Here is a 967,559-nt window from a genome sequence, read left to right as displayed (position 1 = left end):
AGAGTGAAGGGGGGAAAAGCCCCTCACAAAACCATCAGATCTTGTGAGAACTCCCAATCACGAGAACAGCACGGGGAACTGCCCTCATGATTCAGTCACCTCCCACAAGGTCCCTCCCCCAACATGTGGGGATTACAATTCAGATTACAATTCAAGATGAGATTCGGGTGGGGACACAGAGCCAGACTATATCGGAGGTCATTGTAATTCTTTGCACTTACACAATCTTTGCTTAATGCTGCTGTAGAATTCGATGTAAACTCCTTACTAGTACTCTTTGGGAAAGGCAGATTATTTTACCAACTTCATGGGATTTTTCATTATTGTCTTTCCTCGTTTTCATTAAACTGGTTTGCACTCTCTGATTGTCCTGGTTTCTCACCTACTCATCAGTAGGTGGCAGTATTGGTCAGGGATTCCTTTGAATCGAAACTACGGGAAGTTTTTTAAATGAACCTGAGTTCATAGGGAAGTTGCTAAGACTCAGTGCCAGGCAGTTAGGTAAGAACACTGTGGAGCTCTTGCTTTGATTACTGATTCTGAAATTGTAAATAATTTCAGAGTTTCTATATTCAATCTGTTTGTCTGCTTTTATCCTTAATCCATTGAATGGGAAGGGTGGGAGAAGAGGACATTTTTCTAAGCTGAAATTAGGCTTTTGACAACGTCTATTTCAAGCAGAAGGATTATGACAGGAAGGAAGGCAGTGAACCGGGAAAGTAAGTGAAGGGATGTCTAAGATAAGACGGCATAATTAACTTTTTTTTTTTTTTTTAAATATAGTTTAAGTTCTGGGATACATGTGCAGAACGTGCAGGTTTATTACATAGGTATACATGTGCGTTGGTGTTTTGCTGCACCCATCGACCTGTCATATACATTAGGTATTTCTCCTAATGCTCTCCCTCCCCAGCTCCCCAGTCCCTGATAGGTGCCAGTGTGTGATGTTCCGCCTCTGTCTCCATGTGTTCTCGTTATTCAGCTCCCACTTATGAGTGAGAATATATGGTGCTTGGTTTTCTGTTCCTGTGTTAGCTTGCTGAGAATGATGGTTTCCAGCTTTATCCATGTCCCTGCAAAGGACATGAACTCATCCTTTTTTATGGCTGCATAGTATTCTATGGTGTGTATGTGTCACATTTTCTTTTATCCAATCTATCATAGATGGGCATTTGGGTTGGTTCCAAGTCTTTGCTATTGTGAATAATGCTGCAATAAACCATGTGTGCATGTGTCTTTATAGTAGAATGATTTATAATCCTTTGGGTATATAGCCAGTAATGGGATTGCTGGGTCAAATGGTATTTCTGGTTCTAGATCCTTGAGGAATTGCCACACTGTCTTCCACAATGGTTGAATGAATTTACACTCCCACCAACAGTGTAAAGTGTTCTTATTTCTCCACATCCTCTCCAGTATCTGTTGTTTCCTGACTTCTTAATGATCACCGTTCTAACTGGCATGAGATGGTATCTCATTGTGGTTTTTATTTGCATTTCTCTAATGACCAGTGATGATGAGCTTTTTTCCATGTTTGTTGGCTGCATAAATGTCTTCTTTTGAGAAGTGTCTGTTCATATCGTTCACCCACTTTTTGATAGGGTTGATTTTATTGTAAATTTGTTTAAGTTCCTTGAAGAATCTGGATATTAGCCCTTTGTCAGATGGATGGACTGCAAAAATTTTCTCCATTCTGTAGGTTGCCTGTTTACTCTGATGATAGTTTCTTTTGCTGTGCAGAAGCTCTTTAGTTTAATTAGATCCCATTTGTCAATTTTGGCTTTTGTTGCCATTGCTTTTGGTGTTTTAGTCATGAAGTCTTTGCCCATGCCTATGTCCTGAATGGTATTGCCTAAGTTTTCCTCTAGGGTTTTTATGGTTTTAGAGCTTATGTTTAAGTCTTTAATCCGTTGAGTTAATTTTTGTATAAAGTGTAAGGAAGGCGTCCAATTTCAGTTTTCTGCATATGGCTAGCCAGTTTTCCCAACACTATTAAATAAGGAATCCCTTCCCCATTGCTTGTTTTTGTCAGGTTTGTCAAAGATCAGGTGGTTGTAGATGTGTGGTGTTATTTCTGATGCCTCTGTTCTGTTTCATTGGTCTATATATCTGTTTTGGTACCAGTACCATGCTGTTTTGGTTACTGTAGACTTGTAGTACAGTTTGAAGTCAGGTAGCATGATGCCTCCAGCTTTGTTCTTTTTGCTTAGGATTGTCTTGGCCATATGGGCTCTTTGTTGGTTTCATATGAAATTTAAAGTAGTTTTTTCTAGTTCTGTGAAGAAAGTCAATGGTAGCTTGATGGAGATAGCATTGAATCTATAAATTACTTTGGGCAGTATGGCCATTTTCATGATATTGATTCTTCCTATTCATAAGCATGGAATGTTTTTCCATTTATGTCCTCTCTTATTTCCTTGAGCAGTGGTTTGTAGTTGTCCTTGAAGAGGTCCTTCATGTCCCTTTTAAGTTGGATTCCTAGGTATTTTATTCTCTTTATAGCAATTGTGAATGGGAGTTCACTCGTGATTTGGCTCTCTGCTTGTCTATTATTGGTGTATTGGAATGCTTGTGATTTTTGCACACTGATTTTGTATCCTGAGACTTTGCTGAAGTTGCTTATCAGCTTAAGGATATTTTGCACTGAGACGATGGGGTTTTCTAAATATACAATCATGTTGTCTGCAAACAGAGACAATTTGACTTCCTCTCTTCCTATTTAAATACCCTGTCTTTCTTTCTCTTCCCTGATTGCCCTGGCCAGAACTTCCAATATTATGTTGAATAGGAGTGGTGAGAGAGGACATCCTTGTCTTGTGCTGGTTTTAAAAGGGAATGCTTCCAGCTTTTGCCAATTCAGTATGATATTGGCTGTGGGTTTGTCATAAATGACTCATTATTTTGAGATATGTTCCATCAATACCTAGTTTATTGAGAGTTTTTAGCAGGAGGGTGTGTGGAATTTTATCAAAGGCCTTTTCTGCATCTGTTGAGATAATCATGTGGATTTTGTCATTGGTTCTGTTTATGTGATGGATTACGTTTATTGATTTAAGTATATTGAAGCAGCCTTGCATCCCAGGGATGAACCCAACTTGATCGTGGTGGATAAGCTTTTTGATGTGCTGCTGGATTCCCTTTGCCAGTATTTTATTGAGGACTTTCGCATCGATGTTCGTCAGGGATATTGGCCTGAAATTTTCTTTTTTTTGTTGTGTCTCTGCCAGGTTTTGGTATTAGGGTGATGCTAGCCTCATAAAATGAGTTAGGGAGGAGTCCCTCTTTTTCTGTTGTTTGGAGTAGTTTCAGAAGGAATGGTACCAGCTCCTCTTTGCACCTCTGGTAGACTTCGGCTGTGAATCCATCTGGTACTGAGCTTTTTTTGGTTGGTAGGCTATTAATTACTGTTTCAATTTCAGAACTTGTTATTGGTCTATTCAGGGATTCAACTTCTTCCTGGTTTAGTCTTGGGAGGGTGTATGTGTCCAGGAATTTACCCATTTCTTCTAGTTTTTCTAGTTTATTTGCATAGAGTTATTTATAGTATTCTCTGATGGTAGTTTGTATTTCTGTGGGATCAGTTATGATATCCCCTTCATCATTTTTTATCGTGTCTATTTGATTCTTCTCTCTTTTCTTCTTTAGTAGTCTGGCTAGTGGTCTATCAATTTTGTTAATCTTTTCAGAACACCAGCTCCTGGATTCATTGATTTTTGAAGGGTTTTTCATTATCTCCTTCAGTTTTGCTCTGATCTTAGTTATTTCTTGTCTTCTGCTAGCTTTTGAATTTGTTTGCTCTTGCTTCTGTAGTTCTTTTAATTGTGATGTTAGGGTGTCAATGCATTTAGTGCTATAAATTTCCCTCTAAACACTGCTTTAGCTGTGTCCCAGAGATTCTGGTATGTTATGTCTTTGTTCTCATTGGTTTCAAATAACTTATTTATTTCTGCCTTAATTTTTTTATTTGCCCAGTAGTCATTCAGGAGCAGATTGTTCAGTTTCCATGTAGTTGTGTGGTTTTGAGTGAGTTTCTTAATCCTGAGTTCTAATTTGATTGCACTGTAGTCTGAGAGACTATTGGTTATGATTTCAGTTATTTTGCATTTCCTGAGAAGGGTCTTACTTCCAATTATGTGGTCAATTTTAGAATAAATGCTATGTGGTACTGAGAAGAATGTATATTCTGTTTATTTGGGGTGGAGAGTTCAGTAGATGTCTGGTAGGTCCACTTGCTCCAGAGCTGAGTTAAAGTCCTGAATATCCTTATTAATTTTCTGTCTCGTTGATCTGTCTGATATTGACAACAGGATATTAAAATCTCCCACTATTATTGTGTAGGAGTCTAAGTCTATTTGTAGGTATCTAAGAACTTTATTAATCTGGGTGCTTCTGTGTTGGGTGCATATATATTTAGGATAGTTAACTTTTCTTGTTGCATTGATCCCTTTACCATTATGTAGTGCCCTTCTTTGCCTTTTTTTAATCTTTGTTGGTTTAAAGTCTGTTTTATCAGAGACTAGGATTGCAACCCCGGCTTTTTTTTTCTTTCCATTTGCTTGGCAAATATTCCTCTATCCCTTTGTTTTGAGCCTTTGTGTGTCTCTGCATGTGAGATGAGTCTCCTGAATACAGCACACTGATGGGTCTTGACTCTATCCAATTTGCCAGTCTGTGTCTTTTAATTGGGAAATTTAGCCCATTTACATTTAAGGTTAATATTATTATGTGTGAATTTGATCCTGTCATTATGATGCTAGCTGATTATTCTGCCCATTCATTGATGCAGTTTCTTCATAGTGTCAGTGGTCATTAAAATTTGGTATGTTTTTGCAGTGGCTGGTACCGGTTTTTCCTTTTCATATTTAGTGCTTCCTTCAGGAGCTCTTGTAAAGCAGGCCTGGTGGTGACAAAATCTCTCAGCATTTGCTTGTCTGTAAAGGATTTTTTTTTTCTCCTTCACTTATGAAGCTTAGTTTGGCTGTATATGAAATTCTAGGTTGAAAATTCTTTTCTTTAATAATGTTGAATATTGGCCCCACTCTCTTCTGACTTGTAGGGTTTCTGCAGAGATATCTGCTGTTAGTGTGATGGGCTTCCCTTTGTGGGTAACCTGACCTTTCTCTCTGGCTGCCTTTAACATTTTTTCCTTCATTTCAACTCTGGTGACTCTGACAGTTATGTGTTTTGGGTTGCTCTTCTTGAGGAGTATCTTTGTGGTGGTCTCTGTATTTCCTAAATTTGAATGTTGGCCTGTCTTGGTAGGCTGGGGAAATTCTGCTGGATAATATCCTGAAGAGTGTTTTCCAACTTGGTTCCATTCTCCCCATCCCTCTCAGGTGCACCAGTCAAACTTAGGTTTGGTCTTTTTGGTCTTTTCACGTAGTCCCATATGAGGCTTTGTTTGTTCCTTTTCATTCATTCTTCTCTAATCTTGTCTTCACTCTTTATTTAATTAAGTTGATCTTCAGTCTCTGATGTCCTTTCTTCCACTTGATTGATTCTGCTATTGATACTTGTGTATACTTCATGAAGTTCCTGTGCTGTGTTTTTCAGTTCCATCAGGTCACTTATGTTCTTCTCTAAATTGGTTATTCTGGTTAGCAATTCCTCTAACCTTTTTTCAAGGTTCTTTCTTCCTTGCATGGGGTTAAAACATGCTCCTTTAGCTTGGAGGAGTTTGTGATTACCCACCTTCTGAAACCTACTTCTGTCAATTCATCGAACTCATTCTCCATCCAGTTTTGTTCCCTTGTTGGTGAGGAGTTGTGATCCTTCAGAGGAGAAGAGGTGTTCTGGTTTTTGGAATTTTCAGCATTTTTGTGCTGTTTTTTTTTTCCCTCATCTTCGTGGATTTATCTACCTTTGGTCTTTGATGTTGGTGGCCTTCGGATGGGGTTTTTGTGTGAACGCTTTTTTTGTTGATGTTGATGTTGATGCTATTCCTTTCTGTTTGTTAGTTTGCCTTCTAACAGGCCCCTCTGCTGCAGATCTGCTGCTGTTTTCTGGAGGTCCACTCCAGACCCTGTTTGCCTGGGTATCACCAGCAGAGGCTACAGAACACCAGAGATTGCTGCCTGCTCCTTCCTCTGGAAGCTTCATCCCAGAGGGGCACCCGCCAGATGCCAGCTGGAGCTGTCTTGTATGAGGTGTCTCCCAGTCAGGAGGCACAGGGGTCAGGGACCCACGTGAGGAGGCAATCTGTCCCTTAGCAGAGCTCGAGTGCTGTGCTGGGAGATCCATTGCTCTCTTCAGAGGTGGCAGGCAGGAATGTTTAAGTCTGCTGAAGCTGTGTCCACAGCTGCCCCTTCCCCTGGTGCTTTGTCCCATGGGGATGGGAGTTTTATCTATAAACTCCTGACTGGGGCTACTGCCTTTCTGTCAGAGATACCCTGCCCAGAGAGGAGGAATCTAGAGAGGCAGTCTGGCTACAGTGGCTTTGCCGAGCTGTAGTGGGCTTCACCCAATTAGAACTTCCCAGCAGCTTTGTATATACTGAAGGGGCAAACAGCCTACTCAAGCCTCAGTAATGGTAGACGCCCCTCCTCCCACCAAGCTTGAGCATCCCAGGTTGACTTCAGACTGCTATTCTGGCAGCAAGAAGTTCAAGCCAGTGGATCTTAGCTTGCTGGGCTCTGTGGAGGTGGAATCTGCTGAGCTAGACCACTTGGCTCCCTAGCTTCAGCCCGCTTTCCAGGTGAGTGAATGGTTCTGGCTCACTGGCGTTCCAGGCATCAGTGGGTTAGGAAACAAAACCACTGCAGCTAGCTCAGTATCTGCCCAAATGGCCGCCCAGTTTTGTACTTGAAACCCAGGGCCCTGGTGGTGTAGGCACCTGAGGGAATCTCCTGCTCTGTGGGTTGTGAAGACCCTGGGAAAAGCGTAGTTTCTGGGCCGAAATGCACTGTTCCTCACGGCATAGTCCCTCATGGTTTCCCTTGGCTAGGGGAGGGAGTTCCCTGACCTCTTGCGCTTCCTGGGTGATGCAACGCCTCACCCTGCTTCGGCTCGCCCTCCATGGGCTGTACCCACTATCTAAGCAGTCCCAATGAGATGAGTAGGGTGCCTCAGTTGGAAATGCAGAAATCACCTGCCTTCTGCGTTGATCTTGCTGGGAGCTGCAGACCAGAGCTGTTCCTATTTGGCCATCTTGCCAGTCACTGTGATAGTGTATATGTGTTCATTCAACAAATATTTACTGGTCACCTACATATATGCCAGACATGTTCTACCCTTGAGATGCACCAGTGAACAAAGTAACAAAAAGCCCTTATTTCATAGAGCTTACATTCTAGTGGAGGGAGACTGATAATGAAATATTAATGAGCAAATAAAATTCTATAGTGTATTGAAAGGTGGTAAGTACAATAGAGACAAAAAAGATGAGCAGAACAAATAGGACAAGTTGTGGAGAGATAGGGTCATTGCAGCATTCAACAAGAAGTCTCATTGAATAATTAAAAACTAAGAAAATACTGGCAACAAGTCTTCAAGGAACTTGCCATGTAGATATCTGGAAGAACATTCTATGCAAAGAAAACTACTAGAACAAAGGTCCAAAGCAGAAATGTGCCTGTTACCAAAGGTGTGGCTGGGGTGGACTCAGGGCTGGTGATAGTAACAGGGCAGGGAAGAGAAGTAACACTATGATGGGGAATAAGATCATGGAGGGCTTTGTGTTAGGGCGATTATTGTTCAAATCAGGACATTTCTGAGAGTGAAGCAGGGCACTGTTGGTGAGGGCAGTAATTGTGGAGTGATAAGTAATCAGATTCTAGATATATTTTTGAAGGTAGAGTCTACAGTATTTTTTCTGATACAAGAGGATTTTAAATCAAGGATAACCACAAGATTTTTGACTTGAGCCATTGCAAGGATGGATTTTCCAACAAGAGAAATAGGGAAGTGGAGGTAAATCAGGTACCGTTAGCAGGGATTCAGGAGTTCAGTCATGGATGTATGGAATTTGAAGTGCCTGTTAGATAGCCAAGTGGCAATATTTTGAAAGCAGTTACATGAGCAGGCATTAAGGAGAGAAGTCTAGGCTGGATTCATCTGCATGCATATGGACTTTTAAACCATGACCTTGCATGAGATCACCAAGGGAGTGAGTCTGGGTATAATAAAATTACCAAGAACTTGGCCCTGAAGCTACCCAACATTAGCGGTTAGAAAAAAAGGAACTAGCAAAGAGGTTGAAAATAAGTAACCTTATAGATAACCGAGAGACAGTGGTGCCCCAGAAGCCAACTGCAGTGGGAGTGATTGTAGTATCAGATGCTACTTATAGTTCAAATGAGCTAAAGGGCAGAAGTTAACCACTGGCTTTATCTATATGGAGGTCTTAGTAGACCTTGCTGAGTAGTTTTGGTAAAGTGATAAGGATGCTTGTAGCGGGGTTAAGAGAATGAGAATTGGGGACTGTGAGTACGGACAGCATGTATAAGGAGCTCTCCTGCTACACAAGAGAGCAAATAAGGCACTAGCAGAAGAAAGAGTTGGAAGTGCTTCACATAGGGCCTTTGATGCTAGGAAAAAGTTTTTTAAATTTTAAGGTTTTTTTTTTTTTCAAATTTAAGTAATATTTTGAGGAGATATGGATACTGGAGCTAGACAACCTGGGTTAACAAATGTGATCTTGGACAAGTTACTTGCCTGTGCCTCATTTCATACTTTGTATAAAGATAATAATAGGAATATTTACTTCTTAGCAGCTTACTAGAATTAAATAATCCATACAAAGGACTCAGCAGGATACTAGCCTGATAGTATTTAATAAATGTATTTTTATTATTTGTTATTTTGCTCAATATTATCAGAGCTGTACCTTAATAATTTTAAAATATTCTGGGCCTGGCACGGTGGCTCACGCCTGTAATCCCAGCACTTTGGGAGGCCGAGGTGGGCAGATCACAAGGTCAGGAGATCAAGACCATCCTAGCCAACATGATGAAACCCCGTTTCTACTAAAAATACAAAAAGTATCTGGGTGTGGTGGCGTGTGCCTGTAATCCCAGCTACTCAGGAGGCTGAGGCAGGAGAATTGCTTGAACCAGAGAGTTGGAGGTTGCAGTGAGCTGAGATGGCACCACTGTACTCTAGCCTAGTGACAGAGTGAGACTCAGTCTCAAAAAAATGTGTGTGTGTAAATATATATATATATATTTATATTTATATGTAATTCTGCCATATTCTATTTTTCCCATCAATACAGAGAAAAGATGTAACAGACCTAGTCAGTAATAGATCCCAATAAATAGATGAGAGAATGGCGGAATGGTGGGCAGCACCTATATTTAGAATAACCAGCCTTCCCCCGAAGGGTAATTCTGATAGCATCCCCCATGAACATTCCTTTCCCCAAGTTAGGAGTCATTTGTTGGATATTTATGGAATGTCCCTCTTTATCTCATTTGGAGTCATTGATTCCAATGCCACACTATCTCACCTGGAAATCAGTGCTAGTAACTCTTCCTTAGATTATCGGTGGCACCGTAGGGCATAGAAATAATTTTGTGAAAACACCTTTTTTCTACTTCCGTGAGCTCAGCTCAACTTTAAATATTGTTTGTTTCATTTAAGTTAAACAGATTGGCATAAAGACAGAGTTCTCTCCCCACATTTCAGACCAGAAGGTCTAGGAAGAAAAACTCTTATGCAGTTCATTTTCTGTCTTGATACATTGTTCACTTCTGGGACAATCCTGGGCTCTTTCAGTTGGCGTTAGCTGCTCATGCTGGCAGAAGTTCCAATTCCTTGCCCTGGTGTTTCTGGGTCTGTGATCTCTCAAATGTTATATTTAATACATATTAAATGGCAATAATAATATCCCTCCCATTTCCATTGGCTTCACATCTTGGAATCCGGACTTGGCATCCAGCTTCTCTTTTTCACTTGTGCCCTAAAGTCATGTATGCAGTCGGTTGGCTCTGGTAGAAAGGATTCCAAATGAAACACTAGAACCCCCTCCTTCCATATAAGCATTTCTTCAAGTCCTTAAGGTTTCTTTGAAGAGTTTCATGAGTTATTTTCACATGTAGCTGCATACTGTATATGAGAAATAGATTGGTTGCAAGAAAAACTGCTTCTATGGTACTTCCAACTTGGTCAAGAAACACTGGCTTTGTCACAAGCCAGCTTTTTATCTTGAGATTGCAAGTCTTGATTTCTGAACTGAAGGAGCTCAGATAAGCTTCAGAGAATGCAGCTCTACTTCGTGCTGTCTTTACTCCTCTTTTGATGTTCTTCTCTCACTGCACCTGGGTAGCTCAGCGCTGCCTCTTGTTGCATCTCCTGTAACCTTTACAAAATAACAGCTTTCATGTAATCTCTGCTTCAAGTCACCTTCCCCTCCAGCAAGGGCCAAAGTGAACAAGGAATTTCCCCTGGAGGGAAGTTCATAAGGAGAGTCACAGACAGTGGCCAAATTCTGAGCAGTCAATCAGTTAAATTTTTCTTTCACCTGACTGTAGCTTTGTTACAATCACAAAAAGGGAGTGATTTAATCATTACTTGTGCCTTCATGACTCTCATTTCAATGGGGAAAATCTTGGGGCATCTTAGCTTTGGTTGCTTGTATCATGCAGTTTGTATTGTTGACTACAGAAATACTAGATGTTTAAAGAATTAAAATTTATTTAGAGTCTTATTGAGGATTATATTTTGGAAAAATTGTCTAGAGAGATGTTTGTTAGACTGTTTTAATGCAGCATATAGTTTTTATATAGGGAGTGAAGATCCAGTATGTGTAAAATTATATTAAAATTTGGGCCTAAGTATATTTGGTTACAATTTGTGAGGGCATAATTGTTGATTTTGGCAGGCATGATTTTATGTGTAAGAACAGACAAGGACCAAGTTCATTTATTTTTTAAGGAATGTAATATCTTAGGCAAGAGACGGTGGGGAGCTGTGTGCCCTATCTTGTTTATATCTTTAAGGCATTATTTTGGACATCCATACTTAGAATCAGGGAGACTAAAATTTTGTTGGCAAGTAAACATTACTTCTTATATTTGTTACTTTTTTGTCAAGTATTTGGCAAAAACAAGGAGTTTTACTGAGAACATGAAGAATTAAGTAAGAGATTGTGCATCTCCATTTGTCGAAGAATCCTGAAACATGTTCTAGGACATGCTTCATTCATCCTCATGCTAATTATGATGTTAAGAGGAGGGAAGGAGCCAGTCGTGGTGGCTCACACCTGTAATTTCAGCACTTTGGAAGGCTGAGGTGGATGGATCAGCTGAGGTCAGGAGTTCAAGACCAACCTGGCCAACATGGCAAAACCCCTCTCTACTAAAAATACAAAAATTAGCCGGGTGTAGTGGTACACACCTGTAATCCCAGCTACTTGGGTGGCTGAGGCAGGAGAATTGCTTGAACCTGGGAGACGGAAGTTGCAGTGAGCCAAGATTGCGCCATTGCACTCCAGTCTGGGTGACAAGAGTGAAACTTTGAAAAAAAAAAAGAAAAGAGAAGGGAGAAGGAATGAAGATTCTTTATTCTTAAGAAACTGTTAGGCATAACTAGATAATACATCAAAGTATACCGAGTTCGTTAGACAATATTATTTTGATAAGGAATACTCTAACATTTCTGAAAGAAAAATGGCTATCCATTTGTTTTTCTTAGCATTTTGGTGCTTGCTATGTGCTATACCATAAATTAGGTTGTGATGATGTAAAAATCAATTGTGTGTGCATTTCCACAAGGAGATTGGATTTAGATTTGTGACTAGGATTGACGGGGAATGTATCCCTAGCAAATGGGCTTTGATTTGAGGGAAGCAGATATGGGTACAACTAATTGTATGGGTAAAATGTAATGGGAGGATAAAGAAAGGACACTGTTAGTTGGGTAATTGTTAACGGAGTATAGTGGTACTTAAGCTGGAGGCCCAGTTAGAATATTGAAGACTAGATCAGGTCAGAAATGATGAGGCTCAGAATTAGGATTGTGGCAGTGAAAAGTGAGAACGGGGCAGACAGATGTTGCAGAGTGAGGTCAAAAGGACTTGATGATTCCATTGGATGAAGAGAAGTGAGGGAGCGGGGTTTAAAGACCTTTAGGAGAAGATGATGGTGCTTTTCACTGACTCCCAGAACAGGGAGAAGTACTGGTTTGAAATGAAGTGATTGGGGCAAGGGAGGGGGAAGTATTATGGGTGTGAAAGGAGAGAAGGTGAGGATATGTTGAGCTTACAGTGTTGAAAAGACTGAACAGTTACAACTGAGACATCTTTTAGGTAAGATTTCTTTGAAAATATGTATTTAGAAAATACTGCAGGGAGGTGATATTTAAAGCCATAGAAGCAAAACAAATGGTCCCTTGAGAGCGAAGGGCCAAGAGAGGGCTAAGAACAACTTTGAAGAATGCCTTTCTCCGCTTACGGGATGCATAAAGGGAGAAATACCTTAGAAGGAACAGTTCAAACCATAGTAGTAATGTCAGAAGAGTAAAAATCACAGATGTCAGGGTTGATAACAGGTTTAACAGAAAGGAAATGCTCAACTATGTCAAATAATTGAGAGAAGTGAACCAGATGAAAGTTAAGTAGAAACGACTGGAGCTGAAGTCTACAAGTTCAAGGCTGACCTAGAGAGCAGGTCTAGAGTATTTTGGAGTGATGGGAACAGATGCCTATTGCCAAACACCAACATGTAAATAGGAATTGGGAACTATGAATTTAGTTGGGATTGTTGGGGGAAAAGGCAGAGGAATAAGGTTTATCAAGGCTTTCTTTCCCCACTTGGATATTTTGCAGAGGGAAACTTGATCATAAAATCGTTTTCACATCTAATTTCTAATATCTGAATTATCTGTATTTCTATTTTTAGTTAATACAAGAACTTCTTGGTTCCTCTTATCTAAAATATTACTCACAATGGTTAACTTTTGAAGAAAATTGACTGTGCTAAAGTATCTAAAAGATCACTCAGAGTAACTTTTGAAGAAAATTGGGCTAAAGGTGAAAAAGCCTCCTTCTCCAAGAATTTTGCCTGTCTTTAAGGGATACCATTAATTTAAGTTTTCTTTTTTATGATTTTTACCTTTAAGAAACTTTTTCACTTTTAAATCAAATGATTTTAAATTAAACATGTTTGGGAGCTGGTGTTAAAGAAGGGCTGATAACTCTGAGACACTAAAGCTTGTTCCATATTAGCAGCGTTCTTGAAGGTATCCTTGGTTGGGAGCTGCTGTCCTGATTCTCATTCCTTTTCTGCATTGCCACATATAATAAGAGTTTTGTTCTGCCTACTATAATTTATATAGCAAAACCCAAGGAACATATACTAGATGCATTGAAAAATATGATGCCCTGTAAAACAAGACTTAGGACAAGTGTTACAGAAGGCTTTGATTCCAAAGCCTAATTATTGGATGGTAAACAATACACTGAATACACTATAATGATGTTCTTCAAAATTTTCCACTTACATACTCCCTAAAATGATTACTACAAGGATGTATTACCATGAATATTTTTTTCATTAAAATCTAACATTTTTCATCCTAAGTTTAAATAATTGCAAATGACATTCTAATACTTTAAATTATTTCAAGAATAATATCAGAACCATAGTGATTTGATACCCTGTTGTCTGTTTTAAAAAATGCATGGAAGCTCATCATTAATAGCAAGAATTTCTACATTTTTTCCCTTGAACTCCTGTTTTTATTGGACTTTCTTCCTTAGATGTTTATCCTAAAGTAATACATTCAATGATACAAAGCAATTGTGTTTCTCTACAGCAAAATAAGTATATATGTTGAAGTTATTGTTGATGAAACAAAAATATATCACATACTTTGATAAAATTAATAAAACATTTAAGTTTTACTGAAACTTAGTTTCTGAGAAAGGATTTCAGCTTTTAAAAAATTTAGTTATCAATGGATAGATATTTTTCCTAATAAATTCAGCATTGATTTAGTCCTCTTTTTCAATTATATATGTGTAGACACAGAACAACTTTTCACAATCAAATGTTAATTGCAATTATTTTAGTGATACTCAGAGATACGCAGTTTTTTGAATTTTTAAAAAGTTCATTATATGCCAAAAAAAATAGATCTCTGTCTCAAAGTTATTAGGTCCGTCTTTGTATTTTTTGAAACAATCTGACTTATATAAGGACCTGTTACCCAGCTGTTATAATCATTCATTTTTTAATTTCTGAGAAGTATGCCAGAAAATGATTACTGGCTTGATGAAGAGAAAAATCTGTAAAGCTCTTGTTGCATATATTGTCAAATTGCTTTTTAGGAAAGTCATACTAATTTATACTTCCATCAATAGCAGTTGAGTGATAATCTCAATGTCTTCGCACCATCATTTTCTTTAATATTCATTAATTTCATGGGTGAAGAAATGACATTTTGCTGTTTTAATTTGCATTTCATGGATAACTAATGAGGCTAATAATGTTTCATATGTTTGTTAGTGAATTCATAAAACCAGGAGAGATATCTTTTTATATTATTTGTTTCTCTGTTACAGTACTGGTTATATATACTCTATAACAAATGCATAAACTGTATATTTAGGATCCTTAGATTTATCATATTTGCACATTGAATGAGTATATATAATAGAGAATATAAATGCTATAGAAGAGCACCTGGCCCACAGTAAATAATGTATACAGCAACCAAACTCAGCAGCATTATTATTACAATGATGAATATTTCTTCCAATTTGACCTTAAATGTTTTTATTTTAACATAATGCTGCCTTTTTTTTTCTTTTTTTTTGCCTTGGTGTTCCAAAGTTGTTCTGAGCTGAGAGATTATTATTCAATAAAGAAGGTGTTATGAACTGTTTTTATTTCCCCAATATTCATTTGTTAATTTGGAGATGAGGGCTTTGGGAGATAATTAGGGTTAGGTGAGGTTATAAGGGTGGGTCTCTTACGACTAGTGGCTTTTCTTTTAAATATGGCAAGATTTCATCATGAATTAGTGGCTTTAACAGGAAGAAAGAGAGATCTCCCTTCTTTTTTAATGTATATGCATCAAGGTGGAAATGTAAAGTAAGGCAGCTGTCTGCAAGCCAGGGAAAGAGTCCTCACCAGGAATTGAATTGTCCAGCACCTTTATCTTGGGCTTCCTAGTCTCCACAACTGCGAGGATCAATTTCTGCTGTTTAAATCATCCATTTGGCATTCTGTTATCGTAGCCTGAGATGATTACTACAGAAGGCTTCCTTAGAAATTATGAACTATTTGTCCTTGCAAAGTTGGTATAGTTACAAATAATGTTGCTCCTCATCCTCTCCTTGAATATGTTGATTTATACATAGGAATTACTAAGCGAATAGAATAGAATTTTCTTTTAGCCATTTTTAACTTGAGATTTTGTATCAGGTTTTTTTTTTTGTTTGTTTGTTTGTTTTTGTTTTTTTTTTTTTTTTTTTGCTAAGAAGTTAAATGATATTTAAAACTGGTCTATTTATGTCAAAATATATACACATAAACTTATGGACACATGAGCGATAGTCAAATGTCAATCACTAATGTGGCATGAGCACTGACCCACAAGAACGGCCATGGTAATTCACCACAGAGCAGTATTGCATCATCCTGAGTGAGAGTGAAGAAACATTTAGGTAGAGAGAAACTGATACATGTGTTTGAGATTTTAAAATTATTTCTCAAACTTTTACACCAAAATATGTCCTAGTACACATGCAACTTCTGTGGCTCTGTCAGAGTCATGTAGTTAGGAAACTACCTACAGAAGAAAATAAGGAAAATGAATTATCTAGGTAGAGAAATATAATGACTAAGATTTTAAATGCTGTGACTGAGATACATATTTAGTGGATAAAAATTAATAAAAATAAATTAAGAAACTTTCCTTCCCAGGGCAGCATAAGATCATTTCAGAATGAAGATGCTTTGATGCTTTGGGATCTGACTTCGGACTATAAGAATGATCAAAGCTCTGAATGGGCGCAAAGGTAGCGGATGACCTTCAAAGGATGGTAAGTACAAAGCCATGGATTTGAGAGAAACACAAAATTTCAAACACAAAATGTGTTACCCTGAGTCTGAACCTAGAAGAGAAGCTTGGTGAATAACATATAAATTGTTACATAAAGACAAAGACTCAGGGACCTGCTGTGGACAAAAAGAAAACTGAGCATCTAGGCTTATTTAAAAAGATTCTAAAACCCAGCAGAGACTGTGCTGTATGGAGCTGTGGTAAAGCAACCCATACGTATCCCATCTGGATGCAATAAATGAGACAATCTACACAAATACTTTGTAAATTGTGCCCATCATTTGTGAATGTTAGTTACAATGACAGCAGTGACCTGGATGCTGTTGCAATAGAACCAGAGCAAGAGTAGGGCTGACAGCAGTGTCCTGAGGGATGCTGTCAACCGGAAAAGATGCTGCTGCTTCAGCTGGAAAATCTGAAATCATTGCAAACCATGAAATTGTGAAAACTTTTGGATTGGTGAACACGAGGTGAACATTAAGAGTTAAAGTAGATAATGCATTCAGGAATGAGATGGTTGGCACCTTGAGAACAGGGTCTTTTTTTTTTTTTTTCTCATAAGATATCTCCAATGTTAAAAGCCAGTAATTAGCACATAATAGGTGCTCAATGGATATTTGTGGCTAATACACTCCTAGAACTTACCCACATGTGATAGATAGGATTCTAAAGGGATTCGAAGAAGACAGGCGAGTCTAGCATCCACAGATAGGTAGGATTCTAAAGAGATTCGAAGAACTCAGGCAAGTGTAGCAACCAAAGAGGAATTCAAAGAAGACAGGCAAGTCTAGCAACCTGCCAATGCTGTGTCTTCATGTTAGGCATTTGGCAAGTCTCTGTGTCAGGTGGCTGGAGGCATTGTCCTGGAGTGGCCATTTTTCTATTTAATTTATTGTTTTTGTACTTAGGTATAGGCATTGCATGCAAATAGCAGTATGATACTGACTCTTCTCTCAAAAAATGATAATGATGTTATTCGCCTTTATTGGGCAGTTCCTTTGTACCAGGCAACATGTTATGTGCTTTATATACATTGCCTTTTAATTTTCACAACACACCTAAGAGGGTGATATTTTTATCTCCTTTTTCCCAGTTGGCAACTCTCTCTCCCAGGTCACATGGTCAAGTGGCTGAGCCAGGATTCAAACTGACACTTAAGCAGTGCCATAATGTTTACAACCTAATCCAGGAGACAAAACCACCGTATTCTAGTGATGGGAAAGAGGGATATATTGCACTGCTTGGAAGGACAAGGAAGAGGCTTCTTTCTGAGGGGACACTGAGTGGGGCCTGTGTGACAGGCCAGGGCCAAGCCTGTCATGTTCAGTACCTCCTGGGCCCTGTGGCTCTGCAGATGAATGATCACTCATCTATGAGAACTAGGTGCCATTCTGTAGCTACAGGCATGAGACTTAGGGGAAAATCAACTGAGATGAATTCAACCCTATGGCACTGATGATCTTTTTAAGATAATAACACTATCATTTCAAAGTGACATAGCTGGATTTAAAAGAGACTCGAAATATCCCAGTGCCAGGCTTCCATGACATGTACACTGGCATCTACACACGTTCCCTGGTAAGGAACCAGCACGTACCAGAGAAACTGTACTCTGCACATCCCCACCTTGATGTGATTTTGTTACTTTTACTGAGACCCATGCCCTTTAAGCTTAGAAAGGTACAATATAATTTAAGATTTATGAGCCTGAGCGCATATACTGACTATTTTCCAAATCTTGGCCTTGAAGTCCTGTGTAATTTCTTTTTCCAACAGGTCTAATGTGATTGAGTGTAGCAATCAGGAGATAAAGAGAGGGAAAAGTAATCTGGACACACTTTAGGATCTCTAACAAATCTACAGTTTCCTTCCCCCGTTGCACATGTTCTGGGAGCCATGTTTGTGGTGTGGGGCTCACTATGTGTAATTGGACCAGGAGTGGATGCTTGCCTTGAGATGGACAGTCCTTTCATCTTGGGAATTTAGAATTTGGACGGGGCATCCTCTGATTAGTCTTCACACACAGGTGATATGGCATACTTGGGACACTCAGGGTTTCCTGATCTCACCATGGGGACTGAACAGAGAAAGGGAAGGTTTTTCCTCCCCAGGGGGAGGATCTTGTAATCATTAGGCAATGGGGAGCCGTTGAAATCTTTTTCTGTATGGGCATAACCTGTAACCAGTCATATCTAGTTTGCTGAAGACATCTTACACTTTATAATTCTGAAAATTTCTAAATTCATCTTATGACAGCTATTCCAAGTGCCTGTTCTACGTACTTTGCTGAGACAAAAATCCCAGTTCTTCCTTCCCATAGCATTAAATGTGTTCTCAGCCTGAGTTCATGGGACATCAAAAGGGAAGAATGTGGATTAGGCAACTCTCCCATTCTCCTCCTGAGGAGACTTAGTTATATAAGCCTTCTTTTCTTATCTTTGACTCACACTCCCTTGGCTTTTGGAAAATTAGATTATCTATTTTATTTTCCTAGCCATATGCAACTTATAAACCTTGGCAGTCCAAATCTATTGGAAAGCTCAGAAGTACTAGTCTCTGTTAGTCTTGATAGTATCTAATGAGATTTGTCTTCCTGATTTTATTTGTTGACAACAGCAGTCTTGTTTTAAGTGGTTCTTTTTCACACTCCAATAGGAGACACTCAATGCCCTCTGGAATAGACTGCAAACAAAGAGCTTCTTTCCCCTTTTCATCTAAGGAGAGTTAACATGCCTGTGTTTTCAGAGAAGGCAGCTGCAGTTCAAGGGTACGCCCAGTGTTCTCGTTTGTCCTCCTCCTCCTGTGGGCTGTCGGATTCCTGGCAACAGTGAGTCGGACACTCAAGGAGATGACCTCTTCTTGTGATACTGTCATTCCGTCTTCCCCTTGGCTCCAGCCTACATCTTCCCTTGCTTGCTCTTAGTCTGCTCTTTGCTGACACGCTTCGACTGCAACACAATTTCCCATCCTTGCTTGAGTCATAGGCGAGTGTTGTCCCTGGTTAAGATGACTTGATATTGACCCTAGCATTCTCTCTGCTGCTTCCTTTCTGGTCTCTTTTCTGCCTCCCTTAACTTTCAGGATGCTATTTCACAATTCCTTGAAGATACTGGACTGATCAACATATAAGAAAAGAAAAAGGCTACAGCATAAATAATGTAATAATAACTATTTGAGTACTTTGTGTCATGCACTGTGTTAGCACTTTGCAAGCATTTTCTCATCAAATTCTGATGAAAAGTCATATGTGATATATTTCTGGTGTTATCTTGATTTCAGAAGTGGTAACTGAAGCTCAGCGAGTTTACATTACTTTCCCAATGGTAAGACTAGTGAATGATAGAGCCACAACTTGAGCCTACTTGCCATGCCCAAGTCTATTCCTATACCCAGTACTATTCGACCTCATTGCTTGGAGACACAAGGAAAAGCACTTCTGAGACCCTCAACATTTTTCATTTTCATAATATTGCATCTTTAGCAACAAAATGTCACTGTGATGATTTTGTTTCTCCCTGTTTCCCAGTTATTAACATCCAGGGCCCAAAGTTCCCTCTGAGCTCACTGTCATCTCTTACTTCTATTAGCAAGAGGTGTGGAAAGACCTATCTTCTCAACCTAATCAGACAGTGCAGAGGGCAGCTCCTTATCCTGTTGTGCTTAGGTCAATGGTTTATTGGTTTTTAAATACCTTGTTTTAGATATAATCAATACCTTATTTCCTTTTAAGCAGTAGCTCTGTAATTTTGTATTAGGAATAGATAACATAGAGTTACAATGCCAGTAGCCAGCACAGTTTATGTGCCCAACATGGTGATTTATGTGTATTCTTATTGAATCATTGCAAAAGCCAGGTGAGGTTGATAATATGATCTTTGTTTGACAGAGAGGAAACTAAGACTCAATACAGTAGCAAGCCACTGTCACCTTGACTACTTCATCATTCTCCCAAGTGGTCTTTTCACATATCCTCTTACTCTTCACTCTTTTCCCACATTATTGCAAGAGTACTATGTTTCAAAATGTACGTCTTATTAGGCCATTTTCCCATGTAAGCCCTGTCAGTAGTTTCCAATTTCCCTTAGAACCAAGTCCAAAATCCTTTATGTGGCTTAGGAGAAATGCTGTGTTTCACCCTGGACCAAGTTCTTACTCTTGTCTCTTAGCTCTTTGATCAAAACTTCTCTAACCCAAATCTACTAGTTTTCTTTCTATCTTCAGTAGGTGCCTAAATATAAATTATATTATCTGTCTCCCAAGTTATTCAAATAAAGCTTGAACCCCAATTTGGCTATTCCTTGTTGTGCCTGCTCCACTGGCAAATATAGTTTTGTAGTAGTTTCATTCGCATCTGTTCAGCTGTTGTAGTTCTAGCTGTTTCTCATATTCAACCTGGTAGGTTGAATATTGTCCTTCCACCCCAAAGATGTTCAAGTCCTAAGTCCCGGGACTTGTGAATGTTATTTTATATGGCAAAAGGAATTTTGCAGGTGTGAATAAATTAAGGATCTTGAGGTGGGAAAGTTATCCTGGATGATCTGTGTGGGCCTGCTGTAATCACAAGTCTAATGGCTCTACTAATGGCCCTAATTACCTCAACCTTTCATTGCTTCTTTAAGATACTTTAAGAGGGAGGCAGGAGATCAGAGTAAGAGTAGTAGGAAATGTGACAACAGAAACAAGAAGGTGGGGTGATAAGAAGGGACTATGATCCAAGAGTACAGGGAATCTCTAGGACTGAAAAAGGCAAAGAAACAGAGACCTGAAGTCCCCAGAAGGAAGACATCCTGCTGAAAACCTTATTTTAGACTTCCAATCTTCAGAATTGTAGGAGGATAAATTTTTCTTGTTTTATGACACAAAATTTATTGTCACTTGTTAGAATAGCAATAGGAAACAAATACATCCCATGACCCAACTTTCAAGATTCTAGAAAACTGACAGACTGAAGTCATTTATTTAACAAATATCTTTTGAGTGCCAGGTACTCTACCTGAGACATTGCCCTTGTGGTTTTATTTTCTAATACAGAAAGACAGAAAAAAAAACCCAATAAAGATCATATTGGAGTTATTAGTGCTATGCATTTAGAGAAGATAAAAAAATAAGAAGAAGATAAAATGGATCTGTAGTGCTAGGGAGGGGAATTGAAATTTTAAATAGGATGGTCAGTGCAGGCCTCCTTGAGATAGTGGGCAATGTGAAGGAGTTAGCTATATGGATCTCTTAGGGCATTCACCAGGCAGATAAAAAAAACTAGTACAGAGGTCATAAGAAGAGAATGTGCCTGGATATTCACAGAACAGTAAAAAGGCCAGTGTGGCTGAGGCAGGGTGAGCTGGGGTAGAAAAATAGGATAATGAGGTCATAGAGGTAACAGTAGAGTCAACTCTTGTCAGGCTTTCCCTGGAGTACCATGGGTTACCACTGGAGGGTTTTGAGCAGAGCCATGGCATATACTGATGTAAGTTTCAAAAGGCTATTGTGTATCCTAGGCAAGAGATGTTGGTGGCTATGACGAAAATGGTAGCTGTAGCATCTGTGAGAAGTGGTTAGATTGGTATTTGTTTTGAAGAGTAGGACAAAAAAGATTTCCTGATAGAATGAATGTGGAAATGTGACTCTGAAGTGTTTGGTCTAACCAACTAGAAAATGGAGTACCCATTAACTAAGATGGAGAAAACCAGGGTACAGAGAGAGAGCGCAGATCAAGAGTTCAATTTGAGACGTGTTTGACATTTAAGTAGAGGCATTGAGTGGCAGTCAGATATCAAAATCTGTCCATCAAGAGAGGGGTCGGCGCTGGAGATATGTATTTGGGGGTTGACAGCAAATAGATGGCAAACTGATAAGGCAAATTGATAAGGCAAACAAACAGACAGGGATGGGCAAAGGCTTTCCCGTAGGATTAGAGTGGAGGAGGTGAGGGGCGATTGGGAAATATGTTAGAAATGATTGCAAAATAAGTTGGAAAAATATAATTTACCTTAGAAAATTATGTATACATATAAGAAGACATTAATCTCCTTGAGAGATTAAATCACATTTACATCAAATCTTTTGTTCTTATTTCTCTAGTCAACACTAACAAAATGCCACATAATGAGCTTATTTTAAGATCAATTTTTGTGTTTCTCTTCTTATACTCCCAGGGGCAACAATTCCATTTTCCAGAGCCCTGGAAATCTCTACACATTGTCTTTGAAAATATACATTCTATAAGATGTGAGAGACCAGTATGGTGACTCGAAGCAGGGATGATAATTTTGTGGTTTGGGGAATGAAATTCGTGCGCTGATCCAAATTGCACATTTTGTAGCTTCCCCCTCATCTGATGGGTGGTTCTACTCTGTTATTTTGCTGGAATTGGATGATAGCACTTACCATATGTTTGGCACTTTATATTTTCTGAAATCCTTTCAAATATACTCTCATTTATCCCTCACAATGGTCTTAGGAAGAAGATAATGTCATTCTCATTTTTAGATGAGGAAACAGACTCAAAGAGGCAAAGCAATTTACCCAAGGTCATTAAGCAAATTTTGAATTTGACTCAAACACAGGGCTCCCAGTTCTTTCCCTGCTCCTTTAAGGTACTCAAGAGTCTTTCAATTCATTACTTCTTTTTAAAAAATGTCAGCTCAAGGTAAGGAAGGAGGTAGAGAACATTTTCTGGGCCTGTTAGACATTCTAGCCATTACAAAGCTCTGTAAGGTTGTATAAAATGTAACATAAAGAAAACTGTAAATAGTATATTCTTTGTCAATTTCTTTCTTATTTCTTGTGTGCTTGCCTCCCACAGATTAGTTGGAACCTAGGGCATAACTGTTTCTTGATTGTTCCAAAGCTGCCTTGAGATTGGTTGAACCTGGAAAGTCATGCCATGGCCATTGAAGAAGACAATTTGGGTGCCCTGGCTGGCTGACATGGGATGGAGCTTGCTTATGGCCCTGATTATCCCGACCTTTCTTGTTTACATTCCTGGCACTTTTCTTTCTTATGTTTGCTAAAATTACTCATTGAGAAAAAAAGAAATATCTTAAGAAGTCTTGGGTAGATTTTATGAGCATTGCTGAGATGAAGAGAGAATATTACAAAGGTGGGAGATACCATTATTGCTATAATCAGGTTGGTGTCGGAGTAGGTTTCTATCTTGGTTATTTGTTGCCATGGATGAGACTTTGGCTTTAGAATCTAAGCATCAAGTGCGGGACCACCTGAGAGCATTGAAAAAATAGGGGGGGGCAGGATTTTGGGGAGCAAAAGGTTCAGGAGAGAATAAGCTGGTCCTGATTGCTGAGTCCCCACTATGTGGAAGGCATCAGAGGATGACTGCAGACGGTAGTTGGAAAATGAAAACAATGTTTTTTAAAATAAGGCACACATATAGGTGAAGATGAAACAATATCCCCTAAATGGCAGCATGAGTAGCAGATTTAACTAGATACTTTCCATGTTAAAAAAAATGGCGATGTTGGGAAGTTTAGTAAAGTGTGACAGGAATAACCCATTAAAGACAGTAGTCTCGGAGAAGTGGGCTGGTGGAGATCAGAACATTCGGAAAGCCCACCTTCCACCCCCAAATATGGAGAGTTATGTGCAAGGTCTACGTGTTTTAAAAGAATACTGTTTATTTAATATAATCACATATACCCAATCTAAATTAAATAGGATATTCTCAAAAGCATTAATATGAGCACTTCATTACCCTTAGTAACTGGGGAGCATATACCTATTTGACTAATTTTTCCCAGGTTTCCATATGGCTGAAGAAAATTGGAAACTAGTATTCACTTAGGGTAAGTTGGAAGATATTGAAAGGAGATAATGGTGACCATATGTTTTATAAAAGTTTTGTTCTGTTAGATAGAATAGGAAACTAAATCTTAAAGAGGAAAATTAATTGTATAAGAAACTTTAGATTAACATTTAGAAGAGGATGAAGAGAAAGGGATTTTACCTTTATTAAATTCTTACATATTAGTTGCTTTACGTTTTAGTTTAATCCTGGCAATCAAATTGTAAGATATTATGCTCTCATTAACACACAGGGAAATTCATAATTAAAGACATTCAGGTCATGTAGCTGTCTAGTTGTAGGTTGAAACCAGTTCTGACAAATGCCAAAGTTCATCTTTCTTTTCATTCTGAGAGAAGATGTAAAACTCTGTTTAAAAATTCTACATTACCCTCGTTGTTTATTTATTAAACTACTTAAGGAACATATTTCAGAAAGGTCAAAAAAAGGTGCTGTGATTCTCTGTCAAGGGAAGCTGTTACCTGTAGGAGTCATCTCTTGCCACTGTTTCACTAACCGCAGGCTGTTTCCACCTGTTTGTATTTGCAATAACTATAAATCTGTAAGCATGTGTATGAGGGACTAAAATAGGTTCACTAGGAAGAACATATGCCAAATAAATCTCATTTTCTTCTCTTTATAAAGTAGGATTAGTGGATTAAGAGACTGTCCTAGAAATAGCATTAAATTAGGTAAATATTTGACTACATTTTTCTTGTTTCCACTATAAAATTGTAAAATGTGAATTCAATTATAGTATGTTTAAGCAACCTTACCCAAACAGTTTTGATTGGTTATTGTTTTAAAAGCTAGAGAGAAGCCTCACGCAGGCTGACATAGCTCATGTCAACATTTTTTTTTTCTTTCTTCTTGCACTGGAAAAGACCGAACATTTTTTTTTGTTGATGTTGTTCACAGGTTGAGTGAAGAAAAGAATAAACTTATCAAATCAACAAAGTATAGACAATGATTTATGAGAGACAAGGTCAAGTGAAATATTATTATAGGACTTTTAACAGGCTTGGTTTTGGACTGAGGCTTGCTGAAATCATAGATGTACACACGCAGATTAGGAGAAATGGAGACTAGAACTTGGGATGAAGCCAGGACTTAGGGGACTTGATCCAGCTGTAAGGCCACTCTTAGAAAAGGGAGACCTGAAGTCCAGATACCTGTCCAAAAGGATACTGTGAACCTCAGTTTGATTGAGGAGCTATCAATATCTATGGTAGTCCAATCTGGTGGGTAGAACAGAGCCACTGAAATTTTCATATAGAAGGTGATAGAATGAAGTTGATGAGATGCCAAGTGTTCTACCCAGTTAGAACATGATCCTGGCCAATAGCTAAACATAAAGGAAATCAGGCCAACCCCTTATACAGAAGTGGCTAGCAATCAGAAAACTAAGGTCAAACCCAGTAATGCAAATGCTGATTTCAGGAGGGCTTGTGGGGAAAGTGCTTCTGCTTTGTGTCCAGTGGGTCCTACTTAGGGGACTACGGCAAACCCTGTGGGACATGAGGTTTCAAGGATGGGCTGAGTAATGCGTAGTTTACCGAGAGCTGCTAAGGGTAGAATAGTCCAAGCCCAGAACTTTACCTGTGGTCGAGGAAGAAAGCAGAAAGAAAAGATACTGTGTTAGACACAAGGAGAGCAGTGGCACCGTGGGAGGGCAGAAAATCATGGTTTTGGAAGCTGACAGAGCGGGACAGATAGTGCAAGATGGATGAGAGTGGTGGTTCAGGACCAAGGCCCTAAACATCATGAAGGCGTGAAGATCTGCAGGCAGAAACTTAAGTCTCATTTCAACCTGCAGAGGGGAAGTGAACTCTCATATTACTGTCGAATTACTGCTTAGGTAAAATTGGCCTGCAAACTTGGTGTGTTTAGCCTTCAATGTCAAAAGCTATACAGAAACAAGGAAGATGCACTTTAAGAAAATTATGAAGTTGTTTATTAGAATCTTTAAAAAATTGTGAGTGCACAGGGTTGGTGCAGCTCTCTGGGCAAAAGTTTCTGTGAATTGAAAAAATTGTTCTTTAGTTGAACACACTTTTAGTATACTCTACATGAAGCAATACATTTGGGGGAAAAAAAGGCAATTATTTTAAATTCTGTCAACTAAAGTTAGGGAGAGTCAAGCAAGAGAAGACCTACTCTCTAAATTCTGCATTTTCAAATTATCCTGAGAGATTATATTAAGTTCTGCTAAGTACATTTTAAGAGGACTCGTGATAATCTAATTTTTATTCAGAGCATGAGGACCAGGATGATGAGAAATATGGACATGATGTCACATGAAACATGGTTGAAAATAACCCAGAAGGAAGGAATGGGGCTACTTAGAGTAGGTATGACAGTAGTCTTCAGAGATTTAAAAAGGTAGGTGGAGTGGGGTAGGGAGGCAGATAAAGATTAAACATATGGAGTAGAAAACTCCAAATGACTGACGTAGTTAGAGCAGCCACCACTCTTGGGGGCCTGCTGCTCCCTCAACCACCAAGCACGGAAATACAGGGCAATCTTGAATTCCTTCAAGGAAAGTTTCAGCACCTGCCTAGCCTTGAGAAGGAAATAGGCAACCTGATAAGAAAGCAAGTAATAATAACTTAAGAAAATAGCCAAGGAAGTTAGAGTCACAAGATGTTTGTTTTTCTATAGAAACTAAAGATAACATCTTAACATATGTCCTTGAGTTGTTTTTCAGAAACCTAGACCCCGCCAAATAGAAAATGCCATTTGCTGGCACATAGACCTCAGATGAGGGGGAATTGAGGACTGAAATCCGATGGCGATTCTATGTTCTGAATTTCTCCCTGAGAGGCCTGGAGAAAGTCATACCCATAGGCCAGACCCTAACATTCATTTCTGCTGACCCCAAGTTTCTCTTCTTTAACCAATGGCGATTCAGAGAATCTTTGAATCTCCCTATGACCTGTCAACCTCCACTTCAAGATATCCCGCCTTTTTAGGCCAAATCAATGTATAACCTCCGTGTATTGATTCATGATTTTGCCTTTAACTTCTGCCTTCCTGAAATGTACTCCTACCTTTAAAAACCCTTGCTTGTAAATTACCAGGGAGGTTGAGTCTTAAGCATGAGCTTCCTGATTCTCCTTTCTTGGTGTCCTGCAAGTAAACACCCTCCTTTCTCTTGCTGTAAAATCTTTCTGTGAATGTTTGGCTTTAGTGCACTGTATTGCACTGAGTGAGTAGACCTAGCTTTGGTTCAGTGACAGTAGAAATTCCGTAGATATTTGTTATATTAAATAAGAAATGTCTTTTTTTTTTTTTTTTTTTTTTGAGACGGAGTCTCGCTCTGTCGCCCAGGCTGGAGTGCAGTGGCCGGATCTCAGCTCACTGCAAGTTCCATCTCCCTGGTTCAAGCCATTCTCCTGCCCAGTCTTCCGAGTAGCTGGGACTACAGGAGCCCGCCACCTTGCCCTTCTAGTTTTTTTGTATTTTTTAGTAGAGATGGGGTTTCACCATGTTAGCCAGGATGGTCTCTATCTCCTGACCTCGTGATCTGCCCGCCTCAGCCTCCCAAAGTGCTGGGATTACAGGCTTGAGCCACCGCGCCCGGCCAATAAGGAATATCTTTCTAACAATAAAGAATTCCAATATTGAGTGGGCTGTCCTGGAGCAGTATTCAAATAGAGGTGAGATGACCATCTTTCTGGAGGCCCCATAGCATTCTCTCATTGTGCGGACTCTTTGTTGCAAAAGCAAATAACTAAGATCTCTGGAAAATATTGCCCCAACATTTAGCTTTGCTTTTGTGGTGCAGATCTGCACTAAAACTTGAACTTTAACAATCAAACTGTGTTAGATTATTACTCTAATGTGTTAAATCCCACTTTACAGAGATGCCATAACTCATTCTGAAGTAATTATAGCTTGTGATTATTGTGGAGAACACTCACTTGGGAATTAGAAGATGGCTGACTCCCAGTTATTAACTTGGTGATATTGAGCAAGTCATTTGTCTCTCTGAGTCTTATTTTATCAGCTGTAAAACAAGGATAATAAGCCTATGTCAGTGAGTCAACCCCTTCAACAAACATTTTTTGGACAATCACTGAGCGCCAGGCCCTTTGCTAGTGTTTGGGGATGCAAAGCACTCTCTGCCCCCAAGGACTTCAGTGTCTGGTAGGATTGTTGTAAAGAGTAAATGTGTTGAATGAGATGCATAGAACAACACTGGGCACATAGAAAGCCACTATAAAAATGTAATATGGTATTATTTGTGTCAGTGAGCAGTCATTAGGCACTGAATGTGATAGACCCTGTACAGAACATATTAAACCATTGTACAAGAGCTATAGTCTTACTTTACTTTTCATCTTTCTTCAGCTGCATGTATGTGTTTCTAAGCATAACTTCCTGGAAAAAAAAGGAAATTCTTAGAAGCAATTAGAGTATCACACCCATGCTCTACCCTTTTATTCATTAGCTTGCTCTATTTTTCTGTTATTCTGAAATTACCCAAGCTGAAGAAGAAAAACTGCCAGGAAAATGTCACAGCCACCCCTTAGTGAACAGCAGAAACACCAGCAAAACACCAACTGCAACATGGTGTATTTTGAAGGTAGACCAAATAGCATTTTCTGATAATTTGGATATAAACTGTGAAAGAAATATATAAGACTAAAGGATGGTTCCAAATATTTTGGCTTGAGAAACTGAAATATACATTTACCATCATTTATGATAGGGAAGCCTTTAGGGAGAAAAAGCTGGGAATGAAATAATAAAGATCGTAAATTTCAGTTTTGGGATATATTTGAGATGTCTATTTAACTTCCAAGTGGGGATGCTAGTTAGGCAACTAAAGTGTGTGAGTCTGAAGTTCAGGAGAGAAGTTTGGGTTGGAGATGTAAATTTGAGGGCAGTCAGCATCTTTAAAGGCAGGAAGCTGGGTGTGATCACCAAAAGAATGAGTATGGATCAAATAATGCCTAACAAAAGGTTAGGTAATAAAAGCAAAAATAGGCAAATGGGATCAGATCAAATTAAAAGTTCTTCTGCACAGCAAAGGAAACAATCAACAGAATGAAAAGGCAACCTATGGAATGGGAGAAAATATTTGCAAACCATATATCTGAAACGGGATTAATATACTAAATATATAAAGAACCCAGAAAACACAATAGCAAGAAAATAAATGACGCAACTTAAAAATGGGCAAAAACCCTGAATAGTAAAGGAAAAGAAATATATTTTCCTTACTCATCATGAGATACATGATTTTGGCTCCTATCACAAAAGACAGATTAATTTAAAAATGACAACTTTATTTAAAATAAGTTTTATGTAACTTGGGAGCCTTTGGAAATAAACTCCCAAAGAAACAGAGAATATGTATTTTTATGCTAAATTTGATGAAAAAGCAGATAGTTACAGAGAAGTATAATTGGATAAAAGGGGTATGATCTAATGGTAAAACACTGGGGGAAACTTACCAAGGCCTATTTGTTCAGATTCTTCTCTGTTTCAGTACATCTTCAGAGATAAGAACATTCCTTTTCTTATCTCTGTAATAGGACAGGACAGGTGTATAGGACAGGTGCCTCTGGAGTGAAGGCCTTATTCAGTGCAGGAGGGTGGGAGACAGACAGAGAGACCTTCCTGCTTCTGCTGTTTTCTCAAAATGTAACTGTAATAGGTTCATTGCTTAATGCACAGTGAGTAAATATAACGCGACACCAGGAGTTGCAACAGAAAAAAAGTTTGATAATTGTAGGGCAGCTGAACAAGAAGAAACCTCAAATCTGCCTTCCCAAGAGGTATGAGGGTAGGGGTTTTCAGGAGTCTGGATGGGGAATGGGCTGAAGTGTGGGGATAGACAGTTGGTCAAGAAGTGAGATGTGAAGTCATTGGACAGGGTGATGTAGAAACTGCATTCTTGTGCTGAGTCGGTTCCTTTGGAAGGGGAGTCTTCAGACTGGTTAGCATCAGCCATTCTGCTGGAATTAAAGATTTAAAAATACCTTAAGCAATTCTTGGCTGAGTGCAGTGGCTCACACCTATAATCCCTGGGAGGTCGAGGCAGGATCACTTGAGGTCAGGAGTTCAAGAACAACCTGGCTAACATGGCGAAACCCCGTCTGTACTAAAAAATACAAAAATTAGCCGGTCGTGGGTGGTGCGCATCTGTAATCCCAGCTACTCAGAAGCCTGATACAAGAGAATGGCTTGAACCCAGGAGGCAGAGGTTGCAGTGAGCCGAGATCATGCTACTGCACTCCAGTTTGGACAGCAGAGCGAGACTCTGTCTCAATAAAAAATAAAATAAAACGAAAAATACCTTAAGTAGTTCTCGAGTACAAAAGGTTTTATAATTTTAATATCACAAATCTTATCTACAGGAGCAATGTAGGAGACGGATCAGCATGCTCTATGTCAATTCTTAGTTAACAACTGTAAGAAAGTGGGTCTAGGTGCACTAATGTACCCTGGTTAATGCCTAACTATAATTCTGCTGAAATCCTGGCTTATAATTCTCAGCCTTGTGAGGGTGGTTTCAAAATGCCAACGTGCCATATTTTGAGGTAGCGTGTCCTGAACCCCATCAATAGGCATCTTTCAAAAGAAGACGTACAAATGGCCAGCAGATATAGAAGAAATCTTCAACATGACTAATCATCAGAGAGATACAAATTAAAACCACAATGAGTTATCACCTTATAGCTGTTAGAATAACTGTTATGAAAAAGACAAAAGATAACAAGTGTGGATGAGGATGTGGAGGAGAGGGAACCCTTGCACACTGTTGGTGGGAATCACACAGTCATTATGGAAAAAGGTGTTGAGGTTTCTCAAAAAATTAAAAACAGAACTACCATGTGATCCAGCAATCCCATTACTGGGCATATATCCAAAGGAAATGAAATCAGTATGTTGAAGAGACACCTGCACGCACATGTTCATTGCAGCACTATTCACAATAGCTAAGATAAAGATATGGAATCACCCTAAGTGTCCATCAGTGGATGAGTGGATAAAGAAAATGTTGGATATATACACAATGGAATACTATACAGCCTTACAAACAGAAAATCCTGCCATTTGTGACAACATGGATGAAACTAAAGAACATTATTTTAAGTGAAATAAGTCAAGAATGAAATGACAAATACAACATGATCTCACATATATGTAGAAATTCAAAAAGTTAAAATATTTAACTAATAGTAGCAGAAGATCAAATGGTGGTTACCAGGGGTTGGCAGGGAAGGGATTGGGGAGATGTTCATCAAAGTTTACAAAATTTAGGTTCAACAGGAGGAACAAGTTCAAGAAATCTATTGTACAAAAATAGCAATGTATTTTATGCTTGAAAATTGGTAAGAAAGATTTTATCTTCACAAATATGTGAGATAATACATATGTTAATTAACTTGATTTAGCCATTCCACTACATATATATGTATGTTTTCAAACATGTACACCATAAATATCTACAGTTTTTTTTCAATTTTTTAAAATTAAAAACTTTTTCTTAAACAAGTATGAATCTAAAAGAGATAAGGGCCAAAAACGGATACAGAGCACTTCAAATTTTCAGAAGTAAAGAAAGAGAAGAAAAGGAAATAAGGAGACAGGAGAAAGGCCCAGCAATGTATTAGATAACAAGGTCTGACCAAGTATATCAACCTATCAGATGTAACTCATCTAACTTATCAAATGTTATTAACAAGTAAGAGGAGGGCTGCTAATCGATCATTGAATTTAGCAACATAAAGATCATTGGTGATTGTGACAAGAGCATATGTAATACCGTGGTAGGGAATGAAAAGCTAGGTTCAAGAGGGTTTAAGAGAGACTGAGAGGGGAAGAATTGGAGAAAATATGTGAAAACACTTTCAGAGAGTTTTGCTTGTAAAGAAGATTAGAGACATGGTCTAACAGACAGGGGAAGTGGGGCTGAAGGAAGGTTGTTTTTCTTTCTTTTTTTTAAAAAAACACAGGAGTAATAACCAAATATTTTATTGGTTTTGGAAATGATCAAGTAAAGGAGGAAATTGATGTTTAAAATGAGTGGATGATTGCTAGAGAGAGTTTCTTCAGTAGATGAGAAGGAATGGGATGTAGTTCACAAAACAAGGAAGTGGCTTCAGAGAGGAACACCGAGAGTTCCTCTCTAGGTAAATGGATAGTTGACAGATAGGTACTAGGAAGGAAGTCAAAGATTGTGGGTGTAGACCATGGCAAGTGGGTAGATGGTGGTAGGAATCTGGCAAGTTAATTTCTGGATGCTTATGTTTAATTACTGGAGTAGGAATTAAGATAATCTGTTGAGAGTGAGGAGACGAGGATGTGTTGGAGGCTTAAGGAGTGAGCAGAAGGTGTGAAGTAGTCATTCGGGGAGTAGGAGAATAAAAGGCCTAGGAAAGTACAATGTGATTCCAAGGTACGATCAAAGGCCTGTTTCAGGTTTCTGGTAGGGTGACACACTGTCCCAGTTTGCTTGGAATTCATGGGTTTTCTCGGATTTAGACTTTCAGTGCTAAAAATGAAATAGTCCTGGGCAAACCAGGATGGTTGGTCATACTAGTTTTTAGTTGTGAATTGAGAGAATTTAATGTTTTTGTTTCTTCTGCTGCCAGGAACAGCTGCAGGAATGCAGGGTTAAATTAGGCACAGAGAGAGAGAGAGAGTGAGAGACGGGGCGGGGTGGGGGGGAGAGAGAGAGAGAGAATTTGACCAGGGTTATAGTTTTGCTAAAGAATACACCAAACAATTTGATCCAACCATTTCACTTCTGGGTATATATCCAAAAGAATTAAAAGAAGAGTCTCAAACTATTTGTACACTTGTGTTTAGAGAAGTATTATTCAAATAGCCAAAGATGGAGGCATTACAAGTGTCCAGTGACAGATGAATGGATAAACAAAATGTGGTGTATACATACAATGGAATATTATTTAGCCTTAAAAAGGAAGGAAATTCTGATACATGGATGAACCTTGAGGACAATATGTTAAGTGAAATGAGCCAGTCACAAAAGGATGCCTTCTGTATGGTTCCACTTATATGAGATACCTAGAGTAGTTAAATTCATAGAGACAGAAACTAGATGATGGTTGCCAGGGACTGAGGGTATTTCTTGTTTAAGGGGTACAGAATTTCAGGTTTGCAAGATGAAAAGAGTTCTGGAGATGGATAATGGTTATGGTTGCACAACAATGTGAATGTACTTAATACTACTGAATTATACACTGAAAAATGTTAATCATAAATTTTATGTTACCTGTATTTTGTCAAAAAATTTTAAAAAGCATATAAACATAAGACAACAAACAAAGCGAGAGTGGGTAAAGGAGTTGAAGGGAATTATGCAGTGAAATGATCTGAGCAATTTGGTTATGTATAACTTCTATGCAGGAGTTTGTTTTAGTTTTAGTTTTGGTGATAATAGGGAGATAATAGGATTTGGGTTCTGGACATATAAAATTTGAGGTTCCTATTAGACATACAAGTTGATATTTTGAAAAGGCATTTGGACATGTGGGTTAGGAGACTGAGAGGGAGGTCTGGGTTTTAGATAAGCATTTGGAATGTAACAAGCACTGTAACTCATAGTTATAGGACCTTAGGCTTTCAGAGATATTGGCAGGGTTTGAGAGGCTTCATTGGATCTTCATCTGTGGCTCAAAATTAGTTTTTAGAATTATTTATGAAAATGATGCCTTTCAGAAAATTTTACTTTTTGAAAAATTAATGGCTTTAAAAAAATAGCAGTCCTGTGCACCACTCATCCCACTCTCCACATTTATCTTCTTTAAGTTCTTTTTCTAGCATTTTCTGTATTTTGACTTCTCTACTCCTCAGCACCCAGTCTTGTTTTTGCCATCTGACTAGGGTTGACCAGGATTAATATCATGGTGTCATTCATCTCTATATACGCTGATTACCTCCAGAGGCCCAACACCATCCTCATCTTTATCACTCTAATCCACACGACACTCTGCACATCGCCTGTACGGGCCCCATCCAGCTCTCACCCTTTTCCACCCCCTAAAACCCTTCTGCTACTATACCCTCTGAGATTCATAGCACTTCAAGAGAAAAATCCTCTATGTCTTTCACCTCTGAGGCTAATTGAAGAGGTGAACAGACCATAATGTATATCAAAATGAAACTTGCAAGGCCAAGCACTACCTAAGCTGAGCCTCAGTACAATATTCGTGCAGGTTTCAGGAACTGGGTTTTATGTCGTATCCTTAAATGAATGGATTTCAAATATAAAATGAATAGCTCTGTACCCTTTGCAGCATGCTTGTGAAATGGAATCTGGTCATGTATTTCTGTTATTGGACAAAAGTCCATTGTTTGTTTCATGTTTTATGCTCAGATGCTAATTTTTCAAATGGATCATTCTTTTTTTAAGGTGAGATTAAAGTTACCTACACCTAGAGAAATAATTGGAGCACATGCCTATTTGGGCCAGAGGATAAAGGCCAGTAGAGGAATCAGATCAATGAAATAAGTGTAGTGTATATTTCAGCATCTCTAGCTTTCACTTACAGTGCATTTCTTTTATTTATAATCATCATGGGAAGTAAATTTGTCACTACTCTGGTCGTGTACTAGAAAATTATGTCATGAACACCAATTTTCTGTGTGCCATGGTTGAGACAGATTATAGTGTCAAACCAGGCCATAGTGGCTCTGATCCTGTCCAGTGCAATTCAGAAATTCTCAACTGACCTTCATATTATGAACAAATTTCTGCTGTTTCTCAGCATGATTTTCAGGTACTTTCACAAACTTGGCAGTTTGCAATATTGATCAAGTCAGAGTCTCTTATTCAAGAATCTGTTACAGAATATAAAAGTTGGGAATTTTCTTAAAGGTCAAGGTGCAGGTTTTACTTCGGTACATTTCATGGAGAAATTAAAGTGATTTTTCTTACTCATCCCCCCAAGATTTTGTCTAAGACAGGCACAGATTTGGGGAAACTGGGAGTGAGGGAAGTAGGAGACCTTTATGGGAAGAATATTCAATGGGGGTAAGCCATTGATGACCAAGCATAGAGAGCAGGGAGGGTGTTGTTAGGAAGATGGGTACATGGCACAGAAATGCTCAGGGGAAAAGCAGTATTTCTTTCTGTGAAGCACTGAGAACCCTTCTCTCTTCTTCATCACTGAGGGGTTCTATCAGTCAGTTCAACAGGAGACAGAAACCACATAAAAATAGTGAAAGTTTAACATAAATAACTCAGAGGGGATTTCAGTAATGAGGAATTGGCTAATAGAAGCATGGAGAATGCAAATAAGTAAAGAACAGTAGACATAGGGAGAGCCATGCCCTGGGGCTGGGATAGAGCACCCAAGAAAAAGGCCGCTCCTCCAGGGGCTGAGATACCGACTGTGGAGGGGCACGGAGCAGTTCACTGTGGCACCGCTCTGGTAGGAATTGCTGGAAATCTTCCCCCTGGAGTTCGAGGGAAGCTGTCCTCGTGAAGGTACTGTGCCTCAGAACTCTACAGACTGTGGGGAGCTGGGGAAACTGCTCTAGGGGAGAAACCATGCTCACTAACACTCTATTACGAGGCTTCCTCAGGGAAGAGTGCAGAGAACTGGAGTGGACCTTCCCCTAGGAAGCTGCCCAAAAGGAGAGTGTTGGAAAACTGGTCACAGTGAGGCGCTTCATAACCCAAGGGTATGCTGGGGAAGCTGCCACAGGTGAGAGCACTTGCTGCTGGCCCCTAGGCACTGTTGAAACAACTGGACCCTCTGCAGGAGCCCAACAAGGTGAGCACAACAGAGCAAGAGAAAACACTCTTTCCTCCAGTGCTCCTCCACTGACAGGGCTGAACATTGGGCCAGCTGGTGATGGGAAGGTATTTACAGAATTCAGCTCCATGGAAGGAAAGGAGGATTTGGAGCTGAGAGGCAATAAATCAATAACTCACACTGTGCTCTAGATGCCTCCCCACCACCTCTCATTTCCCAAATGCCCGTGACCATGTGCTCCTTGCTTTCTGGTGAAATTCTACTGAAACTAAAACATTTGCTGTATGGTACCCTCTTTTGTGCTTAAAGCCTACTATAAGACTCAAAGTCTCTTAATGAAGCAAAAGACCTAGTGCACAGCATAACATGCCCTGCACATAAAACAATTACAGCTCTGTGCCAGGTGTCATTACGTTGGACAAGTTCTCACAACAGTTCCTAGAGATTGATCTGAGGCTCTGGTAGAGAACAGCAAGAAAGCAATTTAGAAAAGCAATAATAAAATGGATTGTGGCAACCCAAGTCTATTCACTGAGAATTACCTTAAATATATTTGCCATTTTAGTTTTCTGGAGAGTTTCCTTTGTAATCACATGAAACCCTAAGGAACTTTATTTTCTTTATCCAGGCTTTCAAATTACATCTGCAGAAGACAAGGCAAATAGTTATTTAGGTCAGCATAGTTTTCGTCTGTGTTTATTTTCTGTGTATATTACTTAACAAACAACATAAATGAAAAGGCACTTAGTCTTAACACAGAAGAACTGAAATCTGTCTTTTTAAATCTAATTCTAGTCAATTAAAATCAAACCAGAATGTATACTTCTTCGCTATCTTGAGGCAGAGACTGAGACTTTGGTAGAGTTGCTGATTTGTTGTTTGCTGAGCTAAAGATCTTTCCTCCAACACCCCACGCCAACATACTCACATATTCACAAAACACAACAGCGACCCTGTACAAGAAATCACCACCCCGGACAATCATTACCCTGACAAGAAATCGGCACATGCAGACATTTGCTACCAGGGGAGGGCCGCACAGCGCAGGCACTGCTCAGCTAAGCACCCTAGGAAAGACATTGCAGAGGCTTTGTCAGGGCTGCAGCTGACAGCTACCTGGGAACTGGGATTCACTGACTTGCCCAGCCTCCTTGCTTTCTCTATTCCTGAAGAGGATGAAGAAGACAATCCAGAATCAAGGCAGAAGAAGCAATTTCCTCTTTGCTCAAGAGGGATTTTGGCTAGCATCTTTCAAACATGAAATAGGACCCATGAAGGAGCTTTTCAGAACCATCAGCATATAGTGAATCACAAATGCTAATCTTTAGCATTTTAAAGTATGTTACATTTTCTGCTACATGTATTTTACAAAACAAACAAACAAACAAACAAAAACAAACCAAAAAAAACAAAAACAAAAACAAAAACAAAAAACAAAATGTAGGTAGCAACAACAACAAAAGGAATATGGTGATTGCCAAGCAGTTAATTGTTTTGTTATTTTCTGGATTTTATGATATTTGTGATGTTGTCAGCATTTTTAAAATCTATCATAATGTCTCGTTGTAAATATTCACTTTACTGAAAGAAAATATGGGTTAAGCACCACCAGAAAACCAAGAAACAGATTTTCCTTCCTTGAATAAGTCAATATAAAATGAAGATACAATGAAAGGAAAGTTTGGAATGTGAAAGGGAGCTTTTGGAGGCATGGCAGAGACATTAACACGAGTGAAGACCCCCCAAAAGAGAACTCTGATAGGTTTATAGACTTTTTCTTTAGGGGAGTTATATAAGGGGAAAAATTCTAGAATTTAAATATACACACAGAGGACTTCATAATTTTGAGGAAAAAATCATTTAATAGAAGAATCAAGCCTTTCATGTCTGTTAGACTCATCTACAGGGAGATCATTCATTTAACCAATACTATAGTCAGAAATATTCAATGGGATAATATGACATCCCTCAAGAACTTTTGAGAGATTAGCAATATGATGCCATATCCCTTATCAAATAATATTTTGCTAGGAATTAGAGTGTACTGAGTTTTTAAAAGACCATTGTATGAAAGAATTTGAAATTATTATTATGATTATTACTATTATTATTTAGCATAGAATGACAGAATAGCTTCAGGCACTAATAATCAGCCAAATAACTCTTACAATTGCTTGTTACAAACGTTTCCAGGCTGATCGTGGCCAAAACCCATTCCGATTGGGCAGCTGTACAATAGACTACCGTATTTATGTTTCCCTAGACTCAAGCCTGAAATAGGAATAATTTTCTGCCTTAGGAGCCACCTCTCCCCATCCTTAAGTCTTCTCTTCCATAACTGTCTGCTTTCCCTAGCTACCTCTTAATTTTTGTTGTTTACTGAAGTCCCGCTGTGCCATCATTACATGTGCCATGAAACTTGATCACTTAGCAGAGTTGGTGATAGCATACCCAATACCAGGAGGGGGTACAGAATCAGAAATGTGTTGAATCAGCTTCTCCTGCTGCATAAACTGCTCCTCCAAAGGGAGCTAGGCTCATTGGGAGCCTTTAATAATCCAGGCCACTGGGGTACCACTTCATAAATTACTATTTCTTCATGATAAGCTTTTCTCTTCAGTTGCAATTTCCTTGGCTGCTAGTGGTGACTGCTTGCAATATCCAAAAAAAAGTGAGAAAGTGGGGCAATGATAGGGAAATAATAGAAGCAGGATCCAGAGCTTGAAATAGTTTTAGAACAGCACTGCTGACTGTAAAACAGTCAGCTCTACTGAGTGGAGTAATGTTAGATGTTTTATCCATCCATCCATCTGTTCACCCAGATGGTAGAATAAATATTCTAAAAAAAACCTTGGATATTATGTGGGGAAAGTTGTAAGATTAAATGTAAAAGGGATACATATAATCCCTAAATTTAGATGTAAAAAATTAATCATACAATTACAGAATGGAGGATTCCTATGTTGAGTACTTGTGTCCACGTGTGAGAAATAACAGGTGATTAAAAACAACATCAGCCAATAGCTGCAAGAAAACTCTGCAATCATGTAAACAGAATTAGAATGTCAATCTCAATGGTATAAGAGTTATTATTTTTTTAATGATGTTTGGCTCACATCGGGCCATTTGGTTCTGAACACCACGTTGAAGAGGAGCATTGTACACTGGAATTTGCAAACTGAAACTGGAAGATAGAAGTTTATTTCCCTCTCCAGTCATAAAGCTGTTGGAAAGTGCTACTGGGAGCTGCTAGTGACCATTGTTCCAGTTCTATGTGTGTTTGTGTTAGTGAGTGGTATCAACTTCTACCTCTATCCATAGAAAAAATAACAATATTTATCCTCCTAAATCTGCTATTTCCTGAATAAGCAAATTATCTTACATCTGTTTTTCAACAAGGGGATGGGATTTTAATACTAGTGCAGAGATGGTGTCGAAACTGCAGGCCCTATATATGACAAAGTATCAGACCTGGGCTGTATTCATAAAGATAAACAGAAAAGTGCTCCATGGAGATGCCTTCGTAAGCCAGGGCACATGAAAGACTGTCATCATAATTAGCATACAATCAAAAATTACAAAACACCAAGGCACTCTACCACCCTGTGATTGTTTGCCTCTATAACGATCGGAAGCATTCCAATGACTGGAATTATAGATAATAGAGCAACTTAGCGTAAATTAGAATATCAGAATCTTTAAAATGTTTAGATACTTACGAAGAAAAAAACTGAATAATAGATATTATTTTTTGAAAATTATAGGAAGGCATGAAAAAGAAAAACAGATTTCAGAGATAAAAAAAGTCATTGACGGCCGGGCGTGGTGGCTCACGCCTGTAATCCCAGCACTTTGGGAGGCCGAGATGGGCGGATCACGAGGTCAGGAGATCGAGACCATCCCGGCTAACACGGTGAAACCCCGTCTCTACTAAAAATACAAAAATTAGCTGGGCGTGGTGGCGGGTGCCTGTAGTCCCAGCCACACAGGAGGCTGAGGCAGGAGAATGGCGTGAACCCAGGAGGCAGAGCTTGCAGTGAGTGGAGATTGCACCACCGCACTCCAGCCTGGGCGACAGAGCAAGACTCCGTCTCAAAAAAAAAAAAAAAAAAGTCATTGAAATGAAAAAGTCAATAGATGGGCTAAATGGCAGACTAACTTCATTTAAAAGAGAATTAATGAAATGCAAAATAGAATTGAAGAAGCAAGAATACAGCAGAAAAAAAGAAAGAAAAGAAAGAAAGAAAGAAAGAAAGAAAGAAAGAAAGAAAGAAAGAAAGAAAGAAAGAAAGAAAGAAAGAAAGGAAATACACAGAGACTGATTTACCAAATTTATAATGAAGTAATGGTGCTTAAAAGCTCTAGGCCCCTCAATTGCATAGACCCTTCAGCTTATGCTCCTCCTTAGCAGTGTGTTTATATTGTTATATGTTGCTAAAAAAATTTGCAAAGTGAGATTTTTAACTGCAATTGATGAAGACTGCAGAATTTTTTCATTCCACTTGGCTTCTGTCATACTTTTTGTATGTTAGATAACATTGAAGAGTCCATGCACATTTTTTGACCAATGATGACTTGTGGCACTAAAACAGCTGTCAATAATAACCAAGCTAGAGGAGAGATTAAATATTTTTCATTCCCTCAATTGAAAAATGTATTACATAATTATTGTCACAGAAAAATATGCACCCAAAGATGGAGAACAATAAATAATTATGGAGGTATTCTAGTAGTTAATATACATATTACAATATTTTTCTGGAGTTTATTATGTTTGTAGAATTTGTTTGTTTTGTTTCAATGTCTAATTTATGTGATTTACTTTTCTTATTCTAAAGAAATATGTACTTCATATCTAATTTTCTACTTGTACTTTTGTGTTCTTTCCCAGATTTTTTCTGGGAGTCTAAGTTTAAAGACTCCCAGATTGTCTAAACTGCAGGTCCCAAAAAACCTGGATCTGTCTCGGGAAGTATGAAAGACAGGTTGACACATGGAAGATAAAATGAGAAGCTCCAATTTAAGTTAACTAAGATTCAAATGAGAAAAAAAAAAATTTGGAAGAGACAATATTTAAAGAGATATGTTAGAAAATTTTCTCAAATTGCAAGACTTAAATCTTAAATGGAAAAATGTACGTTAAGTTCTGAATAGTGCAAAACCAAAATCTTCACCTAAATACATCGTAATGAAATTGCAGATTATCATAAACAAAGAGAAACTCTTAAAAACTACCATAGAAAAGAAAGAAAGTACCTATAAAGACACTAATCAAATAAAAGTAGATTTTTTATTAGCATTCATTGATGTAGAAAGACAATGTAATCGTATCATCAAATGCTGAGGGAAAATGTCCACCTGGAATTTTATACCCAAAACAATCACTCAAGATTAAGAGCTGAACAAACATATTTTCTGACACTTACAAACCAAGAAGTTCGCCCTCACTAAATGAGTTATATATCTAATTCCTGAGCAAAAAACAAACAAACAAACAAATAAGCCAGATGGAGGGCGTGGAATTCAAGAAAGGATAGTAAGCAAAAAAAAGGTGTTAAACCAATATAGGTATTTTCCACAAAAACAAGCAAACAAACAAAACCCAAAAACAAAAACAAAAAACCCCCAGCAACAACCAATTATGGTGAGTTTAATAGAACTAAAACACTAAACAGAAATAACATAAGATTTGACTCTCCCTGTGTCCTGAAACACTCTCCTCTCTTAGCTTTCTTGACATCACATTTTCCTAAAATCTCATTGCTCCTTCTCATTCTCCTTCATTGACATCACCTTCAAGTTCAACCTCTGAATGTGGTAGTTCTGTTACTGGTAGAAGGTGTCCAGGTTCTTGGTGTTTTGAACAAAGAATTGGACAAAATGCACAAAGCAACATAAGAAAAGCACAGATTTATTGAAATAAAGTATATTCCACAGAATGGGAGTGGGCTTGAGCAAGCACCTCAAAAGAGCCTGTTACAGAATTTTCTGGGGTTTAAATACCCTCTAGAAGTTTCCCATTGGTTACTTGGTTTACACCCTATGTAAATGAAGTAGTGGCCTGCAACCAGTCTGATTGGTTGCAGAAGGTGACCAAATCAGAGGCTGAAGTGAAGTTACAAAGTTACACATGAAGACTTGGCCTATGACCAGTCTGATTGGTTGCAGGAAGGGACCAATCAGAGGTAGTTTCATTTTTCATCTGCAAGGCAGAAAAAAGGTGGTGGTGGGGAGTTACAAAGGGAGTAAGCTTTGATTCTTTTGTTACTTGGGTGTGCAGAGGTGGGGTTTTCCTTTTGATTCAGTTCTAGGTAGTCAGTGTGAATCAGCCTGGGTTCCCTGCCTCCAGACCCTATTCTCCTGCCACAGTTTCTCATACCTGGTCCTGGAACCCTCTATTTTTCTCTCTCTCCCTAGAAGGTTAATATGGTTTGGCTCTGTGTCCCCACCCAAATCTCACCTTGAATTGTAATAATCCCCACGTGTCATGGGCGGCACCAGGTAAAGGTAATTGGATCATGGGGGCAGTTTCCCCCATGCTGTTTTCGTGATAATGAGTGAGTCTTGTTTGAATCTGATGGTTTTATAAGTGTCTGGCATTTGCCCTGCTTGCACTCATTCTCTCTCCTGCAGCCCTGTGAAGAGGTGCCTTCTGCCATGATTATAAGTTTCCTGAGGCCTCCCCAGTCATAAGAAACTGTGAGTCAATTAAACCTCTTTCATTTATAAATTACCCAGTCTCAGTTATTTCTTCGTAGCAGCATGAGAATGGACTAATACAGAGGTCTTACTAATTGCCATGAATTTTTGACTCCTTGCCTTCAAAATTCGTATCTCTTGCTCAGGCCTATCCTTTGAGTGTCAGATCCACACATCTGACTGCCTACCTGACATATTCGACATGATACTTCACATCACAAATTCAAGATGTTTAAAAAGAATCTAGTTATTTCCCTCACCCATTGTAGACATCATTAGTCACCTATGCAGCTCTGTTTATCCTGTATTTCTGGTTGGCAGAGTCCTGATTTTATTTTAATAGACCATTTTAAAAAAGTAATTGTAGGGACTGGGCATGGTGGCTCATACTTATAATCTCAGCACTTTGGCAGACCAAGGTGGGTGGATCACTTGAGGACAGGAGTTCAAGACCAGCCTGGCCAACATGGTGGAACTCTGTCTCTACAAAAAGTACAAAAATTAGTCAGGTGTGGTGGCACACACCTGTAGTCCCAACCACTAGGAAGGCTGAGGCATGAGAATCACTTGAACCTGGGAGGCAGAGGTTGCAGTGAGCCAAGATTGCATGACTGCACTCCAGCATGGGTGACAGAGTGAGACTCTGTCTCAGAAAAAATTGTAGGTTTACAGACAAATTGAGCAGAAGCCATAAACTCCTTTCCACTGCCAACCCCTACAGAGTTTCCTCTATTACAATATTAACTTACATTAGTGCAGTACATTTATAACAACTGATGAACCAATATTGATAAATTATGATTAACCAAAGTTCATAGTTTACATTAAGTTTCACTGTTTGTGTTGTACAGAGTGGGTGTTGACCAATGCATAATATCATGTATCCACCATGACAGTATCATGCAGAATAGTTTCACTGCCCTAAAAATCCTCTGTGCTCTGCCTACTCATTTCTCCCCCTTCCTCCCCTCTGGCCTCTTGGAAACCACTGTTCCTTTTACTGTCTTTATAGCTTTGCCCTTTTCCAGAATGTCATATGGTTAAAATCATACAGTATGTTGTCTTTTCAGAATGGCTTCTTTCACTTCGAAGCCTGTATCACATTTTAAGTTAGATAGTTAAAAAAGGAGAAATGTACGTTTAGGTTTCCTCCATGTATTCTCATTACATGATAGCTTATTTCTTTTTATCACTGAATAATATTGCATTATACGGATATGCCACTGTTTGTTTATCCATTCACCTATTGAAGGACATCTTGGATGCTCTCAATTTTTGGCAATTATTAATAATACTGCTATAAACATCTGTGTGCAGGTTTTTGAGTGGGCATACATTTTCTTTTTTTTTTTTTTTTGAGACGGAGTCTTACGCTGTTGCCCAGGCTGGAGTGCAGTGGCGCGATCTCGGCTCACTGCAAGCTCCGCCTCCCGGGTTCCCGCCATTCTCCTGCCTCAGCCTCCTTAGTAGCTGGGACTACAGGCGCCCGCCACCGCGCCCGGCTAATTTTTTGTATTTTAAGTAGAGACGGGGTTTCACTGTGGTCTCGATCTCCTGACCTTGTGATCCGCCCGTCTCGGCCTCCCAAAGTGCTGGGATTACAGGCTTGAGCCACCGCGCCCGGCCGGGCATACATTTTCAATACATTAGGGTAAATACCCAAATCCTGGTTTTATCTTATTATTTGCAATTTCTTAACATATTTTGGGAAGAGAATTCTATCTTTAGTTTGGGAAAAATATCCTTATTGATACTAGAAAATATGAAGATCTCCTTTTTCCTGCATACTGTTGGTTGGGGGTAGTTATATTCTGCCGATAAGAACTGAGTATAGACTTCTGTAAAACTTTTAGGAAATCTTTCTTCACTTGTAGGAAGCATAGAGTGGTCAAGATGGCCACTTCTGTCTAAAAATGTACTGATACTGGAAACTGTTGCGGCTGTTGTGCCTGAGGATAAACCCATAAGGAACAGGGCAGAGTTAAGAGAACCACAGAGCAGCGGACTCAGAGCCCTAAAGTCCAGCACTTGGATCCTGCCCTACTGTGTACCTCTTAGTTATGTTAGATGACACATTTTCATAAGATTTAAAGCCCAGTAAGCCTGGATTTTCTGTAGACAAAGCATCCTATAGTTGTTACTCTCCTCTCACCTCCCTAGTTTTCCTTAGTCTTATAAACAACATCGTCAGTATCTGCATGATCTTTCAAGTCCCGAAATCTAAAAGTTGTCCTTGAAATCTTCCTTGCCTATTCCTCAGATACCTCTCCTGCACCCAATCCATCTTAAGTCTAGCTCTGTCTTCAAATATTCTTTAATGTATCCTTTTCTCTATGTTTCTGCAAACACACCGTAGTCCAGGCCACTATCACCTTTTTGCCACAATTACTTTGGGGGTCTTTCTGCTTTTGCTCTCGTGCCCTTCCAATCCTGTATTCAGGTAGCAGCAAAAGAAACTGAATCAGGCCCTGTGATTAAAGCTTTTCGGTGGCCTGTCACTACTCTTAAAACCAATACCCAAATTCATCCCCATAACGCATAAAACCCTGCATGATGTGGTCCTGAACCTCTGTCCAACTCAGTTCATGCCATCCTTCCACTGGCTTGTTAACCTCTGGCCACACTGATCTTCTTCCGCTTCCTAGAAGACATCTATCCTGTCCCAGCTTGGAGTCTCTGTGTTCTAGTTCTGCTCAAACTGCCTACTGAGGGGTGACACCCTGCCTTGCCCAAACGCATGAACATGCTTTTCAGATACTTGGCTTCTTCTCATTTTAGGTGTCACCCAAATGATGTCTAAAATGAGATACTATTTAGGTATCACCTAAAATGAGAAAAGGCTTTCCTGAGCATACATTCTAAAGTTGGTTTCCCCATTTCTCTCTGTTTTAGTCCCTTGTTTCCTTTATAGTACTCCCAACAAAGTTTTATTTTATTTACTGCTCGACTTACCTTCCTATCCCAGAGGAAGAGAAGAGACAAGGGATTCTGTCTTAATTATTCAACATTGTGTCTCCAGCACCTAATCAGTGCATTACATATAGGAGGCTCTCAAACTTAGGTGCCAGATGAAAGATGAGTGATAACTTTTCTTGTTCTCATTTTTCATAGCCATGTCTATTGATCTCAATCAGGCATTCACCAAGATTAGATTTTTTTTTTTTTTAAACAAGAGAGTGACATAATGGAAAGGCAAAGAAAAAGGGAGAAGACAGAGGAAAAGCAAGAGGCATTTTATAATTTATCAAGCTACTAATATTAATAACCTTGTTTTAGAATTAATTGAAAAATCATTTCTGAGAATCCTAATGTTTGATCTAGAAAGCATAAATAAAGGTCATTATTTGAGTTTTACATTTTTATTCCACTTGAGTGGGAAAGCAATCTAGTTTAGTTCGGGAGAGATGACAGTGGATCCAGCCGTCACATCCCACTTGGATGTGTTTATAAAGTGTTTGCAGATCATGAGAAGGAGGTCGCTGGGGTTGCCATTCACTCCTCAGAGAAGTTTTTGTTTAATGTTTGTCTTATTGCCATGAGGAGAAGTATCTTTATTAATCTTTCAGAACTACATTAGATTGAATCAATTATAGACTTTCCATTAAGAAAATTAGATATTTTTTTCATATTTGCACTATGTGGACTGCAATAGACACACAAACCAAATATTCTGAGTAAACACTAAGCCTTTAAATTATGGAGCAATTTATATCGATTGATCAGGCAGATGGGGTTGTTTAGAAGCAGGGGAAGAAAGAAGAAAGATTTTAAAAACTCATTATCATTTAATCAATGACTAATATTTTTTAGTTGTGGTGATAAAGCTTTCACTTCAAAACCACACTTAGTCGAGAAATTCATTTATTGTCTGTCTTTTTGGAAGAATTTGAAGAGACACCACATAATTCTTACTACCTCTTTAGGGATATCAAAAAAGCTCTACTTTCAACATGTCAGTTCATTTTTTTTTCAATGACTGTTTCTGTTGTTACATATTTTATTTAAAAAACGATTATTTCATTCATTCATCAGATCACGTTCTGTTGTTCAGGTTTCAGATTTCCCTATTTGGATTACCTTCCCTTCTTCTTCCTAAATCTCTTAATGACCAAGTTCAAGTTTCCCTGGGGACTCAAACCCTCACCTGACAGCCCCACAGAATTCCTTCTCCCCTGAACTTCTATGCATCCTGAATTTAGCTCTGACTTTGTCTTGGTTTGTTTTACTGCTAATCCTATAGTCAAACAGTTTTTGGATTTCTGTGTAGCCAATCTCCTCCTCTCTAGGATCACCTCACCTCTCAGCCACTTGAGAGTGATTATTCGTACCACCTGATCCTGCAATAGCACTTGGTTCACAAGAGGTCAACACTTGATTCATGTCCAGCCAGTCATGCTTCCTTCTTAGGGAATTTAAAATTTGAATAAAGAGCAGCTGGTTCTTCTCCATAGGCCCCTTGAAAATAACTGTTAGAATCAGAGGTTGTCTATTTCCATGAAGCCAAAGCCAGGCATCCCATCTGGAGAGAGAGAAGACTGAAGCAGAAACACAGTGGGAAGGAAGCAAAGATGGAGGCAGAATAGCTGCCACGAGCCCTGATAGTTTCAGTCCTTGATTGCATGTCCTTACGATCTCAGGCTTCTCTGTTTTTCCTTTGGGTTCCATGAAAAATCCTGATATTTTGATAATAAACATACTTGAGTTGCTTTGGCTGGTTTGAAGATTTTGCTTACAAACTAAAGAACTGTGGACAAGATATACTTCTTGTCTCAAGAGTGCCTGTATGTTTTAGGATTTAACTGAATGTATGTGGAAAGAAAGGTCAGGAACGTCGTTTACCTCTCTTCTCAATGAGAACAGCACTGGGCTCCCAATCCCTACTTAACCTGTATCCTGCAAGTTCTAGTTTTTAAAATAATTGAAATGTTAGAAAAGTAATATAGGATTTTACTTTTGGAACGTATTGAACCTAATGAGAATGTTTTGAATTTAAAATGTATGGTTTCAGGACCTTCTGGCTTGGTGACTTAGGGCAAGTCACTTAATTGTTTTAAGCCTCTGTTTTTTCATATCTAAAATGGGGATGACAACAGTGCTGTCACAAAGGACTGTTGAGGGCATTTACTAGGAAACTGTGTCTGTTAGGCAGAGTACAGGGTCTGGCACATGGCTCGCAGATCTATCCATTAGAACTGAATATTGCAGATGAGAGGAAACTCCAATATTGGCTTTAACAACAAAGTAACTATTCTAGTGCACATAGGTGAAAAGGGCAGAGTTATGACAGGCTTCAGATGAGGTCTTACCGGAGATGTAGTTTCTCCATTCTGCCTTTTGCAATGTCATCTTCATCCTCAGGATGCTTCCCTTGGTCGCTTGGCAGATCTGGGCTGTCCCTACTTAGTAGCAAATCAGATACAACAGTTGCAACTATCACATCCTTATGCACACTACGCTTTAGCTCAGGAGAGGGGTGCATCATTTCAAATAAGCCTTACTAAAAACTCACTGGCTCTGATTAGATTCCTTATCATCTCAAGCATTGTAGGCAGGAAGCGGAATGGAATTCACTTATTGAGTTGGTAGCACCCAGTTCTGGCATAGGGATGGTGAAAGGAATAGGTCCCTAAGAAAATGTAAGGAACTCTTTCCGGAAGTAAAGAGAATAGATTTCAGGCAGTTGTCTTCTGCAGTGCAATACATTCAATAAACGTACCTTTCTTTTACCTTAAAAAGGATTTTTTTAAGAACCCATACAAAATAGTATATTATTTTAACCAGTATTATAATTATGCATGAGCTACTACAATTGCTGCACACATTTTTGTTAGTTTATGTCTGAATTGATTTTTACAAATGGATCTTAAGAAATGGTTTATTCTTAACCTAAAGGCTGATATGAACAAATCTTTCTTTGTATTTTATTTGCCTTTTAAAAAATTCTTTTATGGGGGGGCTCTACTCTTCAGAGTCTGCTGAGGAAATGAGATTTTGGCAATGTTTTAATTCAAAAAGAGAAATCCTAGTTTTACTGTGCTGGATCTGGTTGTCTTTAGTTTCCATTATATTCCTGTTCCATTATTCCTTCAATAACTTTGTTCTCCCATGACTCTTCTTTATTGTTACCACCTTTTTTCTGTTCTTTTCAGTGTCAAGTTTTCGGATTCAACTGAAGCCCTTGCTATCCGGTAGAGTCAGAGCCATCACAATTGCGGAGTCTTCATTAAGCTACAGTTTTTAATGGAACACCCCAGTGAGGTTTGAGAGTACAGCTTGATGGTCTATATTACATTACTAAGCCAATTTTATTGGTTAGTATATACATTTTACAAATTTATTATTCTAATTTCCCCAAAGAAATAATTTCCTTATTGATCCCTTTCATTTTCCCCCATTTTATTTTCCCATATTTTCTGATATCCTCTACTTCAACTTTTAAAAATTATAATCCACAGAAACAAATACATTTTATATTATGACCCAGTGTGTATACTCACAGAAACATACAGAAGACAAATTTCACGAAACAATGCTTCCTCTGTACAGTGCACTTTGGTGTTGTTACTGTGCTCTATTCTATTCATTTCCTTCCATCCTACTCTGTTATAAAAGTTGCTCTTTTACAAACCTGTAATTTGATCTTATGACCCACTGACATGTCTCAACATACCATTTGAAAATTATTGCTAAACTGTACTTTCTCACTAGTGATATTGTACATCTAGGGTTTATGATTGTGCTCAAGAGAATTCTTGTCTTTATAAGGCAAAAATGGCAAATATTTCTATTTCCATTTAAAAGAGCATTATATAAAATAAAAGTATTAAAAGTTTCCACTTAATAGCTGCACTGTTTAGAGCCCGCTGGAGCACATCAAGTGAGTATGCATGCCAATTAATGAAAACCAGATAAATTTTATGATTCAGTTACTCATTTTGTTAACTACCCAACACAGTGATGCTGAACACCTTGATTGTTTTGACTGTTACGAAGTAATTTCTGCACATCTGCCTCACCAGATCCATAATTTATATTCATCTGCCTCACCAGATCCATAATTTATATTCATCTGCCTCACCAGATCCATAATTTACATTTATCTTGTTATATGAGGCAGCATGATTACCACTAATACATTAAAAACCAATTTATAAAAGAAAATGAAATGTTAAATTATATTCAATTTACATTTTATTTACTGGGACTAAACTATTCATAGCAACAATGTGTTATTCTGGAGAATCGTCTACACATGGTAGTGTAAACTTTTTAATTATCATTAAGAATCAGAAAAATGAAGAGTATCTAAATAATCCAATTGATATTTTAAGGTATAAAAATGTAAGAATTACAAACATCAGATCATAAAGTTAGTTTTGGTCCATTTTTGATTCCACAACACATTGTTAAAATGTCAATGAAAATATTAATATGCATTTGGTATAAGACCAAACGAAAGAAATTTATAAATACATTTTCTTTTATTTACATATTTAAATGAAAGGGACTATCACCTTTAAAATGGGAAAAGCCTAAATCTCTCTTTCTTTCTACCTCTCCCTCCCATCCTTCTACCCTTCTGTACTCCATCTCCATCTGTTTATGTACAAAGAAGTTAATTGGCCTATTCTACACCTCTTGAAAGATGTATGAACCTTCATTTATTTATTTAAATAAGTCCTTGGTGGTTCTAACCCTGGAACACACTCTATAGAGTTGCCTATGCAAAATATAGCACAATGACTCATCAGCACCTAAAATTTGTAGCATCTGCTTGGTGAATTTTGATTTGGAACTGGTTCTTGATATTGTGTTTCTTTTCTGTTCACCATGTGTTAATATGTATGGTGTATTTTCCTCCATAAACAGTTAACAGTTTCTAATGTGGATACTTCAGTTTCAGGGATGATTGCCCATCTCCCTGAGGTGCCCATCAGGGTGCTCCAGTGAATTCTGTAATGTTGCGTAGTTTGCATTTTAATTAAGTCAATCCAAAACACGTTCTCCAAATTCAGTGAAAGTCTGTTCAGATATTTCTTTTGTGATGTTAAAGTCAATAATTTTATTTAAGTTACATGTAAGATAATAGACTTTAAATATTATACAAATTAATTACATAAAGTGATCTTAAATAATATGCTGACATAATTTTTTAACTTAAAACTATTGTTTTGTCCTATGTAATTCAAAAGTAACAAAATGATTTAAAAATTCTATGTTTTTTCAATCCTTTATTATTATTCAAGAGTTTGACTTCTGTAAAGAAATATAAAAATCAGTGGTGTATTTGGCTTCAGATAATCTGTTCTTGGCTCCAACATTATTAAACAGATAAGACTGTGTGTGTGTGTGTGTGTGTGTGTGTGTGTGTTTGTGTCTAGAAGCTGAGGCTAACAGGAGAATGTAATTGCCCATAAAAGTGAAATAAAAAGCCAAAATTCTTCTATTAAGCCTTTTTTCCCTCCTTAGCGTAAAAGTAACTTTTAAACTTACTATTTACTTCATAAGAAATGTAGCAGTGGAAACATAAGGTCGGGGTGTTGAGAAAATTCAAGCACAAATAAACACATTGTGTGAACTGGCTTTTAGTTTTCAATTAACCTGGGCAAATTCAGCTGGTTACTCCTTTTCCCTTTTTCCCAGTTTTCAAAGTTAAAAAATTTATGGCTCTCAGGCAAAGATAGTGTGAACTCATGTCAAAGATTTTATTTAACTTAATCCATGAGGGAACCAATAAAATGTTAAAACTGGTATAAGAATTTGAGAAGCTACACACACATACGCACGCACACACACACACACTCTCTCTCTCACACACACACATTTCATAAAAGAATATTAGGATAAGATTTCTCAGATATAAAACTGTTACCTTTAGGGTTATCTCTCCACCAGACAGAACTTATTTGCATCCCTACTAGACAAAAACCTACAAGTTAACCTTTGCCTATGTGGAGTTGTAAAACAGACCAGTTGATAGAAAGACAAGCCCAGTAAGTACTGCACTGAAAGAATATCCAGAAATTTATTTTGCCTATTTCTAAGTTCTGAATAATGTTTCTGATGCCCATACTCTTAATACTCTTAATGTGGGAGTGTGTCCATAGTCCTTCCTCTATACTCACTCCCTTAGTGATCTCGCTCAGTCTTGTAGTTATAAGTAACATCAATATTCTCATGATTCCCATATTTATATCTGTAGTTCAGATCTTTTCCTTGAACTGCAGACCCTTATGTTCAACTGCCGGTGGCATGATGCACTTAGATGACTACTGGGTAGTTTAAATTAAACATGTCTAAAACTAAATTCTGTGTTATGTTTTCCACAAAATGCCTACTCCACTCACATCCCCCAGTAATACTTACTCTATCCTTCCAGATGACCACAAGTTATCAATATCTTATTTTGTCACACTCCATAGGCGATCCTTCAGGAAGCACTAGTCCACCTTTGATATGGTTTGGACGTTTGTCCCCTTTAAATCTCATGTTGAAATGTGATTTGCAGTGTTGAAGGTGGGGACTCATGGTAAGTGATTGGATCATGGGGGCAGATCCATCATGCATGGTTTAGCACCACCCCCTTGGTGATAAGTGAGCTCTTGCTCAGTCAGTTCATGGAGATCTGGTTGTTTAATAAGAGTCTGAGACCTCCCCCTTCTCTCTCTCTTGCTCCCCATTCTCGCCATGTGATGGGCTGACTTCCTGTCGCCTTACATCGTGATTGTAAGCTTCCCGAAGCCCTCAGCAGAAGCCAAGCGGATGTTGGCACCATGCTTCTTGTGAGTCAATTAAACCTCTTTCCTTTAGCGTCAGAACTGTGAGCCAATTAAACCTCTTTCCTTTATAAATTACCCAGCCTCATATATTTCTTTATAGTGATGCAAAAATAGCCTAACCCAACCTTCAAAATAAATCAGTGTCTAATTACTTCTCACTTCTTCTACTGCTACCACCTTTTCTATCTCTAGGTGTGTTCCTGCAGAAGTGTAGCGCTTCCGGGAGATAACTTTTCTAAATAAAACAGGGCCTTAATTTGTCCAAGGGTGAATGAGCAGTTCTTCAAACCTAAAGATACAAAACTAGCTCTCAAGAGAGCCCATTCTACCAAAACGTTAAAAAAGTATTAATTCTGACTTATAACTGAATGTAGCTATTTCTAATATCCCCAAGAATATATAAAACAACTTTCTTAAGTATGTTATGAATGTGCTTTTCTTATTCTCAAACTTTTTCTAATCATTACATAAGTTTTAATGGTCACTGTTCAAAATAATGGATTTCTATGATATATATGTCACTCTTCAGAGAACCTGAAATGTGCTGATACTTTAAATTTTTTAAATATTATTTTTAGTGAAGAAACATTCCATATTAGTTTTCTAGAGCCACCATTACTAAGTAACACAGATTGGGTGGCATAAACAATGGAAATTTATTTTTTCACAATTCTGGAGGATAGAAGTTTGAGATCAAGGTGTTGGAAAGGTCAGTTTCTTCTGGAGGCTTCTCTCTTTGGCTTGTGGATGGCCGTCTTCTCTCTTCATCTTCACGTGGTTTTCTCTGTATGCCTATCTGTGGCCTAATCTCTTCTCAAATTCTTATATCAGTCATGTTGAATCGGGGCCCATCCAAGTGACCTCATTTCACCTTAATTATTCCTTTAAAGGTTCTATCTCCAAATAGAGTCACTTTTTGAAGTACTCTGGTTTAGAACATTGACACATGAATTTTGTGGAGACACAGTTCAGCCAATGACACCCTCATATCAATAATGGGCACAAACATCATGCTCACTTAGGTAACTGGCATAAAGGTCGAAGAATGAGTCTGAGCCACCACCCTGCATGCCAAGATTCCGAAATCAAGTTGGAACTTAGGGTCCAGCCTGGGGCATTGCTTCCCTCCAGGTATACTTTGGGTGTGAGGTATGTATTAATCTCAGTTGAGCAAAGGAATAAAGTGCATATGTTTTTATATCTCTCTTAATTTAACTGAGATTAAAAGACATTAACATGAGATTAAAAAGTGGCATTAGCAGTTGAGTCACATCCTTTGCAAGTGGTAGTAAAAAAGAGTATACTCAGGGCTTGCAAAAATGGATTATGGTATTGTGTTTTGTTTTCATGTTAATCACAGATTATATTGTACACCAAATAACTCAGCAAATAATTCATATAACATCAAGAGAATTTCAACTTGTCAAAGTCCTTTTTTCCTCTGTCAGTAAGTAGGAAATCTAGAAGAGTTCTGTAGTTGGGGACAATAGGTTAAATCAGAGTAGGAGAAAATAGTGATGATTTTTTTAAAGCGCTAATTGAAGCCCTAAGTGTCTGTCAGTGTTCTGGTGCTTTGGGGCTGAAATCTGCTCTGTTCTTTAGTCGGTGGTGTTCACCATGGTAACTTCAATAAAAGTCCCCTCACAAATGTTTTTCTCCTAAAGTGCAAAGCACCTTTTTAAAGAAGGCTGACAACCTGGTAGGAGTGGGTGTTTGGAAAATAAATGAAAAGTCTTCTGCTTTCTTCATAATTGCTGTGGGTGGTAGGAGGAGAGGAAATCATTGAGGGGACAAGGTTGAGTGGAGAAAATATTTTATCTTGTTTTGGGATAAGTATTAATTTGATTTTTGAGGTCAGAAATCAATTAAAAATACTAGAGAAGAAACTTTTCTCTTTCATAAAATGTCCTTATTTATTATTTATTTATTTTTGAGACGGAGTCTCACTCTGATACCCAGGCTGGAGTGCAGTGGCATGATCTTGGCTCACTGCAACCTCCGCCTCTTGGGTTCAAGCAATTCTCCTGCCTCAGCCTCCCGAGTAGCTGGGACTACAGGTGCCCCACCACGCCTAGCTAATTTTTGTATTGTTAGTAGAGATGGGGTTTCACCATGTTGACCAGGCTGGTCTCGAACTCCTGACTCAGGTGATCCACCTGCTTCAGCATTTCAAAGTGCTGTGATTACAGGCACGAGCCACTGTGCCCAACCAAAATGTCCTTATTTCTGATCTTAAAATTTGGACAATTTTTGGTTATCCAAATTCATGGGTCACTCTGGAGTATGAATGTTGTATGGGATAAGTTTTGCCCAAACCTAATTCAGTGAATTCTGCTTGGATCCAGATGCAACTGTCTGGACTACACTGGGAAACTTTACTAAGGCTGGACTTTGAGCACAGCTATCAAAATATCCTTGAGTTCCTTCTAATTCCTCCCCATAAAATGTGGAGGTGACAGGAGCCCAGGGGTTTTCAGTCTTGGTTTCACATTTGAATCAAGTGGGGATTTTTAGAAAATGCCAATGCCTGGGCCCTACCCAGAGATTATAGTTTAATTGGGCTGGGGTGACACCCAGATGTCAATTTTGTTTTTCTTTTTCGAGACAGGATATTGCTTTGTTGCCCAGGCTGCAGCATACTGTCACAATCACTGGCTCACTGCAGTATCAACCTGCCCTGCTCAAGTGAACCTCCCACCTCAGCTTCCCAAGTAGCCGGGACCACAGGCAAGGACCACCACTCCCAGCTAATTTTTTTTTTTTTTTGTAGAGATAAGGTCCCACTATGTGGCTCAAGCTGGTCTCAAACTTTTGGGCTTAAGCAATCCTCCTGCCTTGGCCTCCCAGAGTGTTGGGATTACAGGCATGAGCTACAGTGCCCAGCCCAAATGTAGATTTTTTTAAGCACCCAAGGCAATTTTAATATCTAGCTAGACTTGAGAATCACTGTATTCGCTGATCTCAATTCACTTCCAGTTCTATCATTCTAAGGCCTCTACCTACAAATTGACTGAAGCAGGATTTTATTCTGATAGGAGTGCCAATTTAAGTAGCTTTGCTTTCCATTTTGTTACATATCTTTCTGTGCAAGACTCAAGAAAGAAAGGCTTTAGCTTTTAATCTAAGGAACCCAACATCTTTATTCTCGTTTATCCCACTCAGTGTCCAGATTAAGCCCCCAAAGTCATGTCAGTGTTTAGTGCAGATGTATGTTTCCACTTTTAAAACACATTGGTTTTCAAAAGTTTTATTTCTTAAAGTTTGGTTAAAAGATACTCACTAGATTCAATGTTTTATATATTAAATTCACTAGATTCAATATTTGCTATAAAAAGATATCTCTTTCATTTGAGACAGAGTCTTGCTCTGTTGCCCCGGCTGGAGTGCAGTGGTATGATCACCAGCTCACTGCAGCTTTGACTTCCCAGGCTCAAGCAATCCTCCTGCATCAGCCTCCTGGAGTAGCTAGGATTATAGGTGCATGCCGCTATGCCTGGCTAATTTTTAGATTTTTGGTAGAGGCAGGGTCTCCCTATGTTGCCCAGGCTGGTCTCAAACTTCTGGGTTCCAGTGATCCTCCTGCCTCGGCCTCCCAAAGTGCTGGGATTACAGGTGTGAGCTACTGCACCTGGCCTATATTATTTTTTTAATAGGTGTGGAAATGGCCAAGACAAAGCTAATAGTAGGGTTCTCGAATGACTATAAAACTCTTTGTTGGCATGGAGGATAATGTTTCTTTTTAGAATAGTGGTTCTTATCCTTGACAACACATTAGAATTGCCTGGGAATGTTTTTTAAAATCCTCATGCTTGACTGGGCACAGTGGTTCACACCAGTAATCCTAGCACTTCGGGAGACTGAGACAGGCAGATTGCTTGAGCTCAGGAGTTCAAGAGGGCAACATGGTGAAACCCCATCTCTACTAAAAATATAAAAATTAGTTGGGCATGGTGATGTGCACCTGTAGTCCCAGCTACTTGGGGAGTGAGGCAGGAGGATCACTTGAACCGGGGACATTGAGGCTGCAGTGAGCCAAGATGGTGCCATTGCACTCCAGCCTGGGTGACAACATGAGACTCTGTCTCAAAAAAAAAAAAAAAAAAAAAAAACCTTATGCTCTGGCTGTGTCCTAGACAAAATCAGAATCACTGGACCAGGTACCAGATTTTTAAAAACTCCCTAGGCCCTTTTCTAAAACATAGGCACTTTTCTAAAACACTGAGCCAGGGTTGAGAATTGCTTCTCTAGAATGAAGTTGTGTGTACAAATTGTATTGAGCAACTGGACGGTGGTGAAATAGTGAATATGTCAGTCATCACCTCGATTGGAAACAGCACCTTCCTTCCCCTAGTGGATAACATTGTCAGAGAGGATTATTCTTTTTTGCTAAAATTTTTGCTAAAATAGGAGAAGAAAGTTTCCTGTTCTTTACATGTTCTGAATTCTTAGACTGCAACCATTGTCTACTAAAGATGGCAAATGAAACGTTTCCTTTTTAAGCTGGTGAATGAAATCAAGGCCAGTCTTCTCACAGAGCTCTTTGAAGATGACTGAAATCATGGGTAAAAGGAGAACAAAACACAGAACTTTTTTAGAAAATGAATTTGTTAGGTCAAATTACAACTCCAAAAGACTCAATGAAGTATGCCTTTTAAGTTTCTGGTTTATTGTTTCCTGATAAGTAGAAATGCATTTCAGCATTATTCCTCTCCACCTAGGTGTAAATTGTGATATTCACTGTAGGCTTAGAGAGTCCCAAATCTTAGTACTGTAGTATCAAATGTGTGCTTAGTTGTCATTCATAAGCTTGGTTCTGGCATCTCCCCAAAGCCCAAAAATCATTATCAATAAGAAAATCAAATAATTAAGCTTTCTGGCCTGAATCTGATCTATACCCTCTACCTTCAGCATAAAAAGCTATTATCTCATATGGCTAGTTAAACTCTCTAATCATGAACTTGGGTCAGGAAAATGATTTGCTAATTCTTTCACAAACAGAGTAAGAGAACTGATTTCCTCCCAATCACACATGCCAAATTCCCTTGCTGTCAGTGACTTGCACAGAAGGCCAAAGCTGACATACATGGTAAAGGATGATAAAAGTATTAATAGGAATAAGTTAAAAAAAATTGCCTTCATAAATTACACCTGAACTCTTTCCTTGAGATGACTGGAGTGCATGTTGCAAATTCAACAATTTATGGCCAGTTTCCTTTTATCCTTAAAATCACACAAAACAGGCAATTATTTAGAATGAAATAATTAGTTTAATATTTATAGACTTGAGAAAGAACTTGAATTAAAATTCAGTCTGTAGTCTGAATTAGCACCATCTGAATACAGAAAGAATTCTATATACATGCACAAATTAGTTTAATTAACATATATAGGTAAAATATATTTGTTTTACTTCATATGCTTGTTTTGACAGACCCTTCCTGGGGTTACACTTATTTTTATTAGTTGGCTGGGCATGATACAGGTTGAACGCCCCTCAGTTCCAGGGCCTTGGCAAAATTAACTTCCAGTGGCTTGCCCGTGCCTTTGGTGAGCTTCAGGGATCTGACGCAACCTCGGAACGGAATGCTGGTGGTCAGGCCAAACTGCTTGAGGTCATCTGAAAAAGGCAACGCAAGAGGGCTCAGCTTTGAAATGCTCCTGCGCCAAATGTTAAGAGCATGTTTCAAAGTCACCTGTTAACTTGAGATTAAATTGGAATGCTGTTCTATGCAAAGTTAGTGGTTTTGTTTTTAGCCTTACTAATAGAATTGTGAAGAAAGATCAACTGAAATTTTTTTTGAGACAGGTTCTTGCTCTGTTGCCTAGGCTGGAGTGCAGTGGTGCAATCAAGGCTTACTGCAGCCTAAACCTCCTGGGCTCCGGCGATCCTCCCTTCGCTGTGTTGCCCAGGCTACTCTCCAACTCCTGGGCTCAAGAGATCTGCCCATCTCAGCCCAAAGTGTAATTCCAGTGTTGGGATTACAGGCATGAGCCACCATGCCCAGCCTCAACTTTTTAATAGTTATATATTATAAAATCTGAAAACATCTAGAATATACATCTTAAGATATGAAATAAAGTGGTTTGGGATGAACAAATTTACAGTTGTGAATTAAAATCGTAAAATGTTAGTTCATGAAACAAAGCAATTGATCAAATACTTTTAAGTACTGACTTAGAACTTTTTGAAGGTGACTTTATCACTTTCTTACATTGTAAAAATAAATCCCTAAAGGTTAAGTAGTTTGGAAATTCATGTAGAATCTTCCTCTTATTATGGAGGTGCTTGTTTCAGCAGGCCTACTAGGTGTTAATCAGGATCCCATTTCATAGACTGAATGGAGAAGTACATTACCTCCTTCGTAATGTCTTGGAATGTATCCTGATTGAAGCAAAAGATCTTTTTAAAACCCAGAAGGCACTTTGGAAAGAGGAGCTGTCGTTGGGCCCCCATTGCATTTCTGTCAACGTTGCTCTGTCAACAATTGCTGAATATACATTTTGCTTGTTTCATTAAGCAAAGGAGCTTTATGTAAACGGGGACAAAAGTTCCTCTCGACAAAATGATGAAAGACCATTCCAGGAGGCTATGTTATTACAGTACTTATTAAGAGCCACTTGGCTTACTTCTCATCAAGTTGGCCACTCTTGTTTATGGGCACTTTAGGTAAATCTCTGCAGTTCACATGCTATGTTTAATGTGCTAGAGAAGGATTTTGAATGAGGATTTATTGCTTGGGTTTCTTTGTAATATAAATATAAACTCTATAATAACATAAGGGGGAAATTAGCTACGTTTAACCCAATGATTTCCAGAACTTGAGGAAATAAGTTCCATAACATTTTATGATTCCTCTGGTATATTAATTTTAAAAAAATCAGTAAGAACACCAAGTTTGGCTCCAATTGCTGTTAAATGCCTCATATCTTTTATAAGCCAAATTCATTTCCTCTAGCTTCAATCTCTCCACAAATGAAACTTTGGGGGCTCTCATGAAAAGTTCAGTCCCATGTGGTTTATATAATATGTTCATTTTACACACTGGAAATTTAAGGTAAGGTGCTATTTATAGGAGCAGATTCTAAAGCTAGGAAGCAAGTACACATAAGCACACATTCTTAGACACATGTAAATATAAATGATTTCAAAACCACTAACATAAGAGAGCAAAGACATTCTTGCTGGGGTAGCCAACACTCACCTGGGAAGCCTCCAACAAACACAGGGTCATTTGTGTCAGCTGATGTAGATGCTGGGTTTAGGCTTTGGGCTTCCACCTGGTTCCCATCGACTGTGAGCTCGATGCGGTGTTTGATCTTGTTGGCAGTGACTTTATGCCATTGTCCATCACACAAATGCCCTGGAACCCCAGCATCGTAGACAGCAGTGAATCTGCCGGCGCCATTGTCCACATGAAACATCAGCTGGAAAGCAGGAAATAGAACAGTCACAGATGGTTTTATTAAAGAAGTATCATGATGTTTCACACATAAAAATGATCAGGTCTCTAGGAAAGACGTCGGCCAGAATCATTTGAACTGGATGTAACTGGGCATATTGAAAAAAATTTTAAAACTTGATAGAAATTAAAGTATAAATCTAATCACCAGGAGCCACAAATTATGTTCTTTGCTTTGGGGCATTGTTGGGAGTTAATAGGCAAGATACATAAAGCTGGTAATAATTCTGCTTTCAGAAAAATTTGAGGCCAGGTGACAAGAAAAGGACCTAGTGTACACAGGGAAAAATTCTACCTCAGATCTTTGTAGAATGTGAGAGTTCTTACTGAACCTTATAAAATTTTCTTAAAAGATACTGTTTAAAGTGACTATTTATTTGGTTTACAAATTCAAAGTAAAGGATTTTTTAAATTTTAAACTTTTGACGTTTTAATTATGTTTTTTCTTTCATGGATTTCATTTTATATACAAGATTAAGAGTTACATAAATTATATTTTGGAGCCCGTTTCATGTCACAGGTGCCAAAGACCTGAGCCAGAAGGCCAGTTAAATTCCTAACAATGAAGAACTTAGATTAGAAGTTCTGGTCTAAATGAGAAAAATCTGTTTTTAGTAATGTGGAAAGGCCCCTGAAATTTGAGATGACAGAATTCTTTTGAAGCTGGTGAAGAAATGAAACATATTGAAACATTAAAAACATTAGTCAGTTTGGCAACACATTTGACAAGGTAAAAGAAATGAAGTCTTAAAAAAGAAGATTAAAAAGGCAAGTAAATAGGTGAAAAGTTTGTAAACTCTAGTGATGTAATTATTACTGAAATGTTTACTATATTGGGTGGAGTTTGCATATAGATTGCATACTATATTGGGTGCATACAATATTGCATACTATATTGGGTAGCTTTTGCATGTAAAAGGAGCTTGGTGAGAAATGCACATGATAGTGACATATTGATGGTAACTGCCCTTAACAGCACTTGATGAAATGAAGCTTACTTGAAAAAGATGTAGTAAAAGTGTGTTTTGAAAATTTGGTAAAACTATTAAGTGTTGTTTATTTGTTCACCCTTTTTTACCTCTAAGCTGGTGGATCCTTTTTCCTGCATTACTTTTGTTTGAGGACAGTTTGAAAATTGAGCGGAAGGAGGAAGAAAGCAAGAAAAAAATAGTTTAGGTCACTATGTGATTTTTCTTCTTGGGAGGCAACACTAAGGGTAGAAACGTGAACTGAGTTGAAGTACAATTCCTATTTAATAGCCAAATAGAAAACTTGTGAAATTTCTTGTTCTGCCTTCTCTTTTTACCTGCTGCCTATAGTGCAAAGTTGTCTCACTGCAGGGCTTAGAGAGGTGTTTAGAATTTGATTATCAATTATTATCAATCTGACACACTACTTTTATAAATTTGCTGTTTTTTGAAATGGTATCTGGATGCTCTTTTAAAAAATTGAGAAACTGATATGTCAGTTGGCTACCTTGACTTCTAAGAGATGCCTAGCCTGTTATAAGAGGCAGACTAATTTTAGATGATCCACACCTCTGCCTTTTCTCCCACTGGAGTCAATAGTTTCATAGACAGTGTGTTGCTTAAGAGGAGAATAAGAGTGTATTCATAGCAACACAGTAAGAACTTGAGATCTCAAACTATTTGGTTCATTATTAGTCAACATAATTGGCTTGCTGTAGAATTAATGCATTTAAAGTTTATACTGGCCTACACAATAGTTATGCTGAAAACATACACAAATTGAAATGATCCAGAAGGATGAAAACATACAATTTAGCTTTCTCCCAACAAAGAATACAGCCAGGCTTCAAAATATTCGAGTTCGTCACACATGAACGATATCTACACATCAACAATATCATGAAGAAATCAGAAATGTTTCGATTGCTGACACTCACCTTTTCATCAATCATTTCAATACCCATTCCATCCATTTTTTGACTACTGATCCCCAGAAGAACTCCAGTTGTTCTAGTTGTGCGGAATTCAAATTCTACAAGAAGGTCCAATCCCACTTTGAATCCACCAACTGTAAAATGAAGATTTTAAATATTGTGGATTAGAGTATGGGGATTGTTAATTCAAACGTGTGCAATGCATGACTTTTTATTAGATTTCAATTAAAATGCTACCTAATTCTAATGAGGGCTGTAAGTTTCAGATCTTGCCTGGCCTATCTTCCACCATTGTGTCCTGTAACACACTCCATAGTTATTGCTTCTTTTCTGGGCTGCCTTCCCTTCTGGAATGTACGTTCTATGAGATCAGGGGCATTGTCTATACTTTTCACCATTTTATCCCTGTGCTTACTAAAGTGTCTGGCACATCATGACGGTTTAATATGTATTATTTGAATAAATGGATACACACTGAGATTGACTCAAAGAATCTCACTGTCAGGTATTATTATCTTAGAAGTCTCTCAGTTGGGTTAAGAAAAACATTTCAGTGATTTTTCAGTAAAATTTTAGTGGGGCACACTAAATGGTGCCATAATCATCTGAAAGGGTTCAAAAGTTGCCACACATTTTATTAATACAGAGAGAAACTGTAAATACAATGTTGACGGGAAGTTTCTGGGACATAAGTAGACTTATCTTGTTCATCCAGTTAATTCTTTTCTCTATGATTTTCCATATTTGACTCTTTGATTTCTTTAAATCTTTGAGCAAGTATTTAAGATATGCCTCTTAGGAACAAAGTGATCTGTTAAGATCTGTCTAGACCACGGAAACTGAATTGAGTATCAGGGAACTACTCAGGGGAATTTTCTCCAAGTCTTCTATTTATTAGTCAAGAAATAAATGCTGAGTGTAGCCACAGCTGTCTCCAATGAAGGATGGTAGCTGTTATGTGAAAGACTTTTGTTCTACTGAGAACCTCGATGGGTTTGGATTGGCAAAGGTGGGTTCATAGCAGATTTTAACAATAAAAGCTAGCCAGTTGTGCCTGGGAAACATAGTGACACCCATTCTGTAAATAAAAAAAAAAAAAAAATAAAGGGTAGAAGAAGCTGAATTGTTCTGCAAAATAAAACCAAAAGGGAGAAGTAAGGAGAAGAGAGGAAGGATATGAGGAAGTTCGGCTGAGGACAGAAAGAATGAAGAGGTCAATACAAAGTCCCAGTGACTGGGTCGGTGGAAAAACATTTAAGAACAAAGATGTCAAAGGTTAAGATGAATTGTATGTTTTCCAGTGAAGTGATCTCTTCTGACCACCCAAGTCTTATGTAAATTGTATTACACTGTGTGTTCAGGGGATGGCAAGGGCCATTAGAAACAGAGGAAGTGGGTAATTTTCTGGTTTGGTCTGATCCAGAATTATAAGAGCCCAGGCAGGATGGCAAGTCAATCCATTAACTGCAGAAGCTGAAGCTGAAACTCATCACAAAATTTGACATTGAAATGGGCAAAGACTTCTTGAGTAATAACACCACAAGCACAGGCAACCAAAGCAAAAATAGACAAATGGGACCACATCAAGTTAAAAAGCTTCTGCACAGCAAAGGAAACTATCAACAAAGTGAAGTGACAACCCACAGAATGGGAGAACATATTTGCAAACTACCCATCTGAGAAGTGATTAATAACCAGAATATAAAAGGAACTCAAACAATTCTACAGGGAAAAAAAAATCTAATAATCCTATTTAAAAATGGGTACAAGATTTGGATAGACATTTCTCAAAAGAAGATATTCAGATGGCAAACAGGTATATGAAAAGGTGCTCAACTGATCATCAGATCATCATGCTCAACATGATGCTCAACATGATGATCAGTGCATCACTGATCATCAGAGAAATGCAAATCAAAACTACAATGAGCTATTATCTCACCCAAGTTAAAATGGCTTTTATCCAAAAGATAGGCAATATAACAAATGCTGACGAGGATGTAGAGAAAAGGGAACCCTCGTACACTGTTGGTGGGAATGTAAACTAGTGCAACTGCTATGGAGAACAGTTTGGAGGTTCCTCAGAACACTAAAAATAGAGCTACCATATGATCCATCAATTCCACTCTTAGATATATACTCAAAAGAATATCGAAGAGATATCTGCACTCCTATGTTTATTGCAGCACTATTTACAATAGCCAAGATTTGGAAGCCACCTGTGTGTCCATCAGCAGATGAATGGATAAAGAAAATGTGGTACATATATATAATGGATATGAATAAGCCATAAAAAAGAATGAGATCCTGTCATTTGCAAGAACATGGGTGGCTCTCGAGGTCATTATATTAAGTAAAATAAGCCAGGCACACAAAGGCAAACATCACATGTTCTCACTTATCTGTGGGAGCTAAAAATGAAAGCAATTGAACTCATGGAGATAGAAATTAGAAGGATAGTTACCAGAGGTTGGGAAGGTTAGTGGCAGGGAGGAGTAGGGATGGTTAATGATACAAAATAGTTTGAATGAATAAGAGTTAGTATTTCCTAGCACAAGTGTAACTACAGTTAAAAAAAATTAATTGTACATTTTAAATTAACTAAAAGAGTATAATCAGATTGTTTGAAACATAAAGAATACATGTTTGAGGTGATGGATACCCCATTTACCCTGATATGATTATTATGCATTGCATGCCTATATCAAAATATCTCAGGTAACCCATAAATATATACAGCCACTGTGTACCCACAAAAATTAAAAATCAAAGGATTAAAAAATTATTATGTAGAGGTTATTTCCTATTTCTTTTTCCTAGCTGTACCTTCATGACCAGTGATATAAAACCATACTGGAAATGTTCATTGGAAATGGAGTGGAGAAAGCCAGAAATGATGCCAGCCATCGTCACCATCAACAAGAAACGGACACGGGTGTGCATTGTGTGTATGGGTATGTGTTGAAGGGGAGGAGATTATGAAATACAGCCTTGCAGGGAATTGAAAAGAAGAAAAAAAACATATCTCCAGAAACTGGAAGGTAGGAAAACAACATAGTATAAACATATGAGTGTTCTTGCAAAATTATTTATTTTGCTGTTCTTAATCTCCAGTGAAGGAGATGGAATAAATTCTCTAAATAGACCTTTACTTTATTTCTTCTATTAATTCTTATCAGGATCAGATACATGAATTTTTAAGAAGCATTTTTGAAATTACTTCCATAAGTTTATTTTTGGCTTAAATAAAGGATACTAGTTTAGGACTCTGGGAACTTTTATTATTTGGTACTAGCAAGAAGTTAGTATTTGTATCCAGTTAATAATCAACAGGAAGGAAATGAAAGAGCCTTACCTGCTTTGGCAAAACCTGTTCCATCAAAATATGTTCCCCTCTGAGCATTTGCAAAACATGTCCCGATATGGAAGCTGGAGGTGGGCTCTTCCAGATCAGCAGGGGCCTCTGCCATGTGGAGATTCCTGATGCAGCCGTCAATGCTATAGGTCACCTAAACGTTCAGATCAGAAGAAACAAATGTCAAGTTTTAGCAGAACTTTGCCTTTACGTAGAATACAATCATTTGCGGGGTGCTCTATGTGTGTGGTTATTGGCCAGTTGTCTTAGGGTAGGACATCCCCCAAAGCTGCCTGGGTTCTCTATTACCACCAGGCTTCCTGGCATGGATGCAGAAAATCCTGTGTTGTGCTTCTCAACTCAGATGTATCTATCCTGGAATATGACTGTTCTCATAGTCTAAATACTGCACACTATGTCTCCATTGGTTTGACAGAGCTATGGGCCCCATGTGGGTATCATAAGTTTTAATTGGTCTCTTATGTTCCAGATTTTATGTTTCTATTAATAGTTTATTAAACTTACTATATACACATTTTGTCATAGCCTATGTTCAATTTCTATTTGAAAAGGTAATTAGGTTTGGTTCAGTGCTTCTTCCTTTTGAATATCTAATGAAAGCAGCAGACCCTCCCCTAAGAAAATGCAAATATGCATAAAACTTGAAAGTTTGCATAAAACATCGGGGATTCAAGGAATTTAGAAGTAACTCAATCACACTCTGGTCCATTATATTTTATCTGTTTTTAGAATTCAAGTGAATTGCTTTTACCAGTGTCACTTCAGAGACTTTTGTTTTTGATAGACCTAAAAAGCATATCCAATAGCTATGAAAGGAAAGTAATACTGATCATCCACAAGAGAAGCCAAATGCTGAGAATTACAACTATAATGGGTGATTGTCTTTGATGAGTGAGCAAATCTACATTATCATGTGTTCTAATTTGAGTACAGAAATGTATCACATTTGTATCTAGTGTGTTCTCTAAAAGCACGAATCAATCCCCTATGCTTCTCTCAGAGTAACACTTTCCAAAGCAAACTAGGACACATGGTCTGATAAAAAAATTATTTGGTGAATATTGATTTACAAAACTGTGAGGGCTTTAAATTCTGAATCCAAAATTGGATAACTGTACTCTAACTACTGCATCTCTCAATATTTGCTAAATCTCTATGCCTGAATACCATGAATACATACCATCATTTTCATCTTTCAGTGCTTTTTATATGCCTGCTACTCTTCCAATCACTTTATTTTTATTTATTTATTTGTTTTTTGAGACAGGGTCTTGCTGTGTCGCCCAGGCTGGAATACAGTGGTGCTATTACAGCTCACTGCAACCTCTGCCCCTCGGGTTCAAGTGATTCTCGTGCCTCAGCCCCCGAACTAGCTGGGACTACAGGCACATACCACCACACCTGGCTAATTTTTTGTATTTTTAGTAGAGACAGGGTTTTTGGCCAGGGTGGTCTTGAACTCCTGGTCTCAAGGGATCTGCCTGCCTTGGCCTCCCAAAGTGCTGAGATTACAGGTGTGAACCACCACGCCCAACTCAATCATTTAATCTTTATGCAATCCTTTGTGTTTAGTATTATCATTACCCTATTTTGCAAAAGAGAATTCTTTGTTAAAAAAGATTAACTTGCTCCAAAACACACAGCTAGTCAATAGTTAAATAGGTATTCAAACCAAGAGAGTCTGGCTCCAGAATCCCCACTCAGTGTTCCGTGGCATTGTCTCTCATAAGCTAATCTAAAAAACCTTCTGTCCGCCGGGCACGGTGGCTCACGCCTGTAATCCCAGCACTTTGGGAGGCCGAGGCAGGCGGATCATGAGGTCAAGAGATGGAGACCATCCTGGCTAACACGGTGAAACCCCATCTCTATTAAAAGTACAAAAAATTATCCGGGCGTGAGCCAAGATCGCGTCACTGCACTCCAGCCTGGGTGACAAAGCGAGACTCTGTCTCAAAAAAAAAAAAACAAAAAAAAACCCTGTCCCTTTTCAGGAAAGATAACTTCCTACTCACCTATCAGCTTTCATGGGCCCATGTGACCTAATAAATCAAAATATATCAATAAATGAATCAGTCATATATTTAGGTAATAAAGAAGAAATTAGATATTTACTGGACCAATTCTTCGGGTAGTGTAGTTGATGGGTAACCCACCAACATACAGCATTCCCACAACATCCAGGATGTCAGCTTTTCTGGGACTAATGGTTCTGTTGGAGGCCCCATCTACATAAAGAATTCCTTCTTGCTTACTTCTCATTATCTTAATCTACAAAAAAGAAAGAGGTCATTAATGCCAATCCTGAACAAATTTCAAATATGCAGAGTATAAGACATAAGGACTTTAACAATGTTACCAAGAAAAATTGAAACAATGTACAGAGTGCTTAGTATGTGCTAAGCCCATTATATATGGGAAAGTTAAACCCATTTTACAGAATATCTCAAATTCTGTCTTTTCCATGACTACTATCACCAAAAGAATACCGAATTTTCCTGGGTCAGTTTTAGGTTGAAGTCTCTTCAGGAGTTTCCCAAGTGTGGATATGTGTTGAGAGGGAGGAATGTTGTAAGGAAGCCTGCAGACTAATAGCACTTTCATGAATTAAGTGCAGCAAAATTCATGTACAGTTTTAAAAGTGCCTTAGTTTGATTGAGCAAGGAGCCTGGGCTCCCAACACGATTTCAGATACGCTATGTCCCTTTGCCTAACAGGCCCTTCTTGTGTACAATTAGAGAAAGAGTGGCACAAATAGGCTGCACTTCTTTCTGCAGAAACTGATGAGTACAAAGTCAGGGAGGAAGACAGAGAACTGACTGAGGCTGAAATTAGGGTGGTGGAGCGAATTATCTTCTGAGACAGAATGAAATAAGGGGTGTAAAGACTGGCTGGAGTATAAAAATCTTGAGTCTGAATTTAGGTAAAGGAGCATGAAAGCCTGTAAAACGCTAAAGTACCATGATGGTTTAAAAATTAGTCTGGGTCAGGATTAGAGTAATTTAACTCTTCATTTTACATATATTTATTCTGGTTTGGGAAGTAATTTTAAAAAACCATCAAAAATAAAATCCATTTTTAATTTGACTAATTATAGCATTTAAGTCCCTTTCTTAATCCCAGCCTCATTGTGGTTCAACGATATGTCTTTTTCTCAAGTGTCATATTTATTATTCTATTAGCTAGAGATGGAAGAAATCTTAATGAGAGCTCCTTCATTTGGATCCATATTTGCTAGTCATAAGCTCCCAGCAAAAATGAAGATTCTTTTTCTTATTTCCATGATAACAAATTGGTTGGCTTTGCGTTTTTTAAGGTTTTTTGACTTTCTAGAATATGACAAGTCCAAATATGTTAACATTAACCAAATCTAACATCTAATAATATCGTACTCTGAAAATTAAAAATTTTATTGGTCTACCTAGGGAAGCTTTACTTCATAGGCTATCGCAGGTGCAGAGACAAATGTTGAGATTTTGTTTTAATCAGGCAGTATATTATCTATTTGCAGTCATGCCAAAGAGGACAGTAAGCTGGCAAACGAGCCTTCTGTGCCCATAATAGTACCAGTTTCTGGGTGTAAGGCCAACGTTTTTAAAATTGTTCCAAATAACTGTCAGTAGAAATGATACCTTAGAGCCCTTTAAGCACGATAAGCCAGAGATTCCTGGATTCCTGGTTTTCACAGACCAGTGTGTGGTTAGGTGGGGAGCCTTGGGACCCATTTTAGTGTTGCCAACTTTTGCTTTTGGCAAATACTATTTCATAATAGAAAGGCCTTTTAGCCACCATAAAAATGCTATAATATAATCTCAGAATAAATATTATTCCTTCAGATCGAATACATCGAGCTTTATGATGAACACACTCTGTTGTTCTACGTTTCTCACTTAGAGCAGTGGAAATGTCTTCAGCCGCCTGGTCTCAGTTTATGGGTAGAGGTTTGAGAACCACAGCCATATAGCAGTGATGGAACCATGATGAAGCATGTCAGTGGTCAAATGTAAACCTACACAGGTCTGAGCACATTTTCCAAGATTGTAGTAGTTGTATATGGCACTCATTTTATTTTTAGCTTCTGCCAGAGTCAGTGTCTGCCCTGGCAAAATATACTGGCACCAGGAGAATGCTGATGGCTGCCACTCACTAATTCCCTTAGGGTACTGCCAATATCCAGGGGACTATTACCTTGTGCCACTGGCCATCATTGATTTTGGTGGGGATCATGGTGTTGGTGTCCCCACTCCCCAAGTCATAGCTGAAGTAGGGCAATCCATTTCTCAGCTGAACTGTGGCAAAATCAGCATGATTGATGCGAGCCATGTAAAAAAGCAAGCCAGATTCAGCTTCGGTTCTTACTTCCAACTCAATTGTGAGACTGTGAAACAAAAGCATGCAAAGTCAAATAGAAAAATAAGAGCATTCTCATGCTAAAATAGAGCGGTATCAGATCATGGCTGCATTTTCATAAAGGAGAGTAAAACCTTCTCAGAGATGAGGAATGTCCTGGACTACTGATTTCCTACATTGGGCTCCTCAGGCTCAAATAACATTCTATTCTCTACTGTACTCAGTAAATTAAAAGAAAAGCTAGCTTCATTAATTAATAAGTGTAGTAGATTAAACTTAATTAAACACGAATACTCAGTTCTTCATTTATCAGTTCTTTCCCAGTGTCTCAGGATGATACATACTGGTTTTTAACTTTGGTGTCATCAAATGCAATTGCAATGTGACTGTTTCTTGAAAGCCCGAACTGCTTGCTCCCCATCAAAAGAGCTGGTTCTGATTCTGCAGCACAAGGACCCTGTAAAATACCCAGGAGAGAAAGACAAGAGATTATGGACTGTTCTTTAAAAAGGTAATGATGCTGTCTAATTGTTTCTTACATATTAGAGTAATTCTTTAAGAATAAAAACTGTACATTATTCATCTCTGTAGTCTACTGCATAGTAAGTACTTATTATCAAGTGCTCAGTGAGTGTGAATCAGTTTTCTTATATCACACCCTTGAATTGCTAAAGGAATGTGCTCAGACATATGTATTGATTAATTCATAGTTTCATTATCCTCTAAAAATTTATTTATATTTCTGAGAAAACTGGAATTTCCCTTTCATTTTTCCTTCACGTATGAAGAGTTCTATTCTTAGAAGATCGAACAGTGAAAATGACAAACTAGCCGCTTGGGTTATAACAGTAGAAAAATGTGTTTTTTTCTTGCCCTCCCCATTTCCATCTCCCACTATATTACTTTTTCTTGAAAATTATCAGTCCACTAGAAGGTTTCCATGAATTTAGACTTTCAAGATGGTGTATCTAAACCTGCACGTCAGCCCATTCAGGCCCTTGCCAGTTGCTAGGCAACCCAGCACATTTTAAAAATGTAACCCACCATACACCATTTCAACTGCCACTGTTCAAAGATCAGCTTCCCAGGGTGCTGAAGGGGGAGAGCTAGGTGCGGGGCTGTGCCGTCACATGGTTTAATGCTCTGCTGTCACCATCTTGAAATTCTTAATAATTTTTCAATGAGGGGTCCTGCATTTTCAGTTTTGCACTGGGGCTTGCAAAGCATACAGCGGTCCTGGCTAAGTAGATCACATTTGGCTACCATAACACACAGCTCCATAAATAATCAAGGCTCCTTAAATTACCAAAGCCACAATTCCTTTCCCTGTTCTCTATTTTCACAAGATAGCTCGATATACAGGCTGCTTAGGAAGGCTCTTAGAACACGCAGTACATGAGAAAATAACCTGCACACTCTCACCAACACATCTGTTTTTAAGATCTGCACTTAATAGCTCTGGCTGGGCCACTGCCCCAGTGAGTGCTGACTCAGCAGAGGTTCTCAAGCAGCCCAAGGCAGGCTTTTGATGCACAGTGTTCTTCCCAAAGAGTGTACCTCAGAGATGACTCATCAGCACACAGGACATTTTTACTTGATGAGGAAAAGCCTTGTTCTCTTTTCTCTTGATCTTAGTCAAACGAAGCACTCTGCCACAGCAGGTAAAAGGCTTTAAGTGTTTTGAAACACTATAAAATTGGTCTTCATGGAAGTATTTCCCTTCTTGCTTCCCAGGAGATGGTCAGTTATAAAGAGCAGACTGGCCGAAATTCACACAGCTATGCAAAACCCCGTGGGCAGGACAGGAAAATGCTATTCATTCGCACAGTTGAATGGCCTCTTTTAGAGTCAGCATGTGGCACCTTTCTTATTACGCTGCCTGCAAAAAGAGCCCGAATGGAGACGCTTCGGTAGCTTAAGATCTCAGTCATGAATACTCCTATTAATAGAATTGGGGTCTTTTATCAACCTCTCACGATACTTCCCGGACGGAGGACCATCTCGACAAACATGCGGAGCCTGCGGTCTTCCTCAGAAATTGCTAAGAGAATCCTATCTGCTGTGAGTCCACTGGGGACAGAATTTCACTGAAACATCTTTACACCCTCAGCTCTGAAAACTGAGGGATTAAAATCGTGAATGGATGCTGAGGAATTAGGAAACAATTACATGTAGCTCAAAAGAGAACCACCAGTGGGTTATGTCCATGTTATTGCGGTTACAGTCACTTGTCTAATTCCTATATGTAAATGTTAATATAACTTCTCTCTTAAAATTAAAACAAATTTCAAGGTGGCAGTTGTACACTGCTGGTAGCAGCTGTATGTTGTGGGGGACTTTTTGATTGCTGGTAGACTGGACAGGTGTATCCAAAACTGGTCCCGAGCTAAGCAGCAGATTTTTGTTTGTTTTTGTTTTGTTGTTGTGTCGTCGTACACTATCAGATTTTCTAGATGGACAAGGCACTGGTCAAGTCATTTTAGAAAAAAACCTTTGACCAGAAAAGGACAAGGACTTTGTCAAAGTTCTTTTAAGAGTCATTGCAGGACACACCCGATTGAAATTTAGGAAGAACAGCACCTCCTGGATTAGATCCTCCATTTCTGCAACGGGCAGCCCTGGAGAAGCAGGCAGAAGCAGTGCTTAATAAAATGGTGTTCTCAGATGAGCCAATGTTACGGAATAGTTGTACCAAACTGACACTGTAACATGTAACCTCAAAGTTTAAAGCCATTATGGTGTATAGCCCTTTGTTTTTAAGGACATCCAAGGTGATGTTTACTATCATTGATTTGCAACAGGATGGATGTTGTTTTAATAAAACTTCTATCACCTTCCTTTATTAAACTGGTAGTTGGAAAAGGACTGAGAAGTGCTGGCGTGAGAGGGTTTTTATACATGTGTACCTCAGGATTTAAATGGGACAAAAATTCCCCACCCTCTAATTTGACAGCGTTTTGTACAAATCTAGATCTCCCCCTTGCTTGGTTAAAGGATGTCTTCCTTGCATCACTTTTCCTGGGGTAAACTGAAACCAAGTCTGATGGGCATGGAGGCTCATGTTTGTAATCCCAGCATTTGGAAAGCCGAGGCAGGAAGACCACTTGAGGCTAGTAGTTTGAGACCAGCCTGGGCAACAAAGTGAGGACCCCTGCCCCGCTCTGTCTCTCCAAAAGAACAACAACAACAACAACAACAAAAATTTAAAAAAATAAAAAATTAGCCAGGCATGTTGTTGCATGCTGAAAGCCCCAGCTACTTGGGAGGCTAAGGCAGGAGAATTGCTTGAGTCCAGGAGTTCAAGGTTAGAGTGAATTACGATTGCATCACTGCACTCCAGCCTGGACAATAAAGCAAGAACCTGTCTCAAAAAGAAAAAAACACGATGGAATCAGGGCAGCACCAGTTTATTGGTTTGCCCGGTGTTGCTTCCTCTTCTCTTCCTTCTGCCTCATGTTCCACAGTGGGTGGAGCTGCTCATTCAGCAGCTCAAGCTTCCTTTTTCCTTCTAGAATGTTAAAGGGGGAACAAGTGAGATGGAACAGACACTGCCCCGTGCTTTGCTCAGAAATAAAATGATCTTGTCATTAAGGATGTTTTCAACTCTGCTTGCCATTAAAATCTAAGCTAAGACAAAAGGGTAAGAGAAAAGATCTAATGAGGTAATTTTAAGGAACTTTTAAAGAATGGTCATTGCAAGATGAATCATCCTTTTCTAAGCTAGTGTATACTTGAAGGCATCCTCATCTCTACGGACATGATGCTTTGCCTGTGTTGTTTTGGACACACTAATCTCTCAAATGTGTTAAAACAAGAATAATAATAAAAAAAAAAATTTACGGTCTCAGTAGAGGCTCATCAATCTCAACGTGTTACAATTCTGCCACCTTGTGGGGACTTTTTAAAGTACTAGAAATAGATAATGGTGAAAATGGGGTATGAAAGGAGGACAGATATGCTTGTTTTTCATTTGCCTTTGCTTGGTAGGTTACAGGTTGTAGGCAGACAGGACGTGGCTGGGGAGTCTAGCGTGGTGGTGCACCTGTTGATTATATCAGTGACGTGGTTGGGAATAATTATGGAGGAAGCCATGCTTCCCAAAGCCTTGTTTACGGAAGTAGATAGTGCACCAAATTAGTAATGGGGCCAAAACGTTTTCACCCTCACAGTGTCACTTGTTTAACTTCAGGTCAGAATAAAGCAATGGTCGTTTCTATCTGCAGATTGGTCGCTGACATTTGGAAATGAGTTCTTAGATTCAGGAGTGCGTATAATTCGTTGATAAGCATCTCTTGAATTTCCTAGGTCCTGAGCAGAGATTTATGTTGCATTTATCAAAACTGGCATCTTTGTTCTTGAAAGCACCAAACAATGAATCATCATAGAAATTGCATAATTTTCTTCTTTCATGAGTCAATAATTCCCCTAATAAATGTGGGCTAAAATCACATCTGATGCTTATTTGTCATGATTTTCTTTATGGATGAATAAATGGAAGATATTTTTTATAGCACTGACTTTAATCTTCTAAAACATAAAAGCCCTACTCAAGATGTTTATTGAGAAACTGAATTATTGTTAACACTGCACTTAAGCTCATTTGGTGGGTCTTGGGCATTTACAGTAATATTTATACATTAATGTCTAAACAGGGATTCCTTGATATGTGGAAAATGTATGTTTTCTCTGTGAATACATATCAGTAGCCAATCAGTTTATCCTTTGGCCTTGACTGTACTTAGCTCTTAAAGGTGTAGCACTAAAGCTCCTAGGGAAATCACTTTCCTTTCCTTTATTATTTCCTTCTCTGTTCACTTCTTTTCCTCAAATCCCAAAGAGACCTCATCAGTACAGGAACTCTCCATGGCTACTTGTATTGTTTTTCTTAGTTTTCACATTTTAAACTGTGAGGTTTACAGCTGAACTCTTCAATAAAATTCAAGTAAAAGAATGTAACCAGCTCATTATCTACAAATCCACACAAGCTATCCTTGTTAAAAAGACTTGGTCTAAACAGTGCACATACTTGCAGAGAACTTTCCACATGTCAACAAATTTCTGTAATACTTGAAGTTCAGCCTCTTATCTACCTCTACCTCCTGCCATCCTCCATGAAAAATATCCACAAATAGAACACGTAGAAATGTTTTCTCTAGCTTTGAATGGGCTAAAGAATAAGAGAGAAGTATAAAGAGAAGACAAGCTACCATACTATGAAATGAGATAATATGCATGAAATGCTCTTTAATCTAGCATGTTCAACATGAATTAATCATAAGATTGACATAATCCATTTCACAGGGCAGAGCTTTCTCAAGACACTCTTACATTGCCCTGTAGTATAGTGAATGTTGTCCTCATGCTGTTAGTTGCTGGCAGGATTGGGTGTGATGGGTGTAAAGAAGAAAAAGAAGGGCACTGAGAATAGGAGATCTTTTCTGTCAACTGTGCTAGCACAAATATGGAGCTCATAAATAGGCAGTTCTCACTTCAGGAGTTAACTTTTAAGTCTTAGTTCTCAAATAACTCTTAAAAATCTAAATTCTGGGCCAGGCATGGTGGTTCATGCCTGTAATCTCAACACTTTGGCAGACTGAGGCAGGTGGATCACTTCCCAAGAGTTCGAGACCAGCCTGGCCAACATGGCGAAATCCCATCTCTATTAAAAATACAAAAATTAGCCAGACACAGTGCAATGCACCTGTAGACCCAGCTACTCAGGTGGCTGAGGCTTGAGGATTGCCTGAGCCTGGGAGATTGAGGCTGCAGTGAGCCATGATTGTGCCACTGCACACCAGCCTGGGCAACAGAGCAAGAAAAAAAAAAAAAAGAATCTAAAGTCTGATACAAAAAAGGAAAATGGTGAGAATTGAAAATTATGGAGGACTTATTTAATAACCACATCATTACAATGCATATATCATTACATATCAAACCAATAAAAGGGTTTGGAATTGCTTAAAAATTGAATACTTACCACATCCCTTTTTTTTCTAGCACCTGTCACCCACCCTAAAAATGTGAAAAGTTAAACTAACTAGAATAATTAAGTTAAAGAAACACAGAAGTTAAACAAACACAAGAATAAATACAGAGATGGAATGTTACTTTGAGCCAGGCATGGTGCTGGGTGCTTTGCATAAAATGTATAACTTATTCCCTCATAATAGTAATCCTAGCAGGAAGATATTACTATCCTTATTTGTCTGTTAATTATTTTACTTTTAGAAAGGACAAGTAACCTGCCAGAAATCAGGGAATAAAAGTGGGAGGGCTATGGCAGAAAAAGCAACTCTCTCTCTTTTTCCCTGACCAGCAATGATAATATCATATTCAACTTTGCACTTAGTAGATGCTCAATAAATATTTGTTATAAATTAAACTGTAAAACTTTTAACTTTTAATAACCTTTAAAAAGAAGACACCTTTTTCCCCCTACACACAAAAAAAAGAACATAAGAAAGGAATCAAATTAAAACAGAAGATATGTGTGGCTCCATAATCTGAACTCTAGAATATGATACAATTAATAGAGATGGAAAGTTCTAAAAAATCGAATCCTGACCACACAGTCGGAAATAATTACAATGTGCAAAAGAAGGGGAAATAGGCTGGGCGCCGTGTCTCGTGCCTGTAATCCCAGCACTTTGGGAGGCCAAGGCGAGAGGATCACCTGAGGTCGGGAGTTCGAGACCAGCCTGACCAACATGGAGAAATCCCGTCTCAACTAAAAATACAAAATTAGCCAGGCGTGGTGGTGCATGCCCGTAATCCTAGCTACTTGGGAGACTGAGGCAGGAGAATTGCTTGAACCCGGGAGGCAGAGGTTGCAGTGAGCTGAGATTGTGACATTACACTCCAGCCTGGGCAACAAGAGCGAAACCCTGTCTCAAAAAAAAAAAAAAAAAAAAAAAAAAAAAGAAGGGGAAATAGCAGTTGGAATTTAGTTATCTGGGTTTTAGTTCCAACTATCGCTCATGTTGGTAACCCTGGGCCATGCTGTAAGTTTGAGGGCTTTCTTTCCTCATGTGCAAGTTAAGAGTTGGAATCTTTAGGGTGTCTTCTAGCTCTAATGTTCGGTGATTCTTTCTAAACCAACCAATTTGGCGTGCTACTCAACTTTTTGCTTCTGTCTCATCTACTAAGTGGAATGCTCTGTTTTCGGAAAAGTTAAAACATACACTGCTGAGAGGAAATGGAAATCGAAATTAGAACAGAAGGTTATAAAAAAAAAAAAAAAAAAGAACCTTAAATGAGTAAAAATCTCCATTCCCAGATGGGCAAGTATCTTTATTTTGAGAAAAAGGGAAAAAGTGTGATCTCTAAATACCACAGAAAAATGTGCTTGAGAGGCCCTATAAAATGAAGTTTGTGTAAGTACTTAGAAAAGTAAGGTGATCCATGGAGGCTGGCAGGGTTATCCCTAAAAATCCAAACCAGCACAGGTTGAGAGACCTGCCTGGAGGATGTTCTAGTGATAGATAAGAAGGTCCATGAGGTTCTGCTTGATTGAATAAGGTACTCGATTAGGAATTAGTAGCATTGTATCTATTAAAGACGTTAAAACATTCTTAGGTGCATTAGTAGAAATATGGTAACAATTAAGGGGGGGAGGGGTCCCACCATCCCCTGAGCTGGTGACTTCCTTTTGAGTAGTAGGTGCCATATTATGAAGGGAATATTTCAAATTTAAGAATACTGATCATAGAGGGGTAACAATTAGAAATGAGGTAATACAAAGAATACCTGAACTAGGGAAATGGTTAGCCTAGGGAAGGAGAAGACAGCTATTTTCAAATTCTTGAAGGGACGTTAGAGAATACATAATAAAGTGTGTTTGCCTGTAGAAACACAATCATTACATAGAAGTTTTGGGGACTCATTTTTACCCCAATATAACCAATGGCTTTCTAACAACTCGAGCCTGCCTTGTCATAACACTGGAAAATCTTGTCAATGAAGTGTTCAAGCAAAGGCTGTAAGTATCATATAAAAGGAATTCATGCATTAAGATGGTGATTGGACCAGATGATCGTTAGGGCTCTTGCCAATTTCACTTTATACTTTTAAGTTAGTTGTTTAGAAATTAGGCTCTGTTTTCTCCTAGAAACATTTTTATAAGTGGACATTAGGATCCAAGGTCAAAAAAGTTCATTCAACTCATGATGTTTTCTAATTCTTCAATTGAAAATGCATTCTTGAGTCTGAGAAACACATGATTTTCAGGTATATAAGGGTGAAGAGGAGGATCATTAACCTTACCTTTGCTAAGCAAAGATCTAGCCTGTGGCTGAATTATAAAAGAACTGACAAAACATTCTGGAATCCATGTGGCAGATCTCAGGAATGCCTTAGGATGAAATCAACACCTGGAACTAATCCCCACATGACTGATGGTTTTCCACTTGCTAGCTGTGGGATCTTAGGTATTTTCCTTTGTAAAATATAATACTTGCAGCAATATAAATAAATGTAAATAAAACAATTAATAGTGTGGAGATCAAATGAAATAACAGATACGAAACACCTGGCAGAGTACTGGACACGTAGTAGTTATTCACTAAATGCAGGGATTCCTCAGATTGTCTATGTGGGTATGCTTTTCCCAGTTTTCAAAGAACTTCCACATACATTATCCCATTTGATTTTTCATAATAACTCTATGTGGTAGGCAAGGTAGGTGAAATATCCATATTTTACAAAGGATGAAAGGATGCTTGGAGTGAATAACCAGTTTCCTTGAATGATGGTTATTTGGCCTCCCATTGAATAAATATTTCTAGTGCAAGGAGCACATTGCTTAACCAATTCCATCGTGGACACTAAGGAAGAGAATGAGATATTCAAGAGTTTTCAAGATCTGCACTCAAGACAACATATCCCACCCATTACTGGTATGGAATACAACCGCAGCACATGAGCTGTAAAGAATGTAGTGACCATGACCGTCTTTGTTGTATTGGTGGTAAGAATGTAAATTGGCATAGCCTGTGGAAGAAGCAATTCAGGTATGTGTATTGAAAACCTTAGACATATTCATCTTTTGGTCTTATAATTTCCTAACTACTTATTTATTTTAAGAATAATTGGAAATAATGAAAAAGTTTGATGCATAGAGGAGCTCATCAGAGTATAGTTTCTAATAGTGAAAAACTGGAAACACTCTCAATAGCCTACCATGGTCTATTAAAAGAGAAGAAACTGGAAAGGCAGAGTGTTCCAGAGATAAGGAGTCAGACTTTGGAGTCTGACTCGCTAGAATCAAATTCTTACTCTGCCTTTTACTAGTGATGTGAGTGGGTTGGTTACTTAAGATAGCTAATTCTTATTAACTCGACTAAAAATAGAAAGACTATGTTTTACGGAGCCGTTATGAGAATTACATATATGTTGAATGAAAATTCTTTAGCCCTGGGCTGGTGAAATACTAATTCTTATCATTACTATATAGTACTTACGCCATTTATTAAACGTTCAGTATGTGTGAGTCATTTAACAAACATTATCTTTTAAAACTCTGATAAAAATCTTTGATGTCTGTGCTGTTAATATCCTCATTTGACAGATGAGGATACAGAAATAGTCTGCGGCCAAACCCCCCTGAAAGCATCTGATCTTTTCTTATCTGGAAAGCTAAGCAAGGTTGGGCCTGGTTAGTACTTGGATGTGAAACTGAGAAATAGATTGGCTAGGTAGCTTTCTCAAATTCACACAGATGGTCGGTTACAGTGCTGGGATTTGAACACCAGCAGTCTGACTTGAGCCCATGCTCCAATCAAGGCTATGTGACCTCCAATGCTATAAATAGTTGTGTGTCTCTGTGTGTATATATACTTAATACTTAACATAAAATCATATTAGACATACACATTTATGTGATGTTTAGAAACAGTTTTTATTTATTTATTTATTTATTTTTATTTTTTGGAGAAGGAGTCTCACTCTGTTGCCCAGGCTGGAGTGCAGTGGCACGATCTCAGCTCACTGCAACTTCTGCCTCCCTGGTTCAAGCGATTCTCCTGCCTCAGCCTCCTGAGTAGCTGGGACTACAGGCACACACCGCCACACCAGGCTATTTTTTTTGTATTTTAGTAGAGAAGGGGTTTCACCATTGTTGCCCAGGCTGGTCTTTAACTCCTGAGCTCAGGTAATTTGCCCGCCTTGGCCTCCCAAAGTGCTAGGATTACAGGCGTGAGTCACCCTGCCTGGCCTAGAAACAGTTTTAGTGGTGTATTATCAGTTTCTAAAAACAGGACACCAAATTGTATAGAGGTAGGACATCTACTATGCGGATAAAAAGGCCTGAAAACCAACATGGTTGCCTGTGTCATGGCATTATAGGTGGCTTTTATTCTCGATTCTGGATATTTCTGTGTTTTCCAACATTTCAACTGAAAATGTACTGTTTTGTAAACAAAATTAAAGGAAGAAGTATAGGTAAGTCATTCAACAAAGATGTAAGAATAGGTTTTGATAGGTTATATTTCCTTCAATTCTAATAGCAGAGTGTACTAGATATCCTGAATAATCTTCCTTCTGAAATGACTCAGAAAACTAGGTAAAAATTAGAAAGCAATGGGGATAATATAAACACTTACATGTGTCAGAACTGGGGTGGGTGTAGGAAAGGCTGGGGTGGGAACTGGCTCAGGCTGGATAACTATTTCAGCTGGAGCTGCTCCATCTTCATCTTCATGGAGTTTCTGATGGACACAGCGACCAATGTCAGCGTTTTTGAAGGATACAGGCCTTGCAAAGTCCATGGGGCTAATAGAATGTAATAAAATAAGATTTTTTTTATTTTCATTTTTTTGCTTCCTTACAATTAAGCCCAATCTCTGCATGCCATTTTAAGTCCATCAGTGTGCTTTTCTCAGTCTAAATTGAAGATCCTCATTGTTTCCCTCCTCCCCTGCATAGCTGTAGACAATGTAGATGCATTGGGACCCTGATACCGAAAAATAAAAATAAGAATTAGTAGTAGTAATGAGGAGATCCACTTACACAGAGTTAATAACAAGATTCCACACACAGCCTTCAAAAGGAGGAATATTTCTGAGTGGGGAAGGTTGAAATTCAGACGGAGCACCTCCAACGAAAAGCTTTTTAACTTCAAGAGGCTGTTCAACTGTCAGGTTTTGCATATATCTTCTGTTTTCATCGACTTGAACTGTAAAGATGCTGATAAAATATTAAAATTAAGTATAAATCACATCTCATTCAATACAGTTGGAAATCAAATTCTTTCCTGCCACCCTTCACCCCTCTCAACCATAGCTTTTAAGGGAGCCAAAATTGGATGGTTGGGAATTCTACACTAAGCAAACGCAGTTCTCAGGATCTCGTCCCATGACACCCTTGTTCACTCTCCCTGAAAGTTTACTGAAACCAGGTCATGGTGCACTGCAGCATTAGCCTCTGGCGGAGTTGACAACAGCACTGTGCAGCCCAACACATGAGGTTGTGACAACTGAGGCTTCTGTACTGTGCAGTAATGTCTAATTGTATAAGGGTCGGCGGGTTTAGCATAGCGTGGGGTCTTTCTTGGGTTGTGCTGTCTATTATCTTCTTGCTGGGGAACAAACCATCCTCCTGAGAGCTTAGATTGCAGGAATCAACAGCAAACACTTAAAGCACATTTTATAAAGAATGTGGCTGATGGCTTTTGAATAGAAGAGGCAGGCAAGAACACCCTGCTAATTGTTCCTTGCAATGATTTTCCTTAGTGGCTGTTTCATTAATTTCCCTAATTTGCTTATGAGAGATAACTCACACACTGCTAATTGAGAACCTCATGCTACTTATTTACAACAATCCTTGGAACTCTGGGCCAAGAATCAGAAGGGGACAAAGAGTTCTGATGAAAATGACCAAAGGCATTTTCTCTTTTGTTCCGGAAGCAAGTTTTGAGTTTCGGTCTTAACAGTCATCACGGTGCTATTAGTCATAAGCATTAGTCACTAGCCTGAGGATCATGAATGGATTACTGAAAGCTTACTTTATATGTGGAGAGAAAACCAAAGTACTTGGGTGGAAACCTCAGTCCTAAAGTGCCCTCTTACTTGATTTTATGAAGAAAAACCACATGTAGAACTGGAAAAAACAATAAGCCAGGGTAAAGATGCTCCGAATTGGCACTTTACAAGCAAGAGAATTCAAAAGTAAGAGAAAGGGACAAAAAATGGATTTTGCTGTGGCTCAAAATGTCACCGTTAAGGGGGTGAAGAAGCTACCAGTAAAATTTAGTTTCAAAGAGAAAATAGCGTAAAATGACATACTTTTGAGGTTTCTTTCTTTACCAAACTATGGAAAAATGTGTTGGCAAAACCCAGAAGGTTCAGCTTCCTTGCTAAGAGTGTCGGTGGTTTTCTGAGACGAGAATTTCAGAAAACCACTCACTTCCGGGTATGTGTGACTCATTGGGAAACCCCTCCCCCACACCCTTTTTCCCCTTTAGCTGAAAGCAGCCTCTTAGCAACATGATATCACAGGGATCCTAAGGGTTTTAATGAGGGATATAAGCCTCTATTAAAGATTGTCCAAGGAGAGTAAATCTCTGTTCTTGATTAGAATTTTACAAAGCTAGAGGCCTTCCTCTTTATGGTGTAGCCTCTCTTTGTAGTGTGGTTCTGCCACAAGGACCATCATAGTGACCCTTTTTTTTTTTTTTTTAACCAGTTCACAGGGTGGTGACGGAGAATGAGTGTGGGCTTTCAGGAGGAACATACTGGAATTAAGTACTAGTGTGGAAGCTTACTAGCTGTGTGACCTTGGGCAAGTTATTTAATCACGCTCAGGTCCATTTCATTCATTTATAAGATGGAGATAAAAATGCCTACTTCAAACAGCGGAAAATATTAATTAAGGGATTCCCCTGAAGCTGTATTACTTAATAGGGCATTGCTAGAAAACTATAGCTAAATCCTGCTCATATTTTACCTTTTAGGAGCACCAAATCTAGATCATTTATTTCGTTTTCATTGAGAAGGACATTGTCAATAAGTCCATTATGATTCTGGTGTGTTTTCCATTTTTAAAAGTATTTATTTAACAGCTTTTTACTGAGGCCTACTATGTGCAAAAAGGTACATTAAACTTTGTATTACTTTAGGATTATAATAGGTCAGCTTTATTTATTTATTTTCTTACAGTTTCAATGGCCAATTCTTAGAGTTTCATAATTATCTTATTACTTATACCCTGTTTCTTATTTGTTTGGAATATGGGTTTAAGATTTTTTTTAAAAAGCATATCAGTTGGATTGCATACTTGGAAGAAGATATTAAGAGAAATAAGTGTCCTAGCATTTGTTATTTACATAATAAATAAAATCTAATCTTTTTTTCTGTTTGAACATACTTTGGATGTTAAGAAAGAAAATATTTAGGTTTCAGTGTTAAAATCTTTATCTCATTCTGGAAACCCCAAGTGACTCCTAAAATATCTCACCCTACTTTGTGACCTTTAGCCTATTTCTGTACCTGTGTGAAGAAAGCTTTCCCAGAAGAAAAACTCAGCTCATTTGCTTGTCCTATTTGCTTAAGTAACTACTTCAGGCTCTTAGGGTTTGATGTTTTTGTCCAGTGAGAACTACTGGCCACCAAGGCAGACACCAGGAGAAGGATCAGAGGACAAAGCAGATATAGGAGGCAGAGGTCACTGGAGTGCCAAGAAATTAGATACCAAAGTGACTGAAGGGAAATTTTTCCAGACGAAGGGGTGGAAGGGAGAGAGAATGAGGGAGGTGGAGTAAAGAGAGGCAGAGGGCAAGGAGAAAGAGCTTCTTGAGAAGCTTGGCCCCCAATTTGGTAAAAATCCAATTATTTTGTGAGGTGGTATTAAAGCTATCATTTTGTCCAGGATTTTAGGAAAAGAAATGATGATTGACATGCATAGTCTGAAAAGTGTTGGGATAAAGCAAATATCTCAAAATTAATAATCATATATCATAATCAACATTAAGTAATATAAACATTTATAGTCACACAAAAATGTAAGAATAATCTATTGGCTGTGCACAGATGGAGGTATTTGAGTCAAATATGTCTCATTTAATACCTGACCCTGTTATTTGTAGTATATGATTTTGAGCAAGTTAGTTAATATTTTCTCATCTGTGATGAAAGGATGTTATTACAGATCTCACATACATTTAGAACAATTAAAACAAATCATCTTTGTCTAGTATGTTACACAAATCATGCCATAGAATAGGCATATAAAGCATTAAAAAATGTTTCTGGGTGAAGTTCTCATGGTCACTCGTGATCTCTGGTTAATCAGTTTAATGTGGCACTTGCTTATAGAGTAGATGGCATTTTAACCTTAGAGTGCCAAATAAGCCATTATGGTAGCAAATGTGTTCTTGTTTTGGCACAGAGTTCAGTGACTACACACTAATATATCTAATATATTATCCTGTAATTAACAATGAATGGCAAAACTGTTTGTTTATATGGCCAATTAACTAAATGACCAGTTTCCAGTGATGTACCATATACTGAACTTAATCAAATAAAGGTTGGATTGATGGTCAACAGCTGTGAAGTTGGCATAATAAAATGCCCTTCTTGAAGAAGCACCTGTTAAGAGGACACTTTGGTACAACAGTGTAATGCATTTGGGAATTCCAGAATTCTTTCTCAACAAAATAACACATTTTGAGTGATTTTGGTCAACTGATTTCTCAAATCTGCAGTTATTTATTGAAATTCTTTAACATTTAAATGTGTGTGTGTGGTTTTTTTGTTTTGTTTTGTTTCTTCCGAGATGGAGTCCTAGATGGAGTCTTGCTCTGTTGCCTAGGCTGGAGTGCAGTGGTGCGATCTCAGCTCACTGCAACCTCTGTCCCCCGGGTTTAAGCAATTCTCCTGCCTCAGTCTCCAGAGTAGCTGTGATAACAGGGGCTCACTACTATGTCTGGCTAATTTTTTTTTGCATGTTTAGTAGAGACGGGATTTCACCATGTTGGCCAGGCTGGTCTCGAACTCCTGACCTCATGACCCACCTGCCTCGGCCTCCCAAAATGCTGTGATTACAGGAGTGAGCCACCGTGCCTGACTAAAGTTTAAATCTTTTAAAAAGTCCTTTCCACAATGAAAAGGATTAAAGTTTGTCAAAGTGTCTAGCATCTAATCTAGAAGACATGTAAAACCAGGATTCTAAAACATTCTAAGATTCAAATGAGAGCATTCAGTTTGCATTTCTCCTCACAGACCAAGTCTGCAATATCTGGCTATTAGATTAGTAAAAGTTCTTAGTTTGCCCAAATATTGATCCCTCATTTGTCTCAATCATGGTTTCTAAACATCTCAGTAGCCATTCTGCATGAATGCTTAGTATCAATTCAACTTAAAGCCTAATCCTCTAAATAATAATAATAATAATAATAATAATAGTAATAATAATAAAATCTGAGGAAAGCTTTGCTATTTACTTAGAAGGTAAGAAATCTTTATTACTTATCTAAATGTTTTCCACAAGAGGGTAATTAGTAAATGTAGGTCTTTCACTGCAGGATAGTATCAGCTTGGCCGAACTACTGCTACATATTCATACTCGTTACATTTAAAAGTATCCTCTGTGTTTTGACACCTCATCAAATTGGATTTCCAGTTCTTTTCTATGTCTTCAGTCTGATAAATGGATTGCTGGCTTGGAGGTCTGAAGCCCCTGAAGTCTCTGGGTTTCTGTTTCCTTTTTCTCTAATTGTTCTTCTAAACTAAGTATCTCTCTGAGTTGTCATACAGTATTTTGGTGAAAAATACAGATGACTTTCCTAATAAAGTAAGTATAAAGTATCGCAGGATTCTAAAGAAAATCATCAGTTTGTGCATGAGTGAAGCCAATTCCCAGGCCCAGGGCTGGGGGCAAGTGCTCTGGTAGATTTGTAGAAAGGTGACCAATCTCAGGGCGGCAGTCATTTTCCTCCCCTCCCTTGATTCTGTTCCCTCAGGAAGCCACTCTGCAGGTACCCTGCAAATCTTGGGAAGGGGGACAGGGACAAAATGTGCACTTAATAGGCTCAGTAGGTCCTGCAGCTGCTGCCATACTCCGTATCTGTGATAGCTAAGCAGCTGCCATAACCACTTTGGAACCTGAACGAGACAGCAGCCGCCAAAGCCTGCTGGTTCCAGTGGAGCTGTTTTGTGTGTTTCGCTGTGTGCGTACCTTATTTGAGGAGGGGCAGAGAGAGAGATTTTTCTTATTTATACCTTCAGAAAATGCATTTGGTTTTTCCAAAGGTAGAGATAACTGCACAAATAGAAATGTTAAGGGTGGAACTCCTAAGGGCCGAGGCAAATGAGGTTCCGGAAGTATGAAAAGTAAAGAAGAGGGAATTAAGCTACTGTATCCTTTTGCAAGGCATGGTAGGTACACACACACAGAGGTTCAGGCAGATACTGATGGATACTGGTGCTAGCAAAGGAAGTTCACCTGAGTTACAATAATAAATATTTTAGTGCTATTGTTACCCTCTAGTTCGCTCTACATGAACGGAATGTTCTCTTCCATCATGAAACAGATTCGGCTCTGGTCTGACTACAATTTTCCTCATTGTTCGTGCCCCTGTGGAGAGATGCACTTCCAGACGGCCCCTGTTGAGGAGTATTGCATAATAGGCCTGCAAAAGCAAGTGGTTATTGAAGATTAAACAGAAGTCTCATTTATGACTTAGCTTTAGAGATTCCCTAGCAGAACCACAGGTTCATCTGCTCTGAGAACTTACCTGAGAAATTAAGACTTTTCTCAAATGGTTTTGAAAACAGCTGGAAATATCTTTCTAATAAGTTACCATTTATGCTTGTGAGATGATCTGGAAAGTGGATATATTAATATAGCAGTTCTCTGCAAAGCAGATTTGTGATGCTGAAAGTAACAGCTGTGCTTGCGTTGGTCCTCTAACTTACAAAACCCATCAGGAGACAAAGTGTGTCAACAAAATCCCTGTCCTTTATATTCACAAGTGGATAGCTAGCTTCTGAGAATCAGGACTGACTCTCAACCTTGTGGCATTCTGAGTATTTAGACTTCAATTTGTTCTCTGAGCTGGTGGAATAGATTGCTATCACAAACATGTAACCTGCCTCCCACATTTAGAAAGAAGGAAGATAAATTTTCATCCACAAACATGCCTGCTTTCTTCTTGCTGCTGTTACTATAGCAACCAGTGTGGTTTTGATATCCCATCATGAACCCCAGGGAGCCTAAATGCAGTCCTTGTCCCTAGAGCTGATGCCACGTGCTCTCCCTTTCTTGTGGAGTATGGGAGCACCTGACGCACAGTGATGGCTCAGTTCTCCATGAGTCATCTGTGGTGGTAGAGACAGTTTCCATCAAACATCATCATGTTCCAGTAATTTACTAAATCATGTATGTCGTTACATGTCCTCCACAAAACATTTTGAGGATCTGGATAAGTGCTCACCATCTGTCAAAGGGAAATCACAAACTACTCACTCAATTAAAAATTCCTTAGCTCATGGATTGTTCGACATATCAAACCCATTTAGCAGAACGGAATCACAAATAACTCTATAGGTATCAAAACTGTTAGCTTTGAAGTATGAAACATGTCAATTTAACCAGCACTGAATGTAAATCTAATTATGTCTAACAGATTTACACTATTTAACATTGGGTCCTCCTTCAGATAGCATATATGATATTTTATAAACTAGATATGAGTTATTAAAATGTTAAAACATTAAAATGTCATTTTAACTTACTTTATACTATAGTACTTAGTGTTTTCTTATTGTAATTGTTGTAATAGGAATCTGTTTTATTTTAGGCACTATCCTGAAAGCTGGTGATTCACATTCATTCTTTCGTCTTGAGGGGGAGAAATTTGGAGCCAGTAGGTAGTGTTTAAAAATCTGGCAATGATGAAGGAATCAAGTATCCTTTAGTGGAAATCTATTTCAGAATATTTGATCTGGTCTTCTTATTATAACTAGCTTATCATTTGCAATAGTGAGAAAAAAGTTTATTTTTCAAGATAAAGAAAATAATTTAAGAGGGCATTTGTGTTTTATATTTATTTAGTGCTTATTATGTGTAGTAAGAAATGAAATAAAATAACACTTTTCTCCTACTCTTCAAAAATATTTTTATTATGACTATTTGATATATTCTTCACAATATGAGTGATATACATGTAAATGCTGAATCTGCATTAACACTGTACAATAAAATGAATACCTGTAAATCTACCACCAAATTTCAGAAACAATACCATTGCATCTCTTATGAGTTTCTTTCTAATACTATCTCCTTGCTTCTCCATCTCAGAGGTAACCACAAGTGTGGATTTTATGTTTATCATTACCTTACTTAAAAAAAATTTTTTTTTTGAAATTCACGTGTCTGTTAACAATATGTTGTTTAGTGCTACTTGTATAACAAATCTACAAAAATGGTATCATATAGCACATTTTTCATTTTTATTTATTTTCTATTTATTATGTTGTTATGTTGAGTTATAATTTATTCCTTTTTCTTATTGCTTGATATCCCGTTATGCAAAAGTGCCACAGTTTGCCTCTCTGTTCTCCAGCTGATGAATATTTGGGTTGTTTCTAGTTTCTCTGCTATTATAAAGAACACTTCTATAAACATTCTTGTACAAGTCTTATTATGCACATGTGCAAAAACTTGGGTCTGTACCCAGGAGTGGAATTGCTGGCTTGTAGAGAGTATGCAAATGTTCAACTTTAGAAGACAGTGCCAAACTGTTTTCCAAAGTTGCTTTAGAAATTTACGTTTTCTACCAGCAGTGATCAAAGGCACTCTTTGATTCACATCTTTCCAATACTGTTCTTTCTAATACTATAGCAACCAGTATGTTTTGATATCCTATTAAAAACTGCAATGAGCTTTTCCCCTTTTGGGGACAAGGACTGTATTCCTTGTAGATTATACATACTGTACATTTCCAGACCGAGGCTTGTGTTTTGTGTTGTTTGATGACCAAAGAGTTTAATTTTAATGCAGTTCCACTTATAATCTTGTTTTGTTCGATTAAGTCTTCTTTTCCTGAAGGTCAAAAGTTATCCTGGTATATTTTCTTCTAAGAATTTTAAAGATTTTTGTCCTTCCATATTTAAGACTTTAATTTATTGTGAACTTATTTTTTGGTTTGATATGAAAAAGAAATTTAGTTTCATTTTTTCCATATGAATAACTAATTACCCTGAAGTCATTCACTGAACAGTTCAATGTTTTTTTTTTAATGAAATGCAATGCCACTTATTGTCAAGTGTTGTTTCCATCTGTGCTTGTGTATTTTCAGTGTTCTCAATTCTTTCCTGTTTGCACAGTTATACATGAATTAACATGATAGTTCCACCATACAAAACTCTACCTTTCAATGTGCTGCTATCTGGTGGAACAGCCCCACCTACATTATCCTTCTCTTCTAGGAATTTCATCCTTGATACAAATTTTAGAATAAGCTGTCATGATTCACAGAAAAATAAGGTGATATTTTATTATAATTGAATCTACATATCATTTTGGGGAGAAATGACATATTTTTAATATTGAGTCTTTACTATCTTCATTAACATGTTGACTATACCAATTTATTGACTATAATCATTGAGAACTACTTTGATATCATTCAATGAAATTTTATAATTTTCTCCGTATGGGCTTTGTGCCTATTTTGTTATGATGATTCTTAAATTATATATTTGTTCTTATTGTTCTTGTGCTATATTTACTTGTTCTTTTCTTACTATGCTAAGATCAGTGCAGTTAAAATAGTCATTCGTTTCTTGGGCTTGATTTTATAGCAAATGTTTATAATGTCTTTTTTTTTAAATCAGGAATACTTGTTATAGTTTTTTTTAATAGATGGCTAAGGAAGTTCCTTCCTCTTAGTTTACTTAAGTATTTTTTTAAAATCATGAATGACTGTTAAATTTTACCACGTTTTACTATCTATTGACAAGATTATATGATATTTCGATTTTCTTTCTTTTTTTTTTTTTTTAAGTCAGAGTCTCGCATTGTCGCACAGGCTGGAGTGCAATGGCGCAATCTCGGCTCACTGCAACCTAGGCCTCCCAGGTTCAAGCAATTCTCCTGCCTCAGCCTCCCAAGTAGCTGGGATTACAGGCGACTGCCACCATGCCCAGCTAATTTTTTTTTGTATTCTTAGTAGAGACAGGGTTTCACTATGTTGGCCGGGCTGGTCTCAAAATCCTGACCTTGTGATCCACCCATCTCGGCCTCCCAAAGTGCTGGGATTACAGGTGTGAGCCACTGTGCCTGGACGATTTTCAGATTTTCTAATATTAAACCACTTCTGCATTCCTGAAATAATCCAAGTTACTCGTGGTTATACATCTTTGGGTTCTATTTGCGAATATTTTGTGTGAGCTTTGTATTTTTTAGAAAAATAAATAAGATTTGTTACATGATATGATCAATAAATGTCACATGCTAAAATTGATTTTTAAAACACATAATCACAAATAACATGATCTGGTTTACAACGGTATGTGCATACTTAAGGACATATTTATAAAGTATTCTGTTCTTTTGGTCATGGCAGATAAAATAATTCCTATGAACCCTTTCACTGAGAAAAACTAGGTTAAATGCAAAATTACATTTTAAAAAATGTGATTGAAGGTATTAAAGAATACCAAGGCAATAAGAGGTATGATGCTTAAATCTGGGCATTGGAGGGATTACTTTTAACAGAATCAAATGGACAGGGGATATAAATACTAAAGTTTATGTCCTTGCAAAATTGATACTCTTTTTAAAAAAATGTTTTGAGACAGTCTCACTCTGTCATCCAGGCTACAGTGTGGTGGCGTGAATAGCTGAATAGCAATCCTGAATAGCTGGGACCACAGTCGTACGCCACCATGCCCAGTTAATTTTTAAACATTTTTGTAGAGATAGGGTCTTATCATGTTGCCCAGCCTAGTTTCAAACTCCTGGGCTCAAGCGATCCTCCTGCTTTGGCCTCCCAAAGTGCTGGGATTACAGACATGGGTCTCTACACCTGGCCGGTTGTTATTCTTTAGGCTTTAACATCCTTGAATGCTATTGGGCTACAATTGTGCCTGTCTGTGTTGGTTGTGTTCTTCTTGCTTTCTCCCAGGTCCATTTTCTGCCCTTCTTTGTGTCCAGAGAGGATGGGATGAGTCAGGCCCAACAGACTATCACTTCAGCTAGTGCAACTGGGAAACTGATCTTAGAGGAATTTAAATTTAAGGGACCGTAGGTAAATATCTACAGATTTTGTAAGGAGTTGGACTGGAGACAGTAGAAATTAAGATAATGTGAATATGTTTTAAGTTGTCCTCTTTACATATGCATGTGTTAAATGCATAGGAAATATAGGTGCAGATATGAGTGTGACTTTGCACCTGCAATTGATCAACAGGAACATCCTAGAGAAGACAATTGTCCTGGGGAGATGATGCGAGTGAAATAGGAGGCCAGCATGGAAAAATGGAATGTTCAGTCCTTGCTAGCCAAGACAAGAGCAGAAATAAATGATGCAAAACTAGAAATATAAAAGCAAGTTAACTGTTTTATATAAACATTAGGGAAAATGCATTATCAGCTAGGTGTGAAGGTACCTGTCCAGTCTGCCTTCGTTTTCTCCTAGGTGGTGCTGGTGTCCCTCCACTTCCCAGAAGAATGATGCCAGACTCATTCTTGGTGCTGAAGGACAGGTTGATTTCTGTTCCTACATCAATTGGCACAGGGGAGAGCTCCACAAAACCAGGCTTAGGAAAGCTAACTGTGTAAACATTCTGTGAGTAAAGAAAAAGAAGAGTAGACACCATTAGAAATAAAAATTTAAATAAATTCTCCATTCACTCACCCTCCTCGATGCACTTAATGTGATTATGAAATAGATCATAGTTTTAGAAAGCAGGAAAACCCACAGTTAATGGAAAGCTTAAGAGCAGTTGAAGAAATATTATTTCTAGTTATATGATAACTTCAAATCTTCTAAGCAGTTTGTGTTAAAATCAGAATTATAGCATCTACTTTTATTCCAGAACTTTTGATTTTAAATATAGAAGATTATCACTGTTAGATAACTTTTGTTTTTGTTTGTTTAAACCAAAGATTTAAGCCAAACTGACACACAAGCGGTTACATGTCTATCAATCTCCCTAAGTTTCCCTTGAAAACACTATAATTAATATCTCTTGAATAAACTCTATCACTTAATTGTTTATGTTTTACAGATGGGTATGACCATTATCTATGTCTGCATTTTTCCCCAGTGATAAGACCAAACCTTAAAAATAAATAAACCAAACACCACATAGTCTAGTTTTTTCTTAAAATTAAAGTAGTACCATTGTCCTTGCTGAGTATAAAATTAAAACAGTTACATTTCAAGTAGAAATGTAAATAAGGTGCAAAAGGGAGAAAATCAGCTCCCCATCTCAGTCTCCTCAAAGCTGTGCAGAAGCATAGAGCTTTCTATAATTCATTCATTCATTCATTCATTCACTCTTTCATAACCTTGCCCTCTTCCTCTCTCCTCCTCCCTACACTTCAAATGAATCTTGATAGACACGTTCATTCCTAATGTCTTTTTTTTCTTACATATGTGGAGGATATCACTCTCTCAGTAAATGTAGATCATCACTTTTAATGGCAGGAGGACTTTCCACTGTATGAATCTGCTAGTATTTATTTAAGCAAGCCCATGTAGTTAGGAATTTAAAGTGCTTAAAATATTCATTTTTAAAGTCCTAGATTTTGTAGGAGTAAAAGCAAAGAATCCTTTAATGTAGGCTATTTTCCTCCCACAGTGTTTCAAGACCAGTTAAATGACACACGAGCTGGTAAAATGTATAATCTGTTTTCTATTCCAATTTTCAAATCATGGAGTTTTAGATAGTTCAGATAAAACTACTGTGCAGACTTTTCAATATTTATCCACATCAAATTTCTGCCTCATATTTTAGTTGCAAAATAATTCCTGGTTACTGCAAAATGCCTTTACGGAATCGTAATTTCCACGTGCAGAGGCTATTCATTTTCCGGACAGTTTCCATCCTCATGTATATATCTTTTGAATGTGAATGAGAGTTAGGCTTTGAAGATTAAAATTCTCAGTAAAACTTCCTTTAAGAAGCCAATATGGGTCCTTACAGTTTTAGTTCTTAATGTATTTTCCCTTTTCTTATTCCTAGGCTTCTCAGAGTGGGTGTCTATGGCCAATTCCAAATTGGGGCCTGTAGCTGTGAACAATGAAGATCTTGAAAGTTCTGTTCCAGTCTTTAAACCTCAACATTCAAGTGGTGGACTTACTTTTTTCTTTACCCACATTTTCCCTTCATTTCCCTTATTCTATTGGAGTGGTTTAAGATAATTTTAATTAGAAGAGGCAGCCAAAATGAATAATTGTATTACAGTAGGATAATTAAAAATGTATGAGAATGACATATTTAACATTTTCATTTTAAAAACAAGCTCATCATTATTGAGTTTCTATAAAATTCTTGCTAATATTTGCTGTTGACCATTGACTCTTGCTTATCGATATTTTAAGAGAGTAGAGCTACGGCCGGGGTCTTTCTCACATATGGGTCAGTGTCAACTGAACAAACAGTGCCGAATAGTTAAATGAAAATGGGGAATGCCAGGATGCTTTAGCATCAAAGAAGAGTTACTGAGGATATCAGCTAACAAAGGACTTTGCAGGCATGTCAAACACAAGTCTTTGCAGAGTTGGTTGCCACAGGTCCCAGTCTACATTATTTCAAAGACAAGGGGGCTAGACTTCAAGGTTGTAGACAACAGACTATGCACTAATGGTTATGGTGTAAATTACTGCTTGCTACTTGTGTAAACTCGAATGGTTCCAGAAAAAAATGTAAGGTTGCTAATAAAGCTATATGCAACACATAAAAGTAAAATAAATTTAAAATGAATGACAAAAATGAGGAAAAGGGAAAAGTAGTGTTGGAAAAAAAGAGAAAAACAGAAAAGAGATTAGTATTACTGATATGTGCCATGAAGAGCTACACATTTGGAAAATTGGATCAAAATTCTGGGACTTCATAATCCCATTTTTTATCATGGTAATTTATAGAATGCTTTAATCTTGCTTTATCGTTTAAGAGTAGGATCAGTAGAAATGTAAAATATATTAACAAAAGACTGATCCTTGTAGGAGCAGCCACACTAAGTAAGTGAAATCTGATATAAATGTGTTTAGAGAACCGTCAAAAACAGACCAACCTCCAGGGAACATCCTTTGGTAACACCAACATAATCGGGACTACTGAGTATATTGTACGGCGTTCTTGAAATTTCAATATCTTTGAGACAGCCGGAATATTTCTTCAAATTTACTTCTGGCCTATTAAATAGTCAAATGGAAAGCAAAAGCAATATCATTAGGGTGATGGCAGCGTAGTCTCTGACTACTGGAAGGAAGCCTTATGGAGCAGACACATGCAGGCACATGTCTATCAAACTGTGCACACGTGTACCCAGCAAACTCTGGTTTCCATTATCTACTGGTTAGTCTAACTGGATGTGAATGTTATCCTGCAGAAGGAGTCTTTTTGTAGTCCTTCTTTTCCCCTTTAACAATAATCTCACCCACAGCATTTAAACATGAGGTACAGGAATTAACTGACTTCTTATTAATGCTTTATATGTGTAATGAAATAAGTTTTATTTTTTTTCACCAAAGAGAAGATAATTGTGTAGGCAGCATAAACAAACTATATAACAAAAAGTTTTTAAAAACCTTGCTCAAAAGTTAGGAAAAAATCTGAAAATGTTTATCTTGAAAAAGAATTTTTTTTTATTTGAGGCTTTTTCTTGAGAGATAGCTGAAAAATAAGATAATATTACATATCTCTTTTAAGGCTTTTAAGTAAAACAAAGTCTAAGAAACATTCTTTGGATTACATAGTTTAAAAACAGATGTTTAAAAATTAGGTTTACTGGCCGGGTGTAGTGGCTCATGCCTGTAATCCCTGCATTTTGGGAGGCCAAAGAGGGAGGAGCGCTTGAGGTTACAAGTTCAAGACCAGCCTGAGGTAACATAGTGAGACCCTGTCTTTGCCCTCCCCTCCAAAAAAAGTAGCTGGACATGTTGATGTGTGCTTGGAGTCCCAGCTACTTGCAGATGCTGAGGAGGGAGGATCTTTTGAGCCCAGGAGGCTTAGGCTGCAGGGACTTAACGATCATGCCACTGCACTCCAGCCTGGGCTACAGAGTGAGATCCCTATCTCGAAATAAAAATATGTGTTTTTTTTTTTTTTTAACAGATGAGTTTAGTTTACAGATTGACCCCAAAGTCTGTATTCTATATGAGAACAATAACAAAATAAAGCAACCAAATGCAAAAACCCATACATTTTATTTTTTCAATAAATTTGAAAAACGACTTTTATACTCAATCTACACTTGAATGTTTACTTTTGCATACGACTTCACAAAATGGGGCAAGTGTGTCAGCAGATTAGAAAATGAAGTCCTTGCCCTTGAGTCCAGATGTTGCAAGTGATCTGAGTTCTCCAAGACTCAGTGTTCTTATATGTGAAATAGGCACGATAATAATAATCATAGTATCTACATGATCAAGTTGCAAAAGTTTAATAAATTAAGGAATAGCATTGCACACAGTAAGTGCTCAACAAACAAAGGCTATCAGAATGTCAGTGATGATGATACTTCTTTAATTATAACAGTGCTGTTCCACAGAACTTTCTGTGATGATGGATATTGTCTGTTCTGCACTGTTCAAATCAGTAGTCACTAGCCACACGTGGCTATTGGGACTTGAAATGTAGCTTGTCTCAATGAGAAACTGAATATTTATTGTTATTTAATTTGATTTAATTTACAATTAAATAGCTACTGTGACTTGTGGCTACTATTTTGAATAGTGAAACTATATAGAAGTGAAAAAGATAATTCTTTATGTGGTGTTAATCAGCGTCGGTAAAAACTGTCCAGTCGGCATCAATACATTGTAGTTGATAGGGTGATGATTAATTCTCTCCTCATTGTCCCATGATGCCAAGTTCCTTTTTTTATCTTAATGAAAAACACATGGCATGAGGAAAAACAAGTGGAAAAACAAATCAGACCTTGGCAGTGTATATCAGGTGATTTATTTCATGTCTGTTTCCACCCCCAACTCCTTTCTGGAACTACTTTATTTTCATTGATAATTTTTCCTTGTTCTCAAGGTTTTCTTTTCATTCAGTCAGTTGGTTGTTATAAAGAACATGTCCAACTGTAGGGCGAGAATTTCGCTTATATTTTTCTTGCATAATGCAAAGAGAATGGTGAATTTGATTAACAGTGTTCACTTGCTTCCATATTTTCCTTATGGAAAGACTGAATTATCACCATTTTTTTTCAGAGGTCTTGTTAATAAAGTAAATCACCCCTATAAGTTATATAGTTCATTGTTTCATGGAAACACAAAGAACCATTCTAAAATACGATTTAGCAACCTCAGTATTAGGACAATTACAGGGGATAAACAGTCACATAAGGTGACCGGACTCAATGGTAACCACGGGTCTCTGTTTCTTGAGGGTCACCACTCAAAGGCAAAATTACAAACCTACACAGTGCCATCCCAGAGTTTTATTAACATATATTTCCATGAAAACCAGCCTTCACTTTTTAGCTATCTCAGCAAACAGCACAGGTGGTCTTACAACTGAATCATGATAAAACTCATGGTTTATTTTCCCCTACTTTCATTTCTGTATATTCTATTCCTTCTATTAAAAATCTAGACTTGGTTTTAAAATTTTCTTGGATCAGTTTGGCTTTATTATCTTCTTTGCAGAAATCTGGCACAGCTGGGCTCTGAAATGCCAAAACACCAGGCTTTAGCTCTAGCCCAAGGATACCAGCCCTGCACATCTTCGAGGTTTGGTCAGCCATTTATGGAGGCCCATTGCTCACAGCTTTTATGCTAATGCTAGTAAGAATTAAAATGCTCCTGAGAAGCTAGAACTATCTCACACTTCTTTACTATTAACGCAAATACTTATTTTAAATATAGTATTTCCAGAGATTCTTTCATCTGGCACCATAGCTAGTTTTAAATAAACATGTCAATACATAAACAGCTTGGACAAGAGGTGCAGAGGCTGTGTAAATGTTTGCATATCTGCAGGCCTGCAAAAAGCAAGAAGACAGTGGTAAGCATGTGAGAGCACAGTTTGATTCTTCAGCAGACAGCATGGCACTAGGGAGGCCAGGGCCCGGGGTTCAACCCAAGAGTCCACTTTCCTGTGTTCCCCAGAACTAGACTGTGTACCAGAAATTGACCAGCTGCCTTTTGAGTGTGTGCTGCTGGTTACCAGGGGCACTCTGCCCAGATGTTTGAACAAGTGAGCAGAGCAAATCTCATCACGCCTGGTGAGACAACTCAAATTGCAGCCCAACTGATGGTGGGTAAGCAGCAGAATGTTGGCCAGCAAGGGGCAGCAGGAGAACTCTCACAGAGCGCACGGCTTGCTCGTGAAACATACTATGAACAAAGCTGTACTGGTGTTGCTCTGCTTCTGCACGGCTGCTTTATCCAAGAAGCCACATTTACCCAACCCATGCACTCGAAGAAGGCATGCATAAATTTAAATTTTACCTTGCTTTCATACTAGGTAACGGGAAAGAGGAAAAAAACAAAAATAAAAACAATTTACTTATAATTACATTTTCATTTAGTAAAACAATAAACTTAAATCATAAATCTTTAAAAAGATCATTTCACAGGGATCTACAAAGGAAAGAAATGCAAAAGCTCCAACAGAACTAAAAATAGACATATGCCCTTGACAGCAGTAAAATTAGAATCAAAATATGACCATAGCGCACACCATCAACTTGGAAAATTTTTACTTTAATATGAATTTAAAGTACTTGTTCTTATCAATCTAATAAATGGGAAATGTACAATGTCACTATTCTGTAGTGTTCATGAATGGCTTATAAATATTGCCTCTCAAAGAGCTTGAGCTTAACAATGCATGTAAAAATAATTTGTTTACCACATCTTTTGCACTTTGTCATATTGAGAACCTGTCTGCAGGCAAAATAGCAGGTAACTATGAATGTTTGGTTCCTTTATCAATCACAAACATATCTCTAACAGCTGTTTTGAAATAATGTACCACACTATGGAAATACTATACTGTAATTATGCAATGCTGTACCATGAAAGTAAAAACATTTTACTGATAAAGATTCATTTAACAGATTCAGATTTATAAGATTTTATAGAATTTGACAGGCACGCCTTTATAGATAATTCCTAAAAATTATTTTATGATCACTAAAATCATTACTAGAATAAACGAAGCTAGATTTGAATAACCTTAGTTTGGCTGTATTTAATTCACTCAATAATATAGAGTTAATGATTTTGTAAAGCAAATCTTAGATCTGAACAACCACTGGATTCCTAGTATTTAGTATGGAGCCTGTCACATAGTAGATACTCAACAAACTTTTGGTGAATGACTGTCCAGTAAATGAATTTCTATGTAATAACTGTGGTACTATTCAAATTTGATTTGTAATGTTTTTCTGACTTGACACTTTAAATTTATTTTTCTAACACAAATACATTACAATGAATGCAGAGCCAATTTATTTGCACCATGAAGCTCATCAGATAATTAGACAGTTGCTTCGTCTATGAGTTTAGATTTGGGGAGAAGAAATTTCAGCCTGCACACTAGCTGTCATAGAATGAGAGTGAACCTTCACTGCTCATTTGGGAAATATGAAAATAACTGACCATCACACTTTTCAGTTATTCCGGGATTTTTCCAATCATAATCTGTCTTTTTGGAGTAGAAAACCTAGACAGAACTTTTATACCCTTTAAAAACTACCAAACTAATTAAACAAAACAAAAAAATTAAAAACATGGTAGCCTGTAATAAACTCTTATGGTTTAACCAAGTCAATTAATCCCACTCTAATTAGAGTTTAATTAACATTTATGGAGCACCAAGTACCATCCTTATACACTATCCTATGTTTTATAATGAGCAGTAAATTAACTACATAGCACGTGAGTATTTTCTGACATTTTTTAGTTACTTTATTTTTTGAACTAACTAAATTCAGAAGCAAATGTGTCTCCCCATACTGCAAGCTAAAAAGCATATGTGAAATTAAAAAAAAATGTTGGCATGGGCATGAGAACAACTAATATAGTTCTTGTATTAGGCATATGGGAAAGCTCCAATACGCCATTATGATGCTAATGCTTAGCAATAAAATAGGTTATACTCATAGCATCCTGGAACACTGACTAATTTTCAGAACACTAAGCAATGTCAGAGTGCCATTATCTCCAGTGAATGTACAAGAAGAACAGCAATTACAAGATCCACATTCAACTCTGGCTTCTACCTTTAATTACGTTCATAATTCTTTTCAGCAGGTGCATATAAAGGAAACAGTGACTCCAATCCATCTCTTCAACAAAGATGTCAAATTAGTCCTTTGGTTTCTAAATCCTGGTGTTGTTCTAACATGCAACATGATGTTTTTGATTAGGCCTTTCTGCAACCAAGGGTTATATGACATTCCTATTGTAATTAAGCTTCAGAACTCTAGTGAGCAAAGTGGTCATTTAATTAAAACTTAATCCTTAGCTTTACCTATAAACTAAATTACCTCAAGTTTCTCAACGTTGGCAGGCCACCAAAATATATTTTGTCATCTGCTTTCAAATCAAGACCAAAGTTGTTTCCAGAAGATGAAGTTGCTATGTTCTCCTCCTGATTAGTATCTATATCTACAATTGATATATTGGCTATAAAGGAGATAGAAAATTTAACATTTTATTTGAGCAATATCATCCACATCTATATCATCATTAATACTTCAAGACAAATTTGGTTTAATTCAAGAATTAACATTGACTTTCTCAAGCACTTGCACTATATTTAGCAATTTAATAATTACAGAAACAACATCAATAAAATACATTATTAAACTATCCCCCAAAGAGCATGAAAATAATAGCTTGAACACCAATGAAGGCAAACCAATGAAGATAAAAGAGATAAAAATAAATGGACATCAAAGATCCATTTGATGTAGTTTTCCATAATCTAGATAAGTAGTTAGAAAATAAAGCAAGATTAAAAAATGCTAAATAACAAAGATATCTAATTAGGAATCAGATAATTAATTAGAAGCACGTCTAATTTATGGCTCTTTAAGTTTCACTATCCACAGAAACTACTGGGATTTAGACTCATCTGCAAAGTGTTACTGTGGTAAAATATGGTTGTACATGCAAGTGGAAGGGGATGTTGTACACAGAAGTTGTGGGATCCAGATCCACTATAAATTACATTTTAGACTGGGATGCTAAGTGTTGTGACAGAGGTATAGTCGTCATGCCTTCTTGCTTTTCTTTTGGGTCTCTCAAGGTACTTTTAATGTGATGAAGATAAGAATTCAGAAATAGATAGAAAAAAGGAAAGACGAGGAACTTCTCTGTTCAAACTACATTGTTTAGAAAGCAGACAGTAACTCCTTATCTCATTGATCCCCCTCACTACCGCTCCCTTCTTAGGGGTCAAGCTAGGTTTCTTCTGAATTACATGCTTTTCTACCACAGTTCCTTAGATCCAGCCTTTAACTACTTCATATGCATCCTTGATGCATATTGACATCAGTTCCTTAAGATGACAGGTTTGACCTCTAAACCTTTGTCTGATGTAGGATCCGAATTAGCAAGGGTTTGAAAATGGGCATTTGAACCAATGGGTTATAAGGAAATTTCTAAATGTTTATTTTTTAGGATGCTGGTTTCTTGGATGTTCCTGGCTCAAATAAATATGACAAATACTGGGTTATACAAAGTTAAACATTTATCTTCTTAATTTTATGACTGCCCAGATCTTTCGGCATGCTAATATGCAATGCAATGCTCCTAGAGAAGGACATAGAGCAAAAAGTATTTCCCAAATTTATTTGACCATGAAATATTATTTTCACTCAACCCATCATCTTTCAGAATCAGTGTTCTTTGGAAAACACAGAGAAACATCGAATTCCAAAATTCCCTTGAAGTTTATAGCTCTATCATTTCAGAAAGATCTATCTTCAGTAAAATCAAACACAATTGCCTTATTAAAAAAGGACCAAAAATCAAATACACAAACCAATGAACACTTCAAACCAGACTTAAAAGCGAACAAGAAAATACCTAAAATAATTGTCCTACTAAATATAGTTAGCATGTTAAGATTTTAAAATTGAATCACTTTCACACACCTATTTTATTATTTTTGTATACATAATTAGTTTCATACACATATATCTCCTTGACTGGACTGGGGGCTAAAAGAAAATAGATTTATAAAACTGTTTTCAAGACTTTTTCATACACATTCCTTTTTATCTAGATCTGCAAAGACATTTTCATATGGGGCTGTTGACTGGAAGATGAAAATAGTCTCTTTCTGCAGACCTGGTGGGTATTTTAATGGTGTCTGAAAATGAGATTCTGCCTCTCTATCACAGGCAAGCTGGTGACTGGAGGTAGTTTTCCTCCTTATCCATGAATGAATATATGCATTTTTAGAGATCATTCTAAGAAAAAATGATTAAAGAGCAGCAACACAATTGAATTGAAATTCACTGTCCCAAAAGGTAACTTTGGCAGAGAGACAGGATGGCATATTTTTACTGACTTAAAGGAAGTACTTTACTCTATCCTTCATGAGTGATAGCGATGAAGTGGGTTCTACCAGGAAATGCTAGTAAATGCTAATGCTTGCTTTTATTTCATGCCCTATTTCTTTTCTTTACAGAATAGAAAAGTAGGGTATTAACACAAAATTTCACAGTTGATGGATTCAGATGTGATTTATAAGTAGGTAGGGAAATCAGAATTTTATTAAGTAATAGACAGAGTAGGGACTTAACAAATATTTTATAATCAATGCAGAGTTGTTATAAGCTAAGTGTTTTTACTTTGGCTATTACTCTTTTTTTCTCTTTCTTGATCCACTGAAAATCTAATTGAGTGTTCTCAACTTTGCTTCCTTATTGATGCATTTGGGGGATAGGGCACACTTGTGTCAGGGACTGTGGTTCTGTAACTGACTCAAAGAAGATGGGGAACACTCCTGAAGGACTGTACGTGAATTTCAAGGGACACTGCTCTTGCCAACTAATTGAGAATAATTCTGTAAAACAAGTAATCTGGTCACTGAAAAGGAGCAATGATCCACATTGCTGGAGTCTTATTTCAATTCCCCTCCCATTACTCTGTGAACTCTGGTCTTGCTAAAGTCCTCAGGGACCTCCCTATATCCAAACCCAGTGGAGTCCTTTTAATCTTTATCTGAATCCATGTTTATGCAGCATTTAATGCTGTTAGCATTTCTTTCCTTATAGGAAATTTCTTCTGGCTTCCACAATGTCAAGCTCTCTGGCTTTTTTTTACCTTTCATTCTCAATCTCCTACCACGGGATCTATTTTTGAACACTTCTAAAATGTTGATGTTTTATAATATCCCTTCCTTTGCCCACATCTCAGGTTTTAGCCATCTGGGCAAACTCAAGTTTATATCTACTGACAATGTATTGATGACTTAAATGTATGTATGCTTGGACCTGATTTTTGCCTAAAAATTCACATGCAACAAGTGAGACACCATCATCTATATTTTCCTTGAGTACTTAAAGCTAAACATTCCAAATCAAAATAATTATCATCTCACTCCCAAATCTGTATTACTTAACTTACTTTTTTATTGTTGGTATTATGACCCCCCACCCAATTTACTAAACTAGAGAATCATCCTGACTTCTTCCTCACCGCATCTAATCAATCAACAGCTTCACTAATTTCTTCTCCGAAATACCTTTAATATCTGTTCTACTTTTAAAACAGTTTTACTGAGGAATAATTAACATGCTATAATTTAAACCATGTTTATAGCATGCAATTTAACAACTACATGCTTTAGGAGATATGTATACACCTGTGGAACCACCACCACACTCAATGAACATATCCATCACCCCGGAAGTTTCTTTATGCTCATTTGTAATCCCTCCTTTTTGCCTTTTCCTACATATGCCATTCACAAGTAGCATCCCTCTGCTTTCTGTGACTATAGATTAGTTTACATTTTCCATGTATTTTATACAAATGCACTCTTTTTGTCTGCCTAAATTTGTCTTTTTTTTGTCTGTCTATTTAGATATTCATACATTTTGTACCTATATTAATACTTTCTTGTTTTTTATTGCTGACTGGTATTCCATAGTATGAGTATACTACAATTTATGTATATCTATTTACCTGCTGATGGATATTTGAGTTGTTTACAGTTTTTAAGTAACACAGATAAAAGTAATGTGAGCATTCTGGTACAAGTCTATGTGTAAAAATATGCTTTCATGTGTCTTGGGTGAATAATTAGGAGTGAAATGACTGGTTTGTATAGAAGATGTGTATTTAGTCTTCTAAGAAATGGCCAACCTCTTCCGATGTTATCCTACTTTATATCCTCAGCAGCAGTGTATGAGTTCCAGTGTCTCCACCTTCTGCCAGCACTGAGTATGGCCAGTCTTTTTAATTTCAGTCATTCTAATAACTGTGTAGTGGTATCATATGGTGGATTTATTCTGCATTTCTTTGATGTCAATTGACACCTCGACTAATATACTTAAGTCGAAATTACCCTGTCACATCTCTACTTAAAATCGAGTTCATCAAGATGAACTGCAAACTCCTCCACATAGTTTAAACAGCTTCCTGTGATCTGGCCCTTGCCAACGTTCCCAGCATTATCTTCTATCACTCTTTTGAAATGTAAACTCCAGTAATTCAAACTGATTGCAACATCTGCTCAAATAATCCATGTTTTTATACATCTTTATCTTTTCATATGATGCTTTTTGGCCTGGATCGCCCTGCAACTGCTTCCACCTCTCCTACCCCCACAACCAAAAAAACGCCTTAGGGCTCAGGTAGTGCCTTATTTCTCTCCCTCCATAGTATCTCCCTTGGTATTTACTGTATCTTAACGATACGGTAATTTGCTACTTGTGCAGCAGGTAAGTCACTCAAGGGTAGGAACCTTACGCATCTTCACTGATCCAGCATAGTATCTGATGTATAGTTGGTATTTAATAAATGTGTCCTATAAGAGCTACTCTTATCAAAGCAGGTAGTAAGTAAATTCAGATTTTACTGCTTTAAGTGTGATCTTTGGATATGCTACTGCAGGTCAAGGACCATATGCTTGTAATCTATTGAGATTACATTTTTCAACTTTATATAAGAAGTCTGCATTTTTCTTTTGTTAATTATTTGTTTATAATATTTGCTTTTCCCATTGAGGCTTCAATGCTTTTCTTTTTATAAGGAAAAATTAATACATGTTAACTGACCTGCTATAGTAATAAAATACTTTAAAAGTATCAGAGAAAATATATTGGATATATGAGAATGCATGTGGAAAAACAGGACAGCTATAGTTTTATTATAATAAAAAATTTCATCTGTTTGATTTGAGAAATTTGTGGTGAGACACCAGAAATAATAGAGAATGGGTAATAACCATGGGCAGGAGAAGGTAGATGTTCCCAGTCTAATTTGAGAATCAAAATTCTGAACAACTGAACTTCATAGGACTTAATTTCTTTTTAATGGTGACACCAGAGAGATACATTAGAGCAGTAAGGAGGATGATTCATGTCATTAACACCCAAAATAAAAGTGAGAATGACTGCTTGGTGCATTTGACAGGAATATTCAGAAAGGCAAAAAGCAATGTGAGTCTAGAGTCAATTTGAAAACCAAGGAGAAGACTTAAAAATGAGAAGATATCAGCCAACTGTGTCAAAAGCATTGAACTAGAAACCAGAAATGGCACAGAAGATACTGAGTAGGCTGGGATAAAGGAAAGTTCTTTCTGATTTCTGGACCACAGAGTAGTAAAAGTAACAGTAACAGTAGCTCTAGTAAAATCTGGAAAAATTAGACCTATTGGGGGAAGAACTTTCTGAATTGATGGAATGTTGGAGTTACAGTAAACCTAAAACATATTTTTAACTACTTTCAAATTTATATAATTCTGTAACTTGACCTTTGACTAACATTGATTCAGAGCACAGATCTTTTGGTTATTTGCTTTATTGGATAGAATAAAAGTTGAGATAACAGACTGATCATGGAAATTAGCATTTCCAAGGTGACCATTTATAAAAATTGTTCTCCTAAGTTGTTGAATCATTTTATCCCTGTTTGTTACACTATACATTAACCAAGCATCTTATTATCTTTAGAGTTTATAGCATTAGCCAATTCAGAATTCAGCCTAGTGTTTTCAATGTCTTTATTTTTCTTATTTTAAAATTTTAGATTCAGGGGGTGCATATGCAGGTTTGTTACACGGATATATTGCACAAGAGTGAAATTTGGGCTTCTAGTGGATCCATCACCCCCACAGTGAACATTGTACCCAAGAGACTTTTTTTTTTTTTTTTTTTTTGAGATGGAGTCTCGCTCTGTTGCCCAGGCTGGAGTGCAGTGGTCCTATCTTGGCTCACTGCAAGCTCTGCCTCCTGGGTTCACACCCATTCTCCTGCCTCAGCCTCCCAAGTAGCTGGGACTACAGGCGCCTGCCACCACTCCCGGCTATTTTTTTTGTATTTTTAGTAGAGATGGAGTTTCACCATGTTAGCCAGGATGGTCTCGATCTCCAGACCTTGTGATCCACCCGCCTCGGCCTCCCCAAGTGTTGGGATTACAGGCGTGAGCCACCGCGCTCAGCCCAATAGGTGATTTTAAAACTTTCACCCCTTTTCCTCCCTCCACCCTTTTGGAGTCCACAGTGTCTATTGTTTCCACCTTCACGTCAATGTGTATCCATTGTTTAGCTTCTCACCTTGTAAGTGAGAACACGTGGTATTTGATTTTCTGTTTCTGAGTTATTTCACTTAGGATAATGACCTCCAGCTCCATTCATGTTGCTGCAAAAGACATGATTTCCTTCTTTTTTTATGGCTGCATATTATTCCATGGTGTATATGTACCACATTTGTTCTCAATCATCTGTTGATGGACATTTAGGTTGTCTTTTTTTCTTTTATAATGCATATCCATCTTTTCCTTCTTTCTTCAAATCTATTATTCTACTACTATAGAAGAGAAGTTGGTGGGGAGACACTAGGCTCACCAGACTCTGTAGCATCCTAAATTGCTACACATCTCCAAACTGCTGCTAAAGAAACTTTACTAAAGCACAAATCTTATGATATCACACTCTTTCTTAAAACTCCTAGTGTTCTCTGTATCCCTGTAGCTTTCAGGATAAAGTTGAAACTCACTCACTTAGCTCATATGTCCTCTTATGCACTGGTTCTGTCATCACTTGGCCCCTACTGATAAATTCCTGCCAACATTCATCCATGTGGGCTATGTATTCACTTGTAATTACTAAAGCATTCGCCAGAGTGTGTTCAGCAGAATGCTAGTATTACAGGAATGGAAGGATTTCTCTGATTAAATAAATTTGGGAAATGCTGGGTTAAACAGCGAAACATTCTTCTTATTGAACAACTAACTACACAGAGCTTCTGACATGCAAATGTGCCTTGTGCCTCTCTTACACAGGAACAATGTATGCAGCAGCACTCCAAAATAAAGAATTGTAAAGCCAGTTTTTGTCCCATATGAGGGGTTTCTCTAGAGTTTCCTGTTGGAAATGCAGCTGGAAAAGGATGTGTTATGCTCTCTGATGACTCCAGGCTTTCACACGACTTTCACTACTCCGAAATGTCCATACATGCTTTTCATCCAGCTAACTCCTCATCCAGCTTGTGCCTCAGGGGCACTCCAGTGGAAACTGACCTGTCTGACTCAAGTGTCTCTCTTCTGAGATTGCTAGCTGGCTACACACATCTCTATCAGAGCAATTAGCTCTCTAACCTCTAACCATTGATACTTGTCTATCTCCCCAATTTGATGCAAGTTCCTTGAAGGCAAGAACTTAGAACTTCATTTAGTTCTTACATGGAACTTAGAAGGTGCTTGGCAGATATGTATTAAATGCAGCAATGAAAGACGGTACAAAGTTAAATTTAAATTTTCATGAAATGTCACATTGGCATTGGCAACATTAATTAAGTCTGTTTATATTAGCAGAAGTAACGAAGTTTCATTTGCAGATATTGGTAACGCCATACTACACAGAATTAGTGCAATTATATACTTAAAAAGCAATAGTATGACACTCGGAACTAATAGACTTAGATTTCTGTCTTGGTTGTGAGATCTTTTATATATATGTCTGTGACTACATAAAAGTTTGAGTGTATATTTTACTTTCTCTAACACTGGAACAAAATACCTGCTTATGTGATCAGATAAAACAACATTTGGGGAAGTGTTTTAAAATGTCCCCGAATCATAACCATGTCATGTTACTATTGATCAATTATTTACTTGCACGCATACAAATGCTTGGTAATTTAAATGAGCAAAGAACTGATAACTATGCCCTACCACCCCTACAGATTCCATTGTGGGCCGCTTTAAAGGAAACATCTTGACAGAATAGGGAGAAAAGAAAAGCACTCAACATTTTTCAAACATATTACAGGATATAATTTTGCAACTTGTAAGACAGTTTTATGCTTTCAAATTAAGCTCTCAGTTTCAAAAGAAAATGATAGAGAAGCATTTGGCTCTTCGATCAGTCATGTTTAACCCAAATCACCTATAATCTAAGCCAAAAAAATGACTGTATCAATTTTTCACTGAACCCGTGAGTAGCTAAAATGATAGACGGAGTCTTCCTCTTGATCAGGTACATGTGCACTCTGGATTGCATGATTAAGGCCCATATTGCATTATTACTGTAAAAACTCACCTTGTTTTTGAATTCTTGACAGGGTGAATGATTTCCATTTTCCATCATTATGGTTTTGATTGCTGACAACAGAAGCCATTCCTGAACCCAGATCATAACTGACTTTTATGTGCCCATCAGTGAGCTCCACACTCATGAAATCTCTCTATTAATAGAGTAAACATACACCAGTGATTAGATACACAGAGAAATAGATGAGTGTTCGCTTTTTTGTGGGGTTTATATTAGGATCTTGTGGCTAAATTGCTGAATATGTCGCTCTGCTACAGAAATCCATTCTGAAAATAGAATTGGTGTTACTGTTTTCTGAATTTCTGTGGTTGTGAAATTATGATGCAAATGATCACAACCAAATTTCTAAGACATACCCTTTTGTTACAGTAGTAAAATGTGAGTTCATTTGAAAACATAGTAAGTGAACCAAAAGGTATGTTCCCTGAAAGAATTCATTAAGAAATACTGACCAGAAAACAATGAGGCCAAAGAATATTTAGAATCCCCTTTTCAACTTAGGTCTCTGAAAGAAGATTAAGGAAGCATTTTGCTGCTGCATGGCTCCATGCTGGGAAAAATTATTACCGGATGTATTGCTTAAAGGATTATGTGGGGAGCTGTACTGAAAATAAATAGTAATTAAATTGTATCTGTGATTAAAGTTATTAGTGAAAATACATAAGCACTATCTGTATCACCCATTCTTGGCTGCCAGACAGCCATCCCAAGCTTTTTAGAAAATAACTGATAATTTTACCAATAACTGATAAAAGAAGCAAACACATTTTCAATCATGGAAACTCTGCTATGCACATGATCTTTACCAGGTCTCGTGTTGCAAGATACATCAGGAGAGCACTCGAAGAAAATGTTCTGAACTTGAACATGACGGTAGAGATGTTGGGGTACCAGCGAATGGGGCGGCTGACCAATGCATAACCTTCTCCATCAAACTGAATAGTCCCCTCACTATCTTCCACCTGAGGACTGAGAAGGAGACATTTCACGTGAATCAGATCATATCTATTTGGTCTGTCATTATTCAACACATCATTGAATAGCAGTGAGATTATAGGCTGTTGTAGGGCAGGAAATAACTTAAATACATCTTCGTTCCATCCACATATCTCCATCTCTACTGCCACCGTGCTAGAATAAGTAAAAACCATCTCTCACCTTTCATGAGGTGTGCAATAACTAAGTCATCAGTTTTTTTAAGTGCTTTATGTTTTGTAGAAGTACTTGGTAGTAGATAGTTATATTGAAGCCTAAGGGTGTCTTAGTGGCATTTGGACAAAGTGGTGGGGTTTCTGGATGGGCTGAGAATACATTATTACATTTCTTTTATATAGGATCCTTCTCTCAATATTTGCCTTCCAACAAGTTTTTCTGGAACAAATTAGATTCAGACAATGAAGGAGGCCTGTATTTATTTGTATGTTTTTTATCTGTCTGCTTCACTAGAATGTAAATTTCATGAGACCATCTAAGAGATTATGGGCTGGGTCCCATGTCAGGCACAAACTCAAAACATCTAGTACATACAGTACAGTAATTGGATCCTAGAATCCAGTTGATGTTTGTGGGATGAAAAAGATTTTAGTATAGCAAATTGCCTCACAAAGAATATATATATGTCTAATCAATATTGGGTGCATAATTAATGAATATCTAAGATAAGTCTTGTGAATACAACATTTAAAATATTTTTTCCAAACATGAGGCTATTTTTATGTATCTCTCTATCTACCTATCTATCTGTCTGATGTTACTACGATTGTGGAGATATCTGCAAGAAAGAGTTGTGGGCTGGGAGTGGCTAAACACAGAGCTGTAGATCCCCCCACTTCATTTAATTCATTAGCAAACACTAGGAGAAGCAAGATAAGTCTGGCTTTGAATTGGTGACTATGGGATGAGAAAAAATATCAGTCCTTCAAGGTATATACTGTAATATTTTGACATAGAATAGAATTATCCTATTCATTCTGAATACATTTACTAAAAAAAAAAACCTACTCTTTCATAATTAATAAACACTAAGCTTCTTAACTTGCCTTTTGTTTCTCTTTTGAACCTTGATGTCTGGTAAAGTTAGTACAGCTTAATTATGCTATTTTGGAGCAACTATGTTCTTCCACATTTAACTCTAGTTAAGAAGAACTAGGTGACTATTGGGGCTTAGTCTATTAAAATATCATTTCAATGCTCAACTATCTACATTTTACTTGTAGCAGCTTTTTTTCCCCCTTACTTTAATCTTAATGTGAATTTTAGAAGTGTGAGAAAAATAAGATACACTTTCAAAAATATCTTTGACAGATTACTCTTTCTAAAGCACAACAACAATTTCATCTCTTCTACTGACTATTGAATAAATGCAAATTTCTAAAACTGACATTCTAAGGTCTTTATGACATTTTCTTAGTCTACCTCTTTTAGCCTCATTTTTACATCTTCTCCATAAAATCACTCCTGCTCTTTAGTAGGAATGATTGCTCTTTATGTTCAAATGTGATAAGTGTTTTCCTGAAAACAACAAATAAATGAACAAACACACACCAGGAGTTCCATAAAAATTATTTTAACAAATAACGGGGCTTATGGGAAAATAGGGTTGGGGCCGACTGCTAAAAACTTACACAACTATGTAATTAGAGAACTCACAAAACAATAACAATCCTGATCAAAGTATTAGCACAGCTCAAAACGACACACTAAAACATTAAAAAATATAGGATTATTTCAGTATACATATCACTTCACCTTAAAAGGAAAATGCGAAGATAGTTTGATGACAACGGGTATGAGAAGGGTTGACACTGCCAAGTGTTAGCAATGGGGCAAAAACGCACAATGACAGAAAAGACGTGGACCATGAACATTTCCAAGATAGAGTGCTTGGCCAAATCATGCAGAAGGCAGGCATGTGGGTGAATGGGCACTGTGGACAGGCTGTGTTGTGGCACGGTACTTTGAGGTTGGTGTCTTCAGCTATGTTGGTTTACTTTGCATTCAGCTACCGTTATGGGGTAGAAAAGAAATCATGATTATGCTGGGAAGAACTGTGTATGAACCTATGTGGCCACTGCATCTTACCCGAATCATTCTCCCATTTGCCAGTCCTGTATGATTGGATTCACACTTGTTCTTTTCTAAAAACACTCCAGCTTCCCACTCTTCCTCCCTTTGCTCTTACTGGTTTCAGGAACTAGAATGTTCTTCACATTTCATCTGCTGTCTCCTCTTTTTGGACTGTTACCTCAGGTCAAGACCCATTTCAAACATCACCTCCTCCATGAAGCAGATCATGATGCCCTTAATCTGATGTGGGCAATCATAGTATACTCTGAATATGTCTTTTTAAAGGGATTTGTATTATGTCTGATATTTGAAATATTTAATATTTGTCTTTTCCTCCCTTCTTGGTGATGTCTCTTCATGGCCAGGACTAGGCTGTATTCATTCTAGTATCAAGAAGTTGTAAGTGTGAATCTCTGCAACCTACAAAACACCCTATGTATATACAGGAATACTCTTATCAGAAATTAGCATAATGCTTTATATGTTGAAGCGCAAAATCTTTGCAGAATTGTTAATTAGTGATGTTCAGTCTCACATGACATGCACTGCTGAATGGATATTTAAATGCCTTAGGTGTTTTGTTGATAATAGGCTTTTGAAAATCCTACTTAGAAGTTTACCAAAAAAATGCTTGGGGAAAAGTTGGTGTTTGTTTATGAGTAGCAGAATATTAATATGGGCTTCATTGTCTTTCATGTATTGAAAGAATTTTACAGACAACCTTCCATGTTAGATTTTGTTGAAGATTATTGACAAAATCATCTTAAACAATGAATGGGTCAGGCTTTCAAACTATCCTCAATTTCATGTTGACAAGTCCATGATGTCAAAAAGAAAACAAAGAGTTGGAAGTTAAGACTTTTAGACGGATAATATTTTGGGGCTACTTTCTTCTATAAAACTGCAGAGATGTAGAGAAGGAAATGTGAAGTGTACTCTGTAGGATTTGGGTCCTACAAACATATGTATGTCCTTTAAATGGAAAATAACACAAACTCCTTAGCACTTAATGGTTTCTGAGTTGCTGTTATGACATGTTAAGTCTGCAGGTATTTAAAATATGTTTTATCGTTTTAATTTAATATAATAAAATTGCTTTAGGCTTGGGTGATCAGTGGGCTCTAAGCTTTTTATGCTGAGAAATCCTCTACTTCTAGCTAAATATTTTATATCCTCTATTCATTTTTATATAAAAATGTTTATTCTCTACACATGCTTAGTATGATAGGATGTTAAATATTTTCAAATTCCTATTCATTCTACCCTCTATCTTATAATTGAGGACATGTATTAGGAACTTTCCTCCTGGACTATCTCGGCCCCTTGTTCTCCTTCTCTCTTGAAGCAGAATCATTAAATCCCATAGGTTTCCACTTGAAGCACTTGTAGGATCCTATGTGTCAATTAAAAAAACCCATAAAACCTGGACTGGGGTTCTAATTTTGTTATAAACATAAATGAGTGAATTCATGCTCAGCAAGACCTGAAACTTAATCAGTTTGGGGAAAGCTCTCTTTAGGAAAAAAAAAAAAAAATTGTAACAATGAGTTACTCACAGACACTAAAACCCCCCTCGACATGAAGGAACACTGGAGTGGAAACTTAACTGATTGTAGTCAAAATTTCTTACCTTTGCAAATTTTATAAAAACATATGACTATGCAAATGTACTGCTAGTGTACCTCCCAGGGCTTGAAATATGCCTGCGCAAATGCAGGCAGAGACTTGAAGATTCATTAGTTTTGGGGTAATTCCACCTCTGAGCATAATCATTTCAAACCTGCTCTACATCATCCACATGATAATAGAATATTATGCAATAAAAATTGAAGCTTTTATTATGCACAGGACAGATCTGGGAGAGTCCTCATCTCAACTAACCTTACAGTGCATCCTTTGCAGTCACCTTCTTTTTCTCGGAAATTCCACAAACCTATAGGTTTGTTGTCAAAGTATGTTTCTCCCATGCAGCCGGTGAATGTAATCACACGTACAGCATCAGCCTTCTGCAGAAAGAAATACCGTATTTGTTAGAATTTGGAATTTCACAAATAATCTTGGTTTATCCATGAGAGTTATCAGCAGAAGCTAAAGTGATCATTATCCATTCTTTCTGATATTTTGGCATATGTACATATTCATCTTTTCATCATATTATATCTATATCCTTAGAGCTACTCCAGGATGAGTCTACAACAGGGGAAAAGCTCAACTATGTAATCAATGAATGCTGATTACATTTTGCTATACCAGTTTTCATCATCAGTAAATAAACACTTCCTAGCTTCTTACTTTAGGTGAGCTGCTGACCTTCTCCACAATTCTATTCTTTTGTCTGCAATGTGGAATTGTTGTGAGAATAAAGTTAGATAATTTATTTATGGCACCAATCTCAGTGCCTGACATACAGAGGGTGTTCAATAAATGCTAATGCTCCTACCTAATTTTCTTTGGGCAAATTTGGGCCATGCATACACAAAGATTTTTCCCCTGAGATCTGAAGAAAGGGTACGTGCTGATGACATAGAAGAGATTTTGTAAAAGCACTTGTTTAAATCACTCTATGGTAGTGCTGTTCTAAATTTTTTAATTTCTGTTCACAGCCAAGAAGATTTCGAGTTCAAGGGAATGAAGAAAAAGTAAGCAACTTTGTAAGAAAAGAGACCACGTTGGTGTTGTTTGCTTGTATACACAGCATAGGGCCTGGAGTCAAACAGAGAATCAATAAATAATCTGAACAAATTCAATCCTGGTGTCATTTTCACAGGAAAGGTCTTAGGCTTGATGCACAATCATGAAGAAAGAGAATGACCTGGTCCCTCCTAGAGAAGTTTGTTGTAAATTTAAACAACTGTTTTGGCATTGACATATTACAAATGTCTTGGTAAATGACAGATCACATATATGATGGTGCTTCCATAAAATTATAATACTGTATTTTTACTGTACCTTGTTTATGTTTAGATACACAAATACTTAACCTGAGTTACAATTGCCTACGGTATCCAGTGGAGTAACATGCTGTACAGGCTGTAGCCTTGGAACAGTAGGCTATACCATAGAGCCTAGGTGTGTGGTAGGCTGTGCCATCCAGATTTGTGTACTATACACTCTATGATGTTTGCACATTGAAGAAATTGCCTAATTCCATCTTTCTTGGAATGTATTCCTGACATTGAGTGACACATGACTGTACTATATTCTGGTGCCTATAACTTTAAAAACTCTGTGCCAAAGTGAACCCATATTTACTCAAATTATCTAGGAAAAACAGTGCATTGACTCATTTGGTTTTTAGAACACATGTAAGAAAACAGTTACTGACTAGTTAAAATTTTAAATAGTAAAATCAGTTACTGAATAGTTAAAATCATAGAGTGTACAGTACTTGCACAAATCTAGATGGTATAGCTTACTACACACCTAGGCTGTATGGTATGGCCTACTGCTATAGTTTTAGGTTAAACCCATCAACATGTACATTTCCCACTGCTGTGACCACGTGTTGCACAGCCGCATAGAAAGACTGACTTGCACATTGGAATCGTCCTTGCAATGCTCTGTCATCAGTCTGAACCTCTTAATTTTCTAGAGATTGATTATTCTACTTGTGAATTCTGCTTGCTTTCTGCTTCTTCTCGCATCCTGAAAAGCTATATTTGAGAGATTTTCCTGCTCATTTGAATTCTCATCAGCAAGTTCATTTAGTTGTTTTCAGCTTTTGGTTCATATTCTGGTGTGGCAGGAGCCTTGAAATTCTTGGCCAAAATGACTTCTTAAGGTTTTCTGTAGATTTCATTTGTTCATGTTTTCTTCCTTTTTCTGAGACTGACAGAATGCTGCTTTTGTGCCAATTACATTTGCATAATAATAATTAAGGTACATTTTAAGGTGTGATGACCACATCTCAGTTATTCGCCACATATTTTATACACACAATCTCACTATTCACTGTGGCAGTGAAGCAAGATGCTGCGAGTGAAGACTATTGTGCCTATTAACCTGTGTTCAAATCCCAGCTCTGCTAATTACTGTGTGACCTTGGTCAAGATATTTAACGTCTCTCTTCTTCAGATTCCTTAACTATAGAATGAGGAGAATATTAGTATCTACCTTGCTGTGGTGTGAATGTTTGTGTCCCTCCCAAAATTCATATATTAAAATCCTACCCACCAAAGTGATGGTATTAGGAGGCAGGGCATTTGAGAGGTGAGTTTTAGGTGGTGAGGGGCAGGGTCTTCATGAATGGAATTAGTGTCCTTATAAAATAGGTCCAAAGGAGCTTGTTCACTCTTTCTACTATGTGAGAACAGCAAGGAGGCTCCTTCTATGAAAAACTGGCCCTCACTAAACACCAAATCTACCGGTACCTTGATCTCAGACTTCTTAGCTTCAAGAACTGTGAGAAATAAATGTTTGTTTATTTATAAACTACCCAGGGTATTTTTCTTACAGCAGCCTTAACGGACTAAGACATACCTTTTGGGGTTGTTGTAAAAATTAAACAAGTTAATTCATGTAAACTACTGAGAACATTACTTAACATATAGGAAGAGTTATAAGCATATTAAAAAATGTATTATTGTATCCTACAATATGCAAGCAAGGTAGATATTTTTATCATTCTTTTCTAGTTGAGAAAACCAAAGCCCAAGGGGTTAAGTAACTTGTCTAAGGTCATATTTTAGTAAGTGGAAGAGAAGGAAATTCAACCTGGATTTGATTTCAAAATTCATGGCTTTTGTACTACTGTGTGCTGTCCCTGTATTTATCCATCTGTGAAGGAGAGAAAGTTGATAATATGACTATATGTAACTATGTACCATATACATTTATATGAAGTTCTAAGAAATGAGGATAACTTCAGCATGTGGTTTTGGAATCAGTTCTCATACTTTAGAGTCACAGCTCATACTCAAAGCAAATAAAATAACCTCATTCTATATGAAGGCTGAGTCCTCATAAATTTGGGGTCACCCTGGCTTTTCACGTTTTCTGACTAATCTCATCCCAGAATGATTCTGACAATCCCAGGATTATCCATTATATTTGGTTGTGCTCCTGCATCTCACCCATAGTGGCTTCCCAACACCTAATTCCATTTAATCAACACAACCTTCTTTAAAAGGCAGGCTTTCTGCATTTTGAAATGCCTAAGGACTGTCATGAAGCAATTATGAATATTAAGTGCATCACCGTATAAGAATAAGAGCAACTTGAAAACTTTAAAACCAGATCATGTTTTGAAAGCTTATAGCTCCTGTGATATTTCCCAAAGTATTCATAAATCTTTTAATTAGATGTGAGTATGAACTTTATAGCACTTCATATCTATAAATCACAAATCGATTCAGAAGATCAGGTATACTTAAAAAACACTTGGCTCTTGAGGCAACTAAAACAAGAATATACACAAAACTGATGCCACAGATAAAGACAAAACAACAGCTGTTTAAATAAATACACACAGGCTTAAAAATACTGTGTTTCCAGGTTGAATCTTCAAAGAAGAAAATTCTTACTCAAAATAAATTCATGTTTTCATAAATGCAAGTTAAGTAAAACGTGGTCAAGTTTTACAGAGCTTTATCATACCTTCTCCTGAAGCAATTATGTCAAGAGATGTCAACAAAGATGAAATAGAACAGGAGGAGGATGAACACATTACCTTTAATTTCCCAGTCAGGCCACCAACAAACAGCATTGCATTTGCATCCACATCTAGAATAGTGTACCCTGGAGGAGACGTCGAATGGTATGTGCTGGGTACAATGCTGGCTTTGGGTCCATCCAGGGCTCTCACAGAAATAGTTCCATTTCTCCCAGTTCTTCAAGGGTACGTGTTGAAGTGAAGGGGAGGAACATACAGAAAATGTAATATGCATCACATTTCTGGTAATTCCAGATTTAAAAGATACAAAATGCAGAGACTTGTTTTTAAGAATTTAGGAGAAAACTGGCTGTTTAGTTTCTAACATTCCAAATTCATTAGATCTCAAATCAATACTCAGAGTCTGATCTTGGCTGAACACTCACATCAGTTTCAACCAGAACCAGTGACCACCATATCCTGATTCTGTGTGTGTTCATTGACATGAAATGACACAGCAGCAGTTAATTGATGGAATTGCTATTGGTTAAGTGGAAACTCTTTTTCCTATGGCTTACATAATTTACTATTTTCCAACACATACAATTTATGCAAGTTTATATTACTTTCAGCATTTTGTTTAATTTAATTCAGCAAGTGGACCCCAAATGAACCACCCTTCCACATCATAAGCTGCAAGATTTCTCCTAAAATTCTTTATAATATCTTGGATCCCAGTTTGTTGAAGTAGTCTTCCTAGAATGGTATATCTTTTATTGTTTGGCACAGCATCTTAATGTATAGTACAATATCCACCGTTCAGAGTTCAGTGTACAAATTGCATAGAAGTTCACTTTGAAATTCAATTAACAGAATTTTGAAAGCTATTATCATTTTATTTCATTTTCTTTTTTAAGTGATTGATTTCCATGAGCTGTTAAATATGAAAATCTGGTCTCTCTTTGGAGACAAGCAGTCATAATAAAACTTCGGTGTCATATTTCTCTCCCTGCTGTCTCATTTTGGTAATCTTTTTATCTTTGAGGATGCAGTGTTAAGTGAAATACATGGTAACAAAAGAATGAATTTATCAAATAAGGTTCACTTTCTTTAACAGAATGTATCTTTTCTGAAAGAAGAACTGTACTTTATGAGTATAAATGTCCTTAAACCCGGTTAAGTACTTAATTCCCTCAACACCACTAAATATGCAAGCACTCTGTCACTCTCTCTCTCTCTCACACACATGCACACACACTTTTGCTGAAAAACTTGCTTAAAACGAACTAAAAATATTGCTTCTCATTTTTTTATACCTTTTTTTTTTTTTAAGAGATGAAGTCTTGCTATGTTGCCCAGGCTGGACTGCAGTGGTTATTCACAGGCACGATCATCATGACCACAGCCTTGAATTCCTGGGCTGAAATGATCCTCCTGCCTCAGCCTCCCAAGTAGCTGGGACTACAGCACATGCCATTGAACGTGGCTCTTTCTTTTAAACTTTTTATTATGGAAAAACTTAAGTATCTACAAACAGAATGCAACTCTATGTATCTATCACCCAGAGTCAACGATTACCAGTTCCTTATATCTTCTCTATCTCCGATCAGCTTCATGCCCAGCCCTAGGCCCATAACCATACCTCTCAACTGTTAGCTGCTTTGGGTTTAACAGGGAGTTGAGAATTGGGAAAACAAGAAGAGATAATGAGGGAAGTGCTGAAGACAGGGATAGTTCTATAAGTAATCGATATCGTACTAGACGTTGATAATTGCATTAAAGCTCCAAAGATAGGATAACTGAATCAATTCTCGATTATTTCCCATTTTAAGTAGGGTGGACCTGATATGTTACATATGAATTTCAGCGTTTTGATACTGCATGTTTCTATGGTGGCTATGTAGACTAAAAGAGGAACTGTGTACACCAAAGACAGGCAATAATGATGCTCTTATGCTTTGGCTTGTATTGCATAAGAATGAGTGACGGTACTTTTTTCAGGCGAGATAAGAAGCCTGAGACAGCGACGCCCCCAAATTCCTACAGACACAAGATAAAGGGGTCAGAAATGGACTGGTTCCTCTGGTCAATACCTGGAAGGTTTGTCAGTTCCTAACAAGTACGACAAACATACCCACTCCCAGACATGTATACGTATAACATATAAAATTCATACACATGTATCTACATACATACACAGCTACCTTATTGAAATGGAAATAGGAGTTGTCTTATAAACTGGGAAACTACTTCAAAATTCTATCATTTAATTATCTTAATCTTTATTAAGTTGGTTACCTTGATGCCATAATACGGTACCAATATGAGTCATCAATAGTCAAATCTGGGTACTCTACACGTCCAACTCCAGATCCAACATCCCAGAGGAAGCTGACTTTGCCTTTACGCATTTCTATAGCCAGAAAGTCAATCTAGTTCAGAGAAATACAAAAACAAGAGATATCAGATATAAAGCACCTTTAAAGAGGAGACAAGCAGAGTGATTTTCAGTAAGTGCCATTTGCAGACATGTGAAATAATTAGGAGCTTCATGATAATACTTGTCAAATAATATTAATTATTATTATACGTTATTAAAATAATATTTTATTTTTGTATCCTTAAAGCAAAAAAAAAAAAAAGTCCATAATGCTCAGGCATGTTTGTTAATTTTACCAATTCTAATTAAGTCTAATTTTGAGACCAAAGCCTTTATCACTCTGATACTTGTGGTAAAGATAAAAACAAATATTTAAATTTAGAATCCATTATTATTTTCACCAAAGACACTGACATTTTTGAGGGGGCAGCTATGATTTTATTTCTCAAATTGACCTAGAATTCCTTACCCAAACGGCAAATATTGACTTACACCATGACTGATTTGTTAAGAAGTCATATTCATTTTGGAAGATCCCCATGCATGCAAAATCAAATAGTTCAAATGGAAGAAATTAGAACTTTATGGGTGGGCTTTTGTCCATATAATCTGTGTTATTTCAGTTCAGGTCATAAATTCAAAACAGGTTAGCAGAGTTTTCATTGGTTAAAAAAAATAGTACACACTTTGCTATTTTCATTTCATTAACAGAAGAGTTTATTGTAATTTAGTTTGAACAGTAAATAAGATAAACAAATAAGAAGTAAGTAAAATAGCTTTGTTCTCATTAGCGTTCTTAAATCACTGGATCTATAAGTATAATTTAACAGAAATGATGATATACTGAAAAATGAAGGTAAATGTGACTAAATACTGTATTTCTTCCTTTCATTTGACTTCTAACTTAATTTGACACTTCAGAATTTTGTGAGGTAAGATGTTGAGGTTTTCAAATCTGAACGCCTATGTTAGACCATTTGGGGACCATGTTATTGGATTCTACACATTTTTGGATTAACCTCTAGCTAGACACATACACAGTCTAATGAAAAGTCGAATATTAGACTTACAAATTTGGCACTTCCAAGATAAAAGAGGAGGTTGTCAGCAACAGCTGTCTTTACATTGACAACAATATTATTGTAACTTCCTTTCTTGATTTCTGGCTTGTACGTTCGAATGCAGTCACCTCCCGAAGACACAGATACTTTGATCTTTAAGAAAAACAAGGTACAAAGAACCAAGAGTAAATCTCTCAGAAAGTTTGAAGTAGCTTCCAACCACAAAGCCATCATTGCTTCTTCTTTGAAGTTATTTTCTATCATCAAATAGTATCATTAAATGCCCATATGCAGACACCATTATACTCATTAATGAGGGCACAGAAGAGCAGTTTTCCAGTAGAATTTTGCCAATGAGCTGTTCACAGTTCCATGTCTTGTTATCATACTATTTTTTGAAGCATGCAACTAACAATTTGCTACCATCATACCTTTCTCCATTATGAATATGGGAACATTTTAGGAAGGTGATTTTACACGGAACTAACAAGAATGATCTTCATTAGGTTGTTTAGTGAAATTTTACAATTGAAATTTCAGCGGTTTTGGTATCACTTAAACTAAGAAACTATTTTTCTTTCCGTTTTCCAGAGGAAATTACCAACCCTCCCATGCTCTCATAGTTGAAAGAGGACAAATAGATTTTGTTCTAGGTGTTCTAACAGTAAGAAGAATATTAATCATTCCACTCAGAACACACATTTCAGAATAAATTATACCTTTTTATGAAGTTGCCAGGAAATGAAATGGAAATAATTTCCAATGGCTATCACTACTAATGTATTTAATGGCTTCCTTTTCTTTTGAAAAATACCTTAAAAATTACTATAAATTGATAAAAAAGGAATGCCTATATGAATAGAGTAACACTATTCATATCAATTTTTACTTACATTTAGATAGCCCTCCTTCAATCATAAACAACACTAGTTGATTATTTGATTTAATTTCTGTAGGGTCAGATGGAAAATCACCATCAAAGGGTTACTTTCAGGATAGCAAAATAGTTGCTTGGACTCAGAGAGAATCTGTAACTTTGCTCACTGATAGCACTCCAGAAAGAGGCAGAGACAGAGGAAGATGTAAAACCTCTCTCTGCCATTTGTTCAAATGCCCTGTTGGCTTTCACTTGCCGTGAATTTTCATCTTTTCATTTCTTCTAGCTTTTGTGCTACTTGTGTAATTTGCACATTTGGAAGAAAACGAACTAGCATTATCATTACCCCTATGGAAGGGCTGTGCAGACTCCCAACAAGATAGCCTAGAAACCAAAACAGCCTCCATATGATCATGACACCAGGAGGTGTCTCCAGGGGTCTCATTTGTGTTTGAGTATGGGCAGAACTGTGGCCCTTCTCCAAGGGTTATGAAAGTTTACTGCAAAGGTTGTGTGCCAAATTGGTTGGATTCAAAAGAGAAGACTAAAGAGGGATTTTTGCATTGGTAAATTCATATAGATTTGAGACTTCTAGGGATACAGAAGATCTGTTATGTCTCCCACAGACCTACATAAGTCATTTATTTGTTTATTGTTGTTGACTCACCTGATCTGCTAAACAAATTGTATCTCCACAAAGAGGAAACTGTGTTCTGGAGAGAAACAGGGGCTGTTTCCTCCACCACCTGAGGAAGGGTGACTCCTGGAGGCCTGAGTGTGGTGGCCTGGGGCTAGACATCCCAGGAAGCCTGCTGCTTAAACCACTTTCTTATTCTTGCCTTCCCCAAAAAGGTGGGGCCAGCCTGCCAACTGCTGGGTGCAGGACTTGGGGCCAACTAAGGTCCCCAGAGTGTTTACTCTGTGTCCTAAGGAGATAGTCTTCTGGATGGGGTGGTTTTCAGTTGGGAAGTTAGTTCCTGCTTCACAAATCAGGGAATTTCCCTTCTACATACAGTGTTGAGAGTAGGTGAGTGAAAATGAATTGCAAAACAATGTAGGAAACGTACAATTTTTACTTGGATGTTAACATGGCAAAGCAGATGAGCGATGGGAGTTGGCAAAGGGTGTTCTGTGATAGAATGGCAGCTATACCAAGGGTCATCCAAGGGATTAGAGATAAAAAGAATAAAGCAAAGCAAGAGAAAGACAGCACAGTAGAGGGCAGGGGGAAAAATATGGTCTTCAGATATTTTTAATGTTCAGGAAAGGGTGTCAGATATAGTGATTTTTTAGCAATTTGCTGAAAGTGAACCAAAATCACTATCAGAGAAGACCTTGGCATTGAGGAAATTTAATATCTGAGGCAGGCTATAAGTACCATTGACATCATAAGAAGATCAAAGCGAACAAGAAATCAAGATCTGACTGGAATTCATGAGTAGAACTGAATAGTGCATTATCCCTGGCAGATAAGCATATCCAATTCTGATGGGGCTGAATTAGTAGTCAAAGTGACTATATGTAGTTTACTTCATTTTTATTTCATAAATGCTTTATAGCTTGGCCCTATGGCAGTATTATGGCTAGTTTAATTCTTAATAAATCAGTTTTGTTTAAAATCACAATTGAGGCTGAGTGCGGTGGCTCATGCCTGTAATCCCAGCACTTTGGGAGGCTGAGGTGGGTGGATCCCGAGGTCAGGAGATTGAGACCATCCTGGCTAACATGGTGAAACCCCATCTTACTGAAAATACAAAATTAGCTGGCCATGGTGGCACGTGCCTGTAGTCCCAGCTACTCAGGAGGCTGAGGCAGGAGAATTGCTTGAACCCGGGAGGCGGAGGTTGCAGTGAGCCAAGATTGCGCCACTGTACTCCAGCCTGGGTGACAGAGAGAGACTTTATGTCAAAACAAAACAAAACAAAACACAATTGAATAATATCCCTCAGTTATTATTTAGAGAAGAGATGACTGAATATAAATGTAACGTGATCATTTGGTCACAGAATGAATTTCAGTCCTTGCTTAGGTAAGCCTGGTAAACAAAACAAAACAGAACAAAACAAAAACCAAAAAAAATAAACCAGGGGATGCCATGATTAGTGTGTTGAAAAGGGGGTTGTCAAAGTGTAGCAGACAGAGCCGGGTGTGGTGGCTCACGCCTGTAATCCCAGCACTTTGGGAGGCCAAGGCGGGCGGATTATGAGGTCAAGAGATGGAGACAATCTTGGCCAACATGGTGAAGCCCTGTATCTACTAAAAATACAAAAACAATTAGCTGGGCATGGTGGCACATGCCTGTAGTCCCAGCTACTCAGGAGGCTGAGGCAGGAGAATTGCTTGAACCTGGGAGGCGGAGACTGCAGTGAGCCGAGATCACGCCACTGCAATCCAGCCTGTCCACAGAGTGAGACTCCGTCTCAAAAAAAAAAAAAAAAAAAAAAAAAACTGATGCAGACAGAGCAGCAGCATTAAAATCTAACTGACCTGGTGAAGCTCTACCTGAGAACTCCAAGTCCAAGAGAGGAGCCATCTTAAAACTGAGTATCTAACGTCACTAGAGGTTACAACCAATCTATTGTATAGAATACATATCTAACAAATACAATTCTTGAAACAAAATGATGATGTTTTGCCAAATATGCCAGCAATTAATCCTACAGAGCAACTGCTATGGTTTGAATGTGTCCAACAAAATCCATGTGTTTGAAATTTAATCCTCAGTGCAACAGTATTGGGAGGGGGCCCTTTTGGGAAGTGTTTTGGTCATGAGGGCTCCCTCCTTATGAATGAATTGATGCCACTATTAAAAAGGCTTACAGGGGTGAGAGCTCTCTCTCTCTTGCTCTTCTGCCATGTGAAGACACAATGTTCCTTCTCTCCTGAGGATGCAGCATTCAAAGTGCCATCTTGGAAGCAGAAAAACAGGTCCCTAATCTGCCAGCACCTTGATCTTGGATTTCCCAGTCTCCAGAACTGTGAGAATAAATTTCTTTTCTTTATAAATTACCCAGTCTGTGGTATTTTGTCATAGCAGCGCGAAGTGGATTAGACAGTAACCTATTGTCCAGCTCTCACACATTCATGTAGAAAATCCTCTTGGACTGTCTGCTCCCTGTTTTCTGGTTTTGAATATACTCTCAGAACCTGAAACATTCACTTAGCCCAAACTGTTGACAACCAGTACATAACTAGTAGTCTTTTCCTTTTGAATACTTTGTGTTTTGATTTTCAATAATAGGTATTTCTTTTAACCAACTTTAAACAGGTAAATCTAAATATTATATCTTTAGAAGAAATCAGGTAAATCAAAATACTATATCTCTAGAAGAAATCTTTGGGATATATCCCTCTTGTAAGAGGAAAGAAATTTCTGAAATTCAAACATCCTTTCAGAATGTTTGGCTCTATCAATTATTGTTATTTCTAATGCAGATCCTTAGTAAGACCTCTAAACAAAAATCACTAAGCATTAAGTATCTTTAAGGCATTTCAATAATACAACATTATTTACCAGTTAATCATCATGAACTCAAACATTATTGAGTATCCCGTTATTATATCTATTGGATTTTCACTGTATTTTTCTTCCAGTAAGTAGGTCATTCATTTAAAGGAGTATCAGCCACTCAATTTCAGAATCAACAAACCCAGAGAAAGCTACTTTAAAATAAATGTCTTTAATGTTTTGGTCATGTCAAGTATGTGTTAAGGTCATATCCAGATATCCATATTTACAAATCAGAAAATGTAATATTCATTTAGTACAAAACTCATTTGGAAAAAAATTGGCTACTTGCATATTTCTAATGTCTTACAAAAAATAAGGCATTGTGTTGTAGTTCCATTTGCAAAAGTGATTGGGAATTTCTTTGAAATGCATGGACAATGATTACTTTTTCTAACATTACTTTTGTACCTTTCTTTTTTTCTTTTCTTTCCTTTTTTTTTTTTTTTTTTTTTTTTTGAGACGGGGATTCTATTTGTCACCCGGGCTGGAGTGCTATGGTGTGAACATGGCTCACTGCAACCTCATCTTCCAGAGCAAGTGATCCTCCCACCTCAGCCCCCCAAGTAGCTGGCACTATAGGCATCCACCACCATGCCCAGGTAATTTTTCAATTTTTTGTAGAGATGTGGCTTTGTGACACTGCCCAGGCTGGTCCCAAACTCCTGAGTTCATGAAATCTGCCCGCCTTGGCCTCCCAAAGTGTTGGGATTACAGGCATGAGCCACCATGCCCAGCCTATACCTTTCTTTTATTTTATACTTTAAGACAGGTTTTATATGCTTACATGTCCAAATTTCACCCTTTTGTGAGGAGGGGAAAGCACTCAGAAATCTTTACAATGAAGAAATAATAAAAAAGTCTAGATTTATCTACTTGATGACTAAGTCAGAAAATGTGGCTAAAGGTGAGATTCCAAAATAATATTTACTCTTATTGCTTCTTCCAAGTTAACACTGCAAAATATAAGAGTGGTACACCATGTTCTTCTTTTCTCTTGCCATAGCTATAGTTGGGTCCTTCATTCTTCTTTCTTTCATCTACCCCACAAATTGCTTCTGGATTTATATTTAAAAAGCACAGTTCTGATTACACTGTGTTCCATGCTCAAAGCTTTCAGCTTATCCTCTCCAGTGAGGCTTATCCCAAGTACAAGTGTTGTTAAATGAAACTGCTTAACTGATTATTGAAGGCCTGACAAGACCTGGCCTCTATTGGCCTTTCTGGTTATGTGTTTCCTTTATCAATTACTCTGGGCAAACTCTACTTCTTTTTCCTAAACGGACCCTAAAACTTCCTTCTCCCTCTGCCTTCCTTTAAGTCATTCCCTCTTTTCAGAATACTCTCCCCGTTCCCTGACTCTACCTCCAACTCCCCAGCACTATCCCACCTCAATGCCTGGCTCAAATCCTTCCCTTCAGGAAATCTTCAGGCCCTACTAGAAGTGATTGTTCCTTCTAGAACTTTTATGTCACTTCTCAAGGCTTCTATAATGTGGTAGAACATTCTGCATTATGTGACAAGGTATGTGTACATATCTTATTTTCCCTACTATTTTATAAACTTTGTGAGTGAAAGAACTCCTTTATACATCTTTGTGTACCTTACAGAAAGTAACACTGAACATAGTAGAGGTTTTTTCCATGTTGGCTAAATCTTAGATAAAACTTCAAACCTTGAAGTAACATCTGGTTTCTTTTAATCTTCTGCTTTACATACATAATGATCACCTGTCAACGATACTGCCTGGCTTTCATATTCTAGTTGAATATATGTTTTCTCAGATCCTTTCACTGATTTATTACTCTGGTCTTATGTAACATCATCTTCACTAATCTTTTTGTTGTTTTCTTTTTTTCTTTTTCTTTTTCTTTTTTTTTTTTGAGATGGAGTCTTGCTGTCTCCCAGGCTGGAGTGCAGTGGCACGATCTCGGCTCACTGCAAGCTCTGCCTCCCGGGTTCACGCCATTCTCCTGCCTCAGCCTCCCGAGTAGCTGGGACTAGAGGCACCCACCTCCACGCCCGGCTATTTTTTTGTATTTTTAGTAGAGACGGGGTTTCACTGTGTTAGCCAGGATGGTCTCGATCTCCTGACCTTGTGATCCACCTGCCTCGGCCTCCCAAAGTGCTGGATTACAGGCATGAGCCACCGCCCCGGCCCTTTTTGTTGTTTTCTAAGTTTTTTTCAGGCAGTCATGAATTCCTTTTCAATGTTCACCTTGAACTTATTGTCTTGGCATTGTTTAGAAGTGTTAGATGTGAATAAGGAGGAAAAAGAATATGCTGTTACTGGAGCATCATATTCTTAAATACTACAACAATATAAATTGATGGACTAAGAAAGGGCTTTTCTGATCGTCCTAGCTCCACAGTTGTTAAAAAAAACAGAATTTTTGAGATGGAAGACTAAGGTATCTAACAAGGTTTGAGTTCAAGCCTGAAAACAAGAAAACTGTCCTTTCTTTCTTTCTTTCTTTCTCCCCTCCCCTCCACTCCCTTTCCTTCCTTCCTTTGACTAAAGTTTCACGTTGGCACTTAACAACTCTGCCCTGGCTCATTAGCATGCTACCTTCTAGAAAGCTCTGTCTCTATCCTAGTAACTTCAAATTGGGTAAATAAAGAGCAAACTTTTGAGACAAATCAGCTATTTCCTATCTACTCCAAAACAAAAAATAAATGTAAAAATTATAACCAAAGCCATTTTTATTGTTGTTTATATGAGACAAAAGAATATATATGTATAATGTTTGTTTCTTTTTGCTCTTATTTCGTATATTGTTCCTTCATTCCTGCCATAACCTCACTAGTTGGCCTTTTTTTGGTTTGTTTTTAGCAAGAGGAAGGGACTCTCATCCATGGCTTTTTATTATACAATAATAATGTTTTCTTTCTTGCTATTTGTATTATTCTATGCAAACAGTAATAGAATATACCAGAATTCTTAGTTCTACAATAATAAGTGGTAATTATTGTTCCATGAAATGTCTTTTGCAATTTACAAACAAAACAAAACTAACCTCTCCCCCACTCCAACTCCTCCTACCCCAAATCGCTTCAGGTTAAAGGAAAAGAACCCAAGATCATTCATCGGGGAATCCTGGGGAAAGACATTCCCTCTAGGAATAATCCAACAATTACAATCAATTACTGATACTGACGATAAAAAGAACTTACAGAATTGGCTTGTTTCCGGGCTTGGTTTATCAATTCCTTTATCTCAGAGATGTTTTTCTTTAGATTATCCTCAAGTTCCTTGATGGGTTTGAGTTTATCTATTAGCCGGTCAGCTTCCTGTTCTAGATTTTTGACAGTGGCATCTGCGTCGGCAACTGCATAGAACAAAATTAGTGTGCACATATGTGCATGCACACACGTGCACACACAGAATTAGAATAGCAGTATGCTTAACCAAACAATTTCATCTTATTAACGTGACAAAGCATGGCCATAACAGCTAAAGCAAAATGTGTGATGGCAAATGTGAATATTTTAGTTGAGACTCAAGCAGGCCAGGGGAGCAGATGTTAGGACAGAGCGCCACCACTTTTGCTTTGTGATTAAGGTAAAAATTAGCATTGAAGGTAGAGAATATGAAGAACTTAATTCAATGCTTAATTTCTAATTTCAGCCAAAAAGTTAACCTTTACAGAATAGAACTTTAGTCACAGAAGCAAGGAAATGAAAACATCTTTAAAATGTCACCTAGTCTGTCCAAGCCAGAACTGTATTTAAATCAGGGTTTTTACACAAAATTGGTTTTCTTTCTTTTTCTCACCGTCTTTTTTTTTTTTTTTTTGCACATCTTAAAGAGAGAAGCTATCAAAATGTCTTTTGAAGAACATTTTGATGTTGAAAAACCCTTAGACTAAAGGCCTATATTTAATTAAATCTTTCATGGTGCAGTTCAATTTCATTTTGAAGAACGGTTGATTATCCTGTGTTATATATTAGGTTGACCCATATTAAACAGCTGTTTTTGTAGGTTAAAAAAAAATGGGTTACATATTGGCAATTTCAAAAGTTTCAACCCTAAAGTAGTTGGAGGTCATCACTGATCCACAGACTTTCATTATGTGCTTTTCAACGGAGGGCCTATGCCACGTGGTAAACCGCTTATTCTATTGCTGGGATGCTGGCAGTCTCATCCACACTATGTCATTTATTATCTGATTAAGTGTGTATTGTTCAGCTTTCTGTATTGTGACTCTGATGAAAAAGTGAAACTGCTTAAGGTTCAAGGCTACATGCCATGTTAGACTCTGAATGATCTGCTCTGTGGCTGACATACAACCACTGAGAACCAACCCTCAGGAAGGAATCACATGCGCTCAAAGGGAAGTAAATTATTATTTTTTTAAAATTCGGTTTTGAAGTAGGTATTTTGAACTCATACTCATAAATATGACTTATATTGTTACTGGCATTTAAAAAGAACATAGGTCTATTATTAACTTTAACGAATAGCTGGGGCTTGCTATATCAAGAACTGAGCGCAGTATTTTATTCCTGAAGTGCGTGTTATCTGGAAAGAAGTGTTTGTTATGTCATCAAATAGATAGCATAAACACAGTGATCCCTTTATTTTGTATACTTTTAATAAACCATTTGTTCATTTTGCCCTTCCTTTAATTCTCCACTGTTATTCTGACATTCTACAAATTATTCGAAAACTGAAGCAAAATGATTTAGATTTAGATTAATGAGAAAGAGCAAAAGTAGTTAAACAAAGGCTACCTAGACTGAGGCAAATTACAGACCCTTTTATTCACAAGTTCTCAGAAGTTTTTGCCAAACGTTTCAAAATGGAACTTGGAAGTTCCTCTTCTCCCCTCTTTTTCCTCTATCCTCTGGAGCAGTTGAAGTTTTGCCAAGTAATCTCTTACGCGTTAAATTTCCTCCCTTGTCTAGTGATGCCTCTTTTAGAACTTTGCCTATTTGTCCTTTATTTTTCTTGATGAAACCTGACAATCACTTAATTTTTAATCTATATTCCTAAGGAGTCACCTCTTAGATTTATCAGGTCTATTATTTTCTGTCTTCAAATTCATTAATTTTTCAATCTTTTTCATTCTTTAAGTTAACTGTGCTTTTTCTAAGTCACCAAAGTTGATTCTTTAAAATTGTTATTTCAGTGATGGTTTAGTAATGTAGTTGCTCTCATTTTCCACTGAGGTCACCCTTGGTCGTATTTTTCAAATAGTGATAAATTAAATTTTGTTATTATTATTTTTGTAGCTATTTTTTTCAGTTTAATCTTGACTTTCAATTTAAATTATGGGATGTTTAAGAGAGAATATTTTGATATCCCAGTAGTTGCTCATTTGTTAATACCTAATTTTATTATGTGTTTCTCCAAATATAATTCTACAGAAGTTGAGAATAATTACGTGGAGAGGAAAAGTGAGCTTTGGGGCATAAAAACAACAACAATGTAGACCTAATCTATTTTAATCCTCTTGCAAATAGGTCATTTGTATGTCAGCGGGTGAATCTGTATTATCAGAGGCAGCATAATCTAGTTAATTCTATAGAGAAATTCAGTTTTCCACTTTTATGTGACTATCATACAGATATTTCACTCATTTTTCCTTTTTGTAGAGATAGAGTCTTGCTATGTTTCCCAGGCTGGTCTCAAACTCCTGGCCTCAAGTGATCCTCCCACCTTGGCCTCCCAAAGTTCTGGGGTTAGAGTATGAGCCACTTCGCCTGATCAAACTTTTTATAACACTATTAAAAACATTTTATATCACCTTTATCCACATATGACCTTTTTATAAAGGAAGATTCCTTTTACATATCTACCATTAATACTGTGACAGTGGAAAGAATAGCTATGCAATGTTTAAAGCAAAACCAAAATATAGTACATGCAAAGTTGAAACTTTTTGCAACAGACAATGAAGCATGAGCGTCACTAAAAGGTATATAAATAAACATATACATACTGATTTCTGCAGGCAATTTCACATGGAAGCAAAACAAAAAAATTAGAAAATTCATGAGGAAGTATTTTCTATAAATATTATAAAGTAGTGACTATAAAAATGGTATTTTTCATAACAGATACTAATTATAAATGCACCCCATTTTAACTCAAACAAATGTTATCAAATAAAAGTACACAAAATATGCAATTTAGTGACCACTCTTTGTATTTTAAAAATTATTTCCACGTTTTAGTAAGATGAAAACAGACCCAATTTAATTAATATTTATAGATAATTAACTATTTCTCATAATAGAGGATCGGATTAAAACAGAGATATTATGAAAGGCCACAACTAGTTGAGAATCAATCTAAAATAGAATGGAATTCTTTTGGAGGATGGCACGCAGGATGAGGGAGAGGGTCAGGAAAAATAACTAATGGGTACTAGGCTTAATGCATGCGTGATGAAATAAATAATCCTTACAACAAACCCCTGTGACACAGGTTTACCTATATAACAAACCTGCACTTATACCCCTGAACTTAAAATGAAAGTTAAAAATATATCTTAAATTATGAAATAAGCAGAAGAGATAGTAATATTTGATTAAAATTTTGCTTTCATTCATTTTTAGTGGGAATATTGTGATTTGGTATAAATCATAAGAAGTTACTATGGAATCTTTGAACTACAAGGCAAGCCATTTCTGGGCTTACATTAAAAATTTTTAAAAATGTTTTTATCTCCCCTTTTTCTCCCCGGCTCTGAAGTTTATGTTGTATGTGTTTGTACTCTTCCTTGCTTATGAAGAAGTCATATTAATAATGTCTGTTATATCATAGCATCCATAGGATTTGATTTGAGGCTAGGATGTTGAAATCAGGCTCCATTCCCCACTCAAACAGCATTTGAATTGTATGGCGTATAATACCAATTACAGTGCTTTTGTTTTTATACTCCAAATACTTTGACACCCCCCAAAAATGTTGGCATATAAAGAGGGCTTGTCTCTTGAAAGTGAAACACACAGATTACCCAAGCATCTCCTTTGGTGAAACCATGTAACAAGGGTACCAAGGTAACCCTTTTTTTTTTTTTTGAGACAGCATCTCAATCTGCCACCCAGGCTGGAGTGCAGTGGCATGATCACAGCTCACTGTAGCCTCACCCTTCTGGGTTCAAGGGATCCTCCAGCCTCAGACTCCCAAGTGGCTGGGAATACAGGTGCAATGCCACTACCATGCCTGGCTATTTTTAAAATTTTTTGTAAAGATGGGGTCTTGCTATGATGCCCAGGCTGGTCTCGAATTTCTAGGCTCAAGTGATCCTCCTGCCTCAGACTCCTAAAGTGCAAACATTACAGGTGTTAGCCACTGTACCTGGCCTAATATAGCTTTGTATCATTTGACAGAAAAGGAAAAATGCATTTAAAAATCTTAATATTTTGACTATATTTAACTAATAATATAAATTATGATATTTTCTCTCAGGTTTTCTCAGTAAATCCTTAAGTCAATATAATTTGATACAATATATAAAAGATGTGAATAGTCTTTAGAAACTAGATAAATGCTTTATTTTTTTTCCTGGAAATGTGAAATAACTGGAATCTAAATAATAAAATATCAAGATTTTCAAATTTTAATGTATTTCAATTTGATATCATTTTCATACCCTGTTCTAACAAGTCTGCTAATGAACGTGCCCCTTAACCTCTATGTTCCATGATACTTCGCCAATTCTGAGGATATAATTACCCAAGTACAACTGTATTTTTAATTACACACACGGATTAAAAAGTGTTTGGCATCTCTATGCCGAATGTTAGGCACACCTTGAGAATTCCTAATCTCTTCTCGAATTGAAAAAATTCAGACGACAAAAGCACTGGGGCAGAGCTGGAAGACTTGGATTCTAGCTTTGGAACTGCATGACACTCGATTCCTGAGGCCAATCTATGAAACAAGGAAGGCAGACTACACCACTGTGAGGGTCTTTTCCAACTCGAGCATTTACGAGTCTGGGATACTTTTACAGTGAGAAGAAATAAATGACATCATCGCAGTGAAAAAGGAGATCTGCCGGGCGCGGTGGCTCACGCCTGTAATCCCAGCACTTTGGGAGGCCGAGGCGGGCGGATCACAAGGTCAGGAGTTCGAGACCACGGTGAAACCCCGTCTCTACTAAAAATACAAAAAAATTAGCCGGGCGCAGTGGCGGGCGCCTGTAGTCCCAGCTACTCGGGAGGCTGAGGCAGGAGAATGGCAGGAACCCGGGAGGCGGAGCTTGCAGTGAGCCGAGATCGCGCCACTGCACTACAGCCAGGGGAACAGAGCGAGACTCCGTCTCAAAAAAAAAAAAAAAAAAAGAAAGAAAAAGGAGATCTTACTGTTCTTGGAGGGATCTTTAACCACAGCATTCGTTTTGGCGACGCTATCTGCTAGTTTATCGTAATTCTTCTTCAGGCCATCGAGGTTCTGGTGGAGCTCTTTAATCTGTGCCAGTACATCTTTAGCTGTGTCGTTGGCTTGTCTGGCTTTGTCCTTGACAGCTTGCAGTTTAGCAGCTGTGTCTGTCAGCAGATGAGGGTATGAAAAACAAAACAAAGGGTGTGGAGTTAGTGGCTTAATCCATGCTTGTCAAAGTGAGGCTGCCGCTGGCTAATCTCAGGGACACATTTACAAAGAGAAAAGGCTGAACTTTGTCTCATTCAGGTGTAGCAAATGAAGCAAATTTTTTAGCTAAATTAAATTTTCTCAGAGACTTTTGCTGTGAATACCTGATTAGCTCTTAAAGTAGTGAAGTGACTATTCTAAATGTTCATTGTTTAAGGTCATATTGTGATTCGCTGCTGAACTTATTAATGAGATAAATTGATCCACGTGAGCTTCATGAAAATGAGGCTTAAGATTTAATCTGCATTTCCAAAGCGGGGCAGGGGTCGGGGTGGGGGTTAGAGAGAAATTAACGTATTTTCATTTTAGGATAGAGAAACATTGTCAGGTATGTTAGGCCATGCATTTGTGTAATTATATTTGTTTTCAGCGTTGGAAATTTTCTATGTACTTACTACTGAAGAAGTGACATGAAAATCTGAAAAGTTACTCAGGTTTTTAAATGTTAAAAAAGTAAAAACCACTAGATTTTAATGTTAACTGTGTTGTATAAATATGCGCATTTGTCTCCTGATCCTAATTTGTATATTGTACCTGTAGATGACTACTAGTGTGTATAGGTTAGTGGTTAAGATCATAGGCTCTGAAATCAAACTGTGGAGTTTAAGTTTCCTATGTGCCAGTTGTAGCAAAATGGCCTTTAGTATGCTGTGTCTATTTCTTACCTGTAAAGTGGGGATAATAACACTATCTTAACTGATGTTAAGTGTTAGTGCTAACTTATGTTAAGATAGTGTTATTACCATAGCACTATCTATACTTATGTTATCTATATTCAATATGCTTATGTTAAGTGTATGTAATCCTCATACCAATTGATGTGAGCAAATGAAGCAAATTTTTTTGTTCCAATTGGTATGAGGATTACATACATACTTAACGTAAGTATATTAAGTACTCAATAAGTGTTTATAATCTTTGCAGTTATTATATCATGCTTTAACAGTATAAAAATAGTAAAAGTAGTATCTTTAAAATAATGTGTGCTTTCAGGAACTAATAACATTCAAAAATTTCCAGCAGTTCTAATAGGTAGAAAGACATTACAGACATGGTTTGACCACTAATGTTTTAGAAAGTTGGAATAGCTAAAGAAATTGAACTTTATCAAGAGAGAATGCAGTGGGCTCTCACCTATTACTGCAGGTACTTTAATAAACTGTGCCTTTGTGGTGCTACATCAGTATTTTAGAGAATAGTGTCTATGTGATTTATTCTATCTCACTAATACAAGATTTCTTGGGCTGAAACACAGAAGACAATACAGTTGTCCCTCTTTGTCAGTGGGTTCTGTATCTGTAAATTCAACCAACCTTGGATAGTTGGATATTTGGATATTTAGGGGGAAAAAATGGTTGTGTCTGTACTGAACATGGACAAACTTTTTTCTTGTCATTATTTCCTAAACAATACACTGTAAGAACTTACATAGCATTTACATTATGTTAGGTATTATAAATAATCTAGGGATTATTTAAAGGATATGGGAGGCTATGCATAGGTTGTATGCAAATACTATGTCATTTTATAAAATGGACTTGAGTATTCAAGAATTTTGATATCTGTGGGGGGGTCCTGGAACCAATCCCCTGCCAATACTGAAGAATGAGTTTTATAATAATAAGATGTCTATATCTTCCTTTCTGTAACACATTCCTAAGGATACTGGCTAAAGGCAATAAAAGATAAAAAATACCATAATGCAAAGTATGGTTTAGTTTCTCATTCTCACAAAGAAGAATTCATAAGTAAGAAAACGAGTATCTAATTTCCAGATAATAGTACCAGAATAATCTTAGAAAAAATTGGTAAAAGTTAACAACAGTCTTCAAAATTTCAGGTCAACTGACACAGTTGGTAGTGTCCTGAATGTTTACCATTTGGAATAGCTGATAACTTTCCCAAAGTGTCATTCAAAGCTCTCAAGAGATCCCCATTTCTAGCATCAGCATTTTCTATCCTGGTTTTTAAGCCATTTAGATGGTCTTCATTTTCTGTGAATAGAAAACAACAACAAAAAAAGGATTAAGTTTTATCATCTCTGAGCTTATACTTGGATGTGTGATTTCAGGTTATTTTAATATAAAATTAATTAAAAGCAAGACAATGTATTTATTGGCATCTATACATAAATATATTTCCAATCACAACAAAATATGTGTTTTTAATTATCATTGAATTATTGGATGCTTCTACATGTTGAACATTGACATTTTCTTCTTGGTATCTGATCTTTATCTGACTTAATTTGATATCTTCCTATAGAGAAGAAACCTCCAAAGAATTAGTTTTTTACTCCATTTGTAATTATGCCCTCTTGTTATCACTCCCATTGATTCCACTTATTTAAAAACTTTTATTACCAAAATAAATCATTGGATTAGATTTTCAAAATCTCAGATACTACTGTTTAGCAGAATCCTCCAACTTCAGTATAATAATATTTATTAATATTTATTTGGACTAAAATACAAACTAAATAAATGGAAAAACAACTTTTAGCACATATCTGGTAATAGTCATTTTTCTCATAAAGTAAACAATATTTTTACAAATTGGGTCCAATAAACTTTATATAGAATTTTTTCTCTTGCTACTTTAGCAATGTTATCTTTAGTATTCAAAAATGCCATTTGCTAGAGATAATTTAATATTACATATATAAGTTTTCTAGCTTCTTTCCACTAGCTTTTTAATATTCTCTAAACTTTAGATTAATTTATATTGTAATAGTAACTAAGCAGTTTAAATTCGAGTACAAGAATATAAAGAGCAAAATTTGAAATCATTAAGGGGAAGGAAAATAAAGATCCAATCTGTTGATGTAAGTTTAGAAATCTTGCTCAGGTATGCATTAAACTGCAAATATATCTTAAGACTGAAATGGAGTTCACCTGTCTTCTTTTTCTTACATCATTTATTAGTGAAAATTCAAATGGAAAAAACAAAATATGAAAAATCCTATACTTCCCACCATACTATTTACCTCTCTTGACTGGATACAACAGATCATTTCTTAGGTAAATTTTTAATAGTTTATTATGCCATAAAAATTATTTTTGGGACATGTATACCAATTATTTAAATTAGCTCCACAGAAATGCAACATGTAAATACAAGACAGAGGCCCCAAGTAAGGAGGACCACTGAGAAAGGACCAAGAAAGAGAAGTTGTTCTAGTCCCTCCTGGATAGGATGGACCAGTATTTAGTAAGAGCAATGCCTGACAAGCATCGAGTGTATATGTTACACCCATTTAGTGTTCTTCAGTGTCAGTGGGTTGTTTTACTTAATCCTTACAATAACATTGATGTATGATGTATATGATGATGTATATACTGTTACTATCTCCAATTTACAAATGAGGAAATTGAGACTTAGAGAATTTGAGTAAATTTCCTAAGCTTGCATGGTTAATAAATGGCAGTGGTGGTATTCAAATCCACTTAGTCTCATTCCATAAACAATGCTAACTACTGCATTCTACCAGGGATTGATAGTCAAAACCAGGGATCAGTAGAGCATTTTGGGTAGTAATGCTCCTCCCACCATCACCCTCAACCTTTTCTTCCTGTCCTCCTCCTTTCCTTTGTCTTCCTCTAATTTTTCCTTTGTTGTCTTAAAAAAATTGGTCACAGTTACAGAAATCAGAGAAGCCTCACCTAAGCAACATATATAACCAAATTGTAATTATTCAGAGTGGATTAGCATTGTCTATGTGTAAAAGTGGCAGGCAAATATGCAAAGTGTTCCATATTTTTAAGGATAATGAGGAAAATATAAGAATAGGTACTTCACAATAAAATAAACATACATAATCAATTATGAAATTCTTAAAAAGCACTCAACATTATCATAAAGAACTGTAAAACTAAGCAACAATGAGATGTCATTTCTTATTTTTGAGATTGGGAAAAATTAAATGTATGATAATGCCAAGTGCTCACAAGAGTGCTAGTGGAAGTGCAAACTGATTCCATTGTTTGAAGAGCAAGTTAATAAGTTTATTAGAATTTTAAATAGACATGTATTTGGTTTGGCAATTTTACTGACAGAAATTTACCCTACAATATACCTGTAAAAGATTTATCTTTGGGGATACTCATTAGCTCTTCTTTTGTAACAAAAAAAAAAGGAGGGGGGAATGAAAATACCCTAATAAGATTAAAGTACTGTTTATATCAACATAGCACATTCATACAATGGTACATGTGCAATCTATAAAAAGAAGTAGATGAGTGGATGTGGACGTGAAATAAATCTTTTTTTTTTTTTTTTTTTTTTTTTTTTTTTTTTTGAGACGGAGTCTCGGTCTGTCGCCCAGGCTGGAGTGCAGTGGCCGGATCTCAGCTCACTGCAAGCTCCGCCTTCCGGGTTCACGCCATTCTCCTGCCTCAGCCTCCCGAGTAGCTGAGACTACAGGCGCCCGCCGCCTCGCCCGGCTAGTTTTTTGTATTTTTTAGTAGAGACGGGGTTTCACTGGGTTAGCCAGGATGGTCTCGATCTCCTGACCTCGTGATCCGCCGGTCTCAGCCTCCCAAAGTGCTGGGATTACAGGCTTGAGCCACCGCGCCCGGCCGTGAAATAAATCTTAAGACCTTTCCATGAAAATAAGCAAGATGCACCATATATATACTGACACATATACAAGCATTTGGGATGGTAGGGGCTGGTGGGAGCTGGGTAGAGAAGAACATGCCAAAAACCTTTACAGTACTTAATAGTGAGCAGAAACTGGGAAAGAAGGAGGCAGTTAATAGTGCCGTGAGGGACAATGTACTAAAACTTCTCATTTTATACCTGGTTGTGCTGGCTAAATTGCTTTCTGTGTGCATATATTTCTGTTTTTCAATTTTTTAAAAAAGGTAAACCACCTAACTGGGGAAGACTGTTATTTGCTATCTTCATGTTATTTGCCAACACCAAGACTGATTTTCATCACTTTCCTGGTACCCAGAGAAGGCAGGTGGGAGAGAATATGCCCCATATAATAGAGCTAGAGCAGTCTTGATTTGATTGTGTGCACACCCCTCTCAGAGGCTGTGCATGCGGCTCATTAGAGGAGCTGTGCAGGCCACGGGCAGCTGGAGAACTATCCGCATCTTTATTGACCTGCAGCTGTGAAGAATAGCAAAGGGAAAGGTGGATAGATGGTGTCTGGATGTGAAGAAGAGTACTGGGCATATTAATTAATGATCCACTCCATTTCGTATAACGAGTTTTATAGGCAGACACCTTAAACCTCTGTTATACTACAGATTATACTAATATAAGCCCATAACATTGTTTAAAGTGTCTGTTGTTAAATTCCAAGCCAAAGACCTGACATCACTGAAAAACAAAGCGTAAAATATTCCAGCAAGGCATGGCTCTAAAACATCAATATGTCTATTTCAGTCACTAATGTATTATTATTTTCAATTCTAATCACACAAAATACACTTTCCAAGTAATTGAATTTTCTCCTGTGTCAATCACAATTCATCTTTCCTACAATACTTCTGTTATTTTTACTGTTTATACTAAAATGAAATCTTTGGATAGGCTACCGAAAGCATATTCTCTGAAATAAAGCCAGTCTGATTATGACTTTGATATCTATACAAATTCTTTGAGAATAAAGGGCTGCTCTTTTGATATTAGCTTAAAAGTCTTCGACACTTTAGAAAATGTAACTGTAGAAATTTCATTTCTTAGCTTCTTGATTGGATTTAATTTTTTAAATAATGGAGCATTCAAATGTTCTGGCAAGCAAGATACTCACATATGGTGAAAAAGAGCATTAATTTGAAGGGCATCCCTGGGTTTATACCACTTTCTGCATTCTGATAGCAAAATACTGGCTGAACAATTGGGCCAATTATTCAGAAGACTGACCTGAAGAATATTTTTACTGCTGCCTCTCAAGTTCCAAAGCACTAATTTTGATTCTCTGCAATTTTTTTGTACTAGCAAGTTACAGTGTGTATATTCCAAACCTGTTCTGATTTTTAAAAAATATTTCAGCTGCTTGACTCTGATCCTTATTAATTTGCCCTTTCTTACACTGATCACTTTTTTCTAAAGTAGTTTCTGGAATTTCTTGAACTACGTCTAAACATTTTGTAGCTTTGGTGATAGAATTAGATGAGTAGAAGCTATTCAGAGAAGAATTGCAGATTTCAAAATGGAACTTACAAAATAATAGCGGGGAAAACCTAGAAAAATAAGCACTCCAAGGCTGAGTTTAGCCAAAAGACAGAGGAGGCATAATGTATCCGTAACTAAAATGTAAGAAAGAACTCTTGTGGTTCAGTTTCGATTGTAAGAAGGGTAAAGAAACAGATTTATCGATAGTTAAAAGAAAATCCAACTGAATTTTTTTACTAGTGATTTCTGGAGAATAAGAAGAAGTTCTAATTTATAATCCATAGTTACATTTTCTAGATTCCCTCTCCTTATTCCTTCAGCTCTCATACCCAATAACAGAAGCCTAGTCATTCTCTCTATTTTCTCTCTAAAGATCACATCCACCAAAACTCAAAGGCTCCACACACATACCTCTTTAATTCTGGCTCTCCCTTTCTCATCTCCTCTTCATACAGTAGATGAAAAATGTCCAAGAATTAGTTTGGCAAAGGCAGGACTCAAAATGAGGGAATGGAAGAAGCAGAGTAGCAAGGGTTGACTGGGAACATGCTGACAGAATAATTCTCCTTTGTCACATGCCCATTGAAATGGCACAAAATAGATATATCCAGAATAAAATCGCAGGGCAGATTTGCAAGTCACTTGCATTAATAATGAGCAGTTACTCGTGTTTATCATGTTTCTAACATGATGCTAAATATAAATTAGGGCTTAGTTATATTAGAACTAACTATGTACGATCTCAAAATAAAGCTGCTACACATTATTTCTCTGAAATATAGTCTGGTACAGTGAAATTATTATAGGACACAGAGTTGGAAGATGTGGGTTCAAATGTCATTTCTGTCCCTTTTACATGTGTCAAATAAAGACAACATCTTCCTTCATGTGACTGATATGAGAAATAAACTGGGAGAGGCATGAAAAAGTGCTGAATTTACCATAGGCAGTTAGTAAACTAAATATCAGGATGATTTCTATAAGTTTTAACAGGAACGTCTAATTTGACTATTCAAATTCCATCCAGTTGAGTTTCTCAAATGGAATTTTCATTTTTTATTAATATGAACAGGGCACAAATAAATGCCCTGAAAGAATGCCCCATTCACAAGGGTGAAATTCATGGAAATGTGATGACTTTGGAAAGGACCTGGGATTACAGGCGTAAGCCACTGTGTTCAGATTTTGGCTTCTTGAGATTTCTAAAGACCCTGTCCCCTAAGTCAACCTAAAGACCCAGTGCAGGATCTTGAGACCTAGGTAGGAAAGAAAAACACCCAAGTGAGGAAGAACAGAAGGTGAAATCTACAACTGTGTTTCTCTCCTAGGTCTCCAGCAAATTGATTTGATAAGGTTGCTACATGCAATCTTTGTACTTTTTAGAAAAATTCCTCCAATTCTCTGCATTATGCAGGCAATCACTGAGTTTGGTGACAATGACTTGGAATGGTATCATTTCCTGAACCTTTATACTTCTAGCCTTCTTTCAGGATTGTTACTCCTGTGTTCCCTTTCCCCAGTAGCTGTCACAAGTTTGGGATGTGCTCTATATCTGATTACTTATTCTGCACAGACAGGCATACGTACTAGAGTGACCACATATGGGAACCTCAGAGATGACTGTTTCACAGGAAGTCAGGTTATGGAGAAACCCTCTTCTGATTTGAAAGTAAAAAATTAGATCTTGTTCACAATGAACATCATGCTTGCATATGCTCTTCCTCCCACTAGGGGGTCATAGTAGGAGGCTCAGGAAAAGAGGGAAGGTGTACTTGTCTGGCAGCAGGTTCTACAAATATTTAGGATATTGTGATAAAAGGGAGTCCTCTCTGCAGCCAGTGGAATGAAAAACTAAAACCACCAGATATCAACAGCCGCATTTGACTCCTCTAGGACATGCTGACTGTGGACTTGCAGACTTGTTTTCTTTTGGCCAGCAAGAAAATTGAGTTTGAATACCTTTAAATAAGACAAATACTCTTTGGTTTAACACAGTCCCCACCATCCCTTTATGTTATCCGTAAGTCTCTTGAAGGCATTTCTGTTTATCTCTGGTCTAAATTAACTTACTTGCAAAAAACCCCACAGAACCTCAGACTCTGATTGGATTTAATCACAACAAAGCCCAGATGAGTTTTTAGCTCTAAGTCCAGTTTTTATCACACAGGCCTTTGTCTCTTGCTGAGATGATATACAGGAATGTTCTGAATGTTTGTTTCTTATCTTCTACTCACATGGTGGGTTTGGATATGACAAGCTACGACTCACTCTTAGGGATAATCTTTCCAATAGAACCTGCCCTTCTATATTTGCCACTATTTTGCCACTTTTCATTTTTTCTCCTAATCGAAGTCCACCCTCGTTTTATTTTTTTGATTTCCACCACTCACACTCTAAAGGAGGTACCAAAACTTTGTATGAGGGATCGGCAATTTCACCTGGAAAAGACTGCTTTGTTCTCCAGACCACAGTAGGCCAGGGGACCCAGGCTTGATTTCATCCTTTTAGTCTAAAATTGTTGTCAATAGAGCAGATTTTGCTTGTCTTTTACATGCCTGCTACGGAAAGGCTGATTCAGGCAAAGGGTAATATGCAAATTCAAAAGGAGTATATCTTTAGTAATAAAAGGATCCGTTAGTCACAATTGCATTCCTATATCATACTTTGGTTTAGCAGCACTGCAGTATTCCAGTTTATTCTCTTATTTTAAAAATATAAAATAATAACACAGAATCTCAACAGGTTAGCAATTGCAAGTGTATTACATCCATGATCTCAGAATCTTCATGGCTCACTTGTCTCAACAGAATGACTGAGTGTTTGGAGGACCACAGTATGGAAGGAAGGCTTCAATTGGTTTGATAAAACTTAATGATTGGAATAATGTGTGGGACAGCACCATATGTCAAGCAACGCACTGATTCATTATTCTTGGGCTTGGGAATAGATTTTTTTTTTAGTCAAGTTTATGAAGAGTCTAATGTTATACGTGGATTTTCAACTGTGCAGTGGATCCATGCTCTCCAACTCCCGCATTATTCAAGGGTTAACTGTAATTATATACCACAGGCTACAGTGCTATGAGACAAACCACCTCCTTCAAAGGGAGCTGTCACAGATCTCCAGACAATAGTTCTTTTTATTTCCTGTGTTATCTATTTTATAGATATGTTACCTATTTATTTATTTATTTTTTAAGACAGAGTCTCTCTCTGTTGCCCAGGCTGGAGTGCCTTGGTGCAATCTCGGCTCACTGCAACCCCTGTCTCCTGGGTTCAAGCAATTCTCCTACGTCAGCCTCCCGAGTAGCTGGGATTGCAGGCACCCGCCACCATGCCCAGCTAATTTTTGCATTTTTAGTAGAGACAGGGTTTCACCACGATGGCCAGGCTGGTCTCAAACTCCTTACCTCAGATGATCTGCCTACCTCGGCCTCCCAAAGTGTTGGGATTACAAGTGCAAGCCACTGCACCTGGCCAACATGTTACCTATTATTTTTCTAAGTAATTAAGTAATTTCATTTATCCTGAGCAAAGACAAAAACCGGGGATAAATGAAAAAGGAAATAAAACTGAAAAGTTAGTCAATATAAAATAAGATGTATAATTTAAAAATCTTAATAGTCTCAAACTTTTAATAAACCAAACTCTACTTCTTCCTTGCCGTATACACATTCCATGAGAACCTGAAGTTGGTATTTTACTGAAAAAATTTCTTTTTAATTTTTATTATTGATTAATTAATTATTATTTGAGACAGGCTCTCACTCTCTCACCCAGGCTGGAGTGCAATGGAGCGATCTTGGCTCACTGCAACCTCTGCCTCCTGGGCTCAAGTTATCCTCCCACTTCGGCTTCCCAAGTAGCTGAGTAGCTGGAACTGCAGATGCGCACCACCACGGCCAGCTAAGTTTTGATTCTTTTTTTATTATTTTTTTGTATACACGAGGTTTCACCATGTGGCCTAGGCTGTTCTTGAACTCCTGGGTTCGAACAATCTGCCTGCTTTGGCCTCCCAAAATGCTGGAATTACATACAGGGCATGAGTCACTGTGCCCAGCCTAAAAAAATTTCTTGTTCATCTGCAAAGTAGTATTCATTCACCTGGTGGTACTAATTCATCTTCTCACTCTTTCAGTCATCAATTTGTACCAAGCCTCATATCTATCAACAAAATACTTTTTATCTTCACAGACATTTGATCAGTGCAATGTAGACAGGCTTCAAATCTCAAACCCACACAAGGGCAAATTTACTTTTAACAGATGTATATTAAAAAATTAAAAAGCAAAACAAATTGCTCCTGGCAAGTTCAGACTCCCTCAAGGCAAGGACAGCATAAAAATGGCAGGGAGCAGTTCTAAGTCATTCATGACTGAAGTTCACGAGCTGAACTGTACTGAATTGAACCAAGCAACAAATTAGAAATATGGAGGGTATACTGGCCTCACCATTTTTATTCCTTCTAACTCCAGGCACCATAGAGAGAGAAATGACTAAATCTCTATTTTAATAGCTGCTGTCAAGAGTTTTGCTCTGTGGGGCCCATTTCAGCAGTTCCTGGTGGTAATATATGGCATTTCCCTGATTAACAGCCATTTTATAACCTCTGTAATTGGCCACAAATCAGAGAAATGTCATAATGTAGCAAGAAAACATTCCCATCTCCGTCATAGCCTTGGCTTGGTTTTCTAGAGGAATTATTACTTGAGTAGTTTGTGGGTTTTCATTACTTTAAATAATGTACTACCTGAACTACAAAAAAAGAAATTTAAACTAACGAACATTTCTGTTTCCTAACCCTTCCTACCATGCTTGTCTTTAGATTGCTTTTTCTCTTGGAAAAAAATGCCTAAAAATAAAATTCTTTCTTTATTTTTATAATACCAGTGTAAGTGGGGAAATAGAGGCAAGAGCAGGGTTGGAAGCAGAACAAGGTGATTAAGGCCAGGTGCAAAATTTAAAGGTGCATTAAAAAATTCTGCAGTCAAGATAAAAATATTTTAATGCAATATGTAAAAAATCAAAATTGGTGCAATAAACAAGCTACATGATGAACAAATGTGATCTCCATTATAAATGGCACTTTAATAGTACAGCCCTTTGGACTGTGTACTACAGGTGAAATAAAACTCCCTACATACATAATTCTGCACAGCAAAGAGCTCTTATTGCAATCTGTAGAGTCCCTATAGAAAGCTAAAACCTGTGTTCCTATTGGACAAGTGGACTCAATCTTCATTTTTATAATACCAGTGTTTGTGGGGAAATAGAGGCAAGGGCACAGCCCTGATATTACTAAAATCTTAAAGACAGGATTGGTTCCTGCACTTGCATGAATCACCTCACTCCCATCCTCTCTATTCCCAGCCCTGGGCAAGGGTATGAGATAGGAAGGAATGACCGCAAAGTCACGGGATTGAGTCCATTTGTACAATAGGAACACAGGTTTTGGCTTTTTATAGTCATTCTTCAGATTGTAATAAGAGGTACCTGCTGAGCAGAATTATGTATGTAGGGAGTTTATTTCACCTGTAATACACAGTCTGAAGAACTGTACTATTAAAATTTTACTTATGATGGAGATAGAACTTGTAATTCCATATCAACCTCTACTGAGACCAAAACATGTCAAATGTAAATGATTTTAAAACCTCTTCTCTTTCTAAGACAAGTAAGGTAAGCCAACACCATTTATTGTACAAAATAAGTATTTCCTCATTTGAGCTAGTCACTATTATGCATACTAGAAATACACAGTTAATAAAACCCCATGTCTTTCCTCAAGTAGATGGAATGCCAAAAATATATACACCTATTATGCATCAATAAAATTTTTTTTTTAAATTAAAAAAAATGATGAAACATTAATTAGTCCATGATTTGACAAGTGGTTTGACAAGTGGTTTGACAAGTCTATGAGAAAACTGTATCAGAGAGGGGGCATGTACATCAGATGAGGTGTTAGGTTTCCTGGAAATGATGGCATTTGAACTAAATCCTGAAGGTCTGAGACAAAGCAGTTAGACAAAGAAGAGAAGTGAAGGATGAGGCATTCCAAGGGGAAGAAATAATACTGAAAACATGAAGGCCTGGAATAGTACCATGTTTGGGAGGAATTATGAATACTTAGGTAAGGTTGGGGAGACACATATGAGACAGAAAATGGTAGGGAATGAAACTGGAGAGAGAAACAGGTGGCAATTCAAATGAGAAACAAGAGATACGTGCATGAAATAATAAATGTAATGGCTCATACAGAGAGCAGCCATGTTTAATGATGTATTATTAACACGAAGCCCATAATACAGCAGTAGATATTTTGTGCATTTTGATTCCTGAATCAGAAATAAAATACAAGAAAAATGTATTTAGGGCCGGGCATGGTGGCTCACGCCTATAATCCCAGCACTTTGGAAGGCTGAGGCGGGAGGTTCACTTGAGGTCAGGAGTTTGAGACCAGCCTGGCCAACATGGTGAAACCCCGTTTCTACTCAAATTGCAGATTACCAGGTATGGTGGCACGCATCTGTAATCCCAGATACTCAGGAGGCTGAGGTAGGAGAATCACTTGAACCTGGGAGACGGAGGCTGCAGTGAGCCAAGATTGCACCACTGTACTCCAGTCTGGGTGACAGAGCGAGAGTTCATCTCAAAAAAAGAAAAATGTATTTAATTTTGTTTTTCTTTTTAGAGACAGGGTCTTACTCTCTTACCCAGGCTGCTGTACAGTAGTGTGATCATAACTCACGGTAACTTCAAACCCTTGGGCTAAAGTCATCCTTCTGGCTCAGCCTTCCAAGTAGCTATGTCTATGTGCTCACACTGCTACACCTGGTTAAATTTTACAAAATGTTTTGTAGAGAAGGGATCTTGCTATGCTTCCCTGACTGGTTTCAAATTCTTGGCCCCAAGTGATCCTCCTGCCTCGACCTCCCAAAGCACTGGGATCACAGGTGTGAGCCACTATGGCTGGCTTAGTTTTGAGACTCTTAAAAACTTGTTACACAAAAAGTTACTATACATTAGATACAGGTGAAATGATGCTATAGAAATAAGACTTAAAAATTGTGAAATGTTACCCTACTTGAAGTGAGATAGGTGGACAAAATTTTGTAAAACTAGTGAGAAAGTTTATTTGCATAAAATAGATTATAGAATCATCACAAAAATCATGCTAAAGAAATTATATTCTCCAATAGTGTGATAGAATATCTTATCAGTAACAATTCAATTAACTGGAATATAACAAAAACTATGGCCACACTGACCTTTTACATCATTTGCTAACTTCTTGGCTTCGTTAAGAATCCTGAAGCTTTTCTGAAGAGAGCCTTTGGCATCTTCCTTTAATAAACCCCGAGGACCTGTTGCCTGTGGACAGGAAAACAAATGTCATACATCTAAAACCATAGAATAATGGAGTGGAGGGATCCAGAAGGCAGTTGGTACACAGAGTTTACCTTCAGGAAAGAGTTCTGGGCTGCAGATATAGAATTGTAAATTATTAGCACATTTTCGGTAGTTAAAGTTAGGAGACTGTTTATTATGGTATAAGAAGATCTAGAACAGAGTTCTTAGGAACTTCAATGTTTAGAGAGTAGGTAGAGAAAGTGGAGCTGGCAAGGTGACTGGCATTCCAGAGATGAAAAGGAGAAACTAGGAGAGCATGACACTATGGAAATTAAGAGAGGCAGAAGTGACTCAATGCATAACTGGCGGTGTTGCAAGGACATAACCGAGCAGTATTATGACGTGCTGCAGAAGTCAAGCAAATTAAGAACTAAACACCTCCCCTGACTTTATCCCTAAGTAAATTTCACTCTAGTTGTGGAGTGAGGGGAGCATTTCCTGTATCTCCCAAGTGCTGAAATGAGAAAGAACACTGCTCCTTTTTAAAAATGCATCTTAAAGCAGTATGGCAAAACACAATCTTCTAAATGACAATCTCTGAGCCACAATTATCTCCAAGCAAAGATATATTTGTTTAGGCTTAGATTAAAAAAGGTGACACAAAGTTAATAGAATGATATGGGAAAAGGAATGTTTAACTCGAATGTCTAGTTATCCATTTTAATAGTGTTTGCTTCTCAGCAATCATTACATAATTCATATATACCAAGAGATAAATCAAATAGAATCTTCTGTGCAAATTTTAAATTAGAAAAGTATTGCAAGTACAAGAAGGGTTGGAGAATGCTAAATACTTACTGTTGAAGATATAAATCTGAACTCAGATTATCACAGGCATAACACTTGTTAAAGGCATCTGGACTGCCTTAGTTACATTATTTTTATCAGTCACATTATTTGAACATTAAACTAGAAAAGATTACAGAACTTGGTATGGCTGTGGTCAAATTTATTTTAATGTATTATTCTAAGAGCTTTCAGGTAAATAATCGATTGCTCATAGAACAGATTGATTGTACAATACTAAAATATCTACAAAAAGATATATTGGAAACATCTACATGAATAAAAAGGAACACTGAACATAGTTCTTGCAAAAGACAACCTTGGCAAATTATTCTCCAGAAAACTGATGATGTTTTCCACTGAGAAAAACAGGAATTCTCATTGCTATAGTTCTCTTGGGAATTAGATACAGTGACATCACATAAGTGTCATTTATCTTGGAAAAAAAAAAAAAAGAGTGTCAAAATTAATGGCACAGATGCAATGCACTTTAACTCACAAAGCCAGCCTTAGGTTACCCACTCAGATTCTATATTTGTTCCAAATTTACACATCATTTTTACTCCCTTGGTTATAGGTTTTCTGACAGTTTAGAGACACGAAACTACAGTGAAAGAATGTGTGAAGATTCTCTAAACAAACACATGAAAACAGCAGAAGTGACAGCTGACGTTCTGTCTGACAATGAGCAAAGAGAAGAGAAAACTCTAAAAAGTGGAGAGAAGAATTTTTAAAACTCAGGAGTCTGAGTCAATTTGGAAAGGGATAAAATGTATAGAGGTAAACTAGGTCTCAGTAGATGCCAATATTATTGTAGTAAAATAACCAAGGATGATAATACAGTCCTGAATCGCCAGGATAATATGGGCCATTTATAGTACTAGATAAAACTAGACAAAAAAAAAAAGAAAAAAGAAAAAAGAAAACAGCTTTCCCCAGGGCCTTGGAGTGTGAATATCTTTTTGTAAGAATATAATCTGACAAGTATTTAAAAGTCATAATTTTAAAGCTAACCTCACGTGTGCAAAGTGAGTCACAAGACTACAGTGGGGAAAAAAGGTTGATTTGCTGAGCATAAGAAAATAAAAGGAATAGGCTCAGTGGCAGATTGGATAAATAAAATGTGGTACATATACACTATGGAATACTATGCAGTTATAAAATGAATGCAATCATGTCCTTTGCAGGAACATGGATGGAGCTGGAGGCCATTATTCTTAGCAAACTAATGCAGGAACAGAAAAACAAATACAGTATGTTCTCACTTATAAGTGGTAGCTAAATTATGAGTACATATGGACACAAAGAAAAGAGGAGAACAACATACACTGAGGCCTACTTGAAGGTAGTTAGTGGGAGGAAGGAGAGAATCAGAAAATAACCATTGGGTGGTAGGTTTAGTTCCTGCGTGATAAAATCTATACAACAAACCTCCATGACAAGAGTTTACCTATATAACAAACCTGTACATGTACCTTTGAACCTAAAATACAAGTTTCAAAAATTAAAAAAATTTGAAAAGAATTTAAAAAAGGAAATAAAGGGAATAGGTAAGAGAGAGGAGAGGAAGATGGCCCATCTTACCTATTCCCATATTCACTAAATGACAGTGAAAGAGGCTAAAATCTAAGCTGTGGAAATTGTGGTGGGACCAGAGATGACCATACTGTTTAATACTTTTATTGATGTAAAACTGGCATAAACAAACCATGCAAACCAATTTACAATTGGATAAGTTTTGAATATATACACCCATGAGACCATTAACACAACCATGGTAGAGAATATATCCATCATTTCTTTTGAATGCCTTCCTTCTATCCTTCTTTCTCTTCCCTCTGTCCCCAGAAAAACACTGGTCTGCTTTCCATCACTGTAGGTTTGCATTTCATAGAATTTTATATAAATGGAACCATTCTGGATGTACTCTCTTTTTGTTTGGCTTCTTTCACTCAACATAGTTTCAACATTCATCCATGTTGTGTGTGTATCCATATTTGACCGTTTTTATTGGTAAGTAGTATTTCATCATAGGGATATGTACACATCTGTGTACAAATTTTTGGGTGAACATATGCCATCATTTATCTTGGAGTGAATACATAGAAGCAGAATGGCTGGATCATATGGCAATTTATGTTTACGTTTTTAAGAAATTACCAACCTGTTTTCTAAAGTATCTGAATTATTTATATTCCCCCCACCAGTGTATGAGAGTTGCATTTGCCTACATCTTTATTGATACTTGGTATAACCTGTCTTTTAAAATTTTAGACATTCTAATTGGGTCATCATTTTGGTTTTGCTTTGTGTTTTCCTTATGACTAATAACATTGAGAATCTTTTCACATGCTTATTTTCTACCTTCTTTGGTGACGTATCTGTTTAAATCTTTTGTTCAAATTTTCTTGGGTTATTTGCTCTTATTTTTGAGTTTTGAATGATATGCATGAATAATCTGGATGTGAGTCCTTTATCAGATATGTAATTTGGAAATATATTCTACTAGTTTGTAGTTATTTTTTCATTTTCTTAGAAGTGCTTTTTTTTTTTTGAAGGGAAGAAGTTCTCAATTTTGATGAAGTTTAAGTTGTTAATTTTTTTTTCCCTTTAAGGATATGCTTTTGGTGTTGTATCTAAGAATCTTTGCTTTACTCAAGATCACAAAGATTTCTCTTATATATTTGTAGATGTTTTGTATTTTTATGTTTTACAGTTAGGTCTAGCACCTCTTTTGAGTTAATGTTGGAATAAGGTGCAAGATACAGACTAAAGTTCATTTTTTTGTTGTTGTTCATGGATATTCAATTCCTCTAATAGAATTTGTTAAATGTACCTTGTATTGCTTTTGTGTTTATGTCATAAATCATTTGACCACACATGTCTGAATCTGTATCTGGACTCTTTAATCTGTTCTAATAATCTATTTGTCAATATTGATACCATCACCTCACTTTCTGATTACCATAGCTTGGTAGTAAGTATTGAAGTCAGGTAGTATAATATTTCCAACATTTTTCTCCTTTCCAGTTCCATATGAATTCTAAAATATACCTGTCAATTTTTAGGAAAAAGCCTGCTAGGATTTTTATTGGGATTGCATTGAATGTGTAGGTCAATATGTATAAAACTAGGATTATAGGAATATTGAATCTTCTGGTCAATGAACATGGTATCTCTCTTGATTTATTTAGATTTTCTGTAATTTATCTCCAGAGCATTCGGTGTAGGGGGTCTTTCGCATTTTTAAGGCTATTGTAAACTGTATCCTTTTAATTTCAACTTCCAACGTATCTTTGCCAGTCTTTAAAATTATTGATTTTCATATATAGATGTTGTACCTTATAACATTGGTAAGCTCACTTTTTAGTTCTAGTAACTTTTTTTAATAGATAGCATTTTATTTTATGCTTTTTAAACTTTTTTGGGTTGTAGAGATGGGGTCTTGCTATGTTGCCCAGGTAGTCTCAAACTCTTGGCCTCAAGCGATCCACTTGCCTCAGCCTCCTAACGCGCTAGGGTTACAGGCATGAACCACCAGGATTTTATGCTTAGACTTCTAGAGTATCTGTGAATAAAAACAATTGTACTTATTTTTCAATCTGGATGCCATTTATTTCCTTTTTCTTGCCCATTGTACTGGCTAGCATCTCTAGTACAATATTAAACGGAAGTGATGGAAGCAGATATCCTTGCCTTGTTCCTAATCTTAGTCTTTTGCTAAGTATGATTTTAGCTGTTAGGTTTTTTTAAAAAATAAATTTTTATAGTGGTCAAGTAGTGAAGTTCCCCTACTCTTAGTAGGCTGTTTTTTAAAACAATAGATGTTGCATTTTGTCAAATGCCTTTACTATGTCAATTGAGGTGATTATATAGTTTGCTTTTTAGTTTGCTATATGGTAAATTACACTGACTAATTTCAAATACTAAACCAATCTTATATCCTGGGATTAATCTCATTTAGTGATAATGTATAATCCTTTGAATAAATCATTAGATTTGATTTATTATAACTTTGCCATGAACTTTTGCATCTATGTTCATGGAAGGATATTGTTATATAATATAATTTTCTTTTTTAAAAACTATCTTTGTCTGACATTGGTATCAGAGTAATACTGGCCTCGTGGAATGAGGTTGGATGTATTTTCTCCTCTTTAATTTTCTGAACGAGTTTATTATTTCTTCATTAAATGTTTGGTGGAATTCACAAGTAAAGTCATCTGGAACTGAATTTGTGTGTGTGAAGGTTTTGAACTGCAAATTAAATCTTTAATGAATATGGAACTATTCAGATGATTTGTTTGTGAGTGAGTTTTGGTAGTTTGTGATTTTCAAAGAATTTGCCCTTTTTATCCAAATTGTTGAATTATTGCCATAAAATTGTTCATAATATCCTCTTAACACCCTTTAGTGTCTGCAGAAGTTGTAGTGATTTCACCTCTTGTATTCCGGATATTGGTAGGTGGTGACTTTTCTTACTTTTTTCTGATTAGTCTGGCTGGATGATTATCAGTGTATTGATTTTCCACTGACTCTTGCACCTTCATCCAGGAACATGGCGGCCCTGACTGAAGGCTATCTACTGATACAGACCTCCGTGTTGCTAATTTTCTATCTTCTTGCATTTCTGAATATCACCTGCTCTTTGCTTCCAGGCAATTTTTTCTTTCCTGCTTTTTAGGAAGTCAGTGATTTCTTCCTGGATCCTTAGTCAACAACTCCTTTCTCAGATTAAAGAAGACAGGTGGTATATACGGGAATGTAGAAGATATAGTAGAAACAGTATAAGGAAAGGCAGGGAGGCAGGCAGGGACTTTCGATGCGTGGATGTGAGAGCGAGTATTTTAGCTCCCTAAGATTGTAGGGTTTGTCAAAGGCAATGTGGAGAAGTAAGGCTATTAGACAGGTCAGAGTCAATTTCTGGAAGGTTCGAAGGTGCGATTAAGGAAACTGAGCAATGAGCAATTTGGAGGCATTGAAAGTTTCTGAGTAGGAGAGTGTGATCAGAGCTGTAGTCCAGGAAGATGTATTGGGCAGCTGTGTGGGAAAAAAGGAACCATCAATTGGTTATTGTAATAGAATAGGCCAGAGAAAAGAGAGTAGTCACCTCATGCAAGCACTGTGGAATTGAGAGGTTACAATCAAGAGATTTGGAGGAAAAGACATGCCTCAATGTTTCAAGAAGCTCTCTAAAACATTAAAGTAAAGAGCTTGTGGCGTACAACTGTCAGTTACAAGCAGTCTGCCAGCAATCCGGGTTTAAAGGACAGACTTTTCATATGATAAGGAAATGGAAAACACTAACATGTTATGGGTGAAAAGCACCGTTTCAACTCACTGGAATTTGGAGAGAACCTTTTCCAGCATTGCTTGGTAAGTTATTGAAGCACATCAACAATATCAGGACAGGTGATGAAGCAGCATTTTCTAAGCTAATTATACTTTATACATATGCATAAGCATCACATCTGAGTTCCTGAGCTGTGTCTACAGCATATGTGAAATATAAATGAGAGTCTTTGAGTTGAAAGGTATTTTGTTTCTAGTTTTTTAGAGGTTTTTTTTTTTTTAAAACAATAAATTCTTGGTTTTCTCTGTCTGTGTCTGTATACGTATATATATTCATACATATGGATATACAAGTTATATAAAAATTTCAACTATATCATGCAAAAGAGTCTATTTTTATGTAAGTTGCTGTAGGTTTTTATTAGTTAATAATTGTTTATGAAAAATGAGGTAATTTAAAACATTATAGTAGGAAAAAATGAAATTATAAAGTCTGTTAGGATTCAACAGATGGCTTGGCATTTAATTGCATTTTAATACATGTTGTTTTCCTCTTCCTACTATTGATTAAATATTCATAATTCCTCTTGCTAAAGCATACTGCCATTGATTAATAGATAAGTGAATTGATTTATTTACCCAACAAAACTTTTTAGTTGTCTCAAGCATCAAATATTCAAAACTGGAAAGACTATGCTTTCCCTAATGGAACTGGAGTGTAGGGAAGGGGAAAGACAAACAAATATAGTCACTTATAAAGAAAGACAATCATCACCATAATGAAGCACAGAAACGCCTAGATGTTTGGCTGTCAGAGGAGGCTCTGTTGGAGGAGGGAGGTGTGATGATGAGACCTGAAGGCAAGTTAGAGTTTATCAGGCTGACTAACCTGTACACCAGTGATGTTCTAAACAACCAAGTTTAAAAGTTATTGTTTACATTGCTTTATATATTATGCTTTTTTCCTAAATGTTCCTCAAATTACTTTTTTATTAGCGATGAATTTTTTGAATTCATTGAAAGAGCTGGCTCTAAAAGAAGATGTAAAATATTTATTTTCTGTTTTTGTTTTTATTTTTTAAAGACAGTAGTAACTAAAAATTCATCAGCATGGCTTATGACTTATTCTGTTACTCTTTCTTTATGAAATAATTTATTTTAGAAGAGAAGTCTTACACATGGCCACAGGGGTTAATGTGCCAAGATAATATAAAACTTAGATGATTTTAAATTAAAAATATTTTCAATAAAGGAAACTGTTCAAAATGTGCAGCTATATATATAAGGGTTGGTGACGGGCTGCATTATGTTTATGTAAAGTGTGTAACAGAAGAAATTTAGAGTTTGGTATGTTAGACTATGAATCAAAATCAAGGATAATGTTCTTACTATAATAATGTGAATTCTCAGAATAAATAGTGGAATCTAGTTCAATATACATTTTAAAAATATGTTTTTGAGAATATTTTTTAAAATATGTATGTGATGTTACTTGCTATAGTAAGCTATGAAACAGTTACATAAACATCACCCATTTGTACAAAAACTATTTGCATGGGAAAATATATGAGTAGATATACAAGGATATTATAAAAGTAAGTATTCATATGCACATTTTACATTTTTTCCTTCTTGTTTTTCTGAATTTTCTATTTTCTATAATAGTTGCTTTTGTAATAATTTAAAAAATCATACACAATTTTAAAATAAGAAAATCACTATGCATCAATTTTTAAGGTGCTTTATATAGTACTGTATATTTTTAAGTACTATAGGTTATTAAAATTAAATAATGATTAAAAAATGAGTCAAGAAACACCCCAAAGAGATGGCCTTGGGCAACAATCTGTTAAAAGGCTGTAGGTCCCTGGCATTACATAGCATATCCTAAGAGTGGTAGATGGATCAGATGAGTCTCTGTCAAGATTGAAAGCAACTGAGCATGCAAAGGAGACTCAGAGATGAAATAGGAAATCCCCCAAAATGCTCATGATAATTTAAAATTTGTGAGTGTGAATTTTTAGCTTGATGGGAACACCAAGAAAGACAATCAAGGGAGCATTCAAAAATACAAAGCTAAGTAAGAATGGTTTTCCTCAATTACAGCGTGACACCCGCAATTGCTCAGCACCTATGGGTACCACTAGACTGCTTCAATGAGACAGACCCTGGACTAGCAGCTGGCTACTAGAGGTGGGGTGGGCAGATACCACAAAGAGTCTTAGTTTTGAGCAAAAGTAATGGAGAGGGTCTATTAAGTTAGATACCATTTTTAGAGGGCTTCGCGTTTTCCCTCCAGTTAATGTCCAGAATCAAATACAACATAGCAATCTCACCTGTTGATTATTCTACTTAGGGGTAGAAATTAGAGCAGGTAGGATGGCACCAAGAGCACTGTTGTCTTGAAGTAAATTAGATCAAACTTAGATTGCACTGTGGCATTGTTCAAAAGAGTTTCTGTGTTTCTGACTGATGACACAAACCCTGAGACATCATTTTATGCCTTGAACTTTTAAATACATCTAAGTTTGGGTCAAAAAGTTTACTTCTCTGCTTCCAATAGACTTTAAAAAAAATTATTGACCCAAATGAGAGTATCATATACAAACAAACAAACAAAAATCACAAAAGCCAGCGTGGCTTTGCTAAGAGAGTAGACTTGAAGTGTTCTCAACACAAAAAAATGATCAGTATGTGAAGTAGTGCATATTTTTAAATAGCTCGATTTAGCCATTCCACAATGTATACTTATTTCAAAGCATTATTTTGTACATGATAAATATATACAACTTTTATCTGTCAATTAAAATAAATTCTGAAAATTAAGTTCTAAACTTTGGAAACTATATTTATTATAGGAATTAAGACAATGGAGGAATCAGAACAGATGGCACAATGTTTCTTGAAAAGGTATTATTAATACATTAGGTGACACAGCTAATTACACAGACAATATGTACTGAATTTGAAGCCAGATCATCTAATTCCCAAATTCTGACCTGCTAGCATCATCCCTCAATTTGATTAGAAATTTCCATAATACAACTCGAACCTAATTCTGATTAAAAAAAATCCTCTATGACATCACATTCACTGATATTTACACATGACCTCAAACTAAACAGGGCAAGAAAGTAATTTTATTTGTTTTTACTTTGAATTTTTTTATTTTGTTCAACTTCCATATCTCTTAGGGCAATATAAATATCTTATTAATTCTGAAAATCTGGACTACCATAGCCATTCCCAATTTCTAGCATTAGAATTTGGAGGTGGGAGGGACAATCTATATTTGGCGATCACCTATTGTCCACCAGGCATATCTAGATAAAAATCATGGAATATTGAGTGTAAAACAGTGAAAGACTGAAACACTCAAGATCTTTAGGGATATCCATATTTCTGCTCCCTGGGGAGAGGGGATCTATCGTCAGCTGAAATTTTAATTCTAAAGACTTTTTTTTTCTGAGAAAAGGAAATAGGAACAAAACAGAACACCACAGTCACCAAGCAGAGAAAACAGAGGCAGCCGGCCATGAAAACTCTTCTGAGAGCAAGAGGGTCTCAGTAATGGCAGTGTCAGCCTGTCTGTCTTTGTGCTCCACAGAGGTGGTGGCAGCCAGGAACAGGTGGGAGCTATGTCCCCTTCCGAGTTGAAGGTGGGGGAGCCCTGCCCTCCTGGGTGCAGCTGCAGCCATCCAGCCAGCTGTGGACCCCGGCATCCCTGTGCTCTCGGGCCACCTCTCTTCCACTACAGGCTCAGAAGTGCCTGCTCCTTCTGCCTGGCCTCTCCCTGTTCCCAGCCCCCATGCTGATTTCAGAGCAAAGTTGAGGCTTTTACAACCCAGCCAGGTGTGCATATGCTCAGGGCGGCATTGACACTCTAGCCCCCTGCTACTTTGGCCCCTTCTGGATTTTGGATGCCAAGGAGCACAGGAAGGAGGCCAAGAGGGAGCTGAGGGTGGCTTTGCACGGGCCTGAAGGTGACCCTCGGCATAAACAGCCTGGGTGCCAGTGGGCACTGTGGATGGTAGGCTGGTGGTGGCAGGAGGTAGACAAGCTCCTGGGTGGAAAGGGGTGGGCCTTCGGTGAAGCCCCACCTTCAAGCCAGGGACTGCCTGAAGTACAGTTTCACAAACTAGAGTGAGAACTTATGGTGCTTTCTTGGGCCAGCTCGTGGCCATCCATGGACCAATCAGCATATACTTCCTCCCCTGTGAAGCCCATAAAAAACTCTGTACTCAGCCAGACATGGGCAGACAACAGGATGATCTACCTGTGGATAGGAGCTACCCACTGTGTGTCTCCCCTCTGTTGAGGGTGCTGCATGGATGCTGGGATTACCTGCCTGTGGAAAGGAGCTACCCATTTCGGGCCTCCTAAGAGTTGCACTGTCACTCAGTAAAGCACCTCTTCACCTTGCTCACCCTCCAGTTGTCTGCAAACCTCATGCTTCCTGGATGTGGGACAAGAACTCGGGACCCCCCAGATGGTGTAAATGAAAAGCGCTGTAACACAAACAGGGCTGAAATACACCCTCTTCCCCAGCTCACCATGTTGACAGCAATGAGCAGGAGAGAAGAGCTGTGGCCTTTTGGTGAGCTGAGACCTAAGGGCTCCCTGAGCCAGGGCTGTGAGACCCTCTTTCAGCCTCTGTGGTTCCCGGCATCTCCAAGTTCCTGGGTGCCACTGCATTCCCTGGTGCCAGTGGTGGAAACCACTTGTAGTATGTCTGGTTCAGCCACAGTCTCGCATGGAGCCAGGACCTGGAGCTGCCCAGCCCACTGCAGCTGGCACGCTTAGCTGTGCACAGTGGCTGGACCCCATGCTCACTCACACACCCCTCGCCACTCTGCCCCGAATCACCCTTGGCAGGCGTGGGATCCAGCCCAGTAGCGGTAGTGTGAGCCAAGTGTAGCCTGCCAGGCTGAGTGGGCATAACGAGCCCAGTGGACCTGAGCAAAACTCAGGCAAAGGTGCCACCGGTCACAGAGGTTTCTAGCTGGTGAAGCAACACCCCAAGGATCCTGTGACGTCAGAACTTCCCATATACAAGCTTCCCATATACAAGCAGTCTATGTAGTGCCCAAAGGGTCTGGCTCTGGGTGATGGAACTGGCCAGGGAATGGCTCACTATGCTGTGTGTTCTGACATATCTAGCCCAGTGGCTACATAACTCCTGCCAAGACTGCATGAGGTTCCCAAGCATATCTTTCCCATGGAGAAAGCAAAATATACAGTAGGAAAACAAACAGCTCCTCAGAAATATAGATAAATTAATTTAAAATTTGAATTCTGAGAATACTACCAAGAGATTAAGTAAAATAGAGTGACTGTGTGAGGGAGATTGGTGGGGAATAAAACTATGATGGAGTAAAGAGAAGTCGATCAAATAAAGTGTATAAATTCAGCAAAGAAACCTTCCCTTTGGGCAGGGTGGGCCCTCTTTCCTAGCCACACCACCATGGGCCTTTTATTTTCTTTTTGTGTGAGACAAGGTCTTGCTCTGTCATTCAGGCTGGAGTGCAATGGCATGATCTTGGCTCACTGCAGCCTTGACCTCCCAGGCTCAGGGGATCCTCCCACCTCAGCCTCCTGAGTAGCTCAGATTACAGGCATGTGCCACCATGCCTGTCTAATTTTTGTATTTTTAGTAGAGATAGAGTTTTGCCATGTTGTCCAGGCTGGTCTCAAACTCCTGGGCTCAAGCAATCTTCCCACCTCAGCCTCCCAAACTGCTGGGATTACCAGCATGAGTCACTGCACTCAGCCACCATGGTTTATTTAGATAGTTCCTGCTCCTCAATCTTTTTCAGTTATTGTACCCACAACTTGCACTATAGGGTAAATGCCAGCAAGGAGGTAGAAAAAGCTGGGAGAAGGCCAGGCCTTCAGAAGAACAGGTGAGGTAGAGAATGAGAGTCAGTTGTGAGAATAAAAAGGAATAATTCACTGCAAGTTATTTTATGGAACAGAATACCCCTTCTCTCCTGCACAGAGCAACTGGCAATAAAGCATCAAATGCCCCACTGACAAAAAATCAAAGGGAGTCCTTTAAGGCATCAAATGGCTTCAGAGAAGGGACTTCTGTATTCTGCTATGGAACAATTATGGACATAGATAAAATGTAAAGACTCTCACAATATCAAAGTTAAAGAGGTAGAAGCTGAGAGGAGAAGGAAAAAATGAAGCTAAAGGGAAGAATGAGGACATAAATAGCTTCATCTTAAAGAGCATAGAGTCTACCATTTATGCAGGAAATAACGCTCTCAGTATATTAGGTTAAAAAATGAAGAATCTAAACATAGTAATGTACCTATATTGGGAAATTGATGAGTGGGAAAATGTGATGTGATATTCTCTAAGTGAACTACATCTCCTTTATCATAGCAGTAATTAAACAGATAATGCCCCACTTAATTAAATACATGATGGCACAATAATATTACTAAGAGATGTAGTAAAAGAAGAACTATTTGAAAGATTTGGAATGGTTAATCCTGGAGCTGTGAGCTTAGTTGAGAGAAAAGTTAGGTCAGGGGATTGTTGCTTGCAATGATCAGCCTCTGATCATTTAAAAGAAATGAAAACAGGCATGCATCATGAATTTAGAAAAGGAAAGAAATTCAGAACCTCTTGTTGGTATAAAGGATGAGGGTTGTTGTTTCATTTCCAGACTCATTTTAGACCTATTTTCTTTATTATTTTAGAACAGATTTTATTTCAGGACTGATGTTCTATCTCCTCTTAGGTTCACTTTAATTAAAACATTTAAGTAGGAAATAATATAGATACGATTAGAAATTAATACAGACACCTCTGTTCCCATCATCCATATCTGGCAAATGTTAATGTTTTACTGTATATTTATAGATCTTTAAAATATGTACATTTGAATTGAGTTTTATAGTGTTTCATTTATAGCTTCTCTTTCTAGTTAAATAACTGGCCTATAGCTTTCTTTGTAGTACTGTCCTCTGTAGGGTTTGCCATCAAGATTGTATCAACCTCATAAAATAAGCTGAGGAAATTTTTCTTCTTTTTTTATTCTTTGGAACAAATTGCATAATGGGTCCTTGACATTTTTGAACACATTGTTATTTTGTTGTATTAACTACTGATTCAATTTATTTAATGGTTATAGTTCTCAGGTGTACTATTTCTTTTTGAGTAAATTTTGCTCTAATCTTACTGTTTACTTCACCTAAGTATTCAAATGTGTTTGAATAAAGTTGCTTATATACTCCAATATATCAATTTTTATTTTTCAATCTATACTGCATCTACAGTTATGATCCCCTTTTCATTGTTGATCCTATTCATTTGTGTTGTCTCTCTTTGTTTGCTTAATTGTTCTTGTCTTCTGTTTATTTGCTAGTTTATTCTAGGAATCAGCTTTCTGTTTTGTCAACCCTGTCGAATGCTTTTCCTTAGGTCATTAATTTCTGCTTTTATTTTTATTTCTTTCTGTGTACTTTTTAAAACACCTTGAGCAGAAACCTTAGATAATTAGTATCAGTTCTTATCCTTTCCTAGTATCCGCATTCCAAACTACATTTTCCTGTTGGTAGCACTTTATTTGCACACACAAATTTTGAGGTGAAGTTTTATTTCCATTCTGTTATTAAATACTTTGTAAATTTAAACTGTGTTTTTTCTCAAACCATGGATTACTTTGAAGTGTTTTTTATTTTAAAACTTTTTTGTCAATTGTTTTACACCAATTTCTAATTGTATTGCATTATGATAAGAGAATGTAGTCTAGATGCTATTGGATCATTAGGATTTGCTGATACTTGCTTTGTGATCTAGGTTGTGGTCCTTTGTTTTTTTCATGAGTTACTTCATATAATGGGGCATGCAGAATTAATTATCTAGTCGATATAGAGTTCTATAAGGCCATTAAGTCATCTTGTTTAAGGTACTTTTAATATCTGTGTCTCTTTGCTTGATCTATCAATTTTTAAGAGAGATATGGTAAAATCACTCCCTGTTATACATATGAAAATGTTCTTATTCTGATATATTTATCTTTATTTATCCACAGGTTTTGTTATTATGACCTTGCAGGCTCGTAATTTTTTAGTCTTCCTTCTTCCTTTTATTCTATCATGATCACTTTCTTTATCCCTAATAACTCCTTATCTCTCGTTTTCAGTCTTTCTGTTCCCCTAAGATTTGCAGTATTTGTGTAAGTCATATATAGACGAATGCCTTTGTTTCAGACATTTTAATCCAATATGAAAATCATTGTTACCTGTCAATTTTAATGTTTGCATTTATTATGAAGACAACTTGAAGCAGAGATAGTTAGTGCTCAGCAAATATCCTATGTGCCTCCTACTTTTCCAGGCCTCCCTTACAGTTAGCTTGGGGCACATGGCTACTTCTGGTCAATGACTTAGACCAGACGTGGTCCAGGCCACAGGAGCCAATATGGTAGGGGCTTGCATGTCTCTTCCTTTTTTTCTCTTCCCTGCCTTGGAGGCTACATGGTATGGTGTCACTACAAGATGTAAACAGTGGTATAACTCACATTGGGTTGTGATGTGAGACATAAACTTGAATTATGCCCATCATGTGAGATTTCAGGGGTTATTTTTTGAGGCAGCTGGTGATAATTACCCTGATTGTTGTATTTGGATTTAATTCCATTATGTTTTATATTTACAATTTGTTTCTGTTTTTCTTTTTTTTTTTTTTTTGCCTTTTACAGAACTGATTGAAAATTCTCCTTCCCTTCACACTTCTTTATTTTTCTCTCTCTCTCTCTCTGTCTGCTTGTTTGGAATGTTTAGCTGTTTGTGATTGTTAATTTATATCCACTTGGCTAGGCTATCGTACCCGGTTTTTGGTGAAACAGCAGTCTAGATGTTGCTGTGAATGTATTTTTTAGATGTGATTAACCTTTCAGTCAGTAGACTTTGAGTAAAGCAGGTCACCCTCCATGATGTTGAGGAGCTTCATCCAACAGTTGGAGGCCTTAAGAGGAATTACTGAGGTCCCCTGAAGAAGAAGAAATTCTGCCTCCAAACTGCCTTTGGATTCAAGACGGTAATATTCACTATTCCCTGCAGCCAGACCCCACAATCTCATGAGCCAATTGTTTAAAACATATATATATATCTGTGTATATATACACTTCCAATTTGTTCTGTTTTTCTGGAGAACTCAAATACTGTCAATTTTATTTTTCTATAATTTTCTTCAATGTTTAATACATATTCTTAGTAAAAACTAAAGTTAATTAGCTTTTTACTTTCCTCCCCAGAATTCAAGAATCTTAAAAACTTTTATTAAATAATGACTACCCGCCCCATTTTCCATGTCATTCGTCTCTTGTGTTTTAGTTCCACTTTGTTTTCAATTCCACATGTTTAATAATTATTATCATTATGCTTTTCACAATGCTTACTTAGATTTGTACACAGTTTCTATCTTTTCGTTCACTTTTACCCCTTTAATATCCAAGTTCTTTCATTTTGTTTACATTCCTTTTGAAGTGAATTTTATTATAGTTCAGTGAATGAAGTGTATTTATAGCAAATGAAGTGTATTTGTAGTAGTTCAGTGTTTATCAGCGTGTTTCCTCCTCACTAATCTGTCACTTAAGAGTAAAGTTTCAAAAGTCCTGTTTACTCCTTAGACAGCTAACCCCATCGCAAGAAGAAGTTCTTTTTGAGGTTTCTGTGGAGTTCTTACTCTCCTTGTATTAAGAATGAACACTGGGAAATTTTCTATAAGAGATGTTCATATATTTAAGAATATTCTCCTTCTGTATGATATTATTTTTTCCAGGCTTCTCCCCTTTTCTTCACCTTGTCTAAAGGTTACATCTTGCTTACACAGCACAGTTCTTTACTAACCTTCCCACTATCATTTTTCTATGAAAAAAATGCATTATATCTAAACTCCCCTCACTTTCTTCCATATTTTATATTATTTTTCCTAGAAATGCCTACAAAAGGCCTGGTCAACGTTTTTTAGAATGATTGTTCCCAAGAAATATGGATAATTGTAGTAAGTGAGAGAACTGGAATTTGGAGAATAAAGAGGAAGACCACATTGTGCGCTGGAGTTGAAGGCCAGTGTGATTGTAAACTGTATGTGTCAACTTGACTGGCCATGGGCACCTAGAGTAAACGTTATTTCTGGGTGTGTCTGTGAGGGTGTTTCTGGATGAGAGTAAAAGAGATTGCCCTCCTCAATATGGTGGTTGTGCATCACCCAATCTCTTGAGGGCCTGAACAGAACAAAAAGCAAAGAAAGGAGGAATTCCTACCCTTTTTTTCTGCCTTATAGATTGAGCTGGGACATCTCATCTCATTTTCTCTCTAGTTCTTGAACTGTGGTTTATACCATCAACTCTCCTGGCTCTCTGGCCTTTGGACTCGAAGTGAACTATATCCTGGGTCTGCAGCTCACGGCTGGGACTTTGCAGCCTCCATAATCACATAAGCCAATTCTTCATAATGAATCTCTTCTTTCCATCTATCATCTAATCTACCTATTTATCTATCTATCTATCTATCTATCTATCTATCTATCTATCTATGTCTATCATCTAGCAACCTATTATCTACCTATCCATCCATTCATCTATCTGTCACTTATCAATCCATGTATCTATTTATCCATCTTCTAATAGTTCTGTTTATTTGGAGAACCCTAATACAACCAGTATAAACTTTTCCCAATTTCTAATACTCATTTCTAATGAAGATATAACTAAACAAATTGAGAAAGGAAATTCAGGATTAGAAGATATTAAAGAACATTGTGAGTGTATGTGTATGTAAGAGAGACAGAGACAGAGAGAAATTTTACAAAATGACAGCGATTGCAAGGTGAATAAGAGGAACAGAAGAAAGTGGAGAACTCCACTTGCCATGGGAAGTAAAAATGTGGTTCATCTTTTTTTTTTTTTTTTTAATTCGGCATACCTAGAGAGGTTGAGGACTGCCTACATTTTCCACATCAAAGTTAAACTAGGACATTCCATTGACTTGGAGAAAGGGAGGAAAGGGAAGAAAGGAAGGAAAGAAGATAATGTTTCAAAACAGGTGGTGATTATGTGATAATTTTCCACTATCTTTAAGAATCTGAACTATGGAATTCATTCTACATTAATCTTATTTCATTCATTTGTTTGTTGTTTGGATATACCTGATTGAAGAGCACAGCATCTAAGACATTTCCAGTGGAAATGGGCACAGGAGGACCTCGTATCCTAGTACCACTGAGAGTGTGCTTATTACCTCTGGCGGTCATTCCAAGGAGCCAACATCACAGAAAATCTATTCATTCACTGTGATGATTAATATTAAGAGTCAACTTGATTGGATTGAAGGATGCAAAGCATTGTTCCTGGGTGTGTTACAGTGCCCACTTATTGAGTGACCTGAAAGGCTGCCAATTTTGAGTGGGCTCTGCAACAGGTCCAGGCTGCTGTGCAAACTGCTCTGCCGCTTGGGCCATATGACCCAGCAGATCTAATGGTGTTTGAGGTGTCAGGGGCAGACAGGGATGCTGTTTGAAGCCTTTGGCAGGTTCCCATAGGTGAATCACAGTGGAGGTCTCTAGGATTTTGGAGCAAGGCCCTGCAATCTTCTGCAGATAACTACTCTCCATTTGAGAGATAGCTCTTGGCCTGTTACTGGGCTTTGGCAGAAACTGAACGTTTGACTGTACATCATCAAGTCACCCTGCAACCTAAACTGCCTTTCATGAACTGGGTGCTTTCTGACCCATCTAGCCATAAAGTTGGGCATACACAGCAGCCCTCCATTGTCAAATGTAAGTGGTATATACATGATCAGGCTCAAGCAGGTCCTAAAGGCACAAGTAAGTTGCGTGAGAAAGTGGCTCAATTGCCCATGGCCTCCCTTCCGGCCACCCTGCCTTCTCTCCCCGAGCCTGCAATGATGGCCTCATGGGGAGTTCCCCATGATCAGTTGACAGAGGAAGAGAAGACTGGGGCCTGGTTCACAGATGATTCTGTAAGATATGCAGGTAGCACCCAAAAGTGGACAGCTGCAGCACTACAGCCCCTTTCTAGGACATCCCTGAAGGATAGTGGCAAAGGGAAGTCTTTCTAGTGGGCAGAACTTTGAGTAGTGCATCTGGTTGTGCACTTTGCTTGCAAGGAGAAATGGCAAGATGTGTAATTATATACTATTTCGTGTGCTGTAGCCAATGGTTTGGCTGGATGGTCAGGGACTTGGAAGAAGCATGATTAGAACATTGGTGGCAAAGAAATCTGGGGAAGAGTTATGTGGATGGACCTCTCTGAGTGGCCAAAAACTGTGAAGATATTTATATCCTATGTGAGTGCTCACCAATGGGCGACCTCAGCTGAGGAGGATTTTAATAATCAAGTGGACAGGATGACTCTTTCTGTGGACACCACTCAGCCTCTTTCCCCAGCCACCCTGTCATCGCTCAATGGGCTCATGAACAAAGTGGCTACGGTGGCAGGAATGGAGGTTATGCACAGGCTCAGCAACATGGACTGACCTGGCTGTAGCCAAAGCTGAGTGCCCAATTTGCCAGCAGCAGAGACCAACACTGAGCCCTCCATCTGGCATCATTCCTCAGGGTGATCAGCCAGCTACTTGGTGGCAGGTTGATTATATCAGACCTCTTCCATCATGGAAAGGCAGAGGTTTGTCCTCACTGGAACAGACACTTATTCTGGACATGGGTTTGCCCATCCTACACCCAATGTTTCTGCCAAGAGTACTATCCGTGAACTCACAGAATGCCTTATGCACTGTAATGGCATTCCACACAGCATTGCCTCTGACCAAGGCACTCGCTTTACAGCTAAAGAAGTGCAGCATTGGGCTCACGCTCATGGAGTTCACTGGTCTTACCATGTTTCCCATCTTTCTGAAGCAGCTGTATTGACAGAATGGTGGAATGGCCTTTTGAAGTCATAATTACAATGCCAAGTAGGCGACAATACTTTGCCGGACTGGGGTAAAGTTCTGCAGAAGGCTGTGTATGCCTTGAATCAGTGTCCAAAATATGGTACTGTTTCTTCCACAGCCAGGGTTCATGGGTCCCGGAATGAAGGAGTGGAAGTGGAAGTGGCACCACTCACCATCACCCCAAGTGACCCACTAACAAAATTTTTGCTTCCTGTTTCCAAAACATTATGTTCTGCTGGCCTAGACATCTTAGTTCCATAGGGAAGAATGCTGTCACCAGGAGATACAACAATGATTCCATTAAACTGGAAGTTAAGATTGCCACTTGGCCAATTGGGACCTTCCTACATCCAAGGCAACAGGCTAAGAAGGGAGTTACAGTGTTTGTTGGTAATTGACCCAGAATATCAAGGTGAAATCAGTCTACTATTCCACTATAGAGGTAAGGAAGAGCATGCGTGGAATACAAGAGATCCCATAGGGCATCTCTTAATATTACCATCCCCTGTGATTAAGATCAACGGGAAACTACAACAACCCAATCTAGACAGGACTACAAATGGCACACACCCTTCCAGAATAAAGGTTTGGGTCACCCAACCAGGTAAAAAATGATGACCCGCTGAGTGCTTGCAGAAGGCAACGGGAATACATAATGGGTAGTAGAAGAAGGTAGTCATCAATACCAGCTATGACCACGTGGCCAGTAGCAGAAATGAAGACTGTAATTGTCATGAATCTTTCCTCCTTATACTGCTAAGAATATGTTTGTGCACGTATACACTTGTACTAGGAAAATATCTTCATTTGCTTTCTTTTTCCTTTATCACGTGACATAAAATTTATTGACTTCATATCAGCATTTAAGTGTTGTTAACTTCATGTAATAGCATTTAGGTTAAGGATTAGTGTGCTTCCGATTGTACAAGGGATAGCTGTATTCTGTTAGGATAATTAGGACATTATTATTGTCTTTATTTGGAGATTATGTATGATTTCAGGAGATGTGTATGGTTTTAAGTTGACAAGGGGTGGACTTGTGATGATTAATATTGAGTATCAGCTTGATTGGATTGAAGGATGCAAAGTATTGTTCCTGGGTGTCTCTGTGAGAGTGTTGCCCAAGGAGATTAAAATTTGAGTTACTGGACTGGAAAAGGCAGACCCACCCTCAATGTGTGTGGGCACCATCTAATCAGCTGCCAGTGTGGCTAGAATAAAAGCAGGCAGGAGAAAGTGGAAAGAGCAGATCTTCTGACTCTTCCAGCCTTCATCTTTCGCCCGTGCTGGGTGCTTCCTGCCCTCAAACATCACACTCCAAGTTCTTCAGCTTTTGGACTCCTGGACTTACACCAGTGGTTTGCCAAGGGCTCTCAGGCCTTCAGCCACAGACTGAAGGCTACACTGTCAGCTTCCCTACTTTTGAGGTTTTGGGACTCGGACTGGCTTCTCTGCTCCTTAGCTTGCAGACGGCCTATTGTGGGACTTCATCTTGTGATGGTGTGAGTCAATATTCCTTAATAAACTCCCCTCTATATACACATCTATCCTATTAATTCTGTCCTTCTAGAGAACCCTAATACATTCATCAATTTTAAAAATCTGATCTGGTAGATAATGTAGGCTTTGAGTTTATCTATGACCTGGAAATGTTTTAAAAACATCTAATTCTCTGTTATTTTAGAATCTTATAGGATCAAAGCCACTAAGATTAGAAAAAATTACTGGATGTCCATATTCCATTTTGATTCCATTTTATGAGTGACATATCTCCTTTCTTCTTTTCCTTGCACCCTCTAGAGAAGTACAAAATGAGATATTTTCTTGTAGATTATATGCAGGAAAACAAATGCTTTATAGTACTTTCCTCGCCCAACACCAATAGAAAAATAGTATTTGTTATTTCATGATGTCTAAGTTCTTAAAATAATATTTCATTCTGATATTTAAATAAATTATTTATGCAAGACAAGTAGCTATTACTCTACAAAATAATACTGCACTACAAACAAATCATATTAGCTGTCTCCTGCTTATAAAGGATCCACTTCCTTCTCTGTCATATTTTCCTTTTAATGTGATTCTTGATTGTCTATGTGTGTTTATATATAGGAAGACAAGTAAATTTAAAAAAAACAAAGTTGATTTTAAAGTATTGTCTTAATTACGCTTGGATGTTATTTCTATCATTTCTTTGTTTCTTTTCTTATGGTAGTTTCAATGCTTTTTTTCTTCTCAAATTATCTGACCTCCATTTTCTTCATGGCGGTCATTGGTTGCTTTTTTACTTGACCTTTTCCTTTTCTCCTGCCAATGTATAATTTGTTTCTTTGTTTTTCTTTTTAAGTTATTGAAAACATTCTTCCTTCTTTATAGGGCTAGACTCAAATGGGTAGAGGACTCTTCTATATTGTTATGCTTTGAACTCTTTTAAACTTAATAATACACTTAATCTCATTCTTCTCTGTTGATCTATAGCTTACATATCAGATCTTATATTTATGGGATGTTAGTCTTATCTAGATAATTACTCAACTTAATGTTTTTCAAATATATTTCTTTTCCAGCAAAATAGAACTATATTATACTGATCTATTAAAACTAAAATTTTATTTATTCTGCTTATGAAAAACATTCCAACAAAATTTCTAGGACAGATCATCTTTTTATTTTCTGATAGTCATTTAATGAATCAGTGATTCTCTATAGCACTTATTTTGTAATTTTTCAGGCATTTAATTATTTTTAAGTGATTGTGGAAAGAGAGAAGGAATAATGATAACCGCGGACATGATGTAATGCATTACGACTCACCATCACTCTCTGTTTGAGGTTGGTTAGCCTACCATGCATAAGCGTGGGTGGTAAGAAGTAAGTGCACACTTCATATTGGCAAAAAATGATTTTTCCTAAAGGTATTAAATTAGGGTAAAATTAAACAACTCCTTAACATAAAATGTTACAATAAATTTATAAGGATGAAGCAATTACTATAGCAAATTTTTATTGGTATAAAAGATTATGAATAGGCATAAAAGGTGTCAATTATAATGAAAAAATTCACTCATTCATTCATAAGTGCCTACTATTTGCCGGGCACCATTTTAGGTGCTGAAAATAATCATACAATAAAAGAGGTGAAATGAAAATGGTGAACTTGGAAATTAGGGTCTTTAAAATAGAAAATTATCTATCAGAAGATGAACAAAAATTTAGTTTAGATTTGAAAAGTAGATTCATTTTGAAAGGATAACTGAACATAGAAACGCTTCTGCAATGATCATGCCACTGCTTTGAATAAGAAGTAAACAGAACATATGGCGTCAGTAGAGCTCGCTCATTCAAGAGAAACCAAAAACAGTACTAATTGCTCATAGAATGTGATGTTTCATTATGACCACAAAATGAACCTGCTAAGACTGTGGTATCTCTAATATCCCTGAAATCCTAGAAAGCATTTTTGCCCAACACCGAAGCAAAGAAAATATTGATCGGTTTCTTTAACACCATTGCTTATGTGTATTTCACTCACAGTCAGATGTCCAATCAGGTTTCCCCCCCAAAAAATTCTCATGTGTTTGGTAGGTTCTATGTGAAGCAAAATAAATAAATGATGGTTCTAAACATTTTATTCAGGAAGATTCCTATGAGATTTTTTAAAAGCTGAAATAGTACTACCAACTTACTATCACACAACTTATTTACAAAATGTTGCTTTACATGTAAAGAATAAAGATTTGTCACCATTGAAGGCGTTCAAATAATATGATAGAACTTGGAATGCCCAAACTCTAAAATACTTGTTCCAAATGTATTATGAACAATGACTGTAACCAAAGGTTAAGAGCTTTTTAATTCATAAATTCATAAAAATTCATTAATTCATAAAAATGGTATAAATTGCTTTAAAGCATACAATCCAGTATGTTTTATAAAAAGTGCATTTTATAGCCAAACTTCATATGTAACCAACTTGTGTGTGATTATATGCAATGGTTTTTTTTTTTTACTAATGACATTTGAGATAATGGTGATAAAATTCCCTATCCAGAGTGTTCTCTTTGCCTGTTTTATTTTGTGAGTTGGTAGCACAAACTTGCTTGGTGTCTGTGATAATGCTAAGACCTTAACAGTAGTAGTGGGTGACTGACAAAAGAGTTCTACTATAATTTTAGCGTACTGAGAATTTATTTTAGGTAAATTTTAAAAGAGGTCTTCAAAAATAACCCCAAACAAATATGTCAATTGACTGGGATTTTCCAAACTGACTTACATTTGAAAAATGCAAAAAGGTTGACTTCCATTCCCAGCACATGTGCTATTTGTTTCTTACCAGTTTCGTAGCTTCGTGTGCAAGATCTTTGGCTTCTTTGGCAACTTTCTCAGCTTCATCAATATAGTCCTTAATATTGCTGTAAGCTTTGAAGGCTGCAGTGGCATTGAAGGAGATGTTTTTAGCCTCATCAAGGATTCTGGTGGGATAAGTCAAAAAAAAAAAGAATGTCAGGGCACTCAATGGTACTTAAGTGAAGAACATCCCAATTATTAAGAAATCTGGCTTCCAAATGATCATGGCCAATATATCTAGGACAATTCCAAATTACAGTGAAGTATCTCCTTATTATATTGTCTTGTAGTTTTCTACAACCTAAACTTATATTTCTAAGTAATTCAGCTATGAAACACTACCAACATATCTTAAATACCCATTGCATCCTCCAAAAGTCTCTGCAACCATGTACTGTAGCAGGTGTGTGATATGAGACAGTTCTTTGTTTGTTAAGCATGCTGTGAGATTCAGAGCACTTCTTCTACTGGGATTAATTTCACAAAATCTTTTTGGGATAGCTGCACTTCCCAGAGGAGACTAAATGAATTTCAGAAGAGTAAATGGCCTGTTTCAGGCCAAATGACCAATATGTCCCCAAGAAAGGACTTAGAACTTGGATCTGATAATATCTAGCTTTGTGTTTCATCTACCACTCACCCTTCATTATAAAGTGGCAAAAGTTTGACATAAAATAAAATGATAATGCATATATTTTTTTCTTTTTCTTTTTTTTTTTTTTGAGACGGAGTCTCACGCTGTTGCCCAGGCTGGAGTGCAGTGGCGCGATCACGGCTCACTGCAAGCTCCGCCTCCCGGGTTCCCGCCATTCTCCTGCCTCAGCCTCCTGAGTAGCTGGGACTACAGGCGCCCGCCACCGCGCCCGGCTAATTTTTTGTATTTTTAGTAGAGACGGGGTTTCACTGTGGTCTCGATCTCCTGACCTTGTGATCCGCCCGCCTCGGCCTCCCAAAGTGCTGGGATTACAGGCTTGAGCCACCGCGCCCGGCCTGATAATGCATATATTTTCCAAGGTCTTCAAACATTAGTATTTTTTCTTTGTAACAGTAAGTATTAAGTATGAGAAAAAAGCCTTGCATGTGATGTAGATTTATTTGGGCAAATTATTCTTGGGGCTAATAGCACCTCTATTAATTATGACAATCTCAAAATTGTGGGAGAAGCATATCAGTTACACACAGAAGGCTGTTTGTAAGTCAAATATATACTTTCCTCTTTACTCTCCCTCCTATGACCTATGTAATAATCCCAGCTAGAATAAGCTGATATTTTACAGTAGAAAATGTAATATCTCCCTGGAGCTTAAAAGAGAAAAAAAAAAGACTTAAAGGCTATGTATGGGACCACATTTTCAAAAGTCTCCCTTTTAACAATAAATTGTTTTGATTGCATTAGAAACATAAAACTGAAATTTGAAACAGAATGTGTTTTTATATGTTATTTAAAATGCTAATAAGGCAACCACTGTGCTTTCTAATAAAGAACAGAAAATAATTTTTTCTAAGTGTAGCCTAGGGCTATGTTCATTTCCTACTAAGCCATATTTGAATCTATTTGTAACTCAGACTTTGATGCTGCTCTAGCAGAGCTTTGCCCAGAACCTCCTAATTAAGCCTGTCCACAGAAGAGCCATATAGCTAGTGTGTTCACAGTTAACAGAAATCAGGATTTGAAAATGATTCTGTACCATTTATGCCAGTCAAAACCTTTGGACAAGCATCAAAATACACAAACATTTCCAACAACAAATGACATACCCATCAAGGACAGCAGATGAGTCATTCAACTGAGCTGCATGGCTCTCAGCTTGGGACACCTTCTCGGCAAGCTTCCTGTCCTTTATTTCTTGGGAGAGGTCATCTATTTTGTTGTTAAGCTCCTCAGACATAGGTGGTAATTTAGTTTGGATGTCTTCAACATACTGATTTGTAGAGAAGAGGGCATTTTAAGCAAGTGAATTCAAGCCTCCTCTCTTTTACTAATTTCTCTATGAGACATAACTACACGTTTGTTTATTTATTTATTTATTTTTTGAGACAGAGTCTTGCTCTGTCGCCCAGGCTGGAGTGCAGTGGTGCGATCTCAGCTCACTGCAACGTCTGCCTCCCAGGTTCAAGCAATTCTCCTGCCTCAGCCTCCTGAGTAGCTGGGATTACAGGTGCCTGCCACCACACCCAGCTAATTTTTTGAATTTTTAGTAGAGACGGGGTCTCGCCATGTTGCCCAGGCTAATTTTGAACTCCCGAGCTCAGGCAATCCGCCCGCCTCGGCCTCCCGAAGTGCTGGGATTACAGGCGTGAGCCACGCGCCTGGCCCAAATGTTCAGTTTTTAAATGAAACTTCAAACTTACTAACATAGCAGAAAGAATAGAGAATTAAAGTCATTATTTAATGAAATAGACTAGGAAATTTAAGAAACCAACTTACATCAAGAAAAGCCTATCTATTTAAACAATGCCACTTCATATTTATACATATCATTAGGATCTCTTAGGCCATTTGCATTTCTATGACCACATATCACTCTATGTAATGCATTATACATTACATGTTAAAAGCCTGTTTGTAAATTTACATTTCTCTTTTAACTAATGTTATATAAATATTGAAGCAGATTGTAAGTGCTGCTCTAGGAACAAGAAATGTCCTTCATCGCTGTGGACAAAAACAGATTTGTGTGAATGTGTGAGTACCCTCACACAAACACTCATGTCCACTGGGAGAACAAAGTGATATACTCCAGTTGTCACCAATAGATAGGCATGGTCACAGCAGAATAATGCAAAAATAATTTTATCTCTACAAGAAAACAAATACTAGTATTTGCTTATATTACCGAGCTTTCTCATAGGCTCCCATTTACTCATTACCATCTCTCTTTTGAGTTCTACCAAATACTCACGTCTATGATCGAGTTGATTTCATCTGCAAGACGGTTGGCTTCATCGAGTATGTCATTGCCCTCTTTTAAAGTGTTCTCAATTTGTCGTTTCCCACTTTCAACAGCCTCCTTCTTTTTCTGTAGACCATTACGAACAAGACATCAAAACTGCGTTTTCGTAAAATCCTACCTACCCCTGTATTCCTGACTTTCCTGAGCTGTTTGAATAAAAGCTTGGCAAAAAAGGTACATCATGTTGACAATGTGGCTAGATGAGAATAATATAAACTACTTAGCCAGTCCTTCAAGAGTTCTTCTATGTAGAGGCTTGTACAGGTTATTTCTCCTTCTCATTGTGAAAAAGTCATCCAAGCGAAGAAAAGTTATGCGATACTAGTTGAGGAATTAAAACTACTTTAAAAGAAAGATGGAGTATCCATTTCTAACTAAAATGTAAGTGCTGAATAGTTACATTGGTACTACATATTGAATTCTAGAATCTATATACAAATGAGTACTTTGTGAGCATAAACATAAGCAGATGTATTCAATGGGAGTTCTGTGAAATTTGAAGTGAGATTTTTAAGGAAACTTAGGGAAAGTACTTTTTTTAAAGTATTTTTTAAGAAATAGAGAAACTATCACATGGAAGAATCAACCTAATGGACTGTTTCATGGGAGAATAGTTATAATTTTTCTTTGGAACATATAGCTTGTCTCGAAATTACACAAAACTCAATCCTGGCCTAGAAGAGTAAAATTAATGAGAGACAAATATTGCTATTTCTCCATCTGGGACATTTTTTTACTTATTTTATTCTTTATACTTTTGATTCATTCCTATTCCTGAAATCACCATTCTACCTATAGATTTAACTGCATCAATTGTAATTTTAAGCTTTGACCACTTATAGGCTTTTTCTATAGACAATAATGCTAATTCATTTAGATCTCAATATGTGCCAGACAGTTTATAAGCATTTTGTTATTCCAACTCTTTGGATCCTATGTTGATCACTTTTTACGTAAGTGGAAAATTGAACAAGTAAAGGGCAGTGGTCTGAATGTTTGTGTCCCCTGGTAATTAATATGTTGAAATCCTAATCCTCAAGGTGATAGGATTAGGAAGTGGTACCCTTGGAGGTGACCGGGTCATGAAGCAGAGACTTCATAAATAGGATTACTGTCCTTATAAACGAGACCTGAAGGAGCTTGTTCATCCTTTCACCATGTTAGGACACAGTGAAAATGGTGTCTGTGAACCAGAAAGTGGTCCCTCATCACACATCAAATCTGCCAACACTTTGATCTTGGATTTCCCAGCCTCCAGAACCATAGGAAATAAATTTTGATTGCATATAAGTCACTCAGTATTTAGTCTCTTGCTATAGCAGCTTAAATGAACTAAGACATTAAATGATTTCCTTAAGGTAAAATAGTACAGTGTGGTTAAGATTTAAACCCCTGTCTACTTAATGATAGATCCTGGGTCCTGGACTATGAAAATACTATCTCTTCTATTATAGAAATCACACTTTTAAAATTTGCACTGGGCTAGTGCTAATTTCATACCCTTCTTTCCTCACCTTCACCAACCAAATCAGTATGTTGCCAGGTACATACATCTAGTTCCTGCCTCTAAGCCTTTGCACTTGCAGATCTTCCCACTATGTGCTCTTCCTGCTCTTTGGCTTGTTTCCTCCTCCCTCCATTTTGGTAACAGCCACTCCTCTGATTACCTATCTAAAATAGCACCCATCCTTGTCTCAATCATTCTCTATATACTACGGCACAGTGATTAAAAGCTACACCCAAGTGACAGCCCTCCCGGTTTGGGATCTCAGCTCTGCTCACGCCTAAGCTATGAAACCTTAAGGAAGTAATTTAGCTTCATATAAAATGTTTAGTCCTTCCCTACTCAATGTGCAGCCCATTCACCAGCAGCATCAGCCACACCTGGAAGCTCATCAGAAATGCATAATCTCAATCCGTTCTTAGGAACTACTGACTTAGAATCTGAATTTTAACAAGAACCCCATGCGATTGATAGACATTGTAAAATTAGAGAAGAATTAGCTTAAAACACTGCCTGGCACACAGTAACACTGTAATTTTAATTATTATAATTACCTTATTTTGTTCTTAGAACTCATTTATCTGAATTGTATTCTTTAGAGTGGTCAAAAGCTATAGAAACATAGATAATATTATTTTCTTTTTTATATAGATTGATTCATCTTGATTACTTTTGCCAGGAGTTGCTAAAAACAAAGATTATGTAATAAAAATCAGAAATACCAAAGCATCACAGATACATGTACGGGGACTAGCAGAAAGGCACAGCCTGTTGAACTATACATGGTTAACGAAGGACAATACATTGAATGTATTATGCAATATCATGCAATATACCATGTATTATGTATCAATAAACAATTTATGTATATCAGCCCATGCATACAAACTTTATGTTTGTATCTTATACTTGTTTACTGGTTTAGTGACTGTCGCCTGCACTGTAACACAAATTCCATAAAGACAGTCTTATGTACCACTATCTCTAGTACCTAGATGAGTTTCCTCAATAGATGTTTTTAGTAAAGAAATGAAAATGGGTCAGGCATGGTGGCTTATGCCTGTTATCTCAGCACTGTGGAAGGCCGAGGCAGGCGGATCACCTGAGGTCAGGAGTCTGAGACCAGCCTGGCCAACATGGTGAATCCTTGTCTCCACTAAAAATACCAAATTAGCTGGCTGTGGTGGTGCATGCCTGTAGTCCCAGCTACTCGGGAGGCTGAGGCAGAATTGCTTGACCTGGGAGGCGGAGGTTAAAGTGAGCTGAGATCACACCATTGCAATCCAGCCTGGGTGACAAGAGCAAAACTCTGTCTACAAAAAAAAAAAAAAAAAAAAGAAAGAAAGAAAGAAAGAAAATGGAGTCAATTCCTGGGACTTGTGTTGGTGACACTTGGCTCATTCAGCTACTCCCATCACTAATTCAGGGGAAGTAGTGATATGTCATTCACTCTTCACAGAAAACAAATGTAGGAACAGTCCCAATGTCCCTGATTACAATGTCCCTGATTACAAGTCATATCTGATCTTCCAAGGGTCTAACATTCTTTTACACAACTGCCAATTTTAGCCCTTAGCTTTTGTATGAACTGAGTTAAAGTATAGCATGTACAGAAACACAAGAATATTTTACAGCGTGGCTTGTTCGAATTAATGGATCGAGGTAATTTAAAATGCTGTGCCACTGGAAACAGGGAGAATATTTCCACACGTGTTAATTGAAGAGCTATATATATTTTGATTTCAATAAAGTAGTGACTTAGAATCTTTTGTAAAAGCTCTAATTGAGTCACTTTAGGGAGTCAATTGTCATGCAAAGATCAACATGTGCTTCTATCATACTCAATCAGAAATGATGATCAAGAGGTTAAATAAATTTTTTTTTTTTTTTTTGAGACAGGGTCTTGCTCTGTCGCCCACGCTGGAATGCAGTGGCGTGATCTCGGCTCACTGCACGTTCCGCCTCCCTCTTCCCAGGTTCATGCCATTCTCCTGCCTCACTACAGGCACCTGCCACCACACCCGGCTTTTTTTTTTTTTTTTTTTTTTTTGTATTTTCAGTAGAGATGGGATTTCACCATGTTAGCCAGGATGGTCTCAATCTCCTGACCTTGTCATCCACCCGTCTCGGCATCCCAAAGTGTTGGGATGAGGTTAAAGAAATTTTGGAGGTGTCTTATTTTCAGATTAGATACTGATGGGTTCCAGCTTTGAACCAAGGAAAGATGGAAATTTGGAGCTCACAAATATTGATAAAAGTATAGAGTATTTGGGTTTGTTTTATGGCACTTTATTTACTGAAGAAAAATCTGTTTTGTCTTTGCTAGATACTGTTCTAGGATTTGGGGATGAAGTGAGGAAGAACATGTGTTCCTCATGGCTTGTCTGGAGGAGAGATAAAATGAATGAGTAAATTAATGTATAATATATTCTTAAAGAAAGATTAGATGAGTACAATAAAAACAAAGAGAGGGACAGATAGAAAATGATATAGCATATAAAATACCTAATATAGAAAACTTAGAGTATTTAAGAAACAGAAGGAAGGCCTACGTATAGGGAGAATTATTCTACAAAAAGTATGGCATAAGTATAATTGCTCAATGATTCTGTTTGGATATGAAGGTTGATTATATTTCTACTTTTAACTTGTAATCAATTATATCTTAATTTATTCCAGAGCTTTGCAAATTGAACACTTTCTTTTTCTTTCTTTCTTTCTTTTTTTTGTGGTGTGTTGGTGTGGTAGATTCTTCAGGAACCTGCAAAAGCTCTCTTACTGTCTATTCTTGTTTTCTTTTCTTTCTTTCTTTTTTTTTTTTTTTTTTTTGAGACAGGGTCTCACTGTCATCCAGGCTGGAGTTCAGTGGCATGATCGCAGCTCACTGCAGGCTCAAACTACTGGGCTCAAGCAATCCTCCCACCTCAACCTCCAAGTAGCTGGGACCACAGGCATGCACCACTATGCCTGACTAATTTTTGCATTTTTCTATAGAGATACGGTGTCGCCATGGTGCCCAGGCTGGCCTGTGTAATCTTTATGTAGCAACTTACTCTTTACTCGATCCACACTGCCTTCTTTGGCAAGGTTATAATGGTAGATTTGGGGATAGATTGTTCAATACATATTCTTTTGCTTCACTGAATTATTCGTCTTCTCTCCTGCCCGTGAGGTCCCCAGTTCCCTTAGCCCTCTCTCCATTGCTGGAAATGCCCTTCCAACTCCATCACTATCTAGTAGCCTTTTATGATCTGGCTCCAAATTCCAGAGCCTTCTCTGCTACAGACTTTTACGTAGCTTTTGAAAGTTTTTCTGCTATACTGAAAACATCCTAAGATCACCTTACACTTCCAAAGCTCTGGCTGGGGTTCCTGCTGCTCTGTCTTTCTTCCAATTCCTCTCCACTTCTGCTATGATGCTGTCATATTTGTGAAACTTTTGCTGAATCTCCCAGTCAATATTATCATAGTATTACGTAGAGTGAAAGGTTAACATGTCTGAATTTTTCAGAAGATTGTAAGTTCTTTGAGGCCAGGAGTCATTTCTATTCAACCTCAAATACCCTGGTTACCGACAGTACCTTGATATGGTAGGTACCTGACAGACATTTAGATAAATATTATCTCAGCCTACTTTTCTAGCCTAATATCACACTATTTTCCAATACAAAACCATTTCTTCAGTTTAAGTGAACCACTCAAATTCTGCAACATTTTATTTTAACCCATGACTGCAATATTTCAATTGCTTCCTATAGCTGTCAGGATAAAAACCAATTACTTAGATTAGTCTCACAATGCGATTCTCTTAGAACTGAAGGTCTGCACTCTGCCTATCTTCTCTGTCTTTCTATCCCTTCAGTCGTTCACTCGCTTCTTTCCAAGCCTGTCAAACCACTGAACTTTCCCCCAAAATGTCCTTTTCTTTCCTCCATGCCTTTGTATATGTTTTTCCCAGCTTCTGGAATGTTCTTCTCTTTCTTCTTCTGTGGCCCAGTGCTTACCCTTTAGGATCTAGCACAAGTGTCAGGGCCTCTACAAAGATCTTCCTAAACTCAGGGGTGACTTAGACTCCCTCCTTTGCTTACCCCTGTGACAATTATGGTACTGTATGGAGTGGTTTGCTTATGTGTACCTCTCACTGAATACAAGTTACTTGAAGTAATCAGAGATGGTGTTTTATTGTTTATACCAGTGGTTCTCAACCTTGAGGCTGCATCTGAGTCACTGGAGGGATTTTTAAAACACAGATTTCTGGGCCCCATTCTCAGAGTTTCTGAGTTGATCATTTGGGGATGGGGTCCGAGAATTCGTCTTTTTGAGAAGTTTCTAGGTCACACCGAGGCTGCCGCTCTGAGGGGCCTCATCATTGACACAATCAATTTTGGAGTCTAGCATGTTTCCTGAATGAATTAGAGGCTTGATAAAATTTTTAAAAAGAAAATTACATACCACCTTAAAATAAATAGAAAGTTTTTGAGTTGGGTCTTAATTATATCACCTTCATTGTGGGCACAGCCATAAGAGAGTTATTTATTTAAAATGCAGCTGACTATTCTACCAAAGAGATGTAATGCGTCAGTTTTCTTCAACCTGTATAGGCATCAGATTAGCCCAGGGAGAGTGTTAGAATACAGACATGGGGCCATACCCCAGACCAGCCTACACAGACTCTCTGGCTGTGAGCCCATGAAACCTGTTGGCTTAACAAACACTCCACGTGATTTTCAGCCGTTTGGGCAGCAACCATGGTAATTTAAGCAACCATAAATAATCTATGCCTTATTCATATTAATTCAATTAGTTTATCTATTTTATCCAGTAACTTTTAAAGAAGCCTTTAGTTAAGCGTGGCACATAAAATGAAAATCCAAAAAGGACCACTTAGAATTTCAATACTGACTATACATAAGCTCCAGGCACTTGTAGGGGTGCCCAAGAATGATGACTTCTGGTTTTAAACATCACTAAAAGAAACGAATAGCTAAAGGTACTACTGACTGTGCCATATAACTCTTCTTGAAATATTTCTCAAATACTTACTGTGCTTTCCACACAGGTAATTTTCATTTCTCAAACTGGTGCCATAAAATAGAGAGGTGCACCTTCGGGTAAGTCACACGGCCGGTGTGTCACCAAGCAGGGCGAATCGTGCTGGAGCCTGTGATAGGACAGTGGCCCAGCATCCTGCCTCACAGGAGAGAGATTTTTCTGGAATACTGCTAGCATGTCAGTAGACTCCAAATTAGTTAGGATTAGGTGACTCAGTTAAGAAAAAAAGTAAGCCTCTTCCATCTTCTACCAGAATGACAAGGCTGAGTCTCAGAAGAGGGACCCAGAAATAAAATATATTTAAAAAAAAAGTAATTCATCCTCTTACTACTTAATCCAAAGGAAAATAGAAATAAATAGATTTTAAAAATCCTGGTTCATTTTATTCAATCGTTACTGTCCTTCGACAAACATTCCTACATACATACTATATGCCTGGGGGTGTTGAGTTACTGTTGCAGGTGAAATTATGTGTTAGAAGACGTTTAGGTCTGCTTCTGTTTTCTGACCTGCCGGAGTCGGATACTTTGGAAACAGCAAAGGTAAATTTGTCTCTGGGGAGAAAGTTGTTGTTTAAATATTAATATCAAATACAGGTTTCTGCTGTTATATGTGCTGAATTTACTCTTAGGAAAAGTGATTATTTACTATGTTAAGATTAAGAAAGAAAATGAAAAGAAGAAGAAAATAATAATGGAGGAATCTGTTTTAGTTCTAGTTCCATCAGCACTCTTAAAAAGATAGAGGCTGCCCATAATTTCTTGAGTTGAGAAATAACTGTTATCTGTGTGGAAAAGGAGCAGAAAATAACCCAGACCTTATCTGTTCCTATTAGTCCCTTTTAAAGGATCATTTGCATAGAACACAGTGCACAGAAAAAGGGGAACCAAATGTTTTCCAAGCTCTGGTCTCAATTCATTGAGCTATTTGTCATGTGCTTAGATTGAATTTGAAAGTGTAGGGGACTTCTATGATCTTTGGCAGCAAGATCTCTGAACAAAGTTTGGGAATTAGTTTGGGAAAGCTGCAAAATAATATGATATGAATATTTGAAGATACCCCACCTACTATAGTATAATGCAGTCATAGTAGATTTGGGGAACCGATGCTTACAGATGTTCATTGACTTGCCCAATTTGTATGTCTAGTTAAGTGGCACAGTTGTCACTGAGACCAAGGTCGCCTGACTCCCTGTAAAGAACTTCTTCCACTGTATCACAGTGTTCTTAAATATCTTCAACAGTTTAATTTATCGAAATTTTATTTGATACTTTGAGTGATGGTAACTGGTCATTAAAAACAAAACAAAAAAAGTCATTTCTTGTTCTGTTTCTTAGAAGTTCCCTTTCAGAGTTGTCACTTTTGATCTTTGTAAATGGGCATCAAGTAGAATAGTCCAGCCACGTTCAACACTGCCCCCCAGTCACCAACCTTCTGAGATTAAGACAAAAGTGCTCCTAAGACTCACCTCCAACGCAGTCATGTTTTTCTGGTTTACTGCAAATAAGCGATTAGCTTCTCTGATTTTATTCGTGGCTTCTCTCAACAGGTCCCAAGCGTCATCAACTTTGTTTTTGTAGTCTGCCAGTTTTTCTCGGAGATCCTTCTCCATTTCTTCATTTTTTCCCCGGGACTCTCCAAACAGCTTCTTCACTTTTTTCAGAAGCCCTTCTGCAGCTCTGCAACCACCCCCAGCCCAATGATAGACAATGAGCTCATGTCACTGCCTTAGGGTTTATTGGTATTAAACAACGTTACAAACAGATACTAACATGAAAAGAATGAGAAAATAAGAAAACATGTAAAATAGATTCACTGTGTGCTAAATCAAGTTGAAAACTGGTACCTGAGACCATTTATAATTAATTAAAATAAAAGCAAAACATATTTTTAAAAAATCCTTTTAAATTTGTAAGTAAAAAGACATTTTGAATCAGAAGGGGTCTCATGTCATTCTGGGAATCTGATTGATGAAATGAGTTTTATGAGTTTTATGATTCAGTTCACATACCAAAATCAAACAGTCCACCTGTTTCATCATACTGAGACCTGTTCTCTATTACTTTGAATGTAATGATGAATATTGGTATGTTTGCTTAGAAACTGTGAACAGAATTCTAGGTCATTGTCATGCTAGTAGAATAGCATGATTTTAATCTATGTTTCTTTTTCTTCCAACTGACTGATCTGGAAGTTTTTCTGGGTTTAACTTACCTAGTTTTTCTAAAGTGATAATTTCCAAATCATTCAGAAACTCTAAATACTTGAAAGACAGTAATTCTCAAACTAACGTGCCTCATAATCCCCTGAAGGGCTTGTTAATACATGGTTTGCTGGTACCATCCCCAAAGTTTCTGATTCAGGAGGTCTGGGATGGGGTCTGACAACCTGTATTTTTAACAAGTTCTCTGGTGTGCTGATATTGCTGGTTTAGTATAAATTATTTAACTATTAATAATACTACCACTTTGAAGTTAGCTGACTATGAATGTAGAGATATATCTATTTTATTGAGTGTTATCACAAAAGTTCTTTAGCATGAGTAAAATCCCTATCACTTTTCCCAACCCTCATATTCCCCATTCTTATTTGAAAGTATTAGGTGTTTATTATTTGATGACTTTTCTTTTCAGCATTTCTTAAGATGATAAAATGTATAGGTTGGCCAATACATGAATGGTAAGGTCATTACTTTGTATATGGGTATTTTTATTAAAACAAAAATCAACTGATAGTCCAAAAGTCCCTAATGCAGGTGATTAACAAAGCAAGCTCATTAGCCTAATTATAGAAGGGGCAACACCAGAAAAGATCATTTACTTGATTATATGTAGGCAAGAACATGCTTTTGTTTCATTTTAGAACAATGATAGAGTACAATTAAATAAGTAAATGAATAAATAATGATTGATAGATAGATAGCTAGATAGACAGATAATAGATAACATAGCAAACATCTCCAGGTTGGAAAAACAAAGCATCTTTTATTTATACATACGATAAAAATTTAGAAAACTGTAAATTATCTGGAAATCTCAGTGTGTCAAATGAAAAAATAATAACTCATCTACTCACACCAACTCGTCTTCAGCAATTTCCTTTTGTGTCTCTAGATTTTTCCTCCTCAGTTCTTTAATCATCTGGTCAATCTCTTTCTGAAGGCCTTCCAAATTTCTCTCAAAGGCCTCGTCTCGAGTTCCTAGAGTTTCATTTAGTTTTATAGCTTTTTCATTTACAGCTGCAGGGGGTAAAACAAATTTTGTAAATTAGTAAACAAAAATGCCACATGAAAACATGGTATTCAGCATCTGCTGGGTACCACCATCTCCAAATGAAGAGTATTTTGCCGTGAGTGTTCCTGTTGGGAAACACAGAGGTAGTTAAGACAACAATCAGTAACAGGGAAATGTAATATATTTCTCAATATTTTATTTCTTTTGGGGGTTACAGCAATTAAAACATGGTGTTTTTAACCTCAAAAGAAAGAAAGAATTACAAATAAAGAAGTAGGTCAAAGCATATTCAGGTACGAGCTCTAAAAAAAACGGTGACCTGTAGCATAACACTTGGAGGCTGGAAACACAAGCTCTGCATTGCTGATAAGATAGTCATAGCAGTGCTATCAGTCAGCTTAAAAATACCAAGTATGGAAATACATTCAGTGATGAGATCTCTGAAAATGAACCTGCCCTTGTATTTCCACATAGTTCTCCTGTGTTCATTTTTTAAAGGAGTGAAGAAAGAAGCACTCTGGTCTAGGCTTATAACCCTTCTAGGAGAACGTTATAAATTAGGCTTCAACGACACCTTCCAGCCATAGCATCCTTCACAAGGGTCTGTGTTTATTATGCATTAAATGGGGTTTCAAACTGTGCTCCTTGGAATCGTAGGATTCTCCAGGTGCTTCAGGTTTTCTACAAATGATGTCTATTCTGCCAAGAATCTGCTTTATAGGTTGGTGTTCTGGGCAAGATTTCATTTGAAAAAAGAATTTTCTGTCAAATAAAAGTTTAAAATGGTGAATTAAAACATTTACACAGTTATATTAGTAGTTTTATACTAAAGTTTCCTGGAGTGTGTTCTATAGGACATTTTTTTTAGTGAGTTTAAGAGAGATGTTTTCTCAAACTCTTTTGTCAGCCGAATACTTATTTCTATAATATTACCTTTGAAAACTTCTAGAATGAGGAGGGGTCTAGGTTGGCCAAGAGGCATTTTCTACCATTCAAGGGTGTATCTGAAGATCTCCGTATGACATAGATAATCCTGAAAATTAATTTATTTTCTTGGAGAGAGTTTTGCACTGGGCAGAGCTCCTGAAACAGTTGCACACAGGCAGGACAAGCAGCGCAGGCAGAGGGCATGTGAGAAGGTGGGTCAGCACAGTGGTTCTAAAAGGTGGTCCCCAACAAGCAGCAGCAGCATCACCACCCTGGAGTCCATTAGACATGCAGATGCTCAGACCCTACCACAAACCTGCGGACTCAGAAATTCTGGGGGTGAGGACCAGCAATCTGGGCTTTAACTGACATAATTTGTACCCATTTTTTAAAATGAAGATATTAATAAATGCCACTTCTCAACCTGCTAAAGCTGTATGGTTTTTCTTTGTTAAATGTGTGTGTGTGTGTGTGTGTGTGTGTGTGTGTATAAATCAGCTTTCATAAGAGATATCTTTTGAAATTTGATCTAATTTAGGTTCTGGGCCTAGGCAGTATAGAGGAAGTGACAAATGAGAGATAGAATCTCACTGTTTCTCTTGTGCTCTAGTCTCAAAGCTAAACTTCTACAGAGAAAAATCTGGTGGAAAAAGAATGACATCAGATAGAGAAAGGGAAAAGGCAAATATGGCTGTATCTGTTGGATGGCATACATAATTTTTTAAAATTAAAACCATTTGTAAACAAGTAGAAGAAATCATTAAGGTACACAAAAATGGCTTTAGCAAAATGATCGTGCATTAATAAAGCAAGCTTTGTTACATAGATATACATGTGCCATGGTGGTTTGCTGCACCTATGAACCTGTCATCCAGGTTTTGTTTGTTTGTTTGTTTGTTTTTTGTTTTTTTTTTTTTTGAAATGGAGTCTTGCCGTGTCATCCAGGCTGGAGTGCATTGGCACAATCTCCGCTCACTGCGACCTCCACCTCCCGGGTTCAAGCCATTCTACTGTCTCAGCCTCCTGAGCAGCTGAAATTACAGCACATGCCACCGCACCCAGCTGATTTTTGCATTTTAGTAGAGATGGGGCTTTGCCGTGTTGGCCAAACTGGTCTTGAATGACTGACCTCAGGTGATCTGCCCACCTCGACCTCTCAAAGTGCTGGGATTACAGGAGTGAGCCACGGCACCCAGCCCATCATCTAGGTTTTAAGCCCCTCATACATTAGCTATTTGTCCTAATGCTCTCCCTTTCCTCTGCCCCCAACCCCCAAAAGGCTCCAGTGTGTGTTGTTCCCCTCCCTGTCCATGTGTTCTCACTGTTCAACTCCCACTTATGAGTGAGAGCATGTGGTGTTTGGTTTTCCATTCCTATGTTAGTTTGCTGAGGATGCTGAAGCTTTCAGTTTCATCCATATCCCTGCAAAGGACATAATATCATTCTTTTTTATGGCTGCATAGTATTCCATGGTGTATATGTACCACATTTTCTTTACCCAGTCTATCATTGATGGGAATTTGGGTTGGTTCCATCTCTTCGCATAAATAGTGCTGCAATAAACATACACGTGCCTGTGCCTTTATAGTAGAATGATTTATATTCCTTTGGGTATATACCCAGTTATGGGGTTGCTGGGTCAAATGGTATTTCTGGTTCTGGATCCTTGAGGAATCGCCACACTGTCTTCTACAATGGTTAAACTAATTTACATTCCCACCAACAGTGTAAAAGTGTTCCTATTTCTCCACAGCCTCGCCAGCATCTGTTGTTTCCTGACTTTTTAATAATTGCCATTCTGACTGGTGTCAGATGTTATCTCATTGTGGTTTTGACTTGCATTTCTCTAATGATTAGTGATGATGAGCTTTTTTCATATGTTTGTGGCTGCATAAATGTCTTCTTTTGATGGGTTTATAAGTGCAGCAAACCACCATGGTACAGGTATACCTACGTAACAAACCTGAACATTCTGCACATGCATCCCAGAACTTAAAGTAAAAAGGAAAATGAAAACATGAGGAAAAAAAAAGAAAAACATCAAAACATGTAACATGTACTCCATACAGCTTCTATAGGACATCACTGTGCAACTCAGTCATGAGGTTGTTTTTTTTTTTCCGGTTGGATATTATCAATTGTTGTAATTACTGTTATTGAAATAGTCCCAAAAGATTGCAACGTGATTAGGACCAAAAGAACAAACATTTTAGCAAATATATTGGCTGCTTATGGAATAAACTGCTATTGGCTGCATGGAATAAACTGCTATTCCATGGCCAGCTTTTTGTTGCAACCCATGTTATATAAAAAAAAATACAAGCTCCCCAAAATGGACATGGTCCTTCAGCATCTTTTTGGATTAAATGATAGCATCTTTCAAATGGGTATTTGGTATGTGTGCTACTTTATCTTCATTATGAAAAACAAATTTTAGATATGGGTTTTGGAGAAAAATATGGCCTCATTGGGACACAAATAAATTATATATGGCCCATTAAAACTTTTCAGTTTTATTCAGATAACATTTATTTATGATTAGTGTTTTAAAGTTTTACAGTTATTTTCCAGATTATTTCACTGTGCTTTACTTACCCTCATTTAACATTCTTTTTGTATGGTGAACTGTCTAGTTTAATTTTTATTTCCATTATTTTTCTACTGAAAGTTAAATTTAAAAATGCTGTCATTTTCCATTTCTCTCATAGGCATCTATCAAGTGCTAGGCAATATGATTTTCTTAGAAATCACTGCCCCCCCCCAGCCAAAAAAGGAAAGGAAGCATCATTTTAATAGGAGAAGTTTAATTGTTTCACATATATAAACATACATTTTTATGTTTATATACATATATATAGTTCCAGATCCTATGTATAAATAGGATTTGGAACTTCTCTGAGCATTCTTAGAGATGAATGTGTTTTCCATTTCTTATTCAAAAGTATGCGCTATCACTTCAATATATTTTCTTTCCCACAGTATTGAAAATGATTGTAAAATATATATCTTTGCAATTTACTTATTTATTTCCAACTTAATTCAAAGGAGGATTTAGGTAATTTTAAAAAATCCTAATATCAGATAAAATTAAAATAAAGGGAAATAGCGCTACAGGTAAAAAAAAAAAAAACTTTGTAAATTAGGAAAAGAATTAGTAGACAGAAAACCATGCCGTAACATTCCATGCAGTGCATCCTAAGTCCACTTCTAAGCATCTTAGTAGCCTATGTGTAGCACGGAACACAAATAGGGTTCTTAAGAGGCATACAGTATCTATAAATATGAGTAAAAATTCCTCAGGAGAAGCAAAACTGTTTTCATACTAAGTCTGAAAAAAAAAAAGATCCTCTGATGGGTAAATTTATTAAGAATAGAAATACTCTGATCTGAGAAACAGGAAGGAAAGGTGTCTATCATTGATTAAGTCCTATTGTATGTCAGGAAATAAACACTAATGGGTTTACCTATGTCCACTCATTAATTCTAATAATGCATGGAAAAAACAGAGTTTATTCATGAACTAATCAGGAGTCATAGCATGGTAGATATTATAAAATTATAGTGAGATAAGAATGCCTTAGATGAATAGAAGTTGATTATCTATGAAGAGGTCATGACTCATAATGAAAGATAGGATGAATAGTACATCTGTCCAAACATAAAGCTGAAATAGATAAATGTCAGGCTGAAGCATCTACTTTTCCCACAGCAATTTATTACAACTAACAAAAATGTAAAAGTACTGATGGTTATCCCTCATATTATAGTTTCGAGAGTGAAAAAAAAGAGGTGTGGATATGTTGTATAACCTACTTAAAGCCTTTGGTTAGTGCTTCCTTCCCTCCCTCCCTTTCTTATTTCTCCTTCCTTCCTTCCTTCCCCTTTCTTTTTTTCTTCCTCTCTCCCTCCTTTCCCTTCCTTCTTTTCTGTCTCCCTCCCTTCCTCTTTCCTTCCTTCCTTCTTTCCGTTTCCTTTCTTCCTTCCTCCTTCCTTTCCCTTCCTTCTTTCCTCTCTCCCTTCCCCCTTCCTTCTGCCCTTCCTTCCTTCTTTCCTTCCTTCTGCCCTTCCTTTCTTCCTTCCTCCCTCCCTCCTTTTCCTCCTTCCTTCCTTCCTCTTTCCTTCCTTCGTTCCTTCCTTCCTTCCTTCCTCCCTTCTTTCCTCCTTCCTTTCCTTCCTTCCTCCTTCCCTTCCTTCCCCTTCCTTCCCTCCTTTCTCCCTCCATCCCTCTCTTCCTCCTTTCATCCCTTCTTTCCTTTCTTCCCCCTCCCTCCCTTCTCCTCCCACACTCTCTCCCCCTCCCTCCTTCCCTCCCTTGCTTCCTTCCTTCCTTCCTTCCTTTTTTCCTCCCTCTCCTCCCTTCCTTCCCTCCTCTCCCTTCCTTCCCTCCCCTCCCTTCCTTCCTTCCCCTCCCTTCCTTCCCTCCCCTCTCTTCCTTTCCCGACCTTCTCTTTTTTTCTCCCTTAAACTGCCAAGCTTTGTATTACATCTCAATGAACATTTAGTGTTGCTCTGGTACAATTTAAATTTGAGCTTTCATTCAATTTTAACAGTTGGATTAATTCTGCCAAATAGTGCCTGCAGGCAAAAGTGAATAATGTTCTTATTTCCCTAAAGTATAGCTATCCCACATGGCACTTTACATAAATTAGAAACGGGTGCCCTATCTGGACAGACACAATCAGACCACCTGATCTATGCATAATTTAGGAAATGAGCGACACCTTTGGTGGGTAATCCCTTCTCTGGTGTATAGACTTGGGATTTGGGGTGGTGAGCAAGCCTGGGATAAATGTCATCTCCACTTTGCCCCCATGTTGGTTCACAAATTGTACAAACAGTACCTAGAGGCCCTAGACACCCAGAAGAAGAAAATATTCATATTGAGCATTCATGCATAACCATGCAGAGTCATTCATATTGATTCATGCATAATCATGAATATGCATCTGTGTTTGGTGGGAGACGGAGGGTTCAATGCAGAGAATAAAGTAAGCAGTTTTGATAATAGGATCTATTAAAACATATGCTAGCATTTATTCTCATACCAATGCTTGATTGAAACAAATTGAAAATGAGTCCCCAGGATGGGCTCCTGGGTGTTGGGGGTTTGAAATGTCAATGGAAAGAAAAGGAAAGTTCCTGGAGCATTGACTAGGGCGTTTGGGGATCAGCTCAGAGTGAAGATGCTCTACCTGCAGTGGGATTTGTTGTTGTTGTTGTTTTCGGTCAGAGGAGGGCACTTCAAGCAGCATTAATGGAAAGTAATACTAGGGAAAGTACAACAGCTTCATCTAGCAGAGGATAAACCACAATGAGTTAACTGAGATGTTGCTGGAAGAGGTAATTTCTGTTTCAGAACCTCACACCTTTGCCTCAAATTAGCTCTCAAATTAAAACCCTGTTGCTTCTTGCAGTGGTGAATCTTTGGGATTTGTTTCTTCTTGGCCAGTGGTGCCTAAGAATTATCAATTAGAATCTGCCTTGAAGTTGATCTCACATCCTTACTTATTTGGCTACATTAAGAAACAAAGTATCTAAAACGCATACTATTGCAGAGCAAGAAAAATGTTTTATTTCTTCAAGCAAAAAACAACAACAATTTCCCAATTTCTAAACCTGCGTGCATGTTTATTATATTTTAACAAATATTTAAGGACTAGGTTTTTTTGGGGGGGTGAGTGCGGAGAGGCATTATCTGCATTCTTTGAGTTTCTTAATTTGGGCTTTTGCCCAAAAATGGCTTCCACTTTCTCATTCATGTTAGTAGATGGCAAGAACTAACTCCTAGAGCATTGTGAGCTAAATGCATCAGAGCTTCTCATAAAGTAACACATCCAAATCCCAAGCAACAGATGTTCATTAAAAACCAGTCCCCGGTATTTGAAAGGTCATTTTGAGAAACTGAAGTGCTGCTTTAATGTATCAAGTGGAATGATGACATTAACTTTCTTAAAAATGAAAAACATTTTAAATACTTTCAAATAAAAACAAAAGTTTCCTATTCTTATGTAATCATAATAGCCATGTTTCAAGAATTTACTGCTATTCTGCCCGCATTGTCACTAATTCACTGACTACTATCGCTAATTTAACACTGCAGGTCACGGGTTCTCAGCAGACGATACCCTTGAATATCTTAACCATACTACTTTTTGAAACTCAACCTTTGATTTTACAGATGTCACTTATAGCAAGAGAAATTCCAGTCCTGTGTCATCCCTGTCGGTATTTTTCTGTTGGGAGAAATGATGATTAAAACATGATTCTTTCTAATACCTTCTGCATCCCGGGCAAGCTCCTTAATGAATTCTCCCAGGGACTTTGCTCTTGTGTTGGTCCTCTCAGCATCCTGTCCAGTCTGCTCGCCATCTGCTGTCACTTTGGTAGCCTAATGATCCAAATTCAGGAAAAGCATAATTAATAGAGATGATGAAGCTACAGCTAGAGAAGCTCCCACTGGCTGCATTTTCTTTCAAATATTACTTTGAGCCAAAGGCAATCGATGAATTATTGATCAGATGTATTGGAAATGACACCCTGTGCTCAAGTATACAATTAAACTTTATTACTTCTTCCATTAAATGGAAATCAGAGAGCTGTATTTGGTCTTTTCAAAAACCCTTGTTATATGCTATGGCACAGAAGAAGCGATAAAGCACAATTATTTTTGAAATATCTTTAAGGTACAGTTGCCAAAAGTCTTTAATGGAATCTTCAGCCTCCACATGTTGCAGTTTTGTCCATATTTTATTTACTGAAAAAGTGTGTGGAGTGCAACAGTGATCTTTTGAGAGATGAACAGGCTGTCTGCCTCAATAAGCTTGATCCTATAGATTTGTTTTAGATCAATACGTTAATTAAAGAAACAAAGAGGGGGAAATGCTTAGCTACTCAGTAGTAAATGTCTGTTTTATAACACATCAAAGATGCCAATAAAACGTTAAGGGAGAATAAATGCTAGCTTTTTCCATATGATAGCACCAGAAATATGGTTGTTAATCACAGAATCATGCAACACTGTCAGCAAAGTAAAGCAGAACCCCAAAACAGCCACACCTCCCAAAGAGTATTCTCAAGCACATTCACCTCTATTCACATTTAAAATATCATTTGACACACTGGAATGCATTCAATGTGTTCACGGTTAAAATATACCATATCTAGTCAAACAAAAAAGGTATGTGTATAACATTGTTTCTTTAAAAATTACAAGGTTTAGAGTATCCTGAAAGGTTTACACTTTATTTTCCTATGTGTATGCATATGCCAATATATAAGCCTTCTTCTCTTTTACTAAAAAGATATGGATAGTCTAACTACAGATAATGAATTAGAGAATCACAAACTGTCTCAATATAATTTTGAAAAAGGTCCAAGTTGGCAGCATATTAATAGTCTACAATCTTATACCAGAGTGCTTGCATACTAGGCATGGCCAAAGAATTAATTTTTAAAATATACATAAGTGGATTTTAAATAGAATTAAATGTCTGGCCAGCACAGAACATGGTAAAAGATGCTAGAGGAATTGTACTGCATTTTGTGATTTCCCAAGGGCAGCAAGAGGTTTAACTTACGAAAGTTTTCAAGGTTTTGCATAAGTGAAAGAATATAAAGTCCAACTATTATCATCTAACCTCTTAACCCGCAAGTGTTAACATCACAAATAAAAGGATGAAAGGGTAAGAATCCATTGGAATTTTCTGTATAATTTGCAGTACATATACACAATAATTTGGAGAGTATTAACCAATGTATTATAATGCTCTGGATTTATTCTTCTAAAATTTTCACTGTTAGATTTAAAACTTTTTTTGGAACAAACTGTGCATCCAATCCCTAGGTTACTCAAATCCTTGCTTTTGTGGTGAGTGTTGCAATTATGTTCCATTAATTTCCTTAAACTTTGTTTCTTGCAAGTGTTTGCACTCAAAGGTCTGATGGGTCAAATAACTTTTTACACACAGATACATATACATAAACACATTCCCATACACACATACTCATCCATAATTTTTTAAACGTTACTTTTGAATCACTAACTAAGGTCAACAGCTTGGCAGTGAGCCAAGATCATGCCACTGCACTCCAGCTTGGCGACAGAGTGAGCCTCTGTTTCAAAAAAAAAAAAAAAAAAAAAAAAGACGTTGGTAGTCTAAACTGCTTTGGATATTTTTCCAGTCTAGACTTGACTGGACTTTATGGTACCACTCCTACTTTCACATATTACCGAACACCATAATAAGGAACTTGATCTACATTTTGGTCATCTTCCAGTATCTTACCTTAAGAATTAATGTATCAATACCACTGGTGTCTCTTATGATACAGAAAATGTACATTATAATTTAAACTTAAAATATATTCTTTTGCTTCATCAATATATTTTCTGTTACCAAAAAATCATAATTTTGCAACAAATGGACCAATTCTTATTAACAACTCAAAGTGTCTAAATTTTAAAAAGTAAGTATATATCATGCACTGTCTCTTTTAAATTCTGGATGATCAAGATCATATTCATTGTCTTTACTTCCTCTGGGTTGTAATCTGTTTTACAGGTTATTTCATTTATGTAGGATTGTGTAAGAGTCATCATTCACGTGCATTTTATTCTTAGTATTGATGTACTAAGTACTTCAATGCTAAATTGTCAAGAATCCTACAAGCTCCATGATAAGAAAGAAGTTCAAAAAATTAGCACTAAGACCCCATGCAGTGAACCTCCCTGACATAGCAAAACTCATCCCTTCTTAGCACTCTCTTGTATCCCGTTGTCTTTACCTAGAATGAACTTCTCCTCAACACCTTTAAAGACTGGGTCCTTGTTACCCAACAGCTTTCAGTTTAAGGGCTTCTCCTTAGTGTGGCCATTCCCAGGGTGCTACCTAGGTTGCCACACTTCCTGCAGCAGGATGTTTCCTTCCTAGCACCATGGATTTGAGAATTACTTAGTAATTGGCTCACCTATTTATTGACAACCTATCCAACTGAAAGGTAAGTTCTAAGGGGGTGAGAACTGGTCTGTTTTGTTCATCATATTATATCCAGATCCTAGTATGATACCTAACTTACAGTAAATATTCTCTGATGTTGTTATATACAGGACTAAACAACAATTTTCCTAACCAATCTTGCCAACCGTATTACCATTCTTCTTGCCTACTTTCTTTTGGAACATTCTCAAAAAAGATTTTGTTCATACTTTTGCTTCTTAACTCCTCTCTATTTCTCCAAAATAAATCCAGCTTTTGAGATTCAATTCCAACTCCATCTTCTCAGTGAAGCCCTCCTTACCTATTCTAGCACATGCTCTCTTTTCTTAGATTTTCAAAAATAATTATTATTACCACTATTCACAACTCTAATGGGTAGTAACTTTGTTGGGTGCTTTGCCATATCTATCTAACCTCCATTAGATAGATAGATTAGAGCAGGCTAGGGCTCTGTCTCATTTTTTTTTATTCCTCAGAGTGCCAGGCATAGTGTCTGGCAAATTGTCATGGGTCAAAGATGTTGGGTGATTGGCTGATACCATGACAATCAAACCAACGATCCCTTGGAAGTTCTAAAGCCTAACTAATAGCACTCAAACTGACCGTATGCCTGGTGCTATGCTTGCCAGCAAATGTGGTTGGCTGGGCAGTTTTCTGGGCATTTTTTTAGAAGGTCAGAGGAAGCTGCTGCTCAAGAGCTACAGTTGAAGCTTGGGAAGAGAACCAGGCATGATAATCTCCAGCGCCAACGACACTGCTTGCTAGCCACTGGCCTCACAGTAATTCAAACTGGGCCTTTGATTACACACCAAGTAGTTCCACACTGGTGGGATGGGAGTGGGAGTAGGGGGCAGGAAGAGGGTAGGCAGACTCTTCAGGGCCAGTGCAGTGCTTCCTGAAGGAGATACCTTCCCTCTAAACTAGAAGAAGAGCTTCTTCTCTAGGCTACATTCCAGAAGAGGAGGAGATGTGAGGTTCCCGGCACCAAAAGCATCAACTTAATGCGGGTTGGCACTCTAAAGGATGAGTTACACACAGTCAGGCTCAGCTGTACTTCAGAAGTACTTGTATTTTTTATATTTTTTTAACTTTTATTTTAAGTTCAGGGTACATGTGCGGGATGTGCAGATTTGTTACACAGGTAAATGTGTGTAATGGGGTTTGTTGCACAGATTATTTCATCACCCAGGTATTAAGCCCAGTGCCCATAAGTTATTCTTCCTGATCCTCTCCATCCTCTCATCCTGCCCACCCTCTGCCTTCTGGTAGGCCCCAGTGTGCGTTGTTCCCTTCTATATGTGTATGTGTTCTCATCATTTAACTCCCCTTTATAAATGGGACATGCAGTATTTGATTTTTCTGTTCCTGTGTTAGTTTGCTAAGGGTAATGCCCTCTAGCTCCATCCATGTCCCTGCAAAGGACATGAACTCATTTTTTTTATGGCTGCATAGTATTCCATGGCATATATGTACCACATTTTCTTTATTCAGTCTATCATTGATGGGCACTTAGGTTGATTCCATGTCTTTGCTATTGTGAATAGTTATGCCAGATTTATATGCATGTTTGCAAAGGCTTACAGCACTCTCCTGTGTCTCACTTACTCTTCCTGCATTTAGAGATATATAGAAGGCATGATCCCTCTTTTTACACAGGTGAAAAGGAAGGTATGAGGAGGTTAAGTGACTTATCTGAACTTACATGTATGGGGAATTGGAGATGAAACACACACTTTTTTTGTTTTGTTTGTACCCAACGCTATTTTTTGTTCGGCTAACATTCAGAAAGAGTAGTAAAATACATGAAAACTGGAATATTCTAGGTGAGTGGAGGACACTGCTCCAGTTAATGTATACTTTACGTATGTAAGTTTTGGCTTTCAGTGAATTAACACATTTCAAAATCATATCAGAACATCATCTAGGTATATATTTTTAAAAATCATGTCTCATTACACAGTAATTAAGTTGAAGAGTTACCCTTGTCAAAAATACCCACGAGAGACTTCATAAAGAAGTCTATGACAAATGCACTATCACCTATGGGCGGTGGTGATAGATAGTGGTATCATTGTCAAAGCAAAATTCACAAAAAACAATCTCACCCAGGACAGGCTAGTGATAATGTTACGAGTGAATGCTAAATACTACATGATAGAAACTATCTGTCTGATTCAGTTTGGCTCTTTCTGTGTTTTATTAAATTACCATCTCCATCTTTTAGTCATCCTTCTTCTCATTCACTATTATCTTGTCCTTTGAGTATTTGACAAATAACTTCTCATTTATCCTAATATGTTGTACAATCTTCCTTTCATTCTCTATCTTGGATTTTCTTATTTTAACATCCTCTTACCTCTATTCTGCAATCTTTACAGTGTTCCTTTGTAAATGATGCCTTACACAGTATCTTGTATCTCTCTTGCCTTTGATTACCTTTTTTTTTATGTTGACATTCACTCAACTAGGTTTTTTTCCCCCATTTCTTTTTCTATTTTTTTCTTGTTTTGTTTTTTAGAGTATTTATGTCTAGGCAGCATGCATTACCATTAAGCACACGTTAATTTACTTCTGAACAATGTAGCTGTTACTTTCCTGCTTTAGCTCAAGCAGTTCTTACTGAGCCTCTTAAAATCTGCACACAATTTTCTTGGTTGGATATTACCAGTGTGTTTCATTTTCTGCCTTCTTTATGTTAAAACTAGAATCCAATGGAGCAAACCTAACTACTGAATAGATAACATTGCTTAGATACCGTCTACCTTTGCATTTGCGGACTCATATGGTTTCCTGCTAAAATTAAATTTCAGATCAAATCATTTATATGATACTCTCAAGGGTCATCTTCCAATATTACCAGCTCCATATGTCTAAGTGGCAGTGAAGGACTCATCAGGCAAGCCGTGAGGACCAACAACACACAAGGAAAGAGAGCAACCAGCTGATCCCGTGGAATGACAATGAGCCAGTTCCATGTAGAATTTCTTCCTAAATATTTCACGTGCCAATTTTAAAAGTTCCAAACCAAAAAGATATGACTTGTTTTATATTTTTTATATATATATATATATCTTTTAAAAATATAAAAGGAGAAATAAAAAACACTGTTAGCAGTTGAAATCTTTTAAAAACTATAAATAAAATATTATAAACTTATAATACTGGCACTTAAATAATTTAAAAACTAGTTTCATCCTTTTGGAAATGCTTCATTTTCATTAAATTTAATATTAAATAGGCAATAAAATACAATATAAGTGAAGCTAAATTTTAATATTTTATACAGCTCAGTCTACTACACAGCATTCTCCTCTTACCGAATATAAACATTTAAGAGGTGTTTATCAATGAAAACAAAATATTCAATAATATAATTATAAATATATGCCTGATTTTAATGCATTTTAAAGCATGCAAAATCAGTGTTTATTTTGGGCTTGTCTACATTTCATCTTGTTCAAATGCTTTTAAAATTATTCACAATTAATTAAACAAATATTGACTCAACACCTATTATGTGCATAATATTGGTGATACTCTGATAAGAAACAAAAAGGCTTCTTGCCCATTTGGAGTCTACAGTCTGGTGGACTAGAGAGTTATTTGTCAAATGATCATGTAGATAAATTTATAATTGCAAACTGGAGGAAATAATACTGGTAAAAGATAAGCACAGGAAGAATCTCAGAACCCCTGCGATGGCACAGGCTTTCACAAGCTGAGATTTGAAAAGTAAATTGGAGTTAACAGAAATTAACAAAGTGTGGGGAGAGGTAGATTACTTTTAAGGCAAAGTAGTGAAATGTGTGGAAATGCTTTGTGGTGGGACAAAGTGCCTTGGGGACAGTATGGCTGGAGTGCAGATGGCCAGGGGCACAAGTGGTGGGAGATATGGCCAAGGGGAGAATTTTGATCTTTATCCTAAGAGCCTAAGGGAAGTCGGGGAAGAATTTGTAAGTACTGCGATGACGACATATTCACATTTGGAATAGCAAACGTTCATTCTGGCTACATACAGAGAACAGATTTGGAGGAGAACAAGAGTAAAAGCAGAGAGACCAGCTAAAAAACAAATGTGATAATCCCAAACTAGACAATATGAGATTGGATGAGAGTGTTGTAGTAGAGATGAATGCCATACACACAAGTGGAAGCCCAGTGTGTGGTAATGAGTTGGATAAGCAGGAGCATCATGAGGAAGAAAGAGGCACCAAAGAAAATTCATAGGTTTCTGGCTTACATGCTCAATCCACGGGGGTCCAGATGACCAGACCGTGAGTGGTGGGGAGAGATGAGAGAGAAGCAAGATTAGATCATGGTGGGAGAGCACTGTATGTCATCCTGAAAAAAGGTGGAGAGCCATAGTACAATTTAAGGAAGAGAATGACATGACATGACAGGATCTGTAATTTAGAATGTTCACTCTGCCATATAAATAATAACTGGTTAGAGTTGGATAAGGCTTACAAAGAGCCACCATAGAAGGAAACCAAATTTGATGAAGGGTGAAAGAGGGAGTAGAGTGAAGGGTAACCTGCTAATTTCGGTTTGGGAGACTGGGCATATACTGGAGGATAAAACACTGACATGGTCTAAATAGGAGAAAGAATTGGCTTTAAGAGGAAATGATGAGTTTAGTTTGAGATGTCCAATCCACAGTCCATAGTAAGGCACACAGGGTCAAAGCATGAGAATGAAGTCAGCCTTGAAAATATATATTTATCAGTTAACAGCTTACACATGGCAACTGAAGATCAAAGGAAGAGTTATAGAGTGAGGGGAAACATGGACTGAGGTCTAGTCCCCAAGGAACACCAACTTTGAACTGATGATAAGAGGAAGAGCCTTAGAATGGAAGGTTGGAGAATTAGGAGAAAAACAGAGAGAGGAGAGTATGCTAAGAAGGAAGGAAAGATCAAAGCTGGCAACTGCTGCAGAGATTTCAAGTAAAATTCGTAAGTATCAAGTGGATTTAGTTACCAGATCATCATTGGTTATCTTATAAAAACAGTTTCAGTAGTGGACTGGCGAGAAAATCCAGGCAGCAGTGGAGTGAGAAATAAATACAGACTTGTCTCCAAGTCTTTCAAAAATTTTGGCTCTGAAAAAAGAAAGGAGCTGAGGACAATAGCTACAGAGGTAAGTAGAGTCATCATCAAAAAACATCCTAATATTCCACACATATTGTAGGGCAGTTTGAAAATGTTAAGCATGATTCTCATATGTGAGGAACTTGGGTTCTTCCAATGAGTAAAACAAAATGGCAACAAATCAAAATGCATTGAAAGAGATATATGATTATGTAATTTTTTTACTTTATATTTATACATTAATTGAAATACATCAAAATACATTTTAAATGTGAGTTCTTGGGAGGAATAATATCTTCTTTACCCAGGGATATTAGGGAATTCGATTTCCCCATTTAAAAACTATGAGTATAAAATATAAAAGCCCTTGAAGAAGAGAGGGCAATTCCTACAGCAGTCAGGCAGGATCAACCTCGCCATGTGCTCTTAACAAATCTAAAGACTGTATCAAGTGACTGATGAGCCAACCAAGCAGAGAAAAAGGAGCAGAACAAAGATTGGCAATACTGCCGGGCACAGTGGCTCACGCCTGTAATCCCAGCACTTTGGGAGGCCGAGGTGGGTGGATCACCTGAGGTCAGGAGTTCGAGACCAGCCTGTCCAACATGATGAAACCCCGTCTCTACTAAAAATAAATAAATAAATAAAAATAAAAATATAAAAATTAGCTGGGCATGGTGGCCGGTGCCTGTAGTCTCAACTACTTGGGAGGCTGAAGCAGGAGAATTGTTTGAACCTAGGAGGTGGAGGTTGAAGTGAGCCGAGTTCACACCATTGTACTCCAGCCTGGACAAGAGTGAAACTCTGTTTAAAAAAAAAAAAAAAAAGGCCGGGCGCGGTGGCTCAAGCCTGTAATCCCAGCACTTTGGGAGGCCGAGACGGGCGGATCACGAGGTCGGGAGATCAAGACCATCTTGGCTAACACGGTGAAACCCCGTCTCTACTAAAAAATACAAAAAACTAGCCGGGCGAGGTGGCGGGCGCCTGTAGTCCCAGCTACCCGGGAGGCTGAGGCAGGAGAATGGCGTGAACCCGGGAGGTGGACCTTGCAGTGAGCGGAGATCCGGCCACTGCACTCCAGCCTGGGGACAGAGCGAGACTCCGTCTCAAAAAAAAAAAAAAAAAAAAAAAAAAAGATTGGCAGTACCAATTAAGGCATTTTTCCAGAGGAAAGGGAGTCTTAGCTATTAAGTAACTACAGGATCACAGTAATTCTTTATCAGTATAATCTGGGGAATTCTTGAATATCCCAGTGGTCTGACTGTACCCCAGACCAATTGCATCACAACCTATGGGTGTAAGATAGGGCTCCTAGTATTTCCAATGTGCAGTCCTAGTCTAGGGCACTGTCTCCTCTAATGTAGTCATGGGTAATTGGAAGTTGTGGCCACTGCATTTCTCATACCCAGGTCGCAACTGCAGGATCATTCATGACTCTGAGATAGAGGCATTAGTGGACTTAGCCTGATTTTGGATAATAAAACCATCTAACTCTCTAATTATAATTCCATCTGTATTAATTCACCTTTTGATTGTTATGCACCTTGACCACAGGCAGAGAGAGAATTTGTCATATTTACTTGAGTGTTTGTGGTCTGCATGGAAGATATATTTCTAATTACAAATATAGTAGGAAAAAAGTAATTAATGAGTATTTACATTTCCTCCCCCCTCTCAACCCATCAAAGTGATCTTTGCTTTCAGTAGTCCTATTTCTATGCCTTTTATGTTACTGAATCTGAAGAATGGGCAGATAAAAATAGTATTAGAGTATGAAAAGGGTGTAAAAGAGTAACTTTACAGTGGAAAAATCTGGCAAACGCTACCTTAGTCAGGTGATCAGGGTCAATATCCACAGTAATAAGTCGTATTGGTCACATGGGTTCTCAATGTGATGAAAATGGTACTTTACCTCTGAAGTTTTTCCCACAAAAACTCATAATTCCATTCTAATCATGAGAAAGATGCGAGACAAACCCCAATTGAGGGACAGCTTACCAAATACAGGAACCTATCCAAACTGTCAAAGTCATCAAAAACACTGTTACAGTATTTTTGACAGCATTGCCACAGTCTAGAGGAACCTAAGAAGTCAGGATGGCTAAATGTAACATAGTATCCTGCATGGGATCCTGATACAGTAAAAAATATTCAGTAAACACTGAAAAAATATGAATATAGTCTTGGGTTAACGGTAATATATCAGTATTATTAGCTCATTAGTTATGACACGTGTACCATGCTAATGTAAGACATTAACAATGGGGGAGACTGGGAATGGAGTATGTGAAGGCTCTTGGTACTCTCTTTGCAAGTTTTCTGAAATCTAAAACTATTGTAAAGTAAAAAGTTTATTTTACAATAGTATTGGAATTAACTAAAAATGGATTATAGACCTAAGTGTAAAATGCAAAACTGTAACCCTCCTAGAAGACAGCATAGGAGAAAATCTAGATGACCGTGGGTATGGCAATGACTTTTTAGATACAACACCAAAGGCTCAACCAGGAGAAACCTAGTTGACAAGCTGGGCTTCTTTACAACAGAAAACTTCTGCTCTGTGAAAGACACTTCTCAAGAGAATAAGACAAGCCACAGAGGGGAAGAAAATAATGGCAAAAGACATACCTGATAAAGGACTATTAACCAAAATATACAAAAAACTCTGAATTCAACAAGAAAAGAACCCAATGAAAAAAACGGACAAAGACCTAAATAGACACCTTACCAAAGAAGATATACAGATGGCAAATAATAAGCATATGAAAAGATGCTTGACATCATATGTCATTAAGGAACTGCAAACTAAAACAAGAATGAGATACCATACACACTTACTAGAATGACAAAATCCAAACACTAAAACACCAAATGCTGGTGAGGATGTGGAGCAACAGAAACTCTCATTTATTGCTGGTGGAAATGCAAAATAGTAAAGACCATTTGGAAAACATTTTGGCAATTTCTTTCAAAACTAAATATACTCTTACCATACCATCCAGCAATCATGCTCCTTTACATTCACCCAAATAAGTTGAAAACTTGTGTCCACACAAAAGTCTGCACAAAGATGTTTATAGCAACGTGAATCATGCTGCCAGAATTTGGAAGCAAACAAGATGTCCTTCAGTAGGGGAACGAATACATAAACAGTGAGATGTCTAGACAATGAAATATTATTCAACACTGCAAAGAAATGAGCTATAAAGCCATGAAAAAATATGGAGAAACCTTAGGTGCATATTACCAAGGGAAAGAAGCCAACATGAAAAAGCAAAACACTGTATGCTTCCAGCTATATATTCCAAAAAACGCAAAACTATGGAGACAGTAAAAATATGAGTGGTTGTCGGGGTCAAGGAGGAGGAAGATATGAATAGGTGAAGCATGGAGGATTTTTCGGGCAGTACAACTTTTCTATATTATACTACAATGGTGGACACATGTTATAATGCATTTGTCCAAACCCATAGAATGTATAACATCAAGAGTGAACCCTAATGTAAACTATGGCCTTTGGGTGATGAGGAGGTGTCAACTTAGGTTTATCGACTATAACAAATGTACCATTCTGGTGGGGGAGGTAGACAGTGAGGAAGACTGTGGGGGCAGGGAGTAGATATGAGAACTCTCTGAACTTTACGCTCAATTTTTTTGTGAACTTTAAACTGCTCTAAAAAACAAAGTCTGTTTAAAAAACAGTGTGAGAGAATCTGCTGGAAAGAGTAAAGAGTGTAGGCTGAGACATAATAAAGATCTGACACTTTTAATGAAATACTTCTTGTGTCTCCAAGGTCAGACCATCAGACTATACTAAGCCAACGAGGGCAAGGACTGCACAGTTTTGGTCATACCTCTATCCCCAGTGTCTGTCATAATTCCTACAACATGGGAAACCCCCAATAAGTGTTAGTTAATGAATGAATGAAATGCCACTTATTACATGGATTTTTTTTCTAATTAACCCTAACCAGATGAAATTGTTCTGTTACTACATATTTCTCAAGAATTTCTTCTGACTTTATTTTATTTCATGTTTTATTTTATACTTGCATGCAATTGTCTAATATTGTCCTCCATACACCTAAACACTGATGTATACACACACACACACACACACACACACCTGAAAGTTCTTTGAAGACAGATTGAGCCTCATTCATATTTTTCATCTGCCAACACTTAACTTAGGCTTTGCATGTTATGAACATTTATGTGTGCTTGTTAAATTGATTTATTCTGCCATGACCTGTTAGAAAATTCATATTTATTAGTAGTCACATAACAAATATGAATTCTTACGTATTAAATTAATATGAGATAAATGCACTCAATTTAATCTAATGTCTACATACATTTGGCAAGAAACTCCATGTTGTATCTGTACATTTTATATTGTTGCTATGAGATTCTGAAAAAGTGTTAGTATGCTGTTGTAACATCAGGGCCATTGTTTAGCATTATGTGCTCAGAAGCCTATTTGATTTCCCTGTGGAAATTTTCCTACACCGACAGCAGGCTATGTAGAAAAAGTACTGGGCCAGTGGGAATCTTCAGACTGGGTCCTGCTTAGGTCCCTGGGTTTAGCAAATTGTATGGCCATTGTTAATTCGTTTCACTGTCATGGCCCGAGGCAGCTCTTCTTTAAAATACAAAATGGACTAGATAATCCCCAGGAACCTTCTAACTCCAATATTCTTTATCATTTAAAGCTCTTAGATAATCAAATTAAATCCCTACTTTGCAGCCCCGTTTCTCGCTTCATGCATATTTCTGGCCACAAGATGGCGAGCTTTGTGTTGTTTTCTTCATTCTAACAGCAAAAAGTTTTTAATGCCATCACAGTTTTGAAAATTTAAAATTTCCAATTCCTTAAAAAGTCTGATAAATGCAACATGGACTTTACATTCTGACTTTAAAAAGTGTCTTAAGTGCTTTGGAGTCTCACAATAGAGAAGATTTCCTCTTTTGTGTAGAAAGACTGATTTACACTGTATTTCTATACAAATGCAAAAATCCCACGATGAGATGAAAGAGACCACAAGTATTTTCATTTGTTTTTCTTTCTCTTTACACAATCAAAGATAGTGCTTTTGGAAATCAGAACAGATGAAAACTACCATGGACGCTACTGAATAAAGTTCTCAAAACACTGTCATTCTGGACTTTTTAGCCAATGTTCTTGACAATTTCCAGGTATTCCACACTTTTCTGTGTGCTACTGATTTCTATGATTTGATTGGAAGCAGAACTAGCAAGTCAGAATGCATCTATTTTATATACCAAATTGGGAATTAGGAAGAAGGTGATTTACATTTCAGAACTTCGAAGTAATTTTCCTTCATCGACATAATCTATCTGCTTTCAAGAGATTCATAATGTTGCCAACTTACCCTGGTCAGCAGCTCGTTCATTTCGGTCACGAGTGTATTCAGATTGCCCTCTGCCAGCTGAATAAGCCTCTCTGGGGCCCGCTGAGGAGAGAGCAAGTGCTGAAAAAGATTCCATCCCATAAACATTTTAGTAAATGGCCTTGCAGTGATCAGTGTTTAACAGAACACATTTTTGTATATATATAAGGAACTTAGCCTTCTCATCTTCAAAGAAAAGAGAAGGAAGCTATTTCAACTGTGCACTTACACATTGAGTGTCACGCCAAATATTCAGACAAATAATAAAAATTGCAGGCCGGGCGCGATGGCTCACTCCTATAATCCCAGCACTTTGGGAGGCCGAGGCAGGCAGATCACGAGGTCAGGAGATCGAGACCATCCTGGCTAACACAGTGAAACCCGTCTCTACCAAAAAAAAAAAAAAAAAAAAAAAATTACCCGAGCTTTGTGGCGGGCGCCTGTAGTCCCAGCTACTCGGGAGGCTGAGGCAGGAGAATGGCGTGAACCCGGGAGGTGGAGCTTGTGGTGAGAGGAAATCTCGCCACTGCACTCCAGCCTGGGCGACAGAGTGAGACTCCGTCTCAAAAAAAATAAAAATAAAAATTGCAGTGACTTATTGAGAAATTACTAAGTGCCAGGCTTTTTGTTTTGTTTTGTTTTTTCATTTAATTCTCACAACAGCTCGATGGGGGGTGTTATTCCATTTCATGAAAGAGCAAACTGTCTTGAAAAGGATTAAAAATGTGCACGAGATCACACAGTCAGTAAGCGGTAGAGTTAAGATAAACTCCTTGCCTGGCCCATTTAAGGCTCCCATTCCAATTAACAGAGACACAGATCACAGGTAAAAAAGAGAATGGCAGGCCTTGATGTAGGGACCCGGCTAGGCACTAACTAACTGGCCTGCCCTCCGTGTTGCCAGGAACTGGCCTGACAGCGGGGCCATATTTTTTTCCTATGGAACATAAATAATCTCGCAGGACACTAACATTAGACCAGGTCACTTGGAGCCAGTGATGAATGAAACACAGAAAAAGAGACTACCCTGCAATGCCTAAGGACAGACAAAATCGTAGTGGGTTTTGTGCAGACCACAAAACTACCCCAACCTTCCATTTCCTGGCTAATATGAATGACCACCGCCTCCTTATTAATCATAGCTTTATCCTCTCTCTGTTCTTCCTTCCTTCTAGATAGGATTCACAAATACTCACTTAATTACTCTCACTTCCGAATAGCACCCAGCTGAGTGCTAACCTTAAGTTATCTAGCACAACCTCAAATACTGGAATTTATTCCTACACCTTCTTATTGAGACAGCCCACAATTCCCACACAATGGTGTTCAGTGTCCCTTGTTGCAACAAGTTAATAAATCCCACTTTGTTCCATCACATGTGTGTCCTTGATGGTCTTTGGCTGAAGCTTGGGGAGCACTGACATAGTTAAAGGAATTGAGCAAAGAGGTGAAATAACTTAAGTTTTTATAATATCAAAAGGTGATCCTCAGTATACAAATGTCAAGTGAATGATGGAAGAAGAACAAAATAAAGAATCAAGAAAGACTGGATTTTCAGGATAATCCAGGTCATCTGGATCAATATTCAGCCAGAAGTGGATGGGTCACTGAAACCCTTGGCTTAGATGATGTTCACAAATTGGAGCCTCTTCTATAGGACCCTCTTTAATTCATCATCCATTGCTTAGCTATTAGTTTTAAAATGTTTTATGTTCAACTAAGATGTTTGCTTTTCTAGTTTATTTTTCTGTATTCCTTCCATATACAAGGAAAATAACTGATCAGCATTCTTTTTATCAAAACTCTTCACTTCCCTGAATACCGGGACCACAAGGTACACTCAGGTTCTTCTGCCTGACTTTCAAGGTTGTCCATCATATCACCCTGCCTCACTGAAGTCTCCAGCCTTATCTTTCACTAGCAGGTCTGACTTTTAGTATCTGCCAGACAGGCCTGATTCACACCACTGCCTCTGCTCACATGGCTGTGTTAAGCACAGCTGCCTTCTCCCTGTGTCCTCAAATGGCAGAGGGATCTCCAAATACCATTACATTGGGCGCTAGGGCTTGCTGTGGTCAGAATGTTTGTCTCCTTCCAATATTCATGTGTTGACATCCTAGTCCCCAGTGTGATGATATTAGGAGGTGGAGCCTTTGGGAAGTGATTAAGTCATGAGAATGCAGTCTTCATGATTGGGATTAGGGCCCTTATTAAAGAGACCCCAGAGAGCTAGCCATCCTTTTCCTCAGTATCCAGATATTAAATGAATTAAATGTGGGGTCGTAACAAGAAGTCACTCTCTATGAGGAACAGGCCTTCACTAGACATTGAACCTGCTGGTACCTTGATCTTAGGCTTCCCAGCCTCAGAACTGTGAGAAATATATTTCTATTGTTTATAAGCTAATCAGTTTATGGTATTTGTCATAGCAGCTCCAATGGACTGGGACAGACCTTCAACATATCAAATTGGGAAGATGTAAATATTTAGCCCATGACAACTTCTTTCCTATTTCTTGGAGTTTCTGTAAAAGCTATGTATGGTAATCCATGTAGGACTTCAGTCAATTGCCTAGCTTGTCAATAAATGTTAGTTATTCTTGTTATCATCATTATTGATTTCTTCTTCTGGAAAATAGGGATAATAATACTTACCTTGAAGGTTACCGTCAGAATTAAAGAATATATTTCCTGAAAGAATATCTACCAACACCTAATGAAGAAATCTTAGATGCCTTCCTCTAGAGCAACCAATACTTCTCTATTAAAATTGTGTCTCTGCTTCAAATTCCAACAGCAATTATACTCTCAGTAATGGTACCTTCCCTGGTTACTCTGAATCTTACTGATATCTCCAATCGCTGTACTCTAATGTACTTTGAATGTTTGTAAAACACATGGTCATTATGTATTTTTGCTAATTGCTTGTTTATTGGTTAATGATTTTTTTTTTTTTTTTTTTTTTTTTTTATGAGACGGAGTGTCGCTCTGTCGCCCAGGCTGGAGTGCAGTGGCCGGATCTCAGCTCACTGCAAGCTCCGCCTTTCGGGTTCACGCCATTCTCCTGCCTCAGCCTCCCGAGTAGCTGGGACTACAGGCGCCCGCCACCTCGCCGGCTAGTTTTTTGTATTTTTTAGTAGAGACGGGGTTTCACCGTGTTAGCCAGGATGGTCTCGATTTCCTGACCTCGTGATCCACCCATCTCGGCCTCCCAAAGTGCTGGGATTACAGGCTTGAGCCACCGCGCCCGGCCTAATGATTATTTTTAAAGCACATAGAATCTACATTGCCTAAGGGTAGTGAAGATATTAAAAAAGTCATGAAATCCCCAGGGAACCACATGCAATGCTTAGGCATTCTATAATTTCTCAATAAATATCTGATAATTGAGAGTAAGTTGACACCTTTCATCTTTTTTCATCAGACGAAACAACCCCAATTTCCTTAATATTTTCTTTGACCTCATTAACTGCCAAAAGCTTTAATCACAATTTAGAACAGTGTTTATCAAACTGGTGCTTGTTGAAGAACTTTTAAAGGTCTACTAGTTCTAGTTCTCTAGTACAAGATTCTAATTATGTGTTTTCATTTTGACGATAACCTTAAATATTAACGTAAGCATTTCTGGATCCCAGGCTAGGCACCTGAGAGATGAATATGGCCACTAGATCTCAGTGTCTACGTTTGCTTGCGTGTTTGATCCGATGGCAGACTGAACACGTAAGTCACATAAACTTGTCAAGTGATGCCCACGTGTCATTTCAGGACCCTTTGCAGGGGGCTCTCTCGTTCAAATGTGGTAAGGTAGGAGAACTGAGTTACCACATCACTTCTGGTGGAAGAACTGTGTGGAAATAGTCAATATCCTATTTTTGTTGCAAGTAGCAATTTCCATTCAGCCAAAATCATGTTACTTTATATTAATGTTTTTAATTTGAATTTTATTGGTTTCGTAAGGATTAATTTGTTTTAATTTTATAGAGCTATAAGTATAAAGAGTTCATACCTGATTTTATGTTTGCACATATTTAAGTGACATAATAAAACTGATTTAGGCCAGACACTGGGGAGTACATGAGACTCTTTTCCCTTAATAGAAATCTGTATATTATAGTTCTTGAGTTTGAAAAACACTGGTTAAGAAAGTCTCTGAATTTCCTTAACAGCTGTGTCCCTTGATTTGGAGCTGTGGGAAGAACATTTACCAATTATGGCCAATATCGCTTGTGAAGCTTCTGTCACCTTGTCCCTGGCCCTTGCTTGTGACTGTACCAACCTACCTTTAGCTCCTGAGTCATATTTTCAAGACCATACAGCATTTTATATGGCGCAGGCAGCGGACCAGTGAGGTTGATGCTCATGACCATCTGCTCCAGGCGAGCCAAGTCACCGAGAAGAAGGCCGGTGCACTCATCTCCACAGACTGTGAAACAGAAGCGACAAAGAGTAGTTACTTCTGCTAAACATCCCAGGCAGATGTTCAAAGAATTCAGCTATGAAATATTTTATGGTCCAAGAATAATTCCATGGAAGAGGAAGCTACTCATCTCAGAATATTAATGTTATCAAATGGATGATGGTTGAAAAAAGATAAGAACAACAACAAAAGAACAGATATGCATGTCACCCAGAACCTGAAATAGAGGCGATAATATAAACTGAGGGACCAAAGAGGAGGAGCAAACAGATTTGGAAAGAAAAAGTGTATTGCACAAGCATTGAAGATTTCCTTCAAGGCATCGAATATAACATTAAAAATACCCCCTAAATCCCTACCCGAGCAATCTAAAGGAACCTTTCCATAGGGAATAAAACGTGCTCCAGAGTCTAAATGTGCGGTGTTACATTAGATTGCACTGGAGAAAATCATAGTAATTTGACATCCATGTGCTTTATGTATTACATATTCAAAAAGTATATAAATTTTTGGCTTGGTATCTACTAAGTAGAATAATTAAAAAAAAAAAAAAAAAAGTCTAAAGAAGGCCGGGAGTGGTGGCTCACAACTGTAATCCCAGCACTTTGAGAGGCCGAGGCGGGTGGATCACCTGAGGTCAGGAGTTCAAGACCAGCCTGACCAACATGGTGAGACCCTGTCTCTACCAAACATACAAAAATTAGCCGGGCGTGGTGGCGGGCGCCTGTAGTCTCAGCTACCTGGAAGGCTGAGGCAGGAGAACGGCGTGAACCTGGGAGGTGGAACTTGCAGTGAGCCAAGATCGTGCCAATGTACTCCAGCCTGGGCGACAAAGCAAGACTCCATCTCAAAAAAAAAAAAAAAACCCAACTCAAAAGAAAAATAACTTTTATTTCTGTAATTAGTGTTTTTTTTTCTTATGATAATATTTATGGACTTATTTATTTGCCAACTCTTCCTCTTTATCTCTTCAGTCTATGACCACGCATGATTAGATGCAGTCCCAAATCCCTACTTTGATGATTAACCTCTTTCGGTCTTATAGAGAAATAATTGCTAAAGGCCAGAAAAAGTGTATTCTTTAAGTAGCCAAGAATGCTAATATTCTACCAGATATGGTTTGGATCTATGTCCCCATCCAAATCTCATGTTGAAGTGTAATCCCCAATACTGAATATGGGGCCTGGTGGGAGGTATTGAATCACTGGAGTGGTTTTCATGGCTTAGCACCAGTCCCCTAGTGCTGTTCTCATGACAGAGTTCTCATGAGACCTGGTTATTTAAAAGTGTGTGCCACCTCCAGTCCCCACGTCGTCCTGCTCTGGCTGTGTGAAGATGCCTGCTTCGGCTTTGCCTTCTGCCATGAGTGAAAGTTCCCTGAAGCCACCCCAGCCATGCTTCCTGTACAGCCTGATGGAACCATGAGCCAATTAAACCTCTTTTCTTTACAAATTACCCAGTCTCAGGCATTTCTTTATAACGAGAATGGACTAATGCACTCACTATAATATTTTGGCCGTCAAAGAGGTACTATTCTAATTTGGTGGTAGCGGCCGGGATTGGTGGTAGAATTGGTAGAGAGACAAATGGATTATTGACGCTTCATTATGGAATAGATCTCATAAATAGTAGTATAATTTCCAAAATTAACATATATTGATTCTTTTGGCAGATTTGAAAACATGCATATTTTTAGTTTTGCACTGCAGAGTAATAAGGTGTTTCTTCATGCCAAGGAGCACGAACTACCGCATTTATAATATACTCTCATGTGTACAGTTATAATTTCTTACATTCTGCAGATAGAGGTATCAACTCTATATACATGTTAGAATAGGGGAAAATACATAGCATGGAAAATATGAGAATTGGAGTAGCTCTGGATCATGCCCAAACTTGGCAAGAATTCAATTAGTTCTCTAAATAGCAGTCCCCTGAGCTGCTTAATGGAGAGAAAACCATTAACTGGTGCTTGTAAACAAAGAGAAGGAGGACGGAGGGTGATTTTTTGATAGGACAGCAGCTAGAGGTGAGTTACAATATCACTTCACAGGGATTAAACTGCCCTGGCAGGGCTTTTAATAAATCAGCTCCTTGCAGGTGACACCTGCAACTGCAGAGCATCACCTGCAGGGGCTTTGCAAGCTCCTGATGCTTCACAAGCTGAGTGAACACAGAGGCTTTGGAGGCAAGAGCAGAAGTCTGGAACTAGGGCTGTATCTATTACTCTTCTCCTAGCCAGAATGAAACAGAATTTGCACTGCATGGAAACCAAGTAAAAGGAAAAGATTGTTTTGGCTTCGTAGCCCCGTTCAATGCAACCTTCAACAGACCTGTCTATATTAAACAGTTACAGAAAACACAACATAGAACTCAATTAAGTGCCGAATTGACTGTGTCTAAACACCAAGATCCACAGTCTGATTCTCAAGCTTTAGTGGGCCTCAACACCTGTAGGACTTTTAGAAATCCCAGAGGGCTAGGTCACACCCCCCCCCCCTCCAGTGTTTCTGAATCAGGAGGTGATTTGATCACCTGGTTTCTCTTAGTCTCTGATTGAGAATATGATACTGATACTGCTGGTCTGTGAACCACACTCTGAGACCAGCAGTTTGGCACGATTTGGAAGCTTATCAGAAATGTATAATCGGGCTCTACCCCAGATCTAGGAAATCAGAATCTGCACTTTAGAAAGGTCCCACGTTATCTCTGCACATTAGAATGTGACAAACATTGGTGTGGATCAGTGGTTCTCACTTTGGCTGCCCATTGGAATCACATAAGGATTTATAAAATACAGATATCTGGGCTCTTTCCCTCCTCACCACCACAGAATGTGATTTGATGGGTCTGTGGTAAGGTCTAAGCTTCAGTATTTCTACTTTTATTTTTTTTTTCTGAGACAGGGTCTTGCTCTGCCACCCATGCTGGAGTACAGTGGTGTGATCATGACTTACTGCAGCCTCAAAGTCCTGGGCTCAGGTGATCCTCCTGCCTCAGCCTCCCGAGTGACTGCGACTACAGGCATATGCCACCACATCCAGCTATTTTTTTTTTTAATGTAGAGATGGGGTCTTGCTGTGTTGCCCTGGCTGGTGTCAGATTCCTGGCCTCAAGTGATCCTCCCACCTCAGCTTCCCAGCATGCTGGGATTACAGGCATGAGCACTGTATTTTTAAAATATTCCAGTATTTGAAAAACCATGTAGCCAAATGGTAAAACCACTGAACCAGGTGATAAATTACAGGGATGCTCAATCTTCAAGGGAGCAAGGATTTGGAAGAGGTCCTTTTGCTTGCTGTCTTCTCTACCTAGAATTCTTCTCCCTTGGTCTTCTCTCACCTGGTTCCTGGGTGTTCAAGTCAAGAGTTCAAGTGTCACTTTTTCAGAGGGACAGTCCCTGATGATTCTAAAATTACTGTTACCAGAAACTCCCCACCACCGCCTGCCCCATACCCTGCACCAGTCACTACTGCATTTCCTTTGCTTTCTTAACACTCATACCTGTTTGGGCTACCTTATTACTTTATTTATTTATATATTCTTTCTCCCTCATTAAAGAAGGGACCTTAAACACCTTGGTTATGGTGCCTAGGAAAGGGTGTTTTACACAGTTAACATTCAATAAATATTTGTGGGCTAATATTTTTGTGAAAGAAGGGCATCAAAACATTTTGGACAAAGAGAATGGCAGGGGTTAATGTTTGAGCATGATGTGTGCCCAAGTACATGAAATAGTGAGATCAGGGAGGTAGAATGTTAGGAGAGAAGAGAGAGGGGAAGAAGGAAAAGGGACAAGGTTGGGGTTGGCTGAACAGAAAACTTCTGAATGTGAGAACAAGCTAGAAAACCTCACAGATGTGTGAAGAACAGGAGAATACATTAAAAACCATGGTTTAGAGAGAGAAAGAGAACTATCTTGTGATTGCAGAGGCAGAGATTGTCCGATCAATAAGAATGACTATTCAGATGCCTGCCTGAAGGAATTCAGTTTTGACTCAGGAAAGGGATGTTGTAATGGAGAGATGGAGGGGAAGAAAATCAGCACAGAACTTTAGGAGGAAAGAAACAACACCATGACTGACAGATCAAGCGATGCTCATTTCTGGGGAGAATTAAAAATGGTTACTATTGGCTGGGTGTGGTGGCTCAGGCCTGTAATCCAAGCAGGATTTGGGAGGCTTGACACAGGCAGATAGATCACTTGAGTTCAGAAGTTTGAGACCAGCCGGGCCAACATGGTGAAACCCTGTCTCTACTAAAAATACAAAAATTAGCCAGGCATGGTAGCATGTGCCTATAGTCCCAGCTACGCAGGAGGCTGAGGGAGGAGTATCACTTGAATCCGGCTGCAGTGAGCCTAGATCATGCCACTGCACTCCAGCCTGGGTGACAGAGTGAGACCCCATCTCAAAAAAAAGAAAAAAAAAAAAAAAGGTTATTTTTAATACTTCTTTGCTGCACCTCCCATTAAGAGGTGAAGTCTACTTCCCTTCCCCTGGAATCTGGGTTGGCTTTGCAGCATACTCTGACAGACAGAAAGTGGCAGAGGAGCATATTGAATTTTGCAGTTTCTGCTTTCACACTCTTGGACCCCTGCCGCCTTCAGAACAATCCCAGGTTAGCCTCCTTGGGGAAGGGAGGCAACGTGAGAGAGGAAAGGGCAGCTGAGGCCCCAACTTGGGCTTGACGCCATCTGGCAACCCCTGGGCATGACAGTGGAAGATCTGTCCAACTGAGCTCAGCCCAAATTGCCAACCTTCAGAATCATGAGAGTGTACGTCCTTGTTGTTTTAAGCTACTAAACTTTTGGAATGTATAACTGATACAATCAATAACGGATACACTTATTCAAGGTTTGCACATGTGATTCAGATCAGAGACTTTCAACTGCAATTAATAGGTTAAAAACAGCATTGGTAACAATTACAATTTTATTAGGAATTATGAAAAATAGGAAGGTTCTTTTCACACTGAGCCCAAGTTAATCATTGTTTTAAAAGTTCCATTTCACCTCTAGTGAAGATGTATTTTGGGCAGATGTTCCCAGGACGTAAGCAAGCAATTTGCTCATTTTTCACCTACAAGATCTTGAAAGATACTTGATAACGATAATAAGATGTTTCACCATGCTTTTTAGGGTAGCGTGTGCCTTTAATAGCAAACACTAAATTATTCTTTAATTTATTTAATAATATATAACCTACCTATATCCAAGAAGGAATTGAATCAGTTTGTTGATAATAGCATAGTTAGATACTCTTTACTAGGTGGTTTCAGAAATTGCCAGGGAAAGTACCTATAGTTTTCTCAATTTTTACCTCATACAAGAATAAACCAGGGACTGGTCTGCAGAACTAGAGCTGACGTACTGTAATATGCTATGGAGTAAATTGGTGTACTAGAATGCCAAGAGGCATGATGAATACTGATTTTTCTCTCATTTATTCTATCCCCTGCCCATCTGTTTTGGTTCCTCATCTTCAGTTGTTGAAATGAAAATGTATTTAATTGCTCTTTCAAGGGCTCATACATTCCGTTTTATGTTTCTGTGTCCAAAGGTCTATTATTATCCCATGTCTTATGGTCTCTATATTTGCTTTTTGGGGAACAAAGTACAAGCACATTTCCATAAGTGAAAGGTAAGTTTTATAGTATGCTCCAAGTAATATACTAACATCTGTCTGAATGGGTCAGAGAGACTTATGAATATGACAGCCATGGGGATTTTTTCAAAGCTTCTGTACAAGTCTAGCTCATGAAGTTATAAGGTAAACACATGGGGAAAAGTGTCCTTTACCTAATGGTTTGCTATTTTACTTGGACACAAAATATTTCGCTTACACCAGAAGCTATTTTTATTTGCCCTCAAAAAGTCCAAAGTGTCTGGCAACAAACATTGGAAATGGAATGCAAATTAAAACCAAATTTAATTCACTATAATAGGGAAGATCTGAAGAGTATGTAGAGACATGGACTATTCACATTGTGTAAACAACTGTTCTTTGACAAAGTGCAGTAACAGCTCAGTGTAAATTAACACCTATCTTACAGTCGGGACCTCAAAGAACCTTTCCAAACCATTCTCCAAATTCAGCAATACTGATACGGTTACAAAGTGAAATCCTGCCTAAAATGCAGAGGAGCAAAAGCAAATATTTCAAGACCGTGATTATATTTTACATGACTAAATGTTTCCGAGTCTTTGCCTATAAAAGTGTCAGGATAAATTTGTGTCTAATATTAACAAACGCAGTACTAAATTCAGATTGTAATAGCTGGGCACATGTAAGGGGCAAATCATGCAGCCAGTATTACAGATCTTTCGGTTAGCAATTAGTACAAAATACTGCATTTCTACCAGGATTCCCCAAGCATAATAGCTGCTGGCTTACTGTCACAAAAGAAATCACACACTGCATCCAAACCAAAGAAGCTGAAGCTAAAATGAGGACACTGAGTATTTTTGAAACGGCCAAAACTATTAACCAATTTTAGGTAGAGATACATAAATTCTCTGCTCTAATCAAATAGGAATAAAATGAATAAAGACATGTTTTTAACAAAATATAAAATTATGTGTTAATGTGTGTATTTTAAATTAACTCTTCCAGATGAATGCCATTGATGGTTCCCTGGATCTGAATTTTACGTTTCTCACTTCCCCTTATCATCTTCAAAAAGAAACTTTTACATTAGCATATATTTATGGCTTATTAAAATGTACTTAGTTATTCTATTTTAAAATAAATATCTTCTAAAATAAATATTTAATTCCAGAGTCATTAAGAAGGCCTTTAAACCTGTCATTTCTTTGAATAGAGAGGAAAGCAGTAGACTTCAGTTGAGACTGATGAATTTGCTGACGTACCAAGTAATGATATTTATGTTTTTTATATATGTTTTATGATATATGTGTTTTATATGTACATGTTTTATATATATGGTTTTGTATATTAAATAATGATATGATATGTGTTTTATAGATATTAAATCAAATTATATATATAATACATAGGAAAACAAGTTCAGTGTGGTTCAAAGATGGTATAACTGTTCAAAACACTAATGGAAACTTTGAAAGTCCTATAAATAATAATGGGATAATAGTTTTTATCTACACAACAGTCACTACATGACAGGCAATGTATTATATTTTGCCATCATTATCTCACTTAATATTTACAGCAATTCTGTGAGGTAAATACTATTCGTATCCTCATTTTACAGATGAGAAAAATAGTGACAACCAGGGTGCTTATGAATCTATAAATAATGTATGCGAAGGGCTTAAAGACAGGAGGAATGTAAGGTGGCCATAAAAGGGGTTTTCAGTGACTTGAAGAGCCTAGAATTAGAGATAATAACTGGAAACGGAAAGTTAGCCTAAAATAAAGAAAATATTTCATCAGAAACTGATGAGTTGCACAAAACATCAGGTCTTTGGGGAAAAAAATGGTTACCTAATAACTGATGATAACAATGCCTAGAATTTATTGAGCACCTATTATGCTTAGATACTTAACATACATGTATGTAGTATTTTATATCCATTTTACAGATGATGAAAATGAGGTTTAGGAAATTAAATAATGTCACACAAATTGCAAGCTAGGATTCAAACCTTCTGTAGCCACTTCATAACGCCATGCTTCCTTGCATTAGGATACTGTCTGTTTTGTGGACGTCACAGAAAAAGAGAAGGCTAGACTAGTTTACTTATTTCTTCCAACTTTAAGATTAGGTGATTTTAGTTTGTCTTTTAAGGTCAGTAAAACCTCCTGGGCCTTGCCAGGGTGGAAATTGCAATCAAAATAGAGTTTAGTTTACTCTTAAAATAAAACTTGCTGAAAACAAAGGCAACAGTCATCAGCTGTCTCTATATGACAATTCAAATGCGCAACTCCTTAATCAGCTAACAGAGCAGCTTCCTCAATGATATACAAACCACTGAGACGGATCTCTAACAACTAGGAAAATCATCTAGAATCACAGTGATAGTTGCCATTCCACACACTGTTAGCCTGGACCAATGCTAAGGTTGACAACAAGAAACTCAAATATCTTTTACTAACACAACAAATGAGTAGAAGGTGCAGACAAGGTGAAGAGAAAATGTTTTATAGATTGCCTAACACCTGGATGTGAACAACATGTCACAGCTTAGACTTATAGAAAACTATATCATACATACTGTCCTTCCAAATAAGAGCTTAGTTGAGCAGTGAGGAGGAACAGAGAGAGGATGACATTTAGGAGGTACAACAAGCAAAGTGTTAGATCAATAATCAGCATCTGGAGATCAACTGATGTTTATCATCATCTTTTAGAATAGAAAGTCCTGTTTTCACTACAGTGATAACCACATTTTATTTTGTTTCTGCTCCCATGTATAGGGAGCCATAACTGCCATTATTAATCATTTTTTATTATAAATGTAAAATAGTGTTCTAGTGATAATATATAATGGTCTCTGCATTATTGTGATCAGATCTTTGGTGGCAACTGGCTATTAAAAACAACAGTGTTGATTACATTTTTGTAGGTCAAGGTAGGATAAAACTTCAGACTTCAGGTTTCACCAAGTGGTTGGAAGTTGCCTATTTTACAGAGTTAAGGTAAATTATCACATTTAGCTAGGTTAATCTCAGGCTGCAAGTGGAAAACATACTTTGTGATCACTTTTACACATTGGCAAGCAAAGTGTATGTTTTATTTTAAATAAATGTATGTTAGAATTTAAGTAAATTGTTACTGTAAATAATAAAACCTGATATATCCCAAATACCTCACTATGCAGTGATTAAAAATAGGCAACATCAATTTGATATTTATAAAATGTTATTTCAGGCAATTTTTATGAAGTAATATCTTGCCAACAGATACTAATTTTAATTTCTGTTCTCTAGGAGAGTAATATATTTTACTATGCCACTCATAATCTATTTTAAACATCACATGAGTTATTCTGTGTTAATTATATGAGTTTACAGAAAATAGGATATGAACAAATCCAAGTTTTGTGTTTCAAAATACTAAACTTTACTGCTAAGCAAATAATGGCTTCTTCGTTCATTTTTAAGTTCCTTGAAGGCAGGTTAGTTGTTCTCATTTTATAAAATGACATGTGAACTATGAACGAGAGTTGAAAGAGGAGGATGGATTTGTATTAACTTATTAAGAAGAAGTCTTAATTTGGGAAATTAATAAAATATCTGTTCAGAACTCACCAACATACATAACATTGTAAAGCTGTCCCAAATAATTCCTTTTAGAATAAAAAGAGGCTGTGAAGTTAATCTGGGCATCCAGCTAGTGTCTCTTCTTCTGCATAGAAGACACTCTCTACTTGACCATCTCTGATGAAAACGAATCTACCATAAATGCCATAATGTTTTAAATCTTAGAGGAGTCTCAAAGGTTAGAAGAAAATAAATGTCAGTATCGAGTTATATATACTTAAAATTTCTCATTTTGTAATTTTACCTCATTTTATATTTATTTTTAATCGAGGTAGAATGGTCTCTAAAACGGAAGCAGGCTGAATTCATTACTGTTGAATATATTGGCTAAACCACGTTTGCTTTCTCTGTTTATCAGTAGCCAGCACAGAGGTTACAAAAATAAGATTTGTAAGACTGACCCATGCTCAAATCACAGATCTACTGAAAAGTCACTGAGAAAATGACTTAACCTACCTAAATTCAAGTGTTCTTATCACACAGTGGGGATGATAAGGAACAGGAATGTTACAAGAATGAAAAGAACCACATGTGAAATGCTTAATATAGTGCCTGGAAAATGGCAAGTTCTCAGTCAAGGTGAGCCTTTAAATAAAGTTACTATTATGATGAACCCTGTGTGGTAAAAGGGACTGTAGAGAATGTCTGGAATTTGAAGGTGAATACATTGCTGAGTTAGGCCCAGGAACTGACTCTGCTTGGTGGGGCTGAATTTAGGTCACTAACTTTGAAAGACTGTGATGTCTAAATAGTTCCTAATGTGGACACCGATTATTCGTATAAATTCTTCATGATAGTAGTTAAAATCCACATATAAAAGGCCTGTGTGCTGCAAAAAAAATTCCATTTTGGATCCAGCAAAATCCAGGCCTGGTCACTGGCAGCTGTCCCTGGAAGCTGTAAGTATTTTAGGGACCAAGGTGTCCAAGAGAAGTCCTTTCACAGTTCCTGCATTGGCTTTGTTTTGCCTGATCTCTTCAGCAGAATTTTATATCCTTTGTGAAATAAGAGCCTAATCTATATTTATAGTGAGTGTATAGATTCCTTTCACTAATAAGCAAATTACCTGAGATCATGCAATGATCAGGCTTAGGTCATTTATCATGCATTTCTCTCTTTCTTTTTTTGAAATACACAAATCTATGGTGTGGATCAGTCTAAATTATATTTCCCAGAGAAGTAACTAAAAGGAGCAAAATTAACTCTTGTACAATACATGCTACTAAACTGTTTACTTATTCTAAGTAATAGGAGAAAGTTTATTTTCTGTAGTCAGTACCATATTAACAACAAGCACTGCAGACATTTCTCTTACTACATCTAAATTCTCTTGCTTGAGCCAAGCTACCTCCCTTACTCTCACCCCCAGGCCTTAGACAAGTCCACCACGACCACAGGTGCTAAAACAGGCCCTGCAGATCAAACACACAAGATGAACCCATTTTTTGATCCCTCACACTAATTTAGCTTAAGGATACAGAAATATACTAAAAGGAGAATTGAGAATAAGTCAGAATTACATCCTCACTTGTGTCTTCTTTTATCTCATTTCTACTTTCTAGAAGTAGAAACTGAATCCTGGGAAAGGCCAAGATCATAGAATCATGGCACATTTTTCCATAACTGGAGAAATTTTAGAAGAAAAGAAAACATGAAAAGTCTAAAGATACTCTGTGTAACAATTCTTCGAGTTAGCTTCATGAAAGGTGAAGAGAAAACATTCCTAGAAGTAAGTGAAAATCACTAATGCTTAAGAGCAGTATATGGAAAATCTATACAGCATAATTATAAGATAATTAATTGTGCTTTAGCAAAAGGGTCTAGATATCAAAAACAATCCTATAATTTAATATTTTTTTCTGGAAGAAAAATTGCTATTATTTAACCCTCCAAAAGAATATAAACACTTCCAGTCTAGCAACTAAATTAAATATCATGTGTAACCCCTGCAAATACATTTCCTCATGGGGCAAGAATAAAGCAAATAGGCATTATAAAACTGGTTTAGGCCGGGCACGGTGGCTCACGCCTGTAATCCCAGCACTTTGGGAGGCCGAGGCGAGCGGATCACGAGGTCAGGAGATTGAGACCATCCTGGCTAACACAGCGAAACCCCATCTCTACTAAAAAATACAAAAAAATTAGCCGGGAGTGGTGGCAGGCGCCTGTAGTCCCAGCTACTCGGGAGGCTGAGGCAGGAGAATGGCGGGAACCCGGGAGGTGGAGCTTGCAGTGAGCCAAGATCGCACCACCGCACTCCAGCCTGGGCGACAAAGCGAGACTCCGTCTCAAAAAATAAAATAAAATAAAATAAAACTGGTTTAGCTTTGTAGCTGGAGGTTTGGCCCTTTTGTTAATATCACATGGGACAAGTGGAAATTAGAAACCTGCATATGCGACAGGGAGAAGATGAGTTAAGATTTCTAATGATAAATGTATTCAAAATGTTCAAAAAGTATTGATCATCAACAATAACAATGAAAACTTAAAGCCATTGTTGTTGATGGGCAGAATGCCAGTTCTCTTTAAAAGAAATGTTCCCCAAAAATCCCATTATATTATCTTCCCCAGATTTTAATGTGCTATTGTTTAATTTTTGTGCTTAACATTAATGTGATCTTTTTATTTTAAGTTTGCTTCTGGATAATTAATAAAAGTGATGATTAATAATTCAAGGACTGTTTCATGTTTACATTAAGAATATCTATATATTATCTAGTTAATTATGTGCAAGTTAATGATTTATTTAACTTGAAAGCAATATTATAAAATACTTTGGTAGTCTACTTCTTTAATTATCATTAAAATATATCATTATACTTGGGAAGAATGAGTGTGGATATACTAACAACTAAATATGACAATATAAATGTATTTGACAGTACATTTAATCTCTCCCCTCTCACCTACCTTCACATTTATTTTCAGTGTAATACATTTTCATTAAAGATGGTTAAAATACAAAGAAAAAATGATTTTAATATCTATTTTCCCAAACAACACCCAGTCTTAACTTTTTGGTGTATTTTTTAATACAGCCTTAGCTTCTGAGGTTAACTCTTATAAAACTAGAACATAAACAAAAATTCTTCTATTTAAGATACTATTACAATTTAGACACAAACAACATGCTAAAACAAGAAATGTTGACATGCACAAACATCATTAAAATAGGTAAATGTTGAAAGAAAAGGTGTTAAAATAAATTCCTTAAGAAAAGAATACTATAGAACAGCATTCCTTCCTTAAATTTATAAATAACCTATTTTGGATTTGAATGTATGCAAGATCTAAGAATTATATTTAGCTACTGATTTCAATGTACTTTCAATATGGCACTACCAAATCCAGAATCAGTAAGAAAAAAGACAGACAGCAAGAGAGCAAACTACTTTCCACTTATTGTACATGAGTAAAAATACTTGACTTCATTGTTACTGCTTACGAGTTTTGTAGTTCAAGAGAAAATTATGAAGCAGTATCCCCAAGGATTTTCATAAAAGCTGGGAAAAGAAACGTCAGTTGTCATTCAAGGCTTAAAGTATCTGTCCAGTCGATTACAAATTCAGGAGGATTCTAAAATTTTTAATATACTCAGATCTTTAATCTGTCACAAAGGCAATGCCAACTGGAGGCGAAACTGGAAACCCTGAGATGGACAAATCAAATAAAATGCCTCCAGGAGCTTCACTGTAGGTCTTTCAATGAACTGAGTAAAGCACAGAGGATTTTCTCAGCTGTTCTTAGCTCAGCAGGATGGACACGAAGTCAGCAGGTGAACAGCAGAAGGTGGATAGATAGTGTCAGAAAGAATGAAGAGTAGAACTAGCTATTGCAAAAAAAAAAAAAAAAAAAAAAGGGAGGTAGAGGGAGTCAGTCTTTCTCATTGGAAATGAGACAGAAATGGAATCGAGGCCTCCAAAACTAACCGCGAAGTTAGTATACGTACAAACACACTCCCAGCCCTCGCGTGCATGCCAGTGCTTGCAGCCGTCACACTTCCTTCCCGTGGCTCCGGGTCGGCACGTGCAGATTCCTGTGACAGGGTCACAGGGCACAGGCAGTGAGCCATAGGGATCACACTCACATTCTTGGCAGGAGCCTCCAGGGCTGCTTGGACTGCCAGTATAGCCAGGGGCACACCTGAATTGAAACAGTGACAAAGCAAAAGAGGTTAATAGCAAGTCACATCTCCACATTGTTGTGTGGGTGGTCTTTTGTTTTGATGAAACAAAACTGATAGCAAGAGTCCATAAGTCAGTTAACTTTTCCTGTAAAGGGCCAGATAGTAAATAGTAGACTTTGCAGGACATAGGGAAAATCAAGATTATGCCGTGAAAAAGAAATAAAATTCTAAAGCATTCTGCTGTTGTTGTTGACGGAATTGAAAACGTAATAATAATAATAACAATAATAAGTCAAATTACTTTATAATATCAGGCTACTAATGAGAAGAATTGGATTCTTCCTGAGGTTTGAAATTATCCTTCATTTGGGTTATAATTTAGTGCCTGCTATCATCAAATTGATTGTAAATGCTGACCTGTAGCAACAGTTCTTAACTGAGTGCCATACAGAATCAGAAATAGGCCAAATTTGGCCTGTGGACCATAGTTTGTCTGTCACTGCTCTAGATCATAAACTTTTTTGTTAAGTCCTCTTCTACAATTAGAGATGAATACAATTCTATATTGACTTCTGGGCTTTCCTATACTCATGAACTTCAGAGCTCAAAATAACCAAATAATACAATGCTTTAATTTTACTAATGAGGCAAAAGAGGCAAGTTAAGTGGCAATAGGCTACTCAGATTTTCTGTTTAATTTTATTCATCTTTTCTTTTTACCACATCTTCCTCAAGATGGATTTTTCATGTGTATCTGTGGAATTGGGTTAATGATATGCAAACAAAATATATAACACTGATTTGGAAAATTAGAAAGAGAATCCAACTGGATGAACCCTAAATGCAGTCCATTAATTGACTCTTCCACCTACCTATGCATCCATTCACCTAAGTGTATTCCACTCGGGGTTATGACACTGGAAGTTTGGTAACTTTGCACAATGCTAGCAGGGCCATACATTGCGGTTCGGCCAGGACAATTTCATACTACCTGTTGTTTTGGCTTAATTGCTAAAAACACTTCCTGTTTTTAATATAGTGTCTCAGATTGGACAACAAGTTATATATATGGTCAGTGTAAATATAACCAACAGTTAGAATTTTTGTTGAACAGGCAAGTATGTGAGGAAGTTGAGAGACAGTAGGGGACTGGAGCCAGCAACTATAAATACTGGCAAGATAATCATAGACCATCTTTAGCTGCCTGAGACTGTGAAATCTGCATGGCTGACTGTGAAAGTTAATTCATCCTGTGCTGGTTAGAAAAGGCAAAACACGAAGAAAACAATTTGGGACATTAGGCTTTTATACATTTATGCTTTTGATTATTTTCTTTTCAATAAAAGATTACAAATACTGAATATAGCATTTAAGTAAGTCCACTTGAATGACTTCTTAACATTTACAGGTAAAATAATTGTATTCCAAGCAGATTAAGATTGATTAAATGTTCAAAGAGTTTATTACAAGAGTATTGAAAATAAAGTATGGGGAGAGGTTTCTATATTACAGGGATACTCAAGAAATTTAAGCAGTTTTAGACCTAACCTGATCAGTCTGGGCAGGTCAAAAGATGATTTAAATGATTTAAGAAGCTCTCAGCACTGGAACAAATTTATTTGGAAGGTTACAATAAAAATTTAACCAAGAACTTTGGTTTAATATAGCTGAATAAAGCAATTTTTCAGAGACATATAACCTGATCATTTATATGTTAGAGATGATGAATGCAAAGCTATAACAACATTTGAGGACAGGAAAAACAATTTAAGTCACTCACATTTGACACTGGATGGCCCTGCTCATCTATATGCTATACAAACCGACAGCTTTTATCGATTAAATACTCCTGGATATTAAAAATAAATTTTCTGGAATCATTCTGCTTTAACACTATAATTGTTATTTTAGTGTACCCTTCTAGCCTTTTCTATACACATGCTTTTGTAGAAAATGTAACTACAGTGTATAAATGTAGCTATACTATAAATTTTTTTTTTCCTGAATTACTGTATATAATCCTTTTGGTGCCCAGCAATGCTTTTAGTCACTATCCTACTGGTGACTATCCTACTGCAAGAAATAAGTATTAGTCTAACCATAAATACCAAAGCTCCCTGGTGGATATTAACAAGTATGTACTTGTATCACCTATATCTATATCTAAATGATGTACATATCTTCAGAACAAATGGAAATATTTTTAGATTTGGTGTTGCTGTGAGTTATTTAATTGCTGCTAATTTCTGTTGGCATGGAAATTGTGAATCCACTGTTTTATATATATGCAAATATTGGATATTGTGTTTAGAGTTACCACATATGGATTTATTTAGAAATATATTTTACAAATGTATAAAAATTGCATTGGGATTTATAAAAGTTAAGCCTAATTATTTAGTTACTTATTGCCATGATTAATAAAGCTGTTGCTTGCTATATAAAACAAGACTCTCAAGTGGGCGCTGATAATTAGTATTAGTTTATATTTGCAAAGAAACTTATTTAAGTGTTCTTCGGAGAATCTAGCAAAGGAATGGGTGAAGCAGGACATGGAAAAGAAAAACTCTAAGGGTGTGATTTCAGGTGATGTCCCAGTCTTAGCCTGATTCCATGGAATGCTCTGGAGCATAAAATAAGACCTCAAAACTTGTTCCACTTAGGGGCCAAAGAGCTGGACTTTTGTACTCTCATGCTGGTTAGCCATGGGCCACTGCAGGAAGGTGGGGTAAGCACTCAGGCCTTTCTTCCTCTTCTGTTGGAGAGAAGGCTTCAGTGTAGGTGCCTAGGCAGGGCACCAACAGTGTCCTTTACACACTTATTGTCACAATATTAGTGTAAAGTAGGTGGCCTATCGATGATTCCTGAGATTATAGATGAAGCAAATGGAATATAGCTAAACTGTTGGAACTGAGCAAAGTCTACGAATCTTTATAAAACTTTTATACTGCTAGCAATTATGCTAGAATTATCATGTGTGTATAATGTTAGTAGTTAACATTAGTAACTCTCTGTTATATCAGAGATAATACCTAAAATGTACTAAAAATGGTGGTGACAAATTTGAATATCCAGGATACTGATCTTATAGAAAATATGTATCTGGAAGATATTAATTACAACCTTTCTAGACAGTGAGTTTGTTTAGACAGTAAACTGTATTCCTTAATTTACCATTTGGATTACATTTAGAATTCAATTTAACACTGTATACATGCATTATGAGATTTCATAAGCAATATGGTAAGAGAAAACATTTAAATCATATTGTTTGCCTATTGAAAAGAAAAATTGAATAACAAATACTTTATTATCTGGGTACTAATTAAAAATTCTTGATATTATTTATATTTTGAGTTATGTATACACTTGCTGGTGTAGTGCCACAGTGTTCAGAACAATGATGTGAATGCAGTGACTTCCAGACAATATTTTCCAGTGCATTAAAATAAGAAAAGTGTAGCCAGTTTTTCATTAGTAGTAACTACTGCTAAGCTTTTGAAAATTGATTTGTCCTTACAAAATTATATATTTACATATAAAATTATATATATATATATACTAAAGCATAAATTAGATAATTGTGAAATAGTTTGGAATCTTTGAGATAGTCTAAACATGGTGGAAATAAACAACTTTCTTTGTATAAATTCTAAGATATACAAGTAGTTTTGAAAGCATTATAATTTAAACTACTATGCAAATATTGAAGTTCTTCAAATAATGAATGTTTTCCTATTGTGACCTTTTACCATATAATCCCTACATATCATTACTCTGTACGTTTCATGGCTGTTGGTACCTTTCACAGTACTGGCCTTCGTAGCCCCGTGGACAAGCAGTGCAGCGGTAGTCATCAAGGCCTTCTGTGACACAAGAGGGGCTGAAACTGAATCAGAAAGAAAAGGATTGCAAAAAAAGTTTAAGCCATTTATTTTATAAAATAGTATTCCTATCCATTATCAAGGGTTTTGGGACCTACTTTTAAGTGGTGATAAATGCCATCCTTATAATTAGCTGAAGTTCTTATTTAATGGTAGGACATCACAGTGAAAAACCATTAATAATAGTAAACAACTACATATTGTTTGGTTTAAATGATGAATTAAAAATGCATCACACAAGGTATGTTAATATTCTGGAATTTAACAATGATGTGACAGCCATGAATATACTAAACGTCCAGCAAAATTGTCCTATTGTTCACTAATCAAAAGAAAAATCTGACTAGAATTTATGCACATTGTCTGATAGTAGAATAGCTATTACTTATTATCTTTTAGGTTAAAAAAAGGGCATAAAATCTATATAATTTTTTTTTCTTGAAAACTCTGCCCAAATGGCCACCAATGCTTCAAGACATGAAGTGTGAATAAATGTTTCACTTGGAATAAAAGAATATCTTTTCTAATTTACATCCAGATTTCAAACTACATTTCACTTTGAACACAAAGTAATGTGATTTAGTAGTGAGGAAAAAAGGGAAAGCTTTTTCTATGAAAATGACTATTTTATGGTATTTTCTAATAATTAGGTCTTATACAACTTCCCCAATGTTTTTACTACAATGCTGGTAGACCACAGCCAGTCTGTCTTGCTTCAGGATTTCCGATGATCTTATTCCATAAAAAAAAAAAAAAAAAAGACTCCACAAGACTTGAAAACTAAACTATATTAGCATGCAGTTTTGGGTTGTTACAAACTTCTCTCAGCTGCATTCCCATTAGATAAAACTGAGTGATGCATTGGAAACTTGGAAAATAAAACATGTATCTGTGGCAGAACAATAATGCTGCACACACCATTTTCCTTTTCGCTGCTTCACTAAATCAGTTGATGCTGAACACGCGATAAGGTGTACAGGCCAGTCCCACAGCTCCTTTTGGTCAGGTGCCATTAGGACCTAATGTTAACTGTCTTCTAATGCATTACATCAATAGTACGTGAATGAGTAATAGGCTCTAACTTTTGCAAAATATGTGAACAAATTGATCTACTACTCACAAACTCATTATCCAACAAATTTATTTTTGCCTTCACAAAAAACAAACTTATAACTGACACACTCTGCCAAGTTTTTAGCACATTCATTTAAAGCCTGATACTGAGTGCATCTGTGCATGCGCACTCTCACACACGTGCGCATGCGCACACACACTCTTATACAGATTTTAGACATTTCCAGTGAAACTCTAAAGAGTCAATAAGATTAAATTCCATTTTTTTATAGTAAAATAATGAAATGTCAATAAATAAGTAATTAATAAAGTGTTTACTATGTAGGAATGTAGTAATTCTTGAATAGTTGATTTTTTTTTTCAAATTATGATATTATGGTAGATTGCACTGTTTCCTTATATCTCATAAAAGGTCTTCTGGAGGGAGTAGGGATTCCACCTCACTTGAAGCTTGAGTTTATTCTTTCTGTTCACAACTCCCTAATCTGCTCTCAATTCTCATTTCGTCTGCAGGGCTACTCAGAAATCCTTGGACTTTTCTCATGGTGAGCATCTTTTACATTTCCCTATGGCTGCTAATTCCAAACTCCCCTCAACAGAATTTTAAACATTTACAGAGTCTGCTCTCTCTGTCATCTCCTATGGACACTGCAGAGATAAATGGGCTTCTGGAAACCATTTCCTTCTGGTTTTTATCCCAGTTCATTGGTTGTTCCTTTTCAGTTTCCTTTGTTGGATCTGTGGCATGCCCTTGATCTCTTAACTTGCTTCATAATTCAGTTTTCTGATTTCTGCTCCCTTCTCCTCTCTCCTCTAAATGATCTCACTTAGTCCTAAGGGCTCTAAACATTGTGCCTACCTTCACAGATTTAAAGTAAGTTTCTCCCCCTCCAAAAATACACCAGATCTTTCCCTAATTTTCCCCATCCCAGTCAATGGCCACTCCATGCTTCCATTTGCTCTGCCAAAAACCATGGTGTCAACCGTGTCTCCTCTGTCACACTCCACTTATCTCCTATCTGCAAATGCTGCTGGTGCTTCCATCAATAACACCACTGGATTATCCTGTACCAAGACACCTCTTGCCACTGGAAGATTTTTAGCCTTCAGGACATTTAGATATTCATTAGAGCTTTGCTGACTTCATCTCCTAGCACCCTCTTCTCATTCACTCTGTTCCAACCACCCTAGCATCCTGTTGTCTGCCAAGCATGGGCCTGTCTCTGGGCCAGTGCAGTGACGTTTTTCTCTGAGGGGACTGTTCTTCCTGCAGGCATTCACATGACTCACACCATTCACATTTCTGCACAAGTCTCATCTGTTTGTGAAGATCATTGACCACCTTATCTAAAATTATACCTTAGTCACTCTAAGTTCATTGAGGCTCCTTTGTTTCTCCTGGTAGTACTTGTCATTACCTGACATTAGATTATATATCTACTTCTTTATCTTACTCTCTCATAAAAAACATAAGCTCCAGAAGGCTAGGAAACACGGGCTGTTTTGTTCACTTGTATATTCCCAGTATGAAGAGCCATGCCTAGCATTGGGTTGGGCCCTCATTAACTTTTTATTGAATAAAGAAATAAATAAAATATTATGTTTACCTTCAAGGAATTTACAATTCCGTGTGAGAGACAGATATGTACACATATAGGACAGGAAACATATCTTTTATCTATTCATAGTGTTGGGATGAAGTACATGCTTAGTAAATGTTCATCTTCTGAAAGAATGATTGAAATAATTCTGTATAGTAAAATGTGTTAGTTGTATATAAAATGTACAAAATACACGCTGTGCTATGGATAGGTTTTGTGGCAGAGGTAATGTTTGAAAAATGTCTTTAAAAATAAATTAGACTTTACAGGGATTGTCTCACGGAATAGCAAGAGCAGATCGCTAACGACGTCTAGATAAGTGCAAGAAACGCCAAACTTGGCATTATATAGAATGGTGTTGAGGGCATGGAGCCTGGAAAGGCAGTCAGATTACAAAGGGTTTCTAATGCTCAAAGAGTCTGATCTTTCCTTGGGAAGGCACTGGAAACTTCTAAGGGTGTGTGAGCACTGCCACTCTGTTATAAGAGTTAAATTTCTACCATATTTGTTTTGGTAAGAGATAATGAGGACTTGAACTAATGCCGTGGAAATGAGTCAGTAATCACTCATCATCCCTCCATATTTCTCACTGACTGCACAGATTGAAGTCATAAATTGAGATATCTCGGCCTCCTCCATCTATTCCTCAGAATCTGTTTTTATGTCTTGAGGAGAAGTGCTTGTTTTCTTTGCCCTGGCTGGTTTCTTTGCTTCACATTTTAATTATTCTCTTCTCACCATTTATAGGTCTTCACTTTGTTAATTAGCCTAATATGTCCCAAGCTTTAGATGGTGATATTAGTGACTCATGAACTCCATTTAGTAGGTTTTGGCTAAAATTTTTTTCTAAAAATGTAAAATAACAAAATTAGATAAACAGCATGGTATATAATACATCTATTTAGATATCTACACACACAAGTTTTTGTGGGTTTCTGGCTTATGATATAAAAAAGTGTTTCTTACAGTGGTTGCAATCAATAAAGTTTGAAAGTCACTGACCTTGCCATTTTAATTTGATATTTTGATTCAGTGTCTTTTGCATAAAAATTTACTCAAATTATACAAATCACATAAAACAACAATGAAACAAAAATGAAAACAGACTCTGTTATTGATCCTGCTAACCAATCAGGGTAGTATTCTACCATTTTATTCTTGAAATTTCTTAAAACTGTAAATTAAAATTCTGCTTTCATTATTGATGGTCAAAATTCATCAATGATTCTTATAGTGTAACCACAGGACCAACCAAAACTGGGCCTACCCTATTGATAACAAAATGTCAGGTTATCTTTTAGGTATAACAGAGCCAAAAACTGCAAGTCGTGTAGCCTAGGCATGTTCAATAGAAAAACTGTGACCTCTAACACCACCAGGAACCAACTATTCCTCCCCTTGAACCAACAAAACAGGGACAAAATCAAAACCTGAACATTGGCACTACTTCGGAAATGAGGGGTTCATTGGCCCAGAAGATCTAGGGCTAAAATCTGCCTCAATATACCTTACTGTAAGTGATCAAATTTGAAGCCCTCCAATCAGACTTTGCCAAGCCAGCATTTCTAAATCCTTTGCCTTGCCTTCCGATCCCTTGAAACTTTCCTCATATCCCAAATTAGGGAGACAGATTTGAACCTGACTCTTGTCTCCTTGCTGACCAATTTTGCAATAAACCTTTTCTTTTCCCCAAAGCCAATGCCAACGTTATTGGCTTCAACGTGCTTCAGGCAGCAAGCCCCTTTATTTGCTCAATTACAATAGTCAGTTGCCACCATATTCACTGGGTCTCCCTTGTGAAAGCAGCAACTAATGCTGTTCATTGCTCTTCTCTCCCTTGGTGTCTCAATGGCAGTGCCGCCCGGGTTCCCTCTCTTCTGACTGCTCCTGCCTTGGCTCGCCTTTTTCTTCTTTCCCAACATGAAGTCCTGCCTTTCCTTCTTTCTATATACTAGCTTTGGATAACATTAGCCTGGGAAATCTTATCCAACTTTAATTCACTTATTAACATATCTTTTCCTTCATCTGCTCCTACAATTTTCAGATTTCCATTTCCTGCAGCTATTTGCATATTTCCATTCAGACAGATATGTTCTATCAATCTGAACCCATTTGAAACATAAATTATCTTTCTTCTCTAACAGCTCTCTCCTGGTTTCTCTATTTCAGTTAATGGCACCACCCTTTTCAGGGGCAACCTGCCTAAAAACCTCAGTCTTCAACTCCTGCCCAGACCCTCACCCCTCACATCTAATTAGTTTTCAAATCTGTAGAGCTGTATTAAACAATTTTCTCACATTCATTCCTTTGTCTCCATTCTTGTTACTATTACCTACTTCTGGTTCTAATTATCTTTTGCCCACGCGAGTATACTAGCCTTTTAATTGGTCTCTATGCTTTTCTCATTTGCCTGTTTCAATTCATTATACTCAAATCTATTATAATAGTTTTCCTAAAATGTGGCTATAATCATATTAACCTTTTTTTCAAAATAAAAACTTGTAGTGTTTCCTTATTACATAGAAAATTAAATAACTATTTCTTAGACTGGTATTTAGGGTTTTCTACAGTATGGACTTTATTCTCCCATTCATTTTCATCTGCGACTATGAAATTGTGTCTGAACTCCATGTTCCAAATTCTGTTACTTATTAGGTTTTGCACATCCCTTGTATTTTCTAAGCATTTGCCTATTTAATTTCCTACTATTCCCACCAGTGAAAATCTTTAAATTAATTATTTGGCCGGGCGCGGTGGCTCAAGCCTGTAATCCCAGCACTTTGGGAGGCCGAGGCGGGCGGATCACAAGGTCAGGAGATCGAGACCACAGTGAAACCCCGTCTCTACTAAAAATACAAAAAATTAGCCGGGCGCGGTGGCGGGCGCCTGTAGTCCCAGCTACTCAGGAGGCTGAGGCAGGAGAATGGCGGGAACCCGGGAGGCGGAGCTTGCAGTGAGCCGAGATCGCGCCACTGCACTCCAGCCTGGGCAACAGCGTGAGACTCTGTCTCAAAAAAAAATAAAAAATAAAAAATAAATAAATTAATTATTTAAGATCCATTATACATGCTACTATTTCTTTTCATATGTTCTTGAAGCTTCCGGTATTAAGTGTGGTGTTTTGTGCCTTTGAATTCTCTTTATATTTAAGTTGATACCCCTTAACACACAGGTTTTACAGTGAGCTCCTCCAAAAAATGGCATGCTTCTCTTGTATATCTCCTGTAGCTTTTATTATAGTGTAATCACCAGGGAATTATCAATTAGTTATTACATTTTCTAATCCAAATGGCTTACTTTTTAAAACAATTAAATACATAGCAATATCTTGTTTAAATCTGGGCATCAAGGAGAAATTAGGGAAAGACAGACAAAAATAATACTATTTTTCATACCCCTACTACTTGGTCCCTGGATGAACAATAAGACCATGCATATTATCCTCTTCAATATCCAGCTTACCTAAAAATTTACATTTGACACCTGTAAAAGGCTTGTGATTCCAGCCAACAAAAAAGAGGAGCTTTCAGAGGAAAAGGAGATGATTTACAGGAAATGTTTTCAGAATGAATACAAAGCCGAAGATGAAGAAGAAAGTGAGTAGGTACAGGTGCAAAGATCACGTTGTCTGAATTGCTCTGTGGCTCTTTAACACTCAAGATAAAGTGTCCAGAATTCTAATTCTGAACAAACTGCCATACATTATTTTCAAAAGCAAATTCTTAGAGTAAAACTGCCCTGCCTTACTGAAGTCTACAAATCACTTAACAGAAAGTGCAGGTAGTCTGGGCAAAAAGGTAAATGAAAACACCTACAGTTTTCATCAATATATAAACCAGTGCAGAATCTTCAGACAGCACTGAAAGAAGATATGCCAGCTTTTGTTTCTTGTTAGGGCTGTGTTTCCATGGTACCAAGCTCAGACCATCTTAAGAAAAAAGAGGTTGTGATTCCGGGAGTTTCCTTTTTTTTTTTTGGAGCATAACAAAAAGTCACCTGCTTTAATTGTACAATTTTTCAATTGTTTTCTTGATAATTATTTCCAAATCTTGAATCAAACACATAAAATAAATGGAAACAGCCACAAAAATTATATAATATGCACCCGAACAATCCTTCATAGCTGATATTATGGGCAGAGGTATAGGTAAACATTAGACAGGTATAGTTATGAAACCATGCATATTTGTGTGTGTATGTGTGTGTATATATATATATAATTTGTTTTATAAACATATCTTACATTAATATTGGTACTTACATTTTAAGTAATAAGTATTATTTACTTGGGGCAGAGTTTCAAAGGAAAAATGAACCATAGAGTATATATACTCACTTTTGTCATGTTTTTATATTATTAAAAATATCTCTATCTTAAATTGAGATTTTTGTCTACATGGAAAAAATAGCCAAATCATAGACAGCCCATGTGCTAGACAGATGGCATTTCTGATTGGGAAATGTGGTTATATTTCTCAATCTTACTTGTTACTGGAAGAAATCAGAGGGCAGGCACATTGCTGACAGTCATTTGGCAATCCCTTGACAATTCCATAGTATCCAAGAGCACATCGTTCACAGAAGTCACCAGCAGTGTGATGTTGACAATTCTGTAAAGGAAAGAAGTTTGTTTTTCATTTAGTGAGAGTTAGGATGTAATTTATCATACAGTCCCTAGCTATGAATGTGTGTCTATGAACACATATACTTTCTTACACACACACACACACATACACACACACACTTTATCACTGACAAAGAACTCAGTCTTTGATATAAATATTTTTAAAGAAGCTCTTTTATTTGAGAAACTAATAACGAGCTATTGTAGCTACACTGACAATAAGAGTTACTATTCTCTTTTCCCTGCATCGATCGCTATGTAAATATTTCTCCTACTCTAAATTGGGGAATAGACTTCAAGAGTCTCTAAAATTTATTATTTCTTCTAGGCATTTACGTTTCTTCATATCCCAGATTTTAGCTCTCTGAGATGTTAGAAAAAGGTGCTACAAATACTGTGGCCTTGGCACATGCCCACTAGTGGGCTTTCTGAAACCACCTCAAGGTGGAAAGCACAGATGTAGGTGGTTCTTCATAAATATGGAGGAGTCAATCTAAAAGCAGCAATCTCAGATCAATATCTTCTTTTTTATGCTTGCATAATAAGAGACATTGGAGTGATATCCTTTAACACCTTTCCACAAGGAAATGAGAATAGCTTCAGAATAGTGTGTAAATAGCTTCAAATTAAAATTTTCACAAAGCAGAATTATATTTAATGCAATAATCAATTATGCAATAAGAACTTAGGAAGAGCTACATGGAATCAACTGAAACAGTCAATGAAAGAACATCCTACCTTCTAGAAATTTACGTAAGCTTTGGGAAAATAATAATTTAAAAAAAACACCTGACAAAAAATAAACATGGCAGCAAGAATGCAACATTGAATGCTGTTTCATGGGAATGTGGTCCTTGCATTTGAGAGTTGAGAAAAAGGAAGAAGGGAATTTGGAATTGGATTTTAGTTGGATTTTATAAGACAGGATTTGGACTGGTCAGAATAGTGACTTACATCTCATAAACAACATCGAAAGAAAAGTTGAGAAACAAGTAAGTCAGTAACAAACTAGATGGACATGTTAGTGAACTGGCTTCCTGATAATCTCAGCTGGAGCCACAAAGCTGCCTGCAGGCTCTATACTGAACTTGGATGATATCCCATAGACTGGGCTCTGCTTCATTTAATCAATCAAGAAGAATGTATTTATTCTTCTTGAAGAATGTTTCATGTGTCGTCTAACGGCCAGACAATTGTTGGTATGGAATGTGTGGTAATTCACAACAAACAATAGCTGACGTCATTTCCACCACAGATATTGCTATGGAATTAATTTTTGCTTAGAACTTGTGCTAACTCTTTCTGAGAGTTTATGCTATTTCTTGCAGTGAAACTATGACATTGCCACAGTGAATTTTAGATCATTTAGTTTTTATATTTTTCGTGTTATATTTGAAAGTATATTGTGACATTTACAGATTTTATAACAATGTGAAATGAATCCGGTTTTTCCAATATGACAAGGTACAAATCTTGTCATTTTGTTTGTTTGTTTGTTTTTCTTTTGAGACAGAGCTCGGTCACCCCGGCTGGAGTCCAATGGCATGATCTTGGCTCACTGCAACCTCTGCCTCCTGAGTAAAGGGATTCTCCTGCCTCACCCTCCCGAGTAGCTGGGACTACAGGCACATGCCACCATGCCCCGCTCATTTTTGTATTTTTAGTAGGGATGAGGTTTCACCATGTTGGCCAGGCTGTTCTCGAACTCCTGACCTCAAGTGATCCACCCACCTCAGCCTCCCAAAGTGCCTGGCAAATCTCAAATCCTCTACTTCTACACCTCACCCTCAGTCAATGATGGCCCCCTATTTTAAGAGATAAGAAAGCTCTAATTTAAAGTGTCATTGCAGAAAAGTGGTTAGCAGAGCAAAATGATTTGTCATATTTTGCCATTGATTTAAGTGCCATAATCCTCTTTTATTCAACCATCCAAAAGAACCACCATTTTTTAGCAATAAAAGAGCCATTCTGTATTTAACAGTAGCATTATGAGAGATAATGTCTCCAATATAAAATAATTATCTATTATCTATTATAATAATCCAATCTAATTTGGATGCTCCCTTGGTTTCCTGGCAAACAATTCAGTGTCTTGCCACATTATTTTCCATCCATTTGACATTTGTTTCCGTCCTTTGTCTGAAGCTACTCCACTCCTAAATTGGTTTCCTTGCCTCCTGCCTCCCCATTTTCTCCAGCATCTTCATTCCCTCCTTTGCAGGCTCATTCCCATTAATATTTGAAATTGGTCAAGCCTTTCCTGTCTTTAAAAAAAAAAAAAAATCTGTGAGGTCTCAAATTGCTCAACAATGTCTATCCTATTTTCAATAAGCTTTTTAAAAGACATTGTTTACATTCCTGGTCTCTACTTCTTCATCTCCCATTCACCCTTTAAACAGGCTTCTGGTTTCACCATTAAACACAATACCAGAATGACCCATAAGATCTTTGTTGCTAAAGCAAAACAGACTCATCAGGTCTCATGATACGTACGTTTTCTGTAGCCACTGATATTTCTGGATACTCTTTCTTTGAAATTTTCTCTTCCCATGGTTTCTTTTTCTTTTTCTTTTTCTTTTTTTTTTTTTTTGAGACAGAGTCTCGCTCTGTTGCCAGGCTAGAGTGCAGTGGTATGATCTCGGCTCAATGCAACCTCTGCCTCCCAGGTTCAAGTGATTCTCCTGCCTCAGCCTCCTGAGTAGCTGGGATTACAGGTGTGCGTCACCATGCCCAGCTAATGTTTGTATTTTTAGTAAAGACGGGGTTTCACCATGTTGGCCAGGATCATCTCAATCTCTTGACCTCGTGATCCATCCCCCTCAGCCTCCCAGAGTGTTGGGATTACAGGTGTGAGCCATGGCACCCAGCCCCCATGGTTTCTTTAAGAGTAAGCCAGTTGATGTTTCTCCCATTTCTACGGCTACTCTAATTCTCCTTTATGGATTCTTCCTTCCCTTTCTGTTTAATATAATTGATGCCCTTAATTCTAACTTTGATCCTCATCTCTTTTTTCTCCTCCATATTTACCTTGGTGATTTCATCCATTACTATGACTTCAGTTAACGGTGTGCCCAAAACTCTATATTTTATGTATTCAGCCTGGATATCTCTGTTGGGTTCCAGACTTCCACTTCTAATGGCTTCTTGAGTAAATATTGTATAACACAGAAGCGCCTTAAATTTGAAATGACCACAATTAAGTTCATCTCTTGCTAAACCTGCGAATACTCCTGTATTTCTCATTTCATCTGAGGTCACTGTCATCCACTCAACTGCCAAGGTCGGCAACCTACAGGCCTCTCTTATCAGAGGTATCCATCAGATCATCAGTTCCACGAGTCTATTACTCTGTTTCTTGACTTTCTTGTTGCTACTATTTTCATCTGGCCACTATCATATTTTACTTGGATTATTAGAATAGCCTCTTAGTTAAAGATCCTGTCTCCATATTTTCTTATCTGGTGATTTCTCCACACTGCAATCAGAGTGATCATCCTATGAACATATCAGACCATGCCCTTCTCTTGCTTGAAAGGCTACACTAGTTCCCAAATGCAGTCAGGATGAATAACAAGTTATTAGCATGGCAAGGAGGAGTTCATTATCTGCCACTGCGCCCACCCACGCCTTTACCACCACAGTACTTACCCCTACATATGTAGCTGTAACCACGGCTTTCTTTGCATATAATGCCATAGCCACATGGGGCCATCTGAAATTCTCAAATTATGTGGATACTCTTTATCACTGCTGGGACTTTTCATTTGCAAATCCTTAGCTCTAGAGTGTATATCGGGCTAGCACCTATTCATTTCAGCTCTCATTTTAAATGTCAGTTTCTCTGAGAAACATTCCCTAATGCCCTAAAATTGGCTTAAATGCTCCTTTTAGTGCATCAAACATGGGAGGCATTCAATGACTATTTTTGAATGGCTGAATGAATGAATGCATGTTTCGGGAAGTCTAGATGAAACTGGTCAGGCTTTTTCAGATGAAAAAGCCCAAATTTCAAGTGTCATTGCAGAAAAGTGGTTAGCAGAGCAAAATGATTTGTCATATTTTGCCACTGATTTAAGTGCCATAATCCTCTTTTACTCAACCATCCAAAGGAACCACCAGTTTTTAGCAATAAAAGAGCCATTCCATATTTAACAGTAGCATTAAGAGAGATAATGGCTCCAAGATAAAATAATTATCTATGAATTCTAACTTCAAGTCATTCAGCAAGGGGTCATGCTGACGAATAAGTGTTAACTGGGGAGTGTTTTAAGAAAATATTTTATAGTTATAGAGATGAATGTGCCAAAAATACATAGGACCTTCAACAATAATTTTCAGCATTTTACTTTTGCAGTAAAATAATTGCATAATGAATTATTTTATGTCACCTAAATATGACATTAGTAACTCAATTAAAATCCTTAAAGCCAATAATCATTACTGAAAAGACAAGAGATTCAAAAATATGATTTTGTTTCTCTTATACCTGTAAGTCGACATAATTTCTTCAATAGAGAAAGCAAATATTGTAATCTTCTCTGGATAATCTTGTCAATCTTTCACAGGGTTGCTGACATACCAAACTTGGTTAATTGAATCAAATGTCCTGGTTAGGTCCACAAACACACAACACATAAATCAGGAGCCTCTTTTTGAAACTTTTCTGACATACCCTTTTCATATGACTTTCCTGTCTGCTTTGAAATAATGTACATAATTTTTTTCTTATATAAAAATTAGCCTTTAGGGAAAATTTCTGTATTTTGGATGCCTAATGAGAAGTTTAATTATATTCTCAAGAGTGGTATGTGCTAGTATCTCTTCAATAATACATTAGAATATATTAGATTTGTTAAGTTTTTTGCACACTGGAAAACTGTTGGTATATATTCCTTCTACAAAATCAAATGAATATAACATTAATATTATAGTATCTCAGCCCTAAGGTGAGAAATTACCTAACCTAACCTTCTTGCCATACAGGAATGCCTTCTATACTTTCCTTGAGATATCATTAAATGCATGAATTCTTCTAAGACGGCTTTTTCATCTTGCATAAGCTGTGAAGTTTTTCCTTACGGTGAATAAAAATTTGTTGCATTCTAATTTTCAATCAGTGATCCAAGTTCTGCCTTCTGAAGTGATGAAAATTAAGTCTAATTCCCTTTTCCTAGGGAAGGTCCTCAAAATCTAAGAATACTATTACCTCCTAAATCTTTGTTTCAAGCTGAACATTTAGCAATCTTACTCAGGGTTTCCTTCAAATGTAAGTCTCTAGCTGTGATTTGCAAATATGTTAAATGTACTTCCTCCCTTGATTTGGATCTTATACAAGTAGCAATGCCCTGTGTTGGCACCTAGTGAATCTGCAATCAAGTAAGGACTCTTACTTCACGTGAATTGCTAATACGTGTCATTTCCTCTGTTCTTTCCCCTAAACTAGAAAATAAGCTCTAGAGGGCAAGACCCATGCAGTCTTCACATTCCTAGTACCTATCATAGGCCATAGACCTGTATATTGGAAACATAATTAACAGATGCCACAGGAATGAACAAACAAGTGAGCTTACCTGAGTTCAAATCTTTTCTATTAATCTCATCTTGTTAATTGTAATTCATAGTTTCATCTGTCAGGATCTTTTCCCACCATCCAACACATTAGATAATACTTTCAGCTTTATGTTATCTGAATATTTGATAGATCTCATCCAAAGCATTTACAGATATTTTGAACAAAACAAGGTCAAATACAAAGCTTATGCCTCATCATTGGAGATATCACTAGAGCGTACTCTGGGTCACATATTTTTAGCAACGTGTATGCCCATCAACCTATCAGCTGGCTAACATCTGGCTCATATTTTCAATCTTGTGTGCAAGGATACTATGAAATAGCTCATCAAACGCCTATTTAAACAAAACCAGCATTTGAATCGTGGATAAGACCTCTACTGCTTTATAACTTGAGCAAGTTATTTAATTTCTCCAGCATCAGTTCATCAAGTGTAAAAGACGAAATAATCTTGTCTATCTCATAGGTTTATTGTAACAATAAATGAGAAAATCTCTGTACAGTGACCTGTCTTGGTCCTGGTACATACACAGTTTTGGACACATAATAGCGGTTATTATTTTTGCTGAATTTGAGATATGACGTATCACATTGTCTGATAAACTTGATATTTTACTGTGATTTAGAAAACTAGGTTTTCAGATATTATATATACAGTAAACCTAGCACTTAGTTTGATATGTGTTATTTTGAGTGAACCTATTCTTTTTTTCAATTTTTAATTTTTTGTAGACACGGGGCCTGTGTTGACCATGCTGGTCTCGAACTCCTGGATCCTCTTCTCTTGGCTCCCAAAAGTGCTGGGATTACAGGCATGAGCCACTGCCCCCAACAAAGTGAACCTATTCTGATTCCTAATGAGCACTGTTTATTTTTTCCACAGTTGACAGATATTTGTTAAGTAAGCAATACTTAAGTTTCATTGGAGATCACAATCAATCTGTTTCCTACATTTTATTTTCCTTTATAAAACCTGGAAAGACGTTTTATTGCTTACTATCCTGTGACAAATTTTATGTTCTCACAATTTGTCAAGTGTTTTCCATACATGACCCCTAGTCACTTTTGCAGATTCTGTCACGACTCTAAGATGTAATTCACTTGAGCTTTCAAAATCAAACTCATTTAATTAGCAGAGTGTGTTTACACTCTCTTGCCATCTGGAGAAAGCAGTTTGTGGTGGATTTGAAACCTGCTTCTAATACTTTTTGGTCAAGACTTTATAGGTTTTCTTAGCATTAATTTTCAGAACTTAGTATAAGGCTAACCATCTCTATTTTGGCAATGTTGTTAGGTAGATTAAATAAGGTTTACAAAACAAAAAAGTAGTGAATTCTAGTTATAAATCTGTCTATTTACTGAAGAGAGGGTTAATTGATTAAATGTTTCAGGCAACAGCAACAATCAGTTATAGAGATTTATTTTATTATTTTTTTAAAAATAAGAATTGTGATAGAGTGAAAATAATATTTCCACAAATTATTTTATCTTTAAAAAGTCGTTTGAGCTAGCTAAGGCTTCAATATTCCCATGTGAAAAAACAATAGGAGAAATAATTCTGACCACAGGGTGTAGCAATGATTAAATGAAAATATCTGCCTTCTGTCTCTCTCTTTCTGCCTACTCATGTGTGTACTAGTTACTGTTAGTTCACTTATCTCCCTCTCTCCCCTTGGATTCAGTATCACATAGGTTTTATTCTTCAAAAAGTTTTTTTTCTTAAGGAGTAATAGTCACTGAGCTATTCATAACATGCCTATGTAAAGATTTATTAATGCCTAGGATGAAGCAACAATTATCTTGCAAGTATCATTAGGTATGATGAAGAGCATAGTTACAAAGTGATCTGGGTTTCTTTGAAATATTTAGTCTATAAAGTTTCTATACTTTTCTTTCCTATGCACTTTATATTTTCAAGGAAAGGTGTGAAGAAAAAGAAAAACAAGATAAGTGAGTGCCCATCTCCAAATATCATCATGTTGGAGGTTAAGGCTTGCTATGGCCTGAATAATTGCATTCTCCAAAAATTCGTATGTTGAAATCCCGTCTCCCAATGTGATAGTAATAGGAGAAGGGGCCTGTAGGAGGTGATTACATCATGAGGCTGGAGCCTTATGAGTGGGATTAGGGCCTTTACAAAAGAGACCCCAGAGAGCTATCCAGTGCCTTCCAACATGTGAAGACAAAGAAAGAAGGGGTCATCTATGATAAGGAAATAAAACTTCCCCAGACACTGACTTTGCTGGAGATATGATCTGGGACTTCCCAGCCTTCAGAACTGTGGGAAATAAGTTTCTGTTATTTATGAGCTACCCAGTTTATGATATTTTGTTACAGCATCCTAAATGGACTAAGACAGTAAGAAAATCTAGCATAGTGCTAGACATTTTTTTTTTACATTTTTTGATCAATTATCAACTGATTGGTTCTTCAACTATAAATGGTAGATAACGTGTATGGTAATGATCATCTTTATGATCATCATTATCATAATTGCTTTTATGAAGCATACCATACACTAAGTAATGTTCTAAGCCTTTTATTGAGTATTTCATCAAATCCTTACAAAAACTCTGTGAGTAGGCACTATTATTATTTTCATTATATAAATGAAGAAACTAAGACCTCATTAAGGTTAAATAAATTGAGTAGGCTCATACTGCCAGTAAGGGGTGAAGCCAGGATTTGAATCAAGGCACTTTGACTGCAGAGTTCATGCTTGCCACTATACCAAAGTAGAAGGCATTGCTCTGTATAATGGATATGATATGAAACTGAGATCCATATTACACCTAAAAGAGAAATCAGTATGCTTCGGTTTCCTCAGTTACAATGTGGGAGTAATAACAGCTATTTCTTATTTGCCTCATGAGGCCATTTCGAAGATGAACAGAGTTGCCTAAATTCAAAAGTTGTGAGTTCCATGAAAGAAAATATAAAAATTCAGAGCATAACGGTTTATACCAGCTGTGTTTGTTTAACGGAAGTATTTATTTTTTACTTCATCTAGGGATTACTCAGAAAATAGACATGCTTTTAGAATTCTTAGGGAACAAAAGTAGTCATAATAATCAATTGGTCAAAAGAGGACAGTATAAAGATGATAATTTTAATCCTAATAAAAATGAAATTAAATTGCATTCTTTATAAATGCTTCTAAATTAATCATATAAAGCAAACATAACTGTGTTAAAAATGCCAGTGAAGATTGCATAACAAAAATGCATTTAATTCTTGCTTAAGAATGTGTATAGATTAACCCCCCCAAATTACCTATTGAATTTTTCAGGCAAGCAGATGATGAAAAAATAGTATGCTAAAGCAAGATAGTAATTATTTCTGGAATTCATGGATGGCTAATATTAGTTATTTATTTTGTCAATAATATCATTTATGGTTCTGTTTAAGGTGGATCACCTCTTAAATGCATCTGCATTCCTACCCCACTCTCCACAATTAAGCATATGACTAATTTAAATATCTTATTCTGATTGAAATAGGATATATTTATAAGCTAGGAATAGAAATAAGTTTTCTTAACATGACAAGAAATGTTTTTCTTACACTAAACATCAGCATCATACTTAATGGTGAAAGACTTAAGGCAATCATATTAAAATCAAGAATAAAATAGAAAGCTGATTATTTTGGGAAATAATTAAAAAACATGAAATTATTATTATAACGGATATAGCTTTTGACAAGTAAAAGCACAATTATAATATTTGCAAATAATAGTATTATAGGCCAGGCGTGGTGGCTCACACCTGTAATCCCAGAACTTTGGGAGGCCAAGGCAGGCAGACCACTTGAGGTCAGGAGTTCGAGATCAGCCTGGCTAAAATGGTGAAAACCCATCTCTACTAAAACGCAAAAATTAGCCAGTTATGGTGGCAGGTGCCTGTAATCTCAGCTACTCAGGAGGCTGAGGCATGAAAATCGCTTGAACCTGGAAAGTGGAGGTTGCAGTGAGTCGTGATATCACCACTGCACTCTAGCGTGGGTGACAGAGCAAGACTCCTTCTCAAAAAAAAAAAAAAAAAAAAGTATTGTAAACATAACAATAACTGAATCAATTGATAAACCTCTAGAACTAAAACAAAAGTTATTGAATATCAAATACATGTAAAAACACCTATTCTAATAGTTAAGGTTTACCAGTAATGACCAGTTAGTACATTTACTATGTTGAAACAAAATAGCTAATGTTTACCGTTAAAATGAAAATGTAAGATACATAGAAAGAATTTTAATATGAGAAATGTGTGCTCAATATAGACAACTTTAAAACAGTTTACTGTAAGACACAAAATGTCTGAATAGAGAAGAGTGACTAGTGTAAATATATCAATTCTTTACAAATAGGCTAATTTAATTCCAATCAAAATTCCAGTAACATGTTTGGGTAAGAGATTGAAATAGTGCATAAAAATGTCAGCTGGAAGAATATGTAAGAGCATCTAGTTAATTAGAAGAGAAGAGAAATAAAAGACCTTGTTTTACCAGATAATGTTAACTTAACATAAAACGAAGGTAAGCAGAACACTGTAATAAGAACTAAAAGGTAAGTAAAACAAAATGGATTATCTGAAACATCTTAATATCAACAAAATAAATTTGTGTATGTTCAGAGATAACAATGTATCAAGGGGAAAAGGAAATATTAATCAGTAAATGTTTCTTTACAGTGGTAATACATATCTGCAGAAAAATTACCTCCTCACACCATAGTAATGATTGGATCTAAAATTAAATCATAAACTTAATAGTAAATACTGTGGGATGTCAATATCAAAACATCTCAACATAGAAAGCCATGTGCCTGGGTAAGATCAGCATCTGAATGAATGTAGCTAGAGAAACAAATTGCTGCAAGGATTGAGTCCCAGCAATACCACTACGCGGATTTCAGAGTAATGAAGAAAACTGAGAAGGAGCAGTGTTTGAATTTGAACATCTCCAGAATACCATGGCCTGGGAAGCAAATTGAGCAAAGGGTTTCAAGAAGAATGGGGTGATTCACAGTGGCAAACATGGCTGTTAGATCTAGTAAGGTGAACACTGGTGGCCGTACATTAGCCATTGGTTCCAATATAGAAGAGCAGGTGATAGCCTGTTTTTAGTAATTCAAAGGAGAATGGATGAAGAGAAATTATAGACAGGGGATAGACAGCTCTCCATTGTATGGAAGGAGAAGAATGAAGTGGTTACTCAGAAGGGAAATGAGTCAGGAGAGTTTGTTTTTGCTTTTAAGGTGGAAAGAAAAGTGACAAGATAAGAAGGAGGAGATTAGCTAGAGTGATGTTGTCAAGTGGGAGAGGGGTAGAATTGAGAACATATGGGGAAGATGTGATCTTTTCTGGAAACAAGAATAGTTCATTCACAATAATAGAAAAGAGTCATAATAATTGGGCACACATGCAGAAAAATGGGTGCATGCAGTAGTGGGAGCTTGTTACCTCTCTTCTGATAGCTTCTAAATTCTCAATGAAGTAAGAAGCAACACCATCAACTGAGGGTAAGGATTGGAGGGGGTGAGAGGAGAGGTTTAGGCTTGAGGATGGAGGGGAAGGTATGAAATAATCAACTAGCAATGTGGACAAGAAAAAGGATGAGAGAAAAGTGGCATGATTGCAGAGCAGCACAAAGGGTCCATTTGAAGAGAGTGATCATGAATTTAAGGTGAGATTAGATGGCACAATTGTCTTTTTCTACAGCCACGTTCAGTTTAGGAGGTGCAGGTGGCTGGGCGTGATGGCTTACACCTGTAATCCCAGCACTTTGGGAGGCCAAAGCAGATGGATCATGGATCATGAGGTCAGGAGACCGAGACCATCCTGGCTAACATGGTGAAACCCTGTCTCTACTTAAAATACAAAAAATGTAGCCAGCCATGGTGGCGGGCGCCTGTAGTCCCAGCTACTCGGGAGGCTGAGGCAGGAGAATGGCTTGAACCCGGGAGGCAGAGCTTGCAGTGAGCTGAGATTGCACCACTGTACTCCAGCCTGGGCAACTGAGCAAGACTCCGTCTCAAAAAAAAAAAAAAAAAAAAAAAAGAAAAGAAAAGAAAAGAAGAAGAAGGTGCAGATATGGAGGAGATATAGGATTCTCACAGTGTTGGAGTTCACCTGAGTGAAAAATAAGTAAAGGAGTAGCCAGGGAAATGAACATTGCAAAGCAGTAATACCAATGAAGGATCATGACTATTAAGGTGGTTACTACAGTGGAAACATGAAATAAGGAACAAGAAAAAAGTGTGTGCATCAATTTTGAGATTACACACATTGAAGCTGAAGTATTTAGAAGAATTGAACTAGAGAGAAATGACACAGTGGTTAAAAAAAAAAAAAAAAAAAAGGACGCTTCAAATGGAGACCAGAGAGGTACACGAAACTGAAAGTTAAGAGTGTGGAAGAGTTAAGATTATGGACATTAAAATCACTAAGAATGACGACAGGAGTAGTGCTAGGGAAAATGACAATTAGACAGGGAAAATCAGCAAGGAAGGACGTGGGGTATTTAAAGGTTAGTAGGTGACTTCGACAAGCAGATGGAGAGGGGCGCACATAGAGGGAAGCATGAGAGTCAAAGCTGGGTGCTGTAGAGCAGCGAGCATCTCCAATGTTTTCGGCACCAGGGACTGGTTTCATGGAAGGCAATTTTTCCATGGACTAGGATTGGAGGATGGTTTTGTGATGATGCAAGCACATTACATTTACTGTGTACTTAATTTCTATTATTATTACATTGTAATATATAATGAAATAATTATACAACTCACCATAACATAGAATCAGTGGGAGCCCTAAGCTTGTTTTCCTGCAACTAGACAGTTCCATCTTGGGGTGATGGAAGACAGTGACAGATCGTCGATCATCAGGCATTAGATTCTCAGAAGGAGCACACAACCTAGATCCCTCGCATGCGCAGTTCACAATAGGGTGTGTGCTCCTATGAGAATCTAATGCTGTCTCTGATCTGACAGGAGGTGGAGCTCAGGCAGTTCAGTAATGCCAGGAATGAGGAGCAGCTGTAAATGCTAATGAAGCTTGCTCCTTTGTCTGCTGCTTGCCTCCTGCTGTGTAGTCCGGTTTCTAAAAGGCCACGGACCAATATTTGTCTGTGGCCCAGGGGTTGTGGACCCTGATGTAGAGGAGGATGGATAATATAAAACTGGCAGCGAGGAGCAGAAAATCCTGCCCCACTTTCAGACTCAGGGGAATGAAGAGAGTGAAAGAAAGTGATGGCTACTGCAGCTGGGCGTGGTGGTCATGCCTGTAATCCCAGCACTTTGGGAGGCCAAGGCGGATGGATTACCTGAGGTTAGGAATTCAAGACCAGCCTAGACAACATGGTGAAACCCCGTCTCTAATAAAAATACAAAAAATTAGCCAGGTATAGTGGCGTGAGCCTGTAGTCCCAGCTACTCAGGAGACTGAGGCATGAGAATCACTTGAACCCAGGAGGTGGAGGTTGCAGTGAGCCAAGATCGCCACTGCCCTCCAGCCTGGGCGACAGAGAGAGTCAGCGTCTCAGGAAAAAAAAAAAAAAAGGGGGTGATGGCTACTCCTTAAGAGGGCTGCCAGGGCAGCAGCATGCGAAGTGCGAGCTGGGTTTCAGTTAGCATGGTGGAGAGAACATTGAGGGAAGAGGAGGATTCTGCAGGGGATTTTGCCTATTTTGACCATGAGTGCCACAAGGCTCAGTAGAATAGTTTCAGAAGATGAGCAGAGGTAGGAGATGGGCTTAACAAAGATGAGCGGTAGGCAGATTACAGTTTGGGGGACAAGTGGTGACAGGGGCAACCTGAATTTCTTACAGTGACTACAATAAAAAGGGTGGAACACATGATTGTTCTGATTGTTCTAATGTAGACGGTAGTGGTAGAGAGTGCAGGGTGCTAGCAGAAACATAAAAAAATAAGAGTGACCTTAATTATAAGGGAAATGGGTAAATTATGGGTCATCCAAACAAAGATTGTAAAGATTTTAAATAATATCTAACAACATAATACAACCTCATGATAGGTAAAAATTTAAGGGACAAGACATAAAACTGCATCAATGGTGTTATATAAATCTTATTCACAAACACATGTAAAAATTGGTGGGAAATACTTAAAATATTAAAATTTTATCTTATGTTGCATTTGGGGTGAATTTTTTCTTCTTAATTCTTTTCTGTAATTTCCAAATTTTATATAAAGTTTATCTATAAGAAAATAATCAGAAAAAAAGGCACATGTAATTTCTAAATACGTATGTCTTCTGGTGCTCTTCTAAGATGCTGCTAAAATTCTATTTTTTGACACGCACAGTGGTTCTCCCAGTTATTTTTTCCTTACTTTTTAAAATGTAGACTCTGTGAATATCTTTTTCCCCTGCATATTTTGTTTCACACACACGGTTGTGTTCCCTTGCAGTTTAGCCAGCCTCTGAGTGCAGATGCTGAGCATGTGTAAAGAGAAATGAGCACATGGGCCTAGTTCAAGAAAGGCTCAGAGGACTACCTGGCATATCGATGTTTCAGGGTCACACAGGCTGCTGTGTCCATTACATTGACATGGAACACAGGTGCCCAGGGTTGGTCCAGGGGTGCGGCCACCTGGTTGAGAACGCAGTCGATAAAATCCTGGCAAGCATGCCTGAAAGAAAAGGAAGCCAATTAGGACAGCCAAGTTAGAAATCTTGCATTAGCAATGCTTGAGCTCTTCAGTGGCTGCAAAGACAGACTGGCCTTCCCCTACCTGCGGCAGGGGCAACATCACTTACAAACACAAGTGCCAATTTTGATACCTAATGGGTATTTCTTCCTGGTTTCCAAGGTGTTCAGGCGGCATCTATGTGTAATCAGACTTTAACCAAGGAAAGCTTTTCTTTGTAGATACAACTCAGCCTGAAAGAGCTCCAAAGAGTCTTTTTCTTGAAAAAGAGGTTTGTTTTTAAATAACATTGTCATATGGAATAAAGACAATTCCAATGTCTTTAACACCTAAAATATGCTTTTACTGTGCTTTATGGATAACTAGCATATGTCCAATGAAACACAGCAAAAAATTAAATAAAAAGTGTTATGGATGCATTATTTATACTGATATAATTTAAAGACTATAAAAGTAAGAAATCCAAAATAATAAAAGCTCTGCATGTTTTGGGACTATTAGACCACCAATAAAATTTATCTTTCCCTGATATAATTTTTTTCATCTTGCAATAAAATTCTGAAAGCAAACAGAAAACTTCTAGTGAAGCTGACATATGCAAAATCAAGACTTCCATCTTCATTTGGGTTTATTATGAAAATGTATCAACAAACATCTTTGGCTTTCTGGAAGGCAGTCCACAGCTCTGGAATGAGGATGAGAACTGTCTTGTGTTTCAGGCTCAGCCCTCTCCTCACACATAGCTGCAGACATTGCTTGATTTATGAATAAAAGGTGGAAGTCAGTTTCTCAAATCCCAAGGAGAATTACAAGGGGACTATTTTACCACCTTGGTTAAGTAGGATTTTTTTTTTCACTTAAAAATCTTATGCCCATTGATGAAAGAAGAGTGATCACTGACTAAGCAAGAAAAAATATCAGACTAAGAATTTTCTAGTGTCTCCACATCCCTTTGGTTCTGGCCTAGACAGTCCAGAGACAAATATACAAAGAGGCTCCTTATAAAAAGATCTAGTTTAATAGCCAGCACCCTTCTTGTTTATTTAGATTTGGATAACGCAAAAGTACCTCAATTAAGCACTTAATCAAGAGACTCTGCTTTTATCATATCCTAAAAGAAATTCTAATGAGATTTCATAATGTCCCAACTTTCAGCAAGCTGACAGACAAAACTGAGAAACTGAGAATAGTATTCAAGATATTTTGAGTCTTATTTTTCTTACGGTGGACATAATCATATAATTTAACAAAATTTGTACATATTGTTTAAAAACCAAGGTTCATTTTTGCCATTATTATTGAATAAGTACTGGAAATGATGGTTGAGGAATTAATTTAAGCATAACTGAAGAAATAAACCAAGATCCATTTAAAAGTGGTTCATAGTGGCCAGGCGTGGTGGCTCATGCCTATAATCCCAGCACTTTGGGACGCCGAGGCAGGCAGATCACAAGGTCAGGAGATTGAGACCATCCTGGCTAACACGGTGAATCCCGTCTCTACTAAAAATACAAAAAATTAGCTGGGCATGGTGGCGGGGGCCTGTAGTTCCAGCTACTCCTTAAGTTGAGGCAGGAGAATGGTGTGAACCCAGGAGGCAGAGCTGGCAGTGAGCCGAGATCACAACACTGCACTCTAGCCTGGGCGACAGAGCGAGACTCCATCTCAAAGAAAAAAAAAAAAGTGGCTCATAGTGTGGCTTATTCCAATTCTTTAACAAGCTGACCACTGAATAAAATGGGATTTTCTGTGCATGGATTTCATCCTTGAATATATATATATATATACACACACACATAGTTGTATTATTGACATACTTGCTAGGTGCATGCATGTGTGTTATTATGAGAGACAGGCCTTTATCTCTGTAATCTCTTTACTAAGTTATTACTGTAATTACTGTCCATAAAAATTTGTATGAAAAATCACACAAATTGAGAGGAAGTTTCTAGCTTCACTTTAAACTCAAACAAAAGTTTAAAATAAATCTTGGAAGAAAAAGAAAGACAAGAAACAATACTCCTCACCGAGGAATTATACAAAGTTTAGCGTTGTAGGCCCAAACGTGAAGGTGAGCCCTAAGGTGAAGTCTACTCTAACGCACTACACATTTTTCTTATTACTGTGGCTTTCCCTAGCAGGCAGCCTGACACAATAGAAAAGCACCCGCAGTGGGAGTCTGTGGTCTGGTCCACCAATAGAGGAGGTGGACTCAATTCCTTTGGGGGAGAGTTGAGGCCCGGGTTTGTTTTAAAACTCTTAGGAGAGTCTAATAACCTATTAGGGTGCAGCATCACTGGCAAGCTCCTTATTCTGTACTGTGCATGTGTGCATTTAAAAGGGCATATGGACAAGGCCAGACATGGTGGCTCACGCCTGTAATCCCAGCACTTTTGGGAGGCTGAGGTGGGTGGATCATTTGAGGTCAGGAGTTCCAGACCAGCCTGGTCAACATGGTGAAACCATGTCTTGACTAAAAATGCAAAAATTAGTCAGGCATGGTGATGCGTGTCTGTAGTCCCAACTACTCTGGAGGCTGAAGCACGAGAATCACTTGAACCTGGGAGGTGAAGGTTGCAGTGAGCTAAGATGCGGCCACTGCACTCCAGCCTGAGTGACAAAGCGAGACTCTGTCTCAACAAAAAACAAGACAAAACAAAACAAACAAACAAACAAACAAAGTGCATACCACTCCTTGGTACTGTAAAAGAAATGAATAGGGAAGCTTTGATTTTATGTTAGTTTTGTCTGAGAGATATGGGCAAGTTACTTTGAGACACAGTTTCCTCATCCCACAAATGAGCAGGTTAACTCAGATGACTTCTAAAGTGTCTTTCAATTTCAACATTTTAGATTAGTTTTGATTTATTTTGTGTCCTGATGGATTCAATTTCTATGAGGTAGCGAGAGAGAGAGAGAGAGAGAGAGAGAGAGAGAAGATTTGACAATGCAAAAATCAGAAACTTAAAACATTAAAAAAAAAAGACACACAGAAAGTCTCTCTTTTCCTTGATAATTTTGTATCATTCTTTCAATTAAAAAAAATTTTAGGGTGTTTTTCAATATTGATTGTTTTTCCTCTTGGTTAACTGCGACAAAGTTCATGAGAATGATTATGTTTAAATTGGAAGCAAAAAAATTACTTTTTGAGTCCCATCTAAAATCCTTTCTGGAACACAATGGCGAATTAAAGAAAAGTAAATAAATACCTTCCTGAGCTCCTCTTCCTCATTTCTACTCTAATTTAAACTTTTCCAAAGTTCTCTTCCTCAGTGTTGAAATTATTCATGGCTCAATTTTCTTCTGCTCTCCTCTATCTTTAATTTATTTCCATAATGTATTGTTTCATCAAAACATCAGATCGAATTTACACAAAAATGTGGGAGGGTAGAGAGGAGAGAATGAAGCAGACAGTAGAGAGCCATCATATTCTAGGCTCAGGGCTGCACACTGCGCTCCTTTCTTTCTTCAGAGTTTAGTAATAAAAATAGATACTTGTGCTGGAGCTCATAAAAACACTCAATCTTGTATCTTTGCATGGATTTTGCAATCCAGTAGACCCAGGTTTAATTCCTGTTCCACCACTTTGTATGTAGTAAGGTTTTGAATACTGTGTGCCTCGGTTTCCTCACCTAGAATGTAGGAATATTGTACAGTCATATGCTGCTGCATAATGACATTTTGGTCAATGATAGGACCATGTATACGACAGTAGTCCCATAAGATTATAGAACTATATTTTTACTGTACCTTTGCTATGTTTAAATATGTTTAGATATGCAAATACTTACCATTATGTTACAATTGCCTACTGTATTCAGTACCAATAACATGCTGTGCAGGTTCGTAGTCTAGGAGCAACAGGCTATCCAATGCAGCCTAGGTGTGTAGCAGGCTCTACCATTTAGATTTGTGTATGTACACTCCATGATGTTTGCACAACGAAGAAATCACCTAACAACACATTTCTCAGAACGTATCCCTGTCGTTAAGCAGCACATGACTGTATAATATAATAGCTGAGTACAAGTTTACCTAGGTTTTGGGAACAGACTCACTGAGGTTTGAATTGCTGTGTGGGTGTGTGATCATGGGCTTCAATTCTCTCACCTGTAAAATGGAGATCATAAATTATAGTCGATGATGTTGGTGTAACTGTATTGGGAAAGGTACGGGAGGTAGTAAGCACTCAATCAATGGTAGGTTCTGTTTTTCACAGGGTTGATATGAGGATAACTTGAGATAAAGTATGTTTAATAGTTGACATACATAAATTAATAGGTTTCTCTATTTCAAATAGTTTTTTCAATGTAATTGCTGGAAATAAACTACAAATAAAGACACCATGATTGTTTTAGGTTATATTTGTAAACAAAATTATAATATAACTTACCCATGCCATTTCCTCAAAACTTGTCTGTACATGAAAACAGAGACTTTGGGTCTCCGGTGTGCAACAGAAGTGATAAAGGATAGATGTGTGCATGTGTAAGTAGCTAAGACTATTTTTACATTTTGCCTTTTGGGTTTATGAGTTGACGATAGGTATAAATTATTTGGAGATTTTAAAAAATCAGTTTTAGTAGCCACAAGGGACAGCTTCTGAGTGGCGACCCGATACACACAGGCCATTCAACTGTGAGCCTAAAGCCCTATTAAAATATGGGAAGAGAGGATAGAAGCTGAAACTATGAAAACATGACCTTGAGATCACTGACAAATTTCTGATTTCCATATTACTGCAGAGAGCTGCACATGCAATGCTGAATAGTTTCCATTTTTAAGAAAGTCATAAGTCAGAATGATACCTGCATATAACCTTTTAACTGCATAGAGCTCAGTTTAGGTCAGTTTGGGCAATAACCTACATTTAATGTAACTCAAAGGCAGGTTAAATAAAGCATAACAAACTCAAGGGCTCCAACACCAAGACATTTGGTGAGGAAATGGTGTCCTTTGTTTGACTCCTGAAGGTAATCTGGACCCTTCAGGAACAGTAAATTAGAATAATTAGGCATTTCTAGAACTAACATTTTTAATGACCACGGCTGCAGTGTCATCACAGTACAGGTAACAGGCAAAGGCTAAGTGTCTTTACAACTGGCTATATTTTAGCAGTAACTGATACTTAATTTTGTTTACTTGCAACCATATTGTGGATTAAAACATGAAATAAAATAGCCTGTAGATGCAGACATCTCTAGAATACTATACATTTTGTAAAAATATTGTAGAGGAATTGCTTTGTGTGTTCATGACCCAAAGCATATGTTACTGGAATGGGATGTATTATTTCAAAACTGTCCTGAGCTCTTGCTTTGATGATAAGATTTTATGCCTGGGTAATGACACTTAGGAATCAAGATGAATTATAAATAAGACGTATTATGGATTAGAGGCCATGGGTTGTGGAAAACACTTCAGGTACCTTATTATGAGAGATAGGCCTTTATTTCTAATCTCTCTACTAAGATATTACTGCAATTACTGTCTGTAAATAGATGCTTAAGTGAAAGTCATGGGACGGTGAAGCCACAAATGCAGATGACAATTTGTACATATTCTTAGTTTTTCCTGATTTTCATTTATCATTTGCTTTATTTGTGCTCATTTACATTTTCATATAATGATGGAAAATGACTCAAATTAATGGGAAAGCATGTATTTGAATGTATTATTTAAAAAGTCTATCAATCATGTGAAGAAAAGTTTTTAACATTTTAAATCCAGAATGGAAGGTTGGTTGCATGAAAATAATTTGCTATTCTACTAACATTTTTGTTCACAAGTGAATAGTATTATTTTAAATAAATCCAGAAAAATATAGCTATAATAACCTTTTCTTCAGGATATCTAAAGGTCAGCCTTGACTACTTACTGAATATTTTCTATAGCAAAATAATATTGCAGAATCAGATAATTTTAGAACTTCAACTCAATCTGTCATTTTATAGATTGGATACCTATGTAATAACGAAGGTCTATAGTAATTAAGAGTGTTGATCACAAGTGCACACAGTTAAAAGTAAAACCAAACACTACCTAGGATAAAGGAAATTCCATCTTTTCTCCAGAAAAATCTCACATTCTTTCTGTCTTCCATTTTAAAATCTTCAATGCTCACTGGAAAGGTCACTCATTTTATATGTGCCACATGGTCTCAGTTTTCACCCATATACTATGTGTACATACGTATATTGGAAAGAGCAGTGCTTACTGTATAAGCAGTGCTTACCAGTTTAAGTTTACTGGTGTGTGTATAAATAGATGTAGGAGATATGATTTAATAAGGAGATGGATTACTTGATTATTTATTAGCTCAAAATGGACACAAGTAAATAAATATTGCCCTTCAGAGCAGTCACAAGAAAGGCTAGAAAATTATTTAAAGCTTGTGTCACAAAGTAGTTGCAGTTATTCTATAAAATTTTTCCTTGAACAATGTGGAATCCATGTGATGGTAACGAAGCTGAATGGCATGTCAGTTTGTTTGTAACAAGACTTTCACACATACGTTTCCATTTAAATCAATCCTTACGATGTATAGGTAAAAAGTCAAGATTTAGCAAGAAACAGAGCAAGTACCCTGTCCTAGTAGTGCAACTAGGTAGGATTCACTGAAACTAAATTTCTTTTTCTTTTCATGATGTCATGTCCCTCTCAGGAAATGCATACTCATTATTTTTAAGTTGCACTTCAGTTTTGACCTAGTGTTATCATCTGTTTCATGTACCATACTTAATAAAACTTCTCAAATCCTATTTACAAAATAAGATGTATAAAATTGTTTATAACCGAATCAGTACATGGAGACATAACTAGTGATTACATTAATAATAATATTAACCATCAAAACTTACATCATCTACACACCAGGTGCTGTGATGGATCTTTAACGTTCACAGCTCATTTAGTCTTCATAAGACTCTGAGGCTACAGGTGAGGGAGATATTAATAATATCTAACTGGTATGCTGTGAGCACAGCCAGCCTGACTAATGAGAAAGAATCCCAGCTGCAGGGCTGGAGCAGTCCTGGAGGTCCCTCCCATGCCAGGCTTCAGACTGCAGGGTCTGCGGGAGAGGTGAAAGTGTAGTGGTGGTTACTCAGGGACTTGGTGTCTACCTGCTAAAGCCTGAAGAGGTGCAGTACCCTGTGCAGGGCCTCAGGCTTACTATATGGCGAAGTTGAGATTCAAATCCAGGGCAGTTTCTCATCCATTCATTCCACCTCCCTTAATTCATACTGTTTCTATTCATATTTCATAATTATAGAAATTAAATCAACTTTCAGAAGGTGAAGATCCTAAGAAATTTGACAATCCTGAAGGCAGACAAGAGAATATCCCAGAAAGTTTATTAAAAAGCAGTTTTAAAATTACTTTTAAAATGTGAAAAAAGGCCGGGCGCGGTGGCTCATGCCTGTAATCCCAGCATTTTGGAAGGCCGAGGTGGGCGGATCATGAGGTCAGGAGATGGAGACTATCCTGGCTAACATGGTGAAACCCCATCTCTACTAAAAATACAAAAAATTAGCCGGGCGTGGTGGCAGGTGCTTGTAGTCCCAGCCACTCGGGAGGCTGAAGCAGGAGAATGGCGTGAACCTGGGAAGTGGAGTTTGCAGTGAGCCAAGATTGCGCCACTGCACTCCAGCCTGGGCGACAGAGCAAAACTTCGTCTCAGGAAAAAAAAAAAAAAAAAAAGTAAAAAAAAAGATAGTTTTACAAATGTAATGACTTACAGCAGCACTGTTGGAACAAATGTATGCTTCCCTGAGAAGCTTATGTTAAAGAGAGCAGCCTGCTATTTAGTGTACAAGTTTTGTCATGTTCTATATAAAAATATTTTCAAAACCCAGTATAATCCTATCTCCTAATCATTGCAGTTTAAAAGTCTCTAACTCTTCAGAAGTGGTCCAAGAAAATAGATCAGTTATAATAAAGCAGCTTACTAAAACATTCTTAATTCCTGATTGGTAAATATTTTCACAAATCTTTAAATTTTTTATCAACTATTTCCCTTCAGGTGTGATTTGTACTAAGTATCGATAACATTATCCTCTTGCCACTGTGACTCACACTGTGAGTGGAAGATTAAATAAAACAGATTAAGAATAAGTATGCAGTAAACGTACTTCTGGGAGTATTTCCATTTAGCTCCTGAAGTGAGTTGAGATTAAGCAGGTTAGTAGGAGCTACCTTACCTCACAGGACAGGCCAGAATAGCCCAGGGGGCAATCACATTTTTCAATCAAGTGAGCTGGAGGAGTCACTGCTGTTCTACGTCCTTGTTCAGCTACCTCCATTGAGATTTCAGAAATCCTAGAAACAGCGAGAATGTACTTAGATTACCAGGACAGTCAGTTAAGATCACCTAGTAAACACTCAATCCTACAGCGATATCCTTCTCAGGTTTTTGTCAACCTCAAGTATGTTCTATTGTCTTTTTGTTTTTAATTGACAAATAATAATTGTACATAAGTTGACCCTTGAACAATATGGGCTTGAACTGCATGGGTTCACTTATATGGGGATTTTCTTCCATGTCTGCTACCCGGAGACAGCAGGACCAACCCCTCCTCTTCTTCCTCCTCCTCTTTGGTCTGCTCAAAATGAAGACAATGAGGTTGAAGACCTTTACAATGATCCACCGCCACTTAATATATTTTCTTATTATTTTATTTTATTATTTTATTTATTTTTTTGAGACCGACTCTCACTCCGTCACCCAGGCTGGAGTGTAGTGGCATAATCTTGGCTCACTACAACCTCCGCCTACCACGTTCAAGTGATTCTCCTGCCTCAGCCTCCTGAGTAGCTGGGATTACAGGTGTGCAACAACATGCCCAGCTAATTATTGTATTTTTAGTAGAAACGGGTTTTATCTTGTCGGCCAGGCTGGTCTCGAACTTGTTTGGGTGAGGGAGAAAGGACAAGATGGAGGAAGGTGAACAAGTAAGGCACAATCCATGTTTCTTCCGGGTTCTTCCTCACCATCTTTCCCCCGCAGGAAAATGCAGCCGGCACCCGGGAAGATGCAGATCAACCAAGCATGCGCCAGGTGACGTCAATCCGAAGAGATACAAACTTACCCGGCCACGCCTATGGAGACACCCCTATCACGCCCTTATCCCGCCCACTGCCCTCCCCCTTCCAGTACCAATGCATAAAAGTCTGCTGCCGGCAGGAGCCGGCGTGACTTCTTCGGCCCCTCCTACTTGTGGACCGGAGAACCTCACCCCAGAGCACCGGCGCGACTTCCCTGGCCCCATACCTGAGGACCGGAGAACCTCGCCTGAGAGTGTGTGCATATTTGCAATAAAAGACTGCCGCTTTCTTATGTACTTTGGCCTCATGTTTAATTATTTAGCTCTCCTAAATTAAGTATTAAATTAAGACAATTATTAAATTAAGACAGAACTGTTGGCCTCAAGTGATCTGCCTGCTTTGGCCTCCCAAAGTGGTACGATTACAGGCATGAGCCACTGAGCCCAGTCCTTATTATTTTCTTAATAACATTTTATTTTCTCTAGCTCACTTTATTATAAGAATAGAGTATATAATACCTACACAAATATATGTTAATCTACTATGTTATCAGTATGGCTTCTGTTCAACAGGAGGCTATTAGTAGTTAAGTTTTGAAGGTATCAAAAGTTATATGTGGATTTCTGACTGCATGAGATGGGGTTGATGCTCCTAACCACCATGTTGTTCAAGGGTCAATTGCATTTATTGAAACAATGTGATATTTCAATACATAGATAAATTGTGGGATGATTAGATCAAGATAATTAACATTGTTTTGAAGCTGTTTAAATTTCTGAGACTCATGTACCACATCCTAATATTGCATTTTTGCTTCCTCAAATGTTAAGAGTACATATTAGCAAAAGAGTCACATAAATCATAAGAAGTTCAGTATATTGGATGTCTTATATCCTGTTGATAACTTTTCCCCTATTTTTTAAAATGTCAGTGGTTTCAGGTAGACATGGCCAATTAATTAGACATTTATATTCTTGCAAACAGACAACCCAAGATCATTCCCCATTCGATTATTTCGCATAGGCACTGGTGAAATTGCTTTTAATTTACTACTATCCCAAATTTCTTCTTCCCAACGCTCTGAATGACCTTTCAAGAACTTTAGAAAACCACCTAGAAAATAATGATCACGCATAATCTAATAATATAGATATCTTTCTGAGGATAAATAATGATTCAAAATAATATTTTAACTTTATTAAATAATTCCTTCAAGTAACTTAACTCACCTTTTCTGATGGTGAATAGTCATTGTAATTGAAAAGAAAATCATAATTGAAGATAACATATTAATACCCTTTTCATTAAAAAATATATGTAGTCCATAAACTGGGACTGTTTTATGATGGACTAACTGGTAACACAAACATGTTTGGCAAATAAACTTTAAAATGTGGCAATGAATAGTTTTGCTTCAAATTAAAATGTGACAATGAATAGTTTTGCTTCAAATAAAAGTTACCTCCAGTAGTTTAAGGAGTTTGAATCAAAACTTTATAACAAGCATAGTAGGTTTTATTGAAACTGAATTATGAATGCATGTTCTGGCTTTGCTAGCATTGTAATCTGCACTCTGAAGACTGGTCTTGATGAAACACACATTCAATTAAAATTCAAGTTTCACTCTCTGCTCCCTATAAGTACACACAGTGGTGGTAAGCTGTAAACAAACCACTCCCCTCCTGCAAGAAAGACCTCCCTTATGTTCTCTGGGCTCTCTGCGGGAGTAAGAAGGTAACTTTGCATTGGCATCTCCATGGAATTTTATAGCCGGAGGAGCTACTGGCTTCATTCTCCTTTCTCTTGCACACGAATGCACATAACAGACCAGCAAGTGTTTACAAATCAAGTGAAGCTTGAATGGCAGCAACAACAAATATTTTTGTAATACACCGTTTTTTTTCAGGGGATTAGAGGGCAATGGCCTTGATTGGATCAGGGATTTGGCCAAACTCCAGCTTCCATTTAAATGAATACTGAAATGCAAAAGTTGCTATTTCCTTAAATTAAACTTTATAAAAGGAAACAAAGGCAAAGAAAAAAGATAATGCCAGCACTGATACAATGTACAAAGTTCAAATCTCAAATCGCATATAAACTCTTAAACTCTCTGCTTTTGAGATTTAAATTTATAATTGAATAAATAAAGATACAGGGTTATTTTAATTACTTTAGAGGGACTATTTAAGCCTTTTAAAAACCTTTGCCACAATTCCACTGCCTTACAAAATCAAATGCTGATGACACGCTTTATTTGTTCTTAGTATTGTGAGACTATGACCCTAGTTTTTACTGAGATTAGGAAAAATGTATTCTAAAGTTTCAAAAAAATGGTCAATTAAACCAAAGGATCTCATTTAGTGAGGGATGTAAAACAATGTGACAAAAGAAAAAGACATGGGGCGGCAGGGGGAAGAAAAGACAAAGTGTCACAGTGTAGGAAGGTGAAATTGGTGGGAGAGGAGTAAAGAAAGTATAATTAAAGATGAATGACAATATTGTTTCTATCAGTTCCACTAACAAGATGTTCTGTTTACTACCAAACTCTTACTGCAGTACAGAACCATTTGCAAAATAATCTATTTGCAAACTCACGAAATTACCTGCTATTTTCTAAGACATGCAAATATGCTATGGCTTCTGTCACCTAATTTACATTTGATATTCTAAAATAATTAACAGTATAGCTGACAGCATTTTTTAAGTATATGCTTTTTTTATTATTTCATATAAAAAAATCTCCTGTTATAGTGAGAAATATCAAAAGGAAGCCAAAAGAATACAGATATAAAAGTGAATTTTGGTCCTTGATTTACTCTTTTACTAGAAGTCTCTACATGAATAGAAAAGCATTATGGATCTTCTGCATGAAATAAAAGATTTTCTGCTGTCTTGTGTGCTTATTACAGTATAAACATTTGAAAAATAGTATTTTTATATTCATTAGTTGGCCATTGAGAGGCTTCATAATTTTTCTGTTTTGCTTTCCTAGGCAGGTCTAGGAATTTATTACATAAGACTATTTACAAACATATATTGATTCTGTATTCTTATAGACTGTAACAGAAACTGATGTGAAAGAGAAAATGAGATCTCATATATGAACTCAGTTCAACTTTCTGCCTCTGTGGTATGAAACTTACCTACATTGTGCGATTTCTCATTTTATCCCATTGGATAAGGTGAACCTTCCACTCAAGCAATATGACCATGAGGGCTCATGATGTGGAAGTCTCCTGGTTCCTCTATTAGTTATTCTCTCTTTATTTCACATTTTAATATTTTCCTCGTTACTAATCCTTTCCCATGGTCTGTAAACACACTCTTTCAAATTAAACAATCATTTCTTTACTTTTGACACTATGTTATTCCTTCTTTTTACAATTATATCCATGGAAAATAATACTTTACATTCATAATATTGGGTTCATGTGTCACATTCTTTCTTTAAAAGTTTGAGATGATTTCTGCCCCAGGACTCCACCGACACTGGTATCATGAATGTCCCCAGTGTGGTCCTAAGTGTCAGACCCAACAAACCTCATTTCAACTGGCCAATTTGGGTCATAAGAAAACATGGACAACTCCCTTGAAGTATTCCCATCATGTAGGTTCGACAACATTGCATTCATTCTTGCTGTTCTGTGTGATTTTTTCAAAGTGATTCAGAATCATTTCTCATCATGATGCATAGGGAAAATGACAACATTGTGTTGCACACTGGAGTGAACAGATAATGCCCACGGTTGGAGGAGACTGGATCAACTTGGCCCTGCCTAGTTCACCTGATGGGTGAAGAAAGTCGCTTTCTCAGCACTCTTATAGTCCGTTAATAGCACAACAGCTAATTTTACCTGCCCTACAGTACATGATCTCCTGAATTTATGACTGGCATCTTAAACTCACTATGTCTGCAGTGAATTCCAAATATTTTTTTTCCCTTTAACTTGCTTCTCATGCTATTTTTCTTTTCTGATGAATGACAGTAACTTCTTCCAGGTCACCGGGAAGCCACTGTGGTTTGTCTTCTATCATTATACTGCAAAACCAACCACTTTCCAATCTTTCTTATCTGATATCTGTAGGTCAGTAACCTTCCCTACAGATTCTAAAATAAGAGCTTGAATATTTTCTATTACAGTTTACCTGCTTTGTCGCATGAAATTTCCATAAGTAGCCTTGATAAGAATGTAATGAATATCATATAGTATATCCAAGAAGTCTTCTCGGGTCACAGTTCTATGAACTCGAAGATCGTCCCCATAATATTTCCATTCTTTCTGTTAAGAAGAAGAGAAATCACTCTGACAAAACCGAATGCGAAACCATTGGCATCTTTTCACCAAACAATGAATAACTTTACCTCTGTCATTTCAATTTCATGCCTTGTCAATTGGCCAATCAAAGGAGCAGCCATATGCCTGACGATAATTCTAGCATGAGTAGGTGTCCCACCTCGAATGATCACTTGAGGATTATATGTAGAGAAACCTGTTTCTTCCCGAGCCTCGAAATAGATTGCATACTTGAGTTTGCCCCCATAGGCCATCAACTGACAAAATAAAAAGAAGAATGAGGAATTGGATAAATCTCCAAATGTTGTGATTCTAAAAACAAGATTTTATCTTGTTCTCACTTGACATTAAAGTTCTTGTGCTTACCTTCTTTCCTTCAAATTGTTCTGGAAGTTTCCAATAAAAAGGTTCCCAGTGGAGATCTTCTCTCATCAGGTCCATGTGGGCAACAATCTCTGGATGTTGAAAAACAATGCCCTTGGTGGTCGTGTGCTGCAGAGCCTCATCTACCAGGGGTAGAATGGTCTGCTCAGCCTTCAGAGTCACCTGCAAGGGGTCAAAATACAGCAGAAGGCTGAATTTACGCTTTTGGACATTTATTTAAAACTAAGTTATGAACTGCATGTCTATCTGCAGTCCCTATCCCCATTCTGATGATGTTCTTACATGCAACAGAACTCACACATAGTGGGCAAGCATGGCAGGACATAAATCTTTTTGACTAATTCACATAGTGAAAACCACAGTATCTGTGAACACTGGAGCCTTTCACACTAACACAAATGGAATCTAAATGTAGAAAGAGTTAAAGGAAAATCAAAAATGAACATGCTTCCACTCCAAAAATCATGATTGCCTAAGGTTGGTTGGAATGAATGTGTGACAAGTTCTGGTTCCCATTGCTGCGTTAGCTGACATCAACGTTCATGCTCTGGTGCCCTCACTCTTCCCATCCCAAAACATAATGCTTCCTGGACAAGGTTCCTCTTTTTCACTTGGCATCTATTTCCTTATCAATAATAAGTCAACTACTTTTAAGAACAAATAAGAAAGGCTTTTACTCCAACTGTCTAATGGCACGTGACCCCTTCGCTGTTCCTAAATGTTCACAGAGGAAAAGGTTACTTAAATGTTTTGCCATTTCCTACTACCCCTTAGTGCCTGACTAAAAGACACCAGCAGGAACTAACATTATACCATTACATGGCTCAGCAGTTCCCTACTCACCCACGTCCGGATCAGTCCTTTTGCTTCAGAGCACTGAGTAGTAGTGCCGAAGCAATAGCAGCTGCTGCAGCCAAGTGGATTCTTGGCATCGAGTCCGAACTTGCCAGGCTGGCATCTGTCACAGTGGATGCCTTCCACATTCACCTGAGGAAAGACAAGAGACCGTCAGAGTTTGTAACAGCAAAGTTAGGGGATAAATCACCTTAAGAATGCATAACAGGAGCACACTCCTTTTAAAAAATTTAAAACAAAACAAAAGAACACTGAATATTAGACTCACATCTCAAATGGCACATGTAGTTAATCTCATTGTTGGGAGTTCATGGGTCTTTTGAAAATGCTTTATTTTTAAATAGATGTAAGACTAAAGGTATCGTACATTGTTTCTTAAATGTAAGTGGTACATTTTCTACAATTCTGCTCTGAACAATATGAAAGCCTCATGAAAATTTCAAAAGCAACATAAAAACATTCAGTCCTAAACAGTGGTGCTATTAAAAGCCGTAAGAAATAGGCAGCAAATTAAAATATCAATTTATGTAATTATTATAATATAATATATACATAGATAACATGTATTAAATATAATATATGATCATAATTGCAAGATATAATAATGTGGCATTGTAGTCGGTGTTGGCTGAAGTCCTTGATGGTAGAAACTGCCGTTCTCCTCAATTCTCAAGGCCCTTTTAACAACCACTCCCTAGATTTTATCCTCCTGTTTCCTCTGTCCCTCTTTGCATAGATTTTATCTTGAAAAGATACCTCTGACACAGTTTAAACTGTATTTATCCTGGAATTGATTTTTCAGAACTATCTGAGGGGAAAAATCTTTTTAATTGGCTCTTTTTCTACATCATTTAACCATATTAATGAGGGCTGAAATTTGCACATAGTCACTGTTTGTAATGACAGCGTTTATATGTGTTGAAATTTTACTAAACTTCCACAGCAGTAAATATATTTTCTAGTATACAGCGATTGCAGATTAATTTTTCGAGAAATGGTTTTTATAAGGCTTATTATTTAGCTGTGATTTTCTCTGATGATGCTTAAAAGAACTGTCTTCCCTGTCACCTTCCCAGGTTGTCCTTATTGAAGCAAAGCTAACATACGTTTAAAACAATAACTTTACCATTGAAAATATATCATCTCTACCAACTCCAAAAAAAGGTGGGTTTGGGTTGAAAATAAGTTCTAGAAAAGCAGGTTTTATTGGTATGCCAACAAATACATATCAATGAAAACTCCATGTCTGGCAACGAGATTTTGTCCATCTGTTTGTTTAGCTTAACGAAGCAGGTATAACAAACACTGAATGAAGTTAAAACTGAGCAATGGAAACAGAATTGAGGGAGGTTTTCCCTAGCTGCATGTCGGCAGCACATACCTTACAAGTGCACTGCCCAGTTTGATCACTACAGGAGCATTTTTTAGTCTCTGAATCACAGGTTGTGGCATCCGTCCCAGGGAGGAAGCAGTCACAGAGATTGCAGCGAGGGTAGTTCCAGTGACCTCGACTGCACTCTGTACATTTTGCACCAGAGAATTTTGGATGACAGTTGCATTGGCCTGTATTTACATTGCATTGGAAATCCAAGGATCCCACTGTGCTGCAGTTACAAGCCTATGGAGGAGATAAAAACAGCAACCATTAACACAACTTTATGGCAAATATCTTAAAATTTTAATTCTAATGTTTCTTTGCTTCCATTAAACACATATTAATCATGTATCTGTTATATGCTTTGTACTATTCTAGTTTAGTCACTTGGGAAACATCAGTGAACATAAACATTAAAACTGCTTCCTGCGTTTATGGAAATAGATGATCGTGCAGAAACCACAGTGCTATGTGAATTAGAAAGAAAATGTGTTTTCTCTCTTTTTGAGGTAGAGAGGGGTTGGGTATGGGCTTTTTCCAACTGCTCTTTGTCTTGAAGATTAAATTGTAAACAAAGTTATTTTACCTTATCATCTTATAATTGTAGCATTTAAACATTTCTTTGGAGACATACCTTATGGTCTAGTAGAGGAAGACAGTAAATATGTTAGCATAACATGATAGAATAAGCATTATATAAAAGGAGAAGTCCAAAATGCTATGTGAACATATAAAGGGCACCAAACTAGACTTGGGGAATCCAAGGAGTGCTTGAAGAGAAGTAACATCTAGCCTATTGTTTTTTGGCATTTATTCTTGAATATAATTCTGATTTGAGGTCTTTGTTAGTAACGTTTTTCTTTGCCCAAGATATAAACACGATTTTCTCTTTATTTACATAATTCACATTTTTGCTAGAATTTTTTAAAGCTTGGGTTTTTTTTTTTTTTCCATCAATTTACTGGAACATAGTGAGTTCTTTCAGTTTGGGAACATAATTGGGTTTTGATTCAGTACTGTTTCTTCTTCAGATTTGTTTTTGATTTTTACATCTGTTCTAATTAATCAATTTTCTTTTTCAGGATCACCTATAATTCTTGAAGTACATCACTCTGGTCTCTCCGCCAAATCTGTAATATCCTAATGTCTTCTGAAATCATTTTCCTTTGTTTTACGTTTCTTGCTGTATCTACCTCTCAAATTGGTACCCTACTTTCACAGCTCCTGTTTTACAGGAAAAGTTTTATTATATACACATATCACAAATGCTTATTTTCATTACTCTATTGCAATCTTAACTTCTTTTGAATAATTTTATTTCATTTCTCTCATCTTGAATTTCTGCTTATCCATTTGTCTTTTTGTCTCATATTCTCCTTTGAAAGGTTTCTGTTCTTGATTTACAGAGCTCATATCTTCTTGCAATTTAATAAAAATGCCAAATGAATTTCTAAAATGTCATTTAGGATCTTGGAATAAGTCATTTTCTGCGACCAGTTGTGCCAATTATACATCTACTGTTTCTGAGCTCCAAATTCACCCTGCTTTGTAATAGAGTAGGTAGACCCTGTAGACATTTCTCCGTATCAGGTGGCAGAATGATAGGCTTAGTTAATGGAGACCCCTGGAAGGACCTAATAAGTCCATAATGGTGGCCCACCACAATTCCAAGCTGAGTTCTGGTTCTTCATTAGAATTTTCATCATTATTTTGTATTATTTAGCGCGGGAGCCCAGTGGCCCAGAAAGAATACCAGCTGGGAGGGCACACTGTCTCTCCATAGGCACTCTTCTGGCTAACTTTGGTCTGCACACACACTCTGACTTTGAAGTCTGCTTCTCAGTAGCCCAGCATGCTCCCATCCTCCAAGAACGGTGGGCAGCTTCTACAGACATGCATTTGCCTATGAACTCCGACATGTTTGTTTCTGGTTTTGTTTGACCACCCATAGGCTGTACATTCCTATGACAGCAACACTCTCTTCAAAGACCTTTGAACCTCAGCTTTGCTGCAGGTGGGGAGAAGGAGCATGTCCTCTCTTAGCCCTTAACTCCTTCACTGTCTTCCTTCCCTTAGCCTAGAGGGAGTAGCTGCTCTTCTGTACCTGTACTCGGGACCCTTTATAGCTTTCTTTTATCCTTTTTTAGTAACCAACCACCTTTTACCAGTTAACAATTCCATTTCACTGTTTAAGAAACCAGTGTGGTTTCTGTCTCCCAAACAGAGCATGACTTGTCATTACAAAGGGCATCACCTCTCTCTGTGTCCGAGTTTGCCACCACATAGTGTATGCACTTTGTCTGTGACTTAACTCTTTTTGGTGTTGTTCTATTATCCTTCTCAGATCTACAGCTCAGTGGTAAAGTCATATGCATAGCACCTTGCCAAATTCCTAGATCCAAATCTGGCTGCATCTCACTGTGTATTTCACACTTTCCCTCCTCAGCTTAATTCTTATATCCACTGCTACCAGAGGTATTATGTTTTTGTTCCTGCTAACAGTAGTTTACTTATGATTTTATTGTTTCTAAGATGTGATGTATAATCACCAGTTCCTCCTCTATTGTCCTACCTGCCCAAATATTTGGTTAAAAATCTTCCCAGATTCTGATGTTAAAATAATTATCAGGATTAGCTTTATTTTTTGTCTTTACAGGTAAATATTTTTCTATCTCATTATTGCTAATCAGTAGAAAGGCTGCAATAGGGGCTGCAACTAGAAGGTATTTTAAACCCAAAGACCTAAAATGTGATTATTTGTATATTACAAACATGGACACAGCTTCCAAGGCATAGAATAACCCACTAACCTCACCCCCAAGTAACTTAAGGAACATCAGGTGTAGAATAAAATCTCAAAATTCAGGTGACTTACATATTCACTTATGTAGTTTTTCTTTGCTGACTGCTTTGAGTATGTATTGGCTCACTTAAACAAAATGGGCCATAATCAGGTATTAATAGAAAATTATGTTATCAAAACTATAATCATATAATAAATTTAAATTATCCTGTGAGACATCTTTGTCTTTAACTAAAATATACAATTATCCAAATAATTGTATAAAACCAAAGCACGAATTTTTACCAAATTGTTGACAGTACAAATAGACATTGGGACCTTTCCAAATCAGAAAGTTTATTCAGGAAGTTATAGTGGAGAATAAACCAGACCATCAACCACGTGTTTAGATAGCACTATGGCCAACATCAAACTTAAATCATAATTAGATGTAATATTTGTTTAGCAATAGAGAATTTACTCACTATTTCCCTGCTAGTGAAAGAAGGCAGGCTTCGTATTCTACTTCAATAACAGCTCAAATGATGTGTATGCTCACACCTTAGCACAGAGAAATTATCCATGACACAAAGAAAGGGAAGCTATAAATTTCAAATCACTGTTCATTTAAATTAGTCGTTCCAGTTTTAAAAACAGTAAAACACATGCTCATAAATAAATTACTTGAGAAGGCTCTGATACAGTTGGATATGTCCCCACTAATTCTCGTGTTAAAATATAATTCCCAGTGTTGGAGGTGGAGCCTGGTGGGAGGTGTTTGGATCATGGGGGTTGATCACTCAGGATTAGTGCTGTCCTCACGACAGAGAGTGCCAACTGGCAACATCTGGTTGTTTAAGTGCATGGCATCCCTGCCTTTCTCCCGAACCTGCCATGTGGAAGCCTGTCCCCGCTTGGCCTTCCACAATATTGGAAGCTCCCCGAGGCCTTCACCAGAAACAGATGCCACTATGCTTCCTGTACACCCCCCGGAACTGCGAGCCAATTAAACCTGTTTTCTTATAAATTAACCAGTCTCAGGTATTTCTTTATAGCAATGCAAGAATGGTCTGACACAGGCTCTATGAGGCTTTTTTGTTGTTGTTGTTTGTTTGTTTGTTTTTGTAATTCTTTATAATGGCAAAGTGTTTCTTGATTCAGAAGTTTAGACTTTTAACGGTGATTTTAAAGCAATCAAAAAATTCAATCAACTTTAGTCAACAGAATATTTATCTAGTGATCAGTAAAAGTGATAGTACCAAACATATAACTACATTTTAACAGAAACTTGGAATGTATTTTATCCTGATTTATATATTGAACATGAGGTATCAACTTCCATTTCAGGAGTTTAATTAGAGTTTGGCTATATCATAGCATTTTGTGAATAAAATGGAACTCTTGTAAGTTTCCCTAGGGCTTATTCCTGAGTACAAGTGATAGAGTGGATGCTTGCATTTGAAGCTGAAAACGCAAAAGGCAGTCATAGCCACTTATAGCGTCGTTCATACTCATCAGAACACTTTGAAATTCTGAGGAGTTTTTGTTTTGTTTCTAAAAATGTAGCTCTCTTGAATTTTAAACTTAATAATGCTATTGGCCATAGAAAAATGAATGTCCCGTCCAGTTTTTATTTTCTCTAATCACATGTCTAATGGAAGTCAGACACCTGAACTTCCTTGAAAAATCATCAGTACACTTGTTTTCCTCTAGGTCAGCATATTCTAAACCAGGCTCAAATGTTTTATCATGCATGTGAAGATGGTTAGAGTCTATTATTTCATCTGTGCTAACTCAGTGGTAAAAAGAGTTTACATCTCTATAGGGTACTGCTATTAGGTCAAGCAGAACCACACTTGGTCATCACGTTTCAATATTTCACAACCCAATGGAATCAGCTGGAATGACTCTCACTAACATTAAAAAAAAATGCTCTTATTATTGCTCTTCAATTTAATGAATACACTTCAGCACTAATCCTACTTGACCTTTGTGTTGCATTAGGCACTGAAGAATATTCTTCTTCTGAACAGTCTCTTCTTAGATTCTACAGTATTTATTCTTTGTTAAGCTATTAAACTACACAACCAAATAAAACAAAAATACAGACCAAGAAACAATTGTTTTTAGATATTGAATTATAGGAAGCACAGGACTGTGATTTCTGAGAGAAGGAAAAAAACATGAAGCAGTGTACAGAGGGAATTTCTAGGCTGCAACACAGACAGGGTAAACCCAAAGCCCGTATTATAGCTGAGTTGAGAGACAAAGAGTGGAATCTGAGGAAGCTGAGGCTGCTAAAACTTATGATGGCAAATAGAATACGTGTTCAAAAAGAAAGAAGTTAGATAGAAAGATTATTTCAGAGATGTGCAGAAGGGTTCCCTTGAGTCATTGGCTGAATGCTGATAGGTACATGCATGGGATGAAGGAAAATGGCATTGGAAAACCCTAGGCTGAAAAAATTCTTAGAGCCCAGAGAAAGCTTGGAATAAGCCATATTTTCAACAACCAGAGTAAAGAGACGTAGTAACCCACTAGGTAGTATTCTCAGAAGTTTCACGGCTTAGTAGAGGGGCTAACTGACCCCTGGCTTTCAGACTGTTCTGCTGCACCTTCCCTAACAAAACTTAAAAGCAAGCTTCAAAAGAATCCAAGTGACCCGTGACTATCTAAACTAGTTTCCAGTATAAAGTTCAACATTCTTTAAAGAAATACAATAAAATCCAATACACAAAAACAAAAACTATATAATGCCTGGCATCCAAACAAAAATTATCAGGCATGTAAAGAATCAAGAAAATATGACTCATAAACAGGAGAAAAATCAGTCAATAGAAATAGTCTTGCAATAAAAAAAGATGGAGTTAGCAGACAATCATTTAAAAAATGCTAATGTTTATAAACATTTTATTTTCAAGAACAAATGAAAAATTGTGAATATAGTAAAGAAATAAAAGACATACAATGTCCAAAAGGAAATTTAAAAGATAAAAAAATACAATGTTTAAAATAAAAAATAGACTCAATTGGATTAAAAACAGGTTAGGCTGCATTAAAAAAATCAGTGACTTTGGACACTTGACAATAGAAACTATCAGAAATAAAAAATACAGATACAAAAATAATAAAAAAAAAAGAACCTCAGTGAGATGGAAAATATCAATTGTCCAACATACAAAAAATGATTTCCAGAAAAAGACAGTTGGAATGAAGAACAGAAAAATATTTAAAGATATAATGGCTGACAACTTTCATTTCCAAATTTGATGAAAACTGTAATCCTACAGGGCCAACAGATCTAATTAATCCCATGAAAAAATAATTATTAAACACACACACACAAAAAAAGCATAATTAAATTGCTGAAAACCAGTATTTAGGATTACATACTCTGCAAAAACTTGTTTAGAAAAAAAAAGAAAAAAGAAATAAAATAAAAACTTACTGGAACAACCAAAAAAACAAAAAAAAGGAAAAAATCATTGTCAGCAGACTTGATATAACAGGAATAAAATGATAAAGATTAGGGAAGTAGTTAATGGAAGAGGAAAAATGATATGAAATGAAAATTTTAATGTACACAAAGGAATTAAAAGCATTAGAATTGATATGTACATGGAAAAATAGTTATAGGAGAAATTTTTCTTGTTTAAAAAAGATAATTGACTATTGAAATCAAAATCATAAGCTTATATTGTCAGATGTATAATATATAGAAGTAAAAATACATGACAACATAGTACAGAGGATAGGAAAGGGGATTGGAGGTTTACTGTTGTAAGGTTCTTATGCTAAATGTAAAGTGGTATAATATTATTTTAATGTACATTCTGGAAAGTTAAAGAAGTATATTCCTAGACAAAACCAAAGAAACAAAATGAATAGGTATCTTTAATAATCCAAAAGTCAAGAGAAGATGTTATACAAATTAATGCAAAAGAAGGCAGGACAATAAGAAGAAGAAAAAAAAAAAAAAGGCAAGAGCAGATAAGACAAGCCAAAGCAAATAGCAAAGTGTAGGCTTAATCCAATCATATCAATATTTACATTAAATGGAAGTGACTTAACTCTCAAATTAAATGGCGAAATTATTAAGATTGGTTGAAAAATAAAGATCTAAATATATGTTATTTACACACACACACACACACACTCTCTCTCTCTCTCTCTCTCTCACATAAGCTGGGCATGGTAGTATACACCTATAATCCCAGAACTTTGCAGAAGGATCACTTGAGCACAGGAATTTGAGAATAGCATAGGCAATATAGTGAGACCTCATTTCTACACAAAAATTTAAAAATTAGCCACACATAGTGGTGTGCGCCTGTAGTCCCAGCTGCTCGGGAGTCTGAGGCAGGAGAATGGTGTAAACCCGGGAGGCGGAGCTTGAAGTGAGCTGAGATCCAGCCACTGCACTCCAGACTGGGCCACAGAGCGAGACTCCATCTCAAAAAAAAAAAAAAATACTAAAAAGAGAGATGAAATAGATGATGGTGTGAAAAATATATACCATACAAACATCATTAAAAAAAGTTGGAATAGCTATATAAATATCAGAAAAGTGTACTTCTGAACAAGGAATGTTACCGGGAATAAAGAGGGACATTTCATAATGCCAAAAGGTATCAACTTTTCAAAAAGACATAGCAATCCTAAATGATCATGCACCTAATATCACTGCTCAAAAATACATGTGAATAAAACCTGAGAGAAGTGAAGGAAGAAACAGACAAAGTTACAGTCCAACACTCTCAGTAACTGAGAGAACATATAGATATAAAAACCATTAAGGATAATTGACCTGTATAGAAGTTTTCATCCAACAACTCCAGAATACACATTATTTTCAAGTGCACATGTTATAATAAACAAACTGAACCCTATTCTGGGCCATAAAACTAAATCTCAATAGTTTTCAAAAGGTCTGAAATAATGCAAATTATGTTCTCAGACCAATTTAGAATTAAACTAGATACTAGTAATAGTAAAGATACCTTGACAATTCCCCAAATATTTAGAAACTAAAAATTATCCCCAAAATAAATGAAAGATTATATTAAACCGAGTGAAAATTAAAGCACAACATACCAAAATATGTGGACTGCAAACAAAGTAGTTCCTGGAAAAAAATTGTAATATAAAATGCCTATATTAGTAGAGAAAAAGGATTACAAATCAATGATCTAAGGTTTAACCTTAAGAAACTTGGAACACAAGAGAAAAATTAAACTCAAAGTAAGCAAAAAGAAGGAATGTTCTTTTCATACAAGTTGTTACATTTATTAGGCAAAAGTTGTTCCTATTTCTACCATATTATTATTTTAATGTCTATAGGATCTATAGTGATGTCCCCCTTTATTTATGATTTTGATTGCTTGTTTCTTCTCTCTTTTTTCTTGATAAACCTTTCTAGAATATTATCAACTTTACTGATCTTTTCAAAGAACCAGCTCTTGGGTTCCTCTAAAGTATTTCTGTTTTCTACTTCATTGATTGTGCAAATTCTTATAGAAATTATGAGGAGGGAATACTTCTGAATCCATTTCATGAGGCTTGCAGTATCTCATACCGACAACAACGCCACAAGAAAAAATAAGATCATACCAATATTCCTTATAAACATAGATCCAAAATCATTAACAAAATGCTAGCAAACAGGATTCAACATAATTTTAAAAGGATAATCGCAATTGCCAAGCAGGATTAATCTAAAGATTGCAAGACTGGATTGACATTTTGAAAGTCAATCAGTATAATTTGTCATATTAACAGCTTAAAAAGAAATATCATATGGTCATCTCAATAGATGCAGAAAAGTCCATTTAACAAAATTGAACACATAGTCTTGATAAAAGCTCTCAGAAAACTAAAAACATGAGGGGGCATCCTCAAACCAATAAGGAGCACCTATAGGTAAAATATAGCCAACATCATTTTCAATTGTAAGAGACAATGCTTTCCACTTAACATAAGGAATAAGGCAAGGATATTTTCTTCCACCACTTCTAGTCAATAGTTTACTGCAATAGGACAAGAAAATGCCACAGAAGTTACACAGATTAGAAAGGAAGTAAATTTCCCTTTGCAGATGACATGATTATCTACAAGAAAATCCCACTAAATGGACCGAAAAGTAACTAGAACTAATAAGTTTAGCAATATTACAGTATAGAAGGTTAACGCATAAAAATTATTGTATTTTTCTATTCTAGTAACAAATAATTTAAAACTGAAATGGAATACAGTAGCATTTGCTTTTGATAAAAAATATGAAACACTGATAAATTTAACAATATATATGCAAGGCTTGCATATCAAAAACTAGAAAACATTTCTGAGAAAAAAATTATAATGACCTAAATAAATGCAGAGTTATGCCATGTTCATACATTGGGATATCTAATACTTGTAAGATGTCAGTTCTTCCCAAATTGACCTATTAATTCAATATAATTTCAGCCAAATCCTAGCAGGCTTTTTGGTAAAGAATTGACATGCTAAATTTAAAAGTTATGTGGAAATGTAAAGGAGCTAAAAGTACTCAAAAGGTATTGAAAATGATGAATGAGGTTGAAGAGTTTACAATACCTGATTTTATGACTTGCTGGAAAGCTACAACAATTAACATATTAACTAGTATTAACGTAAGAATAGATCAGTGAAGCAGAAAAGAGTCCAGAAATGCATAGTTGATAGATTTTGACAAAGGAGCCAAAGTAATTCAATGGGAAAAAGATAGTCTTTACAACAAATAATGTTTGAAAACTTGGATATCCATAAAAAGTGAACTTTGACCACTACCTGATATATAGAAAAATTAATATTCAAAATGAAATACAAACCTACATTTAAGAGCTAAAACTATAAAGCTTCTTGAAGAAAACCTAGGAGAGAAATCCTTGGACCTTGTCTTTCTTGGGTAGAACATAAAAAAGTACGGACTATAAAAGAAAAAGATAATAAGCTAGTGTTCATAAAAATTAGATGATGAAACCAGGTAAAAAGCAATCTACATGAAAAGCAAGCTTTAACATATGTTAAAGAACATGTATCCAGAATCAATAAAGAATTCTTGCAATGCATCACTAAGGAAACAAACAATTCAAAATAGAAATGGGCATAAGCTTTGTAAACACTTCATAAAAGAAGATGTATAAATGACAAATAAATAAAAAAAAAAGATTCCCAACATTATTAGGCATTAAATAAATGCAAACAATAGAAATACACATGCCTCAGAATTCTTAAAATTAAAATAGGGTTAACATTCCAAGAGTTGGTAAAGATGTGGAGTGTTCTTATGAAAAAAAGAGAAAACACTTGTCTCTAAATGTGCTTTTGACTTGTATGCTACTGTTCATAGAAAAATTGTAACCCCAAACTGGAAATGACCCAAACATCCATCAAATGATAAACAGATAAGCAAGTCACTGTACATTATACAAATGGAATATTATCAAGCAATTTTTAGAATAAACTGCTGATATATGCAACAATATGGATGAATCATAAAAACATAACAGCAAGTGAAGGAAGCCAAACAAAGAAACAAACAACCCTCCCCCCAAAAAACAGACTATGATTCTATTTTTAAGAAGTTGTAGAAATTGCAAAATTACAATGCTAGAAGGCAAAACAGTAGGTGCATGGGAAGTGATGGGGAGTTCACGGCAGTGGCGCACAAGGGATGATTACACCTCTGTAATCATGGGTTAAAATTCATTTCTTTAAATGGGTGAATTTTGTTTTATTAATACCTCACAAAAAGCTGATAAAAATCCAAAGTGATTATCTTTCCTTCCTGAACTTGCTCCTCCTCCTATAATTCCTATAACCATAACTGGTACTTATTATCATCTACTCCTTTGCAAAGCAAAACCTGGGAGTCATCCTTACGCCTTCTCTTTCTTATTCCCCAAATCAATGAGTTCGCCAGGCTGTATCAGTCTGAGTTCTAAAAGGTAACTCGCTTTCTATATATCTTCACTGATGCTCATTGACTGGGTCCAGGCTTCTGGCATCTCTCATTAATATTTCTTCAACAGCCTTATAAATTGTTACCCATCCCTGCTAATGTAGATGGATTTCTCTGAACATGACTTTGGCCATGTCACTTTCTATGGACTACTAATGGGAAAAAATGATTTTTTTCCAAGCTAAATGTTGTTAAAATGACTCTTCAGAATGATCTCGACTACTTCCTGAAACCTAAAACCTAGTCATAATCCGGGGCAATTTCTATAGATTTTTGGAAAATTAATTAGTTCCTCATTTCCTCATGCTTTGCAGATGTATGTCCTTGTGCCTAGGTATGAAGTTATAGCTCTTTTCTGGTATTATTATAAAATTTTTTGTTCTTTTGTACCCCTCTTGTAGATTTCAAGGGTTCAGCTGCATCAATGTGTGCTTACTTCATCATCTTTCCTACAAGTAAACTTTAAGATACTGATTAATATTTGCAATCACATTATAGTAATAGTTCTACGTTATTTTGTGATATAATATTGAATTTTGAAATGCCCAGTTATAGAGCTCTATAAAACAAAGATCTCTCCAAAAAATTATCAGAGCAAAAAAGTGGTTCACTCACCTTACAACCAGTGGTAATGCTGTGGCCCCAGGTATTGGGTGCGCATTTAGAACATTTCTCTCCAATGGTATTGGGAGGGCAAATGCATTGCCCAGTCTTTGGGTCACAATTATTACCCAGATGAGAACATTCACAAGCTTCACAGGTGTAAGAGGGAAAACAAAGAAGGGGAAAAAATAGTAAAAATTTGATACAAAGTGTTGACTTTTATATTGTGTTGGTTTATCTTCCTTTCTTTTCAGTTCTATACTTAAGGATATTTGGAAATAAAAACTTACCTCATTCACCTTTTATATTATAATACAGTGTATTTCAGAAAGGAGCTGTTCAATAAATATAAGATGTATTTCATGTAATAATTTCAAAAGTTAAAGTATTTTTAGCTTTCTTATGAAGTTTAAGAAAGGAAAGAACTGGTGTTATCAGATTCCATGTTAACTGTAATACCTTATATCCAGGTATTATAAAGTTTACTATTTTGTTTGTATATTTATTTTAAGTTCATTTCTCATTTGTTTATGCTGTACGGAGTAGTTTTTCCTTGTTGATGAGTCTGATCTACAGTAAAAACCAAAAAACTTAATAAGCTTCTTAAATTTGGTACATCATGTATATAGTTAGAAACACACACATCATGATATTCCAATTTTGCAAATACTTTAAAATAGTTGAACTACTGACACTGTTTATATATAAAGATACTTTTGATTTTTATTTACCACCTAACTTTTTTTATAGATTTTTCATTTTTGTTGCTACCATGCAATATTCAAAGGGTACAAAGTTATATACCTTTTGTACTTTTTCAAAGATTGTAAAAATAATGTTTGAGAATATCTTCAAAGTCATCCAAGACAAGGAACGCATGCCACATAGCGATAGTTGACCCAGCTACTAAGAATATTTCTAGTGCAGCGTTTCATGTCAAAGAAATGTAAGTGAGGGAAGAAACCCAAATACTTGAATTCAAATGGAAGACTAATGTTATGAGTAAACTTTTAATTGGTTATATGATGACTAAATCATTTTCACTGAATATACTTAGAATATTTGACTAAACTCACTTTTTATGAGATTACAATAACCATTGCTCACAGCATTATATACCAGCTGTGAAAGATGCTTAGAAAAATACTTTACACAGAGTAAACACTAAATAAATGTTAGTCATTGCTGTTTTGGTTATTACTGCTGTTGCTAATTTTAAGCCAAATGATTTATTTTAGATGTGTCCTTCATTAAGAAGAAAAATAGTTACCATTACATTTAAATTTATATGCTAAAAAATGTCATGGGACAGTCCAAATCATTACTTGCAAACAGAAATTATCTTTAGTTCTTCAGCGGAATCATAACACTAAATAGAAAGAAGACCTGAGTAATTAGCTAGTTTTCCTGTGCCAAAGCACAATGTATACCACAATGAATAAAACTAATAAAGATAATAATAATAATGATAAATGCTTCCTAGCACTTACATGCTAGGCATTACTCTAAATATTTTATAGCCACTAACTCAACTAATTGTAACAAAAACCATGTGTGGTAGATACTATTATTATCTTAATTTAATAGATGAATTTTGCAGGTGGAAAGTGAAATAAAATCACTCAAGGTCCCAGAACTAGTTACTGAGGGAGCCATTAGACAAATCCAGGCTGTTTTGTGCAAGTCATGTCCTCAGTCCTATTACTAACCTGCCTGTTTTGTGTTTTTTTTTCTGTGGTGTTTCTTTGGGTCAGAATGTTAGTTGGTCTGCATTTCTTAAATACTGTCATCTTTCTATAATTTAAAATAACATTCTTGGTCTCGTTTATAATTTGTTACTATGTGTATGTAAATGTATAATACTACCTCATTAATTCATATTAAGTAAAAATGTCATTGAGCTTTGGATTTAAAGAACAGAGTATATTTTAAAATACAGCTTTATAATTTTTAAGTATATACAGATATTGACTTAGAGATATACAGATTCTTACAGGATCTACAATTATAACAATTAGAATAACTTATCATGGCTTAATTTATGGTAAAATCCACATATCTAAAGTGCTAGAGAATATCTGAAAGATATGGTTCTTTAAATAGTTTTAAATATTATTCCTACTGCTTCCTACATAAATTTGCCACAACAGTGAATAATAATGTTTTGAAATCTTACTATGGTGCTGAGAGTATGTGAGCATTATCCAGGTTGAATCAATGACATTAGTAAGCAAAGGTAATATTCAAACTAGTGATTGTTGGAATAAGGGTCAATTCGAAATTAGTGGCATATAAATCAAGGCTAATGTTCAATCTTTACTTTCATCTGCAGCATGCCAAGTGATATTTTCTTAGCTCATGATTTGGGTGAAGGCTGTGGCTGGATGTATGAGAATACTGCTTGAGGGAATCATGGTTAGAAACCTCTGCCTGCATTTTTTGATGAACTAAATATCTAGAGCGAACCTATTTCTCTCTTAGAACGTCACAGTTTTCAAGGCAGCCAAAAGTAGATGAAAACATATTTTGGGGGTACCAGAAAAAAAAAAACCACCTTGACTTCTTGATCCTGATACCAATTTTGCAATAGGAAAAAGGGAAAGTTGAAATGCTTTGGCGTGGAGTTTGAGCTTAAACTAAGATAAGATTGGTACCAGAAAAATCGAACATCTACCTTTCAAGCTGTAGCAGTCTTTGAGTGACTGGCTGAAGGAATGTCACAGACAGGGAGGGACACAACCAAATGAGCTTCTGCTGATTTTTATTGAGTACTTGCACATAGTTATTAAGGCGGTATTTCAAACTGCTATGTATTTCTTTTTTTAAGTAATGTAAAAATAAGTAGACATTACTCATTATGTTAAATATGTTGTATCAATCTGCGCTTCCTTTAAAAGAACAAACCATTACAGAAGTCAGACTCTAAAACTATCAGAGTGAATATGTAGGACTTAAGTGGTATTTACAGACCTGTGCAGCCTCCTTCTTGGAAGCTGAAATAGCCGTGGGCACAGCGGTCACATTTCTTCCCTGTGACTCCGGGTTGGCACCAACATTGTCCACTCTCTTCACAGTCGAATGACTTAGACCCAAAAGAATTGCAGTTGCAGGGAACACAGCCCCTTGCTGATTGCAGACCAAAGGTCCCAGGCTGGCAATGGAAGAGGAGAGAAAAATTAAATTTAAATCAGTTAACTCAAAGTGAAGCAAGAATCACAATACCAAAGATCTGGTGGGAAAAAAGGAACTTGAGAGTTATCAGGATTCCTCACTGATGTTATGACAACTGGGTTTTCATCCAATCAAATGGACCTTTTCTAGGATATCTAAAGAGAAAAGTTCAATTATTCTGAAATTTTATCAAAATTAACTGCAGAATTAGGCACTTCCTTTACTGTCTGTTGTATTTTCACCAGCCTGTCCCAATACTTCTCAAGGTTCCAATAGCAATATGGAAAGGACCTATAGGTGATATTTCTAGTCTTAATTTAAAATTTTACTTGCTTCTTTCTTAGTAATCTGAATTGATTACTTTCAGATCTATGGATTCCTACTTGGTAAAAGTACTTTCAGCATTATCGACCAGCAGCCTAATGTTAAAATAATCCTTTTCGCCCTAGCATTTGATAGAATTCTGTCACTATCCATACATGCTTTTAATCATTGCTATAATGTTCATATTATAAATATAATTTTCAGGTTATGCTTACACTGACCAAATAATTGGTTCAACAAACATTTGATTTCTTGGGTTTCATTCTAATAATTGAAATTGCTTAGTGAGAACATGTATTAAAGAACCAGAGCAGGTAAGTAAAGGAAACTTTCATTCTCTGATGAGTTATTCATATGCATATCTCTTATCTATCTATAACAAATCTTTTACGGTCAAGTTTGCATTACCAGCTTCGGCTGACTTTCTTGAAATGCATGTTATCAGGCCTAAAATGACAATGTTAGAAAATGCTGATGGATTAAAAAATCACTTGTGTCAGAAAAATGAAAAGAATCTATCCTGCTTAAAGTATTTCAGGGTTATTTTTAAAAAATATAAAGCATGTCACATTATTATGATATTTTAATCTGGAAAATTAGTCTTGGTAATTACTTCTTTGTAAAAATAATTCTTATTGTGGAAAATTAGACTTAATCATTGTTTCTTGGTAAAAAAACAAATTTTGCCACTTAACGTGAGCCACCCAAAGAGAAGTGAATAAGCCTCATTATATATTTTAGATATTATTGTTAGTAGTTTTAAAAATGTTATAAAAATGAAATCAAACTGAAAATTAGACTTTTAAAATGACTGTAGCTAAGAATAGTTTTATTTTTAAAATGTAAAATAGGTTGACTGAGTTTGACAATCATTCTCATCTTTACATGTACTTTTGGTTTTATTTTTATTTCTAGTTCTAATTCAGATTGTGGTAAATGATTAAAGAAAAAAGCATGTAACAGTTCCAACAGATGACATGACTTTGAAATTAAATTCACCTATATAAAAAAAACTAACCATATAGTATTATTATTGGTAAAAAGAAATTCACGTAAAATTGTAGATACCCGGCTTAGAGAAACAATCAGAAATTGGAACAATTATTAAAGCAAAAGCATGCCTGTTACAATATTATTTATCATGGTGAATAACTATGCAGGCACTTAAATGTTCAATGTTAGAAAAATTGTTGAATAAATTAAATGATGACATCCACATTATAAAATAATATGCAATAATTAAAATCCTGTTTTGAAGCAGTTTTAATGATATAAATATGCTTAGGATATAGCATGAAATAGAAATTAAACAAAAATACGAAATTATATAAATGCTATGTAAATTTCAATTACATACCCATAATGACACACACACTACCCAGACACACAAACAGAAACAGAAATATATAGACAAAAAGACTAAACATGATATATTAAAACAGTATTGAAAAATATCTGAGTCATAGAATTGTATTCATCTTTATTTCAGAAATTATCTTCACTCATATATATATGCTGATATATGTACACACATATATATACACAGACATATATATATATAGACTTATATAATTACATCTATATATATGCAACACACTCATATTGATTTACTCATTAAATGGGTGTGTGTACACCCCTTTAAATCAATCAAATATCAAATGAAATTCTAAATTATATCTATCATTTTAAAAATTCCAAAGTTGATCATGTAAGGAAATATACAAGAAGAAATGGCTCTACCTCACATTTCAAATATTTAAATAATGTAGTTTTAAAGGCTAAGTTGTAGCAAACTAAATACTACCAAATTTCAGTAATAAAATGTTTACAAATTTGTTCAAAAATTTATTTCAAAGGCTAAAGAAAACCCCACTAGTAAACAAACTTAAGGACCAGACATTCATAGTTAGTAATTGAAATTAATGAGGTAAAACAAATACAGGAGAGAGTGTCTGTCCAGACCCAGTGGGAAATTGGATGGGTTCCCATAAATGTGTCTCTCTCGGGGTAATAAGAACTAGCATTCACATACTGTGCTTCCTTTTTGAAAAGCACGATTCTAAACCCTTTACAAATCTAAACTCTTTACAAATATGTACTCATTTACTCCTCAGGACAACCCTGGCAGACAGTTGTCATTCTCACCACTTTTTTATTGAGTGGTGAAACTGAGGGACAGACAGGTTAAGTAAGTTGCCTAAGGTCATGAGCTAACCAACTGTGGAGTCAAGATTCCAGATCAGCTAGGTTGGCTCCGGAATTCGAGTTCTTAGCTCTCACACATACTGCCGCAGAGGAAGAAATAGTCTCAGGATAAAACCCTGCTTCATGCAATAGTACTGTAAGACATGTAGGGCTTGAATGAATGTTGATTTTCTGCTAAATTTATATTTTGGAGACATTTTAATCAGTTATTATCTTTTTTTATTGTAAATGTATGCATTTGTTTTTGAAAAAAATTATTTTAAAGATGTTTTCATTTAACAACACTAGTAATAATAATAGTAATCAGGTCTAACATTTACTAAAAACTCTCCATGCTCCTGCCTGATACACTGTTCTCACTGCTGCCTTGAGACACCTTGGAGGCGCCTCATCCGATCTACCTTCCAGACAACCTGCAGTGCAGAATTTCACTGAATGAAAGCCTCCAGTTTCTTGGCTTTTGGATCCACCAGAGGCGCTCTGTAATGGACTGAATGTTTATGTTCCCCCAAAATTCATATGTAGAAATCTTAACCCTCAAGGTGGTGGTATAGACAGGAGGTGCGGCCTTTGGGAGGTGATTAGGTCGTGAGGATGGAGCTCTCCTGAATGGGATCACTGCACTTATAAAAGAGGCCCCAGAGATGTTCCTCCACCATGTGAGGTTCCATGGGGTAAATGACTGTCTAGAGAAAGAGGGCCCGCACTAGATAGGAAATCTGCTAGCGCCTGGATCTTGTACTTCCCAGCCTCCAGAACTGTGAGAAATGAATTTCCGTTGTTTACATGCCACTTAGTCTATGCTATGCTCTTATAGCACTCGGAATGAACTAAGATGAGCTTCCACAAGATTATCTTTCTCTCAGGCTGATTACAATAAGATACTAGAGTCTTCCTGACCAATTCAGGATTCCTTTAGTGGGTAAAATTTGCTTGGGTACATCCCACTGGCTTGGCCAAGAATTTAGGGTTTGACAAAATTCACCAAACGAGGCTTTTCCTACCCAGTGTTTCCTTCTATGTTTTCCTGGGAGTCAGAACCCCATTGCAGCAGCAGGCTATGCTCTCTCCCACTTCATGCTTCATTGGCCTTTCCCCCAGGAAATCTCTTGGCATTTGCTTCTTGGAGTATGTAAGCAGACATAAACTCTCTGAAGTGGATCTTACTACAGATGAAGAAGCTGAATTACAGAAAGATTCAACGAATTTATAGCTAGGAAGTAATGAGGCCGGGATTTGATCTAAGGCAGTCTGACATCAAAATTTGTTTTTTAAAAAATGTGTGATAATGAGCCAAGAAATAAAACCATGAGTTGTTTTTCACTTCTTCTTCTTTACCCTTTATTTCCCTCTCTCCTTCTATGCCCTATCCTCAACTCCCTGCACGTCCTCACTCTATACTGGCAAGTTTTGTCTCCTGCTCTTCTGCAGCTCAGCCTGGGACCTCTTCTTCCCTCCCTCACTCTCTTCCTTCTTCCCCAGCATTTGTTTTGTTTTGTCCTGTGATAGGAGAACCACACTTTTGTAATTAGAAAAAACTTCCCGCATTTGGGGTACTTGTCCATTTATAGTGTGTGAAAATGTGTTTCTTGTGTTTGTCGTATACATAAGCACAACTGATGCTGAAATTAACAAAATTTTTACGGATGATAAAATACCAGATAAATGGGCTGAGTTTTCTTGGGCAAATCACTTTCTCTGCCAGATTTCCCTTCATTTGTTCATTCATAAAAGTTAGCTTTATCCAAAGGATGCCTGAAGTCCCTTCCATTTCTAAGACTATAGGTTCTCGCAAGTAGATTTTTATTTGATTTCTACATATTCATGGTTAATTGAAAGTTGGGTTAATTGAAAGTTTTATGACCCTATGAACTTGAATATGCTTTTTAAAGCATATGGATGGTTATTTTTAAAAGGGCAAGGGTTCAATTAGGAATTGTCTAATTTTTGCATTTGCAATTTGCACACTTAGCAATTGTTACTTGGTAAAATGCCACCAGGGAACTTCAGCCGCAGCACACAGAACACAGCATGCGGAGGCATGAGCCATGCAGTGCCTCTGGGATTACCGGAGCTGGGGCCCGATAGGCTCCCCGAGGGCACCCGCTGGAGCTGCCGATAGCCCACCTCTGAGGAGAACCCAGCACCCGTTGCGCTCTCCGCGGCTGCTCCTCCTGTTGGTGCACCTGCCTGCCGAGGTTGCACTGCTTCCCTACGAAGTCTGATTTACAGACACATCTTCCTGTAATATCACATTGCGGTGACACAGAGCCAACGGGATCGCAGTCACATAGCACACAGAATCGCTTCTCTGGATCCCACCACATATTGGGCTTTAAAAGCCAACCATAAAATACAATAAAAACAAAACAGAGCAATGATATTATTCAAGAGATAGAAGCAGATGATACTTTCAAACTTCCTACAGTAAGGCCAGCTTGACATAGGAGAAATGCTTGCTTCTGCTTAACTATCTTTATCACAAATACAATGCATTTCTGTCAAAGAGCTAGAGCAAATCTGTCCGCTCTCATGGAGGAATCTGAAGTTGCTTGCCATACTGAAAGCAGGGCAATCGGTATGTTCAGGGACTGAGAACAACATGCTCTATTTTAATTGAATATTTTGTTTTAGCAAAATAATGCATCTTAAAAAATACCTTGATTAGCTTCTCTACTGAAAACTTCTGTTAGGTACAGTTCTCACAGGAAGTAGCTTTTAAATGATGGAACTAGAAGAAGGTGTTTGCTAAAAAGCAAAGGGAGTAACATTTTTGTTTTGTTTTGTGTTTTGAGACAGAGTCTCACTCGGTTGCGCAGGCTGGAGTGCAGTGGCACCATCTCGGCTCACTGCAACCTCTGCCACCCGGGTTCAAGCGATTCTTCTGCCTCAGACTCCCGAGTAGCTGGGATTACAGGTGCCTGCCACCACACCTGGCTAATTTCTGTAGTTTTTAGCAGAGACGGGGTTTCACCATCTTGGCCAGGCTGTTCTTGAACTCCTGACCTTGTGATCCACCTGCCTCGGCCTCCCGAAGTGCTGGGATTACAGGCGTGAGCCACCGCACCCGGCCCTGGGAGTAAAATTTTATTCTGCCAAAAATGTAAAGGCAAAAGAAAGAGTATCTCCACAGATTAAGATTAAATTTGCATGCTATTTGTTTCAGAAATGTCTGAATTAAAGCGAATATAATACACATTCACTGCCAAACAAAATGTTAGCTTAAGGTCAAATGGTAATGTACAATGAATTTTGTTCTAGTCTGAAAAAAAACTTTTCACTGATCACAGTCATTTCACTTGTAGAATTAGATAATCCCAAACCTTCCTTTTAATATACGAAGGTATACAAAACATGTCATGAAAAGTCAGTGAACATTTGCAAAGAGAAAGTAACGTATGGGTCAGCCTCTACTCTTTACCTTGCATTTGTCACACCTCTGACCCTGCACGTTGGCTCTGCACTCACATTGTCCAGTTTGACTGTGGCAAATCTCAGAGAAAGAGCCATTGGCATTACAGCGACAGGCTGCAAAGAGAAGAGAAATCTGTGGTCAGGAAAACTTTCTAATAGTCTTAATAGGTTTGTTAAATAATAATATACCCCACATGGTAACATGGACACTTAAGTTCAGCAACAGAATGTTAAGTGCCCTGTTAGGCATTTAACCCTTATGACAATTCTACAAGCTGTAGACATAATTCACGTAAAGGCTTTAGCAACTTGTCTGGCCCATCATATGCCATTAAAATATTAATGTCATCATCATTATTCCAATTTTGAGCATGAAGACACTGAAATCGAAAGAAGCCATAGCTTATACAAGTCCATATGCCTGTTCTGTCATATAGGTGAGTCCAGAACGTAATGGGAACTTGGAGTTCTTGACTCAAGGTGTAATGCTGTTTTAGTTCTTTACAGATACCTCAGAGTAACACTTAAAATACTATTATCCCATTGTAAGTAATGCATACTGACTTTAGAACTAAAATAATTTTGAGGAATTATCAAAATTAATAGCACCCCTGGCATAATTTTAATGTTACTATTAATCTAGACAAATTTAGTTACTTTTTTTGATTTAATGATTTACTATGTGCCAGTTTTTGTGTTAAGTTTAAAAAAAGGTTTGAGGTGAAATATTTATGCCTTTTTTAAGATTCGAAAGTTTATAAGACAACAACAGCATCATTTCAAGTATCTTAAGACTATAGCATTATAGCATTTAAGAATCACTTTTATTTTACAGTTTATAGGCTATCTCCAAACATAGAAAATATATGTAGTTTAAGTAATCTTTTTTTCTTTTTTGCTTTGTTATAAAGCTGTCTGAGGTTATTCTAAAATGTAGAATAAATCAGCCTAAAGCTCAAGTGGCCTTTTCACAAATAGAATAGTAATTCATTGTTTACCCTATATTTTTAATGGTACATATAATTGCATTTATACCAGAATAAAAATACAAGGAGGAGATGACATGGGAATTTAGGCTACTCATAGATGATTTTGTTAAATTTCTGAATACTTTGATTTGAACACAACTTAAAATTATGTTATAAACAGGTACTCTATCAGCCTATGCTAATATTTTATTCTCCTGGCTCTAGGTTCTCCTTTTAAAAAACAAACAAATAAACAAACAAAACAACTGCTCTTCTAAAAACTGCTTAATTTATCTTCCAGTAAAGTTTGTCTTCAGTGTCTGCCAAGTGGATACTAGAGTAACGGCCATTGAGAAACGGAAAGAGCCTATGGATAGTCTGTAGCTGAAATATAAGGAAAGGCTGAAAATTTTTCCTTTAAATATCCATTTTCATCTGATTTATCAAATTTGTACATACTTTTATTATTTTATGAAAGCTTCTTATGCGTATCATACACACATTTTAAAAACATCAAATTATTTAGACTTTAGAAGTCACGTCTTCTTAGAGTGTAAACTGCAAAATTAAATTTTACCATAAATATGATGGTAATTAATTAACGTTATCTTAAAAAAACAAAGCAATATAAAGTTTTGCTAAAGTGTCATTTCAATGGAAAAGTATGACACCAACAATATACACACATTTAAAATGCAAAATGTATTTCTTTGTAGTGGTGTACTTTTCTTGAACAAATCTATAGGTAACTAAAATAATGTATTTTCATGAACTTTCTTTCCTTGAGGTTTTACCACCCATGCATAGAAGTGATAATTGTATCCATGAAAAATTATAAAAATAAGTAACAAATGTGCTTCTTATAATTTTAATTGTGATTATATGGCAAAGAGCATTAAAAATTATAATCACATCTATACTCATGGCAAGTAGTATGAAAATTGGTAATGGTCAAAATGTTTTTATTCTCACATTCTTTTTTATGTTCTTAAGACTTCATGCCACAGATCCCTAGTTTACCATAATAAAATAAGTGGAATAATATCTCTAACTTTATGGGGGTGGGGGTTATTGGAAGACAGGATAAAATGTCAGTAAATGACTAACTTAGCCCTAGAATTCACTGGTGAACAATTGATATGCACAGCTACTATGAGCACTGCTACCAAAAACAGTTACCATGTGTGAGCATCTCCAGGACTCAGGAACTCACTGGATACCCTCTATGTGCCAAATCCTTTAGTCCCCACAGAAAATTCATGACCCTTTTTGTAGACTAGGAAACTGTGTCTCAAGGAGGTCAAATGTCTTGCTCAGGAGCACACAGCTAGAAAATGTAGACCCTAGATGATCTGTCGGAAAGGAAGAATTTCTTTCTTTTTTTTTTTTTTTTGAGATGGAGTCTCGCTCTGTTGCCCAGGCTGGAGTGGCCGGATCTCAGCTCACTGCAAGCTCCGCCTCCCGGGTTCACGCCATTCTCCTGCCTCAGCCTCCCAAGCAGCTGGGACTACAGGCGCTCGCCACCTCGCCCGGCTAGTTTTTTGTATTTTTTAGTAGAGACGGGGTTTCACCGTGTTAGCCAGGATGGTCTCGATCTCCTGACCTCGTGATCCGCCCATCTCGGCCTCCCAAAGTGCTGGGATTACAGGCTTGAGCCACCGCGCCCGGCCGGAAAGGAAGAATTTCTTAGGCTCCCTATGATTTTACACATTTATCAAGAATTCAGTGTTTAATGGCACTTTGAGCCTGTTGGAAATTTTGCTTTAAAAAAAGATCAAAGTACAGGTTACATTAATAGGTGCCAGTTGGTACAAAGAGTGATCTGGTTTTGATTCAACAAATTATCATTATTAAATAACAAAGTTAGAACTCATCTTCTAAACCTGTGATGAAAGAGACACATCTGTTAATGAAATAGGGGACCCTACTGGGTCTTTAGTGCTTACAGTAGAGTTGATGATAGGCTACATTACAGTGGTTTCTATAATTCTGCATGTCCTGGGACCCACCTGAATAATTGGAAGGGCCTCTCACATAAACTGGACAGAAATGAATGGATAGGCTGGTCTCATAATCTACTGTGCTTAAACATTATGACAGTAGATGAAGCTGATGATGGCCAAGTGCTAACATTGGATTCACATTCTATTTGACCTTCTGCAACAAGATTCCCCTTCATATTATAATCCCACTGATATTAACGATTTGGAAATTCTATGTAGTATTAATATAGCTAAAAAAGTAAAGAGGGGAGAAATGTATTATACTAGTATGGATGAAGCCCTAGAGTAGCTAATTTTGTGGAAGGAAAACACTGAAAGAGCATTCTAGAAATAGTCCGTAAATTACTATTATGAAACTAAAATGAGGTTAATCATTCAACAATGACAAATGCCAATGTGTGAAAATATTGGCAGAATTTTACACCTATTACAAAATACGACACTGTAAGGTTAACATATGAAAGCATAACTGATAAACATCTTCCAATGGCTACTACTGAAATATCATGGGCAGAAAAATTTATTTCAGGCAAGTGATTAGAATTGAGATAAACAAAAAAAGGATACATGGGGTCTACCTGATGTGCAAATTCTTCTTTCCTGCCGTGGACATAAGTTCATTAAAAAAACTTCCGCATGTAAATAGAAACATGTTTATCATGTGGAAAACAGTGACGCTTCAATAACACAGCAATTTTCAAAGGATTTACTCTATTAGTTAGTACAAGGAAATGTTCTGGAATATGCAGACTCTGTATATTCTGCACATCTATCAACCATGTATTCCACATAATTTCCTACTCTTCAATCCACAGTCAAGAACTCATCAGCTACTTTGAAGTACAATACATCAATTCTGTCAGGGGCATCAATAGTTCAGGACTTACGCTGACAGTTCCTTGCATCAACTGCGTCTCCAAAATATCCATCAGCACAGAGCTCACAGTATCGGCCTGTTGTACCTGGTTTACATATCAGACAGGAGCCAGACAAGCTGTCACAGCTGCCAGGGATGGAGAAGTCAAGGTTGTCATTGCATTGGCATGGCTGACATGATCCTCCAGGTACAGAGGGTTGTCCAAAATAGCCTTCTGCACACCTAAGGCAAGAAATTTCATCAGTGAGCCTTTAGGGGGACCTCAGTTGGGGCAATGTTTACATATTTTTCATTCTTCCGTTCTCCCAGGATGATGGCTTTTCCTTTTAAGTGTTCCTTTTCTCAAACGCAAAGTGATTAAAAAAATGTTTTTCTACGACTGCAGTGTAGATACAAGATGAAATCCTGCCAGCCCACTAGTAATTAGATTTCAGCCCGAAAAAAATATATATATAATCTTGTCACTGGCACTGAAGACGAGACCAAAGCATAATAAGAATCTGCTGCTGGCACTCTGGAGGAATCCAGATCCATGCTGGAAAGCCTTTGTAGTGCAACACATCATGTGTCTCTACTCCAGTTGGTTATTTTCTCTACAACTATGTAAGGTTCACATTTTTTGTTGTTGTTGCAGCCAGAACTTGTTATGAGGAAACAGGCTCACAAGGAAATTCAGTAATAAGAGTTCAGAATTTATTAACTAGAAACTGTGACTCAGAAGATTCTTATTAATTGGGTGGGGGATGTGGGTATATCTGAATTAATAATCTATTTGTATGTATTTGCATATGAATTCAGAGGCAGATTTTCATTGAAGGCTTTACTAAAGGGAAGTTTGAGAAAGCATGCCTGCATATTATGGGAATATGCCATAAGGTGATACTGAACTGTGCCTGCCAACTCTATCAGCAAATCCAGGTTCTTTCTTTCTTTCTCTCTTTCCTTCTTTCTTTCTTTCTCTGTTCTTCTTTCTCTCTCTCTTTCTCTCTTTCTTTCTTACCAAAAACTATCTACATATTATTGGAAAAACCAAAGTTTGTTTATAGGGCATGGCAGAGAAGATTTTTAAAAAATTATTGCAGCAAATTTTCTCTGACCTAAATGTTATGTTTTAAAATGCAAGTTACTGCTACAGGCATGCAGAAATGTCCTTATAGGCAGCGCCTATTTATATTCTGCTCTCTCTTCTCTTTCAATGACATTTGCTCACGCTTTATACTAAGCCACACTTGCCAAAGGAGAAACAAAACAGGGCATCTGAATCTCATGGTCAGGCTAGCTCTGTTATTTTTGCCATCTTATGAAGATAAAGTCTTTTGCAGCAAGTGTCAAAATTGAAGGGGATCAAAAACAATGTGGGAGAATATAATTTTCTCAGTAGTACACTACTTTTATGCTCATCTACTCACAAATATGCAGTCATTGTTTAGAGAAAGGCTCTCTCCCATTTGAAATAAAAATGGTTTAAATCCAGTACATTATGTTGAGAGTACTTTAACAAATCACAATTCTGGGGCAGAGTCATTAATTTGGTGCAGATACACTGACTATTCTTAGTTTTCTAGAAAACGTATAGATTCTTAGGTACTATAATTCATAGATTTGATCTTTTATCATAATTTTGTAAATGAAATTACTTATATTCACAAAAGATTTTATCCATTTATGAGTTGTATAAATACTGCTTAGAAGAATACTGCCAACCACAAATATAATTGTTCATTAATTCTCTATTATAAAATATGTAATAAAATTTGAGTGCATAAAATTCCCCCAAAATCCCTTCAGGAGAGACATTTGATAAAGATAAGAAGAAGATTCTTTTGAATTTTAACCTGATTCTTCTTGCCTTATTTAATATTCAGAGCTTATGATCACATCCACGTATATTCACATCTCATTTTGTTTACCAGTAAGAGAGTCACTTTGTGCCACTGGAATAAGTATATACAATGATCATTATCACAGCAAACGAAAACCTATTATTTTCAGCTCACTTTCCTCAAGATGACTTATTGCCCTTCAGAGAGATGGCTTTATATAACGAGATCTGGGAATTTTTCTTAACTTAGATAGCAATTAATAAGACTGAAATTCTCCATAATAAAAAAAACTCATTTCAGGAAGAAGATAACTACAATTGAATAGAATAACTAAAGAAGTATCTGTCTTTTCTTTTTTTTTTTTCTTGCAGGACATGTAAGGAAAATTTGTGAATATACATGATAGAAAAATCATATGCCATGTTACTGAAAGTGGGACTATTTTCTGCAACACTCCAGCACATTACTGGTGTATGGGTGTGTGTTTCTATACAGAGAACAGTATTAGAGATTTCTGAAGATGTTCCATTCGGAATTAAAAAGTAATTTGAGGGTCAGAGAATATAATGCTGCTAATCATATAACTTTTATTAATAAAAATAATGTGTTAGAGTCTGATCAAGTTGGATTCACCTAATTAAAATCAGTTTAAATCACAGTCCTTTGGTTTTTCACTCCACCAAAAATAATTGCAATGTGAAATGTCAAGCCCCCTCATTTTCATATGCAAGGCAGAATGAGTGCATTTTAAAAAATAGTTTATTGAATGCCTTGCTAGAAACGGACATCTTGACATAACAAAGGCATTGTTCCTTTCCATATCTGTTACCTTTTTCAAATCAAATTGCAATATTTTGAAAAAGGACCATTTAAATGTAAATAAGACTCCAGATAACACATGCAGTTATTTGTTACTCTTGCTGCTATTGATAATTTAGGAACAATGTTAGAGGGAGGGAAGTAGAGAAGAAGAGAGAGACGGAGAGGTAGAAAAAGAGCGGACGTGCAGAGAAGCAACAATGAGAAGAAAGCAACCGCACTGATGAGACTTTTATCTCATTCTGCACCATCATTTTTTCAGCAACTTTTGGCTAAAATCATGGTCTACATTTCTATTATCTATACACTGAAAACAATGAAACAATATAATGCTAGCTTAATCTAGCCAAGCAAATGAGAAAAGCTCTTGTTTCTCCCACCCCATTCAAAAAAAAAAAAAAATCAGCTGAGCACTTTTACATGGTACTAATATAAAGAAGGTACCGTCTTATACTACAGTCCATGGAGAATGAACACACATTTTAAAATGTAGCAGTAGAACAACTGGAGATATGCAAATGCTATTATGGCAGCACAGAAAAGGGCAACCAACTCAGATTAGGCCTAATCAAGGACATTTTCAGGATGATAGTGCTGACTTTTGGGAGCTGAACAGGGATTAGTTAGCCTTGGGCGGAGGAGTGAAAGGGCTGCAATCCTCCAGGCAGAGGGAATGGTATTGGCAAAGGCACAGAAGAGGGTGGCTGCTGTATAAAGGGGTGTGGCTGTAATGCTGTGTTCTTACTTCCTCCCATTTGACACAATCAGCAAAAGACTGAGGGTGTTTGCCTGCTCAAATGGTGCCTTTTGCAAGTTGGAAGAAAGTGTTCTCTCTAGACACATGCAGAAAAAGTAAAGAGACAGTGGACACAGCTAGACACCCAGGGACTTCATGGAAAAGAAGAGGGCAGACTGGATTCAAGCCCTCAATCTTCCCCTTCCCTGAGGGTCTTTGTGCAGTGTACAAACTGCACAACCACAAATGAGTGGCCTCTTGACACCTCAGTTGGAGTCGCAGTTTTGCTAACGGCACTAGTAAGTCCCATGCTCTGCATTCAGGATCCAAAGGCACAAGGAGACTCAGAAATGAGTAGAAGGTCTCAAGAGCATAGTGATCAAAGGGGTGATTAGACTTGATTCCAATTCAGACATTCTGAAGCAGACAAAAACTAAACCGGATTTTGGAACTGAAGTTTAAGAAACAGAAAGGAATTTCTTCGATACCTGATATGAATCTTGAGGATAAAACTGTAGTTGAATTTTCAAAATATTAAGCAATTGGATTTAAATACCTTCCATATTTTCAGTGGCAACTGTGAAATTAGTCCTGGCTTTTGACCCCTCTCCCCTCACTAGGGAGGAGTTGTTAAAAATTTGCCAGCTGGGGAGTGGGGAGGGCTTAAGAAGTCTATGTATCCCATTAGGTTTCATGTTGTCCTATAGAACCCACCAGGTAAACTTGCCACAGTCTTTTTGAAATGCCTTCTCCATAATGTATGACAGGTTGCTGAGGTTATAGACTTATCCTGAAAGTATCTTAGTGTCCCATCAGGCAGGTATCCTCAGCATTTAACTCACTTTTAGCTCAATATTCTTTTTAATTGCTCTTGATGCTCTAAGGCTTACTTAATCCCTTTTAGCCCTTCAAGATACTGTCTCTTTGTTAATTTTTTTCTCCTCTTGTCCAGGTGATAAAAGTCTAGAATCTTAGCAAAGGTGCCACGATGAATACCTTCTCCCCTCACTCTCTGACTCTTCTTTTCCCTTTGTTTAAAACATCCCCAGCAAAGCAGTGATACCTCAAAAACAGTGGTGTTTTGGCCATAAGTGAATGTTTTCCAAGCTGTAACTAGTGTTCTACTTGTGACAGAATACCAGTCCATGTTTGGTTGTATCTTGTTTGGCCACTCTCCTGTTCACTGCTTTTCTTCACCCCCTCCATTCAAGAAGCAAGGCCATCTTGCGCTACATGTCTGAGAGAAGGGATTTGACAGGGCAGAAGGCAGAGACATAGGAATCTTCCAGACTCCAAGCTCTGAAAGCCACCAGTTCCATGAATGTAGCTCATCCTCTTCCAAATAGAAAATGGGATGGAGTTGGAAAATGATGATGGTAGAGATGCTGGTGGGTCTTAGCGTGGAATGAAATAAGCTAAATGATTCCTGTGCCCCCAAGAATGGAATGAAAGTAGTTGGGAGGCTTTCTAGACCTGAAAGGAAAGGTAATGAGGAGGACAGGAAAAAAGGGATAGGTCAGCAGAAACATGCTTGGGTGAAATGCTCAGCACTGGCTGGCCCTACCATATGTCCCCTTGCTCAACACATACTCACAGACATTATACCCTCCCTTCTACCCTTGCATAACAACGCCTTTGGTACTAGGTAAGCTTAATAGAACTTTGATTCAAGCTTGGAGAGAGGAGAAGAAAACAACTTGAAAGGGGCTCAGATTATGTTTCTAAGCCCTCACAGGTCCCACATATAGAGAAAGGGGTCTCAAAATATACATTAAATTGTGATAAAGACTATAAAGTTATAACTGTTGTCCCACCTGAGCTGTAGTCTGAGACATATTCCTGCTATATAGTTAAAGCAGAGAGTTTATGGCCACATAAGTTTAGGAAATGCTGAGCTAAACAAATTGAACAGATTTCTTCATTACGCACTGTAGGACATGCCAGAACTTTTAACATGCAAATGGATGCTTCCCAAACTTATGTGATCACAGAATTCTTTATTCCAGGAACATCTACAATTTGGGAAATGTTGCTTTAGTTTTTAAATTCTGGTCTTATTTAGATGATGTGCATAAGCTGATCACACAAATCATTTACAGAATGGTTTTGATTACAAGATTTTCAATGCAACCAGTATCTCCTCCTTACCCTGACCCTTATCTTCCCTCTCTTCTACTTCAACAGGCACATCTCAAACAAAAAAATGTTTCCCTCATATTTTAGATCTATCTAAGGGGTTCTTTTGACTCACATAAATACAATGAAATTATAAATCTTAAATATTCCTGGAAAACCCTAACCTAAATTCTGGCTAGAAAAATATGGTATCAGTTGTGGAAAAACTTGAGCTGGAGATAACCTATGCCATTCATTACACTGCATATGCATGTTGCCATCTTCTGAATCAGATTAATACAGATTTTAGACAGGAAATCATGCTTTCTGTCAGGTATTTCGTTCCTTGGTGATTTTTGCTATTCAAATAGAATTCTCTGAAGAATACATGCAACCATCCTCACTTGCATTAAAGAAAGATGTGAGGTGCTGAGGGCAAGGATGGGAAAATGCATATATTTATATCCAATGTCTAGCCCTGTACCCAGCACATGGTAGTTGCTAAACAGATGTTTGTTAAGTAAAATGTGGGGTTTTAAATTATAGATGGTTCAGAAACTATTGTCTAACATGTATAGGGATATAGTACATAAAGCAGAGCAATATAAATATATCAGAGATTATGCTCACCTAGATAAGTGGATTTAATAGCCTTGTATGACAGAGCAGCTGTCATTTTCCAGTTGCTAAAAAAAGGCTGCCTGTAGTGAACTGGGGGGTTTAAGCACTTGATGTAAATCTGTCTTGGCAATGATATGTTCTCCTATTATAGTAAGTAATATGCACATGCCTTTCTTTAAACACACACAGACACACACACAATTAAAGATATCTAGTTTCTTGATTGCAAATAAATGCTGCTTGTTTCATTTTTTTTTCTTACATTCCTAATTTACAGATGCTTCCATACTCACAAATAGTACTTGTTGCTGCTAGGAACTGTCACTGGCAGTTTGTCCACAGACTGCTAGTCGCTAGCTAAATTCTCTCTGGGTGATAGGCTCCTGCTTCATTAATTTTATGCATCCTGGTTGAAACAGGGGTGATAGCTGCCAAGATGACAGGAAAAGACGGGCAAAAACAGCCCTCTTCAGGGTTAGCCTCAGTGATGATGAGTGAAAGCAGGTCACTTCCTCTGCACCCCGCCCTCCCAGGAAGGGTAGCAGCGTGGACATTTCCAGTGCTGAAACCAGAGGGAGGTTTTTGTGTTTGGCAATGATGTCAAGGGGGAAGTTTGTATCATTTTTATGCTGAGGCTGAATATATAGAAGAATTATTTCTTCAAAAACATTTCAGGAGGAAATATAATCACACAAATCACATAAAATAATACTCTTGTGTCCACTGCAAAGTAACCCAGTAAAATCAACAGGAATTAAAATACTGCTTTAGGAGTAATTAGAAGAAGATACAAATCATGATAATAAATTACATTTTGTTTCTATTTTCAAGTATATTTAAAGTAAATTATGAACCACTTGGTGAACTATGAACTATGCATTCAAGCTACATTTTAAGGACAAAAAGCTAATTATGAAAAATAAATGGTGCCGACAGAGACAGCAAGATAAATTTTAAAGTGCATGACTTTCCACTTGAGCAATACTTTCTACAAAGATTGTAGGTTAATACTTAACCTTTAAGATTAAAACATTAATCAGATATTCTCTGAGTGAATGAAGATTTATGAAGCAATTTCTGAAAAATAAATAAATTACAAAAATATAATGCATTTGTTTGACAAGTGTGTTGAGAAACTTTATTTCACCTCATTGAGTGTGGCCATTTTTCTCCAAAGGATGATGCAATGGATGATTGTATCTGTGGTTTTATAACTCCCAAGGTAGAAATCATTTTGCAAGACAGTGCAGCACACGCTTACCTCTCACAGCGTGGTCCTATGTACCCGACAGGGCATCCATCACAGATCAATCCAAGACTCCGATCTAAATGGCACGTTGGGCTAAAGCTACGTTGATATTGTTGTGGAAAACAGGGACAAGGAAGAAACACATACACAAAGTCATTAGCAGCATTTTCTCATTTCTCTCTCCACTACTGCTCTGACAAAAGAGTACAGACTGGTCATTCTCGCCCCAGAGATGGAGATTAGGGTCTGGCCAATGGAGGATGAAATGACATCGCTGTTTCTGCAGACGTGAATATAGCCCAGTGGAGAGCAGTATCCCTGTGACATGTTATTAACTGACTTCCGACTGCTCTGGGTCGTGATCATCAGTAACAAGTGGAAATGTAGAGCTGCTTTTTAGAAATTCCTCCAGGCCTGGCACATATGCAGCCTCACATATTTTCTTCTCTAGCCAAATCCCTCTGACTTTGAAGCAGCCTGAAGAAATTTGTTAGAGATTTTGGAAATCTCAGTATGTGGCAGTGATGGTGGCAGTTCTTCCTTCTTCAGCTGCTGCCATAGTGGGGCATGCCTGTGTGCAGGCTGTGGCATGTGCTTCCTTGCAGGTATGCCCTCACACCTCAGGAAAGCTTTCAGAAGAGATCAAGCGTGCATATTCTACCTAAACTTATCATAAACCTCAACAAACAAAAGCAACCTTGCCATCTCATACCTTCTGGCATGTTTCAAAGTTCACTTCTCTCTTTGCACATATTTCTAATTTGGGTCTGAAGTAATAGAGCTGAACACCAGATGAAGAACCAGCAGAGAACTCAGGTGCTAGCTTTAGCCTTCAACAACATGTTTCACTCCAGTCATGCTTCTTTGCCTTGTGAGAGGCACCTCTCATACACGAACCCCTACCCCAAGATTGACACATGGTAATGCGGTTCTTGACTGGCTCTCTGAAGGGCCATCAACCATTTTGAATTCTGTAAGGTCTGCTGTGCTACCGTTTCAAAGGGAAATGCCCTCAATTAATCTTTCTCTTATTATGTTTTCCCTAAGTAGATTTATTTTCTATTATATATGACAGGGCAATTCAATACAGGCTTGCTTGATGGCTAAATGAATTAAAGAAAGAACAACAAATTAAACATTGCAAGTCCTGATTTCATCCTGCTCCTGACACTTGAATTACTTTGAAATACTTTCTTAACTTCGGTGCAGATCAGATCATGAACACTATTTCTGAATGGTATTTCTCTGGCTTAACTCTGGGTAGTTGTGCAAAGATTTAATAGTTCTTCTCTTTTTTGGGATGCTAGCAAGATATTAGGACCAGGTAAGTCTATGTTTTAAACATTTCAGCTCAGGTGGAAAGTCTAAATGAATCTCTTGGGTCAAGGAGATAAAACCTGGTCTGGGATGCTTTGAATTTATAAATATTATCTAGATCAAAGATTCCACATTAAGGAGTTATAGTAGCTGTCATGAACAGCAGACAAGACATACCCAGCGTGTGCACTGCGAGTAAAGAAACTCCTTTTATAAAGCATCCTGTGCTTTACTACACATGATCCAAAGACAGTTTACTATGGGTGATTTTCTTGACAGGATTGTGATTGCACTGAAGATGCGCAGGTTAAAATACCCTCTCTATAGGACTACACTGATTGAAAGAAAACGGTACCAATTATTTTTTATAATCCTACATCAGTTTATCATAACTCGTGTCAATGGTTGTTGACAAAGCTTCCGAAAATTTTAAAAATATTTTATTTTATTTGAGACGGAGTCTTGCTCTGTTGCCCAGGCTGGAATGCAGTGGTGCGATCTTGACTCACTGAAACCTCTGCCTCCTGGGTTCAAGCGATTCTTCTGTCTTACCCTCCTGAGTAGCTGGTATTACATGCGGGTGCTACCACACCTGGCTAATTTTTGTATTTTTAGTAGAAATGGGGTCTCACCATATTGGCCAGGCTGGTCTTGAACTCCTGACCTCAAGTGATCCACCTGCGTTGGCCCCCCAAAGTGCTAGGATTACAGGCATGAGCCACTGCACCCTACATTTTAAACCTATTCATAAAATAGATTTCAAATTATTAAATGCATTCACATGTCAGTTAAAACCAACATAAGTAAAGTAAAAGGTGTTCACTGACAAAAATCAACACTTTTTCAAGAAAAAAATTAAGCAACAAGAATATGTTAGATTTGACTAGCTCCTTACCGTTCAGCATACATTTACAATTTTACCACATTTTCACAAAATCCTATGAATTGGTTGGGGCAGTCACAGTTTTTCTTAACCAAAGTCATATACAAAATTTCCAGGAGAATTTAGTATGGGATCTAGGACTTCAGATTCTTAAGGTGATATTCTCTTCTTCCTATAACCAACTGTCATTGAAACCTACTGGTAAGAATTAAGTAAGTTTAGGTTTCTAGTAATGTAGATACTTGACATAATGCATCCAAATCAAACTTTCTCATAAAATATATCTGTATTTGTGCTTTGATAGTCTTTCAACAACATAAACCGAAGATTCACTCTCTTATTGCTGTAATTGCAGTTACAGCTATGGCAGAAGATGGCATTCAACAACAAAAATAAAATTAGAATGAGAAATAAACATGCACAGTAAAAAACGTCTACAGAATTTGCATTGGCAAATGCAGTGACTTAGCACTGATTTTGGCCAAGATATGAAGCTAATTGTTCCGTGTCACAAAGAGGAAATTTTGAGATCATCACTGAGTTCAAGTGATTCCAAGATTATGTCATTTATCTCTATTTGGCTAGCTCCACACCAGCAGAGAATGTTCTTCATCCTGGATTATCCAAACCACGCCACAGGAAACACAAGAAAGCCAAGAGCAGCAGGCATTTTCCACAAATAGGGAAGGAAGGGAAGCTGTTATTGGGATAACCAATAAGAAGCTGGACACGAAAATAATCCCTCTTAATGGTTGAATATACACTTTTATTTTTATAAGGATCTACTTATAAGTATGTATACATGTATGCACATATGTATGTGTACATACATGTGCACACATGTGACTATGTATGTCAACATATGCATGTATGTTTATGCATGTACATGCATACATACAGAAACAATCAATCTTGTTCTAAAAATAATTTAATTCTGTCAAAATATGTGCATTAAGAATAAAGCAAGGTTAAAGATAAAAAAATACTAAAAAAAAGATAAATTCAAGGGTGTATTTAGAATTCAAACTGCATGTTATAAGGTATGTCCATTTGATAATGGTGGATCAGCATTTGGCCTTGAGGTTTTTCACAGCTAATGCAAAAGTGAACAATCAACAGGTAAACAATTCAGAGCAGCCAGAAGCCAAAAACAAAACAGTTGCTCAATAGAAGCTCAACAATTCCTGATTATCAGACATTAGGGAAACTTCTCCTGTGGGTCCTGAAATTCAGTTCTAACATAAAATGCTCCCACAGAGAGTTAATCCAATACTCTAAAATAAAATTAAACACATATTAAGTAAATGTGTGAGAATATTTTGTGTGTCTTTAACTGTCATGCATTTGAAATAAAATATAAGGAATTGCTTCTTGGGACTGTGATGTCATATAAAACAACCACTCCTTTAATCACGAGCATAAAATTAAAACTTCCATCATGAGGGTTAGAGAATCAGGGCATGTTCTGTATTTGCACATATAGGGGATCAGGACTCCTTTCAACTAATTATCATCTTGAACAGTTGGGTAGGAAAAGAAACCATTCTGAGTGGCTACGCAATGTCAGTGGAGAAGCTGCAGATGAGGGTAATGAGACTATCCACACATAACTGAGAGGGGGCAGAGGACTGAGAGGAAGAGGAGAAAAAGAAAAAAATCATTTACTTCGTGATTTTGGTGTTAGCTTCATACATTTCTGAAGTTTCTAAGTTTTTTCTTCTTCAGTTCAATGATCTCTCCTACTTATTCTCAGAAGAATCATTAAGCAAACACTTATTTCTTTAATTACCTTTAAGTACTATGAAATCTGATTTAATCTCCACAATTGGATTTTTTAATTAGACTTGATTTATTTTCTAAGTATGTCTTTGAATGATATATTTCTTTAAACCTGTTTCCTATTCTGCAAAATGGAATAATATGATTGATTTGATAAACCCTTTTATACTGAAAAAGTATGAAAGCATAGTGCCATAATAAATTATAGATACAATTTACTAATTTTTCAAAAACTTTGCCTTTTTTGTTAACAAATTTTTAAACAAATTAAGGTATGTTGATTTAACGTTTAAGGTATTTAGTTAATAGTTTAAGAATTAAATCTGCAGTTTTCGCATCCCTTATATTAGTTGTAGTCCCTTATATTAACATACCTGTTAATATAACTGTAACTATGTAGCATAGTTAACATAACTCTTGCCAAACAGTGAAGATTTACTGATTTTTACAGTGAACATTTACAGTTTGTCTGACATTAAATTCTATTGATTTTTTTTTTTTTTTTGCTTCTTTTCAATGTTTCTGTAATTGTTTCTATTACTGTAGCCCCACTGGAAGAAGCACAGAGAGGTGAGTCAAAATATATGAGTTCCAATATTGGTTCTGCCACAAGCAAGCTGTATAATCACTATCAAGGCATTTAATTTCTCTGAACTTTAGTTTTTTCCTTTGGTATATGGAACCAGGAAGACCCATCATAATCTCCCATGTGGACATAAAACAATGTGTAGGAAAGAGTACTAAAGCATCTAGAGCATTCTCAATTTTCTAGAGAATATGGTTGAATTGGATGTTTCCTTAAATTTACCTCTTGTCTTGGAATATATTTCTCTATATTAATTTTAACAATGTGCATTCAATATGATCTCTTGAGTGAGCCTAAAGGTCAACTTAAATTTGAGTTTCATTCTTTCAAAAACTTAAATTTCAGCATTCCTGACCCACACAAGGCAGTAGTATTTACAACGATATTAGTAGACAGAACTTATTGAGGGCCTACCTCTGCCCAGCCTTGTGCCAATACTGTCTTTTATTATATAACTGATGAAAATCTATAACAACTTCAATAATATTATATATTCAAACACATCCTAAGTATTCAAAGGCAGAGATTCACATGTCACTTTCATATTTTATTTAACCTATAAGCTATGTGATGCCAGAAATTAATGAATATAAACATTTGGAATACTTACATTTTTATTTGCTTCTCTCCAGATAAATGTTACTGCCTAGTTACAATCTATAGCTAGAATAGATACATCAACAAGATGAGAAGGCCAAGCACAGTGACCACCGTAAATAGTTGATGAAGTTGATATATATGTATAATTTAAATATTATATGCTTGTCTGTATTCATACATCATAATAATTACACCAATCTATCTCTATCTTCTTACACATTTGATTTATTTAGCAATATTATCTAAGAAATTTGGAGCCAAAATGCTTGTGATCTATAAGATTTATGACCAGGGATTAAATAGATAAATCACCAAGGTAAAACTATCACTAAGCTTTAGACTTCCCATGAAGGTTGCGGCAACCTTTAGCTCTTTTTTTTTTTTTTTTTCCTCTGAATAACCCATGAAAATTAAAATCCCATCTTCAGGATTATGTGCACATATTCAATTCATATCTCAGAGTTTCTAGCTCACATTATAACAGTAATGTTTTTTACAAAACCTTTTTAAAAAGGATAGTTTCCCTAGGTCAGTAAGTGTCTTGTTTACTGATTTTTTTTAAACATTTCAGGTTGTTAGACGAAAATGGATTTTTCTCATTACAGTTGTGCAGTTAAACTATGATAATTTTCTAGTTGTTTTAAATGTAAAATTGTTTTAAATTGTTTTAAATGTAAAAGACATTATAATCCTATCACAAAACTTCTAGGATTTATAAACTAAGTGAATTATCACTGCCCTCCCTTTCTGCTTGTTAAAATACCACGTTGAAAGCTGGAATTTAAAATAGATTGCTACTCTAGTCCAAATTCTATTACTAAAAATAAAATTATTATTTAGTAATTTGCTAGTTTAAATATTTTATAATATTAATATTTGATAATTTGCTAATTATAATATTTACTAATAATTGCTAATTACTCTAAGTGAAAGCACTTTGAAAATGGAAGAATCCTTAAATACTTGGTGTTACTGGTATTGCTATCACTGTGTTATCTGCATTTTTAAAAATCAGGATCAACATAATTATACCAAATTGGAATACACATCTTTTAGGAAATAACATTATTGGACACTGGAACCCCGATCCCTTTGGCACTGATAGACTGTGTTTTAATGCTTGCAGACTTTCTTTCTTTTTCAGAAACAACAATTAGAACCCATTATCCAAGTAAATGCACAGCAAATAAAGAGACAACAATGGGTCATGAATGCCTATAATTATCCAAGCAAAATTATCTCCCTAATGTTTCTTCTGCATTTGTAGTAAATGTTGGTCAGACTTGAGGGTAAATCCATAGGGTTTACATACTCAACCAATTATATAATTCTAATATGTATTCAGCTGGAATTCACATGGTGCAATGAGCAGCCAGCTCTACTGGATTGATAGTGGTGCTAATGCTCTTGAAATCTTGGCTGAGACGAAGATGCAATACAAGTGGCCAGATGAAATCCTTCTGCTTTCCTCAAATGCATGTTAGTCATGAACAATGAGTTTCATGTAAATGAGGATGGTTAAGAGAATGCCATTCAGTCATGGCAAACGAGTAGGTCTTCCATTGGGTGATCTAACTCTTCACTTACATACCAGAGTGCAGGTTTTTATGTGATGCTGTGACTATCATAGACTTGAGTAGCCATTAATTATGAAGGAATATATTTCATTTGTTCTCCTATATTCATTATTTTCCAGTAGGTTTCTCTCTTGCCTTCTTCCTCTTCTCTAACATCCTTGGTTGTTAAAGAATCTTCAGCTTTGTGCTCATTCAGGCTCATGCCTTAAGCCCTGGAAATGTTCTGATCACTAATATACACTAACTAGTGGTCCCCAACATTTTTGGCACCAGGTACTCGTTTTGGAGACAATTTTGTCCACAGACGCAGGGGAGGAGTTTTGGGATAAAACTGTTCCACGTCAGGTCATCAGGCATTAGTCAGACTCTCAAAAGGGGTAAGCAACCTAGATCCCTCACAGGTGCAGTTCGCAATAGGGTTCGAGCTTCTATGAGAATCTAATGCCTGCCTGATCTGATAGGAGGCAGAGCTCAGGTGGTAACATCCACCACTCACCTCTTGCTGGGCAGCCCGGTTCCTAACAGGCCATAGATGGTTGAGGACCCCTGCAGTAAACCAACGTCTTATTTTCTCAAAATCTTGCCAGATAAATTGACTTATCTAACGAATTAATTATTGCTTTTAGTGTTATCACTTAAAATGCACTGTGTATTGTTTTTAAAGTCTTCATTGTAGACTGTAGAGATTTGGAAAGCACATGGATTTTAAAACTAGAATTCCAACTCTGATGCTTTAATGCTCGATGACTCTGAGCAGGTTAATAACAGTCAGCTCTTAGATTGGGTTCATCATATCCAGTCACAGTTTAGGTGGTTTACACATTTCAATTATGTCTTTCCCACATCAACCCTATGAGAGTCCTATTATTATAACTAATGATGACAGAACTGAGGCACGGAGAGTTTCAGTGACTTGCCTAAAGTTGCACGGCTGGAAAGAATGGAACCCAGCATTTAAACCAAAGATTCTGGTTCTAGAATTGGCACCATAATGCCATTTTTTCTACTAATAGTTTTCATTTCTTAATCTATAAAATGAGGATAATAATATCTACCTTACTGAGTTATAGCTGAAGGTGAAATAATACCAAATATAGTGTTTGGCCTAGAATATAGCAGTCTGCTTTTATTAAATAGTAGTGCTTTCTTTTCTTTTTCAAACAATGAGTAAGGTAAAAAATTCTGAGTAAAGAAGGTCATTGGGAGGATAAGGATTTCATGCGGATTGAACAGTAGGAAGAACAGTTCCAAGTAGAACATTTAAACTTAATGTCAGAATTATCTGAAAGTCTTTAGCTTATAGTATTCATTGAATTGAACAAAAGACCGTTTTAATTAGGCGCATTCTGGGTAAGAGTTTGAAGTATGACCTACTTGATCACATCTTCACATTAAAAGACTATAGCTGACAGATTTCCCTTAAAGATCATTGACAATTTTTGCTCTGTCAGTTATCACAGTGCCTAGAGATAGCTGGAAAGTGTACAATACGATATGAACTTCATTAAGCACTAAGCTCACCTTTAAGAGAGTTCTTCAGAAAAGAATCTCCTTTTATTTAAAAGTATAGCTATCTGTAATTGCTTTTGAGTAACAATTGTTGATTTTTTTCCAACATAATATCCCAATTTAAAAACAAAACAGAACATTTTTGTTGGGGTGTGCTTAGCTGTTTACTTAGAGATGGCTGCCCTGAGGAAATGTGAATTCAAGCAGCTGGATATAGCATTCCCCTAAAAGGTAAGGAAATGAGGAAGTCAAGTGCTCTTTCTTGTTGCTGTGTGTTTTTAAAAAATCTGCTCTAAGGTGGTTGTTCTAGGTAAACAACTGGAATTTTTTAAAAAAGAAGAGAGAGGATGGGTGCTTAAAAGTCAGTTAAATCAGCCCCTTCAGTTTACATTTTGAGAGGTTTATGACTTGCCCAAGATTCACAAAAAAATAGTGTATGGGTAGAATCCAAATTAGCTGTATTTGTATCCTTTTATTAAGGCATGAAGATGGGTATGTGTCTGTGTGTAGGTGTGTACATGCATGCACATGTATGTGTTTGTATAAATGTTTATGTTCTTTGGAATTGGTGTCAAAATTCTTTTTGAGTTCTACTCTCAGATATTATATCACCAAAACTAGAGCTAAAAAATTACAAATTCTTAGAAATCCTCATAGTTTTAAATACCTTAGGTTTGGAAAATTCATATTATTTTCCTGAAAAATATTCATGTCTGTGTTTATTATTTATTTACATGGGATAAGAGAAAGGGTATATTTGCTATGAAAAATGTACTTGCAGAAATGGATGCTAAATTTATTCATGGGGTAAGTCTGTTACTTACTTATTGGATGGGATATTGAGTGGACAGGCGCACGGTTGACAGTCTTCAGAGGTTCCTTTAGTAGGATCGCCATAGAAACCAGGAAGACATTTATCACAATATGGGCCGTCTGTGTGATCTTTACAGTTCTGAGAAAGAAATGCGCATCAGAGTTTATTATTTTGGTGTCAGGGATCAACATGCTGCCAAAAATAGGTCTACGAAGTCATTAGTCTGCTCCCCACCAGCAAGAATATCTTTTCCATGTTAAATGGTCAATTTTACAGCAGGGAAATAGCATTGAAAGTTAATTTAATATCTAGCTTATAAACTACATACTAATTTCAGCATATGCATACTTACAAAAAGATGACTGAAATTCATTTTAATGTTTTTCATTATGCAAATCTTACTTCATTTTTTCTTTAGTTTTTTTCTTAAGAAAATACATGATTTGTGTGTGTGTGTGTGTGTGTGTGTGTGTGTATAGTCATAGAGCACTAACAACATATGTTTAATGGAAATTGTAGCTGATTCTAGGTAAAAATCAATTGTTCAGCTTGAAATTGCTGACTTAATGGAGACTGTGGCTAGTCATACAAATCCTCTGGGGCTATGCCCTCTTAGCTCAGACATTAATTTTGGCCTCAGTGGACTCTGATGGCTTGGACAATGCACTACTGTATTACAGCTGTGAGAAGCTTGCTTGACTCATAATCAAACATTGAGAAATCTGAAAAATTTTACACATCATATGCCAGTTTCATCAACTAAATGTGAATATGTATTTCTGTAGTAACTGGTGATATTTGAAAATAGGCTTTTCTTTAAGTTATTTAAAATTCTTTCTGAAATTTATTTTTTACAAAACGTTTCAAAAGATAGCATTAAGGTCAACCCCCACTATGAATAGTTGCCTTAATAATGCATTAAATCCCTTAAATCCCTTAATATTGGGATTTAATGGGCAAAACATGGAGAAAGATTTTTCCCCTGATTTGATTTTTGTTTTACTTCCCTTCAATTTTTAGATTTAGCTAAACTAAGCTATTACTAAAGAATTGTTTTGTTTTTTTGTAAAATTATTTGCATGTTATCTCACTGATACAACTAAAATTATGTCTTCAAAGACTTAAGGGTTTTCAAAAAATGGAATCAAAAAATTAATTATGCCTTAAACATGTTGAAAACGGTATTTCCAACTTTCAACTGAAAATCTTGCATAATTAAGAGGGTTTTTTTTTCCCAATTATTGATTTAAAAGAGAAATATTATGTAGTTCTTACATTTTCTAATGTCATGTTTCATTAAATAAAAATCATCTTAAAACTCAAGTATTTTTGTAGTGGAAACCAGAAAATAGCATCAGACAACCTATATAATGGAAATCAAAACAAAAAGATGGAAGTTTCACTCTGATGAACTGGTTATTTTTACAGGCGTCCTGTTACAAAAGCGCTTTACAAATTTTTGCTCACATTACATATCACAAGAACCATGAGAAGAAGCAAGCATGCAATCTTCCCATGTGACATTGAATATTTCCTGGCTTACTTCAAATGTACTTTGAGTTAAAATGTCTTTTTAATATAGACCTACACTGTTGCAGAAGTTTAGATTTTGTTCTGTTGTCAAAAATATATTTCAGATCATTTATAATCAAATTTTAAAGCAAGCTAAGCATTTGTTCATAAATTTATTTTTCATGGTAAAATCCATACTATTTAATGCTCATGAAAACTAAGTAAGAAGCTAAAATGCAGGGTCAACTGAACAGTAAGAATGCCCTTGATGAGCAACATTAAAATATTCTTCTCTTTGTATATTATATCAGAACTCACATACTCAAAATGGAATATCAGCACTTAGTTTTCAGTACTATTTTGGAGAAAGGGCACTTGAAAGTCAGTATATCCTACATGATCACCTATTTACTAGCTATGATGGAAAATTCAGGAAACACCAGATTCTGTCTTTATCATCAAGATGTCCACTGTTGCCTCAAGATCGCTCTGTTATTTGAAAGAGACCTCCTATCTCTCTGTTCATGAAACAAAATCAGTAAAGTAGGTTTCATTAGTAGGGTCTGTTCTCTCCCTTCTTTCTCTCAAAATTATGCTGAATGACACTGTTTCGTTCGTTAAAAAAGGCTTCTCATTTTAGAAATATCACATCACCAAATGGACCAATTTGCTTTCATCCTAATGAATTCAGCATGAACATTTGATTTGATTTTATCCTAATGAATTCAACATGAAATATGACTATAGGGAATATTATGAGTTTGGTATTATGACATACTTATTTTTGTCTTCTTAGGGTAAATAAAACAATTCCATGTCAGTTTTGGGCTGAATATTATTTCCTATTGCATGTTAGTAAAGTGTTTAAAGGTAACCCAATATTTTTCCCAAAGTACATTTTAAAAGGCTTATGGCATAATTAAAATGAAAATCACTTAGTCTTTCTATTCATAAAAATGTCATTTCAAAAATCTACTGATCCACAAATTAAGACTCTCATGCTTTATAATGCAATGCAATTAAACAAAATCTTATATAGAGAAAAGAGAAAGAGCATCAATAAACCTAAATGCCAAATTATACTGAAACGAAAGCCCTGAATTTTCATTTTGGATTTTTCCCAGAAGCTTTTAAGTAGAAGAGAAATAGGGGAAAATGAGCAAGAGAAAGATAGAATATTAAGAATTACAGATAACAGAGTCCGCCTTAAATTCTTCAGGGAAATGAGAGTGTGATATCCTCCTAAATTGGCACCATTTTAAATTGTGTTTCTGCAAGACTAATGAAATGAGAAGTGTTGTTTCAAGCTTCATGCCATGTCAGACAATATAAAACTAACATGCCCTTGAGTTAATCAAAATGGTCTATTCAGTGTAATTCTCCAATCCTAAGACTTCTTAGCAGGATGGAAAGTGCTTTGCACTTTGTAAAGCCTATTTTCTGGTTAAAGCTTAGACTTAATTGTAAAGGAGAAGCAGCTCTGGTGAATATGTATTACATATTGTTTTTATTTTTAATCTACAAATGACGCTATGCATTTAGTTAAATTCTGAACATTTTAAGTAAAAATATGCAGTATGTTTTCACTTTCAACATGAAGAAAACTTAATTATGTTTCCTGTAAAGGTTATATTTTATACTTTTCATGTTATGGGGATAAAAATTATTCTCTATTTTAAAAGTACACTGTATTTTCCATAGATTTATAGAAGGAAGTAAACCATATATATTCATGGTAGTTATATCTCCAATCATAAGTTATGCCTTAAAATAATATATGTGATTCTAATTTAATTCTTGGACTAATATGAATAAACACTTCTTCATATTCATTAGGGAGATCACATATGAAAGAGCATTCTCAGTTCCAATTCAGTTCAATACAAAGATCTTTGTCAAAGCACTTACTGACTCAAGTGTTTAAGGTCCCCAGGTAGTAACTGAATTGTAGCATCTGTTGAGATGATTTCAGACTTGTCAATCAGCATCCCCAAAGAAGAGAGCACTTACCAGGCATTCTCCAGTGACGTCATCACAGGACTCCGCATGACCAAAGCACTGACATGGCTCACAGATGCCACCAAAAATGGTGCCGTTAACTCGCCTGTGCCTAGGCCAACAAGACTGAAAGGAAAATAAGGCTTTAGTTGGTTTTGGAGATTAAAACAAAAAGTTGTTTTTGTTTGTTTTGTGATAATAGAAAATAACATGTAGGAAACTCATCAAATGTGCTTGTCAAAGCATTGCCATTATTGACACGTTGCGACAGAGGTATTCTTCCTGACACTGGGGCTTTGCACTGACCTTAGCGTTATTGGCAGGTATGAGATTAGAGGAAGCATTAGCTTGGTGTCGCTTCTGAAATGGTAAAATAAAGCAGAGATATAAAGAATTGAAATGTGACAGTCTCAAAGTAAAAAGCACAGACAGGAAAATAGAAGAAAAAGTACTGTAAAAAAGGCAGCTGATATAAAAGGACTCATCATACAATCTTAGCCTAAGAGAGTACCCAATGTCATCCCAAGCAATTTTGATTTTCTGGAATGTGTTCACTTTCCCACATACTAATTGCCCTTAACTTCATCATTTCCAGAAAATATTTGACATGATTTGGAAGAAAGGCAGCACCCACACTTATATTTGACCACGCACACAGCTCATTTCTACACATATATAATTCATGTATTTCATGCTAAATTTCCTCAATCCTATAATGCTTTGCTATGTATACAAAAAGTTTATGATTTATTTACCACATACTTTCTTGTTAGTTTACTTTATGGCATTCTTCTATAACTTTGCCTGTATTTTTCATTCCTTGTTTAAAATGTGAAACACTTTATTATATAAAAACTGAATTCTGATTAAAACAGGATATTTGAGTCTTAGATTCCCTGTGTCAATGCCTGCTCTAAGTTCCCCGTCATCCTTAATTAAGTTTTTTGTCTGTGGGGATTACTACAAAGTGGATGAGATGCAAAATAAGCACGAGGCAAATACTGCTGCCCTCTAAGAGCTTATGATCCCCCTCCAATGAAATTGCATCTTGTGGGTTATTTACTATATTTCTGGATGGTTGAGTACAACATCATATATCATGAAAAGCCCATCTTTTCCAGTTGAAAAAGGAAACAAAAGAGAAATCACTGAAGTAATAAAGGATATAGAATTGTGTTATGTGTCTGTGGAAATGTTCCTTCTGCCTCAGGATATGAGGACTCTCAAATCTGAGCATCAATAACAAACACATAAAAACATTATGTACTGATACTTCATATCTGAAAATAAATAAAATAAACTTTCTCTTTAATTTGAGCAGTAACAAAAAAGTGTCAAATTTATTTTTTTTAGTTATTATTATACTTTAAGTTCTGGGATACATGTGCAGAACGTGCAGGTTTGTTACATACGTATACACGTGCCATGGTAGTTTGCTGAACCCACCAACCCATCATCTACCTTAGGTATTTCTGCTAATGCTATCCCTCCCCTAGCCCCCCACCCCCCAACAAGCCCCAGTGTGTAATGTTCCCCTCCCTGTGTCCATGTGCTCTCGTTGTTCAACTCCCACAACCAACCCAAAATTGTCAAATTTCTATCCCTTTCCATTTCCATTTCTCCCAATTAAATCCCTTCCCATACCTCCCCATTAAATTGTTTGCATCCCTAGATTTATTATAGAAGTGATTTCCTTCTGTAATATACTTTTTTAAAAGCCGGTGAAGCTACATGTTCATAAGGGGGTAAAAATTAAGGATATTGAGAAAAGGGAGAGAACTAATCTGCTTTCAGACAGATATCCATGAAGTTTTCCTTAATAAGTTTTTTGTTTTAATACTCTGCAAATGCACTACTCATACCACGTCTTCTTTTTTCAATCTTCCCAACTCCTTACACCTCTCTTTTAGCCAGTGATTTTATCTTATTACTCACAGAAAAAATTAAAGCCATCTTTGCACTAACAAGTCCAGAGATCTAAGCATATATCTCCAAACCTTGTTGCCATATTCCCATTCCAAACAAGAGATGTGGGGGATGTGGGGTCTTTCTTCCTAAAGGAACATTGCTCCACTTGTCATCTGATTCCAGCACCTGTTTTCTTCTCAATATTCACTTTCTCTGATGCATTAGTAATGACTTTCTTTTCTACTGGGTCATTATTATCAGCACAAAAAAAATAAGATCTAGTGTCTCCATCAAAAATAAACAAAACACAAATGACAAAACTGTCCTCAACCTCATATAACTTTTCTAGTCATCTATGTTTTTCTTTTCAGTAACACTACTCTTAACAAGTATTATATTCCTCACTTCTTTTTCACACTTCATTCCATTCTAATCTGTTTTGTGTCACCACCTCTCAATTAAAACTGTTCTGGTCCTTGTCACCAAATTCCATGCAGCCAAATTTGATGGACGATTCTGCAATTGCATTTTATCTGACCTTTCATCAGCCTGGGGCCTAGCTGACTCTTTTTCCTCTCACAATTTCTTTTCTCAACTTCTATGACATCACACTTCTCAAATTTCTACCATATTTCTTTGCTGTGTCCTCTGCTTTGACCCTGCTTCTTAATGTCAGGAGCTCCTCGGGGTTTGAGTCGGGTTTTTTTTCTCTTTTTTTAATCAATTACACTTTCTCCTGGGTAATTTAATTCAGTTCCATAGTTTATGATGCCTTCCAAAAACATATCTCTAGACCAGACAGACATGCTGAATTTAAGACCTGAATATTATAAATGCACATTGACATTTACACTTCACAGCCTTTTCAAACCTAAAATGTCTAAACTGGACTATGGATTTCATACCCCCCCACCCCTACCAACTATTCCTCTCTCTGTCTTCCTCAGCTCAGTAAATGACAACACAAGCAACTGATCAATCGTTCATACTGGTCATCCATGACTCATTCTTAAACTCTTTATTTCTTTAATCTCTCACCAGACATACAGTCTTGAATCAGTGAGTCCTACTGGTTCTACTATCAAAATATATATAGAATATGATAAGTCTTTTTATATCCCCTGCCATGATCCTAACAGCAACCACTATTATTGCTGTGTTCCACTGCAACTACATATTAACCCTTCTCCTTCCTATCATTCATGCCCTCCTAAGACATGTTCTTCCTACTGTAGCCATAATGCCTTCTTCAAAAAAATGTAACTCAGGCTGGGTGCATTGGCTCATGCCTGTAACCTCAGAACTTTGGGAGGCTGAGGTGGGAGGATTGCTTGAGCTCAGGAGTTCGAGACCAGCCTGTGCAACATAGTGAGGTCTTGTCTCTATTAAAACAAACACACAAACAAACAAAAATAGCTGGGCATAGTGGTATACACCTGTAGTCCCAGCTACTCAGGAGGCTGAGGCAGGAGGATCACTTAAGCTCAGGAGTTTGAGGCTGCAGTAAGCTTTGACAGCATCACTGCACTCCAGCCTGGGTGACAGAGCAAGACCCTGTCTCAAAAAACAAGAAATACCCCAAACCCAAAAATGTAAATCAGATCACTACACTACTCCACTACTCTGCTAAAAGGTTTGCAATGATGTTCCATGCCATGAGAATAAAATCCTCAATTCTTATCATATGTGCAAAACTCCTAATGGCCTGGCTTTTCCATTCACATCTTGTCCCTTTGCTTTTCCCCTTGCTTACAAAGCTCCAGCCATGCTCCTTCTTTGCAGTCCTTACATACTCCACAATCTACACTGCTTCCTTAGCAGCTCTTTTTACATCGTTGTCCCTCTCATTCTTCAACATTCCATTTAGCTGTCACCACCTCAGGAAGCCTTTCCTGACAAACTTTTACAAAATAGACTTTCTAACCTTCATACAACCACTTGCAGTAACTTTATCATAGAACCCTATTTATTTAACCCTGTTTATTTCCTTCATAGAATTTGTCACATTTATTTATATTTGCTTTCTGGCATATTGTTAATGCCACCACTCAATGCAACATCCTTGAGGACAGGTACAATATCTGCATTGTTAATTGTACTATTTTCCATGTGTAGGGTCTTGTTTGTCTCAAAATATATGCTCATCAAATACTAGTCAGCTAAATGAAAGTATGAACAAACAAGCAATTCTATGAGGTGGTTAATATTATTTCCATTATATAGAAGAAACTGAGATTGCCCAAAACTCTTTTTTTTTTAGTATCCCACCTGTCTCATCTGTCAGGTGAAATGAATGATGACAGTACTATGAAAGTAAGAAAATTTTTAAAAGATTTAACTGTAGAACACTTTATAAGAAGTCAAGTAGAAACGAGAAAAAGATTCTGAATCAACACTTTGGCCTCAAATGAAGTAAAAGAGAATATCTACAATGGAGTAATTTGATCTGTTTTTGGCTAGAGGTTCTCAGCAAGTTGGAATTAAGACATTAATGGTCTTTGGTGTTTACTCAGCTTTTAAGGGATCCCAGGATATTAGTGATAACAAGGTTAGAATGACTGGCCTTATGAACTACACTTAATTGAAAAGCAAATGAAATAATGAAAGGATAGGACTGAATAATAGAGAATTTAGGGCTAGAAAATTTTGATAAAGAAAAAAACGAATTTTAGAGAGTAGAAGAAATGAAGAAGTCAGAGAGAAAATTCAAAGTTCCAAAATTCATTGTCTCTTGATTCAGTTAAGTTCTTTTATGGATTACAAAGTAACTTTATTTATCAAACAATTCTTGTGTGACAGATACAGGAAGCTTTTATTATCTCTCTCTTCTTTGTTTTTTTTTTTTGTTTTTTTGTTTTTTTGGGTTTTTTTTGTTCACACTCAAATGCTTCTATCTATCTGTTACCATTATTTAGCATCCAGTTTAAGATTTCTCCACTCCAGGACACTTTACATCTCTCTCCACTGCAGTAGCTCATCCCTCTGAATGATTATTGCATGTATGTTCTGTAACACATACTGGTCCCTTAATTACATAGCGCTGAGATCCCATTTTTCCTAGGTATTTATTGTCTCCCTAAACAGATTGCTAGCTCCATAAGGACAGGGATTATGTTGTATGTACTTACTGATAATTTATGCAGGTAAATTTACAGAATTTGTCAGACATATCTAGAATGTATCAAAAATATTTTTGACGGAGAGAAGGAAGAGACTAAAAGCATAGCCAATTAAGCAATTGTAATATTCAAGTAATTTTATATTCAATGGGCATTTAGAACTTGTATAAAAGATAATGCAAAGGATGAGAATAACGTATGTGGAAACAAGCATTAAAACAAGAGTAGAATTAACTTATGTATTATGCCAATTGAGAGAGGATCTTTAAAGTTCCAATAGAGCAGTCTGGTTGGAATCAAGAGCGAAAGGCTCTTGTTTCATCAAATACAGTGTATGTTTTATATGTAAAATCAAATTTGGGTTGGCATAGCTAATTGATATCCATAATTATTTTTATCTTATCTACATGAATTTTGGAAAAGCAAGTACTTCTATAAGTTATATCTAGTTTTATTTCTAGAAAGGTGAATCTGAGCTCAGTTAAAGGAAACAGCTGTCATGAATATGACTGTGTATCTCTAGATGTATGCATTATTTTTAAAGTACGAGAGAACCGACAAAGCAATGCCTAGAGTATTTCTATAAATGGCATAATGAGGTAGTGTTCTGAAGTGAAATATCTCAGTACACTCAAATGATTCCTTAAAGGCACCATTTTAAAGAAACTAAGCTCCTATTTATCTGCAAGCCATGCCCTCTGTCAAGGAAATAGTGCTCACATTTTTTGACCAGGTTTCAAATAAAACTAATTTTCAGATAATCTAAAAGAGAATATATAGAAGTAAATAAAAAATAAAAAGTGTTACCTTAAGATGACACACTGTGGTATTAAGTAAGAACCATTAATCTTATTATAAATCTAGAATACGGAGACAACAATAAATATCTCAAACATCAGGTGCTAAACAAATGAAAGACCTGTAGCCAATTTTCTCTATCAAGGTATTTTTTCCATATATTATGTTCTTGACATTCTGAAGATTGTAATGCTTCAGATGATTGTGATTTGGTTGTATTCTTAGAAATGAAGTAGAGGAAAAGTGTGATACATAGAATTAAAACATGAGAGAAAAGTAAAAAACTATATAGTGCTAAATTTTGGATAACCATTATGATGAAAATGAAGAGAAAATATTTTGAAGTCTTATTCCGCTACCATCCAATAGATCAAATAGGTGACAAAGACGGAAACATCAGATTTTCAGTCATAGGCAAAATAGCTCAGAGAGAAACAGTTACAAGATGAAATTATGTGGTTAATACTCTAACTGAAAGCCACAGCTTTTGGTAGACATTCAAGTTTCTTTTTTAAGTGATACCCATTATTTGTGTAATTATTGATAGAAAAAAAACAGCTCTTATTAGAACAGGTTATTGAAAGCAATGTTGAGGGAACTTTGAATGCACTGAGGATGCATTCTTGCAAACTTACCTCACAAGAGGAGCCGGTATACCCTGGTGGGCATTGACATACTTCTACAGCTGCTGCAACGCTTCCATCAGTAGGATAGGAGACAGCGGATTCAAGGTTAACAGAGCTCAACCTATGGCAGAGGAAAAAAGAGATGGTGAATAAGTGAAGTTTTTAGGTATTATACAGCTGTAGGAATCGTACAGCAACGATGACATAAATATAAGCCAATTATGTATGCTGAGAAAGGAAGCTGATGAATACCATAACCAAAAGCTCTGGTCGTCTGTCATATTAGGTCAAGTTGGCTCAGTCTAAAGTGCTGACAAACACCACCAACCCCAAATGCTGAAGAGATACGAGAATGTTCTTCCTTGTCTCTTGGCTCTTGGCTATGTGTTTTGATTTTCATTTTTTGAAGATAGATAGACATTTAAAAAATCATATAGTTAAAGGGATTTTTAAAATGGAAAACATTCCAATGACTGCTTGATTTCTTTTAGTGCTTAAACAAGGAAAGCAGAAATAGACAATATTAACAATCCATCTCAGCTTTTAAATTGAAATAAAAGATAAAACAATTGTGTTTTCTTTTCCTTTGAGATAAACCCACATGTTTGTCATCGGTATAAGCTAAACTTTCTCAAAATGCTCAGTTGACTGACTTAGAATGATCTCTGGGATTTGTTTTTGTCCTCAATTAAATCTGTTGTTCTCTGTATCTATGGCCTTCATTTTATTGGTACTTTTTTGCAATCTGGTGATGTTGGTGGAGTGATTTGGCATAACTCATTATTTTAGAGAAAACCTGGTTTGGCCAAATGGAAAATTGGAAAAAATGCTGTCACACACACATTTCTTTTCTTATTATGCATTCACGATTTAAATAAATGTTACCGGTATCTTACTTGCTTTTCCTATTTTTGTGTAAAAGGACATTTTAAAAGATTAATTATTAAGAATACAGTTTTGCGAGTCAAATAGACCAGGATTTACGTCCTTTCTCTGATATTTACCAGCCTCGTGGTCTAGAAGAAAATAACTTATTCTTTCTAGACCTCAATTTTTTCTTCTATACAATGGAGATAATATAATAGTTCATATACCTTGAGCTTGATTTTAAAGGAAAATGAATATAAAGTTCTTGTTTAATATGTAACACACAGTAGGTTATTATGAAATACTAGACAGTTTATTAACCTATTTTCATTGACTGTTGAAACCAAATAAAAATGACTACATGAACATTACAAGAAATACACTTTTTACTATTTGTATCTCCAAATCATTTTAGTGTATGAAAATACATTTTAAATAAACTCTAAGAGCACATAATGAAATGACTACTATTGACTCATAATAATTACAGTTTTAAAAATTACTGATAGACATTTTATAGCATATGATATGCCATCTTGTAACCATAAGAAAGAAGCAACTGATTCTTGCTATGGCCTGCATTTTCAGTTCCTTTCTCAGGAGTGATGGTAGATTTTTATTGATCAGTGATTCACACTTACCAAATAACTTGTTAGACTTGGGAATCAATGTTGGGAATTTGGGAATCAAGTCAGAGAGCAAAGCTAAAAGGCTCATTACAAGGTGTAAACGTATCTTCAAAAATGATGATCTTTATTCAAATTGTAAGCTTTTCGGCAATAGATTTCTAAAATTTTCATTGCTTCTACCCCCACTTTGCTAAGCCTAGACTCTTGACAGTACTTTTGAATATGTATGAGTTCATATATGATCAGGAAGCAGGAAAGGAAATTAACCCTGAAATCACCAAATACAGGCAGTTGGATGGAATCATCCTAGCTGCTGAGTGCTAGGTGGCACCCTCTAAAGACAAGCAAATTATCTTTACCTGTAAATAAACTCATCCAACACTATTAATTGAGCGCTATCTTCTCTAGAGGCACATTTTGAACAACCTGGTAGAAGGTCCTAGATTAGGCAAATATCACTGTTCTACAGTGTTTAGGTTACTTGTGTCATCTGAAAATCATTAAATGCTTTTTTCCCCCTTCACCAAGGAACCCTGTCAATGAAAAATGCAGTGTCACAGGCATTTCTTTTTCTTGTCATTAGTTCAGGTGTAATTCCCATCACATAAAATTAAGCATTTTAAATCATACATAGAGAGGAAGTTTGATGTTTGGGGTAGGATGGACATTTTCAAACCTATTTAAAATTTAAAAAATAAATCGTACAATTCTGCCATTTAGTACATTTACAATGTTGTGCAGCTACTACATACATCTAATTCTAAGACATTTTGTCAGCCCAAAAGAAAACCCAGAATCCATTAGGCAGTCATTCTCTATTCCCCTCTTCCTCTAACCCCTGTAAGCTAACAATCTGCTTTTGTCGCTATGAAGTTACCTATTCTAGATAACTTCACTGTAGCATGTATCAGTATTTCATTTCTTTTTATGACTAATATTCACTGCATGTACATGCTACATTTTGTTTATTCATTCATCAGTTGATGAATATTTGGATTGTTTCTACCTTTGAGCTATCATAAATAGCATTGCTATTCATATTCGTGAACACATAATACCTATTTTCAATTCTTTTGGATATATATCTAGAAACAGAATTTCTGGGCCTCATAAGTCTCCTTAACACAGCAGGGTTTGGAAGAGTTACTAAACTAAAGACAGTACTTATGTTGGTATGAGCTTATGGGCTACTCCTTGAGAACAGAAACCTGTCCTGCCATCTATATAAGCAACATGATCATCTTCACACATGTTCAGTAGTTCAGTAGACTTTTGTTGAATGGGTGAATTGATGAATGGATGGATGGATGGGTAGACAGACGGATAGATGTATACAAAAGTAACTGACTAAATACTTAAATAACAAATGAATAGATGAATGGAAAACAGTTCTATTACAATCAATGACTAACACATTCCATGACAAAGGATACAATAAAGCCTACTAACCACATTTCAGACAAATAAAATCAGATAAGTAAAAGACAAATTACTTGTTTGATTTGACATAGAAAATGAACGGAAACTGTTATCAGTAGAACTTGAGGCCAGAGACCAGAACTCACCTGAATGTATTGTGAAATCTAACTGCCTGGAATTAATGGACTGTCACTTGATAAGCCTATAATTCTGATCATTTTAATTTCAGAATTAGATGATTTCATGGTTGATATACTAGTTGATTATCATACAATAGATCACTATAATTTACTAAACAGCAGATTGATTAACTGTATCTAGACACAGCCCAAGAATTTCTGATATAAAATTGACATGCAACACTTAAAGAAAGATTTCTGGAAATTTCAAAATAGAAGAATGAGCAATTGACTACTTTAAGAAACGGTTTTAAAAAAGATACAAAAACAAAAATATTTTCAGTGAACTGACAAATTTCATTTGTCTTTTGAACAACAGATGTTCTTCTCCTTAATCTGTGTAACCATTTTGAGCTATGAGAAACTTCAACACTCAAACATCCTTCCCAGTAATATTCCACGTTAGTATTCACTGAGCAATCCCAATGTTCATTAGGTTCTGCTATTTGTTAAATGGGATTTTAATGTGTTTAACAGTTTCAAGTGTTACTCATGAAGAAGGCTGCAGTTTATTTTTTTTTTCCTTCAATATGGTCATTTTCTTGATATCAAGCTGCATTCATTTAAATACATAATGTTGGCAGTAATAAAGCACTGAATTTTGGAGATGCATGAGCTATCAAAGAATTGTCAACTAAGTCAAATGCTTTAGCTGACTTTCCCTTCTTATTTTTATGCCTTGAAAATACAGAAAAGATGATGGATGAAGAGAGAAGACATAATTCTACAAGTTACTATGGAAAATATTGGAACTGTTTCAGAGACATTGTCCTGGTGCTGCTTTAAAGATTGTTCTCAATATTTTTGTTTTACTACATTTCCCACCAGAGTAAGACATGCTACATTATACTAAAACAACCAGCTCAAAACATTATACTTTAAAACAACAAAAAACTCTTGATGTTACAATTGTCTTTTTTCTATATATATAGAGAGAGAGCAAGATATTTTATCTAAACATTTTCAATCTCACATCAAGTAAGAGCAGTAACTGACAGACTCTGATACTTTTGCAGCAATTTATTAAAAGTGTATTAAATGCTAACACAAGAATTCATCTCTTCCTTCTTAGTTCTCCCAGGATGCACTGTGCACACTTCTTCTGCACTATTTATATTATCATAAATGTACCGCATGTATATATAGATCTGTCTTCTCTGCTGTACAATGCCTTCTTTGAGTTGAATGATCATTTGTCCACCTTTGTATCCTTATAGCCTAGCCTAGAATGACTGCTTCTTAATAGTTACTACTTACTGTCTACTATCTTCTGTGCACTATGATACAGGTTGGAAAGACATTTCATTTAAGTATCAATAAACAATGTAACAACCCATGTCTAGTCACATTTACAAATGAAGAATCTGAGGCTCAGAGGAGTAAAGAGCCTTGACCAACATAATACCATTAGCAAAAAGTGCAGCATAGATTCAAACCCAAGCACGACTCCAAAACCAGGGATCTCCTTGTTACCCTGCATTGCCTCCCAACATATGCTAGATACTATTTCAGGTGCTTAACATACATTGTGTTTTCACTTAATTGCCAATCTTGAAATTTAGACATTGTTTCTGCCATTGTATAGAAGAGGAACTAAGATTTAGAGAGATAATCATGGAAGGTGCTCAGTAAATATTTGCAGACTGAACGAATCGAATACTTACGGAATAGCATTGGGAGGCAGTCAAAGATAACGGGAAGGAAACGTAGGGTAAAATTTTGGCTGCACCTCTTACCAATAGCCGGATGCCAAGGGAGCTGCAAAAATCTTTTTAAGTCCTAGTGTAATCAGCAAAATGTCTTCAAAATGTAGTTACCCAAATCATTAACTTCAGAAGGTAGAGGTACACTGTGTACCTATCAATACTATTTCTATGATTATCAAAGACTCCTTTGCTTACAAGAATTTTTCTGGATTATTATATAAATTATTCATAATCTTTTTTGATCCCAAACCCCAAAATTTACACTAAAAGTTGTGTAAAAATATCTTGCCTTGAAAATATTTTGTATAAAATACCTTGCCTTGAAAATATTTTGTATTTATTTTCAAGCAATACTCATGAGTTGTATCAATGATAAAGTCATGATGGACTCGGTTATGCTGTGGTAACAACACCAAATTCCCAATGGCTTCACAGAAAACAAAGGCTTACTCATGTAAAATCCTCTACAGGCCTGGGTGACTGTTAGGGCAGCTAACCTCTGTGTGCTAAATCTGTATTCCAGGCTGGTGTTTTTTTTGTTTTTTTTTTTTGTCAGAGTGTCCCTCTGTTGCCCAGGCTGGAGTGCAATGGCGAGATCTCGGCTCACTGCAACCTCTGCCTCCCAGGATCAAGCCATTCTACTGCCTCAGCCTTCTGAGTAGCTGGGATTACAGGCATGCGCCACTACGCCCGGCTAATTTTGGTATTTTTAGTAGAGACAGGGTTTCACCATGTTGGTCAGCCCGGTCTCGAACTCCTGACCTCGTGATCTGCCCGCCTCGGCCTCCCAAATTGCTGGGATTACAGGCACGAGCCACCGCGCCTGGCCCCAAGCTGTTTTTTAATCTGTTTGCTGAGTAAGCTGCAGAGAGTCTCACATTGGAAATTCAACGTTAAACCAGGTGGAAAAAAAATACATTTCCGCCACAGTTCATTGGCTAAACCAAGTCATATGACACATCTACCCTCCAGGGTTAGAGAAATGCAATATCCCTTATGGATGAGACTGGAAATTTGGTGAACTCTACTAATGTCTACTGTAAAGTAAGAGGAAAACACATTTTGTGCAGAGTTCTGTATCTAATGTAGGTGCTTCATAAAAGCCTTTCTTAATTTAAAGACCAAGGATGTTACTAAATCCAAGGCTTGGAGAATTTAAAGGAGAAAGATGCACAGTTCAGTTAAGTTGATTTCTCTTATACTCTTAAAAGAAGAAGGAAAAGTGTTCTACTTGTGCCTTCATCTTCCTAGTGAGGACAGAGAGAAGAAAATAAATTATTTTATCTAATGGGTATCAGGATTCTCGAAAAAAAAATGACAGTAAGAACTGTCATATGTATGGAAATACCAGTATGTGCCTTTCTCTAGAGGTCTCTAAGTCTTAATGGTATTTGGAGAAAACGTGATCCTTTGGGATGAAGTAGATAAGATAGAAATGCTTCATATTTGTATGCTGGGTTATCACTAGCCAAGTGCTTTTGCAGCTCTGTAATTCAATTCTTGCGGCGACCTTTTGAAGTTGGCAGGGCAATTGTCGTCCTCCTTATTTTACAGATGAAGTGATTGAAGTCCAAAGAGGTCAAAACCATACTTATGTTTACAACTATTAAATAGCTGACTTGAAGACAAAAGTCAAAATCCTTGACCCACAGTCCAGTTCTCCTTCCGTTATACAATTCCATCTAACCATATAACTGGAGGAACCTAAGCCCATTTGCTGAAAGAACTGCCACGGAAGTAAATCCACTGTAAATAAGTCTAAATATGAATTTTTGCTGAGCTTCAATTTACTCGTGCTTGCACACAAACAGTATACCAAGTCGGAAGCCTACTGTGGAAGACAAGTTGAAATCAATTCAAGTGATGTTTTGCAAATATGACTCAATCTACTAGTAGATCAAAGATAATATATAACAAGCTTACTGACTGACTCCAGATTCATGCTTACTTTCAGCTCACCTGAGTGGGTAGGAGTTTCAAATCTGACACTGGCTTTTACTTACTGAACCACAGAGCTTTAGGTAATATAGGTGACAGAAAGTAGCCACCTACTTGGATTAGCTCTTTTGTCATTTCACAGAGTCGCACTGTGAATGCATTCCTCCTATATGGCGAAACCTCAGAAGACTGCAAATGAAACCAGTGATTTTAAGATGGGTAGACACTGAAACTGTCTGATATAAATCAGGGAGAAATGTCTCTGTATTAACTAGCCTGAAAAGCAATGCTGACAAAAATAAATAAGCCCCCCTAGCCACTTTTTTTTTCAATTTGGTTGTCATTCATTTTGAAAGCTGGAGGACTCATCTCTTTGTACTGTTTAAACATCATGACAATCTCTATTTACTAAATGGGAAAAACATAATTAATTCCTAAGTGCTGCTTCTCATCTCCACGGCATTTTAACCCAGCTTCTAAAGAACTGCCTATGCAAAAGAGGTACATTATTTGGCAATGGTTCTGTTTATGATTCTGCAGTTCTCTCCTTTGGGAAATGGTAATGATGATTAGACTAAGTTGAAATATTACCAGTGAAAGGCAAACTAGGCAGCACAGGGAAATGATGGGGAACAGGGAGGTGAGAGGTGGTGGCATCAGCAATAAAAACTCCAATACTGGAGGCATTGCTTTCATTAAAGGTATACTGGGTTGTCAGGCTGGGGTCACATTTGAACATCTAACTTAATCTGATTTAGAAGCAAGTTCCTATGACACCTTGTGTTACTTATTATTAGAGTAGAAAAGGAGAAGGGTAAAGAGCCCATTCAGACACAGTTGAAGTTAAAATTCTGTCAGATAAAAATGTCATTGTTTTAAAAATAAAAAAACATAGCAGCCTACAGCATTTAATCAGACACAAGCAGATTTGGTTCAAGTCAGGGAGTTTGCTCTTTAGAAAACAAGGGGGTGCGGGGGAGAACAAGAAAAAACTGAAAGTGTTCTAGGTGATGAGTACTTTCCTAATGATCACATATCATGTTAACAAAGACCCTGAAAAGTAGGCATTAGTATATCCACTTCACACCGGAAAGAAACATTCCTCGAGGCCTAATCACTTGCCCAAGGTCACACATACAGTAAGCAATAAAGCTTATTGAATTTCTACTCAGTTTGGCTCCAAAGTTCATATTCTTTCCTTTATACCATGTGGCTGTTATAGTCTTAAAGTGTTTTATAGTGAGATCGGTGGTTACTTAAATGAAAAGACTTACGTTTCTTATTACAATCTATATACTATTAAGCCAGAAACTAGTTAACAACCACTGGAAGGAAATATTTTAGAAACTGCTTTCCAAATAAGGGTGCCCTGGAAAGTATATCTTTTAGTTTCCCACTCTGAACCATCATAAAGGAGACTTTATTTTCCAATATAACATTTCTCAATATAGGAATCATTATTGATCACACGTTCTGACACAATTGTGAGCGAATCATCAATAATAATAAAAACTGAGACGAATTTATTCTGGGCATTTAAAACTGCAAAGGTTTAAGAGGAAAACCTTTCAGAAAACTAGGGCTCCGTTCTTATCTGCTCTTTGAAGACAGCAAGTCCTAGGTGCCTTAAAAAATTCACTCCGGGGCGTCTCCTGCACCTTTGCCCCAAAGCAAATGTGTGAACGTTGGAGCTGCAGTTCTTGATTTTACCTGAAGATGGCATCCATCCCAAAGCTGTATGTGATTTGTAGGAGGACTCTCTTCAAATTCGCAAGCACTGTCATAAATTCCTTTCTACTGACTGGAAAATGTGTGCCATGTATGGTAAATGATTCTTCTTTAAGCAACAATACATTAACATGTTCTTCAGATGGGTGCAGGTACACCTCATCTTGGGCTGTGCTGATTCTCAAGTCATTACCCTAAAGGGAGGAAAAAAAAGAAAGCACAAAGGGTAAAACTGAAAAGAGGGTACAAAAGTGTTAAACATATCTCTATTTGGATCCTCCACTCTCAACAGACTTTTAACTTTTTAAATTTATGTTTATTTTTTATTTATTTATGTGTTTTGGTGACAGAGTCTCTCTCTATCCCCTGGAGTGCAATGGCATGATCTCCGCTCGCTGCCACCTGCCTCGAGCTTCAAGCAATTCTCATGCCTCAGCCTCCCTAGTAGCTGGGATTACAGGTGCCTGCCACCAAGCCCGCCTAATTTTTTGTGTTTTTAGAAGAGGTGAGGGTTTTGCCATGTTGGCCAGTCTGGTCTCAACTCTGACATCAGGTGATCCACCTGCCTCAGCCTCCCAAAGTGCTGGGATTACAGGTGTGAGCCACCATGCCTGCCTTTAGTAGACTTTTATTTTCGGGTTGGCTTTCCCTATCATTCAGGGAATATATTTGTGGGATACATGAAGGGAAGGCAATGCAATTTCAATATTAACCTTAGCCAAATGCATTATGAAGCATATGCTTCTCGCTTCTTGGTTTGGCATGATGTTAGTTCCCCATTAACTAAAATAATAGCTACCTGACAACTCATAAACATATATGTGATTACAAACACCTCAAATTGACAAAAGTGCACAAAAGTTACATATTTCAAATATATTATTTTATGATGGATGTGGGTTGTGTAGAACAATAGAGAAAGAAACTTAAAACTGAATTAAGCTATTATTTTAAAGGAACTTTCTACATGGGAAAAAACAAACAATAAAAAAGACTGCAGTCTAATTCTCAAAATAGGATAATGGCATCTAAGGAGTATATTGAATGACCTATGACATTTAGGTAATCCTTCTTGTCTTAGTTCATTCACATGAATGCTATGTAATTTCACTCAACACTTTGCATTTAGAGAACTCCTTTCATCTTAAAGGAATTCCAAAGTATACATCTAGTTGCCATAGAGATATATATATATATACACAGAGAGAGAGAGACACACACAGAGAGAGAGAGAGAAAGAGAGTAAGAGCAGACCACTTCATCCCATACTGGAAAATGTCCATTTTGAGAAAAGAATTTTTTATTTTGTCATAGATTCACATGCATGAAAGTTTCAAGACAGAAGAACAACAGAGCCTGGTGCTAAATTAACATCTACCCATTTGGAATCATGAACATGCATGCATGTGTGTGCCTCTGAATATGTATCAGTGTCGAGGGGAGGGGATACATTATTGGAAAGAATGGATATGATAAGAAAGGGTGGCAGAGAGCCTCTAAGGAAACTTCAGGCTTCGAGCATTTTGAAATTGCCTATGGCCCTTCAAATCTTGAAAGCAGTTTCTCCTGTACCTTTCTTACCTAAAACAGGATTTTGAAGTCGAGATTAAACTATCGCTAAATAAACAAGTTTCCTGTTTCATTTTATTTTATCTAATGTAATCAAAGAAGTAGACAATAAAATCTACATGGAAGCAAGCGAAAATGAGAAAAACACAACTATGTAAATTAGCGTGTACCTAAACACTTTCATAATATTTATATTTTGGAAACATGATTCTTACGTTTGAAATTTCATTTCAAGTCTGGTCTAGAGTTCTCCTTTATCATTCAAACCCAACAAATATACTCAATCTTCTAGATATGTCTCAGAGTGAAACATAAGAGTGGCATTAAAAACTCCTAAGGTATATATTTTTAGTAGTCACGTAAGTCAATGTCAAACGAGGCAGGTAAAAAATACAGTACTGGTAACCTCAAGTAACATAAGGAAGTAACATGGGTGAACATCAATGATGGTCTCAGTACTCTACCTCTAAGATAATCATAAACTGGAGAACATGTTCTGTATCTTCTTCCTCTTCTTCCAGGTCATATGATATGGTAAATGTCAACTGTCCTCCTACTGCTGGGAGCTACAAGACAGAAGATGCATAATCATTACAGGATAGGAGATGGGCTATTAAATCATATTTTACTTATTGTTGTATAAGAATTTTATTGTTCTAGAGGGCAGTATTTGCAAGAAGCAGAAATCACTGGAGTATGGAGTGGGAACGATAGGCATTTATTTAGGAGTAATCTTTTACAAACCTTACTCATCAACTGCAAGCGTGACATAAACATAAATTTATGTATTATTTTCCCCAGTATTGCAGGCTTGCTGAAATAGGTTAAGGTCCATGAAGCCAAACACCAGACTCTCCTGTCATCTTCTTAGTCTATAGTTTGAGCTTTACAAATCCCAAACAGAGAATGATCTTTGTCAAAATTGGGAGATTTCTACCCATCCCTGAGGGTCACTCACTTTCTGTGAGTCTGGATTCTTTCAACAAAGACATCCCTCCATTTGACAGGTACTTTACATAACCCGTACTCTAAGCTGAGAAATGTTATTGGTCAAAGAAAAACAAAAGGTTAGCAGCAAGTTTTATTTTATATTAAAATTCAATCAAAACAGCCAAAGAAGGTATACTTTCCTCTGTGTAATTTAATAGGCTTAGTTTGAATAAATATTATCCTCTTTTCATTAAGTGAACTTCTTTCTTTCTAACATACATGCCAAGCACCATGTATATACACTTGAGGTTTACATTTTTTGACATTGACAGTCACCTTGTAGAAATTAAGAAAAAAATGGGAAAGCAAGATCATTTATAGGACAGGAATCAAAATTGAAGTTGTGAGTGATAGATTCAATGCAAATACTGCAATCCTTTTTTTAAAATTCCACTCCAGTACTGTAAATAGAGACATTCATAAAACAAAGCTGATGATCTGTATTCTGCTGCTTGCTCTGTGCTGACATGCGGAGACCTGGCTTCGCAGGGTTGGCTCTCTATGGCCTTTCATGGCCGACCCTGACCAGAAAGCAATTCCGGGCTGGGAGTGCACTGGATGGAAGAGGAGGAACCCTGATTCCTCTTAGTGTTCCACAGAGAGTGGCACATAGCTCGCTATGGCTGATTAAACAGGATTTTATGTTACAGTTCTGCAACGTCGTCTCATTACGTGGGGCTCTATAAGGAACTTAAATTCAGAAAACTCTGATTCCCCTAATCCACTGAGAAATGGCCTTATTCTAATGTCTTTTCACATTTAAAATAATAAACATCTGCCTGGACTAGAGCACTTGGCATTATTGTGAATAATGAGGGGTGAACCTATGTGGAAGATTTTAGGTTCTATTAAGATAAACATTCAAAATTTCGCATAGCATGCTTCTTTAGATCAGCTACACATTTTCTCAATAAGAGGATTCTAGAAAGCCAGGAGAAAAAAAAAGTTTTACATTGTATATATTTCAAAAAAAGGAATGAATTATTTAGAATTTTCTAAATTAATAAATATATTTGAAAATAGATTTCGGAAGAATATTGGGATATAGGCCTATAATGTTCCAAAACTTTTGAGCTTCCGAATCTATTTTGATCATTTAAAATTTGAAGTACATGCTATTTTTCTTGAATATGGCTTCTCTAAAAAGGAAAGAAAAATAACAACTTAATATATGAAATCACCATATATGCTCAAATAAAATACATTTTGAATTAAGGATAATTTTCCATTTTGTCAATAAAAAGAGTCAAATTGTGTGTAATTTGAATGTCAAAACTGTTAGGACTATAGATGAAGTAGAAAAAGATCACCTATGATATCTGATTTGCTAATGTGTTTTTCATATCTATTTATAATAAAGTCACATATAATGTAAACTTGCAGCAGTCCTCAACCTTTTTGGCATCAGGGACAGGTTTCGTGGAAGACAATTTTCCCACAGACGCAGAGGAGGGGTTTTGGGATAAAACTGTTCCACGTCGGATCATCAGGCATTAGATTCTCATAAGGAGCATGAAATCTAGATCCCTTGCATGTGCAGTTCACAATGAGGCACATGCTCCTATGAGAATCTAATGCCTGATGATCGGACAGGGGTGGAGCTCAGGCAGTAATGCTCACTTGCCTGATGCTCACCTCCTGCTGTGCGGCCCAATTCTTAACAGGCCATGGACCTGTATAGCCCCGGGGGGTTGGGGATTCCTGACATAAAGTAAAATACTAAGAGAGAGAAATTAGAGGTGGAGAAAGGGGGAAAGATGAACAAATAAATATGCAGAAAAATAGCGGTGCCTTACATATGTCAGAGATAATATAAAACACGAACTAAGGAATAGAAATAATTTACCTTATTCTGCTGAGGGCTAATAAAAATAGCAACAACAGTAAAACATTGTTTTAGCTCATATTCCATAAAATGATTTTTTTTCTAAACTCTCTTGTGTGTCTCTGATACTCATGTTTGTCATTATTACAACATATTTTGAATCGCCTGGAAATTGTCATGAGTGAAGCTGTTCCAGTTAAGTTGTGTGAAATACAGACCATTTAAAAAATGTTCAGGATACTGTTACTAGATGTTCTTTCCCAAGCCACGAGTACTCATTTACAATACTAGAATCAATATCTTTTTCAGTCACCCTAAAGGTATGTGTTTATGATCACATTTATATAACCAGTTAGTCAAGTACTCACTTAAGTAATTCTTTCTTTCTTCACTTTTTGAGATAGGGTCTTACTCTGCCAACAAGGCTGGAGTAGAGTGGCACAATCTCAGCTCACTGCAACCTCCTCCTCCCAGGCTTAAGTAGTTCTCGTGCCTCAACCTCCCCCGTATCTGGGACTACAGGTGTGTGCCACCACGCCTGGCTAATTTTTTGTATTTTTTGTGGAGATGGGATTTTGCCATGTTGGCCAGGATGGTCTCAAAATCCTAACCCAAGCAATCTACTCACCTCCGTCTCCCAAAGTGCTGGGTTATAGGTGTGAGCTACCACGCTCAGGCACTTAAGTAATTCTTAAAAGGATTGCTTAAGATATCACTCTGCAATTTAGAGGTTGTACCCCTAGGAATATTAACTTATTATTTTTAAAATTCATTTCTTTCTATTTTTTCTTCAACTCCACAATCTTCCCATAAGCTGTAAAATCAAGCTTTTCCTGGTGCTGTCTCCAGCTAATGTGTCTTCCCCAAAGAGTACATACCATTGTATAAGAGACAAGACAATACTTTTTTTTTCTGAAGGATGCTTTTATTCAGAGAAAAAGCTTCAAGAATATTCTGAGTATATATCATACTTTCCTCTTGCTTTAGATGAAGAATTCTCTACCTCTTCTCCATCTGTCCACTCCTCCATGTTCCAGGTGCCACCTTTGTCTGGTGCCTCCTTGCCCTCGCTTCTGCACTCTCTTAGAAACCCTTCAGTATCCTAACGTTTACTCTCTCCTTCAAATCCCATGTGCACAGGGTTGCCAATGTCTATTGTCTCCTCCAGCTCTTACCTATGGTTATTTATTAGTTTCACTATCAAACTTAGAGATATGGGGCATCACATTCAGTTTCTGTCTTCCCATACATCCATGTTTTCTAATTTTTATCTTCTGTATCCTGTTGACTGCCTTTGGTACTCCATTAGAAGTGAATCTTGAAAGGTCATTTATAAATTCTGTGTAGCAACCACTAATGGCCCTTTGGTTGAGTTTCATTCTTAATCTTTATGATTAAGAGTCAAGATTCTTATGATTCTTGACTCCCTTGTCTTTCATTATATTGAATTTTCCTGGTACTCCTTCCCCTGCCCTGGTCATACCTCTGTCTCACTTATAGACAGTTTTTTTTTCTTATTCTCCACTCAGTGATTGATAGCTCTAAGACCTTTCTCACTCTTTTTTGATTATCATTTCTTACGGATTCCATTCTCATAGATTAACTACTATGTTTATATCCGGTCCACCAATCTATATCTTCTGGCCTGTCCTGTGTTTCTCTGTTAATTTTCTCTTGCCTGTATAAAAAAGTACCGGAGATGAAGTGACTTAAACAACAGAAACTTATTATCTCACAGTACTAGAAGCTAGAAATCCAAGATCAAGGTGTCAACAGAGTTGGTTTCTTTTGAGACCTCCCACCTTAGCTCATGGATGGCTGCCTTCTCTCTGTTTCTTCACAGGGACTTCCCTCTGAGTGTATCTGTGCTCTAATTGTGTCTTGCTATAAGAACACCAGTCATATTGGATCAGGGTCCACCCTAATGACATCATTTTAACTTAATTACCTCTTAAAAGATCCTATCTCTGAACAGAGTCATATTCGGAGGTACTGAAGATTAACACTTCAACATATGACTTTTGAGGGAATGCAGTGTAGCCCTTAACAGTATTTTACTGAATTACTTTCCAATAATGTCTTAAACACTCAACATACCCTAAGTTAATCTCATTATCTAGATCTTTCTGGGAGATAAACTTGATCATTTTCTCAACCTCCATGATTGGGTCAAGCCAAATGCTTTATTTTTCTATTTTAAATTAGAAAACTCATAAGTGCATCAGATTTTTTAACTTTATTATTTATATCAGATTAGTCCTTCAATCTATTCTCTTGAAATATTTCTAGTCTAATTTTCCATTCCCAATGCCATATCACACCAAGTAGGTCCTCATCAAGAATCTGAATTCATCTCTCTGACTTCAGTCTTTTTTATGGGGAAAGTTTAATCAGCTATTACATATGTTGTTGCACTTCCCTAATGAAGATTCTCCAGTGGCTCTGGGATCCCTAATGTCATTCAAGTTTCTGTGTAGTTTCAATGCCTCTAGGATCTATCTACTCCCATGTTCACAAACTGTGTGTAGAGGTGCCCCAGGGTGCTGCAGTGAACTCATAAAGGCACAGTGGAATATTCTAAACATTTGAAGGAAACACAGCGATACTAAATATCTGTTGGGCACTGCAACAACTAACTCAAGGTGGTTCACAAATTGAAACCTTAGAACATGCTATATTCCATTTAAGGATGTTCTCAACATTTTCAGCCATGTTTTTGCTTACTTGTACTTTAGGCCATCTTATATCTTATTAAGAAAGGTTTTCAGGGGAAACTGTAATTAAAAGCAAGAACTGCACAAAAGTCAATGTGGAAAAGGAAATAAGGATAGCATTACCCAATCTGATACTCAAGTTTGAGAAGGCATATACTGCCCCAAAGGTACCACATCCCATCAGTAAGTAATTCTGGTTATTTATGAAAAAAAATTATTATTTTCAGTCCATTTTCTTTCTAAACAATTGCCAGGTTGTTAGAACATGAATATTTATTAAGTTGTTTGCCACTAACTACTTAAGAAATAGAACGGTGGCTTATTTCTGTTGGCCAAGGAGGCACTATGAAAAAATCATGAATACACTATGAACATTCTGAACTGAGAATGTTTGGGTATGTCTGATCTAGCCTCTTTTTATATTTGTCCATTCTGTTACTTAGATTTTTAAAAACAAATTTTCCTGTCAGAATTCTCATTCTTATAGCTCTCTGATCATTCAAATGCTTTTCTTTGTTTGCTTAGCTGATGTTTCACTAGTAAGAAGACTAAGGAAAAGAAGGTTTTTAGTTATATTTTCAGTCTGATGAGGAGTCAGTGGCAACCACAGTAAATAAGGGAGCTAAAAGATTCCAAACAGGAGAACTCTGTATAAAAAAATTCATCCGTTAACATTCATTGAAAATTTCTAACAAAATATAAGTGGTCTTGGTAAGTTATATATACTAAATATAACTGTAATTTTCCACATTTTTGGACTTTGCAGACTCATTTATTAATTTCATGAGTCTTTCATAAAATTGAGCATCTTCGAGACTTTCAAATTAGTTCATTTTGGGGACAAAAATGGTTTCTCTGATTTTACAGAGCACTGTGTGTTCAGCCAATTGAACATTTCATTTTTTCCTGCTATTTAGGAACTAAGCTGTCATTGTCCTATTGACTAGAAAAATATGGTTTTCCACAGGTAGAAGTAAGTGCAATTTTAGTTCACTTTGAGGTAATTCTTATATTTGCTGGATGGATTAGACTATATTTACTAGAGATGAAAATTATATCTCTTCTCAATACAAAGAGAAAGTGAATTTAGTGAGAGCAGTTCATTCCATTTCATAAGGGTCTCCAAAGGCTTGGCCTTTTCCCTCTTTCTCCATATCTACTAAGGGAAATTCTCTTCAGGGAGATTCAGATATCAAATTGAGAAGGCACTGCAGGAAAAATGTACCACCATTCCTGGAGATGGTTCTGGGCTAAGCCATTCACTTTCCTGTTCTTCAGCTTCACCCCATTAAGAAAAGAACAACACAAGTAGCTGTTTCCCATGAATACCTGTTTTAATTCTACCTTCAGGGGGAAAAAAACCAGCTGGTTTGCAAGTAATATTATCGTTACTATGCAATATATAACCTAATGTCACAAATAACAATATAGTGTGCATGGTGCACATTGCATTAAAGATTTAATGAGGCAGGAAAGTTTTCTCACATGACTGAAAAAGGCTAAAAGATAATTTATAAAACTAAGCTTCATAAAAGAATTTAGCAGTAGGCTACTAGTGGTCTGGCCTCTTTTTTTTCCCTCTCAGTCTCAAGAAATATGAATTGAGGAATGAAGGAATGGGATAGCCTATTGAGGACAATGTATCTGGAGAGGAAATCCTTTTCATGAAATAAGCCTGGAACATTTGGTTCTCTGATGTCAGATTATCATCACTGTTATTTCACTAAATGGGGTGTAAAACCTAATATTTGCTTTTGCTTACCAGAGCAAATACTTCAGGAGGGATACACAAAAATCAAATGAGAAAAAGGCTTTGTAATAGCAAGCAGGATAAATTAAACATATCTGTCAATTTCCATTCAGGATCACAAACAGGGCAAGCGATTCATCTTCTTAGATTCCAAAGCCCCTGAGTCTTAAACTCTGAAAAGGTATCCCTCCCATAAAAGTGTTTATTCATGCATCTGTTTGTAGAGCTCTCTTTTATCACAGAAACAGTGTTTCACTTCAAGGTTTTGTTATTTCCTTCAGTGTATTTATAAATTTGAGATAAGAACAGATTTCTCTTCTTTAAAAGCCCAATAATTATTAGAATAGAACATAAACAAGAGGATTGTAGAATTAGGGAACAGGCAGAATTGACATGAGAGGTTTTAAAGTTACATCATCATCCTTAATGCATAGAAAATGGACCAGAGTTGTAGGTGTCAAACAGAGACAATACATTCTAGAAAAGTTGGTTTAGAAGGGAAGAAACTGAGTTATGCAGTCCAGGGGAGACACATAAAACACCTGAAGGAAACATCCTGCCTGCCTGCATTCATTTCTCTCTTCCTCCTTTTTTTTTCCTTCCTATTTGCTTTTCTTGCCCTCTTTTTTTTCTCCTGTTACCCATCTTCTCCTTAGCTTTTTTCTTCATCTCCTTCTCCTCTTCCTCCTTCTTCTTCTTTTCTTTTTCTTCTTGTAGTCATTAGACTGTTTTGATAGCATTTCTTTTCACAATAACTATGTCCTTTTACACGTGCAGTAATTAGAAATGGCTGGGAAAAGGCCTGAATTTGGGATTTTTTTTTCCTTTTCAATGTGACCACTACAATCAGTTTAACCTGATAATATAATCTGTGTTGGGTGACCTAAATTGCAGAAGTATAAAAGGTAGTGATGAAAACTATGAATGTGACAGGGTCAAGGATATACTTCTGGGACAGACCACCAGAGATACTGCTTCAAGTGTAACTAACACTGATTGCTTATCAGTGTCCCAGAAGCTCAGCCCTTCCACTGCCCACAGGACTACTTACTCATACTATTTCTTCCCAATTTCATATAACTCCATATTCTCATAAACTACAGCCTAGTCAATATACAATAAACAAAACCCAATTCAATGTTTCTTATTGTTAAGGCCAAGAGATATTCATTACAGTGTTTTGATTGTCAGGGGGAAAAAGAATAACTATGAAAGACATATAGAGAGGAATGAGAGGCCAACAGGAATTTCTCATACAAATTTTTGTCAAAATGTTTATTCACTTGAATAGCACTAACCTATCTTGAGCATGTATTTTGTCTGCTGCATTCAAAGACCCAATTCAAGGACTTCACGTCTAAAACATCAAAAGCAATGGCAACAAAAGCCAAAGTTGACAAATGGGATCAATTAAACTAAAGAGCTTCTGCACAGCAAAAGAAACTACCATCAGAGTGAACAGGCTACCTACAGAATGGGAGAAAATCTTTGAAATCTACTCATCTGTCAAAGGGCTAATATCCAGAATCTACAAAGAACTCAAACAAATACACAAGAAAAAAACAACCCCATCAAAAAGTGGGTGAAGGATATGAACAGACACTTCTCAAAAGAGACATTTCTGCAGCCAACAGACACATGAAAAAATGCTCATCATCACTCGCCATCAGAGAAATGCAAATCAAAACCACAATGAGATACCATCTCACACCAGTTAGAATGGCGATCATTAAAAAGTCAGGAAACAACAGGTGCTGGAGAGGATGTGGAGAAATAGGAACACTTTTACACTGTTGGTGGGACTGTAAACTAGTTCAACCATTGTGGAAGACAGTGTGGTGATTCCTCAAGGATCTGGAACTAGAAATACCATTTGACCCTGCCATCCCATTACTGGGTATATACCCAAAGGATTATAAATCATGCTTATAAAGACACATGCACACGTATGTTTATTGCAGCACTATTCACAATAGCAAGACTTGGAATCAACCCAAATGTCCATCAGTGACAGACTGGATTAAAAAAATGTGGCACATATACACCATGGAATACTATGCAGCCATAAAAAAGGATGAGTTCATGTCCTTTGTACGGACATAGATGAAGCCAGAAACCATCACTCTCAGCAAACTATCGCAAGGACAAAAAACCAAACACCGCATGTTCTCACTCATAGGTGGGAATTGAACAATGAGATCACTTGGACACAGGAAGGGGAACATCACACACTGGAGCCTGTCATGGGGTGGGGGATGGGGGAGGGATAGCATTAGGAGATATACCTAATGTAAATGACGAGTTAATGGGTGCAGCACACCAACATGGCACATGTATACATAGGTAACAAACCTGCACGTTGTGCACATGTACCCTAGAACTTAATGGAAAAAAAAAAAAGTAAGGCCCAATTATACTTTCCATGTACTCAGTTATAATTCAAAGTAAATAGAATTTGAAGAGTTTGATCAGGTAAGAATGCTTTTGGTTGCAATTGAAAACCAGACAGTTAGGAGTTCTCATATAACAAGAAGTCCAACAAAATGTGGTAGGCAGACAAAATTTTAAAACAAATGGATTAGCTTTTTTTCTTTTCTTATTTCACATATCTTTCCCCAACACTTAGATCCATTTGGACACACTTGAAAATATAAATCTCCTATGAATAGATTTGCAAAACGTCACGTCACGTAGAAGAAGATAATGTGCTTAGAAAGGCAACATTCCATATAGGAAATGAGTATTTAATGTTTCCTTTAAGTTTTCTGGCTTAGAGTACTACTTGTTACTTTGTGACATATATTGATCAAATCTTGAGTTGAAATAGTACAATCTCAACAGATGTGAGTAAATGGTAGTGGTGAAATTCTCTGAATTTGTGCTATGAGGCCCAGACCCAAAAACAGGGTCTTTGCAACAGCTGTTTGTTTTCCATTTACTAACTTAAGTTTGGATGAAACATTCCATTAGCACTCTTACTATGGGCTAGATTAATTTATGTGTAAATATTCAGTGCAAAAAATACATGTTATCCATAATTAAACATTGACCTAATCAAATAAACCTTAAGTTATGGTTTTATATTAAAACAGAGATTTCTTATTGACTAGAGTTCAAAAGTTTTTCAAAGTCTCTGCCAAGAAAATGAAAAGTCACACGTTCATAATGTACAACATCAATGCTGATTGTAATAACAGAAAAGGCCGTGTGCGGTGGCTCACGCCTGTAATCCCAGCACTTTGGGAGGCCTAGGCGGGCGGATCACGAGGTCAGGAGAGCGAGACCATCCTGGCTAACACGGTGAAACCCCGTCTCTACTAAAAATACAAACAATTAGCCAGGCGTGGTGGCGGGCGCCTGTAATCCCAACTACTCTGGAGGCTGAGGCAGCAGAATGGCGTGAACCAGGGAGGCGGAGCTTGCAGTGAGCCGAGATTGCGCCACCGCACTCCAGCCTGGGCGACAGAGCGAGACTCTGTCTCAAAAACACAAAACAAACAAACAAACAAAAAAATTTAATCCAAGTTCCTTTAAGCTAAAGACAAACAGGTTTACCATTGTCAAACAAATGACAAATGAATAAAAAGAAAATGTATAATCGTTGTGGAAAATTTATGGGAATGCTGTAAAAAAGAGATATGAGCAATGCAATTTTCTTTTTAAATGAGAATTGTAGTTAACCTTTCACTTACTGCTTAAGGATTTTGTCTTTAAGGATATTCATCACGTTGGACAGTAGATGGCTATGGTATGGCCCTTTCTACTTCTGTTGCAAAGGGAGGAACAATAGAGCATAGAAAACAGAGTTCTCATCTTGCCTTGCAGCCAATCCTCATTGTTTACTTACACTGTCCACAACCCTGAATATGGCTTAAAGTGCTAAATATGAGTTGAATAAATTTCAGGTTACATTATTCAGACGGAGGGCATTTTGAAATAGCAGACAACTTATTTCCCACAAAAGCAGAAGCCACAACACCAACCTTGGAATACTATTTTGATGTGATGCTAAGTGTTATTGATCTACCACTATTCCCTTTTCACTCTTCCCTCAAGCGTGAACTCTGCAGGTGATTCTTTACTACAGCAGTAGAAACTGTTTGTGAATTTTAGAAGATAAGAATCCCAAAGGTGCAATAGATACTAAGTCACACTCCAGAGGAGAAACAACAGGTTAATAAAATACATTTTATGCCTCTTCTTCCAAAATAAACAGGTAAAGGGTTGTGTTAGTTGTTTGACGTGTCTATTAATATTGGAGTCATATATAAATAACATAAAAAATTAAGCTCATTTCTGGAGATTTTCCAGAGCTGGTTGTGGATTCTGATTCTGCCTTTAAGCACTACAAGTCCCTTGGGAAAGTTAATTTTGCTTTCAGAGCATCAGTGAATTTTCGCTAAAATGAGACGAATCACACCTACCTCAGAAGTTTGTTCTCAGGATGAAATGAGAAAATAAACATAAAACTCCTCACTTGGTACCTAGCACATAACATGTACTCAACAAATGTTGTCAGTCATACTGTTTTAATAAGTATAGTTTTCAAAATTAAAATACTATAAAAATTTCACACTGAAAACCTAGTGGTTTATTTCATAATTCTAAATGCACTTTAAAATCCCAGGATTTGGGGAGAGATCATAGTGATGGCCCAATTCAGATTTTATTCACGTCTTAATGTTTCCCTATGGAACTCTGCATAAGCATCTTACAGATAGTAGATCTGGCATAAGTATCTGCTGAATTTTAATCACATTCAACACCATATATCACTTCAACGTGTTACACATAGAGAAGGCATAAAAAAACTGGGATAAATTTGTACTACCCCATGAGATACCTTGCCATCATTAAAATATGTCTTTATTGGTTTCTCTGTTCTTAGCTTTATCAGTCCTAAAAATAGGCTAAAGGAGATGTGTCTATTTGAGCTTTTCAGTGATTTGAGCTTACTTATAAAAAGCTTACTGTACTGTAGACTGGTGAACCATAAATGCATTTGTTTTAAAATAAGGAAGCTTTAGCATTTGGGAAGTTTGATCTGCAGTTGAAGAAGAAAAATCAATATTTAAGTCACTTAGGTATTTACACACATAAATCAACTATATGGCATTACTTTTCTCAGCTTCGGTATATTAGAATAATAGTGTAAATTCTAGCACCTAATAATATATACTTTATAAGTTGTAAATGCATTTTCAATATGTTATGATACATAGGCAAACAACATAGTCTCTGTATTAGGAAAACAAGTAGTGTACAGATTAAAGGAAGCGGCGATCCAGCAGCAGTCATAGCTAGTCAGAGCACATCCAGAGCACTGTGATCAAGTCATGACACCACCATTTAAGAGAGTAGTTGACAAATTAGAGTTCATCCATAGAGGTGTGACCAGGATGTTGATGGTCCCAATAGCTGAACAAAAGGTTTGGAAAGGTAATGGGAGTGTTTAAAAAGAGAAGACTTAGGAAAAGCATGATGATTGTTTTCTTGGAACATTTGAAGGTCTATCAAGTATACTAGAGAAAAACCTCACTGTTCATAGGGTAGGAATAGAACCTATATAAGAACGTGTTGGAGAATGTGATGATTAATATTGAATATCTACTTGATTGCATTGAAGGATGCAAAGTATTGATCCTGGGTGTGTCTGTGAACCCTCACAGACTCAAATGTTAATCTCCTTGCCAAAGGAAAGGGAAAGACAGAACCACCCTCATTCTGGGTGGGCACCATCTAATTAGCTGCCAGTTTGGCTAGGATAAAGCAGGCAGAAGAACATGGAAGGTCTAGAATTGCGCAGTCTTCCAGTTTTCATCTTTCTCCTGTGCCGGATGCTTCCTGCCCTCAAATATCAGTTCCCAAGTTTTTCAGCTTTTCGATCTTTGCACTTGCACCAGTAATTTGCCAGGGGCTCTCGGGCCTTCAGCCACAGACTGAAGGCTGCACTGCTGGCTTCCCTACTTCTGAGGTTCCGGGACTCGCACTGGCTTCCTTGCTCCTCAGCTTGTAGATGGCCTATTGTGGGACTTCACCTTGTGACCATGTGAGTCAACTCTGCTAACAAACTTCCCTTTATATATACATCAATCCTATTAGTTCTGTCCCTCCAGAGAACCCTGTGTAAGAATTAACTTCTAAAATCTGGAACTAGAGCTAGGGGCAGTGACACACAACTATAATTCCAGTAACTTGGGAGGCTGAGGCAGGAGGATTGCTTGAGCCCAGGGGTTTGAGACCAGGTTGGACAACACGGCAAAACTTCATCTAACATAAATAAATAAAATAATATCTAGAGCTGTTGAAAATGTAATGTGCTGCTTTGTATGGTATCCATTTCTCTGAAGATTCATGAGTAGAGGTCCACCTGTCTGAGGTGATAGAAAAGGAATTCCTATATCTGCTGAGACGTTGAACTAGATCTGATCTAACTGGGAAACATGCAATTCCACCATGCCAGTTTATTAACAGTGGGTTATTTAAATATTAGAGTTAGTCCATTGCAATTCTATTGTAGGGTACTAGAATAGCAATTGGCTTTATCCACCTGCTCCCTGCTCTGCAATTTTAGAGCTAAAGCTTATATAGGGTACAGCAACACATTTCATTAGGAGAAAATTCCTTGTACAGATAGTATTAGGAAGATAGTATAGCATAGTGGAAAAGAGTACAGCTCTAGAACTGGACCACCTGGGGTAAAACACTGAGCTCTGCCACCTTTTAGCTGTGTGTGACAGGAGTGAATTACTTAGTCTCTCTTTGTGTCAAGTCTCCATCAGGGAAATCAAAACAATATAACAGTAAGTACTTCATAGGGTTTTTGTGATGATTCAATTGAATATTCTAGAATAGTGTTTGACATTTTGTAAATGTAAACAAGTTAGCAGTTATCATTGTTCTTGTTATTGTTGCTATTATGTAAAACAATCTCCAAAATATTGTAACTGCCCAGAGCAAGATTCTCTGAATACTATACCATTGTAACTAATCAGTATGATCTGGATTTTTAAAATTTGAAAACAAAAACATCTGGCACGTTATTTTAGCAAGCTACAGATAATACAAAAAAAAAGGTAGATCTCAAAAAATAAGGAGACCCAACTGCTGAACCATATGTAATCAAAGCTAACATTTTCACAGAACTTTAGAATTTCAAAAGTACTCTTCATCCTCATTTAATTTCCAGAAATTGTATAATGTAGGTTTATTATTATTATTCTATTGTATAGATGGAGCAATCATGGCTCTGAAAGGTTAAATTGTTCAAGTTCACACTGTTACTTTGGTGATACTGTAATGCATCCTTGATTTATGTTTACCTTTTAAACACTTCTCAAGACAAACTCTCACTCTTGGGCTCTCTCTCTCTCTGGCTCTCTCTCTCTCTCTCTCTCACACACACACACACACACACACACACACACACACACACACACACTCAGTGGTATCATGTGACTATAATGCAAAGGTATGTGTTTAAGAATGAGACCTACCCACCCTTTAATTGTAGTCTATATATTTACTGTGTGATTTTGGGAAAATTAATTCAACTCTGAATTATAAGTTGTGTGATGTCTAAAAGGGTATGAAAATATCTACTTTGAGGGGTTTTAAAAAGAAATTCCTAAGAGGAACACAGAACCCATTCTTCATGTTCTATAGTACCAGGCAGATAGAATTTATTTAAACATTATCTCTTTTCCTCTCCTAATTATTCTTGGGATTCGGTAAGTTCAAAATAGATTTTTGAATTAGATTGTAAAGCTTGTGTGGAAAAAAGTATAATTGTCTCTCTCCCTTTTTTTTTTTTTTTGAGATGGAGTCTCGTTATGTTGCCCAGGTTGGAGTGCAATGGCACTATCTTGGCTCACTGCAACCTCTGTCTCCCAGGTTCAAGCAATTAATTGATTCTCATGCCTCAGACTCCCAAGTAGCTGGAATTACAGGTGTGCACCACCATGCCTGGCTTTTTTTTTTTTTTTTAATGTATTTTTAGTAAACACAGGGTTTTACCATGTTGGCCAGCCTGGTCTCGAACTCATGGCCTCAGGGATTTGCCTGCCTCAGCCTCCTAAGTGGTGGGATTACAGGCATGAGCCACCACCCCAAGCCCAAAATGTCATTTTGCACCCATTGGATTGCCAAAGACCCAAAAGTTTGATAATATACTCTATTAGAGAGGGGTTTAGGGAAACAAGTACTCTCATGCACTGGTGGTAGCATGCCTAAAACATATGGGTTCAATTTGGCAATATCTGTTAAAATTATAAAAGGATATATATACTTTGACATAGCAGTTTCATCTTCAGAGATTTATCCCACAGTTATAAGGGTGCATGTGAGAAATAGCTGGGCACATGGCTATTCATTGAAAAATGCTTGTAATCCCAGCACTTTGGGAGGCTGAAAAGGTTGAATCATGAGTTCAGGAGTTCAAGACCAGCCTGGCCAAGATGGCGAAACCCTGTCTCTACTAAAAATACAAAGATTAGCAGGGCTGGTGGCGGGCGCCTGTAATCCCAGCTACTCGGGAGGCTGAGGCAGAGAATCACTTGAACCCGGGAGGTGGAGGTTGCAGTGAGCCGAGATCGCACCACTGCACTCCAGCCTGGGTGACAGAGCGAGACTCCATCTCAAACAACAACAACAACAACCGAAAAACAATGTTGAACAATGTTTGTAGTAAAAAATATTGAAAATATCCTTATGTCCATCAATAGGGGTTGCAATTAAACATGTTAAAAATGACGATGGAAATGACAGCCAACACTGACATTATGCTTTGTAAGTGCTAAGCACTCTACAATGTGGCTTTGGATACATTCATTCATTAAATTCTCAAAACAACACACACAACCTTATGTGGTAAGAATCTTATAACTGTTACATTGATTTTAAAGATGAGGGAATTGAAGCATTGAGTACTTATATAACTTGTTCAAGGTTACAAAGATGACAGGTGGTAAAAGCAGGATTTGAACCTTCACAGTCTAGTACTAGAGTCAATGTTTAACCTCTATAACCTTTATGCTGATTGCTAAACACATTTGAGTGCATTCATTCAATGAAATACACAATCATAGATACATATGATATATTACATATACTTACACATATAATGAAGAAACTATCCAATATGGAATTAACTTCAAATTATATTACACAAAAATTATACTGCGCTCTTATAATGTGTATAGCACATTTCCACCTATATAAAATGACGAAAAAGAAATATATATATGTACTTATATGTGTGTGTATATGAATGTGCATGTACATACATACATATGAATGTATATTAATCTATTAAAACATGGAAGGATAGAAATAGAGAAAATAAGAGTTAAGTCCAAAATGCATGCTACTTACTATTTCAGTGTTATTTATTCTTAAATTAATTTTGTCAGATAAAATGACTCATAAAAATATCAGCATTACTACCTGGAATATCTGCCTGCGGTGAAATATTTGTGACTTTGGCACCTGCAAAATGAAACTTAGAACCAAGCAAAAAGTGTGTTTTATAAAGGGTGCTCTTAAAATGTATTCAGATGTTCAGAGGTTTTTATAGAAGGGTGACATTGAAGAAATTAAGGGAAGGGAGTTCTCAGTGTTAGCCAGCACTGCTGAAACCAGATGTTTCATTTTAAAAATACTTGTTTCTTAAGAGCAAAATGAAAACCAAAATAAAGAATATGGAAGGGAAAAAAGCTGAGATTATGTCTCAGTTGAGTATCTCGCAGAAATATAACTTTGGACAAATTATTTTCCTCAGTGAACATTAAAAGTGTCATCTGTACTGTGCAAATTTCAATAATTTTCTTGCTCATTTTATGATGTTATAGTACTTTGAGATTCATATGAAGTAAAGTTTAACACATTTTGGAGGCTATACATATGTACAGTTTTATAATCGACACTTTTAATTCTAAAATTCCCTGACTTAAATGATAATAAAAATCAGATCATACAATTTCAATGAAGTGTTCAAGATTTCTTGTTTAATAGGGAAGTCCTCTAACATACGAACTTACTGCTTTCAAGAAAGTACATTACACAGTATTTTAGATTTGTCTTCACTTTATGTCTTTTTATCTTGAGTAGATAAATCATTAGAATAAATAGTCTTGGTAGAGACTACACATTTCATCACACATATAAGTAGGTCAGACTTTGGCCTTTTTAACTCAAAAGAAGAAGGAGGAGAAGAAAGAAGAAAAAGAAAACAATGGCCAAAGTTTCCAAATAAAGGTGAGCATTTTTTACAAGAAATATGAGAAAGTTGTTGATTTTTCTACTAAGTTCCCCAATTCCCATAAACTATAGGCACCCTTTTAGAACAAAGGAGTACAAACTGTTCTTTACTATTTTCTAAGAAAACAGAGTTCCTGCCATACAAAGGCAGACAGACCCTCAGGATATTCCAAAGTTCATGCTAAGAGTTCAAAGTGGGCCATGAAAGCCATCCTATCAATCACAACATAAAACACACACTTTCTCACACTCTCACAGGGGTGCAAATATTTATGCAGCTTTGGATACTTATTTTCTTCATATGCTTTCACATCAGAGGAGCAATTGTATACTTCTTGCAGGGGACAACCTTTATGTATTTTGTGAACTTTAACATATTGCGTTGGATTTTGTAGTATTTATTTTATATAGTATTTTTTGAAGAACTTAAAATTTCTGTTGTTTCTCTCTTTTTGCTCAATCTTAACTGAACATCCCTCCCACACAGACCAGCTGTTTCTGTATTTAAAACAAGGCAAGTAATTTAACATCATAAATACCAAATTGCATCTCAAGGTCATAGTCAAAAGCTTTTATGTATCATTAATTTTCAGGCTCCTCATCAATTTTTCTCTTTGAGCTACCATTTAGATCTTGGTATGTGAAAATACACGGGACTTGTGTTATCAGTTAAAACAGAAGGCTATCTCTGGCTACTAACGACTATTATAAAACATTTCCAATTAAATGTATAATGTCCCGTGTACTTGCGTGGAAATGGCAACAGCAAAGGTTTTCCTAATCCAAAACTCCATAAGCTCTCTGGTTCATTTAACAAAAATGTCCCCTCCCACAGAGGAAGAAAGAAAACACCTCCTTCCGTTAAGCCATACCCTAACTGCTGAGACAGAAAAATACTGAGCTTTAACTGTCTCCTAAACTTAGGCCACTTGTCATTCTTTGAAGTAATCATTTTATATTTTAAAATATCAGAAATTTCTTTGAAATTCACTAAAAGTGAATTATAAAGAAAACCTATATGTATGACCATCTGATCTTTGGTAGACATGTATTCAATGATGAATAAGCAGTAGCTTGATAAACAAATGACTTTTTATCACTTCAAAATCTACAACTTAAATTCTGAAAGTAATCATGTATTAAAAAGCTGCCTGAAAATCTTATTGATTACATTTATTTCCTCAGCTGTCAAAGCATTTTATATATTTTAAAACCCCAAACCACTTACTTTATTTTATCATTAAGAAAAAATGGTCCTAGGAAAGATATACAATATGCTCGAAGTCAAATTGCAAATAATGGCAGAGGGTGTTGGTCTTGGCTTTCAGTTCTGTGTCTCCACATGTGTTCATAAACACTATTTGCTTGGGACAACATATTTTCTGTTCCATTTTATTTCGTTATCATGGTTTTAAAATATGGTCCCAAATTCCTTGATGATCTTTCCAGTGAGTGTCACTGAAGTCTTTGCCCTGTGTCTTGAATCTGAATGGGTTTGTGATTGCTTTGACCAATGGAATACTGTGGAAGTAGTCTGTAGCTTCTGAGGTAAGATTATAAAAGACCACTGAGCTTTTGCCTTGTGTTCTGATTACCTATTCTTTTGGAACCCTAAAGGAAGCTGCCTCAGGCCACCATGTTTTGAGGAAGCCCAAGCTACATATCTAGGTCATGCGTGGGATGCCTGGTTATCTATCTCAGCTGAGCTCAGCCTTTGAGTTTTTGTAGCCCAGGCACCAGATATATCAGTGAAGAAGCCTCCAGCCATTCAATTCACCCCTACCATTTAAGTTTGCCTGGCTGAGACCTCAGATATTATGGAGTAAAGACAATCCATCTCTACAATGCACTGTCCAAATTCTTTACCTGCAAAATCTGTGAACATATTAAAATAGCTATTTTACACTGCTAATTCTGATGTTGTTTGTTAATCAGGTTGGCAATAGATAACGGGTACATTTTTAGGTCTGATGTAGTGTACCTGGCTAGTTTAATAAATTCATCCACCACGGGTCAAAAGTTAGGCTGTTCTACAGCTTATTTCTTAATCTTTCTTTGGGGCCTATAATTATTCCATCTATTCATATACTATTTTTGTGATCCCAGAATAGATTGACTTCACCTTTACTTTTTTAGTCAAATTTCTTTAAAAAATTTCCCTGTATAATTATGTAATTTTTTTATTTAAAATAATTAAGAATCAAATAATTAAGACAAAAACAAGGAATTTCACTCTTTCTAAAAAAGTGATAAAATCTAGCAATATACTTTAAATTAATTAATAAAAGTTCAAAAAGAAAGAGAAAAGAACATCCAGGCAAAATATTCTTCAGGCAAGGTAAGTTGCATAATAAATTTTCAGCAAATTAATGTGATAATAGACATTTTTAGAGTTACATTATATTTAGCTAATGAGAACTGAAGAAATGTTAATGTGTATAATAATCATTAGGCAAGCACATATATCATATTATTAAATTTTCTAATATCTTACTTTACATATCTGACATTCAAGAAAATTTGATCATCTTTCCGGACAAAATAAAATTCCATTATAATTTTAGTGATTATTAGGTAATTCAATAGGCATATTTTTACATATGGCTTGGTGTTAAGCTTGGTCCTATCCAAAGCATGTATAAATCTAAGAATACAGCAAAGAGAATGAATACATTTCTATTTTGGTACAATTCATGAAAACATAAATCTCTATTTTATATCATGGTAGAAAGATAGAAAAGCCCGGTAGCTCTATCAACAAATGGAAAATGTTGGGGTGAAGCAAAGTCTGGTCTTTTGAAGAGGTGCTGACCATGCAGAATAAGTGAAGGGAAACACAGGAGCACCAGGGTCTTTGAATCTTCTTGTTAGAATTCATTCACTTCTCACTAAGACTTGGTAAAAGCAAAACTGGATATTTTGGTAGCATAGTAATTGGTAAGAGCCTATTCTTTTTGTCCACAAACTCTACGTACTGAAATACCTAAGGTTTATGGTTTATTTTGTTCCAGTTCAGTCGGTTCTAAGTCCCTTGGCCCCTGGAAGTTTCCTGCTTGTCTTTCACATGAGCATTCAATAAGGAATGTACAATTTGCTCAGATAGGCAGACTAAGTTCTTGTACAGGTTTGAATTATGAAATTATCTTCTTAACATTTCAGAAATATGTGTAAGATTTTACTCCCAGTTTTAAAAATCATACATTTATATCTAAAATAAACTAGAATAAGACCTGATGAACTTAATTTACTAGACTTCATTCACTCGAAAACATAGACCTCAATTTACAGTACAATACTAAGATGAAACTGGCTGAGTAATTGACGGACTTTTCTTTCCTTTACTTGGTTTCATAAAGACACAGAGTCAATGATATGTTTTATGCCCCCTATTATATTCCTAGGTGGTTTATCTATTGAATACTTAAAACATTGTACATGTAATTAAATTTTCTAAATAACATAAAAGTACATACACAATTAATAATGAGCATATTGACTTACTTGCATCAATATGGCTTATATTTAAAAAGTACAGTTTTGATTTTGCAACTATTTATAAAATGTACCCCAAAGAAATATTTTGTTTTTAATGAAATTTACTTATTCAATTTAAACTGTATTTATCCTAATAGATTTCTTATTACAAAAAAATTCCAAGATAACATGTATATGGTAGAAGAAATATCACTATTAATTCTTTTTTCAACTTACCTCTCATCTTTGTTATACTTTGAACATCCTGATTCTGTGGTGTAAGTAAAATACTCAAGAAAGTCAGCAAAACAGGGTGCCCTCTGAGGGGCTTCTACATAATAACAACTAGATTGGAAGAATTATTATAATGAATGTTTGACTTTTTGGATTTTCATCTATATGTGGTATTATGTGGACATCATTTAAATTGGTTGCATAGTTGGACATTAATTATTGGAGGCTTTTCTAATTATAAACACAGTATTTTTATATAATGCATATATCTCCAGGCTTTGCAAACCAATGGATAGAAATAAAGTCTCACATTGGAGTTCAGTAAGAATAGTTCTTAGGCCCTTATACATCTCCAAAGCAAATTTGTTCTGGCCTCCCATCAAGATAACTCTTCATTACGTGGCTGCTACTTCACATAGTGAGAACTTTGCTTCAAGCAAAGCCGGCCTTAACCCTCAGGATATCAAGCCTGCTCTTGGTCAGATGTGGAAAAAAAAAAAAAAAGAGTTCTTCAACCCTGTGTCAAAATTTGTCTCATAACATTTTTCACAAAAATATCTTCTTAACTTTCAGTCCTTCTTTTTGCTCTACTGGAGTGGAGTTTCAAACTGGTTTTTCAAGCCCCTTAGTGAAGGGGAGAGGGAAAAAAAGGACAAATACCATGAAATCGCCATGATTTTTTTTATCCCATTGTTTTCTTCAAATCTTGTGCACAAAATACCTCCTTTCTGTTTAAAGAAGAAGGCCTTCACATACAGTTGACACCTGAACAACACAGGTGTGAACCGTGCAGGTCCGGTCCACTTATGCGTGGATTTTCTTCTGTCTCTGCCGCCCCTGAGATGGCAAGATCAACTCCTCCTCTTCTTCCTCCTCCTTAGCCTACTGAACATGAAGATGATGCAGATGAAGACCTTTAAGATGATCCACTTTCACTTGATGAACAACAATATATTTTATCTTCCTTACGATTTTCTTAATAACATTTTCTTTTCTCTAACACTTTAGTGTAAGAATACAGTATATATACATATGAAATACAAAATATGTTAACAAATTTTTTATGTTATCAGTAAGACTTCTGTTCAACAGTAGACTATTAGTAGTTATGCTTTTAGAGAGTTAAAAATCATAAACAAATTATCAACTGTGTAGAGATAAGCATCCCTAACCCCTGCATTGTTCAAGGGTCAACTGTACATTGCATTAGTTTCCTATTGTTACCATAACAAACTTAGCAGCTGAAAGCAACACAAATATATTATCTCATGGTTCTGTAGTTGAATATTCCAACATGTGCCTCCTTGTTGGAATATTGTTGTTCTGTAGGTGAATATTCCAACATGGGTCTCCTTTAGCTAAAAGGACTAAAATGATGGTGTTGGCGTGGATACATTCCTTTCTGGTGGCTCTAGAGGAGAATCTATTTCCTTGTTCACTCAGGTTGTTGGCAGAATTCAGTTCTTGTGGTTGTGGAACTGAGGTTCCCATTTCCTTGCTGTTTGTCAGCCAATGCTCTTTCCCAGGTTCTAGAGGTCATTCACATTCCTTGGTCTAAGGGACTCTCCATCTTTAAAGCCAGCAATGATGAATGAATTATTTTTCATGCTTCAAATTTCTCCTTCCTCTTCTTCCATTGTTTCATCACTCTGACCCCCTCTTCTACTTTTAAGGTCTCACGTGACTGGATTTGGTCCACTTGGATAATGCAGGATTATCTTCCCACCTTAAGGTTTTTAAATTTAGTCACATTTGCAAAGTCTCTTTTGCCATGTAACAGGGAACATATTTACAGGTTCTGGAAATTCAGCTATGGGTATCTTGGAGGAGGGCATTATTTAGCCTACAACATATAAATCAATCAATATAAAGAAATTCCTGAGGGATTCACTAGCCAGAATTTTAATTTGAAATCCATTGCTATTATTATTATTTTGAAATAATAAAATGTAAACATTTGGGGGAAGGTAAATATGGAGAAAAAATCAGGAACATACATATCTAGATTTTGTGCTAAGACACAGGATGGCCGCACAGTCTTCAGAAACTAATAGGAGTTAGCAGATTAAATTGTAACACCTAGGAAAGGAAGGCTTACATTTAAAATTCTGACAGCCTTCTAACAACAGGACTGCAGCCCTGGCAGACACTGCTATAATAAGAATATATACCTTTCTATCTATGTAATGTCATTTAAGTAGAAAGAAGCTGAGATCTCCTTAGAATATAAATCATGTCAAAAGTAAGAGTTAAACTCCAAAATAAATTTGGTAAAACTTAAAGCGAGTTTTCTAAGCCTAGCACATATTGACACAAATTAGGACCATATTGTACATATGCTGTATGATGATAATATTCTGCCAAACAAGAAAATGTCTTCTTTAAATAGACAGCTATATTTTTCAGGTTATTGTGCTGAAAGGAAACAACTTCATATAATGCAGTTTCAATCAAAGGGACATAAGAGATCACTACTGTATCTATATTACTTTTTGAAATGTATTTGGAACTCCATATATATTGCATGGCTATATTGATACTAACTACATAGAGGTTGAAGGCATTTATTTGTTTATAAATAAATGTCACTAACATCTAATGGCATGCCATTTCAGAAGCTGGAAATTTTCTTCAAGCAGTTAAATCATTTTATGTTTAAAATGCACTAAATGATATTTTGTAGGGCGTATGTTCCACTCGGTTGGGTTTTATTAAAAAACATTTAGGCTCACTATTTTAATCATCAATGTAAAAAGAAAGAGGAGAAAAGTGCATGGGTAATTTAAGGAACTAAAGGACAAAGGAATCATGTGTATGCCTAGAAAAAAAGTGGCTTCTGACGGTGCTGCCTTAGCAGCCTAGAACAATTCAATGTCAACATGAATGGAAGGAAAGGGAATAACCAGAATATAATATTGTAAAACATTTTTCCATTCTCCAAGTCATAGGTATATTTTTATACTGTTTACTATATAATAGAGATATTATATAGTATAATTCACACTTCAGAGCACTGTGGGAAAATCAAATCAGATAATGCAGGCAAAACAATTAACACTGTGCTAGGTATACACATGAACACTTAATACATTCCAAATATACACATGAATGCTCCATACATTTCAGTTACTATTTGTCTAAGAAATAAGGCAACTATTTAAATGATTGGTAGTAATTCCTATGTGTTCAGTAAAGCATAATTTTCAAACATTAACCTATGCCTTCTTTGTTGCTATGTTTTGTGCTGGATATAATAAATAGATGAACAGATTAATTTTTGCATTTCCATAAGTAATTTAATGTTATATAAATTAGCCTTGCTTTGGGGAACATATAGAAAAAAACTCCGTTCTAAAAAAGAAGGAAATGCAATGGAGTTAAAGCACTGTCAAGGACTATATACTCTTTCTTTAATTTGTGGCAGAGTGCTACTGATATTTAGTGTACAGCATAATAAATGTGTACTGTAGCACTTTACCTTTATCCTTTAGGCCAAGGATACTAAATATCCTCTAAGGCGTTATGTAGTCCTATAAAACAAAGACTTGTCTTGAATACAGTACCAATAGCATTTAGGGAGACAATGGGAAATTGCTGTAGCTTGAGGGTTTCTCATCACTGTCTTAGATTCCATGGTCAATTATTTTAATCTCTAGTTTTACTGTATTCACTTGGCCAAACCACAGCTTCAGTTAAATCTAATCTCTATCTTCTCTGTACCCACAACTGTTGAGCTGGATACATCTGAAGAAACTCAGTTTTTGACCTTGCCTCAAATTCATAATTACTAAGCTCATGTAGATCCCTAATGCTGTCTGCTCCATGTTCTTTGCTATGTTCCTGGATACTGTTTCACACTTTCTCCTTTCTCCTTGAATCTTCAGCATTCTCCTCCCATATTCTCATACTCAATTATTTTCTATTTTCTAAGAATATAAAGACCAATAGAAGACACTTCCACATGTCCCAGCACCATTCCACCCCCTACAAAAGTATCTATGCCCTTATTTTCTTTCTAGAAAAACACAAGTCTACACTTGCCGTCTCCATATTCTTTCTTCTCATTCTCTCTTAAATCCACTCCAGTTCCCATGTTGTCCTTCACTCCACTGAATTACTCTTCTCAAGGTCATTAGTCGAATGCATTGCTATATCCAATGGTCAATTCTCATTTCTTACCTTACTTGGCCCATCAACAGTATCAGACAAAGGTGATCACTTGATTCATTCAAATGACTTTCAACACAAAACTTCTGTGGTTTTTCTTCTACTTTTTTGGCCACTGATCCTTAGGCTCCTTTCTACTTCCTCCTCAGTATCCTAACTTCTAAATGTTGGGGTGCTGTAGGGTCCAATCCTTAGATCTCTTATTTTGTCTCTTATTATTCATTTTCTTGGTTATCACTGTAATGCCCAGACCGTTTGTTCCCCAAAGAAGACCACCAGAGTCCAGAGTCAAAGCCAAGCAGCAAGGATCTTTTACTGCAAGTTCGAACTTGGTCCCTCCATTCCACAGCATACAAGAGTGCCCCGAACAATGCGAGTGCTTGCCTTTTATAGCCCGAGGTAAATAGGATAGTAAAGTTACAGAGGAACAAGGGAATTCTTTTGGTTACAGCATTACAATTGGTTTACATTTTAAATTATACATTTAGTAGTTTTTCTATTGGTTCCCGTGCTTTCAGTAAAACCACAAACGGCTGTGTCCTTATCGGGGATTTTCCAGGTGGTGTTTATACTGGGCTCAGGAAATTGAGAGATATATGGTGGGATGTGTTTGTACTGGGCTCAGGAAGTTGAGAGATATATGGTGTTTGTACTGGGCTCAGGAAATTGAGAGATATATGGTGGGATGTGTTTGTACTGGGCTCAGGAAGTTGAGAGATATATGGTGTTTGTACTGGGCTCAGGAAATTGAGAGATATATGGTGGGATGTGTTTGTAGTGGGCCTGTTTGTGTTGAGCCCGGGGCTGAGGAATGTGCCTGATTTCTTTCATCACATCTAGTCTCCTGGTTTAAACGACATCTGTATTGATGATTCAAACATTTTTCATCTTCAGTTCAGATGCCCCTGACCCAATGAACTTCAGACTTCTATACTAGCTATCAATTTAACATTTCCACCTCGATATATAATAGGCATCTCTAACTTTATATAAATAGCTAAGCTTATGATCTTCCTTAAAAAAATGTGTTTTTACCACAGTCTTCCCTAGCTAAGTCAATGACAAGTCTCTTAGTTGCTCAGGTCATAATTGGGAAATAATTCTCAACTCTTCTCTTTCTTTCATGTTCCACAGCCAAACTATTAGCATATCTTTTTAGCATTACCTTCAAAATGTATCTGGACTCAAACCACACTTGACCATTTTCACCATCATCACTGTGGTCCAAGCCTTCATAGCTAATGACTGGATGAATGCCAAGTCTCTTATCTGGTCTATCTGTTTGTCCTCGCTCAATCAGTTCTCAAGGTAACAATCATACTAACCCTTTTAAAACATAACTCAGATCACTACATGTCTGCGCTTCGCATTGCATTGCAAGAAAAATGTGAAGACATTAACTACAAAGTGCCAGAGGCCTACTGTATTATCCCCTTCCCCACATCTTTCAACTCTCCTCCACTCTTACCCCATCCTTGAGGTTCTTTGAACATGCCAGGCACATTCATATCTTAGGGTCTTTGCACTTACTTTCTCTTTCTCTCAAGACCCTCTTGCTCCAGATACCCACATAAATTTTTCCTAGTCACTTTCAGTTCTCTGACCTAATATTCCATCTAAAATTAAAGCCTATTCAATCACTATCATCCTTCCTAGGCCCTCCATGCTCTACTTTTTTTCTTGTCATTTATCACTATCTAACACATTATATATTTTATATGCTTATCTAATTAATACTCTCTCTTCTAACAAGAATGTAAGTTTCATGATGTCTAAGTTGTATTTGCTGTTTGGAAACTAGAAAGTTTCTGGCAAGTTAATATATCTGGAATCAAACCACCAATCAAATTATCAAATATATGCAGGATCAATGAATACATAAATTAGTCAATCAAATGCTCCTCTTAAAATTACTTTTTTAATAGTTATTCCTTACTTTTGTAATAGTTATTCCTTTCAGTGTCTATCCTGAATGTCTAAAACCATATAATGGATTAGTTGAGAGCAGTAAAGAATCCATCAGGAGACTTAGAGCCACAGCTGGAGAAAGGTGCTATTGTGCATGAAAGATTAACGTCATCTATTTTATACATTTTTCTTATGTCTGCATTTACTGGACTAATCAATTACCTAGAACAGGGGTCTCTAGAGTTTGGTTTTACAATATTATAATTAAAAATGCTTTCAGAGTGTATGCTCTCTCTTTCCACCTGTACTACATACATGTGTTATGATAGTAATATATTATTAAAATGTAAATAAGTAATTTAAAATATGAGAAATGAAATAAACACTATTTTAAAATAATTTAATTGTTGACATAAAACTCCCTTTTACTCTCAACAATATATTACAATCTTTTTTAGAAACCAGTATAATCAACTATGCTTTTCTTATTTTTGAAAATCTTGGTTTAATAATTAAAAATATTACTAAGTGTTGACATTTGAAGGTCCGTTTCTAGGTTCAGTTTTGTTTTTTTTTTTTTTTTTTTTTTTGAGATGGAGTCTTGCTCTGTTGCCCAGGCTGGAGTGCAGTGATACAATCTCAGCTCACTGCAACCTCTGTCTCCCAGGTTCAAATGATTCTCCCGCCTCAGCCCACAAGTAGGTGGGATTACAGGCATGTGCCACCATGCCTGGCTAATTTTTGTATTTTTAGCAGAGACAGGGTTTCACCGTGTTGGCCAGGCTGGTCTTGAACTCCTGACCCCAAGTGATCCACCCGCCTTGGCCTCCCAAAGTGCTGGGAATACGGGCATGAGCCACCGTGCCTTGCCCTCGGTTTGTTTTAATACTTAATAATAATGGTTTTCACAGCGGAAAAGAGATACTGCACAGACAAAAAAATACACAGGTCCCATTATAAGAATTACATCAATAGCTGAGCATACTATATTATGATACTCATTTTTCAATTCTCTCACAAATTAGGTTCCTGATGAAATTTGGCTAATACATTTTCTGATGCTAATTGGTATAATTGGAAACTATTTGGAAAGTATAACATTTTAACATATTTAACAAAAAGCTTCAAAGCTCACTGAAACTTCATGTTTAGAAGACTTTAAAAATAGGTTAATTATATTTTCTAGTTTTATTATGCAGAACATAGTATTTGTGATTGATAGACCAACAAAAATTTGAGCTACAAATCATATACTGATAGAATCTTTCTGAATAACTGCTTTCAAAATGGTTTCTGTATAATAAAAGCTGCTTTTGCAAGACAGTTGATTCCTTATTTGTTGACCAACTTTTCATCCAATTTTATGTTGTCATTACTTTTATCTCATTTTGGGCCTGAAGGAAAGCTCTTACCAGGAGCAGTGGTAAGCACTAGTGTTTTCTTGTTCATTGCTTATTGTTGTATAGTTAATATTATTTCACTATAAGTTTTTTGACGGCATATACTAACTCATGTATTTATTCAGCAAAGCTTCATTTAGTTCAAAATATGGTCATATAATTTGAAAGCCAACTTAGTTGTGCAAAAAATATAATATTTTATATGTCTAAATCAATGAACAAGTGAAATCACCACTACAAATCCTCCCACTTGGTAAATGCAAATTTTTTCCTCAAAACATCTTGAGCTGGTACTCTACCAGGGAACAGGCCAGTGTCAATTCATGCGATGAACTTTTAATGGTCTTATTTTTAAAGAAAATAAAATATATACACTCCTATGGATCACATACTTCCTGCGTTCCTGGAGACTGCTATCTTAGAGTGTCTTTTTGACCCCATATATTTTGACATATATACTGCAGGACATTATCGCAGTGTCTTAATTCAAACTTATGCAAACCAGCAAATTGTCAGATATTCTTTAAGGAATAAAAAGAATTGGCAAATCTTGCTGATACACAGGTAACTTTTATCACAATACCATCATTAAGGTAGATGAAAGTTTCAGGTTTTACATATAAATATTGAATAATAAATAATAGCAGCTGTTTGATCAAAATGATTACAGTATTAAACATGTATCTAAATTTAAGCATCTGCAAATGAAAACATTACATTTCCATATTACTTTTTTCAATATAACATATAGAAAATGAACAACACTGAAATGTTTTAGAAGCACAATTTCATCTGTTCTTCAATTTAAATGCTTTCTATATTTAGATCACCATAATTCTCTCATTTATTCTACCTATGACTGGATGACAATTTTATAATGGCCAGGATTTCTTCATTATAGTCAATTTTCAGAAGTACAGAATTGTATCAGGCATTTAATGAATGTTACTGGAAAATGAGAGAAACCATTATTTTAACTTACAGCCTACTGCTACTTTATATTGTAGAGGTAGTTCACATCTAATTTACATTTTCCCCTCAGAATTTTAACAACTAAATATGTGTTAGCTCATTTTCAGGAACAGCTTTATAATTTGCCCAAGTATGTTTTGTTGTATATCAAACTTTTTAAACCAAGATTTATATAATTTCACTGAATACTGTAAACCTTGTTGAATAGTTACTATGTCTCAGGCAACATGTACGGGAGGGTCACCACAAGATGAGTAAAATACTGTTCCTTCCTTCAAGAAATTGAAAGTCTAGAAGAGGAAAAACACTTTACAAATGAATCATTTTCACAATACACTAAGATGTTAATGTTGGAATGTCATGATTAAATGACTGATAATATATGAATACACTCATATATTTGATATATTAAAAGTTGGCTGGGCGCGGTGGCTCACGCCTGTAATCCCAGCACTTTGGGAGGCCGAGGCGGGCGGATCACAAGGTCAGGAGATCGAGACCACAGTGAAACCCCGTCTCTACTAAAAATACAAAAAATTAGCCGGGCGCGGTTGTGGGCGCCTGTAGTCCCAGCTACTCGGGAGGCTGAGGCAGGAGAATGGTGTGAACCCGGGAGGCGGAGCTTGCAGTGAGCCGAGATCGCGCCACTGCACTCCAGCCTGGGCAACAGAGCGAGACTCCGTCTCAAAAAAAAAAAAAAAAAAAAAAGTTAATTGTGATGTCATCTGTGATAATAGCAAAGCTGGTCTTAATGTTATCTGATTTAAGTTTTGATTCATTACAGATAGTTTCTGCACTTACATTAAAATATGTCATGACCCCTATGGCAAATAAAATCTGATGTTTCTGGATTTGATTTTTTTTTTAAAGCCTGGAATACAAACTATTGGCTACAGGCCCAAATTTATTTTTCTCAAAGAACTTTGAGAAACATTTTTTGAAACTTCACAAGACCCACTTGTATTTGATCTTCAAAACGCTCTTCAAGTTGGAGAAGCTGAACTGTCCCAAGCCTATAAATAGGAGGTGTCTTTGCCTATGAATGACAATCTACAGTAGATTACATCCTGGGGTTCCCAGCAGCTCTGACATTTGTTTAATTTTTTTCATTTTTCTCTATGTATTCAAAAAGGTCTTATGGTTTAAGATAGGATATCTTAACCAGATAAATCTAAATATCCTGTTTCAAAGAAGGAAACAGCTCTTGTTTTAATAGGAACAGAGTATTACAAAAGAGGAAATATTTGAATTTACTGACAACATGGTAACAGATTTTCTCTATTGAAAGCACTATGGGAACATTTATAGGAGAAATATCCTTGTACAGACTAACGCATAGCTCTCTGGTAGTCTTATAGAAGGTAGCCTATTGACACTGATTACTCTGAGTTGAAGGGAAAGCTCAATTTAACGCGGAGGAGAGTATATAATTGCTAAAAGAAACTCGAAGATTAACCAAATAATTTGGTATTCATGTCCACTTACATAATTAATATAATTACACATCTAATAGACATAGACTGATTATAGAAAACAGATGTTGGGACTTATATATGGAAGAAAGTAACTCATGGGTTTGAGATTCTAAAAATAGATATTTTGCATTCAAAATACACTCCTTGTATTTACCTGTATTATTATTATTATTTTGTTTTTTGAGATGGAGTCTCGCTCTGTCACCAGGCTGGAGTGCAGTGGCACGATCTCAGCTCACGGCAACCTCCGCCTCCTGGGTTCAAGCAATTCTCCTGCCTCAGCCTCCAGAGTAGCTGGGATTACAGGCACATGCCACCATACACAGCTAATTTTTGTATTTTTAGTAGAGACAGGGTTTCATCATGTTGGCCAGGATAGTCTTGATCTCCTGACCTCATGATCTGCCCGCCTCGGCCTCCCATAGTTCTGGGATTACAGGCATGAGCCCCTGCACCTGACCCTGTATTCTAAGAACATAATTATACAGCTTACTTTCTTGCTTCAAGATCTAATTTTTAAAACAAGGTCCTAATACATGTTTAGGTATAATATGTGTTTCTGATAATTACAACCCCTTCCAACTATTCTCAAGAACTTAAGTATTTTCTAATTGTGCAACAAAAATCATGTATCATAAATAGAATATTACAAATTACACTTTATATTAGTTTTCTTTATTATTTACTGAGTTGATATTCACAGTATTAATAAAAAGATATAATAATTTTCTTTAAGAATGAAAATGGATCTCATATAGCCCTCTGTGATTCAACATTGACTAGCATTTATCATGATAAATTCCTTTCGCTGTGATGTAGATTCTCACATAATTCAAGGGAGATTTTTTTGTATTTCAACCATTAATTAATACTTGTAACATAGCATGATTCATTCATTACATATTCTAGAATAGTAAAATCTACTTACTGCAAAACTAGCTTAAGGCGATTCAGATAACTATGTGTCTCCATCCTCATTTCAAAGAACATCAGTTTAATTATAGGAATTATTTAATATTTATATAATGTGCCAGACTATGCTCTAGGCAGCTCTAATGTATGAAAGGCATGTTTTGCCCTCCAGGATATTCTTCTACTCTCAAACTGACATAAAAACAAAAGAGAACAGTTTTCATAAAATATAAACAATAAAGTTTCCATCTCTACAATGGTGTTTAATCTGCAGAATATAGCTATAGACTGTAGTTGTGTAATCAGAGATTATATGTCCTAGTTGTTTTGTAGTTATCCATCATTTGTAAAGCAAAATTTTCTTTCTGATTCACGATTTTGATAATATCTTGAGTTCATTTTTACCTCGCACAGTAAGGCACAGTCAACAATCATTGTCTCGTTAATATTGGATCAGTACACAGAAATTTGTTTATAGTTACTGATTCTATTTCTAATGGTACTTTTTAAAAACCAAAGAAGAGAAGAAAAGTGACAAATACTTCTTCCCTTAGATTCACTTAGTCTAGTGGAACCTATCATATAATCTTAGATATTCAATCAAGTTTTATTTTCTGGAAATGTCAAGGGAAAGCAAGTGGGTTAATAACTATTCAGTTCCTATTACATATCCAGTGTCGCATGTGTTATTAGATTAAATAATCATGATAACTCTAAGAAGTAGTATTTACACTCTCCATTTTATAGATAAAGTGACAAAGGATACAAGGTGAAGAAATTTCTGTAAGGTCTCACAGTTACTAAATGTTAATTTCTAAAAAATTAAATCAGATTTATTTGACTGATAAATAAATAAATAAATAAATATTTATCTATTTGACTCCATCATTCTTTCTATGATATCACACTCCTTGAGAAATAGATAGGAGCTGGGCTTAAGAGATACATATCGCTCTGTAGCATCCTTCAGAAATGCATTTTTGTGGCATGAAATGGCAAAGCAGTATCTATAGTTATTTTTTAACTGTTGAGGGAAACCTCCCTAGATATGGGGGAGTGGAAGTCAGAAGCTTTGATATTGGATTAGAGTTGCAGCTAATGTAACATAGCCCTTTATGAATCCACTGGGAATCAACAACTCTGATTTTGAATAATCTCTTGAGGCTTTATTTAGTCTTTTAGATCATAAACATTACAAGGACTTTGTAGGCAGCATTTTATCTATAACTTTGAGATATGTAGGTTATGGTTTTCAGAAGGAAGATGAGAATTTTCAAGATAGACAGAGCAACAAAGCCAATTTCTAAGTCACTTGATTCCATCTGTCTGAAGAAAAAGGTGGTATAAAAGTCAATTGCTTCCTTATATATTAGCAAAGCAAATTGGAATGTGAAGTTAAAAACACAAAACCATTTACACTAGCATGCCCCGAAAAACACTTCAATATAAATCTAACAAATTATGTACAAAATCTATAAGAGGAAAACTATAAAACTCCAATGAAAGTCATCAAAGGAAAACTAAATAAAGGGAGAGATATTCTATGTCCATAAATAGGAAGACTCAAGGTGGGATGCCAGTTCTTCCCAATTTGTGTATAGATTCAAAGCAATCCCAGTCAAAATCCCAGCAAGTTATTTTTTGGATATCAACACACTGATTCTAAAATTTATATGGAGAGGAAAGGCCAAGAATAGCCAATACAACTTCGAATAATATTGAACAAACTTGTAAAGCTAACACTACACAACTTCAAGACTTAGTATAAAACTATAGTAATCAAGACAATGTAGTACTGGTGAGAAAAAAGACACTTAGGTCAATGGAACAGAATAGCAAGCCCAGAAATACACTTATATGAATATGGTCATCTGATCTTTCACAAAGGAGCAAAGGAAATTCAATGAAGAAAGAAAAATGTTTTCAACAAATGGCACTAGAAAAACTGGACATCATTTGTGTTACGGTTTGAATACGGTTTGTCCCCATCAAAACTCATAGTGAGGCTTGGTTCCCAATGGGGTGATGAGAGGTGGTGCCTTGGAGAGGTGGTTAGGTTTTTAAAAAGGAATTAATACCTTTCTTAGCATGAGTTCTTGCTCTTGCAGGACTGTATTAGTTACCTCAAGGGTGGGTTGTTAAAAAGGAAGTTGCCCTCTTGTGTTTGGTCATTTTGGACATACCTACTTTTTCTTTCAGTTCTCCACCATGTTAAGATGCAGCACAAGACTCTCACCAGAACTGGACCAAATGCAGCTGTCCTAACTTATATGTCCTAGTCAAGCTCCCAGGGTCACAAGCTAAATAGAACTCTCTCCCTTATAAATTACCCAGTCTCAGGTATTCTGTTACAGCAACAGAAAATTGACTGAGACAACTTGTGAAAAAATACATAAATCCAGATACAGACCCTCACAAAAATTAACACAAAATGGATCATAGACCTCAAAATGGATCATATAAAGTGCAAAACTGTGACTCTTGGAAGATAACATAGAAGAAAATCTAAATAACCCTGAGTTTGTAGTAACTCTTTATATATAACTCTTTATATATAAAGTCAAGATCCATGAAAGAAAAATTTATTTTAGATATTATTAAAATTAAAAATAATCTTCTCTATGAAAGACACTGTGAAGAGAATGAGAAGAGAAACCACCATTTGCAAGAAAATATTTGCAAAAGATGTACCTGATATGGTCCAAAACATACAAAGAACTCTTAAATGTCAACAATAAGAAAATAAATGACCCAATTTAAAAATTGGAAAAAATCTAAACAGATACCTCAGCAAAGCTTATATACAGATGGAAAATAAGCATATGAAAAGATGCTCATCATCTTACATCATTAGAGAATTTCAAATTAAAACAACAATGATGTACCACTACATACCTATTAGAATAGCTGATGTCTAAAGCACTGACAATATCAAACACTGGTGAGAATGTGGAGAAACAGGAACTCTCATTCATTGCTGGTGAGAATGCAAAAATTATACAACCATATTGGAAGATAGTTTGGCAGTTTCTTACAAAACTAGCATACTCTGACCATATGATCGAGCAATTGTATTCTTTGGTGTTTACCCAAATAAGTTGAATACTTATATCCACACAAGACTTATCACACGAGTGTTTATAGCAGCTTTATTCATATTGCCAGAACAAGCAAGCAAGATGTTTTTCAGGAGATAAATGGATAATTCAACTGTGGTTATATCCAGACAACAAAACAATATTCAGAGCTAAAAAGAAATGAACTCTCAAGGCAAGAAAAGACATGGAGGAACCTGACAGGTGTATTGCCAAGTGAAAGAAACCAACATAAAAGACAACACACTATGAGTCTAACTACATGACATCTGGAAAAAAGCAAAATCCTAGAGACAGTGAAGAAGAAAATGGCCCACCCCACTTTTGTAACTTGTGAAAAATTTTAGATTATGGAAGTAATATGTCTATCAGAAAATATGTGCTTCCAAAGCAATGTCAAGTCTGCTCAGGGTATGCGCAGCAACAGAAAGACAGCCACCTCTAGGACATCATAATAAACACTTGAAATGCTTTAGAATGTGTATGCTTCTCTTGCAGAGAATATTTTGGAATCCAGCAAACTAAACAACATTAAATTAAACATTTAAATTAAAAGCCACAGCTGACCAAATATTATTGTATCTGTTTATTTTATTATCTTGAAAGGCAGCTGCTTCCTAAGTGAACGCAAATTAAACTCAGTTAAGCGAATTTTTTAATTTGATGGCATGAACCCTAAATCGATGTTTGAAAACCAGTGGCTTGATTTTAACCTACCTTGACTAGAAAGTAAATAGCTGACTCTTTTTTTACGTCTTGCATAGAAAAATGGTGAGAGATCTGCAGTGGAAGTCAGGAAATCATAAATCTGATGTCTGCCTGGCCTCTGGAGAAGCTGTATATCTTTTTTCAAGTGACTGAATCTTTCAGGGTTCCACTCCACGGACTCTCAACATACAAAATTGATTTTAAAAAAACATCCTGGTTTAAGAGGGAAAGAGACTTCCTATCTGCTTCATCCTACCTCCTGCCCCTAGCATGGAGGAACCACAAGAACATAGGGTGAAAACCATCTCACACAAAACACATTTAATAGAGTCCTGCTCAAGTTCTTTCCAGTCTTCAAATTCTTTGTTTCTATGTAAATATCCAAAACATCTAACTTCCTCCTGATCCACAGAGCACAAGACTTTTACCCACACAATGCAACTCAGGCTCATAAAATTTGAGGGCTGGAAAAGAATTTGGCAGAATATTTTGGTCCTCCCCTTGGTTTTGAATAGATGTGGCCTTAAATGATCCCAGAAAAAATCTTAAAAATGTTTCAGAAATCCAGACAAAGGAACTTAAATCCAACACTTTTTCTAAGTTCCAAATTTTTTAAAATTTAGGATAATTTTACCTGTATTTCTCTTGTTCATCTTCTGTGGAAACAGAAATAACTACTGTCCACACAAAGCATCCCTTTATTCACTCAACAAAGAATTAAGTTCCTAAGCTCTCCAAAGCAATCTGCTAGGTTCTAGAGGTCGGAAGAAGAACAGAATCCAGTTCTTACTCCCTAGGAACTCACAGTTTAGTGAGAAAGTCAAAGAGGGATATTTCTGCCTGCTGGGTGGTAGGTGGTCTCATGGGAATTGTGTAGAGAAGGCCTAACTTAGCCAGAGCTGGGAGATACGGTGATCAGAAACATTTCATATAGAAGTCAATGCTTAAATGCATTTTGAATGATGAGTAGGAAAATGGGAGAAAGAAATCCTGTACTGAAGGGACATTGTGAGAAGAAAAGCATGAGAGAGCACTGAACACTTACGGGCATTTTAATTACTGGACCACAGGTCCCTTACTAGCTGCAAGGGAATTACAAGTCCAGAATGGTCTCTGAGCTTTCATTGAAAGACACCGAAATTTTAAACAGAGGACTAAGGTAATCAAATTTGAGTTTTTTAAAGATTCTTCTCAACCAGGTATGAGAATAACATTTCAGAGGAGGGAGGTTGGAGGTAGAAAAAAAGTCAGATGTTTTTTTCCTGCAATATAGGTAAGAAATTACATAGCTTGAACACTGTTAGTGCCTTGAATCATTTTAGTTGCTTTGCTTTGACACATTCCACATTTTCTGTGGCTGGGTTTATGTATCTTCAGTGCATCTAGATATGGACAACAGCTCAGCTGAGTGCAATTATTTTCTTTTCAATTGTCATAGATTCATTTTACCATATTTTGTAGGGTTATTTTTTCCTTATACTAATAAGTCAACTGAGTGTAAGATTATACCTGGCATTATATTCATAAAATTTTAAATCTGCAGGAGACCTTTTAATTCATCTGATCTGTTTGTATTCATAACTTGTTTTCCCAAAAGGTAGTTTTCTTATGGGGAAACCACAGATGAGGCCATGGGGACATAATGTAGGTAGAACTCCTAACTCTATCGCATGTTATAACCAGAAACCAGCCCTACCTTCTGCTTGAAAAAATGAACTCTGTCAACCACTGTAGCCAGCATCTGTTCTGTTGCCCACTGTAACCGGCATCTGTCTCATATTGTAACCAGGACTGGCCATGTCACCCATTTGAATCCTTTATTTTGTTTGTTTTTGGGTGTTCTAATCAGGATTTTGTTTGAAAAACAGGTTCTGTGCTAAAAAAGTATAACCTCTTCCCAACAGGCCCTGTGAAGTTAAGGGTCTTGCCTGTGTTTACACCTGGCTAGTGGGTAGCAGAGCTCAAACAGCAACACTGTTAACACATATTCAGGAAGAACTAGAAACTGCTAGAATCTGAAGCTATCTCCAACCTTCACGCAATATTCTGGTTCTGCCAAGTTTCCTTTCTCGGTCATCCCAAATGTTAATGGCGGTACATGTTAGACTTCCTGTTTAAAAAAAAATAGCTGCTTTCTAAGATTCATTTTATTCCAATGTAAATGTGTGGTTGGTGTGGTGTGTGTGTGTGTGTGTGCGCACGCACACATGCGTGGTTCGGTTTCTAATGAGATTGATAAATAAATTTGTATTTGCATAGACTTTGGTGGTGGCTAAGAAGGCGTTATTTTAGGGTTCCCTTGTACAGGATAGACTATTGAATAAGAAAATCAATCCCTGAATTCAGACTAAAAGCATATGCAGGGTTTTTTGTTTATTTGTTTGCTTTTTTAAAGTCTTGGAAAGTCATAGTCTAGGGAAATATCTGCAGATAATTAATCAGTAATTTAAAAAAGTAGTCATAAAAGAGTGGCCCCCAAATTCTTATGGGTGAAGAATCACTTGGGGAGCTGATTAAAAACGTAGGTTTTCCCAGATCTCCTGAGTAAGTGAATCCAGAGTAACGGTCAATAATAAACTTTTTAAAAAATTTATTTATTTAGTTAGTTAGTTAGTTAGTTAGTTAGTTAGTTAGTTAGTTTTGAGACGGAGTCTCGCTCTGTCACCCAGGCTGGAGCGCAGTGGCGCGATCTCTGCTCACTGCAAGTTCCTCCTCCCGGGTTCATGCCATTCTGCTGCCTCAGCCTCCCGAGTAGCTGCGATTACAGGTGCCCGCCACCATGCCCGGCTATTTTTTTTTTCTTTTTTTTTTTTTTTTTTGTATTTTTAGTAGAGACGGAGTTTCACCGCGTTAGCCAGGATGGTCTCTATCTCCTGACCTCGTGATCTGCCCACCTCGGCCTCCCAAAGTGCTGGGATTACAGGCGTGAGCCACCACGCCCAGCTAATAATAAACAGTTTAAATAAAGACTCCAGATGACAGACGCAAAAAGCCTGAGCACCGCACTTGAGAGACTTTCATAGCAGTAACTAGTTTTTTAAAGGAGTTAATTTAACAGTTTTGCTGAATCCTTCAACCTGGCTTATCTCCTTTAAATAAAAATACCGCACTATATAAGTCAGGGATGCAGAGTCAAACCTCATCCTTGCTGAGTCTTATGGGATCAAGCTGTCACGAGTTTCATTCCCTGCATAGTTAACATTTTCTTTAGCCTAAATATCTTTCACCATGCATAAAGCTCACGAGCTTGGTACAACAGAAATTATTTCTCGTGTTAAGCCCTTATTCTATCCATCACCATCCAAATCTCTGCTAGATTCTGAGACACATTAAATTGCTCTATCATTTTCTAGGTAAAGTTTCAAAAGAGTTTCGGATCAAGAGCAGACTTAAGATTAGATATTAACATATTTACATTTCATCTCTGTACTTGTCTTGAAGAAAAAGCAAAATCAAGCATTTTCACTTTTATATAAAACCATCACATCTTAATTTAAAATTATGTGATATAAGAACACCACCTCCATACTCATTCTTTTTTTCCTGCAGTACAAGTAAAAACAAGCTTAAGGCAGTAAATGGCCTAGGGGAACTTCAATGGCTTGCTAAGCTTTTGGTCTGTGGGTTATTTCCAATTCCATTCCATTATAAATGACTTACTTCCAGAACACTGAGGCTGATGATCACTTCAAACCCAGCCCGAGATGAAAACTGGAAAGAAAAGCCATTTACTGTCATACCAGATCATCTCTAAGAGAGGTCTTGATAGTCAGTTACTTCGTAAATCAAAATACCCTAAAAATTAAACATATTTGAGCAAATTCCTCCTATTATTTTTCCTTTCCTGCAGTATTTACTTCTTTATTCTTTCCATTTTTTTCCTTTCCTTTCCCTCCCTGCTTCCTCTCCCTTCCTTCCTTCCTTCCTTCCTTCATTTTCCTTCCTTCCTTCCTCCCTTTTCCTTCCTTCCTCCTCTTTCCTTCCTTCCTTCCTTCTTTCCTTCCTTCCTTCTTTCCTTCCTTCCTTCTTTCCTCCCTTCCTTCCTCCTTCCTTCCTTCCCCTCCTCCTCCTCCTTCTTCTTCTTTTCTTTCTCTCTCCCTCTTTTCTTTCCTTCCTTCTCTTTCTCTCTCTCTTTCTTTCTTTTTCTTTCTCTCTCTCCCTTTCTTCTTTCCTTCTTTTCTTTCTTTCTTTCTTTCCCTCCCTCCCTCCCTCCCTCCCTTCCTTCCTTTTCTTTCTCTCTCTCTTTTTCTCTCTTTCTGCCTCTCTCTATCTCCCTCTCTTTCTCTCTCTTTTCTTCTTTCTTCCTCTCTCTCTTTCTGTCTGTTTATGTGTGAGGGAAGTCTTTCTAAAGTTTCAACAAGTCCCAGCTACTCGGGAGGCTGAGGCAGGAGAATCGTGTGAACCCGGGAGGCGGAGCTTGTAGTGAGCCGAGATGGCGCCACTGCACTCCAGCCTGGGTGAGAGAGCAAGACTCCGTCTCAAAAATAAATAAAATAAAATAAAGTTTCAACAAAATAATGCCTGACCTCAAATTAAGCCCAGTTGGAGTTAATAATAATAGCTAATACTAAATGCTTATCATTTTCCGACACCATCTTGAGTACTGCATATGTGTTAATTCATTTAACCCTCAAAATAACACTATAAAGTAGGTATTCATATTATTTTCATTTTATATATTAGGAAACAGTGGCACAGAAGATTCAGTAAACATATGTCTGTAAGAACTAAAGCAGACACAATCTCTTGTAAGGTTAACACAATTTCCTGTTCCTGTACTAAATAATGCTGGGAGCAAGCAAAATTTCCACCCCCTATTTTAAGAATGCTGTGAACAATCTCCAAGAAAATCTTGTCTGCTCTGTGATCCATCTAAACTAACTTCCTTATAGACTCATAACATGTTCTTCAATGTTTGATTCAAGACCCTTGCTTCACTCTGGTGACAAATCCAAAACTATTATATAATAAACCCTGCAGAATCCCAACCAGTTCCCTCTCATGCAAGATTTGCCTTGAAATCACCCAGGCTTTCCCCTAAAACCTATAAATATCTTCCCCTGACCCTCACCTTCTGAGACATTACTATGAATATCAAGGTGATGTTCTTCTTTACTGTAATAACTTCATAAACTTTCTTGACCAACAGGTTTTTTTTTCAGGGGTATTTTTTGGGAAGTTGGCAGCTAACAGGTGTCTAATACTTTTTAGGAACTAGAAGATTGTATTTCATTATAAAAATAGCCCTTTTGCTCCTAATTCTCCTAAAACAAAATATATCAATATAACAGCACATGGAACTTACCAAATTTCAGTAGCTACTTAAATAATTTTCAATTTTTTTTAAAAATTAAAACGAAACAGAACTATTTACACTTGTATGATTCTTACACTATTGATCTCTACAAAACTTCTCTACAAAGAAAAAAGAAGCTCTAAGGGGTTCCTCCAACCCACATCAAATATAAAATGTGAAATGTAATAGGATGAAATTAATTTTTTTAAAAAACACTTGTTTTGATATTACAAGCATGTTTACTATAAAACAATATTTTTATTCTGAAATTTTACTCAACAAGGAGTTATTACTCACAAGAATGAGAAATTAAAACATTGTAAACAATAAACAAAAAGTGAAGGAAAAAAAGACCTTCAAAATCCAGTTATCTCAGAATGCTACAGCAGGGAGGGATTGTCTTCCTAATGAAGGAAACGTCATATGGTAACTATTTCAGATATGAATACACAATGCAAAAGAAGGGCCCGTTTCTTTAATAGCTGTAAATATATTCATCTGAGTAAAACAATCATCTGTGTCTAGTCATGCATGCTCTCCGCTCCTGTGGCTGTCACTGCTGTCGATCTGAAGTTGAGAGGTAATGGCCTCATGATTCAAGGAAACTGCTAAAGTGTGTACTCAGGCTTCAGTTTGAGAGATGGGTTCATTTATCATCATAATAAGCTATTACCAATGATAGGTCACAACTCATTGAAGAGACAGTCAGTCTAATTGGCTCAATTCCGTTAGCTTTCGATGTGCCTCAAGGAGATAAGCACTCTTTCGCAGGTAATTTTCAATCACCCAACAAACTACCTGTTTAATAATTCATCACATTTCAGTTTGGGGCCCTATCACATAGCCCCTTTTTCAGTGTGCCAAATGTTGGATTTTAACTGCCTGCAATCTCAGACGTAGCTAATAGACAGGGAGAGCTTTAGAAAAAGTGAGGAAAGAGAGCACTGGCTTTGACTCAGTGGCTACTGTTGGAAGTGATGAGAAGACATCAGGAATAAAAATGTAAGCTTTATGTTTCCTCAACACACCCTGCTGAAAATAAGAATTTCTTGAAGATACTTGGAAAGATAAGAGTGCTATTCGAATCCTTGTGATCAATTAAACATGCCAAACAATTTTTAGCAGATAGAATTGGGGCGTTTAATACTTATTAAGTGATCATATTAAAGCAATAATTTTTATAACAGCTTAGAATAGAAAAGTAATAGTTTGTAATAGATTAAATCAGCAATAAAAATAAAGTCTATTCTAGTTAAAATATCTATTTTACAAATTTGACAATACCTGTTCTTGAGTGGGGCAGTAGAACAGAGCTTTTGAGACAAACTCACCTTGATGCAAATGCTACATGTCACTCTAAGTAGCTAAGTCACCTTATAATTACAAAGACATATTCGTTTCTCACTTTAAAAGACAAATAGTAGTCATATATATAGATTAGATAAACTACATTGTTCCTATGTTTAATTTCTTTTCCTTCCTTCCTTCCTTCCTTCCTTCCTTCCTTCCTTCCTTCCTTCCTTCTTCCCTTCCCTTCCCTTTTCTCTTTTCTTTTCTTTTTTTCTTTTCTTTTCTTTTTTTTTTTGAAATGGAGTCTCGCTCTGTCACCCAGACTGGAGTGCAGTGGCACAATCTCGGCTATTTCCGCCTCCTGGGTTCAGGTGATTCTCATGTCTCAGCCTCCCTGATAGCAGGGACTACAGGTACGTGCCACCATGCCCACTAAGTTTTGTATTTTTAGTAGAGAAGGGGTTTCACCATGTTGGCCAGGCTGGTCTTGAACTCCTGGCCTCCAGTGATCCGCCTGCCTCAACCACCAAAAGTGTTGGGATTACAGGCATGAGCTAGTGCACCTGGCCTCCTAGGTTTAATTTATTTAAAATACACCTTGGATCATTCCATACTATTATACAAAAATCTTCCTTCCTTTTTTTTTTTTTTTTTTTTTACAGTTTTATAGTGTTTGATTGCACGAGTGTACCAAAACTCATTTAATCAGTCTCTCAGTGATTGACAGCTTTGCGGTGACTATCACAAACATTTCTGGAATGAATCACTTTGCATATATGTCATTTTACATATATATATATATACACACACACACACACACACACATATATACACTTACAGTATAAATTCCCAGAAGAGAAGTATGTAGGACTAAGTGCATTTATAACTTTGGATTTTTTTTTCTTTTTTTTTGAGACAGACTTTCTTGCTCTGTCACCCAGGCTGGAGTGCAGTAGCATGATCTCAGCTCACTGCAACCTCTGCCTCCTGGATTAAAGCGACACTCCTGCCTCAGCCTCTCGAGTAGCTGGGATTACAGGTGCATGCCACCAGGCCCAGCTAACTTTTTGTATTTTTTTCAGTAGAGACGCGGTTTCACCGTGTTAGCCAAGATGGTGCCCATCTCCTGACCTCATGATCCATCCACCTCAGCCTCCCAAAGTGCTGGGATTACAGGCATGAGCCACCCTGACTGGTTATAACTTTGAATTTTTTTTTTTTTTTTTTGGATTGCATCTATGTACGTTCCCACTACCAATTTATCCAATTTATGAGGACCTTTGTTCCTGAAGAAACCACAGTAATAGCATGTGTTATTCATTTGGTTGACTTTCCTATATGTTAGAAGGCAATGATTTCTCAGTGTTGTTCGCATATTATGAGTCAGGTTGAGTACTGTTTCATACATTTAAGAGTCATTTAAATTTTCTTCTCTATAAACTGCTCATTCATTTCTGTTGGACTGTTGGCCTTTCTGTTATCAATTTCTTTAACTTCTTTATACATTAAAGAGATTCACCTTTTGTTTTATATATATAACAAGAATGAAAATTGTGAGATTTTAAAAATAATTGATGTTTTATGATTTGTATTGGTTGGCTAGGGCAGCCATAATAAAATACCACAGACTAGGTGGCTTATGCAACAGGAATGTATTGTTTCACAGTTCTAGAGGCTATAAGTCTGAAATCAAGGTATTGGCAGGGTTAGTTCCCTCTGAGGGCTAAGAGAAATCTGTTCCAGGCCTCTTTCTGTGGCTTGTGAATGGCCATCGGGATGCTCACATGATGTTCATCCTGTTTGTGTGTTTATCTCCAAATTGTCCTTTCTTGTCATAAGGATACAAGTCATATTGGGTTAGCGCCCACCTTAAGGATCTTATTTTAACTTGTCACATTGTAGCCACAGAATACTGACTAGTTATAAAATTTGCTTCTCTAATTAGTTATTGATGGGCACAAACCTCAAATCCCTTTCACTGCTAGGTCGTCAGTGAAGCAGAGATAGTTAGATATTTATCATGTAATTTTCTTGGGAAGACATGAAGCGATGCATGTTAGCTCTAATTTGGCACCTTCAAAATAAAGTCTAAAACAGTCTGTGGGTATTTCACAAAGCTGGTTGACTGATTTATGTTTTGCACTTTGCTACAAAGCTGCCATTTAAGGCACATAATCTACTTACTTGCTAAAATTAACTCTCTCTGATTGTCCATTTTTATTTTTAATGATGTCTTATCCTTACTACCACCAGATACTGTGTCAGACAGGTGACAAAGTATTTTTAACAAATGTCTTTTACTGATATAAGGATGATCTCCAAAATAAATTATGGCAGCATACAACTACAGAAATGCATAAAGCAATTGGCATTTATCGGACAACTTCGGTGGGCTAAGGATATTTTTGAGAGCTTTGTACAATTCTGAGGGGTGCTAGAACCCTCATTTTGCAGATAATGAGAGTCTGGCTCAACTAGATTAAGGGATATGTCCGAAATCACAAAGCTAATAAAGCAGAGATCCAGCATTTGAATCAGGTCTGTGAAACACGTAAAGACCAAAACACTAATGAAAAGTAACCACAATAAGAGAATCAGGTCATCTGCTTATATGAATAATAGCTTTCACCCAATTCTCATGGAAATGAAGGAGGAAAAAAAGTCATGTGTTATTTTGCTAGTCTGAGATCAAGCTGTCAGCAGGATTGGTTCTTTATGAACGCTACAAGGAATTAAGCTGTTGCAGCCCTCTCTCCTTAGCTTATAGATAGCTGTCATCTCCTTGTGTCTTCACACTGTCTGTGACCCATTTTCTTCTCCCACTACCAACAACACTCAGCAACAATAAACAGAAAGCCAGGTTTAGAATTGGCATAATACTGCCTCACTCAACCACAATGGGTGGGTCTGATCTATTGCAAGTGGCAGGGTCCAGCATGTTGGGGGCTGCCCCACCTGCACGTAGGCTAGTGTGTCAGAACCAACAATCCACTGGATCCGAATACCAAATAGTTCTCCACTGAGCTGCACACAGAATGTGAGTGTAAGAAGTTACTGAAAAGCTACAGATAACGACATGAAGTTTTACACTGAGAGTTGATTGAAACACTTTACAATTGGTGCTGGTTTTCTTTCTTTAGGTTTGAAATGAGAAATGAGAGCTGGAGAAGAAAGACTTTTTTATACTTATTTTACAACCCAGTCTTTCTTTTTAAAACTTCAGAGAGAAAATTTTATACAGGGAGTATTTGAAGTTCTACTTTAAGTTTGTGTATTTAGGTATTCATTCCTTAACCATGGTGTTAGGCCCTACAGCTAAAAACATGACTGGCTAGAGGTCTTGTGATAACTAGCACTGGTGACAAAACGTTGCTATTCACCTTTTTGATACACTTTATTTCTATTTGTAGGAGCAAATTTCCATCTGGTATCATTTTTCTTTTGCCTGAAGAACTTTCTACATTTCTTCTCGTATACATCAGTCTGTGATACATTCAACTTCTATTTCTCTGAAACAATCTTTGTTTTTTCTTCATCTTTGGAAGATATTTTTGCCTGGTAAAGAATTATAAACTGATAGTATTTGTTTTGTTTGTTTGATTGCTTGCATTGCTTTTTCCTAATACTTTAACATATCTCTGTATTGCATTCTGGCTTGCAAAGTGTCCTGGTCCATTCAGGCTGCTACAACAAAATAACACAGACTAGGTAGGTTTTAAACATTAAAAATATATTGCTCACAGTGCTAGAGACTGAGAAGTCCAAGATCCACGCATCAGCAGATTTGATGTCTGGTGAGGGCTTGCTCTCTGTTTCCAAGGTGGTACCTCCCTGCTACCCTTTCACATAAAGGAAAGGGCAAGGCAGCATCCTCAACCTCTTTTATAAGGGTATTAATCCCATTCATGGAGATTAGAGCCCTCATGACTTAATCACTTCCCCAAAGCCCCACCTCTTAATACTATCACATTAGGCATTAGGTTCCAGCATATAAGTTTTAGGAGGACACCAACATTCAGACCATAGCATATCATGCCTCACAAGAGACTGCTCTTCCTTATCTTTGTTCCTCTGTACCTGTTATTTATTTTTTTTCTTTTCGTTCTTTTTTTTTTTTTTTTTGACGGAGTCTCGCTCTTTTGCCTAGGCTGGAGTATAGTGGCGTGATCTTGGCCTACTGCAACCACTGCCTCCCAGGTTCAAGTGATTCTCCTGCCTCAGCCTTCCGAGCAGCTGGGACTACAGGTGTGCACACCACGCCCAGCTAATTTTTGTATTTTTGGTAGAGATGGGGTTTCACCATATTAGCCAGGCTGGTCTTGGACTCCTGACCTCATGATCCACCTACCGTGGCCTCCCAAAGTGGTGGGATTACAGGCATGAGCCACCATGTCTGGCAATGTTATTTTTTTCTCTGGCTGCTTTTACAAATTTTCCAGTTATCTGTCTTTTTAATAATTTGATTCTGATATATCTTGACATGATTTTCTTGCCATTTGGGATTCTGTTTCCATTGATTGATTTTCCTCCTGGTTGTGGTTTATATGCTGTGCTTGTTTATGTACCTGGTAATTTTTGATTTGATGCCAGACATCATGAAGTTTGCATTGTTGAGTGCTGGATTTTGTTGTAATTAAATATTATTGGACTTTGTTCTGGCATGTAGTTAATTTATTTGAAATAAGTTGACTTATTTAAAGGCTTGTTTTTAAGATTTGTTGGGGTGAACCTAGAGTAGCTTACAGTTTGGAGCTAATTTAGTCCCTGTTATGAAGGCATTCCACGTTGGGTGGTAGGAAAGTAAACTATTACCAGCCCTGTATCAGCTCAGGAATTGTTTCTCTTACTACTTTTTAGTGATTCTTCCATTACCCTTAGGTATTCTCTCACATACTTACAACTCAGTACTCTAGATTCTCTTTACAGGTATCTGCAGCTCTCTCCTCCTCTCTCTCTGTATAGGTCAGGTCCCTCTTCCCTTGTATGCTGCCTCACAAATGCTAGCTGCCTGGGCCTCCATGAACCCTAACCTCTGTCTTTCCATTTCACAAGGCCAGGCTATGTTTGGCTTTTTTCTCAATACACCAATGCACTTCACCCTGGAGACAGTCCCCAGGCAATAATCTTGGGGCAACTGTAAACCTCACCTCATTTGTTTCTCTTTTTCAGAGATCACAGTTTTATGCTATCTGTGGAACGGTGTCTAAAAACTGTTGTTCCACATTATTTCCCCCTCAGGTTTTCTTGTTGTTTAAGGCAGATAAGGAAATCTAGACACTATTATTCAGTTATGGTCAGGAGCAGAAATCCAATGTGTTGTCTTTATAAACGCTTGTTTTTAGCATAATTTTTGAACATTTATGATTTGTTTCAAGGGGAGTTTATTTTTATGTATAATGTGGAGTAAAGATGCAGAAATTTTAATTTTTTCTCTAGATAATCAGTGGTACCAGACCATTTACTGTATAGGGTCTATCCTATTGTCATTGATCTGCAATGCTTATTTCATTAAAAATTAAGTATTCATATATGTATGCAATGTCTATGGGCTATTTTTTCAGTTCCATTGGTTTATTTTCACACTAATAACATTTTGCCTTAATCATTATATCTTTTAAAGTAAATCCTAACTCTTTATATCAGATAAGATTTTTACAAGGGCATTAACTCTACTCATGGAGATTAGAACCCTCATGACAATCACTTTCCAAAAAGACCCACCTCTTTCCTTTAGAATTTCTATATATATGTATATATACATGTCCTTTTTTTTTTTTTTTTTTTTTTTTTGGTAGGGAGAGTCTCTCTTGACGCCCCAGGCAGGAGTGCAGTGGCCCGATCTTGGCTCACTGCAGCCTCTGCCTCCTGAGTTCAAGCGATTATCTTGCCTCAGCCTCCTGAGTAGCTGGGATTACAGGCACCTGTCAACACACCTGGGTAATTTTTGTATTTTTAGTAGAGACAGGGTTTTGCCATGTTGACCAGGGTGGTCTTGAACTTCTGACCTCTGGTGATCCACCTGCCTTGGCCTCCCAAAGTGCTGGGATTACAGACGCGAGCCATCGTGCCCTGCTTAGAATTGATTATTCTTGGCCATTGGCTTTTCCCTACAAATTTAATCCTTGGTACTATTTATATTTATTGCTATTACACATGGCTTCTTAAAAATTATTTTTGTAAAGTGTTGATATAAAGAAATATGATTGACTTTTGTATATTACTTTTGCATATAGTCCCCTTATTGACTCACTGATTAAGAATTGTCTGTAGATTCTTTTGATTTTACAAAGCAGTTAATTATATCATCTACACGTGAGTTTTATTTCTTCCTTTCCGATTCCTATATATTTTATTTCCTATCTACTGCACTGTCCAGATCTTCTAGCACAATGTTAAATGCAAGTCGTGATAGTGACAACTGTTTCATGTTTGTGATCTTAAACAATACTTTAAAGATTTTATATTAAGTAAGATACTTGCTATTGATTTTTATGTAGGTAGCCTTCATCAGTTAAAGTGCTTTTTCAACTCTAGTTTTCAAAATTTTTCAGACATGAAGAATGTTTAATTAATTTTACCCATTTCTTTTTCTGCATCTATTGAGATAATTGATTTTTTTCTCTTTTAATCAGTCAATATGGTGAACTACTTAAACCCGTTTTCTAATTTGAAAGTAACCTTAAACACCGATGATAAAATCCACTTAGCCAATTTAGCCTATTTTTATAAACTGATGGATTTGGCTTGTTAATGTTTTATTTAGGATATTTTCATCCATATTCATGAGTGGCTTTGGGTAGGGGTTTTCTTTTTCATAGTCCTCTTGTCAAGATTTTATATCAAGTCACATAAAATTACTTGAAGAGCAGGTCCCAGTTGTTCCATTCTCTGGAAAGTTTGTATAATTTTGCATTTAAAAAAAATTTTGAGTTTTGATTGAACTTACTTGCAAACAAATAGGCTTGGAATTAACTTCATTGGATGGTTTATTGCACTGCTGATTCAATTACTTTAATGTTTATCTGACATTATAGATTTTTTTCCTTTGAGTCAGTTTTATTAAGTTGCATTTTCCTAGAAAGATATTCCTTTTTCTAAATTGTATTCTAATTTATTGTGTGTAAATTTTCATAATACTCTTAATTTATTTTCTGATACTTCCTTATTTGTTTATTTTTGAAGTAATTGCAGTTACGTCCATTTTTACATTTCTAAAATTGTTTATGTGCGCTTCACCCACTTTTTGCTTGATTAATCTTGCCAGAGCTTTGATACCATTTTAAAAAGTTGGTGGATTTGTGTTCTTTCTATTGACATTTGTTATTCATCTCATTCATTTGTATTTATACAAATTCATATCTTTGTTGTTCCCTTTCTTATGCTTTCTTTTGAATAAGCTGCTTCAGTATCTCTATTCCAAAGATCAATGCCCTGCAAGAACTCATAAACTTAACTGATTGAAAAAAATGCTTAATTGGAAGAGGCTATAGACACATCTGGACAGTAATCCTGGCTCTATTTCTTCTTAATTTGGATTTCTTGGTTTATTAGCTGATGACTTGGGTCATGTATATTAACAAAGATAAAAAGAGAAATTCACAAGTAAGGTAAATATTTTGGGTGACATGTGTTTTGTGCACAATCTGCACAAACACTACCTCCTTTGTCCTGACCAGTAAATTCCTGCCAATGTAGCCCTAGATCATGTAAGTTTTGTTGCCAACCACATCACACATCAACCCTCACTGAAATTACTGTTAAGTAAGCTATTTTGTTTTTCTCATGAGTTTTTATCAAATGGAACATTTTCCTATCTAGTATTCATTCAGCTGATGAATTGTAAACAAAATGGAAAACACTGTAAATAGAATGCATGTGAAGATTAAAATGCTTTTTATATAAAAATTTGTAATGTGAGAACTAGTGCTTTATAAATTTAATTAGGAAAAATGTCAAGAGAATGTTATGACAAGGGTAGGTAAGACAGAGATTTCTATGTTTGACCTTGAGCTCTTGCATTTGTGCTAGTTTTACATAGCAGATTCTATCATAGCTATGGGAAATAAATCAGTCCTTGATTTTTTTGTTTTTTAATACTTATTTTCTTATTTATCCTTAACAATTTACAAACCAAAAAGCATCAGAGACAGGTCTCAGTTTAGAGGTTTATTTGTCAAGGTTAAGGACCATGGCCTGTGACACAGCTTCAGTAGGTCCTGAGAATATGCGCCCAAGATGATTGGGTTACAGCTTGGCTTTATATATTTTAGGGAGACAAAAGTTGCAGGTAAAGACATACACCAATACATGTAAGTTATACACTGGTTCGGCCCAGACAGGTAGGACATCTCGAAGCGAGGTAGGGGCTTTCAAGTCATTGATGGATTCAAAGGTTTTCTGACTGGCAATTGGTCAAAAGAGTAAAATTATGCCTGAAGAGTTGATGTCAGCTTGAGTTAAGAGGGTTGATTGTGGAAGCCATGGTCCTTGTCAGGTAGATGAAGCCTCCAGGTAGTAGGCTAAAGTAGCAGGCTGATGGTGAATGTCTCTCACCAGACCTTAAAAGGTATCCGACTCTCCAGAAAAGACTTAGTAAGGGCAGGAGATTCTCTATAGAATGCAAATTTCCCCAAGAGACAGCTTTGCAAGGCCATTTCATATGTCAAAGAAATATATTTTGGTATAAAATACTTTGATTTCTTTTAGGGTCTCCTTTCTGTTATGTTATGCTATACCAGAGTGAGGTTGGAATTTGGTATCTTGCTGCTGTAAAGCGTCTGTCTAGTCAGTTTTAAAATCTCTTGTGTCTAAACTCCAAAGGGAGCATCGTATAATGAGGAATGTGTAACCATCCCTTTCCATGATGTTCAGGTTTATTTGGGATTTTCAGGTGTCTTTGGGATTCCCTTGGCCAAGATGGCGGTTCATTTGGTCAGGGGGCTTAGAATTTTATTTTTGGTTTACAAATTAATTCAGTTTATTTTAGGCAGCAAACCTTCTTCCTGGTTCTACTCCATTGCCAAGTCAGTCTTGATGGGATCTGATTTATGGAATAAAAATCAACCATAGTTGATTTATCCTGTTTGCTTTTATAGCCATGCCATTCTTCACTTGCATAATGATCTTCTTAACTAACCCACTTAATCCAAGATCTAAATAGGAGGAAATTATGGATGGGGAGGAGGGGTTTGAAGTTCACTGTTGAATAATTTTGAGGACTATGAAGGAAGATGTCACAAATATGAAAGGAGAGTGGAACATATTTGTTAGTGAGTTTTTAATTATTTTGTAAAGCAAGACAGAATTCATCTTTCAACTCACACAAATCTAACTCAATGGGCATTTCTGACCAATCCAAAAAAAAAAAAATTCTTAGAATTTTGTTTGTGTTAAGCATGTAGCATCAATTACATAGTACTTGTTGAGCTTCTTTTATGTGATAAGATCTACCCTGTCCTATATATCTCAAATATCAATTTCCTTCTTCAAATCTATGGCTTTAATTTGCGATCTGTGAAACAAAACTGAAAGTCAAGCAAGAACAACAAAAGAATTTACCAGAGATTACTTTTAGAAGCCAGGTGCTACTATGTCAGCAGACTCTCCTAATGTGCATCTTAAACTAGGCTGTAGGTATTCTTGGCAACTACATGAAAAAATTTAAAGGCTTCTCTAAGCTAGAAACAGAAAGACAGCATAATGCTGTAGAAAATAAGCATGTTTGGGTGAAGAACAAATCATATAAGATTAATTTAATAATGTTCAGAGACAGAATTTCAAACCTTAATGGTAATACAGGAACAGTAGACAAGCCAAGCTAGCTTCTCTCAGAACTTACAGATGCAAAGAGAATTGCTTTTGGAAGCTGCATTAACTATTTCAGACCACTAGGGTAACCTTAAGTAAATGACTGTCACAATGTTCCAGTAGCACTTAGTTTACTAAGGCAGTAAATTATCCCAACTCTGAAATTCCCAAACTGTTTCTGAATAGCTGTAGCCTGCAGCAAACCAGCAGGATTCTTTGTCCTCTAGCTCTTTCCACTGCTGCCTGGTTGCTTAAACAAATGCTCTAAAACCAAGCATTAACATTTGCCAAGCATTTTGTGAAATGCACCTGGGATAGCCCTGTGGGTGCCTGATTTAATTCTCTTTGACTATCAAGAATAAGGCGGGGAAAAATTAACACTTTATTCTGCCAGTTGTGCCAAATCTTCACTGGTACATAGGGGAAAAAAATTGAGGAACAATTCCTAGCTGAGATTGTGGGAATTTCAAAAATAGAAAGTATAAAAATGTGCTAAATTTTCCTAGGCCTCATCCATTATCCACACATGCACTTATAATCACTTACTTATACTTCGTTATTCCAAAAGAGTAAAAATGTGAAAAATGTTTCACAGGATACAAGGTACTCCTTTGCTAAATTGGCTAGTATTCTTGAGTTTTATTACAACCAGGCAGATACCCATGTGAGCAAAAGTGTGTCCCATGTCAGCACACTTTTATTATTTGGGATTAGGCTCCTAAAAAAAGAATAACGGCATGTGGCATCTCCATTATAAGAGAACACGCACACCATATCTCCCTTCTGTTAGAAGAAGGCTTATAATCAAGCAACTTGGAAAATGTTTGAAAGTCTGTATATAAATATTTAGGAAAAGCTAATAGCATCTCATAATTTTTTCCAATTAGGAAATAACACTAAAAAAGCAGAGGAAGGATTATGTACCATAGCCTCTCGGTCATGGATGTAAATAAAATTCAACATTTAAGCAGATGCATTTGTATCTTGATATGCTATTTCTGTCAGATTCTGGCAATGGTTCTGATTCGAACAGCAATTACTGGTAAAGAATTCAGCCTCAGCTGGGTGTGGTGTCTCATACCTGTAATTCCAGCACTTTGGGATGCCGAGGCAGGTGGGTCACGAGGTCAGGAGATCGAGACCATCCTGGCTAACATGGTGAAACCCCATCTCTACTAAAAATACAAAAAAAAATTAGCTGGGCGTGGTGGCGGGCACCTGTAGTCCCAGCTACTAGGGAGGCTGAGACAGGAGAATGGTGTGAACCCGGGAGGCGGAGCTTGCAGGGAACCGAGATCTTGCCACTGCACTCCAGCCTGAGCGACAGAGCGAGACTCCGTTTTAAAAAAAAAAAAAAAAAGAAAAGAAAAAGATTTTAGTTTCAGCTATTTAGAAAAGTGGCTTTATTGAATTTACCGACAAGGCCCTACAATTTTCCATTTCCTTAGCAAGATATTAAATCAACCAAGCTAAGCATGTCATCATGACTATAATTTACGTGATGTGACATGACAGTTAAGATGTACTGTGGTAATTTCTGAGAGCTTGCAGTATTATTGTAGTATCAAAAATTTATATGGTTCAGTTATTAAGGCAAATTGTTTCATTTATACTGAGATGCCTGAGAGTAAACCACCAAGGGCTTCACGTTACATTAAAAATGTCCTCCGTATTCAAACAATTTGTACACCCTGTTACTGTTATTTTGTTCAACGAATGGAAACGGCAGCACAGGCAAGAACAGCGTTTTGATGTGAAAATGATTGGTAGGGGAATATGAAGAGCTTCATTGTGGGTTATAAGAAAGAAACATTTCAACCAGGATAAGGGAAGTTATCTTCGGGAACCAACAACTACTAATGGGATGTCCAAATTCTTTGTTCTGATTCTATCGAATATTCCATTTGCTTGCTTTCCTTCTGTCAGTTTGATTGTCAGCCAACAGAAAAAAAATGCATATGACCAAAGAAGAAAGGATGGAAAATCTGGTAAAGAATATTTCTATTTTAAGCTACTTTAAATAAGTGTTGCCATCATATAAGAAATAAGACCTTTGAAATTCATCCAATTTTGACCTAAGGCTCTTCTTGGAACTCCTCAGAGTAGTTTTTTTTAAAAAAAATTGACAGTACATTTTTATATTTTTTTTGGCAATTTTAAGCAGTGGGAAATTCAAGTCCTACATGCTATTTTGTTCTTTTTGGGAATACCAGAGTTTCCTAAATAGAATAGAATAAAATGACTTCTTGATGTAAAGGGCCTTGCAAATAGAAGTTTAATTTGATTTTTATTACAGCTATTGAATTTTATGCAACATACGCTGTCTCTTAGAATACATGTTCATTGAAAATGTGTTTTAGACATTTACACACTTTTTGTAATAGCATTTAGAGGTCTGTTAAAAATAAGAAAACGGCCATGAGTTAAAAATGTTTCAACCAGCCAACACCACAAGTTCCCATTCACTGAGTAGCATATGAGATACTAAGTTTTTCTATTTCAATACTCACATGCCATGCAAGAAAACCACTGACTATAAACATACTTTTATTTGCTTAATCAATGACGATTTCTTCATAAATAATGCTATATTTTGTTAGGTGTAAACTAGGCTTAAACAGCATCAATTCACGAAGGGATTTTCCCATCACAGCTTCTGGTGTGATCAGGTATTTTAACTATCAGCTGAGAAGGTATTAACTTTCACATAACAAGCAAGTATTCACGTTTATAAAGAAGTCACCAAATTTTATTTCCAACGAAGTATTAGGCAAGATAAACTAAAATTCTAAACCCCAAGATATCTATCTAGATAGACATAATCCACAACAGAAAAAAATAAGCCTGTATGTCTGAGGCTGCTACATTTGTTTATCTGTGTATGTTTTTACGTATGTGTGGGCTTTAAAACAAACATGTGCTTCCAATCTGGCACTTTTAGGGTAGTTTCTGTCTGAGCTCCAGGAAATATGTTGTTTACATAAGCCTCCTGGCAAGCATTTAATTAGTTATGTAATACATTTCTTTTCCAATTAACATTCATATCAGGTAGAAGGAAAAGTAAATCTCTTGAGTATCAGTTTTGTAATGGAATAGAAACAGATGAGAAAACCTTCAGTAAGTATCCCACCATAAACAACTCCAGAAAACAGTTCTTTTCACATAAGCACAACACAGTTTCTTCCAATAGCTGTAATTTGCTTTACAAAATACCCTAGAGGCTTCATTAATTTATTTGCCCATTCAAAAAGTTTACATAGAACATCAACTATACAAAGTTGGATATTAGGGATGTCATGGCTGGTTAAGGTCTTGTGCAACATGGAAGAGACGCCCAACTCAATGTGATTTAGCTGGTTCTGGCAATCCAGCCCAGTGTGTATTTAATTTTGTTTTTCTCTAAAAGAATTACCAACTAAAACCCATTCTCACCATCAGTCAGTTAAAGCAGAATAGTGGGAATCAAGCGTGGACTTACTTTGTTTCCCAGATAGGAAGCCGGTGCGCTCCAGTAGTAGCTGTGCGGCAGGGCTTGCCGGGCCTCCGCGTTACTGATGCTGATCTGCTGAGGTGAGTCCGAGTCGTCCTGCTGGGGAGCCACTCGAATGCGGCCAGAAAGGTCAGTCAGATACCAGCCACTCATATCTTGTATCTTAGAGAAAACACACGTCATCATTAATTTTAAAAAAATATCTCTAAGCTTCATTTTCTTTCATGTTCCTGGTCATGTCTACTTTTGGAAATTAAAAAAAAAAAAACACAAAACTACAAACATTTAAAAAAAACATGAGCATTATGAATATCATTAGACATATGTACTCATGTAGGTTTCCATTGTTTATTTTTTTCCTCGACGTTTCTAGGAGTTTCCAAGGTATTCTATAATAATCTGTTTTCATTGAACTTATGCTTTTTAAAAGATTGTCGTTCCAAATACCACTTTCTTAAACATAGAAACTCACTCAAAGTCATACAACGGTTATAACATACACTTAATCAAACAGTTGGACTTTCAGTTCCATATTTTTTACTCCACTAGTAATTTCTTGTTGCTTTTAGAAAAATTTCTACTTTGAGCCTTAAGGATGTTTGAACCCACCGGCCTGTTACTATGACAACACCTCGCAATACTGTATGTATTCCTTCAAACAGGGTCAGAAGTTCTGTGGGGACCCACAGCCTCGATCCCTGACCCAGAAATGGAAGGAACCTTAAAGGAGGAATCAGGGAATGCATAATGATTTGTTTTTACATCTTTATGCTCCAGCCAAGTTCAGGCCCAGAGCTACATGTCTAATTTAAAGCATCCTACCCAGTCAGGACAAAACACTGATTACTGAGGGCTTAGGGTACAAGCTATCAGGAACCTACTAGACATGCATGAGCTGCTTCATGTTGTGGGTGATGGGAAGCAGAATGCTAAGGGTGACTCTATGTGGATGAAATATTTTTAAAACTTTCTTCATAGATTATTTGACTCTGCTTATCCCAAAGCTGTGAAATCACTGAGATTTCTTTGGTTAAATGAGAAATAGAAACCAGGTACAACCTGTTGACTTACTGGACAATAAGTAATATATTCCTTGCTCTTCTTCCCTTTCTAACGTCACCCTTGAGGCATTCTAAGACAGTTGAGTGGGATTCTGTGTCTCTAGCATCTGATGATCAAAGCTTGAGTACCAGCTCTGCCCCTTGGCTGGCTATGAAACTTTGATCTGTCAGTGGAGTAGTCTGGAGGGTGTGGTGGGACTTTGTAAACAAAATGAGGAAGTTAGACTAGATGTCCATCTGTGCTTGATTGTTTGAAGTCTGCTCTGAAAGCAATATAGTTGATAAAGTATAGATAATATTTCATAATATGAGGTTTGACTTAAAAGCACTGCAGGCAGAGAAAATATTTGATAGCTCTGTTCAGGATTAGTCCGCTGATTAAAGTTGAAAGGAAGAAGTGTTTAGGAAATAGTTTATCTAAATAGCAGTCTTTATAAAACACAACTCTGATAATGTCAGTCCTTAGCTTAAAATTCTTCAATGACACTCCAAGTAAAATATCTCAAATTCGTAGCATATTCAACCCTATCAGTTCTAGCTTCTCATTCCCCTCTCTAGATTTCTCTCTCTCTCTAGCCCATTTCCTACCATTCTACACTCTTAAGTCCAGCCACATAGGCTGTGTAAAATTCCCAGAAAGTCCCATTTTCCTCTGACACTCTTCTGTATAGGGAGACAACATGCTGTCTGCACAGAGTTGAAAAGGCAGTAAGTAGTGTAGGCAATGAAGTCAGAAAAGTAAAGACATTCATGTTAAACAAAGAAAATTTTTAGGCCGGGCACGGTGGCTCACATCTGTAATCCCAGTACTTTGGGAGTCCGAGGCAGGTGGATCACGAGGTCAGGAGATCGAGACCATCCTGGCTAACATGGTGAAACCCCGTCTCTACTAAAACATACAAAAAATTAGCCGGGCGTGGTGGCGGGCGCCTGTAGTCCCAGCTTTTTGGGAGGCTGAGGCAGGAGAATGGTGTGAACCCGGGAACTAGAGCTTGCAGTGAGCCGAGATTGCGCCACTGCACTCCAGCCTGGGCAACAGAGCACGACTCCATCTCAAAAAAAAAAAAAGAAAGAAAGAAAGAAAATTTCAGTTGCTATTAAATAGTTTAATAGTTTTTCAAGCCAACTCAGAATGAAGGTATTGTCTATATTTAATGTCCCCTTTTAATAATGAAAGAGCCTAGGCAACATCAAATAGTAACTAAAGGGTTGGTGGATAATATGTATTATGTATATAGATGATAAAGAGTTTTTCTCAACTTGCATACAAACATACTAGTAAATGGAAACTATAATTCATATCACAATGTCGTGTTTTCTCTCTTAAATCATGCACCCTTGGAGTTCAAACCTTAATTGCATTACTGTTTCATAGAGTAATCATGAACACTAAAAAGACAATGTCTACCTATTCTAAGAAATTCCAGTCTACACAATATTACAAATACAACCTCAAAGGCTTTGAGCAAAAATACAGAATAGCATTTGAAGAAAATTCCATTACTTCTTCATGTAACTTCATGTAGAAGTTCACTATCAGAAAAAAGTATGTAAAAATTTCTTACAAAGGAACCACAATGAAAGCAACAAAGAAGGCTGATGGGGCAGCAAACAGAACCAAATGGTGCTTGCTTACTTTGCCATAGGTCCAGTAGGAACTCTGACATCTGTTTGAAACACCTGAACAGAAACACTCATCGCAGCCTTTCCAATTATCCTCTTGCAAATTGAAGAAGCCGGATTTGCAACGACTACAGTCTCCTCCTTCAACATTCTCCTGAAAATAAAGAGATGTATCAGCAACAGAGGTATCCTTCAACATTATGAGCTGTGTCCATGTCTGTATAGGAAAATATTAACTGTACATTCTTCATTTTACCCTCTCAACTATATTTAAAGTATAATGATATTTTTAAAAATCTGCTCGAAAGCTCTATATTAAGCCATATCCATTCTAATTACACGGGTGAGAAAGATTACTGGATGCAAATCTCTCGTAAAAGTGACTATTTTGATCTTCACGTAGGTTGAGTGTAGAGTAAATGTCATGATAAATACCTGTGCAGGAATGAATTAGACTAAAATGGGGCCAGTTAGGTTCACTGTTCTGTTATTGAGGTACTTCATTTAATTTTATGGTAAAATTAAAGACATTAATACATGGATGTATAATAGAACATTGATATCACACCAGTTATAAATACTTTTCACATTTCAGATTAAAAATATGTACATTTGAGGCAAGCATAGGAACTTGACAGGTAGAGAAACTGGGGTAAAGATTAGATAAAGTAGAAAGGTAGCAAAGTTTTCTCCTGGTTAACTGTTTACAGTGTTTTCTGTAACACATCAGAACAATCAGTTAGTCACATAGTGATACTATGGGAAAGAACTATTCTCATTCTGTGACTGCTCTCCAGACTGGTTTCATTAATCCTACTTTCAGTACACTGAAAAATTATTTGTATACAGTTGAGCCTAAAATGTGGACTAGGCCAGTGAAAGCTGACCCTATAATGATAAACAGGGAAGGATGTAATCTCTCAATTTAAAGAGCAGTTAATCTTGACTAATACTTCTAAACGAAGGCATCCTGCTTTCCAGGAAACAGATTTGTAATATTCCCTACATACACATTTTCTCTACATTTCCCTTCTTCCTTGAATTCCCTTATTATCAGTTCTGAGGCTTTTTAATAAATTCCCATGGACAACTAACTTCTCTCTCAATGTAGTTTTCATAGCCCTTTATACATTACCCTATCACAACCACAAAAAAGCATTGTTCAAAGATTGTTCTCTCTAGCTATCTACCATAATCTATTCAGGGGTAGAAACTCTGTCTTACTTATCTTTATAGTCTGAGAAAATAACATGGCTCCTGGTACAGCATTGAGCATTAGCTTCATCAAATTTACTAAGTTCAAATAAATCTCTTGGCTGTCATGTTTTTCATGCATAGAAAAGTGCTATACACAGAGTGCGAGCTTAATAAAAACATCTTTAAACAAACCCAGATTGAGCAGAAGATAGGGATGATAAAATCTGAGAACATATATGGAAAATCAGAAGAGAAGAGTAAAATAGCATGAAGAAATAAGGAGAAAATTTTAAGAATAAAGAAAGCGGTCCTCCTTATATCCAAGAGAATAATTTGTCTTAAATTAACTTTTTGATACTGAATTATTATGACTCATTTACAAACTCAGCCACTTCTATGTGGGAACCTTACTAAGCACTGCCATAAGATTTTTGCCAGCTTACTTTTTAAGGCAGATTTCAGACATTTTGAAATGATAGATATCAGCAAAACTAATCAAACTAATTTCAGACTTATAGTGACAAATAAATCCCCAAAGCACTAAAGTTGAGAGCATCTTCAAAAGAGTATAAAGGCAAGAAAGATGAAACATATCTGTAATTATGATTTAGTTTATTCCGTTGAGGACACAGTACAGCTGTTCTGTACACTGTGTTCTTATGCGCTTGGTCTAATCTACTTTTCATTTACTCTAATTTGAAAGCTTATAATGCCACTATTCTGAGATTCAGACTAAGTTCAACAATGAGAAATTTGCAGACACTAGCTACATTTTCCTTAGTTCCATTTTAGCCTAGTAAAATGACCTTGAAAAAATATGATTAAATAATTTCATATTCAATTTTATTTAATAACCTGAAGCAACATATTAGGGTAGGAATTCTAGGCACTCTGAAGATAAATAAGTCAAGGTCTTTGTCCTTAAAATCCAATATCTAGTTGGGTAAAAAGATATACTCACAATCAACTATAATGCAGGGTGGAATATGGTAAGTGCATCTGAGAAATGAATTAAATTATGGGCACATAGAGGAAGCACTAATTTCTGCTATAAGGCTTAAGGAAGCTTTAAAACAGGAGTGGAGTTTGACCCGATCCTTGAAGCATGGTTTAAAAATTCAACTTATGGACATAGACAGAATGAGAGACTGATGTTAGCAAAGACATTGGGAACAAGAATTCATTTTAAAAGTTGGAGGTTCATTCATTATTTATTTTTCAAGACAAATGTGCAGGTTGAGCATCCCTAATCAGAAAATCCCAAATCTGAAATGTTTCAAAATTTGAAACTTTGGGGGCACCTATATGATGCTCAAAAGGAATGCTCATTGGAGCATTTCAGATTTTGGATTTTCTGATTAGGAATGATCAGCCAGTATGTATTCTGCAAATATTCCAAAATCTGAAAAAATAAAAAATCTGAAACATTTCTGGCCTCAAGCATTTTGGATAGGGATACTCAGTCTTGCATTTAATACTTCCTATATGCTAGAACTTCACTTGGTACTTGAGATCCAGGGCCCTGCCCTCAGAAAGCCCATCCTAAGAGATATTCCTTAGGAATTGGTAAGTCATTCATTAGCAGTTGTTCATTAGGAGATAAATCAACAGAACTATACTTGAGTCACTTAAGTTGGCAGTAGCAAGTAAAATGTCTATAAAATGTAAGACATTGGCTTAAAGAAATCTTTCTTTACTACATTACAGAGTATATTTTATATAATTTAGAGTAGCACAATTCGAACACAGAAGTACCGTGTTCCGGGACTTTTGTGCACATCTTCACAGAGACCAAAGTTTCCCGCCTTCTACTAGCTTGTTAATATACATGATCTTGACAGTCTAGTTCCAATTCTTTCTATGTGTCTCCAGGGACATCATTGCTTTTTCAAACTTTCTTTGTGACTCATCAACCATTGTCATCCATGAGTCAGCTCCTAATTGCATTCCTGGCTTATTCTTGGAAGATCTTCTTGATATGAATATTCTAGGACTTACATTTTTTTTGATTCCCAGCTTGCAAGTGAGCCATTAGCTTTATGATTGAGCTCTTTGAATAATTTCACTTCCTCTGTTATCAATATCAATATCAAATTATGAATAAATGCTCTGTACATTATTTCTTATTGTTGCTTTATTCTTTATATTATTCGTTCATCACCTTATAGCTGAACTACTGTATACAAGACATATGAGATATCAGAGGGAATATAAAAATGCCCTCAAGAGGATTATAGTAAAGGAAGTAGGAATTTTCTTTTTTGCTATAGTTCCCTTAGCACAGTTTCCACCTGGAGAAATAGAGTCACGATAGTTTCCCTATGTACTTTCTGATGAGGCTGATTTCAGATAAGTATATTACAAGGTGGAAGAAAATCATTTTTGTAAGAGGCATACAGACAACATGTTCTGGACCTGACACCAAATTCATCACCAGAGTCCACTATGCCCCTGAAGAAAAAAATAAGGCAGAAAAACCATAGGGTTGAGCAAAAAAGATGTATCCCAAGATTTTCATAAGATTAAAATAGGGTACTGCCACGCTGTCCTCTTCCAGATGTAAGAATGTCTCCAGATGTAAAAATATCTACTAAAGGGCATTTATTGAAATAAATAAATAGATAAATAAATACAAACAGTAAAACCATAATTTTATTATTTTCTTGCCATTTATAAGATTGGCACAGACCATATATTATACCTTATTACCATCATCCAATTCAGTACCTAAAGCACAGACCCTAAATTGACCCTAAATACCAAATGATGATGGTAAAAGTCTTGTACCTTCCAGATTGAATGTTACTTTAATCATCATGAGATTTCTATGTTCCTTTATAATTCTATAACTTATTTGTACTGATGAATTTTAAAAAGTTATTAACATATAACTAATTTTTTCTTTTTTTGTTTGTACTTCAATGGTTGCAAAAACATAATTTAATAAAAAAATTTAAAGTTGTTTTAACTGTTAATCTAAACAAAATGGAGTCTAATGTATTAAATCTCTCAGCATTCCTACTGGGAAACTCCTATTGATCCAATAAATTCATTTTAACACTTTATTTGTATAGAGTCCATTAGTGATTCTTTTCAATTTGCATAGTTAATGATAACTTTCACACTAAAGCCTATAAAACAGGGTAATTTCTAGAATGCTACAGACTTCCACTCTAGAGATTAATATTCATTCCCTTATATCACCATATTTTCTTAAAACCAAATATTCGACTTTTGCTATTTCTATGCCATTATTCTAATCAATTATATTAATAAAATGAAATATGAACTGATAATTGTTACAGGAAGTCAGGGACCCCGAACTGAGGGACCAACTGGAGCCGCAGCAGAGAAACACAAATTGTGAAGATTTCATTTTAATATGGACACATATCAGTTCCCAAAATTAATACTTTTATAATTTCTTATGCCTGTCTTACTTTAATCTCTTAATCCTGTTATCTTCATAAGCTGAGAAAGTATGTCACCTCAGGACCACTATTGTGTTAAACTGTACAAATTGATTGTAAAACATGTGTGTTTGAACAATATGAAATCAGTGCACCTTGCAAAAGAAAGGAATAACAGCAATTTCCAGGGAACAAGGGAAGACAACTATAAGGTCTGACTGCCTGTGGGGTCAGGCAGAATACAGCTATATTTTCCCTCTTGCAGAGCCTATAAATGGACATGCAAGTAGGGAAGATATCGCTGAATTCTTTTCCTTGCAAGGAATATTAATAATTAAGACCTTGGGAAAGGAATGCATTCCTTGGGGGAGGTCTATAAAGGCTGCTCTGGGAGTGTCTGTTTTATGCGGTTGAGATAAGGACTGAAATACTGAAATATACCCTGATCTCCTGCAGTACCCTCAGGCTTATTAGGGTGGGGAAGAAACCCTACCCTGGTAAATTTGAGGTCAGACCAGTTCTCTGCTCTCGAATCCTGTTTTCTGTTGTTTAAGATGTTTATCAAGACAATACATGCACAGCTAAACATAGATCCGCATCAGTAATTCTAATTTTTCCGTTTGCATTGTGATCTTTGCTTTTGTCTGTGCCTTGTTTCCTCAGAAGCACGTGATCTTTGTTCTCCCTTTTGCCCTTTGAAGCATGTGATCTTTGTGAACTACTCCCTGTTCGTACACCCCTTCCCCTTTTGAAATCCTTAATAAAAACTTGCTGGTTTTGTGGCTCAGGTGGGCATCACAGTCCTACCAATATGTGATGTCACCCCCAGAGGCCCAGCTGTAAAATTCCTCTCTTTGTATTCCTTCTCTTTATTTCTCAGACCAGTCAACACTTAGGGAAAATAGAAAGAACCTATATTGAAATATTGGGGGCAGGTTCCCCCAATAGATAATATTCATTTTTCCATTGTAAATAATCCACACATAAATACTTTTATATTCTCACATATTATGATATTAAAACATGTCACTTCACTTTAGACTAGTGTTTTCAGTCTACTTAATCTATTTTTTATTATCATGTCCCTACAGAACCTATATAGCCATTTTTTCATAATCATCCCCACCATGAAGCTTTAATACTCCAGATATATTTTATGTACAGATGCACCATGTGAATGTTTGCCTTCACATAAAATCAATGATATTTTTGTTCCCCAAGAACCAGTTTTCATTCTTTTAGGAAGAAATGTGTGCTTTAGACATCTATTTCTGTTGAACATAGCTCAATGTTGTGGCCTATGCTTCAAAAAACTTATCATGGCTGCCTTTTTTTCTTTAGTTCTCTTTTCCCTTTAAAAACAAAGTTGAATTAGAAAAATTTTACTAAGTTCTTTTGTTTTTGATTTCTTGAAGTGAGATACTATCGTGTTGACATCAATTTTCTTTTTGCTGTAGTTTCCTCAGTACAGTTTTTCTCTGGAGAAATACAGTCACAGTAGTTTTCTTATATTCTTTCTCATGGAAGCTACTGCCTTATAAATTAGGTACAACTTCAGCAATACATACTGAACTGTGATTGTTAGTCAGCTTGGAGTACTACTGACAAAGTTACCAGGAATAGATACAGTGACATTTAAGTTATTTTTCTGTGATAATTGCTTCAGGAATTTCTCAGTCATGCTTGGTTTTTTGGTAGTTTGTAGTTAATTACAGGTTTTCTTCTGTTATGACCTTTATACTAATGCATCCTAGTATTAAAAGAAGTTAACAAAACAAGGATAATTAGTTAATTAGCAGTATTTGTTGAGGACTTACTCCTAAAACACACTTTTCCAAGGCTAGATAACAGTTGATGGGTTAGGGAGGAGAAGGAAATACATAAACATTAGTTCTCACTTTTCACAAGCTTAGCTTTTAATAGTGTGAAAGAGAACCAGAGCTGGACAGTAGTTAAAACAATGAAAATAGGCTTCAGTGAAAAACTACTGCAATAGGGAAAAAGCGACCTTAGTAAAGAACTAGCCTCCATTCCCAATACAACATGAACAAGTAGAGATTCACAGCCAAGGAACAGGGTGGAGATTTATAGCCATGGAGCAAGGATCAGGGGTGAACAATCATTAAGAAGAGACATCAGGGATACGGGGGATTCTTACTAAACCACATGAACAGGATTCTTGTTGAAGACAGGCCAGAGGGATCAGATATCAAGGGTAAGGGGTCATTCACACACTGACTTTGCAGAATTCTTGCTATAACCAAGCTAGGTTTGAGGACAAGGCTCAACGAAGAGGCCTCATCAAAAAGAGGACTCAGAGAAGCCTTTCCAAAGTTTGGTCAAGGAGTCTGTCAATGTAAAAAATTGGCTAACATAATGTTATTTGAACTGTAGCTGTTGCAAGAGATAAATTCCTGCATGAACCTTTTATGCCAAAAATTCTACATCTGTAATTTAGATTCAGGATTAAATGTACCATTGAAGGCCACTTGTAAAAATACCCAGGAATCAAGTCTACAGGTTAATGAAGTGACCATTCCTGTACACAAATGAAAAAGAAGGGGGAAATCCAAAACCAATAAAAATGTTAACACACCATAAAAATCCTTTCAGGGAAAAAGAACAGAAACTTATCTCTGCCTGAGAAAAGCAATATAAACAACAACAAAAAGTAATCCAATAGGTATTTATAGTTATACTTTATATTTGTACGGGGCTTCAATGTTATAATTATACCTATTGAAAGGCAGAAAAGATTCAATGACACCATTTCATAGATGACAAAATAGAATCAGAAAGGCTAAATGACTGTTAAAGCTTCACGAGATTATAGCTCTCTTCCTTCCATCTTTCTTTTGTATGAGTCATTGTGTTATCTTCTTATTGTACAATGATAAAGAAAATACATAGGGTCCATATCATCACCAGAGGTAAGATAGACATAAAACAGAATTAATAATTATGAGATCATAAAAGAAAAGAAAAGGGTTTGGAAAGTGATTATGCTATGAGAATGATATGATTTGAGGATGCAGGGGCAGCTTTCCTGTGAAAGTTGAAGTTAAGCCAAGCCATTAAAAATGCCTGGCTAAGCAAAGGAATAGGGCTAGAAATGAGATTTCCCAAGCAATTCGAATAGAACTTATAAAATTCCAGATGCTACAAAGAACTAATAGACTCAAGAAATTTAAGCAAAGCTGAAAAACAGTGACTGATACTCAAGAACATTCTGGAGAGGTAAGCCAAGGCCAGATCACATAGTCTCATGGGCCTGTAAGGACTTAATGGAAAAATGCAATAAAAACAAAGGAAAACAATACGAAAATACAGACTTTAATTTCTAGTCTTCTACTTCACTATTTATCTTTCTATTATAAGACTTTGATAAAACTAAAAGCACATATTCCTACCTAGATCAAGGTCAATTTATATTATGTGTGAGATTCTACAAACCAACTGATTTTGCATAAATAATATGACACCAAACTGCAAAAGAGCCAATTTCTAGCATATGGTACTTGAAATAAACAAATACTGAGAGTCAGACAGCACTTAACATTCAATGACTTGTCATATATCTGAAATTGACTTGCCTCTTATAATTCATAAGAGACAGAAATTTCAAAATTTTTAACAATGCAAAAATATTATAAACATTTTAGTGTCTTGAGCTAGCATTCCTTTAACATTTTGAAATATGATGATGATAATGTTCATTAATATCATTGTTGAAGAGGAAATCTTATGTGTAAAATGCAATAATGTAGTTGACATTTTATTAAAAATTTCATTCACTTCTTTTTAAATCTGGAATTCTTTTTTACATTCAATTAAAGAAATTTAAATTAGAAATTATTTTAAGACATTAAAAAAGCACATATAACATGCATTACCCATGCAACCTAGAGGTAACAAAACATTCATATTTTATATTTGCCTCAGATATATTTTTAAAGCAATGATACTTAGATACAAATGAATCTCATTTCACTTCTGTTTTATTCCCTTTCCTGTTTCTCTAGAGGTAACTACTATTCTGAAATTACTACTTACCCTACAAGTGTATTTAAATTTTTAAATTATAATGTATGTACTCACAATGTAGCATTGTTTTATGTTTTACAACTTGATATAAATAATAGCATAATGACATTGTTTTTCCACCTGAAGTTTCTGAAATTTATCATTGTTTATACATGAAGACCTGTTTCATTCACTTAACTGGTTTTTTATCAGACTAAAGGGAATATGAGAATTTATTTTTGCTATTTATTTATTTTTCTTATCTTCATCATAGTAAGTACGTCTACATTGAGCACTTTTTAGATGGTTGTTCTGTACATATTTTAAGAGTTTTTTGGGGTAAATATTTGGATGTGGAATTGTTGGTTGACAGGGTTTTATCACCTTCAAAGCTACTAAATAATGCCATATTGCCCTCTTAAATTGTGGTACTAATTAACTCTATTAATAGAAATGGTAAACATTTAAAATTTCACAGATTTTCACTGGTACTTGGTGATGGTCAGCTGTCTGCTCATTTAGAATTTTACGTTCTTCAATAACCTTTAAAAATTATCTCAATTTTAAAAACATTTATTTTTAGGTATCACAAAGTTTTTGTCGCTATTCTAAATATTTTTATTATATTTTCTATTTGCTTGTCATTGACATAAAGAAATACTACTGCTTTTTATAGATAGATTCTTCTAGGCTACAATCCAGTTAAAATGTCTTATGGGTTCAATATTCTTACTAAAGGACATATATTATTTAATATTTCTTTCAATGAAGTTGGACTGTGAGTGGTAAACACTCACAATAAAGATAGTTGCCCCCAGTTTTAATATTTTTATCTTTGTCTTGCTGGTTGACAGATTTTCTACTATGGGTAAGATTATTTTTTATCATCCTCAAACTGAGGATTTATAATAGTTTTTAATTCATGATCATTCTTTTCTCCTTCATTTTTTTTTGAATATTGTTTCTCCTCAACTTCTTCTAATCTCTTCTTTGGCAACTTCTGCTAAACTTCCGTTGAATTTCTATGAGTCAGTTAGCATCATATTTATTTACTTCCTTATGTCAATTTATAGGTAATTTTTTCAGGTCTATATTTCTGATGTTCTATCCTGCAGTTTCTCATCTCTTGTTTAACCCAATGATTGAATTTTTAATTTCAATGACTATATATATTTTTTTCATTTCTGGAAGTAAATTACATATGTTTCTTTTCCAAACCTGATTACTTTTGAATTTTAATATAGCATCTGTTTTATTTTTTTCCTATTCCTTCTTTGTTTATTCTTCAATCTTCTATTCATGCTTTTACAATTCAATATTTTAAACATTTTTATGATTTATGTGATGAAAATATTATCACAGATTTTTATGAATATAAAACTTCTTTCGGACTATCCTTTCTAGTTCTTTGTGTACAAATATTCTTATTTTTGTGGCTGCTGGTTTCCTTTTGTAGTTATTTTCCTTTTGTGTACTTTACTTGCTTTGTGATGAGATCATTTTCAGTTGAGGCTGTATTATTTTTCCTATGGGAATACCATTTCCTTGACTTGTTGAAGAATTCCAGCACATAAAGGGAGAATAAAAATGGATCCCATTCCCATGTGGCACACAGGTTTGAGGATTTGGTCCTACACAAGGTAAGTAACCTTTACCCACTCAGAGGCCCTAAAAGAAAAGTTTTCTAGCTGCCTCTGCAGGCTTGCAGGAAGAATTTTCTAGACCCCATTTCCCTGTCTGAAAGTATTTCTAGTGTCCCTGCTTCAGTGAGTTCAGCTGCAATTTCCCTCTGTGGGTCCAAATCCTAGTGGCAAGTCCTAGTGAGGGCATTAAAACTCCAAACATTAGCCCCAATCTTAGAACGAAGACTTGCCTCCCATCCCCCACCCCATGACCCCAGTTGCTCAGTTTAGCTTGAGCTTTTGCTTATGCTTAACTTAGATTTCCCTCTTCGGTCTGACATCTAGGAATTTCCCTTTCTTTCTTGAATCCAAATGTTTATAAATCTATTTGCTATGTTTATGCAGCATATCTGTGTTTTTAAAATAGCAAAAGTGGGAGAAGTGATGTCCATATCAGCTCAGTATGTCATTTTACCCACAGGAAAAATAATACAGCCTCAACTGAAATGCACTCATCACAGAGCAGTCATTTAAAATTTATAAAACAAAAACCAGTGAGGCCCAAGACTTCTTAATGAAGCCCTTTTTAAAAACATCTTCACACTTCAGTGAGATATTTCTTTCTGATGAAAAATTATTTAAAAACTCATATGTTACAGTATAAGAGAATAAAGGTATAAATATTTAAGGTTAATATGCATTTTGGAGATGAATACTTATATACACATTATTTCACGTGTGATTTATATTATTTCTATTTACAGAAAAATACTTATTTAAAGTTACTAACTTGGATATAAATACATGGACACTTATGTGTATATTCTTCCCCTTCTGCTAAAAATATGTCATTTGATTTGAATTTATATCTCCAATATTTTAGTCTCTCAATAAAATTTTGCTTCTTAGACAGCATTGTGGTCCATGCTGTTTTTACAATCAGTTGACATATCTATGTCAAATCATGTTTTTGTGAAACAGTATGAACTGTTACATTTCTCTCTACACTAAGTGTCCTTTCAGTATTTAAATTGTATGCATATTTTGTTGAAATGCTGGGTTATTTATTATTTTTTAAACAAGAGACTGTAGGCACTTAATTGTAGTACATTGCATGCACATTTTGATGTAACTCTTCATGGCATATTGTGATATTATTGTGATATGATGTAATTTTGTGATATAATTCATGTTATATGCATATAATTTGTGATTTTTATAATTATGTAGATGTTTTATGAAACTTGCTTTCTGCAAGTTTTTAATCCTGAAACAATTTAGTTTATAAGAACTTACAGTTTTCTATTTAAGATATCACATGGTTGAAAGGCATTTATTTTAATGACGCTATTTACTTAATTTTCATTCTCTTTTATGATTTCTGAATTGCTGTTTATTGTTGCGTTTTAATTGTCTGTGTAGAGCTTCAAGTGTCTACACAGGAGGCATCTTTCTTATTAGGATTATCATCATTCTGAGTACAATATTGAGTTCGGCTGAGAGCAGGCAGCAAGCAGCTCAAGGGGCTTTCCCTTGGAGCCCTGCTAATCACCACAGCGCTCTTGTTCTAGCCTTTCTCGCTATATTTACCAAAGAAAATGAACTCACTTGTTACTCTCTTTCCTTGCAAATACCAGACATCACCATTGTATGAGTGGTAGGTATAGCAAACCACTTCTTTTTCTTCCCTGTTTGATTTTATGTATTCCAGAAACTCAGGAGGTTTCTTTCCATTTTAAGCTCAGTTTGGCCTGTCCTTTATTTGAACAAGTGGTAAAGGTTAGAGATTTCTGTGGAGTTTTGAAAAGAGAATAAAGCACACACAAGGCATGTTTTGATAAATACTAGAGAAGATGCACTAAGAGCCTGCAGGATTGCCCACAAAGACATACAAGATGGAGAGGGGAGGTATCCTTAAGCAATCAATCACTCACACACTGCTACACAATCTTGGTCGACTCAAGCAATTTTTCATTTCAGATAATATTGGAATGAAATGTAATAGATTAGAAAATTTACTATATTCCAGGACATGGCAACTTTTTACTACAGGCTTGTGGACTTTTCTGCTTACTGTGTCCACAGGACTTTTGTTATTTCAGTAGTTCAAAATAGGTTCCTAAATTGCCCCTGATGTAACATAAACCTATTATGTAACTATTATTATATTTAGCTTGATATGATATTTCCAGACATTCTTGTCCCAATTCATAAACACTTCATTAAAACTAATATTTGCTACTTATATTATGGCTTAATGGTTGTATATGTACACATAGGCTCACATGTATCAAATACATGTATCAAATACAACTATATAATATTTCATAGCTGCCAAGATAATACTAACATGTTAAAATATTTTTAATAAGGGTCCCTCTTTAATTGAAAATAAAGAAAAAAAGTAGTAACTTTCATTTTTACATTAGTATGGTATGCTAACTTTTTCAAAGAATGGTTCATTCTCTCAGATAATGTAGTTATACACCGTCTGGTCAGAATGTTATAGAACTCATTACCATAGCTAAAGTAATTCAGTCTTTTCATTTTTCACTTGTGCATGCCTCTATGTTTCATATTGTTTATAAGCTGCAGATGTAATGCATCCCTTGGTGTTAACATGATTTGTTATTAGGTAAACATGTACAACAAAGAAAGTTGCATTTCCAAAAGTACTCTTGGAAGAAAATATTGAGCCTTTAATCAATTTCATTAGGGCTTCGTACATTTTTTATAATTAAACAGAAAAATCTGAATGTAGTGAGTATGTGAAGACTTACCTGTGTTCAACCTTTAGAAGTTTATCTAAAAATTCAGAATAAAACCCTTGACAGAATTCATTTCTGATTTAGATGCAAAGGTATAATAGATTTGAATGCACTTTAGTTTTAAAGGGTTGCTATTTCTAGTGCCGTATATTTTTAAATTAACACCCTAGTTGGGCAATGGGGTGAAAGTGTTTTTGTTATAAAATAACATAGCCTTTAAATGTGGTTTATCCTCTGTGCATTTGTAGGCTTTTAGATAAGTGCCTTATAAACATCTTGCTACAGTGAACCTGGTGGGCATTTAAAGACATGTATAGGGTCACCACATATAGAATAGATAGTGGATACTTCCAGAAGTCATTATAATTGCTTAATGCCAAGGAAATCAACAGAGAAGCCAAGAAAAATAACCTCCTATCTTGACAGTGGTACATTACTGGTATAAACAATGTACCTTGCAGTTACAGGGGCCAAAACAAGGGTCCTCATTTTTGCTCCCTAAGCCACTGCAGTTACAGGCTTTGCAGTCTGGGTAGCCAGTGTAGCCCCTGGCACACCGATCACAGCTCACACCTCCAAAACCAGTTTTGCAATGACAGGATCCAGGTGCCAAACCTAAAGAAAGATGAGCCACATATCAACATTTCTAAAACAAATACATAATTTCGTTCTTAAGGTTTTAATGATCGTAACCTTTAAAAGACTATTTTGACACAAAAATAGATTTTTGATGTACATCAATAAAGAAAAGTTAAAACCAAAAAGCATAGGGTTTAATTAAAAGTTTTCTATGATTGGCTAAACATAGCATCTTCTAAGTGTCAATAAAAATATTAAAAATGTAAACAAGAAAGATGAAATCTCAAAGCATCTACCAAACTATGACTATAGAAAACAAAGACCAAGGAGTGATTTCCACAAACACTAATGCTGATGATGCTACATTGAGAAGAATAAGCAGTAATGAATGCCAAACTAATGGCTCATGAAGCAAGCCTGCTCCAACAGACTATCACAGGTGCAATAAAGATATACTACTTAAAACAACAGTTTAACAATGATTCTCCAAGAACATTGCCACTGGCAGTATTGTTAAAGAAAATAAAGGTGTTCATGGGAATTGATACTTTGGGGATAAGAAGCAATAGATGAGGGAAATGAAAAGTTTAAATTAACTTTTTTTAACATGAAGAAGTACAAAAGACACTGTTTATTCATGTCTTTGGTTAAAAAAATGGAAAAAATACAGGATGAATTAATACAACTAACAGACCTTCAAAATCTGGAGGAAGATAAAAGCAGATCAGTAGTATATATAGTCCATCAGAAAGAAGAAAGGAGGAGGGGGAAAAAAGGCAAGGAAACATTAGGGAGAGAAAGCAGAAAGCAGAATGACAGAATTAGTGTCAGAAATGCATGCTAAATACATACTAATGAGTTAAGTAGTCTTACTGTTCTTATTAAAAACATAAACATGTAATATGCACAAGAGATACACAAAATGAACAGGAATATTACAAATAAAAGAAAATGAATGTGTGTCAAGAAAGCATATGGAAAAGAAAAAAAAGTTGTGAAATATTAATTAGGGCCAAAGTAGAACTCAAATAAACTAGGTTCAATAAGACAAACTCTCATTTTACATTGATAAAAATATAATAAAAACATGATTTAAATTATTAAGTTCATGCTTCAAATAAGCACTAATTATCAACACAAAAATATGTAGACAACAAAAGATATCGGAAATAAAAAGTTTAAAAGTCAATGGCTGAAAATGATGCTAACTTACTCATCTTAAATATTTACAGATGAAGTAAGTAAAAACAGAAAATTTGAATAATCTAATAATGTCAAATTACATATTATGTGGTATATAACTTTAAATATTTACCATAGCTTATGATTGACTAATCTATAAAAAATGTTCAATTATCAAAGCAGAAATTATCTAAGGCTTATTTTCTTAACATAAATTACTACTTTTAGATGTGTATCAAATGCCACAAAAATTAGAATTAAATTAATTCCAAATATCAAACATGATGAGAGAATTTTATGCAAAATTCAACCATTTTAAGAATTAATGCCTAAATATTTCTCTTTAATAACTCTTGGGTTAAAGAGAAAATCAAGACTTTGATTAAAAATAAATAGCTATCCAGGTAGAATATAATAGCAGTAAAAAGGGAACTTAATGTTTATTGGGTATGGGAAAAATAAACTATACCCAAAAGTAAACTTCTAGGCTTAAATAGTCCATTACTTTAAAAAATACAGATAAATTAAAATTCAATTCATTTAAGTATAAGAAAGAGAAAACATAAACACCACAGGAAATAAAGAGATTTGAAAAAAAGAAAAGCAAGCAAAGGAAACTGTAAACAAAGCTAATCAAGGGTATCAAAAGAGGACAAATTATCAAAGAACTACCACAAATGTCTTTTAATGCTAGTTAATTTTTTTATTATTAACTTTAAGTTCTGGAATACATGTGCAGAACATCCAAGTTTATTACATGGGTATCTATGTGCCATGGTGGTTTGCTGCAGCCATCAACCTGTCATCTACATTAGGTATTTCTCCTAATGCTATCCTTCCCCTAGACCTCCACCCACTGACAGGCCCCGGTGTGTCATGTTCCTCCCGTCCCTGTGTCCATCCACGTGTTCTTGTTGTTCAACACCCACCTATGAGTGAGAACATGCGGTGTTTGGTTTTCTGTAATGCTAGTTAATTTTTACAGACTGTTTTCAAAACTTGAAACTCTTATGGTCATATAGAAATGGAGAGCTATGTAATTCAATTTATGAAGCTAATTTTAACTTGATATCCAAATGCAAAAAATGATAACACAAAATAAACAAAACTGCTAAGACTCAAATAGCACTTATTTTAAGGTAGTCATTGTACTTAGCATTACACAAAACACATGGGTTAATTCAGTTGGTACTCAAACATCTATATGAGGCAGACACTATTATTTTTCCGTTTCACAGATGAGGTAAATAAGGCACAGAGAAATTAAGTGATTTGCCAAAGGAGCACAACTGGTGGGTGTCTGAGTCACAGGCAGTTTAACTTATGAATCAAGATGAGTAAAACTCCAAACTGAATCCTAAAATACATTAAAAGGATCCCCTCTGATGTCAGGTAGAACATACTCTGGAAATATAAATATTGTTTAATTTTTTTTTTTTTTTTGAGACGGAGTCTTGCTCTGTCGCCCAGGCTGGAGTGTAGTGGCACAATCTTGGCTCACTGCAAGCTCCACCTCCCGGGTTCACGCCATTCTCCTGCCTCAACCTCCCGTGTAGGTGGGACTACAGGTGCCCGCCACCACACCCGGCTAATTTTTTGTATTTTTAGTAGAGACAGGGTTTCACCGTGTTAGCCAGGATGGTCTCAGTCTCCTGACTTCGTGATCCTCCCGTCTCGGCCTCCCAAAGTGCTGGGATTACAGGCGTGAGCCACTGAGCCTGGCCTATTTAATGTTAATAAGTTCATTTCTAATAGATTACACTAATAGACCAAATGGAAAAGAAATCTGATAATTTTAATAAAGTTTACAAAGGCATTAAATAGTTTATCATTTACTTCTGATGTTAAAATTTCCAGAAATTGAGGCTAAATAGAGAAGTACTTCATGTATTAAACAATGCCTATCTTAACTTTTATTTCTGGAAATATTGTAAACTGGATGTCCAAATAACCCCTCCTGTTCAGAACACTTGAAGATACAGAATAAAATTAAACGTAGAAAAATAGATAGGTAGGTAGGTATGTACATAGATAGATAGGTAGATAGATAGATAGATAGATAGATAGATAGATAGATAGATAGATAGATAGATAGATAGATGGCAGATAATAGTATGGTTGCGCTGGTGTGAAATAAAGACACCCCTTGGAGATGAGAAACTACAGAATGGACTTCTAGAAAGAAACATTGACTTAAGTCATTCTTTAAAACAATGTCTTTCCTGGAGTTGACTGGCAAATTCTGATGACTAGACTACAGTTCATGGAGCATGGCTTTACAGAAGAACAACAAAAATTCTAGGTCCTACATACGCTGGGTCATTATCACATAACCTCATGTAGATTCAAGGCTTCTGAAAGAATAAACTAAGAAATACATATGCAGGCATACATCCACAAAACACACATACATACATACACACACATAAGAAAATGAAGACCATATGAATAAGAGATAGAAGAGAAATAAAAATGCAGACTCAGATTCAGATAACAGAGAGTGCTTCTAACAGATACAGAAAATAAAATAAATATACATAATATGTCTAAAGAGCTGAAAGTAATATTAAATGTAGATGAGTAAAAAAGAGTATTGAAAAATAAAATGTAGTTTGAAACTTTCCCTGTAAAATGTAACAAAATAAATTCCAGATGGATTAAAAAATTGAGTATAAAATGAAATCATACAAATAAAGAAAACAAATACATTTTTCTAATCTTTGGATAGATGAGAGTTTTAGGATTATAAAGCATGTAAGAAATACAAAAATATCAAAATATATAATAACCATGGGATGATATCATTATTATAAGTAGAGAATTTTGCCTGAACTTTGATAGCTGATTACATAAAACTTTTGAAGTTTTGTGCATTAGAAATTATCAACAGTAGTGAGACTCAAAGCAAATCTGAAAACTGATTATTAAAAAGTGACCTACTATCACTGTTTTTAATATTTAAAGTGCTCTTATAAATCTATGAGAGAGAAAACCTCCTTCTAGCAAAAGAAAATGAAGAAAACTAAAAGAAAAATCAGAAAAGAAATACATTGTATTTCCCTGGTAATCAAATTAATGCCAGTAATACACTAAAATATCCTTTTCTACTATCTGGTTATGTAATCTGATGAAGAAGTGCAAACCATAAGACCACATCTTACACTCTTTCCTAAAGAAGTTATCAGAGTAAGCATGAAAATTAAAATGACCTACAGATATCTGTCCAATTTTGCAATCTGAGTCTGTATCAAATAATATGTATCTAATTACAGTGTTACAATCTTGATTATTAGATTTCTATTTCTAAATTACAAGCATAAATTATTGGTCTGGAGCTGAATATAACTGAAAATCTTTGAAAAGATAAATATGTAATTGACAGACACTGACAAGTGGCAAAAAATGTAGGGATGATGGTCTTTATCACATCTTATATAGTAGGACCACAAGAGAAAGTCTAAATGTAGTCAACGATGAAATAGACATGTAAGCTCTCTTGAATATGATAAAGATATCATAGAAGAAACACATAATAAAAATGTATGAATGGTGGAATGAAGGAGGGAGGTGTTGTGAGTGATACATTTCTTCACCTTTCCAGACAGAGTCAATAGGCAATATGTAATGGTGATAAAAGTACTGATAAGCATATTATTTAGATATTAAAGGTAACTCACTAAAAAACTGAATTGGAAAAAATGCTCAATATTTTCAATTTTGGAAGTAAGACTGGGATAAATAGGTTGAAGAGGACACTTATTATTTTATTTCTTTACTATTAAGAATTTATTTTACTATGTATTGTTTTTATAATAATTGAAAAATAATTAAATGGAATAATTATTATTAAAGGAGTGGTTACAATAAACAAAAATTTGAAACAATCTTAATGTCCATATAAAGTTTAGAGGGTAAATAATTATGGCACAACCACATAATAACGTGTTATTTAAGTGCTGAAACCAGACTTCAGAGAACATCTTCATAGATTTTTGGGGAAACTCATCACAAAAAGTTAAGAGGAGTAGTATCAGAAATTTCTCTATGCATTATGACAGAAATATATGACATTGTTAATAATGGCATCTCTCCTGAATTACCACTGAATTGTATATTTATTTTTCTACCTTTCCATTTTTATTCTGTGATCATATACTCATTATTCAAAAAGGGCTAGGGAAGAGTTACATGCTATTAATGAAAACAACATTGTGATTTACTTGTAACCACAAAAAGAAAAGAAGGCTTGAAACGAAAAGTGAGCTCAGTAATTCATCATTCAACTATCACAAGGTATCTGCTTTTTAATATTTCAAAATTTAGTCTACATGTAACACTCAGATTGATAATCCTACAGTTTTATAAAGAATGCAGGTAATCAGAATTGTGCCTAAGAAACATTGCCAATCTTTTAACGCTAGTCATTGGGGGGGGAAAAAAAAACTACATTGTAGCCTTGGTTAATTTTAGTCTTTCTAGAGAAGAAATGTCCCAGTGCATTCTATAAATTTCCTACTTAAACTTGGAGAGCAACTGCCCTGGAAGTAGCTCCTAAACGCTTTATATCAAGGAGTTATGTTGGCATTTGATTCCTTAATGTTTGGAGTTCATGAATGTCATTCCTCAAAGGAAGTATTTAGCTTAAATTAGTGTCAGCCTCTTTCTCTTCATTAACTCATGACTACTACCTTCTTAGTCCTTTATAAACACTTCTTGCTTTCTATATTATTGCCTACATCTCAATGTGTGAGTTCTTCTGTTTGCTTTTCCCACTACAACACACACATTCCTCAGTGAACGCTGGCATTTCATGCTAGAACTCATAGAAGCTACAAACTATAACATGACATGAAAAAATTACATATACCACAGATTTGTGATTGACTTTCTCTCTCTCTTTCTCTCTATCTCTGTGTGTGTGTGTGTGTGTGTGTATCTCAAAATAAATAATTCAACTCTTCTTGCTATGAAAACATTATAATTAAACATGAAAGTAATTATCGAGATGAATTTAAAAACTGCTTCCTGGAGGGAACGCTAATACACTGATAGATTAAAGAATAAATTTATTACATGAATGACATTTACTGCAAAATATTCTTCTGAAAATAATCATATTTGGCTTTTAGTTGTCCTTTTATCAGAACAGTGACATTCTGCTGCAGCTCTCACCTCGTCGAGCATGTTTCTCATCCTTGACACAGACTTCATTTAAGGAACCAATTGGATTGCAATGACATGGCTGGCATGGCCTTGGATAATTTGGAGATACCTAACAAAAATATTAAAATGAATTTAACCAAATGTAATAAAAATAGCAATATTTTTCATTTCAGCAAACTTTTATAGACAAAGTAGTTTTAGTAATACAGAGAAGTAAATTATTGAGAAAATTATAAGAATTACCTTTAATACATGTTTATAATGTCTAAAATCCAGTTCCTTTACATGCTTACACAAATGTAAAGATGATGGAACAATAAACTCCTATATATTTGTTACTTAGATTCAATAATTATTGATATTTTCATGTTTTATTCCTTTTTATCTTGTTTATATAGTATATGAACACAGTTACTTAAACAAACCTACACTGTGTTCATATGCTATACACACAAGATTTATTTTCCAGATTTAATAGGAAAAAAACAAAAAAACTAAATTATTTGTCCAAGAAATACCCACCTATTAAATATAGCTTTCATATGTATATATATCTAGGCTTAATTTACAAATGAAAACTTGTTTGCTACTATAAATCAGAGTGTTAAAATTAGACTTATTTATATACCTGACTGAATCTCAATTAACTAACTTCACAGATGAGTTTCAAAATCATCATTTGTTTAAGACACATTCATTCGTTCCCCCATTATGAAGTTAGGACTGTGCACAGAATAGGTAAGGCATATTTTATATACACATATAAATGAAATGTTATTAAGTGGATAAATCTAAAATGACATTTTTAAGACAATAATTTTATGAACATCATAGAGATAAATTATTTAGCTGTTAAATTGCAGTTCACAAAATTTGCATAACAATACCCTTCCCAGCCTTTACTGATCCCTTTATCGTATATTCATTCAGAAGATTCTAGGAAATTCAGTGGAAAGCAACCGCTGGTAAACTGAACAAGGTGAGAAGAGTTTTCAGGTGTTACAAACCATAAGGTAAAGAGAAATTGGACTTTAAGTTAACTACATTAGAAATGTCTGACGAATACCTGGAGTTTGCCATTAATCTGTCCCAACAAAATATGAAAGTAAACTTTCATGATTTCATGGTGATCACTCAGCAAGTTTATTACTCATTAGAATCAATTCAAAATCTTCAGAGGAACATAACAGAAACCAGTGTCTCTGCATTGTATTCTCCAAAATGTCCTGTACAGATGACAAATTACAGTAGTCCCCACCTCATCTGCAGTTTTGCTGTCTGAGGTTTCAGTTATCATGGTTAACCACAGTTCAGAAATATTAAATGGAAAACTCCAGAAATAAACAATTCATAAGTTTTAATTTGCATTCCATTTTGGATAGTGTGGTGAAATCTCAAGCCATCTTGCTCTGTCTCGCCAGGGATATGAATCATCCCTTTGTCCAGCATATCTATGCTGTAGAGACACTATCCTCCTGTTAGTCACTTAGTCCCATCACAGGTATCAAACAGAAAAAAACATAGTATATATAAGTTTGGTACTATCTGTGATTTCAGGTATCAACTGGAGTTCCTGGAACATATCCTCTGTGAATAAAGGAGGACTACTGTATTAGATATACAGGAAAGAAACAGGAAAATGTTGTCCTTATTAAAAAAAGAAGCTAAAAAAAGCAGATCCTGAGGTGACCCAGATATTGAAATTAGCATACAAGGAAGTCAACGTAAGTTCTGTAAATATGACCAAGAATATAAAGGAAATAATGTTTATAATGAGTGAAGGCCTGGAGCATTTCAGCAGGGAAATGGAAGCTCTAAGGAATATAATAACTCCAGAAAGCTGAAAAGTAAAATACCTCAATTTAATAATTCACTGGATATGCTTAACATCAGGTAAAGATGGTAGGAGGAAGAGAAGTCTACCTAATGACTACTTTTGTAGTCATCTGGCTATAGGCCAGGATTTGGTCTACAGGCCAAAGTTTTCTCAAACATGGTATAATTGTTAAAATTATATATAAGTAATGAGAATTTATTTATTTATTTATTTATTTATTTATTTATTTATTTTTGAGATAGGGTCTCGATCTCTCACCCAGGCTGAAGTGCACTGGCACAAGTTCAGCCCACTGCAGCCTCAGTTCCTGGGTTCAAGCTATTCTCCTGCCTCAGCCTCCAGAGTAGCTGAGATTACAGGTGCCTGCCACCATGCCTGGCTAAATTTTGTATTTTTAATAGAGACGGTGTTTCACCATGTTGGCCAGGTTGGTCTTGAACTCCTGACCGCAAGTGATTTGCCTGCCTCGGCCTTCCAAAGTGATGGGATTATAGGTGTGAGCCATCGTGCCTGGCCTAATGAGAATATTTTAAAATCAGCTATTAAATTAAAGGTGCATTATATGTAGAACAAAGTATAAGGACAGATAAAGGGGAAAAGATCCAATCTAAAGAACAGAGAAAGAAAAAAAAATTAATTAGCACTGCCTCAGATACAATCAACACCTTAGCACACATGCAGTTGGAGTCCTAGAAAGAGAAAGAAAAACATTGATCCAAAAATAGGTGTTAAAAAAATAGCCTAAAATTTCCTAAATGTGGAATAAAATCTCAATTTATAGTTCCTGGAAGCTTTGCGAATCAAGCAAGGTAAGCTTGAAAGCCATATAGACACATCATAGTTTAACTCTGAGGCTGGAAAACTTTTCTGTAAAGGGCCAGATAGTAAAATAAGCCATATAAAGACTCTGTTCATTCCTCCTTCTCTTCTTCGCCCTCAAAGTTCTCTTCATTCTCCCCTTCTTCTGCTTCGTCTTTTAACAAACCTTTACAAATGTAGAAACATCCTTTGCTTACAGGTCATACAAATATAGGCCATGAGTTAGATTTGGTCTACAGGCCAAAGTTTTATCATACATGGTATAACTGTCAAAAAGCAGATACAAAAAAATTTTGAAATCATCTAGTGAATTAAAGATATATATAGAACAGAGAAACAAATAATGGCTATGTTGTCATAAGAATGAATGAAATCCAGAAAATAATGGTACCACATCTTTAAAATGCTAAACAAAGAAGAAAACACACACCTCTGTAACTATGATGAAAATATCCTTCAATAATGAAAGTAGATTAAAGACATTTTCAGATAAAGGGAAGTTGAGAAAATTTGTCACCAGCAGCTCTGCACTACCAAAAAAAAAAAAAAAAGCTAAAAGGAAATTTTTCAAGCAGGAGGGCAATATATATAAGATAGAACTACAGAGTATGGGAAATGGGAAAATTTGGGTTAATGTAAAGTTTGTTTCCTTCTTTTCATTTCTTTAAGACTGTTTTTGTAACTTTGTGACTTCAAACAAAAATTACAACATTGTATTAGTGGCTTATAGATTATGTGCAACATATGAAAACTATAGTCCAAAAGATAGGACTATATCACTATATCATGAGCTTAAAATACTACCATCTCACACCCGTCAGAACGGCTATTACTGAAAGTCAAAAATAACAGATACTGGTGAGGTTGCAGAGAAAGGGAACATTTATACACTGCTGGTGGGAATGTAAATTAGTTCAGCCACTGTGGGAAACAGTTGGGAGATTTCTCAAAAAACTTAAAACAGAACTAGCACTCAACTCAGCAATCCCATTACTGGGCATTTACCCAAAGGAATATATATCATTCCACCACAAAGCCACATGCATGCATATGTTCATCGCAGCCCTATTCACAGTAACAAAGACATGGAATCAACCTAGGTACCATCATCGGTGGACTGAATAAAAAAATGTAGTACATATACACTATGGAATACTACACAGCCATAAAAAAGAATAAAATCATGTCCTTTGATGCAACACGGATGGAGCCAAAGGCCATTATCCTAAGTGAATTAATGTAAGAATAGAAAACCAGATACTGCATGTTCTCTCTTATGAGTGGGAGGTAAACATTGAGTACACGTGGACACAAAGAAGGCAACAATAGACACCAGGGCCTACTTGAGAAGGGTGGGAGCGGGGTGAAGATTGAAAAACTTATGCTTATTATCTGGGTGATGAAATAATCTGTGCACCAAATCCCATGACACATAATTTACCCACGTACTCCCTGAACCTAAAATAAAAGTTGGAATGGAAAAAAATATATACAAAGAGGTACTGCTAAAAAGATAATAAAGGAAATAAAATGGAATACTGAAAGATATTTGTTTAACATAAAAGTAGACAGAAAAGGAAGAATGGGAACAAAAATTTTGTGACACAAATAGGAAACAAAGAGCAAAACCCGATCATATTATTAACTATATTAAATTTATGGACTAAACACACAGTAACTTTCAGGATAAAAACTCCATCTATTTTACTCTTTATAAGAAATCTTTTAAATGAAAATAAAGATAGGTTGAAAGTTAAACAAAATCAGAAAAGACATACCATACAGAGTAAGCATATGAAAACTGCTATAACAATATTAATAAAAAACAAAGTAGACTTTATGATAAAAAGTGATATCTGAGATTAAGTGGAGATCATCACAGTTATTAAAATATCAATTTATAAGATATAAAAAATATAAAGATTCAAAATATTCTAAATATGCATGTACCTCATAACAGAGCTTCAAAAAACATGAAGAAATACTGAAAAAATGAAAGAAAGGTAGGAATCCATAATCACAGACTGGAAAAATCCACATTTATTTGTTTACCAAGAGAGACCATGCACTGAGCCATAAATTGAATTTCAATAAACCTCTAAAGTTTGACATCTTAGAGAGTATGTTCTCAGATCATAAACATCCGGTGTAGAAATAAAAAATGTAATATTTAATAAAGCTTAAATATTTGGAAATTAGACAACAAAAAATAAATTGCAAGAGAAATTATAAATTATGTTAAATAGATAATGAACATACAGAATTTCTGAATTCATGAGCAGCAGCTAAAGAACTGCTAGAAGGAAATTTATATTTAAAAGTTCACATGATAAAAGAAGAAAGGTTTAAAATCATTTAACTTTCCAAATTGATAGGTAGCAAAAGAAAATGTAATTTAAACCCAAAACAGGTCAAATGAATAATATAATAAATAGAACAGAATCAATAAAAATACAAAAAATAAAATGGCAGGAGTTTTTTTGAAAAGATTAAGAAAATTGATAAACCCCTAACAAAAGTGATCAATAAAAGGAGAAAAGCACAACTTAATCATTTTAAAAACCACAGAGGGGATATCCAGATAGATGCTATAGACTTCAAGAAAATAATAATGGAATTTTTAAAACTGCCAATTGCCAATAATTTGACAATTTAGATGAATTGAACAAATTACTTGAAAAATACAATATATCAAAAATTGACCCTCCCCAAAGATATTAATATAAAACTTATCTAGGCCTATGTCTAATAAAAATTAGCCAATGCATTTAAAAAAGTTTTCCCACAAAGAAAACTAGAGACTCAGATAGTTTCACCGGGAAATTTTATCAAGCATTTTAAAGAGAATTAATTTTAATCTGAAGTTACTTTAGAAAACAGAGGAAGATGAATTGCATTTCCCAGATCATTTGTTGATGCCAGTATACCCCAATAAAAAAACCTGACAAAGACATTATAAGAAAATAAAATTATAGACCAATCCAATATCTTTTATGAAAGGATGTCAAAATTCTTAACCAAACATTAGTCAACTGAATCATCCAATATATAAAAATGATAATATAACATAACCAAATGGAGATTAATTCACAAATGCAGAGCTGGCTTCATATTTTAAAATTAAATTTGTGTAAATTGTCCACGTTATCAGAATAAAGGAGAAAATCCTTATGTTCATTTCAGTAGGTTTCAAAAAGCATATGACAAAATTCAAAACCATTTTGTTATAAAAACTCTCTGCAACTTAGGAATAATGGGGGACCTACTGAATCTGATAAAGGGCGTCCATTAAAAATCTGCAGTTCACGTCATACTCAATAGTGAAATATTACTTTAAAATTGAGAACAAAGTGAAGATGTCAGCTCTCACTATTTTTAGTTAACCTTGGCATAAAGATTGCAAAGCAAGAAGTAAGTCTGAATTTACTTGCGGGTAAAATGATTGTTTATGTGTACGTTTCTAAAGCACGTAGTTTAAAACTACTAGAACTAATAAAGAAATTGAGGATGGCTATAGGACATAAAGTCAATATTCAAAATTCTTTAATAATTACATTAAATAATTTGAAAACTATTTTAAAAACTTTTTTTGCAATCATGCAAAGCAAAATACTAAAGATTAATTTAACAAAAGACATGCAAGATCTCTGTACTGGAACACTGACATGAATAAAGAAGATAGAAATAAATGGAGAGGTATGCTATGTTCATTGGTTAAATGACTCAATATTATTATGTTATTTTCCTCAATACTTGTTTTCTTTTAAAGTTTAATTTTTTCTTTTGACAAAATTGTATATATTTATCAAGTGTGACATGATATGTTGAATATCACTGTATATGTTATTATATATATATACAAATTGTGAAATGGTTATATCAAACTAATAACATATTATCTAATATAATTATCAATTTTGTGGTAAGAATGCTGAAAATCTACTCTCAGCATTTTTCAAGAATAAATATATTGTTATTAACTATAGTCACCATGTTGTGCAATAGATATCTTCAATGTTTTCCTACTATCTAACTGAAATTTTGTATTCTTTGACCAACAACTCCTCAAGCTCCATTTTCCATATTTGCATGTAGATTCTAAGCAATAATCCTAATATTTTCTGTAATTGACAAGTTGATTCTAAAATTGTATGGAAACACACACACACACACATACCCTGCTATAGACAAAACAATCTTGAAAATAAATAATAAAATTGGTACATTATATTACCTAAATTCTAGACTTACTAAAGCAATGAAGATAGTATGGTATTAGCACATAGAGGGAAAAACAGATGCTTGGAAAAATAGATAACCGAGGTTCTAGAAATTGATCCATGTAATATGATCAATTGATTTTTCAACAAATGGTATAGAACTTCAGGTTAACCATATAAATCTGGTTACATATTTCACACCACACACAAACATTTACTTGATATGGGCAATAGCTCTGTAAGTTTTTAGGATAAAAAATATTATTTAGACATTGAACATGTACTTCATATGAGAAGATACAGGAATGGTCAATAAGTCCTTAAATTAAAATTAAATCCATAATCAGATGCCATTTCACATCCACTAGATGACTAAAATCCGAAAAGGTAGTCAACATCAAATATTAGAGATGATATAGAAAAATTGGAACCATATAACTTTTTGGTGAACACGTTATACATTATTACTAATTTGGCAAAATATTGATGGTTTCTTATAAAGTTAAGCATCTACCTATCTTATGAAAAAAGTATTCTACTCCTAAGTATTTACACAAGGTAAATAAAAACATGACTATAAAACGTATAGTCTAAAAAAATAGTAGTATAAAATTATTTGTAGAAGCTAAACTAAAACTGGAAAAGATCTTGATTTCTATCAACAGGAGAATGGATTTAAAATTTTAATATGTTCAGGCAGATAAATACTACTCAGCAATTTCTTTCAAGAAAAAGAACTACTGATGCACAAACAACATGGATAAATCTCAAAATGTTATCTTGAGTGAAAGAAGACAGACTAGTATGTACTGTATGATTTCATTTTTATGAAATTCTCTAAGAGGCACATGTAATTTATGTTCTAAAACTCAGAATAGAGTTTGCTTGGGGTGGGGATTGACTGGAAGAAGCCATGATAAAACTTCCTGGAGTGATGGAAATGTTTTATTTTACATCCTCACAGATTTAGGTCAGTTTCAACTATGAAATATTCCTACTCACCTTTTAATTTGAGGTTCAACTGCTTAGAGAAGCTTTCAAAAATTTTTTTTTGTATAAAACATTTTTGTATGAAAAAGCAAAAAATAACTCTTTATGAAGGAAAAAGCATACTTTACCCCTTTGGGTCTGAAGAAGCCATCAATACATGTCTCACAGTTTATACCAGCAGTATTTTGGGTACAATTAATGCAAACACCCCCTCCAATGTACTTTCCATGTATATTCAAACTCAGACTTCTTCTGGCAACATTTTCATCATAATAGCATTCTTCAGCTTTTCCATGACAATTGCATGCTGCATTAGGGAAAAATAAATTAATAAACATTAATTTCAGATTTCAGATACATTTAAAAATCATTTCTATTATACATAATAGATTTTTTTTTTTTTTTGAGACAGAGTCTTGCTCTGCTGCCAGGCTGGAGTGCAGAGTGGCACCATCTTGGCTCACTGCAACCTCTGCCTCCCAGGTTCAAGCAATCTTCCTGTCCCAGCCTCCCGAGTAGCTGGGACTACAGGCGTGCATCACTACACCCAGCTAATTTTTGTATTTTTAGTAGAGACAGGGTTTCACCATGTTGACCAGGCTGGTCTTGAACTCCTGACCCGTGATCCACCCGCCTTAGTCTCCCAAAGTGTTGGGATTACAGGCGTGAGCCACCGCTCCTGGCCTAGATTTTTGTACCATACGGGAAATTACATTTAGCATACACACACACAAAGGCATCTAGAAAGTATCTGGATTTATTGTAGGTATTAATAAATTCACACATTTTAATGGAATTTGAAATAATTAAAACATATACATTAAGCTCAATCATATGCAATTGCCAATATTTGATTTTGACTAATGTGCAATTTTATATGGATCAACTTACAATTTCCTATTATAACAAATAATAAATTATTGAATGATGGCACTGAATGATTAACAACTAGGTCATCTGTAATGAATTATTACCATATGGAAATTTCTGTATTAGAGCCTATGGGTAAAGAAAAATACATATAATGTAATTCCTTTCTTTTGATACTAATAACAACTAAAACATATTTAGGTTTTTTTCAATGCCAGACACTGTTCTGAATGCTCCATATTTGTTGCTACTGATTTTAATCCTCAAAAATGCTTTTAGGAATTAGGTATTATTATTATTAACCCATTTTTATATACTAGAAACCTGAGTCCAGAGAAGTGAAATAACATGTAAAAGATCCTCCAATCAGTATTGGAAACCAACCTCTGAAGCCAGACTCCAGAGTCTGCACTGCTAAAGACTGCCAGGATCCCTTCACATTCTACCTGGTGAATGAAATAAGATACATGGCGTGCGCCAAGGAATTAAGACAAACCGAGAGTTAGCGGCTAAGATCATGCTATTTTGCACCCAAATTGTCTTGGATGTGAGTGTGCTCTCCCCTACTTAGTAGTCATATGACACTGGAAAATTCTTAATTACATGAAGGCTCAGTTTCCATATAAAACACGGAGTGATCAATAGTAATTACTAGATTGGGATATCTAAAAGTGCAAGTGAGATAATGCATGTACAATCATTAGCATAATGTCTTATAAATAAGTTCACAATTGATTTTTCTTCTCTTCATCCTCCTTGTCTTTTTCATGTTACATTAGAAGAATTCAAAGAAGTGAAAAATCCCTTTCTCCAGAAAGGATTGGGTAAGACTTTTCTAAACATGAAGAATTTATATTAGGATAGAACCAGGGAAATATACCGACGTAGAGTCTCCTTCCTACCTGAGATGTTGAGTTTCTTAGGAGTACTTACATTTATTTTCACGTGTGTGTGTGTGCGCACATAGGTGTGCTTGTATTTATACAACTCAATCTTTTTATTTATTCTACAAAAGGGAAGGGGCATTTGTATACTGTTTAGAACCGTTTCTTTTAACTAACAGTAAATCATGAAGCTCTTTCCACATTAGCATGTGTATCCCCTAAGGGTACACAGGGTACTACTTGAATGAAGGTATTGATCAGGTCCCTATTAATGAACAGTTACACAGTTTCCATGTTTCTCCCTTTCAAATAACACTGAACACATACTGAGAGGACAAGGATGCTGGGTGCAGGGAGGAGCTCTAATGTTAGAAAAGTTTCCTATTTGCCAATTGAGAGACTTAGGCAAAAACTCAAGTCCTAGCATCACTTTAGTACTTGTCTCTTATACATGTTTTGCGAATGCTTAGCAGAATGCCTGAAACATACTAAATACTGAGCTCAAGAAATGTTAGTAGCAGTAGTGGTAGCACTTGTATAACAATGATGAGGATCATGATACTATGCCCTGTACATCTATATTAATATATCTATAGGCTAAACTCCTGGAAGCATAATTTCTAGTCAGAGGATATGTAAAATTTAAATTTTAATCACTTAAAAATTCCCCTCCAGGAATGCTATGACAAATGAACTTTTCCTCTAGTAGATATGATAAAACAGTGTCTCCATAGCCATGAAGCTAGTGTGATATCAACCCTTGAATATAATTCCCGGACATAATAAGCATTCAAATATTTGTTGAGTGGAAGAATAAACACTTTGATAAGAATAAACACTTTGATAAGTGAAAAATAATATTGTCATTGTTTTAATTGATACTTCCTTCATTATGAGTGTGATTATCTTTTTACAAAGTTATATGTCATTTCTGAGGAATACCTGTTTTGATCTTTCTCATTTTTACAGGTTAATTAACTTTTTTCTATTGATATGTAAGATCTCTTAATATAGAAAGGTTATTATCCCTTTGTCATGTTTGTTGTAAATACCCTTCCCAACCTGCTGACATTTGATTTAGAATATAGCATTTTTGCTATGTTAATGGAGAGTTTCAAACTTTAGGGAACACACAGTAATAAATACAAATCACTAGGCATTGTAAGCAGTTTTATATCTTTAGGACAACATACAAGACTTCCTTTTTTTTTCTTCAGAAAGACAGTGATATAGCTTGGCTCTGTGTCCCCACCCAAATCTCATTTCAAATTGTAATCTCCTTGTATGGAGGGAGGGAGGAGATTGGATCAAGGGGGCAGCTCCCCCACGCTGTCCTCGTGATAGTGAGTGAGTTCTTACAAGATCTGATGGTTTTATAAGGGGCTCTTCCCCCTTCACTTTCTCCTCTCTCTCCTGCACCATGTAAGACATGCCTGCTCCCTCTTTCTCCTTGATTGTAAGTTTCCTGAGGCCTCCTGGCCATGCAGAAGGGTGAATCAACTAAACCTCTTTCCTTTATAAATTACCCAGTCTCGGGTAGTATCTTTATAGCAGTGTGAAAACGGAATAATACAGACAGGATCTCACTATGTGGCTCAGGCTGGCCTCAAACTCCTGGGCTCAAGAGATCCTCCCACCATAGCTTCTTTCCAGTACCTGGGATTATAGGAGCATGCCATTGGACCTGGCTATGAATTCTTAAAAGCTTTGTTGTAAAAGTGTATTTCAAGAAACAGTCAAAACTTCTGCTGCCAGTGTAAGCAGAGGAAAACATAAAGTAGTACAGACTCACACTATTTAGAATTGGTGTTGTCAAGAGTGTTTACAACTATGAACTACTATAGGTAAAACACTGATGCCAAAGAAACGGTCCTTCACACACTCTGTGCAGCCAGGACCCTACACCTACAGCCCCATTTTCTGTCTGTAGACTGCAGCCTACCCTGCTCTGTGTGTAAGCTTCAAGAATATGGCTAGTAACTGATCACGAAGCCATGTTTTTGCTCCGTCGTCAGCAACTTACTATTTCACGGAATGTCCAAGATACATCATATGAAACTGTTCTTTAGTAAAGGCTTAGCAGTTGAATGAATATTCTATGCTTTTTAGAGATATTATCTTCCCTTATGTAAGCTAGATTGATGAAAATCCAAATTAAACTCAAATGAATTAGAATGTGATTATTCATTTTATGGAGGGATTTGTCATGTCACGGAAGGATTTTTCTAAATATTAAGGTGATTGGAATATGATTCAACTTGGAAAAGAACATTTTTACATAAGCTTTTAGGAATGTATTCATTGCTGAAAGTGTGATTTTATGTATGACTTTATGGCTAAGATCCCCATCTTGAATTTCTGGGTTTTTAAAATGTTTGTTTTTCAGTTTGGAAATATGACCTTCCCTCTTCCCTACAGGGAAAGAAAAAAAAAATGCTTCACAATTCCACTATTTTAAAAACGTGTACAGTAGCAGTTTGAAATGTCTTGCTTTGCTTAGTCTACCTCTATTGCTAACAAGTTGCTCTATTCTTTTTGTTTTGTATTTAAACATAGAAACACAAGTAAAGAGTGGTAAAGGATTTTGCAGAGCCACTTAACATTACATAATTATCACTGTGTGAAAGCATGTCAGTGGCAACAGGAAGACCCCTAACTTCAAGTGCTGCTCCCACTTATGATTACTGATATTCCACAAACAGAAGAGAAATGTAATTAAAATTTAAACAAGCTCGAGAGCAAACATCCCTGGGTGGCATTACATTTAAAGTTACTCTTTAGAACAAATGTCTGTTTTCTATGGAGAAGCTGTGGAGAACTGAGAGATTAGCCAGAACATGGCTGGAAGTAGTTGAAGGAAACAAAGGCTGGGCTTCCAATGGTCCCCTACCATGCCTGGTGAGTGATGATCCAATGGTGGCTCATGCCTCCAGATATGCTTCTATAATAATGGGAGATTTCTAATTCATAATATCTTTATAAGCAGGCAGACACAAATCCAAAAGCAAATGAAGTGAGTGCAGAAAATAAGGAGACCTAATAGCATATATGCAGAATCTCAAACTAAAAAGAAAATACAACCATCCCTCAATATCCATGGGAATGGTTCCAGGACCTCCCTCAAACACCAAGATTCAAGGATACTCAAGTCCCTGTTATAAAGTGGCATAGTATTTGCATACAGCCTATGCACATTCTCCTGTATACTTTAAATCATCTTTAGATTACTTATAATACCTAACAAAATGTAAATACTACATAAATAGTTGTTGTATTATATTGTTTAGGAAATAATAACAAGAAAAACGTCTTTACAAGTTCAGTACAGATGCAATTATTTTTCAAACATTTTTGATCTGCAGTTAGTTAGACCCATGGATGGGGAAACCGTGGATATGGAAGGCCGACTTTATATCTTATAGTTGGGGAACATTTTATGATTAAGGTGTGTTATGATTCAATAGCTTTAAAGACCTGTCATGTCTGACATGTTGTACATGATAAATGTGAGTTGAGTTAATTTGTTATTCGGAGAATATATACTGTTGGTATTAATTTAAAATGTCTATCAAGCTGTTTTTGAAGGCCATATATACTTAGTGAGCTGAAAAAAATGTGGTTAGGGCTGATTTACTGTAATATTAATATTTGAATTCAGTTGAATTGGACTTTATGCTAGTTTAGGTTTACAGCTCAGCCCAAGACTATTTTCAGGTCTTTTCTTGGGTGGAGAAAATCTCCAGAAACACAGGTTCCTCCATGATACCTGTCACCTAATAAGACCAGTTGTCACTATTAGGCTATAAAGTCATCTGCTACGTTTCTTAGATATTTCCCTTTAGGAAAAGCTAGACATATGGGTTCTCTTCGAAGTGATAATATAAATGAGTATTTGTTGACACATTTGCATAACCAGCCATTTCACTATTTTTCATTATTGGCTTTTTTTTCTTGGAAAGGAAGTATGACATATTTTGTTGGCTTCTAAAGAACATACCTTCACATTCAGTTTTAGTTAGAAAAGTTCCAGCTCTCCAGGGTTTCTGATGGAATCCTGGACAGCACTGATCACAGCTATCGCCACATGTGTTATGTTCACACTCACAGCGAGATTTCTAGTCAAGAAGAGGGAGGAAGCACAAATTTTAGCCTTATTTAGAACCATAAAGGAAGCCTCTCTCTAAAGATACTACAAAGAAAAGAGAAAACATCTGGACTATGTACTAAAATGTAAAACTACACAGTCTAGGAAGAAAGTGGTGCCAGGCTTGAAGTGGGTGTATTTGATCGACATCAGCTTCAGGAAGTCCAGGCTGGTTCTGGAATCACTGGGTTTAGGCTCAGAAGAAAGCAGGAAGGCCAAGCTGGGAGTGGTCTTGAAGACTGAATTCTCCTTCTCTGATGCCTGGGAGCTATGTGTTTTTTGGGGGTCGATGTGCTTATTTTAAGGCTCCCCTCAAAATGTTGTTAACATTTTTGGATATGGCAAAAAGGAGGGAGTTGATTCCTAGGCCTCTGGGGATGCAGGTAAAACATAAATCTAATGTCTCTAGGACTAAATCTCCTGTCTGTGTGTGCTCTGAATACAGTCTCAATTTGCTACATGGAACTGGCCTTCCAAGGCTGTCTTGCGGACTTTCAAAGCCTTGGAAACACTGCTCATCAGTACACCTGATAGAAAGCACCCTGCCTGCATTAGCTATTTGTCCTGATGTTATCCCTCCTTTTGTCTCCCTCCATCTGATAAGCCCAGATGTGTGTTGTTCCCCTCCTTGAGTCCATGTGTTCTTATTGTTTAGCTCTCACTTATGAATGAGAACATGCAGTGTTTGGTTTTCTGTTCCTGTGTTAGTTTCCTGAGGATGATGGTTTCCAGCTTCATCCATGTCCCTGCAAAGGACATGATCTCATTCCTTTTTATGGCAGCATTGTATCCCATGGTGGCATATGCATTTCTTTCACTTCTTACAAATAAAATAACAGTAAATGGATTTTTAAAATGCAGAAAGCCAGTGAGACAAAGGGACTCTAAAGCCTGTGGAAAATTACGCCTAGGTGACGGGGCAGGTGATAGGGGCAGCAAATGACCATGACATGACACACATTTACCTATGTAACAAACCTGCATGTTGTGCATGAGTATCCCAGGATTTAAAGTAAAATTTTAAAAAATGAAAAAAAAAAAAAAAAGCACCCATACCAGGCAGAAAGCAGCACTGCAGCTTTGCCCATAAAAATATGCTAGTGTACTTTAATCTTCCTAGGAGATAACATTATAATCCAATAATCAGAAAACTAGCTTTGAGTATAATGTCATTTGCATTACAATATTTGAGAAAAAAATTTGTGGCCTATTTACATTCACTGATGTTACTATTCAATGTATTTTTCCATATACTATACAGGAGATGAGTTTGAATTTCACCAGTTTGTCTACGACAGGAAAAACAGATGCTCATTATTCATCTTCTCCTTTAGGTTATGTTCACTTAATTCATTGTCATTAATGAAAAAACTCTATCCAAAAGCATTCCGGCATTTTCCGGCTTGCCACTACTGCTCTCTTGATTCTCTCATCCACTCCACCCCCTCCATCCCCTCATTGCCCCTGCCCTACTTTATCCTCCTGTTCCATTGCCATTTATATATTTACTTCCCTGCACATTTTTTAATTCATTTGCATTAATTTTTTGATTAAAAACTATAAAAGAAATGGTCATGTTGATTGATGGCAGGCATTCGCTAAAGCTACATCATGAGGCAGGCTGTCATAGCTAGAGAGGTTTCAAAATAGATAGACCAGTTTGGAGCCTTTTTGAAAAAAAGAAAAGAAAAAAGAAAAACTAATCTGTTTTCTGATACTGTGATGGCTGATTTCAAAGTCTATCATCCTAACTGCCAGCTCTTATTTCACCCTGGCATGGATTTCTGTTACACTGTCTAAGTGGGGACCTGACACCCATTTACAGCGTTCTCTGTCAGCAAAGACTCTCATGAAACATTTTACAGCACAGGGCTTCATTTTGCCTAAGCATCCTATAAATATACATACATTTGTCGCTGGATCAAGTGGACAAGCCCTGGCATGACCATAGCAGATGCACATCCCTCCAACTGAAATATCCTTGACCGAGTAGTAATACTGCAAAAAGCAATGCAGAGAGAAATCCTGTTAAGATGATTGCAAGGTGAAAATAACAAAAGGGGACATTCAGTAAAAACTTTATTTTCTGCTTTTATCCTTAGTTTGAAGGAGATTTGTGTTTCTTAAGGACAAGTGAGGACTCACAAAACCAACAAAGTAACTTCTAGCATTGTAATCTTAGCCCAAAGGAAGAGTGGCCTTTAATTTAAGTTAGGTAGGCATTTTAGAAATGTCTTTCTCCCAGTCAGTACCAAGTCCATGCTGGAGTACCTGTGGCTGACAGGAGTTTTTATCTGGGGCTAAGGACAGCTATTCTTCTTAAAAGTTGTTTTACATAGTTTCTTGCAAGAAACCCTCTTTTATTGTGATTATAGGAACTGCAGTATTCACAAATCATATGCACACTGTTTTACTTGATGGATTTGAAAAGAACTAACAAAATTTAGGGAGAAATTGTGCTCATAACAATATAGTCCTTAATTATTAAGAAGAAAATTAAAAAGTCATTAACTGTAAGTTTATTGTGCAGAACATTTGCATTTTTATATTAATATGTTTAAAAGTCCATACAATTACCTTTATATATGAAGTTAATATAGAGCTATCTTACTAATTATTTTAATCTATCCAGCTATTTTTTAAGGATAATTATGGAGGCTGGACTATTTTTAAAATTTTAATTAATATGTATATAACATTTTATAATTTTCAGAGCACTTTACATTATCATATTCAAATAACCATCTTAGTGTTCGATAGTTCTATTATTCCAATTTCACACACAAAAGAAAAACACAGATTTAGCAAGAATATGTAGGTGGACACATATCTGAGTTACCTGACTAAAAATCCCCTTTTTCCAATTTACTTCTTTGTTTCTTTTTCCTTTTATTTGTTTTTGTTACATACATATAGTGTCTTTGAAAATATATTTGTTATGTTATCTTATTTGATATACCGAGACCTTGAAGTAATGGAACTGGCTAGGGAGTTTGGATAGTATAAATTTTTTTTTTTTCATTTTACCTCATCACTTAATAATATACATACAAATAGAGATATTTGCTTAGAATGCTGATACAGTAGTATTTGTAAATGCTTTTAAAACTGTGAAATCTATTTCAAATATAAATGTATAATGCTTTGCTTTGAGTCGTGAAGAAGAGCTAAAATTCGCTATCTTATTTTTATATTTTTAAATTTAGATGTAGTGTTTATTGAACTTCAGTACTTTCAAAACAACATATTTATATGTTGACTTACACTGCACTATTTTAAAGGCTCATGTACGATAAAGTTACAAATAATAGATGTGTACCCCAACCCCCACTCTGCCTCCTGCAAAAGATGATAGAAAGAACACTAATTTATTTTCATTGATTTTTTTTCTCTGCTAGATATACTGTCAAGAAAGATTAAATTTCACTTCAATATTATTCAGTCTTCCTCGGTGTATATTTTTAAGTCACACCAAAATTAGAATTGAAAATGTTTTCTTAAATGAGTGAAAAGTCTAAACATTGCTATAAAATAATGATTAGTTTTACATGAGACAATGTACAATATGTTGAGATATAATACAAGGGGAAATTATTTCAAGTTTGGAAAATACAGGGCACTAAAACATCTGACATACATTGCATAGGACTAACTAAAGCCTTAAAAGTTACCTTGTGATGATGGAGAGGTTAAATGTGGGAAGTTAAGTAACGAGGAAAGAAAACATGTGAGGAGTATTTAGGATCTGTAACTATTTACCCTAGTGATTCAGCAATTTTGCAACTGATAACAGTGGTGTTACCTTAGTAGGATCATTCTAGAATTAAGTGCTTTGTCCTACAATATTAATTTCTCCCTATAATCCTCTTTCTTAGCTATGCCTCTAGTCATACAGTAGATACTCTATTCACAGGAGTTTGCTTTATGGAGTTATGGCTGAATTGATTTCACTGATAATAATGTCTTGGTTGTGTAGCAGCATATGTGGGAGGTGCCATAAACCAGTGAATGTGGTAGAAGGTAGACAGGAGGAAGCACGGTTATCACTCATACCAATCTGAGTTGGTAATCTATCTTGTAATTCCACAAATTCCTGTTTAACACTGGAAGACAGCACGTCTGTTAGCTCTTGTGTTCAAAAAGCTTTTGAAAAGACGCTTTAAACTTTTTTCACCTAATATTTTATTTGTAAAGGAAAATAAAACAGTATGTAGAATCAGTTTTCTCCTATAACAGTGCATTTTTAAAACTATGGATTGTGATTCATTAATCAAGCATAAAACCAAATTATTTGATGGCCTACAAACCAGCAACACCAGCATCACCTGGAAAGTTTTTGAAGTGCAGTGTCTCTGCTCTGCCCTACTGAATCATAATCTATATTTCCACAAGCTCACTGGCTAATTCCATGCACATTAAGGTTTCAGACATACTGCTCTCTGTATGTGTGCATGTGTGTATACTGGCTCAGTTATGGCAAAAATCATGTTTCAAAGCCCCTGCACTTGCAGTAGTAACTTGCCAAAGCCAATTATAATAGCAGTACAGATCACCTAAAGTACAAAGACTAATTTTATCCTGAAAAGTAAGATTATTAACTGGACATTGTGATTCTCATTTTACAAAAGAAGAAATTAAAGTTTGAGAAAGCTAAAATGTTTGATAAATGTTACACGTGTAATAAGTGGCACAGCTTGAATCTGAACAAATGAAAGTCTGCCAAATTTCAAATAATGATAATTAATAAAAATAATTTAAAATTCTAAAATAAAAATTTGATAATAACCACTCCTACAAATCACTAACAATTTTTTAAAAGTATTTAACAGACAAAAAGATAACTGGGATATCATTTGTAGGTTCTAATACGATTCATCATAACTTACTCTTCTGGTGACAATGGGGTCAATTTCTCTTGGGTCTTTGTGAGCAAACATCATCAAGTCAGCATTCAGTGTGCGGATCCTCTGAAATCTCAGGCGAATATAGCGAGCAGAGGTAAACTCCAGCAGTTCTGGAGAAGGATCATCGGCACTTGGTCTCCCATTGATTAAAGAGATGTGAATCTAGACAATATGAAAAATAATTTAACAATTATGTTTTCCAAAATTTTAATACTGATTTTCTTTTTCTTGGAAAAATAAAGGTAACTTCCCATTCTCCCAATCTGTTAGGCAGATTCAGGTACATGCCTATACACTGGCATCCAGTGAAGTAATTGACAGATGTTATAGTCTTCTTAATACATGTACATGCAATTTGTTTGTTTATATCATAGGCATTTCTCTGTATACTTCAGCTACCTCTATTTCTTTCTTCCAAGGCACTGCACCAACTTGACCTCCTTAGGATTTCCATGAATTCTTAATCATTCTTTCTCTGAAAATTATTGTGCCCTAAATTATTTAAGAATCTGGGGTATGGTGGGAAACCAGAAAACTGGGGGAAAAAGTTATAAAATATCAGATTACAAAAGGAACCCATTAGGAACTTAAAATAATTCTATACTTGAAAGCATCACATTATGTAGCCTTAAAATGTGGAGAATAAAAATTACAAGAAAAACTAGACAAATCTATCTTCACAGTGAGATATTTCAATAGGTTGTTTTAGGTTATTGTTGTGTGTAGTTTTTTTTTAGTAATTGATAGGTCAAGAAGACAAAAAATGACCAAGAATGTAACATACTCTATGAAAATCACACTCTAAAAAATATGTTAAACCGGAATGGAACGGTGAATTTTTTAGGACAATAATTTAGCACAGTTGACACCGAAAGAAATACAATTCAGTCAGATCATTTTCTATGTGAAAGAAGAATTGAGAAATTGACAACAAACTGCCCTCCAAAGGTGTACAATGCTGGCAGGCTCTCACAGAGACGTCCCAAGAGCAAAGAATTCTGATGAAGAATAAACTGTGTGATAAAATAAAAAGTACTGTTAGCACAAATATAGGAAGTATGTTCCTATTACCTAAAGCACTCTTGTTAATAAAGAAAGAAACACACCAACAACATAACAAAATGCACAAATATATGAGGGCCCTATTCAAAGAAAAGAAAATGAAAATTACTGTTAAACGTTTATAAGATACTGATCCTCCCTCATAATAGGATAAATGTTAGTTAAAAACACACTAATAAACTTCCCATTTTTTCAGATTGGCAAACTCCACAAATATTAGTAATACTCTCTGATTGTACGACTAAGAGAGTAGATACATGTCTCTTACATTTACAGGTATAAAGTTAAAATGATACAAATTCTCAAGAAAGTAAATTGAGCAGTAACTATCAAAATTAGAAACACACAGTAATTTTGACCTAGCAATTCCACTTCTAGGAATTATTCTACAGATATAAAATGATATGGATACTATAATGCAGGTGAACTGAATATGGTTAATGGACTGAATGTTTGCATTCCCCCACTAAAATTCATATGTCAGAACCCTAATCCCAAATGTGATGATATTTGGGGGCAAGGCCTTTGGTAGATAATTAGATCCTGAAGGTGGAGCCCTCATGAATGAGATTAGTGACCTAATAAAAGGAGGTCAGAGAGCTAGCTAGCTCTCTTTCCACCATGTGAGGCTACAAGAAGCCAGCAGTATGCCAGCCAGAAAAGAGTCCTCACCAGAGGGCAACCATGCAGATACCTTGATCTCAGACTTTCAGTCTCCAGAACTGTGGGAAATGAATTTCTCTTGTTTACAGCCCACCTAGTCTATGGAACTTTCTTATGGCTGCCCAAACTGACAAAAACAATATTATTACCTCAGCATTTTTGATTATAATTTTTTTGTCACATCAAAGGACTGGAAATAACCTAGTATCCATCAATATGGGACTGGTTAAATAAATTGTATATCTGCATAATGAATTATTTGCAACCATAAAAAAGAATGAGGAATCTCTCAATATACAGATAGGAAGAAGCACGTATTTTCACTATTTTTTTTTTTTGTAAATGGATTATTACCTATGTAACAAGTTGAATCAAACCAAAATTGTTAAAGAAAGTGAAATTGAGTGGTAGATTTTGAACTGAAAATACACACACACACTCACACACACACACACACAAACATACACACAGCGCCAAACGTACAGGGATGCAGGAAGTGGGAGTTCTGTGCTGTCTGGGAGATGCTTGGGTACAGGACAGTGTGTGCACTGGGGAGCTGTGACTCAAGGTCACCCACTGAAATTTTCATCCACTTTTGTAAGATGATATATCATGTGTGTTAATTACATTTTTTGACAGGAGAGGCAATGATATGTATTTCCATTGCTAACATCCTGCATTTAGATAATCCCAGGGAGCCTTTTACAAACTGACTGCCAATAAACTACTTGAGTCACCAGAGAAATATAGCAAACTCTGAGAGGAGAAACTAATTCTGGTGTCACAAAGAATAGACTCAAAATGCCTCACGATAAAAATATGAATATGTTCCAGCTAATTGAATCTACCTTGGATACTTAGTAAGGAATAGAATGCAAGGTCTTCTAAAATACTGAATCTGAAAATACTGAATCCTCTCTAGTGCAGGGATTCTAAAAGAGTAAAGCAGATCTTGTATATTCCTCAAGATACACATTTCTGGCATCTAGCAGGTGAGCCAGAAATGTGTTTAGAATTGAGTTATATTTTTCGCTTAAGGAAGTAAGAGTTAAATGTTAAAAGAATGGATAAATGTATAGATGAAGCCATTAAAACTAATTTCCCTCTGAAATTAACCTTGGCACCCAAGAAAGTCACCAGTGCCGTTGAACTCAAGCTTACATTTCTATCAAATTCTCCCTTGACTGCCCCCAAAAATACTACTTGAAAGAAAGAAGGAAATCAATACATGTCTAGGATTATAGTTTCTGAACATTATTAGGGTTTATTTGGTGCGAATACTGTGGTGAATCATGTTTGTGCCGTATAAAGAATCAGTAAGTTTCTCACTTAAATATACAAAGCACATTTTGGAAAAAAAAGGTGTACATATTCTCATTTAAGTTAATAAACCGTATGATAGCTACATGAAGGATTCAGCAAAAGAACACTTCTCACAGCTTTGGTATTTTCATCAAGCTACTCTGCCAAGAGATCTTGTGAATACAGTTAGTCCCAAGCTGTTTCTGGGATATAAAACAAGCCAGCTGTTTGGCGATGTTGTGTGCAGCTTCCTTCCACCGTTTTGTGTGTATTTTTTTTCCATTTTCCTTCAAAATAAATCATAATGTTGGATAGGATATTTCCACTAGCACAATGCAGTGTAATTCCAAGTCCACTGGATAGCTTAGCATACTTCCTGATTTCCTATGGGGTGACAACCGGAGGGTGGTATCAGTCTTCAAGGAAGATGAAATGTATCCATCCCCAAGACCACCACTGTCTTGCTGTGAGGACCTGAGAAATCTGTGGCAGCCTGTAATGTCTTGCAAAGTGGTTTCTATTACAGACCTGGTGGTGGGTGTATGTTCATGCTGTCACAGGAATTCATTCCAACTGAAAATATCAGACTATGGGTATCAACTGGTTTTTTAGATTTTAAAATTATACTTTTCTTTGAAATTCATTTTCCAAGGCAAATAAATGGGGGAAACCTCATCAGAAATATCTCTTTTTATAACCAAATGACTATATCAATATGATACTCTGTTCACCCAAATAATCCTGTTTTTACTAGTGTAAGCATACAATATAAATCATGTTTCCTTTACAGATTAGTAAGACCTCCGTGCCTCTCTGGCATTTTTATTTTAGAATACATTTTAAAAATGATTTATGCCGCAAATAATTAGATTTCTCATATAGATGATTTTCCAGTATTATGCTTGTCTGTTTATGTTGCTACATTTGTTTTGGACAGCTGGAAGAGCCATAATTCTAATACCTTCCCTAACAATACAAGTTTCTTGAGTAAATGGATAGACGGGAGAATGAAGGCTACTGAAAGGTCATGAATAAGTATCAGAAACTTTGAAATAAGTAGCAGAAGTGGATAAAGTTGGCAACTTGATGTGTTGTATGCTCTCTCTTAAAACATGTTTGTGTTATCAATCTCTACAAGTGTGCAAATGAAATAAGCAAAACAAATTGAAAGTAAGCTGACCCCAGGAGACAAAACAGTAAATCCATACGTGTAGTTTGAGATTAAGAATGTACGAATATGGACAAAGAATTTGTATGTAAATGAGTGGCTGAGACATCTGGGAACCTCTTAAATCCAGTCATGCTCAATATGGCATTATTTCAGGAGAAATAATAAGATTATAAAAAGAACTTTCAAAAATAAGCCTAATCTCTTTTCTTTTGACTGTTTAAAAAAAGAAGTACCATCACCCCTCATCAGTTATAGTTTCAGGGGATTTGTGGGGATTGGTTCCAGGACCTCCTGTGGATATCAAAATCTGAGGATGCTCAAGTCTTTGATATAAAATGGCATAGTATGTGCGTGTAACCTACACACATACTTCAAAATTATTTAAATCACATCTACATTACTTTAAATACCTAACACAATGTAAAGGCTATGTAAATAGTTGTTATACTGTATTATTTAGGGAATAATGACAAGAAAAACGTCTGCACATGTTCAGTACAGATGCAGGTATTTTTTCTAATATTTTTCATCTACAATCAGTTGAATCCGTGGATGTGGAATCCACAGATTCGGAGGTCTAACTGTATACATTTGAAGAAGCAAGGTGAGCTGTAGAAAGCTCAAGGAACGGGAACAATGCAACAATTGGTCATTGTGTTTCTAGCACAGAGTAAAGGCTCTGAGTCTGGCTCGGGATGGTAAATAGGTACATTTTGGTTTATTCCTCCACAAGGCTCCTATTATTCCATTGGTCTTCCTCCATTCCACTGAAACTGCTCTTGGGAAAGTCACTAATGTCCTTCACATTACTAACTGAAGTGTCCAATTCTCAGTCCTCACCATATTTGATCTATTAGCAGCATTTGAGACAACTGATTACTCCATTGACTTCCAGGACACACTGTTCTTATTTTCCTTCTACTGCTTCAGCTACCCCTTCTCAATCCCCTTCACTGCTACCTTTAATCCTTCCTAACTTTCTCGTAATAGAGCACCACAGTGCTCAATCCTTGGCCTTTTTCTCTGCTCTGTCCTCACATACTCATTTAGTAATCCCATTGAAGCTCAGTTTGTACTAAGTGTATTATCATCTTTATGAATTGTCACTGGCTTTATTGTATGTATCAGCATAGTCACTGAAAAATAATCTTACCATACCTTATCAGAAAGTTTTCACTGTAATTTAAGAAATCTTATTCAAATCAATGGAATATTGAAATACTTTTAAATGTTATAAAATATGAAAATACCATGAATATATGAAACAGTAATGCATGGGTAATTCAAATATACTGTATAAATGACAAGAGTTTCATAAGATATAATTTATTATACAGGTTAATACAATCTTTAGACCTTTCAGACTAGACATTTCCTTATCAAGAATCTTTCTGGCCTTAACGAGCAAATACAGGATTATGGACTCAATCTCTTTCCAGGCATTATTTCCAATTATATCAGGCACAGTTTTTGAAGTATTCTGTCAATTTTCCTTTACTTCATATTTTGTTATTTTCTCCAGCCAAGAGTTCTCATTTTTAGAGTCATTTTTATTAATTCTAACACTGCTTATTTGCATATTCAGATGATTAGGTACTCTGAAGGCTTAAAACATATGCTTACCTCTCAGAGCTTTACTCCCTTTTTATATTTCAATATTTCCCATTCCTATAGTTAGTCTATCACTCATTCATTCAAATATATGTATTGGATATCTACTAGATGGTCACTGAATTTTTACTTTCCTTTTTGTGTCACGGTCTATCTTATCTTTAGGTCCTTTCCTCAAACACCTTTTCTGTGTTCTCACTGCTTGCCATTTACACAGATGTACTTTATATACCTTTAAAATCTCAACTGTGTTGCCAATTCCATCTTCCCACAAATACTTCCATGGACTGTCTAGGATCTCCTTCTACAATTTATCCAAACTCCCTTGACTCCCCCCTATTTTTATTGCCAATTTACTTGCTTGTGTCTGCTAATAGATTTAAGTTCAATGAGGGTATACATTTTCTTATTTATTGTATAGCCTCAGTGTTTAACATAATGATTTAAGTACATACTATATTATCAGTAATTATTTGTTGAATTAACATATCAATAGCAGTCCCCAAATACTATAGACTAGAATAGAGCTTCCAATGAATTAACTCTTTCCTCAAGCAAACATTTACAATTTGTGCATTGCATGTATCATTTAAAATTTGTATATGCTTTAACCGTATTTTACCTATATTTTTAATTCTATTTAATGACTGTTCATCATAAATTCTAGTATAAATTTATTTATTATAGTCTAATAAATTATTTTAGAGCTATAATAAATATTTAAAAAAACATTATATGGGTATCTTCATACATTTAGGTAAATCAATAAAGGATTATTAAATATACTAGTAGAGCCATTTATATTTTTTAGTATACAGAGCCATTTATATTTTTTATCATAAAGAGAAAAATAATTTTATAAATGATTTGTCCCTTCAGGTGCCTTAATATTCCTTTTTTTTTTTTGGAAAGACTTTGTTTTCATGCAGCATGGAGGGCACTGAACTAGTTTGGAAGGTCTTTAATAAAGGTCCTTTTTTTTTTTCTTACTGTCACTACAAATTTACACGACCAAACAGAACAACTACTCTTACATGTTCGATGACTACTGAGTGGCTTGAAAGGTAGTGCTGTAATAATAAAGTGTCAAGAACTGGGCACAAGCTTCTTGAACTTACCTCTTCCAAGAATACAAGGAAATGGCAACTTGAACTGTTCAACAAATATGACTGTATCATTGACAACTCTACCCCTAAGCATAGACATAACAGGTCTTTCCCTCTTACATAAGAAGGTATTATGCTTTCAGTACCTAACACTGCGACCACAGGTCACTGATGGGTGACCTGTAACCCGTAATAACTGAATGGAAGATTCTGGTATCCTTCCCACTGGTCATAACGCATAAAAGGAACACTGACCACTAAGTGCCTGAAAATTTTCAAAAGCTGTAAATCATTACTGCTTGATTCCAACTGTCCCTGAACTTAAATTGTCATTCTCCTTTTCTTTAATATCTTTAGAATTACAGTCCTTGCACTTGTCATTCCTGGATGAAAGCTTTGCCTTCTACAAAATATTTAAACATATTCTTCAGTCAAAGCAATAGTCTTTAATAAATTTCAACATAATAAGAAAAGCCGTTTTCTTTAAAGAGTGTTTGTTATTTTATGTTTTTATTTTTCTTTTCTCCTAGTGAAACTAGTTAAAAGGTTTGTCCAGTTTTTTGTTTTGTTTTGTTTTCCTGCTGGTCAAAGAAGAACAGGTTTCTCTCTCTCTCTCTCTGTCTCTCTCTGTCTCTCTCTGTCTCTCTGTCTCTCTCTCTCTCTCTCTGTCTCTCTCTGTCTCTCTGTCTCTCTCTCTGTCTCTCTCTCTCTCTCTCTCTGTCTCTCTCGCTCTCTGTCTCGTTGTATCAGAGTTGGCTGCAACATTTTCTTTTTGTACCAATAGCAGATTTCATATGGCAGTGCTTTCTAACTACTATGGAACTACTGAACACCGGAAGAACTAAGTTTTTAAAAACGATCAAAAATAGAAGCAAAGCCTCAGCTGCTTTAGGATTCCAATTTTCTCAAAGTCTTTATGATTCTTTTTCTTACAAAGCCTCTGGTGGTCGTCCTGCTTTATGCAACTCAAAGCAACCAACAAAGCATTTACTTCTAAGCCCCTTATTCAAGATGAGCTTAGGTTAGTTTCATCTGAAACGTGCCCAGGTGGGTGACCTGTAATCCATATAATTGAATGAAAGATCCTGGTATCATTCCCACTGGGCATGATGTACAAAAGGAACACTGATTACTAACTGCCTGAAATTTTCGAAAAAACAAAACAAAACAAAATAAAATTACTAAATGCAAATTTCCCCCTTCCCTCTACCTTTCTTTTTTTTTCTCTGAAAGGAATTTGGCATACAGAGTTCATTTTACATATATTTTTAAATGCTTTCAAATAATTTTTAAAAAGTACTCAAAGTTGAAATATAGTATTTATCTTTGTGTTTTTCTTTCTTCAGTTAAAGTATATGATAATTACATAGATAAAAGAAGAGCCGTCAAAATAGGGCTTCTCAATCTCTTTTGGGAAATGTAGACAACAGTGTCTGCATTTGATAAAATGCAGATTTTATCAAATGCAGACACTGTTGTCAAATCTTTGTGCTGTTAAGCTAAGACTATATAGGAATACACAGCTAGGAAACAATCTAAGAGGAGTAGCTTCAGAGCAAGTCAGGAGGGAAAAACACCAGAAGGAAGTTCTTTCACTCTCCTCAAACATTTGCATTGCTCCAAATTTTGTTTTGGGTGTGCCCCAACCAGAGATATCATAAGAGAATAGAATCATTAGTCATGTATTCCAACCTCATTGCTATTTCAGAAATTTCTTTACAATACGCAAGATCTTGTACACAAAAACAATAGTAGTTATTCTTCCAAAGTTACTGGGTATGAGACACTCTTGCATGTGATCTGTATGTATGAACTCATATAAGATTAACTCATTTAACGCTTCAGTGTGTTCAATTCCAGTCTGAATTCACTGAATGTGCTCATCACTACCCACAGAGGAAGGGTTCAATAAGCATTTGTTGAATGAAAAAGAACTGGTCATCTAGGCCCATTTTGAAGACTTGTAGTGACAGAAAGCTCACCACTAGTGAGAACCTTATTCTGTGCACCTTCCCTTCGTTCTATCATCTGATTGGGATTCCATTCCAATCCTGTCTATGACAGACCCAGCATTTTAACTCCATCTCCTCTTTATTGTCCTGCTGTTGCTCTTCTGGAATAGTCTTTACTGTTTGATTTTCTGCAGATCTTGACTTTTCTTCATGAATTTGTGTTGGATGAATCTGTATTCTATCCATTCTAGGCTTCCTGGGGTAGACTGTTTACCATGCCCTAGGTCACCATGTAAGACCCGTCATGGGATCAGACAGTGCCCAGGTCCCCTGAGAAGGTGCAGGAGTGAGGCAGATTAGAATACAAACGTCACTAAGCCAAAGGATAGTTCCAGACCCAGTATCACCTCCTGCCATTGATCCATAACAGTAGAGATCCTCCTGGTAAATAGAAGCAAAACTCTATGCTGACCAAAATCAGAATTGAAACATGCCTAAGAGTTGAGGGCTAAAGCAGGGGTCCCCAACCGCTGGGCCATGGACCAGTACTATCTGTGGCCTGTTAGGAACCAGGCTGCACAGAAGGAGGTGCCTGAGCTCCGCCTCCTGTCAGATCAGCAGCTGTGGCATTAGGTTCTCAAAGGAGCGCAAACCCTATTGTGAACTGTGCATGTGAGGGACCTAGCTTGCAGGTTCCTTATGAGACTCTAACTAATGCTTGATGATATGAGGAAGAACAGTTTCATCTGGAAACCCATCCCCACACCCCACCCTACCTGCCAATTCCGTGGAAACACTCTTCCACAAAGCCAGTCCCTGGTACCAAAAAGGTTGGGGATTGCTGGGCTAAAGTATTATTCTCTGGAAAAGAACCAACAACTCCTAAAGTCTTACTAACATCTTAATAAGTGAAATTGGTTATGATAGGTTTAGTACCTAAGTACTTTAGTAAGTAAAAGCCATTCCCTAGTTTTCAAAAATACGTATGCTTTATGGTAAAGTCTACAAAGAAGAAAGTGCTAAAACCTCAAATAATAGGGAGATGAAGAAAATATGTTAATAACAAAAATAAATTTCTGTGAAATAACATGATCTCCCTTAATGTGGAGAGCTGTTAGAGAAAGTTCTGATAGAAAACAAAATAACTGAGAGTGCAATGACCTACATTGGTGAGACAGAACAATCAGTACACTTGAAAGTCAGATAACAACAGCTCAAAGGAAAACTTAAGCAACATTTTCCTGTTTTGTTTTCAGTCCCCGTGTGGGAACACTTGCTTAAAATTAAAATAAAATCTTGCAGCAGGAGGTCTAAATATGGTGCCAGATCCTGTGTCATTAGATTGGAACAAAACCTAGACCGGAACTTAAAAGAGAAATTCAGTCTCCTTCATTCTCATTCTCTGACTCAAAGGTTCTTCAGAGAAAAATTGAATTGTGTGTGTGTTTGTGTGTGTGTATTTTATGAGTACATAAATGAAAAGCTGTATAAATACATTAATTTGGATTTTTACTCATATGTATAGAAGCAGCATTTCAGGATAGCTACCAGCAGTCTCAGCCGATTTAACGTTCAGAAAGCTTAAAACTCAAGATGTCAGAGACTTAAATTTTTGGAATCATACTATCGCATACAGGAGTTTAGGCAGAGATACAAGCTCTTCAAGACTGAGCATTCCATTGGCTAGCTAATTTCTAATGTTCTTAACATTGTGTGTATGCAAACTGGAGTTCCTAGTGACTGTCACCATCCTTCCACACTCTGACACTTGCCTACCAACTCCCTACTCTCACCTCTCAATATATCAACATTCTCTGAATGTTCCCTTCTTTTGCCACCTTTCCCTCTCTTAGTTTCATTTTCACGTGACTAATTTTTTGGTGTCTCTTTCCATCACTTTACCTAGTATCTATTCTTCTTTACTTTTGCCCTGTTTAATTTTATTTCATCTGTAGAGTGAAATTGCATATTCACAGTTGGTCAAGTTTCTCTGCTTTCAAGTGAACTCATGTGTTCAATTACTCTAAATATAGCCCCTAGCCTAGCTCTATAAAAGGAAACTCAGGCCTCTCTGATCTTTTCTCATTGCACAAGGAATTTAAAAAAATTAAATTATTTTGCAGAACAAAATTGTATATTTTCATAAATGATGAGTCTTCATTTCAGTGGGTTTATAAACCTGAGTCTATGTGTGCGACTGTAGGGATGTTTGTATATATATGCTTTTCTAATATTGTCTATCCCCATGTGCCTGATACTTTGTGTGATTCCATGTATGTATGTGTGTTTGTGTGTGTGTTCAGAGAGTTAACCACAGTTTAAGATCACATTTGTTGGAGACAAGTTGCTTGTGTTCAAATTCTGGCTCCTCCACTTACTATCTATGTGAATTTAGACAATTTACTTAATCTCTCTGTACCTCAGTTTTCTCTAACAAAGGTAAATAAAAATAATATCTATCTTATAGTGTTGTTTGGTGGGTTGAAAGAAATAATTTATGTGAAATGATTAGAACAATATCTAGCACACAGGAGAAACCATTGGTAGTTGTCATTACCCTTGAAAGAGTTAAAAAAAGGTAAATGACACTGGATCTCTCCATTAAGCAGGATGCGCTCCACCCTTTATAGCAGTTACCTGTTACCAACACGGACAGCCTGAGATAACATGAATAAGTAAGTTTCCACCCACAATAAAGAGGTGCTTCTGGAAATGCTAAGGTAGCTGAACATCAATAGGAGAATGTGCATCAAGGAAAGCAGGACATGTTCTTGGGTTTGTCTTCTTATCCATATCCAATTTTCATGCAAGCAATTAAGAGTAAGGTCAGAGTTCTTTCTAGCTCAAATCCCCTCCAGATCTCTGCTGAGGTGCTGAGGCTGTTGCTCTGGGGATGACCTATAATCTCGTCCCCTGACATGATGGCTTTTGCGGCTGAGATCAGAGTAGATGACCAAGGACCAACACAAAGGTTGCAGGAACAGGAGATTGTAGAATTATTGACATCTGGGCAGTAGTTTGTGAGAAGCAGGAAATGAAAAATAGAAGAATGCAATGGAGAAGGGATCCTCTATACATCTGACTTCATACTTAAAATTTTGTTAAAGCCACCACATTTGCAGCTCACCATTATGATGTATACAGATGGCTAGATATCATTTAAAAATATCAAGGTTCTAAGAAAGTGTTTCATTGAGGAGATCTGTAGTTAATTTTACATGGCTTATAGGACAACAACAATTTTGATACAAGTCAACAGTATCCCAAAGTTTAGGTTCCTACCGTTATGAGGGATTCTGTACAGAGTTGAATCTTAATCATTTATTTACTAGGTTTGTAAGATGTTGGCTCTGTGCACCTCGACATCTGTACAGCACCAACAGATCCCTAGTTCCTTCAAAGAAACAGAGTACACAAAGGGACCTCTCCTCCCACACAACCAGAAGATGAAGTTTCTTGTAGATTTACCAAGCACACAGTGTTCTTGTTCCTTTGCTGTACTCAGACTAATAACTGACCACAGGGAGCTGCAGGGCCATGCCCTCAAAGAAGCTCAGATACAGCTTGTGCTGCTGGTTAGCTGGTAGGGAGTTGGGGACAAGCTAACACTCAGGACCTTGTTTTCTGCCGGGTCCATGCAGAATAGCTAATATTAAGAAACATTACAACTTAAGAAAAATGAGTAAACAGCTGATTAGAGATCATTGATCATGATTGTAAGTTATTTGTCTAAAGTGGACTTTGTTTCACAGCATTCCTTTTCTCTTTCCTCTTGACAAACACAGCATGAATGAAAGGTAAAAAGAATAAAACATTTAATCAATCATCCAGGGACCAGGGCTGAATTGCTTTCTTTTATACATTTGCTGCCAAGTTCACAGAATCAGGGTTGTTTTCAATTATTTGTAATATGCTTTCCCAGAAGAATTTATAATAGGTTGTTTAGGCACTGTTCCCTTTTCTGTTAATGACAAAAATACAACCGTTCCTTCTTAGCAAAAAGAAAAGAGAGTGTAATTAGGAAAATTATAATGAATGTTGCTGTTGGGCTTAAGAGTTGTTTTGTTTGTTTGTTTTCATTTTTAAACTGGTTCACAATGAGAGATGGCAACAAAACTGTTTCATTTGTACTTCCCTCCCATTATCTTATTTCCAAAACAAGAAGCTAACATTAATCTCTTCATAGAGATACTTTATAAAATGACAACTGGAAAAATTAAAAATAAGCATTATTTTTATGCTTATTTAATGTCATGATTATCTAATGTCCTCTTGTAGTTCTAACAACCGTGAACTTGGTTCCTTAAAAAAAAAAGGAATACATTCTAAGTCCAGTGAATATTTATTGCCCAGAAAGCAGTTCTTCCAATCTACTTCTAAAAATTACCCTTTCTTTTCCATCTCAGGCTTCCTTGTAGCTTTCCTCTACATCTTCCATGTCTCACCACTATCAGCATCACTGCCAACTTCAGTATCTCCCAGTTTGATAAGATGCAAATAAAGATACAGGTTCGTTAAGAGGAGATGCCATTCTGTATCAGATGGCTAAGTGTGGCAGTCTTTTAAGAAAAATAAAAGTGAATCTCTAAAATCTTGTTCACAGGCAGCCCAGTGAGCTCTATTGCTTATGTGGAGAGATGATATACAGACTTCTCTTGTCTCAATTATCTCACTCCATGGCCTAGGGCCAGAGACCACAATGGTCACACTCTGTGGCCCACTTGTATTCACAGTGAACCAGAGTGCACCCCAAGAGAGCTAGCTTTGGCAAATCTCAGTCTATGACTGGTGCTAGTGTGTGCTGGGGTTTGTTTGTAGGTTTTTCTGAAAATCTGATCAATATTCAGTCCCTTCTTTGACTTTATTCCTGATAATCCACCTTCTTTTCTGTTTCTAATCCTTTCTTCTCTATTATAATTAAGCTCCTTCACTAGAATACCACATGCTCTTCCTATCCTCCAATAATGTGCTGTGACTGAAATAATGCTTCCTCCTAACAGCTACATCTGTATTTCTGCCCGTTTAAAATTCTTTTACTGAGTCTCTAAAATATGTTATTTTAAAAGATAAAATATGCCTTATTCTCAATTTGTAGGATATGCACCACTCTGTTTTTACTTGGGTCTCTTCCCTTATACTTATATATCCCTACTTCCTAACAGTGGTCTATTTGAGAAATGATGTAATGGCCCCGATAAAAAGAGAGGAAATGATTCTCTTATGGCATAAACATCATCCTCAATGTGTACAATCTGTATAAAAGCACATGTACAGTACCAGCAATCCTGCTTTCAAGTAAAAATACAAATTTGTATGTAGGTTAACACATTAGTTAACAATTTTGAAATAAGCATTCCAGAGTTTATAAATTCAAATGAGTGCTGCTCTTTCAAAATAATTATTTTGGGGTGCTCTGCTTATAACAATATTAATGCTCTCCATTTTAATACTCCGTGTTTTTCTTTATTCCTGAAATTTTTATTTAAATGGCATGAGGAAGACTAGTTCAAAAACAAATATTATTGGGGAAAAGGAAATTAGATCACAAAAATTAAAGCTCAGAGTCCAAGTATAAAATTCAAGCTGAAAATTGAGTAAGATATGGATAGCAGAGCCGGGCCACATATTTCCTCCATCACCCAGAATTCCTGGGCTCCTTTCAGCTGCAGTATTCCTTAAGAATCAACCACAGGAAGCTGCTGGGAAATATTAAAGTTTTAAGAAAGAAACTGGCAACCGAGGATAGTTTACTTAAGAAATATTTTCACTTATAAAATCAAATATTTGTATTTCATTTAAGACTAATAATCATTCATCATGGAAAAGATTTTACTATATAAATGCCATTTATAGAATAAAGGATTTTACTCTATCAATGCCATCTATGAAATAAACTTAGAGTTTAAAAAATCCCATTCGCAATAACTATAAAAAAGACTAAATGCTTAGGAATAAATTTAACCAAGGAAATGAAAAGACCTGCATACACTGAAAACTGTAAAATGTTGATGAAAGAAATTGAAGAAGACATGAATAAATGGAAAGATATCCTGTGTTCATGGATTGGAAGAATTTAATATTGTTAAAATGTCCATACTACCCAAAGCAATCTACAGATTCAGTACAATCCCTATCAAGATTTTGATGTCATTTTTCAAAGCTATAGAAAAAACAGTTTTAAAATCCCATGGAACCGCCAAAAACTCAGAACAGTCAAACCCATCACGAGCAAACAAAACAAAGACATCACACTACTTGACTTCAAACAACACTACAAAGCTATTGTAGTATTAATTAAAACAGCATGGTACTGGCAAAAAAGAAATATGGATCAATGCAGCATAATAGAGAGCCCAGAAATCAACTTATGCATGTACAATCAATTTATTTTTGTACTATGATGCTAAGAATACACAATGGGGAAAGGTCAGTCAGTCTCTTCAATGAATGGTGTTGGGTAAACTAGATATCTGTGGGGAAAAGAAAGAGATCAGCCTCTTACTACGTCTATATAGAAAGAAGTAGACATAAGAGACTCCATTTGGTTCTGTATTTGAGATGCTGTTAATCTGTGACCCTACCCCCAACCTTGTCCTTGCAAGAGACATGTGCTGTGGTGACTCAAGGTTTAATGGATTTTGGGCTGTGCAGGATGTGTCTTTCTTAAACAAGTGCCTGAAGGCAGCTTGCTGGTTAAAAATCCTGCCCCTCCTGGGCAATGGAACATCTCAGTGTAAAACCCGATTGTATGCTCTGTTTACTGAGATAGGAGAAAACCGCCTTAGGGCATAAGGTGGGACTTGCTGGCGAGACTTGCTGGCGCAATGCTGCTAAAAGGTTTATGGAGATGTTTGCATATGCGTATCAAGGCACAGCATTTTCCTTTGAACTTACTTATGTCACACAGATCTTTATCCATATGTCTTACTGCTAATTTTCTCCCTAAAATGATCCTATTGTCCTGCCACTCCCTTATCTTTAAGATGGTAAAGATAATTATCAATAAATACTAAGGGAACTTAGAGACAGGTGCTGGCGTGGGTCCTCTGTAAGCTGAGCTCCGGTCCCCTGGACCCACTTTTTCTTTCTCTATACTTTGTTTCTGTGTTTCATTTCTTTTCTCAAGTCTCTCGTTCCACCTAACGAGAAACGCCCACAGGTGTGGAGGGGCAGGCCACCCCTTCAGATATCCACATGCAGAAGAATAAAATTGACCCCTTATTTCACATCATATACAAAACTCAATTCAAAATGAATTGAGTGTAAGACCTTAAGTGTAAGACCAGCAACTCCAAACTGCTAGAAGAAAACACAGGGGAGAAACTATATGACACTGGTCTGCGTAATAATTTTTTGAATTTGACCCCCAAAGTATAGGCCACAAAAGTAAAAATAAACAAATTGGGTTATATCAAACTAAAAAGCTTCTGCACAACAAAGGAAGCAACAATGTGAAGAGACAAACTATGAATATGGAGAAAATATTTGTAAGCCATACATTCAATAAAGAGTTAATATCCACAAATATATAAAGAATTTCATCAACTTAAGAGGAAGAAAAAGAATTAAAAATGAGCAAGGAATCTGAATAGACATTGCTCAAAAGAAGACTAACAAATGGCCAAGAGATACATGAAGAAATCACTAATCATTAGGGAAATGCAAATTAAAATTACAATGAGATATCATCTCACACTTATCAGAAGAGGTATCATCAAAAAGAAGATAACAAATGTTGGCGAGAATATGGAAAAAGCAGAATCCTTGTACACTGTTGGTGGGAATGTAAACTAGTACAGCCATTATGGTAAACCAAATGGAGTTTTCTAAAAAAACTAAAAGTAGAATTACGATGCGATTTAGCAATCTCACTTCCAAGTATTCACCCAAAAGATGTGAAATTAGTTTAGCCGAAATATCTGCACTCCCATGTTCACTGCAGCACTTCACAGTAGCCACATTTTGAAATCAATCTGTCCATCAACAGATGAATGGATAAAGAAAATGTTGTACACATACACAATGAAATACTATTGAGCTCTAAAAAAGAAAATTCTGTCATTTGGAAAGATTGCATGTTCTCTCTTATATGTGATATCTAAAACAATCAAATTCTTAGAAGGTGTGAGTGGAAAGGAAGTTACAGAGGCTGAGGGCTATGGGAATGGGGAGATGATGTCAAAAGGTACAAAATCTCAGTTAAAAAAATGGGCTTTATTTTTTATTTTTTTTTACTTCTAGTGCACAGCATGGTGAATAAAAGTAATAATGGTGTATTGCAGATTTCAAAATTGCTAAAAGAGTAAATTTCAAATGCTCTCATCATAAAAAAAATTAGTATTTGAGGGAATGGGTATGTTACTAGCTTAATAGAATTATTCCACATTGCATTCATATATTATAACACCACTTTGTACCCCATAAATTTATATAATTAGAAATTGTCAATTTACAATAAAAAATAAAAGCCATCAAAAAACACCTGGCAAAAATCTGTGATATGCTTATACCCGTATTTAAACCGACACTATAAATTATATTTAAATTTATAATTCTGCCTGCTGCTGTTTTCAGCAATTAATATCATTAAAAAAGCACAGGTTAAATCAAATTTCAACACAGTATCATTTCAGTGTAAAATCTCACATTTTGAATAAAACAAACCATACCTTATCTTTACACATCATTAAATGAGCTATGCTGACAAATTTTGTTTCTGTTCTTGAGAACCAGAAAAACAATTATACTTAGGTGGGCCATCTAAAACGTCCTTCCAGCTTGTGGAATAGGTTGTGTTTGTTTTTCAATGAACATCTGTTTGACAAATTGAAATGCTAATTATGATTTATCATTTCCATGACATCGAATATCCAGATAGTAATAAACATTGATGACTAACTATATTTTTCAGTTTCACCCAGATGTTTGCCATCACATAAGACACCACCTTAGTTTTACATAAAAATAAAATGTTTCTTGAGTCTGGCTTATCATAATGGGGAGGAAACTAATATGAACGAAGCAGAATGGTTCATTTTTTTTTTCTCAATGTGAACAATTCTACTGATAAGACTTTTATAATATCATAAATAAAATTGTACTTTAAAATAAATGTCTTTCAAACTTTTACAAACACAAAGAAAGCCAGAATCAAAACCTAATTTTGAATATCAAGTGTTAAATATGAATTTCAGAAACTGAATATATCATAAATTACAAATTTTTTAAAAAGTCTGTAAATTCAGAGTTTATCTCTCAGATGTTATTTCAAGCATATGTCATAGTGACTTATCCTTGAATATATGACATTTAAGATCTGATAGGGACTGGGCACGGTTGCTCACACCAGCATTTTGGGAGACTGAGGCAGGTGGATTGCTTGAGTTCAGGAGTTTGAGACCAGAATGGGCAACATGGTGAAACGCCACCAGCTCTACAAAAAAATGCAAAAATTAGCCAAGTGCGGTGGTGTGCACCTGTAGTCCCAGTGAATTGGGAGGTTGAGGTGAGAGGATTGCTTGAGCCTGGTAGGCAGAGGTTGCAGTGAGCTAAGACTGTGCTACTACTGCACTTCAGCCTGGATGACAGAGGCAGATCCTGTCTCAAAAGAAAAAAAAAAAGAAATCTGATATGATAATTTAGAATATGGATCCTCAGGGCCATAAAACAGCATACGCTAGCTTGTTGACTTTTAATGTATACTAAACCTGGAAAAGCATGGTCAAGTTTTTGTTTATGGACCTGGACTCCTTGCCCTGACACTGTTTATTTAATAACATTTCATTTTCTTAGGAAGCAAATAGAATTAGCAATTTGTCCCTTGCTTATTGTATGCATCACATCAAGGTCTAAGCACATATTTCCCAAAAGATTATTTTCACATCCAACCAAGAGAATATGTAACGCATGCAATGTTCTTATGGGAAGTCTCTCTTTCCAAAACTGTGTGTGTTTGCTCCTTGGTTTTACTAGCTCTACTTCATCTCTCTGACCTCTAAAGGTTGATGTCCCTTAGAGCTCCATTCTTGGACTGTTACTTTTCTAGGTCTTCTTGTACTTCCTGGGTGATCTCATTCAGTCCTCATGACTTTAAATTCTCTAATTCATATCTTTAAGCAGCATTTCTCATCTGAATTCCAGAATACTATATACCGTCTATTCAGCTTCACCAAAATGTCTAATAGACATTTCAAGTTAACATATGCAATGCTGGACTCCTATTCTTCTCTGTCAAAACCTGCTATGCCCACAGTCTTCCCCAACTCATTTCAATCCTTCCCTTTGCTCATGCCAAAACCGTGGACTCACCCCTCAGCCATCTCATTCTCACACCTCACAGAAAATTGATCAGCACATCCTCTTGGCAGAGCCAATTGGTCAGGAAATACTATTGGTTCCACTTTGAAAATGTATCTTCTATTCCACCACTTCTCACTACCTTCATGCTGCTACCCTGCTCCAAGCCACTATCATTTGTCCTGAGTTGCGTGAAAGTCTCTTACCTGCTCCCTTGCGTTTGCCCTTCCCTCCTGTGTTCTGACATCAATCCATCACAGCTAGAGCAAGCAGATTTGCAGGGAGTGGGGAAGGAATGCCACTTAACATGTACAAGGTTTCTTTTTGAGTTGTTGAAATGATCTAAAATTCGACTGTGGTGGTGGTTGCACACTCTGTGAATATACTATTAATAAATACTTCTGAACTGTATACGGTAAATTGGTGAATTATGTGGTATTTAAAATATTTCTTTAATAATATTTTTTAATTATTTTTTTTTTTGGTAAAAGATTGCAAAGGGTCTGGGATTTTATTCTACTTGCAAGACAACAATTTAGCCTGACACAGCTTGGTGGCTGCTGGCAGAACATATGAGACTTCTAAAAGAGGGAAAAGGGACTTTATTACTCACAGCCCAGGAAGCAGCTTACGCTTTGGCATATTTGGTGCCAGTTGCCTGGGCTCTACTTCCTGCAGAGAGATAGAAAGCGGGCCAGCTGATGCCGCCACTCACAGTGGGTGGTGTTGCAGAAGAGGAACCCTCAGTTTAAGGGGCACAAATCTTTTCTTATGGGTAGTAAACATATTCCCCTCATCTGGAGAAAGACACCATCTCTCCTTGCAAGGTATGAGTAAACCTACACTTTGCTTCCCGGGTAGACACCATCTCTACCTTCCAAGGCTGTTCACTTTACAAACATCCCTGAGAAGATCGTCTGGAACAAAGATGATCTGTGCACCTGGTTTCAAAACTTATAACAGATGTGCCACGGTTTCTATCTGAATTTAGGCCTAAGCTTTTAGATCTCAACTATTAACCAAGATACTACGATAATTTCAAGAAAACACCATGAGTTAGAAGGCTTTAAGTTGTAATAATTTTTTAAAAATAGGTATTTCTATACTGCTTAAAAAAAAACCACACACACACTTTGAGGTTGATTGACATACAAAATGCCTTACGTATTTGATGTTTACAACCTAATGAGTTTGGAGATAAGTATGCACCAGTGAAACCATCACCACCGTCTCTGCCATGAACATATTGATAACCTCCAAATGTTTTCTCTCACTCTCTTTATTTATTATTATTATTATTATTTTGTGATAAGGACATTTGTAAGATTGACTTTGTTAGGAAAATTTAAAACACACGATACAGTAATGTTAAGTCTAGGCACTATGCAGTGCAGTAGATCTCAAGGACTTAATTCATCTGGTATAAATAAAAATTTTACCCTTTCATTAATACTTTCCTGTTTCCCCCTCTACCCCAGACCCTGGTAGCTACCATTCTACTCTCATGTTTCTGAGTTTTGACTATTTTAGTTTCCTTATATAAATGATATTTTGTATTATCTGTCCTTTCACTTCTGGCTTATTTGACTTGGCATAATGTCCTTCACGTTTTCCACATTGTCTGAAATGGCAGGATTTCCTTCTTTTTCTAAGGCTAAGTAATATCCCATTGTATATATATACCACATTTTCCTTATTTATTCATCTGTCAACAGATATTTAGGTTGTTTCCATATCTTGACTATTGTGAATAATGCTAAAATAAACATGAGGATGCAGATATCTCTTTGAGATCCTGATTTCAATTGCTTTGAATATATATATATACATATATATGCAGAAGTGAGAAGGCTGGATCATATGGTAGTTCCTTTTTTTTTTTTTTTTTTTTTTTTGGAGACAGAGTCTTACTCTATTGCTCAGGCTGGAGTGCAGTGGCACAATTTCAGCTCACTGCAGCCTCTGCCTCCCCATTCACATGATTCTCCTGCCTAAGCCTCCCAAGCACCTGGGATTACAGGCATGCACCACTATGCCAGGCTAATTTTTCTATGTTTTTTACTAGAGACGGGGTTTCACCACATTGGCCAGGCTAGTCTCGAATGCCTGACCTCAAAATGCTCTGCCTGCCTGAGCCTCGCAAAGTGTTGAGACTACAGGTGTGAGCCACCATGCCTGACCTGGCAGTACCATTTTGAATTTTTTGAGGAACCTTCCTACTTTTTTTCCTTCCATAGTGGTTGCACCAATTTACATTCCCTCTATGCTGATTTTATAATTTAAGCTTATCTTATTTAATTATCAGTGTTAAGAAGATATTAGCCCATCCTTTGTGTTCCTCATCCTTTTTGTGGATGAGGAAACAGGTTCAGAGAGGTTAAAGAACATGCTCAAGAACCAGCTAGGAAGTGGCAGAACCTGGATTTAAGCCCAATAGTGTGGTGCATAAGGTTGGGAGTTAGTGGGGTGGAGCTGTGTTGGGGAGCCAGAGTATATCAACACAGTGGGAATGAGCTCAATTGTGAACAACAGATTTCACAAGCCCTGTTCAGTAAACCTGAAGATGCTGAATCCACACAAAAAGACAAGGTATAAACATTTGTGTAAAAACCCTTAGGAAAAAAATCAGATGGTAAACTTCATATGTAATCCTGCTTTTCAGTCTGGTGATTCAGGGTCTCCCACAGAATTGCAAAGTCATGAAGCAAAGAATAGCACATGAAGGCTTGCTGGGCCGTAGGTCCCTGAATTTCACTTTGGACTCTAAGTATTGGTAAGACGGTTTGTGAAAATGAGCTCATGTACAAACTGAAGCTTCCCAGAACGAAATCCAGTTGGACAGAGGAAACAAAAATGTCTATGCTGGCGGTGTTCCATGAAGAAACATTTGGCATACAAGTAATACGTTCTCATATAAGATTTTTTCAAAAACTACCTAGTAAATATTGACTGCATAAATATAGTTGGAAAAAAGTCTATTTCCTTCAATATTCTGATAATAATTTATAAAGTAATGGTATGATGGAAGGTCTACAAAGAGTTAAGCTTAAAGTTTTCATAGACAATTAGCTGCATATACAACCAGTAAATCGGTTTTAAAAACTTGAAAGTTTCGCTTATAAGTTTTAAGAAATGTCTAAAACATTTAATGATCTTTTTTCACAAAATTTTAAGAGTGAGCTGTAATTTTGCAATAGGCATCAGGATAATGAGTCATAATCACAAATTTTATTTTTTCCTGCAGTGAAGCAACAAATAAGATACCTTCCCTTTATCTCATCTGAAGCTATTACCTCAGGAAAGATTTGGGGGTTTAGGTAACTCATAAATCTTTAATAGGTCAATGCCTCAGAAAATTGACTCATTAATTTTAATTATGATTTCAAAATATATTGTTTATAATTTACTACTCCATTGTAATGTCTTTGAGACACAGCTTTTTCCCTAGGTTTTTTTTTTTTTAGGATATCAATATAATTAATTTCTGAAAACCTGTTTATAAGGTATTAGAAAGTCTAATATAGAGATTCACTAACAAGATGACTTTATTTTTCTAAAGCACACAATTTCCAGATTTGAGGTATTTGTTAGCATCACCTTCCAGAACTTCCTGCTTGATATAAAGTGTCACGAGGCTATGCCACTTCTAATATGTAAAATTCAGGAAGATCTTTGGAGTAGCAGACACATCATTGAAAACACACAGAAGATACAACTAGACATGCTAGCATACAAAGTTGTTAATCCATGGGAATGACTCATGCTATATTAAAATATTCAAGTTAAATAGAAATGCAATGGTGAACAACAGCATCAAGAGAGTCTGTCTGTAATAAAAATTGAAAGTGTATTTGCAGAAGACACTGAGGACCTCAAAAAAAATGTTAAAATATCTTTCTTACTGAATTTCGAAATCTCCCAATTTAGAAAGTCTAGTAGACAAACATCGCAAAACGGAACAAGCACAGTGATGAGGGTGATTCATTTGTTTTTATAAGATCCCTGCAAATAATTATTTCTGAAAATACATCCCAAGCCCACCATCAGAGAGGGACAATGGAGAAGGAGGTCTTTGTCTTTTGCTCAGCAGGGACCTCTGGACTAATATGTCTTCCCACCCACTATTGCCACACCACATGGTTCCACGGTTCAGTGCAATTTAGCTTCACATATTGTTAACCATTTCAGCATTCACAGTCTCCTTGAAAAGTCCAGCTGAAGGGGCATACTGATTCATGTGGCTTAAAAATATCCTTGTAATTCAGAAGCTATTTTTTAAATAAAGGCTGGAAGGAAGGAGAATGAAGAAGACATTAGATACATTTGGATTCTTTTACAATGCCCACTTCTACATTTTCCCGTATCTTTTGCCTTTGTTCCATGTTAGAGCAAATACGATAGCAAAAGGTTGTGTATATCCGAGGATACTAATTTCCTTGAAGATTTCCTAACCCAATGTGAAGAGACATGTAGAAAGTCGTAGAAAGTCCTTAGACATATTTATTAGTTGGTTCTTCACACAATTCTGTGCCAGTGCATATCAAAAATAAAATGTGGGTCAGGCGCAGTGGCTCACGCCTGTAATCTCAGCACTTTAGGAGGCCGAGGAGGGCAGATCACGAGGTCAGGAGATCGAGACCATCCTGGCTAACACGGTGAAATCCTGTCTCTACTAAAAACACAAAAAATTAGCCAGGTGTGGTGGCGGGAGCCTGTAGTCCCAGCTACTCGGGAGGCTGAGGCAGGAGAATGGCGTGAACCAGGGAGGCAGAGCTTGCAGTGAGCAGAGATCACGCCGCTATACTCCAGCCTGGGTGACAGAGCGAGACTCCGTCTTAAAATAAAATAAAATAAAATAAAATAAAATAAAATAAAATGTACAATATATCCTTTAGCCTACAATTTCGCTTCTCAGATTTATTTACGAAAGTATTAATGGAAGAGTATAAATATACTTGTACAAGACAGTCATTATAACATTGCTGATAATCAAGAAAAGTTAGAAATAACCTGAAGGACCATCAGTGGAGATATGATAAATAAGTTGCAGTATACTTACGTTTCAATGGAATACTATGTTAAAATAAAAACAAAGTAAATTTACAGATGGTAAAATTTTAAAAGTGTACAACATTTTAAATACAACCTCATAAGTGCAAAAGCAAATCATAAACACCATACAGAGGATAATTCCACTTGTGTTAAAACAAGAACTATGTAATATAACAAGAACACATTTTATTCATACATTTTCACTTTTGCATAGAAAATGAAATCTAGGAGGATATATGCCAAATGTTAATCGTTGCTAGCAGTGAAAAGAACATGGGGAGGAGACTTTCTTTATCTTTGAACCGCTGATCCCCAAACAATTCTCATATAATTGCTTTATACAATTTTGCACTATCTATTTTTTAATTGGAATTTTTAAATATTACAACAAAACTTCCAGTATGCTATATTGCTATTTTCCCCTTAAAAAGTTTTCAGACTTAGTTCCTCACTCTTACCCATCATGGATAAGGAGCAACAGCCCATCAACACCACTAGCGTCCCGGCTTCGCCTTCTCTCATTCTTTAGGGAAGCAATTAAAAACAATAACACACTTTTCACAGCTTTCAGTGGTTTCTCGTCAGTCTTTGATACTTAGAGAAATTCTGACTGTATACTCTTGGCATATATTCCAGTCTATTAAAGTTGTATTAAAGACAGGATCACAGTACTTGGGAAGAGATTTATAAGAGGTGAATCTCCAACTTTAAATGCAACAAAATAGACCTTTATGTAAGCTGTTTGTCTTTCCAACTGGACTACAATACATTGGTATAGTTTTTACATTAATCAGATGCATGTATTTTAACTATGTTCAGCGTGTTTAAATACAGCACATTTTCAAATAGCTTTAAAATCTCCAAGGATATGCACATACACTATCTTATTTTGATATCACAATAAAGTGAGAGGATAGAGGAAGAAGGAATCGTAAACCAACTCACAGATAAGAAAATTTAGCTTCTAAGAAGGCACATCTAAGATCCCAGTGAAAGAGACCAGAAGCTTACAGAGACTGCAAGTGACAGAATTGGAAATTAGATCCAGTTTTTATTTTTCATTTTTTACTTCAAATCCAGTGCAGTTTTTATTAGACACAATCACCTCTGTAAGATGAGCATTCTTCTCCAGCACAATGCTATAAAATAGGTTGTTAATTCATTCGTTCAACTATTTCAGTGTACATTTTTATTTTCTTCATTTTATCCTGCAGATCACAATTCATTTCTTTTCATTATCAGATATCTGGCAGGGAGTCACATTGATTTTCTTTCATGGGTAAGGCAAGCAAAGTTTAGTTAATGTTCCTCTTATTATGGTTCATGTCACTATTCCTCCTACATGATATAAGTCTAAAGTATGTATCCTGTAGTATCCACATGCTTATGCAAACACAGGCACTTTGAAGGCAGGTTCATGATTGTGGCTAAGCATGCAGACTATACCATCAGCCTGGGTTCAAATCCTGACTCTGCCACTTACTAGCTGTGTAAACTTGGGCAAGGTAATATTGCCCATCAGTTTTCTTATTTGCAAAATGGGAACAATAAGAGTGTACATTGCATGAGGTTACTGTAAAGTTTAATGAGTTACAAGATGCAAGGCATTTAGAATGGTACTTGGCGCATGGCACATGATCAAGGAATGTGAGCTATTATCACTCAAAGTGTGTGCTAGAAAAATATATTGGTTCTAACCAGAAGCCATCTGAAAAAACATTTTTGCATGGCAGTAGGCTGCCTCTCTGTTTTTGTAGGAGTACATTCTGTACTTTAGACTACCTGGCAACAAATACGGATGCTTAAGTGTCTGTCAAGTAATTCAACTCTGAGAATTTGTCTGCACATCTGACATTTGAGAGTGACAACAAAGTGGACATACTAAGCGCCCATCCCCTGTACTCCTTCATGAATTAAGTTAGACTGTTCCAAAAGTACAGAATTAAATCATATTATCTTAGTTCCTCAGAGACACATGGATCACCACTGAGTAAAAAATTTAAGAGAATATCTTTAGCTTTCTTATGCTGCAGAAATAAGCAAGTAATATTGTCCTTTGCACTAGTGATGCTTGAAATCCTTATACTTTTTTCTACCTGATGTTCTTACATAAGGACTGCATTAAATTTGCTCTGAGAATTCATTGCCAATAAAATGTTCATCTTGAAAATTTGAAAGCTTTCTTCTTTGTGAGACACTAGATAATTTAACATTTTCTTTTTTGGCCCTAATTGTCTGACAATTCTGCATTAAATTACAAGTTCAACTGCAACAACTAACTCATCCCAGATGAACAGCTAGTGTGCATTTTTCTTTCTTTTTTTTGCTCAGTGAAATTTTAATTTTTTGTCTTTTTAATTTGTGTTTTGTCATGTATGCCACCTTGACACTTTTCTCAAAGACAAGTATAAAAAGTACACTTCTTTAACATGCAGTGGTAATAAATTCATTTATTTTTGTCATCTCTTCATTCAGTTGCTCATCTAGTATTATTGAGCACCAATATTGCTATGTATAAGAAAAATAGTGAAAAAACTAGACAACCTGCAAGTCCTTAATTTCTTTAAAGTAGTTATAAGAAAATAATATATTGAAGAAATAACTGTTTTCAGAATGAATACATGCATAAAATGTATGTTATTAAAATTGTTTCTCTGATACTGTTAATTCATCTCCTTTAAAAACTGCCTTTTAATCTGTGAATATGACATAAATCTTTTTTAAACAATTATATTAAAAAATAATACAACTAAGCGAATGGAAAAACCTTTCACACAAATCATCTTGGTTGGATACATATCCCAAAAATATTCAGAAGATTTTAGAACTATTCATAGCTGTGGTCAGAACTTCAGGACATTCCTTTGACTGTCTCAATATTACCAAATTTCATCTGTGAAGGCGAATAATTTTGGGTGCAGGGAGATAAACAAAATCATTGAGAGTCATGACATGAAGTCATCGTTTTAAAAACAATCAACTACAAGAAAAAATTTAAAAACATTTTGAACAACATTCGAACAACATTGAACATTGCATTTAATTTAATGAATGTAGGTCTCTTTTATCCCTGCCAGTTTAATAGCTGGGACTTACAGTATTTATTTTATTATGGTGATTTCTGAAACTTTGCTTAAAATTGAATTTACTAGCACACTTCATAGCCTGTGCTACAGAAGCTCAGAAAGAAATGATTCTCTACCTGCTTTTATAATGTCATTAATCAACTTAGTTTCTTCCTTTTCCTCCACTCAGAGTAAATTTCTAAAGAATAAGATTCAGTCACAGCTCTCAAAAAGCTTGTACTCCGAAAAAACCTTGTGCAAATCCCAAATTGCTAATTGCATGCATAAAAGCCCTAGGAGGTCAGGAAAATAAGAAATTGTAAGTTGCTTGCTGCAATGTGCGGAAATAAATGATAATAACAGCTGTCATTTATTACATCTGCACCTTAGCCGGATGTGTTATATAAATTATCTCATTTAATACAACCAATGTGGGCAGATATGTATTTATACTTCCTCATTCTTAGATGTGGAAACTAAACTTCAAAGAGTTACCCAAGATTACACAGCTATTGATTGCTGGACCAAGATTCCAAACCAGGCCTGATTTCAAAGGCCCTTGCACTCAGCAACACCACCTGTTACCAGACTAAAGTCTTCCTTCTGTACAGATCTCAACCATTTCTGCCATGGGAAAAGCTGGTAGGAGAGAAAATAGACTGGCAGGACTTCAGATGAAACATGGTTTGTGTTTCCTAAGGAATTTAGGAATTGAATTTCCTAAGGAGGCTGTTACACTCACTTAACCATGTCTCTTTAAAAGGAATAAACAGCAGCTGGGAAAATACATTTCTTACAGAAGTATTCTATATGCATCAGACAAATAAAAAGACCCTCGACTCCAGATGTTAATGTAAAATTATCCAGATGCTACAAAATGATCATCCAGAATACAGGAGGCAAAAGAAAGCCCAGCTGAAAATTGATTTCAAAAAGAGAAATCAAAGTGGAGACACTAATTTGTATTTTTGCTAAGTTACAGAAGACTGGTCATTTCTCTGTTCTTTTTTAGTACACACATGTGGAAAGATCTCTCTTAAATGATAAAATAGAGTTGCAAAATTGGGAGTTTCCTGGCTTGAGTAATTAATGCTCGGTTTTCTGGGCAACATTCTGGTATCTCTGTAACATTTTGCTTCTGTGTTGCTTTTGGATAGAGGAAGTACAGATCTCTGAGGGTGAAATGAAAAAAATAGAAGTCATTGTCATACAAATAATTTGTGTTATTAATTTATGTGGATTTTAAAATTTGAATCTAGAATAATAGGTCATTTTGTTATCGATTTTTCTGGGATTTAGGTGTAGCTCTAGTACATAAATGAATGACATGCAAACACCACAAAATTCTAAGCTAGTTAGTTCAATAATCAGATTATTCAAACTAGACAAGTCAGTTCCCACTTTCAACTCCCAGGCATGATTTATCTGATTTGGCTGACTGCATGGAAGACCATACGTATATGTTTATGTGATGTAAACTGAGGAGTGGGCAAATGTACAAAGGAGTAGGTCATGGCACCCTCCCTCATGGAACTCAAAAGCTTGTAGCAATGCCTGGTAAACAGTAGCATCTTTCAACTACCTAATCATGTAAGAAAAGACATTGGGAAAAGATTTTATGTTAAATGTCTGCACATAAAATACAGAGATTTTTTTGTTTTGTTTTGTTTTTTTTTAAAAGCAAATACAGAAAACATTCATTCTTATTACTGGATTTAAAACAAAACAAACAAACAAGCAAAAGTTTATTTGTATTCCTATCTCAAGAAACATCCTTTTTGTAGTTTTCCTTTAGGGAATTGCATGAGTTATAATCGTATCAATGGGAACTAACAAGAATGTCATTTAGTTTTGAATCTTTAGCTGTTCTTTAACCTTGCAGTCTTCTAATAAGATGACTTGTTTACTCTTGTTTCTGCAGCTGTGAATTCTGGACAGGGTTGTAGTGATGTTATTTTTCAGAATAACCCCAAATCCTCTTTCCAGACCAGAATATCAAAGTATTGTTTGGTTCTGCATATATTTGGCTGATTACTCTTGACCTAATTATCTTATATCTGTTCAACCTTGATTTGTATTTACCTTATGCTGTACAAGTTCTCTTGGAATTTTTTAATATATAAATATCCTATTTGATCTGCATCCAATTTTGCAGTCTAAACTCTAAAGGGCCTGAAGATGCTATTTCTTTATTATTTAAGACAAATTTTAGTATTCTTGGAATTACTGATATCAGCTCCTTTTCACATTCTGCCTTTGTTTGCTTTTTTGATAAAAATCTCATTTGGCTAAAAAATTACCTGTGTTATTTTCAACAAAAGGAAGTTAGGCACCAACTGAGCTATTTTCCAGTGATAGGGATAAAATACTCTGAACTATCTCTCCTCTGAGTCCTAGTGTAGGGCCTTACCATGGAAGGGCTGAGGATGACGGTTATTTCCAGGTTCCCCTCTCAAGGGTGCCTCAAAGACACTAGTGAGCCTTGGCAAATTTCAGTTGAGTGTTTGTACAGGTAGAAGCGTATACCACTTTATGTTGCTTAGGACACCATTCCTCCCATTTTGCTACTGTTTTAATGATCTATCTTCCTAAGAACACTATTTGTAGTCTTCTGTCTATGTTACAGGCTCTTTCTGCGGTCACAGAGTTTTTATTTGTTTGCTTTGTTTTGTTTTTGTTTTGCCTATATTTAAATGGCCCATGTTGCTTAATGGAATTAACTAGTAGAGGCTATGTCATGGCACCCAGACAACAAAATGTAAGTGCTGAAGACAAAACCAGTTACTTGGCTTTTGGCTTTTCTGTCTGCCTTAGGATTCCATCAGTTCTCAGATGCTCTTCGGCTAGCTATACTCTCAAGAAAAATGTGTGTGCTTTTCTTAGCATGGAACACCAGCAAAAAGAGTACATCCATCTCCTGCCAACTGGATTGATTGATTTACGACAAGAACTTAGAATTCGAACATTAGCCCCGATTGTTTTAGGAATTATTAAAAGATTGTCAATGGAAAGATTTACAAAAACACTGGAGAAAATGAGGGGCTAACACATTGCAATTCTAGTGACAGAGCCTCTCATGCTAAAGAGTGACCCCCACATTATGTAAACATTGTTGGAAAACATTTATAAAACAGGATGCATTGTATAAATTAAAGCTAAAACTCCAAATGTTTCTATTTCTTATGCTGCTAAACATCCTTCTTTTTATTTTAACATTTACTTGATCATAATCATTGTACAGGGAAATAATTCTCCCTAAAATCTGTTTCTATGACATGTTTCTGCAAGGCGGGTGTTTTGTTTTTGTTTTTGTTTTCCCTAAGTGTACGTTTAAAATGTAATTTTCTCATCCTGAAACTGTTTTACTGTTCGGTACAAGCAGCCTCTCTACTCAATGTATTCAGTTATTCAGTAGGTGAAATAATTATGGTGAGTCAAGGCAATTTGCTAGGAACATAGCCTGTCTCCCATCATTCCCTTCCACATTTTCCACGTGGCAATCACACAGTTCCCTAGACAGGTCACTACCATTTTCTCTCTCTCTCTCTCTGTAATCTTGTAACCAAGATTTTTCTGTACTAGAGATCTTTTCTCTGACTTATTTCATCTCTAATCTAATCCCTCCAAAGCATAATGTCCATTATCCCCTGCACCTAAGACAGTGTTTGCCATAAAGGCAGTGCTCAATATTTATTTATTGAAAAAAATAGCTAAATGTTGAGGTCTACTCACTGGCTACATATACCCAAGAAAATTGTTCATGATATTAAATTGTTTGGTGTTAGAACTGAAACTGTATTCCAGCTCATTTTTGTTGTCCTCTTGTTTTTTTTTTTTTTTGTAATTCATTTGCTTAGTAGTGATTAATGTGTGCACTGGTCTTCCACAGCTAATTCAACACAAAAGTTTATCTTTCTGTAAGATAAATGGATGCAACATAACAAATTGAAATAATGGAAGAGAAAAATGTCTTTAATCCACTGAACGAACAAACTAATGTGGAGATAAAAAGTAACACAAAATTAAATCATTCTGATATTTTTTCTTTAAAAAGCAATAGAGGATTTTTTTTTCCCTTGACATAATCCAAGAATTTTTACCAACAGTCATGCAACAAAGGTAGTTTATCCTGAAGAGAATAGTGGATAAGTGCTGTAAGTGGATATCAGGTTTTAAAATATGTAAAATGCTCCTAAAAGGTGTCAACTGTCACTCTTGATACAATGAACATCTACACATGTGATTATATAATACATATAAGGGTAACAGAGTGTGTCTATGTGAAGATACAGGTATATACATACATGCTTTATATTCTGTGAGCCAAAACAACACAGTTCTCAAACTTACTACTGGTAACCTGTACACCACCAACTTTCATGTAGTTGCTTATAACAACTGATAAAATGCCTGATTATTAGTACAAAAATATTATTTGCTATTCCCCCCTTACCTACAAAATTTAAAAACAAATGTAGTATGATTCATGTTTAATTTAATATTCACCATATTACTAATTTGGTAAAGAAAAGGCCTTCACAAATTAAATTATTATAATTATAAATTGTTTCAGCAAAAGGACTTGTCTGATTTCCCATTGATGCTTTTGCTAAAATGCTGTGTACATCTGAGGTTATACTTAGGACAGTATTTCTGCAAGTATTTCTATTCATGCTTTGGCATATTATTAGTTTAAACCATATGAAACTGCATTTTAATTGACTAAAATAGTCAAATATTGGCAATTTCCCATGGCTCAACATAATAGTAGTAGGCTCGGTTTTAGAAAGCACTTATAATTTGAAAAAGGAAACAAATAATTCTGATTACTGAATGAAGTTAAAGAACAAATTTACACAAAGGAAATATAATTTTCTAACTTATAATCTTACCAGGACTGCCATTTTCCTTTGCAAAATAAGTATCAAAATAAGTATAGGATTTTTGTTATCCATGATTAGAATTTAAATTATATGTCTTATGTACTACCCAAGTAGCAGAATTGAGCAACAGTTTTCATTTACATTTTTCCAATGAAAATATTTGACTGTAGTCAGTCTGCTATGGTGCAAAATAGTACACATCCTCGGGCTAGATTGCTTTGCTGTACATTTTTCTCCAGTTTTCACTTCATAGCAGGGGACCTAGTAAAGCAACTCCTGATATCTTTTTAAGTTTGCCTATAAAGTGTAATCATAACCATTCCACTCCTGGGTTACTTGTCTCAAGGACTTTTGATGATAGCTCTAGTGTTGAAATAGTTTCCCTAAGGATCAGAAGCTCATTTTAATAGCTTCAATATCCTTTGTTGTATTTTCAAGTATACTTTTGCAATAAAGATAATAGTACATTATCTTTCCCGTGTAAGACTGATTAACTGACACACCCTTGGGTTTTCCTCAGTAGAGATGGTGGATGGTATTTAATTATCCACACAGTGTCGTACAAACCCTTGTGACCAATGGTAAATACACATTTAGAAAATGACTGATTGGACCTAAGTGTTCCATTTATGAAGTGGAATGGTTATAAGGTTTGCCATCAGAAGGTCTGGACTGGACCTGGACTAGAGATTAGTGTTGAACATTTACCACAATGTGACCTCAAATCAGTTCCTTCACCTCCATCTGTAAAATGAGAATAATAACAATTTTGGCTTCAAGTATCTCCAAGGCTTTGGTGAGGATCAGATGGAAGAATGCATGGTAGAGTGCCTTGTAACTGACACAGCGCAATAGACAAATGATTATTGCCAATATTATTGATAATACAAACAACAGTTAATCCACTAATCCTCTTCCTTTTGCTTGGGAGTCATATTTTAACTGAAAGGCTTAAACTCTACTTACGTAACGTTAAATAAAACTGATACTAACCAGCAAATCTAGCATGATCTGCCATTCCATCAGGGAATGTTTACTTGGGATTTTAGGCCTGATTACAGATGTCATAATATGAGTTTTGGCAACCTGAAGGGCTTCTTATAATATCAAGTTCATTTAATAGTCCTTTTCTTTCTTTATGTAGAGAATAAATATTGTTCCTGCTTCACAGTTCAGTAATCTCAATACACTTCAGAATTGGGACTTGAATTATTGACAACAGTTTATAATTTTCAGTTCAGAAAACATTTTCTATAATAAATTGCAATGAATATAAGTAGAACTTTTTTTTTTTTGCAATAAGGTGCTAGCATATTTAAACGCTTGTGTGCCTATCTGTACAATACTAACAATGGCCAAGAGTGGATTCTATGAAACCACACTGTCTTTCACACAAGAAGTAACAGGTCTATACAATGAAATCTGAAGTTTATTTGGATCAAAACTGACAAGCTTTGAAGAAAAGTCTGGAAGATTAGCGGTTTAATAAATTGAATGGGATAGAGGGCTGGTCTTTTCTGACAATGGAATAGATTATGTCAATTCAATTTAGATGGAATTTTACCTGAGTAGTCAATTAATAACAAAAATAACAGAAAGAATTAGCTTGAGTCAAATAAAAGAAAAACATAATTTTTAAAGTTTTGTTTAACCAAAAGTGTATTTACTTGTTGGTTTACTTAATATTTTATTAAATTTTACTCTAAGATGGAGAATTACTATATCTCTGTCAAAGTAATATTGATATAATTACCTACAATTTGGAGAAATATATCTCTTTTAAGTCATTTAAAACCCTAGTTTCTACAGTCTCACTTACATGCACAAAATGGTTAACTATGTTCCAAAAATATAATTTTACTGGTTTTAGCAGCCAATTTTAAAGACTTCATAAACTGATTTATGTATTAAGGCATTTCAGAATTTTATTTAAAAATGTAGTGACATTATTATAATGGGTCTCAACTATGTCTAACACAGCAGTTTGTTCTATCTTATAGAAATGGACAAGAAAAAGATTCTTAGAGGGCTTCCTTGTGGAGCATTAAAGTCGTGGTCAAAAACTGAAACATGTGTACAATGCTTGGGAAGTTCTGCAGTACTTTGACCACAAAACATGGGTTCTGTTGCCCACTTATAAAAGTAATGCATTGACTAATATCTCCCTATTTCCCCCAGCCTCCGCCCTCAACATAGAATCAACAGATTCTGTTTAAAATGTTCCTGATGAGAAATCTTGTCCTACCCATTTTATCACCAGCCTATTTAATATGGTGTGACCCCTGGAATGCCCACACACTAGCAGACTCCATAACCATGCCTGGAAAGAAGTTAAACTCAATAGCTCATTCTACAGGTGTACTGGAAGGAAGTTAAATTCAAATAGTAATGCTATAGTGGATGCAAATTAATATTTAAAGACATTTTCTAAAACCCTTTTTATATAGCTTCTGTTGGATCTCCTGTAATGTGATTCTTATTAGAACCAAATCAGATATACGTTTCGAGGATTCTTCTGTGAGTAAAACCCATATCACCTTCCTTATATGTTTATAGTATTTGTTCAACCATTAGTCAATTATTTCATATAGTAAAATTTTAGAGGAATAACATGTTTTAGGAACATGGATAGCAAAAAACAAAACAAAAACCTTAAAACTGCTTTAACAATTATGCATGTAAGTTACTATTATTGTCTTGGGAAGAACTGTTAGTCAGTGGATCTTCTGTATTGCTATAGCTTTTGGGATTTAGTATTGAAGGGAAAATGTAAGTTCCCTTAAAAAGGAAGGTCTTTTAAGAACAGCTGAAAGGGAGGCTACAGATGGGTTGAATGGGTGGGGTGTGGGGGGTGGGATAAAGGAATACAAGCCATCTGTAAATGTGGGTTACTTTCACTGAGGTTTTTATGGTCATATTTCCTATTGCCATGTAGAAGCAATGAATAAAGACACTAAAACACTAGACAAACAAGATTATATTTAGGTATCAAAAGTGCAAAATAGGCTAAGAGTAAAATGATCAAAAGTAATGCAAAAAGTCACTTTAAAAATTATTAAAGAAAAAAATCTGACAAGTATGTAACACAATTGAAATACATGAAATTCCAGAAACAAAATTTTAAAAATATTTTAAAAACAACACAAAAGAAATATAAATATACATCATTTCCCAGAATAAAGCTTGAAGCAGAAAAAACTGATAAATATAAATACACCAAGAAAAAATTATTAAAATCAGCAATCCAAAATTATTAAAAAGATCAAAAAATAAGCAAGATAAAGAGGTTAAGAAATCAATTAAAGTGAAGGTAAAAAAAAAAACCTATTAGATATAAAAATGAAGTAATTCATCAAAGCTAAAAGGTAAAGAATTTTTTAAATCTAAAACATGAAAACACTGAAACCCCAAAATAAAAAATAAGCAGCAGCTCAAACTCAGACCTGTGCAATCTCACATAGAGTTTCAGCACGACCTGCTAAGAGAGGGGACTTCTGAGCCTATAGTGTTGAGCAGATTTTCCAGGAAACCCCAGACACAGAAGGAAACTTTTAGCCTTGTACCTTTCTGGTGCTCTGAGAATATACTGAATTCAAATCACAACTCCAAAAATTTCTAACTAAGGAACCCTGGGAAAGTTATTTGACCTCTCTGTACTACCTGTGTCTCAGCTGTAAAATGGGACAAGTATTAGTATATATGAATTTATACATGGAAAATTCTGAGATTAACACCCTCCATAAAATAAATGTGCAACAAATACTAGCCATCATTTGTTATTGTTATTATTATTGTTGTTGTTTTTATTGTTATTTTTGTCTACTTATTCCTGGACTAACCCTACATTAGCACTGAGACCCTCACCTATTCCTTCTGGTCCTCCAACTTCAGTAAGCTTGTGGTGTTTTGCTTCACTTATTCCTTCGGTCTTGTTCAGTAGCCTCTGCCCTCCCTAGCCATGGCCCCATGTGGTATGGCTGGGTCCCTCTCATGTTCCCCCATCGCATTCCAGGCTGAGCCAGCTCAGTCATTTCACAGTTAGGAGTGGGCTTAAGCCAATGTTAGCTACTGAACCTTGAGAATAAAAAGGCTGGAAATGCTATTATATTGTAGAGGTTAAAGAGAGGGTTGCCATAAAAATCTAATTTGAGCGTTTTCATAACCATGTAAACTGGCTGGGGCACATATTAGGTAGTTTACTCTTCTTTCTGAACCCTATTGTTAATCCTTGCAGAGCTACCTGAAAACCAAATCCAGGTAATTCCCCAAAAGTCAGTGTGCAGTGTCTTCTTCCACAGCCCTGGGCTTCTTTACCCAGCTTAACAGAAGCTTACCCTTCTATTCCATTTCAGTGGCTCCTGTTCCACAACACTGAGAAAACCAGGTCTCTTAAATATTGGTGTTTTCTCCTCAGGATTCCATTCTCATTCAGTTTCTCTGGCTATCTTTGTTTTTCAACAATACTGCATTAATTTTACAAGGATTTGTGGATGCTTTCTGGACATTTTTTATATATATATATATATATAGGAGGAGTAAGGGAGTCTATTAACTGATCAACAGAGAAAAAGGAGGAATATAATCCTTAATTTTATCTTTATTTTATTACAAAGATGTGTTTTTAAAATATAACAATATATTACCTTAAATAAATTATGTATTTTATGTGTGTGTCATTCCAAAATATTTCAGCTGCTCTGTGTCTTCCAACCAGAGTTGAAACATTTCATTTTTTAGAGGACTCCATATAAACCTCATTGCAAGGAGGTATTTTAACATTGTTGCTCCAGGTACTGACTGGCCCCACATTGGTCTAAAAAGAATTATTTTTAGAGAAAGGAAGCCTGAAACCCCAATTAATTATTTACCTAAATTTCTATTCAAAACCAACACAAATTAGTGATACTCCACTGTTTCTCCCTAAAGGAACAATTGCAAGGCTAACTGAGAAAGGCTAGGTCTTCATTTCCATTCCCTCATTTCCATACAAACTCACATGTGAAATCACGTTATAACCTTAACAATGTTATATCAAAGGAGAATTTCTGAAACATTTTTTAATACAGTCTTGGGTTTGTGTCTTCCTTCTCCTGTATTTGCAATTCTAAGGATCACCATAATGTCAGATGATGAAAAGAGGAAGAAAAATATTCTGTCTGTATATATAAAATTCTGTCACATAGGAAATCAAAATAATATCAAAGCTCTACATACAGTTTACAAAAAAAAAAAGTGTCTTCAAGATTTAATGATGGTTTCTCCCGGGATTTTTATATAAGCCTGCCATGTTTCAAAGCAGAATCAAAGTGAATCTAAGTTCCATTGAGCTGCAGTCCAGGAGAGTGAGAAGGTGGTGGTAAGCAGGAAAAAAAAATCATATGTAAATAACTTAAAGTTCTCTGTATGAGGAAATGGAAGCAAAATCACTATGGCAACCATGAATATTTAGTTAGCAGCCTAGTGACAATCCAAATAAATTAAAAGCAATAATCTGAGTCATAGAAAAGGAAAAGTCTCATACAACAGAAAAATATTATAATTTTAATTCTAGGATCTCTAAAGCAGTGCCATCTAGACAGTTCGTCCTCCTCAACATTATTACTGTGATTCTTCTCTCAGCTACCCCTTCGACCATCAATAACCTAATTTTAGTTAGAAGTTTATTTGCTCAACTCAAACCTGCGAAGAGATTCAGTCCACTAAAACCTATCACGTTTCTTGACAGAAAAGGTTAGTCTCTTTCTTCAGTTGGAAGTAGCTGGAATGATCACTATTCTTTCCCTAAATAACTGGTGCCTTTTTCTCCTACAGGGTTTAAAAGGCTGAAGCCCTGAGCTTCTGACAAATCTAATGAATTAAAAGTTCTGGTTTCAGGAGTAGCTATTTTTCAAATGCTTCTAGGTGATTTTCAAGTAAAGCCAAATTATCGGGGTGCTTCCAAGTGGCAGTTCTTGTTAGCAGTTCTCAATAGCATCTGGGCTACTGCTTTCGGCAGAGGCAGCACTTGGGCTGTGATAGTAGCTCTTGATGGCTTGGTTCCCTGCGGCACTGCTGGACATGCATGTTATGTAGTTGTTCCCACAAGAACTCTACCCTATGGTTGACCTCAAAGTAATGGAGGCTCCTGTGGTCTGTTGCTTCATACCCTGCAACTCCTCTTAGGGAGCTCAGTATCATTTGCTCAAAGCAGGACAAAGTAGGGTCCCTGCTGAGCCTTCTCTTGGCATTGATGATAGAAAATTGCTCTTCTAAAATAAAACTCTTTTAAGGCTTTTGCTCAAAGCCTCCTTCTATTTGCAGCCTGGATAGCGACACACCCGGTCATATTATTGTCCCACCTATGTCCTCCATTATCCCTCCTTTGCCAGGCCTTGAGACTTGATACCTTATGATTATCTCGTAGCTCAGAATGAGCTTCTCTTCTCCCTTTGGGTGCAGGCCTAGGATGCTAAGCTTCAGGGTTAAGCTCTTTCTTGGTAGTAGTTGAACCTAGTTATCTAGGGGACTGGCAAATCCACATGATTAACATTTGTTGATCTCTTGAAATCAATGTGTGGTGGAGGGCAGAGAAGGGGCCAAACTAAACCATGAAGGGAAACAGGTGGGAGTAGCAGGAGTAACAAAGCCAAATAAAACATCAGAGATGATGCAATTAAGATTAAAGTGGCCATAAGGAAAGGCTAGACCTCTCCAGTGATGATATGGACATAGGGCAGTATTGAAGTTTGGATACAGAGGCTGAAATTGAGAGTTTGAATATCCTTTAATAGATCGATGAGAAATTTACCTAAGGTATCTTTCAGCTCTAATGTTCTAAAGATTTTGGCACATGTCTCAAAAATTCTCTAGACAAGTGGCAATGTAATAAACCTTAGACTCAGTAGATTTGGCGTTAGTCACAAGAAGACTATTTCCTATTAATGTTCTAAGCCTAAAACATGAACATTGTTGTCTAACTAGTGTGTAACAATTCAGACATGTTTATTTCATAATGCCTTGTTACATGGATGGGCCTTAGCTCATGCCTGTAATCTCAGAAGACTGTAACTTTAGAAGGCTAAGGTGGAAGGATCACTTGAGGCCAGGAGTTTGAGAACAGCCTGGGCAACATAGCAAGACCCTGTCTCTACAAAAACATTTTAAAAATTAGCTGGAGGTTGATTTTTTAGGTAGGAAGATTTCTTGAGACTAGGAATTTGAGGCTGCAGTGAGCTATGATCACACCACTGGACTCTAGCCTGAGCAACACAATGAGAACCTGTTTTTAAAGAAGAAAGAAAAAAAAGGAAGGAAGGAAGGAAGGAAGGAAGGAAGGAAGGAAGGAAGGAAGGAAGGAAGGAAGGAAGGAAGGGAGAAGGGAGGGAGGGACTTGTTTTTCTTATTTCTGACATATTTAAGGAATATTTTGATGGTCTGGAAGAAAATGACCATTCAATGCTTCGTCAAAAATATACATTACAAATCACAGTAAATATTTAGATACTGTTGTCCACATGAAAAATCTGTCTAAAATATATATACCTATTATGTAACCATAAAAATTAAAAATAAAATCATTTTAAAAATCTACCTATTAATAGAAGCATAAGCCCCATAAACCAATAAAAAAGAAACAAAAATAAATGCATATATTAATAAACAATGACTGATGCAATGAGAAAACTGTTTCCTCTGTGGTATTGGTTCCCAAAATCCAGAAGCCCAGTTTTACCATGAGAAAACATCAGGCAAACCCAAATTGAATAATAGTCTATGAAATATCTCTAAATATCTCTTAAAATATCTCTTAAAACTGTCACACATCAGTGAATAAATGCCACATAGTACTTGAACTGGAACCCAGAAGAGAAAAAATGAAATTGGTAAAGCGAATGAAACCTGAATAAGGTCTGCGGTTTAGTTAACAACAGTGTATCAATGCTAACTTCTTAGTTTTAACATGTGTATTGTCATTATTTAAGATATTATTCCTAGGGATATCTGGATGAGGGAATGTGAGGATTCTCTGTAATCTTCATATATGTGTGTAAATTTAACATAATTCCAAAATAAAATTCCAAAATAAAAAAAAAATTAAATGCATGTGCAACTTCGCTTCTATTTATGGTAGATTATACAGTAAGAGTCAACACTCTCAATGATAACAACTAGACAAACTGGATAAATATACAAAAATATATGTTTAAAGCCATGTGAGGGCTATCAGGAGAGTGAAGAATAACCTTCTCAACATCAAGGACAAAAGAGATGTCTAGACAGGTGATTGGTATGTTGTGACAGTTTTTGTCCTGGGAGCATTTTCCTGTCCAGAGACATGGCTGAGAGAATGAGCAGCACTTTGACAGCCCTGCTGTATTAGGAGGACAAAAGTTGGATTCCAGGACTGCATGGGTGGGACTTTGGTAATTCCCATGCATGCTGGCTTGGACTCCAAAGACAGGCAGCATGAGAATGAGCATATACTGGAATTAAAGCAGCTGTCATTGGGTTGTAGCACCGCTTTGAATCATCTGAATGTCCCAGAAATTTGAATCCCTAAAATTGAATTAAGTTGATCCAGATTTCCATTGCCTGGCAGTAGCATCAGAAAATCCACACAGGATGAAAACAATATACTAGTTCTCAAATTATTTCTACACGTTCTCTTTCAAATACAACTTCTGTTATACAAAGATAATCAGGCACATAAGAATGTAAGACAGCATAAAAAGAATCAGCAGATGAAACAGAAAATAAAATATATCCAAAAAGGTCATATATTAGAATTATCAGACAAAAACTTTTAAAAATAATTTTTACTTTATGCTCAAGGAGATCAAAAATAGAATATTGAAACTTTTAGAATAAATCATATCATTAAATTAAAATTTTACTATAAATATAACATTTCAATGTAAAATGAGAAACAACTTCTATTTGAAAATGAACCAGGCCGGGCACGGTGGCTCATGCCTGTAATCCCAGCACTTTGGGAGGCCAAGGCGGGTGGATCGCGGGGTTAAGAGATCAAGACCATCCTGGCCAACATGGTGAAACTCTGTCTCTACTAAAAATACAAAAAACAGCTGGACATCGTGGCGCATGCCTGTAATCCCAGCTACTCAGGAGGCTGGGCAGGAGAATCGCTTGAACTCGGGAGGTGGAGGTTGCAGTGAGCCGAGATTGCACCATCGCACTCCAGCCTGGGTGACAGAGTAAGACTCTGTCTCAAAAAAAATAAGAAACAAAAAAGAAAATGAACCAGAGAAATTTAGAAACTGAAAAATACAATATATGATTAAGAATCCTATGAATAACTTTAATAGCAATGTTTACATAGCTGAGAAGAGAATTAATGAACTAGAAATAATCCAGAAGAAAATATCTAGAATGAAGCTACAGAAAGACAAAAGGATGAAAACTAAGAAAGAGAGTTTCAGATACATAGTGTATACAGGAAAAAGTTCCAAGTCATTTTTAATTAGAATCATAGAGCAGAGGGAATAGGGAAGAGGGAATATTTAGAGAGGTAATGACTGAACAGTTCTCTGAACTGATGAAAGACATCAGTCTGCAGATATGTAGAAAATAAAAAGGTACAATCTACAGTAGCATTGCCCAACAGAACTTTGTTCAATAATGGGAATGTTCCTTTCTGCCCAATCCAGTGTGATGGCTGCTAGTCCCATGTGGCTATTGAGCACTTGAAATGTGGCTAGTGCAATGGAGAAACTGAATTTTAATTTAATTTGGATTAACTGAAATTTAGATTTGAATGACCACATATGGCTAGTGGCTCTTGTAGTGGGCAGTGAAGATCCGGAGCATCATAGTAAAACTACTGAAGAACAAAGATAAAGAAAACATATTTAAAGAGATCAGAGAAAAGTCACTCCAAAAGATAGTCATTAGATAGCTGCATTCTCTGCATAAGCAATGGAAACCAGAAAACAATAAAATGTTCCAAAACAAAATAACTGCAAACCTAGAATCCTATATCTAATAACAATATCCCTCAACAATGGAGGTGAATTCTGTATGTACTGAGTTTAACACATAGGCATTATTAGAGATGAATTTGCATATTGGCTTTGAGACTTTTGAGATAAGAGTTGTTGCTGTCCTGTATTCTGAGAAGTTATCTTCTCAATGTGCCTCCTTCCACTCAAGCAGGGGGAGGTTTATCGCTCTCTGTACACACTACTGTTGTAGTACTTATACAATCATGTTTTATGTACTGGTTTAAATGTTTGCTTCTCTTATTTGACTGTCACTTCTCTGTAAAGTTTTGAACATAAACGACTAATAATTGTATTCCAGGTGTTAAGGGTTATGTGAAAGTACACAATTTTGAAACTGAAGCTGATGAGTGAGATTTATTCCACAGCTTTGTCTGGATAATGTTAGAGAAAAGCATCCAAAACTTTTAGAATATCCTCAAATGTTGTATGATAGCCAAAACTATATTATTTTAGAAAATACCATGCTGCCTTAGAACAATTTTGGCATTGAACTAATTCATCTATTAAAGAAATTTAATCCCAGAGAGATTAAATCATTTGACCAAGGTCCCACAAATAACTGGAACCAGTACCAGAATCCAGGTCTTCTAATTCCATGTGTCTTTCTACTTACATTAGATCCAGCAATACTATATTTCCTCTGAACCATTTTTAAGTTTAGCGATTGTCAACTTTAAAAGACAACTTCTAGTCTTTACCAGATTATGGATGAAATATTTACCTGAGAATCAGAGACCTCAATTATTATTTCAGTTCTATTACCATTGAGCTGAGAGTCTTGGAGAATATCACCTGTCTATTCAAAAAAGTAACATATTCCACAAAGTAAGCTATATAAAATGAACAGATAGCCTAGGAGAAGTCTGAATTTAATTCTTATTCTTCAATCCTATCATTCTATTACAGATATTTCGAATTACTTTCTGTTCCTTATTTCATTCACTTCCCTATGAGTGACAAATGAATATAAGGAAACATGTCATAGAGATAGTTCAGTCAGTTGCTCCTAATAGTAACCATCAATAAATAGTTTTTAGTAAGTGTTGTCTAGGAGTGAAAACAATATAGCCAACTAAAGAAACTGAGTAATTAACTAACAAACACATCTTTTGTTTCATATTGGCAGGCTGACTTGGTTTAAGAAATGGAGAACAATTATTAATGGAGAGAATGGGTAGGGTATATGCTTGTGGCATGCATTTTACATATCTGCCTAAGTGTATTTTGCATTGCTTAATAAATTTCTGAATTGAATCATTTTTAAAGGTATAGAATAGCCTTAAAATATTAGACAATTATTAGTTTTATGTAAACTGAATCTAGGATAAAAATTAATAAAAATTCAACTCAAAATTCTTTCTGCAGTCCCTACCCTCCTATCCTCAGGCCAAATTGGCCAGGAATTGGATGCCTCTAGGCACAAAGCAGGTTGAACAGCTGTTTGACTCACTGCATTTGAGTCCTTGTCATTTGGCAGATTGAGATCTCTGCTGAGAGTACCATTTGGAATATTTTTCCCCAAAACTGGTATTTTTGACCATGGAATTTGAAATATAGTGAAGCACTGGTATATATTAATACACAAATAGTGCCTAATGAGGGTCTGACAGATTTATGCCAAAAACCTAATTTTCTCTAGAAGTGTTTAGAGATAACCCTAGATCGGCTGGGGTGGGCATGATAGAATGTACGGGTTTTCTGAAAATGTAAATATAAAAGATGATACTAGCTTCAGATGTGTGAGTATCAATGGAGATGTACATAATTAGGTAGGATGAAAGGAGGTGGGTCACATATACTAAAGGGAGACAAGTTAGGGAAATATACTAAAGAGGTATTGGATAATCCAAGAGAGTCAGTAAGTCAAAGTTTGGGTATTTAAGAGAAGACTAAGGATAATAATAAAAATAATAGTAGTAATGGTTTCCTTAATGGCAACAAAACAATAAAAATAGCACTTACAGAGTACTTAGTGTGCATTTCAGCATTGTTCTAATGCTTTAAACATAATAATGCATTTATTCTTTTTGACAGTTATATGAGGTAAGAACTATTATTATTCCTGATTTATGGGCGATGAAACTGAGGTGCAGAGAATTTAAGTAACTGGATCAAGAACACACAACGAAGCCAGAAAACAGAAGAAAAAAACAAAAAAACCACCAACCTCCCCACCTCCACACACAACTAATAAACTAATAATAACTGAAGCCATGTTTAGAATATGTGGCTTAAAATCAATGAATGAATCTCAAATCTTAACCACGGGATGAAAGGCACTGGAGAAGTAGAACATATTTGAACTAAGCATATAACCTAACTTGCACATCACTGAGAACTTAAGACTTCCTGCACATCACTATTCCACAAAGCCTGACCCAGGGAAGAAACCCCACTGTAGCCCTATGGGGTGACAGCAGAAAAACATCAAAAGATTGAAAGAATTACTTTTCATTTGGGTCTTTCATGTGGATTACATTTCTTCACAAATTCATTTCTTTTGTCTCCATCTCAGACCAAAGTACACACAAATGTAAGGCCACCTGTAAGGTCTCCAGTCCTTCTCTAATCATTAGCAATCCTCATTGTTGAGAAAGTCTCTTTATATGTAAAATTAATCATTGACTTTCCAGATTAAACCTATTTCCTCTTCTCTGATCTTTACTGGAGATGGGAGACACATGAAGGTAGTTAAAATTCTAATCACCTCAGGTTTTTCTTTTTTATTTAATAACTCATTTAAATGTACTTTTGCTAAATCCTATTTTAAAATCTCCCTGACATTAATTACTGATATATTCAGGTCTTTCTGACAGGCCTATTTTGCCGTCTTAAATGTGCTTAAATGGTGAGTTTTCTCATCTTACCTCTCCATTTTCTAAGGGGTGTATCTTGGAGTAAAATGAAGTGCAGATGACCTCATCGTCTTTGGCATATGACGGTGGCCCAGTGCGGGGATAAATATTGTAAAGGGTTAGGCACTCCGTGTCTGTCACAGCATGATACTGCCAGGGCTTGTATTCAACATCATCAAGAGAGCGTTCCAAAATCCAGTTTCCAGGCCGGGGGGAGTTAGCTGCCTTCACAATCACATACGCAATCTGGAACACCTAGGGAAGAATAACAACAACAATAACATTGAATTCCCAAATATTGTCATCATTTTATGTCAAATATAAGTCTAAATGCTACAGTAGATTTTATTTCAGATTTTATTCTATAATCTTATAATGTTGTCTGAAATGATTTTACCATTACAGGTTCATATTTAATAACCTTTTTTGCTAAGAAGTGATGTTTTGTTTTGACAACCATGGCTTTAAAAGAAATGGATTAAGATTGGATTTTAGTTTTGTAACAACTCATTGGCAACATTTCACCTGACATTTAAAGTTCCATTATAATTATTACCACCTAAAGCATTTATTAATAGTACATACGAATTTACTCACTTTACTATGTTAAAGACTGTAAAATACAAGCTAGAAATTCCCAGTGTAAATAGTGCTTGATAGTTTAGAAAACATGTTTACTTATATCAGATAATCCTCAAAAAAGTACCATTTAGAGGGAGTTAGTATGCAGCAAAAACAACATAAACACATTCCTATGTTCAGATTGTGGTTCTAGCATTGTGGCAGTAAACCCTCAATACATGTCCATTCATTTACAGTCCCAAATAGAAAATAATGGATGAGAAATTCCAGTGTTATGAAGACAACTGATTGAACCTGAAACACATTAACTGAAGGGTTTCTGTACCTTCTCCTTACAAAAGGTAAACATGCAAGAAAAGGGGCGAAATAAAGAGGTATTGTTACTGTCGACAGAGTGACAATGGAGAGGAATGTGGCAATGCTCTATTTACAAATTTGTGTAGAATTTCAAGATGTAAAAAAAGAAATATTCTAAATGTTTTGTGGTAGTACATATCTGTGTCTTTACCAATGTAGTCCAAAAAAATAGTGCAGAAACATTATGGAATGACATTTATATACAATGTTCTAGGTAGAAAGACAGATATAAACTAGTTTAAATTACTATTCCACCATCAATGTGTTGTTAATACAGTGTAATAATGAGACAAATGAAAAGTGCTATAATAATAAAACAGTATGATATGTTCTTGACTAGTAAATGCTATGAGGTATGAGAGCTTGGCAGCTCTAAGCTCTAAGTGGATGAGATCACTGGTGGGACACTATTGGGAGGACAGGCTCACTACAATGTGATTAACAGGCCTGCTGAGCTAGAGGGAATCCTGAAAGGGATGCTCTCTGGAAATACATTTTATCTGCTTCATAGTTTTGACATGGTAGCTCATGCATACATGTATAGGATCTATGGTATACCCTAAGGGCCTAGATTTAAAAATATAAAAAGTTGGTATGGAATGGGGTAATACAGGTGGCTCTGATGCTAGTCCTTGGAGATCTTTACTTGAATGCAGGCTTGCTTGAGAACCATGGAGGGGAAATTACCCATCGAATGAGTCAAAGTAGGGTTAGTATTAGCCTTTTAGGCACAGCTGTGGAACAACTAGTTGATAAAATACTGATGTGCTTCTGTACTTGTTGACAAATCACTGCTGCCCAACCTCCCAAATGCCTCCTCTCCCCTGAGGCCAGCTGATTGGCCCCAGCATAGGAAGGACAGCCAAGATATTTGTCCTGAGGCGTCTGGGCTTTGAGAATTCTGTTTTATTGAGTATCACTGCAGGTGAGAAATAGTGATGAATTTATATTTACAAAGGCACATAGATAAGTATAAATGCAGATAGACACACATATCTATGTATGTGCCTATAACTGCTTGAATATGCCAAGACATTTGGGGAGAGATAATATGTGAACATATTAAAGCTGTTTCCTTTGGGAGTCAAGGAAAAAGGAGAAGGACTTTTATTTTCCATCCCGTATTCTGCTATATTTTTTGTATGAACATAAATGTTTTACTTTTAAATAAAATTATCTTTAAAATGAAGACAAAGTAAAATAAGTAACAGAGAAAGGGCAAAAGTAGGAACAACATAGAACATGTTACACCAACCATTATAAGAGATATTTGCTACTTATGCATTTTTAGGTATTATTCATAAGGAATTGTTTTTTAGACAGTTCATATTGAACAACTCATCACGTAGAATTTCTTCATATAGAAATTCATCAAGAAACATACCAATTGATTAATCTTATAAAATGCACAGATAGAGTTGTCTCTACTATAAAATATGAAATATCTTGGTCCTAACTACTGGTAATCCCAAAGTATTACTGACAAGGTCTTAAAATGATAAAGAAGACAAGGAAGACGAATAACTAATTGCTGGCTTGTAGAGGTCAGGGCCTCTAGCTTTTATATCTTTCTTTTTTTCCCCAGATTGAGTCTTGCTCTGTTGTCCAGGCTGGAGTACAATGGCACAACCTTGGCTCACTGCAACCTCTGCCTCCCAAGTTCAAGCAATTCTCCTGCCTCAGCCTCCCTAGTAGCTGGGATTACAGGCAGGTGCCACTGCACCAGGCTAATTTTTATTTTGTTCTTTTTTTTTTTTTTTTTTGTATTTAGTAGAGATGGAGTTTCACCATATTGGTAAGGCTGGTCTCGAACTCCTAACCTCAGGTGATCCACCTGCCTCAGCCTCCCAAAGTGTTGAGATTACAGGCATGAGCCACCGTGCCCAGCCAGCTGGTACATCTTTAACCCATAACCCATTTCCCATTAGGAAAAAAAATGTACAGCTCACTGCCAGCTCTCATTTAATTTTACATAAACATGTTCGCTGAGGCTGAAGCAAATTTGACTTATTTTCAAAGTGAAAATAAAATATGAAAACTGTTCTTAGAGTTATTTCTAAATAAAACTTATCTCTAATCCTAATGTAACAGAAATGTATATGATGATCAGAATTTAATGATTTTTTATGTAGGAATGCTGTATTTTCCAGGATTTGACATTTCTGCAATCAATAATTACTATATTTTGTATATGGAAATACTACTATCAAACCCAGAATGCTATAAATAGAATGATGTCTTTTGTTTCCAAAGTCAATATGCGAGAGCATTGCAAAAATATTAATAAAGGCGAAATATTGCGTGGCAAACTTTGGGGATAATTTGAGGACGGTAATCCACAAGTTATCTCGGGGTAAACACTGCAGCCACAAGTGCTGCTGGCGAGTATTCTTCGGGCAAATGAGAAATGGGTTACAGATGCTATATTTCTTACTGTAATTCTTCTGAAACAGTGGACATTTGATATTGATTACGTTTAATTGGATAGCCAAAATCATGTAATGTGCTTCTATGTTATGGTTATTAGTTTTACGCTGGTCTTTTCTGTTTGTTAAAGCTTGAATCCCAGTTAATATATATTGTCACCGGCAGGAACTAAGGCGTACATTCCTGGAGTGTTTGTCCTATTAGGTATCTGTGAGTTGAGACAATTACTTAAACTCTTTTACTCTCTGTTGTCCATTGTTACTTTTCTAAAGACACAAGGAGGGAAGAGATAATGAGATAATGAATACGAAATACTGCATGTTCTTGTGAAAGAGAGAACTTATGTAAACATTTCAAGTGAGCCCGTTTCCTTCCAGAAAAAATAAAAACATAGAGATATTTTTTAAAGATATAAAACAAAAAGAGAGATAACAAAGCATATTAGAGATCACAGGTACTCACTAAGAAAAATAAGACTCCACTAAGGTTATGGATAAAGAACTTTGCTTAGAAAGCACTCAGCATGCAAATATGGGACAGGGCCAAGTTCTCATGCAGCTACAATGTGGATTTATGACTTCATAGCTCCTGTGTTGGCTCTGGAATAACAGATAAAAATAATCCACGAAGAGAAGTTCTACTAGAGACCCCACAGACTCTTTCTATAATTCAACATAACAGCCAGCAGTAAGTGACATGGAAAAGCAGTCACCGCCTTAGAGAACACTGAATGAGTCCCATTTCAAAACAATATCCCTCTTTCATTTATTTTCTACGGGTTCTTTCACATTCCATGCAAAATTAATTAAATTTGTTGGCATGGAGTTTCTTTTGGACTTCTTAAATGACTTGAAAGTCATGTAGTTTTTGAGTAAACTTTTAAAATGTAGTAAATAGCATTATTAAAAATGTAATAAATAGCAGTATTCTTAGCAGGCTTCAGAGTAACTGTAAAAATTTTAACAGTGATTTTCTAAGTACTGTACTCCAAATATTTAATGGCCCTAATAAAATAACTCTCTAATGTTATCTATGCTACTTTTATTAACTGTGTCTTGTTTTCATTATAAAGACTCTTCAAAATCAGTAGTTACAATACCGCATTTCCAGATGATTAACCCCCACCCCAATCTGTTCTCATGTGCAGCAAGGAAGGCAAACACTCCATTAATAAGTATTAAAATGCTATGACTGCTAGGCTTTGAGGAACCTAAGATAACATCGCATGATACCCAAGTGTCTTTTCTGTTGAAGGGCACTTGTTACAAACTTGGTGTCTTAAAAAAAAATCTCAAATAACTTTAAAAACAATACCAAGTGTTTGACAATTTACGTAACAAAGGAAGCTTTCTATTTCATATTCAATTTGTTACTCATTTGCATGTCATCTAACAACATATCATTTAATTACTGATGCAGCATTGAATTAGGTGTTCCTCCTACAATAAGAAGAGTATTAAGAACTTGATCTCATTCAGTGTGGAAATAGAGAATAGGGTCTTTCTAAAGCATCCTTTAGTCTCAAAATAATAAGCAACGGACAATGATCATCACATAGAGTTATGTTTTCCAATCTTTTGAACATCATGGCTAAGATAAAATGATATTTGTACAGTACTGGGGTTTTTACCAGTGTTCAACAGCCCTCATAGCCTGAAGTGAGCAGCCCAGGAACTCTGGCTACTCTAGACCCTGCCCTGGAGTTGAATATCTTAGCTCACCTATACCCATGTCAGTAAGTCTGAAAACCAGAACCAGTTTCTAGCACATGCACTGCTAAGTCTTGATTTAAAAAAAAAAACCTCGGCCGGGCACAGTGGCTCACGCCTGTAATCCCAGCACTTTGGGAGGCTGAGGCGGGTGGATCATGAGGTCAGGAGTTCAAGACCAGCCTGGCCAACATGGTGAAACTCTGTCTCTACTAAAAAGTACAAAAAAAAAAAATTAGCCGGGGGTGGTGGTGGGCTACTCCGGAGGCTGAAGCAGGAGAATTGCTTGAAAACCGGAAGGCGGAGGTTGCAGTGAGCTGAGATCACACCACTGCACTCCAGCCTGGGTAACAAGAACAAAACTGTCAAAAAAAAAAAAAAAAAAGAAAAAAATCTTCTACTATGATTCTCAGGAACCCATTGTATTCCAGATCCTTTGTCCCCAGAAGAATCACAAATCTAAGAAATGCTACTAAAGAATATTGTGTTTTGGAGATTTACAGAGACTTTTGAGCATCACTGTCACACATGTTAAGAGACACAGCCAAAGTGTGATTCTGTAATGATGTAATAAGGCCAAAGGACTTCTGTTTCCTTAGGATGATCTCCATGAAAGCCATAAAAATATTAATGAAGGTCATTCTCTATGGAAGACAATGCTTTATCCTTTTCATAGGACCTGAATTACTCTCTTCTATTTATTCTTTCTTAATCTCTCAAGAGAAGAGTGTGTGTCTAATTTCTGCCCAATGTTGAGCTCTGCCTCCTTCTCACATTGCTGTCTGTCCCTGAACTCCTATAGCAAATGGATGTACATGGAACAAAAATGTTTCACTTCTAAGGAGTCTCTGCACTTTTCTAGTATGTGCTCTTGCCCATGTTACGGATTTTAACATTTCCATGTACTGTGATGCCATCTCTAATATATTTGGAAAGCTCGTTTGTATTCTTAGTTCTAATTCAGTTCTCTTATTTATCCAAATAGGAACGGTGGCTTTCATTAAGTTATGAGAGTTATACAATATTAGAACCAGAAAGAATCATAGACATCATGTTTTCAAGCTTAGTACCCATTGGAATAATCTGGGAATGTTCACAGAACTGCAGGTAATGTCTCTCTGTTTGAGTTGATACCTATAGCCAAAGCGATTATCAGCTCTTCCCCTGTGACTCTAAAGAAAAAAGAAAGAAAGAAAATAGAAACCAATAACAAGAAAAGGATGAGAAGGGTTTAGCATTTTTCCGGAAGGTCTACGGTGAGCTGCTGAGGAAGGAGAGCGGAGGTTATGGCCTAAAGTACTGAGTGACTGCAGCAGAGCAGAAGTCTAGAACCTCACCGAGGTAGGTCTGATGAAAGCAGAGGTGAAAAGTGGGCTGAAATGGTGAATGTATTAAGTCTGTGTACAACAGAGCATTCACTCAAAGCCCCATCCCCACCTAAGCCACACAGAACGTGGCTCCTACCCCGTTACAAAAATGTCTAGGCAATCTCAGAAAATTAGTTGTTCACTCTCATCTTAAAAATTGCCTGAAGAGATCCTTATACAGATTCTGACAATGTTATAACTGAACTTGTTTAAGTCAAGCTCTGATGATAATAAGTTTTTAAATAATGTTTTAAACTTTAAAAATTAACGTGGAAATACATCTAATTATTATTTTCTGTGTGAGTTTTATGTCTCCTTATAAGTTTACATTTACTTCAATAAATCTAGAATAATGTGGTGGGGAGTTCAGGAGGAGCTTGCCTACCCATATTTTCTATCTTCAGGTAAACTTACTTCAAATACTTTCCCATAGTGAAACGATTTGTAATTGTCACTGAGTTATTAAGTTCAACCCACTTATCCAAACTCCTACCCCTACCCCCGCAAGTGTGTACTGCAATTGCTAAGCATGAAATGGCCATTTCACCTCAGGGTAACTGGCTCCTGCACTGTAAGAGAAAAAGAAATACTCTGCCCCCAATTAAAACAGACTTTTTATACTCACATTAAACTCATGAGAAGTTAACAAATTGGAAAATGAATTATTTCACCACCCCAGAATTCCTAAGAAATAATAATCTAACTGGATGACTAATGATAATCCTTTGAAGAGAACATTTTCAATTATTTGTTGAAATTGTCTTTCAAAAGGGTTTAAATCAATGCCTAATTCTTCAAGGGACAGTATTTGAAGGACTTCTCTATCTCACTCTGCAAGAAAGCAAATCTTAAAGTCTAGCTCTGAAAAATAGCAAGTTATTTTTAATGTCCCTAAGAGAATAAAAAAATGTAATGCAATTTCATTTTTCATGAAAATGTCAGTTTTTTTCCTTAGTGCTGAACAACTTGATTATAAATGTGATTTGGAAGAATTTTAACAAGTAATAATAAGCAAGAAAACCCTGAGGTGGAAGAGCAATGAATGGCGGGATTTAATGTTAAATGAAAAAAGCAACATGGAGTAGATTGCTATAGTACACAGGACGCTACAGTTTACTACAAGGTTCACTGTGTATACTTTACTATGCAGTTTACTATGAAGGGAGCCCCATAAAATGATGGACCAGTGGCCATTAATGCTGGTCAATGACCACAAACATCCCAAAAGAGAGACGCTCAGATAGTTTATGCAGTATGATGGAAGCAAATCTATAAAGTGGTTGTGCCAGACACAAGAAAAAATGCTCATCATCACTCGCCATCAGAGAAATGCAAATCAAAACCACAATGAGATACCATCTCACACCAGTTAGAATGGCAATCATTAAAAAATCAGGAAACAACAGATGCTAGAGAGGATGTGGAGAAATAGGAACAATTTTACACTGTTGGTGGGACTATAAACTAGTTCAACCATTGTGGAAAACAGTGTGGTGATTCCTCAGGGATCTAGAACTAGACATACCATTTGACCCAGCCATCCTATTACTGAGGATATACCCAAAGGATTATAAGTCATGCTGTTATAAAGACACATGCACACGTATATGTGTTGCAGTACTATTCACAATAGCAAAGACTTGGAATCAACCCAAATGTCCATCAGTGACAGACTGGATTAAGAAAATGTGGCACATATACACCATGGAATACTATGCAGCCATAAAAAAGGATGAGTTCGTGTCCTTTGTAGGGACATGGATGCAACTGGAAACTATCATTCTCAGCAAACTATCACAAGAACAGAAAACCGAATACTGCATGTTCTCACTCATAGGTGGGAATTGAACAATGAGATCACTTGGACACAGGAAGGGGATCATCACACACTGGGTCCTATTATGGGGAGGTGGGGGGGGGATAGGATTAGGAGATATACCTAATGTAAATCATGAGTTAATGGGTGCAGCACACCAACATGGCACATGTATACATATGTAACAAACCTGCATGTTGCGCACATGTACCCTAGAACTTAAAGTATAATTTTTAAAAAAAGAAATTATCACACAAAAAAAGTGGTTGTGCCAAAAATGTGAACCCTGAACCAGAGTAACTCTCCAAATTTACCTATCAGTTTTTGGGAAATATAGTATTAGAGAAATATGCAAACAGTACTACAGGAACCCTAAGTAGCAAAATGCAGGATGTAAGAAACACTATTGGACAAACAATATGGTTTCTTCAAAAACATAAGTTGCAAGGAAATAATAATGTTATAGATTGAGAAACCTAGGTATATTGAACAAATGCAGTATGTGACTTCAAGTGAATCCTGATTCAACTGTTTTTAAAAACCTTGGAAGCAGGTGTGATGAATTTGAATACTGAGTAAATATTTGTTAGTATTAAAGAAGCAGCAGTAATAGCATAAATTTTTAGATGTGACAATGGTTTCCTTTATAAAATAGTCTTATCCTTCAGAGATACATAATGAAGTAGTTACGAAGAGAGTAATACATATGGAATTTGCTTCCCAATAATCTGGAGAGGTGAAGTAGGATGTGGATGAGTTGAAAACTGATACAAGAGGGGTCCTGAGTTAATACTTATGGATGGGTATTGGGTACATTTGAGTCCATTGTATTCTCTATACTTTTGTGTATATTTGAAAATTTTTATAATCAAAATAAAAAAGCTTGCTAATACATCTCATTTTAATAAGCAAACTATTGATTGCCTTTCACATAATAGTATTACTATTACTGGTAATTTAGTGCTTGCTCTTACAGAGCAAACCTTTAATGCATTTTCTTAATTATCTTGATAAATGGTTAACTCTGCCTCTTACTGTGAATACACTGCATTCTTAGCTCAAGAAATATGCTTTAATAATTCTTTCAAATTAATTATCAGCTCTAAAGGGCATTGTTGGCCCATAAGGTCTCACAATTTTAGTCCAGTCTTAAGAAAACGAGTAACACGAGTGAACAGAGTCCAAATTGGAATGAATAAGGTCCTCCCTCAGCTTATTAATGCATTTAGTACTCCATGCTTCATTAAGTTGCTATCATTTTTAACAACGCTGGCTGCAGGGAAAACCCAGGCAAGCATTTTCCTTGTCTTTAGCATTACCCTTGACATCTATTCTCTTCTCACATATTTCTCTCTCACTTGAAACAATCTATGGTTTCAAAAGATTGACCTGCCTCCTGTGAATAACTCACTGGCACAGCATGGCTTTCCCACCAGCTACTGGTAAAAGAGCAGGTAGGCTGAGTCCCCCATGGAACATGACAGTCTTTTCAATAAAACCATCACAGAGTACAACAATGGTGTGAATCACAGACAATCAGAAATATAACAGTTTAAACTTGCCTTCTAAAAATTATTCACCCTGGAGAAATACCTGGCATTGCCTTTGGTTTTTGTGCTTGTGTAGTTACCAAGGTAAGAAGAACCTACACGTACTCCAATTTACGACATTACACACATAAATGAATCACTCTAGTTCAAAGCATTTGGGGAATAATAGCAAAGATTTGTAGTGATGGGAAGTGTTAGAAGTATAATGTTAACAGCGTAGAATAACAAATCAAAGACAGTAGAAAGTTTCTGATCTTGGTTCATGAATTCTTTCAACAGATCAGAGTCACTTAACAGTCAATTTTAGCTATTGCAAATGAAATATCATCATCTAATTCAACCTTATATATTGCTCCATTTTCTTATCCTTCTTGAGGGACTTTCTTAAGAGTAGCCTGTATCCTCTGCTGTTTATTACTTTACCACTCCTTTTCTATTTAATCCCCTGCAGCCCATGCATGGCCTAATCACCCTATTATAATCACCCTCAGGAGCTATTATAACCTGGTTGCAAAATTCAGTCTTTTTCTCCATCATCATCGTCTTTAAAGTGTCCACAGATCTTGATTATATTGTTTTTCTCATTTCTGAAACTTTCTTTGGAAAAGTAAAATCTATTAATAATTTAGAGATTTTCTTTTAATAAAAGGAAACCACATTTTCCTAATACAGCTCCTTGCCTAAAATGGAAGGTAAACAATGGCAGAGGAGAGAATGAAGATAGAAGGAGTGTTCAGAAGACAGCACTGACTGAATTCCTCTCCAACCCCTGCATGTGTGCCCCTGCTGTGGTTCTTATTAATTAGAGCTTTTTAAACAAAGGTGTGTCCCAATGTTCTAGTTCCTAATAATCTTTTCCTTGGGGAAAATAACATTTTATTCAGGACCTACTTTTTGCCAGGCACTTTACCACACAGAAATTTGTTTCTGCTAACAAGAACTCTAAGAGATAGGTAGTAACGGATGAGAAAATGGAAATGAGATAGGCTAGTTATGGTAGAGTGAACAATGGTCCCTCAAAGACATCTATATTTAATTCTTGGAACCTGTGAATATGAACCTTTGTATGGCAAAAGGAACTTTGTAGATATAATTCAGGTAAAGACCTTGAGATGAAAGGATGATCCTGGATGATCCACTGGGCTCAATGTAATCATGAGGGTCCTGAAAAGTATAAGAGGGAGGCAAAAGAAGACGTTTGGGTGGTACAATGGAGGATTCAAACTGTCCCTGGCTTTGAAGATGGAGGAAGGGGTCAGGAGCCAAGGGATGCAGGAAGCCTGCAGGAACTGATTCTTCCAGTTTCTATCCTAAATGAATGAATTTTGGAAAATGAATTCTACCTTAGAGCCTCCAGAAAGAAATGCAATATTGCCCACACCTGGACTTTAGCTCAGTGAGACTTGTGTCAGATTACTAACCTATTAAACTGTGAGATAATAAATTTGTGAGGTTTTAAGCCATTACATTTGTGGTAATCTGTTGTGTTAACAATAGAAAATTGATACACTAGGTAACTTGTGCTACTTCACCTGACTAGTACATTATGGAGCAACTTCATAGATCCAGTTTTGTCTACTTTTGCTTTTTGCATACCTTTCATGCCTATGAGTATTTCAAGTAACTTCTTATACAGATATTTTCTACATCTGAATTTCTAACCTAAGGTTGTTCTCATGTCTCATTTTATATTTTAAATCAACAACTGTACATTTCTTTTTGATAATTTAATTTTGTTTCGTTATGAAGCAAGTTTGCCTTTATTTTACCCCAAAACTGTTGTAAGTTGCTAGCAGTAGATACCATAGAATATAAATGTCTGTTTGTCTTGTATATAAAAGATGGTCAGTTATTTTTAAAATTCAATTGAATAGATGATGAAAAATGGGATGCCACCTCTCAGATGGTTTGAGGTACCTCTGCACGTACCTAATGGGTGAACATATCTAACCAACACAACATAAATAAATAGAGATGCCGCATCCCTCATTGGTAGATGAGAAATTCTACCAAGATGACAATCTGAAATATTTCTAAATCCCACATTCTTTCTTTAAAACGAAGACTTGCAAAAGAGAGCATCTGCCAACAGTCTGTCAAGCTGGCCTTTAGCCTTCACCCTAAAATTTAAAGTGGTGACCTCAGTTGCCAATGAAGTGTGAAGAGTGTAAATGAAAGGAAAAAATGAGAAGGCTTCAGAGCCTGATGTCATTCTGGATATGATTTAAAAACAAGGATAGGAGATGACGCTCATCTATATAGACATTTTCTCAAGATGGAATGCAAAAAAGTTAACAAATATTTCTGAAAAACTACCATTTTTAAGAGGACATGATAAAATTCTTACAGGAATCATCCAGCAAATTCTTTTCTTTGTATTTTCTCCCAATTTTTCTGAATTTGATACTAACTACATAATAATACAACTTCAGTGACATCAGGTCAGAAATGATTTATGAAGTGCTGAGAGCTGGATTTCTGAAGCTCAGAAGGACCCGTGGAACTCACAGTACTTAGAGAACTCCTCCGTCCTTTTCATGCTGCCTTCAGAAAAATATGTTTTGCTGTTAGCAAGTTTGACTGCTCATGGTCCTTCCAAAGTTCCTCATATTGGCCCAATTGGTTGCACCAGAGAAAAAATCATTTGTAAAAAATATGTTACCATTGGAGAAAATCAAGTGTCTAGTTTAATCAAACTAGCACTCATGCTACAGGAGGCAAAAAAGAAAAAGATTTTTAAAAGTGACATGCGAACAGATTTCTAACATTAATATTACAGGTTATGAGTGTCACAAAAAATCATGGTTATAGTTCTCCCCAAAACGGAGAATAATTCTGGAGACCTTCCGTAATGCCAGGTGTCCTGCTGTGAGCATTCAATCATCCCTTAACATGATTTGTAAAAGCCTTCACTAGAAAAGTCTATAGACATTTTCATTTAAAGTAGGACAAAGTGTCATGAAATTCTGATTCTGAAATCCCTGTCCAATAAAACATTTAATCACAAAATCTAGAAGCAAATCTTAGGAAACAACATATCTTTGGGAAACAGAAGTAGCATTTTACCAATATGGAATCAAACTCTTCCTCATTTGTGATACCAGAGGGATAAAACTGAGTCCATGGGGCTTCCTGGGCAGTCTGACTGACTACAATTACTTAACAGCAAATGGTAAAGCTCGAAGATCTTCAGTAGCATAACCAGACACTATAAACTGAGTCCATGTGAATGGCAAGGACTGGTTAACAGAACACCATGCAATTCTACCATGAACATATGTGTAAACAGATACCATAAAAATACTTTAATGAAGTGTTTCATTATGAAGCCAAGACTCTGTTAAACCTAAACATAAGTGGATGGTTGTAAAATGATTGCAGCTATTGGCAAAGCCTTATTAGAGGTATGAAGAATGCAGGCTTAACTTTTCCTTATCCCAGGGTTTATGCCTGCAGTGAGTCTAAGAATGGTACTGCAAATAATGAAAAGGAACAGCAGGTAGTAAATACTGTTCACTTATTGAAAGCTGATTTTACATACATTTTGCATGGAGGGGACTTTTTCATTGTTTGCCTGCTCAGCATATTACACTATCAAATATCATTGCTGATAGAAGTGAAGAACAACAGTATGACTATTAAAATTCTTGAGTTAATCATTTTTGTGTCCAGGTCAGAAACTTCAGAATTAGAATACAAGCCAAAAGAAGGTCATGATTTGAATTGTAGATATTCTTGACACGAACAACATTTTAGAAATGTATCAAATGCTTACACAATACACCAGACTGACTTCGGATCAATTTTTGCAGCTTAAACATAAATGAAATTATTTAAAGATGAACAGAATACATTCAAATATCTACATTCTCAGTAACCTTTCTAAGGAGGTTGAAAAGAGAACATTCAAATGGGGATTGAGGTGACTCTTCAATTAAGAAGAGTGGGAAGGACAGTTGTGCCTGCAGTCAAACCTACTTTGGCTAGCATTACTCTCACCTTTGTTTTTCAAAATATGTATTACAGATTTTAATATTCTGCATTTCTATATATATTTTAAAGACCACAGAGTGACATATTAACTTGTTCACTGATCCATTTATTTTACAAATATTATCAAGCAACACATTACTTATTGTGCCAGCCTTTAACTTAGGTGTTAATATATTGAGTGGTAAAGAAAGATTCGAACAGGCGATACACCTGCAGTGCAGTTGCACTGGCTCTCAAAATCTAATCGTGTGTATCTTTTCTCAACTCCTTGTCCAATAACAGCACATTGGTCACTTGAAATCAGTTATGAAGGGAGTATTTACAACACGGAAACTGGCAAACACTTTAAATCATATTTATTTTTATTTTTTAAAATCCTCTGGAGAGAACAAGTTGTTAAACATTTTTCAGGATAACGCTGCAATGGCGAACAAGGAAAATGAGTAAGTAATGCGATTTTAAGTAGAGGTTTCTATAATAGATGGTGATCTTCTGAGAAGGTGACATTTGAGCAGTGACCTTAGTGACTCAAGTGATGAAGCCATGTCAAGATCTTGGGAAATGGCATTTAAGGCAGAGAAAAGAACAAGCATAAAGACTCCGATGCAGGAATAAACTTGGCTCATCTCAAGAAAGCCAATGTGGCTGGAATACAATAGGAGCAACAGATTGTGGTCAGTTATGACATTGGAGAATCACACAAGGGTCAGGTAATGTGGGCTGTGCAGGATGTAGTACATATAGATTTCAGACTACATATACTGAGATGTCATTGGAGGGTTTGGAGATTTAGAGCAGAGGGGTGATGATATCTAAGGTATATTTTTAAAAGATTACTCTGGCTGTTGTTTGGTGAGGGGGCTATAGAGAGGGGATGTGGAAACAGAGACACCAGATATGTGGTGATACTAGTGGCTCTGGTGAGAGAGATGATGGTGGCCTAGCTAAAGATAATAGCAGTTCAGATAAGTGGGCAGTTTCAGGGTATATTTTGTAGGTAGAATTCGCAGGACCTGACTAAAAGGCAAGAAAAGAAAAGAATAATCCAGGATGATTCCCAGGGTTTTTGTTTGTTTTTGTTTGTCTGAACAATTGGCTTAAGAATGGTGCTATTCACGGAGAGAAGTGCATGTTTTGAGGAAGGAAATTAGGGATTCTGTTTTGAGTGGTGAACTTTGTGATGCTCCATCAGAAAGACATTCAAGTGGAATTGCTGGTCGAGAGACTGCTGCAGTATATTGTTAAATGGGCTCTGTCACTTAGGCAAGTTTCTTAATCTTTCTGTGCTCCAGCTTATTTCCATCTGGACAATGGGAATAATCGTAGACTTCCTTCATAAAGTTGTGAGGATTACAAAACATAATACATATGAAATACCTAGATCAGTGTTTTGTCCATAGTAAGCCTCGTTAAATACTAGTTGTAATCAGTAGTGATATTTGCATCCATTCCAGGTTGATATGTCGGATCTAAGTTATACTTTTTATGTAATCTTGAAAAGGAAAGAACACGAGTATCAAGTTGGCAAGAGAACCTACATCTACTTTGAAACTTTTAACAAAAAGAGACAGAAAGGGAAATTAGATTAGTGGATAAAAATCTTTGAGTTGGAGGTAAAGTCAGCTTGGGTCTTCACTCCCATCTATTCTTATAATTCCCCCGCCAATAGTCATTGGATTAGGGGTTGGTTTTTTTGGTTTGTTTTTATTATTGCAATGAATAAAGAACAAAGACAGAAGATTGCAAATGCAATGACAGTGTATTTTCAAATTTATTTAATTATTGATATAAATGTATCACTTGATTTGAAAGGTAACATTGCAGGCTCTCATGATACTGGCTAACACCATAAAGTCAGTGGTGTTCCCTGAGGTTCCCTAGCTGTTCTGTCTCACTTATGTTACCCTGGCATTTCAGGGAGTCCACAGTTCCAAAGAAGTCTTAGAAGCAGGAAAATAGTCTATAAGATCATATGTTTGCAATTTAACGTTTAAATAACTAAGTTTCAAATACTATGCAGTTACATGGGGATGTTCACAATATAATATCCAGTTTAAAAGAAGTGTAAAACTTTATAAAGTTCATTTTTATCTTCATTGGTGTGCTGGCCATTTTATATATATATGTATTTGTGTGTACACACACGTGTGTGTGTGTGTGTGTGTAGAGGAGAACTAGATGGAAATAAATCCAAATGAGAATGGTGTTAACAATTTTTTGTAAGATTAAAAATTAGAATCTATATAAAAAACTTTATAGAAAAAAATCTGTAAATATAGCTATGCTTGTTATAAAACCTAGACTAAAATCTCAAGATACATATACGGAAAACAATCAATAGGAAAGTAGCAATGGAAAAACCAAATGTTTCAAGAATAAAGTTTAAAAGCATTAATTTTAAAGCATACTGAAAATAATAAAAGGGAATGATTTTAAAGAGATAAAGAGAAAGCTGTTTGATGAAATGTACTTTTATATAAGCATGTAGTTCACTAATAAAGTTGGAATTCAAAGTCTTAATAAAAATCAAGAGAATTAAAGCAAGTCTCAATATATTCAATATCCAGAATGGCTATAAAGACACAATTTTTCTCAGGAAACCAAAAATACAGACAAATTTAAAAAGGACAGTGAATAAATTACAGTTCAGGATACAGTTCAGAATATCATAATCTTTATGTGCATTCCCAAAACAGAATTCCCATGTTATGCAATCAATAGAAAAATATATAAATGTTTTTGTTGAAACTTTTGGAATCTTGAAAATGGGCACCTACTGGAAAACTAGCATGTTATACCTTTATTGGACATTCAGATCACGAAAAAATTTCATTTGAGGGCTTGGATTGTCAATATATACTATTCTTAATCAGGGAATAACTTCTGTAATATTATTGTAATGGAGTGAGAGAAAATACTTAATAAAGTAATGTTATAGTAACACTGACAGGAAAGCTCAGAGATGAGAAAATTGAATAAAGGAACACATTTATTTAATATCTATTCATTGGTTACCTATTATATACCAGTCACCAGTATCCACTTAGGTACTAGAAAAAAGTAATAAAAATATGAAAAAGGATTACCAAGAACTCATACAGTCCTACATTTATAGGATAATAAATAATTTCTACTGGCTTTTAATCCAACCATCCAGTACTAATTTCATTTCAAGGGTAAAATGTTATGTTAAAGTTCTCAATATGTTTTTAGGAATATTTTGATTGTTATATATAACTTAAAAACCCAGATATTTGACATATTAATTAAACAAGTTTCTAATAAATGGATTTTAATACCAAGTTGTTTTAGGATTTACCACATTGATAATGATGCAAAAGGCATGTGATTTCTTGTGTTTAAAAATTATCCTTGTTTTCTACCTTCAGAAATGCTTCTTTTATAAAATTTGGAGTATTGAATTCATTTAATGCTTACAAGTAATAAGAATTTTAAATCCTCTATTGATACTTAAACATTCAGGCAGGTATTTCTTGTGATTACTGAGAGAAGTTAAATGTTCTTTCCGTAGCAAAATCAGTGAATCACACTAAAAATGAAGAAAAAAGGATTTAAACTTCTAGAAATGATTTTGACAAAATGGATCAATGATATTCTTTCTCAAATCTTCCAGTGCAGTGTTTAGCCTATTGCAATTGGAATTACCCAAACAGAATTAGGATCAAGGACCCACAAATTCTGCATGATTTCTTAAAAGAAGATTACTCAAATTGACCAATGAATAGCATTCAATAATACAATAACTTTTTTCAAAACATTTGGAAAAAAATCAAGAAAACATACAGACATTTCAATAGTCAACCCAGCATTTCAGGTTATATCCATACATGTATTTGAGAAGTTAGTAACAGTTTTGGTAAATTCTAAGTTTCACTTTTTAGAGTTTTAAATTCTAAGACTCTTCTGTAGTAATTTAATCTTGCTTTTAGTGAGATTATCACAATTATACATCAGAGAAGTCTGACGCTTTTAGTTACTCTAAGGTTCAGGTCATCCAGAGTATACGCGGCAGTCTTTGACATCAGAAAGAACTGGATTTAGTTTCTGCTCTATTGTTTTCTAACTGTGTCATTTTGAGCAAGTTGTTTAATTTCTGTGATACACAATGTTCTAATTATAATAGTGTCTTTCTTACAGAGTTGAAAAGTTCTATAAGATAATTTATGTAAAATATTTTGTCCAGTGTCTCGGACAAAATAGGATTTCAAAAAGTGCCAGTAGTAACTCCCTGGAGATAAAAATGTGTCTATTGTAATTCCAGATACAAGTATTCATACACTACATTTATATTATAAAAACTATAATTTATACAAATAATAAAAGAGTTCATTTACTAACTGACTCTTTTTGAGTTATCATGGGCCTTGCATTGGTGACATATCACAGAGGCTATAAAGATAATAATTTTCTCAGGAATCTGACAATATAGCCAAAATTAGAAAGGATGTATTTTATATGTACTTACAGGTACATGTATTTCTATGTGTTGTATATGTACTTACAAGCTAAGAAAAATTGTCCAGGATTTAATTTCCTTTAATGTAATGTTGTATCTGTCATGTTTCAAGATTCTCAAATTTTACATGCACATTCTTCACTGCTATTCTTTCCAACATCGAAGTTATTTTATATCTCTTACAATATTTCAAAATTATCTTGAGAAATATCGGAAAACGATGACTAAAAATATGAACCACTACTGCTCACACTCATTTGATGCTATTTAAAAAGAAAGAAAAAAAAAAAAACAGAAAAAAAAGTTGGCAAGGGTGTGGAGAAATTAGAATCCTTGTGTATGGCCGATGGGAATGTAAAATGGTGCAGCCACTATGGAAAACAGTATGGTGGTTCCTCAAAAAATTAATAGTAGAATTGTAGTAGTCCCTCCTTATCCTCAGGGGATACATCCTAAGACCCTTACTCAATGCATGAAGTCCATATATACAATGTAGTTTTGCATACATACACATCTTTGATAAAGTTTAATTTATAAAATAGGCACAGTAGGAGATTTAACAACAATAACTAATAAAAATAGAACGATATAAAATAATAAAAGTTATGTGAATGTAGACTCTCTCTCTCTCTCTCTCTCAAAATGTTTTTGTACGTAATATTTTCAGACTTCAGTTTGCCATGAGTAACTGAAACCTTAAAGATTGAAGCCCATATGCCCATGTTTATAGCATTATTCACAATAGCCAGAAGGTGGAATTAACCTGTGTCCACAGATGGATTAATGGATAAAAACTGTGCCATATATGTATGTGTGTGAGTGTACTTACACATACACATTGGAATATTATTCAGCCTTAAAAATGAAGGAAATTCTGATATATGCTATAACATGAAAGAATCTCAAAGACATAATGTTAAATGAAATAAGGCAGTCACAAAAGGACAAATACTGTGTGGTTCCACTTATATGACAGGTCTAGAATGATCAAATTTATAGAGACCGAAGGTAGAATAGTGTTTGCCAGGGGCTGGGGGGAGAGAATGAGGAGTTATTATTTAACGAGTGCAGTATTTCAAGTTTTACAAGATGAAAAGCATCGCAGAGCTGAATGGTGATGATGGTTGCACAACGTACACTAAAAAGTGGCTAAGATAAAAAAAATTGTTTGTTACGTCGTTTTACCACTTTTTAAAAAAATAGCCTTAGCATATTATAAGAGGCTAACCATAGCGATAATGTGGTCCAAAGTGTTAATAATTGCATGAATTGAGGGGAAAAAAAACAACAACAGATAATCTTTGACAAAGAGTCAGTGGGGTACATAGAGTTTCTTTTATTTTTTAATATTTTATTTTTTAGGGAGAGTTTTAGGTTCAAAGCAAAATTGAAAGGAAGATACAGAGATTTTGGCCAGGTGCAGTGGCTCATACCTATAATCCAAGCACTTTGGGAGGCTGAGGTGGGCAGATCACTTAAGGTCAAGAGTTCGAGACCAGCCTGGTCAAGTGAAACCTCGTCTTTACTAAAAACACAAAAATTAGCTGGGTATGGTGGTGCACACCTGTAGTCCCAGGTATTCAGGAAGCTGAGGCCAGAGAATCGCTTGAACGCTGGAGGTGGAGGCTGCAGTGAGCCGAAATCGTGCCACTGCACTCCAGTCTGAGCGACCCAGCAAGACTTTGTCTCAAAAAAGAAAAAAAAAAAAACAAAAAAAAAACCCCAGAGATTTCCCATACACTCAACTGCTCCCATAAACGCAAAATCTCCCCTATTGTCATCATCCCCCAGGAGAGTGGTACATTTGTAATGACTGATGAAACGACATTGACACATCAAAATTACCCAAAGCCTATAGTTTATATTAGGCTTCACTCTTGGCCTTGCACGTTCTGTGGGTTTGGACATGTACCTATCATTATAGTATCCTACAGAGTATTTTCACTGCCTTAAAAATCCTTTTGCTCTGCCTAGTCATCCCTCCACTCCCCCAACTCCTGATTTAGTTTTAAAGAAAGTGAGAAATAGTGTCTTGATTGTCAGCCTGTGCAATGATGTGGATGCAAACAACAGCTTCCAGAAAAAGAATCTTTCTGACATATCAAAAGGTAATATAAGAAGCAGGAGCTATTTCAGTGAAGAACTTGGAAGTCCTATGAGGTTCTCTTAAAAGAAAGATATATAAGGTGCTATAGAACACATAGGGTTCTCTATATTACATATTCAAACAAAATAAAACAACTTTGTATCTTCTGGTCTGTATTGCAGTACATATACATATTTAGCTATATGCATATATATATAATGGTAGCAAGGCAACTTGAAATCTAATGCAGCTGATGGAGATCTGTTAATTGTATCAGGATGTTATCTATTTACAAAAAATCTGCAAAATCCCAGTTATGCATACTATGATAAATTTTGCAATTAATTTATGAATTAGCTTATAAGTTAAATAAATCTATTTTGTCACTAGTTTAATTTTCTTGATTATACTCTAAAATCAGTGGGAAAATGTCTTTTTACTTGCCCACTCCATTTGTTAATTTTTGTATTTCATTTTATAAACATTCTCATGTTCCCAGAATCATTAAGTAAATAAATTATTCTTACAATGATGGGTAGAAAAACTTATCATTTGAGATGAATTCATTGAGGAGGGTGGTGGTAAGGATAATGAAGAAGCAAAAATATGAAATTCAATTTAAATACTATTACGTGAATATCATATATTCTGGCCCACAACTGTAAGCTTTTAGTATGGAAATAGTAAATACTATGAAGGTAGACAGCTAAATTGACTATTTACTGTGTCTTTTGAAGATTACTCATCTTTGCTTCCTAACCTGAACCTAACGTATTATATTACTATAATCATAATGACCCAGTGCTGAGAGGCAACTGCTCGTTAGTGTTTTAAACTGATCTGCTTAGTTGCACTATATTACAAGGCTGGTTTTTCTTTTCGTTGTGTCGATTGTTTCAGCTAATTTGAGATTAATCTACCATGACCTTCCTACAGAAAATGTGGCTCAAAATCCACATTAAAATATTTGTGAAAACAAACAAAAATGAAGTGTTTTGAGAAGGGAATGTATTACTTTTAATATTTAGACACAATCTCTTTAGTAAGTAAAACATGCTATTATCTGCTACCACTATCTTTTTTCCACACAGTTTTATTGGCTATTTCCTTAATTCAAAAACTACATAGTCAACATTTGTGTGTTTACATAAATAAAATGAACACCAGTAGGTATTGCTAGTGTGGGAGCTTCCAAATTAAATCTGTGTTTGGAGCCATTCACCTCTTATTAAAGATTCTCTAATTTAAAAAAATATATATATATGTATGTATGTATATATGTGTGTGTGTGTATGTGTGTGTGTGTGTGTGTGTGTGTGTGTATTACTCACTACCATTTAGGTGTTTTCCCCCCCGTTTATGTATTTCCAAAACCTGAGTGGTTTAACTTGTACCTCACAGCACCTGCATTGCCATAGTTGAAGATTCCCTTTCTTGATGTATTTTTATCTTACCATCTTTAAATTTGAAGTGACTAGGATTCAATTATAGGCCCTCTTTTTATCTCTATACTTGCTTTCTAAATGATCTTAAACAGGGCTTTACTGTTAAGAACAGTCTCTTTCCCAATGCATATCACTCAACTGCAGACTCATAAATCCAATTGTCCCTTTAATATTTCCACTTGAATAATTTTTTTGTTTTGTTTTGAGACAAGGTCTTGTTCTGTCTCCCAGGCTGGAGTGCAGTGACGTGAACATGTGATTCCTGGTCCCAAGTGATTCTCTTGCCTCAGCCTCCTGAGCAGCTGGGACTACTATGCCTGGTTAATTTTTTTATTTTTATTTTTTGTAGAAATGGGGGTCTCACTTTGTTGCCCGGGCTGGTTGCTGGTCTCAAATACCTGGGCTTAAGCAATCCTCCCACCTCGACCTCTCAAAGTGCTGGGCTTACAGGAGTGAGCCACCATGCCCGGCACCACTCGAATGTTCCAAACATAACATGTTAAAACAGACCCTTAATTGCCACCCAGTATCTCCATTCTGCTCCTCCTTCAATCCATACTATTTCAGAAAAATTTCTTCAGGCCAGACTCCTAGGAGTCAACATTTTGGCCCCACTCTCCACATTTGTTCCGCCATCAAGTCAGATGATGCCGAACTCCAAATAAATCTCAGCCTGCCACTTCTCTCTGCTACTACCACTCTAGTCCAAGTTACCACCCTCTCTTTGCTAAAAAAGTGCTACGGTTTTCTGACTGCCATCTAGTTTTCATACTTATCTCACTGTAATCATTCTCCATTTAGCAGAATGGTACTTCTAATGAGATAAAGGAAATCATGTTACACCTGCTTAAATACCACTGCAGGTTTCTCATTATACCCAGAATTCAATATAAACTCTTTATCATGACTGACCACTCCCTTCAGGAGCTAAGAAGACCTGGAGACTTCCCTGACAGCATCTCCTGCCACCTTTGCTCTTGATCACTCAGTTCCAGCCACGTTGGTCTTCTTTCCATTCCTCAGCACCCCACATTTATTCCTGCTGGTAATAAATTTCACCCAGATTTTTCTATGACTGGTATTTTCTGGTTTTTAATTCTCAGCTCAAATAGCACTTCGTCAAAAATGCATACATAGAACATACATGTAAATTAGCTCTTTCATCACTGTCTATAATCTTATCCTGTTTTTTTTTTTCCATGAACTGTACTATTTTAAATTGTTTACTTGAAAACCCTGGAATGCAAGGACTCTTGTCTCCTTCAATGGGCAGAACTTCAGGCTTAGAACACTGCTTAAAAAACAGTAGTTGCTCAATAAATATTTTTTCAAACACATTACTGTTAAATTATTTTCTTTATGTATTATTCAGAGCAGATATACCATAAGAGGCCTGATGTTTCTTACTAAGAATAGCACCTACTTTGTTTAGGCCTACTTTATATGCCAATTTCATGCATCCCAGATTTTCCACATGATCCCAATTTTACACATTCTATCTTCATAATCCATCAAAATATTCCAATCATTACTGTTTTAATATTGAAGCAATAATTCAGAACGTTCCTTAAATTCGCAAAAAGCAATAACAATTTTATCAGATAATATGCTGATTTTTGTTTTTAAAACTGTAAATAAAATAAATATTTTTTCCCTTTCCATTTTCTCTCAAAGACAACAACCATAAAAGCTAGATAAAATACTAAAAACAGCTGTTTGAAGGCATCAGCAAGCAACCAAGGCAGCCAGACTTAACAAAAAGGAAGCAAATTAAGGTAAGCTGGCCATTTTCCTCTCAGGGTAGTTTTACTGATCTGCTGACAGTTGAATAGGAAGTCATAGAGAAAGCTACATCTTAGCGTGTTCAGCAATCTCACAGGATAAGAAGATAAACATTAGAATTCAGGGCTATGAAGTCAGCTAGGATGTGAGGGACGATAATTCATAGAGTAATAAGATCTACATTCTTCACAGCTTTTGCCTTCAAGAGATTTGCCAATTTCTAAGTGGTGAAGGAGCCAGAAGATAAACATCATGCAAAAATGAACTCATGAGAAGTGAAAAACTAAGAAGATCCTTGGGAAGTCTCACAGAGTTGGGAATACAAACTTTGGAGTTCAGAATCAGCCAAGAAGGAAAGAGTGTGGTAAACAAAACGGGGTTTCTGTTGGAGTCCTGAAAGTCTATCCCTAGAACTAAGGGTAAACTAGAAACAACCATCCGAATCTCTAACTAAGCTACAAAACATTTAAGTTGCTGACTGAATCAAAGCAACTTGCCTCTACACTAACTCTTGACAGAATGAAAATAAATAATTTTAAGAGAAAAATAACGTCTTCCAGAATTTTTATACATTTTCAGACACATACATTATTTAATCAAAAACTACCAAGCTTGTCATAAAACAGTAAAACATGAACGCATGAAAAGACAATAGAAATACACTCCCAGTTGTTTCCAATGTTAGAGTTATCAGACATATAATTTAAAATTACTGTTACTAATAGGTTCCAGATGACTAAGTGGAGAGGTATTTGGAATCTAATTTTTTTAAAGTATCAAATAGATATTCTAAAACTAAAAAACAAAATTAATGAAATTAAGAATCCAGTAAATGTATGTAATAGAAGATTGAATCTAGCAGAAAAAAAGGATTATTTATACCAAACAACAGGTCACCCAGAAAATGTACAGACTGAGAAACCTCAAAAGAAGAGAAGACAAATGAAAAGAAGCCACAGAATACATAATGAGCACAGCAAACAGTTTAGCAGAGATGTGACTGAAGTCTCAGGGAAAGTGGAGAGAAAGAATGGACAGTAACAACATTCGAGAAAATATCGGCTAAGAATTTCCCCAAATTGGTGAAAGACATTGATCCACAGAATCTAGAAGCTTTTGAATCCCAAACAGTATTTATACAAATAAAATCATTCCTAAGTACATTGTGATAAACCCCCGAACACCAAAGGCAAAACAAAACAAAACAAAAGAGCCTTCAAGGGAGTAAAAGGAAAAATGATCTTGTTTCCAAGGACCAGCAATAAGACTTTCCACTTACTTCATGATAGAAATAATGAAAACCAGGTAATAATGATAGGATATATTTAGAGTGCTGGAAACAAAACAAAACAAAACAAAACAAAACAAAAGTCCAACCAAGCAAGAAATTCTATTTTATACACAGTGGAAAATAATTCTCAAAAGTAAAGAAAAGTAAAAAAACAAAAAACAAAAAAAGGAGAGATTTGTCACTAGCAGGCCTTCATTTTAAAAAGGCAGAAAAGAAATGGGAGACTTTCTTGATGGACGTATACTAACAAAAATAAATAAAGTATACTAACAAAAAATAAACAAAAGAGTTAAAGGTGTTTAAAACTAGATGAATACTGCATGTTTATGATGGTAACAATTACTTCCTATGGAGCTTAATATATACATAGAATTAAACATATGAGAACTATAGAATTAAATCTGATGGGGAGGTGGGACTCAGGTAAAACATTACAAAGTTCTGATAAATGAAGGATGCAAGTTACCATGTTTATGGTAATTAGTATGAGTAATAAAAGACTTCACAGAAGACAAGCTAATGAAAGAAGAAATCGAATAATTAAATAGGGAAAAACCTTTAGTATTCCAAAAGTAAGAAAGTTATGAGGAAGAAAAATTAACAAAAGATAAGACAAACAGAAAACAGATGAGAATATGGTAATTTGAACCCATGTATCAGTATAGTAATACTAAATGTAAATGAATTAAGTATTCAATTTAAAGGAAAAGATTATTCGATTAGTTAAATAAATAATTCAAATTTATGCTGCTCACAAAAGATACACTTTAAATATACGTACACCCACTATATGAGAAAACCTATATCATGCAAACACACAAAAAAAGGAAGCTAGTGAATCCACACACAAAAGTACACTCTAAAGATAGTACTGCTGGCAGTAGTATTAAAAAAATGGTTAATACAAAATTTAATACAAAAGGTTAATATAAAATTTAAACTATTAAATTTAATAATCCCAAATTTGTATGCCTCTAATTAAAAAGTCTCAATATATATAAATATAACTCACTGATGTATTTGTAGCAGTACAACCAACAACTATAGAATCTGCATTCTTTTCTTTGCTTTTTTTGACATCAGGGTCTGATGTCCAGCTCTGTCACCCAGGCTGGAGTGCAGTGGCGTAATCTCAGCTCACCACAAACTCTACCTCCTGCGTTCAAGTGATTCTCCCACCTCACACTCCAGAATAGCTGGGACTACAGGCACACACCTGGCTAATTTGTTTTGGGGTTGTTTTGTTGTTGTTGTTTTTGTTTTTTGGTAGAGATGAGGTTTTACCATGTTGCCCACACTGGTCTTGAACTTCTGGGCTCAAGCCATCCACCTGCCTTGGCCTCCCAAAGTGCTGGGATTACAGTAGTGAGCCAGGGCAACTGTTCCACATTGTTTTCAAGTCACTGCCACATGTTGGATGAAAACAAGTCTCAAAAAGTTTAGTCACAAAGAATTGAAAATATACTGACCATAGTGGAATTAGTGAAGAAAGGAATAACAACAAAAACAAAAAGATTAGAAAAACACTCAATAGTTCAGAAATTAAGCACTTCACTTATATATAACTCAGAGGCCACAGAAAAAATTACTATGAAAATTAGAATATATTTTAAAATAAATGATAATGAAAAATGCAATACATCAAACTTGTAGGAGGCAACTAAAGCCCTGTGTAGAGGCAAATTGTAGGCTTTAATAAATATATTAGAAGAAGAACTGAAATATTAATAACATAGGCATCCATTTCAAGAAGCTAAGAAAATGTAGTAAACTAAAATAAAAAATAACTGGAAGTAAAAACAACACATAAGAGCAGAATTCAATACAATAAAACAATTTCATGATAGAGAAAATCAATCAAGCCAAAAGCTGGCTATTTGAAAAGACTAATGAAATTATGAAGACCTATTAAAGCTGTAAAGGAAACACAAAGGTTACACAAACAATATCTGGAATGAAAAAAAGGGCATCACTACAGATCACTGTAAATTAAAAGATGATAATATCACTAACAACTCATGTTGATATATTTGAAAAATTAGGGGAATGGATCAATTTCTTGAAAAACCCAACTCAACTAAACTGAAAATATAAGAAATGAAAACTCTAGTGAGTGCCACATTTATTATAGATATTGAATCTGTGACTAAAACCCATGCACAGAGAAAACTCCTAGATCAAATGGCTTCACTGGTGAATAGAAGTTAGAATACTGGTTACTATTAGGGGAGGAGGCAAAATAGCAATTGGAAAAGGCATGAGGGAAGTTTCTGGGTTGCTGGTTATCTTTGTCTCAGTAGTAGTAACTTGGGAAGGTTCATTTAGCAAAAATTCTATCGGACTTTTATTTGTCACCTTTTCTGTGTACATGCTTCACTTAGATACACACAGATCTGCTGAAAATGAATGTTTCATTAAAAGACCAACACTGCCAAACCAGACAAAACATCTAAACTTCATTATATGCCATTAATGAAACATATAAAATGGAAAGTTGCAGAAAGGTTGAAACTACTAAAAGAATTAAAAACTGTAAATAATAACAAAACAAGATTGATATAACTAAAATAAAAAATCAGAAAAGCTTTTAAGTAAAGAGCATATTAGTAATAAGGTTACTTCTTGATTAAAAATTTAAGTAATCTGGAGGATATAATAACAACAGAAGAGTAAAGAAGGTGTTACAAAAGAGTTTCAATGCACAAGTGACATTTTTTAAGCTTTCTCTATAGAAATATTAACGTCCATAAAGTACTAAAAATATATTGAGTAAAATACTGTTCTTAGGTGATATACAAAGTGAACCTGGTAGGTATCATTTAAATATCCAGTAATTAAAGTATTTTTGAGCTTTTGTTTTGTTATTTTCCATCTTTCCCATTACAACTCTAGCCCATTTATTCTCCATTCACCATTATTTTCAATGCGGAAGACCAAAAGTTATATTTTCTGAGTGTCAACTAAAGTGCAGCAGTGTGCTATGCTCTTTGCCTATATCACATCACTTTATCCTTATAATATCCCTCATAATAAGGAAGTGGGCCTATTGGCTCCATTTTACACATGACCAAATTGAAGAGCATAAAAGTAGAACAAGTTACCTAAGGTATATGTACTGACGCGTAAGTCATAGATAAAGAAATGGAATCTGGGCACAATTATACCTCCTCATTTCTCCTTAGTTTCGCTCCAGCATTTTTTGCCATATTTGTATTTTAGAGATTTGGGTAATATTGAAAACATATCTTATCTATGAATCAAAACATACATGCTGTCTCACAATTCAAATATGTAGTCAATTTCTAGAAAAAATCTTATATATAGGAACATATAAATACATACAGCTAATACATTAGTACATATAATTAATATAATTGTATATAATTATATATTATACAATATTATTTATCATATTTTATTATATATAATTATATATTATACAATATATTATATATTTGCATATTATATTTTATTATATAATATAAATATACTTATTTACAATTATATTAGTTCTATGTACTAACACACTATTATTGTATAATTTTATATATATAATAAAAAATAAGAGATGAAAGTTTACTCATACCGTCTCCCAGTCATTATCTTCCCTCTCCTTGTAACAATAACCGGTATTCTAACTTCTATTCACCAGTGAAGCCATTTAACTCAAGAATTTTCTCTGTGCATGGGGTTTTTAGTCACAGATCCAAGATCTATAATAAATACAGTCTCTTCCTTATTTAATTCCTTATTTATAAATAAATAATATAATTGATTTTAATTGTAAGTTTTTAATTCCTTATTTATAAATAAATAATATAATCGTATATTAGTTATCTATAATATAGATAACAAATATGATATACATAAGCATAATATGTAAGTAAAAATTTAAACCCTAAGAATAAAATTGGAAAATACACAGTATTCCACCAAAAGGATGAAATGTGGATGTTTTGTGTGTGGAAGTCATCAGACAGCTGTGAAAACTGCCCACATTCAATCTATTTTAGAGAGTCTTGTTCAGACTTTCCATAACAGAATTCATGTGGTTTCAACATTTTCACAGCTCTTTCCTCACAAATTTTTTAACAGATCTCCTCTCTATGTATTATTGTTCCTGTTGTTAAATAAACAATTGTCTAATTTATTCCATGACTTCAAGAAGCATTTTCTAGGGCAATCATCTTGACTCTGTTGGAAATAGGATCTGGGTCTCCAAAATGTTTACATTTTCATTATATTGCTAGAATTTGGTTTATCAACATTTTAGATCAAAATACATATCCTACATTTACACTCTTGTTTAAACAGCATCATTGTATGAACTTTTTTCCCTTTCTTTTATACTAACTTTTTTTCCATAAGGAAAAAATAAAATGTCAAGCAAAAAACAAAAATGACAGTCCCAGACTTCTCTGTTACAAAAGAAGAGTTAGAATAATTAACATCTATTTTCCCAGATAAAGCTGTAAGTGTGGTAAAGTCACATTGTGACAGATATGACTGAAATTTAGAATATGCTTAAAAGTAGAGTAAGAACATGCATAGGAACTGGAGGAAAATTTACTTCATGCTTTCTATAGACTGTTTCTGTTCCCCTAAAATTCATATGTTGAAATTCTAACCCCCAATGTGATGGTATTAGGTGATGGGGATTTGGGAGGTAATTAGGTCACGAGGACAGAGCCCCCAAGAATGGAATTAGTACCCTTGTAAATGAAACCCCAGAACGTTTATTTGCTCCTTCTGCCGTGTGAGGCTATAGCAAGAAGAAGGCCATCTATGAACCAGGAAGCAGACCCTCACCAGACATTGAATCTGTCAATGCTTTGATCTTGGATGTCAAGCCTCCAGAACTATGAGAAATAAATTGCTGCTGACTTTGTTATAACAGCCCAAACAGACTAAAACAATGCCATTCAACCTTAAAGGAAATTTCATAAATTGGAAAAAAATGCAGTGTGGTTTATCATAAGAAGCACAATGAAATCACTTAATCCTTTAATTCTCAGATTCAATAAGATTCTTAAATTATGGATCGGTGGCTTGTACTGGTTATTCATTCAATCATTTATTAACTTAATACAAACGCATTGAATGCTTGCTGTATGTTGGGCACTATTCTAAGTGCTTAGAAAGCAATGATTACAACAACAAATATCTCCAGGCACATAAAAATTTCATTTAGAAAGATATTCAACATAAATAGTAAAATGTACATAGTAAGTTAAATGGTGATATATTTTATGGAGAAAAATAAAGCAGGAAAAGCGGTGTAGGAAGTGGACAGGCTGGGAGCTGCAATTTTAAATAGAGTTGTCAGGGGGGTCCTTGTTGAGAAGGTAACACTTGAATAAAAACCAAAAGGAGGTGAGGAAACAGGTTGCATTGAAATTGCAGAAAATAATTCTAGACATAAGAAATATGAAGTGCAAAGACCCTGAGGCAGGTGTGAGTGTTGAAGACACAGTGGGACGACCAACTGGGCAACTGAGGAGGAGAGATCAGATGAGGCTAGAGATGAAGAGAGGTGAGGCCTTGTGGGGCATTGTGCTTTTTTCACTGAATGTGATGGAAAACCAGTAGAGACTTTTAGTGGAAAGCGTTGTGTGATCTGTACTAATAAGATTTCCACTTTTAGTGGAAAGCGTTGTGTGATCTGTACTAATGAGATTGCTGTGACTGCTATGTTGAAAGCAGACCAAAGGGTAGACAAGTGGAAACCAATTAGGATGAACAGTTTCTTCAATATAGACACCAAAGCTGGCTGTCACATTTATTAATGATTTTAAAAGTCAGCACAAATTCATTTAGAGGGAAAATATATTTTCTAATTAACCACAGATTCTACTTATGATACTGAACAATGATCTTAAATATATGTATACAAGTAAAGCAGGTAAAAAACTGTGATTTTTTTTTTTTTTTTTTTTTTTTTTTTTTGAGACGGGGTCTCACACTGTCGCCCAGGCTGGAGCACAGTGGCATGACGATCTGGGCTCACTGCAAGCTCCGCCTCCTGGGTTCCCGCCATTCTCCTACCTCAGCCTCCTGAGTAGCTGGGACTACAGGCGCCCGCCACCTCGCCCGGCTAATTTTTTTGTATTTTTAGCAGAGACAGGGTCTCACCGTGTTAGCCAGGATGGTCTCGATCTCCTGACCTCGTGATCCGCCCACCTCGGCCTCCAAAGTGCTGGGATTACAGGCGTGAGCCACCACGCCGGGCCAAGAACTGTGATTTTAATTATATTCTGTTGTACTTAAACAAAGTATATCCAGGTAAAGTGTACTCTACATTTTGAACATGTATATTATAATCTCTTCTGTGTTACTTTTGTATTCACCAATTTAGCAGTGACCCAAATAGTACCAACAAAATAAATACAGTGATTTGAAGAGCGGCCATGTTGATTGTTTCCCTGGTTATCCAGAAGTGTTTCAGTTTAATGTAATCTCATTTGTCTATTTTTTATTGTGTTTCCTGTGCTTCTTGGTTTATACCTTTAAAAAAATCATTGCCCAGACCAATGTCATGGAACTTTTCCCCTGTGTTTTCTTTCAGTAGTTTTACAGGTTCAGTCTTCAATTCATTTAGAATTTGAATGGATTTTTTATATGGTGTGAGATAAGAGTCTACATTCACTCTTCTGCATGAGGACATCTACTGGTCCCAACACCTTTCATTGGATAGTTCAATCCCATTGTGTGTTCTTGGCACCTTTGACAAAAATCAATTGACCCTAAATGCTTAGACTTATTTCGGAGCTCTTATTCTGTTCTGCTGGTCTATGTATCTGTTTTTATGTTGCAGCATACTGTTTTGATTACTACAGCTTTGTATATATTTTAAAGTCAGATAATGTGATGCTTCCAGCTTTGTTCTTTTTGCTCAAGATTGCTTTGGCTATTCAGCACCTTTTGGGGTTCCATAAAATATTTAGGATTTATTTTTATTTTTGTGAAAAATGTCATTGGAATTTTGACAAGAATTGCACTGAATCTATGGATCACTTTGAGTAGTATGGACATTTTAATAATATTAGTTATTCCAATCTATGAACACAGGAAGTTTTCCCATTTCTTTGTGTCTTCAGTTTCTTTCATTATTGTTTTACAGTTTTCAGTGTACTGGTCTTTCATCCCTGTATTAGTCTGTTTTTACACTGCTGATAAAGACATATCTGAGACTGGGCAATTTACAAAAGAAAGAGGTTTAATTGGACTTATAGTTCCACGTGGCTGGGGAAGCCTCACAATCATGGTGGAAGGCAAGGAGAGTCCTGTCTTACATGGATAGCAGCAGGCAAAGAGAGAATGAGGAAGACACAAAAGTGGAAACCCCTGATAAAACCACCAGATCTCGTGAAACTTATTCACTACCACAAGAACAGCATGGGGGAAAACATCCCCATGATTCAACCATCTCCCACCAGGTTCCTCCCACAACATGTGGGAATTATTGGAGTACAATTCAAGATGAGATTTAGGTGGGGACACAGAGCCAAATCATAGAAATCGTTTTGGTTAAATTTATTACCAAGTTTTTTATTTTTCTTTTAGCTACCATGAATGGGATTATTTTACTGATTTTTTTTTAAAGATAGTTCCTTGTGAGTGTATGGAAATGTTGCTAATTTTTGTATGTTGATTTTGTATCCTGCTAATTTACAGAATTTATTAGTTCTAACAGTTATTTTAGTGGAGTCAGGGTTTTTTATATGTAAGATTATGTCATCTGCAAAAAGAGATACTTTACCTTTTTTTTTTTCAATTTTGATGCCAATTTTATTTCTTTTCTTGCTTGATTTCTCTGGCTAGGTCTTCCAGTATTATGCCAAATAGAAGTGGTGAAAGTGGATATCCCTGTCTTATTCCTGATCTTAGAGAAAAATTGTTCAGCTTTCCACAATTGAGTATGATGTTAGCTGTGGATTTGTCATATACAGTCTTTATTATGTTGATGTACATTCCTTCTAATTTGTTGACAGCTTTTATCATTAAAGAATGTTGAATTTTGTCAAATGCTTTTTCTGTATCTATTGAGATGATCACATGATTTTTGTCCTTCATTCTACTAACGTAAGATATCACATTTATAGATTTGCAAAGGTTAAATCATGGCATCCCTGGGATTAATCCCACTTGATGACAGTGAATGATCCTTTTAATGTGCTGTTCAATTTGGTTTGTTAGTATTTTGTTGAGGAGTTTTGCATCTATGTTCATCAAAAATATTGATCTGTAATGTTCTTTTCTTGTAGTGTCTTTGGCTTTGGTATCTAATGGCTGGCCTCATAGAATAAGTTTGGAAGTAGTCCCTCATCTTCAGTTATTTGGAGGATTTTGAGAAGGATTGGTATTAGTTCCTTAAATGTTTGGTAGAATTCAGCAGTAAAACCATCAGGTTCTGGACTTTTCTTTGATGGGGTATTTCTTATTACTGATTCAAACTCGTTACTCTTGGTCTGCTCATATTATCTATTTCTTCATGATTCAGTGTTGGTAGGCTATGTGTCTAGGAATTTGTCCATTTTTTTCTAGGTTATCCAGTTTGTTGGCATATAACTGTTGAGAGTAGTCACTTATGATCCTTCGTATTTCTGAAGTATCAATAGTAATGTCTCCTCTTTCAATTCTGATCTTATTTGAGTTTCTCTCTTTTTTTTCTTAGTAAGTTTAGCTAAAGTTTTGTCAATTTTGCTTATCTTTTCCAAAACCCAGTGACAGTTTTGCTAATCTCTTCGATTGTTTCCCTAGTCTCTATTTCATTTATTTCTACCCAGATCTTTATTATTTCCTTCTTTCTGCTACTTCTAGGCCTAGTTTGTTCCTTTTTTTTTTTTTTTTTTTTTGGTTTCTTGAAGTGTAACCTTAGGTTGTTAATTTTAGATCTTTCTTCTTTTTGATGTAGGTATTTATTATTATAGACCTTCTTCTTAGAACTGCTTTTGCTTCTTCTCATCAGTGTTAGTGTGTCCATTCTCATTTGTCTCAAGTTATTTTTAAATTTTTCTTTTAATTTTTTCTTAATCCATTGGTTGTTTAGGAGTATGTTGCTTAATTTCCATGTAATTATGAATTTTCCAAAATTCCCTCCTTGTACAACACATCCTTTAATCAGTAATCAGGAATCAGTAAGAAGAGCATGAAGAAATAATTTGATATGAAAGAATAATGACCTTCCTTCAAGACTGAAAATTGGACCACCTTTCATATGTTTAAATGATTGTTAAAACTTGAATATATAAAGTATCACCATGAATTTTGTGTTTTATTTTTGCAGAAATGTTTAACCTTTACATTAATGATTCTAGGCTTTAGAAAAAAAATCATTTTATACTATTCACATGGATTCTAAAAGTATAGTAATATTTTCATAGAAATACTAGTTTATCCTCCTCCTAAAACATAACTTCCAGTTAAAACTGTTAACCCATCTCACCAAATTTTTCTCTGCAAGGTCAGTGAATAAAATATTTAGGTTAAGAATATGTGGCGTGTGATCTCTGTAGTTGTAAGATAATCTTGTTTGATAAATGCATTCTTAGTTTTGAGGGATACACCAGGAAGAAAGTGAATTGTTTATTGAGGAGAAGAAGACTCCTAGTTAAGACATGAGCTTAACTAATTAATGGCATTCCTGGATTAGCCACGAGTGAGTATGACCACAATATATGTTGGAAAAGTCTACTGAAAAGCTGCCCATCTGTTTTACCCCACCTGCCAATCAGCTTTCTTCTGAAACAAATCAAAGGGCACGATGGAGATAATGGCCAGATTTTAAAAGAAATAAATAAAATCAGACATAATGACATATTCTGGTGAAATCTGGTAGGAAAAATACTAAAATAGAATGTTTTGGACATCTTATTAACATTTGAGTACCTACTACTGTCTCTTTTAAATTGTTGTATTTTTTGTTCATGATTATATTGCATTTTTATATACACATCACTGGAACAGTTAAGCTTTTCTTTAAGTTCATGCTGACTCTAGGTCCTTTTAATAGCTGTAATTGTGAGATGGAATTTAGTTGCTATATTACCATTATCATGATTTTAATTTTCTTGCCAAGATATTGTAATATTTATTCTGCTAATCTAGAAGTTGAGGCACAGCATGATTAAATCACTTGCTCAAAATATGCTATGAGTAAATAGAATTGAGAAAAGTTAATAATCCCTTAGTAATACGTATCTAAGAACAATCTACTTATAAAATAAGTAGCTACTTTCTTCCAAACACATTGCTATTTTTTCTAGTGCTTATCTTGAATGTTAAAATGTAAAAAAAAAAAAAAAAAAAAAAAAAAAAAAAGCCTACTGTAATGTATGGTGATTTAATCAAATAAATGCAATAGTTTCTGTTATGTTTCAGATACTAATTTATAAAAATGTGTCACAGAGGAGCCAAGCATTTATCAACAACAATACTGGCACTTGTTGAAATTTATACACCTCAAAATAAGAAGAAAAGCTAATAAATGGTCAAGCCTCTTGCTGAATCAATGACAAACAAACATTTAGTGATATTTACCTATTCATTATAACTTTACTGCCCTTTACTCCCAGTTGGATAATACTTCATCTTATCTTGAATAACCTATTAATCCTTCATGCCGTAGGTAGAAAAGACAGAAGCTTTGCCATTTTAGAGGCACACTAGAATATACTAGAAAATGAGAGTTCTAGTCCCCTGCTTTATAACAAAACAGGTTGTTGGCTATATTATCCCATAGAAGCCAGGAGAAGATAGTGCAATATTTCTTGAACCTGAACTATATTTGGAGCACTTGAAAATATATAATAAAAATTATCCTGAGCTCCCTAGGATTATGTCTTCAGATTCCCCTTAGAAAAGACTAGTATACTTTGGGTCTGGATCCAGACTATTCATGTTGTCCCAGCCCTGCCCATAATAAGCTTTAGAAAGAAGGCCAAGTCACCGAACTTTTCTAAAGCACAGTGTTCTTCAACTATGCAATAGGAATATTAATATTAGCTGGCTTATTCAGGATTATTGTGTGCAGTTACATAATAAGAATGTCCACATTTTCTCTGTTGTCAATGCAGTACAATATACCATCCGTAGCTGAGTAAGTATTATAAACATGTCTCACAGCTTGTTATGCCAAAGCCTGGGGCCAAATGAGAAGTCTGAAGCTGTTTCTTGTCTGAGAAGCTCCATCACGAAACTTGATTACAAAAACTGTTTAAGTTTTCACATCATTAAATAACTGACTAAATTAAAATCTTGAGTCAAGTAGAAATAAGGGTTTATTACATTTTATAGATTACTTGAATTCCCCTTCTTTTACACACACAGTAGGTTGATTTTCAGGAAATAGAAAGCTGGAATAAATAAGGATATGGATGGACACCATCCTGGAATATGGGAGAATTTGAACACATATCCTCTGTACCAATTCCACTTGGTGAATGTCAGACTTTGGAGTCCAGTAGACCTGGGTTATATACAGATTTCTGGCACTTTGTTATGATGAATGAAGCATAAAATATGTCTTGCCATATTTACTCATCTTACCTCCATTAAACTAAATGGGAGGAAGAGAAAACAGAAAGACAAATCCACATAATTTTTAAGATACTGTGTGGGAATGGATGAGTGAGTATGCAAAGCAAATTTAGGAAAATATCAATGACATCAGTGAAAAATAGGCTTTCAGGTAAACTCTTTTACTTGCTGAATTGATAAAAATAGGCAAGTTAGATAGAAATGATTTAGTAAAAACTTGTGGTTGCACCATCCAGTTGTAAATTAGGAGGGGAAAAATGCTGCCATGTTTGATAACAGGTAAATAATATTGCTGTTGAGCTCAAAGAGTAGTATAAGTGATTTGTGCAAATTATATTAAAAATTGACTCCATTGTTCTATGTGCAATCTAAAAGAATAAATGGAAAGTAAACCAGAACAATAAAACATCACTATTTATTGATTGCCTGTCCCAGGAGATGACCTGAGTCAATGCACAGCAGACTCACTCTTGATTGGGAGACTAGACTTTCAATGATCACATGAAGGGGGAGAACTCCTGTGACCAATAAAGAATCAAGTTGTCTTTATCAGGAGTGGTATGCAGTCCATTTTAAGGCTAAGATCTCCAGGGGATTCATGCACAGGATTAATTTTCCTAAAGCATGATTGATCAGTGTGGTCACTTACCTTGCCATTCTCTGATAGTGTTCTGAGACTTCCTGAGAAATATTATTAACTCAGGACCGACATTCAGCTGCTGTATACTAGTGAGGGTAGAAATAAGTCCATGCCAGTTGGTGATTTAAGCTGCAGCACTGAGCCCCTGCTGCCACCAGATCCTCATATCCCGAAGAGTCCCATATGGGTGGAAGGCAGGTCTACCGTGTAACCCGCCAGTTTGTTTGCTCCAGCCAGCTTTTTGTGGCTCTTGAATATATGCAGCCCTCACCAAAATGAACCTAGACACTGGAGGAGGGAGACTGTACTCATGCTGGTGGCAAATGGCCTTCATTAGGAAAATGTCTTGTGCTGATCTAGCCCACTGGCTGGGGCTTCCCCACACAGACAACTTATAAAAACCATGACCTTTACAGTGTATGGTGTCTGTCGTTAACTATCCTGACCATCACCCCTGCACATTATTTAGGAATACAAATAGGATGGAATGTTGCATTCGTCCACTTTCCATCCTAATTGCAAGCCTAAATAATTTGAGGTGCTGGTGATTCCTGATTAATAACTTCAGCCTGACCTGAATATTGTGAAGAGAAGGAAGAAAGAAATTAAGCATAGAAGGCACCCAGGCCTATGCAAGACAAACTTGAACAACTTCCGGCATCAATTTTGTATAACTACAAGGCTTGTTACCTCATTTAGTCACCCAAGTTTAATTTGAAATCAACTGTCACAGCTTTCTCAACTCTCAGTAATGAGAGGCAATTTGCTCAAGAGCCTTGTTACCCAAGAACCTTCAAGTGCACACACCATCAGCACAGTGGGAGCACTGTATTATTTTAAAAGTTAAAAATGATACTATTATATTTTTGTTATGTAAAATTTTATTGATCCATATTTTCATCATTAAGTCCAGCTAGCTAAAACAGAGTCAGCTCCTAATTCAATTCTAAGCTCTTCACATGCTTCCATTTGAGTTGTGCTTTAGAATTAAATGCCAAATACCTTTAAATAACAATATGCCATATGAATAGGACCCTTTGTTCATCTTATCAAGAAAACAATAGTGATAAGAAAAAGTATCCCTTCACTCACAGACCACTAACTGAATAAACAGCAAATGTAAAATGCAGTTTCAAAAGTGGAAATGACAAAAAAAGAGGAACTATACCTGCTGTAAATCCAGTGTAATTGTCACGTAATGGTATTCGATTCCATTCTTAATACTGGGACTCTGCCACCAAGTGTTCTTTCCATCAATAGCATTTGTAATCGGGTGTCTCTCTATTGAGTTAGCAGCATCATGTGAAAGGAGGAAGAAAAGATCATATAACTAATTTATAGCTTTTTCTTTAAAGTAAAAAAAAAAATAATAAAACTGTTAAAACAATCATCATGTGAATATAAACATAAAAATAATACAAAAAGAGAGTAATTCAGATTTTCAACAGAATTTCTTCAATGACAGCTGTCTCATAGCATCATACAAGGTAGCAGGAAATGTTTAAATGCTTAGGCTACAGGGGAATGAGCTGGTCAGCACTCTGGCCGTCAACCAAGATGCGCAACTTTGAAAGGTAACTACAGAAATTAAGTGTAAAGATATAATATTAAAATCTAATTGACCTGTCAATCATTCAAAAAAGCAACAGCTAACTCTTGAGACAGCTCTAGTATGCCATCAACTTTGTTAACAGAAACATGAAATCCTGACTTGTGGTTGAAAGATACTTGAACACTTGCCCTTCTGACACATTCGTTATTATCAAGACTTGAGGAGTCCAATATGTATCTGGTTTTAATATAAAACGCTGTTAAATTCATTCTATGAGATATTGAGGCTCAGAAACCAATACCCGAAAATATAGCATCCTGGTATGCTGATTATTTTAAATTAAAGGTCCTTGGAGACCAGCAAACGCTGAAATAAGTTTTACTCTGATACTCCCTTATCTACTTACAGTCTGATCTTACCAAGAAGAAAAGTTTCCTCTGGCCCTTTTGCTAAGTTTTCATTAATTTAACTCATTTCACATGAAGAGGGACTGAAGTTTGTCAACACACCTGAACAAACTTTTGTTACAAACCACTGTCTGCTCTGTGGGCCCAACAGACTTTGTCCCAGGCCATTGTATGTTCTTGAATTCCCCTAAAAATCATTTACTATTTGCCAAACTGCCATTATTTTCCCCATCTCCCCTCCCCTGTGAAGAAGGGTATATCCACATCTATGCCCCCATGGGGTTATTGGGTAATCATCCTCCTGTGATTATTCCATGCTATGCATTTTAAAATACACTTTGTATGCCTTTCACCTACCAAGCTAACTTTTTTCAGTTGATTTTTCAGAAAACCTTCAGAGGGCAAAAGGGAAGTTCTCCCTTGGCCCTTACAGAAGCTTTTTGCAGCCAGTCTTTAACTTGCCAATTTTCTACCGCTATTTAATAATATGAATGATAACCCAAACCTCCCATCTGGCATTTGTCTGTTGCCATCATCACTAGCTCTAGTGGAGGAATCTTCACAATAATGGCAAGGAAGGAGACAATGGCACATGAAACTCCATCCTACCAAAAAACCACAGATCTTCCCTTACTTTCACGCCAGACATATGAGAACAGGACCAATTGTGAAAATCAAAAGGGATATTAGAAAAAGAAAATAGGAGGCGTGGCAACCCCACAGACCTGTGATCTTTGCTGTAGCCCCCTTCCTTCTTAAAACCCTCAAAGCTCAGTTTCTCATCTCCTCCCGTTTTAGCTCCCATGTCTCACAACAGCAGCCATTACTCCTGGGTTGCCAAGCACTCATTGCATTTTAGTTCCCAGTCATTGGTTCTTGTCTAAAATCTTTGCTTCTCATTTTCCAAGTAATATAAGGTCTTTTTCTTTCTCCCTCTCTAAACAGGCCTTGCTCACGTGTGGGTGAAGATGGCAGGAGTGGAGGTTGTTGGTGATCCTGTTTCTATTCCCAAGGCTACAGTAAGGGCACTTAAGTTCCTCACATCTCACTGGAAAGTCGGCACATTTGCCCATAGAAATGTAAACAAAGTGGAGGTGAGCTTCCCTGTGCTCCTGTGTTTATTATAGATTAAGGATGCTTTGCGGTGTCAGTCTTGAGAATTTCATAAAACTAATTATCTGGGAAGATGTTTCAAATGAGTGGCTTATGAATGACCTTTTAGATTAGAACACAATCCTTTTTAAATTGGAAGGAATACCTCACATAATGAACAAATCACATCGCTATGAGGAACAATCATGGACTCCCAATTTTCCTACCGAATATTGCAATCTAGCCATGTATTCTAATAATAATGGTGATGAAAGAGAGGGGGACCATGAGGTGCTGGCACACGGGTAGCTAGATATTCCTCCTGGCTCCACCACTTAGTACATAATTGACCACAGAAAAATCACTTCAACACTATGTGTCATCTCTGATCTAGGAATAACAAAATTCTGCTCACAGCAGTGGTTTCCAGACTCATAATTTTCAGAAAAAAAAAAAATGTGAAGTTAAAAATAAATGTGTGACAGATTTGTGAAATTGATATAGGAGTTCTAGCTTTTAGTTTTTCCAAGTAATAATAACCTCCAATATACTTCTATCATTTAATAAAGCATCATTATTATTTCATGAAACAAAGGGCATTTAAAAACCATCAACAGTTTTTAAAAACCATAAGATCAAAATGGAGGACAATTATTTAAATTGTATCCTTTCTATTTTTATGAAAAATGTGGAAAGTTGTTCTCATTTTCTTACTTTGCCATGGACCAGTGAAAACATCTTGGATGTGAACCCTTTATTCACGGAGTTACTGATGAACAGTATAACTATGAACATTCTAACCATTATTATGCATATACATAAAATAAATGATATATCTGTTCAAAATGTACACTGTTCTAAATCTTAATAAGAGACAAGTTGCACTTGGTAAAACATTTGAAAAAACAATAAAAATAAAGCAAAACTGAGTCCTCAATGCAATAGGAATCTGATAGAAAGTAAAATCATTTTTAAAAGAAAAATTTTATTAAAAGCTGAATATTGGCCAGGTGCAGTGCCTCATGCCTGTAATCCCAGCACTTTGGGAGGCTGAGGTGGGCAGGTCACCTGAGGTCAGGAGTTCAAGACCAGCCTGGTCAACACAGTGAAATCCCATCTTTAGGAAAAAAAAAATTAGCATGGGCGTGGTGGCAGGCACCTGTATTCCCAGCTACTTGGGAGGCTGAAACAGGAAAATCACTTGAACCCGGGAGGTAGAGATTGTAGTGAGACGAGATCACGCCATTGCACTCCAGCCTGGGTGACAGAGTGAGACTCCACTTAAAAATAAAAAAGCTGAATATTCACTAAATTTGGCATTTTCAGATTTGTGAAGATTTGTATTATATATTAGTTTATAATTGATATATAATAAACTGCCATAATATTTACTGAAAACATACAGGCTATGTTTTGAGCTATTTATGGTATGATAGTCCTATTCCAGATATGGATATTCATATTGCAAATCTTAATATGACTGTACAGGACAGGGCAAAAATATTCCACTGTTATTGGTAAATTTTTAAATTCAACTTAACAGCTGGCTGGACTTTATTTTCCACCAAATCATCATGTTAGCAGTCCACAGAGATGAGGCTTCCTGTCTCATTAATGAAAAGCAAAATTTCTGAATATATTTAAATGTTAGCGTTAGTTAAATTGTTCTTTTGAAGCTAGGGAAGATGTCAGGTCTCTATGATGACAGCAAATACCAGAAGCATAACTAAATACCAAACAAATGACCCTGGTGACATAAGGGGGTGCTGAAATTGGCATATTGGGAATCCAAGCCATAAATGAAATATTGTTGGCACTGCCTCTGAAGAAAAATAAATATCACAGAAAACATTTCCCAAACATCCACCTAAATCTTTTTTACAGATTGTGGGTTTAATACGTGATAGAAAAACACACATGTACAACCCCATTTCTAAATCAAATTCATGGCTCTTAGGTAATTGTGAGAGAAGTTGTCTAATTGGAAATTTTGATATATGCCACCTCAGGTCAAATTGATAAGAGAATTAGTCACGAAAAGGAGGACTGGGAGATGAAACAACAATTAACCATAATCCCTATTATGAAAGTTTAATCATAATTAATTTGCAAATACTGATGAATTGTTGGCATAGTTCCCTTATTTAAAAGGAGATAGAAATGTATAACATCCTCAACAAGGATAAATATGCAAGTCAATCCAAGGGCTAACTGCATCTGAAAACTGGATAGGGAATCATTGATGAGGTAAACCTTTCAAACTGCTAGTTTTTAATTGGGAAGCAAAGTCTATTAACAGTCAGAAAGTTCAAGGTTCGTTTTCTTTGCAGGGTAACTCACTGCGGACCTTCCATATTTATTCTCAGAGTTCACTGAATTTGTGGAATTTTATCACCTGTTGATCTAACTTTTATTAACATATATTCATGCAGTTGATTGCTAGATTTTTATTCTTGTGGGGTTTTATTCTTTCTAAATTTCTAGTACTAAAGCATAATCTGGAAATGTGGAATGAATCTGGTCATTTAAAAATAATCATGCAGGCCGGGCATGGTGACTCACGCCTGTAATCCCAGCACTTTGGGAGGCCAAGGCAGGCAGATCACATGAGGTCGGGAGTTCAAGACCAGCCTCGCCAACATGGTGAAACCCCATCTCTACTAAAAATACAAAAAAATTAGCCAGATGCCATGGCACACATGCCTGCAGTCCCAGCTACTCAGGAGGCTGAGGCTTGAGAATGACTTGAACCTAGGAGGCGGAGGTTGCAGTGAGCTGAGATCGCACCACTGCGCTCCAGCCTGGGCAACAGAGTGAGAGACTCCATCTCAAATAATAACAATAATAATAACAATAATAGTAATAATAATAATGTAAAGTAAATCCAGACTGTGACGGGTTTAAAAAACACTACAGGTAAATAAAAATGGGGAAATACAAATCATAACTTATATACATCTTGCTTTACTGAAATCATTTATTCATTTTTGGTTTCAGTGTGAAAACATGGATAGTATTGGCTGAATATATATATCTTCCACGAGATAAAAGATACTCTGAATGTAGAACTTTCAAGAGGGTGAGAGACAGAATAGCTCTTGGACTCAATTTGACAAATGCATCTCATCCATTTTTCCAACCAAGAATAAAAATAATTGAGTGGAGATCCCAATTATTTTCTACCCCAATCTTTGTATCATTCCTCTATCCCATTTTTATGATTGGATATATTTTCTTATTTCTTGCCTTTCTGGTGTAAATATTATATACACATATGTATATATTATTATATATACATAATATACTTATATATGTACATATACTATTTATATAAATTTATTTAATATAATTATATAAGTATATTATATAACACATCATATATTTCATGTCAAATTAAATATTTAATAAATATAAGTATATTTATATACCTGCGTACATATACACACACTTATGGTTTTACATATTTTATCTCTCTAATCCTCCCTGTCTGCACAGCCCATCCTAGACACACATCTACACACTCGCACCTCCTCCCCACAACTCCGTTCATGCCCCTGGGCTTTCTCACATTCTCCACGAAATTTTCAAGGCCACCAGTCCCTGAACCAATGTTGGTTTCCCTCCATTAGACTTTACGTCTTGCCTAATGAACCTAAAACTAATAATCCATCAATTCATTTACTTTCTAGCCTTTTCTTAAATTTTCTTGCCATCTTCTCCTTCCATTCTACTTTCCCTGTATTGCTCCAAGAGTATCAGTCCACACGTTCGATTCTTTATTTTACTCCATATGGAATTGCCACTTTATTCCGATTATGGCTCAGTGATCCCCTCCTATTCCGCGGAGAGGCTCATAATCTAAATGTTTGCTTCTTTCCTCAGCAGGTAACCCAGATTTACATCTTAATGAAGAAATCAAGATCATCAAATAAGAAATTTCTCCCAATACTTTCTGCTGTGTGCTGCTATTCATTCTTCCTTCTTTCTGATTTGGTGAGGTAAAAGTACGTATCTTATAATATAAGGTTTTTTACTATTCTTAAGGACCCATATGTTTTTACTTCTCGAGAGACATCATCCCCACCACTACTTGGTCTTCAACTTCCCTGCCCTTCCTCCTAAGCATCTAAACCAGCTCAAATGTCTGTTATCTTTGAAAACCTTTGCAACTCCACAACCTCCTCTGTCCTTCATTCTCTTTCACATCAAGGATACTTGAGAGAATATTTCTATATTCCCCTCTTCTTCATCATTCATTTATTACCTCTTAAGTGTGCCTCTTGCCACCTTAAATCTGCTAAGTACTTTAGAAAGGTGATCAATGGATGGCCATGTTGTCAAAAGCAAGGGAAACCTATTTCATGCTTTTCTTACTCAATTATCTTGGAAGCATTTAAAACTGTTACTTTTTCTTCCTGAAAATTCTTTCCTTCATCACATACCTAACGCCTCATTTTCCTGATTTTTTTCCTTGAAATCTGTTTCCCTTTATTGCCTTCCCTGACTCCATTTACCTGAACTCCCTTGGCTTTTACATAAAAGCAAAGGGCTCTGACATAGGTCCTTTCCTCTGACATTCTATACAAGAGCTAGCAAATACATGGGTATACAATGATACTCCCCACTCCTACACCCATACCATAACAACTTACATCCCAGAAATTCACCAGAGCCGGCCGGGCACAGTGGCTCATGCCTGTAATCCCAGCACTTTGGGAGGCCGAGGCAGGTGGATCAACCGAGGTCCGGAGTTCGGGACCAGCCTAACCAACATGGAGAAACCTCATCTCTACTAAAAATACAAAATTAGCCGGGCATGGTGGTGCATGCCTGTAATCCCAGTTTCTGAGGAGGCTGAGGCAGGAGAATCTCTTGAACCCGGGAGCCGGAGGTTGCGGTGAGCCGAGGTCATGCCATTGCACTCCAGCCTGGGCAACAAGAGCAAAACTCCATCTCAAAACAAAACAAAACCAAAAAAAAAAAAAAAACAGAAGGAAATGAATCAGAATCATTAATAGGAAAGGTTTCTGGTGGTTGCCTTCTTTGGTGTCTTAACATGTTTTCTAATATTCTGTGATATATATGACCACTAATTTTAATCACATGTCTCAATTGCTCAAATATAGTAATGTTTTCTGCATTCCTAAATTATATAATGAGGGAACTATGCATGCCTCTCTTTAACCAGCTCCAAGAAAAAAGGCACAATACCTTTCACTTTTCTTTTTGGGATAAAAAATGTAAATTGTGAGAAAAAGCTCTCATACGTTTTATAATAAAAAAAAAAAAAGAGCAATGAAACTACTTTGTGTGATACTCTCATGGTAGATATATATCTTTTTTTTTTTTTTTTTTTTGAGACGGAGTCTTGCTGTATCACTCAGGCTGGAGTGCAGTGGCCGGATCTCAGCTCACTGCAAGCTCCGCCTCCCGGGTTCATGCCATTCTCCTGCCTCAGCCTCCGGAGTAGCTGGGACTACAGGACTACAGGCGCCCGCCACCTCGCCCGGCTAGTTTTTTTGTATTTTTTTTTTTTTTTTTTTGAGACGGAGTCTTGCTCTGTCACCCAGGCTGGAGTGCAGTGGCACGATCTCAGCTCACTGCAAGCTCCTCCTCCCGGGTTCACGCCATTCTCCTGCCTCAGTCACCCGAGTAGCTGGGACTACAGGCGCCCGCCACCGCGCCCGGCTAGTTTTTTGTATTTTTTAGTAGAGACGGGGTTTCACCGTGTTAGCCAGGATGGCCTCGATCTCCTGACCTCGTGATACGCCCGTCTCGGCCTCCTAAAGTGCTTTTTTGTATTTTTAGTAGAGACGGGGTTTCACCGTGTTAGCCAGGATGGTCTCAATCTCCCGACCTCATGATCCGCCCGTCTCGGCCTCCCAAAGTGCTAGGATTACAGGCTTGAGCCACCGCGCCCGGCTGGTAGATATATATCATTATAAGTTTGTCCAAACCCATAAAATGTAGAACACCAAGAGTAAACCCTAATGCAGTCTATGAACTTGGTGATGCTGTTGTCAATGTAGGTTCATGGACTGTAACAAATGTAGCACCCTGGAGGGGGATATTGGTAATGGAGAAGTCCACACATGTGTTGGGGCGGGGGATATATGGGGAATTTCTGTATTTTAAATTTTGGTGTGAATCTCAAACTGCTCTAAAAATAAGTTCTATTAAAAAAGATAGAGAAGAGGCCGGGCACGGTGGCTCACGCCTGTAATCCCAGCACTTTCGGAGGCCGAGGCGGGCGGATCACGAGGTCAGGAGCTCGAGACCATCTTGGCTAACACGGTGAAACTCTGTCTCTACTAAAAATAAATAAAAAAAAAAAAATTAGCCAGGCGTGATGGCAGGTGCCTGTAGTCCTAGCTGCTGGGAAGGCTGAGGCAGGAGAATGGTGTGAACCCGGGAGGCAGATCTTGCAGTGAGCCCAGATCACGCCACTGCACTCCAGCCTGGGTGGCAGAGCAAGACTCCGTCTCCAAAAAAAAAAAAAAAAAAAAAAAAAAAAGAGAAGAAGAAGAAATACTGAGTAAATTTTAAATTTTAAAATAATATAACTGTGAAGCTTTACTCACATCATAGTTCACCTCACTTGACATTAAGTATTCACTTTATTAACCTCCTTTCTCTCTCTCTCTACATATATATATATATGTATCTACCTTTTTATATATTACATATAAAATAATATTAACAAAAAATATATCTATTGGGATGCTCAGGTGGGTGGATCACTTGAGGTCAGGAGTTTGAGACCAGCCTGGCCAACATGGCAAAACCCCATCTCTACTTAAAATACAAAAAAAAAAAGCCAGGCATGGTGTCACATGCCTGTAATCCTAGCTCCTCAGGAGGCTGAGGCAGGAGAATCACTTGAACCCAGGAGGTGGCGGTTGCAGTGAGCTGAGATCGCACCACTGCACTCCAGCCTGGGTCACAGAGTGAGACTGCCTCAAAAACAAAATAAAAACAAAATAATATATCTGTTTATTAAAAATAATATAAATAAAAATAATATAAATAAGATACATATTTACCTTTATGTAGATTACATATAAGTATATAGCCACCTTCTATATTATTTTATGCATATTATATTTATATATATATATATACACAGAGAGAGAGAGGTAAGGGAGGAGAAGAGAAGAAGGCATGTCAGAAAGATAGATACAGATAGAGATAGAGATATATAAAGATTTCTTAATCAGGAATCTTTAGGTGACCTTAGCATCTACATGGAGCATTCGTGTTCCTTTATCACCAAATTTACTTTTCTTTTGCCTCTATTTCCCCTCTAGGTCCTCTGAATCAGGGGTTATGTGTAATTTAACATTATGTGCCAATATAATGCATTGCTAATAGGAGGCATTCAAAGGCCTGTTGAATAAATACATCAATAAGTCTGAGGTATCATTGTGGTTCATAGAGGCCGGAAAGAGGGCTTCGCATGGTGCCTCTCCCTAAATCACCTCTCCTGTGGTGTTAAATGCCTTCATAATCCCGCTCCAGCCTTCTGCTCTAGTCTCATCTCTACTCTCTGCCCTTTGGCACTTTCAGTTCTAGTCTACTACTTGTAGCTCCCTGAGTAACTAGGATTTTCTCTCTAATTCTGATTTCTCTTCCTGGCATGACTTCTCCTCTTCCCCTCCCTCACCTCTTTACCTGTTTATCTCATACCCTTGTTTATCTCATGTCCTTGGTTATCAGCTTGGATATCACTCCTTCTAGCAAGCCTTTACTTACACCAAGACTGACTTTGTGGCCATCCTCTTTATTCTGCAGTACCCCGTGCTCATTCTTTCCTTTGTACTTACCACACTATATATCAGTAGCTCAAAGACCATACCCTACCTTATTCCTCCTGGATCTCAGGTATAATACCTGGCACATAGGTTACCAATGAATGACGATAGCCTGAGTTAATAACCACGTCCTCAGAAACCACTCTGGTATCTGGAGTTAGTAAACCCAATGACTGCCCCAGGCCTTCAGCTGGCGAATCATCTCCAATCACCGTATTTAGTACATAGAAGGAAGTCTGATAATGTTTGCTGAATGACAGAGAGGGGCCAGGAAGAAGCTCTTAGTGGAAAAAAGAATTCTAGGAATTCTTAGGATTACAAACCCTTGAATTTAATGCAACTTGGCCTCAACATCTCACAATTATAGATCCTACCCACTGCCACACAAATACACACTAAAATACATACGGTTTGGATTGCTGCTGTTTTGATTGCAGATTCGACACTGGGGATTCCTCACAGGCTGCCCAGGGACATGTTCCACCAATTTGCAGTACATTTCAGGTCCCTTTTCTCCACATGTTGCATTGGTTGTGATAAGAGCATTAGATGCAAGATTCAGGACAGCAGGGAATAAACCTGAAAAAGACGGACAAATGAAGGTGTGTAGACCAGAAACAAAGTTATGATTTTGATGCATTTTAAAAGCAATTGCGATAAAATATTTTTCAGAGCATTAAAGTAACTCAACATGAGATAATTAATGATAAATACCTGACAATTCAGTATACTACATAAATACTATGTGTTATCAAAAGAATATTATTTTTCTTTCTGGGTCTTAAGTATGGATTTTAAGGCTCTTTTTAATTTTTCATCTCTATTATTTACCTAGAAAGAAGGTCCTGTCTCTAGGACACATTTTAGAAAACAAATCTTCTGTTGAAGTTATTGGTAAAAGATCTCACTAAATCTTCCATCTTCCATTTCATATATTTTATATCTAGTATTAAGACATAATTGCATGCTAATGTTTCTTCACAACTATGCAAATTTTTTTATGGTCATTTCATGCTCCAATTATCCTTTGGTGTAAATAATTATTAAAACTTCTTTATCCCCCAGACTAGAGAAGATAGAGAATGTTTATTTTGGAAAACCATTTTTTACTGCTTTCCATGCTATCCAGCAATATTATAAAGCAGTATATTGCCAGAAACAAGCCATTATAGTAGTCCATGATCATACACCAGTAATTATGTCTTAGATATAATAGAAGTTTTTGACTTTCGTAGATGCAATCTCAGAGGTCCATCTAAGTGTAGGGCTGGGGAGATTTTTTTATTCCCTCTGAGAACCAAATTCAGTCTCTTTTCTTCCTGTAACTTGATGTCAATTGTGCTTCATACATGCATATATATGCATTTGCATATTATAGACCCTTTTTCAATAACAGTATAGCAAAGACACTCATCAAAAGCCACTCTTTAACTGAAAAATCTGTTCTTGGAGAAGGTACATTTGAGATTACAGATAATTTGACTCTATTTTTTTTTTCTTTCTTTTTTTTTTTTTTTTTTTTTGAGACGGAGTCTTGCTCTGTAGCCCGGGCTGGAGTGCAGTGGCCAGATCTCAGCTCACTGCAAGCTCCGCCTCCCGGGTTTACGCCATTCTCCTGCCTCAGCCTCCGGAGTAGCTGGGACTACAGGCGCCTGCCACCTCGCCCGGCTGGTTTTTTGTATTTTTAGTAGAGACGGGGTTTCACCGTGTTAGCCAGGATGGTCTCGATCTCCTGACCTCGTGATCCGCCCGTCTCGGCCTCCCAAAGTGCTGGGATTACAGGCTTGAGCCACCGCGCCCGGCCTAATTTGACTCTATTTATGGAGAAAAAATGCTGACCGTCTAGTTTGTTTCCGCTCTATATATGTGCCAAGTAGGTCAATATCAATTTAACTTCTGATAGAAAGTCATTCCTCGCCGGGCATGGTGACTCACGCCTGTAATCCCAGCACTTTGGGAGGCTGAGGTGGGTGGATCACTTGAGGTCAGGAGTTCAAGACCAGCCTGGCCAACACGGTGAAACCCTGTCTCTACTAAAAGTACAAAAATTAGCAGGGCATGGTGGTGGGCGCCTGTAATCCCAGCTACTCAGAAAGTTGAGGCAGGAGAATTGCTTGAGCCCCGGAGATGGAGGTTGCAGTGAGCTGAGATCACATCACTGCACTCCAGACTGGGAGACAGAGGAAGACTCTGTCAAGAAAAACAGAAAGAGAGAGAGAGAGAGAGAGAGAGAAGGAAGGGAGGAAGGAAGGGAAGGAAGGGAAGGAAGGGAAGGAAGGAAGGAAGGAAGGAAGGAAGGAAGGAAGGAAGGAAGGAAGGAAGGAAGGAAGGAAGGAAGGAGAAAGAGAAAGAAAGAAAGAAAGAAAGAAAGAAAGAAAGAAAGAAAGAAAGAAAGAAAGAAAGAAAGAAAGAAAGAAAGAAGGAAAGAAAGAAAGAAAGGAGAAATAACTTTCCTGACTAAATCTCATGACTTGATATTTTACTGAGATCCCTAGATCTTGAATTTGTGTTTTCTGCCTTATCCTCAAAGCTTGGCACATAGTAGGGACAGAGTAGGCACTCAATGTATTTGTAAAATAAATGAATAATTAGATTATAAATATTGGACTCATAAATGTTTGTCTATATCATCTGCATATAATAATAATAATTATAATCATAATAGCCAGCATCGTTGAATGTTTGCAATGTGCCAGGCACTATTGTCAGACACTGTTCATACATTATTTTTCTGCATGAACTGATTTGCTACACGAAACATCCACATGAGCTTCATACCACTATTATCTCTATTTTATTAAGAAGGTACAGAGGTGTTAGGTAACTCGCGCATGATTACAGCTAGCAAGTAGCAGAGCTATGATTTGAACCAAAGCAATCTGGCTCCAGAGTCTATCCTCTTAATCACTCCACTGAACGGCATCTATAATGTTGTATGAAACCAACATAGATCTAGTGCTACCTTGCAGACCTGGTTGGCCTTGGAATTGAAAGAAATAAAAAATTAAAAAAGAAAGTAAATTAGGAAATTTTTTATAATATTTGATCATTAGACTTGTATGTATTGATTATTACGATTTCTTTAAAGATAATAGTACAGTAAAAATGGCAATTATAAATAGTTTAAATCTTTATGGTAATCACTGTAAAAAATTCCACAGGAAAATGAATTCAAAAGATCAAGTGACAGCTCAGTTCTTGTCTCAGTCATGCTTAAGATCTCCCAAAGAGCTGCACCCAAACTATCTGTTCTTTCTTTTCTCCCTCCCCATACATACATCTTTCAAATCCCTTGATTCTGCTCCTCCAAAATAGTGTCCCCCAGCTCTCATTTGGCCTCCTGCCTTGTGTTTTTCTCCAGCTAAAAGTTGAGGTTGCTAATTTTTCCTGATTTGCCAATGGTACCTACTTTTTCACTTAATCACTATCTCATTTATTATTCCTGATAAATTTACTCCCCCCTCATCTCTGTGCTCTCTGGCACCAACAAAATGAAACATTCTGTCAATGTGATGTAAGGAAAGCTTATGTAATCTTTGGTTACAGAAATATTAAACATTCATAAAGTATTGTTTATTTCATTAGAAAATGTAATGTTTTATAAAAAGTAGAGTATCATATAAAAGTTTTACCTTTTTTCTTTTTATCTTTTCCATGATATGAGGCTTAGTGAAAACTGCCTAACAATTTTGTGAAGTTTATCAGGTTAACAATTTTGTGAAGTTTATCAGACCATCTAATTTAAAAATAATTAGATGGTCTCCATGCTGTTATCTATCTTAGACATTTTATTTTCTAGGTAAATAAATGATATATGATTAAATAAATAAAGTTTGTCTGTATATCTGTCTCTTTTGTCATTCATCACCATTTTGCATTTAACTGTACAACTATTCTTTCATCAAATATGTTTTGAGCACATATCATGCCAGACAGTAAAGAATCTGAGAATAAAACTATTACTAAGATGGGCTTATCGGGAAGTAATCTGGAGCTCAATTTTCAAGGAGAAATAGAAGTTTATCTGTTAGGGAAAATGGAGCAAGTAAAACCAAACGTATCAGGCAGAGGGAATGGCATATGAGTATGGTCTCTATGCTGAAAGCTTATGTGAATGATGAGTGAGTCAGAGTACTTGAATCTGTAATTGTTCAACATACAAGATTATGTAATTTTCTGTATATAGATGCGGATATATATACAGATACAGATAGGTTACACACTGAATATACATAATGGTTGATATGGTTTGGCTGTGTCCCTACCCAAATCTCATCTTGAATTGTAGTTTCCATAATCCCCATGTGTTGTGGGAGGGATACAATGGGAGATATTTGAATCATGGGGGCAGGGTTTTCTCATGCTGTTCTCGTGCTAGTAAATAAGTCTCATGATATCTGGCAATTTTATAAAGGGCCGTGCCCCTGCACATGCTCTCTTGCCTGCCACCATGTAAGAAGACCTGCCTTTGCTACTTCTCTGCCTTCCACCATGACTGTGAGGCCTCCCCAGCCATGTGGAAATGTGAGTCTATTAAATCTATTTTTCTCTATAAATTCTCCAGTCTCAGGTGTGTCTTTATTAGCAGCATGAGAATGAACTAATACAATGGTGCACTTACATATTAACATAAACCACTGCTTATTTGTCACTGTTAGTAATTTGTTTTAGTGGATTTTTCTCCAGTTCTTTAAAATTTAATTTACAGTATAGAAAAATAGGTAGTAAGAACGAAGAGACATGCTGGGAATCTGTAAAATTATACTTCTCTTGCTGGCTTATATGATGAGTTTAAGTAGTCTAGCTCCATCTGCCCCCTTCAAAGACAGCCAGCGTACTTACACAAAAGTCATCACAGGCAGGTGCTAACATTTCTAAAACTTCACCACGGCATTGTCAGTTTTTCTCTTGAATTTTTGCCTCCTCCCTCAGCACTGACTAGTTTTGACCCTGACCATGGCCTCAGTCCTGTTTTGCAGGTATGGGTAAGATTCCCTGTGCCCTGCTTTGGTGAGCCTTGAAAGACCTGATTGGAGCAGGCAAGACCTGTACTTTCCCAGGCCTGAGCAATCATAGGAGGAAGAGAACAGACCAGGGAAAAATTATTTTCTTCATGTTGTATGTTCAGAAAATATAGAATTGGATTATACGCCAATTATCCCACATAATTAAATAATTAAAGAGAGCAAAATCATACAGCTACAAAGGGATTACAGAGTAGAAGAAACATTGATTCTGAAGCTATTCTATATTCTTCATATTATTTAATTCCCATATAACCCATTGTATAAATGTTATTAATGCCACTTTATAAATGAAGGAAGTGCAGCTCAGAGAAGATAAACGATACGTACAAAGTTATGAATTAGTAAGACTGATAACTATGATTTCAAGTGAGCTCTTTAAAAAGCTTACAAGACTTCTTGTCAGGGCCTAAAGTAGAACCAAAATCTGGTCCTTGGCAAAGCTTATTTAAATCTTTAATAAAATAAGTAACTTATTCCTCACCAATCCATCATTGCTTCATAGAGTTTTCTAACCATAAAACTAAAGATACTAATAAAATTTACATTTAGGATCTTTCAATTCTTGTCTTTGATTTGTTTCTATTACAGTTGTTTTATGTGCTCTTTTTTTTTTTTCTTTCGAGACGGAGTCTCGCGCTGTCGCCCAGGCTGGAGTGCAGTGGCCGGATCTCAGCTCACTGCAAGCTCTGCCTCCCGGGTTTACACCATTCTCCTGCCTCAGCCTCCCAAGTAGCTGGGACTACAGGCGCCCACCACCTAGCCCGGCTAGTTTTTTGTTATTTTTTAGTAGAGACGGGGTTTCACCGCGTTAGCCAGGATGGTCTCGATCTCCTGACCTCGCTCAAAAATTAACCTTTGCAAAATTTAATTGCCTTGTTTTATGGTCAGGGAACAGTTGCTTTATGAAATTTCATCAGCTATTTTGCTGTTTATTTTTAAAAATCAGTTAAGCATATTGGTCAGTGAAGGTCTCCAATTAGTTGCTAATGACCAGTTTGAAGAATGAATCAATATCTGAGCTTTTATTGAATCTTCAGCATGTCTTATTATAGATTGCAACCCATTTTCATTATATGTTAAATTTATTATGCTGTGCCTACTTATTCCCATTCAAAAGCGCCAGGGCAATATTTATTTCCATATTCAATATGTGTTACTTGGTTAAGATTATGTAAACATTAGGAGTGTAAATGAACTATAAATAACTGATGAACCTTTAGAGAGTATTGACTTACAGCTTCTTAACTCAATTTAAGGTCCTGTAATGTTAATGACATAAAAGCCAGTGATCATTATCCATACAACTATGATTGACATTTTTTTTCTACATAGCACTAGACTAAATTAGTTGGAGTTCTGGTTATAAGGAACAATATCTGAACAAAAAATCAAACAATATTCTGTTTATACTATATATTTTATTAGAGATTAGACTATTCATATAATATATAGAGTAATATATTCTGTTCTATAGTGTGTATATATATATATGTGGTAACAGAATATCTAGAAAAAGGCTAAGTGTATATCATGTGAAAAATTGAAATTCTGCTACAATACGGCAAACATTTGGAAAAAATCACCAAATTTCCACGTTTTTGTTTGGATGTGTTTATACTGTATTTGCTTTCTCAAATAATGTAGTATGTTCATACATGTTGGCATGATTTTGATGATCTACATTCTCAAAATCCCACTTTTTGGTTTCAAATGGCAGAAGCATTTTAAAATCTACTTATGGAGGTTCTATTTTTAATAATTGTGAAGTAGCTTTTATCGGAGCAAAGCTCCCATAGATAACAGCTATAAATCCTGTGTATATCGGAGCAAAGCTTCCATAGATAACAGCTATAAATCCTGTGTGTATATATATATACACACACACACATATGTGTATATATATATACACACAGCAAACACCAGATACCTGGAGTGCACCCAAGAACAGGTAAGCCAGGAGGGCTATGAATACTTAGAAGGAAAAGGCACTGGATGGCTAAAACTCAAATAGAAACCCACAGTTTTACTGGCTTGAAGAACTAGTCAACAAAACTAAAAATAGCCACAGCAGCTGTAAAGAGAGGGCCACAGAAAGGGAGCCTCAATCTGTGCATAAACTGTCCAAATTGCTCAATGATGCCATACCTACACATGCCCTAGGCAGATTCCAAGTAGCCCAACTAAGACTGAAAAACTGAACAGAGATTTTAGGTCCTGCACTCTACAGGAAAGAAAAAATTTGGGCCCAGTCAAGTTAACCAACTGATGCAAGAACAAAAAAGAATGAGTGAGTGCTCTTCAGAGGAACATAAAAAAACCCAGAGTTTCTACAATATACTATTCATGACATCCAGGTTGCAATAAAAAACAAAAGCCAAAACAAAAACAACAACAACAACAACAACAAAAAACCTAGACATATATGGAAACAGTACAAAGTAATTCATACTTATGAGAAAAAGCAATCAATGGAGACTGTACTGAGATCAACCAGATGTTGGAATAAGCAAACAAGCATCTTCAAGCAGCTTTTAAACTATACTCAAGGACACACACACATGCACAAAATTATTGTACCAAAAAAGAAATAGTAACAACAAAATATATTGAATATAAATTCTGTAACTGAAAAATGTAACACAGTATCTAGAATTAAAAAAAATCCACTATATGTGATTAATAGAAAATTGGAGATGATAAAAGAAAGCATAAGTACACTTGAAGTCAATAGACTTTTTCCCTCTTAAATTCTTTTAAATGCATATTAATATTTAAGGCAAAAATCACATCATTGCCTATGTTTGTAAATAGAATATATATGACAACTATAATGAAGAAATGGTGGGTGAGAGATCACGGTAACTGTACCTATATATTGGCAAAGTTCTCATGTTTTAGATTAAATGGCATTATATTAAAGAGATTGACAACACCAAATATTAAAAAGTTTGTGAAACAACTGAAAGTCTGCTGCATTGCTATTGGGAATGTAAATTAGCATAACTATTTTAGAAAACAGGTAGTTTTTAATAAATACAAAAGTCCTTCACATTTTCCCGTTAGGTACATATCCAAGATAAACGACACTACATGTCCATAAAAAGACCTAAACAAAAATGTTCATAGAAGTTTTTATCATAATAACCAAACCTGGAAACACCTTAGGTTTCCATGAAATGGGAGAAATGATACAAAAACCGTGGTGTATTTAAACAAGGAAATACTATTCAACATAAAAATGGAACAAATTACTGATACACGCAACAACGCTGATGACTCCAAAAAGGATTATGCCACATAATAGAAGTTTACACCAAAGAGTGGATACTCTATTATTCATTTATATGATCTTTTTAAACATACCTAATCTTTTGGGAAAGTAAAACAGGAAAAATGGTTGCCTTTGGGGGCTTGGGGGCAGAGTCTGACTGGGAAGGGGCATAAAGAAAATTTCTGGGATGATGATAATATTCTTGATAGCAGTTTGTATTACAATGGTGTATGTATTTGTTAATTAAATATTACATTCAGTGAGTGAATGTTATACTGGGTGATAATTTATGCATTTCAATGTAGATAAATTTGAGCTTGAAAAGAAATATAGCAGTATTTAACTCCAGTTAACGATATTCATGATCATGTGTATAGGAATGAGGTTTGCAGTATATTAAAAGATAAAATGGATTTATGGGTAGATATGTTCAGATGGATAGATATGTGATAAAGCAAATATAGCCACATGTTAATTTATCATTATTATTGTTATTATTATTATTGACATAGAGTCTTGCTCTGACACCCAGGCTGGAGTGCAGCTGTACCATCTCAACTCACTGCAACCTCCGCCTCTCAGGTTCAAGTGATTCTCCTGCCTCAGCCTCCTGAGTAGCTGGTATTGCAGGCACCTGCCACCACACCCAGCTATTTTTTGTATTTTTAGTAGAGACGGGGTTTTGCCATATTGGCCTGACTTCAACTGATTTGCCTGCCTCAGCCTCCTAAAGTGTTAGGATTACAGGCATAAGTCACCGCACCTGGCATTAACTATTATTATTTTTTTGAGACAGGGTCTCATTCTGTTGCCTAGGCTGGAGTGGAATGGCATGATTATAATACTTCACTGTAACCTTGAACTCCCGGGCTCAAGCAATCTTCCTGCCTCAGCTTCCTGAGTAGCTATAACTACAGGCATGCAGCACCGTGCTAGGCTCACTTTTTTTTTTTTTTTTTTTTTTTTTTGGTAGAGACATGGTCTCACTATGTTGCCTGTGCTGGTCTCAAACTCCTGCCCTCAGGCAATTCTCCCACCTCAGCCTCCCTAATCCCTGGGATCACAGGCATGAGCCACTATACTTGGCCTAATTTTAGAATCTATATTTTGAGTACGTAGTGTTCACTGTATGATTCTTTCAACCTTACCATGTGCATGAAAATTTTCAAAATAAAATGTTGGTCAAAAAAAATCTATAGAAATATGACACATATGTAAGATTTATCTCATTCATTGGATTTTATGTATTTTCAATATCAATATCAATAAAAAGTTAGATTGGCATTTCTTAAATCAACTGTAGAAAAGGATGTTGGATACAGCAAAGGAAAACTATCTTTTCAACTTCCTTCAGAATCAGAGGAACCAGGCAAAAAGATAGTCCTGGATGAGCAAAATTGCTGAGTTTTTCCAAGAAACCCACAGGCCTGCAATCAGCAGGTGACTATTTCTCTTGTACAGTTTTCTAGTTCTTTAATCTCATATAAATGAAGAACTTGGACTTAGAATCATGTCTGATGCATAAGTGTTTTCTTTTGAAGCACTGTACAAGTCAATGAGAAATTCACTGAACCAGTAAGGGGTCTGCTGTGTGGCATAGGGAAGGCTACTTCCTTAGGCTTCAGGCAGGCAATGTTCCTCTAGGTGATGAAGAAGAAGGATGTTGTCTGGTGGCAAGAAGAATTTAGTTCAAAGAAGCCTAGTTCAAACTTGAATTTTACAAATGAAGAAACAAATGCCCAGAATTTAAATGGCACAGCTGGTTTTCAAACACAGTTTCCAAAATTCCAAATGAGTGAAAATTTTATTGTTAAAGATCTACTGTGTTTCACTCTCCTTCCTACTCTAAACCAAAACATTTATCACCTCCTGAGTCTTATGCCATCTAGTTCTACCTTCTATAAACACACTCATGGGCCAACTTTCATCATAGCTTTACAAGTTCTATGATATATTTCCAAATTTCTCAATTTTAAGAAAGTACTCCTCTTTGCAAGTGAAGCATTGGTTTCCTCTGGCAGTGACACCAATTCTGCAGATCTCCTCAGTGGATTCATAAAATCACTGGGGAAAGACAGTAGCCTCCTTCTGCTTCCTGAAGGCCACTTACAAATCAGTTTCTTTCATTGTCATTCAATAGCTTCATTTCTTTTCATTTGTTTAATTTTTTTAAGACAGGATCTCACTTTGTTGCCCAGGCTGGAGTGCAGTGGCATGATCATGGCTCACTGAAGCCTCTACCTCCTAGGCTCAAGTGATCCTCTTGCCTGAGCATCCGGAGTAGCTAGAACTACAGGTGAAAGTCATCATATCCAGCTAATTTCTATTTTTTGAAAAAATTATTGTAAAGATGGATCTTGCTCTGTTGCCCAAGTTGATCTCAAACTCCTGGCCTCAAGTGATCCTCCCACTTCGACCTTCTAAACTGTTGAGATTACAGGCATGAGCCATCATGCTTGCCCAATAACTTCTTTTCGAAAAGTCCAAATAATGCACCCTTTCCACATACTCATCTCCATTATTGGCTGACTTCATGAAGACTGTCCACAAAAATATTGGTACCTAATTCACAGTCATCTTTGTTCCTGAAATTTCTGTCATTCTTTCTAGGTAGATAAACATCAACCAGCATTAATAAAATGTGACTCCACAGAAACCAGAAAATATTAAAAGATACTTTGTGAATGTCTTACTTTTCCCCATTCTAAGATTTCTGCTTCCAGTTTAATTACTTTTTGTCTCTACCTCAAATTCAGCTACACACACCACTCCCCTACCACACACACATCAACGTTTATATTCAGATATCCTAACCTTACCTTACATTTATTATAATAGCATCCTAACCCGGGGTCCCCAGCCCCCAGGCTGTGGACCAGTACCAGCCTGTGGCCTGTTAGGAACAGGGCCGCACAGCAGGAGGTGAGTGGCTGGCAAACAAGCATTACTATCTGAGCTCTGCCTCCTGTCAAATAAACAATAGCATTAGACTCTCACAGGAGCATGAACTGTATTGTGAACTGTGCATGCGAGGGATCTAGGTTACGAGCTACTTATAAGAATCTAGTGCCTGATGACGGGCGCCTGTAGTCCCAGCTCCTCGGGAGGCTGAGGCAGGAGACTGGCGTGAAACCGGGAGGCGGAGCTTGCAGTGAGCTGAGATCCAGCCACTGCACTCCAGCCTGGGCGACAGAGCGAGACTCCGTCTCAAAACAAACAAACAAACAAAACCAAAAAAAAAAAAACAGTTTCATCCTGAAACCATCTGCCCCTATCCCTGTCAATGGAAAAATTGTCTGCCACAAAACTGGTCCCTGGCGTCAAAAAGGTTGCACACCACTGTCCTTCCCAGTCTTCCTGCATGACTCCACTCCCATTAATCTTCCCCATTGTTGAAATTATCTTCCCCAAAACTCACTTCCTTGTTTAAAGACTTGTGAGTTGCCTATCACCTGTAGTGTAGTACACAAACTCCTTGGTGATCTCAGCATTTATAATCAGGCCCCCTTTCTACCTGTCTGAACTCATCTGTTGCTATCCTCCTTCATGCATTCTTATACATCTAGTTAACTGATATCTTCCTATTTACAAATATAGCAGGCATTTTGAAAATGCTTTGTGATGACATTATCTTGTCTCTTCAACAAAGAATGTTCTCCTTTTTTGTTGCATGGTCATCTTTCATGACCTAGCTCAAATATTCCCTGCTCTGTGAAAGTGTTTTCTGACTTTGCCCCACAGAATTTTCTGTTTCTTTCTCAGTGTCCATATACTACTTAGTTGATATTTAGTAGAACCCTCACCATACTGTAACTTTAATATTTTTTACAGTGGCTCTCTAGTCTGTAAAATTACTGAGGGCATGGATAACACTAGCTGGAATATATCGCCACTCAAATTTAAATTTGCTGAATGAGAATAAGTACATGCACTGTATAATCTTTCTTGAGAAAATTATGGCAAATGAAGGCCATTAAACTAATCAGACCCTTAATTTGGTGGAAATGTAGAACTGTTTTGGTACACTAGCTAAGTGAAAATATTCAAAGAGAAAGCCAACCTGTATGAAAAATGTGGCAGACCTTTATCATTTCTTGATTGTCCAACATTCATCCTCCATTTCTTTTCTTGAGTAATTGGCATTGTGTTTACTATTGAGGGTATGCAGTGTCCTGCCTCCTGCCAAGGAAGCGTAAATAGAGGAGACTTTTTTTCTCCCTACCCTATAGCAATTAGGGCATGTGCACGTGACTTTGGCCTAGGAATTTGACTCTTGAGCATGTGAAGCACAGACTAGAGAGAGAAGGAAAATCAGATAATGATAGTGGCAGAGATAGTCATATCAGAGGAATGAAAGAGGAAGTAGTGATGGTGGCAGCAGTAAGCAATGACTATTCTGTACACGTATCAAAACCTAGGGATGACCTTGATGTCTGTCATCTTCTCACTGTGGTTTTCAAATTTTCCCATCAATTCTGCAAGTTATATGATATATTTCAAATGTATTTCAGCTTAAGTAAAATAGTATTGGTGATTTCTGTTGCTTGTGATCAAGAAGGAAGATGGATATAAATATCACATGTTATGTACACACTCACAGACACACACAGAGAGTGAAGCTAGAAAGATTAAGAGAGAATAACTTGATTATAACTGACAAAATGAATAAATATGTATACAGTTGCTTCATTTAAATATCTATAGAAAAAATGTGAAGGGAAAACGGTAGTGACACTACTCACAGCAATTATACAAAGACTCAATGGTTATACAATGACCATGATCAGAAGTGAACATAGTGTCACTTCAGGAATTCTGTTTCACAGTGAAAATGTCCATCTAGTTATTTTTCAATGTGCTCTTTATTTTCACTATCTTTAACTGTGTAAAATTTGATAAATCATCATTTTAAAATGACCTCTATAAAGCTCACATCTTTAAAGAAAATCTTTCTAATGTAGTCTAGCACAAAATTTTAAAAATATATTTTCTTGTTTTATCAGCTTAAATGTCAAACTAAATGAATATTGCGGAGTAGCTGTGTTCATTGTTTGCATCTGGCATATTATTATATTTTTAACTAACATGCAGAGATACCAATAGATACTTATACACACACATGTGTATGTATTTATCAAATAATGTCTCAACATTTATAGTCAAGTTTGTAAAGACCACCAATAATGTAACTGATAACTGATGATAGCTGGAGTCTTTCTATGGAAAAGCCATTCAGTCAATGAAACAATTCACTTCAATAAATTAATTTTAAAATAACCTCTAAGATATCATATATTGTTTACAAGAATACATGGCAGATTCTCATTCTTTCTCTCTGTCTCTGTCTCTCTCTCTTCCTCTCTCTCTCATCTTACTCTTGGTAGACAATATTTCTCCTGCTAGTTCATGCCAAGCACCTATCACCTCTCAAAGGAATAAAATCAAAATTTGTGTTTGAATGATTCTAACGTTCCATTTCAGCTTCTAGGTCTATGGAGCATTTTGAAAAATATTCATGCAAGCAGAGATGTTTGCAAGTGATTCAATACTTAAAAGAAAAAAGAGAATACACCAATTTAAAATGTTCTAAGACCTATCAAGGAAGAAAAGGAGATACTTGACTGCTGAAATCCTGAGCTATGTGGGTGTGTCAGAGCATATTGGTATAAAACAAAAATGGCACAAAGCAAAATGTGGAAGAGAATGATTTCCCGCTGTGCACTGCAGACAGCAAGTTAATGTATTTGATCCACAATGCAGATGAAGGGTTTAATAGATCTGGAAAATCAGCCCAATTTGAATCATAGCTGTCCTGAAACAACAATGCATAAGAGATGGGCGGGGGGGGGGGGGAATAATGTTGAATCCAGTTGTTCAGAAGCAAACAAAACCAAAGAGAGCATGTATTCTATTCCTGTTTATAGGATTTTCAGTTTGTCTTGTACTGTTGGTTAGATATGCCCTTTTCAGCTTCCAAAATAAAACAGTATTTTTGGAGGCTTCAGAGCTGCTATGGGCTCTTTTCTTCTTCTTTTTTTCTTTAATCAGAAAAAGTAGTACATGCTTCTCTGTGGAATTAATTTTTAAAATTGTTTACTGTCTTCCTTCCAAACAGATTACAGTGAAAATGTTACGTATTTTTATTTTAACCAAAGAGAAAATCAACAGAGTTAACCATACATACTTCAATGGATCTTAGGCATGTTTATAGAATACCAGTGTTTTCTCTGTGTAGTAGACACCCCAAATAAAAGAAAGGCTACAAGGTCCACTGTGGACTCAAATGTCATCTTAGCCACTTGGTCCAGCTAAGCAGTATTAGATTTTATTAAATCCCCAACAAAGGACACCATTCATCTAATTAAGATAGGATTACACCATAAATTTGCTGTGATTAAAATTTAGACATACATAAGAAAATAACTAGTAAAAGTGAAATACCTAGGAATACATTTAACCAAGGAGGTAAAAGATCTCTACCAGGAATTGATTATTATTTCTTCAAAACACTGATGAAAGAAATCATAAATGACATGGACAAGTGGAAAAACATTCCATGCTCATGGATAGAAAGAATCAATATCATTAAAATGACTATGCTACCCAAAAGAATCTACAGATTCAATGCAATCCCTATCAAATTTCCAATGTCATTTTTCACAGAATTAGAATAAACAATTCTAAAATTAATATGGAAACAAAAAAGAGCCCAAATAGCCAAAGCAAAAAGATTCTAAGCAAAAAGATCAATGCTGGGGGCATCACATTACCTGACTTCACACTATGCTCTGAGACTATGAGGCTATAGTAATCAAAAAAGCATGGTAAGGGTATAAAAATGGCACATAAGGCAATGAGACAAAGTAGAGAATGCAAAGATAAATCCATATTCCTATAACTAATCTTTGACAAAGTCAATACAAATAAGCAATGGGGAAAGGACTCCCTATTTAATGACTGGCTAGCACTATGCGGAAGAAGGAAACTGGACCCTATGTGTCACTATATACAAAAATTAACTCAAGATCAATTAAAGACTTAAATGCAAGACCTGAAACCATAAAAAGAAAACCTGGGAGCAATTCTTCTGGACATTGGCCTAGGTAAAGAATTAATGACTAAGACTAATTGCAAAAGCAAATGCAACAGAAACAAAAATGAACAAATGGGACTTAATTAAAGTAAAGAGCTTTTGCACAGCAAAGAAACAATTAACAAAAATAAACAGACAACTGCAGAATGGGAGAAAATACTTGTAAACTGTGCATCTGACAAATGACTAATATCCAGAAACTATAAGAAACTTAAACAAATCAACAATAAAAAAAAAATAGCTCCATTAAAAGTGGGCAAAGGAAATTAACAGACACTTCTAAAAAAAAAAAAAAAAAGTAAGTAAAGACATACAAGTGGCCAAAAAGCAAATGAAAAAATGCTCAGTATCACTAATCATCAGGGAGACGCAAATTAAAACCATGTGAGATACCTCACACAAATTAGAATAGCTAGTATTAAAAAGTCAAAAAATATTAGATGTTGGTGAGGTTGCAGAGAAAAGGGAATGCTTGTACACTGTTGGTGGGAATGTAAATTAGTTCAACCCCTACGGAAATCAGTATGGAGATTTCTTAAAGAATGAAAAAGAGAACTACTATTTGATATAGAAATCCCACTACTGGGTATCTACCCAAAGGAAAATAAATAACTATATCAAAAAGACACCTACATTTGTGTGTTTGTTGCAGCACTATTCACAATAGCAAAGTCATGGAATCAATCTATGTGGTCAACAATCTATGTGTTGGTTGGACAAAGAAAGTGCGGTGTATGAACACCATGGACTACTAAGCAGCCACAAAAAAGAATGAAATCACATCCTTTGCAGCAACATGGATGGAGCTGGAGGCTATTATCCTAAATGAAATAACTCAGAAGCAGAAAATTGAGTACCACATTTTCACTTGAAAGTGGGAGCTAACCAATGGATACACATGGAAATGAAGATGGAAAAAATAGACACCTAGGAATACAAAAGAGAAGAAGCTGAGAGAGGAATGAGGACTGAAAAATTACTGACAGAATATATTGTTCACCATTTGGGTGATGGGTTCACTAGAAGCCTAAACCTCACCATTACACAATATACCCATGTCACAAACCTGCACATGTATCCCCTGAATCTAAAATTAAAAAAAGAAAAAAGAAAAAAAAAAAAGCTGTCATGATAATTCAGATTTCTTGTAGGAACATTAATGGCTACATCAGGAAGGACATAATAGTGCACCTCTATAACAGTGACTTCAAATAACGTGTTCGTACTTCAACTTGCCCAAACTCCTCCAAGTATTTGTTAAAACACCTGTAACCAATCACTTTATGCTTAATAAATTAGAATTGACTACCCTACCTCAGATCAAAAAGACCTCTTGAAGTGCAAAAAAACTCCAAAAAACCAAAGCAACAAAACACAAAAGTTAGCAAAAGATCATATCTAGACTTTGATTAAACAGATTTTTGTCTAACTTCAAATCTATTTTCCCAAGAAACAGGTTCATACTACACCCTGCTTCTGTCATTTATTGAGTACTTACTATCTAGGGGACACTCCTCTGGTCACACCATTTTCAGTCTTTACAATTTGCATTGAAATCTCATCCATCACCCATTTAAAATTAGAGTCCTTGAATTGCTTTGTTTTGGTTTATGTTCCACTTGTAGAACAATTCTAAATCATCCTAAAGTCTTTCAGAATCATTATGAGAAAAAAAAAAAAAGAAAAAGAAAACATAGCTGGGGCACTTATTTGGAATGTTCCAGCATAAGGGTACCCAAAATATTCATTGAGGGGGTGGCAGTTGGAGAGAAATAGACTGCTTCCAAGCTTCTTCCAACCTCACTTCATCAATATCAGCGGAACATATGTTCAGTATCTGCTCTCTTCTGTCTGCTTTCCAAAATCAAGCCTATAAACTAGATGTCTCTTTGGCAGGTTAGTGTGTAAACTCAAAATACAAAGCAAGGAGAGGAAGTGCAAAACAGTTTCAAGCCACGGAAAATGAAACTTAGAATCTTAAACCAAAAAAAGGTATTTGTGATATAGAAAACAAAAAAAAATTTAGGGCTGTGTCTACAGTTAATAATTCACAAGTAAAAACAAAACAATGATAAATCTCTAAACTAATTGCTATGCTAGGAGCATGAGCTTATATTCATGTTCCTCAAACAAAAATATCAGAAGAGATTCATGTACGCTTTGATGAATGCAACAGCATCAGGAAAGATGCTGTTCCCCATGGACCCTCCCTGCTCCTTAAGTACAGCTTGACAATTTCCTATCTCTAGTGATAAAACACACATAAAAACACTGTTCCACATTATGTTTTCTCTGGCTTAAAAGACTTAGACAAAATGAAACAGAAAAGTCACATTCATTTACTTCATTCTTTTCATTTTTTTTTTTTTAATCAGTAACTATTAGCATTCCTCAGGGCTTAATCCTGGATCATTTTATTATTTCATTCTTCTCTTCCCCAAATCTTATCCACTTCCAACCCATTTACACACCATCTGTAGAGTCAATAACTCCCAAGTTATATCTCCAGACCAGATATCTTTCTGAAAGTATAGACCTATATATCCAAATGCCTGGTTAAATCTCCACTTTTTTAGATGTCTCAGGAACATCACAAATTCAATATTACTCTCCAAAGTAGAGTTTATGGTTTTCAGTGTTCCAATCCCCACCCGAAGGGACACCCAGGATTAGCTACTCCTGAATTCTCTCAAGCTCAACACATTTTACTTTACCCACCCAGTGTCTCGTAGAGAAAACTGGGAGTCATTACTGATGCCATTGCATCATTTAATGTTATGCTAACTCCAAAATAAATTTCAGATCCATCTGCTTCTCTCCAGGGTCACTGCCAATACTTGGGGCCAAGTCACAAGCATTTGTAACATCTGGACGTCTGCAATAGCCTCCTAATGGCCTGCTGACTACCCTTATCCTTTCTTTAGCTCCCCCCCCCCCTTTTTTTTTTTTTTTTTACATAACGAGTTTTCTTAAGATTCAAATCTGATCAAGTCAGTCTTCTTAAAAGTAGATCCCAGTTGTACCTAGGTTAAAATTCAAAACGATTATCCTGGCTTACAATAGCCTCTCATCACATTCAAAGAATACTGCCTTTAGTCCATTTCTACAATAAGGCTCTGCTTTTCCCTTCCTTAGGGCTTGTCTAGAAATCTCTGTTCCTTAACTCTCCCTCACTCCACATACCTTCCTATTGTTCACAAGTGTTTCTTCCTTGTCTTATTTCCTCCATGAGGGCTTTCCTAATGCTTTGTAAACAGGTCCTTCATTACAGCCCCTAATTCTGCCTTATTTTTCTTGCATAGCACTGATTACAAGGTTTAATTTTAAATGATAATTATCTATCGAAGGTCTAGCTTCCTTCCTGGAATGTAAGTTTCATGATGGGAGAGACTATGTATGTTTTGTTTACCTTGTTCATCACTGTATTCTCAGAGCCTACCACCGGGCTGGACACATAAAGGGATTCTCCAATAAGAAATTCCTATCAGAGGCCGGGCGCGGTGGCTCACGCCTGTAATCCCAGCACTTTGGGAGGTCGAGGCGGGCGGATCATGAGGTCAGGAGATCGAGACCATCCTGGCTAACACGGTGAAACCCCGTCTCTACTAAAAATACAAAAAATTAGCCCGGCCTGGTGGTGGGCGCCTGTAGTCCCAGCTACTCAGGAGGCTGAGGCAGGAGAAGGGCGTGAACCTGGGAGGTGGAGCTTGCAGTGAGCCGAGATCCGGCCACTGCACTCCAGCCTCGGCAACAGAGCGAGACTCCCTCTCAAAAAACAAAAACAAGAAAAAGAAATTCCTATCAGAGGCTGGGTGCGGTGGCTCACTCCTGTAGTCCCAGCACTTTGGGAGGCCGAGGCGGGCAGATCACGAGGTCAAGAGATCGAGACCATCCTGGCTAACATGGTGAAACCCCATCTCTATTAAAAGTACAAAAAATTAGCCAGGTGTGGTGGCGGGCGCCTATAGTCGCAGCTACTTGGGAGGCTGAGGCAGGAGAATGGCGTGAACCCGGGAGGCGGAACTTGCAGTGAGCTGAGATTGCGCCACTGCACTCCAGCCTGGGCGGCAGAGCGAGACTCTGTCAAAAGAGAGAGAGAGAGAGAGAGAGAGAGAGAGAGAGAGAGAGAGAGAGAGAGAGAAAGAGAGAAAGAAAGAAATTCATATCAGAGGATGGGCCTGGTGGCTCACGCCTGTAATCTCACTTTGGTAGGCCAAAGCAGGAGGATCACTCGAGTAGGAATTCAAGACCAGCCCGGCCAACATGGCCAAAACCCATCTCTACTAAAAATACAAAAATTGGCCAGGCATGGTGGCGCATGCACGCCTGTAATCCCAGCTACTCAGGAGGATAAAGCAGGACAATCATTTTGAACCGAGGAGGTAGAGGCTGCAGAGATCGTGCCACTGTACTCCAGCCTGGGAAGCAGAGTAAGACTCCATTTCAAGAAAAAAAAAAGAAAGAAAAAAGAAAAAAAAAGAAAAAAAAAAAACAGAAGAAAAGAAATTCATATCAGGATTTAGTACATAAATTGTGTGCCTGTTCTGGAGACATGGCAAACTTTCTTTTGTCAGAAAATAAAAAGACTAAAACACGAAACCAAACAACACAATAAAAATAACTTTTAAAAAATGATGCATGTATTGTTTTAGTGACTTGGAAGCCCAGAAATAATGTTAGCATCAAAGACTAAAACCATTATTTCCTTAAAATTTATTGTGTGAATTGTCTTTCTAAACCCATACCACTACCCTCTGGATAGTTTACACATTCCATCTGGAAAATAAACAAAACATTTCATCTTTTGTTTGTCTTTTTCTGAGTCACTTTGAATTCTCTATGGGATTAGGTTGGTTTGGTTGATGAAATAGGAGTTTGATTGCTTAAATGATGCATTTTGCAGTATTCCAGTCTATTCCCCCCACCCCCAGCTTCTGGAATTTCTATATTGCATTATCACTTTCAAATTACACCAGGCCTCAGCCTAATGCATAGAGTAAAGAATTAGAATGAGTGTTGCATGAAAAAGTACTTCAGAGCTGACTCAAGCATCTAATTCTGTTTTATGCTATAAAAGCAAATTCTATGCAGCTTTAGTATATCTATGAAAATACTTGTTTTATAGACAAATTTTTTTCAAAGTGAGATTTGACAGTGTTTATAGCAAAACACTTTGTTCTCTAGCAGCTGTTTGAACACACACATAAATATGCAGGAAAACCCACAAATATTCTGTTTCCTCTTGTAAATATTTTAAGTAAAAAGTCAGCATTTTACAGTCATTCAGCATACTATTGGTAATAATTCTTTTTATTTAGCAAGCACATATAAACTCTCAGATATAATGAGTTTTTGTCAGAATTTTATTTTTGCCTTTTTTTTGAACCAACATTCTATAACCATTAAACTCTAAGTTCCTTGAAGGCAGAAGCCATGATTCATTAATCTTTTTATTTTCAGAGACAATTAGAGTCACTGACATCAAATAAGTGCTCAGTAAAATATTCATAAAATTAATAAATGACCTCAAATTTTGTGAATCAATTTAATCATATGAGTTCTAACATGAAAAAAAATTCTTCACGGAAAATATTTGTTTTAGTTTATCTGGTCTTCTAAAACAAACAAACAAACTCCAAAACCGTAAGCCTTTCTTTGTCACATGTTATGTACAATTAATATTGGTTTGGGTAATGCAGTTCATTGACCATAATAAATGTGTAGCACTGAACTCTACAAAGTATTTTCACTTTATCCCTTGATTCTTCCAACAAAGTTATAACATAGATGGGATAGGCATTACTTGCTCAATATCACAGATAAAATAATGAAAGATTAGTGATGATGGGTGATTTGCTAAAGATGGAACATGTGTTTCTAATTCCAGCCCCAGTTCTTCTTAAACTATATGCAACACATATTCATTGAATCCCTCCACCTTTCCAAGCACTTGTCTAGGCAGTAATTACACAACAATGAACAATGCAGGCAAAGTCTGTTGCCTTCAAAGAGCTTCAAACCCTTGCAAGCACACTATATGATATAATTTCTGCATAATTTTTAAGATACATTTCTACACTGCAAACAGTAAATGTAAAAAAAAAAAAAAAAAAAATCAAAGTAGGGGTTGACAATAAGAAGAGAGTTTCAAAGATACTCAAAGTGAGACTGGCTAGAGGTCAAGCCCAGAGGGTGAGCTAAAGTAAGGGTAGATACAAGTCAAGAGAAATAAGAGTCAGCCAATCTTTACTTTAAATTCCTAGGCAAAGATTAGGACCCCAGGTTTGAAGACAAAGTAATTAAATGTAAGGATCTTAAAAGAAGGACCTGATTCTGAGTCAACCGCTTCAAAAAGGAGGAACTCTTTTTTCCAGTTGAGAACCAGAGGTAACCTTTGATATGTAAGCAGATCTTAGTCAATTAACAGAAGGGAGAAGTCTCTACAATTGGTTGCCCTACAGGTCTGAGAAAGAAGGAGCCCCAGAATTCGTAAGAATCAATTTAAGATTTTCAAAATTAGAAATTTCTAAAAACTGCTTTCAAAATGCAACCAAAAATAGCTTGCTACCACTTGCTAAAATCATTTCCATAGTTTCCCTCAATTTCTTGGGGTCTTTTACTGCAGTTCATCTCACAATTCATATATTTGGGAGCATATCTGTTCTTTTCCAATTATGAACAGCCATTAAGAAAATTGCTCATCATCACCAATTTTATGTTATTTCCTAACTTCAGTCACCTTTACGTTTTCTAATTTTTTTTTTAGCGTTTCTCAGGATAAATACCATTGTAAATATTTCTAGACATTTAAAAAGTGTTTTGAGAATCAATCTGACTATAAGTAAGATGTCCAAAATGAGACATTCTTACTTGAATGATATTACAGAAGGTGTCTATGTTGTTCTCCAATTAAATATTCCTAATCAATTTGCTTTTTCAAGAGTAGCACTTGACTAAAATTCCTTCCACTTCTGAGTTTTTATATGCTGCCACATACACATGGTACACTCTTATTTATATTCTCTAGTATTTTAATTGCATGGTAGTTAAAGCTCTTCATTGCTGATGTATAATGAGCTGTAAGATCACTATGGTATCACCAGCTATTTTTTCTCCACACTTGCACACAGAGTAATTTCTTCATCATCTTGTTTTAGCGTCATGAGATTTTTGCTTCTAAAAAATTGCTTCTCAGTTTTCCATATGGAACTTCTTACTCATTTCTAACATATTCCTTTCTCCTTGTTTTTTTAATAATATTTTGTTTATTTTTGTCCTACTTGTTAATTTAACAATACTCTCCATCATCTAAGATCATATCTAGAAAACATATCCTGAGACTATTTTGGAAGTGAGATATATACTTGGTAGATTTGGGCACATCAAGACAGCCAAAGGCTATTCATTTTTTCTTACAAATATGAAATTTGATGATTGGTACCAGAATGGTTTATGACTAGAAGTTACTGATCAGCGAAAATATTCCAAAAGAGAATTAATGCAATGAAATATTAAAATAATAAAGGGTTGATAATTATATTAAGAGCTTAAACTTAGACATACCTAGGAGATCAACTTAAGAACCGTATTGATTCCTTCAGGCTCCAAAATTTATTCAAACCTCAAGAAGGTCAACTTATTGAATGAAATGTTTTCAGTATATAGATTTATTCACTCATAAAACTGTAAACATTAACTTGTCCCAAGCATGTTGAAACAAGCGCTATAAACAATATTTTTAGAATTCAATATATTTGCTTGGCTACAACAAGCATGCCTGGTAAATTATTATTTTTATGAGATATATATTTTGTCTTTGTCTACCCTGTGAGAAATGAAACAAGCTTGAAAATCATTGTTATGAAACTGATAGATGGATTCAGGGGAAACTGATAGATGGATTCAGGGTCTTAGTATTCCTAAACATTCATAATAATATTTATTTATCATCCCTCTTTTTCTGAACTAAATTTCTGAAACTAAACTTGCTTAATAATATATCTGCTTAATGTAATACTGGACCCAAAAAAGTACTGAAGACATATTTAATGAATACATTAATTAATGCAAGAATACAATATGGATGATATACAATACGAGTTAGAAAAAGTTACACAGCAGAGTGTGATAAAATAGTTCGTAATTTAAATTATGAGCATGTATGTAGTGTACGTGTATGTGCATTTACTTTATTTTGGAGTTATCTGACACAAATTCTTCTCTTTTCGGTTTTAAACACTAATTCTTATCCTTGTTTTTCAAAATATGCTTTAAATTCACATTTTTCTCCACCTGTAATGATGTACTCTAAATCCCCATTTCTATTAAAAACAAAGATTATAATAATTTATCAGATTCATGTGCATTACTGTAGATTAAACTCCACAGAAGTCCCCATTCCTCACATTCTTGTCTCATTCCAGAATCTCTCTCACTTGACTTTTAGAGTAAACATAAATACTTCATTTAGATATTTCAAGTATAGTATATGATAATCTCACTCTGATACACCTTCCCTACATTTATTATAATTTTCTCTCTTAATATTCTCAATTAAAATCCCATGCTCTGGTCAAATTATTTCCTTATCTCACTCTGAACACAGCATCTCACTTCCCACCTCCCCTGGGTAGTGCTCATTTACTTTCCTCAATTATTCTCCATAAGTCTAAATTTAGTATTTGTTTCAAGATTAGCTCAAAATCTATCCTTCTGACAGAGAAAAAACTCATCCTTTCCTATTCTGTATCATTTGGTCCCTATCTTTGCCATTAAAAAATCACAACTTACCATTAAAAAGAATCATTGTTTAATTCTTTGTCTGTAGATGTAACCATAACATTAGAAATAATGTTGTATACTTCTGAATCTTCAGAATGTTTAGCACATCAATAAGTGCATAGTCAATGCTCAACAGTTCTTATCAAACACGGTTTCATTCACTTACAACATGTAAGCCTACATATCTCACCCACGAAAAACACAGAAATGTGTATGTGTACCTCCACGTATTAAAAGCTATTAGTGGGGTGAAAATATGTTCAAATGGACAAGCTATTACATATGGATTCTAACAAACACATTCATTCAGCAAATGTTGACCAAGTGCTTGTTATGTATAACAAGGCTATCCTTGGAACAGTCACCTTGGAATTACTCATTTCCATAACTTCCTCAGTGTCTAGCTGAGAGCCTTCCAAATGATTAAAACAAACTCATTTGATAATAAGGTGAGGCCTCTGTTCTCAAAGTTTATTCATTTTGCACTGCTATTTATAAGAAATTATCTTTCAATTTAGGGGTTATTACTAAGCCAAAGATAGGTATTGCTTTTTTTTCTTTTTAACATTGAATATTAGTTTTCTGTTATCGTAAAATCGAAACTACCTGGGACATTTGAAAAATATTCAATTTTAGTTATGGCTGAACGGAGAAAGAAAGGTCTGAGCAGATGGCTGTCAAAACACCAATGACTACATACCATGGCTGAGAACTTACACAAAAAAATATGCAACTTGGTACACAGTAGACTTCTTCCATGTAAATGCCAAGGGACATCTGGCTTGAAAACTCTGCAAAATCAGTTTGATGCTATTCTATATTTGCCCTGTCTTCCATGAATATTAAATTATATCAGCATCTGCTGGAATCTGACAGGAAAGACTGCATCCCCAGAACCATTTCAAACCCTAGTATTTCACTTTCCCACATTAGAAAACACCTAGAAAATAAAACCTGACTCACATGAAGTATGCTGCTTACATGAATGAAGTTATTTGGGAAATAGAATCCTTAAGTCTGAAAGAGTGAAAGTATCCCACTCACAATAAATTCTCTTTCTTCTAACGAAGCACATACATGTATATATACTATTTGCATGTAAACTGCTTTATTCTTAGAACTTCTTTCTAAATGTGTAGCTACTGTGCTCATTTTTTTGCAGTTAGACTCAATTTTAGTGCACTGTTATGCAACGATCTTCATACAAAGTATTCTTACCACTGTGCTGCTCACAATTGACAATACATTTGTTTTAATTAAAATGTTACATAATTCAATACAGAAATCAATATTCTACAAATTTAGTTGATACAGTATGAATGTACTTAATTACTATAAATACTTTTTATATCTGGTCAAAGCACTTATTTTATTCCCCATGACAGATAGATAACTGATATCATGACTTTAATTTCACACAACCTTTCATTCTATTCTATATCACATTAAATACGAAATCACTAACATATTTGATGGAAAATAGTCTACGTCTAGAGAGAGTAAGTGAAGGGCATTTTATTGATGAGGCAAATTAGCATCCAAACTGAAACACAAATTCCAGTTGATGGCTAAGATTGACACATACACAAAATACATACCCGATTCGTGAAACCTTACGTGTGTGTGTGTTTGTGCAGGTCTGTGCACAACAAATACATTCTATGGACTAAGTTTGTACTGGCTGTTAAGCGTAGGAAGACTGGAAAAGGATCCTGAGCTGGAAAAGAGCGTGTACTTTGTTCCACCAAAAAGAAATCACTATAAATTTTCTTGTGGCTCCATAATGTAGTGAGAATGTTTCTAATGCAATTTCCTTAAATGAGCAAAGCACCCACATGCCCTGTATCCACTCAGACCACAAAGCTCATATCACTGCTAAGAGGCTATGAAATTTCCCATTTCCCATTTAAAATGCATGATTTTGCACATCATATCAAAAGAAGCAAAAATGGTTTCCTTGATTTAAATTTTTTCAATTTAATTTTAACTCCGACATGGTTTGTCTCTTTTCTCCATGGACCTTTCTACTTAGATATGATTTCTCCTTGACCTACTAACAAAGCTATTGATGAAAAAGGTGCCTCTAGGTATGTTAAAGCAAAATATGGTATCTCTATCTTTATTAAAGAGCAATAACTATTCTCATGCCACTATTTGTTAAAATCCTTAACACAAACAAAATTCATGATTTGAGCTTTTGATTTTTGTACATACCATGGGTTTGAACATTATCACTTTTCTTTTAAATGCAAAACAATGTATATATGGATACTTGCACTTTTCCCAAACTTACTTACTGCAGATAAACAACTCAAGAGTGAGAAAAAAAGACATTTTTGTAACTGGAAGTGGAAGACCTACTTTATGTAAAAAAGTGGAAGTACAGAGTTCATTTGATTTTTTACATTTTATAAAACCTCAGTTGTGTCTATTCCTGGTGATTCAAACTAAATTAGACTCCTCAACAAATTTACTCAAAGCAGACATTTATTATGTGTAATGGGAAACTGTTACTGTTGCAAGATTCATTTCTACAAACTATGAACTCCAAACTATTTAGCTCTAAGTTAATTTTTTAATTTTCTGAGTTAAAAATAAAATATTTCTTAAGGCCTTTGATTCTTTTTTTCAGAGATAGGGTCTTGCTACACTGCCCAGGCTAGAGTGCAACGGTTATTCATAGGTACAATCATAGTGCACTATAGCCTCGGACTCCTAAGCTCAAAGGGTCCTCTTGTCTCCACCTCCCAAGTAGCTGGGACTACATGTGCATGCCACCATGTTGGTCTGACTTTTTATTCTGACTGACCATAAGCATACTTCTGCCTAATCAAAAACTGGATAGCTATTTGGATATACCATTACCATCATAATGTTAATTTATTTAGAAAAGATATGTTAAATGCCATAAAGCATTCAGGAAAGATAGAGAAAAATCTTCACTTGTTTCAGAAATGAAAAGCTTATTGAATTTAATAAGTTTTATAGAGAGAAGCTGAATGCTGATTGCCACCAGCTGAAGAATGAATGAATATGAGGCAGCAGGAACACGGACGCAGGCAGGGTAGTGTATAAATTTTTGTTTAAAAAAGGTAAGAAGTTAGCAAGTGAAATGCTGCAAGGAAAAAACTAATAGGGTGACATATCAAGATATAACTAAGAAAAAAGACAATGGACGAAATGGGGCCCTGATATTAGGGGTGCAGGGTGGAGTCAATTTATTTGGCATGTAGATGTGAGTGGTGCTCTTAAATATCTAAACTGGAAACACTAAATATTTTTTAAAATTCGCATTACTTTTGGGTATAATAGTATCTTGAAATTAGAGATTCTATTTATTTTGTTGAGTTATTACTCTGCCTCCTGCAAAGAAGTCCTCTTTGAATAGAAAGTCGGTGGTTTCTAGTTATGAAAACTGTTTTTGCGTATTATTGAAAGAAAAAGTCTACAGCTGTGAGTTATGTTAGAAAAAGCTTTTGAAGTATGATGATTTTATCTGGGCACTCCTCATACATCTATCCATTGATTTTGTCCACATTTATCAAAATCTAAGCACAGGCAGTCAGTACTATGTTAAACTACAATTTTTGCTAAACTTTTTGGCTAAAAGCGATTAAAGTACAATTTCTTAAGCACCAAGAAAATTTTGCAACTGAGAATGAATTTATAACATGCATATCACTGAGCACTTAATTTTGGAGTAAATGAGTGTTTAGTGTGGTGATGAATACACAATGAGAGCCTGTCAATAGACAGAATTTCTTCTGAGTTTCATGAATAAGCAAAAATGTAGAATAAGCAAAAATGTTAACAGCATTGTAACATTCCTTTTAAGTAAAACAAAATAGAATCTCAGCCTTAAAAACCTCAAAAATGTATGATGTTATCTTAAAGCCTCTTGAAAGGTTGCTTTATTTTCTTTTGTTAGCCTTGTAAATTTTATTTATATGCTAAAAATCAACAAGCAAAGAAGCAAGCAAATATCCAAAGCAAACCATCCAACCAACAGTACAAAACAACAATGGCAAAACCACTTCGTCTTCACCACTCAGTAATGTCTTGCAGGAGAGATTTTTACTAGGATGGTTGATTTGTACTGCTGTTTTCTTTCTAATACTGTTTAAAGCACTGGGGAACTCTCCAAAGGATGAAATTTCCTAGAACCTTGAAGTTCATAAAGCTGCCTGCCATGCCTTATGGCCTACTTTTGGTCCATGGCCTACTTAAAACCACATTCTGGAGGAGCCTTTTTCTTTCGGAAACAGAGGTAAGTAGCATTCCAAATTAGTCTTCATCTCTTTGTAAAACCTGCAGACCCTAAAGAAATAACATACATTTAAGTGGAGGAACACAGCAAGCTTTTCTGATTTCTTCCCTTTGGCTATTTACTAGTCTCTTGTTTCCTTACCCACAAGTCCTTATCAGGGCAGGACATACTTCCAATTACACAGAAGTCACTTACAGTCTCCTCCTGGGATAATAGCACCTCTTCTTGCCTGAGCTATTCAAAGGGATGCTCAGGGCATTCAGTCTCCTACCTTTTCTCTCCAAAGCTTCTGCTAATTCTTATGGCTAGAGAAGTAACTACACTCTATATATGTTTGTAGCAAATGGAAGAAAAATAACAGGAGAGCTTCTTATCTTTTGAACATTTTTACTTCCAGAATTATGTGCACTTTCTGTGTCATTTTGAGAAATAAACTGTATTACATAAAGCATGTATTTGATCCTAGCCAATTACAATCCACTTGAAATCAATGAAAGGCTAATTTTAGCATCAGAATAATTTACCTTTCCATAATTATTTTGATTTTTGTACAAAGAAAAGTCTACATGGGAATGTAGTTGATTTTCAAATGAAATATTTTGGAATAAATAGGTAACATACTGTCCTAAATAAGTCAGCATTTTTCCCAGTTCATAAGATATCGTAATTTGGCAATTAGGGGTCTACTATAATGAAATAAACTGTGACTCAAAAGCCAGGGGTTTTGTCAAACACTGGAATTTAAGCCTACTAAATATCAAAATGAAAATCCAAAAAGGAGAAACTTCTAAGAGTCACTTGGGAATTAAAGTTGTGGTTTTAAAAAATAAATAAATCAGTTATGTGAAATGAAACTTATTCATAAAATGTGATTATATTAAGAGACATAATCTGATAAAGTAATGCAAACTTGTCAAGAAGTACAGGGGAATACTTCTTCCATTTGTGGCTGTTAGGGCTCAGCAAATAGTACTCCGAAGTATGGTGCTTTCATGAGCTGAGCACTTGGACTAAAGAAGCCGCCTTAGAACCAAGGTCTCTCTGACTCGTCTTCCACTCCTGTCTCTCACCCCTCTGCCTCTCCTCAAGCACAGAGAGAGGCTTTCTCTGAAGTTCCCCCTTATCTAAGGGAAGTTCCTCCAGAAGGAATGTAATTGACATGAACCCCTCCCTTGGAATCTACATGAACCAGAGAAGATTAAATCCTATCTCAGGAGAGGAAACTCCCAGGACACCACGCCTGGGACACCTTTTCACGTATTCTTCTGAGGATTGTTACCTTAGAGACTTTATCTTCATGATATGACAGCCTTTGCTTGCCATGCAGTTCCTCTCTCCACACTCCCACAGCTTGTCGCCACCACCTACTATGAGATTTTAAGTCCTTATTTCCTTCCATAGCTCCAGATGCTATCTAAATTTCAATCATTTGGCCCCTCTTTAAGTCTCATACTTTGTTGCCTTCCAGGTACATGTGCGTGTAATGAATGTGTATGCCTTTTCTCCTGTTAATCTGTCTAACTGTCCGGTTTATTCCAGTCATGGAACCTTCAAGGGTAGACAAAAGAGCAAGAACAGCTGTGGCCCCAGAATACTTGTAACTACCTCTCCTCCAGGGATAAGTATGGAGATTACCATTCTGGAGAAATGATAGGATCCCAGAGGAAAAAATCTGCACATTCTTACATTTGATGCTGCCTGGCAAAACAGCTAACTTTCTACCAAATCACCTTTTGTCCTGCCCTATACACAGACTTCTTCTTCTTCCTTTTTTTTTTTAATCCTTTTTGAGACGGAGTCTGGCTCTTGTCACCCAGGCTGGAGTGCAGTGGTGATCTCGGCTCACTGCAACCCCTGCCTCCCAGGTTCAAGCGATTCTCCTGCCTCAGCCTCCTGAGTAGCTGGGATTACAGGCGCCCGCCACCACACCCAGCTAATTTTTGTACTTTTAGTAGAGACCGGAATTTCGCCATGTTGGCCAGACTGGTCTCGAACTCCTGACCTCAGGTGATCTGCCTATCTCGGATGCCCAAAGTGCTGGGATTACAGGCGTGAGCCACCATGCCCTGCTACAGAGCTCTTAATCATCTCAATCAGTTCCTCAATCAGGCCATTTTAGTATATCACAGTTAAATGTTAATAGGGAATAAAGAGTTTGTAGATTGTTGAGTAAACAGTCTCTCATGGAAAAGAAGAATCAAGATTAAACAGGGGAACAAATCTGGAAGACAAATGCTTATAAAAAAAAGAAACTGAAAATATTTTTAAAAGCAAACTGCTAATTAATATTTTTGAAGAGATTCAAGAAGAAAAATTGAATAATATTAAAAAGGGAAAATACAAATCTTTTAAAATAAAGTTTTAATATGACTCTTGGATGAAAAAGTTGAAGACATCACCCACAAAAGAGAAACAAAAAAATATTTAAAATATGAGAGAAATGATACTATCAATTACCAACACAAAAAGGTAAAAATTTGACTCATGGGAGTTTCAAAAAAATAGAATAGAGAAATTAGAAGGAATTTATATTTGAATTTATATTTTAAGTAATATATTAATATATTATTTTATTATTTAATAACAATGCAGATAAATTACCAAAACTTGAAGGAATAAGTATATAAAATGGATCAAGCCTACCATTTTGTATATTGCAATGAGTTAAACATAGAAGGACTCAGAAAATTCACTGCCCATGTAATATCTCTTAAGAAGACATTTGAGGATGTGCTCCAGCAAAATGATAAAGTAAACCAAGAAAGAGGAATGTGTGGATCCCTGACAAGGTAGATCCAATGTAGAAAAAGAGTACAGTGGGTGTAGGGAATAATCAGTCCTGGTTCAGGCAGAACACAGAGGACTTTGGGTGAAGAACTCTAAAGAAAAGTCATACTATTTAGAAAAACTAATATTTTGAAATGTTAGTGGGAAAATAATATAATAATGGCAAATAGGACAAGAAGTACGAGAAAAACTAAAAATCCAGAAAAAATAAACAAACAAAAAAAACCTCTTAAGATAAAACACGTAAATATGGAACAGTAGATGTTTTAGTATTACACAATATTTACATCATAAAAGACACATAGTATTTAAATAAAATTATGATATTATTACATTCAAAGGATAAGCACTGAACATGGAGTATAAGAAAGCTAAATCATGATTTCTAAAAAAGAATGTCAATTGATGATATCAAAAATTGACAAGTTGAGATATATGAATAGGACCCTATCATTTAGAAATATCCAATGAAATAGCCAAGAAGTGTTATTGTTAGACAACTAAGAGGAAAGTGGCTGGGAGCTCAAGAGGGGTGGTTTAAATACTTTGCTTTTTTTTTTCTTTTTTATTCTCAAGCTTCTTAATACAATTTAACTTTTTTGTACTTATATATTTATTGAAGAATCCTCATTTCATAATAGTAAGTCTCATCAGTCTTTCCTTTGACTTTCATATTACTTTTAACATTTCCTAAAATTTTATAATGGTTAACACATCTCCTCTTTTTCATTCTTCTTCCAAGGCAACTAGATTTGACAAAGTCTGTAGTTTTTTCCATGCAAAGTAGACAGGAAAATATCCCTAAAATGTTTCAAATCACATAATGGAAAAAGATGCCATCAGAAACAAAACTCCTGATTTCAGGATGTTAAATATTGCTGTGCATATATTTAGACCTACAAGATCTAACACAAAATAACTGCATTTGTTATTATTTCCCCTTGATGCTAACTTGTGAAAAAAATAAAAAAACTTGTAAGTATCTCAGATGACAGGTATCAAAAGACCGTGTTCTACTTTGAAAATGCCAATTTTGTCTTTTGTAGAATAAATGAAATAATGGCTTTAGAAAAAACACTTCATCAATATGAAGGGAGAGAAAAAACCTTATTTAAAGGGACTCTCTTGGGAAACACCTATCACATGTATCATCAGTCAAGTCACCATGTGTCTGGCATGTGGCAGGTGCCTTAGCATCAGCTCAATCATTCTCTTGGATGATGCATCCCAGGAAATTATGAAAAACAATTAAATATATATATATGTAGGAGTAATGAAAGTTTGCTAGAACTTATGTTACCAAAGCTGTCATATGCCAGAGATGAAAACCTTTTATCTTCCATAATACACTTCAATAGTAAGTAAATAACCTATATTTTTACATATGCAAACATGTGGATGTATATACGTAAATATGTAAATTTTGCTAAAATCAATATACTCTCATGAACAAAATTTTCTAACTAGGTGGTCATATCAGTAACATTTATGATATAAAAAGTATAGTGCCTCACAAAAATAGAAACAAAAGTAAATGTGGAAATCGAATTGCTGAACTTGATAAAAATCAAGATAAATACAACAGACATTGAGTTACAAAGCCGTTAAAATAATTGACTCATATTAAATTTACTTATGGTCAATATATTGGGAGATTGTTCAGAAAAGAGTTTTATTTTAATTCTTTAAGTGTGAAATAAAATGCATTTAAATGTAATTCTGCTTTGCGATGCAGAAGAAAGTCTAGATGTAGTTGTTGATTTGTTTATTCAGCATATTTAAGAGTTATATATATATAATATGCTGTATATATGATTTGAACATAATAGTAATTCATCTCTAGTGAAAACGAAATGGGTTGTTTTTGTTTACTGAGCTTTTCTTCTTTCTCTTAGAACATTTTAAAAAATTGATGTATATATATGTAATATATATTGTATATATACGTATAGAAAAATGAACAAATGTACTCTTGGTATAATCCCAACTGATTATAATAAATAAAAGCCTCAATGTATGATCATAATATTATCACTATATTTTAATAACCTACATATAAAAACCTATGTAACCATCATATAGATCAAAAAAGCATATTGCCCATACTAAGAATCTCCCCTATCTCTACCGTTTCCAGAGATAATTAGTATCCTGACTTCTATCTAACATGAAAGTTGAATTGCATCTGTTTTTGAATGTTATGTCAATGGAATCAGGCACTGTATCCTGTTTTATGTATAATTTCTTTTCCTTATTATTATGTTTATGGATTCACCCATGCTGTTGGGTATAACAGTTGCTTGTTCATTTTTACTGCTTTATAGTATTCTTAATATGATGATACTACAAAATATTTATTCTTGCCAATAGCAATGTCATTTAGTTATTTCCAGCTTTAGATATTATTAATAGTGCTGTTATGACCATTCTTGAATATGTCTTGGTACACATGCACACCTATTTCTCTTGAGTATATGCTTACAAGTTGAATTGCAGCATCACAGAGTATGCACATATTAATTTCAGTAGATAATGCCAAAGGTTTTCCAAAGTGATTCATAGCACATATTTGTTTTTAAAACGCTTTTATGTCTCATCGGAATCATAGAGAGATATTTGGCCCTGTTTGGTATTCAGATAATTGTGCTTGGTCTATTATGCATGATAACATAAAATTTGATTGGGTTTTACTTTTAACGTTGTCATAGATGATACCTTAAACTGTTTTGCAGTTAGACAGAAGTTTCTGCAGAACTTAGTAGTTAAGATACAAAGGGCAAAAGAAAATTTCTCTGTCAAAGATTGTATGCCATGCAGATGACAGGCCCTACTTTTTCTAAACAAACTGAAAAAGAACCTCCTGCTGATTGAAGTGCAGATAAGAGTAGTGGTTTTTCTCGGTTGGATGCAAGTTTATATATTGTACTTCACAGTTTCCATTGTCTTCAATCCAAATTTCCACTGCAGTCAAAAGCCAGAAGAGTACAAAATACAAATGGTGATTTTTAAATGCATGCATTTGCAAAACTATGCAAACCTAAGATGCATAAACAATCTCGCAGGTTAAAAGGATGTATTTTGTGTGCATCATTTCCAATTCCTAGTGCAGACTACATAAAAAGAAATTCTTTGTTTAGGAACAATGAGGAATCTAATTCTTACAGGTAATACCTTTCTTTGATATTCATACCAAAAGTAAAAAATATAACAAGTTTAAAATTCTAGTGTTAGAGTACTTTAGAGTTGGCAAGAATATCATCAATAAAAATAATCATCAGAGATGGTACATTTCATATTATATACTTAAAATGTTTAATTTGTTCATGGTGAAATGCTTGTGGATATTACTTTACTAAGTAAAATATTATTTCAAAACGCTCTTACATCCATAATACAGATAAACTGGGGAAGACAGGTTGATGCTGTATCTTTCCTGTCTTATGGGGTTCTAAGTGAGGGCTCCTTTTCTTGCTCTTTTACCATGATCTTCTATGCCACTAGTGCTTCTTAGAATGGATGCATTACTTTGATGATCTCAGAGCAGACATTGATATCTTGACCAGCCTAAACTTGTATGTGTGAGGAAGAGGAAAGGTGTGAACTCTGAAGATTTGATATAATTAATTATGGCTACTTTTCCTTAATGTCTATATTCATGGTTTGTACATCCAAATAAGATTACCTGAATTTAAATTCTATGCTTATACCTATAAATGATCTATATTGAGTTTAATTTCAGACAAAATTGTTCTGAGTTAATATGGAAAAACATTAGTTACTTTGGAATATATTCTATTTAGTTTATTTTAATGGATTTCTTAGTTATATTTCAAAGCTCTAAGGCTAGATAGTTCTTCGTGTCAGAATACCTGATATACTCATTGATTAGAGTCTAATGACAATATTGAACTTTTAATATTTTATAATCTTTAAATCTTTACTTTGTTATAATAATGTTATCCACTCTATCAGATTTTATATTCTTTGTTTTAAAGATGATAGGTTCATTATTTCCACCATGTTCAAATATCTAATTATTGGGGGAGCCGAGGTTTAAGTACATGTTTAGCTTCAAAGAAATATGGCATAAAGGCATTTAATCTTAAAATTAGAAATCCAAACCTAAATAGCATATGTTTTCTTTTTAATTATGCTCTTTAATAATAAACTAAACCACAATGTAGCACACTGTGTACAGAATGAAGGACATCTTTCTTCTGCTTTGTACTCACAAAATGTCACTAGGGGATCTTGGTGGCCATCTAAGGGCCATCCCAAGGCAGTGTTTATATGGCTTCTTCTGATGCTGCTGAAATCTGGACAATAGGATTATGAACGACTAAAGCTTGAAAGGACTAAATGCTATTTCTGATACTCAATAAATACTTGTGTACAAATGAATAATCAATTATGAAAAGGTGAAACTTAAAATTAGACCTGTTAACTGAAACGGTATAAATGCAGAGGGGACAAGTGCAGTTCTAGGTTTTGCCAGCTTTTCCAGGCCAGTGTCAATAACACACAGGATCCAAATGTAAGATAGCCAGAAGAGATGGCATACAGACGAGACTTACATATCCAAATAGTAAATCAATAGTTCTATTTAGATGTCTAAAAAGGGGTCTAAACTTCAGTATGGCGAAAGCAGAACTCTCCTCTCTGGACTTCCCTCCATGAAAAATCTTGCACCACTCCCAATCTATTCCATTACATTCAATGATATCACCATCCATGCAATTGCTCCAGACCAAAATCTAGAGTCTATCCTTGATTTTCCTTCTCTAACTGCCTTATCTAAAGTTTCTCCTCTTTGCTTTACTACCAAGATCTCTAGTCCATTAATAAGTATTATTGATTCCACCTGCCAAAAACACCCCACACATGTCTGCTTTTTCCCATTTTCATGAAATCTATCTCATCCAAGCTACCATTATAACGGGGATCCAACAGCCTCATATCCTGTCTCTCTATTTTAGATCTTGCGCCCCAATAATAAACTCCCTATATGAGAACTGTCTCTATATGGTAACCAAAGAAATACTTCTAAAATGCATGAGAATTAAGCTGCATCTCTACTTAAAATCTACAAGAATAAAATGAAAATGCCTTTCATGGCTTACAAAGTGCTACATGTTCTGGTCTCTGTCCACCTTGATGACATTTCTTTCTAAAATAGAGACATTGGATTTCTTTAACCCACACCTTCTGTGCTCATACAAAATACTATGCTGGTTTCTTTTAGTGGGTTTTCCTTGACCACCGTAATAGCTGCCTAGCCATTTGCTATCACTTTATTCTGTTTATTCAAAATTTTTAAATAAAAATGTAATCGTATAGAAAAGACTGAAAGACTGCTTCAAATAAAACCTGTATGCCCACATTTAGATTTAATAACTGGTGACATTTGGACAATTTGCTTTATCTCTAAAAATGAGTTTCATAAAGCAGCATGATGGTGATAGGCTCAAGAAGAGGTGGAAATTCAGCTGCTCATTGAGGAATCACTGTAACATGATTATGTTGAAGAGGGGAAAGAGACATTACAGCATCTCCCTATTTAAGACAAATATTTTATATTTTATCATTTATAAATGGTGTGTCACTTATCATAAATATAACCTCCAAAATCCATATCCCATAGGCAAAAACATAATTAGTGAGGGCCAAGCACAGTGGGTTTGAAAATTATTTTCTCTTCTTTGTCCTTAAATTCATTTAATAAGCTAAAATACATAAATAACTTTGTCAATGGAACATATTCTTTATGAACTATCATCTTGAAGAACCAGAAAAAAACATACAGAATATTCTTGTCCTTCAGTGAGCAAACTTTATTTGCATAATCCATTATCTCAAATGAGACTTAGGTAAAAACTATAACCAGCTATTTCCTGTAAATAGTCAAGAAAAAGGAATTACGCCAAAACAAACAAAAAGTATTATAAATGTCCACAATAAATGTGTACTTTATCCACAGGAGAATACTTCTTATATCATAAATAATTATAACAACTTACTAATTTTGATTTTACATTACAGCATGTTAGAAGAAACAACGGTGATGACAGTATAGGAACTCGGGGTTATTTACAGATAGAGGTAAGTGGTTCTAAATAACTTAACAAAGCGTAATATTATTCAAATTAGAACAGTAACTATTAACAGTGCGTGAGTCACAAAAATAGGGAAATGTATTATCTATATTCTATTTTTAAGAATTCAGGTAAGTACAAAATATAGCTGAAGAAATTTTAAATGTTTCTGCAGAGAAATGATGGAAGCATATTCCCTCGTGGTGGTGTATAGCCAAGTTTTAAACTACAATATTATCTTTGCTTTGCAGAAAGACAAGGTACAGTATAGAACTGCATCAAGTAACAAAAAATTAATCCTGAGCATTTACAATGGAGTCCTGAGCAGAAGGAACACAACGGTGAAGAATATGAACAAGAGTAGAAGAACCCAGTGCCTCATTTTTCTCTTTTAATACATTTTCTTTATTTAACTACATTAAACCCATTCTTGTTTTTACAATGTTTGTCTGTTACCAGATAAAACTTATTAAAACCATAGGATGATAAAACAGCCTTAGGACATTTAGAATTCTACCTACCCTTTATCTCCATCCCTTTTCCACTTAAAATGAATTACCAGGCACATTTAACAAAACTACCAAAAATAAGTTTTAAAAGAAACCAAATTTGCTGAAAAGTTTGCCTACTGACCCTGAAAGTCCTGAGTAAACAGTACTAAGAGAAACATGTGCTCTCATAATGGGAGATTTTAAGAGTAATCTCTGGAAAGTTATTTTCTTTGCTCGGTCATGAGACTAAGCACACTATTGCCACCTCCGATGCTGGAAAATACCCAGAGACGGATGAGCCACCTGGGCACAGAATAAGAGTACTTCTCTTCCATTAAGCAGAGCCTTGCCTAATGGTATGAATGCTTGAAAAAACATAAAGGACAAGTCACGGTTATTTTATAAATGTGCAAAGGGCACAGATGTGGGCATAAGACTTCTAAATGGGAGAACAGTCTTTTCTCCACATAAGGAGCTTGGTAGCATTTCTTTTCCACTGTTACCCAAAGAGCAGGGACTTGGTACTATAAATGACTGGTGACTGTAAGGTTTGCCACCAAAACAATGTATGTGGTTAATTTCAGTTACTCTCTAGAAAGCACTCCTGTGTGTCTTAGTAGCTGAAAGCTCTATTAGTGACAGAGCAAAAAGAAATAGACGGAAAGAGGTAAAAAAAAAATAGTGAGTCGGTTTGCAAAGTGAAATGAGCAGGGTGACATATTCTCCACATGGATAAATGGGATTAAGAATAAATCTAGTCCCAGCTACTCGGGAGGCTGAGGCAGGAGAATCACTTGAATCTGGGAGGCGGAAGTTGCAGTGAGCCAAGATGGAGCCACTGCACTCCAGCCAGGGGGGTGAGAGAACAAGACTCCACCTCAAAGAGAAAAAATAATAAATCTGCTTTTTTCACAAATAAAATTTGAAATCAAATGTGACCACGTGAATATATAGGGATATGGGTGTATATGTATACACAGTAAAGGTATAGGTATAGGAAATAAACATATTAAATAAAAAGTCATACAAGATTTGCTTTAGCTCTATACCATTCACCTTCTCTACAGAACCTCCAAAACATCATCAAGAATTTTTGAAATTTTACCTTAGGAGAAACACATATTTGGACAAGTAGGAGTGATAGATTGTATAAAGTAGGTGCTACCATGACAAATAATGAAATAATGAACTACATTATTCTCCCCACTGCCCATTCATTCTTCAGTGCTTCTCCCTAGTTTTTCTCAATGTGAAATGCCATTCTATACCAGGAAGGGTAAAGTCAATTCCACGTTATGACCTTAGAGTCACTTTTTCCCTATTTAAAGTAGGCAAAAGATATGTTGAATTTAAATACATCATGAAAGTTTTAAAATCCCTTTTCTCTTGAGGAGAGAATTTTCTAGATTAGTGAAAATTGATTTCCTCAAATCCACTATGTGTGTGAGAGTTTTCCATATGAAATTCTAATGATCAGAGCTGTATCCTCTATTTCACCTAAACCAGAGAGGAAAGAAAATGATTAAAGAAATATTGTACTTTTCTATCTTTTCATGCATGTCTGGTAGAGAATCTTTTGGTGTTGTATATTTCTGGGAGAAGATGGTCCTCTTTTCAGTGCATGTATGATCATTACCCATATTTAGAAAATATAAGTCAGTCCCAAGATACATGCATGATCATTCTGGTTCACCAGGTAGAATTAACACCTTTGACTCTAAAGAGACTTTTAAATCTTTTAAACAAACCCCTTCAGTAGCCAGTTTAAATCTGATTTATTATTGTTGCCACACTGTTCCTGACAAAGAAACCTGCAATAATCCCTAACAGCTGCTGGCAAACAAGTGCTGCGGAATAACATTGAAACACTGAGCCATAAGCTAGAATCAATTTTGTCTCCTTCACTGTTACAATCAGACAAGCAGAACAACTGGAGCATTTTTAATCTCACCTTTAATATCCTTCAAAAGCAGAGGTGGGAAAGAGGATCCCGCCATATAATCAAGAAAGCATACTCCCGTCGTGATAATTGTTCTCCAGAGCCATGCATTTTATGAGTTACGTGTCAAACTTAGAGGCAAGGTCATCTTGTGAAATCGGAAGACAGCTGGCAGGCGGTAAGAATCACGTTTTGTATATATAAAGAACTCACTCTGTGCCTGAGATATCATATTCAAGGGTTTAAATTTTAAAAAGTGCTCGTTTGCAATCTATGAATCAATATCAAGGCAATTTCAACAGTTTTTGTCCTCTGGCCCTGAACCTACATTCATAGTCTTTTCCTTCTAACTGCTTCTATCTTGTTGAAAATGGACATTTAAGAAGCCACAAAAGGTCAAACACTTAATTAATGACTCCACACTTTTTCAAAAAATGATTTCTTAATTTTTTCAAAAGATCATTTCTAATTTCTATTTTCACACTGGATTTTTGGCTGAAGCATGTTGTGACTTTTAAAAATACTTATCCTAATTAGAAAAATAAATGCAACATTTGTCAAAATTTTGAGGCTTTTTTGAAAAATCAGTCATAAAACTCAGTTTTTAAAGAATCTAAGTTATAATTCCAAAGTGCTTAAAAGAAAAAAGAAAATTCCTAATAATTATTCGAGAGATTATGGTCTGGGTGGGAAGACTATTTATTTCTACAAGATGGCTTAAGTATTTTATAGACTTTGAAAATACTGATCCTCAGTTTGACTAAAGAGTCAAATAGTATACTCTCCAAAGAAACCAAAGAAAGAGGACCATTTCCCCATGGCCACCAGATGAGACCCCAATGGCATGATCCCTATCTCAAAATTCATTATATTTACTTGAGATATTGATATGTTTAACATGCATGAAGATATTCTCCTGTAGAAGAGCTTTTGTTTTATTGCTGGAAGTGCTAAAATCAGTCATTTCTATCTGGGTCTTTGAATTACGCATGCCAAGAAAAATCATAGACCACACTGCAGTAAGTACACTACATCCTGGGTACAATATGTATTTGTGGTCCCTAAAATGTTTTCCAGAAGATTAAGTTGATTCTGTGTGAATCATTTGGAAAATTCCTGCAACTGATTCTATCCAAAAAGTGATCTCTCATCCTGCCAAAGTTCCTGGCAATATATTGCTCCTGACTGTATCACCATTTCTGGAATATTTAAAGAGGTAGAAAAACACTGAAATGAGTCTTGAACATTAATTTTTGTCATCATCCCTTTACATGTGGAAATATTATTATTACTTTTGCGTCTATGTTTAATAAAGATCAAAAATTTAGTAAAATGACTGCTTTGAGACCCTATACAGAACGAATTAAAGCTTTATCTTTGTATTCATGTAGCCCTGGGATCAAAAACCAGCAAATCACCTAGTCTCTCACTAGTAAAATAGGAATAGCACTATTTCCACTCTCCCAGGGTTATGATTAAATTAGATAATGTATGTAAATTATCCAGCAGTCGTAAGACTACTTTCTCTTGTATAATAATATGTGGGTCTGTACTCTTAATTTTCAGTACTGGAAGAAAATGAACATCTTTTACCTTCACTCATTTTGAGCATTTTTTTTTTTAAGTTCAGCAGCCTTATATTACCTTCTATCCCCAAAGGAGTAATCTTAAGATCAAAGAGATGGAGAGCAATGCTTACGTCAGTAGAGGCACGCAGGATTTCTGCAAGGTTTGGCACAAAGATTAATACCAGCCTCTGAGGCAGCATCAGTATCCCATCGTGCAGTTAATGACAGCATGTTCAAGAGCAAAATAAGCATGCTGTCATTGTCCTCCATGATTTCAATAGTGAACTACCCTGTGTGGTGTACACTGACTTTTTTCTTTCAAATTGCACAGCTACTAAAATGGTGAAGGAAGCTTCTCAAGGATGTATTTCATTAGGTTTAAAACTGCCCATAAAATCTGACAATTTGTGTCAGTGTCACTGCTGGGAAGCCAATAAAGCCCACATACCATAGCAGGTTGCATGAAATGCCAGCAGGATCTCCATCATCTGATGAATCAAGTACACCCCAAAGACGAACTAATCAACACAGACCATTTTACTGACAATACACTGTGTTCCTGTATTTCAGAAAGGCAATTTAGGTATGCTTGATGTGTAACAGCTCTTAGGGAAAAAATGGCAGCCTAAAATGGAGTAAGAAGGCTTTTGATATTTCTGACTATTCCTTCATCAAAAAATACTGAACAAAAAAATTCTTTAGAATAAATCCCCATTAGTGGAGAAAATGTAAGACTAGTTACTCATGCAATATTTACATGTACATGACAATGGTTTGGTTTAATCTTATTTGAGCCCACATGTCTTCCTCAAATCGCCTGGAGCAGACATTTTATTTGGAAGAAGAGTGTATTTTTAATAGACTTCAGTGCCACAGAGGATTTACTTTTTGAAAGCAAATTAATATGGGAACATGAATAGCATCTACAATCCTCAATTCACTTCTTATTTATTAAGAGCCTACTATGTAGCAGGCATACAATCTATTTGGCACACACCATGTGGTGCTCAGGGAGCACACAGATGACAGACAGAGTCCCTGTTTTCCAGGAGCTCACTCCACAGTAGAGGAAACACAGCAGTGCTGCCAAGAGGTGCTTAGGGTCTCTCATATTTCCCCTCTCTCCAATAATCTCCCTGAGCCTCCCTAAATCCATCTTAAATAGATATAATCTAAGTAAAACACTGCTCTGCCAATGTAGCTTAGAGACAAGTCTCCTTGGCCCAATTCCACCAGATTGCTTCCCCTACACCTTCTGCATAGCTACTCAGGAGCCACGATGGGGAACAGGCACTTAAACTCTCAGTGGAAATACTGTATGATAAATGATATATCTACAAAGACCTTTGTGAACACAAAGGGGTGGTTGTTCAGGAATCAGGATGTCAGGGAGAACTTCAGGAAATTCTTAAGAGGTGAGGACATGTTACCCATGCAAATATGGTGAGGTTTAGGAGAAGAGAGTCAGATGGGATAGCCTGCAGGAAAGCATGCAGGTACACTGCCCAGCAACTGCACAGTCCAGCATGACAGGAGCATAGAGTGTCAGTGAGAAGAGGTCAAAGACCAGGTTGGACTGATGATGGAGATCTGATTATAAAGGGGATGCCTGCCTGATTACAAGTTTCTGTACAATTTTATATCGGACACCATGGAGATCCCTAGGAAAGTATTAAGCAGGAATGATAGAAAGATGAAAGGAATGAGGAGAGGGCAGCAGATGACTAACTGCAGACTCAGTTCAGAAATCAAGGGCAGAAATATTTAGATTCCAAATGAAGGCAGTAGCTGTAACTGGAAAGAGGCAGTACATGCAGGACTTGGTGGCAAGTGGATGATCCACAGTATGGCTCATGGTGTGGACAGATGGGTGAATAGGACACTCTTCACTAAGACTGAGGAAAGAGAGGAAGAGATGAGAGGTCATGCTGCCTATTCCCCGGCCTCTAAGATCAAGGCAAGAATGTTTGAATCGGGTAAAATAAAATTAAGATTATCACTCATTTCTTACTAAAAAAAATCTATTGGCACAAGTTAAAAGATATTAAAGTATCAGAAAGCACATTAAAATTCACATTAAAATGCTGAAAATATTGTTGTGCAAAGAATAATACCATTTTTACACAGTATATGTTAATTAACACCAAATGAAATGTCACTTGGTCTCAATTATGTAGGCTCACATTTTGAAGATTTCTTAAGCTGATCCTAGCCTGTGATATTTGCTCCTAACATTATTTATTCAATTATAGATTTATTGAATACTGATTGAATCGTTATGATAAAATGCCAAACAGTGATACTGATGGACACTTTTCAAAATTAGGGGGTCTTTTTGGTTGTTGTTTAGCAAAAAATAAAGTTAAGTATATCACACTTACATGTACTTTTGTTAAAAACACAGTAAGTCTCAAACAGATCATTCCAAACAAGGATAACAAGAGAGAAAACTTCAAAATATTAATTACCCAAACAAAAAATGCTGAAGTTTATAGGTAGATAGGTAAATAAAGAGACAAGATGGCCAAGCATTTATATATATAAATATATATAAGTGAAAATGCAGATATAACCTATATATATATCAATTGTACTGAAACTTATAATAAGGCAGTCATCCTCATATATATATATATATATATATATTTATTTATATATCTCCAAAAAATTTTACACACACATACACACACACACATTTTTCCCCCAAGTAGAAACAGCTTTGGATTAATATATAGAACTTTAGAATAATTGAACAACTTTTCAGAATAAAATAATGTGATAGTCCCTCAACATCAATTTCTTCATTTTTATGTGTTAAGCATGGGATCGGAAATTGGATTAAAATTTTACAATAAGAAGATACTTGAAAGTAATGAGAAATCAAAAGTTATCTATACCCATGAATTTGGTAAAATACTAGTATCAAGATATTTTTTCAAAAAGCAAATTTTCTTTGATATTATTTCATAATAAAAAGCCTGATGAGAATGTTAGTAAATCATTTATTAAAATTTCTAGGATGAGATATTAGAATGGTCAGAGAATGCTGCCATCATTATCCATCCTTTCTCCTATAAAAAGAGATATGCATATTTAAAAATTAATAAAGAAGAAGAAAGAAAATAAAGGAGAAAGGGAAAAAAGGAAGGGTGGGAAGAGAGGGAGAATTTAAAATTACTGCCTTATACAAATCTGACCTCACGGACTTATATAAAAACTGACAATTAACTAATAAGCTTTGGGAAAGAAACCTTAATGTTTTTCAGAAAAAAAAGAAGACAGTGAAATCATAACCTATAGGACTTTTTATTTAAAATAAAACACATTAGAGTAAGTAAAATTTTTCTTTCCAGCATGTCTTTTCTTTCCAGAATAAATATCTGAAAACTCAGCAGGTGTTTTATAAAAGTTTTGAAAGTTAGCGATGAATCTGATAATTCCATAAGGTTTTACTTGAAAATTTGGACTGTGTAAATTGAAACCAAGATGAAATAGTGTCAACAAGCCCTAACTATAAATATATCCTGAAAAGTGTTTTATGAAAAAGGTGTTAAGTGCTGGTTAATAGAATATTATGAAGAATCAAGGATATATTAATTAGTAATATTTATAATTTGACAATAATTAGAAAGTGTCAAAATACAAGTGCATGCTGTAACATAATAGCGTATAGCATTAGGAATTATAAATAAGGCCTGAAAATAAGAAAAGTACACTATTCTTAATTTGCAAATTAAAGTCAAAGTAAGGAATTAAGTTTACAATTTACCCAACTGATTTAAGTCAATGTGTGCTTACTGAGAAGGCAATACATTAGGCTGTGATCATTCAACAGCCCACAGAACAAAAACTATCCCTGCCCTTGTGGAAATACATGCTGGCTAAATTTCCTAGAAGTGCATATAGGTGTAAGTCAGTAAGTATGGATATATGATTTTATTTTAAGGAAAATGGCCATTCATCATCATACTTCTGACTTAGAAACAATATTCTATAAGACCTTCAAGATCTAGAGATAAGTTGTGTGTCAACTTTGTTCCTCTTTGATGCTACTTCCTAATCAGTTTTCTCTTTCTCTCCGAAAATCCACATCCCCCATAAAACCACCTTTCAGCCATTATTAATGACTTACTTTCTGGTTCACCATCTTCCGTCCTGTCTCTCCTTGTGTAACTGTAAAATCCACCAACATGACTGTGCCCAGGCTCTTTACCTCCTCGCTGACCTCTTTTCCTCCTCTCCGCATCAGGCACCCACTCCTATGGCTCTTCCCTTGACTGGCATACCACACTCCATCTGTGCAGCTCTCTGACTCTTGGACTCTGTTATAGTAAGTCAGGGTCCTTTCTCCCATCCGTCGCCTTCTCCCTGATTTCACTCTCTCCTTCCTGGCTTGATGATTCTATGATCGATCCTTAAAATCACCTCATTACGAACCTCAACTCCTTTTATCTTCTGTCTGAGAAAATTGCATCCTTCATTTATACAACACACACCAGAAAATCTGAACTTCTCATCTTGTTACAGGTATAAACTTTTTTTTTTTCCTTTTGAGACAGAGTCTCGCTTTGTTGTCCAGGCTGGAGTGCAGTGGTGCAATCTTGACTCACTGCAGCCTCTGCCTCCCAGGTTCAAGTGATTCTCCTACCTCAGCTTCCCGAGTAGCTGTGAGTATAGGCATGTGCCACCACGCCTGGCCAATTTTTGTATTTTTGGTAGAGACAGGGTTTCACCATGTTTGCCAGGCTGGTCTGGAACTCCTGACCTCAAGTGATCCACCTGCCTTGGCCTCCCAAAGTGCTGGAATTACAGGTGTAAGCCACTATGCCTGGCCACATCACGAGTATAAAGTCTTGAATAGCCAGTTCATGTCTTCAATTTCAAACTTGACTCATACTATTCTTCCTCTCCCTTACTTCACTCTAGTCACATTGGCTATCCCATTTCCTTCCTTCTTTCTCTTTCTTTCTTTCTCTCTTTCTTTCTTTCTCTCTCTCTCTCTCTCTTTCTTTCTTTCTTTCTTTCTCTTTCTTTCTTTCTTTCTTTCTTTCTTTCTTTCTTTCTTTCTTTCTTTCTTTCTTTCTTTCTTTCTTTCTTTCTTTCCTTTTACTTTAAGTTCTGGGATACATGGTGCAGAATGTGCAGGTTTGTTACATAGGTATACACACGCCATGGTAGTTTGCTGCAGCCATCAACCCGTCATCTACATTAGGTATTTCTTCTAATGCTATCCCTCCCCTTGCCCCCAACCCCCGTGACAGGCCCTGGTGTGTGATGTTCTCCTCCCTGTGTTCATGTATTCTCATTGTTCAACACTCACTTATGAGTGAGAACATGCAGTGTTTGGTTTTCTGTTCCTGTGTTAGCTTGCTGAGAATGATGGTTTCCAGCTTCATCCATGTTCCTGGAAAGAACATGAACTCTTCCTTTTTCATGGCTGCATAGTGTTCCATGGTGTGTATGTGCCACATTTTCTTTATCCAGTCTATCATTGATGGGAATTTGGGTTGGTTTCAAGTCTATGATACTGTGAATAGTGTGCAGTAAACATACGTGTGCATGTCTCTTTACAGTAGAATGATTTATAATCCTTTGGGTAAATACCCAGTAATGGGATTGCTGGGTCAAATGTTATTTCTGGTTCTAGATCCTTGAGGAATCACCACACTGTCTTCTGCAATGTTTGAACTAATTTACACTCCCACCAACAGTGTAAAAGCGTTCCTATTTCTCCACATCCTCTCCAGTATCTGTTGTTTCCTGACTTTTTAATGATCGTCATTCTAACTGGCATGAGATGGTATCTCATTGTGGTTTTGATTTGCATTTCTCTAATTACAGTGATCATAAGCTTTTTTTATATGTTTTTTGGCTGCATAAATGTCTTCTTTTGAGAAGTGTCTGCTCATATCCTTTGCCCATTTTTCGATGGAGTTGCTTTTTCTTGTAAATTTGTTTAAGTTCCTTGTAGATTCTGGATATTAGCCCTTTGTCAGATGGATAGATTGCAAAAATTTTCTCCCATTCTGTAGGTTGCCTGTTACTCTGATGATAGTTTCTCTTACTCACTAAACACTCCCCACCATCATGCCTTTTTCATATTTGCCTCACTCTGCCCAATGTGCTCATTTCCCCGATCTTCACATGCCAAGCTCTTCCTCATCCTCCTGTCTCTGGCAAGATGTCACCTCCATGCACAGCATTCACTCACCATTCTATCTAAAATTGCCCAACACAACTACTTTCTGTTGTGTCAACTTGTTTAATTCCTTCATAGCACTTACCACATATACAATTTTATTGTTTAGTTACTTACTGTCTGCCTCCTGCATCAGATTTATAAGATCCATTAGGACAAAGACCTTGTATGTTTTGTCATTTTGATATTATCAATAAAGAATGAATTCGTACACAAATAATCAGAGAGAATAAAAAGGAAGTAAAAGAGAGTAGAACTTGACTATATACCTGTCAAAAACTCTAAACGTCCTAAAGAAAAAAGTTCAGTACTTATTGAGTAATCTATACCAAAAAATCAGTATATATCAAGTCTATTAATTATGTCCTTATTTTGTTTTACTTAAGAATGAGAAATTAGGCTAAGTAAATTGTCATCTATGCAAAAATTGATTTTAACAACTAAAAAAATACTGATTTAAAAAAGAAAAATACATGGTCATAAAAGTGGGAACAATAGACACTGGGGAATACAAGAGAGGGGAGAGAGAGAAGGAGAAAGGGTTTAAAACCACCTATTGGGTCCAGGTGCGGTGGCTCATGCCTGTAATCCCAACACTTTGGGAGGTCAAGGCAGGTGGATCACCTGAGGTAAGGAGTTCAAGGCCAGCCTGGCTAACATGGTGAAAATCCCGTCTCTACTGAAAATACAAAAAAATTAGCCAGGCGTGGTGGCAGGTGCCTGTAATACCAGCTACTATGGAGACTGAGGCAGGAGAAGTGCTTGAACCCAGGAGGTGGAGGTTGCAGTGAGCCAAGATGGCACCACTGCACTCCAGCCTGGGTTACAGAGTGAGACTTTGTCTGAAAACAAAACTACCTATTGGGTACTATACCCACTACCTGGATGACAGATTCATTTGTACTACAAACCTCAGCATCATACAATATATCTTGTGTGAAATATACCTGCACATATACCCCCGATTCTAAGATAAAAGTTGATAAAATAAAATAAAATGGAAAACAAATCAGTCAGGTTGTTGAATATCATATGATAAGTACTGTGATGTTTAAATTCACTTTTAAAAACTGAATTCAAAGTAGCATGAAAGATAGAATGCAGAGATTCATCTATAGGAGAATCAGAATTACATTGTTATTCATATGACAAAAATATGGTATATCACAATATTTACAAAGAATTCTGGAATTCACAAAGCATTAACTAATTAAATGTGTCACTGAAGAGTCACAAATCTAAGGAATCATGGGATTTCTTCACTAAATATCTGGTCCTTATCAATACCTCTCAAACTCATCCTTTAGAAATCTTCTCTATTCACCCAGGTATATATGGTATTATGCTAAATATAATAGAATTAATGTTAATTAGCTATTTCATCTGACATATAATGCCTATGAAAATTGTCACTCACAAAATAATTTCTGTTGAGTATATTATTCTATGTGATACCTGTTTAAAGTTTTTAATTTTCTTTGCCCAGAAAACCAAACCCAGGAGCATACTTTTTCATCATCTCTAAATTTCTATGCAGTAGAGGATAGCAGTAGATATGTACTCAGGATTCTTGAAATAAAAGCTATTTTAAAAATAATCTTGATAAAATATGCAGTAGAACTTACTTTCAATTTAATCTTTAGTTTCAAATATAAACCTATACAGGTTCAATCTAATGAGGATAATACAAAGAAACGAACAACAAGTACTCAACTAAATATTGATTCAAAGTACCATAAGGAACTCAAAGTGTTTCAGACACTAACTGTATCAGATTCTATCCCGGCATTCCCACACATAGGTGTGTATATGGTATGATGGAGATCAAAAGCTCCACCTACTTCTTCAGGACTGGTGCCATGATCCTTGTGTGATACACTGAAAACATCCTCCTTCACAAGTCTGCACTGTCTAGCTAGCTGTAAACTGACTAAGCTAATACAATAATGTATACCCCCAAATTCTTCAAGTCCTTCTTGAAGTAAAAGATCTTGACATTCCCTGATTTTCTCACAAAACTACAGGTGTGTAATAATTCCACAAAGATTCCTAATCCATCCTTTTGATTTAGACCATCAATTTTCAGCAGCTTCAGCCATCACAATCTATTATGCATCATTTCATAAAGATCTTTTGTTATAAATATCTATTCCTTGATTCATGGCATTGACACAACATTTAACTCTTAAAATTGGATTCACAAAACCACTGCAGTTATCAAGTTTAAAACTCTCACTTGAAATTAATGTGCTACCAGTTCTTTAGCATTATAATGTGTTGTTCAAGCTGATTCGTCTTTAATTCAAATATCCACATTTCTGACATTTAATATCTCCCTGGATTTAAGAACCCTATTAATTTTTCTTCTGCACATATTAATTATAGTAATTAAATGAGAAGAACCAGGTGGAACTAACAGACTGTTCCTTTCTTTCATAGATCTCTTGTTTCAGAAACACTGCCTCTCTCCACCTTCCCCTCTCTGACTGACACACACAAGCGTATATTGGACAGTTTATGTTTTTTTAAAAACAATCATTTTTTACATCAAAGGCTACATACTTTCTCTCATATAGCCACAACTGTCAATCATAAAAATGCATATTAGGACTATGTTAATTTTCAAAAATAGAGGAGCAAGGATACAGACAAAGTGTCTTTCATGTACATACAGAGAAGCTCACATAAAAGACAGAACAGAAATGTACAACTAGCCTGTAATGATATGTGTAATACACTCTCAATATAATATGTCTAAAATCTAACATATATAAGTAAATTTGCGTTTAAATGCGCCATCCCCTCTTGGGTTGCCTAGCAACACAGAAGCACCATGAACCACTGTCAAGACAACGCTACTGAAATTTGTGAGACGCAACTGTTCACTCATTGTTAAGTCAGTATCTATATACATTATGTATACATTTTTCCACTTTCTGCTGGTCAGTAATACCTTCATATGGAAAAGAGAATGCTTATTTCCTTTTGAGCTTTTTAGTCAGAATGTTTTATGGCATGATTGATATATGTGCATAGAAGTGTGGTTGTTGTAGTTGAAAATAATCAGTGGCATTGCTGCGGTTAAGTGATTTCATCCTCAGAAAGATTTCACAATATGTCTCAGCGAGAGTTCTCATTGATGGGAGGAGAAATTAAATAGTACCAGTGATGGGTTTGGCATATAATAGCCCAAAATATTCCTACTTAAAAGATGCAGCTATTTTAAATGAAATTTCCATTTTTCTTTTGGATAGCCCTGAGAGCTGGACCTTACTTTAACATTGTCCTAACTTTAGTTATAGCTTTCTCTTCATATCAGTCGATTCAAGGAAGTGGTGTACCTACAACAAAATCATCAACGGCAAGGGAAGACAGAAGGACAAAGCTAAGTGGGAAAATTGAAATGTCAAAGCAAACAGCTGGTGTCTGCCTACCCTAATCTAGCTAACCAGAAATTCAACTCTTCGTTTTCCCCACTACACAATGAAGGTAATTGGATATTATAGAATACAGACTTTTTTTTTTGGTTGAATTTAGGTGTGTGTATAAGAGTTCTCTTTAAATGCCAATCCCTGGGTCCTGTACCTAGTCATTCTGAATTCCAAAAGAGATTTTTATCACACGTAACAGTTATTTGAATGCTTTGCCTTGCCATTTGCAAACCATTTCTAGTTTGTAGATTTCTCCCTTAATGTGAAACTATATCTCAACTACTGAAATAATCTGACCACAGAATAACAAATGTCTTTAACTTCAGTAAAACCTTGACATTCTTGAGGGATAGTCTTGAGATCACAAATTTCCAAAACTATAAAAACTATAAAGGATTAGCCATTTAACTTCTTTTCAGGTACCACTTCCTGTTATGAAATAAGGTTTTCATTATTTCATAAAAATTAATATAAGGTGCCGATTAGTGGAAGCCACATTGTGAAGTTGATACTGGGTGATCAGTTGCGCTTCCTCACTGGTCACCAATGACTGGAGTCAGAGCACGAATTGCTGTCCTCACAAATTTCAAACCATATTACACACCTGTGAGGCTCCTCACAAATGTCTGAAACTGAAAGAGTTGCAACTGTGAATGTTACATCTACAAATGCCAAGGCTCCATCATTGCATCTGAAGTTTTGAACAGTTGACCTTATCAATTGTCCTGTACCATATGCTGTAATATAAAATAAGTGAAATATTCTACAAATAAATGTGTTCTGGTCATAAAGTATAGTGGAAAATCTATGATATGTTTTAAAATAATGTAGACATAAAAGAAAATCACTAGACTATGAATGTATTTCCCTAGTTAATACTCAAATGAGACCACTTGAAGTATTTTGAATTCATTGGAAATTAAACACATGTACAGATGTCAGGGGCACATAGAAAGTATTCATAAAAATTAAAACTTGAATGGTTAGTTTGCCTAGATATCTCATCATTTAATTAGACATGTAATTCTATTCTCATTTTATTTTGTTTGTCCTATAATAGATTTCATAGTCAATCATAAGTTTCACCTAAAAAGTTTCCTAAAGAAGTTAGCCACTATTACAGAATTTTGTACACTAACAAAATGGAAATATTTCTTTAAAATAATGCTTTTCACCTCACAGTTTAGTATGAGAAGCAGATTGCTTTATTTTCTTCAATTTATTGTAAAGAATTCTAAAGCAAGTTTTTATGCAATGTTACAAACCTGACTGTATTTTACTTGGAAAAATTTGTAAAGCAAAAGGAAGATGTTTCTGCTTCCATAATAGATTGAATCACTTTCATCCATTTACATTTTTGAGAGCACTGGCTGTACCAAAAAATTGCAATGGTGTTTCTTATTTCAGGACTGCAGAACCGTTTTGAGATCAACAGTATAAGGAAAAAGGACTGTGTCAGTTGATATAAATTTCTATTTGTAAACCAGTCATTGTTCTCAGGAGGGGGAAAAAAGGAGGAAGCAAATCTAAGAGAATAAAATAAGCTTCCCAGCAGGATTCTATTCTCAGGGAAAAAAAATTTAGCAAAAATCACAAGTAGGTGATTTTTTCCCCCTGTGTGGGACAGATTGTGCAATATCCTAAATTCCAAGAACTTACTTTTCAAATGAAAATCCAACTTAAATGATCATCTCTGTGTTTACAGTTGTTTAAACTGATTAGATTACAATCTCTCATCAAACACTAAAGAAACAACAGTGGAATTTCCCCTGTTATAATCATTTAAAAAATGAAAATACCTGTATTCTTAGCTCTGTAGAGTGGTTCTTTTAACTTTTAAATACAGGGACATGTGCTGATTAAAATATCCTCTTTATGCATATATAGGGATATATAATACTGTATAATTTATGTACTGACAAGTCTTCACTTGCAGCTCAGTTAAAAACATTTTTAGTTCATTTGTTTCAAACAACATACACACATACACAATGAAAGTAGTTCAGATTAAAGCTTTTTAATAAACAATACACTCCCCAATTAAGGAAAGATAAACATGAGAGAAAGGGGCCTGCTTAAAAACAAAATAAAAATACAAAATAGTCCTTTAACATGTACTTGGCTTAAGGCAAATTGGTAAATATTTAATTGCCTAACCACAAAGTCCACTTCTTCCCAGACACAAAACTCTACAGGGTGCTATTACCTCCAGTGGTGACCCAAGAGCTTCCATGTGCAGCATCCATTATAATAGGAAGTTGAAGCACAGAACAAGTTAAGACCTCAGACAGCAAGCCAGGCTCTAAATGCATATTCATATATGAAGATGTATGTTTTATTTGTTAGGTACACATTTATGAGATATTTTGCATGCATCCTATTTGTTATTGTTTTATTCCTATGAATTAGAATAAAATGGTTCCCCATTAAACCATAAATAATCAATAATTAAAATAATTGCTTCCTTCAGGAAACCAATAGTAAATACAAAAGAGAGTAATATTCTTTCTGTAATAGCATAGGCCGAGGACCCGAAAAACAGAAAAATCTAACCAAATATTGTATACAACAGAATCTAATAAACACTCCTCTGAAGCAAATCTATGTAAGATACCTTGGCTAGTTCTACAGCTTTCTGTTTGGTTTTAATAGTGGTTATCATAAAGAATAAGAAAGCATTTTAAAATAATATGTATTTTCTATGTTATGAATGTTTGTGTCCCCCTAAAATTCATATGTTGAAACCTAATCTCCAATGTGAGGATATCAGGAGGTGGGGCTTTAGGGAGGTGACTAGTGTCTGAAAGAGGTCCCTCTTGCTCCCTTTCATCATGTGAGGCTACAGAAAATAAACGTGCTGTCTATGAACAAGAAAGCAGGTACTCACTGGACACTGAATTTGCCACTGCTGTGGACTTGGACTTCCCAGCCTCCAGACTGTGAGAAATAAATTTTCGTTGCTTATAATCCATCCAGTTTATGGTATGTTGTTATAGCAGCTCAAATAAACTTAGCCAATATTTATAATATTTGTAACTATTCTTAGTTCTAGTCAGCAAGTTATCTACAAAACTGGCTTTTATAAGTATAAGCAAAGCCTGAGGTGAAGAATAAAGTTACCATTTAGGAACACCTACTGTGTGCTAAGCCCTTTGTATGTTTCATCTCAAATCCTTAGGACAGCGATGCAAGACAGATTTTAATGATCTCCACTTAATAGATGGGGAGCCCAAGGTACTGAAAGGAAAGTGTCTTGCTTTCTAGTAACCCAGCTAGAAAATATACATCAAGAATTCCAATGCACATTCAAAGGTCTAGGCTTGCAAAGGCCAGGCAGGTAATTCAAATACTATTCTATAAATTGATGTTTTGTACATTAGCATATGTGAGGAGCATGCATGATTTCACTCAAAAGAAACTAAAACTCACTTGATTCAGAACTCGTCACCCCCTTCTCCTCTTTAACTTCTCTACATTATTCTGTCTTCATATTATATATTTGATTTTTCTGAATTTCTAAGAACAAATGTTTCTCATACATATTCTTTATTATAAATTGTATTGTTAGAACTTTGAAGGATGGAGCCCCATTTTCAGCTACTTTAAAAAATATTTAAAAAATTAAAGTATCAATATTTGTGTTTAACTAACTTACAGAATTAGAGAAGGCAGACTTAAAGATAATTATGACGTCTATAACATCTTCTACATAATCATTCTTCTTAAGCATCTTACATCTATATACCACCAACATTGCCATTCTTCATCGAATGTTTTCTTGAAGACAAATAATCCTTTGCTATTTCTTGACTCAATATGTATTACTTATAAAATAGCAATTTTGTCCTGTTTGTCGATTCACCTTTCCAGGAAAGAATAATTTCAGATTTTTCAGTATCCTATTAATTTCAGAATCTAATAAACTTGTTTAAATGAACAATTTTAGGCTGAAGAAATTTCTGAGGTTTCTAAATTAAATGCTTCAGTTTTAATTTGTTTAGCTCATCTCTGATGAAATTTAATCTTCATCAAGCCCAGAAAATAAAAGTTAAGAACTGAATTTCTTTCCATTATGATTTTTAAAACTTAAAGTTAAAAAAGATAACTTAGCCTGGGCACGGTGGCTCACGCCTGTAATCCCAGCACTTTGGGAGGCCGAGGCGGGTGGATCACGAGGTCAAGAGATCGAGACCATCCTGGCTAACACAGTGAAATCCCGTCTCTACTAAAAATGCAAAAAAAAAAAAAAAAAAAAAAAAATGAGCTGGGTGTGGCGGCAGGCGCCTGTAGTCCCAGATACTTGGGAGGCTGAGGCAGGAGAATGGCGTGAACCCAGGAGGCGGAGCTTGCAGTGAGCCGAGATCGCGCCACTGCACTCCAGCCTGGAGGACTGAGCGAGACTCTGTCTCAAAAAAAAAAAAAAAAAACAACCTAACTTAGTCTAAACTCTAAGAACTGTGAAAATCCCAATAACTGATTGTTTAATTGTCCAGGTAATGCTTGGATTGGGCTTCCTGTCTGAGTCCTTTTCTTGCTGACAGTAGCATCTCTACTGCACTTTAGTTCAGTGCGTCTTATGCTGGTTTAGCACGTTTTGCTCAATAGAAAATAATCCAGACACCCTTAGTAAAACATTTACCCATACAAATATTTTATACTTTGTATTTTTTTTTTACCTAAAAGTATATTTGATAGAGAAATCAAAATTTTTTTTTTATTCAGCATCACATATTCTTAGTCTGTGTGTTGGTTTGGCATTAGGAAGGATATTTAGTTAACATCAAGTGGACAATCCAAAAATCACTAGTCCATAAGAGATGTCCCCTTGTATGTTCTCATCAAATAACTTTTGTCGATATCCAAATGTTGTACAAATCTCAATTGCTTTGCCTTTTAGAAACTACACGCTAGGCCGGGCACGGTGGCTCATGCCTATAATACCAGCACTTTGGGAGGCCAAGACAGGCAGATTACCCTAGGTCAGGAATTCAAGACCAGCTTGGCTAACATGGTGAAACCCCATCTCTACTAAAAATACAAAAAATTAGCTGGGCGTGGTGCCGGATGCCTGTAATCTCAGGTACTCGGGAGGCTGAGGCAGGAGAATCACTTGAATGTGGGAGGCAGAGGTTGCAGTGAGCAGAGATCTCACTGCTGCACTCCAGCTCAGCGACAGAGGGAAGACTCTGTCTCAAACAAACAAACAAACAAACAAAAACCCTACATGCTGAGTAACCACTATGGCAAGGTATTCTGTTATATGTTTCGTGGATGTCATCTCATTTAATCCTTACCACAGATCTGTGGAGCAGATGAAAAAAGTTAGCTGACTTGTCTAAGGTGAAACAAGTGATCAGGAGTAGTCAAGAATTAAACCTGTGTCTTTTAGTTTCAAGCCCAGGACTCTTTTCTTCATACTAAGTTTTTCTCATTTTCTCTGCCCCAATCAACTACCAGACATATCCCCACAAAGCCTTGGAACATAAAGTTTGGCAAGATAATTTGTTGGAGAACCTATGGAAACGCAACACACTCTCACATGCTGATCTTAGGATTGGAAAGTAGCATTACCCCCAAAGAAGAATTTGACAACATCTAATAAATGTATCTACTTTTACCTTTTGACTGAGTAATCACACTTTTAGAAATCTATCCTGGCAGGGCACAGTAGCTCACAACTGTAATCCCAGCAGTTTAGGAGACCGAGGCCAGTGGATCCTGAGGTCAGGAATTTGAGACCAGCCTGGCCAAAATGGTGAAACTCCGTCTCTACCAAACACACGAAAAAAAAAAAAAAAAAAAAACCAGCCAGTCGTGCTGAAGCACACTTGTAGTCTTGGCTACTAGGGAGGCTGAAGCACTTGAACCTGGGAGGCAGAGGTTGCAGTGAGCTGATATCACACCACTGTACTCCAGCCTGGGCAACAGAGTGAGACTCTGCCTCAAAAAAAAAAAAAAAAAAAAAAAAAAAAAAAAAAAAAAATTCTATAAAGATGCACCGACAAAAAAATAAAAGACACATGCACAAAACAACTGATTGCAAGATTTGTAGCAGCAAAAGACTGGAAAAATATTCTTAAGTGGACTGTTTAAATAACCTATTTTTCTATATAATATTTCTAACAAAAGGAAAGATAACCCTAAAGAAAATGGTTACACATTAGTGAGGAAGAAAACAGGATGAATGGATCTAGAGAGTCTAGTCTCTGAATATAACTCATTTTGCAAATTTGACCTTGAAACTATGTAAAAGAGTTTTACATCATTATAAAACAAATATTTAAAATATTTTCAGGTGAAAAGTCAAATAAGCCAATGAAGTTGTTTGGTGGCTTAACCACAAAAGAATTTTTTCAAGTGATTTTTTTTTTTTAAAGGTAATTTGATTGTAGATGCCTAGTGCGATGTTTTAGAAATAGAAAATCGTAGCTAAGAAATCTTTCAAAGTCATTTCAGCAACTATGTTGTATATGATAATATTTCTATTATTATTATGAAATGATATATAGACAGCATGATAGAGTAAACAAGTTATTAGGAATCAAAACTTTCAGTGGATGAGAAAAAAGATACAAATATGAAATTAATGAATTTAAATATAAGCCTCGTATTCCTAAATGGAAATATCAGAATAAACTATAATGTATTTTCTCTATTTAAAATACATATTTCCCACCTGGTCCACTGAAAAGACCTAGAAACCACCTACATGTTAACAGTAAACAGCCCTACAGACCTGTGGTCTTGAAATACCCTTTTTCACTATAAGGAACCAGGACTCCTCCATGAAATGACTGCTTCTAAGACCACGGCAGGAAATATGTAAAACAATCCTACCATACCTTAACACTGAAAAGCATGGGAAACATTAAGGAAAACTGAGTTTAAAGGACTAGAAAGCCAAGTTGAAGACACTCCTACCAACCAAAGATGAGACAATTTGATTATTGAAAAGAATCATAACTGCAATGAATTGAAACACCTCAAATATATTTAAAATCTATGAGTTCATAGAGATACAAAAAACCAACTGGTTACCATTAAAGGATACTAGTAAACCAACTCACTTTTTCTAAAAACTGGCAAATAGAAAGAATCAAGTATTTGATCTGCTTTCCTGTTTGAATTCTACCTGTAGGTAAACAAGAGTCAATGGTGGAAAGCTTTTCTCTACATAAAATTCTAGCTCATATATATTAAAAGAATAATAGCTTGTCAATATTTGATGGGATTAAATAATTATTCATTTTTCAGTGTTTAATTATATTGAGATTATGTTTTTAAAAAGAATTCTAACTTTTAGATATGCATACTTAAATATTTGCAGATTATAGATTACATGAGACGATGATTTGCTTTGAAATATTCCAGTGGGAAAACAGAACAGTTGATGGGGTTACAGATGAAAAATAATTGGTTGATGGGTGATAATTATTGAAGCAAGTAATGTGTACTTGAAGGTTCCTTACACCATATCTTCCACTTTTTATATGTTCAAATTTTTTCATAATAAAAACATTTTTAAGGCATTGGAAGATCAATGTCAGATTCTTAAGTGGGCTCTAAATTGAATTTTTCTTTTGTTTTGTTCTTGTGTGTCATCTTCTTGACATTTCTGGATTTAAAGGTATAAAAAATTATTATTAAAGGTAAGTCAATCCCCCTGCCAAAAATGATCCAATGTTTTCATCTCTATTTTTGCCTTTCATTCCAATAAAATGTCTACTCCTGCCCCAACATCAAAAGACCAGAATTTTGCCATAAGCACTGAATAGTTTTAAATTGCATGGTGGTTTGAAGTGTTCAGGCTAGTAACAGCACTGTAAACCTTGACTAATCCGTATTTTACAACAGAGCCCTTCAAAAGAGACCAGGAAGCTACTAGTTTCTTTCCAATCTGCACGAACGACCATCTGACCCACTTTTCTTCAGAGAGACCTATTCCACATTCAGGACCATGTACATCATGGGCATAAATCTAAAAAGAATGAGGCAGCCTATGAAAAGAGTTTTTAAAAAGCCGTACTTACAAGACACTATATTATGATTTATATCAAAGGAATAAAAAGTAATACAGTCTTTGAATGTATAATAAAAATAACGTATCTTAGACGTACCAAGTAACTAATTAGCAGAAGATCTACACAGAAGAGCAAGAAAGTGATGGTTCCTAGTAAACTGTGAAATATTCATGAATCTTTATGTCCTATCCAGATTCAATGCAGTGAAGTGATTCCCAGGGTGGATACATGCAATTTATGTTGTTTTGTAAAGCAAACACAGCAGCTGATAGTCCCTCAGGAAAACTGAGGATGGAGTAAAATTTAACTAAACCATGTTTATTGCCATCAAAATGGCTATCAAGTTTAAACTATAAAGTCAGATGAAAACCTGTAAGACTAGTGAGAAATATCTCTCTTCCCACTGCAAAAAATTCATTTAAATTCTCGTCTCTACAAAAGAACCTTGTTTCTTCCCTAGAAAAATGTCTTGGTGTGAGAAACTTGTAATTCAATTCTGCAAAATTGGTAAGACATTACTTTCTTTTTTTTCCAGAGGTGTCCACAAAGTAGAAAGATGGAAAAGTTTTGAACAGAGAAAATGACAAATTTAGAGAAAAGAACAGTAGCTAAGGGAGTTCACATGTGGATACTTGTCTCTAATGATCTTCCTATTTAAATATATACTAATGGGTCCTTAAGGAGAGAGGTAAGTTTGCAAACATCTGCAATGAATGAGGAGGCTTTAAAAGAGTTCCACATATTGACTACAGCACAGCAAGAACATGGGTAGTTTATAAGCAGGAAAATATCACATCAAGCTAAACATGAGATTTTGCTAGCAGTTCTGAATTGCAGCAGCATCATTGCAGAAACAAAATAACACAAAAAGGTGTGGTGGCTAAATGATATATGGGGCATGGGGAAACAAGAATTACTGAAAGGAAGGAAAAGGGTAAAATCTGTAAGAATAACCACACTACAAAAGGTAGTTAGTAGAATTCATTATATACTTTTTGGGTACTAGCACTGGGGGATACAATGGTGAATTCAGCAATGTTTAGTAGGTTCTGATTGCCTTAATCTTCAGTTTAGTGAAGGGAAAAATGAGTATCACTGGTGCATATTAAATAAATATCATTAACATTTAGTTTATGGGCATAATATACCTTGACCCAATCCAAATCCCTGAAATTCAGTTTCTCCAATAAATGGCAACTGCAGCCATGTGACTTCATTTCCACTCCCTCTGCTCATTTCAGGCCATTACCATCTCTTGTCTGGTCCACCGCAATAGTTTTCTAAATCACTTTACCGCTTCAAATCTTCTTCCTACTGTCTTAATCTCCAAAGCATTGTTCACAAGCTGATTCTTGAAATTCAGCTCTAAAGTAGTTGTTACCCTTGTCAGGGACCATCAATACATTTCTATCACCAGACGATAAAATCCAAACTTCTTAGCAAGGTGTTTTCCCATTTTTCTCTCCATCCTCTCCTACCATTCTTGCACAGTACTAACCACACTGCCTGACTATGCATCTAGAATACTCCCATTTCCTCCAGACGGTGGCCATTCACTGTTTCATTCCCTGGAAAAACATGAATTTACTAGAAATTCAGAGTTGGGAACATGTGAGTGGTCAATGAGAAAAAGTTAAATCTCATTCATCAAAAAGGTAAATAAAAACAACAGTGATATACCATTTTTACTCATAAAATTGACAAAAATTAAGCTTTACATGACATTCTACCTATTGGCATATTCACTCAATATTATGTTTTTGAGATTTATACACATTGGCATAATTTTGAAAGAAAATTGTCAGAAGTCATAAGTTAAGAAAGGTAGGAAACCATTTCTAAAATTGGAAAAACACAAATACCACATATGTATAAGATTTGTTGGCTATAGATAAATAATATGTATGTAAAAGTATTTTTAATGGGAAATAAATTAACAACAAACTGGTGATATTGTTTGCCTCTAAGACAGGCAGAAAAGTAGGATAGAAATGAAGGTTAGTTTTATTTCATTTTCTTTCTCTAGTAAGAAAAGAAAACATGACAAAATGTCAACAGTTATTTCTAAGATTTAGGAATGTGGGTATATATTTTATCATGTTTCTTTTCCTGTATTTTAAAATTTTCTCAGTATAAAAAAGCTAATAAAGAAGACATCCTTGCTACCTCAAGGAGCAACGCAGTAAAGAAGACAAGCAGGTAAACACCAAGTTTGGAAAGTGTGTGGCTCATGCTATGTTACAGGGACAGCCTATGTGCTATCAGTGCAGAGAGGTTGGTGCCTAACTGAGTAGGAACTAGAGAATGGCTTCCCAAAGGCCTGGCTAGCAATTAAGAGACAAGAATGAGTCAATGACGTGGGACCTGCAGGTTGAATGTCTGCTAAAAGCAGTAAGAAGAGTATTTACAAAGGAAAGACATGTTATTTTGGAGGAACTGAAAGGTATTATTATCATTTTCTTTTTGAGACAGGGTCTGGCTCTGTCACCTATGCTGGAGTACAGTGGCTCAATTTCTGATCACTGAAGACTTGAACTTCTGAATTCAAGGGATCCTCCAACCTCAGCCTCCTGAGTAGCTGGGATGACAGGCACAACCACCAAGCTCAGCTATGGTTTTTTTTTTTGTTGTTGTTGTTGTTGTTTTTTGTTTGGTGGAGATGGGGTTTTGCATATTGCCCAGGCTGGTCTCGAACTCCTGAGCTCAAGCGATCTGCTGGTCTTGGCCTCCCAAAATGCTGAGATTACAGGTGTGTGCCACTGCACCAAGCCCTGGAAAGCATTTTTAATGTCTCAGTTTCAAATGATGTGTGAAAGAGTTTTGAGAGTGGAGGCTAGAAGGGCAGGCAAGGGTGAGATGCTGAAAGGAGGTAGATCCAACTCTCAGGAGTTTCAAGTTTATCCTGGGTGACAGACGCCGACCAAAGACTTTTCATTAGGGCATGACATTACCAGGTTCTAGAAAGATCATTGCAGGGAGACAAAATAGCTTCATCTTAAAATGGGATAGTCGAGAAATGATTATCTGAATTAGGGAGAGAAGCAGTAGGGCACCGGGGAGGAAATCAGGAAGTACGTAGGGACCGAAAACCATTCAACTAATTAAGTGTGACTGTGAGGAACAGAAAGAATGAAGGGATGACTCCTAGGTTTCTGATTTAGGCATCTAGACGATTAGAATGTCCTTCACCAAGTTGAAAAATATGGGAAAGAGTCCATTTGTTTAGTTTGAGGTAAGGGACAATTAGAATTGTAACTGGAAAGGATTGAAACTTTCTAAATACTATCTTACATCAATTAATGTATAAATTAAAGGAAAAATCTCACATTTGTCCAATGATTAGCATTTCAGATTTATTTTAATTACTATTGATCAAAGAAATCTTAAGATATACACGTTAATATCAAAGCTATTTTTATTGTTGACACTAGTTCTCAAGAAGCAAGAAAAAATTAAAATATCTACTCCAACTTTCTAAAATGGACACGCAGTTCACTAAGTCTTTGTGGAGGAAATATTAGAATAACAATCATGATATTTCAGCTGGCAAAAATAGTTTTATATGAAAGTCTCATTATCTCTCTGGCACCATGGAAAAATAAGCTTACTTATTTATAGATGTGAAATTCCTTTAGCAGATATGTGCACAGCTCAATAAACATCAGTTTCCTAAACTTAACCTAATATGACCCATTATTCCATGAGAAATGTTCCACACACAAAAAAAAATGTGATTTCTTTTTCACACAGAAAATTAAATTCCAAAGAGAACCTCTTGCCTTCTGTGAATGGTCACATGCATACCCTACAAAAATTTCACCTACACATGGCCTGGTGTGGTGGCTCACACCTGTAATCCCAGCACTTTGGAAGGCCAAGGCGGGTGGATCATGAGGCCAGGAGAGCGAGACCATCCTGACTAACACGGTGAAACCCTGTCTCTACTAAAAATACAAAAAATTAGCCAGGTGTGGTGGTGGGCACCTGTAGTCCCAGCTACTCGGGAGGCTGAGGCAGGAGAATGGCGTGAACCCCGGAGGTGGAGCTTGCAGTGAGCAGAGATCCCACCACTGCACTCCAGCCTGGGGGACAGAGTGAGACTCCGTCTCAAAAAACAAAAAAGAAAAAAAAATTCACCTACACATTCAGCTAACAGTGATCAATATGGAAGTCTAGAACCTGGCAGGTTACTGTCAGCAGACTATGCATATTTGTGGAGTATTGACATTTCAAGGGGTATACAGTGCAAAAAGTTGACACATTGACTGGGCACCAGCAAGATATTCTAAAATGCACACCAAATGTTAGTGTGTGTGATATTGATATAGAGAGTAAAATCGCCATATTTCTCTTGCATTGTTCTGATATTTGATATGAAAGATGATTATTGCCTTTTCTCATGGCCACCAGCAACACTGAGAAGGTTACTGATCTGTCAGTAGCTATATCAGCAATTGTGGTTCTTGGAGCACTCTGCTGACGATCATGAACCCATATTGTGAGTGAGGAACAAAAAGTTGTGTTGTTTGCAACCACTAAAGATTTGGGGGTTGTTCATTATTGCAGCATAATCTAGCCCATCCTGCCTAGTAAGTATCTTCTTTCACTTGTGTCCTGTATTATAACTCCAAAATATTTTAAATACACTGGTGGTTTTGACGAGAACTTTTTATTTTATTTTTTATTTTTTTGAGACGGAGTCTTGCTGTGTCTCCCGAGACGGAGTCTTGCTGTGTCTCCCAGACTAGAGTGCAGTGGCGTGATCTCGGCTCACTGCAAGCTCTACCTCGCCAGTTCAAGCCATTCTCCTGCCTCAGCCTCCCGAGTAGCTGGGACTACAGGCGCCCGCCACCACGTCCGGCTAGTTTTTTGTATTTTTAGTAGAGACGGGGTTTCACCGGGTTAGCCAGGGTGGTCTTGGTCTCCTGACCTGGTGATCCGCTCGTCTCGGCCTCCCACAGTGCTGGGATTACAGGCGTGAGCCACCACGCCCGGCCGACGAGAACTTTATAAACGAATCACTTTAGCGTAAAAAAGTTTTCTGAAATTACTCAAAGAAATTAGTACCGGATTAAAAGAAGAGGCAAAATCCACCTTAGTCTTTTAAGCTTTGCTGGGTTTCACCTGAACAATTTTATGACAGTGCATTATCCTCTATAGCTTGAGCACAAAACTCAATACTTTGCAACTACAGAGTCTGTTGACTGCACGTGCTGTGTATCAGACATGTTGGAGAAGAGCCTCATAAGATAGTTTGTTCTTGCAAGAGGTGAGTTAGTGAACACTTTGAACAAGTTCACCTACCAGGTGATCCTTGCTTTTCAAGATACCTTTTGAACATTTTCTTAGCGCTCCTTTCCTCTAGTACCTAGTTTCTGGCATTTCATTTTGTCTTTTATGCTCTTCCTTTCTTGGCAAATGAATCAGCCTGCTGTTTTCTTCTTGTGACATTACTTCAAAGGAAAATCAAAGGAGTCCATTTTTTTTTCCTTAATCTTATTTTCAATGTCTATAGACACTGATGCTTGCTGACTAGGCACTGCTAAAGTCTCCAAAATATCCCTGCATTAGTTCAAATGGAGACATTGGGAAATAAGGCAGCAATGTTAGGAATGATCGAATCAGGGGATATGCCAGATACTGTCATGGCTTGTTTCTGTAAATAAAGTTTTATTGAAACATCCACTCACACATACATATTGTTTATATCTGCTTCTCCCTTACAACAGCAGAGTTGAATAATTTCAACAGAGACCATATCACCTGCAATATTTATAATACTTACTATCTAAGCCTTTACAGAATGTTTGTTGACCTAAGTGGTAAACACATCACTTAATGAGTACAATGCACTAAATTCTTAAAGTAACCTTTAAAGTGTTGCATGCTCTGCCCCCTTCCTCAATTCAAACTCTTTCACCTCATATTTGCATTCCAGCCACAAAGACATTTTTATATCTCTGAAGGCTCCGTATCCTCTCCATAGTACAGCAGGAGAGGAACTATGTTCCTGTGGAAACTTATCTGAAAACATCTTTCTCAACCTTCTATTTTACCCCAGTTTGTCCACCTAGCTCCTACTAATTCTTCCAAGAGTCACTTCCTCAGAGAAGCAAGAGTCTACTGACTGCTGTCTATCTTGTAGATCACGCTATTGAGAATCCTGTTTCTTACCCTTTCTCATGTCAAATGATACTTGCAATTAGGTTGATGAGTTAATCAAAGCCTATCTCCTCCAACAACTACAAGCAAGTGCCTTTAGAGAAGGGCAGGTCCTGGCTGGGTATGGTGGCTCACGCTTGTAATCCCAGCACTTTGGAAAGCTCAGGCGGGTGGATCATGAGGTCAGAAGTTTGAAGACCAGTCTGACCAACATGGTGGAACCCTGTCTCTACTAAAAATACAAAAATTAGCTGGGCTTGGTGGCAGACACCTGTAATCCCAGCTACTCAGGAGGCTGAAGCAGGTGAATTGCTTGAACCTGAGAGGCTGAGGTTGCAGTGAGCCGAGACTGTGCCAATGCTCTCAAATAAAACAAAAAAAAAGAGGGGGAGAGAGAAGGGCAGGTACTTTTGCTTAAGGCACAGAGTAGATGGTCAGAAAAAAAATTTTCTGAAAGTATAACTAGATTCTTGGCATACAGAGCCTTAATATTGGAAGTTTCAACTATTCACAACCAGCCTCAATGGTTCATTACAAGTATTCATTGATAATTTCCCTCAGACCCTGCCTTTGCATCTCAAAAGCATTTGGTTAAGGAGTAAGAATGAGCCAGTTAAACTAGTCAGTGAAGCTGGATATCCAGGGTACTTATTTTATTGCAGGTTTACAACTCTGTACTTATCTTCTCTTCTCATGGAATGACTTGTTTTTAATGACATCATTTAGAAAAATAAGTTCCCTTTAAAAGAAGGACAACTCATAGTGCTGAGAGTACTTAACTAGAATGTATACATTTTAGAATCATTTAAAAGTAAAATATTGATTTTGCAATGGCTCCAACCTAGAGAGAGAATGAATCAACCATACTCTGAGGCAAACAAGAGAAAAAAAGCGATGAAATTGTTTCAATAAGTCTTCCTCTACTATAAGACTATTTATCAAAACAGTGATAAAACTAGAGAAAAGTTGAAAATAAATTAATTTTGTGAAGTGGAGACACAGTCAGGAAATTATTGTCTCAATCGAAACCTGATTCAGGTGAAATGTTAACTACACACAATCATTTGTCTGAACCATCAGAGACTGAAAGCACCGTTGAAGGTAATGAATCAAACAACATTTATCATAAGTACAATCTAGTTTAAGAATCTCTCAAAAAAAAAAAAAAAGAGGGAAAGTTTGGGGAAGGTGGCTCATATCTGTAATCCCATATTTTGAAAGGCCGAGGCAGAAGGACCATTTGGCCCAGGAGTTTGAGACCAGCCTGGGCAACATAGGGAGACCTCATCTCTACAAAAACTGAAAATAAATTAGCTGGGCATGGTGGCACTTGCTTGTAGTCCCAGCTGCTTAGGGGTGCGGAGGTGGAAGGATTGCTTGAGCCCAGGAGGTTAAGGCTGCAGTGAGCCATGATTGCACTACTGTACTCCATCCTGGGCAACAGAGTGAGACCCTGAAGAAAAAAAAAAAGAAAGAATAAAGGAAATGAATAAAGAAAGGAAGGAAGGAAGGAAGCAAGGAAGGAAGGAAGGAACGAAAAGAGAAAGAAAGAAAGAAGGAAAGAAAGAAAGAAGGAGAGAAAGAAAGAGAGAGAGAAAGAAAGAAAGAAAGAAAGAAAGAAAGAAAGAAAGAAAGAAAGAAAGAAAGAAAGAAAGAAAAAAGGAAGGAAGAAAGAGAGAAGGGGAGGAAAGAAGGAAGAAAGAACATTATGTATTAAGAGGCGGTGGCAAAGAAATTAAAAAATAAAAAAGAAGAGAGACTGAAAATTGGTAATGTAACAATGCAAAGTTCTTTATAACCAAAGGTACTCATAGGAAAAAAGGCCAGACAAGGCATTAATCTCAGACAGATAAAAGCAGAATAAAATATATCCATAAACACATCCAATGAGGAAAATAAGGTCAAATGTAGATCGTGCTTTCTGTTTACTATCACACGGTAGTCTTCTGTATTACACTGGGAACCCCAATTTAGAGGACAGGAACAGTAACCTTTATTCATACATGGACATTGGATCATAAGACTACTGTATAAATCATTTTCATCAGTGCTATGGTCCCGCTATATTTGGAGAATAACTTATAACACAGAATCAAGAACCTAAGTCTCCTGCTCATCCTTAAATCCCAGAATTTCTTAGGATTCATATGATATTTATGATACTTACAAATTTTAAGGCCCCAAGATACATTCCTCAGGAATGTCAACAATATTCATTTCACACTCCTTTCATTAGTGAGATACCACTTTCAAAACCATCTGAAATATGGAATAAATCAAATTTCTTGTTGTCATGATGCTTCTCTCAAAGAGAACAATGTGAATGTAGAGTCCACCCTCAAGTAAAGCATCTCTTCCTCTCTGGTGTTGATCTCTTTCTCTGTGTTCCTACCATACAGTCTCTTCCTTCTGCAAGCTTATCCTGGATATTACCTCCCATTTCCCTGGGTTCCAATGAGTATTTATACAGTAAAATTTCCCAAATCATTATCACCAGCTCGAATTCTCCCCTGAGCTTTGACTCGAAAGACTCAACTGCCACTCGGACACTTGAGCATGGCTATCTATCAGGAACTGGAAAAAACAAAAACAAAACAAAATAAAAAACTCCAAGTGGGGATTCTTGTTTCCTCTTCAAATGTATCTTTCTGTGCTTCTTTTAACCAAATCAGCAACCTGAGTGTCATGCCTAAAGCCTTCTCCCTCCTCACTCTCTATACCTAATGCTACCAATGCCTGCTGAGTCAAAATACAGAATAAAAATAAAAAATCCTGTCAGTCCATTCATATTATTCATTCCCACTGCCACCATCTTAGTTCAGGCCATTATCCTAAATCCCTTTAATTACTTCATAACCTTTTAATGAATTTTCCTCTTCTAACCCTTCCAATTCATTTTCCATACTGCGGTCAGAAGGATTTCCCTGAAACTCACTAACAAGCCTCACAAAGTGGTTCATGATCTGCTTCTTGCTTGTCTTTCAACCTTACCCCTCCCCACTCTTTTCCTCTAATGCCTTGTATTAATCCATTCTCACACTGCTAATAAAGACATACCCAAGACTGGGTAATTTATAAAAGAAACAGGTTTAATTGACTCACAATTCCACATGGCTGGGGAGGCCTCACAATCATGGCAGAAGGCAAATGAAGAGCAAAGTCACATCTATGGTGGCAGGCAAGAGGGTAAGTGCAGGGGAACTCTCCTTTATAAAATAACCAGATCTCGTGAGACTTATTCACTATCACCAGAAAAGCATGGGAAAGACCTGCCCCCATGATTCAATTGCCTCCATCTGGGTCCCTCTCATGACCCTTGGGAATTGTGGGAACTACAATTCAAGATGAGATTTGGGTGGAGGTACAGCCAAACCATATTATTCCTGCTGCCTCTTTGTCCTCCATCATTTGCCCCACATTTTATATTCCAAGCATTCCAAATTTCTTTCAGTTCCTGAAATACGTCATATACTTTCTCGCTTAGGGCCCTCCTCCCAAGCTAAAGTACTCAATTATTCACCTGGAATATCATGGTTCATCCACCTACCCCCAACCCCACTGCAAGTTTTATTTGCCTGAAATTCTCCTGCTCATCCTTAAAAACCTCAGGTTAATTGCCACTTCCTTTGGAAAGTCTTCGCTAACTCTTTTAAATGTGGCACATATACACCATGGAATACTATGCAGCCATAAAAAAGGATGAGTTTGTGTCCTTTGTAGGGACATGGATGCAGCTGGAAACCATCATTCTTAGCAAACTATCACAAGAACAGAAAACCAAACACCGCATGTTCTCACTCATAGGTGGGAACTGAACAATGAGATCACTTGGACTCGGGAAGGGGACACACACCGGGGCCTATCATGGGAAGGAGGGAAGGGGGAAGGGGGAGGAGAGAGGGGGAGGGGGGAGGGGGATGGATTGCATTGGGAGTTATACCTGATGTAAATGACGAGTTGATGGGTGCTGACGAGTTGATGGGTGCAGCACACCAACATGGCACAAGTATACATATGTAACAAACCTGCATGTTATGCACATGTACCCTAGAACTTAAAGTATAATAATAATAATAAATTAATTAAAAAAAAATTCTGTTGTTTTTCTGCCATATGGTCCTAATAGCATTATGTTTGATTTATTGTTGTACTTAACTCATCATTTGCTATTTATTTTTCTTTTAAAAATTGTTACTCATTAGGTTGTGTCACAAAGCAGACACAAAGTCTATTTTATTGGTTTTGATATTCAAAGTTAATAAAAATAGTCCATAAAAGTGGCTTGAAAGCTATATACTGTATGAATGAGTAAATGAATGAGTGGATAAATGAATCAGTGAACCCACAGGCTCATTTCCACTAGAATAGCACTTCTCAAACATTTCCCAAAGCATTAATACTATTGGCAGAAGAGTGTGAATGAGTGCCCAGGAAATATATTAACTTTGGGGGACACATCTGAAAACTGCATATGAACTTTCAGTTCCATCCCATAATATAATTGAATACATTTTAATATAAAACAATGCTTTCCTTATTATATGCTCACTTAAAACCTTTAATTAAAATTTATATTCCACAAGATGGCTCCATATTTATCTTGCAGCTCAGTCTATCTCCTGGCATTTTGCTGGATACTCTAATAGGTCTGAGTGTTTGAGTTGCAGATCCTATTTACCTAAAGAATTGATTTTTCTCACAAGTCATGGAGGCATGTCTTCAGGTGGAAATTGGATTTTAGCAATTAATAGGAGGTATTCTGTGATTTCAAGCAACTCTTTTCATACGATGCAAGGACACTTTTTGTCCTCCTTGTGACCTGCTTGACCGTCAACCCTGTGCTTAATAAAGCAACTAGAGGGTCACCTGGTTAACTGAACATAAATGGTGTACCCTGTATTATACAAAGGCCAACTAGCATACTGTGCACAGCATGCTGGTGTCTGACCACTTACCCTGATTGGGCTGGCCACTGTGCGATATATTTAGGACTTTTAAATGGTGCACTAGGTCAGTGTTAATGTGCAAAGCTTAAAAAAGCCATTGAGGAGAGAAAAATATTTATTTGAAACGTGAGTTGGCCTCTCTGCTAGAAGGCAATTCCCAAGATCCCTTACGGATGGGGGCATTGAGGTCCCACAGCATTGTCCCCACAAAGCAAGAACTCCATCCACTCCCATGGTGGCTAAGCACTTTTAGTAAGTTGCTATAGCTACTTATTCGTGGGGTAGGTAAAGTGACAGGCTTAATCCTATGGCCAAATGGTCCCTTGTCGCTGTGATTCTTCTGGTTATCTGAAATGCCTTCAGTACATTGAAAAAACAGTTTATATCCATCCTCCAACCACCTCCTCTTTCCCGCTTCCTTTATTCTCAAATTCCCAAGAAGAAAATTCTCATAATTAATGCTTCTCATAATAAGAAGCAAATTCTCATAATTAATGCTACCTAAGAACAATTAAACCAATTAATAAGCCAATAAGTTACAGAAGTATGTAGCTGAAAGAAGTATTTAAAAATCATGCCATAAATACTGTTATAGTTTCAATATTTTAATCACCAATAGAATTTTTAAAGGTGCTCTGAACAAAATAATGTCAAAAGAAAGAGGCACGAAATAATACATTTTAGATCTAGCTTCTACTTTTAAAAATAACTGCTTCAATCATTTTGATTCAAGGATTATAAGGATCCTGGCAAAAGAAAAATTATAAAGAATGTCAAAGTCTCGTATTATCAGTGTCCTTCTCCATGTGTGGCTACGTCTTTGAGACAAAGCCAGAGGTAGGAGAACTGCACATTAAAATAATCATGAATCCTGCTCTCAAATGAGCTCTAATGTCCTGGGCTCATTAGCACTGGAGCCAAGCTATTAAGAGGTCTGCAGTATCATACGATGGTTTTGATTTAGGATTGCCACACATGAAAATGACTTCAGCTATTAGGACAGCAATAGTTGAATTACCAATTTTAGGAACTTTCTTTCATTGCAATATAGTAACTTGCTTGTAACTGCTTTTAAATTAATATGTTGACTAATTTGTAATTTATTTTTCTGTACATTTTCAACTGCATCATAGTTGCCATTCAGTTGAAATGTTATATCTCAAGAATAAAAGGATATTTAAACTAAATCAGAATACCAATATCACAACTAAAATAGCCTCAATATTTTTCAAAGAATATTGGAAAGCCATTACAAGAGACATAGAGATGATTTGGAATTAGAGTGGTTCCCGAGGTATTATTAGAATCATTTTATTACTAATATATTTTCCTTTGTAATGAGTTTTACGGATGCTCTAACATTTCTACAAACCATCCTTTCCAATTTAATTTTTTTTAATCCGGCATATATTTTTTCCAGTGTTGAGGTGAGAGAGGTGCTCGAGGGTGCAAAATTAGATGCATACACTCTCAAGTCATACAAATGAAAGTACCTGGCATTTCATCCACCTCATCCTGACTCTAGTCCTGTCAATAACTCCCAGAAAAGATTCAACCATAGTTCCAAATACCTCTACTGAAAACATCAAGGTTTTACTCATCCAGAAGGAAGTAATGTCTATCACTTGTTGAACATTTATGTGCACCAGACCCTGTGTTCATTGCTTCTTCATATGAATGATCACATTGAACGTTCACAACAAGCATGAGGCAGACATTATAATCCACATATAACTGATGGGAATTTGAGGCTCAGTGTGGTTAAGTACATACATAACTCATACAAAACCATTTATACAGCAAGAACAAGGTCAAGGTTTAAGGTCAGGTCTGTTTGACTTGAAATCTAGTGTTCTTAATTAATAAACTGTCCTAAATCTGTGAGACAGTGAATAGAATGGATTTTTTACAAAACAAGGTTTTTCCAACAGTGTAATTGCTTCAAAGAACATAAAATAGCAATATCTAATGTTTAATAGTGTTACCAGCTAGAATTCTTGACAAATATGCATTAATGAATACTTTCCAACAGGCTGGTCTCCCCTCTCACACCTAACATTGTATGCACCTAGCATATATATTCCAATTGTAGGAAATTCCACTGGTGGCACACCCATAACCCTTTACCAGGCCTTTCATCCTGGTACCCATCTCTCAGCTGAGGCAAGACTTGGCTGCTAATGGCTTGCAGCTGCCTCATTCCAGAGATCTGCCTTTTTGAATGAGAGCGTCCTCACAGTGAGACCTTTAGCAAGATACATCACTTGCACTTCCCCCTACCCCTTGAACCTGGAGCCAATAACTGACAGATATGAGGTGTAAAATCCCGGCATCCAGTTCCTTAAGGGGTACCCACTTCTGTGGTGCAATTCTCCCTTCAGACCATGCCATGTATCAGTCTGAGGCTCAACTTTGGAGATCACATCTTTGTCTACTTTTTCCCCTACCCTTTTCAGCTTCTTTTTATCCTCCCACAGATATCATCTGAGAGGACTTTTTCAATAAATTGCTTACACTGAAATCTGCTGCTGGCTCTGCTTCTAGACACTCTGTCTGGAAGATCTGTCTTCCCTCTCATTTCTCTCTTGTTTAATCCCAATGCATCCTTCAAACCCCTGTGCAAGTACCACCTTTTCTAGAATGCACTCTTTGACCACTCACCTGGCAATGATTTTCATTCTCCTCCATATTCTCACATTCACCTATGAGCCTAAGTTCTCCATTTTGTTAAATAATTATTTGTTTGTTTCTGTGAAAGTAATCCTCTCTTATCTCAATGCATAAAATCATACACTTTCTTGAGGGCAGGTATCCTACTTGATTTATGCCTATGACAACACTAAGCACTTAAGAACGGTTCATTACTTGCAAAAATAATGTGTTGAAATGTAAATGATCAATATAGGTATCGTGTTAAATTACAGATATGTATAACAAAATGCTTTGAAGTGCTTTCACTATGTAAAAAAATAAAAACTTTTCTTTCAGTCTTCACTAGGTCTTTCAGGCACCAGGCACAGGAGGGCAAAGGAGACGGACTCTTCTTGATGGTCAAAGCTAAGGACACACAAATCTTTCTGAATCAAATGAGAGACTGGCATGGAGCAGAAAAACAGCATTCCTCATGCCAGCAGTAGAAATGAATATCTTGGGCTCCTTATCTTCCCACATGGCTACCAGTAGAACCATCACTACCGCAGATAAATTTCGCTTTAAGAGAAATGTCAAAGAGGACTAGTACCTCTCACTAGAGACACATGTAGCTATCCATGTTTACAGTTATAGGCTATTCTCATTCTTAATTAGAATTGAGCTCATGTCACTAAAAGGCAGTAAATGTAGACTAACCAATGGGCAATGATCAACTTAGTGATGATAATTCTATCACAAATTATAAAACACGCTTCAAGGAAAAGCTTCCTGACAAGGGAAATACATCATCAGAATAAGTTAGAATATGATTTTCCACAACTGAATTTTCTATTTTGTAATGCAAATTTATTTGCTGATGTTCTAAAATAAATTTTTGAGAGAAGTCATTTGAGCAATCTTATAAAAATATTTATTCTTAATTAAAGTATGTTTATATCTGTTGAACATTTGAACCATATCCACTTTCAGTTATAAAGCCTCAAATAAGTCATCTTCTTAACTGTACCCACAGGGTGTTGGTAAAATCAAATGCAGCTGAAGAAACTCTTACAGACTCTTAACATTCGCAGGTCATATAACAGAACAAAACTATTAAAAGTGACAGACATTTGAAAGATCTTCATACTTTACTTTCTGCCTTTATGCTTTGAATTCAGGCTCCATAATGTTTTATTCAAGCAAATTTTTTTAAACCTTGTCATGTAATAAAAGTCAAATAAGTTTCATTCTTTCAGGAATTATTGATTAAACAAAACAAAACAAAACAAAAACTACCTGTGGCTAAAATATGACTTAGCATTCAGAAGATAATTTCAATTTTTATAAGAATTAAACCTGGTAATTCATCAACATAATGATGCTAGTGACTTGCAGTTTATGGCTTATAAATTTAAAGATATTTAAAGAATAAGACTTCGTATTTTCCTCCAAAAGCCAGATACTTAATTTCACTCAATTTATTTAATCCTGAAATAAAAATTATTTCCACTGATTTTAACCCAGATTCTGTTTTTTATTATAGATTTTTGTTATCCCTTTTGAGACCTCGAAATAACTGCAACATGAGCTATGATTGTACTTGACTTTGATCTTCACACAAAGTTAGATTTGGGCCTGCTTGCATACAAATACCAGTTATTTCTAAAGTATGTGGTATCTTTCACTTTTAAAGTACTTTTAATTTTTTTGTTTTATCCAAATAGAAGCATTTTTGCTGTCACTTCTGTGTACATAATATTAATTTACTTTAAATTCACAGGAAGCTGGGTGCTGTAGCTCATGCCTGTAGTCCCAGCACTTTGGGAGGCCTAGGTGGGTGGATCACTTGAGCTCAGGAGTTTGAGAATAGCCTGGGCAACATGGTGAAACCTCATATCTACTAAAAATACAAAAGTTTGCTGGGCGTAGTGGCATGCACCTGTAATCCCAGCTACTCTCGTGACTGAGGCAGGAGGATCACTTGAGCCTGGGAGGCAAAGTTGCAGTGACCTGAGAACACACCACTACACTCCAGCCTGGGCAACGGAGTGAGACTCCATTTCAAAAAAAAAAAAAAATCAATCAATCAATTAATTAACAGGAAACATTAACCTAAATTTTTAAAACTATGTAGGAAGTTGTAATATAATATTAACAGCTAAAATGTATTCACAGAGAGCTGCAGGAATTCATGTCCACTGCCTTTAGAAATTGGAATGTTAGTGGTAATCTAAGATTTCAAAACTTCTGGTAAATTGCATACATGTGATTATCACAAAGTGTTACTGTCATCCTGTGGAGACCAAAAAAGAGGTAAAAGAAATGGTTTTCCATCTGTTGTCTCCCCTCTTGTTATATTAATCCTTTCCACTGGCCAAGGTGTTAGCCAGAATTGGCAGTGTTATTGATGCCAGATTTTATCTGCTGAGGGGTTTGGACCCATAGTAAATAAGAGCATCTGAGAAGGAAGCTGTAGTGGTCTCCTGCAGAGTTTGGAAATTATAGAAACCAAACCCATCAAAGTTGAGTTTGGAAATTATAGAAACCGAACCCATCAAAGTCTTCTGTAGAAGCATTGCCTGCCTCCAACCCTTGTCTCACTATGATCTGTTTCTCAGAAAGTAGGCAGAGTGGCACAGTATTAAGCAAGTATTATTTTCAAAATCATCTAATCGATTCCCAACATTTAGAATAAAATTCAAACGAAGCACAAGGTCCCACGTGATCTGACTTCTACATGTACAAGGTCCTACATACACAGTACAAGGTCCTACCTGTCATCTGCCCTTACCCTGGCTGCCCTTATCCTGGCTCACAATATTAGATCCTTTAGGGCCTTGTTTCTGTTTCTCAAACATGAGAAGCTATACCCTACATGAGATGTTCATTCCCATCTTAGGACCTCTGCATTTCTCTGCAAACATCTCCAGAGTTGGAAAGTCCCTCACTGGGCTCTAACCAACTCAACCCTTCTTTAGCAGGGCCTTTCTTGACTACCCTTTCAGTTAACTCCCACCCCATGATCTATTCCAACACCTGTTTTCATTTCTTCTCATCCTTAGCATTATACGAAATTATCTTGTTGATTTATTTCTTTCCTTATTCATTAGTTTTTTCTCCTTCTTCCCATCCCCTCTAAAATAAAGCATCATAAGAATGGGCACTTGTTTACTTCTGTTTTCCCATTGCTTAGAACAGTGCCTGGCATCTCATAAGAGCTCAAAAATATTTGTTTGAATACATGAATGAATGAATGACATGAATAAGTGTTAGACACCAATGGGTTTACCAAGCCATATTCCCCAGAACAGATGGTTACATCTAGGGCATGAGTACATCTACAGCTTAATTGTGGTCATTTATAAAGACCTCCCAAAATAGAGCCAGCAGAGCCATAGCCACTGCTCACCAGACTGGAGGGAAAGCCTTTCCTTAGTTGCCTCACATGGATTCCCTTTTGTTTGATTGAATAAATGCATTTTCATCTGTAGAAGGAATCTAGTGATTGGTTTGTTTAATGCAAATTATTAGGGAGCAAAATTGGCCCTCACGACTTGGGCAGAAGGGGAACAATGCAGGCACTAGGTCTGTGATCTTACCCTTGAGCAACGATGGACCTGGGGCTGGGAATCCTAGGCTAAGACTGAATAACTTAGAAATAATCTGAGGTGTAAAAGTCAGAATCAAATTTTCATCATCCACTGAGCAGTAAAATCCGTGTTTCCCTAGGGAGAGAACGGAAACCTTTGATGCTTGGTGTATAAACTGGTCACACTCATTCTTTTCCTCCTAGGAACCCGTGCAAACCTATGATCCTGATTAGCAGAGATTCCCTTACACTTTTGAGCAGGGTTAATTTTTAAACATCTGTCAAATATACTCATCAGGTATTGGTCAATATAGATTTTAGTCACTCCCTCAGCACAGTATGAGACAGAAATCACATCTAGCATAAATGCTGGTCAGGAGTATGTTTCCAAGCCTGATAAATAGCAAGTGGGTGCCCATGCAAAGCTCATGAGGCCAATCTAACAGTGCCTGGCACAAACGTTTTGCTCAATAAATATTGAATAAAATAATCTATATGAACGTTCCTTTGTGTCTTTCTTTAGTGCCTTGTAAAAGACATTTCTTTGTTTTCTTTTCCTTTTAGAATTTATTTCATTTATATTTCTCTTTAAGTCAATATTTGATTTTGTATGTCTTTGGGAATGATAGAGGACTTGAATCTACCTGTGTCCATTAGCAGTTCAACAAACCCCGCTGGGCACAGGTACTAACCATTCCCTGATGCTGCTCTCTGTCTGCAAAGAGCCTAGGCCTGAAAGCATTGTGGCAGCAAGTGAATAGAACGCATTGACTCTGGGGCACGTCCCTGGTCTGTATTCACAGTAGTCATGTTTACATAAGCTTTTCTAACAATTTGCGTAAAGTCCGTGAGGACTTTTTCCCACCTACACTTGAGTCACTGAAATTTGGACCTTCGCTAGTTGTATTATGAGGAAGAATGGTGCCTTTGAAATATATTTTATGCAATACATTCACAATGAAATTTAATTAACCAATTGCAGATTAAAAACAAAAAGCCAGTATTCCTGCATATAGTACTTTCATTATTACAAGTACCTTATTTGCAGAGCTCATCTTTGCTCATTTTAAAGAATAACCATTTAATAAAGAATTAACCATTCGATAAAGAAAAGCTCATTTCTTAGCACATTGACCTGTTTTTTCTAATTACTTTATTTTAAAAAGGATTACGTGAATGAATAGATACTTTTCATGAATATTTAGCATTGAGACAACAATTGAATTATTTCTCAAAATAATAAGGATTTTTCAATCGATTCAGCTAAATGTGGCCTTTATATACAATGCCTTTCTTAAGAACAGCTGGAACATTCTCTGAGGCCTTACCCAAGAAAATCCCTTGAGTTTAAATTATTTTTCCTTTATTTCCAGTCTTTGTCCTCATGTATTGTTTTTTATTTTTATTTTTTATTTTAAGAGACTTGCATATAAACCAAGAGCAACAGAACAGTCTTCAGGAAGTTTTTCACAGAAGGTAGAAATTACAGAAAGAAATTTGTATTTCTCAAAAATAATTTATCTCAGATCTTTAAGGATCTTAAACAAGTGTCTAATCTCTACATTTATACAAACATGGAACATAAAAACAGTCACAACATTTTAAAATATATGACTAATCTCTTAGAATATTACTTAGCAAAAAGAGAAATCAGAAAGTATTTGCATTTTATTTTTTTTTTAATCTAGTAATGTTTCAGAATTTATTTGTGCAATCATTATTTTTAAATTTACGTTTTTGAGAAAGAAATTCACATAGTTCAAGAACAAAATTCACAGATATATAAAATATATATGTATTTTTCTCATAGCTGTCTGCCATTGATCTAGTTTTCAGTCTCCACTCACAGCCCGCCTTCAGTTATTAGTTATTATTATTAATAGCCTCTTATACATTCTTTCAGAATTGGGGGGAGGGATTGCATTGGGAGTTATACCTGATGTAAATGACGAGTTGATGGGTGCAGCACACCAACATGGCACAAGTATACATATGTAACAAACCTGCACGTTATGCACATGTACCCTACAACTTAAAGTATAATAACAATAAATAAATTTAAAAACAAAACAAAACAAAACAAAAAACAAAAACAAAACAAAACAAGCAAATAAAAAAAAACATATAACTTTTGTGCATTAAAAAAAAAAAGTATTTGCATTTTAAATACGAGGTTGAATCCAATGTGAAGTCCTACCTATTTAATAAAATCTTTAAAAAAAAAATTAGTGCTGATCTGTGACTATTTAAATATTAAAAATGTATTCAAAAGAATTTTCTGTTTCTGATAAGTTTATCTGTGGATCTCAATTCCTGATTGACAATTAGTAATATCCTAAAAAGTGTTTTAGAATAGTCAGATTGTTCAAAAAACAAACAAACAAACAACAACAAGAAAATAAACACCTCTGGTTTACATGTTAATATTCCAAAAAGCAAGCTATATTTCAACAGAAAAGAGAAGCTATGGGACCAAGAGTATAAGTTTTGTATTGTTATAATTTATTTCCTTTAAACTCAAAAAAAAGGAAAACTGGAATAAAAGATGACTTAAGGAGGATTTAAAGGTTGCTATCTGGAGAGGAAATAATATTGGGAGACATCTTGACGATTCACTTGTAAACATTGTAAAATAAATAAAACTCACCAGAAAATATTTTTAACCTGTTTAAATACAGTTTTTATGTGACATAAGTAATAATGTCCTCAATAATTGCTTATGTGTTTGTTGAAAAATATCTATGCTTAGAAACTTACACATAATAAATTACTTCTTTCCTTTTGAGAGCTTAGCCTCTCTGAGTAGGAAGAAGAATAAAATGAATGATTCAAATAAGCAAGAAGCAAGAGTAAAATAAAATTGGAAAAATCTCAATTATCTTTCATGATGTTATCAATTTAGAATAATTAAATAAATAAGATATAGTTCAGTTGATGATCACGTTATCAAATCTGATTCATATCCTAAGGCAATTTCCTTCCTCCTGGAATATAACAGAATTTGCATTTTCTAAAATACACATTAGTATTTAAAGAGTTTATCAAACTTGCACAAAAGAAAAATAAAGTGACACTGACATAGCCATCCAGATGTCAAACAGAGCAAATTATTTCACTCAGAACAGAGATCACTGGCCGGCTTTATTTAGTTTTCCAATATATTGGTCAGCTCTGTGCTTCTAAGAAATACAAACTCTTCTTTCCAATTGCTATTTACCAAAATATACATATTTGGAGTAAGATTAATAAATCCTTGAAAGTATATTTTTTTCATGATTTAAAGTACCTTAACAACACACCATTCACCACAGTTGCTTGTGCTACTGCTGAACTTCATTTTATAATCCTCTCATATAAATTGTTCATGAGGGGACTCCTCTTATAGACTCTTGAAACAGGAATGTATTCTGTACATTTATGTTACAGGTTTATTATGATAGATTGTTCTTGCCACAGAACTGGAAACTACCAAGTCAGTTTATAAAATCTGTTAATAAAAACAGTCCTGACACTGAAGCACACTCATTTACCCAGCAACCCAAACCTACCTGACATATATTCAATTTCCTAGATAAAATCAGAAATGTCCTGCCAGATGAGAAGTGTGTGTGGACTAAGAGCAAACATTTTAGATTTTTATTTTTCTTCCTAAGCTTAAATAAAGATGACTTTGATGAGTAGTATGTGTTTTAGATTTCAAGTGATACATCTGTGAAACATTTAAGGTTACATTATTTCAACATAATTGAAGGAAACAACATACAACATGTTGTTTGAAGGCCTATATTCATCTGCTTAGATTCAAACCCATTCTTTAATATTTGTTCCAGTGCACTGACATTTGAAAGTAGGGATTCAAAACATTGTAGATATTCTGTCCATTATGAATGAAATTGGAGCCAAATATTATGACAGCTGAGCTCTAGAGTACCCTGTCCTATAAAATCATGCCAACATTCACTGTGGGAGAGGTGAATTGTATTTGACAGCATATTCCCAGGCACTGTGTAATGAACCTTCAAACTTCAATTAGAGACTATCAGAAAGAAAAACAAACACAATTTTACTAAACTGCTGCCTTCATAAGAAAAACAAGTCAGTCGGAAAATACAGCCAGTTCAACATCATTGGCTACTCATCAAGCATCCCTTTCCCATGTCAGATATAACATAAAATGCAGATTTTTTTTTCAGTAATAATAGAGATCATGCCCACTTTTAAAATAGGGGGCATTCAACTCACTTGATACCATTTCAGTCAACAACAATCCTACACTCCAGGCTTTAATGATTTCTCTTTCTTACAAGTTACCTTCAAAGAAAAAGATTATGTTTTCTTCAAAGTGCATTGAATGCCACTGTTCATGAAAGGTGATCAGCATATTCAAAGATCAAAAGAGAAAACACAACCTTTTGGGATACCACACATGAAGCATACAAACATCTGCATGTTGGTTTAAATTAACCTCGAATAATGCTGAAGGTATGTCCCCCTAGCAAGTTGCATTCTTCATGTACTATAATTTAGACTATTCAGATGATGAATTTCTCAGTGCTTCACCCAGATAGCATTTCAGTGAATGTTTTGTCAGCTAAAACGCATGGCTTCCTTGTTTTAACCTCTCTCCTTGCCAGCATTTATTAGTAATTTGCGGACGTTTTGGCCATGGGAAAAGCATACATGAAAGGCCAAAATGATGAGTCTGGTTAGCTTAGAAGCTGGGATAACAGAGCTGCTTTTGCTAATAATTTAAACAGAGAAGTGGAGTGTTTGGTTGGTTTGAGGTTTTGCTGAGGTTCTTTTGATGCAACTCTTCCTTTGATGTAACATTTTGGTTTAAGATTTTACAACAGTAAACAAAGCACTCTGTGGAAAATACTCAGTCAATGTGACACAATTTAGTGCCTAAAGATAGCCAGATGTGAAGGATTTCAGTCATGTGGACATAGTTCATTTCCATGACTGGAAATGTTGACTGTCTATTAGGTAAGAAATTAGATTATTAAGAAAATAGTCCATATTACCCCAGCATTTTCTACATACATTTCACAGTAGTAATGTAACCATATGGTATTTATTTGTATATTTGTCTCCAACATGCACCATCATTTCACCCTAGAATGTGGGTCAGTTGTGAACAACTTGGTATCAAGGTCTTAGCATCAAGAAGGGAAGAAAAGTAAAAATACAGAAAGGGAGGGAGGATAAGGGCTTTAAAGATTATCTGGTTATGATCAGTCATGTTCAATCACACTTCAGAGGTATACCAGATAGTGAAAGAACTGTACCAGAAGAAGGGCATCTAGTCCTTGGGTCACTATTCTTCTCCCAATATAATCATGTCTTGTTTCACTTATTAATAAATAAACAAACAGAGATACTAAAAATAATTATCTTAGTCTCTCATCAGTAGTTTGTTTTATTCAGGAGAAATGTGAGTATTTGATTGTTACACTTTCTTTCATTAATAAGAGATTTTTGAGCTGTTTTCAAATGAAGAGAAATAGGGGCAGTAAACTTAAAGTAATATTTAATTGATTCTACCTCTGTCATCAGCTAAAGAAATACATGCAGAAGATTTTCATAATTAATCACAGTTGTGATTGGGATTTATAGACTTCTTTGGTACCCAGAGGTCTACATCATATGGATGTCAAAGCCTTGGACAAAATTACTAAATCAGTAAATCAGGCCTCTTTGTCTTGATAAGCACAAGCCTAATGAGCAAAATGTTACTACTTTATTGTTTAACAATTAAAAGGTACTACCTAACTCTAATAACACTCTGAATGTAGTTATACTGTATTTTGATTGTCCTTGTCCCCATGGAAATGAAGAACAACTCATAAGCATTCTCCTCACAATAGTCATGCAGTTAAAGAGGCTCGGAAGCCCCCCTTTACTTCTCTGTATTAATGTGAGACACACAAAATTAAAGAGTTTCATACCATTGGTAATTTGATTGAAAGCATAGATAGGGCTCAGTATTACAGACTATCAAAAATAGAGGTACGAAAGTAAGATCATATTCTGTTTGTTCTTCAGATTGAAATACTCAGGCCTAGGACTTTGGTTAAACCTGATGGTGAACACACACACTTAAATGCTGTTATAACCCACAAATCTACTAAAATAAGAGTTAAGTCATATATATATATATATATATTATATATATAATATGTATATATATGGGCCAGAGGATGACATCAGAAAAGAAATGTTAACAAATTCATATAGGATGGAAGGAAAGTGGATGGAGTGAGTGGTATTAGCCCAGAGCAGTGAAAGCTGGGGATAGGATGTGTCTGCAAAGGGGAGGAGCAAACCACAGCAAGAAGTGTTATTTGAGCTGCTGATCCCCAGAATGTCTCTGAAATTTGAAGCACCAAGTAACTTACAAGACTGGAGTAAATGTTGAGGCTGCAAAATCTTAGTTAGGTATCCAGATCCCCCTGCCAACCCTATAAACCTAGTTACTATCCCATTGCTGAACCTGACAAGAGGCTACTGGGAATTTATTCTTGTGATGGTTAATACGGAGTGTCAACTTGATAGGACTGAAGGATACAAAGTATTGATCCTGGGTGTGTCTGTGAGGGTGTTGCCAAAGGAGATGAACATTTGAGTCAGTGGGCTGGGAAAGGCAGATCCACCCTTAATCTGGTGGGCACAGTCTAATCAGCTGCCAGCAAATATAAAGCAGGCAGAAAAATGTGAAAAGGAGAGACTGGCCTAGACTCCAAGGCTACATCTTTCTCCCATGCTGGATGCTTTCTGCCCTCAAACATCAGACTCCAGGTCTTCAGTTTTGGGACTTGGGCTCTCCTTGCTCCTTAGCTTGCAGACAGCCTATTATGGGACCTTGTGATCGTGTAAGTTTATATATATATATATGTGCAGTCATGTAAGTTAATACTTAATAAACTCATATATATCATATCATATAATATCATATCTATCATATATATAACTATCATATATCATATCATATATATCATATCATATCCTATATATTATATATATCTCATATATATCATATCATATCCTATATATTATATATATATCTCATATATATCCTATATATAATATGTATATACATCCTATTAGTTCTGTCCCTCTACAGAACCTTAATAAAATTCTCTAGGGAAATTTAATAAGAAAGTGTCCAATTACCATGCAGTGAAGGATGAGGGGTGAGGATAAGATTTCATACCAAAAATGAAAAAGTGAAAATCTACATATTGTAGAATGTGATTATTCTCATCCTTAGCTCATGCTCCATTCTCCACAGAAATGCTAGCAGACAAAGATTGGAAAATACCTGTTCATAAAAATAACCTACTGAGAGGATATTTGGGAGTCTTCCAATGAAATGATACCTCATTCATACTTGAGTTAACATGTTTTTCTGACATACAGAGATTCAACAATTTTAGTGTCTCAGCTAAACATTATTGGACAGCAAAATTTTCCCAGAAATTTTATATCTCCCATGAAAGTAAACAAAACAGAGAAATAGAATGAAGGCATTCAGAGGAGGAAACAAAGGGAAAAATAGGATTAAAAACTTCAAAAATGAGTCAACATCCTCGGAGAACTAGCAAAACATACGGCATGCACGAAACAAGAACAGGATGAGGCATTAATTTTTAAAAGGCTATTCAAAGCACAAAAGAGTTATTAAAAATAAAATTATGATAATTTTAAAAATGTTGTAAGACAAAGGTGAGGAAGTCTCCCCAGGGGAAACAATAGAATATAAAGAAAAGGAAATAAAAGAAAAGAGAAATCAGCCGGGTGAGGTGGCTCACACCTGTAATCCCAGCACTTTGGGAGGCCGAGGCGGGTGGATCACCTGAGGTCAGGCATTCTAGACCAGCCTGGTCCACATGGTGAAACCCCGTCTCTACTAAAAACACAAAAATTAGCCGGGCGTGGTGGCAGGCACCTGAAATCCCAGCTACTCAGGAAGAGGGGCCAAGGCCAGAGAATCGTGGAACCCAGGAGGCAGAGGTTGCAGTGAGCTGAGACCATGCCATCGCACTCCAGCCTGGGGGACAAGAGTGTGACTTGGTCTCAAAAAAAAAAAAAAAAAAAAAAGAGAGAGAGGCAAATCAAAATACAGAAAAGACAAAAAGCTAGGGGATTAATCCATGAAATTCAATATCCAACTAAGAAGAGTTCCATAAATAAATAGCACATTGTTAAAGAATTAATAATGAAAAATTAAAATCTATAAGTTAGAGGTATGAATTTCCAGGGTCAAAAAATTCATAGCACCGGTCATATTGTGATCAAACTGCAGAACATTTGGGATCAAGATAAAATCCTAAAAGTTTACAGATGCAGAAATCTGATCACATATGTAAGATGGGGGAAATTGGCAAGACTCTGCAACTTCAATGTGGAAAATCATGAAACTATTCATAACAAATACTTTTTAATTTCTAACATGTGCCAGGCACTTTTCTAGGTGTTTAGGCATACATCTATTTGCTTTGAATATATTATTGTTTCATAATTTATTAATTTAGAAAAAATTTTTAAAGTAATAAAAATTTTATACCATCATGGAATCTACATTTTTTTAAGGGTCAGGAAGTAGCTTGGGGGGTACAGAGAGAGGCAATAAAAAGTTTACCTAATACATGAGTAAACTATATAGTGTATTTGAACATGAAAAGAGAAAGGAAAGAAATACTAAGACTTGTTTATGGAGACCAGGAATGGCAGTGGGCAGGGGCAGTTTGCAAAAATAAATAAAAGGACAAGAGGGGGCTCATTGGGAATGGTACATCTTAGCAATTCTCTAAGAAGAAACGAGAGTCAGCCAGAAGATATTTTGGGGAGAGGCATTCCAGACAGAAGACCAGCCAGTGCAAAGGACCCGAAGTGGAAACATGCTTCAGTCCTCAAGGGATGTAAAGACCCCGGGGTTCATAGCGTAAGATGAGTGAAGAATTGAGAGCCATGAAGCAGTATCTTCAAATTCTGAGAAGACATGCTTTCCACCTAGAATTCTAGAGCCGGCTTATATCTAAAAGAGGGGGGAATTACGGCATCTTCAGACACATAATTTATGGAAAACATTTACCTTTTCTTCCCTCTTTCTAAGGAAGTTACAAAAATGTGGGAGAGAAAAGCATCAGGATGGTTTTTCTTAACAATGAAACACAAATAATAACAAAAATCATCAATTAATAGATTTCCAAATGCGATGAAACATACTGAAGGGAGTTTAATAATTCTGTCTGTATATAGTAAACTAAGACTAATTTTTAAAAACAAGGCAATTATTAACGCCAGGCAACCATGTAAAAAAAACAAAAGAAAAAGGAGACACAGTGCACCACAGAGCTCAGCTGTGAGTAATATTTATATAGTTTTAATAATGTTAGCATTAAATATTTATTTTAAGTGTGTGTTGCAGGATGTAGGCAGAAATGTGTGAGGGTCAGATGAGAGCGCTCCACCTTTGTCTTCCATACTAGGAAAGGAAGAGATAATGTCTAAAATATTTAAATTAAGTTATAGTTGTTTAAATATATTATTTTTAAATCCGGAGGTAAATGCTAGAAGAAACAGCTAAGATAGATCAGTCATGTCTCTGAGAGTGAAGGAGGGATAGAAGAATTGCAACTTTTTGTTATGAGCTTTTCTGTATTATTTGACTCTTCGAAAGGTATTACTTAGATACTATTAAATTCAGTGAAAATATATTTAACCTCCTTTAAAATACAACCTAGAGCTTGCTGAGGCAAGAGGCAGGTGATGATTAAAACCAAAGCACATCAATATTATACATAGTTCCAGAAGATAAAGCCTATTGTAAGGATGATGATGAGGGTGAAGGTGCAGAATAAATACAAATATCATAACAATTAGTTGAAATCATTCATGATCACAAATTATAAATTATAATAGGTTCCCTCTGAAGGGAGGGGAAGGAATTTAATGCTAGGGTTTCGACTGTATGAGTAATATTTCATTTCTTCATAATACATAAACACCATGGATACCCAGGAGCCTGTTATATTATTTTTCTGCCTTTAAAATAAATCTAGAAATAGATAAAAATATATTAAACATATAAATGATGGTTTTAAAACTTTTGCTCTAAGAAGCCCAGAGACTTTACAATAACATTGTTTGGATTTCATAGAACAATGTGTGCCACAGATCAAGTAGACCAAATGTTGAAAAATTAAAACCAAAATTGATAAATAATTGCAATGATTAATAAACACTACTTTGTTTTTGATTCATTAGATTACTTATTTCTGCTTCTATGAATTTTCCAGATTTTAATATGAATATGCAATATTTTATAATAAGAAAAAGGAGTAGAAGGTAATCTTCAAAGAGCAATAAATGGATTAGAAACAGGAAACAGGGAAGGACATTAAGGACCTACTGGAATTAAGTATTCCCTGTATGAGCTAAGAGGATTTTCAAGTGAAACCTCAAAGTTGCAGATGATACAACTCTTCCTGGTAGTCAAATACATAGTGAGAAATTCATTTCAGGAAAAACTCTAAATACAATAGGCAAAAAAAAAAAAAGCATGAAGTAGTACAGACTGGGAAGAATACTCCAAATTATACTTAAAGAATGATGAGCTAAGAGCTCTCAAGGACCTGGTCACTACTCAGTGTAAACTGCTCTTCAAGACAAACCATCTAGCCACTGAGACAGCTAACCAGATCAGTGAAACACTGGCCATCATAGAAAAGGGTGTTAAAAACAACAACAAAAAAGAATTATTCTACATCTGTTTCCCCCTTTCCCCCCGCCAAATGCACTCCTCACGTATCTGTAATAAGCACGACTTCAAGGAGGCCTAATGGCGATCCAGAGAAAGCTAAAGGCAATGACTGCAGTGGAGTAGCTGCTGTAGAATAGACTTTAAAAGATAACTATTTCAGCCTGGAAAAATTAAAGAAAAAAGAAAAAGAATAAAAGAACACACTTGAAATTGATAGAATGGTGTAAATACACTAACACTGTATCAATCCCCAACTGACTACTTGAAATAATCCCTTACAGTCTGTGGTAGGTATATTGATGACAAAAGGAGTTTTGAGTATTAAACCTAAAAGATTTAGTGATTTATAAATTCACACAGACTACAAAATAAAAATAGAATAGTACTGGAGTCCAAATACCTTTATATACAACCAGCGATTAGCCTGGCACCTTGCACATCATAAATACTCATAATAAACACTCAATAATTTAAAAGGATTTTGGAAAAATATTCTTAATTTGCTAAAATAGAATTAAATTTATAAAGAATAAAGATTAAAAATGAAAAGAATAAAGGCAAGTCATTCCTTCCCTGGCAAATTTCTTGGTACCACAGTCAAAAACAGAAGAGTGTCCTGAGAAATTGTGGCTCTCGAAACATCATGTTCTGGATGGGCCCAAAATAGAATGACAGTATAACCTTTAATTTATGAGGGAATTGCACTGCTTTGATATTTCCATGCAGTGTGTCTCAGAGAGCAGTTTATTTTGAATTTCTCTTCACTCCACACAAGCTCAGTCACACATAAAATCTACCATACCATCATTTGATTTTGGTGTTCCTTTAAAAAAAAAAAAAAAGCCTTCTTTGTGACCTCCTGAAATAGTATTAGTTGAGAACCAAACATGAATTAGTATGATATGACAAGTGAAATAGAAGCAGTAGATGATAATGATTAAAACAGACTGCAATGTCTTGACAGAAGACAATAGGAAAAGCCTATGAAGAAAGCAACAATTGCCAAGGTAAAAAAAAAAAAAATTACTAGACACACATACTTTTAATTTTAATTCTGCGCTGTCATATCATGTAACTTTAAGTTTATTATACATTAATTGTCCTTATTTTCTTTCACTAACAAGACTATCATTTTATCTATCCTATTTGACTGACATAGACCAACACATATAAAAATATCCAGTGCTGTGTTTCACCTCCACTCTTGGGTTCATAATAAGTATCAAAAATTTCCTACCAATCTACAAACAGAATAACTATGAAGGCTGCATTATCTCACGGCTTCTCAAACTTTTAAAAAAATTCCCTAAAGGCAGAGAAGAATAAATAGACATACCCCAGGGCTTGGTGGCATAGTTCCAATTTAACAGCCACAACTCTGAAATTTCATAGAAGAGTCAGGTTGGAGATTTTAAAAATTCAAATAAATTTTATTCTACAGCATGATATGCTTCCTTTAATATTAAAATATTATTTAAAAATGCCCTTGAGTAAAATTGATGGCTCAAAAAAACCTGCCATCTTCATCCTGTGGCTCTATATACCGCATGGCATATTATTATGTATCTTTGATGGTAATTGCTCCTCACATTGTGAATTCTGTGAATTGTTTTCATAAAAGTGGTAGCAAAATGTATGATAATGTAAGAAGTATTGAGTCATATAAATTCATGTGTTTTGATCAGCTGTCGTTATTTTTTCTTTTTGCTCAAGGAATATATTTTACTGAATGTTTTTGCATACTATAGTCTATTTAGATACACTGATCAACCACTCTACCTACATTCCCTCTTTAATGTGTAGCTATCATCTAAAAAATGGAGGCATTCAAAATGTTTTCACAGTGATTAATAGCTCGATGCAATGCTAAAACTTTTAAATCTTTGATTTTTGTATAGTAGCTCTATATTTGCTGTTCAGATTTGACACTATTAGCAAAGAGAGATAAATGTGATGTATTGACCAATGATAGATTTGTTTATTTTAATAAAAACCATACTTGGGGGTTTTATTAAACCCAAACTGTATCCAAATGCCCATAACTGGAATGGTAAAAGTAATAGAAGAAAGAAACTATTAAATGTGATTTTTTTTCTATTACATTTTATTCTATTTTCAAAAATATTCTCGATTTTGAGTTCTTTTACATATTTGGCCTGCTGTTTTTGAGTTTCAATGAGGGAATCTATAACTAAAACTTTTCATCTCTGTATAATTCATTTCCAATGGCCATGTAGGCTAGTGGTTAAGTACACAGATTTTAGTGCCCAAATCCTGGTTCTGCCAATTCCTGGCTGTGTGGTCCCAGTAAATATACTTAACCTCTATCTCTGTGTCTAGAGATAAATTCATACGGTACAGGTGTGAGCAAAAATATAGTAAGAATCACCCTTCAAAAGGAAATACTAAATAACAATTATTATTGAGGTGGTTCATGCATTTTTTTATCCATAGTAGTAAGTGCTACTATCTCTATAAAGAGGAAAAGTTCAATCCAACAGTCATTAAAATGGTTCTATTAAATGTAGTGATAAATCTTTGGTTTGCATTTTTAATACAAGATCTGAGGGATAATCAAAGCAAAGGCTTATGAGGATACGGCATTTATTACATACCAGGAAATGTCCTGAACTCTTTACATATGATTCATTAATTTCCTCAATAACACTTGTAGATAGGAACTATTGTTATTCTCATTTTATAGACAAAGACACAGAGACAGAAGAAGATTGTATCCACAAATTACAATCTTTTTCTGACACACTGAAGAAAGCCCATTAATACTGCTAAAATTTACATATATATGGGGAGTTCTTAGAGTAACAAAGAAAATTAAGTTGGAACATGCACAGGCTCATCTTATGCAATCTAGTGTTTCATTGTGGAATACTTCTCTGCCTTAAACCAAAAGATTGTTTTAAAAGCTCTTACAAAGTTCCCCCTCTATGATTTTGTAGTTTTTTTCACCCAAATGTATTATAGCTGGCTTACTTATCTGTTGTACTATACTGAAGTACAATAGAGCTTTACTGTAGTTATATTTATCCCATATGACAGGTCAGCACAGAGTAGAAACTGAATCAAGGAAATAGATAATGTAAAAATGCCAACACGCCACACCCACATAAACACAACTGCCACATTTTTAAGAAATACTAAATAACACCAAATATGATGACTGTTACCAATCGTCTGCTGATGCAGGTATTTTTTTAAAAGAGCTATAAAAAATGGAATCTTATTTTCCTAAGACACAAAGAATTTCCAGAGCTTGCAATTTCTTCCTGACATAATATAGTATAAAAAACAAATTCTAATGTAAATATTCATACCTTCACTTTATTTAATGGTGTGCTAGTGGGACTGTAGATATTATAATCTAATGCTCCATGATGTTCCTTCCTGTTTTATAACAGTTAAAATGATAGCCATCTTCAAGAATAAGATCAGGCATCACTATGGAGTTTATATTTTGTTTCTTTGAAAGATATGCTCTTCTAATGATAATGACAACATGCTGACATGCAAAAGTAACATTTTCTTCCACATGCATGCTATATTTTTAAAAATTGGTAAACAATCTACTGGTCAAAGAGACAAATTTTTGGACTCAAGTCTACTTTCAAACAATCTTGACCTAATTTCCCTGTAGAACTAAAGGAGAAAAAGAGATGAAATGAAATTTAGCATAACAAAAACAACAAAAATCTGCAGGATACAATTTGATCCCTAAACTTTTTGAAGATTAAGAAAAATTAGCTTGGACTCAACATTTAAAGGACACTGCCAATAAAGTATACATAGAGTAATGCAAATGTACTTTGTAGGTTTGTCATTTTGACTAGAAACATCTGAGAAACTACCTTCTTTTAAAATTGCCCTCAGTATAGAGGGAAAAGTTCTTCTCTTTTTAAATGGCGCACCAAAAATTGTCCTTTTATCAGTTTGGAAGAGAAAGATAAAGAAACTAGTCAACGTGATTTAATTATAATATATTGATAAGCTAACATCATACTTTTTTTCTCTTCTCTTTGCCTCTCACACAAACACTGTACATATACATAGACATACAGTCACACACACACACACAAGTCCATGGGCACAAACATTTAAATGCACAAATATACATACTACAGACACAGGTTTTGTTTCTGTTTTTTCAATGAGGGGCACATCTTGGAAGATGGGAAGTAGATCACACAGATCATCAATTATTACAGAATCCAGGAGGCATTACATAATAAGTGGTATAGTAATACTGTATATGAACTATGTTTTTCTTCCTTAAAGACTGTATCGGCCGGGCGCGGTGGCTCAAGCCTGTAATCCCAGCACTTTGGGAGGCCGAGGCGGGTGGATCACGAGGTCAGGAGATCGAGACTATCCTGGCTAACATGGTGAAACCCCGTCTCTACTAAAAATACAAAAAACTAGCCGGGCGTGGTGGCGGGCGCCTGTAGTCTCAGCTACTTGGGAGGCTGAGGCGGGAGAATGGCGTGAACCCGGGAGGCGGAGCTTGCAGTGAGCCAAGATCACGCCACTGCACTCCAGCCTGGGAGACACAGCGAGACTCCGTCTCAAAAAAAATAAAAATAAAAATAAAAATAAATAAAAAAAAAAAGACTGTATCTACTGATGAAGTCCACTATCTGTAAAGCTAATTTTTTTGTGAGCAGAAAATATTAGAGGGCCTTTTTCATTGCTTTTACTTAAAATTGAGAAGATAGTTTTTCACACAAAATTAAAGTAACGCTAGGAAACAGTTTCAGTTGAAAGGTACTTAAACAGAGGGAGAGTGATCACTCGGAAGAAACATGGACTTCAATTCCAGTTGTCATTTGCTAGCTATGAAATATATATCAGGCAATACCACGTCTCTGATATTTATGGAAATATGCCCTAAGCTGCCCTGTGTTCCCACATGGTTGGGCACATCACCCATGCAAGGCCAACAGAGATTAATAGGGACTTTAAGAACAAGAGGTCTTTTTCCTTCTCTGATTTAAACTACTACAGACCACGACCTAATCCTGTAGCTACTAATAGCCATTTTATGCACCTTACAAAGAGAGCCTTAGTGAAAATAAAGACAACAAAGAGGAAAGCGGAGAGGAGAGAGGAGAGAGTCCTGACGATGTGATTTGTCCTCTGGTCAACAGATGGCGAAGGCAGGTCTCCTCTGCACTTCCCTGAACAGATAGATAGAGGAGTCAATAGATGCTCAGTTTGGATTTCTATCACCTGCAACTGAAGGCTAACATAAGAAAAACTACCTATTCTATAAAATTCTAGGAATAAACAAAATACCTAGGAAAGTACATGGAAGAAATCTAACAATGTTAATAATATTATCACTATTAATATAAAAGTGTGACCCTTCTACTTATACAAAAAGTGAACTCAGATCTGCTAAATATAGATGACATTGCTTTCTGAACAATCAAGCTTTAATTTTGTTGAATTCAAGAACATTTATTTGTTATGATGCCTATGTTTCTCAACAAACTAGATCCTTGAGAGTTGAAATTATATCTTAACCATATGTAGATCTCCAGCATCTAAAGCAGTTCCTTATTTATGGTAGATACTCCAAAATTCTTTGCTGTTGATAATGTATGGAATTAATTTTTATTCTTTTTAGCTAACATCCAGATTACCACAAGCACTAGACCACTTAACTGAATTTTCAAGAGCTGTTAAACTGTAATATACTCTAGAAAAGACATTTGCTTTTTCACATATTTAAAGAAAGTATTTTTTTCTTTTTTAATTCAGAAAAATATATTGTTTGAATTTGAAATGGTTTGTTTTTGTTTTCTTTTTTCAAGACAGGGTCTTGCTCCATTGCCCAGGCTGGAGTGCAGTGGCACGATCATGGCTCACTGCAGCCTCAAACTCCTGGGCTCAAGCAATTCTCCCACTTCAGCCTCTCAGGTATCAGAGACTACAGACATGTTCCACCATGCCCGGCTAATTATTTTTCATTTTCTGTAGAGACAGGGTATCCCTATGTGGCACAGGTTAGTCTTGAACTCCTGGCCTCAAGCGATCTTCCTGTACAAGCCTCCCAAAGTGCTGTGATTACAGGTGTGAGTCCCCACGACTGGCCTGAAATGTTTTCTAAAGAGTGTTGAAGCTTGGTTTACTTATTAAATATAGAAATTTAAAAATAAGTAAATAAAAAGGGTAGAAAAGTTTTTTTTTTAACAAAATAGCCAAAGTGGATAAACAACATTTCTGTAACATGCGGAGTTGCATACTATATCAACAGCTTTGGGGACAATAAGAAGTTTTTGCCTCTGTAAAGGAGAATTAGCCTTAATGACACTTGACTGCAAATACCAGTCGAATTTATTCTACAATCATTAGCTTGGAGTTTGTATTATTCCCTCAGATCACTATAGATTACTTTGTAACTCAGACTCCAAGCTACAGCTCAGTGGATTGGCTCGATAAGTCGGTCACTTCACTTAAAATGACTCCTTTCTTATGCTTACAAATGAAATATTTTCATTTTGGACATTATGCTGGGAGGATGCTTCTCTTAAAGGGGTTCCCCCTGCTCCAACATTGAACCAGGATTTTTATTTGGAAGTGGTGTCGTATCTCCCCTTATATCTTCCTTTTAGTAACAGTTACCCTTCATTGAGGATTTATCTATGGCAGGCCCTCTACCAAGCACTTATACCTGTTATCACATTGAATCCTCTTGAAAAATCTTACAAAGAAAAATCCCTATTTTTTTAATAATAAAAAATGAGTTAAAGTCACTTGTACAAGGTCAAATGGCTAGTTGAGGGAAAACTGCAATTCAAATTCATATCTGCCTAATTTCAAAGTCAATGCTTGACTGGCTCCATGAAAATGACCATCATAGAAACCTCACACAGACAAATACAAACACATTATTGTTGAAACAATTTTCTGACTCTCAAATATTATGTGACTAGATCCTTCCTCCCCTTCTCTATCCTAGATACCCAAAAATCTGAAAAAAGTTTCAATAGCTGAGATACACGATATTTTTACGTGGCCTTAGTGCTATACCATTTGAATGTTTCAGGCAAACTAAATAATAATAGTTAATGTTGATTCAGTGCTTATTTGGTACCAGGGACTCTGTTAAGCACCTTACATGTATATATATACATGAATATATAATGTAATATATATATATGGGCATACATAATAAGCATATGTGCAGATTATATGTATGTGTTAATATATATTAACATTATATATGATATATTATTATATATATGTATATATAATCCTCACAATACTTCTAAGAGGTAGGTACCTTATTATTCCCAATTTACAGACAAAAAAACAGAGGCATGAGAGGTGACATAACTTGACAGAGGTCAAACAGCTAAAAAGTGAGAGAAAGAGGCTCAATCCTGGGCAGTGTGGAACCCGCCTAAGCTACTCCCAGATGTTGACTCTTTGTCTGTCACTGAGGTGGGTACTTCGTAGAGTAAATAAAATGTCCATAAGACTTCTAGTCCTAGTAGCATTTAGATGGAGAAACATTCTGATACTCAAGTTCTACCCACGTGGTCTGGCTCCTCACCCATCTTCCACACTGCTGTTTTGTCTTCTCTTTTCCTGCCTCCTTTTTGGTATGTTGCTTCAGAAATAATGACCCTTTCCAGAGTACTCACTTTTCTTGAACAATCAGTGCCCTTTACCTTCCGCTTTGAACATATCTTCCTGGAGTGCCAAACCCAAAGCTTCTCCTCTCCTGCAGTTTCACACACTCTTTATTCTGAGTGCCACATATTCACCAGTGTGGGGCAAGCTCACATCATGTCTCTTAGATTTATTCATTTCTGCCCTCTGTTTCAAAAAGATGCCACTTGAAGTCAGTAACCATTGCATGTTGCTACTTTTAGCATCATGTACAGTCCCGGGCATATTGTAAGTACTTAAACAATATTTTCCTTAAATTTGTAGTATTTAAAATTCTCCAGATAGTATTTACATATATTTTTTTAGAATCAAAATAGTTTAGAAATAATAAAAACTATGAAGGATCATATTTTGGGGTTTTTGGTAGTCCCAAATTCTCAAGTATATCAAAAAATTTTAAATCATCTAGTTAAAATTAAAACGGGTTCATCTTTAACACTTGGTGGTAAATGTTAGGTTGTCACACCAAGTATATGCCTTTATGTTTAAAAATGTGATCGTTTTAGTGAAAATTGAGCATTTTAAATATGTCTACAAAGTTTTAAAACTCTAAAATAAGTTACAAAAGACTTGTGAAATAAAAACAGAAAGAATTACCCCATTTTTAAATCACTGAATGTATCTGGTTTTTTTTCCTTCATTTCATTTTGTTTCGTGTTATATAAACGCATCTAAATTCACACACTCAGTTGCAAAGAGACATCCTTCATAAGCTCATCAAACATTCTTCTTCCTTCCCTTCTCTCTTCCTTTCTGTCTCTATTCTTCCCTCTCTTTTCCCCTATCCTTCTTGTCTTTCTTTTTTAAACATTTCCACATTTTGATATTTATTTTATTTTTTCCCCCTGTAAGTTATCTGACATTTTTCTGACCTTTGATAGGGCTAATTCATCAGTCAATTTGAAATAGTCTTCCTTCCACCTCACTAAAGTGAGAGAGCAACAGTTTGGTTTTAAGAGGAGAGCTGGGGCAGGACGGGGTGGAAGGGTGTATTATTTGGCCCTTGGTTAAAGGAGAGAAGAATCTACACCTAACATCAGATTGGGAACCAAAAGTGCATATTGACAAAGTCAAGGTTTGGTTTTGCGTTCCAGCTCTCACATGAGGATGAGCGTGTCCTTGAAAAGTTAGTAACCCTCACTGGTCTTGACTTCTTCATCTTTCTAATCATATTAAAATTAGACATATCTCACTGGAGTTGTGATAATTCAATAAGCTTAATTATTACTCATAAAATATTCAAATATTCATACCATATTTATCCTAGATTGGGGGGATGTTCACTATTGGACTAGAAAATACCAAATATCACAGTGTGAAGCCATTTTTGCATTGCTTTTAAGAAACACCTGAGACTGGGTAATTTGTAAAGAAAAGGTGTTTAATTAGTTCACTGTTCTGTAGCCTGTACAGGAAGCATGGTGCAGACATCTGATTCTGGTGAGGGCCTCAGGAAGATTCCAGTCATGGCAGAAGGTAAAGCTAGAGTACGCATGTCACATGGAGAGAGTGGGAGCAAGAGAAAGCAGGGGGAGATCCCAATTTCTTTTAAACAACCAGATCTCATGGGAACTAATGGAGAACTCACTTATCACCAAGGGGATGGTGCTATACCATTCATGAGGGATATGCCCCCATAGTTCAATCACCTCCCACCAGTCCCCACGTCCAACACTGGGAATCCCATTTCAACATGCGATTTGAAGGGGGCAAACATGCAAATCATATCAAACACATTTCCCAAATGTCTTAATTTCACACTAATATTTAGAGGAAGGTGTATAATTTGGAATGACTCAAGCATGGTGTGTGTTGTGTGTGTGGATGGAGGTGGTTTAGAGGTGGTAGTGGTATGTCTTGGATGCAAACAGGGAGACTGGGGTCAAGTTAGGGAACAAACTGAAAACCTTCTGTGTTTTTTGAATATAATCTTGAAATACATAAACTGGGAAGTGACTAAGCCTCTTTACAGGACCAGTATAGTATCTTTGTAGATGAAGGGAGACATTAGTATTCTTATAGAGTTCCCACTACAGGTTTATAGCACTGAAATCCCAGGGTGGCTTTCTGATCCTGACTCAAATCTGTTCACAGTCTGGAATCAAGTCCCTCTCTTGTTACCTGCTTTGCTTGGATTTTTCTAGCCTTAACTTCCCCAAGAACACCCCTATCCCATTCTCAATTTCAGCTAATGACCTGGCTTTCTAGTTCATAGCAAGAATTTAGGCTACATACACACGCTCTTTTAACTTCCCACCTTTTCATCTCTGTATTTTTTATGGCTACCTCAACTCTCCACCTCCTTTCTTATGGTCTCAAAAGATCTTTTCTTTCTCCTCCTTAGGACTAATTCTGTCACCTATATTTCAAATCTGAGTCACTTCTGCTTCCCTAAAAACCTTGTTGAGCTATTTATCGTCTCCCTTCCATTTTAGCTTCTCACTCTTTGCAATTTCTGCTCATATTACAATGATACTTAAGCCTCTCCCTTTATAACGCTGTAACTGTCCTCAGGCCTGCATCTCCCTCTATGTCCCAAAATCTCTGTCCCTCTTTCCTTTCCTAACCAAGTTCCAAACCAAAAAAAATATGTAACAACTACAGTCTCACATCCTCCCTTTAAATTCATGCTCTTCTTTTTCAATAATGTTTATCTCTCAGGTTATAAAAGTAATACATGCTTATTAGGTAGAATAAATATAATTTTTAAAAATCACACACAATCTCATCCGAGTTAAAACTTGTTAACCTCATGATTGAATTACTTCCAACCTCTTTCTTATGTATTATATTCACATATACGGATCGAGAGTAGAATTATAAAATTGGAATCACACTGAATATACAAGTTAAAAATGTGGCTTTTCCCACTCAACAGTACATTGAAAGCACTTTTCAATGTCATTAGATTTTGTTGTTTATTTCACTCTTCTTATAGATGGAAACATAAATAGCAATTAATTTTCATGATAGAGTTGACCCTTGAGGTTAGTCTTAAAAACAGAAAACGTTGAAGCCTCAGAAAATCCAAATGAAGCATGAAGTCAATGTGCAAACCTGGTAGTTAAAATACTTTAGCAGTCTTATTTCTTTATGTTTCTTTCTTCACACTGTACTGAAACGTTCTATTCTATCTTTGTATCCTCACCCCTGGCATACCTAATTAAAGATTAGTGAACAAATGAATAAACAAGGTGATGTGTTTGCAATTAGAAAAGCTATCTGTGATATAACACTTTACTTTTCAGCTAGATATCAAACAATTAACAAGCTACCAGTGCAGACCACTAAATTAATATTCAATGTTCATGAATTAGGAAAAAAATATAAATCATCATTTCATTTACCATTTTTCCTTTGGTTTAATAGTGTATATCGCTCAATCTTCTTCAATAGATTAATTGTGATATTCAGTGAGACCTACTTATCAAATGTCAGCAGAAAATCATCAGTAAGAAAACCTCAACTTTCAGCAGTTTACAACCTGAGAACTAAAATTAGACAATGTTCCAACTGGATGCTGGTTTGTAGATAAAGAAAAAGAAAGAATGGGTATAATCATTCAAACTTTTCACTTCTATTATCATCCAATCCTTAAGAACGGGTATAATCATTCAAACTTTTCACTTCTATTATCATCCAATCCTTTTTCAAATCAAGAAGTATTGACTATATAAATAGAGGTCACAAGTATTAAAGAGAAAAAGTTGAGGATTTGAGTAATGGGCTGTTTGGCGGTACAGATTGTCCTCGATTTGCGGTGGTTCAACCTGATATTTTTCGATTTTGTGCTAGTGCCAAAGCAATACGTAGTCAATATAAACCATACTTCAAGTTTTGAATTTTGATCTTTTTCCAGGCTAGTGATATGAAGCACATTTCTCTGTGTGATGCTGGGCAGGGGCAGTGAGCTGAGGACCCCAGTCCGCCACATGTTCATGAGGTTGAACAACCAATATTCCACAGTGTACTGCGCTGCCAGGTAATTTTGTCCAACTGTGGGCTAACGTGAGTGTTCTGAGTATGTTAAACGTAGCCTAGGCTAAACTATGATGTTCAGTAGGTTAGGTGTATTAAATGCAATTTGGCTTAAGATATCTTCAACTCAGACTTTTAAAAAATCTTTCGTATTTGGTTTTTAGTGCTGTATAATAAATTATCACAAACGTAGTGACTTTAAACAACATTCATTGATTATGATAGTTCCTGTCGACCTAGAGAGGCTGCAGTCTCCGTGTTAGCTCAGCTGTGCTTTCTTGCTGAGTATCAATCCAGTGCTGCTCTCAGCTTCTAGAGGCCTCCTGAGCCTCTTACTGTGTGGCCCTCTCACAGCATGATTGTTTGCTTCTTCAAGAGCAGGAAAAGCTCTCTGAGAACTAGATGCTCTTTTAGGAGTTAACTTGATTAAGTTGGGTGCCCTCAGGATAATCTTCCTTTAGAGAAGCTTGAAGAAAACTAATTAGGGACCTGAGTTATATCCGAATTATATCTTCTACTTTGTTGTAAAATGTCACCTAATCATGGGAATGATGTCCCGTCATATGCATAGGCTCCAATCACACTTAACAGGAGGGGATCATATAGGATGCATACCCCAGAGGTTGTGAATCTTGAGGGTCATCTTAGAATCTCCCTACCACAAATGTGATAGGACTTCGTGTATACACAAAGTCCTCAAACATCCAGAGAACTCATTTAAAAAGCAGCCACAACTTAAAAGTCACTAAGTCCAACTATTTCATCTATATGCCATTATTAAAACTTATACTAAACATTATTTTTATTTTTTGACTATTAAGCTGGTATTTAAGTTCAAGCTATTGAAATAACTTCTCTTGGTAAAACGCTTATCCCTAGTTATTGGTACCTGGATTTTATGACAGATAGAAGAAGAATGAAATAAGAAAAGCAGCTGTTCTTCACTCCCTGCTGTATTTAAGTGACACAGATCAGATGGATTAGCAGGCAACCTGGTGGGTGAGTCCAATGGCAACTACACCGATTAAAAAGTCCAGAACTGAGAAGTTTGGTACAACAAATGCATCTTACTGACAATTTTTTTTTAATAGGTCTAGGTTTTGAAAATTTTAACAGGTGGTCACCAGAGGAAAAGGGCATAATTAAATCTACTAAAATGCATTTTTAATCAAAATGTTTAGGCAAGTGAGGGACATGACTATACTTCTTTTTACTGATATTTTCTCAGATATTTGAAAACAACTGGTATATCTTTTCTGAGCCTGCTCTTCTAGATGATAAATATTTGCCATCACCCCAGCCATTCCTCAAATGCCATGATGTAACAAACCTTCACAGCTACCTCCATTCTTTCTCCAAAAGTGATATAGGATGTGTGACCTTACCCAAATCTCATATTGAAATCTAATCTCTGATGTTAGGGGAGGGGCCTGGTGGGAGATAATTGGATAATGGGACCTGATTTCTCATGAGTGGTTTAGCACCATCTGCCTTGGAACTGTCCTCATGATGGTGAGTTCTCATGAGGTCATTTTAAAGTATGTAGCACCTTCCCACTCTCTCTTGCTCCTGTTTATGTAATGTGGCATGCCTGCTTCCCCTTAACCTTCTGCCATGATTGGAAGCTTCCTGAGGCCTCCCCAGAGGCAGATGCGGTTGTGCTTTCTGTACAGCCTGTAGAATCTAGAACCACTTAATCGTATTTTCTTTTCTTTTATCTTTCTTTTCTTTTCTTTCTTTTCTCTTGTTTTTCTCTTTCTTTCCCTCCCTCCCTCCCTTCCTCCCTCCCTCCTTCCTTCCTTCCTTTCTTCCTTCTCTGAACTTTTAGCAGAGACGAGGTTTCACCATGTTGGCCAGGCTGGTCTTGAACTCCTGACCTCGTGATCTGCCCACCTCGGCATCCCAAAGTGCTGGGATTACAGGCTTGAGCCACCGCGTCCGGCCTTAATCATCTTTTCTTTAGAAATTATCCAAACTTTAGGATGTTAGCAATGCAAGGATGGACTAATGCAAAAAGTAATTGCTTTTCTATATCCCTCCGTAGTCTGGCACCTGAGGTTTACATTTTCCAGATTTAGCCTACTAAGCAGAAGATGGATCAGGCCTATCACCTTTCTTATTTTAGATAAGTATTTTGCAAACTTTGGGGTGAACATAAGAAGTCCTGATAAAAATGTAAATATCTAAACCCAAGTCCAAAATTAATTCATTTAATCTAGGTAGGGAACCTTGACTGTGCATTGTCAGCATCCTTTGTGACTTATACTCAGGTGAGCCGTAGACTACTCTTTGAGAAACCATTCTATTGATATTGTATAAGGCCCCATTCGCTTTTTCCTCATTCTATCGCAATACCAACAACTAATGAACTTTCTGTCCACTAAGCCCCCTAATATTATACATATTAGTTCCTACAAAGTATTAGATGGTCAAGTTTTGGAGAACAAATCTCCAATAGAGAGTATATCACTATTAATTGCATCATAACAGATGTATCACTCTAACCTTTGAAAATCTTTTCAGATCTTGATTTCCTCTTACATATATGTACCGAATGAGCTTGCTGCCATAAACACATCTTATAAGTGATCTCTCTAAATCTTCATTAATAAGAATTGCTCTTTCTTAATAAGGTACCTCCTATCTGAAGGGTCTACTGTGGTATTCTCACAAAGCGGGCATTTTTCTTCTTCTCTTCTTCATCTGTGCCTAATAATTTTGCTGTGTTTTCTTGCACATTATCCATGAGTAGCATTTAGTGATTTCTTTTTAATATTATTTCCACTAGTTTTCTCTGATAAGTTAGCAAAGTTAGCAAACAGAAAAAAAACTTAGAAAAGTCTTATTGTTCCTCACTTTCAAAAATATATGTGGACGATGATCAGGCAAGGTGGCTCACGCCTATAATTTCAGCACATTGAGAAGTCAAGTCAGGAGAATTGTTGGAGGCCCAGGAGTTCAAGACCAGCTTGGGCAACACTGCAAAACCCTGTCTCTTCAAAAAAAAAGTGCAATAACTAACTGGGTGTGGTGGTGCAGGCTGGTAGTCCCAGCCACTCAGAAGACTGAGGCATGAGAACTGCTTGAGTCTGGGAGGTGGAGGCTCCAGTGAGCCATAATTGCACCATTGCACCCCAGCTGGTTAAGAGAGCAAGACTGACTCTCTCTCTGTCTCTCTGTGTGTATATATATACACACACACTCTCTCTGTGTACATATACATCCATATATGTATATATACAAACAGAGAGAGTGAGACAGTCAAGACCACAAAGAAAATAATTGTTACTCCCAAAAAGTAGAAGTTGCCCGAGACATAGTTTTTGATCACACAGAAATAAAACCTATATGTCTTAAAAAATAGCTTATGTTCAAAATGAAGAAGAAAAAGTAATGATTTTAGAGCACATAGAACTGATGACAATGAGAGTTCTAAAGAGGACATCTGAGAAAATCTTGCACAGATGGTGCTCTTCCTCACTGAGACTACAATTGGAGCAGGCACACTGCCCACAAGCTCTCAAACACTTCCTCAGCTCCCACACTTTTCAGTTACCCCTGCCGCCCCAGATGAGTTCCCTTTGCTAAGTACTTAAGACTGAACTGCAACTGAGGCAGGTACCAATGGAACTGATAATTGCCCAGCATGCTCTACAATACACAGATTAAATATGTAAGTGATTTTAAAATGTCATCCAAAATAAGACTACATATTAACAATTCCATTAAGACATACCTTTCTCAGCTCAACCCTTTTTTATTCTACAGAAGCATCAACTAGAAGAAAACTGCCATCTCTGGTGTACACAACAACAGCAAAAATGTTTTAATCTCCATGACAACAGTGTTCGGACCCACATACAAATACTTTTAGAATCTATTTAAATGAGCCAATTCATAGTTTTTAAAAAGTAAATAAAAAGGACACTAATTTATTCAGCATTTCTGGCTTCTGCCCATCTTTTTTTTTTTTTGCTTTTCCTTTTGAGCTCAACTGGAAGAAACAGTAGCTCTCCCATTGAAGACTAGAGAAATTTCAATGAACAGTAACTTAACTACAATAGAACACTTTTTTTAATGATCTGGTGATGTACTGTTATTTTAAAAGCTCTTGAATAAAAAAACGTCGATTTATAAAGATTTTTTTTTTCAAATTTCTCCTAAAAGAACTCAATAAAAAGTGTAAGGGGAAACATAATAGATGGGATGATTGAAAAAACACAAAAGTTATGGCTATGAAAAAAGCTTAATGTCCAAAACAGAGCTTGAATAAGTAGAGCTGTGCAAGTAGAAGTCAAGAGAAGGTCATACTATTTGTGCTTCCATTGTTCAGTTTGCTTTTACTCATATATCCTGGAATTGTTTTCTGAGCTTGTTTTAATGAGATTGCTTTATGCTGCTCTTTTGTGGTGGAGCATTTTGAACACAGCTAAATTTAGATAGTGTTCTCTAAAGATCCTCTTTTCAAGCTAAGCTTAATGGAGGCCAATGTTGTCCCGCTGCATCTTCTACCTCTGAACTTCTCAGTGATGGAGGTCTATGATGGGGGTCACAGACCTCTAACTGCACGGTGCATTTGAAAAACCACCATCGGTAGATAACAACTCGCTGGGCGCAGAGAATGAAATTACTTTGGACCACATGAGAATATATTTAATGGTGTATTTTGTTAATGAAAATCATCATCATATTTCTCACTTACATATTTACCGTCTCCATTATTTTTATTTTTTGGTTCTAAGCACATCTATCTTTTTCCAGAATGTCATTTACTTTTTTGTTTCTGAACCTTGAAAATTATGTTTTAAAAATATTTTTAACTGAATGTAAGAGAAGCAAAGAAGTAGTGAAATACAAAGTTAAATGTCACAGTCAAGGTAATCAAACTAAGTGAGGGTTCACAGAATACTCACTAAAATCATAATTAGTTTATTGAATTAATTGAATCGATTGATTTGTTCTTTCAGCAAACATCCTCCCTATCCCAGATCCATTTTTCAAAAGCCTTCAGATTGACCCTTCTAACACAAACTTTGATTATGTATTTTCTTTTCCAAGAGCCACAATGAACCTCCCCCACCTCATTCTACTTACTTCTATTTCCCTAGCACCTAACATTATATGGCTGGTAACCAATAGACAGTCAGTGTTTGTTGAATGTTTGAAATAAAGTCATTTAGTGTAAATGCTCCTCCTAACTGTGAAGGGTTTCCATTGACTTGCTCCACTCCAGCAAGCCTTATTTTATTTTTTCAAGTACTGACCAAAGAATACCCTCTACTTAGACAAGTTCTTAAAAGCCCCATGCTTATTCCATATCATTGCTCTTAACTTCTTCCTTTATGGAATATATGGCTCTGTACACCTACAAATGCTATACATCTCTTCTCATTCATATTTAAACTAATATTCTGCTTATCAAAACTTTCTTATTTAAAAAAAAATTTTTTTTTGAGACAGGCTCTTGCTCTGTCACCCAGCCTGGAGCACAGTGGCATGATCTCAGCATGCTGCAGCCTGGAACTCCTGGACTCATGCAATTCTCCCACTTCAGCCTTTGGAGTAGGTGGGACTACAGGTGTGTACCGCCACACTCAGCTAATTTTGTTTCTTTTTCTGTAGACACAAGGTATTGTGCTGCCCAGGCTGGTCTTGAACTTCTGAGCTCAAGCAATCCTCTCACCCTGGCCTCCGGAAGTGCTGGGATCACAGGTGTGAGCTACCATGTCCAGCCTTATCAAACCTTTCATTTCATGAAACTCTGAAGGTCATATTTCAGGATATGAAACTCTTTGTTTCAGTAATTGGAGGTAAACAAAATATTTACCACAAAAATATGATATAATCCTTATTCACTCATGAATGCATTACCCATTTATTCTCTCACTAATATTTATTCCTTCCAACAAATATTTATTAGGTGTCAGAAATGTACCAATGTGGAAGCACTAAAGAGGGAAAGATGATAAGAAAAACAGAAATAGATTTTGCCCTCTTAAAGCTTATGATAAAGAAGGAAGGGACACGAATCAACCCATTCAATGGGTCAATAATTATAATTGCAATTATATTGAAACAATAGTACCCCTAATAAAGGGATGTGATCTAGTTGTTGAGTGGGGTGTGGTGGTCTAGGGAGACAGTCTGATGAGATTCCCCTAAGGAAGGAATATTTGAATTGCAGTTTGAAAATTCAGTAGGGTATGTGGAAGTGAAGGAAACAGTAGGAAGACTCAGTGATAAGTGCTTTTTAAGGCAGTAAAAGCAACAGAACACGTTCAGAAAACCAAAAAAAAAAAAAAATCCATTATGAATAAAACATAACTTGAAAAATTGAGGCAAAATCATGATGAGCAAGAATGGCAGAACATTTTTGGTCTTTTTTTGTAAAGGAACCATGGTAGGCCAACGTAAACTTTTGGATCATGTTTGGACCCAAACTTTTGGATAATCTGCCTAGGAGAGATTCTTGTTTCTTAGAGGAGGTAATGCGTAAGCTAATTATTTTATAAGAAGTATAAATCAGCCAATAAGATAATAAAGAGATGCCTATTTCAGTCTCCACTCAAGCTCCTTGAGCATTTGTTTCTTACTGACTCTCCTGTTCCCCTCTGCCATTGAAAATGACACTACATTTTGGACTCTGCTTACCTACTTGTAACCACCCACAGGTCTTCCATCTTAGGGTGAAATTCCTAGATATTAAAATATTTTCTATCTCCTTTTAAAAATCTATGCAATTAATCTTTTATTTATTATATTTAACTTTTGTACTATGTGTCAGATACTTTGTTAAGCAGAAAGAAAGTACATAAATTGGATGCTGTTGCATTCCTTATGAAACTCCAAGTCAAGCGAAGGTAAATATGCTATAAATTCATGCTTTCATTCAACATGTATTTACCAAATGGCTACTATGTATCAAGCATTGGGATGAAAAAAAAGGAAATTCTTGGTCTTGTGGTGCTTTCCTCCAGGATAAACTGTAATATATTATGACAAGGTTTATCATGGACACAAGAACAAAACATTGTTAATGTCGGAAGGATGGAAGAGTGTCCATTTTCATGAAAAGGCAACAATTTTGTTGGGTCTTAAAGGACGAAAAGGAGTTTGCCAAGCAAAATTGTGGAGGAAAGCCCTTCTAGACTGGGTGACAAACATTTGAACCTGAGTTGGAATTGAAGAAAAATGAAAAGTTGCAGAACCTTTTATTTTTTTGAAAATTTACTCTGGTCTTAGAGTAAGCTGGATAACTGCTCAAAGTAAGAGAAAGCTAGCAGGAAAAAGATGAGTTAGAAGTCAGTAGTGAAAGTCTAAGTGGAAAGTATTGAAGTTTTGTCTCTGAAGAGGTAACAACAGTACAGAAGGAGGGAAATGAGTGAAGTCATTCTGAGGTTTTTGGATCAAGCAGCAGGGATCATTAACTAAGATTAAGACTATCAACATGGAGTAGGTTTGGGAGTCAAGATGATAGATTTCTATCCCTTTTGCTGGCTTCCATTCTTTTGGTCACTCTTAAATGTTGATACTCCCAGGATCTTCCCTTCATTTCTGTTGTACACAAAAAATTACAAACTGATGTCTACAAACAATCAAAACCAAGCAAAAATTAACAAAACATAAGTAAGTAAGAGAAAGAATACTTCTCAGAAGGACATCCTGTGAGAAGTATGAGTTCGACATTCCCAACATCAAATGCTTTGACCCTTGCCTTATGGGATCTAGGCATTGAATTCATAGTCAACAGGCGAGACAGATGTGGTAAAGTGTTCAGGTCCTTATGCTAGATTTAAAAAAAATCTTATGTTTGCCTAGCAGCTTCTCTATATACTAACTGTTGGCTGAAACTAACTCCTGTAACCACTCCACCTAAAACATGGGACAATAAAAACTTTTTTATAAGGTTGTGGTGAGATCATATAAAATAATTCATACAAACAGTGTCTAGCACTCTAAGGATCTCATAAAACATCAGTTATACATAAAAAGAATAAATACTGTATACTATGAACAATTTTAACTAGTTTCTACTGACTATTTCATTTCATCTTCACAATCAGGGCGGTAGATACTCTTATTAATATTAATATCATTATCTTCCTCATTGTTACAGATAAGGGGACTGAGGCACTGAGAGTTTAAATGGCTTACCTAAAGCTAAATACCTTGTAAGTGGTGAAGTTGTAATTAGAATACAGGCAGCCTGGCTAAAAAGTCAGAAATATTAATCCCAGCACAGATATATGGAAAGTAAACAATATACTCCCAAATGACCAGTGGATCAAAAAAGAAATCCAAAGAGAAGTCAAAAGTGTCTTGAGACAAATGAAAATAACAATAACAATACAACATACCAAAACTTCTGGGATGCAGCAAAAGATGTTCTAAGAGGGAAGTTTACATTGATAAATGCCTATATTTTAAAAAAATTTAAATGAACAACTTAACTTTATACCTCAAGAAAATAGGAAAAAAAACTAAGACAAAGATAGAAAAGGGAAGGGAGTAATAAACATTAGAGTATAAATAAATGAAATAGTGACTAGAAAGATAATAGAAAAGATCAATATAACTAAGAGTTACTTTTTTAAAGATAAACAAAATTGACAAACCTGCAGCCAAACCAAGAAAAAAGGAATGAGGATTCAACCAAATAAAATTTTAAATTAATGAGGAGATATTGCAACAGAAATAAAAAAGGATCATAGAGACTGCTATGAACAATTATATGCCAAAAAATACAATAACTTACAACAAATTGATAAAGGCTAGACACATAGAATCTACCAAGACTGAGTGATGAAGAAATAGAAAATCTGAACAAATTTGGGTAATGAGTACCCAATAATGAGTAAGGAGAATAAATCAGAAATAAAAAAAAAATCTCCCAATAAAGAAAAATCTAACAGCAGACACTTGGAGGGAACACTTCCAATCTCATTACATGAGGTCACTGTTATACAATGTTAACCCAGATAAGGACAACACAAATAAAGAAAATTACAGGCCAATATCTCTGAAGAATATATATATAAAAATCCTCAAAAAAATGCTAGCAAATCAAATTCAACAGCATATCAAAAGGAACATTCACCATGATTAAGAGGTCTTTATCCTTGGAATAAATAGATAATTCAACATACACGAGTCAATAAATGTGATACAGAATTCTCACTTATGCTTGGTTTCACTTTCCATGGTTTCAGTTACCTGCACTCAGTCATGGTCTGAAAATATTAAATGGAAAATTTCAGAAAAACAATTCATAAGTTTTGAATTGTGCATTTTAAGTAGCAGGATGAAATCTTACACTGTCCTGTTTCCTCCCACCCAGGAGATGAACCATTCCTTTTTCCAGGGTATCCAAACTGTATCACAACCGACCTGTTGGACATTGACATCATACGCACTTGGCATCCAACCGTCAACATTCTCATAGCTCAATAATCAAGGGTCACTCAAAGCAAATGGTCTTCCTTCTGATGTATAATCAGAAAGTCAATAGTAACCTAATTTTATGTAGATTAATGCCTACATAAATGCCTGTGTTGTTCACCATACTTCATCTCATCATGGTGACGTTTTATCACACACATCATCATCAGAAGAAAGATGAGTCTAATACAATAGGATACTTTGAGAGGAAGTGAGAGAGACAACATTCACATAACTCTTATTATAGTATATTGTTATAATTGCTCTATTGTTGTTAATCTCTTGCTGTGCCTAACATAAATTAAACTTTTTCATAGGTATATACGTAGAATAAAAAGCATACTATAAGTAGGTTTCAGTACAATCTGCAGTTTCAGACATCCTCTGGGAGTCCCGGAATGTATTCCCCATGCATAAACGGGGACTACTGTATATCATCTTCACAGAATAATGGATAAAAATCATATTATCATCTCAGATGCAGAAAACATCCTGTCATGATAAAAGCTCCCAACATCCTGTCATGATAAAAGCTCCCAACAAATTAGGTATAGAAAGAATGTATCTAAACATAATAAAGGACATGTATGACAAGTCTACAGCTGATATCATACTGAATAGTGAAAAGTTGAAAGCTTTTCTGTGATTAGGAATAAGATAAGGGTGTTGTATTAGTCTGTTTTCACACTGCTATAAAGAACTGCAAGAAAGTATGTGATTTATAAAGGAAAAAGGTTTAACTGAATCACAGTTCAGCATGGCTGGGGAGACCTCAGGAAGCTTACAACTGTGGCAGAAGGCCAAGGGGAAGCAAGGCACCTTCTTCACAAGGTGGCAAGAAGAAGTGCCAAGAGAAGGGGGAAGAGCCCCTTACAAAACTATCAGAGCTCACGAGAACTCACTATCACAAGAACAGCATCAGGGAAACTGCCCTCCATGATTCAGTTACCTTCACCTGGTTTCCTTTGATATGTGGGGATTATGGGGATGATGCAGGTTACAATTGAAGATGAGATTTGGGTGGGGACATAAAGCCTAACCTTATCAGGTGCCCACTCTTACCACTCCCAATCAACGTAGTACTATAAGTCCTAGCCAGAGCAATTAAGCAAGAAAAAGAAATAACATTCATCTGAATTGGAAAGGAAGAAGGTAAATTGTCTCTGTTTGTAGATGACATGATCTTATATGTAGGAAACCCTAAACTCCATCTAAAGTGATATTAGAAACTAACAAATAAATTCAATAAAGTTGCAGGATATGAAATCAACACATGAAAATCAGTTGTGCATCTATACTAACAACAAATTATCCAAAAAAGAATTAAGTATCCAAAGGATTATAAATCATGCTACTATAAAGACACACGTACATGTATGTTTACTGTGGCACTATTCACAATAGCAAAGACTTGGAACCAACCCAAATGTCCATCAATAATAGACAGGAAAAAAATCAATAAAAAAAATGTGGCACATATACACCATGGAATACTATGCAGCCATAAAAAAGATGAGTTCATGTCCTTTGCAGGAACATGGATGAAGCTGGAAACCATTATTCTCAGCAAAATATCACAAGGACAGAAAACCAAACAATGTATGTTCTCACTCATAAGTGGGAGTTGAACAATGAGAACACATGGACACAGGGAGGGGAACATCACACACTGGGGTCTGTTGGGGGGTGCAGGGCTGGGGTAGGGATAGCGTTAGGAGAAATACCTAATGTAAATGATGAGTTGATGGGTGCAGGAAACCAACATGGCACATGTATACCTATGTAACAAACCTGCACGTTGTGCACATATACCCTAGAACTCAAATTATAATAATAATAAGAAACCAAAGCAATAGCATCAAAAATAATGAAATACTTACTTACAAATAAATTTAACCAAGGAGGTGAAAGATCTGTACACTGAAAACTATAAGACATTGAAGAAAGAAATGGAAGAAGACACAAAAAAATGGAAAGATTTTCTGTGTTCATTAATTGGAAGAACTAATATTGTTAAAATGTCTGCATTACCCATAATGATCTACAGAGTCAATGCAGTCACTCAAAATTTCAATGGCATTTTTTTAGAAAATGTAGAAAAAATGGCCGGGTGTAGTGGCTTATGCCTGTAAGCCCAGCACTTTGGAGGCTGAGGTGAGTGGATGACTTGAGGTCAGGAGTTTGAGACCAACCTGGCCAACATAGTGAAACCCCATCTCTACTAAGAAATACAAAAAAAAAAAAAAAAAAATAGCTGGACATGGTGGTGTGCACCTGTAATCTCAGCTACTTAGCAGGCTGAGGCAGGAGAATCACTTGAACCCAGGAGGCAGAGGTTGCAGTGAGGTGAGATTGCACCATTGCACTCCAACTTGAGTGAAAAGAGGGAAATTCCACCTCAAAAAAAAAAAAAGAAAGAAAGAAAAGAAAATGTGGAAAAAACAGTTCTAAAAATAGAATAAGAATTTTAATAATTAAAATTCAAATGAAATCACAAATGACCCAAAATATCCAACGCAATCCTAAGAAAGAAGGACAAAGCCAGAAGCATAATGGGTCATGATTTCAAACTATATACAAAGCCATGATAATCAAAACAGTGTAGTAGTGCTATAAAAACAGACATATAGACCAAAGAAATGGAATAACCCGAAGTAAACCCACAAATATATGGCCAACTAATCTTTGACTAGGCCATGAAAACTACACAATGGGGAACAAATAGTCTTTTCAATAAACTGTATTGGGGAAACTAGATATCCACATGGAAAAGAATGATTTTGGATGTTTATCTTATTCCATGTACAAAAATAACTGAAAATGGGTTCAAGACTGAAATGTATGATCTGAAACCATAAAGCTTCTAAAATAAATATAAAGAAAAAGCTCCTTGCCATAGGTCTTGGTGATGATTTTTGGGGTATGACACCCAAAGCACAGGCAACAAAAGCAAAAACAAAGAAGTGTAACTGCATCTAACTAAAAACTTCTGCAGCAAAGGATACAATCAACAAAATAAATAAGCAAGTTGTGGTATGCAATAATATATTGGCAAACTATATCTATGATCAGGAGTTAATATTCAAAATATATACAGAATTCATACAACTCAATAGCAATAAAACACAAAATAAGCCTATTTTAAAATGGACAAAGAACCTAAACATACCTAAAAAATAGACATGTTTCCAAAAAGAGACATACAAACGGCCAACAGGTATATTAAAAAGTGTTCAACATCATTAATCACCAGGGAAATACAAATCAAAACCACAGTGAGATATCACCTCATACCTATTAGGATGGCTACTACATAAAAGATAAAAGATAACACATGTTGGAGAGGAAACCAAGAAAAAGAAACCCTTCTATACTTTTGGTGGGAATGTAAATAGGCATAGGCACTATGGAAAACACCATAGAGCACAGAGATTCTTCAAAAAATAAAAATAGTACTACAATATGACCCAGCAATCCCATTTCTAGCTATATATTTTAAAAGGTGATATCGGCCGGGCGCGGTGGCTCAAGCCTGTAATCCCAGCACTTTGGGAGGCCGAGACGGGCGGATCACAAGGTCAGGAGATCGAGACCATCCTGGCTAACATGGTGAAACCCCGTCTCTACTAAAAATACAAAAAACTAGCCGGGCGAGGTGGCGGGCGCCTGTAGTCCCAGCTACTCCGGAGGCTGAGGCAGGAGAATGGCATGAACCCGGGAGGCGGAGCTTGCAGTGAGCTGAGACCCGGCCACTGCACTCCAGCCTGGGCGACAGAGCGAGACTCCGTCTCAAAAAAAAAAAAAAAAAAAAAAAGGTGATATCAGTATCTCAAGGAGATATCTGCATCCACATGTTCATAGCAGCATCATTAACAACAGTCAAGATAAATAAATGGCCTAAGTATCCATCAGTGAATGAATGGATAAAGTAAATATGGTATACACACATACACAGACACACAGACACACACACACACAGAGAGAGAGAGGGAGGGAGAAAGGGAGATAGAGGAATATTATTCAGCCATAAAAGAGAAGGAAATCCTGCTATTTGCAATGACATGGATGAGCTTGGAGGGCATTGTGCTAGGTGAAATAAGCCTCACACAGAAAAACAAATACAGTATGATCTAACTTACATGTGGAACCTAAAAAAGTTGAACTCATAGAAGCAGAGAGTACAATGGTGGAATGAATGGCAGTTACCAGGAATTGGGGTAAATGAGAGGTTTGGGTCAAAGGGTACACACTTTCAGTTATAAGATGAATAAGTTCTAGGGAACTAATGTACAGAATAGTGACTATAGTTAATAATATTGTATTGTTTACTTGAAATTTTCCAAACATATATCTTAAATGTCCTCCATGCATAAACAAACACGCATACACAGAGTGATAAGTATATGAGGTGATACACATATTAATTAATTTGGTTGTGGTAATCATTTCACAATGGATATGTATATTAAATCATCATGCATATCTAGAATATATACAATTTTTGCTTGTCAATTGTACCTCTATAAATCTAGAAAAAATAGAAATCTTAACTCCAGGACTAGATATGTTCTTGCCTGATCCTAGAAGTGATCACCTGGAGCTCACCCTCTCATGTCTGGCCTCCCTAAGGACCGTTTTCCTATACCGTTCATGTTCCATATCAATTTCTCCTTTTTTTTAGGGTGTACAGTGAAATTTAGAACTTAATCACTTGCTCTGTTACGCTTCTCTGTAATATATGTAAGTCTTGTCTGTAGTATAAACCCTTCAGGCAGGAATTCTATCCCATATCTGGTATTCTGTTTAGTAACAGTTTAAGATCTGAGTATCAATAAGTTTTCAGTAAACACTTGTTGAGTGATGGATTCTGAGGCTCTAAGGCATCACTAGTGGAAGAAACTACTGGAGATATTTGCATAAGGCCTGGTCACTCTTACTGAAGATTTCTCATTAGCAAAAGTGCAGTCAATGACCCAGAGCTCCACTTGTGAGAATATTGCTGCAGGCCTCACAACAGAAGAGGCATACCCCTTGCAATGTGTGATGAAGAATGACTAAGTCTTGTTCTCTTGACTGTTGCCATGAAGACTACATTTACAGTAAAACTAGGGGGATATTTTAAGGACTATTTTGTATAATAAAAAGTTATGAGAGTTTTTTTTCCTTTTATTATTCAAGGTTAGGATAATGACAAAGAATATTTATGGACTTTGATTCTTACACAGAAAAGAAGGTTTGGTGCATTTAAAGCAGTTGGAGAAAAATATAATGAACAATTATTACATTTAAAACAAAAGAATATAGATAAATTAAAAGAATAAGAACAGATTTTACAATAATAGTCCAAGTGGAAAGTAAGAGTTTAAAAGTAACAATTCTGTAACGTAATTTTTATTTGTTTAAATTGTTTAAAAACTGAAGTCACGAAGAAATGCTTAAAAGCCAAATAAAATTAGTCAGAGAAAAGAATAAAAGTGGATCTCAGAAAAAATAATTTTTAAGAAGATTATTTGAAAGACTATGACTAGATATGTTCTTGCCTGATCCCACAAGCTGTGACCCAGAGTTCACCCTTTGATATGTACTATTATCCTGTACCATTCATGTCCTGTAACGATTTCTCCTTTTCTCAGTTCATTTCTCAGATATTTATGTTTTTTAACTTGAGAACTATTTTATTGGCAACATTTGCCTTGTTGTGACTTCTGAAGAAAAAAGTGGTAGTTGTAAAATACAATATAACCTTAATTTCATTCATTCATTCATTCATTCATTCATTCATTCAGATATTCAACATTAAGATATTTACTAGGCATTATGCAAAAGAATTTTCAACAACGTGGAAGTGAAAGAAGACCATTTACTGCCTGAAAAGTGCTAGAAATGGCCACGGCAAAGTGTGATGAGAACTACAATAAAGACTCAAAGTCCTTTGGGAATTCATTTATTTACTTATTTTTAAAACAATTTCACAGAACTTCTATTTACCTGTATCCTTTATGATAAATTTCTTTTGTTTGAAGAATTTATGAATACCTTGTAAGCTACAGAGACAGGTTAGTTATATTTAAGACAAAAATGGTCCAATTGCTAAAATCTGGCTTACTTATAAGTTATTGCCATTCTTTGTTCCTTTGGGAGGAAGGTGTTTCTTGTCCCCACCCCCCCACCCCCGGTTTTTTTGCAGAGATCCAGAAAAGGCCTCATAGAGATACTGGCATTTGAACTGTTACTTAAGAATAGGTAGCACTTAAACGGACAGGACTAGCAGAGAGCATCCTAGAATCACAGGAACAGAAAAGCGAACGCGTTAGAAAGTGTGTGTGTGCATGTAGAGAAACCGGTTTTAAAAGGAAGTTGAGATGCACTCTGTGATGTGAAAGTCAGTGAAGATAACAGGGAAATATTGAAAGATTTTCATAAGGAATTTATGTAATTAGACTTCTATTTCAGGAAGATTAATATGATAGTGATGTAGAATAATCGGAGAGAGAAGAGACTGTGAGTAATCAGTAAAGGGATCATATCAGTCAGGACAGGCTAGGATGCTGTATAACTGCAGACTCCGAAGTCTCTGTGGATTAAACTAACAAAGATAGCAAGGACATGTATTTCTTGCTGCTGCTCCGTGTACATTTTGGGTCCATGTGTGAAGGGTGGGGAGAACTGAGCTACACTACACTCAGGCATCCATCTGGAAGATCATCTGTCTCTACAGCATGGTGAATTATGCACTGGCTTGTAAAACTCGTACTCAGTCTAAGAGTAACGCATGTCAGTTCTGTTCACATTTCATTGACTGTGTCTATGCCTAATTTCAGGAGTGAGCAAATGTAATCCTACTACATGCCCAAAAGGAGAATAAATGGAATATCTGTGAATATTTCAATCCCCTCAAGAGGCGGTTGCAATAGTCAGTGAGGGTGTAAGCAGTAGGAATGAAAAGAAATAGGAAAATAAAAGAAATAGTTTAGAAATAGAGGCCGCGGCAACCAGCACACCCGGGCACTTCCCTTGCAGCAGTCGCGCCTAGCAAATGCAGTGCCGCCGTGCACGCCAGAGTGGCTGTAGCTGCCGGGCGCGGCGCCGCCCTGTGCTGGATGTGGGTTGCTGACTGCGCCCCCGCCGCCGGCCGGCCCTGCAGGGCCGCGGCGCCCTGTGCTCTGCAACGCTGCGGCGGGCAGCTTGGGATAACGCACCCGCGTGCAGAGATCGCCTCCGCAGGATGAGGGAGTGGTGGGTCCAGGTGGGTCCGGGTGGGGCTGTGGGCAGTGCTTCTGCTTGCTGCGTACCCGCACATCCGGCCCCCTCAGCTCTCACACGATCTTCACTCCTGGAAGTCTTCAGGCAAGTTTTTCACTTACAAGGGACTGCGTATCTTCTACCAAGACTCTGTGGGTGTGGATGGAAGTCAGGAGATAGTTGTGGTTTTACACGTTTTCCAACATCCAGCTACGATTGGTACAATATTTGGGAAGGTCTGAACTTGAGGTTTCATCGAGTGATTGCCCTTGATTTCTTAGGCGTTAGCTTCAGTGACAAACCGAGACCACATCACTAGTCCATATTTGAGCAGGTCAGCATTGTGGAAGCGCTTTTGCGGCATCTGGGGCTCCAGAACCTCAGGATCAAGTCTCATGACTGTGGAGATAATTGTTGCTCAGGACCTTCTCTTCAGGTATAAGCAGAATCGATCTGGTCGGCATACCATATAGAGTCTCTGTCAAATGGAGGTATCTTCCCTGAGACTCACCGTCCTCTCCTTCTCCAAATGCTACTCAAAGATAGAGGTGTGCTATCACCCATCCTCACACAACTGATGAACTTCTTTGTATTCTCTCGAGGTCTCACCACAGTCTTTGGGCTGTATACTTGGCCCTCTGAGAGTGAGCTGTGGGACATGTGGGCAGCGATCCCCAACAATGACGGGAACTTAGCCATTGATGGTCTCTTACAGTACATCAATCAGAGGAAGAAGTTCAGAAGGCGCTGGGTGGGAGCTCTTGCCTCTGTAACTATCCCTATTCATTTTATCTATGGGCCATTGGATCCTGTAAATCTCTATCCAGAGTTTTTGAAGCTGTACGGGAAAACTCTGCTGTGGTCCACAGTGTCGATTCTGGATGACCACCACATAAGCCACTATCCACAGCTAGATGATGCCATTGGCTCCTTGAATGCATATATGGGCTTCATCACCTCCTTCTGAGCTGGAATGAGTAGCTTCCCTGTATTACCTCCTCTACTCCCTTATCTGTTGTGTATTCCACCTAGGAAGAATGCCCAGAAGAGGTCCTGGCCATCAAACACTATTCTCTCACAAAGTTCACTTTACTCAAACTGGTGAACAGTGTATAGCAAGAAGCCAGCAGGAGCTCTGACTAAGGTTGACATAATCCACCTCCTATTACTTTGACAACTGATCGAATGTATGGACTTGGCTTTGTTTTTGTGTTATTAGGAAATTCTGATGAGCATTACTATTCACTGATTCAGAAAGACGTTCTTTTGTATGGAAGACTTTTTTTTAACACTTTGGACTTCTCTGAAATACTTAGAAGTGCTCATTTCTGGCCCAGCCCCAATAGGAATTCTATAGTAAGAATAAGGAGAAGGGGACCTCCTTCCCTCTCCTTGAATGGCTTTATGGGCACACGCTTTAGAAAAGTTCTTTAAGCAACAAAGAGCTGAGTCCTCTTTGTCATACCTTTGGATTTAGTTTCATCAGCTGTTTTTAGTTATAAACATTTTGTTAAAATAGATATTAGTTTAAATAATATAGTATTCTAAGTATGATTTAAGACTATGATTTACCTACACATTATATATATATATATTATAAAGATACTAAACCAGCATACCCTTACTCTGCCAGAGTAGTGAACCTAATTAAACATGTTTGATTTCTGAATAAATTAAACTAAATCCAAACTATTTCCTAAAATCACAGAACATTAAGGGCCAATAGCATCCGTGTCAGAGATTTACTGTTACTAGATGGGGAGACCAATTCGAACAGCAAATAACAGTCTGAGACTCCTCATACCTCTGTGCTTAGAAACGTATCTCTCTTGAGCTACTCTAGAGGGGAAGGGATTCTTGTGCAGTCCAAGTCACTGTGCTGAATGTACATTGATTCCTTTATGACAACTGCTTAACTCCCCATTGCCTGTCCCAGAGAGGCTTTCCAATGTAGCTCAGTATTTCCTGTACTTTACAGAGAGGAAAGTTCCAGAAACTTTAAGAACAAATTCTGAAAGACCTATGAGCAAATGATGCTGAATACTTTTTTTTAAGCCACATTTCATTGTCTTAGTCAAAGCATGATTATTAAGTGATTATTTAAAATTCTTTTTTTTTTAAATTAGCAACTTCAAGTACAACAATTTTGAAACTGGAATAAGTGTTTATTTCCTATTAATAAAAATTGTGACAAAAAAAGAAATAGAATCAAGACCTTGCTCATTGATATAATGGGAAGAAAGATAGGGATCTAGTAGGAATCGAATGGTTTATACCTGCAAGACTGATGGCACCCTCAGCAGAAATTTGGAAACAGGAGGAGAATAACTTGATGGAGGTGGGTGAGGACTGTGGAAAGAATGAGACACTTCAGAGGGAGAATGTTTAGCTGTTAAGTTTAAGCCATGTTAAGTTGTAAGTTCTGGAAGGAATGTGCAAGTAAGGATATCCAAAGGAGACAGAAAGTTAGAGATGGAGTTCACTCACAGAAGTGGTCAAATATGGAAATAAGGATTTCGAAGTCACTAACATAGAAGTAATATTTAAATCTATAGGCCTAGATGAGACTGCAAATTTCATACCATTAGATTGACCTTCCCGTATTCTTGAGTCAATAGAAAGAATGTTGATCTAATTTTACTGGCTTCACATTTCTGGGAAAAAAAACAAACTACTACTAATAAATATAATTCAGGTAAGAATTTGAAAAGTTCTTCAGGAAGAAGGAACACTACTCTTTAAGGGTGAAATTGGTGATAGTTGTGAATTTTGAATCTTTCAGGAGTCTTATGTTAACATATCCTACAGTTTTTATATCTCATTCCTGGAAGTTCACCATGTAAAAATATAAGTGAAAACTTGACTTCCAGTGAAACAATTAAGAAGCACATACTTAAAGATGATCTTCTGAAAGGCATTATAAGAGTTTTGCAATTTTTAAAAAGAGGTTTCTATTCTCTTTGCCTTAACATGCACAGACGTGAATTTTTAGTAAAGAATTAATGAATGAAATCCTTTATGAAGGTTTTCAAGTACAGTTTTTGAACAAAGTTTCCAGCTTGCAGATATATTGTTTTTTTACTATCTATACAGGTAAATTTGAACTAATTCATTATACCAGTGGTTCCCAGCCTTTTTGGCACCAGAGTCCAGTTTTGTGGAAGACAGATTTTTCCAGAGACCAGGGTTGGGGGTAGTTTTGGGATGATTCAAGTGCATTACATTTATTGTGCACTTTGTGTCTATTATCATTATATTGCAATATATAATGAAATAATTATACAACTCACCATAACATGGAATCAGGGTGAGCCCTGAGCTTGTTTTCCTGCACCTAGATGGTCCCATCTAGGGATAATGAGAAACAGTGACAGATCATCAGACATTAGATCCTTATAAGAAGCATGCAACCTAGATCCCTTACTGATGCATTTCACAATAGGGTTTGCACTCCTATGAGAATCTAATGCCACTGCTGATCTGACAGGAGGCGGAGCTCAGGTGGTAATGCCAGTGATGGGGAGTGGCTGTAAACACAGATGAAGCTTCACTCACTCACCCACCACTCACTTCCTACTGTGCAGCCCAGTTCCTAACAGGCCACTGACTGGTGGAATGCGTGGGTCCCCAATCCCCAGTACCAGTCTGTGGCCCAGGGGTTGGGGACTCCTGAATTACACAATAAACATACATTCAATTATTCTAATGAAGTCAAATATATAAGGTGAAACATTATGATGAGTAGTTTTCAAATTGCTATTATTATTTATTAGTGAACCTTGAAGTCCGTTTAATAGGTCAAAACCAGTATTTTAAAAAGAATATAAAATAGAAATATTGGAGTCCTCTGAATGTAAAATGTCTAAGTATTTCTTTAAGACATCTCGTGTCATTTTTATTATGTGTGAATGTGTTAGAGAGATATTATCCAATTTAAGTGCATTTCTTATCAAGAAAAGAAGTTGAAGGCCACTGTTCTAGAGGAATAAGAAGAGAGGAGGGAGAGTGGTGTGTTGACCGGGAAATGCTTTAGCCATTTTATCAGTTAAAGACAAATATCAGCTATGGATACCATTTCACACTTCATTTCAGTAGCCATCTATCATTCTCAGTTCTTTAGAATCCACCAGATCTTTATGTCCTGCAGCTCTCAGCTTCGCTATTTTGTGCTTGCTCGATGGCTTATACCCAAAACCATACCTTAGAGGATGAACGTATTCAAACTGGATGTCAACCTTAATAAGATTCAGTATATACCTTAATAAGATTCCTGAATTTATCTCAGAAGGAGGATTACCAATATGAAAAAGGAGCATAAATATTCAAAATATGGTCTATGGTGTCTTCCATTAACCAAGACATAATATTAGTATTAAATAATAGTTAGCTACGGAATATTCTGGAATTTTTTTTTTTTTTTTTTTTTTGAGACGGAGTCTGGCTCTGTCTCCCAGGCTGGAGTGCAGTGGCCCAATCTTGGCTCACTGCAAGCTCCACCTCCCGGGTTCACGCCATTCTCCTGCTTCAGCGTCCCGAGTAGCTGGGACTACAGGTGCCCACCACCTCACCCGGCTAATTTTTTTTTGTATTTTTAGTAGAGACGGAGTTTCACCGTGTTCGCCAGGATGGTCTCGATCTCCTGATCTCATGATCCGCCCGTCTCGGCCTCCCAAAGTGCTGGGATTACAGGCGTGAGCCACCGCACCCGGCTATTCTGGATTTTTATATGTTGACAAAAGAAACAGAAGATTTGAGTTGTCACCAGTTTGAGAGCCTACTAAAGCATTAGAGTTTTAAAAATTTTCTTTCCAACTCTTCATCTTGGGTTCACTTTAAATATTGAGAACAAATCACATTATTATTAAAGAATTATACATATCTGAGTTACCTCTGGGGATTATAAATTTGGGATATGATATGTTCTGATCCTTGAAGTGGTAAAATGACCATGAAGGCCAACACTCTACCTCCCCATGTAGGTAACAAAAAGGAAAAAGAAAAAAAAAAAAAGGCACACAATTTTCAAATAGAACAGAAAATTTTAGGCAAAGAAATACTGAAATGTTAGAAGTACTATGTAGAAATCCTAGATCTGGTGAAATATTCTGTCAGAATGGCTCATTGGTGAAGGACCAATGGAGAGTCCCAGTCCAGTGGAGATAGAACCACAAAGAATGTGGTAGAGAAGAGAATAAAATGGCCTATTCAGTTTAGGCCCAGGAAGTTTCCCTGCTCCATTTCTCATAGCAAGACTGAGATACTGTTGAACATGCAGAACAAGATATGCATTAAGATGACATTTATGTGATAAACAAAATGAATCAAAGAATAAACCATATAATGCTATGTGAGAATTTGTGTCTATGTAAACGCATAACAAAAGAATAAAGGCATTGGTTTTCTCTGGATAGAGCACTGGGAGTGAGGATGTTGGTTTTGAATGATTTTAAAGTATGGTAAAATACACATAACATAAAATTCATCGTTGTAACCATTTTTAAGTGTACAGTTCAGTAGTATTAGTACCTTCACATTGTTGTGCAACCATCAACACCATTCACATCCAGAATGCTTTTCATCTTGCAAAACTGAAATTTGGTACTCATTAAATAATAACTCCCCATTCCTCTCTCCCTGCAGCCCCTGGTAATCACCATTATACTTTCTGTCTCTATGAATCTGACGACTCTAGGTAAGTAGAATCATAACAGTATTTGTCTTTTTGTAACTGGTATATTTCACTTAGCAGAACGTCCTCAATGTCCGTTTATATGGTAGCATGTGTCAGAATTTCCTCTCCTTTACAGATGGAATAATATTCCATCGTATACCTGTACAACATTTTATTTAACTATTCATCTGTCAACAGCCAGGTTGTTCCCACCTTTTGGCCATTGTAAATAATGCTATTATGACAGAGATGTACAAATATCTTTTCAGGACCCTGCTTTTAATTATTTGGGGCATATTCCCAGAAGTGGAATTGTTGGATCCTATTGTAATTCTATTTGTAATGTTTTGAGGACCCTCCATACTGCTTTCCATGGTTGTCACACCATTTTATATTCCCATCAACAATGCATAAGGCTTCTAATTCCTTCACATCCTCACCAATTTCTACCTTTCATTTTTAAAATTATGGCAGCCATCCTAATGGGTATAAAGTTTCGTTTGAATTTTTTACAACCAAAATATATTCACATACTATTTTTTAAACACTCAAAATATCTCAACAATATGGTGTGAAACTTAAGCATGTATATTCTGTAAAAGGCTTGTTGATGTTATTTCTGGTTAAATAATTCTCTTCTCCAAAAGAATATGTAATTGGGTAAAAATAATTGCAACATGATTGATGAGAAGGGATGGCTACAGTGGAGTCAAATAGAGCATCCACATGCTGGGAAATAATCCATCTGCATGAGCTGCAAAGCCAGCAGGGATGATGGGCTCTTACTAATATCTAAGAGTGGGAGTATAAATTTTTCATATGAGGGATTAAGAAGGATGTTAAAAAAAAAAGCTGTAGTTTATTATATAGGGGAATTTTTTTCCTGGGATATATTTTCTTGAATTATTAACTGATAATTTAATTGATACTCAAAATAATCAAAATGGCAGGATATTTCCTTTACTCTAAAAACTTAACAGGAAAACTCCTCCTCCTCCTTCTTCTTTTCTTCCTCTTTCTCCTTTATGAGCAGTTCAATGGTATTAGAATTGAACACTAGTAAATGTTTAAATAGGAATGATTTTGGGTGAAGAAGAGTCTCATGTTGTCAGTAGTTAGTAGTTCTGGTAAAGACAAATATAACACCACGTTAATGGAAAGACTTGTGTAACAGCTATGTATACATACACACATAAATACATATATGTGTGTGTGGTATATATACACACATAAATACATATATGTGTGTGTGTGTATATATGTATATGAAAAGAAGCGTGTAAAAACTGTAACTGGGATAAAAAATCAAATTAAGGGAGTATCTAGAATCTTTGAGAGCATAGTATGATTTTAATAGATTTTGGAGCATATTTTCTTCTGCCATTATATGTAAGCAGAGATAGTAGCTCTCAAAAAATAGTCTTGTGTTCCCTACACTTCTCAGCCCCTTGCAGTTAAGAGGGGCATCTGACTATTCTCAGATTGTAAAAATGTGGAGCGGAGTCATGACTATGACTTCCTAGCTGAAGCACTGAAGACCTACGTGCCAGCTCCCCACTACTCTCTTCCTCTGCCATAGCAACCATAAAAGCCATTTCCTGAGTTGGAAACATCACAAGAAGAGGACAACTGGGACCCTGAGTCACCAAATGGACCTGTATTTGACATTGCATCATTGAGAAATAAACCTCTGTAATGCCAAGCTGTTAAGATTTGGGGGTTTATTCATTCCTGCAGTATGGCTTAGCATTGATGAGACTACTACAGCAGATTAGTGATTGAGTAATTGTGTTCTTATAGGAATTAGCAGTGATATTGAGAACAGTGGAGAAAAATTATTATTCCTCTGATCGTTCTACTATCTATATCTTCATCTTTTCTGTATTAAATATATTGAATATATTTTCCCCTTTTAAAATAGTTATATTTGTTTCCTAGTATAGCTATATTTGTTTCCTAATTTCGCTATCTTAGTTTTCTAGGACTGCCATAATAAATTACCACAAACTAGGTGGCTTAAAACAATAGACATTCATTTCACAGTTCAGGAGGCTATAAGTCTGAAACCAAAATGTCAGCCTAGTTGGTTCCTTCTAGATACAGCAAGAAAAAATGTCCATTCTTCTTTCCTTGGCATTGCTTGGTTTGTGGATGCACCACTCGCATCTCTACCTCCATCTTTACACAGCTTTCTCCCTGTGTTTCTGTATCTCCTCCCCTCTTCTATGAGGATATCAGCCATATTGGATCAGGGTCCACCCTAAACCAGTATGACATCACCTTAACTTAATTATATTTGCAAAGACCCTATTTGCAAATAAGGTCGCATTCATAGGTAACTGAGGTTAAGACTTCAACATTTCTTTTTGAAGGATGCACTTCGACCTACAAAAATAGCTTAGAAATGATATGCCACTTCAGCTTCCCACTTTTATCTTCTGGAAGTAAATTTTATAAAACGGATTTAAACAATCCTTACTTTTAGTCATCGTTTTAGAAATTGTTTTGTTTTTGTTTAACATAACTTACCAACTTTTAAAAAAGGAGAGATAATCTTAGTCAAATACTTACTCAAATTCAAACATAATTACTATCTATACTTATACTGAAAATTCTGTTACTATATACGATGTTCTGGTAAGTTTGTACATTGCAGGCAAGATATGCGTTTCCGGCTTTTTAAGTGCCACTGCTAAGATAAGTGCAAGCAACAGTGCAAAGACAGGATCGATGATCAGAAATGGAATGTAGTTGTCCATCCAAACTGTCAGTTCAAAGCCTCTCAATTCTTTTCTATTTGTTCCTTTCTTGATATTCAATCATCGGCCCTTTTCTGGCCTCTCTTTCTTTTCTTCTCTCTTGTTATAGTGCTTCATACTCTCAACATCCCTTTCTCAGCATAAAAAGTCAAGACCAGATGTCAAAGTCCAAAAACAACCTTAAAGTTATATTTTGTCTCATTAATTTGTTCAACATGTGCACACACATACACTCATATATGTGTGCAAATATATGCATATATATATATATATGTAATATCTATATAACAAATACTTACAAGGCCCCAGAGAAACAATGGTACAAGGTAAAAGGAAGCACATAAACTAGGATATAAACATGGTTAATTGGGAAAAGGGTTTGATTAGGAGAAAAATAGAGCCAATATGGGTACAGAAAATAGAAAAATTCAAACTAGTCTAGAGGTCAGAAAGTGCTTCTTGGAGAAACTATAAAAATGGAGCATGAGGGCTGGGCACGGTGGCTCACGCCTGTAATCCCAGCACTTTGGGAGCCCGAGGCAGGCGAATTGCGACATCAGGAGATCAAGACCAACATAGCCAACATGGTGAAATCCCGTCTGTACTAAAAATACAAAAATTAGCTGGGCGTGGTAGCACACGCCTGTAGACCCAGCTACTCTGGAGGCTGAGGCAGGAGAATCACTTGAACCCGGGAGGTGGAGACTGCAGTGAGCTGAGATCGCAGCACTGCACTCCAGCCTGGGGACAGAGCAAGACTCCGTCAAAAAAAGAAAAAAGAAAAAAGGAAAAAGGAAAAAGGAGCATGAAAATTGGCATGCATTAGTGAGGTTAAAAGAGAGATGTTTTAGGCAGTGGCAGCATTATGGGCACAGGCTCTGAACTGAAAGAGACAGTGATATATCCCATAAATCCAAAGGAATTCAGAATGGATACAGCTCATTTTTATGATTTAAAAAGTGGTGAGAGATGAGGCTGGAGAGAATTGCAGAGGCCAGAGCATGAAGTACCTTATAAATAAGGTGGTCATGTAATTCATCATCCAAACCAGTCCACTTCTGAGAATAAGGGAAGCACCACTATTAATTAGGCTGGGGCAGCAGTTGTAAACCAGGGCTGTCAGAGACTAACTGGGATGTACGGCTACATGACTTATAAATCACATTAGCAGAACTTGGATTTCATACTAAGGTCAATCAGATGCCATGACAGCATTTTAGAGAGAGGAATTGCTCAATCTTATTGTGTTTTATAAAGCTTAATCTAGCTGAAGTACAACAAACAAAGGGGGGAGGGCTAAATTGGAAGCAAGAATATCCATTAGAAGGCCACAGTGATGATTTCTAGTTGTGAGATGATGGTGGCCTGAGTCACTGTGATGGTTGTAAGCCTGTAAGGAAATTGAAGTAATAATAAGTTGAACCATATAAAATTGCTTCTACTCACCATTTGAACCTACAAAAAGGGCGGTTTTATAAGGCTCAACTAATAGATTTTAAGGAACTAGGATTGATTTGTGGCCAATATTAACCATTATATAATTGTTACATGACGATGATGACAATGATGATAATGATGATCATGACTAGTGAGAATAGTGGTATTATCACGATTGACTGCCATAAGTTATACATTAAAGTTTAAAACATAGAACACTTAAACTTGCCACCTCTTGATATTGAGAGAACAGTTGATTGTATATGGCTCACACATAAATAGGCACAAAGAGGGAAACAACCCCAGAACCACAATCCCAATGAGTGCCTCAAGATTCTCAAAGAGGGAAATAGAAGAAAACTTCCAGCATTTTTATGGGCCCATCATTGAGGAAACAGAATGGGAGTGCATTCATTTGCTGGAGATCAGCAGAACACAGTGAAAAGTGATGGAAGAGGAGAAACACCATGGGTCAGATAGAATGTAGGTTTTGAGTAGAATGTAGTCAATTTTGAGGTTATTGTGGGGAACTGAATCTGTGCCAGGAAGGATTTCTGATCTTCACTATTTGAAACAATCACAATATATTACCTACGTTGATGCATTTAATCAGGATCCAAAATGCATACCTCCAAATCCTGACACCGTGACATTACTTATGTTCCCTGATGCTCCCAGATTCCATATCAAGAAAATGATGAGAAGGCTGAACCTGGAACTACTTGTTTTAAATGGAAAAGTAACTGAACAATTACTGGATTGGACTAAAATTAACTGAAAGCAACCATATTATTTGCCCTAAGGAAACTGGGGGCTCAGAGTCACAAATCAAATTTTATACTAGAAATAGAAAATGTACATTTTTTTGCACAATGCTGTGAATATTTTATTTGTTACAAGGGAATGTTTAGTGTAGTGGAGATAATAAAGAAAATGAAGATGAGGAAGACTACTAGGTTTCTAGTTCTACAATAGGTTGGGTGACAATTTTCTATATAGTATATATGGGAGGATAGGAGTAGATGAAAAATTCAGTTTAACACCTAATAAATCTGCAAATTCTAACTTCCAATATTTGTTTATTTCTTTATATTAATTCTAATTTCACTTAAGATTATTTAGAATTATGTAGATTTTTATGATAAAAATGTATTCGATTTTCAGATAAACACAACCATGACTGCCATGCAAATATATATACATCCTACAAAGTTTACTTTAGATCCTGAATTTTTTTTTCCCCAATATATCTAAAAATCCATTTCAGAAGTCCTATACTTCACTAAATTGAATTACAAATTTAGGAAATTTAAAGTAATGTTACCAGTGTTTTGGTAAATATCACTTTGGGAAGAAAAATAATTATATTTTCTTACTTCTAAATCTTTCACTCACACACAAAAAAACAGAGCTAATCTTTCCATCACTCTTGATTAACCCATACCACTTTATAACAATGAGTTTAAAGTAAAGAAAATAAATAGAAGAAACAAGAATTATTAAGAATATAAAAGCCAGGCTCAGTGGCTCATGCCTATAATGCTAGCACTTTGGGAGGACAACAGAGGAGGATTGTTTGAGCCCAGGAGTTCAGTCTGAGCAATATGGCAAAATACCATCTTTACAAAAAAAAAAAAAAATAGAAGAATTAGCCAGGTGTGGTAGCAAGAGCCTGTAGTCCCAGCTAGTGGGGAGGCTGAATTGGGAGGATCACTTGAAACTGAGATGTCAAGGGTTCAGTGAGCCATGATCCTGCCACTGCACTTCAGCCTGGGCAACAGAGTAAGAGCCTGTCTCAAAAAAAAAGAAAAAAGAAAAAGGACAGATAATAGGGTGAGAGTATAAAACAAAGAGAAAAAGCTGTAAGAAAATGAAATAATTCTTAAAATTATACACATTCAGTAAAGTGGTTGTGGAGAAATTAAAATTCCACGGGGAAGAACTAGGGGCTGATGTGAAGCTCTTCTCATTTCATTGACCTAAGGACTAACTATAATAATATGTAAGTCCTGAAGCAAGCAAGGGGAGCCTCTTTCTCCATTGAGGTTAATAGGCCATATATAAAACAAAGGAAATTTAATTCCTTTGTTGCTTAAAAAGGAATAAAAGAAAAAGTAAAAGATAAAATTACTTTTAATTGAGAATGCGGAACACACTTTTAAATAGTTAAGAAAATGAATGTTCTTCTCTATATACTATTACAAATCTTCAAGGTGTTCAACCAGTGTTGCATGTGGATTGATGGGCAAGCTCTCCTTTTTGCTTATATATAGTTTCTAATTGTGGTAAGTACAGAGTAAACACATATTACTTCTATAATTAGTTTTTTGTTTTTTTTTTAAGAGGGGCTTCAATTTCATGTTCTATTTGTAGAATGAGAGGACAAGAAGAGATGATGAGATGCCATGGGATTTTTAAAAAAGGAAAGAAAGCCAGCACAAAGTGAATGAAAGAAAACAAATGAAAACAAGAATCAGGTGGACCAAGGTAGATCTGGCGGAATAAAAACAAATGTGAGGAAAACGTCAGGGGGAAAGAGAGGTCAACACTCCCTAGCTATCTCAAACCTAATGCTTAAAAGTTTCCACTTCACCAAACCCCATCCCATCAGATCCAGTCTTACCATCTGGCTTATAACTTATCCAATCCATTCCGATTAAAACAGTGGAAAGATCCAGCTGGAGGGCCAACAGGTTTCCAATTTGACTTGAATGTTCAGATGGAAAGGATGCTGAATTGAAGGTTAAGATTCACCTCCAGCCCTAAGTTCATGCGCTAACCTCACAGCCACTGCTGCCAACATCAAATGCTTCTCAGAGTTGTAGGATGTCTCCTGGCTTCTCCACATCGACCCTATTTGAGAAACACCACTCCATAGGAAAGAACAACGGAGCACTATGCAACCAGATTCTAACTTAAAAAAGCAATCATTGAATAAAGATAAAGCAATCACTAGAGAACGAAGACTTGAAATGCCAGTTACTTTACTGAAGCAGTGTTCAATTGAAATGCCCAATTGTAAGAGCACTGCATAATCCATTTAAGAAGCAGCCACATAACACTCAGGGATTCACGTAACAGAAGCTCAGTGATTTTAATACCAGTTATTTCCGTTGCTAAAACTAGTACCTACAGTTAGTGTTCTCTCTGATTATTATATTTTTTTGGAGTGCCTACCGACCCAACAAATGGGAATATGAATCAAGATAATTGAAGTTTTAAAAACTTTAACAAGGACTAAAAGTTTGGGCCTTAATTCCCATATCCCAATTAATCAAATAAGTTTTTTTTTTTTTTTTTCACCTGGCTATTATGCTACTCACTTAGGACCATTGAACTGCTATTGGAAATTGCCATGAAATTCAGGACTATCATCACCAAGGGAGATGGGCGGAGATGAACTAGCAGCAATTAAGAACAGCACAGCAGTTAAATAATAGTTAACATCAGCCGACATGTAAATAATTAGGCATTAGGTACACATGCAATTAAATATTTGAATTTCAATGAAAACCATATTTAAATTCCTTTTAAAATAGTGACTAATTAGTTGTATTATACATCTTATTTTAGAAATAAAGAATAGATAGGTTATCTCTCATCATAAATAGTTGGTAGACTAATCACCAAATGATTAAGCTTATATTATTCCCCCACAGTTGTTTTCACTACAAATATCCAACTATAAAGACTTGGATTTGATATTATAGCCTTAGAGGTTCATTTTTCAGACTATAAAATAACTGGCAGACTATCCACTTGCATAAACATCATTCCAAATTGTGATACAATTTTTATCAATGTATTTCACACTGTTTAAGTAATACTCCCATCGAGTGTAGTTATACAAGACACTGCCAAGTTTACCTGCAGAGAAACACACTTCAATAGTGTTCACACAGCATGAAGGCATTTATCATTATTCAAATATAGAAGAAAAGAAAGGGTTCCGATGTTTTTGACATTATAACTGGCTTGTGGTAAACTGCTGGTAAGCAGCGTTCAGTGGGCTGTACTTATCCTACACAACTGGAAGACATCTCTCATGCTGTTCCACAAAATACTAAGAGAACCAAAAACGCTTTGGGTAGAATTCCTTCCTTAGCTCTCACCCTGTTCTCCAACACCTCTTCCAAGACAACCATGGACTAATCTAAAAAGCAGGTTAAAAACTAAAAGAGAGGAAATGTGTATGTGTATGTATGTTTTTTAAAGAAAAATCATTTTTTTCCCATTAACCTTTCTGCCTTGCTCATGTCAATGTCTGAGTGAACATTTACAAAACATTTTGACAGAGGCAAATATATGTTCATTTTCAGCATTTGGCCAAATAGCGAGTACATAGCCATGGTATTCAGGAAAAGGTCCATGTGACAGCAAAGTATTTCAAATTAGTATTTCAAATGAAATATTCAGCCATCTCAACCTTATTTCTACCACTAAATAGGGTCCAGCAATAAGCTGCTCCAATTAGAGCTACTCATAAATAGGTCTGGCTCATTGTCTTAGTCGTTCTTTTACTTAAAATCAGTAATGTACATTAAGTATAAAGCATTTTTGGATAAGTAATATTTTTGTTATTTTTAATAAGATTTAAAAAATGGAAAAGCATGATATATTAATATTCTACTGAATTTAAGAACACATTTTAAACATTACAAAATAAAGCATAATTAAATTTGATAATAATGAACCCAATAATGATCAACCCAGTTTAATTATCAGGATGTGTTAGATTTGGTATCTTCACCTAAAGGCTCTAGTAAAAGAATTATCTGATTAGCACATACACTTACCGTTTATCTCACAAAGTGCCCATAAGACTCTTCTAAATTGAGGTGTCCATGAAAGCTGTCTCTCTTATCTATACGTGATACAACTTTAAAAGTAAAGCCTGCCAGGGGCGGTGGCTCACGCCTGTAATCCCAGCACTTTGGGAGGCCGAGCCGGGCTGATCACGAGGTCAGGAGATCAAAACCATCCTGGCTAAAATGGTGAAACCCCGTTTTTACTAAGACACACACACACACAAAATTAGCCCGGCGTGGTGGCAGGCGCCTGTAGTGTCAGCTACTTGGGAGGCTGAGGCAGGAGAATGTGTGAACCCGGGAGGCATAGCTTGCAGTGAGCAGAGACTGCACCACTGCACTCCAGCCTGAGCGAAAGAGTGAGCCTCTGTCTCAAAAAAAAAAAAAAAAAATTAAAGCCTATAACATAAAATAAAACTGTAGCAAAATCTTCTTTTGAAGTGAGCATAGCTATTTTAAAATTAGACATGCTTGGAACTGGACTAGGATGTACTGGGCCCAGGAGCTATAATGAACTTGAAGCAAGTATTACATATATATATGATAGAGGATTACACAGTTAAACAATACAAGTGAGCTCTTATCATAAGTAGTATTTCTCAGTTGCTCACTTTACATTTTGTTGCTGATTTCAGCATTCACTTTTCTAATAAACATGCAGACATTTTCTAAAGTGCAAAATTACATTCACCTGCTATTTACGTAGCACTTATCTCCTGTTTGCACCAGGGAGCCAATGAGCACAAACCATTGGTTTGAAGTATCAAATTGATATGACATCGCAGAACCAGGTGGCTTTTGGGAGTTGTGACAGTAAAACAACTGAAGCAAACCTTCAGCCATAGGAAGCTATTTTTAAAGTAGAAATGCAATTTCTTTCATTAAAGTAGAAATGCAAATTATTTCCAACATAAATGTCCATAAATATGTTGGAAATAATTTCTGTTAATAACCTTGAGAAAAAAAATGGATGAGGAAGTTAGCTTGCCTCTTCTCTTATTAATTTTTTATCTTCCATTTCTTTACAATCCTTTTTATTTTTCTAATTTTTGCCTGGGTTTGCCATATGCTTATACCCACAGCTGAAGAGGATAGCTGAATTTAATGGCACCTGCAGATACCCTCAAAAGGTAACTAAGACTTTGGCTATAATGTAAAAAATATAGAGAGTTTCCATAACAGATGAATTTTCTTTTCCCTTGCACACAAACCTCAATTATAAACTCATTTAATTTAGAGTCACTATGTGCTGAGGTAATTCCACTACATAAAAATATGATTACACCAGGTATATTTTGACTATGTTTTATTGCTAACAAGCTTCCCCTAATCTGCTCTGAAAGCTTAGCTCTGACTGCTTGACTAGTGCAGTTGTAAAGATACTGTTAACAATACCACAAATTGATTCCAGAAGTAAGAATATGGTGTCTTGGTCACTATGTTGCAATAAGCTACAAGTACACAATTTTAAAATGGAATCTTGTATTACAATGCCTGTAGTCAGTAAGTAAAACCAATTATTAATGTCATCTAAACAACAATGAAGCAAAGTTACAGCTTACTTTCATGCAGACATTTATGAAAAGTCACAGCCAGAAGCCTGAGGAGTTAGTGAAGCTGATCTTTTTTCATAGAAATGTGTCATTTAGAGACAAAGTACACCAGTTGAATAAATAATTATAATAGTTGGTTATATCAATGATGGGGTGTATTTTTGTGGGCTAAATTAATCACATTTGAAAAATTACTAAAAATATGGAATTTGAAAGTTTAAAAGTTCTCCAGCCACTTAGAATTGTCAATGTAGTAATGATCTTTCTCACAGCATCTAGACTCATCAATGCCAATGGCTGTACTCTGCAGTCCATTTCAATAACACGTTAGCAGACCCCGTCTTTACTTTTCTTAATCTCTCAGAGTGGATATGCTTCTAAATTTTTAATTTTTAGCTTATTTTCTCTCATCACAAAGTAACATTTTTCTTTATCAAAGCAAATCTAAACTTAAATTCCAGTCCCTTAATCCTGTGTTCTCACAATTTGTCAACTCTATTTTAACTTAATCTGCCTTTCTCATCGCACATGCTCCACAGCCCACCATTCCCTCCTCCTGCACTGCTCTTTTCCTGATCTGCCCATCAAAATTCTCTTCTGTTCAAAACTCGGTCCAAATTTCAACTCCTCTGTGAAACTGCCCTACTCCTGTTAGATGGAAATGTTTCTACTTCCCTATAATTTAAAAACAGTTTTAATAACTTTCTTAAAGTCCTTTCCACATTCAGCCTGTCTAAATCTAATGATATACGTACATTCACTGTTTTCTGTGCTATACCATTCCTGAGGTTAAAAAATTGTCTTGCTCATCTTTGTATCTGGAGTGTAAAATGACTTTTCTCACTCAAAATGCATTGACACATTCTTACTAAATAATAAGCTGGGATTTTTCTTTTCTTCCTTTTGTATCACTGCCTTACCCATAATTATAATAAATTTTAAACAATTAACTAACAAATGGATAATAACCTGCCTTAAAAGTTAAACAAAATATACTTACTCTGTTTTATATGCCTATGAAGAATTTTATAGAAATCTCAAATTTGCCAGAAACTTAAAAAACAAAATCTTTCCCTGTAGAGCCAACTTTTCTCTTTATTTTTTTAATTGTGTAAAAAGAGGGAGAAAGGAAGAAGTAGGAAGAAAAAGTATCAGTTATGGTATCATTCATTATCCATAAAATAACTCACCAAACACATATGTTTTTTTTTTTTTTTTTTTTTTTTTTTGAGACGGAGTCTCGCTCTGTCACCCAGGCTGGAGTGCAGTGGAGCAATCTCGGCTCACTGCAAGCTCCGCCTCCCGGGTTCACGCCATTCTCCGGCCTCAGCCTCCCGAGTAGCTGGGACTACAGGAGCCCGCCACTGCGCCCGGCTAATTTTTTTCTATTTTTAGTAGAGACGGGGTTTCACCATGGTCTCGATCTCCTGACCTTGTGATCCGCCCGCCTCGGCCTTCCAAAGTGCTGGGATTACAGGCGTGAGCCACCGCGCCCGGCCAACACATATGTTGATAGAAGTAAATAAACATTATCAGACTAAGATCATGCCTTTATTTAGAAAACAATTTTTCTATTATAAAATTAAATGAACATTTTTTTCCATGCAACCCAAGAATTTGACTCCTAGATAAACACGACAAATGAAAACATATGTCCCTAAAAAAACTTGTACATGACTTATATACAGCAACTTTATTCATAATAATTAAAAACTGGAAACAGTCTGAATGTCATCAACAGGCCAATAAAATAAAAATGGAGGCACATTCATACAATGGAAAATGTTAGTAATTAAAAGGAGCAAAATATTGATGGACACAAAAACATGAATGATTTTTACAGACAGTAGACTGGGTGAAAGAAGGCAGACAGGAAAAAGTACATGGTTGGTGATTCATATAAAGGAAATTCTAGGACAGATGAAACTAATCAGATAAGAGTTTCAGGGCTGTGGAAGAAGACAGCGAATCACCAGAGAGGGCTTTCTGGAAAAGTAGAAATGTTCTATTGTTTTTGGTTGGGGTGATGGTTACATGGGTATATATATTTGTCAAACGTCACATACACTGCTTATGTGTAAAAAAACTTTATTTTATAGAAATTATACCTTTAAAATGTTGTTTTTAAAAAGTGATTGTGTCTTTATATCATACTGTAAATATCTTCCTGTCCAGATAAGCTTCCTTTCCTCAGTTATAGACTCATAACTGCAATAGTTCTAGTCCTCAGGGATCTCAAGAACAGTTGAAACAAAGTGAATAAAATGCCTGACACAAAATTGTTACTATGCCTTCAATAGAACAGAAAAAAATAGTTAAAATTTAGGAAAGCTAAATGGAGATAAGAGGTTTAAACTCAATAAATAAACCATATTTTCCAAAGAAGTTTTATTATACATATCAACACAAATAAGACTAATCTAAATGATTATCAAAATACATGTCAGAAATAAACACGTACATCATTTATTAGGTCAGGGCTCTAAGTAAAAGTTACCCCAAAGATTGATTTTGAAAATAAAATTGGTTTATCTTGTTTAGTAGTTATAATATAGGAAACTATGACCCAGAATATAATGCATTATATGGAAAGATTTTTAAAGTTATCCAGTTTCTAGGACTTTATACCATCATATAAGTACTGGGTCAACCAATATGCAACTAAAATTATAAAATGGTTAATTATTTAATTTAACTTATTCCTCCATTGATTAAAATTGGCATATAAGCAAAAGAAAACCATAGCATCTTGGAAAAGAGACATTATTCTGTAATCTCCCACACATACACCACAAGTGTAATCTTCAACAGCAGCCTTTTCCTTTAACTAAATTAACAGTGCTTATTATATTCTGGCCTCCAGATGAAGAATAACATGCTTCATGTTACTATGCCTAAATTCTGACCTGGCAATAATACTAAGAAACTCAGCAGGAAGGCTGGGCATGGTGGCTCACACCTGTAATCCCAGCACTTTGGGAGGCCAAGGAGGGCAGATCACAAGGTCATGAGTTCGAGACCAGCCTGGCCAACATAGTGAAACCCCATCTCCACTGAAAATACAAAAATAAATTAGCTGGGCATGGTGGAGCTTGCCTGTAATCCCAGCTACTTAGGAGGCTGAGGCAGGAGAATCGCTTGAACCCAGGAGGCAGAGGTTGCAGTGAGTCAAGATCACGCCATTGCACTCCAGCCTGGGCAACAGGATGAGACTCCAGGAAAGGAAAGGAAAGGAAAGGGAGGGGAGGGGAGGGGAGGGGAGGGGAGGGGAGGGGAGGGGAGGGGAGGGGAGGGGAGAAAGGAAAGGAAAGGAAGGGGAGGGGAGGGGAGGGGAGAAAGGAAAGGAAAGGAAAGGAAGAAAAGAAAGAAAGAAAGAAACGGAGAAAGAAAGAAAGGGAGAAAAAAAACTCATCAGGACACCCTCAAACCAAGGTAAAAATAAGACTGTGAGTGGTATAATGACGAGTCAGAAAGCTGTCTTTTGTGGTAGTTACTAACTCCAGACAGAAAAGAGGAGGAGGAGGTGCACAAGACCTAGTGAGTGATCTTGACCTGGATGGATTTGAAATGTTCCTTCTATCAAAGTGTATATATGTCCTGGGCATTTGTCCCTGGGCCTCAGATCTTAAGAAAATGGCGGTTCTAGAACGGATACAACTATTGAAACTCTTATCGGGCGTTGCCTCTTTAGGTCTGGCACTCTAAGGGCTCCTTTGAGCCCAAAACACAATTACCTGCAACTGGATGCCTGCTTCTGAGCTCTGCTAGGAATGGGTGAGAAGATCCCAGCAGCAGGCCTCTAAAACCAAAGTCCACTGTCTTTGTCTACTTCTTCAGCCCGGATCCCTCCTTCTCCTGCCTCCACAGCAGACGCTGTATCACCAAATCTCAGAAACATACAATCCGGGAAAAGATGCTATTCTCACCAAGCTCTTTATCTTAATTTCCTTCTTTAAAAGAGAAAGATGTTCTAAGCATTATTATATAAAATACTTAATTTCCTACAAGGGAATAATAAAGAAGAGAATAAAGAAACTTGCAAGAGAAAGCTACAATTACAGCTTAATGTCCACAAAGATTTTAGAAAGACTTACTGCTAGAGAAAATTTACACAAACATAAGTTTTATCTCATTTCAAACCAACAGTAGCCAATACCCTAAGAAATATTTGTAAATGATTTCAGAAGGAAAATAAAAGCCACCATGAAATCAGGCAATGGCATTTAAACAAAACTCTTCCATACAACTATGTAAATCAATGGCAGTTTCTTTAAAACAGAATTGAAAGCACACATAATGCATTTTAATGCAGAAAATACAAAGACATTAATATCTGTAATTCTACTAAATGTCAACGATTCTGGAACCCACTTACTGTGGAGTCAGATATAATGAAATTCCATTTGTAGTGAAGTAGAATGGAAGTTTAAAATTACGTCAATGGAATATAATGCACAAAGCACAATTCTAGTAATAGTGTCTTACAAAGAAATCTTGATGAAAGGATGATTTCACTGTAAGCCTCCTATACCCCTCAAATAAACACACTAGATTTTAACATCAATATTTTACTAAGTAAATTATAATGAATTCAATATTTAACACTCTAATATATGAAACTGTACACAAATCTATTATGAAAGAACAAAATGTGTGTGTTAATATGAAATAAGATGGTATACATATTCTAAGTTGTATCTGGTCATATTTATGAATAGAATACAAAAATGAATTAAACACTTGAAAGTGAAAGAAGGAGTAAGAATTATTTTGAACACATTGATAAAATGAATGGATGTTTCCCTCTGGTGAACATGAGAAACCATCAATTTTCTTTTACTGAATCAAGAAAACATCGGGTGGTGGGTAGCTCACATTTGTAATCCCAGCACTGTGGGAGACTGAGGCAGGAGGATCACTTGAGCCCAGTAGTTCAAGGCTGCAATGGGCAAATATGGGTGACAGAGGGAGACCCTGTCTCTAAAAACAACAACAACAAAAATACCCTCCACTTTCCTTAGCACACTCTACTTTTGATACCCTACCTTCTCTTCTACTTTTAAAATGGGTTGAAAACTCATTTCTTCCAGGTCCTCATTGCTGAGTCTACCTTTGTCCAATTACTTTTGTCACTTTAGTCCCACATTTCATAATGAATAGTGTAAATTCTTCATCACATTATATATTTGATTTATTTTCTCATTTTTCTTGTTTCAATTATGTGTTTATATGCTGAGAGTGTGGGAAAGGTGGAATTTGTCTCAAAATTATGTGTTTTCTTCTTTTATTATACCAATTGGGACATCAATAGTGATTGAATTCTGTAAGAACTTGCCAGGTCATGGAAATATTTTCAATTGAAAATATTTAAAGGGAATAGAAAAGTGGCATTCTGTGTTAATTTTTATTCTCTTGGTGATATGGTCTGGTTCTGTGTCCTCACGAAATCTCATCTTGAATTGTAATCCAAATTGTAATCCCCATGTGTTGGGGGAGGGACCTCCTGGAAGTGGAGTAAATCACGAGAGTGGTTCCCCCATGCTGTTCTCATGATAGTGAGTGAGTCTCATGAGGTCTGATGGTTTTATAAGGGGCTTTTCCCCCTCTTCGCTCTGTACTTCTTCCTGACATCATGAAGAAGATAGTGTTTGCTTTCCTTTCTGCCATGATTGTAAGTTTCCTGAGGCCTCCCAAGCCACGCGAAACTGAGTCAATTAAACCTCTTTATGAATTACCCAGTCTTGGGCAGTTCTTTACAGCAGTGTGAGAACAGACTAATACACTTGGTATGTATTCTTCATGAATCAAGAAACAATAAAGTGATTGAAAAGACATTATGAATTAAATAATGAATAAACTCTGCAGTCAACTGTGGAATTATTAGCTAAATATTCTCCTAAGACTGGGAATTAATATTAAATACTTCTTTTAAAATTTCTGTTTGGTGATTAGCTAATATAACTGTCAGAGAGATTCCAAAAACTTAATGTCTAAATTTCAGTAACTATGTAACATAGTTATCATGATTTCTATGGAGAAATAAAATCAAATACTATCTGATGGTCTTAATTAGCTTCCTTCCTCACCATGCTGGTGTCATATGCTTCACTTTTGTCTAGCATCTGGCATCTAGAAGGTTTCACTGTTTCACTACTCTTTCTATGCCTCTTTACTAACCTTTTGAGTATGGTAGTATATAAGGTAGTATATACCTCTACAGTTGGGGTAAAGGGGATCATTTCTTAAAATGAATGACTTAGCTTAATAAAAAATAAGCAAGGATAGAAACAGAATCCCAACATTTTCTAAATCTCAGACATACATTTTTGTTCTATATTAATTATTCACTCCAATATGGAAAGTAGCATTTCTTAAAGGTGAAAGCTAATTTGAAAATTGCAGCATTATAACAATATTTAGAGATGAGAAGCCTAGGATTTTTGAAAATTGAATCTATAGATAATCTATAACATGTTTTTGTTTTGGGTTTTTTTATTGTTCCTAGATAGGGTCTCGCTCTGATGCCCAGGCTAGAGTGCAGTTGTGTGATCATGGCTCACTGCAGCCTTGACCTCCTAGGTTCAAGTAATCCTCCCACCTCAGCCTCCTGAGTAGCTGGGACCACTGACGTGTGCCACCACACACAGCTAATTTTTTCATTTTATTTTTGTAGAGGCAGGGATCTCACTATTTTGCCTAGGCTGGTCTTGAACTCCTGGCCTCAAGCCATCCTCCTGCCTTCGTCTTCCAACGTGCTGGGATTACAGCTGTGAGCCACCATGCCTAGACAGGAGGGTGTTCTGGATGGCTCAAATACCTTAGTGAGAGAGGGGAGTTGTCATTTTTTGCAAAAAAATGGATGAACCAGATTAATTTAGAAAAAGTAAAGAGGCAATCTTGTCCAAATCATGAGCTTTGAAGGTGTGGAGAACCTAGGAAGAAAACCAGCAGGGCATATTTTAAATAGCTGTTAAACTTCTAGAATCCTCCCTTAAATTTAAATATTTAATTGGAACATCCTGTTTCAGGAATCCATGATCTTATACCTTTCTTTCATGTCCTGGTAAATTCTGTCTTTAGTTCTTTTTTCTACAGTTGAGTAGAAATTGTAACTGCCTACATCTGACAGTATCATAATGTTAACCATCTTCATATTTTTTTCAATACCTGTAAGTGGGAAGTAAGTGTTCCTTCCTAAAAGTTAGCTCTTCCTTTTCTATTTTTCATTCAGTATTTACTGTGACCATTCTAGGTGCCAGGCACTGTGCTATGCAGTAAGGATACAGTAGCAACAAAACAGACCTGGGCCCTGATCTCAAAGGTCTTTTCTTGTCCCCCTTTCTCTCAAATTCACTCATAAATAAAAATCCCTCCTTTGCTGAAGGGCCAGCTCCACTTTACTTTTTATTAGTTTCATTCTTAAAATAAGGAAAAGAATATAGGTACTGCATTTCTTGACCTCCAGATGTTTTACTAATTCTAAGTATTTCACCATTTTGCTGGCTGATAACTTCAAGCAAGAGACCATACACATCCAAGGACATGCACGCACATGAATTATCTAACATATTGTAGAGGCCTTGTGAGTGGTTTTTAAAACATATCTTTTTGCCTGAAATAGGAAGGACTTTGGTGGTATCTAAAAAGAAACAAAGAAAAATGAAAACAGATGCCAATCAAATCGCCCCATGTGAGTTATCTATATTTTATCCTTAGAATTTACATCTTAAATGGGCATTTTAATCTTATGTAGTGTAATTCTCATCCAAAAAGACCTTCCATCCAGAAAAGTTCTGACTAAGCCAAGAAATACGCATTCCTTATCCAAAGCTTAAATACTGCTCAACTCTTACTGGAATATCCTTAGAGGTGGAAAAATAAAAACTCAAGAAGCAAGATAATTTAAAGTAGCCTTACTTTCTAAGATATTTTATTTATTATCTAGCTGATATTCATAGTGATAACTCATATCTGTCCATACTGTGTTTCAGTATTTGTAGAAATTTATATCTTATACAAATATTCATTCATACTATAAAAGGATCAGGGGGAAAAAGTACACATAAAATGTTTTAAAAGGCAACACTCTTGGTCTGTCCAAAAAGAGCTGCTTCTTCATCCAATTTTTGAGTGCCTACCATATGTCACACTAGAAGCTGGAGATAAAGCAATAGAAACAATGAAAGGCAAAAAGTCCTAGCATTATATAACATACTTTACTAATTTATAACTGTTAAAGAGCTAAAGATCTTAGAAGAGGAACTAGTTGATTAAATACCCTTCTAGTTCTCTGCCATAGCAATTGCTCTTGAGGTTTATCTGAAATATGATTGGATTGGTCTTCTAACTCATTATATAACTGAAAATCATAAACAGGACATATTCATTACATACAGGAATCCAATTTTGACCTCCTCTATGGAATTACGTTCAGAAGAGCCTGAACACAGCCATGTGTTAATTCAAAATAAAAAAAAAATATTTATGTATCTCCTCAACTCTGGAGATGAAGATTCTTTTAGAACAGAATTTATATTCCAACAGTCTGGGGAGACAAACAACAAAGAAGAAAAATAAATAAACAAGGGTATTCAAGATAAACATTTATTTAATTGTTCAAAGTAATTACAACAGGGAGTTGAGTGCCTGACAGAAACTAATTTAAAGTGGTCCTCTGGAAAGGCCTCTCTAAGAGGTGACATTTGACATGAGATTGGAACACTGAGAAGGAGACAGCCATCGGGGATCTAATGGAACAATGTTATGGACAGAGGAACAGCAAGGACAAAGCCCTTGAAATGGAAAAAAAAAAAAGTCTTTACTGTTGCTGGAAAATAACAGAAAAAGAGAATAATTTGAAATCAAAGAAAAATACAAGAGCTGTCATGAATAGCCTTAAAATCTAATGAATTTAGAATTTATTCTTATAATAGAAAAGCATTGAAAGGTTTTAAGCAGAGGAAAGATCTAATCTGATTTACTATTTTCAGAGTTCACTTTGCCTATTGCATGGAAAATTGTAAAATGGAAAAGAGAAAAGAAGGGAGAGCACCTGGGAGGCTGCTGAAGTTGCCTTGGCAAAAAAAGGCAGTACTGTGGTCTAGAAGGCAATAAGGACAAAAAGATGTGGATATTTATGGAATAAACTCTGGTGGTATAGATGACAGACATGCTGATTATTTCAATCTGGGAGGTGAAGGAAAGAGAGAAGTTAATAGTAACTTCTAGATGTCAAATTTGATTCAAGGGGTGAATGATGGTACCATTTTCTGAGTTGGGAAAAGCTGATGGGAGAAGAGTGGAGGAAATGCAGAGTACCTATGTTCAATCCTGGCAAATGTTCTCTTTGAAGGACCTAGGAGACAACTAAGCAAAGACATCAAATAAATAGGCAATTCTATTACCATCCATAACCAGGATATGGCAACTTAGACCAGCCTATGACCACCTCTAATCACACTAAAACTATGGCCAACAAGCCCAGTTTCTAGATCTTTTAAGTTAAAACTCCTGTTGTCCATGCTGAAAACACCACCGACTATAAAGTCTTTGAATGATGATTCCATCCTCTTCTGAACACAAAAACACTTAATTTCATTTAATCTTTAAAAAGGCACTACTATTGTCATTCTTTTAAAGGTGAGATTATCAGGTTTAAAGAAGTTACATAATTCGCTCAACAGCACTATTTCAACAGCACTCAGCCAGCAAGGTGTGAATCTAGGACTCAAACTCTCGATGTCTAACTTCAAAAGTGCTGCGCTGCTTTGTGCCCACACCGCTGGACTTCTGATGCAGTCACAGCTCTAGCACTACAGCTCCTGTTAACCAGTAACTGGCCAATAGGATTTCCATTGCAATCCAGTTTCAAAAAGGGGACCAACTGGATGATATTCTCTACTCTGGGAGTTTACCATAAGCAGAATTATAAGATATTTGATCAACAAATAGGTAAGATACTCCCTCTTTTTGCTTATTTATTTCCTTATGTAAAGAAAAGGTATAACAACAAAACAGTCATTTTTGTAGTACTTCAGTTCCAGCTGTGGCTTTGGGGATATCCTGGGCCAATTAATGATTAAGTTAATAACTTTAACTATCCCTTTGCCATCACTTGTCATATATCCATTAATTAACCAGGAAAAGCCCTGGGCCTTGACTATTTTTGCTTTAACACTGCACACAACAACAAAGAGAAAAAAAAAAGCACACTCTTACCAATTAATAATTCTAGGAGTGCTACAAACCCTTAAATATGACTCAAAAAATTCACGCGTACCTGACACAGTTAAGAATTTATTCATTGCTATCTCCAAGGATTCTTTTAAAAAAAATGTTCACAGACTCTTCTGATATATCAGGATATAGTGCTGAATGTAAATGGTAAATATTGTTTAAATGTTAATCTTTTCATAGGAAACCTCACAAAAGAGGGAAACAAAATCACCTCTGCAGTATGTCACTAAAGGAAGCCCTTTACTTACTAATTTGTGCTCTTTCAGGGTTCAGGTCACATGCTGCCATGGGTAGGTGAATGGGCCACAAAGAAAAACCACCTAGGTCCAAATCTTGGTCTCTACTGGTTCACTGGTTGTTTGACTTTTGGAAAGTTACTTAACATTTTGTATTTCAGTTTTCTCTTCTGTTAAATGAGATTAATAGTGTCTACCTTTGATAAATTAAGGCATGAGACATGCTTACAGCAGTGCTGGCCCATAGTTAAGTATTCCATAGATGTTAACTAGTTTTATTTCACTATTTCTCACCAAGCAGATCTGAAAACTTAATACAGTCCTAAACTGTCAAGAAGGAAGGTCAGCGGATAAATTAATTTGCATTAAAGTGAATAATAACAGCACAGCAAACATTTTAGAAAAGAATAGCCTGTAAGGGCAATGTTTTATCCAAAGGAATAAATAAATAATGATAAAATTTCAGATCCTAGGTGAATGAGGAACTTTAGAATAACGTTTTCTCAGCGCCACTTCTGGTAGCACCACATCAGGAACTCAACGGAGAAAATCAGTCCCTAAAAGTTGAATGAAAAATATTTTATCAAAGCTTGAGAAAGAGAATAAAGAGAATTGAAAAGGTATTTTTGCAGAATTTTAAAACATACCATTATCTACATATAAAGTGTATCTATAGCTATTTACAAAAGCAATAAAGATGGGACACACCAATTAACTCTTTCTATGTTACTGGAAGTGTATGGGAGAAAAAAAAAAAAGAGAGAGAGAAGAAGGGTGAAGGCATGTTATTCCACAGGACCAGGACATGGATTCCAAAGTAAACTGCTCCCTTTGTCTAACATTGAACACTTCCTAACAAAGAAATACATAAAAAGTCTGTTAAATACAAAATCTGACATATGCAAAGCCAGTCTAATTTTAAAAGATAAATTACATTAGATAAGGAGAGGGCATATTGGGCTGGAAACACATAAACCTCAAAAATTTAGTCATTTAAATTGTGATACTAAAAAGTTCTGAGCAATTTGTCCACTTAATCTGGAAATATCTTATTAACAGTCATGTTCAGACCCAGCAGTGTTTGATAAGCAAAATATCTATACATCTAAAATCAGAGCAGTATGAGGCCCTTGAAGAGTGAAAAAGTTGGTCAAAGGATGGATCCTTGAGTCTCTGGACATCTCCCAACAAATAAGAAAAAGAAACCAGATCCATCATTTGACACACATATAATGGTATTAGAAGGGCACAGAGAAAAGATTCACGTTTTAGGTTCTCAACATTACAAAACCTTTTAAATGCTTTAGAAATCACAAAACTTCAAAGGCTAGAAATAAATGAAGGAAATTCCAAATTTTGAGAAATATGATATCCAGTGCTTCTAACAATAATTCTTTCTATGAAAAGTACAAAGACCCCTCCTGATGTGAGTTCAGGAGCTCAGCAAGGAATAAAAATCTCCTCTGCTAATATTCAGAATTACCGATATTAGCATGTTTCCTTTGTACTAAGCCTTGCTCATGAGTTCACGGAGTCTCGCTCTGTCGCCCAGGCTGGAGTGCAGTGGCGCGATCTCTGCTCACTGCAAGCTCCGCCTCCCGGGTTCACATCATTCTCCTGCCTCAGCCTCCCAAGTATCTGGAACTACAGGCGCCCGCCACCACGCCCAGCTAATTTTTGTATTTTTTTTTTCTAGTAGAGACGGGGTTTCACCGTGTTAGCCAGGATGGTCTCGATCTCCTGACCCCGCCTTGGCCTCCCAAACTGCTGGAATTACAGGCGTGAGCCACCGGGCCCGGCCATGAGTTCACTTGCCTTGGCCTCCCAAACTGCTGGAATTACAGGCGTGAGCCACCGGGCCCGGCCATGAGTTCACTTTTAAAATCTGTTAAGAATAACATCATATGTCCAACTGTGGGTAAGTACACTATCTCTACTCTAGTTTGAGCAAGTGAACGGAAAGAAAGAAGGGCAGGTGATATGGAGAGATTTTGATTTCTGTATGTATGTCTGGCTGGTTTTAACCCTTCCTGCTTTTTCCACTTAAGAGTCTCTTCTGGATTTCTTCCCCCTTAAAAATAAATGGTATCACTCACCTAGACTAGACCTGAGGTAAAAACGGAAGTGGTTTTGGCTTTTTCTGATTGCAAAATTTACCTTCATATGGCTATAGATTTTGTAGAATTGGTGAAGAGGCAGGCAGTGAGGAACTTAACTATAGTCTAACCCTGTAGAGCTCAGAGGAAGATCTGCTATCCATAGGTACACAAGTGCAAAAATGCTTTCAGTAATGAGATTTAATTATTAGCTGCCTTTTCATTGTGTTGACATGTGCACTGATGGTGCAAAAGTAATAGTCGTGGGAAACACTGATGGTATATTAGCACAAATCAAGGCAGGGGTACTAAATCATGCTAGTGGTCAGTTTACTTTTCACCACCACACACCCCCAGAAGAAAAAAACAACTAGTTTCACAGATGAATGTACCTGATAAAGTAGTAACAATGATTAAATTTATTAAATCTTTACCCTTGGGTACATCTTTTTAACATTAATTGTATACTGAAGCATGATGGTTGATTTGAGGAAAAGCATTTGTACAACTGTTTTCAGCTGCAAGCTAAACTAGCCACTTTTTTCGTGGAATACCCTATGTACTACACAAAGTACCTGACTATGGTTTTTAAGACTCAGTTGTTTGATAAACACTTTCTTAAAAATGATAAAGTAACTGTAGTTCAAGAAAAATAACAAAATTTGTCAATAACTACATGAACTTACAAAGGAAAATAAAAATTCTGAAAAACTTGTCTCTATCACTGTGAGATTAACAGCTTCTAATATTTAGGGACTTTTCTGATGAGATCAATAGTGATAAAAAATGTGATTTAAAAAAATATTTTACAAGAAAATCTGTCAACTTGTGAGTGATCTGCATAACTAGTAAATCAGTATCTTCCAAATGATCTATGAATGATGCTATAACATCACACTTGGGTAAAATTCTTTCCAAGTGCAAGATAGATCAGTGCATTTTAATATAAAAGAGTACAAAAATATCATTGATACAGTTTCAGATACCACACTGCAGCCAATCATTTTGAAAACTACCACTTACTGAGTTTTGATATAGAATCAAAGAATATTTACAGCTATCTTAAAAGGCACTGAAAGCCTCCTCTTTTTTCCAACAGCATATCTATACTTGTTGTTATATATTTCTTAATATGCTTAAACCAAAGTAATTTAAACTAAAATAACATGTAATAATTTGAATGCAGAGGCAGAAATGAGAATCCAGTTCTCTTCTATTAAACCAGACATGAAGAGTTTTATTTTGGATATAAAATTATTTTTCATAAAGCTATGTTCTTTTTGTCAATATGCAATTGTTTTATTACTTTTTTAAAAAATTAATTAGCAAACATTTTTAAATTTTCCAATTTTAATTTTAATACAATCAAATAGTAGATATACCATAAATCAAAGCTTTGATTATTTTTAAGAGGATAAAGGAATCTTGACACAAAATGTTTCAGAACCCCTGGACTATTTTTATGATAGTTTTATAGTTTCACTAAATACTTACTATTTGCTATTTGTTTGTAGGAAACCGATGTACATTTTCAGATATCACATTTTCTTCTTATGCAATAGTATGTATATGTTTACTAAAAAAATAATTTGTGCCATGTTTGAAAGCTATGTGTCATGGGTCCTTGAAAACAGGAGAACTAAGTATATTAATACAAAACATTTTAAATAACATTATTAATAAATATATGTATATTAATAATATTATTAATTAATAATTAATGGTTAAGAGCCACTGGGGGGAAAACAAACAAAGAAAGGGAGTGGAGCAAACTTCATAACCAATGATGCCTAAGGCCAACTCTGTCATTTATTACAATAACAAATAGTATTAATAATGGTATTTTTATGGTCTGCCTTATTTAACCCTTATAACAACCCCATGAAATAGATTCGAACATTATATTGTCATTTTTTAGATGGAAAATTGAATTTCAGAATAGTTAAATGACTTATCCATGTTTAAGGTAATCTCTTTAGGAAGAGCTAGAGGGAAAATTTATATTCTGTAATTCCAATTACAAATCCAGTGACTTTTCTAATGTATCAGAATGAAAAAATGAATAGTTGCACATTATGTGTTAGGCAAGATTGAAACTTTGAAGGTAAAAGGGCCTATAAGAAGTGTTTTGTCTGAAATATTTTCAAAATCCAGTGTTCCCAAGTTTAGAAAAGCAGTTTTCTCTAGAGATTTGTTAGAGTGTTACATGATTTTCTGAAGTAGGTTTTTTTGGTTTTGTTTTTTGGTGGTTTATTTTAATAGTAGATTTAACACAAAATGGACACACTAAAAATTTAATACACAAGTAGACACACTAAAAATCCTCCCTATCCAGAGTTGTATTAAATAATGTATTCCAAGAATTTTTTTTCACTGTAGTAATTAGGGAGAGTCCGAATAAAGACAATCTATATTGACAGCTTTTCTGGACTCCAATAGACTTTTCACTGAAGGCCATGCTGAAATTAACTTACATTGTGTGTCAAACATGTCAAATTGTCATCTCTACCCAAGCAGGTGTCAAGAAAAACATATACTTCATAGACTAAGAATAATAACTAACCTTTATGAAATGCTTACTATATGCCATATATTTATCTAAAGATATTATATGTATTAAAGAAGTTTTTAAAAAATAGTTTATCAACAAAATAAATACATAGTTAACAATGAGATTCCTAGAAAAAATGTTTATTGTATCACATTTTAAGTATGAGTAACTACAAATTAGTGCAAAAATTTCCATCATGTTGCCTGTTTTAAATCACTTCTCACACAGAGCTACTAACGTAGCTGTTGGCTAATTATAGGAACTTGTGTTTCTTCTTATCTCTGTTACTGACTTGCTGTGTAACCTCGACAGAATTATTCAATCTCTTGGCAATGAGATAAATAGTTTGCCATCTATAGTCTCTTAGGTTCTACTCAAAGAAATTTTTAGAATATTTTGCTGTTTTTAAGCAAAAACGCTATGTTATATGCAAAGCAAATATCATTTTTTTAGTTTTATGCTCATAAAATAAATAAGAAAAGAGCTAGCATTTACTGATTATCTGGCAAGCATTTTCACATTTATTATCTAACCTAAACCTATTTTACAAATAGAAGATTTAACTCTGTTGATTCAGGCTTTTGATCTGAGTAAAGTGGTGACTTGGCTATGAATCCAATTCTAGCTTTCTCCCAAGTCCATACATTTTCTATGATTCAAAGTTACCTCCAAAGCAGAGTACTGTATGTGGAAACTGAAGGTATAAAGAGGTATGTATTAATAAGAGTTTTTATTGTAGGCTAAGCTATAAAGTTGAGAATAAAAAAATACTGCAGCGCAAATTCTAATTAGAACAGAATTCAAACACTTGTGTTTTCAAGTATATACGCAAATTCCTTCCTTCACAAACACCCTCAACTGAATTTGGTATACCACATGATATTGGAGAAGAGTGTTTCTTTCAGCCAGAGAATATCATGTTAGGTTGTCAGGTTTAATTCCTTTTTTGAGGCATTTTGAAAATGAACATTTATTGAGGCTATACTAGATGTTTCATGTTTTATATTCAGTGTTTTACATATACACCATGACAAACCAATGAGACAAGGTAGCTCACTGAAATGACAATTGCACTGCTTCATGTTCTCTTTCAAACTTTCAGCTTCATCCAGTAATTGAAAATTGCATAGAAGGCAATAAGCCAGGAAATTGTGTCAACTAGCATACGTAGGCATTTGAAAAACTACATTTGATGCAGCAAACTCTACTAACTCTATTTCTTCTATAGAATAGGACCTTCTAAGTTACAAGTCACTCGAAAGGGATTACACCTTGGAATTTTAACAGTATAGCTACTGGATGGAATATTATAATTGTCTCATTTATAATTTATTCTTTGGTCCATAATCCTTTGTCAGGGCAATGAGACTTTTCTAGAAATTCAATTTTTAGATTTTCTTATTCAAAGATTTTGATAAACAAAATCTAATACCTTAAGAAAACAAAAATCAAACAGACAACATACTAAATATACAGATTAGGTCCTGTGAGTGCTAGGCTGTAAATGGTACATGTGTACTGGTGCTGCAATTACATACATACACAAACACACCCTCTCAAAATCTGGGAGATTAGAAAAACTTTGCCTTAACTGAGTTCAACTTCAAATGAAAGTCTTTGAATGTTTTTATGAAGATGCCAAGGCTTTTCATCTTTTCAGAAGGACTTTTGAGATTAACCTTGCTCTGATTCTTAGGTATATCTGTTTGGTTCTTGTTCTTTTCATTCACTGACATTTACACATTGACTATTTTTAAAGATTTCATTATACAGTATAATAAATACCATTGTATTTCTAGCTTGCTGCAGTAACTTCTGTAAAGTGACTTCAGAAAAGCCAATAAAGAATCATTAATATTTTCTTATAGCCTAGTGTCCAGTAATCAAAGTTCTAAGAATGTAAAGACTAAAATGTGATGAATGCATTTGAATTAATGCATAGTTTTAAGTAATACACATGTGTGTATATGTCTACATAGTAATAAGCAGCGTGTGTGCGTGTGTGTGTGTGTGTGTATATATTTAAATGAAAAAAAATCTTCAAGACTAAACATTTTATTTTTTGTTCTTCCATAATACCAAATGAATCTCTGATTATGATAGACTAACATAACTCAGAAATGGATATATATTTTTTTTCCTCAGGGTGTTTTATAAAAGATAAATATATAAAAGTCCAATTTCTAACTCTAAAACAAGCATTGGAATTTTTATTTGTCCTTGACAAGTTGCTGGGCATATTTTCCTTCTACAAAATGAGGATAATTATATTAATCTACTGAACAGCTCTGCTACGTAAGTAAATGTGTTAATGCTCACAATGCAACTACATATTATTATACCAATCGAAACCATCTAACACTCAGGACACAGCTAAATGAAGAGCCTTGGGAAGGTACACAGTTCGGGGGTCAGTTGAGTGGACTACACATGCGGAGACATACTTAACATTGCACAAGGTACATTTCCTAAGTGTCAGGCACTAAACAGCTCCTGAGGTTTTCATCATCAGCAATTTGCATAGATTAACTTGTTATTTGAACTAGATTAGGCATGTCACAGAGGATAATATTATGAATAATAACCCATTAATAGGCAATCTTCAATGATATTGTCATGTGTCCAAATAAAAGCCAAATAGCATAAAGTTCCCATATTAAGATCCACACTCAAGATTACTTAGGAGAAAAACATTTTTAAACCCATATTATACATCTTTGACAAGCAAATGTCTTTAGCTTTAACTCACCCTGAAAGTATGTCCCAAATTATCTTTAGATAGTAATTACCTGTGGCTTTTAATAAGGAAAATTTAAGTAACGTTTTGCCTTACTATCTTCCTGAATGTTACATTTGCTAGAATTTTAATTACCATATTTTATTCACAGGAAGAACACTAAAGGAAAAGGAAAATAAAGGGAGGAAGGAAGAAAGGAAGGGAGAAAGAGAAGGGAGAGAGAGGGAAAAGCTATCCAATTTTTTCACCTTTTTGTTCTAAATGACAGAATTAAATTAGGCCAAAATTGCATACTATAGTCCAAAAGGTTATTGTTAAAACTTACAGTGATTCTTAAAACAGTCACAAAAATGGAAACGGAGCATAGAATAAGTTTCTGAATGTAAAAGAGATAGCATTTCAAAGTTCATATCATAAAATACGTCATCAGAGCAATACATCACTATGTCATTTTCAACAATTGTGTCCGAACTTTACTGTTTGATATTGAAATAGAAAATAAAAAAGGGAACTCCAAAGTTCCTGTATGTCCATGTGGGATTGTGAATAATTCATTTTTGTTTTAAAGTGCATACTATTTAAAATTACCTTTTAAAATCTATGTCATATTTCTAAGTACACTGGAGCAAAATTTTTAAAAGCTGCGGAAGTTCCCGGCACACAAGTTGTTTTTGAGGTACTGATATATTTTGAATAATGGAATAGCACTGAGTTGCCAAAGGGAAGAAAAGAAGTGTTACAAAGACGCATCTGAGCTTCACCATGATAAGATAAGATAGGATGATTGAAGTGGAATGCTCTTGAATGTAGAATCATTTAAATGTGTTGTATCAGTGGGATGTTTGGGACAAGAGATGAATCTAAAATAATTCTATGCTTGGACTGTTGGTCTAGTCCCATGGATTAGTGCGTGTTAGAGAGAGAGAAAAAAAACATAACAGTGATTTTATTCGTTTATTTAACTCTGTTAAAACTCACCAATGCCTCCCTGTCTCACTCAGACTAAAAGGCAAAATCTTTACAATTAAGGTCAACAATGCTATGTGTTCCAGTTTCCCGTTTCTCCTCTGAGCCTTCTCGCCGTGCTCCGAGCTTAGATCCTCAGAGGCCTGCTCCCTGTAGAGAGGGTACTTTTCTCCCGATAACTGCACGAATCACTCCCACGTCACCTTCAAGTGTTTGCCCAAGTGAGATCCTCTCAAAGTGGTCAACTTTTACCAACTATTTAAAATAGTCATCAACCTCCCTCCATTCCTAGAACTCCTGACTGTCCTTACCCCGCTGTATTTGTTTGTCCAGGGCATTTATCATCAACTACATTCTATACAATATAGGTGTTCTTATGTTACTTCATTATATATTCATCATAGTCCTGTCTCCTCATCTCCATCCCAACTAAATATTAGTTCCACAAGAGCAGGAATTTTTTTGTCTGTTTTACTCAGTGTAAACATTCATTCATTTACCACATTCTAATGCATATAGGCCCAACCCCACCAATTTCCTTCACAAATTCTGACCTCTAAATTCAGTCTTAACAATGGGGAAAGCCTAGAATTAGTTTTATTTCTATCTGCTTGACATATACTAAGCCTGGAAAATCTACTTGTATCTTTCTCTAAACTCTATCTTGTTTTCTCATTCACTGCAACTGAGCTTCTGCCTAAATTCCTGTTTAGCTCTCGAGTTTCAAGTTGCAACTATAAACAAATCCTAAACCCGAATCTTCTAGATTAGAAGTTAAACCACTTGTGCAACCACTTACAATAATTATTTACAATAATTTCTTCCTGATCTTTTTCACATGGTTTCTAGATGCTAAATAAGGCCCTACTGCAAACTGGACAGATGATAAGTTGCAACTCTTTAAATTTTTGTTTTGTTTTGTTTTTTATGAGATAGAGTCTCCCTCTGTTGCCCAGGCTGGAGTGCAGTGACACGATCTCGGCTCACTGCAACCTCTGTCTCCAGGGTTCAAGTGATTCTCCTGCCTCCGCCTCCTGAGTAGCTGGGATTACAGGCACATGCCACCACGCCCAGCTAATTTTTGTATTTTTAGTTCAGACAAGGTTTCTGCTATGTTGGTTCAGATGGTCTTGAACTCCTGACCTCAGGTGATCCACCCACCTGGCCTCCCAAAGTGCTGCGATTACAGGAGTGAGCCACCTTGCCCAGCCCCCAGCATCTCTTGATATAGATTCAGTTCATTAGTTTGCATGAAATCCTAGGGCAGAAAAATCTTAAGATAGACCAGAAATCTGTATACGTTAATATGTGAAATATAACGTAATATGAAATTTATATTAATTTTATTAATTCTATCACATCTATAATATTTAGTGTTGAATGTATTCATATGAATATTTTGAATATGTTGAGATGCCATGCATTTTATCTGTTATGAATCATTTTTACTAAATGATAAGGTCAGTATATGGCAAACAAGCCAAAAAATTACATATGCAGCAAAGAAAAACATTTAAAAAATTAATTCCAGGTTTATGGCCACTATAAGTCCCCTGAAAACTTCTCAGGTAATTTCTAAAGTATTCTTGTGTGTTATAACACAAGATGTTTTAGAACTGTGCAATTGACGGCGATGTGGGAATTCCATGCTAAATATGTAAGTATTCTTGCCAAAAATGTGTGAGGATTGTCTCAAACATGTTTTTATTTTAAATCCCAGAAGGGATTTAAAAGCACATTTTTATATATTTAACATTTTCTTGACATTTTAAGAATTCAGAAATTTAAATACAAGTATGCACTCTAAAAACAATAGACTACAATATTAGAATCTTAGAATTGAAAAATGGCTAGACAGTTGATGGATCTTAACTTCCTCTCAGTAGAGGTATTCCCTCATAAAGCAGCCCTCACTAGTTGTACATCTGATCACTGCATGGTCATTTCCAGAAGCAAGTTGGTCAAATACAATCCAGCTATTTCTGAACAGCTCAAAATGGTGTGGGGAGAGAGTGAGGAGAGTAGCTGTTTTCTCCATATTATAAAATTCAAACCTGAATTTGGTGGTTTGTCATGTTCTTCTATGAATCCACGTTCAGCCTTTAGAATAGTCTCTCTTTAACATAACGACTCTTCAGAAAATTTGAGGACATTTCTTATGATTGCCTTCCCTAAATCTTTCCTTGTTCAGATGGAAAGGTTTTACTTGGGACATTCATCTTCTGAAAATCTCAGACTCTTAACCATTCTGCTCTCCCCTCTCTGAATCTACACCCATTTGTCAATGAAATACCCAAATGTGTGTTAACCAACAGACCTATGTGCTTCTATGAGTTTTGTATAAAAGTGAGCTAACCTTTTTTGTCACTATATTATACTATATGTTCATATTGAACTTGCTGTAATTCAGAGTGGCCTTTCTCTTCCTGTCTTCATATTCATTCCTAAATATATAAAGGATATAACTAATTTCCAGAAGAACACAAATGGAGTTTTTTTAACATGTGGATATGAATAATAAAAGCAACTTCATGTAGGTGCCATTCATGGTCCAGGCTATAGAGACCTTTAAAATTTTTGAACTTGTTAGTAACCTGCTTAGCCACCTGTATCAATTTTGGACCACCCGCAGTTCTGATAAGCTTGGATTTTACATTTTCCATCAAGCCATTACCAAGATAGTTGAACATAAGAAAACCACTGTAGGACTGCTAGAGACTTCTTTCCAGATTGATCGTAACCCACTATGCAATATTCTTTGGAAACTATTTTTCAATCAGTTGCAATTTACCTAACGTTATGCTTCCATTTCCACATATTATTCACAAGAATATCACAAAAAATTTTAGACGCTGACTTGCTGAAATGCAGAATCATTTTGATTACATCATTCTCCTATTTCGTCAATTTTAAATATAGCTAAAGAATTTCCTTGGACTATCATTCTTGCTGAATCAATGCTATTCATACTACAATAGAGTATGCTATACAAACCACATAAGATTTCAAAGAAAAAGTAAAAAACAAACAAAAAGTCTGGTTATGTTTCTAACTCAATTACAACATCTCAAAATGGTTGATTCATGTCAAAAATTCTTAATAAATTGGCATCGAATAGAACTTCTACACAATTAGCGCTTCCCTAGAAAGGTCAGTGCTGGTATAATCAAAAACAGAAAAGTTTATCTTAGCCAGGCAACCCCTTCTTCAGTCATACTCATATCCCATGATTTTCACAGAGGGCTTGCTTCAATAGAACAACACTGAAAAGAAAACATGGCCTAAAAAATTAATGGAAAGAAACCTTGGAACCATAAAAAAGAAAATTCAGCACAAACAATACCAGAAGTGTTTTAGTTGTTGAAAATGAAGTTATCTTATGTAAACTTAAATTACTACTACTGCAAGCCTATGTTCTAAATTTGTCCTTTGAGAATAATAATATCTGAAGGCGAATAAAGATCATGTACATAAGGCATTTTTAAATCATAAATCACTATCCAATTTTAAAGTTCCATGAATTTTACATACTTTTAACATTAACAGGTTTAAATCATTTATCCTTGAGCCATCCTCCAAATATATTGCAAATGGTCTATGACAAAGACAATAATGGATACTAGAATGCAGATTATAGCAGTCTATAGTAGATTGTATGTTGTAGTTATTTTGAATAAAATTCCTTATTGTATGTAGCATTTAAGTGGTATCTTGACAGAATGGTAGTATAAACCCTTCCTCTGGAATTCACTTCATCTTGTACCTGGGTCATAGAAATCAGAGTTGATATTACCTTATTTGAAAAGAGAGTAAATAAGAAGGGAGACGGAAAAAGAGAAATCCTATGCGTGCTCAGGATAATTCTCAGCAACAATTCACTTGATCCCTACACTGCATGCTTTGCGTTTCTACCCCATTCCAAGTGGACATAAGGATCGGTGCCCCTGGCCCCTCATTTCTCCCAGCTACCTAATATTATTAAAGTATTATGTCTTATTTAAACACATCTTGTAATTGAGCAAAGTTGAATAGTTGAAAGTAGCATTTTAAAAAATCAGTGGCCAGAGATACTCTCAAAATCACTCTCATAAATTCTATTCATTAAGTCACATTGGCCCCATTTTACCTCTCAGAGAAGCAAAAGCAAAAATAGAAGAAAAAAAGTTATATAGTGAATGCAAGGCCGTTTTTATTCCAAGAATTTTAATCAGGGAGTTATTATTATAGAAGGAGCCTGGGATATCTCTTTACTCCTTAAAAAAATAGTACTGCTAAAAATGCAAGATTATAAGAACAAATATCAGAACTATTGACTTAGCTAGAAGTTAACTGGAAGAAGGATAAGTATACTTCAAAACTTTAGCAGATTCAGCCTCATTAAAACTTTTAAAAGCTTCTAACCTCCAGATTTTGTACTCTTAGGTTAAACATTTTGATATTTAAAACAGAATAATAAATATTTCTTAACTTTTTTTACTTTGATACAGGTTTTCCAACTTAAAGAATTGTTTGCTGAAATACTGTGTTACAAAGCATGTTTTAGAATGCTGCACATGTACTTCCTGTAAAATTCATGAAAATAAAATAACTCTTCAAAGACTCCCAAAAGTTTCAGAAATGAGAGAGATATATACATAAATACTAAGAGGCTCTGAGGAGAATAAGTTATTTAAGTTACATTAAATACAGCCATCTTCCAAAGTCCCCCAAATTGAATATCTCGTCACTGTGGCCTTAAAGTACACATGACATAGAAGTCTCCTCTGTGTTTAAACAAAAGGAGAAATTTTCCGATTTCACAGCAATAAAATAGGATATGAAGATAAGATGTGGGCTTGAAAAAGGTGAGGCTGGAGGCGCCATTGCCATGAAAGAAAAAAAAACACATAACCTCTTTAGAAATCCTGTTTTAAAAGTTGAAAACAAAGTTCTGTAAAATTTATACATATATGTGTGTGTGTATATATGTGTGTATGTGTGTGTGTGTGTGTGTGTAATTGTTTTATTAGATGCATCAGCTACCCTCCATATGAACCACACAGCTTGGGAAACCTTTCTCTGCAGGACAGAATCTGATTTGAAGAAATTCTTTTTTTTTTCCAATTGGAAAAAGTTTTTCTCTTGGAAAGATTTCAGAAATCAATTTACAGGATGTATCGTGATAGCAAGATCCCTTCGAAAAGAACGAACAATGAAAAGCACTACCCGTTCCCTTTGCAGGACTTAGGTAATTCCCCCTACACTACTCTCTCAGGGCATTGAACTTGAACTTGCTTCAAGTTCCTCTTGCCCCAAAGCGCACTCTCTGACGGCGAAGCAAGACGGCGGTCCCCAGACAGCAACTCTCGAAAGAATGGAAGAAGTGAGGGGTCTCCGTCCCGGCAAAGGATGCAACCCAAGCCCGTGCCTCAACTGTACCTCTTTGCTGATGTGCCTGTGGCCGCCGCTGCTGCTGCGGCCGCTGCGCCTGACCGCCCCTGAGGCCCCCGGAGAGCAGCAGGAGGAGGAGGACCCCGGCGGCTCCCGGCATCGTAGTGGCCCCGACCGGATCCACTTCTCAGGAGCCAGAGAAGTCGCTGCCGCCCAGTCCCCTGACCCTGGCTTGTGAGCTGAGCGAGCAGCAGCTGCTGGGGAAGAGGAGGAGACAGCCCCCTCTGGCTTTGGCCGGGCCGCCGCCTGAGGGTGGGGGAGAGAGAGGACACTCCTCCACTCTCGCCTTCCCCGGGCACGCGGCCCCAGGACGGCCCTCTATTAAAGGATCCTCCTTTCCTAGAGCGCTCCTTCCCTCTGAGACCGGATCATTCCTAGCTTGACCTAGTATCTGAACTTCTTTTAAATTAAAGAAAGTAATTGACATGAAAGCACTTTGAAATCTGTAAAATCCCTACACATGGAAAACATTATTTCTGGGAAATGCAAACAGCCAGGAACTTTTACCTCTTGAGAAAGGCCTGGCAAAACTGTGCACAGCCACTGGGTACCTAGAAGATCCAAGACGTGCCCAAGGCCAGGGTGTCTGAGAAGTTGCTAGTCGAGGGAAGGTGCCTCTGGGGACACTGCAGGCCGGGGAACTTACTGCTAGGTAGGCTGCTGGGAGGACAGTAAAGGGAGTGCAAGAAAAAACAACCCCCCTCCCCCCCCTCCCCCCAGCGTCTCTGAAATGTTCCTGACCGAAGTAATGGTTACAATGAAGGCTTTCAGTTCAGTTAGGAGACATTTACTTAAAGGTAAAGACCTTTGCAATGGTTTCCTTCCAGACTCACAATTTCATCTCTACCAGTCCTGGTTTCTCCTCTTTAACTCAGCAGAACTACTGCCATGCCTAGTTTTTGTTGTTGTTTGTTCGTTTGTGTTTTACGGCCTAAGTCAGTGGTTCTCGTAAGGTTTGAAACAACTCCTTAATGGATTTTGTGAATTGCAGAAGGATGTCTTTTGGTTTACTCCGGGAACGGCGGTTACTGCAGGCCTTAGTATACTGTGGGGTCAGGGTGCGAGCTGTCCCTCAGTGGTCAGGACAATCCTACAACATATTTTGTCCTTGGACTTCTGAATGGGTCACTGGTCATTCATGTAATAAGTAAACAAACAAACAAAACAACAAAACCTTGCATTATATTTGAAACCTAATTTAAGTTTGTTTCCACATCAAAAATTTTTATGTTGTTTTTGTTTTCTAGGATACATCTACTATATAAATTGAGAAGATAATTTACTTTGCGTTTTTGGACTTTTTTTTTGATGTGCTTTCGGAGAAGCACATCACTGATGACAAGCTTGCCCATGGTATTTGAGTCACCAGCACAATATCAACACCCCATCGATTATATTGGGGTCATCTAAGAATAGGTGCAAACTTCTATTTTATTTTGTCTCCTAAGGTAGTTTTACCCAAGAATTTATATACTGAAACACATACTGTCTTCTACAAATAGTTTTCTCTTTTTTATTTTATCATTAAGATGTTGTATTGATTTATTTAAATACTATATTAAAGTTGAATTTTCTTTCAGTAAAATTAAGAGAGTATTGCTTCCAAGAGAACTGATCACTAGCCAAAGCCCATTCTTTAATATTATTCATGTTTTTTTAATTCTGTTAATATTATACCAGAAAGCTTTATAATCCTTTTACCTTACTGTGGAAATTTTCAAAATGTAGTCTGGCCCATGTCTGCATACTCACACATTATTTATTATTAATTATTGTTATAATAAACAATAATAAAACTTCTATTTGAGTGTTTATTATAATTGAAACACCAGTGTTTTTAATTTGGTCTAATTTTGCCTAAAATTGTTTTTCAGGTACATCTAATAACAAGGAGGCACCCTAAATTAACCTTCTAAACCTATTGCTAGGCTCAGAATGATTATATTTACTCAACAATATTATGACCTCAACTGAAATGAATAAAAAGGAAAATCAGAATGATGCAGCTGCTAACTCTAATTATAGAATGAAAATATACCATGTTCCCTCTATCCCCTTCTTCTTTACATTTTCCCAGGATTTTATAATCAATATTTGTACCTGCTTTTCTGCAGTCACTCCAGTTGCCTGAGCTCCTATTTTACATGAAAATGCCTTGAGAATAAGACTATGATCTCCACTGTCAACTCTGCTTGTTTGATTCAGCACATAGAAAAAATTCTTAAATATTTAACCCAAATTAAAATGAACCAGTATATTTAGAGTTATATTTTTTTCAAATAAACCAAAAAAGGTACAATGTACACACAATAAATATGCTCGTTTGGAACATTTTTTAAATGTAAATACTCATCTGACAAAGTATGCAATATATAATCTATTTCTATAATCTCAAAAAGTTTTCTTTCTGATCTTTTGCAATAAATCCCCAAACCTCCATTCCCAGAAAAAGACAACTGCTGATCTAATTTTGTCAACATAGATTATAACTATTCTCATATTTCATGTAAATACAGTAATAAAATAGTAATCTTTTGTGTCTGGCTTCTTCCACTTTGCAACATGTTATGGAGGTATAGTCATGCTGCTTATATCAGTAGTACATTCCTTTTCATTGCTGAATATTCTCATTCTACTAGTTCTCATTCTATCTCATTCTAATAGTATCTATCATTCTACATCATATGGATATATCACAATTTTTTAATACATTCAACTATTAAAGTACATTTGGGTTGTTCTAGTTTGGGGCTATGAAGAATAAAATTGCTGTGATTATTTAAACACAGTGTTTACATGGACATGTTTATATTTCCCTATTCCTATCAGTTCTTAGGAGTTATATTATCAGGTATGTAATTAGCACTCTACAAAACTGTGGAACTGTTTTCCAATGTTGTTGTATAATTTTACATTCCTCCCACAGCAACATATAGGAGTTCCAGATGCTCTATGGCTTTATTAACATCTAATAGTGTTACATTTTAGCCACTCTAGTGCTTGTGTGGTGATATCTCAATGGCATTGTCATTTGCACTTCTTTGATGATGCTGAACATATTTTCATGTGCTTAGTGATCATTTGTATATCTTCTTTTGTGAAATTCTTCTTCAAATCTTTGCTCATTTTGCTTTGTTTGCCTGATTATTAATAAGATTTAAATACATATTCTAGAGAAAAGACCTTGTCAAGTACATTTACTATAATATGTATTGTTCTCAATTTGTGACTTGACTTTCCATTTTGAGTGCTTTCAGAGAGCAGAAGTGTTTAATTCTGATTGAATACAATTAAATCATTCATTTGTGCTTAATATTTTTGTCCCTTTCAGAAATCATTGTTTGCACCAAAGTTGTGGACATTATCTTCTTTATTTTTTTCCTAGAGATTTTATAGTCTTAGTTTCTACAGTTGGGTCTATAATTTATTTCCAGCAAATTTTGGTGTTTGCTTTGAAGTAAAGGCTTAGGTAAGGGCTTTCTTTTTTCATGCAGATATCCATTCACTTCAGCATCATTTGTTGAGAAAGATATAATTTCCTCATCTAATTATCTTAGATCTTTTTTCAAAAGTCAATTGACCATGTGTGGGTCTATTTTTGGACTCTCTTTTCATTGACATATATATATCCATCCTTATTCCACTATCACAGTCTCTATTACTGTAGCTTTATAGTGAGTCTCAAAGTTAGGTAATGTTAATCCTACAATGTTGTTTTACAAAATCAAATTATCTTTACTATTTTAGGTTTTTCACATGTTATATAATATTTAGGTAAAAATTTATTTATTGGTAAAGTTGAATATTTTATTTTTTAATTTTAATAGACTATTGTTTAGAGCTATTTTAGATTCACAACAAAATTGAGCAGAAGGTATAGAGATTTCCCATATACCCTCTGACCCAACACATGCATAGCCTTCCCCTTTATCAACATGTCCCATCAGCGTGATATATTTGTCACAACTGAAAACCTACATTGACGTATCATTATCACTCAGACTTCATAGTTTACATCAGGGTTTAATGTAATTTACAATCACTTAAATTTATAATGACATGTATCCAACATTCCACTATCATATAGAGTAATTTTACTGCCCTAAGATTCCTCTGTGCTCCACCTATTCATGCCTCCTCCCTGTTCCCACCTCCAAACTCTGGCAACCACTGATCTTTTTACTGTCCCCTTAGTTTTACCTTTTCCAAAAGCTCATATATTTGGAATCATACAATATATAGCCTTTCACATTAGTTTCTTTCACTTAGTAATATGCATTTAAGTTTTCTCTTTTCATGGCTTGATAGCTCATTTCTTTTTAGCACTGAAAAAAATATTTCATTATCTTGAAGTACCACAGTTTACTCTTCCATTCATCTACTGAAAAACACCTTGGTTGGTTCCAAGTTTTGACAATTATGGATACAAGTGCTATCACCATCTGTTTGAAGGTTTTTGTGTGGACCCAAGTTTCCAATTCCTTTGGGTAAATACCCAGGAGTACAATTGCCTGGATCATATGGTAAGAATATGTTTAGCTTTCTTAAGTCCACATAATTTAAAAAATCAGTTTATCAATTTTTACCCAAAGAAAGGAGAATAGGGAACATGATTATAATGAGGTTGGACCTATAGGTAAATTGTGGGATAATTGATATCTTAGCAATATTTAGACTACCATTCACGAATATAGCCTGTCTTCATTTATTTACATCTTTAACATTCTAAGCAGTGCCTTATAGTTTTCAATGTACATGTCCTTTAGGTTTTTTTCCTTTTTTTTTTTTTTTTTTTTTCTCTTTTGTGACAGAGTCTCACTCTGTCACCCAGGCTGCAGTGCAGTGGTGCAATCTCAGCTCACTCCAACTTCTGTCTCCTGGGTTCAAGCTATCCTCTCGCCTCAGCCTCCCAAGTAGCTGGAATTACAAATGTGTGCCACTAAGCCCGGCTAATTTTTGTATTTTTAGTAGAGACTAAAAATACCAGCATGTTGGCCAGGCTGGTCTTCAACTTCTAACCTCAAGTGATCCACCCACATCAGTCTCCCAAAGTGCTGAGATTACGGACGTGAGCCACCGCGCTTCTTCTTGAGACAGAGTCTCACTATATGACCCAGACTGTAGTGCAGTGGCACAGTCATGGCTCACTGCAGTATCAACCTCTTGGGCTCAATCAACCCTCCCACTTCAGCCTTCTGAGAATATGGAACTATAGGCATATATCACCTCACCCACACCCAGCTAATCAAAAATTTTTTCTTTTTTTTTTTTTGTAGAGATAGGGTCTTACTATGCTGCCAAGGCCAGTCTCGAACTCCTGGGCTCAAGCAATCCTCCCAACTTGGCTTCCCATTCATGTACATGTCAACATAATTTCTAAAATTTAACTTGTAGCCTGGTGCGGTGGCTCACGCCTCTAATCCCAGCACTTTGGGAGGCTAAGACAGGTGGATCACAAGATCAGGAGATCGAGACCATTCTGGCTAACACCGTGAAACCCCATCTCTACTAAAAATACAAAAAATTAGCCAGGCGTGGTGGCAGGCACCTGTAGTCCCAGCTACTCGGGAGGCTGAGGCAGGAGAATGGTGTGAACCCAGGACGCGGAGCCAAGATTGCGCCACTGCACTCCAGCCTGGGTGACAGAGTGAGACAAAAAAAAAAAAAGTTAATTTGTGTTTCAAGTTTTTGAGTGCTATTATAAATATTTTTCAATTTAGTTTTTCATAAATTTAGCTTCATAGTAATATGTGATCTAGGTTATATACGTCAGATCCTAAAAAATTGTTGAAATCACTTGTAAGCAGTTTATATGTTGATTCTTTAGGATTATTATACATAGGATTATGCTATCTAAAAATAAAGGCAGTTTTATTTCTATCTTTCCAATCTGTATGCTTTTTAGATTTTTTTCTTGCTATTTGGCTCTGGCTGTGACCTCCAGTTAAAAAGTTGAATAGAAATGGTAAGAGTGGACATTTTTGCCTAATTTCTTATCAGAGGGAAAAAACATTCATTGACCATTATGATGATGGCTGTAGGTTTTCAACAGATGCTCGGTATAAAGTGGAGGAAATTCTCTTCTTTTGCTGAGAGTTTCTTTGACAAAATAATATTAAATTTTGGTAAATGCTTTTTTTGCATCTGTTTATATAAACATGATTTGTTTTCTTTGGTTAATATGGTGAATTATAGTGACTGATTTTCATCATTAAACCAAATTCATGGTCCTGCAATAAATCCCAATGAGTCATGATGTATTATCCCTTTATATGTCACCAGTTTAGATTTACTATTTTTCTTTCTTAAATATATAATTGCTTTATTTCAAAAAGCCTTTGAAGTACATGTCACTTTTGGTTGCATGAATGAATAGTATAGTGGTGAAGTCTAAGATTTTAGTGCACCCATTTTGAGTGCACCTGAGTAGATTAATTAATATTTTGTTAAGTATTTTTGTATCTAATAGTCAACAATACTATCCTGTGCACTTAAACATTTTATAATGTAGATCTCGTGTGAAGTGTTCTTGCCACACACACAGAAGAAAGGGACATGAGGAAACTTTTAAAGGTGAGAGACATGTCTATTTCCTTGATTATGGCATTGGTTCACGAGTGTATGTATATGTCCAAGCTCATCAGATTGTATACGTTAAATATGTACAGTGTTTTCTATATCAATTATACTTCAATAGAGCTTTTTCTATTTAAAAAAGTATGTTTGTTTCTATGTTTATGAGGGATATCAGTCTATGGTAATTTTCTCGTAATATCTTTATCTGGTTTGGGTATCATGGTTATGATGACCTTACATAATGAGTTGGAGCATATTTCTTTCTGAAACAGTTCATGTAGGGTTTCCATAATTCCTTCCCTACATCATGTTGGATAGAACTTCACCAGTGAAACCATTTTGGGCTATAGTTTACTTTTTGGAAAGGTTTTATTATAAATTTCAAATATAATGTGTATTAGTCTGTTTTCATGCTGCCAATAAAGACATACCTGAGACTGGGAAGAAAAATAGGTTTAATGGACTCACAGTTCCACATGGCTGGTGAGGCTTCACAATCATGGCAGAAGGTGAAAAACTCTTCTTACATGGCAATGGCAAGAGAGAATGAGAGAGACATAGAAGCAGAAAACCCTTATAAAACTATCAGACCTGACCGAGATTTATTTACCACCTCGAGAACAGTATGGGGGAAACCATCCCGTCATTCAATTATCTCCCACTAGGTCCCTCCCAAAACACATGGGAATTATGGGAGCTACAGTTCAAGATGAGATTTGGATGCAGACACAGAGCCAAATCATATCATTCCACCCCTGGCCCCTAGCAAATCTCATATCCTCAGATTTCAAAATCATGCCTTCCCAACAGTCTCCCAAACTCTTAACTCATTTCAGCATTACCTCAAAAGTCCACAGTCCCAAGTCTTATCTAAGACGAGGCAAGTCCCTTCCACCTATGTGCCGGTAAAACCAAAAGCAAATTAGTTACTTCCTAGATACAATGAGGGTACAGGCATTGGGAAAATGCAGCCATTCCAAATGGGAGAAATTGCCAAAACAAAGGGACTACAAGCCCCATGCTAGTCAGAAATTCAGTGGGGCAGTCAAATCTTAAAGCTCCGAAATGATCCTCTTTGACTCCTTTGATTGTCTCTCATCCAAGTCACACTGATGGAAGATGGGGGTTCCCATGATCTTGGGCAGCTCTGCCCCTGTGGCTTTGCAGGGTACAGCCTCCCTCCTGGCTGTTTTCACGGGCTGGTGTTGGGTGTCTGTGGCTTTTCCAGGCACACAGTGCAAACTGTCAGTGGATCTACCATTCTGGGGTCTGGAGGACAGTAGCCCTCTTCTCATATCTCCACTAGGCAGTGCCCCAGTGGGGGCTTTGTGTGGGGGCCCTGACCCCACCTTTCCCTTCCGCGCTGCCCTAGCAGAGGTTCTCCATGGGTGCCCTGCCCCTGCAGCAAACTTTTGCCTGGACATCCAGGCGCTTCCATACATCCTCTGAAATCTAGGCAGAGGTTCCCAAACCTTAGTTCCTGACTTCTGTGCACTGGCAAGCTCACCGCCACATGGAAGCTGCCAAGGCTTGGGGCTTGCACCTTCGAAGCCATGGCCTGAGCTGTACCTTGGCCCCTTTTAGTCACAGCTGGAGCAGATAGAACACAGGTCACCAAATCCCTCGACTTCACACAGCAGAGGGACCCTGGGCTCTGCCCACAAACCATTGTTTTTTTTTTCCTAGGCCTTCCAGTCTGTGATGGAATGGGCTGCTGCAAATGTCTTTGACATGCCCTGGAGACGTTTTCCCCATAGTTTTGGTGATTAATATTCAACTCCTTGTTACTTATGCAAATTTCTGCAGCCAGCGTGAATTTCTCCTCAGAAGATGGGATTTTCTTTTCTATTGCATTGTCAGGCTGCAAATTTTCCAAACTTTTATGCTCTGCTTCCCTTTTAAAACTGAGTGCCTTTAACAGTACCCAAGTGAACCCTTGAATGCTTTGCTGCCTAGAAATTTCTTCCGCCAGATACCCTATATCATCTCTCTCAAGTTCAAAGTTCCACAAATTTCTAGGGCAGAAGCAAAATGCCACCAGTTTCTTTGCTAAAATATAACAAGAATCGCCTTTGCTCCAGTTCCCAAGCAGTTCCTCATCTTCATCTGAGACCACCTTAGCCTGGATTTCATCATCCATATCATTATCAGCATTTTGGTCAAAGCCATTCAGCAAGTCCCTAGGGAGTTCCAAACTTCCCACATTTACCTGTCTTCTTTTGAGCCCTTCAAACTGTTCCAATCTCTGCCTGTTACCTAGTTCCAAAGTCATTTTCACATTTTCAGGTATCTTTTCAGCAGTGCTGCACTCTACTGGTACCAATTTACTGTATTAGTCCATTTTCATGCTGCTAATAAAGACATACCTGAGACTGGGTAATTTATGCAGGATAGAGGTTTAATGAACTCAGTTCCACATGGCTGGGGAGGCCTCACAATCATGGTAGAAGGCAAAAAGGAGCAAGTCCTGTCTTACATGGATGGCAGCAGGCAAAGAGCACCTGCACAGGGAAACTCCCCCTTATAAAATCATCAGATCTTGTGAGACTTATTCTCTGTCTTGAGAACAGTACGGGGAAAACCGCCCCATGATTCAACTACCTCACACCAGGCCCCTCCCATAACACATGGGAATTATGGGAGCTACAATCCAAAATGAAATTTGGATGGGAACACAGAGCCAAATCATATCATGATATTTCAAGTAAACATAGAATTACTGTTCAGATTTTCTATTTCTTCTTACATCAGTTTTAGTGATTTGCACCTATTAAGGAATGTATCTATTTTGTTTAGGTTGTCAAATTTATTGGCAAAAAGTTATTCAAAATAGTTTTTATTATCCTTAAATGTCTATAGGATCTTTAATGATACCCCCTTTTCCTGATATTGGTAATTTGTGTCTCCTCAATTTTTTTAACGTCATTCAAACTAGAGGCTTGTCAATTTTGTTGTTTCTTTCAAAGAATCAGATTTTGGCTTTACTACTTTTTATTTTATTGTTTTTTAAATTTTTATATCTTTAATTTCTATTTGAATATTTAAAATTTCTTTCCTTCTACTTATGTTGGGATTACTTCACTCATCATTTTATTATAGCTTCTTACGGTGAAAGTTTAGATTGACTGTAAACCTTTTTTCTTTCTTAAGTATTAAAGCACTAAATTTTCCTCTAAGTAGAGCCTTAGGTGTGTCACACAAATTTGAAAATTGAAAAATTTTTATTCAATGAAAAACTTGAAATATTTCTTTTGTGTTTCCTTATTTGACCTACATGTTATTTTTAAGTACGTTGTTAATACTCAATTTTTGAGCTTTTGCTCGAAATAACAATATCTTATTGCTAATAATAATATTATTTTTACTAGAAATTTCTAGCAAAATTTTTTTGCTAGATATAACAATATCTTATTGTTATTAATTTCTCATTAATTTATTTACAGCCAGAGAACATAATCTGCATGATTTCAATACTTTTTAACTTACTGAAACTTGTTTTTTATTGTAGCATATGGTATATTTATACTTCTGAATATTCTATATTCACTTGAAAACAATGGTATTCTGCCTTTCTTAGGTGGGGTGCTCTGTAAAGGTTGATTAAGTGAAGTTTGTTTATAGCATTTTTCTTTATACTTATCATTTGCTGTTTATTTGTTCTATCGATTTCTAAGAGATAAATGTTGAAATCTCCAACTATAATTGTGGCTATTTCTATTTCATCTTTTATGTCTTCTATTAATTATCTATTGCTTAGTAAATAATTGCTACCAAGTTTAGCAGCTTAAAAAAGAGTTACTGTGATCAAGAATTCAGAAATAATTTACTCAGGTAGTTCTGACTCGGGGTCTCTCATGAGGTTGCAGTGAAGATGTTAGCCAGGGTTATAGTCATCTGAAGGCTAGAATGGGGCTAGAGGATCCACGTCTAAGATGGCCATTGGCAGGAGGCTTTAGCTTCTTGCCACATGTGCTTCACCATAGGGGTCCTTGAGTGTCCTTATGATGTGGCAGTTGGCTTACTACGGCAAGTGATATTAGAAACAAAGAGGGCATGGAGAAATCCATAATGCCATTTGTGACTTAGTCACAGAAGTCACACACACCTCTTCCATCAAGTTCTGTTTACTGTAAGTAGATAAATAAGTACAGATCACACTCCCAAGAGACAAGAAATTAGGTTACACCTTACAAAGGAGGAGTATCAGAAAACATGTAAGTATATTTTAAAACCACCACAATCTTATAAGATTTGTCTTCATTTTAAGACTAAGAGTTCTTCATCATAATATTTCTACTCATGATGAAGCTCTATTATCAGTGTCTACACATTACTATTGTTATATCTTCCTCAAAATCTAATCTTTTATCACAATTAAATATCTCTCTTTATCTCTGGTAATATTTTTTCTGCCAAAATCCATGTACATGATATTCATATATCCACTCTATATATTTGATAATTAATCTTTACTTTGCATATTTTTCTCATCCTCTATCTTTATGTATAAAGGCTGTCTCTTATAGTCAGCCGATAATTGAGTCTTGCTTTTTCAAACAGGCTGATAATTTTTGCCTTCTTCCTGGAGTGTTTAGCACTGTCCAATGCAGTATCCACTGGCCTCACATGATTAGCTAAATTTAAATAAGTTCAAATAAAATAAAACTAATAATTCAAGTTTTCAGTCACCTAGTCATTTTACATATTCAAAAGTCACATGTGGACAGTATTTGCGAACACAGCACATTTTCCTTGTCACTGAAAGTTTTATCACACAGTGCCGGCTTATTATCTGTAGAAGGAAAAATGGCATAAGAGAGATCAACCCTGCTGTCTAATCCCAAAACACAATTATTTTCTGTTTGATTTCTGTAGCTCTACCTAGAAAAAAAAAAAAAAAAAAAAAAAACAGTGTTTAAGGGTTAAATTTCTAAAATATAGAAAAAAATTAATAGAAACAAAAAAATCCCTATGGAGAATAGAAATAAAAGAATTTAATATGTGGGAAAAAATAAGTTGGAAACATCTTTGAAGAAAGGATACACATAATCTAGATTAACTCATGTTGGTTTTTTCCCCTCTAAAACTACTCAATTTTTCTAAATACAGAATTTAATACAGAAATATGAATTTAAGATTTTGATCTAATATCATATTTTCAATTCTACTCAAAACTTCATTTAAAGTAGATTCAAAGTAGTTCTATCATTTTTTTTTATAAGCTAAGGAAAGTAGTATCTATCTTGTACTTAAGGAGGCAGCGATGGATTTTTAAATGAGATTTATCATGACTAGATCTCTATTTTGGTAACCAGTTCTATCAGTGCAGAGGGCTGTTTGGAAGAAAATGACTAAGACAGGTGGAAGCAAATAAAACTAATAAGAGGGCATTGTGTCATTCATTCTTTCATTCATTCATTCTCATATAATTACATAGTGCCTGCTACATGCAAAAAACTAGACGCTGTCATTACTACAGAGAACAAAATAGACAAGGCCCACTGTCACAGCACTTACATTCTACTGGATAAATAAATAATAAATTAGTAAAAAGTTTTAAATGAGTCATTAGAAACTGTTAGAACATTTATAAAGGAAAGAAATGAGGTGATACAACAGTAACTATAAGGTGAAGTCTTCTTTAATAGGGTGGCAGGACACCCTCTCACAGGAGGTGACATTTAAGCTGAGATCTGACAGCCGACAGCACTCCAATGAATGCAGTGTTAGTGGAGAGGAGAGAAAATATTTTGGAGATGTTTGGAACAGTGAATTCACAAGACTTCCTAACCAACCGGATATGGGGATTTAAGGATTATTCTAAAGTTTCTGGCTGGAGCAACTGGCCGTCTGGCAGTGTTAATAACTGAGATAGGACATAGAGAAAGACTGCCAGGTATGAGTTAGATGTGTTGAAGTAATTGTCATTGGAGATGTCCAGATGGTTATTTTTAGTTCTTCTGCAAGCATTTCATAGTCATTCAGGGACAGAGCACACAGTCAAGGGAATAGATTTCTCTATGAAGTTGAGCAATGAATGTGGAGGAAATAATTCAAAAACATAGCTAGCCTAGACACAAAATAATTTAGTGTATGCTCATTTGCATCATAAATTAATGAGGAGAAAACAGAAGTATCAGCTATAATGGCTTAGACAATTGGGTGAACAACTGGAAAAATAAAATTGAGTTAGATCTTCACTAAATGCCATACATAAAATTCCAAATAAATTGAGTAATTAAATGTGAGAAATGTCAAATTATTTAAAACAATGATAATGAGTATGGCAAGGAAGATAGATACACAGTTATTATAGAAATAAAAAACAATTGTGTTATATACCAAACACAATTAGAAAATGAGAATCTATTCATACTAGTTTTGAAAAATTCTATCTAGTAATAAATATAATAAGAAATGCATAAGGCAAAGATAAAAAGCAATATTTTGAAAACATCCAGATAACATAAAAGGTGACCTAAATAAATAAAAGATTATTCAATACTTTTAGATAACAATATTCAAAATATAAAGAGTCCCTCCAAATTAATTTATAAATCTAATTCAATCCTATAAGGAATTTTTTTTCTTTTTTTCTAGTCCTTCTTTTGGGAAACCAACTATTGTTTGATTTTTTGGTAGAAGGAGGGGTCTTGTCATCCAATACAGAAAACAAATCAGTTTCCAAGAAACTGATAAGGGAAACAGTGTTAAACATTGCCAATCAGAAGCTCCTGCCCAAACAGGCCTCCTAACCTACATCTGATAGTATAAAGAAGCAGAGATAAGTTCAAATTTATTATAGTGGCAATCAATGGTGGTGATGCTTCGTCAGTAGTATCAACACCAGACCTCATTTCAGTTCATTCAACTGATATTAATTGAGGGTCTCCTATGTGCCCAGCATTGTTCTAGGTGCTGGGGATACAGCTATCAACAAAACAAAGACCTCTGATTCTCTATAACCTGAAAGCTTTTATTATGGGGAAAGAGGGAAGATACAAATAATAATTATAATAATTAAGGAAATTATACATTAGGTAATAATAAATGAAAAAGTCAAAGAGATTTGTAGGGGCGAGCAGTGCCTGGAGTAGGTGACTGGGATAGGCTTCAGTGAAAGCATGACATTGCAGAAAAATTTGTCTTAACCATGGTGCTATAGAAAACAGACCCTAAAGGAAATACATTTGTGCTAACATTTTATTATGAAGTACAATCCCAAAGAAGCAGGAATGCTGGAAAAATGAAGTAAAACAGGGAATTAGATAGAAGACAATAAAGGAAAATATTGTTGAGCTGGACACAGATTTATAGCAAGCCAATTGCTTAGCCATGCAAGACATTTCCAGAAACTGCATGAAGCTACTCTGCCTCCAAAAGGAGGAAAAGGGAAAAATAATTTGTCCACTGACTCCATCACCCTTTTGTCAAAGTTCACTGTTTAGGAATTAGCCCCCCACATTTCTGAGTTGCACATGTTTGGGTGCTTAGTAAAATGAAGAGCGAAGAGCTGCTGCCCATGTCTTGAAACTTAGTGGCAACACAGGAACCCTAAAAAAGAAGCAAAAGAAAGTTTGTGCTCATATGTTAAAGAGGGACCAGGAACACCAGCAAGAGCAGGCCAATCAGTCTAAAGTAGAAGAAGCTGTTATAGCAGCAACCTAGCTTGAGGCCTATGGAAACAGAGCAGGTTGTCCTTGGGTACTCTGTGTAGAAAGCAGGATATGTGCATAGAGCTGAGGTGGGGTGTAAGTTAAAGCCAATGCAAACTTTTTAAGACATTGAAGGATGAAGAAAGGGGTCAGCAAAGTCGTAAGAGAGGCCAGCGAGAATGGGGACAGATCGTGTTAGCCATTCTGAACACACTGGTTTTACACTGAGTGAAAACAGTAGCTATTGCTATTTTACTTTTTTTCTTTTTTCGTTTTTTTTTTTTTTTTTTTGAGATGGAGTCTCGCTTGTCGCCCAGGCTGGAGTGCAGTGCCTTGATCTCGGCTCACTGCAACCTCTGCCTCCAGGGATCAAGCGAATCTCCTGCCTCAGCCTCTTGAGTAGCTGGGATTATAGACGTGCACGACCATGCCTGGCTAATTTTTGTATTTTTAGTAGAGACAGGGTTTCACCATGTTGGTCAGGCTGGTTTCAAACTCCTGACCTCATGATCCGCCTGCCCCGGCCTCCCAAAGTGTATCTTATATTTTTAAAAGATACCTCTGGATGCTGTGTTGAAATAGCTTGAAGTCAACAAGTACAGACAAAAGATGATCACTTAGCAGGCTATTGCAGAAATCTGTAACTGTGATGGTGTCTAGAACCAGAGGGTAGCTGAGGTGGAGAGAAGAGGTGGATACTAGGCATATTTTAAAGATAAACCCCACCAGATTTTCTTGCTTCACATTTTTCACAAAATCAAAATTCCAGCAGATTAAGAACTGAACTTAACTTAAAGCTAAGTTTTAAAGGCAGTGTTAGAAGTGTTAAAAATAAAATTATAAACACATTAGAAGAAAATATAGTAGAAGATAGGGAAGCCTTCTTAACACCTCAAAATTGAAAAGCCATAAGTAATATTAAGATTACAATAAATAAAATGAACAGATAAGCAACAGACAGGTAGAAAGTATGTGTAACATATATGAGATAAAAGCTTAGTACTTCAAACATATATCACATTCTTAGAAATGAACAAGAGAAGGCAAATAATTCAATAGAAAAAAATTAGTAACATATATATTGAGGATATTCACAAAAGAGAAAATGGGAAGAGCAATACACATAGAAAAAGATGCTCACCCTTGCCAGTTAGTAAGAAAACACAAATTAAAACAATTAAATGCCAGTTTTCATCCATCAGGTTGGAAACAAAAAACAAGAAGTTGGAAATATTCAAGAGTTGGACATAATATGGGATGCTCATGTGCTGTCTATAGAAATGCAAAATTTCTAAACACATTGAGGAGTGCAGATTGACAAAATATGCTTAAATGTAAAATACCTAAAATCTCAACCCAGCAAGTTCATTTCATGTCTATTATTGGGAAATATTCTCATATAACTAATAAAAGCTATGATCTGGGTGCTCCCTCCAAAAAGAAAATAATAATAATAATAATTTTAAGAAGCTATGCACAGTGTTCTTTGTACTAGTGAAAAATGAGAAGTCTCCTAAATTTCTACCAACAGAGGAGCTGATAAACCTATGAAGCATATATACCGCATACAAGAATAAAGTATATTTTTAGGTCCTAACATGGAAAGATATATAATATAAACACTACCCAAAAAAGGAAGTTGACTGAAAAAACACAGGATAATACTCATGTGATAAAAGGGTATGATGATTGTCTGGGTAAAAGTTATCTGAGTTTCCACAGTTGTTAGATTAGATAGAAAAAGATAAAGTCATTATTAAGTCATTATAACATTAAAATAACTATCTTAATAGCTCAATTTTAAAATTAGTTCCCAAACTTCAGTGAAGCATATCCCTGCATGTCACTCTAAATTATTGGTCAGTCTCTTATTGATTATTAGAAATTATTTCTAATAGTACAGTAAAAAGTACAATATAAATCAACTACAATATGAAAATGAAAATTATGCAAAAAGTATAATGCTGCATGAAGTCATTGAAAGTGACCTTGGGAACTACATAAGGTACAAACCAGATCATTTGAAATTAGTCCAGTTAGCAATTAAAGAAGATAAAATGAAGAAGGATAGTAACAAGATGAATGCTTTAAAAGAGAATGATTTTAAGATCAAAGTGCTTAACAAACCAATCTTGCATACTTAAGTAAAACTGGACTGTTTAAGGACCTTGTTACAAAGGCCAAATGTGAAATAAATAATTTTATATCATGTTTTCACACAATATTATCAGAAAAATTTACAACAAAACACTCTCATTTCATTCTTTCTGTATGTCATAAATAGGAGCAGTTAAAATGATCTTTTATTTTCATAAGATAAATATTTGTTTTATATTTTTAGTCTCATTTTTCAGGATAAAAAGCCAAGAAAAGCCTTTCCCCTCTATCTACTTTGAAACATTGTGCCTTTTTACAAATTATACAAACCTACCCTCAAAATCATTTGAAAGTGTATTTGTTTACATTTCCTATACATGCATTTAATTTAGTGAATCATAAATTTTTTATTTTTAATTTTGTTTTAGTCTTTCTGATTGAAGATGGCAAACATTGACTAAAAAGAATTAAAAATGTGTTATTCTAATTCCCAAAAATAAAAAAATGTAAAAAAATTAAATGAACGTTTAAATATGTTTTGTAAGTTTATGCCTATACTTCTGATATTATTAAAGCTTAAAACTACACAAATGTGTACTTGTATGCATTTGTATGCACTTGTATGCCTAGACCTATAAAAATAAAATTATACTCATGCAACAGATTTTTTTAAAAAAGCTAGAGATACAGACTATGTGCCAAATATTATTCTCAAAATTGATCAATACTAATTAAAACCCTAGAATTATTTATGAAATATGACAAGTTGATTCTTGTTAAAGAAAAAATTATTCTGACATTTGTTAAAAAGATAAGAACACTTTACTGATGACTGTTTGTGTGTGTCAAGGATGCTGCAATGGGGGAAAGAGATTGACCTCAATTCCGAATGCAAGAAGTACAAGTGGGGATTCATAGCCAAGGAGTAGATTGTGAGGTCAGTGGACGAAAACTTACTAAAAGGATACATCAAGGGCAGGGAGATTCTTGCCAAACCAACTTAACAGGATTCTTGCTGAAGTTATGCCAGAGTGACCTGATATCAGGGGTGGGGGACTCACTCTTGGACTCAGCAGGATTCTTGCTAAAACTGGACTCTGAAAGGACAAACATGGAAGTCCAGGGTCAAGGCCTTATCCAGAAGAGGGCTCCTAGAATCTAACTAAATTTTGCTTAAGGAGAGTGTCTTAGTTACCTTAAAAAAGTTTTCTAAGGGGGGAAATAGGTTACAGATAGTCAAAACAAAATTTCAATTAAAAAAAGAAGAACAACCAGGGAAGATATTAACACTTCAACAATTTGGAAATAAATCAATTCAATAGTGTATATTTAGATTTATAGGTAAAATCCTTATGAATTAGGGGAGGAAGGTTGACCCTATGATCATTAACTATCTATCAATTGAGGAAAAAAATGAAACAGGTGACTATTGCATATCTTACAGAATAATAAATATCAAATAAATTCAAATTTTAACAATATAATAGCATTTCAAAAGTCTACATGAAAATTATAAAAGAACATATTCACATATGAATAATATAGCGGTAGGAAAGTTCTTCCTAAACAAATCATAAAGTTCCAAACCACCAGAGAAAAATCAGCATAATTTTTCACATAAAAATGTTAAATTTTTTTCATGTGAAAATAACTCACATGTAATGTTAAGTTACAGGCCAAAGTCTGTGAGGAATTTTTTTCAACATATAATGGGTGCATGGTTTATATACATGTTTTTTAAGTTTCTGTGAACTACTAAGAAGAAAGCAAGCAACCCAGTGTAAAAGTAGGCAAATAATATTAATAAATAATTCACAAGAACAAAGATTAAATTGGAAAAAAGACACAAAAATTTTTCAACTAATTATCTTAGATAAGATATTGTTTTAATTATGAAGTATCTATTTTTACTCTGATGGGTGAAATAAATTGAACAAACAAAATCTAAAAGTTAATCCTACCTAGTGCTGATGAACATACAGAAAAAATATTCTCAAACCCTGTTGTTGTAAATTATTATCATTGTTTTGGGGAACAATTTGGTAGAATCCTCAACATTTAAAACATAAATTTCCTTTGTTCTAATTATTCCTCTTGTAGCAACATATGATTCATATACACAGTCTGTTTTACCTCAGCCCGTATTTCTCTAATGTGAATTATGAGTGCTTGATTCATAAATAAGATAATGGGTGCAAATATCACATAGAATCTGTGTAGGTTAATACATGGTTTTTTTTTTCCAGGCAAAGGAAGTACAGAAAGCATGAATAGAAATACAACCTCCAGTATAAAAGGAAAAAGCCTACAGCTGGGCTGATTCAATACTATTAGGACTCCATTAAGAAGCAGCTCCTGCAGCCAACTTCCCATAAGACCTGCCCTCAGCCTCACATAGCCCTCATCTCACAAAGGTTTCATTGCCCATGTTAAGGGCCTCCATCCAGCTCACAGCTCTTCTTCAACTGCACTCTTTCAGCACCTACTCTTCAACATTCCCATTTAGTGATTTTGTGCACTTTTTATATCCACTGTGACAGCCTCCAAACACAAGAACTCTTTTGCCTGGGCAGCCCACATTGACTCCCCAAGTACCATATTCTGTTTTGGTTGGTGCTCTAGTTTCAAAGACACACAGGTATTGAGTGGTCTATCACAATCCTATTTTATGCCATGTCATCCTAATTGCACTAATTTGAAGAACATGAGGCTCTATTGTTAGGAGCTCAAAGAAAAAAGCTTGTACTTGCCAGTGATGTGTCTGCAATGGTAAATATTTGGAGACCTCGAGTCCATCAGTGGGGGAATTTTAAAAATTATGGTCTTTCATTTCTATAGAATACTATGCCATTATCAAAAGGAAGTAGTTCCATAGGCATGAAAATTTCACCAAGATATACTAATTTTAAGAAGTTACTAAGCCAAGATGGTAGAATAGAAGCCTGTACTATTTGTCTCCCTCACTGGAACAGCAAATTTTAACAACTATCTGAACACAGGAAAGCACTGTCACAAGAACCAAAAATCAGATGAGCAATCACAGTACCTGGTTTTAACTTCATATCATGTAAAGAGGGATTGAGGAAAGCAGGAGAGACAGTCTTGAATCACCCACACCACCCCTCCCAATCTGCCCCTGCAGAGGCAGTGCTGCACAGAGAGAGAGTCTGTGTTCTTTGGGGCAAGAGAGCACAGCAACTGGGAGACTTTATATTGAACTCAGTGCTGCCTTTTCACAGTAGAAAATAAAGCCATACCGGGCTTAGCCAGTGCCTGTGCATGGAGAGAGCATTTGAACCAGCACTAGTCAGAGAGGAACGGTCCATTCCAGCCATTAGAACTTGAGTTTCTTGGCACACCTTGGCAAACCTCTCCACTGCAGGACAAAGTACTCTGTGGTTCTAGGTAAACGCGAAAGGCAACCTAGGACAAAAAGACAACTAGACAACTCCTAGTGCTGGGCTGGGCTTAGAGCCAGCAAAGTAGGGTGGCACACGACCTGGGAAGACACTAGCCGGCACAGCTAAGGGAGGGCTGGCGCCATCCCTCCTCCAATCCCAGGCAGTGCAGCTTACAGCAATAGAAGTTATTCTTTCCTTCTACTTAAAGAGAAGAGATCAAAGAGTAAAGAGGACTTTGTCTTGCATCTTAGATATCAGCTCAGCCATAGCATGATAGGGCACTGGGCAGAGTTGTGAGACTTCTAGTCCAGGCCCTCGCTCCCGGACTGCATTTCTAGATATAACCTTCAAGGAACAGGGTTCCCTTTGGTGGGCCAGAAGGGTACGCCGTGGACCATGTGCTCTGAGAACTCCCGGTTGCAAGGGAGACGCAGCACATTCCCGGCTATGGTGGCTATGATGTAAGACTCCTTCTGTTTGAGAAAAGCAGAGAGAAAATTAAAGTGGACTGTCTTATACCCTACATACCAGCTCAGCCACAGTAGGGTAGAGCAACAAGCAGCCTCTTGGGGTTCCCAAGACCATACCTAGGCTCTTAGAAAGCATTTCTGGACCTGTACTAGGCCAGAATAAAGCCAACTCACCAAAGAGTGAGTCCCAGGCCTGGCATCATTCACCAGAAGCTGACAAAAGAGCCTTTGGGCTTTAAGTGAACATTGTTGGTGGCCTAGGAGAACCCCCCCCAACCCATGGACAAGTGGTGGCCATAGGGAGAGGCTCCTCTGCCTATGGAAAGGGAAGGGAAGAGTGGGAAGGACTTTGTATTTTGGCTTGAGTGCCGGCTTAGCCTCAATAGAATAGAACATTAGATAAATTGCTAAGGATTTTGACTCCAATCCCTGGCTTCCTGATAGCATCTCTAGACATGCTTGGGGCCTGGGGGAACTGGACACCCCTAAGGAAAGGGCCTTGGATAAGGCCCAATGCTGTGCTTCAGATCAGAACCTGTACAGTCCCAGTACTGGTGGCCACAGGGGTGCTTGCATCACCACGCCCCCAGTTCTAGGTGACTCAATATAGAAAAATTACTTATGTTTAGGAGAAAGTAGGGGACAAAAACCAGAGTCTCTGCCTGGTAATCCAGATAATTCTTCCAGATCTTATGCAAGATCACTAAGGCCTCTACAAGTCTGCAAAAATCACTGTGTTATTGGACTTTGGGTCCAAATCCCTTCAAAACCCTGGAAAGCCTTCCTAAGAAGAGCAAGCACAAACAGCCCAGACTGTGAAGACTACAATTAATACCTAACTCTTTAATGCCCAGACAATGAAGAAAGTCTACAAGCATTAAGACCAGCCAGGAAAACTAGACCTTGCCAAATGAACTAAATAAGACACCAGTGACTGATCCTGAGAGATATACACAGAGAACTGAAAAGAGCTGTTTTGAGGAAACGCAAAGAAATTCAAGATAATACAGAGAAAGAAATCAGAATTCTATCAGATAAATTTAACAAAGAGATTGAAATAATTAAAAAGAATCAAGCAGAAATTCTGCAGTTGAAAAATGCAATTGACATGCTGAAGAATGCATCACAGTCTCTTACTAACAGAACTGATCAAGCAGAAGAAATATCTAGTGTATTAGGCCATTCTTATATTGTTATACAAAATCTAATATTGGGTAATTTATTTAAAAAAGAGGTTTAATTAGCTCACAGTTATACGGGCTTTATAGGAAGTATGGTACCAGCTTCTCAGCTTCTAGGGAAGTTTCAGGAAGAATGGCAGAAGGTGAAAGGGGAGTAGGCATGTCATATGGTGAAAGCAGGAGCAAGAGAAAGAAAGTGAAGTACCACATGGTTGTAAATGGCCAGATCTCATGAGAAGTAACTCGGTATCATGAGGACACCCCAAGTGGGTGGTACTAAGACATTCATGAGAAATCTACCCCATGATCCTATTAGCTCCCACCAGGCTCCACCTCCAGTAGTGGGGACTACAATTCATCAAGAGACTTGAGCAGGAACACATATCCAAATCAGTTAGTGAGCTTGAAGAGAGGTTATTTGAAAATACAATCAGAGGGTACCAAAAAAAAGAATAAAAAACAATAAAGCATGTCTATAAGATCTAGAAAATAGCCTCATAATGGCAAATCTAAGAGTTATTGGCCTTAAAGAAGAAGTAAAGAAAGAGACAGGGGTAGAAGTTTATTCCAAGAGATAATATCAGAGATCTTTCCAAACCTGGAGAAAAATATCAACATTTAAGTACAAGAAGGTTATAGAACAACAAGTAGATTTAATCCAAAGGCTACCTCAAGGCGTTTAATAATCAAACTCCCAAATGTCAATAATAAAGAAAGGTTTCTAAAAGCAGCAAGAGAAAAGAAACAAATAACATAAAATGGAGCTTCAATACATCTGGCAGAAGACTTTTCAGTGGAAACCTTACAGGCCAAGAGAGAGTGGCATGAGATATTTAAAGTGCTGAAAGAAAAAACCTTGTAATCTAGAGTAGTATATCCAGTGAAAATATCCTTTAAGCTTGAAGGAGAAATAAAGACCTTCCCAGACAAACAAATGCTGAAGGATTTTATCAACACCAGACCTGCCCTATAAGAAATGTTAAAAGGAATTCTTCAGTCTGAACGAAAAGAATGTGAATATGCAAGAAAAAAATCATCAGAAGGTACAAAACTCACTGGTAATAGTAAAAACACAGAATAGTGTAACACGGTAATTATGGTGTGTAAACTTTTCCTGACTTAAGTAGAAAAACAAAATGATGAAACAATAAAAAATAATGACAACAACAATTTTTCAAAACATAGACAGTATAAAAAGACATAAAAATAAACAACAAAAATCTAAAAAGTGGAGGGATGAAGTTAAAGTGTAGAGTTTTACTAGTTTTAATTTTGCATGTTTGTTTAGGCAATGAGAGTTAAATTTTCATCAGTTTAAAATAATGGGTTATAAGATAACCCATTTATTTACAAGTCTCATGGCAACCTCAAATTGAAAAACATCCAAAGGACACTCAAAATGAAAAGAAGGAAATGAAAGCATATCACCAGAGAAAATGACCTTCACTTAAAGGAAGTCAGGAAGGAAAGAAAGAAAGCAGAGAAGCCTGTAAAACAAACAGAAAATAAATAAAAAAATGGCAGGTGTAAGACCCTATTTATCAATAACAATATTAAACGTAAATGAACTATACTCTCTAATCAAAAGACAAAGTGCTGAAAGGATTAAAAAAAAAAGACCCAATGATCTGTTGCCTACAAGAAACACACTTCACCTATAAAGCAGCACATAGAATTAATAAAGGGAGGGGAAAAGATATTCCATGCCAATAGAAACCAAGAAAGAGCAGGAGTAGCTATACTTACATGAGACAAAAATAGATATCAAGATAAAAACTGGTCATTATATAAGAGGAGACCAAAAGGGCCATTATATAATTATAAAGGGATCAATTCAGCAAGAGGATATAAGGATTTAAAATATATGTGAACCCAACTCTGGAGCAATCAGATATCTAAAGCAAACATTATTAGCACTAAAGAGAGAAAATATAGATCCCAATACAATAATAGCTGGAGACTTTAACACCCCACTTTAAGCACTGAACAGATCTCCAGGAAAGAAAATCAACAAAGAAACATTGGACTTAATCTTTACTACAGAACAAATTGATCTGATATTTATTTATGGAACATTTTATCCAATGGATGCATAATACACATTTTTTTCTCTTCAGCACAGGAATTATTCTTAAGGATAGACCATAAATCAGGTCACAAATAAGTCTTAAAAGATTCAAAAACATGAAATAATATCAAGCATCTTCTCTGACTTCAATGAAGTAAATAACAGGAGTAATTTTGGAAACTACACAAATACAAGGAAATTAAACAATATGCTCTGGAATTACCAGTGGGTCAATGAAGAGATTAAGAAGAAAATTGAATGGTAACACAACATACCAAAACCTACGGGATATAGTGAAAGCAGTACTAAGAGGAAACTTTATAAGTGCCTACATCAAAAAAAAAAAGAAAAATAAAAACTTCAAAGAAATAACCTAATGATGAGTCTTAAAGAACTAGAAAAGCAAGAGCAAACCAAATACAAAATTAGTAGAAGAAATAATAAAATTAGAGCAGAAATAAATGAATTTGAAATGAAAACAATATAAAACATCAATAAACAAATGTTGGTTTTTTGAAAACATAGACAATATTGACAAACCATTAGCCAGATTAAGAAAAAAGAGAGAAGACCCAAATAATGAAAATCATAAATGAAAAAGGAGACATCACAACTGATACTGCAGAAATTTAAAGGGTCATTAGTGGCTACTATGAGCAAATATATGCCAATAAATTGCAAAATATAGAAATGGATAAATCCCTAGACACATACAACTTATCAAGATTGAACCATAACAAAATCCAAAAGCTGAACAGACCAACAGCAAGTAACAAGTATATAAAGCCATTATAAAAGTTCTCCAAAAAAGAAAAGCCTGGGACCCGATGTGACTTCACTGCTGTTTCTACTAAACACTTAAGGAAGAACTAGTATCAATCATACTGAAACTGTTTCAAAAACCAGAGGAAGAAGGAATACTTCCAAACTCATTCTTACATGGCCAGTATTACCCTCATACCAAAACCGGACAAAGACACTTCAGAGAAATAAAACTACAGGCTAATAACCCTGATTAATACTGATGCAAAAATTCTCAGCAAAATACTAGCAAACCAAATTCAGCAATGCATTAAAACAATCATTCATCATGACCAAGTGGGATTTATTCTAGGAAGGCAAGGATGGTTTATACTAGGTAAAATTTAGAAGCAACCAAAGTGTGCATTGACAGATGAATGGATAAAGAAAACGTGGTACAGATAAACAATGGAGTACTATCCATCCATAAAAAAGAATGAGATCCTGGGCCAGGCGCGGTGGCTCAAGCCTGTAATCCCAGCACTTTGGGAGGCCGAGATGGGTGGATCACGAGTTCAGGAGAGCGAGACCATCCTGGCGAACACGGTGAAACCCCATCTCTACTAAAAAATACAAAAAACTAGCCGGGCGAGGTGGCGGGCGCCTGTAGTCCCAGCTACTCGGGAGGCTGAGGCAGGAGAATGGCAGAAACCCGGGAGGCGGAGCTTGCAGTGAGCTGAGATCCGGCCACTGCACTCCAGCCTATGCGACAGAGCAAGACTCCGTCTCAAAAAAAAAAAAAAAAAAAAAATGAGATCCTGTCATTTGCAACAATATGGATGGAGCTGGAGGTCATTAGTTAAGTGAAATAAGCCAGGCATAGAAAGACAAACTTTGCATGTTGTCACTTGTTTATGGGGCCTAAAAATCAAAACAATTGAAGTCATGGAGGTACACAATAGAAAGATAATTACCAGAAGCTTGGAAGGGTAGTAGGCAGTGATGGGGGGTGGGGAGACGGAGATGGTTGATGCATACAAAAAAATACTTAGACTATAGTCAATAATAATTTAACTGTATGTTTAAAAATAACTAAACAGTATAATTGAATTGTTTGTAACACACAGGATAAATGCTTGAGGAAATGGATACCCAATTTTCCATGATGTGATTATTATTCATTGCATGCCTGTAGCAAAACACCTCATGCACTTCATAAATACATATACCCACTATGTACCCACAAAATTACAAACACTTCTTAAAGTTACTAAGGAAGATATATGTTAACATCAAAATTAGAAATACAAAGCTATATCTGCATGTACCAAATTGTTCCTGATGGTTGCTTATAAGGCTGGAAGTGTTACTAATGGGCAATTTTTGTGTTTTAATAAATATTTTTCTATACAATTTGGGGCTTTTTAAATAATATGCATGCATTCATGGAGTGATTTTTAAATAACCTATTTTAAATTCAAGCCCTAAAAATCTACAGGAAAATATTCAACTCCCAATATAGAGGAAGACAGAAATGGAAAAATATAAAGATGAATAGCCTTATCAGTGAATTTCAAAACTTTATGTCAAAAATCATAAACAATATGAAAACATAAACATAAACTTGAAAAAGTATGCAACACATATAATCAATATGTCAACATCTTCATTAACCTGTGAGCATATCAAAACATATATGGAGTTTTCTGAAAATATATATTTCCAGACCCACCTCCAGCAATTCCAGTTTAATTAGTGAAGAGCAGCAGGGAAATTGAATGGACTAACCTGTAGCAGTGAACCTAGGATGGGGCTGGTTAGAGGAGGATTGGATGTTTAGGATTTGAAAAATTTTCTCTCCCCCTGAGTTCAGTATCTGTTAAAAGATAGACAAAGGAGCCAGGCAGAGAAGAAATAAAAAATCAGTATATGCCATCGTATTGTTGGAAAGTACCATCGTATTGTTGTGTAACCAGGAGAGCTTTTCAATATCAAATCCTGGAGTAAGGCACTTCCACCAGCCAGGAGTCAACTACAAGCATCACCCTCACCATTCCACAGAGCCCCACCCAAAGAAAACTTATTTATGGAACAGAGGACTGAGCAAGCAGTCAAACATCAGAAATAGAAAAGCCACAGCGTTACATGCCCAATTCTTACTCCTCAGTTTATCAGACCAGATAATTTTCTCCTCTTCTCCTGGAGAAAAGACAGTCAGGAAACTGAGAAAGGCAGACGTATACCAGAAGAGTCAGTGAGGATTTTGATATTTAATTAGGAGAAGGCTACCACAAAGAGACCAAAACATTTCAAAAAATAATTAATGAGCTCCTAGTTATGAATATAATTGATAACACATACCATAGAACAGCTTCTACCATTTTAAAGGAAATTCTTTTCTTTTGGACTTTTTTACAAAACTTCTGCAGTAGATAAAACCCTTGTATGGAACATAAAATACATCATTAACCCTGACTTAGAGGTTTAAGAATATAGAATGGCTCCCTGAATCAGCACTCCTCTGAAGGAGAAAAATAGGGTTGAAATTTATATCTTAAGTGTCAAATAATATTCTTTAGAAGCCAAATGTCCCACCAACCTATTTTACCTTACACCATATTATAATTCAATTAGGATCAAAATATATCCATTATCTACATGGAGGCAAAAATTATGACAAGAAATATAGAAAGAATTATGAAGTACTTGTAGATTCATTGTAACTAGCATAGTGTTACAAAAATTTTCAACTGAAAGAACATTTGGATCAAAAGAGGTATTGAGAAAGAAAATCATTTGACAGACTCTGAATTTTAAGTTAGTGAGTAAATTGTCTTTAAAAAATTGAAGCACCCTGTTCATGTCAGGACATATAATCTCAAAACACTCAACCAGAGTAATTTGGGGATGGCTAGAAGTGCTACTCAGGATAAAGGTCAATTTTATGTTTTTACTTCTTACTGGATCTTTTCTCTCTCTTCCCACACTACAAAAATGACCGATCTAACACAACTAGAATTTTTCTCTCCTCCTGCTTTTCAGATGCAGGTCTGCAGGGGATTCAACAAGGTCTCTTTTAGTCGTATTTGTGATGAGTGCTGAAAGGGGTAATTCATTGACCCTACCAGTGGAGATGTTACAATTCACTGATTTGAACCCTGGCTTGTCATGTGACTTGTTTTGGCCAGTTAGTTAAGAAATGTGGCATTTGTCACTTCTGTGTACTTCAGCGTGCTTTTCCCCACTCTGTCATGGAGACTAGCAATGGTCCAGAGAAGGCAGTACCTGGGTCCCATGCCGTTTTAAGTGACATGTAGTGTACATAAGATCTAAACATTTGCTGTTATCAGACCTTGAGAGGTTGGGGTATTTGATTGCAGTAAAGCATTCCTATCCTTACCTTCCTATCCCTACATTCCTATCCCTACTAAGAATTATCCAAGAGAAAGGAGAGGAAAAGCCATCAGCACACTTTCCCCTCCTGGAGTACAAGTAAACCCCAAATTACTGTCTCTTATTTTTCATTCCCAAGTGCCTGCTTGAATCGACTTCTTAAAACAGAAAAATGATCATGTGGCCTAGTAATCTATAAACTTAATCTCTGTCTTTATTTCTGCAAAACCTGGCAATCACTTACTAAATACAGAAGCTTTATTTCAGTCTTGCATTTAGGAAAACCATCATCCAATTTCTAATCTGGATCTGCATGAATGGCCATTTATTAAAAGAAATCAAAATAATATCAACGTTTTCCTGTTAGGCAGAAAGTGCAGTATTTCGTAATTCCTGAATCAAATAAGCTTCTATTTATTTTCACTGTGAAGAAGCATGCTTTAAGGTAATAAGAAAATGAATAATGATCGTGCTTTTAGAAAACTATGTAATTTTCAAATGAAAAAATACTAATCTTAACACATTCTTAGGCAAAGAAGGTTATGGTCTACTAAAGAGAGCTTGATACTTTCAAATTAAAATAACATTTTTGAAAAGAGTCTCTACCACCTTTATTTGAATAGTACTTCTGTTGCAAGAGAAAAGCTGCCAAATGTGTCTAGAATTGATTAATAAGGAGAATAATTGCCTCCTACTAATTTTAATCTTTTGTACAGCTTTGCCTCTCATGGGATAAACATGAGGACTATGTGGCATTATCATCAAATCTGAATCTAACCATTCCCTTGCCAGTAGCCAATGAAGTGCAAACACAAATTAAACTAGATTGAGAATTATATTACTTGGCTCTTTGAAAATTTATATTACTGCAAAGCATGCAGGCAGAGAGAAGCAGATGGGCAATACTGAGCAAAATTTTCTTACTGGATATTGCCCATCTGTTTTCCTTTTTGCGTTTCTACTTCAAACTATTCTAGACGTCCTATTTTTTTTTTTTGCAATTGCATAAATTAGGCATTCTAATTTTCAGTGGTCAAGCCATATCGAGTTGATAATTTCACAATAAGCAATAACAAAAATTATAATTTATATTGAGTGCTTGCTATCTTTCAGCCACTCTCCTAAAGCTTTTAAATGTCTTACAATATTTTTTTACTATCACTAGATTGATGCCATTATTATCTTCATTTTACAGCTGAGGAAATTAAAGAATAAAAAGTTCAAGAAGTTCACATTGCTAGGAAATGATGGAATAGGGATTTAATGCTGCTTTAATATATCAAGCCTTGGAAGAAAAAACAAGACTCTTATTTTGTTCTAAAATTCAATGTACTTATCTATTACCGATTTTAATTATAAATAAAAATAATCACACTTTAAAATTCATTGTATTTAATTCTCTCAAATTTATCAAATATTTTTTAATACTCACAAAATATCATACACATTTCAAAAAATTAAGATTTTATAAGTGGGGAATTTGTAAGTATCAAGCTATTGAATTTTGAAGTTTCAATGGGCATTAAATATCATCTAGTGCTTCACAAAAGTCTGTAAGCAAAGAAGACAGCTGGAGCCCTGCCCACTGAACAGCTCTCTCCTCTTTTCCCTCTTTGCCTTGCAGAAGTCTGCAATATGCTTTCTAGTAGTTCCTAGGGCATTGGGAGCCCTGGAATAAAACTACTAGGACTTTCTAATGACAATGTCTGCTTAACAGTGACGATAATTTTTTTAAACAGGCCTCAGTTTCATTAAAACTCAATGTACAGATAATCCCAAAATGCTAACCATCTACCTTTATCCACTCTCCCAATTCTTAGAAGCCAAGCTTGCCACCAAAGGAATCTCCAGAAGATAAAGTTTCAGAATTATCTAGGTATTTAGAATTGGAGAAAAGAAGAAGCTGTAGAAAGCAGAAGAGATGTGGCGAACCAACACTGGGAGTAGACCTGTAGGTAGAGCCAGCCTACCGAAATAGCACTTCGTGAACCCAAACGTAAAGCATCTTCACATTTACTAGCAAATACAGTGCTATAAATATTAGTGTAAATTAATTTTTAAAAGTCAATAATTTTGGAATGTGTATCTTACAGTAAAGCTGGATGAGGGCCACACATCAATAACCAGGAAGTAGAATAGCAACAGTTTTGGTTCTTTTACTTTTTTCCAAAGCCCTGAAGACAGAAAGATGCCTCTTTTATCTTCTTCCACTGCAGTTCATGATTTCCTTTTTATAGGACCTAAAATGCTCATTAGTGCAATCACACTATACCTACTTCATGGCCTAACAAGACTAAGTTGACCTGTATGGGCTGGCCTAACAACCAATCTAATTAAAAATACAATACATGTTTCCTTTAGGAACGGTAATCCAAAACTCAAATAACTTAAGAAAGAATGGTTAGAAATAAATCAGTAACTGTATTAGAGTTGTCTTTGCAAACACACCCATAATAACACACACACACGAACACTCAAGTGACTAGTTCATCAGGCTCTCAAACCCAAAGCACACTGATGTGACTCTGGACATGTACACTTAAACTTCTTGTCTTTCACCTCTGTTAACTCTCACCCACACTCTTGTAATATAGCTTGAGGGGACCTGAAGCCCCAGGATACTGCACAAAACTGAGTAGTTTACTTATACATCAATGACATTATGCTAAAGAAGCCAGATAAGCAACAAGAGACAACCACGCTGGAAACCTTCATGAGAAAAACCAGCTGCAGAAGAGAGAAAATATATTCTCTGAAAAATCAGGGGACTACCACATCACTGAAATTTGGTGGAGATGGGGGATATATCAGCTGTCTGAGGCATTCCAGTAGATCTTTCCAAAGAACAGGGCATTTTATTGTATCTTGGGCTTCTTTCAAGTTTTTGATAATGGTATTTTTTCTCCAGGGATAGAGTATTGGTTCCAATTTATTATCTTGCTAGGAAAGGAAATCACCAGATTGCATTTTGTCCTTTCTGTCATAGTGACCTTTATTCCATGGTTTAGATGAGTAAATGGAGGTGTTGCAAGTTACTAAAAATATGTATTCCAATCATACACTCAGAATCTGGCAAAATAAATACAGGATAATGTGGCATACCTTATTAGTTGACAACTTTATATTCATTCCTTACCTCCTTTTTTAACACTCTCACTTTGATTCAGAGAGCAATGTGTGTAGCCCAATGGAATGCATCATGACAAACCTCCCCTGTTTTTTTCTATACTTTCTTATTGTCAGGGTGGACACACACGTACCTAAGGTAACTACAATACCTTAGCAGAAGTGTGTAAGATTGATGGTATTTTGGGAAAATGTTTATTTTCTTGATAAATGGGGAAATACACAGCAGATTTTGCCCTTTTTTTCTTAACATGGTCCTACCTTGAACATGAATGAAGAGGTAAGAATTGCAGTGGCCATCCTTTGACATGAGGGAACATCAAAGTGAAACACAGAGCCATAGGCCCTAACACCACAGAGCTTTTGAATGCGTTGACCATGTCTTACCTCGGGGCTTCTTGGTTTAGGTACAAACCACACTAGTTAGACTTTTGTTACTTGCGGGCAAATATAATCCTAACAAAAACAGATGGGTTCATCTGGGTGATTAAACAACTACAATTAAGTTGTTTGTGCCTCTCTGCACCGAAAAGCAAGATCTATTTATCTTTGTATCTGGACAGTGTTTTGCATGCACTAATAAAAGTATGAACAATGAATTCACTCAACACAATTCAGCAATACATGAACTCAATCTTACATTTTGTTTTCAGTATCTTAGCTATGCATAGCAAAAGATGATGGATATCTTTTCTTCTATCAGCAGGGACCTAGAAATTCCCTTACAGTCTGTGCCTTAAGCCAAGAATTTTGGAATTTGAGAAAACCATTCTCTTTTTTTAGGATGTCTATATATTCAGAAAAAAGTCTTCCATACTAATTGAATTGCCCTTCATACTATACTGTAATAGACACTGGGTCTGTCACAGCCTTTCTTCCAATGGTTATTTCATAGTAGATGACCACAGGGGATAATTTAATTAGTGGCTTGGGTACCACATGCCGTTACCTACCAAAGTTCTTTCCTTTAATACTAGATTTTTTTTTTCTGCCTCCAAGCCAGTTAACAAATCCCAGACTTCTCAACCCCCCAACATCCATGCCTAATTTTCCCTTAGGCTTGTTGCTTGCAAATATTTCTGGTCCCAATTTTTTATGAATCTGGGCTCTTCATTGAAAACAACAAAAACTAACACTGGCTGATTCAAGAGAAAAGCAGGTTTTGAAATAATTTCAGTGGTATTAGAGAACCAGGTTTAGCAGTCACACAGTTAGATCAGCAGCCAAAATAATACCCTATGAACTTGCCACTTTTCTTGCCACTGTTGCCACTGCTGAAACACATTCAAAGCCACAGGAAGCACCACTAACAATTCTAAATGTCTGCTGGGACTCCTGATATTGCTGCCCCTGGAAGGTGATTGTCATTGTTATGGCTGTCTTTTTCTTCTTTAAGACAGAGTCACTTCTGTGTATATTTCTTTGCAACATTATCTCAATTCAAAGTATAGGCCACATGGCACTTGGTTTCCAAGCCTAACTGTGAGAGAGGCAAGACAACAAAGCATCATAAATGCTTGTCATTTAAGTTTCTGTATAACAAAGTAGACTCCCTCACCAAGAGTTTTAGGTTGGAAATTCTCAGTGTATAGGAAAGTAGACCACATAATGAACAGCTTAAAGCAAACTAAAAGAAAAGCAAATATTCAGTATAAATTGTTAACATTTATCAACTTTGTGTTATTACCAGCCAATTTTTTATTAGTTTTCAATCTATTAATTCACTGAGTTCTTAAATTACTCCATTTTCCCCATTTTTGGAGCAGAATCTAAAATATAACAAGACTAAATAGCTTCTTTGAGGTCACAGCTAATAAGTGACAGAAAAAAAAATTTATTTCAGGTGTGTCAGATGCCAATTCCACCCTTTTACTTATTATGTACATTGTTTATAATTGCATAATTAACTTTGCACAAGGTTTAAAGTGTAAATAGTGTACATAGTAATTTTGACATATAATCTTGGGGAAAACTGATAAGGAAATATGATATGGAAGAATAATGTAAGATTATGATTGAATTTAAAACCTGAACCAGTAGATTAAGATTTTTGCCATAGGCCTAAAAGTTCTTAGAATTGTGAAATTGAGTCAAAAGACTCTAGTTATAAAATTACACTTTACTTTAGAATATATTGTAAACCTCTGAGCAGACCTCAGCAGGTATTTTTTTCTGCTTTGGGACAATGACTCAATATCCTGCTTTCTGGATAACTTCAGCAAAGATAATAAAGAAAGTGATATTGCCAGAAGTATTTTTCTCTTTACTGGACAACAAAACAGGAGAATAATAGATTCTGACATTGGTAGCAGCTATATGTAATGGAAGAATGCTTAGTTTCAAGGCTTAAATACTTGATATATGTTTTGCTTTTTAAATAAATGTTTTCATATTTTTGGCTAATAGTATTATTTAGATGTTTTGAGGAGTAAACTTGGTGAAAATAATAGAATGAAAATACTGATATAAAGTAATGGATGTGTATTCTTCATCTCAATCATGCTCAGTATGGGACAGGATACATATTGGTGCTCTGTAATTGTTTACTGATTGAAGAAATGCCAATACTGTGCCTCACTGCTGCTTATCTATCTGCACTGTTTTCCTCTTCAGGTTTCTCAAGCCTTTTCCACTCCACTCAGTCCTGTATCTTCTTATCTCTTTATCTCAGCCACTGATTTTCTCTCCAACTTTATTGAGAAGAGGAAGAACATCTAACATGAGCTCTCAACGTTCTTCTCTATTTTAATTTTCCTGTCATTTTACTTCCTCCCTCCTTCTCCCCATCATCTCTCTCTCATTTTGTTCATTTATTTTCTCCTTTTCTTTTTTTCTCATTCACTTTCTTCTTAATTCATTTCTGTCTCCTCCTCCTCCTCCTCCTCCTCCTCCTCCTCCTCCTCCTCCTTCTCCTTCTCCTTCTCCTTCTCCTTCTTCTTCTTCTTCTTTTTTGGAAAGACTAGCCAGGAAAGCAAAAATCAGAAAAACAAATCAAATGAAACTTGTCATCAATTAGAAGGCAAAAGTCATGAGTTGGAATTTCAGGCACAAGAGTCCAAGAGTCCATTCCCTGAAAGAGAAGCTTATGTTCTATGGAGGGTCAAACACTCCACAATTCTAGAGGAATCAGAGGACTAAAAAGGGTGATTGAGGGATTTCGATGCCACAAAGGATAATCCCAGTTCATTTCAGTAGCCATTTGTTGAAGGCCCATCATGAGCCAAGTTTAGCCCAAGATCATGGAAATGCAGAGATAAGTCCCTTTTCTGGTCCCTTTGCTGGAGCAGTCGAGAGGAGGAGTCAAAAGAGGTAAGATCTAATGGATGTTCTATAATCAAATCTAAGAAACACAGAGGAAAAGTGCTATGGAAAAACAGGTGAAGAAGTGTATAACTTTGGAGTTCCCTCAACAGCACACCCTGAGCCAATATGCTACTTAGCAATTAAGGACTCCTTCCAGAAGGCTGCTAATTCCCAGGAACCTCTATTCTTTATCTCTTCATTCCAACTCTTATTTTGTGAAGTGCATTCAGTAGCAGGAGGGCAAAATGGATTCAACAACACAAGGGCTGCCATTAGACAAAAATGGCCTTTGGAAATCAGGTCATTTTACATGGAAAGGACAGGAAAACCCAAGGGGATATGGGCAAAACACCAACAATATTCACGAGAACATTGAAAACATAGAACTTGATAAACAGCTAAATGTGGGATAGAAGGTATGAGGTAGAAAGTAGAGTTAAGGACAATTTCAAACTTACTTACTTGGATGCCACAATGTTATTGTGGTAGGGAGTTTGACCATATTCGAATCCTTGAAAAATTAGTCAATTTAATTAATCCATATAGCCTATTAACAGAAGCAAGCCAGAATTCCAATTTTCAGAAATAAGTAAAGACGAGAGCTAGATTGACGTTCATTATAACATTGAGCCTCAATCTACCAAGTAAAAGGCTCTCGCTTTTTCTTCTCTTGTGTCGAAACCAGTTCTAAAACAAAGTTGATGGAGTCAAGAGGCAACGAACATGAGAAAAGAACATTTTCAGAGTAAAGATCCAGTCTGAACCAAATACCATCAAATTCAATAATTTATTTATACTCAAGTGTTAAGGTTGTATGTGTCTTTCAGCAACTCCATAGAAAATATAATCCATTTACCAGACACAGTTCTTGTCTGAATACCTCAAACCCACAGTTCTAATATAAGCAGAACAAGAAATGTGTTGAAAGATTATTGTATAGTTCACATACTGCAATTTACTAACAAAAAAATTCTTCTTAAAACATCAAAAAACATCAGAATTAGGGCCATGTAGAGGAGTCATTTATGCAAACCCATCAAAGACATTTCATGTTTTTCTCATAAGTAACTATTTCTCATCTCTGACAATGCTAACCAATCTGAAGAATTATTCTTTAAAGGTTTGCATATCAAACGCTAGCTTCCCACAATATAAAAGAGAACTCCTGGGTCTTCCTTTATTCATTTAATTATCCATGCCTCAGGCAATCAAACTAACCTCTAAACTGAACGTAAGTAATCCGCAATCCTTTTTACAACTGACGTTAGAAGTCACTGACACGGAAGTAATGTAATAGGAAAACAGAGTTCCCTTGAAATACATAGCATAAGTACAAGTATTATTTGCCTTGAGGTTCATTAATTGTCTCTTTTTATTTTTGTTTGTTTAGTTTTTACAATCATAAAGCTAAAAAATAGGCTATTGAATACATCCCTTGCCAATATGAAGTAATCTTATTAACAGCAACAACTCAAATACCATTGGATTATGACTCCATCTGTCTAAAAAATATCCAGCATCTCCATCCAGTCCTCTCCGCCTGTTGTTTTGTCTTGTATAAGCTTACAAACAATTCTCTGGACTTAGTCCAGCATCTCCCTGAAGTTTGCTCTCTACCAAAGCACTCTGAGGGTGGCCTCTCACACTGCTGCTGCGGTGTGTGCCCTTCATGAAAATATTATTTCCAGATAAGGGTAACCTCTCTTGTTGCTTACAAAGCTGCAAACTCCCTAGGGAACAAAATGACACTGAATTTCCTTCAGTCTTCTCTATGTCTGTGTCATGCTGTGTTGCTTAGAAAAAATAAACAACTAGAATATACCGCTCTCTCTCAGTCACATTTCAGACCAGAGCCCTGAACTGACAATGCTCAAGATTCCCTTGTTTCATGGAATCCTGTATAAAAAGGGCTCTTTCAATTACTCTTTCAATTACCTATGCCTCTCTGTGCGTAGGCTGAGACGCAGTCAAGGGGGTCTTTCTCTGCACTTCTCCGACCTCCAGCATCAACCAAGCATAAACTACCACCAAGCCCTTTCTTCTTCATGTAAATCAACTCATGTGTGGCCTAACTTAGCAGTAATTCCTTTTATATATAATATGCAATACTTTGACTATCCAATTATTGTCTGAGCCTACTCTTCTGGAGGATTTTAAGAAATATTAGCACCAATAAACTTCCTGGAAAATTTTAAGCATAGTTTGGCCTGAAGATATGCACATTCTCAAGGTGTCCTTTTTGGAACTCTTTTCTAGGCTAAATAACGTTTGCTATATCGTTAATCCTTCTAATCCTCCTAATTCTTTCCTCCAAATACAGTCATATACAAACCCATGTTTATTTGTTCTATGTAGGTCATTACATGTGGATAAAATCGTATAAAGAACTGAAGAATTTTGGCTCTAAAGTCATAAAAATTTTGGAGCAACACTTTATATCTTGTTCATTTGAAATTGAACAGAATTGCTTTGTTCAGTCCCTAAAGAAGAATTTACAGCATCTGTTAACTTTTCACACAAACCATCCTGAGCTTATATTGTGTGAAGGTTAATTTTATATGTCAACTTGACTTGCTCATGGGATGTCCAGACATTTGGTCAAACATCATTCTAGATGTGTCTGTGAGGGTGTTTCTGGATAAGATTAACATTTGAATAGGCAGACTGAGAAAATCAGACTGTCCTTCCTATAATGTGGGTGGGCTCCCACTCAGTGGACTCCCCCAATCAGTTGAAGTCCTGAACAGACCAAGAAGGCTGAGGTTTTCTTGAGTAAAAGAAGTGTTCTTGCCTTTGAGTTAGGATACAGGTGTTTTCCTGCCTTCTGACTCAAATTGAAACACTGAATCTTCCTGGGTCTGAAACCTACTAGCCTTCATACTAGAACTATACCTGGTTCTCAGGCCTACAGACTCAACTAGGACAAAACCATCAGCTCTCCAGGGTCTCCAGCTTGCCACCTACAGATTTGGGGACTCATCAGCCTCCATAATTGCATGAGCCAATTCCTTATAATATTCATAGGTTCTATTAAGTACCTATTGGTTCTGACTATCTGGAGAACCTTGACTAATATGTATTGTGTATTGGCCCAATATTCTCAAGTCTCTTCTAACTGAAGTTTTGCCTCAACTTATCCAGAGTGGTTGTGCTAAAACCAAAAAGACGGAAGAGGAATGTTAACTCTTCCTTCTCTCTTCATATACAGTTAGTTGTCAGTCCTGGAGGTCTATTTGAAATAGGGGGTGTGGTTGTTGATGGCACCAGAGAAATGGTAAAGATAAAACCACATATAATTTTCATATATGCATTCTTAAACCATCCAGTGCTAAACCAGATCTAGAAATCCAATAATATGCTTGCAGATGAAAAGGTATCTGAACTGAGCACTATGGATTCACATGACAAGTGTCTCTCAGATGCCATTAGGAGTGGATATTTTTAGATTTTTCTATTATATTATTCATTTATTAGGAGTTTTTTTTTAAGCACCCAATTTCTGTAACTAATAATACACTCCATTGCAACACATTGCCCAATATACACTTGTCCACAGTCATTTAAGACTTTTGCATCCCAAGATCTATATGCTTCAGTAAGATCTGCATTTAAAAAAATAGGTAACCCTTGGTAATACAGTCTCTCTTTGAGAAAAAACAAGTTAAATAATTACTGTAATATTAGTAGACATATTCTTTAGATGTGCTTTTATTTATTTCTAGATGTAATTTAAGATGTAGTTATATTAGCAAAATCTCTGAGATTAGATTTTGTGATTTTTGTGATTTTTTTCTGACTCTGATTAAAGTCCCTGCAGTGGATTAATTGGCCATCTAGTCAGCATCTATTGACTCCTTTCTCCTTCCTAAAAGCATTATGAATTTCAGTTTGTATATATACCATTCCACTATGTAGCCCAGATACTATAAGAAAAGTTAAACTAGAGAGCATGGCATCTGATTGACCTAAATCAATCAGCACATTTCTAATCCCCTGCATAGTGGTTACTTCAAATGTATGGAGGTAAACTTAACTGATCCAATCAGAAGCTGAACTTTGACAAGTGAATTTTAGGACCCTTGCTTAGAATGCTGGGAAAGAAACCCTCTTATTTCAGGATGATGTATGGTTATACACACTAGAATTGCTGCAACAATTTTGTCGTCATGAGGAAAGCTCTAAGATGAAGTTGACTATGGGTGAAAATAAATACCAAAAAACACTGGGTCCGTAAAGATACCATTAGGTTGTTGAATCAAAACCAGCTCAGAAAGTCAAGGGGCTTCCAGAGTTACATACTTATGAAAGCCAATAAATCCCCTTTAATGTTTAAGCCACCTTCTCTTGGGTGTCTGTGTCTGTATGTTATGTGCAACATGAGGAATGCAGTAAAGTATGGTAGAAAAGCCAAGGCGTACTAATTGTGGATATGAATTTCTGATCTCTAGAATTATTTTTCCTTGGAGGGTCTACTTTCTAAATACATGGGATTAGGCACAAATGGCCTAAGGTCTTCCTCTATTTTTATGGGGGAAAACAAAATATCTATGACTAAAATTATTTGTCTTCCATTAAAAAAATTTCTGTAAACAGGAGTAGTACTAATTTCTTATACACTCATATTAGAGTTTTTGAAAGCCCAAATGATTTTTACTTCACCTTGGATATTACATACACCACCTGCTTCACTAATGATAGAAAGAACAGATGGAAATGTTGACTTTTTAGAATGCCTCAGAATGTGACTAGAGGAAACTTTTTTAAAAAAGTTTCTTAGGGATAGAGCCTAACTCTGTTGCCCAGGCTGGAGTGCAATGGTGCAATCATAGCTCACTGCAGCCTCAAACTCCTGTGCTCCAATGATCTTCCCACCTCATTTTCCCAAGCAGCTGGGACTACTGGCATGTGCCACCATGCCTGGATAAGTTTTCTATTTTATTTTTTTGTAAAGATGGAGCCATGCTGTGTTGCACAGGCTGGTCTCAAACCCCTGGCCTCAAGTGATCCTCCCACCTCAGCCTCCTAAAGTACTGGGATTACAGGTGTGAGCCACCATGCCCAGCCAGGAAACACTTAACATTTAGGAATTTATTTTCTCTAAAATTTCACCCAAATTACTAAGCTATTATATGTTTTTTATAAGATGGACTATTTAATATTAAAATCTTATTTCTCAATTCACCAATAATAAATTATTTTAAAAGATCAATAATTGCAAAAGAGAAATATTAAGTCCAAAATATTAATTTACTGTTATTCATAGGCATATTATACACTAAATTAAGTAATGGGTCAGTCTAAAGTATGAGAACGTTGCATATTGTGTTGTTTGTGCTAATATCCAGTGATATAAACATCAAAAAATGGCATACTGATAAACAAGTAAATATGATCATTATTTTGATATTTTAGATGTGTATAATATTAGATACATGTACTAACAATAGCAATAATAATTTAAATACTTAAATCGCTGACCAATCAAGATACATTTTTCATACATTCCTCATAATAATTCTTGCAGAAATATTGCTATTATTCCTCATTTTACAGATAAAGTAAAGTTTGTAGAAGTTTAAAAGCTTCATTAAGGCAAACAGTTAGCAAGGAGGAGCCACAGCTCAAATCTGTGGACTCTACTGCAAGCCCACAGGATTAATCACTGTATGATTCTTCCCAACATATATGTCCTTTTCCAATGTAAACCTTAGCAAAATAAAAATAAAATAATTGCTACAAATATTTGAAGAGACAGATGACAAACAATTATATGAATAGAATTCAATCTAGTAATTTAGCTAATTATTTCCGGCAGTGATATATATTTGTTCAAATGATTCACTAAGGAAATAATGAGTTCTAGTGCTTATGGGTTCAGTTAAATTGAACTTAGAAATATTTGTCAGAGGAGATAAAGTTGTAGAATTTGTCTAAAAGATGGAATGCTTTGTCAATAATATGTTGCATTTTAGAAAACCCAGAAACTGTGCAAAGATAAGAGTAAATTAATCATATGGTGGATTTTCTCTTATTTATAATTGCTCCAACTATTTTGATAAATGAGGTAAAATATTTTATGAGGATATTTCTAATTTTTGCTTTTTTATATACATAAATACTTGGTCAGAATGGCTATTAATAAAAAGTAAAAAAAAACAACAGATGCTGGCAAGGTTGGGGAGAAAAAGGAATGTTTTTACAGTGTTGGTGGGAGTATATATTAGTTCAACTATTGTGGAAGACAGTGCGGCAATTCCTTGAAGACCTAGAGGCAGAAATACCATTTGATCCAGCAATCCCATTACTGAGTATATACCCAAAGGAATACAAATCATTCTGTTATAAAGATACACGCACTCATATGTTCATTGCAGCACAATTTACAACAGCAAAGACATGGGATCAACTTAAATGTCCATCAATGATAGACTGGATAAAGAAAATGTAGAATGTATTCACCATGGAATACTATGTAGCCATAAAAATGAACAAGATCACATCCTTTGCAGGTACATAGATGGAGCTGGAAGCCATTATCCTCAGCAAAGTAATACAGGAACAGATAACCAAATACTGTATATTCTTATTTATAGATGAGAGCTGAATGATGAGAACACATGGACACATAGAGGAGAATAACACACTGGGACCTGTTGGAGGGTGGGGATTCGGAGGCGGGAGAGCATCAGGAAGAATAGCTAATGGATGCTGGGCTTAATACCTAGGTGATGAGATGATTGGTGTAGCCATGGCACACATTTACCTATGTAACAAACCTGCATATCCTGCACATGTACCCCTGCACTTAAATGTCGGATAAAAAAACGTGGTGATTTCCTATTATTCTATGGTATTCATTTATCTTGTCAAGTAATATATTTACACTCTCCACCTATAGAGCTCAAATACCACACAGCTACCTTAGCAGTTTCTGAAACTGTATAACTCTTTCCAAAGATGGAAATATTTGGTCACTCTAAGAATACTGCCAAGGCTTTCTTTCAAAGGCTTCTCAAATAAGTAGATTCCAGTAGGGCATATCCTCCACAACGATTGGGAAAATATCTTACATCAACTATCAAGTTACCATGACACTGAGCATAATAAGCTCAGGACACTAGTTAAGCCATCATTAAAATTGGTCAACTGATTTTTGTTAAAATATAAATTTGTTACCCCCAGTGATCTCTCCTGGACTGAGCCTCCACTTTTTTTTTCTTTTTCTCAGTACATGACTTAGCTCATAATTGTTTATTCTTTTTGACTTTGTAATCTATTGTGCATATTTCTTAGTCTTCTCCGTGATTCAATTTCAGAGGCAGAAGAATACAAGCTTATTTTATACCAACAATACTTGATATACACATATTCTCATCTGTAAATAACATATACGAATGGCTGTGCTGACTGTAATCTCAGCCCCACTGCAGCTTCTGTGCTGGTTATTTGCTGTTATTCATTGGTCCTCCCCTGTGTTCATGTATTCTACTCCTTTCTTTGCCAATCCCAATGGACTATGTCACTCAGATTCTCTTGTTGTCTGGTTTCTTATGGGATTTGAATAAAAGAAGGCACCATCAGGGGAATAGAGGGCAGAAGGAAGGAGAAATTAATATATTTTCACTACTCCATTGCTTTGGGTCATATTTCTGTGAGTAGCTTAACTCACCCACCCATCTACAGCTCCCCATGTGTGTCCCTTCCTCCATGATTCATTCCAGTTTTCAGCAGGCTCCAACATCCGAATTTCCTGCCTTTGAACCTTCTGATCTAAGAGTGGTAATGGCTAGGCTTGGTACACCTCAGTGGATCTCATTTATTTTCTCAACCCTGTCCACAACTCCCTATGTAGTTATTTTACAGAGGAGTCTTCCTTTGAGTGAACGACCTTGTGTGAATTGTTTTACTACTTGCATCAAGAAAATCCAATTTATCCTTAGCCCAAATTGGGATTAGGTTAGTTTATATTGTGAGTTATATGATAGTTCAATCAGATTATCAATTAAATGGGATGTTTTAGATCTTTTGAGGAACTGACCCTTCAACAAAATATGCCTTCTATAGGACTAGGGGTTGTAATTCACTAATAGACAAATTTACAAATAAATATTTAGAAATAACCTTCGAAAATGAAGGCAAAATAAGCTTCGTTTATTCTCTTGGCTCCTATGGTAGCCCTGGAAATGTAGTAGCACTCAATTTATGGCTATAGAAGGACTGTCTGTATGAAAAAGAAAAAAGAATGTTTTAGATACAAATTCAAAGGGGGCAATTTTAAAGTTGTATTTCAAGGATATATTTTCTCATAACAACTGTGAATATCTGTTATGGGACGAGTTGCATTTACCCAAAATTCATATGTTGAAGTCCCAACCCTCAGTACCTCAGAATGTAAGTATGTATAGAGATAGGGCCTTTGAAAAGGTAATTAAGGTGAAATGAAGTCATAAGCATGAGCCTTCATCCATGTGACCATACTTGAGATAGGGCCTTCAAAGACATGGTGAAGTTAAAATGAGGCCAGTAGAGTGGGCCCTAATCCAAAATGACTGATGTCCTCATCAGATGAGGAAGGCACAGGCACAGAGAAAAAGCCATGTGATGACACAGCATGAAGACAGCCACCTGCAAGCCAACAGAAGAGGCCTTACCAGAATGTAAGTCCTGCCAACACCTTGATCATAGACTTTCCATCTTCAGAACTCTGAGAAATAAGCCTCTGTTGTTGAAACCACTCAGTTTGTGGAATTTTGTTTTGGAAGTCCTAGCAAGCTAATACAGTATCTCAAACACTATCTACAAATATAAGATCTTCAGATCTCACTTTTCAGATTTAGTGAAATAGCTTTACATTTCATTTCAAGTATAATTGTCTTGATTTGATAAATAAAATACTGATTCATTTCATATGGAAAAAATTTGGGTGACATAAAAATACCATAGAAACATGAAACTGCAAGTAGTAGCTAAACACTGGATTAATTTGTGATATAAACTAAACTTAAACACTCACTATGTAGCTTTCCCACTGTTTTATTTCTAGGTTTTGATACATAGTAGGTACTCATTCTAAATTTGTATACAGTGGTTGAATTAATGACTAAATAAATTCATATAACATTTTACAACAGTGATTCTCAAAGTGTGGTTCCTAGCCCATCAGCATTCACATCACCTAAGAACTTCTGAGAAAGGCACATTCCCAAATGCTACTCCAAATTTATTGGATTAAGAATTCGGGGCCGGCATTCTGAGTTTTAACAGTCTTCAAGTGACCCTGATGCAGACTAAAGTTTGAGAACCCCTGATTTAGAGTCAGTACAAATCTGAGAATTTCAAAATTAAATGAATGACTGAAAAAGTATGTGGTAAGAAAGAGCTATTTATCTCATAAACACATTTAATTATTTCCTTCAGGTATCATTTTAATAACAGTTGATGTCACAGTGCAAAGTGTCCCATTAATTATCATCTGGATTCTAAATTTTACAGTGTAGCAAATAGCAACTCATTAATATTATAGTACTTAAATCTTGATCATTGTTAGTAAATTGTAACTTCTTTAAAGACTAGTTTTGGTTAACATTTGAAAAATTTAAGGCAGTCTTTCAAAAACTATGCAGGGTAATAGGTCACATTTATACTGCATATCTTTAGTAACACTTGTCAAGCAATAATAGAAATCCTAGTTCATTCAAAATTACTCACCTAGTCATCTGCTTATTCTTTCTGTTCCTCACAGTCACATGTAATTAGTCCTATAGTCTTCTCTTCCTACATCTGATTTCCTCCCCTATGCCCTGCTGCTTCTCTCCCTCATTCAGATAATCACTTCTCAAATAGCCTATTATAAGATCAAGCTGATTGGTCTCCGTGCAATGATCTCTCTATAATCTACACCTGGTAATATTATGCCCTAATAAAAAGTCTTTGGTGGGTTCCCTCACTCAGGATAAACTTGAAACTCCTGAGAGTTTAATCTACTTCCTTTCAGCATCTCACTCTTGCCTGCCTCTCTAGCCTCCACTCTCACAACTCCTTCACACACCAGGTGAATCTGAGATATTAAAAATTCCTTCCAGTTCCTCCAAAATATCATGTTCTCTCTGGCTGTCTTTCCTTTGTAAATACTCTTCTTACTGCCTTCAGCAGAAACTCAACCTCCAGTTCCCAGTTCATCAACTCCTTCTCATCTCTTAATTGCTGGCCATGCCTTTGGGAAGCTGTTCCCTAGTTCTTATCAGTTAGGCACCCAGCCTCTCTGCTCTCATAGCACATAGTCTGTCCTTCTAACATAGCATGAGTCACACACTTTCCAAATTGGTGTTTTACTTGCTTGTCTTTTTTATTGCATTGCTCCTTGAGGGTAGCAATGGTGTCATTGTTTTTTAGTTTTTTTAATACTGAGAAAATTAAAAAATACAGGGAAAAAATGATAAAATATACACTCACCTTACTATCGTGTAGAAATAATTCAACATTTTATCATGATTTGTTTTTCTTACTAAAGAAATAAAACTACTCACCTAGGAACTATATGGAAGGAAAGACAAGTACAATAAGAATCCCCAATGTTTTCTTGCCACCTATAACTTGATAAATGATTTTCAACAACTTAAGAATTTCTATAAATTTTAAAATAAAATAGTAAAAAGGAATTCTCTCTAACAAAGAATATTTTTTCGCTGCTTTTTATTCTCTTCAACTCCATGTGACACAGATTGGGTGCAATAATTTTTAGTTGATTTAGACCTGTCAAAAGAAATACATCAGAATCCATTTCAACACATAAATTTCCAAGTTTTTTTTCACATATATAGAGTCTTCCTGAAATCGAATTTCACTGCTAATATTTTAGTATGTGAAAGTTTTTGTTTCATAACATAGATAGTGTTCAAAGGGTACCAAGAAAAAATATAAACAAGAAAGAGCCTCTGCTGCTTACAAAGCTTAGAGCTGGAAGCACACAATCAACTTGTAGTAATAAGAAGTTACATTAAATAGCAAACATGGTATTTACCTCAACTGTAAGATATGTTTGAACTTGCATAGTCTACATTCATAGCTTGTGTAACAAAAGACTGCCTTTTAATAACACAAACAGAGTTGAGAACTCCCATGTAGTCTATCCAAACCAAGTCATGGTGTTGTCGATAAATAATTATTAGGCTCAGGTTTGGTTCCTAGTTGGCTAACCAGGATTGTGGACAAGAAAACTGATAACTTATATTCTAGTGAGGTATCTAATACCCACAGTTAAATGTTGATGTAAATTAACCAATAGAATAATAATAAAGGAAAATAACATTTCAAGATATCTGCAACAACCGTAATATTATATGGAAATGTTTACTTGTTTACTTGTGACAAATAGAAGCCTACAGGGTGGTGTTAATATTTCTGTGATTGGTTGCCTACGTTCAATATAAAGGAAATGCTAACTTTCTGGTAGTGGTCAGGGAACATAAAGATGCTTTTTTATCCAATCCATAGTAACAGACTCCTTGAATTCTATCAATCTGGGATACCCAGGTTAAAAACTCTGGTATGGAGGAGTATCTTATACAAACACCATGGAATCATTAACAGTCAGTGAGATAGTATAGGAAATTCCACAGGACACATGATCCAGTTGCTGTCACTTCAACAAATAAATGGGGTGTTAGGTATACACACACACACACATACACACACAATATTATATATTAAATTAAAAACATCAAACCAAATGCAATGTTAAGATTCTAATTCAAATAAAGCAACTGTATAAGAAGCATGTTGGAAAAAGGAAAAAATGAACATGAACTTGGCATTAGATTACATTTATTTTACCAAGTGTAACAATGATATTGTGATTAGATTTAAAAGTTCTTATCTAATAGAGATATATACTAAAGTTCTTATAGATAAAAATTGATATTTTGCATTGGATTTGCTTTAAAACATGCCAGAAGAAAAGGTGAGGGAGCAATTGATGAAATAAGAGTGGTGGAATATTGACAGTTGTTAAAGCTGGGTATGTAGGGTCCTATTGCATCATTTTTTATAATTTTATTTATTTCAAAATTTTCTTAATACAGTGAAAACAGGATTAAAGATGGAAAATTGCCAGAAGTCCTTAAGAGAAATTGAGCCTAACTTGTAATGAAGCTTCCAAAGAAGGTATATTAGACACTTCTTGGGGCACACTTCAGATTCTCTTGACCTGCCTTTTAATTTTAGCCCTTAATGCAGCAAATAGCTGTACAGAGGTATAAGTGATAGCATCTTGCTTCAGGTATTCCTCCTCTCTCTCACTTCTTGGCAAAGGATTATCTGCTATCCCACTCCTGGGTTGCCAGCAGGAATCCATTCAATCATTTGGATACAAGCATATACAAGGAAACCAGGCAGCACAAATGAGTCAACACCCTAAGGGCAACCTTTGACCAAGGAGGGACACAGGGGGTGATGAAAATCACTCTTGTATTAGTCTGTTCTTGCATTACTATAAAGAAATACCTGAAACTGGGTAATTTATAAAGACAGGAGGTTTGATTGGCTCATAGTTCGGCAGGCTGTACAGGAGGCATGGCTGGGGAGGCCTCAGGAAACTTACAATCATGGCAGAAGGCGAAGGGGAAGTAGGCACGTCCTACATGGCAGAAGCGGGAGGAAGAAAGTGAAGTGGGAGGCGCTACATACTTTTAAACAACTAGATCTGGTGAGAACTCACTCACTATAATGAGAACAGCAAGGGAGAAATTCACCCCCATGATCCAATCACCTTCCACCAGGTCCTTCCTCCAACACTGGGGATTACAATTCCGCATGAGATTTGGGTAAGGAGAGAAATCCAAATCATATCAACTCCCTTTTTTCATTCTTCCAGCAAACAGTTCTGAAAGGCTTTGACCAACCTCCTCAACAGGTATTTAGTAGTACATTCCTCCAGTAGCTCACAGTGACCCACTGACTAACTACCCTTGGATTCTCTGTTTCATTCTGTTCCAGTGTCCACTCCTGTTCTTTAGAATAACTTAGCAAATAAGCTGTCCAGATGTAAGCCCCAGTCTCAAACTCTGTTTGTGGAAGAACTTAAGAGAGTAAAAGGGGAATTAGATTATAAATCACAGCAAATGATTTAAGCATTAAACAAATCAGGTAAAATACTATTTCTTTGGGAAGCAGACTCTGAGACAAATATAGGCAGTCAAGAATTTTATTGAGAGGCAATACACATAAAAGATAAGAGTTGAAAGAAGCAGAATCTGGCAGAGAGAGGCTTGAGGTCATAATGAAAATCTGATACTTACAAAAGGAAAAATGAGCTATAAGAAGGATTGGGCAGGGAGTCTCTCAGCAGTGATACAGTTCTGATGAAATCTCAACCAACCCAACAGGAAACTCTGGAGCAAAGATTGTCCCTTAGTGGAGTCCTGTTCTGGGCAGATGGACCAGGACCACTGCCCAGACCATGCTCAGTCATTGACTAGGGGCTGTTTGAGAATAGTATGGACTTGGATCAAAAGATACTGAATGTGCTCACAGCTGTAGGTTCTCAGCTCACCACACTACTTACAGTTAAACAGCAAGTTCTTCTTGAAGAGAGATTCAAAAGGCCCACACACGTGACTGTGGAAGGAACATTTTTGAAAATATTTTTTAGAGAATTCTTATATTTTGTTACCCTTCATCTTTGTAACCTCAGTGAAAGGACTATAAAGCTGAGGATAAAGTACAGTAATCATTGAAAAATGCAATGATGCATTGTTGGTCAGTCATGCTGAAATCAATCAAGAAAATCTCTGCCAATTCTGTGAACTTTACAGTATTCTGTGATAGTATTTAGGTGAGGAAAAAATGTGAGTACCAGTGGGAAAAATAAGTTTGCATTAATATTCTAAGAATAGCCATGGTGGATGGGCCCTCACAGTCCTCTAGGGGCTTCTCAATGATAGTGGAAGCAACTGCCACAGCAAAAGATTACCAGAAGAGGCTGGGCATGGTGACTCATGCCTATAATCCCAGCACTCTGGGAGGTCAAGCGGGGGTGGATCACCTGAGGTCAGGAGTTCAAGACCAGCCTGGCCAACATGGTGAAACCCCATCTCTACTAAAAATACACAAAATTAGCCAGGCTTGGTGGTGGGCACCCATAGTCTCAGCTATTCGGGAGCCTGAGGCAGGAAAATCACTTGAACCTGGGAGGTGGAGGTTGCAGTGAGCCGAGATTGCACCACTGCATTCCAGCCTGGGCAACAAGAGTGAAACTCCACCTCAAAAAAAAAAAAAAAAAAAAAAATTACCAGGAGGATAAGTAAATGAAAACGTAAGTATTTTAGTGAGCAGAATGACATGGGGCACCTGTGACAGTGCCAGATGGGGACTGAGGGATTGATGTCTCTGTAGCTCTTACTCTAAACTTAACTTGTGTTCAAGGCTGGTGTGGTCCAAGTCTTGAGGAAAGGCTAAGAAAGGCAAAGGAAGTAGAAATAAATTATCAACGTTAGCATGTTTCGTATGGACTGTGGCTCCCATTTTATTACGGCTCTTTTCTGTCTTCATCAAATACATCAACATACCATCAAAGTGATGTGATTGTAGTTCTTAAAAAAAAAAGGTAAGTCTATATTTCATTGAAGCTAACTGTTCTCTTAATGTAACAAAGTGTATGTAAGTACACATACAAAGTTCTACACATAATCCTCACTTCATTAATTTGCCATTATAAAATAACCAACAAACAATCAAAAGCAGTAGTAAAGATGTCTAGTTGTATTGATTTTCTTTTTTCTAGGGTTCTACCTCCATCATATTTAATTAATTTTAAATAGCATTGAGAGAGCATAGACTGCATACTGGTCACTGTTAAATTGATCTCACCAATATTTCCAACTAGTCTCTCTAGTCCTAACAATTTATAACCCCATTCAGTTTCGGCAGTGAGGGGCACAGCAGTAGTCCTGGAATGCTATGGGAAAACCCACTGGGAAAAGCCTAGTTTGCTCACAGCTCTTCATAGCTTTTGAGAGACTGAATTTTTTGTCTTTGAGAAAACTTATAACTGGAAAAGAGGGCCTTTAGGCAATTTCTCTTGGGAATAACAACCACAGATATTGTTAGAGAAAAATGACTGTCTTACCTTCTTTGTCACAAATCAGGGGTTAAAAAATTGTTATCGTCAGTAGAAGTAAAAACACAGCTGTGCCTGCAGAACAAATGCAGACAATATATCAGCTTGCCTTAACTAATATTCTAAGTTACTCATCAGAAAAATACTATCATAGTTCAGCTAAGTAAATTGTCAATTAACTGGGTACATGATTCCCATTTGCTATTTAGAATAACTTAGAAAATGATATATTCAAAAACTCTGAGATAATGATAAGAAAATATTCAGGGTGATAACAATTTTATATCAACTGTCCAATTTTCTACACAGCTTTTTTTGTGCAACATTTATTTTCTTCATAAATGTTCCAATATTCTTGCTTACTATTTCTACCTTTAAGAAGCACAAAAGAAAATTTCCACCAAGCATTTTTAAATTTTTTATTCATATAATAGCAAAGATCCTTAGATAGCTGATAACCAGTTTACTAAACCAGATGCTGGAGATAAGTCTACACTTAGTTGTATTTATATATAACACAGCAAATTATAAGCAGCTATTTAGGGTTTCTACTTCACTGTTTCTGAGAATAAATTTGCAAAGTCATATGTGCGTGGTGCAACTGTTCCATTTTTGTTGTGTTCAATAATACACCGAGAATATTCCAGTGATTGGGGCTTGCCATATCACATTACCTCATGTGAGCAACATCTCATTTATAGTGATATGCAACAAATTCTTTCCATGCGTACCTCATGTTATTTTATAATCACAAAGATCTCATTGATGTAGAGCTGAGCAAGTCGTTGATGGCAGAAAGAAAATAGTGGAATGTCAAAAGAAAGGTCATAAAGAAGTCTGAAAGAGAAGAGTGGTGAGAAAGGCACCTCCCAACTCTGATTAATCAAAAAGGTGCATGATTTAGGGCTGTAGAGAGACTTAAGAATCATTTTTCCACCCACACGTGGACTCTTTAAGTAGCATGCACTTAATGAGTATACACTGAGCTTTGGATTTAGCATTGTGAGGGATACAAATACACAGAAGACCTGATGGTCAAGGAGTTTACAACCTATTGGTGACATCATCCATAACACACAAAATCATTAATACCTAATGAGTAGTAGTGACCGAAAAGCAATAGTAGTTTGAATTCAGACAAACACAGTAGGGCTGAAGGTATCTTCTTGCACTAGATGGGAACTTAGAGACCTTAAGTATTGGTTAAGATTTGGTGAGAATAAAGAAAAATCAATTGCAAGCATAGGAAATAAATACACAAAATTAGGTTGATATTAGGTATCCTTATAGAGATAATATCCAAGTTTTAATCGAATTGATTAACATGACTTGTTGGAGAGAAAGTAAGTAAGCATTTTAAGAAGACGAAGCAGATAAATAAAAATTGTCTACATAGAATAAAAAAGATCAGACACTAAATTCGGATACTGATAAAGAGCAGTGAAAGGCAAATGCTTGTGATCATGGAAATCATTAAGTATTTGCCTTTCATGATATGGGGCAAAGAAAGATAAAGGCAACTAACATTTATGTGTGCTTCCTATGTACAAACAATGTGCCAAAGTGTCTTATTCAAGCTGCAACCGCATAAGACATCAATGGCTTCATTGCAGATTTCCGTGAGAGTATCCCAAGGTTTTATCTTAATATCCTACCATCAATTGAGACCAGACTATGACTTTAGCCATGAACCCCACTAGGTGATATCACCACTGTGTGATAATGGAAGAGAATTTTTGAACAGTAAATGACTTATACTACAATATGGAGTAGCTCTAGTCCGATCCTCGGGTCTATTTCTCCTGGCCTGCCTTCCCATGGCCAGAGGCAATCCACACACACTCAAAGTCCACCATCCAAAAGTGCTTCTGTCATTTCCAAGTCTCAGAACTTCCTCTGCTCTGGTTGAGATGCCCATTCAAATCTTGCCACAGTCAGATTTAACACAGTATTGAAACTCATCTTTTTCAGAAAGAAATTTCAAGCAAGAGCTTTTCTTCCATTATCTCGGTGAGCTTCCATACCAAACATTCAGTATCCTCTACATGTCTAATCTATCTAAAATGATAACCCCTGCTCCCCTCTCCAGGCTGTTCAGCCTTTAGCGACTTCATCTCCCAAACAAGGCTGGCAGCCACTCAGACCTACTGGCTGTTAACCAGACTACCAAGCTGTTTTGTCCTTCTGTGCCATTGAGTAACTTGATGTATTCTTTTCCTGTCTTTCCCAAAGAATCGGTTTATGCATCATCTCCACAGTAAAATTTAGCCTAACATCCTAAGCCCAATTTAATTTTTGTTCATTCTTTTAAAAAATGTGGCGGGCGCCTGTAGTCCCAACTACTCGGGAAGCTGAGGCAGGAGAATGGCGTGAACCCGGGAGGCGGAGCTTGCAGTGAGCTGAGATCCGGCCACTGCACTCCAGCCTGGGCGGCAGAGCGAGACTCCGTCTCAAAAAAAAAAAAAAAAAAAAAAAAAAAGCTGAGTACTCTTCTGTGCCAGTCAGTATTCTAAGAACTGGAAATATAGTGCTGAATAAAGTAGGTAAGATCTCTCTCTGGCCTGCAAATTGAGAATCCATTCTGAGAATTTGAGACATAAGAGCTCTTTCATCAATATATTCATGTATTCTATGTATACCTCTCCAAAAATATATGGAGTGTATTTTTTATTTCCACATCTCTTTCTCAATATACTGTGAGCAACTTAATAACTGACACTGTGACTTCCCTGAGAATCTCCAGTGTCCAGAAAAGTACCTGGACCATACTTCCCTACTCAACATCCATGGGCAATGCTGTCGTCTGTCAATGTTGAAGGAACCATGTTGAATAAGTTGATTTTTTCCTATATCTAAAGGCTTTTTTAACAATTTTTTGCTATTGTCTTAATAATAGCAGCTCTTCAGAAACAGCTGTTTCTGTTTTCCAAATTTGAATGAAGTGCCATCCCCTAAACCCAATTCTAAAGAGGTTTATTATTTTTCTTCTAAGGACACATTCCCTCTGAAGGTACTTTATGAATTCAAGAAACATCATACATCACTTGATAAATCATTACTTAATTCAGATTTATTGATTGATTTCAAGTCTGGCCTTCCTCATAAATATTTTTCTTCATAAATATTCAAATTTGGGGTTTTGTGTCTTTTTTGGGAGTGTTGTTGGGTATTTTTTATTGCTGTTGTTTTGCTTATTTTCTCACACATCTTTCCTTCGTCTCTGGAAACAAGGAGATGACACAAAAAGAACATAATGCATCAGTAATCCTGTTATATATTCACTCTTTGTCTATCTTTCTAATTTTTTTACTCTAAGTCAACAGTTTCTGCTTACTTCTCCTCTAAGGTTTGGATTTTTTGGCTTTGCAAACCTTTTTTCTTAGTTTATACACTCTAACTTCTGACAGAAATAAAATGACTTTTATTTGTCCAATTGTATATCTCCACCAATTTTCTGTAACTTAGGATGTCACTTTCCGTTGCTGAGTCAAAAATATTCTGCAGGGATGATAGCAGCTTCTGCCCATCACCTTTTTTCCTGCACAGGTGGAAGCCAAATGCATTGCGCCAAAAAAAATACAAAGAGAGATTTTAGGACGTTATTTTTCTGGGGCAACATGACTGATGTCACTTTGTATTCTTTCTAGCCAATTTAAAATCTATATTTTGCAATATATTTTTCCAATTTCTTTATAATCCAATACATGGTTATGACATAAATCCTTATCTTCAAAAAGCACTATGTCTAACATCCGTTTAACTTTTTAATGTCTAAATAATGAACCGCTTTTCCTTCCCAAATATCATCCCTTCATTGTTTAGATGTCTCACTGTACCTTCTGGCTTCCTAAGGTTGTTCCTACTGTATTTAATCCAAATGATCAAACACATAGTATCAGAGCTGTATTGCCCCTTCTCCTTCAATTGAAATGTGGTTGCCCCAGGTAAGATCCTTCATTGTTAAACTAGGTAACTAGTGATTTGAATCAGTAATTTTCATTCAAGATTCCATTTGTAACTTTTATTGATCAGTATCATATGGTTGTTCCCATCACAGTTTCAAGTGTCATTTGTACTTTAAAGCACTTCATTTATTTACTTTGAATATCAAGATAGTATTTACTTACATAACAGAAGTGTAACTTTTGTCTTCTCTACCCAGCTACTGATGCCTACCTGTTCTTCCTCCATAACCCCTGAAGTTGCACTCAGAGATCTTCCAAATTTTGTACTTTAAAATATTACAGGGATGACGATTCTCCTGATAATCATATTAAGGAATTATGTCAAAACTCATTTTCTCACCATCTTAAATAGGAAAAAGCAGGGCTGCAAATAAAAATGTGTGCTTTTTATACAAAATAAGTCAGTGGTTGATCTGAAAAAGGAGCCCAGAGAATTCCCCTCCTGTGTTAGCATATCAGTCAATAAACTAATTTTTATTTTCATTTAAAATCGGATTGAAAAAAATTCAGAAAGCAATTCTGAAAGATAGAATTCAGAAATCTATCAATGTTATGTCAGAGGGAAGGTTAATTTCACAAATGTTTATACAATAATTCTTTGTGATATGATTCCACAATTTATATATATATAAAAAAGTTAGATTCTAAGAACTCTAACTCTGTGTCTCAAATTGGAATCTAGTCTAGCCAGGAGAAATGACATAGAGTTCTTTTGGAAGAGAACAATGGTAAGTGCCATTATAATAGTCACAAAAGCTTTTTTCAACCATTCTTCCTGGGTCCAAACCTGTCTTGTCCAAAGCTGTCATTTATATATTAATTCATTCAATAGTTACTTACTGAGAAGATATTACATGCCAGTCCCCAGTAAACAAATTAGACACAATGCCTTCCTCATGAAGGTTTCAGAGAAAGCTTACAATCTTTCAGAGAAAACAGAAGATGACAGGCAGCATGGTACATTAGAAAATGTTAGAAGTTTGGCATGCTGGTGTATAAGTTGGAGGTGACACAGGAAGGAGCCAGAAAAAAGAACTAGGCTCAGCTGACGAGTTGATGGGTGCAGCACAGCAACATGGCACAAGTATACATATGTAACAAACCTGCACGTTATGCACATGTACATATAATAATAAAAAATAAAAAAGAAATAGAACAAACTTTTACTGTAAAAGGCTAGGTAGTAAATAATTTGGGCTTTATGGACCATACAATCCCTTGTGGCAACTTCTACTCAAATTGGCTACTGTAGTGCTAAAGCAGCTTTGGGCAACATGTACATGAATGTAATTCATTGAATGTGTAAATCAATTCTTAGAGAACTGACATATTAACAATATTTAGTCTTCTGACTCATGAACACAGCATATCTCTCCATTTATTTAGCTTTTCCTTAATTTACCTCAGCAATATTTTATAATTTTCAGTATACAATTCTTGTCCCTTTTTCGGTCAGGTTCTTCCATAGTTTATATTTTTGATGTAGTATTTTTAAGTAGTATTCTTTTATGCCATTTTCCTATTTATTACTACTATGTAAAAACATAATTAACTTTATATATTGATCCTATATACTGCAACATTTCTAGACTCCCTTGTTAGTTAGAGTAGTCTTATTGTAGGTTCCATGGGATATTCTACCGTCATGTCATCTACAAATAATACAGCTTCTTTTCCAATCTGGATTCCTTTTATTTCTTTTGCTTGCTATATTGTATTGGCTAAAATCTGCAATACAATTTTGAATAGAAATGATGAGACAGGGTATCCTTACTTTCTTCCTCATCTTTGAGGGATAGCATTCAATCTTTCACCAATAAATATGGCGTTAACTGTAGGTTTGTCAAAGACGATTTTATCAAGTTGAAGACATTCCTTTCTATGGTGGTTAATTTTATGTGTCAGCTTATCTAGGCTATGGTGCCCTGTTGTTTTGTCAAACACCAGTCTAGATAATCCGGTTAAGATACTGTTTAGAAGTGGCTAACATGCAAATCAGTAGATTCTGAGTAAAGTAGACTCCTCTTCATTAGGCAAAGGGCCTCATCCAGTCAGTTGAAGGCCTTAAGATAAAAGACTAAGGTCTCCAAAAGGAGAATTTTTGCCTCCAGACTATCTTCAAACTCAAGACCACAACATCTTGCCAGTAATTCCAGCCTATCAGCCTGCCAAATTTCCGACTTGCTTACTACCACAATCACGTGAACTAATTCCTTGAAATGAATGTCTCTCAATCCCTGCCTTTCTGCATCCATCCATTTATTCATCTATCTATCCATCTGCGTCAGTTCTGTTTCTCTGGAGAATATTAACTAATACACCTTCCGTTCCTGTTTGCTGAATGGTTTTGTTTGTTTGCTTGTTTGTTTGTTTGTTTGTTTGTTTGTTGAGACAGGGTCTTGCTCTGTTACCCAGACTGGAGTGCAGTGGTATGATCTCGGCTCACCGCAGCCTCGAATTCTTGGGCTCAAGCAATCTTCCCACCTCAGCTTCCCAAGTAGCTGGCACTACAGGTGCGCAGCATCACACTCAGGTAATTTTTGCATTTTTTGTAGAGACAGGGTTTCACCAAGTGGACCAGGCTAGTCTTGAACTCCGGGACTCAAGCAATCTGCCCACCTCGACCTCCCAAAGTACCTGGAGCCATGGCGCCCGGCCTGCTGAGTGTTTCTAATAGTACTAGAAGCTGGATTCTCTTAAACATTTTTTTCTACATGTGTTGAGATAAGCATGTGATTTTTCTTTTTTAGTTTGTTTATATAATGGGTCATATTCTCTTACTTTCAAACGTTAAACTAAACTTGTGTTACTGGCATAAACATCACTTTTTCATATCACTTTATTAATTGTATATATTATATTTGATTTACTAAAATTCTATTAATAATTTTAAAATCTACATTAACAAAGGATATTGTTCTATAATTTTGTTTCCCTGTAATGCATTTGTCTGGTTTGTTAGAGTAATGCATTTGTCAGAGTAATGCTGGCCTCAAAAGAATAGATTAAAAATCCTTCCTCTTCAGTTTTCTGGAAGCATTTGTGTCACCACACTAAATTCACTCATTAGTTCTAGTAGGCTTTTGCTTTTGTTTTTGCTTTACTTTTAAAATGTTTAGACACTTTTTATGTATGCAATGTGTTATGTCATCATTAACAAATAAAGTTTTACTTCTTTCGTCCTAATCTTCCTACTTTAAAAAAAACTTTTTTAAAAAAATTAATTTTTTTGAGCAGTTTCAGGTGCACAGCAAAATTGAGAGTAAGGTACAGAGATTTCAACATCATCAACACCCTTCACTAAAATGGTACATTTGTTAGCAGTTGATGAACCTATGTTAACTCATGATCATCACCAGAAATTAGTAGTTACACCAGGGTTGTATATGTAAATACAATTATGGTATCATAATATTTCCACTGCCCTTCAATTTCTCTGTGTTTTGCCTCTTCATCACTTCTCCCACCACAACCCTACTCCCTGTTTCTTTGTTTTGTTTTTTTTTCCTGTCCCCTTAGTTTTGCCTTTTTCAGAATGTCATATAGTTGGGTTTATACAGTAGGTAGCTTTTTCAGATTGACTTCTTTCACTTAATAATATGCATTTAAGCTTGCTTAATGTCTTTTCATGTTGTGATAGCTCATTTCTTTTTACCCATTAATAATATCTCTTTGTCTGGATGTACCACAGTTATTTAGCTACTGAAGGACATTTTGGTTGTTTCCAAGTTTTGGCAATTATGAACATAGCTGCTATAAACATCTGAATGCAAGTTTTTGTGTGAACATAGTTTTCAACTTCTTTGGGTAGATAGCAAGGATCACAATTGCTGCATCAAATGATAAGAGCGTGTTTTGTTGTTAAGAAACTTGCCAGATTGTCTTCCACAGTGGTCATGCCATTTGGGATTCCTACTAACAATGAACAAGTTTTTGTTGCTCCACATCCTTGACAGTGTTTGATGTTGTCAACCTTCTGGACTTTGGCCATTTTAATAGGTGTCTACTTTTATCTCATTGTTGCTTTAATTTTCATTTTCCTGATGATATGTAATGTGGAGCATCTTTTTATATGCTTCTTTGCCATCTGTATATCTTCTTTGGTGAGGTTTCTGTTAAAGTCTTTTGTCTGTTTTATAACCTAATTGTTTATTTTCTTGCTGAGTTTTAAGAGTTCTTTGTATAGTTTGGACAACAGTTTTTTTTTTAATCAGATGTATCTTTTGAAAATTTTTTCTCCCAGCCTGTGCTTTGTCTTCTCATTCTCTTGAAATAGTCTGCTTTTATTCTTTTTTTCTGGATCTTATGGCCTTTTTTTTTTTTTTTTTAGACTTTAAGTTCTAGGGCACATGTGCACAACGTGCAGGTTTGTTACACATGTATACATGTACCATGTTGGTGTGCTGCACCCGTTAACTCATCATTTATATTAGGTATACCTCCTAATGCTATCCCTCCCCACCTCCCAACCCCACGACAGGCCCCGGTGTGTGACGTTGCCCTTCCTGTGTTCAAATGTTCTCATTGTTCAATTCCCACCTATGAGTGAGAACATGCGGTGTTTGGTTTTCTGTTCTTGCGATAGTTTGCTATTCTTTTTGTTTAACTTTCTGGCTAGGACTTTCAAAATTGACTAGAAGTGCTGAGAGCAATCAGTGCTTGATTTTTCGTTGGAATAATATATATATTCGTGAACGACTAAGAGCTATATTATGTTAATTGTAGGTTTTTCATAGGTTTCCTCAATCAGGTTAGGAATGTTTCTGTGTACTCCTAGTTTGCTGGGATCTTTTTTTTTTCTTACGAATTAGTGTTGAATTTTATTAAATACTTTTTGTGCATCTATTGATCATATTTTTCTTTCATTTTCTTGTTGATGTGGTAAAATTACATTGATTGATTTCAAATATTAAATCAATCTTGCATTTATGGAATAAACTGCCATTGGTCATGATTTATTATCTTGGTTACATATGACTGCATGTGATTTGCTCATTATATTGGTTTACGAGGGTTACCTTAGCAAAGTACACAAACTGGGTGACTTCAACAAGAGAGACTTATTCTGTCACAGGTCTAGAGACTTAACTTAGCAACATTTAAAGGCAAACTCTTTGTCCTGAGCAAGGGGCAAGTGCTGAAGTCTCTTTTCATTTTTTTGGCCTCCCAACTCTGCTTTCCTTTGGGTTCTTTGGAGTCTGGCTGGTCATGTGCATATTTTAGGAATCACTGAAGGACTTAAAAGAAGTGTGGGAAGAATTGGCATCCAGAATTTAGCGGCAGGTATTCCCTTTCTGTGGCTCTGTCCTTCCTGAGACTTTCCCCTCAATTTCTGTCGGCTATTGTCTTTTTCAACCTCTGTCCTTTCAATTCAGTAAGAATTGTAATTTTTATTTGACCTCTATTTCTCTACATGTCTCAGGAAATTGGGAAGTACCCTTGGGTTAAAACCAGCTAAATAGAAGTATTACTTTCTTCACTTCTTGTCTTTAAAGTATTGTATCCCATGAAGTTTCTGGTGCTTTTCATTGCGTTCTAATATCTTCAAACAGTTTTTTAAAACTAGACGTGTAATAGTTGTCAATAGGAGGGTCAGTTTGATAAAAGTTACTCACCATTACTGGAATCAGAACTCTAATCAATGTTCTTTGGTTAAAAAAAAAAAAAAAAAAAATCAGGCCAGGCAGGGTGGCTCTCGCCTGTAATCCCAGGACTTTGGGAGGCCGAGGCAGGCAGATCACTTGAGGTCAGGAGTTCGAGACCAGCCTGGCCAATATGTAGAAACCCCCATCTCTACTAAAAATACAAAAAATTAGCCTGGTCTGGTGGCACATGACTGTAGTCCCAGCTACTCGGGAGACTGAGGCACGAGAATCACTTGAACCTGGGAGGGAGAGGTTGCAGTGAGCCGAGATAGCACCACTGCACTCAACCTGGGTTACTGAGTGAGACTGCATCTCAATTTAAAAAAACAAAAAGGTTTCATAAGGCAACATCTCCATGATTCCTGTATATTAATTTATTTTCATAATACAAATGAACTTCATACATTGACTTTTATCACCTACTTGTTAGAGTTCAATTTTGTAAAGTTTTTATTGTATAATATGTCAAAAGTATTTTTTTAAATAGCATTCAATGACTACTAATAAGGCTCAAATATATGTTCCTTAATCTTTAACATAATTTCATAATTTTAACAGAAAATGCTTTAACATAATATAAATTTTATCACAATGTGCTAATATAAATCATTCATCTTTAACATTATATAAGACATAATTTAAAATACTAAATGCAAGAAACGTCTTACTCTGTCCGTGTTTCATGGGAATTAGTATCCCTTATATCACGTCCCTGGTTTGTGCAGACAACACATTAACATCCTTAAATTATTTAGAATGTGATGTAATTAAGGGAGGTCCAAAATTTATTCTGATCATAGAAATATAACAGACCAGAAACCAGAGCTGGGGGAAGAGGAAGGCAAAATGCCATGACTGAATTTCTATTGTGCTAAATGCTATCCCCACAAAAAAGAAAGACCTAGCTAGTGATTCCTGCTCCTCCTTTCCTCCTCTCAATTTTCTTTATGTACTTTCAACTATCAAATAGACTTCTCTCAGAGCCATTGCATTAGTAGGTTTCTCTCAACAAACAAGATATAAAGATGCGTGAGAGGATTTAATATCAGAATTGGCTCATGTGATTATGGAGGCTGAAAAATCCCACGATAGTCTCTACAAAGTAGAAAACCAGAGAAGCCATTTGGCTCAGACCAAATTCAAAGACCTGAAAACCAAGTAAGAACTCTCAGACTGAAGCCAAAGTTCCGAGAACTGGAAAGCCACTGATAAAAGTCCCAGAGTCCAAAGGCCAGAGAAACTGAAGTTGTGATGTCCAAGGACAGGGAAAGAAGGGTGTCTCAGTTCCAGGAGAAAGAGAAATAGTTTACCTTTCCTCTGACATTTTGTTTTTTCTGGGTCCTCAACCAATTTGATAGTGCTGGCCCACACTAGGTGAGGATGATCTTCCTAACTCAGCCCACTGATTAAAAATTTTCTTCTGGAAAAATTTTCATAAACATACTGATATGGTTTGGCTCTGTCCCCACCCAAATCTCATCCTGAATTGTAGTTCCCATAATCCCCATGTGTCATGGGAGGGACCAGGTGGAGATAATTGATTCATCAGAGCCATTTCCCATATCCTCTTCTTGTGATAGTGAGTTAGGTCTCACGAGAGCTGATGATTTTATAACCGGCTTCCTCCTTCACTGGGCACTCATTCTTCTCCTTCTTGCCATCATGTGAAGAAGGAGATGTTTGCTTCCCCTTCAGCCATGGTTGTAAATTTTCTGAGGCCTCCCTAGCCATGTGAAACTGTGAGCCCATTAAACCTCTTTCCTTTACAAAATACCCAGTCTCTGGCAGTCCTTAACAGCAGCATGAGAACAGACTAATACACATACCCCCAAATAGTATTTTATCAGCTATCTGGATATCCTTTAACCCAGTCAAGTTGACATTAAAATTAACCTTTATACCCACAATAAGTAGGAGACAGTTGACCATTAACTTAAAAAAAATGATGATGAAATATTTCCTTTTAATATATAGGAAAATTATGCCCAGGAATGATAATTAAATACTATTGATTTTCTGGACATTATTTTTACTCCGGTGCAGGGAAAGATCATAGAATGTTATTCTGACTTGCATAATACTGAGAGTAAGTTTCACCATTGCATTCTCATAAAAACAGTCTATAAAAACACAAACGTGTTGCCACAATATGCTGGATTCATGGAATGCATAAATGAGCTCAAAAAATAAATAATCACTCTCTAACTCATTCTGCTTCCCCCAAATTTCTCATGCCTATCCCTTCATCTATAGTTTTATTGCCAGATCTCTAAAATGCCTATCCCTTCCTCTATGATTTTATTGCCAGATCTCTAACGTATATTTTATAACACCTCTAAAACATAGTAACCTCTTATATAGCAGTGTAGGATAGTGAAAAGAGCATGAACTTTGAAGCCAGAAGGACCTGGATTCAAATTTTAACTTAAGCATGTATGAAATATATGTGTTTGAGGAAGTTGCTTCAACTCTCTGGACTTAATTTTGTTATTTGTGATATATGAGCACTCACATGTACATCGAAGTGTTTTTGCAAAGAGTAAATGAGATAACAATTGTGCAAATCTCCTGGGATATTATCAAGGCTAATTTTTATTTCCTAACTTCCACCAGCATTAAAAAAAAAAGATGTAGGCTGGGTGCGGTGGTTCATGCCTGTAATCCCAGCACTTTGGGAGGCCAAGGTGGGCAGATCATGAGGTCGGGAGATCGAGACCATCCTGGCTAACACAGTGAAACCCCGTCTCTATTAAAAATACAAAATATTAGCCAGATGTGGTGGCGGGTGCCTGTAGTCTCAGCTACTCAGGAAGCTGAGGCAGGAGAATGGTGTGAACCCTGGAGGCAGAGCTTGTAGTGAGCTGAGATCGTGCCACTGCACTCCTGCCTAGGCAACAGAGCAAGATTCTATCTCAAAAAAAAAAAAAATGTAAACCTATTTTATATATTATAAATTAAAATACTAATTTCAATTGGACTCCATCAAGCACATTGCTGACAATCTCCTTAAATTTGCTTTACACACAATGTGCCTCAAAACTGATCAGCTTTCAGTTTATTTTCTTAGATAATCTAGCTACTCCGCCTAACATTCAAGGTCACCAAAAGCTGCTTACATCATTGCTATCCAACATTTTCCCATTACTTCCCAAGGCCCACTATAAACTTCTAAGTCTTCTCTGGACGATTTGTACAGGTATGCACATCTAGGCCTTGATCACATTGAAAACATGCTCCTTTCATTTATGCAGATCCTTCCCATTATTCTTCAACACTTGGATAAACTCTCGGTTCAAAGAAAACCTTTCCTGATTATAAAATCCTTTATTGAGTGCTCTTGTTTCAACTCCTAAAGCATGAAAAATTCAGTTTTTCATGCATTTCAGTATTACAACTATCCCTCCATTTGTTTGCAAACTCCTTAAAAACTGCAATCTTCTTTTATAGACATTATAAATACATATGATGGATTAAGTAAAGTATTTTGATTAATTTTTGATTTGTAAAAAAAAAATTAAATAAGAATATAAAGTTTGAAAGTCAGCAGTTGTTATATAGTGTTGTGGTTTGAATTATGTCTTCCCCGAGAGAGAAGATGACTCTCCACAAGCCAAGGAGAGAGGCCTAGAAGAGGTTCTTTTATCACAGCCCTCAGAAAGAACTAACCTGCTGACACCTTGATTTGGGACTTCCAGCCTCTAGAATGGGGAGTTTAAGTTACCCAGTCTCAGGCACTTTGTTATTGCAGCGTAGCAAACTAATATGCATGGCTTTTTATCTTCCCTAATGTTCCCATAAAAGCAGACAGAGCACTTGGAGTAGGACCATCAAAAACCATGGACAACCTCTACATCAATACTAGGTGGTAAGTTATCCTCACAAAACTTAAAATACTAATAGGTGAGGATACAAACTGCAAGAACAAGACCCAAATGGCCTGGCTGACCATGCAGGAGGAAGCAGAGGGAAGGCACAAGGACTTTTGAGAGCCATGGGATCTAGAGAATGCCCAAGTCACCAAGCTTTGGAAAGCATGGAAAGCAAATGTCGGAAGAGTAACTGATTTGGAAAAGGACTTCACAGGCTTCAATTTGCAGGTACAATCTAAGAAAACATGGTAAGGTCAGATGGTGTTGGAGTAGTCAGAGCCCTCTGAACTCAGTAAAAATATTTTAAAAGTAAACAAAAACAAAAAACAAAACTCAAGCAATATGTCTTTGAAAACCTGCTAGGGAGTAGAATCAAACTGTGTAAGAGATGAGCAATAGGGCAAAGAAAGAGAAACATCACTTAATGTAGTGGGGAAGAAAAGAGCCATAATGTCTCAGAGAGTACAAGGATGCATTTGTTTTCAAACTTCACCTAGCTAGCCGAAGAAGGACATCTAAGAACGACATCCAGAATTATGAACCTTGGAAATATATTACCCATGCCTTTCTCCTAAGAATACAAGAAAATTAATCTCAAGCATGAACAATCAAAAGAATTATAGTCAAATCACATGTAAAATTATTGGAATAAAATAGAGATTAAGGAGAAGGCTTATGTCTCCATAGACAATGAAGATAATATCTACCACTAGAAAGACATTCCTACGAACCAGTTACCTGTCTTTAAAACTGAATCCAAAGAAATTAAGAAAATGTTAGAAGCCATGAATGAGCAGCTTAAATAGAATTATACATACCCATAATTGAGACTACCAGAGAAAGGAAAACTGTCAAAACTTAGAAAGAATTATAAATAGGAGAAAATTATTTCAGAAATAAAGACTAAACTAGCAGGGAAACACACACACACACACACACACACACACACACACAAATAATGACTTCAGAGAAAGGGAAGATGGAAAGCAGCCAATGCTTAAAAATCAACATAAAATGAAGAAAGAGATGAAATGTAATTCAAAAGAAAATGAAAGGTAGCTGGAAGACAGGCAAGATCCAACATATAAAAACCAAGATCATGAAATAAGAAATAGTAATAACACAATTCAAAAAAATCCCCGAAAAAAAGGAGAACTTGAAAGTACATATTGTAAGGCACACTGCATACATGGACAAATGATCCAGAACAGGAAAGATCAAGACACATTTTAGGAAAATTATTATATTTGGGAAAAAAGAAAAAAAGCATGTAGGGGAGTTTGAGCATCTAGGCAAAATACCAAGACACTTAAAAGAGAAAGGAAATTGGACTGTTACTAGACTATTTGACATCAGCACTTTCTGTCAGAAGACAAAGAAGAAACATTTGAAAACATGATGCAAGAAAATGTAAATCAATAATTTTCTATTCAGGCTAACTGCCATATATGCCTATAAACATACAATATATACAGACATAAAAGGCATTCAACTCTTAGGAACATCAAGAGCACGGAGAATATTGCTTCTATGAGCACTTGTGGAGAAATCTGTTAGAGAAGTTTCAACAACCTACATGAATTGGGAGCCATCAGCATGAGCTCTGAAATGAGCATTAAGTATATATTTACCTATAGACCTAAAACTAAATGATAGCTATAAAGAAAATAGTACAGTCACAATGACTATTTCTGTGGAGGCATACATACACTATAATTATTTTATATTGGGTATGGGAAGGAAATAGAACAGATACTAACTGTGGTAAGTTAAAAACAAGCACCCAAAAGATACCCATATCGCATTTTAAGACCTGTAAATATTAATTTGGAAAAACAGTCTATACAGCTGTAATTAAGGACCTTGAGAGGAGATCATCCTGGATTATATGAGTGTGCCCTAAATCCAGTGAGAAGAATCTTATAAGAGGCACACAGAGGAGAATAGAGAAGGGCAGGAGGCAATGTGATCATGAAAGAAAAGACTGGGGTTATTCAGCAAAGGAATGCCAAGAAATGCCACCAGAAGCCAGAAGAGGTAGGAAATAAATCTCCCTAGATCCTCTGGAAGGAGTATGGCCCTACTAACACGTGGAGTTTGTACTCCTGGTCTCTAGAACCGTGAAAGAATAAAATTTCTTTTGTTTTAAGCCACTGAGTTTGCAGTAATTTGTAATGGTAACCCTAAGAAATAAATACAATAACTGAATTCATTAACATAGTAGAACACCAGTGGCCAATAGTGGGGAAAAAGGCAGCGGGGAAGGAATAAGAATATTTTATAAAGGCATTAGTATAAGGATAACCATTACAACAAAATTGTATATATTTCTAAATTTCAGATTCTAAAACTATAAGAAAAAAAGATGGATACATTTTATTACATATAATCTGTGAGACCAAAAAAGTCATGAACAAAGTGGAAATCAAACGAGAAAGTGACAAAAGTAAATATCTGTTACAGAAAACAGTTAATATCACAAACATATAAAATGCTTCTAAAATTGCGGGAAAAAAACATTCAAAAACCCTATCATGGACTGTGTACTATTGGGTCTACTAAGTCATAAAGTCAGGCAGACCTGGTAGCCATATACTGTAAGATGGAAATAATACATCCAGGATCAAGTCCAAATAAGGCTAAAGTACATGAAAAAAGCACATGATCAGGCATCCCAGAATTCCCTATCATCCACATTAACTCACACCAGTGGCCATGTGGGAGGAGGGACGAGTAGGAAAAAGCCTGAACCTGGTTTATAAATGGTTTGGATCACTTTGTGATTGTATTTTCAGATGACATGATAATCAGGGGTGGATGGCATATGGTAATAAAGATTGGTCATGGGTGGATAATTGTTACAGCTGTGTGAGGAATACAGGGGATGTATTATACCATTCTATCTCATTTATTACATTTTTACATTTTCTATAATTTAAAAAATTAAATCTAAAATAAAGGTGATGATAGGTGTGATGGGATATAAAGTCCTCTGTAAAACACTACAGTATTGAGAGACTGCAAAATCCCACTGACAGCACTAGACAAGTCATCAGGACAGAAACTCAACAAAGAAACAATAGACTTTGGCTATACCCTAGAACAAATGGACCTAACAGATATTTATGGAACATTCTACCCAACAATACAGAATACATTCTTTCCATCAGCACATGGAACATTCTCCAAGATAGACCATACAATAGGTCACAAAACAAGTCTCAATAAATTTAAGAAAATCAAAATTATATCAAGTATCATCTCAGACCACAGAAAATAAAACTAGAAATTAACTCCAAAAGGAAACTGAGAACTATACAAATACACGGAAATTAAATAACTTGCTCTTGAATGATCTTTTGGTTAATAATGAAATCAAAATGAAATTTAAAAATTATTTGAACTGAATGATAATAGTGACACAACCTACCAAAACATCTGAGATACAACAAAAGTGGTGCTAAGAGGAAAGTTCATAACATTAAATGCATATATAAAAAGCCGGAAAGAACACAAATAAACAACCTAAAGTTACACCTCAAGGAACTAGAGAAACAATAACAAACCAATCCCCAAATCAGCAAAGAAAAGAAATAACAAAGATAAGAGCAGAACCAAATAAAATTGAAAAAAAATTACAAAAGATCAATCAAACAAAAAGCTAGTTCTTTGAACAAATAAACAAAATTGATAGACCATTAGCAAGACTAACCAAGAAAAGAAGAGAGAAGATATAATTAAGCTCAACAAGAAATGAAGCTGGAGATATTACAACCAATACCACAGAAATACAAAAGATCATTCAAGGATACTATGAACACCTTTATATGGACAAACTAGAACACTTAGAGGACAGGGATAAATTCCTGGAAATATCCAACCCTCCTAGATTAAATCAGGAAGAAATAGAAACTCTGAACAGATCAATAGCAAGTAGCAAGCTTGAAACAGTAATAAAAAAAAAAAATTTCAACAAAATAAAGTCCAGGACTAGATGGATTCATACCTGAATTCTATCAGACATTCAAAGAAGAATTGGTACCAATCCTACTGAAACTATTCCAAAAGATGGAGAAAGAAGAAATCCTTCCTAAATCATTCTATGAAGCCAGTATCACCCTAATACCAAAACCAGGAAAGCCCATAACAAAAAAATAAAGAGAACAAGAGACCAATATCCTTCACACACATAGATGCAAAAATCCTCAACAAAATACTAGCTAACTGAATCCAACAGCATATCAGAAAGATGATACATCACAATCAAGTGGGTATCATCTTGGCAGTCAATAAATGCAATATATCACATAAACAGAATTTAAAACAAAGATGATCATATGATCATCATATGATCATCTCATAGATGAAGAAAAAACATTGGACAAAATCGAGCATCCCTTTATGATAAAAACCTTCAGCAAAATTGGCCTAGAAGTGACATGTCTCAAAGTAATAAAAGCCATGTATGAAAAACCCACAACCAGCATCATAATGAATAGGGGAACAGTTTAAAGCATTCACCTTGAGAAGTGGAACAAGACAAGGATGCTCACTTTTACCATTTCTATTCGACATATTACTGGAAGTCCTACCCAGAGGAATTAGACAAGAAAAAGAAAAAAACATCCAGATTGGAAAAGAGGAAGTCAAAATGTCACTGTTTGCCAATGCTGTGATTGTATACCTAGGAAATCCTAAAGACTCATCTGCATCTACTCAGGAGGCTAAGGCAGAAGAATAGCTTGAACCCAAGAGGCAGCGGGAGGTTGCAGTAAGCACAGATCATGCCACTGCATTCCAGCCTGGGTGACAGAGCAAGATTCCATCTAAAAAACATATATATAAATCATCCAAAGAGTTCCTAGATCTGATAAAGAAATTAAGTAAAATTTCAGGATACAAAATCAATGTGCACAAGTCAATAGCATTGCTATACACCAACAGTGACCAAGCTGAGAGTCAAATCAAAAACTCAATCCCTTTTACGACAGCTGCAAAAATATATAAAATACTTAGGAATATACTCAACCAAGGAGGTAAAAGATCTCTACAAGGAAAACTACAACACACTGCTGAAAGAAATAATAGATGACACAAACAAATGGAAACATACCCTATGCTCATGGATAGGTAGAATCAATATTGTGAAAATGACCATACTGCCAAAAGTAATCTACAATTCAATGCAATTCCCGTCAAACTACCATCATCATTCTTCCCAGAACTAGAAAAAAAAAAAATCCTAAAATTCATATGAAACCAAAAAAGAGCCCAGATAGCCAAAGCAATGCTAAGCAAAAAGAACAAATCTGGAGGCATCACATTACCCAACTTCAAGCTATACTACAAGGCTATCATTACCAAAATGGCATGGTACTCTTATAAAGACCACTGAAACAGAATAGAAAAGCCAGAATTAAAGCTAAATACTTACAGTCAACTGATCTTTGACAAAGCATACAAAAACATAAAGTGGGGAAAGGACACCCTATTCAACAAATGGTGCTGGAAAAACTGGCAAGTCATATGTAGAAGAATGAAACTGGATCCTCATCTGTCACCTTATACAAAAATCGACTCAAGATGGATCAAAGACCTAAATCTAAGACCTGAAGCCATTAAAAATTCTAGAAGATAACATCAGAAAAACTCCTCTAGATATTGGCTTACGCAAAGAATTCATGGCCAAGAACTCAAAAGCAAATGCAACAAAAACAAAAATAAATAAATGGGAACTAATTAAACTAAAAAGCTTCTGCATAGCAAAAGAAATAATCAGCAGAGTAAATGAACATCCCACAGAATGAGAGAAAATATTTGCAAACTATGCATCCAACAAAGGATTAATATCCAGAATCTATAAGGAACTCAAACAAATCAGCAAGTAAAAAACAACCCCATCAAAAAGTGGGTAAAGGACATGAATAGAAAATTATCAAAAGAGGATATACAAATGGCCAACAAACAAGAAAAAAATGCTCGGCATCACTAATGATCAGGGAAATGCAAATTGAAACCACAATGTGCTACCATCTTACTCTTGCAAGAATGGCCATAATTTAAAAATCAAAAAATAATAGATGTTGGCATGGATGTGGTGAAAAGGGAACACTAACTGCTGGTGGGAATGTAAACTAGCACAACCACTATAGAAAATAGTACAGATATTCCTTAAAGAACTAAAAGTAGAACTATCATCATTTGATGCAGCAATCCCACTACTAGGTATCTATGCAAAGGAATAGAAGTCATTATGTGAAAAAGACACTGTACAAACATGTTTATAGCAGCACAATTCAGAATTGCAAAATATGGATCCAACATAAATGCCCATCAGCCAATGAGTTAATAAAGAAAATCTGGTATATATACACCATGGAATACTACTGAGCCATTAAAAAAATGAAATAATGGCATTTGCAGCAACTTGGATGGAGTTGCAGACCATTACTCTAAGTGAAGTAAGTCAGGAATGGAAAACCAAACATCATATGTTCTCACTGATAAGTGGGAGCCAAGCTATGGGGATTCAAAGGCATAAGAATGATATAATGGACTTTGGGAACTCTGGGGAAAGGGTGGGATGGGATGAGGGATAAAAGACTACACCTTGGATACAGAGTACACTGCTCAGGTAATGGGTGTACCAAAATCTCAGAAATCACCATTGAAGAACTTATTCATGTAACCAAAACCCACCTGTTCCCAAAAACTATTGAAATAAAAAATTAAAAATATAAAAAGATAAAAAATAAAAAGTTGTTAACAGAGTAAAAGAAATCCCACAGTATTTAATTTTCAATGTTAAATATAATTTCTTGGAATGGTATTCTACCTTTTTTTTCATCATCAAGCCAATTAGCCTATCAAGAAATTTACAGTAATGAACAGCAGTGGACTGGAATGTTGTGGTATTCAAAGGATTATTTTCTATGTAAGGGGTCATTTTGTGCCTATCATATGGGCAAGATGCCCACTGCTGAACTAAACTGTAAAAATGAATAATGTCTTTATATTCAAAATTAAAAGCTTACAATATATGTATTGTCCTGTTACTATAAAATATTGTTTGCAATCCAGTTTCTTTTGCATGTAGTGGAGCAAATCTTTTAATTCTGCAGTCACATAAGTGACATGATAGCATGTTAAAGCTCAAGAAAATTGAAAGATCATGTACTCTACATCTTGTATTTTACAAATGAGATACTTTGAAGTTTCCAAGGTATTATTGATTGAGCTGAGTCTAAAACTCAAAAAACTTCTGCCTCTCAACCTAGTGCTTCTTCCATTACCCAACATAAAAACATAATATGGCATTATGTCCCTTGCAAATAAATTCACTCTGCTAATGCAAACTCTCCAATGCATATTGAAGAAAGCTTTGACCTCTCATACTCCTCTCTAGTAACTCTATCTCCACTACCATCCTGATAGATGGCAAAAGCCTTTTAAAGAGGTCTTTGTTGTTGCTGTTATTAATCCTTGATTCTGCAAAATCTATCACAGTGTCTGACATACAATAGGCAGTTAATAATGTTCACTGCAGAATAAAGGTTGTGTCAGATCTGTATGTCAACAATTGCAAAGCTTTATCTAAAAGAAAAAATGATTGCCATTTGTCAATAAGATGGCATACATGATGTGTTTCTAATATAGAGACATAATTAGGTTTGGGGCACTGTCATTTGTGTGAATGTTTGTTTTTTGAAAAGAAATCTCCTCGTTTCCAATAGTGCAGATTGTATATGCAGTATGTTAAATGTCTCTTGATTTATGCAAGGCTTATAAAAACCCAATAGACAATTTTACGTAACAATTCAAGTAATGAAGAAAAATTGACATGATGCTAAAATATAAAGTTTTACAGTTCACAATTAGAATATATGCTAAAATCCTATCACAATTTCTCCCAAATAATTAATTTTTTTCCACGAGGAAACTATTTTTTTAATTGCCAAAGACATAAAAAAAACCCTTGACTGAATTTATTTTCATGCCTGAAACAATCTATGAAATATTTTAAAGATTTAATGATTAGTTAATAGAAAACAAACTCTATTTTTTGTATTTTATTTGTGAGGGAAATATAGTTTTGACCCTATGCACAATATCTCTAACAATGTAGGAAAGTTCTTTAAGTATCAACACTTTCAAGTGAATTCAATGAAAACATTTTACTGCTCTGGTTAAATGAGTTTCAGCAAATTAAGCAGCTGATTCTTGTGTTTATGAGGGCTTCTTAGTGCACCCTTGTGGTAAAGTAATAAATTACAAATGCAACCTTAAGAAAAAAAATCTGAATACAAAAGCAGACCTAAGAGAGGCAAGTAAGAATCATGCGTTCAGTAACTTCAGGAGGCACTGACCACTGTCCCACCTGACCACAGAAAAGAAAGTTTAGTGTAAGTTTTGCTTTGTGATAAGGAGATACAAGAGACATAATTTGAATAAAAGGGCTTAGGACAAAAAGAAATATCAAATAGTTTGAAAGAGACCATTAAAAGTGATGTTGAATAACATAAACATATTGAGCACATATCAGTGGATTCTTTCACTCCAAATAACTTGTTAAAAATTCTGAGCTCTATCATATGAAAAAATGGTATTAGGACGATATTTTCTATTTCCTCTCAATTTGTAAAATCTGTTTACAGCTCTTGGCTTACCTTTTTTAGCTAACCCTGAGAAATGGTTGTCCAGTGCAAAAATAGTTGTTTCAATTACATTAACTGATACACCCACTGAGAAACAACATGGTATTTAGCATGTTCTTTTTCATTAGGCAGAAGAGCACCTGTTCACCTTTAAAAATATGATGAAAAAAGAAGAATTCATAAGTTGAAAGTATTTTTCTTGTATTATATTTCACTTCATAAGCATTTTTCTATATTTAGAAAAATGTGTATTTTATAGAAATGTAAATTTCTATAAAATTTGCAACAAATCATCCTATTAACAGAATTTTAAAGTTTGAATCAATCTACGTAATTACTGACTCTCTTGCCAAAGTTTTAAAAAATAGCCTGAAATTCTAAATACTCCATTCCATTTTAATGGCTATTTTTTTTTTTTTTTTTTTTTGCTTTTTATTGAGATCCGAATTAAAGAAGTCATTGTCACTGCATATTGACAAAACATATTTACACTTTTAGTAGGCACATATAGATTGAAATAAGAAACAGTAATATTTTCTGGTCAATAAAAAATGTTGCTCAAGTTTGCATAAGCCTGAGAACTCTTTAAAATTATCTGATAAATAATTATGTTGAGCAAAGCTCACAAATACCTACACAGGCCATGAAGAAATTGTATATTAGTGAAGTGTTCTAGGCAGAAACATTGGAAAACTGTCTGAGTCCCTTATTCCTTTCTGGCAGAACCTGCCTCCTGATGGGAAGATTTAAAAATTCAGGTATTTACTTATGCAGCCTCCCTTGCAGCTAGACCATTGCATCCATCTGTCAGTGCTGTCGTTTGAATGCTCATTCCCTCAAAAACTGATGTTGAAATTTAAATGCCATTGCAACAGTATTAAGTAATCACATTTTAGAGGTGATTAGACCACAAGGGCTCCATTCTCATGGGTGGAATTGGTGCCATTATAAAAGGGCAAGTTTTGTCCCTCTTGCTCTCTCTTTGTCCTTCTGCTATGTGATGATGCAGCAAGAAGGCTCTTGCAAGATACTGGCACCTTCATATTGGCCTTTCCAGCCTCCAGAACTTTGAGTCAATAAATTTTTCTTCATGATAAACTACCCAGTCTCAGGTACTTTGTAAGCACAAAGCAGACTAAGACAGTCAGTCACAATCCTGAGCAATGGAACCTGATGAGATAGCTGGAAAACTTCTCTTTACTGATAAAGAAGAGAAAGCTAATTTCTTCCTGCCAGCCTTGGACACTGTCATTTGAGGATATAATGCTTGGCAATGTAGTCATCCTGTGGCAATGAGGGGAAATCCAGGAGAGTTGTTGAGAAACTGAACTGCTAAAATCATCTACCTGTGGAGTAAAGCAGATTTATTATTAAACTACCTTTCTTTAGTTCACTTTTAGTCAAATATTCTCTTATAGCCTTATGCCTCCAAGCTGATACCCAGTTTCAAGGAGTCTGTCACTACAGTTCTTGCTAATTGTATGAAATAAAGACTCATCCCTGCCAAATTGTTATATTGTTCAAGAGGAGATAAAAAACAAGACTTGTATTTTATATTCCAATAAGTAAATGTTTGCATCTAATATTTTATTTTATTTTATTTTATTTTTATTTATTTATTTTTTTTGAGACGGAGTCTCGCTCTGTCGCCCAGGCTGGAGTCGCAGTGGCGCAATCTTGGCTCACTGCAAGCTCCGCCTCCCGGGTTCACGCCATTCTCCTGCCTCAGCCTCCCGAGTAGCTGGGACTACAGGCGCCCGCCACTGCGCCCGGCTAATTTTTTCTATTTTTAGTAGAGACGGGGTTTCACCATGGTCTCGATCTCCTGACCTTGTGATCCGCCCGCCTCGGCCTCCCAAAGTGCTGGGATTACAGGCGTGAGCCACCGCACCCGGCCAGCATCTAATATTTTAAAGCATTCTGTGAGGCAAATAAAAACATTTGCGGGTTGAATTTAATCCTTGAACAACAAATTTGAGATTTCAGAAAAAAATTACTTTTAGAAAGTATTAAAATTACATTTCTACACACACGTACATTACAATAAATAAAATTTATCTGAGATTCATGAGCTCATATAACAACAAAGTTTAGAACACTCCTGTTTTGCTCTGATAACTTTTAGGAAAATCATGGTTAATTCAGACAATTTTATACCAAAGATAATTGTTTGCAAAGGTGGACCAGTGCATAAGTACAGAATATCAGTATGTACCAGTTTATATTGGCAATGTTCATAATAGCAAAAATCTGAAAACAATCCAAAAGCACACTGGCAGGCAAATGAATGAACACATTAGTTTATATTCCCAAAATGCAATAATGTTAAATAATGAATGAATAAATACTACACACAATGACACATATAAATAAAAACTGTCTAAAATTAAGTGGGGGAAGTAAATCCAAAAAGTTAAAATACTACATAATATATTTTTTAAACAGCATTTACTTTTTATAGATACATAGCTATGAGTAAGTCATATTTTTTTAAGCAAGAGAATATCCAAACGTAATTCAGAAAAATACGGACTGGAAGTTGGTGAGAAAGTACATAGAGAACAGAAAGGAGAAGAACCAGATCATTAGATGTTGTAGTTTCTAAACTGGGTGTCAAGTTAGAAACTGGTGTTTGTTACATTATTACTCATAAACAAAAACAGACTAATAAATACCGTACACAAGCACCACTAGTAAGAGTATGTGATAAAACAAAGATAAATGTTTATCTGATTCCATGCCCCTGGGATATGAAGAAGCAATAAGGAAAAAAGAAGACAAATTTAGTTAATATATCAGTTTCTGCAAAATATTAAAAAAAATAGGTATAGAATATAGTTAGGCAACGTAGATGCTCTAAACTTTTACAGTTCAGCTCTGAGCCAATAACTTGCCTTTTAGTGATCTGTTTACATACATGTACATGAAAGCGGACTCTACATGTCCATTGTTGATTCTTATATGTTCCCAAATCAAGCATTGTGTTTTTTATATATCAGTGCTTAATATTTTATGACAGATGGATATATGATTCATTTAAGTGCAGTCTATATTCAAAAAGGTCTGAAGAAGTAAAACCAAAGTAATTGTTTTTTCTTTTGAAGCATTAACATACATATATTTTCAAGTCATTTAACTGAAAAAAGAAATTCCTTTGAAACAGTGCAAAATAGAGTCTCATGTTAGTAACTTGAAGCATTTTAGCTTTATGTGAGAATACTGTCTTTACGGACATTCACCTCAAGTGTAAAAATAAGGTTTTGGCCGTTATTTTTTTCTTTGATTTAACAAACAATTTAAATACCATCTTGCCTCACTAGTTAAATAATTTCTGCTTGGTGGTTTGTAATAGGACTAGGAATTCTGCCCACCACCAGTCAAGACCAATAGCCTTTGCCTCATTAGAGAATCTGGTGTTACGAGAAAAAGCCAAGTCAAGAGGAACCTGGAACAGAAGACAGCCCATGAATATTGGAAAGGGTTTTAAGAAGATTCCAGCTGGCCTGGGGAAGGAGTAGAAGAACTTTTCTTGGAATAAAATTGAACTATTATGCCGGCCTTAAATTGGGTGAAATCTGGTACTAAATGGAGAGCCCTGGAGAAAGTCCAAATGACTCAGTAGGAGAGAGATGAGAACAGAAAGCAGGTGGATAAACTCTGCTGCAAACTTGAGTTGTTGAAAACAAACATACTTCTAACCATTCAGTTAAAAAAAATAAAGATCTTCAGAAGATAGGCATGAGTAACATAGTTTTAAGAACTCATTTAGTTTTAAAAACAAAATATCACAAATATTCAGATTTTGTCTATTTTTAACTCCATCCTATCTTCCCCAACACCAAATAACAATATGCAAAAGGAAATATTTCTTATTTGCCTGTTATGTGGTAGACACTGAGTTAAACCTATAGGAAGTGTACTTTAAATGTTCTCCACTTAAGTAGGAAATCATTAAAGAAGAGTAGGAAATAACTAGGAGAAAGGGTAAAGTATGTATCTGTATCTAAAAGATGTGAGACTGTCTTGGACCTTTGAAGAACTCCAAGTTCAGTGTGGCTGGAATATAGGTTACAGAGGAAGACTTGAAGGATATTGGACTGGAGAAGTTGAGGCCAGATTTGAATGAAAGACTTCTTTCTAAACCATATTAAGTTTTTATTTGTGTGTGTGTGTGTGTGCACTAAATGCTAGCAGAAGCCCTGAACATTTTAAAGCCGAGTTTTTCTTGACCAGCTATGTATTTTAGAAGAATCACTCTCATTGCAACAAAGGAAATTTACTAGAAAAGAGTGAAAATCGAAGGAGAGAATGTAGGAAATATTTTAGGTATGTAGGTAAAATAGAATGGTGGGAGACTTTCACATCTGGCTAAGGAGTTAGAAAAACTGTTCTACTTGAACAACTACAAAAGCAGACAAAATATATATGGAACATAGTTTTCAATGCATCAGATTAAAGACAATGATCCCTGAGAGATGGGAGCCAAATTAGGTGAGTCCTACTGCCCGAACTTCCTGTCTTGAAAGAGTTTCCAGGCTTCTTTGCAGGAAAGGGCTACCCAGAGGAGAATGGCAGACTCCATAAGTGAAGAAAACAGCTGAAAATCCATAAAAACCAAAGCGAATAGAGTTGTAGAAAAGATTACCAATGGGAAGAAAGCTTCACAGAGTGTAAACCCCAAAGAAGTGTGGAGCATTTGTCTCTAGTCTACAAAAGAATACTCATTGCTGTATGAATGTAATGAGAATACTCAAAGCAAAGAAAAATCTGTCTATCCTCATTAATTAGAGGGGCCAGTATCTAGTACTCTCCCAGGGCCATAAAAAGTGCCTATTCCCACCAGCCAGATTAGAAAACCTCAAAATTTGGGGCACATTATGTATTCAGAAAGGTCTCGCCTCAGTAATGTGATAAAATAAGCCCGAGATTAAATGTTGCTTTTGTCCTCACAAACAAATTTAAAGCAAGACCAGAAAGGATCAAACTGTTTCCAAATAACTTAAGTGCATTGAGACTAAAAGTAAAGAACATTTCTAGAAATACAAAAGTATCTTGTACCAAACCAAGCAAAATTCACATTGCCTGTCATTCAATTAAAAAGACCAAGTATCCAAAGAACAAAGAAAATATGACTGACCCATCATTAGAGAAAAATCAACCAGTTGTAACTGACCCAGAACAGGAGCAGATATTATAATTAGTGGACAGGACATGAAAATAGTCACTATAATTATTCCTTATATGTTCAAAAGCTAGAGGAAGGATTGAACATATTAAGTTTGTGGGACAAAAAGGCATGGAGACATGGGGATAATATATATATACACACACACACATATATACACACATATATTTACACACATGGGGGAATTTATATATCGTATGTGAAATTATAAAATATATGAGATATATAATAGAGTCTTATATATTATATACTATATATCCATTATAAAGTTCAATATTATATATGTCATGTTAGATATGAAATATAAGTTTTATATTATATATATTACCCATATATATACACACATATATATGTATGTGTGTGAACTGAGCTTCTAGAGATAAAACTAAAATACATGAGATGAAAAATACACTGGATAGGTTTAACTGAAGATGAGATATTGTAAAATATTAGCAAACTCTAAGACATAGCAATAGAAACAAACAAACAAAAAAAAACCCATGATGTATAAAAAGAATTAAACTGAACAGAGAATTAGTGAGTTGTGAGCTGTTAAATAACTACAAGTGGTCTAACATATGAGTAACTGGAGAACTTAAAAAAAGAGAAGATTATGATGAGACAGAAAATTAATTGAATAAATAAAGGCCAATTTTTTCACATATGTGATTAAAATTATAAACTCAAAGGTACACCAAACTCAAGAAAATCTAAAGTAGGAGAATCATACGGAAATCTACACCAATACACATCATATTCTAATTGCTCAAAACCAGTGATAAAGAAACAATCTTAAAAGTATACATGGAAAAAACACTTTGTTATATAAAAAGCAACAAAGATAAGGAAGACAGCACATTTCTCATTGAAAACGCTGTAGTCCAAAAGATAATAGAGCAATGTGTTTAAAACACTGAAATAAAAACTCAATGTAGATTTTACACAGGAAAAGAAGATATTTCAAAAGTAAAGGCAAATATGAGCTTTTCCAGACATAAAAAAGTTTAAAAAAGTATCACCAGAATTCACACTATAAGAATTGCTAATGAAATTCAAGCAGAAGAAAAATGGCACTGGATAAATATCCGAATCAACACAAAAGAACAAAGAACACTGAAAACGGAAGCTATGTGGATAAATATATTTTTTCTTATTATTCAGCCACATAGTATTGTTAAAGCAGACAACAACAATGTAGCATGGGGGTGATAATATTTGTAGATATAAAATACATAACAATAGCATAAAGGACTGAGGTAGAAAAAAATACAATAAAAAGTAAGATTCCTGTACTATATACAATAGCACTTGAAAATAGACTGTGATAAGTTAAAGATCTGACTCTAAATTGAGGGTCCGTAAACTATGGCCTAAGGTCTATTTTTTAATTGTTGTTGGTTTTTGTTGTTGTTTTGCGTGGTTCATGAGCTAAGAACACTGTTTTTCATTATTAATGGCTTATTAGATGAAGAACAAGAAGAAACAGAAGAATAAGAGGAGAGGGAAGAGGAAGAAGAGAAGGAGAGGGGAAAGAGGAGTATACCACAGAGACTGCATATGACTTTTAAAACCTAAGATGTTTAATAACTTCCTTCACAGAAAAAAAAAAATTCTAACGTCAGACTTAAACTCTAATTAAACCACTAGAATAATAAAACAAATCATTCTAGCTAATAAGTCAACAAAAGCAATGACATAAAATAATCACTGAATCAAAGATAAAGCAGAATAAAGGGAAAAGGGGAGAGCAATCAGAAGGGAAAAATAAAATACAAATAACAAGTTTGTAGATTCAAACCTAACCATATTAATAATTACATTAAATATAAATGACTTTACAATTGAAAAGTAAAGTACAGATAATCAGATGGAATAAAAAGCAAGACTTTACTATATGCTGCCTATAAGAAATTCATTTTTCTTGTTATTTTTTAATTGACAAAAAAGTGCATATATTTATGGTGTACAATATGATGTCTTGAAATATGTATATACTGGGGAATGACTGAATCAAGCAAATGAACATATGCATTACCTCACATGGTTATCATTTTTTTTTGTTCTGAGAATATTCAAAATCTACTCTCTTAGTGACTTCCCAACACATAATACATTGTTACTAATTGCAGTCACCATGTTGTATCTTGAACTGATTTTTATCTTACTGAAATTTTGTATCCCTTGACAAACATGTACCCAATCCCCCAATCCACCCCACTAGCCCCTGGTAACCATGAGTTTACTCTCTTCTTTAACAAGTAATAAAACCATTTTTTTTTTTTTTTTTTTTTTTGAGACGGAGTCTCACGCTGTTGCCCAGGCTGGAGTGCAGTGGCGCGATCTCGGCTCACTGCAAGCTCCGCCTCCCGGGTTCCCGCCATTCTCCTGCCTCAGCCTCCTGAGTACCTGGGACTACAGGCGCCCGCCACCGCGCCCGGCTAATTTTTTTTTTTGTATTTTTAGTAGAGACGGGGTTTCACTGTGGTCTCGATCTCCTGACCTTGTGATCCGCCCGCCTCGGCCTCCCAAAGTGCTGGGATTACAGGCTTGAGCCACCGCGCCCGGCCATAAAACCATTTTTAAACATAATACACAAACATTAAATATAAAGGATAGAAAAAAATCAAAAGAAAGATAGAATTGCTGTGTGAACATTAGATAAAATGGTCTTTGAAGGAAAGAATATGACTTGGGTTAAAGGAAGTCAGTTCATAAATGATAAAAGAGTAAATATATCAAAAGGACATCACGCTACTAAGTAGAGTTTCAAAATACACGAAGCAAAAAGAATAGAATTGCAAGAGAAATAGACATATACACATTTACACAGGCAGATTTCAATACCCCTCTCAATAAATGATACATTGAATGGATTAAAAACTCAGTTTGACTTTAGAAGAATTGAGTAACACTATCAACCAGCTTCAGCTGATTGAAATTTATGCAACACTCTAAAATTATATTGAACATCATCATTCAAAAAAGAATACAAATTTGTTTCAAAAATGCACAGAACATTTACCAAGATAGACCATAATCCGGATGATAAATAAATATTGATGAATTTAAATGCATGGAAGTCATATGGCACATAACCTTTTGAGGCTGGCTTTTTTCCTCAACATTATGACCCTGAAATCCATGCAAGTTGCTGTGTGTATCAATAGTTAATCGATTTTTATTGTACAGCAGTATTGCATTGTATAGATATAACACTGTTTGTTTACCCATATATATGAAAGACTTCTGGGTAGTTTCAAGTTTGTAGCTATAAAAAATAAAACTATTATAAAAATTTCTATTCAGGTTTTTGTGTAACATAAATTTTTATTTTTCTAGGATAAACAACCAGGGTTGTAATTGCTGAGTTGTATGGTAAGTGTATGGTTAACTTTTTAAGAAAAACTAGACTGATTTCCACAGTAGCTATACCACTTTACCTTTACACCAGCAGATTTCACTATTCTGTACAGCACTGGTATTATTTGTTTGTTTTTTTTTTTCATTTTAGCCATTTTAATAGGTGCGTAGTGGCATATCATTGTAGCTTTTAATTTGCACTTCTCTAGTGGCTAGTGATGTTGAACATCTTTCACGTGTTTATTTACTACTTAAATAACTGTTTTAGTGAAGTGCTCAAGATTTTTTAATATTTTCTAACTGGGTTCCTTTTTTTCTGACTGCAGAGTTGAAAGTTTATTTTCTGGATTCAAGTTTTTGTCATATATGTGATTTCCAAATATTTTCTCCCAGTCAGTGGCTTTTATTTTATCAACTAACTTCACCTAATAGACATTTACCAGAGTCTTTATGGAGCAAATATTTTAAATTTTTTATGAGGTTCAATTTATCTACTTTTTCTCTTATGGATCATGCTTTTGATGTTATGTCTAGCAAGTCTTTGCCTAATGCTAAGTCATGAAGACTTTCTCCAATATTCTCCTTTAAATGTTTGTAGCTTCGTGTTTTATATACATGACTAATTTTAATCAAATTCCTATAAACGGTTTTGCGTATGCTTGTTTTTTTTTGTCAACTGACGTTCAAATGTGCATAAATCACTTGAAATTACACTCATACAATCCTTCCTCCATCTTCTTGGGAATTTGACAAGAAACGTGTTTAATCCACAAATTGGTTTGGGGAGAATTAACCTCTTTATTATGTTGAGCTTTCCAATCCAGGAACATGGTTTGTGTCTCTATTTATCTAGCTCCTTTTTTCATCATGATTTTGTAGTTTTTAGCTACAGATTCTGTTCATGTTTTGTTAAATTTATGCCTAAGTAGTTCATGTGTTTTCAGAGTAATTATAAATGGTATTGTGTTTTAAATTATGTTTTCCAAAAGTTTACTGTTAGAATAAAGTAATACAAATAATTTGTGTGCTGACTGTACCCTTGACCTTACCGAGCCTACTTAGTAGTTCTAATGTGTTTTAGATTTTTTATGGTTTTATATATAGAATATCATGTAATCTCAAAGTAAAGACAGTTTTACTTTTCTTTCCAAACTACATACTTTTATTTTCTTGCCTTTTGCACTGTCAAGGTCTTCCAATACTCTGTGAAATAAGGATGGTGAGAGTGGACATCTGTCTTAGTCTGTTTCTGTTGCTTACAACAGAATATCCAAAACTGGGTAATTTATTTTTAAAAGGAGCTTATTTCTTAGTTATGAAGACTGAGAAATCCAAGGTCAAGGGGCCACATCTGGTGAGGGCACTTTTGCTGGTGGAGACTCTCTACAGAGTCCCAAAGTGGCACAGTGCCTTGTATGGTGAGGGGGCTGAGTGTACTAGTTCAGGTCTCTCTTCTTTTTCTCATAAAGCTACCAGTCCAAATGCCTTGATAACCTGTTAATCCATTAATCCACAAATGGGTTAATATGTTCCTGAGGGCAAAGCCCTTGTGACCCAATTACCTCTTAAAAAGGCCCTACTTCTCAGTGATACCACACTGGAGATTAAATTTCAACATGATTTTTGGAGGGGACAAATATTCAAACCTTAGCAACATTCTTGCCTTATTTCCAGTGTATTCAGTGTTGAAGATGATGCTACATGGAGGTTTTTCATAGATGTTTTAAAGCAGGTTGAGGAAGTTTTCTTCTATTCCCAGTTAACTGAAAGTTTTTATCAGGAATAAATTCCGCATTCTGTCAAATACTTCTCCTGCATTAATTGAGGTAACCATGTGATTTTTTCCTCTCTAGTCTCTTAAAATGGTGGCTACCTTGATAGATTATTTTAGTGTTAAACTAACCTCACACATGCGGAGAAAAATTTGCTTGGTCATTATACATAATTTTTTATGTATTACTGAATTTAATGTAATATTTTCTGGAAGATTTTTGCGTCTATGTTCTTGCAAAATACTGGTTTGTAGTTAGATTTTTGTGTACAGTCTTCATCTAGTTTTTGTATCAAGATAATGTTGGCCTCAAAAATATGTCAGGAGCATACCCTCTTCTGTTTTCTGAGACAGATTATATAGAGTTGATATCAATTCTTCTATAAGTACTTGGTAAAATTCTCCAATGAAATTCACTTTTCAGAAGTTTTATGTGACAAATTCAATTTCTCGAATAGTTGCAGTAACATTCAAGTTATCTATTTCATCTTGGGTGAGTTTAGGTAGTTTGTGGCATTTGAGGAACTCGTCTAGTTTAATTGAAATTTGCCAGTATAAATATCCTGACCTAGATAACACTGCATAAGATGCCATTGTTGGCAGAAACTGGGTGATGCATATACAGACCCTCTCTGTATTATTTTTGCAACTGTTAGTAAGCCTATGATTTTTTTCAAAATAAAAAGTTGAATAAAAAGAATAGTAATAGTAATTATAAATAATTTGTTAAATTATACAAATTAATTCAGCTATTTCTATGAGATAATTTCTAACACATTCTTCTTAGCTCGTTGTTTTCTTCTTTGATCACAATCCTTTTTCGCTTGAAATAGCAAAAAATAAAAATAACATAACTCTTAGTCTTTTCTATCCCCACATTAATTCAGTAGGAGAAAAACTCTCAATACTGCTGTCTGTGCTCATTTCTTATAGAAAAAAGTATCTTATATAATTGTATTAGTTAAGCTTCCTCAGAATGGAACAAACATTTTAGGATATGATGATGTTATCTCAATTGATAGGAATTTATTTTAATTATATCCAGTATTCCAAAACCTTACTAGTCTGTGGTTTTAAAAATGGACATATACTTGAATATGGGCCACCAACCTCTCTCCTATATGCCTAAGTAGGAAATAAGCTTCCCTGCATTTATGTATCAGGGTTATTTTTCCTCCTGGTAGTATTCAAGGATGTTTCAGTTAGGCTTAGAAACCAATCTGTCAGCTGAAGTCATCCTGCCATATTCACAATCTTCTTAACTTTCTTTCTGGGATCCCACAAGTTTATAACTCCTGAGTGCAGAACCTTTTGGAAAAGACTCACATTTCTAGTCATGAAAACTCCAGTGCCCCAAGCTGTAGGAGTTTAAAACACTAAAAATATACTGTGATCAATACAGGTACTAGAACTAATCTGGGGTTCTATGCAAATATAATAAAGTACTATTCTTAAAGCTGGGAAATACAGGCTGACATAATCATAATATTATCATGGTTATTACTATTAATATTATAAAATGTACTGATTGTATAGTTATTCATTGAGTATATATACTACATATCTAAATTATCACTTTTAACATGGTATCAAATTAGTTTTTACCTTTTTGAACATGAGACTTCATGGACATTAAAGAGGTCTTACATAACTTTATACCCTCAGTACATAGTAATGTGTTATATTGCTGGGGCTAAGCCCAATGTTTGTAGATTTAATAAATTAATAAAAGAGCAAAGTTAAACAAATCCTTAAGTCAAACGAAAAACTTATTTTCTTTCATATATGCTTCTTCCTTTTACATGACTTTTCAATCTATGTTTCTATAAATGTAATATCAACTGTAGCTTGTAGCTATTAAAAAACATTTATTTTTTTAGTAGAGGCATAATATAATTCTGTCAGATTAAAGCAATAAGAGAATTTAAAATACTTGACTACATTTAAAAAGTAAAACTGTAGAGTAATATAACAAACATACAATCAATAGAAATATCATAAATTGGGAAGCCCTTTCATGATATAAGATTTTTTTTTAACTTTTTAAATTCACAGGTACATGTACAGATTGGTTACATAGGTAAACATGTCTCATGGGGGTATGTTATACAGGTTATTTCATCACTCAGGTATTAAGCCTAGTAACTATTAGTTATTTTTCCAAATCCTCTCCCTCCTCCCACCCTCCACCTTCTCATAGGCCCCAGTGTGTGTTGTTCCCCTCTGTGTGTTCATGTGTTCTCATCATTTAGCTCCTACTTATAAGTGAGAACATGTGGTATTTGGTTTTCTGCTCCTGTGTTAGTTTGCTAAGAATAATGGCCTCCAGCTCCATCCATGTCCCTGCAAAGGACATGATTTCGTTCTTTTTTACAGCTGCATTGCATTCCATGGTGTTTATGTACCATTTTCTTTGTCCAATCTATCGCTGATGGGCATGTAGGTTGATTCCATGTCTTTGCCATTGTGAATAGTGCTGCAATGAACATGCATGTGTGTGTCTTTATAATATAATGATTTATATTCCTTTGAGTACATACCCAGTAATGAGATTGCTAGGTCGAATGGTAATTCTTTCTTTAGGTCTTCGAGGAATCACCACGCTGTCTTCCACAATGGTTGAACTAATTTACAGTCCCATCAACAGTGTATAAGCATCCCTTTTTCTCCATAACCTTGCCAGCATCTGTGTGTTCTTGTTTTGACTTTTCAGTAATAGCCATTGTGACTGGTGTAAGATGTTATCTCATTGTGGTTTTGATTGGCATTTCTCTAATGATCAGTGATGTCGAGCTTTTTAAAATTATAATTGTTGGCCGCATGTATGTCTTCTTTTGAAAAGTGTATGTTCATATTCTCTGCCCACTTTTTAATGGGGTTGTTTGGTTTTGTATTGTAAATTTGTTTAAGTTCCTTATAGATGCTGGATATTAGACCTTTGTCAGATGTATAGTTTGCAAAAATGTTCTCCCTTTCTGTAGGTAATCTATTTACTTTGTTGATAGTTTATCTTGCTGTGCAGAAGCTCTTTAGTTTAACTAGATCCTAGTTTGTCAATTTTTGCTTCTGTTGCAATTCCTTTTGGCGTCTTTGTCATTAAATCTTTGCCCATGCCTATGTCCTGAATGGTATTGCCTAGGTTGTCATCTAGGGTTTTCATAGTTTTAGATTTTTTTCTTTGAGACAGAGTCTTGTTTTATAGCCCAGGCTGGAGTGCAATGGCGCCACTTCAACTCACTGTAACCTCTGACTCCCAGGTTCCAGCTATTCTCCTGCCTCAGCCCTCCCAAGTAGCTGGGATTACGGGCACGTGCCACCACGCCTGGCTCATCCCGGGTTCCAGCAATTCTCCTCCCTCAGCCCCGTGGGTAGCTGGGATTACAGGCATGTGCCACCATGCCTGGCTCATTTTTGTATTTTTGGTAGAGACGGGTTTCACCATGTTGGCCAGGCTGGTCTCAAGTTCCTTACCTCAGGTGATCTGCCCATCCCCGCCTTCCAAAGTGCTGAGATTACAGGTATGAGCCACCATGCTGGCCAGTTTTAGATTTTACATTTAAGTCTTTAATCCATTTTGAGTTAATGTTTGTATGAGTTAATTGAGTTAATTTAAAATCTTCTGTATATGGCTACCCAGTTATCTCAGCACCATTTATTGAATAGGTAATCCTTTCCTCGTTGCTTGTTTTTGCCAAGTTTGTTGAAGATCAGACAGTTGTAGGTGTGCAGTCTTATTTCTAGGTTCTCCATTCTATTCCATTGGTCTATATGTCTGTTTTGTACCAGTACCATGCTGTTTTGGTTACAGTAGCTCTGTAGTATAGTTTGAAGTAGAGTAGTATCATGCCTGCAGCTTTGTTCTTTTTGGTTAGGATTGCCTTGGCTATTTGGGCTCTTTTTGTTTGTTGTTTTTGGTTTCATGTAAATTCTAAAATAGTATTTTCTAGATCTGGGAGGAATATCAATGGTAGTTTAATAGGAATAGCATTGAATCTATAAATTGCTTTGGGAAGTATGGCCATTTTAATAGTATTGATTCTTCCTATCAAAGCTTTTTCCATTTCTTTGTGTCACCTCTGATTTCTTTGAGCAGTGGTTTGTAGTTCTCCTTGTAGAGATCTTTTGTCTCACTAGTTACCTGTATTTCTAGGTATTTTACTCTTTTTGTGGCAGTTGTGAATGAGAGTTCATTCCTGATTTGAGTCATTTATTCATGGCTGTTGGTTTGACTGTTGTTAGTGTACAGGAGGGCTAGTGATTTTTGCATGTTGATTTTGTATCCTGAGACTTTGCTGAAGTTGTTCATCAGCTTAAGAAGCTTTTGGGCTGAATTGATGGGGTTTTCTAGATATAGGATTATGTTGTCTGCAAACAGGGACAGTTTGACTTCTTCTCTTCCTATTTGGGTGTCCTTTATTTCTTTCTCTTGCCTAATTGCTCTGGCCAGAAACAAAGGGCATCGAAATAGGAAGAGAATACTATATGATATGAGTGGTGAGAGAGGGCATCCTTGTCTTGTGCCAGTTTTCATGAGGAATGCTTCCAGCTTTTGCCCATTCATTACGATGTTTGCTGTGGCTTTGTTGTATATGGCTCTTACTATTTTGAGGTATGCCCCTTCAATACCTAGCATATTGAGAGTCTTTAACATAAATAGATGTTGAATTTTGTTGAAAATGTTTTGTTCATCTTTTGATATAATCATGTGGTTTTTTTTGTCTTTAGTAACTGTAGAAACAAGTATAAAAGTACTTGTACTTAAGAATAAATGATCAAGTTGATGTGTCAAATTTGACACCAAGTTTGACAATTTTTATAAAGAGGAAAAATTTCTTCTAAGACATAAACAATCAAAGTTCACTCAAGAAAAAATAGAAAACATAAATACCCATAAATTTACTAAAGAAATGTAATGTATATTCAATGCACTTTACCACAAAAAAAATTTAGGACCAAAGAGTTTACTACTTAATTTTATCAAGCTCTTTGAGAAAAAGAAAATATCAATAAGTGAAAACAATTTTAGAAAATACACTGCCTAAATGATTTTTTGAAACCAACATTACCCTGATATGAAAAAGAGCCAAATTATTTAAAAGGACAGAGAGAGAGAGAGAGAGAGAGGGAGGAAGGAAGGAAGGAAGGAAGGAAGGAAGGAAGGAAGGAAGGAAGGAAGGAAGGAAGGAAGGAAGGAAAGAAGGAAGGAAGGAAGGAAGGAAGAAATATCCATCTGGAAAATAGATGAAAAACTTAGATAAAATTGGCAATGCTAGACAAATCAATTCCAGTAATATATAGAAAGATAATACAACAATGAAAAAGTGAAAAATGTAGTTATTATCTCAGGAATTCAATGTTGGTTTAACACGTGAAAATCAAGCCATATACTGAAACATATTGACAAAATAAAACGTTAAGTCATATGAACATCCCAGTAGATGCAGAAAAACAGTTAGCAAAATGTATTATCCATCTACATTAAAAATTCTGAGCAAAATGGAAATTCAGGGAAATTTACTCAAACAGGGCATCTATGAAAAACCTATAGTGACATAATACTTAATGATGAAAAAATTGAATGTTTTCACTAAATACCAGGAGCTATGAGGGTATATGCTCTTCTACTCAAACTGTACTGAAAATTTTAGCCAATGCAATAAGGTGAGAAAAATAAATAAAATGCAGTCTCATGGATAAGGAGGAAACATAGCTGTCTTTGTTCCCAGATGACATGATCATTCATGTGGAATATGGTAAGAAATATACAAAGTGATTCTGAGAAATAATAAGAAAATTTAACAAGCATACAAGATATAAAATCAATGTAAAAAATCAATTTTATTGCTGTTTACTAGCAATGAATAATTTGAAATTGAAATTCAAACTGTAACAATTTAAAAAAAGCAGCAAAGACATGAAATACTGAAGGATAAATTCTTAAAATATGTGGAAAATTTACATTTTAAATATTTCAAAACATTTCTGGGTAAAATGTTAAAACACCTGAAGAAATGGAGGAAAATTCTATCTTCATGAATTCATAGGTCTCATGCTGTTAAGACAATTCTCCATAATTGACCTATCTCTTCAATACAATTCCAATAAAACACAAGGAGGATTTTTGTGAAAGTTAAGCTGTTCCTAAAATTACATAGAAATACAAAGAACCTAGAATAATGAAAATTTTTTTAAAAAAGAAGAACGACAAAGACTTGGAATCAACCCAAATGTCCATCAGTGACAGACTGGATTAAGAAAATATGGCACATATACACCATGGAATACTATGCAGCCATAAAAAAGGATGAGTTTGTGTCCTTTGTAGGGACATGGATGCAGCTGGAAACCATCATTCTCAGCAAACTATCGTAAGAACAGAAAACCAAACATCACATGTTCTCACTCATAGGTGGGAATTGAACAATGAGATCACTTGGATTTGGGAAGGGGAACATCACACACCGGGGCCTATTATGGGGAGGGGGGAGAGGGGAGGGATGGCATTGGGAGTTATACCTGATGTAAATGAGAGTTGATGGGTGCTGACGAGTTGATGGGTGCAGCACACCAACATGGCACAAGTATACATATGTAACAAACCTGCACGTTGTGCACATGTACCCTAGAACTTAAAGTATAATAAAATAAATAAATTAATTAATTAATTTAATTTAATTAAATAAAAAGAAGAATGAATTTGAAGAACATGCATTACTTGATTTTAAGCCTTAGTATATTGCTACAGAAATCAAGACAATCTGTCATTAATATAAGGAGTGAGATAAGGATCAAAGGAACAAAACACAGAATACAGAGTAGGTCTGTACGTTTGCACTGAATTTATTTTGACAAAGATGCTGAGATAATTTTATAGGAAAATTATATTTTCATCAAATGGTACTAGAACAACTTGATATTTACATGGAAAAAATGTAAACCTCTACTACTACTACCTGACAGCTACTGTTACCTTTTTACCTATAAAAGCTAGCTCTAGGAGGCTGAGGCAGGAGAATCACTTGAACCCGGGAGGCAGAGGTTGCAGTGAGCCAAGATCATGCCACTGCACGCCATCCTAGGTGACAGAGAGAGACTCCATCTAAAAAAAAAAAAAATTAGTTCAAAGTGTATTACAGACCTAAACATAAAACCTAAAAATGTAACATTTCTATGAAGAAAACATAAGACACCCTCTTTGTAATAGTGAAGTACGCAAAGATAGTACAGAAAAATCATCATTCATATATATATCCATATCCATATGCATATATATGTAAATTGGACTTAATTAAAATTCTATAGAGCAGGAAAGATTTTCTCACCACATTCCTAAGTTTGATAGCTAGGTCTATGAAATAAACCAACAACAGGAAGATCGATAAGAGAAAAGGTATACAAATTTATTAATTTTTAGTGGTACACACATGAGGCATCACAAGGGGAAAAAAAAAGTGAATACCAAAAAGAAGTGGTGAGTTTTGAAAGTTTATATACAGTCTTAAGAGGATAATGGGAGGAGGGTAAAGTAGGCCACTTAGGGGAGAGTAAATGATTTTTAGGAAAACTCAATGGACCATGATATTGTTTGGCTATTTACACCCTCCAAATCTCATATGAAAATGTGACCCCCAGTGTTGGGGGTGGCTGGTGGAATGTGTTTGGGTCATGGGGATATATCTCTCATGAATGGTTTGGTGCCCTCCCATGATAATGAGTGCTCAATTAGTACACACAAAAACGGGTCATTTAAAAAAATCCTGGCACCTCCACTTCTTTCTCTTGCTCCTTCTCTCACCATGTGACATGCCAGCTCCCCTTCCTCTTTCACAATAATTGGATGCTCTCTGAAGCCCTCACGAGAAGCAGATGCTGGCAGCATGCTTCTTGTACAGCCTGCAGAGCTGTGAACCAGATAAACCTTTCATTATAAATTACCCAGTTTCAGGTATTCCTTTATAGCAACGCAGAACAGACTAATACAGGTCCTTAAAATAATAGGTGAGCCAGATGCGGTGGCTCACACCTCTAATCTCAGCACTTTGGGCAGTTGAGCTGGGTGGATCACTCGAGCCCAGGAGTTCAAGACCAGCCTTGGCAACATGGTGAAACTCCATCGCTACAAAAAAAAATACAAAAATTGGCCAGTGTGGTGGTGCATGCCTGTACTTAAAGTTACGTGAGGGGCTGAGATGGAGGATAGCTTGAGCCGAGGAGGTCGAGGCTCCAGTGAGCAGAGATCACACCACTGCCCTCCAGTCTGGGTGAGAAAGTGAGATCCTGTCTCAAAAAAGAGAAAGAAGGAAAGGAAGGAAAAGAAGGAAAGGAATGAAGGAAGGAAGGAAGGTGAATAGGTGAGAGATATGATTGTTTGTGACAAAGTTTGAGTATACTGTTGAATTCTAGTCTCCTCTCCTGTAATAAGAGTCAATCTTCCCCAGCTGATGAAACTGCTGGGGAAGAGACTAATGACAACTGAATTTCTTTTGGAGGATCTTTCTTTTGATAGATAAGGAGAGTTCGGAAAAGCCTCTACCTGCATTTGCTGCTTTGCAAGTGCCTTCAAATCAAAATAATTCAAAATGCCAAAGCAGCATATTTTGCCATGGCATGTCCCGTACTCCTTCAGTTCAAAACTTAGGCTCTTTAAATTACACTGTTAAGAAAATGGTAAGACAGCACACAGACTGAAAGAAAACATTCTCAGTATATATGTTTAGAAAAGGACTTATATTTAGAATATATAAAGAGTATTCAAAAATAAATATTTAGTAGAAAAAGATACACTCCTCAAAAATAAGTAAAAGACTTCATCAGTTACTTCACACCTGTAATCCCAGCACTTTGGGAGTTCAAGGCAGGCAGATCACTTGAGGTCAGGAGTTTGAGACTAGCCTGGGCAATGTGGTAAAACCCTGTCTCTACTAAAAAAACAAAAATTGGCCAGGCATGGTGGTGCACACCTCTGGTACCAGCTACTGAGAAGGCTGAAACAGGAGAATTGCTTGAACTCAGGAGGCGGAGGCTGCAGTGAGCCGAGATCACACCACTGTACTCCAGCCTGGGTGAGAGAGTGAGACTCTGTCAAAAAAAAAAAAAAAAAAAAAAAAAGAAAAAGAAAATTAAAGAATTTTATTTCTCCTTCACTTATGAAGCTCAGTTTGGCTGGATATGAAATTCTTGGTTGAAACTTCTTTTTTTGAAGAATGTTGAATATTGGCCCCCACTCTCTTCTGGCTTGTAGGGTTTCTGACAAGAGATCTACTGTTAGTCTGATGGGCTTCCCTTTGTGGGTAACCCAGCCTTTCTCTCTGGATGCCCTTAACATTTCTTCCTTCATTTCAACCTTGGTGAATCTGACAATTATGTGTTTTGGGGTTGCTCTTCTCAAGGAATATCTTTGTGGTGTTCTCTGTATTTCCTGAATTTGAATGTTGGCCTGCCTTGCTAGGTTGGGGAAGTTCTCTTGGATACTATCCTGAAGAGTGTTTTCCAACTTGGTTCCATTCTCCTCATCACTTTTCGGTACTCCAATCAAAGGTAGATTTGGTCTTTTCACATAGTGCCATATTTCTTGGAGATTTTGCTTTTTTCTTTTCACTCTTTTTTCTCTCATCTTGTCTCTTCACTTTATTTCATTGAGTTTATCTTCAGTTTCTGATATCCTTTCTTCCACTTGATCGATTCAGTTATTGATACTTGTGTATGGTTCACGAAGTTCTCATGCTGTGTTTTTCAGCTCCATCAGGTCATTTATGTTCTTCTCTACACTGTATATTCTAGTTAGCAATTCATCTAAGCTTTTTTTCAAGGTTCTTAGATTCCTTGCATTGGAGAGGAGTTTGTTATTATCCACTTTCTGAAGCCTATTTCTGTAAATTCATCAAACTCATTCTCTGCCCAGTTTTGTTCCCTTGCTGGTGAGGACTTGTGATCCTTTGGAGGAGAGGAAGCATTCTGGTTTTTGGAATTTTCAGCCTTTTTGCACTGGTTTCACCCCATCTTTGTGGATTTATCTACCTTTGGTCTTTGATGCTGGTGACCTTCGGAAAGGGTCTCTGAGTGGACGTCCTTTTTGTTAATGCTGATACTATTCCTTTCTGTTTGTTAGTTTTCCTTCTAACAGTCAGACCCCTCTGCTGCACATCTGCTGGAGTTTGCTGGAGGTCCACTCCAGGCCCTGTTTTTCTGGGTATCACCAGTGGAGGCTGCAGAGCAACAAAGATTGCTGCCTATTCTCTCCTTTGGACGCTTCGTCCCAGAGGCGCCCCCACAAGATGCCAGTCAGAACTCTACTATATGAGGTGTCTGTCAGCACCTACTGGGAGGTGACTCCCAGTCAGGATACACAGGGGTCAGGGACCCACTTGAGGAGGCAGTCTGCCCCTTATCAGAACTCAAACACTGTGCTGGGAGAACCACTGCCCTCCTCAGAGCTGTCAGGCAGGGATTTTTAAGTCTGCTGACACTACGCCACAGCCGCCCCTTCCCACAGGTGCTCTGTCCCAGGGAGATAGGGGTTTTATCTACAAGTCCCTGACTGGGGCTGCTGCCTATTTTTCAGAGATGCCCTGCCCAGAGAGGAGGAGTCTAGAGAGCAGTCTCAGGATACAAAATCAATGTGCAAAAATCACAAACATTCCTCTACACCAATAACAGACAGACAGTCAAATCATGAGTGAACTCCCATTCACAATTACTACAAAGAGAATAAAATACCTAGGAATACAACTTAGAAGGGATGTAAAGGACCCCTTCAAGGAGAACTACAAACCACTGCTCAATGAAATAAGAGAGGACACAAACAAATGCAAAAACATTCCATGCTCATGGATAAGAAGAATCAATATAGTGAAAATGGCCATACTGCCCAAAGTAATTTACATATTCAATGCTATCCTCATCAAACTATGATTGACTTTCTTCACAGAATTGGAAAAAACTACTTTAAAGTTCATATGGAACCTAAAAAGAGCCCGCATAGCGAAGATAATCCTAAGCAAAAAGAACAAAGCTGGAGGCATCAAACTACCTGACTTCAAGTTATACTACAAGCTTACAGTAACCAAAACAGCACGGTGCTGATACCAAAACAGATATATAGACCAATGTAACAGAACAGAGACCTCAGAAATAACAACACACATCTACAACCATTTGATCTTTGGCAAACCTGACAAAAATAAGCAATGAGGAAAGGATTCCCTATTTAATAAATGGTGCTAGGAAGACTGGCTAGCCATATGTAGAAAGCTGAAACTGGATTCCTTCCTACACTTTATACAAAAAGTAATTCAAGATGGATTAAAGACTTAAATGTTAGGCCTAAAACCATAAAAACCCTAGAAGAAAACCTAGGCAATACCATTGAGGACACACGCATGGACAAAGACTTCATGACTAAAACACCAAAAGCAATGGTAACAAAAGCCAAAATAGACAAATGGGATCTAATTATACTAAAGAGCTTCTGCACAGCAAAAGAAATTATCATTAGAGTGAACAGGCAACCAACAGAATGGGAGAAAATTGTTGCAATCTACCCATCTGACAAAGTCTAATATCCAGAATCTACAAAGAACTTAAACAAATTTACAAGAAAAAAGCAAACAACCCCATCAAAAAGTGGGCAAAGGATATGAACAGACAATTCTCAAAAGAAGACATTTATGCAGCCAACAAACACATAAAGAAATGCTCATCATCACTGGTCATTAGAGAAATGCAAATCAAAAGTACATTGAGATACCATCTCACATCAGTTACATTGGTGATCATTTAAAACCCAGGAAAAAAACAGATGCTGGAGAGGATGTGGAGAAATAGGAACACTTTTACTCTGTTGGTGGGAGTGTAAGTTTGTTCAACCATTGTGGAAGACAGTGTGGCGATTCCTCAAGGATCTAGAACTAGAAATACCAGTTGACCCAGGAATCCCATTACTGGATATGTACCCAAAAGATTATAAATCATTCTACTATAAAGACTCATGCACACGTATGTTTATTGTGGCACTGTTCACAATGGCAAAGACTTGGAACCAACCCAAATGTCCATCAGTTAAAGACTGGATAAAGAAAATATGGCACATATACACCACGGAATACTATGCAGCCATAAAAAGAGGATGAGTTCATGTCCTTTGCAGGGACATGGATGAGGCTGGAAACCATCATTCTCAGCAAACTGACACAAGAACAGAAAACCAGACACCACATGTTCTCACTCGTAAGTGGTAGTTGAACAGTGAGACCACATGGACACAGAGAGGGGAACATCACATACTGGGGCTTGTCAGAGGGTGGAGGGCTAAGGGAGGCTTAGTATTAGGAGAAATATCTAATGCAAATGACAGTTTGATGGGTGCAGCAAACCACCATGGCACATGTATACCTATGTAACCAACCTGCACGTTCTACACATGTACCCCAGAACTTAAAGTATTATTTTAAAAGTTAATTTAAAGAAGAAAATTAAAACTGCAATGAGTTATTGCTACATACTCATTATGATAGTTAAAACAAAGCAGACTGATAATGTCAATTGTTGGTAATTATGGGGAGTCCCTGGTACTTTCATACACTAAAAGATTCTAAAATGATATAACCATTTTGAAAAACTTACTGGCAGTTTCTCACGTGAAAGTTTTCAGAATCAACATGGAGTCACTAATGTTGAAAAAAAAAAAACCCTGACAAATAGAGCCAGGCAACACCATGAAGAGAGGGTTCTCCTGCTCGTATGCTTGATAATAAAAAGTATCACAAAAGAATCTGTGAAAAGCATACTCTTGCAAAAAGACCATCACATCCTTATACAAAACAATACTTCTGCAAGGATATCTGCCCAGCAACTGGCTGTCAACCCTCAGACTGGTGTCACCCTTTTAATTGATCTTTGTAGCTGAGGATTATTTTAAAACAATTGTGTGATCATCCTCATTTTTTCTTTAAAAATCTTTGTCTCCCTTTACCTCCTTGAATATGCATATGGTTTACTATGGCACATGTATTACCATTGCTATGCTCTATTCCCAAATAAATATCCTTTTATTTTAGAGAGCCTCTCCCTGTTTATTTAGATTGATACTTATAAAGGTAACTCATTAATGTAACTCAGAGTTATTTATCCAGTAGAAATGAAAGCATTAACATAAGACTTATTATATGTGAAGACCCTTAGCTTCTTTCAAAATAGCTAAAAACTGGAAAGATAAAAAGACACGAAAAGTAAGTAAGTGGATAAACAAATCTTGGGATATCCATACACAACTCAACAACAACAAAATTTACTACTGGTAAACACTAAAATATATTTAGCCCAATGATATTGTACTAAGCAAAATACCCAGACTCAGAAGAGTACATTCTACATGATTCCATTTCTAGAATCTCTAAGAGATCAAATCTAACTTATAGTGACATAAAACATCAGTGGTTGTCTGCAGCCAGGGATAAAGAGAATTTGTGTTTATAAGGGAGGAACTGTTAAGACAAAAAAAATCCAATGCTTGGAAATAATGGAAAACTGCTTGTCCTTTCAATGTCATACTAGAATATTGCCTAAGAGGCTTATCTAACAAGGATTATCTAACCCCAAGGGGGATGTGCCTTTGATTACAGTATTTTACAACTCTATAAGGATAGGTGTTGAAGAGTAGAAAACTGATAGTTATGCAGATGATTCTGTTTCTGTAGCAGTGCAGATTAATTTTGTCCTGTAGATATGCAAAGGATTTTTATCCCATAGAAAACATTGCATGCCCTGTAGGGCACTGACATTTTTGTTGTATATAATTTAGAAATCTTAATATAGCATTCTCTTTCTATGTCTATCAATTATTTCTACCCTATATTTAAAAAAAAAAATCAGCTTTATCATCTTGTGTCTCTGCCAACAAGGATTTAAAAACACCTTTGATACACCCCATTTTTATAAATAGTCCCCTCTAAAAATTCCTGTGGCTTAAAATATTTAGATTACCAACTCAAGCCTACTTTCCATTATGGTAAATGTACCTACCTTGTCCTATTAAATCACAGCTGCTAAGCTTCTGTTGCTCTTGGATCTTACCATCCCTACTGAAATTAGGAAACCTATCTTACTGGCAGCATCATGTATGGTGGTCACTGGGCTACAGAAGACAGTCGCCACAGGGCTTTTCAAGGATGCTGGTGCTCAATGCTTTACTTAAATGAGAATCCTCTAAACATCCTTGGACTATATAACGAATGGGGAATGCACAGGACAGGTCATACATAATAAATTTTCCAACATCTCATAAGAAGAAGGAGAATCAACCAAGTAAAAAACCTGAAAATAATGCAAAGAGGAAGGATCTAGAGCATGGAAGATTAATAAATGAGACAAAAGATGGAAAAAATATAAATGTGATGAGATGAAGGAGAGAGAACTTTCTACCTCCCATTCTTAAAACCAGAATGTGATTGCTTGAACCAACATAACATATGCTCCCACCTGAGACGCTGAATCTTGAGAAAATGATACAAAGGCACAGAGTTTAGAAGTCTTTTGTGGCCACAGCACGGCTTTGCTAATCCATCAGTATCTGAATTAGTGTGCTGTGGCAGCACTGTTCTGAGAGCTGTGTCAGTGCGGCTGGCTGCTTCAGCATCAGCACCCTACCCAGATGTCCCTGTGGCCTGACCCTACACACAGGTTCTTTGCAGAACCTCCCTTGATGCCAGCCTATTTTCTGAGCTTCATTCTCCTGTCTTCCAACCTATTTTGTAAGTTACCAAGTGTCTTTCTAATACATTCCTTTCTGCTCTAATGAGTCAGAGCAGTTTCCATCACTTGCAACAACTATTCCTGATGGATACAGGTATGTTTTTCCCAGCAGATAGGATCGAAGGAGAATTTGACGTGAGACTGAAGATACTGGGAAAGTGAAGTAATAAACCTGGACATCTAAACTGAATAAGAATGCATGTAAAGGCAGGAGCAGGGAAAGCAGAAAAAAAAGAGGGTTCCAATGCCAGAGATTCCAGAGAGGGCAGAGGAGAGACAAGCTGGGAGGAATTAAGTGAGAAAGTTGTCCTGAGAAGAGGTTATGGGCAGAAATTAAGATCTGAATCAAATGGTTGAAGTGGATAAGTCCTTGGTGATAAAATGTTTAGGATATGACAATGACTGAGGGATTGAAGATGGGTAGAGATAAGAGTACAAGAAACTGAGAAATTAGAATGTTGCAAAAATCATCCACATGTTTGTTGCAGTCACCAAGAATGATGGCAGGAATATGATGTGAGGTGGAAAGCTATAATTCGCGTATTAAAGCCTTCAGTGAATGAGAAGGAAAGACTGAAAAGCCTACTCATGAAAGAACTGAGGAAGGTGGCTTGGAGTCATTGTAAGGGTTTCAAAACAAGGCAAGGTATTTTACATCTGGCACACCCACAGGAGTAGTGGTTTGTAAACTAAAGAGGGCCGTCCTGGTACCTGATGACAACGTAATGGTACCGAATTAGCAGTGTCATCAGGAGAGGCAAAGAATTGAAGGAAATGCTCAGTTAGAAAACTGTATATTTCAGGAATGCATTCAGAATAAAAAATTAAAATTCTTTTTGGAAAGATTCCTGCTTTGGTGACCCTGGAAATCTGAATTTTCTTTTAGTTTATTTTCTTAGGTTAAGAGACAGATTTTGTTTGAAATATCTGCAATCACAGCACTGTTCATTAGGGGTAAGAAAGATTGTTATAGGAAGTAGCCTGTAGGGTATAATATAGTACACAAAACATGTCATTATTGAAAATATTTGGATTCTGACATACTCTTGCATTTTTAAAAAGTTACTACTTGAGTGTGTTCTTTTTAAAAATAGTTTTCTCTAATAACAAAACATCCTAGATTATAGGAAATCCACACATTAAAAAAACAGTGTGTATCCAGAAAAAAGTTCATCATATAAATTTTAAGATTTATTCTTATATGTTTTTTCAAGATTTCTGTTAAATATATTTTTCTAATTATGTTTTTTATCTGATGATTTTTCCACCAATATGAAATGTATCAGAATACTAAATGATTCTAGATTTCTTCATTCTACTCCCAGGGAGAAAATAAACGAGTCCTTTTCTTCTAATTAAAAAGGAAAAATTAAATCTATTAGGTTGGTGCAAAAAATAATTATGGCTTTTGCCACTGAATGTAATGAAAAAAACCACAATTACTTTTGCACCAACCTAAATATTTAATTATTCAGCATTTAGTACTGATTTAAAATTCAACCAAGAGAGGGGAGAAACTCCCTTATTTCTTTTGTAGTAGCAAACAGACAGTGAAGTCAGGGTTCCTGTGAGGCTATGGTAAGGCTGCCATTCCTTTAAACTAGGGTTTTTTTAGGCCAGTGACAAGTCCTAAAGGCATTTAAGTATCATTGTTTCTGCCTGTCAAGCAAGATAATTGTTAGCCTCTCTGAAAATTTCCCTCATAGCTCCACCAATCATTTTTATCTCTGCTGCCTACCTAAGTTTGATTAGCAAGTGTGAAAAATACTCAAGAAGTAACATAAAGAAGTACTGAACCAATCTGATCTTTTGGAGGAGTTTTTACTTATATCCAGCAGGAATTGTTACATTATTAGGAAAGACTCTGGAAATCATGACTCACCTAATATTATTTCTTCCTCTCACTAATATGGCAACTTATGTTTTTCCAGTCAAGCCAAAATTCATGGAGTCATCTTAGCTTTTCTTCCTCTCACATTCCCTATCCAAAACATCAACAAATCTTGGTTTACCTTTGAGAAATATTGAGAAACTGATTCCTCCAGAGGTGCCACATTGGTTCAAGCCAGCTTCAACATTAGTTCTAGCTCATTTTCTTAGGTTATTTCTTAGGTTAAGAAATTCAGGAACTACGGACTATTCTTTTCAATATACATACAATATTGTCTTATATTTTTAATTTTACTCTTTGAGGATGGTAATTTTTTGTTTGTTAGTGGCTACAATGTTTTGTTTTGTTTTGTTTTGTTTCTAAAAAAAACTCTTAAAGATGCAAAGTGAAGTACTTATGATGAAATGATATGAAGTCTTGAATTTGTTTAAAGTATATTTTTTAATGGATGAACTGGTCCTGCATTGATAATTGTTGAATCTGAGTCATGGGTACAAGGTGTTCATCATGCAGTTCTCTCTACTTTTATCTACTCTTGAACAACATGTAATAAAGAATGTGAGGAGGCACAAAGATCTCCAGGAAAGGTAGAGAACAAGAATTAGGGTCTACACAGCCAGGAATGTTATCTCAAAGCCCACCTGAGAAAGAGTCCAGTGAAGAAATATTTGTCACGATGACGGAATACTGTATAGAGACCACAGCTAGCACTTTAAGGATCACTGTGGTTGTATACCAGATTTATTGCCACTTACAAATTTTCTTAAGTGTAGCTTCAATTATATCTCATAAGTTTTGACAGAATGTCCTTATTTTCATTTATCTCTGTAGCTTGGATATAACTGCCTCCAACCCACTTCCTAATAGATTCTAGCCCAGGGACCTGTTTCTTCTTATCACTGGCTTTGATTCCAATTGTGATTGGCAGAACCTGAGCCTTGTGCTTCCTAGCTATATAGGAGGATGGGAAAGTATTTGGCAATAGCTACTTCTAAGAGGCAGCTTTAGCCTTAAAAGATATGATGTCCCCTCCACAATGGGGGTCCTTTCCAAGATGGCCGAATAGTAACCGCTCCAGTCTGCAACTCCCTGCGTGATCAACACAGAAGACAAGTGGTTTCTTCATTTCCAACTGAGGTACCTGGTTCATCTCATTGGGACTGGTTGGATAGTGGGTGCAGCCCACAGAGGGTGAACTGAAGCAGGGTGGGGTATTGCCTCACCCAGGAAGTGCAAGAAGTCATGTGATTTCCCTTTTCTAGCCAAGGGAAGCCGTGACAAACTGTGCCTGGAAAAATGGGACACTTCCGCCCAAATACTGCGCTTCTCCCACAGTATTAGTAACTAGCAAACCAGGAGATTCTCTCGTGTGCCTGGCTCGGTGGGTCCCATGCCCATGGAGCCGAGTGCTCACTGCTAGCACACCAGACTGAGATTGACCTGCAAGGCTGCAGCCTGGTAGGGGTGGGAGGGCGTCTGCCATTGTTGAGGCTTGAGTAGGTAAACAAAGCAGCCAGGAATCTTGAACTGGGCGGAGCCCACCACAGTTCAGCGAGGCCTACTGCATCTATAGACTCCACCTCTGGGCAGGGCATAGCTGAACAAAAGGCAGCAGACAACTTCTGCAGACTTAAATGTCCCTACCTGACAGCCCTGGAGAGAGCAGTTGTTCTCCCAGCATGGCATTTGAGCTCTGAGAACAGACAGACTGCCTGCTCAAGTGAGTCCCTGAACCCCATGTAGCCTAACTGGGAGACACCTCCCAGTGGGAGCCGACAGATGCCTAATACAGGTGGGTGACCCTCTGGGACGAAGCTTCCAGGGGAAGGATCAGGCAGCAATATTTGCTGATCTGCAATATTTGCTGTTCTGCAGCCCCCGCTGGTGATACCCAGGCAAACAGGGTCTGGAATGGACCTCCAGCAAACTCCAACAGACCTGCAGCTGAGGGACCTGACTGTTAGAAGGAAAACTAACAAACAGAAAGGAATAGGATCAACATCAACAAAAAGGACACCCACACCAAAACCCCATCTGTAGCTCACCAACATCAAACACCAAAAGTAGATAATACCACAAAGATGGGGAGAAGCCAGAGAAGAAAAGTTGAAAATTCTAAAAACCAGAGTGCCTCTTCTCCTCCAAAGGATTGCAACTCCTCAACAGTAATGGAACAAAGCTAGATGGAGAATGACTTTGACGAGTTGACAGAAGTAGGCTTCACACTTCAGTCGGTAATAACAAACTTCTTCAAGCTGAAGGATCATGTTCTAACCCATCGCAAGGAAGCTAAAAACCTTGAAAAAAGGTTAGACAAATGGCTAACTAGAATAAACAGTGTAGAGAAGACCTTAAATGACCTGATGGAGCCGAAAACCATGGCATGAGAACTTTGTGACGCATGCAAAACCTTCAGTAGTCAATTTTATCAAGTGGAAGAAAGGATATCAGTGATAGAAGATCAAATTAAGGAAATAAAGCAAGAAGACAAGATTAGAGAAAAAACAGTAAAAAGAAACAAACAAAGCCTCCAAGAAATATGAGACTATGTGAAAAGACCAAATTTATGTTTGATTGGTGTACCCAAAAGTGATGGGGAAAATGGAACCAAGTTGAAAAACACTCTTCAGGATATTATCCAGGAGAATTTCCCCAACTTTGCAAGGCAGGCCGACATTCAAATTCAGGAATACAGAGAACACCACAAAGATACTCCTCGAGAAGAGTAACCCCAAAACACATAATTGTCAGATTCACCAAGATTGAAATGAAGGACAAAACATTAAGAGCAGCCAGAGAGAAACGTCAGGTTACCTATAAGAGGAAGCCCATCAGACTAACAGCAGATTTCTCATCAGAAACCCTACATGCCAGAAGAGAGTGAGGGCCAATATTCAACATTCTTCAAGAAAATAAGTTTCAACCAAGAATTTCATATCCAGCCAAATTAAGCTTTATAAGTGAAGGAGAAATAAAATCCTTTACAGACAAGCAAATGCTGAGAGATTTTGTCACCACCAGGCCTGCCTTACAAGAGTTCCTGAAGGAAGCAGTAAACATGGAAAGAACCAACTGGTACCAGCTACTGCAAAAACATGCCAAATTGTAAACACCATCGATGCCATGAAGAAACTGCAGCCCTAAACGGGCAAAATAACCAGCTAACATTATAATGACAGGATCAAATTCACACATAACAATATTAACCTTAAATGTAAATGGGCTAAATTCTCCAGTTAAAAGACACAGCCTGGAAAAGAGTCAAGACCCATCAGTGTGCTATATTCAGGAGACCCATCTCACATGCAGAAACACACATAGGCTCAAAATAAAGCGATGGAGGAAGATCTACCAAGTACATGGAAATAAAAAAAAAAAAAAAAAGTAGGGGTTGCAATCCTAGTCTCTGATAAAATAGACTTTAAACTATCAAAGATCAAAAGAGACAAAGAAGGCCATTACATAATGGTAAAGGGGTCAATTCAACAAGAAGAGCTAACTATCGGAAATATATATGCACCCAATACAGGAGCACACAGATTCATAAAGCAGAGACCTACGAAGAGACTTATACTCCCACACAATAATAATGGGAGACTTTAACACCCCACTGTCAATATTAGACAGATCAACCAGACAGAAGGTTAACAAGGATATCTAGGACTTGAACTCAGCTCTGCACCAAGCAGGCTTAATAGACATCTATAGAACACTCTCCACCCCAAATCAACAGAGTATACATTCTTCTCAGCACCACATTGCACTTATTCTAATATTGACCACGTAATTGGAAGTAAAGCACTCCTCAGCAAATGTAAAAGAACAGAAATCACAACAAACTGTCTCTCAGACCACAGTGCAATCAAATTAGAACTCACGATTAAGAAACTCACTAAAAACTGCACAACTACATGGAAAATGAACAACCTGCACCTGACTGACTACTGGGTAAATAACGAAATGAAGGCAGAAATAAAGATGTTATCTGAAACCAATGAGAACAAAGACACCACATATGAGAATCTCTGGGACACATTTAAAGCAGTGTGTAAGGAAATTTTATAGCAATAAATGCCCACAAGAGAAAGCAGGAAAGATCTAAAATTGACACCCTAACATCACAATTAAAAGAACTAGAGTAGCAAGAGCAAACAAATTCAAAAGCTAGCAGAAGGCAAGAAATAACAAGATCAGAGCAAAACTGTAGGAGATAGAGACACAAAAACTCTTCAAAAAATCAATAAATCCAGGAGCTGGTTTTTTGAAAAGATCAACAAAACTGATGGATAGCTAGCAAAAATAATAAAGAAGAAAAGAGAAAAGAATCAAATAGATGCAATAAAAAATGATAAAGGAGGATATCACCACTGATCCCACAGAAATACACACTACCATCAGAGAATACTATAAATACCTCTGTGCAAATAAGCTAGAAAATCTAGAAGAAATGGATAAATTCCTGGACACATACACCCTCCCAAGACTAAACCAGAAAGAAATTGAATCTCTGAATAGACCAATAACAGGTTCTGAAATTGAGGCAATAATTAGTAACCTACCAACCATAAAAAGTCCAGGACCAGATGGATTCACAGCCGATTCTACAAGAGCTATAAAGAGGAACTGGTACCATTCCTCTGAAACTATTCCAATCAATAGAAAAAAAGGGAATTCTCCCTAACTCATTTTGTGAGGCCAGCATCATCCTGACACCAAAGCCCGGCAGAGACATAACAAAAAAAGAGAATTTTAGACCAATATCCCTGATGAACATCGATTTGAAAATCCTCAACAAAACACTGGCAAACCGAATCCAGTAGCACATCGAAAAGCTTATACACCACAATCAAGTAAGCATCATCTCTGGGATGCAAGGCTGGTTCAACATACGCAAATCAATAAGCATAATCCACCACATAAACAGAACCAACGACAAAAACCACATGATTATCTTAATAGATGCAGAAAAGATCTTCGACAAAATTCAACAGCCCTGCATGCTAAAAACTGTCAATAAATTAGGTATTGATGGAATGTATCTCAAAATAATAAGAGCTATTTATGATAAGCCCGCAGCCAATATCATACTGAATGGGCAAAAACTCGAAGCATTCCCTTTGAAAACCAGCAGAAAACAAGGATGCCCTCTCTCACCACTCCTATTCAACATAGTTCTAGAAGTTCTGGCCAAGGCAATCAGGCCAGAGAAAAAAATCAAGGGTATTCTATTAGGAAAAGAAGAACTCAAATTGTCCCTGTTTGCAGTTACATGATCGTATATTTAGAAAACCCCGTCTCAGCCCAAAATCTCCTTAAGCTGATAAACAACTTCAGTAAAGTCTCAAGATACAAAATCAATGTGCAAAAATCACAAGCATTCCTATACACCAATAACAGACAAACAGAGAGACAAATCATGAGTGAACTCCCATTCAGAATTGCTACAAAGAGAATAATAAAATACCTAGGAATACAACTTACAAGGGATATGAAGGACCTCTTCAAGGAGAACTATAAACCACTGCTCAACAAAATAAGAGGACACAAACAAATGGAAGAACATCCCATGCTCATGGATAGAAAGAATCAATATAGTAAAAATGGCCATATTGCCCAAAGTAATGTATAGATTCAATGCCATCCCCATCAAGCTACCAATGACTTTCTTCACAGTATTGGAAGAAACTACTTTAAAGTTCATATGGAACCTAAAAAGAGCCTGCATAGCCAAGACAATCCTAAGCAAAAAGAAAAGCTGGAGGCATCAAACTACCTGACTTCAAATTATACTACAAGCCTACAGTAACTAAAACAGCATGGTACTGGTACCAAAACAGACATATAGACCAATGGAACAGAACAGAGGCCTCAGAAATAACACCACACTTCTACAACCATCTGATCTTTGACAAACCTGACAAAAACAAGAATTAATTCAAGATGGATTAAAGACTTAAATGTCAGATCTAAAATCATAAAAACCATAGAAGAAAACTTAGGCAATACCATTCAGGACATAGGCATGGGCAAAGACTTCATGGCTAAAACACCAAAAGCAATGGAAACAAAAGCCAAAATAGACAAATGGGATCTAATTAAACTAAAGAGCTTCTGCATAGCAAAAGAAACTACCATCAGCGTGAACAGGCAACCTACAGAATGGGAGAAAAATATGCAATCTACCCATCTGACAAAGTCTAATATCCAGAATCTACAAAGAACTTAAACAAATTTAAAAGAAAAAAACAAAAAACCCTATCAAAAAGTGGTCCAAGGATATGAACAGACACTTCTCAAAATAAGACATTTATGCAGCCAACAGACACATGAAAAAATGCTCATCATCACTGGCCATCAGAGAAATGCAAATCAAAACCACAATGAGATACCATCTCACGCCAGTTAGAAGGGCAATCATTAAAAAGTCAGGAAACAACAGATGCTGGAGAGGATGCAGAGAAATAGGAACACCTTTACACTGTCGGTGGGAGTGTAAATTAGCTCAACCATTGTGGAAGACAGTGTGGTGATTCCTCAAGGATCTAGAACTAGAAATATCATTTGACCCAGCAATCCCATTATTGGGTATATAACCAAAAGATTATAAATCATGCTACTATAAAGACACATGCACATGTATGTTTATTGTGGCACTATTCACAATAGTAAAGACTGGGAACCAACCCAAATGTCCATCAGTGACAGACTGGATTAAGAAAATATGTCACATATATACCACGGAATACTATGCAGCCATAAAAAAGGATGAGTTCTTGTCCTTTGCAGGACCATGGATAATGCTGGAAACCATCATTCTCAGCAAACTATCACGAGGATAGAAACCCAAACACCACATGTTCTCACTCGTAGGTGGAAACTGAACAATGAGAACACTTGGACACAGGGCAGAGAACATCACACACTGGGGCCTGTTGGGGGGTGGGTGACTGGGGGAGGGATAGTATTAGGAGAAATACCTAATGTAAATGACGAGTTGATGGGTGCAGCAAACCAACATGGCACATGTATACCTATGTAACAAACCTGCACCTTGCGCACATGTACCCTAGAACTTAAAAGTATAATAAAAGATAAAAAAGATATGATGTTCCCTAGATACAGGGGACACAGGAGTGGGTGAAGGGGTCAGGCATTAGGTAGCCCAGAAAAGCAGGTACTTTAGCAGCTTGAGAACAGCAAATCCAAGGAGCCGTTAATCCAATTAGCCATTCATCCAGTCCTAGTAATTGCATTCTAAAGTCCAGAGGATTCCTTCCAATATGCCAGATACTTCAGGTAACCAAGAATTTCAAGCAAGTTAGAACTCCATGAGAAAGTCACCAATTCTGAAGACCGGATGACTGTGATTCAGGTGTTAGCAGAAGTAGTTCCTTCTGAGACCTCTCTCCTTGGCTTGTAGATAGCCGTCTTCTCCCTATTCCTTCGCAGCTTCTTTCTTCTTACATGTTTGTGTCCAAATTTCCTTTTAGTCTCCCATCTACCAGCATATCAAGATGGAAACTCCACTACAGATATTTCTCATTCTTTCCTTAGCTCCAGGGCTGAGGTAAGTTCCAGACAAGCACAGCTATTCAAAGAGTTTATATTTTTTCCAAAATTGTTGAAATATTCCAATTACCAGATCTAAGAAATTCAGGGATCCCCAAACAGGATGAATGAATAAATTTAAAAATCCATGCTTAGACACAGCATGTGAAGTGCAAAATGGCAAAAAAAAAAAAAAAAAAAAAAAAAAAAAAAAAAAAAAAGGAATGGTTTTAAAAGAAATCAGAAAGACCAAAAAAAAAAATCACGAAAACAGCATTGAGATTTAGACACAACTTCTAAACAATGATAAGAGAAACCACAGGTGGAATATGTTTAATGTACCAAGAAAAATAATTTTCAACTTAGAATTCTATACCCAGTGAATCTATCTTTTAAGAACATAGCAAAATAAATTTCTTTTCAGGCACACAAAATTTTAGGGATTTTTACCACATAGGGTTCTTATTACTGAAAAAGTTTAAAATATTTACCTCTGGCAAATATTAATAGAAATCAATCTGACATACAAGGTTTAATTGAGTAAAAGTTACAGGCAAAGACACTGCATGTATGTGGATATATCCATACATTATTGATATGATAAATAAAACAGCAACAACAACAACAACAATAATACCTAATTTGTTGGCAAAAATTGGCAATCAAGACATCAAACACTAAAGAAACTTCTGAATTCTAAATTAAATTAACTACGGTACTTTACTTATGGTATCATGGAATCTTTACCATGGAATCATGGTAAAGATACTGTTTAATTTAGAATTTGTTAAGTATGTTAAATATGTCACCTAAGATTGCTTAAGATTTTGTTATTTGCAAAAATAATATGCAGATCACAAAAGTTTCAGGCTGTTAGGAGAAAAAAATGAATTGAGAAAAATTAAAGGGGAAACTTTTAAAAAATGTGATCTAAAGAAGGTGAGAGTGAAAAGAGGGGAAAGCAAATAAAATAACATAAAATAAAGAAGCCACACAAGTAGAAAGTTTGTAAGAAGATGCAAGCCAATCACAATATGTTAGCAATCATTATAAATGTGAACGTACTAAACTTATCAGTAAAAGAAAAGATTAGTGGAATAGTTAAGAACAATATCCAGATATTTTTGCATCCTAAAGATACATGTTAAACAACACAGAAAACTTCAGTCACAGGATGTACAAAATACTTGAGGGTTACCATATCATAAGGGAAGCTGGAGTTATTATTTTAATATAGAAAAAGATGCAAATCCATAGGCTATGGGGTTTGGAAATGGAAATAAATAGAGAAAGGAAAGAAAAAGAGGCCTAACATGGATCATAATGAAAATGTGCCATCATCCAAAGATTATGAATAACTCAATCTTCTGCATTTGAAATCCTTGAGGGGAATATAGTAATATAAGGATATTAGGAGCAGAAATAGGCCGCTACATTTTACAACTTAAATGAAATGAATAAATTCTTGGAAAATACTACTCACCTGAATTGAGAAGAAATGGAAAATCTGAATAGTCATTTATAATCATTACTAAACTTAAACCAGTAGTTTAAAATGTTTTTGCAAGGAAAACAGCATAACCATATGAATTTATAGCTGAGGCTGATAAAATATTAAAGAAATACATCATTCAGATCTTGCATCATTTCTTCCTGAAAACAGAAAGATCAGAAAAATTCCTCAATCTATAATCTGAACAACAAACCCAGGCAAAGATAGTAAAATAAAGGAAAATTATAGTCCAGTATAATCTATAACAGAGATGCAAACACTCTTAATAAAATACAAGTAAAATATTTTATTAATAAAATAAAAAGTAAAATATTTGTTAAAATAATCTAACAATATGTATAAAAATATACCACAACTCACTGAGTCTACTCAGGAATGGAAATATCCTTTAGAAAATAAATGTATGTAATTTGACATATTAAACAAATTGTATAGTTATCCCTATAGATATGGAAAATATATTCAGTAAACATTCATTTATGACAAAATGAACCAGGAATTGAAAAGGTCTTTATTGAAAAAGTGCATCTTAAAGTACTTACATCGGACATAATGTACACAGACAGACAAACAGACATAGCACCATAAATAATGGTAAATTTTATTTTTAGACTTTTAGGTTCAGGGGTACATGTGCAGGTTTGTCATATATGTAAAGTGTGTGCTACAGGTGCATAGTGTTCATGTTATTTCATCACCCAGGTGATAAACATAGTATGCAATGGGTAGCTTTTTGATCCTCACCCTCCTCCCACTCTCCACCCACAAGTAGGCCCCAGTATCTATTGTTCCCTTCTTTGTGTGCATGTGTACTCATTATTTAGCTCCTACTTATAAGTGAGAACTTGTGGTATTTGGGTTTTTGTTCCTGCACTAGTTCACTTAGGATAATGACCTCCAGCTCCGTCAGTGTTGCTGCACTTTCCTTTTTATGGCTGCATAGTATTCCATGTTGTGTCTGTACCACATGTTCTTCTTCCGGTCTACTATTGATGGGAATTTATGTTGATTCCATTTCTTTGTTATTGTGAATATGCAACTGAACGTACATGTGAGAGTGTCTTTATGGTAGAATGATTTATATTCCTTTGGGTATATAACCAATAATGGGATTGCTGGGTCAAATGGTAGCTTCATTTTAAGTTCTTTGAAAAATTGCCAAACTGTTTTCCACACTGGCTGAAACAGCATCGGTTATTTTTTGACTTTTTAATAATAGCCATTCTGAGTGGTGTGAGATGATATTCATTGTGATTTTGATTTGCATTTCTCTAATAATGAGTGATGTTGTGCATTTTTTCATATGCTTGATGACCACTTGCATGTCTTCTTTTGAAAAGTTTCTGTTTGTTTCCTTTGCCCACTTTTTAATGGTTTTCTTTTATTTTTATTTGTTAAGTTGTTTAAGCTCCTTATAGATTCTTAATATTAGACCTTTGTAGGATGCATAGTTTACACATATTTTCTCCCATTCTAGATTGTCTGCTTACTCTGTTGACAGTTTCTTTTGCTATGCAGAAGCTCTTTAGTTTAATTAGGTCACATTTGTCAGTTTTTATTTTTGTTGCAATTGCTTTTGTCATCTTTGTCATGAAATATTTGTCAGGGCCTGTGTCCAGAATAATACTTCCTAGGTTTTTGACTAGTGTTTTTATAGTCTTCGGTTTTACATTTAAGTCTTTAATCCACCTTGAGTTGATTTTTGCGTATGGTAAAAGGAAACGGTTCTCTTTCAATCTTCTGTACATGGCTAGCCAGTTATTCAGACACCATTTATTGAATAGGAAGTCCTTTCCACATTGCTTGTTTTTGTTGACTTTGTCAAAGATCAGGTGGTTGTAGATGTCTTGCCTTTTTTGGGGCTCTCTACTCTGTTCCATTGGTCTATGTGTCTGTTTTTGTACCAGTCCCATTCTGTTTTGGTTACTGTACCCTTGTAATACAGTTTGGAACTGGGTAATGTGATGCCTCCAGCTTTGATCTTTTTGCATAGTGATATAGTTTGGATATGTGTCCCTACCCAACTCTCATGTTAAAATGTAATCCCTAATGTTGGAAGCGGGGCCTGGTGGGAAGTAATTGGGCCATAGGGGAGGATTTTTCATGAATAATTTAGCACCATCCCCTTGGTGTTATCCTCAAGATAGTGAGTGCCTGCTTATGAGACCTGATTATTTAAAAGTGCATGGCACTTCCTCCTTCTCTCTCTTGCTCCTGCTTTTGCCATGTGGAGTACATGCTTCCACTTTGTCTTTCTCCATCAGTAAAAGCTCGCTGAGACCTCCCCAGAAGCAGCTGCTGCCATGCTTCCTTTTCAGCCTGCAGAGCCATGAGCCAGTTAAACCTCTTTTCTTATAAATTACCAAGTTTCAGGTACTTATCTATAGTGATGCAAGAATGACATAATATACTTAGTATTGCTGTGGCTACCTGGGCTTTTTTCAGGTTCCATATGAATTTTAGAATAGATTTTTCTAATTCTATGATATGGTCTGGCTGTGTCCCCACTAGAATCTCATCTTGAATTGTAACTCCCATAATGCCCATGTGTCATAGGAGGGACCTGGTAGGAGGTAATTGAATCATGGGAGCAGGTGTTTCCCATGCTGTTCTTGTGACAGTGAATAAGTTTCATGAGATCTGATTGTTTTATGAAAGGCAATGCCCCTGCACGTACTCTCTTGCCTGCCACCATGCGAGATGTACCTTTGCTCCTCCTTCACATTCTGCCATAATTTTGAGGTTTCCCCCGTGATGTGGAACTGTCAGTTCCTTAAACCTCTTTTTCTTTATAAATTACCTAGTCTTGGGTATTTCTTCATAGCAGTATGAAAATGGACTAATATGGTAAATTGGTACTGGTAGAGTGGGTTACTGCTGTAAGCATACCTGAAAATGTGGAAGTGGCTTCAGAACTGGGTAGCAGGTTCAGAAGAAGACAGGAAGATATGGGAAAGTTTGGAACTTCCAAGAGACTTATTGAATGGCTTGGACCAAATGCTGATAGTGATGTGGACAATGAAGCCCAGGTTGAGGTGGTCTCAGATGGAGATGAGGAACTTGAATAAAGGTGAATTTTGCTGTTTTAGCAAAGAGACATGGTATTTTTCCCTTGCACTAGAGATCTATGGAACTTTGAACTTGAGAGAGATAATCTAGGATATCTGGCAGAAGAAATTTCTAAGCAGCAAAGTATTCAAGAGGTGACTTGGGTGCCGTTGAAAGCATTCAGATCTATGTATTCACAAAGATGTGGTTTGGAATTGGAGCTTATATTTAAAAGTGAAGCAGGGCATAAAAGTTCAGAAAATTTGCAGCCTGACAATGCAATAGAAAAAAAAAAACAAAAAACCTATTTTCGAAAAAGAAATTCAAGCTAACTACAGAAATTTGGGTAATTAAGGAAGAAGCAAATGTTAATCGCCAAGACAATGGGGAAAATATCTCCAGGACATGTCAGAGACCTTCATGGCAGCCTCTCCCATCACAGGTTGAGGCCTAGGAGGGAAAAATGGTTTTGTGGGCCTGGCCCAGGACCCCCGTGCAGTGTGCAGCCTAGAGACTTGGTACCTTGTGTCCTAACTGCTCCAGCTATGACTAAAAGGGGCCAAGGTACAGCTCAGGTCATGGCTTCAGAGGATGCAAGCCACAAGCCTTGGTGGCTTTCACATGATGTTGGTCCTGGGGTTGCAGAGAAGACAAGAATCAAGCTTTAGGAACCTCTGCCTAGATTACAGAGGTTGTATAGAAACACCTGAATGCTGCACTGCTGGGGCAGAGCCCTCATGGAGTACCTCTGCTACGGGAATGTAGAAGGGAAATGTGGGGTCCGGAGCACCCACACAGAGTCCCCACTGGGGCCCTGCCTAGTAGAGCTGTGAGAAGAGGGCCAACGTCCTCCAGACTCCAGAATGGTAGGTCCACTGACAGCTTGTACCATGCACCTGGAAAAGCCACAGACACTCAACACCAGCCTGTGTAACACCAGCTACCAGCCAAGAGGGGAGCTATACCCTACAAAGCCACAGAGGTGGAGCTGCCCAAGGCCATGGGAGCCCATGGGCTTGCATCAGCATGCCCTGGATATGAGACATGAAGTCAAAGGAGATCATTATGGAACTTTAAGCTTTAATAACTTGCCCTATTGGATTCTGAATTTTCATGGAGCCTGTAGCCCATTTGTTTTGGCCAATTTCTCACGTTTGGAATGGCTGATTTACCCAATGCTTGTACCCACATTGTATCTAGGAAGTAGCTACCTTGTTTTTGAATTTACAGGCTCATAGGTGGAAGGGAATTGCATTTTCTCAAATGAGACTTTGGACATGGATTTTGAGTTAATGCTGGAATGAGTTAAGAGTTTGAGGGACTGTTGCAAAGGCAGGACTGTGTTTTGAAATGTGAGGACATGAGATTTGGGGGCCAGGAGTAGAATGATAGAGTTTGGTTTGTCTCCACCCAAATTTCGTCTTAAATTGTAGTTTCCATAATCCCCACATATTGTGGGAGGGACCTGGTAGGAGGTTATTGAATCATGGGGGCAGTTAACTCCATGCTGTTCTCATTGTAGTGAGTGAGCTCTCATGAGAGCTGATGGTTTCATAAGGAGCTTTTCCCTCACTTCACTCTGTACTTCTCCTTGCTGTCACCATGTGAAAAAGGATATGTTTGCTTCCCCTTCCACTACGATTGTAAGTTTCCTGAGGTCTCCCCAGCCATGCTGAACTATGAGTCCATTAAACCTCTTTTCTTTATAAATTACCCAGTCTTGGGTATGTTTTTATTAGCAGTATGAGAATGGACTAATACATTCTGTAAAAAATGTCATTGGTAACTTGATAGGAATAGCATCGAATCTGTAGATTGCTTTGGGCAGTATGGCCATTTTAACAATATTGATTCTTCTTATCCACGTGCATGGAATGTTTTTCCATTTGTTTGTGTCATCTCTGATTTCTTTCAGCAGGGTTTTGTAATTCTCTTTGTGGAGATCTTTTTCCTCCCGGGTTGGCTGTATTCCTAGGTATTTTATTTTCATGTGTGGCTATTGTGAATGGGATTGCTTTCTCAGCATGTACATTGTTGAGGTATAGAAATGCTACTACTTTTTGTACATTGATTTTGTATACTGAAACTTTGCTGAAGTTGTTTATCAGATCAAGGGACTTTTGGACCGAGACTATGGGATTTTCTAGGTATAGAATCATATAATCTCCAAACAGAGATATGTTGACTTCCTATTTTCCTATCTGGATGCCTTCTTTTTCTCTTGCCTGATTCCTCTTTCTAGGACTTCCATTACTATTTTGAATAGGAGTGATTAGAGTGGGCATAATTGTCTTGTTCCATTCTCACGGGGAATGATTCTAGCTTTTGCCCATTCAGTCTTAGGGGTGGCTGTGAGTTTGTTATAGCTGGCTGTTTCCAGGTAAGTTGCTTCAATTACTAGTTTCTTTAGGTTTTTTTTATATATATAACGTAACATAATGCCGAATTTTATCAAAAGCCTTTCTACATCTATTGAGATGATCATCTTTGGTTTATAGTTCTGTTCATATGATGAATCACATTTATTGATTCGTATATGTTGAACCAACCATGCATCCCACGAATAAAGCCTACTTGATAGTGGTGAATTAGCTTTTTGATGTGCTACTTGGTTCAGCTTGCCAATATTTTGTTGAAAAGTTTTGCATTCATGTTCATCAAGAATATTGGCCTGAAATTTTCTGATTTTTATTGTGTCTCTACCAGGTTTTGGTATCAAGATGATACTGGTCTTGTAAAATGAGTTAGTGAAGAGTATGTCCTCCTCAATTTTAAAAAATAGTTTCAGTAGGAATGGTACTAACACTTCTTTTTCTTTTCTTCTTCTTTTTTTTTCTTTTGAGACCAAGTCTTGCTCTGTCTTCCAGGCTGGAGTGCAGTGGTGCAATCTCAGCTCACCACAACTTCCACCTCCCAGGCTCAAGCCATTCTCATGCCTCAGCCCCTTGAGTAGCTGGGATTAAGGCATGGGCCACCATGACCAGCTAATTTTTGTATTTTTAGTAGAGATGGGGTTTCACCGTGTTGGCCAGGCTGGTCTCAAACTCCTGGCCTCAAGTGATGCAACTGCCTCAGCTTTCCAAAGTGCTGGGATTACAGGCATGTGCCACTGTGCCTGGTCCTGGAATAGTACTAACACTTTTTTATATGTCTGATACAATTCAGCTCTGAATCAGTCTGGTCCAGGGCTTTCTTGATTGCTAGAATTTTTACTACTGATTCAATTTTTGAACGTTATTGGTCTGTTCATGGTTTCAGTGTTTTCCTGGTTCACTCTTGGGAGGCTGCATGTTTCCAGGAATGTATCCATTTCTTGTAGGTTGTCTAGTTTGTGGGTAGAGAGGTATTCATAATAGTTTTTGAGTGCTTTATGTATTTCTTAGTTTCATTCAGTTCAGCTCTGATTTGGATTATTTCTTGTCTTCTGCTAGGTTTTGGGTTTGTTTGGTCCTATTTTTTTAGCTCCTTGGGTATGATTTCAGGTTGTTAATGTTAGATCTGTCTAATTTTTGATGTGGGCATTTAGCACTATAAACTTCCCTTTTAACACTGTGTTAGCTGTGTCCCAGAGATTCGGGTATGTTGTAACTTCATTTTCATTAGTTTCATAATTTATTGATTTCTGCCTTAATTTCATTGTTTCAAATTGTCTGAATGACCCAAAAGTCATTCATGAGCAGGTTGTTTAATATTCATGTAATTGTGTGGTTTTGAGTACTTTTCTTAGTATTGATTTCTTTTTTTTTTTTTTTTTTTTTTTTTTGTGCTGTGGTCCAAGAGTGTGGCTGATATTGTTTCAGTTCCTTTGAAAGTGCTGAGAGTTGTGTTACAGCTGACTGTGTGGTTGATTTTAGAGTATATGTCATGTGCAGATGAAACGAATGCATATTCTATTGGTTTTGGGTGGAGAGTTCTATACATGTCTCTTAAGTCTATTTGGTCCAGTGTTGAGTTTTGGTCCTAAATATCTTTGTTAGTTTTCTGCCTCAATGATATCTCTGATACTCTCAGTGGGGTATTGAAGTCTCCCACTATTATTGTGTGGTTAACTAAGTGTCTGCCTACATCTCTAAGAATTTGTTTCATGAATATGGGTGTTCCTGTATTGGGGGTATATATATTGAGGATAGTTAGGTCTTCTTATTGAATTGAACTCTTTACCACTATGAAATGGCCTTCTTTGTCTTTTTTTGAGAGCTGTTGGTTTTGAGTCTGTTTTGTCTGAAATTAGAGTGGCAATCCCTGATTTTTTTTGTTGTTGTTGTTTATTTTACATTTGCTTGGTAGAGGTTTTTTTTTTTTTTTTTTTCCCCCATCCTTTTACTTTAAGCCTATGGGTGTCATTGCATTTGAGATGGATCTCTTGAATGCAGCACACTGAGTATTATTTCTTTTCCAACTTGCCACTCTCTGCCTCTCAAGTGGGGCATTTAAGCCCATATTTGTTCAAGGTTAATATTGATATGTGTGGATATTATCCTGTGATACGATTTGGCTGTGTCCCCCGCCAAATCTCATCTTGAATTCCCATGTGTTGTGGGAGGGATGCAGTGGGAGGTAATTGAATCATGGAGGCAAGTCTTTCCCATGCTGTTCTCATGAGAGTGAATAAGTCTCACAAGATCGATGGTTTTAGAAAAGAGGAATTCCCCTGCACAAGTTCTCTCTCTCTTTGCCTGCCACCAATCCACATAAGATGTGACTTGTTCCTTCTTGCCTTCTACCATGATTGTGAGGCCTCCCCAGCCATGTGGAACTGTAAGTCCAATTAAACCTCTTTCTTTTGTAAATTTTCCAGTCTCAGGTATGCCTTTATCAGCAGCATGAAAACAGACTAATATATCCTACGTATGTGTACATTAATACACACTAATACATCCCAGTGTGTTGTTAGCTGGTTATTACGCAGACTTGATTGTGTAGTTGCCTTATAGTGTCGATGGTCTATGTCCTTAAGTGGTTTTTTTTATGTGTGGTGGTGGCTGTAACAGTCTTTGGTTTCCATATTTAGCACTCCCTTAAAGACACCTTATAAGGCAAAGACACCTTATAAGGCAGGTCTCACGGCCGGGCGCGGTGGCTCAAGCCTGTAATCCCAGCACTTTGGGAGGCCGAGATGGGCGGATCACGAGGTCAAGAGATCGAGAGACGATCCCGGCTAACACGGTGAAACCCCGTCTCTACTAAAAAATACAAAAAAATAGCCGGGCGAGGTGGCGGGCGCCTGTAGTCCCAGCTACTCGGGAGGCTGAGGCAGGAGAATGGCGTAAACCCGGGAGGCGGAGCTTGCAGTGAGCTGAGATCCGGCCACTGCACTCCAGCCTGGGTGACAGAGCAAGACTCCGTCTCAAAAAAAAAAAAAAAAAAAAAAAAAAAAAAAAAAAAAAGGCAGGTCTCGTGGTAAATTTACAAGCATTTGCTTGTCTGAAAAGGATCTTATTTCTCTATCACTTATGAAGCTTAGTTTGGCTAGATATGAAATTCTTGGTTGGAATTTCTTTCCTTAAGAATACTGAATATAGGTCCCCAAATGCTGCTTGCTTTTAGAGTTTCTGCTGAAAGTTTGTACTGTTTGCTTAATTGTGTTCCCTTTGTAGGTAACCTGCCCCTTTTCTTTCATGTTGACCTTAGAGAATCTGATAATTATGTGTAATGGGGACGGTCATCTTTTTGTGGTATCTCACAGGCGTTATTCACAATTCTAGAATTTGAATGTTGGCCTAGTCTCTAGTGAGGTTGGGGGAATTTTCATAAGACAGTATCCTCAAATATGTTTTCCAAGTTGCTTGCTTTCTCTCCCTCCCTTTAGAGACATCAATGAGTCACAGACTTGTTTTCCTCATATAATCCCATATTTCCCAGAGGTTTTGCTCATTTCTTTTTATTATTTTTCCTTATTTTCATTTGACTGTGTTGATTCCAAGAACCAGTCTTTGAGCTCTGAGATTCTTTCCTCACTTTGGTCCAATCTGCTGTTAATACTTGCAATTGTGTTATGAAATTCTTGTAGTGAGTTTTTCAGCCCCCTTGGATCAGTTTTGTTCTTTCTTAAAATGGCTATTTCATCTTACATTCTTTGTATTGTTTTATTGGATTCCTTAGATTCCTTGGATTGGGTTTCAACTTTCTCCTGAATCTTGATGATCTTTATTCCTATCCAGGTTCTGAACTCTGTCTGTCATTTCAGCCATTTCAGCTTGGTTAACAACCATTGCTGGGGAACTTGGGTGTTCATTTGGAAGTAAGAAGGCACTCTGGCTTTTTGAGTTGTCAGAGTTCTTGTGCTGGTTCTTTCTCATCTGCGTGAGTTGATATTCCTTTAATCTTTGAAGTTGCTGTCCTTTGGATGAGGTTTTTTCCTTTTATATTTGATACCTTGAGGGTTTGATTGTTGTATAAGGTGGGCTCACCTGACTGGTTTTGTTACTGGGAGATTTCAGGAGACCAAGGCTCAGCTTATCACTCCTGGGTTGTGTGCTATAGCCCTGAAGGGCTGTTTCTAGGCCCATTGCTTTGTTCTGTGACCCCTTGAGGTTAGAAACCTGCTGCATTTTGGGGCTGAAGTGTTCCAGGTCTGCTGGCATCAACATTCAATGAGGAGTGCCTACCACAGTGCTTCACTGGGGCAATAGCAGTGGTATCCTTACCTGAAACTGCATACCAGCAGGAGCCATGGCATGGTGAGGTACATGTGCATTGACAGGGGTGGGGCATGGGTGAGGGTGGGAGGCCAGCATCTATGCACATGCTCACACTGGCAACATTGGTGCAGAAAGGTGCCCACACATTGGTGGGGGTGGGGTGCCCATGGGGGTTTGGCAGCATTATCCATACAAGCACATTTGTGGCAGTGGCAGTGGAGCAATTAGTGTGTGCATGCATGCTAGTGGAGGAGAAGAGGCAAAGTCCACCTGCATGTGCCAGCAAAACAGTGTCCGGGGCAGGCATTGGTGAGTGTGCATCTGCAAAGTGGTTGGGGGAGGCTGCAATGGGGAGAGGCTGCAGATGGGTAGTTGCATGTCAGGGGGTGCTGAGAGTCAGGCACAGTCTCCCAGTGAAGGAGCTATGATGGCCTCAGGAGCACCCTGGTTGGGCATTCAAGGCTGTTCTGCAAGTGGCTACAGCAAGGCTGGGGCTCCAGAAAAGGCCAGGAGACAGTGGGGCACTGAGATCAGACTGCCCCCATCCTAATGGAAAATATTGAAAACATTCCCTTTAAAATGCCTTCAGGGTAGGTCCAAGTGCAGTGGTGTTTACAATTAATTGCTCACAACCAGTTACAGATTTCTTGCTCCTTCCCCACTGCCACTGGTTTTTCTAATATTTATTCTATTTTTTGAACTGACAAATATTAATTATACACATTAATGGCATACATAGTAATGTTCAACACACATGATGTATAGTGATCAGATTGGGGTAATTAACATATTCATTATCTTGAACATTTATCATTTCTTTTTGCTAGGAACATTCAATGTCTTCCTTCTAGCCATTTAAAATTATATATTACTATTAACTATACTCATCCTATAGTGGTACAGAACCTTAGAACTTATTCCTCCTATCTAGCTATATATGTTGCATTCTTCAACAAATGTCTCCTGAACTCCCATTTCTCTCTACGGTTCCTGGTCTCTAGTATCCTCTGTTCTGCTTGTTACTTTTATAACATCAACTATTTTTAGTATCTGCCTATGAGTGAGAACATGCAGTGTTTAACTTTTTATTCTTGGCTTCTTTCTTTTCTTTTTTTTTTCTTACGTGAAAGCAAGTTCATTAAAGGAATAAACAATGACTACTCCATAAGCAGACGGCAGCATGGGCTGCTCGTTGGCTATTTTATGGTTATTTCTTGATTATATGCTAAACAAGGGGTGGAGTGTTCATGAATTTTCCAGGAAAGGGGTGGGCAATTCCCAAAGTTGAGAGTTCTCCTTTTTAGACCACATGGGGCAACCTCTGGATGTTGCCATGGCATCTGTAAACTGTCATGGTGCTTGTAGGAGTGTCTTTTAGCATGCTTATGCCTTATAATTTGCATATAATGAGCAGTGAGGACGACCAGAAATCACTTTTTGTCACCATCTTGGTTTTGGTCGATTTTGGCCAACGTGGGGGCATGGTGGGTTTTGGCTAACAGGGGCAGCTGATAGAGCTGTTTCTCAGGTCTGGTATACGGCTACACAGCTTCTCAGTTGGTCTAGGTGCATATCTGCTGTGAGTGGCCTAGTGGGACTATTTCTCCAGCATGAGATGTGGGCGCAAAACTGCTTGGCTGACTTAGGGGTGTGTATGCCAGGGGCAGCCTGCAGGGCTGCTTCTCAGGAGTGGGCTATAGGTGCAAAGCTGCTTGGCTGGCCTGGGGTTATATCTGTGGGGGGTGGCCCACGGGGCTAGTTTTCGGCTTGGAGCATGGGTGTATTCGTTCATTTTCACGCTGCTGATAAAGACATACCTAAAACTGGGAACAAAAAGAGGTTCAATTGGACTTACAGTTCCATATAGCTGGGGAGGCCTCAGAATTATGGTGGGAGGCAAAAGGCACATCTTACATGGCAGCAGCAAGAGAAAAATGAGGAAGAAGCAAGAGCAGAAACCCCTGATAAATCCATCAGATCTTGTGAAACTTATTCACTATCAGAAGAATGACACAGGAAAGGACCGGCACCCATGATTCAATTACCCCACTCCCTCCGCCCCGCTGGGTCCCTCCCACAACATGTGGGAATTCTGGGAGATAAAATTCAAATTGAGATTTGGGTGGGGACACAGCCAAAGCATATCAATGGGCAGACAGCTGCTTGACTGGCCTGGGGGCCTGCCCACCGGGGGAAGCCTGCAGAGGTCTCTCAGTCCTGGGGCATGGGTACACAGCTGCTCAGCTGGCCTAGGGTGTTTATGCTACGGGCAACCCATAGAGGTTTTTCTCAGGCTCTGGCTGCAGGTGCAGGGCCATTGGGCAGGTTAAGGGCTCGTCTGCCATGGGGTGGGGCCCTCAGGGTTGTTACTCAGGTTCTTGAATCAGGTACGTAGCCGCTTTGCCGGCCTGGGAGCACGTCAGCTGCTCGGAGGCTTAAAGGCCTCTCCTGCTTGGTGGGAAGAGTACGTAGCAGTTTGACCAGCTTAAGGGCAGGTTCTCGGTGGGAGTATCAGATTGTTTCTCTGACTGGAAGTTAGACTAACAGGAGTTGACTTCCCTCCTGCCCAGGACCAACATCACAACCAATCCTGGGCTTAGGTTCCATGCTACTGGGGTTGTGGTATTCAGCCACAACGTTCAGCCACTGACGTGCGCCCTTGGAGGAACAAAAATGGAGCCTCAATGCTGGGGAATTACAGTGGCCACTGGCCTCCACAGGAGGGCGCACTTCAGAGGTGGTTCCATTCTCAAGATGGCACCCTGCTGAAACAAGTTGCCTCACAGGGAGTGGATAGGGTGTGAGGAGTACACACCCTGTGCTCCCAATCCAGGGCAATGCAGTGGCATGAAAACCTGGAAGTTCTCCAACCTGGGAGATTGTGGGAGTCTCCTGTTACAAGGACTATAGGTGCTTGTGATGGCAGTGGAGGCTGTGGAATTCGTCTGCCTACCTTTTCCCCTCAACAAGAATCCATTCTGACTCCAGTCAGGTCTTATCCAGGCTAGGGGAGATGGGGCTGCAGAGGTGAGGCACCTTCACACTTCCCTCTTGGATCTCCAATCACCATAGGTACCTCTCCACTCCCCCACTGCACTCCAGCACTCTCCCCTTCAACCCTCCAGTCAAATCTTAGCTGTGTATCTTCTGCCTTAGTCCTTTGTTTTTGAGAGGATAAATGCCAGGCATCTCTAATCTCCCATCTTGCTGGTGTTTTCCTGTACTATTTTTTAAAACATAAACATAAACAAGATCATGTCCTTCATCAACTCAAAACCCTCCAGTATATGCACATTTTATAGAGAATAAAGGCCAAACTCTTTACTAGGCCTACAAAGCCCTATATCACCTGGTTCCTGACAACTTCTCAGATGCCAGGTTCTCTCACTTTCCTGTCATGGTGCTCCTACCAAATCACCTCTCCACAATTCTACAAACATACAAACGAAGCTCCTCCCAAAGCAAGAATTGAAATGTTCTTTTGTCTGATTTCACCCTGGCTCACTCCTTCACTTAATCTATATCTCCACTTATACATTCCTACATATGGGAGGCATTTGCTGTCTAGCTAAAATAACACCCCTGGGAAATTCTGTCCCCTTACTCACTTTATTTTATTACCCTTTATCACCAAACATATACACACAGACATATACATATATATTTATAAACATATATAAACACACACACACACACACGCGCATATCTGTGTGTGTAAAATCTTTACCAGCCAGACTGTAAAATTATAAGTTTCAACCAGGCTATAAACTCCATGAGAGCAAAGATTGTTGTTGTGACTGTTCTGTGCCCATGACTTAGGGCAATGTTTGGCATATAGGAGGAGCTCAATGACTATATTTTTTAACATAAATGAATGAATGTATACTAAAAAATATATCATTCTGATGAGTTACCCCACTCACAGATATTTAATAGACCAAAAGAAAGTTCAAGACATAACAAAAAAAGGGCATCTCTCAAAGCTCAGAAATTAGATTGATGGATGTAAAATAATTTACATAGTGAGTAGGATTAGTAATTTTGATATGATGAAATTGACTCTGATTCTCACCCAAGAACCAGGTGCCATGAGCAGGAACTGACAGATCTCAGCTGCATGCCAATGCCTCTTTTCACCCACTTGTCTCTGATACCAGAAAAAGACCGTGCATCATCACTGACTACTGTCCCATAAGATTATCCTCCTTGTTACAGGATTGTCTGAACTTATGAAATTAGTGAAACCACAGGATGGAATTATAAACCAGATTGGTTAAATGAGTTAATCAGAATTAATCATTAGGGCAAGAGGTCTGACATTTTTCATCCCTGATTAAAGATTCTAACAATGTGTTCCAAAACCTTATGTAATACAAAAAGACAAGATCTATATTGATACCTTTGAGTTCGTCAGGGAGCATCAGAGTAGGAATAACTAAGGCAATTCATGTCTCAGTATTTATCTGCCAGAGACTCACTGCTTTAAAACAGTTAAAGAAAATCAGTTTTTTTGAAAAAGAAAAAGGTCAAAGAATCCACATGCATTTGTGAACTGAAGTGATAAACCATTACGGTCACTAAGAGAAGTATATGAAGAGGAAGGTAAAATATGATGCATTAGAAAGAGCACTGCATTTAAAAATGGGAGACATAGACATCATTTCCAATTCTGTTTTCTTATCTGATTTTCTCAGCAATGTTGGGCAAAACTGACTCTCAATTACCTCATTAAAAAAAAAAAGTTGATATTAGATATATGACCCTTCAGAAAGGAAAAATGATACCAGAATTATTATTATTATTATTATTATTATTATTTTGAGAAAGAGTATCACTCTGTCACCCAGGCTGGAGTGCAGTGGTGCGATCTCAGCTCACTGCAACCTCCACCTCCCTAGTTCAAGTGATTCTGCCTCAGCCTCCTGAGTAGCTAGGATTACAGGCACCCACCACCACACCCAGCTAATTTTTGTATTTTTAGTAGAGATGGGATTTTGCCATGTTGGCCAGGCTGGTCTCGAACTCCTGACCTCAGGTGATCCCCTGCCTAGGCCTCCCAAAGTGCTGGAATTATAGGCGTGAGTCACTGCACCCAGCCAGATGCCAGAATTATTTGGAGGACTTCATCAAACTACTTATGTCACTGTGTAGCCTCCCAATCCTTCACATGAATTCTGAACTACTACCACTTTGGGAACCACTCCAGTGGTTACCTTTAGGAGTTGGTTGTTTTCCTCAGGTGTGTTGAGTAGTGGGAAAATGGTTGAGAACCACAAGAAAATGGTCCTTTCCATTCCTAAAATCTGACTCATTATATATAAACAAACCACACAGAAATCTGTAGAATGTGCAAAATCATCAAGAAGATATCCATCTGAAAAAGATGATCATAAGTGTTCCTCTGAAAATTATCCACAGTTGTCAGTTATCTTCCTGGTTTATATCCCAGTTACAAGTATTTCCTTATATTCCATGTAACCATTATTTCTGCTGTAATTTAAAATCTCTGTTGTCTCACAAAACAAAACATTTACTTAAAATACTCAAAAACTTCTTTTTATTTCACTTGAAACATTTAACAATTCCATATTCTCTTCCCTCTTCTGATAATAATAATAATAACAACAATTTTAGGTAGCAGTTTATTTGTTCATAATTCCAATAATGTGTCTATTTGATTTCTAGACTTCTTGCATACTTTAATAGTGGAGAAGTTGTGGTATGCAGTAGGAAGTATGCGATCTGGAGAGAAATTCTGGTGGTGTGTGCAATTTTGTGTCTAAAAGACTTATTTATGACGAGTTTTGGTTGTTTATCTGCCAGAGAGTATTTATCTGCCATAAATTTTTAGAATGCAAGACTGCAAGTGATCATATGAAATTTTTAATATCTTTTTAAAAAACAAAAAATGTTTTCAATTACAGTTAACATAAGATAGCTAATAATCACAAAATCTGCATGCTAGGAGTTCCAACAGGCAGGAAATCTCCTCCAAACATGGGCGTCACTAGCAGTCACCTTATTGAGTTGTTTGGAAGACAAGTTTCTTCCTTGCTTTTTGTTGATATTATTGTCTCTGGTTTGAGATTTCCATTAATAGAATCATCTATTTGGATTATTGAATCCAAAAGATCACTGTTACCTTAGGCACATGTTACATGAGATTTGCAAATTCCAGGATATACCTACTATTCATGCAACACAGCTTAGTTTTGTCAATTTGCTAATCGCACTCTTGAAAAACAAAAAGAATACTGGGAAATTACCCTCATGAGACGTTGCGGGAAGTCAGGGACCCTGAATGGAGGGACCGGCTGAAGCTGCAGCAGAAGAACATAAATTGTGAAGATTTCATGGACATTCATTAGTTCCCCAAATTAATACTTGTATAATTTCTTACACCTGTCTTTACTGTAATCTCTGAATATAAATTGTGAAGATTTCATGGACACTTATCACTTCCCCAATCAATACCCTTGTATTTTCCTATGCCTGTCTTTAATCTCTTAATCCCGTCATCTTCTTCGTAAACTAAGGAGGATAAATGTTGCCTCAGGACCCTGTGATTGTATCAACTGCACAAATTGTTTGTAGAGCATGTGTGTTTGAATATGAAATCTGGGCATCTTAAAAGAAGAACAGGATAACAGCGATGTTCAGGGAACAAGAGAGGTAACTTTGAACTGGCCGCAGGTGAGCCGGACAGAACAGAGCTATATTTCTCCTCTTTCATAAGCAAATAGGAGAAATATCGCTGAATTCTTTTTCTCAGCAAGGAACATCCCTGAGAAAGAGAATGCGCCCTGAAGGTAGGCTTATAGACGGCCCCTTTTTAAGGTGTCCCTTCTTTTATGGTTGAAGCCGAAGGGATGAAATAAGCCCCGGTCTCCTATAGCGCTCCCAGGCTTATTAGGTGGAGGAAAATTCCGGTCTAATAAACTGTGGTCAGACAGGTTATCTGCTCTCAAACCCTGTTTCCTGATAAGATGTTATCAATGACAATGCATGCGGAAACTTCATTAGCAATTTTAATTTCACTTCATCCAGTGGTCCTGTGATCTCGCCCTGCCTCCATTTGCTTTGTGATATTTTATTACCTTGTGAAGTATGTGATCTCTGTGACCCACACCCTAGTCATGCACTCCCTGCCCTTTTGAAAATCGCTAATAAAAACTTGCTGGTTTTACGGCTGGGGGAACATCACGGATCCTGCGACACGTGATGTCTTCCCCGGACACCCAGCTTTAAATTTCTCTCTCTTGTGCTCTTTCCCTTTATTTCTCAACCCAGCAGAGACATTTAGGAAATAGAAAAGAACCCACGTGGCTGGGCGCGGTGGCTCAAGCCTGTAATCCCAGCACTTTGGGAGGCCGAGACGGGCGGATCATGAGGTCAGGAGATCGAGACCATCCTGGATAACCCAGTGAAACCCCGTCTCTACTAAAAAATACAAAAAAAAAAAAAAGAACCCACGTTGAACATCATGAGTGGGTTCTCCTGATAATGAGAGAAGTGGCATTGAGAGAGATATTTGGGGTATAGGATACAGTCCAAGGAGTCTAAACCTGAAGTTTAGATTCTGAGCATCCTACTTGTAATGTGAATGGGGTTACCAGATAAAATACAGGACATCTATTTAAATTTGAATTCCAGATAAACAACAAATATTGCGATTTGAGACATACTTATATATTTAAAAATTCATTGTTTATTTGAAATTCAAATTTAATGGAGAGATTTATATTATTATAATTATTTGCTAAATCTGGCAACTATATAATGAAGGCAATATAACTTTGCTGTAATTGACTTGAGAAAAGCACCATTGTCTTCTTGTCTTTGGATTTTTTTCTTGTCTGTTTCTACAGCTAAAGGGATCAAAACTGCAGAATTTTACCTGGGTCATGGAAATGTTTTGCTTTTTGTCTGGAGAAATTCATTGACATTATTATGCTCTCCATACATCAATTATTCCATCAAGTGCATAGTATATTGCAATGTATTACACCTGGCCCTAAAGATATAAAGAATATAAGAAAGTTATTTCGTTATTAAACTTACATTCTTATAGTACATCTAGGACATGCATGCAAACTAGTAGTGACATAACAGAGAACATGATAAGTGTCATAAAGGGGGAACTGAAAAATTCTGAAGGGTTTCAGAAGAAGAAAAACAGTATTTCCAGATTGTGTGATGGAGAGGTTAAAAGTTACATGGAGGCATAAGAAAGGACTTCTGTTTTCTGTCAATATGGCACAGTAGATATTGTCCAACCATGGAGCCCCTAGAAATGCTGAATAAAATATAGAAAACAAGCTTTCATAGGTATAGTTCAGTGCATTGGGGGTGGGGGAACTCCCCCATGAGTTTCTAAAGGGGTGAGTGAGAGAAGAGAGAATAGAAACAAAGTACTAATAACCTGTGTGGTACACTAAAACCTAATCATCACTCTTCATGAACGATTTATTGACTTCAATGAACTAATGGTTTGTATTTTAAGGTACAGATAGAAACTAAGAGACAAAATCTTGGACCTACTCGTAGCCGCACTCAGGGATGGCCGTACCCTTAATAAAAGGATGGTAGGAAAGAAATTGGTCTGTCGGTGAACACAGACAGTAGAGATAAGTCTGTCTCCACAAACAGAAGGCACAATATAAGATGGCTGAAATAATTTCTGCTTTTGAGTAGGATGTAAAAAGATGTAAAAATATATCCACCAAAAAATAATAAATAATAAACATATACAGACATATTGAAACTAGGCCTCATAAAACTTAGAAACTAGGCCTCATATAGAAAAAATTAACACCAGGTGGCTCTGGATAGGGTCCCACCCTGCCTCGATAGGGACCCACCCTGATAGGGTCCCACCCTGCCAATTCCGGGAAACAACCTCATGGGGTCCCACCCTGCCAATTCTGGGGGTCCCACCCTGCCTCGAAGTTCCCGGAATCAACAACTCCAGGAAAAAAACCTCATAAGGTCCTGCTCTAACCAATTAGCATAAGACACCTTGCTCAGGCCATAGCTAGACCCAATCATTTTGCGCCTTAAGCTTTGTTTGAATTTCGCGCCATAAGCTGTGTTTGAACTTGTGTTTGCCTATATAAACAGCCTGTAACAAGCAGTCGGGGTCCCAGGGCCAACTTAGAGCTTGGGACCCTAGCGCGCTAGTAATAAATAACTCTCTGCTGTGACTCTCGTGTCGGTGATCCTTCGCGGCGACCCCTGCCCAGGAGGGAATCGACAGTTCGGTTCCAACAATATGTCCCTTAACAACAGGGAGATGTTCTGAGAAATGTACCGTTAGGCGATTTTACTGCCGTGCAAACTTAGATGATACAGTCTACTACATATGTAGACTATATAAAAGGTATATATAAAAAGGTATAGCCTTTTGCTCCTAGACTACAAAGCTATACAACCTGTACAGCATGTTACTGTACTGAATACTGTATGCTGTTGTAACACAATAAGTATTTGTATATCTAAACATACTGAAACATGGAAATGTTACAGTAAAAATACAATAGAAAAGATAAAAAAAATGGTACACCTATATAGGGCAATTACCTTAAATGGAGCTTGCAAGACCGGAAATTGCTCTGGGTAAGTCAGTGCGTGAGTGATGAGTGAATGTGAAGGCCTAGGATATTACTGTACTCTACTGCTATAGACTTATAAACACTGTACACTTAGGCTACACTAATTTATAAAAAAAATTTCTATTCAATAACTTTTTTACTTCATAAAATTTTTAATTTTTAAACTTTTTGACTGTTTTGAAGTAACAATTAGCTTAAAAGAGAAATGCATTGAACAGGTGTACAAAAATTCAGCTATCCTTTTTATAAATAAAAATGTATTCTGTCTTTATTCTATAAACTTTATTGGATTTAAAGTTTTTTTATTTTTATTTTTTAAACATTTTGTTGAAAACTAAGACCCAAACATACACATTAGCCTAGACCTACACAGGGTCAGGATCAATATCACTGTCTTCTGCTTCCACATCTGTGCCACAGGAAGGTTTTCAAGGACTATAACACACATGGAGCTGTCATCTCCTATGATAACAATGCCTTCTTCTATAAGACCTCCTGAAGGACCTGCCTGAGGCTGTTTTACAGTTACCTTTTTTTATATAAGTAGAAGAAATATACTTTAAAAATAATGATAAAAACTATAGTATAGTAAATACATATATCTGTAACATCATTGTTTATTATCTTTATCAAGTGTTATGTACTATACATAATTGTATACAATATAGTTTTATATGACTAGCAGCACAATAGGTTTGTTTACACCACCATCGCCACAAACACGTAAGTGACGTGTTGCACTATGATGTTATGATAGTTACTGTGTTACCAGGTAATAGGAGAAAATTTTCAGATCCATTATAATCTTATGGGACCATCATTGTATATGCTATCCATTGTTGACCAAAACATGGCTATGCAGTGCATGACTATACATGATATTCTATGGAGGATCAACAGGTATGGATGCCTGGAAGCCTTGAGGAGCTAAATCTCAGCAAGAAATGAACCTTACATGAAGGAGAAGCAAGTCAAGACAGTTTCCATGCCTAGGGGTACGTATCTTGCCTATGTACTGGTGGGCAGCAAGTGACCTGTCATAGATTGAAAGACTTTGCAGGAATGAGGAGAAACCAGCCTAACTAGAATCTGTGTGGACTGGCAAAGAGGACTGAAATCTAGAAGAGTCCTAGATGCAAAAACTAATCAATGTGCCTGACAATTTCTCCCACAACTTCCTGAACTTTGAGGAGAGAAGTGTCAGTAAAATAAAGGTATGGAACCAAATTTATGCAGTCTTACGCATTTTGGGGTGCAAAGCTTCCAGAATCCTGCTAGAAAGGAATTCAATGGTAGAACAAAACTATTAAAAGCTGTAGCCCAAAGCAACTCAATATGACCCCAGTGGAATTTGAATGATGAGCCCCTTACCCCAGCCACTAGGCCTGCCCACTATGAAATACAAACACTCTGTTTAGAGTTAGATAGAAATTATGAGATATATTAAGAAACAGGAAAATGTGATAAATACTCAAGAATGAAAGTCAATAGAGACAAACTCACAGATCATCCAGATTCTTTAATTAGGAAGTATTACATTGAAATAAGTATCATAAATATGCTAACGGATTTTGCAAAAAAGATGGATATAATGAATGAAGATAAATGGAGTTTCAGAAGAAAAATAGATACCTTTCAGAAATATAAACAAATGAGAATCTAGAAATCAAAACTAAAATATCTGAAAAAAAGTTTTTTAATTTTCAGCGACTAGGAATACAATAGAAATTCTTCAACCTGGAGAAAGAAATCTACAATAAACCTATAGTTACCTAAGTAAAATATGAAAGCCTTACACCTAAGCTGTGAAACAAAGCAAAGATGCCCATTCTCAATACTTCGACTCAAAATTTTGCTGGAATCTACAAAACAAGATACTAGAATGAATAAATAATTTTAGCAAAGTCACAGTCTACAAAGTCAATATAAAAAATATATCCTATTTCTCTATATTAGCAAGAAGCAATTGTGAAAAGACAATTAAAAAACACTTATATTAGCACTGAAGAACGCAAAATACTTGAGAAGAAATTCAAGATAAGATATGACAGTCCTACACAATGAAAACTACTAAATTTTTCTGAGAATTAACAAACAGTAAGATAGTCTATGTTAACTGAGGTGACTGATGTGAGAGGCCACCACAAGGCAATTTCTTATTCACTTCCCTGGTTCTGATGGCATGGGATTCTCCTTGCCCTTCCTCTGCCTCTATGTCCCTTGCTTCCCACTTCACTTCTTTTGGCACAGCTGCAGACTATAAAATTATCTAACACATAATTGTTGCTCTCAAGTAATTTATAATCTTTGCAATGACCAAAGTTTTCTTGATTCTGGCAATAAAATGTATATGTTAATTTTTCTAGTGTTGGCCCTGAAGGCAAACTAAATACCTCAAAGGTCAGTCTTCATTTACTTTGTGTATTGAAAATCTCCATTGTTAAATCTAAATCAAAAACCTGTATCAAACAAAAGGAAAATCAACAGATTATTTGCAGTTTTAATGATTATTGTAAAGTTGGAAATAATTCATTTGCTACCAAGCTAAAAACTGCATCTACCTTATTCAATAATAACCAAGGACAAAATGAATTGTAACAAAAATTTAATATATATTTGACTAGATCTAATTAGCATTTCATATGATATTGAAAATGTTTTAGTGGTGTTTTTACTGGGTCATATTGGAAGGTGCCTTTTGAATAGGAACTCAACTTGAGTGAATAATCCTGCACTTTATAGGCACAATTTTTCACCTCTTATTTAATAAAAATTTCAAAAAGTAGACAACTGGTAAGATGTTTTCATTAAATCTATATGGGCTCAGCAAACTAATCAAAGGCATAAGCTTAGTCTATCAGATTGAGCAGTTTCTAAATGGCCACCTCATCTGATGCTAAGCTTCAAATGGATGAATGTAATTGTTTTAAATGTTGCTACTTGTAAATTAAAACACAAAAGTAGCATCTATATTAAATGGCTAATATGAATAATCAAGGGTATATATTTAATTTAGATTTACTATTATAGGCATATTTTCATGTGTTATATCATCATATTTCACAAAATTTGTTTTCCAATCAATTGCTTGATACTACAGTGTGTTTCTAATGTATGCAATAGTCTTTGAGTTTGAATTTATATTGGCAAAATAATCATCTCTATCCCTTGGAGGTATGGGTTTAGGTCACAAATTTGAGGACCATAATTATCATTTGTTTTTCCCACTGTTAAAGCAGAGAGAGAAGTCATTTTGAGAAATTAAGTAGTTCAGCACAATTGCTTTAAATATGAACATTTTTATTTGCTTCATACCCCATCCATGTTTAAGAGAAGTGAGTTTCAAAAGACTAACCTAAATCTTTAAAGTTTGTATGACTTCAGGACTCATTGCTGTTGAAGGCAAAATTAAAGTACCAAAAAGTTCCTTTTGAACAGGAACTTAAGTGAATAAACCCAGTGCCTTATAGACTTTAAGTTCCACATACAAAAGAGCAAATATATAAATGCAAAGGGAAAAAAGAGCAGTTAAGGGAGGTCATTTCAAACAACTGTCATAAACAACAATAATCATTTATGAAACTTAGTAAAACACTCCCACTAATACCTTAATTTCTAATGTCTTTAACTAATTAAGTTAAATTCATTGTAGACAGATTAAAATACAAACTATCTCAAGTAAAATGCATCTATTTTTTCAAAATATATAATTGTGGCTGTATCATTGATTTTTCAACTCATGCTTCTTATTTTAGTGGTATGTACTCCCAGATGAGTAACCTAATGGAAATATTTTACATAATAGCACAAAATACAGGACATTTCCCTCCCTGTACCATAGATACCTTGTCAAGTTGATTTAATTATGAATGCATTATAAGGTTATTATGATAGGAAGTAAGCTTTGTTTACAAATTTTAAAACCATCAGATTATTTTATTCATTCAAAAAACCTTTAGTGACAGAATTGATTAACTGGTCAACAAAAATTCATGATTTATCTCAGGAATGTAAGCATTTCTATTGGGAAGCAGCTGTCTATGCAAAGTCTATAATTCCAATCCTTTGTGAGTAAAAGTGATGGATGCCACTTCAGGCTGAGAAACAACAGCTCTAGTTTATTCTCACTCTTTTCTGACCTGCCAGATAAATGCAGAGGACTTGAAGGTCCTAAAGGATATTGAAGATACAGAATGGAAAGAGTTTAAGGTCTTGAATCACTGGATACAAGGCTACTTATCAACCAAGAACACCTATATTAGACTATTACTTGAGCAAAAAAGAAAAAAACTCTACTTATATAAACTCACCAAAAGAAAAAAAATTTTGCGTTCTTTCTAAATTTTATAACTTTTCTTTCTTTCTTTCTTTTTTTCCTTTGGCAGAGTCTCACTCTGTCACCCAGGCTGGAGAGCAGAGGCACAATCGTGGCTCGCTGCAACCTCCGCCTCCTGGGTTCAACCAATTCTCCTGTCTCAGCCTCCCAAGTAGCTGGGATTACAGGGGCGTGCCACCATGCCTGACTAATTTCTGTATTTTTATTAGAGACAAGGTTTTGCCATGTTGGCCAAGCTGATCTCAAACTCCTGACCTCAGGTGATCCACCTGCCTCAGCCTCCCAGAGTGCTGGAATTATAAGTGTGAGCCACCACACTGGCCTAAATTTTATAGCTTCTGATATCATCTTAACTAATATAGATATTGGTAATTTGAAGTGGGATACATCCTTTGAAAAATGCCTTGAATGTGTCACAGTGGCTTAGTGATCAGACAATGAAGAAATTGATAACAGAAATGGAAAATATGAAAGACTATTAGGCAATGGCAAAAGATTTGGTAAAACTGTCAACATCAATACACTGAAAGTCATTCAGCCTGTAGCTCTAGAGGAAAGGTTAGAAAAAATCAGAATGTCGATATGGTAGTATAAATTTGTTATTAGCCCCCTATGATATTTTGTATTGTTGTATATTTTAATTTTTCACATATTTTAAGAACTACAAATAATTACTATTATTGTTGTTTTAAAAATAGTATGTGATTGGATTTATCCACATATTTATCTTTACCTCTTGAATTTACATGTTTCTATCTCAAATTATTTTACTTCTGCCTGAGGAATTTCCTAAGTGTTTCTGTTCATTCAGATCTGCTGGTGGTGACTTCTCATTCTTTATTTTTCTGAAAATGTTATTAATTATTTTGTCTACATTTTGAAGGGTTATTTGCTTGATGTAGAATTCAGGTAGGCAATTTTTCTCTAGCATTTTTAAGGTGTCATCCTATTGATTTCTGGCTTCCATCATGATTTTGTTTTATGTATGTATTTTTTAACTTTCATTTTACGTTCAAGGGTACATGTGTTGGTTTGTGTTATGGGTAAATTTTATGTCACCTGAGTTTGGTGTACAGATTATTTCATCAGCCAGGTAATAAGCATAGTACCCTATAGGTGGTTTTTTGATCCTCTCCCTATTTCCACCCTTTACCCACAAGCAGGCCCTAGTCTCTGTTGTTCTCTTGTGTCCACGTGTATTCAGTGTTCAGCTCTCACTTGTAAGTGAGAACATGTGGCATTTGGTTTTGTGTTCCTGTGTTAATTTGCTTAGGATAATGGCTTCCAGCTCTATCTATGTTGCCGTAAATGACATGATCTTGTTCCTTTTTATGGCTGCATAGTATTCTATATTATATATGTACCATATTTTCTTTATCCATCTACCATTGAGGGGCGTTTAGTTTGATTTCATGTCTTTGTTATTGTGAATAGTGCTGAGATGAATATACGCATGGATGTGTCTTTATGTTAGAACAATTTATAGTCTTTTGGGTATATACCCAATAACAGATTGCGGGGTCAAATAATTTTGTTCTGAGTTCCTTGAGGAATTGCCACACAGCTTTTCACAATGGCTGAACTAATGTATATTACCACCAGTAGCATATAAGCATTAAGCATTTGCTTTTTGCCACAACCTTGCTAGCATCTACTATTTTTTGACTTTTTAATAAATGGCTTCCATAATTTCTGCTGAGTATTTAGCTGTCAGACTTTGAAGGTGAAGTGTCTTTTTCACTTTTCCTGCTTTTAAGATTTTCTATTAGACTTTGGTTTTCAGAGTTTTGCTATTATATGCCTGCGTATGATTTATTTGTATTTGTTATACTGGATGTTCTCTAGCACAGTCCTTCTCTGAGTCTTTCTCTTGAGTCCTTTATCAGTTGTTAAAAAAAATCCTGGCTATGATCCATTCAAATATTACTTCTGCTACACTTTTTACTTTTTCCTGGAACTCCTGATCATATCCATGTGTTTCATATGTCTCTAATGTCCTTTCTCTTTTGAGCATTCAGGCCTCAGATTTTCTATTGAATCCTATCCTCTACTGTTTTTAAATTTCTATAGAGCTTAATTTGAGCCTTGAGTATCAATTTGCTTTACAATTTGTAATTTGATAACATTCTCTAACTTTTCATCTTTTTCCCATTTTTCTAAATTCTTTAATGCATTAATTACAGCTATGTTAATGTTTCTATCTGCTAACTCTAATAACAGAATCACCCTGTGGATTTGCTATATGGTCTGGCATTTTCTTTGTATTTCTGATCATATTATCCTATCACTTAACATGTCTAGTGGTATTTAATGAAACACACAAATTATGTGTGAAAAGTTGTGGTGACTCCAAACAATATTGACTTCTTCCAGATAAGTTTTCCCCACCAATTGCTGCTTGACAAATGAAATCGAGAGGCATAGCTATCCTCATAATATAATCAGGGACTCAGCTAAGTCAAGTCTGGATTGCTGTTTCATTGAGACTCCTTTAGTTTGTACTCATTCCTATGAGTACAATTCTTATGAGTACTCATTCCTATGAGTACAAACTCCTAGTTTGTACTTTTTTGTACTCATAATTGGGAGTCAAAGATCTCCTCAGGGCTTTCCCCTGACATCAGGCTGTGTTCACTAGGGCCCCTTCCCCTGGTAGATCTTGATCAGTACTCCTGTGTAAGACAGGTAACAGTGAACCAGGTCATGAAGGGGCTTATAGGCCATTGTGAGAACTTCAGCTTTTAAATTGAAATGAGGCACCAATGGAGAATTTTATCAGAGAAATGACATGAAAATTACATTTTAAAAAGTTCACTTGGTTGGTTTAATATGAATAAATTGTAAAGGAGCAAGGTGAGGGGTAAGAAGACCATTTAAAAGTCTAGGAGGAACAGATAGAAGTCTGTTGCAATCTTCTAGTCTATAGATGGCGATTCAGACAGAGAGGTAGTTAAGATGCTATACATACTTTGAAATTACAGAAAACATCATTCCTTGATGACTAGATACAGGATTAGAGAGAAAAAGAGGAGTCAATGATGAACCCAAGTTCTCGGCCAAAGCACTTGGAAGGATTTGTGCTATTAATTGAGATGAAGATGGCTTTTACAGATTTTGGGAAGTGTGAGAGGGTGTGGGGGGAAAGATTGGGAATTGAGTTTGGGAGTCACTAACTGCAAACAGATATAGAAACCTGATATTCAGAGAAAAGATTTGGCTGGAGAGAAAAATTTGTGAGTGGTATTTAATTTGACAATGAAGATTCATTTAAATAAAACATGAAGAACTTCTAAGTACATGGAACCAAACTGAGGATTGGGAATATTTAATGATGATTTTTTCCTTCATTTCTGTCATAATTTTGAGATTATGTTGTCCATGAAGAGCTGAGATGATTGCCTAAATTCTAGTAAAGTGAATGTTGGTTTTGCCAGAATAAATAAGCTTGCCAATTTCAATCTATAATATTGAAACTTTCAATACATATTTATCAACTATCAGTAATATATAGGCTGCCAAGCTCAGGCTGATGTAGAAGACATTCAAGACATTTTGATTTCTTTCTGGGAAGATAAGCTGGATTTTTCGACAATGGTGCATCCACTCCCTGTTCTTGTACTCGGTTTAATAAGTTCCAAATCTATCTTTTCTACTATTACGTCATTTCTTACAATGCCCAAATTTTTAATATAACTATATGTGAGTAGAAAGGCAATAAATTAGTTATAACATAACTTTTCATTTTGGGAAAGAAAATAAGCTACAAAAATGGAGCTAGAGATTAGGATAAGAAACTGAAAAAGGCCGGGCGCGGTGGCTCAAGCCTGTAATCCCAGCACTTTGGGAGGCCGAGGCGGGTGGATCACGAGGTCAGGAGATCGAGACTATCCTGGCTAACATGGTGAAACCCCGTCTCTACTAAAAATACAAAAAACTAGCCGGGCGTGGTGGCGGGCGCCTGTAGTCTCAGCTACTTGGGAGGCTGAGGCGGGAGAATGGCGTGAACCCGGGAGGCGGAGCTTGCAGTGAGCCGAGATCATGCCACTACACTCCAGCCTGGGAGACACAGCGAGACTCCGTCTCAAAAAAAAAAAAAAAAAAAAAAAAAAAAAGAAACTGAAAAAGAAAACACTAGATACCTTGTCATAATTGGGAGTCAAAGATCTGGGGATCAGCTATATGTGGAGTTGAAGGATTCTGACAACAATGTTAAATAGGTGAGTGATACCTGATTTGTTTTTCAACTTCTGAACAGAACTGGCACTTAGAGAAAAGAGGAAAATTATAAGACACATCTGATAACATTTCTGAATGTTAGTCTCCCCATTTCAAATAATTTACTAATGTCAGAGAAAGCATAAAAGTATTATTCGCTTAGGAATTCCTATTTTAAAAGATAGAATATATGCGTGATGTACATATACATATATTGTCTTTATAGATATATTTTTTACATCTTCACTATTGTGTTTATTTTGAAAATAAATTTTAAAATTAAAATTTGGCATGAATTATGGTATTGTCCCAGTTGGAGTTGAGTCCACTCCCTCTCCCCAGCTGCAATCCCATTGCAGGCGTTCCTATACCTATTTCTATGGCCCCCTTTGAATAAAGTCTGCATTACCATCTTTAACAAGTGACATAAATATTTTTTCTTTAACAGTATCTGTCTTTTTGGTTTTTTCTGATATAACACTTTAGACAACTATTTCAGTTAACTTTCCACCTACCGGTCCTAAATTAGGAGGTGATACTGTTGTATAATGTATAGAACATGTAACTTAATACATGTTATGAAAGTTTTGGTGATTATTTCAAATTGTTGATGATCGTGAGACAGCCAGGTGGGAAGGGATCCCCAAAGAAACTCCAACCAGCCTGTACACTGGGAAGAGTGCACACTAGAGTAGAAACACAGAAGTTCATGCTATTTGCAGCAGGGAGGAGCCTGGCCCCTCCTCTTCCTGGGTGGAACCTGGGAGGCTAGAAGCAGGCTAGCAGGGACTCAGGCCTTGCAGAGAGTCCCTGCTTCTCTCTTTTCCTTTTCACCCCATAAACCTTCCCCTCCTTACCCTTCAAAATTTTCTGCTAGCCTAATTTTTTATGGCCATGTGATAAGGACCCCTGATTTTAGCTGAACTAAAGAAAGAGTCCTACAACAAAATAATTAAATTTTGTTAATCTTAATGAATCTCAGGATAAAATATGTTAGTCTTAATTTATGGTTTATTTGGGGCAAACTATTAATATTCTTCTTTCTTTAGAAACATTAGCCTGATAAAAAACATTGTTTATGTAAATAATTGTTTCAGACAACCAAAGTTTCCAAGGAAACATGCTTTGAGTTCCTCAGCAGAATATGCAAATGAAAACCTCTTTTCTGTGTAAATTGCCTCTAAGTGAGGAACAAAGCTTGAAACAATAAGCCAATCCAAAGACATAAAAAGGAGAAGCAACTGGCAGATGAAAAGAAACAACTGACTCCAGTGGCTTTTTTCAATAGCCATGAAAATCATTCTTTTTTGCTTTGTAGATTTTAGTATCCACTATCAATATTTGCCTATTATCAACTGGGAAGAGATTAAACGTAAGTTGGGTCTAAATGCTCTTGAATTTGCCTGGTGGTGTTTTGTCTCTGAATATTATCTATTCTGCTAGCTGATTTTTGATACTAAATTGCCCCATAGAGCAGTTTGCAGCTGTTTCTAGCCTTCTTTCTATAGCAGAAATCAATGTGACCTCCCTGCTGAAAAAATGAAAAGAAGAAAAATACGAGAAGAAGAAAAATACGAAACAAGAAAGTTCTTGCTAGTTGTAGCATTATAAAAGATAGTTATGTATCCAGAATACATTTACACAGATTAACCATTTTACCCATTAGATAATTATTTTATTCAAATAAAAGTATTATTAAGTATCTACTATATAGTATTAAGTATTTTATCCAAATAAAGTATTATTAAATATTATTTTATACTAAAAAAGTAGAAAGAAAAGAAGTAGTACTATAAGATGCCATCACATCTGATATTTGTAAACCAAGCTTTAAACCATACCATCTTATCACTCCCCTGTTTTAAATTCTTAAGTCAACAAACAGGTATAGCTTCCTATGGATGTACTGTGCAATCACACCTTTGTTGCTACAAAATGAAACAACTCATAGTATCTATGTGGATGATAAAGTCTTGCCTATGCCTGCTCTAAACTATGCCTGGTTGTGAAAACTATACTATGAATATAGCAGTTTTTTAAAGCAGCTCATGTTTCCAAAGAGAGACAAGGAAGACCAAAAGGAAGAGACCGTAGGAGTGAATATGGGAGAATTTTTCTAAGGATGTTGCTAGAATCTTAGCACATGTTGCAAAAATAATGAAACATGAGAGTTCCCTGATCCCTTCATGGGACTTGAAACAGGGGCATGGCTCGTTTGCTCCCTTACAGGAGGAGGAGCATGCAGACAGGCAGGCACCTGGGCTTTTGGGCTCCAGCCCCACGGTAGCATCTAGGAGTGTGTTACGATTAATGCCCTTTTAGCAGTTGCCATTTGCAGATGGCTAAGTGTTAACCAGCTCAGGGGAGAGTCAGGGTGACAGCCTTTTACATCCTGCCCTCTTGGTACCAGGGTCCTTGTCCGGCATCCAGGAAGAAACAGGTCACATGGACTTGAAGGATGGTGAATATGGGGATTTTATTGAGTGCTAGAGGTGGCTCTCAGCAGGATGGATGGGGAGCCAGAAAGGGGATGGAGTGGGAAGATGATCTTCCCCTGGAGTTCAGCTGTCCTGTGGCCAAGCTCCTCTCCCACAGTCCCCAGCCAAATTCCTCTTGGCGTTGACACTCCTCTTCTCTTTTCCTCTGCCACTCCACTGTGCTGCTCAGCTAGTGGAGCTTGGGGTTTATATGGGCACAGGATAGGGGTGTGGTGGGCCAAGTGGTCTTGGAAAAAGGCACCATTTCAGCACCAAAACAGGAATGCCTATTCCTATTTAGGCCCATGGGTTTCCAGGCTTGAGGGTGGGGCCTTTGCCAGGGAACCACCCACTTCTACCCAGTATTTTCCTGCCTCCTGTCCATATCAATAAAAGGACTTCTCTTAAAGGATACATGAATAGTTCAGCACATAGATAAAGGAGAGGTATACAGAGAGCAAATTAAAAACATTCAGAAGAGATAGCCACAATATGTTGTGAGACCAAATAGAAATGGATAAACACTAAATACAGTAGGCAGATGAGACTGACTTGTATCTGAGTTTGAAATTTCCCAGAGGCAAACCCAGTGAAAAAGGTTAGAATGTAAGTAATTTGTTTTTTCAGTGATCCAGGTAAGTGTCTACAAAAGAATAGAGAAAAAAAGGGGAAAAAAAATAAAATCAATAGAAGCTGCATTACAAGTAAGCTACCACTGAGGGCAACTGGAACTAAGTACCACTAAGGAACTCCAGGAGACAGTGCAAAACATGGATCAGACTTATCCCAAATGAGAAGCAAGCAACCTGTAACAATTATACATCACAGGCCGGGCGCGGTGGCTCAAGCCTGTAATCCCAGCACTTTGGGAGGCCGAGACGGGCGGATCACAAGGTCAGGAGATCGAGACCATCCTGGCGAACACGGTGAAACCCCGTCTCTACTAAAAATACATAAAAAACTAGCCGAGCGAGGTGGCGGGCGCCTGTAGTCCCAGCTACTCGGGAGGCTGAGGCAGGAGAATGGCGTGAACCCGGGAGGCGGAGCTTGCAGTGAGCTGAGATCCGGCCACTGCACTCCAGCCTGGGCGACAGAGCGAGCCTCTGTCTCAAAACAAACAAACAAACAAACAAACAAACAAAACAATTATACATCACATCTTCTCCAAAATTTCTGGTGACTTGTTTTGGAGGTATTACACCTCCAGAACTTCTGATTTGTATTGTATGTGGCCTAAGCAAACTAATACAAACATAAAATTCCCTAAATGGAAGAGTGCCCTAAGTGGAAGAGCCATGTATTTGCAAAAAGCAATCCTTTAGAGTGAATGCCAACAGGATATGGATGAAGCACCAAAGACATCTGTGAAAGTTACAACCACCAAGATGAGATCTGGTCACATATAGCGAGAGCGCATCCTATAAATTCAAGAACTTTTTTGTCAGATGGCTAGAATTGACAGTTTTAAAAATAATATCTGTGTTTAAGGGGTCAATAGAAAAAAAATGGTACTGATGGAGCTCAGGACACACACTACCCCAAAAATATGGCACTGTGGCATTTAAGAAAACAGCAGAAGCAGGACAGTCTCTCTGATTTTCTCCCAACATTTTCCTCTGAAGCAGGCCATAAAATAATTCTCGATCTTTCTTTGAAGTAGGTCATAGGCTCTCATTCCGGGGTGCCCTCTTCATACCCAGAAGAAAAGAACATCCTTATTGTCACAGGTCACGACTATCTGGGGCCAGTGTCACACAGGCAGTAAAAAGAATTTACTAAAACAGTTGTAGGTAAAGAACAGGAGACTTATTAGAAGTATGGAAATATGTTGCAAGGGTGTAATGGGCAAGTCAGCAAGATGGGAACTGACTGCAGGGAAACAAAGGCTTGCTGAGGACTTCGTAGGATGGTGCTTGTGCTGTGGGCTGAAGAGGGTTTTGTGCAATACTGATAACGCCAAGGTTGTAATGAGCTAACTTAAATTTTTATTTCAGCCGAGGGTTTGGCAATATTTGGGTACAGGAAGATTATGAATTATTTGTGCAGGAGAGTTGTGTGTTCTGGACCATGAAAAACAACTTAGAGCATATCTTCTTTTTCTTTCTGCTTTTTCCTGCTCCTGCCAGTCTGACTCCTTTTCCCTAATTAGGACTCCACACTTACCTCTGAAGACACAGGGACACAAAGAAGAATCAGAACAAATAGGCCTTGCTAAATTCTTCCCAGTTTATTAATTTTTTTTTTTTTTTTTGAGACGGAGTCTCGCTCTGCTGCCCAGGCTGGAGTGCAGTGGCCGGATCTCAGCTCACTGCAGGCTCCGCCTCCCGGGTTCATGCAATTCTCCTGCCTCAGCCTCCCCAGTAGCCGGGACTACAGGCGCCCGCCACCTCGCCCGGCTAGTTTTTTGTATTTTTTAGTAGAGACGGGGTTTCACCGTGTCAGCCAGGATGGTCTCGATCTCCTGACCTCGTGATCCGCCCGCCTCGGCCTCCCAAAGTGCTGGGATTACAGGCTTGAGCCACCGCGCCCGGCCAGTTTATTATTATTAAATCATACCCACTTTGTCCAATCACACTTCCCTACAACTGTACATTCTTCATCAAGCCTGAGCATTAAAAATCTGAGTAAAAAAATACACAGGTTTCCCTGTTTCTTCAGGTCATTTCTGAAGGCTCCTGTGTCACGTAAAACAGTAAATAAATTTGTATGCTCTTCTCATTAATCTGGCTTTTATTACAGGTGCCTCAGTCATTAACCTACCAGTAGGTAAGGAAAAGATGTTATTATTTTTCTCCCCTCCAGCGCATTTGAGAAAAAAAATGCAGAACGTAACAGAAGAGTGTAAGAGAAGAATGGGCTACGGCACAGAGTATAATGCAGAGGACCAAGAAACAGTGCAATTGCAGCTACAAGAATAATAGAACTACACCTGGAAGGGTGGCAAAGACTTGCAATTCAATAGCCAGACGCTAAACAAATTAAAAAGAAGCTTAAAGACCTGTGGCAAACTTTCAAAAATTATCACAATGTCAAGAAGACAAAATATGGGTCAAGGCAGAAAAGGATGATGAAAAACCGAATAGTAAGATGAATAAATTGATATCCAGGTCAAAATAGTACAAAGCATTCATACACCCTTTGATAAACCCTTCTCCATGATACCAGCAGATAAAGTATAGAGAAACAAAATTGCATAGCCAAACTCAAATTCAAAGTAAGTATCTCCATTGACCAGAAATGGAATATAAATGCAAAACATTGTAAGACACTGATGTTTCAGGGGAGGCTGAGGTGGGCAGATCACGAGGTCAGGAGATCAAGACCATCATGGCTAACACGGTGAAACCCGTCTCCAGTAAAAAAAAAAAAAATACAAAAATTAACCGGGCGTGGTTGCAGGAGCCTGTAGTCCCAGCTACTCAGGAGACTGAGGCAGGAGAATTGCATGAACCCCGGAGGAGGAGCTTGCAGTGAGCCGAGATTATGCCACGCTCTCCAGCCTGGGCTACAGAGCGAGACTCCGTCTCAAAAAGAAAAAGAAAATAGACAAAAAATATACAAGAATTATGACAAGAAGCTAAACTATACCAGTCACTGGGTTTATGAATTTATCTAACATTTCCTGACCTGGTTCTCAATTGAAGAATCAGAGGGCTAGCCAGAAGCAAATTCAGACTGCTGGTTAGGGTGGGAGGAAGTAGGGGAGGAAGCGAGGGAGGGAGGGGGAAGAGAGAGAAAGAGAAACAGTGAAAATTAGAAAACACATAAAAACATAATATCAAAACACAGCTAAGAAAAGTCAACAATTAAAATGTAAATTCATTCCAATTAATTTAAACTTGTAAAAAAATTGGGACAAGGATTTTTAAATAAATATGTTGAAGATTTTCAAGGGAAAAAGGAGGTATAGGTTGCTTTAAATTTAACAAATTACAAAATTTAGAAATCCAGGCCAGTCATGGTAGTTCATGCCTGTAATTTCAGCACTTTGTGAGGCTGAGGTGGGTAGACGGCTTGAGGCCAGGAGTTCAGGGCCAGCCTGGGCAACATGGCAAAACCCCATCTCTACCAAAAGTACAAAAAATTAGCTAGTGTGGTGGCCCATAACTATCGTCCCAGCTACCCAGGAGTTTAGGTAGGAGAATCACCTAAGCCCAGGAGGTCAAGGCTGCACTGAGTCATGATCGCATCACTGCATTGAAGCCTGGGTGACAGAGTGAGACCCTGTCTGGGGGAAAAAAAAAAAAAAAAGAAAGAAAGAAAAGAAAAGAAGAGAAGAAAAAAAATAGAGAATCTTAAGAAATCTATCGAGAATATAGAAAGATCGTTTTAAAATAAAAACAATGCCATTAAGGGAGGAGACCACCCCTCATATCATCTTATGCCCAAGTTCTGCCTCCAAAGAATGAAGAAGTAAAAACTAAAAGGCAGAAATGAAGTCTACAGGCAGACAGCCCGGCGCTGCACCCTGGGCCTGGTAGTTAAAGATCTATCTAATCGGTTCTGTTATCTGTAGATTACAGACATTGTATAGAAATGCACTGTGAAAATTCCTATCTTGTTTTGTTCCAATTACCGGTGCATGCAGCCCCCAGTCACGTACCCCCTCCTTGCTCAATCAATCATGACCCTCTCACATGCACCCCCTCAGAGTTGGGAGCCCTTAAAAGGGACAGGAATTGCTCACTCAGGGGGCTGGGCTCTTGAGACAGGAGTCTTGTGGACACCCCCAGCCGAATAAACCCCTTCCTTCTTTAACTTGGTGTCTGAGGGGTTTTGTCTGCAGCTCATCATGCTATACCATTAAAATAATATTCAATACATATGATTAATATAAAAATGGTAACAACTACAGAATGACTAGGGAGATGACATAAGGATGGAACTCATCTTGCATACAGTTCAGAGAAGCTAGAATAAACATAGAAATGTAATTGAGAAGTATAGAAGGTAGGTTGAAAGGCTAAAACTCTTCCTTAATGGGAAAGACTGGTAGAGATAGAATATTGAAGCGATAACTGCTTGAGAATGCTCCAGAATTTTCCATGGTTTCCCAATCTGTGGTTTCACTTACTGCTAGTCAACTGCAGTTCAAAAACTTTAAATGGAAAATTCCAGAAATAAAAAATTACATATTAGATTTGTAGAGGACTACGTGCTCACAAACAGGGCGTTCCCCATAAATCCTGCTCTCACAAACGAAGCAGGGCGTTCCGACAAGTCCTGCTCTTGCAAACGAAGCAGGGCGTTCCCAATAAGTCCTGCTCTTGCAAATGAAGCAGGGCGTTGGGGGCCTGTTTATATGTAAACATCTTGAAAATCCAGAAAGTCAGGGAAAGGTCAGAAAAACAACAATGTGTCTTCTGACTTGGCAACATTCCACAAACGACTATATAAAATAAAGTGGAGCGTGCCATTCGAGGCAGCCGCCATGTTTGTCTTGTCTTGTGTTGTCTTGTGTGTTCATTCCTTTGTTTAGGAAACACGCGGACCCCAACAAGATTGTGTGCCATTCTGAAGATTGTTATAATTGTTTTATTTCATTGTTAGTTATTGCTGGTAATCTTTTACTGTGGCTAACTTATGAATTAAACTTTTTTGTAGAAATGTTTGATAGGAAAAATCATAAAATATATGGGGTTCTTTGATACTCTGTGCCATTCAGGCATCCACAGGGGGTCTTGGGACGTATTCCCTGCAGATAAGAGGGGACTACTGTATTCTGATTTGTTGGCAAACTCCATACATATACACAGTGGGCTGACACTTAAGTACTGGGGCTGAGAAAATAATACTCCATAGTGTGGCACTTTAGCCTGCTGAGTACTCTGAACTTAAGGAGACTGGAGGGCCTCAGAAGCAGCCAAGTCTCTCTCTGACTTTCTACTGTCTCCTGTCTCCTGTCCCTCCCTTTCCGCTAAAGCGAATCATAGAAACCAGTTTCTCTTTACCAAAGCGAGTCATAGAAACTAGAACCCTTCTCCTCCAAAGCAAACCATAAAATCTAGAAACATTACTATAACCTTCTCCCACCTTCTTCTGTAGAAGCTGGCCATAAAAATGTTCTCTGACCTACCTTGTCTGATAATAGGTCATAAAACTCTCATTCCAGAGGAGTCCTGCAATATACCCAGGAGGAAGAAATGCTACACAGAGAGGCCAAGAAGAAACTGAACAGACAGGCCTTGGTGAACTTTTCCCCTCAGTCTGCTATCACTAGATCATACCTTGTTCCAGTTACATTTCTAGATGGTTGTCTATTCTTCATTGAGCCTAAGCATAAAAACAGTTTTTCCTGGGCCTTTTGAGCTCTGCATTCCTGAAGGCTGCTGTGTCATGTAAAATGTTGATTAAATAAATTTGTTATGCTCTTGTTAACCTATCTTTTGTCATAGGAGTGTGGGCTATGATCCTTCTGATGGGCAAGGAAAGGTATTGCACCATTCTGTCCCTACAAGAACATCAAGGAAAAAGTGACAATCCTAAAATCTACCAGAGCCAAACAAAAAATTATATACAAATGACAGTGAGATAAAAGGTAGACTTCTCATCTGCAACAATGTACTTCAAAATTATACAGAATAATTATATTCAAGGAAAGACGGAAGGAGGAAAAAGAAAACTATCAACATAGAATTTATACTTAACTAAAATGTTATTCAAGAGTGAAGGCAAAATAGAAATGTTTTCTGACGTATAACATCTAAAATCTTTTACCCAGTAGCTATTCTCCAAAAGAAAATTTATCCATGAACTATATCAAAGGAATAGTGAAAAGGTGGTAAGTCAGAATATTAGTCAGGGTTATCAGATAAACAAAACCAACAGTCTATTTTACCTATATATATATATGTATATAAACATACATGCATGAATATATGACACAGATATACATATGTATATATATATCTATGCAACAGAACATACATATATATGTATATATATGCATACACACACATATATATAAGAGGAAATTTATTATGCAAATAGGCTCACATGATTATGGAGATCAGGATGTCCCATTATGTGCTATCTGTAAGCTGGAGAACCAGGAAAGCCAGTGGTGTCATGCAGTCCAAGTCCAAAGACCTGAGAACCAGGGGAGCTGATGGTTTAACTCCCAGTTTGAGGCCAAAGATGGTGGAGTCCGCAGGAAAGTGGTTTGTATGTCCCAGTGGAATTCTAAGGAAACCAGAAGCTTCAATGTCCAAGGGAAAGGGACTGTCCTAGCTGAAGGAGAAAGCCAGGGTTTGCATTTCCTTCTCCTTTTTGTTCTATTCAATTGGCCCTTAACAGATTAGATGATGCCCACCCACCTTATTGAGGGTAGATCTCCCTTATTTACTCCAGTGATTCAAATGCTAACCTCTTCAGGAAACACCCTTATCCAGAAATAATATTTTACCAGTCATATGCATCCTTTAAAGCAGTCTAGCTGATGCATAAAATTATCACAAGAAATGAAAACAAAAGAGCAATAAATTTGATTAAATTACCTAGTAAATTTAATTAACTACACTGTATAAACACTAATCTTGTATTTTAAAAGTAGGGAAATCAAAATTCTTAACTAAAATAACAAGATATGGACATGTTGTAGATTGTTCTATGGGAAAATCATGCAAAGATTTTTATTATTTTGTGGTGCAAGACAAATACTAAAAATTATAGAATTGAATTTTAAATTATCATTATTTAATTATGCTAATGTTGAAATAAACAAAAAGATTATATTTACATGTCAATTCCATAGAAAAAGTAATGAAAAAATATATATGCATATACATTTATTCAGCTATATTCTGCTTACAAGTGTCATGCCTCATGGCTGTTGAAAATACTGTCCTACCACTGTTTTTATTTAAAAAATTTAACAATTATGTTGCTATTATTTCAATGCAGCTATAAACAGAGGATAGCTTAGAGATAGATCTACATACTTATGGAAAACATATATAACAAAGGTAATGCAGATCAGTGGTGAATGATGAACTATCTCATACCGAGTCCATCCAAGCAGAGTCCATAAGGATGCCTTTGGAGCATCATTCTGTCTATTTGATCAAACATATCAATGCTCTGTATCTTCACTTTTTATTTTGTCTCCTTGAACTATCATTTCCTGGAGAGTTGTATTTTTAAGTCTTCTACTAAAAGAGTGGATTTGTTCCCCTATCATTTCAATAATTTTTACAGCCAGTTTAGTACTTTTTATATCTAATAATACCTTTTGCTTTAAAAGTCTATGTTGTCTTATAATAACATCGCTTTTTTTGATTTAATATATTTTTAGTCTATGTTTTTCTCATCCTTTTACTTTTATGTTTTTGTAATATGAAGTTTATCTTGTATGAGAAGCAAGGTTTTTTATTCTAATCTGATAATTTTTTGTTAATTAGAAACTAGTTTAGTTCAACCATTTATATTTATTTCAATTACAGTTGCATTTGGATTTATTTGTGCCACCTTCGTATGTATTTTTATTGTTTTCTGTTTATATTTTCTGTTTCATTTTGCTTTAACTAATTTTTGTCTTCTTTTGGATTAGAGTCTTGTTTCTTCATTACATTCTACTGTTAGTTTGGAAATGATACACTTGAGAGACTAACCCATTTATTACATTGTGACTACTGCTGTGTTTGGATTTATTTATACCAACTTTATATGTACTTGTTATTGACCTGAGTTTTTTGTTTTCCTGTTTCTTTTTCACTTTTACTCATTTCTTGTATTTTTGAGATTGGAGTTGGGTTTTCTTGATCACATTTTTCCTTCTACTTGTTTGAAAATTGTACTCTGTTAGTAGGCACATTTTTAGTTATCCTCAATAACTTCAGATGCATTTGTAACAAGGTCTAAAGTGTTTAATCTCATTGTGAAGTCTACTGTTTCATCTGGCTCTCTCATACGGTCTCTTATTTATTTCCGTGTGTGTGTGTGTATGTGTGTGTGTGTTATAAGAGAGAGAGTTGTTGTTTTTTAACCTGTACTCGTATAGCTGAAAATCTGATATGAGTGAATTCTTGAGAGCATAATTGAAGTTGTATTTCACCAGAGAGAAATTGAGTTTGCTTTTGCAAATTTTTTCTGAAGGCATTACCAACCCTGGACAAGTATAAGCTAAATTCCCCATTTAAGTGTTTTAGAACAACTCAGTGGGAATTTGGACCTCAAGCTTACTTAAGGGTTGGTTTATGGACATAAATTCTTATATTCTTTTTTCCCTTCATCCCAGAACAAAAATTGATACAGGAAAATTTCCTTGCTGTCCCCTTCAGCATTGTGGGTTCTTTAATCTTCACTCTTAAATCTTTACACTAGAATCTGAGCTTTGTGAAAGTGTCTGCTGTAAGACTATCGATCCTGCAAAGGTTCTAGGCTTTATCTCTTATTCCCTGCGCTCCATGTCTTCCAGAGTGAAAGCAAGCTTTGGCTCTTTCTTACCTCTATGGTTTCTATTTTCATTTTGTGCTTATTCTTTTAAAATTTCTTTCCTTTCTGCCAGCTAATATGTTTCAAGTTGTTTAAATATTTTAAAAACTGTTATTATTTTATTTGAGAGGGTCAATTAGGGTATTTTACCTACCTTATTTTTGGAAGTAGTAGCAAACCTATATAATATGATTGAGAACAATTAGTTATTATTTTATTTTTCTGAATTTCCAGTAAAAACTTGAAGTGAAATTTCCAGAGATAACCATACTAGTTCCAGTCAGCAGCATAAATGTGCATAACAAATCAGTAAGCAAGTTTAATGTATTGCCTCTGAACAGAGACTAACACTACTTGGATAGTTTAATAACTTGAGGTTCACAAGTCAGGAGTACATCTTCCTGTCCTCCTTTATTTTTAAAAGTTACTAGATCATAAATTACGAGAGTTAAAAATCCTGAATTCTTAGTATAGATGAGCTTGCTACTTCTTTTGACACTTTAAATATTGCTTCTTTTTTACATCATGGCCCTATAAACATGAGAAGAGCAAAGAGCCATTTGATAATTTTTCCTTGTTAATAAATAATTCAGACTCTGAAAAGTTGATCATTCTAATTCCCACGACAAAGTTTTCTGTTAGTAATATTCCACTGAAATTATGTGTTTCTTACCTATGGTTTAATAACCTAGTAATTATATAATTATATGAGGGTATGTGTTTTGCATTTTAATACATCCATTTAACGTTGTACATTTGTGCTGTTGTAATAAGTGTGGTTTGCTTAATCAATAGTTTCTTTGATGTAGAAAAACTGCAAAAATAAATGCAAAAATCATTTTTCAAACTAAAATTGTATATCTCAATGACTTCAGAGATCCTTTTTACTTTCAACTCAGTTCTGGGTAGTAAGATGTCACAGAGCAATTCATAGGAATCTTACATGATGTTTATTTAGAAATATTGCAATATTGAAATGTTAAATGAAATGCTTCACAGTTAAAGACCAGCCTTCCTCTGAATTTCCTCGGTTTAGGTATGGGTGTGAGAAACTTTTACTATAAATATAAAGTCATCATTTGTGCCTGTTATATTTGCTTATCTTTTCCTTAGTTGATCCATTTCCAGTGTTATCCACAGTATACTTGTGAGTATAATGCAGAGCCATTAAAAATTGCTTTCTACTTAGTTGATACATTCGAGCAAAATTTGATTATGTCAAGAAACAAGCTTACACAATAATAAAAATCAATAGATCTTATAATATTTTGCCAAGAGGATGGCACTTTCCTTCAACTACTGATGAAAATGAGGACAAATGCAAGCCAAACAGCATTTAATAGTGTGGAGCCATATGAACTTTAGTAACAGATTTCATCTATCTCATCATTGAAGATTTCAGGATTTTTCTCAGCAAGGTGGGGGAATAAAAATTGTTTGGGCTGGGTGTGGTGGCTCATGCCTGTAATCCCAGCACTTTGGGATACTGAGGCAGGTGGATTACCTGAGGTCAGGAGTTTGAGACCAGCCTGATCAACATGGTGAAACCCCGTCTCCAATAAAAATACAAAAATTAGCTGGGTGTGGTGGCGGGCACCTGTAATCACAGTTACTAAGGAGACTGAGGCATGAGAATCACTTGAACCCAGGAGGTAGAGGTTGCAGTGAGCCAAGATCATGCCACTGTACTCCAGCCTGGGCATCAGAGTGAGACCATCTCAAAAAAAAAAAAAAAAAAAATTGCTGAATGGTGAACATGTTGCTCACCAGTATCTATCCAACCAACTAGAAGTACACTGAATATATATGAATCTCTGCAAAGCATGCATGATGGGTGAAAGTAAAGAAGAAACAGTAACATAATAGACATGCTGCACTGCTAATAGGTAATAAATAAAGATTACTATGAGAATGACACTTCATGAGGCTTTTTGCATGAATTAATTTCATTTACTTCTCAAAAAGAGCCTATGGAATAGTGATGTTAACTCTACTTTGTAGAGGAATTTATGTCTCCGACTCATATATACTCATATATACTCATATATCATTATGTTCTCTGTGATTAAATAAGAAGGGGACAATCTTAAAGACACATATTAGGTTACCTAAAATCACTAACTCTAAAATTAAGCCAGTAAATAACTATTCTGAGAATAATTACATAAGAGTAATAATCTGAATTATACCTAAAATTCAAGCAGGGATACTTCTCTGGATTAAATATTTTCTAACTATAAAAGGGATATGTTTATTAAAAATTTTTAGAAGTGGGCTGGGCACAGTGGCTCACGTCTGTAATCCCAGCACTTTGGGAGACCGAGGCGGTAGATCACCTGAGGTCAGAAGTTCAAGACAAGCCTGGTCAACACGGTAAAACCCTGTCTCTATTAAAAATACAAAAATTAGCCAGTGTGGTGATGGGCACCTGTAATCCCAGCTACTCAGGAGCCTGAGGCAGGAGGATCGCTTGAACTTAGGAGACAGAGGTTGTAGTGACCTGAGATCCTGTGCTGCTGTACTCCATTCTGGGTGACAGAGCAAGCCTTCTCAAAAAAAAAATTTTTTTTTTTTAGAAGTGAGCAACAGAATAAATAAGAAAATATCACTCATAAAAAGAAATCCCATCTATCCAGAATAACCACTGTTAACATTTTGGTACATATGCCCTTAATCATATGAATATATTCCTCTATTTTAGATTCTTACAACATTGGAGATATATGCTTTACAGTCTCATTTTTTACTTGAATTCTTTTAACATTTTCCCTTGACAATAAGTATTGTTCAAGAGTATTTTTAAGGCTCCCTTGTATGCAATCACATGATAATGGTATAAATATATTTAAGTAATCTCTTATGATTGGACTTTAGATTATTTCTGCTATTTGCAATAACTGTTCTTGTGCATAAACCGTGGTCATGGCAAGTATTTTTCCTTAGGACAAATTCCTAGCAGTCAAATTGTTAAGTGAACAGATATGCTTTTTGGCCTTGGTATGTGTATCTTTATCACTGGCCTCCCTGCTGGTAAATCCAAATGAGTGTATTGTAGTGTGACAATACAAATGTGGGGGTTTGGTGTTTTCTAGTGTTACTCTCCCATCTGTTCCTCATATATGTAGTGGGCTAGAGGAGTACGGGGAGATATGAACAGTTCTGTAGTCCCCCAGCTGAATTGTCCTCTGATCTTTCAGTCTTCCTGCTCTTTCCCACAGAACCAGGCCCTGCCTTCTTCTGGAACACTGAATACTGGTGCTTTCTTTCATTTGTTAGCCAACAAGAAACCTCTTCCTTTTCCAGGACTTTGCTCTTTCACAAGCATTGGGTCTCTGATGACACACATCTCTCCTTTCATATCACTGACCTCTTTCTCAGTTGACAAAGGCAGGATTGAAGATGAACCGCTTGCTGGTTTACTGAGTAGTAAAGCCACATCCCCATGCCTGGACATTTAAGCCTAGAATCCTCGCTAGGCATCTATTTCTGTCCCTGGGATGTCTGAAAGCATGACCAGAGAATGATAATGACCTCTAGGGAGCAGTATTGCCTAATGCCGTGAGCTAGTCCCTGCTAAATTACTGTCCCCTAGAAATGTGGTGTCAATAGAACATCCATATATTGATGTCTATTTCTCTACATCTTTGCCAATACAGTTCTTTTTTTTCTTTTTCTTCTTTTTTAAACCAATTTGAGAGACAACAATGATATCTTATGTTGTTTTAATTTGCATTTTTAATTAATAGAAATAAGATGGTAATTTTTAAAATTTTAATTGTACAAACAACAAAGCCCTTTGGAAAACAGGATTACACCACTCTAAAATGCACAAAGAAATGAAAGTCTGCCATAATTTTACCTCCAGAGGAAACCAGTTTTGGTCAGATGGTTTTGCCAGATTTTCTTCAGTGCAATATGTCTACAGAGGTAAATATTTTTATGCGTAAACCCATGTACCTAAATCTACCTAAGCTATTTTAATAGCTACAGAAACTTTTTTACACAATGAATACCATAATTTATTCAATCAGTCCTGTATTGATGAAGTTCAGCTTGTTCCTAATTTTTCACATGACTAACAATGCTACAATCAATATCATTTTACATAAACCTCTGTGCACTTTTGCAAGCTATTCTGTAAGATAAATTTCTGGAAGTGCTATTAATTGGGTCAAAGGGTTTGTACACCAAGTTTTAATACAATGAAATCCCATGAGGCCAGAGACTTTTGTCAATCATGTTTTGTGTTTTAACCCCAGTGTCTGGAATAGTATAATACTTGACACATTGCAGACACAGAATATTTTTGAGTGAATGAATGAAACTATATTGCCTAATCCTCCAGAAATTTTGCACCAGTTTAGCCTCCCATCAACAGTGTATTAAAAAGTACTGGTTCATTTCAAACTTGTCATACTGATGGTTATCACATCTTCTGATCGTCACTAGTCTGAAGAGCAAAGAAGAGGGTATCTCATTTTTCTTCACATCTACTTATTACGAAGTTTAGCTTTTGTATATTTTCTACCATCAGTATATCCTAACAATTGTTTATATACTGTCTTTTTCTCATTTTTATGGAATTATTCCAATTTTTCAAAAATATTTGTATTATGTCAGTAAATGTTACAAATATTTGTCTCATCTCATTGTCTACTATAAATTTTGTTTAAATGTCCATGCAGCCAAATCTGACTCTTTCCTTATGGCTCCTATGAATTTTTCATGGTAAGAAAGATCTTTGCTGTTCAAAGACTAGAAAAAATACTTATTTTTATATTTTCATTTTGATCATTTTACTCACAGAGACTGAAAGCACTGAGATAATCACACTGACAAAGTAGGGGAGGAGCAACTCTTCTGAGGATGAGAAGTCCCGGGAAGCTAGCTCAAATCAGAGAAATATTAGTGGGTGAGCAAAAGTATCAAGTGTTAAAAACAAGAATTCACCAGCTCTGACATAGATGTGAAAACATGTTTTGAGTTTGTCACTTGGATTTCACGTGAGTTTACATTGTTTTTTGAAATAACATTTCCCATTTGCATGGTAAATGCATCCATTTTTCTTTTATGGTTAATTCCTTATGTATTTACAAATATCACACAAATTAATGAGTGATGCTCCAGGCCAGAGCAGGAAACACAGAATCAGTACCTGGTTTACTTAATTATGAGACGAAGACATGGTTAAACTTTCAGGAGGGATAAGGTTTAGGGATTGGACTTTGTAAATTGATACTACTTAGGTTTATTCTTACAAATAGCTCTGAGGATTTTGTTTTGTTTGGTTTGGGGTGTTTGTTTGTTTGTTTTTTTTTTGTTTTTATTATCTCAGGAGTTGAAAGAAACATGAGGAAAACTCTAACAGAAATGGGCAAAGACTAGTGGAATAGAGCAATTGGTTCTTGAGGACAGATACAGTGCAGATGTTTTTCAACATTTATTTTGAGTAGAATGTAAAAGTGAAATATTTATGTAAGAAACCCCATTAATCATAGAGGAGATGCTTGGGTTTAAAAGAGGGACTGGAGAAAAAAGTAGAGAGTGTTTTTAAATTGTTTATTTATTTGTTCATATTATTGAGACAGAGTCTCAATAATTATTGCTCACATTGGTCTCGAACTCATGGACTCAAGTGATTCTGCTGCCTCAGCCTCCCTCGTAGCTGGGACCACCAGCACTGTGCTGGGACTGCTAGCTGCCACTGTGCCCAGCTTAAAAGTGAAATATTTATGTAAGAAACCTCATTAATCGTAGAGAAGATGCTCGAGTTGAAGAGAAGACTTGGAGAAATAACAGAGTATGAAGAGCCTGGTGGTCACCTCTCATGAAGCCCAGAGTGCCACAAAGCACAGAATAAAAATCACTGATGTCACACAATGTGCTCACAGCCTAGAAGAAGAAAGACTTTGGTTTAAAGTAGATTCAATGCACAACAATGTGAATGTACTTTATGCCACTGATTTATACACCTAAAAATGGTTAAAATGGTAAATTTTATGTTATGCATATTTTAACCATAATTTTTTTTTTTTTTTTAAAGTAGATCTGCCATTGACCGGCTCTGTGACACGAGGCAAATATTCTAACTGCAAGGAGTTTGTGTTCTTTTTCAGTGTATTGGCCCGAGTTATAACTTGATTAACAGAACGTTAAGAGTCATTTTCATCTCAATTTTCAGCCAAAGCCTTAAGATTACATATTAAAATCAGGTACAACACTACCTGTGAAATTTGCAGAAAATGATGACGTGATCTGGCTTTGCAGGAGTCTTTAACGCCTCACCCACTGAGTATATAAAAGTCTTGGAGGAATTTAGTAGAGAATTTTTGGCGAGTTTGTGTGCTGTGCTTCTCCTCTACAAGGGAAATAGAATTAGGAGTTCTTTTTTATTGATCTCAAAACCAAGCAGAGGTCTTTGAAGAAACCATTTAAAGAGTAATGCATGTCTAAATTTAAAGGTGGGGAAGAAACTTTCCCTCTCAAGAGAACTACAGGTGTGGAGCCATCTACAACATGAGGTGGAAGCGGGAGAGTCTGTAAGGAACCCCCAAAGTGCTTTAAGAGGAAAAAGGTATTTCAAAGCAAGATCAAGACCCGGAGAGCTCAATGACAGCTCCTGAAAGCATCAGTCAAGTAAGAACTTTCTTGCTCATTTCCTCCCTTCCCTCCACTTGCTAGTGCCAAGGCTACCTACCTGAAGCCAGGAGAAGGATTTGCTCAGAGAAAAGATGAGAGAGATGCGATGAGTTAAGTGCCCAGAACAAAGCCAATACAGAGGTGGGCTTGTGATTTCTTAAATCCATGACTTCTTGTATCTCCATGATTTAAGTCTTCCCCATGACTTCTTAAATTTCAAAGAGGGTTTCTCAACTCCAAAAAAATCGAGTGTGAGTAAAAATGTCGTGGGCAAACATGGGAAATTGGCAGATTTTATAACTAGACTGATGAGGTGTAAACAGGAGCAGCAGGTATGGATGCAGAGTGACAGATGTCTCATCAGGCATCTAGATGACAAGAGGATGTTTCCTCAGCCCCCAAATAGAGTTTCTGTCAATGCTGACAATGAAGCAGAGATTTAATTGCCTATACCAAACTCAGTTTGGCAAAGGATTATTTTAACCTTTCCAGTGCAATATACAGACTACCACCTGGGAACTGGCGCAGAAAAGCTACCTCGGTCCAGGTATGAGGTGAGCTTCATCATTTTCCTTCCCTTTTTCCTCCTCCTCCCCTCCCCTCCCTCCCCTCCCCTTCCCTTCCTTTCCCTCCCTTCACTTCCCTCTTTCTCTCTCTGAATCACTTGTAACTTGCTGCATCTGTCCAGCATAGCATCCCTGTACACCCAGCTCCAATCCTCATCTTAATGGTGTTGTGCAACATTTTAATCTCATATTGCAAAATATGGCAAGGAGTCTCTTAAAATTATGAATTCATTTATTCACAACTGTTTTCTGTTTCTCGTATGTTTGACACTGTGATATATGTTGGCGATGCCACAAAGAACCAGACATAGTCTCAACTTCCGTGAGCATATAGATTAGGTGCAGGAAACCAAAGACATAATTATGAGGTAATGAGCAAATTACAGTAATAACATATATACAAATTGCTAAGGTGCACAGAGGAAGGAGAAATTTGTTGTTCCTCTGAATTTGGGGAAAGCTATAGACCGGGGGCAAATCAGCCTAAAGAACCAATTACATGTCATTATATCCTGTTTAACCATTCCCTGTCTTCCCAACACACTCAAACGTCACTGTCCCCAAGGAGGGGGTTACCCAATTATTGCTACAAAGGCTGTTGGCTCTGCTCGTTGATGTGCTTCCTTTGTGGGAAAATTGAGGATGTTGGGTGATCCCCACTTTTTTCAGATAGGCACTCTATTGATCCCACTGCTGTGTCCAAAATGCCACTGTTAGAATCATTCATTTGAAATTACATCAGTATCTTCAGAAAATTCCTGGTAATTGTGCATTTCCCACCTCATGTTTAGGTGCTCTTGGGGCACTTATGCATCTATGCTGTGTAACTGACAGGCAATTTTGTGGTTGGGTAGCCAATTCAGCACAACCTACAGTTTAGGAATGTATTCATATATTCTGGTGTCTGGCAGCCCCAGTTCAGATCCTGCTTCTGGCATTCCATTTACACCACTGTGCCTCAGTTTCTTCATCTCTAAAATGAAGATGTGAAGACTTTGTGCTTAGCACATAATAAACACTTCATAATTGAGATTATTATCTTTATGATCTGGATGAATGAAATGAAAAATCAACGGGAACACTTTTAAAATAAGGAAAAAGTGTAAGGGCAGAGGTAACAGTTTTTAAGTGAAAGCAAAAACAATTCAAGACTGTTGGAGCGAATTGTGATCTCTTTTAGAACCACATTATGTGTGAAATAATCCAGCTAAGAAGAAATAGGGACAGAGTAAGACACAAGCTTCCTGATAAAATTATTAAACTTATCTTCAAAACTGAACTTCAGAGCAAATGATGAACTAGCGATTTCTACTATGTAAATTCTTTGCATCATTATAGATGGAAATATTCTTTCAACCAGACACACACACACCAAACAAACAAAGCATGAACAAACATTATATATTTCAGCATACATCTTTTATCTAAAATTTCATTCTCAGCTAACTTTTATAAGCCCATAATCTGATATGCATAATCGTTAAGTCCTCCCATCTCATTTTATGAAGACATTTGTACTATTTTCTTAAGCAAACTCAGTATGTCTATAATATAGATTATTAAATAAAAATGCATTTTTAAACTTAGTGGTTTCAAATAATACCCTATAAATAATACCCTAAAATGCTTATTATTTTTAGTCCTACTTCAGGCTGAATAAATTTTTATTCTCAGAATATTTTTCCCCCCAAAAGCTCAACATCATTTCCTCATTCATAAAATTTTGTTACAAATTTGGGCTTCACGACAGGGCAAGGACAAAAAGCAACATTACTAGCACTCTTAGAGCCGAAAGTCTTTTGCTTTTCTTTACAAAATTCCTCACTTTTGTCAGAGATAATGGGTTGTCAGTGGGCTCTGGACAATGACTAAAACTTTACAATAAGGAAGGGTGACCCCTAGCGTTGGCCTTTGAAACCAAATTCATGCAAAGTTTCAACAATATGGGGAAGAATTCAATAACATGCATTATTTTAAAAAGTCAAAATACTGAATTTATTTACCTTAATTGCTTTTAGACACATAAATCGCTATTATTTAAGATATTATTCAAATGCTTTAAGAGAATCTTTCAAATGACAACAATTCCTCCCACATAAACTCCCCTTCACTCATGGAAAGTGTACAAATCGAAAACGAATAACATAAAAGGAAAAGGCACAAGATTTGCTTGAGTGAGCAAAGAGAAATCTAGTCAAGGAAAAAAAATAAAGGCTAAACATTAACTCCACATTGTACTGAAGATGACAATTTATACTCAAGCCGCAGCATGGAAATCTTGAGAGAATTATGTACTTCTTTACTAGTTTTTGCCTCAAAAAATTTACCTTCACGAGCTCAAGGTCATTAGTCCTGCAGAAGCAGGAAAATAGTTCAGCCTAAACACCTGTCACTTGTGACAAAATGAAATGAGAGGTCAAAAGTGACTTACTGCATCATTTGAACTCATTGTCACTCAACAAGAGGAGATTTTGGCAAAAAGCGCATATGCTGGGACAGGGAAATCTTAACATTTGAAGGGAAATTCTTCCTGGAGAAAAAAACATATATAATATGTAGGAAAGCCCTGACGTTCTTTCCTAATAAGTTTCATTGCCATTATTTACTTAGTCGCTTGACTGAAGCTGGCTTGGCACCAGCACAGAGCTAAGCAAAAATTAGATGTTTCCTGCTCCCCTTTCGAGTCTGAGGTGCCAAAGTGGCGTGAGAGACGCTTAGGCAAAGTTTGTGCTGAGGACAGCTCCTGCCACTTCCTTGTACTTGTACGGACATGAGAAGAAACAGTACAGAATGATGAGGGAATTAAGGATGAGAATGAATTGGAACATGGCGATGAAATTGCCAATATAATATGGTAGGTAGAATTTGAAAGAACAATAGAAAGTTTCTATTAACAATGACTGAAGACACATCATCCATCACCCATACAACACGGTTAGTTCTTAGGATCTGAATTCATTTTCTCACTGTTTTACTGCTTCCACGAAAAGAGAGCCTTTTGCTTGGTGAGATCTTTACAGTTGGTATCTTATGCTTTCTAAGCGCCAGTTCTACCAGCAAACATTTTGTTAGTCATTTAAACCCTCCAAGCCTTACCGAAGTCCCTGAATGTGGTTCCAAGTACATTTTTCTATTTATTTTTCTCCTGTATCCTCTGACTTTATCTTGTAGTGGCCTCCTCACCTTTATCAGCAAAGGCACCCCTTTTTGTTTCATATGAATGGTTCCTGGTAAATATCTGTTATGTACCTTGTAACCATAAACTATTTAGATCACACTTGCTAAATTATTTAAAATAATGCTCGAAAGAATGTTATTTTTATTAACAAAAAAACAAGATTTTACTCTCTAAGATTATTTAGCACTAAGAGATTTATTTTACCCTGTTGTGTTTCTGATTTAAACATTTGGAAGAAAGTAAAATACCTCTTTTTAATGGGTATTTTCAATATTTTTTATAAAAGGAATTCATTCAAGCAGGTTCCCTTGAGTTCCTGTTGCCATTGCACCCCTGCAATCAAGGACTTTCAATTACAAGCAATATGTCTATCATAAAATTTTTCATTTATTTAGCAAGAAGGTAATCTTTAATAGGTGCATACATAATTTAATTTTGTATGACTGATTTACCTGCCTACTGATGCTCATTCTAGCAGAGCATTAGCACTCTCTGGGAACCTCTGTTTCTTTTAAAAGTTGCATCCATTCCTTCCAGTGAGTAATTTCATAAGACACTGAAATGGCCTCTTAGAAATTCAGCTTTCAAAGTGCATGGAAATCTCAGCAAGGAACTTACGTACACATTACGCTTTTCTTTACATGTAACTCCTACAAGTAAGCATAGCAGGTCCCTGACAAATGTTGGGAAGGCAAACTCTCTTTACCAAATAATACCACAAGATAATACCCCACTCAGACAAACACTCTTCCAACGCAAATGCATGCAAAAGTTAAGTAGTAAATACTGTGCTTTGGTGACGTGATACGCAAGAAAGCATGAGGAGTGATGGTATAACAGAAGACACCTTGTTGAAGAATTCACCATATTAAAGATTTGGTGAAATAATGGTTCATTTTATTTCATAGTTGAAACCACAATTTTATATTAAAATAAACATATTATGAAGTATAATTCAGCAATGCTTGAATTATACAGACAAAACATAGGGTTCCAAAGATATTTAGTATTTAGTATGTACACTAAATAGAGACATTTAGTATTTGCTGGAGTGCTTTAAGCTACTTTCCAAAATCCTTCGGGTTCATAGAGACTTATTCTTCTATTTGAAATATATCTATGGAAAACTTCAAGGTCAAATTTTCCTTTCAAATTTAGACTCTCCTGGGAGAGGTAACACATAAAGCTGTTTAAATAAAAGTGTAAGCATATTCATCATATCCATGTGAAAATCAAGAACAGCTGCCTATACTGAATAAATGGGTAGATAAAAGAGATAGACAGACAGTGGCGGGGGAGAGAGAGAGAGATGAGAGATGATAGGTAGATGATTGATAGGTGGGTAGGTAGATGGATGGATGGATGGATAGATGGATGGATGGATAGATAGATACATAGATAGATAGATAGATAGATAGATAGATAGATAGATAGATGAAAGAGATTGAGAGAGAGCAAGCATTTTGACAAGGATAAGGACCATATTTAAAGGCTGTACAGGGAAAGTAGGTTCAGCCACATGGGGACAAGCTGGGGAAGGATGCAAGTCTAATGCTTCCGGGTGGGTTCAGAGTGGAAGATGCGACTGGAAGGCAAAGCAACAAAAGGAAAGATAGGAACATGGGAACATCCCAAGGACAGGTGACTGACAGCACAGTTTTGTGACAGTCTACCTTTCTTTTAACATCCATATCCTTAAAACAAGGAAACTTTCGATACAAAAACTCAGACTGATAGCCTATCCTTTGTTCTATACAATGAAAATATTTAAGCAATAACTTAGATAAATCTGTAATGTGACCTAAAACTATGAAGAGACTATGTTGTTTTGTTTAACCAAAATTCTCAAACCATCTGGATTAGGTTAAGGGAACAGGGTAATTTAAAGGCAGCATTAAATGAGATGAATGTGAGGACTTATTCTTAAGTCTAAACATTCAACTGCAAAAGAGATAGTGTAGTTTAGCTGAAATTAGAGTGAATCTGGTTTCTAAAGCAGATCTGCCACTAATTACCAAATAAAGAGGCTATAAGGAAATGCTTTTTCTGAGCCTGACATCTCTCCATCAGTCTATGTCTCTTTGACTGCAATTCCAAGCTAAGTGACATGTGGTTTTTCCAGTAGCCACTGCCAACCTTATGATCCCTCCCAAGACTTGACTTTTTATTTTAATTACGAAAATGTTGTGTTCTCGTTGTTCAAAAAACTAACATTACAGCACTGTATGAATTAGTAAAGAGTTTTTAATGCCTCATCCATTAACATTTAGATGTGCATCTTTTGAGAGACTTTTCTCCATATGTGTAAATATGCCTAAATATATATATAAAGATTTTTAGCAAAATAAAATTAAACAGTTTTTCAACTTGCTTTCTTCCATTAGTAATACACTCGCCAATTAATAAACATGTGTCTCACAGCTGAATCAAAGAATATGTATATTACGCAGCTACATATATAATGCCATACTAGCCCCCCTCCAATGCAGGAAACACCACTCCCAACAAGCATGACTGAGAGTGCCCATTCCTTTGCAAACATTGATTCAGATAAAATCGAGATTCAAGATTCTATTGAAAATTTTGTTTGAATCACATTCAATATATAGATTAATTTAAGGACAATTACTAGCTGTAAAATACTGAGTTTCCCCATTTAGAATATCCTATATGTCTCTATTTCTCAGGTCAGTGACTCTTCATATAAGTAGGTGATGTGGTGTTTTGTTGTGGCTTCTATTTTTCTATCCCATTATCACAATAGTTTCTCTAATGCATAAGCATGGCTATATTCTTTTTTTTTTTTTTTTTTTTTTTTGAGACGGAGTCTCGCTGTGTCACCCAGGCTGGAGTGCAGTGGCGCGATCTCGGCTCACTGCAAGCTCCGCCTCCCGGGTTTACGCCATTCTCCTGCCTCAGCCTCCTGAGTAGCTGGGACTACAGGCGCCCACAACCGCGCCCGGCTAGTTTTTTTGTATTTTTAGTAGAGACGGGGTTTCACCATGTTAGCCAGGATGGTCTCGATCTCCTGACTTCGTGATCCACCCGCCTCGGCCTCCCAAAGTACTGGGATTACAGGCTTGAGCCACCGCGCCCGGCCGCATGGCTATATTCTTGAAGAAAACTTTGATTTTGAAATCATATTTTATAAGTAAGATTTGTCATGAGTGTGTGTGTATATATGAATGATTCCTTTCTGGGAGAGGTTTAGCTTATCAGTGGTTTGCTAGTGTCAATATAGAAATAAGATTTCCATCCTGTTCTGTTTTCAGAACCAGTTATTAAAAACTTAAGAATTTTCTCTTTTCTAAAGGTTCAGAAGAGCCTGGTTATAAAATCATCTATTCCTGGTATCTTTCTTAGGTGCTGGCTTCTTCTATAATTGTTGCTCTGTTCAGGTTTTCTTCTTTAGTTGAGTCAAAATCTGTATATGTATTTTCTTAAAGGCAAATTCAGTAATCCAGTTTTTCAGTTATTTTGTCAAACATTTGTTTAAAATATTCTAACGTTTTCTCTGCTGTTCGTATTTTTAGAGTCCATTTCTTTATCGTAATAACAATACTACTATTTTGGATCTCTATGTCAGGCACTGTATTAATTTAACTCTCATAAGCTCCTTTTGAGATAGGTACTACATTTTTTCCCATTTTTCAGATGAGGAAATTGAGTGGTAAATCATTATGTTGCTTATCTGATATCAGACAGAGAACAAGTGGCCTAATAAGAGTTGGAACTCAAAGCCTGTGTTCTTAACTCATACCAACAAAAAGCTGGCGATTCTTTAGGTTCTTTCAATTGTAAATCTAACTCTTTACTTTGTGAAAGAAGGAAGTTCTTTTGTAAGACCTCTGCAGCACAAGTTTCAGGGGTAGGTCTTCTCTCTAGAACAAGTCTCCAGACATTTTCTTATACATCTGTATATGAATTTTTAGGTTGGGAACTAAAATTTTCGTTATAAATATAGGAAGTTACAAAAGATACCTTTCTTCTTATTGCAAATATATAACGTTAAAAATAAAACTGTCATGTCACTTTAAATTGTATGTAGTGGGAATCTAAATACCATAATAATTTGACACCCACTACAATCCATTTTTAAAAAGTCTTTTCTTTGTAAGTAAAAATTTTACATAATTCTTTTCTTTTTATTTATCTTTCACTTGCCCCATAAAACTTTATACTAAGATAATATATATTTTTTATGTTTGGGCATCTTCTATTATCTTTTAACATATTTTTACAAGAAAATTATATAATCTTGGCCAGGCACGGTGGCTCACACCTGTAATCCCTGCACTTTGGGAGGCTAAGACGGGTGGATCACGAGGTCAGGAGATCGAGACCATTCTGGCCAACACAGTGAAACCCTGCCTCTACTAAAAATACAAAAAATTAGCTGGGCATGGTGGTGGGCACCTGTAGTCCCAGCTACTCGGGAGGCTGAGGCAGGAGAATGGCGTGAACCCGGGAGGCGGAGCTTGCAGTGAGCCAAGATCACGTCACTGCACTCCAGCCTGGGCGACAGAGGGAGACTCTGCCTCAAAAAAAAAAAAAAAGAAAAAGAAAAAAGAAAAAGAAAATTATATAAACTAAAGTTTAATTTCCTTTGATTATAAGTTTCTAAGTATTGAATTACTTTTTTCTGGACTAAATTATTTCTATAATTATTAGTTGTATGCAGGTGACTTAATAAATTTGCAAATGTTGATGATTTTTCAATCATGAAAATGTAAACTTTAATTGAAAATGTATTTCTTAATGAAATAGATGGAACTGAAGCTTTACTGATTTCTCACTTATTTTTTCTATTAATTCACATATTCATTGATGAATGTTACTATTGTCAATTGAAATAGAGTTCAGCATCCATATAATCCCTATTTTCATTGTCATAGATGCAAGTGCTAAGAAAGCTTGTTCACATAAAGTAACAATAGGTCCTAGAAGGAGTTTTGATATAGCCATGGTATTCAGTTCTTTGAATTCATTATTGGGTATATAACAAAAATTACTTAGTGATATTTCTTCAAAAAATATTTTTAAAGATTAATCAATAGAAATTCTATTAGGTTCTCTTTAAATTTTATTTAATTCAGTGAAAAAGAAATCCCCTGATTTGCAAGAGGATTTGTTACCCAGTCATTAGGCATTCACTTTCTCAGCACCAACATCGATATTTCTATTTGTCCATTGTTTGGCAGTCTGGTAAGTTTTACACACTAATACAAAGCACCATTGTAATACTCAAGAATACTGATGGACACATATGCCTCCCTCTTGTAAAGAAGGAAAAGGTTACTATGAAAATGAATGGGAGAAAAGTATAATTTTTAAAATTGAACTCTTTTCAAACAGATGGATTTTAGGCTAATGTACGTATGAATAATGTGAATATAGAACCTCCCTGGCAGAGGTGTCCGATCTTTCGACTTCCCTGGGCCAAATCAGAAGAATTGTCTTGGGCCACACAAAACATACATTAACGATAGCTGATGAGCTTTAAAAAAAAATCACAAAATCATCTCATAATGTTTTAAGAAAGTTTATGAATTTGTGTTGGACCACATTCAAAGCCATCCAGGGCCACAGATGGCCCATGGGCTGCAGGTTGGACAAGCTTTCTAAAATATCTATGAATGCAAGTAACATTTGGAGTGCCTACTACACGTATCAGCGGAGGCACATCCCCAAATGACCACTGCTGTATGCTCTAACCACTCTCTTTTTCTTAACGATTTTAAATGTCAAATTTCCAGGAAAGTCTAGCCCAAACTGGACCACCGGGTTGAGGTGAGTTCACTAATCCTTCCTCTATGAATCACAGTTACTTGGATAGGACTACAAATCATACATTGAGCTACAAAGCATCAGTTGCTATACATTAGAAACCAGTCCCAGAAAAGGTGGAATTTTGAGCTGAACCACCCTCACGAAGAGTTACCCACAATAGGCATTCGTGCATCTTCTCTTTTTCTTCTTCAAATTTGCCAATTTTAATTGTATTTATATTTAATTCCTGTTTATAGTTTGTTTCATCCTTTCTACCAAATTATTTTACCTTACTTTGTTAATCCTTATACTTTTGATTGGTTGCTTTTTAGTTACTTACCTTCAACATTAAAAAAAAAATACATCTCCTGTTATGAATGTCCTCCCACCAAGTACCACTATGTTTATATTCTATGGGTTTTAATATATAGTAATCTTAACGTCATTAATTTCTAAGTAATTTGTAATTGCAATTGATTTGAAATGTCACAGGCAGTTTAGAAAAGTGTTTTTACAGGTTTTTTATGGAGTTTTAAAATCTTTCTCTAAGATCCATAAATATCTTCCCTGCTTATTTATATTTGCCTATTGAAAAATCCCAACAGAGCATCCACACGGTCATTTTAGAATATGAATATTTCACAGCATGCTCGCCACAAAACTCTATAATAGATTTTCATCAAGTTTAGAATAAATTCCAAACTTCCCATGGGTTAGTTTACTCTCCTTGGTTTGATCCCTCCTACCTTCCCATCCTCCTGTGCCACAATCTCCTCCTTACCCTCCATTCAGACAACGCAGTCCAGCTTATTCTCCCTGGAGTACAAGCTTGCTGCCATCTGAAGGACTTGGCAATTACTGTTTACTTTGCCTGGAATCTTCTTTCCCCTGATCCTTACCTGACATGCTCAATCATTTCTTTCAGGTTTCTGCATAAATGTGATATCTTTAGGGACAGCTTTGTTACTCCCTCCATCATTTGCACTAAAAAGAGGGGAGAAAGAGAGATAAGGGAAGAATATATGTAATATTTTGTTTACATATAGAACATCTCTGGGAGAAGGAGGGAATCTGGGAGGTGCGTTGCTGAAGTTAAGAGACTTTAACTACATGGTCTGGGATACCTTCTGAATCTTACTCCACATGACTAAATCATCTATTTTAGATTATTTTTAGAGACTATGTAACAACGTTAAGAGTAGGAGGAGATTCATGAAGAAACAGTTGACAGGGGAGAAAAAATATTTATTGGGTCATGGAGTTTAGGTAACTGTATGTCAGATGATGGGAAAGGAGAAGGCATTCCAGGAGACATAAATAGCATGTGTAAAAGCATAGAAGGTGAGAGCAAAATAAGGAACATGCTACTGAATATTTTATGCAAATTTTTATCTTCAGGGCCTAGTTTACTAGAGACAAAAAATATACCTGTCTCAGTAGGACAGTGGAAGCTTGTTAAGGAATAATGGAAAATAATATTGCATAGGAAGAATAGAAACAGATGGAGGATTTTAAAATTCAAGGGAGAAATTTAGCTTTGCTGTGCTAGGGAAAAGCAAGTCATTGCAAGTTCTTAAACAAGGGAAGGGCATGGTCAAATGAGTGTCTACAGAAGATTATTTATTGCATATCATTGTAACAAATGGATTAATAGAGTTAAAAGCTGGAGGTATGGGGCCAAGTAGGAGACACTTATGGTTATTCTTTTTTTTTTTTTTTTTTTTTTTTTTTTTTTATGAGGCGGAGTCTTGCTCTGTCTCCCAGGCTGGAGTGCAGTGGCCCGATCTCAGCTCACTGCAAGCTCCGCCTCCCGGGTCCACGCCATTCTCCTGCCTCAGCCTCCCGAGTAGCTGGGACTACAGGCGCCCGCCACCTCACCCGGCTAGTTTTTTTTGTATTTTTTAGTAGAGACGGGGTTTCACCGTGTTAGCCAGGATGGTCTCGATCTCCTGACCTCATGATCCACCCGTCTCGGCCTCCCAAAGTGCTGGGATTACAGGCTTGAGCCACCGCGCCCGGCCACTTATGGTTATTCTTAAAGGGAGTTGGGGTCTGATTAGAGGAGTGGCTTTGGGTTACGGGGTAAAGTAATGAAGATGAGATTTTTCTTTTTTTTGGTCAATAGGATTTGGAAAGTGCATATATATAAGAAACGGAGGATTGACATCAAAGTAAATTCAATCAACAAATAACTAAATGTTTTTAATATAAGCCACTCTGTTTTTGGTCATATAACATACAAAATGCAAAGATGTACAAAACCAGATTCTGCTGTTCAGATGTTTGATTTTAATCATTGCTTACAATTTAGCAAGAATCTTATAGTTTGTGAACATCTTTATAGAAATTTTTTTCATCTATCCCACAATTTTTTTTTTTTTTTAGATGGAGTCCCGTTGTGTCACCCAGACTGGAGTGCATTGGTGCGGTCTTGGGTCACTGCAATCTCCGCCTCCTGGGTTCAAGTGATTCTCCTGCCTCAGCCTCCTGAGTGGCTGGGATTACAGGTACCCACCACCACGCCCAGCTTAATTTTGTATTTTTAGTAGAGACAGAGTTTCACCATGTTGGCCAGGCTGGTCTCAAATTCCTTACCTCAAGTGATCCACCCGCCTCAGCCTCCCAAAGTGCTGGGATTATAGGCATGAGCCACCGCATCCAGCCCTACAAATACTTATTTAAATTATAACTCATCCCATTGTATAGCAGAGATAATCAAAGTATTCTGAGTCATGACCAGATCACAGCATCACAGCATTGTAAAGCCTCGGGCACAAAACCAGGAACTGGATCTTAAAAGTCAGGTTCTGTATGTGTTCAGAATATTACGTTTTGGAAAGTGAGTTAGCTGACAATTTTTTGAGCACTTAGTGTGTTCCAGTTCTGCATATGATTATCTGATGTAATCTTTTTAAACATCCCACAAACTAGGCATTATGATCAGGAACACTGTGTACCAATATGGAAAAATGAAGCTTTAAAAAGGTGACTTGCAACAAGTCATCCACCTCGTAAGTGACAGCACAAAAACTGGAGCACAAGGCTGTCTGACCCAAGAACCAGAGCTCTGACAGCCACACTATTTAGCAATATCAGGATGGGGACAAAACGTGCCACAGAAACAGAGTTGTGAAAATGTTCCTAGGAACACTGGGATAAGTGGGTGACTCTTGAAGGAGGTGGCATTTGAGTGGGCTTCTAAAGGATGGGTTGACAATGGGGAGGGTCACCAATAGTTAATAATCCAAGTTCATCCCATTGGAAGCCTCTACTGTTTGAAATGAAGTTTACTCTTAAGACTTTGAACGAACAGACTTGGCCAGTAGCCTGGCCAATTTAATCCCAATAGGAAAGTTGAGAAGGGACACTGGACGGGGCATAAAAAGACCATAGACTTAATTTTTGATATGGTACTACACTATAGTGAATGCCTAAGTGCAGTAAATGTCTTGTTGACTTATGGAGAATGACCAAATTAGTAGGAAACTGAAAATGTGAATTTGGTAGTCTGTGTAATGGGTATATCTACCTCATAAATTCTTATTAAAGATTAAATATAAGTATCCAAGGAAAAGCTCTTTGAAAATGGGAAATGATTATTATTTTGTGCTTTTTCACATAGAAGGGAGAGTCGCAATAATGGGGTAGATGAGATCGCTGAGATTTCATATTTAGTAGAGAAAACACACAGAGGAGTGAAAAAGAATATATGAAAAAGACTGAGCATTTAGGTGGTAGGAAGAGAAGAATCTGAGTATTGTGGGGCAATATAATGTACTTTCCCAGAAGTCAAGGAAAAAGCAGTTTTAAGTTGTGAAGTGCACTAAAGAATTAACCAGACTGAGTGAATATGTGGCTGCTAGAGCTGATACAAAGTTGATCTTGAGAATTCTCATAGAAAGGGAACAAAGAGAAAACAATTAAATGGACTCACATCCAGGGTGATAGAGATGCAAGGGACATGGAAGATATTTTTCACTAAAGGAAAAGAGGAAAGAGGACAGTAGCCAGAGGGGGATGAAGGAACAAATGTGTATGTAAAGACTAGAAAGGAATATCTATAAAAATAATATCTCTTATGAAACAGGGAAAGCTGGGTCAAGGACAGAGAGATAGGTTGGTTTTATAGTAGAATCATCTCTTTCTCTGAAATCAAAGGAAACCACAAGTTGACAAGCTGCGGAGGAGGGAAAGTGCCCTAAATCTTTTCAAATCAACAGAGAGAATAATCATTTGATGAGGAATACAAATGGAAGTTGAGAAGGAAGGGAATATGGAATTGGAAAGATAAAAAATCCATGGCAGCTACTTCTTTGGATATTTTGTTAGAGAACCAGCAACAGATAAATTAAAACAGAAGGGCACTGATAAGGGCTCAGTTAAAATGAGCATGAAATTGTGGCGAGCCAGAAATGAACATTTTTTTTTCCCTAGGAAGTCATGCATCCAGAGGTAAGAATTGGATTGCACATGGAGAGCAAAATTCTGGTAAATTAGAAAAATCAATAAATTAAGAGTATTCCCAACCATTTTTTTCCCCTGAAAACAATGTATTGAAGTTAGATTCTAGATTTCCACAATTCAGCTTTATTATGAGATAAACAACCAGTTTAGGGGTTATTCTTGGACCAAGGCCCATTCTTTTAATGCTGTTGCAGTGGAAAATTATTTCCAAAATTTATAAACAGTCATTTTTTTTAAAAGAATAAGTTACTGGCATACATGTTTTATTTTTATTTTTTGACTTTTAGGTTCTGAGGGTACATGTGTAGGTTTGTTACATGGGTAATTTGCATGTTGCTGAGCTTTGGCTGGATACTATGCTTACTACCTCGGTGACAGGATCCTTCGTACACCAAAACAATCATAAGTAATATTTTTAAAAATCTCATACATAAGTAGAAAGTTGCCTGTCCCAAAGAAGTTGATCTTGAACTGTAACCAAAGATGATATTTAATAAGCAGTTGAAGAAGTTAGTTGTATTTTCATATTTGCAGTTTCTCAGCTGGAACCTTGAGAAAAGTATTACAAGAGGATCTGTTTGTGACTATATTTCAGTTAAAATAAGTCAATATAGTCATTTCAAATAAATAAGAAATTTTGAGAAAAGAATATGATCTCAGGGATTGTGAACTGATTGCTGTAATTTGGCTCTAAAACTGTAGAATTTGTATAACATACTAGGCAAAAGAGAAAGGTAATAAATTCAAACTTATATTCAAAATTGTCTTAGAATAAAAACTTCTTTGACATGTACACACACTCCACACACTCATACATGTGTGCCCTGAGCCTGCAAAACTAAATAGAAAAACATCAGCATCTTAAAATCCTCCTCAGTGTGCAATTGCTCCTCAGCAAGCAGATCACGTCTTGCTGTGCTAGAAAATAATTTCCCTGGGAAACAAAGAATAAAGGAAAAAATGAAAAGAAAGAAGAGGAAATAATTTTAGGAAAGGAAAATGAAGAGAAAACCAGATATTAAAAATTGCAGTCTAAAAACTTATAAATGACCAACAATGTACGTAGACTTAAATGTGCCTAATACACAATTGAGTCTAAATCCATTGGTGATCTTGACATTCTCTCAACTCTAACTTCCTTACTTTTTTCACAGTTTTAGTTTATTTCTGAGTAATTCATTAGTATTCTCACAATTTCCTATACTATATGGATCTTCCCATTAGAGAAAGATAAAAAAGAAATACTTTTGTTACAACTAATTCTTCTTCAGATATAGGTTCTCTGGAATTTAACGTGTCGTAGTAGAGGAAACCAGTGAATTTATACAGAACAAATATTAACCATGAAATTATTTAAACCATGGAGTTTTAATATTCAAAGCTTTGTAAAACATAAGCTCAGAACATTAACCTACTTCAAATGTTATACTTTTTAATTTCCTATATGGCAAATTGAAGAACATTTCCTAAAGTATAAAAAACAAAAACAGGCTGTTACATTGGATGTTTAAAACTTTGCAGAATATAATGGAAGCTTTCTGCACAAAAAATTAACTATGAGTCTAATACTTCTTTTTAATCTCAGCAAAATCAAATATTCTAATTTAATAGCTTCCAGATAGCTAGCACATTAGCAAATGATGTAAAAGTTAAAACTTCGGGCATACCCCTAAGCCTTCTCAAATGATACTTTACTTTTAGACGACTATTAACTCTGAACCAGATGTAGTCCTCAATCCAAACAAATGAATCACCTCCTACCATTTTCAGCTTTTTAAAAAATAATAATAAATTAAACCTGCACCAGAAATGAAACTAGAGCTTGTTTTTATTATAACACGCCTACTCCTTGATTATGAAGTCTGATTGCCTTTAAGCTGTTGATATATGTTTTTAATCATATCAGCATTAAATTTTAAATAGGAAATTTTCTTTATTGTTTTATTATATTTTTATGTCTTTTCATGCATATAAGTTTTGGGGGATTGGCTGTTGGTAACTTAATTTAATAGATTAAAATGCATGGTTAAGCAGTCATGATTTACTAACACTACAAAATGCAGTCACCCACTTGTAAAACCTAGGCTAAAGGAGAGCATATTTGTAAACAGAAAATTCTGGCCCTTAAGGTTTTATTTATCTTTTTCTTTCTGTCTTATTTGCTTTTTCTATTTTTTTTTTCTTCTTTGTGGACAATTTTCATCCCTCCTGGCCTAACATATGCTTTTCTCTGCATTCATGTTAGTGGACTGTTACTTATTATCCTGCCGCAGGGCTTGGCTGTTAAATAGTAAAATTCCAACTGCTTGTCTATGAGTTAAAATAAAGACGGGTAGGCATAAGAGTGAGAAGTTCAGGGGATGATTTTGCTGACAGCTACGAAAGGAACTAAAACTCAAACCAGATACCAGAATTATTACTACGTCCAGCTTTTGGATCATGACTTTCATTTGCATCTTTTTGTTAGCAGAAGCTTGATGATATTTAGAATCATATCTGTATTTGTGACAAAGAATTGTATCTACTTTAAAAATCTTTTCATATATTTATAAATGCATTTATAGACATTTATGAGCTTATTTTATCATTAAGCTATGCCATACATTCAGACTTTGCTTTATTTCAGATTAATGTTGGAATTATATTTTAAATGCTGGTTCCCTGCATATAGCCAAACAATCAAATCTATAACTGAGCCCAGCCTGTTCAGTTTTACAGTCCATTTCATTTTTGTTTTCATGGCAAAGACTTATTATCTGACAGAAATACACCAGGAGCCCTAAGAGAAATTCATATTGTCCAGTGAGTTTGTAAATTGGGATGATAATTTTCAGTTATATCTCCCAAGAATTTCTTCCTTTCATAAAAAGAAGGTCACATTTGTGTTAGGCTACACACATTCTGGCCAATGTATCTAAAGCGACTTTCATGTACAATCCTGACCCAAGGAAAGAGACCCAAAGAAAGCGACCATCAACAGCTGTCACCTTTCTTTCAAATGCCAGAGACCTTGGGCCTCATCAGAAGCACTGCTGTCTTCTCCATTTCCTCTAGTTACACATGCAGAAATACTTGATACTTTGACATTTTAGTGGCAACTGATTTCTTCCCCAAGCCTTGGTTGTTCCTAACTGATCTTCTATGCAAAGCAGGCTTATTATATCTCTACCACAGTGTGCTTGGATAATGGTTCAGACTAGCAAAACCAAGGGGGCAACCATGACTTTTACTTTTATCTTATTTAAAGATATGAAAGTGAGACGTGGAGGTGATTGTTTCTTTTGAAATAGAAAACTATTTATGTTCTTTTAGGTCTCATTTGCAGCCTATAAATAATAATATGTACAGGGAAAGGATAATGAGAAAATTTTGAAAGAAGGAAAGATAGCTGCTCAAATGCTAAAATTCAAATGTTCCTTTAAAAAAAAACTGAGATGCACTTAAAAAAAATGTACATAAAAATCCCAGCTACTCGGGAGGCTGAGGCAGGAGAATGGCGTAAACCCAGGAGGCGGAGCTTGCAGTGAGCTGAGATCTGGCCACTGCACTCCAGCCTGGGCGACAGAGCGAGACTCCGTCTCAAAAAAAAAAAAAAAAAAAAAAAAAAAATTTACTTCTTTATTCATATAGTATCTTTCCAAAAGGAGAACTCCTTCTGAAGACAAAAAAAATATTTAATTTCTTGAAAGTAACCTCTAATCAGTACATCCTGTTATTTAATAAGCTTTTTACTGGGTAAAATACTAAGATTCACAAAATTTGGTAGTCAACCAGACTCCACAACAATTGAAAGAAAAGTTGAGTCAAATTAGTTTCCCTATTTCAGGTGGACAAAAAATTATAATTTATTGTTTTAATAATTTTGCTAACAATTGAATTTATTAATTGCAAACACGAGTTTTTTATCTTAGTAAGCCACACAAAGCAAAATTGATAAAATAATATATAAAGATCTCTTATTATAACAATAAAAAGACAACACAATTTTTTAGATAGGCAAAGAATCTGAATAGACATTTATCTTAGAAGATATTCAAACAGCCAATAAAGCACTGAAAGATGAATGTCAACATCATTAAGGAAAGGTAAGGCAATGAAATACTACTTCCACAATACCACAGTGAAATACTACTTCACCCCCATCAGTATGGCCATAATAAATAAAAGACAGATAATAACAAAGTGTTGGTGACATGTAGAAAGTGGAATCCCCATATACCACTCATGGGAATGAAAAATGGCACAATCTCTTTACAAAACAGTCCAGCAGTTCCTCAAAGGAGTAATCATAGGGTTACTATATAATCCAGCAATTCCACTCCTTGGCATATATCAAAGAGAAGTGAAAACATATATCTACTCAAAAATGTGTACACAAATGTTCATAGTGACATTATTCATAATTGCCAAAGGGTGAAAACAACCCAAATGTCCTTAGCTGATGAAGAGTTAAATAAAATGTGGTATATACACATGATGGAATATCACTTGTCAATAAAACGCATTGAAATACTACTGATATATACTACAACATGGATGAGCTTTGAAAACACTATGACAAGTGAAAGAAACTAGTCACAAAAGACCACATACTATATAATTTCAATTATATTAAATGTCTACGATAGCCAAATATATACAGACAGAAAGTAAATTAGTGGTTGCCTAGAGCTGAGAGGTTGGCTGAGGGGTGTTTAGGAGGAAATGAGGAGTGATTGCTAATAGATATGAGATTTCTTCTTGGAGTGATGAAAATGTTCTAAAATTGATTGCAGTGATGATTGCATTAACTGTGAATATAGTAAAAACCATTGAACTGTACAATTTCAATGGGTGAATTGTATGGTTTGTGAATTATATCTCAATAAAGATCTTACCAGAAAAAAAATTATTAGACAGTCTTAGCTGAGAACAACTTATCACTTTTAATATGTATAGAAAGAGATTTGGCATGCTAAGTAACACCAACTAAGTAACAGTGTTATCTAAGCACTCTTATTATCAGTGATTTGATGAACAATCCCTCTTTCCAACAATAAAACCAAAAGATGACTTTTAGAACAGCTATGTCAGTCTTGAAGTTGTTTTCTTGCTCTGCTGAGTGAATATGTATTCTGAAAAAAGCTTTAATCAGGCTTTCCTTGTTCCAATAAAATAGACAACTTTGGCTTTAACTTAGAGACTGTTTGCAATAGTAGAAATCTGAAAATAGAGGTAACATCTCTGCCCTCTATTTACAAGCATGCCTTCAAACCAACATTGTTAAGCTCAGATGAAACTCTTTGGAGCATGGAATGAGACCAGAAATAGACACTTATTTTAGAAATATTTACTTAAAGCATGTAAAATTTTATACTTAATTGTCAGAAAATTCCACTAAGTCTATTTCCTGAGATTGCTGTCTGCATCATGAAACAATCTGATTAGTTTAAGATTAGTTCTTCATTTTAAACATTCAATATGTAGTTCACTTTTCTTATTATGCCAAGTAACACTGTTTAGATTTCCATCATCTAGCGCAAATCCTATTATTATGATTAATGATAAAGTAAATCAAACTTAAGCAAAAACATAAAGAACTTATATTCTTCAAACTTGAGATACTAAGTAAAAAAAACAAAGTCACACCATATTCAATTTATTATGCTAGGAAACAATTGTAATTTGTTTCACATCATATTCAATTTATTATGCTAGGAAACAATTGTAAAGGATCGTATTAAATATATATAAAATGTTTTACATTAAACCTGTGAGTTCATTTAAATGAATAATGTATTCTGAGAGAAAAAGTTTAAATTCTCACTATGAGTAGTGTTAGCCTTTATTAAATTATAGCAAATTCACCTATCAGCATAAGCTTGGATGTTTTATTAACAAACTATTTATGTGCTAGTAATATTTTATACAAATCAGACTTTGAAACTTAGCCTAAAAAGTATTTGGAAAAAAAAATATTCTAATCCCTTATCATTGGGGTATAAACAACTATAACTGGTTTTAAGTCATATTTTTGAGATGTGAAATAGCAGAGATCTGCAGTTAAGTATGATGTGACAATTAAAAGAATATTAAAATTAAATTTCTATACAAAGTTATAAGTATCTATAGAAATTGTAGTACACACCAGCAAGAACTGTAGTTTTCTGATGCCTGGGATTTATTTAAATAACAACCTATTTCCTTAAGAAATAATATACTCTCTTTATTTTTATGCATTATGTACGATAAAAGAAAGAAGCACTGTGCAGTGATGTGGTTGAAAGGTTATTATTACTCCAATGACAGAAACAAAAGTATATTATCACTTGGATGATGTCAATGAAAGGGTATCATTACTTTTTCTGAAGAGAACATTCTGGGAAGTAAACACACAAGTACAGTATTTATTACATTTTATTCCACATGTATCTCCAAGGAAATAAGAAAGAAATGCAATTAGTTTCTGATGGGGAAAAAAGTCGTTGGTTTCATTTGTTCAACAAAAATCTCTGAATCAATTATATTTTCATCAAATTGTTCTCCATACAGCATTCTATTTTGTCATTTACTTTATATTTCTCATACATATCTCTAAGTTATCTTGCTAGAAAGAGTGAAATGAAAAATTCAAATACTAAAAGAAAGTGCTTGAAACTTTCAATGTTAAATGTATTCGCAACTATGTACATCAAATGGAATGTTGTCTGTTGCATCCTTGTAATCCTCTGAAAATAAGCATGTTAGTCTAAGAAATGTCTAATTCAAAAGCACACTATGATACGTAAATAAATAAATAAATCTTTGCAAAATTTTGGATTATTGTAAACTCAAATTAAGCCAATTTTTTTCTTAAACTACTTCTTATTAGCTTCCTGAAAATCAGTGCTCATTGTTCTTTGCATTTGTCGAAGTGAACTGTCAAGCTTAGAGACTTTTAAATACTGCCACTAATGATGCTATAGAAACAACAGATTATATCTGAAAGCGTATAATTGAAAAGCTGAATTCTTTTTACATAAAAAAGGTAGCAGCTGAATTTTCATATATGTTAATAATATTGTTTTTCTCACCAATTTTTTCTCCCCAAATCTGCAAAATACCAAACAAAAGAATTAAGAAAATACAAACCCCAGGCCAGGCACGGTGGCTCACGTCTGTAATCCCAGCACTTTGGGAGGCCGAGGCGGGCAGATCACGAGGTCAGGAGATCCAGACCATCCTGGCTAACACGGTGAAACCCCGTCTCCACTAAAAATACAAAAAATTAGCCAGGCGTGGTGGTGGGCGCCTGTTGTCCCAGCTGCTCGGGTGACTGAGGCAGGAGAATGGCGTGAACCCGGGAGGTGGAGCTTGCAGTGAGCCGATATCGCGCCACTGCACTCCAGCCTGGGTGACAGAGCGAGACTCCATCAAAAAAAAAAAAAAAAAAAAATTACAAATTCCAAAGCACTGCATGTCTTACCTCTATGGTCAACCCGGTATCTAGAATAAAATATGTGGTCTCTACACAGACAAAACTTTCACCAGGAAAGTCAAAGAAGATGGAGTTGGACATGCTGGCTAAGTGACATTTTCCAATTGCCTATTGCTCTTGTCATTAAGTAGAGAAATCATCTAATGTGTAAAGAACGGTCAGGAAGAATCCATACTTCCATCCTGTAACCTTCTTCTGCTTACTGCTTAATTAGCACATTGATGGGTAGATCAGTATAGAATAATCAGCTTTATACTTCTTTAGTCCCCCTTTCTTCGAGATTTTTCCTTTCAGATTCCCCCCCCCCGCCCCACATAACTGATAATTTTTCTGTTCTTTCGTTTTCCCTTCTTCTCAAAATATTGTTCTTGGCATTTTGATTTCCTTATCTTTTGTGGAGCGTAGTTCCCGTCAGTTCTCAATTCTCCAGAGCCATTGCCTCTTTCTATTTCTGGAGAGGTCTCTCTCCAGAAATCTGCAAATGGATTGTCATTCATTCTAATCAAGGAAGGAATGAATTCCCAGTTTTTCTACCTAATACTTCACCTACTATGAACCAAACAAGTATAATAAGAGCTAAATTTTTGAGGTGTATATGGCAGGAGACATGGTAATCACTGTGCATGTCTTAGCTCACTAATCTTCCCAGCTACTCTTTTGTTATTCTTATTTTACATACAAGGAAACAGGTGTAGAGAGATGAAAGTCATTTTAACCTGTTCACACAGTTAATATAAGGCAAAGCTGAGATTTAAAACCTGAGCTATCTAAGCTATGCAACTGCTTCCACAACCATCACATCACTACTATTCATCAGTTTTTCTTCTAAGCCTATGTGAAGCTCAAAAATAATGCCTGGAGAATATGGACTTTGAAGTAAATGATGGTATCTTTTATTATTTAGAGTTTCAACGCATGAAGGGAAAGAAACAATGTTCTATTGAAAATGATTTAAATTAGCATTGGATCAAAGGACCTAAAATAAACAATTCTGTAGTCAAATTAAAATGAAAATAAACAACAACATTCTGGATTCCAATTGGCTACTACAGCACATGCTTAAAATACATACTATCTCTGCATCCCTAAATGCTGGGCTTGGGGAAGGCACTAAATTAAACCTTATCTCCCTCTTGAAGTACTAAACAAGTTGGAAATAGAAGCAGGTATTAAAGAGATGGATATCAAAATACCAGTGTTGTTGTTAGAAATACTAAATTGAAGGATGCGGTTGAAACCTATGACTTTATGGACTTCCTGGTTCTTCCCTCTAAGTGTAGACCTTGAAACTCCTGACCTGAGGATATTTTAAGTCTTTGGGAACAGACTACCTCTCCCAGTTAGCTGGAAGCAGAATTCTGGCCTCTCCTACTTCATGTGTTGTAAAGATAGAAGTCACATGTGTGAGTGGCTTTTAACATCCAGGAACATGGAGTGATGGTGACTCACCACTCACCATCAGCTAATCTTTTTCCCAGTAGCAGGGTAGAGTAAGGAGAGGAGAGGACGAGTTCTTCCAGACAATTTGCATTATTTTTATACCTCCTTGAAATTCTTGTAAAGCCTGTCAAGTATAAAACTGAAAATAATATATACATGTTTTTAATTTTTATGAGATGGGCTCTCACTATGTTGCCCAGGCTGTTCTCAAACTCCTGAGCTCAAGCAATCCTTCCACCTCAGCTTTCCAAAGTGCTGGGATTACATGAAAATAATATTTTAATAAATTGAAGAAAAATAGTTTTATAGAATATATTGTTGTATAATAATATATCACATAATATATAATAGTCATATAAAATATAATCTTTAAGAAGATACACAAATATCTATGTGTCTGTGCACATATGTATACAAACATAACTTTTTTTTTTTTTTTTTTTTTTGATGGAGTCTTGTTCTGTTGCCCAGGCTGGAGGGCAGTAGTGCGGTCTTGGCTCACTGCAAGCTCTGCCTCCTGGGTTCACGTCATTCTCCTGCCTTAGCCTCCCAAGTAGCTGGGACTACAGGGGTCCGCCAACATGCCCGGCTAATTTGTTGTTGTTGTTTTTGTTTTTGTTTTTGTTTTTGAGAGGGAGTCTCACTCTGTCGCCCAGGCTGGAGTGCAGTGGCGCAATCTCGGCTCACTGCAAGCTCCACCTCCCGAGTTCACGCCATTCTCCTGCCTCAGTCTCCCGTGTAGCTGGGACTACAGGCGCCCGCCACCGCACCAGGCTAATTTTTTGTATTTTTAGTAGAAACGGGGTTTCACCGTGTTAGCCAGGATGGTCTTGCTCTCCTGACCTCGTGATCCGCCCGTCTCGGCCTCCCAAAGTGCTGGGATTACAGGCGTGAGCCACTGCACCCGGCCTATGCGTACCTTTTAAAGAACACTTTAAAATAGGTTATTCCAGTTTACCAAATATTTATTTAATCACTGCAACTTCATGGCATCTAAATGGTGGGAAATAGCTATATACATCATTTCTACCTAAACATATCTGTTAGCAGGTAGTAAACATCTAAAAAGGCATATACTATATTAGCATAAAATTAATATAATAGTATCGATACACAAATTTTGTAATTCTCTGTCTTGTATATATACATTTTAATTATTTTACTAATACAAAGAAGATAATTTTCTTGTGACAGTATCAGCTGATGCTTTTAATTCCAGATGGCAGAATGAAGATGAATAGGTAGTACCTAAAAAGTTTTGACTTTATGTGAGGAAGACTTTTGCAGCAATTAAAGCCTACATTCAGCACACACATCCTAATAAGGACAAGCTTCTACATAAGTACAATATCATTATCAAAATTGTTAAAAATTAATAATAATTTCATGTAATCTAATTCAGTCCGTATTAAAGTTTCAATTTTCATCAAAATAAATTTATATCTTGAAAACAACTTCAGTATCCAAAGAAAAATTCTCATATTGCAATAAAGATTATTTCTCTGAAATCATTTTTAATCTAGATAGTTCTCTCTCTCTTTTTTTTTTTTTTTTTTTTAATAGCACACTTCTGCTGGCAGGAGTTTGTTGTTGTTGTTGTTGTTTAAGAGAATGAGTTCTCACTTATGTTGCCCAGGTTGGTCTGAAACTGGTCTTAAGTGATCCGCCCACCTCTGCCTCCCTAAGTGTTGGGATTACAGGTGTGAGCCGCCATGCCAAGCCTCTTACATTTTTATTTTCTCTTGACTTTCACTTTCTAAAAGAGCCAAATTAGTTGACTTAGAGAATGTCCCAAATCATGGATTTGTCTGATTGATGCATAATGGTGCTACTTCATTTTTTTCTCTAATACCTATACTTATTACATAAATGAGAAGTTGGGTAGATGCTTTATTTAGAACAAACATTTTTGGCAAGCATAGTTTGTTGGTAATGATTTATGTACTTTATATTGCCTAGCAGAGGAGAAACAAAATATCAGGTTGTCCTATTATTAGCAATGTTAAGTTTGTCTACTTGGTTGTCAGATCTTTCTATCTTAAAGGTATTAATACATTTTCCCCTTTCCAATTAGTAAGCAATTTATGAAGTAACACTATATTAGTCTGTTCTCATACTGATATGAAGAAATACCTGAGACTGAGTAATTTATAAAGAAAAATGGTTTAATTGACTCGTACTTCTGCATGGCTGGAGAGGCCTCAGTAAACTTAAATCATGGAGGAAGGCACCTCTTCACAGGATGGCAGGAGAGAGAGAATGCCAGCAGGGGAAATGCCAGACACTTATAAAACCATTAGATCTCGTGAGAACTCACTCACTCTTATGAGAATAGCATGCAGGGAGCCAACCCCATGATTCAATTACCTCCCGCTGGGTCCCTCCCATGACACATGGGATTACAATTCAAGATGAGATTTGGGTAAGAACACACCTAAACCATATCATTCCACCTCTGGCCCCTCCCAAATCTCACGTCCTCATGTTTTAAAACACAATCAAGCCTTCCCAAAGGTCCCCCAAAGTTTTAACTTGTTCTAGCATTAACCCAAAAGTCCAAGTTCAAAGTCTCATCTGAGATAAGGCAAATCCCTTCCACTTATGAGCCTGTAAAATAAAAAGAAAGTTAGTTACATCCTAGATAAAATGGGGTAGAGCCACTGGGTAAATATATCCATTGCAAATGGGAGAAATTGGCTAAAACCAAAGGGCTACAGGCCCCATGCAAGTCTGAAATCAATAGGACAGTCATTAAGCCTTAAAGTTCCAAAATGATATCCTTTGACTCCATGTCTCATATCCAGGTCATGCTGATGCAAGAGATGAGTTCCCACGGCCTTAGGCAGCTCTGCCCCTGTGGCTTAGTAGGGTACCACCCCCTCCTGGCTGCTTTCACAGGCTGGCATTGAGTGTCTGTGACTTTTCCAGGCACATGGTGCAAGCTGCCAGTAAATCTACCATTCTAGGGTCTGGAGAATGGTGTTCCAGTTCTCACAGCTCCACTAGGCAGTGCCCCAGTGGGGACTCTGTGTGGAGGCTCCAACCCCACATTTCCCTTTCACATTGTCCTAACAGAGGTTCTCCATGAGGGCTCTACCCTTACAGCACACCTCTGCCTGCACATCCAGGGTTTTCTGTACATCCTCTGAAATCTAGGTGGTGATTCCCAAGCCTCAATTCTTGACTTCTGTGCACCCGCAGGCCCACAAGTAAGCTGCCAAGTCCTGGGGCTTGTATACCCCTGAAGAAATGGCCCAAGCTGTACCTTGGTTCCTTTTAGCCACGGCTGGAACTGACACAGCTGGGTTACAGGGCACCATGTCCCAAGGCTGCCGGGGGGCGGGGCGGGGGGGGGGGGGCGTTTGGACCTGGCCCACAAAACCCTTTTTCTCTCCTAGGCCTCTGGGTCTGTGAAGCAAGGAGCTGCTGTGAAGATCTCCGACATGCCCTGGTGACATTTTCCTCATTGTCTTGGTGATTAACATTTGGTTCCTTGTTACTTATGAAAATTTCTGCAGCAGGCTTGAATTCCCAGAAAATTGGTTTTTCTTTTTTATTGCATCATAAGGCTGCAAATTTTCCAAACATTTAAGCTCTGCTTCTTCTTGAATGCTTTGCTGCTTAGAAATTCCTTCCATCGGATACCCTAAATCATCTCTCTCAAGTTCAATGTTCCACAGATTTCTAGGGCAGGGGTAAAATGTTGCCAGTGTCTTTGCTAAAGCATAGCAAGAATGACCTTTGCTCCAGTTCCTAATAAGTTCCTCATCTCCGTCTGAGACCACCTTAGCCTGGTCTTCATTGTCCATATCACTATCAGCATTTTGGTCAAAGCCATTCAACAAGTCTCTAAGAAGTTCCTAATTTTCCCACATATTCCTGTCTTCTGAGCCCTGCAAGTCTCCAGGAAGTTCCAAACTTTCCCGTATTTTCCTTTCTTTTCCTGAGTTCTCCCAACTGTTTCAACCTCTGCCTGCTACTCAGTTCCACAGCCACTTCCACATTTTCAAGTATTGTTATAGCAGCACATCACTCTCTGTGGTGCCAATTTACTGCATTAGCCTGTTCTCATGCTACTACGACGAAATACCTAAGACTGGGTAATTTATCAATAATAGAAGTTTAATTGACTCACGGTTCCACATGGCTGGACAGGCCTGAGGAAACTTATAATCATGGTAGAAGGCACCTTTTCACAGGGCAGCAGGAGAGAGAACAAATGATAGCAGGAGAAATGCAAGATGCTTATAAAACCATCAGATCTCATGAGAACTCACTCACTATCGCAAGAACAGCATGGGGGAAACCGCCCCCATGATTCAATTACCCCCATCCAGTCCCTCCAACAACACATGGAATTACAATTCAAGATGAGATTTGGGTGGGCACACAGCCAAACCTTATCAAACATTGTACCCTTGTGAGACTACCGTGTTCCCCAGCAATCTAATGGCTAAAAGTTCTAGCCTCTGTCCATGTTCTTGCCTAATCAAATGTTATACTGGAGCTGCAATAGTGATTATTAAATAGACATGTTTTCCCTACATTTATTAGTCTCTCATTTTTTTGGAATATCTCTGTTGACTCATTTGTTTGTTTGTTTATTCGAATATTTTGTGATCCTCAATTTGACTGTTATTTATTCTCTATTTTTGATGTTCAAATTTTTCCAGATTAGACCAGTGGTGGCTCCTTCAATGTGATTTCTGAGTCGTTTTAACATGACTCCCTCCATTAGGCTCTGAGTACTTCCTTGTTTCTAACGCCACAAAATAATTCAGATTTGATTGTTTTTTCTTGGCCACAACCTCTAATCAGCCATTTCTCCAAGGACTCTTGGTTCTTTTTAGAAATGACCTTCAGAAACCCAGATCTGGACTCTAGGTGTTTGACATTGGGATGTTATCACTTCCAGGACACTACTTCTTTATTAAAGGAGAAAGACAAAAATAAAGGAATTTAGTACCCACCTTAAAGAATTAGAAAATATATAGTAATGATATTACAAATATTTCAAGACTAGGAATCATAAAATTTAAAAATTCTTGTAGCAAGGGAGATCAAAGCAAAACCAATGGTCAAACAATACAACCGGAAGAAATATTTGCAATTCAAATGACAAAACCCAGTATCTATAACTCTGAATATATTTATGTTCTGAAAAAATAGACAAAACACCCACAGGAAAAATTTATAAAGGGTTAAATTGAAGTTAACAATTGAGCAAATTCAGTCAACTAGCAAACATATGAAAATGCCCAAATTTGCTAGTCATGATAGGAATGCAAATGCCCAGTCACATTCTACCTTCTTAAAGGCAAACCTTTGAAAATGGATAGCTCCCTGACTTAACGTGGATATAGGAGAAAGGATGCCCACACATTTGAGAGAAAAGTGAATTGTCACATACATTTCAGAAAGCAATCTGGTAACATAAATCAAAATAAAACCATATAAGCCTTTGAGCCAAAAATTTTACTCCTGGGCTTGAAACTGTAGAAATAAAAAGCACCCGTAAAGGATCTATAAATGGGTACAAATGTGGTTATTGTTTTCCTGGCTGTTGGGGGTGTGGAATAAACCTAGAAACAAATTGAATGCTCATCAATGGGGGAATGCATACCATGAAAGAGTATGCAGCCATTAAAAATAATGATATGAATTATGGATGAATTTCTATGAAGTAATGTTGAATTAGAAAATCAAGATGCTGAAAAGTATATAGAGTCAGTTCCATTTTAATAAAATAAAAAAGACAAAACAAAACTCCTACATTGTTTATGTTTGTGGATAAATATGTTTACACAAGCATGGCTTTTAAAGACACCATTAAGATAAAGAAAAAAACAAGCCTCAGGATGGGACAAAATACATGCCAATCATATCTAGGAAATGGCTTGTATTCAGAATTTAAAAAGAACTTTTACAATCCAAGAGGACAATAACCCAATTCAAAAATGAGCAAAAGACATGGATATTTCATTGGAAAAGATATGCAAAAGCATATAAAAATATGTTCAACATAAGTAACTATTGGGAAAATGGGTATTGAACCACAAGGTGACACCACAACACACCAACTAGAGTGATTATAATCAAAACAACTGACAATATCAAGTGTTGGTAAGAGTGTAGAAAAACAAACCCTTTTACATTGCTGGTGGCAATGCACAATGGTACGTACACATTGGAAAAGTAGTAGCTTCGTAGTTTCTTTAAAAGTTAAGAATATGCTTATCATATAACCCAGAAATTTTATTCCTGGGTATCTACCCAAGAGAAATAAAAACATATGTTTACATAACACTTGTGTGTGATAAATCATTATTCATAATTGCTTGTTCAGAACAATTCATAATAGGCAAATATTAAAAACAATCCAAATATCTGTCAACTGATGACTGAACAAAATATGTCCAAACATGGAATGCTACTCATCAATAAAAGGAACAAAGTACTAATACATGTGGCAAGTTAATAGTTCAAAAACATACAAATATAATTAGACACAAAAGACTGCATACTGTATGGTTCCTTTTATACAAAATTTCTAGAAAAGGCAAAATTATAGAGACAGAAAAATTAGTGGCTGTTGTTAGGGCTGCAGTGGGAGCAGGAATTAACTGCAAAGGCGCATGAGGGTAACTTCTTGGTAACTGAGATGTTATATAACTGGATTGTGGTGATGGTTGCACAATTATAAAAATTTACTAAATTTCATTGAACTGTATACTTAAAATGGGTGCATTTTATAATATATAAATTATACCTCAAGAAAGCTTTTTAAAATATGAGAGAATACATAAACTACTGGATAATAAGGTGGGCATTTAGTGATGCTGGTAAATTGAGGGGAAGAAGGGTTGGAATAGCAATTATAAAAAGAAAACTTGGAGATGACAAAATACATATCTTTAAAAATGAAGTGTTATAGCATACAAGTTTCTTAAATATTTATCTGGGTTCATCAAATATTTTTGTTGGTGTTGATTGCTAACAAAAACTATGTGAATAATAGACATTTCATTAAGCAAAAAGATATCATTAAAACTGAAAATATTAGTTTTTGAAATTCTCCCATTAAAGTGGACATTAACCTGATACTAACTTTGTTACACTACAATTATTATAACCTTTCTGGGGGGAATCTCAGCATTAACTAAAAGGAAATGCTACCCTCTTTAATGCAAAAAAAAATAAAGACACTCCCAGGCTGATTATGGAAAGTATGTCCTGATGTGGAGGCAGGGCTAGATTACTCTAACCATCCTCACTTTCTTCAGAGGTTCACACTGGATTTAGGGTTCCTTACAGATTATCCCTGCTACCACCATGCTAACTAGGAGGGGGTCTTTCTTTGATCGAAAGTTGAATACATTATCCATTTCTTCTTTTCCCATTGCACCATTGTGATGCAAGTAGAAAGTTCACAGAAAATATAAAAGAAAAGACAGGGACCATATTTTATTCATTTGTGCATTCCTAGAATGGATAACAGTGATTGGCATATATGGTGCTCAGTAAGGATAAATTAATGTAACTGAACAACCACAACCAAATAAAACCCCAAAATGTGTACCTTTACTTATATCCCCACCACCAAGAAGATTTTTTTGATATAGATACTTCAAAGATCAAAAGAGGGAAATAGAGTTATTGCTTCAGTCTATTCGGGTCTGCATCTGCAGTTCATTTCTTGTAAGAATCACCTTTTCTCCAGTGTATAGATACCAGAAGTTACCTTCTCCATTAGAAGGTTGTCATACCCCTGCATGTTAATCTAATCTCCATGTAGACTCTTAACATTCATAAAAGTAACAGATATAATCAGTAACTAAAAAGGACTTGGGGAGGAAGATGTTTCTTCCCATCCAAATAATAACCAAGCTGGACCGTGCTTAGCCCCTGAGATCAGACAGTATCAGCGTGTTCAGAGTGGAATGGCCACAAACAAGGTTGTTTCTATACATTAAATTTTGGATTTTTACTACTGTCTTTCCCTGCCTATCTCACATCATCTTTCTACACTGTTAGACTCAATGAGTTTCCAGGCATTGTCACTGTAATAGTACAATCGTTTTCCATTCATGCTTTCCCTGCCATTGCTAACTCCTCAAATCATTAACATGCTTTTTAAAAGTATTGTCATCAGTTCACTATAATTCTAAAATAAAAGAAAACATAATGAATAAAGTACTAATTACCCAATATTAAATGTACATCTGGATTTGTCTCCTTGCTTCATGCCTTCTTCCCTCCTTTGAAATCCATCTACCAGAATAAAGCATGGCTCTTTTTGAGTCACTTCACTTTTTCAAAACCTTAAATTTTCACTGAAACCAAATATAGCAAAAATGGAATTACATAGAGAACATCAGAATGGTCCTGCGGAACAGCTAACCCACATTTAAAAATAAATTAATGAGGCTGAGCGTGGTGGCTCACTCCTGTAATCCCAGCACTTTGGGAGGCCAAGGCAGGTGGATCACTTGAAGTCAGGAGTTCGAGATCAGCCCGGACAACATGACGAAACCCTGTCTCTAGTAAAGTACACATACACAAAAAAATTAGCCGGGTGTGGTGGCAGGTGCCTATAATCCCAGCTACTCAGGAGGCTTAGGCAGGAGAATTGCCTGAAGCTGGGAGGTGGAGGTTGCCCTGAGCTGAGATTGCGCCACTGCACTCCAGCCTGGACAACAGAGCAAGACTCCATCTCAAAATAAATACATACATACAGATACATACATACATGCAGGAATTTATAAGCTAACAGATACATTCTTCAATAGATGTGCATGAGTCATAATATGAAATTTCAACTTTTCGGACTCCTTTCTATGCAGAACTCTTTTTATAAGCAACTACTATACAAGCATTTCCCAAGTCATATTCCCCATACATAACAATGAGAATCCTAGACTGGCACCTTGAGGAGTGCTTAATAAAGGATTTTTGCAAATGTGTAGGAAGTTTCCCAAAGAGGGATCGTGCAGCAGCATACAGCTCACAACAGATGAGGAGCATTGCCAGCTTTAGATAGAAGAGATAAGGAGAGGGAGCAGTTATAAGGACCCAGACAGGGTAGCTCTATAAGAAAGAGCATCTGAAAGGAGTGTGGCTTTCAGTGGAGGGATGCAACAAGTCTGCGGTGACCTGGCTATTTGGAGGAGGGAGTTGAGGGACCAAATGTCCCAACCCCTCTCTCTTCTCACCCTCTCATCTCCTGTAAATGTCCCTGTTGGGCCAAACACAATCAACAACCAAACACAGGGACACTCAGCATAAAGTTTCTGAAGATCAGTATCTTGAGCCTGGAAGAGCACGGAGAAGGGTCCAGAGTGAGTCTGGAAGGGGAGCTATCCAATACATCATGGCTTGCTAATAGTTGTTATAAAAAAGGAAATTAAAAGTACACTGCCAAAAGAAATGCTGGCTGAAATAAAGGCAAACTGATACACAAAACAAGATTGTATATAGTTCCAAGGTGTGGAGAAGTCTGTAGTGCATACTCTTTCCAAAATTTATTTTTAATTGAACTCTTTATAAAGACACAGTAGAATTGGTGTTTGACAGATATCACTTTGTTCACACAGTGGGAGGTTTATCTGACTGTCTCCAACTAAATTGTAAACTTTACAGCAGGATCTGTATCTTCTATCTCTCTGTCCTCATTGCCTGAGATATAAATGTTTATTGAATGACTCACAGTACATGAGTGATTCAATGAGTCAGCTCTATAGTCTAATCTAATAATCAACGCTATCCTAAAGCATTTTCAACGTTACCTTCAAAGTCTACTTCTTCCTAGCTATTCCTGATATACATCCTGTACTTTCTCCATCTGGTGCCTTGATAGTTCTGTGTTTTCCCACAAGAGTAGACTTCCTCAAGCTCAGTCTTGTTGATATTTAGGGCTGGATAATTCTCTGTTGTGGTGGGCTGTCCTGTGTTTCATAGGATGTTTAGTAGCTTCCCATTAGATGCAAGTAGCACTTCCATAGTTGTGACAACCAAAAATATTTCCAGAAATTGATAAATGTCCCAGGAATGGGGGATGGGGACTATTGCCCTTGTTGAGAATCACTGTTCTAGAATACCACTACTGCCTTCTTTCCTATTAAATATAAGGTACATCTAGGATATCACCTACACAAAAATTGAGTGCTTCCCAAAAGCACATTTGATGCCTCTCTTTGTAATGTTTCAGCCTTTGCCATTCTGACTTTTGACCTATATTACACCAATCACTTTCCACCTTGAATTTAATTACTTGATTCTTTCATTGATAAAAATTTATGCAAGTGACGTATTACTATATTTTCCAATTTACCAAGGGGTATGTCTTTTGTAAGCTGTAGCATTTCCTAAATAAATGTTTAAGTGGATGAATAATCTTGTGTTTTCCATATGCAGAATTGTTATCAGAGATGACACTTTGTCTTTGCATTAAGTAAAGCGCTTCAGAAAAATAAAAATCTTAGTAGCTTTAACATGGCAAACCCCTTTTTGTAATAATGAGCTGGGAGCAATACTTGCTCACTCAGTGGTATTTGAGAGAGGTGTATAAACACGAAAAAAACTAAATTCAGGAAAAAAAACTTACCCATGATTTCACAAGTGAAGCATCAAGATTAAAAGCAGAATTTCATATCTGTTTCCTAAGTGTTGTTTTTAACTTTTTAAATTAACACATGGATCCGAATAGAGTGTTTAAAAACAAGTTTAAAAGACCAAATGAAGGACTTTGGCTGGTTATTATTTACCATAAAAAAATTACCTTTAATAATGAGGCCTATAAAATTGTTTTCATCTTCAAAGTACTTTAAAGCTTTAATTAATTATTGCAAGACTCCTGTGCAATAAATAATTAGGTATTATTATTGCTCCATTTATTGATGGGAAAATGAAAGATAATTGTTTAAGAACTTTTTCCAATTTATTTATGTCAGCTACAATGTCAAATATCTAATTCCTTTCAGAATAATTTTTTAAAAATGTATAACCTGAGTTAGGAATCATTTTTATGAAATATATTTTGTGAAGTTTGGTAACAGAAACCTCAAGTAATTTCTAACATCAGAGCTACAAATAATAAACTCTCCTGTTTCCACCAATTAAATCATACTTCAATCTTCAGTATTCCAGTTCACAAACTATAAAACTTTAAAAAGTGGTAAGTGATTTCTAGAAATTACATTTCCATTCCTTCAGCATCTTTATTAGTAACTGGATGAACATATTCTCCAAAAAAAACCATGTAATCTTTTAAAATTCTAGCTCAAAAAGAAATAAAGTTCAAAATATAATTTGATGATATTCTAGGATTTAGAAACTTAGCACTTCCCTGGGGAAATAAAATGACAAGAAATTTACTATGTTCTGTCACATTTTCTAACGTATTCAGAAGTAAACTGTTGGAAAAGTTTTACATATTTCTGTCAGTTTTGTGTTTGTGAATTTGCTGTTTCTGATGAATTATAGGGTATGCTCACAGATTTAGGGAAACAAATTTCTTGTCCTCTTACTTTCACAAAGTATGGACTTGTCTTTGAATTTCCACCACTTACTCGTAATACAGATATTCAAAATGATGTCTGCAGCAGTACGCTCAACTTAAATGAATCTGTATCTCCTTGAGGGTCTCAATCATTTCTGTGCCCCTTTTCCTAATTGGTCAGTTAAGTAGCAACTTCTCACCAAACACCCAGTTTCTACAATCATAAGTTGCCTTCTACTGAGGAGTATGTACTTCTATATAACAGGTCAACTTACAACAGTTTCACTTCTTAAGAAAACATAAACATAAACTAATTTATCACTAGCTGCAGAGGGTTACACAGCAGGAAGCATTTGAGAAAGGAAGGAAGCAGGGTGAACGGTGATAAAAGAACTGGGTTAGTACCTAACACTTCAAATAAAAGTTGTTCACTCAGTGTAAAAAAGGTGAGGGAAAGGAATTGACAAGATGGGAAACACTAGGAGATTCTATAGTAGCAGACAGGAGAATATTTGGAATCAGTTACTGTCAGTGTTGGTTTTTTTTTTTTTTTTTTTTTTTTTTTTTTTTTTTTTTTCCACTAATGGGATTGCTTTTGACTAGAGACCATCACCAAGGTCACCAACCTCTGGCAGGAGAGAGAGATGGTTTGCCCCCATGCAACAGCCACTTCAGGCACTTTCAGGCTGCCCTGAAACAACCTCTTTCTTACAATTTCTACGTTTTGAGACATCTACATGCTTGCCACTACTAGGACATTAGTCAGACTGAGTGGGTAAGTGAAGTCAAGATGGGAAAGACAAAATATACCTGAGGTGATACAGAAAACAGTCAATGCTAACATATCCCCTAAGTTCACACTAAGATGCCAATATAAGAACACTCACAGTCAGAAATATTTCGCTTGCTCTTTTATTTTTTCTTTCAGAGGCAAATTGAGCCTTCAGTGATTGAATAAAACTTTGGCAAAGTGTGACTTAAGAGGTACAGGAATCTTAAGCCTCAGATTAGGACAATGTCATCTCTATTAAACAACAAACATGTTATTTTGGAGAAATAAAGGGAAAGAGGGCAGGTTGGGAGGATTGAGACAGAAAAAGTATATTGACCACCTACCTACTCTTTAATGTGCACCCACTTTCCATTTTTATATGTGAAATTAGTCATGGGGTTATACTCTACTATAAAGAAGGGTATACAACAGTCTTTTAGCTAGGCAAAAAAATCAGAGTTTTGTTACAAAGGAAGAAAAAAAATGGAAATTAAGAGGTAACTACAAGTCCACACCACAACAAGCTTCTATCGTTATCTCTCATTGTAAAAACCATTCTTTAAATCCTATTTTTAATCATTTGCTATGCTCTTTCTTTAGGCAATGGGTTTTATTATCTAATATCCAACTAATCAACTATATATCTTTGTCATTGTCTTCAGAGGCTAGATTTATCATTCAGCCCGAACTCCTAATTTCCCAATTTCTTTATTACACTATAGAATATCCAATCACTACTTGGATATTCTGTAGTGTAATAAAGAAAATGCTATGTATTCACAAACCCATTTTATTTTTGGGAAGGTACACAGGAAGATGACATTTCCCAGGTTATCCTTGCTGTTAAGTTGAAGCCACATGTGATATAGGTCCTAAAAGTCTCATTTGACAGTTCATTCTTTCTCTCTTCTATAGCTGAGGCAGGAAGTGATGGACTTAAAGATGGCAGAGCCACAAAATCAAAAAAAGCCTACATACTTTTGTCATTGCTTAGAGGTAAGCCCCCTAGGAAAGCCCCCACCCAAACCTACATCAGACTTTATGTTAAGCCCATGAGATTTACAGCATTACCTGTTCCATAGTAAGCCTTAGTTACCTTGATTAATGCAGATATCAATAACTTGAGGCATCACTATACTGAATTCTCTAGTGAATCAAATACAGTTCATATTAGATTAGTTTTGTAAACAGGAAAAATCATGTTTGGAATGGCAGGTTTTATTTATATGAATCAGATAGACTGAAATTCAATGATAACTAAATTATGAAGATTAGAGAAATTATGTATAATAGAATGAAGGAGAATATCACATTCAAGAAAAATTCTGGTCAGGCACAGTGGCTCATACCTGTAGTCCCAGCACTTTGGGAGGTTGAGGACAGAGGATTGCTTGAGCCCTGGAGTTTGAGACCAGCCTGGGCAACTGAGTGAGACTATGTTTCTGCAAAAAATTAAAAAATAAAAAAATGAGCTGGTGTGGTGGTGCATGCCTATAGTCCTAGCTACTAGGAAGGTTGAGGTTGAGGGATTGCTTGAGCCCAGGAGGTTGAGGAGGTTCCAGTGAGCCATGATTGTGCCACTGCACTCCAGCCTGGGTACAGACTAAGATCCTGTTTCAAAAAAAAAAAAAAAAAAAAAGGAAAAAAGAAAAATTAGGGGAAACTCTTCAAGTACTACACAACTTAGATACCATCAAACATTCCTTCATTGTTGTGCACACCTACCATCTACACTACTAGTTATAGCATCCTTGTGAGTAGAGTTATCGTCTAATCTCTGCTTATAATACAAACACATAACATCTTATTTTGTATGGAGTGTGTGTTCAATGATGATGATCATGTTGATGAAGATGACAATGATGATGATGGTTTTAATAGAGTTGGGGGAAATGTATACCAGCATTATATTATGGAGATTACACACAGCACTTCCAAAGAAGGAATTTGGAGTTAATTAAAGCTATTTTTCCTTTATTTCATGTTTTTCCACTCCCAATATAGAATTTCTAACAATGCCAAATTAAGTTTCCTTTTCTTTTTTTTTTTTTTTCATTTTTCATCTTCTAAAAAATTGTGGTCCTTTCATCTCTTACATAGGTATCAAGATTTATCATCTGATCATTTTCACAAAAACCTTTACTTTTAAGCTTTCCTCTAACATTGTAATTGTGAAAATGAAATAATACATATAAAATCCTAATTGGCATTATCCTTTTTCTGATGTAACAATGTGCCTCTTCCAGAAATGCAAATGTCAACACTTGTCATCTCACTTTTTTCCAGCTGATATGTGAATAATTAATCTTTCAGTGTGTCCACACCCTGAAGGAAGTCACAAGAAGGATTCCCTACCCAAATAAAGAAGAGTTCGAGTACATAAGTGATAGTGCTGAGATAAGTCTCCAAGTCCATTTTCAGCACTTAAACACGAATGGCAATACATATACAGTAAGTGGTTTGGTTTGGTTTTGTTGATGGAAATTATAAGGACAAAGTCTTGTTCACTCTGTCATCTGTGCAGAAATAACAGAGATATCTATTCTAGTTGTTCTGGCAGATAACACATTAAAGTCATATAGAAAATGGGATGACTGGAAGAATGAAAAACTTTACACAAATACTATAGGCCTCCTTTTAAAATTAGCTTTAGAAAAAACAGAAAACTTGTAATGTTAACTAAGAAAGCAAGTACAAAAGAGAACAAAGAAAAGGTTAAAAAAAAAAAACGTATCTAGAAGTGAGGTAAAAACATGGACAAAGGTTATTTTTTGTTTTAAATGTAGTGGAGAAAAGAGACCAAAAAAATGACGAGATATAACAAAGAGCTCAAAGTAATTCAGGCTTGTCCTGTTTTACTTTATTCCAATTTTCCACTGAATAATGGTCATGAAAACAGAAAAGGAGCAGGGTTATCTCAGATGGGAAACAAGCACATAGAGTGAGAGCACAGCATGAACTACAGAAAAGATGGTTGTAAGTACAAAGGAGAAAATAACTTGCCTTAGTTGGTGAAGGACCACTCCCCCTTCAAATTTGTTTCAAAAATTTTTCATGTCTGAATAGAAATACAGGCAGGTGATACAAAATTAAAGGCCCGAGAGGACCTTTTTGTTGTGCGTGTGCACTTATGTTTATTTCCTTCTCCCCACCCCCTACCCATTCACCCCACTCCCACCCTTCTTTCCAGCCTGAGCTCTCACCTTACAGACAGTGCCTGGCACAGGGGAAACTATCATTAAATGTCTGAAGAAATGTTATAGAACTGGAGGTGTTCCTCTATAGAAAGCTTCAAAAAGCTGTCCTTCTGCACAAAGATGTCCTATGTTTTGGAAACTGAATTTCTCATGTATGTTTATGTACTTGATTTTCATACATTTGATGAAAATTCTTCTCATATCTTAGAGTGTATCTTTAATTTGTCCAAGGTTGCAACATAGTAAAGGACATAATGGAGCAGGAGAAAAGGAGCTAACCAGGAAACAAATTAATTCAGCCAAATCTTCCTTAGTGATTAACAGGCTGACAGATGTCAAGGCCAAATCATCCTTATGTCCGCAGAATCGACTTAAATGTTGCTTTTCAGGAGATGTGCTGCTGCTAACAAAAATGTATTAAAGAACCAATTTAGATGTTCATAATACAATGATTTTTGACCTGCTGAGAATGATGTACAGGCACGAAATAAATATCACAGTTGGCAATTCTACCAAAAGAACCTATCAATTCTGTAGGATGTGTTCCTTAAAAAGCTACAATGTCAGAGAGGGTGATTATTTAACATAAAGGAAAATAAGAGGGAGCTCTAGGTTTTTTTTTACTTCCTGAAATAGATTATGTAAAACATTCAATATCAAATGTGGTTTCAGTGTGCCAAGGAGTTAGACTGAAGAAAGCACAAGGTCAACAGAATGTAATCTTTAAGGTTTACCTGTAGAACAACATGTGGACGAAATAAGTTAGGAAAATATTCAGAAAAAAAAAATGAAAGGAATAGATAACAGTACAGAGTACTCTGAAAAAGGAAGAAGGAGAGCAACCCTTTCAGATATGACCTAAACCTACAATACCCCAGGCATAAGTCCTTAGGGAATTTTCTGCCTATTTAGCTTACAATTACCCACTGGAGAGATAAGACATTTCTGGCCACTCTCTTAGAAAGAGAGCTTGAGGGGAATAATTTCTCCCTACGGAAACAGATCAGAACCCAAAACTTTTTTCTTTTTGAGACGGAGTCTTGCTCTGTTGCCAGGCTGGAGCGCAGTAGCGTAATCTCGGCTCATTGCAACATCCACCTCCCGGGTTCAAGTGATTCTCCTGCCTCAGCCTCCTGAGTAGCTGGGATTGCAGGGACCCACCACCACGCCCAGCTAATTTTTGTATTTTTAGTAGAGACGGGGTTTCACCATGTTGGCCAGGATGGTCTCGATCTCTTGACCTTGTGATCCACCCACTTCGGCCTCCCAAAGTGCTGGGATTACAGGCGTGAGCCACCGCGCCTATCTGCATGTGCCTTTTCTAAAGGAATTGGAGACTTCCACTTCTGGCCCCACCTCGTGTTTCTTCCTTCCCTCTGATTTTCTCCTGAAATCACTGAAATCTGTTTTCTGCGTCTAGCATTCTACTAACTCTATTCTTACAAGTTAACCAAAACCTCTGTCTACAAAGGATTATCTCTGCCTCAGTATTTTTAGCAATTACCATAAAACTATATACAACTTACATTTGTATAATGCTTTCCATCTTCCAAGGCTCCTTCATTTATGTTAATTTGCTTTGTGAGAAAAGATGAATATAGCTCTTCCTGCTTTTGAAGATGACGAAATTGAAGCACAAAAGGCTACACAACTAAATCTAAGTATAGAACATACCTCCTGGTTCCCAGTTAATTAATAATATACAGAACTGAAATTCTCTATCCTTGATATACTCCACCACTGACGCAGCTGTCCACTTCAACCACAATAGTTAATCTAGTTTGTAATTAAACATTAATGAGACCTTTTGATTAATACATTACCATTCAAGAATAAATGCCAAAAGTCTATTTTGTTCACCATGATAACACCTGTACAAAGCATGATCCATGGCACATTAGAGATGGTCAATGAATAGTTGTTGCTCAGATGATGGATGATTTTCTTTTAATCACATAGTGTTTAACTTTTGTCCCTTGCACCTAAGCTATAACTACGTCAACTGTATTACCCACATCTAATTGTACCTCAACTATATCACCTGCAGCTCATTACGTGTAGGTATCTCTGCATGTGTGATCTATTTCTTTCCACTAGTCTGTAGTAGTAGACTACAGTAGTAGTAGACTTAAAGAAAAGTCATAATTACTCATTGGAGAGATAAGACATTTCTGTCCACTCTCTTTGGAGCTTGAGGGGAATAATTCCCTAAGGAAAGCGATTGGAACCCAAAACGAGTTTTTTTTTTTTTTTTTTGAAACGGAGTCTTGCTCTGTTGCCAGGCTTGAGTGCAGTAGTGCGATCTCAGCCAAGCTCTGCCTCCTGGGTTCAAGAGATTCTCCCCCCTCAGCCTCCTGAGTAGCTGGGACTATAGGTTCTTTTGGTAGAATTGCAAACTCTGTTATCTACTAGTCTGTAGTAGTAGAAGAAAATAGATCACACATGCAGAGATATCTACACGTAATAAGCTACAGGTGATATAGTTGAGGTACAGTTAAGGAAACTATACATAGTTAAGGAAACTTCTTATCTAGAAACATCAATAACCTAGTACAGGCCCATGTCCTGTGGTGGTATTCAATAAATATTTGAGAAAATGAAGTTCTTCTCCCCGCAGCCTAGGAAGCTGTTATTAATGGAATGATGTTTGAAGTTCTGTGATCACTTCTTATAAACAATCCAACCACATGGTAAACCCTTAATGAATTTCAGGACATCATTTCCTATACCAAAGACATTTTCCAAGTGAGTGAATAATTTTCACTTGACCAGAGGCCATGCCACACACGATAAGAAATATTGCTTCCACCTTTCAATTCAGGTGAGGTCACAGCTTTTCTTAAAAAGAGAACCTTCTAAAGCCATGATTACTGAGCAAGTAAAGGAAAAAGTGACCACTCAGACTGGCCATTTGAACTCTGACATTTCTTGCCAACATAATATTGCCTGTAATTGCTCTCGTCTGGGTACTGAATTCCCTAAAACAAGTGGAGACTTTTTGTGAGTTTCACTTCCTGTATCTACATGAGCGTCAAGCCCTTACACCTGAATGTGAGAAATGCCACTGATTAAAAAAAAAAATTGACCTAACATTCTATACAAGTGTAAGTTACACATTATGAAACTAGAGACTGAACATTTCCAAAAGATTTCCTCCACACCTCAAAGGGAAAAGTGACATTTTCAGTTCTTGCTTCTCAATCAGGAATAAAGTTCTCCCAATTTAAGAACGGAAAACAGCAGTAACTCAGAGACATTGTAAAGGTCAGTAATATATGACACAGAACTGAAGTTTGTGAAGAAAATCATTACTTAAGAAGAGTAAAACTATCCACTCGACCTTCAAATACACTAATTAAAATGATATCTTCCTTAAAAAATGCTAAGTCAGATACTTCACAAAATAACAGCCTAGTTTCACTGAAATTCAATTTCATATAACCAAGAGGTTCTTAAATGCCATTCAAACCCCTACACAAATGATATCAATAGTGACATAAAGAGAGACCTTTTATTGGTCATATGATTCAAATTTCTGAATTTCCTTACTCCCAAGCTTTATTTATTAAGGGTTAAACTTTGTATTTCTTACATGTCTATCTGAAGGAAGGGTTAAGGATCACCAACTCCCTTTAAATTCCAGACAGATTGTGTTTATTTTTATATCTAAAGAATAGCTGCCGGCCCAATCCATCATTTTTTATTTCAATTACTTGCTTTAAGTCTTTGTGTTTTTGCTCTCAGCAGTCATAAAAATAAGGAAGATAACTTAATTGTTAGCTATTAAATCTTAGCTTAGAACCTACATGTCAATTTCTTAAAACTATTTTAATTTTTAAAAAAATTCTCAACTCATTTATCCACTTCAGATTTGCTGTAATGATGCTTAAAATTTGGTTTTACTATAGACATAAAAATTATGATTTGTAAAAATATCTTAGCTAAAAACTACCTTCCCATCTGCTTTAGCTCCTAGAGAGTACAAAATGTACCCATAAGCCTGAACAAAAGGCTCAAGCCCAACTTCTGAGAACACAAGAGTTGGGTAATTCACATACCAGGAAGGATGCTGAAGAGGAGCAGAATATGCCACCCCAAAAATATTCCATATTGGCATAAGGATCATTTTGAGCTGAAGGAAATTGAGAAGCAGCAGGAAGAATTCTCTGGTGTCAACTTTCTGCCTAAAATCACAGGATAAATTTTCCTTTGTAAAAGTGACATAAGTTTCCATTTTCAAAGGTGTTCTCCTCTCCTGTACCTGGAAGAGGTAAACAACTCCTATCTGTGTGACAAACCATACTAAACAGGCTTTATCTACTATACTAGTCACATTTTCACAATTTACAGTACCTAGGAGCCCAAATCCCTTTTTTTATTGCTGATTTCTTCTCTGCAATGTATTGCCCTTCATTAAAGTGGTATATAGGCCTCTGGGTCTAACTGCCTTTTGGGGTTTTCACTTCTTTTTCTGAGGCCTCAAGCATATAAAATATTAATATCAATAAAGCAACATATGGGGAAATGAGATCGGCAATATGGTGGAATAGATGGTTCCAGCCCTTGTCATCCCACAGAAATGAATTTAGCAAACATCGACGGACAAAACATCTTGATAAGAACTCTGGAATCCAGGTGAAAGGCTGCAACACACAAATAGAGCACAGAAATTAGAAAAGGTACAATAAGCAGAGTAGAAAGGATGGTTTCACTTCCACATCAGTATTTCCCTAGCTCACTTAATCAAGTGCCCAAAGAGATCTTACTGGCCCAGGAGTTCACCTGTGGAAGAAAGGAAGAGGAAAGTGTATATTAGACTTTATCATGACCCCAGAACCAGACCTACTCCAGTGGAAACCAGAGCCAGGCCTGCTCCCAGAAACCCAGGTTACAGGCTACCTTCCCAAAGATATCAACAGCAGTCCTGCCCCCACCTGACCAACCAGCTCACCCAGAATCTCTGACTGGACTGATTAGTCTGTAAAGACTGGAAAAATGATGTTTTCAAATGCATAGACATGAAGTCAAGGCCTAAAATTCACAAAGAGTCAGGGAAACATGACACCACCAAAGGAACAAAACAAAATGGCAGTAACCAACTGTAAAGAAATGGAGATCTATGAACTGCCTGATAAGAATTCAAAATAATCATCTTAAGCTCAATGAGCCACAAGCGAACACAGATAGACAAATAAACAAATCAGGAAAATGATACAGGAGCAAAACAAGAAGTTCCTCAAAGAGACAGAAATCATAAAAGAGAACCAAACAGAAATTCTACCACCAAAGAAAATAATTGAATTCAAAATTTGTATAATTTCAACAGCAGACTATCATGCAGAAAAATGAATTTATTAGTTCAAATACAGGTCATTTAAAATTATCTACTCAGAGGAATGAAAAGATAAAAAATGAAAAAGAGTGAAGAAAGCCTACAGGACTTATAGAACACCATCCTGCAAATAAATATTTACCTTATGGGTGCCTTAGGAAAAAAAATAAATAAAAGAGAAAGGGGCAAAATCCTTACTTAAAGAAATAATGGGTAAAAATTTCCCAAATCTGAGAAGGAAAATGAACATCCAGATTTATGAAGCCCCCAAAACCCCAGGTGGAACTTAAAGAATAAAGAGGTCTACAGTAAGACACATTATCACTAAATTGCTAAAAGTCAAAGAGAGAATTTTAAAAGCTGTAAGAAAAATGTGACTCATCACATAGGAAGGATCCCTATGAAACTATTAATGAATTTTTCAGCAGAAACTTTCCAGGCTAGGAGAGAATAGGCTAATATATATTCAAAGTGCTGAAAAAAGAAACTGCTAACCAATAATAATATATCTGGAAAATCTTTCCTCTAATTCCTCTAATAATGAACAAGACATAAAGGCTTTCCCAGAGAAACCAAAACTAAGGAGTTTATCACTATTAGACCTGTCATGTAAGAAGTGCTAAAAGGAGTTCTTCAAATTGAGATTAAAGAACACTAAACAGTAATATGAAAACATATGAAAGCATAACTCTCAATGGTAAAGGTAAATATATACACAAATACAGAATAATGTAAAATAGTAATGAGGGTACATAAATCACTCTTAACCCTAACATAGAGCTTAAAAGGCAAAACATTCAGAGAAATGATAACTACAGAAAGTTGGATAATGAATACATAATATAAAAATAAGTTAATTATGACGTTAATAAAATAAAGTGGGGCAGGGGAGTGCAAGTATAGTTTTTGTATGCAATTGAAGTTGTCATTAATCAAAATGGACTGTACAGTAACAAAGAGTTTTATGCAAGCCTCATTGTAATCACAAAGAAAAAACTTATAACAGATACAGAAAAGAGAAAGGAGACTGTATATAGTTTGATTCTGGTTTTATTTTTTAACCCATTCTGCCACTCTGTGTCTTTTTATTGGTGAGTTTAATCCACTTGCATTTAAAGTAATTATTGATAGGTAACAACTTACTATTGCCATTTTGTTAACTGTTTTTCTGAATGTTTTGCAGTTATTGTGTTCCTCTCTCCATCTCGTTATCTTTGTGTTTTGATGCTTCTTTGTGGTGATATTTTTAAATTATTTTCTCTTTTTGGTATCATATGAGATAAGAATAATAGATAAGAAGTCAGGAGTAAACTTGTAGGTAATGAATAGGTTTATGGCATAGACAGTGGTGCTGGCTTCATGGATGTATATTATCTTCAAAATCATAAAGTTGTGTACATTAAATATGTACAGATTTTTTGTATGTCAGTCATACTTCAATAAAGTTTTAAACTCTTGTAGGTAATGAATAGGTTTAAGGCATAGACGGTGGTGCTGGCTTCATGGATGTATGCTTATCTTCAAAATCATAAAGTTTTGTACATTAAATATGTACAGATTTTTTGTATGTCAATCATACTTCAATAAAATTTTAAGAAGAAAAGAAATATATGCCCTTCCTCCTGTAGGTTTGCCTTTTTTGTTGTTGTTCGTTTAATTTACAGGCTTCCAGATACTGAAAATAAGAGGATAGAAGAAACGCATTCCTCCATAAGGATCCTTTCCTTACTCCTTATACGAAAATTAATTCAAGATGGATTAGAGACTTAAATGTTAGACCTAATACCATAAAAATCCTAGAGGAAAACCTAGGTAGTACCATTCAGGACATAGGCACGGGCAAAGACTTCATGTCTAAAATACCAAAAGCAACGGCAGCAAAAGCCAAAATTGACAAATGGGATCTCATTAAACTAAAGAGCTTCTGCACAGCAAAAGAAACTACCATCAGAGTGAACAGGCAACCTACAGAATGGGAGAAAATTTTTGCAATCTACTCATCTGACAAAGGGCTAATATCCAGAACCTACAAAGAACTCCAACAAATTTACAAGAAAAAAACAAACAACCCCATCAAAAAGTGGGCAAAGGATATGAACAGACATTTCTCAAAAGAAGACATTCATACAGCCAACAGACACATGAAAAAATGCTCATCATCACTGGCCATCAGAGAAATGCAAATCAAAACCACAATGAGATACCATCTCACACCAGTTAGAATGGCGATCATTAAAAAGTCAGGAAACAACAGGTGCTGGAGAGGATGTGGAGAAATAGGAACACTTTTACACTGTTGGTGGGATTGTAAACTAGTTCAACCATTATGGAAAACAGTATGGCGATTCCTCAAGGATCTAGAACTAGATGTACCATACGACCCAGCCATCCCATTACTGGGTATATACCCAAAGGATTATAAATTATGCTGCTATAAAGACACATGCACACGTATGTTTATTGGAGCACTATTCACAATAGCAAAGACTTGGAGTCAACCCAAATGTCCATCAGTGACAGATTGGATTAAGAAAATGTGGCACATATACACCATGGAATACTATGCAGCCATCAAAAAGGATGAGTTTGTGTCCTTTGTAGGGACATGGATGCAGCTGGAAACTATCATTCTTAGCAAACTATCACAAGAACAGAAAACCAAACACCGCATGTTCTCACTCATAGGTGGGAACTGAACAATGAGATCACTTGGACTCAGGAAGGGGAACATCACACACAGGGGCCTATCATGGGGAGGGGGGAGGGGGGAGGGATTGCATTGGGAGTTATACCTGATGTAAATGACGAGTTGATGGGTGCAGCACACCAACATGGCACATGTATACATATGTAACAAACCTGCACGTTATGCACATGTACCCTACAACTTAAAGTATAATAATAATAAATAAATTTAAAAAAAAGAAAGAAAAAAAAAAGAAAACCATAGCAAAAAGGGAAAAAAAAAAAGAATGCTTTCAGCTGCAAGGAAAAGAAAAGCAATTGAAACAAAATTGGCTTTTGTAAATACATTTTCTATGTTATGTAAGAGTTTAGAGCTGTGGCAGGGCAAGAATGGTTAGCTGGTTAATTCTTCAGTCCATTATACAAAAATAACTCCTGTCCTTTTCATCCCTTCCATACTGCCATCATCACAAAGTAGAACTATGTCCTCTGGCCCTTCATGGTAGCAAGATGGCTGCAACAGCTTCAAATATTACATTCTCACACAGTAATACTGAAAAGCCAGAACAGGGCATTTTCTCATCTTTCTATCCTAAATAAGAATAGCTAAAACTGTCTCAGAGGCTACCCAACTGATTTTCCCTCATATCTTATTTGCCAAAATTCTGTCATCCTATGTCCATAACAGAATGAGTCACTTGACAATGGTATGGAATTACCATAACTGGCCTGGACTAATCAAGCTTCACCTCTGAGGTTGGGGAAGAGACTAGATTCTCCCGATTCTCAAGATTCTAGGACAAAACATGAACAAAATCAATGAAAGTTTGGATATAGACCACCAAACGACTTTGTGTGTTATGATTGTTAAACCTATCTCTTTGTTCTACTCATCCACAACTTTCCTCCTTTCATTACCTACTAAAAATACCAACTTATTTGCTTAATTCACAACCCCAAGTTTGTAGCATGAGCTTAAAGAGTTCCTACTAGATCACTTTGTGGCATGTCTTATAAATGGGCTAACATTCAGTTCTCAAAAGAAACACATACAAGAACATTAAGAAATGCAGTTGTTCATTAACCTTCCTACTCTTTCCAGATCAGCAATATTATTAACTCAAGACACCTGGAGGGCCGGAAGTAGCCACAACATCATCCAGCCAATTCTATTACTTTGGTTCTCCAGACTCTAAGATCTTGATGTTTGCGGTATGTTACAAAATTCTCAAGAGTAAGACTCTCATCTCTCACAGGGATACATTAAAGGCAGTTAATAAATATTTATTAGATAAATTAATACATTTGTGTTATTCATTTTGTGACTCTTTTACATTCTGACTCAATAAAGATTGTCTTTCAAAGCTCATTAAACATTCTGTATCTATTCACACTCTGACTCTCCTTCACCCCAGGGAATCTAGATTCATCCTGAAAAATGACCACTTGTTTTGCATTAGACTGCACCATCCTGTTTCACAACACTTCATAGATTTGTGTTATATCTTGACATAATATGTTTAGGAATTATGACAGCATTATTTCTTTTAACATTACAGGACTCGAAGGACTGCACTTCAAAACACGTTACCTCGGGCTAATGTGCAAGACATTTCATGAGCTGCCCTTTGCCACACTCTGGGGTCATGGCTTTGACAACTCCATCAGCACTGTACTATTTAGTCTGCAATTTCCTTAGGATTCTCTACGTCACTTTGGTGTATCTGCCTATACAGTTTCCTCTGCCTGAAATGCGCTTTCCTACCTGGTCTATCTTTAGGACTCATCCTGAGATTTACTCCTCTGGTCATGGCTTACCATATACCCCAAAACAGAATTAGACACGCTTTTTTCTGAGTTCCTTTAACCATGTTTCATTAAAGCTTTAATTTGTTTGGTTTGACTTTTTAGCCTAATTGTTTCCATATGTGGATGGTGAAATTTTTGGAGACAAATCTGTTTTTTACTCTTCTAGAAAATTATTTCCATTGTCTTTTACAGTCCCTTGAATATGAAAAGTACTCTCTCTCTCTCTCTCTCTCTCTCTCTCTCTCTCTCTCTATATATATATATATATATATATATATATATATATATATATATATATATATATATATATATATTTTGTCTGTCGCCCAGGCTGGCGTGCAGTGGCTGGATCTCAGCTCACTGCAAGCTCCGCCTCCTGGATTTACGCCATTCTCCTGCCTCAGCCTCCCTAGTAGCTGGGGCTACAGGCGCCTGCCAGCTCGCCCGGCTAGATTTCGTATTTTTTAGTAGAGACTGGGTAATAAATATTTTTTAACGTAAAATTTTGAATAGTGTAGGACTGGTGATCTGTGTCAACTGTGGCACCATCCTTTCAATTCTCAGTGACTAGTAAGATTGTAACTAGTCAGCTTCAGTGACAGAAGCAGCCTAAAGCAAAATATATTTCACAGTTATCAGGTTGGTGCAAACGTAATTGCAGTTTTTGCATTGTTGAAATTTGCTGTTTGATATTAAAATACATTCTTAAATAAGTGTTGTTATGCCGTATATCATTTTAATGTGCATTTCTTGCTTTATGTTGTTTTCCTGATGACTTACTTGCTGTTTATTTTATATTTATTTTAGACTATGGAAATGATGTTAGCCAAACGCAAATTTGGGCGATTTTCTTATTTGAGTTCAAAATGGGTCATAAAGCAGCGGAGACAACTCACAACATCAATAACGCATTTGGCCCAGGAACTGCTAATGAAAATACTGTGCAGTGGCGGTTCAAGAAGTTTTGCAAAGGAGGTGAGAGTGTTGAAGATGTGAAGCATAGTGGCCAGCCATCAGAAGTCGACAATGACTAATTGAGAGCCATCATTGAAGCTGATCCTCCTACAACTACACAAGAAGTTGCAGAAGAACTCAACATTGACCATTCTATGGTCGTTTGACATTTGAAGCAAATTGGAAAGGTGAAAAAGCTCAATAAGTGAGTGCCTCATGAGCTGACTGAAAATTTAAAAAAAAAAAAAGTCATTTGGAAGTGCCATATTCTCTTATTCAACACAAAAACAACAAACCATTTCTAGATTGAATTGTGACATGCAGTGAGAAGTGGATTTTATACGACTTTCGATGATCAGCTCAGTGGTTGGATTCAGAAGAAGCTCCAAAGCACTTCCCAAAGCCAAACTTGCACCCAAAATAGGTCATGGTCCACATCACTAACTATCTGGGAAATGAAAATTCAAACCACAATGAGATACCAACTTACTCATTCAAAAATTGGCCATAATTAAAAAAAAAAATAGATGTTGGCTTGGATGTGGAGAAAAGAGATCACTTTTACACTGCTGGTCAAATGTAAACTAGTAAGCCACTATGGAAAACAGTATGAAGATTCCTTAAAGAACTAAGTCTACCATTTGATCCAGAAATCTCAATACTGGGTATTGCCCAGAGGAAAATAAGCCATTATATGAAAAAGACACTTGCACATGCATGTTTAAAGCAGCACAATTTGTAGTTCCAAAAATATGGAACCAGCCCAAATGCCCATCAATCAACAAGTGGATAAAGAAAATGTGGGGTGTGTGTGTGTGTGTGTGTGTGTGTGCGTGTGTGTGGTGTGTGTGTGTATGTATCATGGAATACTACTCGGCCATAAAAACGAACAAAATAATGGCATTTGCAGCAGCCAGGATGGAGTTGGAGACCATTATTCTAAGTGAAGTAACTCAGGAATGGAAAACCAGACATCCTATGTTCTCACTTATAAGTGGGAGCTAAGCTATGAGAACGCAATGGCATCACAAGAATAATACCATGGACTTTGGGGACTCGGGGAAGAGTGGCAGGGGATGAGGGATAAAAGATTACACCTTGGGTACAGTGTACACTGCTCAGGTGATGGGTGCACCAAAATCTCAGGAATCACCACTGAAGAACTTATCTATGTAATAAACTACCACTTTTCCCCCAAAAACTATTGAAATGAAAAAAATGCCTTTATTCTTCTGAGCTATAGCAAAATCTATGCCACTCACAGATAGATTGTATCTTCATGGTGTCTACTTCTTTTCTTTTCAACTAAATTATAAATTTCTGGAAAGTATGGACCAGGTCATGCACATACATACATCCCCATGTAAGTAACACAGTGCCTTGATCAGAGCTTACAATTCTAAAAATCTTAAAAATCTGTAGTTTATTGAAGTCCATCTTAGAAATAATTTTCAGTACGATCAATGACAGCTAAGTTTATATACATTTTCAGCTTATGCAACATTCTGTGCTATTACTTATGCTTATGTATATAATTACATTTTAAAAAATATCTGAATGATATTTCCTATATTCTAATTTGAGAAATTTAAACAGAACATTTGATAGTACTTTGATTAATTAGGAAGGGGAAAATTAAGCAAGTCATCGCAAAATTTTGTGCCTCAGTTGCTGTATATTTTTACTTCATCTTATTTTTTCTTCTCTAAAATAAACATATATTACTATACGGAAACAAACAGACGTATCTGTTAGGTCAAAACTGTAGTTAGATGCTTAAGTGCCAAAGTACAATAATGGGGTGGGGGATAGAGAAGGGCCACAGAGAGGAGAGAGAAAGGATTTCTAGAAAGGAGAAAAAAAATTATGTCTTAAAATTTTCACAGTAATATGTAGAGAAAATATTCTATAAATCCCTAAGTGGATTTATTTTATGTTATGAAATACTGTTCTCCAGAAGAAACTAAAATCCTTTCTCTATTATAACTTGTTTCTACAATTTTATCTCTGCTATTAAAAATATGAAATATTGTAGCTTTTTAATATACAGCATTCAATTTGTAGATAATTCTCAGAATCAAAGATAAAACCAATTTCAAAGGAGTAGGTAACCACATTAGGATTCTTCTGCAAGAATGTACTTGCTTCACTCAGATTCTCCAGAGGAAGTAAACACATTTTGAATATACAATGACCTATTCATCATTTTGTTAAAAGTATAAATAATCCACTGAAGGGAAATGTGGGGAGAAAAACGCAAGAGCAGTATGTGATTCTGGAATACAAAATTAGTTTGGACAAATCATTAGAAAACATACTGTAAAGAATAATCCTTTGCTTCTCCCCATAGACTGAACAAAGTGACATAGAAAGAAATTTACATTTTTGTCATCAATAGAACTCTCCCCCTAGAATAACAGAAAATCTGAATCAACCTCTCAACAGGACAATCAACCATTTCTTAATCTGCATCATCCTAAAATTTCTACAAAATATCTTCATATTTTTAGAACTCTCCAAATGACTGCATCAGAGACTCAAATATTGAATGAGACAAAAATGTCAAAAAGTCCCAGGTGTCAAAAAGTCCCAGGTGCCACCCACAAAACATTTTGCAAACCACAAGGGCCAACAATTCATGAATGAGCAAAATACAGGTAACAGCCTTGAACCAGCTCTAAAATCCTTTCAGGTCTTGTGTTTGACATGTTTCTTTGGAGTCTGGATTTATGTAGACTATGTGGTATGGTGTTCTCAGAAGCACCGAGATTTCTAACCCTGAATATTCTCAAGACTCCTAGAAAAAGAAGCTTGGTCCAGTTTTACTAACTCTAGAGTGGTTTGGAATCTCAATAGTCCTTGTTCCCTAAAGCAGGAATTTGAAACTAGATCCTTTTAATACTTACCTGGCTGAGCTAACAATACATCTAGGCTAATTTAGCATGTTTGGGCAAGAACATGATAGATCGGCCTTGTAAAACTAGAAGAAATAAACTCTAGATCCACTCCATCCTTTACATACTGCAAGCTTTACTTCAAGTTCAAACATTATTATACATTTGTCTTTTGTTCCCTAAAATGATAGTGTTTACCATTTCTGTCATGAGCTACTCAACATACAGCCTTTATTACACACACACACACAGATATATACATATATACACACACACACACATACACATATACACTTAACAACCATTTACTATTGGTCAGGTATTATTCTAAGCACTTTACAAATATTTCAATTAATGTTTATCGGCATCTTTTGAGGTATGTGCTATTATTCTCCCCGTTTTAAATATAAGAACACAGAGGTACAAAGAGGTTAAATAATTTGCCCAAAGTCACAAAGTTTGTAAATAGTGAAACTAGGATTTGAATTCAGGCAATCCGACTCCAAAGTACATGCTCTTAATCACTATGCTCTCTGAAATTGTCCTTGTTAGATACTGTTTTGATTGCATGATAGCTATAATCTCCCTTCAAAACAACAACAGTAGCAGCTAACCAAACAATTTAAATTAATATTTTTGACAAAGGTTCACCCTGTTTGTCGATCCACACTATGGACCAACCAATGTTCACTGTTGAAGCCAAAGTGACTTGGTTTCTCTTAAAATGAATCTATCCTCTTTGATAGTCCAACACTGCTTGTGCCTCCCTTCTCATTGCCAATGCCCCTTTCTGTATCATGCAATTTTCCCTCATGAGGGCCTGCTAGAACTGTAGTTTATTATTTCCTTACTTGAGTCATCGTCTAATAGAACTTCCCCCTCTGCTAGCTTGAACATGACTTCTTGCCCTCTAGTGCTACCGTGCCTCTAAGACTCCTTCTACCTAACTGGACTTTTGGACTTGCTCCTAAATGGTCAATTTTATCCTGATGTAGTTACTGCCCACTCTTGATGCCTTCCCTCCAACACTCCAGCCCTTTCCTTCTTCAAATATTGCTCAAAACTAACCTTAACAGTGTTTTAATCTAAGAAAGTTTTGTGTTTGTTTGTACAGCAATGTATTTGTCACTGCATTAATACATTTTATACTCAATCAGTAATCTCTCAATAAATATTTGTGGAGGGAAAAGAGGCAAAAAGGAAGTAATGGAGATTGGACAAGGCAGAGGACAAGAGAGGGAGAATGACAGAAAAGAACTCTCCTGTAAGGTCTTATTTAAAAGGTTAACTGTAAAGCAAATTTCTATTTTTCTTACATTTAAAACATAGCAAGTTTCAATTGCTCATTCAATCTAAACTTTGACCTCCAAAGACAATTATAACAATTAACCCCTTAATTATACCTATGGCTTAACAGCCAAAATAATATATAACTTAGGATAATACATGCACTTTCCACCCCCACAGAAATTTTTATCTAATAATTTTGTATTCCAATTTTAAGGCCCAATCTTTTAAGTAATGATTTTTTTTATCATTTCTAGAAATGTTACTCCAGGGGGAAAATGAGACCCAAAAAGATAAATGTTAGCAATTAAACTAGAATCTTCTATCTTATGCTAGATGGTGCATTTATAAAGCCACATAGAAAAATATGAATCATCTTTATGACAATTGTTACAAGAATCATTAGTACTAGTCTTGCATTAAGTAAGGAAATAAATTGCTTTGCTCAAAAGTTAATCCAACTATTCCTTTACATATTCGCTAAAATGAACAATATTTTCCGTGCTAGAAGGACAGCTAAGGACCCTGAACTTCTTGCAGCAAACAATTAATATGCTTTACTATTACAAAATATCTAAATTTTGACAGTATAATGAGACTAAATATGGCATAGATCCTTGATTGTTTTGATTGACCTGACTTGTCAAATCAAGTCAAAATCATCAAACAATATTTGACATGGACAAACAATTCCAGGCACAAGAATATTCTCTGTTTCATAATCTATCACAGTAGAGATTTTGAACAGTATAAATAAGACAGAATAAATAATAAAGGCATTATACCTAACAGTAATAATAATCCTCATAGCAAGAGTTACTACTTTCCAAAGTCGATGACATTTTGTCTTTTCAACTTTCGTTGTACAAGAATTAAATTGTCTTTTGTTGTGTTGCTCGTTTAGGTACTTTTTTCACCTTTTCTTTTCAGTCAGCTGCCTTTTGAATCTTTTTCTAACAATTTACATTGTGTTTTCTTTGCAGGAAGTGTCAGGTAAGGAAGGTAAAACAGATCAACTGCTTTTGCTTTTAGATGTCTTCAAACTCTTGGTAAAGGAGACATATTTATTTTTAAAAATAGTTGTTTTGGTTACAATGGAGTTCATTTATCAACCTCATGGACCTCTGTCAACCACATGGATGAATAGTAACTTGAACATATGAAAAACATTATTTTAAAAAGTATGAAGAAAAAAGGATGAAGATGTATTCAAATCATTATATAAACTATCTTGATGATAAACTGTCTTGTCAAAAATAAAAAATGCAAAAAATTAATTATAAACAATGTTGTCTAATCTTTATATATTTTATTGTAATCTAGCAGTAAAACCAATGCTAATTAGTTACATATAGGGAGCTCTTCCTAGAAAAACCCATGGCTTCCTTTTCTGCTAAAAAGAAAAAAAAATAGATCAGTATCATTTCTGTATAATTGGCACTGCTATCAATCTGTTCCTCTTCGGTACAACCTCCACAGTATAACTTGATAATCTTTTTATAAAAGCTCATAAATTGATGTCAGTCTTATTGCTTTAAAATACTGGCTAGCTCTCCATGCCTGCATAATTATTCCTTATCTTGGCAATAATGCCCTTGATAACCTGACCTTAGATGAGTTCGAAACCCCTTACTCTACTTCTTCACCATCTTGTTTACCTTCCCAATCTTATGAACTTCAATTTCTTGGCTTTCTCTTAACTGACTATATCATTTCATACTATTCTTTTTGTTGGAATACTCTTCACCTCCAACTTTCATAGCAAGAGTTCCTACCTTCCAAAGTCAATGACATTTTCTCTTTCCAACTTTTGTTGTACAAGAATTAAATTGGACTAGATAAAGTCCTATGCATTCCTTGTGTCCCAGTATAAATATTAGTTTCTCTGTGAAATCATTACTATTCAAGGAAGAGTGAGTTGCATCCTCCTGTATTATCCAAACATATGCTTATTCATAACTATGACTATTACACCACACATCAAGTTGTGCCACAAATATAGCTTACGTGAGACATACTGCAGTATATTGATGATAGTTTGTTATCTAGAGTCAGCCCTAATTACCTCACAGGAGTTTTATATCAGATGATATAGGTAAGTACCCAGCCTATTATATGTGTTTTGTTAAGTATTAAAGACTTCCACATCTATCTATCTAAAGTGATAACCTAAGGATACACATCAAATATATAAAATATTTTGACTTCAGATTAAATCTTAAATACATAAGACTGGTTTTATGATTCCTGTTTTATTTGTATGTTCAAAGTTAATTCCTATAAAGTAAGATATATCCCATTCACAGTATTTTTAATACTGCCACAGAAATTAAAGGTAGAGCATTTCATCCTTATTGGATCTAAAATAGTTTATTTTATGAATGCTAATAATGGACTTTATATTGGCAATCCTAAGTCTTTTTTAAAGTGTATTTTTGTTCTTCTTTACATTTTACATTTGTATCCAGTCTTTTTCTAGACCTGTGATTTTGAATAAAGGCAAGACAAGCCATAAAACTAATAAAATATGGTCTTAGCCAGAAGAATACTAGTTATGTCAAGGAGAAAACCCCACAGGTGGCATGTTAAAATGAACAATAAAAGAAGAATAAAAAGGGGGATAAAACAGAGGAGATAAAAACCAACCTCCACATTCTCTACTACTGGTAGAGAATAAATAAATAAATTATTCCAAAATAAGCCTAAAAAAAGAAAACCTAAAGTAAGCCATGTAATAAGTGGATCGAGGGGTTGTGTGCAGATACTCCTACTAATTTAGATATCCAAGACCTTTGATTTTACAAATCCAGATTGCAATATAATAATTATGCAAATTCTTTGGAGGTATCTTTCCTAAACAATTTGGAAAGTTACTATTCTAATGGGGAGGATATGCAACTTGCATATGCAGGCTAAATACAACATTTTTCTTGTAAAGTTTACTTGGATTGGGGGTACATTATTAAAGCAATATCACTTGAAATAAATGTATCAGAAAGCAGATTTTGTTTTTTGCAATAATTTCACACTGACTGAAAAGCTACAGAGATTGAATCATAATTGCCAAGCCGTTCTGGCAAGAATAGCTGGACTCATTATCTAAGCACACAGGTCTAGATCAGCAGAGCTCAAACGTCTTTCTGCCCGAGACTTGATAGGTCCTGTTCAGAAGGTAAATTTTCTGTATTATTCACAATGAAATGTCCTCAAAAACAATATTGTAAACAGGGACAAAATGAATGTACACTTACTGTGTGTATTCTCTATATATAGTGTTTAAAATTTATGACTTGCAAACCATTTAGAGAAAAACCTATATTACAATTCCAGATGGCTGCTTAATTTTATCATAAAATTTATTTCAAAATCTTTAAACATTTACCACTGATAAACTATATTGGCAAAGATATATGTGATTGATTAAAATTGATGTTTATAGCAGGTGGCCAAATTACACAAATCTGCTTTGCTGTGAAGCTGTATTAAAAACACCACTGGTAAAACTAATCTGCCATTTTAAGGAAACAGTTCAAGCCAATCCAGTAACTGTTGCTTTTTAAAAATTTTGACCATTTAGCTGCCCATGCCCTACCAACATGCTAATATCCATCTGGGACATAATCCATTAAAATAATCCAAAGATGCAGAATGGAATGATGACCAGACTCTGTCACTTGTTCCTCAAAAATAGCAGGCTGAAAACAGTCCTAAAGCTTTATTTTCCTTACCTTTTTGTTTCAAAATTTACATTATGTTGGAAATTTATGAGCAAAATATCATGCTGACTACAAGAAATACCCAAGCTTTCTTTATATACTCAGATCAGTTACATGCTTGGGTAAGGTTGGTGATTATGTCCTCCATGCCATCTGTCCACTCTAGTTTCCAGAACCCAACAAACACTATTTATAGAGATTGTATCTAGGGGATAACCAAATTATGCAGACTGCAAGGGTCAGAAAATAATTGCCTTGCATTGCCCAGCTCATGCTTGGTAACAGTGTTGATGGTAACAGTAGAGAGATGAGACCAGAGATCAAGATATGTCATCTACATCTGGCTATTAATATGCTGACATCAGCTATACACATGAGCACAGCCAAGTAGACCATTTTGTAGAACTAATTACTTTAAAAATCAGAAAAAAAACAAATGAAAAGAAATAAAAATAACTAGTTTACATTTTTAAAATTATAGATCTGACTTCAGACAAGACATAAAATTTGAAATCCTATCAGGAAGTCTAATGAGCTGGCCGGGTGCAGTGGCTCATGCCTGTAATCCCAGCACTTTGGGAGGCCAAGAGGGGGTGGATCACTTGAGGTCAGGGGTTTGAGACCAGCCTGGCCAACATGGTGAAACCCTGTGTCTACTAAAAATACATAAATTAGCCTGTAATCCTAGCTACTTGGGAGGCTGAGGCAGGAGAATTTCTTGAACCTGGGAGGCAGAGACTACAGTGAGCCGAGATCACACCACTGCACTCCAGCCTGGGTGACACAGCAAGACCCAGTCTCAAAAAAAAAAAAAAAAAGAAAAGAAAAGTCTAATGAGCTAATATTTTTTAAAGTTTAAAAGAAAATTTCATCACGTGGAATTTTTTAAACTTAGTAATTATGTGTGTGTGTGTGTGTGTGTACAGTACTTACATAAAGTGTCTATAGATTTGTATAGCATTTTGGCATATATTTATATACATACACACACATAATTATATACAATAATATTTGGGTTTGATCACTCTAGCATTTGATATTGATCACTCTAGCATTTGGCATTGCCACAAATCTTGCTGACATAATTTAAAGCATTTAATGTCACCAAAAAAAGTGATGTTAGGCTTTGGGACAGATGGATTGGTTGTACTTTATAGGATCCTGAACCACCAGGTTTATATACAAGTATAAGATGTTTTGACATTTCTTTGTCATTTGATTAACTCATTCCACTGCCTGTGGGCAACTTCACATAAATTTAAACATGCACAATGTTAGGTGGGATTTTGTCTTTAAAGATAAAAGTTGTTTCATTTCCCATCTGTCTGAAAACTTGCAACTTTGCTCTGTCTATAAAACGAATTCTAGCCTTTCTGGCCACCAAGAGAGAAATAACTTACATCTTCTAGTTACCTTCAAGACGAACACCCTCAGCTTCCATTAGGTATTCAAAGCTTTTTGTCCTTTGATTTATTCATTCCACATTTATTGAGAGTAAATGTGTTTATGACAGTACAAAACCATCCATAACATGTCCAATTTTATGACTTGTACTTTATTTTATTTTACATTTGGTATATAAACACACAAACACATACGTACATATATAGCATTCAGCTGGACTGACTTGTCTACTCCTCCCCCAGATACGCTATGCTCATTCCCATTATTGTGGCTTTCCACATACTATTTCAGGCAAGGGTGACGCTGAGCCAAAACTAACTCAGAATCTCTATCTTTAAGAAGACTGCAAGCTTCTAGATGTAAGGTCTTCTTTGTTAAACTCAGAAAATCACCCTCTCAACTCTTCTCAATAATTGCTTATTGCAAGGTTTATAAGAAGATAATGTGATGTGTTGCATGTGTACTTTAGATGAATTCTGTATAATAAACCATGACACTACTACATAAAATATTCTGACAGTTTTGTCCACTATAATATCCCTTATAAATCCAATTAAAATAACTGCTCTGGAAATTGCTAAATTTATAGATTCTCACTGTCAGTGTTACTAAGATTATTATTTAATGAAAAGAACAAAATATTTTTTAAGGCAAATTCTTCAAAATTTTTTTAACTTTTTTTTTTAACTGACACAATAAGTGCATCTATTTGTGAGGTATAAGGTTGTTTCGATACATGTATACATGATGGAATGATCTGATAGGCTAATTAGCATATCCATCACCTCAAATACTTATCATTTCTTGTGGTAGGAACATTTAAAATCCTCTCTTTTAGCAATTTTGAAATACATAATACATTACTATTAACTACAGTCACTGTGCTGTGCAATAGATCACCAGAACTTACTCCTACTGCCTAACTGAAACTAAATGGATACATCCATTAACCAACATCTCCCCTTTCTCCACCCACCATCACCACCCTCAGTTTCTGGTAACCACCATTCTAATCTCTACTTCTATGAGTTTGGCTTTTCTAAACTTCACATATGAGAGAGATCCTATGGCATTTGTCTCTCTGAAGGCATATTCTTTTAATTCTGAATTTGCTTAGTGCCATGAGTGTTTGTATAATCCAGAGTTTCTAGTTTTAAACCAAATCATTTCTCCATGCTTCTGGAAGTCAAATCTCTCTCAATATCCCAGCATGATGAGTAACACTTACTAGTTTGAAGAGGGTGCATCTGCATTTTCAGTAGGTTCTGTTAATTACTGTTAACTGTGGTAAATGGCCAAGAGATTACTTTAACTGGATGCAGAATATTACATTCTGAACCCCAGAACAGAAGCAGGACATTGCAATGACCATTATTCTTTTAAAGCAAATCATGTTTTCCCTCCACTTGATCCAACCACACAGGGCACAGGTTGACCAGTGCTCTTGGGCTATCTTTTAGCCTGTTTGCTTGTGTTCACTTTTGGTTCCTCGAAGGAAAGTGGATCAGCCAAAAGAGATTTGCACTCCTTAGGGTAGAATCAAGAAAGATTAAGCAGGGCTTCAGAATAAAGTCGGAGACTTAAATTGGAACCCTTTACATGACACTTTTCTTTCTTTCCCTTTCACTTATTTAAAGAATAAACAGTGCAGGATAAGAGGGAGAAGGAAAGGACATGGCTGCCCTCCCCTTAACCCTTTCTTCCAGTGACTATCACAGACCAGCCGGGCACCCCCTACATGAGCTGGGCACCCCCATGGCATCCTTACTCCATGTTATGTCAAAACATACTATATCACCAGACTACAAGATCTAAAACTTAACCTTAAAATGCTCCAGAGGAAATATGACAGGCATGGGTGGGTTCCTATGTGGTCTGGAGGAAAGCAGGTTTTGTTGCTAAAGATATTCATATAGTTTTAGCTTTAAAATCATCAATGGAATTTCCCTCACATCTCAAGGACATACTGCCTTTAAAAATCTCTGCTACTGACTAAGTTACAGTGTTAGAAGTCAGTGTGGCCATTCCCCTTGGTAGGGAATTGGCTAGACAGTAGCCGAATGGAGGATTTTGGGGAGATAATCATGTCGTGTTTCTTAATTTGGGTGTTCATTACATTGATGTGTTCTCTTCGTGAGAATGTATCAAGCTGTCCACTTATGATTTGTGCAATTTTCCATTTTAAGTAATACATATATATATAAAATTTTCAAAAAATAATAAAATAAAATTTGGTTCCAAGTTGAAAACCCAACCCTTTCCCTACTGTCAAATGACTTAGAGCCTTCTCAACCTGACATTTCATCTGCCAGTACATAAACGGCCTTCATGCTAAGAAGTGAGAAGGAAAAAATGATGTAACTACTTGATAATTAACAAAGATTTTTTCTATCCTAGTATTATAAATTATGTATATCATTGAATATAATTAATATCTAGTATTATGAATTTATTTTTCTTTAAGCTGCCAAAATAGTCATAATATTCCAGTATCTCATAATAACATTGTCTTCCAGGGAAATAATTCTTCAGATATTGCAGATCATCCCTTTTCACTGGGGGCAGTTTCTTTCCTTTATCCAACTCTCCAAAGGTTATCAAGAACAAGTTACTAACGTCCGTGATCCTCTGTAACACCAGTCTTGCTAGATTAAAAAAAAAAAAAAAAGAAGACTACAAAGCAACAAATTCTATATTAAGATTCCACTTAGGCAGCTTATAGAGTAGAGGTGCCATTTGTTCCTTTTTTTCTTACATCCCCTTGGGCTCCACAAAGGGTATTAGTGGTGATTTCTCTTTAATAAATATTAGTGTTTCACTGCTATTCACTACAGAGGAAATTTCTATATAAAATAAAACTATTTTGTTCCCTAATAAGGGCAGGAGGTATTTATTATTAAACTATCTGCACAAAAGAGATGAAACACGGCCGCTATTTGTGTAATGTGTCTGACGCTGCCTTCGTGTTCCTCTCCTCAGAAGGTAAAACAAGACAGAAGGGAACTGGATTCTGTGAAGAATTCTCAGCTTTGAAATATAGATGCTCCCAAGCCCCCTGGTGGGTGTGGAAGCAAAACAAACATTTTTTTCCTAGGACTAATTTGGTTGTAACAGAAAAATGCAAGTCATGGTGACTTATGGGAAATAAGGGAGGTAGGGTAATCTATAGGCTCAAGAAATGTTCAGCAGGCAGTAGACCGAGTGTGTCAAGTGAGATCAGTAGGGATTTGGTCCCTTTCTTTCCCTCAGGTCTGCTTTCTTCTATGTGGACTTTATTCAGTCAGGCTTAGCACAGGGAGTGGCAAGATGGCTACTGGCAGCTCCAGGCAGCCCTTTACCTTCAAAAACCACAGTGGAAAGAGCTCCTCCTTTTCAAAAGTTCAAACCTAGGATTGCCTCTGAAAAGTGTGGATTTTTTCCTCCTCTCAACCATGCTTTGTAGGTATGGAAATCGAATAAGGTCATTGGGTGGGCCTGGACCACAGCTACATCTGGATCTAGGTTGGTGGTCTGCCTTTCCAAAACGAAAGCCCTAAAAGCTGGAACAGCATCCCTTTCCAAAAAAGGTGGGGAGGGAACAGTGTCGCACTGAAGAAAAGATAGTGGGTTCTGGGTGGGCAAAAGTAGCAGATATATTCAGATGAGTATTTTAAAATACAAAGTTAACTAACTAAGGACAGCAGAAAAATACAGTTATTCCAATTTACAAGTCAGGTAGTCACAACTATGTTCAAAGTCCTGTACTAATCTAGATGAATGTTCCAGTTTTCCTGGTCCAGAATGTTCTCTGGCAAAGACACTGTTCTACATGTCCAAAAAGCCTGCTCCAAAGACAAAGTCCCAGCTTTGCCTCTTACTTCAGCAACTACCTCTCCAAGCCCTTTCATATACATCTCAAATCTCAAATTCAACTTATTTCTACTACCCTTTAAATTATCTTTCCTTATTGTCTCTTCTAAACCTTGACTAAAGGCAAAGGGAGTGCTATGTAAAATACAAAAGAAATAAAATACATGATCTAGGTATAAGTTTACACTGTAGATAAAAATTAAGAAAGAAAATCTATATATAATCTCAAAGGAATAAACTAATTCTCCTCCTCCCAGGGACCTATTAAAGTACTAGAATGACATGATAATAACATGGGCTGTTGTCATCATGTGCTAGTACTGTATTAAGAAGAGACTTGCAAAAAAGCAGAATCTTTGATAATGTGTCTAATAATAGCCCAGCAGTTAGATGATTTCCACAGGGCTTCTAAGGGAAAGCTTGTGGCATCTCCTTCACAAAATATTTTTTAAGAACCAAAAGAGTAATGTTTTTACGAAAGTTTGAATGCCGTACCTGGCCTACGATTCAGAGACAGCCAAACTACTCAATGATGGGATCATCTACAAACCAATTGTTATATGAGACAGTCAGGGATGGGCTAAGTTAAAAACTAAAAGACAAATTACAGGGTAAACTCCTGGACTGCTAGAAAACAGAGTATTTTATCCAATTTTGCCTGTTGTTTTTGCTATTTTACTAGTTGTTATATGGCACATTCTCTTTGGGAAAAAAAAATTACTTTCAGTGTCAACTATTGTGAAAATAAAATGCCCCATAAAATCTATGCAATGCTCTCCTTATTTCTTTAGGGATCTGAATATTCTAACCTTTTAGAGTTTTGTGTGGTTTTCTAACATTAACTCTTCTCTTTTAAAGCTTTGTTTCATGAAGATCTCGACTTTCTTTTTCTCCTGAGGTTTGAAATTTTCTATCTGTTCTTTCCACCAAACTTCTGTTTATTTCTGCATTTCTACTTTTACTTATTAAAGTTATAAGATAATTTCAGTGTCATTATTTAAAGATTTTCTGTTGCTTGCATTGTTGTTGCATCGTGGTTTTCCTTTTGACTTGTTATGAAACAAACCAAGGTATGTTTTTTTTGTTTTTTGCTTTTTTCTTCTTTCATTTGAAAAGACTTGGCAAAATTTCCAGACCAGAGAATGCCATTTAATTATTTTACTACTAGCTAATATTTTGATTTCCTATTTTATCCACTTGGGTTCCCTTGTTTTATACAAATTACATTGCCACTAAATTTTACAATACAAAAGCCACTATATGTATATATTGTTCTTAAAAAAAAACAAAAACAAAAAACTAGTACCTCCTCTGTGTTATCTCTTATCAGAAGTATTGTGATTGTTCACTTGATTTCTCAATTATTCTGTAGATACTTTGAAAGTAGCCACTGTCAAGCATGTTCACCATGATATTTCAAGCTTCTAACATAGTCCCCAATACATAGTAAATACAGTATATCTTAAAGAAACTAATAAATGAATTAACTAATTAACAGATTACTCCAGTGCTTGGCATACAGTAAAATCTCAATCATTTTTCTAGCAAATGAATGTAGAATATGGAACCCACATTCAATTACTAGTATATGATATAAATATTGCGAGTGATATATGTGAGGTACCCATCAAGATTTAGATATTGTGAGTGAATAACAGTGAGGTACCTATCAAGATTTAGAAAATAAAAGAACAAAAATGCCACCTGAGAACAATCATAGGCTGGGATGTAGCCACTTTTCAAATGGTGTCTGCAGTTTCATATGGGGAGGAAAAAACAATGATAAGATAGCCATTCAACACTTTCCAGAGTCTTCTGTAACAAATAATGAATACTCTGGTCAGATGTGGCCTTGAGGAATCTACTTTTATATGCATTTCCTGTGTGTTTGGTCAGTGCAAGTTCATTGCTTGAGATTGATCTGATCTGCTTTTGCGGGTGTGATAGGTCAGGTGTCCGTACTTAAAAGGATGCAAGTTAGACCTGAACAGTGATGAATGTACTAAGGGAAATTCTGCCCTGTAGGTCAATAGTCTACAAGACATTCTTCTCCAAGCACAAGCCTCTGTGTCACCTTGAATTGATCATCTTGTTATTAAAAAACTATGTAGTCTGATTTTTGTAGCTGCTAATAAAGGTTGTACTGCTAACATTCCAAATACTTATTGAGTGTTAACTCTGCAACATTCAACTTAACTTTCTCCATATATATATATATGTATATATATAGAATATGTATGTGTGTATATATATAATATATATATATTTCATCAGCTCTGCTTCCTTCTTCTAACTTAAGATTAACTGTGGTCTGCCTGAAACAGAAAAAGTGCTATCTGTAGCAAATGTATCTTGAAGGGCTGACGGCCACACCTCCTGTTGCTCTGTTCCTATTCTTACACTAGTTTCCCCTCCCATTAAAACTTTTACTCAGTGCTGGCTGCACATGTCACCATACTTCCACATACAAGGCATTGAAAAAAAATGTTGAATGCATTGTAAATGCCCCACACCCATCGTAAATTTCTAACACAAAATGCTGACACTATGAACACAGTGAAAGAGCCAAGTTTGACCTCACTACAAAGGGAGGGATATGTGGGGAAGGGAGTAGATTCAATTGCCATACTTATATACTTTTCCAATCTGAGAATAATGCAGTATGAAGTAAAGACAGGACCAGGAATATTTTCCCAGTGTAGGGGATATTTCTTCAATGTTGGTTTGGAGATCCAGCCTTGAATGTTCTGTTGATAACTGAGTTAGGTTGAAAGTGGGAATTTTCCTCTATTGTTTTTCTCATCTTGGAAAATGAAGCTAAAATTCATGGAATTGCAATTTTGAAAAGTAACTATGTTTTTGCTCTAAATTAGGATGATTTAAAATTTACTTTGGTAAAGGGAACTCAAGAGAATATTCGATTTCTTGGAAACATACAGTAGATAAATAAATGCTAGTTAGATCAACATCACCATACACTTTCCTTTAGCTGAATTATGAGGAAATAAGCCAATAAGAATCATGCACTGCTTACATACACACACATGCACACAAAATCCACCACACTTCTTCCAGGCTTTCCTCTGATGTAATGGTATCATGGAAGGTGAACCAGTCATCACGAGAAGCTGTATTAAGAGAGACAATTCTTCCATTTGTTTGTGTCCTCTTTTATTTCACTGAGCAGTGGTTTGTAGTTCTCCTTGAAGAGGTCCTTTACATCCCCTTGTAAGTTGGATTCCTAGGTATTTTATTCTCTTTGAAGCTATTGTGAATGGGACTTCCTTCACGATTTGGCTCTCTGTTTGTCTGTTACTGGTGTATAAGAATGCATGTGATTTTTGCACATTGATTTTGTGTCCTGAGACTTTGCTGAAGTTGCTTATCAGCTTAAGGAGATTTGGGGCTGAGACAACGGGGTTTTCTAAATATAAATCATGTCATCTGCAAACAGGGACAATTTGACTTCTTCTTTTCCTAACTGAATACCCTTTATTTCTTTCTCTTGCCTGATTGCCCTAGCCAGAACTTTCAACACTGTGTTGAATAGGAGTGGTGAGAGAGGGCATCCCTGTCTTGTGCCAGTTTTCAAAGGGAATGCTTCCAGTTTTTGCCCATTCAGTATGATATTGGCTGTGGGTTTGTCATAAATAGCTCTTATGATTTTGAGATATGTTCCATCAATACCAAATTTATTGAGAGTTTCTAGCATGAAGGGCTGTTGAATTTTGTCAAAGGTCTTTTCTGCATCTATTGAGATAATCATGTGGTTTTTGTCTTTGTTTCAGTTTATATGCTGGATTACATTTATTGATTTGCATATGTTGAACCAGCCTTGCATTCCAGGGATGAAGCCCACTTGATCAAACAAATGGAAGAACATACCATGCTTATGGATAGGAAGAATCAATATTGTGAAAATGGCCGTACTGCCTAAGGTAATTTATAGATTCAATGCCATCTCCATTAAGCTAACAATGACTTTCTTCACAGAATTGGAAAAAACTGCTTTAAAGTTCATATGGAACCAAAAAAGAGCCCGCATCGCCAAGACAATCCTAAGTCAAAAGAACAAAGCTGGAGGCATCACGCTACCTGACTTCAAACTATACTACAAGGCTACAGTAACCAAAACAGCATGGTACTGGTACCAAAACAGAGATATAGACCAATGGAACAGAACAGAGTCCTCGGAAATAATACCACACATCTACAGCCATCTGATCTTTGACAAACCTGAGAAAAACAAGAAATGGGGAAAGGATTACTTATTTAATAAATGGTGCTGGGAAAATTGGCTAGCCATAAGTAGAAAGCTGAAACTGGATCCTTTCCTTACTCCTTATATGAAAATTAATTCAAGATGGATTAGAGACTTATATGTTAGACCTAATACCATAAAAACCCTAGAAGAAAACCTAGGTATTACCATTCAGGACATAGGCATGGGCAAGGACTTCATGTCTAAAACACCAAAAGCAATGGCAACAAAAGCCAAAATTGACAAATGGGATCTAATTAAACTAAAGAGCTTCTGCACAGCAAAAGAAACTACCATCAGAGTGAACAGGCAACCTACAGAATGGGAGAAAAATTTTGCAATCTACTCATCTGACAAAGGGCTAATATCCAGAACCTATAAAGAACTCAATCAAATTTACAAGAAAAAAACAAACAATCCCATCAAAAAGTAGGCAAAGGATATGAACAGGCACTTCTCGAAATAAGACATTCATACAGCCAACAGACACATGAAAAAATGCTCATCATCACTTGTCATCAGAGAAATGCAAATCAAAACCACAATGAGATACCATCTCACACCAGTTAGAATGGCAATCATTAAAAAATCAGGAAACAACAGATGCTGGAGAGGATGTGGAGAAATAGGAACACTTCTACACTGTTGGTGGGACAGTAAACTAGTTCAACCATTGTGGAAAACAGTGTGGCGATACCTCAAGGATCTAGAACTAGTAATACCATTTGACCCAGCCATCCCATTAGTGGAGATATACCCAAAGAATTACAAGTCATGCTGCTATAAAGACACATGCACATGTACGTTTATTGCGGCACTATTCACAATAGCAAAGACTTGGAATCAACCGAAATGTCCATCAGTGACAGACTGGATTAAGAAAATGTGGCACATATATACCATGGAATACTATGTAGCCATAAAAAGGATCAGTTTGTGTCCTTTGTAGGGACATGGGTGTAACTGGAAACCATCATTCTCAGCAAACTATCGCAAGAACAGAAAACCAAATACTGCATGTTCTCACTCATTAGTGGGAATTGAACAATGAGATCACTTGGACACAGGAAGGGGAGTATCACACACTGGGTCCTATTGTGGGGAGGGGGTTGGGGGGAGGGATAGCATTAGGAGATATACTTAATGTAAATGATGAGTTAATGGGTGCAGCACACCAACATGGCACATGTATACATATGTAACAAACCTGCACATTGTGCATATGTACCCTAGAACTTAAAGTATAATTAAAAAAAAAAAAAAAAGAGAGAGAGCGAATTCTTAAGGAAAGCTCCTTTAAAAAGATCTGACTAAGCCCTGATCAAATAACAGGACTACCACAGGTGGTAGCATATCCATTGTCTTCCAAGATGCTTGAAAACCTAGACTTTCTCTTCACCAGTCAGAAAAAATAATGTCCTACTATACTGAACCATGGTCTAGATGGATATGTCAATACTATTGCAATATCAAGTAACCTATCAAAAGCCAGTGTTTTTCACAACTAGGAGTACATTCCTGGAAGAGGGTAAGACTGGGAAAATAGGCACTCAATTAAAAACAAACAAACAAAAAAAACACTTCCTCTTTTTAAATAATTTGTTTATTTAGAAATGGAACTTATATATGATTTATACTAATGAGAGTTTTCTATTTATCTTATAGATACTTATGAAACTAGTATAAGAATAGGAACAGAGCAACAGGAGGTGTAGCCATCAGTCCTTCAAGATACATTTGCTACAGACAGCACTTCTTCTGTTTCAGGCAGACCACAGTTAATCATAAACCCACTCAGTCCAGCTCAGTCCCAACTGAGCGTTATTTCCTGTACTTGAAGCTCACACCTGAAATCTCAGCACTTTGGAAAGCTGAGGCGGGTGCATCACCTGAGGTCAGGAGTTCAAGACCAGCCTGGCCAACATGAAGAAACCTCATCTCTACTAAAAATACAAAATTAGCCGGGCATGGTGGCTCATGCCTGTTATCCCAGCTACTCGGGAGGCTGAGGCAGGAGAATCGTTTGAATCCACGAGGTGAAGGTTGAGGTGAGCTGAGATCGTGCCATTGTACTCCAGCCTGGGCAAGAAGAGTGAAACTCCATCTCAAAAAAATAAAAAAATAAGAAATAACTTAATGATGGAAAGAAAAGAAACTAGATCAATATAAAATATTCAGTAACTAAACTTCTTGCTTAAGAGTATCAAATGCCCCAAACAAAATATGGTAAAAATAACAAAATAGTGTTTCAAACAATCAATTCATAAAAGATAAATAGAAAATTCTCATTAGTATAAAATACATATAAGAAAAAAAGGCATAAATCTAAGATATCACAGGCAATTTATCTTTCCTCCAAAAATACACCTTTCTTTATTTCCTGGCTCTAATAAGAAAGAAGTTTCAGAGCAGACATTATGTTTATGGAGATGAACATTGTTTAAGGTTCTTCATGAAATTCAGGTCTTTTATGTAAACATTTTTCAGTAATGTGACATAATTTTCTTATATTTATAACATAGTTCCATTTCTAAAAATACTCATGAAAGAGGAATACAATCTTGAAATTCTATAAAATTGCTTGTTATTGATTTGATATAGAAAACAGAAAAAACGTTCAATGTCAATCTTAGCCCAGTACAATCATACACTCACAAATTTGTGAAACATGAGATTATAATATAAAGGAATCTCACTTCAATATTTTAATTTAAGATTGTTTTCATGGAACACCAACTTAAAGAAATCCTATATCTGCCATCAATCTCCTTGGCTTGTCTATTTCTTCTGTACAATTGATGCCTCTTAATAGAGATGTGAATTTAATCAGCACTGTGGACTTCAGTCAAAGTCTATAAAATAATTGAAAGAAATTAAGTTTTTTGCTTGATTAGTTCAACTCATTTTATTTATGACTAATCTTTTCTGTTAATTTATCATTTTTCATTTCAATTAACTTCAATATATTATAAATGTGGTTATTGGTTATTTTTATCACCTCTAAAAATACATATAAGCTACATGGGCCCTTTACTAGTTTCTCTACTTACACATAAGCCATTCAGTAACTCTCTGAATTAATATTTATTATCTCTATCTTATAGGTGACATAACGAAGACTGATGAAGTTAGGTGTTTTCTCTCTGATCTTCAAAGTGTGCTACTGTGTTTGAGATTATAAAGCAGGGATATCAGTCTTTTGGCTTCCCTGGGTCACGATGGAAGAAGAACTGTCTTGGGTCACACATAAAATATGCTAACACTAATGATAGCTGATGAGCCAAAAAGACAAAAAATAAAAAAATCACAAAAAAACCCATAATTTTAAAAAATTTCTTCTTAAAAAACACAAAAAAACAAAAAACAGGGTACATGTGCAGAATATGTGGGTTTGTTACATAGGTATACATGTGCCTTGGTGATTGGCTGCACCTACTAACCCATCCTCTAAGTTCTCTCCTCTCACCTCCCCATCCCGCAACAGGCCCTGGTGTGTGTTGTTCCCCTCTCTGTGTCCATGTGTTCTCAGTGTTGAACTCCCACTTATGAGTTAGAACATGCAGTGTTTGGTTTTCCCTTCTTGTGTTAGTTTGCTGAAGATGATGGCTTCCAGCTTCATCTATGTCGCTGCAAAGGACATGATCTCATTTCCTTTTATGGCTGCATAGTATTCCATGGTGCATATGTACCACATTTTCTTTATCCAGTCTATCATTGATGGGCATTTGGGTTGGTTCCATGTCTGTGCTACTGTAAATAGCGCTGCAATAAACATACGTATGCACATGTCCTTATAGTAGAATACTATTTTGGTATTTTGGGTATATACCCAGTGATGGGATTGCTGAGTCAAATGGTATTTCTGGTTCTGGATCCTTGAGGAATCGCCATTCTGTCTTCCACAATGGTTAAACTAATTTGCATTCCCACCAATGGTGTAAAAGCGTTCCTATTTCTCCACTGCCTCGCCAGCATCTACTGTTTCCTGACTTGTAAATTCTGGGTATTAGAACTTCGTCAGATGGGTAGATTGCAAAAATTTTCTCCCATTCTGCAGGTTGCCTGTTCACTCTGATGATAGTTTCTTTTGCTGTGCTGAATCTGTTTAGTTTAATTAGATCTCATTTGTCAGTTCTGTGTTTTGTTGCAGTTGCTTTTGGCAAAACTCATAATGTTTTAAGAAGGTTTAAAAATTTGTGTTGGGTCGCATTCAAAGCCGTCCTGGGCTGCATGCGGTTTGTGCGCTGCCAGTTGGATAAGCTTATTATAAAGCAAAACAATGAAAACGTGAATGCATTTAAATGTGAGAGAAATCATCAATCAGATTAATTTAAGATAACTTTAAATTTCACTTGTTTCAAAAACGGTATTCCTTTTTGGGTGTCATATCCACTTGCTGTGTGTTTCTTCCTTCCCACTCCTCCTCACTTTTCTCATTTTTGGCACCTTTCTTTTTACAATGACTTACACTTTGCTTCACCTTCTGTAATGCCATATTTTCAAAAACTCATCTTTATCTGTTCCAACCTGTCCTTTCAACTTGAACATCCTTCATCCTGAGACGCCAGATATTTTCCCACTGTAATTTATATACATCATTACTCAGACTTGACCCTACTTGTCACAACTGCCTTTGAATACATTTTTTAAAAGAGGCCACAGGTAATATTCATGTTGTAGTACTCTGTCACCAAGATAAAACAGTTGAGTTCAGACTTCTTTAAGTCTGGTGTTTGCAGTTTATGTTCCTGCAGTACTGTGTTCACATAACCGAAAATCAATAGGAAGTTAATGGAAAGCAAATACCATAGGGAGAATCAGGCACTACACAAAACATACTTACAGAGCAAGAGAGAAAACATTTCAAGCAAATGGGGAAAAACAAGTTTGGAAAGGTGAAGAAAAAAAATGGATCGGTTGTTTTATATGATGCTTACCTTTAGGGAATCTATAACTTGGCCTTAGGTTCAATATGCTTTCACTTTCTCATATTATAAAAAATGTCTGTTTGGAATACCTTGAGGGAAACACCCTGATTAAGATAATTCACCAGGGTGTACTAGGATGTTCATATATCTTCGTATTTTCAGAATTATAAGAAATAAACTCTCAAAGGCTTGAGTATATCTAAAATGATGAATGTAATGAACAGCTCAAATAGAATGTGCTAAGCTCAAAGTTGCTCCAGCCATGATGCCTCTATCCAGGGAGGTAGAATAACTCTGCCTTCCTGAATATTCCTATGGGCCAAAAAGCCACTCTTCAGAAAAGGACTTGTAAGCATTTGCTAAGTACTTCATATGTGTTCCAAATGAGCACGGACTTGATGTTCCGTATTTCAATCATTCATTGAATTATTAATTTGTAAAAGAGGTTGTATAGCACAGTGGTTAAGACTGCGCATCCTGGAGTCAGATAGAACTAAAAAATATATGTACGTAAAGTACTTAATTATTTACCTGGCCCACAATGTGTGGGCAATAAAAGTAATCTAATGTTCCTACCTGATAATATTAGTAAGCTTCTTGCTGTCACTTCAGATTCAGTGGCTTAAAACAAAATAGATTTGTTACCTTATAATTCCAGAGATAAGAAGTTCAAAATAGGTCCCACTAGACTAAAATCAAGGTGTTTTCTGTATCCTTTGCTCAAAGCTTCAGAGGAGAATCTGTTTTCTTGCCTTTGCTTGCTGCTAGAGAACACCTGCTTGTGGTCTCCTAACATCTTCAAAGCCAGCAACAGACTGGCAAGTCTTTCTCACATTGAACAACTCTGACTCCAGTCCTTCTGCCTTCCTCTTCTATATTTAAAGGCCTTTGTGGTTACATTACACCCATCTCAATAATACGGGAAAATATTCTTATTCTGAGCTCAATTGATCAGCAACCTTAATTCCACCTACAACCTCACACCCCCTTGCCATGAGGTTATGCCAACACAACATCTTCACAGATTCAGGGATGAGGAGGTAAATATCTTTGTTGGCCATTATTCTGCCTACAACATACTGAGTAGTTAAACAATATTATTTACTCTAATAATCTGAACATTTTAAAACTATGTATGATAGGAAAAAAACTGACATTTACAAGGTCCTTTTCTAAATAGTGCAGTAATAGCAAGTAATAACAAAATAAACTCTACATGTCTTGTTCATTAAGCTAAACATATTTTTTTACAAATAAAAATTTATAAGAACAATTAAATCTGATTATAAATTACAGAAATGTAGAAATATAGGATAATATATACATTTTCCAAGTTTTCACTGACCCCCTGAAATCCACACAATAACTCCAGAGGTCCCTGGCCTTAGTGAGAAAGCTCTGTTCTGTTGGAGAATTCCATAAAGAGATCGTTGAGGAGAAGAATGGATTTCTAATGCTAAAGATGCAGCCCAAAATGGCCAAGCATCTCCTGTTGGACCTGGTACATAGCTCATGCTTAAAATTTTCTAGTTTCCTTGTTCTCTTTTCCTTCTCAGTGCCTGAAGGTTTAGAGAAAAGTCTGAGCATGTGAGTTAGGAGGCAGAAAAAAGAAAACCCTAAATGAAATGGTGTAAGGAGGTATCAAATAAAGTAGCATCGGGTTTATTTGATATTTAAAGCCTTTCCATTTAGAATGTTAGATTTCTTAGGCAAGATAATTCTTTGCATTCACTGCATCCCTCTGACAAAGCTAGACAATGTGTATTATCCTCTGCATTTTAAGTCACAAGACTAACACCTATTTCAAGAAGAAAATTAATGTCAAAGGCATAAAAAAACACAGAAATTTAAATCCATACACTTTTGCATTTCTGCCAATTTTTGTTACAAGTAATTATAAAGTGTTTTGTTTGTTGTTGTTGTTGTTAAATCCACATGCGCACTGGAACAAGTCTACTCCTTTAAACATCTGGCCTAGAAAATACATGCAAAGATACTTTATTTCACTTTCTTAAAGAATCATTCCTTGTCACCCAGACCTGGTCAAGTTCCTTCAGCTTAAACTTTAATGGTTCTCCTTTAACAGTACTCATTACCGTAATAATGAATGAATGAATGAATGTATACTTAATTATTTAATACCTTCCTTCTCCAACCCACAAGAATGTGAGCTCCATGATGGAAGGTCTGTGTCTGCCTTGGTTTCTGCTGTATATCCTTGTTTTGTCCAGTACCCTTTGCCTATACAGCTGCTAAATGAAAAAAATAAAGGATTAACTAAACTTATTAACCATGAGACTCTTTCTAGATTGACTCTGTATGGATTATCTAATTTTACTAAGTGTAACTTTCAGTCTTCTCTTATTACTCTTCCATTTTGCGTCTGCCCCTTCTCCAGGTCTAGTGTTGATACTTAACCAGTCTCTCACATGGTTTTCTAACCTAGCTTAAGCTTAATCTCTTTTGTCTTAGAAATTATAAGAATTGATAGAAATATACATAACTAGCTTCTGCCTTGACCTCAGCCTCTTTCTTTTGTGATCTGCCTTCATATGCTGCCCAGAAGATGGTATGTAATTTATCTAGTTCCTACTCTTAGGGTGAATGTTGGATACTCCATCTGACAGCTTACACCAAACTTGCTACAAAAAAGGAAAAAACTTGAATTCTTTATTAGTTAAAACTTCTGAATTAGAAGTACTATAAACTTAGCTAAATTAAGTGAAAGAGAGAATTTATTATAAAGATATAAGTACATTTTATTAATGACCAAGAACAGAAATGCAGGCTAACTTTAGAGAAACACTGGAACTAAGGAACAGAAGACAAAAATCTCAGAAAATTCCCTTTCTCCTCTCACTTCTGCTTCTTACTGAGCATTAAGTTCATTTATTCCCCTCTTTCTCTGAACACCCAGTGATGTGGTAACTGAGATATCTCTTCTATGGTGTCGTAAGATTACATCTTATTCATTCAAGTGATTCTCTTTGTTTTCAATTTAAATTTTACAGCCCCAATTTAAAGTCCCAGGAAAATAATGCTAATCGGGCCATCTTGATTCAGATGGTCCCTGGGTTAAAATAAACTATCATCAAAGAGGAAGAATCAGATTGTGCCACCAGGGCTATTATGGACCCAGCCCCATGCTGTTATGGGTTAGCCAAGTGATGAGGGGAGAGTCAGGAAGGAGAAAAATATGAGAGATGGAACAGCATTCTAATATGTCTACAAAAATAAAATAGATATTCAAAAATCTACCAGAAAATAGAATTTAATGTTTTTCACGTCTCTAGATTAAATATTAATTTATTCATATGCATTAAAGAAAGAGAAGAAACAATAAACGTTTTTTACTATATTAGAATTTTAATTCTGTTCCAGCCTGGGCAACATAGAAAGATTCCACTTCTACAAAATAATTTTTTAAATTAGCCAGTCATAGTGCATGTATAGAGTCCCAGCTACTTGGGAGGCTGAGCTAGGAGACTCTCTTGAGCCCAGGAGTTTGATGTTACAGTAAGCTATGATTGAGCCACTGCCCTCCAGCCTGGGTAAAAGAGCAAGACCCTGTTTGCCGCCGTCTTCCCTCGCCGACCAATCCACCATGAAAAAAATTATTTTAATTCTATAGACAATGAAATAGAACTAAAATAAGGACAAGATCAAACTAGAAAATACTAACAAATAAATGATACACAAAAATCTAGATTATAAAGGAGCTCATACAAATAAGATAGAAGGTCCTAGCAAAGATTTTGTTTGAAATAGGAATATGTTCAAAAATTCTTAATTCACAGTAATTATAGTCACAACATTTACAATGAAATTGATCTTTGAAGATAAAACTGGTAAAAATCAACACATAATTACTGAATTACTCATATATAAGAATGATTTATAGGACTATCAGTATTTGTGAATAAAGAGTTTTGGAAACCCCAGTGAGATGACTAATTAGCAAAGATTGTAATGTCACTGGGACTGAGAGAGCTACAAAGTTATCACAAAAGAAAGAGGGTTTATCAAGCAAGGGCATGTTGGCATGCAACAAAAGGAAAAGGAGATCAAGAGGGCTAGATTCATAGGGAGTCTCCACCATTATCCTGGAGAGAGGATGTCTAGTCAGCTGACATGAGCTTCCTTGTCTATGTGAGGGATATGTCTGACAATGAGGAAATGATGCCTTAAAATTGATTGACATCACCACAAAACATTTCATTTCCCTGGCTAACACCACGCAGGTGCCAGTATACTCTAATTCCTGACAAACTGCTCAGGTCTCTTTGGAGAAGGCTACATTTTGCTGGTCAGGGTACCAGAGAGGGGAAAGTTACACAGAGATTCAGAAATCTTCACAGGATCCTCCTTCCCTCAAGGCTTTGTCTGAGTATTAATCAGGGCGTTTCTGTGAGGAAACTCTCTGAGGATGGAAAAAGAACAACCCAAAAGGATTAGAGGAGAAAATTTACAGAGTTTGCACAGGGGCAAGAATAGTTTCTCTACCCACTAGTCAGAGTGGAAAATGGGGCACTGTGTAGTATATGCATAATGGCTTTTCTTCAGTAGCATGACAAAATTAGCTGCTCTAATCCCACCTAACAAAGATTAAATTCAAGACCTGAAAGAACCCATCTGTTTCCGAGTAACTTAACTATGTCCCAGAACAAAGCTCAACAACATTTATAGTAATACAAAAATATGCATCAGTCAATGCGGTAAATTTCACAAAGCCTGCCATACAAACATAAAAAACCAGGAAAATAAGACTCATAACGAAGAGAAAAAATTAAATCAAAACTGACCCAGAAATTATGAAGATGATAGAATGTAAAAACAAGGACATTAAAACAGTTATTACAACTATATCCAGGTGTTCAAGAACCTAGAGGAAATATTAAGCATTTTAAATAGAGACATGGATGATATGAAGAAGACCTAACTCTAACCAGAGATAAAAATAACAAAGTAAAAATAAGCTTTAATGCTTAATTCAAATCATACATAAAAATTAACTTAAATCATAGCCCTGTGTGAAAAACTGTAAAACTTCTAGAATAAAATATAGTAGAAAATATTTGTGACCTTGGTATGCTATTTATATTGTTTTTTTTGTGTGTTATTTTTACATACTACATAGAAAGCATGAACATAAAAGAAAAACTGATGCTTGTACTCCATCAAGATTTAAAATGACTGCCCTTTGGAAGACACTTTTACAAAAATAAAAAGGCAAGCTAAAGTCTTGTACATTTACAGTACACATTTCTGACAAAGGATTAGTTTCCAGAATATATAAAGACCTCTTACCACTCAATCATAAGAAAAACAATAAAATTTTAAATGGACAGAGAGTTGAACTCATGCATCACATAGAAAGATATATCAATTGCTAATAAGCATATGAAATATCATTAATCAACAGAAAAATCAAAATTAAGTCCACCAAATGCCCATTAGAAACTGCTAAAGTTAAAAGACTGACAACACAAAATATTGACAGAAATGTGAAACAGTGAGAACCCTACTATAATGCTGGTGGGAATAATCAACCACCATTTGGAAAACATTTTGTGCATCCCCTATAAAGTGAAACATGAACAGAACATCAAACCAGTCATTTCATTCTTATTTACCTAAGAAAATTAGTAATACTTGTTTACAGAAAGAACTTGTACAAGTACATCCAACACGGTGATGGGTAAACAAATTGTGATATATTCAAACAATGGGATACTACTCAGCAGTGAAAAAGAGCTAATTACTGATATATGCAATTCAGAAACATTATATAGTGAAATAAAACTGGGCATGAAAGACTATATACTGCATGATTCCACTTATATAAAAATCCAGAATAGGCAAAACCAATCTATAGTGATAAAAATCGATCAGTGTTTATTTGGGGCCAGGAATAAGTGCTGGTACTGACTGCAAAGAGGCACAGAGTAATTTTTGAATGAAGGAAATGTTCTACATATTGGGTTTTGTGAAGGTCATGCAGGGAGTACAACTGCCAAAGCACATCAAATTATACACTTCAAATGAATGCATTTTGGTATATAAATTAAATCTCAATAAGATTGATTTAATTTTTTAGAGTGTATAGCAGCATTCCATTATCAAACTTAAGTGGCGTATGTGCAACTGAGCTCAATTAGTTCTGAAAACACAGGTGTGTTGCATTATAGAGAAAAATTCAGCAAGCTCACATAAGTTTGGCATTAGTTCCCCTTCATACCAGCCAGAGTAGAAACATGAGATATGGGGAAGAATTTGAACTGATGGCAAAATTTGAACTTTTGGCATCAAAAGCTTGCATTGACAACTATACCACACACCACATTTGGGACCTCAGGAGGAGTTCATGATCAAGTGACTGAGATAAAACAAATCAGTCCTGGTTTGTAGATATGTCCACACAACAGTCTTGTATCATGTAGCTTTCAGTCCCACTATATAATGGCCTTTAAGGATAGGGGAGAAAGGAAATCTTTCTAGTGGGCAGAACTGCATTCACTTTTTTTTTCTTTTTTGGAAAATAGATGTCCTATCTACACTGGACAATGGAAAGTAGTTTTCTCATTTCTCTGGATTTCGGAAAAAAAAAATAAAATACCGGATTGATAACACAAAGGTCTGAGTAAGAAGTGATAAACCTCTGGGAATGGTAAGAGTTTGAAATTTTTTGTGCCCCAAGTAATTGCTCACAAACAGGCTTCAACTGCAAGGCATTTTCCCAATAATAAAATAAAGAGAATGCTTTCTATGAATATTAGCCATCCTCTTCCCAGCCATTTGAGCTTGACCAATTGGCTCATAAATAAAATGGTCAAAGTGTCAGTGATAGAGACTACACATGGGCGCAAAAATGGGGTCTTCTCTTCAATAAAACTATTTTCGCTATCATAGTTGCTAAAAACCTAGTATGTTGTCAGCTGAGTTTGATGCTGATTTCCTTTTGTGGCACTATTATTGAGGGGATCTACTAGCCATGTTGACCATTTCCATCATGGAAGAAAGAGCAGCATGTTTTACCTGAATAAACACAGTAGATATGAATGTGCCATCCCTGTCTGCTCTGCTTTTGTAAAGTACCAGTATCCACAGACTAATGGAATACCTGATTCTCTTTGATGATACCCACATAACTTTGCTTCTGGCCAAAGAACACATTGACCAGCAAAGAATGAGGGAAATGTTCACATCTGTAGAATTTATTGGTCTTACCGTGTACCACATCACCTCAAATTGGCCTGTCTGACATAATAGTGGAATACCCTATTAAAAACCCATTTTGAGTGCTGGCTAAGTAATAATACCTTGTTTGGCTATGTGCTGTCCTGAAAGATTTCATATATGTTCTGAACTAGCAAAAAATATGACAACATGACACTGTCTTTTCCCATGGCCAGAAGACATGGATAAAGTAGCCAAGAAGTGGGAACGGGAGTGGTTCCTCTCTCTGTTATTCTTAAAGACCCAATCACAAAAGTTTTGGTTTTTATATTAGTCCATTTTCACACTGCTCTAAAGATACAAATTGAGACAGCGTAATTTATAAAGGAAAGAGGTTTAATTGACTCACAGTTCCACATGGCTGGGGAGGCCTCAGGAAACTTACAATTATGGCAGAAGGCAAAGGGGATGTAAGGTACCTCTTACATGATAACAGGAGAGAGAGAAAGGCCGGGGGGGGGGAGCTGCCGAACACTTTTATAACCATCAGCTTTTGTGAGGACTCATTCACTTTCATAGGAACAGCATGGGGGATCCATCCCCATGATCCAATCACCTCCCACCAGGTCCCACCTTCGACACCTGGAGATTACAATTCGAGATGAGATTTGGGTGGGTATACAGATCCAAACTATATCACTTCTCTTTACCAGTTTTTGATTCTGTAGGTTGAGAGGACTTAATTTCTAAAAAATGAATGCTTACACTAGTGGACCTAACAATGATTCTACTGAATGTGAAATTTAAACTATCACTTTGAATTCTTCATGCCACTAAGGCAACAGTCAAAGAAGGGCTGGCTGTACTAACTGGAGTGAATAATATTGATTGTCAAGGAGAAATAGAGTTGCTGCTGCATAATAAAGGCAAAGAGGATTCAAAGGATTCTCTGGATTGCCCCTCAGTACTTGTATATCTAGTGTAAAAGGTTAGCAAAGGAGTAGAGCACCCCAAAAAAGCAAGGCAACTAGTGGCTCTAGCCCTTCAGAAATGAGGTTTCGCATCATCCCATCAAGTAAAGAACCATGACCAGATAAGGCGCCCACTGAGAGCAAATCAAATGGATAGAGAGAGAGCGAAATTGTAAAGACCAATTATGGCCTCTTATTCACTTGTAGAAACGAAGCATGTGAAAGATAAGCCTATTTCCTTTTCTGATTTATGATAGACATAGTTGCATATATTAACCAGATTTTTTGCCACCATCCTCATCTTTTATCTAATGCAAAGTGTATTAATAGAGATTTACCTTATAATTTAGTCTATAAGTTAAGAGATACCAAAGGAGAATTGGAACTGAGTTAGAAAAAGAAGGAACATCACCCAAAAATAGCATACAGTGATTTATAGAACTTTGTGTCTACCCATGTAGGGAGAGAGTATATACATATATGTATATGTGTATGTATATGTATATATGGCTGGATAAGACATAGTTACATCATATCATGTGGAAGCATGAAGTTGGATGTTGTTTTTGAAGTTAGAATGTAGGTAGAAGAGTATATACAAACGCTAGGTTGACAAAACATGGCTATGCCAGATTTGTCTTCAACTTGACATCATTACCGTGCCTGTTTTATCATTTTGTCTGCTTCAACAAAGAGAAACCCGAAACTCCCTTCCCCAGAACCAATTTAATTGGATGGCTACAGATTAGTCTGCAAATGACAAGCAAGCTTGTAGTAAAGGTATCAAAGAAGAAAAAAGCATTAGTTTCTATCAACAATTAAGGAAATATGCACATGCAGGCATGAGCTTCTATGCGTGACAGCTTTCAAATCAGCCACTTTGAGTACCTCAGGCAGCAGGAATGTTGATTCTTAAGATTCACAGCAGCTTCCGGATGAACTTTTGAGAATGCTCTGTAGGTCTACTGGCTACTGGAATCAACAGGGAGACTTTCCTGACTTTCGCTCTGCAGCCCTAGCAATGATTATACCTACAATTACTGTATGGAAACCTTTCCTATCTGAATATCCAGAGTGGCTTCTGGTTTCCTGACTAAAACCTACCCATACAGGAAAATACCACAAGTTTGAAATGGCCAAAAACTGACTGATAAATAGTCCTTTAGACAATTTAAAAGGAAAAAAATAAACAACAGCAATAACAGCAACAAAGTACACCTCCATCAGTTCTGGTCAAGTCAAAGATGAGGAATTTTTGCTACATAATGATCTCTCTCAAGCACCGCAGATATGGGAAATACAAGGGCTATTGGCTTAACTTTGCTTAGTGCTATTCTAAAGAAATAGCTGAGACTGGGTAATTTATAAAGAAAAGAAATTTATTTAGTCCATAGTTTTGCTGACTGGAACTGGAAGATTCAAGATTGACCATCTGGTGAGGGCCTCAGGCTACTTCCACCATTTGGAAGGTGAAGGAAAGCCAGAGTGTGCAGAGATCACATGTACAGAGAAGAACCAAGACAAAGAAGGAGGAGGTGCTAAGCTCTTTTTAACAACCAGCTCTTATGGGAAATAATAAAGTGAAACCTCACTCAGCACCAAGAGAGAACATTAATCTGTTCATGCAGAATGTGCCCCAAGACCCAAACATCTCCCTGAGGCCCCACCTCCCAACATTGCCACACTAGGAATTAAATTTCAACATGATATTTGCAGAGAACAAACATCCAAATGATAGCAACTATTGTCTTTACTATAAGAAATATTTGAAAATACTATTTTCCTCTGGCTACACATTTTTTTGATAAGAAATAGAGGAAAAGTAGCCTACCACATGAGCATGAGCTCAAAGCTTTAGTCAAATGAATGAACCACCTTCATGGTTCTTACTCTCAAGGGAGGATAATCCTCCACAGGCATATCTCTCAACCAGATTTCACAGTTAATCTCAGCAAATTCATTATTGGTGAGCTTGTGTTACTATACACAGCCTACCATATTTAATATCATAACAATATAATTAAAACATTTTATAAATTATTCATTTTAGATTGTTGAAAATATGGCATTTAATATCAGATGGCATTAAATGATGACTGAGTTAGTAAGAAACAAAAATAAACTTCTCTTTGCTGTTCCAAGGAACATTTCATGCCAGTGACTAAAAATTAGGTTTCTGTTTCAAAATTAATCATAAAATTGATGTTAATTTAGAAGAGATCCTTATGCATATAAAAATTAAGGAAAATACTTCTATGAGTCTTCTGAATAAAGGCTCACTTCTAAGTATAAAAAGTTCAAATTGAAAATGCTCTATGTTTATGATTTTATGTTTAGTTTTAAAAACATTACTCCCACTTAACAGAAAATACTTATGAGTGTCAAAAAGAAACGTTATGGTCGATTACTGCTCCTAGTAAGAGCATTTAAATATTTCATTGTTACAGAGAATCCATCATTCAAATCACTGAATATTTATTCCCATTTCATGTGTTAAAAACAAGACTAAATTAAAGAAGTTATTAAAGATCTATTTACCTTGTAAGAAGTAAATGAAGCTTTTCCAACTAAAAATAATCCTGGCTTCTTGCTACATTTTTAGCAAGCTTTGAAATGACATACTGATATGGGAAGGGTTAGACAGCTATAGTGAACCCAGTGTGCCTTTTGGCATAGAGTCAAACGATGTTCTATCAAGCAACACTACTGTCTACTATATAATGTGACACCTAAATCTATCAGTTACTTCATATTCAGCTTCCAGATAAGTTTCACTGTTGACATGTTCCTCTTAGCAGTGACAAGAGAAAGTGTCCAGTAAAAAAGTTCTGAACTGCAGGCTCTCCAGAGGCATGACAACCTAATCTATGCTCAACTAAGCATTTTGGTTAACTGATAAAAATGTAACCAGTGACAACCAATTGTGGGAGAAGTTGATTCTAAGGCAATTGCACAGAGGGCAGAATACCTGAAGTGGTTCCAGAGCATGTTACCATCCAATCTGAAATGATGCATGAACAAGAGGAGCCAGAAAGTGGTAAGAGCAGAGCAGCTATAGCTGTCAAAGATGGAGCAGGGGAGAACGTGTAAGTTTGAGAAAGACTGAACAAAGCTACAGTTTGCAAATGATCTCAAAGAAGTAGCATTTTCTAGAGGACAGAAAGTGCAAATGCTGAATATTTTCAGTCAGTATGGTTTAGTGTTTTGAAAATTTATGTGATTATATGAGAAAATAATAATTGCCATTTGTTGACAATGATATGTCGGGCATTTATCAAACAGACCTTTTATATCATTACCACATATAATTCCTGTAACGTCACCTTAAGATAGTCATTATTATCCTTATTTTGTAAGTGACGAAACTAAATTTCAGAAGCTAAATGACTTTTCTAAGATCACATAGCCATGAAGTAGAAGTTGACATTTGATCCGAAATCTATAGGTCTCAAAGTCCAAGTCCCTTTCCTATTCAAAAATCAAGAACCCTATATGTATCAGAGAACATGTACATATATAAATGTGTTCTATATGAATACAGAATATACACATATTCTTAGATGATTATTCATACACATATCTTAGGACATTTTGATGACTATGCTCAACAGTATGGGGAGAACAAATGCTGTACTGGCCCTTTCTCTGCTCAACCTAGTCACTGCTTTGAAAAACTAAGAGGCATACGATTCCGAAAAAAATGGAGACGCGTTTAAGAGAGAAATGGCATTAGGACAGATTAAGAGTAGGTTAAATGACTCTAGTTGCTCTTCTGAGATTTTCATAGTACTGAAACAGTCTTCCCTGGAGAAAGTAAATATTAAATGTGGTTTTATTAGACAGAAATAAGTAAGGGATTTTCACAAGGACTCTTTTAGAGGAAAAAAATCAGCATTTGGTGAAATTCTGGATATCTCTGAAAAAAATAAAAAGTTGTTTGATATTATTTGCCACAAAACAAGCAGCTTGCAGGAGTGATGCAAAGGCTAGATTGGAAGCATATAAAAACTAGCCAAAATGATTCAGAAACTGGAAGCTGATTTCCTAGAGAAAAAGCTAAAAATATACTCCTGTATTCAACAAAGAAAGTTCTGGAGAGTAATAAATACTCTATTGTTATTGTGTTTTTACCTCAAGTTTGAAAAAGGAACGGTGTTTTTTTTCAATTTATTGAGGCTAATAATTCAATCATAAACACCTGTTCATTTGCTTACCTCAAGCAGCTGTCTTTAGACGCCCTCTGCTATTTTTAAAATTTCTTTCCTTGCTTTGTTTTAGTCAAACTAGTAGGGGGTTCTGAATATCTAGGATGTGTTTCCCTGATAGCTCAACAGAAAAAAAAAAAAAAAACAGGTGAATAAAATTATCTGTATCTGTAGGTAATATAAGAGCAAACCAGCATTGTTTTCTAACTAACTGAACAATCTTCAATAACTCAATAGCCTTGTAGCCCTGTTTGTGCCTCATCTTCCTCCACTATGAAATAAGGGAATTGGATTTGATGGCATCTACACATTTATCAGCCGTTATTTCTGTGATTTTGTACACCAAACAGTTCATTGTGGCTAACACCAAGAGGTGGATAGCTCTGAGAATGTCGCCCTCCATACTGTACACTTTTATTACAGCTCTTGTTTAGTTTTTTAAATAACGAACATGTATTACTTTTTAAAACAGAAACATCAATATTGATTTTTTTATTCTATTATTTTATGGTAAGTGACATAACAAAATTCTGTTGCCTTTGGTGCATACCATGGTAAATATATACTAAGCGTCCTCTAGAAATAATCATCTGTCTACATATTTTGAACAACAGGTGCAGTAATCTCTACTCCTTCTTTTACACTTAGAGGGGATCGGTTTCATTGGTCCTTTTAGCGAATAAATACCTCTTTCTTTTCACTCTTTTCCTTTGTTTGCCAACTTTATATTATATACTCTCACAAGTGACTCGACTGGGCCCCTCACACTATCTGACCAAACTCAGCATGACTTGAACCTCTAAAAAGAAAATGCTTGCTTTTCCCTTTTGATCGTTTTAAGGGTATGTCAATCTCTGAATATCACTTTCTTGTTCTAGGAAGAATAAGTCTGGCCACCACTGCCAGGTCATTATCAAGTTTCTCTTGCTTTTGTGATAAGCGTTTGGGATTTCAACTAACTGAGGGAGGGCTCCCTGAAACTCTCGCTGGAGCTAGATTCCCTGAATGATCTTCATCTGGCCCACATCTCAGTGCATCAATGGAGCTAAGGCCTGACAGCTAGATTATAATGTTGCCTTTGTGTAACATGAAAAAGTTTCCTATTTGTCTGTCAAATGTAAATTTACTAGGTCTGGTATCTGCAAGGGAGCTTTGAGGAAAGAATGCTTGTGGAGGTGGTCTAGTTTGAGTTTTGAAGCAGCAGGGATTTTTGTTTTTTTTTAAACTGTAATTTAAACCATTTCTTTACAAACAACTGTTCTTCAAGCCCCCAAGAATTAATTTGGCAACTTTCCTTCTTTTGGTTTCCATCTTAATAAATTATGGCATAAACCTCTTTTTCCAGCGATGCACTGGGCATGGATTTGGATAAATAACCCCACAGAGTATCCTGACTCCAGTTCCCACTCAGTCTTGTAAATGGAACAATTTCATCTCATCCGGATGTCTAGGTCTGATGTGTCAACTAAAAGAGGGATTAGGGCACTCAGGAAAGTGACCCTTCCACTCTTCTTCTCCCCCCTTCACTCCCCAGTGCTCTTACAATAGCAGATGCTATTGTGACCACCGTATTCCCAGACACTTACCACCACTGCCTTCCTATGCTTTACAGCTGATTTCACCTTCCACCATCTTACAGGCACACTACTGGCAATCACTTTCTTCCCCAACCAATCAGAATGAGGCTGTTCTCCCACACAAGAGTTATTTTATTCACTGTGTGTGTTTTCTAGGGCTGCCATAACAAATTACCCCAGATTTGCTAGCCGAAAACAACAGGAATGTGTTCCCTCACTGCTCTGAAGGCATCAGCAGGACTACAGTCTCTCCAAAGGATCCAGGGAAGTATCTGCTCTTGCTTCTTCCACCTTTGGACAACTCCAAGTATTTCTTGTTTTGTGGCCATCACCTCAATTTTTGTCTGCCTGGTCACATTGCCCACTCCTCTTCTGTTTGTCTCCTCCATGTGTTGGTGTGGAATCTCCCTCGGCCTCTATTTTTTGAGGACACTTTTGATGGTATTTAAAGCTCACCTGGGTCATCCAAGGAGAATCTATTCATTTCAAAATCCTTAACTTGGTCATACCTGCAAAGACCTTTTTTTCAAAGAAGATAACATTTACAAATTCTAACAATTTGGACTTGATATTTTGGGGCAGCCATTGTTCACCTATGACAATCAGCCACAGAAGGTCGAGGCAATAAAAATTGTACCTCTTTGAAACTCTTGAAAAAACAATTTGCAATTTCCTTTGTTAAAGGACTGATATCGGTTATCTACATGTCCATTGATATCATATCACACTAAACTATTCTCTTAATTTTCCTTATTAACCCTGAATATCTGTCCCAAAACAGGGCACATGTTCCATCAATTTTCCCTGCCTCTGAATGATTTCCCTGCTTCCTTCATATGTCTTTCCCGCCTCCTGTCTATTCTCTGAAAAATAATATTTATTCTTTTGATTAGTAAAAATATTATATTAAAGACTACCTTTGTCACCCCTAGTATTCTTTCCTTCATCAGATACTTCTTGAGTATCTCTAACGCTCCAAGGTCTCTGAGAGTAACTGACTTTTAATCTCAAAGTCCCATACCCTTAATTTACCCAGGAGTCCTAGGGACTTGCATGAAAACATTCTTGTAATCCATCTTGTCATGAAAGTCCTCAGTATAAACAGGCTTATTGGTAGAGAGGTGTAGCCAAGTTTCTGAGAGCTGAAGATGGCTAGATATCCCCCCTGGTCATCCCAAAATTTTAAGTACCTTTTGGGATACTTGATACATGCCTTGAGGTTTTACTAGCTTCACTAAAGCATGAAGCCAGCCAGTGTGGCAGCGAGCAACTAATGCTGGAATGGAATGGTTTAACCACCTCAACCTGAGGATGGCTTCATAAAAGGGTGGACACCAAAACCAGTAGTCAACTGTTGGTGGTGGATTACTAAGAGGTAGGAAACAAAATGCTCCAAAGCCCAGAAGAAAACTGCTCTAGCCTGGAGATCCAAAAACTAGCACAAAGAAATATTCACATGAGCAGCGGTCCCACTGACAAGGAAGTTGGACAGGAAGCTGTGTGAAGGGAATCTGCCTGTAGAGAAGCCAGGAATCCTTTTCAGCCAGAAAATATTTAAGCTTATTTTTCAAATTATATACTTGATGTAAACTTTTTGTAAAAAACTTGGAAAGTACAGAAATAAATTTTAAAAACTAAAATTATTCATAATTCCCATTACCCAGATATAACCACAATTGATATTTTGCTGTATCTCCTCTAAGTCTTTTTATAAAAGTTCTGAAGTTTATCGTTTATTATATTTTTAAGTATTTTATATATACTATTTTGCGTGCTACTTTGTTTTTCTCTTAACATTGCATGGAGATCATCTTCCCATTAAGTATTCACTGCAAACATGATTTCAGTGACTGTATAACATCCTTTATGCAACTTTACCTAAGCATTCTTCACTGTTGGACATTTGTTTCAGACTTTATGCTATGTAAATAATGCTGAGGCAAACATTTTAGTGCATAATTCTTTATATGGGCCATTAATTATTACTCTAAGTTCCCAGATATAGAAATACTAGGTCAAGACCATTAATACTTTTTTTTTTTTTGAGACAGAATCTTACTCTGTCACCCAGACTAGAGTGCAGTGGTACGATCTTGACTCACTTCCAGCTCCACCTCCCAGGTTCACACCATTCTCCTGCCTCAGTCTTCTGAGTAGCTGAGACTATAGGTGCCCGCCACCACGCCCAGCTAATTTTTTGTATTTTTCGTGGAGATGGGGGTTTCACTGTGTTAGCCAGGATGGTCTCAATCTCCTGACCTCATGATCCGCCCATCTTGGCCTCCCAAAGTTCTGGGATTACAGGTGTGAGCCACCGCGCCCGACCCCATTAATAATTTTAAGACTTGTATTATAAATAATTTTAAAATTATAATTTTAAAATTTTAAATATTTTACACATAAAATAATTTAGTTATTAAATTATATATAAATAAATTAATATAGTTCCTGACATATAGAAAATACTAAATTAATGCTAGCTAATTCTTAATAATAATTTGCCATTCAAAAGGATTAAACCAATTGGTATTCCCATTGTCATATCCTTTTAAGTTCAATCTTATTAGAAACACTTCTCTGAATCCCTTTTGAAGACTGAGGATGGGTGTCAAATTCTGACCACCCACCAATACCAACTATCCACCCCCAGGTTCTGTACTGGTTTCAGATATGGCACTTGCTAAATTCATATTTCTCTGGAATGAACATTCAGAAATGTTCCAATGCATTAGCAATCCCTGTCAACCTGATTCATTAGAGCCATGCTGTATGTAGTTTACAGTTTTGAAAATAATGGGGATAAAGCAGAAGGACTGACACTCAGAAGTAAACAGACGGCACAACATCCACATTAAAATGCAAATTGTTCTACGTGGTTTGGTATCCTCTAAGCATACCAAAGGAATAACTTTTTTATTTTATCTAAGCCTTGTCCACTGAGAAACTACCAAGGTTAATTTTCTATTTCATAAAACCCTTATCATACTGTTACTGTGAACATTTGCTTCTCTCTCTCATATTTTGAAAGGCACTTTTGATTTAATACATGGGCTTGTGTTATAGTTGCCTTGCACTTGAACATGAGGATGATTTATAACGGTTTCTTACAAGTGTGTGCTGTGCAATCCAAAGGGCTGACCTTTGGTCACTCTTAAAATTGGGAAGAAATTAGCTCATTAAAAGGCAATATCATATCCCTTATTCAGCTGTCATGAAGTTCAACTTGAAATATAACATATTTCAAGCCTAAACTTATATTCTATTGAAGCATGATTTTGATACCACATTCCATACTATTCCAACAGTAGTTCAATATGTTTTGTGTAATTCTATTAAATTTCACCCTAATATTTCTTATAATAGCAAGGATTCAGTTATACTGGAAGAAAAATCATGTTCTCTTAAAGTTTCATCATGAATTTCTCTCATTTTATCACTAAGTCTACATGTGGCCATTAGCCAAGTCTCTCAATACCGCTATTACAAATGATTTCTACTGTATAACATCGTTAACTATACACATTACATCAATTAGGACATCCATTTCAGTTTGAAGGTCAGAAGTAGGGTTTCTGTCCAAAGGCCCATAACTTTTCTACAGCATGAGCCGTGTGTTCAGCATTAAATCCATATGTTAGATTGTGAACAAGCAAAACACTGCAAATGAGTACTCAAGATATAATAAGTAAACACAAATATTAACCTGTGATCTCAACACACATATTCTGTAAACTCTGTTTAGGCAGGAGACACATCTTATTCATCATTATAAGTGCTTCAAACAATGTATGCAGTAGAGATTATTTTTGTAAAAGAAGGAAAATGAGAGAAGGAAGTTAAGGAAGGGAAGGAAGGGAGGGAGGGAGGAAGAGGAAGAAGGAGGGAAAGAGAAAACAAGGAAGTAAGTGAGGGAGGAAGATCAGAGTAACACACCACACACAAAATCTTACTTGAGTCTTCCACTCAGCTGTTTTTGGACAGACTGTCCTGAAACTTTTGTGCCAAGATTATTTGTGCTGACTCATGACCATTGTCATACCAGACCTTGACTTAGTCACCTGGCTTTATTTTCTTTCAGTGATGATTTTGGCTTAGTAATACAATCTTACTAGTTGGGTCTGTGATCTATAGGCCCAATTACTATACCTACTCTGCTGTTTAAATGGATTCTTTTTTTTTTTTTTTTCTCGGTTCTTCTCTATATACAATTGATTTAGTTTGGAATCTTCTAACCTAAGCGTTGGTTAAATTTGTGATTTAAACAGGAAGAGCCAAATTCCTTTGTACTGAATATTAACCTCCTAACAATTTCAGCTGGACCAGCTATTTCGAAAGAATCTATACCTAGACCTCTCTGGATCTCTAACTTTTTAACTGCCTGAAGGTAATTATGAAGATCTTCATAGCTTTGCAATAGCAACCAGTAGAACTCAAAAATATCCTTATATGTAATGGGGAAGGACTTTTGCAACTGTACAATCAGTAATTAGAGTGAAGGTGGCCTAATGTGAAGAACAGCCAAATGCAAGCTCTTTTCTCTATGTCCCTCTGTGTGTGTGTATGTGTGTGTGTCTGTGTGTGTGTGTGTGTGTGTGTGTCTCTGACTCTTTCTCCCCTCTCTCTTTCTCTCCCTGCTCCCCACTTCCCACATGCAAGTGTCTGAGTGTTTTTCTTTAGGCCTGAGTAGTATATCTTTGATCATGGAGGAAAGAATATAACCTTGTATTTCAAAACTGAGCTCTAATGTTTATAATTGTGTAACATTGGAATATGTATTTTTTAAATGATTGATACATTGCTTTTTTAAAATATAAAGCTGAGATATACTCATTGTCAGAAATTTAGAGTAAATAAACAGAAGAATGAAAATCATCTGTAACTCACTACCCTGATATAAGTGCTAAAACAACTTTTACCAGGTTTCTCTGTTTTAATGTGTTTTTTTGATTTTATGTGATTCTGTGAGTATTGCGTTGTATGTATGTCTTTAGTTTATTTTTTAAAAAATAGATGTGTGTGTATACATACCCATATACATACATATAAATGGTTGTGTGTACTCTTTTTTAAATTTGGCAATATCTAGTAGGCATTTTATGATATCAAATAATAACATAATTGCTAATCTTTCATTGCCTTTTTTGCATTGTAACACATGAATGTACTACAATTTACTCAATCCATAAACTTTGAGTCATTTAGGTTATTTGCAACTTAGTTACTTAACTTCTTGATACTTTATTTCTTCAACCGTATAAAAATGCACAAAAATAGCAGCATGATTTATAATCCTTTGGGTATATCCCCAGTAATGGGATGGCTGGGACATCTAGTTCTAGATCCTTGAGGAATCGCCATACTGCTTTCCATAATGATTGAACTAGTTTACTGCTATAAAGACACATGCACACGTATGTTCATTGCGGCACTATTCACAATAGCAAAGACTTGGAATCAACCCAAATGTCCATCAGTGACAGACTGGATTAAGAAAATGTGGCACATATACACCATGGAATACTATGCAGCCATAAAAAAGGATGAGTTTGTGTCCTTTGTAGGGACATGGATGCAGCTGGAAACCATCATTCTTAGCAAACTATCACAAGAACAGAAAACCAAACACCACATGTTCTCACTCACAGGTGGGAACTGAACAATGAGATCACTTGGACTCGGGAAGGGGGACATCACACACCGGGGCCTATCATGGGGAGGAGGGAGGGGGGAGGGATTGCATTGGGAGTTATACCTGATGTAAATGACGAGTTGTTGGGTGCTGAGGAGTTGATGGGTGCAGCACAGCAACATGGCACAAGTATACATATGTAACAAACCTGCACGTTATGCACATGTACCCTAGAACTTAAGGTATAATAATATTAATAATAATAATAAAGTAAAAAGTAAAATAAAATAAAAAAAAGAAAAAAAATAAAAATGCACAAAAATTTGGCAACCTCAAAGGATAGTTGTGAGATTAAAGTATCTGACACAGTGGTTGGTATGTAATAGATACTGAATAAGAATTAATTTCTCTTTTTCTTTTCCAAAGTGAGATTCCATTGTCTCCCATATTTCTCCAAAGAGAAATTAACCAAAACTAAAATGGGATATGAGTAAATACTGTATGAATTGAATAGTACTGCAAATTTGGATAAATAAATAAGAAGAAGTTGCCTTCTCATACTATTACCAGGAACTACAAGCAAATTATAAATGGCTTACTAAACAGAATCAATCTGAATCTGAAATTGTGGTATTAGCATGTTTAGAAAAAACAAATTTAGAACATTTCTGAAAAGTGAAATTTACTTAATACTATACAATTGATTTTTAGAAATTAATTAGAAATTATAAAAGTAGAATCATTAGAAATTTTTAAATTAAAAAATTAACCTTTCAGCCAGAACCACCATCTTTCAGTAATTCCATCATCTTTCAGTAATTCACCACAATGATGAACACACAGGGAAAGAGGACAGGCACTGATAGATGTTCTCTAGGCTTTTTGGAAAATAGGGAGTTGTTCATTTGGCCCTGTACATGCAAACTTAAGAAAGGTGTTACTGTAGACATCAAGGGAATGAGTCCTGTTCAAACAGGAATGCCCCACAAGTGGCAAAATTGGAAGAGTCTACGATGTTACCCAGCATGCTGTTGGCATCATTGTAAACAAGTTAAGGGCAAGATTCTTGCCAAGGGAGTTCATGTGCATATTGAGCATATTAAGCACCGTAAGTGCTGAGACAGTTTCCTAAAACACATAAAGGAAAATGGTCAGAAAAAGAAGGAAGCCAAGAGAGAGGTTCCTGGATTCAACTGACGCACCAGCCTGTCCCACCCAGAGAAGCACATTTTGTGAGAATCAGTGGAAAGAAGCCTGAGCTGCTGGAACCTGTCTCCTATGCATTCATGGCATAATAGGTGTAAAAGAAGCAAAAGACGTCTGGACTGTAAAAACATTTCTTTTCCTTAAGTGGAAGTGTGGTGTTCCCTCCTCTAAAGAAATATTTAAAGCAAATTTGAATTGTGTCCTAATTCATTGTGTAATGACTTTACTATTCACAGCTGATGTTTTTCTTGCAGAAGGATGTGAAGTGGCTTATTGTGCAACAAATTACTCAATTGGTTAGAAAAGAGGCAGATATTATTTATGAAATATTTGTACTGGTTTGATGATAGACCCTCTAAATCATCATGGAAGAAATAATTCACAAAAAAATAGAAGTATTTCAAAATTAAATTTATTTTACTTATTCAAATAATTCATTAAAAACATTATTTTCACACATATCTAAGTTTTTAAATGTGTAATTACATTATTCCTAATGTATTTTGAAGCTTCTATTCCATTCTTATTTTTTATTTCCTAAGAGCTATGATACAGACCATCCCAAAATATCCCATTTCCCCATATCCTTAAGAGCAGTTAATATCAGAGGATTTGAGGGCCACAGTACTGCTTTCAGGAATTTCATCCCCTTTGATCTTGCAATTCCATGGAAATAAGTATGCATGCCCTTCGAATTTAAAGTAATCAATTAAAGACTTTTAATTTGACACTGAAGTTTTACTTGTGGATATTGGAAGTTAGAGCTAATTAGTAATCAAGAAGATAAAAAACACAAGTTTGAATGTTATGGGCTTCACTTTCCTATAGAAATCATTGCCGAAGCAGAAGTGTCCCTGACAAGACTTCAAATCATGTAAAGAGCAAGAGCTACCTGATGATAATCACATAAACGTAGGCACCCTGAAAAACAACCAGATGTATGTTCTTCTGTGCCATTTCCCTACCCACCTTGCCCTTTAATAAACGAACGAACAAACAAACAAAAAACCGACCAACCAACCAACCAAACAAAAAACAACTAAGAAGAATCTTACTAAAGATCATGCCAGGGTTGTGAGTCATTGAGAGGCAGGACTGGGACAGCCAAGAGCCATATGAAACTCCACACAGGGATGGAGTTCAAAATGAGAAGCAAAATTACTTTCAGAGGTTGGAAGTAGACAAAAGCTAAAGATTAAGATGAACTAAATAGATTTAAAGTGCAAGGATAAGATGACCTTGAAATTGTAACAACTTTGATCTCCATAAGCTAACTTCTAAACATGTCTTGCTCTGTCCAGCAGGAACATGATCATTCTAGGACCCAATAATTGGAGGCAAGTGAGTCAAAAGAAAAATATGATAAATAAGTTATCGTGACAATAGTGAAAATGTGTTGACAAAAAAAAGAACTAGTTTGTATTTGGGTTGGCATAATGCCTCCAAGTTTAAGCTCATTAGTATGCTGCTGATAAATATGTTTTTGGCCAAAGTATCTTCTCTCTTTCAGAATCCTTTTATGTTTGCCTGCTTTTCTTCTCTGTAAGTTAATTCCACTAAAAACAAGTTATTTGAACATGAGTTATCTACTTATCTCTATCTCTCTCGCTCTGTATCAATCTATCAATCTGTCTATCTATCTATCTACCTATCTAATATTGATCTAATGAGATAGAGAATACAAACCCGAAGAAGAAACTCTGCCTTCAAGGAAGTTACAAAATAGTGTGGCAAATGAACAAATTAAACAAATAAATGTCACAAAGTGAAGAGTGAGATAGTTTGTGAGGTCAGAGGAAGGAGAGAGTATATTTGGTTGAAAAGATTCAGAAAAGGTTTCAGGAAGGAGATGACATTTCAGAAAGAATCTGAAAATGAGTCCAATTTTTGTCAGGGAGAGCTGGAGGGAGGGTTATTTGCTAATTAATATGCAGTCAGTGAATATTTTTGAACAAGAGGGGTAGGAGTTGGACTTCAGAAAGATAGATGTCACTCTCTGAAGGCAGGGTTTGACAACCAGGAGCTAAGGAATTGCCTTAGTGGCTCTGGTGGAAAATTGATTCATTCCAAGGAGAGAATTTGGTACTTTCGTGTTTCATTGGTTTCCAGCAACCCTCACATATATAAAATGGAAAACACATTTTATGGAATAGTTAACTATTCCTATCATGTTTCGAAAGATCACAGAAATGTGAACAATCACCTATTCCTCATTGATAATGTCTGGTTAGCATTTGGTTAATCATCTTTCTAGAGAAGTATACTGCTTTTCCAAGCAACTTTTATATAGTTCTTTAAAAAATTCTCACATTTAGCAAGATGGAAATTATGGTATAGACATCAATATCAGGACTTGAACATTTTCCACAGCAGAGTTTAATCTCATATTTCCAAGTCATGTCCAGAATCAAATTTCCAAATCTTGTGTGTGTCCATGTCCATATACTCATGTGGATATATATATAGTGATTTTCTTCTTTTCCTTTTTTTACAGTGTCTCACTCTGTGACCTAGGCTGGAGTGTGCAAGGGCGCAAACATGGCTCACTGAAGCCTCGACATCCCAGGCTCAAGAGATCCTGGGAGATGCCTGAGTGTCTCAGCCTCTCGAGAAGGTGGGATCAGAGGCCCCGCCACCAAACCCAGCTAAGTTTTGTATTTTTTGTAGAGATGAGGGTCTCACCATGTTGCCCAGGCTGGTCTGGAACTCCTGGGCTCAAGTGATCCACCTGCCTCAGTCTCCCAAAATGCTGGGATTCCAGGCATAAACTATCACACCCAACCTTGCAGTGATTTTCAAAGGTGTCTTAAATCAGACACACAATGCTAGATTATTGAAATATTTAGGTAAAAATTCTAATTGGTTTCCAGACTGTGACATTTTTAAATCAATAATCAAAGAAATTACTATTTCTAGACATGGCACCCTGGTGGATTTCTGGAATGTTTTTGTACACATAACTGTCTAGAGTGTCTAGAGTGTCCTCTGACTCTAAATAGACAAAAGTTCTCCCATCCCTCACAATCTGAATTAGAGGACATCCGAGATCTACTGAGATATACAGACATCGTTGCTCTGTGGATGTTCTAAGGCAGATGACTCCAGTCAGTTCTGCTAAACTTATTGAGAGAATAGAAATCTTCATCAGTCCTGTCTCTGTCCTTTGGGTTTTGCTGATCAAGGATATAAGAACATATCTACTTATTCACCAAGAAGACTCTGGCTTAGGGAGTGCTACATTTTCTGGAACTTTCTTTTGTTAATTGTAGACATATTCTATTCATCGAAAAATGTTTGCATTGACGTGCAATGAAATAAGCAACCAATTTAACTTCTCCAAAATTCCTAGCCATCCACATTGCAGGTGCTATATATTTAGGAAATATAATTCATACAATCCTGTTTCAGAGAGTGGGTAGCCCTTTGGAACCATCACATTCTTGCCTAGGCCCAAAATGTAACTCTTGCTGACAATTTTTCAACGGTTCTCTCTCATCGATTTCATCTTGGCATCCAGTTCAGTGCTTTCTCTGCTCTCCTGTACTGCCCAAGGCTATTTTGAGCTTTTGTGATCACTTTACTTTGAAATAGAAGTTGGCCTGTTGTTCACAACACTGTTAAATAACACTGGTAAGTCTCTGTATTTCCCTTCTCTTTCCTGTCTTGCCACCAAATTCAAACTTCATGTATGTTTCTTCCCATGTTTAAGGATCAAACTGGAAAACCTGCATCAGAGAGAAAAACCTCCCTCTGGGAACAAATCTTCCTTGATGCTTTTAAATTTACTAATTACCCGAAACCTATAGCCCCTCTGCATAAAGGATGCTATAATTGTTTACTTTTTAAGCTGTGTTATCTCTTACCTTCTTCCAAAAGCATTAATATGGTATTAAATTTCACATTATAATCTTATATTATGAATCTAGAATTGCTAATGCGATTCTAGAAAATGACATTCAGAATTATTATTTAAATTTATAAAAAGAAATACAAATACTGCCATGAAAAAAAGAGAAATAGATAAGAGGGGCACATTTTGTCATTTTGAATATATGGATTTACTAAAATCTGTAATCGACTTAAATAATAAGGATGTTAATGCCATAAATAAAATGCTCCCTCTCCCTCTCCTTTCTCTTCAACCAAAAGACTAAAGTGTCTTATTATATTTATACAGATAAGTAAAGGAAATGCTTTTATGCTCTTAGTATTTTTTGGTTTGGCTTGGTTTTATCTCTTCTAGAGAAATTATTTTGCTTAATAAAATTATTAAAATGTCACCTGAATTTTTACAAATGAGGTAATCTGGCTGCCAAGTGTGTGTGCCTGTGTCTTTGGAGTTAAAAAAAAGTAACTCCAAATTGAATGGACACTTGTAGATCCTCATCTTACTTGACCTCTCCGTCACTTTTGACATTATGATTATTTCTTCTAGCATCTTCCAAGATTTTGCTGTCTTGGTTTAATTCCTATGTCAATGGTTGCTCTTTGTCAGTTTTTTTCAGGTTTTATCTTCCTCTTTCTGCTTTTAAATATGGGAGTTTTCGCCAAAGCTTCCTGATTTGTACTCTTCTGATTCCAGTAAACTCTCTGTCCTGGAACATCATGGCCAAACCTGTAACTTGAACTATCTGTTCAGTAATGAGTTTCAAATTCATAACTGCTTAGCAGATATCTCTTCTGAGCACCAATCCATATCTCCATATGCCTATTACACATTATTTATCTCTAAGTCAATAGAACTGAACTGAACTCACCATCTTTTCTACCTCTTTTCCATACTCCTTCAAAATACTGTGATATGTGTCACCATCCACCCAATAGGCTGAGCCAGAAACTGGGCAGTCAACTTCAACCATTCTGTCTTTCCATCCCCCATTCAATCTACCACCAAGTCTCACTGATGCAACCTCCATAGTATCTCTCATACCAATCCTATTCTCTCAGTTCCTACCACTGCTATGTCAGCACAGGCACACATCACTCTTACCTGCAATACCCGATAGCCTGCTAACAGATCTCCCTAGTTCATTCTGAGATTTCCTTATCCACATTCCACACTGATCCTAAATCTGTTATTCTCAACTGAGTGACTGCAAGGAAATCATATAATAATCCCATCTAAGGGTTGGGGAAGGGGTAGGGTGAAAGAAAGGAGACTTCTTTAATTAAATCATATGACAGAGTAATTCAGAAAATCTTATCAAAGATTATAATTGTTTTAGCCTTAAAAAATGATTATTTTGTACTTCAAAAATTTTTAAAGGAAGACATTATTTTTATATATATTGAAGGACAGCCTGTAGTCTAAAAGAAAAAAAGGCTATTCTGTGTAAAAGTTGTTAGTGGATCCACATTATTCTTAGAATAAAGAGCCATTTGTTTCGCATGTTTTACAGGTGTCTTCATGATCTGTCTCCTGTTTACCTCCCCCAACTTTCCATCAATGGTTATTAAACCTTTAGGTTTAGTACAGAATTAAAAGTGAGACATTGCTATTTGATGCCATAATGTCTTTGCACATGCTTTGCACATACTTGAAATACCCAAAGTACTACCTCTCTCTCTGTCTCCCTCTCTCGTGTGTGTGTGTGTGCACGCACGCGTGCACACACACACACACACACACGTGTTTCCTCCTGGCTGATATCTTCTTTTCCTTCAAGAAACCCATTAAGTTTAGTTGCCTATAGAAAATCTTCTTTGACAACAAAGTCAATTTCTAGGTTAAAAAATATGCCTCTATTCTCTGCTCTCATCTTTAAATATTGTGTGAATTCCTCTGTTATATTACTCATCACACGGTAATGAAACCCTTGGATTCCTTATCTACATTCCCAATACACAGTGAACTTAAGATTACATTTTCATCACTATATCCTCAACATCTAGCCTGGTATTTGAATAAATGTTTTCTAAAACTATTGAGACTTTTTAATGTTTTACCAAATAAGAAGTAAAAACAAATTCTTTAATACAGATTTGTGTTGAACATTTCATATTTGATATTGTTTAGAGGAGCTTATAGCTTATAACATATCTATTATATACAGAAGATAAATATGGATGTATTAGTTAAATTATTAACTCAATTCTAAAAATTATATAATGGGGCATTGAAGTCTAATGTACTAAAAGGAAAGTCATTAAAGACAAAGTAAGACATAAAATTCCATGTATTTTTTATTCTGTAAAAGTTCTTAGTTAAATAAATTAGCAGAGTTAATTTGGTTATTTTCTTTCTTTAATTGGCTTTAAAACTCAAATTTATAAGCCTATGAAGAAAAGATAAATTGCTTCTAGTAGACAGTACGTAAAGAAATTTGGTGAACATAAACTAGCCTAAATAAATTATGTTGCAAATTGTTTGGAAAAAAAATAGCCCACTTAAGGAAGATAAGCTTGCTATTATTAGCTAAGATGGTCCTTTAATGTCTTTATTATGTGTATTAATTACACAACCAACCAGTTCGATAGGTCAGCTTGGATTTGTTCCTATTGAACATACAATTAAAAGTTACCATAAATTTTAAGGAATTACAACAATGATATATATCTTAATGACCATCCCGAAAATATTTTTAAAACACTTGACTTTCTGCCAGATTGTGTATCATCCTTATGCTAAAGAATTGCACAGGAAGTTTAAGAAATGAAAACAGCCTTTGTTTAATGCTCACCTGGCCTGTTACATAATTACTGTATACATAGTATGTAATCAGAATCCAGAGTAAGATAACAGCTTGCTGCTACCAACACAATCAGAGAAAAGAGTCACCTTCAGGTCTCACAATGCTTGCTGGTCATGGTCAATACCTGGGCACTCGGGGCCGTTGGTACCCAACAGGCTATAAATCAGGGCACAGAGCATAAAACCTTTAGTCTATTATTCACTGTCAACTCTTTTGACTCTCTGTGGCATCTTTGGACTTATTTCCTCAACTGTCTAAGCCTCTATCTACTAGACTCATTCATTCTTTAATTCATTTATTCTTTCATAAAAATAAATTGAATACTCACCTTTTGCAGGCTCCATGCATCATACACAGTATATGGGGGATTCAAGATGAGGAAAATGGGTAATGATCTTGCCTTTGTGGATCTCATAGTTTGTTTGGGGGAAATAAGGCATTCTTCAAAGACTCACTTACATATATATAATTCTAAATTTACCAAGTGCTACATAAGGGAAAAACATATAAAACGATAAAAATGTCTGGTGGGGAAGTGAGAAAGGATTCTCTTCCTCATTTTATTACATTACCTTTCTTAATTCCTCTTAGTTGTATATACTTCCACACTCAGAAATCTTTCAGTAGATGCCATTGACTAAAACCTTGTTTCTCAAACATCTTCATAACTTTCAGGTATGCTGGCTCTGACCATTTCACTATAATTGAGACCTGTTATGAGAATGATTGTCTTCCGTGATGTTTACAAATGGTGACAACACTGCTCAGATGTATCTAAAATGTTTTTTTAAACGTGTATATTTTCAGCTCATGCAGTTTCTGGCAGAAATGACATCATTAGTTTATTGTTCATTTTGTTAATGCAGAGAAGAGAAACTTTTGGTCAGTGAATGGATTAAAGGCAGTTTTGGGGCCTATTCCAAATGCTGAAGCTCTAACAGAGTTGTACAAAACTTATGGGGAAAATGAAATTTTAATTAAGCCTCTTCTCTGTGAGAATTTGTGACTGGAACTCAACAGGAGAGAAAAAGAAGAATAGTTTTTAAAAGCCCATAGTTCCCTTGAGGGATAATAATAAAGTTATCTCGTGAGAGGTACTTAATGCCTGTGCACTAAAAGTAGCCCAGCGCTTATCCTACCACGATTCTATGCCAAGGTAAGGTTCAGTTATACTAGGATGGTATTTAAAGCATCAGAAAGTGTAAAACCAATGTCCATTGTTTAAAACTTGAGCCTGACTGGTTTCACAAACGGAGCAAATTCTGTATAAATATTAATTTGACAACTGTCAGTTCCACATATTCAGAGTTAGTGTTATATAAACTGTCAACCCGCAGCCAGGTTGAAGAGGCGGTGGATATACTCTGGGGAACCCATCTTATCAGTCTGCCCCACATTGCCTTTTTAAGTAAACGAGCTGACAGAGTCAAGGGCAAAGTAAGGAGAGCTGCAGATTTCATGGATTCACTCGGGTTAGGATTTTACTGCTTAAGGACAGATGCATCCTTGGCTTTAAGATTCTCCTCTTTTCCTAGCACAAATTTCACTTTTTCTAACACCAGGGAATGATTTTACCAGTGAGGACAAAGGTCAATAACAAGTTCTAATTCAGAATCAGAAGACTTTTCCTAGGGAACTAAGAATATGATATTTTTTCCAGGTAACAGGGCTTTTCTCAACTTTTTGAACCTCTTAGACCTGCAAATTCTATCCCACAGGGAAGCAGAAAAGGCAAAGAACAACAGAGCAGCCCTTAGCCAAAAAGAACTGAGGCCACGCAACTACTAAGTCACCAGTTCATGGTGCTCTTGCTATGCCTGCCTCTGCCCTACCTGTCTGGCCTACTTGACGTTGTGCCAGTTCAAGTATTTCAGATCAAACCATCTGCTTAGTTCCTCCCTAGGACCTTGATCTAGACCGAATGCAGCCTCTCAGCCCCAGGCAAGAGGCTAGGTCAGCTCTTTAGCGGGTACTGGGGTGCCCCGGCTAGTCCAGTGCTCCCTGGATGACTCATGCTGGTTCCTACCCACCAGATGCTATAAAAGCCACCGGCACAGTAGCTAGTTCTGGCTTTGAAAACCATAAACACACACCCGGTCAATGCTTTCTGCAGAGCCTTACCCTGAGCATGCAGCTCCACTTTACAGTTGGATCAGCTTAAAACTTTTCTTGAAAGGAGCTCCAAATATGTACTTTATGCCTGTTCTGCTTTCTGCAAAGATTATTTTTCAGCGGCATCTTGCTGTACTGCATCATTTTTTTTTAATTGCCACTCTCTTGGTAAAGGTTTTCTACCTCAACCCCACAGAATAGCTATTTAGATATCCTAAAAGTATTAATTACCTATATACATCCTGCCTAACAAAGCTGTGCTGCAATAGCATGGTCTGTTTGCCAAAGAGTTTTGAGACTATTACCTTGATCATCATTTGTCGGTTAATATTAATTACGGTTTTGAGATGACAGTGATAAGAAATGTGGCATATTCAGCAGATACAGCTTCCTAAAATATCTATAAGATTGGAAAGTACTGTACTATCCAGCCTAAAGTGTTACTTCCCTGTATGAGTGGCTATTTGCAAAGCTGATTTACAATGTGGCAAATAAGAAAACGGGATGATATACAGCAGCAGAGATGCTGCAAGAATTGCCATGCAGGCACTGTTCCCCAACACCACCTACCATAAATTCTTACAAGATAAAGTGTATACCAGAGTAAGCAGTGAACCATTTTCTTTACATTCCTTCCATTCTGCCAGAACTCTGAAATTAAAATAGGAGAGAGTGAACAGGAGCCACTATTTTGAAAATCAGAGTAGACAGCACCAGACGAAGAGCAGATCCGTGACTGGTTCCAGCTCCTGTGAGCATATGTGACCTTTGGCAAGACTGAATCTCAATATTCTCAGTTGCTTTCTATTCTTTGTTTTATTTTTTAAGGAACAACAAATATCTTCTCTGACAGTGTGAGGATAATATGAAATGATATACAATTGTCCTGTGTCACTAAAAATGATATAGATACCTGTGTGTGTAATAAAATTACCTAATTTGACAGGTGATTGATAAAGAATACACATAAAATAATACGATGAATGAAATATAGTAGTTGCATATATCTCAATACTAGATATGCTCAGGGCAAGTTTGAAACTAATCTAATTCCCAATATCGTGAACTCCCCAAAAATTACATGAATTTTTTTTTTTTTTTTTTTTGAGATGGAGTCTTGCTCTGTAGCCCAGGCTGGAGTGCAGTGGCGCGATCTCGGCTCACTGCAAGCTCCGCCTCCCGGGTTCACGCCATTCTCCTGCCTCCTGAGTAGCTGAGACCACAGGTGCCCGCCACCACTCCTGGCTAATTTTTTTATATTTTTAGTAAGAGACGGGGTTTCACTGTGTTAGCCAGGATGGTCTCAATCTCCTGACCTCATGATCCACCCGCCTCAGCCTCCCAAAGTGCTGGGATTACAGGCATGAGCCACCGTGCCCAGCCGGAAATTTCAATAACAGTAGATAGGTAAGCAAATTTGTTATCTTTCATATACCTTATGAAGGGAAATAAGTTTTAAGTTACATGTTCAACTGGCAATATTGAGTGGGATTTAAAAACCAGTAATTTGAAAATAGACTTGAAACCAGTAACAACATACAAGACAATGGAAATGCATAGAAATCTAATATTATGGAGTCAGTTACTCTTCAGATGTCCCTGAAATGATCTTGACAGAAGAAACAACCAAATGATATTTTCTTAACCTAAACTTGTGAACTGGTGGTAACATAAACTATCAATACTAAACATGTTGGTGAATTTTGATGCTTATTTATATTTTAAATTTTATTATTGTAAAAATATAAGTAATCCTGAATATTGAGTGAGATTTCATTCTTTTAAAAAATCCCTAGGCCTGGGGCGGTGGCTCACACCTGTAATCCCAGCACTTTGGGAGGCCTGTGGATCACGAAGTCAGGAGTTTGAGACCAGCCTGGTCAATATGGTGAAACCTCGTATCTCTACTAAAAAATACAAAAATTAGATGGGCATGGTGGTGCATGCCTGTAGTCCCAGCTACTCGGGAGACTTAGGCAGGAAAATTGCTTGAACCCAGGAGGTGGAGGTTGCAGTGAGCCAAGTAGCACTGCCCTCCAGCCTGGACAACAGACTCTGCCCCAAAAATAAAAAAAAAGAAAAAAGAAAAAAAAAATCCCTGGACAACCATTCTTATAGCAACATTTCAAACAAATCTCTCAAAACTTTTTCAGAATGTTTTGCAACTGAAAAGAAATCACGAATAGAACAATACAATAAAAAGGCAAAATCAATTAAACTAAAAATTACTTCAGGCTTTCTTCAAGGTCAGTGAAGCTTGACATATCAAAAGCATATTTTAGGAGTAAATTATCTGTGAAAGTCCTATGCTGCAATCATTCAACAAATACTAAATGCCCAATATTTATAGTACCAGGCAAAATGCTAGGTGTGGAAGATGAGTTAGTTAGATAGACTAAGTTTCTACCTTAGAGCTTATACCAGCAGAAAATATGTAAACTAAACAGATACTTACAAGAGTTGAATAAATTGCAAGAATACAAAGTGCTGCCAAGTGAGTGTTTGAAATAGACACAGAATCACCACCAAAAAAAAAAAATAAAATAAAATTTCAACTGGATGAAGAGAGTTACTAATAGGGACTATGAGTCACTTGAGATGATGATGATGATGATGATTATTATTATTATTGTTATTATTTTGAGATAGAGTCTCACTCTATTTCCTCAGCCAGAATGCAGTGGTGCAATCTTGGCTCACTACAATCTCCACCTCCTGTATTCAAGTGATTCTCCTGCCTCAGTCTCCCCAGTAGCTGGGATTACAGGCATGCGCCATCATGCTCTGCTAATTTTTGTATTTTCAGTAGAGATGGGGTTTCGCCATGTTGGCCAGACTGGTCTCAAACTCCTGTCTTCAAGTGATCCACCTGCCTTGTCCTTGGGATTCTTGATTCATGAGATGAGAATTATACCATTAGCGGGGGATAAAAAAGGTCAGCATCAGTTGAATTAAGTGAGACTGGTCAGTGGATGTGGAGGCCTTTTCAATTCAGGCAGCATTTGAAGGTTTCTTTTCAGCAAGACTTGTCAGAGACCCAGAAGCATGGAGAAAGGGAGCTGTTACCATTTGTATTCCCAGATCTATGAAATTCAGTGATTACAAGCCAGAACAGAGCAATTTCCTAGATGCTGAGCCTTATACATTGAGTCAGTTCTCTTTAGTCAACACGATTTTCTGAAATTGATAAACTCAATGCAATTGCATCCCTTAAGGCAGAAATAGATTATTTTTTCCTAATGGCAAATTAAAGCCAATTTTTGCATTGTAATCATCATATAGGGGGTGAATAAAAATTCAAGTGGGTTTTAAAGATACAAGAAGAAATTTCAAAGAAACAACACTGCCAGAACAACTTCCTCAAATACATGCATACATATACGATTTGCAGGGGGACATGGCTATACTCTCTTTTGACTTTAAAAAAACTGGAAGGAAAAGTGTTGGGGGAAGTAACTTTGCAGTTTACATCCTAGTTTTGCAATAAGTGGCTTTACTTATTGCAAGTTACTTAATGATTTTTAGTCTCAGAATCTTTATTTGTAAACTGGAGTGAATAATGCCTCTGATACAGATTTGTGAAATTCTACCTGTGAAATGTAAATCCGTAGCTAACACAGTAGAAACCAAATGAATTTCCTAGGCTCTTTCTCAATCCCCTAATCTTCCCACTTTACTAAAACCAAATGAAGGAAGGAAAGGAGGAAGGAAGGAAAGAAGGAAAGAAGGAAAGAAGGAAGGAAGGAAGGAAGGAAGGAAGGAAGGAAGGAAGGATAAATTTTATTTTCTAAAATAAAATAAATTTTATTATTGTAAAAATATAAATAATCCTGAATATTGAGTGAGATTTCGTTTTTTAAAAATCCCTAGGCCTGGGGTGGTGGCTCACACCTGTAATCCCAGCACTTTGGGAGGCCTGTGGATCACGAAGCCAGGAGTTCAAGACCAGCCTGGTCTCGAAAGACCAGGAAAGAAGGAAGGAAAGAAGGAAAGAAGGAAAGAAGGAAGGAAGGAAGGAAGGAAGGAAGGAAGGAAGGAAGGAAGAAAGGAGGGAGGGAGGGAGGGAAAGAAAAAGAAAGAAAGAAAGAAAGAAAGAAAGAAAGAAAGAAAGAAAGAAAGAAAGAAAGAAAGAAAGAAAAAGAAAGAAAGAAAGAAAGAAAGAAAGAAAGAAAGAAAGAAGGAAAGAAGGAAAGAAGGAAAGAAAGAAAGAAAGAAAGAAAGAAAGAAAGAAAGAAAGAAAGAAAGAAAGGAGGGAGGGAGGGAGGGAGGGAGGGAGGGAGGGAGGGAGGGAGGGAGGGAGGGAGGGAGGGAAAGAAAGAAAGAAAGAAAGAAAGAAAGAAAGAAAGAAAGAAAGAAAGAAAGAAAGAAAGAAGGAAGGAAGGAAGGAAGGAAGGAAGGAAGGAAGGAAGGAAGGAAGGAAAGAAGGAATCAAAGAAGGAAGGAAGGAAGGAAGGAAACAAAGAAAGAAGAGAGGAAGGAAGGAAGGAAGGGGAAAGAAAGAGAGAGAAAAGAGAGAAGAGAAAAGAGGACAAAACTTGCCTCTCTTTCTAATAGAGCCAGAGTCAGAATAAGAGAGGCCTTCCAGTCACAAATAAATTAGTAAAAACAAATTTGCATTTTAGCTATCAAGTGGTGATGTTGGGACTCTAATTCAGTGACAAAAACGAAATGTGTACTTCATAAATATTGGATTAACTGAATGTAACGAAAAGAATGACTAAAGTGAATACCTGAACAGAATAAATAAATGAATGAATGACATCCATCTTAAAGGGTCTTTGAACCTCTACACGAATTACTTTTTTCATCCTATTTCCTTTTAGGTTATTGGTTTTCAGCTCTGACTACATAATAGAATGTCATGGGTGACTTTTAAAATCACTATGCCCAGGACAACTTGCATCAGAATTTGAGCAGTAGGTGGGGGTGGGGATCAGTATTTTTTAAAGTTCCCCAGGTGATTCCAATGTACTGTCAAGGGAGATTCATTTTTTCTTACTAGTCTGTGTCTCACCTCATGTATATTCACTTGATGACATTCCTTTTATCCCTACTCTCAGTGCCTTTGAGATAATAATTACTTAATTACTCTATTTTGTCCTAGTTTACTAATAGATGAGAATTAAATAATGCAGCCCTTGTTTGCTCTTGTTTCATCTGGTTACTAAGCACAACGTGGAATCGTTTGTAATGACAAACATTTTAGATAGATTTGAAATGAATTATAATTCTAGCTGAACAAACCTGAGAGGGTAAATTTCTCACTCTCTCTGCCTCAGAAAACCAGCCACACCTCTTATACCAATTCAATCAGAATCTCTGGAATGAAAACATGGGCATCAGAATTTTTTGGTAAACTTAAAAATTGACACCTTCAGTTAGGTAGGTATTGTTCATATTCCTATACATAGGTGGCTACCTGCCATAACCTTCAAAGCAATTGGTTCCAATGGTCAATGGAGAAAGCAAAGCAGAGTAATGAGACCCCCCATTTTTTTTTTTTTTTGAGACAGAGTCTTATTCTGTTGCCCAGGCTGGAGTGCAGTGGCACAATCTCAGCTCACTGCAACCTCTGCCTCCCACGTTGAAGCCATTCTCCTGCCTCAGTCTCCTGAGTAGCTGGGATTACAGGTGCATGCCACCATGCCTGGCTAAGTTTTTGTATTTTTAGTAGAGACGAGGTTTCACCATGTTGGCCTGACTGGTCTTGAACTCCTGACCTCAGGTGATCTGCCTGCTTCAGCCTCCCAAAGTGCTGGGATTACAGGCATGAGCGCCCAGTTGAGACCCCCCATTTAAATATAATCTTGCTGCTTCATTTTGAAATTGGTAACCCTCCAGCCATCACTACTATTTCCTAGACAAGGTAAGGTCAGCATCTTGCCTATGCCCTCTCTGGTCTGCAGGATACAAGAGTAGCCTAGACAAAATACACCATTTTAAAATCCAAATTTTCCATATAATTGTACATTTTTTGAACTCATATTTTGGTAGATTAAGGTTGTTCATTAATATGACTTTTTTTGCGTTTATAATTAAGCCTATTATTAAATATCAGTTTTTCCCTTCTAAAAAGCATAAGACTAGCAGAATACTAATTTACATAAATGCATAAATGAGACCACTATATGTTAGACATTTTGTTTTTTGTTTCAAGACAGTGTCTCACTCTGTCACCTAGGCTGGAGTACAGTGGCATGATCTCAGCTTACTGCAACCTCCACCTTCTGTGTTCAAGAAACATTACTACTACTTCAGCTTCCCAAGTAGCGGGGTTCTACAGGCTCATACCACCACGCCCTGCTAATTTTTGTATTTTTTGTAAAGATGGAGCTTTGCCATCTTTCCCAGGCTGGTCTCAAACTCCTGGCTCAAGTGATGTGCCTGCCTAGGCCTCCCAAACATTTTGTTTTTTCTTTTGCAGTCTGTTATCACTTGCTTGTTTTTCTCTATTCTTGATTCCACTTGCCCCCCCACCCCACATTATAATATTTATTTGATTTTTCCTCCCCATATTTAATATATTCCAACATTTTAAAAATGTAGTAACTATTCCACCATATTTCAGCATATACATGCAAAAATGTATACTTTTACAATTATTTACAACATAAAAATAAAATCTTATATACACTTGTTTATCAGTCTTTTCTTAGATACACAGTTTGTGAACATTTTCTCCCACTCTGTGGGTTGTCTATTTACTCTGCTGATTATTTCTTTTGCTGTGCAGAAGCCTTTTCTTTTAATTAGTTCCCGTTTATTTTTCGGTTTGTTGCATTTGCTTTTGGGTTCTTAGTCATGAATTCTTTGCTTAAGCCAATGTCTAGAAGAGTTTTTCTGATGTTATCTTCTAAAATTTTTATGGTTTCAGGTCTTAGATTTAAGCCTTTGATCCATCTTGAGTTGACTTTTTGTATAAGGTGAGAGATGAGGATCCAGTTTCATTCTCCTACATGTGGCTTGCCAGTTAACCTAGCATCATTTATTGAATAGGGTGTCCTTTCCCCACTTTATGATTTTGTATGCTTTTTTGAAGATCAGTTGGTTCTAACTATTTGGCTCTATTTCTGGGTTCTCTATTCTGTTCCATTGATCTATGTGCCTATTATACCAATGCTGTTTTGTTAACTGTAGCCTTGTAGTATAGTTTGAAGTTGGGTAATATGATGCCTCCAGATTTGTTCTTTTTGCTTAGTATTGCTTTGGCTATGCAGGCTCTTTTTTGGATCCATATGAATTTTAGAATTGTTTTTTCTAGTTACGTGAAGAACGATGATGGTATTTTGATGGGAACTACATTAAATCTGTGATTGCTTTTGGTAGTATAGTCATTTTCACAATATTGATTCTACCCATCCATGAGCATGGGATGTGTTTCCATTTGTTTGTGTCATCTGTGATTTTTTTCAGCAGTTTTGTAGTTTTCCTTGAGATCTTTCACCTGCTTGGTGAAGTATATTCCTAAGTATTCCCTTTTCTTTTTTTTTTTTTGCAGCTGTTGTAAAAGGGATTGAGTTATTGATTTGATTCTCAGCTTGGTCATTTGTTGGTGTATAGCAGTGCTACTGATTTGTGTACATTGATTTCGTATCCTGAAACATTACTGAATTCATTTATCAGATCTAGGAGCTTTTTGGATGAGTTTTTAGGGTTTTCTAGGTATACAATCATATCATCAGCAAACAGTGACAAGTTTTAGTAGCTGCAAAATAATTCATTATATGCAGGTACCATAAGTTAACCATTACAATGGATATTCATTTTCCTCCATTTTTTGCTAGTATGAGCAATCATTATTAAATTATTAAACATCCTTATATACTAATACTCACATACTGGTGCTTTAACTCTATAGCCAAAATACCTGGTTTGGGATTTCTGGACTAAAGGGTATATGAGGGTTTAAAATTTTTTTATTTTAATATTTACTGCTAAATGTTCTGTCCAAAAAAATATAATAACTCATATATCCACCAGCAATATTTGGAAATACTTTTCTCTACGCCACCACAAATAGTAGGAAGATATGGGTATTTTATTATTTTGGCCAGTCTAATTAAGTGCATAATAACATGTCATTTTCAATTTAATTCATATTTCCCTGACTCCCAGTGAGTTTGTGTATCATTTAATTAATTAATTATTTGTTTGTTTATTTATTTAGAAATGGAGTTTCATTCTGTCACCCAGACTGGCATGCAGTGGTGTGATCTCAGTTCACTGCAACTTCTGCCTCCCGGATTCACTCTACCCTGAATCCCAGTGAGTTTGCACATTCATTCATTCATTCATTCATTCATTCATTCATTCATTCATTTAGAGACAGAGTCATGCTGTGTCACCCAGGCTGGAGTGCAGTGGTGTGATCTCAGCTCACTGAAACCTCTGCCTCCTGGGCTCAAGTTATTCTCCTCCTTTGGCCTCCTATGAAGCTGGGATTACAAGCATGCACCACCACGTCTAGCTAACTGTTGTATTTTTAGTAGAGATGGGGTTTTGCCATGTTGGCCAGGCTGGTCTCAGACTCTTGACCTCAAGTGATCTGCCCACCTCAGCTTCCCAAAGTGCTGAGATTACAGGGATAAGCCCTGCATCAGGCCTATTTGCACATCATTTTATGTATTTGTTGCCCTTTTGGATTTGCTGTCCTGTGAATTGCCTTTGTCCTTTGTCCATTTTTCATTTGGAAACTATACCCTCAATTAATTTTAAGTATTTTTAGTATTTCATCACTTACAAAAGAAAAAAGTTCAGCTGTATTTTTGGTAAATGGTCTTTTTGTTTTTTCTAATTCAAGTTTTATTAGAAATTCCTGATACATTTTTAAAATGTCATTTTCATCATCTGCTGTTATGACCACATGATTATTCTCTTTAAGTTTAATATTAAATTTTGTGTTAAATTCTGGTGACTCGATTTTCTTCTGGGGTTTTTATAGTTTTGGGTTTTACATTTAAGTCTTCATTCCATCTTACTTTTTGTATAAGGTGTAAGAAAGGTGTCTACTTTCAATTTTTTGCATATGGCTAGCCAGTTCTCCCAGCACCATTTATTAAATAGGTAATCTGTTCCCCATCACTTGTTTTTGTCAGGTTTGTTGAAGATCACATCGCGTGTTCTCACTTATCAGTGGGAGCTAAATGATGAGAACACATGGACACATGGTGGGGAAACAACACTCAATGAGGCCTGTTGGGGAGTAGGGACAGGGAGAGCACCAGGAAGCTAATGGATGCTGGGCTTAATACCTAGGTGATGGGTTAATAGGTGCAGCAAACCACCATGGCAAACGTTTACCTAGGTAACAAACCTGTACATCCTGCATATGTACCACAAAACTTAAAAGCTGATGAAAAAACATTCTGGTGACAAACTTCCTGATAATGAACCACCATTCATTTCTAAAATAAAACCTTTATCATAGTGTATCAAGTGATTGATAAACTCTAAGATTCTTCTAATGTTTATTTTTTTACCTATATGTTAAAATCTAGGACTAAGCTATATTTTCTTTACTTAAGGGCTATAAAATGTTATATTTATGTTCATATTCATGTATGTATGTGTGTTACATATGTGTGTGTCTAATATTGTTTTATTTAAAGCATCTCTTAAAATTTTTTTTCTACTGGACAAAGTTGAAATTTAAAGTGGTATTCTAAAGTTTCATTATATTAAATAGATTTTAATTTAATTTCTAATATATTTTAGTTTATATGCTTAGTTGCTATATTTGGTACATAAAAGTTTATAAAAGTGTATCTCTTTCATTAATAGTAATTTTATTATATAATGTCTTTCTTTATCCTGATAATTGCTATTATCATTAAATTTCAGCCTCTCTGATATTTATAATACCACGCTTGCTTTATTTTGTTTCCATTTGGCATATAGCTCTGCTCATCTCTTGTTATTATGTATTTCCTGTAAAGGCAGTACATAGTTGTGCTTTTTTACTTCAATCTGATGGTCTTGTAAAGTGAGATTTCAGTCAATTAACACTTACTATAATGACAGACATAAGTTTTTATTCCTTTTTAAACTTTTTTATCACAGTCATTTCTGCTATAGCACTTGTTTTAAAACATGAATTTCCAACATGATTGACATATGAAGGAATGATTTCAGCATAAAATAAATTTTGTATCTCCTTATGAATCATTACCACTTAAGAAACACTAGATCAAGGCAGAAAACTGCATGGTTAGATGGAGCCATACGGGAATTAGTACACAAAACATATACACGCTCAGACCTGAGCCATCTACCAGTTATCTCAGTCCACAGCATGTGTTAGCCTACATTGTTTTTCCATTCTTTTGAACTCACGAACTTTTCAATACAAAAAACACACTATTTTAATTAATCTCTCAAACGTATCTAAGCATCTGTGTTCAAAACCAGCAAGCCATGCATGTAAAAGAAAATCTTTAGGTATTGATGATATTGAAGATCATCTTGAACTAAAGTGTTTTGAAAGAAAGGAGGGAATATGTATTATCTCCAGAGCAACAAGCATAAAGGAATCCACATGGTGGACCATCAGACACAACTCTGCAAAAATACATGTCTATGTCTTGAATGACTTCAAGCGCTGTGAAATCAATAGGAACAAGGACGAAAGAAATACAAGAAATTGAAATATTGTTGAGCATATGAAGACCAAATAGTGCAATGATCAAAAACAACCTTTCTCACAATCAAAGAGAAAACTTAATCAAAGAGAAAGCAATATCTCTATACAAAGACCGTTATCACCAAATCCTGCATAATTTTCTCCTTTCAGTGCTACTAGAGGGTGGTTTGGTGGTTTCAAACACCACTACAACTCCTAAAGCCTTCATATCAGTAAAGCTTTGAGTGTAGAAGAGAAAGTCACAGATTTCCAGAAGGGATACGGAAGTTAATTGAATAACAAGGCTATGTATTGCATCAAATTTTAAATATTTATGACATAGGTATCTATTATAAACATATGCTTCCAAGGAACTGCATCTCAAAGGGAAAACAAACATGTTCCAGGTTTTAAGGCTGCAAAAAGACTGCAGATTTTGACAACCCTCCTTTCACTACTACATAGTAACTCACAAGCTGCAATCCTTCCAACTCTCATTTTCACGAGCAAACTGTAGACTATTTCAAAGTAAATTGTCAAATGTATTGTAACCATTGATGTATTTTTTAACTATTTAACATGTATAAAACTGTTCTATTTTTATTAGGCTCTTACCTTGTATTAATAATATTTAACTGATGAAGTTTTTGAGCGTCCTACTAATCCTGAATAACAGTAACATTTTTTGTTCTCTATGATTTTAACAATCATTCATTGTAATTAAAGTAGCTTGAAAATCTTATTTACCTTGGAACAAAGAAAATGTTTAGAAAAAACTAAATGAGTGATTATTTTTGGCGTGAAGAACAGAGAACAGTTGCCCTTTTGCTGCCTTCACAACTCATTCTTACATCCAAAGCAAGGTTTGATAATTTCGGGAAAAAGAAACAAGTATAAAAGGAATTCTATGAGACTAGCTCTTTTTATTACCAATTTAAAACTTCACTTCTAAAGGCCCAGTGACTACTGTATTTAATATTCACTGAACTTGTAATTTCTAACAATGAGTCCAAATTTATAAGGCAGGCCACTTGTTTTTCCCAGGAAGCTTGCCATAATGAAATTACCTTTCAAATTACACTGTTATTATTCAATAGTACTAAAACTCTCCTACTGTGAGCACTAATTTGCACAAACTACCATTGCACTTGGCACCGATAAAAATACAAATATATTTTAGAATGACATTTGAATTTGGAAATATGCCCAATATCGCTCTTTACTCTGAATAGAAAGAACTGCTTGTGGTTCTGGGTAAAAATATGACTGCTTATACCTAATACACTTTCTAATAAGATAATTTCATGTGCAAAAAATCTAGTTACCTATAATCGTGAGGTCAATTTTTTTGTGAATCTTCTATTTAAAAAATAAATTTAGGGCTGGGCACAGTGACTTATGTCTGTAATCCAAGCAATTTGGGAGGCCAAGTCAGGCAGATCTCTTGAGCCCAGGAGTTTGAGGCCAGCCTGGGCAACATGGTGAAACTCCGCCTCTACAAAAAATATAAAAATTAACCAGGCATAGTGGTTCATGCCTGTGGTCCCTGCTACTTGGGAAGCTGAGGTGGGAGAATCACCTGAGCCCAGGAGATCAAGGCTGTAATGATCCAAGATTGCATCACTGCACTCCAGCCTGGGCAACAGAGTGAGACTTTGTCTCAAATATAAGTAATAATAGTAATAATGATAATAATATGAGGCGTAATTTTAGAAGATGGGATGGCAGAGTAGGAAGAACCAGAAATCTATCTCCCTACCTAAAATCTATCTGCCTACCTAAAATCTATCTGCCTACCTAAAATCTATCTGCCTACTACAATTGTACTGACAGAATTTATCTGATGTAACTATTTTGGAACTGTGGATCCTATTGAAGGCTTGCACCTTCCAAAGGAAGGCTTGTTTAGTGAATTGCTATTACTTTTGTCAACTTTAGTTTGCAAAGGAGGAGCTCCCCATCCCCCACACCCAGTTCCTTGGTAGGTAGCAATGCACATGTTCCTGGAGCAGCTAGAATGCAGCTCGTGGAAATCAGTGTGACAAAAAGAACTCTGTCCTGCAAATATCAAGATCTGAGCTTTGATTACTGATTGTTGTTTTTGATCTCGGAGGTGCAAAGAAGCAGGCAGCTATTGTTTTGTACCTTCTCACATTGCTGCTACTCCCTTCTACCCCCAAATGAATTGACTTCCAGGGAATTTTAAGAGCCACTGCCTCTTCCCTCTCCCCTTAATTTTTTTCTTTTTGCCTTTCTGGGAGCCAGACATTAAAGTCTTGGACATTCAAAAGCAGCTGTATATGTGAGGAAAATTAGAAAGTGGTCACTGTTAAAGCAAACTAAATATGGCCTGAGAAGGACTCCATACTTCTATACTTGAGTCCTTGTGGATGACCTGTAACCTAGCTTAATAGTCACACAAGATTGAGAACCTAATTTAAGAGTATGCAGCTGTAACAATAACTGTCTTGGGCAATCCCAGCGGCCATAGTTCAACCACTCATAGACTGCTAAGTGTTCAAACTGTGTTCAAATAAGGCAAACACCAACCTGTAACCAATCCAGCTGTTTCTGTACCTCACCGCCAATTTCTGTAGGTCATTTCCCTTTTTTTGTCTATAAATCTTCTTCCACTACATGGCTGTGCTGGAGTCTCTGTGAATCTGCTGCAATTCTGGGAGCTCCCAATTTGCAAAATATTCATTGCTCAATTAAACTCCTTTAAATGTAATTCAACTGAAGTTTTTCTTTTATCACCACACAAGCCCATGGGAAGGCACAGACTCAGAAAATACCTGAGAAGACCTTAAGTATATATCTCATTCTGATCCTTGACACAGAGATAGCTTAGAACACTCAAAAAAAAAAAAATCAATAAACAATGAAATGTAACCAAGAAACAGCAAACACAGGGAAAGGGAGGAGAATCTGGCTTCTAGAGTTACCACTTTATTAGGTTCAAATATGCAAATTTTCAACAAAAAAAAAATCACAGGGCATTCAAAGAAATGGAAACTATGGCTCAAAGGAAAAAATAAATAAATCAACCAAAATTGTCCCTGAGTAACACAGATGGAAGATCCACTAGACAAAGTCTTTAAAACAATTGCCTTAAATATATTTTAAAAACTAAAGGAAGATGTAAAAAATAAAAATCAAGAAAATGATAAATGAACAAACTAGAAATATAAAGATATCAAAACCTAAAAAGAAACCAAAAATAAATTCTAGAGATGGTAAGTACTCTAACTGAAAAAAACAATTCCCTAGAGAGATTCAAAGGCAGTTTTGAACAGGCAAAAGAATCAGTGACACTTGAAGATAAGACAATGGAAATTATTGAGTTTAAGGAACAGAAAGAAAAAAATATTGAAGAAAAGTGAACAGAGCCTAAGGGACCTGTAGCATATCATCAAGCAGACCAACATACACACTGTGGAAGTTTTAGAAGGAGAAGAGAGAAAGGGGTAGAGAGAATATTTGGAAAAATAATGGCTGAAAAACTTCTGACACTGGATGAAAGAGATGAATATAAACATCCAAGAAACTCAAGAAAATCCAAATATGATGAACTCAAGGAGACCCACACTGAGATACATTATAATCAAACCTTTGATTGAACAAAGACAGACTCACTACATACAAGAGATTTTCAATAAGATCATAAGCAGATTTCTCATTAGAAACTTTGGAGGCCAAAGGCCATGGGGCCAATATATTCCAAGTGCAAAACAAACAAACAAACAACCCCCCAAAAAAATTACTAACCAAAAATTTTATCTCTTGCCAAACTATCCTTCTAAAATGAGAAACTAAGACATATTCCCATATGGCTGGGCATAGTGATTCACACCTGTAATCCTGGCACTCTGGGAGCCTGAAGCAGGAGGATTGCTTAGGCCAAGCATTCAAAACCAACATGGGAAACATGGTGAGACCTCATCCTTACAGAAAATAGTAATTAAAAAAGATTAGCTGGGAATGGTGGTGCATGCCTGTAGTCCTGGCTACTTGGGAGGCTGAAATGGGAGGATTACTTGAGCCCAGGAGTTGGAGGCTACAGTGAGCTACAGTTGTGCCACTGCACTCCAGCCTGAGTGACAGGCCAAGATCTTGAATCAAAAAAAAAAAAAAAAGATATTCCCAAATTAAAAAACTGAGGGAGTTCATTACCACTAGAGCTGCCCCAAAAGAAATGCTCAAAGGAAGCCTGCAGCGTGAAATGAAAGGACTCAGTACAGTAATTCAAAGACATATGAAAAAATAACCATCTCAGTAAAGGTAAATACCTGTGCAATCATAAAATCAAATATTATTGTAATAATGATTTACAACTCCACTTTTTGTTTTCTACATGATTTAAGAGAAAAATACATTTAAAAAATTATTACTCAGAAACCTAATTATTGTACCTTTGGTTGGTAACTTCCCATTTCATCTTCTATATAATTTAAAAGACTAATGTATTTAAAAGAACTATGAGTTTATGTTTTGGGATGCATAATATATAAAGATGTAATTTTATGACATCAGCTGCTGAAATAAGTGGGGATGAAGCTATAACAGAGTAAACTTTTTGTATAGTATTAAAGTTAAGCTGGTACAAATTTAAATTAGAGTATTACTTCAAGATGTTAAATGTAATCCTCATGACAACCATAAAAAAAAACTACAGAATATATACAAGGAAATGAGAAATAAATATAAACACTTTCCTACAAAAAATCAAGTAAACACAAAAGATGACAATAATGCAGGAACTGAGGAATAATAAAGTATAAGACATATAGAAAACAAATAGCAAACTGACAGAAGTAAGTCTCTCCTTATCAGTAATTACTTTAAATAAATGTGGAGTAAAACTCTCCACCCAAGAATTACATATTGGCAGAATAGATTTAAAAATACATGATCCAACTAAATGCTGTCTACAATAGAGTCATTTTAGATTTAAAAATACAAACAGATGGAAAGCGAAAAGATGGAATGATAGACCAGGCATGGTGTTTCATGCTTGTAATCCCAGCACTTTTGGAGGCTGAGGCAGGTGGATCACCTGAGGTCAGGAGTTTGAGACCAGCCGGCCAACATGGTGAAACCCTGTCTTTACTAAAACTATAAAAAATTAGCTGGGGTGGTGGGGCATGCCTGTAATCTCAGCTACTCAGGAGGCTGAGGCAGGAGAATCACTTGAACCTGGGAGGAGGAGGTTGCAGTGAGCCAAGATTGAGCCATTGCACCCCAGCCTGGGCAACAAGAGCAAAACTCCGTCTCAAAAAAAAAAAAAAAAAAAAAAAAAAGGATGGAATGATAGAAAAAGCTATTCTGGCTGGGTGCAGTGGTTCACACCTATAATCTTAGCACTTTGGGAGGAGGTGGGCAGATTACCTGAGGTCAGGAGTTCAAGAGCAGCCTGGGCAACATGGTAAAACCCTGTCTCTACTAAAATACAAAAAAATTAGCCAGGGGTGGTGGTGTGCACCTGTAGTCCCAACTTCTCTGGAGACTGAGCCATGAGAATTGCTTGAACCTGAGAGGCAGAGGTTGCAGTGAGCTGAGATTGCACCACAGCATGCCAGACTGGACAACAGAGAGATTCTATCTCTAAAAAAAAAAAAACAAAAACAAAAAAAAGTGTGTTTATTTAAAAAAAAGAAAAGAAAAAGAAAAAGCTATTCCATGCAAATAGTAACCAAAAGAGAGCAGCAGTGGCTATACCAATATCAGACAAGATATACTTTAAATTCAGAAAATGAAAAAGACATAAAGAAGGACATTATAAATTAAAATGTTCAATACAGCAAGAAGATATAAAAACTATAAACATTCATGCATCTAATAACTGACCATCAAAACATATAAGGCAAAATCTGACATAAATGAAGGGAGAAATACAGTTCTACAATAACAAAGATTTCAGTACTCCTCTCTCAATAATGAAGACACCAATCAGACAGAAGATAAGAAAGGAAATAGAAGACAACACAAACCAACTAGATCTAACAGACATATACAGAGCATTACCCAACATCAACAGCATACACATTCTTCTCAAGTACACATGGAATATTTTCCAAGATATATCACATGGAGAGGTGAAGTCAGCTGCACTTCCTGGTTCCAGCGGGGACTTGGAGAAATTTTCTGTCTTACAAGGGGTTTGTAAAATGCACCAATCAGTGCTCTGTAAAAATGTACCAATCAGCGCTCTGTAGCTAGCTAGAGGTTAGTAAAATGCACCAATCAGTGCTCTGTAAAAACATACCAATCAGCGTTCTGTAGCTAGAGGTTTGTAAAATGAACCAATCAGCACATTGTAAAATGGACCAGTCAGGGCTCTGTAAAGTGGACCAATCAGCATTCTGTAAAGTGGGCCAATCAGCACTCTGTAAAGTAGACCAATCAGCACTGTATAAAATGGACTAATCAGCCAGATATGGGCAGGGACAAATAAGGGAATAAAAGTTCGGCACCCCAGTCAGCAGCGGCAACCTGCTCAGGTCCCCGGCCATGCTAGGAAAGCCTTGTTCTTTTGCTCTTCACAATAAATCTTACTGCTGTTCACTCTGGGTCCGTGCCATCTTTAAGAGCTGTAACACTCACTGCGAAGGTCCGCAGCTCCATTCTTGAAGTCAGCTAGACCACAAACCCAACTGGGAGGAACCAACTCCGGATACAGTATGTTAAGTCACAAATTATTGATAGATTATAAAAGATAAATATTATTCAAATTGTCTTCTCTGACCACAACAGGATGAAATTAGAACTCAATAACACAAGTAAAACTAGAAACTTCACAAATTTGTAGAAACTGCACAGCACACTCCTTTTTCCTTTTTCTCATGTCAGACAAATAATGTGCCTATGTTGTAACACCAGGTTTGAGGGAGGTGCATCTCATCCAAGTGCATGAAACCCAATCATCAGGCTTGTGAACTACAAAAGGATCATACAGCACAGTCTTCAACAACCAATGGATCAAAGAAATCACAAAAGAAATTAGAAAATAATTAGAGACAAATGAAAATGAAACTACATTATACCAAAACTTATGGTACACAGCAAAAGTGGTACTAAAGGAAAAAAACTATAGCTGTAAACACCTAATGTTAAAAACAAAAAAGTTCTCAAATCAACTACCTCATTTTATACCTTAAGGAACTAGAAAAAGAAGAACCAAACTCAAAACTTGCAGAAAGAAGGAAATAAAGATTAGAGCGAAGATAAAATAGAGAATAGAAAAATAATAGAGAAAAGTCAATAAAACCAAAAGTTGATTCCTCAAGATCAGCAAAATTGATGAAATTTTAACTAGATGAACTAAGAAAAAAGAGAAAAATTTTAATTAATAAAATCAAAAATGAAAGTGGAGATGATTCCACATAAATAAAAAGAATTATAATTGGCTGGGTCAGGTGACTCATGCCTGTAATCCCAGCACTTTGGGAGGCCAAGGCAGGCAGGTCAGTTGAGGTCAGGAGTTTAAGACCAACCTGGCCAAAATGGTGAAACCCTGTCTCTACTAAAAATACAAAAATTAGCCGGACATGGTAGCCTATGCCTGCAATCCCAGCTATTCATGAGGCTGAAACAGAATAATTGCTTGAACCCAGGAGGCAGAAATTGCAGTGAGCCAAGATCACACCACTGCACTCCAGCCTGGGCAACAGAGCAAGGCTCCATCTCAAAAAAACAAAAAATTATAAACCAGTACTAAGAACAAGTGTATGCCAACAACCAGGTAGCCTATATAAAACATAAAAGAATTCCAGAAACACAAAAACTGCAAAACTAAATCCTGAAGAAATAGAAAATATGAATAGACTTAAAATTGGTAAGAAGATTGAATCAATGGTAAGAAGATTGAATCAATAATCAAAAAATATCCTGAAGAAAAGCCATGGACCTGATGGCTTCCTCAGTGAATTCTACCAAACATTTAAAGAACTAATACTAATCCTTCTTGAACTCTTCCAGAAAATGGAAGAAATGTGATGGTAGAGCTAAATAAGCATTGACTATATAAAACAATAATAATAACAATGTCTAAGTGATAGATTTAACAAAAATAAGATGGAAAGAAATGTAATATGGGAGAGGTTGATTCAAGTTAAGTTTCTAAGGTTCTTGTATATTTGGGATAAGAACAAACGTAGATAAACTTTAAACATTAAATATGCATATTTACATTTCTAGATTAATCATGACATGTGTAAATGCCAAACTAGTAGAGGAGGAACATAGAATGAGAAATTTTTGTACCTGTTCTCCATCTAAGTCGTCAACATCTTTCTCACCATGGTTACCCTACAGAGCAAAGGAAAAGCAGAATGTTGAGAGAGGAGAGGAACAGGTGAATGTGGATATTTCTTTTATGTTAATTTCCTGGTTTATATTTTGTTCAGTTAATAGTAGTATTCAGACTTTACAAAACAACATTTGTATACTGTATCCAATTATTATAAACAATGATACATTTATTTCTGAAATAGTTATTAGGGATATATTATATACTGTTTTTCCTGACAGTTTCCAGTGCTAAAGAGAAAATGATTTAAAAAAAAAAAAAAAAACCTTCAACTTTTGAATACATAAAAAGACTTTCTTTTAAACATTTGCACTGGAAACAAGTAACTTACAAGAGTGAATGAAACATTTCCCAGTGGTTGTCCACATGATGGTCCTTTTGTCATTGACTTTAATTTAAAAAGACTAGCAAATATACATGGGGGGTTAATCTATATAATAGAAACCTGGAAGATCACAGATTAAGAAGAAATTAAGTGAGTGTGTGTACATGTGTGGGCATTTATAATATTTTTAAAAACCTGAAAAACAGACAAGGTGACAAGAATAAAAACAGGCAGCCACATAATGTGTCAAATATTCCATCTCTTTTTAATTATGGGCCCTTCATTTTCCCAACTATCTTAAAATAAGTTAGTATATACATCATAAAGCATATTTTGAAGAAAAACATTGAGAGTTTTACAGGGAGAATAAAATGTACTTTACACGTATGGAATAGTTGATTTACTCTTAATATCCATACCAACTTATCAAGTTTCAGGCTTTTTTTTTAAACAAGTACAGCTGAGTGAGTACCTGAAAATAAATATACTAAGCTCATGGACTAGAATTACACAATACATTTGCTACAGGCCACAGGAGGTAAATTGGTGATACCAAAAAACATGCATGAGGAAGCCCCATGAGCCCTTGTCTGTCTTGCTCATCATTTTGTAATAACTCCCTGGGATAATATGGGTAACAAAGTGGGCACCTAATAAATATTTCTGAATGAAAATAAAATACATAGGAATTAACCAAGGAGATGAAAGACATGTACAAGAAAAACTATAAAATATTGCTGAAAGAAATTAAAGACATAAAAAATAGAAACTCATCCTATGTTTACGGAGAAGACGACAATATTTTTAGGATAGCAATACTACCCAAAGTGATCTACAGATTCAATACAATCCTATCAAAATCCTGATGATACTCTTTATGGAAATAGAAAAATTCATCCTAAAATTCATATGGAATATCAAAGTTCCCTGAATAGCCAGAACAGTCTTGAAAAAGGAACAAATCTGGAGGAGTCACAGTTCCTCACTTTAAAACTTACCACAAAGCTACAGTAATCAAAACAGTGTAGTACTGTCATAAACATAGTTATAGACCAATGGACAATATAGACCAATGGAATAGAATAGATAATTCAGAAATAAATCCTCATATATATGGTAAATGATTTTCGCAAGAGAGTTAAGACGATTCAATGAGGAAAAGAGTCTTTGCAACAACTGGTGCTGGGAAAACTGGATATCCACATGCAAAATAATGAAGTTGGACCCTTGTCTAACACCATATACAAAAATTTATATAAATGGATCAAAGATCTACATTTAAAATCTTAAGAAACTGTAAAACTCTTAAGAAAAAAACATATGGCAAAAGCTTTATGACATTGGATTTGGCAGTGATTTCTTGGATATGATTTTAAGGACACAGGCTACAAACCAAAAAACAGACAAATTGAATTTTATGGAAAGGAAAAAAATTTGTGAATAATTAAGTGAGGCAATGGATTTGTCAATTAACATGATTTAATCATTTCATACTGTATGCATATATCAAAATATGTTGCCTACCACAAATATATATATGTAACTTTTATTTGTCAATAATATATTAAGCTGGGTAGAATTTTTAAATATACATTTTTAGAGACAATATCAGCAGAGTAAAAAGGCAATCTGCAGAATAAAATATTTACAAATCATATATCTGATAAGATATTAATATATAGAGAACTCCTAAAACTCAACAATGAAAAATGAACAATTTGATTTAAAAGTAGGCAAAGGACATGAGTAGAAACTTCTCTAAAGAAGATATATAAATGGCCAATAAGTACATGAAAAGTGTTCAACATCACTAATCATTAAGGAAATACAAACCAAAACTTACACTGAGCTATCACCCCACACTTGTTAAGAGGGATACTACAAAATTTTTTTTTTTTTTGAGACAGAGTCTCGCACTGTCGCCCAGGCTGCAGTGCAGTGGCATGATCTGGGCTCACTGCAACTTCCACCTCCCAGGTTCAAGAGATTCTCCTGCCTAAGACTCCCAAGTAGCTGGGATTACAGGCCCCTCCACCACAGCCAGCTAATTTTTTTTTTTTGTATTTTTAGTAGAAACAGGGTTTCACTATGTTGGCCAGGCTGGTCTTGAATGACTGACCTCGTAATCCACTCGCCTCGGCCTCTCAAAGTGCTGAGATTACAGGAAAACTTTTTTAAAAACATAGAAAATATGTTGACAAGAATGTGGAGTCATTGAAACTCTTCTGCACTGTTGCTGGAATGCAAAATGTTATAGCCACTGTGGAAAACAGTATGGCGAGTCCTCAAAAATTAAAAATAGAATTACCATATGATCCAGAATTTCCAATTCTTGGTATATACCCCAAAGAATTGAAAACAGAATCTTGAAGAGATATTTATATACCTATGTTACAATAACATTATTCACAATAGCTAAAACATAGAAGTAACTCAAGTGTTCACCAATGAGATGAATGGAAAAGCAAAATGTGATACATGCCTATAGTCACAACTCCTAGGGAGGCTGAGGTGGGAAGACTGCTTGAGCCCAGAAGTTCAAGGTCACCCTAGGCAACGCAGTGAGACTTCATCTCTAAAGACATTTAAAGAAAAATTTAAAAAGGAAATATTGATATATGCTATGACATGGATGAACTTTGAAGGTGTTATGCTAGATGAAGTAAACCAGTCACAATAATACATATACTGTATGATTCCACTTACATGAGCTAATTAGAGTAGGCAAAATCATAGAGACAGAAAGTAGAATAGCAGTTCCCAGGGGCTGGGAGAGGAGGCCATAGGTAATTGTTTCATGAGTATCGAGTTTCAGTTTTACAAGATGAGAAGAGTTATAGAGATGAATGGTGGTGATAGTTGCATAAGATTATGGATATACTTAATACCACTAAACTGTACACTTAAAAAATGGTTACGATGGTAAATTTTATGTTATATGTATTTTATCACAATAAAATAATTGGAAAACATTTCCCAGAAATAAACAAACTTGAGAAAAAGATAATAGATTAAATTGTGGCACACTCATAAAATTTAGGGTTAATGTTTGTAAAACACATATTTTGTAGCGGATACTGGGAATATTGATATACACAAAGTCTATGGAACAGGCATAGTCTGGTGGAGTGATAGCCATATATGCAGATTATTACAATCTAATATAATAAATTATGATAGAGGTGCATACAAGACGCATTGAGAGCTGCATAGAGGTGCATACAACATGCAATGAGAGCTGCATTAGTTAAGATTACGTGAGCGGCTATAATAAATAAATTCTGAAATCCGTGGTTTAACACAATAAAGGTTTATTTCCCACTCTCACAATGGTCCTATGCAGGAGTTACTGGTTAAGCAGCTCTCTTCTAAGGAGACTCAGGGGGCCTGGGCTGCTTTCTCTAACAGCTCTACCCTCTTCAACATGTGGTTCCTGAGACCTCCTTGAGAGGGTTCTTTAGATCAGCCACCTGAATGTGGAAAACAACAGGGAAAATCACAACTGGGAGGAATTTACCCTCCAAGCCTGAGAGTGTACACATTGTTTCCATTCACCTTCTGTGGCCGTTTCAAACAACAAATGAGATTGGGAAATGTTTTGCTCTGTGCCAGAAAGGAGAAGAAATGTGTTTGGTATTCTGCAGCACAGTCTGCACAAAAGTAGAGAAACAAAGGGAAATTTCACGGGGGCATAAATTCTTCTAGCTCTTGAAAGATAAGGTCCGTTTTCCAGGTGAACAATGCATATCAGAGCATTTCAGGCAGAAGTAAGAGAGTGTGAAAAGACAAGGAAACACGTACAATGACAAAAGAACAGTCTGGAGTATCGCTGGGAGAGTTGGTTGTTTAGTATGGCTGGAATGTAAAATTCAAGGTTGGTAGGTCGTGAAACTTGAAACAGGATCATTTAGCTCAACTCCACAAAACTTACTGAATACTATGTTACATACATTTTAAGGGTTTGAAATGAGGGAAAATATTAATAAGAATAAGTGTCATTTCCAAGGAGCTTCCAGTTTAATGGAGATCACAAAAAAAGAGAATCTTGTTTTTAAGAAAAAAAAAAGGTGAAGACTCTCTCTATATATTTTTAAAAAAGAATCTGTAGGACTTTGTGTCTGATTGGATGGGAGGTGGCAGGAAAGATAAGAAGAAAAGAGAGACGTACAAAATGACTTTCATAGTTATTTCAGAGAGTAGGTAGCTAGGAGAGGGGATACAAGAATAGAATTCTGAGGCTGGGTAGGATCAATTAGTGAATGAAATTAATTGTAAAAGATTTGAGCTCCAAAAACTTATGGAACATTCACCTTAAGACCAGCAAGTCTTAAAATTCACATACATAGGTGTGATTAAAATTTGCTGAATCAATCTCCACTGGAATCGGGCTCCATCAGTTGTTTCTGTGTCTCCATTCTATTTGTAGCATCTCATGTTTGAACTTCTTCCCAGTTGGGCAATAAAACATTTTCTAATTCAATAACTTAAAAAAGCAACCCTCCTTAAAACTTCGTTTAGTTGTCATTCCATTAAACAAAAGACTTAAAAATTAAAAAAATATTTTAAAAAGACATCCTCACCTCCTCTATCGTACATTTCTGCCCTATCACAAGAGTGAAACTGCTTTCATTGTATGTCATTATATTTTAATTGATGAAATTCATAGATTATTTTCACTAAGTCTATTAGATTTATCTGGGAATATGGCACTGATCATTCTTTGAGACTTAAAAAATTAACCAGGCACAGTGGTGAGCACCTATAGTCCCAAGCTGCTAGCGAGACTGAAGCAGGAGTATTGCTTGAGCCCAGGAGATTGCAACTGCAGTGAGCTGTGATCCCACCACTGCACTCCAGCTGGTCAACAGGACAAAATTTCATCTCTAAAATTAAAAAATAATAATATAAATAAAAAGATAACACTATCTCCTACTTTGACTTGGGTGAAATTGCTCTCTCCTACTGTTCTTACTGATTCTTCTCAGTTTCTTTGGATGGCTCTTCTCCCCACTTCCATAATTGGCCACCTGTTCTTCTGTTTCCAGATGGCAACCTCACATCTCTGGCCTTAGCAGGAACTTTGTCAAGGACTCTATTACCCTTAAGCAGACTCAGTGCTCAGATTCCTCCAGAGGGGAAGCAAGTGACCCAAACAAATGGGGAATAGGTATGCACACATACTGAATGAAGAATTGGAATCCTGGCCAAAGTAGCTGCTCCTCAGTTCCCTTTGATATTTGTTGTGTCAAGCAAATTTATTCTTTAAAACTCAATTTTTTATTTTTATGTAATATGTTAAAGTAGCCCATTTATTAAGATCTATTTAGGAGGGAAAAAATACACAATCCATTTTTGCATAACATCATGGATATATTTTATACTACATAACAAATCTCTGACATAAACAAATGACTCTTCAATTAATGTTTATTATCCTGACCTCTGTCATGACCTCTGTACAGAATCAGAGTTCCAGCTATAAACTGGATATATCCATTTTGTTACCACACAGGTACGTCAAATTCTACACACTCAGGCTGGGCGCGGTGGCTCACGCCTGTAATCCCAGCACTTTGGGAGGCCAAGGCACATGGATCACGAGGTCAGGAGATTGAGACTATCCTGGGCAACATGGTGAAACCCATCTCTACTAAAAATACAAAAATTAGCTGGGTGTGGTGGCATGCACCTCTAGTCCCAGCTACTCAGGAGGCTGAGGCAGGAGAATCACTTGAACCCTGGAGACAGAGGTTGCAGTGAGCCAAGATTGCGCCATTGCACTCCAGCCTGGTGACAGAGCGAGACTCCATCTCAAATTTAAAAAAATAAAAAAATAAAAAAATTCCACACACTCAGCATTGAGATATGTGGAATCTGGCAAGTCCAGTTTCTAGTCTCTTCCTGAAATTTGTTTTAGGACATATTTGAAAAACATATTTCAAATCTTTCATACCCATCACCTTCATCTATATGTCAATAATAAAGTCTAAAGATAATAATTAAGCTAAATTCAAATCTCCAAATGACAGATGCAATTAGATCATTTCAGTGTATTGAACCATCCATAAGTAAGAATAAATAGTAATAGTATATGTAGTAAGAACAATAGTAGGCAGTTATCTTCTATTACTATTGCTATGTCAGGCATTGTATTAAAACTTTTGCATGTGCCGGGTGCAGTAGCTCACACCTGTAATCCCTACACTTTGAGAGGCTGAGGCAGGTGGATCACCTGAGGTCAGGAGTTCCAGACTAGCCTAACCAACATGGTGAAACCCCGTCTCTACTAAATACAAAACATTAGCTGGGCATGGTGGCGTATGCCTGTAATTCCAGCTACTTGGGACGCTGAAGCAGGAGAATCGCTTGAACCCGGGAGGCAGAGGTTGCAGTGAGCTGAGATTGCACCACTGCACTCCAGCCTGGGCAACAAGAGTGAAATTCCATCTCAAGAAAAAAAAAAAAAAGTTTTGCATGAATTAATGAAAGAATCCTCACAACAAGTACAGCAGAAAAATAATAATTATCCCCAATACATACATGAGCAAGTAAAGACTCACATAACTTCCCAGTTTGGTCTTAGTGATAAATGAATAAGTTCTGATGTTATTACTTGACTTCACATATCCAGCCATGCCTAAACCTAGGAAACCCCTGTAACTTTTATTTGAGGACACACCATTTTGGTTTTTTTTTTTTTTAATGAGTTCAGATTGGAATTATGTCACTTCAAATTAAGAGACGCCTAAGAAATACACCTTGGAAAAATAGGTATCTTTTACAGAGTACCTGAAGTAGCCGGACATGAGATATTGATAAACTTATGAATCAATCACAGGTTAGGAAACACCAAATGATCAATGCCCCCATGGAAACCATTCTAAGACACGTTACTTATAGTGTGTTACAGATGAGGTAACCACCACCCTCCAGAATATTTTCCTATATAGAACTTTAGTTCCAAGGGATAAGGGAGACAGCAGCGGGTAAGGGGCAGGGAGAAAAAGTGGATAACCCTTGTTGATTACTTGAGAACAACTTAAATTCCTCCACCTTTTCTACCGGACACCGCCAACATACCCATTTAAATATGTCAGACACAAAAGGGCATGTACAAACAATTCACAAAAGAGAAAATAATTGCATAACCTCTCATGTAATGTAAATGCCAAATAAGGCTAGTTGCCATTTTTCAGCTATAAAACTTGTAAAATCATGTAGCAATCCTAGTGCTGATCACAAAGTGTTGTCTAGCTTTCTTCCTTTTTGGTACATGGTGGATTTGCACTTCCAGGCAACTTGTAAGTGGGTGAAGCCAGATGACTTGTTATGACTAATGGGATTGTGAACTAAGTGATATTTTTTACTTCTGGAAAAGAACATTGAATAGCAGATGCAAAACCTTATACAGCTCTCCTGCGTGGGATTCCAGAGAAAGGATGATACAGAACAGAGCACCCATCTAGCTTGCAAAAAAATATGTAGCTTGAGCAAGGTATATATCTAAGTTGTTTTAAGCCAATGAAGTTCTGAGGCTGCTTGATACTGTGGATGACCATAGTCTATCCTGACTGAAATTAAATATAAAAAGTGACAACAGCCTATTTTAAAATACATTTTAATTTAAATACGTTTTAATCCAAGGTGGATTAAAATGTGCATACTTATGTCCCCTTACTGGCAGGATAAATTGGGGGAAACTTTTTGGAGTATACTTTTGCAGGATGTCCTAACAGATAATTTTTTTTCTCCTGGTAATATATCTCAATATAAAAAGGAAAAAGGAAAGAAGTATTAGCACTGATAACAAAAGTTCTGTTTTCAAGGAAGTTCAGAGACAAATTTATCTTAATAAATTTCCAGTATATTCTAAGTTAAGAGAACCCACTCTGAGATCAAGCCCTTGATTATGAATCCATTCTCCACATCTTTTTGGCTGCCATCTCACAATATTGGGACTCACAAAAAATGGGGCTCACAATATTACCAAAATTAATTGGACAGAATAAACACTTAATAAATATTAGCCACTAATATGATTATTATGTAAGACCTTATATTCTGTCCGCCAGCTTGTTCAAGGCTACATGCTCTGTCTTAATTCATATATTCGTTACTGATACTTCATTTATTTATATTAGTACATCATTACAAATTTATTTTAATTCTATCCAGTCATTTAGGAAATAGAGCCCAAAACTGCTGAAAGCATTGTTGAAAAACAATCTTTCCTCCATGTTCAACTTTGGGATAACATCAAAATATACCTTTATTACTAACAAAAGTGACAAAAGGTATATTACTAACAAAATACACTTTTATTACTAACAAAAGTGATTGGAGACTATGACTTAGACACTGGCAGCGTGAACTTGTTAAGACTTCACCTCGGAAATGAACAAATTTTCCCCTTCCCTTCTGTCCATAAGTACAGCGAGAAAGCGGCAGACCCACCACACTGTAGCAGGGTCCGTATCAAAGGGTAAACAGCATACAATACATCCCTTCTCCCAGCACACAGACTCAAGAAAAAGAGAGGAATGGGCTACATTGATTATATCTAACTAATCCTAAATCCACCAATCAGGTAACTTTCTCCTTCTCCTAAGAGTAGGTGGATATGAGGGCTGGATCGAGACTAGGGATGTGATCCCAGTGTAAATCCTTGCAAAACTACTGTCGAATGCTGACAGAAGTATCTCACTTAAACACCAGAATGGGTTTTGAGTTTCCTCAGCAACTGTAGACCGGGATTTTTTATTACTGGATGCATGTGGTTTATCATTCATATTGATAATTCTAAAGAATTAAAAGAATTACACAAGCAAACCAACACATGTTCCCATTAATTTGTTTCTTAATACATCCTGTTTCTTCTCAACCTAATGTAGGGCTCTCACCACTTTCAGTACTTAATCTCCCTCCCTCCCTCTCTCCCTCTCTCTCTGCCTCCCTCTCTCACTCCCTGTCTCTCTCCTTGGCCATTTGTTTTTCGAACATGCCGTTTAGATCTCTGGAGTGAGCACACGAAGTCAATGAGTTCTTTATGTTCAAAATCATTCATAGCTGTTCACATTCACTGCCCTAAATTAGATAATTCCTCCAAAACAATAACTAACCCTGGCTTGAATTTGATGTTCTGCCTGGTTCTCTTGAAATATGCTTCCATTTGTTTATGCCTATCTTTGAAGTTCCGATTTTCTCATTTTTTGGGCATTTTCATTCAGGACACAGGACTTTCTGTGGTGACTCTTCACCAGTAATAGCTTTGTCACCTCTAAACCCATATAGCAATTCTTTGAAGAATTTATGATGCTCTTCCCCTCTCAAACCTATTCATATTTTCTGTAACCATTTGGTGTAGCTGCCTGATCATCAAGGCCTGGTCCACCAGGTGCTCTTCCTATATATATATAGGAGAGAAGAGAAAGTAAATGGATCCCAAGACCCATTCCTGCCCAGAGGATGATATTAGTGATGTAGGACAACCCCAAATTTGCTTAAACTTTCAGTTGTCTCTACTGCATCAAAGATCTAATCCAAATCAGCGTGGAATCCTCAATCACATATCAAATATCAAATTCTATTTTATGTAGAATTGGGAGATTTTTACATCTATCAATTTGAGCCTTAGGGCATTTCATTAGTTAGCAGATGGTATGCAACATGATAGAAAGTGCATTAGATAAAAAGTAGAATTGACAATTATGAGAGCTTTGTGTCATGTGCTTTTTATTTGATTGTTAGAGGCATTCATTATTTGTTCAAAAGACCCAAAGCCTTTAGATTTCAAGACTATTAGAAGAAACTCTGATTTACTAGTTTAAATTAAAATGTTTTTCAAAGGCAAATATAGTAAATCATCTTTATTTATTGAAATCAGGTGGTAGTTCATTATATTAGCATATGTATTTTTGATTGTTTGAAATATTTTATAATAAAAACAGGTTATTTTTAAAATTCCAAACTTGAACACAGTCAACCAACAAGATGTTAGGTATCAAGGAGATAATTATACCCTTTTCTCCTCCCTAGTTCAGAAACAATTAGGAAATTGATGCAGAAATCAGATGAGGATTATAGTGTCATCTTTATTACTTGTGAAAACAGCTTGGAAAATGTTGCGTTAGCTCTTTGACCAAATGGCCCTGCCAACCCTGACTCCCAAAATTGACTCTCATATCCAGACCCAGGCACAGGAGCACTTGCAGAAGAAAAGCTCTTCCACATGAGAGAGAAGGGCCTAAGTGAACCCTCTCTGCAGGGAAACAGATCTGAAAATATGGGCACAGACTGCTAACGTGAGTGGGAAGGGGCAGGAGAGAGGTTTCTGGGGCAGGAGAGAGGTTTTATTTCTTGATCTGGAGTGATTTCATGGGTTTATAAATATGTAGAAACCCATCAAGCTGTATACTTAAGATTTGTGTATTTTTGTGTATTTCCCCATATGTATTTACCTACTAGTATTGCAATAACAAAATGTCATAGACTAGGAAGCTTCAACAACAAATTAATTTTCTCACAATTCTGGAAGCTGTAATTCCAAGATCAACATGTCAACAGGTTTGGTTTGTCCTGAGGTCTCTGACTACCTTCTCACTGTGTCCTCACATGGCCTTTATTTATACATATCCCTGTGTCACTTCCTTCTCTTATAAGGGTATAAGTCATCTTGGATTAAGGTCTCACCCTATAGGCCTTAATTAACTTTAATTATCTTTTTAAAGGCCCTATATCCAAATACAATCACATTGTGAGGTAAGGCTTCAACGTGTGAATTTTGGGACAGAGTTCAGTCCACGACACCATTTATATGGTAAACTGTACTTCAATAACAAAAATTTTTTAAAAAGCAAATGTTCATAAAGAGTTCATTTACATTTAATGTAAATGATGAGACTGAATTTACTATATGATAATGCATTAGTCCATTCTCACACTGCTGTAAAGCTACTACCTGAGACTGGGTAATTTATAAACAAAAGAGATTTGTGTTGACTCACAGTTCCACATGGCTGGGGAAGGCCTCGGGAAACTTACAATGGTGGCGGAAGACAAGGAGGAGCAAGGACCTTCTTCACACAGTGGTAGGAGAGAGAAGCAAGTGGGAGCAGGGAAACTGCCTTATAAAACCACCAGATCTCATGAGAACTCACTTACTATCGCAAGAACAGCGTGGGGAAAACCACCCCCATGATCAAATCAACTCTCTCCCTCAACACGTGGTGATTACAATTGAAGATGAGATTTGGGTGGGGACATAGAGCCAAACCATATCAGATGACTTTAAGAAAACCCATTCTTTCCTGAGAAAACTGTGGGAAAAGAGTACAAGAGAACTGGAAGCCTATGCAAAAAAAGGAAGGTGACAGAGGGACAAGGGAGGGTCAGTGAGAAGGGGAGATCTGGAAGCAGGGAGTAGCTTTTCCTGCTTTACAAGTAGGATTTAGTTTGGGAGAGGCCAAAATCTCCTGTCTGGAGCCAGCTGGTGGACCCAGATGGGGCCCATCACTTCCAGTAATAGAGAGGAAAAGAGAGAAGAGAGAGCAGAGAAGTGGGAAGTGGGTGTGGGCTTGAGGGGAAAGATTGGGGGCAGGTGTGAAAGAGTAGTAGAAAAATGGTAAGAAAGAGAGAGGGAGAGAAAGAGAAGAGGAAAGAAGAGGAGAGAAAAGGAATAAATATGACTCTACAAGAGGTAAACACATGGCTTAAAGTTAAAGGAAAAAAAACTCTGGATGCCAGATTCCTGGGTTCATGTCCCGCCTCAGCTATTTAAGAGCTACGTGACCATGGTAACATCACTTAATCTTTCCATGCCTCAGTCTCTTAATCTGTCAAATGAAGTAAAGAATACTACCCGAATTATATGATCATTTACAGACACAAAAGAGCTAATATATGTACAGTTAGCAAATGTCTACTATTATTATCACTCAAGTTCAAGGTTTCCATCTAGGATTCAAGAAATAAACAAGAAATGACAACCTGCCTCTGTGAAGATTCAGCAAATGTGTACAGCCTGGGAAATAGTCTGTTCCTTTTTCACTCCCTTGTTTGCTTTTCCAGCTGGGCTTAGGGTGTGTATAGTTACGGCCAACTCTGAACATAGCAACCCTAGAAAGATTGCTCAGCGTAGCTGTGCTGAGGTGACTGGTATATGTATACACAGTAGTTATCATGTGATTTTACTTAAGCCCGATAGCTCCCACCATAGACCTAATTTTCCATCTAGGAAATGTTGATATCCTGCCGTTCCATGATAAGGCTAAGTGAGAAGTCTGCAGTCCTCAAATGTAATTTTTCTACGAGTTATCTTGCTTCATTTTTTCATTGAGGCAGCCAAAAAAAAATAAATCCAGCAAAGACCATTTTATTCCCCTCCACTTCACTGTGATGCAGGTTGATAGACCACACTAACCCCTAAGGAGGATCATTTCTGAAATGTGAGAATGCAGGTGTTTTGCTTATTTTCTACATGGGCACTTTTCTCTCTGCCAGTGCCTGTCTCTAGAGATGACAGCACTGCAAAGAAACCGGGAGCTGAAAAACCACAGGTAATGTTTACCGTGTGCATTTATTAAAAGGTGTTAACAACTAATTGCATAGCATCACCCACTTAAACACATTGCAAAGAGTATTATTACCATGAGTCTGAAGAATGCTTCCCTGGCATAGATTTTTAATAGCTTTTAACAATAATATGGTCCTATAGGAAATGCCAAATTTGTGGCCTCATCCAGTGCATTTGGGAGACAGGATGTGGTTCAGCAGTTATGGGGGTTGCCGTGAGTCATCTATGGAGACAAATGTTTCCACGGTGACCTTCCCCATTCATTCAGTGTGAGGCCTCCATATACTCATGAGGATTAATGACATGGCATTAACACTGATAATCATAATGAAGAGAGTTGTCTGAGACTGGGGCAGCCCAACCCTGACATTTTCAAGGAAATAGGATGGAAGAATTTAACCAATGTGTAGAGGAAGAAAATATTGAACTACAAGGAGAGGAAATCCATTTCTTCCTTTTTTTATAGAATAATATTCCTGCCAGAATAGAGTCTGCTGCTGACAGACTTCTATACTCTCCCCTCTGAGAATTCTCTTAATATTATGACAGAGTGGGGGTGGAAATAAATAACCCCAAAAATGTTTCACTGTACATCAAAAGAACCAGGACTAGAGAATAAGGGAAAGGCACAGACTTAAATTCTACTCAGTTGTCTTGTTTGTTTGTTTATTTAATACCTTAAGATGTTCCTTAGGAAATCCTTTTAGGGAAACTCGTTTTACTGAGAGACGTGCCTATTCTATAGCTTCATGGCACTACTTTTTTCCTTTCAGGGAAAAAAAACCATTCTTTTCACATTGTGCTAATAGCAACATTTTATTTTAGCTCACAGAGATGTGGGGCATTGTACGAACTGATAAAGTGAAATGTTAGGAGCCTACGATCTAATTCAGATGCCAGCCTGGATACAATTGCAGACACAAAAAGAGATTATTACACTTTCCCAGAGCAGGATGCAGATACTCATAGGCTCACAGAGGATTGTGCCTTGTGATTTAGTTAGTTTTTTGCATGGTTATGTCTTTTATTAAATTTCAAGATTCCGTAGAGCAGGAACTTTATCTTATTCACCTTTGGCATAGCCAGCTCTACCCCTAACACACACACATAAAAATATACACAGGCACACATATACACAAACATACCTACACACACACACATACCCGTAGCATCTTACTTTACACCCCGCACACTGCGTTACTACGTACCTCTTAAATGAGTGGATTTCATCAGCAATGTAAAACCTCAAATGAGACAATTAAGCACTTGTACATGAAGTTTTAGAAACTCATATAGTGAAATTATAATGGTTTTTAAAACTATGTAACACTGTTTTGCTTTTTTAAATGTTTAGACAAGTGGATTTGACACAAATGCAATAAAGCCTGAGAGGCAGTAAATGAAAAAAAAAATCATGAAAAAAAAATCAAGAGACTCTAAAGCAGCTGGACTATTCGGGTTGATTAAATAATGTCTGCAGAATGCTGATGACTGGACCTACTCTGGCATTTGTTAATCCAGCAAATATTTACTGAGCACCTATTTTAATAGTTATTTGCTCTGTGCCAAACACTATCCCAAGTGCTTACGCATATTAACTTATTTAATCTCTCCAAAGAGGTAAACACTATTATGAAAATATCTATTTTTTAGGAAAGTAAACTGAAGTAGGAGTAATTTCAGTAGCTTGCCTAAATTCATGTAAATAGTATGGAGTGGAGTTGTAAGCTGAACCAAGCAGGCTGGCTCCAGATCACAGCTCTTAACCGCTATTTGATAATGCCAACCCCTGGTGTAGAAACTGTGAATATAGAAACAACAGGTGCTGGAGAGGATGTGGAGAAATAGGAACACTTTTACACTATTGGTGGGATTGTAAACTAGTTCAACCATTATGGAAAACAGTATGGTGATTCCTCAAGGATCTAGAACTAGATGTACCATATGACCCAGCCATCCCATTACTGGGTATATACTCAAAGACACATGCACACGTATGTTTATTGTGGCACTATTCACAATAGCAAAGACTTGGAATCAACCCAAATGTCCATCAGTGACAGACTGGATTAAGAAAATGTGGCACATATACACCATGGAATACTATGCAGCCATAAAAAAGGATGAGTTTGTGTCCTTTGTAGGGACATGGATGCAGCTGGAAACCATCATTCTTAGCAAACTATCACAAGAACAGAATACCAAACACCGCATGTTCTCACTCATAGGTGGGAACTGAACAATGAGATCACTTGGACTTGGGAAGGGGAACATCACACACCGGGGCCTATCATGGGGAGGGGGGAGGGGGGAGGGATTGCATTGGGAGTTATACCTGATGTAAATGACGAGTTGATGGGTGCTGACGAGTTGATGGGTGCAGCACAGCAACATGGCACAAGTATACATATGTAACAAACCTGCACGTTATGCACATGTACCCTAGAACTTAAAGTATAATAATAATAAAAAATAAATAAATTTTAAAAAAAAGAAACTGGGAATATAACAATAGTCGAACGATACATACATCTTCTTGCTTTTCATAAAGCTTGGAGTTTTGAAGTGGAGACATGCTTAAAACCACCAGTTGCAATCACAAGTGGCAAAGTGCCACAAGGGACAAGGAAGGGACTCTAGCAACAGGTTAGTGCGAGTCATTCTAACCTAAAGATTATGAGGCTAGTTATAATAGGAAAAGGTACAGACAGTGAGATAGGCAAGCACCACTTTCGTACTGACCTTGTTTTCTATTTGTCTTTGATGAGGAGGTATGCATAACTCAGCCAGAGATATTGAAGGAAGGAATCTTTCCAAATGGTTCCTCAGGTCAGCTGATCAACTTTGAGAGACATACCTCTGGGAAGCAGAAAGTTAGCATCTGACTAGACAGACGCGATCACACCAGCTTGAAACTGTCAGCATGGACTGTTGGGAGGGACAGTGTTTGCAAGAGGCCAAAAGTACAGAGAGAACAGCACAGTCAACAGAAGATCCTGATAACCTTTGCTAAGGTTATAGTGAGTGCCATGGATATGAGAAACTGTGGGGAACTGGGTACCTGCTAAGAAGGTGTCTCTAAAAGTCAGTTTAAATCTCAGTGATTAATTAAACATTTTTATGCCTCATTATAGTAGTTAAGTACTTTCTATGTACCAAACTCTATGGTAAGTCTTGGGAGAAAAAAATATTGTTATTATTGTTATCCTGATCAAAGTTATGACATGGAAGAGCTGGCATAGGAACCAAAACCTAACTTATTCCAAAGCCAGTTCTTATGGTACTGTGGCTTGTGACCAAAATTCTTGCTGGGGTTTGCAAATGAAGCAAGTTAATACCTGTTCATAAGTAGGAACTAGTGACTCATTGGATCTGAGTGGAGAGCTTGATACAGAATTATCCTACAACTCTCAGAAGTAATTTGTCACTTAATGCCACTGATGCCCCTGTACAAAGGGTGAGAGTCAAATCTATGAGGACACACTAGAAACAAATGTAAGATTTTGTTCCCATTTCAAAGTCTGTATGAATTTCAAGTCTTGGTTGATTAGATTATTTCATTCAACATTAATTATGGCAGGATACCTAGGGACAGGGCAAAGTAGTAATCAGGAGAAGAGCTAAAACTGAGGAGAAACACATTTTAAAATGTCAGGGAAATGGATACACACAGATATCAAGAGAATGGACATAAATATTGCAAGCTGGGAGTTGTAGAGGCCCCAGTAAACAGCTTCTGGATGATCAATAGAAATGCAAGGGGAAAAGCAAAATGTGTGCTCAAACAGGGAAGCTATGAGAAATTGTCAGGAGAGCCAAAGAAATGGAGAAAGTGGAGAGGAGACAAGGCGAGACCTATAGCTGGGTCTGAACCCTGGCCTGAGGCAACTTGCTCTGGTGCTGCTAGTTCTTGAGTTCCTTGTCCCCTTGCTGAAAATGAATGAGCCATGGCAGGGTACCATATATGCTAAGAACACAGGGCAGTAACCAGGAGGGAATGAGTGGTTGAGGGCAGGAGATGATACAGCTGAGTTCATCAAAATGGTTAGTGGGGATACAAAAGTGCCGGTGCAGTATTTTTTGCAAGTCCACCTCAAGAGGCCAAAATATTTTCGATGAAAATGCCATTGGCTTTTACAAAATGATGACTGAAAAATTATTCTTAAAACATTTTGAGGACAAAGAGACCCATTTGCAAGCCCAAAACACTAAAGCTTTCTAGGACTTTCCTTCTACAGCTTTGCAACTGCCTTGGGACTTGCTTTCTGAATCATTTCCTGACCATCACTCATTTCATGCTCCTCTAACAGACCAAAAATGTGGCATATTTGGGCATCATATGAAGTATATATTGGATTAGGCATCTATAGGTGCATTACCCATTTCCTAAATTGTACCTTTATGTTTGATTACAATTACTTTGTGGCTTATTTATTAATCTATCCTGCATCACAGCTAGGATTGCTAAATACAAGGAAAAGGGATTCTAACATCCTTTATAAAATATGGCAATGCTTAACTAAGTATATTTTCAGTTCCAGGCACAAGTCTATTTAATTATACTATTCCTTTTGTAAGTTAGGTTGAACATAATGTTATTTTACTCAAACAATGTACTTAACTACTTTGAAAATCTATACCTCAATGAGTTTCTAGAAGAGCTCTCTAAAACTAACCAGTTCACTAATAATGTGGTCCCAAAATAACTTCCTTATCTTAAAAAGAGGAAGTATTTTTGTCACCTCTAGTAACTTGGGTGGTGCTTTTGGGAATTCTTACAAAGTAAGAATTTCTTTCCCTACGTGCAAACCTCTATCTGCAGGTTACTGCCCTTGTCCTTGGGGCTTCTGGCTGGCTTATTACAGATTCAACGTGTTGTCTTTTGCCCTTTTGGTTCCCGTCACTGTCTTCTCTTTTCCATTCTTTTTCATGGTATCTACTTGGTTCTGGAATATCTTTTTGGTTGCTTTTTCCCCTTTGTACAAAATGTTGTCTCGTTTTTTGAGCATTTCAAAAGCCCTCCCCAGTGACTTGAATTTAAAGAAAGCTGCAGAGTCGTAGCTTACTGGAAAGCTCAGAATGACAGTGAAATCCCTAAATGGGACTATTTTTTCTGAATAGGGAAACCTACAAATAAAAGCTGTCTGCAGCTGGGACTGTGTGCCAAGACAACTATCACTGAAATGCAGAGGAAATAAAAAACATAAATAAAAAACAAGCTTGGTACAAAGGACTCAAGTATTAAACTGGTGCCAAGGTAGAAACCTGGAAAAGGCCAGCTTCATCGTAGTTGGTTTATCATCCATAGGTAGTTTGATGTGGTGGAAGTTTGCTTTGTCCCAGAAATGTCATCCCCATGAATGCAAGGATGCTCAGCAAGAAGCTCTAGGCCAGCTTAACTTCCTGAAAAGAACTGAAGGTCCCTAGGCATCTCTCTTTGATTTTCTTCTTTGTATACAAGGATGCTTGATTTTTTATTGGCAGATTTTTTCACCAGCGAGTCTTTGGAGTAGTCAGTTTCAATTCTGAATTTCTCCCCCTCCTCCTCTCATTCTTTCATGGACCACAACTTCACAGAATCCCCACTTTTTGCTCCTTTAATCCCACTCTACCTGCTATTTCAGCAAATTTTGACCTCCAATTGAATTCTGCCTGACATACTTGCATAGTTTCTCTTCTTTTTCTTTTTAGTTTATGCCATACCCTGGGTTATTACTTGTTTGCAAGACTGGGCAAATCCCAAATCCAAATTTAGTAGCTACACCCAGGCTGACAAAAACATTCGAATAAAAACTTTAAAAAACACTATACAAATGCATGGCTAATGCTGCTAAAAATTCATGTTCACCTCCTCAGCAGGACCATCCATGCTGCTGGGCAATTCTTCTATGTGTTCCTCTTTTAGCTCCCTCAACTATGAGGCACGGATGTTATTTCAACTTTTTGCAAAGCTTTGCAATCCTCTTTATCCATCTATGCCCTATTTTTTTCTTAGAATATGCCTTTGTATAAAGAAAAGTGAGGCTCTCTGTAGCACACTAGACTACAAATTATTTCTATCTACATGGTACATCACCTCCTTTCTACCAGCCTCAGTGAAAAAGCACTCTTTCTAGTGCATTTTATTTGGTCACCCAGTTTCCGGCTTTCCTTCAGATCACACTACCGTGCTTATTTCTCTTAATTTAGCAGGAAAAACAGTCTCTCAAACATAGATTCCTTTTTAACTACTTTCTCTGCTTTCTCCTTTATTTTGCTGTTAAAAAAAAAAATAGCCTTTACTTGCCATCTTCATTTCCCCACTCACTTCTTTAAATTCATATTAAATATAATTTTTTAATCGTCATTAAAGGAATGAATGCACCTATTTTAAAATATCTACATTGGAAAATACCAATTTCCAGACATATCTCTGCACACTCTCCCATTTTGCTACTCTTTGGCCCCTCTTTTTAACTCTTAGGCCAACAGAGCACTGTCATTTTAATGTTTCTCTCCACTACTGGATGCATTTTTTATTGCCTCTTTTGCATAAGGTTGATTCTCCAGTTTCTGATAGAGGGAATGGTCACTCTGAGTTCTCATATATCTGAAAATGTTGCTGTTTTACCCTCAGGCTTGATTGAAAGGTGATCAAGGTATGCTTCAGTGATGAACAGCAGTTGCCCCTAGAATTTTGAAAGCATTACTCCACAATCTCTAGCATCTAATGTTACTACTGAAAATTTCAATGGTATTTTAATGGTATTCATTTACATGGTCAATTTTGAAGTTGATTTTTGTATAAAAATTTTCCAACGTACTCAAAAGTTGCACAAACAGCAGAAAGAATTTTTTCCTGAACTATCTGAAAATAAATTATCAACCTAAAGCCTCAATACCTGACTACTTTAGTGTGTATTTCCTATGAATAAAGACATTTAACATTCTTTTACAGTAATAAAATGCAGCCATCAAAACCAGAAGATCAACACTGATGCAATACTATCACTTAACTCTTTTAACTCTTTAGGCCACCTCTTTGAATCCTATTCAAGTTTGACCAGTTGTTCCAACAAGACTTATATTTAAAAGCTCCAGTTCAGAATCACCCCTTGCAAGTCTCTTTAGTTTTCTTCATCTGGAACAACTTCTTCGACTTTTCCTTGATTTTCATAACCTTGACACTATTGTAGAAGACAAGTCAGTCATTTCGTGGGGTTTCGCTCACCTTGGATTGTCTGATGTTTCCCCATGATTAGACTCAAGATACATACTTTTGGCAGGAATACCACAGAAATGGTGCTGCAGCCTTCTTAGCATATCATAATAGTTTTTAAATGCATGGTACATATATTCCAATTCTTTTACTTTTAAGTATTTCTGGATCATTACATTAAGAGTGTATCTCATGTAGACAACACATAGTTGCTGTTGAACTATGAAGATAAATCTGTGATCATCCTTACATACCTGTTTTTCCTCTGGCTAGTAGGGCTTAACACATTTGTTAAGCAAATAATAGTCCTTTGTTATCTATAGGCCAATCTTTAAAAATAATTGTTTTACATATTTGGTCCAGTTTTCTAATAATTTACAGAAAGGGGGCAATTCTATGTTAGTTACTTCCTCATGAAAGAATGAATTTGCCATTCCATTTCTCAAATTCTTATATGTTGCACTTTCATTATCATTCACTTCAAAATGTTTTTTAATATTTCTTCTGATTTCACCTTTGACCCATATATTAATATTATTTAGAGTTGGTTATTTAATTTTCAAATATTCCAGACTTTCCTAGACAATGTATTTTTTTCTAATTTACATCCATTGTGGCTAGAGATTATAGTCAGCAATACTGCAAGGTTTTAAGATTTATTTAGACATGTTTAGCACATCAACTACACTGGTGAATGTTCTATGTTCACTTAAAAAGAATGTATATTCTGCAGTTGTTGGATGTACTCTGTTGATGTTAGTTAGACGAAAGTATCTGATATTTTTGTTTTGATATTCCATACAGTTACTGTTTTCTTTGCCTGGTTGTTCCACATTCATTAGAGAAAAGTGATATAATTATTGGAATTGTCTATTTCTATTTTTGGTTCTGTCAAATTTTGTGGGTTTTTTTTTTCATTGAATTTGAAGCTCTGTTATTAGTACATACACACATATAATTGGTTTTAATTTTTTAAAAAATTTAGTGGGGACATAGTTTGTGTATATATTTATGGAGTACATGAGATGTTTTGATACAGGCATGCAATGTGAAATAAGCGCATCATGGAGAATGGGTAATCCATCCCCTCAAGCATTGATCCTTTGAGTTACAAATAATCCAATTATACTGTTTTTATTTTAAAATGCACAACTAAGTTAGTATGGACTATAATCACCCTGTTGTGCTATCAAATAGGAGGTCTTATTCATTCTAACAACAATTTTTATACCCATTATTCATCCCCACCTCCCTTCCCAGCCTCGCGCCACTCATTCCAGCCTCTGGTAACCATTCTTCTACTCTCTATGTTAATAAGTTCAATTGTTTTGATTTTTATATCCCATAAATTAGTGAAAACATGTGATGTCTGTCTTTCTGTGCCTGGTTTATTTCACTTAACCTAATTATCTCTAGTTCTATCCATGTTGTTACAAATGACTGAATCTCATTCTTTTTATGGCTGAATAGTAGTACTCTGATGTATATATGTACCACATTTTCTTTATCCATTCATTGTTGATGGACACTTAGGTTGCTTCCAAATCTTACCTATTGTAAACAGTGCTGCAATAAACATAGGAGTGTAAATATCTTTGGTATACTGATATCCTTTATTTTGGCTATGTACTCAGCAGTGGGATTGCCAGATGATATGGTAGCTCAATATATATACATTTTTTTGAGGAACCTCCAAACTGTTCTGTATAGTGGTTGGACTAATTTACATTCCCACCAATGGTGTACAAGGGTTCCCTTTTCTCTACATCGTTGCCGGCATTCATTATTGCCTGTCTTTTGGATAAAAGCCATTTTAACTGGGGTGAGATGATGTCTCACTGCAGTTTTGATTTGCATTTCTCTGATGATCAATGATGTTGAGCATTTTTTTTATATGCCTGTTTGCCATTGGTATGTCTTCTTTTGAGAAACGTCTATACAAATCTTTTGCCCATTTTTTTAAAAATCGGATTATTAGATTTTTTTCCTGTAGAGTTGCTTGAGCTCCTTATATATTCTGGTTTTAATCCTTTGTCAGATGGGAAGTGTGCAAATAGTTTTTCTCATTCCGTGGGTTGTTTCTTCACTTTCTTGATTGTATGCTTAGCTGTGTGAAAGTTTTCTACCTTGATGTCATTCCATTTGTCTCGTTTTGCTTTGGTTACCTATGCTTCTGGGGTATCGGTCAAGACATTTTTGCCTAAACCAATGTCCTGGAGATTTTCCCCAAAGTTTTCCTGTAGTACTTTCAGAGTCTGAGGTCTTAAATTTAAGTGTTTAATCCATTTTGACTTGATTTTTATATGTGGTGAGAGATAGAGGTCTAGTTTCAATTTTCTGTCTGTAAAGATCCAGCTTTCCCAGCACCATTTATTGAAGACACTGTCCTTTCCTCAGGGTAAGTTATTGACACTTTTGTCAAAAATGAGTTTACTGTAGGTGTGTGGGTTTGTTTCTGGATTCTCTATTCTGTTCCATTGGTTTATGCATCTGTTCTTATGCCAGCACCCTGCTGTTTTGATTACTATAGCTCTATAGTATAATTTGAAGTCAGGTAATGTGATTCCTCCAGTTTTATTCTTTTTGCTTAGGATAGAGTTGGCTATTCTGCATGTTCTGTGGTTCCATATAAATTTTAGGATTTTTTTTCTATTTCTGTAAAAAATATCATTGATATTTTGATAGGTATTGCATGTAATCTGTAGATTGATTTGGATAGTGTGGCCATTTTAACAATATTAATTCTTCTAATCCACGAATGTGAAATATTTTTCCATTTTTTGTGTCCTCTTCAATTTCTTTTATCAGTGTTTTATAGTTTACAGAGCTATTTCACTTCTTCAGTTAACTCCTACGTATTTAATTGTATGTGTAGCTATTGCAAATGGGGTTGCATTTTTATTTCTTTTTCACATTGTTCACTATTGGTATATGGAAATGCTATTCATTTTTGTATGTTGATTTTATATCCTGCAATATCACTGAATTAGCTTATCAGTTTTAATAGTTTTCTTGTGGAGTCTGTAGATTTTTCCAAATATAAGATTATATAACATCAAACAAGAATAATTTGACTTCTTCTTTTCCCATTTGGATGCCCTTTATGTCTTTCTCTTGTCTGATTGCTCTAGCTAGGACTTCCAATACTATGTTGAGTAACAGTGGTGACAGCGGGCATCCTTGTCGTGTTCTAGATCTTAGGGGAAAGATTTTCAGTTTTTCCCCATTCAGTATGATACTAGCTGTGGGTCTGATGTATATGGCTTTATTATGTTGACATATGTTCCTTCCATCCCCAGGTTTTCTTAAGAGTTTTTATCATGTGGTGGTGTTTAATTTTATTAAATGTTTTTTCAGCATCAATTGAAATGATCATATGGTTTTTCTCCTTCATTTTGTTGATATGATGTATCACATTGATTGGTTTGCATATGTTGAACCATTCTTGTATCTCAGGGATAAATCTCACTTGGACATGATGAATGATCTTTCTTATGTATTGTTGAATTCTGTTTGCTAGTATTTTGTTGAAGATTTTTGTATCAATATTCATCAAACATATGGACCTGTAGTTTTCTTTTTTTTTAATGTGTTTTTGTCTGATTTTGGTCTCAGGGTAACCACTGACCTTGTAGAATGAGTTTGGAAGTGGTCCCTCCTCCTATATTTTTCAGAATATTAATAAGAGTATGAGTAGAATTGGTATTAGTTCTTTAAATGTTTGATAGAATTCAGTAATGAAGCCATCAGGTCTGAGGCTTCTCTTTACTGGGAGAATTTTTATTACAGCTTTAATTTCATTATTTGTTATTGGTCTGTTCAGGTTTTGGATTTCTTCATGGTTCCATCTTGCTAGGTTGAATGTGTCCAGGAATTTGTCCATTTCTTCTATATTTTTAAATTTATGGGCATATAGTCGCTCATTGTAACCACTAATGGTCCTTTGAATTTCTGGAGTATCAGTTGTAATGTCTTCTTTTCCAATTCTGATTTTATTTATTTGGATCCTCTGTCCTTTTTTTCTTAGTCTGACTAAAGGCTTGCCAATTTTAACTTTTTTAAAAACCAACTTCTTGTTTCATTGATGTTTTGTATTTTTTTCACTTCAATTTCATTTATTTCTGCTCTGATCTTTATTATTTCTTTTTTTCTACTCATTTTGGGTTTGGTTTGTTGTTGCTTCTGTAGTTCTTTAGGATGCCTTATTAGATTGTTTTCTGAAGCTTTCCCTCTTTATTGATGTAGGCACTTATAGCAATAAACTTGCCTCTTAGTATTGCTTTTGCTGTGTCTCATAGATTATGGTATGTTGTGTTCCTATTATAATTCATTTCAAGACATTTTTAAATTTCCTTCTTAATTTCTTTATTGACCCCACTGGTTATTCAGCAGCATATTGCTTAATTTCCTTGTATTAGTATAGTTTCCAAAATTCTTCTTGTTATTAATTTCTAGTTTTGTTCCATTATGGTCACAGAAGATGCTTGATATTATTTCAATTTTTTAAATATTTTAAGACTTATTTTGTGATGTAACACATGGTCTATCCTTGAGAATAATCTGTGTGCTGAGGAAAAGAATGTGTATTCTGCGGTCATTGGATTACATGTTCTATAAATATCCACTAGATACATTTGGTCTATAGTGCAGATTAAGTCTGATGTTTCTTTGTTGATTTTCTGTCTGGAAGATATGTCCAATGCTGAAAGTGGGGTGTTGAAGTCTCCAGCTATTATTATATTGGATTCTATATCTCTCTTTAGCTCTAGCACTTACCTTATATATCTGGGTGCTCCAGTGTTCATTGCATATATATTTAAAATTATTACATTTTTTGCTGAATTGACCCCTTTATCATTATATAGTGATCTTCTTTGTCCCTTCTCAAAGTTTTGGTCTTGAAATCTATTTTGTTTGATATATGTATAATGACTCCTACTTTTTTATGGTTTCCATCAACATGGAATATCTTTTTCCATCCCTTTATTTTGAGTCTATTTTTTATAGGTGATGTGTGTTTCTTGTAGCAAAAGACCAATGGGTCTTGTTCCTTCCATTCAGGCAGTCTATGTCTTTTGATTGGAGAATTAAGTCCATTTAAATTCAATGTTATTATTGACAAGTAAGGACCTACTCCTGCCATTTTGTTAATTGTTTTCTGGTTGTTTTGTTATCTTCTCTTCCTTCTTTCATTCCTTCTCATCTTCCTTTAGTGAAGGTGATTTTCTTTGGTGTTATGATTTAGTTTCTTGCTTTTTATTTTTTGTGTCTCCATTGTATGTTTTTTGGCTTGAGGTAACCATGAAGCTTGCAAACGCTATCTTACAACCCATTATTTTAAGCTGATAACAACTTAACACCATTTGCATAAACAAAGAAACAAGCAAAAAGAAAACAAATAAAAAATCTATGCCTTAACTTCATTGCCCACCCCATTTTTAAACCTTTTGTTGTTTCTATTTATATATTATTGTACTGACTATGTCTTGGGAAGTTGCCATAGTTATTATTTTTGATTGGTTCTTCATTGAGTCTTTTTACTTAGGATAAGAGTAGCTTACACACCACAGTTACAGTGTTATAAAATTCTGTTTTTCTATATACTTATTAATACCAGTGAGTTTTATACCTTCAGGTGATTACTTATTGATCACTGATGTCTTTTTATTTCGATTGAAGTACTCCTTTTAGCCCTTCTTGTAGGACAAGTCTGGTATTGATGAAATCCCTCGAGTTTTGTTTGTCTGAGAAAGTATTTATTTCTCCTTCATGTTTGAAGGACATCTTCACCAGATATAGTATTCTAGGGTACAAGTTGTTTTCCTTCAGCACTTTAAATATGGCACACCACTCTCTCCTGGAC

The 967,559-nt window shown here is 36.3% G+C and overlaps 1 protein-coding gene, 1 non-coding gene and 1 pseudogene across 2 annotated transcripts; 1 reads left to right on the top strand and 2 right to left on the bottom strand.

Annotated features, from left to right (window-relative positions):
- Positions 1 to 57,269: 57,269 nt before the first annotated feature.
- Positions 57,270 to 668,385, bottom strand: LAMA2 (laminin subunit alpha 2). Its single transcript, XM_015137479.3, has 64 exons — positions 667,965 to 668,385; positions 512,495 to 512,665; positions 502,393 to 502,505; positions 464,177 to 464,419; positions 419,128 to 419,307; positions 416,150 to 416,239; positions 414,095 to 414,212; positions 408,472 to 408,650; positions 400,487 to 400,586; positions 394,008 to 394,168; positions 380,547 to 380,687; positions 377,838 to 378,011; positions 322,550 to 322,651; positions 320,499 to 320,710; positions 312,060 to 312,171; positions 305,612 to 305,725; positions 302,100 to 302,227; positions 293,037 to 293,123; positions 285,672 to 285,883; positions 281,821 to 281,927; positions 275,670 to 275,850; positions 272,712 to 272,848; positions 261,340 to 261,576; positions 259,947 to 260,090; positions 259,086 to 259,265; positions 258,788 to 258,976; positions 258,571 to 258,704; positions 253,581 to 253,698; positions 245,227 to 245,361; positions 231,007 to 231,131; positions 223,765 to 223,851; positions 219,786 to 219,979; positions 206,458 to 206,600; positions 202,161 to 202,259; positions 188,958 to 189,069; positions 181,597 to 181,759; positions 179,990 to 180,200; positions 171,916 to 172,032; positions 170,771 to 170,934; positions 168,999 to 169,137; positions 145,514 to 145,616; positions 133,992 to 134,108; positions 131,829 to 132,011; positions 129,455 to 129,460; positions 126,684 to 126,838; positions 119,134 to 119,277; positions 117,982 to 118,115; positions 115,762 to 115,921; positions 111,975 to 112,099; positions 107,834 to 107,996; positions 107,016 to 107,160; positions 98,782 to 98,920; positions 93,349 to 93,469; positions 90,717 to 90,893; positions 85,584 to 85,732; positions 80,113 to 80,289; positions 79,707 to 79,875; positions 69,453 to 69,565; positions 68,947 to 69,136; positions 66,874 to 67,029; positions 64,741 to 64,894; positions 61,389 to 61,519; positions 59,225 to 59,447; positions 57,270 to 57,639 (listed from the first exon to the last, which is right to left on the bottom strand). Exons 1-64 carry the CDS (start codon positions 668,074 to 668,076, stop codon positions 57,482 to 57,484), a joined length of 9,357 nt encoding a protein of 3,118 aa, XP_014992965.3. The 5' UTR covers positions 668,077 to 668,385; the 3' UTR covers positions 57,270 to 57,481.
- LOC106998115 (mesoderm-specific transcript homolog protein pseudogene) lies at positions 597,170 to 628,463 on the top strand (annotated as a pseudogene).
- Positions 668,386 to 940,137: 271,752 nt separating the features above from the next.
- Positions 940,138 to 940,242, bottom strand: LOC114677910 (small nucleolar RNA U13). The gene has a single exon (XR_003729336.1). It is a non-coding gene; the product is annotated as a small nucleolar RNA U13 (small nucleolar RNA).
- Between the last annotated feature and the right edge of the window lie 27,317 nt (positions 940,243 to 967,559).

This window comes from Macaca mulatta, chromosome 4 (assembly GCF_049350105.2).
Source record: "Macaca mulatta isolate MMU2019108-1 chromosome 4, T2T-MMU8v2.0, whole genome shotgun sequence".
NCBI classification, from domain to species: Eukaryota; Metazoa; Chordata; class Mammalia; order Primates; family Cercopithecidae; genus Macaca; species Macaca mulatta.
This window is presented reverse-complemented; position numbering and strand designations above follow the sequence as displayed.

Coding starts and splice junctions, on each gene's coding strand:
- LAMA2 (XM_015137479.3), bottom strand. CDS start 668,076: ATGCCGGGAGCCGCCGGGGTCCTCCTCCTCCTGCTGCTCTCCGGGGGC. Junction 464,420..502,392: donor TTACACTGGATTTACAGCAG/GTATAGTTCCTC, acceptor ATTCTTCCCTAG/GTGTTCCAGATTGCGTATGT. Junction 258,705..258,787: donor ATGAAATTGAAATGACAGAG/GTAAAGTTATTC, acceptor TCTTCTTAACAG/AAAGAATGGAAATATTATGG.